This window comes from Tachyglossus aculeatus, chromosome X1, assembly GCF_015852505.1.
Source record: "Tachyglossus aculeatus isolate mTacAcu1 chromosome X1, mTacAcu1.pri, whole genome shotgun sequence".
NCBI lineage: Eukaryota > Metazoa > Chordata > Mammalia > Monotremata > Tachyglossidae > Tachyglossus > Tachyglossus aculeatus.
In genome coordinates this window covers 54930503-56083935 of record NC_052101.1, presented here as the reverse complement: position 1 = coordinate 56083935, position 1153433 = coordinate 54930503, and the positions used below count along the sequence as shown (strand labels likewise).

The 1153433-nt window shown below is 44.9% G+C and overlaps 6 protein-coding genes, 11 non-coding genes and 1 pseudogene across 23 annotated transcripts; 11 read left to right on the top strand and 7 right to left on the bottom strand.

The window, feature by feature from the left end:
• Positions 1–50903: 50903 nt before the first annotated feature.
• Positions 50904–51040, top strand: LOC119920503. Its single transcript, XR_005448245.1, has one exon. It is a non-coding gene; the product is annotated as a small nucleolar RNA SNORA7 (small nucleolar RNA).
• A 39797-nt stretch (positions 51041–90837) lies between these two features.
• On the top strand, positions 90838–90980 carry LOC119920441. Its single transcript, XR_005448187.1, has one exon. It is a non-coding gene; the product is annotated as a small nucleolar RNA SNORA7 (small nucleolar RNA).
• A 29235-nt stretch (positions 90981–120215) lies between these two features.
• On the bottom strand, positions 120216–120353 carry LOC119920216. Its single transcript, XR_005447974.1, has one exon. It is a non-coding gene; the product is annotated as a small nucleolar RNA SNORA7 (small nucleolar RNA).
• Positions 120354–131982: 11629 nt separating this feature from the next.
• Positions 131983–328353, top strand: SLC6A6 (solute carrier family 6 member 6). Of its 7 annotated transcripts, none has more exons than XM_038772382.1 (16): positions 224295–224328; positions 232329–232365; positions 235164–235229; positions 277491–277730; positions 281531–281665; positions 286152–286386; positions 295745–295877; positions 305927–306061; positions 307946–308049; positions 308164–308288; positions 311985–312097; positions 317849–317986; positions 319730–319832; positions 321818–321918; positions 322839–323009; positions 327101–328353. In XM_038772382.1, the coding sequence occupies exons 3-16, from the start codon at positions 235175–235177 to the stop codon at positions 327239–327241; spliced, it is 1929 nt and encodes a 642-aa protein (XP_038628310.1). In that variant the 5' UTR covers positions 224295–224328; positions 232329–232365; positions 235164–235174; the 3' UTR covers positions 327242–328353. The 7 variants fall into 7 exon arrangements, with proteins under 7 accessions (XP_038628315.1, XP_038628313.1, XP_038628312.1 ...); XM_038772383.1 differs by lacking the exon at positions 235164–235229 and adding an exon at positions 247082–247147 and having other exon boundaries at positions 224305–224328; XM_038772387.1 differs by lacking the exons at positions 224295–224328; positions 235164–235229 and adding an exon at positions 131983–132010.
• A 24128-nt stretch (positions 328354–352481) lies between these two features.
• GRIP2 (glutamate receptor interacting protein 2) lies at positions 352482–953928 on the bottom strand. Its single transcript, XM_038772646.1, has 24 exons — positions 953870–953928; positions 464839–464919; positions 456000–456135; positions 453897–454042; positions 446249–446335; positions 445908–445983; positions 444348–444493; positions 434932–435079; positions 434271–434440; positions 422740–422865; positions 422120–422272; positions 419692–419878; positions 412615–412760; positions 409105–409185; positions 397449–397515; positions 396909–397054; positions 396503–396647; positions 381981–382120; positions 381024–381203; positions 376405–376558; positions 372970–373090; positions 356139–356378; positions 353895–354041; positions 352482–353532 (listed from the first exon to the last, which is right to left on the bottom strand). The coding sequence occupies exons 1-24, from the start codon at positions 953922–953924 to the stop codon at positions 353341–353343; spliced, it is 3270 nt and encodes a 1089-aa protein (XP_038628574.1). The 5' UTR covers positions 953925–953928; the 3' UTR covers positions 352482–353340.
• On the top strand, positions 467657–467794 carry LOC119920078. Its single transcript, XR_005447845.1, has one exon. It is a non-coding gene; the product is annotated as a small nucleolar RNA SNORA7 (small nucleolar RNA).
• LOC119920609 lies at positions 565138–565275 on the top strand. The gene has a single exon (XR_005448339.1). It is a non-coding gene; the product is annotated as a small nucleolar RNA SNORA7 (small nucleolar RNA).
• On the top strand, positions 654121–659469 carry LOC119950341. Its single transcript, XM_038772649.1, has 3 exons — positions 654121–654232; positions 657168–657301; positions 657585–659469. Exon 3 carries the CDS (start codon positions 657672–657674, stop codon positions 659307–659309), a length of 1638 nt encoding a protein of 545 aa, XP_038628577.1. The 5' UTR covers positions 654121–654232; positions 657168–657301; positions 657585–657671; the 3' UTR covers positions 659310–659469.
• Positions 665093–676864, top strand: LOC119950340. The gene is made up of 3 exons (XM_038772647.1): positions 665093–665178; positions 673234–673355; positions 673665–676864. The coding sequence occupies exon 3, from the start codon at positions 673750–673752 to the stop codon at positions 675571–675573; it is 1824 nt and encodes a 607-aa protein (XP_038628575.1). The 5' UTR covers positions 665093–665178; positions 673234–673355; positions 673665–673749; the 3' UTR covers positions 675574–676864.
• On the top strand, positions 709137–709273 carry LOC119919993. Its single transcript, XR_005447765.1, has one exon. It is a non-coding gene; the product is annotated as a small nucleolar RNA SNORA7 (small nucleolar RNA).
• On the bottom strand, positions 935953–936098 carry LOC119920277 (annotated as a pseudogene).
• On the top strand, positions 941362–941499 carry LOC119920471. Its single transcript, XR_005448214.1, has one exon. It is a non-coding gene; the product is annotated as a small nucleolar RNA SNORA7 (small nucleolar RNA).
• A 52592-nt stretch (positions 953929–1006520) lies between the features above and the next one.
• On the top strand, positions 1006521–1027868 carry CCDC174 (coiled-coil domain containing 174). The gene is made up of 11 exons (XM_038740319.1): positions 1006521–1006643; positions 1013219–1013323; positions 1014042–1014142; positions 1015206–1015264; positions 1017844–1018027; positions 1022309–1022404; positions 1022661–1022794; positions 1023227–1023321; positions 1024050–1024182; positions 1024918–1025067; positions 1027268–1027868. The coding sequence occupies exons 1-11, from the start codon at positions 1006602–1006604 to the stop codon at positions 1027552–1027554; spliced, it is 1386 nt and encodes a 461-aa protein (XP_038596247.1). The 5' UTR covers positions 1006521–1006601; the 3' UTR covers positions 1027555–1027868.
• Positions 1027869–1030192: 2324 nt separating this feature from the next.
• On the bottom strand, positions 1030193–1030327 carry LOC119920458. The gene has a single exon (XR_005448203.1). It is a non-coding gene; the product is annotated as a small nucleolar RNA SNORA7 (small nucleolar RNA).
• Positions 1030328–1033531: 3204 nt separating this feature from the next.
• Positions 1033532–1142108, top strand: CX1H3orf20 (chromosome X1 C3orf20 homolog). Its single transcript, XM_038740191.1, has 19 exons — positions 1033532–1033599; positions 1035606–1035734; positions 1037068–1037103; positions 1040090–1040543; positions 1042904–1043008; positions 1044513–1044632; positions 1045320–1045473; positions 1046914–1047102; positions 1058876–1059028; positions 1060099–1060182; positions 1061904–1062024; positions 1062373–1062504; positions 1076974–1077097; positions 1078511–1078718; positions 1079698–1080007; positions 1085851–1085958; positions 1107159–1107301; positions 1140883–1141053; positions 1141824–1142108. The coding sequence occupies exons 2-19, from the start codon at positions 1035669–1035671 to the stop codon at positions 1141978–1141980; spliced, it is 2835 nt and encodes a 944-aa protein (XP_038596119.1). The 5' UTR covers positions 1033532–1033599; positions 1035606–1035668; the 3' UTR covers positions 1141981–1142108.
• On the bottom strand, positions 1039880–1040018 carry LOC119920110. Its single transcript, XR_005447875.1, has one exon. It is a non-coding gene; the product is annotated as a small nucleolar RNA SNORA7 (small nucleolar RNA).
• LOC119920592 lies at positions 1132071–1132208 on the bottom strand. Its single transcript, XR_005448324.1, has one exon. It is a non-coding gene; the product is annotated as a small nucleolar RNA SNORA7 (small nucleolar RNA).
• Positions 1142109–1146549: 4441 nt separating the features above from the next.
• LOC119920313 lies at positions 1146550–1146739 on the bottom strand. The gene has a single exon (XR_005448069.1). It is a non-coding gene; the product is annotated as a U2 spliceosomal RNA (small nuclear RNA).
• Positions 1146740–1153433: the final 6694 nt, after the last annotated feature.

Sequence of the window (1153433 nt, the reverse complement as noted above, 5' to 3'; positions counted from 1 at the left end):
TAAATTCAATATAAACCTTGGACCTTCGCTTGCAGAGCCCACCACCCTGAAACCCCATACTTCCTATCTATTCTGATCTTCTGCTTTACCACAGCTCACACTTAGCTCTGGGAAACTTTGTCTTCTTGCTGTCCTCAGCATGTGGACTTCTGAGCCTTTGCCCAAATCTTTCCCAATTCAAGGAGCCACCTCTCACCTCCTTCCACCAAATCGCCTTTCTCCCTTTCTTTAAAACCCAGTTTGAGGCCTGCTTACTCCAGAAAACCTTTCCTGATTAACCTCCCCCATTCTCCGTTCCTTAAACAAAATCCTTGAACCAAACCCCTCTCAACCCACGCTTGCAATTTGTGTAGTGTGCAATGCTTTTATTTTTCTAAAAAAAATATATAAAAGAAATCTTGGACAGTTAACTTCCAGATCTGTGCCTGATTGAGGGATTATGGCAGGGGTGGGGATGAAGGGGAGTGGTGGACAGAGGGTGGGAAAGTAAGAGTCCTCAGAGACCAGTACCAGTGAAATCTATACAGCTGTTGGATAGTGGTGGAAGCAAGGGGACTCTTGAAAACTTTTTCCCTCCTCTGAGCTTGTCCCCTACCCAGTTATTTGCTTTCTTCCTGGAACTTCTCCCATTAATGGAGGTACTGGAACCTCTTCTGTCTAGTGGTTAAAGTGATCTTAGCCAATAAACACATCACCTACATGATAATAACTTTTAACCTTAACCATCTTGGAATACCAAAGGACAAGACCTCCGGACAAACTGGAGTGGCATCCCCAGGATGCAGTCTGCCTAGGTAATAATAACTGCGGGATTTGTTAAGCACTTGCAATGCCAAACACAGTACTAAGCACAGGGGTAGAGACAGGTAAACAGATCAAACACAGTCCCTGTCCCACATGAGGCAGTCTAAGTAGGAAGAAAAATGTGTATTGAATCCCTATTTTACAGATGAGGAAACTGAGGCACAGAGAAAGGAAGTGCCTTGCCCAAGTGACAGAGCCAAGATTTGAGCCCAATTCCTCTGACTCCCAGGCCTGTTTCCTTTCCACTAGATCACGAGGAGCTCCAGGTGGGCACCGACCTCCCTAGTTATTCCTTCCTATTTCTGAGGTCCTGGCCAGCACAAATGAACCAGGTCCGGACTTCTACAAATGCCATCTAGCTAGGGCTTAGAATATGCCCGGAGCACATGTTTCAGGTTCTTCTGCTCTGCCAGCTCTGCTCTGCTGTTGAGGGGTGGCACTATGACACCACAAAGGGAAGGAACTCCACCTCAGAGACTTGCCCCAAGACACAGACAGAATTGTTCTGCTGCTGCCCATACACAGGTCTTCCCTTTTGCATAGTTCTATGGATCTTTCAATTTGGCATGTAGCCTGGAGCACAGAATATTCCAGTAGAACCAATGATCTCTTTACTTGTTGCTCTCTCAGCTTGTTCAATATAAAATATTAAAGGTGACCTTCATAGCATTTTTTATTGAAATTATGAACCCTGACTCAGTGTAGCCAAAACATAAGAAAATGTACAAAGCACAAAATGAAAGTTCTTGATTATTATCTTGGAAATAATAATCATTATTATTAATAATAATCATGATGAATATCATAAAAGTCATGGAACTAGGTTGAAAATCCAGCTTTGGGCTACACAATTTTGGCCCCTCTCCCTTACACTTCCAGTTTTCTTTGGCAAGAGTGTTATATTTAATTTTTTGCCTGGTGTTCTATTTTATCTGTCTATCTATTCACAGTGGGAGTGGAAATCACTTTACCTAGGAACCTTGATCGTATCACTGTTCAGTGATTTGCTGACTTCAGGAGCCAGGAGGTTCTGAACTGTGATGCCATGCATAGTCCTAATTCACTACCACTGCCACTCTCTGTTTTTTCAATCCTTAAATTTCCAAGACTTTATAAATACCTCAATACTTTGGGATAATGGCCAAGCTAGAAGTCCAAATCATCTAATGTTCAGTGGTGGTGACAGTCCAGGAGATCTCCTGGTCCCTCAAGGAATTCCTCACTCTCAATCCTCTCTGGTCTTCCCAGCATCTCTTCTTCCATATAAATGCCCCACCCTAACTAATCCCTTTAATAATAATAATAATATATGATATTTTTAAGCACTTACTATTGACACTTTAGTAAGCACTGGAGTTGATACAGGATAGTGAGGCCAAACTCCGTGTCTGTCCCACATGGAACTCACAGTCTACAGAGGAGGAAACAGGCACAGGGGTTTTTAAGGTATTTATTTATTTTAATTTGTTAAGTGCTTACTATGTTCCAGGCACTAGAGAAGAGACAGGTTGGACACAGTCCATGTTGCACATGGAGCTCACAGTCAATCCCCATTTTTCAGATGAGGTAACTGAGGCAGAGAGGTTAAGCAAGTGGTCCAAGGTCATGCAGCAGACAAGTGTTGGAGTCAGGATTCAAATCTAGGTCCTCTGATTCCCAGGCCTGTGCTCTATGCACTAGGCTGTGCTGCTCCTCTTGGTGGTTTCCACTGAGGTCACCTTGGCACAGTTTGACCATTCCTGAAGCCTCTGGGAATGGCATGTGGAAGCAGCCAGGAGAACTGAGGCAGTGGTGAAAGAGGAGGAGAAGCAGATGGAGGACGAAAGGACTGTCAGCCTCTCCCAACTCATTCACTTACCTGCTTCTTAGTCACTGCCATCACCACAGCTGTCATGGCCTCTCCTGCCTTCCTGGACTCAAAGTATTCTCACAAGCCATTTTATCTTCCTGTTCCAATGTGGATGCCAGTATACCACCAATAATACAACTTCCCACCCTCTCACCCCGCTCTCACCAAAAAAGAAACATGTCCATTTAAATGGGGCTCCTGACCTGAGTTCACGAGTGAGCACAAACTGGCTGTCACCATTTACCATTCAACACACTGCACTAGCTCCCAGGGACCAGAAAGTGAAACGAACTAGATAGGGTGGTTTCTGTTAGTATAAGGAAAGAGAGGTGGATGGTGCAAATCATATGATTTCCCATAATTAACCTGTTTCATTTCTTCCAAGGAGGTAAGGCGGGGGATGGGGAGGGGGAGGAGGGGGAGAAGAAGGAGCGGGCTCAGTTTGGGAAGGCCTCCTAGAGGAGGTGAGCTCTCAGTAGGGCTTTGAAGGGAGGAAGAGAGCTAGCTTGGCAGATGTGTGGAGGGAGGGCATTCCAGGCCAGGGGGAGGACGTGGGCTGGGGGTCGATGGTGGGACAGGCGAGAAGGAGGAACAGCAAGGAGGTTAGCGGCAGAGGAGTGGAGGGTGTGGGCTGGGCTGTAGAAGGAGAGAAGGGAGGTGAGGTAGGAGGGGGCAAGGTGATGGAGAGCCCTGAAGCTGAGAGTGGGGAGTTTTGCTTGATGTGTAGCTTGATTGGTAGCCACTGGAGATTTTTGAGGAGGGGAGTAACATGCCCAGAGCGTTTCTGCACAAAGATGATCAGGGCAGCGGCATGAAGTATAGATTGAAGTGGGGAGAGACAGGAGGATGGGAGATCAGAGAGGAGGCTGATGCAGCAATCCAGTCGGGATAGGATCAGAGATTGAACGAGCAGGGTAGCGGTTTGGATGGAGAGGAAAGGGCGGATCTTGGTGATGTTGTGGAGGTGAGACCGGCAGCTTTTGGTGACGGAATGGATGTGAGGGGTGAACGAGAGAGCAGAGTCGAGGATGACGCCAAGTTTGCGGGCTTGTGAGACCGGAAGGATGGTAGTGCCGTCAAAAGTGATGGGAAAGTCAGGGACAGGTCAGGGTTTTGGAGGGAAGATAAGGAGTTCAGCCTTGGACATGTTGAGTTTTAGATGATGGGCAGACATCCAGATAGAAATGTCCTGAAGGCAGGAGGAGATACGAGCCTGGAGAGAGAGAGAGAGAGAGAGCAGGGGCAGAGATGTAGATTTGGGTATCATCAGCGTAGAGATGATAGTTGAAGCCATGGGAGCGAATGACTTCACCAAGGGAGTGAGTGTAGATTGAGAACAGAAGGGGACCAAGAACTGATCCTTGAGGAACCCCTACAGTAAGGGGATGGGAGGGGGAGGAGGAGCCCACAAAAGAGACTGAGAATGAATGGCTGGAGAGATAAGAGGAGAACCAGGAGAGAACGGAGTCTGTGAAGCCAAGGTTGGATAGCATGTTGAGGAGAAGGGGGTGGTCCACAGTGTCGAAGGCAGCTGAGAGGTCGAGAAGGATTAGGATAGAGTAGGAGCCATTGGATCTGGCAAGCAGGAGGTCATTGATGACCTTTGAGAGGGCAGTTTCTGTGGAATGTAGGGGACAGAAGCCAGATTGGAGGGGGTCGAGGAGAGAGTTGGCATTGAGGAATTCAAGGCAGCATGTGTAGACAACTCGTTCAAGGAGTTTGGAAAGGAATGGTAGGAGGGAGATAGGGTGATAACTAGAAGGTGAGGTGGGGTCAGGAGAGGCTTTTTTTAGGATGGGAGAGACGTGGGCACGTTTGAAGACAGAGGGGAAAGAACCAGTGGAGAGTGAGCAGTTGAAGATGGAAGTTAAGGAGGGGAGAAGGGACGGAGCGAGAGATTTCATAAGATGAGAGGGAATGGGGTCAGAAGCACAGGTGTCCGGAGTAGCACTTGAGAGGAGGGAGGTGATCTCTTCTGAGGATACTGCTGGGAAGGATGGGAGAGTAGTGGAGAGGGTTGAGAGCCGGGGGTTGGAGTGGGGTGGGGTGGGAAGGGTGGGGAGTGACTTTGGGGAGCTCAGACCTGATGGATTTAATTTTATTACCGAAGTAGGAGGCCAGATCGTTGGGGGTGAGGGAAGGAGGAGGGGGAGGAACAGGGGGCCTGAGAAGGGAGTTAAGTGTATGGAAGAGCTGGTGGGGATGATGGGCATGGGTGTCAATAAGGGAGGAGAAATAGTTTTGTCTGGCAGCGGAGAGGGCAGAGCTAAGGCAGGAAAGGATAAACTTGAAGTGAACGAGATTGGCATGGTGTTTATACTTTTGCAGCAGTGTTCAGCAGCTCGAGCATAAGAGCAAAGGAGGTGGACAGTGGCAGTGATCCAGGGCTGTGGGTTAGTGGTACGAGAGTGGCAAAGGGAAAGGGGAACAAGGGAGTCAAGCTGAGTAGAGAGGGTAGAGTTGAAAGCAGTAATCTGATCATCAAGATTGGGTAGAGAGGAAAGGGAGGCGAGGTGGGGTGTGAGGTGCTCAGAAAGATGGATGGGGTCGAGAGAGCGGAGGTCTCTGTGAGGAAGTAATATAGATTTACAGAGGAGAGGAGTGTGAGTGAGGAGGCAGGTGATAAGGTTATGATCAGAGAGAGGGATTTCAGAGGTGGTGAGGGTGGAGATAGTGCAGCGGTAGGAGATGATGAGGTCGAGGGTGTGACCAAGTTGGTGAGTGGGTGAGGTGGGTTGGAGCAAAAGGTTGGCAGTGTCAAGGGGAGATAGAAGGTGGGTGGCGGAGGAGTCACCAGGGATATCCATGTGGATGTTGAAGTCTCCGAGGATCAGAGTGGGCATGGAAAAGGAGAGAAGGAAGGTGAGGAAGGGGTCCAAATCGTTAAAGAAGTTGGAGGTGGGGCCGAGGGGGCGGTAGATGGTGGCTACAAGAATCTGAGGGGGTGGTAGAGGCGAATAATGTGGGCTTCAAAGGTAGGGAAGGAAAGAGAAGGAGGAGGAGGGATAGTGTGAAAGTGACACTGGGGAGTGAGAAAGACTTTTCCGGTGAGTCTGGGGGAGTGGGAGAAGAAGAGGCCTCCACTGGAGAGAGCTGCAGAAGAGACCATGTCATCTGGAGACAGCCATGTTTCAGTTAGGGCAAGGAGGAGTAGAGACCTGGAAAGGAATAGGTCCAGGATGAAAGGGAGCTTACTTATAATGGAGCGGGTGTTCCAGAGGCCACACTTGGCAGCAGCTCTGGAAGGAGAGGAGGGAGGGGGAAGGGTGCGAGGGGTGGGGAGGGTTTGGATTGGGATGAGTTGGCGGGGGCCTAGGCGGGGAGAGTGGGAAGAGGGGTGGCGATGGGAAAGGAGAACTGGGATGGAGTGGGGGCGGGGAGGAGGGGAGGGAGGGGACTGGGAGGGAGGAGTTGAGGGTTGCCGCTGGTACAGAGGGATCCTGGGTAGGGGATGAGGGGGAGCGGTGGTGGTGCAGGAAAAGGAGGGAAAAAGCTGGGTGGGAGAGGGGAAGGGGAAGGTGAGGAATGGGAATGGCAGTTGGGAGCAAGGGAATTGATAGTTCATGGTGAGGTCAGCAGGGTAAATGACAGCACAGCAGGAGGTTAACAATTGAAATGCAGAAGCAATAACACAGTAGCAATGATATAAGTAGGCGGTGGCATCACAGAAGGTAGTTAACAATTAACATGCTATGGCAATAATAAAATAGGCAGATGATGATTTCACAGAGAGCAGATAACAACTACTATGTGATGGCAAAAAATAAGCAGATGACATCGCAGACAGCGGTTAACAATTAACATACGATGGCAGTAAAATAAGCAGGTGATGACATCATTGAGAGACGTTAGCAATTAACATTCGATGGGAATAATTAAATAAGAAGATGATGACATCGCAGAGAGCAGTTAACAATTAACATGCAGAAGCGACCATGAATTGTCCATAGGTCAGTCAAATCAGGTCAAAGAGGTTAATGGCAAGCAGAATCCCGGGGCTCTTGGCAAACTTGTCTCGGAGGTGGAGGAGGATGGGGTCCTATGGATGGCAGCTCTGGAGTAGGGTGGAACTGTTAAGGAGGGTCAGGGAGCGGAGATGCCTGGGGAGAGGAGTGAACAGCCAAATAGCATGGGAGGGCTGAGTGGGTGCGAATGAGGTTGTCGCACTGTTCTAAGTGCTGGGGTAGATGCAAGGTAATCAGGTTGTCCCACGTGGGGCTAACGGTCTTAATCCCCATTTTGCAGATGGGGTAACTGAGGCACAGAGAATTTAAGTGACTTGCCCAAAGTCACACAGCTGACAAGTGGCAGAGCTGGGATTAGAATCCATGACCTCTGACTCCCAAAACTGTGCTCTTTCCACTAAGCTGTGCTGCTTTTCATTTCCCCCACTCCTTCTCCTTTCTGTGCCACTTGTGCACTTATATCTCTACCCTTTAAGCACTTGATATTCTCCTCACACTGAGCCCCAAAGAACTTATGTATATATCTGTAATGTCTTTATAGTAATATACGTCTCCCCCTCTAGACTACAAACTCCTTGTGGGCATGTACAGGGCCTGACAACTCTGTTGTATTTACTCTCCCAAGACTTTAGTACAGTGCTCTGCAATACCATTGATTTATTAAGTGATCGATTAATCGTGACTTGTACCTCCTATACGTTGCTGAATTTTGACTTCTTCATCTTGCCCTATAACTATATTCCCTTCTTTACAACTATAAGCACAATTAGTACAAATGCCCAGGAGCTTTTGATTCCCAGTAACACTGTACTACATTTCCTATTGATGTCATGGGCTATTTCCAAGCTGTGAAAGGCGATCCATCTCTGTAGGAAAATTGTTTTTTTTAAAGATAATGATAACAACAATAATAACCAAAATAATTATAATAATAGTGGTATTTGTACTACATGCAAGTGGCTTGGGTAGAGACAATTAAATCAGATCAGATATAACAATAATAATAAGAACTGTGAAATTTGTTAATTGCTTACTCCGTGCCAGGCACTGTACTAAGCACTGGGGTGGATACAAGCAAATCAGGTTGTACACAGTCCCTGTCCCACATATGGTTTTCAGTCTCAATCCCATTTTACAGATGAGGTAACTGAGGCACAGAGAAGTGAACTGATTTGCCCAAGGCCACACAGCAGACAAGTGGCAGAGCCAGGGTTAGAACCCATGACCTTCTGACTCCCAGACCCATGGTCTATTCACTACAGCTTGCTGCTACCTGCCCAACATGGAACTCACAGTCTGAGGGGGAAGGAGAACAAGTATTTAATCCTCATTTTACAGTGAAGAACAGAAGCAAGGTGCAGAAAACTCAAGTGACTTGCTCAAGGTCACACAGCAAACAAGTGAATGAATGAATGAATGGCAGAACCAGGATTAGAACCCAGGTCTCCTGACTCCCAATCATGTGCACTTGCCACTAGGCCACACTACTTTAAGACTCAAATAAAGAAGAATGCAACCATCTCTTGGTCTCAGGCTAGGCTATAAATAAGATTGGTTAACAATATATATATTTTTAAATAAACCCCAGAAGAGCTCTTTGGTGTAACTGGTTTCTGGTTAGATTTTTTCTCTGGTGCATGTCTCCATCCAGTCAATCTTTCAGGAACATCTGACTGAAAAGAATCTGTCAACAGAGACGCATAATGGCACCAGATTAATCGTGGAAATTCAAGAGAAACTGAAGCAAGCAAGACATCTTAGACGTTTATAGTCTCAAGCCCTCTGATTCATTCATTCATTCAATCATATTCATTGAGCACTTACTGTGTGCAGAGCACTGTACTAAGTGCTTGGGAAGTACAAGTTGGCAACATATAGAGATGGTCCCTATCCAACAGCAGGCTTACAGTCTAGAAGACTGATGGCATTTATAGAGAGCAGGTGAGGTATGAAGTGTAATTATGCCTAAACACTGTGGGTCTTGGAGGCCAAATTTCAACTGTAAAATAGTGGTCAACTTCTTGCCTCTTATGGCAGTCAGGGGTTCCTTTCCCAGCCATTTCTTTCCCAGTGGGGAGAGTTGGTCTAGTGGAAAGAGCGTGGCTGGGAACAGGCAGAAGTCCTGGCTTCCAGTCCCAGTTCCGACACCACCCTGCTGTGTGATGTTGGGCAAATCACTTAGCTTCTCTGGGCCTCAGTTTCCTTATCGGTAAAATGAACTATGATTCCTCTGAGATCGGGAGGTAGGTGGGACAGAGACCATGACCAATTTAATGATCTTGAATCTACCCTAGCATTTAGTACAGTGAGTTAGCACTTAGGAAATGCTTAATAAATGCCATAATTACTATTACCCACTTCAAAATGTTAGTAATAACATTTGGCATTTGTTAAGTGCTTACTATATGCAAAGCACTGTTCTAAGTGCTGGGGTAGTACAAGGTAACCAGGGTGTCCCACATAGGGCTCACAAACTTCATCCCCATTTTACAGATGAGATAACTGAGGCCCCGAGAAGTAAAGTGACTTGCCCAAAGTCACACAGCTGACAAGTGGCAGAAGTGGCATTAGAACCTACGACCTCTGACTCCCAAGCCCGGGATCTTTCCACTAAGCCACGCTGCTTATTTAGGGCTTACTATGTGCAAACCACTGTATGAACCCATGGGAAAGAAATACATCAACGAGGTACAAGATGTGGTCCCTGGCCCCAGTTGGGGAAGTGGGAGCTGGAATTAGAGAAAAAAAAAGCTGTAGAACTTCATTATTTAGATTCTCTGTGACCCCAGGGTCTACCTGGGAGTCTTTATAGTCAATAAAGTACTGGAAAATTTAAGTTATGTCTTCCTCTCAATGAGGTCAATTCTGAATTACCTGGTAACCTTATTACATCAATCCTTACTTTTTTTCCACTAATGGAGGGAGGTAGTGAGAGTGGATAATAAAAAAAAACTATTAACTAATCCACACAGTAGATAATCCACTTCATCATTCACACATTAATTTCCCCTTATGTTCCTCCTCAGGACCCAGTGAAGCCTTTGGAGGGAAGAGAAGAAAAAAAAACCACAGGGAGGGAAATAGAGAAACTTTGTATGAGAAGTAGTCAGTAGAAAAGCAGTGGTATCTTCAGATTTGTTCATAATGTCCCTATACCTTTTCTAAAAATAAATGTTATTAACCAGAGGAGGCCATGACAGTGCTGATGGACCCTTCCTAAGGGGAAGGGGGAGGTTGATGTATATTGATGTAGTAGTGACTACATTTTTTATTGCTTAGTCCACTTTCTCTTCTTGTTCCCTCCCTCTTCCTCATCATATATATGCAGATAAGTATATATATATTAATATATTTATATATAGAGAGAGAGAAGAGAGAGAGAGGAGAGAGAGAGAGAGGCTAAGCTATCTCTATCTGAGTCCCCACGGAGAACTTTGGCTCCAGAACAGTTTCTAGATAAAAATTGGCTGGGAAGGCTGGGGTCATGGAATGAAAGACCTTGAGCCAGAGTAAGAACAGGTCAAGGGAGGGTGCTAAAGAAGGGGAAGAGCTATGAGAAAGAGAAGCAGGGTATCAAGGCAGTAGGGGCATGACCTTGTAGTCTGGAACCATCAGGACAACTGAGAGTGAGAAGAAAGGCAGAGCTTCCCCACCAGTAGAGAGTGCAGCTGGAGAAGGAATTGAAGCAGGGGTGAAGGCAGAGAGAGAGCTAGCTATGACAGGGACAAAGAGAGTGAGAGGGAGCAGGAGTTGGGATGGGGATAAGGACCACACCAGAAATACCCTACCACAGATTGGGTTTTTCTTCTAGTTCAATACATATCGAGAGCTTTCTGCTTCTTCTTTTAGTCCAGTTGAAGTCAGTGTTTGTTGATTTTTGCTTAATTTATTCTAAGTGAATGGGGTCCTTTGGGGTATGCAAAAAGTTTGAGACCCCCCCCCCCAACATCTTGCCTCAAAGTTCATAGCCCAATTCCTGATTTTTTTTAAAAAAAAAAGACAAAAATTCGGAATTTATAAAAACGTGAGGTCTTAAGGAGCTGCAAAGCCAGAGGGGAAGGCGGCAGTGCACAACTTATCATGCACAATGTGGATAGTCCACAAGCAATTAATTGGACAGAAAAAGAGAGTGGGTAGTGAGGATTGACACGTACAATGACTCTGAACACTTTTGACATGGTCAATATTCAATAAAAATATGTATTTCAAAGGAAGGTACTCAGCTGGCAAAGTCTGAATGGCAAAAGAGTTCATTGAAAATAATAATAATAATGATGGTATTTGTTAAGCGCTTACTATGTGCCAGGCACTGTACCAAGCGCTGGGGTGTATACCAGCAAATTGGGTCAATCACAGTCCCTGTCCTGTGGGGCTCACAATTATATCTTGAGCATTTGTGGCCCAGCCCAGATGAAGTGTCACTCCTCTCCTCCCTTCCCTTCCACCCCAAAGTGCCCTTTTTGGAGCAGTGGCATCATCATCATCATCATCATCATCATCATCACTGATATTTTTTGAGTGCTTACTATGTGCAGAGAGCACTGTATTAAGTGCTTGGGACAGTACAATATGACAAGAGATGGCAGATACTTTCAGGCATGCTCAGTACCACTGTGGAACATGAGGGAGAAGCTGGAATCTTGATGTTTCCTTCCATGTGGGCTTTGCCCCTACCTAATTACTTTAAGAGCACCACTGTCCAGAGGAATAAGCGGAATTATACATATTGGGGTTAGGAAGAAAGAGCCCTGATGGTGGGAGAACTTTCAACCGTGGTCTTCAGAGTAACGGTCTCCCACCCATCTGAAGAACTCTCCCCATCCCTAACTGCAGGAGTTTCAGTAGAGTTGCAACAGAGATATGGCATTCAAATGTCACTCTTGTCAAGCCCTCAGGGCATAGAAGAGATCATCCCCTCCCTCCCTGCTGTGGAGAGGAGGGAGCATATACAAGATTGTAAGCCTCCTTGAGGGCAGGGATCACGCCTACCAATTCCATTGTGTTGGACTCTCCCAAACACTTAGTACAGTGCTCTGCACATAGTAAGCCCTCAATATGTACCATTGATACATTGACTGATTGATCGAAATAGAGGCATGGGGCATCCAAGGAGTGAGGGGCAGAAGTGCTCTCCTCCAACATCAAAGGCCATCCCCAACCATTACCACCAACTCGGAAGCAGGGTCAGTCAGGAAGGGATGGTGTTTGAGGAAGGTGGAGGAGAGGGGAGGTGGAGGGTAGTGCCACTTGTGGCTCATTTCCACCCTTTCCAGTGCTGCATGCACTTCTCCCCAGCTATGACATAGGGACTCCCACTTGTAGCCCTTGGGAGAGATTCCCTTTAAATCCCTTTTGCCACCCTTGCCTTAATCATTGGCATGCCTCTAATTCTTCTGATGAGTTTCAGGTTAAGTACCACTGTACAGCTTGTTCAAGCCACCCAAATTATTTCAAAGGTGATTAATTTCAGGATGGGAGGCACAGCACAGTCGTGTTGATACCTGTTGGATTTAAAGTTATTAAACCAACCTAAAGCTTTAAATAATTTGAAAGGATGGGGAAACGCTATGCAATTTCTACAGATTGGATCATACTTGGTGCAGTAGGAGTTAAAAGGAGAGAGAGATTCCAGTAGGGCAGGTGAGAGTAGTTATGGTCCTTTTCCGATAAGAACAGGCCTCTACAAATTTGTGTTGAGTCAAGTCCTGCCTGCTATGTAGGTATTTCATTTTCACATTCTGGAAGAATTGTTTATACTGAAATGGTCTTGGAAGGAGAAGTTCGGGGATATGGCACATAAAGCAATGCAAAAAAATGGGGTGTTTCTGCTATTCATAGAAGCAGAAGTAAGAATTCTTACCCTTTTATCTCCCTTATTCCTTGCTTCCCCCCTTCCTCCCCACCAAACACACACACGCTTCCCTCCACAAACAACACCCCTTCTCTGCTTTATCCCACAGGGCCAAACGCCACTGGGTTATTTAGCATACACCAGGTTGCTTGAGCCAGAGAAGTTCATTCCTAGATCCAGCTCCTCAAAAGTTCTCTAGCTTGATCCTTCTACCAAGAAACATTGTAAGAAGTCCAGTAAGGGCTGAGTTATATATGTAGCTCAGTGGATACAGAGACCAAGTCTCCGCTAGCCTATGACCTGAATAATCTGGGCCCTGAGATACAATTTTTCTGAAAATTTCAGGAGAATTGAGATCCAAGTATATTTTGGGACCTCACTTTTGTCAGTCAGTCTGTCAGACAATCATATTTATTGATTGCTTACTGAGTGCAGAAAACTATACTAAGCACTTGGGAGAGTACAATATAACATTATAACAGGCACATTTCCTGTGCACAATGAGCTTACAGTCTAGAGTGGGAGACAGACATTAATATAAGTAAATAAAATTACAGATATGTACATAAGTGCTATGGGGCTGGGAGGAGGGAGTGAATAAAGGGAGCAAGGCAAGGCAAGGCAGAAGGGAGTGGAAGAAGAGGAAAGGAGGGCTGAGTCAGAGAAGGCCTCTTGGAGGAGATATGCCCTCAATAAGGCTTTGAAGGTGGGAAGAGATATTGGCTGTCATCAATGAAGAAGGATAGCATTCCAGGCCAAAGGCAGGACATGGGTGAGAGATCGGTGGTGAGGTAGATGAGATTGAGGTACAGAGAGAAGGTTGGCATTAGAGGAGCGAAGTAAGTGGGCTGGGTTGTAATAGGAGAGTAGTGAGGTGAGGTAAGAAGGGGCAAGGTGATTGAGTGCTTTAAAGCACTTTAAAGTTTCAAGGGGAACTTTTCAGGATGGCAGGCAGTGTCCTCTAATGGACAGAGCATGGGTCTGAGAGTTCGGAAAGCTGGGTTCCAATCCCAGCTCTGCCACCGACCTGATGTGTGACCTGGGATCGGTTACTTAATTTTTCTTGGTCTCAGTTTCCTCATCTAGGAAATGGTGATAAAATACCTGTTCTTCCTACCTCTTAGACTGGGAGTCCCATGATCTTGCATCTACCCCAGCACTTGGCACATAGTAAGTGTTTAATATTTATAATGATTATTATTCTTATGAACTGCTAGTATAAGTCCTGCCAGAGACTATAGTTCCTGTTTCAACTTGCCCATTGTTACCCACACTGGAAAGCTATGCAGACATGCACTTGCCCAGTACTGACCACATTTCTTAGCTTGAAACAGACAAGTATCAGAGTTTGTTCTAATGCAGAGTTCCCAGGATATTCTGTTTTCTGCTCAATTGTTGATTTGCTGTGTGACTTTGGCTAAGTCACTAAACCTGTCTGTGCCTCCATGTTCCTGGTTATAAAACTGAGAGAAGAAGGTGGAAAAGCAGCATGGCCTAATAGATAGAGCATGGGCCTGGGAGTCAGAAGCACCTGGATACTAATTGGTCTCCACCACTTAGCTGCTGGGTGACCTTGGGCAAGTCACTTAACTTCTTTGTGCCTCAGTTTCCTCATCTGTAAAATGGGGATTGAGACTGGGAGCTCCATGTGGGACATGGACTGTGTCTGACCTGATTAGCTAGTATCTACCCCAGTGCTTAGTACAGTGCCTGGTACCTAGGAAGAGCTTAATAAATACAATAAAAAATCCCTTCCCCTTTCACTGAGATGTCTAGAGGATCAGTGGTAGATTCTAAGAGGAAAGTTCTACAGAACCACAACTTGTCTTTACTGCTATCCCAACTGCCATTCAACTTAAAAAAAGACGTGATGCTGCACTGCAGAAGGAAAGAAAACAGGGTGATGGATTGTGTTTTTATGGCTCTGGAACCTAATTGACATCAAATACAGTGATTCCTCTCATCCGAAAGGCCTGCCCCTTGCACATTCAATTTGAAAGGAAAGTTAGAGAGGCGCTGGAATGGTTCATTGGTCTATGGAGCAGCATATTGGAGCTCTTGGAAGGTGAAAATAGATCCTCATTGAGTACCTTGCTGCAACCTCAGCATAGAGAAGACAGAGGTGACATGAACTAACAGACTCCCTCTCCAAAGAGGGCCTGGCTTCAGATCAAAATGGATGATGGATAAAGCATGAGCCTGGGAGTTAGGCTCCCAGGTAAGGAGACCCGCCTAACCTCCTTCCCCTCCCACAGCACCTGTATATATGTATATATGTTTGTACATATTTATTACTCTATTTTACTTCTACATATTTATTCTAATTATTTTATTTTGTTAATATGTTTTGTTTTGTTGTCTGTATCCCCCTTCTAGACTGTGAGCCTGCTGTTGGGTAGGGACCGTCTCTATATGTTGCCAACTTGTACTTCCCAAGCACTTAGTACAGTGCTGTGCACACAGTAAGTGCTCAATAAATGCGATTGAATGAATGAATGAATGCTTGGCACATAGTAAGCGCTTAACAAATACCATTATTATTATTATTATCATCATTATTAGTATTATTATGATTAATCAGGGATGGCCTCTTGGAGGAGATGTGATTTTAATAAAGTTTTGAAGGTGGGGAAAGTGGTGGTATGTCAGATATGGATTGTAGGGGGATAGTTTCGAGGTTAGAGAGAGGATGTGGGAAAGGCATCAGTGATGAGGTAGATAAGATAGAGGCATAATGAGTAAGTGGATGCTAGAAGAGCAAGTTAAGTCTTCAATTATGGCTCTATAATACGTATTCTTTTATTCCAGGGCTGGCAGTGTTACCATAAGTGCCTTCTCCACAGGAGCGAAGGTGGGGTGGGGGTGAGAGGGATGGAATCACATCCCAGTTTTCTAGTTTTTCAGGACTGAAAAGATCCCATATAGTGCCTCTCTGGCCTATTAGCTCTTTGAAACCTGCCTTTCCTAAATCCCATCCCCTCCCTAAAATTTCTGACCCCTCCTTTTCTCCCCTGTGGCCCAATGAAAAGCTGGCACCTCTGGAAGTAACTGAAAATAAGGAAATGAACAGGCCCCTTCTTGATTTGAGTTTTACTTACAGGTAGGAATCAGGTGAGGATCTAAAAGTAGATGCGATTTTGGTGGAAGTCACCACTAGATTACCGTATTTCAGCTCCTAAGGAAATGGAGGGGAGAAGGGTGCAAAATAAAGAAAAGAACTTTCCAAAAGGAAATCTTCACAGACTTGGGATATTACTGAGAGGTAGAGGAGTTGAAGAAGGCTGGTTGTTCTTCAAACTCAATTTTGTAAACTCAGAAACAAATTATTGCAATGAATATGAAGTCAAAAATGATAACAAGATCCCAAATTGGTTAAATCCAGAACCATTTGGAGAGCTGAAGGGCAATGGAAGTCATAAAATGTGGAAATCAGGCTAAAACACTGACAAGGAATGTTTAAAAATAGCACGATTGTTTGGGACCAAGATGAGAAAAGCTAAACAATAGAAGTGTGCAGTTTGCCCAAGACCTAAAAAGTAAAAAAAACAAAAACAAAACAAAACACTATATTAAGTACATAAGTGAACTTACAATGGCCAGTAAAAATATTGTTCCTGAAAAGACAGACAGGGAAAGCTTCTAATGTCTTCAGTGCTTTTCCCATCACTGGTTTACAAAAACAATGGATTACAATCAGGCATTCAGAGTATGCGCCACTGTGAAGTAAGGTGAAAAGCCAGACTTGTCTTATGCTGTCGAGTTGTCTCTGACCCATAGTATAGCAACTCTATAGACACATCTCTACCAGAATGCCCCACCTCCATCTGTAATCATTTTGGTAGTGTATCCATAGAGTTTTCTTAGTGAAAATATGGAAGTGGTTTACCATCACCTTCTTGCATGCTGTAAACTTGAGTCTCCATCCTTGACTCTCTCCAATGCCACTGCTGCCCAGCACAGGGGAGTTTTGACTTGTAGCAGATTGCCTTTCACTCGCTAGCCACCGCCCAAGCTAGGAATGGAATGGGTAGGCCTCTGCTTGACTCTCTTTCCCATAGTCGTTGCTGGTAGAGTACTGAAAACTCTACAGGTGAGAGCCAGGCTAGAATTGTAGAAATAAGTGGTTCAAGCGTACCAAGAAAAATTGGTTGGATTTAAATTCAAATGCATTTAAACCGGTTTACATGTATCCTTGGGCACACAGCAAAAGGACAGATATTGTCTCCTAACCATTAGCCATTATTTCAGAGAATTCATTCATGATAGGGCACAAGAATTTGCTGCAAATTGAAAAAGGGCAAATGCTGAGCCTGTTTTCCAAAAAGACACAAAGGTTGATCTAAAAATTGAAGGCCAGGTAGTTTGACATTTATACTTGAACAAATTATCAAAAGAGCAATTTGAAACCACCTTAGAAGTGCACAGAACTCTAAGGAACATTCTATTTTTCAGGAAGAGTAAATTATATTCCCTTACTACTCCACACTTCTATGGTAATGTCATCCCATTCCCTAATCATATCTCTTCTGTAAACTGTATGTTGGTTAATTTATTCCATGTATTTGTTCATACGTTGTTGATAATACTAATACTAATGATTATTATTATTATGGTATTTGTTAAGAATTTACTATGTGCCTGGCACTGTATTAAGCACTGGGGTGGATACAAAGCAAATCAGGTTGGACACAGTCCCTGTGTGTAGGGCTCACAGTTTCAATCCCCATTTTACAGATGAAGTAACTGAGGCACAGAGAAGTGAAGTGACTTGCCCAAGGTCACACAGCATTCACGTGGAACAGGTGGGATTAGAACCCTTGAGCTTCTGATTCCCAGGCCCGTGCTCTATCCACTATGCCATGCTCATATTTGTTGTTACTGTTGAATTTGTGTCTTCCTCTTGTTTCCATTGGATGTATACTATCTAAATCTGACTGTTTTCCCCCACTCCCCCTCCCACTCAATGACTCAAACAATCAATGGCATTTATTGAGGGCTTTTTGTGTGTATAGCACTGTGCTAAGCACTAGGGAAAGTACAATATAATAGCGTTGATGAGGATGATCCCTACCCTCAAAGACAGACATTAAAATAAATTATAGATAGGAGAAGGAGCAAAGTGAAGGGTATGTAAATAAGTTCTGTGGGTTTGTGTATGGGTTGAGTAACAAGGCGCATAGGTAACGCAGAAGGGAGGGCAAAGAGGGTGGGGAAATGAGTGGTTAATCAAGGAAAACTTCTCAGAGGAGTTGTGATTTTAATATGGCTTTGAAGATAGGGAGAGTGGTGGTCTGTCAGATATGAAGGGGGAAGGGAGGTCCAGGCCAGAAGGAGGAAGTGGGCAAGGGGTTGGTGGTGAGATAATTGAGATTGAGGCCCAGAAAGTAGGTTAAGGTTACAGGAGTGAAGTGTAAGGGCTGGATTGTAATTGAAGATGAGCTAGGATAAGTAGCGGTGTAGCCCAACGGAAAGAGCATGAACGTGGGAGTCAGAGGACCTGGGTTCTAATCCCAGCTCTGTCACTTGTCTGCTGTGTGACCTTGGGCAAGTGACAACTTCTCTGTGGCTCAGTTACTTCATCTGTAAAATGGAGATTAAGACTGAGCCCCAGGTGGGACACCGACTCTGTCCAACCTGATTAGCTTGTATCTAACCCAGTGCTACTACAGTGCCAGGCACATAAGTAAGCACTTAACAAATACCATTTTCAAAAAAGTAGAAGGCAGAAAGTTGATCAAATGCCTTAAATCTCCAGGTAAAGTAATCCTACTAGATAGTAAATGCCTCAAGGACAAAGATGGTATCTTCTCCATTTATTGTAGGCTCCAAAGGGCCTAGTGCAGGGATCTGAACACAGTCGGTCTTCAATAAAAACTGATAAACTGATAAAAATAAATGTGGTATTTGTTGAGTGCTTCGTCTGTTCCAAGCACTCACCAATCTATGCTAGTCTCTGGGAGAGTATATTCTAGACTGTAAGCTCATCTCTAGTCTGTAAACTCGTTGTGGGTGGGGAATGTGCCTGTTTACTGTTGTATTGTACCTACCTCACCTCTCTTTTCTTCTACAGCCCAGCCCACACCCTCCGCTCCTCTGCCGTTAACCTCCTCACTGTACCTCGTTCTCGCCTGTCCTGCCATCGACTCCCGGCCCATGTCCTTCCCCTGGCCTGGAATGCCCTCCCTCCACACATCTGCCAAGCTAGCTCTCTTCCTCCCTTCAAAGCTTTACTGAGAGCTCATCTCCTCCAGGAGGACTTCCCAGACTGAGCCCCCTTTTTCCTCTCCTCCTCCCCATCTCCCCCGCCCTACCTTCTTCCCCTTGCCACAGCAGTTGTATATATAAGCGCTCAATAAATACGATTGAATGAATGAATATATGTATGTACAGATTTATTACTCTATTTATTTTACATGTACATATTTGCTATTCTATTTATTTTGCTAATGATGTGCATATAGCTTTAATTCAATTTGTTCTGACGACTTGACACCTGTCTACATGTTTTGTTTTGTTGTCTGTCTCCCCCTACTAGACTGTGAGCCCGTTGTTGGGTAGGGACCGTCTCTATATGTTGCCAGCTTGTACTTCCCAAGCACTTAGTACAGTGCTCTGCACACAGTAAGCGCTCAATAAATACATTTGAATGAATGAATGAATGAAGGAACCCATGACCATGATGATTATGATAATGACTTTGAGGATGATAACCACCAACTCAATTTTCTTCTTTGGTAACCTGATATGCCATGGAAACAAAGGTTTTTGATTCCATCATGTCTAACATCCTTATTGGTGAGCTAGGAAAATATGGACAAACAGATCACAGTGCTTTTAGGTGTTTGCAACAGCTGAAGGTGTCAGTCAGTGAGGGGAGCATGGGCCTGGGAATCATAGGTTATGGGTTCTAGTCCTGGCTTTGCCACTTGTCTACTGTGTGACCTTGGGCAAGCCACTTCACTTCTCTGTGCCTGTTACCTCATCTGTAAAAATGGGGATTGAGACTGTGAGCCCCACGTGGGGCAACTTGGTTACCTTGTATCTACCCCAGCACTTAGTACGGTGCTTGGCACATTGTAAGTGCTTAACAAATACCAAAATTATTATTATTATTATTATTATTATTATTATTATTAAGAAGAAATGGGGAAAGTGCTTTGATAAAGTATGAAGGGATGGGGTCTGTGATACAGGTGGAGGGTGGGATTTTGAGGGGAGGTGGCAGAGCTCCTCATGATAATGCTGGAAAGGATGGGAGAGTTGCAAAAGGGGCAGGAGGAGGGAGGGACTGGAGAGGAGCTGGGGAGATATTAGGGAGATCACACCTGATGGTTTCAATTTTCTCAATAAAGTACATGGCCAAGTCATTAGGAGCAAGAGATGGGGATGGCAGGGGGGCAGAGGGTTTGAGGAGGGAGTTAAATGTCTGAAAAAATTGGTGAGGGCAATGAGAATGGCATACTACTACACTCATCCAAGCACTTTTCCCTTCCTTCCTTGATTACTTTTTCAGCCTCCTTGCTGATCTCCCTGCCTCCTATCTCTCCCCACTTCAATCCATACTTCACTATGCTGCATGGATCATTTTTTTAAAAAAACACTCTGTCCACAACTCCCCACTCCTCAAGGACCTCCAGTGGTTACCCATCCTCCTTCTAACCAAGCAGAATCTCCTTACCGTTTACTTGAATTCACTTAATCGGCTCTCCCCGTCCTGCCTTACCTCCCTGATCTCCTACCTCAACCCAATCTACACACGGCTCCTTTAACAACGACTTTCTCATTGTATTTCAGTCTCGTCTTTCTTGCTGCCATCCCCTCGCCCGTGTCCTGCCTATGACCTGGAAGTTCCTCCCTCTTCATACCTGGTAGACCATCATTCTCCCCACATTCAAAGCCTAATTAGAATCACCTCTACTCCAAAGCGGCCATGTTCAACTTAGCCCTCATTTTCCCTGCTCTCTCTCCCTTCTGTGTCACCTCTGCTCTTGGATCTGTACCTTTTAAGCACTTGATAGTCACCCCACCCTCAGCCCCACAGTACTTATGTATATAGCCATAATTTATGCATTTATTCATACTAATTTCTGTCTCTTCCCTAGACCGTAAGCTTCTTGGGGGCAGGGAACATATCTACCAAGTCTTTTGTATTGTACTTTCCCAAGCACTTACTACAGTTCTCTGCACACTGTAAGTGAAAAAGTAAATATCACTGATTGTTTGATAGATAGATTGATTCATCGATTCCACAGTTCCTGTTCTGCCTGCTCCTCACAGTGGATCAGGTTGCAAGAATGCCAGTACTTAATGCCACTCTGGCAGGCTGTCTGTGGGCTCTATCTTTTCTCTTCAATACCCTACATGGCCACAGAGCTCGGTGCCAAGTCTTTGCCTCTGTTTTGGCCTGGCCTGTGTCCCTAGTATGGGATTTCCCTAGCGATCACACTCACAAGGCTTCCTCCTTAATGCACCTGGCACCTACCCACTGTCCATCCCACTCAGGAAGCCAAAGAGAGTTCCTCTGTGTATATGTTTGTGTCTTGGCTCTGGGTGTGATGGACTTTCCGTGCATGAGTTTGGGTCACAGCTCCTGGCAAGCCCACAGGGCAAACAGCTTCCTTGCTAGTTAGTTGAATTTGTTGGTTATGAAAACATATAATCAGCTGTTTCTCCTGAAAGCCTTCCCAATACTCATCTTATTTGCAGAGTGATGGAGAAGATGGTATAGAGTGCCATGACTGGCACCTCCCAGATGGTGCTATGGCCAACCAGCTGAATGCCCAGTAAGCTGAGCAACGATAGGGTGCCCCACCTTCGGGACCATGAATTGGGGACCTCAGCCCACACCCCTGATCATTAAGGATATCTTTGGGAGGGTAATCAATGGACTCTCCACAGGAGAGTCCCTGTGGAGCTCTGCATAGGCTGAAATATGGAACCCAGCCTGATGCGGCCCAGCTCAAGCTCAAGAAGGAGGGGAACTTGGTCTCAAGAGGGTGTTGAGAGGAACCCACTCTCACAGCTCCAAATAACCACACTATTGTGGTCTGGTCCCGTGTGCTGGGTCACTCCATGCAGCAGAGACCCCAGGGCTTTGGCTTCCCTGGGTTTTGATGGAGAGGGTGCATAGCTTCTATTCTGCATTTTGGCCTGGGAAACAGGAACACTTGGTTCTAATCTTGGCTGTAGCATTGATCTACAATGGGCCTTGAACGGCTCACTTCACTCTCTGTGTCTCTGTGAAATGGGACTAATACTATTGACCTATTTACTGGGGAAAGTGCGAAGATCAAAGTCCTAGTAGACTAAGTCATTGAAGGTATTGGAGAGTCGCAAAACATTCATCATTATTTTTATAATCTGGATAGCAGTCAACCTTTACCTTCCTGACAAATCTACAAGGTGGCCAAGCAAGCCCTGATTACAACTCAGGATATCTAACTGTGAAATGAACATATGGTCAAATTGGATATACAGGTGCTAGGAGCTGTACAAAGTACATGCACTCCATTCTTCTGCAACATGGAAGATGTGTTCTTGATGAAACCCACATTAAGGAAAACTTGGGCTAAGATACTCTGCACGACTTGACCGTTGCCATGAAGATACACACAATCGTTTCTTCTACTTGGCATTTATATTCGTTCCAAGCAGGTGTGTGTTATCAAAAGAAATGTACCCTTATTCCCTAAAAGCATTTTATCCAAAACATGTGGGTGTTTAGCTTTTATGGTACTTTCCATGCTAAGGATTCCATATGTGTAATGGCAAATGGGCATGGGATTTACAAGGCGCTCATTGAAAGCGAGGGCATACACTGGGTGAGCTGAGGGCCATTTCAAACCCTTGGTGCAAGGAGTCTGTCTTCATTTTATCTTACATATTGCTGAGGCCATGCAAGGAATGTTGTAAGGAAGAGGCCATGCAAGGAAGAGAATGAACTGGATTTTCCCACTGCAGGAGGAAAGCTGAAAAACAGAACACTCACAAAATCAGCAGGGAGGTAACTAGATTGTTAGAAGTGGTTAGTCATGGAGGCTGACAGCTCTCTAGGGGTAAAGGAGACTGTAATCCCCAAGTGGCTAGCTCTATGGGAGTGGAATGGTTTCTTTTGCCCCTTGGCCTTTGGAGTAGAGCAGACTGCTGCCCTTTGGAGGTGGATGGGGGTAGGAAAGGGAATCAACATGGGCCCCTAATGAGCTACAGCTCCCAGCTCACCCCTGGCCAACCAGGCAGCCTAGTGGGTGGTCCGGGCAGTGGGAGAAGGACATCTGGAACAAACACTCTGACCCAGGGAATGGCCACTCTGGCACAGTTACTGGTGCTCAAGGCACTGCTGGCTCCAGCTCAGCCAAGAACAGGTTGCTTGCCAAGCCCCAACTGCTTTTCCTGTTTGCCCTCAGCCAAGCATATGTCTGTGTTTCTCCTTCTCTGGCCCTGTGTGTGTCTGTGTTTTCCCTTCCCCAACTCCAGATATCTGCACCACTCATTTTTTTCCAGTCATGTCCTCTTGGCAATTTCCCCCCACAGGGGACTGGCCTCATGTCCTCTTGGCAATTTCCCCCCACAGGGGACTGGCCTCAAATTCTCCCATGATGCACCCCTTATAGGCAGTGCAAGAGTTATGGAGGGAGGTTCTGAAGAGGATTCACCCCAGCTGTCTGGGATAAGAGGTCTTAATGATGGATCTTCTTCTACCTCATTGACCACTTCTCTCAATCTCTTTTGCTCCTTTTTCTTCTGCTTCTCACTTGCTAACTGTAGGCATCCCTCAAGGGAAGCAGTGTGGCTGAGTGGAAAGAGCTCTGGCCTGGGAGTCAGAGGATCTAGGTTCTAACTTTGGTTCTGTCACTTTCATTCATTCATTCATTCAATCGTATTCATTGAGCACTTACTGTGTGCAGAACACTGTACTAAGCGCTTGGGAGGTACAAGTTGGCAACATATAGAGACTGTCCCTATCCAACAGTGGGCTCACAGTCTAGAAGGGGGAGACAGAGAACAAAACAAAACATATTAACAAAATAAAATAATTAGAATAAATATGTACAAATAAATAAATAAATAAATAGAGTAATAAATAAATAGAACAATTGTCACTTGCCTGCTGGGTGAACTTGGGCAAGTCAAATAACTTCTCTGGGCTTCAGTTTCCTCATCTGTAAAATGGGATATAATACTCTTTCTCCCCCCCGCCCTCCAGTTAGACTGTGAGCCCCATGTAGGACAGGAATTGTGTCTGACCTGATTAACTTGTTATCTTGTTTGTATCTACTCCGGCTCTTAGTACAGCTTGGCACATAGTAATGCTTAACAATAACATTATTACTATTGTCTTCTGAGTGATCTTGGGCAAGTCACTTCACTTCTTTGTGCCTTAGTTACCTCAACTGTAAAATGGAGATTGAGACTGGGAGCCCCATGTCCAGCTCGATTTGTTTGTATCTATCCCAGTGCTTAGTACAGTGCCTGGCACAAAGTAAGCGCTTAAAAAATACCATTATTATTATTAGTAGTAGTAGTACCCTTTTCCAAGGCTTCAGCTACCACCTCTGTGCATATGACTCATATCTATCATGCAAGCCTCATTCTCTCAGCTGTTATACATTCTCACACTTCCCCTTGCCTCCAGAGCACCTCCACATGGGTGACTTGCCAGCACCTCAAGGCCAATATATTTAAAATGAACTCCTTCTCTTTCCCAGACAGACCCACTCCTGATTTTCCCATCATAGTCAACACCACCACACTTTTCCCTGTCCTAAAAGTCCATAACAGAGGTGTTATCCTTGAAAGCTCACTCCCTTTCAACTCTCACATTCAGTCTGTCATGAAATCCTGCATTTTCTATTTGCAACATTTCTTTGGCGCCATCACTACCTTATCTCCCAAGCCATCACCACCCTGGTCCAGTTGCTCATCATTCATCCATTCATTCGTACTTATTGAGCACTTTGTGCAGAGTACTATACTGAGCAGATGGGAGAGTACAATGCAACAATAAACAGACACATTCCCTGACCACAATGAGGAGGGGGACACAGACATTCATATGAACAAATAAATTACAGATATTTACAGAAGTACTGCGGGTTTGGGAGGTGGGAGGAACAAAAGGCACAAATCAGGGAGATGCAGAAGGGAGTGGAAGAAGAGGAAAGGGGGTGCTTAGTAAGGGAAGGCCTCCTAGAGGAGTTGTGCCTTCAATAAGGCTTTGAAGGAGAGGAGAGTAATTATCGGATTTGAGGAGGAAGGCATTCCAGGCCAGAGGCAGGAAACGGGTGATGGGTTGGAGGTGAGATAGGCAAGATCGAGGCACGGTAAGGAGGTTAGCATTACAGGAGTTAAGTGTGTGGTCTGGGTTGTAGAAGGAGAGTAGGGAAGTGAGGTAGGAGGGGGCAAGGTGGTAGAGTGTTTTAAAGCCGATAGTGAGGAGGTTTTCTTTGATGCGGAGGTGGATGGGTAACCACTGGAGTTTATTGAGGAGGTGGGTGACATGTGCTGAATGTTTTTGTAGAAAAATGATCTGGGCAGCTGATTGAAGTGTGGACTGGAGTGGGGAGACAGGAGGGACAGGAGGCCGGGAGGTCATCAAGGAGGCTGATGCAGAAATCCAGGTGGGATAGGATGAGTGATTGTATTAACAAGACAGCAGTTTGGATGGAGAGGAAAGAGTGGATTTTAAGGATGTTGTGAAGGTGGGTCTGATAATTTACTGCATCAAGCTTCTCTCCTTTGTCTCCAGTATGCCCCATCTACTGTCTATACTTCAATCTGTTGCCAGGATCATTTAAGAAAATTGTTCAATGCAGGACCCTTTTATCCACCAAAACCTCCAGTGGTTACCCATTGCTTCCCACATCGAGCAGAAACTTCTTATCATTGACTTCAAGGCATCCACCTTGTTTATCAGCTCTCTTCTCCCGTTATAATCCAGCTCACAATCTTCATTCCTCTCAAACTAGTCTACTCACCATGCCTTGTTCTCAACTCTTGTGCTTCCCCCAGATCCCCCAGACCACAGCTCACATGCTCTTCAAAGCCCTACTGAAATCTCCTGCTCCAGAAGGAATTCCCTGATGAAGCCCTACTTTCCCAGGTCATACCATTCCAATGGTTGCCCTCAGCACTTGGATTTATTCACCTATTCTTAGTACTTCTGCATTTTATCATTTACACCTATTTATTTATCTAGTTATCCTTCCATACTCTTGTTATCAGTTGCTGTAACAACCAACGGTATTCATTAAGCACTGACTGTTTGCAGAGGACTATAGTAAGCCCTTGGGAGAATACAATAGATTAAATAGACACAGTCCCTGAGTGTACAATCTAATAAGAGAGTCAGGTGTTAAAATAAATTAAAAGTAGGGGAAGCAACCAAGTACAAACAAAAATAGCAATCATAATGGTATTTGTTAAGAGCTTGCTAGGTGCCAAACATATATATATATATGTCTATGTATATATATATATATATACACACATAAGTGCTGTGGGGGTAGGGTGAAGTGAGGTGAGGAGGAATCAAATTTATGGGTGATGCAGTAGGGAGGGAAAATAACATGTAGAAATATGCAGTTAGAGGATGAATTAACCAATCAATCGGTGGTATCTATTCAGTGCTAATAGTATGCAGAACATTGTCCTAAACACTTGGGAGAGTACAACAGAGTTGGTAGAACAATTGCTAACCTCCAGGAGCAAGCCTTCCAGGAGGAGATGTAATTTTAGAGAGTTTAGAAGTTATGGAGAGTAGAGGTCTGCTGGATGCAGTGGGGACTGAATTCCAGTCGGGAGGAAGGGCATGAAACAAGAGCGAGGGACAGTAGGTAGATTTTCTCAAAATCTGCCCCTTCCACCTGTGCATCCAATCCCATCCCTTTGCACCTTGTCAAAACACTCCGTTCTTCCCTCCCTAACTGCCATCTTCAACTGTTTCCTCTCTGATGGCTTCTTCCGCCCCTCTTCCAAACATGCCCATGCCTCTCCTATCCTAAAAAACCCCTCCCTTAACCCCATGGCTCCTTCCAGCTATCACCCCATCTCACTCCTACCATTCCTCTCCAACTCCTTGAGTGAGTTGTCTACACCCTCTGACTCAAGTTCCTCTCCTCCAACTCTCTCCTTGACTCCCTCCAATCTGGCTTCAGTCCCCTTCATTCCAAAGAAACTGCCCTCTCAAAGGTCACCAGTAATCTCCTTCTTACCAAATCCAACAGCCTCTACTCCATCCTAATGCTCCTTGACCTCTCAGCTGCCTTCAACACTGTCAACCACTCTCTTCTCCTGGAAGCATTATCCAACTTCAGTTTCACTGAAACTGTCCTCTCCTGGTTCTCCTCCTATTTCTCTGGCCACTCATTCTCTGGGGCATTCCATAGGTAATTCTCACAATTTGGAATGCTTTCCCCAGTCCCAAAACTATGTCCTTGCAAAGCCACATCCCAAATCAACCTCTTTCTTTCTTTCTTTCTTCCTATCCCTCTGGCTGCTCATTCTCAGTCTCTTTCATGGGTTTCTCCTCTACCTCCCCCCACAAAACTGTGGGGATCCCTCAAGGTTCAGTTCTGAGTCCCCTATCTACATCCACTCCCTTGGAGAACTCATTGCTCCCATGGCTTCTACTACCACCTCTATGTGGATGATTCCCAAATCTACTTCTCCAGCCCTGATCTCTCTCCCTCTCTGCATTCTTGCATTTCCTCCTACATTCAAGACAACTCTATTTGGATGTCCTTACATCACCTCAAACTGAATATGCCCAAAACAGAACTCCGTCTCTTCCCACCCAAACCCTGTCTTCCCTATCACTGTAGATAGCACCACCATCCTTCCTGACTCACAAGCCTGTAACCTTGGCATTATCCTTGACTCCTCTCTCTCATTCAACCCACAAGTTCAATCCATTACTCAATCCTGTCAGTTTAACCTTCACATCATTGCTAAAACCCGCCCCTGCCTCTCCATCCAAACTGCTACCTTGTTAATCCAATCATTTAGCCTCTCCTTCCTTGATTACTGTATCAGCCTCCTTGCTGACTTCCCACTCCAGCCCATACTTCATTCTGCTTCCGGGATCATTTTTCTACAAAATTATTATTATTATTATTATTATTAATAATAATAGAATTTGTTAATATGTTTGGTTTTGTTCTCTGTCTCCCCCTTCTAGACTGTGAGCCCACTGTTGGGTAGGGACTGTCTCTACATGTTGCCAACTTGTACTTCCCAAGCGCTTAGTACAGTGCTCTGCACACAGTAAGCACTTAATAAATACAATTGATTGATTGATTGATTGATTGATTAAGCACTTACTATGTGCCAAGCTCTGTTCTAAGCACTGTGGGGGATACAAGGTAATCAGGTTGTCCCACATGGGGCTTACAGTCTTAATCTCCATTTTCCAGATGAGTTAACTGAAGCACAGAGAAGTGAAGTGACTTGCCCAAAGTCACACAGCTGACAAGTGGCAGAGCCGGGATTAGAACTCATGACCTCTGACTCCCAAGCCCATGCCCTTTCCAATGAGCCACATTGCTTCTCAACATTCAACATTCAAGCCGTGTATCCCCACTCCCCCAGAATCTCCAGTGGTTGCCCATCCACTTCTGCATTAAATAGAAACTCCTTACCAATGACTTTAAAGCACTCAATCACCTTGTCCCCTCCTACCTCACCTCACCTCCTACTACAATCCAGCCCGCACACTTTGCTCCTCTAGTGCTAACCTTCTCACTGTACCTCGACCTCATCTATCATGCCACCAACCTCTTGCCCACATCCTGCTTCTGGCCTGAAATGCCCTTCCTCTTCATATACGACAGACAATTACTCTCTCCCCTTTGAAACCTTACTGAAGTCACATCTCCAGAAGGCCTTCCCTGACTAAGCCCTCCTTTTTTCTTCTCCCACTCTCTTCTATGTCACCTTGACTTGCTCCCTTTATTCATCCCCCCTGGCCCAATGCCCCACAGCACTCATGTACATATCTGTAATTATATTTGTTTATATTAATGTCTGTCTCCCCTTCTAGACTGTAAGCTCATTGTGGGCAGGGAATAAGCCTGTTATAGTGTTATATTGTACTCTCCCAAGTGCTTAATACAATGCTCTATGTTTCATAAGTACTCAACAAAGAAGATTGACTGACTGATTAGAAGGGTGAAGTGTGCAAGTTGTAATGGGAGAAGAGTGTAGAGCTGACACTGCTGAAATATTGTTTCTTTCTCCTTTCCACCTACTTACGAATGACTTGTGTCTGTCAGCCTCTTCCATTAGGTTGTAAGTTCCTTGAGGAGAGAATCTGGGTCTCTTACTCAGTTGTAAGCAGCATGGCTTAGTGGAAAGAGCATGGGCCTGGGAGTCAGAAGGACCTTGATTCTAATCCCAGCTTTCCTACTTGTTTGCTGTGTGACCTTGGGTCAGTCACTTAACTTCTCTGTGCCTCAGTTACCTCATCTGTAAAATGGGAATTAAGACTGTGAACCCCAAGTGGGGCATGGACTGTGTCCAACCTGATTAGCTTGTATCTACCCCAGGGCTTAATATAGTGTCTAGCACATAGTAAAAGCATTTAACAGATACAATTTAAAAATGTATACTTTCCCAAGCACTTAGTACAGTGGTCTGCACATGGTAGGCACTCAAAAAATGCTACTGATTTTAATTGTTATTAAATAAATTGGTATTAATTCATAAAATAAATGAGTGGATCACTATACAAACATTAGGATACCACCTTCTAATGTATTCAAAGGAAAACATTCCCAAGGACCACAAGCTGTGGCTATAGCTAGTAAATTCAGTCAAAAAAATATATATTAGGTAGTAAGGTCTGAACACTCAGAGGATTTCAAATCCCCTATACACCTTGGAAGGCACAGAGCTGTTAATCCACTTGACCCCAGAGAATTGAGTTGGAAATAAGAGATTCAGATAGGATAGAAGAATCTCAGGGTTGCATATTCCTGGTTTGGCTAATGAGGACAGAGAGAGGAGCATTGTGAGCAAGCTGAAATATTTAGCTTAACAGTGGAAGAGGCTATGAATACACCTATTATTTCAGGGAGTTTGTGGGGGCTTGAATATTCAGGAGAAATTCAGGTGAAGAAATCAACATCCCATCAGAGGACTAAAGAGGTTGGTTGTCTCCAGGCAAGTGATATAGAAGAAGCATAAAAATTGGTTTTAACCAGATTGTTCATCCCTTCAAGTTCAAGGTGTTTCACCAAGAGCAGTATCTATCTTACTAGCATTTGTGTCCTCCCCTCTTTGCTTATTGCCCACCCTCTTCTAAACCATTCATTCCTTCCCACTAACTGAATCCCACCCTTACTCATTCCTCCTCATCCAATTTCCCCAAGACTCCTCATTTCACCCATTTCACTCACTCCTCTATTTTCCCCCATTGTACAGTGCTCTGCACACAGTAAGTGCTCATACATATCATTGATTGATTGACTGATTCCCCTGTCCAGTTCTACTCACCCCTTCCCTCTTACTTGTTACCTACTAACACCTGTAATGTAATGATTTCAAAATTAGTGGCACCTCCAGACCTAACTGCTGGTTCCGTGACACTAAAACTCTCAGGCCATCTCTGTAGTGGTAGCCAAAGCTGGATGAGCCTGGGCATTTTGGGTTTTAAGGGATGGCTGAATTTGTAAAGTCTTCAACAGATTCAGAAAGATGAGAGTGGAAATGACAAGAATCTTCTAAAGCAACAGGAAAGAGGACAGAGGAACATTGGCTTAGGCAGCAGAAGCAGTAGGGAAGAGGAAGACACCAAAGGAGGAGGCATCACCAATGTTTAGTTCAGGGATAGTCTCCAAAATAAGGACATTTGGTTTGGATCTGGTGAGGAACCTCCCCCTGCTCACATCTGGAGCTACTGACTCACCCCTGGCACCCCACCAGCCTGTCTGACTAGGCCAGAAACAATATGGACACCCACTTCGACCCTGAGCTATCCACCAGACTGCCCAGCCAGGCTGGGTGTGTGACTAAGGTGGGATGAGGGCAGAGCCTAAAGTGGTTGTGTTTAGAAGGGAATGGGGAATGCAAGGGAGAAGTGAGAGAAGGACATGGGGAGAAGTAAAAGGGCAACAGGAAGAGAAAGGAGAGAGTAAAGGGGGGAAGAAGGCTACAGTTTCTTCCTTCACCATCTCCTGTTGCCACTGCCAAGCATTTGTAGCTATGAACCCCCAGTCCAGGTGGGCTGTCTGAGCCTGGACTGTGGCAGTTCAGGCAGCAGCAGAGGATTGGGGCCTCACCTTTGAGAACCTGCAAATCAGCCCCACAGGGTATGCAGGGTCCCTGAAGCGGTGCCCGAGCCTGGACACCCAACTCAGTCCTGGAGCATCTGTCGAGCTGTCTGGGAAGCTGGGGGAGAGGGAGGCTTCCATCTCATTCCAGAAAATTTTCTGGACTCTGCAGCCAGGTCAGGGGCCAGAGAAGACAGCAGTCCAACCCCATAACCAAACAGAGGTGAAAGCTGGATATTGAAGTTAGGCCAGGGAGCTGCAACCCGACTTCTTGGCTCCAATTCTGCTCCCTTCCAATTCCAAGAAGCAAGTTTACGATAATGCCCCACAGTGCCCCATAGGGACCCCACAGTGATAGCTTCTAGGGGGTAATGGAACACCCCTCCCCGCCCCATGGTGGTCTTCATTTGGAGAGAGGTCCTGAACTATTCATAAATTTATATATTGCTGGAAAGACAGTTAGCATCAGTATCAACAAGACCCCATCCATCTTTCCGAGCGCCTCACACCCCACCTCGCCTCTCTTTCCTCTCTACCCTATCTTGATGATCAGATTACTGCTCTCAACTCTACCCTCTCTACTCAGCTCGACTCCCTCGCTCCCCTTTCCCTTTGCCGCTCTCGTACCACTAACCCACAGCCCTGGATCACTGCCACTGTCCGCCTCCTTCACGCTTATGCTCGAGCTGCTGAATGCTGCTGGCGAAAGTCTAAACACCATGCCAACCTCGTTCACTTCAAGTTTATTCTTTCCTGCCTTAAGTCTGCCCTCTCCGCTGCCAGACAAAACTATTTCTCCTCCCTTATTGACACCCATGCCTATCATCCGCGCCAGCTCTTCCGTACATTTAACTCCCTTCTCAGGCCCCCTGTTCCACCCCCTCCTCCTTCCCTCACCCTCAACGATCTGGCCTCCTACTTCATTAATAAAATTAAATCCATCAGGTCTGAGCTCCCCAAAGTCACTCCCCCTCCTTCTCCAACCCCCCAGCTCTCAACCCTCTCCACTACTCTCCCATCCTTCCCAGCAGTTTCCTCAGATGAGATCACCTCCCTCCTCTCAAGTGCTACTCCGGACACCTGTGCTTCTGACCCCATTCCCTCTCATCTTATGAAATCTCTCTCTCCGTCCCTTCTCCCCTCCTTAACTTCCATCTTCAACCGCTCACTCTCCACTGGTTCCTTCCCCTCTGCCTTCAAACATGCCCACATCTCTCCCATCCTAAAAAACCCTCTCTTGACCCCTCCTGACCTTCTAGTTATCACCCTATCTCCCTCCTACCATTCCTTTCCAAACTCCTTGAATGAGTCATCTACAAACGCTACCTCGAATTCCTCAACACCAACTCTCTCCTTGACACCCTCCAATCTGGCTTCCATCCCCTACATTCCATGGAAACCACCCTCTCAAAGGTCACCAATGACCTCCTGCTTGCCAAATCCAACGGCTCCTACTCTATCCTAATCCTCCTCTACCTCTTGGCTGCCTTCGACACTGTGGACCACCCTCTTCTCCTCAACATGCTATCCAACCTTGGCTTCACAGACTCTGTCCTCTCCTGGTTCTCCTCTTATCTCTTCGGCCATTCATTCTCAGTCTCTTTTGCGGGCTCCTCCTCCCTCTCCCATCCCCTTACTATAGGGGTTCCTCAAGGGTCAGTTTTTGGTTCTGTTCTCTATCTACACTCACTCTCTTGGTGAACTCATTCTCTCCCATGGCTTCAACTATCATCTCTATGCTGATGAAACCCAAATCTACATCTCTGCCCCTGCTCTCTCTCCCTCCCTTCAGGCTTGTGTTTCCTCCTGTCTTCAAGACATCTCCATCGAGATCATCATCATCATCAATCGTATTTATTGAGCGCTTACTATGTGCAGAGCACTGTACTAAACGCTTGGGAAGTACAAATTGGCAACATATAGAGACAGTCCCTACCCAACAGTGGGCTCACAGTCTAAAAGAGGGAGACAGAGAACAAAATCAAACATACTAACAAAATAAAATAAATAGAATAGATATGTACAAATAAAATAAATAAATAAATAGAGTAATAAATATGTACAAACATATATACATATATACAGGTGCTGTGGGGAAGGGAAGGAGGTAAGATCGGGGGGATGGAGAGAGGGACGAGGGGCAGAGGAAGGAAGGGGCTCAGTCTGGGAAGGCCTCCTGGAGGAGGTGAGCTCTCAGCAGGGCCTTGAAGGGAGGAAGAGAGCTAGCTTGGCGGATGGGCAGAGGGAGGGCATTCCAGGCCTGGGGGATGACGTGGGCCGGGGGTCGATGGCGGGACAGGCGAGAGCGAGGTACGGTGAGGAGATCAGCGGTGGAGGAGCGGAGGGTGCGGACTGGGCTGTAGAAGGAGAGAAGGGAGGTGAGGTAGGAGGGGGCGAGGTGATGGACAGCCTTGAAGCCCAGGGTGAGGAGTTTCTGCCTGATGCGCAGATTGATTGGTAGCCACTGGAGATTTTTGAGGAGGGGAGTAATATGCCCAGAGCGTTTCTGGACAAAGACAATCCGGGCAGCAGCATGAAGTATGGATCGAAGTGGAGAGAGACGCGAGGATGGGAGATCAGAGAGAAGGCTGATGCAGTAGTCCAGACGGGATAGGATGAGATGTCTGCCCACCATCTAAAACTCAATATGTCCAAGACTGAACTCCTCATCTTCCCTCCCAAACCCTGCCCTGTCCCTGATTTTCCCATCCCTGTTGATGGCACTACCATCCTTCCTGTCTCACAGCCCTCAACCTTGGTGTCATCCTCGACTCAGCTCTCTCGTTCACCCCTCACATCCAATCCGTCACCAAAATCTGCCGCTCTCACCTTCGCAACATCGCCAAGATCCGCCCTTTCCTCTCCATCCAAACTGCTACCCTGCTGGTTCAATCTCTCATCCTATGCCAACTGGATGACTGCATCAGCCTCCTCTCTGATCTCCCATCCTCCTGTCTCTCCCCACTTCAATCTATACTTCACACTGCTGCCTGGATCATCTTTGTGCAGAAATGCTCTGGGCATGTTACTCCCCTCCTCAAAAATCTCCAGCGGCTACCAATCAACCTACGTATCAGGCAAAAACTCCTCACTCTTGGCTTCAAGGTTCTCCATCCCCTCGCCCGCTCCTACCTCACCTCCCTTCTTTCCTTCTACAGCCCAGCCCACACCCTCCGCTCCTCTGCCACTAACCTCCTCACTGTGCCTCATTCTTTCCTGTCCTGCCATTGACCCCCAGCCCATGTCCTCCCCCTGGCCTGGAATGCCCTCCCCCCACACATCCGCCAAGCTTGCTCTCTTCCTCCCTTCAAAGTCCTACTGAGAGCTCACCTCCACCAGGAGGCCTTCCCAGACTGAGCCCCCTCCTTCCTCTCCCCCTCCTCCCCCTCCCCACCTCCTGCCTTACCTCCTTCCCCTCCCCACAGCACCTGTATATATGTTTGTACATATTTATTTCTCTGTATTTTACTTGTACATATTTACTATTCTATTTATTTTACTTTGTTAATATGTTTTGTTTTGTTTTTTGTCTCCCCCTTCTAGACTGTGAGCCCGCTGTTGGGTAGGGACCGTCTCTATATGTTGCCAACTTGTAATTCCCAAGCGCTTAGTACAGTGCTCTGCACACAGTAAGCGCCCTATAAATGTGATTGAATGAATGAATGGATGAATTCATTGAATTCATCCATTCATTCATTCAATCGTATTTATTGAGCGCTTACTGTGTGCAGAGCACTGTACTAAGTGCTTGGGAAGGACAATTCAGCAACAAAGCGAGACCCTCCCTGCCCACAACGGGCTCACAGTCTAGAAGGGGGGAGACAGGCAGCAAAACATGTAACAGGCATCATTCATTCATTTAATCATATTTATTGAGCGCTTACTGTGTGCAGAACACTGTACTAAGCGCTCGGGAAGGACAATTCAGCAACAAAGAGAGACCCTCCCTGCCCACAGCGGGCTCACAGTCTAGAACAGGGGAGACAGACAACAAAACAGGCATTAGAGAATCAGCATGGCTCAGTGGAAAGAGCCCGGGCTTTGGAGTCAGAGGTCATGGGTTCCAATCCCGAATTGAGCTCCTGCTTTGCACTTAGAAAATACAGTGGAAGTAAAAGATGTGGTTCCTGTCCTGAAGAAGTGTATCACCTAATAGGGGAGAGAAAAATCATAAACGGACAAAATATCAAATAGATGAGACACTGACGAGTCTTGAGCACAAGTGCCAGAGGATGTCACACTAGTAGTAGTGAGAGTAGTAGTAGTACTAACATTTATTTAGACATTCCCTGACCACAGGGAGCTTACACTGTACTGGAGGAGACAGACTTAATAATATTTACAAATGGAGTAGTCAAGATAAATCATTGAATGTACACTTGAATGAAGGAATATACAGAGGTGCAGAGGATGGGTAAGTTAGTAAGTGCTAGAAATGATTGGGGGTTATATGATTTAGAGAGCTGAGAATTGACTAGGGGAAGGCTTGCTGGAGGAAGTGGAAATTTTGGAGGGCTTTGAATGAGGAGAGAGTTTTGGTCCATTGAATTTTTGGAGGGATAGAGTTCCAAGTTGTGGGAACAATGTGAGCAAGGAGGCAGAGGTCTGAGAGTTGAGAGCAAGGTACAGTTAGAAGGAGTTTCTGGAAGGAACAGAGAGAGTGAGCTGGGGAATAATGGGTAAAGAGAGCATTCATGTAAGGTGGGGGAAGTTGGTGAAGAGTCTTGAAGCTAAGTTTTTGTTTTCTTCAGATGCCAGTGGAGGGTACTATTGAATGAATGAATCTATTTAGTAGCATGTAATGTAGACTGGTGGGCAGAGAGGCTGAAGGCCAGGAGACCGGCAAGGAGGCTAATGCAATTGTCTGGCCAGAGCTTATTCCATGGTGGTAGCTGTCTGGTTGGAGAAGAAGGGATAAATCTGGGGAATGTTGTATAGGAAGAAGAGGCAGGATTTGGTGGTAGGTTGAATGTGAGAGTTGAAAGACATTAAGGAGTTGAGTATGACACAGAGGTTTGGAGCTTTGGGGATGGGGAGGATGGAGGGGTTACCGACTGAGATGGGAAAGATAGGGTGAGAGGTTGAGAAGTTCTGTTTTAGGCAAATTGAGTTTGAGAAGCCAGCAGGTCATCCAAGTGGAACTGTCCAAGAGGCAAGAGGAAATGAGAGATTGCAAGTCAAAGGAGAGATCAGGACTAGAGAGTTAGATTTGGGAGTCATCCTCATACAAATGGTAGCGGAGGAGCTCCCAGAGTGAGAAATGTAGGAGACCCAGAACAAATCCTTGAGGGAAACCCACAGTAAGAGAATTGAGAGGCAGAGGACGCTCCAGCCAATGAAACTGAGTGTGGGGGTAGAGTGAATAGGACCCAGAACAGACCCTTTTGGGAAGGTGGGGAGGATAACAAGAGGACAGCATGATCCTGCAATACTTCCCCAACTGTCTTATCCTCACCTCCCCTGGGCCTGGACCAGCAACTTTAAAACCATTGCCAAAGTTTCATGTACTTTTTGGTTTCTTTAAGTTGGTAAATTCCTTTGCAAAGTGATTGGTTGGGAGACAGTTTGGGAAACAATCATTTTGCACCCCTTTTGAGTGTCTCACCTTAGACCCTGGTCTTTCCTCTCACAGCCATTATTTTTTTTATGATATTTGTTAAGTGCTTACTATGTGCCAGGCATTGTTCTAAGCACTGGGGTACATATTAGGTAATCAGGTTGGACACAGTCCACGTTCCACGTGGGCCTCACATTCATAATTCCCATTTTACAGATGATGTAACTGAGGCACAGAGAAGTTAGGTGACTTGCTCAAGTCACACAGCTGATAAGTGGCAAAGCTGGGACTAGAACCCAGGTCCTTCTGAGTCTCAGGCCCTTCCTCTATCCACTAGGTCATGATGCTTCTCATTTAATCCACTTAATCCTGTTGGCGCCTCTTCTCAACTCAAAGCTCTTAGAACTCCACCCAAACTGTTATCCCTAACCCCAGCCAGCCCTACCTAAGTATATCGTCCCTTTCAGCCATGGCTCTTACCTTTGGTGATGACCTGAACTGTCTTTTCCTTTATGCCCACCTTGGACACATAGGCCATGATTCCAAATCTCCCTTCTCCCCCCAACCCCTATAGGTGTTTATATTCACCTGACATAGGAGTGGACGCTTTGATTCGGTTCACAAAAGTGAAAATCATAGCAGAGTCAGTGACCCAGGGCCCAACCTGGGTCCCACCCAAATCCAATTACCTAGAGATCTAACAAGGGAGCTTTTTATCTTTCATCTAATAGACTCAAACCAAGAATTCCAGTGGGCTCAGTCATTCCTGTGGATATTCATTCATTCAGTCATATTTATTGAGCGCTTACTGTGTGCAGAGCACTATACTAAGTGCTTGGAAAGCACAGTTCAGCAACAGAGACAATCCATGCCCAACAATGGGCTCACAGTCTAGAAACATCAGAGGCATTACTTAAAACAGATTCACACACTGCCTAGGAGAATCTGGATGATATCACCTTCCCGCTAAGTTCCAATGATATACCGGAGTTAATACTGCAGTCCCCTTCTCTAAAGCATTTCATAGACATTTTCCAAGTCAACTTTATAACATTCCTGCAATGGAGGAAGGTGGGTAGGCATTATGGTTATATCAAGCACTTAGTACAGTGCTCTGCACATAGTAAGCACTCAATAAATACTATTGATAATGATGATGATGATGATAATGATGATGATGGTGATGACATTACAGATGGAGGAACAAAGGCCCAAGATGGTTAATGACTTACTTAAGGTCATACAGCAAATCCATGGAGTTGGGGGCACAAATACAGATCTTGGGGCACTGAATCTGGATTTACAGTTTCAAAAGAGGCACCAAGGCCTGGATAGCCCAGCTCAGGACCGACCTCACTTACATTTACTTTTGTGTGAGTCTGATGATTGTTAATAAGCAATGCAGCAGCAAATCCATGGAGGAGGGGCACAAATACAGATCTTGGGGCACTGAGTCTGGATTTACAGTTTCAAAAGAGGCACCAAGGCCTGGATGGCCCAGCTCAGGACCGACCTCACTTATATTTACTTCTGTGAGAGTTTGATGACTGTTAACAAGCAATACAGGTTGGATGCTGTGCAAAGGAGAAAAGTTTCATGGAAATTCAGCCTGCTTCACCTGTAGTTTCAATGCCAGGTTACTTCTACACAAAATGAACCTTAGAACTGTCAACAGAAGTGCAAACGTGAACCTTTTCTTGGTTGGTCCTTTTAATTCTCACCTGACCTCTCAGATCTCCTTCTTTTCTGCTATTCTGATCTCAGACCTACTGGTCTTCGCTTCTTCTCAGACTTGGGTAGTGTCATAGACTTTTCTCACTTCACGACCCATTTCTTTACACTCAGCTAACCAACGCCCCTGGCCCCAGAATTATTCTTGTTGAGCACTTACTGAGTGCCAAACACTGTGCAAAGCTCTAGGATAGGTACAATATAATCAGGTCAGACACAGTCCTTGCCTCACATGGGGCTCACAATCTAAGGGAGAGGGAGATCAGGTATTTCACCCCCATTTTACAGATGAGGAAACTAAGGCACAGAGGAGTTAAGTGACCTGTCCAAGGTCACACACCAAACAAGTGGCAGAGCTGCAATTGGAACTGAGGTCCACTAACATCCAGGGCGAAGCTCTTTCCAGTAGATCACATTGCTTCAATCAATCAGTTAATTAATCAATCAATCATATTTATTGAGTGCAGGGCACTGTACTAAGCACTTGGTGGGGCAGAGCAGGAGGAGTGGAGAAAAGTATGTGCCTAATCCTTCAAAGCCTTTTCCTTTAAGTACCACCAATCAAGCCTTCCAGAGAAGCAGCTGAAAGGACAGAAGGGAAGTCTCTCTGACCACCCTCAAACTTGGCTGCCCTCTTAGGGACTGGGGAGTTCTCAAAGCCAATGAGTACCAGAATGATGTGACAAGTCAGTCTCTAGGGGAATCACCCCAGAGGCCCAGGTTACCAGGTAAACTCTGAGACATTCCAGCACCTCATGGAGGTACCAAAGTGTGACACAACCATTCCAAAGATCTCAGAATAATTTTCAGAGGGACCAGAAAATCATTCTTAAGGCACAGAAAAATTCCATTTTTAGCAGAGATTGTGACCAAAGTTGATGATATTTTAGAGCGAAAACTTAGGCATCATTGAAATTAGTCGTATTTTGTAGGGTTTGGGCACTCCAGCTCTCAGTTTTCCCACTTAGAGAGCATAGTCCCTGCCTCTCAAGGATGGGCTAGGTTGAGCAAGAAAATGTCGGGAAAATGCTTCTGACAGCTTCCCGGTATTGCCAATTGGATGTGAATATACTTCCTTAACACATTCTGCTTTGATGAAGTCCAAGCTTTGCTTGAGAAGTTCCTTTCTCTTTTTCTTCCACACCAGTGTCTGCTCTCCTGGGAAAGCTTGGATTTTGAGTTTGTGTCCACAAAAATTAATCAGAACAGGAGGTGGGTGTTAGGAGGTCCCATTACACTACAGGTCAACAAATGTCAAGATCAAATGTACAACCTGTATCAGATGAATTAAAGCAAGAAGAGAACTTCCGATTACCTTCCTGAAACTCAAAATCAACCTGTGCACACTTTTTCTTGTCAAAAAATCTCATGCCTCTTCCTCTCACCTCAAGGAGCATGCCTCTCTTCTCCACCTGTCTTATCCAAGGAGGGCACAGTCTAATTTTAGCTTCTCCTCTCTTCAGATGTTGAAGATGTGACTGTCTCCGAGGTCAATCTGGGTCACCCCAGGTAAACTCCCAGGGGCCATCTCTGGATATGACCTGATATCAACTGTCATGTATCTTAACTCCTGGAATCCTAGCTGAGGGTGTGGTCATCTTGATGGGGGTGGGCAACAGCACCAATAGCTAATGAAAAGGTAGCCTGCTCATAAGATACAGGTGAGGGGTGAGCAGAATGCTCTAGGAAATGGGAGACAAGGGGGAAACATTCTCTAATCTGCTTTACCTCTGAGGATCACTATCAGGGCAGTTACAGTCTGATTAGATCTCTGGGTGGACAGTCACTGACTTAACAAGAGACAAGTTGATATGTCAGAGCTTGACTACTCAATGTTTAATTCTAGGTCCTTAGTTATGTGGCCACCCAGGAGTTGCTGGGGGATTTTGAATTTAGTGAAGAGCTATCTTCCATGCCTCAGAATAGAAACCATCTCACACGGAAACCTATCACTTGCTGTGAACATGAAGTAAAGGGAAAGGACAGGGTCAGTCTGTATTAAAAGGGGAGGAAAATCCATACTGGCCACTTTCTCAAACTTTATAAACTTAGTTTGTGTAGTTTACGGGTCAGCAAATTGTGAGGCCTCCCATGTGAGGCCAGGTTGGTTGGTTGGTTTTCCTAAGAGCATACTTACTGTCTACATTTTGTGAGGAAGATGATTAGTGATGTGTATACAACTATAATTCTATTTATTCTGATGGTATTGACACCTGTCTACTTGTTTTGTTTTGTTGTCTATCTCCCCATTATAGACTGTGAACCCGTTGTTGGGTAAGGACCGTCTCTATATGTTGCCAATTTGTACTTCCCAAGTGCTTAGTACAGTGCTTTGCACACAGTAAGCGCTCAATAAAGAAGGTTGAATGAATGAATGAATACTGTGTCCACCTCATCTGATTTTAAAGATATTTAAATGCTCTGGAGATGTTTCAATTTCACTTCTCTACTGTTACTCTTCATCAACGAGCAAAATGTTAGAATCAGTGCCAAGGAACTATTTTGTTATTCAGCAGACAAGTGGCAGAGCCAAGATTGAACTCTTCATAATCAGCTCTATTGATTGCTGTATTTAAGTTCACCAGATATCACAGATGGCCTCTCTATGACCCAAATGTTCTAGGACTACTGGGCTACAGGTGATCTTTGAGGATTTGGGGAAAATGAATTAGTTCATTGCCAGGGATTTAGAAAAATACATGTAGGTTATGTTGTAGGAAAAGAACAACATAGAGGTCTTGGAATGAGGTGTCAGGAGATCTCTTCTAAATTCCACCTGGGATTTAGTGTGTGACCTTGAAAAAAATGAATAACATGCTCTTTAAGCAACTTTTTTCTTTACCAGAAAAAAATGCTCATATTTCTATCTGACCCCCACTCAACACTCAAGAATGAATAGGAAAAAAGATGATCACCAACCTCAACAAAAATGTAGAGTATCCAATGTTCTGAGCATCCAAAAATTGCAGTAGGTATTTAAATGCAGTACAATTTTCACTATTTTGGTTAAGGTTTCTGACTATCCTAAAACAGCTTAATACTGAGCTATGGACAAATAGATATCAGTAAACAAATACATTAATGGATAAGTACTTGAACAGTTATGTTGATGAAGAACTAGAGTGGGACCTGTCCACTGTAGAATGCATTAAAATCACAAATCAGCAACAGTAGCAGCATTTACAGATGGGTTGTGTTTGCAATGTTTTCTTCTTCTTTCTTCTTCTTTCTTCTTCAACAGAAAACTTGAAAAAACTGGACTCTTTATTACTCCTCCAGAAGAAGTGATCCATGACCAACGACCGCTGATACACTGCCATTACTGCCATTTTGTGAGAATTGAGGGCCTCATTAAAACTTTTATTCTGTCCTCCTCTTAGGCACCTCCTCTTATTGTCTCCTTTAGGTGTATGTCACAGCGTGTCTTTTACTTCCAGATGGGTGTACTTTTACTTTTACTTTACTTTTACTTCCATACTGGGTGTAATTAGAGGTTCTGACTCTTTCTCTTTGTCCCCCTCCAAGACCCCAACCTTTTAATTCATTTATTTTTCTTTCTGAGCCCCGCTCCTCCTGGCTCACTCTCCCATAGGCTCTTTTTCATTTCATACCTAAGGATCACCTATGACCCTCTCACTACTGCCCCCCCCCACCTGAAATCAATCAATCAATTGATCAATGGTATTTATTGAACACCTTGATGTTTACTGAACATTGAGTGCAAATCACTGTACTAAATACAATGCAAAGCAGTGAAACTGACACAACTTTTTTTCACCACAACAACCATGCCATATGATGCCCTTACAGCCTATTCCTCCCAGGGCATCCAAAATCGTGGGGATGACATCGGGAGTGTGAGAAGGAGGAAGAGGAGGAGGAGGAAGAGAAGGAAAAGGAGAAGGAGGAGGAGGTCTGAGAGACCACAGGGTTCCACACTGGAGCCTTTAAAAGAAGAGGAAACATGGGATTGGAGAGATGGGTGGCCATTTCTCAGTTCTAGGACCAGTTTTGTTTAACACCTTCGCAAATTATCTGGAAGAAGGATTGTGCAGTGAAATCTCCAACTTAGCATTTGATACCATGTCCCTTTGAGTGATGTAGTGCCATGAAGAAGGGGGCAAATTCTAGGAAGACTTAATAAAGCTGATTGAGTGGGGCAAAAAATAATAGATGAGCATTAGTGCAAAGGTAATGCACCTGGGGAAAAATAATCCAAACTACCAGAGCATGATGGATGGGAACAGAACTATCAATTACAACTCAAGAAAGTGATTGTTCTTTTAATTGGCAGTCCAGTGTGCAGCTGTGGTAGCAAAAATTGCCATCTGAATACTGGGCATCATCAGGAATAATAATAATTATGGTATTTGTTAAACGTTTACTATGTCCCAGCCACTATACTAAGTGCTGGGGTGGATACAAGCAAATCTGGTTGGACTCAGTCCCTGTACCACATGGGATTGAGGCCCAGGGAAGTGAAGGGACTTGCCCAAGGTCACACAGCAGACAAGTGGCAGAGCTAGGATTAGAACCCATGACCTACTGACTCCCAGGCCTGTGCTCTAGCCACTATGCCAGAGAAATAAATCAAAAGGTAGGGCTTTGCCATGATGTAAAACTGTGAAGTACTGGAATACTGTGTGCGGTTCTGGGCATTGCATTTTAGGAAGGACATATAGCCCTAGAGTAGATACAGAGAGACGGTTATCCAGTATGACTAGGAGAAGGGAGGAGCTTCCTCATGTGGATAGACTCTTCAGTCTCGAAAGATGCAGGCCAATGCAGGGGACATGCTTACGGTGTACCAAATTATGAAGACTGTGGGCAGGGCTAAAAGCGAATTGCCATTCAACAAATCCTACACCACCAGGATAAGACACTCCCACTGAAGACTGAAAATAGTAGATTCCAAAGAAATTAAAGGAAACAGTTCTTTACCTGTGGTAACAAGAGGTTGCACAGACCAAGAATCTCAACAAGTTCAATTCACAGAAGAGTGGTTCATAATAAGTACCGAGGTTCTTTCAGATATCTTGTTGGCACTGCCAGAGAAACAATACTGGACTGGAAGGGCCTCTGACCTGGCCTGGTAATGGTGTTGCTTAGGGTCCTCTTTGTTTATATTCTTCTCAGGCTGATCAGCCACCAGACAGGGCCACCTTTGAACAAACTGCCACATCTTTCCCAACATCAAGTGTTGTGACAGACCAGAGTTGCCAAATTAGAGTTTGCCAGGGTCCACTTTCCCTCCCTGAGCATGGTGATCTTTGTAAAAATTTGAATTTTTCTTTCAAGTATGTTTAATGTTAAATGACCTAGAACAATTTCTTCAGCCAATCAATCACTTCACTCTGGCTTGGGCATTGTGATCCCCAGTGTCACAGCCCGGTAACATACAAAAGTCCTGCCTCCAAACCCATCCCCAGCTACCATTTCCCCTTTTATCAGAACAATGCTCTGCACCCAGTAAGCACTCAATAAATGCCACTGACTGATGGATTAATAAAAAAAGAGGCTAAGCCAGCTAGCTGAACTTATCAAACTCTTTAAATTTCTTTAAAACTACTATGTAGAATATTCAAATATATACCAGTATTCAAATATCCCAAACACAACAGGGAAGGGATGGTTAACTCCCTTTCTGAAATGGAGATAGTCTAATTTATCTTCAATCCAGCAGCCTCAAAACTTTCTCTAGCTCTATACAGGGTGAACCAGCTAAGTAAATTTGCCATTCTGTGTTATGGCCTTAATCACAAGCTCCTTCTTCTCTCTAAGCAAGGAACAGCTAGCCCTCTGTCTTCCCTGGACCAAGGCTTTGGAGTTGATGGGGTCTTCCATCAGGAAAAACTGATGAACCTTGGTGCTGAGACTCTGCAAGTGTAATTACTGTGATTATAGTGCTAGTGGTTTGTGAGACAACATTCACACTCTCTTGTCTCTGCCAGGCTTGTTCCCACTGGGGCACCGACTGCAAAGAGTGAGTAGGCGGGAAGGGGTGCAGCACATTGCAAAGTGCCTGAGTGCTCTTTGCCCACGTTAGCTAGCCTGAGCCAGTTTTCCTGACTTTCAGAGCAGTGCTCTATCCACAGGACTAACCTTAGGACTTACATGGCATTCATATTGATTAACAGAATATCCCTATTCTACTTTGCAGTGCTTCATCTTAGGCAGGATCTTGGCTTGGTTTGGGTTCCTTGCAAGAAGTTTCATGCAAAATTTGGCTAAGCCTGGTGCTTATGCCAATACCTGGGTTCTGTTGTGGCTTGTAAAGAAGAGTTTTATTGTTCTTGACTGGTTTATTACTATAGTCTCCAAAACTAATCACTAACCTGACAAAAATGTTGGGCTGCTTTTCACTTTTGTCATTTGTATATGATCCTCACGCTCTCCTAGCCGGATCATGCTCAACTGAAAGCCTTGTCAGGTCGAGGGACCTGTCTTGTTTGTGGTTTAATGGATGATCAAGAAAGTGGAATGTTTCTGACATTGTAAAGTATTGATGCTCCAATGCACCTGAAACTTTGCTAATCTTATGAACAGATGGAATTCTTAGAACAATAATCTAAAAATAATACATGGCACTAGGTTTTATTTCTGAGGAACTTCAGAGGATCTTACTTACTATAAGGTTACTATACTATATAAGGTACTATACTATACTATAACCTTACTATAAGGTTCTCTGGGTCTATCTACTCTTTTCCATTTCTACAGAATATCTCTATTGTCTCCGTCCACATTCTCACCCCAGCCCCTGGCCGTTTTGCCCCAATCTACAGCTGAGGTGAGTTCAACACTTCACGGGTGAGAGGACGGGAGGTCAGTGGAAGCTGCATGGCTTAGTGGATAGAGCATGGGCCTGGGAGTTAGAAGGACTTGCGTTCTAATCCCCGCTCCATGACTTCTCTGCTCTGTGACCTTAGCCAAGTCACTTCACTTCTCTGTGCCTCAGTTACCTCATCTGTAAAATGAGATAAAGGCTGTGAGTTCCATTAGCTTGTATCTACCCTGGTACTTAGTACAGTGCCTGGCACATAGTAAGCACTTAACAAATACCACAGTTATCGTTGTTGTTAACAAATGCCACAGTTATTATTAGTTACTGTTGGAGCCAAGGCTTTCTCCATACTTTTGGGCAAGATATGAAGAGCACAACTACTTTTTTGTTGAGGAATGTAAACCCTGCCCAACCTCCTCTATGTCCCTTCACCCTCACACTGCCCCTCCCCATTTCCTTGCCCATAGTTTTCCTGCCTCCCTCCCCACACCTTTATTCTTTGACTTGTACTTATTTGTTTAACAGCTGCTAGCTACCATTGCTGCTGCTGCTACTACTGCTACTGATAGCCTCTCCCACAACATGCAGTTCCCCATTCCAGGGCTACAAAGCCTGAGGTCTGGGGACAGACTGGTGGAGGCAGGTAGTGGGGATTGGGGGATAGAGGTAGGCAGCAGCAATGGTGGGTGAGAATGAGGAGCTCTGCATGGGAGATGTTGGGTGGTGACAACTCCTGCCCAATCGTCTCGCCCCTCTGCTGATGCCTAGGACCTCCTCCACACCTGACCACCTCCTTCCCTACTGCCTGCCCTCTCTCCAACCCACTCCAGTTGTCTTGCTGGCCTATTGGCTGGGGGAGGATAGCAGGGGAAGTGTGGTTGTTGTTGAAGGTGATGATGATGATGACAATGATGAGATGGCTCTCAAGCAGGAGCTGCCTTTATTTCCAAATCAAAAGAAGTTAAAAAAAAAACACAACTGCCTCCTACCTTAAGGTAGTCAACACTTCATGAGATGGTATTTACCACACAAACACCCCTATTTTCATTCCCACATATGCGTACAAATTTGTATATGCCTTTCTGTCCATGTGTGCTTATGTGGGTGCTTCTATTTCACTGGATCTTTCTTTCCCTCTCTCTTCTCTGCTTCCCCTTCATTTATCAGCCTCTCTTTTCTATCTGTTTTTCCTGATTTTTTAGATCCTGTCTCTTGGATGCACCATGATATCCCTTTTTATGCTCTGGAAAATATGGGCCTCTTAGCCTGGAGAAGCATAAACACCCAGCACATAGACCTGCATAAAAAAGTGCATACAGACAGGTATGATGGAGAGGCAGTGAACAGACAGTAATAGTCACAGAGACATAGCTACGAATAAAATATCAATCACAGGAGATCAAGAAGTTGTAGCAATAGTCATGGCAATTACTATTTTCTTCATCCTCCTCTTCCTTCTCCTCCTTCCACTTCCCTTCCTTATCCTTCTGATTCTTTTCCCCATTCACTGGAGCTAACAGGGCGGTGAGCTTGGTGATGGCAGATTAGAGGCTTGATTTGGCTTGGCTTGCTTAGGTGGGCAGCACAGGAAGTTTGTTTGGTGAAACAGGGCCATTGATCATCAATTTTAAAATTTAAACAGACTCAGAGGGGTACGCCAAGACAGACAAAGACAGAAGCAAAGGTAGAGTACCAGGGAACTGGAGAAATGCTCATTAGGTGAGAGCTGTGTGCTCTGCTGGTTAAGAGAGCAGGTGAGTGGGAGAAGGTGGGTTGGAGAAAGTATGAATGTGTGGGTGGCCACTGATGTCTTTCCCAAATACTAGATAAAAGGATGTACGTAATGTCAAATTACTTTATGCTGGGCAGGCAGTTTAACGTGTCTTCAGTGCCATTTCCCAGAAATCTGCAAATTCCATGGGATCCCAAAGCATTTCTCTAGGGGGCTCCCTGAACTCAGCTGCACTTCTCCAGAGCCTTTGCATTCCCATCACAGGTCAGGGTGATGTCTGATGCAGCATGTGAGTTGCAGAGCCATGGTGGAAGAAGGTTCTGTGCTGAATTTTTTTCTATATAAAGCTATTAAAGTGTCCAATGCCATATTACTACTGGTCAGGGAACAGCCCAGCTGGACACCAGACCATTCAGTATAAAATGGGTCAACAGGCCACCTGAGTGAATAACAGGTGAACAGATGACAGGAAATTACTGGGGCAGGAATTAATTTCCCTGCTTTACTGATGAATCTTCTTAGGCACAGAGAGGTGAAGTCGTTTGTTCAATGTGATTCAGAAAGCCCTTTGCAAAACCATAGAATCCAACTGCAAACCTGGACTCTCCACTCTGCTAACTTGTACTTCCCAAGCGCTTAGTACAGTGCTTTGCACACAGTAAGCGCTCAATAAATATGATTGATTGAATGAATGAATGCTAAGCCTCACCATCATCCTGGATATTAATAAACATCTACAGTACGGTTGGCACAATGAAGACAGACAGGTGCTAAGTCTCAGCCAAAACTAGCCCAAAGGGCTTTCCAATTGCATAAAGTTAATCTACAATTAACCACAAAACATTTTCAGCAAGGCTGAGAATTTAATTCAAGAGAAATGTAATGGATAGAAAAGCACTGGAGTGTCAGAAGTACCTTGAAGAATTAGGAAAGTTCCAATCAGTAAATCAATCCATGGCATTTACTGAGTGCTTACTACTACTACTACTACTACTACTACCAATAATAATAACTGTGGTATTTGTTAAGCGTTTACTATGTGCCAAACACTGCACTAAGTGCTGGGGTAGATACAAGATGATCCGGTCCCACATGGAGCTCACAGTCTAAGTAGGAGGGAGAACAGATACTGAATCCCCATTTTGCAGTTGAGCTAACTGAGGCCTAGAGAAGTTAAGTGACTTGCCCAAGGTCACAATTAGGCTCATGGTGGATTCAGGACTCTGACTCCCAGGCCCATGCTCTTTCCACTAAGCAGAGCACTGTACTAAGCACTTGAGAGAGTACAACAGAGTTGGTAGACAAGTTCCCTGCCTGCAAGGAGCTTACAATCCAGAGGGGAAGGCAGACATTAGAATAAAGAGAGCAGAGAAGGAGCAGGATCAAACGAGGAGGTGACTTGTAAATAGTTTAAATAGTATGAACAGTTATTTGTTGCTACTTAAATCTTGCAGTAACCCAACACAGCACCAGGAGTGAACTGGAGACAGACTATGGATGGGTGAGATACCTATTAGCCACAGAATAGCTGAAAAGCATCTAGGAATTTAAAATTGGCAGTGAATACTGCATATGACTGGAAATGTTGTATAAAACAGTTTGATTTATTCTTCAGAGCAAGTGGACTAAATCTTACAGAGGAGTCTCAGAAGGTTGCAGTATTCTAAATACAAAGGGGAAGAGGCTGTTAGCTTTGAACTATCAGAGCCTGAAAAGGAAAACCATGACCATATATTTCAGGACTACTACCTATTAACAGGATATGAAATGTTTGAAAGATTCCAGTTTTGGGGGAGACATCAGGCGGAGTTTGAAATATTTGCAATCTATTTAGCAGTGCTTAAACATTAGTTAAAGCTGTACCTTAGGAATTCCAGTAGATCCCTTCTAATGATGATGAGGCGAAGGACTGAAGATACTAGAAAAACACCACTGAAAGTAAATGAACTGAGTTGAAACTAAACTGTAGAAATATGTCAGGCAGCTGAAGCTAATCTATTATGCATTCACTTGATGGGAAACAACAATAGATGAAGTCATATGACAGAGTATCACCAGAATTCGATTGAGATGTCTCAAAGGAGAAACTGTGACATTTCATTGAGAATGGAAGTTCATTCATTCATTCATTCAATGGTATTTATTGAACACTTAATGTGTGCAGAGCACTGTACTAAGCTCTTAGGAACTACAAATCATCAACATAGAGAAATGGTCCCTACCCAACAACGGACTCACAGTCTAGAAGGAAGTGCCATTGAATCCCACGAACATATGGAAGGAGTCATGAGCCACAAAGATGTCCCTCATTTAGAAAAATATATTAATGCTGCAATGGATAAAATCACTTTACCTTAGTTTGCAATAACAAAATGGCAATAAGAATTATAAAGAAGTAACATGCTTAATTAAATAATAACAATAATAATAATAATGGTATTTGTTAAGCTCTTATTATGTGCCAAGCACTGTTCCAAGTGCTGGGGTAGATGCAAGGTAATCAGCTTGTCCCACATGGGGCTCACAGTCTTAATCCACATTTTACAGATGAGGTAACTGAGGCCCAGAGAAGTTAAGTGGCTTGCCCAAGGTCACACAGCAGGCAAGTGGCAGAGCTGGGATTAGAACCCCTGTCCTCTGACTCCCAAGTGCATGCTCTTTCCACTAAATCATGCTGCTTCTTTAAAATTGCAACTGCCCACTTATGCAATTTACAAATTAAAAAAAAATAGGAAGACTCCATGATGAAAGGGCATACAAGAAAAAAAGACTGCAAACCATTTGTCTGCTGTGTGACCTTGGACAAGTCTCTTTACTTCTCTGGGCCTCAGTTACCTCATCAGTAAAGTGGGGATTAAGAGTGTGAGCCCCCTGTGGGACAAGGACTGTCTAATCCCATTTGCTTGTATCCACCCCAGTGTTTAGTACTGTGTCTGGCACATAGTAAGCATTTAACAAATGCCATTTTTATTGTTATTATTATTATTATTATCATCATCATCATCATTGATCAGTATCGGAATCTGATGGCAGGGAGCAACAGGGATTTTTAACTAGTGTAGCCAGGTCTCTATGGGCAAGGCAAAGAGGTAAATTGAAACAATTCTGCCAGTCATTCAGGCAGAAAACCTACTTTTACCTGAAAGTGCTAGGTAAGTCTAGTAAAGCAGAAAACATTGAATTTTGCTGAAATTATCCAGCTAATTGTCTCGGTGAAGAGATGGCTATGGAGAAATAGTCTCCCAGGTCTGGGAATCGAGTTCTTTGTTGCTACTGAAATTCTTGATTTCTAGCAGCTATTAAATAAGACTAACTGAAGTCTAAGGATTCTAGTCCCATCTCTGTCCTTTACCTGATTCAGTCTTCCACCCTTCTATAACTTAGGCAGCAGAGCGGGACTCTTTAAGAGTCAACACTCTTAAACTTTTAACACTCAAAAATCATTCATTTAAAAGGATTTCCATATTTGCAGATTGGGTTGGAAAAGCAGCTGAGATGGGTTCTGTCCTTCTCTGAAGGTACATTTCCCTAGTTTCCCTTAGATCCTTCTGACTGACTCCTAGGGTTATCAATCAGTGGTGTTTATTGAGCACTTACTGTGTGCAGAGCACTGTACTAAGGGCTTGATGCTAAGGACGTGCCCAGTGTGACTGTGTTTTGGTGCTGAAGAAGGGGCTTTAAAATGTGTGCAAAGATTTATTCAAATCCCTCAATTACCCCATTGAAAGCATTTTAAAATGGGCCAGACCACTTTGGTAGCCAAAGTTCCTAGGACTGGGAACTAGGGTAGAAGTGTTCTGCAACAGAGTCAGGACTAGCTAGGCAGAGCTATGGTTTTTCCTCACGACCAGCTTGACTTCATTAAGCCCCTGTGATCCTCTAGCAAATTTCAACTGATCCATCTTCAAATTCAAGTATTAATGCTACACTGAACACACATACACCTCACCTCCTCTGAAACATAATAAATGCCTCACATAAATGTTCATCAAAATGAAAGAATTGAGCTGTTTTCAGAGAACAAGGAACTCGGGATGAGATGGCTGGGAGTTGAAATCTCAGCAAATGGATTTGGGATTATTTAATCTGAAGAACTAGGGAATTGGGTGAACTAGAGAAGCAGTGTGCCTAGTGGAAAGAACACAGACCTAGGATCAGAGGACCTGGGTTTGAATTCTGGCTCCCCTACTTGTCTGCTGTGTGACCTTGAGCAAGTCAATTCACTTTTCTGGGCCTCAGTGTCCTCAATTGTAACATGAGGATTGAATGCCTGAATACATCCCTCCCTTTTAGACCATGAGCCCCATGTGGGACAGTGACTGTGTCTGACCTGCTTATCTTATAATTCCCCTAAGGTACTGTGCCCTCTCTCAGGGTCACACCTGGAGAGTTTCCAGTACTCTATCAGTCTCGACACGGGAGGGAGAGTCAAGCAGAGGCATACCCATTCCATTCCTAGCTTGGACAGTGGCTAGCGAGTGGAGGGCAATCTGCTACAAGTCAGAACTCACTTGTGCTGGGCAGCAGCAGCATTGGAGAGTCGAGGGCGGAGAGTCAATTTTACTGTGCGGAACGAGGCAACGGTAAACCACTTCTGTATTTTTACCAAGAAACTCTGTGGATACACTACCAGAACAATTGCTAACCAAGCAAAAACTCCTCACTCTCGGCTTCAAGGCTCTCCATCACCTCACCCCCTCCTACCTCACCTCCCTTCTCTCCTTCTACAGCCCAGCCTGCACCCTCTGTTCCTCTGCCGCTCACCTCCTCACTGTACCTCATTCTCGCCTGTCCCGCTGTCGACCCCCGGCCCACAGCCTTCCCCTGGCCTGGAATGCCCTCCCTCCACACATCCGCCAAGCTAGCTCTCTTCCTCCCTTCAAAACCCTACCGATAGCTCACTTCCTCCAGGAGGCCTTCCCAGACTGAGCCCCCTTTTTCCTCTTCTCCTCCCCATTGCCCCTGTCCTACCTCAATCCCCTCCCCACAGCACCTGTGTATATATTTGTACAGATTTATTGCTCTATTTATTTTACTTGTACATATTTGCTATTTATTTTGTTAATGATGTGTATATAGCTTTAATTCTATTTGTTCTGACTATTTTGACACCTGTCTACATGTTTTGTTTTGTTGTCTGTCTCCCCCCTTCTAGACTGTGAGCCTGTTGTTGGGTAAAGACTGTCTCTATATGTTGCCGACTTGTACTTCCCTAGCGCTTAATACAGTGCTCTGCACACCATAAACACTCAATAAAGACGATTGAATGAATGAATGAATGAATTGCAGATGAAGGTGGGGCGTTCTGTGTCCACGGTGTCACTATGGGTTGCAGATGACTCAGCAGCATAAGGCAAGACAAGGTACTGTGCTTGGCACATAGTAAGCACTTAACAATTACTACAAATATCATTATGAAGAAAGCCTGGGTAAAAGAACTGAGAATACGATCATCAAGTTTGTGGATGACCCTACATCCTGTGCAGTTGCTCACATTTTGAACAACTGAAATTAAATTCAAATGGGCCTTGAAAAAACAGAAAACTGGTCTTTCAACAATGGAATGAAATTAAATAGGGAAAAATTCAAAGTACTGTAGTGCCTTTAAGGGCACACAAGAAACAACACAAATACAATTTAGGAAAAGACCATAGGTATAACAGGAAAACACTGAGGGGACATAGTGGACCACAAACTCAATATGAGTTAGCAATGTAATGGCATTATTTCAAAAGTCAACTGGACTAGGATGAATTAGCAGGAGGATGGAATGCAAGGGCTAGGAAATAGACCTTCACTTGATATTATATAATGGCCAGATTCTTACAAGCATATTGTATCCTGTTTTGGTAGGGATTTTACAAAGAATAAAACTGGAAATAGTCCAGAGAAAAGCAACAGAAATGATTAAAGGGATGGAAAATAGGCCCTGAAATGAAAAGGGCTTTATCCTGTAGAAGAGACCTGACAATAAACCACTTTCAAGTGTTTAAAGAGTTTTTATAAGGAAGACACTGGTGTTCTTTATGTCAGTAGAAGATCAAACAAGAGGAAATGAGTTTAAATTGAAGGAGAAGAGAGAAGAAAGTTCAGTTGGACATAAGGAGGAACCTCTCTGTCATGGTGGGGAATGGTAAAATACTAAAACAGGTAGTCAAGTTATGGAGTCACCAGGAAAGAATAGACATCCATCAGGTCATTCACCTACCTGAAGATCAGCTGACCTAAATCAATGATTCTTTGATGCTAACATTTATGGAATCCGGACACATGAAAGGGCTATTGAATGTAGGATGGTGATGAGCTGTTTTCCATGTCTAATGAGAAAAGGCCATGGCAAAGAGGACCAAATTTCAGCAGAGTGGATTTAGGGTAGATATTAGAGAAGGGTAGACCTTAGGTAGAGAATCAGCATGGCCTAGTGGATAGAGTACAGGCCTGGGACACCAAAGGACCTAGATTCTAATACCAACTCTGCCATTTGTCTGTTGTGTGACCTTGGGCAATCACTTAACTTCTGTGCCTCAGTTCTCTCATCTCTAAAAATGGGGATGAAGACTGAGCCCGATGTGGGACATGGACTGTGTCCAGCCCAATTAGCTTGTATCTACCCCAGTGCTAAGAACAGTGCTTGGCACAGAATAAGCACTCAACAAATACCATAAAAAAACCATTAGAAAACATTTCCTGACTAGGAGAATTGCAAGACACTTGACATGTTTAGCAAGGTGGGTTGTGGAATCCCCTTTCCTGGAGTTTTTGTTATAACTAGGATAGACAATTAGCCCAGTGGAATGATTTAGGTGCTGCTTTTCCTGGAGACAGGAGAATGGACCGGTTAAGATGGTTTCTGTATTTCCTTCCAGGCCTAAAATATCATCCCCTTGAAGATGAGCTGCAGGTGAATTATAGCTAAGTCAGCTTGTCTCCTCTTTCCTTAAAACCTCCCAATGGTTTCCCATTTCCCTCTGCATCAAACAAAGATTCTTTATCAGTGGCTTCCAGGCTCTCCTCCAGCTCTCTGTCCACCTTACTCATAAGCTTTATTCCCCTGGATTCCCCTGCTCACATTCTTCACTCCTCCAACCCCCCTCCTCCTTGTACCCTGTTCTCATCTTGGCCTTCGCCGACCACTTGCTCACCTTGTATCCCAAAGACTGAAACTACCTTCCCCGCCAGGTCTCTCAGATCTCAGTCTTCAAAGCCCACCTAAAATCCCACCTCCTCTACTAAGCCTCCTCAAATGAATTCATCATTACCCTGTTTCTTATTAATTGTCAAGCCACCTGTTGCATTCATGCATTTCAATCAATCAATCAATTGTATTTATTGAGCGCTTACTGTGTGCAGAGCACTGTACTAAGCTCTTGGGAAGTACAAGTTGGCAACATATAGAGACAGTGGGCTCACAGTCTAAAAGGGGAGACAGAGAACAAAACCAAAAATACTAACAAAATAAAATAAATAGAATAGATATGTACAAGTAAAATAAATAAATAAATAAATAGAGTAATAAATATGTACAAACATATATACATACATACAGGTGCTGTGGGGAAGGGAAGGAGGTAAGATGGGAGATGGAGAGGGGGACGAGGGGGAGAGGAAGGAAGGGGCTCAGTCTGGGAAGGCCTCCTGGAGGAGGTGAGCTCTCAGTAGGGCCTTGAAGGGAGGAAGAGAGCTAGCTTGGCAGATGGGCAGAGGGAGGGCATTTCAGGCCCGGGGGATGACGTGGGCCGGGGGTCAATATTCAGTCCAACAATACTCTGCCTGCCATCATGCCAACGATGAAGCTCAATGATACTTTTCACAGTCAGCTCTCTCCCCTTTTTTCTTGAAGATGGTGATAACACTGGCAAATTAAAAATCCTCTGACATTTCCTCAATGTTCCATATGTTGAAGAAGAGCCCATGCAGGTGACTAAACTGCTTTTAGTTTTGCTGGTATAACATCAGATCTGGGAATTTTACCATTCCTCATGCAAACTATTCTATACTGAGCATTATATTCAATGATGGAATCAATCAATCAATGGTATTTAGTGAATGCTTACTGTGGGAAGAGCACTATACTAAGCACTTGGAAGAGTAGAATACACAGAGTAGGTAGACAAGATCTCTGCCCACAGGAGATTACAGACTAGCGGGGGAGGAAGGAGGGAAAGGCATTAAAATAAATGGACATAAGTGCTGTGGAGCTGGAAGAGCGGTGAGTATCAAGTGCATAGGCAATGAAAAAGAGAGGGCCAAGACAGGGAAGTAAGGACTTAGTCGTGGAAGGCCTCTTGGAGATTTAATTCTAGTAGGATTTTGAAGATGGAGAGAGAGAGTTGGTCTGTCAGATATGAAGGGGGAGGGAGACCCAAGCCAGAGGGAGAATGTGAGCAAGGGAGCGGTGACCAGAAAGACAGAATGGAGGTACAAAAAGTAGGTTGGTGTTAGAGGAGCCAAGTGTGAGGGCTGAGTTGTAATGGGGGATTAATGAGATAAAGTGGGACTAGGAGAGCCCATTGAGTGCTTGACAGCATTGTTTCCTTAACTTGGTGATATCAAAGCTGTGTTCTTAATGTTTCCATCAGCCATACTGTAAAGCTCTAAGTGAACATTTTGGACTATGATCATTGTACAATATAGAGAAATCCAAGCCCAGGGAAGCCAGACATCTCAGTAGTAACCACCCAGACTTCCAATAAGCAAGATCTCACAGGATGTCATATTTGCTTCCTTTCAATGGGTAGTCAGTGGAGAAGGTGCTGGGAACTGTAGCCTCAGCTGCCTAGAGGGAAAAATACATTTTTTAAAACCACAAAATCCCTCATCTCCATGATATACTGTCAAAAAGCCAGAATACTCAATGTCTGAAAAGGAAATATTTGGCTAGCAGATCCTTTCCTCAGAATGGCCTTCTAGCAAAAAAGGCTTGATTGAGCCAATTCTTCTCAAAGTCCCCTATTTCAGATCACCTACCAAAATTCAACTCAGTTGTTTTTCTCCTTGGGAACTATGCATAAACAGGACAGTCCAAGCTCCATATCTGAGAAAAGACACTGGTCTGCACATCTGTCTCAGCTCCCTGGCCCATACTGGCTTTCTGCAGCTGTGCCCTTGTTCCATAGCACTGGGTACGGGGCTACTGCTGGACCCCTCCCTTCATTCCTACCCCTACAAGAGCCAACTGAGGATACCAAACACAGGGCAGGGAGCAGTTAATCTGCTGTCAGCCCCTCCCTTTGGCTTCCACACCTCTGTGTGTGTGTGTGTGTGTGTGTGTGTGTGTGTGTGTGTGTGTGTGTGTGTGTACGCAAACATGTGTTTTCTGTTTTCTCTCTCTCTCCACCCTTCCTTCCAGGACCAAGTACAGAGTCGAGGGATGTATGTCAGTACACGCATGCCCTGTTTCCCTTCGCCTGCAGCCCCTCAAGGGTTGGCCCTCCCTGTCCCAAGATGACCCTTGGGTACCAGCCATCTCAAGGTCAAATGCTATCTTGTGGCCACCTGAGCCAGCAGGCGGAACTCAGAAGTGCGGGTGGGATACCGCCCCCACAGCCAAAACTGCTAGATTGACAGCCCAAGCTGGGAATACAGAAGGTGTCCCTCGCCCCCATGCCAATCAAATTAGGTATGGAGGAGGGAGAGGGCAGAAATTGGATAAACTAAGGCCGGAAGCTGGAATGGCTTAGGAGCACAGGTGATAAATACCTGCGGCCTCTGGCCCTCTATGCACAGGATCAAGACTTGCAGCAGATGGCTGCAGGGCACCTCTGTCCAGAGCGTGAGAAGCCCGCTCTGCCTGCAATCAATCAATCGTATTTATTGAACACTTACTGTGTGCAGAGCACTGTACTAAGCGCTTGGGAAGTACAAGTTGGCAACATATAGAGACAGTCCCTACCCAACAGTCAGCTCACAGTCTAAAAAGGGGGAGACAGAGAACAAAACCAAACATACTAACAAAATAAAATAAATAGAATAGATATGTACAAGCAAAATAAATAAATAAATAAATAGAGTAATAAATATGTACAAACATATATACATATATACAGGTGCTGTGGGGAAGGGAAGGAGGTAAGATGGGGGGATGGAGATGGGGACGAGGGGGAGAGGAAGGAAGGGGCTCAGTCTGGGAAGGCCTCCTGGAGGAGGTGAGCCCTCAGTAGGGCCTTGAAGGGAGGAAGATAGCTAGCTTGGCGGATGGGCAGAGGGAGGGCATTCCAGGCCTGGGGGATGATGTGGGCCGGGGGTCGATGGCGGGACAGGCGAGAACGAGGCACGGTGAGGAGATTAGCGGCAGAGGAGCGGAGGGTGCGGGGTGGGCTGTACCAAGTGAGGAGCGCTGGGATGGGGAAGTGTCCCGTCCCACTGGGCGCTCATGGGGCTGGAAGCCAGGCGCTTCGCCATGGGTATGTAACAAATGAATGGATTCCTCCCAAATGGAAAATCCTCGTGGGTGGGAGCAAGGGGCTTCCCCCATGAGTGTGTAACTCAAGTGGATTCCTCCTGAGTGGGAAGTGCACATGAGTGTAAACAATCTGTAAGGTAATTCCACCTGGGTGGACCTGGGGGTTCTGCCACACTCTAGTAATGTATATGTGTGGCATAGAGAAGCAGCATGGCTCAATGGAAAGAGCACGGGCTTCAGAGTCAGAGGTCATGGGTTCGAATCCCAGCTCCGCCACATGTCTGCTGTGTCATCTTGGGCAAGTCACTTAACTTCTCTGAGCCTCAGTTACCTCATCTGTAAAATGGGGATGATGACTGTGAGCCCCACGTGGGACAACCTGATCACCTTGTATCCCCCCTAGCACTTAGAACAGTGCTTTGCACATAGTAAGTGCTTAACAAATGCCCTTATCATTATTATTATTATTCCTTTCATTAGGGAAGCTCTAATATTACTAATTGATTGCATTTTTCCCAAAAGGGAAGTTCAATCCATTGTGCCTAAACAATTACATAATTCAGTTCGCCTCACGGAATAAATTTTATATAAAACTCAGGCTTTCCGTTCCCGACCTCTGTCCCTCACCACACTGATTACTGAATGAGCCCGTCCCTGGACGATGGGTGACACTCCCCCAGCACCCACCACTTAGCACCACAATCTACACCCACTCTCTTGGAGAACTCACTTGCTCACATGACTTTAACTATCACCTCTATGTGGATGACACCCAAATCTACATCTCCAGACCTGATCTCTTTCCCTCTCTGCAGTCTCGCATTTCCTCCTGCCTTCGAGACAGCTCTTCTTGGATGTCCTCCTGTCACCTCAAACCTAATATGTCTAAAACAGAAGTCCTTGTATTCCCACCCAAACCCTGTCCTCCCCTTGACTATCCCATTCCTGTAGATGGCACCTCCATCCTCCCCATCCTTCCTGTCTCACAAGCTCATAACCTTGGCATTTTCCTTGACTCCTCTTTCTCATTCAGCCCACATATTCAATCAATCACTAAATACTGTCGGTTCCACCTTTACAGCATCACTAAAATCCATCCTTTCCTCTTCATCCAAACTGCTACCATGTTTATACAATCACTTATCCCATCCCTCATTGATTACTGTATCAGCCTCCTTGCTAATCTCCCAGCCTCCTGACTCTCCCTACTCCAGTCCATAGTTCACTCTGCTGCCCAGATCATTTTTCTACAAAAACGTTCAGACCATGTTCCCTCACTCCTCAAGAAACTCCAGTAGTTGCCCATCCACCTCTGCATCAAACAGAAGCTCCTCACCATTGGCTTTAAAGCACTCAATCACCTTGCCCACTCCTACATCACCTCACTGCCCTCCTACTACAACCCAGCTCTCTCACTTCTCTCCTCTAATGTTAATCTTCTCACTGTGCCTTGATCTCATCTATCTCACCACCGACCTCTCCCCCACATCCTATCTCTGGCCTGGAACGCCCTCCCTCATCATATCCAACAGACAATGACTCTCCCCACCTTCAAAGCCTTACTGAAGGCACATGTCCTCCAAGAAGCCTTCCCTGACTTAGCCCTCCTTTCCTCTTCTCACACTCCCTTCTGTGACACCCTGACTTGCTCCTCTTACTCATCACTCCTCCCAGCCCCGAAGCACTTATGTGCATATCTGTACTGTATTTGAGGGGGATTAAGGGGGGCTTGGAGCAGGGTAGAACCATTCAACGAATGGCAGGCAGTCCCTACCCACATGCACCTCCATAGAACAAAGCAAGGGAGTTGTGGAGAGCAGGCAGGGTCAAAAGAAGCAAGGCTCATGTCCCCTGCATTTAGGAAGCTAACAAGATAATGGGGAAATCAGCCAAACTACATTTACAAATGGTGGGAGGAGAAGGAATTACCAGAAGTCAGCATTTAGTACAGCTACAGCAGTCTGAAATAGCTGGATAATTGAATATATAAATTGGAAATGAATTTAGCTACTTCATTGCAGAGCAGAGGAATAAAATATCCAAGCTCTAAGGTGTCTGTTGATGAGGGTGCTGTGGAAAATTGAAGAGGGCTTCCTAGAGGAGGTAGGTATGTAGGGAGGCTTAGAAGATGTGGAGTGATGAAGTCTGGTGGATTTGGAGCACACAGACTCAAACCTTATCAGAATAGGCCCTACCACTTCCCCCACCCCACCAAGGCTTGCCTTTGCCAGGGTTGCACCCATCAGACTGAGGCTGGAGGGGTCAAGCTGGGAGGACCAGCAAGGGTCCAGCTGTTCACTGCCCACAATGAACTTATAGACTGGAGGGGAAGACAGACATTAATATAAATAAATTACGAATATGTACATGAGTGCTGTGGGGCTGAGGGAGGGGTGAATTAAGGGTGCACATCCAAGTGCCAGGGTGATGAAGAACAGAGTGGGAGAGGAGGAAATGAGGGCTTCATTAGGTAGATGTGCCTTCAATAAGGCTTTGAAGGTGGGGAGAGAGATCGTCTGTTGGATATGAAGAGGGAGGACATTCCAGGCCAAAGGCAGGACGTGGGTGAGGGGTTGGCAGTGAGATAGAAAAGACTGAGGTACAGTGAGTAAGTTGGCATTAGAGGAGTGAAGTGTGTGGTCTGGGTTGTAGTGTGAAATCAGGGGCAAAGTGATCAAGTGCTTTAAAACTAATGGTAAAGAGGTTTTGTTTGGTGTGCAGGTAGATGGGCAACCAATGGAATTTCTTGCAGAGGTGGGAAACGTGGACTGAATGGTTTTGTAGAAGAATGATCCAGGCAGCAGAGTGAAATGTAGACTGGAGTGGGAAGAGAGAGGAGACATGGAGGTCAGCAAGGAGGATAATACAGTAATCAAGGTGGGATAGGATATATGCTTGGATTAATGTGGTAACAGTTTGGATAGAGAGGAAAGGGTGGATTTTAGTGATGTGAAAATTAACCAACAGGATTTGGTGACATTGAATATGTGGACTGATTGAGAGAGAAGAGTTGAGGATAATGCCAAGATTTTGGGCTTGTGAGACAGGAAGGATGGCAGTGCTGTCTATAGTGATGGGAAAGTCATATAGAGGGCAGGGTTTGGGTTGGAATATGAGGAGTTCTGTTTAGGATATTTTAAGTTTGACGTGTCAGTGTGGGACATTCAAATAGAGATATCCTGGGCAGGAGGTAAAGACGGAAGAGAAGAAAGATCAGGGCTGGAGATGAGGATTTAGGAATCATCCACACTGGAGGCCACTGAAGGCCACTGGATTTTGCATGAAGGAGATCATTGGTGAACTTTGAGAAGGCAGTTTTGGTAGGGTGAAGGGAGCGGAAACCAGATTGGAGAGGGTTAAGGAGAGAAATGGAAGAGAGGAAGTGGAGGCAGTGGGTGTAGGCAACTCAAGTAGTTTGGAGAAGAATGGTAGGAAGGAGATGGGGCAATTACTGGAGGGAGCCGAAGGATCAAGGGAGGGTTTTTTTAAAGATGGGGGAGACAAGAGCATGAGCATTTTCCAATCTTACTTCTTTGACTGGGAGCCCCATGTGGAACAGGCTGTGTCCCATCTCTCTATGTTGTATCTACCCCAGTGCTTAGTTCAGTGTTTGGCGCATAGTAAGCACTTAACAATTAGGCCTACTGTGGCCTAAAGGGTAGAACAAGGGCTGGGAATCAGTATTGGTTCTAATCCTGGTTCCACCGCTTTTCTGCTGGGTGACTATGTCCTACCTGATTGTCCTGTATCTTCCCCTGCATTAATAAAGTGCTTAGCCTATGGTAAGTGCTTAACAAGTACCATAAATAATTAACTCATTAACTGGTCCCGAAGATTTCTACTCAAGCTCAGGCACAAAAAATGCAGAACAAGCTGTTGAGACAAAATCAGTCAATCAATTGATGATATATAGATGACCTACTGAGTGCAAAACAGTGTAATAAGCACTTCGGAGTGAAGAACAAAAGCAAGGCACAAGTTTCCTGACCTCAAGGAGCTCATCTCTAATGGATGACAGAAAGTATTTACCAATAGTGAGAACAAGTGGAAGGACAAAGATATAGCAGTATTTTTACTAACATTTCAGGATGAAAGTGCTGAATACATAATTGGAGAGTCATATGTACCTAAGTGCTGAGGACAGGGTTAAAATATTTATGTGCTGAGGGTGGTTATTAGGTCAAGACAACCACAGTGTTGTAAATTAATTGAGGAAGATCTTCTGAAAATGGTGGGGTTTTAGGAGTGCTTTGAAGATGGGAAGAGCCAACTGAGTTACTGACTTCCTTTTCAACACTTTGGCACCAATACCAACTTTGTGGTTAAGAAACTAGAACTCACTGGCATGGAAAAGGTTGAAGAGGATGGGACCTCACAGATGCTCAAATCCCTTACCCTTTTTTGGTGAGGTTGGCAAGAAAATGTGTATGGACTGGTTTGAGGATTTAGGGAGACACAGCTATCTTGAGCAGGAGGATGCATGGAGAGAACTGTCTATTCAAGGATAGACTGACAAGGCTAGGACTCTTAAGTCTAGCAAGAAAAAAAACTAAGCACAGAGAGGGATCAGAGTGTATTTACAAAATCAGGAAGGTCTGGACAAGATGAATATGGAATTGTTGTTTACCACTTTCACAGCTCCAGAATAAGGGGGCTCCAGTTGAAGTTCCAGGGCAGTAGGTGTAAGACAAGCAAAAAATACACTTTTTCACAAACAGTGCATGGTAAACTCATGAAATTCTTAAGCTCAGGAAATTTTTCAGGTTGAAAATATCAGTAAGGTAGGTTTGGATGCATTTATAGATATGAGGTCCATAATGGGCTACTGGAGTTAGGAATTGAGAAGGAAAATGTGTGGGGTTTAGATGGTATATTCTCAGCCATTAGAATGGAATTCAAGGAGACCAGCCAGTTATTTATTTTAATATGGTATTTATTAAGAGTTTATTATGTTCCAAGTAACTGTGCTAAGCTGTAGCATAGATACAAACATAACAAATCAGACACAATTACTGTCCCATATGCGGGGGTCACAATCTAGGTGGGAGTAATAGAGAAAAATAATGGTAACAGTGGATTGCAAAGAATGAAAAGCAATAGAGTAAACAAACTAAGATAACAATGGAAAGAGAAGTAAATGAACAATTTCTGGAGGTTGGGGTTCTCAAAATCTTCATTGCTCCAGGCAAACAGTCCTTAGCTACAAACCAAGGCAGCTTCCTCAGGATTCTGAAGATAGGCTTCTGGATGGTGATGTCCTGTTGCAATGGGGGAGACTAGTTGGCCATGATGGTGGCAGACCCCAGAGTCCTGGTTTCAGTCTGGGCTCTGAGCCACATGTGCCTCAGTCCCTGTTCCTCCAAGCAACATAGTAACACTGTTAGAGACAGAACACTGGTTTGGGTGGACCATTGGTCTGACCCAATAATGGCATTGCCTGTGTTCTCATGTTCTTATGGCTGCCACTGTTCTCATGCCAACATTGAAGATGCACCTATAGTATGGGCTGGGGGTCATTTTGGGGTGTTCCAAACAGTTCCCGGAACATATTAAGCACATAAAGATAATGTGATTATTATTATTATTATTATTATTATTAATAGTAGTAATCAATCCCTCAATCGACTGTTTATTTAGTGCCAACCATGTGTAGAGCACTGTACAAAGTGCTTTGGAGAGTACAACAGAACTAGTAGACATGATCCCTGCCCTTGAGGAGCTTACACTTTTAAGCTCTGGAGATAGGGAGTCCTGGAATACCAGATCTCAGATTTCTGAATGTTCAAAAACAATGTTTCTAAATGCACTGGCAAAATTAAGTCTGGCATATTTCTCTCTAGGGTAAAACAAGTGAAAATGGAAGGGAGGTCAGAGTTTTGAGGCTCACAAATAACAGAGTTTCCCTGGAAGAGAGGCTAACATGGGTTGTTTGACTTGGGAAACCCCAGAGCTTTAGATATTGCACTTCATTTCCTTCAGCCCCAGGGAAAATCACTGAAGCTGGTAACAAGGCAGATTTTGATATTTATCATAACCCTTCTAGTTGAACGATTATAAAGAAAGATTACGATCAGCTGGTCATCATGCCCACTGGCTTGGGGAAGATAAGTTATGACAATGATCCAACATTATAGAAGAGAGATTTAGAGCAAGTAGTCATTTATCAGATGGATAGAGTGTCTTTTCTCTGAAGAGCTCAAGGATAGGGTAAATGAAGAACTTTGTGGCTTGTAGAGGGCCATTGGACACCATAATAGTTTCTGAGGAAAATTATTGAATAGAGGCAACTATATGTCTGGGATATTTTAATTGTAGTCCTTTCTGGAGGGTGGGGGCATTGGCTAGCTTAACCTCTGTGCTCCATTGAAGGCTTTATGGTCCAGTAGACATACCAGTCTTGTGAATGTGCTTTTGTCTGTACTGAGAAAAAGCTGCTTCTGAAACTACTGAAACCACTTTGGTCAGTTTTGCTTCTAGTTTTATTTTACTGTGAACTAGTCTTTAGCTGGACTACCTGATTGTGAATAATAATTACAGTATTTGCTAATCACTTACTATGTGCTAAGCACTGTTACATCCTGGGGTTAGATGCAAGATAATCAGGTTGGACACATAAGGTTGTCCATGTGGGGCTCACAATCTAAATAGGAGGGAGAACAGGATTGAATTCCCATTTTACAGATGAGGATACAGAGGTCCAGAGAATCAATCAATCAATCAATCGTATTTATTGAGCGCTTACTATGTGCAGAGCACTGTACTAAGCGCTTGGGAAGTACAAATTGGCATCACATAGAGACAGTCCCTACCCAACAGTGGGCTCACAGTCTAAAAGGGGGAGACAGAGAACAGAACCAAACATACCAACAAAATAAAATAAGTAGGATAGAAATGTACAAGTAAAATAAATAAATGAATAAATAGAGTAATAAATATGTACAACCATATATACATATATACAGGTGCTGTGGGGAAGGGAAGGAGGTAAGACGGGGGGATGGAGAGGGGGACGAGGGGGAGAGGAAAGAAGGGGCTCAGTCTGGGAAGGCCTCCTGGAGGAGGTGAGCTCTCAGTAGGGCCTTGAAGGGAGGAAGAGAGCTAGCTTGGCGGATGGGCAGAGAAGTGACTTGTCCAAAGTGAAAGAGTAGGCAAGTGAGAGAGTCAGGATTAGAACCCAGGTCCTCTGACTCTCAGGTCCATGCCTTTTCCACTACGTCACAATGTTTCTAAATCTGTAAACTCTATCTTCTTTGCAGAGCCATTTTCAGAGCTGATTTCCCAGGTAGCAAATAATTGACAGTAAAGAAACCTAAAAATGCATTTCCTTTCTAGATCAGTCACTTTTCCCAGCCTTTTCTTCCTGTTTCTTCCAAAGGACACCTGAATTATCAGGGCCCCATTTCCCCTGAATTTAGAAAGATAGGTTATATCATTGAGCTTCTGTTGCAGAAGACTTAGCTTAGATGGAGAGAAGAAATACAAAGTGCAAGCTGCAAAACAATCAAATGAGTTACCAAGAAAACCTGATCTCCTTTTCACTTGATAGCATTAAGAATTATAATAATAAGAATAATAATAATGATGGCATTTATTAAGTGCTTACTATGTGCAAAACACTGTTCTTAGCACTGGGGAGGTTACAAAATGATCAGGTTGTCCCATGGGGGGCTCACAGTCTTAATCCCCATTTTACAGATGAGGTAACTGAGGCAGAGAGAAGTTAAGTGACTTGCCCAAAGTCACACAGCTGACAGTTGGCAGAGCTGGGGTTTGAACCCATGACCTCTGACTCCACTGAGCCATGCTGTTGGAATCACCCTTTCTAGAGGAATGTGGAGAGAAAGATGACTCTGAAATTCCTTCCACCTGTATAATTCTTCAGTTAGTTATATAAGTTACAGCAGTAGGCCTGACAAATAACATATATGCATTGGTCAGAAGTTAGTAAATGATTTCCCTTGAAGGAACTGAAATTCACCATCCCCATCCCCTGGTGACACTGAGCTGTAACGGATGGAATTTCATCCATAGTCACTCAGAATGACTGTTCAGTAGTATCTAAGTACAAAGCAGAGATTGGAGACAATTCCTTGCCATATTAAAGATCCCAAAAAGGAAGATGGCAAAATTCTAAATCCGCACCATTCTCTTTGTATGGCTTTCCAATTTGGCAATTCCTCAGCACAGTTGCTCCTGAGCTTTCTTCTCAGAGGCTTCAGTATGACTTTTGAGAACCAATGTGAGAAACTAAAGTGTTTCAATAGGAACTTCTTTCTCTGACTGCTGCTGGCTAACCAGGGGGATAAAAAACTGAATACCCCACTTTCAGACTGACCCTGGTATACAGACAAGGCTCCCACACTCAAGAGACTTCCATTCCAAGGAACCAATTAATCAGTCAATCAATTGTATTTATTAAGCGCTAATTGCATTCAGAGCCCTGAAATAAGCTCTTGGGAGAGTACAATGTAATAGAGTTGGTAGACATTTTTCCTGCCCACAAAGGAGCTTGCAGTCTAGAAGGGGAGACAGACATTAATATAAATAATTATGGATATGTACATAAGTGTTGTGGGGCTGAAGGAGGGGTGAATAAAGGCTGCAAATCATACTGCAAGGGCAGTGCAGAAGGGAGTGGGAGAACAGGAAAGAAAGTTTAATTGGGGAAGGCCCCTTGGAGGAGATGTATTTTTAATAAGGCTTTGAAGTTAGGGTGAGTGATTGTCTGCTGGATATAAAGAGGGAGGGTGTTCCAGGCCAGAGGCAGAATATGGGTGAGTGGTCGGCAGCGAGATAAGCAAGAACAAGTTACAGTGAGTAGGTTGGCACTAGAGGAACGAAGTGTGTGGGCTGGAAATCAGTGAGTAAAATAGAAGGGGACAAAGGGGTTGAGTGCTTTAAAGTCAACGTAAGGTGTTTCTAGATGATGGAGGCAGGGGTGGATGGGCAACTACTGGAGGTTCTTGAAGAGTAGGGAAACATGGACTGGATGGCTTTGTAGAAAAATGATCCAGGCAGCAGAGTAAAGTATGGACTGAAATGGGGAGATACGTGAGGCAGGGAAGTCAGCAAGAGGTTGATACAGCAACCAAGGCAGGAAAGGATAAGTGCTTCATCAACGGGGTAGCAGTTTGAATGAAAAGGAAAAGGGCAGATTTTAGTAAAGTCCTAAAGGTTCAACTGACAGGATTTGGTGTCAGATGGAGTATGTGGGTTGAATGAGAGAGATGAGTGTGGAGAAGCAGCATGGCTCAGAGGAAAGAGCACGGGCTTGGGAGTGAGAGGTCATGGGTTCTAATCCCAACTCCGCCACTTGTCTGCTGTGTGACTCTGGGCAAGTCACTCAACTTCTCTGTGCCTCAGTTCCCTCATCTGGAAAATGGAGATTAAGACTGTGAGCCCCCTGTGGGACAACCTGATTAGCTTGTATCCTCCCAGCACTTAGAACAGTGCTTGGCACATAGTAAGTGCTTAACAAATACCATCATTATTATTATTATGAGTTGAAGATATCACCAAGGTTATGCGCTTATGAAACAGGGAGGATGGTGGTGCTGTCTACAATGATGAGAAAGGGGGAGGGCAGGGTTTGTATGGGAATATGAGGATTTCTGTTTTGGACATGTTAAGTTGGAGGTGTCAGTGGGATATACAAGTAGAAATATCTTGAAATCAGCAGGAAAATATTGCTGAGAAGAAGAAAGATCAGGGCTGGAGATGTCGATTTGGGAATCATCTGCATAGAGATGGTAATTGAAGCCATGAGAGTGAATGACTTCTCCAAGGGAATGGGTGTAGATGGAGAATAGAAGGGGACTTAGAACTGAGCTTTGAGGTACTTCCACTGTTAGGGGGTGGGAGGCAGAGGAGGAGTCTGCAAAAGAGACTGATAATGAGAGGCTAGAGAGATAGGAGGAGAACCAGGAGAGGACAGTGTCAGTAAACCCAAGGTTGAATAATGTTTCTAGGAGAAGGGGGTGGTGGACAGTGGCAAAGGCAGCTGAGAGGTCGAGGAGGATTAGGATGGCATAGGGGCCATTGGATTTTGTAAGAAGGAGATCATTGGTGACTTTTGAGAGGTGAGTTTCTGTGGAGTGAAGGGGGTGGAAGCCAGATTGTAAGGGGTCAAAGAATAATAATAATGATGGCATTTATTAAGTGCTTACTATGTGCAAAGCACTGTTCTAAGTGCTGGGGAGGTTACAAGGTGATCAGGTTGTCCCCCAGGGGGCTCACAGTCTTAATCCCCATTTTACAGATGAGGTAACTGAGGCCCAGAGAAGTGAAGTGACTTGCCCAAAGTCACACAGCTGACAAGGGGTGGAGCTGGGATTTGAACCCATGACCTCTGACTCCAAAGGCCATGCTCTTTCCACTGAGCCAAGCTGCTTCTCAGCATGAATGAATCAGAGGAGCGGAAGTGGAGACAGCAGGAATAGACAACTCATTCAAGAACTTTGGAGAGGAGTAGTAGGAGGGAGATGGGTCAATAATTGGAGGGAGTTGTGGGGTCAAGGGAGGGAAAGCAGTGAGGAAGGAGCCATTGGCATGTAAACAGTTGAAGATGGTGGTAAAAGAGGGAATAAGGCGGGGGCAAGTGTTTTGATACAGTGTGAAGGAATGGGGTCAGAGGGGGTGGACTTTGAGAGGAGGTAGGAGATCTCTTGAGATACTGCTAGGAAAGATGGGAGAGTCAAAGAAGGGGCAGGAGGAGGGAGGGCCTGGAGAGGAGCAGGGGAGATTTTAGGGAGATCATGCCTGATGGTTTCAATTTTCTCAATAAGGTATGTGGCCAGGTTATCAGGAGCAAAAGACAGGAAAGTTTGGGGATAGGGGGTTTGGGAAGGGAGTGAAATGTGTGAAACCACTAGCTAGGGCAATAGGCATGAAAGTCAATAATGTTGGGCGGTGGAATGTTGGGAGTGAAGAGGAATATGACCATATATGTAGAGTACTTTCCAGTCCATATAAGAAAACACAGTAAGCTGCTTCTGAGAGCTACATAACTCAAGTCTCTTAAGAGTCATTTAGTACCCTAGAGCAATAACTTAATGGTCCCCTAGCACTTTAAAAGCAAAAAATGTCTATTTCACAGATTGGAGAATCTGGGGATTCTGGCTCCATATAGATTTCCTGTAGCTCTACAACACTGACTTTCAGGGAAAATCTTTTTCAACTTGGGAGTGTGCAACATTTTGGTTAAGTACTATCAAGCTTTTTCAATTCATTGTAAATGTGTAATGTTTTTGATCTGCAGCTTAAATAGCCCTCACCACACCCACTTCCCTTTAACCAGATGACTCCTGTCTCCAAAACTATTAAAGTAATAACCAGTGGAATGAATCCAGTAAACAAATTTAGTCATCTGGGAAGCAAGCCTTATTTTCTACATCTCTGAATGAATCTGTTTGTAGCTTTGGATAGAAATCAGACAGAATCTTGAAAAGAAAACTTTCTGATGACTTAATTAAAAGCAAAAGGAAATGCCTTTAGCTTATGCCAAGCTAGAAGGTAGACCAAAAAGTATAATTTAATTAATTTGTTAGCTTCCCTACAAGCTGGGGCTAGAAGCCCTTCCAAGCCTAAAGCCAGATTACAGAGAGCTGGGAAGTTGCCATAATTACTTGGCCAAAATAAGAATCTGAGCATAGGAAACACAACTTGCATAATTTTTCCAGTTTGCTCCTTATTTGGTCCTGAATACCATATTTTCTGGAAAAAAACAAAGTGGAGCAAATTTAATATTTAGGCTGAGTCCACAGGGGCAATGATATTTAGATGCAAGTTTATTTGAGTCACATGAGATCTCCTATCTGCTTCCAAAATTGACCCTCCCCATCTGCTCCTCTGACCCAGTCCCTTCTCAACTTCTATAAACTGTTGTGCCCACTATTCCTTCCTCCCTGACCGCCATTCTCAACTGCTCGACTTCTCTGATGGCTCCTTCCCCTCTGTCTTCAAATACACCAATGCCTCCCCTATTCTTGAGGTACTGCTACCTCACTGCCCTATCCAACTATCATCCTCCTCCCATTCTTGTCCAACCCCTCCTTCAGGTTACTTCCACCTGCTGCTTACACTTCCTCTCCCCCAACTCCCTCCACTCCCATCCAAGAGGTGTACTATGAAGAACACTGAGATGACAGTTCACTCCAAGTCAGGCACCTTTAATCCCACTTCCTCCCATGAGGTCTCAGAAACATGGCCATGGGTCCACATACTGAGCTGAGCTGCATACATGGGAAAAGTCTTAACACACTAGTCCATTGGCATAAACCCACCCTGATCTGACACAGTGAGCTCCCCTTGGTCCTCCCAAAGATGCTCCCATGGGAGCGAACCCTCATTAGTACCCAGGCTGTCAGTCAGGTTCTGTGGCATCTTGTTGGAGGTTGAGCAAGAGGTTGACATCCCTCGGTCTCCAATGGTCCCCATTCATTGCTCTTAGTTCCTCCTAAAATGGTCCATTGATCTCCACCTCGTGGCTCGATCCACCATCTTGGAGCCATGTGGCCTATGGGAGTGACCCCCAAAATATCAAGGCACTGGGGAAACATGGTGCACTTGGGTCAATCCCAAATTGTGATAGCCCGGGGGTTGGAGATGTCCTGTAGCAGCAGCAGCAGCTCCATAATGCCTCTGTGGGCTGAGCTCTGGGGTAGGAACTGGGGGATGCATCATGGCCCCTCAGCATTGGGGTGTTTGTGGGAAGGGGGGTGGCAGTCCTGGGCCACTGGAACTAGTCTGACAGTGGAGCCAGGCCCCAGGACTGTGGGGGGAGGTTGCTGCATGTGGCCTAGGAGGCACCTGAACACTATGGAAGTGCTCCAAAGTGGCAGTGACTCAGGCCCTTGGTGTGTGCCACTGGTGAGAGGGGACAGATGGAGGGGAGGGGTGGCATCAGCAGATCGGATCAGCCTCTTTGAGCTCTTGGTCAGCAGGGATGACAAAGTGGCTTGGACCCTGAGCCTGAGGAGGGCAAGGGGAACACCCTCCTTAATACTCTATAGTCTAATTTCTGGCTCCTTCATTCTGCTAAGAATGTTCTTTCCTAAGTCACCAAAATCTCCTCGCAGAATCTAATGGACTCCATTCTAATACTCCCCAATCTCTCACTGCCTTTAAAACTGCAGACCACTCCCTTTTCTTGGAAACACTATCGAACCTTGGTTTTTTTGACAGTCCTCTCCTGGTTCTCCTCTTACCTTTCCAGCTGCTCCTTCTCACTCTCTTTCTCCAGCTCTTCCTTTGACTCCCACTACCTAACTGTGGCTATCCTTCAAGTCAATCTACACTCACAATCTTGGGGAGTTCATAAGCTTTCATGGTTTTAAATATCACTTCAAATGCAGCTGACTCCCTGTGATGTACCACACTGTCATGCTCAAACTCAAACTCACTACCCTTTACCTCTCTCGTTCTCTGTAAGGTTGGATCTCCTCCCACTTCCAGGACATTTCTATGTAGTTGCCCTGTTTTCACCTCCAACTGAATGTGTCCAAAACGCCTCATCTTCAGTCTTAAATCCTCCACCTAACTTGCCCATTCACAGTTCACATCACCACCATCCTCCCCATTTCTCTAGCCCATAACCTTGAAATTGCCCTTGACTCCTCCTTCTCTTTCGACCCCCATATTCAGTCTGTTGCCAAATTCTCCACAGCATTTCCAGAATCTGCCCTTTTCTCTCCATCCTAATAGTTGTCATGCTGGTCTAGATGGCCTGACAACTGCGTCAGCCTCCTTGCTGATCTCTCAGCCTCCAGCCTCTCCCCTCTCCAGTCCCTACATTGCCGCCCAGATCATTTTTCTGAAACGTGGTTCTGTACCTCTCTACTCCTCCGAAACTTCATTGCCCATTACTGTCCACATCAAGCAAAAACCCCGACCATAGTTTTCAAAGCACTTAATCACCTCTCTCTCTCCTATTTTTTCACTTTCTTCTACTACACCCAATACTGTACTCTTAGTTCCTCTCAAGCTGACATACTCATTGTACCTCATTTTCATCTCTTCCATTGCTTACCACTTGCTCACACACCTCCACACCCTTTCTGGAACTCCCTCCCCTTTCGTATTTACCAGACCACAGATGTCCTCATTTTCAAAGCCTTCTGAGATCACTTCTGATTAATTTAAAATCTTCCCACTTTGTATCCCCCATCTGTCCTTTCAGCCCTTCCTTGCCACCTAAGTACTTGGGTACTCACACATGCACTCCCAACTCCAACCCCTTGACAGAAGGTATGTACATATCCTTATGCTCCACTGTTTCTTCCTACCTGTAATTTATTTTAGGGTTTAAACTCCTCACCCTCGGCTTCAAGGCTCTCCATCACCTCGCCCCCTCCTACCTCACCTCCCTTCTCTCCTTCTACAGCCTACCCCGCACCCTCCACTCCTCTGCCGCTAATCTCCTCACCGTGCCTCGTTCTCACCTGTTCCGCCATCGACCCCCGGCCCACGTCATCCCCCGGGCCTGGAATGCCCTCCCTCTGCCCATCCACCAAACTAGCTCTCTTCCTCCCTTCAAGGCCCTACTGAGAGCTCACCTCCTCCAGGAGGCCTTCCTACACTGAGCCCCTTCCTTCCTCTCCCCCTCGCCCCCCTCTCCATCCCCCCCATCTTACCTCCTTCCCTTCCCCACAGCACCTGCATATATGTATATATGTTTGTACATATTTATTACTCTATTTATTTATTTATTTATTTTACTTGTACATATCTATTCTATTTATTTTATTTTGTTAGTATGTTTGGTTTTGTTGTCTGTCTCCCCCTTTTAGACTGTGAGCCCACTGTTGGGTAGGGACTATCTCTATATGTTGCCAACTTGTACTTCCCAAGCACTTAGTACAGTGCTCTGCACACAGTAAGTGCTCAATAAATACGATTGATTGATTGATTGATTGATTGATTCCCTACTCTAGTGTAAGATGCTTGAGGGCAAGGATCATGTTTACTAATTCTATTCTCTCAAGCACTTAGTACAGTACTCAGCACACAGTAAGTGTCCCCAGAGCACTATTGATTTGTTGATAGATTTGTTTATCCTTCCTTCATTGAAAAATATGCTGGCTCGGGATTTGGCCCAATTGTCAGACCGTATTTCTTTACTAATTTTGAAAAGTAGTTTCTAATCATTGCCATGTCTTCTTGCCCTCCTAGAACACAATAGCAGTATTTGTGCTTAGTACAAGCGCTTAGTACAGTGCTCTGCACACAGTAAGTGCTCAATAAATATGGTTGAATGAATGAATATTTACTTGTTCGTATATAACTAATTCAAGGACTTTTGATGATGTTTAGTCTACTGAATTGGAAGTGCTTCCAAGAAGACCAGAATCTGGAAGGAAGGAAGGAGGGGAGGGAGAAAGGGAGGAGGGAAGGAAGGAAGGAGGGAAGAAAGGAAGGAAGTGGGAGGAAGGAAGGAAGAATAAACATGTATAGATGAGTACTAAGATGATTAATTCTACTTGCAAGTGGGGAGGAATTCCCCACACAGCAGAGTTTTGGTGCAATGAACCAATTCAAAGTCAGTAATAAAAATAATAGCATTTATTAAGCACTTACTATGTGCAAAGCACTGTTCTAAGCACTGGGGAGGTTACAAGGTAATCAGGTTGTCCCACGGGGGGCTCACAGTCTTAATCCCCATTTTACAGATGAGGGAATTGAGGCCCAGAGAAGTGAAGTGACTTGCCCAAGGTCAAACAGCTGACAAGTGGTGGAGTTGGGATTTGAACCCATGACCTCTGACTCCAAAGCCCGGGCTCTTTCCACTGAGCCACACCGCTTCCCAAACACTCAGTACAGTGCTATGCACACAAAAAGTACTCAATAAATAGCACTGATTGATTGATTGATTAGTATGTATTGCTTTCTAATGTTAAATATAGCTTTTATGTTAACATAGATGAACTCAGAGATATAAAATAGGTCTAGGCCTCACAGTTATTGAGAAAATAGATTTCTCTGTTTGTTCTGGAACATGATGCTGCATTGACAAGACTCTTTCTGTAAGCTTCCTAAAGGATCTATAGGTCTTATTGTTTCATTTTTCTTCTTTGTCAGGTAGACTATTATTTTACCAATGATTTTCCCAGGAAGCAGATTTGATCTATCAATAAAAGTAGGATTTTTCTGGGACAGCTGGTTCTTGATCTTCATATCTACCAGTCACTCAATCAATGGTATTTAATGAACATCTACTATGCACAGAGCACTGTACTAAGTGTATAGGAGAATACAATAGAGGAAAAAAGACACAATTGCTAAACATGAGATTACAATCTAATGGATTGACAGTATATAATACCTGGTTGACTCTGCAAAATGATTCACAGAGATTAAGCATATAGCCAACTTCTTGGTGACCATCTCAAATATTTTTTTTTTTTAATGTCCACTGCCTGTTCATTTGGAAAAGTTTCCCAAGCGATTTGGGGGTTAATCTGAAAACCAACTTCCAGGTTCCTTGTGTGACCTTAAGGATGGTTGTATGAAGTAAACTGAGTAAGAACATCAGAACCTGAGCAATGCCATAACTGAGTCAGTCCAATGATCAATCCAGCCTGATATTCTGCCTCTCACAGTGGCAACAAGATGCTTAGAGGACCTGTAGAATGGTACCCTCAGCGTGGCTTGGGGAAGCAGCCATGGCTTAGTAGAAAGATTCCCTGCTTAGAACAAGCTCACAGTAAAGAGGGGGAGACAGATATTAAAATAAATAAATTAATTAAGGATATGTACATAAGTTCTGTGGGGCTGAGGGAGGGGTGAATAAAGGGAACAAATCAGGGTGACACAGAAGGGAGTGGGAAAAGAGGAAATGAGGACCTAGGAAAGGTCTTTTGGAGGTTATGTCCATTCAATAGGTTTTCAAGGTGGAAAAAGTAATTGTCTGTCATATATGAAGAGGGAGGGAATTCCAGGCCAGAAGCAGGACAGAGGCGAGAGGTCAGTGTCAAGATAGTTGAGATTGAGGTACAGTGAGTAGGTTGGCATTAGAGGAGTGAAGGGTGAGGTCTGGGTTGTAATTAGAAGAGCAACGAGGTGAGGTATGAGGTGGCACGGTGATTGAGTACTTTAAAGCCTATGGTAAGGAGTTTCTGTTGAATGCAGAGGTGAATGGGTAACTCCCCTCTCAGGGTTGCAACTGGAGAGTTTCCAGTACTCTACCAGTCTCGACTAAGGGAGGGAGTGTCAACCAGAGGCATATCCATTGCATTCATAGCTTGGACAGTGGCTAGCAAGTAGAAGGCAGCCTGTTACAGCAGTAGCATGGGAAAGAGTCGAGGGCGGAGACTCAAGTTCACCGTGTGGAAGGAGGCAGTGGTAAACCAGTTCCATATTTCTACCAAGAAAACTCTGTGGATGCACTATCAGAATGATTGTAGGTGGAGGTGGGGCGTTCTGGGAGAGATATGTCCATGGGTTGGAGACGACTTGACAGCATAAGACAAGACAAGAATCGGCAACCACTATAGGTTCTTGAGGAGTGGAAAAATGTGGACTGAACATCTTTGTAGAAAAATGATCCAAGCAGCAAAGTGAAGTATGGACTGGAGTTGAGAGAGACAGAAGGGAGGGAGGTCAACATGGAAACTGATACAGCAATCAAGGTGGAATAGGATAAATGCTTAGATTTAAGTAGTAGCAGTCTGGATGGAGAGGAAAGGGTGAATTTTAGTGAAATTGTGATGGTTGAACCAAGAGGATTTAGTGATAGATTATTTGGGGTGAGTGAGAGAGAGGAGTCGGGGATAATGCCAAAATTATGGGCTTGTGAAATAGGAAGGATGGAAAATCAGGGGGAGGACAGGTTTGGGTGGGAATATGAGGAGTTCTGTTTTGGACATGTTAAATTTGAGGTGTCAGTGAGACATACAAGTAGAGATGTCCTTAAGGCAGCTGGAAAAGACTGCAGAGAAGGAAAAAGATCAGGTCTGGAGATGTAGATTTGGGAATTATCCACATAGAGGTGGTTAGTTGAAGCCATGGGAGCGAATTAGTCTTCCAAAGGAGTGGGTGTAGATGGAGAATAGAAGAGGATGCAGAATTGAACCTTGAGGGACTTCCACAGTTAGAGGATGGGAAGCAGAGGAGGAGCCCACAAAAGAGATCTGCCAGAATGAGTGGCCAGAGAGATACGAGAACTAGGAGATGACAGTGTCAGTGAAGCTGAGGTTGGATAATGTTTCCAGGAGAAGTGGGTGGTTAACAGTGTCGATGGTGACTATCTGTCTTTCTTCTTCCCTAAGTTCTTAGTATGGCACCTGGCTCTCAGTAGATACTCAATAAATGCCACTGATGATAATGATCTGGCATGCAGCAAAGTTTATACCCACTGTAGCAAACTTTCCCTTAAACCCACAATTTGATTTTCTCTCTATATCCACTTTTAAGTTGTTCCGTTAAAAGCATGCCTTATCAATGCACTCCACTATTCCATAGTGCAGGTGGGAAAACTATTTCAAAGAGACTAATTCTTTGAATGCCTGTCAAGCAATCAATCAACGATATTTACTGAGCACTTACCATGTGCAGAGCACTGTCCTTAAAAACTAAATTCTATAATGAAAATCAGTTATCCAGCTGGACATTTAGGGTGAAAATGAATTACAAAGACATTTTCTGCATTATTAACAGCCATGCTCTTTCAAAAACGGTAGTTTGAACCAGTGAATTCTTCACTGAGCTTTTTCAGATCTCACACTCTTATAGCAAACCTAGCTCTACTCTGATACAAGTCATCATCATCAATCGTATTTATTGAGCGCTTACTATGTCTGGCTCAGTCTGGGAAGGCCTCCTGGAGGAGGTGAGCTCTCAGTAGGGCCTTGAAAGGAGGAAGAGAGCTAGCTTGGTGGATGGGCAGAGGAAGGGCATTCCAGGCCCGGGGGATGACGTGGGCCGGGGGTCGATGGCGGGACAGGCGAGAACGAGGTACAGTGAGGAGATTAGCGGCAGAGGAGCGGAGGGTGGGGGTGGGCTGTAGAAGGAGAGAAGGGAGGTGAGGTAGGAGGGGGCGAGGTGATGGAGAGCCTTGAAGCTCAGGGTGAGGAGTTTCTGCCTGATGCGCAGATTGATTGGTAGCCACGATATTTTTGAGGAGGGGAGTAGTATGCCCAGAGCGTTTCTGGACAAAGATAATCCGGGCAGCAGCATGAAGTATGGATTGAAGTGGGGAGAGACACGAGGATGGGAGATCAGAGAGAAGGCTGATGCAGTAGTCCAGACAGGATAGGATGAGAGCTTGAATGAGCAGGGTAGCGGTATGGATGGAGAGGAAAGGACGGATCTTGGCAATGTTGCGGAGCTGAAACCGGCAGGTTTTGGTGACGGCTTGGATGTGAGGGGTGAATGAGAGAGCGGAGTCAAGGATGACACCAAGGTTGCGGGCTTGTGAGATGGGAAGGATGGTAGTGCCGTCAACAGAGATGGGAAAGTCAGGGAGAGGGCAGGGTTTGGGAGGGAAGACAAGGAGTTCAGTCTTGGACATGTTGAGTTTTAGGTGGCGGGCAGACATCCAGATGGAGATGTCCTGAAGGCAGGAGGAGATGCGAGCCTGGAGAGAGCGGGAGAGAGCAGGGGCAGAGATGTAGATCTGGGTGTCGTCAGCGTAGAGATGATAGTTGAAGCCGTGGGAGCGAATGAGGTCACCAAGGGAGTGCGTGTAGGTCGAGAACAGAAAGGGACCAAGCACTGAACCTTGGGGTAAGAGGATGGGAGGGGGAGGAGGAGCCTGCAAAAGAGACTGAAAATGAACGACCGGAGAGATAAGAGGAGAACCAGGAGAGGACGGAGTCTGTGAAGCCAAGGTCAGATAGCGTGTTGAGGAGAAGGGGGTGGTCCACAGTATACAAGTATACATTGCAGCAGGAGAGCATTGCCTCTTCCTCCCTTCAAGGCCCTACTGGGAGCTCACCTCCTCCAGGAGGCCTTCCCACACTGAGCCCCTTCCTTCCTCTCCCCCTCGTCCCCCTCTCCATCCCCCGCATCTTGCCTCCTTCCCTTCCCCACAGCACCTGTGTATATGCTTATACATATTTATTACTCTATTTATTTTACATGTACATATCTATTCTATTTATTTTATTTTGTTCGCATGTTTGGTTTTGTTCTCTTTCTCCCCCTTCTAGACTGTGAGCCCACTGTTGGGTAGGGACTGTCTCTATATGTTGCCAGCTTGTACTTCCCAAGCGCTTAGTACAGTGCTCTGCACACAGTAAGTGCTCAATAAATACGATTGATGATGATGATGCAGCAGAAAAGGGTGGCATTAGTTCTAAAGGAAGTGTCTCTTGCTCAGACCAAACTGCATCAATAGACATGATTATTATGTGTCATCGTTATAGATAACTAGCTAGTTAGCTGGAAGATAGAAATCCATTACATGAATTGGATTCATTCTAAACTCATGAAGTACATTAGTCTTGGACAAATCAATGGCATATTTTATTTCTATAGCAGCTAATGGGAAACAATGGATGGGATTTAAATCATTAAAAGCAAATGAAGTCAGACATCTACAAATGGGGAAGAAATAGGTAGCTATAAGGCTTTTATGATGCCTTCAAGACAATTTGCAAAGCTCATCTGTAGCTCCTTCACTTTGTAAGTCTCTGAGGTTTTCCTAAACTTTCATTCATTCATTCATTCAATTGTATTTATTGAGCAATTACTGTGTGCAGAGCATTGTACTAAGCACTTGGGAAGTACAAGTTGGCAACATAAGGAGACGGTCCCTACCCAACAGTGGGCTCACAGTCTAGAAGGGGGAGACAGACAACAAAACAAGACATATTAACAAAATAAAATAAATAGAATAAATATGTACAAATAAAATAAAAAGTAGAGTAATAAATATGTACAAACATATATACATATATACAGGTGCTGTGGGGAGGGGAAGGACATAAGGTGGGGGGATGGGGAGGGGGAGAAGAGGGAGAGGAAGGAGGGGGCTCAGTCTGGGAAGGCCTCCTGGAAGAGGTGAGCTCTCAGTAGGACTTTGAAGGGAGGAAGAGAGCTAGCTTGGTGGATGTGCAGAGGGAGGGCATTCCAGGCCAGGGGGATGATGTGGGCCAGGGGTCGATGGCAGGACAGGTGAGAACAAAGCACAGTGAGGAGGTTAGCAGCAGAGGAGCAGAGGGTGTGGGCTGGGTCGTAGAAGGAGAGAAGGGAGGTGAGCTAGGAGAGGGCGAGGGGATGGAGAGCCTTGAAGCCGAGGGTGAGGAGTTTCTGCCTGATGCGCAGATTGATTGGTAGCCACTGGAGATTTTTGAGGAGGGGAATAACATGCCCAGAGCGTTTCTGCACAAAAACGATCCAGGCAGCGGCATGAAGTATGGATTGAAGTGGGGCGAGACAGAAGGATGGGAGATCAGAGAGGAGGCTGATGCAGTAGTCCAGTCGGAATAGGATGAGAGATTGAAAGAGCAGGGTAGCAGTTTGGATGGAGAGGAAAGGGCGGATCTTGGCAATGTTGCGGAGGTGAGACCCGCAGGCTTTGGTGACAGATTGGATGTGAGGGGTGAATGAGAGAGCAGAGTCGAGGATGACACCAAGGTTGTGGGCTTGTGAGATGGGAAGGATGGTAGTGCCGTCAACAGTGATGGGAAAGTCAGGGAGAGGGCGCGGTTTGGGAGGGAAGATAAGGAGTTCAGTCTTGGACATGTTGAGTTTTAGATGGCAGGCAGACATCCAGATGGAGATGTCCTGAAGGCAGGAGGAGATGCGAGCTGGAGAGAGGGAGAGAGAGCAGGGGCAGAGATGTAGATTTGGGTTTCATCAGCATAGAGATGATAGTTGAAGCCGTGAGAGCGAATGAGTTCACCAAGGGAGTGAGTGTAGATAGAGAACAGAAGGGGACCAAGAACTGACCCTTGAGGAACCCCTACAGTAAGGGGATGGGAGGGGGAGGAGGAGCCCGGAAAAAGACATTGAGAATAAATGGCTGGAGAGATAAGAGGAGAACCAGGAGAGGACAGAGTCTGTGAAGCCAAGGTTGGATAGTGTGCTGAGGTGAAGGGGGTGGTCCACAGTGTCGAAGGCAGCTGAGAGGTCGAGGAGGATTAGGATAGAGTATGAGCCGTTGGATTTGGCAAGCCGGAGGTCATTGATGACCTTTGAGAGAGCAGTTTCCGTGGAATGTAGGGGATGGAAGCCAGATTGGAGGGGGTCGAGGAGAGAGTTGGCGTTGAGGAATTTGTGGCAGCGCATGTAGATGACTCGTTTAAGGAGTTTGGAAAGGAATGGTAGGAGGGAGATAGGGCGATAAGTAGAAGGTGAGGTGGGGACAAGAGAGGGTTTTTTTAGGTTGGGAGAGACGTGGGCATGTTTGAAGGCAGAGGGAAAGGAACCAGTGGAGAGTGAGCAGTTGAAGATGGAAGTTAAGGAGGGGAGAAGGGATGGAGTGAGAGATTTCATAAAATGAGAGGGAATGGGGTCAGAAGCACAGGTGGCTGGAGTAGCACTTGAGAGGAGGGAGGAGATCAGCGTGGCTCGCAGAGAAGCAGCGTGGCTCAGTGGAAAGATCACGGGCTTTGGAGTCAGAGGTCATGGGTTTGAATCCCAGCTCCGCCACATGTCTGCTGTGTAACCTTGGGCAAGTCACTTAACTTCTCTGAGCCTCAGTTCCCTCATCTGTAAAATGGGGATTAAGACTGTGAGCCCCGCATGGGACAACCTGATCACTTTGTATCCCCCCCAGCGCTTAGAACAGTGCTTTGCACATAGTAAGCTCTTAATAAATGCCATTAAAAAATAAATAAATTTTTTAAAAAAAGATCTCCTTTGAGGATACTGCTGGGAAGGATGGGAGAGTAGTGGAGAGTGTTGAGAGCCGGGAGGTTGGAGAAGGGGGAGGAGTGACTTTGGGGAGCTCAGACCTGATGGATTTAATTTTATTAACGAAGTAGGAGTCCAGATCGTTGGGGTGAGGTGGGGGAGAGGAGGGGAAGGAACCAGGGGCCTGAGAAGGGAGTTAAATGTACCGAAGAGCTGGCGGGGATGATGGGAATGGGTGTCAATAAGGGAGGAGAAATAGTTTTGTCTGGCAGAGGAGAGTGCAGTGTTAAGGCAGGAAAGGATAAACTTGAAGTGAACGAGGTTGGTATGGTGTTTAGACTTTCGCCAGCAGCATTCAGTAGCTTGAACATAAGAGTGAAGGAGCCGGACAGTGGCAGTGATCCAGGGCTGTGGGTTAGTGGTACGAGAGCGGCAAAGGGAAAGGGGAGAAGGGAGTCGATGGTGGAGTTGAGAGCAGTAATCTGATCATCAAGATTGGGTAGAGAGGAAAGGGAGGCGAGGTGGGGTGTGAGGCACTCAGAAAGATGGTTGGGGTCGAGAGAGCGGAGGTCTCTGTGAGGAAGTAATATAGATTTACAGGGGAAAGGAGTATGAGTGAGGAGGCAGGTGAGAAGGTTATGATCAGAGAGAGGGATTTCAGAGTTGGTGAGGGTGGAGACAATGCAGCGGTAGGAGATGATGAGGTCGAGGGTGTGACCAAGTTGGTGAGTGGGCGAGGTGGGGTGAAGCAGGAGGTTGGCAGCATCAAGGAGAGATAGAAGGCAGGTGGCAGAGGAGTCACCTGGGATATCCATGTGGATGTTGAAGTCTCCGAGGATCAGAGTGGGCATGGAAAAGGAGAGAAGGAAGGTGAGGAAGGGGTCAAAATTATTAAAGAGGTTGGAGGTGGGGCCGGGCGGGGGGGGGGGGGGCGGTAGATGATGGCTACAAGAATCTGGAGTGGGTGGAAGAGGCAAATAATGTGGGCTTCAAAGGAAGGGAAGGAAAGGGAAGGGGGAGGAGGGATAGTGTGAAAGCGACACTGGGGAGCGAGAAGGAAACCAACACCTCCTCCTTTTCCGGTGAGTCTGGAGGAGTGGGAGAAGAAGAGGCCTCTACTGGAGAGAGCAGCAGAAGAGACCGTGTTGTCCAGAGACAGCCATGTTTCAGTTAGGGCGAGGAGGAGTAGAGTCCTGGAAAAGAATAGGTCCAGGATGAAAGGGAGCTTACTTATAACAAAGCGGGGGTTCCAGAGGCCACACTTGGCAGCAGCTGTGGAAGGAGGGGAGGGAGGGGGAAGGGTGCGAGGGGTGGGGAGGGTTTGGATTGAGATGAGTTGGCTGGGGCCTAGACGGGGAGAGTGGGAAGAGGGGTGGCAATGGGAAAGGAGAAAGGAAAGGTTTAAACTTTAAACCTACAGATCATGCAAGATCATCTCCTCCCAGCATGACCTTTGATAATAATAATAATATAATAATTATGGTGTTTGTTAAATGCTTATTATGTACCAGGCACTGTACTAAACGTTGGGGTGCATACAAGCAAATCAGGTTGGATACAGTCCCTGTCCCACGTAGGGCTCACAGTCTCAATCCCCATTTTACAAATGAGGTAACTGAGGCACAGAGAAGAGAAGTGACTGGACCAAGGCCACACAGCAAACAAGTAGCAGAGTCAGGCTTAGAACCCATGACACTCTGACTCCCATACCCATGCTCTTTGCACTTCGTCAAGCTGCTTTGATCTCTGAGCTTTTCTCAGACCTAACTCCCTTTGGTAGAGGTGGTAGACCAAAGAAATCAAGTACTCAGAGATCACAAACTTAGATTTGGGAATAACTGTCTCTCTTGATCTGGAAATAATCCCTAATTTAAGTTAGCCAGGTAGTATTACCATAGTTTTCTTAGCAACTCCTCTAGGAGTGCACAATCCACAGATCCTTGCCTGGTAGCTCACCCTGATGAACCTTCCTGGCAAATATCAGTCTCACATGTCCATTCCCTCCAGACACCCAAGGTACTCGCTGTGTGTAATTCTCTGGAGATTCTTTCCTCCTTTTCAACAGAGCTGATGACCTCATCTCTAGATAATGTCACTAGGTGAATAATTGATACCTTATGCAAAACAGCTTTCCCTTAAGTAGGGGTCCTGAGGAGTGAGCAACTTCTAGGCCTTTCCTGCTTATCTATGTCCAGAGCTAGCCTAGCTCAGATCATCATAATTTCAAACCATAATAATATGGCTACTGCTTCAGCCTCGGTCATAGTCATTCTGTCCATGAAATCTCACAGGCAGAGGACTGACACATCACTAAAAAATACCAGCCTCCTTGGCTTCAGGAAATTATCTCACAGAGCTAGAGTGTCTATCTGGAGATGGGACTTGGCCAGGTGGACCCACAAAAGGACAGTATCCTTGTGAGCAGGAAATGTGTCTGTTTATTATTATATTGTACTCTTCCAAGCACTTAGTACAGTGCTCTGCACACAGTAAGTGCTCAATAAATACGATTGAATAAATGAATGAACAGCGAAGCTCAGAAACCAGGTTTTGTCAGACCTGGCGTGAACCCTGGAGAAATAGGGTTCAGATCGTACTGGAACATTTGTGTCTCGGGATGGGATAAGCTACCAACATTGTTCATTTTCTGTGTGTGAGTGAATGACTGGAAAAAATAATCAAGTCTGCTAATTGTTGGTTTCCCAATTGAGTGCTGAAATGACTGAAACAAAATACTTGAAGCGTAGTTATCAATGATTCGATGTCAACCTAAAAGCAATAACAAGTACAGGAATAGGGGAAGGGGGAAAAAAACAGAAAAGAAATATGGCGGAAGGACCCTTCATCACCACCATGATATTACTGTCTCCTTGCCACATGAGTAATTTGATCTTGTTAAAAGAATCAATCAATCATATTTATTGAGCACTTACTCTGTGCAGAGCACTGTAGTAAGCATTTGAGAGAGTACAGTACAACAGAATTAGCAGACACATTCCCTGTCCCTAACTGTCATTCATTCATTCATTCAATCATGTTTATTAAGCGCTTCCTGTGTACAGAGCACTGTACTAAGTGATTGGGAAACTACAACAAAAACAGCGACAATCCCTGACCCTAATGAGCCCACAGTCTAGAGTGGGGGAGACAAACACCAGTACAAATAAACAGACATCAAAACAAGTAAATACAGTTACGTGTACATATATATATATATATATATACATATATGTGTGTGTGTGTGTGTGTGTGTGTGTGTGTGTGTGTGTGTGTGTGTGTGTTGTGGGGCTGGGAGAGTGGGGAAGAGCAAAGGGAGCAAGTCAGGGTGATGCAGAAGGGAGTGAGAGATGAGGAAAAGTGGGGCTTAGTCTAGGAAGGCCTCTTGGAGGAGATGTGCCTTCAGTAAGGTTTTTAAGGTGGGTACAGTAATTGTTTGGCAGATTTGAGGGGGCAGGACATGAACTAGGGGTTAGTGGCGAGACAGGCGAGATGGAGGCACAGTGAAAAGTTTAGCACCAGAGAAGCGACGTACGTGGGCTGGGTAGAGAAGAAGGAGAGAAATGAGGTGAGGTAAGAGGGGGTAAGGTGATGGAGTGCTTTAAAGCCAATGGTGAGGAGTTTCTGTTTGATACGGAGGTGGATAGGTGGAAATTTTTGAGGAGGGGGGTGACATGTCCTGAAGGTTTCTGTAGAAAGATGATCCGGGCAGCAGAATGAAGTATGGACTGGAATGGAGAGAGGCAGGAGGAGGCTGATGCAGTAATCTAGGTGGAATAGGATGAGTGATTGTATAAATGTGGTAGCAGTTTGAATGGAGATGAAAGGGCAGATGTTAGTGATGTTGTGAAGGTGGGACCATGGGATTTGGTGACAGACTGAATATGTGGGTTGAATGAGAGAGAAGAGTCAAGGATAATGCCAAGGTTATGGACTTGTCAGATGGGAGCTTACGGTTTAGAGGGGAGTCCAGAGAGGCATCCTACATTGCTTCATGTCAGACCAGAAAGAAGACCTTTTTTTTTTTCTGCTAAGTCTCTGCTCTCTTTTTCTCTCTCATTCTCTTTCAAGTCAATTCTCTACCCATCATTTTCATCCTCTTAATTTTTTGCTTTTGGAAAGGATGAAGGTTTGGAAGTAAAAATATACTCAGTGAATTTTAAAATTAATTTTCATGTTAGTGGAGAGAACACAGGTTTGGGAGTCAGAGGACCTAGAATCTTATACTGGTTCTCCCAGTTACCTGCTCTGTGACCTTGGGCAAGTCACTTATCTTCTCTGGTCCTCAGTTTAGTCATCTACACAATGGGGATTAAGTACCTTTTTTCCCCTCCTAGACTGTGAGCTCCATGTGGGACAGGGACAGTGCCTGATCTGATTAACATGTATCTATCCCAGAGTTTAGAACAGTGCTTGATGCATAGTAAGCACTTAAAAAATACCATAAGAATTATCAAATACAGACACCCACCAAGTTTGATATCTTACTCCTCACATACATATGAGAAGCTCCAAAGTTCTGAATGAACACTGCAGATAAGTAAACACCTTTCCACTTCCTTCCCACCTGGGCTTAGACTAAGCAATCAACAGTGACTGGTTCTTGGAGAAAGTTTGTGTCAGATTTTCAAGGTGTAAAAGAGACAAAAGCTGTTGTTGAACTGGGGAATCCACTCAACTTAATAATGAATGATGCCATTGTCAATGAGTTAATTACATCTTATTCAAAATAATTTTTGTCCAACAAGGCCCTCACTGAACTTTGACAATCCAATGTATCAGTGCAAAATGTTGAAACAAATGAAGAAGTTATAGTTTCTCTAACACAAGCTAAATCTTGGGATTAAAACATCTTGCAACGATTTTCAAGGAAGTGGATAAATTTATAAATAGGCTTGAAGGAGATCCTAGTTAAAAAAGAAGATTAGTTAAAAAAGTTTGTAGAGTTAGCCAGTCTCAAGAAGCTTTAAGAAGAAAAGAAGGCTGTTTTTCCACATAAATTGAACAGATTCTTCTGTAAAGTTGAAAACGTATTACTACAGAAAGAAGAATAAGTTCCTACCTCTAAGGTCTTCTAGAAAAACTCTTATTCAAAAAAGCAGCATGATAGAGCATGGGTTTCAGAGTCAGAAGGTCACGGGCTCTACTCTCTGCTCTGCCACTGGTCTGCTGCATAACCTTGGGCAAGTCACTTGAGAAGCAGCGTGGCTTAGTGGAAAGAGTATGGGCTTGGGAGTCAGAGGCCATGGGTTCTAATCCTGGATCTACCACTTGTCTGCTGTGTGACCTTGAGCAAGTCACTTAACTTCTCTGTGCCTCATTTACCTTATCGGGAAAATGGGCATTAAGACTGTGAGCCCCAAGTGGGACAACCTGATTACCTTGTATCTACCCCAGCGTTTAGAACAGTGCTTGGCACATAGTAAGCACTTAACAAATACCATCATCATCATTATTATTATTCTCTGTGCCTCAGTTACCTCATCTGTAAAATGGGGATTGAGATTGTGAGCCCTACGTGGGACAGGGACTGTATTCAACCTGATTAGCTTGTATCCACCCCAGCACTTAGTACAGTAGTAATAATAATAATAATTTTGGTATTTGTTAAGCACTTACTATGTGCAAAACACTGTTCTAAGCGCTGGGGAGGATACAAGGTGATCAGGTTGTCCCATGTGGGACTCACAATCTTAAACCCCGTTTTACAGATGAGGTAACTGAGGCACAGAAAAGTTAAGTGACTTGCCTAAGAGTCACACAGCTGACAAGCGGCAGAGCCAGGATTTGAACCCATGACCTCTGACTCCCAAGCCCGTGCTCTTTCCACTGAGCCACGCTGCTTCTCTGGAACACAGTAAGTTCTTAAAAACTATCATTATTATTCACATTCTAGCTCCCCATTTTATTTAGTATTCTCCTGTTATGTTTTGAATTCATTTGGTAAAAATTAAATGAGGGTTTAGTGACATTTAGCAGTAAAGTATTTTGCAATTTCATAGTACTTTTCCAAGAAATTCTAGAACAGATCCAAATTTATAACAGTTACTTCTAGGGGAAACCACACTCAAAGATTCCGTCATTCATGATAAAATCACATTTTCAAGGAAGATAACCCTATTGTATTCTGGGGTAGGCCCATACAGCTTTTGCCTAGACCTGACTGCAACCCTTGCTTACAATAAGAGCTGGAAGCAGTCTTTGGTTAGCAACTGGGGTGGCCCTAGGGTCCATCAGAAGAAAAATGTGGTAGAAGTAGAAATGATGGCCAACTAGAACCTGGAAAAGGCTGCTTAATGCTCCCCAAGTGGGCATCTGTGGTCTGAATTTAAAGGGCCTTATTGCACATCATTCATATCTTTGAAATTCAAAGTCTGTTTGGCACCTAATCAAGTTTTCAGTTGGCTGATGATGCAGCTGCAACTTATCTCTTGGCCTTTTATTCAGTCTCAACTACCCATGCAACTGGCTCAAAAATGTTCTCCTAGAATTGCTCTTTTTTATGGTATTTGTTAAGTTCTCATTATGTGTCAACCACTGTTGACTGGGGTAGTTACAAGTTAAGTAGGTCTGACACAGTCCTGTCTCATATGGGGCTCACAGTCTAAGTAGGAGGGAGAACAGGTGTCCCCATTTTTCAGTTGAGGAAACTGAAGCCCAGAGAAGTTAAGAGATTTTCTCCAGGTCAAACAGCAAGCAATTAGCAGAGACAGAATTAGAACCCAGTTCCTTCTGACTCCCAGGCTCATACTCTCTCCATTAGGCTATACTGCTTCTCTACTTTCAGGTTTGTTATAGACCATTAGTTTATGGGTAACCACTCTGGGGCCACCCAAGAAGCTCAGAGTTGGAAGGGACCCCCAAAAATCAGCATATATGTAGGTTTGGAGCTCCTAGAGCTGAGTAGGTTAGCAGGAATAAAGGAAAAACATTTACCATTTTAGGGAGTTGGAAACAATGTGGCCTATTAGAAAAAGAATGGATCAGGGAGTCAGAGGTCCTGAGTTTTAATCATGGCCCCGCCATTTCAATCAATCAATCGTATTTATTGAGCGCTTACTGTGTGCAGAGCACTGTAGTAAGCACTTGGAAAGTACAAGTTGTCAACATATAGAGACGGTCCCTACCCAACAGTGGGCTCACAGTCTAGAAGGGGGAGACAGACAACAAAACAAGACATATTAACAAAATAAAATAAATAGAATAGATATGTACAAGAAAAATAAATAGAGTAATAAATACGTACAAACATATATACATATATACAGGTGCTGTGGGAGGGGAAGGAGGTAAGGCAGGGGGGTGGAGAGGGGGAGGAGGGGGAGAGGAAGGAGGGGGCTCAGTCTGGGAAGGCCTCCTGGAGGAGGTGAGCGCTCAGTAGGGCCTTGAAGGGAGGAAGAGAGCTAGCTTGGCGGATGTGGGGAGGGAGGGCATTCCAGGCCAGGGGGATGACGTGGGCTGGGGGTCGATGGCAGGACAGGCAAGAATGAGGCACAGTGAGGAGATTAGTGGCAGAGGAGCGGAGGGTGTGGGCTGGGCTCTAGAAGGAGAGAAGGGAGGTGAGGTAGGAGGGGTCGAAGTGATGGACAGCCTTGAAGCTAAGGGTGAGGAGTTTCTGCCTGATGTGCAGGTTGATGGTAGCCACTGGAGATTTTTAAGGAGGGGAGTAACATGCCCAGAGCGTTTCTGGACAAAGACAATCCAGGCAGCGGCGTGAAGTATGGATTGAAGTGGGGAGAGACAAGAGGATGGGAGATCGGAGAGGAGGCTGATAGGGATAGGATAGGGCGGGATAGGATGAGAGCTTGATCGAGCAGGGTAGCGGTTTGGATGGAGAGGAAAGGGCGGATCTTGGCAATGTTGTTGAGCTGAGACCGGCAGGTTTTGGTGACGGCTTGGATGTGAAGGGTGAATGAGAGCGTGGAGTCGAGGATGACACCAAGGTTGCGGGCTTGTTTGACAGGAAGGATGGTAGTGCTGTCAACAGTGATGGGAAAGTCAGGGAGAGGGCAGAGTTTGGGAGGGAAGACGAGGAGTTCAGTCTTGGACATGTTGAGTTTTAGGTGGAAGAATGAACATAAATTGCTAAAAGTACAATAGGTAAAAATATCAGAGCATAGAAGAAGTTGATAAAAATAAAAGTATACAGTTAAATAAATGTCTAGATTTTTTTTAAAAAAACTAAGTGGCAGGTATACACGGGAGGCTGATGGGGCAGCAGTACCTGAGGGGTTTGGGGTGAATCAGGGAATGGTTCTTGGAGGGATTTTTAGTAGGGCTTTGGAAGTGGGGAGAGACATGGTGTGGGGTACTGGGGCTGGTAGGGAATTCCATGCAGGGAAAAGATTAGCCAATCTTTCTATCCAACCATATTTTTTGAGCACTTACTGTGTGCAGAGCACTGGACTAAGCGCTTGGGAGAGTACAATACAACAATAAACAGACACATTCCCTGACCACAATGAGCTTACAGTCTGGGGGGAGAGAGGGGCGGGGGAGACAGACATTAATATAAATAAATTACAGATATGTACATAAGTGCTGTGCGGCTGGGAGGAGGGAAGAATAAAATGAGCAAGTCAGAATGATACAGAAGGGCATGGGAGAAGAGGAAAGGGGGGATGAGTCAGGGAAGGCTTCTTGGAGAAGATGTGGCTTCAGTAAGGCTTTGAATGGGGGAGAGTAATTTTCTGTTGAATTTGAGGAGGGAGGGAATTCCAGACCAGAGGCAGAACATAAGTGAGGGGTCGGGGGTGAGATAGGTGAGATCAAAGCACAGTGAGAAGGATAGCAGTACAGAAACAAAGTGTGCGGGCTGGGTTGCAGTAGAAGAGTAGTGAGATGAAGTAGGAGGGGGCAAGGTGATTGTGTGCTTTAATAATTATGGTACATGTTAAGCGCTCACTCTATGCAAAGCACTGTTCTAAGCACTGGGGTAGGACACAGTCACTGTCCCACACAGGTTTCACACTCTTAATCCCCATTTTACAGATGAGGTAACCAAGGCCCAGGAAAGTGATGACTTTCCTAAGGTAACACAGCAGACATGTGGCAGAGTTGGGTTTAGAACCCATGACCTTCATTCATTCATTCATTCATTCAATCAATCGTATTTATTGAGCACTTACTGTGTGCAGAGCACTGTACTAAGCACTTGGGAAGTATAATTTGGCAACATATAGAGATGGTCCCTACCCAACAATGGGCTCACAGTCAAGAGAGGGGAGACAGACAACAAAACAAAACATGTGGACAGGTGTCAAGTCATCAAAATAAATAGAAGTAAAGCTAGAAGCACATCATTAACAAAATAAATAGAATAGTAAATATGTACTAGTAAAATAAATAGAGTAATAAATCTGCACAAACATATATACAGGTGCTGTGGGGAGGGGAAGGAGGTAGGGCGGGGGGAGGGGGAGGGGGAGAGGAAAGAGGGGGCTCAGTCTGACTCCTAGGCCTGTGCTCTATCCACTGAGCCATGCCTCCTTTCCTAAAAGCCAATGGTGAGAAGGTTTTGTTTGATGCGGAGGTGGATGGACAACCACTGGAGTTTTTTGAGGAGTGGTGTGACAAGTCCTGAACATTTTTGTAGAAAACTGATCTGGGCAGCAGAGTGAAGTATGGACTGGAGTGGGGAGAGACAGGAGGCTAAGAGGTCAGCAAGAAGGCTGATGCAGTAATCCAGGAGGGATAGGATGTGTGACTGTATAAACATGGTATCAGTTTGGATGGAGAGGAAAGGGTAGATTTTAGTGATGTTGTGAAGTTGGGACCAACCGGATTTTGTGATGGATTGAATATGTTGAATGAGAGAGAGGACTCAAGGATAACGCCAAAGTTATGGGCTTGTGAGACAGGAAGGATGGTGGTGCCATCTACAGTGGTGGGAAAGTGAGAGGGAGGACAGTGTTTGGGTGCAAAGAAAAGGAGTTCTGTTTTGGACACGTTAAGCTTGAGGTGATGGGAGGACATCCAAGAAGAGATGTCTTGAAGGCAGGAGAAAATGTGAGACTGCAGAGAGGAAGAGAGATCAGGGCTGGAGTTGTAGATTTGTATATCATACACAAAGAGGTAGTAGTTGAAGCCATGGGAGCTGATGAGTTCTCCAAGGGAATGGGTGTAGATGGAGAATAGAAGGGGACCCAGAACTGAACCTTGAGGAATCCCCACAGTTAGGGGGTGGGAGCCAGAGGAAGAGCCTGCAAAGGAGACTGAGAATGAAAGATAAGGGGAGAACCAGGAGAGGACAGAGTCAGTGAAGCCAAGGTTGGATAATGTTTCCAGGAGAAGGGGGTGGTCGACAGTGTTGAAGGCAGGTGAAAGGTCAAGGAGGATTAGGATGTAGTAGAGGCCAATGGATTTGGAAAGAAGGAGATCATTGGTGACCTGTGAGAGAGTGGTTTCTGCCTTTAGGAAGCTGAAATTATGTCCCACTAATCAGATGGAGTGTGTCATGAGGGATAAACATGAGGAGGGACCAATGGATACAATTTCATTATATTTCAAAATGCATGTGACAAGGTTGCATACCAAGGCTTTGTAAAAAATTGAATAGTCACAGGACTAAATGGAGTGGACTGTCATAGATTTTTAAAAGTTGCTAAAATATTGGAAACAGAGAGAAATGGACATTTGGGGAGATGGAAGTATGTAAATAATGGGCTTCCCCAGATATATATTTTTTTTAAACTTGGGTTTGGGAGTCAGGAAATCTGGGTTGCAATCCTGGCTCTACCACTTGCCTGTTGTGCAACCTCTGGCAAATCACTTAACTTCTGTGTACTTCAGTTTCCTTATCTGTAAAAAATGGAATTAGGATACCTGTTCTTCCTCCACCTTGAGCACTGAGCCTTATGTATCTAGCCCAGTTCTTGGTGCAAAAATAACAAAAAAAAAAACCCCAACTGAGCAAGTGAGCTATAAAATGGCAGATGTGTGCTTCAATTCCTATTGCGGGTAAGCAAGTGCAAGGTACCTAGAAAAAAATAATCTCAATTACAACTCCTTGCTGATGGACTCAGAGCTAACATTCTAGACTCTAGAAAGAGATCTCAGAGCTGTCATTGATTGTTCTTTTAAATCATTAGTCCTTAAAAGCCTAACCCCTCTCAGGTTTGCATCTGGAGAGTGTCCAGATTTACACTCTACCAGTCTCGAATACGGGAGGGAGAGTCAAGCAGAGGCATACCCATTCCATTCCTAGCTTGGGCAGTGGCTAGTGAATTGAAGGCCATCTGCTACAAGTCAAAACTCACCTGTACTGGGCAGCAGTGGCATGGGAGAGAGTTGAGGGCAGAGACTCAGATTACTGCACTGAAAGAGGTAATGATTAACCACTTCTGTATTTTTACCAAGAAAACTCTATGGATAGACTACCAGAATGATTGCAGATGGAGGTGGTGCGTTCTGGGATAAATAGGGCCATGGAGTCGTTGTGGGTTGGAAACCACTCTACAGCATAAGGCAAGACAAAAAGCCTAAAAACAGCCTAAAAGCCCAGCTGAAGGGTGGGGATCATCAGAGCAGGGAAAGAAATAAACAGTTGTGATATAAAACATTAGGTACCTGCACCTGAAATATTGTGGGCAGTTCTGGTTGTCATGTTTTAAAAAGTCTACAAAAGAGCTGGAGAAAATAGAGTCTGCAACCAAGACAATTGGGGTGGGGCAGAATAGAGAAACTTCCTTATGAGGATAAAATGGAAATGATTAGAATTCTTCAGTTTGGAACAGACAAGTTGAGATGGTGTGAATAGGGCATACTTGGAATTGTGGCCCATGATATACCACAACAGCAGGAGGAGGGGACACCCTTCAAAGCTTAAGGATAGTAGATTCCAAACATACAAAAAGAAACCCTTCTTCACACAGGAGGGGATAAGACTATGAAATTTGCTACCACAGGAAGCTGTGCAGCCCAAAAGTATTTCTAGCATCAAGAAGGGTTTGGATAAATTCATGGGTAAGTGGTCATAATGGGTTCCTAGAAGGAAAGTTAAGAATGTGAAGTGAAATTGTTAAGGATGTTAAATGGTACCTCCCTGACTCCCAAGGAGGGCAACCATCACAGAGGCACCTCCTACAGGGCCGGGCTGGAGGGGCCGCGCCTGCCTCGATGGGGTTGGGGGAGGGTGTCCCACCCAATGTCCGGAAGTATGGGCGGGAAGCTGACAGGTTACTGGAAAGATTTCCCAGGTAGACTGTAAGCTCTTTGTGGGCCGGGAATTCACTCATTCATTCATTCAATCGTATTTATTGAGCTCTTACTGTGTGCAGAGCACTGTACTAAGCGCTTGGGAAGTACAACTTGGCAACATATAGAGACGGTCCCTACCCAATAGTGGGCTCACAGTCTAGAAGGGGGAGACAGACAACAAAACAAAACATATTAACAAAATAAAATAGAATATGTACAAATAAAATAAATACATACAAACATATATACATATATACAGATGGTGTGGGGACGGGAAGGAGGTAAGGTGGGGGGATTCATTCATTCAATCGTATTTATTGAGCGCTTACTGTGTGCAGAGCACTGCACTAAGCGCTTGGGAAGTCCCAGTTGGCAACATCTAGAGATGGTCCCTACCCAACAGGGCTCACTGTCTAGAAGGGGGAGACAGAGAACAAAACAAATTAACAAAAGAAAATAAATAGAATAAATATGTATAAATAAAATAAATAGAGTAATAAATCCGTACAAGCATATACACAGGTGCTGTGGGGAGGGGAGGGAGCTAAGGCTGGGGGGGGGATGGGGAAGGGGGACCGGAAGTCGTGTCCGGCGAGCGACGGGAGCGTTGTCCAATCGGGGCGCGTGGAGGGCGGGACCGGAAGTCGCCTCCGGGGAAAGACGCCCAATCGGGGCGCGCGGGGGGCGGGACTGGAAGTCGTCTCCCGCGAGCGACAGGAGGGTCGTCCAATGTCTGTTGCATTGTAATAATAATAATAATAATAGCATTTATTAAGCGCTTACTATGTGCAAAGCACTGTTCTATGTGCTGGGGAGGTTACAAGGTGATCAGGTTGTCCCATGGGGGGCTCACAGTCTTAATCCCCATTTTACAGATGAGGGAACTGAGGCCCAGAGAAGTTAAGTAACTTGCCCAAAGTCACACAGCTGGCAATTGGCGGAGTCGGGATTTGAACCCATGACCTCTGACTCCGAAGCCCGTGCTCTTTCCACTGCGCCACGCTGCTTCAGTACTCTCCCAAGTGCTCAGTGCAGTGCTCTGCAGACAGTAAGTGCTCAATAAATACAGTTGAATGAATGAAGGAAACCTGGGAAGCATCCCCAGGTAAAGAGACTGTACACTTTTTGTGAGCAGGGAATGTGTCTGTTGTATTGTGCTCTCCCAAGTGCTTGGTGCAGTGTTCTGCATACAGTAAGCATTCATAAGCAGCAGCATAGCATAGTAGATAGAGGACGGGCCTGGGAGTCAGAAGGTCATGGGTTCTAATCCCAGCTCCACCAATAGTCTGCTGTGGTCAAATCACTTCATGTCTCAGTGGGCCTCAGTTACATCTCTTCTGTAAAATGGGTATTGAGACTGTGAGTCCCATGTGTCCAACCTGATTTGCTTGTATCCAACCCAGTGATAGTACATGCCTGGCATAAAGTAAGCGCTCAACAAATACCATAATTATTATTATTATCCTACTCGACATAGAATCCTGGACTGAATAGACTATTGATGTGACCCAGTAATAGTTTTGTTTATGTTCTTATGACCTATGGATAGTGGGTAAGTAGTAAGTGGCTGGAGCTTAATCTTTGGTTCTTCATCAGTGATATTCATTGAGTACTCTTTTTATGGTATTTGATAAGCGGTTACTATGTGCCAGGCACTGGGATAGATAAAGGCTAATCAGGGTGGATGCAGTCTCTTCCCCAAACATGGGACTCCCATTCTTAATCCTCATTTTACAGATGAGGTAACTGAGGCACAGAGAAGTTAAGTGACTTGCTTAAGCTCACACAGCAGACAAGTGGTGGAGCTGGGATTATACCCCAGGTTTTTCTGCCTTCCAGGCCCATGCTCTATCCACTAGGCCATGCAGAGCACAGAGCACTGTAATAAGCACTTGGGAGAGTACAATACAACATAGTTGATACACACATTCCCTGTCCAAAGCGAGCTTACAGCCTAGAGGGGGAGACAGATATTAATAAAAATGAGTGATTGTATTTATAATTATAGGTATTAATTCTTCTTGAAATTCTTCTTACTAATGGTCCTTAAAGGTATCTCTGAAAGTTGGGGAAGTAGGCTCATTCCTTAGTGGGGTTCGGGTCACTAAGTGTTGGTAGTCACAAAATCTTTGCAGGGAGAGGGCTCCATGTTATTGAGAATTTCCAAGGTTCTATTTTATCATCCCTAGTCCCTGCAAATGTCAACTGTTCGGGTTTTGAGGACGGACTAAGAATTCGCAGTCCCTTATAAATAAAACCAGATGACTGAAACACCAATAGCTCTTTGGAGCTTGTGCAAGCAATCAAAAGGACCGGGAATACAGGGAAGCACAAAAGAGCCTGGGAGGAAAACAACAGTCTGTCAGTGAATTGTATTTATTGATCACTAACTGTGTGCAGAGCACTGTACTACGCCCTGAAGAGAGTACAATATAACAATAAACAGTCACATTCCCTGCCCACAAACAGCTCAGTCTAGAAGCGAGATAACAAAATCACTCCGTATACAGTCTGGGTTAGGAAATGCTCTTTGACTGCATTCACTCCCTGTCTAGTTCACCTGGAAGAGGAAGTAGAAAACCAAATATAAAATGTGAGTCTAGCCATAGGAGTTGGTGGCAAAGGGTCTTCAAGTTTCATGCCCAATTGAGGGACAATAAAACTGTAGTAGTGTCCAGCCTCATAAGACCTGGGTTCATCACAAAAGACACATCCGACTCCTTGAGCAGTTTCACTACTATCATCCATTAAGATTAATGCATTTATAAGATTCAATGTATTTATTGAGTGTTTACTGTGTACAAAGCACTGTACTAGTGCTTGGAAACATGCGCTATAACAATAAACAGACACATTCCCTGCCCACAACAAACTCACAGTCTAAAGGGGGAGAAAGACACCAATATAAATAAATACATTACAGATATGTCCATAAGTGCTGTGGGGCTGGGAAAGGGGATGAAAAAGGGAACAAGTCAGGGTGACGCAGAAGGGAATGGGATAAGAGGGAAGTGGGGCTTACTCAGGTAAGGTCTCTTGGAGGAGATGTTCTTTCAATAAGGCTTTGAAGCAGGGGAGAGTAATTGTCAGTCGGATTTGAAGAGGGAGGGCATTCCAAGCCAAAGAGAGGATGTGGGCTAGGGGTCAGCAGTGAGATAGACGAGATTGAAGTACAGTGAGAAGGTTAACATTAGAGTGCAGGCTGGATTGTAGTAGGAGAGTTAGCGAGATAGGAGGGGGCAAGGTAATTGAGTGCTTTAAAGTCAATCATGAGGAGTTTTTGTTTGATGCAGAGGTGGATGGGAAACCACTGGAGATTCTTGAGCAGTGGGGAAACAAGGCCTAAACATTTTTGTAGAAAACTGATCCAGGCAGCAGAGTAAAGTATGGACTGGAGTGGGGAGAGACAGGAGGCTGGGAGGTCAGCCAGGAGACTTGATAACAGGAATAAAGGCAGGGTAGGATGAGTGATTGTATTAATGTGATAGCAGTTTGGATGGAGAGAAAGGATGGATTTTAGCGATGTTGTGAAGGTGGGACCGACAGGATTTGGTGATGGATTGAATATGTGGGTGGAATGAGAGAGAGGAATGCCATGAGATAATGCCAAGATTACGGGCTGTGAAGGATGGTGGTGTCATCTGTAGTGATGGGAAAGTCATAGGGAGAACAGGGTTTGGGTGGGAAGAGAAGTTCTATTTTGGATGTGTTAAGATTGAGGTAATGGGAAGACATCCAAGTAGAGATGTCTTGAAGGCTGGAGAAAATGAGAGACTGCAGAGAGGAAGAGAGATGAGGGCTGGGATGTAGATTCGGGTGTCATCTGCATAGAGGTTGTAATCGAAGCCATGGGAGTTAATGAATTCTCCAAGGGAGTGGGTGTAGATGGAGAATAGAAGGGGACCCAGAATTGAATCTTGAGGGCTCCCCAAAATGAGGGAGGCAGAGGAGGAGCCCGAAAAGGAGACTAAGAATGAGTGGCCGGAGAGATAAGAGGACAGAGTCAGTGAAGCCAAGATTGGATAATGTTTCCAGGAGAAGGGGGTAGTTGACAGTGTTGAAGGTAGGTGAGTGGTTGAGAAGGATTGGATTTGGCTAGAAGGAGATCATTGGTGACCTTCGACAGGGTGTTTTCTATAGAGAGAAGGGGATGGAAACTAGATTGGAGGAAGTCAAGGAGAGAACTGGAGGAGAGGAATTTGAGACAGCGGGTGTAGATGACTTGTTCAAGGAGTTTGTAGAGGAATGATAGGAGGGAGTTGGGTTGGTAACTGGAGGGAGCAGTGGGATCAAGGGAGGGTTTTTTAGGATAGTTGAGACATGGTCGTGTTTGAAAGCAGTGGGGAAGAAGCCACTGGAGAGCGAACAATTGAAGATTGCTGTTAGGGCAGGGAAAGGGGAGGAGACAAGTTATTAACAATTAAGTCCTGGAACACAGCCAGTTTACCAGCATTGAGAGCTGCCTTCCAGTGAAGCATTTCCCTGGATGGGACAGTCACTCAATCACATTTATTCATTCAATACTATTTATTGAGCACTTACTGTGGGCGGAGCACTGTACAACAGTAAACAGTGACATTCCCTGCCCACAACGAACTCACGGTCTAGAGGTAGGGGAGACGGACTTCAATACAAGTAAATAATAATTACATATAAGTACATAAGTGCTTTGGGGCTGGGAGGGGGGAAGAGCAAAGGGGACAAGTCAGGGTGATGAATTAGGGAGTGGGAGATGAGGAAAAGCGGGGCTTAGTCTGGGAAGGCCTCTTGGAGGAGATGTGCCTTCAATAAGTCTTTGAAGGAGGGGAGAGTAATTCTCTGCTGGATTTTAGGAGGGAAGGGGTTCCAGGCCAGAGGCAGGACGTGAGTGAGGGGTTGGTGGCGAGACAGGCAAGATCAAGGCACAGTGAGAAGGTTAGTTAGCACTAGAGGAGCAAAGTGTGTGGGCTAGATTGTAGAAGGAGAGAAGTGAGGTGAGGTGAGAGGAGTTTTTGTTTGATAAGGAGGTAGATGGCCAACCACTGGAGATTTTTGAGGAGTGGGGTGATGTGTCCAGAATGCTTCTGTAGAAAAATGATCTGGGCAGTAGACTGAAGTATGGACTGGAGTGGGGAAAGACAGGAGGCAGGGGAGGTCAGCAAGGAGGTTGATGCAGTAATCCAGGCAGGATAAGATGAGTGATTGTACCATCATCATCATCATCATCAATCGTATTTATTGAGCGCTTACTATGTGCAGAGCACTGTACTAAGCGCTTGGGAAGTACAAATTGGCAACATATAGAGACAGTCCCTACCCAACAGTGGGCTCATAGTCTAAAAGGGGGAGACAGAGAACAAAACCAAACATACTAACAAATTAAAATAAATAGAATAGATATGTACAAGTAAAATAAATAAATAAATAATTAGAGTAATAAATATGTACAAACATATATACATATATACAGGTGCTGTGGGGAAGGGAAGGAGGTAAGATGGGGGGGATGGAGAGGGGGACGAGGGGGAGAGGAAGGAAGGGGCTCAGTCTGGGAAGGCCTCCTGGAGGAGGTGAGCTCTCAGCAGGGCCTTGAAGGGAATGTGGTAACAATGTGGTAACAGTATGGATGGAGAGGAAAGGGTGGAGTTTAGCGATGTTGTGAAGGTGGGACCAACAGGATTTGGTGGTGAATTGAATATGTGGGTTTAATGAGAGAGAGGAGCCGAGGGTAACACCAAGGTTACGGGCTTGTGAGACAGGAAGGGTAGTGGTGCCATCTACAATAATGGAAAAGTCACGGGGAGGTGGGAAGATAAGGAGCTCTCTTTCGGACATGTGAAGCTTGAGGTGAAGGGAGGGCATCCAAGTAGAGATTTTCTGAAGGCAGAAGGAGATGTGAGACTGGAGAGAGGGAGAGAGATCAGGGCTGGAGATGTAGAATTGGGTATCATCTGCATAGAAATGGTAGTTGAAGCCATGGGAGCAAATGAGCGCTCCAAAGGAGTGGATTTAGATGGAGATTAGAAGGGGACCAAGAACTAAACCTTGAGGGACCCCCACAGTTAGGGGGTGGTAGGTAGAGGAGGAGCCCGCAAAGCAGACTGAGAATGAACAGCCAGGCACATGAGAGGATGGATAGGATGTTAGCAGGTACCCAAATATCTGCTTTACAGTGGGCAGAAAAGGGGACAGTAGTTAATCTCCTTGATCAAATACTTCTTGAAGATGGAGTCACCAAGTGACAGATTCAAAATCAGAGACAGCCCATCTGTAAGGCAAAGACATCTGAGCAGCAAGGAGTTAGTTTTATGTGTTCAAAGTGTAAAAGAAACTACCGGTTACTCATCGGTCATTTCAGCTACACCCTCGGGCATGGGCAGTATCTCACCTTCAGTAGTGTCAACTTCAAAAATAAGGAACAGCTTTGTATATAGAAAAAGTTCTACAGTTTTTGTGACACATGGAAGTTAGTTAATCTTAGTAGGTGGATTAGGTGAAGATGAAGTCTCTCGCTTGGTCCCTCCTCCCCTTAACCTCCATCTTCAACCACTCACTCTCCACTGGTTCCCTCCCCTCTGCCTTCAAACATGCCCACGTCTCTCCCATCCTAAAAAATCCCTCTCTGGACCCCACCGCACCTTCGAGTTATCGCCCTATCTCCCTCCTACCATTCCTTTCCAAACTCCTTGAACGAGTCATCTACACACGCTGCCTCGAATTCCTCAATGCCAACTCTCTCCTTGAGGCCCTCCAATCTGGCTTCCGTCCCTTACATTCCACGGAAACTGCCCTCTCAAAGGTCACCAATGACCTCCTGCTTGCCAAATTCAACAGCTTCTACTCTATCCTAATCCTCCTCGACCTCTCGGCTGCCTTCGACACTGTGGACCACCCCCTTCTCCTCAACACGCTATCCAACCTTGGCTTCACAGACTCCGTCCTCTTCTGGTTCTCCTCTTATCTCTCCGGCCGTTCATTCTCAGTCTCTTTTGCGGGCTTCTCCTCCCCCTCCCATCCCCTTACTGTAGGGGTTCCTCAAGGGTCAGTTTTTGGTCTCCTTCTGTTCTCTATCTACACTCATTCCCTTGGTGAACTCATTCGCTCCCACGGCTTCAACTATCATCTCTATGCTGATGATACCCAAATCTACATCTCTGCCCCTGCTCTCCCTTCCTCCCTTCAGGTTCGTGTCTCCTCCTGCCTTCGAGACATCGCTATCTGGATGTCTGCCCGCCATCTAAAAGTCACTATGTCCAAGACTGAACTCCCTATCTTCCCTCCCAAACCCTGCCCTCTCCCTGAATTTCCCATCACTGTTGACGGCACTACCATCCTTCCCATCTCACAAGCCTGCAACCTTGGTGTCATCCTCGACTCTGCTCTCTCATTCACCCCTCACATCCAATCCATCACCAAAACCTGCTGCTCTCACCTCTGCAACATTGCCAAGATCTGCCCTTTCATCTCCATCCAAACTGCTACCCTGCTGGTTCAATCTCTCATCCTATCCCGACTGCATTACTGCATCAGCCTCCTCTCTGATCTCCCATCCTCCTGTCTCTCCTCACTTCAATCTATACTTCACGCTGCTGCCCGGATCATCTTTGTGCAGAAGTGCTCTGGGCATGTTACTCCCCTCCTCAAAAATCTCCAGTGGCTACCAATCAACCTACACATCAGGCAAAAACTCCTCACTCTCAGCTTCAAGGCTCTCCATCACCTCACCCACTCCTACCTCACCTCCTTTCTTTCCTTCTACAGCCCAGCCCACACCCTCTGCTCCTCTGCTGCTAGCCTCCTCACTGCCTCGTTCTCGCCTGTCCCGCCATCGACCCCTGGCCCACGTCCTCCCCCTGGCCTGGAATGCCCTCCCCCCACACATCCGCCAAGCTAGCTCTCTTCCTCCCTTCAAAGCCCTACTGAGAGCTCACCTCCTCCAGGAGGCCTTCCCAGACTGAACCCCCTCCTTCCTCTCCCTCTCCTCCCCCTCCCCATCCCCCCCACCTTACCTCCTTCCCCTTCCCACAGCACCTGTATATATGTTTGTACATATTTATAACTATTTATTTTACTTGTACATATTTACTATTCTGTTTATTTTATTTTGTTAATATGATTTGTTTTGTTGTCTGTCTCCCCCTTCTAGACTGTGAGCCTGCTGTTGGGTAGGGGCCGTCTCTATATGTTGCCAACTTGTACTTCCCAAGTGCTTAGTACAGTGCTCTGCACACAGTAAGCGCTCAATAAATATGATTGAGTGAATGAATGCTTAGGGAGAGGAATCTAATATAGTGAAGCAGTGTGGCTTAGTGGAAAGAGCACGGGCTTGGAAGGCAGAGGTCTTGGATTCTAATCCCGGCTCCGCCACTTATCAGCTGTATGACTTTGGGCAAGTCACTTAACTTCTCTGCACCTCAGTTACCTCATCTGTAAAATGGGGATTAAGACTGTGACCCCCACGTGGGACAACCTGATTACCTTGTATCTACTCCAGCGCTTAGAGCAGTGCTTGGCACATACTAAGTGCTTAACAAATAGCATCATCATTATTGTTATAAAGGCATTAAAGAAAACTGGAGAGATGCCAAGGTACTATAAAAGCCCATCCTATAAGTAATTGTGAGGATGCCTTACCCAACCCTAGGAGACTGTATAATCCTAGGAAATGGTAACAATACAGCTAATGTGATTATTGGTGTGATCTGGGAAAGACCTGATGTGGCTAGAACAAAACAAGAGATGATCCCCAGATTATGTGAAGTACACAGATTCCATTATAAGTTTCTTCATCTCATCAATCAATCAATGGCATTTATTGAGTGCTTACTGCATGCAGAGCACTGTACTATGCACTTGGGAGAGGATGATATAACAAAGTTAGTAGATACATTCCCTGCCCACAACAAGATGTCAGTCTAGGGGTGGGGGAAGTCCTCAAGTAATGCTGCTTTCAAAGGAATCAGGGAGAGAACTGAGAGCTGCCTACCAATGAATTCTCCCTCTAGCCGGGCACATACAATTTGGGAGTTTTTGATGGCTTCTTCTTCCCCTTGATCACTCAGAAAGCCTGTTAGGATGAGAAAAGCTGCTTTCTGCTAGCCCACATTTAGCCAGATGACCCCTGCTCTCTCCACTGATCCCCCACTTTCCCCTCTTCTAGCCACTGTTTCTCCAATCCCTCTCCAAACCTCTCTCTGAGGTGGTTCAGTTTCCACTTTGAAAATAGGAAAGTGCATGATTAAGCTGGGTTTTATATGTCTTTAAGGATAAGGCACAGATCCCAAGCACTTGGCACATAGTAAGCACTTAACAAATACCATAATTATTATTATGAAATAAAATGTAATGCTTTTGTACATGGGAAGGGGGGACGCAGACCCACAACTTTTGTTTCAATAGTCACCAAGTTTTCATTGAGTGCTTTAAAGGTGCAGAGCATTCTCCTAGATTCAGTGTGGTGCTTTGAGGAAGGAGGAGGAAAGACTTTACCACAGTATACATGGAAAACCTAGAGCTTGAGTAAGTTACTCCCAGGAATTGGGAATCCACTGTACTTCATAGAGTAAGACTCAATGAGGAAATTCCCATTTATAACATCCCGTTTCCTGCATTAGAGTATCCTGTCCGAGTCCATCATCTTCCATTTCCTTATTAAGACGTTCTCACTGCTAAGCATAGCATAGCCAGTGCCTGGAAAAACGTCTTCAGAGGATTTTACTCTATTTCTAAAGTCATTATCTAAGAGTTGCTCAAATCCCTGTCTGGACCTTATCTCAGCATCCCTAAGAAAGCAGCAACTCTACTTTAAAGAGGTGGAAAGGGTGCACTGGGAGATGCAGTGACTTGCCCAATGTCATATAGCAAGACAGGAGTGGACTGGAGGGTGCAACCATTTTCCCAGCTCCAAATTCACTGCTCTCCCCACAAGAGGCAATCATTGTGAAGTGGGTGTTGTTACATTCAAACATTAGAATCAAGTTGTGGTCAGACATTTTTCAATGAATTCCTTAATCAGGAAAGAGTGTTTGTTTTCGGTAAAATATTTTCGAAACCGCAGACTAGACTAGAGTGGATTGCAGCAAATTCCTGGCTCTCAGTTTCTCCCCGGCATCTGTAAATGCTTGCCGTGCTCCAAACTCTGTAGAAACAATTCTCAAAAATAAGACTCCCCTGTCTCCCTTGTCCTTCTGGTTATGACCCTGGTTTGCTGTAGCTATCCTTCTTACTGATATGAGCCTGCCCACTCCCATGGTTGGCAAGATGAACATTTTCAAATCTCAAATGTCTTTTATCTGCAAATTCAAAGATGAAACGCTATCAGAGCTTCTGGCACACTTCCTGAATCCTGAATTGTCCCTCGTCAGCCCAATTCCAAAAGGCTTTTTTTTCCCTCCAGTTTCTTTCTTCTCTTCTCATAGTAGGGTTCATCTGGACATTGACAAGGTGGTCCAGAGAAGCTGGGAGTGTTTTCTTCTCTGAATTCCAGCTTTTTGTCCCTAGGTGTATGTTCTAGAAGGTAAAAGTTGACTTCCTCACCCTCTTCCCCAGACTACCCTGGCTTCACAGAATCTCTTGCTGCCTCCATGCCCTTCTGTTTGCACTTTTCTTCTCCCTATGTTAGCCTTTTTGCCCCTCCCTTTGCCTGACTCCTTTCTGTTTCATCTCCCCTCCCTTACTTGCTGCCTAAAGACTCCTCTTTTCCACAAGGTCTTCCCTGATGGAATGAAAAAGAATTGGTGATTTTTCTACCCCACCTTATTTCTAAGAACAATGAACACTAATGCCACTAATGCCAAGAGCAGAGCTTATTTATTTATTCTTTTTTTGTGTGACTTCTCACCTATCTGTTTGACAGACAGTTCTGTTTGAGTGGTCCTCCACGTTTTTATCATCTGTGATGCTCTCAGTTTTAGAGTGCAAGTTGCTTGAAGGAAAGATTGAAGCTGCTAGAAGCTGCTACTAGATTAAGATGAGGATGGTGCTGAAAGAGGAGGAGGAAGAGGAGATAAAAAGATTGAGGGAGAGGAAGAGAAAGAAGAGGAGGGAGGAGAGAAATAAGAGGAGGGCAAGCAAGAAAAGACATCTTGGGTGTCCTTGCGGATGGTTGGTGGTACCTGGCTTTTGCTCTTGACTCCTGGGATAATAAAAAAATATCTGGAAGAGTCAACTACTCCTTTCTATGCAAAACTTGGCCGCCTGGCAGTTCTTTAACTTGTGGAATATACCACAGGTATATGATGGGATTGATATGACAGGTATTACTGACACTTATTGGATTTCACTTGAACTCCTTTCAACAGTAGCTGCTATAGAATGCCCCTCCAAGCATTTCCCTAACTGCTGTTTACATAACCGGCATTGTCCACTAGAACCTGGCAGTTAGGCCCACAGTCAGATTACATGGCAGATAGATGTACAGAGTCTGTAATTCAGATATTTAGTAACTTGCAACAATGAAAAGAGAACAATGATGGAGATATTCTAGTTCCATAAAGCTCTTGGAAGGCAACTACTGGCAGAAATTTCTGGAACTGGCTCCTTCTATCATTCCCAAGGCAAGGCCCAATCCTGCTTCCTTAACAGGAGGATTTCGTTTCATGTCTATGAACATGGGAAACCATAAAATTCTAAAACAACAACCCCATCAGTCAAAGTAGGCATCTTTCCAGATGTAGCCTGAGGATTTGGTGAGGAAAAGGCAGACTGATGCTCCCTGAAGTGGCAGTTTTCTTAAGATAGGGACAAAAATTGAAGTGGTATAAATGTCCCATGACATCACTACTTATTCTGATGAGGGAGAAGGGAGAAATTGGTTGTTCTGGATCTTCAGTGGTATAGTCTACTCTTAGCTACTTCTCCTTCATGTTTGGGAAATGAACCAAGGATTTGCCCAATTTCACCTAGCAAGTCCCGTGGCAGTGACTAGATTCAGGTGTCACTAAAGGAAAGGTTAAGGAACTGGAGAACTGAGTTCAGACTACATTAATTAAACATCCTTATGTGCCTAATGTTGAGCTGGACACATTTTGTGCTGTCCAGGTGCTCAGATAGACAAACTTCAAAACAATCAATAATATTTGCTGAGTACTGTGTTTAAAGCATTGTACTAAGTGCTTGGGAGAGAATTATATAACAGAGTTGGTAGACATGTTCCCTGCCCATATGGAGCTTCCTTTCTTTCCTTCTTCCTACCAGTCAAGCATTGGTTGACTTGCCGACACCTCAAACCTAACATGTCCAAAACAGAATTCCTCATCTTCCCATCCAAACACTGTCCTCCCCTTGACTTTCCCATCACTGTAGACAGCACCATCCATTCATTCGGTCAGTCATATTTATTGAGCTCTTACAGTGAGCAAAGCACTGTAATAATAATAATAACAGTAACTGTGGTATTTAAGTGCTTACTATGTGCCAGGCACTGTACTAAGCGCTGGGGTGGATTCAAGCAAATCCAGTTGGACACAGTCCCTGTCCCCATGGGGCACACAGTCTCAATCCCCATTTTACAGATGAGGGAACTGAGGTGCAGAGAAGTGAAGTCATCATCAATCGTATTTATTGAGCGCTTACTGTGAAGTGACTTGCCCAAGGTCACACAGCAGACATGTAGCAGAGCCAGGATTAGAACCCATGACCTTCTGATTCCCAGGCCCATGCTCTATCCATTAAGCCATGCTGCTTCTCTAAGTACCATCATCTTCCCTATCTCACAAGCTCATAACTTTGGCATTGTCCTCCACTTATTTCTCTCAGTCAACCCACATATTCAATCTATCACCAAATCCTGTTGGTTCTACCTTCATAACATTGCTAAAATCCACTCTTTCCTCTCCATCCAAACTGCTATTATGCTATATTCCTTCTAAGCATGCATCCTATTCCTTCTTGACTACTGTACCGACTTTCTCGCTGACCTCCCTGCTTCCTGTGCTCCTCCTTCCAGTCCTCACTTCACTCTGTTGCCCAGATCATTCTTCTATAAAACCGTTCAGTCCGTGTTTCCTCACTCCTCAAGAAAGTGGTTTCCCATCCACCCCCGCATCAAACTGGAACTCCATACTATTGGCTTTAAAGCACTCAGTCCCCTTGCCCCCTCCTATCTTATCTCACTGATTTTCTACCACAACCCAGCACATTCACTTTGCTTTTCCAAGGCCAACCTACTCACTGTACCTTGATCTCATCTACCTCACCACCAAGCTCTTGTCCACAACCTGCTTCTTGGCTGGAACTTCCCCTCTCTTCATAACCAACTGACCATCATTCTATCCCCCTTCAAAGCCTTATTACAATCATATCTTCTCCAAGAGGCCTTCCCTGACTAAGCCCTCAATTCCCCTACTCCCTCTCCCTTCTGCATTCCCTTTGCACTTGGATTGCACCCTTTATTCAATCCACCTTCATTCCCACAGCATTTATGTCCATGTCTATAATTGATTTGAATGTCTGTCTTCCCATCTAGACTGTAAGTTCCTTGTGGGCAAGGAACATGTTACCAACTCTGTTCTTTTGTACTCCCCCAAGTGCTTAGTACAGTGCTCTATGCACAGGAAGTGCTCAATAAATGTGATTGATTGATTTTTTTAATTGAATCAATAGACAGTACTGAGGGCCTACTGTGTGCATAGAACTGTACTAATTGCTTGGGAAAATACAATAAAGTTAGTAGACATAATCCTTGCCCTCATACTTGCAATCTAGTAGGTGAAGCCAACACCAAAATTAAAGGTGAAAAGAGTTTGGTTATTACTGAGTCAGAACTTGGGGGATACTCTCTAGGACTGAGTCCTGGATCCATTGCAAGCCCATTCTGGGATTTTTCCTACCTCATCCTACAGCCACAGTTGCCTGACCATAAGCTATAATCAAGCAGCCCAGGCCCTCCACTCTGGAACCCCACTAACTGCTCCCTACCCACAGGAAAGGAATGCTCCAGACTCATGATAGACGCTGGAGCAGAAATGGGGATTGAAGACATCAATCCCACTAACTCTCACATGCCAAGTGAGGACTCTACCTTCTGAGCTTTATCATCCTTCTCCTCTTCCATCCTTCCTCTTTTCCCTTTTCCTCTTTTTCTTTCTTCTTCATTTCTTTCTTTCTTAGGGACAACTTAATAACAGTTTCTTATTGCTGAAGAAGATGGTGATAAACTGTTCTCCATTCTATAGAAAAAAAGGAAATGGGCTCAAATTGCATCTTGAAAGGTCTAGGCTAGATGAAACAAATAACTTTCCATTAATCAATCGATCAATCAATCATCTTTATTGAACATTTACTATATGCCGAGTACTTGGAAGAGCACAATATAACCATAAAACAGAGTGGTGGACATGTTCCCTGCTCACAATGAGCTTACAGTCTAGAGGGTGAATACTTGTAAAACCCTGAAATGGGTTCCTGAGTAAGCGATAGAATCTACCTCCCTGGAGCTGGTTAGGTAAATGACCCACATCAATTTGGGATGGCTTAGGGGTAGTTCTACTTAAAGACGGGGGGATGGACAAAGCTCATTGTCCAGAATGGAACAGAATTGCTCATTTGCCTCTCTATCAAAAAATCCCCAGTATATCTGATGAATGTATTAAAACGGTCAGAGCTTTACAGAGCATTCTTTTCTTAAACCCAGATTTATGGCTGTTTACATTTCATCTCACACTAGCTGTATGCAATGTAATATGTCACCAGGGAAATCTCTTGAGTTTTCCAAACTCGTGGATAGAAAACTGAGTCCAGAGCTGGCTTGAGATTTGCTCCTGAAGAGGATCCAAGTATTCTGGGGCACTGTGGAGCCATCCTGTTCTGCTGGCCTGGAAAGAGATGCTGCAGTCAGGGTCAGCAGGCCCCAACCCAGATTGGCAGGAGAGAACAAAGAGGGCAGCAAGCTGAATGCCAAACCCACTCATTTGCAAATGCTGGGACTCCATGGGCTAAGCTGGGGCCAAGCTGGGATGATTCTTGTGGCTCGGGATGGGCAGTGGAACCTGAGAGCAGACAGCACTCTGGATTTTGAAAAACACACTTTGACATTTAAGTAAAAAAACACATGAAGCCCAGAAGTTGGTCTCTGGGCAAAATTGTTTTCCCCTTAGGTCGAGTTCATTGTTATCCTGAAAAACTTAGTGCCAGCTTTGCTGAGAAATTGAAAAAAAATCCATCAGTTTCCAGCAGTGGTTATCCCTCCTGCCCTTTCCATTCCCCAGCCTTGTCCATACTTACCTATGTCAGGATTCATTTCGGCCCAGCCCAATTTATTTCAGGTCCTGGGTGGAGCGATCTGTACTTATATGCGTGGCTGCTCCAGGGCCTTGGTTACTACTCCATCGTCTTGCTACATTGTCAGAGGAACCAGCTCCTGTCAGGTCACAACTCTAATCCTCCAAGATCTGTGGGGTCTCCTCCCAGAACCAACAACTATGGTCCTTATCCAGTACCACCTCCTCACTGTCTCCAACCCAGTATTTCTGGATTGCTTTTCAGATCTGGCCCAACATTTTGAACTTCCTGGTCCAAATACAGTTTGGCAACAATTATTTGTTTATTTATTTGTTGGTTGGATTGTCTGTTTGTCAGCTTAGCCAAAGTTCCTGTGGTTTCTCTGGCCCCAAAGAGACTGAGATCCTCAGGCCCTAGAGCCTTTTTCCAGCACCAGAACCATTATAATAATAATAATAATATTGGTATTTGTAAAGGGATTACTGTGTGCCAGGCCATGTCTACCAACTCTGGTATATTGTACTTTCCCAAGCGCTTAATACAGTGCTCTGCACAGAGAAAATGCTCAATAAATACAATTGATTGATTGAAGTATGATTGATTGATAGCTGAAGATGTTACTCAGGATGCCCTGGGAGCTGCTTTGGAGTCACAGGGCAAGTGAGGATTGAAGGTTAGAGTGGCAGGATGTCAGAAGTCTAATTCAAAACAGGATGAAAACAATTTCTAGATGGTCCCCTGTTCCATTACTTGGTTTCTGAACAAAGCAACGGTATTCCCACAACGTAGGTAGGAATATGGAGATGGGATTCACTAACCCCTCAGGAGTGGCCCTCCAGCCTTGCCTGATGTTAGCACCCTGGCCTCACTCTGTAAATTCTAAGGTAACATTACTGGTACACAGGGGAGTTATTGCCTTTTCACTCCACTGGTTGAATTTCCCAAGGACAGTGGAGAACATCTTTCAGCCCTGCATGTGATTCAGGTTTTATCCAGAACAGCAGTCAGCACCGTGTGTAAAGAATCCATTTTCTGGGCAGATGCAGCCAGAGACCCTTCATAATATTTTGGGGGACAAGGCCACATGTGGTTGAATCTTTGGAAAATGTCAGTCATGACATGGCTGTGGGTCTATTTGTAGTTAAACCGAATTCACTGTATCTGTAGACCCAATGGCGAATGTGGATGGGCCCCGTTGTACTTTTGAGATGGGGTACTCAAGAATGAGTGATAACTGGTACTTTCAGGGTTCCAGTCCCTGTTTCCAACCCAGAGGGTACCAGTAATGCATCTTTCTGGCAAGATCAAAGAGACCATGACAATGGAGAGCACTGGAAGGAAATCATCCTTGAAATAAATGGAAAGCACATTAGTTGGCCCAAAAAGAGGTTTGAAGAGCACCTTGCAAGGGATGCCAACCCCAATAACAAATGAGTCTTCAAATATATCCAAAGCAGGAAACTGACTAGGACTCAGTAGGGCCTCTTGATGATCATCTGGTAAAAGGTGCACCTAGGGATGAAAAGTACGTAGCCGAGAGGCTAAATTAATTCTTTAGCGAGGTTTTTATATCCTAATTTTTCCATATCCTAGTTTTTTTTGTAGCAGATGGTTCAGAAAAACTATCAGATTATGTGACCATACAGGGTGTTTTAGACCAAATCAATAAACTAGGTTCAAGTAAATTACTAAAAACAACAATCATTCACATTTATTGAGCAGAGCACACAGTACAACACAGTACTTTAATGTGTGGGGAACATGGGATTAAGCATTTAGGAGAGTACAAAAGATATAGAAGACATAATTTCTGCCCTCCAGAACCTTAAAAATTAGCAGGTCTAATTTTATCCACTGTTATCCACTTGGGAGTTCTGAATGAATACAGGGAGAATTTTACAGAATTCTAGGCAGGGATGTGTAACCAATTTTCACAAACAGTCACTGTTCTTGAGGACTGGTGGATTACTTATATTGTTCATGTAACCAACCTCCTACAACTGCCTGAGATGGAATCCCGGGCTCAGTGGACCTTAGGTCTGACCCAGTACTTTATTTCTTCTACTCATTTTTCTTAAGGTGGCTCCCTCTGCTTTCTTCCCATACTCTTAGGTATAGAAAGTGTCATGCAGCTGTGCTTCAGTGCCTTATCAGCCAGGAGAGGGAGTTCAAGACCTGCTATGCTCACTTAAGGGGTACTCAGTTTTGTCTCCTTGAGAATCAAAGGAGCGCCTCCCTGCCTTCTGTATCTCCCCTCTCCAGTCCGTACTTCACTCTGCTGCCTGATTCATTTTTCTAAACAAATGTTCAGTCCATGTTTCCCTACTCCTCAAGAATCCCCAGTGGTTGCCTATCCACCACTGCATCAAACAGAAACTCCTCTCCATTGGCTTTAAAGCATTCAGTCACCTAGCCCCCTCCTACCTCACCTTACTGACCGTGTACTACAGCCCAGCCCACACACTTTGCTCTTCCAAGGCCAATCTACTCACTGTACCTCAATCCTATCTCAATGTCGACCCCACGCTCACCTTCTGCCTCTGGCCTCCCCCTATATATTCAACAGACCATCACTCTACCCACCTTCAAAGCCTCATTAAAAGCACATCTCCTCCAAGAGGTCTTCCCTAAGCCCTCATTTCCCCTACTTCCTCTCCCTTCTGTCACCTTTACACTTGGATTGGTAGGTAGCCATTACTGACCCCACCCTCAGCCCTACAACAGTTACAGGCATATTTGTAATTTATTTAAATATCCATCTGCCCCTCTAGAATGTAAGTTTCTTATGACCAGGGAACGTGTCCATCAACTCTCCCAAATGCTGAGTACAGCTCTCTGCACACAGCAAGTGCCCAATAAATATGACTGATTGATAGTAGAAGTAGTAGCAGTAGTAGTAATAGTAGTAGTACTAATAGTAGTAATGGTGGCATTAGTAATAGAAACAGTAGTAGTAGTGCTGGCAACAATTGTAGTAATAATGACATTTACTGAGCATCCACTGAGTCCAATGGACTGTACTGAGCACTTGGGAAAGGAAAACAGAATCACAAGACACGTTCCCTGCCTAAAAGTATCTTACACCTTAACAGAAGAGCCAGACATAAAAACATAGTGAAATAAGAAAAAATAATTGAATATACAAGTCAATATACCCAGAAGTGCTGAGGATGGGTATAAATAAATACATAGGTGCTGTGGGTGGCTGTTAGGTTAAAGTGACTTACAGTGTTGGGAATTAATTAGGGAAGACTTGTTAGAGGAGGTGGGATTTGGGGAAGGCTTTGAAAATTAGGGATGGATGAGAACAGAAATCTGGGAAATTTGAGGGGGGAAAGAATTCAAAGATGGGAAACAATGTGAGCAAAGGGTTGGAGGAGACAGGATCAAGAATGAGGGACAGTTAGAAGGTGAGCTTGAGAAGAATAAAGAATGCAACCTGGATTATATAAGGGGAATAGAGCTGTTAGGTGTAGAGAGCTGTGGAAAATTTCAAAGCCAATGGTCAGGAATCTTTGTTTGTTATGTAGGGAGATGAGCTGCTATTGGAGGTTTGCCAGGAGTGGAGAAACGTGTGCTGAGCAAAGTTTCAGGAAGATGATCTGGGAAGCAGCAAGGTCTAGTGGAGAAAGCACATGCCTGGGAGTCAGAGGACCTGCATTCTAGCCTGGCTCCACCTCTTGCCTAATGTGTGACCTTGGACAAGTTATTTGACTTCTCTCTGACTGTTTCCTCATCTGTAAAATGGTACTTCAATACCTATTCTATAATCATCATCATGATGAGCTCCATGTGGAACAGGGATTGGGTCCGATTTGATTATCTTGTAACTAGCTCAGTGTTTAGTCAGTGCTTAGAACAGTGCTTTGTACATAGCGAGTGCTTAATAAATGCCATTATTATTATTACCACAGTTATTATTTAGTATGGAAGGAATGACCCTCTCAGGGTCACATGTGGAGAGCTTCCAGTACTCTACCAGTCTCAACTATGGGAAGGAGAGTCAAGCAGAGGCATATGCATTCCATTCCTAGCTTGGGCAGTGACTAGCGAGTGGAAGGCAATTTGCTACAAGTCAAAACTCCCCTGTGCTGGGCAGTAGCGGCATGGGAGAGAGTCGAGGGCGGAGACTCAAATTTACCGTGTGAAGGAGGCAATGGTTAACCACTTTTGTATTTTTACTAAGAGAACTCTATGGATACACTACCAGAACGATTGCAGATGGAGGTGGGTCATTCTGGGAGAGATGTGTGCATGACGTCGCTATGGGTCGGAGAAGAGTCGACAGCATAAGACGAGACAATGGATGGAATGAGGAAGATGCTGGAGGTAGGGAGACAAGCGAGGAGGCTGATACAGGAGCTGGCCAGCCTAAAGGAGAATCACAGTATGAGTCTGCTAGCAATTTCTGCTTCATTTCTTCCCTCTCCAAGGCCATTACCCATTTTGGGACTACAGGGCCTGGGGTTCAAGAGTTAGAATCATGAGTAGGAGAACTATTCCTATGGATAGGCTGGTAGGAGGAATGTCAGTATCAGTATCCACACTATTTACTCAAGTCCTATGGTGTACAGAAAATTGTAATAGGTGGTTAGGGAACATAAAGAAATAAAAGACACTATCTCTGCCCTTAAGGATCTTACAATTTTGTGGAGGAGACGATAGTCACTTAATCATATTTATTGATCACTTACTGTGTGCAGAGCACTGTACAAGTGCTTGGGAGAGTACAATATAGAAATAAAACAGACACATCGGTTGCCCACAGTGAGCTTACAGTCTAGAGGGGGAGACAGACATCAATCCAAATAAATAAATTACAGATATGTGCATAAGTACTGTGGGGCTGGGAGGGCAGATGAATAAAGGAAGCAGGAAGGAGTGGAAAGTGAGAAATAGGAGATTAGCAAAAGAGGTGAATATAGTGTGGGCTGAACTGTAGTGGAAGGATTGTTCACCTAAGTAAGAAGAATTCAGTATATGAAGTGATTTGAAATAGATGACCAAGAAATTTTGTTTCAGGCAATCAATCAATCATATTTATTGAATACTTGCTGTATGGAATACAGTTAAGTGCTTGGGAGAATACAAAATAACAGAGTTGGTAGACATGTTCCCTGCCCAGTCTACAGGGGCAGACAGGCATTAAAATAGATTGCAAATAGGGGAAATACAGTAGTTTCATTTGAGAAGCGGTGAGAGTAATAAGAGGTTTTTGAGGAGGGGAAGTGATTTTTCTCCTGTGTGAACCAAGGAATTGCAGAATCCTGGAGCTGGAAGAGATCTTGAGACTGTATACTCCTTGTGGACAGGAACCGTGTCTACCAACACTATTGTATTGTACTCTCCCAAGTGCTTAGTGCAGTGCTCTTCACACAGTACATTCTCAATAAATATCATTGATTAATTGAGAGGTCACCTGACTCCAGGCAGGTCAATGACTAAATCATTAGACAAATGGTGTCTATTTTTTTCCTTAAAGAGACCCCCACAACCTCCTTCACTATCATATTCTAGTGTTTTCTCATCTGAAAGAGCCTCCTCAGTAATTTGGAGGTGCTGGTGGGAATTCAGCAAAGAATGTGGTGTGGAATTATCTTCACATGTGTGTCTCCCCCTCCACTCCTCCCGCAAAAAATGTTCACATGGCATAGTGGAAAGAGTATAAGCCTGGACGTTAGGGGCCTTGGGTTCTAATTACAGCTCCGACAGTTTTTTTGGTTTTTTTAATGGGATTTGTTAAGCACCTTCTATGTGCCAGGCACCGTACTAAGCACTGGGGTAGGTACAAGCTAATCAGGTTGGACACAGTCTTTGTCCCACACAGGGCTCACAATCTCAATCCCCATTTTACAGATGAGGTAACTGAGGCACGGAGAAGTTAAGTGACTTGCCCTAGGTCACACAGCAAATAAGTGTCAGAGCTGAGATTAGTACCTAGGTCACTCTGATTCCCAGGCCCATGCTCTATCCACTAGACCATGCTGCTTCACTTTCCTGTCGTGTGACCCTGGGCCTCATCTTCCTCATCTGAAAAATAAGGATTCAATACCTGTTCTCCCTCCTACTTAGTCTGTCAGCCTCATGTGGGAAACAGTACTGTGCCTGACCTGATTGTCTTGTATCTAACCCAGTGCTTATTAGAGTGCTTGGTACAGATTAAGGGTTTAACGAAGGCCACAATCATTATTATTGTTATTATTGTTCTTGGGGGCTCCAGTGAATGTTCAAAGGATCTCCTATGGGAGTGGATAAGGCCTTTCCTTGCAAAGAAGGTGGTGACACCAGGGTTATAATTAAAACTCCAACATGCTTCTTTTTGTTCTTTCTACATTCACTGTGTTGCTTGGAGACTGAAACTTCCATCTTATTAGTAATGAATACAGTTTAACTGAACATGGAGTCATCTGTTTGCTGTGCTATTCACTTTTGCTTTCTTTATTCTAGATAAAGGCACCCTTTTAACAATTCCCCTATCCTCCACATTCCTGATACCCTCTCTCTGTTGCTGCAATGACCACAGAGCCACCCAGAATCCTCCCCTCTCTCACCACCCTCCAGTGCTCTTATGCTGATTCAGAGGTGAGGCTGGGATAACAGGGGCATAGTCATTGCACCCATAGAAATGACAGTGGAAGAGTGGAAGGACAGAGTGGTTGGGACAGGAAAAAGAAGGAAAAGGTATAAGTACAAACCATCACTGACCCAAATCTGTGGCTACAGACCAGACACAGCAAGAGGTATAAAAGCCTGGCAAAGAAACTGGTCTCCCTCTCTGTCATCTTACACCTAGGTCTAGAAGCATTGAGTGTCTACTGTGTGTAAACCACTGTACAAAGCTCTGGGAAAGTAATACAAGGATGAGATAGAGATCCCGACTCCCAAGGAGTACCGGATCTAAGAGTAAGACTGGGCCAGGGATTAGGGTCTTAGCTCCTTACAACTCGATCCAGCAATCACAGAAGTGACAGTTGCAGCCATGGTGGGGGCCTTCCCAATGTTCTAAAAGTTGAGAAGGACTCAGGCTGCTGCTGTCTGACTCCCTTTCTGGTTGGAGCAGAGATGTTTGGGCCACCAAATTTGAAATCCTCACACTGAGAAGAGCAAGCCTCTCCATGAACTTCTCTTCCTAAGGTGGATGACAGCAGCAGAAGTTGTTTTATAGCAATACTGCACAACACTGTATCATTGGTAGCAGATCCCATAGGCCTGTGAGTCTCTCTCCTCACCTAGATCTTTTGATGTTGAAACTATCAACATTGAAAGCTCAAATATCCTACAAGGAAAAATTGACCTTTTTTTCTTGCAGAAAGAACCCTTTAAATAGTTTAAACTGAAGAAGGAACAACCACAATGTTTTTCCATGAGAATCATGTGTTCTTTTTTGTTTTTTTTTCCAACATGTTATCATGTGTTTTAGCTTCCTGCTTGCCAAAGCCATCTAAGGGAGAAATCAGACCACCAACAAAACCAATGCACCCTGTTAAGAGGAACTTTCCAGTCTTATCATGCAGCAATGCTGGCTTAAGGTTCTTTGAACTATAGGCACATGATTGCTTCCCATGTCAGCAGGGAACAGCCCCACCCAGAAACCAGATAGATGCTTCACTTTTACTAGGGCCTACTCCTGGGAAGAAAAGCCATAGGATATAGGGTTGTAAACAGGTGGTATCTCCCAAGATCTTAGATTCAGTTTTTTTTTTAAAGATCCATGTTTTGATCCTTTTTTAAAGATCCATGTTTTGAGCTGGGTGGGAACAGGGAAAAGAGGAAGAAGGGCCAGGCGCCTGGGGAGAAGTTGGTCTACAGGCTTGGGGAGTGTGGTGTGTTTGTCTACAATAAATCTTTGATAGACCTGATTGTGCCATGAGAGGGAAAATAAAGTGGCTGATTCATGGAGGTGCACTGGGCCTCTTAAGCCTCAGGTGTTGGGGACAATCAGCCCCTCCCAAATGAGACAGTCTGGCCCTTTGGAAACTGGGGTAATAGTTTTGTGCATGTAAGTGGAAGTCTCGGACCTCTTTGACCTGCATCTGATCCCCTATACTACCCTTGGGGTCAAATCTTTTGCAGATTGTCAGGGAGCGTATTCTGGGAGCTCAGGGCTGGATTAGCTCTGGAATTCTTACCAGGAAGTCCTGGGAAGGAGCCTGAAGGCGGATGGTGGTTTCAAGCATGAAAGTTCTGTTGCTTTTGCCACCCCACTCTAACTAGCTCTGAGACAAGATTCTCACAGTCTGGAGGCAGAATGGCCCTGTGGCTCAGAGCCAGTTAGAGCAGTGCTGGTGGAAGGAAAGAAACTTCCCTGAGTCTAGGGACTCAGCTCACACTGGCCTACTTGAGGGCCAGTCTACTGAGAGTTTCCTCATATATTGCCTGGACAGTCCAGCCCTGCAAGAAATCTGAGAGTCCAGAGCTTTCTAGTAACAGCAACACATGACTTCAGTTCTCCTATGCCACTGGATTCCTATGCTACATTGTCTGAGAGCCCATGCTGTTCCCACTAACACCTCATCCTAGGGCTCTGCTCCCAACCTGCCTTTCCTGGCAAGGCAGGGCATGAGTGAAGTGGCAGCATTGTCTCCAGAAATGTTAGAATGTTAGGAAATCATTGACAGTGGTTTTGTATCTTTATTTACTTGCATCTCTATGTATTCGATTCTGATGTCAACCGCCTGGTCTCCTTTTTAGACTTGAAAGCCACTGAGGGCCAGGAACTGTGTCTTATTCATCTTTTATTGTATTCTTCCCCAGTGCTTAGTACAGTGCTTTCCATATAGTAAACCCTCAGTAAATACCACTTAATGAATGAACCACAACAGCAACCTGTGGATCATTGATAGCAAAGGAAAAAGCTTTGGATTCCCTCTCTCTTCTTCCTATGTGTGCAGAGGGGTATTTTCCATCCCTTCCTTCCCACATAGCTGAAGAATAATTACTGTGAGGCTCTGCCCAGGAGACCAGAACATGGACTTCAGCTCCTAACCATGAAGAATGTACCAGCCATAATCCCATCACACTGAATAGAATGTAGCCGTAGCTTTACATGACAGTATAATGACAGATTAATCTTGCAGAACTCTATCAGCCCATAAAATAGTTCTACTAGTCTACCCTTTCCCTAGGAGGTACCAAAAACCAAATGAAATCGGCATTCATTCCTAGCCACTTGGCACAAAATGTTTCTTTCCCGTGGCAAGTGAGAGAATGGTTATTTACATGCTGACAGGATTCCTGTGAAGTTCTCATCCACTCCTCACTACTCACTCTACTAGTACTCACTAGTACTACTCTACTAGTACTACTACTAGTACTAGTACTACTCTACTAGTACTACTAGTACTACTCTACTAGTACTCACTAGTACTAGTACTCACTCTACTAGAGTAGAGTACTAGAGTACTCTACTCTACTAGAGTACTAGAGTACAAAGCTAAGTATGATTTGGCTATGGGAATAACCAGTTAAAATTGTTGTTCACCTTCCTGGGATTATCTTGAAGTAATTAATCTCTTGTTTCATGCCGTCGAGTCATCTCCGACCCATAGTGACATCATGGACACATCTCTCCCAGAATGTCCCACCTCCATCTGCAATCATTCTGGTAGTGTATACATACAGTTCTCTTGGTAAAAATACAAAAGTGGTTTACCATTGCCTCCTTCGCACAGTAAATTTGAGCCTCCGCCCTTGACTCTCTCCCATGCTGCTGCTGCCCAGCACAGGTGAGTTTTGACTTGTAGCAGATTGCCTTCCACTCGCTAGCCACTGCCCAAGCTAGGAATGGATTGAGTATGCCTCTGCTTGACTCTTCCTCCCATAGTCGAGACTGGTAGAGCACTGGAAACCCTCAGGTGTGATCCTGAGAAGGGAAATTAAACTCTAAGGGAGCCCAAATCTTCCAATGCCCAAGGTTACTCCTTGTTAGTGCAATAAATAGACTTTGGGAGGACTATTAATGGCTTAAGTCCTTCATGCTGGTGCAAGAACTTGACATATCCCAACTTGACTACAGCTTCAGACTCCTCACTGACCTCCCTACTTTCTGCCACTCCCCTCTCCAGCTCATGCTTCACTCTGCTTTCTGGGTCTTTTTTCCAAACTATCATTTTGCAAACATCTTCCCACTCCTCAAAAACCTCTAGTGGTTGCCCATCTGACTCCACATCAAACAGATATTATTGACAATTGACTTCAAGGCACTTGATTAGCTCTCTCTCCCTATTTATGTCTGTTCCTCTCCTACTACACCCCAGTTTATGCACTCTGCACCTCTCAAGCCAAGTTACTCACTGTGCCTTTTTCTCATCTCTCTTGCTACCAGCTTCTTGCTCATGCCTTCCCTTCTCCCTCCCCCTTCATATCTGACAAACTAAAGCTCTGCCCTTCTAAAACTCACATTTCCTCCAGGTGGCCTTCCAGGATTAATCGTTCAGCTCCCCACCCTATCCCACCCCCTCATTGTCATTTCAGCACTTTCACAACACTTAAGCACTTGGGAACTCACTCCTCTCTCCCCTTCCTCCTGGTAGCATTTATATTTACTTTAAACTTTATTGCTTTTACCTATTTGTAATTTATTTTAGTGTCTTACTCCCCAAACTACAGTTTAAACTCCTTGAGGGCAGGGGTTTTGTCAACTAACTCCATACTAACTCTATTGTATTCTCCCAAGCCCAAGCTCATTACTGTTTCCTACAGGATAAATGCTCAATAAATACTTTCAATTAATTGATTATGCATATGCTCACACTATAGTAATACACTAATTGGTTCTCTAATAATAATAATAATAATAATGATGGCATTTATTAAGCGCTTACTATGTGCAAAGCACTGTTCTAAGCGCTGGGGAGGTTACAAGGTGATCAGGTTGTCCAATGAGGGGCTCACAATCTTAATCCCCATTTTACAGATGAGGTAAAGTTAATACTCCTCCCCAACTGCCTTACTTAGTACCCGTGAGTAACTTTAAGACCCTGGAAGAATTGGGGTCAGTGTTGGTAAGACTGAACAAAATTAGATTCACAACCTATCCCAGAGAACCAAACCTAATGCCATTCATTTGACCCAACCTCAATCCTGTTTGGTTTGGTGATTGACATTCTGCTGAAAAGGTCGCTGAACTCCCATTGAGTTTGTTTTTGTTTCTGCTTTTTTTTTTTCCTGAGGAGTTCAGAATGCTACAAATGCTTCATTATCTGATGATTCCTGACAAATGCCTCTGATGATCAGTAAAACTGTTACGCTGCTTATAGTACAAATTGTTCATGTCTTTCCCATGTTGCACAAATTTGCAACACACACACACAAATGTGCTAGTAAATGTGTTATGAGTACATACATGTATAATGATGACTTTATTTACATGCTTATTTTTGCTGGACACAGTGGTGAGTCTGATTGAGCATGGCTTAATGGAAAGAGCCTGGGCTTTGGAGTCAGAGGTCATGGGTTCTAATCCCCGCTCTGCCACTTATCGGCTGTGTGACTTTGGGCAAGTCACTTCACTTCTCTGTGCCTCAGTTACCTCATCTGTAAAATGGGGATTAAGACTGTGAGCCCCACGTGGGACAATCTGATCACCTTGTATCTCCCCAGTGCTTAGAACAGTGCTTTGCACTTAGTAAGCGCTTAACAAATACCATCATCATTATTATTATTATTAAATCTGATCCCCCCAGGTTGTATTTATTGACCCCAACCTAAGGGAACATTGTATTTTACCAACAAGATAAGTTCATTGCTCCAATTACACAGCTCATTCTTTACCGAGTGTTTGTACCACTCGATACATACCCCAAGCCAAAGGCAAACAGCTGTTCAGAAAAGAGGCACGTCAACTACATTCCCCTCAGACTGTCTATTCATCTTTGTCAGCATTAGATGTATTTACTAAGCACCCATTCTGTAGAGCTTTGCATTAGTGGCTGGGAAAATTACACTTAAGAAGGGCAGGAGGGCAGAAGGGCAGGGCAAGAGAGTTATTCATGCTACATGGGGTTTGTGGAAGGGGATAATAGGTCTGAGTTTTCCCAATTATGTCATGGAGTAAAAGAGGTGACTTCTGCTCCCATTTGGTTCTTGAGGGGGTGGGGACTTGTGTTTCTGAAGGGGCAACAGTGGGTAAAATGGGGGAGGTTCAGGCCTATTATCCTCCTCTGCAAATCCAATGCTCCACATTTAAGTCTCTCACCCTGACCTCCTTTTAGAAATCTCTATGCAACTGAACTATGTACTCTGATGTTCTCCAGAAAGGATTCCAAATGAAGACATTTCCAAATCACTACTGACTCAGCAAATTGTGAGACAGGGGGCATTTTGCCCTTTTTGCCACCTGGCAAGATGGCACTCAGTTGACTGAAGAAACAAGTTTATTTGGTAATATACCCAATGAAGCCCTGATATATCACATTTGAGCACTGGAGACATGAAAGCACTGAATGGAAAGTGAACTGCATTGTTCAGAATTCAGTGTGGCTTATAGGGAAACACTGTAGGGGGAAGAGTATATACTAACATGGATTTGCTAATGGCTCAAGTATCCACTTAAGATGAATTATTAGAGAATCATCTCTGAGAAATGATTTCTCTGTCCCTAGGATAAGCTCAAACTCCAGGAGTTTATACCACATTTCAAGGACTGTATTACCTTAAAAAAGTACTCCAAGAATTTTTTAAAAAAGCAAAATACAGCTGGGCTTTTGTCAAACTGTAATGCCAGTGAGGCACCAAACTCCACACCAATTTGAAGGCTGCTGTAGTGTCCAATCTCCTGTAAGACTGTGTGACCTCGATCTTCTACAGAAAACACATCCAGCTTCTAGAGCTGTTCGACCAGTGCTACCTATGTCCCATCTTGTCTGGTCTTGTACTGTTGAGTCATTTCTGAATCATAGTGACTCCATGGACACATCTCTCCCAGAATGCCCTGCCTTCATCCGCAATCATTCTGGTGGTATATCCATAGAGTTTTCTTGGTAAAAACATGGAAGTGGTTTACCATTGCCTTCTTCTGCGCAGTAAACTTGTGTCTCTGCCCTCCTTTTTCTCCCATGCCGCTGCTGCCCTGCACCAGTGAGTTTTGACTTGTAGCAGATTGCCTTCCACTCACTAGCCACTGCCCAAGCTAGGAATGGAATGGGTATGCCTTTGCTTGACTCTCCCTCCTGTAGCTAAGACTGGAAGAGTACTGGAAACTCTCCAGGTGCGATCCTGAGAGGGGGAACTATGCCCCATACTCATCATCAAATGACAGACACAAGATTACCAATTATGAGGTCTTGAAATGCAGGAACACAGTTCCACCAGCCAGGATGTAGAAGGAGAATGGAGGCCCAAGGGGTATATGTCTATATCGGCTAGCTAGAGATATATAAAGAAAGCTAGATCCAGGACTTTGGATGATGCTCTTTTTTACTATCACTATTTTATGATATTTCTTAAGTGCTTATTAGGTGCCAGGCACTCTACTAATTGGTGAAGGGGTTACAAGCTAATCAGATTGGACACAGTCCCTGTCCCACCATGGGGCTCACAAGTCTTATCCTCATTTTACAAATGAGGTAACGGAGGCCTAGAGAAGTGAAGTGACTTACCCAAGGTCTCACAGCAGTCAAGGATTAGAGTCCAGGTCCTCTGAGTCTGCTCTAAGTCTGTTGAGATGGAAGAATTTCCCAGAAGGGCGATAGCATTTTCTAACATCTGCACCCAAGTCTCTTGTTGCATCTACCCGTCTGGATTACTGCATCAGCATCCTCTCTGATCTCCCATCCTCCTGTCTCTCCCCACTTCATACTTCATGCTGCTGCCTGGATCGTCTTTGTCCAGAAACACTCTGGGCATGTTACTCCCCTCCTCAAAAATCTCCAGTGGCTACCAATCAACCTATGCATCAGGCAAAAACTCCTCACCCTTGGCTTCAAGGCTCTCCATCACCTCGCCCCCACTTACCTCACCTCCCTTCTCTCCTTCTACAGCCCAGTCCGCACCCTCCACTCCTCTGCCGCTAATCTCCTCACCATGCCTTGTTCTTGCCTGTCCCACCGTCGACCCCTGGCCCACGTCATCCCCCTGGCCTGGAATGCCCTCCCTCCTCACATCCACCAAGCTAGCTCTCTTCCTCCCTTCAAATCCCTACTGAGAGCTCACCTCCTCCAGGATGCCTTCCCAGACTGAGCCCCCTCCTTCCTCTCCCTCTCCTCCCCCTCCCCATCCCCCCCGCCTTACCTCCTTCCCCTCCCCACAGCACCTGTATATATGTATATATGTTTGTATGCATTTATTACTCTATTTATTTTATTTGTACATATTTATTCTATTTATTTTATTTTGTTAATATGTTTGGTTTTGTTCCCTGTCTCCCCCTTCTAGACTGTGAGCCCACTGTTGGGTAGGGACCATCTCTATATGTTGCCAACTTGTACTTCCCAAGCACTTAGTACAGTGCTCTACACACAGTAAGCGCTCAATAAATACGATTGAATGAATGAATGAATGAATCTTCCAACATGGTTACACAGAAAAAAATTGAACAGGATGGGGCCCATACGCTACCCTACTTTACTCCTTTGGCAATGGGGAATGGCTCAGACAAGACACTCCGGGCTTTGACCTGGCCGGCCATGCCTCAAGATCTTGAACTTTTCAGGGCAGCCAAATTCACTTTGTCATTTCCAGATCACAGATCTGTGGATGGCGTCAAATGCCTTGGTGAGTTCTATACAAACTGTGTAGAGGTCCTGTGCTCTTCCTGTATCTGACGTCCAGCAAAGATCATACCTGCTGTGCTATGCTGTGATCTGAAGCCACATTGTGACTCTGGGAGTATTCAGTCAATGATATTCTTTAGCAGCCAATCCAGGCAGACTCTGGCTAGGATCTTGCTGGCAATGGTGAGCAATGAGATACCTTTATAATTGCCACAATCTTCTTTCACCTTTTTCTTGAAGATGATGATGATGGTAGCATCTTTGAAACTCTGCAGCATCTCCCCAATGCATGTGTGGGAATTTTGCCATCAATAATGTCACCTCCAAAAACTAAGGCAATGTTGCCTAGTGGGAAGAGCATGGGACTGGGAATCAGGAGACTCAGCTTTGGATCCCAACTCTATGACTGGCCTGCTATATGTCCTTAAGCAATTCGCTTCAGCTCTGAGCCTTCATTTACTCATCTGTAAAATGCGGATCACAGATCAGCTCTCCCCACCTCTTAGTGAATCCTCTGTGCTTCCTCTGATTATTTTGAATCTAGCATAGTGCTTTGATACATAAGAATTGCTTAATAAGTATCATAATTATTAGGATAAATATGTAGGTATATAGATAATGCAAGGCAACCAGGGCAGCCTTGAGGGGTATGGGGCATGCAGGGAAGAGGGTACTTTTCAGACTGGGAGGGAGACACCCCCAAGGTGAAGTTGTGAGTCCCAGTGGCCATCAGTTTCCTCATTTCCCTGTGGCAAGCATGCCAGTACCTACTTAAGATGGAAGAAATATAAGAGGCTATTTGAAATAGCACCCTTCTCATTGGGATAAATGTGCCTCTATAATGGTGTGGTGGGGAGGGAAGGAGATGGAGAGGAGAAGATTAGGGTTTGGGGACCAGAGAAAGGAAGTAGTAGTAGTAACAATATTTATTAGGCACTGGGAGAAAATACCCAGGAGGGAATTAGACATGGTCCCTCTCCCTCGGGAAGCTCACATACTAAGAGTTTAACTAGTCCAACTTGGGCAAGTTTTGGACTTTTTTCTTTCTTTTTTATTGTATTTGTTAAGCTCTTACTACATGCTGGAGTAGCTATAAGGTCATCAGGTTGGACCCAGTCCACGTCCCACGTGGGGCTCACAGTCTTAATCCCCATTTTGCAGATGAGGGAACTGAGGCCCAGAGAAGTGAAGTGACTTACCCAGGGTCACCCGGCAGACAAGTGGTGGAGCCAGGATTGGAACCCAGATCCTTCTGGCTCCAGAGCCCGTGCTCTATCCTCTAGGCCTCACTGCTTCCCTGGACTGTGTATATGTTGCCAACTTGTACTTCCCAAGCACTTAGTACAGTGCTCTGCACACAGTAAGTGCTCAATAAATACGATTGAATGAATGAATGGCTGCTTTTGAATACTTCCAGCTGACCTTAAGTCCGGAAATAATAGAGTTGCAGGGATGTCTTTGAACTGACCTTTCCTGAGCCGGCCGGGTGGGACATTCCGATTGCTCAGAAAGACCCCAAAGAACTGCTTTTAGGTCTCTCTAAAAGACCTAAAGGTTGTATTTATTGAGCACTTACTATCTACACATTTTGTTTTGTTGTCTGTCTCCCCACTCTAGACTGTGAGCCCACTGTTGGGTAGGGACCATCTCTATATGTTGCCGACTTGGACTTCCCGAGCGCTTAGTACAGTGCTCTGCACACAGTAAGCGCTCAATAAATACGATTGAATGAATGAATGTGAAGAGCCATGGGAGAGCACAATATAACAGAATTGGCAGACACTTTCCCTGCCCATGACGAGCTTACAGTTGAAAGGGGGAGGCAGACATTAAGATGAATAAAAAGTAATTTATAATATATACTTTAAAGATATGCACCAAAGTGCCATGGGGTTGGAGGTGGGGCAAATATCAAATGTCCAAAGGTCACATCCAAGTGCATAATAATAATAATTATAATAATATAATAATGGTATTTGTTAAATGCTTACTATGTTCCAGGCACTGTTCCAAGCCCAGGGGAAGATACAAACTAATCAGGTTGGACTCGTTTCCTGTCCCACAAGGGCCTCACAGTCCTAATTTTACTTGTACATATTTATTCCATTTATTTTATTTTGTTAATATGTTTTGTTTTGTTGTCTGTCTCCCCCTTCTAGACTATGAGCCCACTGTTGGGTAGGGACCGTCTCTATATGTTGCCAACTTGTACTTCCCAAGTGCTTAGTACAGTGCTGTGCACACAGTAAGCGCTCAATAAATACGATTGAATGAATGAATGAATCCTCCCGCCTTACCTCCTTCCCTTCCCCACAGCACCTGTATATACGTATATATGTTTGTACATATTTATTACTCTATTTATTTTACTTGTACATATTTATTCTATTTGTTTTATTTCGTTAATATGTTTTGTTTTGTTGTCTGTTTCCCCCTTCTAGACTGTGAGCCCGCTGTTAGGTAGGGACCGTCTCTATATGTTGCCAACTTGTACTTCCCAAGTGCTTAGTACAGTGCTGTGCACACAGTAAGCGCTCAATAAATACGATTGAATGAATGAATGAATCCTCCCGCCTTACCTCCTTCCCTTCCCCACAGCACCTGTATATACGTATATATGTTTGTACATATTTATTACTCTATTTATTTTACTTGTACATATTTATTCTATTTGTTTTATTTCGTTAATATGTTTTGTTTTGTTGTCTGTTTCCCCCTTCTAGACTGTAAGCCCGCTGTTAGGTAGGGACCGTCTCTATATGTTGCCGACTTATACTTCCCAAGCGCTTAGTCCAGTGCTCTGCACACAGTAAGTGCTTAATAAATACGATTGAATGAATGAATGAATCCCCCCGCCTTACCTCCTTCCCCTCCCCAAAGCACCTGTATATATGTATATATGTTCGTACATATTTATTACTTTATTTATTTTACTTGTACATATTTATTTTATTTATTTTATTTTGTTAATATGTTTTGTTTTGTTGTCTGTCTCCCCCTTCTAGACTGTGAGCCCGCTGTTGGGTAGGGACCGTCTCTAGATGTTGCCAACTTGTACTTCCCAAGTGCTTAGTACAGTGCTCTGCACACAGTAAGCACTCAATAAATACGATTGAATGAATGAATGAATGAAGTGGAGTGAACAGATTGGAGACAGACGCACCAGGAGTGATGAAACATTAAAACACAACACAAACACAAAATAGGCTCAAAGTCTTGGTGAGGATGGAGGCAACCGAGAGTGCACAGGAGCAGGTTTTATCTCTGGCCCAGGCCTCATGGAGTGTGCCAGGAGTGGGGGCTCTCAGTGGCAGGAGGGAAGGTGGTGGTTACTGATGGCGGCGGTTGTTCCGGATGGCCACCAAGTTGCCGGGCGACTAAAGAATTAGTCAGACGGCATGTGACTGCCGAAAGTTTTAATAAAGTTTTTATTGGTAAGGCCGAAGACCGAATGGGGGTAACGCACCCGGCAGGCTCATTTCCTTAAGGGAAAAGACCCCGAGTGCCCGATACAATGAGCTTATATACTGCTATTGCTGATCACAGTGATTGGTAGATTTGAAAACAGTGGGGACTGGATTGGTGCAGATTTGGTACAGATTTGGTGCAGAGCTGGGCAGAGTCTATCACCTTATTTGGTTTGGTTCCTGGACTCAGCCAGTGGGCTGCAGGGTCTAAGGCCCATAGCAGATATGGCAACAGAACCACATACATTCAAACAATATCTGCAACCTTTCCATGGTGCATGAGGGGTCCCCATCAGTTACCACAGTGCTTTTCTCAGCAGGAATGAAGGGGTCCGAGGGCCCCCTGGAGCAACTTTTATCCCCAGCCAATGCACACAGAGCATGCTGGGAGCAGGGGTCCTCAGTGGTGGGAGGGAAGGTGATGATTACCATGATGCTTTTCTCAGCGGCAATGGGAGTAATAATAATAATAATAATGGTACTTGTTAAGCACTTACTATGTGCCAAGCACTGTTCGAAGAGCTGGGGTAGATACAAGTTAATCAGGTTGGACACAGTCCCAGTCCCACACAGGGCCCACAATCTTAATCCCCATTTTACAGATGAGGTAACTGAGGCCCAGAGAAGTGAAATGACTTGCCCAAGGTCACATAGCCAACATGGCGGAGCCGGGATTAGAACCCAAGACATACTGACTTCCAGACCCATGCTTGGGAGTACAGGTTAATTAATCAAACAATGCTATTCATTCATTCATTCATTCATTCATTCATTGAGCACTTACTGTGTGCAAAGCACTGTACCAATTGATTGGAAAGTGCAATTCGACAGCAAAGACAATCCCTAACCAACAACCGGCTCAGAATCTAGAAAGCAGTTACTGTGGGAAGAGCACTGAACTGGATTGTAAACTACCTGAGGGCAGGGATTGTGTCTTCCAACTCCATTGTACTGTAATCTCCCAAATGCCTAGTATAGTTCTCTGCACACAGGAAGTCCTCAATCAATTCCATTGGTCGACTGATTGATTGATCATACTAAGCATTTAGGAGAGTATAATAAAGCCAGTAGATATGATCCCTCTCCTCGAGGAATTTACAATTCATTGTTTCAAATGTCCCCCCCACAGAGCAGCTATCCACCAGGCAGATTCCTGGGCCAGCCAGGGAGGCATGCAGGGCATAACAATCATCCAGCTAATTTCAACAATCCAGAAAGATTACAACCAAAAGAACCGTTTGTTGATCTCTCCTTGGTTTGACTGAAAATGTTTGGCCATGAAGAGATAAATGAGCACGAGATTTTCTTTTTGAAGTGAGTGTTTGTTTTGCCCCAGGCAATATTGGTCACTAACTGGATCATGCAAAAGGAATTTGCCTAAATGCTTGGGGAGATTGTCATTGTCCCTCAGTTATCTTCCCTCTCTGAGCATCTCTGACCCCCAGTAGCCTCGTTGAGGAGCAGTGGAATCCTCATGGAATAGCCCCTGCAATTCCAGACCCCTCACCAGTCTGCTATACTTTCAGGGGAGTGAGAACTAGCTAACTATGCAGTGTTAATTGCCTGAAACTACTAGTAGGACCGAACTTCTAGTGGTTGCCCACCCACCTCCGTGTTAAACAGAAACTCCTTACCCTCGGCTTCAAAGAATAATAATAATAATAATGGCATTTATTATGTGCTTACTATGTGCAAAGCACTGTTCTAAGCACTGGGGAGGTTACAAAATGATCCGGTTGTCCCATGGGGGGCTCACAGTCTTAATCCCCATTTTACAGATGAGGAAACTGAGGCCCAGAGAAGTTAAGTGACTTGCCCAAAGTCACACAGCTGACAAATGGCGGAGCCAGGATTTGAACCCAGGACCTCTGACTCCAAAGCCCATGCTCTTTCCACTGAGCCATGCTGCTTCTCATGAAAGAACTCAATCAGCTAGCTCCCTCCTACCTTACCTCACTGATTTCCTATTACCACCTAGCCCACAAGGTTCACTCCTCCAATGCTCACTTACTTCAATCTCATCTAGCCCACTGCTGACACTTTGGCCTGGATTTCCCTCACCCCTTCATATCTGACAGACAACCATTCCCCCCACCTTCAAAGCCTGGTTCTCCTCTTATCTCTCTGGCCACTCATTCTCAGTCTCCTTCCCCAGCTCCTCCTCTGCCTCCCACCCCCTAATTGTGGGGCGTCCCGCAAGGTTCAGTTCTGGGTCCCCTTCTATTCTCCATCTACACCCACTCCCTTGGAGAACTTATTCACTCCCACGGCTTCAAGTACCACCTCTTTGTGGATGATGCCCAAATCTATATCTCCAGCCCTCATCTCTCTCCCTTTCTCCAGGCTCAAGCATTTCCTCCTGCCTTTGAGACATCTCTATTTGGATGTCTTCCGGTCCCCTCAAACTTCACATGTTCGAAACAGAACTCCTTATCTTCCTACCCCAAACCTGTTCTCCCCCTGACTTTCCCATCACTGTAGATAGCATCACCATTCTTCCTGTCTCACAAGCCTGTAACCTTGGTGTTGTCCTTGATGATGATGATGATGATGATGATGATGGTATTTATTAAGCACTTACTATGTGCAAAGCACTGTTCTAAGTGCTGGGGTAGATACAAGGTAATCAGCTTGTTCCAAGTGGGGCTCACAGTCTTAATCCCCGTTTTCCAGATGAGGGAACTGAGGCACCAAGAAGTTAAGTGACTTGCCCAAGGTCACACAGCAGACAAGTGGCAGAGCCAGGATTAGAACCTACAACCTCTGACTCCCAAACCCGTGCTCTTTCCACTAAGCCACGCTGATTCCTCTATGTCATTCAACCCAAATATTCAATCCGTCACCAAATCCTGTAGATCCACAGGCTAAAATCCACGCTTTCCTCTCCATCCAAACTGCTGCCATGTTAATATAATCACTCATCCTGTCCTGCCTGAATTACTGCATTAGCCTCCTTGCTGACGTCCCAACTTCCTGTCCCTCCCCACTGCAGTCCACACTTCACTCTGCTGCCCAGATCATTTTTCTACAAAAACGTTCAGGACATGTCACCTCTGTCCTCAACATACTCCAGTGATTTCCCATCCACCTCCGTTTCAGAGAAAAACACCTCACCCTTGGCTTTAAAGCACTCCATCACCTTGCCCCCTCCTACCTCATCTCACATCTCTCCTTCTACAATTCAGCCCGCACACTTCACTCTTCTAGTGCTAACCTTCTCACTGTGCCTCGATCTTGCCTGTCTCACCGCCCACCTTTTGCCCAAGTCCTGCATCCGGCCTGGAACTCCCTCCCTCCTCAAATCTGACAGAGAATTACTCTCCCCTCCTTCAAAGCCTTACTGAAGGTGCATTTCCTCCAAGAGGCCTTCCCAGACTAAGCCCCACTTTTCCTCATCTCCCACTCCCTTCTTCGTTGCCCTGACTTGCTTCCTTTGCTCTTCCCCATCCCAGCCCCACAGCATTTATGTACATATCTGTAACTTTATTTGTTTTGAGGTCTGTCTCCCCCCCCCCCTAGATTGTAAGCTCATTGTGGGCAGGGAATGTCACTGTTTATTGTTGTAGTTTATGAGAAGCAGTGGAAAAGAGCCCGGGATTTGGAGTCAGAGGTCATGGGTTCAAATCCTGGCTCTGCCACTTGTCAGCTATGTGACTTTGGACAAGTCACTTCACTTCTCTGGGCCTGTTACCTCATTTGTAAAATGGGGATTAAGATTGTGAGCCCTCTGTGGAACAACCTGATCACCTTGTAACCTCCCCAGTGCTTAGAACAGTGCTTTGCACATAGTAAGCACTTAATAAATGCCATTATTATTATTATTTCCCACACGCTTAGTACAGTGCTGTGCCCACAGTAAGGGCTCAATTAATAGGAATGAATTACTGAATGAATGAGTTACAACCACATCTCCTCCAGGAAGCTTTCCCTGACTAAGCCCTTATTTCCTCTATGGCCCCTCCCTTCTGTGTCACCTATACTCTTGGCTTTATACCTTTTATGCACTTGATATTCACCAACCCTGAGCCCCACAACACTTATGTACATACCCATAACTTGTATTAATGTCTGTCCCCTCCTCTAGACTCTAAGTTCCTTGTGAGCAGTGAGTGTGTCTACCAGTTTTGTTGTATTGCACTCTCCCAAGAGCTTAATTCAGTGCTCTGTGCACAGTAAGCCCTCAGTAAATACCATTGGTTGATTCAGCTCAGATCTTCTATATTTTGAAAGTTGGGTGAATTCAGGTCTTCAAGTTTGCAAGGGGAAATTATGCTGCAAAGGGAGGTAATATGGTCTAGAAGCCAAGAGAACCAGGTTTTAGGTTCAGTATTAATGGGTGACTATTCATTCATTCATTCAATCGTATTTATTGAGCGCTTACTGTGTGCAGAGCACTGTACTAAGCGCTTGGGAAGTACAAGTTGGCCAATCACTTCACCTCTCTGACTGCAGTTTCCCTCTCCACAAATGCCAAATCACCAGTATGTTCTTTGCCATTCCCCCACCCCCTCCACAGCCTCATGTACCTGAATTGACATGCCCTTTAAAATCTGGAAGAATCTAGCATTGGCATTTACTAAGGGTTTGCCAGATGCTAACTTGCCACTGGCTTAAGTGCTAGGGAGAGTACAGGATAATCATATCAGCCAGATCCCAGTCCCCCAGGGGGCTCCCATATGAATGGAGGAAAGCAAAGGTATAGGGTGACTAGAATGAACTGCTAACATCAATAAAGCATAAATTCCACAGATCTAGATAACAGCCTCAGGGGGGAGAGGAATCATGTATTCAGGAGCTGGCCAGGAACAGAGTGCTGCCACTGACAGGTGGGAGGGATGTAAAAAGAGGAAAAGAGTCCATGCTCTAGGCCACTTCTATGTTTAAAAATGCAATTTGTTATGACACTGTGGAATGGTATATGTTAGTCTGACCATGCCTTGCCGTCTTTGTTCACCTTGTCTGGGCTAGCTACAATTAGGTCGTAAGCTTCTACCAGTTGCTAATGAGGCTGATGATGAGCTTGGTGGTGGGAGTGCAGTTTCTATGTCCTGAAGCAGTCAACCTCTGCCTCCCCAAATTCCAGGTCTGTGGTTCTGGTGAGATGTAATGGCCAAGAGGGTCGGGTCAGAAGCAGAAACAATGGAGAAGAAGAGCGTGAAAGAGAAAAAGAGCACAGTCACTCATTCAGTCAATTGTATTTATTGAGCACCTACTAAGCACTAGGGAGAGTACAATACAACAATAAACAGACACATTCCCTGCCCACCACGAGCTTACAGTCTGTGTGTGTTGGGGCAGGGGGAGACAGACTTTACATATAAATAAATTTCAGATCTATACATAAGTGTGCCTCAGTTCCCTCATCTGTAAAATGGGGATTAAGACTGTGAGCCCCAGGTGGGACAACCCGATCACCTTGTATCCCCCCAGCACTTAGAACAGTGTTTTGCACATAGTAAGCACTTAACAAAATACCATTATTATTGTTATTATTATAAGTGCTGTGGGGGTGGGAGGGGGGATGAATAAAGGGAGTGGGAGAAGAGGAAAGGAGGGTTTAGTCAGGGATGGTCTCTTGGAGATGTGCCTTCAATAAGACTTCAATAAGGGGAGAGTAATTGTCTGTCAGATAGACAGATGGTAGATCAAGAAGCACTCTTTATATTTATTGTCTTCTTTGGCAACTTCACTGGGCTCATCTGGGGCAGGAGGACCTCCCTCAGACTGCATGGAAAGAGAAGGAGGAAGTGTAGAATGGCTGACTAGGCAAGCCTGCAGGCTTGAAGTCAGCCCTTTGGTGGGATGGGGATGGGAGAAGAGTGTGGGCTGAGGCTGTAGGAAAGCCAAAAGCAGCAAAGAGAGTTGCCCTCAGCCAGAGCTGTTAAACCAAAGCCAAGCAAAGGAATTTACCCCAGAAATCTGGGAAGTGTCGACAACAGATTTGGATCACTCAAACCCCAGGCATCCATTTTGGGGTCCAAGTCACCAAATGTTGTTCAACTCGACTTCATTTTGGTTATGTTAGCTTGGCTCCTGAACTTCACAAAGGGAAAGGAAAAAAAAAGAATGCCTTTCAGCTAATGTCACCTGTGCTAAAAAAAAAAATCCCCTTTCTGGGTTTATCTGGGCACTCAGCACCTGATCCTAAAGGTTAAAGGGTTTTCATTAGAAATAGGCAGTCATATTTCACTCCCCTTCTCTGGATTTTGACAGTTGCAGAACTGTAGAGTTATTTGAATACTCAAAAAAACACACACATTTAGATCTGATTTCTCCTTTTTTGGAGCTGACTGCCTTGCTCATCAAGAGCTGTGGAAGAAAACAGAGTCTTGAGACAGGAAAAGTCAGCTAGAATGGAACATTAGCCCTCTTCCAACCTCCACATTTCCCTTACATATTAACCTCAGATTTCATGCTGTGTGCTCGAAGGTCAAAATCCCACTGAAAAGTGTTGGCAGTTAGGATCTTGTCAAATATTTTTTTTCAACACGCACCAACACCCTAATTCTTCAGTGTGCTCCCTGGTCAGGGACAGCCAGGAGACGGTGAGAGTCGAGGTGGGGTTCGGTAAGGATTCCCCAGAGAACGATATGAATTCTATGTTGGGTCATACCTTGGGCCTGGGTGCTAGGGGGAGCTGACTCCCCCTAGTTCATCTGCCAGGTTCTGAGGAATAGAAGGAACCTCTCTCTCTGCTGGCCACGGTGAGTCATCAATGCTTTTGACACAACCAGAAAGCAAGGCTTCTGGTAACCACTCTCTAATTTCAGCTCTTCAGAAGCTTTCATCAGCTGCCGGAGGTAGCAGCAGGCTGAGTCAGAATTAGTGTAAAATAATGTAATATTAGCGGTCCCAAAAAAGCAAGGAAATTGTGGGTTTACAGTAGTTCTTTCATCTTTAAATCACCATTTGTGAAATTTTCATCCTCGAGATCCCCAGCTAAAAGTAGATTGTTTAGCAGGGGGCAAACTGATTGAGAGCAATGCAGCCAGAGTTCCCAGAGTAAACTATCTCCATTCTCATCCAAGTCCCCCAGGCAGCAAGGAATCCTCCCCACCAACATGCTAAATTCCAGTTTCCTCTTCATTGTTCACATGCCCTAGGTGAAGCAGGCCATGAATAATCTTTGTTTTCAATATTGTTTTCTCTCTATTTGAAAAACATTGATTTCCTAATCCCCTCCACACACACACACACACACACACACACACACACACAAACACACACACACACACACACACACACATTCCAAACAGATGAGAACTAGCAAGGTTAAAACAAACAAGCCCCACATCTGACTCTCCCTTCCTACCACACCCCTTGCCTCTCCACTGAAAGGTCCGGACCCTTTTTGCAGGTGGGACTTTCCTCTCTTTCCAAAACAAGTCCTTTGTTTCTTTTTAGAAAAAACATGTATCATCAATGTCACTGCCTGACACTCACAAGCTCCTTCCATAGTAAGCAAACAGTGGATTCTTCAGTGGGACTGCATGAAGTGAAGAAGGAACATGGCTTAGCGGAAAGAGCCCAGGCTTGGGGGTCAGAGGATGTAAATTCTAATCCCAGTTTTGCCACTTGTTTGCTGTGTGATCTTGGCCAAGTCACTTAACTTCTCTGTGCCTCAGTTCCCTCATCTGTAAAATGGGAATTAAGACTGTGAGCCCCACGTGGGACAACCTCATTACTTTGTATCTACCCCAGTTCTTAGAACAGTGCTTGGCACACAGTACGCACTTAACAAATACCATAATTATTATTATTATGAAGTAAGTTCCTTTCCAAACATGAGAGATGGAGGAAAAGCAGAGAAGCAGCATGGCTCAGTGGAAAGACCGTGGGCTTGGGAGTCAGAGGTCATGGGTTCAAATCCCAGCTCAGCCACTTGTCAGCTGTATGATCTTGGGCAAGTCACTTAACTTCTCTGGGCCTCAGTTATCTCATCTGTAAAATGGGGATTAAGACTATGAGCCCCACATGGGACAACCTGATCACCTTGTATCCCCCCAGCACTTAGAACAGTGCTTTGCACATAGTAAGCACTTAACAAATACCACCATTATTATTATTATTATTATTATTATTATTATTATTATTATTAAAAGGAAAAGGATTCTCTCACTGGGTAGTTTGCAAATGACAAAGCCCTTCGGAAGCACGCGTTTCTCAATAAGAAAGCAATATATTTCTCCTTGGAAATTGGACTGTATTATTGCTAAATCACTTTTTTAGACTGCCAGCCCTGGAGTTCCCAGGCCTACAATAATCCCGTGTATTTCCCCAAACTATTTTCAAGGGACCCAGATCGACCTCTATCCACCAAGGTGAGAAATTCACATTTGGCCACGTGAATGAAAATGAGAACAGAATGAATTTTAGTAGCACAAAGTGAGAACTAGAAAAAAAATACAAGATAGAATCTGTCGTGTTTGCACAGTCTTTAGGAAAATAACAATCACAAATGTGACAAATGGAAAGTCTGTGATAGATTTGGGGGCAAAATGCAGCCACAAATTTGAAATTGGTATATTCTTGAATCAGTCACCCCCAGTATATAATTTGAAATGAACGGATGGAATCATCCCCTCAGTGAAATTCCTAGCAGCTATGGTCAGGGTACCTCTTGGAGTTTTTACAGAACACTAGGCTATCAGGAATTGCAGTCACCTAATACTGCAGCTATAACTGTTTCTCCATCTGTCTGGAAAATGATCACAACCTAATGAAATAGCTGCAGTCTGATGACAGAGTTTTCAGATAATAAATTAGGACTTAAATCTTACCAGTAAAAACTTTGCTTCTGAAGCAGAGACAATGACCTTTTCCTCTCAAAAGAGGTAGAAGGTAAAGAGGAAGAACCTAAACAATGATTTCAGTCATCCGTTTTAAGGAAGTTCTCAAGTGTTTCACATCTTCTTCCTGGTCCTCCATCCTGATTCTTTTGGGCTGACTGACTGACTGACTAGTTCCGTAAGCTCCCCTAATAACCTTCGATTCCCTATTTGCTCTCTCCACCAACTTACTCTCTGATCTCCAAACCCTTCTTGAGTCTTTCCCAGATAGATGCCATTAAATGTTTCTGAATAATAATACTGACAATTGTGGTACTTGTTAGGCACTTACTATGTACCAAGCATTGTACTACTAATTGCTGGGGTAGATAACAGAGCCTTCAGACACAGTCCCATGTGGGACTCACAGTATAAAAAAGGGGAGAACAGGTATTTCATCACGGTTTTACAGATAAGGAAACTGAGGTAAAGAGAAGGGAAGTGACTTGCCCCAGGTTCCACAGTAGGCAAGTGGCAGAGTCAGGATTAGAACTCAGGTCTCCTGATCTCCGGTTCTGTGCTCTTTCCACTGGTCTAGGCTGCTTCTTTCACTCATTCACTCAATCGTATTTATTGAGTGCTTACTGTGTGCAGAGCACTGTACTGAGCACTTGGGAAGTACAATTCAGCAACATATAGAGACAGCCCCTACCCAACAGCAGGCTCACAGTCTAGAAGGGGGAGACAGACAACAAAAGAAAACATGTAGACAGGTGTCAAAAATGTCAGAACAAATAGAATTAAAGCTATGTGCACATCATTAACAATCAATCAATCAATCAATCAATCATATTTATTGAGCACTTACTGTGTGCAGAGCACTGTACTAAGCGCTTGGGAAGTACAAGTTGGCAACATGTAGAGACAGTCCCTACCCAACAGTGGGCTCACAGTCTAGAAGGGGGAGACAGAGAACAAAACCAAACATATTAACAAAATAAAATAAATAGAATAGATATGTACAAGTAAAATAAATAAATAAATAAATAGAGTAATAAATATGTACAAGCATATATACATATATACAGGTGCTGTGGGGAAGGGAAGGAGGTAAGACGGGGGGATGGAGGGGGGGCAAGGGGGAGAGGAAGGGAAGTCAGTCTGGGAAGGCCTCCTGGAGGAGGTGAGCTCTCAGTAGGGCCTTGAAGGGAGGAAGAGAGCTAGCTTGGCGGATTTTGGGAGGGAGGGCATTCCAGGCCAGCGGGATGACGTGGGCCGGGGGTCGACGGCGGGACAGGCGAGAACGAAGCACGGTGAGGAGATTAGTGGCAGAGGAGCGGAGGGTGCAGGCTGGGCTGTAGACGGAGAGAAGGGAGGTGAATAAATAGAATTGTAAATATGTACAAGTAAAGTAAATAGAGTAATAAATCTGTACAAATATATATACAAGTGCTGTGGGGAGGGGAAGAAAGTAGGGTGGGGGGGTGGGGAGGAGGAGAGGGAAAAGGGGGCTCAGTCTGGGAAGGCCTCTTGGAGGAGGTGAGCTCTCAGTAGGGCTTTGAAGGGAGGAAGAGAGCTAGTTTGGCGGATGTGTGGAGGGAGGGCATTCCAGGCCAGGGGGAGGACGTGGGCCGGGGGTCGACAGCGGGACAGGCGAGAACAAGGTACAGTGAGGAGGTTAGCGACAGAGGAGCGGAGGGTGTGGGCTGGGCTGTAGAAGGAGAGAAGGGAGGTAAGGTAGGAGGGGATATGGATATGGATATACTGCTTCTACTTATAGGCTTAAGGTATAGTCAACAAAAAGAGAGTGAAAAGAGTGGTGGTCTTGGGTTTGTGGAGGGCAGAAAAGAGCAGGGAAACAAAAATACAAGGCAAGAGAGAGAAGAGAGGAACAGAAAGATCAAAGAAGCAATCCAATAGCTCCAAATCTTTAGAGATTAAACCACTAACAGCTGTTTTTTTGCCTCAAAGAGCTAGTCTAATGTTTTCTTTTCATCTGAAAGCTGTTATAGGCAAGGCTAGATTATTCGTGTTAATTGAGGAAATCTACAAACCTTTTTCAGCCTTAGCAGTTGTGATCAGGTAGATAATTGGACAGCTTTGAATTTCCTATTTTATCTCATCCCCTGCCCATCCTCTGGACAGTGCAATTTCCATAAAGGTAGGTGGCAAGCTTACCATGGAGGAGGAAAAGCATCCATTGATTGTTGAACATGCTAGACTTCACCTAAATTGAGAGAGAGAGCACTAAAACTACATAAGCAGATGTAGAGAGATGGAGCCTCTTGATTGGAAAGTCATTGAGATTGAGATGACATTGTTTCCCTTAAAGCTCAGGACTTTTGATAGCATTCTATAGTCATAGAACAGTCCAAATATCCATACCTATCTGAAAATGACTGCATCATTTACAGTTATGGGCAGAGTGGAGAACAGGGGTCTACAGCTTCTGGCTCAAGGCTTTTTTGGTGGCTCTTTATCGAATCCAATATGATTCTTGAGCAAGGGACTAGGTGGGGGTGGTGAGGCATTTATAACCCTCCACCCGGAGCCTCAGGCAATAGTGGGTATCATTATTATTATTATTGTTACTATGGCATTGTTAAGCACTTACTAAGTGTCAAGCACTGTTCTAAGCACAAGGATAGATATAAGTTAATTGGGTTAACAATAATAATAACAATAATGGTATTTGTTAAGCACTTACTATATGCCAAGCACTGTTCTAAGCACTGAGGTAGATACAGGATAATTAGATTGTCCCACATGGGGTTCACACTTTTAATCCCCATTTTACAGGTGAGGTAACTGAGCACAGAGAAGTTAAGTGACTTGCCCAAGGTCACACAGCAAACAAGTGGTGGTGGCAGGATTAGAACTCATGTCCTCTGACTCCCAAGCCCATGCTCTTTCCACTAAGCCACACTGCACTGTTCTGCTGCTTACTGTGTGCAGAATATTGTACTAAGCACTTGGAAGAGTACAATACAAGAAAGTTGGTAGTTGTGTTCCCTGCCCATAAGGAGCTCAGCCTAGAGGGTGGAGACAGACATTAACTGTCCCACATGGGGATCATACTCTTAGTCCCCATTTTACAGATGAGGTAACTGAGGCCCAGAGAAGCAAAGTGACTTGCCCAAGGTCACACAGCAGACAAGTGGCAGAGTTGGGATTAGAATTCAGGTCCTTCTGGCTCCCAGGCCTGTGCTGTATCCATTGTGCTTACAGGATCTAGTAAAGGTAGAACCAACAGGATTTGGTGGCAGACTGAACATATGAGTTGAATGGGAGAAATGACCAGAGGATAATGCCAAGGTTATGGGCTTCCAAGACAACAGACAAGGGTGTTGTCTACAGCTATGGAAAAGTCTCCAGGTAGGAGATGGTTTGGATAGCAAGATGTGGAGTTCTGGTTTGGACATGTTTAAGTTTGAGGTGTTGGCAGGACATCCAAGTATAGATGTCCCGAAGGCAGGAGGAAATGCAAGACTGCAGAGAAGGAGAAAGGTTGGATCTGGAAGGGGGGGTTGGGGAATCAGTGGTGTAGAGATGGTAGTGGAAGCCAAGGAAGAAATGACTTCTTCAAGGGAGTGAGTGTAGATGGAAGGTAGAAGGGAGCTGAGAATTGAGTCTTGAGGGACTCCCACAGATAGAGCGTGGGAGGCAGAGGAAGAACCAGTGAAGGGCACTGAGAAGGAGTGACCAGAGAGATAGGAGGAGAACCAGAAGAAGATGGTGTCAGTGAAGCCAAGGTTAGGTAATGTTTCTAGAAGAAGGGAGCGGTCCACAGTGATGATGGCAGCTGAAACGTCGAGGAGAATTAAGATGGAATAGAGATCATTGCATTTGGCAAGAAGGAGGTCAGTGAAAACCTTAGAGAGGGCAGTTTCTATGTAGTGAAGGGGATGGAAGCCAGATTGGCCTCAAGTAGAGGCCATTGGATTTGTCAAAAAGGAGATCAGAGATCATTGGTGACCTTTCAGAGGGCAGTTTTGGTGGAGTGGAGGGGGGCAGAAGCCAGATTGCAGAGGATCAAGGAGAGAATTGGAGGAGAGGAAATGGAGGCAGTGAATGTACACACCTCGCTTGAGGAATTTGGGAAAGAATGGGAAGAGGGAGAAGGGGTGATAGGTAGAGGGTCCCCTGGGGTAAAGGGAGGGGTTTTTTTAGGATAGAGAACACATGGAAATGTTTGGAAGCAGTGGGGAAGGAGCCATTGGAAAGTCGACAGTTGAAGATGATGACAGGGAGGGAAGAAAGGAGGGGGCAAGTGCTTTTATAAGGTGCAAAGGGATGGGGTCAGAGGTGCAGATGGTAGGGGTAGATTTTGAGAGGAAGAGGGAGATCTCTTGAGACATCACTGGGAAGGATGGGAGAGTCAATGAGGAGAGGAGCTGGGGAAATTTTAAGGAGATCACGCCTGATGGTTTCAATTTTTTCAGTTAAATAGGTGGCACAGTCACTGGGGCAAGGGATGGAGGAGGCAGGGGGACTGGGACTTTGAAGACAGGTAGTTAAATGTCTGAAATAGTTGGAGGGGGCAATGGTCATGGGAGTCATTTAAGATGGAGAAGCACTTTTGCTGGGCAGAGGAGAGGGCAGAGTTAAGGCAGTTGAGAACAGTGCTTTGCACATAGTAAGCGCTTAATAAATGCCATCATTATTATTATTATTATAAGTCAGTCTGGCCTAGCCACCAGTGAGTGGGTATTACACAAGAGTGGCAGGGGTGAGGCATTTAAAACTGATGCTGTCATGCTGGGTGGGGGACAAGCCATTTGAAACCATTTGGCTCTCAATGAAATAAACTACTTTATTGTATACTTAAATGGTATGTTTGGCTCTTTGACAAATCAATCAATTAATCAATGGCATTTATTGAGTACTTAGTATGTGCAGAATGCTGTACTAAGCGTTTGGGAGAGTTACAGTACAACAGAGTTGGTAGACATGTTCCCTGCCCACAAGGAGCTTACAATCTAGAGGGGGAGGCAGACATTAATATAGGCTGTAAGGTTGTTTTGTGCAGGGAATGTGTCTGTTATATTGTTGTGTTCTACTCTCCCAGGTGCTTAGTACAGTGTACTGCACATAGTAAGTGTTCCATAAAATATGATTGATTGATAAATAAATTATGGATGGGTACATAAATGTTGTGGGGCTAAGGGTGGGGTGAATATCAAGTGCCCAAAGATTACATACAGATCCAGGAACTTTGGGGGAGCCCTGGGTAATATTTAATGCACTGCAGTTGTGTATGTGCCCAGTATGCAGCAATGCACTAAGTTGTCCTCTAGTGACTTGAAAGAGTTATTAATAATAATAATGATGGTATTTGTTAAACGCTAAATATGTGCCAAGCACTTTTCTAAGTGCTGGGGTAGATACAAGGTGATCAGGTTGTCCCACGTGGGGCTCAAAGTCTTAATCCCCATTTTACAGATGGGTAACTGAGGCCCAGAGAAGTTGTGACTTGCCCAAAGTCACACAGCTGACAAGTGGTGGAGCCGGGATTAGAACCCTTGACCTCTGACTCCCAAGCCTGGGCTCTTTCCACTGAGCCATGCTGCTTCTCCCTTACTCTTCCCAAACTATCAAGGAGTAATTCGTAGCCTCCTTGCTGACCTCCCAGCCTCCTGTTTCTCCTCACTCCAGTCCATACTTCATTCTGCTGCCCTGATCAGTTTTCTACAAAAATATTCAGGACATGTTTCCTCACTCCTCAAGAAACTCCAAAGGTTGCCCATCAACCTCTGCCTCAAACAAAAACTCCTCACCATTGACTTTAAAGCACTCAATCACCTTACCCACTCCTACCTCTCCTCGCTACTCTCCTACTACAACACAGCCCACACACTTAGCTCCTCTAATGCTCACCTTCTCACTGAACCTAGATCTCATCTATTTCACTGCCGACCCTTCGCCCACATCCTCCCTCTGGCCTGGAATGCCCTCCTTCCTCGAATCCGACAGATTCTCCCCCTTTCCAAAGCCTTATTGAAGGCACATCTCCTCCAAGAGATCTTCCCTGACAAAGCCCCCGTTCCTCTTCTCTCACTTCTTACTGCGTCACCCTGACTTGCTCTCTTTAATCATTCCCCTTTCCAGCCTCACAGCACTTATGTACAGATCTGTAATTTATTTATTAATATTAATGTCTGTCTCCCCCTCCAGACTATAAGCTCATTGTAGGCAGGGAATATGTCAGTTCATTGTTATATTGTACTCTTCCAAGTGGTTAGTACAGTGCTCCACATACAGTAAGCACTCAATAAATACGATTGAATGAATGAATGAATGAATTTATGTAATGTATACAATATAGGTAATGTAAGGGAGCGATTTAAAGTCTTGGGACTACTGAGCTCATTGTGTCAGAAAAAACACAATGTTATCATTGAAAGAAATCTGGTCCCCTATAGTTCTTCAGAAAAGATGGTGGGTTTTCAATGAGCAAACAGAAACTGTAGTTTACCAATGAATAAGAACTATCACAGGTATTAAATACCAGTTCACGATTTCCAACTAATGTGTAACAGGCCACTTTGAATGTTGCCATGGAAACTCAGTTAGGAAGTAATGTCTTTACTAAAATCTCATTTTTTTCTTTGAAATTTCTCCAGTGCAGACAGTTTTAACTCTAAGTGCTGACACAATATGGTTGTTCTATTTGAAAAGTGAGAGAGAAGGGCCTTTGGACTTGATGGTTTCTTTCTGCTGCTACTCCATTCCCTTTTTAGCTTTAAAGCTGTGAAATACCATGAGAGCCATTCCCCACCCAAATATCCATCTTTCCATATTTCTTTCTTTAAAAGCTGGAAGACCCTTCATTCTCAATTTTGCTTGTGTTCTCCACTGAAGATAAACATGATGCATTGTGTCAAAACAAATGACAATTACCTTAAAATGGGCAGATACCTCATAATCAATAGGGATCTACATTTCCACTTCTGTAAAGTGGCTCTAATGCTGACCTACCTCACAACATAGCAGATAATAATATATGAATGGCATTTTCATCAACTTGCCAGTTCTTTCACTGTATTTTGAGGACCCTGGGTTTGGACGGCTCTTGTGAACGGGCCCTTACCTGTGGTCAGTGGACTGCAGGGGTCTGCTCTGCCCTGGTTGGTCCCTGAACCCAAATAATTGTACTTTCCAAGTACAGTGCTCTGCATTAATTAAGCACTCAATAAATACGACTGAATGAATGAATTCCAAGAACACTGGTTAGTTTGGGGAAACCTCTGGGGAGCCACAGAGTTGCTATGTGGGCATTGGGAACTCATTCATCCTAGCCCCCTCTTGGGGGCAACCCCAGGCTGGAGAATGTGCAGTCAATACTGATGACTGTTGAAATAATGGAACTATCTTTGCCTCTTCTGTGCCAGTGTCACACTTTTCCCTTGGCCAGCTCGTTGTGGGCAGGGAATGTATCTGTATATTGTTATATTGCACTCTCCCAAGCGCTTAGTACAGTGCTCTGCACTGTAAGTGTTCCATAAATATGATTGACTGACTGACTGACTGACTGACTCGTGCTTCAGCCCTCTCTTCTCCAAAGAGATTCAAAATCACCTTCCCCAGAAGACGTTCTCTGATGAGGTCCCCCACCATGAACCCATCAGCTCATGATGATTTGCTATTTATTCTCTGAACATTAGGACCAGTAGAATCTAAGCAATGCCATTTTTCCTGGAAGCTTCCATTGTCCAAACTTTTTGGGTCTCTCTCAGAGGTGACAAGAACCTCTGAGGAAAGGGCCTGAAACTGTTCCACTCCCCTGGAGGTTTCTTTGGTGTTCTAGCACTGTTCTGAACCCAGCTTTTTCCCCTGCCCCCAAATTGCTGTTCCCGCTGCCTCCCCCTCCCCAACAGACCCTCTTTCACCCCCACAATGATTTTCTTGTCTCCTTCTGAACTCCCAAAATAGTCCTTGAAACCCCTGAAGCAAGTCCAGGGTTTGAGGTGGAAGCTGGGAGAGGCTTGGTAACTGGAACCTAGGAGATTCAGTATGAATGTTCCTCCCCAAGAACAGGGCTCTTGTTTTGCAGATTATCCGGTCATTACTGGATGGGTGGCAACTATGTATTGAAATCTTGCAATACTTTGCTAACATTCTCTCCCTTTTCCTAGACAAGATACTCAAACTCCTTTAATCTTTCTTTGAAAATATCTTTCAGCCTTTTCTCTGAGGGGAGGATAGGGTGAAGAGTACATGCATTTCAGTGTAATGAATGAGAAATAAATAGCTCTTTGCTGATTCACAAGAACAAACTGATGTCAACAGCCACCCATTTGGCATTCGAACAAAGCCCTAGAACCAAAAACCAAGCTCAGGATTATCCTCTTCCAACTTTCCAAGACAGTCAGGATGTCTTGGGGTCTCCTCCCAGTCCTGCTCCAGGCTACTCTGTAGAAGTATGTCTCCTCCTTTACCTTTTTCAGGATCTCAATTTGACCTTGAGAATTTGACCTTGGCCAGGATCTCAATTTGGCCTTGGCCAGGTCATTCATAGTTGTATTTATAGTCATGGTGCGTGGTGATCCATTCTTGGACTCAAGACAACAATATTTTGGATCACTTAACCAGCAGGGCTCTCCAGTGGAGGGAGGAGACCCAAACTCTGACTAGGGCAAAAACAGCTTTTACCTTCACCAGTCCTACCTCCAAATCTGCCTGGAAAAATCTATGGTCACCATGTCAATCTGTTTGGGCTTGGCCATTCACCTCAACCCCTTTGCCGGTTCCCTCACCTCACTGCCTCTCTGGAAGCCACAGAGCAGTCCCCAAAGCCCAGCCAGGACAGCAGAGGGCCAGTAGTGGTGGAAGGGTAGGGAGGGGTCATCAGGAGTAGAATGAAGGAAAACAGAGTTGTTAGAAATTTCTGGGCCTTGGCTGTCAGTCATATTTGTTCCTGGACCAATCTGATGACATACACAGGGAAGTTGTACATGAGCCATGTACTGGAAATGTGAGTGAAAAAGTATGCTCTTTTTAAGATTGTGTCCGATCTGATTATCTTGCGTGTACTCTAATGTTTAGCACAGTACTTTGGCACATAGTGTGCGCCTAATAAATGCCATCTTTTTTTTAAGGGCTGGGTGAAAACACAAAACCTTCAAGAAGTTGGTGGAATCTGCCCATATTCTCTCATCCTATCCCAACTGGATTACTGCATCAGCCTCCTCTCTGATCTCCCATCCTCCTGTCTCTCCCCGCTTCAGTCTATACTTCACTCGGCTGCCCGGATTATCTTTGTACAGAAACGCTCTGGGCATGTCACTCCTTTCCTCAAAAATCTCCAGTGGATGCCTGTCAACCTATGCATCAAGCAAAAGTTCCTCACTCTCGGCTTCAAGGCTCTCCATCACCTTGCCCCCTCCACCTCACCTTCCTCCCTCCTACCTTACCTACCTTCCCTCCTTCTACAGCTCAGCCCGCACCCTCCGCTCCTCTGCCACTAACCTCCTCACTGTGCCTCCTTCTCTCCTGTCCTGCTGTCGACCCCCGACCCACGTCCTCCCCCTGGCCTGGAATGCCCTCCCTCCACACATCTGCCATACTAGCTCTCTTCCTCCCTTCAAAGCCCTACTGAGAGCTCACCTCCTCCAGGAGGCCTTCCCAGACTGAGCCCCCTTTTTCTTCTCCTCCTCCCCATCACCCCCTCCCACCCTACCTCCTTCCCATCCCCACAGCACTTGTATATATTTGTATGTATTTATTACTCTATTTTACTTGTACATATTTACTACTCTATTAATTTTATTAATGATGTGCTTATAGTTATAATTCTACTGAATAGACATGTAGACACCTGTCTACATGTTTTGTTTTGTGGTCTGTCTGCCCCTTTTAGACTGTGAGCCCGTTGTTGGGTAGGGACCGTGTTTATATGTTGCTGACTTGTACTTCCCAAGTGCTTAGTACAGTGCTCAGCACACAGTAAGTGCTCAATAAATACGATTGAATGAATGAATGAATGAATGAATTTTTTTTTCAAATTGACATGGAATCCATCTCTTATACAGACAATATGCATATCTCTCCCCTCAGCCAGTACAAAGAAGGAAAACAGTGTGGGAAGCAGCATGGCCTAGTGGATAAAGCACCGGCCTGGGATCTGGGTTCTTAACCTGGCTCTGCCACTTGTCCGCTGTGCCACCTTGGCCAAGTCTTTTAACTTCTCTGTGCCCTAGTTTCCTCATCTGTAAAATGGGGATTAATACTGTGAGCCCCATGTGGGATATGGACGGTAGAAATACCATTTTAAAAAAACACAAACACATGAGATTTGATCTCTTAGGACATGGTCTCAGTAATCTAATCAATACAAGGACCATTTTAAACACAAGAGTGTATCACCAAGAGAAGTTGTAGAACCACCTTCCCTGGAGATCTTTAAGAACAGGGATGACATTCTTTTAACTGGAAGCTGAAATAATGAAGAGCTTCATCCTGCCTGGAGCCAGGGGAATGATTGTGATGACCTCTGGAATTACCATTCAGCCAGCCCTAAAATTTTAGGCAATAGAAAATAAAATAGGACCTTAAGCTAAATCACAATCATTTCAGAAGATTTAGTGATTTTCCATGGTTTTTCCAATTTCCCAGAGCTATGGGCATAAACCATTCAATTGTAGCTTAATAACTTAAAAAAAAATAAGTTTCTGGTCTTCACACAAAATACTTTATGCCCCAGCTGATTTTCCCTCTGGATGTTCTGCCATGAGTATTATGCTATTTGCATTTCCAATTTGAACAGCTTGTCAAAAAGAAAATCTTCTGAAAAGGCTCTGGACTGAGTGTTATTAATCGTGTTTATAAGATTATTGGGATTTTTGTGGTATATCTCAGGAATGGAATCACCCACAGTGTTTCAAGGGACTGTTCTGCCATTATCGATGTGGCTCTTCATTCTTTTCAAATAAAATGTGTGGGATTTTTTTTTTTTAGTTTTGCCACAGCAATGCAGAATCCACCCTGTTAGAAAAAAAAAAGGAAAGACAAATAATGATCCATTTCTTATTTATAGGAGAAAAGGGAACAATTCCCCAATTTTTCCAATCTGTTTTTCATTGGCACATTTGCTAGGATCCTTTGACCAATTCTTCTTCAAAGAAGGCTATTCATCGTGGCCCCATTTCCAGGGTAGAATACCAGATTTCCAAGCAGGGATTGAATCGTTTCAAAAAGGGAATGGATGAGTCTGCTCCACTAAGGTGCCCTGGGATTCCTTCACCCAGCTAGCTCCCCCTCTCCCCACCACCCAACCCAGCCAGTCTTCTAGGTGGGAGAAAACATTTCTAAGAGCAGGAACCAGGGAGTGGGAGGGGTGGGGTGGCTTATGTTGTGAAAGATTCCTGCTCACTGGAACATATTGCCACCCAGTCAGACTCTACCATGACAACTCTTTCATCTGACAGGCTAGAACCCAGAAGTGGGTAGGAGCTGTGCTGCTTTTTGGCATGGCAGAAGGCCATCTTCCTCACCAATGGGTCCAGGGCCTGGGGCTCTCAAGGGGACCTGGGGCCAACTCCTCCAAGGTGTGATGCTCTCCAGGCAGGAGACAGAGGCTCTTCTGAGAAGACAGTCTTTTTGGCACAGCTGGGAGTACACAAGGCTGTGGAGTTACAGCCCCACCCTCACCCCCACAACACACACACACACACACACACACACACACACACACACACACACACTGACAAATAGATTTCTTTAAATGGATTAGAGCAGAGATTCTAGGAAACCCACCTGGAGTTGAGACTCCACTTACCTCTTTCATGTCTTATAGAAATGATCTGACTAGCTTTCTGATCAACAATGTTGTCTGTGTTCTCTGATGGCTCTTCTGAACCTCTTCTAAGATCTTGCAGGCAGAAGCATTATGCTAAATGTGTTCCTTAAACATAAAGAACAGGCTGCAATTTTACACTTATTTGTTTTCTTTGTCTCATTGACTCATAGTTTACTCCTCCCACCCCAAGTAGATATTAACTCTTAGGAGACTAGCAAAATATTCGACTGGCATTATGACCAGCCTGTTTTTCCCCCAAGCAGGGAAGCAGTCAACAAACACCCTTCCCTGCAGTCATGGCACTGAACTAGATGCTGAGGGAAGTTAGAAAGAATGTGAAGGCATATAAGCAAAACTACAGCTGTTAAAATGAGGCACCTCAGGACAGTATTTGGAAAGATACAGGATGTTGTTCATCAAAGGCCAATAGTACAAGGGCTGGAGGAAAAACAGCTTGGAGTGGTGTATGCATGTGAACAGAGTGAACCAAGAAAGGAAAGCTAGATAAATACAAGCCAGCCCTGAGGGTAAAAGACTTGGGAAAAGAGGTGAGTGACAGTATAAAAGATCAGCTGGAGAGACTAGGAAGGAAAAAAAGGAGAGTGGAGTGAAGTGATGGGAATTATGACTACAGAATGGAGGAAGAGGAGGAGCTGGATTGAGAGGCTGGACAGTAGTGATGGGGAGCTTAAGAAGAAGTTCTTAAATTGGAAGATAATAAGCCCTGACTTCGCCACATCAGGTCATCCAAAAACATTATCAACAACACTATTGTGCCCAGGACTATAGTGAACTCCAGGTACCTGGGGAACGTGCCGAAGAAGCGCTTAGTTCAGGGCAAGTGCTTAGTTCAGGGCAAATGCATAGTACAGTGCTCTGCACTCAGTAAGAGCTCAGTAAATACAATTGAATGAATGAAGTATAACATGTAATTCTTGCCCTCGAGAATTTTATTATAATAATAATAATAATAATGATAGCATTTATTAAGTGCTTACTATGTGCAAAGCACTGTTCTAAGTGCTAGGGAGGTTATAACGTGATCAGGTTGTCCCACGTGGGGCTCACAGTCTAATGAAGACAAACAAAAATGGGTTGATGAATATACAATAGTGAAAATAACGTGAGAGTAGAATACATAGAAATAATAAACCCAAGTGGATAAATAAATAGTTAATAGAGAAAAACAGATTTTTTAAACTAGTAGATTAAACATTTACTATGTGCCAGGCACTGTACTAAGAGCTGGGGTAGATTCAAGATAATTGGGTTGAACACAGTCCCTGTCCCACAGAGCGCTCACAGCCTTATTCCCCATTTGACAGATGAGGTAACTGAGGCACAGAAAAGTGACTTGCCTAAGGTCACACAGCTGACAAGTGGAACCAGGGTTAGAATTCAGGTCTTCTGACTCCCAGTCCATGCTCTTTCCACTAGCCATGCTGCTTCTCAAAGGCAAGACCAGAAAGGTGGGGGAATTAATCAAGGAATGCCTCATAGAGGAGGTGGCTTTTAGAATTGGTCGATCAATGGAAAAATAATAATAATAATAATGATGATAATAATAATAACTATGGTATTTGTTAAGCACTTATTATGTGCCAGGCACTGTTCAACTTATTGGGCACGCACTTGTGTCATGTACAGCACTGTACTTGGAGAGTAATAATAATAATAATAATAATAATGGTATTTGTTAAGCGCTTACTATGTGCCAAGCACTGTTCTAAGCCCTGGGACAATCTGATAATACAAGATTATCAGATTGTCCCACTTGGGGTTAACCATCTTAATCCCCATTTCACAGATGAGGTAATTGAGGCACAGAGAAGCTAAGTGACTTGTCCAAAGTCACAGAGCTGACAAGAGGCGGAACCGGAATTAGAACCCACAGCCTCTACTCCCAAGCCTGTGCTCTTTCCACTAAGCCACGCTGCTCTCACTTGGGAGAGAACTTGGGAGAGTACAATACTACAGAGTTGGTAAATATATTCCCTACCCACCTACCCTTACAGTCTCGAGGGGGAGGCAGACATTAAAATAAATCCTACATAAATGCTGTGGGACTGAAGGTGAGGTGAATATCAAGGGCTTAAAGGGTACAGATCCAAGTGCATGGGTGATGCAATAAATCAGTCAATCAATCGTATTTATCAAGCAAGAGGGTGTGGGGGTAATGAGGGCTTAATTTGGGGAAGGCTTCTTGGAGGAGATACAGTTTTACAGAGCATGAGAAATATGAGTGATGTTGAAGGTGAGAGATCTCAGCTTATGAGGAAGATCTGGGTGTCACCCATCCTTAGCTGTTGAATGAAATCGTGCAAGTGGAAGAATAAAAGGAAAAGATCAGAGGGAACAGAATTGAGTTCCAAGGAGTCCCTCACTTTGGGGGGCGGGGGGCGGAAACACAAGGCTGGGGAGGAGGGGGCAGCAAAAGAGAAGCTCAAAGAGTCAGAGAGGTAGGAGGAGAACTAGGTTTCTCAGGCTGGAAAGTGTCACCCCGGGTAAGGTGGGGAAGTCATTTGTCCAAGGCAGCTAGTGGTAGAAGTGGGGACAGAATCCAGGCCTTCTAACTTCCATACTGACTTTTGAACAATGCCCATGATAGATAAGCTCCACCCGATCTTGAATTTGTTTTTGAAAGTTCCAGTCAGATTCTCATCTAAGGCTACTCTTGGGAGTTTTCTATGTACATACTGTTCCCACCCCAAGTATGACTTCAGAAGGTTATCTGAAGAAATGAATCAGCATAAAATTCATAGAATCTACAAAAAAAGGAAGGACCTGGAATTTTCTACAAAGATGGTTGTGATTGAAGGATGTTTACCAATCTGTGCACATTTTTACATTCTTCATTTGAAAGCTGGAGCCGTGTAATTGTGGAATGTTGCAGAAAGGAATTGTAGTTTGGGGATAAGGACGACTGTAAGCCTTAGTTTCTCATTGATTGGTACTGGGACTTCTAAGGCAGTCACTTGGGGTTCTGTTTTCTTTTCCCTATTTTATAAAAATGCAACCTTGGGCAGATAACCTCTCAATTCCTGGAGCTTCTCTGTGTGGTGCAATCTTCCTATTCTGAAGAAGGGAACATTCTGTGTTAGAGACATAGCCCATGGCAATTTCTACACTGATTCAAGGGTTGTGAATGGTCCCCCTTGGCACAAAGGAGCCTTGAACTTAGTGGAATGACACAGTGCCTGCTTAGCAAACTTTTGCTTCTGTTTTCATATGTTGAAACCAGGATCACTAGCTTTTGCCCACTGATTGGACTTTGTTTTTCTATTAGAACGCAGCAAAAAGATTGCATTGCAGTCCTATTCCCTGCTGGGGAGGACTTTAGAACAGCACTTCGTCCCTGGAAATAATTGTAGAAACAGTTAACTGTCTTAATGGCAAGCAACTGAGACAAAAGCTGCCATCTACAAAAGATTGCCAGCAAAACAAATATTTGATTTTGAAATTTACATTTGGACCATTAAGATTCTACCAAATAAAACATTTGCCTTTCTCCACATTCATTTCATCGGAAAAGTGCATGCCAGCAGAGGATTTGTAAAAATCCAGTATCTGGGGCCAAGTATTTGAGAAAGAGGTCTAGGCTATGTCTCCATCCTGTGCAGATTGTTTGATTTATGAAAGTGACTCAGGTTTACGACTAAGCCTGGTCTGATGGCCCCCTTTTAAGCAGTGTAGTAGGCCTTCAACATAGGACTAGAAAAAAATACTGTCTCAGAGATTTTGCACAGGGGCGGGCAAAAGAGTACTTTAAGCTATGTACTTATCAGCCACAGTAAAGTTTTTACAAACTGCTGTTGATTGCTGTCTCTTCTGTGGGGTACTCAGTTCAGAGGTGGGGACTGATTCACCACATGTGTCCCATATTGTGGTTAGTTCTTGACAACATCAGCCTTCATCCCAGAATTTAACTAGCACCTACTGTGTCCAGAGCACGGTACTAAGCACTTGAAGAGTACAATCAAAGTCCCTCCCTGCAAGGGGCTTTCAATCTATTAGGGGAGACAAACAAGCAAACATTCATTACATTGTCTGTCTCCCCCTAGAGATTGAAAGCTCTATGTGGGCAGGGAACACATCTACCAATTCTTTGTATTGCACTCTCCCAAATGCTTAGTATAGTGTTTGGCACACTGTAAGTACTCAATAGATACCATCGATTGATTGATTAATCAAAGATAAATGAGTAAGGACAGATTTATTGGCAAACAGATGTGTATTCTGTAGTGCTGCAACTTCCTCCTCCTTTTTTCTCAGCTCTGTTCCACAGTTGAAACATACCTGGCAGCAATGCCAAAGGCCAGAGTGATGATTTCAAGATTCAGGTTATACAACAGCCTTTCCAATCACTTGACTAAGACTCCCAGGCTCATTCTCTGTTTCTTTGCTTCTCCTCTGCCTCCCAGCCCTACATCTCTAGCCCAAATCTATTCTCCCTTTCTGCAGTCTCGCATTTATTCTTGCCTTCAAGACATTTCTACTTGGGTGTCCTGCCATCAACTCAAACTTAACATGTCCAAAACAAAGCTCCTTATCTTCCCACCCAAACCCTGTCCTTCCCCTAACTTTCCCATCACTATAGTTGACACCACCAACTTTCCTGTCTCACAAACCTGTAACCTTGGTGTTATCCTCAAATTCTCTCTCTCATGCAATCCACATAACCCATCACTAAATCCTCTCGGTTCGACCTCCCCAACATTGCTAAAATCCACCCTTTCCTCTCCATCCAAACTGCTACCACGGTACTCCAAGCACTTATCCTAACCCTCTTGATTACTGTATCGGTTTCCTTGCTGACCTCCCAGCTTCCTGTCTCACCCCACTCCAGTCCAAACTTCACTCTGCTGCCCACATCAGTTTTCTACAAAAACATTCAGGCCATGTTTCCCCACTCCTCAAGAAATTCCAGTGGTTGCCTATCCACTTGTGCATCAAACAGAAATTTCTTACCATTGGCTTCAAAGCACTCCATCACCTTGCCCCCTTCCACCTCATCTCGCTACTCTCGTACCTTCTCACTGTACTTTGATCTTGTCTATCTTGCCGCCGCCTCACGGCATGTCCTACCTCTCAGTCACGTCCTGCCTCTGGCCTGGAATGCCCTCCCTCTTTATATCTGACAGACAATTACTTTACCCATCTTCAAAGCCTTATTGAGGGCACATCTCCTCCAAGAGGCCTTCCCTAACTAAGCCCTCCTTTCTTCTTCTCCCAGTCCCTTCTGTGTCACCTTGACTTGCTTCCTTTATTCATCCCCCCTCCCAGCCCCACGACACTTATGTACTTGTCTGTCATTTATTTATTTATATAAATGTCTACCTCCCTCTCTAGACTATAAGCTTGCTGGGGGAAGGGGATGTGTCTATTATATTGCTATATTGTAGTCTTCCAAGTGCTTAGTATAGTGCTCTGCATACAGTAAGTGCTCAACAAATACAACTGACAACTGACTGGCTGACCTGTCATGTACCACATTATTTCTGAATAGGAAGGGCAAGAGTTTGCATGTCCCATTATCTGCAGAAGTGTCTTGGGTGGGCATCAAGAGAGCAACAACCTTAGTTGGCTTCAAGTCCTTGTCCTCTGGTTGAGGGAAAGCAACAAGTCTTCATTCATCTTGATTGCCAGTGCTTAGTACAGTGCCTGGAACATAGTAAGTGCTCAGCAAATACCATAATAATAATAATTGCTCTTTTCAGGATCCATGTACCTTCAATATTCAACACACAGTGTAATAAAAAAAATCATCCGCAGTAGCCTGACTGTGGTAGCAATTGTTAAGGAATCTTAGCTCTACAAACAAACCTCTTCTCCTTAAATATGAAAATATGGTTCCAGACACCACAGAATGAAGGATACATGAGAAAAAACATATTTCTCATCAAAGAACTTATTACTGGGTGGTTGCTTTGTTGCCTAGCCTCAAATTCCCAATTGCCCTCCAAGTTTTCCATCCACATTTCCTGAAATGAGGTGATGTTCCAGGCCCAAACGGCAGACTATTTTTTCTGGACAAGTTACACAACATACCACTACCTTTATGTCTATAGGACCACTGGGATTTAAACTTGTTCAGCAGATGGTCCATGAACCACAACTGTAATGTTCTCATTGACCCCCAGGACAAGGCCTGAATGAATTTCAAAAGAGACAAAGAGAGAGAGAAAGAGAGAAAGGGGAAGAGAGAGGGAGAGAGAGGAAGAGAGAGAGAGAGCCCAAGTGCTGCAAAGTGATATTGTTTCAACCTTCCATTACATGGAGACTCAAGAGCAAAGAATTAAGTTGGGGTCACTCTGAAAAAGTCAAAATCAATAATGAGAAAACTGCATGTTATTGGGAAAAATATTTCTGAGGGTTTTTTCTGGCATTCTGGTTGGCAGAGCTGTATCCTTTTATAGGGGACAGCAAGTCACCACAATTTTCGGCCCATTTTATAATGGGGTTTGACTTCAATTCATTGGTCTGTAAAAGCAAAGCAAAATGGGAGGGGGGAGTGTTGGATAGACTAGCAAGAGTATAATTTGGCAGAACTATTCATGAAAGAGCCTGAGACTAGGAGTCAAATTGCCTTCTAGCACTGCCATCCCTTCTGGTGAGCAAACGAATGCACTACAAGGCTGGAACATCACTAGACTTAATGCTCGCTCTGCAAGCATTGATCCAACCCTTGTAACTCAGCAGTTGGTTTCCCCCAAAGGAAGCTACAATTAAGGGCAAGAGTGACACTATGACAAACCATCCCAGCATTCTGAGGGGCTCCTGGCTTTGAGGATATTACAAAATCAACTAAATCCTTCAGTGGAAAAGAAAGGTGGTTCTCCTTTCCAATAGGGAAAGGGGTCCCTGAACATCATATCATCTGTGAGTTCTATTCAGGACCTAGAATCTTGAATATGCCTGGTCAATCCTCAGTGAGCATGTCTGTGATGGGTAGATTTTATGGCTGACAGAAAAAGTTTAACAAAATATGGGAAGGAGTGAGGCCTAGCGAAAAGAGCAAGGGCCTGGGAGTCAGAGGACCTGGGTCCTAATCCCACTCAGCCACTTATCTGCTGTGAGACCTTGGGCAAATCACTTAACTTTTCTGTGCCTCAGTTTCCTCATCTGTAAATTGGGGATGAAATCCTCCTCCCTCTGGCTTAGACTGGGAGCCCTATGTGGGACAGGGACTGTGTCCAACCTGATTATCTTGTATCTACCCCAGCACTTAGCACAGTGTCTGGCACATAGTAAGTGCTTAAGAAGTACCATGAAAAAGAGAGGAAAAAACCTTGCATACATCTTGGTGGTATTAATATTACCTAGGTTGCTAGTTGCCCCAGTCCTGGTGTCCCTACATTGGTCCCCTCATCCCATCATTGGCCTGCCTGGACTCTGAGGACTCCCCTGAAATTTTCCAGGATGATAGCAGTGTGTCAGGCTAGAGGAGAGCCCAAAATACTAATTGCAAAGTGATTGCTTAAGCTGATATTATGTGTGTGGATAACATTTATGATCCATGCAGCTGCTGCATCCTCATCATCACAATCATCAGGCTCATCACTGTGAATATTTATCGACTGCCTACTCAGTTCAGAGAACCATAGTATGCATTTGGGACCATATAGTAAATGTAGAATATATCTTCTCTGCCCTCAAGGAGGTTACAATCTAATGAGGGAGACATGGAACTCTGTGCAGCTGAATTTCCAAGCCCTTCAAAACAGGACAGGATTGAAAATGTGTTCTATGTTTGCTCATTTTGGGTAGTAAACAGAATCTAGATCCCTATCAATTTGAGAGCCAGGCTTACATTATAGCAACACTTCAACTCTAAAGTGGAATTTTCATCTAGATCTTTTGAGGTTATTGAATTTGGATTTGGACCCAGCAGATGGCATTTGGTCACTGAAAAAATTTAATGACTTCCTCACATAGCCCCTCAAATTTTTTTAAATATTTTGGATTGACATCAAGCTGAACAATCTGGATGCCAATGACATACTCAGGAGGATACTTATGGATGCAACTAAATAATATAAATAGTTGCCAAAATATCCAGATAACTATAGTAGTATAAAAACAACTTGAGTGATTCAGAACTCCCAGTCAAGTCAAGAACCAGCTGGTTCAATAATCAGTAAAGTAATTGCAAAATGGAATGAGCACCTTGTAACCAGGGTAAACGCTGACAGGCAATCATTCCAGTGGGCCAAAGCTAGGGATGCATGACATTCCACTGACACAACTCAGAAGATGGGTAGATAGATCCAGAAATCACAGTATAAAGCAGATTGTCCAAGATCAAAACATTATTGCAGAAAAGATTCGTATCAGGGAGTCCTTATTTGTCCTTGCAGCATCTTTTCATATTTGTAAATGGAGTTACGGCCATTTTTATTGGTTCAAACTAGCGGCCGATTACTTCTTCCCATCAGAAAAGTACTGGAGTTTCTATAAGAAACCCTCCCCACCCCAAAAGAGGAAAAAGAACCCACCTGTCACCCCACTATAATTATCAATTGAAGAAAGAGATGACATATCAAGAGGTCCGCAACAGTGCAGTTTACTGGTTGCCTTTACACTGGTGCAAAGACCAGTGGATTCCAGCCTGTAGAACCAAGACCATTGTCCCCTAGATCCCTTTTATACCCTCCAACACTCCTTGCCCCTCCCTGGTTCTGCCCTGAAGGAGGGCATTATTACCTCTGACATCAGTCTGGTTGGTCTAGGGTGTTCCTGAGATGTGTCTGCATGTCCCTGGTTGGGTGTCTGTGCAAAAGGGTCATGGTCAGTTCTTCTAATATGATCTTCTTGGGTTGATTGTGCGGAGGGAGTTTTCCTGCCCCTTCAATACTGCCAGTATCAATAGTTTTCCTGGTGGTGATGGGGTTATCTATTCTTTGTTGCAGCCCTATTGTCCCCTTTCCATTGCACTGGTAACTGTCCTGAGCCCATCATCCTATTTAACAATTAATACTTGGACAATACAGTCAGGTGTGTTGTTCACTAGAGTGGGGCTTAGGAGATCATGGTTCTAGGCCCAGTCTGACTTACTGTGGGCCAGCCATGGGACTCCTGGACCTTGGTTTCCTCCCCTGAAAAATGGGTTGATGCCCCTCCCAAACTCACAAGATGTTGAAAAAAGTCGCCATTTCACCAACTTTAATTTAAACCCATGATGAGAAAATGAGAAATACATTTGGATTTCCTTGGAAGAAACAAGGGATATAAACCCCAGGGGCTAGTGATATAAACTCCTGATGCTGACTGTGGCAACGAGAGGGTGGAGGACCCATGAGACTTAGTTGGGCTTCTTTTGTCCTGCCTATCAACTCAACTAACCACTAGATGATTGGAGCAAAGAGTGCAAGCGGTTTGGCCATACTGGCCCACATGGCCAACACTGAGTGGAGGCTCATTTTCATTCATGAGAAGAGAAGCAGCGTGGCTCAGTGGTAAGAGCCTGGGCTTTGGAGTCAGAGGTCATAGGTTCAAATCCCACCTCCGCCATTTGTCAGCTGTGTGACTTTGGGCAGGTCACTTTACTTCTCTGGGCCCCAGTGACCTCATCTGTAAAATGGGGTTGAAGACTGTGAGCCCTGGTTCTCCTCTTATCTCTCCAGTCGTTCATTCTGTCTCTTTTGCAGGCTCCTCCTCCCGCTCCCATCCCCTTACTGTGGGGGTTCCTCAAGGTTCAGTTCTTGGTTCCCTTCTGTTCTCGATCTACACTCACTCCCTTGGTGACCTCATTCATTCCCACGGCTTCAACTATCATCTCTACGCTGATGACACCCAAATCTACATCTCTGCCCCTGCTCTCTCCCCCTCCCTCCAGGCTCGCATCTCTTCCTGCCTTCAGGACATCTCCATCTGGATGTCTGCCCGCCACCTAAAACTCAACATATCCAAGACTGAACTCCTTGTCTTCCCTCCCAAACCCTGCCCTCTCCCTGACTTTCCCATCACTGCTGACGGCACTACCATCCTTCCTGTCTCACAGGCCCGCAAACTTGGTGTCATCCTCGACTCCACTCTCTCATTCACCCCTCACATCCAAGCCGTCACCAAAACCTGCTGGTCTCAGCTCCGCAACATTGCCAAGATCCACCCTTTCCTCTCCATCCAAACTGCTACCCTGCTCGTTCAAGCTCTCATCCTATCCCATCTGGACTACTGTATCAGCCTCCTCTCCGATCTCCCATCCTCGTGTCTCTCCCCACTTCAATCCATACTTCATGCTGCTGCCTGGATTGTCTTTGTCCAGAAACGCTCGGGGCATGTTACTCCCCTCCTCAAAAATCTCCAGTGGTTACCAATCAATCTGCGCATCAGGCAGAAACTCCTCACCCTGGGCTTCAAGGCTGTCCATCACCTTGCCCCCTCCTACCTCACCTCCCTTCTCTCCTTCTAAAGCCCAGCCCGCACCCTCCACTCCTCTGCCGCTAATCTCCTCACCGTGGCTCGTTCTCGCCTGTCCCGCCATCGACCCCCGGCCCACATCATCCCCCTGGCCTGGAATGCCCTCCCTCCCCACATCCACCAAGCTAGCTCTCTTCCTCCCTTCAAGGCCCTACTGAGAGCTCACCTCCTCCAGGAGGCCTTCCCAGACTGAGCCCCCACCTTCCTCTCCCCCTCGTCCCCCTCTCCATCCCCCCCATCTTGCCTCCTTCCCTTCTCCACAGCACCTGCATATATCAGTATATGATTGTACATATTTATTACTCTATTTATTTATTTTACTTGTACATATCTATTGTATTTATTTTATTTTGTTAATATGTTTTGTTTTGTTCTCTGTCTCCCCCTTCTAGACTGTGAGCCCACGGTTGGGTAGGGACTGCCTCTATATGTTGCCAACTTGTACTTCCCAAGCACTTAGTACAGTGCTCTGCACACAGTAAGTGCTCAATAAATATGATTGATTGATTGATTGACAACCTGATCACTTTGTAACCTCCTCAGTGCTTAGAACAGTGCTTTGCACATAGTAAGCGCTTAACAAATGCCATCATTATTATTATTCATGGAAAATTTACAGCAAATGTGAGGATGAGGGGGCGGCAGGGGAGAGAGAATGAAAATATTCCCCAGTGGGGCATTACTGGTTTTGTGGCAATCCCTGCTCACTACTACTAGAAGGCTGTGGCTAATTATTTACAATGGGTATCAGCTACCTTGTTTTTCAGAAGAAGAACCATATAAAATGAGAACTTTAAGTAGTTGGTATGCAAGGAGCCATACGATTTATGGCTGCCCCCAAGACACGTTATGACATTATGTCATGTGCATGGTTCAATGTAATGATGATGTCATTGCCACTTGTGATTGCTTCATAGCAACAGCTGTTGGCTGCCAGTGAGGATGGAAAAGGGGAAGGGTAGGGAGTGAGGAACTGGGAAGAGAGAGTCAGTCAAGGGAGGGAGCCGCTGCAGCTCCACTGCAGCTACAAAGTCCTTTCACAGCTAGCTACCTCAGGGGGTGGAAGGGAGGGAGGGAGAGAGGGAGAGAACTGTGACTGTCAGCCTGCCTAGCCAGGAAGTGGGTTTGCTCTCAAAAGGCTGGTAAAGTGCCACTGCCACCACTAATGCCATTGTCAGCCCTCCGAGAATGTGGAGAGAGGGGGACTCAGAGCCCTCAGCCAGCCCTCCCAACCACAGTTGCTCCCCAAGATCAGGCCATGCCAGGAGCCACACCTGTTTCCACAAAAAGCTGAATCTGATCCCAACCCCTGACTTAGAGTGATTCTCTCATTCTTAACCATTTATGTCTGCTAGGGGAGGCAGCATGGCCTAGTGGAAACAGCATGTGAATGGGAGACAGGAGACCTGAGTTCTAGTCCCAAATCTGCCACTGGCCTGCTGTGTGACCTTGGGCAAGTCATGTAACCTCTCTGCCCCTCAGTTTCCCCATCGGTACAATGGGGGTAAAATACCTAATGAACCCTGTGTAAGACAAAGAGGGTGTCAAATCCAATAACCTCATATCTACCATCCCACTCACCAGGATTATAGGACATTTCATTCCACAACGTCAGCCAAATGTGGCCTGTGGAACCCCTGCTCCACCACGGGGAAGCTTCCCTTCATCCTTGACCTGTTCCTGACTCAATCTTTCCTCCTCCTAACCATCACTGAAACCTGGCTCTCCCCTGATGACAAGGTCTCCCCTGCCTCTCTCTCCGGAGGGGGATTCATCTTTTCCCACTCCCCCAGACTCACTGGGAAAGGAGGGGGTGTTTCCTTCCTTCTCATGCCTCAATGCCACTGTCACACCATTCCACCTCCCCCTCTTTCCCTTCTGTTGAAGCCCATATCATCTGCCTCTACCACCCGCTCCAGATTCTAGTAACTGTCATCTACTGCCCCCTAGGTCCCACCTCCAACTTCCTTAACCATTTTGATCTCTTTCTTGCATTTCTTCTCTCTTTCTCCATGTCCACATTGATCCTTGGGTACTTAATATCCACGTAGATGTTCCTGATGACCCTTCTGCTGTGCGCCTTCTATCACTTCTCAACTCTGCTGACCTCCTGCTCCACCCCACCTCACCCACTCACCAACTTGGATACACACTTGATCTCATCATCTCTAACCACTGCACAATCTTCAACCCTCACCAACTCTGAATTCCCTCTGACCATAACCTCCTCACTTGCCTCCTCTCCCAAACACCTTCTCCCCATAAATCTGCACTATTCCCCAACAGAGACCTCCGATCTTTTGACCCCATCCAATTTTCTTAACTCATCATGCCCTACTTCACCTCCATAACCAAACTACTCTTCCTTGATGACCAAATAGATGCTTTCAACATCACCATTTCTACTGAACTCAACTCACTTACTCCCCTATCCCTTTGTCAATCTTGTACCATTAACCCACAGCCCTGATCACCTGTACAGTCCGTCTCCTTTATTCTTGTGCTCAAGCCACAGAGTGCTGCTGGCGGAAATCTAAATATCAAGCTGACTTCATCCACTTCAAGTTTATCCTTGTGTGTTTTAACTCTGCCCTCTCCTCTGCCAGGAAAAATGATTTCTCCACCCTTATTGACACCCACCCCTCTCAGAGTCACACCTAGAAAGTTTCCATTATTTCCAGTCTTGACTACAGGAGGGAGAGTCAAGCAGAGGCATACCCTTTGCATTCCTAACTTGGGCAATGGCAAGCGAGTGGGAGGCAATCTGCTATGAGTCAAAACTCACCTGTGCTGGGCAGCAGTGACATGGGAAGAGAGCCGAGGGCAGAGACTCAAGTTTACTGCTCAGAAGGAGGAAATGGTAAACCACTTTCATATTTTTACCAAGAAAACTCAATGGATACACTACCAGAATGATTGCAGATAGCAGTGGGATGTTCTGGGAGAGATACGTCCATGGCGTCTCTATGGGTTGGAGATGCCTCGACGGCATAAGACAAAACAATTAACACCCATGCCTATCACCCTTGCCGATTGTTCCAGACATTTAACTCCCTTCTCAGGTCCCCTGCCTCCCCGACCGCCCGATGAACTGGCCACCTACTTTATTAAGAAAATTGACACTACCAGATGTGAGCTCCCTAAAATTGCCCCTGCCCCTCCTCAGTCCCTCCTCCTTCTGGTCCCCTTTTCAATTCTCCCATCCTAACCAGCAGTTTCTCTAGAGGACATCTCCTGCCTCCTCTCAAAATCCACCCCCTGCAACTGCGCATCTGACCCCATTCCTTCACACCTTATCAAAACTCTTGTCCCCTCCTTTCTTTCCTCCCTAACAGTCACCTGAAACTGTTCGCTCCCCAATGGCTTATTTCTTACTGCTTTCAAACATGCCCATGTCTCCCCATCCTAAAAAAACCCTCCCTTGACCTCACGGCTTCCTCCAGTTATCTCCTCATCCCCCTCCCATTCCTCTCCAAACTCCTTGAGCAAGTTGTCTACACCTGCTGTCTCAAATTCCTCTCCTCCAGTTCTCTCCTTGACCCCTTACAATCTGGCTTCCAGCCCCTTCACTCCACAGAAACCACCCTCTCAATGGTCACCAGGGATCTCCTTCTTGCCAAATCCAACGGCCTATACTCCATCCTAATCCTCCTCAACCTCTCAGCTGCCTTCAACATCATCATCATCATCAATCGTATTTATTGAGTGCTTACTATGTGCAGAGCACTGTACTAAGCGCTTGGGAAGTACAAATTGGCAACATATAGAGACAGTCCCTACCCAACAGTGGGCTCACGGTCTAAAACGGGGAGACAGAGAACAAAACCAAACATACTAACAAAATAAAATAAATAGAATAGATATGTACAAATCAAATAAATAAATAGAGTAAAAAATATGTACAAACATATATACATATATACAGGTGCTGTGGGGAAGGGAAGGAGGTAAGATGGGGGGGATGGAGAGGGGGACGAGGGGGAGAGGAAGGAAGGGGCTCAGTCTGGGAAGGCCTCCTGGAGGAGGTGAGCTCTCAGCAGGGCCTTGAAGGGAGGAAGAGAGCGAGCTTGGCGGATGGGCAGAGGGAGGGCATTCCAGGCCCAGGGGATGACGTGGGCCGGGGGTCGATGGCGGGACAGGCGAGAGCGAGGTACGGTGAGGAGATCAGCGGTGGAGGAGCGGAGGGTGCGGATTGGGCTGTAGAAGGAGAGAAGGGAGGTGAGGTAGGAGGGGGCGAGGTGATGGAGAGCCTTGAAGCCCAGTGTGAGGAGTTTCTGCCTGATGAGGAGTTTCTGCCTGATATGTGTGTCAACACTGTCAACCACTCCCTTCTCCTGGAAACATTATCTAACCATGGCTTCACTGACTCTGTTCTTTCCTGGTCATCCGCCTATCTCTCTGGCCATTCATTCTCAGTCTCCTTCACGGGCGCCTCCTCTGCCTCCCACCCCCTAACTGTGGGTGACCCTCAAGGTTCAGTTCTGGTTCCCCTTCTATTCTCCATCAACACCCGCTCCTACTCTTACTCCCACTCCTACTACAACCCAGCCCACACACTTCATCCCTCTAATGCTAACCTTCTCCCTGTACCTCGATCTTGTCTATCTCCCCACCGACCTGTTGCCCACATCCTGCCTCTGGCCTGGATTGCCTTCCCTTCTCATATCATGCCTGGGATGAAGCCCAGGCAAAGTAGCCCCATATAATTCTATTCATCTGCACTGATGCTATGGATGCCTGTCCACTTACTTTGTTTTGTATTCTGTCTCCCCGCTTCTAGACTGTGAGCCCAATGGGTACTTTCCAAGTGCTTAGTACAGTGCTCTGCACACAGGAAGTGCTTGATTAATACAATTGAATGAATGAATGACTATCAGACAGATAATTGCTCTCCCCCACTTCTAAGTCTTATTTTAGGCATATCTCCTCTAAGAGGACTTCCCTGACAGTGCTTTGCACACATTAAGTGTTCAATAAATAGGACTGAATGAATGAATCTACCTCAGCACTTAACATCTAGTAAGTGTTTAATGAACAGCATCATTACTATTCATCATTAATGCTATCCTCTATTAGATCGAAATCTCCTCAAGGATCATAGCTTTACTTCCATTAAGTAGTAGGCCAAGCACCTAGTATGATGCTCTGTAAAAATGGGATGAAGCCCAGGCAAAGTTAGCCCTGTCCACACTCTTCATGATTTTGTAGCTTGCAATCGTGATCTGTTCAGCCTATGTATTTCCAGACAGAAAGGTCCTAGTTTTTCAAATCATCAATCAATCATAATTATTGAGCACTTATCGTGTGCAGAGCACTGGACTATAGACTTGAGAAAGTACAAAACAGAATTGGTAGATGTGATCCCTGCCCACAGGGAGCTTACACTCTACAGGGGGAGACATATTAAAATAGATTGGCAATAAGGGAAATAGTAGAGTCTAAGAATATTTACATAAATATTGTGGGATTGAGGTAAGCGTTTTCAGGTTGCCCTCGTGGAATCTTTTCCACTTCCCAGATCAACTGAGAACCTTCTCTGAACCTTCTCTAGGTTTTCTTATGCCCCTCCTAAAATGCAACATTCAGAACTGCATACAGTATTCCAGGTAGGCACATAGCATGTCTTACATAATGGCAAAACACTCCCTTCTGTTTTCTTTACCATCTCCTTTCTGATTAGCCAGTTGTTACCCTTTGTTGCTGCACATTAGACCAATGATGTGAGAGGATTGCCAACGATAACCTCACAATCTCTTTCCTGAGTCAAAACTGATAGCTCTGAGCCCACCATCATATAGCTTTAATTGGGATTATTTTTCCCTAGATGCTTTGCTTGGCATTCATTCATTCATTCATTCAATCGTATTTATTGAGCGCTTACTGTGTGCAGAGCACTGTACTAAGTGCTTGGGAAGCACAAGTTGGCAACATATAGAGACAGTCCCTACCCAACAGCGGGTCCACAGTCTAGAAGGGGGAGACAGACAACGAAACAAAACATATTAACAAAATAAAATAAATAGAATAAATATGTACAAGTAAAATAAATAGAGTAATAAATATGTACAAACATATATATATATATATATATACATACAGGTGCTGTGGGGGAGGGAAGGAGGGAAGGCGGGGGGGATGGGGAAGGGGAGGAGGGGGAGAATTATAGAGAGAGTTATAGCTACCCCAGCACTTAGAACAGTGCTTGGCACATAGTAAGCATTTAATACCATAATTATTATTATTATCATTATTATTAAGAGTTGTGGAATGTCATTTTTTAAAATAATCAAAATAAGCCTCATTGGCTACACACAGCCACACACCCAATCTACTATATCGCACATCTGACACCTACCCTCTTTGCTGAAATCTAACTGATGCACAGAATAATACACACAACCGTGGAAACTTCCTGGGAATAACCTTTGTCCTTTAACTCAAAATGAGGTTACACTAGCAGCACGGCGTAGTAGATAGAGCACAGCCTTGGGAGTCAGAAGGTCATGGGTTCTAATCCTGGCTCCGCCTCTTGGCTACTGTGTGGTCTTGGGCAAGTCACTTCACTTCTCTGTGCCTCAGTTACCTCATCTGTAAAATGGGGATTAAGACTGTAAGCCCCATGTGGGACAGGGATTGTGTCCAACTGATTTGCTTGTAACCATCCCAGCACTTAGTACAGTGTCTGGCACACAGTAAGCACTTAACAAATACCCCAATTATTACTAGAGCTTTACATGGACCAAACTTAGCCCCAAACCCAATCTAACACACAAGCCAGATGAGGCGAAAAAATGGGAATGGTGGGGCTGGCTCATCTAGGGCAAACTCTACACCCCAACTTAATCAATCGTATTTATTGAGCACTTACAGAGTACAGAGCACTGTACTAAGCACTTGGGAGGATACAATATAACAGTTGTTAGACACATTCCCTGCCCACAACAAGCTCACAGGCTAGAGGATGAGACAGACATTAATCTAAGTAAATAAATTACAGATATGTACATAAGTGCTGTGGGGTTGAGGGAGAGGTGAATAAAGGAGGCAAATCAGGGTGATACAGAAGAGAGTGGGAGAAGAGGAAATGAGGGCTTAGTCAGGGAAGGCCTCTTGGAGGAGATGTGCTTTAAATAAGGCTTTGACGTGGAAGTTCACTGACTCAACTTTATGATGATTTCCTTCCTGAAAAGCAGTGTGGCTTAGTTGTAACAGCACAGGCCTGAGTGTCAGGGAACCTGGGTTCTCATCCTAACTCTACCCCTTGCTTGCTGTATGACTTTGGGCAAGTCATTTAATGTCCCTATGCCTCGGTTTCCTCATCTGAAGTATGGGAATGAAATACCTGCTTTCCCTTTAATCTGTAAACCCCATGTGGGACAAGGACTGTGTCTGATTTGATTATGTTTTATCTATTCCAGTACTTAGTGCAATGCTTGGCACATAGTAAGTGCTTAACAAATGCCGTGATTACTATTATATTTCCACTGTTCTCCCCATGTGCACAGAATTTCACTACCCAGATGAGCTTAGTTCCATTTGCAAACTTTGAGATTTTATTGTACAATACCTTTTCCTGTTCATTTATGAAGATTAAGTTAAAGAAAAGCCATCCTAACAGTGACTCCAGGGGGGCACTTCCATTTACACCTCTCTATTCTTAAAAGTGGTTGTTTATCCCTGCCCTTTGTTTCTTATCTTTTAGTCAGTTTTCTCTCTATGACAAACATTAACTCCAAATCTGTGATTACTTAGTTCTTTTCAAAAGCCCTTAGTGTGAGACCTTATCAAAGGCCTTTTGAAATCTATTTTGTCCACTGGTTTCTTTCTGTCCATATGCTTTTATCCCCTTCAGAGAATTCCAGCAGATTAGTGAGGCATGCTTTTTCCGTAGAGAAACTCTACTATCTTTATCCTCACAGGTGATTATTTTTAAGTGATCACAGATTCAAAACTTGGTTATAAATTCTATCAACTTATCAATTCTTTCGACTTATCAAATTCTTATCAACTTATCTTTCGACCCCCGGCCCACGTCATCCCCCGGGCCTGGAATGCCCTCCCTCTGCCCCTCCGCCAAGCTAGCTCTCTTCCTCCCTTCAAGGCCCTGCTGAGAGCTCACCTCCTCCAGGAGGCCTTCCCAGACTGCGCCCCTTCCTTCCTCTCCCCCTCGTCCCCCTCTCCATCCCCCCATCTTACCTCCTTCCCTTCCCCATAGCACCTGTATATATGTATATATGGTTGTACATAATTATTACTCTATTTATTTATTTATTTATTTATTTTACTTGTACATTTCTATCCTATTTTATTTTGTTGGTATGTTTGGTTCTGTTCTCTGTCTCCCCCTTTTAGACTGTGAGCCCACTGTTGGGTAGGGACTGTCTCTATGTGTTGCCAATTTGTACTTCCCAAGCGCTTAGTACAGTGCTCTGCACATAGTAAGCACTCAATAAATACGATTGATTGATTGATTGATTGATTGATCAATCAGTCAGTTGTATTTACTGGGTGCTTACTGTGTGCACAGCACTGTACTAAGCCCTTGGAAGAGTACACTATAACAGAGTTGGTAGACACACTCCCAGCCCACAAGGAGTTTACAGCCCAGAGGGGGAGACAGACATTTAAGTCAATTAGGGATATTTACATAAGTGCTGTGGGGTTGATGGTGGGGTGAGTAAAGGGTACAATTCCAAGTGCAAGGTCAATGTAGAAGGGAGAAGGAGTAGTGGAAACGAGGGCTTAGTTGGAGAAGGCCTTAAGGAGGAGAAGATGTGATTTTAAATAAGGCTTTGAAGGTGGGGTGAGTGATCGTCTGTTGGATATGAAGGGAGAGCAAGTCACAGGACATGGGCAAGGTGTCTTTGGTGAGACAGACGAGATGGAGGTACAGTGAGTAGGTTGGTGGTAGAGGAGTGAAGTGTGTGGGCTTGGTTGTAGTTGGAAATCAGCAAGGTAAGATTTAAGATCTGTAAACCCCATGTGGGACAAGGACTGTGTCTGATTTGATTATGTTTTATCTATTCCAGTACTTAGTGCAGTGCTTGGCACATAGTAAGTGCTTAACAAATGCAGTGATTACTATTATATTTCCACTGTTCTCCCCATGTGCACAAAATTTCAGCAAGGTGATTGGCTGTTTTAAAGCCAATGGTAAGGAGTTTCTGCTTGATGGATGGGCAAATTTACCAGAAGTGAGGGAATGAAATATGCCAGTCTATAATTTCCAGGATTACCTCCAGAACCCTTTACCTAGATGGAAGATATATTGCCATTCCACTAAGTGTTCTGGTACATTGGCTATTTGGCTTCCACAATTTTGCATTCAAATTCCTTCAGAACTCTTAGATGGATTTCAACTGGTCACAATGATTTGTTAGCATTTAGTTTCATCAGTTAGACCTGAAACATTCTGGATCGTCACAAAATTTAGCCCAGTGCCTCTGATATGTCCCTTAAAAAAACCCAAAAAACAAAAAACAATGATTTGGGTGTAGGAATCTACCATCTTCAGTAAAGAGAAGCAGAGTAGCCTAATGGGTAGATTAAGGCCCTGGGTTCTAATGCCGGCTCTGTCACTTCTCAACTGTGTGATCTTGGGTAAGTCGCTTAACTTCTCTATGCCTCAGTTACCTCGTATGTAGAATGGGGATTAAGACTGTGAGACCTATGTGGGACCAGGACTGATCCCTCTCTCAAAGAGTTTACAATTGAGTAGGGGAGATAGATAAAATTCCAGATAAAAAGGAGAAGGAAAAGGGGATAGGTCCATGAATTAGTACTTGAATTATAAGCTATGTATAAAAGTGCTATGAGGATTTGTGAGTACCTGAGTGCTCACTTCAATCAATCAATCAATCATATTTATTGAGTGCTTACTGTGTGCAGAGCACTGTACTAAGCGCTTGGGAAGTACAAGTTGGCAACATATAGAGACAGTCCCTACCCAACAGTGGGCTCACAGTCTAGAAGGGGAAGACAGAGAACAAAACCAAACATATTAACAAAATAAAATAAATACAATAGGTAAATACAAGTAAAATAAATAAATGAATACAGTAATAAATATGTACAAACATATATACATATATACAGGTGCTGTGGGGAAGGGAAGAAGGTAAGACGGGGGGATGGAGAGGGGGACGAGGGGGAGAGGAAGGAAGGAGCTCAGTCTGGGAAGGCCTCCTGGAGGAGGTGAGCTCTCAGTAGGGCCTTGAAGGGAGGGAGAGAGCTACCTTGGCAGATGGGCAGTGGGAGGGCATTCCAGGCCAGGGGGATGACGTGGGCCGGAGGTCGACAGCGGGACAGGCGAGAACGAGGCACGGTGAGGAGATTAGTGGCAGAGGAGCGGAGGGTGCAGGCTGGGCTGTAGAAGGAGAGAAGGGAGGTGAGGTAGGAGGGGGCAAGGTGATGGAGAGCCTTGAAGCTGAGGGTGAGGAGTTTCTGCCTGATGCGCAGATTTATTGGTAGCCACTAGAGATTTTTGAGGAGGGGAGTAACATGCCCAGAGCGGTTCTGGACAAAGACAATCTGGGCAGCAGCATGAAGTATGGATTGAAGTGGGGAGAGACACGAGGATGGGAGATCAGAGAGAAGGCTGATGCAGTAGTCCAGACGGGATAGGATGAGAGTTTGAACGAGCAGGGTAGCAGTTTGGATGGAGAGGAAAGGGCGGATCTTGGCAATGTTGCGGAGCTGAGACCGTCAGGTTTTGGTGACGGCTTGGATGTGAGGGGTGAATGAGAGAGCGGAGTCGAGGATGACACCAAGGTTGCGGGCTTGTGAGACGGGAAGGATGGTAGTGCCGTCAACAGTGATGGGAATGTCAGGGAAAGGGCAGGGTTTGGGAGGGAAGACAAGGACATGTTGAGTTTTAGGTGGTGGGCAGACATCCAGATGGAGATGTCCTGAAGGCAGGAGGAGATGCGAGCCTAGAGGGAGGGAGAGAGAACAGAGGCAGAGTTGCTGCAGAAGTGCTATAGAGGCAGATAAGTGGGATATAAACAAGGAAGATTGATAAGAAATTAATTAGGGAAGTAAACACTATGACTAGTATTACCGCTTGCACCTGGCTTGCCATTCTCCATGGTCTTTCTGTTCTCACTGCAATCAATCAATCAAATCAATCAATCAATCGTATTTATTGAGCACTTACTGTGTGCAGAGCACTGTACTAAGCGCTTGGGAAGCACAAGTTGGCAACACATAGAGACGGTCCCTACTCAACAGTGGGCTCATGTACTCTTACAATGCAAACCACTGTACTAACACTTGGGAGAGTACAATAAATAGAATTAGCAGACACGAACCCTGTCCTCAAGGAGCTTATGATCTAATGGGATTGAGTGAAATTCAACTGGGTGAGTTTTCCATTTGAAGGATGACTGTTTCATCTGTTGACCAGTTGCCAGGAGTTGCCAGAGGGCACAGGGGCTTTCATGGTGGGGGGGGGGGGGGTCCCAGTAGTCTGAGCCAAGGAGAGAGAAAATGGCAGGAGTGGAAGAAAGACTGGAGACAGAGAGAAAGAGCAGAGACAGGGACTGGGACAAGAAAAAGGCAGATGGGGAAGACAGAGCTAACTGGATTATTTCTTAGTACAGTGTTCTGCACATGGTAAGTGCTCAATAAATACCATTGACTGATAAATATAGCCATAGATGGGAGAGGTCAACAAGAGAGAACGAGGTAGATAAAGCATGCAAACACATTCCCAGCACAAATCTGCCTTCCTCCCTCCCACTCCATCCCGAAAACACAACTCTTCACTCAAGAGCCAAGCAGAGTCCATACACTCTGACCATGTGGCTCTGCAGAATTTCTGTTCGGTCATCTGTTCTTTTTATTCTGTGGGGCATATTTTGTCTATGAGCAGCGTGGCTTAGTGGAAAGAGAATGAGCAAGGGAGTCAGAGGTCGTGGGTTCTAATCCCGGCCCCACCACTTGTCTGCTGTGTGACTTTGGGCAAGTCACTTAACATCTCTGTGCCTCAGCTACCTCATCTGTAAAATGGGGATTAAGACTGTGAGCCCCACACGGGACAATCTGATTACCTCGTATCTACCCCAGTGCTTAGAACAGTCCTTGGCACATAGTAAGTGCTTAACAAGTACCATTATTATTATTATCATCATCATCATAAGGTGGATTTTAAACAGTCTCCAGGCTTCTGCATGGCGTAGGGGATAGAGCATGGGCCTGGAAGTCAGAAGGTCATGGGTTCTAATCCTGGCTCTGACACTTGTCTGCTTTGTGACCTTGGGCAAGTCACTTAGCTTCTCTGTGCCTCAGTTACCTCATCTATAAAATGGGGATTGAGACTGTGAGCCCCATGTGGGACAGGGACTGTGTCCAACCCAATTTGCTGATATCCACTCCAGTGCTTAGTATGGCGCCTGGCACATAGTAAGCACTTAACAAATACCATAATAATAATAATAATTATTATTATTACTTAACATTTTCTAAACCTATACTTGACAACCTGAGTCCATGCATGATCTATCATCAATGACAAACTCAGAGCTCATGAATCTGGATGCTGGCTCTGCCACTGACTTCCTTTGTGGTTAGAGAAGCAGCGTGGTTCAGTGGAAAGAGCCCGGGCTTGGGAGACAGAGGTAATGGGTTTGAATCCCGGCTCTGCCACTTGTCAGCTGTGTGACCTTGGGCAAGCCACTTAACTTCTCTGGGCCTCAGTTCCCTCATCTGTAAACTGGGGATTAAGACCCCAAGTGAGCCCCAAGTGGGACAACCTGATCACCTTGTATCCCCCAGCGCTTAGAATAGTGCTTTGTACATAGTAAGCGCTTAACAAATACCATTATTCAGTGCTTAGAACAGTGCTTTGCACATAGTAAGTGCTTAATAAATGCCATCATTATTATTATTTTATTTAGCCTCAGTTCTCTCTGGTGTTAAGGGTCTAGACAGGTGGGCTGTTTCAGACACTTAGTGAAGAGAACAGTTCGGGGCATCAGAAGCCCTGGGATTCTAGCCCTGGATCTGCAAGCAGGGGAATACCTGCTGGGGTTAGGCCATCAGAGGCCAAGGCTTCTGGGTGAAGAATTACCTAGGGCATTTGACAAGGTGAATGGAGCAGCAGGAATTCTGAAAAATAGATGGCTAATGAGGGAGGCAAAGACCACAGTGGCTACTAGTGGCAACTTTCCACTAAGCAGCATGGCCTAGTGGGAAGAGCATAGGTCTGACTATCAGAAGACCTGGGTTCTAATACCGGCTCTGTCACTTATCAATCAATTCATTGTATTTATTGACTGCTCACGCTGTGCAGAACACTGTATGAAATGCTTGGGAGAGTACAAAGCAATAGAGTAGATAGACATGATTCTTTCCCCCAAGGAGCTTACACACAGGCATGCTGTGTTGCTTTGGCAAGTCATTTAACTTTTCTGTGCCTCAGTTTCCTCATCTGCAAAATGGTGATTCAATATCTGTTCTCCATCCTACTTGGGCTGTGAGCCCCATGAGGATTGGGGAGAGTGTCTGACTTTATCCTGTGCTTGGTGCATAGTGAGCACTTAACAAAGGCCAGTATTATTATTATTATTATTGTTATTGTTACTATCTCCTGGCCAGGTACAGAAACTTTGGCAAAGCAGTGGCACTGTGTCACTGTCACTTTGGCACAAGTGGGTCCTGCACATAAAAGAGCCTCTGTATGCACTTTGTATTCTGCATCCCTTTCCGCCTATTCACTTGTCTCACTCGTGCCCCAGCTGGACCACGACTGGAAGGGATGAGGGAGTGTGAGTGGCCCCCACCATCTCTATATCCAATTCCTACATGCAAGTTCTTGATCCCGGAGTCTCAGGATTGAGGCTCCATCATCAGTGGCATAATTCCCAATTCTCTATTTGGTACCCGGAGATACATTTTCAGCAGAAAGTATATGATAGAATCAGCCTATCTACCACAAAGTACCCAGCACAAAATTCATCCCACCAATCTTCCAAGATGACTAAAGGAGAAATGCATGTATTATCAGCTGCATGGAGATTTACACTCCTCAGCCCCACACTTGAACAATATGCAAATATTCCTTACCCACAGAGCACACAAACATGCTACTGCCACTTTTGGGCAGGAATCGCAAGATTGCAAGTTCTAGGCAAGTCACTACAAGTGAGAGCAAAGTAGGACATACCAAAGTGCTAAAAGACCCACTCGGAACAAAAAATGGCATATTTTTCCCCTCATATGAGATGTACGTTCTCAAGAACGGCACACATTTTGCCCAGAGGGCTGTGGGGATAGTCAGCCCAAGGTAGTTGTTAACTTATTCCCCTAAGGAAAGCTGGTTCTAAAAAGTGAACCTCAAAAAGAAAGACAATGCCTCACAATTGGACAATCTGTACACAGTCAGATGCTCTCTCAGTGTCTCCCTGGTTTGTCTTTTATTTATGAGCAACCTGTGTTTTCTTTCACCAAGTAACAAAGACTTCTGTCTCCACATAAAGGCCATACAGGAAACTTTTCTACTTCAGAGTGAGAAAAGCACAACATGCCCTGTCCCCAATCTTGGGAATGCACCATTTTGGATCCAGCTCTGGGCCTCTGGGAGCCCCTGAGTTCTTCACCTCTCAAAGAAAGCAGGACCTGTGGATCACAACATTTCATAGATTTGGAAACTGGGTTCTAATGGGGAGAAGGCAATTGGGCAAAGTGACTCTAAGGCTGGCCGGTCATTCTGATCATGTATCCTAACTTCTTTTCCTCTCAGCACTCATTTTTCTAGCATTCCGGTGGAGGAAAGGCAGAAAATATGTTCCTCCACAACTGGCCTGAAGGAGGAGGCAGTAGGATATGGTGAAACATCAGATGAAGGAAAATTGAGATAATTATGGACTCCCTTCTTTCCTTTGAACAGAGAAGGATTGATCTGTAACCCTCACTACTCTCCCACCCCCACCCCCCACCTCAGGTTCACTGAAGCGGCCAAACTTAAGCAAAGACCTGAAAAATCCCCCTGGTTCCTTCCGCTTGTCCCTAAATGCAGGCTGGCTGTTGGAAGCATGTTTATATACTTCTGCCCCATGGCTTGATCTCCCCTTCACAGGACAAAGGAGGGAACTCATTATTGTTGCAGACTCAACCTCAACTATACCCTGAGATTGGGATAGCCGTCTAACACCTTTATGGTCAACTGTGAACAGGGATACATCTTCAGGATGGCCAACAGAAATCTGGTAAGAACCATCAGTGACTTGGATGGAAGAAGTGCTAGGCTGCTAAAAACAGCTGGTAATCAACTGCAGCTTAAAGAACCTACAGTGGTGCCAGGCTGCCAGGAGTCTCGGTGGATGCCAAAGCAACGGGCAATCAGTGTCAAATGACCATATTTTCTGTATCTCAAAGGTTAAGAGGGGGAGGAGTTGCCAGAGGGCACAGGGGCTTCCATGGAGCCTTCCTGGGGGTGGGTCTCAGTAGTCTGAGCCAAGGAGAGAGAAAATGGCAGGAGAGGAAGAAAGACTTGAGATGGAGAGAAAGAGCAGACAGAGATTGGGGCAAGAAAAAGGCAGACAAGGGAGACAGAGCAAACTGGATTATTTCTTAGTACAGTGTTCTGCACACGGTAAGTGCTCAATAAATACCACTGATTGATAAATATAGCCAGAGACGAGAGAGGGCAAAAGAGAGAGGGCAAGAGAGAAAGCGGGAGACAAAACATGCAAACACATTCCCAGCACAAGTCTGCCTTCCTCCCTCCCACTCCATCCTGAAAACACAACTCTTCACTTGGGAGCCAATAATAATAATAATATCCTTGTATAATACTACTAATTATAATAATAATTATGGGATACAATAATACTAATAATGATAGCATTTATTAAGTGCTTACTGTGTGCAAAGCACTGTTCTAAGCACTGGGGAGGTTACATGGGGATCAGGTTGTCCCACATGGGGCTCACAGTCAGCTGTGTGACTTTGGGCAAGTCACTTAACTTCTCTATGCCTCAGTTACCTCATCTGTAAGATGGGGATGAAGACTGTGAGCCCCAAGTGGTACAACCTGATCACCTTGTATCCTCCCCAGTGCTTAGAACAGCACTTTGCACATAGTAAGAGCTTAACAAATTCCAACATTATTATTATTATTATTAAGTGAAGTGTCTTGCCCAAGGTCATGCAGAGGACAAAGGGCAGAAACGGGATCGGAACCCATGTCCTCTGACTCTCAGGCTGGAGCTCTTTCCACTAGGCCATGCTGATGAGCTCCCTCTGCTTTGAACAAAAAGAGACTAAGAGGGTATTTAAGTGCTTGGGTACAGGCACATCACAAACCAGTGGTATTGCAAGCCTTGTGTCAGTTCTAGATGACTCTAGAAGTGCTCCCTACTTCCATCTTGACGTAGGGTAGAGCTGAAATCCTTTCTTACCCATTAGGGAGCCTTTTCTCTGAACCATGTGAATCGAGTTGGAAATTTCAGTCTGGCTCTTGGTGGATTGATGCCCACATCATTAAAAAGAAAACACAGTTGAGAATGGGGTGGGGAAATTAATGATCAAATTTGCTCAACAATGTGGGTATTGTTTCTCCTTTGGCCAGGGCATTTCCTGAAATGAGGGTAACGTCTAGGTCACCTGAGCTTGGCAGTGCTGTTCTCTGTGGCATGATCTTTACCATCTTTGCCTTTAGCTTTGTCTCGGAGGTGCAAAATTATCTCCAGGAGCAAGTAATTTCTTCTTGCTTTCAACTGCAAGGGGAAAGCCTGATAAAGCAAAATATCTTCCCATCTTGTGTTTGGAGGAAATATAAAATATCTTTCGGAGCAGCAGCGGGTATTTGTGGCAAGGGTTGGTGGGTGGGGAGGGTCAAGTGGGTGAGACAAAGCCCAGGATTAGAATTAGGTGTTTGTTTTCTGGACATTATCCCAAAGTTGAATGCCAAATACCAATACTAGGAGTTCTGAATCTGAATACTGGCTGCTCATTCATCACAAGGAAGTTCTACTCAAAGCTTTGTGGAGGGTTTGTGCAGAAAGGTTAAGGTTTTGATGAGCCATAGGCAGTATTGCTGCCTCTGGAAGTCAGTGTATAAGAGTTGGCGAGCGCTGGGGGAGAAGCCGAAGTGGGGGGAGTGCGGGGGAGGGGGGTCCTCTGGATGTGCCTATTCTGGGTCCCAAAACTGAGCACCTTGTCTACCCTGGATCTGTTTTTGGGTCAGCTCTCAAGAAGAATTTAAGAGTGAGACATTTTTCAAAAGTTTGTCCACGGGAAACTCTTCTTTGTGATAGTTCCCTCTCTTCCCCACTACACTATGCCTCTGGTTTCTGTGGAAATCATTCATGAAAATTAGTTTAGGCAATCTCACTGAGGTTCAGACCACTGCTTCTGTTCAGGCCTCGAAAATGATTATGAAGCATTAACATTAGGCCCTGCATTCTGGCAGCACTCTTCCACATACACAGATTACCAAAAATCAAAGTTGGAAAAATAAGCGTCTTGATTTTACTGTTTACCTCCCAGGCAAATGCTTGTCATCCTTCACAGGACATTCTCTGGAGTCCAAGTGTTGGCATAATTGGCAAACAATAATAGTTGTGGTATTTGTTCAGCACTTACCATGTGCCAAGCCCTCTATTGAGCATGGATTAGATAGCAATAATAATAATTTTGGTTTTTGTTAAGCACTTACTATGTGCCAGGCACTGTTCTAAGTGCTGGGGTAGATTCAAGATAATCGGGTTGGACACAGTCCCTGTCCCACACAGGGCTCTGAGTCTTAATCCCTATTTTACAGATGAGGGACTGAAGCACAGAGAAGTAAAGTGACTTGCCCACGGTCACACAGCAGGCAAGTGATAGAGCTGGTATTAAAATCCTTGTCACCTAGCTCCCAAGCCTCTGTTCTCTCCACTAGGCCACACTGTTTCTCATGCTCTGAGTAAGCATTCACCACAGTAATCGTGCCTGATCGGGAGAAAGCCATACTGGACTCAGATTTAAAAAAATATGGTCAAGATATAATAATAATAATATTAATGGCATTTATTAAGTGCTTACTATGTGCAAAGCACTGTTCTAAGTGCTGGGGAGGTTACAAGGTGATCAGGTTGTCCCATGGGGGGCTCACAGTCTTAATCTCCATTTTACAGATGAGGTAACTGAGGCACAGAGAAGTTAAGTGACTTGCCCAAAGTCACACAGCTGACAAATGGTGGAGCCTGGATTTGAACCCCTGACCTCTGACTCCAAAGCCCGTTCTCTTTCCAGAGAAGCAGCGTGGCTCAGTGGAAAGAGAATGGGCTTTGAAGTCAGAGGTCATGGGTTCAAATCTCGGCTCCGCCACTTGTCAGCTGTGTGACTTTGGGCAAGTCACTTCACTTCTCTGGGCCTCAGTTCCCTCATCTGTAAAATGGGGATTAAGATTGTGAGCCCCCCGTGGGACAACCTGATCACCTTGTAACCTCCCCAGTGCCTAGAACAGTGCTTTGCACATAGTAAGCACTTAATAAATGTCATCATCATCATTATTATTATTATTTCCACTGAGCCACACTGCTTCTCCGAAAGGTACTTTTCTCCCCTTTGGGGAATCAAACCCCGGTCTCCTGCGTGACAGGTGGGGATTCTCACCACTTTACTAAAGAGGAACACAAGGAGTGCACTGGACTGACAGGGTGAATGTTTTCAGAACCAGTCCTAACACTGGAGCTGATTCTGCTATCAGCCCATCTGCCCGTCTGACCGGGACAATTTCAGGCTTTTACTGACCCACCCCCACAACTTCCTCCATCTGGATCAAGAGCTTCCATTCAAATGGGTGGGGGGAGGGGGAAGGTCTCCACCCTCCACAGATGTTGACTCTAAACAAGATCAGCATCTCTAATAAGAGACCAACTCCAATCAACTGTCACCAATGAGTCTCTACCCCCAGGGACATCTTCTAGCCATTCAGCATCCCAAACAGGAAAGGAATCCCTTGGGGTCACTCCAAACCTCTATCAAGTCTGAGGTTCCATAGGCATTAGGTTGGGGTTCCTTGGGCAGCAACATTGTCATTAACCCTCTCCCCCATCCACCCAACCAGTGATCCTTTATTCTATGGTTATAAAGAAAGGGTGTGACTTAGTGGAAAAAGCTCAGGCCTGGCAGTCAGAGGACCTGGGGTCTAATCTCGACTGCCATTTGCTTGCTCTTCGACCTTGGACACATCACTCAACTTCTCTGTGCCTCAGTTTTTCCGACTGTAAAAATGGAGATTCAATACCTGTTCTCCCTCCTCCGTAGACTATCCGGGTCAGGGGTAGATACAATTTAATCAAGTCGGACACAGTCCCTGACCTGGGTAGTCTAAGTAGGAGGGAGAACAGGTATTGAATCCCACTTGATTAAAATGTATCTACCCCACTGCTTAGAACGGTGCTTGACATGCAGTAAGTACTTAACAAATATCATAATTATTCATTAGTATTATTGCTGAAGGAGAGAGAGGCTGGGGGCAACTAAATTCTCTTTTGGGACTCTAATGGGGTGAGGTGGCATACTTAGAAAAGACCATTGAATATGTAAATATCTCCTAAAACCCATTTTTTTTTTTCAGGAGAAAAGTACATATACTTGGGTATCCTCATATATTTCTAAGGAAATTGAGCTCAATTCCCCCTCTGGTTACAGGAAGGAAGACAGCTTAAAGCAATTTTAAGCTGACTTAAGATAGGGGAGGCAGAGGGACCTGAGAGGGAGAAGGGTTCATGCCCCATTCCCTCTGCCCCTGCTTCTGTGGAGTCAGGCATTGATAGGTATGCCCTGTTCCTACGTGCCGATGACATTCGGCAGCATTTGGAAGAGGACTGGACAGTCCTCTATGACTCTAGAGTTGAAACCCTATCTCTTTCTCCCCCTGCAAAAAAAAAGAAATATTAGCAATGGGAATAGTTTCAGTTATTGACTAGAATAACTGAGGAATTGTAAATTTAATTATTGATTTTGATTAGTCTGTTTCTAAATTCTTTCATATCTGTTTTTCCCATTAGTGATGGTTTTGACACCTGTCTACATGTTTTGTTTTGTTGTCTGTCTCCCCCTTCTAGACTGTGAGCCCGTTGTTGAGTAGGGACCATCTCTGTATGTTGCCGATTTGTACTTCCCAAGCGCGTAGTACAGTGCTCTGCACACAGTAAGCGCTCAATAAATATGGTTGAATGAAGCTCCTTGTGGGTCGGGAATGTGTTATTCACTTGTTTTTCACTTCCCAAGTGCCTTGTACCCAATGAGTACTCAGTGAAGACAACTACTACTATTACTACTAGTAATTACCTCCCAAAAGACTCCAAAGCAGAACAGAGTCTCAGCATTGCTACCATCACATTTTCTTGTCTGTTGCTGAATGCTGACTCTGGGGTTATCACAATTTGTTGTATTCTGTTGGGTCAAAGCAGGTAAAGTGTAGGGCCAACCATTCTGGCAAACACTAGGATACACGTAATAGGTGACAAAAACAAAAACAAAGACCTAATAGGTAATTGAATTTATTTAGAATTCTTTCACCTGCTTGTGGAAAGAAGCACAAAGGCCAATGATGTACTGAATTAGAAATTGAGTGGCTGGTAATTTCTTTTCTTGTACATATTCATTGAATCATCAAGCTATTTGTATGTCATTCAACTGAAATCATCATCATTTTTCTGGGCCAGTTTCCAACAGTCAAGCAGTTCACTAAGTCTAAGCCTGTCACGACCATTAACACCCCCACATAAGTGGATAACCATTCAGTCACATCCTGCACCCTCTTTATTTTTATTCCCACGACATAAAGTCAAAGTTGATGCCATCTGATACTTTTTTTTTCTCAACTCAAACAGAGCTAGCTCAATCCAATCTGCTTTTCTTTAGCTTTCCTCTCAGAGCTGTTGATATTCACCCAACTGCAAGGAGTCTTGGGGTCTTGTTCGTTCCTTCCAGCCTCTTGTTCTCTCCACTCTTCCCATGCCTCTGTGCCCTCACCAGGGAGAGTCTCACCTGCTCCTCCACACCTCTGAACCCCTCATTATTATTATTCTTATTATTGTTATTATTATTATTTGCTTCTCTCAACACTGCCACCACTGTTCTCAGTCAGGTGAAGTCTGGACAGGGTATCTGCTTTAAGAGGAGCTGTTATGCCATTTCTCTGTACTTTCCACAAACAAAAAGCATTGTTTTATCAAGAAGCCCCAAATAGACAATTCCAAAGACAGAAATGAGGTTAGATTCTGTTCTTTAGATAACTAAATATTCAAATACAACTCCAGTGGTTGCCCATCCACCTCTGTATCAAACAAAAACTCCTCTTCATTGTCTTTAAAGTACTCCATCACCTTGTCTCCTCCTACCTCACCTCGCTTCTTTCATTCTGCAACCCACCTCACACACTTCGCTCCTCTAGTGCTAACCTTCTCACTGTGCCTCGATTTCGCCTGTCTCGCCACTGACCCCTAGCCCACATCCTACCTCTGGCCTGGAACACCCTCCCTCCTCTAATCTGACAGACAACTACTCTTCCCCCGCTTCAAAGCCTTACTGAAGGCACATCTCCTCCAAGAGGCCTTCCCAGACCAAACCCTGCTTTTACTCATCTCCCACTCCCTTCTGGGTCCCTCTGACTTGCTCCCATTGCTCTTGCCCTCCCTCCACCCCCACCCCAAAGCTCACATGTACATATCTGTAATTTTATTTATTTGTATTGGCATCTGTCTCTCCCACTCTAGGCTATGAGCTCACTGTGGACAGGGAATGTCACTGTTTATCATTGTATTGTACTTTCCCAGGTGCTTAATACAGTAAGTGCTCAATAAATATGATTGAATGAATAAATGAATGAGAGGCATATATATCAACAAGGCAGGCATGCACACATACGTAGACACACTTGTATATAGCAATTGATGTGCTGCCCATCCAGTTTTATTTCAGATTTTGCATTTTGATTTAATCTTTCTTATCTACACAGGGCCAGAATTAGTTGATAGCTCTCTAGTCCCCAGATCCACAATCATTAAAAGAATAGCAATATTATCAGGGAGGAAGGGAACTAGATAGGCATCAAGTCTGTATACTTTTTTAAAAAGTATTCATTAAGTGCTTACTATGAGCCAGGTACTCTTCTAAGCACTGGGGTAGATACAAAGGAATCTGGTTGGACAGAGTTTGCATCCTACATGGAGCTCACAGTCTTAATTCTTAATTACAGATGAGGTAACTGAGGCACAGAGTAGTTAAGGGACTTGCCCAAGGTCACAAGCAGAGAAGTGGCAGAGCCAGAATTAGAACCCAGATCCTTCTGATTCCCAGGCACATGTTCTATCCACTAGGCCATGCTGCTTCATCATCATCATCATCAATCGTATTTATTGAGCGCTTACTATGTGCAGAGCACTGTACTAAGCGCTTGGGAAGTACAAATTGGCAACATATAGAGACAGTCCCTACCCAACAGTGGGCTCACAGTCTAAAAGGGGGAAACAGAGACCAAACATACTAACAAAATAAAAGTGAAGCACTTTCTCCAAGAAAGGAGATACCATATCCTCTCCTAGAAATCCAATCCAGAACATAACACTGGTAGCCAGAAATTACTTTTAGATCCATATTGCCTCTCTCTTACTGCAATTTGAGACATTACCATTCAAGACACGTAGAAGGTGGATGGGTCCCTCCACTCCCTATACCAAGTCTGTTCATTATTTTGAAGGCAGTCATTGTTTTTGGGTCAAGAAGCTCAGAGAGGAATCTATAAAACCAGATAGTTGAAAAAAGTGAATAAATTCTCCAAAAGGAGCCAGGATCTAGCAAAGCCATCAATCTCTGTTCTTGGTTTCCTAATCATCATAGTGTTCAGGGGGGAGGAAACACACAAGTCACATCAACTCTGACAACTGTTGGCAGAGTATCATTTTTACATAAGGAGGTATTTGGAAATCTAGCTCTAAAATTCCTGCTGTTTCAGCTGCTCTCTACAGCTGCTTGTTCAGCTACTGTTTCTATTGCCACTGAATGGGGAGGGGCTGCAGCCTGTACACCCTCTTCTGTTGTTCTAATGACATCTCGATCCAATTCTGTGATAGGATAATTGAACTCCATGTTTTGAGTTCAGTGAAGAGCATCTGAATCACTGGGTTTCCACCAGATATTTTGGAAAAGTGGAAAATGATCAGTGACAAATGAAAATGCAGGGTCACTGCCTCTTACCACCCCAGTATGACCCCATATCAATTCAGCTGCACATCTGGTTTGGGATGAGGATGCCAACCATGGTCTTTCTGCAACACACAAAGTAGACCGGAAACTCTATTAAGGACAGTTTCCCCAGAACACGCTCTGCTAAAAGAAGTTGGTTTCCACTGAGCCAGGATTCCACATCCCAATCAATCAATCAATCATATTTATTGAGCGCTTACTGTGTGCAGAGCACTGTACTAAACGCTTGGGAAGTACAAGTTGGCAACACATAGAGATGGTCCCTACCCAACAGTGGGCTCACAGTCTAGAAGGGGGAGACAGAGAACAAAACAAAACATATTAACAAAATAAAATAAATAGAATAGATATGTACAAGTAAAATAAATAAATAAATAGAGTAATAAATACGTACAAACATATATACATATATATAGGTGCTGTGGGGAAGGGAAGGAGGTAAGGCGGGGGAGATGGAGAGGGGGAGGAGGGGGAGAGAAAGGAGGGGGCTCAGTTTGGGAAGGCCTCCTGGAGGAGGTGAGCTCTCAGTAGGGCCTTGAAGGGAGGAAGAGAGCTAGCTTGGCGGATGTGGGGAGGGAGGGTATTCCAGGCCAGGGGGATGACGTGGGCCAGGGGTCGAAGGCGGGACAGGCGAGAACAAGGCACAGTGAGGAGATTAGCGGCAGAGGAGCAGAGGGTGCAGGCTGGGCTGTAGAAGGAGAGAAGGAAGGTGAGGTAGGAGGGGGCGAGGTGATGGAGAGCCTTGAAGCCGAGGGTGAGGAGTTTCTGCCTGATGCGTAGGTTGATTGGTAGCCACTAGAGATTTTTGAGAAGGGGAGTAACAAGCCCAGAGCGTTTCTGGACAAAGACAATCCGGGCAGCGGCATGAAGTATGGATTGAAGTGGGGAGAGACAAGAGGATGGGAGATTGGAGAGGAGGCTGATACAGTAGTCCAGACAGGATAGGATGAGAGCTTGAACGAGCAGGGTAGCGGTTTGGATGGAGAGGAAAGGGCGGAACTTGGCGATGTTGTGGAGCTGAGACTGGCAGATTTTGGTGATGGCTTGGATGTGAGGGGTGAACGAGAGAGCAGAGTCGAGATGACACCAAGGTTGCAGGCTTGTGAGATGGGAAGGATGGTAGTGCCATCAACAGTGATGGGGAAATCAGGGACAGGGCAGGGTTTTGGAGGGAAGATAAGGAGTTCAGCCTTGGACATGTTGAGCTTTAGATGATGGGCAGACATCCAGATGGAGATGTCCTGAAGGCAGGAGGAGATACGAGCCTGGAGAGAGAGAGAGAGAGAGAGAGAGCAGGGGCAGAGATGTAGATTTGGGTATCATCAGCGTAGAGGTCATAGTTGAAGCCATGGGTGCAAATGAGTTCACCAAGGGAGTGAGTGTAGATAGAGAACAGAAGTGGACCAAGAACTGACCCTTGAGGAACCCTACAGTAAGGGGATGGGAGGGGGAGGAGGAGCCCACAAAAGAGACTGAGAATCATCATCATCATCATCAATCATCAATCGTATTTATTGAGCGCTTACTGTGTGCAGAGCACTGTACTAAGCACTTGGGAAGTACCAGTTGGCAACATATAGAGGCAGTCCCTACCCAACAGTGGGCTCACAGTCTAAAAGGGGGAGACAGAGAACAAAACCAAACATACTAACAAAATAAAATAATTAGAATAGATATGTACAAGTAAAATAAATAAATAAATAAATAGAGTAATAAATATGTACAAACATACATACATATATACAGGTGGTGTGGGGAAGGGAAGGAGGTAAGATGGGGGGATGGAGAGGGGGGCGAGGGGGAGAGGAAGGAAGGGGCTCAGTCTGGGAAGGCCTCCTGGAGGAGGTGAGCTCTCAGTAGGGCCTTGAAGGGAGGAAGAGAGCTAGCCTGGTGGTTGGGCAGAGGGAGGGCATTCCAGGCCCGGGGGATGACGTGGGCCGGGGGTCGATGGCGGGACAGGCGAGAACGAGGTACGGTGAGGAGATTAGCAGCAGAGGAGCGGAGGGTGCGGGGTGGGCTGTAGAAGGAGAGAAGGGAGGTGAGGTGGGGGGGGGCGAGGTGATGGAGAGCCTTGAAGCCCAGGGTGAGGAGTTTCTGCCTGATGCGCAGATTGATTGGTAGCCACTGGAGATTTTTGAGGAGGGGAGTAATATGCCCAGAGTGTATCTGGACAAAGATAATCCGGGCAGCAGCATGAAGTATGGATTGAAGTGGGGAGAGACACGAGGATGGGAGATCAGAGAGAAGGCTGATGCAGTAGTCCAGACGGGATAGGATGAGAGCTTGAATGAGCAGGGTAGCGGTATGGATGGAGAGGAAAGGGCGGATCTTGGCAATGTTGCGGAGCTGAAACCGGCAGGTTTTGGTGACGGCTTGAATGTGAGGGGTGAATGAGAGAGCGGAATCGAAGATGACAACAAGGTTGCGGGCTTGTGAGACGGGAAGGATGGTAGTGCCATCAACAGAGATGGGAAAGTCAAGGAGAGGGCAGGGTTTGGGAGGGAAGACAAGGAGTTCAGTCTTGGACATGTTGAGTTTTAGGTGGCGGGCAGACATCCAGATGGAGATGTCCTGAAGGCAGGAGGAGATGTGAGCCTGGAGAGAGGGGGAGAGAGCAGGGGCAGAGATGTAGATCTGGGTGTCATCAGCATAGAGATGATAGTTGAAGCCGTGGGAGCGAATGAGGTCACCAAGGGAGTGTGCGTAGATCGAGAACAGAAGGGGACCAAGCACTGAACCTTGGGGAACCCCCACAGTAAGAGGATGGGAGGGGGAGGAGGAGCCTGCAAAAGAGACTGAGAATGAACAACTGGAGAGATAAGAGGAGAACCAGGAGAGGACGGAGTCTGTGAAGCCAAGGTCAGATAGCGTTTTGAGGAAAAGGGGGTGGTCCACAGTGTCGAAGGCAGCTGAGAGGTCGAGGGGGATTAGGACAGAGTATGAGCCGCTGGATTTGGCAAGCAGGAGGTCATTGGTGACCTTTGAGAGGGCAGTTTCTGTGGAATGTAGGGGACAGAAGCCAGACTGGAGGGGATTGAGGAGAGAGTTGTTGTTGAGGAATTCTAGGCAGTGCGTGTAGACAACTCGTTCAAGGAACGAGAATGAATGGCCAGAGAGATAAGAGGAGAACCAGAAGAGGACGGAGTCTGTGAAGCCAAGGTTGGAAAGCGTGTTGAGGAGAAGGGGGTGGTCCACAGTGTCGAAGGCAGCTGAGAGGTTGAGGAGGATTAGGAGTGGAGAGTTGAGGAAATTATTCAGGTAATTCATAATTCATTACCTTCCCTCCCCAAAGCATTGATTATCCCCTTCACTTTGGCTGTGAAGACATCTGCATGTAATGTTTGATAGTAAGTGCTCAATAAATATGATTGATTGAGAGTAGAACTTGTGCATTTAATCCCACAAAACAATAGATGCATTTGTGAGTCTGTATAACCCAAAGCAGTCCATAGCACATGGCATTCTACCCTATGGAGCCGTCTCTATATGTTGCCGATTTGTACTTCCCAAGTGCTTAGTACAGTGCTCTGCACACAGTAAGCGCTCAATAAATACGATTGAATGAATGAATGAATCAGGCAGCCTAATGATCGTTTTCCACTCTCGGAGTCTTTCGGCTGTAGTTGTATGAATGACATATGTACAGGATGTGTGAGGTTTGTGTCATGTCATCCTGGAATATAAACTCTTAGAGAACAGAGATTGTGTCACCCGCTTGTTCTGAACATAGTCTAGCACTTTGAGGGTGCCTGACTCATGCCAAAGGTGAAATGATTGAATGAATTTCTGAGTCACAGATGGGTAAGGGAGCTTTGATAGCCTACAGATAAGGCACTTTTCAGTACTTCTCCCAGGAACAGTTTGTTACTGCAGGAGATGGGCCCAGAATGAGTGGGAAGCTGGTAGGTAGAACTGGAAATACAATTTTTTCTCCTTCCTCAATATTATCATTCTCATCACCAGGAGGCTGCCCACTTACCTACTCATTACCTTGTGTGCTCTACTGAGGCCAAAAATACTCTTTGGAATCAATGAGCAAGATGAAGCAATCAGAGAAAATTAAGTTGCAAGGAACCGAAAGAGCAGTTGAAAGGAGAATGTGTCAAATAGCTTTATAACTCATTTACTGGCCACAGTACTACAAGAATGAAAGGGGGTGACAGACACAGTACAGGCAATCTGGATGGGCCAGATTCGTGACCGTCTATCAGGGCAAGAGGTGGGCAAAACATCTCACAGAATGGCTACCCAGAGATTCTTAACAGCTACTCAGGATCCCAGTGGCACACTGGGCACAGATCTGATGATGAAAACCTTTGACCAAAGGTGAAAACAATGTGCGTGCATCAGAATGGAATGGTGTAATGCCAGCATGCGTTTCTGCACAGACAGCCAAGGTCATATTGGACAAAGGTAACAAAGGTCAATGGATCTTTCAGGCCAAAAAAGCTCTGGTGGCCTGAAATACTCAGAAGAGGTCAATGTTTCATTCCATTTTACATCAGTGATTCAAATACAGTAATTTGCTCGTGTAGCCCTAACTTGCCCAAAGTCACCTGAGAAGAGCTGTTCTTTGTTTCCTTTTTTTCCCCCTATTCAAGATTATAGGCAAAAAAATACTGCACACTCACAAATTAGGTAGCACAAAGACTGGAAAGAAGAAGGTTCTTAATGGGCCGTCTTTGAGATAACATGACATTTGGGGTTGGTGACCTAAGGGAGCAAGGACATTGAGAAATTTATTTATGCCCTGTTGGGCAGCTCTACCAGAAAATTAACATATGATTCCCCCCCAACCCACTCCCACCCCAATATACAGGTGGAGACGGTATACCATACTGCACTAAGTGCTTGGGAGAGTACAATATAACATAGTTAGCAGACACATTCCCTGCCCACAAGGAGAAAGATGTAAATATAAATAAATAAATTGCATTACAGATATGTACATAAGTGCTGTGGGGCTGAGGGTGGGGTGAACAAAGCATGCAAATACAAGTGTGACGCAGGAGGGAGTGGGAAAGAGAGAAGAGGAAATGAGAAATTAGGGAAAGGTCTCTTAGAGGAGATGTGTGTTTAATAAGGCTTGGAAGATTTAATAAGGCTTGGAAGGTGGGGTGAGTGACTGCCTGTCAGATTTAAAGAGGAAAGGAGTTCCAGGCCAGAGGCAGGACGCAAGTGAGAGGTCAGTGGTGAGATTGATGAGATGGAGGTGCAGTGAGTAGGTTGGCATTAGAGGAGTGAATGCCAACTTAGAGTGCTTACTTTGCCCACAATAGGCACTCAATAAATTACACTGTTTGATTGATTCCACTGCTTCCACTGACTCTCCTCTCCAGACAATCCTTCTCCTCCTTCTCCTCTCCTTCTTTCTCCTCCTCTTCCTGCTGCTGTTTTTCCTTCTCCTCCTCCTCTTCTGCTGCCAGAGCCACAGGTGGTACTGACATAGCTACAGCTGCTCGAGAATGCTTCCTGATGATTTCTGGTGCAGCCCTCCAAGACGTTGCACCAGAAAGTGCCAAGAAACAGTTAGAAGCCAGAGAAGCCATAGCAGTGGAGAAGAGAAGGATTAGGGGCCACGTCCCTACTATGTCTTTCCTCCTGCTGCCGTTGCTTCGCCCTCCATCACTGCCATCATGGCTCCTCCCCAGCACTTTGACTGAAAGTGGGGCTTTTAGAAGTCCTGCTAGCTCATTTTGGGGGTACAGGGCAGGCCCTTAAGATTCACCCATCCAGCCAGACCTAGGACAGTTGGTAACCTCAATTCTCAAGCACTGGAGAAGAGTGTTATCATCTCCATCTGTCCTTTGGGGCTTTCAAGCTTGCTCACAAGCCACCCATGTTAGCAAAAATGAAAATTCAAAAGCAGGACAAAGCAGATGCAAACTAAACTGCTACTTGTCCTAGTGTCCCTCAGTCAGATTTTGATGTGTAATTCCAGTTATTAATGCCATGTGTAATGTATGGTGAGGTGAAAAATGGTAATTAGAACACACACTTTTATAGCCATGGAACTAACAGGCCCTCCTTGATTTAGTTCAGTTTATAAGGAGATGCCCTTGTGGGAGGACAGATGATAAGCTAGGAATCTCAGATTCTGACTTCATCTTCCACTGATTGCAGAAATAATTTATCTTCCACCATTCTTCTCGTCAACCAGAAAATGGAAGGAGGGGTTGTTTATCCCAGCAGGAATGCATTTAAAGCATAAATAGTTTCAATGTTTTTCTTCATTGCTGAAACAACAGAGATTGTAAAATAAAATGAAACAAAAATCCTTGAAATGCATGATTATACAAATAAATAGCTCAAATCCAGAATTACGCTATTAATAGCCACTTGAATTTGTCTTAGCTAGCAACCTAAAATTACTGCTCTTTGAGTTTCAATTTTTGTCAACCAAAAAAAAGGTGAGCTTTATCAGTACATTTCTGGCAGGAGTTGGTATTGGCATCATTGGGGAAATTGTTTTTAAGCTTTGTTGAGTTGTTATCTACAGCGACTAGGAGTGGAAGCATCCATTTGAGTCAGCCCCCACAGGTGTGAGGCAGAAAGGGATCTAAGTAAGAAAGAGAGAACAGACGAGGATTACGGGATGCTATTCTCTGTGAATGACTGCATGAGAAAATAGTTTGTTAGTGAAATCAAAAAAAAAGAGGAGTAAACATTTTCTTAGGCCTCTGGCTACTGATCTAGCTTGTCCTTGATCATGATGTAACTGCATGTTTGTGACATGAGCTATAGTTCTCTATTTTGCCAATGATTACACACACTTAAATCAAGGAATGTGTCACGCATAAACATGGCTGTGAGTTCTTATCCCAGACGTGTTCCCACTCACTATGTGAACTAGGTAAATTGTTCAACCTCTCTTGGGCCTCAGTTTCCTTGTTTGCGTAGTGGGAATAACAGTTCTAACTCACCTCAGAGAACTGTTAGAACTTGTATAAACAATTTCACAGAAAGTGCCAAATGAATAAAACAGTTGCAGTGATTTACTTTTTTCGTATAATAAAAGGGTAGTTGCCAGCAAAATAAAGACAGTAGTCAGGTCTGGACAGCTCTCAGAATTCACTTTTTCCTGAAATACCTGGATTGGATATCCTTGGCTATTCTACACCATGTTAATGACGAGAAGCAGCGTGGCTCAGTGGAAAGAGCACGGGCTTTGGAGTCAGAGGTCATGGGTTCAAATCCTGGCTCTGCAACTTGTCAACTGTGTGACTTTGGGCAAGTCACTTAACTTCTCTGGGCCTCAGTTACCTCATCTGTAAAATGGGGATTAAGACTGTGAGCCCCACGTGAGACAACCTCATCACCTTGTAACCTCCCCAGCGCTTAGAACAGTGCTTTACACATAGTAAGTGTTTAATAAATGCCATCATTATTATTATTATTATTTCTCAAACGCTGAAAATGTGCCAAGAACTTTGCTAAGTGCAGGGTTAGATGTGTATATAGCTATAATTCTATTTATTCTGATGGTACTGTCACCGGTTTACTTGTTTGTTTTGTTGTCTTTCTCCCCCTTCTAGACTGTGAGCCCACTGTTGGGTAGGGACCATCTCTATATTTTTCCGATTTGTACTTCCCAAGCACTTAGTACAGTGCTCTGCACACAGTAAGTGCTCAATAAATATGATCGAATGAATTAATGAATACAAGATGATCAGCTTGGACACAATCCCTGCCCCACATGGGGTTCACAGGCTAAGAGGGGGGGAAAGCAGAGCTATTATCCCCATTTTACAGGGGAGAAAACTGAGACACCCAATCAGGCCCTCTAAGATGCTGCTGTTACTTGGAGTAGTCCTTCCATACCAGAGGGCTTCCTAAAAGCTCAGTCAGTCTGTCAGTCAGTCAATCATATTCATTGAGTGATTACTGTGTGCAGAGCACTATACTAAGTACTAGGGAGAATTCAGAAGAACAATAAACAGGCACATTCCCTGCCCACAGCGAGCTTACTGTCTAGAAGGGGAGACAGAAATATTGCACATAAATAAATTACAGATATGTATATAGTGCTACGGGGCTGGAAGGGGGGATGAATAAAGGGAGCAAGTCAGGGTGATGCAGAAGGGAGTGGGAGAAGAGGAAAGGAGGGCTGAATCAGGGAAAGCCTCTTGGTGGAGATGTGCCTTCAGTAAGGCTTTGAAGGCAGGGAGAATAAGTGTCTGTCAGATATGAGGAGGGTGGGCATTCCAGGCCAGAGGCAGGACATGGGCGAGAGGTTGACGGCGAGATAGATGAGATCGAGGTATGGTGAGTAGGTTGGCATTAGAGGAGCAAAGTGTGCAGTTGTAGTAGGAGAGTAGAGAGGTGAGGTAGGAGGAGGCAATGTGATTGAGTACTTTAAAGCCAATGGTGAGGAGTTTCTGTTTGATGAAGAGGTGGATGGGCAACCACTGGAGTTTCTTGAGGAGTGGGGAAACATGACCTGAATGTATTTGTAGAAAGGGACTTTTGGATAGAAAGGCATATCTGATGATGTTTTTTCCACCCCTGCAATTCCATTTTACCATTCCTGTCAAAGCGTTTGGTGGATTACCAGAAAAGGTAGTGGATGTCCCAGCAGGCTGTATATCTAACCCAACACTGCAAGTAACTAGTGTAACTATAGCTGTAGAGATTAAACTGTTTGCAAATAACAATAATAATAATAATGGCACTTGTGAAGCACCTACTATGTGCCAAGCACTGTTCTAAGTTCTGGAGTATATACAAGTAATTGAAAGGTTGTACACAGTCCCTGTCCCACTGGGGTTCACACTCTTAATCCCCATTTTACAGTTGAGGTAAGTGAGGCCCAGAGAAGTTAAATGACTTGCCTAAGGTCACCCAGAACCCAGGGCCTTCTGACTCCCAGGCCCATTCTCTATGCTGTCCCCCTGTTCATTGCTAATTTAAATGCACCCAGAAGGGCAAATTCTAAAGGGAGGGTGTGATTTGCAGTACCAAAGCCAACCATTGTCTAGCATAAAGCTTCCCTACCAAGGCTGGTCTCTAGGTCTTCCTTCTTTGGGTGCATTGCCTTTTGGACCTAAATTATCAAAGTGCCATTGGATGGTTGCGTATTATTTATTTTGCTTTCAGATACTTTCCCATTTAAGCTAAATGCTTTGCTGCATTAAGCATGTTCTCTTGTGTAAAAGTGGAGCTCACTTGTTATTACAGCAACTTGAGAGCAAGATGTAATTGAGATTTATCTCCTTGTCCAATCAGTCAGTTCCCAATTCGGGAGAAAAAGAACCTGGAATTTGGATCATGTTTCCTGCCCCTTTTGCCTCAAAGCCCTCCAGGAAAATTTCTCCCTTATATGAATCTGTGAGAAGACTTCTGCTCTGATACAAAGCAACCTTTTAGAATGTGGGCCAGATGATTGATTTTCACACAGGCCACCTCCTTGGTTCAGTATGAGAAACAGGACTATCGGGTCAAAAGTCAAAATCATCCTATAGTTGTATTGTGTCACACAGAAGCCCACGGAACTAGGTGGATCACAGAAACAGGCAGGCCAAAGGAGTAGAGGGCAAAGATTAAAGGTAGGGTATTCTCCCTGATAAGAACTGAAATGAACATAGCATTCTGATGCCAGAAGGACACGTAACGTGGGAGAATGAAGACAACTATTGACTTTGCAAGAGTGAATTTCTGATAGCAAGGTGAATAATTGTGTTATTTGTTAAGAGCTTACTATGTGCCAAGCACTGTACTAAACCCTGGGGCAGATACAAGATAATCAGGTGCCACGTTCTATGTAGGAAGGAGAAAAGGTATTGAATCCCCATTTCTCAGATGAAGGAACTGAGGCACAGAGAAGTTAAGTGATTTGCCCAAAGTCACACAATAGGTAAGTGGTAGAGCTAGGATTAGAACCCAGATCCTCTGATTCACAAACCCATGTTCTTTTCACTAGGCCATGCTGCTTCCCGAGGTTTTCAACAGCATCCACTTGAGTCTCAGGAGTGCTACCAGTATTCAGTATTATTCTAATGAAAGTGGGTTTTGCAAACAGTATATATCATTGTCAATTAAGCATGGAAGCGGGGTGGGGGGCATTGTGAGGAAACAGTAATTTGTTACAATCAATCAATCATATTTATTAAGGGCTTACTGTGTGCAGAGCACTATATTGAGCACTTGGGAGAGCACAGAGCTGGTAGACATGATCCCTGCCCACAAGGAGCTCACAATCTAGAGGGGCATTACAGTAGCCCATCAAGTAGCTAATAGTTTAAGCAGTGACATACCCAGCCTCTCTCCTCCTTAGACTGTGAGCCCCATGTGGGGCCTGATTTGTTGTTTTTATGATATTTGTTAAGTGCTTACCATGTGCCAAGCGCTGTACTTCACAGCCCCCAAACACTATTCGATGACAATTTCCATGCTGGGGTAGAGACAAGCTGATCAGATTGGACACACAGTCTTTAATCCCCATTTTACAGATGAGGTAACTGAAGCACAGAGAAGTTAAGTACTTGCCCAAGGCCACACAGCAGACAAGTGGCAGAGCTGGGATTAGAACCCAGGTCCTTCTGACTCCTAGGCCTGTGCTCTTTCCACTCGGCCAAGCTGCTTCTGATTATTTTTGTATCTACCCCAGTGCTAAGTACAATGCTTGGCACGTAGTAAGTGCTTAACAAATAACATTATTATTATTATTCTTATTAAATCATCGACATGTCAATCACCCAACTCTATCTCCTGCCCAAGTGCCCTAGTTGACTCAGCTCAGGATAGAGTTTAGGGGGAGTACATGAGCTTAGGATGTTGTCATGTGACTTCACACACGTTCCAGACAGCACTGCTGCTGGCTCTGTGCCCTGCCACTTCTGGAGACTGTTTCAGCCAGCACCCGAGCCCTGTCCTAGGGCTGTGGGAGGTAGATAGCTGGGTTTAAAAGTCCAGCCCAGATTGGAATGGTCTGCAGAGTGACAGCAGCATGACGTTTGGAGTGTCTCAAGTCTGGTGCCGGGGAAGACCCTGTTCTGCCACTCACTCCACAGACTGCTCTGGCCTGTGCTGGGTTTTCCACTGCTGCAGCCCCCAGCCTGGACTGGAGTGGACTTTGGAGATGGAGACAGTTTAGAGGGGGTGGCAGCTCTTGTAGAGGGCTAAAGGACTCATCATGGTGTTATTGCAGTCCCCTCAGCCAGCCCCCAGCTTAGTACAGTGCTCTGTACACCATAAGTGCTCAATAAATATAATTGAATGAATGAATTGAATGAATAATTACGACTGAATGAATGAATGAATGAATGAATGAATGAATGAATGGGCAGAGAGACCAGAACAGTTATCTGGCTCATTCTGTCCTTCCTGAAGCTTTGCCTAAGCCCTAGTTTAGGAGCCAGGGCCCAATTTGGCCTAGTGGGAAGAACATGGCTCTGGAAGTCAGAGGACCTGGGTTCAAATCCTGACTCTGCCACTTGTCTGTTATGTGACCGTGGGCAAGTCACTTAACTTCTCTGTGCCTCAGTTACCTCATCTATAAGATGAGGATTAAGACTGTGAGGTCCATGTGGGATGTGGACTCTGTCCAACCCAACTATCTTATATCTGCCTCAGTGCTTAGTACTGTGGCTGGCACATAGTAAGCATTTAACAAATACAGTTAAGAAAAAAAACCCAGACCGTAGCACCAAATCCATCCAAACTGTAGCTCTAATGTGCATGTCAATGCATGGGGAAATTGTCATTGAATAGTTTTTTGGGGCTGTAAAGTTCTGCTTTAGGCATGCAGACATGATTGAGAACTGCTTAATAGGGATCTTTTTGCCTTGCCAACAGCCTTCTGGGATTCTGAGCACTTAGTACAGTGCTCTGCACACAACAAGCACTCAATAGGTACCATTGATTGATACCATTAAAGAGGGTGGTAGCATGCAAGAAAATGGGAAAATCCAGGAATCCAACCTATTATTCAAGCAGACATACTGATTTCAGGAATTCTGAGGCAGGTTTCAAGTTGGGACTTGTGATATACGAGTCTCCAAATGGTGCAATACCCATTCGTGTTGTGTTTTTGAGGCTGCCTCTTGATACCTTGATCTTTGTGAAACCTCACCTCAAGGAAATCAAATGGAGATACACACATAGTTGTCCTTCATATTCCGAGCAGGTGACACTGACATTGAAACTTATATCTGGGTGGCTGAAACGTCAGTCCCAACCGAATTATGCAACAACAAAAGTTGACCATTGTGCTGTCATGTTTGTGTTGTTTTCACTTTTGAGCCTTTGTTTCTCAGTTCTTACAAAGCCTCTGCTCCTTTCTTGATTGTGGTATATCATGCCGGTCTATCTGCAGCTTCTGACTCCCAGTTTTCAGCTGGGATGGAACATCATCTGAGGTTTGCTTGTACATGCCATAAAACATGTCCTTAAATAAATTACTTATTTATTCATATTAGTGTTTGTCTCCCCCTCTAGACTGTAAACTCATTATGGGAAGGAAACAAGTCTACTAATTCTGTTGTACTGTAATGTCCCAAGGACTTAGTTCAGTACTTTGCACATAGTAAATGCTTAATAAATACCTTTTCTTGATTGATAAAACATTTCCTCTTCCTTCCGTGCATTCCATTTCCCAATTTCAGCTCAGGGTAAGACAACTGTTTGGGTCTCCTGCTGTTACTATGAGAAGCAGCATGGTGTAGTGGATAGGGCACGGGCCTGGGAGTCAGAATCCTGGCTTGGCCACTTGTCTGCTGTGTGACCTTGGGCAAGTCACTTCACTTCTCTAGGCCTCAGTTACCTCATCTGTAAAATGAGGATTGAGACTGTGCGCCCCACATGGGACAGGGACCGTGTCCAACCTGATTTGTTTGTATCAACCCCAGCGCTTAGTACAGTGCCTGGCACATAGTTAAGTGCTTAACAAATACCATTATTATTATTAGTATTAGTATTACTCATCCTCCTCACATATCCCTCCCAGCGCAGTTGTGTTAAGGTGAGTAAAGCTTCAAGGCTAAGAAGTGCATAGTGGGCCTGGTCCTGTTCAATTTATTCTACACAGCCAAACTCAAAAATTCTGCCTAGGCAACAGAATTCTGTGACAGGTCTTAACCCTGAATTGCCAATATCAATTTTTGTTTGTGCATATGGCTTCTGTGATCCGGTTGATACATCACCTCAGTTTACATCAGATTTATCCTCAACCTGTACCACGTGGCAGATTCAGTGAAGCAGTTTACAATAATTTTCAAGTCTTCAGGGGTGTGTGCTTCTAGGCCACAGTCTCCTGCATACAGCAATTAATAACTGTGATATTGATTAATGGTTTACTGTGAGCTAAGCACCGTACTAAGCGCCGGGGTAGATACGAGATAATCAGGTTGGGCACATTATCTCTCCCACATGTGATTCCCTTGGACTTTGGATGCGACTAGAAATCTCTAGAGTTGAGTTTCCCAAAGGGGTGGAAGCATAGTCCAACACCTGCCCCTAGTTGCATTTTCCATCCTGGCCAAATAGACTAAATTGAACAGAACGGGGCCAGCTACACATTCCTGCTTTGCTCCATTAGCAGTGGGCAATGGATCTGACCGGGGAAATCTCAGCTCCCACCTGGCCAGCCATGCTATCATCCCAGAGCCTCAGGGAAGTAGCATGGTCTAGTGGACAGAGCCTGGGTTCTAATCCTGGCTCCACCAGTTGTCTGCTGTGTGACCGGGGAAAGTGACTTTACTTCTCTGGGCCTCAGTTACCTCATCTGTAAAACGGGGTTATGAGAGTGTGAGCGATGGGGATATGAGAGTGTGAGCCTTATGTGGGACAAGGGACTGTGTCCAACCCAACTTTCTTGTATCCACCCCAGCACTTAGTACAATGCCTGGCACATAGTATGAACTTAACAAATACCACAATTATTATTATCATTGATGAAATTTTACACAGCAGCCAGATTTGATAAGTAAATTTCGGGCCCTGTGAAAACCAGTTAAGGGTCTTTGTGCTATTCCCTGCACTTTTCCTGGATCTGACAGGCTACAAAGATCAGACTGTGGTATGCTGTGATGTGAAGCCACACTGTGCTTCTGGGAGCATTTTGTCAACATCACTTCCCAGTAGTCGAACCAGGCAGACTCTGGCTAGGATCTTTCCGGAAATGGAGAGTAATGAGATGCCTCATTAATTGCCACAGTATGATCTTTTACGCTTTTTCATGAAGATGGTGATGATGGTGGCATATTTGAGAACCTGTGGTATCTTCTCAGTGGCCCATATGTTGAAGAAGAGCTTGTGTGAATGCTTAAGCAGGGTGTTGCCTCAGTGTTTGTAGATCTTTGCAGGTCTACCATCGGGTCCAGGCAGTTTGCCATTGTTCATGTCTCTGACTGCCGCAGAGACTTCTCCAGTAGTTTTTTTACATTGTGTAGGCCCTCACCTTCAATATTAGAAGGCTTGATAAAGAGCCCTCCTTGTCTGTGATGAGACTGGAGCCATGATGGCATATGCAGGGTTATAGAATGTCCTTAGCATTACGTAGAAGTCTCTGGTTTCATAGCTGTCTGTGAAGTCCTTGGATCTCTTCTGCTTTAGCATTTCACCCCCTATGCACTCATTCATTCATTCATTCAAACGTATTTATTGGCCTATTGCCCATGTTCTTTAATTTAATATCACTGAACCATTTGCATCTAACCAATCTCTTGGCCATGCCCAATATCCCAACAGCAGCCTGAAATATAACACTGTGGAGAAATGCCTGTTCATTTTGTATGTGAGGCATTGTGGCATGAGTGTCTTATTTCGACAAGGCTGTTTTGATATTTCTGCAAAGCTTCTTGTGGAGGTTGTCTCTCCCCAGGAGCTTAACATTCAGCTATTTGAATGGTTTTAAAGTTGCTTTTTGAAGTAATGGTTCATAGGACTATGTGAATTGAATAGAGGAGATGATGGATCTTCATGAGAAGCAGCATGGCTTAGTGGAAAGAGCATGGGCTTGGGAGTCAGAGGTCGTGGGTTCTAATCCTGGCTCTGCCATTTGTCAGCTGTGTGACCTTGGACAAGTCACTTAACTTCTCTATGCCTCAGTTAACTCATCTGTAAAATGAGGATTAAGTCTGTGAGCCCCATGTGGGACAACCTGATTACCTTGTAACTACCCCAGTGCTAAGAACAGTGCTTGGCACATGGTAAGTGCTTACCAAGCATTATCATCATCAGCATGCATAGACAGTATGACATCTTTGAGGTTCCTCTGCTACACTGTGCTGTAGTCAATAAGATGCCACCGTTTCCATCACGGATGCATCTAGGATGTTTTTGTTTGGTCCATGAAAGGTGGTATTTGTGATCACAAGATAGTATTTGGCACATTCATTCAGTAAAAGTAGGCCATTGCTCTTGAGTTTGCCAATTCCATTTGACCTAATGACTTTTCTCCATCTGTGAAAAAGTGGACTTTTCTCCACTTCTAACATTGGCATTGAAATTGCCCAGTACAATCAATTGATCCCACATTGGTATTCCTGCATTCAGGATGTCTAAATCTTTGTAGGAACATCTTTTTTCTTCATTGCAGTCTGTCATATTATTATTATTATTATTATTATTAAGTGTCATTGAGTCATTTCCAATTCATAGCGATTCCAAGGATATTCTTTCTCCAGAATGTCCTGTCCTCTGCCATAATCTACAACCTTTCTAATGGTTCTTCAGTTATCGTTGTTATGGTCTCTATCCATCTAGCTGCTGGTCTGTCTCTTCCACGTTTTCCCTGGACTTTTTCTAGCATTAGTGTCTTCTCCAGAGAATTAGTCCTCCTGATTATGTGTCCAAAATATGTTAATCTAAGTCAAATCATTTGGCCTTCCAAAGACGACTTTGGTTTAATTTGCTCTAAAATCCATTTGTTTGTCTTTTGGGCAGTCCATGGTATTCGCAAAAGCCTTCTCCAACACTGCATTTCAAAAGAACCGATGTTCTTTCTATCCATTTTTTTCACTGTCCAGCTTTCAGATCCATACATTGTCACTGGAAATACATAGAGTTGACAATTTATATTTTTGTGGCAATAGTTACATCAGCACTTTTCATGACTTTTTCCTGGCTCTTCATAGCAAGTCTTCCTACATTTTTTTTTCTTCATTGCAGTTTGTCACTGTGGGGACTTAATCACTTAAGATGGTGGTAAGTACTTTTGTTTCAGGGGCAGGCAAATGGAAAGGGTCTCACTGATTAGCTATAACCCAATCAATGTCTTGTAGGAAGTGGATCCTTGACTAAGTGGTGGTGGAATCAATGAAAAAGATCAACTGTGTTAATGAAGGAAGAGAATGTATAGCAGTGCAATTCTAAATAAACTGAGAACTTATGTAATAAAAGGGCTATGTGGAAAGGCCAAGCTGTTGGGGTCATTCCCACCAAGAGCCCGCTTGTTGGAATTATACCTTCTAGGAATATTCATCCACTGGTATTTCTCAGAGTTTTTCAGTCTAGGACATTCAACTTCTCCATTCACAAGATAAGTGGCCAGTGAGAAAGGGGGCAAAAGATGAGAAGTCCAGCAGTAATAACTGTACAGGGGGAGGCAATCAGTCAGTGGTATTTATTGAGCACTTAATGTGTGCAGAGAACTCTACTAAGTGTAGGAGCTTGAAGCCTAGTCGGGGAGAAAGACATTAAAGTAAATTACAGGTAGAGGGAGCAACCTAGTAGAATAAGGAGATGAACTTAAGTGTTGTGGGGTGGGAGAGGTGAATACCTAAGTGCACAGGGGGTTTGGACTCAAGTGCATAGGTGATGGAGGTTGGGGTTCGAGGAGTGAAGTGTGAGGGCTGGGTTGTAGAGGGAGAAGAGTAAGGAAAGGCAGGGACAGAGTTTATTGAGTGCCTTAAAGCCAATGGTGAAGAATTTTTGGCTGATACAGAGATGAATGGGCAACCATTGGAGGTTTTTGAGGAGTGGGGAGAAAGTGATGTCAAAAGTGATGGGAAAGTCAGTGGAAGGAGAGAGTTTGGGTGGGAATCAAACAATCAATTAATCATATTTATTGGAACTTACAGTGAGCAGAACACAGTACAAAGTGCTTAGGAGAGTACAATACAGAAGATTTGGTAGAACCATTCCCTGCCCACAACGGGCTTACAGTCTAGAGCAGGAGACAGCCATCAATATAAATCTCCAGTGGTTGCCTATCAACTTTTGTATGAAGCAAAAATTCCTTACTATTGCCTTCAAAGCTCTCCATCACCTTGCCCCCTCCTACCTCACCTCCCTTCTCTCCTTCTACTGCCCAGCCCCCACATTCCACTCCTCTGCTGCTAACCTCCTCACTGTGCCTCATTCTCTCCTGTCCCGCTGTCGACTCCTGGTCCACATCCTACCTCTGGTTTGGAATGCCCTCCTTCTTCACTTCTGCCAAACTAGCTCACTCTCCACCTTCAAAGCCCTACTGAAAGCTCACCTACTCCAGGAGGCCTTCCCAGACTGAGCCCCCCTTTTCTTCTGCTCCTCCTCCCCTCTCCATTGCCCCTACTCCCTCCCTTCCCACCCCACAGCACTTGTGTATATATGTACATACTTATTATTCCATTTATTTTATTAATGATGGTGCATTCTAGACTGTGAGCCCTCTGTTGGATAAGGACCGTCTCTATATGTTGCCAACTTGTACTTCCAAAGTGCTTAGTACAGTGCTCTGCACACAGTAAACACTCAATAAATACGATTGAATGAATGAATGAATGAATATATCTATAATTCTATTTATATTGATGCTACTGATGCTGTCTACTTGTTTTGTTTTGTTGTCTTTCTACCTCCTTCTAGACTGTGAGCCCATTGTTGGGTAGGGATTGTCTCTATCTTTTGCTGAATTGTACCTTTCAAGTGCTTAGTACAGTGCTCTGCACACAGTACTAAGTACTCAGTGAATATGATTGAATGAATGAATAAATAAATTATGGATATGTACATAAGTGCTGTGGGGCTGAGGGTACGTTGAATAAAAGGTGCAAATTCAAGTGCAAGGACAATGCAGAAAGGAGGTGGAGAAAAGGAAATGAGGGCTTAGTCGGGGAAGGCCTCTTGGAGGAGATGTGCCTTTAATAAAGCTATGAAGCAGCATGCTTAATCGAAACCACAAGCGCTTGGGAGTCAGAGGACATGGGTTCTAATCCCGGCTCTGCCACTTGCCTGCTGTGTGCTCTTGGGCAGGCCACTTAACTTCTCTGTGCCTCAGTTACCTCATCTGTAAGATGGAGATTAAGACTGTGAGCCCCATGCAACCTGATTACTTTGTAATTACCCCAGTGCTTAGAACGGTGTTTGGCACATAGTAAGTACTTAACAAATACCATAATTATTAGTATTATTATTTAGGTGGGGAGAATGTTCTGTGGAATACAAAGAGGGAGGGAGGGAGGTCCAAGCCAGAGGCAGGATGTGAGCAAGAAGTCAGTGGCGAAATAGATAACATATAGGTACAGTGAGTAGGTTAGTATTAGAGGAGCAAAGTGCCCAGAATGGGTTATAGTAAGAAATCGGTGAGGTAAGAAAGGAGAGGGGGAGGTGATTGCGTGCTTTAAAGCCAACTGTGAGGAGTTTTTGCTCAACGTGGAGGTGGATGGGTAACCACTGTAGATTCAGTGAGGAATGGGGAAGCATGAAATGAATTGCTTTGCACAAAAAATGATCTGGGGAGCAGAGTAAAGTATTGACTGCAGAGGGGAGAAATAGGAGGCAGGAGGTCAGCAAGGAAGTTGATGCAGTAATCATGGCAGGATAGGATAAGTTCTTCATTCATTCATTCAATCATATTTATTGAGTGCTTACTGTGTGCAGAGCACTGTACTAAGCGCTTGGGAAGTACAAGTCGGCAACATATAGAGATGGTCCCTACCCAACAACGGGCTCACAGTCTAGAAGGGGGAGACAGACAACAAAACAAAACATGTAAACAGGTGTCAAAACCATCAGAATAAATAGAATTAAAGCTATATGCACATCATTAACAAAATAAATAGAGCAGTAAATACGTACAAGTAAAATAAATAGAGTAATAAACCTGTACAAATATATACAACTGCTGTGGGAAGGGGAAGGAGGTAGGGCAGTGGGGGGTGGGATGGGGAGGAGGAGAGAAAAAAGGGGGCTCAGTCTGGGAAGGCCTCCTGGAGGAGGGTGAGCTCTCAGTAGAGCTTTGAAGAGAGGAAGAGCGCTACCTTGGCGGATGTGTGGAGGGAGGGCATTCCAGGCCAGGGGAAGGATATGGGCCGGGGGTCGACGGCGGGACAGGTGAGAACGAGGCACTGGATCGATAAGGTAGTAGTTTGAATGGGAGGGAAGGGCAGTGTTTAGCAATGTCATCAAAGTAGAACTGAAAGGATTTGGTGATAGATTGAATATGTGTGTTGAATGAAAGTGATAGGTTGGGGGTAAAGCCAAGGTTTTTTTATGGTATTTGTTAAGTGCTTTCTATGTATCAAGCACTGTTCTAAGTACTGGGGTAGATACAAGTTAATCAAATCTAGCAGGGGAAAAAATTGCAGTCAGATGTAGAACACATGTGTCTATCACTTGGGCTTATGCCTCATTCATGAGCACTCTAAGACTGCGAATATGCTCAACAGACAAAAATGATGACCCCCAAGAACTGTGGTTTGTCGCTTATGAAAGGAGTTGGAGTTCCTAAACAATTTGCTTAAATCCATTCATCCAGCTTGGTCCAGTTGAAACAGTAGCTCCAGCTGAATAGCTGATTTGTGCTGGCTGGGCTGCCGGACCTTCCCCTTATTTTAGGGATTTTTCCAGGAAGTGGGAAATCCTACCCAGCCATTGTCTGTTTATTTAACTGACTTGCGAAGGTAATTGAAAAATGAATGAATTGGAGCAGTTTTCCCTGTTTAAATAGGAGCAACTTGTCTAAGTGTTCTGCACTGCCCTATAATTTCTAATGGTTAGATGTCAAAATTCTGGGATGATCAGCTGCCTGTGGGCAATTATCACCTAATCATAATTTGCCATAATGATCATTTCCATCTCTTTTAATGTGCTTTCTCTTCAATGAACAGCAAACACAGCAACAACAATAATAATGATGGTGATGATGATGGCATTCATCCCCACTGACTGCCAGAGACCCATTCAAATCTTCGACTGAATAGGCTCCCTGCCCTGTCTGTTCCCTTCTCTTTTTCCAGGAAAAATGCATAACCTTGCAGAGGCCGCTTAGGTCCCACAATGCCAAAATTACTCTCCTATTCCAGGCTGCCCTCTGTCATGCCACGTGATCATTTCTGTAAGCAAGACGGGGAAGGCTGAAGTGCATCTGCTGTGATAATATTTTCATGGTGCCAATGTTATGACCTTTATTCATGAAAAACAAAACTAAAGGTGGAGCTCTGTTCAGAAGTGAACAACAACAACGGCAAAGCAATTCTGGTCTGCTCCGGTGGTATTTCCCATCAGGTAATGATCAGGTCTGTAGTTGGGGTAAACAGTAGAGAAAAGAGCTACTCTCTTCCACTGGGCCAGAAAGATGGCATATAAAATCCTCCAATTGTTTCAGATTTCAATAAACTCTCATATCTGGATTCTGGTTACACCGAAATGACTATTCAAACTTTCCTGGGAGGCCTGAGATTTTCTGAGAGACCTGGGCTGGGTATTTGGAAACTAGGGAAGCAGCGTGACCTAGTGGAAGGAGCACGGGGCTGGAAGTCAGAGGACCTGCATTCTAATCCTGACAGCCATTTGTCTGCTGGGTGACCTTGGGCAAAGCACTTAACTTCTCTGTGCCTCAGTCACCTCATCTGTAAAATTAGAATTAAACGCCCCTCCCTCCTACCTAGGCTGTGAGCTCATGTGGGACTGTGGCCAACCTCATTATCTTATATCTACCCCAGTGCCTAGTGACAGTGCTCAGTAAGTGCTTAACAAGTACCATAAAAATGAAGAAATAAAGCTAAAACTTTCTTAGTAAAATGTGCGGAGGCACGCACATTTGTCTGGGTTATGGGAACATAAGGCAGGGTGGAGTGTTGTACTTGACTGCAGAGCTCAGGGCTGACATAAATTGACCTGACAGTTTCCCCGTCGGAACAAAGACAATAAAATCAGCCTGGTTCTCTTCCTGTGTGTTGGGAGAATGGGTGGCTTTACAATGGGGGAAGTATCCCTTCTCTCCCTCCCCCCAGTTTATTGAACTGCAAAGCGCCTGTGCTGAACCCTCTAGGGATTCTTAGCTGCACTGCCTGGAAAGAAGGCCTGTGACCTGGAGCCAAATGAAGGCCAGGTAGACTGAAGCTAGCCTGCCATCCATCAGCATCTGTTGTTCGATGGATCTGTGGCATGAGAAAGCAGCTGCACAGCCTGGTTAGAAATTGCTTGGGGTTACTGGGAGTAGTCCAAGGTGTAAGGAAGATTATAAGGACAGTGTGGAGATGGAGGGAGAAGGGGAGGGAGAAGGAGATGAGGCATGCCTTCTCTCCTCTTGATCAGGGGATGCTTAGCTGACCCAACCCTGAACTCCAAAAGGGGGAGACAGGAGGTCAATAGTGTCCACTACCCTGACTCCCAAGTGGAGCGGATTAGTCAAGGTTAGTAAAATACCCTTGAGACGCAGTGCCCTTTATAGTGAGGAAGCTTAAAACATGCGTCTGAGATTCAAGGACTTTATGTTCTAGCCTTAATCAATCAATCAATCAATCGTATTTATTGAGCGCTTACTGTGTGCAGAGCACTGTACTAAGCACTTGGGAAGTACAAGTTGGCAACATATAGAGATGGTCCCTACCCAAAAATGGGCTCACAGTCTAGAAGGGAGAGACAGAGAACAAAACAAAACATATTAACAAAATAAAATGAATAGAATAGATATGTACAAGTAAAATAAATAGAGTAATAAATACGTACAAATATATATATAAATATATACAGGTGCTGTGGGGAAGGGAAGGAGGTAAGTTGAGGGGGTGGAGGGGGCTCAGTCTGGTAAGGCCTCCTGGAGGAGGTGAGCTCTCAGTAGGGCCTTAATCGCTACCATCCAATCAGGAAAGGCACTTCTTTCAATGCAAAAGGACCTTTACAAGAATTAATGTCTTATTAAACAAGCCCTGAGATGAAAGGCACTATAAAAAGTGCAAAGTATTACTTTTTATTATTTATTTATAGAGTGCCGTTATAAGTGAGCCGGGAACTAAACCAAACAGGTGCATGGAAAATTTCCTGTTCTCGATTACTCACACCCAAGTCATGCTCAGTCACCAAAGGCAGGATTTCATTCCATATTATTATCACGGAAACATAAGGCATCATCTAGTCTTTGCCTCTACCCCAGGCAAGTCTCTTGCAGTACTCCACCCATACTCCTTCCCCATCAACTCACCCTCCCCTTGACACTACTTCATCATGTCCCCTGGATCCCCCACTCCACTGGGGGTGAACTCCTCCTCAATCTGCCCATTTCACCTCTCTTCTCATGACACTGCATCCCCTGCCTCTCCCACCAAAGAAGGTCTTTCACTCCCTCCTATGTGAAAAGATGGAGGAGTTGGCCTATTCTCTAGACTTTAAGCTCATTGTGGGCAGGGAAATGTGGCTGTTCTATTGTTATACTGTACTCTCCCAAGTGCTTACTACGGTGCTCTGCACACAGTAAGCACTCAAAAAATGTGACTGACTGACTGTTCCTTGCCACCTCCCCCCACCATGCCATTTCCATATCCTCTCGGTTCGGTCAGTATTTTTCTGAGCCTACTGTAATGTGCAGAGCACTGTCCTAAGCATTTAGGAGAGTACAATAAAGTTAGAAAACACTCTTTCTACCCTCAAGGAGCTTAAAATCTAGCAGGGGAGACAGACACAAAATAATTTACAGAGAAAAAAGAAAAAAGTGCACAAAATCTGCCTCTTCCACCTACTACAGATCCTACAGTACTCTACCATCAGATCCTTTAGTTACTCTACCACTTTCGAGAACCTAGATCTGGATTTCTGGGTGGGTTTATGCCTTTCTCATTTTCTTTCTTTCTACCACATCACCCGCATGGATCCTTGAGGACTTCAACATCCCAATGATGAACCTACCAACCCCCTGTATACTTGCTTCCACACACTATTTTGACTGTTGACTTCCAACTCCACCTCTCATCGGCCACACACCGACATGGACACACTTTAAACCTCATCATTACCAGACACTGTTTTCCCTCATACCACACATTCCATTGCCTTCTCTTCCAACTCTGAACTACCACTTACTGGGCACAATCTCCTAACCTGCCTCTTCACTCATCTCCCTCCACCCCCGGTCCAAAGCTGTCTTCAAACCTCTCCACCTGTGTCCCAAATTAGTCTGTTTCTCCTGGATTCCCTCACAACCCTTCCCTCCCTAAAAGTAAGGATCCACACCTTCTACTTTGCCCTCTTGATTTCCTTATCCCCTTGAGCCTTTATTTATTTATTTATTTTATGGCATTTGTTAAGCGCTTACTATGTGCCAGGCACTGGGGTAGATACAAGCTAATTGGATTGGACACAGTCCATGTCCCACATGGGGCTCACAGTCTTAATCCCCATTTTAAAGATGAGGTAACTGAGGCACAGAGAAGTCAAGTGACATGCCTAAGGTCACACAGCAGGTAAGTGGCGGGCCTGGGAATTGAAACCAGGTCTTCTGGATCTCAGGCCCATGCTTTATCCACTGGGCTATGCTGCTTCTCTGACCCGCTCATTTGCTAAGCCCCAGACTGCATCACACCTAGTCTTTCTCCACTTTTTCACTTTTGTGGCTGAACAATATTGGCAGAAACACAAAAATCATGCCAATCTGCATCTTCGCAAATTAACTCTCCCTCATTCTATAACGGCCCTTTCATCAGCACAAAAGCACTGTGATTCCCCCCTGTAATGGCCCCTTCATCTATAGCAAGGGGTGGAAGTAAGGCCGAATGGTCTGAAACAGGGCACGGGTAAAATAATGAGTGCTGGATTACCCATTCCAGCTTGAATGGTTTCAGAGCAGGCACTTTTGGTTGGGGGTGAGGGAACTCGTAGCAAGCCAGCATGGCACCAGGCAGGAATGGGGATGGGGGAAAGTTACAATGCAATCAGATCAGATACAGGCCCTCTCCCCATGGGGCTCACAAACTAAGGTGGCCTGGGGCTCAGAAGGATCTGAGTTCTAATGCTGGCTCTGCTGTTTGATCTTGGGCAAAACACTTAACTTCTCTGTGTGTCAGTTATCTCATCTGTACAATGGGGATTAAGACTGTGAGCCCCATGTGAGATATATGGATTGTGACCAGTCTGATCAGCTTGTATCACTTATCTGATCACTTAGTACAGTGTCTGGCACATAGTAAGTGCCTAACAAATACAAAAAAAAAGGAGGGTGGGGGAAATGAGGTATTTTATTTGCATTTTACAAATGAGGAAACTGAGGCACAAAGAAGGCAATTGGTGGAGTCAGGATTAGAACCCAGGCCTCCTGACTCCCAGTTCTGTGTTCTATCATTGGGCTACACTGATTATTGTGTACTCAGCAATTTATGTCCCTTAGATTTGAGATTGGGGCTAGCATCTTTTACTTCTCTTGTATGTCCTCGTGTTTCTAGTACTCTGCTCACAGCAGCACACAGTAGATGATCCAAATTGCTGTTGACCAGGCTTTGATGATGATCTAAACTGGTCTAGATGAGTGAGAAGCTCTCCAATTTGCAAAGACCCCCAAAGAAGATTCCCTAATCTTACTTGTTCACAGTTTCTAATGTGAAACTAATTCCCCTCACTGGAAATTTATCCTTGCACATAGCCATGTTCCCTCATGCTGAAGTTTGAACTCATTTCCTTGGTGGGGATAAGTAACTTCTGGTCACCATTCTCTGATTATTAAGCTTTCATATACTTGAGAGACATTAATAATGAAAAATTATGATGTTTAGTAAGGTCTTACTTCAGGTCAAAGCACTGTGCTAGATGATAGGGTAGATACATAAATATTACTGATTGATTGAAGTCTGCTGAAAGGTCATCATTATTAGCAGCATTTATTGAACCTACTCCATGTACAGAACATCATTCTAGGCACTTGGGAACATATTCATTCAATCATATTTCATTAATTCAGTCTATCGTATTTATTGAGTGCTTACTGTTTGCAGAGCACTGTACTAAGCACTGTACTAAGCAATACAACAATGAACAGACACAGTCCCTGCCCACATCGAGCTTAGAGTCTAGAGAGGGGAGACAGATAATATGAATAAATACATGACAGATATTTACATTAGTGCTGTGAGGCTGGGATGGGAGGAGAACAAAGGGAGCAGGTCAGGGTAACGCAGAAGGGAATGGGAGAAGTGGAAAGGGGGGCTTGGCCAGAGAAGGCCTCTTAGAGGAGTTGTGCCTGCAATAAAGCTTTGAAGGGGTGGGGGGTGAGTAATTGGCTTTCGGATTTGAGGAGGGAGGGTGTTCCAGGCCAGAGGGAGGATGTGGGCAAAGGATCAGCAGTGAGATAGATTAGATCAAGGCACAGTGAGGTTAGCATTGAAGGAGTGAAGTGTGAGGGCTGGGTAGGAGAGTAGCGAGGTGAGGTAGGAGGGGGCAAGGTGACTGAGTGATTTAAAGCCAATGGTGAGGAGTTTTTGTTTGATATGGAGGTGGATGGGCAACCATTGGAGTTTCTTGAGGAGTGGGGAGACATGTCCTGGACATTTTTGTAGAAAACTGATCCAGATAGCAGAGTGAAGTATGGACTGGAGTGAAGAGAGACAGGAGGCTTGGAGGTCAGCAAGGCAGCTGATGCAGTAATCCAGGTGGGGTACGATGATTGATTGTATTAACATGGTAGCAGTTTGGATGGAGAGGAAAGAGTGGATTTTAGTGATGTAGTGAAGGTGGGACCGACAGGATTTGGTGATGGATTGAATATGTGGATGGACTGAGAGAATGAGAGAGAGGAGTCAAGGATAATGTCAAGGTTATGAGCTTGTGAGACAGGAAGGATGGTGGTGCTGTCTACAGTGATGGTAAAGTCAAGGGGAGGATAGGGTTTGGGTGGGAAGATAAGGAGTTCTGGTGGGAAGGCAAGGAGTTCTGTTTTGGACATGTTAAGCTTGAGGTGATGGAAGGACATCCAAGTAGAGATGTCTTGAAGGCAGGAGGAGATGCAAGACTGGAGAGAGGGAGAGAGATCAGGGCTGGAGATGTAGATTTGAGTATCATCCACAAAGAGGTGGTAGTTGAAGCCTTGTGAGCAAATGAGTTTTACAAGGGAGTGGGTGTAGATAGAGAATAGAAAGGGGCCTGGAAATGAACCTTGAGGGACCCAAAGGTTAGGGGGCGGGATGCAGAGGAGGAGTCCACAAAGGAGACTGAGAATGAATGGCCAGAGAGATGAGGAGAACCAGAAGAGGACAGTGTCAGTGAAGCCAAGGTTGGGTAATGTTTCCAGGAGAAGGGGGTAGTCCACAGTGTTGAAGGCAGATGAGAGGTCAAGGAGGATTAGGAGGGAGTAAGATGGATGGATCGGGCCATTGGATTTGGCAAAGAGGAGATCATTGGTGACTTCTGAGAGGGCGGTTTCTGTGAGGTGAAGGGTATGGAGGCCAGAATGGAGGGGGTCAAGGAAAGAATTGGAGGAGGGGAATTTGAGACAAGAGTTTGGAGAGGAATGGTAGGAGGGCAATGGGCTGATATCTGGAGGGAGCCGTGGGGTCAAGGAAGGGTTTTTTTTTAGGAGAGGGGAGACATGGGCATGTTTGAAAGTAGGGAAAGGAGCCATATGGCCCCTTGCCTTCAAGGAACTTACAATATAATGATAAGTCCAATTTATTGTGGGCCCAGGGGAAAGAAACTGAACAAATGTTGAAGAAAATGTAGACTTCCACCAAAAAGAAATTCTGTCATAGAGAGTGATATGAGAAAATGATCACTTCAGAGTGAAGCACATGGATAAAAAGACTCATGGAGCCATTCACTTCCTTCTGGAAAGACCAGCATCTACAGCACCCCCAGATTGTTGTCTATCCTATTTCTCAACCTAGACACAATATAGACACACTCAGAATGCGGTCGGTTAGAATAAATCAGTGGTATTTTCCCAGGGTCCCAAATCACTAGTCTTGTTTCAAAACAAGCTGTTTCAGCACAAGATTCCTCACCCAACTGAGGCGATACTTTGGCCCTCAGCATTCATGAATTTGCATTCACAATAGACACTAGCCAAAGAGTTTATTTGGTACAGGGTCATTGGCAATAGTAGTCCAGGAACAAATATTTCCATTGTTTTAATAATAATAATAATGGCATTTATTAAGTGCTTACTATGTGCAAAGCACTGTTCTAAATGCTGGGGAGGCTATAGAGTGATCAGGTTGTCCCACGGAGGGCTCACAGTCAATCCCCATTTTACAGATGAGGTACCTGAGGCACAGAGAAGTTAAGTGGACTTGCCCAAAGTCACACAGCTGACAATTGGCAGAGCCGGGATTTGAACCCTTGACCACTGACTCCAAAGCCCATGCTCTTTCCATTGAGCCACACTGCTTCTCTTTTGACTGCATTGTAATGCTAGGTGAAGTGTCGATTTGGACAAGAAAAGCAAATTCACATTTCTCTACCGGGATGATGGAAAAATTTAACTGTTGCCTGTATCCTCTTTGGGAAAACAATTTATCAATAATAAAAATAATGTATATTTACAACAGGGGCTGTAGAAGTGTTTGAGCTGGGTTGTAGTAGGAAATCAGCGAGGTAAAATAGGAGGGGGCAAGGTGATTGAGTGTTTAAAAGCTGATGGTAAGGAGTTTCTGTTTGATGCGGAGGTGGATGGACAACCACTGTTGGTTCTTAAGGAGTGGGGTGATGTTTTTGATGATCTGGGCAGCAGAGTGAAGTAAAGACTGGAGTGGGGAGAGACAGGAGGTGGGGGGTGGTCAGTGAGGAGACTGATGCAATTGCCAAGGCAGAACAAGATAAGTGCTTGGATAAGCGTAGTAGCAGTTTGGATGGAGAGGAAAGGGTGGATTTTAGTGCTTTTGTGAAGGTAGTACTCACAGGATTTGGTGACAGACTGAATATATGGATTGAATGAGGCAGACTAGTAATTGGTCCTGCAATTGGCCCAGATACAACTGAGTTAATTACTAGGAGTTTAGATGAGCTGGACCCTCCCAGGATGACTGGCAGGGCACAGACATGACCATGACCACCCCACAAATCCAGATACCCACAAATCCCATGTGAGCCCTGAACAGATTGTCACAAGAGATAAGAAGACCCACAAACTAAGATAACCAGGAGACAGGATGGAGGAGGTTCCTGACACAGTCTGTTCAGTCATAGATAGGAACATGGCACTGGGATCTGAGAAGCAATATCACCATCATCATCATTATCATCAATAACACTTATTGAGTGCCCACTGTATGCGGAGCACTGTACTAAGCACTTGGGAGAATATCAAAGAGTTATAAGACGGGATCTTTGCACCTGAGGCGCTTCCTCTCTAGAGGGGGAGACAGACACTTTAATAGATTACAAATAGGAGAGTGATAGCTATAAAAGCATTATGGGGGCTTAGATAATGTAAGTGCTTAGATAGCATGAAAGGGCTGACGTAGCAGTTGGATACAAGGTGGACATATTAGAGAATACTCAGGGAAGGCCTCTTAGGGCAGATATAATAATAATAATAATAAAAATAATGATGATAATAATAATAATAATATTGATATTTGTTAAGTGCTTACTATGTGTCAAGCATTCATTCATTTATTCATTCAATCGCATTTATTGAGCACTTACTGTGTGTAGAGTACTGTACTAAGCACTTGGGAAGTAGAAGTCGGCAACATATAGAGATGGTCCCTACCCAACAACAGGCTCACAGTCTAGAAGGGGGAGACAGACGACAAAAAAAAGCATGTAGAATGAAACAAAACATGTAGACAGGTGTCAAAATCGTCAGAACAAATAGAATTAAAGCTATAAGCACATCATTAACAAAACAAATAGAATAGTCAATGTGTACAAGTAAAATAAATAGAGTAATAAATCTGTACAAATATATATACAAGTGCTGTGGGGAGGGGAAAGAGGTAGGGCGGGGGGATGGGGAGGAGGAGAGAAAAAAGGGGGCTCAGTCTGGGAAGGCCTCCTGGAGGAGATGAGCTCTCAGTAGGGCTTTGAAGGGAGGAAGAGAGCTAGTTTGGTGGATGAGTGGAAGGAGGGCATTCCAGGCCAGGGGAAGGACATGGGCCGGGAGTCGACAGAGGGACAGGCGAGAATGAGGAACATTGAGGAGGTTAGCGGCAGAGGAGAGGAGGGCTGGGCTGTAGAAGGAGAGAAGGGAGGTGAGGTAGGAGGGGGCGAGGTGATGGAGAGCCTTGAAGCTGAGAGTGAGGAGTCTTTGCTTGATTAGTAGGTTGACAGGCAGCCACTGGAGATTTTTGAGGAGGGGAGTAACATGCCCAGAGCGTTTCTGCACAAAGATGAGCCGGGAAGCAGAGTGAAGTATAGACTGCAGTGGGGAGAGACAGGAGGATGGGAGATCAGAGAGGTGGCTGATGCAGTAATCCAATCAGGATAGGATGAGAGATTAAACCAACAAGGTAGTGGTTTGGATAGAGAAGAAAGGGCAGATCTTGGCGATGTTGCGGAGGTGAGACCGGCAGGTTTTGGTGATGGATTGGATGTATGGGGTGAACAAGAGAGCGGAGTTGAGGATGACACCAGGGTTGTGGGCTTGTGAGATGGGAAGGATAGTAGTGCCGTCTGCAGTGACAGGAAAGTCATGGAGAGGGCAGTGTTTGGGAGGGAAGATAAGGAGTTCAGTCTTGGACATATTGAGTTTTAGATGGTGGGCAGACATCCAGATGGAGATGTCCTGAAGGCAGGAGGAGATATGAGCTTGAAGGGAGGGAGAGAGAGCAGGGGCAGAGATGTAGATTTGGGTGTCATCAGCGTAGAGATGATAGTTGAAGCTGTGGGAGCGAATGAGTTCACCAAGGAAGTGAGTGTAGATAGAGAACAGAAGGGGACCAAGAACTGACCCTTGAGGAACCCCTACAGTAAGGGGATGGGAGGGGGAGGAGGAGCCCACAAAGGAGACTGAGAATGAACAGCCAGAGAGATAAGAGGAGAACCAGGAGAGGATGGAGTCTGTAAAGCCAAGGTTGGATAGGGTGTTGAGGAGAAGGGAGTGGTCCACAGTGTCGAAGGCAGCTGAGAGGTCGAGGAGGATTAGGATAGAGTAGGAGCCATTGGATTTGGCAAGAAGGAAGTCATTGGTGACCTTTGAGAGGGCAGTTTCGGTGTAGTGTAGGGGACGGAAGCCAGATTGGAGGGGGTCAAGGAGAGAGTTGGCGTTGAGCACTGTTCTAAGTGTCGGGGTAGATACAAGGTAATCAGATTATCCCAGGAGGGGCTCACAGTCTTCATCACTATTTTACAGATGAGGTAACTGAGGCCCAGGGAAGTTGAGTGACTTGCCTAAAGTCACACAGCTGATAAGCAGCAGAGCTGGGATTCGAACCCATGACCTCTGACTCCCAAGCCCGTGCTCTTGCCACTAAGCCATGCTGCTTCCCATATGATATGATTTTAGAAGGTCTTCTAAGATAGTGAGTACAGTGGATACAAAGGAGGAGAGAATCTGGGCTGGGTGTAAGAGATCAGCAGTGGGAGAGACTAGACTGAGGCATAGTGAATAGCTTAGCTTGAAAGAAATGAAGTGTGTAAACTGTAGTACAGTGGGAGACGAGAGTTGTTACGAAGGAGGGAGAGTGCTAATTTGGAGTGCAGGGCATAGGACTTGTCTACCTCAAAGCTGTACAAGTTGTGAAAAGTAATTATTCATGCAAATGGTATAGGCAGTTAAAATTGGTTTTGTCTAGTGAGATGTTTGTTTCATCAGTAATTGGTTTCAAACTGATATGTTCTACTCCCTAGATGGGAACTTGCCCCACTAAAGATTCAATTGGCTGCCATTGGACCTCACAACAGCACTCAGCTGCTTTCTTTTTAGCTCTCTGGAGTCCCGGGATCAGAATCTCGAGGTGGAAGAAAGGTTTTAGGCCAAACGATCCAGTCTAGTTGGCTAGCCCTTCCTTCTTATTGGCCTGCTATATGGCTTTAGGCTTCATCTGTAGTCTCTGCTTATAAAATGTTTACTTAGACACCCCCTGGAGTGCAGCAGGAAAGGGTTCAGCTGTTTAATGAGACAATACATCTAAAGTGTTTTGAGCTCTTAGATAAAGGTGCTAAGTAAATATGTTGTCTTTAACATTAAGTTCCCCCTTGAAGTACAAAGTTACTGGTTCCCAAAAACAAATGGAAGTAATTCCAGCACATAGGCTGTTATTTATTACTGAATTTGTGGTTGATTCTTTACTCCTAAATATGGCATTGACTACTCTTGTGATTTAGTCCCTTGGGGAAAGCCCATGACATCCGTGGATTTTGAAATTGCTAATGAAGATTTAAAAAGCAAAATAAACAAAACCCAAATGCAGTGGCAAGGAGGATTAAAAACAATTCAAATTTCTCTAATTTATTAAAGTCTTCTTGCTCATTTTGTCAGAGAGAAATGGGAAGACTTCATTACATATCAGTTTTTAATTGTTTTATAGAGCCATTCCCTTTCTTCTCCTTGTCTCCTGCAGTTTGCTCTCAACATTTCAAACATTAATACTGGCACTGAACTTTCAACATAACGAATGTTCAAAGCTGGGATATGACAGGATTTGGTTTGGTTCAGCTAAAAATAGGGACTGAAAAGGAAGGAGAGAATGAAATTAAAGCACCTGAGTTGTCTTGGAATGAAATTACCAGTGCACCCACTAGGGAGGTGTGATAATCACCCCAGAGCAGAAAAACAACCCAAGCACCCTGAAAGTTCCTGATAGCCATGGTGAAAAACTGGCTTTTTCCATTTGCCAGGATTTCTTTAGCCACTAATCTACTGGTTTTTTCACCTAGGTGGTACCTTCTCCTTCTGTTAATGAGTTAGGGTAGTTAACCAATATCCTCAACTAAGTTTTAATTTCCTCCCAGCCTAATTGTTTTAAAATCTTGACTCTTTATGGTGTGGCCCACCCAGGCCCAGCTTTTCAGAGGACTGTTCTGTAGATAACCCACAACTTGGTTCCCTACTTGTCTGTAGGGAAGAGCCCTACCGTGGGGGTCCTTCTTAATATTAGATGGCCTGGGACTTGATCCCGCAGATTTGGCAAACTTCTTTATTTCCTTCCTACTCCCTTTCACCCGTTAATCTTCAAGGCCCTTTTTCTCCCCTATTCTGCAGTGCAGCTCTTTTGTACAAAAGACATGGAACTGCATAGGAACTGCAGATATTTTTACTCAAATCAGCACATTCCCCTGGAAAAATGACAAATACTTTAATGAGCACCCTAGGCTCTCTTACTTGAAAATATATGATCTATAGTTAGTGGTAGCATTTATTTTAAGTACTTACTACAGGTCAAGCACTGGGGTAGATAAAGGATGATCAACTCAGGCACAGTCCTTATCCAACATGGAGTTCAGGGCCTAAGAGGAAAGAAGAGTAGGTCTCATTTCCATTTTACAGATGACAAACCTGAGGCGTAGAGCAGCCAAGTGATTTATCTAAGACTACACAGCAGGCCAGTAGCAGAACTGGGATTAAAACTTGATCTCCTGACTCCCAATTCCATGCTCTTTCCACTAGGTCTTTTGGGTTAATGCGTAGCATTGCCCTTCAGATGATACTGCTGACTGGGAGACTGAATGCATGGGGGTGAGAGTATTCCTGAGAATCCCGTGTACACTATGTACATTTTTTTGGTGGTATTTGTTAAGCATTTACTATGTGCCAGGCACAGAACTGGGGTGGATTCAAGCAAACTGGATTGGAAACATGAAAATAGAGTATCTTTTCTGGCCTTTGAGCATTCACGGTGAGCATGACTCAGATGCCAGTGGTTAAAAGAGGAAAGATATGGTTGACCACCAGCACCCACCACCACCAGGTGGTGCTAGAGCTTTTTTGCTTTGTTTTGTTCTCAGTAGTGGTGTTGGTTTGCACTGAGCCATCCGCACTCCCTCACCCGATCCCCTTGTACCTAGTGACAGACCACTGCAAGATGGCTGTAAGGAGAAAAGTTGCAGTCTGTAGTCACAGAACAGAATATCTCCAAGACTTCAACAGCAGCAGACAGCACTCTGTCCTCACCCATTTCGTGGAGGGAATCTGTTCTACTTTCTTGAAAAAATCAAACAAACAAAACAGGGAAAAAGATATAAACAAAACAAACAACAACAACTACTGCAACAAAACAATGTGCAATTGTCTTCTGCATAGCTAAGACTCCATGGAGCACGGAGACGGCAGGAGCATCAGGGCAGGGCATATGCAGACCGGGGAAGTTGTTTCAGGGGTTCAGTGTCACTAGACAACCATTTCTACTTCTGGGCTGTTATGGAGATCAGAGAAACAAGCACAGAGTCAGTGTCAAGGCATCACAATCGGATTCAGGCCACCTATGCAGTTCATAGAAAAATTCATCTTCAACAGAATTACCCTGTCCCTTAGCAGAAGTACACCCCACCCTCCTAGACTAGTGAATGTCTAGTCTATTTTTGAAAAACTTTGGGGAAGGAAATTGCACAACCTCCCTCCATGTCCAACAACTCGTGCAGTCAGAAAGTTCTTCCTTATGTCTAACCTGCATGTCATGGCCAATTTCCTCGGGTTCTTTACACAGGAAAATTGGAGGTGTGTTTGTCATAATAATAATAAAAATACTAATGATAGTAACAACTGAGGTGTGTGTTATACTCTTACTATGGGCCAAGTACTAAGGGGTAGACACAAGATAATCAAGATTCACAATGGATCTTCATCAATCAATGGTCTTTTCTGAGTGCAAAGCATTGAACTAAGTACTTGGTAAGGTATAACAGAAGCAAAAGGCATAGTCCCTGCCAAAAAGGACCTTACAGTCTGATGAGGGAAGACAAATATAAGGAAATGATTTGCAAGTGCTGGGAGCAGGAGGAAGAACAAGGGCAGGAAAGTGAATATGTCAGAATGAAATATCAGAATAAATAAAAAAAAATGTACAATTGAAAACACATATAATAGTGTGAGGATAGGAATAAATAGATGTGTTAAGGATGACTGGTGAGTTTTGATAAAACTTTGGATGCCTTATCAAAACCCAGTTAATCAGGGAAGGCTTCCTGGAGGAGGTGATACTTAAGGGAGGTTTAGAAGATGGAGAAATCTATGGTCCAGTGGGTTTAGTGGGGGGGGAGGGGGGAGTGAGCTTGGGAGGAGTGAAGAAAGAAAGTGAGCTAAGAAATAGTGGGTAAAAAGAGCCAGTTTATAATAATAATAATAATGATGGCATTTGTTAAGCACTTACTATGTGCAAAGCACTGTTCTAAGCGCTGGGGAGGATACAAGATGATCAGTTGTCCCATGTGGGGCTCACAGACTTAATCCCCATTTTACAGATAGATGGAGAGAGTTGAGTCAATATGGAAGATGAAGAGAGTTGGTGGGTGTTTGTTGTGGAAGAAGATAGGCAGCTGTTGAAGGTTTTGGGGGGACAGAGAGATGTGTGCTGAACAACATTTAAATAAGATGCTCCAGGCATCAGTGCAGACTATGGACTGAGAGGGGGAAAGCTGGAGGCAGAAAGTCTTGAGGACAAGACTGTCACAGTAGTCTAACCATGTCATGATAAGAGACTGAAGCAGAGTTGTGGCTGTTCAGATGAGAAGAAAGAGTGGATCTGGGAGATGTTGTGTTAGAAGAACTGGCAGGAGTTGATAGTAGATTGAATGTGAGAGTTTAAGGACAGTGAGGAGTCGAGGAGGACAGCTAGGTTGTGGACTTTTGGGAAAGGGAGAAGGGAGTGGTTCCCAGTGTCTAAGGTAACTGAAGATTGAGGAGAATTAGGTTAGAGTAGAGTCCCTTAGATCTGGTAAGTGGGAGGTCATTGGTGAACTTGGAAAGAGCAGTCTCAGCAGTCTTGGAAAGAGGATTGATGATCCTTATCCTCCCACCCAAACCCTGTCCTCCCCCTGAATTTTCCAACATTGTAGACAACACCATCATCTTTCCTATGTCACAAGCCTGTAACCTTGGCCTTATCCTTGAACGAGTCATCTACACGCACTGCCTCGAATTCCTCAACACCAACTCTCTCCTCGACCCCCTCCAGTCTGGCTTCCGTCCCCTACATTCCATGGAAACTGCCCTCTCAAAGGTCACCAATGACCTCCTGCTTGCCAAATCCAATGGCTCATACTTTATCCTAATCTTCCTCGACCTCTCAGCTGCCTTCGACACTGTGGACCACTCCCTTCTCAGCATGCTATCCAACCTTGGCTTCACAGACTCCGTCCTCTCCTGGTTCTCCTCTTATCTCTCCAGTCGTTCATTCTCAGTCTCTTTTGCAGGCTCCTCCTCCCCCTCCCATCCCCTTACTGTGGGGGTTCCCCAAGGTTCAGTTCTACACTCACTCCTTTGGTGACCTCATTCGCTCCCACGGCTTCAACTATCATCTTTACGCTGATGACACCCAGATCTACATCTCTGCCCCTGCTCTCTCCCCCTCCCTCCAGGCTCGCATCTCCTCCTGCCCGCCACCTAAAACGCAACATGTCCAAGACTGAACTCCTTGTCTTCCCTCCCAAACCCTGCCCTCTCCCTGACTTTCCCATCACTGTTGACGGCACTACTATCCTTCCCGTCTCACAAGCCCGCAACCTTGGTGTCATTCTCGACTCCGCTCTCTCGTTCACCCCTCACATCCAAGCCATCACCAAAACCTGCAGGTCTCAGCTCCACAACATCACCAAGATCCGCCCTTTCCTCTCCATCCAAACCGCTACCCTGCTCGTTCAAGCTCTCATCCTATCCCGTCTGGACTACTGTATCAGCCTCCTCTCCGATCTCCCATCCTCTTGTCTCTCACCACTTCAATCCATACTTCACGCTGCTGCCCAGATTGTCTTTGTCCAAAAACATTCTGGGCATGTTACTCCCGTCCTCAAGAATCTCCAGTGGCTACCAATCAACCTACATATCAGACAGAAATTCCTCACCCTCGGCTTCAAGGCTCTCCATCACCTCGCCCCCTCCTACCTCACCTCCCTTCTCTCCTTCTACAGCCCAGTCCGTACCCTCCACTCCTCTGCCGCTAATCTCCTCACCGTGCCTCGTTCTCGCCTGTCCCACCATCGACCCCCGGCCCACGTCATCCCCCGGGCCTGGAATGCCCTCCCTCCCCACATCCACCAAGCTAGCTCTCTTCCTCCCTTCAAGGCCCTACTGAGAGCTCACCTCCTCCAGGAGGCCTTCCCAGACTGAGCCTCCTCCCTCTCCCCATCCTCTTCTTCTCCATCCCCCCCCACCTTACCTCCTTCCCTTCCCCACAGCACCTGTATATATGTATATATGTTTCTATGTATTTATTACTCTATTTATTTATTTATTTTGCTTCTACATATCTATTCTATTTATTTTATTTTGTTAATATGTTTTGTTTTGTTCTCTGTCTCCCCCTTCTAGACTGTGAGCCCACTGTTGGGTAGGGACCGTCTCTATATGTTGCCAACTTATACTTCCCAAGCGCTTAGTACAGTGCTCTGCACACAGGAAGCGCTTGATAATTATGATTGATTGATTGATTGATTATATTTGATTTATCTCTCTTGTTCAATCCACATATTCAATCTATCAGTTCAAATCCTCTCAGTTCAACCTTCACAACATCACTTAAGTCCAGACTTTCCTCTCCATCCAAACTGTACCACATTCATCCAAGCATTTATCCAATCTCTCCTTGATTAGTGTATAAGTTATCCTTGCTGATCTCCCTGACTCTGTCTCTCCCTGCTCCAGTCCATACTTTATTCTGCTGCCTGGATGATTTTTCTGCAAAAAAGTTCAGTCCATGTTTCCCCAATCCTCAAGAACCTCCAGTGGTTGCCCATCTACCCCAATATCAGAGACTCCTTACCATTGGTTGTAAAACACCCAATCACCTTGCCCCCTCCTACCTCATCTCACTGTTCTCCTACTCCAACCCAGCCCGCACACTTCACTCCTCTAATGCCAATCTACTTACTGTACCTCAATCTCATCTATCTACCGCTGACCTCTCACCCACATCTTGCTTCTGGCCTCGAATGCCCTCTCTCTTCCTAACCAACAGACAATCACTCCCCACCATCAAAGCCTTATCGAAGGCACATCTCCTCCAAAAGGCCTTCCCTAATTAAGCCCTCACTTCCTTTTCTCTCACTCCCTTCTGCTTCTCCCTGATTACCACCCCCCACAAGCCCCACAGCACTATGTATAATAATATAATAATAATAATAATAATAATAATAATAATAATAATGGCATTTGTTAAGCACTTACTATGTGCAAAGCACTGTTCTAAGCGCTGGGGGGATACAAGGTAATCAGGTTGTCCCACGTGGGGCTCACAGTCTTAATCCCCATTTTACAGATGAGGTAACTGAGGCACAGAGAAGTTAAGTGACTTGCCCAAAGTCACACAGCTGACAAGCGGCAGAGCTGGGATTAGAACCCATGACCTCTGACTCCCAAGCCTGTGCTCTTTCCACTGAGCCACACTGCTTCTCTATGTATTCATAAATTATTTATTTATTTATAAACTGTAAGCTCACTGTGGGCAGAGAATGTGTCAACTCTGTTATACTGTACACTCCAAAGCACTTAGTACAGTGTTCTGCACATGGTAAGTTCTCAGTAAATACAATTAACTGATTGATGGTCATCAGATTGCTCCTGGAGGAGCAGTTGAGCTAATTCAGATCACCAGCTCTTGTAATAAAGTCTCTACTTCTTAAGATAATAAATAATAACAATCGTAGCATTTGTTAAATACTTACTATGTGCCAAGCACTGAACTAAACACTGGGGTAGATACAAGATAATCAGGTCCTAGTCTAAGTAAGAGAGAGGAACAGGTATTGAATCCCCATTTGGCAGTTGAGGGAACTGAGACCCAGAATGAAGCGACTTGCCCAGGGTCACACAGCAGGTAAGTGACAGAGTTGGATTTGGAATCCAGGCCCTCTGACTCCTAAGCCTGTGCTCTTTTCACTAGGCCATGGTGCTTCCAAGCTGCCACACTGATTCCAGAGGTAATCTAGGAGCCAGAGTTTTCAACTAATACAACTGTTCTTAACTGTTCAGAAAATACCACTCTGGCTGTATGTAGCCAGGGAAGTGTACTGGGGTAATTTCCCGAAGTCAACCTTTCCCTCCTTGTTAAACCAGCCCAGAGAAAACTGAAGCAACAGGGAACCAAAACACTGTTATGTTGGGGGAGCTATCTTCATAGCTGAACCAATTCTGCCCAGATCCATTAGCAGAAATGCCCTTGCAGGGAGCTTCATATAGGTCAGCAGCTTAAAACCCTGGATTATCGAAAAATAGAAAGAGTTTTCAAGGGTGGGAGGTAGAAGAGGAAGCGGGGTTGGGCAGAGTAACAGTGTCAGGAGAGGCAGACAGGCTCAAAGACCTGGATACTGGGTCAAAATGACTTTATAGCCCCCTGTCTTGACCTGCTCCCTTGTCCCTCTTTCTACCCTCACTCTTTGCTGGTTCAATCCCTGTGCTGGGTGGAATCTCACACCTACTCTCTCTCACCCTCCCTTCCCTTCCACAGGGATAGGCATGCTCTATAGTTGAAACGGTTTCACTTTTCAGATAACAAGCAGTGGCATAAAGCTGTTTGCGTTGTTTTAAGGCACCCCTATGTCACCCACACCCTGTCTTCCTTTTCAAGCCTTTTTGGCTATGACTAAACAGACTGGCTCCCATGCAAACTTCACCAAAGCATCTTGCTAGGCCAAAGCAATTTCACTGTTAAGGCAGCTCTATCCATAATGATACTAATAATGGTAGTATTTATTAAGCACTTACTACGTACCAAGTACTCATTACATACAGGTTAATCAGATCAGACACAATCCCTGCCCCTCATGAGGCCCGCAGTCAGTTTGAGCATAACTGGTAGGCTGCTCCTCATACATGCAGAGCATCGGTGAAATGGAGACATAACTTCAAGTCACTGTGGTGCAAAAGAGCTCATCTCCAAGCAGCACACCCTTTAAGGGCCCAATCAGGGCAGAGGACAGTTGAATCAAGCCATAATTGGGAACAAAATAGAGTGTGTCTTTGCATTCTTTGTTTATTGTCTGTGTGTCCTAAATATTTTGAATTGTTTTGTTTGGGAAGAAAAAAATAACACAGTTGTAAAAAAGTAAAGCAAAATCAGGGCATGGGCTAGGAATAAAATGGGAAAGGGATAAACCGGATGTTTTTAAGCCTGGAGAAAATACCCTTCACAATTTCCTCCCTATAATGTAAAGCAAGGTATAGTTTTTTTTTTTTTTAAAGAACTCTTTTGATATGGAGCTAAGTGCCATCAAAGTTCCATTTTAATTGGTCAGCCCCTATCTGGAGGAACCCTCTGAAGTATGGAAGAAACTCTTCTGCAACCCATGGATGAGCAATTGCTTACCCCATGGGGTAAGGCAAAACAGGCTTCTGTGGGGGTGGATGATGCCCCAGTTCCAGGGGAGTGAGGAACAGGGTAAGAGAGCAACTGATGCCTGGAGGGCCCTTGCAGGTTTCCATGAGTTCTCTCCCAGGGTTTTCCTCTATGTGAACTCCCTTCATGGGCAGGAAGTGACTGCCTCTCTTGCAGACAGCTGCTGTTGATTCTCTGGCTTCAGTAGCCTGCATCGGGGAGCAGGGTCTGGATGGGAGCCTCTCAGTGTCTAAAGAGGGAGAGGTAGGGTAATCTCCTGATCTTATCGAGGAGACTTGAGCTAATTTCTGAAAGGCCATTTCTTCCAAATATAAAATGACACTACCAGAATAGTGGACTCTGGCAAGAGGACAGGACGATGTGTAAGTGAATATTTCCCTTTGCCAAAACTTCCCTTTACATCAGGGGTTAAGCATGGAGAGATTCGTACAGATAAAGATTTGCAGGCCTATCTGCAATGATAGCAAAAGTGCCAGACCTGTGGCCTGGTAGACACAGAACCCTCCAAAGAACCCTGAGTATGGCTGAGACATTTCTTCTAGATCCTTGATCCTTTCCCATACAGTTCCTTCTCCATCCCATTTTCCCAACACAATTTTTTCTGATGGTGTATTGGTGCATTGGTGTTGAGTCCAGTGATCACTTCCTCAAGTAGGGAGGAAAGAGGAGGTATCGTGGGCAGGGAATGTGTCTGTTCTAATCTTGGCTCTGTAGCATGTCTGCTGGGTGACTTTGGGGAAGTCACTTTACTTCTCTGCCTCAGTTACCTCATCTGTAAAATGGGGATTGAGATTGTGAGCCCCACATGGGATAGGGACTGCTTGTATCTACCCCAGCGCTTAGTACAGTGTTTGGCACATAGTAAGCACCTAATAAATGCCACAATTATTATTATCACTATATTATTATATTGTACTCTCCCATGCCTTTAGTGTAGTGCTCTGAACACAGTAAGTGCTCAAGAAATACTACTGACTGATTGACTGATCTCCTCTACATATACCTATAATAATTGTGGAATTTGTTAAGCGCTTACTATGTGCGAAGCACTGTATGAGGCGTTAGGGTAGATACAAGATAATCAGGTGGATATGGACAGTATTCCCTACTTTAGGGGGTTGCCCAGCCCCAGAGGGACAGGAACAGGATGAGCCAAAAGCATTCCTGGGTGGAATTACCAGAAGTCCATTAGACTGTAGAATCTTTGGGGAAAAAGGACCATGCTTTTGACTCTAAATGTATGTTCCCAGGTGCCTAGTGCAGTGCACGTAAAATAGTAGGTGAGGTGCTCAAAAAACGTTGAACACTGACTAACAATGCATGGCAGCAATTCTTTGGTCTAGCTTCTACATTAGTACCATCATTCTCCCTCTCCCAACAGGCACACTGTTAATCCATAGGCTGGCAGAATCCTTAGGTCTAATCAACCCATCAGTCAATCAACAATATTTATTCATTCATTCATTCATTCATTCAATCGTATTTATTGAGCGCTTACTGTGTGCAGAGCACTGTACTAAGCGCTTGGGAAGTACAAGTCGGCAACATATATAGAGCACTTTATTGAGTGCTTACCGCATGCAGAGCACTATACCTGCCACTTGGTAGAGCGATAGTTGATGCGATACCTGCCCTCGAGGACTTTATAATCTACCAGGGGAGACAAACACCAAAATAAATTGCAGGTAGGAGAAAGCAATAGAATCAAATGAGATGGACATAAATGCCAGGATAAGCTACAGGGAGTCAGTACCAAGTACTTAGGTAACATGGAAGAGCCAAATTGGTAGTTGGGGTAGGAGATAGATATAGGGTGGGGGAATGAGAGTTTAATCAGAGAAGGCCTTATTTCAGAAGGGCCATGGAGATGGGGAGAGTAGAGGTCTCCTGGAAGTGAAGTGGGAGGGAGTTCCAGGCAGGAGGTCAGTGGTGAGGACAAGAGGGAGGTACAGTGAGTAGGTTGGCTTGGGGGGAGCAAGGTGGCCTTTGAGACGAGCAAAGTAGTGTGGCCTAATGGAAAGGGCATGGGCCTGGGAGCCAGAGGAAATGGATTCTAATCCCAGCTCTGCCAATTGCTTGCTGTATTACCTTGGGCATGTCATTTAGCTTCTCTGTGCCTCAGTTACCTCAACAGTACAACAGGGATTAAATGCCTGTTCTTCTTCCAGTTTAGACTATGAGCCCCATGTGGGGCAGGGACTGTGTCTGACTGTGTCCGACCTAATTAACTTGTACCTACCCCAGGGCTTGGACACCGCTTAACAAATACACAAAAAAAGTGTACAACTTGGGGTGTGATGGGAGAGGAGTAAGGATAAGAAGTGGGGAGAGATCTGACTGAGTGACTTGAAGCCGATGATCCTCCTTCCTGTGGTGAGGACTGGCAAATACTCTCACATAATTTTCATAATTTTCATTGTAGAAGGTATATTTGGGTAGGGGTTGTGAAGATCATGGAAAGGCCAGACTTCTCCGTATTTCTAGATGAGTGCTCAACTGGTTGATTGCTGCAATAGAAAGGAGAGTGTCTGGACTGCATATCAGATACATATGCATACCTTTCAGTTTAGTAAGCTCGTTGTGGGCAGGTAATATGTCAGCCAACTCTGTTATAGTGTACTCTCCCAAGCGCTTAGTACAGTGCTCTGCATGCAGTAAGTGCTCAATAAATACCATTGATTAATTGATTATAGAGGCTGATCTCACCTTATCTCCTGGTTGTTAGCCCTACATCCTTCTTTGGAGGGGGCAAAGAGAAAGGAAAGGGCGCAAAATCCTCTTGGACATCAAGATATCCTGGTGGTATTTCCAGGACTTTTTATGTATTTTATTAATCTTACCATCTGTTGTTTCAAATATTTTAATAGATGGCTGCAGCCTTTTACAAAGAGTGCAGTTTTGAAAAATCTAAAAGAAAATAAAAAATTGAAATATTCCTCCATTTATATACACTTATTTTATACTAATTATTTTCCCTTATCAGAATATGAAGCCACTGATGGTGTTATTTCTTGCACTGGGATTCTCACTGTATCTTGATTTATCTATGATTATGAGAAATTAGACTGTGCTTACCAGTCTGACCCAGTATCCTATTGCATGCAAAGCAAAAGTGTCTGGTGGGGTTTAGTTCATGGTTACTGCCTGACAGAGGAAGTGTGGCCAGGTGGTCTCATTCCCTTTTTTCTCAGTGACTGCACCTACTTCAACCTTGCACACAGACTGGGGAACCCTCTTTTAAATTTATCACTTGAACTGCATGGATTTGGATCTTGTTTTTCTGTAGCACCCTTATTCTGTTACTATACTGCTGACCTGCTCAGAGATAAGACTATCCAGAAGAGAGAGGGAGGGTTGAGAATGAGGTGTTGTGACTCCCCATTGGTCCACGAGAGGAGAGAATAAGGGATGGAGATTCATTCCCAAGCTCCACAGCCTTGATGCTGCAGTCCACTGTGAGCAGGATAGTGTCAATAATTGTCAATGGGATGGAATCCCAGTGAACTAAAGACCAGGCTCCATGGCCTGGGAGTCAGAGGGCCTGGGTTCTTTTCCAGGCTCTACCACTTGCCTGCTGAGTGACTTTGGACATGTCCCTTGACTTCTCTGTGCCTCAGTTTCCTCATCTGTAAAAATGGTGATTAAAGACCTCTTCTCTCTTTCCCTTAGACTGAGCTCCATGTAGAACAGGGACCATGTCTGACCTGATTATCTGTTTTTTACCCCGGCGCTTAGCACAGTGCTTGACACAGAGTAAGACTTTAACAAGCACCACAAATATTATTATTATTAATAGTAGTAACAGTAGTAGTACTAACAAGCAAAAATAATGGGTCAGGGTGCTTCCCAGCCTGGAAAGTCAATGGGTGCTGAGTTCAGGCATTAAAACCTGAGGATCAAGAAGGCCACCGGTTTCCAACATGGGAAGACAGTGGGTTTTGTCAGAGGATGGATGATCCCATGTTGCTGCTCAGAAAAAAATCATTTGGAATAGGGGGCCTAGCCCCCGAGTTCTCACCCATCAGGGAATATATTGATTTTAACAAGGTAAATGCCACTTCTCCAGTGGCAGCCTGTGATGGGGTTGACAACCTAGCTTGGAGATGGGAGAGCAAAAATATGCTATCGGCTGCCTTTGCTCCAGATAGTTCTTCTTCTCTCTCGAGGGCATCGCTTACTTCCCACTTGGTCCCTTCTTAAAGTCTCCCTCAGTGTTGAAAAGGTGGCAGCTTGATAATGCATATATTCCTGCTGGCCCTGAGTCCTCAGATGAAAGGGGAGGGAAAGAGGTGTGGATACCCTGTCCTTTTCCAGACTGCCCACTCTCCTGATCCGAGTGAAGCAAAACTCAGAGGGAGCTAGGCCCTTGTTTAAATAGGAGATTAGAGCCTTAGAAACCAATTTTATGTGTGAGTATACAAGGAAAAACGCCAAGAAATGGTCGATTCTGCCCCCAGATGGCAAAGGGGTTTAACGGCTCGGCTCTTAGCTATTTTATCATTATTATGGTTGATGTCTTGAAATTGCTAATCCTCAAGCCCTGCCTCAGCTCTGCGAAAGAAGGCAATCTTCCTCTGGCCCCCTCCCCTGTTGGAGAGGGGAGGGGGCGAGGAGGGCAGAGTCCCCGCTTTGGCTCTCCCCGGCCGGAGAAGCCGAAGGAGTTGCCCGTCTGTTGCCCCAGGGGAAGGCTCCCGATCTGGCACTCGGGGCTCCGGGCTGCTACTCTGTCCCAGCCCGGGGCGAAAGAGAGCAGCAGCCGCTGCGGTTTAGGCAGCTGTTTCCAAGCCCTTCACCTCCCACCCCTCTGCTTTTTGGCCCGCGGGCCCTCCCCGGAGCTGTGCAAGCCACCCCTCAGCCCAGCTCCCTCTGCTGCGCGTGTGCGCGCGAACGTGTGTGTGTGTGTGTGTGTGCGTGTGTGTGTGCGTGTGTGTGCGTGCGTGTGTGTGTGTGTGTGTGTGTGTGTGTGTGCGTGCGTGTGTTGTCTGGGAGGGGAGCCCACGCCTGGCTCCTCCTTCCCCAGCAGATTCCCCGCCCCTTCCCCAAAGAAGAGGCCGAGCTGGTATTTTTCCACCCAGCAGGATGGGTGATGCTAAACGCTCCCTCATTAGACAACAGACACGAGAGGTCAGGAAGAAACCGCTTATAAATTACCGTTTCCTCCCTTGCAACCCTGCTAGTTGGGCTGCGGCAGAGAGCGGGACACACACTAGGGACTTACAGCGCTGAAGCCGGCTCCTTGACAAAGCGGCAGTAGCGGCAGCAAGCGGCGGCAGCAGCGGCAGCAGCGGCAGGTACCAGCTCTTCTATTGTCATGGCTAGAGGACTAAAGAAACAGGGAGAAAGAAGGAAAGGAAAGGCAGAGAGGGAAAAAAAAACACAACCCCAACGAGAAAGAAAGAAGTGAGAGAGTAGAGAGAATGAAAGAGAAAGATCGCTGGCACCCTGCTCGGCGTGGTGGTTTTTATTTATCTATCCCATCTAGACAATAGATGCCTTCGCCTCTGCGGGCACATGCCTCCATCAAGGCTGTTTAGAAAATGCATTATAGCTGAGGATTTTCCTCCATCCATCCTCCCACTTGGTTTGATCTCCCCCACCCCGTCCCCGATATTAGGTCATTCTGCAATTTCTGTCTTTTCCTTCGCTCTACCTCACCACTTCACCTATTGCAATTATTAGTAGAGAGCCATGGTGGTGCGGGTGACGGACTGGCAGTATTCATCTTCTCTTTTCTCCACCTACCCACCGTCCCTTCCCCTGTATCCCCTAGCCTCCCCCCTTTCCGCAGTCCCCTTTCACCCTGCCTTAACTTTTCTCCGCCTCCCAGACAACCGTTTGTAGAGAAAAATATAACCACCTCTGGCCGGGCTCCAGTTGTTGAGTGGTTTGGGGTTGGGGTTGAAGGAGCGGTGGCGGGGGGTGAGTAGGAGGGGAAAGGGAAGCCTGGCTTCTCTAGCAAAATGCTATTTTTATTTTATTTCATTCCCCCCTCCCCTTTTTTTTCACTGCAGTGGGGAGGGTTGAGGGGGACCGCTCTCCAGTTCGCACCAGTTAAAGAACCAGTACAACTCGTACTGCTGCTTCTTTGGAGGAGCTAGGTGCTCATTAGGGGGTCCTCGCATGATTTTTTCCTCTGTTCAGCTCCAACAGGGAGGAGTGAAGGTGGAGGTTGGGGCATCTTTAAGAAGCCCGTGAATTCGGAACCATGGGAGCACAATGAGTCAAAACACACACACACACACACACACACACACACGCACACACACACACACACAAACCCCACCCCACCCCACCCCACCCCCACCTCGGGAAAGGACATGTTCAAAGTCCCATATCGGTGTGTTAGGAAGGAAGTTTTTTTTATGCATGCGGCAGATAAATTGGCCTGATAAGAGGTCCATTTCACTTTATATTCACCTTTAATCATTTCCTCATTGGAGGAAAGCAGAGAAAGGCTCTAGCTCCTTCAGGACTTTTTTCTTTCTTTCAAGGTGAAGTGATGGAGTCCATGTGTGTGCCTCAAAGGAGTCTTTTTAAATGACATGCGGGAGGTGGGTGAAAATAAAAGTCAAACTGCAGCTCTTATCGGTATGTGAAATAGAACTAGAAGAAAATACATCCGGATATGAGAGCGATTTCAGTGTTTTAGTCAGTTTGTGCCAGAAGAGAGGGTGAGGGTTTGCTTCAATTTCCCAGTTGTTTTTTTTCAACTGTCCTGAGTAAGACATTGATGACCTGTATCCAGGAGGACAAGGAGGTAGATTGTGCTATTTTGGTAACCACAGCTCTGTCTCCTCGTGCCTTATGAGCAAAATGTGCAGGGGATCAAGAAATTGTTGGTCTGAATCCACTCGCCTTGTGAGTTAGATCTCTCTCGAGATTTTAAGAAGACCCTTTTATACTAGTTTAGGTTTCTGGGGGCATAAAGTAAATTAAATCAGCCAAATTTGGTGGCATGAGAATGGCAATGCCTCCAATCAGAGGTTTACAGGCCGGGTGACTGGATTTTTATTTCTAGATTTGGAATTCACAAAAACTGACCAACTTTTTGGCAGTGTTCATGTTCAAATAAATGTCATGGAAAGATTGTCCTGAAGGATGTTGACTTGAAGGTGATCTTTTATAGAAACTCAGGGGAGTTGGAGTTTATTTTTATGAGAGGAACTGGTTACCTCCTAGCAGTATTCTGCTCCCTTTTTTTTTATCTTCAAGGGAAGGATACGGGAGAATGGTGTGTGTGAAGCAGAATAATTTGACCAAGTATCTTGAGGGAATGGAGGCAAAGGTGGTCTGGTGCTGAAAAGGTAGAAGGAGGGTGTAGTGGCTTTTGTTATGTGTCTGCTGTTTGAGCACTGCCAATGAGAGTGAACCTCCTGTTCCCCTCAGTTTTCTGAAAAGGGAAGAAAAGGCAGTGATTCTAAGGAATCACCAGCATCAAGGGTCTCTGCATGCAAAAGCCCCATTGACATGTGGGATGCAGGAGAGGTACAAGAGGTTAGAGTTAATGGGCAGGTATTGAAGTGCCTTGGAGAAGTTGGGTTAGTTCGGTAGCCAAGAACATTTTTCATAATGGTGGACTTTGTATTTCATTTTAGAAAGACAAAGGACGAAGTACTTAGTCCAAAATGAGGTCTCCCTTGGGTGGAAATGAGAATAGGAGGCACGCAAGTGAAGAAATACCAAGTGATTCAGAATCATTGCACCTCAATGACACCTGAAAGGTCAACCAACAGGAGTTTGAGGGCTTAATGGGATTATTTTATTAGAATGACAGAAGTGCTTGGTAAGGTCGAGGTTTTTAGGGGATCTTCCCTAGACTTGATAATAATAATAATAATAATAATAATAATAACGGCATTTATTAAGCGCTTACTATGTGCAAAGCACTGTTCTAAGCACTGGGGAGGTTACAAGGTGATCAGGTTGTCCCATGGGGGGCTCACAGTCTTAATCCCCATTTTACAGATGAGGTAACTGAGGCCCAGAGAAGTTAAGTGAAGTGCCCAAAGTCACACAGCTGACAATTGGCAGAGGCAGGGTTTGAACCCATGACCTCTGACTCCAAAGCCCGTGCTCTTTCCACTGGGCCATGCTGCTTCTCTACTTAGGTTGGGCTTGTGTACCAGCCATTGTGGGCTCAAATCATCATGCTTTGGTGACTGGATCAATTGGGATGGGCTCAAAATCCATCAAGAGCAAGGGACCACAAGTAATTGGAAACACAAGGGCCCGCTTGTTTCCCAAACAATTTGCACTCCCCTTTCTTGATTGGTGGCATGAACTAGTTGGACTTGAGGAAAAGGAAAGCTCTCTTGAAAAATGGGTCCCACACATTCACCTCTGAGGTACCGACTGACTTCATGTTTGGTCCCAGTATTAGACTTTTCAGAGTGTTGTATGATTACTCCTAGGATTCAAGAACTGGTAAATCTCCAGGTTTTCTCAGAATGCTGTTCAATGGCATAAAAGCTCATGGTGTCAAAACGGTACTGCCAATATTCACATTCAACTTTTTTTCCCTGAAGCATCTGTTTACCATTTCCAGGTTTGGGGAGAGTTCCAAGTGCAGTTTCCCAGGGTAATGAGTAAAACTCTAAGACTGAGTGTGAACACTTAGTAGTTTGTGTGCGTTGTACCATGCCTAGTACAGCGTGGTTACCAAGTGGATACATATCAAATAATAGCAATTATAGTGGGCTACGGTATCTCCTTTGAAGAATAACAAAATTGCCTTGACCACTGGGTCTAGTATTGGCAGGCACCATTTAACAGTTGCCCAGGAAGACTCCCTTGACTGTAAATAGGTGGTGGGTGATGAAAAATCTTATAGGGAGTCATGTCCATTCTAGCAGAAAACTTATGGCTTCATTTTGGAAACTTGATTGATAGTCAATGTATGCTGTCTCCTCGGTGCTGCTGGTGCAGACTGTAGCAAACAAGCACCCCTCATTTATAGCCCCATTTTGCAGCTGGGGAAGATGACAGAACAGGGCAGACTGAGTGACTAGTCCTAAGGTTACATTGAGTCAGTGGAGGAACTGAGAAAAGAATAATTGTGGTATTTGCTAAGCACTTAAGAACCTGGAACTTTGGACTTTACAGCCTCATGCTCTATATCATGCTCTATGCAGAAACAGAATTCCCCAGAGAAATGAGTGGGTCAGGTTCCCTTGCCTCTTTCAGCAGCCTCGACTCAGTGCCTTTGATATACCATGTAACACAAAGCCTGCAAACAATTTAAAGTCTATTACATTCACATCATTTTTTAATGTCATAATACGTTCCCTTAGAGCATTAAATCTTGATCGCCGATCTTCATAGCCTTCATTTGTCATTGATTCTTTCTCCACTTACTCGGTAGCAACAGTACAAATGTCACAGTGGAAACATTTCCAAAAGAAAATACTGATTTATTAGCCTATTGGATTCATCAGTCACCAGTTTAAGGAACTAGCCACTCAAGCATAAAATGACAAGGGATCCAGGACACTAAAGTATTTTCATCTAAGATGCTGCTCTCAGTGACTCCTCACACTCGTATTTGCTTTTCAATGATCTATCCCAGTAATAGCCTTTGAAAAGAAGGCATTTCTAGTTGCTGGAACACATCCTATGTATGGTCTCGGTAAAATCATCATTCCGACGTTCAAGAGAAAGAATTCCTTTTGGGGGGCAATGAGATGTTTTCCTTTGAGAACGGAGAAACTCTTGTTTTGGATCCTAGCTATACCAAGATACCAGGATCCCCCTTTCCCCCTCTTGCCCTTCGAGGCACATTTAACTTCAGGCATTGTGGCCCAGTGGAAAGAGCATGGGTCTGGGAGTCAGAAGACCTGGCTCCTATCCTAGTCTGAGCTCTGCCACTGCCAGGGACCTTGGTCAAGTCACCATCTCTCTGTGCCTCAGTTCCCTTATCTGTAAAATAGGGATAAAATGCCTGCTCTCCCTCCCTCTTAGACCATCAGCCCCATGTTGGACAGGGACTGTGACTGATCTGATTATCTTGTGTCTACCCCAGCGCTTAGTACATAGCAAGCCCTTAATAAATGCAAGAAATATTGTTAATATAGCATGTAATCATCTCTCCACCCCCATCAAAAGGGTCTATATCTATTTTTAAAAGTATTGAATCCAAGACCTAATGAGAACCCTAGATGGTTTAAAACACTGGTTATAAATAGTTTAACTTACCAGTCGTTGAAAAAAAAATAATCGGGCAAAGACGTAACTGTATAATTGTTACGAGGGGTTCCATGGAAAGCCAGGGTTCTGTAAGGGATTAGTCAGAGAACCAAGCCTGCTTGTGTCATTTAATTTGACCAATTGTTGTCTTCTTTTAGCCAATTTAATCCGGCACATCTGGAGGGATGAATCTCGATCCTGCCTCTGTTACCACTCTTTGCTAGAATCCAGTTCTGAGCCCAAATCAATCATGTCAAGGAGTATTATTTCCACTCCACCCAACTTGACCAATGTGTCCCAATCTTGACCCAGAGCACCTCCTCTCATTCTACCTTTCCTAAATCAAAATTTCATGCAAATGTACTAGTGAGCATAAATGGCAGTTTTATGTTGCAGACAAAGGCCATATAATGATTAGATCATTTTTTGCTTTAATGCTATACAAATTTTTAATACCAACCTCCCTGAGGAATAAAAAATACAAGCAGTAAGTACCCTATTAAATCAACTAAGAATAGATCTCCCAAAAGTAGAAGATTAAATTGTATCATAGGTGATTCATCAATTTAAAATTCAAAATTCTTTGCTTTAAAAATGTCAGGTTTTAACATTACCAAAGTTACAAAAATAGATTACAATTTAAGATCAAAGCATTTTATACTGACATCTTTTCAATGCTGGCCTATGCTAATATTATAGGGACAGAACAAGGTTATGCTTTTGAAAGTAAATCCAATGCTTTGAAAACATTTTCAGTATATCAGATTTACTACATGTCATCCTGTGTGTGCTGCGGTATTTTCTAAATAATGCATCTCATATTGGGATTAAGGATTTTAATGATTTTTGAACCATTAAAGGTAGTATCTTTTAAAGCTAGAATCTATGTAGGCGTATGATCTGAACTTTGAAGCTGTGAACTTCAGGATTTGTTTTGTTCTAGGCAAAGAAAAGAGAAATGCTTGTCTTACTGAATGCATAAGATACATGGGGAAAATTGTTTTGTAAATTGCAATAAAACAGTGATGCCAAAAATGTACATTCAAGTGTAACTTTTAAAAAAACTGCATTTGTAATTGACATAAAATATGAGGGTGACACTTTTTAGGTTACCTCTTGACTACACCAGTACTTAGCTCATAATAAATGGTATGTTGCACTTTAGCAAATTCATCTTTTGTTGCATAATTGTTAACCACCAAATGTCTCAGTAATTGCTTGGTAAGTATCATTTCATTACAGAGCAAATGCAGTTGAGTATTCTTTTTGTTTTGTTTTGAAACCACAGATTGAATGGTAATTATTTTGAATCTAAAGGTAAACCACATTACCTATTTCAATAGTTCATTACTATGGAATTATACGAGATTCTTTATTCATTGCTCTTTCTGAGTTATGGTGCAAATGAAAAAGTAAGTGCATACATTTTACGATCTGTAGCTTAATGGTTCTCTCTTATTTAATTTGGCAGTCAGAACACTGTGCTGGAAAAGATGCCTATTGGAAAACACATCTTTCCATTGAGAAATTTACACAGCACATCTGAGAGTCTTAGTGACACAGTTAGCTTTTGAAGTAAGCCAGATCAGATGTAAATCAGAGAAAGGTACATGCAAAACTTTAATGTGCTGCAAGTTGGAGAGTCTCTGGCAAAAGTCTCTCTTGAGAAGTATATTCACTTCTTCTGGCTGTTCTGTTTTGCTTCTTGTTCATGGGAGAGCCCCTGTTCATATTAGCAGCTTCCAGAAAATCTGCTAGAAATAATGTTGGGGTATTAAGGCCGGATATAGCCTTGTTCCTCCAAGTCCCTCAATAATTTACCAACTGAAGAAGCGTAGCCATAAAGGTAATGGTGTATTTTATCTGAGACCTAATTTTAGCAGGATTTTGAAGACTAACATACCCTTGGAAATTACATTGGGCTTTAATTGTATCAGGAACCTAGATCTGAGAAAATCCCTCTCAAAATCCTGTCAAAGAAGACAGGTCATCACAGACAGCTTGTCTCCTGCAAGTGTCGTTTCTTCCATAGAGAAACAGGGAGAGAAATTTGGAAAGTGGAACTGTTCTGAAAAATGTGCATTATGCAGACTCTATCAGGACCCTTAAAATGTCATTCCATCTGGCAGCGTGGGGATTCTGGGATTCTAGAAGACCCAGAAATCAAAGACTCTGGACTGTAAGCTCATTGTGGACAGGGAATGGGTCTGTTATATTTTTCTATTATACTCTCCTAAGCGCCTAATACAGTGCTCTGCACACAGTAAGCGCTCAATAAATACAGTTGACTGGAATCAAAGCTAACTTGATACATTGGGCTCTAGGAAAGATGATGAATGTCTGTATCAGTGTTGGCATTGGCATTGGCAACAGAAATATAATGAGAATGGTAGTTGGGATCCAATGGTAAGATTGATCAAAGGGGATGGTTCTAGTAAAGGTTTGTTCTCTCTAACAAGCAGACAGGTTTACCTGGTTGCTTTTGGTTGTCCTGCCTTAGCTATTAGAGGGGTTTGGGTTTTTTTGTTTTGTTTTGTTTTTGAACTCGAGGCTGCTCACTCCACGGTCAGGTTGTGACTCAAGCACTGGGAGAGGGAAAGGATTCAAGATCGAGTAAATTACCCAGAATGGAGAGTAATTGCAAACCTTCCAACATGTGAGTCACTTGTCTTCAGATGGCCAGGGCCAGGGCTCCTGTGGTAAGCACACCACCATGGGTTTTATTGGGTGAGAGGGATGCTGGAGGCTGCCAATTCAGAAATTTGAAAGTACTTAAAGTGTCATTTTCTTTTTCTGATTGCAAATAAGGCTGCCTCGGTGTTTTATTTTGGTCCCAGTAAGACTGTATTTTGCAGCAATTTACTTGTTCTCAAAATGTTTGGCAGAATTTCTGGGACAGTTTGCAACCAGTAAGCACGGGGATGACTGATGGGGGAATTAAAGCTCAGTTTCTGTGGTGCAGTAATCCTCAGTGTCCTAATAGTTTTTAGTTCACATATGTTGTTTTGTAGTGGGGTCACATGTATGATGATGTCAAGTCACATGCATAGAATTATCCTGACGGAATCTGTTTTTTCTTCTCTTTTTTATTTCCTCTATTTTGCAACAGGAAGGAAACAATTGATTCTGAAGAGACCCTTCTGAATGTAAGTGTCATTTTACCTTAAATTCCACACATTCTTTTTACAAAATGTCGGAAGGAGTATTATAGCTACTTATGTTAAGGTTCTGGGCACCTGCCACCTATTCACAGAAATGAACTACACAAACAAATTGCAGTTGTGTAAGACCCAGTTTTCGGCTGTCACCATCTCTACGTAGCTCAGACAGAAGGGATGGATTGTTAATAACCTAGTGAGTTGGGCAGTGTAGATCATTCAGGCCTAAAAGCCTACTGTTTTCTTAATTATTTAGGCGACACTGGCTGTTTAGCACTGGCCTCAGCACCCTTGAGAGATTTTTTTTTTAAAGATAGCTTCAAATGCAAATGTAAGTAGCAAATACATATGTCAGTCCTTTTATGGAAACACTCCAGTGCCCATGAAAGTAGCCTCCAATAGCACCCAGTTCTGATGCAGATGTTTTAAGGAAGCAGCTTTGTCTTTAGAGTAGACGTTTCATAGTTTGGGAGAGGCTGTTGGCACAGAATTGTTTCTTTTTAGGTAAAGAAAATACAACCACTTCTTATAGTTCAAAATGTATGCTGCCTATCATTTCAATGGCAGGTCTCCGATTTAGTCATTGTGCTAACAATGAAGTTCTGCTCCAGTATCTCTTCACAATAAGTAAGTGTTTTAGAGGCTTTATTCACTATTCCCCTAGTGTAACATTAGCTATAAAAATGAAATGTCTGCATTGTTTGTGGTTCAGAACTGATTTTGCATAACTTCCAAGCTTGCATTATTTCACTGAGTTTGTCAAGGCCACCAGCATTCATGTTAGACCAAATTCTCATAAATCAGTGTTTTTCAGAAAATAACTTACATCTCTAAATTATAGTGCTATATTAAATTGGCATAGCTACTACTGGTTAATATGTAGCAAAATGCTGTGTGGCAAATGCTTTGCTATTGTTGAGCTGGAATGTTGGTTCTGCTTTTTAGATAAAAACAATTTGCGCAACCCAACCTCCTAGACCAGTAGTTTTATAGAAGAAAAACAAACTGGAAGTAGTGCTACTGTTCCTGTTTTTCATATAGTTTGTTTGTATCCTAAGTCAGAATAATAATAACCGTGGTATTTGTTAAGCGCTTACTGTGTGCCAGACCCTATACTAAGTGCTGGGGTAGATACAATTTAATCAGGTTGGACAGAGTCCCCGTCCCACATGGGGTTCACAGTATCAATCCCCATTTTACAAATGAGGTAACTGAGGCACAGGGAAGTGAAGTAACTTGCCCAAGGTCCCATAGCAGAGACTCAGGCAGAACTCCTAGCTAGGACTAATAAGCTTTCTTTCTCGGGCTCCCTTAGAGATCAGTTACCCATAAAAGTTCCGTAGTAGAGATTTTTTCCTTAGTGTTGTTATACCAGTCATGGTCTTTAGCTCTCACTCAATTCACTGTTCAGGGGGACGACAATGCACATGGGGCTATTTCTGGTGGCAATGCCCTCAAACCTTTCTTTTGTGCTGTTGAATCTTGAGTACAGTATTCTTTTGACCGTACTTAGGCGTTCCCAGAGGAAATGTCATCAGACCGAGTAGTAGCAGTATTAACCCAGAGTCACAGATCCTTGCAAAAGAGAAGAATAATTTTTGAGAGACAGTTGTCAAAAAGTAAAGAAAAACCAAATCCATTCCTATGTGGGAGCCAGCTCTGCCTTTCCTCATACTCAGTAAACACTATCAACTAGTGATCAGTCAATGATTGTTGAGCCTGGATATTGACAGTAAGATCAACGCCAGGGGTCTGTTGAGTAATGGGACACTTTATGGGAAAATTTGAACCAGTGACCACAAGACACCCTTAATGGTGATTGAAAGAAGTTACAGTTGCAGTCCAATATTGTTATCAGTTTTCCTTTGGGGTCCTTTAGGATTTTAGATTAAACTCCTTGGAGAAAAAGCAGGAAAAGAGTTTATTCTTTCAGATCTGAGGAGAAGGTAAATCATCAAAGTGTAAGAAATGGAACAGGGTTGCAGTGTGCGAGGTTAGACTATGAGACCCACTGGAATATCAAAAACAAATAAAAACTTGTTCCTTGGGTTAAGGAAACATCCAGATACTCTAGACCTTCTATCCTAAAGTAGCAACGAATGCCAAATGGAGAGGTTGTACTACCCTAGAACAAGCATATGATCAACAGCAATAGGATTGCAGCAGCCCAAGTCAAGCCTAATCCCCTTGGCTTTTCTTTACTTCTCTTTTGAGGGAAGTGACACAACTTATGAGTTACTCATCATCTGGTAAGAATCTCACTGCCTCTTCTGTTAGACATGCATGAGAAACTCTAGGGGATAAGAGTTTCAGAAACTGCCAAGTCCCAAGAGTGTGAACTTTTGGGATAGCTGTGTGAGGTCTAGGAAATGGGTGAATTCCAACTGATCATATGTCTCAGAAGTAGATTTTAATCTGTTAACAGTTAACTCTCAGAATGAGACTTCCCCAGTATCACGAACTGCCCCCCAAGTTAATACATTTCCTCGGAAAATGAATTGGTTGAAGAAATTTGGCACAAAGATGTCAAACTCACAGTGGTGTCCCTGTGATGTGAAAATCCATGGAGAAATAATGATGCCTTTGGTAATATTGCTACAGTTATATCTTCAAACAGGGATGCCCACATTGTCTTTGAAGAAGACAACCTTTTGTGGGAAGATGCCGTAAAAGGCAATTGCTTAGGTGATTATGTTCAAGCATTTAGTATTGAAGTAATTGGAGGGACCATCTTAACCATTATCACTTTGAGACAAATACTACCACCATTCATTACTTTCCATCAGTGCCACACCCTATGGAGGAACCATCTCTGCCCATCCCCAATGAGGAGGGGTCAGAAGTCTCGACTGGTGAGTGGGGTTGGATTGGGGGCATGAAGATACATACTTTGATGAATCTCATTTGTGTACCCATTTTTCATGGGAAAGGCTAGAATTCTTTGAACATTTAGTTGTTTTACAATTCAGTGCAATCTAGTCCTGCTGCTGGTCCAGGGGAAAGAACATGGCTCTGGGAAAAAGGAGACCTGGGTTCTAGTCCTGGCTCTGTAAGTTGGGGCTCTGCCATCAGTGGTGAAAGTTTCTAACCACAGGCCTACCTAAGGTGTTCCAGAATGTGGATGGGGCCAACAGGAATCCTGAGAAACAGCTGGCTAGCGTGGGCATCAAAGACTACAGCGACTCTCAAGGCAACAACCTGCTGGGTCGTGATGCTACGGCACAGCATTGGCACTATGCCGCAGTCGCTTCAGCTGTAAACGGGTCCTACATGAAAGAAAAAGAGCCTTCACGTGCACTTTGCAATGTGCCTGCCCCAGTGGGAACTCATCTGGCAAGGAAGACAGAGTGTGAGTGGCACTGAGCCAACCACTATCACTATAATCAATTCCTCCTCTGTGCAGGTTCTCTGTCCTGAAGTCTCCAGAGCGAGGCTCATCCGTCGTTTTCGATGGGAGCCTCCATCGTCATCATCGTCAACGTCATCATCATTATCACTGTTCATACATTGGTTACTTGGGAACCTTCTGTCCTCACAGTTATTACGGCAGGAATGACATAGGAGGAAGCTTCCTGGAGAAATTGCTTATCCCAGTATGCCTTCACCTTATCCCAAGAGTGGCCATCCCTTGGGGAGAAGACACAGCCTCCTTTCTGTACCTTTTCTGATTCTGGCATATCTGCAAAACCATGCTGATGGATTCTGGGTTCCCAGGTGGCCTTTGTGAGGGTGTCTAGATAGTACAAACTAGACCATCGAGCCTCTTCATGTAGAAAATAACCATCAGATAATTAAACCAATTCTTAACCATTCCTAAGGTGAGCCACTTTGGAAACCATCACCTAGAAATGAAATGTCTGGAATACCCGTCGCTGGCCTCTCAATTTTCCAATGCATACTAAGTAAGCTAGCTCTATGAAGTTCAAAGTGGGAGATAATAAGGACTGAAAGGATTACTTGGGGTGCCCTCATTGACCCTTCTCCATTTTTTGAGGTCCAAGTATTGATCATTTTTCTATGAATTCCTTTTATCTCTGCTAAGATGTCAAGAGTAGTAGTTCCTTTGTGACTGTTCCTTAAGTTCTCCTTCTCTGCTCGACTGCAGAGTTTTTAAGAGCTTTTTCTTCATGTATATACATATATATCTCAATCCATAGATACATGCATAGATGTATGTGTACATCTATACATAGACCATACACACAAACGTTTATAGCTTCAAATAATGGCTTCTCATCCTTCTGCTTTTAATTCTTTCCCTTCATCTATGTGGATACTATGAAGGTATTTTTATATGAACCTGGCCCCTATGGCTCTTCTTTCCTCCACTAGATTAATTTAACTCCTTAACCCTCCCCTCCTCCACTGCCTTCTCCCAGCTTTCTATTTGCGTTCTTTCTCTTGTTCGTATTCTTTCTCTACTTTTCCTATGTCCTTCCTTCATGGAGGCAGTAGGTACAATTGCACTGGGGCTATTCAGTAGCTATTACCTCCTGGTTTATCTAAAGGGTATCTTTATCCATTCCTAGAAGAATAGGCTAGACTTCTTTATAGCAGTATCACTTTGTGAGCTTCTGTCTCGTTTGCTCACTCCTGGATCTGTCTTGGATCCACTGTTCTCCAGCTAGTTGTCCCCAGAGTTGGTCTTTGCACTGTTTGCCTCCTTTTGTCAAATATATCATTTATTAATCTCCCCTTGTTGCCTCCAAGTCCATATTTTGTGCCAAGGTGATAGAAAGCACACAGATGGGCTTGCTGTTACATGCCTCTATTATCCCTCTCTATCTGTCGTTTTCCAGAATTCAAATTGTACCTTAATGCATCCAAGTATGCAGCTCTATTTTAGATTGTTAATTCCCAAATAATAAGTATTCCCAGATTGCCTGACTTTCCCCATCCATTACCTGCCTAACTGACTTCCGTTTGGTCTGGGCTAATCAGTATAATAATGAAACAATTGTTCCCATTTGGAAAACTACATTAAAATGGAATGATAAAAATAATAGAAAACCTTTATGACAGTTTTTCTTTTAGGTTCTTTTTTATTAAAACCCAAATAATTAGCATACAGTGGTCATTATTAATAGCTATTGTTGATAGTAATCAGCACTATTTTTATTAATTGTAATGTATGATCTATTATTGCCTTTGCTAGGAGGGTGTGGCTGTCAGAGGAGGAAACTCCTTTTTGAGAGAGTGCTGAACCAGTTCTGTGTCTGTCAGGGATTGCTAACTGGGGCCTGGCCATCAGGAGGGTTGGAAACCTGTTGATTCTCTGATCTCATCCTCATGTCATCAAGTGAATGACTGGGAGACCTGTAGAGTAAATGGGCATTTTTGTGCCTAGGGCAAATTCTCTACCTGGAGCTTTGGGCACTGCCCATTCCAGCATGCTCAACCAGGTGGTGCGGCACGGATGGACTGATGCTGTCACACCATCTACTGTGCACCTACTCTTCTCCCCTTCCCCTTCCCCAGGCATGTAGCCATTTCAGATGGGCTGCAAAGACTGCAAGAAAACTGGAGGTTTTTATTTCTATTTTTTTTTAAGCACACAAACACAGTGCATCTGGGGAGGGAGTACGGTGTGTTTGGGAATATGCCCAGCTGAGCAGATTGCAGTTACTTTTTGTGACGAATCACCAACATACTTAATGGGAAACCGGAGCTCCGCACCCCTTTCTGACCTGCACCTGGAGCGGGTATTCTAATTGCCCACCCATGCTGGGGACCCCCATTGCTGGAAGAAGGGATGTTAGCTGTATGGTCACCCTCGGCCTTCATCCTAGAGTTCTTAGTGCTATGTGGTGACAGTTGCAGCCCTTGTCACTGTGGTGAAGGACGAGGATCTGTGGAACTCCCCAGTGCAGTTCTAGCTACTCTGATAACCCTTGGGCACCTGCCCTCACGTTCAGGGAGCCCCAGCAGGCTCCTCAGATATATGGAGGCCCAGCGAGGCCTAATCCTCTCATCGGAGGGCTTATGAGGGCTCTTAAACCCTTGTTTTTTCACCCACCAGAAGCAAGAGGCAGAAAATCTTCCCTCTACCCTCTCACTCTCCACAATCCATGATGGGAGTGAAGGCTAAGGTGCCTCAAAGCATCTTGGAATAAAGGTGAAAGGTTTTTCTTTTGTGAGCTCAAATTGGGACAGGGTGCAGGGACTCCCTGGAGCGGGGCTAAAAGCAGAAAGGAAAGAAAAATACAGAGAGAAATCACTGAAAGAAGAAGAAACAAAAAGACGAAAGGAAAAAGAAAAAGGAGGAAAGAGAGAGGGAAATGGAGAGGAAAAGGGAAAGGGAGAAGAGGACAAATGAAGTGGATGCGGAAAGGGGACAAAAAATGGGGGCATACATCCAGACACGTGCAGATAGGCAGAAACACAGATATTTACACAAACCCACAGGCAAACATAGAAGGTGAACTACGCATTTCTACTTTCTGGGCCCTGCCAGTGGGATTTTGTGTCAATGGGCTGGCCACTGATACTCCTTGCGAGTCCTGGACGAGGAATCCCATGTGGTGTCACACTTGTTACCATGTACATGCGACGTAACACAGTGGCGTCACAGGCACCATTTTCTGGAAAACTACGGATTTTTCGCAAGCCGAGAGTGCTTCTCCAAAGGGCCCCCTGAACCCCCTACTTGGTCCATAGCCTTTACATTCCCCGCCCAGCCCAGTGTGAAGTCAGTGCCTGAGCCACAGGATCTGGCAACAGGAGTCGTGGCAGAGGGGTTCTTGGTGCCAAAAATGAAAAGTGGGAAAGGAAAGCATCCAGTTCCATATCGGTACCAGGCAAGGGAAAGGCCGGCTGAGAACCAGGACAATCTGGAATCCATCTGGATGAATGGACAGCCTACCTGCCAGGGGGATGACCACTGTCACTACCCAGAGCAGAGTGGCATGGCTCTCCCTGTTGGACTTGGGGCAGCAATGGCGGGGAGCCTTGTGGTAAGGCCTGGGCAGCATTGGTGATGGGGATTCCAGCTGCCCCAACCCAGACCCTGAAGGTGCAGGCCCCCTAACGTGCTCCAGGCAACAGTGGCAATGATCTCCAGAGGCCATGGGCAACTTTGGCCACCTAGTTGCTGGCTGCGCCAGAATTAGCCCTTTCAGGCCAGTGATGAGAATTTCTGGTGCAGCTGATTGAAGCCTGCTCCAGAAAATTCTATCAGCAGGCTGGAAAGACCAGTTCACCTGCAGCAACACTATTTCCCCTCACCAGGCTCTTAGAACAGTGCTTTGCACATAGTGAACGCTTAATAAATGCCATCATTATTATTATGGGCAGCAGTGGCCGTAGGGAGGCCCTGTAGGGGTCAGACAGTAGAGACTCCCACTGCCACTACCTGAGAGTGGGGACTCTTCCACTTCCTCATTTTCAACCACAGCAACCACAGCTCCTGCCTACCTCCATTGCTACTATAGGTGAGGGTTTCTGTCTGGATCCTCTGGCCTTTTGAACAGCTGGCAAGAACCTAAAAACTAAGACTATCCCAACCCAAAATAGGACCTTTGGTCACCTTATGCTGGAGCTTCAAGGGGCTCCCCTTTTTCCTAAATGAGATTTGGGGCCCACATGGAGAGGGGCCTCCAAGCCCTGTGGGGCTCCCAGTTGGGTGTGTATTGACTTGAGGTTAAAGTGCTTGCACCCCAGCTGATGTATTTGTGCCAATTGGTGCCAAGGGCTGAGATCACTCAACTAGAGGTGGCACCAGGATGACCTTTGGCCTTTTCTGGATTCCCCCCTCCCCCACCCAAGTTGCCACAGTGGCCTCCAGAAGATCCTTGGTAGCAAGGGTGGCCATCATGGAGGCTATGACGGAAGTGCTGCGAGTCCCAGGGTGGACTTCTGGGACACTCCCCCTTCACAGGCAGCTTCTGCCTCCAAGTGTCAGTGGCCCATGGTTTTCATTGCAGGGGGCAGCACTCATTTCCAATTGCCAGAAATATTGTCTTAGGTTGAGGAGAGCCCAGGGACTTCAGTTTACTCCACGGGGGACATCAGCTTACTCCACAGTGGTGTTAGAACTGAAGCGCTTAGTACAGTGCTCTGCACACAGTAAGTGCTCAATAAATACGATTGAATGCATGAATGAATGGTGGTCTTCTGATGACTTCTCTTCCCTTATCATGGGGACAGCCAGATGCTAAGCAAATGATCCCTGCACTTACAACTACATAAAAGTCAGGGGAAGCTCAAACTATATTGTGCATGAAACCTTTTTTATTTCTTCTGCTAGTTACTAAGCAGCAGGCTTCTGACCTCCTGAGGTCAGTCACACCATCAGGACTCTCCAGTATGACCCAGGCTGAATTACTTGACCCTTCCCCTCCCTGTCTAGAAGGGAAGGCAGAGAGGCATAACAATGATAGTTTAAGAATAACTTGTAAATGGCTTTGAGGTCCATAGATAAAAGGTGCTTTATAAGGACAAAGTGTTGCTATTGCAAGGCTGTTAGCAATTCAGACACGTGGCTGCATTTAGGGAAAGACTTTATAAAAACTGCCCTCTTTAGGTTCAAGTGCCTGAAAGGGGATGAACAGCCACTACAGATTTCTAAAGAAATACGTGTCTGTGTCTGAGAAATGGTTTCAGCTGCTCAGGCATGTTAAACACAGAGTGAATGCTACCCATCTCTCAGAACTTTGGGTTGCAGTGAAAAGTTGGTGCCTGATGCTATCAAGCTTCAGGTGACTTGCTCCCAATGCTGTAATGATGAGCATTAGCTTAGTCATTTCTTTGTGAAGCTTCCTGTAATCTGAGCAAAAATTAAATCGGATCAGCAAATCGCTCATCTAGTCACTGATCTGGGACAGGCTGAAATCTTTTTGCAGAGTTTTGGAAAGGGACCTAGGTCCTAATACCTCACGATCCTGGTATATGTGCAATCCCAGTTTACTTGTCAGGTGTTATTTTCTCTTTTGCTTATTTTGAACATTGGGAAAAATGCAGAAATGAAAACTGCAACTCTACAAAATTTTCCAAACCTCCACATTATTCTGTGTCTGGAAACCCACACAAAACTGCTTATTGTAAAGGGGAAGTTTACCAAAATCCCTTAAGGGCCAGAAAATAAATGCCCTCCAAACCAAAACAGAATCATACCATTTAAATTATGCTTATATGCCCACCCATGGCTCTCAGGTCATCCCCGTTGGAGTGTAAGCTCCTTGTGGGCCAGGAATTTGTCACTTCTTTGTTTCGTATTCTGTTTCCCAAATGGACACTCAATAAATAGTAATACTACTATGTGGAGAGGTTTGGATTTCATATTTCCGGAGGCCATCTAAAATTCTGGATGTCAGTATGAAACCTCTCTGACAGCCTCTTTTGTTCCCAAAGGAGTAATGTGATTTTTCAGTTTGCCTCAACTATCTCCTTGTGAAGACATATGATCTTAAGAATAATCCAATTATTTCCTGGGCTGCAAAGAAACCTGTTATTTCAGAGAAAAGTCACAGGAGAGAGAGGTAGACAGAGACAGAGACAGACCCAGGGAGGACCATTTTCACTGCACCACTCAATGGAAAGGGCTAGAAAGGGAATCTGTGATATAGATATCTTTTTCAAAAATAACTTTCATGGCAGTATAGTCTCACAGAACGTTTGACTGAGTCAGGGCACTGGGGCTCTCACCCTGCTTCACTTCAGACACCTGTGTGACAGTGAGGCCCTGCTCTATGCCTCAGCTTTTCCTTCTGTAAAAATCAGGATTATAATCCCAATTGTCCCTCCCAGAGGTGGGAATGGGAGAGAGAGTGTGGGAGGCAGAGGATGTCTCTCTCTTCCCCTCTTTTCTCTACACTCTAAAGCATGGCAGCCTTCTGCCCAATCAATCAATGGTATTCATTGAGCACCTACTGTGTGCAGAGTGCACTGTTCTAAGCGCTTAGCACAGTACAGTAGAGTTGGTAGATCAGATCCCTGGCCCTCTAAACACCACCCCAGGGGGATAGCCCTAGAAGGGGTTGTGGCTGGCAAGGGATCTCTCTGGTTTTCTTCAGGCTGTGCTAGCCGCTCTCTCTGTTCCCTCAAGCAGCTAAACTGCACCACCAGGAGTATGGTTTGGGTGACCTCCAGCTGATGGTCCCATTGCCTTGAAGAATCAAAGAAAGGGACAGAGGCAGGAGACTCTTTACCCCTCTAGGTCTCCACGGGGTGTGTTGTTTCTCCAAAGGGAGAATCAGGCTACCTAAAACCTGCTCCTATCAAATTCACAGGGCTGTCATTAGAATAAATGTGAAATTGCTCTGAGCTCATCAAAGTTGAAAGGCCATATGTAACTGTAGGGAATTTTTCTTCTCTCTATTGCTTTGTGGGTATCTAGCTATTTAATGCAACTACTGCAAAGCAACATCATGAAATACAACTACCTCTACAAATTACAGCCTAATGTTTGTACCAGCAGACTGTGACCCTAAGGAGGCAACTTTTGAAGGTCTAATACTGACTGTTAGTCTTGCAAATTAGCTGACCTGGCTTTGGGTAAATCACTTCAATTTGGTATCTCAGTTTCCCACTCAGCCAAACAGCATTAACCTTGAGACAACTGTTTGAGGCAAGCAATCCAATTCCTAAAGCCTGCTTTCCTCTGGAACTGACCTCTGGCACTTATGCCTTAGCAGCTGCCCAGAATTAACTTGCCAGGACTTGGGTCAATTTTATGAATTGACACTCCAGACAGATACACCCAACAAATCCGCTAAACCCACCTCATGATTTTTCAGAAACTATCTTTTAAGGTCTGTGAAACTCTGGAAAAAAAACAGAATAATGTTATTATGGTGGTTTTGCAATCCCGCAATAACACTAAATCCCCATAGACTCACTAGTAAAAACCAGCAAGCTACTGTATGTCCCTGGGCTTCTCAGCCCCAAATAAGGCCCACAGAAAGAACTATATCTAAGATCTCTGAGTTGACAGAAGAAAGGTTATTGGTAAATAATTTGTTCATTCCTTGAGTGCAGTGAGGACGGCAGTGGTGCCAAGCTGAGACATACTTCTGATTAAGAAATCTCTTGGAATCAGCCTGGACTTTGGTGTGCTTTGGTGTGCTTCACTACCTTTATGAATGCATTCCAAGGATAGAGAGGTCAACTGAGAATACACAAAAATGTCAATAAATCAAGATTATAGTTTTGGAAATAAGGGGCTGGGGATTAAGAGGAATGAAAAGAGGAATGGTGGTAGAAGAAGGGTCAAGTTCTTAGCTTGTTAACGGGACAGAGGTTAAGCCAGGGTTGGTGCTCCTGTGGGGCTCAGTCCTGGCATCTCATTTAGAGAGGGTGGAGGGGTGAGGTGGGATGGAGAAAGGGATGCCTTCATCCTATAGAGGAGGGATTCAGATTGGAGTAGAACAAAGGGAAGCCAATGGTGTTTTGGATGGAAATTATCATCAGGGTGGTTAACTGGTACTTCCCTTCATATTATTTCAGCAGTACAGTGTTGAGGAACATCACTGAGACAAAATAATTGTCTCCCATGGGGTGGAGGAACCACTGGGCTTCTCAGAGAGATGTTTTTTTCAACCTAAGACATTCCTACTTACCTAAAAAAAAAAGAAGCATGCTGTTGAGACATAAGGCAAGAACACTTAGGAAAATTCCATTCAGAGGAAATTCAAACTGAGACTCCTTTATGCACATAAATTGTAGTGAAATCGCTGGAAAGAGTTTGGCAACAGCAGCACTGGTCCATCCCACTTGTTAATAAGGGCAGTGTTTAAACCCAAATCATTTCACAGTTTTGGCCATGACACGTCTTTGGAACTTCCCTCTCCTCTTTTTGGCTCCAGTGATGCCCCAAGAGCCAAAAGGTTACTCAATCCTGTATGTGTGAATGCAGGCTTCTAGCTTTAGCTTCCCTCTTCTTCTCCCCCTTCACCCCCCTTTTTCTTTCCTGAGTCAAGCTGTGTGTATGAGAAGTCACACCTCCCCGCACAATGCCGAATAAGGAAGGGTGCAACTGATTGGCCCCTCTTGCCCTGCTGTAGAGAACAGTAACGTCCACAAGGGGGAAGTGCTCGCAGAAGCTTGCACTGTGACACCTTTAAGCCAGTTAACAACTTCAAGTTCAGTCTGTCGGCTTGAAGGACCACATGCCCAGTTTCCTTACTGCTGAACCGTTGGCATTTACCTCACGTTCGGTCCATGATGGTCTTGAGGAAACCCAGAGAGAGTCTTCTACCTCATTCCTTGGGATGGCCCCATAGAAAGTGGAGTGTTAAAAGAAGTGTGGGGCTATCTCTAAGACAGACTGAACATAGGCAATTCCCACATTTTACTTTCATTAAGGAAAAGGGCTCTGGCAAATTTGTTTTGACTTTTTTTTGAGGGCAAGAGGACTCCCATGCCTCTTTCTTTCGGCAGGGTCTCTGATTCTCACTCTCCTTCCTATAAGGGCCTGTGTTCTTCCATTTTGAAGTAGGTTCTGTTCACTTCCCTGGCCCAAATGCTCTCATCCTTCTCCCTAAAGTAGGATTATATCTTTTATTTTCCCGGGGTGGTAAGGTGGTATGGTGTATGTGTTGGGATGGGCGGGTGGGGGAGGATTCAATTCACCCTGTTTACAGTGGCTATCTAGGAAACAAGGTGGGGAAGGGATATTTCAAATAAAAGTAAACTGAGTTATAACTATGGGACTAGCAAGTAATAAAACACAAATAAACAGAACAGGGTGTTGCTCTATTGAGGTCATAAGACATATTGTAAAATGCAACAAAGTTCATTTTTTCATATCAGTTGCCTCATAGATTGTGTCTGAACTTTTATAGGATAAAAGGTCAGATCCTCTTCCTCTCTCACTTTATGGAACTTCATTCTACACACTTGAAAAATGTGCATAACACACTTGATAAGTTACAGTTATTCATTTTCTAGAAATGGTTTCAGCATTTTTCTTAGTCATATGTGGTATTTCCCATAGCAATACAAGATGGCAGAGATCTAGCTCATTATGGAGTCTGTGTGAGAGACCCCTAGCTTAACAACTAGGCTGTCGAACTCGGGCTCACTAACTGTTTAGAATCGACAATAATGACAAAAAATATCATCACACATTTGCTCCCTAGTTTTGGGTGAGCTTTACATTTTTGGAGGGTTTTTTTTGTTCTTTGTTTTTTAAATCCTGCACCAATGAAAGACTATTTAAAAGCATTTCTTTCCTTGCCTTGTTAAGGCAGGTGCTGTAGGAATGGGTCCTCTCCTAATGTCTCTGACTTTGGGACCAGGTACCCCCAAAAGATAAAACACATATGATGGTGGGGGTCATTTTTTTCCTCACCAGCTTCCATAGTGACCAGCCACAAAGCTGGTCAAATTTCATCCCAGGTCGTAAATTGTTCCTGCATTGTCATAACTGATTTAATTCATCCTGTTTCCATCCCACTTTAACCCATTTTATCAATCATTTATGGGGTGGTGACAAATTTTCCCTCAGTGGAAATAAAGAGCCCATGGAGAAAATTCAGAATTTTGTGGTTGTTTATTGTATTTATATTTTTAAATAGTGTCCTCCTCCATCCTGTGCCAGCTGGAACTGATCTCAGCAAGTGCCTGGAGGTCAGGAGTGTGGGAGTTGAAGAATTGCAAATCATCTGTTAGTCTTTGCTTCACCCAGCCACCGCTTCCCTCTCCTCCATTACATGGGAAGGAGCCACAGTTACAGTGGCCTTAGCTGCATATCCCTATACATTCTGGGGTTTCTAGAGCCTGGAGGGAAAGGCAACTTGAATTACTGAACTCAGATTCAGGGGAGAGATGCGGGGAAATCCTGGAACGATAGTGAAGCTGCAGGAGTCCATTCTGCAGTTGTAGCAGTCCTGAATTCCCCAAGCATCTATCCCTTCAGCCCAAAGTCCAGTAGTGTCCATGAGAATTTAAGGATTTTTCCATTGTTGTAAGAGCCTGCCACCCAGCGCTTAGAACAGTGCCTTACACATAGTAAGCGCTTAATTAATGCCATCATTATTATTATTGTTATTATTCCCTCCACTCCCTGCTTCCTCAAGGGGCAGAGAATCCCTCAATCCTGCCCTTGGGGAACCCACTGGGTCTCAAGGCTGGGGACCAGGAGCAGAGGCTCCTTGAGCTATAATAGCAAACTCCAAAGCTAAAATGTCTTCCTCTTCCCTCCTATAGCCCTCCACCCTAAATCAGAGTTTAGAGAGCACAGTGACATCATTTCCTCCCTAAGGCAGCTGGGGAAAACAAGTAGATCCCCACCTGAAACTCACTATTTTTAAACCATGGCCATAGTAGCCACAGCCCTTTATCTTATAGTAGGAGTAAGTGATAGTATTTATTAAGTGCTTACTGTGTGCAGCGCACTATAATGAATGCTGGGTAAGAATACGCAGGTAGGAAGGTACACGAAGAACACGATCCCTGTCCTTCAAGGGGTGTACGATCTAAGACTCTAAGAGCGAGAGATGGGAATGGAGACAGACACAACAGGAGTGATGAAACAATAAAATGCTAAAACAAGTATAAAACACATGAGCAAATAGACAAAATAAAAACAAAAATCGACAGGGTGCTGTGACTGCAAGAGAAGCAAGGAGTGCTCCCTCGCATTTCTATCCGCACCCAAATCAGCTGCCAGGTCCTATGAGATTTAAGATGGTCATAGATAAATATTTACCTCTGGAGGCTTTTGGCACGCGTTACTGACTTTAAAGCAGAATTTTTCTTCTCCTAGACTGGGTGCCTTTCAAGCTCAGTTTTGCAGTCAAAGACGGGACTAACATGACCTCACTCTACCCAGGTTTGTAAGAGGAGCAGTTTTTCTAGATTGTTGTTTAGCTGGGGGTTCCACTTTCTATGGTGTTATTTATGCAGAATAATTAGAAACGGTTGTTAAGTACCTGCACTGTGCTGGGCACAGGGGGCCGGCCTGGGCCATCCCGACCCAGAGATGCTCCACCCAACTTATGGGACTGGAAGGGCCATGAGGGAGCCTGGAATGAGTGGAGGAATGAGGAAGCAGCATGGCCTAGTGGAAAGACCTTGGGCCTGGGGAGTTAGAGAACCTGGGTTCTAATCCTGGCTCTGCCACTTGTCTGCTGTTTGACCTTGAGCAAGGCACTTAACTTCTCTGTGCCTCAGTTTCCTCACCTATTAAATGGAGATGAAGACTGTGAGCCCCATGTGGGACAGGGGCTGTTTCCAACTTAATTATCTTATATCCACCCCAGTGCTTAGTACAGTGCCCGGCACATAGTGAGTGCTTTGCAAAGACCATACTTATTATTTTTATTATGTACACTTCTGGCCTGGCTGTGGGTATGAGCTCAAAAGCAGTAAGTACCCCTGCTCCGTAGACATACACACGTGCTCACACTTACATGAGTACATATACACATATGTATCCAATTGGCACAAATCCACAAACATAGGATGGTCGGGGGAAGACCTCTCAAACTGGAAGTGTCGCCAGGGAAGCCCACCATCAGCTGTGGGCATCCTATCAAGATCGGGCAGAGTTGCCCCCCACCAGATTTGGTAAGGGGCATTACAAGGGTCTTTCTGGACTTTGCAAAGCCCCATCCTGCATCACCTGGGCACATGCCTGGGTGCAAGTGCTTAGTAAATGCTTAACAAACACCATAAAATAGTGGGTCTTCTCTGTTACTAGCCAGCATTCATTCAATCGTATTTATTGAGCACTTACTGTGTGCAGAGCACTGTACTAAGCACTTAGCACTAAGCAAAATGCAGACCAAAGGTGGCACTCTAAGAGGTAAGAGCAGCTGAAAGCCACCTCTAAACCCTAAGCTCCTTCTGGGCAGGGAACGTGTCTACCAATTCTGCTGCATTGTACTCTCCCAACACTCTTAATACAGTGATCCACACACAGTAAGTGCTCAATAAATACCATTGATTGTTTTGGAGCGGCCTGCAGATTCAGGTCAGACCTGGTGTTTGGTACTATTCAAAATGTGTAAGAGACAAGGACCCAGGCAGAGCTGGCTCTAAGGTGGGGTGGAGCTTGGGTTGGAGACCAGGATAGGATATGTGTATATGCACAGGAGGAGGAGGAGGAGGGGTACTCACAGCTAGGTGGAAACTGCGGTGGGGAAACTTATGACTGCAGTGGCAACCAGGAGTGCCACGGTTTGCCTAGGGCCAGCTCCGACTGTTACCAGTTTCACACAATGACAGGCTGGTCAGAGCTAACTCTGCCCAAAACATGGGGCTTTACTTTCCACTGGATTTGGGGGGATTTCCTTGCTTGCCCACCTCTCTTGTATTAACCTTAGACACAGAACAAATTAAAACCTAGGCTCCTTAATGGCCAATCTAACCTCCTCGTCTTTAGATCGCTCCATGTTCTGCTTCATCAGCTGAATTCTCTCTATCCTTGTGGACATGGAAGACTACTTACCCTCTCTTACACTCCTTATGAACCTTCCCCTGATCCCTAGAGCCTCCCCCCTCCCATAATTATGCCCCTCTCAAGGCACTGGGAAAGGGGCTGTGCCTCAGTGCAGTATGCCCAGCCCTACTGAGTTCAAGAGTGGGGCTAGGAAACATGCAGTTGCCTAACTTTCTCGATTCAAGCTCACTTTCACTTTGGCCCAGGGATTCTAAGAAGGCACAACTTTCTTACCGAGAAGCAGCGTGTCTTGGTGGAAAGAGCACGGGCTTGGGAGTCAGAGGTTGTGGGTTTCAATCCCGGCTCTGCCACTTATCAGCTGTGTGACTTTGGGCAAGTCACATAACTTCTCTGTGCATAACCTGTGCATAACATAACCTCATCTGTAAAATGGGGATTAAGACTGTGAGCCCCATGTGGGACAACCTGATTATGTTGTATCTACCCCAACACTTAGAACAGTGCTTGGTACATAGTAAGCACTTAACACATACCATTATCATTATTATTATTATTATTATTATTATTATGTCAATTTTCAAAGGTCAGTGAGCCTCCCGGGGGACAGGGGGAAGGACCAGGACCTTGTCTAATTGCCACCTGAGTATTCTCTCCCAGCACTTACAATAGTGTATGGTGCACATAGTAGGTGCTTAAAAAATACCATAATTATTATCTGCACACTAACACTCGATGAATACTAATACTACCAGACAACAGACTAGAAACTTAGAGGCTGTGGATGAAAGCGAGCTTGCCTTGAGAAAGGTAAGTCATTTAACTTAATGGTGTCTCTGTTTCCTTATCTGTAAAATGGAGCTAGCAAGACATTCTACCTCACCTGGGTATTGTGAGGAATGACATACAAATCATTGTTCAGGAGGAGGAATTGACTTTTAACATTAACTTTTGAAATGAAATACATCATCCCGAGGTACTGCAGGAAATGGTGGATTTGCATATACCCAAATAGGATCAATAAAAAGCTCTTATCCAATTTTTGTAGCTGATTTTCATGAGGGGAAAGAACAGCAGCGAATGTTTATTTTCTGCTGCATTTCATTTTCCAATCACCTTTGTTAGGCTTGGGGTTGCATTTATGAAAGGGGATACTGATAGAAAAGATATGTGAGTTGCCCAAATTGACCCAGGACTTTTCTGCTTGAAAAATATCACAATTGTTTTCCCCCCACCTACCCTTTTTACTTAGCCAGGTATTTTAGGATCATCTAGGATAGATCCTGGCCTGTTCGCAGAGAGGGAAAAAGGTGTACACACACAAAAATGTGACTTTCTGTGGATCACTGAGTGAAACAATGATGATCAGGACTTGACTCCATGAGCTTGCTAGAATCACTAGCTTGTCCTTGGTTTTCTGACTTGTTACCTCCCTAGCACCCTGACTAAGGTGTTGGTTAGGCTAGGAAGTTGTAAAGTGTCAGTCAATCCAGCTAGACACCAAATCAGTGGTGCAGGAGAGAGGCACTGAGACTATTGAGGAGCCTTAGTCTAGGAACTTTTTTCTTATTTAATTTGTATTGGAAGCAGAAAAATCCTAGAGAATATTCCAATTGCTCCTCTCAAGGAACTTCCATTCTAAAACAGGACAAGGTAGGGACTGGGCAGAGAATTATAGACCCACACAGAAAGGAGAGTACGTAATGAGGAATGAAAGGAGGAAGAACTGGAGAGGGAGAGTAATGGGTCTTTAGCCTTCTTTCTGATTGAAAGAAATGAGAATTGAAAGAATTGAAAGAAAGCAGCCATCAACCCTCACCCTCTTGCTTCAATGTATGCAGCTGCATTTACTTAACTCTGCTGCAGTTCTTCTATGGCAGCTCCTGATCTGAGTCAAGTCCTCTGAGTCAGCCTGGCCTACCCCTGCAGGTTGCCTTAGGGGCATAGCAAACGTTGGCACCTCTTACCCACACCACCCAAAGGGATTAGTCTAGTACTATTCCATGCTGTGCCTGCTATGTTACTCTGCATGCTCCCAAACTGCCAAAGAAACCTTCTCACTTGTACTCAATTGACTTGTGAACAAATCATGTGATTGGTATGGTTGTGTCCTCCCCCCCTCCCCCTCCCCTCCCCTCCTCTCTCTTTCTCTTTCTCCCTCTCCCTCTCCCTCTCCCTTTCCCTTTCCCTTTCCCTTTCCCTTTCCCTTTCCCTTTCTCCCTCCCTCCCTCCCTCCCTCCCTCCCTCCCTCCCTCCCGACTCCCTCCATGTCTCAATCTCTTTTTCTCTCTCCCTTTCTCAGCCCCCAACCCCCTTCTCTGATTTTGCAATCCAAAATAAAACAAACGGTGAAAACAGAGAGCCAAGGGTTTCAGACTGCTACTTTATCAGTTTCTGCTTTTCATATGTTTCAGACACTTCCTGGTCTTTCTTCAGTTTGCATATCAGTAACCACTCTAGGTTTTCATTTCCTGCAGATATTTAAGGCTTCTCTCTAGTTCTTCAGCTTTACACGCTTTTAAAAATAAAGTCAACCAGTAGCCTCTTGTTTACGAGAAAAGCTTTTCTTTGCTAGAAAATGAATATGCTATAGTACTCAGAGCAGTGATTCTTATCTCACTCCCCTACCTTAGGGATTCTTACTACAGTAGTGCCACTGTTTAACAACTGGCTTCTAATGCATCATCTTTTCTCTGAGCCTCCATGTAAAACATCTCTTGCAAATTTAAACTCAAGTAAATTCTGATCCAGTGATTATTGTGGGTTTCTTGGACTAATTTTGCAGTAGAAAGTTTTCTCTGCTAGTAAGGCAATTATTCAGGTAATTCAAGCTTAAAACCTTTTGCCTAAAATAGCCACATAATTGAGGCAGAAGTATTTGCTGCAATTAATATTGAGGATTTAAAGGCTTTTGATTTACCTCTTCATCTTCTGTCTTGCAGACAGCCATTACTTATAACACATGAACCAAAATGCAATTTATTCATTCATTCATTCATTCGCATTTAGTGAGCACTTACTGTGTGCAGAGCACTGTACTAAGCACTTGGGAAGTACAAGTTGGCAACATATACAGACGGTCCCTACCCAACAGCAGGCTCACAGTCTAGAAGGGGGAGACAGGCAACAAAACAAAACATATTAACAAAATAAAATAAATAGAATAGTAAATATGTACAAGTAAAATAAATAGAGTAATAAATCTGTACAAACATATATACAGGTGCTGTGGGGAGGGGAAGGAGGTAGGACGGGGATGGGGAGGGGGAGAGGAATGGGGGGGGCTCAGTCTGGGAAGGCCTCCTGGAGGAGGTGAGCTCTCAGTAGGGCTTTGAAGAGAGGAAGAGAGCTAGCTTGGTGGATGTGTGAAGGGAGGGCATTCCATGCCAGGGGGAGGATGAGGGCCAGGGGTCGACGGCGGGACAGGTGAGAACGAGGCACCGTGAGGAGGTTAGCAGCAGAGGAGTGGAGGGGGCGGGCTGGGCTGTAGAAGGAAAGAAGGGAGGTGAGGTAGGAGGGGGCGAGGTGATGGAGAGCCTTGAAGCCGAGAGTGAGGAATTTTTGCCTGATGTGTAGGTTGATTGGCAGCCACTGGAGATTTTTGAGGCGGGGAGTAACATGCCCAGAGCATTTCTGCACAAAGATGATCCGGGCAGCAGCGTGAAGTACAGATTGAAGTGGGGAGAGACAGGAGGATGGGAGATCAGTGAGGAGGCTGATGCAGTAATCCAGTCGGGATAGGATGAGAGATTGAATCAGTAGGGTAGCGGTTTGGATGGAGAGGAAAGGGTGGATCTTGGCGATGTTGTGGAGGTGAGAGCGGCAGGTTTTGGTGATGGATTGGATGTGAGGGGTGAACGAGAGAGCAGAGTCGAGGATGACACCAAGGTTGCGGGCTTGTGAGATGGGAAAGATGGTAATGCCGTCAACAGTGATGGGAAAGTCAGGGAGAGGGCAGGGTTTGGGAGGGAAGATAAGGATTTATTAATGTTATCCTGTTGTACTATTATGGGAGAGACAGTAAACACTCCAAAGCAAAGTTATTGATTTGAGGGTTCCAGTTCAGTTTTGTTTGTAAATCTGTTACCTTGAGTTTCATTTCATACCCAAGAGAAGAGCCTTATGTGTAAGACTCTATTGAAAGTTTATCTTCGTGTTTGAAGGAACAAATTAATATTTATCAGCAACCTGTAAAATATTTCCCCTTGAGTTGCCTTACTGAAAGATGGAACAAATCTTTGAGAAGCAGCATGGCCTAGAGGAAAGAACACAGGCTTGGAAGTTAGAGGACCTGGGTTCTAATCCCAGCTCTGCCACTTTTCTGCCGTGTGACCATAGACAAGTCACTGAACTTCTCTGTGCCCAGTTACCGCATCTGTAAAATGGGGATTACAACCTCCTCTCTTCCTTCCTCCAATTTAGACTTTGAGCCCTATGTGGGACAGTGACTGTATCCAGCCTGATTTTCTTGTATCTACCGGAGTGCTTAGAACAGTACTTGACACCTAGTAAGTGCTTAAGAAATACCATTAGAAAAAAAGAATGGTAGGGTTAAATTAAATTTGTTGAGAAAAGAAAAGCCCTCAAGGCTGGGTGAGAGTGGGATTAGGGAGGAAGTAGCTTTTGGCCTGAGCCTTTTACCACCATTCTCCCTGTCTCACAAGGCGAAACCTTGGCACTATCCTCAACTCATCACTTTCATTCAACCTTCATATTCACCCTGTCACCAAATCCTGTCCATTCTACCTTCTCAGCATCGCTAGATCTGCCCCCTGCTCTCCATCCAAACTGCTCCCAGGCTGATCCAAGCACTAAGCATATTGCCTGCAACAGCCTCCTTGCCAACCTCCCTACCTCAGCCCATACTTTGCTGCACAGACCATTTTTCTAAAAAGTCACTCAGTTCATGACTCCCCACTCTTCAAGAACCTCCAGTGATTGCCCATCCACCTCCACATCAAACAGAAACTCCTTACCGTTGACTTTAAAGCACTCAATTGGCTCTCCCCCTCCTACCTTACCTACTACTACCATACACTCTGTTTCTCTAACACCAACCTTCTCACTGTACCTCGATCTCATCTTGTTTGCTGCCGACCCCTTGCCCACATCCTCCCTTGGGCCTAGAACTCCCTCTCACTTCATCTTTGACAGAGCACCACTCTCCCCACCTTCCAAACCTACTAAAAGCACATTTCCTCCAAGAGGCCCTCCCTGATTTAGCCCCCTCTTCTGCACTGCCTATGCACCTGAGTCTGTTCCCCTTAAGCACTTTGATATTCATCCCTTCCCCAGCCCCACAGCACTTGTGTACATATCCATCTGTAGTTTATTTTAATGTCTGCCTCTCCATCTAGTCTGTAAGCTTCTTGTGCCCGGGGATCATCTACACCTACCCTTTAGTATTGTGCTGTTTTGAAGCACTTAGTACAATGCTCTGCACACAGTAGGTTCTCAACACACACCATTGATTGATTGATTGATTGCTTAGTGTAAATAAGTGGCCAGTCTCAATTTGGGGCTTGCTACCCAGTTGAATTTAAAGCATAACCCCAAAAGGAGAGGGCTCCATCTCATCGTTGCATGATTACCTTCCCACTATTTTCCCCAACATTGCCACTTCAGCATCACCCAAGCACTTGGGTATTAAGCTTCCCACCCTGCCAACCAGTAGCACATGTGTGTACATGTGTACATATGTAAATATCCTTATACTCTATTGCCTTCCCCTAGCTATAATTTATTTTAGTGTCTGCCTCCTCCATTTAAAAATCCTTGAAGAAAAGGAGCATGTCTACTCTGTTGTACTCTCCACAGTAAGCACTCAATAAATACTATTGATTGATTGATGGACGATCTGCAGCTATTTATACAGCTCAGCCCAAGTCCGAAGAAGTTTCCACAAAACAGACATATCCAATAAACTAAACACATAGCCAAGAACACCATCAGTGAATAATGTACGTACCATCATAAGGATTCACAGTCTTTATAACCTTTCTTCCTTTTGGAGGGTTGGGTGATATTTTTCTTGAGAAAAGATCTCTGTTGCCTCTATGAGGTAAGAAATTTCAGCAGACATCTTCAGAGGTGAAAGAGATTCAGATTTATTACATTAGTATTATGAATTCATTGTTTTCAGCAGTATAGGAACAAAAAAAATCCCCATAGCTAGATCCATTTTATAGCACAGTGGGATATTTGAGGGTGGGAAGAAATAAGTAAAGTGTTGAGATTACAAGTGTACAGGTATAAAATAAGAATGGAGAAAGTAGGCCAAAGCTGTTCTCACTAATACATACCTGGTTTGTAACTAGGACTCTTCCTATTTTAAGTTTAAGGTCATTTGAAGGTATTTTAAAAACACAGTGTTCATGGACTTTTACTCTACTCTGTTTTTTCCTTCTGAATCCCCTTAAATAGTAATTCCCTCAAATGGGCTCAATCCAAGGTATTGTCTTCCCTCTGCTCCTAAGAACCCCAGCCTCTTCCAGGATGCACGACTCTTTTCTTTAGAGGAAGGCTGCAGGGCTGTTTGCAGTGAAGTGGTTGGGGGGATTATAAAAAGCAGAACTAGGGCCAGATCAGTCCACTGTGTCCATCCTGATGATCTTGTATCTGCCTCAGTGCTTAGTACAGTGCCTGGCTCATAGTAAGCACTTAACAAAATACTACATGGGCAAGGCAATGCAAAACAAGGAGGGAATTTCAAAAAATATCTTGTTAGAAGGAACTGATTGGAAAGGTCAGGAAAGAGGAGGAATAGTGGGGTTTTTTTTGCCAAGCTTGGGGACAACTGTGTCTGGGTTTACCCAGCACCAGCAAGGTAGAGAAGTCCAGATCTGTGGGTGAACAAACCACAACCATTCCCCCCACCCCCAAATTATTTTATCTGGCCTCCTGAGGAAATCTCCAAGGGTTATTCTGAGTCATTATGTTACGGTACCATAATGACCTGAAATTTAGTAAATTACTGCTTTCAGGGCATTAGCGGTTACTTTAGTTAATTCAGCTATTCCCAGGAGGAGGCTACTGCACTGGGAGAATCTGGCTCATTATTTATCTTTGTGGCCCTTGATGATCAGCTAAACTTTGAAGTGGTCTTCTCACCAAAGACACTGCCCATTTATGTTTCAGAAAGCCCATTCAGATATTGCAGAGGGGTTGGGGAAGAGGGGAGTGAGACATGGGGAGAAAAAATACTTTTCCTGTTTCAACCACTGTCTCCACCACTTCACCAAAGAAGTGTAGCTCTACCCACTTTACTTGGCTTTTTTAATGGTACTTGTTAAGTGCTTACTATGTTCCAGGTACTGTACTGGGGTAGATACAAGACAATTTGGTTAGACGCAGTCCCTGTCCCACATGGGGGTCACAGTTTAAATAGGAGGGAGTAGAATTTACTCCCCATTTTACCGATGAGGAAACCGATGCACAGAGAAGTTAAGTGACTCGTCCAAGGTCACACAGCAGACAAGTGGTGGAGTTGGGATTAGAGCCCAGGTCTTCTGACTCTCGGGCTCTAGCTCTTTTCACTAGGCCGTGTTACTTGTGTAAACTTTCTGGAAAGGCAATGTCCATTTTACCTCAACCTTCTGGAAATTCTGTGGCGATCTAGAGCTAATGCTAGATTGCTGTAAAGAAGGGCTCAGGTTACACCGAATTCTCTGATTACACTCAGTTATCAATCAATCAATTAATCATATTTATTGAGCATGTACTAAGTGTTTGGGAAAGTACAGTGTAACAGCATTGGTAGACATGTTCCCTGCCCACAACAAGCTTGCAATCTAGAGGGGGAGACAGGCATTAATAAAAGTAAATATAGTTTTTCTGTAGTTCATGGCTTCTGTTCCTAACAAACTCCACTTGGAAGAAAACTCAAATTACAGTATGTGCGCCTTGACTGGTATCACACACATATGCATAACTGTTTCTTCTGAAATCGTATGATGCTCTACCCAGTTTGTGGTACATAATTGGAATAATATTCTCTAATTTCCTAACAGTGTTCTCTCCGAAGCAGGTAGCAAAAAGACCTATTATGGTGACTATTGCATTAGCCTCCTTGTCTGTCTCCCAGCCTCTGGCCTCTCTGCCCTCCAAACTATATTGTATAGTGCTGCACTTATCATCAGTTATCTTCTCAAAACCCTCCACTAACTCCTGTGTCTCTCCAATCATGAAGCTGATTGTGAGGAGATTTCATTTGCTGTGGAGTCTCTTCACAATAGGCTTCATACAAGGCTCTCCAAAATGTAGCACCAACTTCCCTATCTATTCTCTACATCCAGTATTGCCTGCTCTGTCTTCATTCTTCTGGAGTCAACATTCTAGTTGTATCTCACTCTTGACTCTCTGGCCTCCATCCCCTCATTCACATTGTTCCCCAGCTTGGAACTTCCTCCCTCCCCACATTAGGTAGATCAGAGCTCTTTCAGCATTCATAGCTCTCCTAAAATCCCACCACCTCCAATTAATAATAGTTATGGGACTTGTTAAGCACTTACTATGTGCCAGGCACTGTAAGCCATATCATCCCTTCAGCTAACTCTAACCTCTGTGAACTTATTTAAGCCCTCATGTGTATATATCTGCTTTATTGATTTTTTTCTTGACCTCTCTAGTTATAAAACTTTTTATTTATTCATTCATTCATTCATTCAATCGTATTTATTGAGTATGCCTGTCCTCCTATTTAGACAGTAAGTTCCTACTGGGCAGGGAATGTGTCACTTGATTATTCTGTACTGCCCGAACATCTGAGAAGCAGCGTGGCTCAGTGGAAAGAGCAAGGGCTTTGGAGTCAGAGGTCATGGGTTCAAATCCCAACTCCGCCACATGTCTGCTGTGTGACCTTGGGCAAGTCACTTAATTTCTCTGAGCCTCAGTTACCTCATCTGTAAAATGGGGATTAAGACTGTGAACCCCACATGGGACAACCTGATCACTTTGTATCCCCCCCCAGCACTTAGAACAGTGCTTTGCACATAGTAAGCGCTTAACAAATGCCAATATCATCATCATCATCTAGTCCAGTACTCCAGACCAATAGTCAATAAATGTTACTCCTACTAGTAATTGAGTGGCTAATATTCCATTACTTTTACCAAATCAGTTTTGAATTGCCATAACGTGTGTTTTTACTACGTGTTTTGGCTAGAATGCTTTTAGAGAATTAGGGAATATTTCGATGGACAGTTCGAGCCTGCTTGGATTCAGGAGACCAGGGCGTCAGAAGAGACAGTTTGTATGCAAATATGCATTTTCCCACACCAGACATGGCAAATAATTCAACAGAAGTTTCCCTTACCATGAGGTTTTACAAGAATTCAACCCCTGCATTATAGGTGAACTGGTTGTATTACTGCTTAAAAAAAGGAAAACTAGACTTCTTGCTCACCAACATGAATGGACAAAGTACATCTTGTGATGAGTGGGTGTGATTTATATCCTATTGTGTAGCTCATTCCCTCATCTGTGAAATTTGGGGTCTAGCAAGAATGATTGAGGGTGAACTGTGTGTGTTCATAAGTAAGTGGGCTTGCCAGTGTGTGTGTGTCTGTGTGTGTGTGTGTGTCTGTGTGTCTGTGTGTGTTTGTTGAGAGGGAATGAAAATAGCTTCTCATCTGGCTACGGACATAAATTCTGGTGCTTAAGGTCATGCCCAAGCTTTTTCTCAGCATATGGAACATTGCGAAGATACCACAGAATCTCAAATATGGAGCCATCGTCACCATCTTCAAGAAGAAAGTTGAAAGATCAGACAGTGACAACCACCAAGGCAACCCAGTACTCTCCATTGCTGAGAAGATCGTAGAAAAAATCCTGGACTCACTACTAAAGAGGATCATTTATTGCATACTCCCAGACCCGCACTGTGACTTCAGAGCACAAAGTGGTACAACGGACATGATCTTTAACATCACTTCAGTCAGTCAATTGATGGTATTTATTGAGCACTTTGTGCAGAGAACTGAACTAAGTGCTTGGGAGCATACAGTAGTGTCAGTACACCTGATCCCTGCCCTCAAGGAGCTGACAGTCTAGCGAGATACAGTAGAAGTGTGGGGAGACACTAGAGTTTTCATAGACCTTCATAAACATTATTACCACCATTTGATCTGGGTTCAAGCAATATTTAGTAAACATGGCTGCTTAGAGAAGCTCATCAAGGTAATGAGGTTGCTCCATGAAGACAAAAGCTGGTAAAGCCATGTCTAATCCATCCCCCATTACCAATGGGGTAGAGCAGTGTAATACAGTAAGCCCAGTCCTATTCAATTCATTCTCTGTAGCTATGCTGAAGGATGCAACAAGGGACCTGGGCACTAGTATTAGAAAATGCTTCATTCAATTCATTCATTCATTCATTCAGTCGTATTTATTGAGTGCTTACTGTGTGCAGAGCACTGTACTAAGCGCTTGGGAAGTACAAGTTACAAGTACTAATGCTTCCAATCCTTTGGGAAACTCTTCCAACCATACTCTCTAAGCATTATCCAAAGTCCTAGAGATAGTCATTCAGGAGTTGCTATATGTAGGTGATTACCCCCTAGGAGCACAGAGGGAAGAAGTGGAACTCATTAGTCAGTGGTATATATTGAGCATCCATTGTGTGCAGAACAGTACACTAAACACTTGGAAGAGTACAATAGGATTAGTAGGCATGATCCTGCCCTCAAGAAGCTTACAATCTAGCAGGGAACACAGACACTAAAGTAAATTACAAGTTGGAGGAAGTAATAAAGATACATTACATAGGTGCTACATGGGGGAGTGGGGAGTGAGAACTCAAGTGGTTGGGGAAGTAACATTTGGAGGGGATAAAGGTGGGGTGATGAGAAAGAAATTGTGGAAGGCCTCCTGGAGGAGATGTGATTTCAGAAGGGTTTTGATTTTGAACTGCTTTGCAGAGTCAGCCTGGCCTTGTGGATAAGTCTGAAGAAAATGAAGGTAATGTATCAGCTGGCATCAGGAAAACTATACACACCTAAAAATCTTCATTGGCAATGTGGAACTGAATGCCATCATGAAATTTGGTTTCTTAGGTAGCTTTCTGTCCAGTGATGCCTCAAGTGAAAATAGAATCAAGGCAGCCAGCCTATCTTTTGGGCGACTCTCAGACAGAATGTGGCAGCAATGTAGCATCAGGCTTCAGAGAAAGCTGAAGGTCTTTGGATCTATAGGGCCGTCCAACCTTGTTTATGGTTATGAGACCTGGATGCACCCCAAATGCTGTATTTGGTTTCTTGAGCAGTCCCATCAGCATCACTTAAAAGCTCTACTGGCAAGATGGGATGAAGCACAGCAAAATCTTAGAATGAAAGTCAGCCTACTACTGCTGAATGTAACACAGCTTCTCTGTTTAGGACATATGAGGAGAATGGTAGATAGCTGGACACCAAAACAGGTGCTGTAAGGTGGCTTGAAATTGGGAAACCAAAAGACAGAGGGACAGAGGGAACATTTTAAAGCTCATCATCAGATAATGTGTATCACAGCTGAAAATTTGGAGCCAACTGCAGGAGATAGATGAGCTTAGCTCACCGGTATCAAGAAAGGAATGGCTCTTTGCAACCCGACCCTTCAAGAGGATTGTGAGGCCAAGAGGCAAAAAGGGAACCAGTTCTAGGGGTGGCACCCAGCAACATGTTGGCACAACAAGGGACACTATTCATGTGTGCATGGTGTGGTCTGGAATTGTCAGTCCTCATTGGTCCTTTCAGCCACACTTGCACCCAGAGGTGAACTTCACTACCAGTGGCATAGGGAATCTGAAGGACAACTGTATCTACTCTACTAGTTTGTGTTCAATAGAGTTGAGGCACTCATTGCCTTAGTTTTTACCAGTGAGGAAGCTAAGGCCCTGTTTACTGACACAGCAAGCTAGCTGAAATGTGGCCTTAGCACAAATCTTTTGAATCTCAGTCTAAATTTCAGGTTCATGTTATAGTCACGGTGTCAAACCTGCATGCAACATACTGAGTTTCTTTTTGACAGCCATCAAAGTGGCAAGCTGGGGTAAGTTGTCTGGGCTTTTGGCTCAAGTGCAGGGTGCAGGTACCTAGAAAGAAGCGTACTGGCTTCTCATGGGTCTTTTCCCTGACACCCCTGCCCTGGACCTAGGATGGAGCTGGCACATCCACTAGGAGTCAGGAGGGAGGCAGATAGGTCACATTCTCCTGGGCACTTACTTTGGTTGGTGCAGCAGTCTTACTCTAGGGTGGACAATTAGAACAGCTCATGTACCTTTTGGCTTCTGGTAAGCCAGGAGAAGTTTCATCACTGGTCATCAGCATCAAAGGGACTATTCATTGAGATTGTAGTGCTGACCATTTTATTGCTTGATATCTATTCATGAACATTCCATTACTGGGCATTTTTTGTCTGCTTTCCCCCTAAAGCTTTGCCATGAGGAAACCAGGATTTCATTTAATTCCATCTGAAGCAGCCCAATGCCGATTTATGGTATTTGAAGAATGTGGACACCCACAAAATAAAGAATAGACAATTGTGAGTGGAGAAAACAGTGCTTTCTTCCCCCTCCCCACAACAACAACAAAAAAGAATGCACACATGCGTTCTTTTTGGATCTTGCTTCAGACTGAAAATGAGCTAGGCTTTTCATATAGATTTTTGCACCCCACTCAAATGTTAGAAGCTACAGACTCCTATCATAGAATCTTAGGGCACACTCCACTGTCCCTGGGCATCTAAATTTCAAATGATAGAGAGGCCTAATTCTTTACATTAACATTACAACAAATTCTGAATGCGACTTTGGCATGCAAGAGGATTTTTGACAACTCACCCTCCACCAAGTAAGCATCTCCAATAGGAACCTTTGAAGCACCCTACATACAGTCAAAAGATATCTATACGTAATCTAGGTCTGGGTGCTATCCCTGAATTCTGTTACTTAGGCAGCATACCATCCAATGATGCATAGATAGTAAAAAGGTAGAAAATCAAATCAATTAGGCCAGTGAAGTGTTTTGGAGATTGAGAAGATCAAATGTGGCATTAACATGACATTAAGGTTCAGCCCAGACTGAAGAACTCTGGAGAAATTAGTGATGGTTGGAGGATTTGAATTTGCCACCAACACTACATCCAACTTTGAAATCAGTTTCATCAAGGCCACCCAAGTATCATACTTAACATCAAATAGCAAGCTAGGATCATAAACAATGAGGTTCAGGAATGTAGTCGATCCATCATCGTCAAAGCAAAGTTATACTTTTCCTGAGTGGGACATGTGAGGAGAAGGAATGATAGGTACCTGATCAGCTGTGCTGTGGTAAACTGACATGAAAAAACTAAATAGGAACAACAGCAGAAAGCAGATAAGCTTGGCATACAGTCATCGGACATGGGTTGGCACTTCTAAGAGCAGAAGCTTCAAGAAGATTATGACACGAAGAGAAAAATGAAGACAAGTGCCAATGCACTGTAGGAAGCAAATTCAACAGTTTAGAAGGGCAATCTTTGTATGCACATGATACGGAAGGGATTGCTAGTGAGAGAAAAAAAACAACTCTGAAAATGACATGGAAATATTTTTTAGAGGGATCTTTCCAGAGATGTTCCTGGAAGGTGCGGATGCATGGTATGAATTAAGGATGTAAGGAGAAGAATGATGGATAGGGGAAAGGTGATTAGGACAAGATTTAAAAAAGGCTAAAAAGAGCTAAAGGAGAAACTGGAAGACATATGCTTTAAAAAGAGTGTTTTATGCCATTACTAGTATTATTATTACTAGTAACAATAATAATAATAATGCTGGTATTTGTTAGTGCTTACTCTGTGCCAGGCACTGTACTAAGGCACTGGGGTGGATACAAGCCAATCTTGTTGGACACAGTCCCTGTCCCACATGCGACTCACAGTCTTAATCCTCATTTTTGGATGAGGAAACTGAGGCACAGAGAAGTGAACTGACTTGCCCAAGGCCAAACAGCAAATGAGTGGCAGAGTCAGGATTAGAACCCATGACCTTCTGACTCCCAGGCCCATGCTCTATCCATTACGCCATTCTGCTTCCCACTACTCCATGCTGCCTTCTGCCTTTACAAGTGCAATTTGCAATTTATGAGATGGTTAGGACAGCTAACAAATGTCACCGGCAATTAAAGTATTTGGGCATGAATTTTTGTTGGCACAATTCCAGTGCAGGCAATATTATTTTGCCCCAGTTGGAAATCTTTTATCAAACATCAAATACACTCATTTCAGGGAGGTGACTGGGGATTTGGGGGAAAATAATGCAAGCAAAGTGCACATATTTTGCTTTCCCAGTTAGATGGAATTTGGGTAGGGATTAAGCCACAATTACCATTGTAAAATGGGCAAAACCACTGCTTTTGCCTGGAATTATTCAGATAAATGAGGGGAGACAATTTTTTTCCTGAATTTTTCATCCTAACTACAATTCCTAAATGTAACAAATAATTTCCACATTACTTTGTGGCATAGAAGGAAATGATTTGTTGTTGTTGTTTTTTTTAAAAATTGTTTTTTAAATGTAAGAAAGACAAAAAACTAGCCAAAAAGTCAGAATCAATTTTATAATCCAGTTCATTTCTTCTGGACTGGAATGAACAGAGATGAAGCTGTAAGAATCAGGAATTAGATCTTTTAGAGCTGCAAAGTGATTTGGGGTTTTGTGCCAAGGAAAATATTTAAGACTGAAGTGGGAAAACAGCTGGGAAACAATGATCACCCTACTGTTTGTTCCAAATTTTCACAAAGGCTAATGCACAAGGGGGCGCATTTGACTATACTAAAGGAAGCATGAGCTTCTTTCAGGACTTCAGAATATGTTTCTAAATGTCTACCATTGCAGAGTAATTTATCCCACTTAATATCTCAAGAGCATCCTAGTTAAGGATGTCATGGATAATAGAGGTAAAGAAGGTGAGGTGGACTCCATGGCTTTAAGATCCTTCACCTAATTGTTTGCCTGCCCCCACCCCACTCCCCTTAACATGTTACCCTTGTCTCCTGCTATGGCATGACGAGTAGGTCCTAAGTCTGCCAAACCCAGCTCCTACCAAGGTGTTTACCCTTTCCTCTCCATCCAAACTGCTACCATGTTAGTACAATCTCTCATCCTATCCTGCCTAGATTACTGCATCAGCCTCCTTTCTGACCTCCCATCCTCCTGCCTTCACTCCGCTGCCCGGATTATCTTTCGACCAGAAACGTTCAAGGAATGTCAACCCTCTCCTCAAAAAATCTCCAGTGATTGCCTATCCACCTCCATATCAAACAAAAACTCCTCACCATTGGCTTTAAGGCACTCGTCACCTTGCCCCCTCCTACCTCACCTCACTTTTCTCCTTCTATAATCCACCCCACAACTTCGCTCCTCTGGTGCTAACCTTCTCACTGTGCCTCTATCTCGCCTGTCTCACTGCTGACCCCTGGCCCACATCCTACCTCTGGCCTGGAGCACCCTCCGTCCTCAAATCCACCAGACAATTACTCTCACCCCTTCAAAGCCTTACTGAAGGCACATCACCTCCAAGAGGCCTTCCCAGACTAAGCCCCACTTTTCCTCATCTCCCACTCCCTTCTTTACCACCCTGACTTGCTCCCTTTGCTCTTCTCCCCTCCCCTCCCCACAGCACTTATGTATATATATATGTAATTTTATTTATTTATATTGATCTCTGTTTACTTGTCTTGATATCTGTCTCCCCCCACCTAGACTGTGAGCTCATTGTGGGCAGGGATTGTCTCTATTACTGTAGTGTACTTTCCCAAGTGCTTAATACAGTGCTTTGCACACAGTAAGCGCTCAATAAACACAACTGAATGAATGGAAGAATACCCTTCCCTGCAAATGAAATTCCAGCCACCATGTCAATGCAACTCACATTTTATTCATTCAATTGCATTTATTGACTGCTTACTGCATGCAGAGCACTGTACTAAGTGTTTGGGAGAGTACAATATAACAGTAAACAGACACATCTGCTGCCCACAAGGGGCATACAGTCTAGAGACGAGCTCACATATCCTTTCCTTGGAATGTTCTCCTCACTCTTTGCCATACCATGCCTCTCCTCTCCTTCAAATCCCACTAGAACCTCACCTCCTTCATGAACCTTGACCAGACCTACATATCACGTGACTTCATTTACTCCAATCAGTCCAGAAACCCTCAACAATATATCTCTATAGAATATATATTTCTATTGTTTGTCTTCTCATGTCAAGTTTACACATGTTTATGTATTTGTAACTTTTCTGATCTTCTATTATATTGAAAACTCTCTGAGGGCAAGGACTGTGTCTTTCATTTTCTCTGTAGTCCACACGGTGTTAGTACAGTGCTCTGTGCTTAATAAGCATTCAATTTATACTGTTGGGTGACTAATAAATAGACTGGACTCCAGTGAAAAATATGTCATGGTCCACTCTCCCCAGGACAGTCTCTTCCAAGTACTTGACAGTGAAGTACCATGAAAATTTTAACAACCAATAGAACCAAAAGGGGAAATAGGAGGCGGATGAAGGGATATGGTTATGACTTCTTGTTCCTTTCAAGAAAAGAAGGCTGCAGTTGGCTTTTGGGGAATCTATTTCCTAACATGGTAGGAAACGAGTTAGTTAATGTGCTGATTGAGAGCAATTGGCACCCACTCACTGTCATTTCTTTGGATAAAGTAGTCAGTCAGCTTTCAACAAAAAATAGTTTCCACTTTCTCTTTATAACCTTTTCTTTAAAAAGAGTAGTACAGTCTAATGGAAAGAGTACTGAATTAGGAGTCCTCCCCAACTCTGCAACTGACTCATCTGTGACTTTTAGCAAGCGACTAGATTTTTTGCTTCAGTTCTGCATCAGGAGACATGGGAGAATGATATTGCCCACCTCTTCCTAACCGAAAGGGCTGTTGTGAGAATCAACGGGCCTTTCGTTTTTGAGAAAAAACACTATAAAAATATACAACACAGGTATTATTATTATAAATGTATGCCCTTCCTTATTCTATCAACCCATGCAGGAGGTGTGCATCATAGTTAGGGTACAAATGTGTTCTCTTTAAGGGGAAAATCAGCTTCCCCATTGTTTACAGACCTTAGGGGTTTTACAGATGGGTCCAAAAACCTGTCAATCCCCAACCGCTTCTTCCAGCTTGCAAACATTTCCCGGCTCTCTCCACACATAGTTATAATAAGAAGGAGCAACAAGCTCTGGAAGAAGTACAGTCTTCCTCCCAGGGACAGATTAAATTTCAGGCCTCAAATGCTAAATTTGTGGGAGTTGGTAGGGTGGCAATTGTTTGGGAAAAAAATAATAAGTAGGAAAAAACTAAGCACATTGACATTAATGATGCATGGTGTCTTTACATCATTTTAATTGCAATTTGCATCCTGCAAAACATATGTGCCTCTGGCAACCCAGTAAATATGCATCAGCATTCTTCATATTACTGCGATGGCTCAGAACCAATCAGTCCAGTGGTATTTATTTAACTCTTACTTTAAACAGAGCACTGTACTAAACTCTTGGGAGAGCAGGCAGAAGTGTGCTCTCGCCTCAGGGATGTTGTCATCTTGTGAGAGAAAGAGAGAACACTTTTGTTCTTTTAAGTGGGGGGGGGGGAGTTGCTTTTTTAAAAAAAATATTGTGTGAAAGGAGAAAATGGGTTAAGCAGAGCTCAATATAAAAAGACTAGCTATGGTGAAGAGTAAAAGGCAGTAGATAAGTTGTAACAAAATTATTGGCATCTATTTACTAAAATGGAAGTTTCAGTTCCTTTGCTGGAGGGAGGTGAGGTGTTGTTCTTGATAAATTTCAAAATAAGTTCATAATATAATAAACAAATGTTATATAAATATGGGTAAAATCTTGTTTTATTACAAACAGCCATTTTATAATCATTTTTAAAATTATCATGAATAAACTATGGGCCCACAATAAATATTGTGCCTCCAAGTCTCAAAATATTCCATCTGCTCTTGACTCCTTCTCTTCCTCTCCTCACCCTTTGACTGTGAGACTGCCTTAAGATTCTGTTCTGGTTCTCTGCTTAATTCTTTCTTTTTCAGGAGCATCCATTCAGTGCTCCCAACTGCCATTCCCATTCCTCACCTTCCCCTTCCCCTCTCCCACCCAGCTTTTTCCCTCCCTCTCCCCCACCAAGACCACTCCCCCTCACCCCCTACCAAGGATCCCTCTGTACCAGCGCCAGTCCTCCACTCCTCCCTCCCAGCCCCCTCCCTCCCCTTCTCCCCGCCCCCACCCCATCCCAGTTCTCCTTTCCTATCGCCACCCCTCTTCCCACTCTCCCCGCCTAGGCCCCCGCCAACTCATCCCAATCCAAACCCTCCCCCCCCCCCCCCCCCCCGCCCCCGACAGCTACTGCCAAGTGTGGCCTCTGGAACCCCCGCTCCATTTTAAGTAAGATCCCTTTGATCCTGGACCTATTCCTTTCCAGCTCTCTACTCCTCCTCGCCCTAACTGAAACATGGTTGTCTCCAGATGACACGGTCTCTTCTGCTGCTCTCTCCAGTGGAGGCCTCTTCTTCTCTCACTCCCCCAGACTCACCGGAAAAGGAGGAGATGTTGGTTTCCTTCTCGCCCCCCAGTGTCGCTTTCGCACTATCCCTCCTCCCCCTTCCCTTTCCTTCCCTTCCTTTGAAGCCCACATTATTCGCCTCTACCACCCCCTCCAGATTCTTGTAGCTGTCATCTACCCCCCCCCCCGCCCCACCTCCAACTTCTTTAACCATTTTGACCCCTTCCTCACCTTCCTTCTCTCCTTTTCCATGCCCACTCTGATCCTCGGCGACTTCAACATCCACATGGATATCCCTGATGACTCCTCTGCCGCCCGCCTTCTATCTCTCCTTGACACTGCCAACCTCTTGCTCCACCCCACCTCACCCACTCACCAACTTGGTCACACCCTCGACCTCATCATCTCCTACCGCTGCACTGTGTCCACCCTCACCAACTCTGAAATCCCTCTCTCTGGTCATAATCTTCTCACCTGCCTCCTCACTCACACTCCTTTCCCCTGTAAATCCATATTACTCCCTCACAGGGATCTCCACTCTCTTGACCCCATCCATCTTTCTGAGCACCTCACACCCCAACTCGCCTCCCTCTCCTCTCTACCCAGTCTTGATGATCAGATTACTGCTCTCAACTCTACCCTTTCTACTCAGCTAGACTCACTCGCTCCCCTTTCCCTTTGCCGCTCTCGTACCACTAACCCTCAGCCTTGGATCACTGCCACTGTCCGCCTCCTTCGCTCTTATGCTCGAGCTGCCGAACGCTGCTGGCGAAAGTCTAAACACCATGCCAACCTCGTTCACCTCAAGTTTATCCTTTCCTGTCTTAACTCAGCCCTCTCCCCTGCCAGACAAAACTATTTCTCCTCCCTTATTGACACCCATGCCCATCATCCCCGTCAGCTCTTCCGTACATTCAACTCCCTTCTCAGGCCCCCGGTTCCTCCCCCTCCTCCTTCCCTCACCCCCAACTATCTGGCCTCCTACTTCATTAACAAAATTAAATCCATCAGGTCTGACCTCCCCAAAGTCACTCCTCCCCCTTTTCCAACCCCCTGGCTCTCAACACTCTCTGCTACTCTCCCATCCTTCCCAGCAGTATCCTCAGAGGAGCTCTCCTCCTTCCTCTCAAGTGCTACTCCGGCCACCTGTGCTTCTGACCCCATTCCCTCTCATCTCATGAAATCTCTAGCTCCATCCCTTCTCCCCTCCTTAACTTCCATCTTCAACCGCTCACTCTTCACTGGTTCCTTCCCCTCTGCCTTCAAACATGCCCATGTCTCTTCCATCCTAAAAAAACCATCTCTTGACCCCACCTCACCTTCTAGTTATCGCCCCATATCCCTCCTACCATTCCTTTCCAAACTCCTTGAACGAGTTGTCTACACGCACTGCCTCGAATTCCTCAACACCAACTCTCTCCTCGACCCCCTCCAGTCTGGCTTCCGTCCCCTACATTCCACAGAAACTGCCCTCTCAAAGGTCACCAGTGACCTCCTGCTTGCCAAATCCAACGGCTCCTACTCTATCCTAATCCTCCTCGACCTCTCAGCTGCCTTCGACACTGTGGACCACCCCCTTCTCCTCAACACGCTATCCAATCTTGGCTTCACAGACTCCGTCCTCTCCTGGTTCTCCTCTTATCTCTCTGGTCGCTCATTCTCAGTCTCTTTTGCAGGCTCCTCCTCCCGCTCCCAGCCCCTTACTGTGGGGGTTCCCCAAGGTTCAGTTCTTGGTCCCCTTCTGTTCTCGATCTACACTCACTCCCTTGGTGACCTCATTCGCTCCCATGGCTTCAACTATCATCTCTACGCTGATGACACCCAGATCTACATCTCTGCCCCTGCTCTCTCCCCCCTCCCTCCAGGCTCGCATCTCCTCCTGCCTTCAGGACATCTCCATCTGGATGTCTGCCCGCCACCTAAAACTCAACATGTCCAAGACTGAACTCCTTGTCTTCCCTCCCAAACCCTGCCCTCTCTCTGACTTTCCCATCACTGTTGACGGCACTACCATCCTTCCCGTCTCACAAGCCCGCAACCTTGATGTCATCCTCGACTCTGCTCTCTCATTCACCCCTCACATCCAAGCCATCACCAAAACCTGCCGGTCTCAGCTCCGCAACATTGCCAAGATCCGCCCTTTCCTCTCCATCCAAACCGCTACCCTGCTCGTTCAAGCTCTCATCCTATCCCGTCTGGACTACTGCATCAGCCTTCTCTCTGATCTCCCATCCTCGTGTCTCTCCCCACTTCAATCCATACTTAATAATAATAATAATGGTATTTGTTAAGCGCTTACTATGTGCAAAGCACTGTTCTAAACGCTGGGGGGATACAAGGTGATCAGGTTCTCCCATGTGGGGCTCACAATCTTAATCCCCATTTTACAGATGAGGTAACTGAGGCACAGAGAAGTTAAGTGACTTGCCCAAAGTCACACAGCTGACAATTGGTGGAGCCAGGATTTGAACCCATGACCTTTGACTCCAAAGCCCGTGCTCTTTCCGCTGAGCCATGCTGGTTCTCAATACTTCATGCTGCTGCCTGGATTGTCTTTGTTCAGAAATGCTCTGGGCATGTTACTCCCCTCCTCAAAAATCTCCAGTGGCTACCAATCAATTTGCGCATCAGGCAGAAACTCCTCACCCTCGGCTTCAAGGCTGTCCATCACCTTGCCCCCTCCTACCTCACCTCCCTTCTCTCCTTCTACAGCCCACCCCGCACCCTCCGCTCCTCTGCTGCTAATCTCCTCATTGTACCTCGTTCTCACCTGTCCCGCCATCGACCCCTGGCCCACATCATCCCCCTGGCCTGGAATGCCCTCCCTCTGTCCATCCGCCAAGCTAGCTCTCTTCCTCCCTTCAAGGCCCTACTGAGAGCTCACCTCCTCCAGGAGGCCTTCCCAGACTGAGCCCCTTCCTTCCTCTCCCCCTCGTCCCGCTCTCCATCCCCCCGTCTTACCTCCTTCCCTTCCCCACAGCACCTGCATATATGTATATATGTTTGTACATATTTATTACTCTATTTATTTATTTATTTTACTTGTACATATCTATTCTATTTATTTTATTTTGTTAGTATGTTTGGTTTTGTTCTCTGTCTCCCCCTTCTAGACTGTGAGCCCACTGTTGGGTAGGGACTGTCTCTATATGTTACCAACTTGGACTTCCCAAGCGCTTAGTACAGTGCTCTGCACACAGTAAGTGCTCAATAAATACGATTGATTCATTGATTGATCATATTTATTGAGCGCTTACTGTGTGCAGAGCACTCTACTAAGCGCTTGGGAAGTACAAGTTGGCAACATATAGGGATGGTCCCTACCCAACAGTGGGCTCACAGTCTAGAAGAGTGGGCTCACAGTCTAGCATCATAAGCTAAATGCGGTCCATTCTCCTATAAGTTGTACCTGAAGAACTATGTTCGTGGAGAAACACGTTTTCAGGAAAACTCATGTTATTGCATTGTGCCTTGACTGATATCATGGGCCTGCTAAGAGTCATTCTGACACCACGTCATGTTCTAGCCAAACAGTTGCATGCTGTGCCGGAAGAATGTTCTTAATTCCTAAACAGAATTATATCCCAAACACGTAATGAAAGCAGACTTGGTGGCAGAACTTTTGTCTAAAACCAAAGTCCTCACTTTCCGTCCTCAAGCCTCCCCTTTTCCTCACTTCCTAGTTACAGCTGAAAGCACCACAGTCAGCCCTGTTTCTCATGCTTGAAGTTTTGGAGTCAGTTTTGTCTCGTCTCTTTCATTAACCCCCTCCATATTCAATGTCACCAAATCCTGCCATTTTTCTTCTGTAATATTTCACTAACCTTCCCATTGCTCTTTCCTCTTATTGTCACCACCATTATACAAGCATTCATCACCTTCTGTCTCAGCTACTGCAATAATTTCCTTGCTGAACTCCTTACTTCCAGCCTCTCTCTCCTCTCCAGTCTATTCTGAAGGCTTCAGGAGCAACTAATTTACCACCCCCATCCCTGCTAATATCTTGACTATTGGATTCAAGACTTTCCAACATCTTCCACATGCCCCCATCCCACCCCAACGCATGCCTTCCTCAGCTCTACACCTCAGCTTGTATCCTTTACTGTGCCTCAACTAACATCCTCCCAGGCCCTACATTCCACTATCCCACCTCTGACCCATCATTTGTATCACCCCTCACTCCCAACCTGGAAAACACTATGCTCTCCCAAGCCAAATCCCTCCCTTCCTTCAAAACCCTACTCAAAATCCACCTCCTTCCCTAGCTAACTCCTGCAGCCCTGGTCATACCAATTCACCACAAACTCCCCTTGACTTACTATGTAGACTGTATCTGTAAGTAAATTTGCATATCTGAATCCATATTACTCAATGGGAAGAACTCTGTCATATACTGATAATTCCCCTCAACACCTAGATTGGGGCTTTGCACAAGGCAGTCCTAAAATAAATACTTCTATGACTATGATTATGACTATTTCAATGACCACTACATTAATCTGCATTAAAATTCTTACCTGCTCCTAGCCTAGTGTCTTTTAGATCTGGTATAATTTCTTTTGAACTTGTGGGCCTGGGGGACCTTGCCAATTTGAACCTGATTCTTTTCTCTCACATTGGGCCAGGATAAAACTTGCATAAATTGGGGCTGGCATGGCCAAGCTGGGTTTCCATAAGATGCAAGACACACTCTTTCCTTTTCCCCTCACCGTTCTGAACTCAAGCAGAGCAGAGACAGCTGCCACCAGCTGTAGGAGAAAATGCTCCTGCTGCTGTTGCATATTTTCTCCCATAGACACCCAAGTCACTCAACCTCTCTGACCTCAGTTTGTTCATTTGTACACTAGAATGCAAGCTCCTTGAGGGCGCTCTGTTGTATTTTGCTCTCCCAAGTGCTTAGCACAGTGCTCTCACACAGTAAGTGCTCAATAAGTGGTTGATTGATTACTCATGCCATTCCAGTCAGAAAAGGGAGAGTCAACCTGCTTATCTTTTGTCTGAGGACCCTCTGTCTTGGATGACAACAGGGGACCATGAATTGCCAGGTGCATCTGACAGATGGGGAAACCAAGGCTATAGATGTGGCTTGCCTGAGGTAACACACCAAGCCAGGTTTGGAATCAGGCCTTCTGAATCTCAATTTCTGAACCAGTTGTTCCCAGTTTTTGTTTTTACTGTGTGCTGGGTGACCTTGGGTAAGTCACAGGCTCCCAGAGACTCTGTGTTTCATTTGTTAAAAAGGCTCAAGCAAGCTCAAACATTGTTAGGTGGCAGGGGAGGGAGAATGAGGGAAGGAAAAGGGGGAGGGAGGGCAGTGTGGGGGCCAGAGGTAAAGAAGCAGATTAAGCAATGAATGATTTCAAGTTCAGTGCCCCAGAAGCAGAGAGACATTCCAGGAGTTTCCCAGGCAGACATAAGTGTATCCCAGAGCAAGGGATGAAGGCAGGTGGGGGAGGTGAGAGTGGCGCTGTCCCCAAGGAGCATGCAGCATGTGGAGAGTGTGCTAAGAGCAAAGAGAACACCCAAAAGAAATCATATTCCTGCCCCCGCTCTTTTTCCTTCCATTGGGGCTCTCTTTCCTCCACTGCTTTAAGGTTGGTTGCTCAATGTAAGTGTCAGGATTAGCAATTCCCAATTGTTTAGCTATCTGTAGTTGAGCAGACCAAGGCAAGGTTTCCTGGAGTGACTGGGTAGCTCCTTGAGAAGCCAGACCTTTGTCTCCTAGGAGGCAGACGTGTGACTCCGTGTCGGATCACTTCACTTTGGAATCTATGGGCTTTTATTTTGTTCATATTCCTTGGGGGAATGAGAGGGAGTTAGACTTTGGATTCTGCCCTCACTAATTGATACTATAAAAATAACCTATCATTCTTTTGGTCTGATCTGGGCGGTGGCGAAGCATTGTTCTAACATCTCCATCAGACCATTTGATTGTTATCTCTCAAGTGCCATTGTGGTCTCACTCAGTGGAGTATAATTGAAGGATGTGGAACTCTAACCCCTTAATAATAAAGATGTTTTTCATGGAATGACCTCTGGTTTCTTCTCTTTCCCCACCCAATTACCCCAAATGGAGACACCCCAAGACTCCCCTTGCAGAATGTGTTGTCCATTTATGTTAGGACCAAAAGCTTCATGGTGGCCAGACTCGGAGACTTTGTGCCTTAATAAATAATAATAATGATGGTACTTGTTAAGTGCTTACTTTGTGCCAAGCACTTTTCTAAGCACTGGGGTAGATAGAAGGAAATCAGGTTTTCCCACCTGGGCTCACAGTCTTAATCTCCATTTTACAGATGAGGTCACTGAGGCACAGAAAAGTTAAGTGACTTGCCCAAAGTCACAGAGTTAACAAGTGGCAGAGCCAGGATTAGAACCCACAACCTCTGACTCCTAAGCCCATGCTCTTTCCACTAAGCCACCCTGCCTTCTCCCAGTTTCTGAAGGCAGTCAGATTCACGTCTCCCTGGTAGGTTAAGAGTAAGGGCAGGGACTGTCTCTGCTTTTCCTTGGCATGCCTGCTGACCAGGAACTGCAGTGATTTCCTCCTTGTTTCATCAGAGCATTCGATTGCCCTGTCAGAGGGGCAAAGTGGAGTCAGATTCACCCCTCCCCTATAGGTTAAGAGTAAGGGCAGGGACTGTCTCTGCTTTTTCTTGGCATGCCCTACCGACCAGCAACTGCAGTGATCACCCCCTCATTTCATCAGAGCATTTGGATGCCCTGTCAGAGAGACAAAGGGGAATCAAAGTTTCCAGAAGATGGCGAATCAAAGTTTCCAGAAGATTATCTGTATGAAATAAGAGTTTGGAAATCAAGACCAAAGGGTGTACTAAGCTGTGAAGGACAATGGAATATCCTGAACCTTCTGCCTCCTGAATATCATTTCTGCATTTTCTTTTACCCCTCATATAAGCAGGTTTTAACATGGTCATCAAACCAAGGCTGTGTCCAGGCTCAAGAAAGAATAAAATGGTTACATGATTGACACTGGTGCGTCTTGACAGCAATATGGAAATCAGCAAAGTGCATATGGTGGAAGCTCTTTCTGTTCTGTCATATTAAATGGATGCCTTCAGCCAAACTTGATCATGTACTCACACTGACATGCCCAACAGTCTCTCTGCCCAGATGCCTGCTCCTGTGTATTTCTTGGGATTGGTCAGTAGCTAAACTGACTGACTGACTGACAGAAAGTCTGGCAGTACAGCTGAAGAGAGTCTATAGGTGTCAGGGTCAAGTTGTAGCCTGGAAATGGCAGCCTGTGCAATGTAATTTTCTCCTTGTGGGCAAAGACTGCTGGTGGCTGGCTCAGTTTTGAACTCTCTCCTTCAGAGTAGCTTATTGGAGAAATCCACATCTACAGAAGCAAGGAATTGATTTCCTTAAAAATGCCAGGGGGAGTGAAGTAGGCAGGTGTGGGGGTGTGGGGAGTCGAGCAAGTGTGGGAGCGGGGAGGAGGCGAGGAAAGTAGAGAGGTAGACAGCCCTGGGGAAAATATCACCCACCAGAACCTGCCTATCCCTGGATCCCTTTTCTTACTTCAGGTTTAGATTAGTGAAACAGATGCTCTGCCCACCTGTCACTTCACTCCCTTCCCCTGCCACAAGCCACCCTGCCTTAAATTAATGGTTTTAATTTCCTGCTGTTCACCCATGTCAATTGAAGGCCCACCAATCTGGATGCTCCTGAGCTTGGAGGTGGGCCAGTTCATGCATGATGATTTCAAGCACTCTGAATAGCTGAGGATAAAATTGAGAGGTCCAAAAGTTTTTGTGGGGGTGCCAGGCCATAGGAGACAGTGGGTGACAGTAAAATGGCAGCCTGAAAACTGGAGCAAGTCCTCATGCCTCAAAATGGATTTCAGAGGAGGAGGGGAGGTGACCACTCCCTGTCTACAATGGGAGCGTGGCACTCTTCCAGACCCCTTGCCTAGGAGGAGTCAGACAGGTAGAGAGGGAGCAGAGGCTGGAGTAGCAATTAAAGACTAAGACTATTTTTTATTTTAGAATTCCAATGCTAACATGGCTGAAAAGGCACCATTTTCACTTGGGTTTATGAGAGGTCCCCTTTTATTTGGTGAAGGCGTCTGAGTCCAGTTCTCCCTTGGGACTGCTCTGCTCTCTCCTGAAAATGGAGGACAGATGGGCCTCCCTACATGCCTGCTTCCTCACTCACCTCCCTGCCTGACCCAAGGGGAGCTGATCCCACTACAACGCTCAGGCCATGTAGCATGCAATTGATAGGGTGGGGGAAGAACAGCGCTCACTTGGAGGTGCATAGAGTTATTTTTCTAGTGGTGCCATGCCACCCCTGGCTTATCCTGGGGAATAACCCCTTTCATTTCATCTTCCAGGGGATACCGACATGCAGCACCACCACAGCATATTGTACTCTCCCAAGTGTGTAGTACAGTGCTTGGCACACAGTAAGCGCTTAATAAACACTAACGATTGATTGATCGATTGCATATCCACTCAGTCTCTAAATTGTTAACAGAATTCTGTGTTCTCTTATTTTTACGGTTTGGCTTGTTCCCTAGTTTTATTTATACCTCGTACTAGGTGAGGTCAGTAGCTTGTTTTCTGTTATTTTCATTAATAAATTAAGATACTTTTGTTTATTAACAGGAATAAACTCAGTGCAAAAGCCCTTTCAGTTGAGAATTACTCAGGTAGAAGACTTTGAAAACGTAGTTCAGTGGAGAGAAGCACAAACTAAGTAACAGAACGAGGGAGCAGTTTGAAGGGTGGAGTAGAGGTCGGTGGATGTCACCCTTCAGTGTGAGAAAAACAGTGCCAAGAGACAATGAGAGCTTGCCCAATCTCCCCCTCTTCAAGCTTAGTTAATAATAATAATGGTAATAATAACTTTGGTATTTGTTAAGAGCTTGCAATGTGCCAGTCACTGTAATAAGTGCTGGAGTAGATACAAGATACTAAGGTCTGGAACAGATACAATAATAATCATAATAATAATGATGGTATTTGTTAAGCACCTACTATGTGCCAAGCACTGTTCTAAGCACTGGGGGAGATACGAGGTTATCATGTTGTCCCAGGTGGGGATCACAGTCTTAATCCCCGTTTTACAGGTGAGGTAACTGAGGCGCAGGGAAGTTAAGTGGCTTGCCCAAAGTCACAGGAGACTATAAGAATGCAATCACACAGGACTCACAGTCTAAATCCCCATTTTACAGATAAGGAAATGTAGTCACAGAGAAGTTAAGTGACTTGCCCAAGTCACACAGCAGAAAAGTGGCAGAACCAGCATCAGAACCCATGTCCTCCGACTCCCAGGCCCATGCCCTTTCCACTGGGCCACACTGCTTCCCCTACTCTGCCAAGGAATATATGTTTCCTGGGGCCAGGTAGGAGAGTCAGTTGGCACAAGAACTTTCCTACACCCCTGGCCACCTAGCACAGTTCTTTGCAGCCCAGCTTGTTTCCTCTGTGAGGGAGAGAATTGGCCTCAGCCTTCATTGTACGGGGCAGAGGCTAGAGTCTGCCATCAATTTTCCCATTGATATCTTAGTCAAAGCAGGAATCTTTTTTTTCTTTTTATTCAATCATATTTTTCTTTTCATTTTTTCTTCTCCTAAAATAATCCAAAACCTTGGGAAATCTCTCATTTTTAAAAAAAGTGCTAGGAAATGTTTAGATAAAAAATGCTCAAGAATGGGTATGGAGTTGCATCTGAATGAAATACAGTGACTTGGCATTTTCAGCATAGTAGTTTTTTACCTCTGGGCCCTCAGAGGTAAATCAATCAATCAATTTTACTTATTGAGCGCTTACTTTGTGCAGAGCACTGTACTAAGTGCTTGGGAGAGTACAATATAAGATTTGATAGACACATTCCCTGCCCACAACAAGCTTACAGTCTAAAGGGTCTCGATAATTATGGTAGTTACATGGGCTATGAGGCACCCTAGGGAAATTCACATCCAACCTGTGACCAATATCTTTTAGACTGTGAGCCCACTGTTGGGTAGGGACTGTCTCTATATGTTACCAATTTGTACTTCCCAAGCGCTTAGTACAGTGTTCTGCACATAGTAATCACTCAATAAATACGATTGATGATGATCTAGCCTTCCCAAATGACTGTATAATGGCCTGGGGAAAGCTATCCCCTGGAATATGATTTGGTATTTTTCTTTGATAATTCTGATTGCTCCAATTAATATTTAAGAGAAATGCTGGCTAAACCCATGTTATTCTTTTCTTTTGTCTTTGCAGAAATCACGCTCATGGCAACCAAGGAGAAACTACAGTGCTTGAAAGATTTCCATAAGGACATATTGAAGCCTTCCCCTGGCAAGAGTCCAGGGACTCGTCCTGAGGATGAAGCAGAGGGCAAACCACCCCAGAGGGAGAAGTGGGCGAGTAAAATTGACTTTCTGCTCTCCGTGGCTGGTGGATTTATTGGCTTAGGAAATGTCTGGCGTTTTCCGTATCTCTGCTATAAAAATGGCGGAGGTGAGTATCTGCACCAGTTGATACCTTCACAGGCACACAGACATCCTGCTCTTTGAAAAAATCAACAGAAATTAGTCTTAATGTTTCTGGTAACTTGTAAATCCATTAAATTGTAAAATACTGAAAAATGACCCCATTTTACAGAAAATTGAGGCACAGCCTGGCACAGGGTGACATCAAAAACCAAGGAAGAGGCTGCCAGGTTAGAGCTCTCTGGTCAAGAATACAGGTCAGAAATTTCAGTGGGCAGCTAGTCGTCATGATGGCTGTGCCAAGATGCTTCCTTCACTTCCCCACTCCTCTCGAAGTTGAGGTTTCTCCCTCCACCAGCTAAAGCCCTCCAACCTTCCATCAGAAAGCCCGTGTTATATTGTTATATTGTACTCTCCCAAGTGCTTAGTACAGTGCTCTGCACACAGTCAGGGCTCAATAAAGACGATTGACTGACTGGTTGGTGGGGGGTTAGTATGGGGAGGAGGAGAATGGGGTGGATTGGAATAGCTTCAAAAAAATTGATAGTCATATTTTACATTTAACAAACTCTTTTTTAAACTTGGGGATATTTAAATAATATGCAATACCTACACTAAAGGCTGATTATTTCACAATAGGCTTTTGTAAGTTTTTTATTGTAACCGAAAAAGCACCAATTTACCGAAAAAAATAATCAATCTTTATTTTACAAACAATTCACAAACATGAGTCAAACATTTATACTTCATTTCTTCCTCACTCCTCTCCACCCTAACTCTAAACCTAACCCCTCCCTTCCCAACCTTAATAGGATACTTGAAAAGAATTCACATGCTTTAGGGACAATTGGAACTTTCAAACCTGGTCTCCACTGGGGTAAACATTCTTTTTATTTGAGTGCTATAGCTGTTACTAAGCATGATATTTATCCCTTCAGGCATTCAGCCGATGGCTTTTGTCACTCCTAGGGATTGCTGATGGGGGAGGATCAGGGGGAGGGAGTGCATATGGCAACCCAGTGCCTATCTCTGGCCCAGAGTACTGGAGTCCCTGCCACTCATCCCACGTTAGAGAACTGCAGTTTGGCTTCAACTTCCTTCTTATGTGACGCGGAAGATGGGAGCCGAAGCCTCTGGTCAAGAGGGGAGTGTAAGCAATGAGCCTAAGTGATGCAGGAGCAGTGGTAGTATCAGAAGTCAAGGAGTAGGCTGTAATGAAAGAGTCCTCAAACGTGATTCATTCCCAATAGACAGTTTGACATTTTCTTTTGTCGTCATTAAAGAGGTGGCCAGAAATGAATAGTTCCATCACAGACTATGGAACCACCATTGCTTGAAGAAGATCTAACTAGGGGTGGAGCAAAAGGATCCATAAGGCAATTCCAAGCTCTACTCTCCCAGAAATCTTCAGCCAAAGTGTGACTATTAGTGGAGTGATTCAACTGTGCAATTCCGCTCTCCAGGGGGACAGAGTTCTAGCTGAAGGAGAGACCCACAGAGGAAAGTGAAGAAAAGGCTCTTCTTCCCTCTGTTCCCTGTGGGAAGAAAGGGGAACTCAAACCCAATATTTCCAGTTAACATGCCTTTTGGGAGGGTGAAAGTGAAGAAAGTAAGGCTATCTAGCTAGAATGTTTAAATGTGGCCAGAACAATGCTGGTTTTCATTTTTCAGAGTTAAGAAAATGCGCTTTTGCTTGGATTTGCTTCCAATGAAATTGTTAACTGTTGATAATGAGCTATGAGTGAATCAATCAAAGTATTTATTGAGTTCCTACTGTGTGAAGAATGCTATACTAAGTGCTTGAGACTGTACAACAGAATTAGTAGGCATGATCCCTGCCCTCAAAGAGCTTACAACCTACTTGGGGAAACATACACTAAAATGAATTACAGTCAAGATGAAGAAACAGAGCCTAAAGATATGTGCTTCTGCAGGGAGGGAGGGGGGTTACCTAAGTGCTTAGGTGACTAGCAGTAGAAGGGGAAATGGCATAGGGAGGTGAGAGATTAATCAAGGAAGGCCTCCTGGAGAAAATGTGATTTCAGAAGGACTTGAGCTTCAGGAGCTGCAGTCCGATGGTTGAAAGGGCAAAGGAGCTCCAGGCAGGTGGGAGGGGATGAGCAATACGTCATCAGAGGAAGAGACAAAACTGGAAGTACTGTATGTAGGTTGGCCTGAGAGAAATGAAATGTGGGAGAAGATAGTGCATAAATAGGAAGGAAAGAGCTGATTGTGTGATGTAAGAGCTCAATAAATGCCCTTGTTAGATTGATTGGGGAGTTGTTGCTTGATGCCCAGAGAAATGGGTAACCACTGGATGATTTTGAGTCATGGGAAGACACGAAGAGAATGATCCAGACAGCAATGAAAAATGGACTGGAGAGGGTCTGTGAGAAGCACCATGGCCTCATGGATAGGGCGTGGTCCTGGAAGTCAGAAGGGCCTCGGTTCTAGCCCTGGATCTGCCGCTTGCCTGCTGCATGACCTTGGGCAAGTCACTTAACTTCTCTGTGCCTCAGTTATCTCATCTGTAAAATGGGGATTAAGACTGGGAGCCCCATGTAGAACATGGACTGCGTCCAACCTGATTACCTTGTATCTACCCCAGCGCTTAGAGAAGTGCCTGGCACATAGTAAATGCTTAACAAATACCATAAAAAAAGGAGACTGGAAGCAGAGAAGTCAGTGAGGAGGCAAATGCCATAGTCAAGCTGGAATATGACAAGTGCCTCGACCCTTGTGGTGGTCGCTTGGGAAGCGGCATGGCGTAGTGGATAGAGCACAGGCCTGGGAGTCAGAAGGTTATTGGTTCTAATCCTGGCTCCTCCACTTCTCTGCTGAGTGGCCTTGGGCAAGACACTTCACTTCCCTGTGCCTCGGTTACCTCATCTGTAAAATGGGGATTAAGACTGTGAGCCCCATGTGGGACATGGATTGTGTCCCACCTAATTAGCTGATATCCAGCCCAGATCTTAGTACAGTGCCTGGCACATAGCACATAACAAATACCATAATTAAAATTATTGTGAAGAAGAAAGGCAGACTTTTAAAAAATGGTAGAGGAAGAACTGACAGGATTTGGCAAAAGACTGAATGTGGGGGTTGCAAGAGAAGGAGGAGTCAAGGACAATGTCAGTTTTATGGGGAGGATGTTGGTGTTGTCAACTGTGATGGGAGAGGTACTTGGGGAGCAGATTTGGGAGGGAAGATAAGGAGTTCGATTTTTAAGATATTGAGCCTGAGATACCAGTGGGATATCCCTATAGAAATGTCCTGGAGGCAGCAGGGAATGAAAGGAAAGGTAGATTTTGGAGTATTCTGTGTAGAGGTGATAGTTGAAACCATGGAATTAGATGAGCTCTCTAAAAGAGCAAGCATAAATTGAGAAGAGAAGCAGGACTCAGGACAGAGATACATAGAGTTGAGGATGGGAGGCAGAGGAGGTGCCAGTGAAAGAGACTGAGAAGAATTCGCTGGAGAGGTAAGAGGAGAACCTGTAAAGGGCTATGACAGACAAAGCAAGGTTAGGTAGTATTTCCAGGAGAAGGGAGTTGTCTGTAGCATCAAAAACAGCCGAGAGATTGAAGGGGGATTAGAATGGAATAGAGTTCATTAGATTTGGCAAGAAGGAGGTCATTGGTGATCTTGGAGAGAGTGATCTCAGTGGCGTGGAGGGTTTGGAAACTGGATCAAAAAGGGTCAAGGAGGGTGTTGAAGGAGAGGACATTCTCATTATGTACTTTTTGTGTCAAAGATTCTAGTATATTTGCTCTACTTCTACTTTATCCCTGAATTTTATTTTTGCCTTTTTTTGTATTCTCTCTACAGGTGCATTTCTTATACCTTACTTCATTTTCCTGTTTGGGGGAGGTCTCCCTGTGTTTTTCCTGGAGGTGGTGCTAGGCCAGTACACCTCTGAAGGAGGAATTACTTGCTGGGAAAGGATCTGTCCTATATTCACTGGTTAGTATCTACCACATTTTTGACCCATTCAGGTGTATCCTACAATAGATTCGGGCCATCGATTGTTATGGTGGCCAGTAGAAAATGAAGATTTCACTCACTTAGGAAGTTACTCAAGAGCCACTGAGTGAAGGTTTGCCCTTGGGTTAAATTAATGCGATGAAGCAGCCTCTTTGCACATGTAAGAATGTCCCTGGGCGTGGGGGGGGTGGGGGCAGGGGGTACAGATATAGAGGGATTGAATGCATGCCAAATGCTAAGGAAGAATATGGAAACCTCAAGGTAAAAATCTGCTCCTCAGTTGGAGAGCAGTATGATGGAGAAAGATAATAAACAGGCAAATCTGTCAGGAAATTGTAAGCTCATTGTGGACAGGGAACGTGTCCACCAACTCTGTTGAATGGTACTCTTCCAAACTCTTACTACAGTGTTCTGCACACTGTAAATGCTCAGTAAATACCATTGATTGAAAGAAAGCCCATAGGAGAATATGAAAATTCCAGATTAGATGCATCCATTAATTGAAATCTACTTAGGTTACAATAATTTGAAGAACAAACTTATTGAAAATCCTACCTTAAGTGGATACTCTTTATTAACAGTAGCATAGGCTGTTAGAGTCTATTTTTGCTATGTTGAGGAAGTGGTGCCTGGTATTGGGATAGGATTAGAATGCAGTCCATCTGAAAGGGAACTGTTAAAAATGACATGTTAAAAAATGTTAAAAAAGTTACATTCCTGATTAATGCAATCAGCTGATATGCAGTGCTGTAATTGAGGAAGTTATTCAAGTGATTGTGGAGTGACCCAACCCCATTCCAGTTTACAGAAGTGCATGAAGCAGAGATGGAAAGATTAGTGATAATGCCAGAGTATCCTGGACTGGTCTTCTATTCTTATAATTCCCTAGGTCAGCCTGGGGTGTTGACTACTTTAGGTTTGAGTATTTATTTCATTGGGTTGAATATTCATGTTTAAGGTGAATTGGAACTAGAAAATGCATTTCATGGAAATGTCAAAACAAGATGATTCCTTTTGGTGCTGTTCAACCTGCCAGTTGATGTGGTTATTGATTGTACTGATAATAATAATTATGGTATTTGTTAAGCACTTTCTATTTGCCAAGCACCGTTCTAAGTGCTGGGGTAGATACAAGGTAATCAGGTTCTCCCACGTGGGGCTCACAGTCTTAATCCCTATTTTACAGATAACTGAGGCACAGAGAAGTTAAATGGCTTGCCCAAGGTCACACAGCAGTCAAGTGGCAGAGCCAGGATTAGAAACCATGTCTTCTGACTCCCAAGCCCATGCTGTTTCCATTGAGCCATGCTGCTTCTCAATAATAATAATAATACTTCTTAATAATAATAAATATGGTACTTGTTAAGTGCTCACTATGTGCTCACTCTTCTAATTGCTATTCTAGGAAGTTAGGGCTTGAAAGAGGATTCTCAATTTTTCGGTTGCTCTCTGTCAATAGAGTAATGGACTCCCCAAATTGTTATCTAAAATTTATGTTGTCTTTGGTATTATTTAAAGGAATTAGTGATCCTTAATTAATCATCTCCAAATCCTATAAGTCTTACTGTTCTCATTTATGAATAAAGAAACTGAAATTCAAGGCATTAAAATGTATTTAAACTTGAGCACTTTATTCTTGGGAGGTAATGGGGGAATAATCAGAGAAGTTTAGCTTGTATCTACCCCAGTGCCCAGAACAGTGCCTGGCACATAGTAAGCGCTTAACAAAAACCATAAAAAAAGTCCTCAGTCCATGAGGCATGTTGGGCAACAATAAAGAAGTAGTGCACTCTATTTGGGAACTAAACTAGCAATTAGTGGGGGAAAACTGGTAAAATGTCAGAATAGTATTTGCTTCCATTTGGGAAATGAAACAAATAGCTTAGAACAATGGAAAACTATTTATTATTGATTTATTTGTCCACCTTTATGCTTTATTTAACCCCACTTCTCCTATAACATGAGGGTTTCATTCCTGCAAAACCCCACATTTAAAAACAACAACAACAACAACAACAAAAAACTCCTGTACTACTCACTGGGCACACAGACGCCATTTCTTTTGGCAGCATGGAATGCTGTGTCCAAACAGTCTCATGTCTTCAGACAAGCATTCTCTAATTCCTTAACAACATTCCAGCCAAAATGCGTAGAGAAATGTGCATTATGGCAAGATCAAGTATTTATTCTGATATTCTTTTAGTTCTGGTATAGGCATCAATTTATAAGCTTATCTTCCTCGAGGATGGGGAGCATGTTTTATTATTTCTGTATGTTCTCCAAGTATTCAGGACAATGCTCTGCATCCAGTAGGCACTCAGTAAATGCTATGATACTGACACTGAACTCATATTGAAAAAGCTAAGATTTTGTTCAGCTGGGTGGTTATTAGCAGAATCTTGTTAATAATAATGACGGCATTTATTAAATGCTTACTATGTGCCAAGGACTAGGGTAGATACAAGATAATCAGATCAGATGGAGTCACTGTCCCACATAAGGCTAACCATCTAAGAGGGAAGGAGAACAGGTATCTTACCCCCATTTTACAGATGAGGAAACTAAGGCACAGAGAAGTTAAGTGATTTGCCCAAGGTCACATAGCAGACAGTGTCAGAACCAGTACAAGAACCCAGATCTTCTGACTCCCATTTCCATGCTCTTTCCACTGGCTTGGTAACTGGCTTTCAGTAGAATGGAGTACTCATCTTACAGAATACATAAGAATACTTGGCTCTTTGCTCCCTAGCTGTATAATCATGAAGCCAGGTTCAACCACCTGATCATGCAATGAAAAGAGCTCACTGGCAGGGGAGGGGGGTGCGGAAAATGGTGAGATAGGGGCAGCAGCAACAGCAACAAACCAGGGTTGTGAGTGTCAGAAAGTGCCCTGGATCCAATTTTCTCCATCGAATTAGTTTCAAATTTCCAGTTACTAATGTTGAACTGACAATTACAAATTTTAAGCAAGTGTGTCTGTTTAATTTTAAAACAGTCACCAGAATCCAGTTCAGCTTCCAAACACTTAGCAGTATGATCTGGCGTGTATCAGCTGGACTGTTTTAGAGAGAGACACTGAAGAGTTGGGCAATCAATTAGAATGAACTATTCACTTAATGCCACTTAGAGAATTTCATCTTTTGGAAATTTGAAGGGGCTTGAGTTATTTCTGTAACCTAAAATTTTCCATCCTTAAAGCCCTTTTAAGAAAAGAAGAAAAAAATAAGAAACTTAAATTGTTCTGAAATATTTTGGGGGAAATGTATGGCTTTTATGTGATTCTTTGAACAATACCATTACAATCACTCGATAGTGTTTTCCAAGCTGGGGCCAGGGCCATTGGTATCCCTCACCTTCTTTGCTTCTCTTTTCCTCTGTGTGCACTTCCTCCCCTTCAAAGTTGTTTCTAGGAGAGAGAGAAGTGAGCAAATGGGAAAGGAAAAATTGAGATGGCAATTGTGAGGATAACAATAATAGCATTTTTACTAGAAATTTACCTGAAAATCATTGCTCAAGATTTTATCCTATTGGGTAAGGCAAAGAGACCCTAATTCACCTGGGCCTATTCTGGGTAATCCAGGAAATAGGGACCTGGTCATTATGTGTGACATTGAATCCCAGATGTTAAATCACTTGTTCTTACAAAGAAAGGTTCTCCAGAAGCTCATGGCCCTGTTGATGAATGGCTAAGGGTCCTGAGTGTGTGTCATGGGCTAATTTGGGACCATACTATCCAGGACCAAGAAGTATGTCCTTTCTCAGACTGTCTTCACCTCACCTTCCTAATTCAGATACGTTTTCATGAGCTTTTTCGGTGCTGTTAAAATGCTTTTCCCAGTTTATAACAAAATCATTACATGGTCCACATTGGTGTTAGTGTCAAACAATTGTCACTGTGGGTCTAATAGAAGCCCAAGTGAAGGGAAAGCTCAATTTTAATCATCAGCCAGAATTCTGTGTCTTTTGGGGAGGATCTTATCGACTCCATTCCAGTATGCAGAATTCTCAAGTAAGGTGCTTGGGCTGCTTCCATTTCTAATTTTAAATACAGAGTTTTGTTGTATTGAATTTAGCTCTTTGGAGAGCTGCATTCCAATGCCATCCCATCAGTGTTTGCTGTAATTTTTAGTTATCTCTCATTACCCTATACTTAAGAACAAACAGGAGAGATTTTTCGTATTGTCAAGTATTGATAGAGAAGTTAAACATTGACCTGAGTAATAACCATATAAGAGCATGCCTCCTCCACTCTAGAGATAGCCTTTCAAAACTCCAGGGTTTCACTGTAGAGTTGAGGTATGGCTTTTTGAAACCCTGTATATGACTATTAATCCACTGGCAACAGACTTCAATGGAGGGATAAAGCTTAAATTCAGGTTTAATTTTCCAAAATGTTTGGCTAAAGCCATTCATGCCCAGGACAAGGTAACTAGATACATTTGATTTTGTTGTTTTTCTCTCTTAGGAATCGGTTATGCTTCCATTGTGATCGTGTCCCTCCTGAATGTATACTACATTGTCATTCTGGCTTGGGGGCTGTATTACCTGTTCCAGTCATTTCAGAGTGAACTGCCCTGGGCCCACTGCCACCAGAGCTGGAACACACTCAACTGTGTGGAAGACACTTTCAGGAAGAATAAAACACTCTGGGTGTCGCTGAATGCCAGTAACTTCTCGTCTCCTGTCACCGAGTTTTGGGAGTAAGAATTTTTCATTTCTATTTGAGCAATAAGGCAGAGAAACCCATCTCTGACCCCTCTCCGGGCATTTTTGGCTCCTGGCTCAAAGAGGAGGGTGGATGGGGGAAACAATGTGTGTTTTTCACCTGATAAACTTGCACTTCATATACATTCCTTTGCGTATATAGTTCGCCTGGAGCCAGGCCCCAGAGCAGGCTTGCCAATTTAAGCCTTAGTGTTTCCGCCTTGATAACTGCTGACAACTGGCCTGCTCTGGATCAACTTAATTTTGTAGATGGGTGTGAAGAGGGTGTCTAGAGTTCTCTCTGCTCCTCTCCTGGGGGTTCTAGCCTCTCTCAGACACCCCCTGTTAGAATAAGGCGGAGTTTGTAACCTTTCAGAAATTTGGACCAATAGTCTATCTGTTACACTGTTTAATTTCTCTCTTCCATTTTCTTTTTTAATGAGGTGCAAATTTGGTACCTTCCTGTCTCAAAAAGAGGAAGCCTTTATGTGGGCCAATGAAACCAGCAGCTCCCTTTCCCATTCTACCCATTATGGCTTTAGACTTAAGAAGGAAATCACTTAAGTGTCCAAGTTTGGAATGTTTTACTGGTTCACTTTTATGTCCACGTTGGGAATACCTTGTGAGTTTACTTAAATATCCCCTCACTTTGTAGATCCCCAGAAATGTTTGCTCCTGATGGCATGACTTTACAAAGCAGTGTGGGGTAGTTAGAAGTTTCTAAACCAACCCAAATGGGTCTAAACCCACCACACAGAGAAGCCATCAAATAGATGCAGTTGTCACCTGGCTTGGAGAGACTGCCTGCTCTCTGATGCGTTGTCTGCAGGGTCAGGGCTGTGAAGGATACTGAATGGTTTTATAGATACCATTTACAGGGGTTCCTCATCCCAAGCTAAATTGCAGCCACTTCCAGGGGCACAGTCTGTCACTTCTCAAGCTCAGCCAGCTCAGGAACAACACACGTGGATTGAGTTTAAACAGGGAGCTCCATCCAAGCCAGGTAATAATAATAATGATAGCATTTATTAAGTGCTTACTGTGTGCAAAGCACTGTTCTAAGCACTGGGGAGGTTACACGGTGATCAGGTTGTCCCAAGGGGGGCTCACAATCTTAATCCCCATTTTACAGATGAGGGAACTGAGGCCCAGAGAAGTTAAGTGACTTGCCCAAAGTCCCACAGCTGACAAGTGGCAGAGCTGGGATTTGAACCCATGACCTCTGACTCCAAAGCCCGGGTTCTTTCCACTGAGCCACGCTGCTTCTCTAACATGCCGCATTCCCAGGGTGTAGAGGGGAAGTGAAGCTCCTCCTCAGTCTCCTGAATAATTGAGAATTTGTCTCACTGGGTCATTATTCAGCATGGTTTAGAGGAATGAGCAAGGGCTTGGAGTCAGAGGACGTGGTTCTAATCCCGGCTCTGCCACTTGTCTGCTGTGTAACCTTGGGCAAGTCACTTAACTTCTCCGTGCCTCAGTTACCTCATCTGTCAAATGGGGATTAAGACTTTGAGCCCCACATGGGACAACCTGACTACATTGTATCTACCCTGGCGCTTAGAACAATGCTTGGCACGTAGTAAGCACTTAACAAATACCATAATTGTTAGTATAAATGTCTCCATAATTTTTCTTGGCATTTCATTGTCAATATTATGCTTTATGAAAAATAGCAAGAGAGAAAAGATCAAAAAGTTCTCAAACATGCCGGGGGTCCATTTTTAAACTACAGTGGACTCAGTAGAACTGTGTGCAAAGCCAGTTTCTGCTTTTTAATGCAGAGAAAAAGCGGATATTTAAAAGCATTGATCTCACCATTGGGCTGGGTTTCCCTATCCTAAAATGAGTTGCACTTTGCATTAGCTTTTTACAAGTGCCTGGAGAATGGAGATTTATAATAGAAATGCTGACAATGAATTCTTCTCATTTGAATGGGGTTGTGTTGCCTCACCCCTTTCCTTTCTTATAAACACATTTTCCAAGTATTTGGCAAATGGTTTGCTAACCTGTGATGGGAGCCACACCCAGCAGTCATTATGATACATTTCCAGGGTTTATTTTCAGTGCTGAAAGTAGAAACAAATTTCTAACTAGAATGTCAGCCACCCTTGCCACCTCTGCTACACCAGTGGCAAGCAGGCTCTGGCGAGGCTCTGGGGAATGGTGGCCAGCCAGCCACTGAAGCAGATTCCAGGCCCACAGCCCAAGGCCTCAAGGCAGAGTAAATGGGAAAGATGGGGCTGCAGTTGATGGAGACCAAAGAGATACAGACAGCAGAGGCTGGGGTTGGAGTCAACCTGGACAGAGTGCGTCCCCAGCCACCACCCAGGAACATCTGTTTCGGGACTTTATCATGTACCGAAACTTAGTTTTGCCAGGTTTCAGGCTCACTTCCGGTACATTTCCTTCAACTTCCATTCAGTTCCCAAAATAAACTTCCCATACCCTCTCCATTTGTAGTCTGAGGATCCACAGCACAAAACTAAAGTCAACCTGTGATTCTTTAGAGACCGACGATGTAGTTTGGTGAGCAGTTGAACCCTTTTCTTCTTTTTCTACTGCTTTCTGCCTTTCTGCCATTTCACGCCAACATCTTCACCTAGGCATGGGCAGGGCAAGTAAAGAAGGGGGAAACTCAAATCCACTCCAATGTGTGTTGCAAATCTAACTGAAAAGTTGGTGAAACACTTCGACTCCTGTAATCTAGGGTAGGTTATGGAAAATCACTGATCATCATCATCATCAATCGTATTTATTGAGCGCTTACTATGTGCAGAGCACTGTACTAAGCGCTTGGGAAGTACAAATTGGCAACATATGAATGCTTCTCCAGTAATGGTCAAGTTCCTCTCTGCATTCACCTGGTAATCACCTAACCTTTCAACTCGACACATCCTTTATGATACAGATTATGTGTGTATGTACAATTCTGTCATTAAATGGTGCAATCAGAATTCAAATCTTCCTTTACCAGATAGACACTTAGAGGACGATAAGGGGAGCAGTTCTTTTTATACTGAAGGTTCCTCGCTTTTGATTTTAAATTTCAATTTTTTCCCTAATCACCTTCCTTTAAGGTTACTTAATACTCTGAGGGCTATGAAACAAACATGACACTACTCTGTAATATTGTACTCTCCCAAGCACTTAGTACAGTGCTCTACTCACAGTAAGCACTCAATTATTATTATTAGTAGTAGTAATAGAAGTATTAATAATAATAATTGTGGTACTTGCTAACCACTTACTATGTGTCAGGCACTGTCCTAAGCATTGGGGTAGATACAAGATAATTAGGTTGGACACAGTCCCTGTCCCACATGGGGCTCATGGGTCTTAATCCCCATTTTGTAGATGAGGAAACTGAGATCCAGAGAAGTTAAGTGACTTCCCCAAGTTCACACAGCAGACTGATGATAACACCAACCTATTCCTTCAAAACCTGTTTTTCCTTTAGTTATTGATTAGTTATTAACACAGTTAGGAGAATTTCCCCACCCCAGTGCTGAAAGGAGTCATTCGCCAAATAACATGGACTCTCCCAGGCTACGTAAAATGCTCAGACCTGGAAATTTTTAAGTTTTCATTTCTGAGCATGTGAAGTTTTTATTCCCCTGCCATGTGAGAGGTGAGTTCATTGTTCTTCAGGATTCTTGAGCAGGCCAAAGACTACAAGTTGCAAGCTATAACCATCTTTATCTGTTAACCTGAACTGGTTCAAGCTCTAAGATATAGCAAGGGTGTTCTGCAGACAGTGTTTTTGGATGTACTTCTGACTCTGTCGTTCACTTTATTGGCATTACAGTTTGATTCATGAGCCCAAGGGGTTTAGTAGCAAGCAAGAGGGGAATCAGACAATTTGGCTTGTTTACCATCTTATATTTTAAAAAAATTAAAAGTTTATGAATGCCACAATGAAAAAGGATGCAGTTTTATGGGGGAAATCTTCTTAAATAACAGATCTGAATGGAAGTTTTGAGCTTAATGTTTTTAAGGCTGGGCAATCATCACACCTTGTTTGTCCTTATCCAAGAGAGCCTGTCACATGATCATTGAAACATTAGCCTCTGACAAGCAAAACAAAATCCAACAAAGTTTTATCTGCCCTTGAAGGCAAATATAAGTTTTAAGAAGATCTTTCAGACTGTTTCCGCCTTGTACACAGGGCTGCGCTGCTGTTCCTTATCAACAGAGTTGCCAAGATAGAACTTTGTCTCTGTCACCAAGGAGGGTCCTGTTTCTGGCAACATGATTATTTGAAGTGGGTCTCTGTTTTGGCATTGCACAAGTCCTTTTCATATTGTTTGTGTTCACATTCTGGAGCCAGTTACACCTCCCGTTGTTACAGGATTCATGTTGCTGCTCTCTACCACAGCTGTGGATGAGGGCAGAAGCAATACCTGCCCAACCTTGAATCCAGCTTGCTTCTTGCTTGGGTTTTCTTCCAGAGAATGTGAAAATTGAGTCAACACGAATCAAGCCAAACCACAATGGTCTATGTTGTTAGTTCTTTCCATATTACATCATTACATTACAGTACATGATAATACATTATCATGCATGCTACATGATCACTGACCAGTTGCCATCGTAGCATTTTTTTGATATGCTTTTCCAAATAGATAGCAAGACTAAGTTCCTTTTGGGGTAAGATCCAGTACATTTTGTCAGCCCTAAAAATAATTGCTAGCAAGGCAAAATGTGTTGGGTGAAAAAAACTTCATCATATTCCTAACCTCAGATTAGTTGGACATGTTAATTGTCATCCTCACCGTTGACTGGTGTTTATTACGTGACCACACTCTCATGGTGCTGGGTAGCTGTTAAATTGACAAGATGCCTGCCCTCTAAAAGCATGTAATCTGACATTGAATATGGTGGTGCCAGTATGCCTACTAAGTCCTCAGCTACAGTACTAAATTACCTACCATCTAGAGTGAGTGGACGTATTTGCCTAGATCCAAAGATGCGTGTAGCCCAGAAAGTTACAAATTCACAGTGGCTTCTGAATTAAGCTCCTATCTAAAACAGAGGTCTTACTGTGTTGTTAGAAGTCTCACCCTTAAGTGAGTGAGACTCAGGAAACCAAATCTTGGCCTACTCCGACATGGTGTTTGGCTGGAAGTTCATTATTACTTCTCATTCTTCAAGAAGAGCATTTCTCCAGTAGCAGAAACTATGGCCTTGTCTGCCTCAATCAATGCTTGTAGGATGCCTGTTTTGCCCCGCATAAAGCTCAGCAGAATCGGCCTCGAAGTTAATATAGAGCTAGTGATCCTTCCACCCCAAAGTTTCTAAAAACTAAAAACCTCAAGGGAGAGAGATACTTGCATAATTAGGCTAGTCCCGTTAGAATCAAATAAGTGAGTCACACTTGCAAACAGCTCTTGTGAGACAAATTCTCCTATTGAACTTCTTTGAGTGAGGCAGCACCAGTTGTGAGGAATTTTGAAAATACATTGTGTAGACATGGCTTATTGCCTTGGTTGGGTTGTGTGTTTTCCTGTTGTTATCTCTATTGTTATCCAGGGGGGCATCTTCTCCAAGAAATGTCAGCTTTGCAGTAAAAACAAAGATACTTGGCACCCACTTGTATCATATTTACATTCTTTTGAATGCTCACTGAACTGCAGCTGAGCATTTCAGCCAGAAGAGTATTTAGAAGACAAGAAGGAATTGCTATTCACTGGACCAGAAAATAACTCACTTCTCAGCACCTTATCTCTGGTGGCAATGAATTTTGTTGGAGAAGGCCACTATTCCAGCGGTCTCTCTTGCAATCTCAAGTGTCTGATTTCTGATTGCGACATCAAACGCAGGTTTAATTTTCCCAACAGTGAATATATCTTGGGTTCCATTCTAGATCCCCTTTGGTATTGGCCATTCAAACAGGTATACAGTGAGGCAGCATTGCAGAGATTAAACTTCTGTTTCAGAGGAAAGAACATTAGTAGTATTAGTAGTTATAGAACATTTATTAGTGCTTACTGTGTGGCGAGCACTGTATTAAATGCTGGGACAGAATACACAGGTGGGAATTAAGACACAGCCTCTGTCCCTTGGGGAACGCAAAATCTAAGAGTACAAATGGGGAGAAAAAATCGGAGACAGATGCATCAGGAGTGATGAAACAAATCACAACACAAATAAATACACAAAATAGGCTCAAAGTCTTGGCAGGTGTTGCTTTTAAATCATTTCAATCTCCACTTTGGTTTCCAAGGAAGCCTCAGAACTTGAAACCGACATTTGTTTCCCATTATATAAAAAAAATATCCTCCATTCATTACTTCAGAAAGCACTTAGGTCTTCATTGAAGGAATAGCCAACAAGACTAAATGTTGCATTGATTTTGTTTTAAAGCCTTTGCCCAATTCAATACAGTTGGCAAAGGATTAGCAGAGAAGCCCAGAACACAAAAAGAAGAGAAACAAAGTTACTAGCCTCTTCCAAGTATCATTGTTTTAGATGGTATTTTGTTAAACACTTAAGCAGCATGAGAAGCAGCATGGCCTAGGGGATGGAGCACAGGCTTGGAAGTCAAAAGGATCTGGGTTCTAATCCTAGCTCTTACACATGTCTGCTGTGTGACCTTGGGCAAGTCACTTAACTTCTCTGTGCCTCAATTGCCTCATCTGTCATATGGGGAGTAAGACCGTGAGCTCCACGAGGAACAGGGACTATGTCCGACACAATTTGCTTGTTTCCGCCCTGTTTAATAAAGTTCCTGGCACATAATGAGTGCTTACCAAATTATTAAGCATCCAGAATTAAAGCTAGCACTTTTAATGAAAACATCAACTGCTTATGATGGAATTCTTGTTGAGCTGAAAATCAAATTTTGGTAAAATGTGCTTTTTTAACCTTGACCCACCTAGAATAGAGTCAACTGATTTCTAGGAATGAGTTTATAAAACAAAAAAACTGGGTTCACAGGGAAAAAATAATTTAAACCTTTGTAACCTTGTGTCAAAGCTCGGTAAACATGCTATCTGCTTAGGCTAAAGACAGAAAACTCTACCTGCACTTAGATGTAGATGTTCTGTGCCATCTCAGCTTCCCTTTGCAATTGAACATCTCACAGGAGGGGCATAGACTCTGTGAAATCCCAAGTTCCCAAACCAGCAGCATGTCCTTGTGGTCCAAAATAAATTATTTAGGTCTTGATTTGCCAACTTTGCATAGCAATCCGTTGATCCATGCTTCCTGCACAACTAAGAAAATGGCTAATGTGCTTGACCATGTACTTGATATGGCCCAAAGTAGAGAAACGACCTTTTATTTTTGTTTTTGTTTTTTACTTGGGAGACAACCTATTGATTGATTGACCGATTGCTGACCATAGTCTACCCCTTTTACACCTATCTAGCTTAACCGCCTGCTCTGAATCTCAACTCCAATTTCTAGTTCATCTCATCCCCTCAATTCAGTCAGCTTTATTTTCCTATCCTGCTCTGTTTATCCTGCTATGTCTCTGCAGCTCTATCTTGGAGACCTCCCTGCTACTTGAAAGAGTGGGGACCCTCCAGGTCGACTGTTTAATCCCCGGAGTACCCACAGCACTTCTGGGTGCTTGACTCCATGGAAGCCCTGGGGAATGTCCAGCTGACTTGGGCTATCCAGCACAATCTCCTGTCTGGGTAGGTAGGGGTGGCAGGAGAGTGCCCCAAAGTAAACCGGAAATGGTGCCAACAGATCTCTGAAGGTCCTACTCCTTCTCCTATTCATTCATTCATTCAATCGTATTTATTGAGCGCTTACTGTGTGCAGAGCACTGTACTAAGTGCTTGGGAAGTACAAGTTGGCAACATATAGAGACAGTCCCTACCCAACAACAGGCTCACGGTCTAGAAGGACTCCTAGTTCCTCTTCCTGTTCTCTTGCCCTCCACGGAGACGACATGGGCAGGGAAGAGTGTTGGAGAGTGCCTGTCTGGGATGGCAGTTCAGGTCCTCAGAGCTTCCATTAGAGAAGCAGAGTGGCTCAGCGGAAAGAGCACGGGCTTGGGAGTCAGAGCTCTTGGGTTTAAATCCCGGATCTGCTGCTTGTCAGCTGCGTGACTTTGGGCAAGTCACTTAATTTCTCTGTGCCTCAGTTACTTCATCTGTAAAATGGGGATTAAGATTGTGAGCCCCACATGGGACAACCTGATCACCTTGTATCCTCCCCAGCACTTAGAACAGTGCTTTGCACATAGTAAGGGCTTAACAAATACCAAAATTATTATTATTATTATTATTATTTATTCCATTGTCCCAATTCCAGTTGACTTCTGAATTGGCAGTATTGCAAAGAACTACAATCCAAGGTCCCTGAAAGCAATTGGCAAGCTATCCGAGGACCAGCACCACCATCTGGGCATTCCCCAGCTTTCTCCCCAGGACTTCCCCCAGTGTCCCCACCATCTAAGGAAGTGGCATAAACTGGGAGAGAATGTTAGCGGGTGGTGTCTGGAGTGTTACCATAGCTTCTCAGTTTGAACATGGGAAGAATATGCTATGGGGTCAAGAGCTCTGTCTCCTAAAAACCCATGGAATAACCAGACTACACACACACGCACACACACAACTGTTCTCAGAGTGTGGTTACTGTGGCTCCCAACAACCTTTCCTTCCATCAGGAGGCAGAGCACAGAGGAATTCCTTTTCCAGTCATATACACATATACATGTGTATTTTATATCTCCATGGACACAGATGAAAAAAGGAAGTTAAGCAAGCATTTAGCCCTAAAAGGCTGACTTTATTTTGAATTTCCCAAACTGAGTCATGGAGCAAAGGTGATCAAACCTCAGTGGGTCAGAATTACAAGGTCCTAATTGTGTCAACTTTGACTCACCTCGCTTTTAATCAGCTGCCTAGGCAAGTGGGAAGATTAACGGGATGAGAGTAAATCTTAGCAGATCTGAGTCTTGTGCTATGAAGCAAATCCTTCTGGGCCTCAGGATTTGTGATTCCCCATCATGCCAATTATGCCACTAACTCAGGAAGAACAATGGTGAGAATTTACCTTTGAGAACCTTGGCTAGAAAAGCAGTGAGAACGTTGTCATTGGAACCTGGCTCCTTCCTAAGCCTAGCGCAGTTGCTGCAAACAACCCTGACCCATACATTTTATTTATAGAACGATTAGTCCCTGAAAAGGACCTTTTCCTGGACTCTGACCCAAAGCCACACGAAAGAGTACCAGAGAATGCTGCCAGACCCTAGAAGCAAGTTGGTGTGCCTGGCAGATACTGGTCCTCAATTTATATGTTGGAAAATTTGTTTCAGAGAATGCTTGGTGCATTGGCTGGAGATATTCATTTATTTTTTTTTTCTCCCTGGCTCTGCTTGTTTCTGTTTTATTCATTAAGGCGCAACGTGTTGAGCTTGTCCTCAGGAATCGAAGATCTTGGCATTCTCAAATGGGACCTGGCTCTCTGTCTTCTTCTTGTCTGGGTGATTTGTTTCTTCTGCATTTGGAAAGGAGTCAAGTCTACTGGGAAAGTAAGTTTCTTATGCCACCCTCCCCCCTCCTTTATGAAATCATTATGTGAAGTAGGCAATTGGTCAAAACCATTATAGGCTGGCCTCCTTAATGGAGGGAATCACATCCTTTCACAGTAATCATTCTCATGATGGATGAGCATCTTGGATTTATTTACCCAAGAGAATTAGAGAAGCAACATCAATCCTTAATCACTGAAAGCTAACTAGATGCCAATTGAACAAAACCAAGAACCCTGCTAAGAATATGCAGGAAACATGACTCCCCAAATCTCTTGTTCCATCAAAGCCACACGCCAGCACAAAGAGGTGGTATTAAAGTGCTACCCTTCCTATTCTCTCAGTTAACCAATGGTACTTATTTAGTACCTACTGTGTATAGAGCACTGTACAAAGCGCTTTTGAGAGTTCATCAAGAACCAATCCCATAGTCTCTGCTCTCAGGAGCCTTATCCCTTTGAAATTCCTACCTCCAAACACGGGGCTTTATTTACTGTGGTGTTTGATGAATATGCCTGTTCCTGAGGTTAATATCCCTCTACTGAAATAAAGATTGGCCCAAGTGCCCAGGTCCTAAAATAAATCAGGTGAGGCTTAATGGAAACCAGGCTGCTGGCCCTACAGAAATCACATCCTCTGCCCCTTTTCTTTTTTGTTCCATTTTCTTTGGAACCTAGGCACGGGAACACAGTGAGTCTAAATGCTATAGGCAGTTATTTGTTGTTCTTGGTTTAGGAAGATGAGGAACTGTAAACTGTGTCAAGAAGGCCAGTAAGCTGTGGCTTTGTCAGTAACAGGCACATTGCACTGAGTGGAAACCTGAGTCCTGTTCTTGATTCTGTTGTTGACTTTCTGTGTGCCCTTGGCAAGCCATTTTCACGCTCTCTATCTCAATTTCCCTATCTGAAAAATTGGGACTAATAATAGATGCTCCTTCTGTGTCACACAGAGATGTTGAATGCAATTCTGAGAGCTGAGAGTTAATGACACAGTTCTACTTGGGATGCATTTTGCGTCTCTAGGAAGAAAGGTACTTATATAAATCTCGGGGATTTTAATATTATGGGCACCCCCATGATACAGCTGTCATGGGTTCCTCAGAAACGTGGGTGACTCATGGATGGCTGTATCATGAGGTATGTTTTTCCCAGAGAAGGATCGTGCCATAAAGAAAGAAGCATGGACCCAGGAGTCAGAGGAACTGGCTTCTCATCCCAGCTCTGCCACTTGCCTGCTTTGGTATCTTGAGCAAATCACTTATAACGTCTCCGTGCCCCAGTTTTTGTGGCATTTCTTAAGGGCTTACTGTGTGTCAGGCACTGTTCTAAGTCAGTCCCTGACCCACATGGGGCGCACAATCTTAATTCCCCATTTTACAGCTGTGGTAACTGAGGCAAAAGCACACAGCACACAGCAGACAAGTGGCGGAGCCAGGATTAGAACCTAGGTTCTTCTGACTCCCATGCCCGTGTTCTATCCACTAGGCCAAGCTGCTTCAGTTTTCTCATCTGCAAAATGGGGATTCAACACCTGGTCTCCCTCCTACTAAGATGTGAGCCCAGTATGGGAAAGGGTCTGTGCCTGACCTAATTATCTTTTTATCTATCCCAGTGCTTTGTACAGTGCTTAACAAGTGCCATCATAGACTTGCATGTTATTTATCCATTCATTCAGTCAGTTGTATTTATTGAGCACTTACTGTGTGCAGAGCACTGTACTAAGCTCTTGTTTTGAACTGGGATCAGTTCAAAAACCTCTGGAAAAAAATCCTAAATTCCTGTACATGTAATGTTAAACATCACTGAACTATTATTTATTCTCTTTTAGAGTCATTCAAAGCATAACATCACAACATTAACCAAATAAGGAGTTATGATTATGAATCTTTGTAGGAGGCTGCAAAAGTAGAAATTTACTCTGTTTACTGTGATAGTGGTTTTTCAACTTTAGTGAAAAATGTGGGTTGAAAAATAGCCAACTATTGATATTTAATCAATCAGTAGTATTTATTGAAGGCTTATTGTGTGCAGAGCACTGTACTAACTGCTTAGGAAAGTACAAGTTGGTAGATGCAATCCCTGTCCTAAAGGAGTTTACAATCTGGTGGAGGAATTTACAATCTAATGGAGTCTTCTCTCCCACAGCCATCTTTTTTTCTTCATAAAGCATCTTGAACCTGGCTAAGTCCTTTTAAACATCTCTGTACACCTTTAAACTAGTCTGTGTTGAGGGTTTTAGTCTTCAGTGATTTTTAAAAGTTTAACTGCTTTCATGAAAATTGATACAAAACTTTTAATCCAAAAATTTGACCAGGTGGTGGAGTTAAGATTCTAGCTTTAGTGGCCAGCCCTGACAATCTCTTCCTCTGCTGCTGGGGACTGGAGCTTTCCCAGAAGCATCGAATAAGGGTGAGGTGGAAGGGACAGATATTTTAGGTGGACACAGACAAACCTTTTCTACCTTGCCACAATTCTGTGCTACTTTGGAATGAAGTGGAGAAGCTGGTGTCTGGTTTGGGTTCCAGCAGGGGTGAGGGAACGGCTGAATGAGGGGAAAGCAGCACAGAATCAAGGTGGGAGAAATGGAGTTGCCTATAAATGGAGAGCCTAAAAGATCTACCCATTCTATCCTGCCCCATCTGTGCTGCCTCCCTCCTGAGACCCCAGTGGAAGTGGAGATGCTGGACTTCAAGTCTCCGTTGGGACAGGGGAGGGGAAAGAATTCCCTGCAGTGTTTGAAGGTAGTGTTAGGTGGAGCTTTTGGAATCCTGGTCTATGTCAGCAATTAGAGTATGACGCATCTCCATATTTTATATGTTTTGGTCGTCCGGAACTGGGGGGATGCCTGTATATCATTACTTAGATCGCTTTGCTTCTTTGAGTCTCTGAAAACTAGGACAAGTTTCCTACCAGGGAAAAAAAAAAAGCTCTAACTTCTAATACAATGGAAGACTCCAATATTTCTCTCCATTAATACACTCACCCCTGGTTTCTCTCCTTGAATTTTCACCCACTCCAAAAAGGGCCAGGGGTTTCTTTGCCAGAATAAGACTTTCAACCTCAAACATTCAGACTTCCTATTAAATTGAAATTCTGTAATTTGGGGCCTGATATCAGTCATCATCCACAGAATCCCCTGAAAATCAGGTTTAAAAATGTTTCGTGCCTCAAACGACATGAGTCTCTAAGTGGCTTATAGTTCGGGTTTTCTTGTCTTTCATGTCGGTTTTTTAGGGCATACCACATCTCATACCTAAGGAGTCAGCATTTTCAATATATGTGAAGGGAATTAAGGTTCAGAATGATAATTATATGCATTCATATAAATAAATGCACATTCAGTCAGTTGCTGAGATGCTGCTCTTTAAATGGTTTTTCTCTCAGAATTAAGGTGTGGTCCCTGTGCATAGAGCAGAACAATAGCTGAGCTTCTGCTCACATAGAGTGAATGAAGCCAATCTAAATACAACCGTAGCTGCAAACTTCCCTGCATGAGCAGGAATCACAAATCATCACCTCCTCAGCAGTCGCTCAGCCACCTGGATACCCTAGTAAGGCTACTTTCCTATAAGCATCACCTCACAAACTGCCTCAGCTCCCTGCAGACTCATGAATAGCTGAAAGAATGTGTCCTGATCCATTTTGGAATCAGACAGCCCTTCTGCAACTCAAGACTCTGATCCTTGGCAAAACTGCAGGCTCTGGGTTCAAAGAAAAAGGCTGAGTGAGGGCCCATCAAGCATTTTGTACAGCAGAGTGGCTCTTGCAAAATAAGTTTTTGAAGAGCTGAGTGAGTGTAAATGAATCAAAGTCACGGGGCTTACCTTTCTTTTCCATAAACATAGGGTTTCAGATGATAGGCAGGCAGGCTTAGAGGAATTTGCAGCGTGGTCTAGAGAAGCTGCGTGGGCTAGTGGGTAGAGCATGGGGCTGGGAGTCAGAAAGACCTAGTTCTCATCCCAGCTCTATCACTTGTCTGCTGTGTGACCTTGGGCAAGTCACTTCACTGCTCTGTTCCTCAGTTACCTCATGTGTAAAATGGGGATTAAGGCTGTGAGCCCTATGTGGGACATGGATTGTGTCCAACTCGACTAGCTGGTACCCACCTCAGCACTTAGTGCAGTACCTGGCACAGAGTAAATGCTTAACAAATACTATATAAAAATTAAAAATGGCCTAAGACCAATGCCAACTCACATCACACGCAGTTGTGCAGATGCAGTTTTTCAGTAAGTGATTTAGCTAGAACACAATAGCTGGATTAAGAAAAGTTTTTCCAACATGAACGTCTCTGAAAACAGCACGATAAAGTGTCAGAAGAAACGTCATGTGTACGTGCATGATGTTAGATTCCAGATGTGTACTACAATATGAGTTTTCCTTAACCCGGAGTCCTGCAAGAATAAAGCTCCTGCATTATAGCTGAATGCATACTGCTGGGGTCATCACCCATTTCTAGTGATTCCCTAGTAAATTGCTCACTTGCTTTTCTTCGTACATTTATATACTCCTTTCCAGAATCAATCCAGGAACATTTCCCTCTCCTTATGCATCCATCTACTGTAAAAACAAACAAAAAAATCAATCTGACCTTTTCGTTTGTGGAGGAAACAAGGGACCGCAGCCCATATCCTCAGGTAGAGAAGGTACTCAGGTTCAGTTATGGGGGTTAGCAAAATGTAGGGGTGAGCTGGAAAGATGAGGTGAGGTGTAGTGCAAGGTGCAGGGTGGCGAAAACAGGCAAGGCAGGTAATATGTATGCTTAAATAATAATAATTATGGTATTTGTTAAGCACTTACTATGTGCCAAGTACTGTACTAAGCACTGGTGTGGATACAAGCAAATTGGGTTGGACACAGTCCGTGTTCCACATGGGGCTCCCAGTCTCAATTCCCAATTTACAGATGAGGTAACTGAGGCCCAGAGAAGTTAAGTGACTTTCCCAAGGTCACACAGCAGATGAGTGATGGAGCCAGGACAAGAACCCAGGACTTATCCACTATGCCATGCTGCTTCAAAGACTATTTGTGTGTTTAGTATCCTGTGCTCAAACAGTTCTTAATAAATACTGATTGGTGAGAATAATGCATGCATTTGATTCTCAGATTCACTCTGGGAACATTTATCCCCTAATAGGGAAGTTCCCCTTCACTCTGGTTTTTGCCCAGCAAAGAAGATAATTCACTGGCCAGTCGCAGGAGCTGGGCCCTTAGCACTCTTTCAAATAACAGAGCAAATGCCATGTGAGCGCCACCACAATCCCTGTGTTATATCAGTACATGCCCTCTTTCTGGGGTTGAGCTCCCAGCACTGGATACCCTGTAGTGTGTCTCCATTTCTGACTGGAGTCAAGGGAGTTACTCTCCCTCTGCTCTTTGTATAAAGACACATGAGCCCCATTTATGATTGAGAGGGAGTCACACTAAATGATAATAAAGCAGTCTTTGTTGCTCTTAGTAGATCTGCAGACTAGTTTCAGTGAATCCTGCTTCACCAAGAGATCTCTAAAATACATGTTCTCTCTGGAATCGATGGCCATACATTGACGCTTTTCCATCCTTCTGGATATAAATTGCTCTCCAACCCCCTAAATTCACAGTGGAAGATGGAATCGATTCTCTCATGTTAAACAGGAATTTTAACCTTGTTGAACAGCAGGATGATGTTCAGTTTCTACTTCCTTTTTTGATTCTAAGGGACACAATAATGCAGTTGCCAACATAATAAGTAGAGAACACTCACTCTCTGGTCCCTCCACAATTTCCACCTGAGCTAGATTAATGCCTGAATCCAGGAGAGAATCAAAACCCTCCACAGCTGTCAACAATGAAACTCTTGTATACAAGTCTTTAGTAAGAGACAAAGAGACACATTAGTCTCCACTGGCCACCAACTGTCTATAGACCTTTTCTTATTTATCTTATCAACACTCTTCTGCAGTAAATTGGGAACATGTAGTAATACCCCATCTTATGGGATAGGGAAATTGAGATGGAATTCCCTCAATAGGAGTTGGAATTCCTCTCAGTAAATCACTAGCAGAAATAAGGACAGGGTGTTTCTTGACATCTCACTCCCCCCACACATCTGATGTTTGTAGTCAGATGTGGTAATGGTAATTACTGTTTTTTAAATTACAGTATGTGTAACAGCTTACTGTGTGTCAAGCACTGTCTAAGCACTGGGACAGATACAAATTAACTAGATCAGACATGGTCCCTGTCCCACATAATAATGATAATAATAATAATAATGTTGGTATTTGTTAAGTGCTTACTATGTGCCAAGCACTGTTCTAAGTGCTGGGGAGGTTACAAGGTGATCAGATTGTCCCACGGGGGGGCTCACACAATTTTAATTCCCATTTTACAGATGAGGTAACTGAGGCACAGAGAAGTTAAGTGACTTGCCCTAAGTCACACAGCTGACAGTTGGTGGATCAGGGATTTGAACCCATGACCTGTGACTCCAAGCCCTGTGCTCTTTCCACTGAGCTACACTGCTTCTCTCAGGCTCACAGTCTTAAGTTGGAGGGAGGGAGATCTGGTATTGAATCCCCATTTTACAGATGAGGAAGCTGAAACAAAGAGAAGTCAAATGACTTGCCCAAGGTCATACAGCAGGCAAGTAGTGGAGCCAGGAGTAGAACCGAGGTCCTCTGACTCCCAGGCCTGTGCTCTTTCCACTAGACCACACTGCTCCACCACACCTCCAAAATTCCCATTAAGATCACTTCTTTTATTTTATCTATTTTTTAAATGGTATTTTTTAAGCACTTACTCTGTACCTGGTACTGTACTAAGCACCGGGGTAGGTACAAGATAATCAGGTTGGACACAGTCCCTCTACTCACACAGGACTCACAGTCTTAATCCCTATTTTACAGATGAGGTAAGTGAGACATAGAAATTTTAAGTGACGCCCAAGATCACACAGCAGACAAGTGACAGAGCTGGGAATAGAAGCCAGGTCCCCTGACTCCCAGGCTCCAGTAGAGTAGACTACTTTTCATTGAATGTTCAGTCAAAGTCTATGCCCAATTCATACAGATGAACTTGTGGCCACAGAATCAGATCATCTAAAATCTCCACTGCAATCATTTGGTATCATTAATAACATTTACTATAGGCCTTCAGTCAAATGTTTTACTTTCCAATAAACTGGCCATAGAGCTAAAACCCAGATTGCGAAGTCTCGTTACAGTGATGCTGGTATCTCTTAATTCTGGGGGCATTTGCCAGTGTTTGTCCCTAAAGGGGAACCCTCACACCTCTCAGCATAAGCAGAGTCTTCCTCAGTTTAGCATGAAAGAGAGGGAGGAGGGAGGGGGGAGAGAGGGAGAGAAGGAGAGAGAAAGCTGATCTATGTTTGCAGCCTTGAGAGGTGTAAATCGTAGTTTTCTAAGTACATTTTTTTATTACAGTGACTGTTAATTTACATGGAAATCAAGACAGGATCAAATGCTTTTCCAGGTGCACATATCTGTCAGTATTACAGTATTCAGACCCCTACTAAGAAATGATATTCTAGTGAAATCCTGCAAATAACCCAAAGAGGAAAACGAAGTCCTTACTTTAAAGGTTATTGAGATGCTTGGCAAAAATTGTTCTTAGATTCCCAGAAGGTGTTTCTAATAAAGAATTTGTTGGGTTGCATTATAAATGATACAGAATCATCTTTTCCTTATTAATCAACTAGGACAGGGAAACCTTGATTGGTGTCTGAATTTTCAGGGAACATTTAAACCTGTGAGATGGAGAAAGCTTCCAAAAATCATTGCCCCCACTCTTTCCTCTTCTCCAGCAAATAAATAAATGAACCAATAAATGCATATATAAATAAATAAGTGCATTCCAACCTCATCTAAGAAGAACATGGGGAAAACCATCCTTCTAGTTTCCAAGTTAATTGTGTTTCATCTTTGTGATAAAATCTGGAGTTGGACTTGAAATGCTTGCGAGCAATTGATTAAGCGACAGGAAATACAGCCTTCCACTTGAAAGGACTTGGTATATTGCATATTGGAGTTGTCACGGCACTTCTGGCATCAGTTCGTCCTTGTTTAACTCTCCTAGGACATTTTCAAAAGGCAAGAGAATGGATCTCAGGAGCTTTCCCTTAGATCAGCAAATTTTGCCAAACAAAAATGTATTTTAAATGGGGCAGCAAGATATAATTGAAAAGTGGAGTGTGCCTGACTCCAGCTGAAACACACACACATACACACACACCCTCCACCCCAAAGGAAGAAAAAAAAAAGAACCTTTGGCTAAAAAAAAAGCGGAGATGGCCTGGCACAATAGTGTGAGCCTTTTCAGCCCTTGCAGGCTTTGAAGTGACTGCCCACAGGGTTTGAGGAGTTCATTCTTTTTTTGTTTGCTATTGTTTAGGGGCGTCTCTGTGTCTCCAGGGTTCAGTGGGATATGGCCCTAGGCTGGAGATGTATACTGATGTAAATGGAGAAGCCTGTCTTCAGGAAGGGAGGGAAAGGTTTTATTTTTTTCCAGCATTTATTATTTAGCTCCCCTCCCATCCAATCCTGCTACAACTCTCCCTACCCCCTCACCCTCCCAAACGAGTGTGTTATATATGCACAATGAGGAAGGAGAGGGGATTCAGCCTGAGCTGAATCTACAGCTTGAGTAGTGATAAAGGCCGTGTATAAGGGATTTCCCTCCACACAACCAACCACGTTTTTTGGTGGCAGACCTTGGCATTCTAGTTCTCTGCTCCCTCCTTCCCCATCTCACCCCATTCTGACATGCTAAATGATGCTGGTTTGCTTGCTTTATGGACATGTCCTTTCCCATACTGGAGAAGATACATTCTAAAAGAGTTCAAATTTGTGAGAGTCCCCTACATATTTCAAAGTGATGTCACTGCTTCTAGTTAACAGTCAGTCCATAGGCTAGGTCTGAGGTCTATCAAGTCTTCTGCCAATTTAGTGTTAACCCCCACAACTTTAGCTATGGCTCACATTTGGCCCTCTCAATTGAGCTGCAATACCACCTGAAGTGATTGATTGGGACACAAGAGGAATCTCCTGGTCCCATTTTACTGTATATAGCCTTGAATATGACCCTGTTGATCATCCAAACCACCACCAGATGAATGTAATGCTGGTACCTGCACACCACTTGTGTCCTGAGAATGAAGCATCCATCTTCAAAGCCCTACCTAAGTCATATTGTCTCCAGGAAGTCATCTCTAGTCCATCTCTCATCTCCCCACCCTATTTCCTTCTCTACTGTGTCATCTAGGCACTTATATCCATACCCATAAGCACTTAGATACTCACCCCACCTCTTCTCCCCACAACACTTATGTATATCTCTTTATACTCCGCTTCTCCTACCTTCAATTTGTTTTATTGTCCCCGAACCCTCCAAAATTAGACTGTCAGCTCTTTGACAGCAGGGATGATGTCTACTTATTCGATTGTACTCTCCCAAGCATTTAGTACAGTGCTCTATACAGAGTAAATACTCAATAAATACCTCTGATTGATTGATTAGTTGATTGGCCCAGGGCAGTGCAGCATGCAAGAAGGATTTTTCCAGTATGTGAATAGGAATTTTAGTTCTGATAAATGTTCAGAGTCTGCAGTGATTCCCCAGATCCTGAAGGATGGGAAAGGCTCATATTCTTAGAACCTTCTGAGGGATGGGCATGATGTTATCTTCACGAAGTCATTATTAGCATTTTATTGGGGAGCTCAACATGTGGCCAAAAGGATAGCCTTATACCACCTTAGACTAAAACAGACGCTCCATTGAGTCTAAAGACTCCTGGTCACTTGCTGTCCTTGCTTTGTTCAAGGACATGTATTTGCACAGATTGATGTGTATGGACCTAGAATCCATGGCAGATGGTAAACTATATAAAGTGGATCTCTGTATGTGTGTGTGTGTGTGTGTACACATGTTTGTATGTGTGTGTGAAAATGGTATATTAACAGAGAAAAAATATGAAAAATCAGTACATTTGTTTCAAGAAAAAAACTTAGCTCATAACAGGTTGATTGCTGTTTTCCTGCTTTCTATTTTAAGGTTGTGTACTTCACAGCAACATTCCCATTCATCATGCTCCTTGTGCTCTTAATCCGTGGAGTCACCCTGCCTGGAGCTGCAGAGGGCATCAAGTTTTATCTGTATCCTGATATCTCACGGCTGAAAGATCCACAGGTAAAGTGGCAGAAAGTCTCCTGATCATAAATGTTGGGGCAGTGATGGAGGGAGGAGGGGAAGGAGAAGCCCAGCTGACTTTCATATATTTTCCATTACTGTTAGGTGTATTGAATAGTAATACTGGGGTGAATTTTTCCACTGTGTCTTGTTGAAAAGGTCATTGTTAAAAATGTTAATGTATCTTTCCATGTGTGTATATCTTTTTGTGTCAAAGGATTCTGAGGCTGTAGGCTCTGTCCAATTATAGACTCTCAGCTTTCTTGTTGATACTGTATTAGGCTCTGGACAAGGTAAGGGAGATAACATTTTTTTTATGAGGTTAGTCTTTTCCTCTTCCCTCCTCCTCCATCCCAACTAGAACTGAAAAGAGGAGCAAAGAGTGATTGAAAACCAAGCCTATAATAGGGAGTTTCAAGGAGGAAAGTTGTGGGTTTTGTCCATTTCCTACTGCTGGGTTAAACAAGGCTTCCAGAAGAGATGCTTAAGTAAGGGAAAATCCAAAAAGGAATCGTAAAGCAAAATGAAAAGGATTTAGGCTTCCTCCCTTAAAATCAAAACAGGATTGTAAGCAGTTCCCCAGAGAGCCCAGGGGAGAGATCCAGGAAGGGAACCCCTTTGGGTTATCGCTTTGTTTTTTAATGGACTGTCTTTGGGAAAATCCTGTTCCTTCTCTCCTAGGACAACACTTGTCTGCTTTCTCTTGTATGAACTGCTTGCCAGTGGATGCTCAGGCTATAGTAGTTCCACTAATTTCATGCAGCTTTGTTTTATTATTATTATTTTTCCTGGGAAGCCAAAAAGCCTCAGCAAAACTCTCCCAGTCACAAACACAACCACCTCACACTTTTGCAGTGGGAGTTCTTTTTAATTCAAAGATCATCCAGATGATCTTTGATCAGATGATCAGGGGGTTCAGATCCCCTGATTTCAACTCTGATCTGTGAGATGTTCAGTCATGACACTGAAACCAAAATGTCATAGGAAGGAATCAAAGAGGTAGATTCTCCAAAAGCCCTCCCCGCATTGTGGCAACTTCTCCTTTCCTCCAGTTTGGTCTTTGACCTCCGAACAGGTGGCTCTCTCCTTTGCAGATTATATTCTATTAATGCTAGAAGTGGCGATTTGGCAAATCAGGAGTATGGACAGTATGGTAAGCTCTGCGAGGGCAGAGTTCATGTCTACTAATTCATTGCACCCTTCTAAGTGCTTAGTGCAGGGCTCTGAACACAGTAGGCACTCCATCACTTCCATAGATGGAAAAGTCAAAAATGCTCTCCACAGTACATTCTTCTCTGCATGTAGGAGGAGGCCATGGGAAGGGCAGGAGAGAAGTGCAACATTTTCCTGAGTAGGTTCCGTTCACTGTCTTCTGCTTATGGTGGGAAATACTCACTTCCAGAGCTCATCTGAGCAGGTTCTCTGGGGAGGGAAAGTGCTAGGAAAGGGACTTGCCCCCAGCAGAGATGGTCTCAGCAAATATCGGGGAGAGCACGAAAAAGGCACCATTTTCAGACATGTCAATTTGGGTTTGGGTTGTTATTTTGTTTGGGATCCTGGAAAGCTCTGAAGACTCAGCCTTTGCAATTATTGACTGGGTTTTTGGAAGGACCAAAGACCATTTTGAAATCAATCAATCAATCATATTTATTGAGCACTTACTAAGCGCTTGGGAAGTACAAGTTGGCAACATATAGAGACAGTCCCTACCCAACAGTGGGCTCACAGTCTAGAAATTGAAATTATATTATCTCTCTCACCCAGTGGGTCTAACTGAACTGAAAGATTGAGTACATGGTTGGAATTTGCAGGTGGATTTGAGCTTAAATTCCACCAGGAGCTCACCTATAACATTTGTGTCTTTTGCTTCCTCCCTCTCTCTAGGTCTGGATAGACGCAGGGACACAAATCTTCTTTTCATATGCAATCTGCTTAGGAGCGATGACTTCACTTGGGAGCTACAACAAATACAAATACAACTGCTACAGGCAAGTTTCCATCCAAGGGGGTGTAGTGTCTTAGCTAAATGATGTAAAATAAGTAGGGTCCGTGGGTTCAGTCTTTTTTTAATTAACTTGCTCCATGACATATGTGTGACTTAGGGACTGTTTGCTGCTGGGATGCCTGAACAGTGGTACCAGTTTTGTGTCTGGCTTCGCAATTTTTTCCGTCCTGGGCTTCATGGCACAAGAGCAAGGGGTGGACATTGCTGATGTGGCAGAGTCAGGTACGGTGGTATTGGTGGCAGTGGTGGTGGGCACTGCCACCTAGTGTGCAAGCAAAGTTCTGCAGGCAATTAGCCAGAAAGTGGTTGGGGGGAAATAAGGTTTTCAAAATGCACCCCCTAAAGTTCCCGGAAGCATAAGATTGTTACTGCTAAATCGTGAATGGCTATATTGCTTTTTGGTTTATTCTAAGACAGTAACAAATGGATGGATAATGCATTGCTCAATTTCCTTGGTTAGCACTTGTTTTGCTCCTGAGTTTGTTTTTTCTTTTTTCTTTTTTTTCTTTTCTGAAGTCAGTGGTGGGATTTCAGGGACAGGATTGGATCAGAAAGAGGCCACCCAGATGGCTGCCAGTCATTAAAGCGAACTTATTTTGGAACTCAAAAAACCCCCCAAAACTCCCCACATTTTGTACTTGGATTTCAACCTTCTCAGCCTCGGTTTCTGTATTTTGCACTTTGCTCTTGGCGTAGTAACTGCGATAGGATCACAGGGAGAAATTCATTTGTGTGGTGACTGTATGTTTTAGAGCAGTTCCAAGGAGAGGTGGATAATATTGGTGATGAGTCCATTTTGAAGCTGGTCCTAAGAAAACATTGTCTTCTCCACAAGTCAAGTTTCCACTAAGTTTTCTTCATTGCCAGGGTCCCAAGCAAAAAAGGTTTGGGCTCCCTGAAAGGCTAGTCTGAGGCAGGTTTTCAGGGAACAGGAAAGGTTCTAACCCTGTGGCATTCCATATGCTGCCTTGGGGTGGATAGATACATGACATCAGGTTTTATGGCACAGGTGTCTTTTGTTGCCTCTTTGCCAACTCATGTGGCCAGGTGGACACATAGCAAAACTATTTCATCCCCTGATGACTGCACAGCTCTGAGGCTCAAATCTGTCCTTGAGCCTGAGGCACATGACCCTCATCTCCCATCCCTAAGTCAGCTTTAAACGTGAACCTCTGACTTTCCTGAGCTGTGTCTATGTGTACCACTCGGTACTTGGTGGGGCAAAGCTGGCTGGTTTTTATGCCAATTGTTTTTCTTCCTCATTTTAAATCTTAAGCTAAAACCCCTACCTTACGCAGAACATATTTTCAAGCTCATTTGGACTCCCCCTTTCTTGCACCCCAATAAAGCAGGGCAGGAACAAAGACAGTACAGTGATGCCAGAATAATCTTTGCTTGGTTTGTCTATGGGTTTGGCTGTCAGCAAGATTTACAGCTTGTACAGTTTGTACCATTGACCGAGTAATATGAAGGTGGCGATTCTTGAAAACAAAGTTCACCAACTAATTCAGATTAATCAGGTCTGACTGTACCATCTCCTAGATTGTGGAGCTGATTTGCTGTGTGTGTATATATACATATATCTTCTGTGTGTGTATATATAGATATGTTTGATATAGTGTCAACCTAAGTTTTTCTGCCCTTCATTAGCCGAGATGTCAAGCTATGACTTTATCATTTATTCCCCTCAGTGATCCACGAATGGCCGACAAATGGAGTATGATTATTTCTCTAATAAGCTTTTAACAAGCACCATATTGAGCATAGTGGATTTGAACAAGATAATTATTTAGCGGAATGGAGTTCATATTTAATGTAGCGTGCACTGATTTTTGCTAATCACATTAGTCTTCCAAAGGTGCCAGAAGTGTGTTATGTTCTTTCAGATGGACTTCTCTCTTTATAGTTCAACATTTGTTTTTAGAGAAAACACTTAGATTGCAGGAGGTTTATCATTAGTTACTGCAAAACTGAAATACAGAAACAACTGAATTAATCATTTACCCAGGTCCTGAATGGGTTTCAGAAGGCCTACATGTTTTACATCTGTCTCATAATTTGCTTTAATTGATTACATGTGCGATTCAATGAACTCGCAGTACAAGTCAGAAGTTACTGATTAGTTAGGCTAGAGTCAGTGTCCAGAAACCCCATGGACTAGAAGACCCCTAGAAATGGTCAATTAGGCTAGTTTGCCTGAAAAAGTGACCATTTCCCTGTTCTTGTAGTCATAATTCTGTTGCCCCCCAGGTTTCTGCTTGTCCTTATTCAGGCCAAATTCTAATGGAGAAGATAAAAAAAAATTTGGCTTTACTTGCCTCTGGAAATGGAACATGTGGCATTTGCCACCCTTATTTTGTCAGTCTTTTCTTTATCTTCTTGATTTTTTGGTTAGATTTTATTCCATTTCTCCAGTTGTTTTCCTTCTTTCAGACTTTTCAGCATTATATTTTGGGCTGCCTATGTCAGGATGATCTTGAGCATCAACTTTTCAATTAACCAGTCAATCAATGGTATTTACTGAGAACTTACTTTGTGCAGAGCACTGTACTAAGCACTTGAGTGCATGATCCTGGCTCTCAAGGAGCTAACAGTCTAACTTTTCTGCCTTGATGTCTCTTTAAAGTGACTTTGCTCATAAATTTACATTTTTCTCCTTTTTTTCTCCTCCACCTTTATCCTTTGTCTAATTTCTTCCTTTCTTCTTCTTCACCCTTTTTTCACCTTGAAAAGGGAAACTGGGACACAGAAAGTTCTTCTACATCCCTCTTCCACACCTCCTATTTCAGAATTGCAATGCTTGCATGCATACTGAATAGACCCGCATATGTTCTCATGTTGTGGTAAACTCTCCAAAACACAAAATGCTTGAGGAATGAGTGGGAACTAAATTAATTGTATCATTCCAGTAATGAAGGAAAATAAACAATCACCAAAATAATAGCTTTTAAAAATAACAGGTTTGGTGTCCCTCTCAGATTGCCTATAATCAGCCTTCAAACATTATTCCTATTGCTAAGTAAGAAATCTATTTTTTCCTTGAATTACCTGTGTAATTATTTCCACTCTCCTCCTCAGTTGGATTGTTATGGAGAGACTATGCTTTCTTCCCCCACCATTTCTCTCTCTCTCTCTCTCTCTCTCTCTCTCTCTCTCTCTCTCTCTCTCTCTCTCTCTCTCTCTCTCTCTCTCTCCTCTCTCCTCTCTCCCTCTCTCCTCCTGAGATTGAGATCTCAATTCTCTACTCTACAGTTCTCCTTGCTTATTAACAATGGTCAGCCAAACTGGAGTTTGAGCTGAGCCTGTATTGTACAGAGCCCAGATGCCAGGGCAGGGCTATCCCCTCTAAAACACCCTTGAAAGAGTGGAAGGTGTGAGAGCCTCTCTTGTATTCTGGGAAATTTTAGCCCTTTACTCAGGGGAGGTAAAAGCCAATGAATGCCAAAGCTGGGTGGAGCATTGCCCCAGTTATCATCCCTCCCCACCCTCCATCTGGAAGATAGGTGCATAGTTGTCTTTAAATGAACTCGTGGCTAAATGGGCCTCATAAGCCAAGACCAACCTCTGCAGAAGTTACATTACCCTATTATTCCAGGGCAGTGGTTTCTATTCCAGTTCATATCAACTAATGATAAAGTACAGACCTAGGATTTGCATGTTTGAGACAGATGTTAAAACTGGCAGGGAGTCGGTCAGGATTCCAAATTTGCTTGAGCTGATCCGTTGAAAGTAAGCCTGGTCTTTTTTAAGGGAAAGAGTTCAGACCAGTTCCTTTTCTCTGGTTCCTTTTGAGCTTGGGTATATCTGCAAACCCAAGCATACCCACATTTAAATGTAACTTAAGTTTACCAAATGCATTGTTATTGACTATCTTTCTCCCCTCTCCCCCCTTCCCATTTTCTCTTTCCATCCCTCTAGGTCCTGGCTTGGCCTTCATTGCCTACCCAAAAGCAGTGTCCATGATGCCACTGCCCACGTTTTGGGCCATTCTTTTTTTTATTATGCTTCTGTTGCTTGGACTGGATAGCCAGGTTAGTGATCCAGTTTGGGGGCGGGAAAGGGGGTATCATTGCAATTTCTTCCAGGTGAAATGAGTTATTAAAAATATAAGTGTACTGTTAGATTTACATTATGTTTGTGGGTTTATCCAAGGAGCTCAGAGTACGTGACATGCAAAGTCTAATCCTTCCTCACCATCTCCCAGTGCACAAGCATAATGGCCTCCTTGTTCAAGCAGGAAAACTAAGGGGCAGAGGGATGAGGTTTCTCAGAGGGTCATTGGAGGAGCCATGAGTAGAACCCAGGCCTTAGTCTGTGAGCTCCATGTGGGATCAGGATTGTGTCCAACCTGATTATCTTAGTACAGTGCTTGGCACATTATAAGTGCTTAACAAATCCCACAATTACCACAATGATTAGAACTCCTGGGTTTGAAGTAGCTAGGCCTTAAATAATCTCATAAAGTGCTTTAGAGGCACAAACATCCTTTCGTCAAGGGAGATTTTGACATCAGATGTTTACAGAGGTCAAGCGATGACCTAATTTACCTCTAGTTTCCAGCTCCAGCCTCCCACTCTCCCACCTCTGGGTACTTGGACACCTGCAAGACTTCATTTAGGAGAAACCTAATCCCTACAAAGCAAGACTGAGACATAGTGTGGCATCAGATCATACATTGGAAGAAAAGCAAGAACTGGGTTGCGTTGCCAGATGCAAATAGAATACAGTCCCAATGCCATTTACTTGCAATGGATTAATTATAATAATGATAATAATGGCATTTATTAAGTGCTTACTATGTGCAAAGCACCGTTCTAAGCGCTGGTGAGGTTACAAGGTGATCAGGTTGTCCCCCGTGGGGCTCACAGTCAATCCCCATTTTACAGATGAGGTAACTGAGGCACAGAGAAGTTAAGTGACTTGCCCAAGGACACATAGCTGACAATTAGTGGAGCCAGGATTCGAACCCAGGACCTCTGACTCCAAAGCCCGGGCTCATTCCACTGAGCCACGCTGCTTCTCTGTTTCTCTTCTCTAATTACAAGCAAAGAAAGAACCAAACACATACACCTAAGAATTTTTGTATTGCCATTCTTGCTTTTAGAGTAAAGGAGTATGAACAAGCCACCGGAATCTATTAATCAATCAGACAAATCTTTTAGCTAATCATATTCAGTGATTTTAAACCATCTTTTGGCAAATCATATAGCTTCCAATCTTTTCCTCAAATACTTTAAGGGAATAGTCAAAAACAAGTGCTTGACAAATGACTAATAAGCAGAAATCAACTTAATATCGTATACTGCCTAGGAGTCTAGATGGAAGCCTCTTTTCATACCACACAACAGCGATGAATATTAAAACTGCTTCCAAGTCAAATCCTTTGAGAGATGTGGAATAGTGCAGAGAAGCCAAACACTGCAATTTGAGGGTAAATCTATAAGTACGTTTTTCACAGTGGTTTGCCACTTGATCTCTGACATTTATGGAGTCTTTTTCCATTTGTTCTGAATTGCTTCCTACGTACTTAACCTTGTACAGCTTGCAAGTGACTTTCAAATCACTTCCTAGTTGAAATTTTAAATATCCAGCACCAAGGCTCTACAATCAATTGTTTATGCAAATGAAAAACCCTGTAGGAATCTTAAATTGCTCCTGGAGGGTGGAGGATTATGATGGGGGTAGGAATAGAGGTGATTACAAGTAACTGGAGTCATTTTTTTTGCGGGGGGGAGTTTTGTCAAGCAGGATTTGGGAGCACTGAAGCAGAACAAAATCCATCACACCTACCTGAAGGTTAAAATATGTTGAGGGAGAAGATGTATCACAGGAGTTACCTAAGACACCAAATATATTAAGTAAATTATTAGTGCAGAACAAGACACATCATGCTACCTGTCTCATGGGGATAACAAAAGTAGCATCAGAGAAACTATCGAATATTCTTGTGCCCAGACAACATGTAGAGAATTTGCAATCCTTCAACCGGTGCTGTCTAACCAACTCGTAATAAAGTAGCATGGGGTTAAGCCTTTTCCAAAACAGAGGTGATTTCCTAGTAGTGATTAGTCTTCCCTTATTATTGGCCTTTCATTTTGAAGATAACTGTCATAATAACCAAAAAATACTCATTCTGACATGTTTTTCTCTCCCTAGAACCTCCAGTTCTCAATCTCAATTTGTTTTCCTTTTAACAAGCTCTGCTGGCTTCAGCCAGTACAAAGCAGTTTCATACTGTAGAAAATTTCAGTATCATTGCTGTCCTCTTGTTAAGGGATTTGCATGCTGATGCAGTTAGAATTAACATCCCAGGTATCATTTCATAAGAAAGGTATCCATTCTGACAAATCTGAGTAATCTTCATTATATAACTTGAAGGATCAGAAAACAGTGAGATCTCCTAAATAATAATAGTAATAGAATTTGTTAGCACTTACTATGTGTCGAGCACTGTTCTAAGTTCTGGGGTTGGTACAAGTTAATCAGGTCAGTAACAGTCCCCTGGCCCACGAGGCGCTCACAATCTAAGGGAGAACAGGTATGGAATCTCCATTTTACAGATGATGAAACTGAAGCAAAGAGAAGTTAAATGATTTATCCAAGATCACACAGCAGGCAAGTGGCAGAGTTGGGATTAGAACCCAGCTCCTCCGACTCCCAGGGTTTTCATACATTCTACTCTGTAGAGGGATAAGAAGCCTGCTGGACTGCATTAGAAGTGTGGTTCCCCAGGTTAAGACTCCTTGGCATTTTGTTTACTCCCCTTCTGCCACTCAGGCAAGTCATTTAAACCTCAAACCCAGTCCCCTTCTCCCAAATTGGAATAACATTCTTCCAAAAGATTATTTGAAGTACTGGATTGAAAATTGCCAACTCCAGCTTTACTGTTACTTTACACACTATTTATTGTCAAGCTTCAATACATGAAAAAAGAGAGGTGCCATAGCTATGCTTTCCTTTGAAGTAGCTTTGAAATCATCATTTTCCTGTGTTTCTCCCAAGTGTTCTCATTTACCTGAAGCTTTCTGGACATGAAAGGCACCCAATAATTTTTTCCCTCTTGTATTTATTTATTTGATCCCTAATGTTTTACTGTACACTGTCAAAGGATGGTCCATCATCCTTCTCTTTATGCACTGCCAGCATAGCTAGGTCACAAAACCAAGTGCCAAATTAAATGATGTTGACTTTCATTCATTCAATCATATTTATTGAGTGCTTACTGTGTGCAGAGCACTGTAGTAAGCGCTTGGGAGGTACAAGTTGGCAACATACAGAGATGGTCCCTACCCAACAGTGGGCTCACAGTCTAGAAGGGGGAGACAGAGTACAAAACAAAAGATATAAACAAAATAAGTAGAATAAATATGTACAAGTAAAATAAATAAATAGAGTAATAAATACATACAAACATATTTGCACATATGCAGGTGCTGTGGGGAAGGGAAGGAGGTAAGGCGGGGGGGACGAAGAGGGGGAGGAGGGGGAGAGGAAGGAGGGAGCTCAGTCTGGGAAGGCCTCCTGGAGGAGGTGAGCTCTCAGTAGGGCCTTGAAGGGAGGAAGAGAGCTAGCTTGGCGGATGTGGGGAGGGAGGGCATTCCAGGCCAGAGGGATGATGTGGGCTGGGGGTCGACGGCAGGACAGGCGAGAACGAGGCATGGTGAGGAGATTAGCGGCAGAGGAGCGGAGGGTGCGGGCTGGGCTGTAGAAGGAGAGAAGGGAGGTGAGGTAGGAGGGGGCGAGGTGATGGAGAGCCTTGAAGCTGAGAGTGAGGAGTTTTTGCCTGATGCGTAGGTTGATTGGTAGCCACTGGAGATTTTTGAGGAGGGGAGTAACATGCCCCGAGCGTTTCTGGACAAAGACAATCCGGGCAGCGGCATGAAGTATGGATTGAAGTGGGGAGAGACAGGAGGATGGGAGATCGGAGAGGAGGCTGATATAGTAATCCAGACGGGATAAGATGAGAGCTTGAACGAGCAGGGTAGCAGTTTGGATGGAGAGGAAAGGGCGGATCTTGGTGGTGTTGCGGAGGTGAGACCGGCAGGTTTTGGTGACGGCTTGGATGTGAGGGGTGAACGAGAGAGCAGAGTCGAGGATGACACCAAGGTTGCGGGCTTGTGAGACGGGAAGGATGGTAGTGCCGTCAACAGTGGTGGGAAGGTCAGGGAGAGGGCAGGGTTTGGGAGGGAAGACAAGCAGTCTTGGACATGTTGAGTTTTAGGTGGCGGGCAGACATCCAGATGGAGATGTCCTGAAGGCAGGAGGAGATGCGAGCCTGGAGGGAGGGAGAGAGAGCAGGGGCAGAGGTGTAGATTTGGGTGTCATCAGCGTAGAGATGATAGTTAAAGCCGTGGGAGCGAATGAGGTCACCAAGGGAGTGAGTGTAAATCGAGAGCAGAAGGGGACCAAGAACTGAACCTTGAGGAACCCCTACAGGAAGGGGATGAGAGGGGGAGGAGGAGCCTGCAAAAGAGACTGAGAATGAACGACCGGAGAGATAAGAGGAGAACCAGGAGAGGACGGAGTCTGTGAAGCCAAGGTTGGATAGCGTGTTGAGGAGAAGGGGGTGGTCCACAGTGTCAAAGGCAGCTGAGAGGTCGAGGAGGATTAGCATAGAGTATGAGCCATTGGATTTGGCAAGCAGGAGGTGACCTTTGAGAGGACAGTTTCCGTGGAATGTAGGGGATGGAAGCCAGATTGGAGGGGGTCGAGGAGAAAGTTGGTGTTGAGGAATTTGAGGCAGCGCATGTAGACGACTTGTTCAAGGAGTTTGGAAAGCAATGGTAGGAGGGAGATGGGGTGATAACTAGAAGATGAGGTGGGGTCAAGAGAGGGTTTTTTTAGGATGGGAGAGACATGGGCATGTTTGAAGGCAGAGGGGAAGGAACCAGTGGAGAGTGAGTGGTTGAAGATGGAAGTTAAGGAGGGGAGAAGGGATGGAGTGAGAGATTTCATGAGGTGAGAGGGAATGGGGTCAGAAGCACAAGTGGCCAGAGTAGCACTTGAGAGGAGGGAGGAGATCTCCTCTGAGGATACTGCTGGGAATGAGGGAAGAGTGACTTTGGGGAGGTCAGACCTGATGGATTTAATTTGATTAATGAAGTAGGAGGCCAGATCGTTGAGGGTGAGGGAAGGAGGAGGTGGAGGAACCGGGGGCCTGAGAAGGGAGTTGAATGTACGGAAGAGCTGACGGGGATAATGGGCATGGGTGTCAGTAAGGGAGGAGAAATAGTTTTGTCTGGCTTTTGAGCTGTGACTGACTTTTAATAGGAACTGGCTTGTGATTAGTTGATCAGACAGGTAAATGGCCTCACATGTGGCATTAGTAGTCTATTCTACTCTTCTACGGCATGGCATAGTGGAGAGAGCCCAGGCCTCGGAGTCAGAAGGTCATGGGTTCTAATCCCAGCTCCACCACTTGTCTGCTGTGTGATCTTGGGCAAGTCATTTCATTTCCCTGGGCCTCAGTTACCTCATCTGTAAAATGGGGATTGAGATTGTGACCCCCATGAGAGACAGAAACCGTGTCCAACCCGATTTGCTTGTATTCATTCAATCGTATTTATTGAGCGCTTACTAAGTGCAGAGCACTGTACTAAGTGCCTAGGAAGTACAAATCGGCAACATGTAGTGATGGTCCCTACCCAGCAACAGTGCTAGTGCAGTGCCTGGCACATAGTAAGCGCTTAACGAATACCATCATTATTATTATTCCTTCTTAAGGAAATTGGGACATAATAGAATGAAATGTGAATAGTGTTTTTCTGTTGTTTTTTCTTTAGTTTGTTGAAGTTGAAGGACAGATCACATCCTTGGTTGATCTGCACCCATCCTTCCTAAGGAAGGGTTACCGCCGGGAAATCTTCATCGCTATAGTGTGTTTCCTTAGCTATCTTCTGGGGCTTACTATGGTGACCGAAGTAAGTAGCTGTGGTCGTGGTCATGGATGGTGTTATTTTCATTATATCTGTATTTTCCTGAATTTCTACAGTTTAAAAGCTGTTTCATATCCTGGAATGGGGGAGGGGCGATCTAGAGAAACTCGTAGCCCTAGGATGACATGACTCTGGCCGACAGGCTTTACAGTAGCTCCCTTGACTAACTGTGCTTGTTGTCCTGTCCTAACACATGAAGAATTATTTCTAGTAAAAAATGTGTCCCACAAGCAGGGCTGGTTCAACTGAAGCAGGGGTCCCTTCCTGTGAGGCCCATCTCATAAAATGTGCCCCTCCAGCCAGAATGCTGGTGGGGACTGAGGGAAGTCTCAGATTTCTGTGTGTTTCCAGTCAGAAACTGCACAGATCACAAGGGTGCCTCACTTGGAGTCAAGGACGGAGTGGGGCAAACTCAATTTCTCCGCAGCCAAGACCAGCTGGAAGAGACTTCAGGAGGGGTCAGGCAGTTGCAGCTGTCTCTAAACAATAAGGTGTTGCTTTCCAGACCCCTCACTCTCCTCCCATCCTCATCCACCCCAGAGCACAGTTACTAGCAGAGAGGTATCTCTGAGCTGTAATGACTTCAGCCCCACCCCTTCTGGCATTGCCCATGCTTGGTGGCCATTTAGGGAAGGTCTGTCTTAGGTGCTTTCTTCTGACGATCACCGGGCCCAGGGAGAGCAGCCCCATGAGCTAATCTGACCTTGCCCACCACAAGTGGGTGCATGTCAGTGTGGGCAAGGGAATTCCGGAGCTCCTCTTTACAGGTTGATTCAATGCCTGTTGTGAAGGTGAGCTACAATAATAACTTCAAACCAAGCAGAAATTGTCCATACTGGATGAAGATAGATTATGTTACTCTGAACATGCCCCACTCTACATTTAAGGAATAAGAATCACATTTGGACGTTTCTTAAAATAGTGGGAAATATGTCTCTTCCTAAAACTGTGTGCCCCAACAGCCCTTCCCTATAAAATGAATGATAAAAGGACCCAACTGAGTGAGACAATTTTTTTTTCTTTCCTGACAGAGAACATGTTTCATCCTGTGAAGTGTCAGTGTGGCCAATAAAAGCTAAATAGTTGTCCAAGACAAGAATGAAAGTATTATTCATGCTGAGAAATCCTTCTTGCCTAGATTGATTGAGTGGTTCCCCTGCCTCCTAAACCCAGCCTTCTCCTGAGCCCCTTAAAGCAATTTTGTTTAGCAGCTCCCCGCTGCCACGACCCACCCAAACAAGCAGTAGTCTGGAATGGGTTCTCCTCCAAAAAATGTTTGCAAAATCTATCAATCAATCATATTTATTGAGCACTTAGTGTGGAGCACTGTACTAAGTGCTTGGGAAAGTACACTGAAACAAAATTGGTAGACGTACTCTGCGCACATTGAGTTTAGAGTGTAGAGAGACTGTATGTTTCAAAAGCACAAAACTGACCTAATAGTCAACTGGGCAATTTAATTTTGCTACAGGTCATTGTCTCTGTGCTGAACAAATTCACATTCTGAGGAAGAAAATCTTCCAGTTGCGAATAACAAATAGCTGAGAATGTTTTTTCAAATACAAAAGACAACTACATATATAAATTGGAAATATTTTGCATAACATATGGTTCTACCCTCCCAAGGTGCTGACATGCTCCTTGTCCATTAGATTTTCTCTTGTGTTTATGTAAACACACTTTGACCCATGACCAACTCACTGTCTCTGTAACTTTTTCTTTCCACAGGGTGGCATGTATGTGTTTCAACTCTTTGACTACTATGCAGCTAGTGGTGTATGCCTTTTGTGGGTTGCATTCTTTGAATGTATTGCTGTTGCCTGGGTTTATGGTAAGTACGAACTTTGCCATATCCTATCCAAATATTACTCCACTTTTTCCTACTTGGGCCACACTTTATTTCATGATATGATGAGACCCTTTGCAAGCATTAGCATTATAGCCAGGATTAGTTTTCTTTAAAATTATTTTCACAGAGCTTCACTGCATTAAAATCAGAGTTTTCAGAAATTATTGCTGGAACTAATTTGCAGTCTGTCATTTTTTCTCTTGGTAGGCATTCTTTCTGGGGTGCAATAACATGCACCCTGGAGTCACAGAAGACACATGTCTTCACTCAACGTGTCCCCACCCGTATTCTCTGATTCTTTAAAAAAAAAAAAAAAATCCCAGTACCACCACAAGGGTCCCTGAAACTGGAGACTAGTCTGGGCCAGACTGAAACAAATACTCGGTAGGGCTGACCTGAATCTCAGGGTCTCAAGGCGTAGGGACTCTGGGCCCCACTTGCAAACTGGAAAACCTGCATTGTTGGCAATGCACAAAGGTACATTTGAGTAGCTACTAAACTGGAGGCAAGGTACTCCGCACCCCACCCCAGCCCTAAAATGGCACTGGCAACTAACAGGGGTGAGTGAATGCAGGACCTGAGCAGAAATGTTAGTAAGCTTCCCTGTCCAGGCAGCAGGGAGGAATTGATTCATCCTTTCCCTCTCTTCATCCCGCTCCCACCATGTAAATTCATGGAATTTTTGCATCATCATCATCGTCATTGTCATGGAGTGTCCACTCTGTGCAGAGCTGTTTACTAGGAGTTTGGGAGACATATTAAAGAAGTATAAGACACCATTCCTGTCTTTGAGCAGCTTACAAATCAAATGGGGAAAATCAAGGAGACCAAAATTTGTGCAAAACACAATAGTCCAAAGAGGGTAAGATTAGATATGAGTAGTAAACACAGGTGAATGAACAATCAATGGCATATAAATATTCGGATGAGGTTGTAGGAGTGATTAGGAGGCTGAGGGGACGGCATGACCAAGAAGGCGAGGGAGATGCCTCAGAGTCATGGTGGCTTTTTAGAAGGGGGAGAGAATAAAGAGGGAGAGAATAGGGAGAAATGATTTCCAAAGTCTGAAAATACAAATAAAGAGGGCTTTGCATCCACTGGAATGCATGAATGATTTCCACTAATGACAGAATATGATCTCAGAGTCTCCACTCCACAGCTAAGGGAAACTACAAATTAAAGAGCCATGGCCAATAACCTGGACTTGTTCCATCTTATCCAAGGCAGTTGTTCTGCTCATTGCCCCTTCTTTCTGCTCTTCCTTTACCACTGAACTTGAACGTGGCCTTTGTAGAAAGGATAAGAATTCTCTTGGCAGTTTGAGATACCTCATCCCATGCCCTTCCCCCATTGTATTCTCCTCTCCATCCAGGTCCCTCAGATTGTGAGTCCCATGTGGCACGGGGACAGCGTCTGACCTGATTAGTTTGTGCCTACCCCAGCATTTAGTACAGTGCTTGGCACATAGTAAATGCTTAACAAATGCCATCATCATCAGGTCTAGACCTGCCTCGCTGTGGGCAGAGAACATTTCTACCAACCCTTCCAAGTGCTTAGTACAGTGCTCTGCACACAGTAAGTGCTCAATAAATACTAGCCCTATCACTGGTGGTAGCTTTTGTTTTGGCATAACTGAAAGGAGGCAAAACAATCCATGCCTATTCAGTAACCCTATTCATTTTTGAGGGGTTTAGCATTAGAAACAGGAGTTCCTAACCCTTGTTCAGAGGTGGCCTTCTCTTGATACTCCTTCTTATTAGGATATTCCTGCTACTGGGCCTCAGGTTTCAGGATCTGGGAGTTTTGTTGCGGAGGCTGCTTCTTGCCTCAGGGTCAGATGACAATGACATTTCTCGGAATTTGAGGCATGATATGGACTTATTCTTTCATAGCAGACATTTCCCTGGGCTAAAGTATACCCTGATGTGCTTTGTTGCGATACATGGCTGCTACTTCATATTTTCCAGGCGCTGATAATTTTTATGATGCCATTGAGGATATGATTGGATACAGACCTGGTCCCTGGATGAAATGGAGCTGGACCGTAATCACACCAGTTCTTTGCGTAGTGAGTTTAATTTTTTCTAATACCTAAGCCGTTCTTCCACTTCTGCTTCAGATATTCATGTCTGGGTGCCAATTGCCCCATCATCTCATCATCAGCATTTGTCCTAAGGGGTTGGTTTATGAAACATGGAAGTAGAAGGGCTACAGCTAAAGGTTGTAAGGTCTCCAGGGTTTAATCTCCCCCTTCCACCCCAAAATGAAACCCCACAGGAAGTGATGTTTACACAAGGCAGTTGTGTAAATGATTGTGATTGGAAGACTGACCAATTTGCTGGACCAAGCTGAAGAAGCTGCTTATCAACATCAGGAAGAGATTGGTTTTAGCGAACATGTTTTTCTCTTGTTTGCATGAAGTGACTTTCCTATCCCGAAAACAAAGAACCCTGGAAAGAGGAGAAATTCCTTTCTGGACCTTCCAAGAAAGATGAAATTATGGAATCAGCTGAGCAGATCAGCTCGGTGTCGTGTTTACGAGCACTGCTGTTAGGTCTTGAAGGGACAGTTAAGACAGATAAGATGCCCACCCCCCTGCCCCCACAAGAGGTCCTGGCCCAAAGGAAACCCCATTACCCTTTTTCAACCAGTGCTGGTTTCACGGCAATGATCAAAACAAGGATTTGATTCTGAAAGAAGCCAACCTCTTATTTGAGACCATCAGCTGCATTGTGAGGAGAACAAATAATATGCTTATTTGGAAAACACAGCCAGGGAGCGAGGCTGTGGGTTTAGCAGCAGCCTATACTCTGGTTGGTCTCTGGCAGAACTAAGCAGCTGCTCTTTCTTTTAAAGATAAGTAGTAGAGCCCGCAGGATAAGCAGACTTACCTGCTGTGGAGAACCCTATTTCAACTCATCGGGGAAAGCAACGAAGTCCAGTGATTCTGGCACGGCTTCTTTAACATTCATACTTTGTCGTCCTCAGGGGTGCTTTATCTTTTCTTTGGTCAAATATACGCCGCTGACCTACAACAAGGTCTATACCTACCCTGAATGGGCAATTGGCCTGGGATGGGTCCTTGCTCTCTCCTCCATGATCTGCATCCCCATGGTGATGGTCGTCCGCATTGTACGGTCAGACGGATCCTTCATTGAGGTAAGATCCACGGGGATTATCCCAACAGGAAGGAGACTTGTGTTGTATTTACAGAACACTTTTCCTCAGAAAGCACAAAGCACCTGATAGATGTGATTCATCTATCTATCCCTTCTTTCCCAGGAAGAAGGTAAGGAGGCACAGGTGTCAGCTCCATGGGGCAATGGGGATCCATTGCCCCATGGGGCCCCCAGATCTTGGTGCAAAACCATTGTTTTTGCTGTGCCCCTTCCTACCATGCCCTTCCAGCCTTTTGGGCTGGATACCCACCCGGATTGCTTATCCTAGGTCTCCAATGAGACCCAGAAACTTCTGAGCAGGGCTGAAGATACCCCCAAATTGGATCTTTCTGCCCCGATTGCAAAACTCCCAAGTTTCATCTTACTTGCTTCCCCTCTTTTTTGCCTTGCCCTTAAAATGAAACGTTGGCACCCATGAAAGGCAACAGGCTGTGATCTTGGTGTTCTTGCTCATGGAGCTGAAACCTGGAGAGTTTGAGGGGTGGGAAAGAGGGTTAAGGGACATTGGGCAGGACCTAAGTCTTTGAACTTCAAGGCCAGCCCTGAGTCTTTGGAAGGTTGGCTGTAAAAAAGTCTCCCAGGAACAGCAGTCCCAACCTGGATGTTGGGCCTTCATGCCATCAGAGGAGGAATAATGACAGCATTTAAACAGGGCTTTGTGTGGCCAATTACAGAAGCCAGTTCTTCTGTAAGGAACATCAGGGCTAACATTGCTGGTTTTCTGATGGAGCCTGGACTTGAAATCTAAGTTCCTGATTCCTGGCCAGACTTTGGCTCTCCTGGGCCACTTTATGCTGTTGGGTGTGACCTGCCGCTGTCTTCATCTTGGGGATAGAAGACATACTCTGCAGATTACCAGAGTGTGAGGCTCTGTCTTGAGCTAGTTGAAGGACTACTCCTGGAACACCACTTGCTAAGACCTTCTGTGCTCATGGGCCAGCCCTCCCAATTAGAGAGTAGACCAGTCACGGTCTTCTCTCATTTTACAGATATTAGAAGTATGGCCTTCTGGGAAATGAGCCAGGTCCTTGCCTGGGGGCAAAGTTGAGATTTCACAGTTTGAGTAAATGAAGCACAGGAGGCTATCAAATTTGCCAAAAGCAAACAAAGATAAAATATCATGGGTGAACTATGGCACATCCTGCTCCAGGTTCCCGACTTCCACCTGCCAGCCATGAACTAGAATCTCCCTATATTTATATGTTCAATTCTAATGATGAATAAGACCTTTCCTCCAGGAGAACTGTCTTCTTGATTACTGCTCAATATAGTAAAAATGGAGACAGGCCAATTTGGCCCGGAAATGAATTGTCCCTACAGCCTCAGCCCTCCCAGGCTGGCATATTCCCAGGAGGCCTGAATCAGGATCTAGGGGATAACTGAAGACCCATGAGGGAAAAGCTCAGTTAGATGTTAAATGGGAAGCCTAATAATCATCCACCAACAGTTGTCACACCTGCAGTGACTTTTCTTTCTTCTTCTCTTCCTCTCCAAATTCCTGCTGGTGCTCCCTGGAGAAAAGGATGCGGCCTCTCTCTCACTGCCAGCATTCAGTTCAGCATTTCTTGCTGTCTTCTTTTTGACGTTTTTTTTTTTCCTGAGAGGTTTCAACAATAGTCCTGTCTCCAGTCATGGAGAAAGTGGGACATTTCTGGAGAAAATATAACAAGTAATTTCCCAGAACCTCATTAAACACTTTGGTTTGGTCAACTTCCAAGCTTTTATAGTTTTTTTTTTTCAGTCCTGGCCAAGGCATTTCCTTCAGTGATCATTTTCCTGCCTATACGAAGTCTCTATCTAATTAGAGGCTTGAAAGTCACTGGAGTGGCAGTTTACAGCCATCTCATTGGGTTGTGGAGAGGAAGGGGTGAAGGAGCATTAGATAGTGTGCTACATTCTAGTTCCATCGTGGTCTGCCGAGTCCTGGAGAAAAGTTGGTCATTTGTCAGCCAATCACTCTTGTCTAAAGGCAGAATTGTTTTCAGAGGAGGGAGGAAGGAGGAGGAGGGGAGGAAAGTGGGGAGTGAAACAAGATGGGGGATTTGAGTAGTAGCTCAGTGGGGCCATGCAAGGCTAGCATTACATTTAGCCTGACCTATTTGTGGATTTCCTGAGCTTCCTCACAGAATTATAAATTGCTTTGTTCTAACAGAGAACTTTTAACTGAGGAGCCCATTGCACCGATAACTGGGGAGCCCATTATGCTGTAACATAACCCCCAGAAACCCTTGTGATACCGAGGGGAAATGCATGTTTAACCCTGTTTTTCAGCTGGAGATAGTGAGGCAGAGGTCCCACAAGCAACTGAAGTCAGAAATAAAACTAGAAGCATGGTATTTGTTAAGCACTTCCCATGTGCCAGGCACTGTATTAAGGCTGGGGCAGATATAAGCTAATCAGGTTGGACACAGTCCATGTCCCGCATGGGGCTCACAGTCTTAATCCCCATTTTACAGATGAGGTAACTGAGGCACAGAGAAGTTAAGTGACTTGCCTGAGGTCATACTGCAGACAAGTGGCAGAGCCAGGATTAGAACCCAGGTCCTTTTGACTCCCAGTCTGGTGCTCTACCCACTTAGCCATTCTTTTTCTCAGTAAAGTTAGAAGGAATCCACTGGACCTGTATCTTACCACTTTGCTGCATCCTTTCTTGCAGCTAGAACCTCCCATTATTATTTAAGCAACCCCAGATGTTTACTTTAGCTTCTAAGAAATCATTATTGCGAGTTATTGTGGTTGCTTTGCTCATCAGTCACTCTTTCTTCCTCACATCCAGTAGTCCATACACCATAGACCTCTCCAGCTACTCTGATGTGTTTCTGGATCCATCTCTGACTCCATCTCCTCCTCTGTTTGTGTGCCTGCCACTATGTCTGTCCCTGTGTCTGCCTGGGTATCTCTTCCTCACTTTCATTTAGATGAGAATCCAGAAACCTGACACCTTCACTTAAGTTCTCAGAGAGCATTTGGGTAGCTTGGGCTTCCCCTGGTGCTGTCTGTAGCCCTCCTTTGACTTTGGCAGGGACTTCTGGACCCTGTCAATCCTTTGCCAGTTTCTTATAGAAAGTTTTGGGGGCTTTTTGTATTTTTTTAAAGGACCATTCAGGACATGCAGGGCAAAGCCATTGTTAAGCAAATTGAACAAGACTGTATAGTAATAGCTTCTTCACCTAACTCCTCATCTGTTTTAATAGCAGTAGGATGCTAACTGATGAAATCATGGTTAGGCAGAGGCTCCTCTCCCTCTGCTGTTTTTCATTCTTCTATCAGTTAATCAATCAGTGGTTTTTATTGAGTGCTTATTGTATGCAGCGCATCGCAGTAAGTGCTTGGGAGAGTGTAATAGAATTAGTCCAAGTGGTCTCTGCCCTCAAGGAACCTACAACCTTGCTAGAGACAGACTGTATAATAAGTTACAGGTAGGCGGAAATCCTAGAGTAAGTCACCCTTGGAAGCCAATCAGGGTGCTCCTATGTCCTCCAGAAGCCTCCCCTCCCCCCCCGACCCCCGATATTCTGAGATGAGGGCAACCCCAGGCTGAGCTGAGGTGCAGAGCCCAGGCCAGGCAATTTCTGGAACTTCTGAAGTTGTAAAGGAAGAATCACAGCCTTTCTGCCTTGCTGGGCCCAGATGTGATTTCTAGGTGTTTCCACCCTAGTGATCTAAGTTTCTTTTTGGCAAATGAACCAGAGAATGGAGATAGGGCTTTTTGCATAGGTGCAGTAGATTATTTGCAAGGACACCAGTGTCTTCCCTGGAGGCTTCACAAATAAATCATCATGCCTTTATAATTAGAAAGCAACATCATTCGCCTGCCGAGTTTTGGCAAAGAAGGGAAACCACTAGGCCAATGTTGAAATGGTCTGAATGGGAGCATGATAACTCCTGCTTTGGGAAACCCTGTTTGCTGATTCCTTCCTGGTCCTGTGGTTGTTGTGACTACCGTTGACAGCTCTAGATTCTGCTTTGCTTTGAGGATGAAGTTAATTTAAAGCCTCCTTGACTTTTCAAGTAGTCCTGCAGGACCGCTCGGCCTTTTTTCTAACATGCTCTTATTGGCTCTTATTACAGAGGATAAAATCAGTGGCAGCCCCCAAGGAACTCAATCGATGGTCCAAGGAGACTGAAGGAGCCACCCCATTCTGCTCTAATGGAACGCCTAACGGCGGACTTATAAAACCAACACATATCATCGTGGAGACAATGATGTGAGCTCTCTCTGTGAGAGGAGAAATCTGCTTTAACTGCCGTTTACTAACCATAGATTCTCATAGGACCAGGTTTACAGAGCTTTATATTTTGCACTAGGATTTTTTTTTAATTTCTCACAGAGAAAGTTATTTTTCGTGTGTGTATGTGTGTGTGTATGTGTGTATGTGTTTTGTGTATTTTTTTATATATATTTTGTAAGGTAACCACAGGCAGAAGTCTCTAGAGAGGCAGGGCTTTCATATTAAATTAGATGTATTACAGGACTTTATTATTTTTTATACTAGTTACTATTATACACCTTACCACTTGAATTGATTTTCTTGCCAGCAATATATTCAGTTTCAAAAGCAATTTTTCGGTGCTGGTGTGGTTGGGAACAGGGTCAACTGAGAACTTGAGGGCAAGTTCTGCCGGGAGTGTGAAAATCAACACTGCTCTGAGAGACTTCATTTCAAAGGTGTAGTACCTTCCATTCTTGACTTGAGGGAAACAAAATGACAGACTTGTCATTGTCCAGGCCCAGGTCCAAAAGAATTGAAGAAGCATCTGGGGAGAAGTGGAGCAAGCAGTTTGGGGGAGAATTTTCACTCTCTGGATTTTATCAGTGGTTGCTGACAAGTTGACCTTAGTTGACCTTATGAACCATTTCTCCTTTGGCTCTGTGGGCTTTGGAGGGAAAGGTAGAAATATCATCTATCTTGATAGCAGCAGAAATAGGATGCTCTGAAGACCGTTTCTTAGCCATTACTTTAGCATTAGAACTCCCTGCCTGAGCTGTTGAATGTACCCTTTGTTTGGGCTAATTTTTCATGAATTAATTAAGGAATGAAGGAGAAAAGATCAATCATATCATGAAATAGGAAAAAATATGAAAAGCAGCTTGTCTCTTTGAAGTCAAGAAACTGAATTGAACTTAGTGGAGAGATTTTTTCCTTTCAGAAGAAAACATTTCAGACATCTCTCCAGAGTTCTGAAGCCTTACCAGAATAAAAGCATGCCTTCCCTTGAGCCAAGAGGAGACCTGAAGAAAATGAGTTGGGTGTGAAAGTTGAATAGGGACGGTTTCTCCTTCCTCCCAGAGCAGAAGAACTGGGGTCAGGATGGCAGCCACCCTGCACAATCCAAGGCAGGCTAGGGAATAATCAGGATGGATAGGCTCATTTACTGATGAGCAGGGCTACCAAAGGGTTTCTTGGTGGCTACTGTTGGACTGAGCTGTAAATAAAATGGGGCTTGACTCAGCTACAGGGTCCAGGTTTGCTTCCATATTATCGGCTTTGACAATGAAGCTTTAGCCAAACAAAGAGTTTTGCATTCTGAACGGAAATCTATCTGGTTCTTGACATTCCTAAAAAAAAAAAACCAAAACAAAAACAAATATCTTCACTCATCATCACAGAGCAGAATTGCCAACAAATGTTTCTTGAGCACACACAAGGTAAAGAGCACAGAGTTAGGGGCTAGCCTTCTGAAGCAGAAACATACCAGCCAGTAAGTCCTGCTGAAGCAAGAGTGAGGAAAGGGGAATCAGAGTTGCAAATGGACCAAAAAAAAATGCATCATAAATGGTTTGGACCCACCCTTTATTTCCCAGCAGGGCTGTTTAGCTCTAGCATCAGATTAAGCCCACAAAATGGGGCTTTCTCAATTCTTCCTCCCTTACCTCACCCTTGCCTCCATTTTTTTTATTAAAAGAAGGGGAAATGGCTCCTCTCACCATTCGTGTTCATAAATATCCCATCTCTGAGCTGAGGGAAGGCAACTGAATGCCCTCAAGTGGTTGAAGTAGTCAATTACATCCCAGACGTAACGATACAAACTGTGGCAAAGAAAATGGGAATTTTGCCTTCACATAACAGGCGTTAAAGCAACTCCTTTCTGGTTGCCACTCTCCTTGACCATTCTACTGGATCTTCTATAGAAACAAAAAATCTCTTCAGAACTTAGGCTTGATGGTATGATTGACAGTCCCACTTCTCAGTCACCTATTGTCATAGATTTAACCTATAGTACTAAGACTCTAATATAAAATGCTGGACGTGCTGGGTGTGTTCATGCTAAGCATACACTACGTAGCAAGAGACACTGGAAAGATAAATAGAGGTTTATGGATTGAGAATTTGAAAGGCACCTTTATGCCCAAGATGATGCTTTAGCAATGCTTGCTGGTGGTCATGGAGTTCAGATGGGAAACTCAAGGGGATGGTACTACACCTTTAAAGTCACCACTAATGAGAACCCAGCCCCATTCTAACTTGAACTGTGCCATTCAAATCAGTCGCTTCCATGTTCAAAGTAAAAAAAAAAATATTTTTAAACAGTGTGACACACATATGCAATGACCTCACTGGAGGTTTTTCTGGCAAAAGGTACCCTAGTCCTGAGATGGAATTCAACCTGACTAGCAAGAGGGGCCAGATTCTCAAAGTGCTGTTCCTGCAAAGCAATCTCAAAAGTACCCTGCCCATTCTCCCAGGGGTTCTAAATGGTTGACCAAGCCCCTGCTTATGTGGTGGAGGTGGGGGAAGATTTTTCTGATGTTTTTGTCTTTCTAAATTTTAACCATTGGAAAGTCATGTATCCCAACAATTTATGCTGCCAAATGTAATTCAGATTCCAAACTGTAAACACTTCTACCATTTTTATATTTTTCTATGTATTTATGAGTGCAAAAGTGTCTAATTTTTCTAATTTACTTTGTAGAAATGTGATCTGTTGGATATGTCTTATGTAACTTAGTGAACTAATCATAAATCATGATTAGGGATGGCTGAAACCATAAGAGGGAGGACCAAGCTCAATACCTGACCCTGATCTGCACCTTTTGTGGTTGGGATTGCCGGTAATGTTACCCGCCTTCAGTTTTCAGAAGTTCATGCAGACCAAGAAAGGAGAAATAGCGGGTGAGAGATGACAGGGTTGGGCATCCACTACCAATTTGAACTCTCTGACAAGACCCCAAGAACAATCTCTTTGCTCAAGACTATCAGACCCATTCCCAGGCCAAAGAGATACTATCTGTCACTCCCAAGAGTGGACTTAAACCCTGCTAAATCCTCAAAACCCTTGTGTTTCACCCATCACCAATCATGATCACTGTTGTAATAATCGGATGACTATCCTGTATTTATAGAACACAGTTCCATGAATATAATGTGTATGATTATTGACTTTTTATATTTAAATCAAAAATTTTATTAGTATTTGATGAGTCTGGTCCCTCTGTTTTTAAAGAGCTGAGAATTGTCCTCTCTAAAGGTTGAGGAGCTAGACCTAGATTTGAAAAGCAGTTTTAATGGAGCAAGAGCTAATGGCAAGCTTTGTGGTGGCCCTAAAGGGCAATCTATGGACAACCCAACTGGAGCAGAAAACCGGACTTTGAAGGGAAGGCAGGAAATGGGAGTCGGGATTGGGAGGGTGGTGGGGAGGGGGGAGAATCTATGGGTCTAAACCAAACTGGTGCATATGATAAAATGGAAGCTCCAGCCTTCTTAATGTCTTAACAACCTGGGGTAAACAAACAATTTCTATCAGTGTGTGATTGTGTAATTTGTGGTTGATCAGAAACCTGGACTTTGTTCTCTTCGGATGAATGTGCGTCTTCTATTTCAGTTGTATTTTGCAAATCTGAGCTTTATTCTTCTCTGCCACCAATAGTAGTTAGAAAAGTACATTGGTCAGATCACCATCATATAGAAAGATACATTTGGACAGTTTTTCTACCATAAGAATTCGATCTGAATCATGATCCTCTCCCCTACTGTCTTATTTGGTCTTATTTGACTCCAGGTCTTTGACCTAGCTGTAAATAGGGGGTAACGGGCTGCATGTTGAGTAGAGTTAACCTATGTCAAGTAAAATGATTGCATTTAGTTGATCTTGGAAGAAATGGAGAAAGACACGTTCCCATGAAGTATCGAATACCCCACTTTGCCCAGATAGTAATTGACAACAAACCCTTGATTGAAGTGAAAACCTGGTGTACATATGCCTGCAAGTGAGCAGAAAAGGACATTTTAGCAGTCAGACAGCACAGTGTTTAAAATGATTCGTTGGAGAAAGCTGGATCGGAGAAGTTTGAGAGCCCTCGCGTTAAGAAGACATTAAGCAGACCTGCACATCCATGAAGGTCCCAGATGTTTGGGCCCTATTCTCAGTTAGCCATTGGGAAGACAGGAGCTGACCATTGGAAGCTAGAGCCCTGAATTCTGCAAGGCAGGGTAGTATAACCGCCAGAGAAGAAGAGCTCGGGGGTTATGCTTCCTTCAACTCTTCCACAAAAATCGATCTTAATATGAGCTACTTATTGTGCTACAGACACCTCTTCATTGTGCAGATTCACCTAGAGAACAAGTTTAATTTCAATAGAAAGCATTAGCAACCTTGCCATATTTCACAAGACCCAATCCTGCCTCTCCAATCTCCAGCACATTTTTTTTTTTGCCCATTCCAGGGACTTCCTAGTCTCTGCTCTCTCTTCCACCTCAAAGGGGCCCAAACATCAGCTTCTTTCCCTTACAAAGATGGCTGTTTGCCACCCCCCTCCACCCCCCCCCCCCCCCCCCCCCCCCCCCCCCCCCCCACTGTCTAGGGGCCTGAAATCCTAACAGAAAAGTGTTTTTACTAGCTTTTACTGTCCTGGTCACAAGACTCTAGTTTTCACTTCTGAGCTACTTGGAACAGTATATGAAGTGGCTCAGGAGGAGGTGGAACTCCCCTGCTTCTGACATTCCACCTCCTACTTCCAAAAGCATTCATCATTCAAACATCCCCAAAGCACCTATGGAAGATAATTTGCTCTTGGAAGAATCAGAAAAGACAAACATGAGCTGAAAAGGCAGTGCTTATTAGGATAAACCCAAACATCTTTGGGTTTGGTTTAAACTTTAGAGTTGAGGAAGCAAAGCACACTCCATGGGCGGGATTGGGGGAACACACATCCTGATCCCGCAAAGCTTTTCATTCCCCAAGGATCAGGTGTGGGATGGGGTCCCCAGACTGGGGCTAGGGAAACCAGAACTAGAAGCTTAACTGACATGAGAGCTGTATTTTTAAGCATGTAACCTGGTGTTTAGAATCTGCAATTTCTGTTTCTGTAATGCTGATGTAAATAATTTCACGCCTGAAAAAGAATAGCCACCGCTTGGGAAGAGTGTTGGGGCCAAACAGAGGTATCGAAGCAAAGACTGATGGGGAAAGAGAGAAACACAGATCCAAGATGCCCTAAAATGCTGGGGAAGTTCTCTCTTAGCACAGGAGGCCTTGGTACTGCTCCTGAAGCTCAAACTTGCAATAGAAAGCTAATTTTCATTGTTATATTGTGAATGTTGCCACAGGTGGTTCCAGAGCTTCACAGTGTCAGCTGTAACATCTTGTTTAGCTATTTGGCTTAAAAAAATGTGAGCTTTTATTTTTAAATTTTAATCCATTGCAACTGTGACTATGTAATTAGCACATAGAAAAGTGGGGATGTTCATATTTCCTCCTTTCAGAAATTGTCTAGGTAATTGGAACTTTTTAAAAACTTTAGAAATATTTTTAAGACATTTTACATGTGTGTGTTTTTTTTAAATGGAATATTGTTCAGAGAAGGAGCATTTGTATTTGAACAAGATTCAGATTCTTGGAGTGTAATTCAGACTTACAGTAAACAAGCTTTGTGTATAGATGTTTTATGATATGATCTTATGTTTGTACTTTGCAGTTTCTTTTCTGTTTTGCTTTTTAGATAATATGTATATCGATATTTTTAAGTCATCTTTGCTTTTTTTAGAGGAGTTTGTAATCATCTTATAACAGATGAAAATAAAACTTTTCTTTATAAATCCAATGCATCTTAAAATTATTGCAGATTTTAACTGAAGGCATTTCACATATCCCTCCACACATTTACTGCACATCTAGGAATACAGACATGTTCCCCTCTTGTATCATTTCTCATTTTAATTCGTATTTTTTGTCAGCTATTTGCCAAGAGCCCTGTAGTAGGGGCTGGGAGGGTTGGGTGTGGGGTGCCGGGGGGAGGAAGAGTCTGGTGTGGGAAGAACAGGAACCAGCTTTGTCTTGCCAGGAGCTTACACTTTGGTGAAAATTGTATCAGGAAGGCACAGAAACAGAAACTAAAATAATGCCGATGCAAAATAAGATTGACCCAACAGGCATATGCATGAACGATACTGGAGACATCTTTCCCATGTGAGCGGAATGTTTGCAGAAGAGAAAATAAAAGCTGTCACAATCACATCCTTGTAGCCTCAAACTTTCCTAGAGATATTTACCCTTGGGTGTCTCCAAGCCTTGCAATTGTACAAGTTGTACTCACAGGCCAATCCCTAGGTTGATCCATTGTCCACTTGACTAGGTGAGAGTGTGGTTTCTGCATATAAATCACCATCCAAAAACCTCCATATCTGTGGAAAAATTCAGTGGGATGTAAATCCCTTGCATTATGGAAAAATGTCCACTAGAGTTGTGATCAACCAATCAATCATATTTATTGAGTGCTTGCTGTGTGCAGAATTACAATACTAAGCACTTGAGAGAGTACAATATAACAGAGTTGGTAGACATGTTTCCCGTCCACAACAAGCGTACAGTCTAGAGTGGGGAGAAAGACATTAATATAAAAGAAAAAGTACGGATATGTACATACATGCTGTGAGGCTGGGGGTGGGGTGATGCAGAAGGGAGTGGGAGAAGAGGAAATGAGGGCTTAGTTGGGGAACATCCCTTGGAGGAGATGTGCTTTTAATAAGGCTATGAAGGTGGGAGAGTGATCGTCTGTTCAATATGAAGGGGGAGGGCGTACCAGACCAGAGGCAGGATGTGGATGAGGGGTCAGCAGCGAGATAGATGAGATCAAGGTACAGTAAATAGGTTGGCATTAGAGGAGCGAAGTGTGCGGGCTGGGTTGTAGTAAGGAATCAGGGAGATAAGATAGGAGGGGGCAACATGATTGAGTGCTTTAAAGATGATGGTGAGGAATTTCTGTTTGATATAGATTTGGATGGAATACCACCAGAGGTTTTTGAGGAGTGAGGAAACATGGACTGAATAGTTTTCTAGAAAAATGATCCAGCCTGCAGGATGTAGGCTGATACAGTAGTCAAGGCGGGATAGGATTAGTGCTTAGATTAGCATGGTAGCAGTTTGGATGGGGAGGAAAGGGTGGATTTTAGAGATATTGTGAAGGTTGAACTGACAGGATTTGGTGCTAGATGGAATATGTGGGTTGAATGAGCGAGATGAGTTGAGGACAATGCCAAGGCTATGGGCTTGTGAGACAGGGATGATGGTGGTACTGTCTACAGTGATGGAAAAGTTAGGGGGAGGGCAGGGATTGGGTGGGCAGATGAGATCTGTTTTGGACATGCTAAGTTTGAGATGTGGGCATGGCATCAAAGTAGAAATGTCCTGAAGGCAGGAAGAAATTTGAGACCTCAGAGAAGGAGAGAGATTAGGACTGGAGATGTAGATTTAGGAATGAGCAAATGAGTTCTCCACAGGAGTGGACGTAAATGGAGACTCAAAGGGGACCTAGAATTGAGCCTTGAGGGACTACCACAGTTAGAGGTTGGGAGGCAGTCTGCAAAGAAAACTGAGAATGAACAGCCAGAAAGAAAGAAGGAGAACTAGGAGAGGACAGTGTCAGTGAAGCCAAGATTGGATAATGTTCCCTGGAGAAGGAGGTGGTCAACAGTGTTGGAGGAAGCTGAGAGGTCGAGGAGGATGAGGATGGAGTAGAAGCAGATGGATTTGGCAAGAAGGGGATCGTTGGTGACCTTTGTGAGGGAAATTTCAGTGGAATGAAGAGGGTGGAAGCCAGATCGGAGTGGGTCAAGGAGAGAACTGGAGGAGAGGAAGTGGAGACAGTGGGTGTAGACAGCTCGCCCAAGTTTGGAGAGGAACGGTAAGAAGGAGACAGAGCGATAACTGGAGAGAGCTGAGGGGTCAAGAGAGGTATTTTCTTTAGCATAGGGGAGATGTGAGCATGTTTGAAAGGAATGGAGAAAAAGCCATTAATGAGTGAACAGTTGAAGGTGGTGGTAAGGGAGATTCATTTATTCATTCATTCAATTGTATTTATTGAGTGCTTACTGTGTGCAGAGCACTGTACTAAGCGCTTGGGAAGTACAAGTTGGCAACATATAAGATGAGAAGGGAGGGGACAAGTGTTTTGATAGGGTGCAAAGGGATGGGGTCAGAGACACAGTTGCAGGAGTGGTGATTTGGAGAGGAGGTGGGAGATCTCCTTATGAGCTACTGCTGGGAAAAATGGGAGAATTGAAGAAAGGGCAGGAGGTGGGAGGGTCTGGAGAGGAGAAGGGGAGATTTTAGGGAGATCACACCAGATGGTTTCAATTTTATCAATAAAATATGTGGCCAGGTCAATAAGGTCAAGAGATGGTGGAGGCAGGAGGACAGAGGGTTTGAGGAGAGAGTCAAATGTCTGAAACAACTGTCAGGGCAGTGGACATGGGAGTCAATTAGGAATGAGAAATAGTGTTACATGAAGTATATATACTTAAGTGCTGATGGTCGCTGGCGTAATTAATGCTCTGTGGAAATAATCTAGGAAGGGTGTGACAAAGGGAAGATATGGGGCAGGAGCTTCAGCCCAATCAATCAACCAAAGATATTTATCGAGCACCTAAGGAGTGCTAGCTAGGCTTACAAACTAAAATTATTTGGAAATAGTGAAAGCTGGAGGAGGAGCAAGTATAAAGCAGGAAGAGACAGATGATTATGTAAATAAATACATATTAACATGAGTGCTGAAGATGGGGTTAAAGTACCCAAGTGCTAAGGGTGGGTACTGGGCAGACATGACTGGGTTGTTGTGGATTATTTGGGGTAGGTTTCCTAAAAGGGCTAGGTTTTTAATATGGGGAGCATTGTGATCTGGTGGACTTAGTGGGAGAGGATGGGGGACCAGCATGAGTAAAGGGTTGGGAGGCGGAAGAAGCAAGAGTGAGGTTAATTTGGGAGATGCACAAAATGGGGAATAATAATAACAATAATAATAATCATCATCATTATCATCATCAATTATATTTATTGAGCACTTACTGTGTGCAGAGCACTGTACTAAGCGCTTGGGAAGTACAAGTTGGCAACATATAGAGACAGTCCCTACCCAACAGTGGGCTCACAGTCTAAAAGGGGGAGACAGAGAACAAAACCATACTAACAAAATAAAATAAATAGAATAGATATGTACAAGTAAAATAAATAAATAAATAAATAGAGTAATAAATATGTACAAACATATATACATATATACAGGTGCTGTGGGGAAGGGATGGAGGAGATGGAGAGGGGGACGAGGGGGAGAGGAAGGAAGGGGCTCAGTCTGGGAAGGCCTCCTGGAGTAGGTGAGCTCTCAGTAGGGCCTTGAAGGGAGACTACCATTATTAATTATTATTATTATTATTTTATTTTATTATTATTATTAATAATGGTATTTGTTAAGCACTTACTATGTGCCAAGCACTGTTCTAAGCACTGGGGTAGATACAAGGTAATCAGGTTGTCCCATGTGGGGCTCACAGTCATAATCCCCATTTTATAGATGAGGTAACTGAGGCACAGAGAAGTTAAGTAACTTTCCCAAAGTCACACGGCTGACAAGTGGCGGAGCAGGGATTAGAACCCACGATGGATAGATTAGAATGGACTGATAGAGCTTTCTGTCAAGAACAACTGATAATCAGTGGTTTTTCTGGAGCACTTACTGCATGCAGACCGCTTGGGAAAGTATAACACAATAGAATTGGACCAAGACCCCACCAGGGGAATTGATTACAGGCACATCCCATGATACAGCCATAATAATGTCCCTCAAAAATGTGGATGTATCATGAATGGCCATACAGTGGAATATGTTGTCAGCAGATTGTTAACTCATTATGGGCAAGGAATGTGTCTGCTAATTCCGTTGTACTGTACTCTCCCAAGAGCTTAGTACAGTGCTCTGCACATAGTAAGTGCTCAATAAATACCATTGATTAACTTCTTGACTGATTTTCCTACATACATATTATTATCATGGTGTTTGTTAAGATATGTTTGTTCTGTTAGTGTTATGGTATCAGCTAAGCACTTACTATGTGTCAAACAGTGCTCTAAATGCTGGGGTAGATGCAAGTCAATTAGGTTGGACACAATCCCTGTCCCACATGGGGCTCAAAATCTAAGTAGGAAGGAGAACTGAGGCACAGAAAAATGAAGTGACTTGCTAAAGGCTACACAGCAAGCAAATGGCAGAGAGGGGATTAGAACCCGGGTCCTCTGACTACCAGGCCCGTGCTCTTTCCATTAGACCATGCTGCTTCTCATGTCCAGCACTGTTCTAGATCCTGGGGGATATACATGTTAGTTATATTGGACACAGTTCCTGTCCCACATGGGGCCCACAGTCTCAGTTCACGATATAAAATGGGATCTTTAAAAGAACCTATGGAAAAATAATATGTAATTCCTTAACACCCAAGATTCTGTAATGTTGAACATCACCAAACCATTATTTATTTTCTGTTGAAATCATTCAGAGAGTACCAACACAACAGTAACTAGATAAGGAGTTGTAATATGTAACATAAAACTCTGTTACATTGTACTCTCCCAAGAGCGTAGTAAAGTGCTTGATTGATTAATTGATTGCTTATGATTATGAGTCTTTGAAGGAAACTGCAAAAGTAGAAGCCTACTCTTCTACGGTAGTGGCTTTTCAACTTTAGCCAAAAATCCCCAAGAGCAAGGGACCATGTCTAATTCCCACCTGCATATTCTTTCCCTGCTCTTAGTACAGTGCTCTGGACACAATAATTTCCTTTTTTTATGATTGTTACGTGCCAGGCACTGAACTAAATACTAGGGTAGATACAAGATAATCTGGTTGGACACGGTCCATGTCCCACATGGGGCTCACAGTCTTATTCCCCATTTTACAGATGAGGTAACAGGAACAGAGACGTGAAGTGATTTGCCCAAGGTCATACAGCAGACACTTGGAGGAGCCAGAATTAGAACCTGTGTCCTCTGACACCCAGGCCTGTGCTCTTTTCTGACTCATCTCTCTCATTCAACCCACATATTCAGTCTGTCACCAAATCCTATCAGTTCTACCTTCAGAACATTGCTAAAACCTGCCCTTTCCTTTCCATCCACGTTACTGCTACCCCATTAATCCAAGCTCTTGTTCTATGTAGCCTTGATTACTGCATCAGCCTCCTTGTTGACCTCCTTGCCCTCTGGCTTTCCCCACTTCTTCCATAGTTCACTCTGCTGCCCAAATTGTCTTTCCACAAATCCATTCAGTCCATCTTTCCCCATTCCTTAGGAATGTCCAGTTGTTGCCCATCCACTTCTGCATCAGACAGAAACGCCTTACCATAGGTTTTAAAGGATCCAATCCCCTTGGCCCCCCTCCTACCTCACCTTGCTGCTCTCCTACTATAACCTGACCCTCACATTTCACTCCTCGAATGCCAGCCTACTCACTGTACCTCAGTCTCATCTATATCGCCGCCAACCTCTCTCTCATGTCCTGGCTCTGGCCAGGAACTCCCTCTTTCTACATATTTGACAGACGTTCACTCTCCCTACCTTCAAAACCTTATTAAAAACACATTTCCTCCAAGAGGCCTTCCCTGACTAAGCCCTCATTTCCTCTTCTCCCACACCCTTCTTTGTTACCCTTGCAATCAGATTGGCACCCTTTATTTACTCTTCCCTCAGTCCCATTGCACTTATAAACATATCCTTAATTTAATTAATTTATTTATATCAATGTCCCTTTTGCAGGCTCCTCCTCTGCTTCCTATCCCCTAACTGTGGGTGTCTCTCAAGGTTCAGTTCTGGGTCCCCTTCTTTTCTCCACCTACACCTACTCCCTTGGAAAACTCATTCACTCACACGGCTTCAACTGTCACCTCTATGTTGACAACAGCCAAATCTACATCTCCAGCCCTGATCTCTCTCCCTCGCTGCAGTCTTGCATTTGCTTCTGCCTTCAAGACATCTCTAATTGAATGTCCTGCCATCACCTCAAACTTAATATGGATTAAACTGAACGTCTCATCTTTCCACCCAAACCCTGTCCTCCCACTCACATTCTCATCACTGTTGACAGCACCACTATCCTTCCTGTCTCACAAGCCTGTAACCTTGCTTGGGATATATTATATTCAAGCCATCACTGAATCCTGTCTGTTTTACCTTCAAATCTGCCCCTTTGTCTCTGTCCAAACTGCTACCATGTTAATGCACGCACTTATCCTATCCCACCTTGATTATTCTATCAGCCTCCTTGTGGACCTCCCTGCCTCCTGTCTCTCCCCACTCTAGTCCATACTCCATTCTGCTGCCCGAATCATTTTCCTTCAAAAATGTTCAGACCATGTTTTCCCACTCCTCAAGAAACTCCAGAGGTTGCCCATCCACCTCTGCATCAAACAGAAACTCTTTAATATCGACTTTAAAGCACTCGATCACCTTGCCCCTTCCTACCTCGCTACTTTGCTACTACAACCCAGCCTGCACACTTCGCTCTTCTAATGCTAACCTTCTCACTGTACCTCGATATCATCTATCTCGCCACTGACCTCTTGTCCACATCTTCTCTCTGGCCTGCAATGCCCTCCCTCCTCATATCAGACAGGTAATTGCTCTCCCCCACTTCACAGTCTTATTGAAGGCACATCTCCTCCAAGAAGCCTTCACTGACTAAGCCCTCCTCTCCTCTTCTTCCACTCCATTCTGCGCTGGTCTCAGTTGCTCCTTCACTCATCGTCTCTCCCATCCCCACAGCACATATGTATATATCTGTAATTTATTCATTAATGTATCTATCTATATGTTTATTTATTTACATCAATGTCTGTCTCCCTGAACCCGAGACTGTGAGCTCGTTGTGGGCAGGAACATGTCTGTTTGTTGTTATATTGCACTCTCCCAAGAGCTTAGGGCAATGGTTTGCACACAGTAAGTGCTCAATGAATAAGAATGCTTAATTGATTGAAATATAGACTGTCCATGTATGTATCCCACAAATAATATTAATTAATAATTATGGTATTTGTTAAGAGCTCATTATGTGCCAAGCACTGTTCTAAGCACTATGGCATGTACAAGACAATCGGGTTGGATCCAGTTCTTGTCCTATATGGGGCTCACAGTCTAGGTAGGAGGGAGTAGGACTTAATACCCATTTTACAGATGAGGAAACTGAGGCACAGAAAGGTTATGACTTGCCCAAGGTCACACAGCAGACAAGTGGTGGAGCTGGAATTAGAATCCAAATCCCAGGTCTATGCTGCTTCAGCTGTGCAATGGCACACATTGTGTGAATGTATTCACATCCTAATCTGAGAACCAAAGGCAAAATTCAAAAGCACACATCTTAAGAGTAGGGAGTTTCTTCTGGGAGGCCAGATCAGATAACTTGAGTTATAGCAGAAATTATTGTGAGGAACAAAGGAGACCATTAATTGCATGCAGCTCCAGACTAAAGGCACAGAGAAAGTTCCAAAAATAAGTTTCTGAGCTGTGTATGTAGAGAATACCATTAGTTAATGAAAGCTTTAACTGACAAGAGAGATCAAAGGAACAAGCCATTTTTGGATTGAAGAATTATACACTCCATATAATTGGATACAAACATCTAACAAAGGAAGGAATCTTTTGTCTACGTTCATCTATGAGAAATTAATTATTATTTTGAGTCAATGAATTCTTTATTACTGTCCAAAGGCATTTAGTTAATGATCGTCATAAAATTGTAGCAAATTTTTCTTTGATCTTAAATAATCTTGGAAGGGAGAACAGAAAACAAGTATGGATAGAATTTGTCTTAAGAAGGCTCTCTGTCTCTCACCCTGCCTTCTGGCCAATGAGAGGGACTAGATCAGAGGTCTACAACATTGTCAGTCAATCAATCAATGGTAGTTATTGAGCACTTTGTGCAGTGCACTGTACTAAACACTTGTAAGAGTATAATAAAACAAAGTTGGAATACACATTCCCTGCCCACCAGGTGTTTACATGTGCAGAAGAGCTAAATACAATGAAACCTTTGTTGGCATATAAAGAAACGTGTTCCTGGGGGAGGTTCAGGGCCAGAGTGCCAAAGCATTGTCCCAACTCATTCACCCCCTCTGCTTTCTCCAGCTCCTCCTCTTCTTGTGCAGCTACTGCTGCTGCTGTTGAGAACCTGGTTCATGTGAGGGATGAATCTTTTCTTCCAGGGCGTTTGAGGGGTGTGGCACCTGGCACTGAGACTCTTCTTGCCCCCTTCCCAGCATGCAATTCACCCCAGTCATGCTGGTGAGGGTGACGCCTGGTGTGGGGGTTATTCTTCTTGCCAAATCCAATGGCTTCTACTCTATCCTAATCTTCCTCTACCTCTCAGCTGCCTTCGACACTGTGGACCACCCCCTTCTCCTAAACACACTATCCAACCTTGGCTTCACAGACTCTGTCCTCTCCTGGTTCTCCTCATCTCTCTGGCCATTCATTCTCAGTTTCCTTTGCGGGCTCCTCCTCCCCCTCCCATCCCCTTACTGTAGGGATTCCTCAAGGGTCAGTTCTTGGTCCCCTTCTGTTCTCCATCTAGATTCACTCCCTTGGTGAACTCATTTGCTCCCATGGCTTCAACGATCATCTCTTCACTGATGACACCCAAATCTCCATCTCCACCCCTGTTCTCTCGCCCTCCCTCCAGGCTCGTATCACCTCTTGCCTTCAGGACATCTCCACCTGGATGTCTACCAGATAAGGATCTTCCCTCCCAAACCCTGTCCTCTCCCTGACTTTCCCATAACTGTAGACGGCACGACCATCCTTCCCGTCTCACAAGCCCGCAACCTTGGTGTCTTCCTTGACTCTGCTCTCTCATTCACCCCACACAACCAATCCATCACCAAAACCTGCTGGTCTCACCTCCACAACATCGCCAAGATCCGCCCTTTCCTCTCCATTCAAACTGCTACCTTGCTGGTTCAATCTCTTGTCCTATCCCGACTGGGTGATTGCATCAGCCTCCTCTCCGATCTCCCATCCTCCTGTCTCTCCCCACTTCTGTCTATTCTTCACTCTGCTGCCCGGATTATCTTTGTACAGAAACGCTCTGGGCATGTCACTCCCCTCCTCAAAAATTTGCAGTGGTTGCCTATGAACCTTCGAATCAAGCAAAAACTCCTCACTATCGGCTTCAAAGCTTTCCATCATGTCGCACCTTCCTATCTCACCTCCCTTCTCTCCTTCTACAGCCCAGCCCACACACTCCGCTCCTCAGCCGCTAACCTCCTAACCGTGCCTCGTTCTCGCCTGTCCCACCATTGACCCTGGCCCACATCCTACCTCTGGCCTGGATTGCCCTCCCTCCACCAAACTAGCTCTCTTCCTCCCTTCAAAGCCCTACTGAGAGCTCACCTCCTCCAGGACGCCTTCCCAGACTGAGCCCCCTTTTTTCTCTCCTCCTCCTCCTCCTCTCCTCATTGCCCCCCTCCTTCCCTCTACCCTACCCCCTTCCCTTCCCCACAGCACTTGTGTATATTTGTACATATTTATTACTCTATTTTATTAATGATATGCATATAGCTATAATTCTATTTATTCTGATGGTATTGACACCTGTCCACTTGTTTTGTTTTGTTGTCTGTCTCCCCCTTCTAGACTGTGAGCCCGTTGTTGGGTAGGGACCGTCTCTATATGTTGCCAATTTGTACTTCCCAAATGCTTAGTACAGTGCTCTGCACATAGTAATTGCTCAATAAATACAATTGAATGAATGAATGAATTCTTGCCCCTTGCCCCTGCATTTTCAAGTTTGACATGAGAGCTAACTGTTGCTGCCTCCCGGATGTGTGATGGCCCAGTGCCTGTGGGGAGTGTTGGGGGGAGGATTGAGCATTTCCCTTTCTGTCCGGCTTGGTGTTCAGTACTGCTGCTGCTGCTTGCATGGACTCAGGTAGGGGGAGAGCAAGAGCAGCTCCAATTCTAACTGCTGTCCGCTGACGACTGAGGCCACGGAATGGAGCTGCCATCTTTAGTCCCTCTCTGCCCTTTTCCTGATCAAAAGGGTGGGCGGACATGCTACGTCCTGCCCAGAAAGCTGTGTGGGAGAAGGTAAAGGCATCAGCTTCACAGATACCAAGTCGGCCCACAGAATGGATGTCTATGCTCGAGAATCACATCTGGAATCATGAAAAGTCAGGTCTAGCTCATTAGCCCTAGGCTCCCAACTCCCACACTAGAACTACACAGAAAAGGTCCTCTAGACTGTGGACTCATTGTGGGCAGCAAATGTGTCTGTTAATTGTTATATTGTACTCTCCCAAGTGCTTAGTAGTGCTTTGCATACAGTAAGTGCTCAATAAACATGATTGAATGAATGAAAGAATGTGAGAGGCACTAGGCTGTCACTTGAATCTAGCACTAAACAGGGGAATCAAATAACTCCTATTTACATCAGGATTCAAAAACCAGAACTTGCTTCCCTTGTCCAAAACTGCTCTCTCCCTAAAAGCACAAATCCTCCTCTCCGAACAAACAGCTGCTACCTGGGTTCAAACATTCCTAGTATCATTGACTTCAAGGCTCTCCGCCAGCTCTCTCCTTTATACCTATCAGCTTGTTTCATACAGGTGAGCAGGATTTGGCCTTCCATATCTATTCTTGCCTCTTGGGGTGTGAAGTTGGGACAGTAGGGTGGTCCTGCATAGAGAGTAGAGGAAGTTATCTTCTATTCCATACTGGGTTGGAGAGAACTGTTGGCCTGTGTGGTCAGCCCTTCCACTCCCTGCCAGTGCCTTCTGTCAAAGTGATTAATTTCTTCTCAGCAGTTGCAACTCTTCCAGCACACTCTCCATCATGGATCTTCCCACCCCACTTCCCAGAGTGACTTTCTGTTTCCTGAATTTATCCCTCCACCCCTGACAGCCTGGTTGCCTTTGTGCTCCCTCCTCCGCACATCTTTTTTTTTTTCCTTTTGATCTGAAAATAAAACAAAACAAAAGATTTTCACTCTTCATGCTCACTCCTTCCCCTTCACCATCCACAATGGGCCAGACCAGCTCCCATAAAGTGAAATCATAAACTATTTTGTAGGTAAAACAGCCATCATCAGGTGGTAACTTCCCAAAATCTCTCCATTGCCCCCTCCTACCTCACCTCCCTTCTCTCCTTCTACAGCCCAGCCCGCACCCTCCACTCCTCCACCGCTAATCTCCTCACCGTACCTCGTTCTCACCTGTCCCGCCATCGACCCCCGGCCCACGTCATCCCCCGGGCCTGGAATGCCCTCCCTCTGCCCATCCGCCAAGCTAGCTCTCTTCTTACCTTCAAGGCCCTATTGAGAGCTCACCTACTCCAGGAGGCCTTCCCAGACTGAGCCCCTTCCTTCCTCTCCCCCTCGTCCCCCCTCCATCCCCCCCTTCTTACCTCCTTCCCTTCCCCACAGGACCTGTATATATGTATATATGTTTGTACATATTTATTACTCTATTTATTTATTTATTTATTTTACTTGTACATATCTATTCTATTTATTTTATTTTTTGTTAGTGTGTTTGGTTTTGTTCTCTGTCTTCCCCTTTTAGACTGTGAGCCCACTGTTGGGTAGGGACTGTCTCTATATGTTGCCAATTTGTACTTCCCAAGCGCTTAGTACAGTGCTCTGCACATAGTAAGTGCTCAATAAATACGATTGATGATGATGATGATTCACCATCTCCTCCTCCTCCTTTTTTTTCCTCCTTTCCAGTTGTCTCTCATGTAGATGTCTCCCTTCCCTCACCCTTCTACTTGCGCCTCTGAACTCAACCCCTCTCAACGCCTAATAACACTAGCTTATACTTTCCTCCCTTCCCTTACCTCTATCTTCAATCTCTCACTCTAAAATGGCATCTTCTTCTCTAACTTGAAGCATGTTCAAAACTCCCCCTATACCAAAATAAATAAATAAATAAATAAATAAATAAATAAATAAATAAATAAATAAATAAAAGAGACCATCTCTGGATCTCATAGCCCCATCCAGCTATCAACACAATGATCCATCTCCCTGCTCCCATTTCTGTCCAAACTCCTTGAATAGTTTGTACATGCCAATGGCCTTCACTTCCTCTCCATTAACTCTCTTTTGGATCTACTAAAATCTGGTTTTTCAACTTCTTCACTCCACTGAGACTGCATTCTCCAAAGTCACAAATTAACCCTTCACAGTCAAATCCAAAGGGTTCTTCTTTTTATTCATTCATTCATTTATTCATTCAATCGTATTTATTGAGCACTTAACTGTGTGCAAAGCACTACAATAAGAGCTTGGGAGAGTACAATATAACAATAAACAGACATGTTTCCTGTCCACAGTGACCTCACAGTCTAGAGGGGGAGACAGACATTAATATGCATAAGTAAATAAATTAAAGATATAGACACAAGTACGGGGGGCCTGGAGGGAGGATGAATAAAGGGAGCAAGTCAGGAAAATGCAGAAGGGAGTGGGAGAAAAGGAGATGGGGGCTTAGTCAGGGAAGGGTTTTTGGAGGAGATGTGCCTTCAATAAGGCTTTGAATGAGGGAAGAACAATTGTCTGTCTGATATGAGGAGGAAGGGCATTCTAAGCCAGAGACAAGATGTGGTCAAGAGGACGGCGGTGAGATAGATGAGAACAAGGTACAGTGAGAAAGTTAGCATTTTTATTTTCTTACCTTACAACCATTCCCTTGGGGGAGTTCATCCACTCCCATGACTTTAATTATCCCCCCTGCAGAGACGATTCCCCAATCTACCTCTCCAACACCAATTTTTCATCAAATATACTGTCCTGCATTTCCTTCTGCCTCCAAGGCATATTGCAAGGATGTCCTGTCAACACCTCCAATTCAATATGTCTCATCTTTACTCCTAATTCTAGTCCTTCTCCTGATTTCCTTGTGTCCATTGATAACACCATCATCCTCTCTGTACCAGAAGTTCACAACCTTGGGATCATCTTTCAGCTCTCACATCTAGTGAGCTACTTAATCTTACCCATTCTCCCTCCATAACATTTTTCTCATCTGCTGCTTCCTCTCCAACATATAACCACTACCCGGATTCACACATTCATAATATCATGGACTTCAAGGCTCTCCTCCAGCTCTCTCCTTCTTACATATCAGCTCTTTTCATCCACTACTCTCCAGCTTACAAGCTTTGCTCTGTCCATGCCTACTTTTTAACAGTACCTCTCTCTTGACTCTTCTGCCTCTGACCCCTGGCTCACATGGTTCCTTCAGTTTGGAACTCCCTCTTTCCTCCTCCCCCAAATCCATTAGGCCACCCTCTTCCCATCTTTAAAGCCCTTTTAAAATCCCAATTCTTCCGAGAAGTCTTTTCCATTTTAATTCACAATACTTAAGTTGCATCAGCCCAACGACCCTTAGCACTTGCTTGCCTTGCCAAATTCTGCCAGTTTTTCCTTCACAACATCTTCCACATCTGCCTCTTTCTCTCCATCTGAACTGCTACCATCTCAGTACAATCTCCCATCTTACCACTACTAGACAATTGCGTCAACCTCCTTGCTGGTCTCCTAGCCTCCAGCCTCTACCACCTCCAATCTGGACTCCCCACTGCTGCACAGATCATCTTCCCGAAGTATCACTCAATCCACATCTCTCCTCTCCTCAAAACTCTCCACTGGCTTCCCGTGCTTCTTTGCCTCAAACACAAACTCCTCACAATTAGCTTCAAGGCTCTCCACCATCTGCCCCCACTATTTCTGTTTGCTTTACCAGATATTTCCTAATTTGTTGTCTTTGTTCCTCCATAGCCAATTTTCTAGATTTACCTCACTCTAGACTCTCATGTCTTCATCCCCTTGTTCACACTGTTTCCCAGACTTGGAACTCCCTCCCTCCCCACACCTGACAGAAGACATGTCTTCCCACATTCAGATCCCTCTTAAAAATCTCACCTTATTCCCCAGTTAATTTCTCAGAACCATGAGCCATATCATCCCTTCAGTCATCTCTAACATTCATTACCTTATTTACACCCTCCTTAGCACTCATGTATATATGTATACTTAATCAATCAGTGATATTTTTTGAGTGCTCACTTTATGCTGAGCACTGTACTAAGCTCTCAGGGGAACACAATACAATACAGATGATAGAAATGATTCCTGTCCTCAAGGAGCTTACAATTTAGTTGGGGGAGACAGATGTTAAAATAAATTACAGATTAGGGAAAGTACATTCCATTATGCTAGAGTAATAGGGATATGGACAAAAGTGCTATGGAGCTGGGGTTGGGATGAGTATCAAAGTGCTTAAGGGGTACAGACCTGAGTGCATAGGCAATGCAAAAGGGAGAGCAAAGAGGGTGGGGAATCAATCAATCATTTGTACTTATTGAGCACTCACTGTGTGCAGAGCACTGTACTAAGTGGTTGGGAGAGTACAATATAAAATAATTGATAGACATGTTCCCTGACCACAGCTAACTTACCCTCTTGAGGGAAATGAGGACTTAGGGAAGGCTTCCTGGAAGATGCGATTTCAGTAGGGCTTTGGAAATGGGGAGAGTGGTGGTCTGTTGGCTATGAAGCGGGAGGAAATTCCAGGCAGGTCGGAGGATGTGGGCAAGGGGCTGATGGTTAGGAAGGCAAGATTAAGATGCAGTAAGTAGGCTAGTGTTAGAAGAGCATTATATACTCTGACCACTTAAATTGTAAATATTTTTATGTGTGTCTCCCTCATTAGCTCCTTGGAGTCAGGGAAATTGTCACTTTGTTATTCTGTACTTTCCAAGCTCTCTCATAAAGTGGGTGTTCCACAACCTACTACCACTCCTACTTTTTCCTGTCCTCAACTCCTGGGTACCTATGTACACTTTTCAATCTCTTTTCATATTTACAAATTTATCTGTGTATTCAGTCATTCAATTGTTTATTGTTGTGTTTTCCCAAGCACTCAATACAGTGCTCAATAACACAGTAAACTCTCAATAAATGAATTAATTTAATAATAATTGTGCTATTTGTTAAGCACTTACTGTGTGCTAGGCACTGTACAGTACACTGTACTGTGTGCCAGCCAGGCACTGGGGTGGACACAAGTAAATTGGGTTTGACACAGTCCCTGTCCCCTATAGGGCTCACAGTCTTAATCCCTATTTTACAGATGCAGAAACTGAGGCACGGAGAAGTGAAGTGACTTGTCTAAGGTCACACAGCAGATAAGTGGCAGAGCTGGGATTAGAACCTACAACCTTCTGATTCATAGGCCCGTACTCTATCCACTACACCATTTGTTCAGCTATTTCAGCCAGATATGTTTGTATCGCCTCCTGGTTCATCCTACTTCTTCCTCTGGTTTTCACCACTCTTTCCAAATAGCTCTTCAGGGGACATGATTTCCATGTCTTCAGTTGAGTTTTTAATAGGTGAAATGTAAATGGCTACACTCAATTTTGGTTTTCCTTCTCAGGAGGTTTGGACATCATAGAAGAATTCTATAGGGCATAAAATAAAAGAGTTTGGGCAATTATCCAGTTGCTTTGATCTATGTGGGCAACAACACTGGATAATTCAGGCCTGCTGTACAGATATTTTGGTACTGAGTTATCCAGCATTGCTGTCTGTGTGGATTAAATGGAACAGATGGCTGTCAAATCACTACTCTACTTTGACTACACAGATTCAGCCAAAATATCTACTAATCTACCATGTGTTGTAGGTGCATCAGTGTTATTTTAATGAAGGGAGGGAGCTAGTATGTACATGAGGCTATCAATTTCTCCTTCCCTCCTACCCGGAGAGGCCCTTTGCCATGCCTCTGCTCATCAGTCATTTTCAATGGTAGTTACTGAGCATTTATTGCATGCAAAGCGCTGCACTAAGTGCTTGAGAAAGTGCAACAGAGTATTATAGATATGTTCCCTGCCCATAATGAGCTTATAGTCTAAAGGAGACAGACATTAATAAAAAGAAATAATTTACAATATGTAATTTATAGCTAAGAACATAAGTGCTATGGGGTTGAGGGTGGGGTGAATATCAAATGCCCAGAGGTCACAGATTTAAGTGCACGAATGATGCAGAAGTGAAACTGAGCCAGGGAAATAGGGCTTAAATGAGGAAGGCTTCCAGGCCTTAATAATGCTTTGAAGGTTTGGAGAGTGTTGGTCCAGGCGTATATGCAGGGAGAGAGAGCTTCAGGGTATGGGAAAGTTGTGGGGAAGGGGTTAGCGGTGAGATAGACTAGATTGGGGCACAGTGAGTAAGCTGTGCTAGAGGAGCAAAGTGTGCAGGCTGGGCTGTAATAATAATTAATAATAATAATGATGATGATGGCATTTATTAAGTGCTTACTATGTGCAAAGCACTGTTCTAAGCTCTGGGGAGGTTACAACGTGATCAGGTTGTCCCACATGGGGCTCACAGTCTTACCCCCCATTTTACAGATGAGGTAACTGAGGACCTGAGAAGTTAAGTGACTTGCCCAAATTCACACAGCTGACAAGTAGCGGAGCCGGGATTTGAACCCATGAGCTCTGACTCCAAAACCCGTGCTCTTTCCAGTGAGCCATGCTGTAGTGGGAAGCATGGAGAGGAAGCATGGTTCACAAGCATGACCTGGTAAAGAACTGTTCTGGTCAATGCTGTATTGTTACTGACATTCGCCTTTCCACTTGGAGGGGGAGAAGTAGAAGCAGAAGGACTGTTAGCAACGAGCCAGTTAATTTGAATTCTGTGTACAGCTCAATGAGCTAGTACAGGCCGAAAATCCACTTTGGGGGATGAATTTCTCAGATTGGCTGCCTAAATATTCCCGGAGGATACCATCAGTGGAAATGGGCTTCAATTAAGGCAGAGAGATTTCAAACAGTGGAAGAAGCCAACAAGGGAGGTTTGGGGAGGTCTCCATCTCTGCAGATTTTTGTGTGAGGCAAGAGCTGGCAGTGCCATCCCCACAAGTGTCCCATGATGCACCTTCCTAAGATGGCAACCACATATGTGCAGGATTGACCTCAGGATGTTGCCTATCCCAGCATGACTAATCAAGTGACTAATCACACTCCCATCATGTCAGGCTATGTGCATGTGCTCCCTGGATTACGATTCCTCACTGCTCTCCTCTTCATCCTCTTAGGAGTTGGTATTGGACAGACTGGGCCTGATGTCCGAGTGTGAGCTGGATTTGGAGCCATTGCTGGGGTGGGTGGCCCACGACTAGGGTTGGGGCAAGCAGAAGACCTCTGCTGCATGCCACCCAGAGGCAACTCCTTATCTCGCTTACCATCTGAAGCCAGCCCTGCAATCATGGTCTATTGGAGTCAGGTACTGGGCCAGATGATTTCTAGGGGTCCTTTCATCTCTGAAATTGCCACATCTCGACTTCACTCTGTGTGTGAAGACCTGGCCTTTGTGGTTTCCAAGGGACCACCAACTCTATTGTCAAGGTAATTGACTCACTGGAATGAGAGGCAGCTAAATCACAGCTCTATTTTGACTGTTTTATTTTTTAAAAAAGGAAAAAAACACACCAAAAAAACTAAAACCAAAAACCCAACGTCGCTGCAATCCATTTCAATACAGAGATTTACAAACAGATCCAAAATAGGACTAAAATAGTCTTTGAAACACTGTCTCCTTAAATATTGTGCTTTCATAGATACATAGAAAATTTAGCATAGAAAAATACTTTAGAAGGAATACACTCTAATCTTATATGAATAAAAATACACATCTACGTAATGCATTTCATTGGAATTTTCTTTAAAATGCATAGGACGGGATTACAAGGACCATTGTTTTAAAGCCTTTATTAAAAGTCTTTATTTAAAAATCCAATTCGAAGCCACAGTGAACTTCTACTGTTTAGAATATTGCATATTAAAAAAAAACACTTCAGCTGTATTGTCAATGTTCTTCAGTATCAGGTATGGCACATCTTCAAGGTATGGCAGCAATGGTGTGGTATATTGCAGACTTCAGAGAAGAATGGCTACTGCTACAGTTAGCTGGATGGGTGTGTGGGGGTTTCCAAAGCAATATGGGGGGGTAGTTCCCCCCCGCCACCCCAACCTCAGCTCTACTCTGAGTCTGAGTCCATGCTGGCCAATTATCTGGAGAATTTAAGCCTCAAAAGTACACTTGGGCCTTCCGGCCCCGAACCCCTATCATCTTGAGCTATCTGGATAATTTGGGGTTAGAGTGTATTTGGAGGCCTGAACTTCCCAGGTCATTTGTGTTTGTAGACACAGTCTCAGTCTCAGGGATGGGCAGGTGATACAGATGCTATTCTGCCAGAATAAGGACAGGGGAAAGAGGCTGAGGAAACATAAAACACTCGAAGCCAGCCAACAAGACACAGAGGCCTCCTGCAATATACCGTAATGACTGAACAAAAACAACAAGAAAAATCTCTCAATTGAGAGTATATAATACCAATCTTGTCCTTTAAAATGAGGCCCAAATGAAATCAAAACAAATGGAGTTGACCAAAATAAAATGCTAACAAAGTTGTACTCAGGGGGCTAAGCGTGACATTATAATTTGGCCAAAGTAGAGATAGTGGAACATTTGGTGATTGTGTGTCCAGAGAGATGGAGGGAGACATCATGGTTTCACTTGCAATAACTACTTGGCGGCAGGCAGATCACAAAAACCAGTGCGTATACAGGTACGGCTCACACTCAGATCTTCGACAACAGGAGCACTGCGGTAGGGAGAAAGACATTCAGGGCCAGTGGGGAGGGGCCAAAAGGCATTTTGCTTACAATCACTGAGAGGCCAACAACTGGTAAACAAAGGCAGCAAAGAGCAGTCTAAGGGCTAATATAGAAACTCAGCATCAGTGTTTAACACAGAGTGCACGTGCACTGGGGGGCCTGCTCAAGGTCCACTGAAGAGGGAGATAACTTTCATCATATGAGCATTTGACAAGGGTGCTGAGGTTTGCATTATAGAGAGCATCAAAAGGAGTCAGGCCAATGAAAGAAGTTTGAGGGTATCTTTATAGGAGTGGTCAAAGTGGCAGATGGTGGCAGAAATAGCTACTGACCTTTGGCAGCATCATCTGCGACCCTCAGGACACTTCTACTACTACTACTACAACTACTGAATCTGAAGAGCTAGTCATTTACCCTGGTCCTCTTTTTAAGTTGGTGCTACTTCAAAAAGAAATGAGAGGGAGCTAAAGAGAAAGAGTGAAAGCAAAAGGAAGAGGAGAAAGAGAAAGCAAGAAAGAGAGGGATGCAAAAACAGAGACTCAGAAAGAGACAGAAAAAAAGGAGACAGGGAAAGGTTGAGAAAGGGGAAGAAATGAAAGAATTCAGAGTACAGCCTAAAACCAATTTGGTAGGAAAAAGTCATTCCTTCTGTACTCCCTTTCATCATTCCATGTTGTCAGAAGGGAAAAATGGGTCATTGGCTGACAGGGGGAAAGTCTCTGAATTGGAGACAGAAGGTAATCCATTAGAATGGGATATTTCAAAGAGGGAAAGGTTGAAAATCATGAGCCATGCTAACTTGAGGAGTACAGTTTAAATGGGGACTCGACCCCAGAATTGGATGAATCTGATTAAGAGATTGGTCAGTTGGGAAAAAGGAAGTGCAACCGAATGGAGCAGCAGGGTTGAAAGGTCCAAAAAAGTGTAGGGAGCACTCTTCCCACATACTAGAAAAAGCTTCTTTTCCACGGCATACCACAACCAAACTAATTAGCACCATGTGTGTGAAAGGGCAATGGGAGCTGAGAGGACAGTCACAAATGACCACTGAAAACCCCTTAAACTATACAGAGGCAGGCCAGACTGAGAGACGGATGGAGCACACCCTGCCAAACAAGCCATCATCTTGGACACGTCTCAGCAGCTCAAAACCCATGCTCTTGTCTACATTCATACATATCTAAGCTGCTTATGGCAATCCTGGGCTACCCCAAGACAGATCTCATGGCCTGCCACTCACAGCAGACATGTCCCATGACTTCAGATGTTACGCAGCCCAAACACCAGTGCAGATAGGAAAAATCATATTCGACAACACCAGGGTCTCTGCCACAGAAGGGGCTGAAGAGCTCTTCCACGCATAGCTCTAATCTTCAGAGCATCTGTGTGCCATTCTTGCTTTCAAAACCCAAGGAGAGATGGTCAGACCCCTGTCTGTTCTCCACTCGCTGAGCAGCAAGTGCCAGAGGGTTTCGACTGATGACCAGATCCAATTTGTCTCCAGCCTCAGTAATCAGCGGCACAGTCAGGCAGCAGTCAAAATCTCGAGTTCGGATGTGATTTACCTAATGTGCGTAAGAGAACACGGAGTGGGGAAAAGCAGTTCATTGACCATCAAGAACCAGGAGAATTAAGCTAGTCTTGGAGTAGAGTGGAATTTTGATGAAGAGAAATCATTGGGTGGCATATTGAAATACTTATCAAGTGAAGTGAATTTTTAAAGTATTTTCATAATATTAGGGGCTGAGGTTTGTATGTGTTCTAGAATTTGTGTTATTTCATTGAACTGATTAAGTCCAGAGGTTGTTTTCATTCTAGGACACAAGTTTAGAAATCACACGTTTGTTTCTCTTTAGAGTCACTTGATCCAGATCATCTTGGCTATCACAAAGCAGCCCCCATAGCTTTGCACTGGAATGCACTTTACCTGAAGGACACGGTCAAAGGGTTTGAGGCCACTTTGATCAGCTGGACCATCTGGACGAATCATGTTGACATAGACACCCTTCTCTAGCAGGCCATCGGAGACACTGAATCCAAAGTCTTGACTCACTGGGTCCTTGTGAAGTGTCATCTACAAAAAGGTGCAAGGTGGCAAGATGAATGACAAAAGAAATATGGGAGAAACTCATCAGTAATACAAGGGATGGTATGGAACAGCCAGGTGTGTTTACTCGGATCGCAATTGGCATCAACAGAAATGGAAAGCATAGAAGTCATTAGGACAAGCTTTTGAAATGCACCATTTGTTTCTACCTGTGATCACATGAGTTCTGCCCCAAATTTCCCTGAAAGGCCCTTAAAAGGAGTTTTGGTATAAGGGGCTAAGTATGACCTAGGAAGAAATGAATGCCCTGAAATTGTTTCCAGGACTTTCAAAAAATGACCTCTTCAATATTTCGTGTCCTTATGCAATTTGGGTTACAAACAAGATGAACATAACCAGGATAGCTAGGATATTACTTGTCAGTCTCCTATAACCAGCATGTCCATTCTCTTTCCCCATAACAGTATTGTTTTGTGGGTGTGTAGTGCAAAGGCAACCTACAGTCTTCTTTTCTCACACCTGGCTGAGGTGAACACAAATAACTACAATCAAACCCGAAGGAAGAAGTTAAGTGATTTCCTCTTTCTCTGCCTCCTTGCTGGATTTAGAGGGTTACAAACATTGATATTTATCAATCCCTTAAGGAGTAATTAAACACGAGGAGTAGTTCATCTCGAGATATGAAGGTTGAGGAAATAAATGTTTTCATATTCGGCTCTCCACCAGATTTCCAGAAAGAAAGATAAAAAAAAGTACAAGCAACGAGAATGTACTAGAATATCAGTCACAAACAGCACCTTGGGGAGGATCCAAGTACCTTCCTGGGGAGGGCAGTGATCACTTTGCTACTCTCTAAGGTTGGCAGACCTGCTGTCACAGTCCAAGCCACCACCACCAGCTTGTTTGCTGGCTCTACAGAGTCCTAAACAATGAAGTGGTTTTTGGGTAAACAAGGACCACTATTTGATGCCCACTTTGGGCTGTCTGGGACAAGCAGAGCTCCTCCAAGGGGGTAGGGGTAGATCTGGGCCCCCCAGTATCCCAACGAGCTCCAAGGAGGATCCTAGGAATCCTGGTTCCAACCAAACTCCATCTAAGAATCCTTATTTCTCAACTGGTTCAACTTCCAAAACAGCATTGCCTAGGTCCACGTCTTCTCCCAGTGGCACCTAGTTTAAAGAGGAGGGACATGTGACTGACTGTTCACACTTAATACAAGGAATTAATTAATTCCTTGTATCATGCCTCTTTTGTCTTGCAATGACATCTACTGTCATTTCAAATATGGCTCGACAGTCTTCATGTCGGTGTTGATAAGTAAGATGCTGCCATACAACTTATCACATAGATCTTCTTCTGGAGGTGTTTACTTAAGGAACAAATTCTTCAGTACATACAGAGTGGATATCCCGCATTCTCCACAACTTTGGTGAATCAATACAAATTGAGGCTGAAGGACACTGAGGGAGGAAAATGACATAAAGTAGCAGCCCTGAGGTAGCTTCTGAATCTCTCACCCACATGTTTTTATCCAACCAGGTGCCTTCTTCTCCAGAGGAGTGATGAGGAGTTTGCATATCTCGGATAAGATTGACAAAGACCAACCAACCCCTGTGTTATTCTTAGGTGCCTCCTGCAACCTGTAGCAGTCCTCTGGTGTAAATTAGAATTGCCGGAAATGTCTGCCCACCCCCTTTTTCCAGTAAAAAGGAGTGAGTGGTAGGCCAATCTGCTTGGCCTTGAACTACACTGTTCTTTTTCACATTCCTTTTCTTCCAGTTGCACCTCATGTGGTTCAAATGGAAGAGAAGTTGGAAAGGCATCATCCTTCTGCTTGCTTTATCTGGCCTAGTTCCATTGAAGCATTGAGATACAACAGTGAAAGACAAGTCCACAAAACCAATTAGGAGGATGGAGATGTGGGAGTGGGACAAGGCAAGGACAACTCTCTTCCCTCTCGGTGAAAAACATGATGGGCATGAGTGATACGGGTTAAGAAGAATAGGTTTATTCTGATCAGTCAAACCATATTTTCCACACTCTCCATGATGACATGCAGAATGGTCAGATGCTCTCTGTTACCCAAATCCTCCTCAGGACACTGCACTACTTCCAGACACCGACCTTGTGTAATTCAAGGGGGGTCGGAGACATGATTTCCTGCATCTCTTCCTTGATCATCTTCATATCCAAGCTCCTCTCACTTTTCTTGGGGGGCGAAGCGTGGTCATCGCTCTGCCCTTTGGCCCGGTGGTGGGAAATCCCTTTCCTCAGGGAACTCAGCCCTGGCTGTCCCACCGAATCCATGATTAATGGGCTCCCTTCAAGGCCCAAGCTGTGCACACTCCCTGTCATGACGGATGCCTGTGGAGAAGGTGGCAAGTTAACCAAACCGAGACGGAGAAGAGCCACACCAGACTGAGCTGAACAAAGGAAAGGTGGAACAGCAGAGCAGGTGGGAAGGACTGGATGGGAAGAGACAAGACTGTTTTGGAAGGGACTAGAAGACTCAGGAAGCAGGGCAATGGAGAGGGTAATGATAAGTACTGAGGAAATCATTCATGTGCATTTAGACGGGCAACTGACCCTAAGAATTCTGGTTGACTGTGCGTTATGGAATGAATACTATAGTACAAAACTATCCTCAAAATGGCAGCCAGAGCACTACACCAGGTTTTCACGAGGGGGTTTTCTCAGCAGAGAAAAGCTACGATCCCTAATTGACAAATAAGCTCAGGCTAATAATGTTGGTTTGGCTGAAGTCTTTTGCAAAAAACAATTGTCCTCCACCTATCCCAATGTCTAATATAATCATTATTAGCAAATCATTATCATGCATCTTGATTTCTCAAGTGAATCTGATCTGAACACATCATAACAATAGGAGCATTATAATGATCTGTTATTGAGATAAATCACCCTGCTGTGTGACAGGAATCCAAAAGTACCACCTGCTAAATTGAGGTCAGCATAGAGTGAATTCCCCAGGTTTAAATAAAATATGTGGAACCATTCCAGTCTTCAGGATAGCACAGATGTACATTGCTGTGCTTCCATCTTCACATTTGTTCCAGCTCTTCTACCAGATCCATGAACTAACTTATGTCATCCCTGCCTACGTTCTTAGAATGCCTGTGCATTCACCATCATACCCATCACCCCATCCTAAATTGCTACCAATACTTACCTGTTTTACTAAACACAAGTTTGCTTAAGCCACAAAGTTATAGTTGTATATAGACAGGGATTCCCTTGCTATAATGCTCTTCATCTAGTGCTCTCTCATGAGAGCAATACTGAATTTTAATATCGGTATTTCTTATTGCACCTTCTCACTTCATGTTAACTTTCTGGTCTTGCAGCTCATGCAAAGTTTGCCTTGCCTCAAACATATGCCTCCTTTCACATTCTAACAATAATAATAGTGATGATGGGATTTGAGCACTTGGTTTGAGAAGCAGTGTAGCTTAGTGCAAAGAGCACAGCCTTGGGAGTCAGAGGTTGTGGGTTCTAATCCTGGCTCTGCCTCTTATCAGCTGTGTGACTTTGGGCAAGTCACTTAACTTCTCTGTGCCTCAGTCACCTCATCTGTTAACATGGGGATTAGGAGAGTGAGCCCCATGTGGGATAATTTGATTACCTTGTATCTACCTCAGCATTTAGAACAGTGCTTGGCACATAGTAAGCACTTAACAAATACCATCAATATCATTATTATTATTACTATTATTAATATTATTATTCAGGAAAGAGGGTGGGAAGGAGGTAGGCATTTCTAATTGCTGTGATATATCCAGCAGAAACACTCTTTAATGAGTAAGAGCCAAGTCATTCAAGGAGTCAAGAGCAGTTTTTTAAGAGGTGTGGACTCTATTACAGTCCAATTTTATGCATGACTTTTGGGTTTGCAGACTATAGGGATTTGGGTTTGAGGTATTACTTTTCTCATTCGCCAGCTCCAGGATGGAGACTTCAATTAAGGACTTTCACATCCATGTGGATGTCACCAACAACTCTTCCACTCTCCACCTCCTCCGGTTATTGCCCTATCTCCTTCCTACCATTCCTCTCCAAACTTCATAATAGAGTTGCTTACACCCACTTTCTCCACTTCTTCTCCTCCAGTTCTCTTCCTGATCCCCTCCAATCTGGTTTCTTCTCCCTTCACTTCACAGAAACAAGCCTCTTTAAGGTAACCAATGACCTTCTTCTTGCCAAATTTGATGGCCTCTACTCTATCCTAATTCTCCTAGACCACTCAGCTGTCTTCAATACTGTCGACCATCCCCTTCACCTGGAAACTTTATCCAACCTTGGCTTCATTGACACTATCCTATCCTAGTACTCCTCCTATCTCTCTGATCGCTCCTTCTCTGACTCTTTTGCAGGCTCCTCCTCTGCCCTCCCACACTCTGAAAGTGGGGGTTCCTCAAGGCTCAGTTCTGGGTTCTCTTCTATTCTCCATCTATTCTCACTCTTTTGACAAACTCATTCGCTCCCATGAACATATCTTCAAATTATATATTCTAAATTTTGTATTTTTATAAATTGTCTCCCCCTCTAGAATGTAAATTTTCTATGAGCAAGGAAAGTGTCTCCAAACTCTGTTGTATTGTACTCTTGCAAGTGCTTAGAACAGTGCTCTGCACATAGGGCTGAATAAATATCACTGATTGATTGATGGCTTCAACAACCATATCTATGTGGATGATTCCCAATTCTACATCTCCAGCCCTGACCTCTCTCCTTCTCTGCAGTCTCACATTTCCTCCTGCCTTCAGGACATCTCTATCTGGATGTCCCACTGACACCTCAAGCTAAACATGTCCAAAACAGATCTCCTCATCTTCCCACCCAATGTTACCCTCACCCTGACTTTCCCATCGCTGTAGACAACACCACCATGCTCCTTGTCTCACACACAATACCTCTTTATCTCACAATACCCCCGGCATTATCCCAAACTCGTCTCTCTCATTCAACCGACATATTCAATCTGTTACCAAATCCTGCCAGTCCAACCTTCATGACATTGCTAAAATCCTTCCTTTCCTCTCCATCCAAACAGTTACCATCTACCTCCTTGCTGACCTCCCTGTCTCCTGTCTCTCTCCACTTCAGCCTGCTGCCCGGATCATTTTTCTAAAAAAAGTTCAGTCCATGTTTCCCCACTCCTCAAGAACCTCCAGTGATTGTCTATCCACCTCCACATCAAACAGAAACTCTTCATCATCAACTTTAAAGCATGCAATCAGCTCTGTCCCTCCTACCTTACCTCCCCGACTTCCTACTACAGCCCATCCCACACACTTCATTCCTGTAGCACCAGCTTGCTCACTGGGCCCCGATCTCATCTATCTTGCTGCTGACCCCTTTCCCACGTCATCCCACTGGTCTGGAACTCCCTCTCCCTCCATATATGCCAGACTACCACTCTTCCCACCTTCAGAGGCTTATTCAAGTCATATCCCCTACAAGAGGCCTTCCTTAATTAAGCTTTTCTTCCCCAACTCCCTCTCCCTTCTGCGCCATCTATGCACTATGCACTTGACCTATGGGCATTTGAAATTTGTCCCGCCGTCAACCCCACAGCACTTATGTACACATATATATGAATTACGTATTATAAATTATTTATTTATATTGATGTCTCTCTCCCCTTCTAGACTGTAACCTCATTGTGGGCAGGAAACATGTCTACCAACTCTGTTGTATTCCCCCAAGCACTTAGTACAGTGCTCTGCACATAATAAGTGCTAAATAAATACTATTGATGATGATATGAAAAAGAGGAAATTCCTGACCAACTTACACAAAAATGACTCTAAAACATAAGGTCATGTACCCCCTATATGCCTTGCTTCCTTAGTTGGCAGGAAGGATCTTTTTTTCAGGAAACCTTTTTCTATACTGGCAGATCAGCATTGTTGACACAACTAAGCCACTCGCATCTATAGCTTCTCCAAGTATAAGAATGGAAGCCAGGGCATGAACCTTTGGTCCCAGATTGCTGATGATAATCACTTCTCCATATTTGCTTAAAGTTTTTCCTTCCTTAATCTGAAAAAGGCAGAGAATTTACTATTTCTGAGGTCTTGGTTATTGTAAACGTTTAAATGTTGTTGAACTTGCCATTTGCCTGCTGTGAGACCTAGGGCAAGTCACATAACTTCACTGTGCCTCAGTTTCCTCAACCATAAAATGGGGCTTCAATACCTGTTCTCCTTCCTACTTAGACTGTGAGTCCCACATGGGACATAATTATCTTGTATCTACCCCAGTGCTTAGAACAGTGCTTTATGCATAGTAAGTGTTTAACAAATACCATTTTAAAAAGGTACTTACTATGTTCCAAACACTGTACTAAGCACTTGGGAAGATAGAAGAGAATCAGGTCAGACATATGTGGCTCACAGTCCAAGTAGAATCAATCAATCAATCATATTTACTGAGCACTTAGTGCAGAGCACTGTATTAAGTGCTTAGGAGAGAACAATATAACAGAGTTGGTAGTTCCCTACCCATAATGAGCTCACAGTCTAGATGGGGAGACAGACATTAATATAAATATATAAAATTACAGATATGTAAATAAGTGCTGTGGAACTGAGAGGTGGGGTGAATAAAGAGAGCAAATCGCAAATCAGGGCGACACAAAAGGTAATGGGAAAAGAGGAAATGAGGGCTTGGTCAGGGAAGGCCTGTTGGAGGAGATGGGCCTTCAATAAGGCTTTGAAGGTGGGGAGGGTAATTTTCTGTCAGATATGAAGAGGGAGGGCGTTCCAGGCAAGAGGCAAGATGTGGGCGAGAGGTCAGTGGCGAGATAGATGAGATCGAGGTACAGTGAGTAGGTTGCCATTAGAGGAGTGAAGTGAACAGTACATATTACTGGCATGTCAAAGCTTCCAAGTTCCCAGGTTCTCTTAGAGCAGAAATTTTCAACATATGTGCATCATGGTGCAGCAATGGGATTGAGCTTTCCAGCAGGTTCCTACATTTTCATGGCCCTGCCATCTTAGAGTTCACAGTGAAGGAGCAACTGTGTTCTTCAATATGATAGAGGGCCAATTTTTCTGTGATGATATCTAAGATGGAGACACCCTGATTAGTGTGCTCCCAAACAATTAAAGTTGGGAGAGCTAGACTTATAGCTCACTGTTGACGGCACTACCATCCTTCCCATCTCACAAGCCCGCAACCTTGGTGTCATCCTCGACTCCGCTCTCTCATTCACCCCTCACATCCAAGCCTTCACCAAAACCTGCCGGTCTCAGCTCCGCAACATTGCCAAGATCCGCCCTTTCCTCTCCATCCATACCGCTACCCTGCTCATTCAAGCTCTCATCCTATCCCGTCTGGACTACTGCATCAGCCTTCTCTCTGATCTCCCATCCTCGTGTCTCTCTCCACTTCAATCCATACTTCATGCTGCTGCCCGGATTATCTTTGTCCAGAAACGCTCTGGGCATATTACTCCCCTCCTCAAAAATCTCCAGTGGCTACCAATCAATCTGCGCATCAGGCAGAAACTCCTCACCCTGGGCTTCAAGGCTCTCCATCACCTCGCCCCCTCATACCTCACCTCCCTTCTCTCCTTCTACAGCCCAGCCCGCACCCTCCGCTCCTCCGCCACTAATCTCCTCACCGTACCTCGTTCTCACCTGTCCCGCCATCGACCCCCGGCCCACGTCATCCCCCGGGCCTGGAATGCCATCCCTCTGCCCATCCGCCAAGCTAGCTCTCTTCCTCCCTTCAAGGCCCTGCTGAGAGCTCACCTCCTCCAGGAGGCCTTCCCAGACTGAGCCCCTTCCTTCCTCTCCCCCTTGTCCCCCTCTCCATCCCCCCCATCTTACCTCCTTCCCTTCCCCACAGAACCTGTATATATGTATATATGTTTGTACATATTTATTATTCTATTTATTTATTTATTTATTTATTTATTTATTTATTTATTTATTTTACTTGTACATATCTATTCTATTTATTTTATTTTGTTAGTATGTTTGGTTTTGTTCTCTGTCTCCCCCTTCTAGACTGTGAGCCCACTGTTGGGTAGGGACCGTCTCTATGTGTTGCCAACATGTACTTCGCAAGCGCTTAGTACAGTGCTCTGCACACAGTAAGCGCTCAATAAATATGATTGATTGATTAATTATAGGACATTTTGCAACTTGAGGAATCCTTTGTCTGGAAGGTTACTAGGAGCTTGCAACAATCAATCAATCGATGGTATTTATTGAATGCTTACTGTCAGTCAGTCAGTCAGTCATATTTATTGAGTGCTTACTGTGTGCAGAGCACACTACTAAGCACTTGGAAGAATATAATACAACAATATAACAGACACATTCCCTGCCCACAACGAGCTTACAATATAGAGGAGGCGAGAGACATTAATCTAAATAAATAAAATTACAGTTTTATACTATACATATTTATACATAAATACTGTGGGGCTGGGAGGGAGGATGAATAAAGGGAATAAGTCAAGGTGGTGCAGAAGGGAAGAATTCACTATTTCTTCCACTGACATTTCTCTTATGTTTAGTTGCAATGGGGGCTGTGACCTTGAGGAAATTCTGAGCATCTTGCACATTATTGAACACTTAATATGTGTAAAACACTCTACTAAGCACTTGGGAGAGTATACTATTACAGAGTTGGTAGACATGATCTCTGCCCCCAGGAGCTTACAGTCTAGACATTTAAGCCCAAAGGGCTGAGGGTGGAGTGTATGTCAAGTATTTCAAGTGTACAGATCTAAGTGAATAGAGGATGTAGAAGGGAGAAGGAGTAGGGGATTAGAGGACTTGTGTAAGGCCTCTTGGAGGAGCTGTGATTGCAATAAGTCTTTGAAGGTGGGGAGTGTGATGATCTGTCAGACATGAAGGGGGAGGGAGTTCCAGGCCAGAGGCTGGCAATGGTGAGAGGGCAGCTAGATAGCCGAGATCAAGGTATAGTGAGTAGGTTGGCATTAGCAGAGCAATGGGTGTGGGTTGAGTTTATAGTAAGAAATCAACATGGCAAGGTAGAAGGGGGCAAAGTTATTGAGTGCTTTAAAGCCAGTGCTAAGGAGTTTCTGTTTGACATGAAATGCATGGGCAAGCTCTGGAGGTTCTTGAGAAGTGGGGAAATGTGGAATGATTGAACTTTTTTTTTTAGAAAAATGATCCAGGCAGCAGAGTGAAGTGGGGAGAGACCGGGGGCAGGGAAGTCAGCAAGGAGGCTGATGCAATAATCAAGGTAGGCTATGATAAGTGTTTGGATCAGCAGAGTAGCAGTTTGGATGGAGAGAAAAGGACAGATTTTGGCAATGTTATGTACCTAGAACTGACAGGATTTGGTGACAGATTGAATATGAGGGTTGAATGAGAGAGATGAGTTGAGGATAAGCCAAGGTTACGAGTTGTGAGACAGTGGTGTCTTGAAGGCAGGAAGAAATATGAGACTACAGAGAAGGAGAGAGATCAGGGGTAGTTTGGGGATTCATCTTCACAGCAATGGCAGTTGAAGCCATGGGAGCGAATGAATTCTCCAAGGGAGTTGATGTAAATGGAGAATAGAAAGGGACTCAGAACTGAGCCTTGAGGGACTCCCACAGTTTGGGGGTGGAAGCCATAGGAGGAGCCCATGAAAGAGACTGAAACTGAGAGGGCTGAGAGATAAGAGGAGACCAAAGAGAGGACAGTGTCAGTGAAGCCAAGGTTAGATAATGTTTCCAGGAAGAGGGCGTGGTCCACAGTATCTAAGGTAGCTGAAAAGTTGGGGAGGATTAGGATGGAGTAAAGGCCGCTTAATTTGGCCAAAAAGAGGTCATCGGTGACCTTTGAGAGGGTAGTTTTGGTGAAGTGAAGGTGACAGAAGTCAGATTGGAGGGAGTAGAGAACTGAAGGAGAGGACGTGAAGGCTTCTTTCCCCCTCCAGACTGTAAGCTCCTCGTGGGCAGGGAAAATATATACCAACTCTGTTATGCTGTACTCTCCCAAGTGCTTCATACAGTGCTCTACCCAAAGTAAGTGTTCAATAAATATGATTGATTGATTGATTGATTAAGTGAGTATAGGCTAATTGCTCAAGAAGTCTCAAGAGGAATGGTGAGAGGGTGATGGGGCAATAACTGGAGGGAGTCGTTGGGTTAAGGGAGAGTTTTTTTTAGGATGGGGAGACAAGAGCATGTTTGAAAGCAATGGGGAAGAAATCACTGGAAAGTGAACAGTTGAAGATAGTAGTCAAGGAGGAGAAAAAAGGAGGGGGCAAGTATTTTTATAAGTCATAAAGGGGTGGAGTCACAGATGTAAGGACAGGCAAACCATTGTGTCCTCAGAGTCTGGTGAAATAACAATAATAATACTAATAGTATTGTTATGTACTTACTTTGTTCCAAGCACTGGGGTAGAAATAAGATATTCAGACCAGACAGTCTCTGTCCCACAGGGACTATGATTAAGCGGTAGCAAGAGTGAGTATCTAATCCTTATTTTCAAGTTGAGGAAACTGACACAGAGAAGTTAAGTGACTTAATCAAGTTACACATCAAGACATTGACAAAACTGGAATTAGAAACCAATTTACCTGACTCCTAGTCCCATGCTATTTCCACTAGGCCACATTTCTCTTTTCAGCACAACAGATGCAGGAAAAGTGATGATAACAACATCAAGACATACATACTGGTGTTCATGAAGTTATCTGCACAATGGGGACAGCATAGCCCAGTGGAGAGAGCACGGGCCTGGGAATCAGAGGGCCCGGGCTCCATCACGTGTTTGCTGTGTGACCTCAGGAAAGTCACTTAACTTCTTTCTCTGTGCCTTAGCTACCTCATCTGTAAAATGGGGATTCATTATCCTTCCTACTTAGATTATGAGCCCTGGGTGGGTCAGGGACTGTTTCTGACCTGATCATCTTGCTTCTTCCACAGTGCTTAGAATGGTGTTTGACACATTTGCTCAACAAATACCACACTACCACAGTTATTACAAAAGCATTTGCCATCATCAATAGACCAGGGTTCTGGTAGTCACTAAGCATTTTGCCATTCTGAGAAATTCACCTGAATCTCAGTCCATGAAAATCCTCCATGGTAGTCGTATAGTTGAAGGGGCCCTGTTTGTTACTTTTTCCATCACCATCAGAGTTAAGCAGGGCTGGATCATAGGACCAGTTCTGTTCAACCTAGTTAATGCTGTTTTGCTTGAGGATGCAGCGAGAGCCTGGAAGCTGGAGTCAGAGTACACTTCTGATCCACCAAGAAACTATTCCAGTTCAACAGACTATAAGCATCATCAAAAGTCCCTGAGACAGAGGTTCAGATGATTGGGCTCTAGAAGCACATACACAAGAAGACTTACAAATGCTTATGAATTTCTTTGCAGATTCAGGACAATGCTATGGTCTGACAACAAGAGAAAAAAGACCCATGTTACATACCAGCCTACATCTGAGAAACCCTTCACACAATGATTTAAATAGGCAAAACAGAATCTTGTTTTGTTACAGAATCTTTCTACTTAGAAAGTTCATTGTTCAGTGATGCAAGGAGAGACAAACAGATAGAAAACAAAATGGGCCAGCAAGGTTTTCGGCAGACCGCAAAAGAGAGTATGGCAACAAAGAAGCATCATACTCCATACCAAGTTGAAAGTCTAACCTCGTATGTGGCTGTGAGACTTGGACTTCTAACAGAGAACATATTCATCTCCTAAAGCAGTTTCACCAGCACCATCAGCAAATCATACTATTAAATGGTAGGACAAGATTATCAACAATGAGGCCCTGGAATGCATTCAACTCATCAGTATTGAAGCAACTCCCACAACAACACAGTTCCATTGGGTAGGGCATGTGAGAAGAATCAGTGACAGCAGGATAACTACGCAGCTACTGTGGGCAGGGAATGTGTCTATTATATTTTTGTTTGTACTCTCCCAAGCACTTAGTACAGTGTCCTGCACACAGTAAGAGCTCCATAAAATGAATGATAGATTGACAGATTGATTATAGGGTGAAATGAAAGGGGGCACCCGCAAACCAGGAGGGCAGAATAAACCATTTGAAGCCCTAATGAAGCACAGTCTCAAACAATGGAATATAACAGTGGATTATTGGGAAGCCACTCCGGCAGACAGATCAGGCCGATGGGCAGCAATTGGGACAGGAGTCTCTCTCCTTAAGCAAGACCTTCATGAAGATTTGGAGACCAAGAGGCAGGCTTGAAAAAAAACCCACAGACCCTGTATGCGGCAAATCCATTAGTGTATCCAGGATAGATCCGTTACAGATGAGGAAATTGAGGCCTAGAGAGGTTAAGTGACTTGTTCAGTGTCACCCAGCAGAACTAAAACTAGAATATGGGTCTCCTGACACCCAGGCTCACAATCTTTATGCTGGGACAGGGTTTCAACTCAAATCAGTTTAAATCCATTTCAATCAGGAGCTCTTACCTTCCAAAATCCACTAATGGCACAATTTAAGGGAATGGCAGAAGCTCTTGAATTTTAGCATTTGTGGCTACAGAAAACACATTTCAGTCATGCCTATCCCCAGGCATCAAATCCCATTATGCAACCTAATCTTCATGGAAAGAGTTAGAAAGGTAATTTGTTGGCAGTAATAGAAATAAATTAGAGCAGAGACTAAAAGTCCAACACATTCAGTTAGTCCATGATTTGTCTTTCAGTATGCATTTTGTATAGAAAGTGATTGTGAGTAGGACTCATATCTACCAATTCTGTTGTATTCTCCCAAGCACTTAGTATAGTGTTCTGCACATAGGGAACACTCAATAGATACCATGGGTTGATTGATTGTTTGATAGGGAAAGTTCTTCAGATAACATACACTATCTGTATAGAATGCAATGTGAGGTCAGAAGAAAAGTCTGTGCATGTGTATATGTGGCATCAGTCAAGGCACGTGTACTATAATGTAAGATTTCCTTAAAGCGGAGTTCAACAAAAACCAGCGGCTGAATTAGGTTGGATTCATAACTCAATGTAATTCCATTTTAGCAGTGCAAATGTTAAGAAAAACTTTAAAAAAGTGTAACATTTTCTTTTAGGGATTTGGGGTTTAACATTAATTTTTTTAATGATTTGAAATCAGATTAAATTGTACAAATCTTTTAGACTTAAATTTTCTACTCTGAAAGCTTTGCTGGTTCATGGGAATGCATAGAGTATTCATCTGCTAATTGCTTATCTAATTCCAAGGGATGTGCTCCGCACATAGTAAGTGCTTAACACATCTGATGGAATGAATGAATGAAGTGAGGGAGTAAGGGAAATGAGAGCTTAGTTGGGTCAGGCCTCTCGGAGGAGATGTGATTTTAATAAGGCTTTGAAGGTGGCAAAAGTGGTGGTCTGTTGTACGTAAAGAGGGAGAGAGTTCCAGGCCAGAGGTGGGATGTAGGCAACGGGTTGACAGTGAGATAGATGAGATTGAGGCACAATGAGAAAGTTGGAGTTAGAGGAGATAAGAGTATGGACTGGGTTGTAGGAGGGAGCAAGATGATTGAGTGCTTTAAAGCAGTTGCTAAGGAGTTTCTGGTGGACTGGCAACCACTGGAGGTTCTTTAGGAGTTAGTAGATGTGGTCTGAACTTTTATTTAGAAAAATGATCTGGGAAGCAGAGTGAAATAGGGTCTAGAGTGGGGAGACAGGAGAAAGGGAGGTCAGCAGTAGTAGTAGTCAAGGCAGGATATGATAAATGCTTGAATCAGCATAGTGGCAGTTAGGTTGGAGAGGAAAGGGCAGATTTTAATAATGTTGCGAAGATAGAACTGACAGGATTTGGTGACAGACTGAATATGGGGGTAGAAATAGAGGGAGAGGAGTTAAGGATAATGCCTAGGCCATGAGCTTGTGAGTTAAGAGGGATAGTAGTATCCATCTACAGTGATTGGAAAAACAGGGGGAGGATAGGATTTGGGTGGGTAGATGAAGAGCTCTGTTTTGGACATATGCAATTTGAGGTGTTGGCAGGACATCTAAATGGAGATGTCCTGAAGGCAGGAGGAAATGTGAAGTTGCAGAGAAAGAGAGAGATCAGGGGTTGAGATGTAAATTTGGAAATCATCCACATAGAGATGGTAGATCCACACAGAGCTGTGGAAGCGAATGAGTTCTCCAAGGGAATGGGTGAAGATGGAGAATAGAAGGGGACCAAGATCTGAGCCTTGAGGGAATGCCACAGTTAGAAGAGCCTGCAAAAGACATTGAGAATGAGAGGTCAGAGAGATAAGAGGAAACCCAGGAGAGGACCATATAAGTGAAGCCAGGTTAGATCATTTTTCCAGGAGAATGGGGTGGCCAAATGTCAAAGGAGAGGTTGAGGAGGCTTAATTAGGATGGAGTAGAAGTCATTGGATTTGGCAAGAAGAAGGTCATTGGTGACCAGTGAGAGGGCAGTTTCTGTGGAGTAAAGGGGGCAGAAGCCAAATTGGATGGGGTAAAGGAGTGACTTGGAGGAGAAGAAGTAGAAGCAATGGATGTAGACAACTCCCTCGAGGAGTTTGGAGAGAAATGGTAGGAGGGAGATGGGGTGATAACTGGAGGGAGCAGTGGGATCGAGGGAGGATAGGATAAATTCTTAGTCAATAAATACTACTGATGTTAGGGGATACATGTACGTGTTTGAAAGCAGTGGGGAAGAAAACGTTGGAAAGTGAATGATTGAAAATAGTGACCAGGGAGGGAAGAAGGGAAAGGGCAAGTGTTTTTATAAGGTGTTAAGGGTGGGGGTCGGAGGTGCAGGTGGAGGGGACGAATTTTAGGACAAAGTGGGAGGGAAAGTGGGAAAAATGGGAGAGTTGAAGAAGGGGCAGAAAGAGGGAGGAACTGGAGAGGAGCAGGGGAGATCACTCTTGATGGTTTCAATTCTATCAATAAAGTGTGTGGCCAGGTCATTAGGGGCAAAAGTGGGGGTGGAGGACTGGGGACAGAGGTTTGAGGAGGGAGTTAAGCATTTGAAACAGCTGATGCGGGCAGTGGGTATGGGAGTCAATGAGGGTGGAGAGGTATTGTTGCCAGGCAGAGGAGAGGGCAGAATTAAAGCTATGAGGGTGGGGAGAAGAGTCAGGGTAAGTGATTTTAGGTGGTGAAAGGGCTAGAACTTAATAGAAAAAAAGTATCAGAATAGATTCTCAGTCTGCACACTGAAAAAGCAGAAAAGAGTGGTTGTCTATGATACAAAGGTTTTTTCTCTCAGCAAATAAATAAAAGCATTGGATGAGCTTTCTTTGTCATTCATTTTTAGTTATCCTCATTAAATAATGCTCTAGAATGGTTTTCTCAAAGAGGATGATGTATTGAGTGGTTTTGGAAGTGGTTTTCCTGCAGAAGGTTGAATGACCCCAAAGAGGGCAGGGGCAAAGAAGGCCAAGTGATATATTGCACTTTATAAAACATAAACAATATTTTTCAGGATAAAATTAACACTGAGGGACAGAGACAGGACAAATGGTGGAAGGAGGTGCAGAGGAATGGGAATTTGATAATGGGGAAGTGACTGGCTGTTAACCTCCTGCCTGATCTCACTCCCCCGCCCACCTAGGAGACTGGTGCAGATGTGGAGAAACTTCAGCCTGAAGGATTCTGAAAACTTTCTCTCTCTCTCTCTTTCTCTCCCCCCCCCCCCCCCCCCCCCCCCAACACACACAATTTAACGTGAACTCTTGACTAACCAGTTCAACCTCTGGTTCCATTGAACAAGCAAACTGAAAAGCATTGATAACCCCAAAATAAGTCCTATGGGGCATACGTTAGCTTTTGGATTTATGTGTCACCATATCCATCTACCAGGTGGTGAATCAGTCAAGAAACTGCCAAATGTCACTGCACAGATCTTCAAAACCTTTGCTCCTGATTGGCTGTTCATCCATCCCCCAAGACTCACTCCACAGTGAGAAAACACAGTAGCTGTGCAGCCAGTTGGGAGGAGGGATTCCCACCTTCCCACTGTGAGTCGAGGGTAGAGTGGGGAAAAATGGGGCAGTGATGTATCCAAGCTAAAAAACCTCCAACCTTTCCTGCAAGCACTGCAGCTTTGAGCAGGTCTGGATGTCCCTGGCCCAGAGGTATTCCAAGGCTTGATTTATTCCAAGCCATACTCATTGAGAAGCAGTATGGTGTAATGGATAGAGCATGGGCCTGGGAGTCAGAAGGTACTGGTTCTAATCCTGGCTCTGCCACGTGTCTGCTGTGTCACCTTGGGCAAGTCACTTCATTTCTCTGGGCCTCAGTTACCTCATCTGTAAAATGGGGATTAAGACTGTGAGCGCCACGTGGGACAACCTGATTACCTTGTATCTACTCCAGGGTTTAGAACAGTGCTTGGCACATAGAAAGTGCTTAACAAATACTATTATTATTATTATTATTATTATTATTATTATTATTATTACAGGCCCTGTTCAATTTCATGACTACTGCAACAAAGACCAAAATCTTCTCTTTTTGGCCGACGATGACACCACTGCCCTCCCCTCAAACCCCCATAGCAGTGGATAGTGCATAGATAACTGACAACAAGGATGAACCACAGCCAGATAATCAAGTTTACTCTGTGTATGGATACATTCGTAAACATATTCATAAACACCAACACTCCCCACAGCACGTGTTCACATAAAGGTCGTTGCTTGCTATGGTGATGCATTAGTCCCATTTAGTATCTGCTTCTGTGTTCCTGACTGCCTCTTGGTGTTGTGATCTTCATTAAGCCTCAACTCAAGGAGAACAGTCCTCTGTTCTAAACTGCAGTTGCTTTGGCGGTTATTCCCAGGTGTGCCTGGACCAAACAATTCCAAGTCAAATGATTTCTGAGGCCTTCAAGGAGACTGAACTGGAAGGCCCAGACTACTTTGCTAGTTAACTCATTCAATTCTTTTATGCATTTTTACCTAGGGAGACAGTAATCTCCTAGTAACAATAGTATGTATTACTTTCACACTTCCTCTTTAAAGAGCATTGTACTAAGTGCTGGAAGAGAATTGGGCTTGATCAAGGGACATGGTGCTGCAAGGACCTGCATGGTGCTGCAATGCTGCTCCGCAACATTGCCAAGATCTGCCCTTTCCTCTCCATCCAAACTGCTACCCTGCTCGTTCAAGCTCTCATCCTATCCCGTCTGGACTACTGCATCAGCCTTCTCTCTGATCGCCCATCCTCATGTCTCTCCCCACTTCAATCCATACTTCATGCTGCTGCCCGGATTGTCTTTGTCTAGAAACGCTCTGGGCATGTACTCCAGTGGCTACCAATCAATCTGCGCATCAGGTAGACACTCCTCACCCTCAGCTTCAAGGCTCTCCATCACCTCGCCCCCTCCTACCTCACCTCCCTTCTCTCCTTCTACAGCTCAGCCCACACCCTCAGCTCCTCTGCCACTAATCTCCTCACCGTGCCTCGTTCTTGCCTGTCCCGCCGTCGATCCCCGGCCCACATCATCCCCCTGGCTTGGAATGCCCTCCCTCTGCCCATCCGCCAAGCTAGCTCTCTTCCTCCCTTCAAGGCCCTACTGAGAGCTCACCTCCTCTAGGAGGCCTTCCCAGACTGAGCCCCTTCCTTCCTCTCCCCCTTGTCCCCTTCTCCATCCCCCCGTCTTACCTCCTTCCCTTCCCCACAGCACCTGTATATATGTATATATGTTTGTACATATTTATTACTCTATTTATTTATTTTACTTGTACATATCTATTTTATTTATTTTATTTTGTTAATATGTTTGGTTTTGGTCTCTGTCTCCCCCTTCTAGACTGTGAGCCCACTGTTGGGTAGGGACTGTCTCTATATGTTGCCAACTTGTACTTCCCAAGTGCTTAGTACAGTGCTCTGCACACAGTAAGCGCTCAATCAATACGATTGATTGATTGATTGACCTAGGATTTCTCATGATTCTGAAGCTAAAACTTCCCAACTAACCAAGTAATGGACTCAGGTACCACAAATGTCATAAGAAACTTCCATGTTTTTTCTTTTTTCCTTCCCATTTCAGAACTAGTTTAGTTGATGGATTATATCAAGTCCTTTAGTGGAAAAATCCACTGCCATGCAAACACATGAGGCCCTATTTGTTATTCCCATGGGTCATAGCCAGCTATATCCATCCTTAGCTGTGCATCTATAACAGCTTGTAGGTCTCAAATCATCATATCCACAAGAAATGCAAATTGGAAAGGGATGTCTACCTTTTCTAAAATGAATTCTTGGGGCCAGTTCTATACTGGGCAAATATTCATTTAATGGTATTCATTCAGTGATTCATTCAATTGTATTTATTGAGCTCTTGCTGTGTAAGTGCTGTACTAAGAACATGGGAAAGTACAATTTAACAACAGACACATTCCTGCCCACAATGAGCTCAAGTCCCTTGTTTTTGCCATCAAAGTAGGAAAATGCCCCAGTGTATTATAAGAGTCACTGCTCCTTGACCAGGCAATGGAATTTCTGGAGGTCACCAGAATGCAGTTTGATCAAGCATTGCTAGCTCAGAGGGTCCTGTGGCCAGGCCCCCTTTAAAAAGTGGGGGGAAATGATGCATCAGGGGGATAATATTGGTAATTAATCTGATATACAGACCCACCATATACACACACCCTATTTGCCACCCTAGGTAAAAGAACAGCTCATTTTGTAAGGTGCTGTTTAGAAAGTCTCTGGAGAGTGATATAAAATTTACTTCCAAGTCAGATTTGTTGTTCCTTCTTTAAAATTCAAGCATTTTGTGAAATTTGAAAACACACACACACACACACACACACACACACACACACACACACACACACACACACACACACACACACACACACACACACACACACACACACACACACACACACACCCCCTTCCCCCCTGCCCCCCTCCTTCCTTGGGTGCAAGGCTTTTGAAATTTAGTCTTCTTGATGATGAGAACCAAACAGGCAATATATACAATTCTAAATTGGAAAGGGATTTACCTCAATCTCCCTCAAAAGCTCAGACTGGCCACATGTTTCCAAGTCCTCCAAAGCTTCTCCAAAAACACGCCAAAAATTGTCCTCGTGAGTGGTCTCCAGGCCATTTTGGTGGCTGGGAAATCTGTTGTAACGTAGGAATCAAAGATTGTCAGCACTCTTCTGGGGCAGGTGGAAGCCAAAAAGGCTACATCAAGGGGCTCACCAGTTAAGCAGAGACTTGAAGAGTCTTCATATACAAAAGCAAACAACATGAGCTTTTCATCAGGCAAGAAAGTCCCAAATATAAAACCTCCATGCACTTACTAACAGGGCAGCCAGCCCTGCAGAGGAAGGATTAAGTTGGCGTAGCAATTTCAAGGTCGAAACAATAAAGAAAAATATGCCTGAAGGAATACTGTAGGTTTAGGAAGACGGTTTGGTGAAATAAAGAAGTGAAAGGAAAAGGATGCATTATGGGTAAACCAGGAGCCTCAAAGACAAAGGCGGATGAGACAGTGCTCAGATCTGAGACACAGAACACCTGAGAAGAGAGAGAAAAACACAGAGGATAACAGACATGGTGAGAAAAATGATAAATACATTAGGTCTCTGGGGAATCAGTAATGTAAAGGATGTAATATAAAATGGTGGCTTTTACCTAGACATAAAAGCATATTCAAGCTCTCATCCTATCCCCTCTGGACTACTGCATCAGCCTTCTCTCTGATCTCCCATCCTCGTGTCTCTCTCCACTTCAATCCATACTTCATGCTGCTGCCCGGATTATCTTTGTCCAGAAACGCTCTGGGCATATTACTCCCCTCCTCAAAAATCTCCAGTGGCTACCAATCAATCTGCGCATCAGGCAGAAACTCCTCACCCTGGGCTTCAAGGCTCTCCATCACCTCGCCCCCTCCTACCTCACCTCCCTTCTCTCCTTCTACAGCCCAGCCCGCACCCTCCGCTCCTCCGCCGCTAATCTCCTCACCGTACCTCGTTCTCGCCTGTCCCGCCATCGACCCCCGGCCCACATCATCCCCCGGGCCTGGAATGCCCTCCCTCTGCCCATCCGCCAAGCTAGCTCTCTTCCTCCCTTCAAGGCTCTGCTGAGAGCTCACCTCCTCCAGGAGGCCTTCCCAGACTGAGCCCCTTCCTTCCTCTCCCCCTCGTCCCCCTCTCCATCCCCCCCCATCTTACCTCCTTCCCTTCCCCACAGCACCTGTATATATGTATATATGTTTGTACATATTTATTACTCTATTTATTTATTTATTTATTTATTTTACTTGTACATATCTATTCTATTTATTTTATTTTGTTAGTATCTTTGGTTTTGTTCTCTGTCTCCCCCTTTTAGACTGTGAGCCCACTGTTGGGTAGGGACTGTCTCTATATGTTGCCAATTTGTACTTCCCAAGCGCTTAGTACAGTGCTCTGCACATAGTAAGTGCTCAATAAATACGATTGATGATGATATTCCAATATTGCTTAAGCAGTTGGCTATGCAAATGTGCCTAGATATCACATTTCCTATTTCCAATGAGCGCTAGTTAGAAAGTGAAAGGACAATGTTCCCTTAATGTTCTCTTGCTAGAGTTTAGGCTCCAAGTCTGAGAGAAAGCTCATCTTTGACATCTCCTAAATCTGCTGCAGGCACTAGGTTCACTGAAGGCAAAAACCAGTCTCAGCACTCTAATATCTTTGACATCTAAGCCTCTGAAGTGGCTTAGGAACTTTGTGACTTGAAAAGCGTCTTTGCCAACCCAACAGCTCCTTCCATTGATTGAAGTGCCCACTGTTTAGTATGGGACCCAACCAAGAAAGCAATCTCCATGAGAAACAGAACTAAAAATTAGTTCTTACTGTCTGTGTCACATAGACGTTTGGCCTGGTGTCTTTGGAATATCAGGGATTTCCTCTTTCACTCCCAGCTAGTGCGCCCCAGACCAAATTTCACTCCACCAAAAAACCCACAAGGACTCAGTTCTCCAGACTATCCCCTTATATTCTTTTTCTTTCTCTTCCCCCCTCACTTGTATCTTTGAAAATCATTGACAGACATTTTATTTCTTCGAGTTACAGGACAGAAGAGATTTTGTACACTGACCCAAAGGGAATTGATTGGGTAATTCGTTTGGGGGCCAACACACCAATTTTAAATGTTAGTTTCCCAGTCTTCTGGCTGAAACACCTGGAGAAACCCAAATCTGCCCCAGAATGAGACCATGTCTGATTGACATTTTCCTATTCAAAGTTTCAGTCAGCAGAGGTTAGGAATCTGTTCCAGTTATCTGTTGCCATCCTGTCAGCAATGCCTTGTGCGTGACCCATTATGCTCTCACTAGGTTCAGTAGTAGCTCGTGAAGGGGGTGGTATCACTGCATAGACTCAGAGGCTTTCTCTCTAGACAATTAAACTCGCTTTTTTCAATGCCAGGAAATGTCCAAAGGGTGTTCCTTTAGACAGACAAGGATAAAATAAAAAACAAAACAAAACTCTTGGGACTGTAAAAGCATTGGGAGGGGGAGGAAGGGAAGGGGAACTAAAGGGTGGGGTTGGGCATAGAACTCAACCTAGCTCAGGGCTTTTGCAATCAATCAATTGTATTTATCAATACAATGCATGGAGAGTGTATGCATGTACAGTGCATTGAGTGCACTGTACTAAGCACTTGGGAGAGTGCAATGCAACAGAGTTGGTAGACACGTTCCCTGCCTACAATGGACCCACAGTCTGGGGGAGGGGAGAGTCCCAGTGTATAGAGGGGATAGTGCACTCTTGCACTTTTGCACTTTGGGGGAGTAGTCCTGGGCCAAGGGACATCTCAGAGGACAGAGCCACAATGAGCAGGGTGGATCCCATCTCCTTTTCCTTTGCTCATACTTCCCTGGCTATTTTTGGACACTAACTCCCCACTCAGCAGAACTTCGCAGCTGCATACATGACTCCAGCTCTCTGGCCAACAGCAGTGAGGAAACAACAGAGGGGAATTTATCTTACTTTTCCCCAGTTCTATTTCCAGCCAAGCCCCATGACCGGAGCCCAGACAAGTACCCCTGCTTGATTAGCAGCCGTTCTCTGAGTAAGATTGTTTTTTCTTGACTCAGTGCTGTACTTTGGAAACCCTGCTTTGCAGCCAGGCTGACTCTCTTGGTTCCTCCCAGGAGAGATGAGCCTTTCTTTTTGCATCTTTGTGGATGATGCTTCATCAAGGGAAAGGTGGGTGGCACCATACCCAGAGATTGGCCAGCATCTTGGATGTAACAACCACTGAAACAACCCACACAGGCTGACCTCTTCTACCCATTCCCTATGCTAGGGAATATCCACTAAATTTGATCTGGGAAAAGAACTGAACGTGAAAGGTCCCCCCAGTCACAGAGCTCTCACTCTTGCCAACCAAAGAAAACAGAAGTCCATTTTCTCTTGGGCTCTCTTCCCCCAGCTACTACAGACCTAGTGGGTTTGTCCCATTCATCTTCACTGAAGCCCCCATCTGGATAGGGAAAAGTTTTTCTCGGCTCCCCTGCGGGAGGACTGCTCTTCGGCCTACTGGGCCTCCATTCATTGGGGTGTAAGGTGATGCCAACTGCCTGAGGTACATAAGAACCTGCAGAGGAAGCAGAGGAGAGACAGAGAGCTTGTAAAACCAGCACGATGGCATGATACACACCTAGAGTGAGTTGCATATGGATTTCTTCCTCCTGTTTGAATGGTTTAGGAACATTTGTGCTTCTGGGAGTCAAAGGCCCTCTTAGGCATCCATGCAGCCGGGCTCAAACACTGTCCCAGCCATCACAGATGTTTACACATCTACAACCATTCCATGGACTTTTCTCCTCTTACCAGTCAAATATCCCTAGTGATGTGTCTAATCGAATGAGCATCAGTGCTCTGAAGTGGCATTAATCCTGTGGAGGTATGGCTACTTGTCTTCTACCTTATTTCTTTCAGGCCAGTCCAGTTTCTTTCCCACCTCAGGAATAGGGGCATGAGCTTATTTGCATGGCCTTTCCTTCTTTCTCCTACTGTTTCCCTCTCCAGAGGTGTTGATAGGTGTTGTGCCTCCTGCAGGTCTTCAGGGAGATTACAGGAGGGCACTACTTTACCACTTTCATTACAGGGAAGCTTTTCTTTCCTGTTTGACTGCCCAGGGAGGCTGCCAAAAGGTAATGGAAAACCCAAGGAACTAAGATTCTAGGCCTGGGAAAATGGAAGGCACACTGATGCCACTTCTGCATTATAGCGTAGGATCTGATGAAGCTGGGTAGTCCTTTTGAGCAAACCAACCCAGATTGATATCTCCATTAATTGCAAGCTTTCCCCAGCACAAATGGTTACCTTTAAGGCAACCGCCTCTTTAAAAGCCATCATCATCACACAACCCTTATTAAGAGTCTGCAGTGCCTGGAGTGCTCCTCTAGGAAAAGTTTTTCTTTTCTTCCACTTTGAGCCAGTGGTTCATCTTGTTTCTCAAAGGCTGCTGTTCCTGCAGGACTAGGTCGATGGGTTGGAGGACTCTGCTGCCTAGATCATTTTTCTACAAAACCATTCAGTCCATAGTTCCCCACTTCTCAAGAGCCTCCAGTGATTGCCCATCCGCCTCCACATCAACCAGAAACTCCTTACCATAGAAGTTAAAGCACTCAATAACCTCCCCCCACCCACCTTTCCTCCCTGATTTCCTGCTACAACCCAGCTCACACACTTCACTCCTCTAATGCCAACCTACTCACTGTACCTCGATCTCGTCTAGCTTACCACTGACCCTTCACCCACATCCTGCATCTTCCCTGGAACTCCCTCCCACTTCATGTTGAACAGATTCATTCATTCATTCAATCAATCATATTTATTGAGCACTTACTGTGTGCACAGCACTGTACTAAGCGCTTGGGAAGTACAAGTTGGCAACATATAGAGATGATCCCTACCCAACAGTGGGCTCACAGTCTAGAAAGGGGAGACAGACAACAAAACAAAACATGTGGACAGGTGTCAAGTCATCAGGACAAACAGAATTAAAGCTAAATGCACATCATTAACAAAATAAATAGAAGCGTAAATATGTACAAGTAAAATAGAGTAATAAATGGTAACACTCCCACCTTCAAAGACTTATTAAAATTACATCTCCTCCAAATGGCCTTCCCTGACTAAGCCCTCATATCCTCTTCTCCCAGTCCCTTCTGCGTTGCCCTCACCCCTCATACTTGCACCCTTTACTCATTGCTCCCTCAGCCACACAGCACTTACGTATATATCTGTAATTTATTTATTTATATTAATGTCTGTCTCCCCCTCTACACCGTAAGCTTCTTGTGAGCAAAGAACATGTCTACCAACTCTGATATATATTGTACTCTCCCAAACACTTAGTACTCTGTGCACCATAAGCACTCAATAAATAAAATTGATTGATTGATATTTCATTATTGATGAATTAAAAAACAATCACATTCACAGCAGCTCTTTACCAGATCCAGAAGCTCAAGGAGACAGTAGTGGAAAAGCAGTAAGCTTGTAGCTTCCAGCAGCAGCTTTTACAGAGTGGCTGTTGGAGAGTCGATCCATTTAATGCCATTCTACCGGAAGTTTTCACCAGATGACAGCCTGGGATGGGAAGCTGGAGACAAACTCCAACATGGAGGACATTCACTCTGCACCCGAGCTTTACCTCTGCTTCTCACACAGACGTTTTGTGGCTACAGTGACAACTGAGTCAAATTCATTACTCCCCCTACTGCTCCATAAGGGCCCAGTGTAGTCTCCTCAGCCCTCCCCTTTGTACAGATGAGGAAAGTGAAGTTGTCCACTGAGGTGAGAATAACTGAAGCAGAAGTGTGAGAACCCTCCGGTCCCCAGACTGCCACTTAAGTGGGCCTGTGAGTCTAATGAATTGAGACTCAGTTCTCTCCTGACAATGACCAGCACTGCAAAAACCCATCACCACTGGTTGTTTCTGTCTTAAGGTCAGAGACCTCCACCTCACCAAAAGGAGATGGGATAGGCCTGGCAAGGTTTCCCTTCCTTCATTCACTTCACTACATCTGCCAGGAGGTGCCTCCTATAACCAGAGCTGAGGTACAAACAGATTCTGCAAAGAATAATGAAAGAGTCTGTCCAGGCCCCAGATAAAGTCTACACAAAGCAGAGAACCTCCATTCCTAAAAGTAAGTGAGGAGGCAGGCAGGGGAATTCATGGCCAGCAATTTTCCCCAAAAGATAAAAGCATAGAAAAAGTACAAATTTCAGAGAGATACTCTTCAGTCACACTCCTGCTTGAGCCTTGGGGGTTGTGAAAGCAGCAGAGAAGCAGTGTGGTCTGGTGGAAAGAGCATGGGCCTGGGAGTCAGAAGGACCTGGGTTCTAATCCCAGCTCTGCCAACTGCTTGCCATGTAACCTTGGGCAAGACACTTCATTTCTCTGTGCCTCACTTGCCTCACCTGCAAAATGGGGATACCTGTTCTCCCTCCTACTTAGACTGTGAGCCCCTTGCAGGACAGGGACCGTGTCCAACCTAATTAATTTGTACCTACCTCCGTGCTTAGAACAGTGTTTGACAAGTAGTAAGTGCTTAACAGATGCAACAAAAAAACCCCAAACAACTGGGTGGCCTAGTGGGTAAAGCACAGACCTGGGGGACAGAGGACCTGGGTGCTAATCCTGGCTCTCCCATTTGCCTGTTGTGTGACCTCGGGCAAGTCACTCTACTTCTCTGGGATTCCATTTCCTCATCTGTAAAATGAGGATTCAATACCTGGTCTCCCTCCTACTTAGACTGTGAGCCCCAGGTGGGACTTGATTAATTTTTTGTCTGCCCCAGTGATTAGAACTGCGCTAGAAACGTAGTAAGTGCTTAACAAATAGCATTAAATAAATAAAACAAAAAGGGGTGATCTCATGGGATCTGCAGCACAAGATGGAGATTTTACTTTCCAGAACAGACATGGGTCATTAATTGCTATCTGCAGAGGAAACGACATTCCCCACCCTCCCCTGTGTTTCCACTCACTTATGTTTTGGAGAAACTAGATTAGCCTTTCCAAGAAAGAAACAAAGTCACCCACTACCATGCCTGTCCTGGCAAGGCAAAAGGAAGAGGTAGAGATATTTGACCCCCTTCTGAAAGGCTAAGCTAACAGTGGAGCAGTGGAAATGCCTGTAGACAATGCCATTCTTTGAAACTGTCAAGGTCACTTTGTTTCTCTCCAGCTTAGGGAAGAAACAAAGGTTTCAAAGGTGAAGAGTCCAGAACTGTTTGGTTTCTAAAGCCAGGCCTGCAGGAAACATTGCAATTTGGGCTGACAAATAAAAAGCAGACATTCTGAACATGCTACGTGGGGTTTAAGTATAAACTGGCTAGGGGATAATGAATATTTCACATCGATGTTTAAACCATTTGAAGGATGGCTCAAGGAAGGGGTGGCAATAGAGTGGGACAGCAAAGGACATTTTTTACGATTTCTGGCCAGAGCTCTGGAAAGCAGCTTTCTCAGACTCCACAGAGAACTGTTCTTGCAACTTCTGGCCTCCAGAGCTATGGGCTCTGATCAGAGCTTTTTCTTCGTAGGCTGCCTGTCTACCCGGCGGTCAAACTCTACAGGAAGTCTTTGGCTTATGTGCCTATTCAAACAGGTCCCCCAGGTAGAGACTGCTAGCAGTTGGGATGAAGGTGCCGCAGCAGAGCTGGCAGAGGGGGACGGCTTTAACTAGGGACTCAAAGGAAATCCAAACAAGAGAGAAGAAAGAGATGCAACCAACCAGGTCTCTATGAATCAGTATATACAGAACATTGTCCTGGATTTCTCCCGAAAGCTAGCTGGAAATCTCAAAGATCTCCAGCTAATCCCTTTTTCCACAACTGGCATGTTGACATTTCAGCCTCTGACATCAACCAGAATCAGCTCATGTGAGATGCTCCCTTAGCTGACCCTCCTCCCGGCCAATACTAAGTAAATGGAGACACTAGAAAAAAGGGAGATGATGGTTCAGTTCAGGTTTCTGGTGGCAGTTGGCGTCAATACTCACTCAGCACATCCACAGTCAGACAGCACAACTCCACTGGGTTTACCTTGGCTCCCATAGATCCCATCAATGCCTGACCCATCCCAAGACTCCATAGCACTGTCTACGCTGGGCAGTGTGGTGGAATAGGTCTCGGAGAGTTTACTCGTTTTCTGAGAGTCAATCAGTTCTTCTTCTGGATCACTCACTTCACTCAGACTTCCTGACTTTTTGGGATAGGTTCCCCCTACAATCAAAACACAGAGTTTGTTTTCCCTGAATTTGCTTGAGGGTGCTTATGCAGAAAAAGAGGGTCTCCAGATAAAGGAAACCAGCTACTGAAAATCCCATATGCTCTGCTCATCATGGGAGAGGTAAATATGTGTGCAGCTGAATAACACACAATAGCTCTGTTGAAATAGGCTCCTGGGTGTTTTCTCATGCAAACCCTTCCTGTCTAAGTGGAATGAAAATTAAACAAATAGGACTTCATCTCCTTTTTGCCCATGCCACCCGAGAGTGGCGGAAGAACTATAAAACATTTTAGCCATTTACAGGTTTTCAGTTCTTAAAATATTAATAATAAATTGAATTTACATAGTGCCTTCTTCCAGGGACCCAGAGCAATTTGTGTATAGGTATCATTCATTCTTACCACATTGCTGTAAGATGGAAATGGGATATGAATTATCATCTCCATTTTACAGATGAGACTGCTGAAGCACAGAGAGAGGGTAGGAGATGTTTCCAAGACCATATAGCATGCAAGTGGAAGACCCAGAATCAGTACCCAGATCTCCCGCCTACATTTCCATTTTCTCCCTTGCTATAAAGTCTACTTCCTAGAGTCTCTATGTGATTTCCTATATTTGACATATGCTCTTAGTAGGACCTCATCTCCCCCAAAAGGTCCAGGTCCAAGTCAGAAGGAAACAGTCATGTCCTCCCTGATGATTGAACCACTACACCACTGTTCAAATTTGCCTGAGTTGCTCCTCCTCAGATGGAAAACCACAATACTCACTTTCCATTTGTTTCTTGATCTTCAGAGTAACAGTTTCCCCAGCCATCTGGAGAAGGTGGATGGCTTCACTTAGGGGTTTGCCCTTAAGACTCACATTGTTGATGGCTAATATGCGGTCACCCACATGGATGGCTCCAGTCCTGGAGAAATAGCACAAAAACAACAAATTGGATGCCGGCAGAACTATTTTTTCTTTGGAGTCAAAGGGATTATGTGCCATCTCTCACAGTTCACGGTGGCTAGGTTTATGGTTGGATTGGTCCAAATAGCAAGGAGGCATCTCCTGGTAAGCCTCTTTTTTGGGTGGGGAGAGGGAGGAAGGGAGGAGGTTAAGGGTAGGAGAGGGGAGTGAGAGTTGTATTAATCTGGAAGTCATTTCTTTGGGGCCCAGGATTCCCATCTGAAAACTTGAAATACTCTGGTCTTATCTCTGTGAGCCCGTTGTTGGGTAGGGATTGTCTCTTTTTGTTGCCAAATTGTACTTTCCAAGTGCTTAGTACAGTGTTCTGCACACAGAAAGTGCTCAATAAATATGATGAATGAATGAATAAATCTCTTCTAGGGACTCCTTCTCTAGTTTCATCTTAATTCCAATTTGGACACATAACAAAAGATTTGGGTGAGATTCAAACTACACTCAGGTTAACAAAGAAACTGATGTTGAATAATTAATGAATATAAACAAAAGGAGTTTGAATCAAAGACTCCTAGGGAGAAAGGAACTTTCCAAAGCCAGCAATTCCATGTCCTAGTCTACAGGCAGAGCACCTCAATAATCCTGACGAATAGATAAATTCTCATTTTTTACCTTCTCCAGGGAAGAACATGTTACCATTTCTGTCAGGAATTTGCTGTGTTATTAAACAACCCTAACTAAATTCCTCCTGCTGCACCTTTCATTCATTCATTCATTCAATCATATTTATTGAGCGCTTACTGTGTGCAGAGCACTGTACTAAGCACTTGGGAAGTACAAGTTGGCAATATATAGAGAAGGTCCCTACCCAACAACGGGCTCACAGTCTAGAAGGGAGAGACAGACAACAAAACAAAACATGTGGTCGGTTGTCAAGTCATCAGAATAAATAGTACTAAAGCTAGATGGACATCATTAACAAAATAAATAGAATAGTAAATATGTACAAGTAAAATAGAGTAATAAATCTGTACAAACATATATATACAGGTGCTGTGTGGGGAAGGAGGTAGGGCGGGGGGGGATGGGGAAGGGGAGAGGAAAAAGGGGGCTCAGTCTGGGAAGGCCTCCTGAAGGAGGTGAGCTCTCAGTAGGGCTTTGAAGGGAGGAAGAGAGCTAGCTTGGCGGATGTGTGGAGGGAGGGCATTCCAGGCCAGGGGGAGGACGTGGGCCAGGGGTCGATGACGGGACAGGCGAGAACAAGGCACAGTGAGGAGGTTAGCGGCAGAGGAGCGGAGAGTGTGGGGTGGGCTGTAGAAGGAGAGAAGGGAGGTGAGGTAGGAGGAGGGCGAGGTGATGGAGGGCCTTGAAGCCAAGAGTGAGGAGTTTCTGCTTGATGCGTAGGTTGACTGGTAGCCACTGGAGATTTTTGAGGAAGGTCCAGAAGGAAGGTTAATTGAGAAAGGGGATGGGTTATAGCCAAGACTGGATTAATACTGGGGTTTAAAGGGCTTAAACCCAGGGCCTCTGGTTTACCGGGCCTTGACCGGGCCCTTGGTCAATCCCCCGCAAATCTTGGCCCCTCTTGACCTGGCCAACATAGCTGGGGCATTATGAAGGTGGTGTCCTTCTCAAAACACCTGCCGGCAAGGAAGCCTGGGCCCGTGTATTCTGGCTTTTCAAGAGGGCAGTGCACTTTAAATTGCAGGGAATGGAGCAGCATGAGGGAGGTGGCAGCTTGTCCCCAGGAGTTTTTTTCAAAATCTGCCTCAGCCTCAGCTAGTGCATTAACATAAATAGGTGCTGAACAGCCTTTGTAATCAGCTCCCAGACACTAGCTCTTCATTTTATCTTCAATCCCTGGTTGGGAGAGGTGATTTAGCTGATAGTGAACATAAAAGGCAAAAGTGTGTTTGATGTTTAAGGGGGAAGGTTTAACAATTGTTTCTGTGGGAGCTCTTTGTGGGCAGGGAATGTGTCCATTTATTGTTGTACTGTACTCACCCAAGGGCTTAGTACACAGTAGCTCTACAAGCTACTGTAGAGCGCTCAGTAAATACGATTGATTGAATGAATGAATGAACATGGGGCCCCATTGCCAGGTGATTCTATGGCGGGGGTGGGGGTGGGGGTGGGGGTGGGGGCTCAGGAAGGAGTTGGAAGGGGGACCTTGGAGCCAGAGTGGCTGGAGGAGCTGTAATGACATCATCGAGGATCATGTGAAGAAGTACCCCACTAGACGATCCAGTCCAGGGCTCCGACTCTTCTTAATGCGGTCCTGGCTTCAGCCAATCACTTCTTATAGGTTCTCTGATTATATGCTAAAGTCATGAAGTGGATCAAATGGGTTGGCATGTAAATGAACATCCTTTCTGGGTGGCTAGCCTCAGACTAAGACTGACTTGTAAGTTTTCAGTGTGTGGGCTCAGGCCAGATGGCTATCCATTGTGAAGTAAAAATGCCTACTGGATGCAATTATCTCTGGGTAATCTAGCCAATTCCACTTTATTTCTCTATGATCTCCTAAGTAGTCCGCAAGAACTAAGTATCCTTGTTTTATGGTTACCAAATTCACAGACCAGCCAAGAGCTTCAGTACCTTGGGAAGTTGGGGAGGGGAATCAAAGCGAGGTCAGACCCAAAATCCAGTAGACGGGACATAAATTAACTCCAATTACATATAGAGATCGTCAAGAGGCAAAAATCAAAACACTCCTCCTGCTGTTCAATATCTTGAATCCCTGGACAAAGGCTCAAATTGTTCTGCAACTCGTTCAGATACTATAAACATTGTTTTTCTTCAAGCTGGATCTCATCTGCTTTAGGTCATGGTGGGTAATTTCAAAGTTCCCTTCTGACCCTAGCTTACTTAGACTCCTGACTTCTTTGCTTGGCCCAACATCAAACAGCACATCAGGCACCCTCCATCACATGGCTTAATTACTACCCAGTGTAAACAAAATTAGAACTCCTAACGGATTTTATCAGTTTGAAAGCCTTCATCGGGCCGCCAAATGATCTCACAGCAAATTAAGACAGCATTTTATGGGGGAAAAGCTGTTCTGAAAAGTATTTTTTCCAAGCCCATATGTCTATTGCAATTAATCTCTAAGCACTGCCACTAGGTGGCACCACCGGACCACTCGAAGTAATGGGAAAAAAATGTTTCTTTAAATTCCAGGGGGCCGTTTCCTTGTGAGAATGATTTATGTCGGATATTCAGAAGCAAATATATTTCTGAACTCCTGCCAGCACCCAGAATAAAGAAATTCTAGAATTTGAGAACTTTCAAGCTAATTTACTTCTGTTCTTGGAAGATACTTGACTAACAGCCGTAATTTCCCCAGTTTGAGCAATAAAAAACAGCCAGTCCTTTCAGCCCTCTCCTCCTTCTCTTCTTCCTCCTCCTCCTTTTCTTCTTCCCTTTGGTAGCTGTTGCCATCATCATCACCACTGAAGATGAGATGTTCCCCACGCAATACCCTAGCCAAAAGTGAGGGCCTTTTGGGACACAATTTGGGGAATCTAGGTGATGGGACCTGATCCCACCTAGAACTGACACCCTAGCCAAAGGTAGGGGCCTTCTGGGACACAATTTGGGGAATCTGGGTGATGGAACCTGATCCCACCTAAAACTGTAGCCTCTGGGATGGGCTCAACAGCGAGATCTTTTACTCTTGGTTTGGTTTCCACTGCTAATGTTAGTTAGGTGCTTAATCTTTTTTCCAGGTAGATATAGGGAAAAAATATTTTAAAACCCATCCAACTCATGCAGATATTCACACTGAATCTATCAATCTCATCAAAACCTCCATTTACCAGCTTTCCCTTTACTTGCCAGCATACATGGTAAATTGCTTTTTTAACCAGTCAGCACCCCTTCATCCTTCTGTGCCAGTCAAGCTAGGCTATCCCACACATAGAGATAGAGGAGAAGCCCACCCAGAGGTTTCTGAATCAGGAAGTCACTCACATTGAATTCTTCCTTCCCAAAGTGAAATCATCTGTCTCAGGTGTCCGTAACTTTTCTTGTGGCACCATTTGGAATACAGCCAAGTACGGGGAAGGATTAGGGAAAGAAGGAGGAGGAGGTAGCTATTTGGGGGAAAAGAATCCCTGGCCATCTTAGTTTGAGGTGTGATCAAGCAATCCTGAGGATTGGCAGCAGAGCTCAGCCATTGGCCAGAAGTCTTGAGGGAGGGACCTTGAGAGACCAAGTCTGGAAACTGGAGTTCCATGAGAAGGGCTAAGATGAGTGGGGAAAACAGAGTAGCAGAACCACCAGAACCATTACAGGGAAGTGCCAGGGTCCTGTGGGAGGGAGAAGTTACCCCTTCTGCAAAGTTACCAACATTAGGGAGAGACTTTTTGAATGTGGATTTTACTTTAAAATTCCATTTTTCAAATATACTGCTGTTTTTGCTAACTTCTATGCTACATATTAATGGCCACCTAAGTCCCGAATTAATATTTTGTGGAAACCTGGTTGCTACACCCCCATACAGGGTAAATTAAACAGTCCGAACCATGGCGAGCACATGAGTTTACTTATTAAATGCTCACTTTGTGCCATGCGTTGTCCTAAGCACTGGGGTAGATACAAGATAATCAGGTTGGACAGTCCCTCCCACATGGGGCTCAAGTATAAGGAGGAGAGAGTAAGATTTAATCCCCATTTTACAGATAAGAAAACTGAGGCATGAAGAAGTTAAGTGACCTGTCCAAGGTCATACAGCAAACAATTGGCAGAGCTGGGATTAGAACTCAAGACTTCTGAATTCCAGGCTGTGCTCTTTCCACTAGTCCACATTGCTTCTCATGATTTTCCTAAATAGAGATGCAATCAGAAAGAGCTTGGGATACATCTCTATTCCAGGCCACCCGGTGGTAGTTGTTAGCAGTGCTACCCAATCAATCAATCGATCAATCAATCAATCATAGTCATTGAGCACTTACTATGCAGAGCACTATACTAAGAATTTGGGAGAGTAAAATATAGCAGAGTTGGTAGACACATTCCCAGCCCACAAAGAGCTTACAGGCTAGAGGGGGAGACAGACATTAATAAATAAACGAATAGATTATGGATATGTACATAAAAGTACATAAGTACATACATTAGTGCTGTAGGCCTGAGAGAGGGGTGAATAAAGGCTGCAAATACAAATACAAAGGTGAAACGGAATGGAGTGGGAGAAGAGGAAATGAGGGCTTAATCGGATAAGCAGCATGGCATAGTGGATAGAGCATGGTCCTGGGAGTCAGAAGGTCATGAGTGCTAATTCCAGCCCCGCCACTCATCAGTTGTGTGACCTCAGGCTAGTCACTTCACTTCTCTGGGCCTCAGTTACTTCATCTGTAAAATGGGGATTGATACTGTAAGCCCCACGTGGGACAGGGACTTTCATGCTTGTATCCACCCCAGCACTTAGTACAGTGCCTTCTACAGTGCCTTAGTACAGTGCTTAACAAATACCAGAATTATTATAAGCCCCCCTCCTGGAGCAGAGGTTTTGAAGGTGGGGAGAATGATTGTCTCTTGGACATGAAGAGGGAGGATGCTCCAGGCCATAGGCAGGACCTGGGCGAGAGGTTGGCGGTGAGATTGACAGGATCGAGATACAGTGAGTAGGTTGGCATTAGAGGAGTGAGTGCTGGGTTGCAGCACTCTGTGGCTCTAGCACAAGAGTGAAGGAGGCGGACTGTGTGGGTGATCAAGGGCTGTGGGTTAGTGGTACGAGATCGATGAAGGGATAAGGGGAGTGAGTGAGTTGAGTTTGGTAGAGAGGGCAGTGTTGAAAGCGTCTATTTGGTCATCAAAGGAGGGTAGTTTGGGTATGGAGGCTAAATGGGGCATGACGAGTTGACAAAATTGGATGGGGTCAAAGGTTGCAGTTTCTGTGGAGTGAAGGGGGACAGAAGCCAGATTGGAGGGGTTCAAAGAGAGATTTGTAGGAGAGGAACTGGAGACAGTGGGCATAGACAACTCATTTGAGGAGTTTAGAGAGGAATGGTGGGCGGGAGATGGGGTGATAACTGGATGGAGGGTTTTTTCAGGATAGGGGTGAGATGAGCATGTGTGAAAGCAGTGGGGAAAAAGCCAGTGGAGAGTGAATGGTTGAATATGGCAGTCAGGGAGGGAAAAAGGGAGGGGGCAAGTGCTTTGATAAGGTGAGAAGGGACGAGGTAGGAGGTGCAGGTGTAAGGGGTGGATTGTGGATCGTGAGAGGAGGCAGGAGATCTCCACTTGAGATACTTCCGAGAAAGATGGGAGAATAGGAGAAGGGGCAGGAGGAGGGAGGGACTGGAGAGGAGCATGGGAGATTTTAGGGAGATCTCACCTGATGGTTTCAATTTTCACAATAAAGTACGTGGCCAGGTCATTAAGGGCAAGGGATGGAGAAGGCAGGGGGACAAGGAGTTTAAGTAGGAAGCTACCCATCAATCATAGATGTGGCTCAGGTAAGTCAGGACCGCCCTGAACTCCATGATCACAGTAAATGGACAGAAAAGCCTCTGCAGAAAATCAGATTGCCCTGCATTGGGGTGCCAATCAATCTATCAATGGCATTTATGGAGTGCTTACTGTATGCCTACAATAAAGTAGGTATTCATGATCCCTGCCCTCAAAGAGCAGACCTCTCCAGCTTAAATCAGCTGGTATTGAAGGAGCAATACCTCAGCAGAAGGTGCCACCTTTTCATTTCGAGGGCAGGGCTGAACTGGGGGAAGAGTGTTGGAGAGCATCAAGAGGAATGGGGGAAGAAAATAGGGGGAGAGGGAGCAAAAGGGAAAAAAGAAGAGTGAAAGGGAAGAAGGTCTGCGGGAGGAGGATGAGGAGAGAAAGGAAACAGTGAGGCCTAGTGGAAAGAGTGTGGGCCTGGAAGTCAGAGGACCTGGGTAAATCACTGAGCAGATCCCTGCTCTGGCACTTGTCTGCTATGTGACCTTGGGTAAATCATTTAACTTTTCTGTGCCTCAATTTCTTCCTCTGCAAAAAGAGGGTTAAGGCTGTGAGCCTTACGTGGGACAGGGACTGTGTCCAACCTGACTCTCTTGTATCTAGTCTGTGAGCTCGCTGTGGGCAGGGAACGTGATTGTCAACTATTCATTCATTCATTCATTCAATCGCATTTATTGAGTGCTTACTGTGTGCAGAGCACTGTACTAAGCGCTTGGGAAGTACAAGTTGTCAACATATAGAGACGGTCCCTAGTACTTACCCAACAACGGGCTCACAGTCTAGAAGGGGGAGACAGACAACAAAACAAAACATGTGGTCAGGTGTCAAGTCATCAGAATAAATAGAAGTAAAGCTAGACACACATCACTGACAAAATAAATAGAATAGTAAATATGTACAAGTAAAATAAATAGAGTAATAAATCTGTACAAACATATATACAGGTGCTGTGGGGAGGGGAAGGAGGTAGGGCAGGGGGGATGGGGAGGGGGAGAGGAAAAAGGGGGCTCACTCTGGAAAGGCCTCCTGAAGGAGGTGAGCTCTCAGTAGGGCTTTGAAGGGAGGAAGAGAGCTAGCTTGGCTGATGTGGGCATTCCAGGCCAGGGGGAGGACGTGGGCTGCGGGTCGACAGCAGGACAGGTGAGAACGAGGCACAACTATGTTGTATTGTACTCTCCCAAGTGCTTAGTACAGAGGTCTGCACATTGTAAGCACTCAGTAAATACCCCAGTACTTACTACAATTCCTGGCACAAAGTAAGCACTCATTATAAATACCATATAAAAAAAAGAAAGGGGAACAATGAGAAATGGAGGAGAAGACAATGAAAGAGAGAGGAAGGTAAAATTTATCATGCAGCCTGTCATCCAGTCATCATTGCTGCTTCTGTCACCACTGCGATTTTGTAAACTTCCAGGGCTGGGCTCCAGTGGCTCCAGTAATCAGAAGTCCTGTTTTTGGCATCCCAGATGATCCTCCAAGGAATAAGGTGGGGTCGGGATCTTGGAGCGGCCATGTCAGCATTAACCACACAGGGAGACAGTCTACCACTTCCCGGCCTGAAGTTCCCAACCACTGCAGCTAATGCACAAGCATCAGTGGAGCTGGTGACCCTGGGTCATGAAGTAGTACAGAGACTTCAGTACCATCAAATTCATGTGGCTAAGGCAGACCAAGAGTCCTATTCCCGATTTTGTGCCCAAAGGATACCCTAGACTAAGTAGACCAGGGATGAGGCAAGTTAACAGCTCATTCAAGGAGCTCCCCAGGAGGGATAGGGCAGGGGGGAGGAGAGAAGAGGAGGAGTGCTTAGTTTGGCCCCAGAGCCTGGTTGAGGGTGAGAGAAATTGTGGTGGTGGTGGCAACCACTTCCTGCCGGTAGGAAGCAAAAGGTGAAGCTTTTGGGGGAGAGAAATGGCGTCACCCTCTTGGTGCTAATACTATGAGATAAATCGTGCCCCCTCCACCTTGACCCAGTGGAGTTGGCACGTATGCCCTGAACTCCCTCTTGATCCCTAAAGTAAGGAGAATTGTGGATGTGAGGGATTGGTGTCAGCAGGAGGAAAAGCATCATAAATAAAATAGTACCCTCTTCCCATGCCCAGAGTTTGGAGCGAGGTAATATACCTGTAATCTACCATAATTCACTGAGGTGATAGCATCCATATACCTGTTTGAGTCCAAGAGTCAAATTTTTAAGTGATTCCATTTTCTATTATTAAGCTGCTCTATTCCAAAGCCTTTTATTCCACTCTGTGGTAGCTGCTGATCAGAATTCAGTTTCTCACTGTGCTGGCCTTCCCCCATGCAACTGATTTTCTAAAGAACTATCAGCAGCCAATAACTCCTGGAAAAAGGAAATCAAACCCAACTCCTGAAAGGGGCAGAGAGAAAAAGCTCACTGCATCTGGACCCCACACTCCAAGTTCCTATGACTTTAGAGCTACTGTAGCCAGGAGCTCTTTCCAAGAGAAAAGTCAGAGAAGTGGCAGAAAGAGAAGCAGCGTGGCCTAGTGGATAGAGCACGGGCCTGCAAACAGAAGGACCTTGGTTTTAATCCTGGCTCTGCCACTTGTCTGCTGTGTGACCTTGAGCAAGTTGCTTAACTTCTCTGTGTCTCAGTTACCTCATATGTAAAATGGGGATTAAGACCATGAGCCCCTTGTGGGACATGGACTGTGTCCAACCTGATTAGCTTGTATCTACCCCAGCATTTAGAACAGTGCCTGGCACACAGTAAGTGCTTAACAAATACCACTGAAAAAAGAGAGAGAAGTCATCTCTTGCCATTGGCTCTTGCAATTGCCCTCAGTCCTAGAACAAATAATTAGCTGTACTAGCCTGGAAAGAAAGGATAACATTCATCAGAAACAGACAAAGCTATGGCCTCACTGACTATCTAAGGCTTAGCCTGCAACTCCCTCATTAGATGGAGGGGTGAGGCTCTGGTGTTCGCTGTTTCTGAACAGTGAACCCCACCCTCAGCCCCACAGCACTCATGTACATAACCATATTTTATGTGATTATTTATTTATATTAGCATCTGATACTAAATACCCTTGATTGAGAGATTGATTGATTGAATGCACATTCAAGGCATCACCAAGTCTACACTGGGAGAAAGGATTGCATGGGAAAGGGGAACTGCACGTTTAAAAACCCTGATTGTCAAAAACATCACAAACATTCTGATTGACTCTGTCAACCGCAAAATCACTACTGGAAAGTAGTGTTCCTTAGTGGAAAGAGCATGGGCCTGGGAGTCAGAGGATGTGGGTTCTAATCCTGGCTCTGTCACTTGTCTGCTGTGTGAGCTTGGACATGTCACTTCCTTTCTCTGTGCCTCAGTTTATTCATTTGCAAAATGGGGATTAAATACCTGTTTTCTCTCCTACTTAGACTGTGAACCCAATGAGGGACAGGGATTATGTCCGAATTGATTGTATTGTATGTACCCCTGTGCTAGGTACATAGTAAGTGCTTACCAAATACCACTACCATTACTATTATTGTTCTTATAATAATAATGGCATTTATTAAGTGCTTACTATGTGCAAAGCACTGTTCTAAGTGCTGGGGAGGTTACAAGGAGATCAGGTTGTCCCATGGGGGGGCTCACAGTCTTAATCCCCATTTTACAGATGAGGGAACTGGGGCACAGAGAAGTTAAGTGACTTGCCCAAAGTCACACAGCTGACAATTGGTGGAGCTGGGATTCGAACCCATGACCCCTGACTCCAAAGCCCGTGCTCTTTCCACTGAGCAACGCTGCTTCTCTATTCTTATTCTCTTCTTCTCGTCTTATGATTATATTTTTATAATAGGTGTAATAGCTCATTTCTGAGAAAGAAGCATTCATATAGCACTACTACATTTGTAAATTGGTGCAAACATTAACTGATTTCTTCATCTCTAGAGATACTCGCAGAAACCAAAACCAAAGGGGAAGCCATCTCAATTTAGAATTACTATCAAAATCAATTATATTTGGGTGGTATCAGTCATGGGTTCAGCCTATGGCTAAGTATGCACAAGGGAAACCTAATGCTAGTTTGAAAAAATGACACAATTCAGATTTCTTAGCGGCAACAAATCCTTCCTTGTATGTCAGCAAATGAGAGGGTATTTTGCTACTAGAACCTCTGTCATAAATTCAGCACAGAAGGACTGAAAATCACTAGGTTGAGAATATTTTTCCAAAAGATTACATTCTCATGTGTGTCTCCAGAGTTTTTCAGTGTCAGCGGTTATTACTGAGCCCTTACTGTGTTTGGAGCACTGTAGAAAACATACAAAAGAAATGAGATGTAATTTCTGCACTCAAGGAGTTTACTATCTAATATGGCAGAGTTGATAGATAAAAATTATACCATTATTAAGTGTGAGAAAATAGATATAAAAAACGAGATGAAATTAAATTATCCCTGCAAATTTTAACCCATCTCAAAAGTGATCAATTGATGCTTTAAAATCTTTCTCATACTAAAAAGGAAAAAAAATCAATCAATCAATGGTATTTATTGAGCTCTCATTCTGTGCAGAGCACTAAATTAAGTGCTTGAAAGAGTGCAATAGAGAAGCAGTGTGGCTCAATGGAAAGAGCATAGGCTTGGGAGTCAGAGGTCATGGGTTCAAATCTCAGTTCCAGTTGTCAGCTGTGTGACTTTGGGCAAGTCACTTAAGTTCTCTGTGCCTTGGTTGCCTCATCTGTAAAATGGGGATTAAGACTGTGCACCCCACATGGGACAACCTGATCACCTTGTATCCTCCCCAGTGCTTAGAACAGTGCTTTGCACATAATAAGGGCTTAACAAATGCCATTATTATTATTATTATTACAATACAACAGAATTGGTAGACACATTCCTTGCCCACAGTGAGCTTACAGACTATTATTAGAGTCTAGAGTCTACAGTCTATTATTCCCCCCAAAAAAAGGAAAGAAAAAAATTCTAAGGCTTTGACTTTAGCCATTACAGTTTAAGAAAGGCTAACAGCTAGAAGGAAGGATGAATGGGCCAGAAATCAATACATCACTAAACGGTATGTGATGACCACTGTTCCAAATGCTTGGGAGAGTACAACACCTTCTAGACTGTGAGCCCGTTGAGGGCAGGGACTGTCTCTATTTGTTGCTGAATTGTACTTCCCAAGCGCTTAGTACAGTGCTCTGCACACAGTAAGCACTCAATAAATACGACTGAATGAATGACTACAGCAGACACACTGGTAGACACGTTTTCTGCCCACCCCAACAGAACTCTTACAAAGCTCCCTGTACATCCTACCAATGCACAGCAGAGAGTGCTAAAGTTCCATTGCAAGAGAATCAAGAGAAAAGTCTGTGGAGCTCCAAACTCTATTATAGTCCATGGGTGGACTCAACTCCATCTCTCTCTCAGCAATATAGAAATCACCTCATACCCTGACCTACAAGGGTATCCATTACACATCAGTGGAAATAATACCAACTCCTTCCATACCCCCCCCAAGCCATCCTGGAGTAGAAACAAAAGTTGCAACCAGAAAAGGAAGAGGTGTGATTTTCAATTTAGGATTTGCTATTGCTAATGTGCTGCATTTATGGATCATCTGCCTCCCAAACACTGTGGCAAAATCTCATCAATTTGAAATTCTGAAGAGAAAAAAAATCAACTAAAAAAATGCATGATTTTGTGTGATACCAAAATTCCTGAGTGCAACCCTGGTTATTTTCCAAGAGTGGGAGGGGAAGCTGTAGGGGGAATTGGGTGGAGAAATGAAAAAGTTACCTTGTTTTCAATTTATCCTCTCCCTCTTCTGTTCTTAAGCAAGCAGGGTTTTTCAAAATGGATAATTCACTTGGAAGAAAATAAACATTCCCAAGAGTCCATGGCTCAAGGGATCATGCATTTACTGCCTTTTACAAAATAGTTGGTCCTCGGAAATTGCCGTATTGCAACAACTAAAAATTGCTGTATTGCAACATCATCTTGGGAACATTTATTACCTAGCAGGAGGAGACACTCTGAATTCTCTAATAGTCAGTTGCCCCATAATGTGTTTTCATTATGCACTTGGGATAGAAAAGTTTGGGAACTAGGGAATGTTCTTCCTAAAATGCACATCTATTTGGATAGAACACGAAACAGATGTCAAGAGAAACAGTTATGCTCATGTATGGAGTGTCTATCTTAGTGTGTGTTCTAAAGCAAGACTCTTAACATGAGCTTCTTTAAGAATGGAATTCTGCATTATCAGAGAATTGACTGCACCAAATAGTGAAGGTTTTGTTACATTCATCCCAACAATATCGCCATAAGGGTGTGAAGCAGGGATAAAAAGACAAGCTTCCTGACATAGATGCTCCAGTTTCCAATGTCAGTCAGTCATTCAGCCAGTCAATAGTGTTAATTTAGCATACACTCGGTACAAAACCTGTATTAGGCACTGGGGGATGTTCCAAAGTTAGGACAAGCTACAGCTCAGAGCCCCCTTATGACTAGGCCTCTGGGATCAGGACACAGAGTGAGGGGGAAAAGTACTCTCACAACCCTTAGGATTCTGGAAAGGCTGAGATGGTTTGTAGCTAAAGCCTGGGGCGATAGAGTCTCTGAGGACTCCCACCTCCAAAAATTGCTCATCAATCAGTGGTATTTCTTGAGCACTTACTGTGTGCAGAGCACTGTACTAAGCACTTGGGAGAGTATAATACAACAGAGCTGGTAGACATGATCCCTGCCCACAAGGTGCTTACGGTACAGAGGGGGAGACAGACATTAAATTCAATCATTAAATTACAGATATGTACATCAGTGGTGTGGGGCTGAGGATGGGGTGAATATCAAGTGCTTCATTTGTCTTTACATTTTTGTCTTAGTTTGTTTACTCTGTTGCTTTTTGTAGTTCTTTGGAAAACTTCCTATACCCCACCTAGATTGTGACCCTTGGGGTGAGCCAGGGGTTATGCCTGATCTTTTCTTTTGCATCTACCTCAGTGCTTATTGCAGTGCTTTTCACTTAGTACTTAATAAATACCACAACTCACTAATGTACTCTTCAAGGCCTTCATGCTAGAAAGAACAAAGTCAATGCCAAACAGGCACTTACACATAAAACATAAATGATAGAAGTATGAAATCATAGAAAGAACATAATACAGACTGTCAAACTATCTAAACATTTCTAGAGATATATGTAAGTGCTGCGGGGTTATCAGTGAAACTGAGTTACTAGTTAGGTAGGGTTAATCTGAGAAAACCTCATGGAGCTTTTTTGGGAGGGGGTGCTAAGGGAGGTAAACAGTTCGATAAAAGATTTCTTTAAGGATGTCGGCTTCGAGGTGCTCTACTTTCCTGCAGGTGAAACAAGAGCTGGGTTTTTTTTGGTTTGTTTGTTTTTTAAATTGGTCCCTGGAACTACAAACTCTCATAAGGGTAAGCCAGAATTAGCCTCAAGAAGGAATAAAAATATCAAACTGTGGTATTTTTTGAGCACTTACTGTGTGCAGAGCACTTTAATAAGTGCTTCAAAGAATACAACAGAATTAGTAGACACATTCCCTGACCACAGGGTGCTTACAGTCTAGAAGGGGAGACAGACATTAATATAAATAAAGTACAGATGTGAACGTAAGTGTTGTGGGGTTGCCTGGCCATAGGGTATAAACAAGAACCCTCAATAATAACCCCAGGAGTTAAGAGGAAAACATGATTCGTACTACATATTACTCGAAGCTCCAGGAAGCAGTTAATGAACTCGAGTCATATAGAATCCAGTGCTAGAGCTCATAACAGAACTCATCTCTGAAATCTCACTCCAGCATACTGCCCATCAGACCTCATCCTTCTTTTCTCCAACCAGAGATTTGGAGAACCACAGCCATAATGAACCTGGAATCTTGCTGTACCCATAGCTCTTTGTAGCTGTGAATTCCAGACCTCACCTTTCTGCCAGTCCTCGCTTGGTCAATCCCGAAATGACAATGGGATCAAAAGGCTCTTCCGTTCCTGAGATGGTGATCCCCAATGGGCCCCCATACCGCTTCAGCTCCACAGTGTAGATGATGGCGCCTGTTGTTTCCTGCTCATCTGAAATAGTCAAAGGGGCATCTGAGAATTCAAGAAGTAGAAAATCAGGAGCAACACCCAAATTTGAGAAGTAAAACCTCCAAGGCACAATGGAACAATTCTAAAGAACATACATGCTTTACTACACTGGGTTTAGTGGGAGAAAACACCACTTGTTAATACTCAAAGGACTAGTCAGATCTGCTCTGTCTATGGGAGCCACCTATGGGAATTGTTTATGATTTGTGTGGCCAGGGACCATGCAGTAGCAGGGCTTTATACCAGAGTTATCTTCATCCTTCCTAATTTTCAGCTTCACCAGATCTTCACATTGCCTTAAAATCTGGACCGCATCCTCCATGGAACAGTTGTCAAGTCGGATGTTATCAATGGCTAACAGCTTATCCCCAGGCTCCAGGGTGCCAGTTCTGGGTATGGGGAGAAAATAAAGAAAATAGGAATGAGCCATTAGGACCCACATTTAGGCCTTTTTCAAAGGCTGCAAACAATAAATATGACAGCACTGTAAGGAACAGCCTTTGTGTCTGCACTTTGTAGTCAGAATCAGGACCTGAACCACTGGTCTCTTCAGCCACATATACATCCACATATGAAGAACAACTATATTTGTCCTCCATCCATATGTACGTACACACACACACACACACACACACACACGTAGTTGTCGTCCATTAACTTACATATATAATACATACGTACACACACACACACACACACACGCGCACACAGACTTCCCTTAAAAGCCAGATGAATCTGCTAAAAAGCAGTGCCAAGACTGGAACAGTTTTCCACTTAACTCACCTATGGGCCACACTTCCCTTCTTGATGTCAGAGATGATTAAGGGATCACCAGGCTTCCTGCTTGCAGCTGGAGGAAGAGAACAACAGAAAAGAAGGCACTTCTCAATTCAGTCTGCTGCACCCATATGTTGGAAGAAGACGTTGAAGAAATAAAAAGTACACAGTATAGCCTCAAATGTGAACTCAAAGATCCCAACGTACTTTGGCATTTTCATCCTGTAGAGTTAGCTTTCATTGTCTTTGTTTATCGTGCAAGGTTTTTACACTTTTATTTCAAGTGTCTAGGAGTCAAAACTAGTATTAGAGTCTTCCAGATGCTACACACCAGCTGTGTATATAATCTGCCCTCCAAATTCAAAGATAGCATATGTAAATAGCCCACATATATCCATAAGGTTGGAGTGTGAGGATGGGGAGGGCTATGGGAAAAATAGGCCTTTTTTGACAGAAATGTTTCCCCTGATCACCCGCTGAGGGCCACCAGATGAGCCTTCCTTTCCTTCCTTTCCTCTCATCAAAAATCTCCAGTGGCTACCAATCAATCTGCGCATCAGGCAGAAACTCCTCACCCTGGGCTTCAAGGCTGTCCATCAGCTCGCCCCCTCCTACCTCACCTCCCTTCTCTCCTTCTACAGCCCACCCCGCACCCTCCGCTCCTCTGCCGCTAATCTCCTCACTGTGCCTCGTTCTCGCCTGTCCCGCCATCGACCCCCGGCCCACGTCATCCCCCGGGCCTGGAATGCCCTCCCTCTGCCCATCCGCCAAGCTAGCTCTCTTCCTCCCTTCAAGGCCCTACTGAGAGCTCACCTCCTCCAGGAGGCCTTCCCAGACTGAGCACCTTCCTTCCTCTCCCCCTCGTCCCCCTCTCCATCCCCCCCATCTTACCTCCTTCCCTTCCCCACAGCACCTGTATATATGTATATATGTTTGTACATATTTATTACTCTATTTATTTATTTATTTTACTTGTACATATCTATTCTATTTATTTTATTTTGTTAGTATGTTTGGTTTTGTTCTCTGTCTCCCCCTTTTAGACTGTGAGCCCACTGTTGGGTAGGGACTGTCTCTATATGTTGCCAACTTGTACTTCCCAAGTGCTTAGTACAGTGCTCTGCACACAGTAAGTGCTCAATAAATACGATTGATTGATTGATTGATCGGAGAGGTCAGTCCAGTCATATTCAGGAATGTCTGCAATATAGAGATTACTATTTGACAGTAAATGTGCATTTTACTGTATTTCTACACCCACCACAGATATATGTAAGTATATATTTATTTGTATATTCAATTATTTATTCCACTTTTGCATCCTGATATACTTGGGCTACTTCCTGATGTGCATTTGTTCAACCCACTGTTCCCACTATTTGTAAACAATTTTTGTTTGTCTCCCTCATTAAATTGTAAGCTCCTTGACAGCAGGGAACATGTGTTTTGTTTTTACTGTAATCTTCCAAGCTCTCGGTACAGTGCTTTGCACTCAGTAAGTGCTCAAGAATATCAATGATTGATTGATTGGACACCCTTGCTTCCTTTTCCAAGAAATCTTCTCCAAGAAAGGAAAGGCTAAATGAGGTGGGGAAAAGAATGCTGTCCCCTCCCTAGATCAGTTACCCCAATGTACATGCTGCTGTGTGAAATTTTGCCAGGCACAGAGAGTAACTTAATGACATCATAGTCATGTCTGTCCAAGTCTGTCCTGAATGGCTGGGGAGATCCCTAGCTCCAGGGCGATTATAGTTAACACAGATGCCACTTCTGACATGGACGGAGGGAGGCTGGAGGATTTCAAATTTTCAAAGCAGCCACCCCTTCTGAAAATACATCTGGAGGGAGCTAGCTCACATTATCTGAAGCCCACCCAATCAGTTTCCCACATGCTTTAAATGCACAGAAAAACATAAACTAATACAAAGTAATTTCTCCATTTTGTTCTTGCCTTACCAGTCAATCGATAGTATTTATGGAGTGTTTACTGTGCACAAAGCACTGTACTAAGCACTTGGGAGAGTACAGTAGAGTTTGCAGACATGATCCTGGCCTTATGGAGATTTCAATCTGGAGGAGTAAGCTCCTTGAGAACCAGAGCTGTGCCTTCTGAAAATGGAAACAGTAAAGTACTAATGGTGCCCTGCTGATCTTAGCCCACCTTGCCACCCCGGGGATTACATCTCCAAGAGGCTCCAGAATGAGGACATGTGAAACCGGATCACTTAAATCAGTGTGGCTCAGTGGAAAGAGCATGGGCTTGGGAGCCAGAGGTCATGGGTTCGAATCCAGGCTCCACCACTTGTCAGCTGTGTGACTTTGGGCAAGTCACTTAACTTCTCTGGGCCTCAATTCCCTCATTTGTAAAATAGGGATGAAGACTGTGAGCCCCATGTGGGACAACCTGATCACTTTGTATTCTCCCCCAGCACTTAGAACAGTGCCTGGCACATAGTAAGCACTCAACAAATGCCATTATTATTATATTATTATTAAATGAGGGCAGGCTGGGGCCAAACGAGGGTGGGAAGGTAAAGGAAAAGGGGGTGTTGACCAGATGTGGGTTGGAGAGGGAACTGAAGAAAAGAGAAAGGGAAAGAGGATGAAGGTTTAGAGGGGTAAATGAGAGAAAAGGATAAGAGGGGCAAAAATGGGGGGGGTGGGGCAATCTAGGCTGTAAACTCGCTGTGGGCAGGGATTGTGTCCATTTTTTGCTATACTGTACTCTCCCAAAGTGCTTAGTACAGTGTTTTGCATACAGTAAGCACTCAATAAATATGATTGAATGAATGAATCAATAAATTAATGGCATTTACTGAGCACTTACTTTGTGCAGAGTACTGTACTAAATGCTTGGGAGAGTCCAATACAGTAGGTAGCTTACAACCTAGTTGGAGGACAGGGGAAAGGTGTAAAGGAGGGAGACTGGATGCTTATTGTAGGCAGGGAATGTATCTGTTTAATGTATCTGTTTATTGTTATGTTGTACTCTCCCAAGCACTTAGTATAGTGCTTTGCATACAGTAAGTACTCAATAAATACAACTTGGAGCCTGGCTGTTGAGAGACCTGGTCTCCCAGTGCAAAAGTGGAAGTTCAGGATGGTTGTGGTAGTCTGGGATGACTGAAGCAAAATAGGTCAATCCCTCAAATGGGCATTCCTTAAACAATGGACTAATTTTCCTTTAGGGAAATCATCCACTTACAGGTGACATGTATTAGTAATTCTTTTAGAGGCAAATGATGGGGTCCTGGACAGACTGGTCTCTTAAGAACTATCCCATGTTAATGAGAAATGAACAGTCTATTATTTTGATGGTGGGTGGGGAGTTACCTTCTAGGGGATTCCCCCATAAGGAGTCCCCTTATAGGGCCTTGTCTGCCACTTCCCTCTGTGCCTGTAAAATAACTATTTAACTAGGACACAACTCTTGGGTTTTGGCTATCATCTTTTCCTCACTATTATAGTATCTATTTAGAATCAATCAGGGAACTTTTTTGCACAGCTTGTTAATTACATGCTGAGAGAGTAGTGATTTAAAATCAGTTTGCAACTTTCCGGCATGACAACCATTTGGTAATCGATTGTTAGGCAACCCATAATTATTCTATTACCTTTAAAGCAAATATTCTGGAATGAATGAGCACAGCTCATGATAATGAAAGAGCAGCTGGGTTTGCCCTGAAGGCTCAGGTTCTTGGAGAAACAACAGTCTGGAATGAGGCCACAGTCCATGTTCTTTCTAATAATATGAAGGAGTGGTCCCAAGGCTATGAAAGGGTCACATACTGGGCTCAGCTCCCTCTTTTGAGCCCTGGAAAACTCAGGCTTCAGGCCTGTTTTTGTGTAGGAGCAGGGCAGAGGAAAGTGAAGGGCCAAGCAGGCAAGTCTAAGTCTATCCTTGGCTAAAAAAAAACAAAACAAAACTGCAAGGAGAAGCCCATAGGAAGGCACGTAAGATTAGCATGATCATCAGCAGTCATTTATTTAATTCTCAGGGAGCTTGCACTAAAGGTAGAAGAGGCTGTCTCTGCCCTTGAGGAGCTCAGTATCTAATAAAGGGAATCAACGAATGCAGGAAACAAGAACGATTACAATTTTGACCCCATTCGACTTGAAAATATCAACATAGAAAGGAAAAATATGGAACAGGGAGAGAAATAGGCACTTAGAGGGTCCCAATGGCTACACTCTTTTCCTCATATAGCCTGGTTCTGAGAAGGGATTTCAACATTGTCTCTGGCTCAAACCATTCTGCAAAGGCCTCGCTAATGGGTGGGGGCCTCCTTAGGAGGTGGGCCTCTTCTCTTTCTCCCAGTTTGTGGCATGGGGTTCCATAGGGTGGAGGGAGAGAGCATGTGAGAGGAGCTGGTGGGAACCAAAGCACAACGACCATGGTTATGCACCAGCAGTTTCCTCTCAGGCCAACTCCAGCAACTTACAAACTACAACCCAGGAACCATATAGCATAATAGTATGAGAGGGAGGTTCTCCTCGATGGCCTTTCCATGGGGTCTTGTCCTGGAATTCATTCATTCACCCAGTCAGTTGTATTTATTGAGTGTTTACTGTGTGCAGAGCATTGTACTAAGTGCTTGAGAGAGTACAACAAATAGCTGACACATTCTCTGTCCGCAACAAGCTAGAGAGGGGGAGACAGACATCAATAAAAATAAATATATTATTATATATAATATATATACTCTCCCAAGCACTTAGTATAGTGCTCTGCACACAGTAAGTGCTCCATAAATACAACTGAGTGATTGACTGAATTTCATATCTATAGACAGTGACACCCATAGTATCCTACTCCATCCTAATCCTCCTCCACCTTTCAGCTGCCTTCCACACTGTCGACCACACAGTGGGGCAGGGAGGGGAGATGAACAAGAGGATGCAGAGGAAGTGGAGAAGAAGAAAGGGGGGCTTAGTCAGGGAAGACCTCTGGGAAGAAATGTGCCTTCAATAAGGTTTTGAAGGGGGGAGAGTAATTGTCGGTCAGATTTGATGAAGGAGGACGTTCCAGGCCAGAGGTAGGACATGGGCGAGGGGTTGTCGGTGAGACAGATGAGATTGAGACACAGTGAGAAGGTTTGTATTAGAGGAGTGGAGTGTACGGGCAGGATTGTAGTAGAAGAATAGCGAGGTGAGGTAGGAGGGGGCAAGGTAATGGAGTGATTTAAAGCCAATGGTGAGGAGTTTTTGTTTGATGTGGAGGTGGATGGGAAATGACTGAAAGTTTTTGAGTTAGGAAACATGTCCTAAATGTTTTTGTAGAAAAATGATCCAGGCAGTAGAGTGAAGTATGAACTGAAGTGGGGAGAGACTGGAGGCTGGAAGGTCAGCAAGGAGGCTGATACAGCAATCCAGGTAGGGTAGGACAAGAGATTGCATTAACGTGGTAGCAGTTTGGATGGAAAGGAAAGGGTGGATTTTAGTGATGTTATGAAGGTGGAACAGACAGGATGAGTGATGGACTCTCACTCTCTGCTACTCTCCCATCCTTCCCAGCAGTATCCTCAAAGGAGCTCTCCTCCCTCCTCTCAAGTGCTACTCCGGCCACCTGTGCTTCAGACCCCATTCCCTCTCATCTCATGAAATCTCTCGCTCCATCCCTTCTCCCCTCCTTAACTTCCATCTTCAACCACTCACTCTCCACTGGTTCCTTCCCCTCTGCCTTCAAACATGCCCATGTCTCTCCCATCCTAAAAAAACCCTCTCTTGACCCCACCTCACCTTCTAGTTATCGCCCCATATCCCTCCTACCATTCGTTTCCAAACTCCTTGAACGAGTTGTCTACACGCGCTGCCTCGAATTCCTCAACACCAATTCTCTCCTCGACCCCCTCCAGTCTGGCTTCCGTCCCCTACATTCCACAGAAACTGCCCTCTCAAAGGTCACCAATGACCTCCTGCTTGCCAAATCCAACGGCTCCTACTCTATCCTAATCCTCCTCGACCTCTCAGCTGCCTTCAACACGGTGGACCACCCCCTTCTCCTCAACACACTATCCGACCTTGGCTTCACAGACTCCGTCCTCTCCTGGTTCTCCTCTTACCTCTCCAGTCGTTCATTCTCAGTCTCTTTTGCAGGCTCCTCCTCCCCCTCCCATCCCCTTACTTTGGGGGTTCCCCAAGTTTCAGTGCTTGGTCCCCTTCTGTTCTCGATCTACACTCACTCCCTTGGTGACCACATTCGCTCCCACGGCTTCAACTATCATCTCTATGTTGATGACACCCAGATCTACATCTCCGCCCCTGCTCTCTCCCCCTCTCTCCAGGCTCGCATCTCCTCCTGCCTTCAGGACATCTCCATCTGGATGTCTGCCCGCCACCTAAAACTCAACATGTCCAAGACTGAACTCCTTGTCTTCCCTCCCAAACCCTGCCCTCTCCCTGACTTTCCCATCTCTGTTGACGGCACTACCATCCTTCCCGTCTCACAAGCCCGCAAACTTGGTGTCATCCTCGACTCCGCTCTCTCATTCACCCTTCACATCCAAGCCGTCACCAAAACCTGCCAGTCTCAGCTCCGCAACATTGCCAAGATCCGCCCTTTCCTCTCCTTCCAAACCGCTACCCTGCTCATTCAAGCTCTCATCCTATCCTGTCTGGACTACTGCATCAGCCTTCTCTCTGATCTCCCATCCTCGTGTCTCTCCCCACTTCAATCCATACTTCATGCTGCTGCCCGGATTGTCTTTGTCCAGAAACGCTCTGGGCATGTTACTCCCCTCCTCAAAAATCTCCAGTGGCTACCAATCAGCCTACGAATCAGGCAGAAACTCCTCACCCTCGGCTTCAAGGCTCTCCATCACCTTGCCCCCTCCTACCTCACCTCCCTTCTCTCCTTCTACAGCCCACCCCGCACCCTCCGCTCCTCTGCCGCTAATCTCCGCACCGTGCCTCTTTCTCTCCTGTCCTGCCATCGACCCCCGGCCCACGTCATCCCCCGGGCCTGGAATGCCCTCCCTCTGCCCATCCGCCATCCCTCTTCCTCCCTTCAAGGCCCTACTGAGAGCTCACCTCCTCCAGGAGGCCTTTCCAGACTGAGCCCCTTCCTTCCTCTCCCCCTCATCTCCCTCTCCATCTCCCCCTTCTTTCCTCCTTCCCTTTCCCACAGCACCTGTATATATGTATATATGTTTGTACATATTTATTACTTTATTTATTTATTTATTTATCTTACTTGTACATATCTATTCTATTTATTTTATTTTGTTAGTATGTTTGGTTTTGTTCTCTGTCTCCCCCTTCTAGACTGTGAGCCCGCTATTGGGTAGGGACTGTCTCTATGTGTTGCTGACTTGTACTTCCCAAGCGCTTAGTACAGTGCTCTGCACACAGTAAGCACTCAATAAATACAATTGATTGATTGATTGATTGGATTGAATATGTGGGTTGAATGAGAGAGAGGAGTCAAGAATAAGCCAAGGTTATGGGCCTCTGAGACAGGAAGGATGGTGCTGCTGTCTACAGTGATGGGAAAGTAAAGGGCAGGGCAGAGTTTGGGTGGGAAGATAAGGAGTTCTATTTTTGACATATTAAGATTGAGGTAATGGCAGGACATCCAAGTAGAGATGTCTTGAAGGCAAAAGAAAATGTGAAACTGCAAAGAGGAAGAGAGATCAGGGTTGAAGATGTAGATTTGGAAATCATCTGCATAGAGGCAGTAGTAGAAGCCATGTGAGTGAATGAGTTCTCCATGGTGTAGATAGAGAATAGAAGGGAACCCCAAACTGAACCTTGAGAGGCTACCACAGTTAGGGGGAGGGAGGCAGAGGAGGAGCCCATGAAAGAGAATGAGAATGAGCTGCCAGAGAGATGGGAGGAGAACCAGCAGAGGACAATGTCAGTGAAGCCAAGTTTGGATAATGTTTTCAGTAGAAGGGTGTGGTCGACAGTGTGGAAGGCAGCTGAAAGGTGGAGGAAGATTAGGATGGAGTAGGATACTATGGGTGTCACTGTCTATAGATATGAAATTCAGTCAATCACTCAGTTGTATTTATGGAGCACTTACTGTGTGCAGAGCACTATACTAAGTGCTTGGGAGAGTACAGTGTATCAGTATAACAGAGTTGGTAGACACGTACCCTGCCCACAACAATTCAATAACGTAATTCTTGGAGACTATAGGAAAACAAGACAGAATTACTGTTCTGCATGCCCTACTGAAAGCATCAAGAAAAAACTCTGAGAATGATCAATGCCAGTATTTACTTTTTATAAATTGCTTTTCAAGCACTCACCCTTGTCCTACTGGGATTTGGGGGATCTTTGTTTTTGCAATATGATGGATGAAGAGACTCAAAAGAGATGTCCATTAGTGGTGTTTTAATAGAATGTGAAACAACTCGTAATGGGAAATTATTGTCCTCAGAGGAATATGAGCATAAAAGGCATACGCACCAATGGTTCCACTGATTAGAAATGCTTTTCTTTATTGACTGAGAAGAGGAGTATTTTGCTCAAATGTAATTAAATAAATGGTAATAATACTGTAAAAACCCATCCGTAAATAAACCACCTCTTAAGGGAGAACAGGAGCAACATGAAATGAAGTGAAGTGAAACTGGTCCACTCCAAGCAGATCAAAAACACACCTTCGTGCTCTCCTGGAGTGGGGGTGGGGGTGGGGGGGAGGGAGGTCCCATCTCTTTCCATTCCTGCCTGGCCTCTGCTGCCGCCCAATGTTAGCGACAAGTGGGAGAAAGGAGGTATGAACAGCAAAAATCAATCCCGACCTCCAGGGCTAGCATTTACTGTGATTCTGCTGCCACAGATTTCCCACTTGTAAAATTATGGTCAACAATGCATGCCTCTTACCTGGTAAAGAGGAATTGATCAGAAGGAATTAGGCAATATCACATAAGCTACTTCTAGGTATTCATCCAAGTGAATGAGTTCATAACTTTACTGTACAAGAAGTATCCAGGCAGCAGATATTGTGTCTGTCTGACTTGTTTTGTCGTATTTATTCCCAAGCTACCCAAATATATGTGCTTACTAATACTTTTCATGGTGAGGATATTTTAGTTCCCCTTTTTATTCTTTGCTCCCAACCCCTGAACACACCTATCACAAGTAGCCCTTGGCTAAGTCATTTCACACAGTCTTGGCAGGAAGAGAAAAATCTCCTTCTGATGAACCACCACATTCCCCAGGCTTTAAGAGAATGTATTAACTTTCTCACAGGTGGGTACTGAATCTGGGTTAAAACAAGAATAATAATTTAATATATTTTCTGATCTCTGGAGTAGAGGCAGTATCAAAGTTGGGGAGAAGATGGGTGCAGTGCTCTGCACACAGTATGCACTCAAAAACACCATTGGTTCATTGATACAGAGTGGTTAAAATTGGATATGAAAGGGAAGGGAGTTCCAGGCAGTGGGGAAAGGTCAGCGGTGGGGAAGGTGAGAATGAGGCAGGATTGAGTAGGTGGGTTAGCTTGAGGGAAGTGAAGAGTGTGAGCTGAAGTGTAGTGGTAAATTGGGCTAGGATTCAGGTTTGTCCTGTATGAAATCAAACCTACAATGGACAACGCTACTGAATGAGCCAGTTCCTGATGAGAACTGTACTAAGCACTCAGCAGAATTCAATACAATAGAGGAGCATGTGGCCCAGTGGCAGGAGAGTTTGTATATGCTGATGAAGCTTAGAGCTATGCCGTACAGGGCGACCCATAATGGAAAGTTCTAAGCCGAAACATCAAAGTCAATTTGCTTGTGCTGGGCAGCAGCGGCATCAACATGTTCAAGACTGAGCTCCTTATCTTCCCTCCCAAAACCTGTCCTCTCCCTGACTTTCCCATCACTGTGGACGGCACTACCATCCTTCCTGTCTCACAAGTCTGCAACCTTGGTGTCATCCTTGACTCCGCTCTCTCATTCACCCCACATATCCAATCCATGACCAAAACCTGCCAGTCTCACCTTCATAACATCTCCAAGATCCGCCATTTCCTCTCCATCCAAACTGCTACCTTGTTAATACAAACACTCATCATACCCTGACTGGATTACTGCATCAGCATCCTTTCTGATCTCCCAACCTCCTGCCTCTCTCCACTTCTGTCTATGCTTCACTCTGCTGCCCAGATTATTTTTCTACAGAAATGCTCTGGGCATGGCACCCCCCATCCTCAAAAATCTCCAGTGGTTGCCTATCAACCTTCGAATCAAGCAAAAACTCCTCACTATTGGCTTCAAAGCTCTCCATCATCTTGCCCTTTCTTACCTTGTCTACCTTTTCTCCTTCTACAGCCCAACCCGCACACTCCCCTCCTCTGCCACTAACCTCCTCACTGTGCCTTGTTCTCACCTATCCTGCTGTCGACCCCTGGCCCATGTCCTACCTCTGGCCTGGAATGCCCTCCCTCCTCATATGCACCAAACTAGCTCACTTCCCCCTTTCAAAGCCCTACTGAAAGCTCACCTCCTCCAGGAGGCCTTCCCAGACTGAGCCTCCCTTTTTCCTCTGGTCCTCCTCCCCTCCCCATCGCCCCTACTTCTTCCCTCTGCTCTACCCCCCTCCCCACCCCACAGCACTTGTGTACATAGGTACATATTTATTGTTCTATTTATTTTATTAATGATGTGAATAGATCTAAAATTCTATTTATTTATTTTGATGTTACTGACGCCTGTCCACTTGCTTTGCTTTGTTTTGTTGTCTGTCTCCCCCCTTCTAGAATGTGAACCCATTGGGTAGGGATTGTCTCTGCTGCCGAATTGTGCTTTCCAAGCACTTAGTACAGTGCTCTGCACACAGTAAGCACTCAATAAATACGATTGAATGAATGAATGAAAGTGATTACAATGTTGATCAAAGACAATAGCAGAGACTCAGGTTTTTACTGCACAGAAGAAGGCAATGGTAAACCACTTCTGTACCTTTACCGAGAAAACTCTATAGATACACATACCAGAATGACCTTATGACAGAAGATGGGACATTCTGAAGTGGGTGTGTCATTGGAGTCACTATGGGTCAGAAACAAATCGACGGCATTTGAAGAAGAAGTGACCCAGTGGAGAGAACACAGGCCAGGAAGTCAGAGGACCTGGGTTCTAATCCCAACTCTGCCACTTGCTTGCTGCATGACCTTGGGTAAGTCATTTACTTTCTCTGTGCCTCAGATGTGCCTCATCTGTAAAATGGGGATTCAATACCTGTTCTCCCACTTAGACTGTGAGTCCCAAGTTAGACAGGGACTGTGTCCTTCCTTATTATCTTGTTCTTACCCCATTTATAGTAGTGCTTAACCAATACCACTATTATTACTATTAGACATGACTACGGACAATCAATCAAGATGTTTTGTTTAAAAAACTTCCCTCAGTACCTCAGAACACTACAGCTGGAAACATATTTGGCAAGATGGAAACTGATAAGACACTAACACTCTTGCTGGTTCATTTCCTCCCCCAAATATTTGCTGGTTGTGTGCAGACCTGTCCTGAGACTCAGAAGGAATACATGACCAAAACCCCAAATCACCTATCAAGTAACAAAATGGAGCAGATCCAGAGACTCTCATTCCTGAGTTTAGTTTATGCTCTTCCTGGCTCCGCAATTAAGAGCTGAGGGGTCAGTGTCCCAACTATTGTTGCAGCTTGCTAAAGCCCATTTCTTTGGAAGCCAATCAAGAGATACTCACAGCTTATAGTTATTCCTAGTTCCACTCCTCTCTTCTTGGGTAGCTTCACGTGGAAGGTCCCACTGCTTGGTATAACAGATTCTAGGAAACCAAAGCACAGACACACACAGAGAAGGAGGGGTGGAGATCTGGGATTCAGCTACTTTCTTGAGCCAAAGGGGAATCTGAAATGGAACTACCATTAGGGCACCTGGGTTCTCGCCCCTAGGCTCTCAGCCACTGGGGGCATCACTGGCAGGAGGGGTGCAGGTACTGTGCCAGTCTTTGGTCCCACTTCATCACCATAGCAGCAGCAGTGGCAGGAATTAATGCCACTGCAGGAGAAAATTATAACAACCCATCTCCAACTCTGACATCAGATATCTTAGGCCAACAGAGAAATGAATGAAGGTCAGGCATTGTCAAGGCACACCAAAGCTGTGAATGGTGTCCAGGTACCCTTCCCTGTTCCTGGGCACTCTACAACACCATACCCTGTTAATCTATCACCTCATCCCCAGCAATACCAGGGGGTCAGGGAGGCAAAAGGAATCAGGTGTTGGGAGGGGCGGAGGGGAGATCTGGACCCAATTCCCCCACCCAACTACTGAGGCAAGATATAGGGTCAGGATGGTCAGGGAATGTCAGGATCTGGGGGCAAGGAATGGGACCCATGCCTGGATGTTGCCCAACTAAATTCTCCACTACTGGGAGGAGAGGGAGGAAATGGAGTCTAGAAGAAGAGGGGATCGAGAGACCCCAAGTTTTAGCTCTCCCAACTTCATTCCCTCCCCTGGATCCTGGTGTTCTCACAACATCCCTGTTCCCATTCCTTTTTCCGGTGCCTGAAGGAGGCAACAGGTCTGTTTTTTCCCCTGGTACTGTTAGATTCCATTCCTCCTCTCGCCCCCTGGATTGTTGGGTGTGGAGAAAGGGAATGGGGTCCTGGCAGCAGGCTGGGAAGTGGGAAAGAAGTCTGAGTGCCTTTCCCAGAGACCCATAGTTGATGTACCTCATTCCCACTGCCCCTGAGCTCCCTGCCCCCTTTCCTGCTTCTTGCCCTGGAGTTGGGATTGCCAGAGAGAAGGCGGGAAGCGGGCTGAGGATGGTAGGGAGTTGGAACCCGAAGCGACCCCAGGGTTGGGAACTACCTAGGTCCATGGCTTCCAGTCCTCCTTCCTCACACTCCATTTCTCTTCTTCCCCTGAGCAGGAAATGGAGAGCAGGAATAGGGAGCCAGGAACGAGGGTTATGGCTCAGATGCTTGGCTACTGGCTACCCCCTCACCCAGATCTTCAAAGCCTCTTTCAGTTGACCACAGAGCAACTAGAATGAGTGAGGCAAATGGCTGCTTGGCATCCCCACTGGTCCCTCAGTGAATTTTGCCCACTGCCACACACTAATCTAGGAAGCCATCCCCATTCACCTTGCCCTCTGCCAGCAATTCTGGGGTTGGTGGGATGCAAAGGGAGACACAAAATAGAAAGGGAAGAATCCTAGTTATCTTGTGCCCTAGGGCACCCAGACTGCTAGTTCCCCTATTTCAAGGACTGCAAATCTGTGTCTACACAAGGAAGAGTTCTGTCCTTGTGGAAAATGTTGGAGGTTGAGAGGGAGGGGAGGGAGGGGATGAGGCATGGGGCGTGGCGGTCCTAGGCTGCCATGCTTTTCTTTTGCAGATTTCGGTGCCATTTCCCCTATGTGGCAGATTCAGACACTTTTGGCAATTTGAAAACTACCATGAAAAGTAAGCAAGTGCTTGTGCCAGTGCAGCTGTCCCTTAAGAGGAAATAAAGCCATTTTCATTTCCAAAGCCCAAACTTTCCCTGCTGTGCACAGCACTATTTTCAGCATCCTCTGAAAGAGCACTGACCTCAGCCAATGAGCTTTCAGAAGTAATGGAGGCTGTAAAATTAAAAACGAATACAGGTCAGAACCAGAGTTAGAAGGATTTGTGAGCTGTACGAATTGAGAATTTACTTTAAAGTTCTGGCCGCTCTTTCCCTACAGTGATGCTATCAGCAGCGGGGCTTCTAGATGAGTGAATCACTACAGCCACATTGCCATACCTTCTTCCTGCCCTGCCAACAGAGCCAGCCACGTCTGGTTTGAGGGCTAGGCAACTTAGTTCATTGAAACACAACTCTCTTCTATAGGGGAAGTTCCGCCTCTTCCTTTACACCCCGTACCCGAAGCCTCAGTTTCAGAGGATGGTCCTCTTTTTCCCCTACATATTGGAGGAGGATAGATAATATAGCTTTCATTATACCTTTACACATCATTCTTTGTGCAAGGATTTCAAAGCGTTTTGCAAAATGCCTAAAATGGTTGAACAGCTCTCTCTTGCCCTGATCCACACAGAGGCTAGATCAAATCCACATTGATCTGGCAATGCCTTCTTGTGAAATTCTAATACATTTCACCCTATTAGCCTCTTGCCTGTTTTGTCTACTCTACTCTTGCCTCACCACCACTCCAGAATGCATCCTTAATCTGAAATTATCCCATTTTCTTTCAGAAACAATGAAAGATGAAGGATCTCAGTAAGTTGAAAGAACTGGTGTAAGATGGTGAAAATCCAGGTTTTTTGTTTGTTTGTTTGGTTGTTTGGTTGGTTTTTGTTCTTTGTTTTCAGTGCCACTAAGACCTTAGGTAGGCAAGGATGGTGGTAGAAAATGAGTCAATGTCACTACATGTAACGGACGTAAAAATCCATCTGACGGGTTGGAGTTCAGCCTAGGGCCATCCATGCTGTGATTTAAGTATAAAGGAAATTGAACAGAGGGTGTTTGAAAATGACCACTATTCATGGCCCTCAAAGGGATATGTGTCTCGACTTCACATGTAAACAATTGTCTTGGACTCTAGCTAAATTCAAAGGAGGAGATTTGCAACAAATAAGGTCTTGAGAACAACTTCCAAGCCTCATCGAAAATAGCCACGGGTGGTGGTGGAAATTCCTATGCGTCTCTTAAATAAAAGCCTGCAATCTGAATACTGCTGGTTTACTGGCTTGTCCCTTTCCTACCACCTTCTCCAGTATATCCACATCCTAGAAATCCCCACTGTCATCACCTTTTCTCATTTCCTCCTCATTATTTCCTCCTCATTACCTCCTTGGTGGGCTCGCCTCCTCTAGGTCTTCACTGGCCACTTGTTTAAGCGACAGTTTGACTACATGCAGCCCCCGGGGTGTTTGGAAGTTCAGCAGCAACCTCTGCACACCACACCTTCAGACCTGCCCCGGACCCTATGGCTGAATCTTCTAGGACTTAAATATAGCCCACCTGCCACCTTGCCTTCCAAGACTAATTTTAGACCCAAGAGATTCAGAAGTAGGACTGGGCTGCCCAATATTTTAATTGGATGGTCAAACCTTGGCTAATATAATAGCAAATCATGCCTCTACCTGGAGGCCACTTTTGCCTTGAACAGTATTGTGCTGGCTGGGAAGTTGACCAATAGAAATGAAGATCAGCCCTCTTCTTATGTTGGAGGTGAAAGAAAAAGAGAGGAGCACAGAATCTTTACCTGCCACGTCAAATTCTACCTCCAGTACGATTTTGTTAGAGAGAGCTGCATCGCGCAGCAACTGGTTGGCTTCCTCCAGGGTTCCATCTTCAGTGGCGATGCTGTTGATGGAAAGCACTCGGTCTCCGACCTGCAGCAGTCCACATCTGAAATTCCCATCGGAAGGAAAAAAGATGGGGCGGAGGGAAAGCAAAGGAGGCCATGAACTTCTCCGCCCAACAGTTAAGTCACAGTATTCTGAAAATGCCCAGTAGATAAATGGGCAGATTACAGATAAGTGATTTACAGCCCTGAGACATTGAGGCTGGCTGGGTCAGAGAAGACAGAGAGGAAACATTACATGGATGGGTCCTCTGGATAGATTATTAGTTGAGTCAATTCCTGTCATCAAGAAAGAGATTTCCTCAAAGACAGATACTGAAATCTCTCTAGAAAACATCTGAACAGCTCTGGAGGATTGGAGAAATTGAGAATTTTCCTTCTCCAGTCTGATTGGCTTGGTTCCATTTTGTTTCCCAAGCCAGAGCCTAGGCTTGCCAGAACAGAACTCTGACGGATGGCTATTAAACGGACAAGTCTCTGATTAATGCATTGCTAATATCAAAGCTCCAATTGAATGAAAAGGCTTTTACAAATTGGATAACAGTTTATCCATAGGTATTCCATTTCTTGAAGCCAACTGAGCATTGCTACTTTCATTGCCCTGCCAGTCTCATATTGCCTATTGGAAAATGCCTTCCAAGTGGGCCTGCAGCCAGCAGTTTTCCAAAAGAAATCTGTTTGCAATATAACGCCAGGAAAACAAAACCACCAAATACATCTATTGCAAAATTGTGGCCACATAAAAGTCAATAGCTGCGTCTGCAGGAGTAAACCTAAAAGTGGGATGTAAAAATATTGCAACATCCACCTATGTCTTAACATAAGTAACAATATACCCATGAGCCAGCAAACATTAAGGGGACTTGACACCACATTAACAACTCAGCAAACAAAGACTGAAAAGTATTAGGCTGAGGTAGTGCAGACAGGGTATTCATTCTATGAGATTGCATCTTGATTGGCTGGGTTAGTCCTCCTGTTTGACAACCTCTGATCAGGAGTGTAGATATACACTACCCTTCCTATCCTGTCACTTACTAGCCTGTCCAGACTCAGGAGGCAACCGTGAAGAAGCCCAGGGTGGCAACAGGGTAGTGGTTAAGTCTGATGCTTTACAATGGAAGAAGAATTCATCTCTTCATTCACATCTGTGTGTTTGTCCCATGTCTCTCTTTTTCTGTAAAGCATCAGATGGGTCACCCCTCTCTTTACCTTACTCCCCTTGTTTTCTGTCACTGACATCCTACCTCCCCCTTTTCCCGATTCACACTTTTTTTCACAGTAATTTAAGCAGGAAGCAGGGGATGTTTCTGCTTCAGTGAAACTAGGAGAGACCCTCATTAAAACAGAAAGAAACAGAGGCAGAACACAGAGGGGAAGTGAGATAGAGACGGAGACACCCAGGGCAAAGGCTAAAAGAGAAGGTTTTTTTTCTCCAATACTTTCTGCTCTCCTCTCCCACTGTTTGTGCAGAACAAGGAAGGGAAGGGAAGCCAGGCAGGGAGAGGGAGAGAAGAGGCCTCTGCTGCTTGTGTTGGGTGTGATGGTTTAGATCCCTTTGTACTGTACTTTCTCAAGTGTTTAGAACAGTGCTCTGCAACCAGAAGGCACTCGATATATACCATTGATGGACTGATGGATTGATTTTTAAATGAGTCTTCAACTGAGTGCCCCAACTGACCTTAAAGTACACCTTTGTCTTGGCTTTAGAGTGGTTACAGCTCCATCCAACTTGTAATAAGCACAGTGCAGAACGAATGGCCCTCAGAAGACCTGATGTAAAGGTGGGACAATCCACATTTTCTCTTAGCTCTCTTCCCTTCTCTCCAGCCAATTCATACCAATTAACATGTGAATTATGGCATAAATCAATCTATCCTAACCATTTCCAATTCACTCTTCACCTTGAGATTTCTAAATTAGATTCTAACCTGGAAAGTAGTCCTCAGGCCAGATCACTGATTGACTGCTCAGCTGCCTCTAAACCTACCCTTTGTGAGCCCCATCGAGGAGTACGTTCCTTTTCTTCCCCTCAACTAAAGAAGTGCACAGGGTCATGCCAAGCACCTAGACATCTAAGACAGAAAAAGACCTAACCTTATCTCAAGCCACTTAGTTACCCCTTGTCTAGTTTCAGTTCAGACCTGCTCTCTTTTTAGACCAACTGGACAAGACATCAGAAGACGGAGTTTCAAAATATTGCAGGTGCTCCAGCTTCCACCACTAGTAATTGTGGTACTCGTTGAGTGCTGACTACGTGCCAAGCACCTCGGTGTATATGAGATAATCAAGCTGGGAGATTCCAGTCCAAGGAGGAGGGAGAACAGGTATTGCATCCACCTTTTACAGATGAGGAAGTTGAGGCATACAGAAGTGAGTGACAGCTGACAAGAGGCAGAGCTGGGATGAGAACCCAGGCCTTCTGACTCCTAGACTCATGCCCTTTCCACTAGGCCATGTTGCTTCTCAACAGTCTCACGTCATGCAGAGGTCTTTCCCACCATTCAATAAGATTGTTTATTGTTGTGGCTCTGATGCTGAACTGATGAAATCATTTTTCCATGAGGAGATGGGTCTACTTTCTAATCAATGGTATTTAATGAATGCTTATCTTTGTAATGACCTTTGTTAAGTGCTTACTATGTGCCAGACACTGTACTAAGCGCTGGGGTAGACACAGATTGGACACAGTCCCTGTCCCACAGAGGGTTCACAGTCTTAATCCTCATATTATAGATGTAGTAACTGAGGCACAGAGAAGCCAAGTGACTTGTCCAAAGTCACACAGCAGACAAGTGGTGGGGCCAGAACTAGAACCCAAGTCCTCTGAGTCCCAAGTCCATGCACTTTCCACTAGGCCACGCTGTTTCCACACTGTATGTGGAGTACTGTATTAAGCACTTGGGAGAATACACTCCAACAGGGATGGTAAACACATTCCCTGCCCACAACGAGCTTACAGTCTAGAAGACTTTATTTATAAGTTAGATAAGTACCAGGAAGATCAGGAAGCTGTTAATAAACCCAGGAGTCACTCCAAACATCATTCTAGGATCTAATGAAAGGATGTCCTGGCCATAATCTTACTGATGGACCCACTGAGCCGCACCACCTCAGCCTAACAAGACATGAATTTGGCCCTTCAGAATAAATCTTTCAACTCAGTCTTTTTGAGCCTTTACCCTCCTTTTCCCTTAGGAGAGTGATATAGGTCGTGAGGCATGACATAATCTCCTTTGAGTAACCTTAACCTGCTCTCATTAGCCAGAAGGTTGCTGGGGTGGAGAGAGGGAAGTGGGCCAGGGAAAAAACTGTGCTGAAGCTTTCCAAAACTGTTCAACCAATCCCTGGAAGAGGGCAGTGCTTGATGTGAAAAGCATCGGTCACCAAGGTCATTTGAATCCAACACTCAGTGAATAGCAAATTAATCTTCACAAAAAGAATGGACTCAGGCTATTCCCCCAAATTATTTGAGGCATCAGTAAATTAGCTCTCTAAACACTTCCTGGTGCCAGGTGCTGGTCTAAAATAGAAGGTCCCTGAAGGAAATGGGAATACACAATCCACACCTCTTAGCATGAACTCTCACTGATCCCTTGCTAGTGGTGTTGAAGCTTTGTCCGTTCCATAAAGATGATGAGTGAACAAAGAGCAGTTTCTGTCTCCTCTGGCAGCTAGTCAACAATGGTGAAATGAGTTTTCAGGGCAGAGCAGTATGATGGAGAAGAGAACCAATTCCCAATTCATAGTCTAGTCGATCTTCTTGCCCTCTTATAATAATAATGATGATGGCATTTATTAAGCGCTTGCTATGTGCAAAGCACTGTTCTAAGCACTGGAGAGGTTACAAGGTGATCAGGCTGTCCCACGGGGGGACTCACAGTCTTAATCCCCATTTTACAGATGAGGTAACTGAGGCCCAGAGAAGTTAAGTGACTTGCCCAAAGTCACACAGCTGACAATGGGTGGAGCCGGAATTTGAACCCCTGACCTCTGACTCCAAAACCCGGGCTCTTCCCACTGAGCCACGCTGCTTCTTTCTCCATCCCAAAGCCACCCTTCCTCCCCATTTTGTTTTTTTTTAAATAAAGCAAAAGGAAAATGGAGCAGGAGAGACCCCTATTTATAAGACAGCTAACATGTAGCAATATTGGCATGCAAGAACATTTACCAAAAGAACAGGCTGTATCAGCCTTGTAGGTAAGATTTCAATAACTCTAAACCTGCAAAAATTGATACTGGTCCATCAGATGTTGACTGGCTTTCTCCAATTCTTTCCAGGATGGTAGAGATGATGGACTGGATGGAAGGGAGCAGCAGTCACCGGAAAATCACAGTGCTAATGCAGTGGGTCATATTTTGAGCTGTCATCCAAATGATTCATTTAGGCTTCTGCTGATAGGTGGTGCTGATTTGAATGGCTGGGATAGATACAGTATGTTAGGGATGGCCTGAGTGCCATGCTGCCCATAAAGCTGAGGGGATAGACTTAGAAGAACCTTACCAGTTCTAGGAGTCAAGCTCAATGTTCTGTGATTTACAGTTCCTTTCAGGTGGGTCCACAAAGATTTTCTATTGGACTGCCCCAGTGGGGGATTCAGAATTCAGTTTGAGGACTTCCTGGCAACTTAGGGGCCAGGGACATGAGTCGTAGCATATTGTGGCCATTGGTCCAGGTTAGAAACAGTCAACTCTTTTTAATCAGAATGACTGTCCAAGACTTTATGGAGAAAAACACACACACACACACACACACACACACACACACACACACACACACACACACACACAGAGTCTTTCTCACTGGCTAACCTGCTTAGCAATTCTCTGTCTTTGCTCCTGTGTGGGTAAGTGAGGCTGGAAAAGTTGGGGAAGGGAGCACGTCTGGAATTAAGGTCAAGTTAAAGCCTCTTTCTCAAAGGGGACTCAGCAGCCTTCAAACACACCTAATTTCATTGAAAAAGAACAGCCCCATTACATTTCTGGATCTGGATTTTAATTCAACAATAGGGCCTGGCAGCATAGCCTCTGTCCCAACAAGTTCCTGCTTGGAGGATTGTTGCTGAGAGAGGCCCAGGAAAATGGCCACCACTTGCAGAGGATAGGCCTCAAAACCACAGACCAATCTACTGTCATTGTGGGCAAAAGAGGCTAATGTAAAGAATGGATGCTTGACACAGAGATACAGAAGTGACGTATGACCTGTCACTTACATGGCTTCTCAGCCAAACACCTATAATGCCTGTCTTTCTACAGCTTACAAAGTAATGATGAAGAGCTAGAGCTTAAAGCTTGTATATCCCCCAGGCAGAAACCCAAGCATTGCCACCAACCAGGAAATTCATCCATCCTCAGGAGAGTTGATCCAGTAGCACTGATCCAGGCTGAGACAGGATCTACAGCAGTTACATGGCATGATTCCTGAGCTCCTTTCCAGACAGAATAATGCAGAGCAAAGGCTCCAGTCCTCTTTCCATGCAAGCAAAAGGGGATATGTTACAATGGAGATGTGGGAGTGGGAGGTTGGTTTCTGAAGCTGGGGCACTACTCAGCGAGAACCGGTTACATCTTGGCTGTCAGGGAAGGGATCTTTCCCAATATAAGGCCTCCCCTCTCCCTACTGTGGATTGTAGTCATCAGCAAAAGTCCTTGGCGAGCACCCACTTATTTCTTCTATGGCAACAGAGCTTCATTTTCCTCACCATTCAGCCACAAACTCTGGCTACCTGAGTCTAGATTTCCAGAGATGACATGAGAGCATATTACTGAAGAATAAAGATTTCAACTGACCTGATTAGAATAATGCATCCCAGAAAACATATATTTCCCTAGTGACTAATAGGCAATGGCACAATAGCATGAAAATGAAGGGCTGTTGAGTTCATAACCCAGCTGTTTCTTAGAGCTGGGCAATGTCCCTAAACAAGGATGTGCAATCTGTTGTTATAGAGCTCATGCAAGACTGGAAAAGGTTGGGGTCTTCTCTGGTTAGAATTCAGTCTATATTACAATGTGGGTAAATGCTAATGATTGGAAGTCTCCAAAACACTCATTTTGGAGTCTAGCTCCAAGCAGAACAAAAGCCTATGTGCATTATCTAGACACCAGGGAGGATCAATGTCCAGTTCAGATTAAGCCATTGAATTGCCTCTTTCTTTCACCTTCTACCCACATTAGCAAGATCTTCCTTCCAGGACAAATAAGGCTATTCACTGATTCAAGCTACAGTGAAAAGTAGGGCACCCTGCTCACAGTGACTGGTTGTGGTGTTGCTGCTAGTGGAACCAGGAATTCATGGGACCATCGGATTTCACAGAATGTGCTATAAGACCTCGATCCTCATTTTGGTTCCCATGGACTACTTGCCACCTGTCCTGACATTTATATTGCATCAGCCGGCATATACTAATGAACATCTGGTATTTGGGATACAGATGAACCTAAGCTGGTTTCTTTTTAGCTCATATTCAGAGCCTTTCCTAAAGGGTTTGGGGACCTGGACAAATAGAATGGTCTGGGCCCCCCACAATCTTGCAAATACAGGTGGGGTAGACCCAGGAGGACTGCTGAGAGGAGGTGGGAGGAGGAAAGGGTAAGTGGGGAAGGCAGACCCAGGGCCTTTCCCAAAGTGAGGGGACCCAGGCAAGTGAGAGAGGAGAGGTTGAGTTTAGGAATGATGTGGAGGAGAGAGAGAGGGAGAAGGGAAGAGAAGTTGTGTGGATCCCACTTTCACATGGGGAAAGTAGGAGGTCACAGGGTTGGGGAAGGTTGGCCAAAGCCAGAAGCCTCCAAAGCGTGGGGTTGGGGGGACCCAGGACAGTTGCCCCGATTTGCCATACCCCCAGAACTGCCCTGTTTATGGCTACCTCTAGAATATTAACTTCAGGAAGACAAAGGCCCACTGGGGTGCTAGCCATTTCTTGAAAAAGAACACTCTGTGACCTCAGCATCAGGGGCTCAAAAACAAGGTCTAACCTCTCAGCCGGGCTGTCAGGTTCAATAAATCGGATAAGAGGTGGGGAAGACAGTGTTTCGGTAGCAAAGATCCCGCCCTGCAGTTGGAGTCCAAAACCATTCAGTGGATCGCCCCTCAGGATCACTTCTGTTGTTTCGGTATGGACAATTTGACCACCAGGACCCACAGTGCTGGAGGCTAAAGACACTAGAGAGACAAAAAGAGGAGTCAAATTAGTGACAGGGAGACTAATTAGAGAGACCCTGCATTGTTGCTACTAGTCAATTTCCTTCCTATCCAGCATCTTGCCCTCTATCAATCAATCAATTCTATTTATAAAATGCTTACTGTGTACAAAGCAGTATACTAAGTGCTTTGGAGAGTACAACACAACAGTATAACAGTCACATTCTCTGCACACAACGAGCTTACAGTCTGGGGGGAGATACATTAATATAAATAAATAAATTATGGATATGTACGTAAGTGCTGTGGGGCCGGGAGTGGGGGTGAATAAAGGCAGCAAGTCAGGGCAATGCAGAAGGGAGTGAGAGAAAAGGGAAAGCCTCTTGGAGGAGATGTGCCTTCGATAAGGCTTTGAAGGTGGGGAGAGTAACTGTCTGTCGGATATGAAGAGGAAGGGTGTTCGTGGCCAGAAGCAGGACATGGGCGAGAGGTCGGTGGCGAGACAGACTGTAAACTCATTGTGGGGCAGGGATGTGTATATTGTTGTGCGGTACTCTCCCAAACACTTAGTACAGTGCCCTGCACACGGTAAGTGCTCAACAAATACAATTAATTTATTGATTGATTGAGATAGATGAGATTAAGGTACAGTGAGTAGTTTGGTATCAGAAGAGCGAAATTTGTGGGCTACCTTGTAGTAGGAGAGCAGTTAGATGGGGTAATAATAATAATAATAATAATAATGATATTTGCTAAACACTTACTATGTGTCAAGCACTGTTCTAAGCACTGGGGTAGATATAAGGTTAGCAGGTTGTCCCACGTTGGGCTGACAGTCTTAATCCCCATTTTACAGATGAGGTAACTGAGGCACAGAGAAGTTAAGTGACTTGCCCAGGGTCACACAGCTGACAAGTGGCAAAGCTGGGATTAGAACCCACCACCTCTGACTCCCAAGCCCATGATCTTTCCACTGAGCCAAGCTGCTTCTATGTGGTAGGTAGGAGGGGGCAAGGTAATTGGGTGCAATTCACGCAAAACATTTTTGTTGCCAAATAGGCTGTGTCTGAACTGCCTCCCTGAACGATCTCACCCAACTTTCCTATTTTCCTATTGTTCTTGAAATGAGTGATCTCTTATAAATGTGTGGCCAGATGAACCCAAGCCAAGTTTCCCCAACAGCTGCCTCACATCCTAGGCTTGCTGAGGCAACCATGCAGATGTGAATGCAGGTCCCTAACTCTTGCTTCATGGCAAGATGGGGTTCATGGAGGGTAGATGGGAGACTCAGGAGCAACTGGGTTCTCCTCACCCGTGGACACGGATACCTGGGGGCTCCAGTGGTGGGGTGGTGAGGAAACATCCCCTAGTGCAGACATCTGGGAGTGCGGAGAATGTTAGAAAGCTCCATAGATGGGGGTAAGTCATGAAGATAAACAATGGGGACAGGTAAAAGAAACTCTGGGAGCCCAACAAGAAGAAGCATTAACAGGAACAGGCGATGAGAGTGCCTTGCTTGGAACTCTGAGGTTTTGAAGCAGGACCCATTATCTCTTCTCACCTGTTTTGGCTGGGGCTGCCACTGCTGCTCTGGGGCCCACTGGAGGAATGATTCAGCTTCTGCAAGTATTTATCAATCAGTGGTATTTATTGAGCACTTACTGTGTGAGTGCTTACAGCCTAGCTGCCCTCCCTTCCCACACTTTGAAAGGGTGGGTGGGGAAGGTGGTTGAGTGTGAAGGGAAGGAATGTGGTGGACGGAGGGGGGCAGTGCTCTTGGGAGAACTCATGGTAACCAGAATTTAGTAGTTACTAGGATTGGCTACAGTCAGCAGATGGTCCCAACCAGACGGCTGACCTCTCCTGTGCAGTTTTTATCCCAGGGACAATTTCAAACCTCAGTGTATATTACTAAAATAATGCATGTGGGTCCACCAAGGGTCAGTTTGATGGCAAGTTCAACTTCTCCAAAGATGGACAGAGCTCTGGGAAAAAATGGAACACCTTGGGAAGCCAAGGAAAAAAAAAAACCCCACCAATGTGACTGTGGTGTGGTGAGTAAAATTGTTCCCATGATACTTTGTTTTTCATTGTACCCCATCAAGTTCTAGACCATAAATATCTAAGTCCATGTTTCTTACCTGTGTGTCCAGAAAGCTAGAGATAAGAGTGAACCTAGAGAAAATGGCTAAAAGACAAGTTGAATGCACTGATGAGACCACAGGGGAAAAAAATGACGGCCTGATGCCATAATCTCCTTACGTGAGCTTTTGTATTCCTTTCTTCTCTGTCTTCTCCTCATCATGGTTGCCCGGGGGCTCATGGGATGGGCACTCCGAGGTAGCGTATTTGAGTTCTGACAGGGGAAACCCTGTGTGTTCATCATCGGAGAGGAGAAAGTGGCTGAAATGAGAGCTGGGTAAGCAAAATTAAACACCATTAAAACACGTTCGGCATCCCATAAAGCAACATAAACAGCAGGTCATGTTTCTACATATGTCGAGTGCATATCAAGTGTTGATCCACTTAAAAACCTGATTTATGTAAATTCTTTACAGCATATTACCAAATCTCTCCCTATCTAATTATGAATCCCATAGAATTAAAATCCCTTTTAAATCAATGCTGCCTAAACTACTGTATCCAAGCTGAACATTCCGGCTTGTTATTGTAAGGTGTGTATAACTCTCTTTCCCTTTCACTTCTAAAAGTAGGGTTTTCGTTTTCTTTAGTAGGATTACATGCATTTTTCTAATGGATATAATCACATTTAAAATTTGAGGTCACAGCTGAGTAGAGGGAGACTAAACTGTGTTGCCATGGCAAGCAGTCAGATCAGGTAGGGTTAACTGAGGTGGCCAAAGGGCCAAGTGGATAGTTACATTTGCTGTAATCCTGACTGGAGATTTGGTTCCAGGAGGGGGTCTTGCAGTGGCCTGGATGGTGAGTGTGGCAGTAGCTGATGCAAGGGTCCCAACAGTGATGGTGGTCGCTCTTTTGCACCTTAACTGTGTCCAACCCACAAGCAAAACATGGCAGCAGAGAGAGAGGCAGGAGCAGGAAACAAGGAAGAGAGAAAGACGGCACAGTCGTTAGCCCTTCCTGGCCAATAAAGGCAATTTCAGTGGTTGAGGGATTAAAGGGAAGAAGGGGACGTGATGGAATGGGTTTTCTGAGTTGAGCCACCCTCTCTGGAGGTCTGGGTTCAGGATATGAGACAGATCCAGGTTTTGCCTAGAAATCCTCCACAGTAGTACTAGGGTGACCCATCATCCAGCTGGTCTGCCTTCTGTCCAGCACTAAGAAGGCACTGGGCTCTCGCTGTCCTGGATTTTTAAACACTTGGCCTCCCTCTGCCTCAGCCCCTGTCACCTGTCCCCACATCCCACAGTTTAGAGACAGAACCCATGTTTACAGAGACTGGATGGGGAGGGAAGGGGATACAACAGGTCTGGAGCAATGGAGAGGGTCAGGGTTCTATCTGAAGATGCAGTCAGATTCTGGGAACTTCTGCAAAGATCCTTGTCATGTATGCCCTTATGAAACTTCTCTGTGCCTCTGTTCCCTCACCTGTAAAATGGGGGTTAAGACTGTGAGCCCCTTGTGAGACAACCTGATCACCTTGTAACCTCCCCAGTCCTTAGAACAGTGCATTGCACATAGTAAGTGCTTAATAAATGCCATTATTATTATTATTATTATTAAACCCTCACTCTCATAATGAAAGTTACATGGCATCTATTGCTTCAGCCACAGTGAACCGGAGAGCGGTTTTCTTCTTTTCAACTTCTAAACACAAAAACTTTACCAATGTTTCCAGAACTGAACAGAAGTACAAACACTAATCATTCCTTCAAGGTCAATAAATACTCATAGGTTTTTATTTTTGCTATTTTTAATAGTTATCACTATGTATTGAATGATAGAGAGTTTGCAAGGGGCGAGGGAAGTGGTAAGCAAAGGGGTGTCTGGAATTCTGTGGTGTCATCAGTGGTCACCCTGCACATGACTTTATTATTCAATCTTCACTCTTTCAGAATTTTCCCATTTACTTAAGAAAATAAGAATACAATCAATGCCATCGATGGGCTAGATCAATAATCCAGCAAGCCCAATATCCTGTCTTCAGCAGAAGTAATCAATCAATAGTATTTGTTGAGCACCTATTGGATACAGAGCACTGTACTGTCCTGGTCCATACCCTCAAAGAACTTACAATCTAGAGGGGAGACAGACACTAAAATCATTTACAGATAGGTGGCAAAAGATATATATATATATATATATATATATATATATATATATATAAAACATAGTGCTTACATAATAGAATATGTAAGAATATGTACATAAGTGCCACAGGCGTTTGAGAGTTCCCAAGTGCTCAGATGTTGAATTGGCAGAAGAGTTGAAGTGGCAGTTGAGGGGTGGGGTTATAACCTGAGGAGAGGAGAAATGAACTGAGGAAGGTATCCTGGAGGAGATGTGATGTCAGGGAGGTTTGGAAGCTGGGAGAGCTGTGGTCTGAGAGATATGAAAAGAGAAGGAATTCTGGGGAAGGGAAAGGTGTAGGTCAGATGTCGGTGGTGGGGGAGAGAAGAACAAGGCACACTGAGGATGGTTGCTTGAGAGGGGCAAAGGGTGTGAGCTGAATAGTAGTGGGAGAAAAGAGTAGATAAGTAATAATAATAATAATGGCATTTATTAAGTGCTTACTATATGCAAAGCACTGTTCTAAGCACTGGGGGGATATAAGGTGATCAGGTTGTCCCACGTGGGGCTCACAGTCTTAATCCCCATTTTACAGATGAGGTAACTGAGGCCCAGAGAAGTTAAGTGACTTGCCCAAAGCCACACAGCTGACAAGTGGCAGAGCTGGGATTTGAACCCATGACCTCTGACTCCAAAGCTCGTACTCTTTCCACTGAGCCACACTGCTTCTCTTGAATGAGAAGAGTAGGGGGACTAGAATAGAGCCTTAGTGGGTGGGAGGCAGAGGATAACCAGGTGAGAACTGAGTCAGTAATACTAAGGTCCAGTAGTATTTCCAGGAGAAGAGCATGTTCCATAGATTGGGAAACAGTCAAGAATCTGAGGAGAATCAGGATAAAGTCCAGTAAATTTGGCAAGGAGAAAGACACTGGTGACCTTGGAGACAGTACGAAGAGGGCAGAAGCCAGATTGGAGAAAGTCAGGAAGAGGGCTGGAGGAGAGGCAGAGGAAGAAGTTGGTGCATATGACTTTGTTTGATGACTTTCAAAAGGAATGGGAACAGGGAAACAAGGTGATAGAGGGATGGCGCACTAAGTAGATGGAGAGGTGGGATCCAGAGAAGGTGCTTTCTTAGCAAAAGGGAAATATGGGCATGTTTGAAGGCAGCAGGGAAGGAACCACCAGAAAGTTAGTTATTGAAAATACAGCTGGGGGGAAGAAGACTGGGGCCAAGTAATTTCAGAAGACAAAATGGGATGGGATCGAAGGAGGGTGGGTGGATTTGGATTTCAAAGGCAGGTGGAGAAGTCTCTTGAGAGATAACTGAAAATGATGAGAGAGTGGAAGTGGGGGTTGAAGGAGATTGGGGAAGTGATGGGGAGACTCTAAGGAACAAAGGATACTTGGAGGAATAATGCAGTGGTTGGCTTCCTAAGTAGCCACCCTCATAGTTATGGGTATACCATACGACATTCCCAATTTTCTCCCTAACTACCTTGAAAAATCAAAGCTATCAGCATAAAGGGACAGGTGCATCTGCCTGGGATGGTTATGAATTCTCATGGTAAATCTCAATCACGAAAACCACTAGAAAGAATATGAAAGCAAAATAAATCCCACACCTCCATCTACTTCTCCCTCTGTGAGTCTCTAAACTCAAGAGTCTTGAGGTAAGATCAGCACAGGTGAGGAGCAGTGGCATCTAGTAAATTTGCTCTCAGAGTGAGCTCAACCCCCCCCCCTCCCCCCCCCCCCCATGCCATCAGCCACCTCTCATATTGCCCTTCTGGTCTCTTCCATTGCTCTATTCATTTCTCACTATGGTCAAAGCCAGTGCCAATGGTAATGGAAGAATTCTCCACCTGTGCTTTGACTCATTCAAACACAATTGCACAGAGAACCTGAACCAGTTTTCTGAGGACTGGATTAGTTTCTCCATTCACAGTCACATATTCCTCTAGACTGTAAACTCCCCTCTTGATTGTAGGCTACTTGTGGGCAGGGAACGTGTCTACCACCTCTGTTGTATTGCACTCTCTCAAGTGCTTAGTACAGTGCCCTGCACACAGTTAGCTCTCAAGAAATATGATTGATTGACTGATCGATTGATAGGTGTGGAAAGCCCAAAGGTAGAAGTCCCGATAAGACGGAGAGGAGAGCAACCCAGAACCAGCAGGTGACATTCACCATCATTCTCTGGGCTAGACTTATTTCCTGCTCTCCATCCCCTCTGGATCCTTTTGAGTTTCTGACTGAAAGCGGATTTGCAAGTCCTTCCTTTCAAAGCAAACATGAACTGCAATCCATTAAAGATAGCTCATGTGGTCATAAGTTAAACTGACATTCTTTTAACCTTACTCAGACAGATAATCACCCTTTACAGTTGAAATCATTCAGTTTCTTGAGACTTTCTCCACAGAGTGCAATATCTGGCAGTCAGAGCCATACCAGATCTTATCCAGAACAGATCTTTGACATAGATACCTGCTCTACTAATTACTTCACCTTCAGTTTTGATCTATTGTTGTCTTCACTGCTCATTTAAACATCAGCAATAAATTACATTTATATGGCAGGTATCATCTCTTGGGAGTCCTTGGGAAAACCTGCAGCTATTAAGACATGTTTCCTTGAAAAACAGGTCACAATTTCCCTTGTTTCCTCAACACTATTTCTCACTGAGATCCTTGCTTTCATCTTTCTCTGTAATTTATTTTGTGATTTATGGGATGTTCCTATCATGCTTTCATTTTAGTTTTATCTTCATATGAAGTTGGTATTTAAGGATCACCAAAAAGACCCCAATGATTATATGAAGTTCAATCTATAGTCCTGGAGGATAAAAGTCTTTCAAAAGAAGTACGGAAGTGGAAAATTTGGGCTGAAAATGTACTCCAAGGAAGCGTGGGGGTTGAACTTTGGCCTGGGTGCCCTCCCCCTTCCCCTATTTTGGGCCAGAATAGGGGATTAATAGTTTTTATTGAGCATTTATTCTGTGCCCAGCACTGTACTAGGCACTTGGGAGACTACAATAGAGTTATTAGACATGATTCCTACCCTCAAGGAGCTTACAATCTACTGTGGGAGACAGACATTAAAATAAATTACAGATAGGGGAAGAAGCAGAGTTTAAAGTTGTATACATAAATGCTAGGAGGAGTTTAGGACCTAAGCGCCTAGGAGGTGAGGACTCAAGGACATAGATGACATAGTCAAAAGGGGAAATAAGGCAGAAAGATGAGAGATTAGTTAGGGAAACCTTCCTGGAGGAAATGTGATTTTAATGAAGCTTCGAAGAATGGGAAAGTGGCATATATTGATGGGGAGGGTGTTCCAGGTTACAGGAAGGACATGGGCAAGGAGTTGGTGGAAAGATAGATGAGAGAGAGGTAAAGTGAGTAGCTTGGTATTAGAGGGGTGAAATGTGTGAGTTAGGGTATGGTGGGAGAGGAGTGAGGATAATTAGGAGGAAGAGAGCCAACTGTGTGCCTTACTGATGGTGAGGAGTTTTGGCTTGAGACAGAGAGGGATGGGCAGTCATTGGAGTTTTTTGAGGAGTGTGGAGATGTGCATAGAATGATGCTTTAAACAGCTTTCATCATCTCCTCTGGCTATCTGTGGGACACAACACCTAAGCAAATCTATTAAATAGAACAGGTGGGTAGATTGCAAGCTAAATTTATTTATTGACACATCACTGAAAGACAAACACATAAAACACCAAAGAGATTTTTAGGTGATTTGCTCAGTTGCTCTTGTTAACTTTCTTCCCTCTGCCTCTAAAAATTAAATAACCTTTTAATGAACACCCAAGAGTTGTTCTTGGAAAGTGAGTAATGCCTCCTGAATCACATTTGGAAGGAATCCATTTCCCTCTCAGTGGAGAAATGCAGCTCTTGAATTGAAATGCTCAAATAGAAGTGAGGAGTTGGAATATTTATCCATCATTTTGGGGGTTTTTGTGTTTCTTTTTTGGTTTGCGGACTGCAACATCAGACTTTCCTGCTCTCAAAACTCCAGTTGTCTTCCTGTCTACCTGCCCCATCACGTAGTCAGTTGATTTCCCAAACCTCAGGACTTGAAATTAGTCTGAGTTCGATAGGGAAATCCCATCTCTGGATTCATCCCTGAAAGATCAGCCAGCACTTGTTACATTTCTTATTTCCAAATGGTGAATTCATAAGCAAGGGGGATGAAAAGTCCCCACTTGGAAACAGGGGTAAATCAAAGGTAAAGGAGCTGAATGTCCACTGGAGACATCAAAATGATAACCATATTAGTTGGTTAACTGATATGCAATAAGCAGAGATATGCTGCAGCTCAATAGATTTTTTTTAAAACGGAGTAGAATTTTTCCAGATGTGATAATATTTGAGAGCCTCCCTGGGCAGCAACTAGTATTTCTCTCAACTCATAATTAATCGATCAATCAATCAATCATATTTATTGAGCACTTACTGTGTACAGAGCACTGTACCAAGCACTTGGGAGAATACAATATAACAGAGTTGGTAGACATGTTCCCTGCCCACAGGGAGCTTTCAGTCTAGAGGGGGAGACAGGCATTAATACAAATAAATTGTGGATGTGTACATAAGTGCTGTGGGGAGGGAGGGGTGAATAAATGGTTGCAAATCAAAGTGCAAGGGCAATGCAGAAGGGAGTGGGAGAGGAGGAAATAAGAGCCTACTCAGGGAAGGCCTCTTAGAGGAGACATGCCTTCAAAAAGACTTTGAAGGTGGGGAGAGTGATTGTCGGATATGAAGAGGGAGGGTGTTCCAAGCCAGAGGCAGGATATGGGCAAGAGGTTGGCGTTGAGATAGATAAGATCAAGATGAGTAGGTTGGCATTAGAGAAGCAGCGTGGCTCAGTGGAAGGAGCACTGGCTTGGGAGTCAGAGGTCGTGGGTTCTAATCCCAACTCCACCACTTGTCGGCTGTGTGACTTTGGGCAAGTCACTTAACTTCTCTGTGCCTCAGTTACATCATCTGTAAAATGGGGATTAAGATTGTGAGCCCCACGTGGGACAACCTGATCACCTTGTATCGCCCCAGCGCTTAGAACAGTGCTGTGCACATAGTAAGTGCTCAACAAATACCATCTTTATCATTAGAGGAGTGAAATGTGTAGGCTGGGTTGTATTGAGGTATCGGGGAGGTAAGGTATGAGGGGGCAAGGCGATTGAATGCTTTAAAGCCCATGATAAGGAATTTCTGTTTGATGTGGAGGTGATTGGGCAATCACTGGAGGTTCTGAGGAGTGAGGAAACTCGGACTGAACGTTTTTGCAGAAAAATGATCCGGACAGCAGAGTGAAATAGGAACTGGAGTGGAGAGAGACAGCTCTCTTATATTGTACTTTCCCAAGTGCTTAGGACAGTGTACTGCCAATAGTAAGCACTTAATTGGTACCATTCGTTGATTGATCAGGCATAAATGCTCCCAGGAGAGGAGAAGGGACAGGAGGCAGGGAGGTGAATACAGTAAGCAAAGCGAGATAGGATAAGTGCCTGTATTAACATGGTATCAGTTTGGATGGAGAAGAAAGGGTGGATTTTCGCAATGTTGTGAAGGTTGAACCAACAGTTGAGTATGTGGATTGAATGACAGAGATGAGTCCTCACTCCTCACTCCTTACCCTCAGCTTCAAGGCTCTCCATCACCTCGCCCCCTCCTACCTCACCTCCCTTCTCTCCTTCTATAGCCCAGCCCGCACCCTCCGCTCCTCTGCTGCTAATCTCCTCACCGTGCCTCGTTCTCGCCTGTCCTGCTGTCGACCCCCGGCCCACGTCATCCCCCCGGCCTGGAATGCCCTCCCTCCCCACATCTGCCAAGTTAGCTCTCTTCCTCTCTTCAAGGCCCTACTGAGAGCTCACCTCCTCCAGGAGGCCTTCCCAGACTGAGCCCCTTTCTTCCTCTCCCCCTCCTCCCCCCTCAATCCCCCCCGCCTTACCTCCTTCCCTTCCCCACAGCTCCTGTATATATGGATATATGTTTGTACATATTTATTACTCTATTTATTTATTTATTTTACTTGTACATACCTATTCTATTCATTTTATTTTGTTAATATGTTTTGTTTTGTTCTCCGTCTCCCCCTTCTAGACTGTGAGCCCACTGTTGGGTACGGACCGTCTCTATGTGTTGCCAACTTGTACTTCCCAAGCGCTTAATACAGTGCTCTGCACACAGTAAGCGCTCAATAAATATGATTGATTGACTGATTGATTGATGAGTCAAGGGTAACGCCAAGGTTACGGGCTTCTGAGACAGAAAGGGTGGTGGGGCTCTCTACAGTGATGGGGAAGTCAAGGAGAGGACAGGGTAGAGTGGTGGACCAAGTTTTCCCACATGGATTAGTTTCCCTATCTCTCCAGGGTCTGCAGAGTCCTGTAATTTAAACTCATTTTGTATTCTCAGGTCTTCTGGGGGTAGATTTTCCCAGATCTGTGTAACTCACATATATCTAAGAGGCTTACTGCTTCCCTTTACATTGAGAACACAGATTATCCTGGATACTAACATTTTCAGGTTCAAGTGGAGAGCAGAAAATACTGAACTCAAATGATCCTTCTCAACAAAAGTATTTTTGCCTCCAGTTCACTGTAGTTGAATTAGTGTTTATTGAAACTAGCTCTTGGAATTGCTTTGGCCCCAATCCTTTGGAGAAGAAACTAGAGGAATAGAAAATTAATCAATTGACTGTTCAGTGGTATTCGTGTCAGGGTATCCAAATGTCCATAAATTAAAGGACAGTCCCTAAAAATCACTTCAATTTGGTTGGGTCCATGAAACTCATAAAATTATTTCAATGTTTGTAAATCTGTGTGGCTGCCAGCGTGTAGAGGTAGGAGGAATTCCATTTGCTCTGTACCATGGTCTGGTGACTATGTCCCTTGCCCTTCCCAGTGCAGAGTCCTGCTCTCTGAGGTGTGGAAAATGGTTGCCAGGGCAACTCCACTTCCCAGAATGGTGAAAGACATTCATTCATTCATTCATTCATTCAATCGTATTTATTGAGTGCTTACTGTGTGCAGAGCACTGTACTAAGCGCTTGGGAAGTACAGGTTGGTAACATATAGAGACAGTCCCTACCCAATAGCGGGCTCACAGTCTAGAAGGCAGCATGCATGCCACCCAGCCTTCTCTTTTCTGACAAGTCAGTGGCAGTTCCAGCCCTGGAGTCCTTAGTGCTTGTGAATTGTTCTCTTGCAAACTCTCCTTCAGTATTCTTTGGTGCAATCTCTCTATTGGTGTCACTAATTAAATCCTGATTGTTTGTGTTGCCTGTTTAGAGATGCGGTTCAGTCATGGCCACTGGGGCCCATACTGCCTTTATTAAAGAGATCCTGAGTGGAGTTCCTAAATCCATACCTTCTCTTGATACCTTTATATACAGGATGCCTGATTATGATCCTGGTTTATGGGTTTATAACAATGTGATCCCAGACTCCATCCGATAAGCCTTACTTCCTTGGATTCTCACAAGGTTATAGCTGCTCCCGGGCCCAAAGCAGTAGTGCTCAGCATCAAACCCCATTTTGGGCTTATTCTGGGGTCCTCTTCCTCTTTTCTGGAAGCCACAGGATAGAGCTGGGGTCCTTCGGGAGTGTGTGGGGTGTGTGGGATGGGCCCCCTTTAGCAGTCTAGTTCGGTCTTCTGCCTTTGAAAGGTTTGATTTTATTCAGTCTGGGTTTCTTTGTCATTCAGATTTATGATTTTATGCCTCATACTTGTCTGTCACATTTTAAACACCCAAATTTCACAATTTGGTTAAAATTAAAAAATAGGAAAATCCAGAATAAAAAAGAAAGGCTGATTCTTTAACCCTGAAACTTCCTTTGAGCACTGCTGCTCCCATCCCACATCACTTCCTAGGGACAAACAGGCACAGTCTTATTCCTCGTGATCATTTTAAGCCAGAATTTGAATCCTACATCTGAACCCTTCCATCTAACATACCTGGATTTACCTGAAATCATTCCCCACACTTCAAATATCTATCTTTCACCTTCAGCTTGCCTTACTCTTCAACCAATCAATCAATCATATTAATCATATTTATTGAGCACTGTACTAAGCACTTGGGTGAGTACAATATAACAGTTGGTAGACACATTCCCTGCCCACAAGGAACTTACAGTCCAGAGGCATCTTCTCTAACTCTCCTAAGAGCTGGTGCTTCTGCGAGAGTAATTGTGTACACTCAAATCACAATTACTTCTAGACTGTAAACTCTTTGTGGGCAGGGAACATGTCTATCAACTCTCTTGTACTCTCCCAAGCATTTAGTACAGTGGTCTGTATACAGTAAGCGCTCAATAAATACCATTGATAAGCTCCCTCTAGAATGTAAGCTCTTTGTGGCCAGGGAAAATCTCTACCACCTCAGTTGCATTGTACTCTCCCAAGCGCTTAGTCCAGTGCTCTGCCCACATTAAGCACTCAATAAATACCACTGGATTCATCTCTTCCTCTTCCAGCAACCCCCAGAGAAGGACAGCTTGTGTCAGCCAATCAATTAAATCGAATCCAGCTCTGAGACAAAACCCTTCCTGTGGTGGCTCTTACATGGCTCCAAGCCAGACATAGATGCAGTTAGCTATCCCCAAGCCCAACAGAACACTGAAAACAGTGGCTTATGAGAGTTACATATGTGGCTCAGAAACAGGAAGGGGCCATGGGTCAAAATGACTCTACCTCTGCACTTTAACCTTCTTCCTGCCCCTACCCACTCCTCACTAGAGATGTGTAGCCTGCAACAGCCTCACCAATTTAGTAAGTGGTCATCAGGCCAAAATGGTGGCCCATCCTTGTTCTGGAGACATGAAAGTGAGGAGGAGGCTCTCCTTAATCCAGAATCGATAATTATTAATAATAATGGTATTTGTTAAGTGCATACTGTGTGCCAGGACTGTACTAAGCACTGGGGTGGATACAAGCAAATCGTGATGGACACAGTCCCTGTCCCAAATGGGGCTCACAGTCTCAATCCCCATTTTACAGATGAGGTAACTGAGGCCCAGAGAAGTGAAGTGACTTGCCCAAAGTCACATAGCAGACAAGTGTGGGAGCCAGTACTTGTTACAGTTCACCTTGTAAGCTAGTCAAAAATTTAGCTGGTGGCTACCTTTTCATACAACTTTTTCTTCGAGTCCTAAGCATATGTAAAAAACATTCCATCTTTTAAATATTGACAACCAAACCACTACTGAATGCATATCTCTTTCAATTCAATAAATACGATTGAATATCTCCTGAAGAAAAAATTTGGAACAGACACCAGTGCAGGAGTGAGCCCAGCTCATCTTAACAGTTACTGTAAAGAATTAACTTCCCATTTCTCTTGGGCCTCAGGGTCATCATTAATTAGTCTCTTCCATAGATAGCTTTGATTCCACACATTTTAGCTAGGTAACTTATTATTAAAAGATCAAGAAACCTAGAAATTGTTTGGGTGATTTCTGGTATGCAACCCGGAAAAGACGATCAAAACTCCTTTTGAAGAAATATTAACCTCGTCCTCTTAGGGAGAGAAAATACACAGCCTGGATTTGAACCTTGCAGCTTGGTTTTTAAAAGGAAACAAAACATGGGACAGTGTTAAGAGCTGGGGCAGAACAGTAGCAGCAAATAGTCAGAGGAGCCCTGCATAAGCAAGGCCACAGCAAGGCAGGGCAAGGTTCAGATCAGACTAGAAACCAGTCCTTGAGCCCTCATTTTGAAGCGGGTCATGCCACTGCACCAGTCTGAAAGAGTGAAGTAGACATGGAAATCCCTGAGCATGCCCATGCATAACATAACAGTCAAGCATGGTCCTAACCACATGTCGACTTGGGTTGGGCCTGCAAACTGGCTAAGATGACCTTTTGGGGGTCATCTTTTGGGGGTTTGAGCCTAGGATTTTTGTCCATGCCGAGATCAAGCAGCAAAGAATTTGGGCAGTAGAGATGGGGCTAGGGGGCTGACATATGCAGTTGGGTCCACATAACCCGAACAACTTCCTCTTGATGTAAGCCTGGTCTCTTTTCCACCCCAATTTGTAATAAATTAATTGTGTGAACATGAGGATGCCAGGACAGATGTCTCAATAAAATAGCTCTTGGCTCCTCAAGGTAGAGTGGGGCCAAAGCAGTCATCACAGCAACCTGAGGGCCTCTGGGCAGTTGGAGGTCTACTAGCTCCAGGTGTCAGGTACCCACCTGTATCTGAAGGCTTCAGAGGGAGCCTGCTCTGATGAGCAGGAAGGATCTCCAGCTTGACATTCTCTGTAGTGCTGGCTAGAAGCTGAGTTGCCTCTAGCAAGGAGCAGTGCTCAGTACTGGTGCCATCAATAGCTAGGATGTGGTCTCCAATATGCAAAGCCCCACATCTGCCAGGGGAAAGAAATAGTTAGATGTACAAATGGCCACAGACAGCAGCTAAATCCCACTTGGGACAAAGTTTTCTACCTGTTCCTAGGTGGGGTTGGAAGAGAGTAGGAAGCCACTCATGGAAATATCTGTGGCAGAGCAGCTTTAGGGCAGGGAAAATGGGGTAGCTACCCTGGTCCCTGCTCAAGTGGGTAGACCAGACCATCTTCCTCCATCAGCACTCTTGCTCTCCCTTCCCCACAGCAGTGCAAGCACTAAATTATTTTCCACTTTCTGTGGCAACCCCATGCATTCCTCCATCCTCTTTACTAGCCATTGCCATGCACCCGCTTTCCTCTTCCTTCCATACTATCATTTATAGCCCCAGAGATCAGGAGGGATCCTGTGTTGGACTTTTGTCACGGGGCCTATGGCAGGGAGGGCCAGTCGTGAGCAGTGATGTAAATCAAACATGCAGTGGTGGTGCATGCTGGGAAGACATCAAATATACCTGTCAACCACGCTGGCTGGCTTGATCTTGTCGATGACTATTACTTGTTTATTCCGATGGATGCCAGTAGTTAGTGAGATTCCCAGAGTGGACCCTGGAGTCTTGGCTATTTCCACTAATAAAGGACCTGAAGCATTGGCTATGGTATCTAGGGTGAGGAGGGTGGGATGGGGTGTGGGGTGAGGAGAACAAGAGCAAAATAATATCATTCAAGCTGACCTACTTTCCTTCTTCTAGCAGGCTGGCTTACTGCTGTTTTGAGGTGTGTGTAGGAGGTGAGTGCAAGAAAGGTTGGAGGAATTTTTCCATCCTGCCCACACTTTCATGGAGATAGAAGACTTGAGGGTGCTGACACATCTCCCTCACTATGGTTCCTGTTTCCTTGATGGTTGACATTAGAGACTCTTGGCAAGTACTGGTCACCACTACGGTGCAAACTGTTGGATTTTCAGCTGCAGTGGGAAGGCAATCATGAGGAGTCTCCAACTGCAGTGCTAAAGCACTTAACCCTCTCATCCCCTGCTCATGACCAGTTCTGGACCTAATGGTGGTCTATTCTAATTTTGCTACCTAATTTTCTAATTTCTAATTTTGAGGGTGACCTAGGAGAAAGAGTTTAATTTAGTTTTCATTCAATTATGGTATTTATTATACACTTACTATATGCCAAAGGCACTGTCCCAACAATGGGGTAGAAGTGAGATTATTAGATTGGACAGTCTTTGTCCCATATGAGGCTCAAAAATCTAGGAGGTAAAGTATCTTATCCTAACTTTTTTGCAGATGAGGAAACTGAGGCACACAAAAGTTAGGTAACACGGCAGGCCTATAGAGAAGTAGGATTAGAACTGGGGTCCAGAGATTACAGGTGTGGAATACAATCCAGGCCATTTCAAGTCACTGAACTCTGCCACCTCTGAATTGCTTGGGAAGCAATCTCATGGATATGAGAACAAAGGAATATGACTCCTGCTGATGTTTTATTACAGAAGGACAACTTCTCCCAATTAGGGTCAGATACTTCTAGGTTAGCAAAATTAGTTGAGGGATTAGCCCAACATCATGAAATCGAAACTCATTTTTAAAAATGATTAGAGGAACCAAAGGGCAAATTGAGCTTTCATGCTACTGAATCAATTTCTATTTAGTGCTTTGGCACAAAAGGGAGTTGACACTAGGGAATATCTGTTCTTCTTGAATGCAGGGGAGAGTGGCAGGCAAGAGGAACTTCCCTCTAGTTGCAAGGAAAACAGCTATTCTTCTTCCCAGTTCTGTTTTCAAAGCAAGGAAAAGATTGGGAAAATCTCCACTTTCTTTACTTTCTCAAATTCTGAGTGCACTCCAGTTTTTAAGCTTCAAAGTACAGAGCTGTAATAATAATATCAACAATAATGATAATGTAAAGCACAGACTATGTGCCAAGCATTGGGGTAGATATAATACAATCAGCTTTGATACAGTTTCCATCCTTCTCAAGGCTCACACGCTAAGGAGGGGCAAGCGCTCAATAAACACTATTGGTAGATTGATTGATTGATTGAGGGAGAATGGATTTAATCCCCATTTTACAGATGAAGAAACTGAAGAAAAGGGAAGATGAATGATTTGCCAAAGGTCACACAGCCCCCAAGTGGCAGAGCTAAGAGCCCAGGTCTCCTGGCTTTCAGGCCGGTGCTCTGTCCACTAGACTACCCTACTTCTCATATTCATATTGGAAGAAGTTGCTATTGATAGTGAGTATGGCTGAAAATACCTGAACCAACAGTGCACACCGTAACATGTGACTGACATGTTAGCTTTCTAGTGGTTCTGGCACTGTAAAGTGGAAAACCTCCAGGCAGGGTATTTTTTGCATGAGGCAGGGTCTTTTTTGCATGAGACAGGAAGTTTGTAGGGCACCTGTCGCAGCTCTTTCACCATTCAGGGTGAGGAGTGTATGAATATGTGAATTAAAATGAATAGAAATAGGGATGCTTAAATACCCTGGGGATCAATACATGCTGCTGCCTCTTCAGTGATCAAATAACCAATTTACCTAGGACTTTGTTTAAGATAGGATAAGTGTTATCCCACTTTTAGCAGCACAGTGGTTTGAGTTGTGTTTCCAGTAGTAGTGATGAGTTGTGTCAAGTTATCTAGAGTTTCGCCTCGACTTCCATTGACCTACATCACACACTGTGAGACAGCTGTTTAGGGTTAGTAAGGTTTAGTTTCTTTGTGTTTCCAGGCCAACAGCTGTCACTGCTGTGTTCTAATATGCTTCATCAATGAATTGGTAGCATCACTAGTATTTATTGAACATCTACTTTATGCAAAAGCACTGAACAGTAAGGAATAGCATGTAGAGATGGACAGGATGCAGGGAAATCATCGGGGAGGCTGATGAGGTAGTCAAGGCAGGATATGATCAAGCAAAAACCTCACTATTGGCTTCAGAGCTCTCCATCACCTTGCCCCCTCCTACCTCACCTCCCTTCTCTCCTTCTACAGCCCAGCCCGCACACTCTGCTCCTCTGCCGCTAACCTCCTCACTGTGCCTCATTTTCGCCTGTCCCGACGTCGACCCCTGGACCACGTCCTACCTCTGGCCTGGAATGCCCGCCCTCCTCACATCTGCCAAACTAACACACTACTCCCCTTCAAAGCCCTACTGAATGCTCACCTCCTCCAGGAGGCCTTCTCAGACTGAGCCCCCCTTTTCCTCTGCTCCTCCTCCCCTCCCCAATGCCCTGTTTCCTTCCCTCTGCTCTATCCTCCTCCCCTGCCCCACAGCACTTGTGTATATATGTACATATTTATTATTCTATTAATTTTATTAATGATGTGTATATATCTATAATTCCATTTATTTATATTGATGCTATCAATGCCTGTCTACTTGTTTTGTTTTGTTGTCTGTCTCCCCCTTCTAGACTGTTAGCCCATTGTTGGGTAGGGATTTTTTTTATTTGTTGCCCAATTATACTTTCCAAGCACTTAGTGTATTGAATAAGTGATCAGTAAATATTATTGAATTAATGACTGAATGAATATGATAAGTGCTTGGATCAGCATTGAAGGTATTTGGATGAAGAAGAAAGGGAGGATTTTATAATGTTGTGAAGGATTTGGTGACTGGATTTGGAGGCAGATTTAGTATGTGGCTTGAATGAGAGAGATGAGTTGTGGTTACAGGCTTGTGAGAAAGGGAAGATAGTGGTGTTTGTCTATACTGCTGGGAAAGACAGAAAACTTATCTACCAACTCTGTTGTTTTGTACTCCCCCAAGCTCTGCACACAGTAAGCTCTCAAAAAATACTACTGATTGATCAAGTGAACTAAGTGCCAGGGAATGTACAATAAATAGAGGTAAAAGACACATTCCCTGACCAGGAGCTTAGATGCTGTTGTTGAGCATTCATTCATTCATTCAATCATATTTATTGAGCGCTTATTGTGTGCAGAGCACTGTACTAAGCGCTTGGGAAGTACAAGTTGGCAACATATAGAGATGGTCCCTACACAACAACGGGCTCACAGTCTAGAAGGGGGAGACAGACAACAAAACAAAACATGTGAACAGGTGTCAAGTCATAGCATCCATGAAAGCCACCAAAATCTTTGCTACTTACTTCCTGGAGAGGAGATAGTCATCTGTACTATTTAGGCCAGTAAGTCATTCAACAAAAGAAAACTGGGTGTTCCAGACTCTGGAAAGAAGTCATCAGAATACTAAGTCTATTTTGAAAGGGTGGAGAAGTCAGGTTTCTTTTGCGCTGTAGAGAAGCATGAACAACTTGCTCTTTTCCCAGTTTTCCAGGGGAATAGGACAGGGTCATTCTCTCTCTTTCTCCAAGTGATACCTCACCTGTGAGTACATATCAGGTTTATTAATACTTTGGGGCAGGTTCCAATTTTTCCAGTAGATAATAGTTAAAAGAGAAGACTTGAAAAGTAGGCAGTAAAGTCTATGAAGCCACTACATCTGGTAGAGGTTGTGAAATCAAGCCGCCATCCAGGGAGTGGTGAGTTAACTGGCCTCACTGTCTGCTTAGGTTTTGTCACTGTCATTATGGCAACCAAAACGTGGGGTTCCCTGGAGCCTTCTCAGCATGCTTCTACAATTTCCTGGGCCAGATGCTCTGCCAAGGATCAGTCTCTGCAGAGTGAGTGGCCAGCTCCCTCCCTCATCTCAGGGCAGGACAGTGGGTAGATTCTCCAGCACAGTCCTTTTGCAGGGCTTACATTTTGGACAAGGTGTCAGAACTACTAGTAGCTGAAGAAAGCCAGCACAATCCCCCAGGTATTTCCAACATTCTGATGGATTCTCATATCTATTCATCTTTGCTACTCAGCTTGGTTTTCGACATTTCTGACACAGCACTGATCCTTAAATCTATATAGCTTAGCTGCTTGGGCTGAGGTAGAGACTGGTTTATCTGCCACAGCTGTATTGAAGTTCAATGGAATGCTGAATCTAAGGTGTCTAAGAATTGTGGAAAATAGAACGTTTTTCTTCTAGGATCTTTAATAGATGGGTACATCTCCAAGACTTTAAAATCATTCATCTAAAGAGGGCAGTTTTTGCACTGTGTTATTTCTAGATATAAGAAAAAAATCCACTCAAGAATTTGTGGATAAAGGTGCTTTCATAATCAACAAGCTGTGTACAACTTTGTACAAATTTCACTTGAGAAAATGGTTGTCTATCACTGAACTTCTACTTCGCATTTCCTTGAATAGCTTACTAACAGTCATTGGATGGCAGCCATCTTGAATTCCCTGACTGGCTAGGTAAATCTGAAAAAAGTGAGTATCATTACTCTTGTTCCTTAATTGCCCCCAACCACAAACACCAAGATTTCTAGAGCAAGCCACTCCAATTTGTAACCCTTCAGAGATCACCTTATGTGGTCAATATTAAAAGACATGGCACTCCCTCAACCAGGGGACCATGTATTCTGTGCTACAATTAGACTGAGTTTCTGTTCTCCCTGGTTAATCAGCTGGCATTAAACCCCGATAAAATGAATTTAGCAACTATTAGTTGTCCTTTACACATCAAGTTAGAAACATAAAACACCTTGGAGTGGTTTACTTTTTTGAAAAAGGAAAGGATACAGATGTCCTTATTCCTCTCAGTTAATCAGATGGTCTCCCATGGCTTCAACTACCATCTCTATGAGGAAGGAATCCCAAATCTACATTTCCATCCCTGTCTCTCTCCTCTGCAGTCTCACATTTCCTCCTGCCTTCAGGACATCTCTACTTGGATGTCCCGCCAACACCTCAAACTTAACATGTCCAAAATAGAACTCCTCTTCTTCCCATCCAAACACTGTCTTCCTCCTGACCTTCCTGTCACTGAAGACAGCACCACCATCACCACTATTACCACCCAATCCTGATGGCTCAACTTTCACAACAATACTAAAATCCACCCTTTCCTCTCCATCCAAACCGCTATCATGATACTCCAAGCACTTATCCTATCCAGCCTCTTTGCTGACCTCCCTGCCTCCTGTCTCTCCCCACTCCAGTCCATACTTTATTCTGCTGCTCAGATCATTTTTGTAGAAAAACATTCAGTCCATATTTCCCTACTCCTCAAGAACCTCCAGTGGTTGCCCATCCACCCCCACATCAAACAGAGACTCTTGACCACCGGCTTTAAAGCACTCAATCACCTTGCCCCCCCACTACTTTACCTTGCTGCTACTACAACCCTGCCGGCACACTTTGCTCCTCAAATGCTAACCTACTCACTGTACCAATTCTCGCCCACATCCTGCCTCTGGCCTGGAATGCCCTCCCCCTTCATATTGACAGACAGTAACTCTTCCCGCCTTCAAAGCACATCTCCTCCAGGCCTTCCCAGACTACGTCCTCATTTCCTCTTCTTCAACTCTCTTCTCTGTCACTCTTGCACTTGGGTTTTTATTTTTTATTCACCCCTCAGCCCCATAGCACTTATATACCTATCCATAATTCATTTATTTATTAATGTGTGTCTCCCTCTCTAGACTGTAACCTCATTGTGGGCAGAGACTATGTCTACCAATTCTCTTATACTGTACTCTCCCAAGCAGACATGGCCTAGTGGAAAGATCGCAGGCCTTGAAGGCAGAGGACCGGGGTTCTAATCCCAAACTCTGCCACTTGAAAGCTGTGTGACCTTGGACAAGTCATTTCACTTCTCTGTGCCTCAGTTCCCTCATCTGCAAAATGGGGATTCAATCCTTCTAGACTAAGCCCACCTTTTCCTCAGCTCCCCCTTCCCCCATTGCCCCAACTTGCTCCCTTTGCTCTGCCCCTCACCCTCCCACTGCACTTGTGTATATATGCACATATCTATAACTACATTTATTTATATCAATGCCTGTTTACTTGTTTTGATGTGTATATATCTATAATTCTATTTATTTATATTGATGCTATTGATTCCTGTCTACTTGTTTTGATGTTGGTCTCCCCCCTTCTAGACTGTGAGCCCATTGTGGGCAGGGATTGTCTCTGTTGCTGAATTGTACTTTCCAAGCACTTAGTACAGTGCTCTTGATGTGCACGTAGCTTCAATTTTATTTGTTCTGACGATTTTGACACCTGTCTACGTGTTTTGTTTTGTTGTCTGTCTCACCCTTCTAGACTGTGAGCCCATTGTTGGGTAGGGACCATCTCTATATGTTGCCAACTTGTATTCCCCAAGCGCTTAGTACAGTGCTCTGCACACTGTAAGCGCTCAATAAATACTATTGAATGAATGAATGCTCTGCACACAGTAAGCTCTCATTAAATACGATTGAATGAATGAATGAACTTAGTACAGTGCTCTGCACACAGTAAGTGCACAATAAATATGATTGATTGATTTGATTGATTAATTGGTACTCCTACTCTACCTGCCATATCCTTGGAGCAGCTTTGGGAGTTCCCAGGGGTGCCAATTTGGAAGGCAAACCAAGGGCACCTCCTTGAAGCCCTCGGTCTCCTTGGAGGCTTACTAGAATAGACAGACTCAACAGAAATCCTACCAGGCCAGGGGATCAGTTCCTGCTGCACCTAACCCTCCCTCCCCACCACCCAGGGGCTCTCCCCAAAGGTGCCCTGAAGGAAGTTTGGAACTCATGCCAAGAAACTATGAAACTAAGATAGGAAGACAGGGGATGAAGGAAAAGAGGAAATGGAGAGAAGGTAAGGAAGAAGGAAAAAGGGAAGAGAAAGAGAGAGGGGGAGGAGACTGGGTACTCACCCTCACCCTAGTGATCTCAGTGGTTTCCCTGCCTCCTACGAAGGGCCATATTTAATAATAATAATAATAATAATAATAATGCTGGTATTTGTTAAGCATTTACTATATGTGAAGCACTGTTCTAAGCACTGGATATTTCAATCAATCAATCACATTTATTGGGCACTTGATGTGTGCAGAGTACTGCACTAAGATGTGTGCACAGCACTGTACTAAATAAACTCTTGGGAGGGTACAATGTAACGGTATTGCAAAATTGGTAGACATGTTCCCTGCCCACAGCAAGCTTACAGTCTAGACGGGGAGACAGGCATTAATATAAGTAGATGAATTACAGATCAGTACATAAGTGCTGTGGGAGTTTCCAGTGCATCTAGTGCATTTCAGCTACACCAGAAATTTCCATCATCACAGCCTTGGGAGGAGTTATTCCAGACATGACAGCAATGGTGGAGGTGGCAGCAGTGATTGCTGCTGCTGCCACTATCACTACAGTCGAGAGAACCCCCCTGCTACCCTGGCTAACATCAGATCCAAATATCATCCATCTTAGATTTTTTCAACTCCAAATCCTTGATTACCTTACCCATTTTAGAATTTCTGGTCACATTCCTTGTAACCTAGCAAAATACCCCGGAAACTATCCAAATAAGCACCCCAGTGACTATGATATGGCTGGATTCAGGTGTAGATACCTTGCAGTGGCTGTAGGACTCCCAGCCAAGCCTTGCGACCATTTTCCAAGGAAGCCTCTAGAGCCCTGTGACCAGGTATGAATGATAGTGATTCTGTAACCTGGCGCTGGGTGGTAGAGGTTTTTGTTTTTTTTTCTGCACACAGTACCTCTCCTTTCCCAGCCCAGTCCCTCAGGAAGACACTGAACCTGAGCAGAAATCTTGCAGACTCTCTCACAGGATTTCTGATCTTGAAGCCTTTTGGGACTGGGGAGAAAAGGGTAAGACAAATCGGCTTCAAATAACACGGAAAAAAAGGCCAAAGTTTGGCAAGCAGAGTACCGTGCCTACCAAAATCCAGTCCCACTTGGTATTGCTTATTTGTTATTAACCCTTTGCACCTCTTCCCGGCTCCCACAGATGCTAGCAGCATTTTTGGTCTAGCTTTTCCCAGGAGAGTTGATACAGCTATTCTTCCAAACAAAGACTTTCTCCAGCAAGAGGAGCTTTTAGCACTGGCAGCATCAGAGTGTTTATCACTGCAGCCAAAATGAGAACATTCTTACTCAGTGGTTCTATATTTAAGAAGCAAAAACGAAAAACATAGCATTGAATTTCTAATAGGGTATTTTTTTCTTGAGTTTAATGTATTTTTAATTTTATTTCTTGTTAAAAATAACAGAGAGAATCCTCTTAGCTCTGGGTATCCATTAACTACATTGAGATGCAAGTCCCTGAGGTAAAACGTTCAAGATGGAAGCAAACTGACCTAACTTGGCCCCAAGGTTTTCAGTGGTTGAGACCCCAACTGGCTGAATTTTTGAAAATTTAGAATATATTTGAAGAGATCTATTTTTCATTTTTCATCACACTAAGGATAATTCCTCCTGAAATGGTAATTTCGGAAACACTTTTGGGTAAAAGGAGACAAGGTGAAAAGCAGGTATGTTAACACAGTTCATTAACCAGAAAAATAGTACACAAAGCAACAGGTCCTACTCTAAGCACACAACTGCCTTTATTAGTGGTGCATGTGTTTACAATTTTCTCCATAGCTCTCTTTATTGCCTTATGTACCATTTACAGAGGCCTGACCAATATGCAAGAGTTTGTTGAAGGAGTCCAAAGGGCTTCACAGGACTGCAAATTCCTCTGAGCTCTCCCAGTTCAACTCACACCAGCAAAACCAACTTTGGCTTAAGACTCTGGGTCAAGGATTTGGAATTTTAAAGTAACTGTGTGCAAAGCACTGTACTTAGCACTTGACGTAAGGTGGGAGATTTCTATCAGGCTGTTCTAGTCTCCAAAGACATTTTTCCTGGGTTCTTGAGGCAAATTTATGCTTGTGCCTTTCCCCTCTACCTCTGTATCTCATCTTCATGCATGTATGAGGCAGAGGATATACTGCCTCATACTGTCTGTCTGGCTGTGGTTGGTGAAAGGACTCCTGGGAGTGGAGTTCTAAAGGCCTGTTGCACTTTGTTAATGGCCTTCTCCAAGAGAGCCATCCTTACCCATTATGGAGACGTCGTACTCAATCTGAAAGAGTGCTTCTTGGTTGCATTGCCGCAGGATGTTCAGGGCATCAGAATGCGTCACATTGTGCAAAGGAATTCCATCAACACTCAGCAGCCTGTCTCCAATTTTCAGGGACCCCTCCCTAGGGGGAACCAGAGACACATTTCAATGTCATCTAGTCACTAGCCTGGTTTGCAGGCTGCATGGCTGGCCTGTTGTCACCCGGAAGCAGAGACCTCAGGATAAATATGTTGTCCAGTGAAAAATGATCAAATCAACAACTATATAAGGAAAGTCTCATTCAGACTGCATTCAGCTCCTATTAGGAGAAGGAGCTATTAATATATCTAAGCCATTCTAGGCAAACCTAATATAGAATTCAGCAAAGTGGAGCACAGGGAGATTTTTAATCTAGTCTGGAATTCCAGGGTCTAAATGTATAATGGCATTAAAAAGACAATCACTGTATAAATCTAAGTAGGGCAATTAAGTTGTTCCCTTTTGCTCATCTTCAGCTGAATTATGCCTTAGCTGAAAAAAGGCCAGGTCATATGGGAATGTAGGAGGCATTCTAGGAAGAACAGAACACCAAAAACAATGGTCCAAGCAAGCATCCTGAGGATGGTTTAGGAAGGCTGCCTCCATGCTTTGATTTAACAAAGCACGGTTATTCTCTCAAAGGTCACGAGGTGGATTTCATTATTCAGGTTAGCTGTGAATGGGGAGTGGATTCTTTCTGAAGAACTGAAAATCTATTGCACCCTAGAAAATTCACTCCCCAAATCCCCTTTCAGAACATACACTTCTAATCCTTCACTGCCATCTAGGTTTAGAAGGAAGGAAGTACTCATTTTGGAAGAGCAGTTAGCCATTTTGCCATTCCTAGAACTTGAATGTGAAAAGCACATTTTACCCAGTCAGAGCTTCTACTGGAGAGCTTTAGTGGTTGGCTGCCCATCATGTTCAACCAAGGATATGAATGATCCTGAAATGACACCTAGGCTCCCAGGTAATTGAAGGAATCTCCTCTTATCCAAACAATTCAAGCAGCCTTCGTAAAGTCATCTTTCTAGGCAGGGCAGCCATTACCCCATTCTCAGAGGAGGTAGCATCTAAGGGTAAGGTAGCCATGATCCAAGGGGTAGGGCAAACTCTGGAGATACCCCCATAGTCACAGGTATACCACTAAACACACACACACACACACACACACACACACACACACACACACACACCCCACACACATACACCCCACACACACCCCCGGTCCCGGACATCAGGGCTCTATATTAAAGCCAGAACTATGGATCAAATGATGGAAGCAAAGCAAATAGCTAGGAGGTTGGTCTGTTTTTGCCCCATAAAATCTTCCCGCTATGAGGGCCTACAATGGTGTGTCCGGTCTGGGCCAGCTTTCAGGCCGACTTGCTCCTTAAATCCTCATGGGTATTTGATTGCCAGGACTTTCCTTAAGGACCTTCTCAGGAAATTCACATTGGCTGAACTTGACTGTGACTGGATTTGTTTAGTCAAGTAGGTAAAAACAGGAAGATTACCTGTCTGCTGGGCCACCTGGTCGCACATAGGTGAGGACTAACGGTCTGGATTTGGGCCAGTGGTCGTGTGCTCCTCCTGTAACAACACCCATTAAAATCTATGAGTTTTTCTTTCTTATTCTTCTTCTTCCTCTTCTTCTCCCTCTTTATTCTCCTCTACCACTACTGTGTCTCCCCACACCCTCCTAATCCCATTGCCACCCTCAAACAAATGGAAAACTCAGTCAGAAGCACATTTAAATAAATAGTTTATCTCTACAAAAAATTTCCCCTAACTCCTTCTCCAAACAAGTAGGAATTTACTCCAGTAGTGACAAAGAAGATCATTAACCGGCACTGACCTCTAAGGACAAAGCCAAAGCTATTGCCTTCCTTGAACAGGGAAACATCTATTGTTTTGGGAATAATTCCTGAACTGCTTTCTGGTGCTGTGGAAGAAACATAGAAAGTTCTTGTCATTCCTTTGGGCTTGAAAAGAAACACTTCAGAGGTGCATGAATAAAGCCATCACATCATCACATCAACTTAGATGAATCATTTGCCTATAACAGCAGAACTTAGAATTTCAAAGTAATTTGTCTTTGCAGCTACTTTTCTCCAACATCCCTGTCCCCTCTTTTCCCCAATACTCATACCCTAACAATAAGTATCTTCTTTATCAAAGAGTTCAGTTACACTCAGTTCTGCCGTCATCTGTGTTTTAACTGCGTTTTGATTAGAATGTTGTTAGAACATTAGGGAAGTTCATTTATCTTGTAGCAGGAACCTGATTGTATGCAGCTGTTTTGCCCCTATATAAAACTTGAATCTGGCATGCAATCCTAGGTGTTGCATGTTAGAACTGCAGGAAGTACAAGAAGGGAAAAGGGATGGAGCAGCTTCTGTTTGAAGAGAGACTGAAAAACTTAGGCCTATTTACAATGGAACTATGCTTCATTTTGGTGAATTCGTCCATATGTATCCATTAGGGGTTGCATCTTCCTAGAAAAGACTATCTGCAAAGTTCTCTAGTCCAGTGAATATTTGTAGTGATAGGCTATGCACTTGTGCCAGGAGTTCTTTCAGAACTCTTTTGAGGATGCCAACTGGTCCTGGTGATTGCTTTACATTGGGTTGATCAGTTTGGTCTAAAATGTCCTGTGGGTTCACCACAATCTGACCCAGATCTTCTGACCTACATGCTTAAAAAACCCACTAAAGAATTCACTGGCTACCTTCTTTTCATCTCTGAATGTACTTTTACCCAGGACCTCAAGGGGACCTGCTGAATCCCTCGCCAGCTTTCTGTTGGCGATATTTTGAAAGAATCATCCATTATATTGGCTTCAGCATATCTAGCAAAGGGCTCTTAAAATTTGTTTTTGCCTGCTTCATTTTTTGTTTACCCCTCACCTGCCACTTCTTAAGGACTTTTCTGTTCTCACTGGGCTGAGCCTTCAATTTTGGAAACGATGAGCTTTTTTCTTCATTATCAATAGCATTTACTGATTGTCTACTGTGCACACCATGCTAAGAATTGCAGAGTAAAACAGATAAAAAGCACATAATAATAATAATAACAATGGCATTTATTAAGCACTTATAATGTCCATCTTTCTGAGCACCTCACACCCCATCCCGCCTCCCTTTCTTCTCTACCCAATCTTGATGATCAGATTACTGCTCTCAACTCTACCCTCTCTACTCAGCTCGACTCCCTCACTCCCCTTTCTCTTCTCCGCTCTCGTACCACTAACCCACAGCCCTGGATCACTGCCACTGTCCGCCTCCTTTGCTCTTATGCTTGAACTGCTGAACGCTGCTGGCAATAGTCTAAACACCATGCCAACCTCGTTCACTTCAAGTTTATCCTTTCCTGCCTTCACTCTGCCCTCTCCTCTGCCAGACAAAACTATTTCTCCTCCCTTATTGACACCCATGCCCATCATCCTCATCAGCTCTTCCGTACATTTAACTCCCTTCTCAGGCCCCTGGTTCCTCCCCCTCCTCCTTCCCTCACCCCCAACGATCTGGCCTCCTACTTCATTAATAAAATTAAATCCATCAGGTCTGACCTCCCCAAAGTCACTCCCCCGACTTCTCCAACTCTCCGCTATTCTCCCATCCTTCCCGGCAGTATCTTCAGATAAGATCTCCTCCCTCCTCTCAAGTGCTACTCCGGCCACCTGTGCTTCTGACCCCATTCCCTCTCATCTTATGAAATCTCTCGCTCCGTCCCTCCTCCCCTCCTTAACTTCCATCTTCAACCGCTCACTCTCCACTGGTTCCTTCCCCTCTGCCTTCAAACATGCCCATGTCTCTCCCATCCCAAAAAAAACCCTCTCTTGACCCCACCACACCTTCTAGTTATCGCCCTATCTCCCTCCTACCATTCCTTTCCAAACTCCTTGAACGAGTCGTCTACACACGCTGCTTCGAATTCCTCAACGCCAACTCTCTCCTCGACCCTTCCAATCTGGCTTCTGTCCCCTACATTCCACGGAAATTGCCCTATCAAAGGTCACCAATGACCTCCTGCTTGCCAAATCCAACAGCTCATACTCTATCCTAATCCTCCTCGACCTCTCAGCTGCCTTTGACACTGGGGACCACCCCCTTCTCCTCAACACGCTATCCAACCTTGGCTTCACAGACTCTGTCCTCTCCTGGTTCTCCTCTTATCTCTCCGGCCGTTCGTTCTCAGTCTCTTTTGTGGCCTCTTCCTCCCCCTCCCATCCCCTTACTGTAGGGGTTCCTCAAGTGTCAGTTCTTGGTCCCCTTCTGTTGTCTATCTACACTCACTCCCTTGGCAAACTCATTCGCTCCCACGGCTTCAACTATCACCTCTATGCTGATGACACCCAAATCTATATCTCTGCCCTTGCTCTCTCTCCCTCCCTTCAGGCTCGCATCTCCTCCTGCCTTCAGGACATCTCCATCTGGATGTCTGCCCGCCACCTAAAACTCAACATGTCCAAGACTGAACTCCTTATCTTCCCTTCCAAACCCTGCCCTCTCCCTGACTTTCCCATCACTGTTGACGGCACTACCATCCTTCCTGTCTCACAAGCCCGCAACATTGGTGTCATCCTCGACTCCACTATCTCATTCACCCCTCACATCCAAGCCGTCACCAAAACCTGCCGTTCTCACCTCCACAACATCGCCAAGATCCGCCCTTTCCTCTCCATCCAAACTGCCACCCTGCTCATTCAATCTCTCATCCTATCCCGACTGGATTACTGCATCAGCCTCCTCTCTGATCTCCCATCCTCCTGTCTCTCCCCACTTCAATCTATACTTCACGCTGCTGCCCGGATCATCTTTGTGCAGAAACTCTCTGGGCATGTTACTCCCCTCCTCAAAAATCTCCAGTGGCTACCAATCAACCTACGCATCAGGCAAAAACTCCTCACTCTTGGCTTCAAGGCTCTCCATCGCCTTGCCCCCTCCTACCTCACCTCTCTTCTTTCCTTCTACAGCCCAGCCCGCACTCTCCGCTCCTCTGCTGCTATCCTCCTCACTCTGCCTCATTCTCGCCTGTCCCGCCGTTGACCCCTGGCCCACTTCCTCCTCCTGGCCTGGAATGCCCTCTCCGCACATCCGCCAAGCTAGCTCTCTTCCTCCCTTCAAAGCCCTACTGAGAGCTCACCTCCTCCAGGAGGCCTTCCCAGACTGAGCCCTCTCCTTCCTATCCCCCTCCTCCCCCTCCCCATCCCCCCCGCCTTACTCCTTCCCCTCCCCACAGCACCTGTATATATGTTTGTACATATTTATTACTCTATTTTACTTGTACATATTTACTATGCTATTCATTTTATTTTGTTAATATGTTTTGTTTTGTTGTCTGTCTCTCCCTTCTAGACTGTGAGCCCGCTGTTGGGTAGGGACTGTCTCTATATGTTGCCAACTTGTACTTCCCAAGCACTTAGTACAGTGCTCTACACACAGTAAGCACTCAACAAATATGATTGAATGAATGAATGCAAAGCACTGTTCTAAGCACATAGTCTCTGCCCTCAAGGAACGTATAGTACAAAAGTACTTATAAGTAATGGGACCAGTGTGAACAAACAGATGCAACTGGTAGTAGAGAATGGAAAGTGAATAAAGAACCCAGTACATGAACTGCTATAAACCTAAATTCTAGGGATGGTTATTTTACAGAAGCATTAAACATTTAGTGGGTTTGAAGGAAGATGGAGCTGCAGACACGGGGAAGCATATGAGTAATGAGCTGGAGGAACAGGATTTTAGAGCAAGACTTGGTAAGAAGGTAACAATAGGAATAGCGAGGAGTGCTGGCTGGGGAGTAGAGGGTAAAGACGGCAGATATATAGAAAGGAGATTGCTGGTAGAGTGCTTCAAAGCCGAAAGCTAATACAAGTAGTAGAGTGCCAGGTAGACTGAAGAGGGGACAAATTAGAGACAGGAAAACAAGTGAGGAGGTTGAAGCAGAAGCTGATGAGAGTTTGAATCAGGGTGTTGGCTATCTGGAAGAAGAAGAAAGGGCAGATCAGTGCAACACTGTTATGCAGAGTTTCAGCTTGATAACCTGTTTCTTCTGAGTTTCCGTTTCTAAAATGCTATATTGCTGTGTTGGTTAAGGGGAGGTGGGTTCTCCCCTCCCACACAACAAGAATATTAAATTTAACTAGGGGCTGTGGTCACTGTTGCAGTATGGCTTTCTTCCATATTTCTCCTGGATCAGTTCCTGTGCACTACTGCTCACTTCTCTACATTGTTGATTCTGCTACTAGCTGTTCCAGAAACAACAGTCAGTTTTCTACCCTCCACTTCTCTTCCTTAGGGTTGATTATACAGCCAATCTATATGAGGGTCATTAAAGTGTCCGACTGTTATTATTTGCCCTAGCTTTACAACCCAATCCAGATAACATTTTCTGAACACATTCCTAACCAGTGTCAGGTAGTCTATAGAACACTCCTACTGTGATCTTGTTATTTAAGGTTGGAATTTTTATCCACTCCTCTTTCCAAGTGATATTTTTATGTTGTCACTGTTTATATTGCCCCTTACATATGGAGTCACACACCCTCACCAGCCCTCACCCGTGTACCCATCCCAGTCTTTCTGATGGAGTTCATTGCTAGGAAGCACTATGTCCCACTGATTTTCTCCGCCAAGTCTCATAGATGCCAATTATTTCCAAGTCCTCATTAGCCATCAGTCATTCCAATACAGTTCTCTAGACTGCATGCTCCTTGTGGGCAGGAAATGTCTGCCAACTCTGCTATATTATACTCTCCCAAGCACTTAGTACAGTGTTCTGCACATAATAGGCACCCAGTAAATATTACTGATTGCCTGACTGATCCATCCACATGGTTTTTAGGCTTCTAGCTTCAGTGTAGCAGCATTTCTATATTTTGGCTTTTACTTAATTGCTCTTTAGACTCTGGACTCTCCTGCACTCTTTTGACCCTCCATCCCAGAAGGGTCAGTATGGGTCTTGTGTTTTTCCACATTAGCCTTCTTTCCCTGAGTCCTCCATTTAAAATATGTCCTATCACCATTTTAAAATTTTAGCACCAGCAGCCTGGAGGTATTTGGGTTCAGATTTTGCCTGTCCATCTTGTATGAATTCCATCTTTACCACCAAAGGTTCTTTAGTTTTTGTTTTTTTTTAGTGTCAGGCATTGTACTAAGGGCTGGGATAGATGCAAGACAATTAGGTTGGACACAGTCCATGTCCCACATGGGGCTCACAGTCTTAATCCCCATTTTACAAATGAGGGAACTGAGGCACAGAAAAGTGAAGTGACTTGCCCAAGGTCACACAGCAGACAAGTGGTGGAGCTGGGATTAGAATCCAGGTCCTTCTGCCTTTCAAGCCTGTGCTTCTCCAGAGTTTCCCGGGTCCTCATATGCCCAGCTCTTCCATAAAATGTGCTTTCATTAGACCTATATTCTTATGACAATGTGTAACTATCTGGATAAAATGTGATGAGATGTCAGATGAAATGGTTTTACACATGTGCCCGTGTTGATCAAGGTGTACGTGCTGTAACGTGAGTTTTCCTTAACATAGGGTTGTCGGGAACTTAACCTCACTGTTATAGAAGAGATGAGTGTATCTCTAAACCCCTCCTCTCTGGAATGGAGTGGAAATGCACCAAACACCGTTTGTCATACAATTAAAATTTTGCACGTACCTATATATAAAGCACACTCAGAGTTAACATATGAAAATTTAGTGTGCTTGTGTGTGTGTAGGCAGGGAAAAGAAAGGGTGATGAGCCAGTCAGGAGGTTGCTCCTAAAGGATCCTTCTCTCATCAGGCTGCCATGTCCTCTAGAGCAGCCTATTGAATTGCTGTCCAGGTCCAAGGGGCAGTGTGTCCTAGTAGAAAGAGCAAGGGCCTGGAAGCCAGGAGACTTGAGTTTTAGTCCCAGCTCTTTCATTTGCCTGGCATTTGACCATGGACAAGTCACTTAATCTCTCTGGGCCTTGGTTCATTCATCTATAAAATGGGGATGTGATACTTGCTCTTCCTACGTCTGAGTAGTAATAATGATGCTTATCAAGCATCCTCTGAAGGTGATGTATTGTACTTTGCATACAGTTTATGAACCCCAGATGGACCAGTTATGTGTCTGATTTAACTATCTTGTATCTACCCTGATGTTTAGGCCAGAACCTGGTCCATTGTAAGCCCTTAACTAATATCATAACTATAAGGCTGCAGCATTATGGGTACTAGTGAGTGGGGTCTTCCCCATTACATTGGATGGAAAACAGACAGCCAATCAAACAATAGTATTGATTGAGCGCCAGCTGTGTGCAGAGTTGCTGTGTGCAGTACTGTGTGCAGTACTCAGTGCTCAGGGGAAAACAATACATGAGATGATCCCCACACTGAAGGAGCTTAGCCCCTTTTTCCTCTCCTCCTCCCCATGCCCCCTGCCCTACCTCCTTCCCCTCCCCACAGCACCTGTATATATGTCTGTACAGATTTATTACTCTATTTTACTTGTACATGTTTACTATTCTATTTATTTTGTTAATGATGTGCACTTAGCTTTAATTCTATTTATTCTGATGACTTGACACCTGTCCACATGTTTTGTTTTGTTGTCTGTCTCCCCCTTCTAGACTGTGAGCCCGTTGTTGGGTAGGGACCGACTCTATATGTTGCCAACTTGTACTTCCCAAACGCTTAGTACAGTGCTCTGTACACAGTAAGTGCTCAATAAATACAATTGAATGAATGAATGAATTGAGAAAGACAAAAAATAATTAGAGATAGGACAAAAAAATTGGAAAAAGAGGTGTGCAAAGCCATTCATTCATTTGATCATATTTATTGAGCACTTGTGTGCAAAGCACTGTTCTAAGCACTTGGGAGAGTACAGTATAACAATAAACAGGCACATTTCCTGCCCACAATGAATTCACAGTCAAGAGAAAGTTCTTTGGGAGTATGCAAGTCCATTTGCATGGAAGTGCTATGGGCGGTTGTGAGTACATAGGTTTAGAGGTGGTACAAAAGTGCTGAGTTGGTCGTTGGGAGGGTGTGACTTGGGGTGAAGAAAAATTAATCAGGGGAGGACTCCTGGAGGAGGTGGGGTTTCAAAAGGGCTTTGAAGCTGTGGTCTGGTAAATTTGCAAGGGAGGGAGTTCCAGGCAGGAGGAAGGGCCTTGAGCAAGGGGGTCAGGGAAAAGAGAGTAGAAAACGAGGCACACTGAGAAGGTGTGTTCAAGATGAATAAAGAGTGCAAGATGTGGTGTAGGGGGAGAAAAGAGTGGAAAAGTAAGAGGGAGAGAGCTGATGGAGTACCTTAAAGCCTCTGGTAGGGACGAATGGTTTTGAAGAAGTAATGGAAAAACTGTCACAGATGACTGAAATGAGGGCGCAGTACTGCCCCAGAAAGAAGTCTCAGTTGCTGAAGGCCAAAAAAAACAAAAAAAACTCCCCAGTAACTGCAACTGTCCCTCAAGTCCCTAGATGAGGGCATTCAAGAACAGGTCTATTCCAAAGATACCCACCAGATGGCGGCAGTTCATACTCCACCTCCAGCACCACTCTCTCCCCAACGTTCTTCAGCAGGCTGATGATCTCATCATGGCGCAATTTTGTCAGGTTAATCCCATTCACGGACTTGATGTAATCACCCACGTTTAGTTGGTCACTTCTGCATAGCAATTGCAAAAAGAACTCAGGAAAGATACAATATCAATGAGTACCGATGGTTTAATCACTTAATTCATATGAAATTGGGGGGGGGGGGGGGGATAAATAGAGGATGGAGAAAATTGTCAAGTGGGCGGAGTAGTAACTTCTCTAGAAATCATCAAAGCCTCAGCCTACCCAGTTTTGAAGACTCCCCCCAATTTTCAACACAAAAAAATATTTGCACAGATACTTCCATTGTTTCCCAGTATCATGCAGCATAGCCTAGAGGAAAGAGCAGAGGCCTGGGAGTCAGAGGACCTGGGTTCTAATCACAGCTCCACCTCTTGTTTGCTGTGTGACCTTAGGCAGGTTACTTAACTTATCTGTGCCTCAGTTTCCTCATCTGCAAAATAGAGGTTCAATACCTGTTGTCCTTTCTACTTAGACTATGAGCCCTTTGTGGATGGGGACTGTGTTCAACCTGATTATCTTGTATCTACTCCAGTGCTGAGTACAGTGCTTGGCACACAGTAAGCACTTAACAAATACCACCATTATTATGCCCGCCACTTTTGGTACCACTCCCTTGATCAGTAGGCTAAGACAACCAGAGCATCTTTCTTCAATTAACATGCTCAGGAATTCTCCCACAAGCACTTTTTCGGATGAAAACAAATCCAAAGCAGAATGGCCTAGTGGAAAGAGCATGGGCCTGGGAGTCAGAGGACATGGATTCTAGTGCCAGCTCTGTCAATAGCCTGCTGTGTGACCTTGGGCAAGTCAGTTAACTTCTACTATGTGCCTCAGTTTCCTCAACTGTAAAATAGGGATTAAATACCTGTTCTCCCTCCTACCTAGACTATGAGCCCCAGGTAGGACAGGGACTGTGTCTAACTTGATCATCTTGTGTCTACCCCAGTGCTTAGAACAGTGCTTGACACATAGTAAGCGCTTAACAAATACCATAACGACAACAACAATAACAACGAATGATATAGAAAGTGGAGGCAGGATTTATGAAATTTCTATTACACTGTCTGTCTCATTTCTTTAAGACCCTGGGCTTGTAGGGAATGTGCTGATTTTTCTTGATTGGGTAAGATTCCTCTCAGCTGGGGTGGTTTAGGCACAATAATCAAGGAGGTAAGCTAGGTGGTTGATTTTGATCTTTTCTTTCTAGTATCACCAGCCACCAGCTCATGGTTGGTTAGCCTTTTTTAGTAGTCTCGAACTGAGATCAAATTCAAGAAAATGAAGGAAGGGAGGGAAAGGGACATGGCTTGAAGAGCAGAAACGTGTCTTCTTTCTGACTGAGAGGCTGCCACTCTCTCACAACTCCTTATCTGTTTCTCTAAGATCCCACTCAAAGGAGTACTGGTTAGCCTTGTCAACAATGGCCCCAGCCCCTTCTAGCAATTCCCTCTGTCCCTTCCCCAGGTTTCTCTCCATCCTCATACTTGCTCATTCATTCAGTCATATTGAGTGAGCGCTTACTGTGTGCAGAGCACTGTACTAAGTGCTGGGGAAAGTACAATATAGCAATAAAGAGTGACAATCCCTGCCCATAACGAGCTCACAATCTAGGGTGGGGGGAGGACTCCAGAATTTTTGTGGCCTCCAGAATTCTGCTCCAAGGTTCGTGGGCTAAATCCCAGTATACCCCAGCACAAAGAAAGGCCTGCTCACCTATAAACTAAGAATGGTAATTTCTGCTTCCCAAGGTTAGAATGAGAATGAAAGAGAACAGTGCTTTGTGCTTTTTGCAAAAATTCCAGTAATTCTCAGATCTCTGCTACTTCTTCAAAATTGGTCAGATGTAAATAAAGAAAATCCACTCAGCACTTGACATAATTTTCTTTTTTAACCGTTCTGCTTTGAAACTACAATTTTATTATGTTTTACATTTTTCTACTCTTTCCACCTCCTCCACCTAACCTCACCCTCCCCTCCAATCCCTTTTGAACCAAATTTCTCACCTTGCAGCCAGCCCTCCAGGCCTCAGATTAGAAACTCTTGGTTTTCCATCTTTATCAGTCCCACCAGATATTGTTAATCCCAAGGTGCTTCCCTCTTTCTTTAGCAGCTCCACGATGGTGACACCTCGGAATTCTTCTGCAAAGAAAAAGTTATTTTGATCTGTGAATGGAACATTTCACTTGAACCAAGAATAGAAATCACGGGAGTTGGAAGAATTTGACCCTGCAGCTAGAGAGGCAAAACGCAATGCCCTGATAAGGACAACTCCCTGGGGGAAAATGCCTTACTAAGCCTGTTTTCAAGGGAACAGAATGGAGAGGCAGAGGGAGAGCAGATAAACAGCGTGGCCTAGTGGAACAAGCACAGGCCTGGGAGTCAGAGGAAAGGGGTTCTTAACCCAGTTCTGCCATTTGCCTGTTGTGTGATCTTGGGCAAGTCACTTAACATCTCTGTGCTTCAGTTTCTTCAGCTGCTAAATGGGAATTATTAAATATCTGTTTTCCCCTGAGCGACAGGGACTGTGTCTGACCTGATTATCTTGTATCTACCCAAGATTGGCACATAGAAAGTGCTTAATAAATGCCATAGTTATCATTAGTTAGTTTAGACAGCTAAGCTAGTTATGTCACCTCTGTGCACTTGGAGCATCTCACTTGGGACCTTAGCTATCTCAAGTCGAAGTGCATTAATCTTGGTACTGGCTAGGCTTACATATAGTAGGAAATCAGCAAAGTAAGGGGGAAAGGTGTTTGAGTGTTTTAAAGTCAATGGTAATGAGTTTCTGTTTGATAGGTAACCACTGGACGTTCTTGAGGAATGGGAAGATTTGGACTGAATGTTTTAGTTTTAGAAAAATGATCTGGGCAACAGAGTGAAATATGGACTGGAGCATGGAGAGACAGAAAGCAGGGAGATTGGTGAGGAGGCCTACCCCCTCTATGCAGATGATACCCAAATCTACATCTCCAGCCCTTATGTCTCTCCCACTCTGCAGTCTCACATCTTGCCTTCAAGGCATCTCTACTTGGATATCCTCCTATCATCTCAAGATTAGCATGTCCAAAACAGAAGTCCTTATCTTTTCACCCAAACTCTGTTTCCCCCTTACTTTCCCACCACTGTAGATGGCACCACCATCCTTCTTGTCTCACAAGCCCATAACCTGTGGCGCTATCCTTGATTCTTCTCTCTCATTCAATCCACATATTCAATTCATCACTAAATCATGTTGATCCCACTTTGAAATCACTAAAATCTACCCTTTCTTCTCCACCCAAACTGCTATTATGTTAATACAATCGCTCATCCTATCCCGCCTAGATTACTGTATCAGTCTCCTTGCTGATATCCCAGTCTTCTGCCTCTCCCTACTCCAGTCTATATTTCACTCTGCTGCCCAGATCATTTTTCACTCTGCTGCCTGGATCATTTTTCTAAAAAAATGTTCAGGACGTGTAATCCCGCTCTTCACAAAACTCCAGTGGTTGCCCATCCACCTCCACATCAAACAAAAACTCCTCACCATTGGCTTTAAAGCACTCCATCACCTTGCCGTCTCCTACCTCGCTTCACTTTTCTCCTATTACAACCCATCCCGCACAATTGGCTCCTCTAATGCTAACCTTCTCAATGTGCCTCAATCTCGCCTATCCTGCCACTGTCCCCTCTCCCACGTCTGGAATGCCCTCCCTCCTCAAATCCTACAGACAATCCCTCCCCCCCACCTCCATTGAAAGCCTTAATGAAGGCACATCTCCTCCTGACTAAGCCCCTCCTTTCCTCTTCTCCCACTCCCTTCTGCATCACCCTGACTTGCTCCCTTTGTTCATCTCCCCTCCCAGACCCACAGTTATGTACATATCTGCAATTTATTCATTTATATTAATGTCTTTCTCCCCCCCTCTAGAGTGTAAGCTTGTTGTGGGCAGGGAATATGTCTGTTAATTGTTGTTTTGTACTCTCCCAAGCACTTAGTACAGTGCTGCATACAGTAAATGCTCAATAAATACAATTGAATGAATGAATGAATGAGGCAGATGCAGTAGTCAAGGTGGGATAGGATAAGTGGATCAGCTTAGTAGCAGTTTGGATGGAAAGGAAAGGGTGGATTTTAGTGATGTTGTGAAGGTAGAATAACAGAATTTGGTAACCAAATGAATTTGTAGTTGAATAAGAGAGACTAATCGAAGATCATGACAAAGTTATGGGCTTGTGAGACAGAAAGGATGGTCGTGTTGTGTACACTAATGGAAAAATCAGGGGGAGTGCAGGATTTGGGTGGGACGATAAGGAGTTCTGTTTTGGACATGTTAAGTTTGAGGTGTAGGTGGGACATCCAAGTAGAGATTTTCTTGGGCTTCAGCCTTTCCAACCCCAACAGTAAGAGGTTAGAAATCAAATGCTTATAAAACCTGAAGAAGATAGAAAAGGCTTCAAAAATGGTCCAGATAATCAAGAACTTGCAACCTGGATGGACAGCATTGGGGCAGGTCAAAATGAAGTAGGTTGGGGGGCTGAGTACATACAACCTGCTAATCACCTACTTGTACTTATGTCTGCCATGAGTCAAAACTGTGAGTCTAATTTTCTATGTGCAGTAAATTCACTTACAAAGAAAACGAGCCTACACCTTATGCTAAGAACAAAATCACTCCATGTGAGAGACAAGAAAAAAGAAGATGACATTGATTTTGGACATCAGTAATGCATTTCAAATAGCACGTCATGCTGAGTCTCAGCAAGGCTGCTATAGACCAAATCTCGCTTCTCTATCAGGCAAACAGTCAATGGTTTATAAATCTGGATGGACTGATACATCATGCTCTCAAATACTTTTTTAACAAGGTACTTTCTAAACTTTATGTATGCTTTGCATTCTAGTCCAGGACTGCAGGAAACCTGTCAATTATTTACTCCAGTATAGCTCTTCCATCTATTTGCCTACTCTGCTTTCCAAGAAAGTTATTCAGTGCCATTTGACAACTTAACTAATCAAATAGAACATCTGCCCAATTTGAATACCCTAATGTTTCTGATTCACACACACACACTCACACACACACACACACACACACACTCCTTTAAAAGACTCTCCAGACTAACTCTTCATAGTACCTGTTCCACTCGGAGTCTCCCTGTGTGCAGAATGTGAGTAGGAAAGTGTGCTGACTTGGAAAATTCAATTTGAACTTGGCTAATTTTAACTGTTTTCTTCTCCCTTTCTCTCCCTGTCCCACTTACTAGTGCATCACCACTTCTCGGTAAGTATGTAAAGGATGATCTCGGTCTTTAAGCCCAGTAGTTCTGGTCAATCGCCAAGTATAGTAACTTTGCATGAAATTCACAAATCCAGAACTGATAAACTGTGCCAGAGACTTGATGCCATTCCCTGCTATTCTAAATGATATGCCATCTTGCAAATTCTTGCCATCAAAGGGCCTACTGAACAGCACAGATGGTGTCACAAGGGGAGATGATTAGTATCTCAGTGGTGTATTATTTCAGTCCTTGATAAGCATTTAAAATAAAGACCCCCGTAGCAAGTCCTTTAATCTTTGGGAATCAAGGAGAAACCCACTGCTGGCAATGTTTGGTAAAAATGAATTTTGGGTTGTCTCTAAAGCACCAGAACTAAGCAGAGATTTACTCAGGAGAAATGACCCATCACCTTTTTGAAAAGTTTTTTTTTTATTCATTTAGATGATGATTATAACAGTATGCTCTTTATCAGTCTTAGAGGGAAGCTGACCAAATTTCCGGTCTCCCAAGGATGAAGGGGAGGATTCCAGGAGTTGAGACTGAATTGAGGGTGCCATAAAGGGGGTGGGGGGCACAGAGAGACATAGAGGGATAGGGAGAGGGAGAGAAGAAAAAGAGAGGTGGAAAAGCATGAGAGAAAAAGACAGGGAGAAAAGTGGAGCTGGAGGAAAGGAGGAGGAAGGGAAGGGAAAGAGGAAAAGATAGGGGATTAATTTAATAAATTGCCATCTAGCACCATTCCTCCCTCTTCCTCCTCTTCTGTTCCACCACAATTGGCATTACTTCCCGGCTGGGTTGCAACAGAAGAAACTGCATCCATTCATTCATTCAATCATATTTACTGAGCGCTTACTCTGTGCAGAGCACTGTACTACCCATTTGGAAAGTACAATTCAGCAACAGATAGAGACAATCCCTACCCAGCAACGAGCTCACAGTCTAGAAGGGGGGAGACAGACAATAAAACAAGTAGAAAGGCATCAATAGCATCAAAATAAATAAATTGAATTATAGATATATACACATCATCAATAAAATTAATAGAATAATAAATATGTATATATACACAAGTGTTGTGGGGTGGGGGAGGAGGGTAGAGCAGAGGGAGGGAGTAGGAGCAATGTGGAGGGGAGGAGGAGCAGAGGAAAAGAGGAGTTCAGTCTGGAAAGGCCTCCTGGAAGAGGTGAGCTTTCAGTAGGGCTTTGAAGGGGGTAAGTAAGCTAGTTTGGCAAATGTGAGGAGGGAGGGCATTCCAAGCCAGAGGTAGGACGTGGGCCAGGGGTCAATGGTGGGACAGGCGAGAATGAGGCACAGTGAGGAGGTTAGCGGCAGAGGAGTGGAGTGTGTGGGCTGGGCTGTAGAAGGAGAGAAGGGAGGTGAGGTAGGAGGGGGCAAGGTGATGGAGAGCTTTGAAGCCAATAGTGAGGAGTTTTTGCTTCATATGAAGGTTGATAGGCAACCACTGGAGATTTTTGAGGAGGGGAGTGACATGCCCAGAGCGCTTCTGTAGAAAGATAATTCGGGCAGCAGAGTGAAGTATAGCCTGAAGCGGGGAGAGACAGGAGGTTGGGAGATCAGAAAGGATGCTGATACAGAAATCAAGTCAGGATATGATGAGTGATTGTACTAAAAAGGTAGCAGTTTGGATGAACCCCAGTGCTATAAACATCTGAAATGAGTGGCAGTGGTGGCTGCTGCAATCACAGCCTTGCAGCTCTCGACCTTTTGGACCATTTTGGGAGTAGTCAGAGTGCACACAACCCATTCTCCATCTTACTATGATGAGAAGCAGCATGGCATAGTAGATAGAGCACAGGCCTGGGAAACAGAAGGTCATGGGTTCTAATCCTGACTCCGTCACTTGTCTGCTGTGTGACCTTAGGCAAGTCACTTCACTTCTCTGGGCCTCAGTTACCTCATCTGTAAAGTGGGGATTGAAAGTGTGAGCCCCATCTGGGACAGGGACTGTGTCCAACCCAATTTGCTTGTATCCACCAAAGTGCTTGGTACATAGTAAGCACTAAACAAATACCATAATTAATATTATTATTATTATAGTATCACACATATGTAAGATCGGATTAAGGCTGTGGCAAATCTATGGACATGGAAGCAAGGGTGCTTTCCCAAGTCAATTAATGAATCGAACAATCGTTGGTATTTAATGAGCACTTACTTTATGCACAGAACTGTATTGAGCACTTGGAAAAGTATGATGCAGCTGGTAGACATACTTCCAGACCTCCAGGAGCTTACAGTCTAAAAGAGCTTGCAGTGAGACAGACTGTAAGTCAAAGTTTCTCCCTTCCACTTCCATGGAACACAGGCATGCCCCTGCCTCTGTGCATGTGCTCCTCACCTTAACTCATCCAGGGCCATTTTTAGCAACAGCAGTAGTGGCCTCAACAGAGGAAAGAGGCAGGGGAAGAAGAGAAGCAGTGTGGCTTAGTGGCAAGAGCATAGGCTTGGGAGTCAGAGGACGTGGGTCCTCGTCCTGCCCCTGCCACTTGTCTGCTATGTGACCTTGGGCAAGCCACTTAAATTCTCTGTGCCTCAGTTACCTCATCTGTAAAATGGGGATTAAGACTGTAAGCCCCAAGTGGGACAACCTGATTACCTTGTATCTACCCCAGTGTGTAGAACAGTGCTTGGCACAATGTAAGCACTTAACAAATACCATTATTATTATTACCATTATTATTGTCATAGTGGTATTTGTTAAGTGCTTACCATGTGCCAACCACTGCACTAAGCATTGGGGTAGGTACAAGATAACCCAATCAGACACAGTCCCTGTCCCACATGGGGCTCACACTCTAAAGAGGAGGGAGACAGGTACTGAATCCCCACTTTACAGGTGAGGAAACTGAAGCTCAGAGAAGTTAAGTGAGTTGCTCAAAGTCACACAGCAGGCAAGAGGCAGAGCTGGGAGTAGAACTCAGGTCTTCTGACTCCCACATCTGTGCTGTTTCCACTGGGCCATGCTGCTTTTCTTTTGGACCTCTTTTGGCCTTGGGAGCCCTGCTTAGGGGAGCTGGACCAGGACATTTGCCCAGTGATTAGAACAGCTTTGTACATAGGAATGTATTGTTTTGATATCTGTCTCCCCCCTTCTAAACTGTAAGCCGGTTGTGGGCAGGGATTCTCTTTATTGCTGAATTGTACTTTCCAAGCACTTAGTACAGTGCTCTGCACACAGTAAGCACTCAATAAATATGACTGAATGAATGGATTAATAGAACATGTCACTAAAAGTCAGATAACAGTACCTGAGCAAATAAAAATGACCATTCCTATGGTCCCGTCTATTTGACCTCATTGAGAAAAGGAATGTCTTTTGTCCTTTCATGCCAAGAATACCTGTCCATACAAGGGGGTACTGTGCCCTGTACATTGAAAGTACTTAATAAATGTTATTAATATTCATTACTTCTCCCATCAAGTCTGATCCAAGGTCACTTTATGACTTTTTGGTTGAATGACTGGCTGAAATCAGGTGAACCAAGCAGGATCAGACCAATGTTCAGGCTCTCAGCATTTTGTGGAAGTCGAAGAATTATAACTGTTGAAAAGAACCACTCGATCAACTGGTGGAATTTATTGAGCATCTTCTGAGTGTAGAGCACTGTATTAAGTGCTTGGGCACATACAACATACAGTCCCTGCCTTCAAGGAGCTTTCAATCAACTGATCAATCAATAGTGCTTATTGACTACTTGCTGTGTGCAAAGCACTGTACTAAGTGCTTGGTAGAACAATGCATTAGAGTTGGTAGACATGTTCTGGTCTAGACGGGGAGACCAACATTAAAATAAATTAAGGATATGCACAAAAGTGCTGTGGGGCTGAGGGTGGGATGAATCTCAAATGGTTAAAGGATACTGATCCAAGGGCAAAGGCAACACAGAAGGGAAAGTGAGTAGGGTAAATTAGGGCTTAGTCAGGGAAGGCCTCTTGGAGGAGATGTGATTTTAATAAGCCTTTAAAGGTGGCAACAGTGGTAGTCTGTCAGATTTGAATGGGGAAGGAGTTTCAGGCCAGATGGAGGAGTATGCATTGGTAGGCAGCAAGGTAGATGAGATCGAGGTACAGTGATTAGGTTGGCAATAGGGGAGCGAAGCAAGCATGCTGGCTTGTAGTAGGAAATCAGTGAGGGAAGATAGGAGGGGGTGAACTCATTGAGTGCTTTAAAGTCGATGGTAAGGAGCTTCTGTTAGACGTGGAAGCGGATAGGCAACCAGTAGAGGTTCTTGAGGAGTGGGGAGATGTGGACTGAATTCTTTTTTAGAAAAATGATCCAGGCAGCAGAGTGAAGTAAGAACTGGAGCAGGAAGAAACAGGAGGCAGGGAGGTTAGCAAGGAAGCTTCTGCTAAACTAGCGTTAAAAAGAAGAATACAAGAACTTCTGTAAAAACAGCCAAAAGAAAAGTTCCTGCTGGCAACTTGGGTCTGGGCAGCCCATTATGAGGCATGCTGGGCAGTGGAGAAACACAGCTTCAGCATGTATGGGTATGGCCCATTCAGGTTTTTCATTTGGTTTTTCATCTGGTAATTGAAGCTGATGCAGTAGCTGATGCAGGATAGGATAAGTGCTAGGAACAAGATAGTAGCAGTTTGGATAGAGAGGAAAGGACATGTTTTGCAGTACTGTAAAGGTAGAACTGAAAGAATATGGTGACAGAATGAATATGTAGGTTGAATGAGAGAGACATCTTCAAGACGTCTCTACTTGGATGTCCTCCCATCACCTCAAGCTTAACATGCCTAAAACAGAACTCCTTATTTTCCCACCCAAACCCTGTCCTCCCAGTGACTCTCCCATCACTGTAGACAGCACCACCATTCTTCCTGTTTCACAAACCCTTAATCTTGGTGTCATCCTTGACTCCACTCTATCATTCAACCCACTAAGTCCTCCTTTCATCTTCTCCCACTTACGTCTGCATCACCCAGACTTGCTCACTTTATTTATCTCCCCTCTCAGACCCACAGCACTTGTACATATCTGTAATTTATTTATTTATATTAATGTCTGTCCCCCTCTAAACTGTATGCTCATTGTGGGCAGGGAATGTGTCTTTATTGTTTATACTGCACTCTCCCAAGTGCTTAGCACAATGCTCTGCGTACAATAAGTGTTCAATAAATGAGAATGAATGAGTGAAATGAGTCTAGGATAATGCCAAGATTATGGGCTTGTTAGACAGGGAAGGTAGTGGTGTTATCTACAGTGCTGTCTACAGTGATGGGGAATTCTCGGGGAAGCCTGTGCTTGGGTGGGACGATGAAGGGTTTGGTTTTGGACATATTTAATTTGAGGTGTCAGCAGGATATCCAAGTAGGGACGCCCTGAAGGCAGGAGGAAATTTGAGAGAATCTCAAACAATCTACAGGGGGAAACAGACAGACACAGAGTGTGTTTAGAAGGAAGTAGTTCAACTGTATCAGGATGAAGTAGCAGAATGGTGAATTGAAAATCCAACTGAAAATCCAAATAAAAATGAGGATGAGAAAAATATAAAAAATAGATAGGTGCCAAGGGAAGTGAAAGAGGAGAATGAGAATGATAGGAATATTTACCTGGGATACTTTGTCTTCGGCAAACCAGAGCCATATCGAGCCCACCAGAGTCTTTGCTTCCCTTTGAATAAGGGCCATCATCTGTAGGGATAAAGTGGAAAAGAGATGTTAAAAGCCAATTTAATTATTCTCCATGGCTCCTCCTCATATTGGGGTCTGCCTTGACCTATCTCTCTACTTTAGCACTGAATAGATTTTTTTTCCAAAATTTCAAGTTAGATTGTCACCATTTGAGGGACAGAGATGGGACATTTAACAGATTTAGTTTTCCACAAAATAATCTTCCATAATAGAGCAAATTCTCATGTCCCTATAATAAGGTGGAACCTCTGAGTGAAAGTTGTGATATCAACTTCACGAATTTTAACCCCATGGTGCTTGCAAAGAAACTCACAGACTCTGGAAATATATTGGGATATAACAGGGCACTAAATCATAATACTTGAATTAAAGTGCCTATTTTTGTAGATCTTTTTATTTCAAAGTCACATTTTCTTGCCACATCTTCAGCTACAACCCGAAATAGACAGCAGGGTTCCTCCCTACACAACAAAAGTTAACTCAAAAATGAAAACTTAAATAAAAAACTTAAAAATGACTAGAAAAAAGGGTATCTATGAAAAGAGACCTGCCTCCCCCTGGTTTAAACCCAACCAGAGCAGAATTTTTTTTTTTCCATGTTATTTTCTTAGAGGAGAAGAATAGGTTCATCAGACCCTTTCATCTTCATGGTCTTCTACTCACCAGCAGAGAAAAATAACCCACTAATTTATTTTCTTTCAGTATCCAGGCAACTGGGGATTTCAAGAGCACTGCATTTTTTAACTATACTTGTTAAGCACATAATATGTTCCAGGCACTGTACTAAGTGCTGATGTAGATGGAAGATAATCAGGTTAGACCCAGTCCCAGTACTATATGTGGCTCACAGTCAAAGCCGGAGAGATGAGAATTTAATTACCATTTTACAGATGAGGAAACTGAGGCACAGGGAGGTTAAGTGACTTGCTCAAGGTCCCATAGCAGGCCAGTGGCAGAGCCAGGTTTGGAACTCAGGACCTCTGACTTCCAGGCCTGTGTTCTTCACATTAGGTCTCACTGCTTCCTTTTCTAAAGGAGAGAGTGCTTCCGCAAAATATAAAACATTGGGAAGGCTGCAACTGGGGCTTTTGGAGCCTGATTCGTGAAGAGCCTAAAACCCTGCTCCTGTAGCCACAGTACTTTATTGCTCTGATTATATTTATTACCTTTCTCTTTTTGTTGTTTCTGTCATTATATCATTTTATCTTTACTCATGGGTCTATCGCCAGTCCCCTCTCCTCATTTTATTGTTAGATTGTGAGCCCTTTTGGGGCCAGAGTCATGTCCAATTCTCACTATGTATTCTTTCCGATCAGTTAGTACTGTGCTTTGCTTAATAAATATTGTGACAACAATTATAAGTTATTTTAACACCACCACCTCATCACTAACATTGGCAGTTAAGAGCCACCAGGTATAGTTCTTAATACAATGTCCATATATGACAGACCAGCATTCCCCCCACATTCAAAGCTTAATTAAAAGTTACACCTGCTCTAGAAGACCTTCCCTGATTGAGCCCCCTTTTCCCCTACACCCTCTACCTACTGCATCGCCTATGCAGTTGGATCTGTACACTCTCAAGTACTTTTTTATGGTATTTGTTGACTGCTTACTACATGCCAGGCACCGTACTAAGAGCTGGGGTAGATATAAGGTTGGACACAGTCCATATCCTATCTGGGGCTCACATACTTAGTCCCCATGTTATAAATGAGATAAGGCAGAGAAAAGTGAAGTGACTTGCCCAAGGTTACACAGCAGACAAGTGGCAGAGCCAGGATTAGAACCCAGGTCCTTCTGATTCTCAGGCCCACGCTCTATCCACTAATTGCACTGATGCGCTTACTCTTGATCCAATTATATCCTGGAAATTCATTTCCACCTCTTCAGTACCCAGTAAACTCTCCCAGAGTAGGGGCATGTCTTTTATATTCCCAAGGGCCTGGTATACCATGCTGCACATAGTAGGTAGGCAATAATAATAACAATAATAATAATGATGGTATTTGTTAAGTGCTTATTCTGAGCCAAGCACTGTTCTAAGCACTGGGGTAGAAACAAGATACTCAGGTTGTTCCACATGGCACTCACAGTCTTAATCCCCATTTTACAGATGAGGTTACTGAGGCCCAGAGAAGTTAAGTGATTTGCCCAAAGTCACACAGCTGATAAGTGGCAGAGCCGGGATTAAAACCCATGACTTCTGACTCCCAAGCCCATGGTCTTTCCACTAAGCCACGCTGCTTCTGCATTTCAAGTTTCAAGTTTCATGTATTCTGATAGGTCTATTGCTGTGAACCAGCCACTCTGATTTTCACCCTACCCTCAGCCCCATAGCACTTGTGTACATATCTGTAATTTGTTTTAATGTCTGTCTACCTCTGTAAACTGTAAGTTCCTTGTGAGCGGGGGACATGTCTATACATTTTGTTGTATTGTACTCTCCCAGGCACTTAGTACAGTGCTCTGCACAGAGTAAGTCCTCAATAAATACCATTAATTAACGGTTCCCTATAATCTGATCCCCAAACCCCTGGCCCCTGTTGGTCCCACTTTTCACACCACCCAGTTTACAGCCAGAGGGGCCATGACAAGGCAGTTGAGGCATTGCTATGCATTTACCGTCCATTCCCACAAGCTCAGTAGACCCACCAAGCCCCACCAAGCATGCCTATAAGTGAGTTAATTGAGGGATGGTCTCTGAAATACTTTTACACCCTAATAGCATTTACTACCCCTCTCAGGGTTGCACCTGGAGAGTTTCCAGTACTCTAACAGTTTCGACTATGGGAGGGAGAGTCAAGCAGAGTCATATTCATTCCATTTCTAGCTTGGGCAGTGGCTAGCAAGTGGAAAGTAATCTGTTATCAATCAAAACTCACCTGTGCTGGGCAGCAATGTTGTGGGAGAGAGCTGAGAGCAGTGACTCAAGTTTACTGTGCGGAAGGAGGCAGTGGTAAACCACTTCTGGATTTTTACCAAGAAAACTCTATGGATACACTACCAGAATGATTGCAAACAGAAGTGGGGCATTATGGAAGAGATATGTCCATGGCATCGCTATGGGTCGGAGAAGACTCGACAACATAAGACAAGCATTTGCTAAGAAAGCCCATGCCTTTGATTGTAGGTGAGGAGTAGAAAAGCAGTGTGGTCTAGTAGATAGATTATGGGTTTGGGAATCAGAAGGACCTGGGTTCTAATCCCACCTCTGCCACTTGTCTGCTGTGTGACCTTGGGCAAATCACTTTACTTTCCTGTGCCTCAGTTACCTCATCTGTAAAATGGGGGTTAAAACTGTGAGCCCCATGTGGGACATGGACTGTGTCCAGCTTGATTAGCTTGTTGTTACCTAGAGCTTAGTGCAGTGCCTGGCACTTAGTAAGCACTTAACAAATACCATAAGAAAAGGAGTACATTCCCCTATTCCCACATTCCCACCCTGCCTGCCTGAAACCTGCAGCCTAATCAATCATATTTATTGAGCACTAACTGTGTGTTGCACACTGTACTAAGTGCTAGGGAGAATACAATAAAACAGAGTTGGTAGACATGTTCCCTGCCCACAACAAGCTTAGAGTCTAGAGGGAGATATAGACAGTAAAATGAACAATTAATTTATTAATTAAGGATAGGTAATAAATGCTGTGGGATGAAGGGAGGGGTGAATAAAAAGTGCAAATCCAAGTGCAAAGGTGACACAGAAGGGACGGGTAGAAGAGGAAACGAGAGCTTAGTTAGGGAATGCCTCTTGCAGGAGATGTGCTTTCAATAAGGTTTTGAAAGTGAGGAGAGTGATAGTATGTTGGACTATCCAGAGGTAGGACGTAGGCAAGAAGTTGGTGGTGAGATAGATGAGATTGAGGTACAGTGAGTGGGCTGGCATTAGAGGAGTGAAGTGTGTAGGCTGGTTGTAGTAGGAAATCAGGGAGGTAAGGTAGGAGTGGGCAAGGTGACAGAGTTCTTTAAAGTCGATGGTAAGGAGCTTCTGCTTGATGTGGAGGTGGATGGGCAACCACTGGAGGTTTTAGATGGGTGGGGAAACATGGACTGAGCAGTTCCTTAGAAAAATGATCCAGGCAGCAGAGTAAAGTATGGACTGGAGTGGGGAGAGACAGGAGGCAGAGAGGTCAGCAAGGAGGTGGATGCAGTGGTCAAGGTGTGATAGGATAAGTGATTGGATTAATGTGGTAGCAGTTTGGATAGAGTGGAAAGGGCAGGATTTAGCTGTGCTGTGAAGTTAGAACTGACAGGATTTGGTGACAGATTGAATATGTGGGTTGAATGAGAGAAGGAATTCTCCAAGTGAGTGGGTGTAGATGGAGAATAGAAGGGGACCCAGAACTGAGTCTTGAGGGATGCCCATGTTCTGGGGTGGGAATCAGAGGGGGAGCCCACAAAAGAGACTGAGAATGAGTGGTCGGAGACACAGGAGGAGAACCAGGAGAGGACCGTGTCAGTGAAGCTAAGGTTGGATAATGTTTTCAGGAGAATGGGGTGGTCTACAGTGTTGAAGGCAGCTGAGAGGTCGAGAAGGATTAGGATGGTGTAGAAGTTGTTGAAAGGGGAGTTTCTGTGGGGTGAAGGGGGCTGATGCAAGATTTGAGGGGGTCAAAGAGAGAATTGGAGGAGTGGAAGTGGAGAGAGTGGGGGTAGACAATTCACTCAGAGATCAGTAGGAATCGGTAGGAATGGTAGGAGAGAGATGGGGAGATAACTGGAGAGAGCTGAGGGGTGAAGGAATGGGGTGACATGAGCATATTTGAGTGTAGTAAGGAAGAAACCATTGGAAAGCAAACAGTTAAGATGGAGGTCAGGGAGGGAAAAAACGAAGGGGCAATTGCTTTGATAAGATGCGAAGGGATGAGGTTGGAGGCATAGGTGAGGGGGTGGATTTTTAGAAGAGAAGGGAGATCTGCTCTTGAGATCCTGGTGGGAAAGATGGTCGAGTTGAAGAAGGGCCAGGAGGAGGAAGGGGCTGGAGAGGAGCAGCTATAACAGCCAACAGGCTAGTCAATGGGATAGCCATAACTGCCAATCTGTTATGGCTCTCCAAAGCTAGAAGATTGTCAAATTCAAGTCTGGTAAGCTTCACTTTCTGGTTCATCCTCACTGTTATATTAGAAAACATATTTCAACATATTGTTTCACCTATATTCCCGATGTCCCTCGCTCGCCAATACCTTTATGACTCTTTCACTGCTGTAGACCTATCAGAATGAATGGTCATTCTCTCTTTCACTCTATTAATCAATCAATCAATCAATCATATTTATTGAGTGCTTACAGTGTGCAGAGCACTGTACTAAGCACTTGGGAAGTACAAGTTGGCAACATATAGAGACAGTCCCTGCCCAACAGTGGGCTCACAGTCTAGAAGGGGGAGACAGAGAACAAAACCAAACATATTAACAAAATAAAATAAATAGAATAGATATGTACAAGTAAAATAGAGTAATAAATATGTACAAACATATATGCATCTATACAGGTGCTGTGGGGAAGGGAAGTAGGTAAGGCGGGGGGATAGAGAGGGGGACGAGGGGGAGAGAAAGGAGGGGGCTCAGTCTGGGAAGGCCTCCTGGAGGAGGTGAGCTCTCAGTAGGGCCTTGAAGGGAGGAAGAGAGCTAGCTTGGCGGATGTGGCGAGGGAGGGTATTCCAGGCCAGGGGGATGATGTGGGCCGGGGGTCGACGGCGGGACACGCGCGAACGAGGCACGGTGAGGAGATTAGCGGCAGAGGAATGGAGGGTGCAGGCTGGGCTGTAGAAGGAGAGAAGGGAGGTGAGGTAGGAGGGGGCAAGGTGATGGAGAGCCTTGAAGCCGAGGGTGAGGAGTTTCTGCCTGATACGTAGATTGATTGGTAGCCACTAGAGATTTTTGAGGAGGGGATGCCCAGAGCGTTTCTGGACAAAGACAATCCGGGCAGCGGTATGAAGTATGGATTGAAGTGGGGAGAGACAAGAGGGTGGGAGATCGGAGAGGAGGCTGATACAGTAGTCCAGACAAGATAGGATGAGAGCTTGAGCGAGCAGGGTAGCGGTTTGGATGGAGAGGAAAGGGCGGATCTTGGCAATATTGCAGAGGTGAGACCGGCAGGATTTGGTGATGGCTTGGATGTGAGGGGTGAATGAGAGAGCAGAGTTGAGGATGACACCAAGGTTGTGGGCTTGTGAGATGGGAAGGATGGTAGTGGCATCAACGGTGATGGGAAAGTCAGGGAGAGGGCAGGGTTTGGGAGGGAAGACAGGAGTTCAGTCTTGGACATGTTGAGTTTTAGGTGGTGGGCAGACATCCAGATGGAGATGTCCTGAAGGCAGGAGGAAATGCGAGCCTGGAGGGAGGGGGAGAGAACAGGGGCAGAGATGTAGATTTGGGTGTCATCAGAGTAGAGATGATAGTTGAAGCCGTAGGAGCGAATGAGGTCACCAAGGGCATGAGTGTAGATCGAAAACAGAAGGGGACCAAGAACCAAACCTTGAGGAATCCCCAAAGTAAGGAGATGGGAGGGGGAGGAGGAGCCTGCAAAAGAGACTGAGAATGAATGACCGGAGAGATAAGAGGAGAACCAGGAGAGGACGGAGTCTGTGAAGCCAAGGTTGGATAGCGTTTTGAGGAGAAGGGGGTGGTCCACCGTATCGAAGGCAGCTGAGAGGTCGAGGAGGATTAGGACAGAGTATGAGCCGTTGGATTTGGCAAGCAGGAGGTCATTGGTTACCTTTGATAGGGCAGTTTCCGTGGAATGTAAGGGACAGAAGCCAGACTGGAGGGGGTTGAGGAGAGAGTTGGTGTTGAGGAATTCGAGGCAGCACGTGTAGACAACTCGTTCAAGGAGTTTGGAAAGCAATGGTAGGAGGGAGATGGGCAATAACTAGAAGATGAGGTGGGGTCAAGAGAGGGTTTTTTTAGGATGGGAGAGACATGGACATGTTTGAAGGCAGAGGGGAAGGAACCAGTGGAGAGTGAGCGGTTGAAGATGGAAGTTAAGGAGCGGAGAAGGGACGGAGCGAGAGATTTCATGAGATGAGAAGGAATGGGGTCAGAAGCACAGGTGGCTGGAGTAGCACTTGAGAGGAGGGAGGAGAGCTTCTCTGAGGATACTGCTGGGAAGGATGGGAGAGTAGCAGAGAGTGTTGAGAGCCAGGGGGTGGGAGAAGGGTGGGGAGTGACTTTGGGGAGGTCAGACCTGATGGATTTAATTTTATTAATGAAGTAGGAGGCCAGATTGTTGGGGGTGAGGGAAGGAGGAGGGGGAGGAACCGGGGACCTGAGAAGGGAGTTGAATGTACGGAAGAGCTGACGGAGATGATGGGCATGGGTGTCAATAAGGGAGGAGAAATAGTTTTGTCTGGCAGAGGAGAAGGCTGAGTTAAGACAAGAAAGGATAAACTTGAAGTGAACGAGGTTGGCATGGTGTTTAGACTTTCGCCAGCAGCGTTCGGCAGCTTGAGCATAAGAGCGAAGGAGGCAGACAGTGGCAGTGATCCAGGGCTCCATGTTAGTGGTACGAGAGCGGCAAAGGGAAAGGGGAGCGAGTGAGTCTAGCTGAGTAGAAAGGGTAGAGTTCAGAGCAGCAATCTGATCATCAAGATTGGGTAGAGAGGAGAGGGAGGTGAGGTGGGGTGTGGGGCACTCAGAAAGATGGATGGGGTCAAGAGAGTGGAGATCTCTGTGAGGGAGTAATATGGATTTACAAGGGAAAGGAGTGTGAGTGAGGAGGCAGGTGAGAAGATTATGATCAGAGAGAGGGATTTCAGAGTTGGTGAGGGTGGACACAGTGCAGCGGTAGGAGATGATGAGGTCGAGGGTATGACCAAGTTGGTGAGTGGGCGAGGTGGGGTGGAGCAAGAGCTTGGCAGCATCAAGGAGAGATAGAAGGCGGGCAGCAGAGGAGTCACCAGGGATATCCATGTGGATGTTGAAGTCTCCGAGGATCAGAGTGGGCATGGAAAAGGAGAGAAGGAAGGTGAGGAAGGGGTCAAAATTGTTAAAGAATTTGGAGGTGGGGCTGAGGGGGCGGTAGATGACAGCTACAAGAATCTGGAGAGGGAGGTAGAGGCGAATAATGTGGGCTTCAAAGGAAGGGAAGGAAAGGGAAGGGGGAGGAGAGATAGTGCGAAAGCGACATTGGGGGGCGAGAAGGAAACCGACACCTCCTCCCTTTTCGGTGAGTCTGGGGGAGTGGGAGAAGAAGAGGCCTCAACTGGAGAGAGCAGCAGAAGAGACCGTGTCGTCCGGAGACAGCCATGTTTCAGTTAGGGCAAGGAGGAGTAGAGAGCTGGAAAGGAATAGGTCCAGGATGAAAGGGATCTTACTTATAACGGAGCGGGGGTTCCAGAGGCCACACTTGGCAGTAGCTGTCGAGGGAGTGGAGGGAGGGGGAAGGGTGCGAGGGGAGGGGAGGGTTTGGATTGGGATGAGTTGGTGGGGGCCTAGGCGGGGAGAGTGGGAAGAGGGGTGGCGATGGGAAAGGAGAACTGGGATGTGGTGGGGGCGGAGAGGAGGGGAGGGAGGGGGCTCGGAGGAGGGGAGGGAGGAGGCTGGGAGGGAGGAGTGGAGCATTGGCGCTGGTACAGAGGGATCCTTGGTAGGGGGTGAGGGGGAGTGGTCTTGGTGGGGGAGAGGGAGGGAAAAAGCTGGGTGGGAGAGGGGAAGGGGAAGGGGAAGGTGAGGAATGGGAATGGCAGTTGGGAGCAAGGGAATTGAAAGTTCATGGTGAGGTCAGCAGGGCGAGTGACAGTACAGCGGGAGGTTAACAATGGAGATGCAGAAGCGATAAAACAGTAGCAATGATATAAATAGGCGATGGCATCACAGGGAGTAGTTAACGATTAACATGCTATGGCAATAATAAAATTGGCAGATAATGATGTCACTGAGAGCAGACACAAACTATTATGTGCTGGAGTATGGTGGACCTGTTAAGGGGGGTCAGGGAGCAGAGATACCTGGGGAGAGGAGTGAACAGCCAAATAGCATGGGAGGGCTGAGTAAACATCATTAAATTCAGGATGTTACACTATCATCATCATGAACTGTATTCGTTGCCTGCCTACTGTTTGCAGCACGGTGTATCAGGTCCTTGGGAATATAAAAGATGTGCCCTTACTTTGGAAGAGCTTACTGTCTACTGGAGAAGTGGATGAATTGCAAAGATACAAAATTGGACCAATAATAATAATAATAATGACAGTATTTGTTAAGTGCTTACTGTGTGCCAGGCACTGTTCTAAGTGCTACGGTAGATACAAGGTAATCAGATTGTCCCACGTGGGGCTCACAGGCTTCACCCCCATTTTACAGATGAGGGAACTGAGGCACAGAGAAGCTAAGTGGCTTGCCCAAGGTCACACAGCTGACAAGAGGCAGAGTTGGGATTAGAACCGACATCCTCTGACTCCAAAGCCCGTGCTCTTTCCACTGAGCCATGCTGCTTACTCTTTCCAAGAATAAGAGCGCCAATACAACTGATAAAAATGAAAGTAAGCAAAAATTAAAAAAAAACATCATCAAGGAGATGAGGCTTAATTGAGAAATCCCTCCTGAAGGAAGTTAGGGAAACTCTGAAGATGGGCGGAACTTATTTTGGTATTTTTTAATGGGGGCAATGTTCCGAGCAGACTAAAGTACATGAGCTGTGGGTTGGAGATTGGAGTATGGAGAGAAGAACTCTGAGAAGATTAGCTTGGGAGAACTGAAGAGTGCAGACTGGGGTGTAGAGGGAGAAGAGTGGATGAGTAAGGAGGCAGTGAGCAGAGAAACATCACTAAGAGTGGGAGAGCCAGACATATATCACCAGGTAACGGAAGAAAATTGCCATGGCAACAAATCGTGAAAATGCAAAAGAGCCAGCTGAAATTGCAGATTCACAGCTCAAACTCAGATATTAAACATTTATTGAAAACTAAAACTCATTGTGAGCTGAATCAGAGATCATTTTCCTGGAAGATAAATTCTGCAGTTAAAGAGGAGGTGTAAAATTTCACAAGATCCCCCACTTACATGATATTCAGGAGCTTCACATAAGGCATTACTATTTTCAAGTTAATGGAGGACAAAATGATCTCTGTGGTCCAGAGGCCTGGACTTGAGGGGAAACCACGTGCAGGCGGGTGCGGGCGCTCTGCTAGGCGATTAGAGGTCGAGGTCCAGTGATGCCCCAAGCTGGGGGCACCTCCTTTCGGTTCCAAGTTAGGGATGCTGCTGCCCCTCGGGCCGGGAGTGGAGGTCTGCCTCGGGGGAGCAGGGAAGGAGGACGTGGGTTTGGGAGGAAGGTTCTCACTGCCTTGTAGAGGGGTGAACCTGAGGAAAGGCCCTGTGCTCTCCATCCTGGTGTCCCTTGGCATAGCCTATAGAGCTTGTTGTGGGCAGGAACTGTGTCTGTTTATTGTTGTATTTCACTCTGAACCGCTTAGTGCAGTGCTCTCCACACAGTAAGTGCTCAATAAATACAGTCGAATGAGAGAGCGGCAGAATCGGCTGCTGGATCATCATCATCAATCGTATTTATTGAGCGCTTACTATGTGCAGAGCACTGTACTAAGCGCTTGGGAAGTACAAATTGGCAACATATAGAGACAGTCCCTACCCAACAGTGGGCTCACAGTCTAAAAGACTGTGCTGGATCAGGCCCGGGCGTGGGGGTGGCTGACAATGGTGACTTAGTAATGAATGGGGCTCATTCATTCATTCAGTCGTATTTATCCAGCACTTACTGTGTGCAGAGCACTGTACTAAAAGCTTGGGAAAGTGTAAACGGTAGGCGGGCCCCAGGCAGACGGATAAACAGAGGCAGAAGCGGCCCTTCGAGGGGACCCCCAGCCTCCAACCAGTGTCTGTGGTAGGAGCCGGTCAGGGCTGCCCGAAGCAGAGAAAACTCAGGATATTCTTTCTGGGGAGGTCGAGGCAGGCAATTGGGCCGAGCCTCTCGTCCTCAGGCATGAAGTGGCTCTGTGTAAACTGTCTTGTTAGACTTAGTTTTTTTTTTTTAATTATTCCTCAGGGGAGTACACACTGTGCTTTTGTCATCCTTGTAGGTAGGTGCTAGCCCATCGACCCTACACATCTCATCCTAGATGCCTGTATAATATTGGGCCCCATGCTGCCACAACATCCTCTATAAGAGAAGAGACGAACTGCCTGACTTACGTTCCAAATCCAATTGATCTTCTGTCATTTCCTGCCCTCACCTGAATTCCTGAATCTCTGGGGTATGGTCCCAGCTTTGTTAACCACCATCTCCTCAAATACTATGATTTATTTTCACCTGCTGCACTTTGTTTTCGGGTTGGAGAGGGACAGACCCATGACCATAGAGCTGACTTTTTCCTTTCAGCATGAAGCTCTGTCTTGTCTCTTACCACACTGAGCACACAGTTGGTGATCAGTACATGTTTATTTGAATGAAGCTATAGCTCAAAGACATTTACTGGAATGACCAGAAGACAGAAAAGAGGATCCACAAGAGAAGGAAATCTATCTCAGAGGAATCGTGTGCTGATGGGAAGTGAAAGCTGGTTCTGGGACACAAATATGTCCTAGGGAGGGGACATAATAATAATAATAATGGCATTTATTAAGCGCTTACTATGTGCAAGGCACTGTTCTAAGCGCTGAATATGGACTGGGGTGCTTCAGAGTGAAAGAAATATTCTTGAGATGTGTAACAGGTAGGTATTATTATTATATCCAGTGCTTAGAACAGTGCTCAGTGCTTAGAACAGTGCTTGGCACATAGTAAGTGCTTAACAAATACCAATAATATGATTATTGTTATTATTATTATTATTATCTAATGCTGTGAAGTTGTTTCCAATTCATGGCAACTATGAATATAATAATAATAATAATAATGGCATTTATTAAGCGCTTATTATGTGCAGAGCACTGTTCTAAGTGCTGGGGAGGTTACAAGGCAATCAGGTTGTCCCAGAGGGGGCTCACAGTCTTAATCCCCATGAGGTAACTGAGGCACAGAGAAGTTAAGTGACTTGCCCAAAGTCACACATCTGACATTTGGCAGAGCAGGGATTTGAACCCATGACCTCTGACTCCAAAGCCCGTGCTCTTTCTACTGAGCCACGCTGCTTCTGAATATATTTTCTCCAGAATGGCCAAAATCCATAGCCTTGTTATTGGTTCTTCTGTTATCGTTGTTAAGGTTTCTACTCATCAAGCTGCTGGTCTGCCTCTTCCATATTTTCCCTGGCCTTTTCCTAGTATTAATGTCTTCTCCAGAGAATTAATCCTCCTGTTGATGTGTCCAAAATATGCTAATCTAAGTCGAGTCATTTGGCCTTCCAAAGACCACCTTGGCTTAATTTGCTCCAAAACCCATTTGCTTGTGTTTAGGGCAGTTCACGATATTCACAAAAGCCTTCTCCAACACCACATTTCAAAAGTCGATGGTCTCTCTATCCTGTTTTTTCACTGTCCGGCTTTCAGATCCATACATTGTTGACAATTTGTATTTTTGTGGCAACTGTTTCTTCTCAGAAACAGCGCTCAATAAATACGATTGATTGATTGATTCTCAGTACAAGGATTACAGAGGTGGAATCCCTGAAAGAAGGCTGGGTAAGGGTAGGAGGGGTGTCCCCGAAACTTGTTTCAAAATAGGCATCCTGGAGGCAACAGCCATGGCAGGGGGTTATTTCTGAGTGCCTGAACCAGAAAACTGTTTGTGAATGGGCAGGGTGCCAAAGAGAAGAGTAATTGATCCTGTAGTAACAGGTGTACTAAGGGTGGAGAAGAGGAAGAGGAGTGTTTGAATCACTCACTCAGCAGTATTTACTGAGTGCACAGAGCACCGTACTACAAGCCTGGAACAGTACAGCAGAGTAAATTGACAAAACTCCAGCAAAGGAGCAGTGGAGACAGATATTAAAATGCATTTCAGGTAAGGGAAGCATAATTGTGGTATTTGTTAAGTGCTTACTATGTGCTAAGTACTCTTCTAAGCCCTAGGGCAAGTACAAGATAATTAGGTCTCACTCGGAGCTCACAGTCTAAGTAGGAGGGAGAACCAGTGTTAAATCCCCATTTTGCAGATGAGGGAACTGAGGCACAGAGAAGTGAAGTGACTTGATCAAGCTCACAGAGCAGGCAACTAGAGGATCAGTATTAGAACCCAGGTCGTCTGACTCCCAGACCCTTGCTCTTTCATTGATTGATTGATTTCATTCATTCATTCATTCATTCATTCAATCGTATTTATTGAGCGCTTACTGTGTGCAGAGCACTGTACTAAGCGCTTGGGAAGTACAAGTTAGCAACATATAGAGACGGTCCCTACCAAACAGTGGGCTCACAGTCTAGAAGGGGGAGACAGAGAACAAAACAAAACATATTAACAGGATAAAATAATTAGAATAAACATGTACAATCAATCAATCAATCGTATTTATTGAGCACTTACTGTGTGCAGAGCACTGTACTAAGCGCTTGGGAAGTACAAGTTGGCAACATATAGAGACAGTCCCTACCCAACAGTGGGCTCACAGTCTAAAAGGGGGAGACAGAGTACAAAACAAAACATATTAACAGAATAAAATAATTAGAATAAACATGTACAAATGAAATAAATAAATAAATAGAGTAATAAATACATACAAACATATATACATATATACAGGTGCTGTGGGGAGGGGAAGGAGGCAAGGCGGGGGGATGGGGAGGGGGAGGAGGGGGAGAGGAAGGAGGGGGCTCAGTCTGGGAAGGCCTCCTGGAGGAGGTGAGCTCTCAGTAGGGCCTTGAAGGGAGGAAGAGAGCTAGCTTGGTGGATGTGGGGAGGGAGGGCATTCCAGGCCAGGGGGATGACGTGGGCCGGGGGTCGACAGCGGGACAGGCGAGAACGAGGCACAGTGAGGAGATTAGCGGCAGAGGAGCGGAGGGTGTGGGCTGGGCTGTAGAAGGAGAGAAGGGAGGTGAGGTAGGAGGGGGAGAGGTGATGGAGAGCCTTGAAGCCGAGGGTGAGGAGTTTCTGCCTGATTCGTAGGCTGATTGGTAGCCACTGGAGATTTTTGAGGAGGGGAGTAACATGCCCAGAGAGTTTCTGGACAAAGAAAATCCGGGCAGCGGTATGAAGTATGGATTGAAGTGGGGAGAGACAAGAGGATGGGAGGTTAGAGAGGAGGCTGATACAGTAATCCAGACGGGATAGGATGAGAGCTTGAACGAGCAGGGTAGCGGTTTGGATGGAGAGGAAAGGGCGGATCTTGGCAATGTTGCGGAGCTGAGACCGGCAGGTTTTGGTGACGGCTTGGATATGAGGGGTGAACGAGAGAGCGGAGTTGAGGATGACACCAAGGTTGCGGGCCTGTGAGACGGGAAGGATGGTAGTGCTGTCAACAGTGATGGGAAAGTCAGGGAGAGGGCAGGGTTTGGGAGGGAAGACAAGGAGTTCAGTCTTGGAAATGTTGAGTTTTAGGTGGCGGGCAGACATCCAGATGGAGATGTCCTGACGGCAGGAGGAAACGCGAGCCTGGAGGGAGGGGGAGAGAGCAGGGGCAGAGATGTAGATTTGGGTGTCATCAGCGTAGAGATGATAGTTGAAGCCATGGGAGCAAATGAGGTCACCGAGGGAGTGAGTGTAGATCGAGAACAGAAGGGGACCAAGAACTGAACCTTGAGGAACCCCAACAGTAAGGGGATGGGAGGGGGAGGAGGAGCCTGCAAAAGAGACTGAGAATGAACGACCGGAGAGATAAGAGGAGAACCAGGAGAGGACGGAGTCTGTGAAGCCAAGGTTGGATAGCGTGTTGAGGGGAAGGGGGTGGTCCACAGTGTCGAAGGCAGCTGAGAGGTCGAGGAGGATTAGGATAGAGTATGAGCCGTTGGATTTGGCAAGCAGGAGGTCATTGGTGACCTTTGAGAGGGCAGTTTCCATGGAATGTAGGGGACGGAAGCCAGATTGGAGGGGTCGAGGAGAGAGTTGGCGTTGAGGAATTCGAGGCAGCGCATGTAGACGACTCGTTCAAGGAACTTGGAAAGGAATGGTAGGAGGGATATGGGGCGACAACTAGAAGGTGAGGTGGGGTCAAGAGAGGGTTTTTTTAGGATGGGAGAGACATGGGCATGTTTGAAGCCAGAGGGGAAGGAACCAGTGGAGAGTTAGCGGTTGAGGATGGAAGTTAAAGAGGGGAGAAGGGACGGAGCGAGAGATTTCATAAGATGAGAGGGAATGGGGTCAGAAGCACAGGTGGCCGGAGTAGCACTTGAGAGGAGGGAGGAGATCTTCTCTGAGGATACTGCTAGGAAGGATGGGAGAGTAGCGGAGAGCGTTGAGAGCCAGGGGGTTGGAGAAGGTGGGGGAGTGACTTTGGGGAGCTCAGACCAGATGTATTCAATTTTATTAATGAAGTAGGAGGCCAGATTGTTGGGGGTGAGGGAAGGAGGAGGGGGAGGAACCGGGGGCCTGAGAAGGGAGTTGAATGTACGGAAGAGCTGATGGGGATGATAGGTATGGGTGTCAATAAGGGAGGAGAAATAGTTTTGTCTGGCGGAGGAGAGGGCTGAGTTAAGGCAGGAAAGGATAAACTTGAAGTGAACGAGGTTGGCATGGTGTTTAGACTTTCGCCAGCAGCGTTCAGCAGCTCGAGCATAAGAGCGAAGGAGGCGGACAGTGGCAGTGATCCAGGGCTGTGGGTTAGTGGTACGAGAGTGGCGAAAGGAAAGGGGAGCAAGCGAGTCAAGAAAGTAGAAAGCAGTAATCTGAGCAGCGTGGCTCAATGTAAAGAGCACAGGCTTTGGAGTCAGAGGTCATGGGTTCAAATCCCGGCTCTGCCAATTGTCAGCTGTGTGACTTTGGGCAAGTTACTTAACTTCTCTGCGCCTCAGTTAACCTCATCTGTAAAATGGGGATTAAGACTGTGAGCCCCCCGTGGGACAACCTGATCACTTTGTAACCTCCCCAGAACTTAGAACAGTGCTTTGCACATAGTAAGCACTTAATAAATGCTATCATCATCATCATCATCAAAATTGGGTAGAGAGGAAAGGAAGGCAATGTGGGGTGTGAGGCGCTCAGAAACATGGATGGGGTCAAGAGAGTGGAGATCTCTGTGAGGGAGTAATATGGATTTACAGGGGAAAGGAGTGTGGGTGAGGAGGCAGTTGAGAAGATTATGGTTAGAGAGAGGGATTTCAGAGTTGGTGAGGGTGGAGACAGTGCAACGGTAGGAGATGATAAGGTCGAGGGTGTGACCAAGTTGATGAGTGGGCAAGGTGAGGTGGAGCAAGAAGTTGGCAGCGTCAAGGAGAGATAGAAGGCAGGCAGCAGAGGAGTCACCAGGGATAAACATGTGGATGTTGAAGTCTCCGAGGATCAGAGTGGGCATGGAAAAGGAGAGAAGGAAGGTGAGGAAGGGGTCAAAATCTTTAAAGAAGTTGGAGGTGGGGCCGGGTGGGGGGGGGGGCGGTAGATGATGGCTACAAGAATCTGGAGGGGGTGGTAGAGGCGAATAATGTGGGCTTCAAAGGAAGGGAAGGCTGTGTCTCTAGGTCATGCTGCTTGGATATGTACCTAAGTGCTTTGTGGGTGGGGTGAGTACTTAACCCTTAGCAAGTATGGACTCAAGAACATAAGTGCTGCATGAAAAAGGGAAAATAGGATGGGGAGATCAGCAATTGGTCAGGGAAGGCTTTCTGGAGAAGCAGCATGGCCTAGAACATAGAGCACGGGCCTGGGAGTCAGAAGGACCTGGATTGTAATCCCAGCTCCACCACTTGTCTGCTATGTGACCGTGGGCAAGTCACTTCATTTCTCTGTGCCTCAGTTATCTCATCTGTAAAATGGGGATTAAGACTGTGAGCCCCATGTGGGACAGGGACTGTGTCCATCCTGATCTACCCCAGCACTTATTACAATGCCTGGCAGATAGCATGCACTTAACAAATGCTGTAAAAAAAATGCAACATTAGTAGGGTTTGTTGTGTCCAAATTGGTCAAGTATCCAAACTAATGCATCAATCCTTCCCTTGTCTCTCCTCTGCCTAACAAAGGAGAGATGTCAGGAGGTTGAGGAAGCAGGGGCAACATGCCTTGTGGATTTTGGGGGCATTGGGAAGGCTGTGATGGGGGTTGGAGGCAGCTGTGCCTGAAACTCTCTGAGGCGTGAGGAGCCTGAAGTTCTTTTAGCCAGAATTCCCTATTCCTCTTGTTGTATTTACCATTGCCTTTGTCACTTGTATTGTTTTTATTGTTTCATTGTTCCTTTACCTGTCTGTCACAGTCCCCTCTCTCCAATCTTATTAGATGTTGAGCTCCATTGGGGGCCAGGGACTGTGATTAATTTTTATCCAATGTTTAATATGGTGCTCTGCTTACAGTAGGCACTGAATAAAAACTCCTGCTGCTAGATGATACTGCTGTGCTCTCTCTCCTCAACAATACGAAATCCTGCTTGTTTATGGAGGAAGGGTATGGCAGTAGGGTCAAGGGAACAAAAATATTTGAAAGTCATTTGTTTAACTTAAGAATGGTGACCACTGAATTAAAGATACATCCAAACAACAGAATGCTAGGGCTCAAAGAAGCCTCAGTAGGTCATTCGGTCCAGGCTCCTTCTTCAATGCAGGTGACTATCTAAACTATTCATCCCTAAAGGATGTTTAATATGGAATGTTACTGAGCATCAGCTCCCTTCCATGATCCCATCAACTGTGCCATCCTGGAGCCAAGTCCAAAGTAATAGTAGCAGTAATAGTAGTGGTAGTAGTATATTAAGCACTTACTGTGTGCAGAGCACTGAACTAAGCACTGGGAGAGAATAAACAGGTGGGAATTAAATATAGTCCTTGTCCCTCTGGGGGTTCACACAACCCTAAAATATGATCGGGGGTAAGCCCAAGTCCATTCCAAGGCCTATAGCTGAGACCCCTCAGGAGAGCTGCATAATAATAATAATAATAATAATAATAGTAATAATAATAATAATAATAGCATTTATTAAGTGCTTACTACGTGCAAAGCACTGTTCTAAGCGCTGGGGAGGTTACATGGTGATCAGGTTGTCCCACAGTGGGCTCACAGTCTTAATCCCCATTTTACAGATGAAGTAACAGAGGCCCAGAGAAGTTAAGTGACTTGCCCACAGTCACAAAGCTGGCAATTGGCAGAGCCGGGATTTGAACCCATGCTCTCTGAATCCAAAGCCCAGGCTCTTTCAATCAATCAATCAATCAATCAATCGTATTTATTGAGTGCTTACTGTGTGCAGAGCACTGTACTAAGCGCTTGGGAAGTACAAGTTGGCAACATATAGAGACAGTCCCTACCCAACAGTGGGCTCACAGTCTAGAAGGGGGAGACAGAGAACAAAACCAAACATATTAACAAAATAAAATAAATAGAATAGATATGTACAAGTAAAATAAATAAATGAATAGAGTAATAAATATGTACAAACATATATACATATATACAGGTGCTGTGGGGAAGGGAAGGAGGTAAGACGTGGGGATGGAGAGGGGGACGAGGGGGAGAGGAAGGAGGGGGCTCAGTCTGGGAAGGCCTCCTGGAGGAGGTGAGCTCTCAGTAGGGCCTTGAAGGGAGGAAGAGAGCTAGCTTGGTGGATGTTGGGAGGGATGGCATTCCAGGCCAGGGGGATGATGTGGGCCGGGGGACGACGGCGAGACAGGCGAGAACAAGGCACGGTGAGGAGATTAGCGGCAGAGGAGCGGAGGGTGCGGGCTGGGCTGTAGAAGGAGAGAAGGGAGGTGAGGTAGGAGGGGGCGAGGTGATGGAGAGCCTTGAAGCCGAGGGTGAGGAGTTTCTGCCTGATGCGCAGATTGATTGGTAGCCACTGGAGATTTTTGAGGAGGGGAGTAACATGCCCAGAGAGTTTCTGGACAAAGACAATGCGGGCAGCAGCGTGAAGTATGGATTGAAGTGGGGAGAGACACGAGGATGGGAGATCAGAGAGGAGGCTGATGCAGTAGTCCAGACAGGATAGGATGAGAGCTTGAACGAGTAGGGTAGCGGTTTGGATGGAGAGGAAAGGGCGGATCTTGGCAATGTTGCGGAGCTGAAACCGAGCCATGCTTTCCACTGAGCCACGCATGGTTGGAGAGGACAAGTGAAGAAGGCTAGGAAGGTGGCCGAGGGGAGGGGACTCGGGAAGATGTCATCCCAAACCAACACAGGGTCAAGCCTTTATAGAATGCAATTTTGACTTTATGGGATTTCCTTAGGCTTAGGGGATTGGGGAGGAGGTGAGGGGAGTACTGATGAAATCACCAAGACTTTCCACCACTAAAATCCAGGCAGAGTCAATGGTCAATAAACCTCCCTGTCAAATGATGGAATGGAGAACAGGTTAGAGTCAGATTCCGGAGCTCAAACATACCAGTTTGCATGAAGGTTCTTTTCACAAGATCCTACAGCATCCGATTTAACTGTTACAAGGCTGGACATCAAATTTAACAATAATAATAAAAAAAACCCACCAGCCCTCACCTCCCCAAAAACCTCACTGAATCTGATACTGCATCTCTTGCTGCTACTGTGGAATTCTTCCTTACACTCTATTCTTTGTTCTTTGCCTAGTCAAAACTAACAAACAGTGATAGGCTTCTGCTATTTCTTTTGGGTGATTATATGAGTCCATAAAAATTATCAGCAAACATTTCCTGCCATCAGCCCAAATGTTCCTTTGTTCAATTCCCTTCCATTTCTTTAGTCACATCTTTCTCCAAGAGCCTAAATCATTCTTCTCTCCAATTTTTCCAGAAGTTTAGTTTATCATAGTCTCCATTTTAACAGTTGTGTGGTCAAGGTGACCAAACAGGGATTTAATTTTGCCTCCCCTGTCAACTTTATTTGTCCTCTGATCTTTTAAATTATTTTACTTGTACATATTTATTCTATTTATTTTATTCTTTTAATATGTTTTGTTTTGTTCTCTGTCTCCCCCTTCTAGATTGTGAGTCCACCGCTGGGTAGGGACCGTCTCTATATGTTGCCAACTTGTACTTCCCAAGCGCTTAGTACAGTGCTCTGCACACAGTAAGCGCTCAATAAATACGATTGAATGAATGTTCTCTGTGCCTCAGTTACCTCATCTGTAAAATGGGGGATTAAGACTGTGAGCCCCCCGTGGGACAACTTGATCATCTTCATCATCATCATCAATCATATTTATTGAGCGCTTACTATGTGCAGAGCACTGTACTAAGCACTTGGAAAGTACAAACTGGCAACATATCTTGTAACTTCCCCAGTGCTTAGAACAGTGCTTTGCACATAGTAAGCGCTTAATAAATGCCATTATTATTATTATTATTATTCCCTGATCTCATCCCCACAGTACTTATGCATGTATCTGTAATTTACGTGTAGTATCTGTCTCCCCACCCTCTAGACTGTAAGCTTATTGTGTGCAGGGAATGTGCTTGTTTATTGTTGCATTGTAGTCTCCCAAGCGATTAGTACAGTGCTCTGCACACAGTAAGTGCTCAATAAATATGATTGAATGAATGACTAAATATATTTTGTATTTTCATGGATTGTCCAGTAGCTGGTTATTTCATTCTTTCTTACAAACATGCACACATGCATGCACACACACTCACACACATGAATGTTGTGTCTTTTTTCATTTGTAATGCCTTTCCTTTGTTTCTTTTCTTTTCACTTCAACTTTGTCTTAGCAATTCTCAAGTATTTCAACAAGACCTGATGTTTTACTCCCTGGAACTGGATCAATAAAATATATAGCTCCCTCAACTGAATACTATACTTTTAAAAAAAGCCCTCATTTTGAAACACATTACTGCAAATGGCATCTGAAATGGTGATTTTATAGTGTTTTATCAAATTGCTTGCCTATCAGCCACAAGCAAAACTACTTGCCGGCTTGTACGATAACAAGGTTATACCCCTTTGCGCTTCAAATGACTGGCTTCTGGATTTAATTTGTGTCTCTAAATTTTGTTCCTTAGCCTTAATAGAAATAAAACAATAAAAGCAATGTGAGTTAGTGACTGCTACCTGAGAAGACAATGTGCATTGGCCAAACAGCTGACCTGGTAGGGCGTATTAGCTATAAGTACTCTGTCAAGGAGAGTGAGGTAGCAAAAATCCTCCAGAGTGAAATTATTACCTCAAAGCTACCAAATTCCCCAGGTGCAAGTGAATTCTCCAGTTTGGTATTTATTAACAAACAAAAAGAAAATGGTTGAATTATCAAGGGAATTGCTATTTTGAAAGTATTCTGGGCAGGGAATCTGGCATAATTCACCTTAGGGATTCTGAAGGCCATTTGAAAGGTTATAGCATAAAAATATTCCAAAGAGGAAAGGACAAAATGTATCATTTTACCACTGGGCCTGGATTTTTTTTCCATTATATGTTCCCTGATTTCAACTGGGTTTTTTTTGTTTGTTTGTTTGGTTTTTAATAAGTGCTCTTTTCCTTCCTGGTAATGATTAAGGGAATACTGAAAAGAGGTAATGGGTAGAAATGGGGGCTACTTTCAAGATCCCTATATGCAAAACAGTGAGGGTAGTAGGCAAATCAGTAAAGATGAAAAGGAGTTGGTGCATTCACACACTATCTAGGGCTTCTTCATCATTTGGGCAAGAGAGGCATCTGCTTAGGACCTACCACCTACTATGGCATCAGGGGGACTCACCCTGATCAACCCATCAACTTTCCTCTTCTGCTCCTCCTCCTTTTTTATGGTATTTATTAAGCACTATCCATCACCAAAACCTGCCGGTCTCACCTCCGCAACATCACCAAGATCTGCCCTTTCCTCTCCATCCAAACCGCTACCTTGCTGGTTCAATCTCTCATCCTATCCCAACTGGATTACTGCATCAGCCTCCTGTCTGATCTCCCATCCTCCTGTCTCTCCCCACTTCAGTCTTACTTCATGCTGCTGCCCAGATCATCTTTGTGCAGAAACGCTCTGGGCATGTTACTCCCCTCTTCAAAAATCTACAGTGGCTACCAGTCAACCTACACATCAAGCAAAAACTCCTCACTCTAGGCTTCAAGGCTCTCCACCCCCTCGCCCCCTCCTACCTCACCTCCCTTCTCTCCTTCTACAGCCCAGCCCGCACCCTCCACTCCCCTGCCGCTAACCTCCTCACTGTGCCTCGTTCTCACCTGTCCCGGCATTGACCCCCGGCCCACGTCCTTCCCCTAGCCTGGAATGCCCTCCCTCCGCACATCTGCCAAGCTAGCTCTTTTCCTCCCTTCAAAGCCCTACTGAGAGCTCACCTCCTCCAGGAGGCCTTCCCAGACTGAGCCCCGTTTTTCCTCTCCTCCTCCCCATCCCCCCTGCCCTACCTCCTTCCCCTCCCCAAAGCACCTGTATATATGTTTGTACAGATTTTTTACTCGATTTATTCTACTTGTACATATTTACTATTCTATTCATTTTGTCAATGATGTGCATCTAGCTTTACTTCTATTTATTCTGATGACTTGACACCTGACCACATGTTTTGTTTTGTTGTCTGTCTCCCCCTTCTAGACTGTGAGCCCGTTGTTGGGTAGGGACCGTCTCTATATGTTGCCAACTTGTACTTCCCAAGCGCTTAGTACAGTGCTCTGCACACAGTAAGCACTCAATAAATACGACTGACTGAATGAATGAATGAATGAATGAGCTTACTATGTGTTGAGTACTGTTCTAAACACTGGGGTAGATACAAGTTAATTAGGTTGGATACAGTCCCTGTCCCATATGGGTCTCACAGTCTAAAGAAGAGGGATAACAGGCATTTAATACCCATTTTACAGTTGAGAAAACTGAGACACTGAGAAGTTAAGTGACTTGCCCAAGGTCACCCAGCAAGTAATTGGCAGAGCCGGGATGAGACCCAAGTCCTTTGACTCCAAAGACCATGCTTTTTCCACTAGGCCATGCTATTCTTTACTTCCTTACTTTGATTTTCACTGCCATTGCTGTGGCATTAGAGTGAGAGGTTCCCTGTTGTAGATAAGGTCTAAGCCCTGGGGATCATGAGAGGGGGTGAACTTTGCTTTAGGGAGCCTTGGGTCTAGAATAAGTTTTTATTTTTGTTTTACATCTTATTGGTTAAGCTCTTACTACATACCAGGCACTGGACTAAGTGCTGTGATAGATACAAGCTAATCAGGTTGGACACAGTCTATGTCAATCAATCAATCAATCAATCATATTTATTGAGCGCTTACTATGTGCAGAGCACTGTACTAAGCGCTTGGGAAGTACAAATTGGCATCACATAGAGACAGTCCCTACCCAACAGTGGGCTCACAGTCTAAAAAATGTCTTGCTTGGGGCTCACAATTTTTAATCCCCATTTTGCAGATGAGGTAACTGAGACAAGGAAAAGTTAAGTGACTTGCCCAAGGTCACTCAGCAGAAAAGTGGCAGAGCTGGGGTTAGAACCCAGATCCTCTGACTCCCAGACCCATATTCTTTCCACTAGGCCACATTGCTTCTGGACCATAAGCATCTAAGTACAATCTTCATTTGGAATCAAATAGATAGCTGAAGACCAATTAGACTCCCAGAAACCCAAAAGGTGTATTTTTTGTGTGAACCTATGGGTGCATCTGTGTTTCTGACCAGAGATGATGCTTTTGATAATGAGATTTTATTCATGCGAGTGGGTGATCCCAGGACCTAGACTGTAGACTATCCCCTAGACCATATGCTCCTCTTCTAGACTAAGCTCCTTGTGGGTAGGGATCTTGTCTGCCAACTCTATCATATTGTACTCTCCCAATAATTTAGTACATGCACTGTATGCAGAAAAGCACTGATTGGTTAACCCCCAGTGTTCTTCCATACTATATACATGTAATGATTAGAACTTACAACCCTGTAAGTTTTGCTATCTGCAGTAGCTGGAATCACCTTGGAGAACTATTGGGTTAATAGGACAATTGTAAAAATAGAGAAATAAACTGAAAAGCAAAAATAGAAGCATATAATCAATTATAATACCAACTGTTCTGGTATTATAATACCAACATAAAAGTTGGATGATGCTCAATAAACACATGAGGCAAAATAAAATAGCTAATGGAAATGAGATAATTTAGGGAAATAGTTGGAAGACCAGGAGAAGATAAAAATAAAAGATAAAATAATGGGAAATTAAAAATAGCCAAGTGGAAAAATGAATATATATCACATATAAATGGATGATAGATATCAGAGAGAAGCAGCATGGCCTAGTGGATAAAGAACAAACCTGGAAGTCAAAAGGACCTGGGTTCTAAAACCGGCTCCTCCACTCGTCTGCTGTGTGACCTTGGGCAAGTCACTTAATTTCTCTGTGCCTCAGTTTCCTCATCTGTAAAATGGGGATTAAGACTATGAGCCCCCTAATAATAATGATGGCATTTGTTAAACTCTTACTATGTGCCAAGCACTGTTCTAAGCGCTGGGGGGGATACAAGGTAATCAGGTTGTCCCACGTGGGGCTCACAGTTTTAATTCTCATTGTACAGATGAGGTAACTGAAGCACAGAGAAGTTAAGTGACTTGCCCAAAGTCACACAGCTGACAAGTGGTGGAGCCTTAGAACCCATGACCTCTGACTCCCAAGCCCGGACTCTTTTCACTCAGCCACGCTGTGCCCCATGTGGGACATGGACTGTGTCTAACCTGATTACAATGCCACAGTAAGCACTTAATAAATGCCATTAAAAGAAACAATGGGAGAGAGCATTGGCCATCACGTTCAAAGATGCTCCTTATGGTGAGTTTTTCATCGATGTGCTCATGGAGGGTCCGGGAGAACGTCTGACCATCAGCTCTGATGGTGCTGTTCCGAACAGTTTCCTCTATGGCCCAATTGATAAATCAGCCTGGTATTTTATGGGTGTATTAACAATCTTTTCCACATAGTGTATACATAGAGAAGGTTCCTTGCAGCTGTTTTGCATTTGTTACCCACAGAAGCTGGTTTCTCCCTCAGTCTTGTGATAATGCCCAAACCTCTATTCTAAGACAGCCAACCCTTTCTATTTATATATATACCCTTCATTTTCAAAGATGATGCTACTGATGGTATGGCTGAAAAGACCAATGTAGCACTGATATTCCCTTCTGCACTGTTTGCACTTAAGGAGCCCAGTGTAGGGCCATAAAAGCAGCAGACAGACCAGAAGAGTGAGGGACCCCCAAGCTGCTGTGATTGCTTCTTCCACACCTAATGCTTCTGCAACCTGATCCAGAGTGGGGTTCTAAGTGAAGGGCAGCCATGTCTTGCCAAAAGCCTCTGGCCCTGGGAATTGAAAAGTGGTGGAAGTTCCTTGAGGGCAGGAATCCCGTCTACCAATTCAACTGTATTGCACTCTCCCAAGCGCTGAGTGCAGTGCTCTTTACAGTTAGCACTCAATAAATGTCACTGATGCGAGTGGCAGCAAGTCTGGCTCCAGCACACAATGGCACTAATCAATCAGTCAGTGGTATTTATTGAGCGCTTACTGTGCAAAGAGCATTGAACTGAGTTGTAGCAGGGAGGGGCCTTGTCTTTCCACTCCTACTGGGGTTGATTTGGGAGGTTATCAAGGTGAGTGATTTATGTATTTGGGTGTGTGTCCAGGGCCAGCTTCACACATTTGGCCTTCCTACGAGGGGAAAAAAATGCTGTCTCCTCCTTAAGGTAATGACCCTTTCACACACAATGTTTTATTGGGCAGGCAGTGTAACTTAAAGACATCCTTTGAATCCCACATCATCTGCCTCTACCACTGACTCCAGATTCTAGTAACTGTCATCTTCCACCTCCCAGGTCCCAACTCCAACATCTTTAACCCTTTTGATCCCTTTTTCACATTCCTTCTCTCTTTCTTTGATCGTTGTGGACATCAAATAACATCAAATAACCACATAGATGTTCCTGATGACCCTTCTGATGCCCGCCTTCTGTCACTCCTCAACTGCAGTGACCCCTGCTCCACCCCCCTTCACCCACCCACTCACTAACTTGGACAGAAACTCGATCTCATCATCTCTAACCACTGAACAGTCTATACCCTCACCATCTCTGAAATCCCTCTAACTGACCACAACCTTCTCACTTGTCTCTTCTCCCACGTACCTCCTCCCCTTAAATACATACTATTCCCCCCCAGAGACCTCCAACCTTTTGACCCCATTCAATTTTCTCAACTCATCAGGCCCCACTTAGCCTCCACACCCAAACTACCTTTCCTTGATGACTGAAGTGACTCTCTCAACACCATGCTCTCTACTGAACTCAACTCACTTACTCCTCTATTGTTGATCTCATACTACTAGCCCACAGCCCTGGACCACCTGCACATTCTGCCTCCTTCGCTCCAGTGCACAAGTCACAGAGTGCTGCTGGTGGAAATCTTAATATCAGGCCGACCTTGTTCACTTCAAGTTTTCCTTGCATGCTTTAACTCTGCCTTCTCCTCTGTCCGGCAAAACTATTTCTCCACCCTTTTTGAAATCAATGCCCATCACCCTCACCAGTTTTTCCAGATATTTAATTCCCTCCTCAGGCCCCTGGTGCCCTTCCTCTCCTGTTGCTTGACCCCAATGACCTGGCCACCTACTTCTTGCCAAATCCAATGGCCTTTACTCCATCCTAATCTTCCTCGACCTCTCAGCTGCCTTCGACATTGTTGACCACGCCCTTCTCCTGGAAACATTATCCAAACTTGGCTTCACTGATCCTGTCCTCTCCTGGCTCTCCTCACCTCTCTGGCCATTCATTCTCAGCCTCCTTTGCATCTCCTCTACTGCCTCCCTCCCCCTAACTGTGAAAGTACCTCAAGGTTCAGTTCTAGGTCCCTTTCTATTCTCTATTTACACCCACTCCCTTGGAGAATTCATTTGCTCCCATGGCTTCAACTACTACCTCTATGCGAATGATACCCAAATCTACATCTCTAGGCTTGATCTCTGCATTCTGCAGTCTTGCATTTCCTCTTGCTTTCACGACACCTCTACGTAGATATCCTCCCATCATCTCAAGCTTAATATGTCCAAAACAGAACTCCTTATCTTCCTACCCAAATCCTGTCCTCCTCCTTTCTCATCACTGTAGATGCACCACCAACCTTCCTGACTCACAACCCCATAACCTTGGTGTTATCCTTGACTATTCTCTCTCATTCAACCCACATATTCAATCCATCACCAAATTCTGTCAGTCCCTCATTCACAACATCACTAAAATCTGCCCTTTCCTCTCCATTCAAACTGCTACCACGTTAATACAATCATTCATCCTAACTCTGCTTGATTACTGTGCCAGCCTCCTTGCTGACCTCCCAGCCTCCTACCTCTCCTCACTCCAGTCCATACTTCACTCTGCTGCCCAGATCATTTTTCTTCTTCTCCCCACTCCACAAAAAACTCCCGTGGTTGCCCATCTACCTCCACATCAAACAAAAACTCGTCATTGGCTTTAAAGCTCTCAATCACCTCACCCCCTCCTACCTCACCTCGCTACCCCCCTACTATAACACCACCTGCGCACTTCACTTCTCTAATGCTAACCTTCTCACTGTGCCTCAATCTCATCTATCTCGCCACCAACCCCTCGCCCACATCCTGCCTCTGGCCTGGAACACCCTCCTTCTTCAAATCCAACAGACAATTGCTCTCCCCCAGTTCAAAGCATTATTGAAGTCACATCTCCTCCAAGAGGCCTTCCCTAAGTCCCCCTTTCCTCTTCTTCTACTCCCATCTACATCATCTTGATTTTCTCCCTTAGTTCTTCCCCCTTCACAGCCCCACAACACTTATGTACATATTTGTAATTTATTTATTTATATTAATGTTTGTCTCCCCTGCTCTAGACTGTAAGCGCATTGTGAGAAGGGAATGTGTCCATTTATTGTTGTAGTGTATTTGCCCAAGGGCTTAGCACAGTGCTCTGCACACAGTACATGGTCAATATATATGATTGAACAAATGAATGAATGAACGAATGAATTACCCCATTTGTAAATATTCTTATAGCTGTCTTCCCCATTTGAGTGATAGCTCCTTGAGGGCAGAGAATGGGCTTGGGGCTTTGTATAATGTGTATCACTCAATGGGTGTTCAATAACTACTACTGTTACTACACAATTTAGATACCTTACCTGGGCCACAGAGGCTAGTGGCAATGAAATTTCCAATGTATGGGCCAGTGGAAGCTAGAGTGTGTGCCTCTTAGCAATCAGTGATATTTATTGAGAGCTTATTTTGTGCAGAATACTGTACTAAATCCTTGGGAGAGTACAATATAACAGAGTTGGTAGGCATGTTCCCTGCCCACAAGGAGCTTACAATCTAGGGAGTTTAGAGTCTCTAATTTACAAGTCTCTATTCAATTCAATTCAATCATATTTATTGAGCACTTACTGTGTGCAGAGCACTGTACTAAGTACTTGGAAAGTACAAATCGGCAAAATATAGAGACGGTCCCTACCCAACAACAGGGGAATCCCTACCTGAGATTTCATGAATTCCAAGGATGCTGTCTCACTTAATCCCTACTGGAGATCTTGGAATCATTCAAGGTCCTTGGGGTTCCTGGTGCTGGGAAAGATTCTCTTACCACCTCTGCAGGGCAGAAGGGGCCAAATGCAATTCCCCCAAGGTCTTCTGGGTCCAACCCTAATGCTCAGAGTCATTGATCTCAGTTGTCTAAATTGCCTCTAATGTTATCGGGTTGCTGAGCAGCCTAATACTAGTTTCTGGGTGACCCTCTGGATTTGCCAAGTCAAAGCTATGAAGCAAAACTGGTTTATATTTAGATTATTATTTAAAGCACAGAATCATCTGGGAACAACAACCAAATGAGTCAGCTGCAAAATATTCCAAGGAAAGTTATATGTAATGTTATTTTTTTAATTAAGGGGAAAGGTGTTTGTGTCCGCACAACACAAATCTGCACTCATCAAAATGGATACTAATAGGAAATCAAACTCATTAAGGACAATGTAATCACAGCTGCCTGAGATACTATGTGTTCCTGGTCGTGGTTTTTATCAACAATACCCCATCTGTCAACAGCAGATGTAATGAAAATCAAAGATCAGACATGAGTCATCTGTTCAACACTCTTGTTGTAGGTATGCTTATGGTGTGGAGGTTTCATAAAATAGGTGGTGAAGAAACTGAAACAAATCAAAATTTAGAGTTCGAGCCCCTAGTTCTCAAACTTTTTCATCCTATGACTCCATTGAAGGATTGCAAGTAACTCAAGTTCATTATGGCTTGTCTACAAATCAATCCATCAGTCAAATTTATTGAGAACTTACTGTGTGCAGAGCATCATACTAAGCACTTGGGAGAGTATAGCACAACAGTATAACAGGCACATTCCCTGCCCAAAGTCTAGAAGGGGAGATGGACATTAATATAAATATTAATATATTTATAATGCATTATAATATTACTATATTCATATTAATATAAATAAATTACAGATATGTACTTAAGGGCTGCGGGCCTGAGAAGGCGGATGAATAAAGGGAGCAAGTCAGGGAGCAGAATGGAGTGGAAGAAAAGGAACTGAATGAGATTTTTAAAGAATCTTTTGTCAAATGATGGCTGGGCCTCAGTTCAGTCACGAAGACTTTAGACCCGAGAATCTGCACCGAGACATTGATTATAATGATGGCAGTTTATTTCATGCCACTCACACTCTCTCATCTCTACCTGTCATGCACCCACTGGGGGCACAGGGTCCAACAGGTGAGTAGACGGGCTGGGTGAGTACAGCGAGTAGATTAGAGTGAGTTCCCAGGTGAAGTTGAGGATAACACCTTGTTCACATAGCCTGCCACTTGCTGATGCCACTATCAATCAGTCAATCAGTGAATGGAATGTATTGTGCACAAAACACTGTACTAAGCAGTTGGGAGAGTACAATAAAGTAGACACGATCCCTCAATGGAATGTATTGAGTATTTACTGTGCACAAAACACTGTACTAAGCAGTTGGGAGAGTACAATAGAGTAAGTAGACACGAGCCCTGCTCTTAAGGAGTTTGCTTTTCAGAGCTCAAGATCTCCAGATTCCACGATGCCCATGGGACACAGTCATGACCCTGTTCAACAGTTAGAGTAGTTTTGCTAGAAGTTACGTCCTGGGGATGAAGTCAAATGCCACAAAAATAAACTTTTCATTAGGTGAATCCTGATTTCAAGAAAGTATTTGCTCAACAAACGATTTAAAAAATGACCCATGAGGATTTCTGGCCAATAGAAAAGCTAGCATGGGGAGGTGAAATTGATGACCCGGAAGAGGAGTCTACCATTTTTGCAGTCAAGATGGCCCCAAAACTAGAATTATTTCTATCCCCTTGGTGGACATAGTTCACAATAAACATTTGCAACTAAAGCAAATGTAAAAATGACAAGGCACGGCTCCACAAAAGTACAACTTATTTGTTTTCACACATCCAGCATGGAAGTATCCAGGGAGCGATCAATAATTGTTAACTGATGAGGATGGTGCTGGTGACCAGGACAACTCTACGGATCACATTGAAACCAGCCTGTATTTCTTTGTGAGAGGGTGGAATATAAGAAAGAGAAGAGAAATAATGTGCATGGCTCCAAATGTGTGAAATAGGGCAAAAATAAAAGTAAGACTCCAGACTACAAGGCCACACAGATCAGCTCTCTTTCCCAGTAAGACCATTTAGGCAGATGAACGCATACTACCCAACATAAAGGACTCCCTTAATAATTGGCATTTTACGGTAAGGGTTATGCTCATTTCCTTTCCAGCTCCGGGCTCTTGGACAACACAATAAAAATGTCCGAAATGCCATCTCCCGCACCCTACCCAATTTATTTTTGCCCTTCAAAATGAAAATTTCTGGTTACTCAACAGTGTAGTGGCATCAGATTTTTCCTGTAATTGTTGTGACCAGCTTTCATGACAGAATGAAACTTAGAATTATCTGTCTAGGAGACCTGATGGATAGGCCAAGGTTGCAGGTGTCTCAGCTCACCCTGCCTCACAGTCAAGGACCCTTTACTTAGCTGGGTCACTCCCCAGAGCTTCTCCTCCCACTGCACCTCACTGTGGGAGGTCATACAGCCCTTGGTTGAGCTCAAGATTGGGGAAGGTGCAGAGAAAGAAAAGGGCAGTGGGAGCCAGAACAGAAGGTGAGGCAGGGAGTGAAAGACATTTAAACAGATGCAGCAATAGAAGTATCACCAGAAAAAGGGCATGCAAGCACAATATTAACTTTAAATTATTATCATTTCATAATTGAACCTACACAAACTATGTTAAAGTGTGTTTAAATGGTATGATTTACTTTTTCAGAGTCAACTGCTCAAAGGTTCATTTTGTATGGCTCTTCTGCCCAAAAAGGATGTCAAGCCCTCCCTTAGAAAGTTGATACGGATGTTCATTTTTTGCTGTGATCTCGTTGATTGTTCATTTTTGAGAGGACTTAAACTTTGGCATGAATTTTTGCAAGTTTTCTATTTGTTTCTTCCCTTCCTTCCCTTCCCCTCTCCTCCTTTTCTCCCTCCCTTCCCCTCCCATCCCCTCTCTAGAATGTCAGCTCCTTGAAGACAAGGAGCAGATCTTAATTACTTCCTTGTGAATCCTCACAGTGCCCAATTCAGTCCTTTACCCAAAGTGGGCCCTCAATATACACTTGCAACTCGCTCTTGGTTGGCTGTTGGGTTCAACTCCTATTTTGGCAAAGAACCAAACATTGTTCAAAGTTGTTTGTATTAAATAAAATTGAACACATTTTCCTCAAGCATGATTATGATCATCCACAAAGGCACAAACAGATAAATATTACTTACTATTATTGAACCTGAAAAGATCAAGAAAGGGTCAACTAGTTTCCAGGTAGTCCTTGTCTAGGTATTTAAAACATGGCTTTAGCTCAGACTTCTAAAAGTATTGTCTCAAGTGAGAGGAGGTCTTACACAGTATTTACGGTATACTTTTTCCAGTCCCAAACACACCCCATTAAGTATAATGCTTCAGATTATGGTTCCCAAATATGCACTTAATTTAAATTCAACAAGATGGTTATGTGTTAATAAAATGAAAAACAGTGAGTTCCATCAACTGTGCAGTAGTTAATGTCTTTAGTACAGAATATAGGCAATCCTAGAATTAACAGCTGTTTTACCAAATGCAAATTAGGTTAAATCCTGGAAACTTATCATCTGCTTTATCAAATCTACAGCTGATGCTCTGTTTTCAGACAATTTTCAAGGATGAGTGCCACTTTGCAACCTAGAAGGGAAAAAAGCTGAACACTAAATCTTTGCGAAGTTCCTTTAAAAATAAAGCTTGTGGCTCCAAAGCAATGGACTTCTCACCCCTGAAATTGCCATGCCTCCACTGTTGTACCCTTTTCCGCTTGACCCACTTGAAACAGCTGAGTCCTACAGGATCATTCCAAAATAAGAATGCTCCTTGCAAATGGATGCTCCAGTTGTTTAGTTAGGGAATGACCAAATAATCCAGATCCTTTTGAAATCAACTGGATTAAACCAGGTGATGTAGCTGTAGGGTCTAGGAAACCAAATGATCATCCCATAAACTAACATTTGTAAAACAAACCTGTGATTGCTTACACCTTCTTGCCCAGGATCCAGGAGATTTGGGACCCAGGATGACTGGTTTGGTGTAAGAGTGTACTGGATATGGGATTGGGAAGAAATGTTAAAGGTGGGAGTTCAACCCTTAAATTTCTCCCTGCTAATCGATGTTATTCCATGGAGAGAATCACAAGGAATTGCCACTGCCACTGCTCTCTTCTTTTCCCATCCCTCTCAGCAGGATGCTGAACAACTCTGGCTGAGAGACCCTGCCCCTTTTGGCAAATAGGAATCTGGAGAGCTGCTGTCTCATGGAGCAGGGAGGAGAGAAGGAAGCAAAGGTGAACTAGAATCAGCAGGACCTAGTGGAAAGATCATGAGTCTGGGCATCAGAGGACCTGGCTTCTAATCCCAGCTCTGCTGTTTGGCTGCTGTTGTGACCTTGGACAAATCACTTACTTCCTATGTGCCACATTTTCCCTCATATGTACAATAGGGATTAAATGCCTGTTCTCCCTCCTACTTAGTCTGAGTCCCATGTGGGACATGGACTGCGTCTAACCTGATTATTTTGTATCTACCCTAGCACTTAGTAAGGTGCTTGGCACACTGTGCATTTAAGAAGTACCACAATTTTCATTACCATTATCATTAGTGACTCGGGCATGCTACTTTTCTCTCCCCACCCTGCACAGCAGCTGCTCTTCGGAGTCCCTTGAGGCCTGAGGCCTAGGCCAGTTAAGCTGATTAGCCCTTCTCATGGGTATCGACTCCCCAGGGGATATAGGGACAAAGATCCCCCGGCCTTGCTCATCACAAGTCTCTGGCAAGATCTGAAAGTTTCCGATCAAGGCAAAAAAGAATTAAAATGGTGGCTTTCTGGCTTATTTGTTTTTGAATAATAATAATTTTGTATTTGTTAAGTGTTTACTATGTGCCAAGCACTGGGGTATATACAAGATAATTGGGTTGGATGCAGTCCCAGTCCCACAGAGGACTCACAGTCTAAGGAGAGGCAGAATGACCTAGTGGAAAGAGCACCTAGGACTTGGGTTCTAATCCTTGCTCAGCCAGTGGCCTGCTGTGTGACCTTAGGCAAGTCACTTAACCTCTACACATCTGCCAAGCTAGCTCTCTTCCTCCCTTCAAAGCCCTACTGAGAGCTCACCTCCTCCAGGAGGCCTTCCCAGACTGAGCCCCCTCCTTCCTCTCCCCCTCCTCCCCCTCCCCATCCCCCTGCCTTACCTCCTTCCTCTCCCCACAGCACCTGTATATATGTATAGATGTTTGTATGCATTTATTACTCTATTTATTTTATTTGTACATATTTATTCTATTTATTTTATTTTGTTAATATGTTTTGTTGTCTGTCTCCCCCTTCTAGACTGTGAGCCCGCTGTTCGGTAGGGACCGTCTCTATATGTTGCCAACTTGTACTTCCCAAGCGCTTAGTACAGTGCTCTGCACACAGTAAGCACTAAATAAATATGATTGAATGAATGAAATTCTCTGTGACTCGGTTACCTCATCTGTTCAATGGAGATTAAATCCCACACCCTCTTTCTTAGATTGTGAGTTCCATGTGGGACAGGGGCTGTGTCCAACCTGATTAACTTGGGTTTACTCCAGTGCTTAGAACAGTGCTTGGCACATAGTAGGTATTCAACAAGTGTCATGCTGATTGATACTAATATTATTATTATTACATTCTCATTTTACAGATAAGGGAACTGAGTCCCAGAGAAGTTAAGTGATTTCCCAAGGTCACATAGCAGACAACTGGTGTCAGGATTAGAACTCAGAGCTTGCAGTTTTAATAAGAAGCAGCAGGAGGGAACAGAAGCAGCAGAACAGAATCCTCTCTCTGAATGCTTTTCTCATTTAGTTGGGAAGGTACAGAGGGTTCTAATGGCTATCTTTTAGTTAATTCAATCATCTTTAAGGAGCGCTTACTGTGTGCAAAGCACTGTACTAAGCACTTGGGAGAATGCAATATAACAATAAATAGACACATTCCCTGTCCACAATGAGCTCACAAGTCTAGGGCTTAGTATAGTGCTCTGCACACAGTAAGTGCTCAATAAATAATAATAATGATAGTATTTGTTAAGTGCTTACTATGTGCCAGGCACCATTCTTAGTGCTGCGGTGGATACAAGCAAATCAGGTTGGATACAGTCCCTTGTCCCACGTGGGGCTTACAGTCTTAATCCCCATTTTACAAATGAGGGAACTGAGGCACAGAGAAGTGAAGTTCATTCATTCAACCATATTTATTGAGTGCTTACTGTGTGCAGAGCACTGTACTAAGTGCTTGGAAAGTACAATTCGGCAACAGATACCCCAAAACAGGCTCACAGTCTAGAAGGGGGGAGATGGATAACAAAACAAAACAAGTACACAGGCATCAATAGCATTGACATAAATAAATAGAATTATAGATATGTACACATCATTAATAAAATAAATAAAATAATAAATATGTACGTATGTATACAAGTGTTGTGGGACTGGGGAAAGGGGTAGAGAAGAGGGCGGGAGTAGGGGCGACGGGGAGGGGAGGAGGTGTAGAAGAAAAGGGGGCTCAGTCTGGGAAAGCCTCCTGGAGGAGGTGAGCTTTCAGTAGGGCTTTGAAAGGGGGGAGTGAGCTAGTTTGGCAGATTTGAGGAGGGGGAGATAGCAAAACAAAACAAGTAGACAGGCATCAATAGCATTAAAATAAATAAATAGAATTATAGATACGTACACATCATTAATGAAATAAATAAAATAATAAATATGTAAATATATATACAAGTGCTGTGGGGCAGGGGAGGGGGGTAGAGAAGAGAGCCGGAGTAGGGGCGATGGGGAGGGGAGGAGGAGCAGAGAAAAAGGGGGCTCAGTCTGGGAAGGCCTCCTAGAGGAGGTGAGCTTTCAGTAAGGCTTTGGAAGGGGGGAAGTGAGCTAGTTTAGCGGATGTGAGGAGGGAGGGCATTCCAGGCCAGAGGTAGGACGTGGGCCAGGAGTCAAGGGCGGGACAGGCGAGAATGAGGCACAGTGAGGAAGTTAGTGGCAGAGGAGCGAAGGGTGCAGGCTCCGCTATAGAAGGAGAGAAGGGAGATGAGGTAGGAGGGGACAAGGTGATGGAGAGCTTTGAAGCTAACAGTGAGGAGTTTTTGCTTGATACGAAGGTTGACAGGCAACCACTGGAGATTTTTGAGGAGGGGGGTGACATGCGCAGAGCATTTCTGTAGAAAGATAATCCGGGCAGCAGAGTGAAGTATAGACAGAAGTGGGGAGAGTCAGGAGTTTGGGAGTGTGACCTGCCAAAGGTCACCCAGCAGACAAATGGAGCCAGGATTAGAACCCATGACCTGACTTGCAGGCCTGGGCTATATCCACTATGCCATGCATGATTGATTTTGGTTCACCATCCTGCCTCCATGAGGTACTCCAGGTACTAGGAAGTAGAGACATTGGATCAAATTTGGTCTAAGAAGATTTTAACAGTTGGATTTGAACATAGTGCTTTAAACTAGGAACTAGAAAACCTACTGGGAGAGGATGGTGATCCCTGCCACCTTTTCCATGTCATTTGATAAACGCACAAAATGAGACTCCTAGCAATGGCTAGGTGGGTTTCCTTAGAACTGGATGTAGCTCAGTAACATCCCAAGGAATTTCAAAAGGGAAAAGACCCAACCCTTTCAAGGATACCAGGTGTTCAGCACAATTTTCGACCCGATTTTAATTTTCACTCCCCATTTTTTTTCAATTTCTGCATTTGCCAGAGGCACTGGCATCGACAACAGCTAGGAAATGAATGTTCCTCTGAAGCAAATTTTTATAGGATGAATTGACTGATGGAAAAAGCTCATAATTGCCCACTGCTGAAAAACATGCAGATAAAAATATCTCCCAGTTTTTTATCCACATTTCCAGCTGAAAATCGCTAGGAAAGATGTTTTTTGAAAAACCTTCATCTCTCAGCATGTAATTACCAGGTCTCTGAGCAAAAATACAGTGTGGAGAGAGAAAAAAATGTATAAAAACTGAGAGATGGGGGATGGTGAGATAAGGCAAGGGAGGGTGGAACTGAGGTGGAGGAAAAGGAAATAGTTTTTACACTTCCAGTTAAGAGATTTTACTTGTCTCTAAATAAAATTACCTGAAAGTGCACTCATCTCTAGATCAGAAGAAAACCCTAAGGTGAGCAGTCCCTTCTAAGGTTAAGAACAATCTCATTTTCTTAAAAGTAATCAGAAAGTAATAGAGAAGGAGGAGGAGGAGGAACAGAATACCAGAGCACACACAGTAGATTGTGAACCCTCTAAAGGACAGGAACCATGTCTAATCCTCTCTTGTGTATTCTCTCTCAGTGCTTAGTACAGTGTCTGCACACAGTAAGAACGGAAGTAATATTACTACTATTCAATCAATCAATCATATTTTATTGAGTCCTAACTGTGTGCAGAGCACTGTACTAAGTGCTTGGGAGAATACGTATAACAATATAACAGGTATATTCCTACTACTACTAATCACAGTCCATGGGAGAATGATTTTCCCTGGATTTTCAAACTTCCCAGGCCAACTTCAGTCTGCAGTAGGAGTAGCAGAACCAACTCCCATATATATGTTGCCAACCAATGACATGAAACTCGTTCTTCAACCCATATAAGGAAATAGCAAGATAAAATGGGAAAGGAGTCCTGTATGTCCCTCTGCCACTAAGTGAAGGAAAGAAAAAATCACAAATCACACAGCTGTATTTTAACCAGCGAACAGTTTGACCAATGATGCCAGCCTTAATTTCAGGTTGATTTTTGATATCTGTTGACCTTTGGATGCCCTTAGAGAATGCAATGCTTCACAGATAGGACCCATTAGGTTGTTCAATTAAACGCTTCTTCCTGGACTTGAACCTGCAGGCTGTCACCCTGTGGAATTTTCTTGGAATAGCCAGATTTCCAACACATTTCAGGGGAGACTTTTCCACCCAGGAAAATTCAGTCTCTCCCCCAAATCAGGGCTTCATTTTGGGGAGATCCCTGATCTAGAGTTTTTAATTGTGTTTTCCCCCCAGTGATTTGCTGTTTTCTTTGGTGGACTAGATCCCCAAAGCTGAGTGTGGTATTTCAGTGTGCCAGTCCCACTCATCAATGTTAGGAGTTGACAAGCACCACTCTTGTTCTGGGACATAATAATTATGGTATTTGTTAAGCGCTTACTATGTGCCAGGTACTGTTCTCAGTGCTGGGGTAGATACAAGATATTCAGGTTGGACACAGTCCTCTCCTACATAGGGCTCACAATCTTAAATCTCCATTTTACAGATGAGGGAATTTAGGCACAGAGAAATGAAGTGACCTGCCCAAGGTCATGCTGCAGACAAGTGGTAGAGCCAGGATTAGAACCCCATGCCACCCATGCCCATCATCCCCGTCAGCTGTTCCGTACATTTAACTCCCTTCTCAGGCCCCCTGTTCCTCCCCCTCCTCCATCCCTCACCCCCAACGATCTGGCCTCCTACTTCATTAGTAAAATTAACTCCATCAGGTCTGAGTTCCCCAAAGTCACCCCTCCCCCTTCTCCATCCCCCCCCCCCCGCCCCACTCTCAACCCTCTCCACTACTCTCCCATCCTTCCCAGCAGTATGTTCAGATGAGATCACCTACACTCACTCCCTTGGTGAACTCATTCAATACCACGGCTTCAACGATCATCTCTAAGCTGATGATACCCAAATCTACATCTCCACCCCTGCTCTCTCTCTCTTCCTCCCTCCAGGCTCGTATCTCCTCCTGCCTTCAGGACGTCTCCATCTGGATGTCTGCCCACCATCTAAAACTCAATACGTCCAAGACTAAACTCCCTATCTTCCTTCCCAAACCCTGTCCTCTCCCTGACTTTCCCGGACTTTCACCCCACACATCCAATCCGTCACCAAAACCTGCGGGTCTCACCTCCACAACATCTCCAAGATCCGCCCTTTCCTCTCCATCCAAACCTCTACCTTGCTGGTTCAATCTCTCATCTTATCCCGATTGGATTACTGCATCGGCCTCCTCTCTGATCTCCCATCCTCCTGTCTCTCCCCGCTTTAGTCTATACTTCACTCTGCTGCCCAGATTATCTCTGTACAGAAACGCTCTGGACATGTCACTCCCCTCCTCCAAAATCTCCAGTGGTTGCCTGTCAACCTACGAATCAAGCAAAAACTCCTCACTCTCGGCTTCAAGGCCGCCCCCCCCCCCCCCCCCACTCGGCTTCACCACCTCGCCCCCTCCTACTTCATCTCCCTTCTCTAGCCCAGCCCACACCCTCTGCTCCTCTGCCACTATCCTCCTCACTGGGCCTCATTCTCATCTGTCCCACCATCTACCCCTGGCCCACGTCCTTCCCCTGGCCTGGAATGCCCTCCCTCCACATAGCTCTCTTCCTCTCTTCAAAGCCCTACTGCGAGCTCACCTCCTTCAGGAGGCCTTCCCAGACTGAGCCCCCTTTTTCCTGTCCTCCTCCCCATCCCCCCCTCCACCCTACCTCCTTCCCCTCCCTACAGCACTTGCATATATTTGTATAGATTTATTACTCTATTTTACTTGTACATATTTATTACTCTAATTTGTTAATGATGTGAATATAGCTATAATTCTATTTATTCTGATGATTTTGACACCTGTCTACATGTTTTGCTTTGTTGTCTGTCTCCCCCTTCTAGACTGTGAGCCCGTTGTTAGGTAGGGACTGTCTCTATATGTTGCCGACTTGTACTTCCCAAACGCTTAGTACAGTGCTCTGCACACAGTAAGCACTCAATACATACGATTGAATGAATGAATGAATTAGAACCCATGACCTTCTGACTTCCAGGCCTATGCTATACCACTAGGCCATGCTGCTCCTCTGGACATGAGTTTTATTCCCAGAGCCAGAACAGCGCGGACCTATTTTTTCTGCTCTCCTTCCATGCTGAAAACTTGCTATCTTCTCTTTCCCTTAGACCACTCCAGGCATAACTGATTTCTAGGATTTTCCTGCCTAGTTGTCGATCAGCTAGGTTTGGCATTCCCCCAACCCGCTCCAAGACAACCCACATTTCTCCTAACTGAATCACTGGTTTTCTTTTAATTTAACTTGGATGTGTAGCCTCATTAACAACACAAAGGTAATTCAGAGTAATCTAACACCAGAGGAAAATACTTCCAACTTCAGAATAATCCATCAGCCTACTAATGTTCTAATAGCTCCATCTTCAAAATTAGTAACACTGGTAGAAAAGTTAGACTTGACATTTTTTATTAAATTAGATTTAACACCTCCATCTCCCCACCTGGATGTCTTCACTTTTACATGGGTGTCAGCAAGATACCTAAACATCTGCTGTATAAGACAGCTAAAATGGGGTAACCCCAAGCAGAGTAGCCAAAAGAAAGCCTTTAAAGGCAAATTCAAGCATAACCTACAACAGTATGGCATGGATGTAGAAAGCTGGGAGGAATGAGTGGTAGACAAACAGTCTGGTACTCAGCAAACAGTAATGGAGTGATTCTGCTTTACCAAGGCTTTTACAACAAACTGATTCGAAGAGGCAGGGTTAAAAAGCACAATAGGCACTGCAAATGGCAGTCACAGCTGCAAACCAAAAACCTACTCCTAAATTCAACATCTCACAGCCGTCTAGAAGGTCCTTGCCTGACTAATTTCCTAAGTAGGAGCATCAGGTATTTTGTAAAGGAAATTTCCAGCATTACCTAACTTAGTAGTAATTACCTTTCTACTATCAGGTACATAAATTCTCATTCATTAGGCATTTCCTGTCTCAATCCAATCAATTAAGCACAGCAAAAAGCTCCCAACTAAAGGACTATTCCAAAGCCTTCTGCCTCTGTGCAATTACAATTAAACTCAAGATGCAATTAAAAGCAAAATTAAAAAGCACTTTCATTGCAACTTCAGTGGATTCAAGGAAATTGACAGCCACGGGAAAAAGGTCTAAATGTCAAAAGGAATGTGGGTGCTATTTATTACAGAGCAGTTGCCCTGCCCTGATGAAAGAAAGGGTTTTCTAGTGATGCCATTTGGAGGTATAAATGGTTTCCACAGGGCCATAGCTCAGGGGAAGAATTTGTTGGGCGAAATGACACTGTCCATTGAATAATGATTGACTCTAAGTGTTCAGTCCCCAAGAGTCAATTTGTGACACTATTTCCATTAAATCCCAAGTCTTACTTTAGCAGGGCTTGGAGATGCAGTATTGAAGAGCCTCCATTTTCCAGGCCCTGTAACCAATACCTGAGTTGATTATTATGGTATTTGTTCAGTACCATGTGCTGAGCACTGTTCTAAGCACTGGGATGGATACAAGTTAATCTGTTTGGACACAGTCTCTGTCCCAGATGACTCACAGTCTAAGTGGGAGGGAGAACAGGTAACAAACCCCCATTTTACAGTTGAATTTGCCTAGTGGATAGAGCACAGGTCTGGGAGTCAGAAGGACCTGTGTTCTAATCCTGGCCCTGCCACTTGTCTGCTGTGTGACCTTGGGCAAGTCACTTCACTTCTCTGTGCCTCAGTCACCTCATCTGTAAAATGGGAATTAAAACTGTGAGCCCCATGTGGGGCAGGGACTATGTCCAACCTCATTAGCTTGTATCTCCCCCAGTGTTTAGTACAGTGCCTGGCACATAGTAAGCACTTAACCAAGACCATAAAAAGCTGGGGAAACTGAGGCACAGAGAAGTTAAATGACTTGACTAAGGTCACACAGCAGACAAGTGGCAGAGTAGAGCCCAGGTCCTCTGACTCCGAGGCCCATGCTCTTTCCACTAGGCCATGCTGCTTCACCAGTTACACATGGGTATTTTTCAGTCCTTGGGAATTCAATTTCAGACAGCAAAGATGGGACAGAAGTCTCCAAATGCAAAAGTCTGGGAAAGAAAATCTAGATCAAACACTGAAAGCCTCATGTGACAAATTAAAGAGTACATAGGTCCTTTCTGAGCCTTTTCCCTTCTTTCCTTTCTACTCTCCTCTATATACAGATGATACCTCACACAGGAATCAATCAATCAATTAATCATTTGTACTTATTGAATGCTTATTCTGGGCAGAGCTTGGGAGAGTGCAATGCAATAGAGTATCATTGCCCACAAGGAGCTTACAGACTACAGGGGGAGATGGACATTAAAATAAATTATAAATGGATATCATCATCATCATCATCATCAATCGTATTTATTGAGCGCTTACTATGTGCAAAGCACTGTACTAAGCGCTTGGGAAGTACAAATTGGCAACATATAGAGCCAGTCCCTACCCAACAGTGGGCTCACAGTCTAAAAGGGGGAGACAGAGAAGAAAGCCAAACATACTAACAAAATAAAATAAATAGAATAGATATGTACAAGTAAAGTAAATAAATAAATAGAGTAATAAATATGTACAAACATATATACATATATACAGTGGGGAAGGGAAGGAGGTAAGATGTGGGGGATGGAGAGGGGGACGAGGGGGAGAGGAAGGAAGGGGCTCAGTCTGGGAAGGCCTCCTAGGTAAGTTCTGGGGACATGAGGGAGGGGTGAATTTCAAAGTGCTTAAAGGGTCTAGATCCAAGTACATAGTAGACACAGAAGGGAGGGCTTAGTCAGGGAAGGCCTCTTGGAGGAGATGTCATTTTAATAAGGCTTTGAAGATCGGGAGAAAGGTGGTCTGGCAGATATGAAGCAAGAGGGAGTTCTAAGCCAGAGGGAGGATGGGATATGGAGTAGATGATGAGATAGATCAGAATGAGGTACAGTGAGAAGGGTAGTGCTAGAAGAGCAAAGGGTGCAGGTTGGGTTGTAGTAGATCAGTGAGGTAAGGTAGGAGGGGGAGAGTTGATTGAGTACTTTAAAACTAATGGTAAGGAGTTTCTATGTGAACCAGAGGTGGAGGGACAAGCACTGGATATTCTTGGGAGTGGAGAGATGAGGACTGAGTTGTGGGCTTTTTTTAGGAATACAATCTATGCAGCAGCGTGAATGGACTGGAGAGGGGAGAGATAGGAGGCAGGGAGGTCAGTAAGGAGGCAGTAGTCGAGGTAGGATATGATAAGTGCCTGGATCAGTGTGGTAGTGGTTTGGCTGGGGAAGAAGGGGTGGACTCTAGGGATGATAGGAAGGTAGAACCTACAGGAAATGCTGACAGCCTGAATATGGAAACCCTGTCCCTTGTTCCATTTCAACCTCAAGAAAATTTAGTCACTTTAAAGATAATAAAATCAAATGATGAAAAAAAAAAGAATGAGCCATAGTAGTAAGGTGAGTTTGGGAAGATTGGAGAGTATGAGCTGGGGTGTAGTGGACAAAAAATTGGATAGGTGAGGGGTAGCATCTTCAGTCAGTTAATACTATTTATTGGGCACCTACTCATGCAAAGTGTCATATTAAGTGCTTGGAAGAGTACAATAGAGTTAGTAGACATGATACCTGCCCTTGAAGAGCTTAGAATCTCTTGGCAGGGCAATAGACATTACAATTTATGGATAAGAATAAGAAGGAAAAGGGGATATGTGAGTTATAGGGCATGTAATTGGGTATGTAAAATATGCTTGTGGGCAGGGAACATGTCTTCCAATTCTTTTATATTGTACTTTCCTAAGTGCTTAGTACAGTGTTTTGCACACAGTAAGTGCCCAATAAATACCACCGGTTGATTGATTGATATGTACAGACATGCTATGGGTGGTTGTGAGTACACAACCTGTACATAACCTGTGAGTACAGTGCTTGTAAGAGTTTCTGGTTCAAATATCTTGTATCTACCCCAGTATTTAGTGTTCCACAAATAGTAAGAGCCTAAAAAAAGTCCCAATTTGTAGACGAATGAAGTTTGAATTTGCATAGTCATATATTTGACAATTGATGTCGGGGCAGGAAGCATACGGGCTGTAGTCCTGGCTCTGCCACTGACCCGTGTCTTAGGGCAAGTCCCCTTAGTTGGAATGTCTGTTCCCTTATTTATAAAATTAGTAATCAATACTTACCCATTTGTTCCAATAATCCTTTAATAACAAACTGTGCCATGAAATAATTGTGAAAGAACTTAGGGTTCTTTCAAAGAAAGGAGGGCCAACTTCAGATATGTGGCCAACCAGGACGGAGGAAAACTTCAACACCTCCTCCCATTCCATTCTACGTCACGACATTTGCCCATGTGTCCATGCAGTATTCTGTCTGACACCACCTCACTGCACTGCACCTGTATGACGTGCTCCACCAGGCTGAAGCCCATTCAAACCCCTGAACCTAGATCATTTTTTCCAGGGGGACCCTTGACCCACCCGGATTATTCCAGAGCCATAACATTCCCATACCACGTCCCTTTTAACACAGATGTCACTTCCAACTGGAGCTGAGCACTTTTACATTTGTAATCACTCCTGAACCACTGCCCCCTCTGATATTGCACCTTAAAGAAACTGTTCACCTCACATATTATCTGAAATGGGATGTGACTGCTGACGTATGTACGTTTGTATGCTTATGTATGTATGTGTGTGTGTATGGCAGGGTGAGGGGGTGCCAGCTGGTACACCTACCTCTGGGCAGGCAAATCAGTCAGTCAGTAGAATTTACTGACTATAAATTACTTATTTATATTAATGTTTGTCTCCCTCTCTAGACTGTAAACTTACTGTGGGCAAGGAATGTGTCTGCTAATTCTTGTACTGTACTCTCCCAATCACTTAGTACAGCGCTCAATGAATACTATTGACTGATTGATTCTGGAGCACTGTTCTAAGCTCTTGAGAGATTACAATAAAACAGAGTTGCTAGACATGTTCCCTGTCCACAGGGAGCTTGCAGTGTAGAGGGGGAGACATACATTAAAATGAATTATGGAGCTGTACATAAGTGCTGTGGGGCTGAGGATGGGGTGAGTATCAAGGGCTTAAAGGGTACAAATCCAAATGCAAGGGTGACACAGAAGGGAGATGGGGTAGGGGAAATGAAGACTTAGTTGGGGATGGACAGTTGAAATAGATTTGCTTTTAATAAGGCTTTAACAAGTCCTCAAGATTGTAAACTCCTGTGAGCAGGGAATACCAACTTTATTATGCCATACTTTGCCAAGCATTTAGATCAGTGTTCTGTACAAAGTGCTTAATAAATATGATTGATTGATTGATTGATTTGAAGGTGGGGAGAGTGGTGGTCTGTCAGATATGAAGGGGAAGGGAGTTCCAGGCCAGAGGTAGGATGTGGTCAGAGGCCAGAGGTTTAGTGAATAGGTTGGCATGAGAGGATTTAAGTGAGCAGACTGAGTTGTAGTAGGAAATCAGTGAGGTAAGATAGGCGGGCGGGGGGTGGGAGGGAGGTGATTGATTGCTTTGAAGTCAGTGGTAAGGCATTCCTTTTTAACGTGGAGGTGGATGGGCAACCACTGGAAGTTCTTGGGGAACGGGGAGATGTGGACTGAGTGATTTTTATTAATAATAATAATAATAATAATAATGGCATTTTTTAAGCACTTACTACATGCCAAGCACTGTTCTAAGCACTGGGGGGATACAAGGTAATCAGGTTGTCCCACAAGGGGCTCAAAGTCTTCATCCCCATTTTACAGATGAGGTAACTGAGGCACAGAGAAGTTAAGTGACTTGCCCAAAGTCACACAGCTGACAAATGGCGGAGCCGGGCTTAGAACCCATGACCTCTGACTCCAAAACCCATGCTCTTTCTACTGAGTCACACTGCTTCTCTAAATGATCCATGCAGCAGGGTGAAGAGACTGAAAGTAGGGAGGTCAGTGAGGAGGCAGAAGGAATAATCAAAGTGGGATATGATGAGTGCTTGGATCAGCATAGTACCATTTTGGATGGAGAGGAGAGGGTGGATTTTAGTGATGCTATGAAGACTGAACTGACAGAATTTGGTAACAGATTGAATATGTGGGTTGAATGAGAGAGATGAGTTGAGGATAATGCCAAGGTAATGGGCTTGTGAGACGGTAGGATGGTGGTGCTATCTACAGTGATGGGAAAGTCAGGGGGAGGGCAGGGTTTGAGTGGGAAGATGAGGAGCTTAGTTTTGGACATGTTAAGTTTGAGGTGTCAGTGGGACATCCAAGTCAAGATGTCCTGAAGTCAGGAAGAAATCTGAGATTGCAGAAAAGGAGATGTGGATTTATGAATCATCCACATAGAGATGGTAGTTGAAGTCGTGGGAGTGAATGAGTTCCCCAAGGGAGTGATTGTAGATAGAAATAGAAGGGATCTCAGAAATAAGCCTTGAGGGACTCCCACAGTTAGAAGGTGGGAGGCAGAGAAGGAACCTTTGAAAGAGACTGAGAATGAGCAGCCAGAGAGAGAGGAGGAGAACCAGGAGAGGACAGTGTCAGTGAGCCAATGTTAGATAATGTTTATAGGAGAAGGGGGTGGTCCACAGTGTTGAACATAGCTGAGAGGTTGAGGAGGATTAGAAGTCCTCTTCTTTTCACTGCCACATAATAATAATAATGATAATTTTGATATTTACGTGCTTGCTATGTGCCAGGCACTGTACTAAGTGCTGGGATGGATACAGACAAGTCAGGTTGGACATAGTCCCTGTCCCATGTGGGACTCACTGTCTCTATCCCCATTTTACAGACAAGGTAACTGAGGCATAGAGCAGTGGAGTGACTTGCCCAAGGTCACAGAGCAGACAAGTGGCAGATCCGGGATAAGAACCCATGTCCTTCTGACTCCCAGTCCAGTGCTCTATCCATTACACCATGCCCTATCACTTAGGTGTTGGGTTTGCAATTAGACAATCCTATTCTCTGAACTTTCAAATCTATTCAGAGATCAAAGTCTGCAACTGAGGACTCTAGACCTTCTTCTCAAGTATTTTACTACCATCATTAGTAGATAGGGTTTAACAACTTAAAATAGCAATAAAGAAAAAGCAAAATTCTATTAGAATCTAGATATCTAGATACCATCATATCGGCTCCAAAGTCTCATAAACTGGCAGATTGTAATGTGCGGGTGAGCATTAATACTAAAACAAGGAAAGAAGTCACTGGACCTCAAGAGTTCAGGAAGCTTAATAGCACTGGTATTTGAAAATCGGCCCATAATTACCAATTCTATCATTGACTTTCCAAATGAGAGAAAGGCATAATGGATATACCCAAAGCCCAAACAATAGCATCTCATACATAATACCATTTCCTGTCCATTATAGTCATGCAAGGGGTTGCGTACTGGACAGATTGTTAGTTCATATGCTCCAAACTCAAACTATCCATTCAGGCAAAGCATCAAAGAGTAGCATCCAAAAAAATCAAAGAAAAATTAAATCCTGGAATAAAAAGAAGTACAAGTGGTCTGTGAGAACATCTCAGTCATACTGGACAAGGAACTCCAGCCTCAAGTATTGGTGAGAAGAGAAAATGAATGTTTTTCCAAGACACTATCAGGTAGCCATCAAGAATGTGGCTATGGCAATAAGATACCATCAAGACTGGTTTGATGAAAACAACTCAGAGTTTGTTTTTTAATAAAGGCTTTCAGAAAAGCAAGAAATGAATCAAAAACATGTTGGAGCAACTCAAGATCATGACACAATGGTAGCCTATGGATGGGGTATGCAGAGCAAACTAGGAAACAGGCACAACCAGTGGTAGCATTCCATGGCTAAAGTGATTCAGGGATAGTCTGGATTAAGGACTTTTACTCATCACACAAAAACTCAATGGCCACAAATATATTTAAGATGGTACTGTTGTAAAGTACACACAGAACTACTTTTATCAAAGATAAAGAGGGAATCTTAGAAGAATGGCAAGAACACAATAGTGAACTCCTGAGCATGCCTTCCACCATCAAGGAGAAAGCAATTGGAATAATAGAAAACTGTCTAAAAGCTGAAGGTGCAGCTTAGCTCCAGTTTTGGGGGAAGTCACTGCAACAGTCAGAGCCCTGAAAAATGGTAAAGCATCCAGAGCTAATGGCATTCCTGTAGAAATCCACAAGCAAGAAGGGAACCTAATCCTAGGACATTTGCCCACGCTCTCTCAATCTATGGGATACTAGAGAAATGTCACAAAACATCAAAGATGCTACCATAATTGCCCTCTTCAAGAAGAAACATGGGAGAGATGGTTGTGGAAATGACCATCATTCATTCATTCATTCATTCTTTCAATAGTATTTATCAAACACTTACTGTGTGCAAAGGACTGTATTAAGCACTTGGGAGAATACAATATAACAATAAACAGACACATTCCCTGCCCACAACGAGCTTACTGTCTAGAGACCAGAGTATCTACTGCTTTTTATCTGCTGCCCAGATTCTCTCCATAATCCTTCTGGACAGATTTCTGAAGAACATAGTAAATGCTTAACAATATCACAGCTATTAATATTACAACCCATCATTTAGTATGATACACAGAGTGGCTTGGTAAAGGTCTGTGGGATGTTGAGGGGAGATCCTTTCCTTCCTCATGAAAAACAGTGGAAAGGCAAAAAGAAGAAATGGAAAAGCAAATATCAGCAACAACAAGATCAGAAACAATACAGTTGCCCTTTGCACACCTAGATAGATGAGAGTTAGCAGAAAACTAATAATAATGATAATAATAGTATTTGTTAAGCACTTACTCTGTGCCGGGCACTGTACTAAGCACTGAGGTGGATACATACAAATTGAGTTGAACACAGTCCCTATCCTACGTGGGGCTCACAGTTTCAATCCACATTTTACAGATGAGGTAACTGAAACACAGAGAAGTGGAATGACTTGCCCATGGTCACACAGCAAACAAGTGGCAGAGCTGGGAATAGAACCCATGACCTTCTGACTAGCAGAGCAGGGCACATGCAAGCAAGTGGTTGTTTCAGAGGGCAGTGCAGCATCACAACAGGGGAAGCAGCATGGCCTAGTGGACAGAGCACAGGTCGGGGAGTCAGAAGGACCTGGGTTCTAGTCCCGACTCCACCACTTGTCTGGGCAAATCACTTAAATTCTCTGTGTCTCAATTACCTCAGCTGTAAAATGGGGATTAAGATGGTAAGCCCTATGCGGGACAGGGACTATGTCCAACCCAATTATCTTCTATCTACTCCAGCACTTAGTGCCTGGTACATACTAAGTGCTTAACAAATCCAACCATTATTATTATTATTATTACAAAAGACAATCACATCTACCTCTGGGCAGATTCAGAAGGCCCGATCTCAGCAATTTTCTGGCTGCAAAATCATACCCTAATACACACCCCAAGAAATAAAAAAACTACTGTAAAACTATAATCTCTAGTCCCTGTGCCATACCTTTGTTCTGACTCAATACCTCCTCCCACATAACCACCAGTACCTTTTGTGCCTAAGAAGCCCCAAAGAATTACAAAGTAGCAGCACCTACCTCTCTTTAAATTTCAATTTTTTTTATAATGTCAACCTTTTATCATCTCAAAGATTGCACACAGTAGATCAAATAATTTATGGGTAAAGTCTGGGTAACCAATAATAAAAATAATAATGATGGCATTTATTAAGCACTTACTATGTGCAAAGCACTGTTCAAAGTGCTGGGGAGGTAACAAATCACTCTCGTCCCAATCCTTTTTTGGATGACCAGGACACTCTTTAGCCTCTGGCATTCCCCATCAGAGGGGTGCATGGAGTAAAAGAGACACAATCGGTATTCCCTGTCACCCGCCTGATGGACAGCAGTGTTCCATGAGTGGCTAAATGGCTAGCAGATCGATAGGGTACTAACATCAGAGGAGGCAAATTATTTTCGGTCGACCATCATCACCCGGAGGTCTGTGGCCTTTCGGTTTCCAACGTGAAAAATCTACACCTCAGAGGTGGGGCCGGGGGAGAAGAATCTATTCTTTTACTGACTGGGTAAATATTTTATATCTATAAAATACACATACACACAGATACGGGGATGAGTAAATGTTACCATTTCACTTACTGCCTCACCCAGTGATTGGCTGAAAAACCCACCCAAGTGATGGCAATTGGCTACCCAGAGGAACTGCAGCTACAACCTCCTGAACCGTCACCTGGAGTCACTGTTGTCCCACAGGGGGCTCACAGTCTTAATCCCCTTTTTACAGGTGAGGTAACTGAGGCACAGAGAAGTTAAGTGACTTGCCCAAAGTCACACAGCTGACAATTGGCAGAGCCAGGATTTGAATCCCTGACCTCTGACTCCAAAGCCCAGGCTCTTTCCACTGAGCCACACTGCTTCCCATGTACTACCAATGTACTACCACTGTAGGAAGAAAGTCATTTTTTCATGATGCTTGGTTCTTGTGACTCCGAAACTTCCAGTTTAACTGTTTTGTGCAACCTCCACATTCTCTTGCATCGTTGATTACTTGTCTTATTACATATGCAAAGCTGTAAATCTTTTCTGCCATGTTATGATCCAGAAACAGAACCCACAAGGAGATGGCAGAGGGAACATAAAACTCACAACTGCACTTACTCAAATCCAGCACTGATTTAGAAATGTTTGAAAGTTAGGAGGTGATTCAGCAGCTTAGGAGAGAGCAGGTGTTGTGTTTTAAGAAACAAGTCAACATATATCATTCTTTTTTTTGTATCCTTTTCTCAACAGTCCTGGCTCCCATGGTGGATCTGTCAACATAGAATTACAATGCCAGTGTAAAATTGCCTCAAATTCTACTTGTTTCTTACATTTCCAACTCTGTCTTGATTCTTACGTTAGGAGTAACAGTTCCATGTTCTGAATTGCACTAGCCCCCAACAGACTAAAATCTCCAGTTTTGGTAGGAAGAAAGACCTCCTCAGGAAAAAAAAAGGTATAGCATTACAGTGTGCTTAACCGATGTAGAGGATGAACAAGGAGACCTTTCCCCATAAGTAGCATTCTGAAAGTCTGTGTTACCATTGGAAAGAATGAGTTTATGTGCTGAACACAAACTGATTTTGTCTGGGAAAAAGAGAAGTTTGATATAAAAATTTGGGAAGGGAATTAGTTATAAACAACTTGGAACTTCTTGGAAGTCTGAGGACAAGACTCATCAGCACATATGTTTTAAGGCATTTCTTGGGCCACGCAAGTGGCCATTTTCAAAAGATTGTCAATTCAGTTCTTCAAAAATGCCAATCACTTTTGAGAGGGGATAGGAGATATCTTTCGATGGAGCAGTGGCTTTTGCTAGCTCTCTGGGTGCTTCTCCTCAGAGTTTCTTTTTTTTTTCCACTGGTATTTGTTAAGTGTTTACTATGTGCCAGTCACTGTACTAAGCACCAGGGCAGATACAAGATAATCAGGTTGCACGCAGTATCTGTCTCATATGGGGCTCACAGTCCTTATCCACATTTTACAGATGAGGAACTGAGGCCCAGAGAGGTGAAGAGACTTGTCTGAGGTAACACAGCCAAGTGGCAAAGTCAAGATTAGAACCCAGGTCTCCTAACTCCCAGCACTATGCTCTTTCCACTAGGCCATGCTGCTTCTCAAATGAAACCCTGCTGGCTCAAATAAAACCCTGGCCTAGATCCTGATTTCACTGAAAAGAGTCAATAGTCCTGTTAACAACTGGAAATCCTTTTGTTTGGGGTAACGAAGAGAAAGCCAACCACTGTCATCAGCATCAGAATTTATTGATATATGAAGAGTAATATACTAGGTATTTGGGAGAGTTCAATAAAAATAGAATACATGGTCTCTGCCCTCTAGTAGTTCACAGTGTTGGGGCTATTCTCCTGGTACTTTGAACATCAACTGCCTCTATATCTAGCTGCAGGCAGGGTTTTTGCCTCTTGTCTTGTTTATATACCCAAGTCCTTAAGTTCAGGCTAAGAAAGACACTACTGCCTTCAACTCTCCTTTTCCCCATCTCTTTATGGCATGAAAGGACTTGGGTTCCAATAGCTTTTTCTCTCTTTGGCTTCTTTGTGGGTGATTTCCAAGGCAAATAGAGTCAGCCTTTGTGGAGCAGGATTCTAGGTGAGGCGAGGCAAGGGACTCATCCATTCCAAGCTGCCAATAGCCTTGAGAATGGGTCAGGGAGAGATAGGATGTTCTCTCTTATCAGGGTCTCCCTCGGTCAGGGGTTGGGGCACCAAAAGTGGAAGAGATTCTCATGCTGTTGCCACTCCTGCATCCCCCACCCCCTCAACCTCCAAGCAATAGCAACTCGAGAGGATCAATAGAAAAGCTTGTTAGTCGCAGTGGGCAAAAGCCTTTAACAGTCACTATAGGTGATAACAAAGGGAGGAGAAGATCCTGGAAGCTCTCTTGAACATTTTGCAATCTAATGAGAAAAAGAAGATGAACACAAATACACAAGTAAAAGTTCAATTATCAGAGGCATATACCTATATGAAAAAGTACCCAAGACAAAGATATATCATCAGCCATTTTACAGGGTCACACCTAAGCATTATGAAGTTTTCAGTGAGTTTTGAAAGAAGAATCGTTGGATAAGAGGCAAGGGGAGGGGGCATAAGCAATGTCCCATAGCTGAGGGAGTTATGATCCCTACTCCGCCAAGTGTCAGCTGTGTGACTTTGGGCAAGTCACTTAACTTCTCTGTACCTCAGTTACCTCATCTGTAAAACGGGGACTAAGACTGTGAGCCCCACGTGGGAAAACCTGATCACCTTATATCCTCCCCAGCACTTAGAATGGTGCTTTGCACATAGTAAGCCCTTAACAAATGCTATTATTATTATTATTATTATTATTATTATTATTATTATTATTATTATTAGGGGCTAATAAGCTATAGTGCACAAAATGAGGAAAATCATTATGGGTGGGGATAAAAGTCTATGCATAGGATTTTTGATTGGAGAAGAATAGGAAATGGGAGTCACTGTAGAATTTGGGGAATGTCAGGGAAAAAGCTGCAGGGAAGATGATTCTTGTTGTTGGATGAAGGGTGGATGCGAGTCTGGAATCAGGGAAATGAGCTAGGAAGCTGTTTCAGTAGTCCTGGAATGAAGTGGCATGGGGTACTGCACTGGAAAGGAAGGGATGGAACCAGGAAATATTACTGACAGGTTGAATGTAGATGATGAATGAGAGCAGGGAATCAGAGACTACTCTGAGCTTTTGGGTACGGGGAATTTGTGGATAGTGAGGCCAGTGATTGTCAGGAAGATGTTGGGAAGAGATCAATAAGCTCTTTATGGACAGGGAACATGTCTACCAACTCTGTAAACATGCAACCGCTTAGCAGAGGGCTATGCACAGAGTAAGAACTCAATCAATCCCATCGATTGACTGGTTGAAGGTGAGGGTTTGAGGAGGTTGAAGATGAGCTTAGCTTCAGAAATGTTAAGTTTTAGGTGGCAGCAGGACATTCAAGGACTTGTCTTAGAGACTGAAAGACACAGGAAGCAGGGTAGCCTAGTGGAAAGAGCACAGGTCTGGGAGTCAGAGGAGGTGGGTTCTAATCCCAGCTCTACCACATGTCTGCTGTGGGACCTTGGACAAATCATGTACCTTCTCTGCACCTCAGTTACCTCATCTGTAAAGGGGGGATTAAGACTGTGCGCACCATGTGGGACAGGGACCATAGCCAATCTGATTACCTTGTATTTACCCCAGTGCAAGGAACATAGTAAGTGCTTAACAAATACCACAATCATTATTACCATTATTTTATATGTGGCCCTCTGGGCTAAGTATTCATTCATTCAATCGTATTTATCGAGTGCTTACTGTTTGTGCGTACTGTGTGCTTACTGTGTGCACTGTGTACTGTGTGTGAGAGCTTATGTGACCCCCTGGATCAAATCCAAGTCACTTAGACCACAAGCTCAGTGCTAGATGCTCTTCCCCCATCTCTTGACCAACAGTGTCTCCTCTCTCCTTCAAAACTCTGCTAAAAGTGAGCATTGTAAGGGAACAGTACTCCCGTTCACTGGCCAGGAATGCCAATCCATAAGTCAGCCACCTGAGTCCCTATAAAATGGCCTAAATTATTTCGGAGGGGCCCCACTGGATTGTCTTTTGAATAGACTTCTCCGGCTCCCCGGGCTCATCAAACTGGGGGTCAATTTTCCAGTGTGTTTCCCAATAGGGAAAGCAGCCCTTCAAATATACTTCCCTTTCACCCTTTTGGAGTGTCTCTGAAACATCCTATTTTCTCCATAGGAGGCCAATTGTTCTAAAGGTTCAGGCAGAATGCAGACATCTGGTATATAGGGATCCTGCTTCCAGGGCCCCAGTTCTCCCCGAAAGCAAAATTCACCAGCTTCAATGTGATCTATTAGCCCTTCCTAGAAAGCAGCACCATGAGGGATACATTTCTGGGAGAGCACAAATTTTCTAGAATGATTGCTGTGCCATACTCCATTCATATTCAAATGCTCAAGGTTGGAGGTATATTGTGTGATATGAAAAACAAGAGGAAAAAGCAGGAGCACAGCAAAGCAAACATCAGACCTGTTGGAGAAGCAGCATGGCCTATTAAAAAAAGCCCAGGCCTGGGAATTATAGGTCCCGGGTTCTAATCCCAGCCCTGCCATTTGTCTGCTCTGTGACCCTGGGCAAGTCATTTTGCTTTTCAGTGCCTCAGTTCCCTCATCTGAAAAATGGGGATTCATTACCTCTTTTCCTCATACTTAGATTGTGAGCCCCTTGTGGGACCTGATTATCCGGTACCTACCCCAGTGCTGAGTATATTGCTTGACACATAGTAAGCGCTTAACAAATGCAACAATTATTATTATTACTACAAAGAAATCCTTAACTACCACATTGCCAACTTTCCACCCAAGGAAGGAAAAGATACCACTCTTCTCCAAAATGGCCTTCTAAGCTTTTCTGATTTCTGTTCACGTGAAAACAGCGGTTTTTGTTCCCTCCTACCCTTCCCCCTCAATCTCATTTTACAGTCCTTCCTCCCATCCCCAGGCTGGGATTGCCACCTTTGCTAATTCCATTTTGAAAAAGTCCCAAATGCCCCTAAAGCCACTGCAGCAAGCAGAGTTTCATTTAGACCTATGAGGCACAAACAGGAGCTAGAGAGCCTTAAAAAATAGAGTAAACTCCACTGTTTCTTCCCACAGTCTGTGATGGCCTCTTCCCTTCCAAAAGGCATGCCCTAGGCACCTGAAAATCAAGGTACAGGAAAACAGACACAAGAAGCTTTTATGAGCAAATAACAATACAGAGAGAGTTAAGAGGGGATTTTCAGTTGGGGGATTTTCTAGGAAATAAAGACCCCATCACACAGCATCATAGCAGTCATTTGCAAAATGCTACAAACTCCACGATATTTTAGTGGATCTCTAGAAAGCAGCTACCCCAGACAGAGAGGGCTTTTCAGTGATTAGACAGCTCCAGTAACCTTCTTCCCGCTCCTCCCCACTCCCAGGGAAAGATCCAATTTTACATCTTAAAGCCAAAGACAAGACTCCAAATCAAACAATAAGGAGTCAGAAGGGAAAGAGTCTTTTGTTACACTTGTCACCAAACAAAAAAAAATCTCAATGGAGAAGTCAAACAAGAATAAACCAAAGGTGGAAAAAAATGGGAAAACATTTAAGATCACTCACCCAAATCTGGCTGCAAATCCTTTTTCAGTCCACAGAGCATGTCTGCTATTGTCTACCAAGCTATTCAGCTATTTGCAATCCCAGTTCGATTACTCTCCGTTTGTCTTTCCTTATCCCTCCCTCTCTCTCTTTTTCTCTCCCTCTTTCTGGAAACACTGAAATCACTTTAAAGCAATCGCACTTTCAGCAAACCTTATTGACTTGGCTGGGAGAGAGGGCTTCACTGCCCCCAGGCACTCTCTTCTTCTAAATGTGGGCAGTGTGCACCAGCACTGAGAGACATGGTGTCCTGGTTCACCATGGGCTAAAAAGAGAAAAAACAGCCTTAACTTCCATCAGAAGAGATCCTTAGCTATTTAACTCATAGGTAAGACAAATATTCCCCAGATCTGTGAGAGTAGAGGGCTGGTGGTCTGCGGGCTCCCAAAGTTAGGAAAGGAATGATTAGAAAGAACAGCTGTCAGGATGGCAACTGGATCCTGCTGCATACTTGCCGTCCCAACCAGCGAGTCAAACGTTTCTACAAGCAGTAACATCCCAGAGTGCCCCCTTCTGTGGAATGAGTTTACAGGGTTGAATTCCTCCTCCACCCCCACCTAAAGGAGACAGGGGAGGGGAATGTCTTTCTGGGTGTCCTTCCTCGCCCCTGTCCCCCCTTATAAAGTACTCTTGCAACTGGATACTGTCCCGGCAGGGATTCAACACAGATTGATGGAAAGCACCAAGCCGAGTAGCATTTGGAGGGCTGGCAGTGGGGGAAACTGCAGCCGTTTTGCTTGGTTTGCTCCACACACACGCTTTCTCCACTTTGGCAATAGTTTGCAGAGCTTCTAGTACCTTTCAAGACAATGGCAAGCTGCTGTCAAGGAAGTCTGCTCCCTCTCCCCCCGCCCCCCCCTCACAAAATGAAACTGTAAACTCGTCTAATGGCCAATTCTTTCCTTACCATTTAGATAAACCTCTTCCAGAATAATGATAATAGTAATAATTGTGGTATTTTGTTCAGTGCTTAGTATGTACCAGTCCAATTGGACACAGTCCCTGCTGCACACAGGGCTCACATCTTAAGAGGGAGGGAGAACAGGTATTTTATACCCACTTTACAGATCAAGAAACTGAGGTACAGAGACATTAAGTGACCTACCCAAGGCACACAAGCTGCAGGTGGTGAGGCTGGGATTAGAACCCACTTTTCCTGACGCAGTTCTGTACACTTTCCACTAGGCCATGCTGCTTAGCTTGTGCCTATCTTCAGAACCAAGTTGAAAACCAAGTTCTCAGGTGGATCAGGTGGTAGGACTATCCCCCTTCTAGACTGTGAGCCCATTGTTGGGTAGGGACCGTCTCTATGTGTTGCTGACTTGTACTTCCCAAGTGCTTAGTACAGTGCTCTGCACACAGTAAGTGCTCAATAATTATGATTGAATGAATGAATAGGACTAGAGGAAAATAAGGGAAGTATTATTTCCTTTGTAGATTTTTTTTATAGTATTTGTGAAATACAGACCCCAGTTTTGGTGCCAACTTTTGTTTTGAGCACAGCAATTAACTTGGGTTGGGACTTTAGGGGGACATGGCATCTAGGAGGCAGGCATCTAGATAGTTTCTGGGAGGGCAGAAGCCTTGATCCCAGCCCTCAGTTAACAATAATAATAATAATAATAATGGTATTTATTAAGCACATACTTTGTGCAAAGCACTGTTCTAAGCACTGGAAAGGTTACAAGGTGATCAGGTTGTCCCACAGGGGGCTCACAGTCTTAATCCCCATTTTACAGATGAGGTAACTGAGGCATAGAGAAGTTAAGTGACTTGCCCAAAGTCACACAGCTGACAAGTGGTGGAGCCGGGATTTGAACAGATGACCTTTGACTCCAGAGCCCGTGCTCTTTTCCATTAAGCCACACTGCTTCTCAGTTAAGATACCAGACACTTGAAAACTCAAAGTGGGACAGAAAGCAGGACCCAAGGGGTGGGAAAGAGGTAGAGAGGCAGAAATGTATATCCAAAAAAAGAGAAGAAATCAAAAAGAAAGAGAAAAAGGGAGAGAAAGAAAAAGAGGGGAGGAAGAAGGTGAACAACAAGATAGAAAGAAGTAGAGTGGGCAAGAAAAGTAGCCTTAAGAACTGGATCCATAGGGTCTCAAATTCAGGAAGACACTTCACCCTGATTTTCCTTCCTCATCCCCAACTCCTCCTGGGCATTTATCTCCCTCTTTAATAATAATAATAAAGGTGATAATGATGGTATTTATTAAACATTTACTGTGTGTCAAGCACTATTCTAAGTGCTAGGGTAGATACAAGCTAATCTGGTTGGACACAGTCCCTGTCACATATGGGTCTCACAGTTTTAATCTCCATTTTACAGATGAGGTAACTGAGGCACAGACAAGTTAAGCGACTTGCCCAAGGTCACACAGCACCTATGTGGATCAGATTAGAAACCACGTCCTTCTGACTCTCAGGCCCATGCTCTATCCTGTTGGCCATGTTATGCGACCCCCTCCCATAAGCTGATATTTATACACACATTTCAGCTATCTTTTCCCTTTAGGTTCATCGATGCATAACTATGTTCTGAAGAACCTAAACCGGGAAGCGGAATGAAACTTTTCCACCATTCATATCCAACAGACCACCACTCTCCGCTACTGAAACCACATCTCTTCCAGGACACCTTTCCTAACTAAACTCTCATCTCCCCACCCTATTCTCCCTTTGGCACCACCAATGAGCTTGATTCCACACCCCTGAGCGCTTTGATACTCACACCTCCCACCCCCACAGCACTTAAGTACATATCCTTATATTATTTTGCTGACCTTCTCCATAATTTATTTTGATGTCTGCTTCCTTGAGGGCAGGGATCATGCACTCTATTGTACTCCCCCAAGTGCTTAGTACAGTGCTTTGCATAGATTTGTCTTGTCTTATGCCGTCAAGTCTTTTCTGACCCATAGCGACAACATGGACACATCTCTCCCAGAATGCCCTGCTCTCCATCTGCAATCATTCTGGTAGTGTATCCATAGAGTTTTCTTGGTAAAAATACAGAAGTGGTTTACCATTGCCACTTTTCATGCAATTATGCAACCTTGGCTTCACAGACTCCATCCTCTCCTGGTTCTCCTCATCTCTCTGGCCGTTCGTTCTCAGTTTTCTTCGTGAGCTCCTCTTCCCCCTCCCATCCCCTTACTGTAGGGGTTCCTCAAGGAGTTTTTGGTCCCCTTCTGTTCTCCATATATACTCAATCCCTTGGTGAACTCATTCGCTCCCACAGCTTCAACTATCATCTCTACGCAGACGGCATACAAATCTACATCTCCTCCCTGTTCTCTCTCCCTCCCTCCAGGCTCGTATCTCCTTCTGCCTTCAGGACATCTCCATCTGGACATCTGCCCGCCACCTAAAGCTCAATATGTCGAAGACTGAACTCCTTATCTTCCCTCCCAAACCCTGTCCTTTCCCTGACTTTCCCGTCGCTGTGGACAGCACTACCCTCCTTCCCATCTCACAAGCCCTCAACTTTGGTGTCATACTTGACCCCTCTCTTTCATTCACCCCTCACATCCAATCCATTACCAAAACCTGCGAGTCTCGCCTTCGCAACATCACCAAGATCTGCCCTTTCCTCTCCATCCAAACCACTACCTTGTTGGTTCAATCTCTCATCCTATCCCGACTGGATTACTGCATCGGCCTCCTTTCTGATCTCCCAACCTCCTGTCTCCCCCCACTTCAGTCTATTCTTCACTCTGCTGCCCGGATTATCTTTGTACCGAAATGCTCTGGGAATGTCACTCCCCTCCTCAAAAATCTCCAGTGGTGGCTAGCAACCTTCGCATGAAGTAACAACTCCTCACTATCGGCTTCAAAGCTCCCCATCAATTTGTCCCCTCCTACCTCACCTCCCTTCTCTCCTTCTACAGCCCAGCCCGCACACTCTGCTCCTCTGCCACTAACCTCCTCACTGTGCCTTGTTCTCACCTGTCCCACCATTGGCCCCTGGCCCACGTCCTACCCCTGGCCTGGAATGTCCTCCCCCCACACATCTGCCAAACTAGCTCTCTTCCTCCCTTCAAAGCCCTACTGAGAGCTCACCTCCTCCAGGAGGCCTTCCCAGACTAAGCCCCCACTTTTCCTCTGCTCCTCCTCCGCTCCCCTCCGCCCCCACTCCCTCCCTCTGTCCTACCCCCTTCCCCTCCCACAGCACTTGTGTATATTTGTACATATTTATTACTCTATTTTACTAATGATGTGTATATCACTGTAATTCTATTTATTCTGATGGTATTGACACCTGTCTACTTGTTTTGTTTTGTTGTCTGTCTCCCCCTTCTAGACTGTGAGCCTGTTGTTGGGTAGGGACCATCTCTATACGTTGCCGATTTGTACTTCCCAAGTGCTTAGTACAATGTTCTGCACACAGTAAGCACTCAATAAATACGATTGAATGAATGAATGAATGAATGAATAAACACGAATCTCCAAGAGGCCTTCCCCGACTAAGCCCTTATTTCCTCTTATCCCACTCCCTTCTGCATCACCCTTGAACTTGGATTTGCTCCCTTAGTGACCCCTCCCTCAGCCCCACAGCACTTCTGTACATATCTAAAATTTCTTTATTTAAATTAATGTTTGGCTCCCCCTCTATACAGTAAGCTCACTAGGGTCAGGGAACCTGTATACCAATTCTGTTATATTGTACTCTCTCAAAGTGCTTAGTACAGTGCTCTGCTCACAGTAAGTGCTCAGTAAATATGATCACATCACATTAATCACATTTGAACTCTGGGTAAGTAGTCCAGCAGTCTTGAAATCACTTGTAAACAAATTCTCTGAAAGTCTATTTTCAGATTAAACAGAGGTCCCTTTCTCCAAAACACACAGATTCCAAGATCACTTTGGCATACAGCCTTTCAGAGTCAAGAAGCAGAAGTATGCTTCTTCATTAACGAAAATTTTGCTCTTTGCTTCAAAACAGGCTGTAGATGGAATAAAAGCATTTAAAAGCATAAAAGCATCTCATGAAAGCATTTAAAACAACTAACTAAAAAATAAGAGGAAAGTTGTGAAAACAAAGAGAATAAAAATAGCAGTTTCACCTTTCCATCTCATAGCCAGTGTAAAATAAAAAGTCAGCCAATCAGACAGCCCTCATTTATTAAAATCACTCTTCCACACACAGTGCACAGCACTCTCCTAAGCACTCTGGGGTGTTAAAAATGAAGTACAAAATTCAGTCCATGAACTCAAGCCACTTATAAACCTCAGTCCAACAGTAAACATGTCAGTACAACAAGGAACAAGACCATGCATGGTGAGATCACAACTAGCAGTACCATATGGACCCTTTCAGCCACCATCCCACCCATAGGTAATTTTTTTATGGTATTTGTTAAGCACTTACTATGTGCTAAGCACTGTTCTAAGCACTGGGGTAGATACAGGGTAATCAGGTTGTCCCATGTGGGGCTCACACCTCTAATCCCCATTTTACAGATGAGGTAACTGAGGCACCGATAAGTTACATGACTTGCCCAAGGCCACACAGCAGACAAGTGGCAGAGGCATGATTAGAACCCATGCCCCCCTGACCCCCAAGTCCGTGCTCTTTCCACTAAGCCATGTAGCTTCTCTTACACCATCCATGGAATCTTCTTTGAATATGAAGAACAATAACTACTATAACTACCGGGGAAAGCAGAAGAAATATAAATTCACCACGATTAATAAGGAAGATAAAACACAAGTGCCTAAGCAGAAGATGCATATAAACGTAATTAAAGAGATTATGATGACTAAGGTATTTATTAAGAGCTTACTATGTGCCAGGCACTGTTCTAAGTGCTGGGGTAGATACAAGATAATTAAGTTGGACACAGTCCCTGTCCCACATAGGGCTCATAATCTTAATCCTCATTTCACAGAAGCGGGAACTGAGCCACAGAGAAGTTAAGTGACTTGCCCAAGGTCACACAGCAGACAAGTGGTGGGGCCCAGATTAGTGAAAGTGCTAAGGAATTCCTGGAGGGATTGGATTGCTTGGAATCAGCGAGGTTAATGTGGGATGGCTTCAGTGAAGTGGTGGAGTTTTTGTAGCATTTTGGAGGGATGAGATATGATTTGGCAAACAGGTACTGTGGGCAGATATTACCTAGATTGTGAGCCCTGCGTGGGACAGGGACGATGTCCAAGATGAGTTCAGTTTGGAAAGCGGGGGAGAGATTATTATCCACTGGTGATGACTTTGACAGGGAAAGCAGAAGTTTTAACATAAAGTGAACATCAAGTGGGAGTCGGTGTAAGTTTCTGTAGAAGAAACATATTCAGAGCAAAGCTCATGGAGAACCTGAGGGGGAAATGGGTGGAGACATAGATTTCAAAAAAGAAACTGTACAGTAAATAAGGCACGGGGTATTAGGGTCTGGAAAGGGTCTGTAGATAAAGAACTGGAGAAGAAAAAGGGGTGCATTTCTGGGAGCTATTCAGGAGGAAGATTCAGCAGGACATCAACAGTGAGGGACTCCAGTCCAGGTCAGAGTGGTCAACCACAATGTAAAAAGCATTATCAGTCTCCCAGAAGGAGGCCCAATCCAGCCTGGGATAGAGTCCAGAGCCAGGGGCAGTGCACCATGACTCTTGCCTTAAGGAGATCCTGCACTGTTGCTCCCTCTGATGGACTGCTGATATCCAATCTGGGCTTTCCTCCTTATCTTCCCAGTTCCTCTGACCTTAGGGGAGTGCTGCCTCATGGAAGAAATCCAGACAGGGGATGGAGCAGTCTGTAGGGGTGATCAAAACAGTGAGGACCTGGAGGCCAGACACATGCTTCTCTAGAAAATGCACACCATCATGATGTCACACTACAACCAACCTGAGTCCTGCACTACACTTCCATTCATTCATTCATTCATTCATTCAATCAGTTGTATTTATTGAGCGCTTACTGTGTGCAGAGCACCGTACTAAGCACTTGGGAAGTACAAATTGTCAACATACAGAGACGGTCCCTACCCAACAACGGGCTCACAGTCTAGTAGGGGGAGACAGACAACAGAACAAAACAAGTAGACAGGCATCAGTCAATACCACCAAAATAAATAGAATTATAGCTCCATAGCTCCATAGATCCATCAGCTCAGCTCCTAGCAAAAGCACTTAGCTCAGCCATTGCTCAGTCACTGTGACCAAAATAGTTGTTCTTCAAAGACCCCAAGCTCTGAACCACCAGACTAGAATAATACACTGTTTTTAGTATAGCAGTTTCAAATTTCCAATGAGCTTCCACTTCAATTATTTCATTTCATCCTCACAACATCCCTTTGAGGTAGGGTGAGGCAGATATCATTCATTCAATCGTATCTAAGCAGCGTGGCTTAGTGGAAAGAGTACAGGCTTGGGAGTCAGAGGTCATGGGTTCTAAACCCTGGCTGCCACTTGTCAACTGCGTGACTTTGGGCAAGCCACTTAACTTCTCTGTGCCTCAGTTACCTCATCTGTAAAACGGGGATTAAGACTGTGAGCCCCATGTGCTACCCTGAAATGCCAAAGGACTTATCTAGTCTGAACAAAAAGTCTCATGAAGCATAGATGAGACTCTTTGATTAGTTCAGACTCCTAATGGAGTCAGACTGTAAGTTCCTTGTGGGCAGGGATCATGTCCACCAACTCTTTGGAACTGTACTCTCCCAAGTGTTCTGCACACAGTAAGCACTCAAGACTGTTATTGATTGATTAATTGATTGTTGGACCAACTTTTCCTGAAATGTTCAGTTTGCATTGCTTGTGCAACTTGCCTGTCTGAGGTACTGATGGGGCCCCATTCACCATGGAAAAGTTGTAGATATTGTTTGAATGTACACGGTCCTGTTGCCATATTTGGTATGGGCCTTAGATCCTGCAGCCCACTGGCTGGGTCCGGGAACCAAACAAAATAAGGAGATAGACTCTGCCCAGCTCTGCACCAAATTTGCACCAATCCAGTATCCGCTGTTTACAAATCCTTACCAATCACTGTGATCAGCAACAGCAGTATATAAGCTCACTGCATCGGGCACTCGGGTGCCTTTTCCCTTAAGGAAAAGAGTCTGCCGGTTGTGTTCCCCACTATTCGGTCTTTGGCCTTACCAATAAAACTTTATTAAACCTTTCAATAGTCACATGCTGTTTGACTAATTCTTTAGTCGCCCAGCGACCTTGGTGGTGATCCAGAACTGCCGCCACCATCAGTCCCATCATTCATTCATTCATTCATTCATTCATTCAATCGTATTTATTGATCTCTCTGATCTCCCATCCTCCTGTCTCTCCCCACTTCAGGCTATACTTCACGCTGCTGCTCGGATCATCTTGGTGCAGAAATGCTCTGGGCATGTTACTCCCCTCCTCAAAAATCTCCAGTGGCTACCAGTCAACCTATGCATCAAGCAAAAAACTCCTCACTCTTGGCTTCAATAATAATAATAATAATAATAATAATGGTATTTATTAAGCGCTTATTATGTGCAAAGCACTGTTCTAAGCGCTGGGGAGGTTACAAGGTGATCAGGTTGTCCCACAGGGGGCTTACAGTCTTAATCCCCATTTTACAGATGAGGGAACTGAGGCCCAGAGAAGTTAAATGACTTGTCCAAAGCCACACAGCTGACAATTGGCAGAGCTGGGATTTGAACCCATGACCTCTGACTCCAAAGCCCGTGCTCTTTTCCACTGAGCTTCACACTGCTTAAAGGCCCTCCATCACCTCGCCCCCTCCTATCTCACCTCCCTTCTCTCCTTCTACAGTCCAGCCCGCACCCTCCGCTCCTCTGCCGCTAACCTCCTCACTATGCCTCGTTTTCACCTGTCCCCCTGTCGACCCCCGGCCCACGTCCTCCCGCTGGCCTGGAATGCCCTCCCTCTGCACATCCGCCAACCTAGCTCTCTTCCTCCCTTCAAAGCCCTACTGAGAGCTCACCTCCTCCAGGAGGCCTTCCCAGACTGAGCCCCCTTTTTCCTATCCTCCTCCCCATCCACCCACCCTACCTCCTTCCCCTCCCCACAGTACCTGTATATATGTTTGTATAGATTTATTACTCTATTTATTTTACTCGTACGTATTTATTTTGTTAATGATGTGCATCTAGCTTTACTTCTATTTATTCTGATGACTTGACACCTTTCCACATGTTTTGTTTTGTTGTCTGTCTCCCCCTTCTAGACTGTGAGACCGTTGTTGGGTAGAGACCGTCTCTATATGCTGCCAACTTGTACTTCCCAAGCGCTTAGTACAGTGCTCTGCACACAGTAAGCGCTCAATAAATACGATTGAGTGAATGAATGAATTTATTGAGCGCTTACTGTGTGTACAGCACTGTACTAAATGCTTGGAAAGTACAATTCAGCAACAAATAGAGACAATCCCCACCACAATGGGCTCACAGTCCCCATGACTCACTTATTATTATTGATAATAATAATTATGATATTTGCTAAGCACTTACTATGTGCCGACCACTGTTCTAAGCACTGAGGTAGATAAAAGATAATCAGGTTGTCCCACATGGGGTTCACAGTCTTAATCCCCATTTTACAGATGAGATAACTGAGGCACAGAGAAGTTATATTTAAGCAGGGAGTGACTGGGGGGTTCAGTGATGAAAATGATTAAACAAGGAATGAGAAAAAGAGAAGGAAAACAGAAGGCTAAAGGGCAATTTGATAACAGATTAAATTTCAAGAATATGGAGAGTTCTTATACAGAGAAAGGTAAATATCCCTAGTCACTGAAGTTGGGATAACAGGAAATGAGCTTAAATATAAACCGATCAGGCCAACAGGGAACATCAGAACTAGATGCTGATCCAAGTTACCAGGGAAGGTCGGGGCATCTCTTCTCTGAAGGTCATTAGGAATAGAATAGACCATTAGCTATCTGGTTTCCCTAATTTTATACCAAGCCTGCTAGTTTGAAAATAGGATGTTATAAAGATTTTTCCCAAAGGACACCAAAGCCAGACCTCAGAAATTCCCAGCTACTTCAGGAAAATCAATCAATCAATCAATCGTATTTATTGAGTGCTTACTGTGTGCAGAGCACTGTACTAAGCACTTGGGAAGTACAATTTGGCAACATATAGAGACAGTCCCTACCCAACAGTGGGCTCACAGTCTAGAAGGGGGAGACAGAGAACAAAACCAAACATATTAACAAAATAAAATAAATAGAATAGATATGTACAAGTAAAATAAATAGAGTAATAAATATGTACGAACATATATACATATATACAGGTGCTGTGGGGAAGGGAAGGAGGTAAGACGGGGGGATGGAGAGGGGGACGAGGGGAAGAGGAAGAGGGGGCTCAGTCTGGGAAGGCCTCGTGGAGGAGGTGAGCTCTCAGTAGGGCCTTGAAGGGAGGAAGAGAGCTAGCTTGGCGGATGGGCAGAGGGAGGGCATTCCAGCCCAGGGAGATGACGTGGGCCGGGGTTCGACGGCGGGACAGGAGATTAGCGGCAGAGGAGCGGAAGGTGCGGGCTGGGCTGTAAAAGGAGAGAAGGGAAATGAGGTAGGAGGGGGCGAGGTGATGGAGAGCCTTGAAGCCCAGGGTGAGGAGTTTCTGCCTGATGCGCAGATTGATTGGTAGCCACTGGAGATTTTTGAGGAGGGGAGTAACATGCCCAGAGCGTTTCTGGACAAAGACAATCCGGGCAGCAGCATGAAGTATGGATTGAAGTGGGGAGAGACACGAGGATGGGAGATCAGAGAGAAGGCTGATGCAGTAGTCCAGACGGGATAGGCTGAGAGCTTGAATGAGCAGGGTAGCGGTTTGGATGGAGAGGAAAGGGCAGATCTTGGCAATGTTGTGGAGCTGAGACCGGCAGGTTTTGGTGACGGCTTGGATGTGAGGGGTGCATGAGAGAGCGGAGTCGAGGATGACACCAAGATTGCGGGCTTTTGAGACGGGAAGAATGGTAGTGCCGTCAACAGTGATGGGAAAGTCAGGGAGAGGGCAGGGTTTGGGAGGGAAGACAAGGAGTTCAGTCTTGGACATGTTGAGTTTTAGGTGGCGGGCAGACATCCAGATGGAGATGTCCTGAAGGCAGGAGGAAATGCGAGCCTGGAGGGAGGGGGAGAGAGCAGGGGCAGAGATGTAGATCTGGGTGTCATCGGCGTAGAGATGATAGTTGAAGCCGTGGGAGCGAATGAGGTCACCAAGGGAGTGTGTGTAGATCGAGAACAGAAGGGGACCAAGAACTGAACCTTGGGGAACCCCCACAGTAAGGGGATGGGAGGGGGAGGAGGAGCCTGCAAAAGAGACAGAGAATGAACAACTGGAGAGATGAGGAGAACCAGGAGAGGACAGAGTCTGTGAAGCCAAGGTCGGATAGCGTGTTGAGGAGAAGGGGGTGGTCCACAGTGTGGAAGGCGGCTGAGAGGTCGAGGAGGATTAGGATAGAGTATGAGCCGTTGGACTTGGCAAGCAGGAGGTCATTGGTGACCTTTGAGAGGGCAGTTTCTGTGGAATGTAGGGGACAGAAGCCAGACTGGAGGGGGTCGAGGAGAGAGTTGGTGTTGAGGAATTCGAGGCAGCGCGTGTAGACAACTCGTTCAAAGAGTTTGGAAAGGAATGGTAGGAGGGAGATGGGGCGATAACTAGAAGGTGAGGTGGGGTCAAGAGAGGGTTTTTTAGGATGGGAGAGACATGGGCATGTTTGAAGGCAGAGGGGAAAGAACCAGTGGAGAGTGAGCGGTGTTTAGTACAGTGCTCTGCACACAGTAAGCACTCAGTAAATACCATCGATTGATTAATTGATTGACTGATTCTGTGATCTTTGAAAAGAACATGATGCCTTTGAATATGGAAACATACCCCTTTCTGCCGGGGAGGGCAAAGAGGGCTCCAATAAAGCCAGGGAAGTGATCTTGTATCTACCCCAGTATAGTGCTTGGCTAAGAATAGTGCTTGGAAAATAGTAACTGCTTAAAAAGATAAATGTCGAGTCGAGGATGACACCAAGGTTGCGGGCTTGTGAGAGGGGAAGGAAAGTAGTGCCGTCAACAGTGATGGGAAAGTCAGGGAGAGGGCAGGGTTTGGGAGGGAAGACAAGGAGTTCAGTCTTGGACATGTTGAGTTTTAGGTGGCGGGCAGACATCAAGATGGAGATGTCCTGAAGGCAGGAGGAGATGCGAGCCTGGAGGGAGGGGGAGAGAGCAGGGGCAGAGATGTAGATTTGGGTGTGATCAGCGTAGAGATGATAGTTGAAGCCGTGGGAGTGAATGATGTCACCAAGGGAGTGAGTGTAGTGAGGAAAAGCACTTAGACTGAAAACTAATGTTCTAGGTAAAAACTCTGGTTTTAAATAATATGGACATCCTTTTACCTTGGAGAGAGTCATCCTAAAAGTAAATCATTCTTTGAGTTGGAAAATTAAACACATGTATTGAAACATAGATCAAGCACACAACTACAGAAGATTGCACATATAGTTACTTCAAAGAAAAAGAAGCTCAGAACTTGATTACTGTTGACTTGTGGTGTTGCCCTTATCATATAAAGCTTTCTCACTTCTTACCCATGGGAACATGAAAGTGGTCTCTTAATTAGCATTTAAAGCTTTTCCATGCAGCCTGGAAATTTTGTTCATAAAGGAAGATTAAGATCAGACTAAATTGCAAGCTCTGTTTGGAACAGACTGGTCTTTGTTCTCTAGATAATTCAGTGTATTTACCTTTATATGCTTTCAAAGAGAAGGAAAGAAGCAAATGCAAGTTATTTCTTTTTAAATTGCCAGCTCATGAACAATCATAGAAAGGCTGGTATGGGCTGGGATACTGTGAAGTGGAACCAAGGAGGAGAAAAACCCTCCCTTCTGGGAGTCTGAATGATAAGGGACTAGGTGGTAGGGGGAGGGGACTGTAACATACTAGCCAGGAGGGCTAGGAGCCTTGTGGACTTGTGGTTGAGAGAGGTGCCAGTGGCTAAGGGGAAGCAATACGCTACTGAAATTTCCCACAGCCCCTGGCTGTTTGTCAAACTGGAAGACATCTAGGCTAGAAATGGCTGCGGGGAGGAGGGGACCAAGCTTTCAAACACTGGACAAGGCTCACTTATACAGTTTGTGAAGTTTGGTCTCAAATTTACAAAACAACAAAAACAAACAGCTTCATTGAATAATTGAGAGATTGCACCAAATGGGATTTCAGAAAGACACAGGCTGAGAGAGGGCAATTGGGTTTTCCATCCCTTCATGCCGTTGACATTGCACTGAGGTCTGAGGTTAGACAAGCAGCTTAGCACAGTGGATAGAGCCTAGGCCTGGGAATCAAGAGATCATGGGTTCTAATTCCTCTCTGCCACTTGTCTGCTGTGTGACCTTCAGCAAGTCACTTCACTTCTCTGGGCCTTAGTTACCTTATCTGTAAAATGGGGATTGAGACTGTGAGCCCCACATGGGACACAGACTGTGTCCAATACGATTTGCTTGTATACATCCCAGTGCTTGGTACAGTGCCCGGTACATAAGGAGCACTTAACAAATACCACAATTATTAAATACCACAATTATTCCCAATGACTGCTTTATAGCCAAATTCTATGGCCACCACTCTGTCCTAATCCTCCTTGATCTCTCAGCTGCCATTGGCACTATAGACCACTTCCTTCTCCCTGAAACACTATTAGGCCTTGGATGTGCTGACATGGTACTCACCTGGATCTCCTCCTACCTCTCCGAATGCTGTTTCACAATTTACTGGCTCTCTTCCACCTTGCAGCTCCTAATTTCACAAAACCCTGTTCTGGGTTCCCCAGCACCTTATCGGCTCACCTTGAAGGAATTGGTCTGACAGATGGGTCATAGCTCAAAATGACACTAATCCTTCGAGGAACCCTCTCACCTAACCTTAAATCCCACACCTCATTTTGCCCACAGAACACCTCCATTTGGCGGTCCCACTGGCCCCTAAAACTTAACGTGCCTAACACTGAACCACTCATTTTCCCTCTTAAATCTACTTCTCCTAAATTTCCCATATTTTAAAAATAAATTACCAAATAAATTACCAAATAAATTACCAATAAGTGCTGTAGGGTTGAGGGTGGGGTGAATATCAAGTGCTTAAGGGGTAAAGATCTGAGGGCATAGACTACCTTCGAATTGTACACTGCTCTCCACTCTCCTGCCTCCATCCTCTCGCTCACCTGATCCCCCAACCTGGAACTCTTTCACTCTACTAATCCAGCTCTCTCTAGACTGTGAGCCCTATATGAGACAGTGATCATGTCTGACCTAATTAACATGTATATACCCCAGTACTTAGAACAGTGCTTGACACATAGTAAGTGCTTAACAAGTACTATTATCATTGTTATTATTTACTATTTTCAAAGCCCTCCTAAAATCCAACCTCCTCTGACAAGTTTACCAACTCTGTTGTATTTTACTCTCCCAAGAATTTAGTACAGCGGTCGTGGGTTGTAATCCTGGCTCCACTATTTGTCAGCTGCATGGCTTTGGGGAAGTCATTTAACTTCTCTGTGCCTCAATTACCTCATCTGTAAAATGGAGATTAAGACTGTGAGCCCCACATGAGACAACCTGATTATCTTGTATCTATCCCAGTGATTAGAACAGTGCTTGGCACATAGCGCTTAACAAATAGCATAATCATTATTATTATTACAGCACTTTGCACACATTAAGTGCTCATAAATACTGTTTTGAGTGTCAACAGCCTGAGTCACATCAACCGAAAATCCATCTCTAGCACTTAAATATTTATGCCTAACTGCCCTCCCCCTGCAGTGACACCTGTGCACATTAGCATAATCAATTGTACAGTCAGCTATCTATTCTGATTATTTAATTTTTAAATATTTCTATGTCCATTTTACCCATTAAAGTTTATTCTCCTTGGGGGCAGGGAATGTGTCTCATGTACCTGTTGAACTTTGTCAAGCAGGGCATTGCCCACAGTGGACACTCAATTAATACCACTAATACTACTACTAGGAAGTATGTTTGAAGCCTACAAAACTCACGAAAGAGGTGGGCAAGGTCAATAGAATTGCTGTTTGCCAAATCCCGCAGCACCATGGATGATATCCTCCAAGTGGTGACTCTCTATGCTTCAGCAGTCAACTGATGGCAGAATGGTCACTGCTCTCCTCTATGCTGAATGGTCGCTGTCTGCTTCGGCATAGCTGCTCCTTTCTGTGCAGCCACCGAAGATCCATGGGTATAGCATGCAGAGGAGAAGCAGTGGCACAGATACCAGAAGTTGTATTGGCAGACGGGCAACTCAGTATGAAGGAGTAAAGTAGAAGCAACTCAGCAGGGAAAAACAGCATCAAAAAAGGGAAGCCATGGTGCCATGCATAAGAACATAAGCCATGCAATTACTAGATCAATCAATCACTCAATTGTATTTATTGTTTCTTTTTTATGGTATTTGTTAAGTGCTTACTATGTACCAGGCAAGGTAATCAGATTTGACCCAGTCCCTATTCCCCATGGTGTGAACAGTCTTAATCCCCATTTTACAGATGAGATAATTGAGGCACAGAGAAGTGAAGTGACTTGCCCAAAGTCACACAGCAGACAAGTGGCAGAGCTGGGATTAGAACCCAGATACTTTTGACTCCCAAGCCCACGCTCTATCCACTAGGCGATGCTGCTAAACCACACCATTTACTGTGTGCGGAACACTGTACTAAGTGCTTGGAAGAGTACAATATAATAGAGTTGATAGACATGGTTCCCTGCTCTCAAGGAGTTTACAATCTAGGGGGGAGACATTGGACATTGGTCCATCCAGCCCAGTATGCTGCCTATGACTGTGGCAACATGATACCCAGAGAAATAGCAAGATGGCTGTCCTTCAATCAATCACTGGTATTTATTGAGCATTTACTTTAGGCAGAGCACTGTACTAAGCACTCGGGAGAGTACAACAGAGTTGGTAGACATTATTCCTGCCCCCAGCTGTAACAGCTAAGATCTCTAATTGCTCCTCTCTATATCCCTAGCTTTTCCTCTAGTAACCAATTACAGATTGCTTCTCCATGAATTGATCTGAGCCCCTCTTGAACTTACTGCTATTTTCTGTCTGCACAATTTCCTAAGCTCCCTGTGGGCAGGGACCATGTCTACCAACGCTGTTGTACTGCACTCTCTTAAGCACTTAGCACAGTGCTCTGCACACAGTAAGCACTCAATAAATACCATTGATAATGATGATGATAATGAATTACAGGGACTTTGAACATGCTATGTGGAAAAATGTTCCCTTCTATATGTTTTGAATTTACCATCCTCAGGCTTTGATTACTGCCACTCTACCCTCTGTGTCCCAGTGTCCATACCCAAGGAAAGACAGTGTTTCTCAAAGAAAGCAGTGGCCAATAGTGTCACATTATAAGTACTTTTGATTACCATTTTTCCTCTAGACTGTACATTTGTTGTGGGCAGGGAATGTGTCTACCCAAGCTGTTGCATTGTACTTTCCTAAGCACTTAGTACCGTGCTCTGCACATAGTAAGCATTCAATAAATGCCATCGATGATGATAAAGTAGAGCCTATTAAATCTGGAGATCACAGTAGGGGTTCATAGGGGATTGAAAAGTTGGTTAAGAGAAAATGAAGGTAGCACTCATTCAATCATATTTATTTAGCGCTTACTGTGTGCAGAGCACTGAATGTGTATACCACTTCATTATATACAATTCAAGGAGTTTGGATGGGATTGGGATCTGGGAAATGGGAAGACAGTTGGTGCTTACAGTGAAGTCATGTGATGGGATGGCTTTTTTAATAGTGGGGAGCCTTGGGTGTTTTTGAAGGCAGAGAAGAAGGAGCCAAGTGGGGCTGATTCCATATTCCAAAGCAGAAGAATGAATATGATCACAGTTAATTTAAAAACTTTGTCCACAATTTCAGAGCACACCTTTGTTGAAATGCATTGAATATCATATCCAACCAATTTTGATGTTGTTTCTAAAGAATTATTCATTTATCAAATTGTAATGATTGAAGCCCCTCTCAGGATCACTCCTAGAGTGTTTCCAGTACTCTACTAGTCTCAACTATGGGAGAGAGATTCAAACAGAGGCATACCCACTCCATTCCTAGCTTGGGCAGTGGCTAGCGAATGGAAGGCCATCTGTTACAAGTCAAAACTCACCTGTGCTGGGCAGCAGTGGCATGGGAGAGAGTCAAGGGTGGAGACTCATGTTTACTGCGTGGAAGAAGGCAATGGTAAACCATTTCTGTATTTTTACCAAAAAAACGCTATGGATACACTACCAGAACATTTGCAGATGGAGGTGGGGCATCCTGAGAGAGATATATCCATGGTGTCGCTATGGGTCAGCGATGACTCGACATCATAAGATAAGACAACGATTGATGAGAGCTCTGAAAAAATAGTCATGCAGTAAGAAAAACTAAAGAGAAGAAAGGAACAAAAAGAAAAGAAAAGAAAAATGTAATTAACAATTTAAGCAAGTATACTTCTATCCTTTGAACAGAAGTACACATGGTATGGGAATTAGTGTTAGTTCACGATGGAAGGGGATGATGAAGTGCACCCAGTTTGGAAGAATAGAGTGTAATTAAGAATGAAAATAGTGTAAGTGATAAAGTGCTCAGGATGCTCAAAAGCTTAGGGAAGAACCCTGTCACTGATCCTTCATTTATTTCGCTTAGAGGGTTCTTTTACCCAGAACATGCAATAATAATACCATATTTATTCACATAATTTTGCCACTTTTGTATCATTTTGTAACTACAAATAGGAGAGGGGTTATTACAAGGGGAATTAAGTCTCATAATAAGGGGAGTGCCTCTAGCACCCACTACATCTACTACTTACCATCCTCCTGGTCCCTTCTTTGCATTTTTGACTGATTTTGATGCCTTTCTCTCCTTCCTACTTTTATTTCCTACTCCTATTCTGATCCTTGGGGACTTCAACCTCCATATTGATGAGCCTTCTGACCCTCTGGCCAGCCGTTTCCCTTCATTTCTGAACTCTACTGATTTCTTACTAAACACCACTGCTGCCAAGCATCAGCATCGACAAATGCTGGATTTCATCATCTCTAGACATTGCTCCATCTCCAACCTCGCCAGTTATCACTTTCCAGTACACCACATTTTCTCTCCTCCAAATTTAGTACTCACCCCTCACCACGATTTCTGGACTCTGGATCCCCTCCACTTGGCTCAGGTGATCACACCCCTCCTGGGCCTTCTACCAACTCTTCCATTCCTCGATGCCCTCACCTCTACCCTTTCCTTCCAACTCAACTCCCTCCATGCTCTGTCACTTCACTGTTCTCACATCATCAACCCCAATGTTAGTCTGCTTCCTCCACTCTTGCACTCATGCAGCTGGAAGAAATCCAGACACTGGGCCAACATCTGTCAAATTATCTTCTGTAATAATCAGGTTTTCACTTCTGCTTGACAAATTCTTCTATTCCTCCCTTGACTCTTGCACCAAAACCTCTACCAGCTCTTTGAGTCGTGAACTCTCTCTTGAAGCCCCTTGGACTCCCACCACCTTTCCACCCTGTCCTTGATGACCTCACCGACTGCTTTGCTGGTGAAACAGACAATCTTAGGTGGGAAGTGACCCAGAGCCTTTCATCGCTTCTTCACCACTCTACTCCTCCTCCTCTTTTTCTTTCTTCCCTGCTGACTCTTACCAGGAGATCTCCCATCTGCTCTCTAAATTCACCCCTTCTACTCATGTCACTGACTCCATTCCCCTCTTGCCTTCTAAAATGAGGGAAATTCGTCCCTCATTTACCACTATCTTCAACCTCTCACTCCTTGCTGTCATCAAACATGCTCAAATCTCCTTTAAAGGATAAGGAGCCTTCTTTAGGTAGCTATTATCCTATATTCCTGTCCAAACTCCTTAGATGGATTGTGTACACAATCCATAAACAGCACTCTACTTGACCCACTGCAGTCAAGAAGGTTTTTGATCCCTTCGCTCCACTAAGCCATCACTCTCTGAGGCCACCAAAAAAAAAACCCCCGAATAAATAAAGTAATGGTATTTGTTAAGAGCCTACTATGTGTCAGGCACTGTACTAAGTGCTGGGATCAATACAAACAAATCGGGTTGAATACAGTTATTATTATTATTAATAATAATAATAATAATAATGACATTTGTTAAGCGCTTACTATGTGCAGAGCACTGTTCTAAGTGCTGGGGGGGGAGGGATACAAGGTGATCAGGTTGTCCCACATGGGGCTCACAGTCTTAATCCCCATTTTACAGATGAGGTCACTGAGGCTCAGAGAAGTGAAGTGACTTGCCCAAGGTCACACAGCAGACATGTCGCAGAGTCGGGATTCAAACCCATGACCTCTGACTCCAAAGCCCGTGCTCTTTCCACCAAGCCACGCTGATCTCTTCACCCACAATTCCCACACACTCGGTCTTTGCTCCTCCCAAGCCAGTCTTCTGGCTGTCCCCCGCTCTCAACTCTCTTGTCCCCTTACTCTCCCTCATAATAATAATAATTATGGTATATTTTAAGCACTTACTATGTGCCAGGCACTGTACTAAGTGCTGGGGTAGATACGAGATAATCAGGTTGGACACAGTCCCGTTCCCACGTGGGGCTCACAGTCTTTAATAATAATAATAATAATAATGATGGCATTTGTTAAGCGCTTACTATGTGCAAAGCACTGTTCTAAGCACTGGGGGGATACAAGGTGATCAGGTTGTCCCATATGGGGCTCATAGTTTTAACCCCCATTTTACAGATGCCGTAACTGAGGCTCAGAGAAGTTAAGTGACTTGCCCAAGGTCACACAGCAGACATGTCGTGGAGCTGGGATTCGAACCTATGACCTCTGACTCCAAAGCCCGGGCTCTTTAATTCCCATTTTACAGAAGAGGAAACTAAGACAGTTCCTGTCTCACATGGAGCTCACAGTCTTAATCCCCTTTTGACAGATGAGGTAACTGAGGCACAGAGAAGCGACTTGCCCAAGGGCACAGAGCAGGCAAGTGGTGAAGCTGAGATTAGAACCCAGGCCCTTCTGACTCCCAGGCCCGTGCTCTATCCATTAGGCCGTGCTGCACTGGTGAGTAGCCAAATCCAAGAAAAACTGATAAACAAATCACCTTCTTCCAGTGTCACTCAGCACTCCTCAAAAACCTCCATTGGCTTCCTATTTCCCTCCATATCAAGCAAAGACTGTTCAGGATTGACTATTGATTGATTGACTATGACTGATTATTCAGAGAAGCAGCATGGCTCAGTGGAAAGAGCACAGGCTTAGGAGTCAGAGGTCATGGGTTCTAATCCCAGCTCCGCCACTTGTCTGCTGTGTGACTCTGGGCAATCAATCAATCAATCAATCGTATTTATTGAGCGCTTACTGTGTGCAGAGCACTGTACTAAGCGCTTGGGAAGTAGAAGTCGGCAACACATAGAGACAGTCCCTACCCAACAGTGGGCTCACAGTCTAGAAGGGGGAGACAGAGAACAAAACCAAACATACTAACAAAATAAAATAAATAGAATAGATATGTACAAGTAAGATAAATAAATAAATAAATAGAGTAATAAATATATACAAACATATATACATATATACAGGTGCTGTGGGGAAGGGAAGGAGGTAAGATGGGGGGATGGAGAGGGGGACGAGGGGGAGAGCTTACCATGTGCTGAGCACTGTACTAAGCACTTGGGAAGTACAAGCTGGCAACATATAAAGAACGAAAGACATACCTGACAATGGGCTCAAAGTCTAGAATATATGTGTGTGTGTGTGTGTGTGTATATAATTTACATCATATTAATATAATATATTATATAATTATTATATTAATATATCTGTTTCTTTAGTATATTTATATCTTTCCTTCTTTCATTCATTCATTCAATCATATTTATTGAGCACTTACTGTGTGCAGAGCACTGTACTAAGCACCTGGGATGTACAAATTGGCAACATATTTCTTTCCTTCTTATTTAATTCTCTTCCTTCCTTCCTTCCTGACATGACTAGCCCTATAATAATAATAATAATAATAATGGCATTTATTGAGCACTTACCATGTGCAAAGCACTGTTCTAAGCGCTGGGGAGGTTACAAGGTGATCAGTTTGTCCCACGGAGGGCTTACAGTCTTCATCCCCATTTCATCCCCATCCCCATCCTGCTAGTATTTACAAGTTAGGTGACTTGCCCAAAGCCACACGGCTGACAATTGGTGGAGTTGGAATTTGAACCCATGACCTCTGACTCCAAAGCCCGGGCTCTTTCCACTGAGCCATGCTGCTTCTCTTATTATCATGAAGCAGCCTCAGAATCTCAATCAATTTCACAGGGCAGACATCTATCCCAGTGCTTAGAACGGTACTTGACACATAGCAGGCGCTTAACAAATAAAATAATAATAACAGAAATAATAATACAGTAATAATAAAAATAAAAGGACAGCCAGATATAATGTGTAATGCTGAGTGACACTAACGATGTCAAATGTGTTTCTGAACCTGTCAAAACCATATAGAGGTCTGGTTGCATCTCCTTGCGCTTTGTAGCTTGGGCTACAAAGTACATGTCTGTTGTAACACACGAGGTCTGAAACCACTCTGCAATTCTAAAAGCATCTCCTCAGCTCCAAAGCCTTCCTGAAAACCCACTCATCTATGAGGTACTCCTTGATTAATTTCTACCTCTTTGTTGGCATATAAAAAAATCGAATAACCACATTTTCTCATGTCCATGCTTACATTTATATGTTTCTATGTTTATGTGTACATTGATTTATGCTAATTTCCAATTACACATTTATAAATACTTTCGCTATCAACAGTGGAATGTTTGTTTTTTCCTTTTCTCAGTATTTACAGATAATTTGTGTCTGCCTCTTCCCTCCGTAAGATTGCACGTCACTTAACTTCTCTGTGCCTCAGTTACTCATCTGTAAAATGGGGATTAAGACTGTTAGCCCCATGTGGAACAACCTGATTAAGACTGTTAGCCCCATGTGGAACAACCTGATTACCTTGTATCCCCCAAGTGCTTAGAACAGTGTTTGTCCCATAGTAAGTGTTTAACAAATGCCATTATTATTATTATGATTGGCTCCAAGCCTCTCCACTAATATGCCCCAATCCTACATACCTGATCTCTTCACCCACAATTCCCACACACTCGGTCTTTGCTCCTCCCAAGCCAGTCTTCTGGCTGTCCCCCGCTCTCAACTCTCTTGCCCCTTACCCTACCTCATAATAACAATAATTATGGCACATTTTAAGCACTTACAATGTGCCGGGCACTGTACTAAGTGCTGGGGTAGATACGAGATAATCAGGTTGTACACAGTCCCTTTCCCACGTGGGGCTCACAGTCTTTAATCCCCATTTTACAGAAGAGGAAACTAAGGCACAGAGAAATTAAGTGACTTGACCAAGGTCACACAACGGACAAATGGCAGCACCAGGATTAGAACCCAGGTCCTCTGACTCTCAGGCCTACACTCTCTCCATTAGGTTGTGGTGCTTCGCATGCTGTTCTCCCAACTTGGAAGTCCCTCCCCACATCAGACAAACTGCTAGCTTTCCCCAGAAACTTTTACACTTCCCAAAAATGTGCTGCTAAATCAAACAGATAAATAACTCAGGGCACTACACTCAAATAGGTGTTGTGTGTGTAGTGGCTTTTCAGCAAGTAGCATTGTTAACAATGCATTAGTAAAAGATGAAGGGACACATTCACATACATTTGCATAGTTTCAGCCATGATGCTTTGCTTTCCTATTCTTTTTCAAAACACTCCTGACCTGCAAATGAATGAAGATGAATTTTATTTGCTGGGGTTTTCAGTGGGATCATTCAGACTCAATGAAGCTGCTATGCATTCTGGTGCCATTTGACAGATGCTTTTCTCCAAAAATATTAAATAAGCTACTGCATATATAAAGTATTTGATGGATATTTTTTAACCCAGTTTTCCACCCATGACCCTGAAATGAAGAGAATATGTGGCATTCCTGTGATGAAGTTGAAAATTCATGCATAGACAGGGGTAATTCAAATTCAGTATTGGCAAATCAACACAATGGGAAGAAAACTGAGAAACAGCATTTGATTCAATCTTAAATATAAAAGGCACAGGCCTAGCTAGAGCTTGAATGGAAGGCCTCTAATGATTAGGAGCAGGTATTGACAAAAGACAAGTGTATTTGGAAAACAATTTTCCTTCAGCAATATTGTTTGGCCACATTCCTCCATTGGGAAAGCTCCACCTGGCGTCCCCACTGAATAATAGCAGTGGCTATAGCAGGAGAGGGTGAGGTCATCAGGTACCCATAAGAGCTCCCTGGTCTATCAGAATTGCTGCAAGTAAAACTGCAAATAGAAGTCTGAAAGGAAAGGAGACAGGGGGGTTGAATAGGTGAGGGCCTTGAGGATGGCCTGATCAAGCGACTTTGCATGTCTATGCTCTAAGTACCACTGAAGGAACTTCTGATATCAATGCAAATGTATAGAGTCCTGTAGTAGGGTGTGAAGTCACATAACAGAGAGCACAGTTTGAGGCAATCATTTTGAATTTAGGCTTAGGAAGAAGTTGTGAAACTGTGAAAGGATTGATGAGACTGGTTAAAGGGGGAGGTTGCTAGCTGGTGCATTATTTCTACCAGAAAAGCTTTAATTGACAATGACTTCTCTTTCAGGAGGTTCAAGAAAAGTTTATGAGCTAATTTCTGGCTCATTGACTTTTCTTTTGGGGTTAATTCAGCTTTCTGTGAATGGGTGGAGAACAGGTGTGCAGTTTTGAAGCTGGAACTGCAGAATGTTTTTCCTGCCACAGGGCGGCTGCTGCAGTCCCAGCATGGTGATTCTGGGAAGTGGTGGCTAGAGAGTTCCGGGCCATGACTGGAGGTGGACAGCAGGAACAGTGGTGCATAGGTACCAGAGCTCAGCTCCATGTACATGGCCCTACACAGTCGCCGTCACCTCTGCTCTTGGCTTTTTCACTAGCTACCCTGAAATTGACGATAGCTGCCACGTATGCTCAGTATCAGAGGGAGTAGGTGGGGAGGAGTTGGATGGCAGGGACTGCAGATCAGCTCCACTGTGGTTCCATGCTCCTCTGACATTGCACACGCATGGTGGACATCTTGGGAAGGTTGGGTTCTGGTGCCATTTTTGTAACATTCAAAGTGGTGTCTATGTTGGTAGGATCAGGAGGCAGATGACTGCTGTCTGAAGTGGTGGCAGGTAGGGTTGCATATCTCTAGGTGGTGGCCAGTGTCCACTTTATCCCAGGGCCTGGGGCTGCAGCCCCTAAAACCTCTGAGTCAATCCATCTCTGTCTATGTCCCACCATTTCTTAGCCATTTTTGAGTATGATACTCAGAGTAATTTGGTAAGAGTCAGTGTGGTGGGGAGAGCTCTTTTACACTTTCTTGAAAAAACCAGGGGGGAAACTAGGAAAACAAGAAATGAAAAACCCAACAAAGAACAACAACAACCACAGCAGCAACAACTACACAACATATTAGAGAAGCAGCGTGGCTCAGTGGAAAGAGCCCAGGCTTTGGAGTCAGAGGTCATGGGTTCAAATGCCACTTGTCAGCTGTGTGACTTTGGGCAAGTCACCTAACTTCTCTATGCCTCCATTATCTCATCTGTAAAATGGGTATTAAGATTGTGAGCCCCACATAGGACAACCTGATCACTTGGTATCCTCCCCAGCACTTAAAACAGTGCTTTGCACATAGTAAGCGCTTAACAAATACCAAAATTATTATTATTATTATTATTATATTTACTGTATTTACTCACATAATTGTCCCTTTTTGGCATATTTTTGTGATTTATAAATAAGGAAAGGGCTTATTACCCAAGGAATTAAGTCTAGCATTAAGAGGCAGAGGAGAAAAAAGGGAAAAAAGTACAAAAAAGGGAGAAGGAAGTGAAAAGAAAACACGTGACTGTGTCTCTAACTTCTACTGCACTCTCTCAAGTGTTTAATACAATACATAGTACAACACTCAACGAATTATGGTAACCACTCTCTCCTCTCTCCTTTTCCTACCCTGAAGTTTGCTCACCTCCATGAGCCTGTATCTAGACCTGCTCTCAATACCCTGGAATTTGCATGCATCTGCATGCCTGTGTCCATGGCATTCTAATCCTATTCCTTCTCCTACCCTAGTGAATGTCCACATTTCAAAGAATCTCCTTTGGGCTGTGCCTTTATCCGCAGGCATTCTGACCCCTAATCTTCTTCCAACCATGGCACAGGCCACGATCACTGCTTACAAAACCATATTTTATTTCCTCCTCAAAAATCAGGAAGGGGATGATTATGTGGTGGAGACAATCAATGTGAGTGAATTCAGTAATTGTTCCTCACACAACTAAACACATCAGAGCTCAAAAGCAGCAGGAACATCAGAGCAGGGCATTTGTTTCCGTGGGCAGCACCAGACAGTCACTTCTAACCCTGGGCAGATTTTGAAGGACTAGATCCAGTAATTTCCGACATCCCTCCTGTCTGAAACAAGAGGCACCCAGGACCCACCTCCACGAGCCCAAGCCAGGCTTCACCCAGCCATACAGCCTTGTCCAGTGCTGTGATAGTAATTCCACATCTAGTCAGTGATTGGGCTATGAGTGGTGCCGTCCTTTCTGGATGAAAACTGTTCCCGTTATCATTCAGCTCCTTGATCAGAAGCAATATGATGTGGAAGCGGCACATGTAGCTAGTGAAGGAGTGAGGTACAAAACTCAGAAAGCCAAAATATAATAAAAAGCCCACACCCTGCACCCCACAACCAGGAAGTCAGGATCAGAAGAACCACGCTTCCCCAGAAACCCTCTTTTCTAGATTAGGCCAGAGGTGGAACACATAAAGGAGAAATGGTTTTACCCCGCTTGCTGCATTCTTGTCACCTGGTCCTGGGGATGAACTGGGGTGACACAGGGAGAAGGCAAATGGTCGAGAAGGAGAAGGTTCACAGGGAAGAAGGTTCAAGGCAGCAACCCCTCCATCATCATCACCTGCCTTTCCCCAACTCTGCCCAGTCCAGCCCCCCAGCTTTGTGATCCCAGAGGACAGGGGCGGCTGTGTTAGAAGGAGCAGTGGCAACAGCTGTCCAGAGGTACAAGTCAAAAGTACCGAAACATAACAGAGGGGAAGGGGGCCCAGGGGAAGAGGGGACAAGAAAGCAATGGGAGATGGGGAGGGTAATTTGCAGCATTGACTGGTAGCCATTTCGAAAATTAGCGCCATTTTCTACTGCTATGCCAGGAACAAGGCCGAAATTCATGCAGATAAAAACCATAATTAATATTTTTTCCTTATCATTTCATATTGACATTGCTTTGTTATCATGAAGCTAAGTACATTTTGTTTCTCATCATTTTAAAAATATGTATTTATCTTACAGAACCTTTAGAGAAGCAGTGTGGCTCAGTGGAAAGAGCACGGGCTTTGGAGTCAGAGGTCATGGGTTCAAATCCCAGCTCCGCCAACTGTCAGCTGTGTGACTTTGGGCAAGTCACTTAATTTCTTTGTACCTCAGTTACCTCATCTGTAAAATGGGGATTAAAACTGTGAGCCCCCGTGGGACAACCTGATCACCTTGTAACCTCCCCAGCGCTTAGAACAGTGCTTTGCACATAGTAAGCGCTTAACAAATACCCCCATTATTATTATTATTTAGCGGCAAGGGGACAGCCTAGAGGATGTGAGAGGATGAGAAGGAAGCAGAACGATTTCTGCCTCTTCTAGTCTCCTCTTTCCTGAAATGCTGACAGAATCAATCTTCTGACAAGCCTGGATGAGAACCCTGGGAGATGCACAGCAATGAGCCTGCTTTGGGAGGGGCAGGAGGCGAGATGAGGAAACGGGGCTTTCCTTTTGGGGATCCTCGGTTCCCCGTTCATTTCTTCCCCTCCATTACCTGGGTGGAGAGGCATGGGTGGAACGCAGCATCTGGGGCACAGCTTAGGGCCAGGTCAGTCCGAGACCCAGAATCAGAATGGTCTGATGTGGCCTGGGTGGGCTGAAGCCCAGGCAGGCCACAGGTGAAGGGGGGTCAGGGACAACAGGTGGAGGTCAAGGCCGGCAGAAGATGCAAAGGAATTAAGGCAGGTAGTAGATGAAACAGGCAGAAGTCAAGACCAGCCATGGACAAGAAGGAGTCAGTAGGGATAGGCTCATGAGAGAGACTCAGTTGAATGGGCCAGAGGTGGGACCTGAGTAATAGCAAGAGTATTCATTAAGCACTTATTGTGTCCAGAGCACTGTACTCAGCGCTGGGAGAGAATACTTAGGTGGGAATTAGATATGGTCCAGGTCCTCCAGGGGGTTCACAGTCTAAGAGAACTCTTTGTCCAGTTTCAATGCAGATGCCTTGCAGGTGGGGGCCTGATAGGGCTGCATGATAGCCCTTGGAGTGGAGACTCACACTGGAACCATGCCAATGTTGGGGCCTCTGGCAAAGAAGCACGTCAGCCCCTCCAAGACTGCTCACTCCTGGCTGAGGAGTAGCCTGTCTGATACATCTCACCAGTCTGACAACCCCAGGAGAGAGTACCTAGCAATTAGAGTCATACCTTAGTTCTTGGTTGAGCTTTCTCATGCTTCTGTCTTGTCTCGCATGACCAGGGAAGGTTCTGACACTTTGAATTGACTTAACAATAAGCATCTAATCACCCAGAGCCTTGGCAGAAATGTACACTCTCTTCAGTGTTCTGTTCAGGCTCTAGGCTCTAAGACCACCTGCTTGTCAACATGCACAGTTTTTCTCTGCTATTCAGTGTCAAGAGGCTGTTGCCCCCTGGAAAGCAGAACTCTTCCTGACTTTCATAGATCATGTGTCTGAGTCTGTTTCCAGCAGCCAGTCCTTATGAAGTAAAATAATCAGTGAAGTTGTTCAAAGTCCTGAGCTCTGCCTCTAATGAGTTCCCTACAGTAATGCACAAAGAAAATAAATGTAATCCCTTCAGGTGACTCTGGGCTCTGTCCCCAAGCTGGCACATTTGGGGAAATGTTCCAATCTAAATGATTTTCCCTAAGGCAGAATAGGTTTGAAATTCTGATTACTCAAGTTGGTTTGTGTGATCAGAGGAGGGGAGCGGTAAAAGAGAAAGGGAGGGAATTTTGAGTAGACGGCAAAGTAATAGCCCTGCATTTATGACAGTTTAATAATAGAGCTGTCACAATACAAGACTTTGCTAATTGCACAGGAGTTTTCTACCAGATTCCTGAATCCTTATGTGGCTAATTTTACTAAGATGGAAAAAAAGAAAGTGTTACATGGTGCATGGGGGAAGGGGGGAGAAGGAATGAAGGAGGAGAAGGGGAGCTCTCAGTCAAACCAACCTAATATTCCACACTATACTGAAGGATTCCCTGTGACAATAAGGCCAACCCTCCCCTGCCAAAAAGCCAGCAGGCCAGCCCCTATGATCCCCATTCTTGTCCTACAGGTCTCTCATAGCACAGTGGTTTGGAAATCACACAGACTGGCTAGAACCTCTTCCCTATTTTACTCTTAGAAAAGTTAACATTAATGCAGATTAATGGCCTGCCACAGAAACCAAGCTTGAAGCTGACTGGGCTAGTCCAACAGTTAGGATTGATAAGCACGGAATTCTGATGCAGGGCTGAACTGGTCGCAGACACTCTAGAGTGATGTCCAAAGTGGACTGCCTGGGGGGTGGCCCAAAACTGAACTGGCTTCAGGGAACCAAGGGGTTCTACTACTACTTTTCTAACCCTTCATCTCCTGGTTTAGAGATTAAACTACCCCCTCATAGACCCTCCTCTTCACCTTCTCCAGAGCATCAGCTTTTGAGAAATTAGAAAAGGCAGAAGAGGTGATGAGACGGTACAGACATCAGAGCTCTGAGGCCAACTATTGGAAGCCTCAAGCCTAATAATAATAATAATAATAATTAATAATAATGATAATAAATGTGGTATTTGTTAAGTGCTTACTATGTGCCAGGCACTATACAAAGCACTGGGGTAGATACAAGCTAATCAGGTTGGACATAGCTCAGGTTGGACATAGTCACTGTCCCACATAATAATAGTAAGAGTAATAATGATAATAATGGTATTTGTTAAGCGCTTACTATGTGCCAAGCACTGTTCTAAGCACTGGGGTAGATACAAGGTAATTAGGTTGTCCACGTGGGGCTCACAGTCTTAACCTCCATTTTACAGATAAGTGAGGCACAGAGAAGTTCATTCATTCATTCAATTGTATTTATTGAGCACTTACTGTGTGCAGAGCACTGTACTAAGCACTTGGGAAGTACAAGTTGCCAACATATAGAGATGGTCCCTACCCAACAATGGGCTCATAGTCTAGAAGGGGGAGACAAACAACAAAACAAAACATGTAGACGGGTGTCAAAATCGTCAGAACAAATAGAATTAAAGCTATATGCACATCATTAACAAAATAAATAGAATAGTAAATATGTACAAGTAAAATCGATGGAGTAGTAAATCTGTACACACATATATACAGGTGCTCTGGGGAGGGGAAGGAGGTAAGGCAGGGGGGTGGGGAGGGGGAGAGGAAAGAGTGGGTTCAGTCTGGGAAGGCCTCCTGGAGGAGGTGAGCTCTCAGTAGCTTGGCGGATGTGTGGAGGGAGGGCATTCCAGGCTAGGGGAAGGACATGGGCCGGGGGGTTCGACGGCGGGACAGGCAAGAACAAGGTACAGTGAGGAGGTTAGCAGCAGAGGAGCGGAGGGTGCGGGCTGGGCTGTAGAAGGAGAGAAGGGAGGTGAAGTAGGAGGGGGCGAGGGGATGGAGAGCCTTGAAGCCAAGAGTGAGGAGTTTTTGCTTGATTCGTAGGGTGACGGGCAGCCACTGGAGATTTTTGAGGAGGGGAGCAACATGCCCAGAGCGTTTCTGCACAAAGATGATCTGGGCAGCAGAATGAAGTATAGACTGAAGTGGGGAGAGACAGGAGGATGGGAGATCAGAGAGGAGGCTGATGCAGTCATCCAGTCGGGATAGGATGAGAGACTGAATGAGCAAGGTAGCAGTTTGGATGGAGAGGAAAGGGTGGATCTTGGCGATGTTGCGGAGGTGAGACCGGCAAGTTTTGGTGATGGATTGGATGTGTGGGGTGAACGAGAGAGCGGAGTCCAGGATGACACCAAGGTTGCGGGCTTGTGAGACGGGAAGGATGGTAGTGCCGTCTACAGTGATGGGAAAGTCAGGGAGAGGGCAGGGTTTGGGAGGGAAGATAAGGAGTTCAGTCTTGGACATATTGAGTTTTAGATGGTGGGCAGACATCCAGATGGAGATGTCCTGAAGGCAGGAGGAGATATGAGCCTGGAGGGAGGGAGAGAGAGCAGGGGCAGAGATGTAGATTTGGGTGTCACTCCCTCGGCCTCACACCACTTATGTATATATCTGTAATTTATTTATTAAATTAATGTCTGTATCCTCCTCCAAACTGTAAGCTCATTGTGGGCAGGGAACAAAACTCTGTTATATTGTACTCTCCCAAGCATTTACTACAGTGTACAGCACAGAGAAAGCCCTCAGTAAATACAATTGAGTGATAGTATTTCTATGAATCCTAGGTTGCGCAGCTCAAAAGGATGTTTATTAGGTGATTATTCTGTGCTAGGTACTGAAAGTTCAGTTTACAATAAAATAAATTTTTTACACAAAATTCCTCAATGGGCTGTTCCTCTGCTCACTTACTTCCTCACTGCACTGTGTATCCCAGCAGGAAAATAATAATTAATAATAATAATTATGGTATTTGTTAAGCGCTTACTATCTGCCAAGACTGTTCTAAGTGCTAGGGTACATACATGGCAATCAGGTTGCCCCACATGGGGCTCACAGTCTTAATCCCCAGTTTACAGATGAGGTAACTGAGGCACAGAGAACTTAAGCAGCTTGCCCAAGGTCACACAACAGGCAAGTGGCAGAGCCAGGATGGCTAGCAGGAATGAAATACTGCAGAGGGCACTGCACAAACTGCTATCACTATAATCAGTTAGATTACCTTTATAATAGTCATAACCTTTTAGACTGTGAGCCCACTGTTGGGTAGGGACTGTCTCTATATGTTGCCAATTTGTACTTCCCAAGTGCTTAGTACAGTGCTCTGCACACAGTAAGCGCTCAATAAATATGATTGATGATGATGATGATCAGTTCCTTCATACAGGTTCTTGAAGTAGCATGGCATACTGGGTAGAGCACAGACCTGGGAGTCAGAAGGTCATGGGTCTAATCCCAGCTCTATCCCTCATCTGCAGAGTGACCTTGGGCAAGTCACTTCACTTCTCTCTGCCTCAGTTACCTCATCTGTAAAATGGGGATTGAGACTGTGATCCCAATGCAGGACAGGGACTGTGCCAACTCGATTTGCTTGTATCCACCCCAGTGCTTAGTACAGTGCCTGGCACATAGTAAGTACTTAACAAATACCATCATTATTATTATTATTATTATTATTATTGTTATTATTATTGATCCTGAAGCTAGGACCAAGGCTCATGATGATGATAACAATCAATCAATCGTATTTATTGAGCACTTACTGTGTGCAGAGCACTGTACTAAGCGCTTGGGAAGTACAAGGCGGCAACACATAGAGACAGTCCCTACCCAACAGCGGGCTCACAGATAACAGCATTTGTTGAGCACTTACCATGTGCCAGGCACTGTTCTAATGCAGGGGTAGATACAAGATAATCAGGTTAGACACGGTCCCTGTCCCACATGGGGCTCCCGGTTTAAACAGGCTCACCCATCGTTTTCAGCAGAAAAATTCATTCCCATCATCACAATATGGTACAGGAATTACTGTTCTCTTTCCTGGATTGGATTTCTTGAGATTTGCATCTCCAAAGAGGCCAACCAAATGACACAAGGAGCGTTTGTTCTTCCCAAATGAATCACCCTCTGGCTGAAGGACATTTTAGAGGTCTTCTAGACCAAGACTTCATAACACAGAGAACACTTGACTTCCATGCATTGCTACTGAAGTACACTAATCTTGCACATTAGGTTCAAGAAAGCTATCACCTCACATAATTCCAGGAACAGATTTCGACCAGCTCTTTTCAGTCATTCAATCAATGGAATTTATAGACTGCCTACTGTGTGCAGAGCACTGTGGCAAGCATTTGAAGGCATGTTCCCTGCCACCAAGAAGTTTACAGTTTAGAGGAGACAGACATTAAAATGAATTACGGATAGGTACATAAGCGCTATGGGTTGGAGACAACTCGACAGCATAAAACGAGACAAGACATAAGTGCTGTCTAGCTGAGGGTTTGGTGAAATATCCAAATGCTTAAAGGGCACATATCCAAGTGCAAGGGTGTTACATAAGGGAGAGAAAGTAGGGGAAATGAGAGCTCAGTTGGGGAAATCCTCTTGGAGATGTGATTTTAATAAGGCTTTGAAGGTGGATAGAGTGGTCATCTGTCATATATGGAGAGGGAGGGAGTTCCAGGCAAGAAGGGAGACATGGGTTAGGGTCGGTGTCGAGATAAGATAGAAATAAAGTAAGTTGGCATTAGAGGTGCAAAGTGTGTGATCTGGGTTACAGTAGGAAATTGGCGAGGAAAGGTAGGTTGGGGAGAGCTGATTGAGTGCTTTAAGGCTGATGATAAGGACTTCTGTTTTATGCAGAAGTAGATGGGCAGCCACTGGAAACTCTTGAGGAGTGGGGAGATGTGGATTGAACCATTTTTTTTTTAAATGATCTGGAAGGCAGAGTGAAGTAAGGACTGGAGTAGGGAGAGACAGAAGGCAAGGAGGTCAGGAAGGAGGCTGATGCAGTAGTTGAGGTGGGGTAGGATAAGTGGTTGGATCAGTATAGTAGCAGCTTGAATGGAGAGGAAAGGGCAGACTTTAGCCACGTTGTGAAGGTAGAATAGACAGGATTTGTTTTTTCCAAACTTCTGTCTGCCTGTGAGACCTGGACCACATACAGATGCCACTTTCAGCTCCGTGAGCAGTTCCCCCCAGCCTCACTTACGGGCCACACTGGCGTGGCCTATTAGGTAGAGCACTGGCTTGGCAGGCAGAAGGATGGGGATTCTATCTCAGCCCAACCACTTGTCTGCTTGGGCAAGTCACAATTTCTCTGTGCCTCAGTTACCTCATCTGTAAAATGAGGATTAAGACTGTGAGCCCCATGTGGGACAGGGACTGTGTCCAACCTGATTAACTTGTATATACCCAGTGCTTAGTGCAGTGCCTGGTACATAATAAGTGTTTAACAAATATCATAAAAATAGATAAGATCACAAACAATGAAGAGATTGTATTCTCCTTGAGGGCAGGGATCGTGTCTACTAACTATGGAACTGTACTCTCCCAAGCTTCCAGGGCAGCATTCTGCACATATTTAGCATGCAATGATTGCCACTGATTGATTGGTTGATTGCAATAAAGTCAAACTCTGAATATCAATGCTATACTCATCTTAACACAGCTACACTTAGTGGGACATGTGAGAGGAATGAGTGATGGCAGAATACCCAAAGAGAAGCCGAGTGGAGAGCTGAAAGTGGGAAAGTGAAAGAAACAAGGGCAGAGGGAAGCATTTTAAGGACATGGTCAAACAAAGCCTCAGACCCTGCTGTACTCCAGCTGCATATTGGGAGTCAGTCATTGAGACTAGACCAATATGGAGCACTGCCATCAAAGAGGGAGTATCTCTCTTTTATCCAAAGCTTCACAAAGAAAGAGAGAGACAAGGAGGAGGACAAAGGAAAAACAGCATTAGGCTCTGCAAACCTAAAGGACAACAACACAATTGCATGCTCAATTTGGCTGGGACCATGGATCCCACATTGGCCTTTCCCACCACTCACACACTCAATAGGGAACTTCACCATCAGTGGTGTCTTCTTTGAACACAAAGGACAACCGTATGTAATAATAATGATTTATGCTATAATATATATATATGTATATATATAACTATTCTTATAGCATATCAACAGCCACTTTAAAGCTTTCTCTTCCTCTCTTTCAAAGACAATGCTGTCAACATCACATCATCGCATCATTTTATTACCAGAGATTTTCTCCTTGACAACATAAGTGGCATAAGCCTTCCAGGCCACAGTGCTTCTATGGGGTTGAATTCACTCTTCACTTCTTAATTAGGCAATGGCTGCTTTTCAGGACAGGACTCCCAGGCAAGCACTCCACAGTCAACCTATCACAGCAGCCTCTGCTTGCTGACCAAAGCCCAAAGAGTAAACTCAGAGAGAACAGAAACACGGCTCCTCCTGTCTCCAAAGCACTGATCTGACCCTTACATTCTAAAGGATAATGGGAGGACCAATACCCTCTGTCCTCTTGTGATGCAGCTAGTTTAAAAAAAACAGAGAACAAGTGAAGCTGTCACAGATATGAAAAAGGGGGAAATGAGTCAAACTCCATTCAAGACCTTGTCCTTGGTGACCTATTGAAATGCTCTTAAACCACAAGTTTGCAGAACAAGGGGTGACCTTTTCCCTTATACCCGCATTAAGATAAGCAAACACTTTTCTACCTGAGCCTTCTGAACAGACTAGAAAATATTCAGTTTAATCTCTTTATGCTGGTGAGTCCAGGACCAGGTTGTTGGATACAGGGGAGTGGGGCCACTGAGATGGAGGGGTGCATCGGCAGATCAATCAATCAATCGTATTTATTGAGCGCTTCCTGTGTGCACAGCACTGTACTAAGCGCTTGGGAAGTACAGGTTGGCAACATATAGAGATGGTCCCTACCCAACAGTGGGCTCACAGTCTAGAAGGGGGAGACAGAGAACAAAACAAAACATATTAACAAAATAAAATAAATAGAATAGATATGTACAAGTAAAATAAACAAATAAATAGAGTAATAAATACGTACAAACATATATACATATATACAGGTGCTGTGGGGAAGGGAAGGAGGTAAGGCAGGGGGATGGAGAGGGGGATGAGGGGGAGAGGAAGGAGGGGGCTCAGTCTGGGAAGGCCTCCTGGAGGAGGTGAGCTCTCAGTAGGGCCTTGAAGGGAGAAAGAGAGCTAGCTTGGCAGATGTGCGGATAGAGGGCATTCCAGGCCAGGGGGATGACGTGGGCCGGGGGTCAATGGCGGTACAGGCGAGAACGAGGCACGGTGAGGAGATTAGTGGCAGAGGAGCGGAGGGTGCGGGCTGAGCTGTAGAAGGAGAGAAGGGAGGTGAGGTAGGAGGGGGCGAGGTGATGGAGAGCCTTGAAGCCCAGGGTGAGGAGTTTCTGCCTGATGCAAAGGCTGATTGGTAGCCACTGGAGATTTTTGAGGAGGGGAGTAACATGCCCATAGCTATTCTGGACAAAGACAATCCGGGCAGCGGCGTGAAGTATGGATTGAAGTGGGGAGAGACAAGAGGATGGGAGATCGGAGAGGAGGCTGATACAGTAGTCCAGACGGGATAGGATAAGAGCTTGAACGAGCAGGGTAGTGGTTTGAATGGAGAGGAAAGGGTGAATCTTGGCAATGTTGTGGAGCTGAGACCGGCAGGTTTTGGTGACAGCTTGGATGTGAGGGGTGAACGAGAGAGCGGAGTCGAGGATAATAATAATAATAACGTTGGTATTTGTTAAGCGCTTACTATGTGCAAAGCACTGTTCTAAGCACTGGGGTGAACACAAGGAGATGAGGTTCTCCCATGTGGGGCTCACAGTCTTAATTCCCATTTTACAGATGAAGGAACTTGAGAAGTGACTTGCCCGAGGTCACACAGCAAATGTGGGGGAGGCGGGATGACACCAAGGTCACGGGCCTGTGAGACGGGACGGATGGTAGTGCCATCAACAGTGATGGGAAAGTCAGGGAGAGGGCAGGGTTTGGGAGGGAAGACAAGGAGTTCAGTCTTGGACATGTTGAGTTTTAGGTGGCAGGCAGACATCCAGATGGAGATGTCCTGAACGCAGGAGGAGATGTGAGCCTGGAGGGAGGGGGAGAGAGCAGGGGCAGAGATGTAGATTTGGGTGTCATCAGCGTAGAGATGATAGTTGAAGCCGTGGGAGCGAATGAGGTCACCAAGGGAGTGAGTGTTATTGAGTGCTTACTGTATGCAGAGCATTGTACTAAGTGCTTGGAAGAGTATCATGCAACAAATTTGGTAGACATGCTCCCTGCCCACAAGGAGCTTACAGTCTAGAAGAGGAGACAGACTTTAAAATAAATTAAAGTTATGAACAAAGATACTGTGGGACTGAGGATGGGGTAAAATTCGAGTGTTTAAAAGGTACAGATCCAAGTGCATAGGTGATGCAGAAGGAAGAGGGAATAGGAGTGATGAGGGCTTAGCCAGGGAAGGCCTCTTGGAGGAGATGTGTTTTCTATAAGGCTTTGAAGGTGGGGAAAGTGATAGTCTGGTGCATATGGAGGGGTGGGGGGGAGTACCAGGTCAGAGTCAGAACATGGACGACGGATCAGTGGCATGATAGTTGAGGTAGAGGAACAGCGAATAAGTTGGTGTTAGAGGTGCAATGTGTGCAGCCTGGGTTGTAGTAAGAAATTGGAGAGGTAACGTAGGTGGGGGATTGCTGATTGGGTGTTCTTAAATCCAATGGTTATTCTGTTTGATGTAGAATTGGATGAGCAACGCTTGGAGATTCTTGCGGGGTGGGGATATATGGACTGTACCTCCTTTTAGAAAAATGATCTGGGCAGCAGAGTGAAGTACAGTTTGAAGTGGGGAGAGACAGTAATAGAGTATAAATATTCATCCATTACTGCTACCAGAGGTTGCAAATACTAAAATACTTAGGAGGTGCAGAAGTGCTGAAGTGGTAGTAGGGAAGACATAAGGTAAGAAAATTAAAAATTAATCAGAGAAGGCCTCCTGGAGGAGCTGTGATTTTAATCAATCAATCAATTATACCTATTGAGCACTTACCATGTGCACAGCATTGTACTAAGCACTTGAGAGAGTACAATGTAACAGTAGACACATTCTCTACAAACAAGGCGCTTACAGTCTACAGGGATTTTAGATTCTAGATTTTAGAAGGGTTTACATTTGGGAAGTATGTTGGTATGTTGAATGTGAATAAGGACAGAGTTCCAGGAAGAGCAGGAAGAGGGAAGGGCACAAGAAAGAGATTGGCAGCAGGAGAAACAAATATAAGGCTCAGTGAGTAGGTAAACTTGAGAGCAACAAAGAATGAGACCTGTGGTGCAGCAAAACTCCCTCCCCCTTTATATCCAACAGATCACCACTCTTCCCACCTTATTGAAATCACATCTCCTCCAAAAGGCCTTCTCCGACTAAGCCCTCATTTCCCCTGCTCCCTCTCTCTCTTGTGTCACACTTACACTTAAAACAAACAAATAAATTATGGTGTTTGTTAAATGCTTACTCCATGCCAAGCACTGTACTAAGGCTGGGGTGGATACAAGCAAATCAGGTTGGACACAGTCCCTGTCCCACATGGGGCTCACAATCTTTATCCCCATTTTACAGATGAGGTAACTGAGGCATAGAGAAGTGAAGTGACTTGCCTAAGGCCACACAGCAGACAAATGGCAGAGCCAGGATTATAACCCATGACCGTTTGACTCCCAGGCCAGTGCTCTATCCACTATAAAATAAAAAATAATAGCATTTGTTAAGCACTTACTATGTGCCAAGCACTGTTCTAAGTGCTGGGGGGGGGGGAATACATGGGGCTCACCGTCTTCATCCCCATTTTACAGATGAGGTAACTGAGGCATAGAGAAGTTAAGTGACTTGCCCAAAGTCACTCAGCTGATAAGTGGCGGAGCCGAGATAAGAACCCATGACCACTGACTCCCAAGCCCATGCTCTTTCCACTGAGCCACGCTGCTTCTCACTCTGCCACGCTGCTTCCCATTGTACTTGGATTTTACCCTTTATCCACCCCATCCTAAGCCCCACAGCACTTATGTACATATCCATAATTTATTTTAATGTCTGCCTCCCCCTCTAGGCTGTACGTTTCTTGTGAGTAGGGAATGTATCTACCAACTCCTTTGCACTGTACTTTTCCAAGCGCTTAGTACAGTGCTCTGCACAAGGTAAGTGCTCAATAAATACCAGGATTCATTGATTGACTGGGAAAAGTGAGTGGGTAAATAGGAGGGAAAATGCTGAGTGCCTTAAAACCTATGGCCAGGAGTTTCTGCTTGATGTGGAAAGGAATGGGCAGCTATTAGAGGATTCTGAGGAGTGGGGTGATGTGTGCAGGACAGCATTTTATTCATTCATTCAATTGGATTTTAGAAAAATGATCCAGGCAGGAGAGTGGAAATATAGTCCAGAGGGCAGGGAAGTCATCAAGGAAGTTGATGCAGTACTCAAGCCAGGTTATAACAATAATGATGGCATTTGTTAAGCACTTACTATGTGCCAAGCACTGTTCTAAGAGGTGGGGGGATACAAGGTGATCAGGTTGTCCCACGTGGGGCTTATGGTCTTCATCCCCATTTTACAGATGAGGGAACTGAGGCACAGAGAAATGAAGTGACTTGCCCAAGGTCACACAGCTGATAAGTGTCGGAGCCAGGATTAGAACCCATGACCTCTGACTCCCAAGCCCGGGCTCTTTCCACTGAGCCACGCTGCTTCTCTATGCTGTCTAGGTTATGACAAGTGCCTCGACCAGCATGATGGAAAGGAAGGGGTGGATTTTCAAAATATAGTATAGGAGGAACCAGCACTGCCCTCTGGTTTAGTAGTCACGGAAGTGGACAGGCAGAGTGGGGTAGATTATCTAGGGCAGGGCAGCTGTGTGGGTTTTAATTAATCAATCATAGGTATTGAATGCTTACTCTCAGCAGAGCACTGTACTAAATGCTTGGGAGAGTACAATATAACAGAATTATTCTCCTTGGGACTCATAAGGGGATGCCAGAATAATTTTCCTGGATTAGTGCATGGGAGAAAAGACATTTGTGGAAGAAACAAGATGCTTTATTAACAACAGGCTCTCCATCTGACCTTGCTTTGGTGATGTGTTCAAAGGAAACTGTTACACCTACAAGTGTGACTTAGTTAAAATGGGTCTGATCTCCATGCCCCAGCACAAGGTCTGCAGTACCAATTTTCCTGGGCATCTCTGACAATGTTCCTTTCCATTCCATCATTCCCTGGTAATCCCTGATTCTATTTTATTCCTGGTTGCCTAAATCTTCCCTCAAGAAAACAGAAAATCAAAGGTTGAAGGAATAATAAATCTCATTAAGATGCACAGAGTAAGTCCATAGCCAAAGAGCACCAGCAGATAGCATATTTTAAGTGGAACCCACCAAACCCTTTGAAGAGAATCTCTTAGCTTTGTGCTAGGATGTAGAAATGGTCTCAATACAGATAATACATCAAAACCAATCTCCTCTGAAAGAGAAATATCAGTAGAACTCAACCGTTTGAAGAAAATTTTAAAAAGAATGAAAAATATGTCTTTTGAATAGATTTTGCCTTGTCAAGCAAAACGTCAGCGAAATAAGTCAAAGCTAAAATTTCTTCCTGCCCAGAAGTAAACCCAGAACAGTCTTTGGGAGAAAAGGGGAAATCTATGTCCCACTTATTAAATCGTTTTAAAATGTATGTGGCTCTTAGGCAGGTCCAAACTTTATCCAGAGCACTTTGAAAGTTTAAATAATCACTAAATCTTTCTTCCTCACTTTTCTGAGAAAACCACTAGGGAGCAGTATGATCTTTCATTTGACAGTGGGCTGGCTCATAGACAGATCGCTATCAGTCCTACACAAAGATGTAGCCCCCGTGCATTTGTTTTATTGTCAAATAAAAGCACGAGGAGACATCAGGCCTCCTGCAATCACCTTTTAAACCACCGACAAAGAATCTACATACTCTTATAAATGGCTTCCAATACGTGCTTGGCACATAGTAAGCGCTTAACAAATAACATCATCATTATTATTATAAGTCCTAAAAACCAGTTCAGGACCTGAGTTTGGGGAACAAAATAAGAATGGACAAGATCTCATGGTAAAAGAGGCTACTGTGGGAAGCACAGTGAGTTTGAGCTTTGTGGTGGGATGCTGCCCAATTCAGTAACCAAACGTTCTTGATGAAGTGCAAGGATCTGTTTGGAAATCAATTCTCACCATTGGACAAAATTGTTATGCAGTCCCAAGAAGATAGGGCTTTAAATGTCATCTGGTGTATGACTATCATTTGGCTGAATCGATATTACTCTGCTCCTGTTGAGCAGTAAATAGGCTGAAAATGCAGCCTCTGTTTGTTTAGAAATCTCCACTACCCCAGCTGCTGGTCCAGTGGAAAGAACACGCCCTTAGTAATCAGGAAACCTGGGTCCTAAGCTAGACTTTTCAAGGAGGGAAATGCCTCCTGGGGCTAGGATTTCAGTGCTGAAGGTTTCCAAATGAAGAATCATTTAGCAGTCTACAAGGTGGACAGGCTCAGCATGAGACCTGAAAAATAGCACTGCTAACCTGGGTGGTGAAGACCTCAGCATCCCAAGGCAATTGCCTGCTTGATTATGAGGCTAAGACACACAGCATTCGCACTATCCCGTGGTCATTTCAGCTGTAAATGGGTTCTGCATTAAAAAAACCCCCAACTTTCTGTACCCTTCACAATGTGCTGTTCCCGTGCTCACCTACTTGCTTGGGGCATTCTGTGCCCCAGCAGGAATCCATAGGACAGCCACAAGAGAGTATGAGTGGCGCTGTGTAAACCACTTCTAGTAGTAGCAATAGCATGTATTATGTGCTTACTATGTGCAGAGCACTGTACTAAGAACTGGGAGAGAACACACAGGTGGGGATTAGACACAGTCCCTGTCCCTTGGAGGGCTCACAGTCTAAGAAAAAATGGGGAGAAGAGATTGGAGAGACACATATCAGGAATGATGGAACATTAAAATACAATGCAAAAAAATACACAAAATAAGTTCAAAGTCTTGGTGGGGATGGAGGAGTCTGAGAGTGAACAGGAACACCTTTTATCCCTGATCCAGTGCATGGAGTATACTGGTAGGGGGACTTTTGAGAGAGGGAGGGAAGGCGACTGTTACCACGGTGCTTTACTGGGTGGAGATGGAGGGGTCCAAGAGTAGGCGGGAACAGCTTTTATCTCTGGCCAGGCATTGTAATCCAGTCCTTTGTGCAGTCTCAAGACCAAGGCTGTATCAATCATTCTCCACAGGAGACTCAGTTCATCAGCTATTTTCACCATTGTGGTTTGCTAGCATTTTGCAAAATGGCTATGGGGTCAGAACTTTTCAATGAGGTTGTACCTGAGCTGTACCCTGTGAGGAATGAGCTAAAAATTGTTCAGGAAAAGCCAGTTGGCCAAAAACAAGGAAAATTCTACCAAGGAAAATTCTGCACACTGGACAACTGCCATTATGTGAATGTAAAAGGAATTCCCTTTCTGGTAGGGAAGGCTAAGAGGATGGGGGTAGCTCAGCTGTAGTATCTGAGCCACCTGGGATCTTTTGGCTCTCACAAATAACAGTCCTGAAGGACTGGATCACCTTGATCAGCCTGGATTATTATTATTATTATTATTATTATTATTATTATTATTATTATTATTATTATTACATTTATCTTTTTAAGCAGTTACTATTTTCCAAGCACTATTCTTAGCCAAGCACTATACTGGGGTAGATACAAGATCACTTCCCTGGCTTTATTGGAGCCCTCTTTGCCCTCCCCGGCAGAAAGGGGTATGTTTCCATATTCAAAGGCATCATGTTCTTTTCAAAGATCACAGAATCAGTCAATCAATTAATCAATCGATGGTATTTACTGAGTGCTTACTGTGTGCAGAGCACTGTACTAAACACCGCTCACTCTCCACTGGTTCCTTCCCCTCTGCCTTCAAACATGCCCATGTCTCTCCCATCCTAAAAAACCCTCTCTTGACCCCACCTCACCTTCTAGTTATCGCCCCATCTCCCTCCTACCATTCCTTTCCAAACTCTTTGAACGAGTTGTCTACACGCGCTGCCTCGAATTCCTCAACACCAACTCTCTCCTCGACCCCCTCCAGTCTGGCTTCTGTCCCCTACATTCCACAGAAACTGCCCTCTCAAAGGTCACCAATGACCTCCTGCTTGCCAAATCCAACGGCTCCTACTCTATCCTAATCCTCCTCGACCTCTCAGCTGCCTTCGACACTGTGGACCACCCCCTTCTCCTCAACACGCTATCCGACCTTGGCTTCACAGACTCTGTCCTCTCCTGGTTCTCCTCATCTCTCCGGTCATTCATTCTCAGTCTCTTTTGCAGGCTCCTCCTCCCGCTCCCATCCCCTTACTGTGGGGGTTCCCCAAGGTTCAGTTCTTGGTCCCCTTCTGTTCTCGATCTACACTCACTCCCTTGGTGACCTCATTCGCTCCCACGGCTTCAACTATCATCTCTATGCTGATGACACCCAGATCTACATCTCTGCCCCTGCTCTCTCCCCCTCCCTCCAGGCTCGCATTTCCTCCTGCCTTCAGGACATCTCCATCTGGATGTCTGCCCGCCACCTAAAACTCAACATGTCCAAGACTGAACTCCTTGTCTTCCCTCCCAAACCCTGCCCTCTCCCTGACTTTCCCATCACTGTTGACGGCACTACCATTCTTCCCGTCTCAAAAGCCCGCAATCTTGGTGTCATCCTCGACTCCGCTCTCTCATGCACCCCTCACATCCAAGCCGTCACCAAAACCTGCCGGTCTCAGCTCCACAACATTGCCAAGATCTGCCCTTTCCTCTCCATCCAAACCGCTACCCTGCTCATTCAAGCTCTCAGCCTATCCCGTCTGGACTACTGCATCAGCCTTCTCTCTGATCTCCCATCCTCGTGTCTCTCCCCACTTCAATCCATACTTCATGCTGCTGCCCGGATTGTCTTTGTCCAGAAACGCTCTGGGCATGTTACTCCCCTCCTCAAAAATCTCCAGTGGCTACCAATCAATCTGCGCATCAGGCAGAAACTCCTCACCCTGGGCTTCAAGGCTCTCCATCACCTCGCCCCCTCCTGCCTCACCTCCCTTCTCTCCTTCTACAGCCCAGCCCGCACCCTCCGCTCCTCTGCCGCTAATCTCCTCACCATGCCTCGTTATCACGTGTCCCGCCGTCGAACCCCGGCCCACGTCATCCCCCTGGCCTGGAATGCCCTCCCTACACACATCCGCCAAGCTTGCTCTCTTCCTCCCTCCAAGGCCCTACTGAGAGCTCACCTCCTCCAGGAGGCCTTCCCAGACTGAGCCCCCTCCTTCCTCTCCCCCTCACCCCCGCATCCCCCATCTTACCTCCTTCCCTTCCCCATAGAACCTGTATATATGTTTATATGTTTGTACATATTTATTACTCTATTTATGGATTTATTTATTTTACTTGTACATATCTATTCTATTTATTTTATTTTGTTAATATGTTTGGTTTTGTTCTCTGTCTCCCCCTTCTAGACTGTGAGCCCACTGTTGGATAGGGACTGTCTCTATATGTTGCCAACTTGTACTTCCCAAGTGCTTAGTACAATGCTCTGCACACAGTAAGTGCTCAATAAATACGATTGATTCATTCATTCATTCATTCATTGGCACCTTTAAAATTGATGGCCTGCTATTGAGCCAGGATTGGATAATGGGTAGAAGATAGAATCCACTGCAGTCCAATACCTGCTGACACCCAGTTACATTTCATCATCTCTCCTCTTTACCAGGCAGTTCCTTCAGCGGAGTGCAACCCAACTTCCTACCCTAGATCCCTGAGAAGCAGCATGGTCTAATGGAAAGAGCACGGGCCTGGGAGTCAGAGGACCTGGGTTCCAATCCAGGCATTGCCACTTGCCTGCTGTGTGCCCTTAGGAAAGTCACTTAACTTCTCTGTGCCTCAGTTTCTTCATCTGTAAAATGGAGATTCAATACCTGTTCTCCCTCCCCCTTAGACTGTGAACCCTGTGTGGGTCAGGGACTGTGCCCAACCAGATTATCTTGTATCTACTCCAGTGTTTAGTACAGTGTTTGGTCATAGTAAGCACTTAAAAGATGCCACAGTTATTACCATTATGTCCTCAAGCCACACCTCTCTGAAAAAGAAAAGAGCAGCCTGGATGCATACTCCCTTCACATCAGCTCAAACAGCGTATTGATAGTCAGACAATCGGAGCCCTAAAAAGTTCCCAATTGACAAATAACACAAGAATCTTAAAGGAGGTAAGTTGAACTTGCGTAGTAAAGCAGGTTCTATAGATGCCTGCAACATCACCAGCTGTTCTGAAGCCCCCCAGGATCCCTCGTAAAAGAAACCCAATCAATTAAGCTTCCAAGCAGGCAGAGCAGAGATATTACCTTTTAGAGCCCTCCACCGGAGGATAGTCTGTAAGAAGTGCATGCGCCTTCTCGATGGCAGAATGTTTGCCTGGTAGGCAGATCTTCTTATTGCCCAACTGCAGCCACTCTGCAGTTCAGGGTGAACCTTCCGTCTCCTCAGGGCTCTGTCTTCATGAATCTAGTCTGCCTGGTCGGGGACTAACTCTGTATCCACTCAAGAAGAGGCTGGAGTTTTTCCTCTGTTCCTCTCTGCTCTCAAAATAGACAATTAGCATGAATAATTATAGCTCTGATGACAACATCCAGCCACCTTTGAGGAAGGAAAGCATTATAATTAACTCTTTCCTGGGGAAGGGCTTGGATGAGGTTGAAATAGCACAGTCTTTATTTAGTTGCACACAGGGGACGCCTCTCAGCTGCTAAAGAGCTTTCAGGGAAGCTGCTGGGTGTGAAAAGGTTGGACAGCACTCACTTGGCAACCCTTCCATTACCACAGACTTTGTGTACCAATTACCAAATTGCACACAAAGTTGCACAGCAGAACTTGGACCCCAGCATCAAGTTTTCCCTCTATTTGCAGCATATCTACCATGATTTGGAGGGAAGTTTTTCAGAAGTGTAAATCAAGGGGCCATCAATTTCCTTGACACAGTCTCCCAAGAGAGACAATCAATTTGATGTTCTACCTCCCAAAGAGGGTCCAAATCCTAGCCTCAACAACAAGTGCTAATGTTTCCAATGGGTGGAGTGGGAATATGAGTGTGTGCGCGTGTGCGCGCGTGTGTGTGCGTGTGTGTGTGTGTGTGTGTGTGCATGTGTATTGAAAATTGGCAGCAACAAATCCTGGTAGACAAGTGAAACAGATGAGGTAATGAATCCTGTCCCCTTTCGGGGTTGCACCTGGACAGTTTCCAGTACTCTACCAGTCTCAGCTACAGGAGGGAGAGTCAAGCAGAGGCATACCCATTCCATTCCTAGCTTGGGCAGTGGCTAGTGAGTGGAAGGCAATCTTCTAAATGTCAAAACATACTTTTGGGAGAGAGTCAAGGGCAGAGACTCAGGTTCACTGCGTGGAAGGAAGCAGTGATAAACCACTTCTGTATTTTTACCAAGAAAACTCTATGGATACACTACCAAAACGATTGCAGATGGAGAGCGGGGCATTCTGGGAGGGATGTGTTGGTGGTGTCGCTCTGGGTCGGAAATGACTCGATGGAGTAAGACAGGACAAGACTGAACCCTGGCTTTTGGAATTAACTTCCCTCTTGGGAATCAACTGTTTCCCTGCAGGGAAAACTAAGGTCAACTTGCCCTGCAAGACTGAGTTGATAATAAAGGAAGGGCCTTTGAAATGTTTGGTTAAACAACAAGATTGAGGAGGAATAATCATAGCTGAATTATTTTCTGCTCTTTCCAGAGTATCTTTCAACACACAGTAGTTAAGCAGGGTCTCTTCCAGTTGAGACTGTGCCCGACCAGATTGTCTTGTATCTACCCTAGTGCTAAGTACAGTAATTGGTAATTAGTAAGTACTTAGCAAGTACCACTTTTTAAATTATTTTTAATTATTATAATTGAACTGAATGGAAACCTCTGCTGCTGTAAACAGGAAGAATCAACACAGCTAGAATAATCCTTAATACAGTATGAACCTCAGTGTTAGTGTAAGTATAAAACCCTCAGAGACAGGGATGCCAGGGGAAATTTAAGCAATTTCTCAGGGACCTCTAGGTTAAACTGCATTTGATTGGTTTAATGATTGTCATTTATTGAGCACTTACTGTGTGCACTGTACTAAGCACTCAGGAGAGTACAATACAACATAGTTGGCATACGTGATCTATGCCCCAAGGAGTTTGCAATCTAGCAGAAGAGATAGACATGAAAATAAATTAAAGGAAGCAGCAGAGTATAAAGCTGTTTTTTTAAATGGCATTTGTTAAGCGCTTAATATATGCCAGGCACTGTTCTAAGCACTGGAGGAGATACAAAGTAATCAGGTTAGACACAGCCCATGTCCCACAGAGGGCTCACCATCATAATCCTCATTTTACAGATGAGGTAACTGAGGCACAGAGAAGTTAAGTGACTTGCCCAAGCTCACACAGCAGATCCGTGGCAGAGCCAGGATTAGAACCCAAGTCCTTCTGACTCTCAGGCCCCTGCTTTAACCAGAAGGCCATGCCACTTCTCTAAGCAGCTATTTACCTAAGTGCTGTGAGGCTGGGGGTGGGGTGAGTATCAAAGTGCTTAAAGGGTACGGATTGCATAGGAGACCCAAAAGGGAGAGCGATGTTCAGTGGTGTATGTACACACAAAAATTTTTTCTGAATCTTACAGTAGGGTTACTGGAATCTTTGTAATTTAGGATTCTGTAATATTTTTGCGGTATCAATTTGAAGAGCAATTACTAAACAATGGTGTACTATTATTGCTAATTTCTACATGCAAAGCTTGTAGGCTTTATTAGTCAAGTAGAGCTTAGCATTTGAGCAAGAGATTTTGCTGGTGATTGTCTCATAATGTCTGGCAACCAAGGAATCCATGTGCTTAAAAGCCCCATAGGCACTCATTAAGAAAAGGAGGTATAAGGCAATAGGAGGTCAACATCAGCTTCAAAAATAGAAATATAATTGGGTCTCACCCAATAATGAACTAACTTTTCTCAAAGTCCCTAAGCACTATCCATGGATTCATGTAAATTGTGCCAACTTCAACTTTTTTTTTTACATAGTTACTTGGTGTAATTGGTTAGTGACTGATCAATTAACTGGATTTGCTCTCAAACCAGGGAGCTTTTCTTAGTGATATTTAGAGAGAATGGAAAATTCAGTCCCAAGCCCCCATTTCTCCCCAGTCACTGGGGTTTTATTTTCTGAATAATCTAGATCTTGTTAACTTCTTAATTATCTCACCTGTCAATCAATCAGTGGCATTTATTGAGTGAGCACTTACTGTGTGTAGAGATCCTTGCTTGCCCTGTAGGAGCTTACAATCTAGTCAGGGAGGCAGACATTAAAATTAATTACAGATCATCGTCATCAATGGTAATTACTGAACTTGCTGTGTGCAGAGCACTGTACTAAGCCCTTGGGTGAATATAATACAACAGAGTTGGCAGACAAATTCCCTGCCCACAACGAGGTTACAGTCCAGAGAGGGAGACAGACATTGATATAAATAACTTACAATACATGATTTAAAGATATGTACTTAAGTGCTGTGGGGTTGAGGGCGAAGCAAATTTCAAATATCCATAAATCACCGTTTCAGGCAGGAGGGATGTCTGGAGGATTAACAGCCAGAGAGATAAGACCAGGATTCAGTGAGAAGGTTGGCTTTAGAGGACAGGAGTGTGTGAGTTGGGTTACAGAAGTTGAGGAGTGAGGCTAATAAGCAGGTAGAGAGCGATTGAGTGCCTTAAAGCCAAAGGTGCCTAATGGTGAACCTCAATGCTCCTAATATACTATTAGGTTGACTGACAGATATTATTTTTGTAAAGGGGAATATTAAGCTCTTGAGAAAGCCAAAAACAGTGCTAAGTGCTTAGAACAGGGCTCTGTATATAGTAAGTGCTCAATAAATATGATTGATTCTAGGGTCATCATATTTTATTTCAGGCTAAAAGCAGCCTAGAGAGCAGCTTGCTTCTTAATGCTCTCCCAGGGGAGCCTTTACACTTGTGAGAAAGCAAAGTGAAAATGTAAAATGCTCATCCCTGCCACCTGCGCAGCTGAACATCAGAACCCTTGGCCAGGACCTAGATGACCTCACAGACCATATACACAAGTCAATGCCCTGGAACTAGACAATGCATCTGCACTGCTGAAAACCCCGAATCTATCCCATACACCTGTTCTTTGGCTTAAACCTGTTCAATATCAGAGCATTCCAGCCAATAAAGCCCAATCTTCACTTGAGAAAACCAGACAGGAATAGAATGAGTAAAAGTTCAGTTTTTGGTTTTAGGGGATTATCCAATAGCATAATTTCCTTATCTGTCAGTGTCTTTCCCCTCTCAGGGTCTCACCTGGAGTGTTTCCAGTACTCTGCCCATCTCAACTATGGGAGGGAGAGTCAAGCAGAGGCATATCCATTCCATTTCTAGCTTGGGCAGTGGCTAGCTAGTGGAAGGCAATCTGCTACAAGTCAAAACTCACCTGTGCTGGCCAGCAGTGGCATGGGAGAGAGTCGAGGGCGGAGACTCAGGTTTACTGAGTGGAAGGAGGCAGTGGTAAACCACTTCCATATTTTTACTCAAGAAAACATTATGGATACACTACCATAATGGCCCCACCTCCATCTGCAATTGTTCTGGTAGTGTATCCATAATGTTTTCTTGAGTAAAAATATGGAAGTGGGGCGTCCTGGGAGAGATGGGTCCATGGCATCATTATGGGTCGGAGATGACTCGATAGCATAAGACAAGTCAGTGTCTTCCTTCATTTTTTTGGATATGCCACTCACTTCTGCTCCCTTCGATATATCAGCACAAGCCAAAGCCACAGATTTTAAAAAAAATCTCCAAGGCCCATGTTCTTAAAGAATAACCATATCCAGCTTGCTCTTCACTCAAACCAAAAAGGGACTGTTGTTATTTTTTATGATGACCTTATTGACCATGTGGTCCCAACCATGCAGGTGAATGTGGCTGAACAGGACTAACAGACTGTTTCGAAGTTAGCAATGATCCTTTTTCATGCTAGTAGGTTTATCCCGTATTGGACCTGTCTCTGTTTTCAACTCTGCTTCTCTATATCCCTCTTTTCACAAAGCCTTTGCTCTAGGAGAGCACTCTCTGCCTTTTTTTACCTGTCAGAAATGTTGACGCATTTCTTGCTTTGGTGCAAGTGTTTTGTTCTTTTGAAACTCGGAGTCATTTTCATCCAACTAGGCTTAATGATGTCTCTTCGCCAAACCCATCCTCTTGATGGCTGCTCGATAGACAGTGTTTCAGAAAAGTGACCATACAGAAGCAGTGTATCCTAGTGGATAGAGCACGGGCCTAGCAGTCAGAAGGACCTGGATTCTAATCCCAGCTCTGCCACTTCTCTGCTGGGTAAGTCATTTCACTTCTCTGTGCCTCAGTTACCTCATATGTAAAATAGGGTTTAAGATTATGAGCCCCATGTGTTACAGGGACTGTGCCCAACCCGATTAGTTTATATCTACCCCAGTGCTCAGTACAGTGCCTGGCACTTAGTACAGTGCCCTGACTTTCCTGTCACTGTACACGGCACTACCATCCTTCCCGTCTCACAAGCCTGCAAGGTTGGTGTCATCCTCGACTCCGCTCTCTCATCCAATCCATCACCAAAACCTGCCGGTCTCACCTCCACAACATCACCAAGATCCACCCTTTCCTCTCCATCCAAACCTCTATCTTGCTGGTTCAATCTCTCATCCTATCCTGACTGGATTACTGCATCGGCCTCCTCTCTGATCTCCCACCCTCCTGTCTCTCCCTGCTTCAGTCTACACTCTGCTGGCCAGATTATCTTTGTACAGAAATGCTCTGGGAATGTCATTCCCCTCCTCAAAAATCTCCAGAGGTTGCCTGTCAGCCTACTAATCAAAAACTCTTCACTCTCGGCTTCAAGACACTCCATCACCTCGCCCCCTCCTACCTCGCCTCCCTTCCCTCTGCTCCTCTGCCGCTAACCTCCTCACTGTGCCTCGTTCTCGCCTGTCCCGCCATCGACCCCCCGCCCATGTCCTTCCACTAGCCTGGAATGCCCTCCCTCCACACATCCACCAAGCTAGCTCTCTTCCTGCCTTCAAAGCCCTACTGAGAGCTCACCTCCTCCAGGAGGCCTTCCCAAACTGAGCCCCCTTTTTCCTCTCCTCCTCCCCATCCCCCCCGCCCTACCTCCTTCCCTTCCCCACAGCACTTGCATATATTTGTACAGATTTATTACTCTATTTATTTCACTTGTACATATTTACTATTCCATTTATTTTGTTAATGATGTGCATAACAAATACCATTATTATTATATAGCTATAATTCTATTTGTTCTGACAATTTTGACACCTGTCTACATGTTTTGTTTTGTTGTCTGCTAGACTGTGAGCCCATTGTTGGGTAGGGACCATCTCTATATGATGCCAACTTGTACTTCCCAAGTGCTTAGTACAGTGCTCGGCAAACAGTAAGTACTCAATAAATACGATTGAATGAATGAATGAATGGCACATAATAAGCACTTAACAAATACCACAAAAAATATGCTGTTCATTTTGGTCCTTGTTGCTGGACTTTTTTATTCCATTAGGGCGGCTTTGACTATGTTACTACAGTGCCTTCCACAATTCTTTGTTATCCAGGGATTTGATATTTAGCCTTCTTAGTGGTTTGAATGTTGCTTTTTGACTCACTAGTTGTACTGAAAGTGAGAGTTTGTAACCTATGAGCTAGACTATAAATTCTTGAAGGCAGGTATTGTGTTTACCAACTCTACTGCACTGTACCCTCCTTAGTGTCTAGTACATTGCTTTGCACATGTAAGCTCATTTGGGGAAGGGATGTGTTTGTTACATACATCATATTCACGCAAGAGCTTAGTACAGTACTCTGCACACAGTAGACGTTCAATAAATACGATTGAATGAATGAATAAGTATTCAATAAATACCATTGATTGACTGACTGATGAGCTCATGCTGATGCCCAATCCAGCAAGCAACCCCTCATTTGCATTGCATGAGAGCTGATGTCTTCTTTTGGCGTTTTGTCATCCCTATAATCATTCATGACTCTGCCCAAATCTTTCTTGATATTTTCTACCTGCCCAACTTCCTGTGGTGATGAATTCCATGTGCTTATGACCCCTCTAGGCAGAAGCATCTCTTTTTATTTGTATTGAAACTACCACATTCATGCTCCCATGGGTGACTCCTAGTTTTGATGCTGTTAGAATTTGGTGAACAACAATTATGCATTCACTCTGAAACATATCCTTCATTACACTGAAGACCTTAGTCATGAAGTGATTTCCCTGTGCAGGTCCAATCTGTCCCAGATTCTTTATCTGGAAAGTGCCAGGAGCAATATCAACCTAATCAATCAGTCAATCAATCGATCAATCAATCAATAATATGTATCAAGTGCCTACTGTGTGCACAGCACTGTTCTAAGCCCTCGGGAGAATACAATTAGAGTTGGTAAACATGGTCCCTGACCTCAAAGAGCTTAAATTCTATCAGGGAGACAGACAATGAAATTATTAACATATAAGTGGAAAGAGAAAAAGGGATCAATCAATAGATTGCATTTACTGAATGCTCATTATTTGCAGAGCACTGCATTAAGAGCTTGGAGAGTACAATATAACAGAGTTGGTAGGCACATTTGCTGCCCGCATGGAGCTTATGGTCTAATAATAATAATGATAATGGTATTTGTTAAGCACTTACTATGTGCCAAGCACTGTTCTAAGTGCTGGGGTAGGTACAAGGTAATCAGGTTGGATACAGTCCCCTGTCCAACTTGAGACTCACACTCTTAACCCCCATTTTACAGATGAGGTAACTGAGGCCCAGAGAAGTGAAGTGACTTGCCCAAGGTCACACAGCAGACAAGTGGCGGAGCAGGGATTAGAACCCACGACCTGGGGGAGACAGGCATTAAAATAAATTACAGATATGTACATAAGTACATCCATCTTTCTGAGCACCTCACACCCCACCTCGCCTCCCTCTCCTCTCTACCCAATCTTGATGATCAGATTACTGCTCTCAACTCCACCCTTTCTACTCAGCTAGACTCACTCGTTCCCCTTTCCCTTCGCCGCTCTCGTACCACTAACCCACAGCCCTGGATCACTGCCACTGTCCACCTCCTTCGCTCCTATTTTCGAGCTGCCGAATGCTGCTGGTGAAAGTCTAAACACCATGCCAACCTCGTTCACTTCAGCTTTATCCTTTCCTGCCTTAACTCAGCCCTCTCCTCTTCCAGACAAAACTATTTCTCCTCCCTTATTGACACCCATGCCCATCATCCCCGTCAGCTCTTCCGTACATTCAACTCCCTTCTCAGGCCCCCGATTCCTCCCCCTCCTCCTTCCCTCACCCCCAACGATCTGGCCTCCTACTTCATTAACAAAATTAAATCCATCAGGTCTGAACTCCCCAAAGTCACTCCTCCCCCTTCTCCAACCCCCTGGCTCTCAACACTCTCTGCTACTCTCTCATCCTTCCCAGCAGTGTCCTCAGAGGAGCTCTCCTCCCTCCTCTCAAGTGCTACTCCGGCCACCTGTGCTTCTGATCCCATTCCCCCTCATCTCATGAAATCTCTCACTCTGTCCCTTCTCCCCTCCTTAACTTCCATCTTCAACCGCTCACTCTCCACTGGTTCCTTCCCCTCTGCCTTCAAACATGCCCAGGTCTCTCCCATCTTAAAAACCCTCTCTTGACCCCACCTCACCTTCTAGTTATCGCCCCATATCCCTCCTACCATTCCTTTCCAAACTCCTTGAACGAGTTGTCTACACGTGCTGCCTCGAATTCCTCCACAACAACTCTCTCCTTGACCCCCTCCAGTCTGGCTTCCGTCCCCTACATTCCACGGAAACTGCCCTCTCAAAGGTCACCAATGACCTCCTCCTTGCCAAATACAATGGCTCATAGTCTATCCTGATCCTCCTCGACCTCTCAGCTGCCTTCGACACTGTGGACCACCCCCTTCTCCTCAACACGCTATCCGACCTTGGCTTCACAGACTCCGTCCTCTCCTGGTTCTCCTCTTTTTATCTCTCTGGTCGTTCATTCTCAGTCTCTTTTGCAGGCTCCTCCTCCCGCTCCCATCCCCTTACTGTGGGAGTTCCCCAAGGTTCAGTTCTAGGTCCCCTTCTGTTCTCGATCTACACTCACTCCCTTGGTGACCTCATTCACTCCCACGGCTTCAACTATCATCTCTACGCTGATGACATGCAGATCTACATCTCTGCCCCTACTCTCTCCCCCTTCCTCCAGGCTCGCATTCCCTCCTGCCTTCAGGACATCTCCATTTGGATGTCTGCCCGCCACCTAAAACTCAACATGTCCAAGACTGAGCTCCTTGTCTTCCCTCCCACGCCCTGCCCTCTCCCTGAATTTCCCATCACTGTTGACGGCACTACCATCCTTCCCCTCTCACAAGCCGCAACCTTGGTGTCATCCTCAACTCCGCTCTCTCATTCACCCCTCACATCCAAGCCGTCACCAAAACCTGCCGGTCTCAGCTCCGCAACATTGCCAAGATCCGCCCTTTCCTCTCCATCCTTCTTGACCTCTCAGCTGCCTTCGACACTGTGGACCACCCCCTTCTCCTCAAAACACTATGCAACCTTGGCTTCACAGACTCCATCCTCTCCTGGTTCTCCTCTTATCTCTCCAGTCGTTCATTCTCAGTCTCTTTTGCAGGCTCCTCCTCCCCCTCCCATCCCCTTAATGTGGGGGTTCCCCAAGGTTCAGTTCTTGGTCCTCTTCTGTTCTAGATCTACACTCACTCCCTTGGTGGCCTCATTCGCTCCCACGGCTTCAACTATCATCTCTATGCTGATGACACCCAGATCTACATCTCTGCCCCTGCTCTCTCCCCCTCCCTCCAGGCTCGCATCTCCTCCTGCCTTCAGGACATCTCCATCTGGATGTCTGCCCGCCACCTAAAACTCAACATGTCCTTGTCTTCCATCCCAAACCCTGCCCTCTCCCTGACATTCCCATCACTGTTGACGGCACTACCATCCTTCCCGTCTCACAGGCCCGCAACCTTGGTGTCATCCTCGACTCCGCTCTCTCATTCACCCCTCACATCCAAGCCTCACCAAAACCTGACGGTCTCAGCTCCGCAACATAGCCAAGATCCGCCCTTTCCTCTCCATCCAAACCGCTACCCTGCTCGTTCAAGCTCTCATCCTATCCCGTCTGGACTACTGCATCAACCTTCTCTCTGATCTCCCATCCTCGTGTCTCTCCCCACTTCAATCCATACTTCATGCTGCTGCCCGGATTGTCTTTGTCCAGAAATGCTCTGGGCATGTTACTCCCCTCCTCAAAAATCTCCAGTGGCTATCAATCAATCTGCGCATCAGGCAGAAACTCCTCACCCTCGGCTTCAAGGTTCTCCATCATCTGGCCCCCTCCTACCTCACCTCCCTTCTCTCCTTCTACAGCCCAGCCCGCACCCTCCGCTCCTCTGCCGCTAATCTCCTCACCATGCCTCATTCTCACCTGTCCTGCCGTCGACCCCCGGCCCACGTCATCCCCCTGGCCTGGAATGCCCTCCCTCTGCCCATCTGCCAAGCTAGATCTCTTCCTCCCTTCAAGGCCCTACTGAGAGCTCACCTCCTCCAGGAGGCCTTCCCAGACTGAGCTCCCTCCTACCTCTCCCCCTCGCCCCCCTCTCCATCCCCCCGTCTTATCTCCTTCCCTTCCCCACAGCACCTGTATATATGTATATATATTTGTACATATTTATTACTCTATTTATTTATTTATTTTACTTGTACATAGCTATTCTATTTATTTTATTTTGTTAATATGTTTGGTTTTGTTCTCTGTCTCCCCCTTCTAGACTGTGAGCCCACTGTTGGGTAGGGACTGTCTCTATATGTTGCCAACTTGTACTTCCCAAGAGCTTCGTACAGTGCTCTGCACACAGTAAGCGCTCAATAAATACAAATGATTGATTGATTGATTGATAAGTGCTATGGCTCTGAGGGTGGGGTGAATAAAGGGTACAAATCCAAGTACCAGGGTGATGCAGAAGGGAGAGGGAGTAGGGGAATTGAGGGCTTAGTTGGGGAAGGCCTCTTGGAGGAAATGTGATCTTAATTTAGCTTTGTAGGTGGGGAGAGTGATTACAAGGAGGGAGGGAGTTCCAGGTCAGAGATAGGATTCATTCATTTATTCAGTTGTATTTATTGAGCACTTACTGTGTGCTTGGGAGAGTACAAAATAATAATAAAAAGAGACACATTACCTGTTCCCAACAAGCTTACAGTCTAGAAGGTGCTTACAGTCTAGAGAGGGCGAGGGGTCAGTAGTGAAATAGAAAAGATCGAGGTACAGTGAAGAGTATAGTTTGTGGTCTGGGTTATAGCAGGAAATCAGGAAGGTAAGGTAGGAGGGGGCAAGATGATTGAGTGCTTTAAAGTGGATGGTAAGGAGTTTCTATTTGATGCAGAGGTGAATGGCAACCACTGGAGGTTTTTAAGGAGTCGGGAAACATTGAATGTTTTTTTTTTTTTTAGAAAAATGATGAAGGCAGCAAAGTGAGGTATAGATTGGACTGGGGAGTGACAGGAGGTGGGGACAGCAGCAAAGAAGCTAATGCAGGAGTCAAGACAGGATCAGGTAAGTGCTTGGATCAACATGGTAACAGTTTGGATGGAGAGGAATGAGTAGATTTTAGCAATGCTGTGAAGGTTGAACCATAAAGATTTGGCGACATTGAATATGTGAGTAAAATGAGAGTGATGAGTCAAGGATAATGCCAAGTTTAATGGGCTTGTGAGACAGGTATGATGGTGGTTCTCTCTACATTGATGGGAAAGTCAGAGGGAGGACAAGGTTTGGGTAGGAAGCTGAGGAGTTGTTTTGAACATAAATTTGAGGTGTCGGTGAGTCATCCATGTAGGGATGTCCTGAAGGCAGGAGGAAATACCGCAGTCATTAAATGAGAAACTGCAGAGAAGGAGAGAGATCAGGGCTGGAGATATAGATCTGCGAATCATCTAGGTAGAGATGGAAGTTGAAGTCATGGGGGCGTTTGAGTTTTCCAAGGGAGTGGGTGGAGATGGAGAACATAAGGGGACTCAGAACTGAGCCTATGAGGTGGGTTAGTGCTTACATTATAGAGAGTGTAAGATATCAGTCAGTCAGTAAATCATATTTATTGAGTGCTTACTGTGTGCAGATCACTGTACTGTTTGGGAGAGTACAATATAACAATAAACAGACACATTCCCTGCCTACAAGGAGCTTACTGATATGTACCTAAGTGCCACAAGAGGTTTTGAGTTTACAAGTCCTCAGGTGGCACGAGGGGCTAAGGGGGAAAAAGAATAGGCATAAATGTTTTGATAAGGTAAGAAGGGATGTGGTCAGAGACACAGGTGGAGGGAGTGGAATTTGACAACTTTATTACAAGATGCTTGTAAGGAATATCAAGTAAAAAGGAAAATAAAGCATGTTGCTCAAATAAAAGATTAAGAGCATATAAATGTTGTTGATATATTTTTTCATGCACCTAACACAGTCCCCTCTCCCCTTTCCCTTTCTATCTCCTTTCTTCCTCCTTCCCTTCCTGTTCTCCTTCCATCCCTTTCTTTCTCCTCACCTTTCCCCCCTCTTTCTCCACTTTGTTCACTTTTCCTTGGTTATCTCTACTCCTTTCAATTTCCCTTTCTGTCCTTTCCATCAACCCCAAAGGAGTGGCTGCCGTGATAGGCAAGAAAATAGGGAAGGAATAGGATAAGGATCATGGGCATGAGGAAGAGTTCCACAGCAATAACTGTGCTCCCAGTTATACAAAGACCAAGTAAAACTTTTTCTTCACCTTGAAAATAAGTGAGTGCAGAGAAATGCCAGTACCCAGAAGGAGGAGGAATTAAAGAAATGGAGGGGAAGAAGAGATTCTTCCAAACTCTGCACCTCCTTGCCTTTTTCCTAATCCCTTCCCTTCTGGTGGAAAAAAACAAAGAAGGAATCCCTTTGAAACTTTCCAACAACCCCTTTCTCCCCCTTCCCATCTCTGAGAACAGAATTGGACTAAAGTTTAATGACCCTGTCCAGTCACACATGAAGGTGGCAATGTTACCACAGCATTCACTCTACATATAGTTTAAAATGGTGCATTATGCAATGACTGTAAACTCAAGGAAAGCAGCCTGGACATTTGGCACAAACAGTGTTATGTGCATTTATTTAGTCTGACTGACACCTTTGGCTGTTTAAGGAATCAACAGCCTTATGGTGCTGAGCACAGAAATGAAACTGAGAGAGTCTGGAGGAGCAAGGAACTGGAGTAGATCAAACATCCTATATCTTTGAGAGCTTCAACTGTGAACTGAGCTGTTTGGAATTTTAACACAATACACACGCCTCATGGGAACAACCTAGAGAACTGTGAATCTCAGCAGAATCAAAAGCTGATATGATAGCTCATTTCTAGGGGGAAGGACTAAATAATTAATCCAAAAAGCAACTGAGTGAACAAGCAGAGGCAGATCAAATTGCATGAAAGATGACCAAGCCCTCAACCCTTTTCACTGTGCTGATGAGGAGTCTCCCATCAATAACTCTGCTGGAGTCCAGGTTTCTTTAAATACCTCCCCCACTCCCTCAGGGATCAGGCTCTCCCATTCACTTCATCCAAGAGCCGGTCCTCAGGTTGTACCAGGAAAGATGGCGCTATTGACGGTGAGATCCAAAGCCAGTCAGTCAGTCAACTGTATTTATTGAGCACTTACTGTGTGCAGAGTACTGTCCTAAGCACTCAGAAGAGCACAATATAAAGATAAACAGACACATTCTCTGCCCACAACAAGCTTTTGCAATTATATGACCAACACTCCCTTCTGTTTTAGGACCTAAAAGGCTGGTCTGTCTGTTGTGGTGATTTCCCACAGTCCACCGTTATCAATCAATTGATGGTATTTATTGAGCACTAACTGTTTGCAAAGCACCGTACTAAGTGCTTGGGAGAGTAAATGCAAAGGAGTTGGTTACACATTCCCTGCCCACAGTGAGTTTACACTCTAGAGGGGGAGACAGACATTAGCCTTTCCCTCTGCCTCCTGTGCCCTTTGCCCACCCCAGCCCAAGATCCAGGACCCAGGGAAAGGATGGCTGGGGTGGGGGTAGGGTGCAAGACCGTCAGACCTACTCTAGACCAGACCCTTGTCCCTTCATTTCCTGTTAAGTTCCTTCCCTCATGGAGCCCTTCCCTGGACTCTCCATTCAACCCAATCCCAACCCATTCCCCTTCACCGTTTAGCTCCTCATTGTCTAATTTCACCTTGGCCAGGTCAGGCAACATGCCACTTAATCAATCAATGGCCAGCAGCCACTTTCACCCATTTGGCTGCATAGCCAACTGCATGGGCCTGGGAGTGAGAAGGACCTGGGTTCTAACCCCGGATCCACCACTTGCCTGCTGTGTGACCTTGGGCAAGTCATTTCACTTCTCTGTGCCTAAGTTACCTCATCTGTAAAATGGGGATTAAGACTGTGAGCCCCATGTGGGACAGGGACTATGTCCTACCCGATTTGCTTGTAACTATCCCAGCATTTAGTACAGTGCCTGGCACATAGTAAGCACTTAAAATATGATGATCATTGTTATTATTATTGTGGAGATCGCACCATCTGGCTCTAAGAGAAGCAGAAAGGCACAGTGGATAGAACATGGGCCTGGGAGTCAGAAGGTCATGGGTTCTAATCCCAGCTCCACCACTTGTCTGCTGTGTGACCTTGGGTAAGTCACTTAACATCTCTGTGCCTCAGTTACCTCATCTGTAAAATGGAGATTGAGAGTGTGAGCCCCATGTGGAACCGTGAGCCCGCTAGTGGGTAGGGACCGTCTCTATATGTTGCCAACTTGTACTTCCCATGCGCTTAGTACAGTGCTCTGCACACAGTAAGCGCTCAATAAATATGATTGAATGAATGAATGAACAGGGACTGTGCCCAACCTGATTTGCTTGTATTCATCCCAGTGCTTAGTACTGGCACATTAGTAAGCACTTAACAAATACTATAATTATTATTATTATTATTAAAGATGAGCAAACAGATGCACGTCAGAAATGAGAAAACTGGGAGCATAAATGTGGCCTAGTGGAAAGAGCCTGTGCCTGGGAGTCAGAGGACCTGGGTTCTTATCACGGATACATCAGTTTTCTGTTCTGTTATTCTGGGCAAGTCACTTAACTTCTCTGTGACTCAGATTCCTCATCTATAAAATCAGTCAATCAATGCTCCTCCTCCCCTTCCCATTGCCCTGACTCCCTCCTTCTGTTCTACCCCCGCCACCCTGCCCCACAGCACTTGTGTATATATGTACATATTTATTATTTTATTAATTTTATGAATGATGTGTATATATCCATAATTCTAAGTATTTATGTTGATTCATTCATTCATTCATTCAATCGTATTTATTGAGCGCTTACTGTGTGCAAGCACTGTACTAAGCGCTTGGGAAGTCCAAGTTGGCAACATATAGAGACAGTCCCCACCCAACAGTGGGCTCACAGTCCAAAAGAGGGAGACAGAGAACAAAACCAAACATACTAACAAAATAAAATAAATAGAATAGATATGTACAAGTAAAATAAATAAATAAATTGAGTAACAAATACGTTCAAATACATATATATATATATATATATATATATATATATATATATACAGGTGCTGTGGGGAGGGGAAGGAGGTGAGGCGGGGGGGGATGGGGGGCTCATTCTGCCTGTCTACTTCAATCAATCAATCAATCGTATTTATTGAGCGCTTACTGTGTGCAGAGCACTATACTAAGCGCTTGGGAAGTACAAGTTGACAACATTTAGAGACAGTCCCTACCCAACAGTGGGCTCACAGTCTAGAAGGGGGAGACAGAGAACAAAACCAAACATATTAACAAAATAAAATAGAATAGATATGTACAAGTAAAATAAATAAATAAATAAATAAATAAATAAATAAAGTAATAAATATGTGCAAACATATATGCATATATACAGGTGCTGTGGGGAAGGGAAGGAGGTAAGACGGGGGATGGAGAGGGGAACGAGGGGGAGAGGAAGGAGGGGGCTCAGTCTGGGAAGGCCTCCTGGAGGAGGTGAGCTCTCAGTAGGGCCTTGAAGGGAGGAAGAGAGCTAGCTTGGCGGATGGGCACAGGGAGGGCATTCCAGGCCAGGGGGATGACGTGGGCCGGGGGTCGACGGTGGGACAGGCGAGAACGAGGTACGGTGAGGAGATTAGCAGCAGAGGAGCGGAGGGTGTGGGCTGGGCCGTATAAGGAGAGAAGGGAGGTGAGGCAGGAGGGGGCGAGGTGATGGAGAGCCTTGAAGCCAAGGGTGAGCGCTTACTGTGTGCAGAGCACTGTACTAAGCGCTTGGGAAGTACAAGTTGGCAACATATAGAGACGGTCCCTACCCGACAGCGGGCTCACAGTCTAGCGTTCAACCCTTACTAAGTGCTAAGCCCTGTGCTAAACAACAATGGCATTTGTTAAGCGCTTACTAGGTTCTAAGCACTGTTCTAGGCGCTGGGGAGGATAGAGGGTGATCAGGTTGCCCCACGTGGGGCTCACAGTCCTCATCCCCATTTTACAGATGAGGGAACTGAGGCCCAGAGAAGTGATGGTATTTGTTAAGCACTTACTCGGTGCTAAGCACTGTTCTAGGCACTGGGGAGGATACAGGGTGATCAGGTTGTCCCACGTGGGGCTCACAGTCCTCATCCTCATTTTACAGATGAGGGTTGTATCAACCCCAGTGCTTAGAATGGTGTTTGACATGCTTAAAAAATAACACAACAAATACCATAATAACTAAATAAATTCCAGATTTATATATAAGTGCTGTGGGGCAAAGGGTGGGATGAATACCTAGTGCCCAAAGGATACAGATACAAGTACACAGATGATGCAGAAGGGAGAGGAAGTCGGGGAAAGAGGGTTTAATTGGGAAAGGCCTCTTGGAGGAAATGTGATCTTAATAAAGACTTTGAAGGTGGGGAGACCGGTGGTCTGGCCTAAATGGGAGGGGAGAGAGTTTCAGGCCTGAGGGAGGTGATGGGAGAGGGATCAGCAGGGAGATAGACAAGATCAAGACACAGATGGATGTGATTCAACATGTCTCTAAATCATCTATTCTTCGCTCCCAGGTTGGGAGTTTCAGTTTCCCATATAGTAGTTGCTTGGGTATATATGTCCCACCTAGTGAAGTTGTTTATTTATTGCATCACTTCAGTACTGGCAAGTTGTCTGAGTTCCAGTACTTCATTATGAGTAATCTAGCCCTGCCATTTGAAATTGAGTCTGGTTCATAATCATGCTGGTGAAACTGTTCATGGAGCTGAATGTGACTATCAGAAAATCATTCAATCAATCAATCATATTTATTGTGCGCAGAGCACTGTACTAAGGGCTTGGAAGAATACAACATAACAGTTATAGCAGAGAAATGCCTGCTAAATTCTAGGCACTGTACTAGATGCTTGAGAGCATATAGCTGGAGCAAGACATGTTCCTTGCCCTCAAGGGGTTTACAATTTAATGGAGGAAACAGGCAAAAGTTATTTTCAGATAGGAAGAAGAACAAGGATGAAACAGAAAAAAGTGCAGACACATCAGGACAAAACATTTGGCTAAATAACTGAATGTACAAATAAATAAAATAAAATATATGAATAAATACAAATATCCAAATGAACATGGGTGATGAGTTCAGGAATAATATACTCCAGTGTTAAGGATGGATGTGTTGATTCAATTCAATCATATTCAATACAATCATATTTGTATGATATATTTGTGTGATTGGTATTGGGAATTGGTCTGGGAAGCTTTCCTGGAGGAGATGAGATCTTAGAAGGACATCAAAAATGGGGAGAGCTGTGATCTGGCAGATTTGAAATGGGGAAGGAGTTCCAGGCCGGAAGAATAGCATCAGTGGGGAGACAGAAGCAGGAGAGTCAATAGTGAGGTACAGTTATTTTTGCTTTAAAATGCTGAAAGGTGCTAACCTATAAAAAAATGGATGTGAGAATGAAGACCTGGGAGGCTCCCTTCTGGGCCGATGTATGACACCTTGGGGCCTTTGTTAATTTTGATTCCCGGTAGCTGCACTGACTGGATTTGGGGAAAACCACGTACCTGGTTACCGGTTCTCTAGCTGAAGCTAACACCCCCAGGGAGCATTTTTTGCAATCATCAGATTAGATTCCTCCCCTTTTCCCTAGGAGACCAGGAAACTGAGTGAAAAGGGAGACAGCATTTCCAGGTCTTGGTAATGGCAAGGAAGATGAGTGAGCAAGCTAGAAATAGGTCATTGATGCAGGGTAGCTTGCCCTTGAAGAAGCAGATGTTAGCATTTATAGGCAGCATGATCTAGTGGAAAGAGCAGTGGCCTGGGAGTCAGAGGACCTGGGTTCTAATCCCACCTCTGCCACTTGCCTGCTGTAGATGACGTTGGGCAAATCATTTCACATCTTTGTGCCTCGGTTTGCTCATCCCTCCTACTTAGACTGTGAGCCCCATGTGGGCCAGGGACTGTGTCCCACCTGATTAACTTGTATCTCCCCCACCACTTATTACAGTGCTTGACACATAGTAAGCACTTAAAAAGATAATAACAATAATAATAATAATGATTTAGGTCTCACAGTCAAACAGAAGGTTGGACAATACAACAACCCTAAAGACTTTCAGTTGGCATGGAGTTTGATGCCCTAGTGTCACCACATTCTGTCTGTTGTGCTGATCCTTTTTGATTCTGTTTTATCTTTGTCTAGGTGGAATCCTTCTTTCTCCACTATTATTCAACAATCACATCGAATCCACTGCCAAATCCTGCCAGTTTTTCCTGCATAATATCTTCTGGATCTGCTCCTTCCTTTCCCCTGAAATTGCTACTATTCTTGTCAAAGCTCTGGTCTTGCCACGACTAGACAATTACATCAGCCTCCCTATCTGTCTTCCAGCCTCCAGCCTGTCCTGCTTCCAATCTATATTCTATAATGCTACATGGATCATCTTCCTGAAGCATCTCTAAGCCCACATCTTTCCCCTCCTCAAAACCCTTCAATAGCTTCCTAGTCTCTGAATAAAATCAAAACTCCTCAGAATCAGTTTCAAGCCTCTCCTTCATCTATCCCTTCCTTGTGTATCTGCTCTCTTCACTCAATATTCCCCAACTCGTCCTCTTTGTCCCTCTTTAGGGAATCTTCTAACTGTACCTAGCTCTCCCTCACACTATTCCCCCGGTTTAGAATTCCCTCCCTCCCATGTGACATGTGACAGACCACAGCTCTCCCCACATTAAAAGCCCTCCTAAAACTAAACTAAACACTTGGGAGAGTGCAATGCAACAGCATTGGTAGACACATTTCCTGCCCACAAGTAGCTTAACTTCTCTGTGCCTCGGTTTCTTCATCTGTAAAATAGGAATTCAATAGCTCTTCTCTCTCCTACTTAAACTATGAGCTCTGTGGGTGACAAGGAGTCTGTTAATCTGATGGTCTTGTATCTACCCCAGAACTTAGGGTAGTGGTTGGCACATAGTAAGCACTTAACAAATACCACATACCTTATTATCGATAGGTCAGGTTTGAAGCATGTGAGTTGACTGTCAGTCTGGCACTAGGCCCCTCACGGGAAAGCATGGCCTAGGGGAAAAAGCCCAGGCCCAGGAGTCAGGGGACCTGGGTTTTAATTACAGCTCCCCCAGTTTTATTTTAATGGTATATGTTAAGCCTTTACTATGTGTCTGTAATTTATTTATTTATATTAATGTCTGTCTCCCCCCTTCTAGACTGTAGGCTCATTGTGGGCAGGGAATGTGTCTGTTATTGTTGTACTCTCCCAAGTGTTTAGTACAGAGCTCTGCACACAGTAAGTGCACAATAAATATGATTGAATGAATATGTCAGGCACTGTACTAAGCATTGTGATAGATACAAGATAATCAGGACAGACACAGTCCATGTTCCCCACAGGCTCACAATCTTAATCCCCATTGTACAGATGAGGTCACTGAGGCTCACAGAAGTTAAGTGACTTGGCCAAGGTCACACAGCAGACAAGTGGCTGAGCCAGAATTAGAACCCAGGTCCTCTTGTTTGCTTTGTAACCTTGGGAATGTAACTTAACTCCTCTGTGCCTCAGTTTCCTCATCAGTAAAATGGGGATTCAATATCTGTTCTCCCTCATACTTAGAATGTGAACCCTTGTTGGGGCAGGGATTGTGCCCAAACTGAATACCACATAGTAAGTACTTAGCAAATACCATTACTATTATTGTCATTATTATTTCATTGATTCAAACTTCACATTCCCATACGTATACCTAGTCCCACATCTCCAAAAGTTTTCAATTACATAAAAATTATAGGGACTACCAGGATTAAAAAGGTTAAGAGAATGTGAAAATTTAGTTTGTCTTTGAACATAAGAATTGAAGCCACCAAGCCAAAGCGTTGCAGCTAAATTGGACCCCAAAGTGTCAACAGGAACTAAAATCTTCATCAGAAATAACAGCCAGGCGAGTCTTCAGTAAGCACTTTCTAACACTTCTGAATTGCAGGTTGAGGCTTCAAACACTGAGCTTCTGAAAATGCCCCAATCCTTTTCTTCTGGTCTTGTTGTACTTAGATTAGATGGAATTTCAGAGATGAAAATCTTTGTATGTTCTTACCAACTTTAATCATAAAACCTCTGGCAAATCACCTAATGATAACAATTTTAAGCTTTCATATACATACTTTTAAATTACTCTCACAGTGTAAAATCGTTCATCCAGACAAAACCCCAAACACTACATGCCTTGAGAAGGAAAATATTCAAAAAAGAAATCTGAACTCTCCCAGGAATTCCAAATCATAGAAATCATGGAGGACCTGTTTCAACTACAAGAAGACTGAATTGCTTCCCATGTTTCTAGGCTCCTTTCTGTGACTGCCACTGTCCTCCAGTTTCTCTCCTGACTCCATGTGGCTCAGTGGAAAGAGCCCGGGCTTGGGAGTCAGAGGCCATGGGCTCTAATCCCGGCTCTGCCACTTGTCAGCTGTGTGACTTTGGGCAAGTCAATTAATTTCTCTGTGCCTCAGTTCCCTCATCTGTAAAATGGGGATTAAGACTTTGAGCCCCATGTGGGACAACCTGATCATCTTATATCCTCCCCAGCGGTCAGAACAGTGCTTTGCACATAGTAAGCACTTAACAAATGCCATCATTATCTCATTATCTTATCCATGAAAAAATGTTTCCCAGGATGTGCAGCCGATGGCCCTAATTTAGCAAGGTGGCTCTACTGGTAATCATATCTCCTATCTTTGACAGCAAATGGCTAAGCAGGGACAGGTTAAGATGTGGGATAGAAAGCAGCAGAGGCCTCATCTAGGATTTAAAATGCCAGCACAAAGTGAAGAAGGTACTTGGGGAGAATTTTACAGAAATTCATTTTTATCCTAAATCTTCCATGTGAAAATCTCTTTATTCCCTCAAATTTTAAACTGCATTTTTCTAGGATTTAAGTTATACACCATTGGCCCTGCAGCTTAACTGGCTTTTCTGACCCAAGATATGAAACTGGAAATGCCTTCGGTCACACCAGAAACTAGCCACAGCCTGGAATGGTCCATTTTAGTGCAGTTGGATGTCTAAATAGTTGTGAATAGCCCTCGGCCACTGCCTACCACCTTCCACTACTGCCCACTATTGCTCACCACTACCTGTTCATTCATTCAATCATCTTTATTGAGCACTTACTGTGTACAAAGCACTGTACTAAGTGCTTGGGAAAGTACAATACAGGAATAAAGAGTGACAATCCCTGCCCACAATGAGCTCTTGGTTTGGGTGGTGGCAACACTGGTGGCCAGCAATAGCAGTGGGAAACTGGCTTTCCTGCCAAGGTAAAATGGCTGACAATAGGTGGTGGCAGTGGCATCCTGGCTCTAGCTAGTTATGGTATCTTTTAACTCCTCATTATGTGCTAAGTGCTGGGATCAGATCTGGGAAAATTCCTGTCCCACACAGGTCATGATCTAAAAGAGAGGATGAGGTCATTTTGTAAATGAGGAAACTGAGATCCAGAGAGATTAAGTGACCAGTGGCAATACTGGGGCTTGAACACTGGGATTCTGACTTTCCTAGTCCCATGTCTTCCCATTAGCTCACCCTGCCTTCTAGACAAAATGTTGAATAGGGAGAGATGGGTGGTGGCAATAATGATACCAGTTCCAGTGGTAAAGGGAAGTTCCTCCATGCAATCCCTACATGACTTTTTCTCCTTTCCCCCTTTTCTCCACCTTCTCTCTCCCCTTTCTCTTTTCAATGCATTGGTCAATCGACTGGTATCGATTGAGTGATTATTGTTTGCAGAGCAGTGTACCAAGTGTTTGGGAGAGTACAACAGAGTTGGTAGACATGCTCCTTGCCCACAATGAGCTTAAAGTCTAGAGATGAGCTTACAGTCTATTCCTGCTTTCCTCTTTTTCCTTCCTCCCCCTTTTCCTTTTCTCCCATGCTCCCTTTCTCACCATCTCTTTGTCCCCCCACATATTTGCCCCATCCCTTTTCTCTGTCCCTTAGCTCAGCAATCAACTTAGCTCAGCATTACTTTGCTTCGTTTAGTAGGTGAAATGAGATGTCCTTTTCCCAATTAAGAAAACAAAGCCCAGCTTTGGTTTTTTAATCCTCTACACTTTGCTGTGAATTCCAGGTCTCCAAGGCAAAAACACTTGGCTCTTTCAGCCTTCATTTAAAGGAAACAGAAGCTTTATGAAGGCTTTTCTTTCATAAAATACTGATTTTTAATTTGCTATTGTTTGTGGTAACAAATTTATTCAGGTTAAATGTGACTCTGGAAAAATCACAAATCTTGTTTCATGGTTCTCAATTTGGTATAAAAATCAGGGGGCAATTCTAATCAGGGGGACATCTGGCCCCCATGACTGATACTATGTTTGGGAATTATGGACACCTTGATTTTATGAAACAAAAATATCATAAGAAAAGTGTTGTCTTAAAATAAAGACAGGAAGTTCTACAACGGGGGGCTGTGTTTTGGAAGAATTCTGTGTTATGGGACAATCATGTTATGGTAACCATTTATTCAAAGGAAATTAGCAGGTAAAGGGGTAGATGGTCCAAAATACCATCATGCTGGATATTTTTCTTTACGAAACACTGTATCATAGTTATGTCCACCATTAGCAGAATGCTTTACACCCTGACCATTCATTTTTACTTTACTGTATTGAATATTATAAAGTGGTTAAAACACACTGAAATACAAAGTCCTGAATGCTATAGTCTAAAAAGATTGAGGCACAACCTGGGAAGTGTAGCCACTTCCCACCTTGACTTTAATGCTGTCTAAATTTTGTATTAACATCTATCTCCCCCTCTAGACTGTAAGTTTATTGTGTGCAGGGAATGTGTCTGCTAACTCTGTTGTACTGTACTCTCCCAAGCACTTAGTACAGTTTTCTGTACACAAGTGCTCAATAAATACCACTGATTGATTGCTACCTTCATGTACCCAACCATGACTTCCTGCACTAAATCTGAATTTTCAATTTGTGGATTGTGTTATATGCCCAGAATAGACTCATGCTGTACAAAAAATTCCATAACTTGTTCAAAAAAGAAATCTGAACTACCCAAGCCCATTCTCTTTGCAGAGGGTCATCTTTCTGAGAAAATGGATGCCAGGGGTTTGCCCTGGAGCCCCTACCCCTACCACAGCTTAGTTTGATACTCGCACTAATATTTTCCTGCTTTTTTTAAAGCTTAGATTAAATCAATTCACTTCCCCTCCAGTAGAGTATCCTTGGGGATGAGCTGCCTGACTCTTTGAACTTCAAAGATCTTCTCTTTTATAAAGAAATTCCTCCATTCTTTGTACATTGGTACTGAACTAGAGTCACTTCAGGATATCAAGTAGCTATCGTGTATTGATTGCATCCTCCAAAAATATTTATTGATGATGTTGATAAACCCCAAGTGGAAGGAGCCAGTTTTCCATTTCCAGGCTCCAAACCAAGTGATAGGGGAAATGATCTTTAAGAGCTTGAGTTACCCAGTGCCAAAACTACTCCCAAGGGTTAAGTCAGGCACCTTGGAAAGCTGAATGGAGTCCTTCAGGTACCCAGGGGACATAAGGTACTGTTCTGGTGGCCTAAATAGTGCGTACCTTCATGGCCAATTACCTCAGCCTTCAAAGTTGCCTGATCACCCTAGGGAATAGTTTAGGCACTGAGAGATTTGAGTTCATTTAGAGCACTTCATTGCCTGGTGTAGCACCCTACTGTATAAAAACCATAGGAATTACTTAATAGTCCCTTCCCGAACCTTGCTGCTTTAATGACTTAAAATATGGCTTTTAGCTTGACAGTGTTACTTTTACATGACAAAAACAGGCAGGTTGGCTCCTCCACAGCATCTATCTGCCTCTCAATTAGAAGCTTTCTGCAAATTAAGTTTATCTCCTGTTGTTGGCCTGGTAAAGCTCCAAGTCCCTGTTATACACCAGGATGCTGCACTAGGAAATCAGACACTCGCTAAATGGAAAGGGAGGAAGAGGGAAGGAAAGCTGAGTTGGTATCTTCCAGGCTATCTCACATCAATAGTGTGAGTTGTCCTTATTCTCTAAAAGCCATTGTTCTTTACCACATCTCTAGTGAAATACAGGTGTGTTTCATTTATGTGAGAGCAGCTACATCTACAGCAAGTCTTTCTAGTGCTTCTAACTCTTTTAGAGCTCTGACAGTCAAACCTGATCCCTTCTAACACCAACTTTCAGTTTCTCTGCATCACCTGAAAATTCAAAAACCAATTTGAATCAAATGTCATGCATGAAAGAGCAAGACTGTCTCTACAGCAGAGGACACAAGCTTTACTTGTCTGGCCAAGTTCATTAACCGTGGATGTCATCAAGTACAAGGACACAAACATACACACGATGCAGATTTCACAATAAGGATTTCTTTCCAGCAGCACATTTCCTCCAAGATCTGTCTGAAGTGTTCCCTGCCAACCTCCTTATTCGGACCAAACAACTGGGGAAACACACCAGTGCATGAAAACTCCCATCATGGCACAATTGGTCATAAACTACTTCCACCAAGAAGACTCTATAACAACAAAAAAAGACCTACCCAGAAGTATTCTATTTTTGTGCCATTTTCAAATAGAAGGTAATGAAACATCAAATGTTACATCAGCTACCCAAGGAAACACATCCGTAGAGGGGGACCTCCATCATGACAACCATGTATTTTGCTCTCAGATGAAGGGAAAAAAACCCATCACATTAGAAATTTCCTCCTGTCCTTTAATTCAGTTTTTAATGCCCTGTTCAGAAACTAGCCAACCGCACCTAACTCACTGGTACCTTTGCTCTGTCGTCTCGCCACGCCTAACTGGCACTTCAGAGAAATGGCAAACACATTCCTTCCTCTGCTTCTGCCTCCTCTGGTGCTTGTGTTTCACTCACATGGCTCACTGCAGATTTTCCCCCAACCCTTCAGCCCAGCTCTGCAAGGGGCTGTTGTCTCAAAATTAATTTATGATCACTGTGAAATGGAGCTGCACTTCATGTGGCAGAGAGAGGAAGAGGTGGTGAGAGGGAGAGAGGGGGATACTGCCCTTCTCAGACTCCTCTAAGGTTTCTCTAAGGGTTTTTTTCCTATTATCCTGTCCAGAAGAACATTAAATCCCTAATCAATATCTATAAACCAATATTCTTTCCTTTCATCTTCAGAGCTGGGAATTTTCTAGAACATTAGCATACCAATTAGCAACACTGGTGTTATTTTCTCCCGTGTGAGCTTTTTAAATAGATATTTCCTGTGTGCTTACGAGAGCAAAAATGAAATGGAACATTTAATTTCCCATGACCATGAAACTGATAAGCAAAGAAACAAATATTTCAGCTCTAGAATATTGAAGATCCTTGGGACAACTGCCACATCTTGCATCCTGACAGCTAAGATTTTGTTCTCTGGTGGAATAAAAAAGAAGTGTTTAAGTGAGAAAGATCCAGTCTAAAGTTTCCTGATAATTCCATCACTTTTCCAGCACTTAGACCTGTCCTGCTCTCATGAGACTTGTTTTGTGACTTGGTTCTATTTCTTCACAATAAACAATAGGTACTTTTCTCACCCCATCTCCTTTGGTCTCCAAAATCTGACATAATCTGCTTGGGGGCAAAGCGGGATCTGTCCGATTGGCACAGATCACACGTGTTTTCTGTTAAAGATCCCAAAGACTGATGAGATGATGATGACTGTGGGATTTGTACAGTGGATGTGAGTGTTTCACTCATCGATGGTGTACAAACAGGGTGGGAGAAAAGCAGGTCTGCTGATGAAAGGACAGAGATACAGTGTTTTATGACCACAAATTGCACCCAAACCCTAGTCAATCACTTTGCAATGCAGTTATTGGCTACAGGGAGATTGGGAGAGGGGGTGTGGATGGTTCAGTGCAAAATAAAATAACTTAAGCACACTTTCTAATGAAAAGGTGTCCTCCAAAATTGCCTGTCTCACCCTAACTAAACTGGGCTCACCAGTAGAGCCACACTTCTGAGCTATAATCTTGGTATGTGAAAGCAAATTACAGAAAAATGAAGAATCCTAAAAAAGCCCCATCATATTATGGAATATCAGGATGCAGGATAACAGTGAAAACAGCCATTATCTTATGAGAAGAACAGCTCTAATGGGACACAAACTGGCCAAATGTGAAGTCACCATTTCAGCATTAAGCAAGACTAGTCTGACAGATGAAGCAACATAGTCTAATGGATAGAGCAAGGGCTTGGGATCAGGAAGACCTGGGTTCTAATCCTGGCTCCTCCACTTTCCTACTGTTTGACCTTGGCCAAATCACTTCACTTCTCTGGGTCTCCGTTACCTCATCTGTATAATTGGGATGAATACTGTGAGAGTTTTGTATGAGAACCGAGTGGCAGTGCCAGACTGAGTGGCTTTTTTTCTGTAAATTTCAGTGACCCTCAAGTGAGACCTCATGCAGTTATATAACTTGGGGTCCCCAGGAATCCCTTGGGGCAAACATTTCATTTATCGTTGTGGGCAGGGAATGTGTCTGTTATATTGTTGCTTTGTGCTCTCCCAAGCGCTTAGTCCAGTGCTCTGCACACAGCAAGCACTCAGTAAGTACCATCGACTAACTGACTCTCAGACCCCTTCGCTCTCCCTCGGCAGCCAGATCTCTGTAAATTCTCTGCCCAAACTCCCGGGCTGAATTCGGAGCCGTTAAAACACAGGAATTTTGGGGGGCTCTTGAGGAGACATAATTTCCTTTCTGGTGCTTCTGGGAACCCTTGGGACGAGACCTGGGGGGTCCTGCTTCTTGGCCTGGTGCTTGCTCTTCCCACTGAACTCCTCGCCTAGACAGGATCTGTGTTTGTCTCCCCCACTAGACTGTAAACTCACTGTGGGCCAGGAACGTGTCTTTTTTGTTGTTCTACTGGACTCTCCCAAGAGCTTAGTACAGTGCTCTGTACACAGTAAGTGCTCAATAAATACGATTGAATGAATGAATGTGAACCTCAAGTGGGACAGGGACTGTGTCCAACCTGATTATCTTGTATCTACCCCAGGGCTTAGAACAGTGCCTGGCACATAGTAAGCAGTTAACAAATACCACCATTATTATTATCGAGAAGCAGCATGGCCTAGTGGATAGAGCTCAGACCTGGCAGTCAAAACGACCTGGGCCCTAATCTCAGCTCCAACACCTGTCTGAGTGTGACCTTGGGAAAGTCACTTAACTTCTTAGTGCCTCAGTTATTTCATGTGTAAAATTGGGATTAAGACTGTGAGCCCTTTGTGGGACAGAGATTGTGTCTGACCTGATTAACTTGTATCTGTCCCCATGCTTAGTACAGTGCCTGGCACATAGTAAGCGTGAAACAAATGCCATTAAAAAATAAAATAAAATAAAAAGGACAGCTCACAGAAATAGGCAATGGATGCAACTTTTATTGGAGAGACCTTTCTTCTTCTGAAAGACAGTTATCACAGGTTGAATGTGTAATCAACCAGCACTAGTATCAGACCTTCTGAATCTACCCAGAGGTATAAGTGATGGATGGTGTTAGGCTGTGCCACAAACACCATCATAAGCACATATGTCCCCACAATGAAGAACTGTGATGAAGAAAAATGTTTCTACAAATATTTAGACAAACTCACTGCACAAGTCCCAGATTATTTTCTATGTGCAATGAAGAGTGAAATGTAGTGGCTAGGAGGTAGCCTGAGTTTTTCTTAGGGGAAGTTGAGTAAATAGTGGGCATAGCCTGAAAAAGGCCATTTTTATTTGAATCATTATAGACCTGATAAAATGTAGAATTTTATAGGGTGTCAAGTGAGCCTTTCAAATCCCCAGTCTTGCAACTGGAGAATTGGAGAATCTAGCTGCCCTTTTGTGTCTGTTGTCTTTCAACACAGTGTACAGTTCAATTCTATTTTTCTGACTTTTTTTCTGACTTTTTTTCCTAAAATAACCCTTTCTCCCCAAGCATGTTCTGTGGTCAGTATCAAGTTTTCTGTCCTCTCTTTTATCCTGTGTACATATCGAATCTGACCAGAATTTTGCATATACTAAGCAGTTCAATAAATATCATTGATTTATTGATTGGGATTAAGACTGTGAGCCCTTTGTAGGGCAGGGATTGTGTTTAACCTGATTAAGTTGTATCTACCGCTGTGCTTAGTACAGTGTCTGGCACACAGTAAGCACTTAACAAACACCAAATAAAGTAAAATAAAAAGGGCAGCTCACAGAAATAGGTTCTGGATACAACTCCTATTGGAGAGATCTTTCCTCTTCTGAAAGATAGTTATCACAGGTTGAATGTGTAATCAACCAGCACTAATATCTGTGATGCAGGATACTACTAAACTTTCTAGGTCTCACTTCTCTTCCCTGATACACTTTTTTTCCTTTCAAAGTGTCCATAGTGTCCTAAAAAGCCTTCATGGAGACTGTGGTTGAAGTTTCTTAAAAAAGGAGCATGCTGCTCCCAGTCTTTCAGAAACGGGGCTCTGGACGTGACCTCTTGTTCATGCCTCCCCTCCTGCATGGAACTCCCTTTCTAGAAAACACTACTCTCCCAACTACACAGCCATTCTGAAATCACATCACCGCTTAGAGACCTTCCCTAATTCATTTCTAATCTCCCCCTTAATATTCTCTAACTGCCATTACAGAAGTTTCATGCCACCTAAGCACTTAAATACATATTACCCCCCAGAACACTCATGTACATATATTTATTCTTTATTTCTTCCTCCTATTTGTAATTTATTTTAGTGTTTATCTCCCCTGCTAGATTACAATTTTCTCTGTTCAACTTTCCCAAGTGCTTACACACAGTGTAAGCATATAGTGAGCATAAATACTATTGATTGATTGATTAGTTGAGTTGTGCTTCTTCAGAAAATTCCATTCATCCAGAAAATAGTTTTAACCTTTTCTGGATTCATGTAATCTACCTATTCATCCATCTACACCTCTCTCTCTCTCTCTCTCTCTCTCTCTCTCTCTCTCTCTCTCTCTCTCTCTCTCTCTCTTTCTCTCTCTCTCTCTCGCCCGGGCTTTGGAGTCAGAGGTCATGGGTTCAAACCCTGGCTCCACCAATTGTCAGCTGTGTGAATTTGGGCAAGTCACTTAACTTCTCTGTGCCTCAGTTACCTCATCTGGAAAATGGGGATTAAGACTGTGAGACGCACGTGGGACACCTGATCACCTTGTAAGCTCCCCAGCGCTTAGAACAGTGCTTTGCATATAGTAAGCGCTTAATAAATGCCATCATTATTTATATATATATATATATATATATATATATATATATATATATATATATATATATATATATATATATATATATATATATATATATATAGCTTTAGACCGTGGGAATCCATGTGGACCTTACCAAAAAGAGTATATATGTGTACACACAAATGTGCGCGCACACACACACACACGCACATGTGTGTGTGTGTATATATACACACACACACACATATATATACATATATACATGTATATATATACATATATATATATACATGTATATATATACACATATATATATACACACACACACACGTGTGCGTGTGTGTGTGTGTGTGCGCACATTTGTGTGTACACATATATACTCTTTTTGGTAAGGTCCACATGTTGGATTCCCACGGTCTAAAGCCATTCTTTACTTCCAACCGTGATACTGTAGAATTACTACTAGGCCTTAGCTAAACCCTCCAAAACATGGATTCATTTGCATGTAAACACCCAATGCATATAACCATGCAGGCAAATTGCATGGCACAATGAATAATAAACTTGACAGAGAATAACAAATGTGTAGAAGAATCAGACAGACACATTAACAAGAGTCAGCCCTATGTTTTAATTATGACTCAGCACAGATTTGTTGATAAAATCCCACCCTCCTAGCTGAGATAAGCATCTAACTTTATGGGTATTAGGGATTTTCTAATCCCTGTTCTAATGAAGGTGCAGAGAGAAGGTGAAAATCTGGGGTGACTCAAAAGTGTCATTTTTTTTTTTCTGTGAAGCGGGATACCACTAGTCTTTCTAGAAGGTCTCACTTCTCTTCCCTGATACACATTTTTTCTTTAATTTGAGCCATGTGCTCATGCTGGCTAAAGATTTCCCACTATTGGATGTTTTCTATCTGCCTATTCCAGACATCTTTGGGTTTAGATTTCATAGTGCTGAGCTAAAGCTGCAATATCGATTCATAAAAGCTTATCTCTGAAACCAAAGGCATGTTTTCCCCCCAGAATGTCAGTCAGACTCAGGCTTAGGTCTGCCAGCTAAGCCAGCAACTATAAGGCCTGGAGCTCCCTCCAGATCAGGACTCCAGGGTCCATGGAGCATTGGATTGGTGTGCTTTTATCTTCCCTCCCCATCCACCATCATGGGGAAGAAGATTTGTTCCATGGGAGTAGGCTGGGCAGAAGCCTGACTTCCCAATTTCTAGAACATTGGGATGCTTATGGCAGTTTGGACCTAGGGTAGCCCTGGCTGAAGCAGTGAGGAACCTGAAGACTCTTCTCTCCTAGCAATATACGGCTACTCTTTTTGTTGGTGGTTTATTGCTTTTTGCTGAATTTACCCTATTAACTTCCTATCCTGTGTATCCGTTCCCCCTTCTTTTAACCCTAAGGGTTAAAGACCAAGTCAAAATCAATATCTTTGTATTTTTCCCCAGTGCTCTTCACATTGTATGTGCTTAAAAAATGCCCAATGTAAACTAACAAAGAGATCAATAAATTCATAAAATGAAAGACAACTGCACGGAGAAGCTACAAGGCTTACTGAATAGGGAACAAAGCTGGGTTTAATTCCCACCTCTATATTTTTTAAACATTAGGTTCCTCCTCTGGTCCTAAATTTCCTTATCCTTAAAATGGGCTTATTATCTAAACTATGCCGCTTACAGGGAAGGACAAAGGAACAAACTTGTATCTACCCCAGCATTTAGTACCATGCTCGGTACATAGTAAGCACTTAACAAATACAATTTAAAAACAAAAGAACTTTTGAAAGTACATTTAGTTCCTTCAAGAAACACATGATAGGATGACCCACTAAAATACTGCGGGGAAAAATCTCAGTGGTTTTGCAAAATCCCTTCTTGTGACTGACAGCCAAATAGTTCCCTTTACAAATGGAAAACTTTACTCTGTCGCAATGATCTCAATGCCTGAAAGCCAGTTGACAAATAGGTGTCTTTCACATTTTCTCACTGGAGACTGGGGGAAAGCACAATGGTGCAGATTGTACTTGGAACCAACTGCATTTACTACCGAACGTCTTCAGTGTTAACTTTGGAGTCTAGACCATGCTTTGGGAATATGAGGATGGAGGAGGAAGGGGAGAGTCTTCAATAATTGCATTTTTGAGGACTGGATCTGGGGGATCTGAATAGAAGATTGGTGGAACAGAGGCTTCCTCCTGCATGTATTGTGTTAAAAGAAATTAATCTGCCTTTTAGTTGAGAAAAAATAGATCTTGCATCTGAATAAAATGATTTGAATACTATCTGCCCCAAATAAAAAACATTTCTTTCAGCTGGGACTCGAGGAACATTTTACCATCAAAGCCGGATGGTACATTATCCAATTTTCCATCAAAGGCACTACTCAATCCACTGCTACTCTTCTCTCATACACAAACCAATGACAATTGGACACATTTTCAGCCCATACTGGCCATCGGGAGTCTGGAGTACACTGGGGGGATTTCTTGCTTTTTGTTGACCTAGATCAAATGAGTTATTGCTGGAGAGCAAGACCACAGTCTCAGCAGGACTCTTAAAACCCCAATGAGGTATGGCAGGAGAAGGCTCGGGAAGGAACCATGAACTACAAGTCCCATAGTGCAAAGGGGGCCATTTGGCCTACATTTCCCAGAAACCACTGGACTTCCTTGGAAGGGACTGACTCCTCTGCCAATAGGGGAAGGCCCCACCCACTTTGGGGCGGGTTTTATTCTTTCTGAAGAGAAGCTAGGAAAAGGCAGTTAGTTTGGTTTTGGCCTTGCTGTGGCATGTGCACTGCCTAACGGCTCCCTTGAGACCCAGCCAGAAGACATCTCCACATTGTTAAAGTAACTCTCTCAGCACTTAGGGTGAGTTTATTTGGGGCCTATAGCTTAGACTAAACCATGTTTTTGGCCATTTCCCCAAGAAGTCTTTGATTTGCAGCTTCATGACCAAGAAACCTGGTATCTCATTTCTACTACTACTACTAATAATAATAATGGCATTTGTTAAGCACTTACTATTTGCAGAACACTGTTCTAAGCGCTGGGGGGGATACAAGGTGATCAAGTTGTCCCACGTGGGGCTCACAGTCTTAATCCCCATTTTACAGATGAGGTAACTGAGGCTCAGAGAAGTTAAGTGACTTGCCCAAGGTCACACCAGATTATCAACATGGTCCTGCTTGTCTTGAACCTCGAGGTTTTAAATTTTACCACATAAACCTTGATTTTGATATTTTCAGGTTTGGTTCTTTCCAAGTTATGGCCCTGATTAAATCCTGACTTTGATCTAATCTTGTTTTGGAATCTGGCTTAGCCACCATGGTTGCTGGAGACTAAAAAACCGTTAACTGGCTCCTGGCAGGCACCTTAATTCCATATCTTCCTGGGTTAGTTGTAAATACCCAATAGCTTTTGTTGATTCTAGTTAAGTGGCCCCAATTTCGGTGTTCTGAGAAAAATCCTATGACTTGAATAGTTATCTGAGGTTAAGATGCCCCATTGGCCAGCCCTAGTTTCCGACCTACCCAGCATGTGAAGTAAGCCTGCTCACTAGAGTGTAATGTCATAGGAGGTTTGTGGGGTGGGGGTGAGGGTGGGGATTAAAAATTTGAAAGCATCTAGACTGAAGTGGAAGCAGGATTTGCGTTAACGGAGCCTGGAGGTGAGTACAAAAACTCTGGTGACAGGTAGGGGGTTGGGTCCGCCCTGAGAAACTTTCTAGATAAAGGGGTTCAAAGACATCCATATGACATCATTACATGTCCCTTATATGTACACAATATAATGTGATGACATTGTACAAAACCAGAGGGGACAGCAAATTTTTCCCCATCTCAGACAGCCAAAAATCCAAAGCCAGTCCCGTTCATGGTACATCCTGGCTTAGCTACTGTTATATCAGACCTAAGTAAGGTATATGTGGCTATGAAATGAAAGTTCTTATGGCAAACTGAAAGCTGGTTATGGGCAGGGAAAGTGCCTGCTAATTATGTTGTTTTGTACTCCCCTAAGTACTTAGTACAATGCTCAATAAATACCATCGATTAATTGATTGATTGATAAAACACCAAAGTGCCATAGAAAATCATGGTCTACTCATCCATAGTCCTTATGGGAATTAGTTGTAGGTTAAGCCACTGGGACAGCAGAAACTCTACTGTTCCTATGGATACTCTGGGCAGGGCAGTTGACTTCACTTGGTTCTCACTGGGCTTAGCTGACACTTTTGCTTCGGAAAAGGTTACTGCTTCAGGGCTGAGCTGGCATATTCCTTGACAGTGAAAATTGTATCTGAAGCCACAGGTTGGTTCCTGTCCTGTCACTTTCTTAACACAGTATCTAATCACAACCAGAAAGTAACAAGTCTCAGAAGAGAATTCTCTCTGTGAGTGGAAGCAGGTTAGAAGGAAACTAGCGCAGAGGACACTTTGGTATCCAACCATCCCAAACTAGCCCCTCCAAAAGTTGAAGTCAGTAGGCACCGGCTGAAAAAAAAAATACTCTCAGTAAACCCGACTCACAACTCAAGATAAGGTTAGCTCAAAGATTGCATTAGACCTAACCTGTCTTTCCCCCTCCCCTACTGGAGTCAAATATTATAATATGGAATTCACTCAGCACCCTGAAGCAGACAGCAGGGTAACCATCAATTTGAGGCTTCTCACCTCCAGAAGACCCCTTTATGTAGTGGGAAAAGACAAGATTTTTTTTTCTGAGATTGTGTCTTTGTATAACCCTTTTGATTGGCCTGATAATATGCTAATTGGCATTTTATGTTGGGGGTGGGGGGAGGAGGGGAGAATAGGGTATGTGTAAGTGAGAGAGGGTTACCCATCACTGGCTCCCTCATTTTAGTGCCAATTTACCAACATTCTGGGTAGTACTTGAGGGTTTCCCAAGACATAAAATCTGCCCCTTCCTCTCCACCCAAAATGCTACCACACTAATCCTATCCCACCTTGACTCCTGCAACAGCCTCTTCGCTGACCTCCCTGCCTCCTGTCTCTCCCCACTCCAGTCCTTACTTCACTTGGATGCCCAGATACTGTTTCTAAAAAACTTCTCAGTCCACAGAAGCAGCATGGCTCAGTGGAGAAGAGCACGGGCTTTGGAGTCAGAGGTCATGGGTTCAAACCCCGGCTCCGCCAATTGTCAGCTGTGTGACTTTGGGCAAGTCACTTCACTTCTCTATGCCTCAGTGACCTCATCTGTAAAATGGGGGATTGAGACTGTGAGCCCCACGTGGGACAACCTGATCACCTTGTAACCTCCCCAGCGCTTAGAACAGTGCTTTGCACATAGTAAGCGCTTAATAAATGCCATCATTATTATTATTATCTCTCCTCGCCTCAGAAAACCTACAATGGTTGCCCAACCATCTCTGCTTCAAGGAAAAACTGCTTAATATGGGCTTAGAGCCCTCAATCAGCTTCCTCCTTCCTTGTTTATCTCACTGATCTCCTACAACAACTCACCCTTCACATTTCACTCCTCTAACACCACCCTTCCTACTCGCCCTTGCCCATGTTCTCCTCCTGACTGGGAAACTACCTACCCCTTCATATCACCATCTTCAAAGCCCTCCTAAAATTACATCACCTTCAAGAAGCCTTCCCTGACTAAGCACTCCCTTCCGCATCACCTATGTACTTGGGTCTGTACCCCTTAAGCATTTTGATATTTGCCTCACAGCACTTTGCCTCACAGCACTTCTGTTTATTATTTAGTATTAAGTGTCGCTGAGTTGTTTCCGATTCATAGCAAATCCATGGATATACTTTCTCCAGAACGTCCTGTCCTCTGCCATTATCCACAACCTTTCTAATGTTTTTTCTGTTATCATTGTTTTGGTCTCTATCCATCTAGCCGAGGTCTGCCTCTTCAACGTTTTCCATGGACTTTTTCTAGCATTAGTGTCTTCTCCAGAGAATTAGTCCTCCTGATTACATGTCCAAAATATGCTAATCTAAGTCGAGTGACTTAGACCAATTTTAGACCAATTAGTTTAATTTGCTCTAAAATCCATTTGTTTGTTTTTTGGGCAATCCATGGAATTCACAAAAACCTTCTCCAACACCACATTTCAGAGGAATTGATGTTCTTTCTAACCTGTTTTTTCACTGTCCAGTTTTCGGATCCATACATTATCACTGGAAACACCATAGAGTTGACAATTTGTATTTTTGTGGCAATTGCTACATCAGCACATTTAATGACTTTTTCCAGGCTCTTCATAGCAAGTCTTCCTAACATTAATCTTCAGCATGTTTCTTGGCTATTAGTTCCTTTATTATTGATTATTGATCCCAGGAGAGAAAAATTGTCAACTATTTCAATCTTCTCTCCATCTACTACAAATTTGTTAAAACTTCCAGTTGTCATGATCTTTGTTGTCTTGACATTCAAATGTAGGTCCATCTTTTTGCTCTGTTCCTTAGCAATTAATAATAAGCCCTTCAAATCTTCTTCACTTTCTTTTAGTAGGGTTGTATCATCAGCATAACAAATGTTTTTTCATTCATTCAGTCATATTTATTGAGTGCTTACTGTGTGCAGAGCACTGTACTAAGTACTTGGAAAGTACAATTCAGCAGGAAAGACAATCCCTGCCCACACCGGGTTTACAGTCTAGAAGGGGGAAGACATTCATTCATTCATTCATATTGTATTTATTGAGCGCTTACTGTGTGCAGAGCACTGTACTAAGTGCTTGGGAAGTACAAATCGGCAACAAAGAGAGATGGTTCTTACCCAACAATGGGCTCACAGTCTACAAGGGGGAGACAGACTACAAAACAAAACAGATAGGTGTCAATAGCGTCAGTATAAATAGAATTATAGCTATGTACATATCATTAATAAAATAAATATAGTAAATATGTACAAATAAAATAGAGTAAATATGTTAAAATAAAATAGAGTAATAAATATGTACAAATATATACAAGTGCTATGGGTAGGGGAAGGGGGTAGGGCAGAGGTAAGGAGGGGGGACGATGGGGAGGGGAAGAGGAGGAGAGGAAAAAGGGGGGGGCTCGGTCTGGGAAGGCCTCCTGGAGGAGGTGAGCTCTCAGTAGGGCTTTGAAGGGAGGAAGAGAGCTAGTTTGGCGGATGTGTGGAGGGAGGGAATTCCAGGCCAGAGGAAGGACGTGGGTCAGGGGTCGATGACAGATCAGGTGAGAACAAGGCACAGTGAGGAGGTTAGCGGCAGAGGAGTGGAGTGTACGAGCTGGGCTGTAGAAGGAGAGAATGGAGGTGTGGTGGGGGAGGCGAGGTGATGCAGAGCCTTGAAGCCGAAAGTGAGGAGTTTTTGCTTGATTCGAAGGTTGACAGGCAACCACTGGAGATTTTTGAGGAGGAGAGTGACATGCCCAGAGCGTTTCTGTAAAAAGGCAATCCAGGCAGCAGAATGGAGTATAGACGGAAGTGGGGAGAGAAAGGGGGATGGGAGATCAGAAAGGAGGATGATGCAGTAATCCAGTCTGGATAGGATGAGAGATTGAACCAGCAAGGTAGCGGTTTGGATGGAGGGGAAAGGGCGGATCTTGGCGATGTTGTGGAGGTGAGACCAGCAGGTTTTGGTTATGTGGGGAGAACTGGATGTGTGGGGTGAATGAGAGAGTGGAGTCGAGGATGACATCAAGGTTGCAGGCTTGTGAGATGGGAAGGATGGTACTGCTGTCTACATTCATTCATTCAATCGTATTTATTGAGTGCTTACTGTGTGCAGAGCACTATACTAAGCACTTGGAAACTACAATTCGGCAACATATAGAGACAATCCCTACCCAACGACGGGCTCACAGTCTAGAAAGGGAAGACAGATAACAAAACAAAATAGTGATGGGAAAGTCAGAGAGAGGACAGGGTTTGGGAGGGAAGACATCAAAACAAGTAAACAAGCATCAATATAAATAAACAGAATTATAGGTATATACATATCAAAACAAGTAAACATACATCAATATAAATAAATAGAATCATAGATATGAACATAGATACACAAGTGCTGTGGGACGGTGAGAGGGGGTAGAGCAAAGTCAAGGCGATGCGGAGGGGAGGGGGAACTAAGGAAAAGGGGGGCTTAGTCTGGGAAGGCGTCTTGGAAGAGGTGAGCCTTCAGTAGGGCTCCTTCCCCTCCCCACAGCACTGTATATATGTTTGTACAGATGTATTACTCTATTTTACTTGTACATATTTACTATTCTATTTACTTTGTTAATGATGTGCATTTAGCTTTAATTCTGTTTATTCTGACAACTTGACATCTGTCCACATGTTTTGTTTTGTTGTCTGTCTCCCCCTTCTAGACTGTGAATCCATTGTTGGGTAGGGACCGTGTCTACATGTCACCAACTTGTACTTCCCAAGCACTTAGTACAGTGCTCTGCACATAGTAAGTGCTCAATAAATATGATTGAATGAATGAATGAATAAAGGGGGAAGTGTGATTGTTTGGTGGACTTGAGGAGGGAGGGAGTTCCAGGCCAGAGGTAGGACATGGAGAAGCAGCATGGCTCAGTGGAAGGAGCACAGGCATGGGAGTCAGAGGATGTGGGTTCTAATCCCGGCTCTGCCTCTTTCCTGCTGTGTGACCTTGGGCAAGCTGCTTAATTTCTCTGTGCCTCAGTTACCTCATCTGTAAAATGGGGATTAAGACTCTGAGCCCCACATGGGATAATCTGATTACCATGTATCTACCATAGCACTTAGAACAGTGCTCGGCACATAATAAGCGCTTAACAAATACCATAATTATTAGTTATTATTATTATTAGGACATTGGCTGGGGTTGATGGCGGGACAGGGGAGAATGAGGCACAGTGAGAAGGTTAGCACCAGCGGAGCGGAGTGTGTGGGCTGGGATGTAGAAGGCTAGAAAGGAGGTGAGGTAAGAAGGGGCAAGGGGATGGAGAGCTATGAAGCCCAGAGTGAGGAGTTTTTGTTTGTTATTCCTTCCTCCAGTCTTTACTCCCCATTTGTCTTCATCCATTCCGGGTTCTGTCATTAGGTATTCAGTGTAAAGGATGAACAGATAAGGTGATAAGATACATCCTTGTCTTATGCCCTTACTAATGGGAGACCAATCTGTTTCTCCATAGTCTGTTCGCATTTTAGCCTCCTGTTTCTTATACAGGTGCCGTATTAATGCAATTAAATGGTCTGGCATGCCCATTTTCCTTAATGTGCTCCAGAGTTTCTCCTGATCCATGCAGTCAACGGCCTTACTATAATCAATAAAGCACATGCTGACTTCCTTTTGATATTCTTTTGTCCTTTCAATTTTCCAGTGGACATCAGCAATAATATCTCGTGTCCCTCGTCCTTTCCAGAATCCTGCTTGAACATCAGGCAATTCACGTTCCACGTAGGTCTCCATTCGACACTATATAACTTTTAGAAGTACCTTGCTGGCTTGTGAGATCAAGGAAACTGTATGATAATTGTTGCATTTAGTTGTATAATAATAATAATAATTATGGCATTTATTAAGTGCTTATTATGTGCAAAGCACTGTTCTAAGTGCTGGGGAGGATACATGGTGATCAGGTTGTCCCATGGGGGGCTCACAGTCTCAATCCCCATTTTACAGATGAGGTAACTGAGGCACAGAGAAGTTAAGTGACTTGCCCAAAGTCACACAACTGACAATTGGCAGAGCTGGGACTTGAACCCATGACCTCTGACTCCAAAGCCCGTGCTCTTTCCACTGAGCAACGCTGCTTCTCCTTTCTTCAGTATTGGAACTTCTGTACATATCCGTAATTTTTTAAATGTTGATCTCCCATCTAGACTATAAGCACCTTGTGGGCAGGGATCATGCCTATCTACTGTATTGTATTATACTCTCCCAAGCTCTCAATAAATACCATTGATTAATTGATTGATGAAGGGAAGAAGACAGAACTGGGGGCCAGAAAATGTCATACAGGCAGATATGCTAGCATAAGGATATCTGAACTTTGTTGGGAAGCAGTACTAGTGATTTATTGCTACTTAATGGTTTATGGCCATTTTAAATCTAGACTGCAGGGCAAAATCCTTGCTAACCATTATCAATCACATTTCTTGAGCACCCACAATGTGCAGAACACTGCAATAGCTATAAAAAATTAAAGAATGATTCTTACCCTCAAGTGGCTTACATTTTGATGGTTAAACCTTTAAAATTAGGTTAGCATCTACTGTTTGTTCTGCCCTGTGCAGCTTCAGGTAAAAATATGAATTTCCAAAAAAATTTACTCCACCCATGTAGACCCAGCCATTTGGTGATATTTTACTTATATGGAAAAGAAAAGAGTAAAGAGTCAGGGGTAAGATCTTCGGTGCATGCCATTGCTGGGTAGAATGTCTTTGTTTCCCTCCCATTTTTCTCTCTAGTTTGATTGTTCGCAATGTTTTCAAAAAGAAAGATTAAGAACTGACTTGTGGGCGGCAGAGCTTTGGGTGTCAATATGCATACAAGGTAAAATACCTTTATTTTCCAAAGGATTCCAAAATTGCTATGAATAGACAATTATATTGCTTTCTTTCAAGGAGTCTTCTGATTGTGATATCATTCACTTCATTCCATTTCATTGCAATCATTATCTATGAAACATTTATTGCTGTTCATAGGCAAAAATGGTACTGAGGCCCTGGTTTTTATTAGAGATGCATCTGAAAAAAGGCAGTGTAAAGTGGCTCTTTGTGAAGCCATGAAAAGTGAACCCAGGAAGAAGGGAGTTGGGTTCTAGGCAAAATGAGAGCAAATAGCTTATTTAAATTGCAGAAATGAAAACGGGATTTTCAAAGGTCAGGTGAAAAGCTAATCCTCACCCCTCCCCTGCTGCACATACACCTACCCTTCTCCCACTCGAGGTATCACTGAGCACTTAAGCTTGTGAATTGAGGACATAACTACTTAACTATGTAACTACATAACTACATAAAAGGAATCCTGGTATCAATCCTTCAATCAATATAATTTATTGAGCCCTTACTGCATGCAGAGCACTAAACTAAGTGCCTTGAAGTGTTCAGTATTCATTCATTCATTCAATCGTATTTATTGAGCGCTTACTGTGTGCAGAGCACTGTACTAAGCGCTTCGGAAGTACAAGTTGGCAACATATAGAGACGGTCCCTACCCAACAGCGGGCACACAGTATAACAGAGTTGGTAGACACGTTCCCTGTCCAGAATGAGCTCACAGTCTAAATCAACATCTTACGTCTTACGTCTACACAGAAGGATGAGTGTTAAGTTCCAGATAAAACAAAATTACCCAAATTTGAGTTAGTGCTAAAAGAACCGTGTCTGTATGGGGAAATTGGTCACAGAGAGCAATGAATGTGAGTGATAACTTCTGTAGAATGAGGCATTGCAACCCTCCCCAAACCCCAACCTACCTCCCACTCTGCAATTGATGTCTATGATCCTGGAGGCCCACAGATCAAATGTGGAAGTGAAGAGTAGCAGAGAAGCAGCATGGCCTAGAGGATTAGAGTGTGGGCTTGGGAGTCAGAAGGACCTGGGTTCTAATCCTGGCTCAGCCACATGTCTGTTGTGTGACCTTGGGCTAACCACTTAACTTCTCCGTGCTTCAGTTACCTAATCTGTACCTGGCACATAATGAGTGCTTAACAAATACCATAAAAAAGAGTAAGGAATGGGTGAAGATGAAGGAAGGAAATGAGAGGCCAGAAAAGAGGTGACAGAAAAGAATGGCATAAGGCCATGAGGATCGGTGAGGCCAGAAGGATAGCCAAGAGATAAAGCAGGGAATCAGAGAGGAATGCAAGCTCTCTTGGCCGAAGACAAGACCTGGCTCCAGATTCCTGCTCTAACTCCTCTTCCTTCAGACTACTATTGAGAAGAAAAAGTGTAAGATAATGGCCACTCCCCAAACTAGCCACAAAACCTAAAGAAACCATTAAAGTGCAGTCAAGATATACTTGCAACTTCTTTACCCTTGCTGAGGAAATGGAGATCCGTTTGCCCTCATTGTCAGTTTTTAATGGCAGTTGCTAAGTGCTTACTATATGCCAAGCACTGTACTAAGCACAGGTGTAGATTGTGCAGTCAGGTTAGACACAGGCCCTGTTCCATATGGGGCCCACACTGTAATAGGGAAGCAGAAAGATCACAGGCCTGGGAGTTAGAGGACTTGGGTTCCAATTCTACCTCCGCCACCTGCCTGCTGTTTGACCTTAGGGAAGTCACTTAACTTCTCTGCTCCTGTTTCCTCATCTGTAAAATGAGGATTCAGTTACTGATTCTTCCTCCCCCTTAGCTTGCGAACCTCAAGTGGGGAAGTGCTTGACAAATAGTAAGCACTTAATAAATATCACCATTAATATTATTAATAGGCAGTGGGCTCTCGTGCATTGCAAGGCATCCTTTGCCCCAACAATCAGTCAGTCAATCCTATTTATTGAGCACTTGCAGTGTGAAGAGCACTGTACTAAGCACTCGGGAGAGTACAATATAAAAATAACCAGACACAATCCTGGCCCACGACGAGCTTTCAGTCTCCCCAGCAGTAGAAGAAAGGGCCGGGAGGAATCAATCTCAACAGAGTTTGTAGGCAGAAGGTCTGGGCTAAGAGAGGCTGCTGCTGTCATCTCTGGGAGTCTCTCTTCTATCCAGACTCACCCTGGAATACTGGAGATTGAGGGTGTAGTGTTGGGCATGTCTTTCCCTCTCTGCTTATGAGAAGATTAAGATCCCTCTGTGTTGCATTGAATTGCTATACTCCACTCTGGAAGTCAGAATGTATTCTAATGGTGTTAGTGGGCACAGGGTTTACCGAGAGCTTCCCGATGGTGAGTAAACACTACCTAGAGGATGTGCTTCTCTTTCTAAGGTTAATGTCATTGGGTCTTCTTTGCAATTGTCTGACCATTGCAGTTCTCCCTACTTTTATTGCTTTTCTTCCTCAGCAGTGGCATCTTGTTCTTAAAGGTCAGCCATCTTTGCAAAACTTACGACAAGATATCACACAATTAGCTCAGAAAAGAAAGTGTAAGCTGTCATGTTTAAACAGGGCTTTGTGTCTGTACTGCATGTGGAATAGCCAATATTAGGTGAGATATTAAATTTGGTAAACTGGCAAATGTTGCTGACTGATTCTTCACAATATAAGAGGCCACTGAGAAGAGGAGAAGCAGCATGGTGTAGTGGATAGAGCAGGGACCTGGAAGTCACCACTTGTCTGCTGCGTGACCTTTCCTTTACTTCTCTGTGCCTCAGTTACCTCATCTCTAAAATGGGAACTGAAACTGTGTGCCCCACGTGGAACAGGGACTGTGTCCAAACAGATTTACTTTCATCTACCCCAGTGCTTAGTACAGTGCCTGGCACATAGTAAGCAATAACAAATACCACAGTTATTATTATTATCATTATTGTTCTGAGAACAGATTCAGTTTTGCTGGTGGAGAAATAAATGCTCCATGTTTTACCTCTTTAGCAATTAAAATAGTATGTTTATTCAATCAGTGGTATTTATTGTGTAACCAGAACACTGTACTAAGTACTTGGGAGAGTGCAATAGACTTGGTATTCAGACTTTCATTGCTGGAAGGCAATTCTGAGTGCCCAGCAAACTGGGGTAGAGCTCTGCAGGGAATGCAAACTCAGGTGTTGGGGGAAGGAGGAATGTAGAAGGTAACTAGAAATTTTCTGAAAGCCACAGCTCCCCCTTCCCTCCCTTCTACCCTGGCTGATTGCCTGCCTTCTTCTGTCACAGATTTGTTCTCAGAATGTCAGCTCTCTTAGCCCTTGGTTTTTCCCTCCTAGTGGATAGGTTTTTTCTCCATGAAAATAAGGTCACAGAACTGCTTCTGACTCTACCTCTTCCCAGAGCTGAAGGGAGCTTATTGATTCAAGTAAGAGCTTTTTAAAAAACTTTGGCAATGACCTTTCACACTGTTTACTGTTCACTCTGTTAGTGAGGTTAAAGCTCATGAATACTTCCAGGATAAAATTCCTAGGCACATTATGCGTTTGACAATTCCTTCTTATTATAATGTATTTCCTAATGGTAATAATAATAATTAATAATTATGGTATTTGTTTGCTAAGCACTATTCTAAGTGCTGGGATAGATACAAGGTAATCAGGTTGTCCCACATGGGGTTCACAGTCTTAATCCCCATTTTACAGATGAGGTAACTGAGGCACAGAGAAATTAAGCAGCTTGCCCAAGGTTGCACAATGACAAGTGTGTGGCTCAGTGGAAAGAGCACGTGCTTGGGAGTCAGAGGTCATGGGTTCTAATCCCAGCTCCCCCACATGTCTGCTGTGTGACCTTGGGCAAGTCACTTAACTTCTCTGAGCTTCAGTTACCACATCTGTAAAATGGGGATTAAGACTGTGAGCCCCACGTGGAACAACCTGATCACCTTGTATCACCCCCAGCACTTAGTGCTTTGCACATAGTAAGCGCTTAACAAATACCATCATTATTATCATTATAAAGTGGCGGAGCTGGGATTAGAACCCAAGTCCTCTGACTCCCAAGCCCATGCTCTTTCCACTAAGCCACACTGCTTCTGTATTTGTTAAGCACTTACTATGTGTCAACATCTCCAAATGATTATAGGTGTACAATAAATCTCTATGGCAGCTCTGGAAGGTGGAAGATAGTTGTTATCATTATTGCCATCAGTAGTTATTAAAGCGTGCACTGTATTAAGTACTTGGGAACATTCACTAAAAGTAGAAGACATGTTCCCTATGCTTGAGGAGCTTACAGTCTAATGGAGACAGAGGCAAACACAGATCATATACCAGAGCTGAAAAGAAAAAAAAAAGGGAAAAAATTCTAACTAGAAAGCCAGCAGGTACAGTAGGGCTTTCCGAAGAGGGGTGGCAGCAGTGGCACAGACCCTGGAAAGGTTGGTGGGTAGATAGTGGCAGCCAGGGTGTGTTGTGCAGGTGTGGAGAAAGATGGGCCAAGAGGCTGTTCACCCTGTACCTAGAGTTTGAAGCGTGAGCTTTACGTAGTTTTCTTGGTGTCTTTCCAACTTGCTCTGATGATATGGAAACATGCAGCAGGTATGCCTACTTGGCCTAGGAAACAAAGACATTCTAATTGACTACATACGTCTAGGCAACACAAAGTAACTGGAGATTTGGAAATTTTCTGATTAATTTGCTTACCACAAGCAGATCACAAACACCCAATATTCCACTTTGAGACCTGTCTGATTTGGCTGCCTACAAAGCAGTCAGTCAATCAATGAATGGCATTTCTTAAGTGCTTCCTGTGTGCAGAGCACTGTACTAAGCACTTGGGAAAGTACAATAAAATAGAGTTGGTAGATGTGATCCCTGGCCATAAGGAGCTTACAGTTATACAGAGGAAGACAGACATTAAAATAAATTACAGATAGGCAAAATAATAGAGTATAATAAATATGATTGATTGATTGATTGATGTACATAAGTGTTGTGGGCCTGGGGTGAGAATCAAATTGCTTAAGGGTTACATGGAACAAGTGCATAGTTTATGCAGAGGGGAAGGTGAGTAGGGGAAATGAAGTCTTAGTCATGTGATTTTAGAAGGGTTTTGAAGGTGGGGAGACTGGTAGTCTGTCGGATGTGAAGAGGGAAGAGAGTTTCAGGCCTGATGGAGGATATGGGAAGTGGGCTGGCAGCGGGACAGATGAAATTGAAATACAGTTGGCATCAGTGGGGTAATAAGATAAGAGGGAGTGAGCTGATTAAGTGCCTTAAAGCCTACGGTAAGGAGTTTTTGTTTCATGTGGAGGTGGATGGGCAGCCACTGGAGGTTCTTGAGGGTGGGAGAGAAGCAGCGTGGCTTAGTGGATAGAGTACGATCCTTGGAATCAGAAGGACCTGGGTTCTAATCCCAGTTACCTCATCTGTAAAATGGGGATTAAGACTGTGACTATGTCCAACCTGATTTGCTTGTATCTACTGCAGTGCTTAGTATGGTGATTGGCAATCGTAAGCACTTAACAAATATCATAGAAAAGCCACTAAATGGACTAAATGGCTTGTCAGAAAAATTATCCAGGCCCCAGCGTGAAGTATGGATTGGAGAAAGGGATTGAAAGGAGGCAGAGGTCAGCAAGGAGACTGATGCAATAGTCAAGGCAGGACTAGAAGTGCCTGGATCAGCATGATAGCAGTTTGGATGGAGAGGATGGAGAGATGAGATGAGGATAATATATACCAAAGATAATTGTTGCTGCCTTTTTCTTTCCCTTTTATATCATCCTATCCAGTACTTCCGTTCCACCCTTCCTCATGTCCATCACTCCTCACCCAAAGTCATTTCTACAGTGGTCGCTTGCCTTTATACCATCCCCAAACCTGAATAGTTGCATCCTCAACAGTGACATACAACCCCATCAATCCTCAACACTTCCCAAACCAGCAACGTTCTCAGCAGCTAACAGGGTAAGCCTTCCACATGCTTCAAACTCCTTGCCTCTCAGTCTCTCTCTCTCTATAATGCTTGGCCTTTTACTGTGGGGGCTTATTAGTTCTGTTGTGGTTTTAGACCACAAACACCAGCTATTAATGAAACTCCACAGAGTAACCTGGCTTGATTCACAGGGGTCAAGCAGAGATATCAGAGGGCTCAGAAGCAGCCTGACTTTCTGTGCATTACTACTTCAGAGCCAAGAGGCTGTTCATTTTAATGCAGGTTCCTTGATACAGGCTTTTAGGGGCTGATACCATCTTGGATATTAGTTCACAGACATGAGAAACACCTGGCTTATCTTCCTGGAAGGGAAAATGATAGAATTGTATTCATTCCCAGATATAAAGGTTTAAACTTCTGCAGATATATGTAACACTCCTTGATTTGAGCCTAAAGCCAGCATTATTTGGGCAATTTATTTCTAGTCTTGTACACATCCAGAAAAAGAGATTAATCATTAACAATATTAAGACAGGAAAACCTGATAGAATTCAGTGAAATTTTCCTCTTCATAAAAACAGGCTGGTTTTCTCTTATTAAAACTGTGGTTTTTACAACTTTGCCTTGCCTTGCTAACAGAATGGCTGAGAACAGAACCAGTTAAGTACTTTTAAAACCAGTGACTTGACCAGCAATTTTTGTTATCACAAAAATGGCTACAGAGGGTATGGGAAAAATTCCAAGAGGGTTATGTGTGGCATGTGAATTGTCTGGCTTTCTGCATTGATATCCAATGCCCGCTATCCACTAAGATAGTAGACTTTTCAGAATTTTAATCTGGCATGTAAACCCTATGCAGTCAGCTGTCCTGACCAGACGGTTTCCTCAAGCAGTTCTAGTGATTTCTGTGATGTTCGTATGTATAATTTACTTTAAGGTCTGCCTCCCCTGCCAGATGTTAATGCTCCTTGAGGGCAGGGATCATATCTACTGATTCTGTTGTACACTTCCAAGTGCACAGTACAATGACCTGCACACAGATGGCACTCAATAAATAATAATAATGGTTTTTATTATGTACTATGTGCCAGGCACTGTATTAAGCACTTCCGCAAATGTAAGAAAATCAGGTTGGGCACAGTCCCCGTCCCACATGGCTCTCAGCCTAAGTCGGAGAAAGAACAGGTATTGAATCTCCATTTTAAAGATGGAGTAACTGAGGCACAGAGAAGTTAAGTGATTTGCCCAAGGGCACACATCAAACAATTGATGTGTTTTCACTTTCTCTGCTTTATAAAATGCCCTAGGTAAAATCAAGACTGGAATCCAAGTTTTCTGATTCTCAGGTCCACACTCACACAAACACACATCAAACAGGAGCTGGGATTACAACCTCAGTCCTCTAACTCCTAGGCCCAAGCTCTTTCCACTAGGTCATTCTGCTTCCCCATACCATCAATCAATCAATCAATCAATCATATTTATTGAGCACTTACTGTGTTAAGAGTACCGTACCAAGTGCTTGGGAGAGTACAATATAACAGAGTGGGCATACATGTTCCCTGCTCACAACGAGCTTAGAGTCTAGAGTGGGAGACAGATATTGAAATAAATCACTGATATGTACATAAGTGCTGTGGAGCTGAGGGAGGGATAAATAAAGGGAGCAAGTCCAAGTTCAAAGGTGATGCAGAAGGGAGTGAGGGAAGAGGAAATGAGGGCTAAGTCAGGGAAGGCATTTTGAAAGAGATGTGCTTTCAATAAAGCTATGAAGGTGGGAAGAGTGATTGTCTGTTGGATATGAAGAGTGAGGACATTCCAGGCCAGAGGCAGGAAGTGGATGAGAGGTTGGCAGCAAGGTAGACAAGACTGAGGTACAGTGAGTAGGTTGGCATTAGAGGAGCGAAGTGTGCAGGCTGGGTTCTAGCAGTAGAGCAGTGAGGTAAGGTAGGAGGGGGCAAGTGATTGAGTGCCTCAAAGCTAATGGTAAGAGGTCTCTGATGAGCATGGGTTTAGGAGTCAGAGGTTGTGGGTTTCTAATCCTCGCTCTGCCACTTGTCAAGCTGTGTGACTTTGGGCAAGTCACTTAACTTCTCTGTGCCTCAGTTACCTCATCTGTAAAATGGGTATTAAGACTGTGAGCCCCACGTGGGACAACCTGATTACCTTGCATTTCCCCCAGCACTTAGAACAGTGCTGGGGGAGATACACTTAGTAAGCGCTTAACAAATACCATCATTTCTAGACTGTGAGCCCGTTGTTGGGTAGGAGCCGTCTCTATATGTTGCCAATTTGTACTTCCCAAGTGGTTAGTACAGTGCTCTGCACACAGTAAGCACTCAATAAATACAATTGAATGAATGAATGAAGGTGGGTGGGAAACCACTGGAGTTTCTTGATGTATGGGGAAACATGGACTGAACGTTTTTGTAGAAAAATGATCCGGGCAGCAGAGTGAAGTATGGACTGGTGTGGGGAGACACAGGTGGCAGGGAGGTCAGCAAGGAGGCTGATACAGTAATCAAGGCAGGATAGAATAAATCCTTGGATTAGTGTGTTTGCAGTTTGGATGGAGAGGAAAGGGCGAATTTAGTGATGTTGTGAAGGTTGATATAGCTATAGATTGAATATGTGGGTTTAATGAGAGAGATGAGTGCAGGTCCTGAGTGATGGATTAATTGATTTAAATTAATGCTTAGGAGCTTTTATTTTACATGATATATAATGGACAGTCATTGGAGGTTTTTGAGAAAGGGAGTGATGTGTTCTGCATAATGCTTTAATAATATATGGGCAACTAAATATGGCATAGAGGCTTGAGGTTGGTGATAATAATAATAATTAATAATTATGGTACTTAAGTGCTTACTGCATACCATGCATTGTTCTAAGTATTGGGGTAGATACAAGTTAATCGGGTTGGACACAGTCCCTGTCCCACGTGGGGCTCACACTCTTAATCCCCATTTTACAGATGAGGTAACTGAGGCCCAGAGAAGTTAAGGGACTTGCCCAAGTTCACGCAGCAGACATATGACAGAGCTGGGATTAGAACTCAGGTCCTTCTGATTCCCAATCCACTAAGCCATGCTGCTTCTTGGCCAGTAAGAGGGTATTACGGTCATTCATCCATACAATGATGAGGACTTTTGTAACTGGTATTGAGCTTCCACCTTGTGCAGTGTAGTATTCTAGGCTCTTGGGAAGTACAGAATAAAGGATTGACCCATTTGCTGCCTAAAAGGAGCTTCACTCTAATGGGGGAGACAATGCCAATTCTGATCTTGGTCGCTCGGGTGGTTCTGCATGCAATAATTAAGCATTTTAAGAAATTGTGGTTTTAGTATATGTTAATCTTAATTTATCTTTGCTAAGGAGTGTGGACCTGAGAATCAGGAAACTTGTATTGCAGCCTCGATTTTACCTAGGGCATTTTATAAAATGGACAGTACCAGCAGAAAACATGAAGAATAACTGGCTACTGTAGATGATGAGGCAAGCTGCAGCATTGGCATTATGCTGTGATCACTTCAACCATAATTTCTTCCATGCAAAAAGCTTTGTGTGCACTTTGCAGTGTGCTGCACTCCTCCTCATCTACTCACCTATTGCACTCTGTGCCTCAGTGGGAGCATGACTGGCAGGGTGAAAAGACTGCTAGCCACTAGCGCTAGAGGCAATTCCTTTATGGAGGTCTTGAAGTCTCAGGACCAAAAGTCACATTGGGGAGGAGAGTTAGCAGCAGGGTAAGTAGCTACTGGCCAGGCACTGGTTTCCTGCTTGAGGTAAGGAGGGAGAATAAGGAGGGGGTGGGCAGGGGTTGCTTTCTCCTTTGCAGTTCCCAACCTCAAATGGGAGAATGTGAGCTCAACAATAACAATGCCTCTTGTTTCTCTAGGACCATCTGAGGATCTCAGAGGGCTTTAATATTTTCTTTTCTTGTTTTAAATTAAATCCAACCATACTGAAAAATTTGAACCTAACCCTGTAGTAGCAAAATTGGCCTTCCAAGAAATGGGGAGTCAGTCAGTCGATGCTACTAAATGAGCGTTTACTGTGAGCAGAGCATTGTCTTGTCTTATGCTGTTGAGTCGTTTCCAACCCATATCGACACCACGGACATATCTCTCCCAGAACGTCCCACTCTCCATCTGCAGTTGCTCTGGTAGTGTATCCATAGAGTTTTCTTGGTAAAAATACAGAAGTGGTTAACCATTGCCTCCTTCCGCGCAGTAAACTTGAGTCTCTGCCCTCGACTCTCTCCCATGCTGCTCAGCATGGGTGAGTTTTGACAAGTACAATACAATACAGTGGGTAGACATGTTTCCTCACCACAATGAGCATACAGTCTTAAAGGGGAGACAAAAATTAAAATAATAACAAATATGTATGTAAGTGCTGTGAGGCTGAGGGTGGGGTGAATATCAAGTGCTCAAAGGGCAAGTGCATCAACAAATCAATTGTATTTACTGAGCATTTACATTTACTGTACTAAACACTTGGGAGAGTACATTATAACAGATTTCGTAGATATGTTCGCTGCCCACTAGGAGCTTAGTCTAGAGGGTGAGACAGACATTAAAATTAATTATGGATATGTACATAAGTGCTGAGGGACTGAGGGTGGGGTGAATAAAAAATACAAATCCAAGTGCAAGGAAGTAGGGGAAATGAGGGCTTAGTCAGGAACGGCCTTTTGGAGAAGATGTGAGTTTAAAAAGGCTTTGAGGGTGGGGAGGGTGATCGTCTGTCAGATATAAAGAGGAAGGGAGTTCCAGGCTAGAGACAGGACACAGGTGAGGGGGCGACAAGATAGAGGAGATTGAGGTATAGTGAGTAGGTTGGCATTTGAAGAGCAAAATGAGCGTGCTGGGTAGTCAAAGAAAATCATAGAGATAATGTAGGAGGGGACAAGATGATTGAATACTATGAAGCCAACGGTAAGGAGTTTCTGTTCGATGCAGAGGTGGATAGAAAACTACTGGAGGTTCTTGAATGGGGAAACATGGACTGAATGTTTTAGAAAAATGATAGGGGCAGCTGGCATAACCACACAAACCCATTGCAGGAGATCAGAGATGGTGGTTATCTCACTCTTTGTGTTGGCTCAGAGGAAGATGTTTCTATATTTCTGTCCTACTTTGACCAGCCACACCCTTCAGAGCAGGTCATGTGGTGAGGAAGGGAGACAATGGAAGAAAAGCAAGGACTTCGATGTTTGATGAAGGGAAGCCAAGGACTTCTATAAACCATACATTTCCATCTACTCTACTGATCCACCTGACACACTTGGATCTTGGCTGAATCCTTCCAACCTGCCTTGATTTTTCCTCCCCTATCATGAGAAGCAGTGTGGCTCAGTGGAAGGAGCCCGGGCTTGGGAGTCAGAGGTCATGGGTTCTAATCCCGGCTCCGCCACTTGTCAGCTGTGTGGCTTTGGGCAAGTCACTTGCTTCTCTGTGCCTCAGTTACCTCATCTGTAAAATGGGGATTAAGACTGTGAGCCCCACATGGGACAACCTGATCACCTTGTGTCCCCCCAGCGCTTAGAACAGTGCTTTGCACATAGTAAGTGCTTAACAAATACCATCATTATTATTTAACCTGCAATCCCAACTCAGGTTCCTATAAATTTGGTCAATTTGACTACTGCCATTCTGAAAAGGGAAACAGACAGGGGTCTGAGCTGGGAACCAAGCAGATGCAATGAGTAGCAAAGGAAGGAGCCTCAAGGAAACATGAAAAATGAGATTACAGATTAGACTAATGCTGTTCCTGCATGTACCCATGAATTTTTTCCCTCTCTTAATGGTCCTTCCCCATAAGTATATCGAATAGCTGTCCTTAGACCTCCTTAGGGCCCCCTGCTCCTCTCTCTCCAGCATGCTTCAACTGAACAAGAAGTAGTGTGGTCTAAGCATAGGCCTGGTCATCAGAGAGTCTGGGCTCTAATCCAGCTCTGTCACTTGTCTGCTGTGTGACCTTGAGCAAGTCACTTCACTTTTCTGTGCCTCAGTCACCTCACCTGTAAAATAGGGATTAAGACTATGAGCTTAATGTGGGACAGGCACTGTGTCCAACCCAAGTATCTTATGATCTATCCCTGGGCTTAATACAGTGCCTGGCAAATAGTAAGTGCTTAACAAAGACCATTTACAAAATATCACATCAGGACATGCCTTTTTAGCTTGCTATGCACTCTTTCTTCCTCATTTGGACAATTTGATGGCATTTCTGCTTTCACACATTGCCCTTAAAAGAGTCTTCATAAACGCCAGAAATCTAGCTATGCAAATATAATGCTAATTTACTTAAACCTTTAAACCACTAATTACTATCTAGTAATAAAGGCAATATTGAAATGTTGGTTCCTCAGCAAAAGGATATGCAAAACATCCCCTCCATTTTACCAACAATTGGAAATACTCTTTTACTTGCACCTTTCTGGACTTTTCAAGGTAGGGGGTGAGAGAATATGCCATACAATAATTGTCTTTTCTAAAAATAGGAAGACAAGCAAGTACCTTTATTCCTTCTAGTCCAACCAATGTTTTTGCAAAAAAATGGTGCTCCTTTGCTCATAATCTAGGAAACTGAGAAATGCTGTGATGCATTTGCTAAAATATAATAATAATAATAATAATGGTATTTGTTAAGCGCTTACTTTGTGCCGAGCAGTGTTCTAAGCATTACCTGATACAAGGTAATCAGGTTGTCCCACGTGGGGTTTACAGTCATAATCCCCATTTTAGATGAGGTAATTGAGGCACAGAGAAGTTAAGTGACTTGCCCAAAGTCACACAGCTCACAAGTGGTGGAGTCAGGATTAGAACCCATGACCTCTGACTCCCAAGCCCATGCTCTTTCCATGCTGCTTCTCTGGAAAGCCAACAACACATTCCAACAAACCCTTCTTCCCTGTGGCACAGATAAGGTACACAAATCCTCTAATGTTCTTGAAATTAATTAAATCACCCATTTGTGATGGGGTTTTTTCATGCAAGACAGTTTTACTTCATACATTCAGTCTACCTTTCACACAGAACATGTGCCCTTGAACTGAACTGTCTTGCTTCTGTTTCCTTTTCTCCTTCCCTGGAAAAAATAATGAATATCACAATGCTGTTCTTCAGCCCAAAACTGTAGATAAAATCAATTAATCAGTGGTATTTATTGAGTGCTTACTGTGTGCAGAGTACTGTTCTAAGTGCCACCTCAGTTATAGTGTATTCTCCCAAGGACTTAGTATGATGTTCTGCAAACAGTAATGGCTCAATAAATGTGATTAATTTGATTAAGTTGGTAAACACAATCTCTGCCCACAAGGAGCTTACAGGCTAGAAGGCAGACATTAAAATAAATCACTAATGGCTGTGGGGCAAACATTGAAGTTCTTAAAAAACAGTCAAGGAAGAGTCCAGCAATTTGATAGAATATTATCGTCATTTAAAGGCTACAGTGGGAACAGTGTCTGCTGAGATTTCAAAGCAAATTGTGGTTAAACTTTTTACCATAGAGAATAATTGCAGGTATGTTATCCTACATTTACATGCACTGTAACCCGGCACAAGGTCCAGATCTGCCTTGAGGTCAAAGATTCAACAGTTTCTGTGCCATCCATGTAGTTGAGAAATATGTTCCGAGGTACTGTACAGTATTATACTGTGGGAAAAGGACTAGGGATGGTAGGATACTTGGTTGAACACATTTTTGTGTTTGAATTCACAAATGCAGTCCAGAAGCAGAAAACTCATTAGCTAATTTTCTTTATCTGGTGGGTTATCCGTTTGAAATATGTTTCAGATTTCAAAAACCAACATATATTATATTAGCATATTATAAGTAATCAACTGAAAGGATAAAGTATATTTTACTTTGTAAATATTTTGCTCAATTGCATTACATTAGGAAATCATTACATAGTAAACTATCTCCCATCATCACTTACCTTAGTAATTTAACACATTTCTCACCTAGAATGATATTTTGTATTGTAGTAACTCAATTCATAACAATGACAGCACAAGGATATGCAAAAATTCCTGCTCTCCTAAGTAGTAAATAAAAATGACCAATACATACAATACAGCTGTTCCGAATACTAAATTCCATCCTACTATTCCTATGTCATAGACAAGCAGCGTGGCTCGGTGGAAAGAGCACACACGGGCTTTGGAGTCAGAGGTCATGGTTTGGAATCCCGGCTCTGCCAGTTGTCAGCTGTGTGACTTTGGGCAAGTCACTTAACTTCTCTGTGCCTCAATTCCCTCATCCGTACAATGGGGATTAAGACTGTGAGCCCCCTGTGGGACAACCTGATCACCTTGTAACCTCCAAAGCAAAACAGTGCTTTGCACATAGTAAGTGCTTAATAAATGCCATTATATTATTATTCATAACCAGAATTATCACTGTCCATTGGAGACTACTAAAAATGATCCTTGCATATCATTAACATATTTATGGAAGAATTTCACCTGCTAATTTTAAAGGAGGTGCTTTGAGAATTCTGAGGAAGATATTACAATAAATATATTACTCCTCTCAGTTTATTCAAATGTTTGGTAGATGCATTCCCTGCCCACAAGGAACTTATAGTCTAGAGAGGAAAGCAGGCATTAAAATAAATTAAAGATAGGGGAAATGGCAAGTTATAAGGATATGCACATCAGTGCTGTGGAGCTGACAGTGGGGTGGATATCAAGTCCTTAAAGGGTATGGATCCAGGTGCATAGGTGACGCAGAGGGAAAGAGGGTAGAGGAAATGAGGGTTTAAGTCAGGGAAGGCCTATTGGAAGAGATGTGAATGTAGGACTGCATTGAAGGTGGGGAGAGTGGTAGTCTGTCAGATATGAAGCTGGGGAGAGATCCAGGCCAGGGTGAAGATGTGGGCAAGGGATCTGCAGAGAGATAGGAGAGAGCAAGGTGCAAAGAGTAGGTTGGTATTAGAGGAGCAGAGTGTGTGAGGTGGGTTGTAGTAGGAGTTCAGCGAGGTAAGATAGGAGGAGGAAGGCTGATGGACTGCCTTAAAGCTGATGTTAAGGCTTTGTGGAAATGGATGGGCAACCACTGGAGGTTCTTGATAGGAGCAAATTCATGAAGACTTCCATATTTTTACATATCTGTAATCTGTATTAATGTCTGTCTCCCCCTCTAGTCTGTAAGCTCATTGTGGGCAGGGAATGTGTCTGATTATTTTTATATTGTACTCTCCCAAGCGTTTAGTACAGTGCTTTGCACAAAGTAAGCGCTCAAGAAATATGATTGAATGGAGACATGGACTGAGAAGATTTTTAGAAAAATGACATATGGACTGGTAAGTGAAGAGACAGGAAGCAGGGAGATCAACAGGGAGGTTGATGCAGAGCTCAACCACATCAGTGCTTGCCGCCCTTAACAGAAGAAGTTTACAGATTGTTGGGTAAGGGAACCCTATTGTCAAAAGCATGGGTAGGCTGCAAATTGCATGGAGAAGCACACATTTCCCACTATTTTCAGGATGCCGTTGTACAAGTGGCCAGTAAAGTCGATTGTATGGCCCTGGGATGGTTTCTTAGACCATACCTTATTTCAGTCAATCAGTCAGGCAACCAGTCAGTGGTATCTATTGAATGCCTAACATATGCAAAGCAGTGTAGAGCCTTAACTCTCAACAGTGACACATGTGTAGAAAAGATTGTATGCTCGTCCTCTAGACTATAAGCTCATTGTGAAGGGAACGTGTCCGTTTATTGTTATATTGTACTCTCCCAAGAGCTAAGTACAGTGCTCTGCACACAGTAAGCGCTCAATAAATATGACTGACTGACTGAATGAATGAATGAATGAAATAACTTGAAGGGTTTGTTTTCGTTTTTGTTCTTTACTGAAGAAGCATTTTCTTCCCCCTGACATGCTTGCAGAGGTGTCATGAGTCTTCTTCAGATGACCGCTCTGAAGAGCTCCTCATCCACCACAGCAGTCCTCAATTCATCTTTTCCTCCTTTCTTCTTGGGGACATTTTAATGGACTTCAAGGCCCATATTCATCGTATCCTGTATTAATTGGACTCTGGAGTACCTGAAGATTAAAGAAAATAACCTTGTTCTTCTTTTTGGGATCATGGGACAGGGATCATGTCTATCAATTTGGTTGTATCGTCACTCTCCCATGGGCTTAGTACAGGGCTCTGCATATACAGTATGCTCAGTAAGTACCATCAATTGATTGATAGATTGGGAAGGGAAGTGACCCAATATTTCAAAAAGACAAGGGAAAGATAATCTTAAAATCAACATCTTCACCAGCATGCCACACACACACACACACACACACACACACACACAAATTGCTGTTTCCTAGCAAGTATTTTTTCCACTTGTCAACTATGATAACCACACAGCCCTTTACCTCCAGTATCTTTATCACAAACATTTTTGTAAACATGAATTTTATTTCTCTGACATAGTGAAATAGCTGGGGGAGAAACTGAGGTAAGGAATCAATGGAGCAATTAAGTGATAAAACCATGGCCTCAGTCTCGCTTGAATCATAATAACTGTGGTATTTGTTAAGCACTTACTGCATGCTAAGCACATAGTGTCTAATATTTTTATGGCATTTGTTAAGCATTTATTATGTTCTAGGAACTGTACTAAGCAGTGGGGTAGATACACGTTAATTAGGTTGGACACAGTCCATGTCCTACATGGGGCTTACCATCTTAATCCCCATTTTACAGATGAGGTAACTGAGGCACAGAGAAGTTAAGTGACTTACCCAAGGTCACATGGCAGACAAGTGGTGGAGCCGGGATTAAAACCCAGGCCCTTCTGACTCCTAGGCCCATGCTCTCTATCCACTGGGTGTCAGACAAGTCCCACCTGGGGCACATATCTCCTCCAAAAAGCTTTCCCCGACTAAGCCCTCATTTCCCCTACTTCCTCTCCCTTCAGCCTCACAGCATTTATGTACTTATCTATCATTGATGTTAATGTCTCTCCCTCTAGACTACAAGATCCTTGTGGGCAAGGAACATTTCTACCAACCCTGTTATATTGTAGTCTCCCAAGTTCTTAGTACAGTGTTCTGCACACAATAAATGTTCAAATAATATCACTGATTGATTGGTTGATTTACTTGGTGAGAAGGACTATTGTATCCCCATTTTACAGATGGGGAAGCTGAGGTATCTCAAGCTCCAACGTATCCAACGCTCTGTTCTGACAACAGGTTTTATGGGGTTCTCAGTGGAGGGGAACTGGGAGCTAGAGACCTTCTAGAGACCAAAACTTCTTGGGATCATGCAGCTTTCTGACTCCAATGCCCATTGTCCTCACCAGTTGTTGCATATATTTAACTCCTTCCTCAAACTCCCTGTCCCCCCACCTTCCCCATCTCTTCCCCTAATGACCTGGACACATACTTTATTGAGAAAATTGAAACCATCAAGTGCGATCTCCCTAAAGTCGCCTCTGTTCCTCTCCAGTCCCTCCCTCCTCCTGCCCTTTCTTCTTCTCTCCTATCTTTCCCAGCAGTATCTCAAGGGGAGATCTCCCCCTCCTCTTAAAATCCACCCCCTCCACCTGCATCTTTGGCCCCATCCCTTCACACCTTATCAAAGTGCTTGCCCCCTCCCTTCTTCTCTCCCTGAGTGCCATCTTGAACCATTCAGTCCAATTACTTTTTCCCCACTGCTTTCAAACTTGCTCAGGTCTCTTTTATCCTAAAAAAAGCCCTCTCAAGCCTTCAGCTCCCTCCAGTTATTGTCCCATCTCCCTCCTACCAGTCCCCTCCAGATTCCTTGAGCTATCTCCACTTCCTCTCTTCCAATTCTCTCCTTGGCCCCCTCCATTCTAGCTTCTGCCCCCTTTGCTCCACAGAAACTGCCCTCTCGAAGGTCATCAATGATCTCTTACTTCCCAAATCCAGTGGCCTCTTCTCCATTCTAATCCTCCTCAACCTCTTAGCTATCTGTGACATTGTTGACCATCTCCTTCTCCTGGGAACATTATGCAATCTTGGCTTCCCTCATACTGCCCTTTTCTGGTTCTCCTCCTGTCTCTCTGGAAGCTCATTCTCAGTCTCCTTTGCATGCTCCTCCTCTGCCTCCCATCCCCTAACTGTGGGAGTCCCCTCAAGGGTCAGTTCTGGATCCCCTTCTGTTCTCCATTTCCACCCACTTCCTTGAAGAAATCATTCACTCCCATGGCTTCCAACTACCACCTCTATGCAGATGATTCCCAAATCTGCATCTCCACCCCTGAACATCTCTACTTGTACGCTTTCCTGACACCTTAAATTTAACATATCCAAAATAGAACCTGCACACCCAAACCCTGTCCTCTCCCTGACTTTGCCTTCACTGTAGAACACACTACCCTCCTCCCTGCCTCACAAGCTCGTAATCTTGGTGATATCCTAGAATCATCTCTTGCAGCCAAAGTACATATTCGATCTGTCACCAAATCCTGTCGGTTCAACCTTCAGAGCATCGCTAAAATTCGTCCTGTCCTCTCCATCCAAACTATGATCACGTTAATCCAAGAATTTATCCTATCCCACCTTGACTACTGTAGCTGCCTCCTTTCTAATTCCCTGTCTCCTGTCTTTCCCAGCTCTAAAACATACTTCACTCCACTGCCCGGATCATTTTTTGACCAGTGGTTGCCCATCCACCTCCACATCAAACAGAAACTCCTTACCATCAGCTTTAAAGCACACAATCACCTTGCCTCCTCCTACCTTACCTCCTTGATTTACTACTACAACCCACCTTGAACACTTTGTTCCTCTAATGCCAACTTCCTCACTGTACCTCGATCTTGTGTATCTCTTTTTATAGTATTTTTAGCATGGCTCAGTGGATAGAGCATGGACCTGGGAGTACGAAGGACCTGGGTTCTACTCCTGGCTCCACCACATGTCTGCTTTGTGACCTTGGGCAAGTCACATAACTTCTCTGAGCCTCAGTTATCTCATCTGTAAAATGGGGATTAAGAGTGTGAGCCCCATGTGGGACAGGGACTGTGTCCAACCTGATTAACTTGTATCCACCTCAGTGTTTAAAACAAGTGCTTGGCAAGTGCTTAACAAGTACCATTATTTTTATTAAGCACTTACTATGTGCCAGGCACTGTACTAAGCACTTGGGTAGGTACAAGTTAATCAGGCTGGACAAATTCCCTGTCCCACACAGCGCTGACGATTTTAATCCCACCCGTATTTGGTGAGATGAGGTAACTGAGGCAACTCACCACGGACCTTTCACCCGTGTCCTGCCTCTGGCCTAGAACACCCTCCTTCTTCATACCTGACAGGCAATTACTCTCCCCACCAGTTATCACCCCATCTCCCTCACACCATTCCTCTCCAAACTCCTGGAGTGAGTTGTCTACACCTGCTGTCTCAAGTTCCTCTCCTCCACTTCACTCCTTGACTCCTTCCAGTCTAGCTTCCATCCCCTTCACTCCACAGAAACCGCCCTCTCAGAGGTTACAAATGATCTCCTTGACAAATCCAACTCCCTCTACTCCATCCTAATCCTCCTTGACCTCTCAGCTACCTTTGACATTGTCGACCACCCCTTCTCCTGGAAACATTATCCAACCTTGGGCTTCACTCACACTGTCCTTTCTTGGTTCTCCTCCTATTTCTCTGGTCGCTCATTCTCTGTCTGTTTCGTGGGCTTCTCCTCTGCCTCCCACCCCCTAACCGTGGTGTCCCTCAAGGCTCAGTTCTGGGTCCCCGTCTATTCTCCATCTCCACACACTCTCTTGAAGGTGTCTTTCACTCCCATGGTTTCAATGACCACCTCTATGAGGATGATACCCAAATCTACATTTCCAGCCCTTATCTCTCTTCCTCTCTGCAGTCTCACATTTCCTCTTGCCTTCAAGACATCTCTACTTGGATGTCCTCCCCATCACCTCAGACTTAGTATGTATGAAACAGAAGTTTTAATCTTCCCACCCAAACCCTGTCCTCCCCCTCACTGATGGTGCTGACAACACCATTCATTCTTCCTGTCTCAAAAGCCTGTAACCTTGGCATTATCCATGACTCCTCTCTCTCATTTAACCCACATATTCAATCCATCACTAAATCCTGTCAGTTCCACCTTCACAACATCACTAAAACCCTCCTTTTCCTCTCCATCCAAACTGCTACCAGGCTAATTTAAGCACTTATCCTATCTCACCAGTATCGGCCTCCTTACTGACCTCCCTGACTCGTGTCTCTCCCCACTCCAGTCCATATTTCACTGTACTGCCCAGATCATTTTCCTACAAAATCTATCGTCCATGTTTCTCCACTCCTCAAGAACCTCCAGGCTCTTCGTCATCAAACAAAAAATTCTCACTATTGGCTTTAAAGCACTCAATCACCTTGCCCCCTCCTACCTCACCTGACTACTCTCCTACTACAACCCAGCCCACACACTTCACTCTAATGCTAACTTTCTCACTGGCCCTAGATTGTGTCTATCTCACTGGTGACCTCTCACCCACATCCTGCCTCCTGGACTGGAACACCCTCCCTCCTCATATCTGAGGGACAATGACTTTCCCCCCTCTTCAAAGTCATATTAGTCATATCTCCTCCAAGATGTCTTCCCTAACTAAGCCTTCCTTTTGACTTCTCCCATTCACTTCTGTCACCATGACTTACTCCCTTTATATATTCCCCCTTCCTCCCCTCCCTGCCCCACAACACTTATGTACATATCTGTCATTTATTTATATATTCATATTAATGTATGTCTCCCCCGATAGACTGTAAGCTTGTTATGGGAAGGGAATATGTCAGTTTATTGTTGTATTGTACTCTCCCAAGCACTTAATACAGTGCTTTGCACACAGTAAGTGCTCAATAAATATGATTGAATGAATGAATGAACCTTGGCATTATCCTTGACTCCTCTCTCTGATTCAACTCACATGTATGATCTGTCACTAAATCCTATCAGTTCAACCTTCACAATATCACTAAAATCTTCCCTTTCCTTCCAACCTAACTGCTATCATGTTAAATCCAAGCACTTATCCTATCCCTTCTTGATTATTGTATCAGTCTCCTTGCTGACCTCCCTGCCTCCTCTCTCTCTCCACTCCAGTCCATACTTCACTCTGCTGACCAGATCATTTTTCTACAAAAACTTTCGGTCCATGTTTCTCCACTCCTCAAGAACCTCCAGTGGTTACCCATCCACCTCCGCATCAGACAGAAACTCCTCATCATCGGCTTTAAAGCACTCAATCACCTTGCCCCCTCCTACCTCACCTCAGTACTCTCCTACTATAACCCAGCTTCCACTCTTCTCTCCTCTACTGCCAACCTAGTCAGTGTAACCTGATCTTGTCTACCTCGCTGCTGATCTCTTGCCCATGTCCTGCCTCTGGCCTGGAACACCCCTGCTCTTCATATCCGACAATTACTCTCCCCACCTTCAAAGCCTTGTTGAAGGCACATCTTCTCCAAGAGGCCTTCCCTGACTCACCCCTCTTTTCCTTTTCTCTCACTCCCTTCGGCATCACCCTAATTTGCTCCATTTCACCCCACCTTCAGCTCCACATCACTTATGCACATACCCGTAATTAATTGGTTTACATTAATGTCTGTCTCTCCCTCTAGACTGTAAGCTCCTGGGCAGGGAATGTGGCCCGTTCATTGCTATAGTGTACTCTCTCAAGACCTTAGTGCACTTAGTACTCAACTGTCAGCTGGGTGACTTTGGGCAAGTCACTTCTCTTTTCCTCACCTGGAAAATGGGGATGAAGACTGTGAGCCCCCCCGTGGGACAAGCTGATCACCTTGTAACCTCCCCAGTGCTTTGAGGAGTGCTTAATAAATACCGTCATTATTATTATTATTGTTACAAGGTGATCAAGTCACTTCTCTGGGCCTCCGTTCCCTCATCTGGAAAATGGGGATTAAAACTGAGCCCCCCTGTGGGACAAGCTGATCACCTTGTAACCTCCCCAGTGCTTAGAGGAGTACTTAATAAATACCATCATTATTATTATTATTGTTACAAGGTGATCAGGTTGTCCCGCGGTTGGGGGGGGGTGGGGGCGGCTCACGGGACAAGCTGATCACCTGGTAACCTCCCCAGTGCTTAGAGCAGTGCTTTATTTATTTATTTATTTATTTTACTTGTACATATCTATTCTATTTATTTTATTTTGTTAATATGTTTGGTTTTGTTCTCTGTCTCCCCCTTCTAGACTGTGAGCCCACTGTTGGGTAGGGACTGTCTCTATATGTTGCCAACTTGTACTTCCCAAGCACTTAGTACAGTGCTCTGCACACAGTAAGTGCACAATAAATACGATTGATTGATTGATTGACAGTAATCTTGAAAAAGACTCTAAACTTGCTTGCCCCAGGGAATTCCAATATATAACTTAATGTTTTCCTCAGTGACAGTGAGCACATTGCTGTCGCTGAAATCTGCTGCCTAGGCAGACTACTCTCCAATGATGCCAGGATGGACAACAGCATAGAAAGAAACTGGAATGAAGAAGGCCAGTATGTCTAAACTTGCTTGCCCCAGGGAATTCCAATATATAACTTAATGTTTTCCTCAGTGACAGTGAGCACATTACTGTCGCTGAAATCTGCTGCCTAGGCAGACTACTCTCCAATGATGCCAGGATGGACAACAGCATAGAAAGAAACTGGAATGAAGAAGGCCAGTATGTTCTTTGGTAGACACAGTGAAGTGACAATGGGGGATTAAGATTCAAACCAAACTAAAGGCCTATAAAGCTGTAGAAATGGACAACTTTCCACATGACTGTAAGACCTGGAACTACCACAAAAGATGCCACCAAATACTCAACAAGTTTCAAGAGGGTCATCTGCAAGGTATACAATTTCAACTGGCCAAACAGGATTAACAACATGAAGTCCTAGAACATAGTTCAGCAATGCTGAGACAATGCTCATTCCAACTCAGTTTTGTTGGGCTGGATCTTTGAGAAGAATGGATGACAACAGGTTCACCATGCAGCAGCAGCTGTATTGTCACCTGAAGCCGGGTACTTTCAAGCAGGGGAGTGGTTAGGTCAAATGTTTTGCAGATATAATGCCAGTTTCAAACAATGCGTAGCAGGATGGCCTAGTGGAAAGAGCACATGCCTGACAGTCAGAGCACTGAAGGTAATTTACCTTCTCTGTGCCTCAGTTTCCTTATCTGTCAAATGAAGATTCAGTATTCTCTTTCTCTCTTATTTAGAATGTGAGCCCCATGTTGGACAGACACTGGGCCTGACCTGATTATCTTGAATTGATTACAATGCCTGGCACATAGTAAATGCTTAACCAATGCAAAGCATTAATATGATGATGATGATGCTAATCCACCTCAACCTCTCAGCTGCCTTCGACACTGTGGACCATCCCCTTCCCGGCTCCGCCACATGTCTGCTTTGTGACCTTGAGCAAGTCACTTAGCTTCTCTGAACCTCAGTTACCTCATCTGTAAAATGGGGATTAAGACTGGGAGCCCCACGTGGGACAACCTGATCACCTTATATCCCCCCAGCGCTAAGAACAGTGCTTTGCACATAGAAAGCGCTTAACAAATGCCATTATTATTATTATTATTATTCTCCTCAACATGCTATCTAACCTTGGCTTCACAGATTCCATCCTCTCCTGGTTCTCCTCTTATCTGTCTGGCCATTCATTCTCAGTCTCCTTCGGGGGATCCTCTTCCCCCTCCCATCCCCTTACTGTAGGGGTTCCTCAAGGGTCAGTTCTTGGTCCCCTTCTGTTCTCTATCTATACTCACTCCCATGGGGAACTCATTCACTTCCATGGCTTCAACTATTATCTCTATGCTGATGACACCCAAATCCACATCTCCACCCCTACTCTCTCTCCCTCCCTCCAGGCTCATATCTCCTCCTGCCTTCAGGACATCTCCATCTGGATGTCTGCCCACCATCTAAAACTCAACATGTCTAAGATTGAGTTCCTTATCTTCCCTCCCAAACTCTGTCCTCTCCCTGACTTTCCCGTCACTGTAGACGGCACTACCATCCTTCCCATCTCACAAGCCCGCAACCTTGGTGTTATCCTTGACTCTGCTCTCTCATTCACCCCACACCTCCAATCCGTCACCAAAACTTGCCGGTCTCACCTCCACAACATCGCCAAGATCCACCCTTTCCTCTTCATCCAAACCTCCACCTTGCTGGTTCAATCTCTCATTCTATCCCGACTGGATTACTGCATCAGCCTCCTTTCTCATCTCCCATCCTCCTGTCTCTCCCCACTTCAGTCTACTCTTCACTCTGCTGCCCGGATAATCTTTGTGCAGAAACGCTCTGGGCACATCACTCCCCTCCTCAAAAATCTCCAGTGGTTGCCTGTCAACCCACAAATCAAGGAAAAACTCCTCAGTCTCGGCTTCAAGGCTCTCCATCACCTCGCCCCCCTCCTACCTCATCTCCCTTCTCTCCTTCTACAGCCCAGCCCGCACCCTCTGCCGCCTACCTCCTCACTGTGCCTCGTTCTTGCCTGTCCTGCCGTCGACCCCTGGCCCACATCCTTCCCCTGGCTTGGGATGCCCTCCCTCCACACATCTGCCAAACTAGCTCTCTTCTTCCCTTCAAAGCCCTACTGAGAGCTCACCTCCTCCAGGAGGCCTTCCCAGACTGAGCCCCCTTTTTACTCTCCTCCTTGCCTCCCCATCGCCCCCCCACCCTACCCACTTCCCTTTCCCACAGAACATGTATGTATTTGTACATATTTATTACTTTATTTATTTTACTTGTACATATTTATTTTATTAATGATGTGCATATAGCTATAATTCTATTTATTCTAATGGTTTTGACACCTGTCTACTTTTTTGTTTTGTTGTCTGTCTCCCCCTTCTAGACTGTGAGCCCATTGTTGGGTAGGGACTGTCTCTATATGTTGCTGACTTGTACTTCCCAAGTGCTTAGTACAGTGCTCTGCACACAGTAAGTGCTAAATAAATATGATTGAATGAATGAATGAATTATGATGATGATGTAGAGAAATAGCCTGTCAACAGCAGACAGATCAGCCTGGCTTGCAGCAGTCAGGAGATAGGTTGCTTTCCTTGAGCAGAGACTTTGGGAAATTGGGAAACCAAGAGGCAAATTCAAACCAGTGACAGATGCATATCAGTGCAGCCAAAGGCAATCATTACATGCCCACAGTGTGGAATGGCGTGGTCTGCACCTAGGTATTCTCATCTATGTAGCACACAACAATGGGCCTTACTGTCCATCACTAGCACCATATTAAGAAATGAAAGACAGTGATCTGTCTCCAGCTGCACAATTTATGCAGTCCTGTGCAAATGATTTTGCAAATGATTTCACAATCATGCATGTGGAGTTTTTAGAGAAAATGTTTTCTATTTCCAGTGGGGCCCGCAATCTGCCTAACATCCTGCTAGTCTAATCAGGGATGAGAAAGGCTCTCTAGGGGGAAGAAGTCCTATAGAATTAACTCGCATAATAAACTCAAATCAGAAGGAAAATGTTTTACAACTGGGAAAAAAATTTAAACTCTCAAGAAGTAGAGTCTCTTTAATCAGTGAGAACATAAGTACAATTGAGTTATACCCAATGCTACCAGGCAGCAGAAATTACATCCATTAAGATGTCTAACTCAACATTTATAGCATTATAATTAAAAACAAATCCACTAGTAGATGGTATTAATGAACATACAAATTAAATTATTATGCACTTCATTTAAGGCATTAAATATATGGTTCTTATTTGTCATCATTGATTAAACTGTCAACATGCTACTGAAAGGTATAACATAGTCTCAGACAGCAAAACAGAAGACTTTTTCATTAGCAGAAAGCTTTGGCATTTGCCACTTTAATTCCTCAAGGTCAAAGAGGCACTACCAACCCAACCTATGGGACAGAAGGTGGCTCAAACAATTGCTTTCCACAGGCCCGTTCCCTTCGATTACCGCCAGACATAATCTGACATTGACTTTTGTCCAACGATTTCAAAACCTTGATCAAGCCTTGGAAGGCTTCTGGAACACAGGCTAATGTGATCAAACCCAAATTTCAAATACGAAAACTAAGGCAAAAAAGTACAAAAGTACCTAAATCATAACACATACTTTACCCAACAAGGACAAATCTACCTTCTAGCTGCCTCATCTTTTTAGGTAGGTTCCAAAAACAAGGCCAAGAATAACATAAGACTTTCCTCTTAACATGCGTGTCAGTCCTCACAGGCCTGGGAGTCAGAAGGACCTGGGTTCTGATCCCAGCTCTGGCTCTTGTCTGCTGTTTGACCTTTGGAAAGTCACTTCACTTCTCTGTGCCTCAGTTACCACATCTGTAAAATGGGGATTAAGACTGTGAGCCCCATGTAGGACAGGGACTGTGTCCAACCCGATATGTGTGTACCCCACATGGGTCAGGGATTGTGTCAGCACTTAGAACACATCTAACAAAAACTCTTTACCATTAGCTTTAAGGCACTCAATCCGTTCTCCCTTCCCTGATGATGATGGTATTTGTTAAGCACTCACTTTGTGTCAAGCACTGTTCTAAGAGCTGCAGTAGACACAAGCTAATCGGATTCGACCGATATGTTGTTATTATTATTACTGTCATTGTTATTATTATATTTGTTAAGACTTTCCTATGTGTCAAGCCCTGTTCTCAGCTTTGGGAGAGGGGAGAGACAGGAGGCTGGGAGGTCAATGGTTCTACTCTAGCCTAATCTTCCTTGACCTCTCAGCTGCCTTTGACAGTGTCGACCATCCCCTTCTCATGGAAACCTTACCCAAATTTGGCTTCAGTGACTCTGTCCTCTCCTGGTTCTCCTCTTTTCTCTCTGGTCATTCATTCTAAGTCTTCTTCGCAGGCTCTTCCTCTGCCTCCCACCCCCAAACCGGGAAGGTCCCTCAAGGTTCATTTCTGGGTCCCCTTCTGTTCTCCATCTACACCCACTCTCTTGGAGAACTCACTTATTCCCATGACTTCAACTACCACCTCTATGTGGATGACACCCAAATCTACATCTCCAACACTGATTTCTCTCCCATTCTTCAGTCTTGCATTTCCTCTTGCCTTCAAGACATCTCCACTTGGATGTCCTCCCGTCACCTCAAGCTTAACATGTCCAAAACAGAACTCCTTATCTTCCCTCCTAAACCCTGTCCTCCCCCTGACTTTCCCATCACTGGAGATGGCACCACCATCCTTCCTGTCTCACAAGCCCATAACTCTGGCATTTTCCTTGACTCCTCTCTCTCCTTCAACCTACATATTCAATCCATTACTAAATCCTGTTAGTCCCACCTTCGTAACATCGCTAAAATGCACCCTTTCCTCTCTGTCCAAACTGCTACCACCCTAATGCAATCACTCATCCTATCCCTCCTGGATTACTGCATGAACCTCCTTGCTGACCTCCCTGCCTCCTCCCCACTTCAGTCCATACTTCACTCTGCTGCCCAGATTCTTTTTCTACAAAAACGTTCATGGTCATTGTCATCCCACTTCTCAAAAAACTCCAGTGGTTGCCCATCCACCCCCACATCAAATAAAAACTTCTCACCATTGACATTAAAGCACTCCATCACCTTGCCCTCTCCTATCTCAACTCGCTACTCCCCTACTACAATCCAGTCTGCACACTTTGCTCCTCTAACGCTAACCTTCTCACAGTGCCTCGATTTCACCTCTCGCCGCCGATCCCTCACCCACATCATGCCTCTGGCCTGGAATGCCCTCGCTCCTCAAATCCAACAGACAATTACTCTCCCCACTTCAAAGCCTTATTAAATAAAGGCACATCTCCTCCAGGAGGCCTTCCCTAAGCCCCCACCCTCCAACCCTTTCCTCTTCTCCCACTCCCATCTGCATTGCCCTGACTTGCTCTCTCCATTTTCCCCCCCTCAGCCTCGCAGAATGTATGTAAATATCTGTAATTTATTTATATTAATACCTGTCTCCCTCACTCTAGACTGTAAGCTCATTGTGGGCAGGGAATGTGTCTGTTTCTTGTTGTATTGCACTCTCCCAGGTGCCTAGTTCAGTGCTGTGCACACAGTAAGTACTCAATAAATACGATTGAATGAATGAATAAGGAGACTTATTCAGTAGTCAAGGTGAGAAACAATAAATGATTGGATCAGTGTGGTAACAGTTTGGACGGAGAGGAATGGGAAGATTCTAGGGATGTTGTGGAGGTAGAATTAATGATTTGGTGAGAGACTGAATATTCAGGTTGAATGAGAGTGATGAGTCGAGGATGCCAAGGCTATGGGCTTGTGGGGCAGGGATAGGATGGTGGTGTTGTCTATAATGATGGGAAAGTCAGGTGGAGAAAAGGGACAGGTGGGAAGATGGGGCATTTTATTTATAAGTTCGAGGTGTCAGCGAGACATCCAAGTAGATTTGTCTTGAAGTCAGAAGGAAACGTGAGACTGTAGCTAGTACTTTAGGGCTAAATTATGCACAAACTGCATTTCCCATGTTTTCTACCTGTGGGTGCTGTTCCTGAAATTTTAATACCATGTGCATGACTGTAGATGAAAAGATAAGTTAAATCCTCTAATCCCAGTTCTGCCATTTGCCTGCTGTGTGAACCAGGACACGTTACTTCACTTCTCTGTGCCTCGGTTTCCTTAGTTGTAAAAAAATAGGGATTCAATACCTATTTTCCCTCTTACTTAATGATAATAATAATGATGGCATTTATTAAGTGCTTACTATGTGCAAAGCACTGTTCTAAGCGCTGGGGAGGTTGCAAAGCGATCAGGTTTTCCCACGGGGGGCTCACAGTCTTAATCCCCATTTTACAGATGAGGTAACTGAGGCACAGAAAAGGTAAGTGACTTGCCTAAGGTCACACAGCTGACAAATTATTTTCCTTGTACATATTTACTATTCTATTTATTTTGTTAATGACGTGCATCTAGCTTTACTTCTATTTATTCTGATGACTTGATACCTGTCCACATGTTTTGTTTTGCTGTCTTTCTCCCCCTTCTAGACTGTGAGCCTGTTGTTGGGTAGGGACCGTCTCTATATGTTGCCAACTTGTACTTCCTAAGCGCTTAGTACAGTGCTCTGCACACAGTAAGCACTCAATAACTACGATTGAATGAATGAATGAATGAATTGGCGGAGCCGGGATTTGAACCCATGACCTCTGACTCCAAAGTCCGTGCTCTTTCCACTGAGCCACGCTGCTTTCCTTAGACTTGAGCCCCATGTGGAACAGGAACTGTTTCTGATTTGATTAACTTGTACCTACCCCAGTGCTTAGAAGGGTACCAGGCACATAATAAGTGCTTAATAAATACCACAATTATTATTCATTATTAGAGGGGTTTTGCTGGTGGACAGTAAGCAGCAGTGCCCTAAGATCTTATCTTCTCCATGCCCATTAGCATTGGAGCCCTGAAGGCCACCAAGAGGTGGGATGGAAATAGGAGTGGGAGGGGTTTTACTAGTGGAGATCCTTGGAGAAACACAGGAGTGTGATAGTTCTTGGGTGTCAGGGAAGGGTTCGAGTTAGTGACTAGAATTTATGACTGTAATTTGTGAATGGAATTTGAAACTGAAGTTATGACTGGGATTCGTTCCCAAGTTGTGGCTGAAAAATTTGACAGGAAATTGTGGTTGGAATTTGTGACAGGAATTTGACTGGAATTTATGTTAAGAAGCTGTGACTTGCATTTACAGTTTTTAAGTGGACTGGAATCTGTGACTGACTGAAATTTGTGATATGAAATTGTGACTGGAATTTATGATAGAGATTTGTAACAAGAAGTTGTGACTGAATATTATTATTTGAAGCTATCACTAGACTATCAGACTGGGATCAATCAATTATTTATTGAGCGGGTATTGTGTGCAGAGCACTATACTAAGTGCTTGGAAGAATACAGTGCAACAGAGTTGGTAGACACATTCCTTGCCCACAAGAGGCTTACAGTTTAAAGGGGAAGCTGTAAAGTCTATTTTATGATGAAGTTATGACAGGAATGAATGATGAAGTGACTGGAACTCATGACTCAGGTGACAGGAAGCTGTAACTACAAACTACGTATGGAAACTATGGCTAAAATTTGTAAGTTGTGACTGAAATGTATGACAGACAAGTGTGACTGGAATCTGTAAGAGGAAGTTGTGGCTAGAATCTTTGACAGGCAGTTGGGATTTGAATTTTTTACAAGAACCCAGGATTAGCCTGGGCTGGAAGCTAGGGCTGGAAGATGGAGCTGAAATTTGGAAGTGAAATTTCTGACTGGAAGTTATGACTTGATTTGTGATGAATTAGATTATGAGTGAAATTTGTGACTGGAAGTTGTGACTAGAAATTCTGACTGAAATTTATAATGCGAAGCTGTAATTAGAAGTCAAAACAGGAAACTGTGTCTGGAAATTGTAAATTAAATTTATGACTTGAAGTTATAACAGGAATAAATGATGAAGTTGTGACTCGAGTTTGTGACAGATAGGTGACAGGAAGTTGTAACTGGTAGCTAGATTTGGAATATTTGACTGGAATTTGTGAGTAAGAAGTACATATACTGTGACTAGAATAAATCTGTGACTAGAATCTGACAGGAAGTTGTGGCTAGAATGACAGGAAGTTGGGATTTGCACTTTTGATAGGAAGCATTAACTTGCTGGAGCTAGAGTCTATAAGTGAAATTTTTGTATTGGATTTGTGACAGATTAAGTTATGACTGGAATTTGTGACTGAAATTTGTGACAGGAAGTTGTGAGTAGAAACTGACTGAAATGTATGACAGGAACCTGTAAATTTGATAAGGATTTGTAGGAAGAGTTGAGGGACCTTTGACTGGGTGGTGTTGGTTGATGAGAGGGGTTTTATGCTAACTATAGGGGGAATCTTTGGTGGGTTGGAGAGAAGGAATTAGAGGTAGGTGGGATCCCCTTGGAGTCTCTGTGAGTAGTCCTTTCTGTGAAATTCATAAGAAGCCATTGGAATTTGTAGGTGACATTGTTGACTAGAGTTTGTGACACAAAACTGTAACTGAAGTGACTGGAAGTTGTGACTGAAATTCATGACAAAGTTGTTACTGAGATTTTGACTGGAATTTGTTTCTAGAATTTTTTGCTTGGAATTTGTATGAGAAATTGATGAGTGGAAGTTGTGACTGAAAATTGTGAAACCTCTCCAGTCCATACTTCACTCTGCTTCCCAGATCATTTTTCTAAATTCAGTCTACATCTCCTCACTCCTCAAAACCCTCCTGCGGTTGCCCATCCACCTCTGCATCAAACAGAAACTCTTAACATACCTCATCTACTGCATCCCAATCCACACACTTGGTTCCACTAACACCAACCTACCCAATGTACCTCGATCTCATCTATCTCATCTCTGACCCTTTGCCCAAGTCCTCCCTTGGACTGGAACTTGTATCTGACAAACCACCAAACTCCCCACTTTCAAAATTTCCCCCCAAATTACATTTCCTCCAAGAGGCCTTCCAGGAATGTGCACATATTTCCTCTACCCACCCTCCCCTCTGCATCACCTATGCACATAGATCTGTACTCCTTAAACATTTGATGTTCATCCCACCCTCAGCTTCACAGTACTTACGTACCTAGCCTTACACTGTCATTTCCCCTGTCTGTAATTTATTTTAGCATCAGTCTCACTCTCTAGGCTGTGAACAGCTTGAGGGCAGGGATCCTATCTACCAACTTTATTGTATTGCAATTTCCCAAGTGCATACTAAGTGCTCTGCACACAGTAAGTGCTTAATAAATATAATTGATTGATTTAAATGGGAATTTATTTCTAGAATTTTTGAATTACAATTTTAAGAGGAAACAGTGAATGAAAGTAGTGATTGCTCTTTGTGATGGAGTTGTCACTGAAATTTTGACTGGAATTTATTTCTAGAATTTTTGACTGGAATTTGTAAGAGAAACTGTAGACTGGAAATTGTGACTGAAAACTGTGATTAACTTAAAAATAAAGTAAATAATTGTGGTATTCGTTAAGCGCTTACTCTGTGCCAGGCACTGTACTAAGCACTGGGGTGGATTCAAGCAAATCAGGTTGGACACAGTCCCTGTTCCACATGGGGCTCACAGTCTCAATCCCCATTTAGCAGATGAGAGAACTGAGGCACAGAGAAGTGAAGTGACTTGCCCAAAGTCACACAGCAGACAAATGGCGGAGCCAGGATTAGAAACCATGACTTTCTGACTCCCAGGCCCGTGCTCTATCCACTAGGCCATGCTGCTTCTCTAATTTTTTACTGAAATTGTATTGTACTTTATTTCTAGAATTTCTGACTTGAATGTGTAAGAGAAATTGCTGCCTGGAAATTGTGTTTATAATTTGTTAGCTAAGTGGTCTGCGACTCCAGCAGATTATCGGAGGCTCTAGCAACAGAATTTACTCTTCTGCTCAGGCATGGCACATTAGAGAAGGCCCAACAAGCTATGAAGGTGCCTGAATGGAGGAAAATCGTGTGGTAGAAATTTTGTGAAATTCGTGTCATCTAAGGGAGTGCTAGCTCTGGGGCTTCACCCAGTTTGATCAGGAGTTGTGTGAAGAGTTGAGTGGGTGGGGTCGGTTAACGGGTGGGGTATGATATTAACTGAAGGTGTATTGGAGAGAAGGAATTGGGCATAGGTTGGCCGCCTCATTCAAAAAGTTTAAACTTTCATTCATTCGTTCGTTCATTCAATCGTATTTATTGAGCGCTTACTGTGTGCAGAGCACTGTACTAAGCGCTTGGGAAGTACAAGTTGGCAAAATATAGAGACGGTCCTTACCGAACGGCGGGCTCACAGTCTAGAAGGCAGAGACAGACAACAAAACAAAACATATTAACAAAATAAAATAAATAGAATAAATATGTACAAGTAAAATAAAGAGTAATAAATACGTACAAACGTATATACATATATACATGTGCTGTGGGGAGGGGAAGGAGGTAAGGCTGGGGGGATGGGGAAGGGGAGGAGGGGGAGAGGAAGGAGGGGGCTCAGGCAGGGAAGGCCTCCTAGAGGAGGTGAGCTCTTAGTAGGGCTTTGAAGGGAGGAAGAGAGCTAGCTTGCGGATGTGCGGAGGGAGGGCATTCCAGGCCAGAGGGAGGACATGGGCCAGGAGTCGACGGCTGGACAGGCAAGAACGAGGCACAGTGAGGAGATTAGCGGCAGAGGAGCGGAGGGTGTGGGCTGGGCTGTAGAAGGAGAGAAGGGAGGTGAGGTGGAAGGGGGCGAGGTGATGGAGCGCCTTGAAGCCTAGGGTGAGGAGTTTTTGCCTGATGCGTAGGTTGAACCTGCTCCTGGAGTCTCTATGGGCAGTCCCTGAAGTGGAATTTATCAATCAATCAATCAATCAATCGTATTTATTGAGCACTTACTGTGTGCAGAGCACTGTACTAAGCGCTTGGGAAGTACAAGTTGGTAACATATAGAGACTGTCCCTACCCAACAGTGGGCTCACAGTCTAGAAGTGTAGCTCAGCATCTACACTCACTCACTTGGTGACCGCATTCACTCCCACGGCTTCAACTATCATCTCTACGCTGATGACACCCAGATCTACATCTCTGCCCCTGCTCTCTCCCCCTCTCTCCAGGCTCGCATCTCCTCCTGCCTTCAGGACATCTCCATCCGGATGTCTGCCCGCCACCTAAAACTCAACATGTCCAAGACTGAACTCCTTGTCTTCCCTCCCAAACCCTGCCCTCTCCCTGACTTTCCCATCTCTGTTGACAGCACTACCATCCTTCCCGTCTCACAAGCCCGCAACCTTGGTGTCATCCTCGAATCCGCTCTCTCATTCACCCCTCACATCCAAGCCGTCACCTCCGCAACATTGCCAAGATCCGCCCTTTCCTCTCCATCCAAACCGCTACCCTGCTCGTTCAAGCTCTAATCCTATCCCGTCTGGACTACTGTATCAGCCTTCTCTCTCATCTCCCATCCTCATGTCTCTCCCCACTTCAATGCATACTTCATGATGCTGCCCGGATTGTCTTTGTCCAGAAACGCTCTGGGCATGTTACTCCCCTCCTCAAAAATCTCCAGTGGCTACCAATCAATCTGCGTATCAGGCAGAAACTCCTCACCCTCGGCTTCAAGGCTCTCCATCACCTCGGCCCCTCCTACCTCACCTCCCTTCTCTCCTTCTACAGCCCACCCCGCACCCTCCACTCCTCTGCTGCTAATCTCCTCACTGTGCCTCGTTCTCGCCTGTCCCGCCATCGACTCCCGGCCCACGTCATCCCCCAGGCCTGGAATGCCCTCCCTCTGCCCATCTGCCGAGCTAGCTCTCTTCCCCCCTTCAAGGCCCTACTGAGAGCTCACCTCCTCCAGAAGGCCTTCCCAGACTGAGCCCCTTCCTTCCTCTCCCCTTCGTCCCCCTCTCCATCCCCCCATCTTACCTCCTTCCCTTCCCCACAGCACCTGTTTATATGTATACATGTTTGTACATATTTATTACTCTATTTATTTATTTATTTATTTATTTATTTTACTTGTACATATCTATTCTATTTATTTTATTTTGTTAGTATGTTTGGTTTTGTTCTCTGTCTCCCCCTTTTAGACTGTGAGCCCACTGCTGGGTAGGGACTGTCTCTATATGTTGCCAACTTGTACTTCCCAAGCACTTAGTACAGTGCTCTGCACACAGTAAGCGCTCAATAAATACAATTGATTGATTGATTGATTGATAGAAGGGGAAGACAGAGAACAAAATAAAACATATTAACAAAATAAAATAAATAGAATAGATATGTACAAGTAAAATAAATAAATAAATAAATAGAGTAATAAATACGTACAAACATACATATATACAGGTGCTGTGGGGAAGGGAAGGAGGTAAAGCGGTGGGGTGGAGAGGGGGAAGAGGGGGAGAGGAAGGAGGGGGCTCAGTCTGGGAAGGCCTCCTGGAGGAGGTGAGCTCTCAGTAGGGCCTTGAAGGGAGGAAGAGAGCTAGCTTGGCAGATGTGGGGAGGGAGGGCATTTCAGGCCAGTGGGATGACGGGGGCCGGGGGTCGACGGCGGGACAGGTGAGAACGAGGCACGGTGAGGAGATTAGTGGCAGAGGAGCAGAGGGTGCAGGCTGGGCTGTAGAAGGAGAGAAGGGAGGTGAGGTAGGAGGGGGCGAGGTGATGGAGAGCCTTGAAGCCGAGGGTGAGGAGTTTCTGCCTGATGCGTAGGTTGATTTGTAGCCACTGGAGATTTTTGAGGAGGGGAGTAACATGCCCAGGGCATTTCTGGACAAAGAAAATCTGGGCAGCGGCGTGAAGTATGGATTGAAGTGGGGAGAGACAAGAGGATGGGAGATCAGAGAGGAGGCTGATACAGTAGACCAGACAGGATAGGATGAGAGCTTGAACAAGCAGGGTAGTAGTTTGGATGTAGAGGAAAGGGCAGATCTTGGCAATGTTCGGGAGCTGAGACCGGCAGGTTTTGATGACGGCTTGGATGTGATGGGTGAACAAGAGAGCGGAGTTGAGGATGACACCAAGGTTGTGGGCCTGTGAGACGGGAAGGATGTTAGTGCTGTCATCAGTGATGGGAAAGTCAGGGAGAGGGCAGGGTTTGGGAGGGAAGACAAGGAGTTCAGTCTTGGACATGTTGAGTTTTAGGTGGTGGGCAGACATCCAGATGGAGATGTCCTGAAGGCAGGAGGAAATGCGAGCCTGGAGGGAGGTGGAGAGAGCAGGGGCAGAGATGTAGATTTGGTTGTCATCAGGTCATCAGCGTAGAGATGATAGTTGAAGCCGTGGGAGCGAATGAGGTCACCAAGGGAGTGAGTGTAGATCGAGAACAGAAGGGGACCAATAACTGAACCTTGAGGAACCCCCACAGTAAGGGGATGGGAGGGGGAGGAGGAGCCTGCAAAAGAGACTGAGAATGAACGACCGGAGAGATAAGAGGAGAACCAGGAGAGGACAGAGTCTGTCAAGCCAAGGTTGGATAGCGTGTTGAGGAGAAGGGGGTGGTCCACAGTGTCGAAGGCAACGAAGAGGTCGAGGAGGATTAGGATATAGTATGAACCATTGGATTTGGCAAGCAGGAGGTCATTGGTGACCTTTGAGAGGGCAGCTTCCATGGAATGTAGGGGATGGAAGCCAGACTGAAGGGGGTCGAGGACAGAGTTATTGAGGAATTCGAGGCAGCGTGTGTAGACAAGTCGTTCAAGGAGTTTGGAAAGGAATGGTAGGAGGGAGATGGGGCGATAACTAGAAGGTGAGGTGGGGTCAAGAGAGGGTTTTTTTAGGATGGGAGAGACATGGGCATGTTTGAAGGCAGAGGGGAAGGAACCAGTGGAGAGTGAGCGGTTGAAGATGGAAGTTAAGGAGGGGAGAAGGGACAGAGCGAAAGATTTCATGAGATGAGAGGGAATGGGGTCAGAAGCACAGGTGGCCGGAGTAGCACTTGAGAGGAGGGAGGAGAGCTCCTCTGAGGATACTGCTGGGAAGGATGGGAGAGTAGCAGAGAGTGTTGAGAGCCGGGGGGTTGGAGAAGGGGGGGGGGGAGTGACTTTGGGGAGGTCAGACCTGATGGATTTAATTTTATTAATGAAGTAGGAGGCCAGATGGCTGGGGGCGAGGGAAGGAGGAGGGGGAGGAACCGGGGGCCTGAGAAGGGAGTTGAATGTACGGAAGAGCTGACGGGGATGATGTGCATGGGTGTCAATAAGGGAGGAGAAATAGTTTTAAGGCAGGAAAGGATAAACTTGAAGTGAACGAGGTTGGCATGGTGTTTAGACTTTTGCCAGCAGCGTTCGGTAGCTCGAGCATAAGAGCGAAGGAGGAGGACAGTGGCAGTGATCCAGGGCTGTGGGTTAGTGGTGTGAGAGTGGCGAAGGGAAAGGGGAGTGAGTAAGTCTAGCTGAGGAAGCCATTAGAATTTGTATGTGATATCGTTGATTCGAATTTATGAATTCCGCAAGACTGTAAGTGAATTGTGTGATTAAACTCCATATTGCTTGTACTTAGACTGTGAGCCCCATGTGGGACAAAGATTGTGTAAAACTCTGTAATCTTGAATCTATCCCAGTGCTTAGCATCCTAAACCCATAACAAATACCATTATTATGATTATAATAGTGAACCCAATGTTCACAGTGCTCCTCTCCAACCCCAAACTTTTCTTTTTTTGTTTAAATTTCAGGACATAACAGCCCCTTAGAAACTGAGTCACAGAGTGCTACTGACAGAAATTTCTTCAGCCACTGGCCCCAGCCAAAAAGACTAAGAAAATAGAGCCTCAAATCCAGATACAAACCAAGGGACTGCTCACATTCAGGTAGTAGGTCTGGCTTTGACAAGGACAACTTAAAGTTAGGCAAAGTAGATATCCAGCGGGAACTATGGAGAGGATATGGGGAGATTGAGGATATGGTGGGGAAGAACAGGGAGGTGGCCTGTATGTGGGAGGGGGAAAGAGAATGGGGTAAAGTGATAAAAGTAAAGGTATTGAAATGTGTAGCTGTTCTTTCTACAACATTTGCGGGATGGGAATGGGTCAACAAAATCTACTTGTAGCTGTATCGGGATGCTTGAGCTACTTTTGTCTCCATAGTTTCAGGGTCCTGGCTGGCCCAGATCTGGTACTGCAAGCTTCAGAACTGAGGACCAAGACCGGATTTCATCAGCCAGCAATGGAATCTCAGGAGCGGGAGATTGAAATCGAGTACCGCGTGGGGCAAACTTCTGGCAGGTTTTCATTGCGGCCCTCAAGACCATATACTCCCCCAAAGGCTAAGACATGGGTGGTTTTTAAGATTTGGGTGAGGGGTTCCCCCAATCCAGAGGGTAACAGCAAGCAGGATAAGGCTAAAGCAATTACCATGCAGGCTTTGGCCGAGGGCCTACATGATTTGTGGCGTAAACTGGATGGCAAGGACTTTTTGGTAGAAACCCTAACGTCTCACAATTTGTCCGAAGAGGATATGAATTTGACAGGGGAGAGGGTTGGAACCAGCAAAGGGTGGGGATATATAGTAACTAAGGAGTGGATAGTGGACCCCAATGGTCCCAGGATTCGGGACCCATACCTACTGCAATCTGCCTTACAGTCTTTAGTAGAGAGCATTCAAGATTTGTGGAATAGACTGGATGAAAAGGAGAAATCTAAGGAGCCAAGACCTGGGGACATTGTAGTAGAAAATGGATCATTTTCCAATGTGGTCCCACGTGACCTAATGAAATGGAAAGGGAAGAGGATGGGAGCCATCAGAGTCAGGGAAGAAGGAGAAACTACAGAGTGGAGAGTGGGGAGCAATTCCAACAGGATTAGAGGCCTATGGATGGAACTAGCTCCCTTTCAAGCTTTAAAAGTGGACACTCAGGATTGGTGGCATAGAGTGGTTGAAAATGAGCAAAATCCTTGGAATTCTGTAGTAGAAATGAGATTATTTAACAATGTGGGTAGAGCTGACCCAGTGAAATGGACAGGAGAGAGGGTAAGAGCAAACAGAGGTGGGGGAGATAGAGTTACGAGGGAGCAGAAAGTGGACACCAGTGCTCACAGGATTTGTGACCCAGAGGTGCAACAACTTGCCATCGACACAGCAGAGAGACCAAGCCTAGGAAGTAGGCCAGCCTCAAATGATTCCCCTTTAAAGCCTTGCTCCCTGCTGAAAATTTCCAAATACATGGCTATTAAGTCGCAGGAGGGTGCGGCAGAGGGAATGTTGAATTTTGAGCCACTGAAGGGTATCACCGAGGGAATTGTCCCACCAGGGTGGGAAGACACCTCCGAAGCCTGGGCCCGTGATAACCTCGATGCTGGCCAGTTGCAGGTGACCCCCATCATTATAGAAGGGGTGTTTCCCCCTAAACTCAAACAGTACCCCCTTCCTTTGGGGAGTATTGAGGAAGTGGTTAAGATGATACATATCTTGGAGAATCGTGGCTACATAAAGCCAAATATTTCACCCTCCAATGCTCCAGTGTGGCCAGTAAAGAAGCCCAGTGGCACGTGGAGCTTCCATATTGATTATAGGGCTTTGAACAGAGTGACATCTCCATTGACTCCCATGGTAACCACCTATCAAGATTTAGTGGATAAGATCCCAGGGAATGCGACCTGGTTCTCAGTACTGAACATTAACAATTGGTTTTTGAGCATACCGCTCGACCCCATGAGCCAGCTTAAGACAGCTTTTACTTGGGGGAAGCAGCAATACTGCTGGACTAGGCTGCCTCAGGGATTTCTTAACAATGTGGCCATTTTTCATCAAGCCGTGCGGGACGTTTTAGCAGAGCTCTACCCCACGGTGGCCCAAGATAAGAATGAGCTCCTCTGCTGGGGGGTTTCTAAGGAGGAGACCCAAAAGGCAACCAGGCTCATTATCCAGAGATTGAAAGATGCGGGCCTCAAGCTTGATGGCCATAAAGTTCAGTTGGTTCAAAGAGAAGTGTCCTTTTTAGGAATCAAGGTTGGGCCTTGTGGATGGAGGCTGGGCCCTATCAGTGTTTAACAAATTGAAGCCTTGCAATCCACCTGGAATCGGTTCAACCCTTTAAAGGACTGGTAGCGGTTATAAGAGTTCTATCCCCATGCCGCTGCCTTACAAGCCTTTTATAGAAATTGGTTAAAACACAGAAGTTTCACAGGATGGATTGTTATAACAATAATAGTGTCATTAGTAAAGGGTTTACTAATAGGAGAAATGGAGTCTAGCAGAGAAGAGTCTGATGGAAGCCCTTTTAAAGGCCCCGGTGTAGTGGACCCCAAAAGTGAGTCTTCCAGGCATCCTTTATGGAGAGGAATGGGGCAGGGAGAGGCCTCCCATCCTTATTCCCCGATAGAATGGACAGTTTGAGAATGCCAAAGGGGATTATTGGGAATATACAGGGCCTTTCAGAAGCTTAAACACCTGACTGGAGAGTGTGATGTGACTGTGTAGACACCCCACGTCACCCTATAATCCACCTGGGCCAAGCTGCTCCAGGGAATCACTCTGGTCTGAAGAGGCATCCCCAAAGCTGATATGGTGGGCTTTGGTACTATCCAATCCCCAGATCTGGTACCATAAATTAAATGTGATGGATCGAGGGGCTCTGGGTATTCTCTTGAGATTTAGAATCCATTACTGTGGAGCAGGTTAATATGGGTCCGCCATTCTATATTCCGCCATTCCTGTGTGGTGAATGGACTTCAAGGATCAGGGAATGATCTATGCTTTGCCCAAGAATCACAATTAAGAACGGGGCTTTAAAAGGGGAAACCATCCTTTTCCCCCAGGAATACTAGACAACTATCGCCACGGTTGTTTTCATGGAGATACTACAATCCCAACATCCTGCCCCATCCATATAGCCCCTTTTGTTTGGGCAGACCTCTTTCTGGAATTTATCTTCCCTCTCGACTGCCTGACCTCTGCACTTGAGTCTGCACCTTTGTACCCCCGAAGTACTCACACTACCCCTGCAGCACTTTTATAAATGTCCTTATATTGGATTCCTTCACCTACTGTAATTTATTTTAATGTCCACCTCCCTGGCTAGAGTGTAAACCCCTTGAGAGCAGAGATTGTGCCTACTTATTCTGTTGTGCCACCCAACCTTTCTCAACCAATGCCAACTTGCTTGTTCTCAGGTTCTTTCAGTAATTGGATTGTTTGCTCATTTGCCTGTTTTGATATATAACAAATAGGAGGAGGCGAGTATTACTGTTGTACTAGTTTGGATATTGATGGAAACACAACAAGCCACTCCCAAGTCAAGCCATCCAGTTGTGCAAGTGAACAAGGTTGTAATTCATCCCTTCTGGCCATCGACTTTAACCAGGATCCTTCCTAATGGTTTTCCTCTGATAAATAATACCAGTTGGGGGACAATGAAGGAAGGAAAATACATGCTGAACAGGCATGATGCAGCACTTGGAGACCCTGGTTGAAGGGGAGTCGCAAGATTCAACAGTCCCTAAAGAACTTGTCACCGACTGTTTCCGGGAGTATCAGCCTTGGCTCCCAGCATGAGCCAGAACTGTAACAAAATATAACCTTGAATCCAACCACAGGACAAAGCACTGGTGTTAATGAGATAGTTGAACTAGACTTGGAAAAACGGAATACAAGTTAAGCACAAGTAGGTCTTCAAGACAGAGGGAAGTGAGAGGTGGGAGACTTCAAGAAATGGAGGGAGGAACTGGAGAAGTGGCCTTTGCGTCATCAGGGGAAGAGTGGGTAGGGGAATGAGAAGAATGTAAGCACATAAAATTAAAATTATTACTATTTATTGCTGTTGTTCTCTCTGCAACATTTCATAGTGTTGGAAGGGTAAATAAAGTTTGTTTCTGACTATACTTGGTTTCTCAGATTGCTTTTGTTCCCATAGTATACCATCCAGCTCATAGCTTTCGCGCCATTCCTTAATGAGGTCACCATAGCTGCTAGAGCCATGACAAGTAGCAAAATTCCTGGATCTCATGGTATATCACCCAGGATCTACAAGATCTCATGGTATATCACCCAGGATTTACAAGCAAAGAGGGCACATTTCACAGACATTTTCACCTCTGGAACCCTGAAGGAATACACCAGGATTTTGAAGATTCCTCCATTATCATTAAATTAGAGGGATGTGCTTCTTTCTTGGTTATTGCTGGTCAAGTTTTACTTGTGTTGGTAGCACCCCCTCACCTTCCATCCTCCAAAAACAATATTTGGGGTGGGCTATAGGAGGAGACAGGCCTGCCCCCATCCTGTATAGTTCTTCATTTGTACCCCAAGAGCTTTCCTTATCCTGAAGATAGAAGATCAACTTGATTTGTATGATGTCCATTCACTGTTTCTACTTCCCATTCATCACACGCCCTTTCCATACCCCAACAAATAACAAGGCCTATGAGGCCAAGCAGTAGATTTGAAACTGAAGCATTCTGATCCCCACTCTGCCACTGGCTTGCTGGGTGACGATGGGCGAAACAATTAGATACTTCCCACACCTCAGTTCCCTCACCTGCAAAATGGGGATAACCCCAGCCCCTTCCTCATAAGACTGCTTTTAGATTACGAAGCTCTTCCCATCCTCCCAGGCCTCAGTCCCTCCATACTTCCACTACTGGACATCAATCAATCAATCAATCATATTTATTGAGCACATACTGTGTGCAGAGCACTGTACTAAGCACTTGGGAAGTACAAGTTGGCAACACATATAGAGTCCCTACCCAACAGTGGGCTCACAGTCTAGAAGGGGGAGACAGAGAACAAAACCAAACATACTAACAAAATAAAATAAATAGAATAGATATGTACAAGTAAAATAAATAAATAAATAAACAGAGTAGTAAATATGTACAAGCATATATACAGGTGCTGTGGGGAAGGGAAGGAGGTAAGATGGGATGGAGAGGGGGACGAAGGGGAGAGGAAGGAAGGGGCTCAGTCTGGGAAGGCCTCCTGGGGGAGGTGAGCTCTCAGTAGGGCCTTGAAGGGAGGAAGAGAGCTAGCTTGGCAGATGGGCAGAGGGAGGGCATTCCAGGCCCGGGGGATGACGTGGGCCGGGGGTCGATGGCGGGACAGGCGAGAACAAGGCACGGTGAGGAGATTAGCGGCAGAGGAGCAGAGGGTGCGGGGTGGGCTGTAGAAGGAGAGAAGGGAGGTGAGGTAGGAGGGGGCGAGGTGATGGAGAGCCTTGAAGCTGAGGGTGAGGAGTTTCTGCCTGATGCGCAGATTGATTGGTAGCCACTTGAGATTTTTGAGGAGGGGAGTAACATGCCCAGAGCATTTCTGGACAAAGACAATTCGGGCAGCAGCATGAAGTATGGATTGAAGTGGGGAGAGACACGAGGATGGGAGATCAGAGAGAAGGCTGATGCAGTAGTCCAGACGGGATAGGACATATTATGTATCTCTTTCGATTACTGCTATTATCACAATCAATCAATCAATCAATCAATCGTATTTATTGAGCGCTTACTGTGTGCAGAGCACTGTACTAAGCGCTTGGGAAGTACAAGTTGGCAACATATAGAGACAGTCCCTACCCAACAGTGGGCTCACAGTCTAGAAGGGGGAGACAGAGAACAAAACCAAACATACTAACAAAATAAAATAAATAGAATAGATATGTACAAGCAAAATAAATAAATAGAGTAATAAATATGTACAAACATATATACATATATACAGGTGCTGTGGGGAAGGGAAGGAGGTAAGACGGGGGATGGAGAGGGGGATGAGGGGGAGAGGAAGGAGGGGGCTCAGTCTGGGAAGGCCTCCTGGAGGAGGTGAGCTCTCAGTAGGGCCTTGAAGGGAGGAAGAGAGCTAGCTTGGCGGACGGGCAGAGGGAGGGCATTCCAGACCCGGGGGATGACGTGGGCCGGGGGTCGATGGCGGGACAGGCGAGAACGAGGTACGGTGAGGAGATTAGCAGCAGAGGAGTGGAAAACCTAGAAGTCCAAGATGTACCAAGCAAGATGATGGCAATGAAAATTCTCAGGGACCAGGCACCAGTACCAGGATGGGACTTGGACCCTAGGGCAATCTGGATTTCTCTAATAAATCGTGAGGCCAAGAAGCATGTCTTCGTTTGCTGTCACAAGCCCTAGTAGTACCTTGTGTGGGATCCTGCATGCACTGAAGCTCAAACTAACTCCTGGGAGTCCTATAGAGTTGGTCTGCACCATTATATAAAAGGAGGGTGAGTCTGCCTTGACACCCATACCTTTGCCCCTGTCAGTATCCCTATCCTTAACACTACCTCACTTTCCCTGCTAGGAGAGGAAGAATTGGGTCAGCTTAATTTCAATCTTTACTGTTGAGCAATGGATAAAGTCTTCCTCTCAATTTTAATAGTGAATGTGGACTGTAAGCTCTTTGGAAGCAGGAAATGGATCTAGCTCATTGTGACCAGGGAATGTGTCTACCACCTCTCTTATATTGTACTCTCCCAAGCACTCAGTACTCTCCACACAGTAAGCACCCAATAAATGCAGTTAATTGTTATACTGTACTGTCCCAGTATCTTAGTACAATGTTCTGCACAAATTATGTTCAATAAATACCATTCTTTGAAATACCATTGATTGGTGGCCATTCAAGTTGGCTTCAAAATGAACACTGTCACATGGACTGGAACCTGGCATAAGGACCATAAATGAAAAATCCAAGAATATGGCAAAATATCCATTTGGAAGAAGAAATGTCTATAGAGATTTTGTAGCAGTCAGTTTTCTGAAGTAAAAAGTTGCATAGTACCTCTTCCACTAGGAATTAATTACTTAAGCACTTACTATGTACCAAGCACTGTTCTAAGCACTGGAGTAGATAGAAGTTAATCAGGTTGGACACAGTCCCTGTCCCACATTGGGCTCACACTCTTAATCCCCATTTTTTATAGATGAGGTAACTGAGGCACAGAGAAGTTTAGTGACTTGCTCACAGTCACACAGCAGACAAGTGGTGGAGTTGGGATTAGAACCCATGACCTTCTGACTCCCAGGCCTGTGCTCTATCAACTACATCATGCTGTTTCTCATACAACCCTCAAAATTAAGAGGTTTGTTTAATACTGGTGAGGAGAGGTAAATGGTTCCTGGCTTGAAAAAAAATGCCTAGATAATTAGAAAATGGCCCAAGAGTAAGAAAACCATAGGTGTTTAACAGGTAGGGGAAACTTGGAAAATAAGAATGATTAAATGGAACCTGAAGGAGTAAATTAACAGAAAATCCCATATAACTTTTCCATGAGGTAGGGTTGTAGAGAAAGACTGAAATGATTTGTGCAAAAGAGAAACAGGTGTTGTGCCACGGCAGTTTGTCTGCACAAGCCACTGGACCCCAATTGATGGGTTGAATTAAGAGCAGCCTGAGACTAGAAATGTAAAGACAAGTATTGAAGAAGTGAACTGATGAACTGGAGACCAGACCCACAAATTAAGAAAGGTAACAAAATAATTATTCTGACCAGGAAAACTGAAAAAAGTTGGGCAGGTGGAATGGCTACAGGAGGGCATATTAAACATCTATTAGCATGTGACAGTCACAAGCACTACCCTTATATAAATCCTAATCTCTGTAGAGCAGATGGGCTAGAGGAACAGAATGAAATTTATAAAAAGAAAATTTGACCTGCTTTGCAGGGCCAAAATCATTACAGCATAATAGTTTTAAAGGTTTCCAAAGAAATACAGCAGGGTAATTTTCCCCTCCCACCTTGGTCCTTGGATCCTAGCTCTCAGATTGGGAACAAAGGCGCAGATTAGCCTGGACTCTCTATTAACTCAATTTGATAGAGTAACCATCACGTCGTGTGCCAGTAGCTTTTGCTTAGTGACAGGAGGTGACTTGTCTCACTCTCCTTTCAGACCAGACTGGACATCATTCTAGAAATTTCTTTGTGAGGCTCCTGCCTTCAGGGGTTTCTGGGAACATCCAAGAAAAGAGAGTAAGCCTTTCCCAGATCTATTACTGGAGCATGTGCCATTAAATGCAGCATATTTATTCAGAAGAAAGGATTCAGAGCCAAGTGATTTCAAGACATGGGGCAGTTGTTTAAGGGCAAGTCTCCAAGAATAACATAGGCTTAATTGCTTCAAAAGAACATATTTCCCTACAGAGCTTTGAGAGTCATTGCTGCAAGGATAGGCACACTTAAATGCTCAGTAACCATCGATGGTTATGCAAAGGAAAAATGGCAATGGTGAGACAATGAATAGCCATTAGAGATTCAGATGAGGTTATAGGATAAAAGTGTCCACTACGCCCTTGACTGTCAGTTGCACCCTCTCTCAGTGGAGCCTAGAGGATACAGCATGTGTGACCTGGGGCAAGTCACTTGTGTTCTCTGAGCCTCAGTATTCCCATCTGGAAGATGCCTTTTTTCCATCTCCTTAGACTGTGAGCTAACGTAACAATTGCCACAGAAATACAAATTGTCAACTCTGTGGTGTTTCCAGTGACAGTGTATGGATCTGAAAGCTGGACAGTGAAAAAACAGGATAGAATGAGCATCGATTCTTTTGAAATGTGGTGTCAGAGAAGGCTTTTGAGAATACCGTGGACTGCCCGAAAAACAAACAAATGGATTTTGTATCACATTAAACTTAAGTGGCCTTTGGAAGGCCAAATGACTCGACTTAGAGTAGTATATTTTGGACACATAATCAGGAAGACTAATTCTCTGGAGAAGATACTAATGCTAGGAAAAGTCCAGGGAAAACGTGGAAGAGGCAGGCCATCAGCTAGATGAATAGAGACCATAACAACGATAATGGAAGAACCATTAGAAAGGTGGCGGATTATGGCAGAGGACAGGATGTTCTGGAGAAAGTATATTCATGGAGTCACTATGACTCGGAAACGACTCGGCAGCACTTAATAATAAAACTGTGAGCCCCATGTGGGTCAGGATTGTGTCCAACCTGATTATTTTTTATTTACCCCTGCACTTAGGACAGTGCTTGGCATAAAATAAGAATTTAACATATATTATAATTATCATTACAATGGCTGTTAAGAGAATGAGGAGTGGGTGGTGGAGACGGATGATATGGGATTCAATAGAAGGGAAACAAAGGGATGGGGGAGGTGGAATGGTGTGAAAGTGGCATTGGGGTGCAAGAAGGTAGCCAACACCTCCTCCTTTCCCAGTGAGTCTGGGGGAGTGGGAGAAGATGAATCCCCCTCTGGAGAGAGCAGCCGGGGAGACTGTGTTGTCTGGGAAGAGTCAAGTTTCAGTGATGGCGAGGAAGGGTAGTAATTGTGTCAGGAACGGGTCAAGGATGAAGGGAAGCTTCCCCATGATGGAGCGGGAGTTCCTCAGCTTGCACATGGTTGAGGCTGGACGGTGGAGTTCTGGGGGAGGGAATAGCACGAGGGGTGGGGAGGGTTTGGATGGGAGTGAGTGGATGGGGGCCTGGACTGGGGGAGGGGGACGAGGGGTGGTGTTGGTGCTTACTATAGGCCAAGCGTGTTGTAAGCACTGATATATGTACTATATGGACAATAAATACATGTTGACGGACTGATATTTTTACTCACTGCCTGGAAATCCATGAAACAAGCAATGCTACAAACTGAGTTTCCTCTTAACAGGAAACATCCTGGCTGCTAGCATCAAGGACTTTCTTGTAACACTTGAACTCTGGGATTGAAAAGTCCCTCGTCCTTCACTTAGCACAAGCTGTGGGGGAGAGTGGGAGCAGGAAGGCTGCATTCAAGGGAAGTACGGTGGAGTGGCAGCACAACCTGGAAAAATTCCCAGTTTGCCTTGAGGGAAATGTATCAGCTTGTGGACGCACAGACCCTACCCAATCAGGTATTGCAGTTCTGTGAAACTGCTGATAACTAGTCATTGGTCATCACGCCCAGGAGCAAGAGACATTCTCATGAAATATCCAGACCCAAGAAATGTGGATATGGTGGAGGGATTCCAAGGATGGATTTAAAGGCCTGGTTGCATGACCCAGTACAAGGTTAGAGCCCTTCACTGGCCCTCCCTCTGGGTCCTAAGAACCCATCTATAGAGTGAAGTAATAACGCTTGCTACCAAATTCTCTCACCTCTCAAAGGAATGTCTCAAAGATCAGTCAATGGTATTTATTAAGTGCTTACTGTGTGCAAAGCACTGTACTAACATTTGGAAGCTCCTGCCCATAAGGAGCTTACAGTCTACAGGAAAATGTAATGCAGAGTCAGTAGCAAAGGGGAGAGCTGATTGAGCCAATGGTAAGTAGTTTCTGTTTGAAACAAACTGCTGCCATGTTAATCGAAGCATTTATCCTATCTCACCTGGATTACCGTATCAGCCTCCTCGCTGACCTTCCTGACTCCTGTCTCTCCCCACTCCAATCCATACTTCATTCTGCTACTTGGATCATTTTTCTACAGAAACGTTCTGGCCATGTTTCCCCTCTCCTCAAGAACCTCCAGTGGTTGCTTGTCCACTTCCACTTCAAAAAAAAATTCCTCACCATTGGCTTTCACCTCACTACTCTCCCACGAAAATCCAGCCTGCACACTTGAATTCTCTGAGGCTAACCTTCTCACTGTGCCCTGATCTCATCTGTCTCACTGCCAACCTCTCTCCCACATCCTGCCTCTGGCCTGGAATGCCCTCCCTCCTCATATCCGACACACAATTACTCTCCCCACCTTCAAAGCTTTGTTGAAGGCACAACTCCTCCAGGAGGCCTTCCCTGACTAAGCCTTCCTTTCCTCTTCTCTCACTCCCTTCTGCATCACCCTGAATTGCTCCCCTTCATTCATTCCCCCCTCCCAGCCCTACAAGACTTATGTACATATCTTTCTTTATTTATATTAATGTCTGTCTCTCCCTGTAGATGGTCAGCTCATTGTGGCTGGATATATGTCTGTTATATTGCACTCCCTCAAGTGCTTAGTACAGTGCTCTGAACACATAAGTTGCTTAGTAAACACGATTGACTGTGACTGACTGACACTTTGCTCCTCTAAGGCCAATTTTCTCCTCACCCCTCAATCTCATCTCTTCCGTGGCTGGCCCCTTGCTCATGTCCTCTCTTTGGCCAGGAATTCCTTCCGCCTTCATATCTCCTTCATATCTTTCTAAAGCCTGACTAAAATCACATCTCCTCCAGATCTACCCTGACTAAACTCTCATTTCCCCTGCCATCCCTGCCCACTGTATGACCCATCTCCTCCCTCTCTACTGGCTCACCCTGTCTCCCCTTCCCCATTCATCAGGATATACAGGAACTCATTGACAAATGATCCGGTTTCTATGACAAAGTCCCAAGGACAGGGATCCTTGGAATCTTCTCTTTGACCCAATCTATGCCACAAATCGTGAATACTCTTGACTAGAGTCTGTAAGGCGGACCACCGTATATGTGGGTCCCGGATCCCACCCTGAGTTTCATAGCATTTATGTCCATATCCTGATTCTCTGCCATTTTCCAATCTAATTTACTTAAATGTCCATCTCCTGGTCTAGACTGCAAGCTCCTTGAGGCCAGCAATCATGTCGACCAACTCCATTGAATAATATTTCCCCTGGTGTTAGTTCAGTGTTGTGTACGCAGTAATGAATACGATAGAATGAATGATTTTTATCTAGAATTTGTTTCTGGAATACTAGACTGGAATTTTTAAAAGACATTGATGACTGCAAGATGTGACTGAAATCTGGAACAAAGGGACTGGAATTCATTACAAGAATTTTGGAATGGGACTTTCAAGAGAAAAGGGTGACTGGAAGTGGTGACAAATTTGGACATTGAAGTTGCCATTAAGATTCTGACTTCAATTCATTTATGTTGTAGTATACTATCCCAAACTCTTAGCACACAGCAAGAGCTCAGTAAATCAAAATTTTGTAAGCAATAACTACATGTCAAGCGCCGTTCTAAGTGCTGAAGTAGATACGAGCTGATCTGGTTGGTCACCACCCCTGTTCCTCATTAGGAGTCACAATCAAACTGGGAGAGAGAACAGGTAGTGAATCCCCACTTTACAGATGAGGAAACTGAGGCCCAGGGAAGTTGACTAACTTGCCCCAGGACACCCAGCAGGCAAATGGCAGAGCTAGCAGCAGACCCTAGGTCTTGGGACTTCCAGGCTCGGGATCCTGCCCTTAGGCCGCGGTGCTTCTCCCCAGTGATTGATTGTCTGCAGGTTGGGCAGGTAAATTGCACATAGGAAGTCTTCCCATTGCTTGTCAGCGGCCCCGGCAGGTTATGGAAGGTTCCAGAAATAGGATTTACTCTGCTGTGAAGGCAGCTTTGTGGAAGGCCCAGCAACAAGCTGAGAAGGGGCCTGGTTGGAGGAAAGTCATATGACCGGAACTCAATGAATTCGTGCCACCTCAGGGACTGTGAGCTCTGGTTTGGTCAGGATTCGTGGGTGGAGTTGAGAGGGATTCGTTGGATTGAGGGGATCGGTGAATGGGTGGGATTTGGCTCTTAACTACGGGGCGGGTCTCGGCTGTAGTTAAGAGGAGGTGCTGGACGGTAGCTGCGCTGCGCTGCTTCCTTCACAGAGCTTCAACCTGCTCCGGTGTCTTTGTGGGGAGTCCCTTCAGGAATCTCAGGAGAGGAGGAAGCCTTTAGAATCGGTGACACTTACAGAACCGTAAGTGAATTGTGCAATTTAGACACAGAACCGTAAGTGAATTGTGCTATCTAGATTTATGATAGGAAGCCATGACTGGAATTCGTAGGCCTGGAAGTTGTGACTGAAATCTATGATGAAGTTTGAAATTAATTTCTATGAAATTAATTTCTAGAATTTTTGACAGGAATGTGTAAGAGAAAACGATGACAACTGAAGGTTGTGAATTAAATTTTGGACAAAGGTGTAACATTTTTAGAGGAAATTCTATCTAAGATTTTCGACTGTGATTTCTAAGACAAACTGATACTGGACATTCGTGACCTGAAGTTGCTGTGGTGACTTTTTCTGGAATTCGTAAGAGAAAGTGATGACTGAAAGTGGTCACTGAAATATAGCCCAAAGTGGTTAGTGAGCTATTGCCTGGAATTGATTTCTCTAATTTTTGAAGTAGAATTTTGGAGGAATTGATGACTGGATTTTCTAACTGAGATTTGAGACAACGTTTTTATTGAGATTGTGCCTGGAATCGATTTCATTCATTCATTGTCATATTTATTGAGCGCTTACTGTGTGCAGAACACTGTATTAAGCGCTTGGGAAGTACAAGTTGGCAACATATAGAGACGGTCCCTACCCAACAACGGGCTCACAGTCTAGAAGGGGGAGACAGACAACAAAACAAAACATGTCGACAGGTGTCAAGTCATCAGAATAAATAGAAGTAAAGCTAGATGCCCGTCATTAACAAAATAAATAGAATAGTAAATATGTACAAGTAAAATAAATAGAGTAATAAATCTGTACAAACATATATACAAGTGCTCTGGAGAGGGGAAGGAGGTAGGGCGGGGGGATGGGGAGGAGGAGAGGAAAAAGGGGGCTCAGTCTGGGAAGGCCTCCTGGAGGAGGTGAGCTCTCACTAGGCTTTGAAGGAAGAGAGCTAGCTTGGCGGATGTGTGGAGAGAGGGCATTCCAGGCCGGGGTGGGGGGACGTGGGCCGGGAGTCGACGTCCAGAATTTTGGACTAGAAGTTGTGACTGAATGATATGCCTGAATTTGTGACTTGATATTGTTCCCAAGACTTTAACCGGACCAGATTTTTAGCAGTTTTTGACCGGAATTCTTAAGAGAAAATGATAAAGATGATGATGAGAGTGGTTAAGTACATACTTAGTGTCCCGATTTATTTATCAAGTTCTGGGATATATGCAAGATGTTAATAATTGTGGTGTTTGTTCAGGGCCTCCTTGGTGCCAAGCACTGTACTGAGCTGTAGATACAAGATAGTCAGGTCCCACATGGGGGACTGACAGTCCCAGTTGGAGGGAGAACAGGTATTGAATCACCGTTTTGTGGTTGAAGGGGAAGCGCTTGCCCTCCTCTCACCTCCTTCAGTTCCTGGGGACACTAGAGAAAGGGGTAGATTTCTCCCAAGAGAAGTTCCCCCTCCTCCTCCTCCTCCCCATCCCCCTTGCCTTACCTCCTTCCCCTCCCCACAGCACCTGTATATATATATATATATATATATATATATATATATATATATATATATATATATATGTACGTATTTATTACTCTATTCATTTATTTTATTTGTACATATTTATTCTATTTATTTTATTTTGTTAATATGTTTTGTTTTGTTGTCTGTCTCCCCCTTCTAGACTGTGAGCCCGCTGTTGGGTAGGGACCATCTCTATATGTTGACAACTTGTACTTCCCAAGTGCTTGGTACAGTGCTCTGCACACAGTAAGCACTCAATAAATACGATTGAATGAAATACCATTGAATGAAAGGTCTCCTGTCTGCTCTGGAAAGCTAACTCCTCTCCCTGTGCCTCTAACCCCACTCACATACATATCCATTATTTATTTTAATCTCTGTCTCCCTCTCTAGAGGGCAAACTCCCTGTGGGTAAGGGTCATGCCTAGTACTCTCCCATGTGCTGTGTATAGTGCTCTGCACAGAGCAAGCAATCAGTAGATAACATTGATCGACTGGCTGACTCCTTCTAATGGGCCTGGGAATCAGGAGACCTGAGCTCCAATCCTGGCTCTGCCCCTTATCTGGTCTGTGACTTTGAGCAGGTCACTTAACCCTTCCAGGACCTTCCTCTACCACTCAGCCCCTCTCCCCACCCCCACAACACACCATCTTCAATGATCTCCAGCTGCCTCCTGGATGCTTTAGACCTCCCCCATTATATGGTAAAGTCACTGGCCATCCAGATCTTTCAATAAATCTGCTGGTAAGATCATTTACTGGGCTCAGGCCATGCTCCTCTGCCGCTAACCTCCTCACTGTGCCTCGTTCTCACCTGTCCCGCCGTCGAACACCGGCCCACGTCCTTCCCCTGGCCTGGAATGCCCTCCCTCCACACATCCGCCAAGCTAGCTCTCATCCTCCCTTCAAAGCCCTACTGAGAATTCACCTCCTCCAGGAGGCCTTCCCAGACTGAACCCCCTTTTTCCTCTCCTCCCCATCCCCCCCGCCCTACCTCCTTCCCCTCCCCACAGCACTTGTATATATTTGTACAGAGTTACTACTCTATTTATTTTACTTGTACATATTTACTATTCTATTTATTTTGTTAATGATATGCATATAGCTGTAATTCTATTTATTATGATTTTGACACCTGTCTACATATTTTATTATGGTGTCTGTCTCTCCCTTCTAGACCGTGAGCCTGTTGTGGGGTAGGAACCGTCTTTATATGTTGCCACGTGTACTTCCCAAGTGCTTAGTACAGTGCTCTGCACACAGTAAGCGCTCAATAAATATGATTGAATGAATGAATGAATGAATAATGCTGGGGAAAGCACGGTGGGGGTAGGAGTTCTCGTGCTTGACACTATGATTATTATTATCATTATAATTGTAAATTAACACCATAAGTTACCAATACTCCTGCCCAACACAAAACATTTTATGTCATTGTTTCATTTCTAGGACATAACGGTCCCTAAGGAACTGAGCCGAAGTGTGCGACTAGGAGGAATGTCTTCTACCACTGGCCCAAGCGAGAAGGACTAAGAAAACAGAGCGTCTGATCCAAATCCAACCAAGGGACTGTTCACGTTCAGGTAGGAGGATTGGCTTCGACCACGAAAATGATGAATTGAGGAAAAGCTGATTTTCAGCGGGGAATGGGGAGTTGTTGGGGGAGCTCATGGTGGGGAGAAACAGGGGAGGTGACTTGTGTATCGCTAGGGAGGAGTGGGAGGAGGAAAGACAATAGGGTAAGTTTATAAAAGAAAAGATATTAAAGTGTGTACTTGCTCTTTCTGCCGCACCAGCTGTCTGGGCATGGATCAACACAGTCTACTTATAGCTGTATCGGGATGCATGATTCACTTTTGTCTCCAGAGTTTCAGGGTACCAGCTGGACCAGTAACAGATCTGGCCCTGTGAGCTTTGGAACTGAGAACCGAGACCAGATTTCATCAGCCAGCAATGGAATTTCAGGAGTCGGAATTTGAAATTGAGTACCTCGTGGGGCAAACTGCTGGCACCACCTCAGAGGAGCCATCAGGATCTTATGCTCCCCTGGAGGATCAGGCATGGTTGGTGCTCAGGATTTGGGTGGAGGGTGCACGTGACCTAGAGGGGAACAGCAAGCCGGATGAGGCTAAAGGAATCGCCATACAGGCTTTGGCAGAGGGCCTACATGATTTGTGGCGTAGACTGGAAGGCAATGACTTTTGGATAGAAACCATTTCATCTTATAATTTAGCTGAAGTGGATAGGAACTGGATGAAGGAGAGGGTGAGACTCAGCAGAGGATGGGGCTACATAGTAAATAAGAGATGGAAAATGGACCCCAATGGCCCCAAGATCCGGGACCCACATGTATTGCGGTCTGCCTTACAGACACTAGTTGAGAGCATTCACGATCTGTGGTATCAACTGGGTCAGAGAGAAGATTCCAAGGATCCCCGTCCTTGGGACTTTATCGTAGAAACTGGATCATTTGTTGATGAGTTCCCAGATATCCTGATGAATGGGGAAGGGGAGATGGAGGAAGACAGTGAAGACAGTGGAGAGGAAGGAGATGAAGAATGGTGGGAACAGGGAGCGGACACCGATGTTCACGACATTTGTGGTCCAGGGGTGGAAGATTCTGACATTGACACAGATGAGGAATCAATCCCAGAAGATGGGGCAGTCATGCATTATTCCCACTTCAAGGCATTCGCCCTCTGGAAGAATCCCAAGTATATGACCGTTAAGTCACTTAAGGGCATGGCAGGGGCAATGTGGGATTTTGAGCCACTGAATGGTATCCTGCGGGAAATTGTCCCACCTGTGTGGGAAGATACCTCTGAAACCTGGGCCCGTGATAGCCTGGAGGCTGGCCAGAAGCAGGTGACCCCCTTCCGTTCCTTCCCTAAGCATAAACTGTACCCCCTTCTGGTGGAGAGTAGTGAGGAAGAGGTTATGACCATACACATCCTGGAGGATCGAGGTGATTTCAGGCCAGGGATGTCGCCCTCTGATGCTCCACTGTGGCCAGTGAAGAAGTCATGTGGCCCATGGAGCTCGAGGATCGACTCCTGGGCCTTGAGTGAGGTGACAGCTCGATTGATTCCAATGGTAACCACCTATCAAGGGTCGGTGGATGAGGTCCCAGGGAATGTGCCCTGGTTCCCGGGACCGAGCACTGACAATTGGTTTTTGAGCAGACCGTTCAACCCCTTCAGCCAACCTAAGATAACTTTTTCGTGGGGGAAGCAGCAATACGGCTGGACTAGGCTGCCTTGGGGATTTCTTCATAACATAGCCATTTTTAATTCAGCAGTGCAGGGTGTTTTCAAAGACCTCTACCCCAGGGTGGCCCCAGATGAGAAAGAGCTCCTCTGTTGGGGGGTTTCTGAGGAGAAGACACAGAGGGTGACCAGTATTATCATCCAGAGATTGACCTGTGTGGGCCTCAAGCTTGATGCACGCAAGGCTCTGTTGGTCCAGAGAGAAGGGTCCTTTTTAGGCCTCAAGGTTGGGGCTCGTAAGTGGAAGCTGGGCCCTATCAGTCTGATCATAATGGATCCAAACCTTGCCTCCTGCAACCTACCTGCAATCGGTCCAACCGTGTAGGAGGCTGGTGGAGGTTTTGCTAAAGGTTCTGCTCCGTTGCCACTGCTCTACAAGCCCTCTAGAGACATTAGTAATCTCACAAGTGGAAGCAATAATGATGATGCTGGTATTGGTAAAGGACTCATTCATTCATTCATTCAATTGCATTTATTGAGCGCTTACTGTGTGCAGAGCACTGTACTAAGTGCTTGGGAAGTACAAGTTGGCAACATATAGAGTCGGTCCCTACCCAACAGTGGGCTCACAGTCTAGAAGGGGGAGACAGAGGACAAAACAAAACATATCAACAAAATAAAATAAATAGAATAAATATGTACAAATAAAATAAATAGAGTAATAAATACGTACAAACATATATACATATATACAGGTGCTGTGGGGAGGGGAAAGAGGTAAGGGGGGGGATGGGGATGGGGAAGAGGCGGAGAGGAAGGAGGGGGCTCAGTCTGGGAAGGCCTCCTGGGAAGGATTGACTATTAGGTGTCCAAAACTGTTTTAAGAGCTGGATTTGAGCAAAGAAAAGTCTGAAGGAAGCCATTTTTCCTAGCCCCAGGATAAGGGACCCGAAGAGTGAATCTCCCAGGCTTTCCTTATGGAGAGGGTCGCCATTCACAAGTTAGAAGAGTTAGTTGGGAGGCCGGTGCCTCCCATCCTTATTCCCCAGTGGAACAGACATTTGGAGAGTGCCAAAGGGGATTGTTGGGAATATACTGGGCCCTTCAGAAGTTTCCACACCTGACTGGAGAGTGTGCTGGGATGTCACAGACACTCCAGATCACCCCATAATCCACCTGGGTTGAGCTGCTTTGGGGAATCACTCTGATCTGGAGAGGCATGCCCAACACTGAGATGGTGGGCTTTGGCACTCTCCAATCCCCAGATCTGGGACCACAAATTAAAGGTGATGGATCAGGGGGCTCTGGGAATTCACTTGAGCGCTAGACTCCATTTCTGTGGAGCAGGTTAGTAGAACGGTCCTCCATTCTTCACCGACAAGCTTTCCTGTGCTCCATGCACCATTCCAGTCTGGTCAGCAGATTTCAAGTGACAGGGAATGATGGGTGGTTTACCCAAGTATCAGAAGTCAAAAAGGGAGTCTAAAAGGGGAAACCATCCTTTGCCCCAAGAACACTAGATGGATATGGCCACTAGCATTTCCAAGGAAATGCCACAAAGCAAACAGCCTAAGTCATCCAAATAATCCCTTTAGTTGGCTCTCCAGGCTCCCCCTGGGGCAGACCGCTTTCTGGAACAATCTCTCCCTACTCATCTTCCCCCACTGCTGCCTCACCTCTCCCACTGAGCCCATAATCTCCAAAGCACTCAGTGACTCATCCCCACCCACCACAGCATTCATGAAAATGTTCTTATCCTGGGTTCCTAAACCTACTTGTAATTCATTTCACTCTCCATCTCCCTGGCAAAAGAATGTGCTCCTCCAGGGAAAAGATCGTGCGTATTTTTTCTCTTGCACCACCCAACCTTTCCCAATGAAGATGCCCACTTCCTTGTTTTCAGGGTTCTTTGGTGATTCAGTTGTTTGCCCATTTGCTTTTTTCGATGAATAATGAATTGGGGGAGACAAGTGTCATTGTTGTAGCAGGCTGGGTTTGGATGGAAAATCCCAAGTCAATCCACCCTAATTGTGGGAACCGGTCCTAGCCAACATGGGTTAAGGGTATTTTCCAAGCTGTTAGGGCATAGATGCTCGCTGAAATTGAGGGAGGAACCGGGGAGGTGGCCTGTGTGTCACTATGGGAGGAGTGGGTAGGAGAATGGGAAGAGTGTAAGCACATAATATTAAAAGTATCGTTGTTTTTGCTATTGCTCTCTGTGTAACCTATCGTAGTTTTGGAAGGGTAAATAAAGGTTTTTTTTTTACCATACTTGTTGCTTGAGCTGCTTTTGTCCCCGTAGTTTACCTGCCAGATCATATAGACATGGTTTTAGCTCCAACACTTAATGAGGTCACCACAGCTTCGAGAGCCATGAAGAATGGCAAAATTCCAGGACCTAGTGGCATATCAGTCAGGAACTACAAGCAAGAGGGCATAGTTCACAAACATTTCTGCCTCTGAAACCCTGAAGAAATACCCCAGGATTTTGAATTTGGCACCATTATCATTAAGTAAGAGGGACATGTTGGTCGATTCTTGGTTTGGTATCATCCCCCAACTTGGGCCCTCCAAAAACAATATTTGGGGCAGACTTTACCAGCAGTAGTTAGCCCTGGACTATAGAGGCAGGCCTGCTTTGTAAGCCAATTATTGACTGTTTCCACTCCATTCTGCTTCTGTCCCTTAAAGTTTCTTGTTTCTGCCCCAAGAGCTGTCCTTATCCTGTAGACAGAAGATAAACTTGCTTTGTTCCATGGCTACAAGAGGGCAAATTAAACATCATTTAACGTGTGAAAGTAACAAATGCTACATCAAATAAATTATAATCTCTGAAGAGCAGATAGGCTTGAGGACCAGAATGAAATTTACAAAAAGAAAACTTTTTCTGAACAGCAGGAGACAGAATCATTACAACATAATGGTTTTAAACGTCTCTGAAGGAATGCATGTTGTTGGCAGGGCATGTGTCTACCAACTGCTATTTGTACTCTCCCAATTGCTTAGTACAGTGCTCTGTCCACAGTAAGTCCTCAATAAATACAATTGATTGACTGATTGAAATGCAGCTGCAAAACCGTCTCCCACCATCTAGATCCTCGGATCTCAGCTCTCAGAGCCTTGTCACTGTATAGACTCTTTCTGATAGAGTGACAGTCGCCTCTTTGGCACATAGCAAACACTTAGAAAATACCATGATTATTACCAAAGTTAGGCTGAGATACCATTATTACTAAAAGCTTAAGTCCAGAAGTTACAGTAACATAAACAAAGAAATCATATCTTTATATTAATGTCTGTTTCCCCCTCTAGACTGTAAACTCCTTGTGGGCAGGACAAGGACAAGTCTCTAGAAATAACATAGGTTAAACTTCTTCAAACTCTATATTAGACAGCACCTTCCCCAACAGAGCTTTGAAAGTCATTGCAAGAGGGGCAAGGATGCTGCCAGGATATTGTGGAAACCAACTCTTAGCCAGCCCTGCTCCATTTTGTTTTCAGACTTCATTTTGTATTTAATCTACCTTGTTTTTTCCTAAATCATGCTTCAGCCCCTCCCCTACCCCCATCAGTTAAGAAAACTTCAGCCACACTTGGATTGGATCCATTGGATTATCCAATTAAAGGCACTTGATTGGATCTTGTTGATGGTGAGCGGGAACACCAAGTCCACCACAGACTATAACTAACTACCTCTTCCACCTTTGGTGGGGAGGTTGAGCTTGCTTTCAGGGCAACAGACTTTGTCCTCACCCATGAAGATCTGTATTACCATTGCAATAATAAACCCCCTGTGCTGTGACTGCGACTTGATTCCTTTTTGTGAACCCGACTTTTGGGGGGCTCATCCAGGATCCACATGAGCTCATGGGAGAGACCAACCAGGGACTTGCAGGGACCTGCTGGCCAATCCACGGCACACACCTAGGTAAAGGAGCCTTTCGAAATCTCTCAGCAGAAAAACTCCCCGGTCCATTAAACCTCTGGCTGTGAATCCCCCTGGCCACCATGGATCCCATTCAGTCCAGCACAACGGGTAAAAAGGGGACAGACCCCATATGAACCAAAAAGGGGAATAGATCCCATAAGAACCGATAAGAGGACAGACCCCATAAGAACCGAATAAGGTGCCACATCAAATAAAGTATCTGGGGAAGGGAGAGCTGTGGGTATAACCACAGGCACTGGGAACTTAAGTTGCTGGCAGAGCGTATGAGTGGAAGTGGAGGAATTTGCTGGGCCACTTGCCCTGACTCCATTTAAGTATGTGTATCAAAAAGGATAGAGAAATAATTTTGCTGGGCAGAGGAAAGGGCAGAGTTAAAGCACGCATGGATAAACTTGTGAAGTCCATTCATTCATAGAGAAGCAGCGTGGCTTAGTGGAAAGAGCACGGGCTTGGGAGTCAGAGGGCATGGTTCTAATACCAGCTCCGCCACTTGTCTGCTGTGTGACCTTGGGCAAGCCACTTATCTTCCTTGTGCCACAGTTACCTCATCTGTAAAATGGGGATTAAGACTGTGAGCCCCAAGTGGGACTACTTGATTACCTTGTAACCTCCCCAGAGCTAAGAACAATGCTTTGCATGTAGTAAGCACTTAATAAATGCCATCATCATTATTATTATTACCTTGTATCTACCCCAGTGCTAGAACAGTGCTCAGCACTTAGTAAGCACTTACTTAACAAATACCATAATTATTAGCATTATTATTCATTCATTCAATTGTGTTTATTGAGTGCTTACTGTGTGCAGAGCGCTATACTAAGCACTTGGGAGAGTATAAAACAACAATAAATAGACACAGTCCCTGCCCACAACGTGTATGACATCAGCCTGTTATCTAGATTTCTGCCAGCAGCTCTCAGAGGCTCTGCACAAGAGTGAAGCAGGGGGACTGTGGAGGTGATCCAGGGCAGTGAGTTAGTGGTATGAGACCGACGAAGAGATAGAGGAGTGAGTGAGTTGAGTTCAGTAGGGAGGGTGGTGTTGAGAGCATCAATTTGGTCATCAAGGGAAGGTAGTTTGGGATTAATTTTTATCTAGAATTTGTTTCTAGGTTTCTTGACTGGAATTTGTAAAAGAAGTTTGTAAAAGACACAGGAAGTTGTGACTAAAATTTGGAACAAAGGGATTATTGAGATTACGATGGGATTTTAGTTTGAGAATTTTTGACTGGGAATTTTAGGGGAAATGGGTGACTGGAAGTGGTGACCATCTAGACTGTGAGCCCACTGTTGGGTAGGGACTGTCTCTATATGTTGCCAACTTGTACTTCCCAAGCGCTTAGTACAGTGCTCTGCACACAGTAAGCGCTCAATAAATACAATTGATTGATTGATTGGTGACTGATTTGGATCTTGAATTTGTTATTGAGATTTTGACTCAAATTTATTTCCAAACATGTTTGACTCATATTTGCAAGAGACACCATGGGCAGAGAAAATGTCTGTGAACTCTGTTAACACACAGTAAGTGCTCATTAAGTGGTATCTGGTAAGCGATTGTCATACGTCAAGCACTGCTGTAAACGCTGGGATGGATAATAAGTGAATCAATTTGGACACCATCCCAGTTCCTCATCAGGGATCACAATCTAACTCAAAGAGGGAACTGGTAGTGAATCCCCATTTTACAGATGAGGAAACTGAGGCACAGAGAAGTTACGTGACTTGTCCAAGGTCACCTAACAGGCAAGTGGCAGAACCGGGAGCAGACAACGGGTCTAGTGATGTCCAGGCCTGGGCTCCTGCCACTAGGCTGTGGTGCTTCTCCCCAGTCTGCAGGTTGGGCGGGTAATTTGCACATAGGAAGTCTTCCCCCTACTGGTCAGTGTGAGGTCTGCGAACCCCCGTCACGTTATGGAAGGTTCCAGAAACAGGATTTTCTCTGCTGCAAAGGCAGCTTTGGGGAAGGCCCAGCAACAAGCTGAGAAGGGGCCTGGTTGGAGGAAAGTCGTGTGGCAGGAACCCTATGAATTCGTGCCACCCCGGGGACTGAGAGCTCTGGGTTGGTCAGGATTCGTAGGAGGAGTTGATTGGTTGCAATGCGGGGGGTGGGGTGGGGTGTCAGTTAATGGGTGGGGTTTGGCGGTTAACTACAGGGTGGGTCTTTGCTGTAGTTGAGATGGAGGAGTTTGGATGTTAGAGGGGCTGCGTCCATCACAGAGCTTCAACCTGCCTCAGTCTCTTTGAGGAATTTCTTCGGGGAACTCGTGAGACGAGGAAGCCTTTGGCATTGGTGACACAGAACTGTAAGTGAAGTGTGAGATTTAGATTTAGTACAGGAAGCTATGACTGAACTTGGTAAGACAAATTGCTGACTGGATTTTGTGACTGAAAATTTTGACACCTCGCAAAGCCCATACTTCCCTCTGCTGCCTTGGTAATTTTTTCTAAAAAAAATTAAATTAATATCTCCCCACTCCTCAATAACCTCTAGTGGTTGCCGGTCCACCTCTGCATCAAACAGAAACTCCTTCTTACTCTTGGCATTAAAGCACTCAATCACCTTGCCCTCTCCTACCTTACCTCCCTCATTTCCCACTACAACCCAGCCTGCACACTTTGCTCCTCTCAATCAATCATGATATTTGGTTGAAATTTGATTGACATTTAAAGAGATTACCAGATAGGGGAAACAGAATGAAATAATGTTCACATAAATAGTGTTATTTGGGGTGCAGAGTTGACAAATACTGGGCTTAATCTTGTAGACGAGTTGTCTACACGCGCTGTCTCGAATTCCTCAACACCAACTCTCTCCTCGACCCCCTCCAGTCTGGCTTCCGTCCCCTACATTCCACGGAAACTACCCTCTCAAAGGTCACCAATAACCTCCTGCTAGCCAAATCCAACGGCTTATACTCCGTCCTAATCCTCCTCGACCTCTCAGCTGCCTTCAACACTGTGGACCACCCCCTTCTCCTCAACACGCTATCTGACCTTGGCTTCACAGACTCCGTCCTCTCCTGGTTCTCCTCTTATCTCTCTGGTCGTTCATTCTCAGTCTCTTTTGCAGGCTTCTCCTCCCCCTCCCATCCCCTTACTGTGGGGATTCCCCAAGGTTCAGTGCTTGGTCCCCTTCTGTTCTCGATCTACACGCACTCCCTTGGTGACCTCATTCGCTCCCACGGCTTCAACTATCACCTCTATGCTGATGACACCCAGATCTACATCTCTGCCCCTGCTCTCCCCCCATCTCTCCAGGCTCGCATCTCCTCCTGTCTTCAGGACATCTCCATCTGGATGTCTGCCCGCCACCTAAAGCTCAACATGTCCAAGACTGAACTCCTTGTCTTCCCTCCCAAACCCTGCCCTCTCCCTGACTTTCCCATCTCTGTTGACGGCACTACCATCCTTCCCGTCTCACAAGCCCGCAACCTTGGTGTCATCCTCGACTCCGCTCTCTCATTCACCCCTCACATCCAAGCCGTCACCAAAACCTGCCGGTCTCAGCTCTGCAATATTGCCAAGATCCGCCCTTTCCTCTCCATCCAAACCGCTACCCTGCTCGTTCAAGCTCTCATCCTATCCCATCTGGACTACTGCATCAGCCTTCTCTCTGATATTCCATCCTCGTGTCTCTCCCCACTTCAATCCATACTTCATGCTGCTGCCCGGATGGTCTTTGTCCAGAAATGCTCTGGGCATGTTACTCCCCTCCTCAAAAATCTCCAGTGGCTACCAATCAATCTGCGCATCAGGCAGAAACTCCTCACCCTGGGCTTCAAGGCTCTCCATCACCTCACCCCCTCCTACTTCACCTCCCTTCTCTCCTTCTACAGCCCACCCCGCACCCTCCGCTCCTCTGCCGCTAATCTCCTCATCGTACCTCGTTCTCGCCTGTCCCGCCATCGACCCCCGGTCCACGTCATCCCCCGGGCCTGGAATGCCCTCCCTCTGCCCATCTGCCAAGCTAGCTCTCTTCCTCCCTTCAAGGCCCTACTGAGAGCTCACCTCCTCCAGGAGGCCTTCCCAGACTGAGCCCCTTCCTTCCTCTCCCCCTCGTCCCCCTCTCTATCCCCCCATCTTACCTCCTTCTCTTCCCCACAGCACCTGTATATATGTATATATGTTTGTACATATTTATTACTCTATTTTACCTGTACATATCTAGTCTATTTATTTTATTTTGTTAGTATGTTTGGTTTTGTTCTCTGTCTCCCCCTTTTAGACTGTGAGCCCACTGTTGGGTAGGGACTGTCTCTATATGTTGCCAACTTGTACTTCCCAAGCGCTTAGTACAGTGCTCTGCACACAGTAAGTGCTCAATAAATATGATTGATTGACTGACTGGTAGACCTTTGCATCTCTACATCAACTGCTTTTCTGTCATCCCCTTGCCCACATCCTCTCCCTAGCTTGGAACTCCTCCCCTGTCCTTTATATCTGAAAGTCCACCATTCTTCCCTCCTTCACAAACCTCCTAACCTACTCAAACTTCAAAAACCTCACAAACCTCACAATCCTACTCCATCGACAGTAGGCCTTGCTTGTCTATTGCCGCCTTTCCCATATCAATCCTCCTCTCTGTCACTTGTTTCATGCCCAATTCTACAGCACTTCTATACACAGTCTTACAGTTTGCCATTTTCCTTATCTTTTCTTACTGTGTGGGTCTCTCCCTTGAGATTGTGAACTCCTTGATAGTGTCTACCAACTCTTTTGTATTGTGATAATAATAATTATGGTATTGACTGTGAGCCCACTGTTGGATAGGGACCATCCCTATATGTTGCCGATTTGTACTTCCCAAGTGTTTAGTACAGTGCTCTGCACAAAGTAAGCGCTCAATGAATACGATTGAATGAATGAATTTGTTAAGTGCTTACAATGTGCCAAGCACTCTTCTAAGCACTGAGGTAGATACAAGGTAATCAGTTTGTTCCACAGTCTTAATCTCCATTTCACAGTTAAAGTAGCTGAGGCACAGGGAAGTGAAGTATTGTACTTTCCCAAGTGCTTAGTACAGTGCTCCACACAGAGTAAACGTTCAAAAAATAGCATTGATTAATTGATTGATTGATTTTAACCGGAATTTATTTCTAGATTTGAGAGAGGAATTTATGTGGGAAATTGCTGCCTGGAAGTTGTTACTGAAATCTATGATGAAGTCGTTACTGAGACTTTGACTAGGATTCATTTCTAGAATTTTTGAGTGGAATTTTTAAGATGAATTGATGATTGGTAGTTGTGACTAAAACTTGGGACCAAGTTGTGTGAGATTTTTGCAAAAAATATTTCTATAATTTGTAACTGGGTTTTCTAAGAGACAGTAATGACTGGAAGTCATGACTGAAATTTGTTACTTGAAATTTAAATGGAATAAAGTTCTAGAAACTTTACTGAAACTTGCAAGAGAAATTGATGACTGGAAGGTATGACTGAAAACTTTTAATGAAGTTACTTATGAGATTTTGACTGGAATTTATTTCCAGAGTCTTTGCCTAGATTTTATAAGAGAAAGTGATGACTGGATTTTCTGAGATGTGTGACAAAAATTTTACTGAGACTTTGACTGGAATTTATTTTCAGAATTTTTGACTGGAACTTTGATGACAGCATTACAGAGATTTTTATTGGAATTTATTTCTAGTAATTTGAACTCAAATTTGTAAGATAAATTGGATGCCTGGACTTTGTGACAAACTTGGGATGAAGTTGTTACTGAGATTTTTGACTGAAATTTATTTCTTGACTTTTTGACTGAACTTTCTAAGAGAACTGCTAACTGGAAGTTGTTGCTTAAGCCCATGATGCAGTTGTTACCTACACTTTAACAAGATTGATGCTGGAATTTATGACTGAAAGCCGGGACCAAGTTGTAATCAACATTTTGATTAGGAAATATTTCTATAATTTTTGACTGGAATTTCTAAGAGAAAGTGATTAATGGAAGTTGCGACTGAAATTTGTAACTTTAAAGTTAACTGAGACTTTAACCGGAATTTATTTCTACAAATTTTTTGCCTGGAATTTATAAGATAAATGGATAATTGAAAGTTGTTGCTTAAATCCAGGATGAAGTCATTACTGATAGTTCGACTGGAATTAATTTCTAGAATATTTGACAGAAATATCTATGAGGAATTGATGAGTGGAAGTTGTGACTGAAACTTGGGACTAAATTGTAATTGAGATTTTGACTGGAAATTATTTGTATAATTTTTGACTGGATTTTCTAAGAGAAAGTGATAACTGGAAGTAGTGACTGAAATTTGAAACTTGAAGTTGTTCCTGAGACCATAAACTGGAATTAATTTCTAGAATTTTTTGACTAGAATTTGTGAGAGAAACTGACTGGAACTTGTGACCGAAAATTGTGATACCACTCTAGTTCATACTAGAGTCTGCTGCCCAGATAATTTTTCTACAAAAATATTCAGTCCATGTTTCCTGACTCCTCAAGAAACTCCAGTGGTTGACCATCCATCGCCACATCAAACAGAAACTCCTCATCATCAGCTTTAAAGCACTCAACCACCTTACCCACTCAATCAATCAATCGTATTTATTGAGCGCTTACTGTGTGCAGAGCACTGTACTAAGCACTTGGGAAGTACAAGTTGGCAACTTATAGAGACAGTCCCTACCCAACAGTGGGCTCACAGTCTAAAAGGGGGAGACAGAGAACAAAACCAAACATACTAACAAAATAAAATAAATAGAATAGATATGTACAAGTAAAATAAATGAATAAATAAATAGAGTAATAAATATGTACAAACATACATATATACAGGTGCTGTGGGGAAGGGAAGGAGGTAAGATGGGGGGATGGAGAGGGGGACGAGAGGGAGAGGAAGGAAGGGGCTCAGTCTGGGAAGGCCTCCTGGAGGAGGTGAGCTCTCAGTAGGGCCTTGAAGGGAGGAAGAGAGCTAGCTTGGCGGATGGGCAGAGGGAAGGCATTCCAGGCCCGGGGGATGACGTGGGCCGGGGGTCGATGGTGGGACAGGCAAGAATGAGGCACGGTGAGGAGATTAGCGGCAGAGGAGCGGAGGGTGCGGGCTGGGCTGTAGAAGAAGAGAAGGGAGGTGAGGTAGGAGGGGGCGAAGTGATGGAGAGCCTTGAAGCCGAGGGTGAGGAGTTTCTGCCTGATTCGCAGATCCTCCCTTACCTCCCTGATTTCCTCCTACAACCCAGCCCGCACACTTCACTCGTCTAGTGCCAACCCACCCACTTTACTACGATATTGCCTCTCATGCCAAACTCTCACCCACATCCTGCCTCTGGCCTGGAACAACCTCCCTCTTCACATCCGTACAACAGACAATCACTCTCCCCATGTACAAAGCCTTATTAAATGCATGTCTCCTCCAAGAAACCTTCCTTGATGAAATCCCTTCCCATATCTGCCCTCCTATGTGCGTTGTCTGTGCTCTCAGATATGAACCACTCATGCAGTTGATATTCATCCCACCCCCAGCCCCACAACACTTCCTATGCATAGCTTTACACTCCACCATTTCCCCTATTGTAATCTTTTTTAATGCCTGTCTATCTCCCCCTCAAGGCTGTGAACTTCTTAAGGGCAGGGGTCATGTTTGTTTTACTGTATTCTTCAAAGTGTTTGCTACAGTTCCCTTTACTCAGAAAATGCTCAATAAATATGATTGATTGAGTGACTGATTTTAACTGGAATATATTCCTATAATTTTTAATTTATGTAAGAGAAATTGCTGCCTTCCCCCTTCCGGTCAGCATGAAATTAGCAGATTATGGAATTGCTGACTAGACCTTGTTGAGTGAAAACTTTATCACCTCTCCAATCCATACTTCTCTCTGCTGCCCATATGTTTATCTTAAAAAAAATACGTTCATATCTTTCCACTCCTCAAGAACCTCCAAGCATTACCCATCCACTTCCATATGAAACAGAAACTCCTTTGCTGCCAGCCCTTTGCTCACATCCTTCTTCTGGCCTGGGCTTTCAGGCCATCTGATGATGGCATCTGACATCTGACAATCCTCCACAATCTTTCTCAAATCACATCTCCATGAAGGGCTCTTCCTTGCCCGGACCTTCCTTTCCCTTATCTAACCTACCCTCTGCGACGCCTATGCCCTTGAATCTTTACCCTTTAAGCCCTTGATATTCACCCCTTCCTCAGCCCCACAGCACTTATGAACATAGCCTTACACTGTCATTTCCCCGTTCTGTCCTCCATTTTGACGTCTGTCTCCCCCTCGAGGCTGAATTCTTTCAGGACAGGGACTGTGTCTTTCAGCCCTATTGTACTCACCAAAATGATTTAGTGCAGTGGTCTGGGCACAGTAAATGTTCAATAAATACCACCCATTGATCGATTAACAATTTTACATGGCACTTACTTCAAGAATATTGGGTTGAAATTTGCAAGGGAAAGCAATGACTGGAAGTTGTGATTTAAAGTTTATGCTAAGAGAGACGTCCATTTGTCTAGAATTTTTAACTGGAAGATCTAAAATAAATTGACAACTAGAGGTTGTACTGAAATTCATGAAGAAATTGTTAGTAAGATTTTAACTGTAATTAATATCTAGCTTGCTTATTGGCATTTATAAGGGGAACTGGTGACTGGAAGTTATGAATTAAAATTGTGATGCCTCAGTTCCTTATCAGGTAATGTAATCGAACTGGGAGAGAGAACAGGTAGTGAATCCCTATTTTACAGATGAAGAAACTGAGGCAGAGAGGAGTTACATGACTTGCCCAAGTTTACCCAGCAGGCCAGTGGCAGAGCAGGGAGCAGACCTCAGGGCCTGGGACTTCCGGGCCCTACTGACTGTCGGTAGGTTGGGTGGGTAATTTGCACATAGGAAGTCTTCCCCCTGCTGGTCAGTATGAGGTCTGCGGCCCCGGCAGGTTACGGAAGGTTCCAGAAACAGGGTTTACTCTGCTGCAAAGGTAGCTTTGGGGAAGGCCCAGGAACAAGCTGAGAAGGGGCCTGGTTGGAGGAAAGTCGTGTGGCGGGAACCCTATGAATTAGTGCCACCTCGGGGACTGTGAGCTCTAGGTTGGTCGGGATTCGTGGGCGGAGTTGAGAGGGATTGGTTGGATTGTGGGGGGGGCGGTGAGTGAGGGGGTTTGGCTCAACTAAAGGGCGGATCTCTGCTGTAGTCGAGAGGAGAAGCTGCCTTCTTCGAAGAGCAAGGGGCATCAAACTGTCTGGGAGTCTCTATAGGGAGTAATCTTGGGGAATTCATGAGAGGAAGACCCTATAATCATATTTACAAGAGAATTTCTTGACTAAATCCTGTTTTGCCACATATAGCCTCCCCTCTGAGTCACCTATGCACTTAGGTCTGTACCCTTTATGAGTGTTTGATATTCATTCCAACTCCAGTCCCGCAGCACTGAGGCACATATCCTTACACTATACCATTTCCTTTATCTGTAATTTATTTTAAAGGTCTGTCTCACCCTCGAGACTGTGAACTTCTTGAGGGTATAACTTTATTGTACAAAATGCTCGTTCAGTGCTCTGCACATAATAAATGCTCGATATATATGATCGATTGATTTTAACTGGAATTTATTCTTAAAGTTTTTGACCCTAATATGTAAGAGAAATTGATGCCTGGAAGTTGCAACTGTAATTTTCATTTAGAAAGCCTTCCCTCTGCTAGTCAATGTAATGTCTGCGATCAAGGCCTCAGAGGCTCCAGCAACAGGATTTACTCAGCTGCAAAAGCACATAAGAGAAGGCCCAGCAATAATCTGTGAAGGGGCCTGATTGGAGGAAAGTAGTGTGGAAGGAACTTGGTGAAATTTGTGTCATTGTCGGGAACTGCTAGCTCTGGTTTGATCTTTATTAGTGTGAGGACTTGAGAGATGTTTGATTGGGTGGGGTCTGGTGCTAACAAAAGGGAGATCTCTGATGGATTGGAGAGGAGAAGTTGGACATAGGTGGGACGTTTAGTTTAAAAAGATTAAGCCTCCGTATAGAGTCTCTATGGGTTTTCCCTTTGGTGGAATTTATGAGAGGAAGCCATTAGAATTTGTAAGTGACATTGAGGTCTGGAATTTGTGACACAAAACTGTAAATGAATTGTGTGATTTGACTCTATATCCTATACTTAGACTGTGAGCCCCATGTAGGGCAGGGATTGTGTAAAACCTGGTAATCTTGAATTTATCACAGTATTTAGCAAAGTATGCCCTTAAATACCACTATTATTATCATCAATCAATGGAATTTAAACAATGGTATTTATTGAGCACTTACTCTATGCAGAGCACTGTATTCTTATTATTGTTGTTATTATCATTAATAAAAACTCAATATTCCCAATCCAATTTTTTTCTTTTATTGTTTTGGTTTCAGGAGATAGCAACAGAACTGATCAAGAACCGAGTCAAAGAGTGCTGCCAGAAATAAAGTCTTCAGCCACTGGCCCAAGCAAGAGGGACTAAGAAAAGATAGCCTCAAATCCAAATACAGCCAAGGTACTGTTCACATTCAGGTAGTAGGTCTGGCTTTGACCAGAAAAACTAAAAATGAAGTTAAAGTCGATATTCAGAGGGGAATGGGGAGTGGTTAGGGGGAGCGTGAGGGCATGACGGGGAGGAAAAGGAGAGTTGACCTGTGTATCACTAGGGAGGAGTGGGAGGGGGAAAGAGAATAGGGCAAGGTTATAAAATTAAAGGTATTAAAATGTATAGATGTTATTTCTGCAACACATATGGGATAGAAATGGTTCAAGAAAGTCTACTTGTAGCTGTATCAGGATGCTTGAGCCGCTTTTGTCTCCATAGTTTCAGGGTACTGGCTGGACTCGTAACAGATCTGATACTGTAAGCTTCAGAACTGAGGACCAACACCAGATTTCATCAGACAGCAATGGAACCTCAGGAGCAGGAGTTCGAAATGGAGTACTGTGTGGGGCAAACTGTTGACAGCTGTTCAGTGATCAACTTAAGGCCGGATGATCCTCCGAAGGTTAAGACATGGGTAGTGGTTAAGGTGTGGGTGAAGGGTACCCGTGACCTAGAGGGTAACAGCAAGCAGGATAAGGCCAAAGCAGCTGCCCTACAGGCTTTGGCAGAGGGCCTGCATGATTTGTGGCGCACACTGGATGACAAGGACTTTGTGGTAGAAACCATTACATCATACATTTTGGCTGAAGAGGATATGGATTTCATAGGCAAGAGGTGGGGAGACAGTAGGGGGTGGGGATATAAAATAAGTAAGCAGTGGGTAGCAGACCCCAGTGGTCCCAGGATTCGTGACCCAAACGTATTACAATCTGCCTTACAGGGTTTGGTAGACAACATGCAAGATTTGTGGAATAGACTGGATGAAAAAGAGAAATTCAAGGAGCCAAGTCCTAGGGACATTATAGTTGAAAGCAGATCATTTTCCAATTTGGTCCCAGGTGACCTAATGAAATGGAAAGAGGAGAAGGTAGGAGCCAGCAGAGTGGGGGAAGAAGGAGAAACTAGAGAGTGGAGAGTGAGGAGCAATTCCCACAGGATTAGAGGCCTAAAAATGGCTCTAGTTCCCTTTCAGGCTTTAGAAGTGGACACTCAGGATTGGTGCCATATACTGGCTGAAAATGGGCAAAATCCTTGGAATTCTGTATTAGAAATGGGATTATTTCACAGTGTCAGTAGAGCTGACCCAATGAAACGGACAGGGGAGAGGGTAAGAGCCAACAGAGGTGGGGGAGATAGAGTTACGAGGGAGCAGACAGTGGACACCAATGCTCACAGTATTTGTAACCCAGAGATGCAACAACTTGCCATTGACACAGCGGAGAGACTAAGCCTAGGAAATAGGCCAGTTGTAAAAGATTCCCCTTTGAAGCCATGCTTCCCACCGAAAATTTCCAAATACATGGCTATTAAGTCGTTGGAGGGTGTGGCAGGGGGAATGTTGAAATTTGAGCCACTAATGGGTATCACCAAGGGAATTGTCCCATCAGGGTGGGAAGACACCTCCGAAGCCTGGGCCCGTGATAACCTGGATGTTGGCCAGATGCAGGTGACCCCCATCATTATAGAAGGGGCGTTTCCTCCTAAACTTAAACAGTTCCCCCTCCCTTTGGAGAGTATTGAGGAAATGACTAAGACGATATACATCTTGAAGAATCGAGGATACATAAAGCCAAATATTTCACCATCTAGTGCTCCACTGTGTCCAGTAAAGAAGCCTGATGGCACGTGGAGTCTCAATATTGATTATAGGGCCTTGAATAGAGTGACGGCTCGATTGAGTCTAGTAGAAACCACCTATCAAGATTTAGTGGATAAGATCCCAGGGAATGTGATCTGGTTCTCTGTACTGAGCATTAACAATTGGTTTTTGAGTATACCGCTCGACCCTGTGAGCCAGCCTAAAACAGCTTTTACTTGGGGGAAGCAGCAATACTGCTGGACTCGGCTGCCTCCAGGGTTTCTTAACAATGTGGCCATTTTTCATCAAGCAGTGCGGGATGTTCTCGCAGAGCTCTACCCCATGGTGGCCCAAGATAAGAATGAGCTCCTCTGCTGGGGGATTTCAGAGGAGGAGACCCGAAAGTTGACCAGGCTCATTATCCAGAGATTGAGAGATGTGGGCCTCAAGCTTGATGGACATAAAGTTCAGTTGGTTCAAAGAGAAGTGTCCTTTTTAGGAATCAGGGTTGGGCCTTGTAGATGGAGGCTGGGCCCTATCAATGTTTAAAAGATTGAAGCCTTGCATCCCGCAATCCACCTGGAATCAGTTCAACCCTTTAAGGGTTTGGTGGAGGTTTTGCTGAACATTCTGTCCTAATGCCGCTGCTCTACAAGCCCTTTATAGAAGTTGGTTAAAACACAGAGGTTTCATAGGTTGAAATAATAGCAATAATAATAATATTGCTGGTAAAGCATTTACTAGTAGGTAGCAAACACTGTGCTAGGAGCTGGAATCAAGAAAGAGAGTCTGCAGGAAATCTTTTTAAAGGCCCCAGTGTTGGTGATCCCAAGAGTGAATCTTCCAGTCATCCTTTATGGTGGAGATTGGGGCAGGGGAGTTCCTTCTTGGCAGTGGATATTCACAGGATAGACTAGTTGGGAGACCAATGCCTCCCATCATTATTCCCTGCTAGAACAGATATTTGGAGAATGCAAAAGGGGATTATTGGGAATATTTTGGGGTTTAAACAATTGACTGGAGAGTGTGATGTGACTGTACAGACACCCCACAATCCACCAGGTTTGAGCTGCCCTGGAGATTCACTCTGATCTGGAAAGACATACCTAATACTGTGATGGTGAGCTTTGGTTCTATCCAATCCCCAGGTTTGGTACCCTAAATTAATGCTAATGGATCAAGAGGCTCTGGGGATTCACTTGAGATTTAGACCCTGCTACCGTGGAGCAGGTTATTTTAAGTGTCCTCCATTCTATGCCAACCAGCTTCCCCATACACAATTCCTGTCCTGGTGATTGGACTTCCAGAGTCAGGGAACGATGCATGATTTGCCCAAGAACCACAAGTGAAAAAAGAACTATAAAAGGGAAAAACCATCCTTTTCCCATATGAAAACTAGATAGTTATTGCTACTATCATTTCCAAGGAAATACCAGAACACCAACAGCCTACCTCATCCAAATAATCCATTTTGTTGTCTCTCTGTGCCCCCGTTCAGGCAGACCTCTTTCTGGAATAATTCAGCTCCACTTATATTGCCTCTCTACTGCTTCACCTCTGCACTTGAATCCATACCCCTTAAGCGTTTTAGGTGTTCACCCTCCTCCCGTAGTACTTATGTATATGTTCTTATATTGGGTTCCTTCCCCTACTTGTAATGTATTTTACTGTCCATCTCCCTGGCTAGAGTGTAAGCTCCTTCAGGGAAAGGATCATGCCTACTTATTCTCTTGCACCACACAACCTTTCCCAACAATTATGCCAACTCGTTTCAGGTTTCTTCAGTGATTGGACTGTTTGCCCATTTGCCATCTCTAGACTATAAGCTCGTTATGGGCAGGGGAAGTGCTTAGTAAAGTGCTTTGTACATAATAAGCACTCAGTAAATGTGCTTATTGTCCAATCTAATTATTTGCCAGCACTTAGAACAGTATCTATCCCAGCTCTTAGAAGAGTGTTTGACCTATAGTAAATCCTTAAAAAATGCCACTAAGATATAAATACTATGATTGATTTATTGATAACAAATTTGGGGAGGCAAATGCCACTGTTGTACCAGACTGGATTTTGATAGAAACAAAATGGGTAAGGGGTATTTTCCAAGCTGTTGGGGCATAGATACTCGCTGAACCCCATCGGACATCTAGTCCAGTGGACGAAAGCCCTGGTGTGACAGATGGACCCTTGGAGAAGTTGCTAACATGCAGTACACGTTATTGTCTTTCTTTCTTACTATAATTCAGCCCTTGTGGCCATTAATTTTAACCAAGTTCCTTCCTAGTGGCTTTCATTTGATGAATAATACCCGTTGGTATCAGTTGGTGGACAGTGAAGGAAGGAAAATACACCCTTAACAGGTACATTGCAGCAGTTAGAATCCCTATGAAAGACATCGCCATCCTTACAAAGACATGGTTGAAAGGGGGGTTGCAGAGTCCAACAGTCCTTAAAGAACTTGGTCAACAACTGTTTCCGGGTGTACCTTCACCTTGGCCCCCAGCATGATCCAGGACTGTAACAAAATATAACCTTGAATCCAACCATAGGACAGGGGATTGTTAATGAAGTTGTAGCCTTGGCAGTAAGAAACACAAGTCAAACACAAGTTATTCAGGAGAGAGGGAGGTTGGACGAGAGAGACTTTAGGAAATGGAGGGAGCAACTGGGAAGGGGGCCTGTGTGTTACTAGGGGAGGTTTGGGTAGGGAATGGGAAGAGTGTAAGTGTATAATATTAAAAGTATTACTGTTCATAACTGCTGTTCTCTCTGAAACCCTTCATAATGTTGGAAGGGTAAATAAAGTTTATTTCTGATTATACTTGGTTACTTGGGCTGCTTTTGTCCCCATAGTTTATCTGCCAGCTCATAAACACATGGCTTTAGCTCCAACATTAATGAGGGCTCCGCAACTGCTAGAGCCATGACAAATGGCAAAATTCCTGGATCTCAAGGTATATCAGCCAGGATCAACAAACAAGGAGGGCACAGTTCACAGACATTTCTGCCTCTGAAACCCTGAAGAAATATCCCAGGATTTTGAAGATACCACCATTATTATTAAGAGGGTTGTGTTTCCATCTTGGTTATTGCTGGTCAATTCTTAATTATGTTGATTGCACCCGTCACTCTTCCATCCTCCCAAAACAATATTTGGGGCAGGCTTTACCAGCAATAGGTGGCCCTTAGCTATATACAGAGGCAGGCCTGCTTTGTGAGCCATTTATTGACTGTTTCCATTCCATTCTGCCCCCACTCCTTACAGTTCCTTCTTTCTACCCCAAGAGATGTCCTTGGCATAATTAGGGAATGAAACACGGGCCCACTCCTAGGCATCTGTGATTTCTTAGGTTCAACTTAGTTTCATTTATTCTTCGTTGTGAGGAGCATAGAAAGATGAGAGCAGTGATCTGTTCAATTTCTCCCAGGAGGAAAGAACATTTCAGAGTCAGGATATGAGGGGTGGTGAGGAAAGCCAGAACCAGAGAGATAATGAGCAGCCATGTTCAATCAACATTCAGTCTACCACCAAATCTTGCCAGTTCCTCCTACAACACATTCTCCATATCCGCCTCTTCCTCTCCAACCAAGCAGTCATCACCCTGGTTCAAGTTCACATCATATTGTATCTAAGCTATTGTATCAGCCTACATACCAGTCCCTCTCTGTCTCTAGCCTTTCCTCTATCCAATCTGTACTTCATGGATTGTCTTCTTGAAGTGTCATTCAGCACCATCTTTCCAGTTCTCAAAGAAATATGCTAGCTTCCCATCTTCCAGATCAAACACATCCTCCTCATGACTGACTTCAGAGCTTTCCACCAACACTCCCCACCTCACATAGCAGCTCTTTGCTATTCACCTGGGGCCTCCCAAAGTAACCTCCTACCACTTGTTCACGCTGTTTCCATGGTCTGGAACTCCCTCCCCAAATCCATCACACCATAGCCCGCCCCATTTTCAAAGCCCTCCTAAAATCCCATCTCCTCCATCAAATTTTCCATATACATTTCCCAGTTGTACAAATCCTCTAGTAATCTCTAACACTGGACTATTTCTTTACACTCACCCTCAGGTCTCATTTATAGATTCTTATTGAATTGTATTTACTCAATCACTTGGTTACTATATTTACAAGAAAGGAGGGCACATTTGTTGTATTGCACCCTCCCAAGTGCTTAGTGCAGTGCACTGCACCTGACCAGTGCTCAATAAATTCTGCTACTACCATATTGCTTCATATTGCAGAAAGCCTTCCCAGAAAGATAAAGTCCAAATGGCATTCCCCAGATTCTTTCCTGAGATTCTTCTGTGGGTATTTGGGCTTTCCCTAAAGGAGGATTCTAGGCCTTCAGAGAAACAATACCCTAGGTGTCCAGTCAGATAAAGTCACTTTAAACCAGACTTGTTCACTTCACTACTATCTCCCCCTCCAGCTTGTATAAACTCACTGTAGGAATGGAACTTGTCTATCAACTCTGTTGAACTGTACTCTCCCAAGTGCTTGGCACAGTGCCCTACACATAGTAATAACTCAATAAATATCCCTGATTGATTGATCTTCTGTCTTGGGATCCCTAACATGTTTCTCATTCAGCCTTTTAGTCTCTTCTCAGATCCTCATAGCCTACTCATTTGAAAGCCTAGAGACTTAATCCTGGTTCCAAAAATGGCACAAACATCTCTGCTGAATTCTGATGATCTTCAAGGGCAGGACAGAAGCAAGGTAGGGTAGCTGGAGAGGAAAGAGAAACAGCCACGTTGTCTGTCCCAAATCAACATCTCTGCCCCTGCTCTCTCTCCCTCCCTTCAGGCTCGTGTCTCCTCCTGCCTTCAAGACATCTCCATCTGGATGTCTGCCCGCCATCTAAAACTCAGTATGTCCAAGACTGAACTCCTTATCTTCCCTCCCAAACCCTGCCCTCTCCCTGACTTTCCCATCACTGTTGACGGCACTACCATCCTTCCCATCTCACAAGCCCGCAACTTTGGTGTCATCCTCGACTCAGCTCTCTCATTCACCCCTCACATCCAATCCGTCACCAAAACCTGCCGGTCTCACCTCTGCAACATCACCAAGATCCGCCCTTTCCTCTCCATCCAAACCGCTACCCGGCTGGTTCAATCTCTCATTCTATCCTGACTGGATTACTGCATCAGCCTCCTCTCTGATCTCCCATCCTCCTGTCTCTCCCCACTTCAATCTATACTTCACGCTGCTGCCTGGATCATCTTTGTGCAGAAACGTTCTGGGTATGTCACTCCCCTCCTCAAAAATCTCCAGTGCCTACCAATCAACCTACGCATCAGGCAAAAACTCCTCACTCTCGGCTTCAAGGCTCTCCATTACCTCGCCCCCTCCTACCTCACCTCCCTTCTTTCCTTCTACAGCCCAGCCCACACCCTCCGCTCCTCTGCCGCTAACCTCCTCACTGTGCCTCGTTCTTGCCTGTCCCACCATCGACCCCCAGCTCACGTCCTCCCCCTGGCCTGGAATGCCCTCCCTCCGCACATCCGCCAAGCTAGCTCTCTTCCTCCCTTCAAAGCCCTACTGAGAGCTCACCTCCTCCAGGAGGCCTTCCCAGACTGAGCCCCTTCCTTCCTCTCCCCGTCCTCCCCCTCCCCATGCCCCCCGCCCTACCTCCTTCCCCTCCCCACAGCACCTGTATATATGTTTGTACATATTTATTACTTTATTTTACTTGTACATATTTACTAGTCTATTTATTTTATTTTGTTAATATGATTTGTTTTGTTGTCTGTCTCCCCCTTCTAGACTGTAAGCCCGTTGTTGGGTAGGGACTGTCTCTATATGTTGCCAACTTGTACTTTCCAAGCACTTAGTGCAGTGCTCCGCACACAGTAAGCACTCAATAAATACGATTGAATGAATGAATGAATGTCTTTGCACTCCACAGCTAGTCCTTCTGTTCGCCTGCAGTCACCTAGGCCCATTCATCCTGCTGAGACCCTGGCCAGTTGGTACCTTTACCCTAGCAAACTTTGGTACCTCAGTGTCCCTCACTTGGGGCACTGGTGAACCCAATGCTCGAGAACTCTGTTGGCTCAGCATTTCCAAATGTCCTAAGATAACCAGGCACTCCCTTAACTTTGTGCTACTCTTATTTAACCAAGCGATGTCACCAGTGAGAATACATTGAATCACAAAGACCCCTATGCTCCAAATGTTTGCACGCTAGTCTGACTTATGGCTGAGGCACCATAAACTGAATGTGATAACAGTGATATAATAGAGTATTTTCAGATCGTGGGCCTTTACTATGACTCCCTCAAAGCACGAACCGCACACTCTGTAACTGCTAGCTGCGCAAGGTCTCTCTGAGTGACATAGGGACAGAATCCGCTTATGCACTCATCTCATCTGTATCATTCCCCATTTGAGTGACTAATAATAATGATAATAATAATGATGATGATAAGTGGTCTTTGTTAAGTGCTTACCTATGTGTCAAGCACTAGGGTAGATACAAGTGCTGGGGTAGATACAAGGTAAGCAGGTCCCACATGAGGCTCACAAGAGTATCCAGATGAGGGAACTGAGACACAGAGAAGTTAAATGACTTGCCCAAGGTCATATAGCAGATAAGTGGCAGAGCCAGGAGTAGCACCCAGGTCCTCTGATTCCCAGGACCATGCTCTTTCAACTAGGTTGCTGACAACTTGTCTTCCCACTTTTGACTCTCTTTACTCCTCTGCAAAGGGAGCACGACCTTTTGTGCCTCTTTTCCATGTGCAACTTAAAGTATTGATGAGACAACAGATTTAAAGGATTACAAGCAGTCTTGACAATCTAGACAATCCCCTTGTCTCTAGGCAGCTCCATGTTCTAAATCATCACAGACAGATAGCTGCCCACACTTTCCCTACATATCTGACAGCTTCCCTTGGCAATACATTGCAAGCATTCACACGCCAGGCAAGGCAAGACCATCTTCCTAATGTGATGAGTACAGAGTGATTTGGGCTTCTTGAAAGAAAGATTTCACTATCAGAATATTCACTTGTAGGGCTGGGGTCATTTTGGCCTGTGGCATTCTCCGCAACCCTTCTCCAGCTTTCCCCATATCAGAGAAGAGGCTGCCACAAGACTATCACTGAGGATCATTTTTTTCCTCTTCTTTTCAGATTCAGGTTCTCTTCAGACCAAATCAATCACACCCTGGATTTAGAAGCCTGACAATCGCAAGGCGGGATTACGACTTCTCCATGTTCTGTCAACCAGATGTGCCTATGGGTGGCACAATTTGAAATGAACAAACATCGCAGCAAAATTAAGGACAAATTTCACACTTAGTTATTGATCTAGGTAGCGAGTAATGGTATTCATTAAACCCTTACTCTATGCCAGACACCATGAAAAATGTCTTGACTGTGAAAGCTGTGATACTGAAATGGACTATAATGGGAAACCAGAAAGTCCTTCCTTGAAGGTGTTTCAGAACTGGATAGATATCCATCTGCCAGAACTAGATTAGGTTCAGTTCTACCTGGATGCGGGAGGATGATCTAGATGACCACTGGAGGCTTTTCCTTGTCCTAGAATTCTGTGACGATGAGATAAATTATCGTTGCTATTGCCTATAAGTTATGCCTGCTTAAGAAAAAGTCTGTATTTTTTCTTCAGTCCTGGCTCCCTTACTCATTGGCATAAATGTCTCCATGACAACTGGGTTGTCCAACGGGCCTCACTTATTTAATGGAGAGATGACAGTCTGAGCTATATAGGCCACATCAAATGAGTATTTATTCATTCTCATGCATATATGACTGCTCTTTGCCTAAGATATTTTTGCAGTAAGGATGTTAGAGACGGGTTAGGGGGAGATGGGAGATAATTATACCCCTGGGGTTGGGAATGCACAAGGTGCAGCCAAGTGCTGCTAATCTCCCCAGTGTGCCATTAGCTCAAAAAACAACATCCCCCAGATTTGGGTGACTGCCAACCAGAATGTTTCTTTCCATCTCCAAGCCCTCCATGAATTAGAACAATACTTTCCATGCCACGCTCAGTGAAATGGAAAGAAGGTACCAGGGTCTTCTTTCATTAGTTCAGGAACAGTGATCATTACGGTTTTGTGTCAGGTCTCCTGTGGTTGTTTCTAAAATGACTTTTTTTTGCTATCAGCTTCTAGCTTTAAGCATTTTCTATAAACTGATATACAGAAAGTAGAATTATAAGGAAGTGCAAAATCAGAAATTCTTCAAGACCTCTCTAGGGCCAGAGGAGAGAATTGTTGACCCTATTTTATATATGAGTGGTCAGAGCTGCAAGAAGGGTTGAGGCACAGAGAGGGCAACTGAAGAGCAGTAGATGATCTCTTCCCAAGCCCTCTGTTGACCTAATATGTGAGTTCAGGCAGGCCATCTTTCCATAGTAAATTTGGGTTTCCTTCTCTGAAAAGAAAGGCCATTGGATCAAACAGGGTAGATGGGAGGCAGAATCCCGTCACTCAAAGCTTGACTCTGCCCGTGATTTGCTGTGTGATCTCAGGCAGATTACCTCCCTTCTCTTTGCACTTGTTTGCTCTTGCCTAGGTCCTGGAAGTGGTGAGCACTGTCTTCTATGTGCTCACCACATAGAAGACATAGAAGGTCCCACATCATCATCATCATCAATCGTATTTATTGACTGCTTACTATGTGCAGAGCACTGTACTAAGCGCTTGGGAAGTACAAATTGGCAACATATAGAGACAGTCCCTACCCAACAGTGGGCTCACAATCTAAAAGGGGGAGACAGAGAACAAAACCAAACATACTAACAAAATAAAATAAATAGAATAGATATGTACAAGTAAAATAAATAAATAAATGAATAAATAGAGTAATGGGACCTGTGGAGAAAAATGAGCACTTCATATGACTGGAAACACAAAGTAACACGAATGGATAGACTGGAAGTCCCTACAAATGGATTCCTGGGGAATGGGATGGGGAGAGAGAGAATGGGAGTTTAGGAAAGACTTGGAAGAGGAAGGTGGAACTGAGGAAGGTAGGTGTGTTGGGGATTGAGCAAAAGGGAGAGAGAAGGGATTAATGACTTTCACATCGTCACCATTCCCGCTGGCTCCTGGAATTCTTCTCCTGCCCCTTCTTTTATACATCTCCTTCCATACTTTCCACGACCATCTCCTAAGGGAAGCAGCATGGCCTAGTGGAAAGAGCATGGGCCTGGGAGTCAGAGGACCTGGTTCCACTCCTTGCAGCTGTGTGACCTTGGGCTAATCACTTAACTTCTCTGTGCTTCAGTTTCCTCACCTGTAAAATGGGGATTAAATCCTACTTACACTGTAAGCCCCATGTGGGACAGGACTGTCCATTATGATGACCTTGTATCTACCCCGGGGCTTAATACAGTGAATGGCACATAGTGAGTGCTTAACAAGTACAATAATTATTATTATCCTTCAATCAATGGGCACTCCCTGAGTCAACAGCATTATGTGAGCCACAACAGAAGCAAAACACATATTACCTGCCTTCAAGGAATTGACATCTAAACTCCTTAAGCAGTTTAGAATTATTCCTGTCCTCTTGCATTCATACACTCCCATGTTGAGACATACAAATACGCACACCAAACTGGACAATCTTGGGAATTTCTAAACCCAAACTGCTGTAGATTCACCTGAGCCCATGCCAAGCCTAACCTTAGCCTGCAAATCCCAGGATATTTCTCAATGAATTGTATTTATTGAGCTCTTACTGTCTGCAGAGCACACAGTACTAAGCACTAGGGAGAATGCAAAATAACAGAGTTGGTAGGCATGTTCCCTGTCCACAACAAGCTTACAGTTTAGAGTCTGATATTCTAGTAATAGACACAGAGACATCTAGAGACTGTCTGTAGTCTGTCACCAATTACTGTTGGTTTTTCCTTCACAGCATTTCCAGGCTCTGCCTCACCATACAAACGGCCACCACACTGGCCCAGGCACTTGCCATATCCCTGGTGACTACTGCATCAAGCCTCCTCATAGACCTCCCTGCCTCCAGTCTCTCCCCTCTCTGATTCATACTTCACTCTGCTGCCCACAATCATTTTTCTTAAACATCATTCAGCACATCTTCCATTCTTGAAAAAAAAACAACCAATAACTGTTCATCCATCTCCACATCAAACAGAAATTACTAATCATTGGTTTTAGGGCACAAAATCAGCTTCTCTCCTTCCTCTACTTTCTTCATCCATTACGCTCTAATTTACAATCTTAATTTCAATAAAGCTAACCTACTCATCCCTGCCTTGTTCTTGTCTCGCCACCTCTGAACACTTGCTCAAGCCCTCCCTTCTGCCTGGAGTTCCCTCCAACTTCCCATCTGTTCTCCCCATCTTCAAAGCCCTCCTGAAATCACTTCTCTTTACATGAGGACTTCCAATATTAATTTCTACTCTCTCCAGGCTGTATCCCCCAAACTGCCATTTAAGTACATATGAACCAACTTAACGCTTAAGTACTCTTAATGTATTGCATTTATTGCACTTATGAATGCATCTTGCATATTCCATTTCCTAAATATTTTCTCATGCACATACTCTCCTTTTACTTCTTTCTATCAGTGTCTGTCTCCCATGCTGGAAAGTAAACTCTTTAAGGGCAGGGACCATGTCTACTAACTCCATTGTACTTGCCCAAGTGCTTAGTACAGTTCTCTGCACTCAGTAGGTGCTCAATAAATACTATTGATTGATTCTGATCTAGCCCTAGTCCTGGAATTTCTTCCTTTCATCTGGAGTGAAACTAAGTAGTGTAAAGGAACACCAAACAGGGTAGATTTAGATGGCTTTACTCACTTTTCAATAATAATAATGACAATAATAATGATAATGATAACATTTATTAAGTGTTCACTATGCACTAAGCACTAGTTGGTAGATACCGGTTTTAAGATCAGACACAGTCTCTGTCCCATCCAGGGCTTATGATCCATTTTATCCCTATTTTACAGTTGAGGAAACTGAGGCCCATAGAAGGTAAATGACTTGCCCAAGGTCACTCAGCAAGTAAATGGCAGAGTGGGAACTTGAACCCTGATCTCCTGATTCTCAGTCTTGTGTGTCCTAGGCCACGTTGTCCTTTTTCTCTTTAGAGGTTAGATAAATGATCACAGCCCAAATTAAGCACTGGAGTGGAATCCTGAGAGCAAGAGAGGGGACAAAAAACTATCCCAATCTCCCAGGGGCTTTCTAGATTAAGTCCAGCTCAGAAGTAGATAGGACCTTCCAGGAAGGCTTCAAACTGTACCCAGGGGAGATCCCAAGGGTCACTGGACTCTAGGGATATGAACGAATGTATGGAAAGGGCTGGCATGTGTAGAAGGTACTTCTTAAGAGCCAGGGAGCATCTTTTTCCCATTCTCAGTGGGGACCAACCACAATCTCTGTCTGCTACTAAACTCAGAGCTGGCAGCAAAGAAAAGGCAGAAAAACAGGGTGAGGACATTCCATTTATTTCATTGGTGAACACAGCTGAATTTGACGTCTCGTCTCCCAAAATGGGAGTGAGGTGCATTTTCAATCAATGGTATTTATTGAGCACTTACTGTGGGCAGAGCACTGAATTGAGCACTTGGGATTGTACAAAAGAGATAAAAGACACAGTGTCTGCTCTCAAGTACAATCTAAAGGGGGAGATGGGGTGCAAATTATTTAAAGAGCAGGAGTAGGAGGAAGAACACAGCAAGGGAATTGAAAAATGAATTGACAGGCAGAGTATTTACATTGATAGATACATCAGTGCTAAGAGTTGCTACCTGGGGCGCTTGAAATTAATTAGGGAGTGTGAAATTTGAAGAAGGCTTTAGAGGTATCTACCAAACTTGTTACATTTTTCTTTCCCAAACGCTTAGTACAATGCACTACACACAGTAAGCACTCAGTAAATATGATTGATTGATTGACTGAGGTGGGGAGTTGTGTAGTTTGGCAGATTTAAAGGGGGAAGGAATTCCAGGCAGATGAGAGGGCATGAGTAAGGGGTAAGAACGAGAAGAGTCAAGAGTGAGTTACAGTAAGAAGACTAGCTTTGGAGGAGAGAAGCTGGGAAGTAGCAAGAAAAGAGAGCATATATGTGCAAAGGGAGAGAGCCAGTGAAGAGACTAAAGCCAATGCCCTGGAGCTTGTGATGTGGAGAGAAATGGGTAGCCATTGAAGGTTTTAGAGGAGTGGAGTTACTGCGTGCCCAACAAAATTTTAGAAAAATGATTAGGTGAGCAGCATGTAATACTGAAGACTGTGATGAGCACCTCAAGAGAGAGCATATGTAGCGAGAAGAGTAGGGAACCCAAAACAGAGCCTTATAGGTCACCCACTATCAAGAGATGAAAAGCAGAAGAAGCATCACTGAATGAGACTGAAAAGGAACAGCCAGAAAAGAAGGAGAATCAGGTGAGTACTGTATCAGCGATGCCAAAGACAAGTGGCATTCTAGAAGAAGGGAGTGCTCTACCATGTGAAAGACATCTGAGATGTCCAAGAGGATAAAGACAGAGTAGGGCAAATTGGACTTGGCCAACAGTAAGTCAACTGAAATCTTGGTGCCCATGGTCTCGGCAGAGTTGAAGGGGCTGAAAACCAGATTCTGTTTGTCAAGAAGAAAATTGGTAGAGAAAAGTGAAAGTAAAAGGCACGTGTAACCTGTTCAAGAAGTTGAAAAGGAATGGGAGCAGGGAGATGATGAGATAGTTGGAGGGCGCAGTGCAATTCAGAGTAGGAAAGCCTTGAACAACCTGCTTGACAGAAAAAGGGAAGGCGATAAGGGTGGGTGAAAGGTTGAAGATGGTGATGAAAGGAAGGGCCTTTTGAGATGTGAGAAGGGATGGAATCTTAGGTACAAGTAGAGAGGGTAGCTTTTCAGAACAAAGAGGGGACTTCCTCTTGAAAGACAGTAGGATAATGTTAATAATAAGAAGAATAATTGTGGTATTTGTTAAGCGCTTACTATGTGTCAAGCACTGTACTAAGTGCAGGGGTAGATACAAACAAATAGGGTTGGACACAGTCCCTGTCCCACATAGGACTCACAGTTTTAGTCCCCATTTTACAGATGAGGTAACTAAGGCACAGAGAAATGAAATGACTTGCCCAAGGCCACACAGCAGACAAGTGGCAGAGCCGGAATTAGAACCCAAACCTTCTGACTCCCAGGCCCATGCTCTATCCACTATGCCATGCTGCTTCCAATATTGATTTGAGGACAGAAATATGTTGAGGAGGTAAGAGTTACACATGGTTCCCCTCCAGTGATTTTTATTTTATTTTATTATTATACTGATTTCTACTAGACCTGGGTTCTAATTCCAGCTCTGCCACTTGCCTGTTATTTGACCTTGGGCCTGTCACTTAACTTCTTTATGCCTCAGTCCCCTCATCTGCAAAATGGGAATTCAATACCTCTTCTCCTCATACTTAGATTGTGAGCTCCTTGTGGGACCTGAAGATTTTGTATCTACCCCAGAACTTAGTACAATGTTTGATACACAGTAAGCACTTAACAAAGACCATTATTATTATCATAATAATATTATTATTATCATTATTTTGCCAAGAGAGTAGTTGGTGAGCTCTTCAGTGGTTAAGGAGGGAGAAGGTGGGTTCATTGGATGCTTGTATTGTGACCAGTGTACAATGCTTAGCATATAGTGAGTGCTTAATAAATACCATAATAATGATGAAAATGCTAATATGAATAATAATGATAATGATTATTATGAATAATATGGGGGCTTCAGGAGGGGGTTAACAGGCCAGAATGGTCTGTAGTGGCTTCAGGCGTGGGAGTCAATGTGAGATGTTGCTGAGCTGAAGAGGACTGAGTTTTAGCAGGCCAGGGGGAGTTTCATGTGGCAGAGGTAGGCCTTACACTGCTGCTCTTGGGCTCATGGTATGCGTGAGTGGCTACAGTGCCTGGCACATAGTAAGTGCTTAACAAATACCAAAATAATAATAATAATTATTATTATTATTATTATAACTGCCTCTGCAGCTAGGGAGGAGCTGTTATGGATCCATGAGGCTACTCTTCTGCAGTTTGAACCACCCCCTTCCACAACCTGACAGCCAGGAGGATTTTGTATGTGGCCTTCCACATTCCTAAAAATGGCCCACTCGTGCTCTAAATCAATATAAGGCACATTTAGAAACAGTAGTCTGGGGAAAAGTTCATTAGCCAATTTTTTCAGGTATTTTTCATTAGCTATAGGGCTTTCTTTCCAAGATACGCTCCTTGTCACTTCAATACTTGCTGTCTGGGAAAAAGTTCATTAGCCAAATTTTTCAGATATTTTTCAAATAGACATAGACACCTTTCCAAGATGCCCTTCTTCCCACATCAGTATTTACCAATCAATAGATGAGTCGTATTTATTGAACCCTTATTGTGTGTGCAAACCACCGAACCAAATGCTTGGGAGAGAAATTAGCTGATGGAGACATAATCCATGCCCTTGGGGAGCTTAAATCTAGTGGGGGAGACAGATATTAAAATGAATTACAGGTAGAGGAAGCAACTGAGTTTAAAGATATGTGTGCCATAGGGGTGGGGTAACTAAGTGATAGCGGGCACAGACTCAAATGCATAGGTGATGAAGTAGACAGGGAGGGCAAGGTGGGGAGATGAGATGAATGCTTCCTGGAGAAGATATGAAGCCTGGAGGCTTTGAAGATGGGGAGAGTTGTGGTCTGTTGGGTTTGAAGGAGGAGGGAGTTCGAGGAAGGAGGGAAGATGTGAGCAGGGCTCAACAGTGAGAGATATGAAATATCCCAGTCAAGAGGGGAAGGTTTTACACAGAAAAATCAACAAAAGGCCACCACCAGCTTCTCCAGACCGCACTGAATTGTAAAGCTTCTAAACAAAGCACCAAACCAAACACAACAATGAAATATTGCTATTCAAAACTGGTAGGTAACAGGACAGGTTACCCTTGAGGAAAAGATTGGGGACAGTCAGGAGTTGAGGAAATCTTACATGGGAGCAATATCAGTTTATGGTCCTATTCATTTCTTCCCTGTTGGGTTGCTCAGATTAGTATGACCTCCAAATCAATTCTTACAAACCCTTTTCATGTGAAAAACAAAATACATGTTTCCTCAGCAATAAGGCACTCAATAAAAATCTGCCAAAGAAATCAATACAACCAAAGAAATGCTATTTAGATCTTAGAGTGATTTCTTGTAGTAGAATAAGAATAATAAAGCAACATTTCAACAATAAAAGCAATCAAAGCTTCCCAACCTTTCCCACATGTATGCCAATCTTTCCTCCTCTCAAAAGAAGGACGTGGTATGAAACTCGTTTCAACAAAGCCCAAACTGATCAGTCACCAAGTTGAAGAAGGGAGGTGGACTTAAAATAACAATTTAGAGAGGTTCTTGCCTTCTAGAACACTAGAACACTAACACTACTTTCATGAAATTGAGAGTGCTGAGAATTGAGAGACTCAGTTTGAGATCCAGCTCTGCCACTGTACTTCTGTGGGACCTCGGGCAAGCAACTTAAATGCTCTGGGCCTTGGTTTCCTCATTGTACTATGGCAATAAGATCCCTGCTCTTCCTCCCTCTTAGATTGTCAGCCCTGGTGTGGGACAGGGACTGTTTCCAATCTGGTGATCTCCATCTACCCCAGCATTCATCACAGTGCTTGGCACATAGTAAGCACTGAATAAATACCATAATCATGAACAGATGTTTACTCCCCAGGAGATAAGAGGTGGAGTCTCTTGCCAAGTGACACAGTAATGCAATGTTTTACTTTGTTATTGTGAGGCATATGCTTCTGCCTGAAGGACTCTGCTCAAAATAGCTGTGACGCATATGAATTGATCTACATGCAACAAAATAGAGGAATTCTGACACAGAAATGCAACCATAGAAACAACTCCGAGCTACCAGCATGTAGAACAATAAGTAAAAAAAATTACAAAAGTGTCATAGGAAGATTTGACAAGAATTGACACCCTCTCAAAGCTCATCACCACATCGGAATTGTACCATATGTCTCAAAGTGGAAAGACCTTTTTTGCTTAAACTGTCGAGTTTAGGTTTGTTGAAAATCAGGGCCTCATCATAAGCTTTTGTACCTGCCCATTCCCAGTCAGCAGCCATTAAAATAGGATAAGGGAGATAAGTGTGGTCTTAGAGTCACCCAGAATTCTGGGCTATCAGTTCTACGTGTCCAAAACTGTCATGGATCCTAAAGTGAGCAAGCATTCAGCATGTTTCAGCTTAGATGTGAAAGTCCAAGCACTAAAGTAGAAACAAAGCAACTGGGAGGTCATTGCCAAATAGCTTGAGAAATTTAGCTGAGAAAGTCCCAGTATCTGGACAGATATAATTTTTTCTAAAATAGCCTGGAATAGCCTATGAAACTTTAGGACTTTCCTGGGCTCACTGAGACAAAGGGTCAGTCTGTTTCTGTTGTACATTAGACTAGCAGTATGGCCTAGAGGCTAGAGCACAGGCTTGGGAGTCAGAAGGTCATGGGTTCTCATTCCAGCTCTGCCACTTGTCTGCTGTGTGACCTGAGGCTTCTCTGGGCCTTAGTTACCTTATCTGTATTGATGAATCTGAGCGGATTGAGGCTGTGAGCCCCTTTGGGACAGGGATTTTGTCCAACTCTTTTTGCTTGTATCCACCACAGTGCTTGGCACATAGTAAGCAGTTAACAAATACCACAATTATTATTATTATCATTATTGTTAGCAGTGTATAGAAAAGTTTGCCACATCTACTTCTCCAAACTGGAAGTTCCTTGTGGGAAGGGATTGTGTCCACCAACTCTAGTGTATTGTAGTTCTCTATGCAAATGATTCCCAAATCTCCCTCTCCAGCCCCCACCTCTCTTTCTCTGCAATCTCACACTTCCTCAATCAATCAATTGCATTTATTGAGCACTTACTGTATGCAGAGCACTGAATATAACAGACTTAATAGACACATTCCCTGCCCACAACGAGTTCACAATCTAGAGGGGGACACAGACATTAATATAAATAAATACATTATAGGTATGTACATAAGTGCTGTGGGAATGAGGGAGGGAGGGATCAAAGGAGCCAATCAGGGAGATGCAGAAGGGAATGGGAAAAGAGGAAATGAGGGTTTATTCAGGGAAGGCCTCTTGGAAGAGATGTGCCTGCAATAAGGCCCTGAAGGAAGGGAGAATAATTATCTGTCGGATTTGAAGAGGGAGGTCAGGGAGTGGTCGGTGGTGAGATAGATGATATCGAGGCACAGTGAGAAGGGTAGCATTAGAGGAGCAAAGTGTAAGGGCTGGGTTGTAGTTAGGAGAGTAGTGAGGTGAGGTAGGAGGGGGCAAAGTGATTGAGTGCTTTAAAGCCAAGGAGAAGGAGTTTCTGTTTGATGCAGAGGTGGATGGACAACCACTGGAGGTTCTGGGGGAGGGGAAAACATGGGCTGTATGTTTTTATAGAAAAATAATCTGGGAGCAGAGTGAAGTATGGACTGGAGTAGAGACAGGAGTCAGGAAGGTCAGCAAGGAGGCTGATATAGAATGGGATAAGTGTTTGGATTAATGTGATAGCAGTTTGGGTGGAGAGGAATGGGCAGATTTTGGCACTGTTGTGAAGGTTGAAACGACAGGATTTAGTGTTAGATTGAATATGTGGTTTGAATGAGAGAGATGAGTCGAGGATAATATCAAGGTTATGGGCTTGTGAGACAGGAAGGATGGTGATGAGAAAACTGGTATGGTTGGATTTGGGTGGGAAGATAAGGAGTTCTGTTTTGGACATGTTAAGTTTGAAGTGTCAGCGGGACATCAAAGTGGAGATGTCTTGAAGGCAGGAGGAAATGTGAGATTGCAGAGAGGGAGAGAGATCAGAGCTGGAGATATAGATTTGGGACTCATCCACACAGAGGTGGTAGTTGAAGCCATGGGAGCAAACGAGTTCTTCAGAGGAGTGTTTGGAGATGGAGAATAGAAGGGGACCCAGAACTGAACCTTAAGGGACTCCAACAGTTAGGGTGTGGGAAACAGAGAAGGAGCCAGTGACAGAGACATCAGTCTCTCATACTGAACAGCCAGAGAGATAGGAGGAGAACCAGGGGAGGACAAGATCAGTGAAGCTGCGGTTGGATAATGTTTCCAGGAGAAGGGGGTGGTCAACAGTTTCCAGGAGAAGGGGGTGGTCAGCAGTGTTGATGGCAGCTGAGAGGTCAAGGATAATTAGGGTGGAGTAGAGGCCATTAGATCTGGCAAGAACGAGATCATTTGGAATGTTTGAAAGGGTGGTTTCTGTGGAGTGAAGGGGAGAGAATCCAGATTGGAGGGGGTCAAGAAGAGAATTGGAGGAGAGGAACATGAGACAGTGGGTGCAGACAATTCACTCAAGGAGTTTGGAGAGGAGCGGTACAGTTGGGGTGATAACTGGAGGGAGCCATGTGGTCAGGGAAGAGTTTTTTTTAGGATAGGGGAGACAGGAGCTTGTTTGAAAGCAGTGGGGAAGAAGCCATTGGAGAGCAAACATTTGAAGATGGTGGTCAGGGAGGGAATAAGGGAAGGGGCAAGTACTTCGATAAGGTTCAAAGGGATGGGGTCAGATGCAGCAGGTGGAAAGGGTGGATTTTGAAAGAAGGTAGGAGATCTCTTGAGATTCTGCTGGGGAAGATGGGAGAATTGAAGAAGGGGTGGGAGGAGGGGAGGACTGGACAGGAGTAGGGGATCTTTTAGGGAGATCACACCTGATAGTTTCAATTTTCTCAATATAGTAAGTGGCCACGTCATTAGGGGCAAGAGATGGGGGGGGGGGGGGCAAGGAGTTTGAGGAGGGAGTTAAATGTCTGGAACAATGGGCTAGGGCAACAGGTATGGGGGCCAATAAGGCCCCTTCCTTCCTCTCCCCCTCATCCCCTTCATCCCCCCCATCTTACCTCCTTCCCTTCCCCACAGCACCTGTATATATGTATATATGTTTGTACATATTTATTACTCTATTTATTTATTTATTTTACCTGTACATATCTATTCTATTTATTTTATTTTGTTAGTATGTTTGGTTTTGTTCTCTGTCTCCCCCTTTTAGACTGTGAGCCCACTGTTGGGTAGGGACTGTCTCTGTATGTTGCTAACTTGTACTTCCCAAGCACTTAGTACAGTGCTCTGCACACAGTAAGCGCTCAATAAATACGATTGATGATGATGATGGAGAAATCATTTTGCTGGGAAGAGGATAGGGCAGAATTAAAGTAAGCAAGGATACACTTGAAGTGGACAAGGTAGGCCTGATACTTAGTATTGGCTCTGCAGCTTATGCACAGGAGCAAAGGAAGAGGATTTTGGAGGTAATCCCGGGCTGTGGGTTAGTGGTATGAGATCAATAAAGGCATAGGGGAGTGAGTGAGTTGAGTTCAGTGTAGAGGGTGTCAATTTGGTCATCAAGGGAAGGTAGTTTGGATATGGAGGCTAAATGGCACCTCTCAAGTCTAAATTACTGGAAATAATTGGATGGAGATCAAAAGATCCAAGGACTTTGTGGGGGAACAGCATAGATTGGCGGGGATGAGGTGGGTGGGAGAGAAGGCAGGTGAGGATGTTGTGGTCAGATAGAGGGATTTCAGAATTGATGAGGGTAGAGATTGTACAGTGACTAGAGATGGTGAGATTGACTAAAGGTCCTCCTGCTTTCAGGATAACTCTACTTGGGTGCCCCACACTGACACCGCAAACTAAAGATGTCCAAAACAGAGATTTTAATGTCTGTCTCCCTCTCTATACTGTAAGCTCCTAGTGGGCTGGGAATGTGTCTACCAACTCTGTTTTTGTGCTCTCCCAAGAGCTTCTTTGTTTGTTTTATGGTACTTGTTAAGTACTTGGAATGTATCAAACACTGTTCTAAGCACTGGGGTAGGTACAAGTTAATTAGGCTGGGTACAGTTCCTGTCCCTTAAGGGGTCTCACAGTCTTAAGTAGGAGGGAGATCAGGAAACTGAGGCACAGAGATGTTAAATGACTTTTCCAAAGTCACACAGCAAGCAATTGGCAGAGCAATTGGCATAGTGGGTATTAGAACCCAGGTCCTCTGACTCCCAATGCTTTTCCACTTTTTCCACTAGGTCACGCTGCTTAGTTCAGTGCTCTTCACAGAGTAAGCATTCAATTAAATACCACTGGTTGATTGATATCACTGGTTGATTGCTTTCATCACCTCTGAGCATTTCTCCATCACTCTCCTAGGTCCATCCTCATTACAACTAGAACAGTGCTTGGCACATAGTAAGTGCTTAACAGATACCATCATTATCATTATTATTATTATTACAACTCTGGAGATAGCAACAAGCAGGGATCTTCTCCCCATTTTATGGAGAAGAAAACTGAGACTCTTTCCAGGCCATACTTCACTCTGCTGCCCTGATCATTTTTCTATCCATATTTCTATACATTCCTCAAGAACCTCCAGTGGTTTCCCATCTATTTCCACAACCAACAGAAACTCCTTGCCACTGGCTTTAAGGCATTCAGTCTCTTCCTTTTATCGGATCTTGCTGATTTCCTACTACAACCCTGCACGTTCCCTTTGCTCCTCTAACACCAACCTTCTCATTGTACTTTCATCAATCAATCATTCATATTTATTGAGCACTTACTGTCTGCGGAGCCCTGTACTAATCATTTGGGAGAATATTTCATCTATCTCACCACTGATCCCTTGCCCACATCCTGCCCCTGGCCTGGAACTCCCTCCCCCTTTGTATCCAACAGACCACCTCTTTCCCCACCTTCAAAACCATCCTAAAAATATCATCTCTTCCAAGAGGCCTTCCCTGGATAAACCCTCATTTCCCATAATCGCCCTTGCTTCTGTGTCACCTACGAACTTGGATCAGTAACCCTTAAATCCTTTGTTTCTCACCCAACCCCAACAGCACTTATGTACATATCCACCTGAAATGTATTTTATTCTCTCTCTCCCTCTCTAGACTGTAACTTCCTGGTGAGCAGGGATCATGTCTACCAACTCTGTTGTATTATACTCTCCCAAGTGTTTAGTACAGTGCTCTGCACACAGTAAGCTCTGAGTAAATACCACTGATTGATTGATTACTCTCCCAAGCACTTAATCACCACTCTGCACACATAAGTGCTTACTAAATACCTGTGCTCAATTTTCTGGGTGACACCAGACAAATTTCTTAATCTCTCTGAGCCTCACTTTTGTCTTGAACTCAAATATATTTTCCTTCTACTGTCACATTCCTTAACCTCCTAAGGAATTAAGATTTATAAAGCATTGATAATGCCCAAAGGCCTGTACCCAGCTTACAGAAGGTTCACTGCCTGCTCTTCAGGAGCTTTCATGCTAATCAATCAATCAATCAATCAAATCAATGGTATTTACTCAGAGCTTACTGTGTGCAGAGCCCTTAACAAAAGAGTAGTTAGACAAGATCCCCACCAATGAGTAATTTAGAGAACAGAGGGGCAGGAGACATTAAAGTCTATTACAGATGGGTAAGTACCTGCATGATAAGGAAAGTTATGAGGAAAAAGGTGTTGCAGTCATGTTCAGAAATTGAATCCAGGTAATTTAGGACCAAAAGTGGATTTCTGTTGTTTTGAGTGATTACAATTGGTTTTCTAAACAACTTTAACAGACAACTCTCCACTTCACTTTGGTTTCATTTCCATGAAAGCCTGGTACTACTTCAAACAGCACTGTTGGATAAAAAGGTTCTATTTTTCCAAAATCCCATTCAAGGGCTGAGTGAAGCCCAAGGTTTAACACCTGCTCTTGGTGTTGATGCATCTACCTATTGGGAGGGGTGCACTGCTAATCCTGATTCTGAGCCTGCCCAAGAAACCCACTGTTACCAAGCCACCCTGGTGGACAGTGTAGTTCAGGATCCTTCAACTCACAGCTTGCGGACAATTTGAGGGACCTCAGAGAAACCACCAGAATTCCAGCAGTTTGGTTGGTGGGGGGGGGTAGGGGCGATGGGGAGAGGGGAGATGGTGCAGCAAGTGCTTACTACAGTGCTCTGCACACAGTAAGCGCTCAATAAATATGATTGAATGAATGAATGAATGAATTGTGCAAACTCTCTTGCCAATTATGGAGCTACACACACCACAGACAGGCTGACTTGTCTCCATGCACTCCCAACCTGAATTGCAACAAAAAATACCATTCCCCATTTCTTTGCATTGAGAATGAGATCGGGATCATATAAGCCAAGAAGCAGTAAGTAGTATCCTCCTACAGTTTGCCAGTCACATAAAACCTCTGTGCTAGGTAGACCTAGTCAATGTCCATCAAGTGTTTTGAGCAAGAGAGGTACTCTAGAATCCTCTTCATGTCAACAAATGGATGTCTTTTTTTTTTACTACTACTAGTACTACTACTATTACTAATAATAATAATGATAAAAATAAGGGTGGTAATTGTTAATCATTTACTATGTGCCAAGCACCATGCTATGCACTGGGGTAGACGCATTGCAATCAGATCAGACATTGTCACTGTCCCACTTGGGGCTCACAGTTAGTCTACGTAGGAGAGAGAACAGGTACTGAATCACCATTTTACAGATGAAGAAACTGAAGCCCAAACAAGTTAAGTGATTTGCCCAAGGTCACACAGTAGTCAAGGGGCAGAACTGGAATTAAAACCCAAGTCCTCTTACTCCCAGACCCATGCTCTTTCCACTAGGCCAAGCTGCTTCCCACTGAGGCCAGGGAACAATTTAACAGCTGTTAGTAAATTAAAGAAAGAGAAATCCAGGAAATGATTACCTCCTAACAAGAGCCATAAACTTTTACCCCCACTTTATGTCAAGAATTCTTGTTTTCAGATTATCCTCTCTTTAAAGACTCAAGGGAGAGGGTAATTGACAACTAATTCCAGGGTTGTTCTACTCCTCCCCCTGCTCACTACCAAAACTTCCTGTTTCCATTAGTGCAGATAATTGAGTGTGTTCTGTTTAGTGAAGTGCTCTTCTTTCTCAGATGTAGCTACCAAACCATGAGATAACTTTTCATTTCAGCCTGAAATTCAAAGAAGTGTTCTTAATTGACTAGCAAAAGAAGTTCATCAGCAGTAGATAGGTTCACTAGCATGAACATAATCAGTATGAGAAGCAGCATGGCCTAGTGGAAAGAGCACGGGCCTGGGAGTCAGAAGACCTGTGTTCTAATTCCAGCTCTGCCAAGTGTTTGCTGTGTGACCTTGGGCAAGTCACTGGACTTCTCTGTGCCTTAGTTTCCTCAACGCTCCTCTAATGCTAACCTTCTCACTGCGCCTCGATCTCGTCTATCTCGTGGCCAACCCCTAGTCCACGTTCTGGAATGCCCTACCACCTCAAATCCAACAGACAATTACTCTCCCCTGCTTCAAAGGCTTATTGAAGGCACATTTCATCCAAGAGTCCGTCCCTAAGCCCTCGTTTCATCTTCTCCCACTCCCTTCTGCGTCACCCTGACTTGCTCCCTTTATTCATCTCCCCTACAAGCCTGACAGCCACTTATAAAGCCACTTATGTTCATTATTAAGAAGTGTTTTAGTAAGAAGTGCTTAATAAAGTGCTATGCAATCAGTAAGCACCCAATAAATAATACATAAATACATAAGCTGGTTGTGGACAAGGAATGTGCTTGTTTATTGTTATACTGTCCTCTCCCAAGTGCTTAGTACAGTGCTTTGCACAGAGTAAGTGCTCAATAAATATGATTGAATGGCTGTTCACCCTCCTCCTTAGACGGTGAGTCCCATGTGGGACAGGGACTGTGTCCAACCTGATTAACTTGCCTCTTGCGAGAAGAGGCTCAGTGGAAAGAGCCCGGGCTTGGGAGTCAGAAGTCATGGGTTCAAACCCCGGCTCCGCCACTTGCCAGCTGTGTGACTCTGGGCAAATCACTTCACTTCTCTGTGCCTCAGTTCCCTCATCTGTAAAATGGGGGTTAAGACTGTGAGCCCCACGTGGGACAACTTGATCACATTGTATCCTCCCCAGCACTTAGAACAGTGCATTGCACATAGTCAGCGCTTAACAAATACCATCATTATTATTATTATTATTATCTACCACAGTGCTTAAAATAGTGTTTGGCACATGCTAAGTGCTTAACAAACACCATTAAAAAATAGTCCTCTTCTCCCCTACATCTGTAGAGACTGTAGGAGAGAGCATATGGATACAATGGCATTTTTATGGTCCCATTGTGTATTGGGGGTGCAGACAAGAGGATCATCGATATTCAGTAGGGCTATACTAAAAGTGTACCCAGGCCAGGCAGCCTTCAAGAACTTGGGAGGAACTGCTCTAGAGCTGCTCCAGTGATTCTTCCATCCAATGGCTATGCTTTAGGTGACTCCTTGGCAGGGGAAAGTTCACCCTGAGAATTTATTACTTCCTGGCAGTCACTTCAGTTTAGAGCATTCATCCTGCTGGATGGGCTTTTGTCTTTTTTATGGCATTTGTCTGCCACTTTATGCCAGACATTGTATTAATCACTGGGCTTGATACAAGCTAAGATTAATCACTGTCCATGTCCCACATGGGGCTCACAGTCTTAATCCCCATTTTACAGATGAGGGAACTGAATCACAGAGAAGTTAAGTGACTTGCCCAAGGTCACACAGAAACCAGTGGCAGAGCCAGAATTAGAACCCAGGTCTTTCTGACTCTGAGGCTCATGCTCCATCCACTAGGCCATGCTGCTTCTCATTTGGCTTTGGCCAAAGTCACAGTTTTTATTTTTAACGGTATTTGTCAAGTGCTTACTATGTGTCAAACACTGGTCTAAGCATTGGAGTAAATACAAGTTAATCAAGTTGCACAGAATCCCTGTCCCACATAAGGGATCACAGAGGGAAGACAGGTATTGAAGGGAATCCCATTTTTCAGTTGAGAAAATGGAGGCACAGGGAAGTTAAGGGACTTGCCTAAGGACGCACAGCAGGCAGGTGGTAGAGTAAGGATTAGAACCCAGGTCCCCTGATTCCCAGGCCCAGGCTCTTTCCACTAGACCACACTGCTCCTCACAGTCAGGACTGTGACTGTACTGTGACTGTGACTGTTCAACTTGTACTTCCCAAGCGCTTAGTACAGTGCTCTGCACACAGTAAGCGCTCAATAAATACGATTGATGATGACTACCAGGGAACCGTTTCCTTCTTGGATATATAGAGAATCAAAGGAATCATGTGTGAATCTAAAATGATCTTGAAATATCAATTCAATTAATCAGTTGCATTTATTGGGTGCTTACTGATCGCAAGGCACTTTATTAAGCACTTCTTCCATCCATCTGATAACCTATTGCTTCTCCCAGCAATTTGAAAGGAAGATCTTTATAGATTGCACCCTCTGAATCAGTTGTCTTTTCATTCAAAGGCCATTTTGTTGGTTAACTTTCAAAAAGGGAAGATGCCTGAGAGTACTGGTAGAAAAACACGAAAATAGTACATCTTGGATTTGCAAATAGGGAAAAGGGTCAGTGAGGCAGTATTGTTCAGGGGCAAAAAGGAATAAAATGGCTGTTGCCTTTGAGCTCAAAGGCCAACTCTAGGTTTGGAAGAGGTGAAGTGATCAGAGATAAGGACATTGAACTGGGAGCCACGATGCCAACATCCTACTATTATTAATAATAATAATAACAATAATAATGGCATTTATTAAGTGCTTACTATGTGCAAAGCACTGTTCTAAGCGCTGGAGAGATTACAAGGTGATCAAGTTGTCCCACGGGGGGCTCACAGTCTTAATCCCCATTTTACAGATGAGCTAACTGAGGCACAGAGAAGTTAAGTGACTTGCCCAAAGTCACACAGCTGACAATTGGCAGAGCTGGGATTTGAACCCATGAACCCATGACCTCTGACTCCAAAGCTCAAGCTCTTCCCACTGAGCCATGCTGCTTCTCTATTCACTTCTATCTCTCTGGCCACTCATTCTCTGTTGCTTTCATGGGCTCCTCCTCTGAATCCCACACCCTAACTGCAGGAGTCACACAAGGCAAAGTTCTTGTTCCCCTTCTATTCTCCATCTTCACCCACTCCCTTGAAAGACTCATTTGCTCCTATGACTTCAACTACTATCTCTATGCAGACAATTCCCACATCTATATCACCAGCCCTGATCACTCTCCTTCATTACAACCTAGTATTACCTTCTGCCTTCAGGACAGCTCTACTTGGATTTCCCACTGACACCTGAATCCTAACATGTCCAAAATAGAACTTCTCATATTCCCAACCCAAACCCTATCCTCCCCTTGATTTTCCCATCACAATAATAATAATAACAATAATAATAATAATAATAATAATAATAATAATAATAATTGTGGTATTTGTTAAGCACTTACTATGTGCTGGGCACTGTACTAAGCACTGGGGGCGATATAAGTAAATCAGGTTGGACACAATCCCCCATGAGTCCTGCATGGGGCTCAAAGTTTTAATCCCCATTTTACGGATGAGGTAACTGAGGCACAGAGAAATGAAGTGACTTCCCCAAGGCCAAACAGTAGACAAGCAGCAGATCCAGCATTAGAACCCATAATCTTCTGACTCCCAGGCCCACGCTCTATCCACTACACCATGCTGCTTCCCATGCTGCCTCCTTGTTGACCACCCTGCCTCCTGGCTCTCTCCACTCCAGTCCATACTTCACTCTGCTGCCCAGATCATTTGTCTACAAAAACATTCAGTCCATGTTTCCCCACTCCTCAAGAAACTCCAGTGGTTGCTCATCCACCATTGGGTCAAACAGAAACTCCTTTCCATTGACTTTAAAGCACTCAATCACCTTGCCCCCTCCTACCTTACCTCTCTGATTTCCTACTATAACCCAACCCACACACTTCATTCCTCTAATGCCAACCTACTCACTGTACCTCTATCTTGTTTATTTCAATGCCAACTCCTCGCCCACGTCCTACCTCTGGCTTGGAACTCCCTCCCTCTTGATGTCCGGCAGACAATCACTCTCCCTAACTTCAAAGCCTTATTAAAAACACATCCTCCTCCAAGAGGCCTTCTCCAAGTAAGGCCTCGTTTCCTTTTCTCTCACTCCTTGCTGTGTAGCCCTTGCACTTGGATTTGTACCCTTTATTCACCCCACCCTCAGCCCCAGAGCACTTATGTACCTATCTGTAATATATTTATTTATATTAACATCTATCTTCCCTTCTAGACTGTAAGCTTCTTGTGGGCAGGAAATGTTTCTACCAACTCTGTTATACATATGCCCCCAAGGACTTAGTACAGTACTCTGCCCACAGAAAGTGCTCAATAAATATGATTGATTGTTTGATGGATTGATTGTCAGCATGACATATAATAGAGTTGAAAAGCATCATGGTGTAATAGAGTATGAGCCTGGGACTTAGAACACTTGGTTTCTAGTCCTGGCTCCGAAATTAGTCTCCGGTGTGACCTTGGGCAAATCACAACTTCTCAATGCCTCAGTTTCCTTATTGGTAAAATGGGGTTTTAAATACCTGATCTCCCTCCCTCTGAGGCTCTGAGCCCCATGTGGATCATGACCCTAGGCAAATCACTTCACTTCTCTGGGCCTGTTTCCTCATCTGTAAAATGTCAGCCTCCCTCCCTCCTAGACTACACTCTCGTTGTGGGCAGGGAATGTATCTGTTTATTGTTATATTGTCCTCTCCCAAGTGCTTAGTACAGTACTCTGCACACAATAAGTGCTCAATAAATAAGTGCTCACCTGTCTACATGTTTTGTTTTGTTGTATGTCTCCCCCTTCTAGACTGTGAGCCCGTTATTGGGTAGGGACCATCTCTATAGGTTGTTGACTTGTACTTCCCAAGCACTTAGTACAGTGCTCTGCACACAGTAAGCGCTCAACGAATACGATTGAATGAATGAATGAATCTGATTGCATTGTCTCTACCTCAGTGCTTAGCACAGTGTTTTACACAAAGTAAGCACTTAAATACCACAATTATTATTATCATTATTACTTAGGGTGGCAATGGCTTATCTTACATCATTTTCATTTCCTGGGATTTCAGCAGCATACCCAATAGTCTTTTGGCAAAAAAAAAAAAAAAAACAATAGTTTTTTTGCCAAGGTTTGAGTGCATGAGATTCTATGTCTGCAGAAAAAAAGAAAAACAATCACAAAAACCTGAATGTCCATATGTGGCTCTATGCCTTCCATGATGTTTTTTTATGGTTTCTGGGATTCTAACTGAACGGTGGACCTACAAAATCCTCCCACTGCTGGGTGAAGGTGTGTGTGCGGGGGGGGGGGGGGGGGGGGGGTTTCCCCAATTAGAGGGCCATGGACACAGACCCTACTTCAATATTTTCTGGGAAAACTCCCTGTTTCTTCCTGGACCCGTCACTGAACTGTCAGGTCTTTCAGTGAAATCTAGAAAATGACCACACTTTGTGAGCCTGAAGGAGCAATGTGTCAAAAGAAACAGAGCTCTATTTGCCACTGCGATGTGTGTTCAGCAGCCTAGATGTAATGAAGTGGATTCTCTCTGTGACAGGGAAGAGAAGGAGAGTGGAAGAAGGAGAAATACCGATGGTTTCAAATGCCATCACTGAAACCCCAAAATACTTCCTTCCACTAAGTCACGTTGCTTCTCTGATTAACAGGTGAGTTAAGGTGCCTCCTTCAGCTCAGTTGCATCCAACTTCCCAGCCCTGTAGTTGATGCTTCAGCTCCTTTCTCTTCTAGTTCCCAGGCAGTGTCATAAATTCATCAGTCTTCATTTCACTGAGAGTACAGGTGTGAGGTTGTTCTGAGGTTGGGGAAAGGACGAGGGTCTGAGGCATTTCTTGATGGGGGAGAGAAGTGGCAGAAAATAATTAGAGAGACAATATCTACAAGAAGGCATAGGGATATAGAAAAAGATGGAACCATAGATATTCAGTGGTGGAAACTGGAGGAATGTGGCAATTCTCAGGGATGTGGAAATTACTATTTAGGTGCATCTCTAGGAGCTGGAAGTAACATTTTATCAGATAAAAGGGAGGAGGTTGGGCCTGAAAATAGGTTCTGACTGCCTTATGTGGGTCTGGCCTATTAAAATCACCCAGGCCACAAGCTCATCTCAAGTGTCACTTCTAGAATGCTCTTCTGGACCCAGTTCAGGTTGGTTTCTAGATCTTTTGTGACTGAGGTTGTAGATTACTCCAGTTACTCTAGAAAAATAAAAGTAACTTGACTTCCTTAACCTAGGAGACAATCACTGCACCCTAGAAAGAGAACAAGAGAGCAAGGAGTTCATCAGCTCCTTGGAAGCTTCAGCTCACCCCTTTGGGGTTACCTCCTGACTACATTCGGTAGAATGTTTACTTTCCCAGAAGCCTAAACAAGGTGTCATTGAGATTTAGAAAAAGGCCCAGAAGATAACAGCAGACAGCTTCCCTCCCATTCAATTCTTAGTGCATGCCAGGGAAGATAATTGGAGAGGCAGTGATCCAGACTGCAGCACAGGGGCACTGTTGTTTTGATAAAGTGAAGCCTGGTGAGGTTTCCCCAGAGGGATTTTCATTTCAGATGCAGGAATCTCTCTGGGTAGGCTGCTCCTGGCCCATTCTCGGAGAAGAAAGAGTAAGCAAAATACAGATTTTGGTTCATTTTCAAGAAATAAGTTAAATATTAGAAAAAAATGTATGTGGAAGAAAATGACAAACTCATCTAAAAGGCAAGTGGAAAAAGTAGAGGTGATGCAGATAAGTGTAGAATCACTTGGTTAATCAATCAATCAATCATATTTATTGAACATCCTCTGTGTGCAGAGCACTGTAGTACACTAGGGAAAAAACAATAGAGCTAGAAGACACGATCCCTGCTTCCCAGGAGCTTGCAATCTAGCAAGGGAGACCAACATAAATTGCACATAATAGGGAAGATATCGACATATGTGCTATGGAAGGTGATGAGTACGCCAGTGCTGAAGTGGCACAGAAATGTGGAAATGGCAATTGGGGATATAAAGTGGGGAGATGAGAAGTCAATCAGGGAATCCTCCTCGAGGAGGAGGAATTTCAGAAGACTTGGAACTTGAGGAGAGCAGCATTCTGCAAGGCGTGAAGGGGAAGGGAGTTCTAGGCAGTGGGGAGAGTGTGGCAAGAGGTCAGTGGCAGGAAAGATGAAAACGGATCAAAGCGAGTAGGTCAGCCTGAAAGGAATGAAGAGTGTGAGCTGGTGTGTAGTGGGTGAAGCGAGTGGGTAAGTAGGAGGGAAGGAGCTAATCGAGTGTCTTAAAGCCATTGGTCAGGAGTTTCTGTTTGATGCAGAGGGAAATGGGCAACCATAGGAGGTTTTTAAGCAGAGAGGAGACAGACACGTGCAGAACATTTGAGAAAAATGATCTCGGGCAACAGAATGAAGTATGGACCAGGTAAAGGAGAGTCTGGAAGTTAGCAGGGAAGCTAATGAAGTAGTCAAGCTGGAGTATGACAAACACGTGTATCTACTTTGTGGCTCCTTAGATGGAGAGGAAGAGGTGGATTCTGTAAATGTTGTGGATAAATGACAGGGGTTATTGACAAACTAAATACAGGAATTGAAAGAGAGAAGAGTCAAGGGTAATGTTAATATTTTAGGTTTGAGAGAAGGGGAGGTTTGTGTTGTCAACTGCAATGGAAAGTTAGGTGGAAGAGGAGATTTGGGAGGGAAGTTAAGTTCAATTTTGTATATTTTGAACTGGAGATTAGCGGTGGGACATTCTGGTAGAGATGTTGAGAAGGCAGGAGGAAATGTGAGATTGCAGAGAAGAAAAGAGTTCAGAGATAGGTGAAGTAGATTTGGAAGTCAACCTCATAGAAGTGGTAGTTGAAGCCAGGGGATTAGATGAGATACCTGAGAGAATGAGTGTAAATTGAGAAGAGAAGAAGACCCAGCACAAAGTTTGGGGGACATCCACAGTTAGGGAGTTGGAGCCAGAGGAAGAACCGGTGAAAGACAGAAAAATCAGAAAGGAGTAAAACCAGGAAAAGCCTGTGCCAGAAAGACCAAGTTCAAATAGTGTTTCCAGGAGAATTGAGTGGTGTCAAAAGCAACTGAGAGGTCAAGGAGGATTAGGATAGAGTAGGGCCTGTTAGATTTGGAAAGAAGGAGGTCATTGGTGACCTGGGAGAGGGTGGTCTCAACAGAGTAATGGAGGCAGAAGCCAGACTGGAGGAGGTCAAGAAGGAAATTGGAGAAGTCAAGAAAACAACCTGTTTAAGGAGTTGTCCTGCTGGAGGAGGTATTTTCCAGAGAAGTAGAGATTCTAGAGGTTCACAGAGTCCATCCAGAACAGACCACATACCTGAGGATTCACTGGGATCCTGGTCCCTCCTAAAGTGTAAGGGACAATCAAAAGTTCAAAATGCTGCCTGTGGACTCCATTAATTTCTCAACATCCCACACTTTGGTGTAGTGGAAAGAGCACAGGCCTGGGAGTCAGAAGGTCATGGGTTCTAATCCCAGTTCTGCCACTTGTCTGCTGTGTGACCTTGGGCAAGTCACTTCACTTCTTTATGCCTCAGTTACCTCATCTGTAAATGGGGATTGAAACTAAGTCCCACGTGGGACTGTGTCCAACCTGATTTGCTTATATCTACCCCGGTGCTCAGTACGGTGCCTGGAAAATAGTAAGTACTTAACAAATACCATTATTATTATCATTATTATTATTGTTATTGTTATCTAAACCTTGGCCAATTGCCCCTCTGTCAACCCTTGCTCAATCCAAAACTCTGATGTAGGAGAATTCCAGACTTCTTGTAAACACAGTGCACTGATTCATCTCTTTGTCCGAACTTGCACATGCAAATCTTTTCTTGGACTCTGGTCAAAATTCTCAATATGGGTCTGTGGCAGAGGTACAATTTGCACAAGAGGCATTTGATTGGCTTAGGAATTTGTCGGGTATCCTATTGGTTCTACCAATCCCAAGGTGAAGGGGTTGAGCCATGACCCAACATGGCACCATGATACAATGATATAATCTGACGCCGGCCTGGGGCCTGTCCTACCACGCATGGCTCCGATGAGCAGGGGATGGTCGCAGCGCTGTCCAGTCTGGAGCTCATCCCTGCCTCAGACCGCTATTGGTCCCGGGGGATTTTTTTTTTGGTATTTGTTGGGGGGGTTAAAATAAAAAGAAAAGACTTCTTGCAGATGCTTTCCTGCTTTCCCTGCTCTCGGCTGATGGAGGTACGGACCTCGGGCTGCACAAACCCTCCCACGGAGCTGGGACAGAGCCACTTCGGTTTGCACTGCTTTCCTGCTTTGGGGAAAAGGCAAAGGGCTTCCCAGCTCTGGATATTCCTAACCACTCTCCATACTGTTTCTCTACCCTCTTCTATCTCCTCCCCACCCCTCTGTCAAAGTGTTCTGCCAAAACTAAGTGGCAAAGGGGAGAAGTGCCAGTCTGAGGCTTTTCAGCACCTTCAGACTTCTCCACAATTGCTAGTAATCCATGAATCAAACAAAGATTATGACCAATGTCAATCAATCTCATTTATTGAGAACTTACTGTGTGCAGAGCACTGTACTAAGAGCTTGGGAGAGTACATTATAACAGAGTTGTTAGACACATTCCCTGCCTACCACGAGATAGGGAGTTATGGGTGTGTTTATGACACATTATACCCCATCCAACTAATGAAAACACCATTTTGAATCTAATTTGAATCTAATTAATTATGTACATGTTACTCTCTAGGAGCAGAAAAATGGCAATTCTTCATCTGAATGCTACTCTACAACAGAGAACTTATGGAACATCCAGTAGATGTTCATCAGACTTGGTATTTTTTGTGAGTTTAGACTGGTGGAAAAAGGAAGTAGAGTATCACTTCCCTTGGTTGGCCCAGTTCTTTCAGCACCCTATTTATTCATTCAATTGTATTTATTAAGCGCTTATTGTGCTTACAGTGCAAAGCACTGTACTAAGCGCTTGGGAAGTACAAATCTGCAACATATAGAGCCGGTCCCTACCTAACAATGGGCTCACAGTCTAGAAGGACAAATTTCTGACAATCTACTAAAGGATATTACTAGGACAAAGCTGTGGAAAGCAGCTAAAATTTTCCCGTTGAAATTAAGGGAATTGCTGCCAGTGGCCATCTTGCCAAGATAGAAGTTTATTCTGTTTTGGTCCAGTTTATCCAGAAACTATGTGCTGCATCATGGGCACTGCTCATAATTAATATTTAGACACTAATTTATGGTAAAAGCATAAAGTAAAACAGAGCCTAGAGTGAGCAATTAGAAAATTTCATGCAGTTCCATTCAGTGAACCACAATGTCAAAACATGTATGTATTAGAAGTGACATCTGATATTCAGACGGAGTATGATGAAAGATTACTCCAAAATTCATAGACCAAGTGAACTATTGGTAACTTTAGACTCCAGACTAACCCTTGTGCTGTTGTATAATTTCACTATTTTACAGAATTTTGAAAATCTCTTAGCCTCCAGTCTTTTCTTACTCATTTTCATGCTAGTTCCAGAGGTAAAATAACACTCATCCCCTGGCTATCTGCATGCCTAGTCCAAATTTTAAGGCTGATTCTTTTAGACCATCCCAATGTGCTCAACTCCCCTTCTCCTGAGGCTGGCAACTGCCTCCACAACACAATTCAGTGCATGCTACCTATATCCTCAAGTCACTGAATGAAAAATAGGAGGTAGAGATTTACTTAAGGAGGACAGAGGAAAGAAAGCTATTTCCACGGGACTCTTCTAAATTGGAGGAGACTACTCCTTGATCTGTGGGGCTAACTGCCTTTGTAACTGCAATTTGGCCAATAAATCCAGCTCTAGTAAGATCATCTCAAAAGCTGGAATTGTTTCCTCCTTCTGAGACTGATCCATTGAATGATTTTAAATAAGCCACTTCCTTTTTCTGTACCTCCTCGGTATGAAGCAAATCACGTCACCAGCAAGAGTCTCACTCAAAGGACAATTTTGAAGATTTGCTAGACAATATTAGTGCTATACTTGGAAAAAAGTGTTCTCTGCATACCTAGCATTACTCTAATGGTAAAGTACTGTGAGATAAATCTAAGGCATCATTATTCTGCCAGTATTATTAATCACATCTGGAGGCATACAATAACTATTCCATAAATCTAAAGTAGGTGAAAGATATCTTCCTCTCAGGGTCGCACTGGAGAGTTTCAGGTACTCTACCAGTCTCGACTGCAGGAGGGAGAGTCAAGCAGAGGCATACCCATTCCATTCCCAGCTTGGGCAGTGGCTAACTAGTGGAAGGCAATCTGCTACAAGTCAAAACTCACCTGTGCTGGGCAGCAGCAGCATGGGAAAGAGTCAAGGGTGAAGACTCAAGTTTACTTCGTGGAAGGAGGCAATGGTAAACCACTTCTGTATCTTTACCAAGAAAACTATGAATACACTACCAGAAGGATTGCAGATGGAGGTGGGGCATTCTGGGAGAGCTATGTCCATGGTGTCGCTGTAGGTCAGAGATGACTCGACAGCATAAGGCAAGACAAGAAGGATACCCAGAAGGAGTTAAGACTCTCCAGATTGGAAAGATACAGATGACTGAAGAATACAAAATCACAAAGAGAGTGAACAGAGTGCAAAAGGAAATTGTTCAACAATTTCCACAGCACCAGGATTAGGGGAAAACTGTTTTCACACAGTGGATATAACCATATGGAACTTAATTACCTAAGGAAGTTGTACAAATTCAAAATATCAGCAGATTCAAGGGGCTTGGGTAAATTAATGGATGAACAGAAAAATTAGTACCAAACCACTACCATAAAATTCCTCCCAGATCTTCTTTGTAAGACACTCTTCTTTGTAAAACATTCTAATCCCCTACTTCCTCAGCTGCTGGAACCTGCTGTGGAGAAGTGAGGTGGCCCAGATAGGGCCAGGGATCAGACTTGTAACAGCAGGAAATTCATACAAATGGAGCTCATCAAGCTGACCTCTCCCAAAGGAAGAAGGTGAGCTATGGTGGCCAGAACTCTGGAGCCAAGGGAGAGTGCTAGGCTTGCCTAACAAAGGTTTGACTGGAATGAAGAAGGTCTGGCTCAGTGGTGATTTCAGCCTCATATTACCAAACTTTACCAAACTTTGACAGGGAATCTCAATCTCTCTCCGTCTCTCTCTCTTGCATGTACACACACACACACACACACACACACATATATCCTATATATATTTATGTATCCCAGATATATAACCCAGGCTACATTACCCAACACAGAAGCCCAGAGGGCTCTAATTTTCCAGCCAAACCCTGTAAATAAATCCCTTCCCGCCCCTTCCCCACTGGGCTGAAATTCAACAATCAGCAATGAATGGATTTTGGCAGAAGATCTGCCCACAGTTTCTGCCAGATTTTCAAGGTGTGAAATAGACCCCTATGTAGACCTGAGGAAACAATTTCCTTTAGAAATAGATGATGAAGATGGTAATAATAATAATAATAATAATAATGGCATTTGTTAAGCACTTACTATGTACCAAGCACTGTTCTGAGCTCTGGGGTAGATACAAGGTAATCAGGTTGTCCCACATGAAGCTCACAGTCTTAATCCTCATTTTACAGTTGAGGTACAAATGAGATGAGCCACAGAGAAATTAAGTGACTTGCCCAAAGTCACACAGCTGATAAGTGGCAGAGCCGGGATTAGAACCCACGGCCTCTGACTCCCAAGCCCTTGCTCTTTCCACTAAGCCATGTGAGTTGATTGCATCTCTTTCAAAAGAATGATTGTCCAACATGGATCTCTTCAAAGTTTTATAGATCAATGCATCATTGCAAGATGTCAAAACAGACGGAGAACTGGTTTCTCCAGCACCAGACAAAATTTAAGATTTTAAGTCTTACATACATTTTCAAGAAAGTAGATTAATTTCTAAATATGGTTTACTAAGAGGACTCTAATGAAGAAAGGAGTTTAGAGGGGCACAGAGGTCTTCAAGGAAGACCTCTTGAGAAGCAACGTGGCTTAGTGGAAAGAGCTCGGGCTTGGGAGTCAGAGGTCATGGGTTTGAATCCCAGCTCTGCCACTTCTCTGCTGTGTAACTTTGTGCAAGTCACTTCACTTCTCTGGGCCTCAGTTCCTTCATCTGGGAAGTGGGGATTAAGACTGCGAGCCCCACATGGGACAACCTGTTAACCTTGCATCTACCCCAGTGCTTAGAACAGTGCTCGGCACATAGTGCTTAACAAATACCATCATTATTATTAATATTCAAGGTACTTTAGGAAGTTAAGAATATGCCTGCTATTTTAACCTAATTCAGACAAATTATTTACAAAATTAAAAACTACTACCAAAATAAGTAGAACAACATTTACAAGCGTATTTCAACTCCTCAGTGATGTAATCTTGTGATATTTTGTTCTGAGTTTACAAATAAAAATTAGACAGCAGGAAGTGTTGCATATTGTCATAGATCTTTACATAAAATGTAGAAGATTTTCATTTTACTTTTCCAGAGGCTATGGAAGCAATCCTAATTTATAAAATCTCCAGTGGCTACCAATCAATCTGCGCATCAGGCAGAAACTCCTCACCCTGGGCTTCAAGGCTCTCCATCAGCTCGCCCCCTCCTACCTCACCTCCCTTCTCTCCTTCTACAGCCCACCCCGCACCCTCCGCTCCTCTGCCGCTAATCTCCTCACAGTACCTCATTCTCGCCTGTCCCGCCATCGACCCCCGGCCCACGTCATCCCCCGGGCCTGGAATGCCCTCCCTCTGCCCCTCTGCCAAGCTAGCTCTCTTCCTCCCTTCAAGGCCCTACTGAGAGCTCACCTCCTCCAGGAGGCCTTCCCAGACTGAGCCCCTTCCTTCCTCTCCCTCTCGTCCCCCTCTCTATCCCCCCCATCTTACCTCCTTCCCTTCCCCACAGCACCTGTATATATGTATATATGTTTGTACATATTTATTACTCTATTTATTTATTTTACTTGTACATATCTATTCTATTTATTTTATTTTGTTAGTATGTTTGGTTTTGTTCTCTGTCTCCCCCTTTTAGACTGTGAGCCCACTGCTGGGTAGGGACTGTCCCTATATGTTACCAACTTGTACTTCCCAAGCGCTTAGTACAGTGCTCTGCACACAGTAAGCGCTCAATAAATACGATTGATGATGATGATAAACCATTACTCCCTGGAACAGCTAATCCCATGATGTAAACATTCACAATGCTATTACATTTTCAGGAGACAACCAGGTTGAGTCGCCTCCCTCACCTTCCTATCCTCTCTACCCACTCTTGATGACCAGATTACTGCCCTGAAATCTCCACCCTCCCTACTCAACTCGCTTGCTCCCCCTTCCCTTCGCCACTCTTGCACCACTAACCCACAGCCTTGGATCACTGCCACTGTCCACCTCCTTCGCTCTTATGCTCGAGCTGCTGAACGCTGCTGGCGAAAGTCTAAACACCAAGCCAAACTTGTTCATTTTAAGTTTATCCTTTCCTGCCTTAACTCTGCCCTCTCCTCTGCCAAGCAAAACTATTTTTCCTCCCTTATTGACACCCATGCCCATCATCCTCGTCAGTTGTTCCATATATTTAATTCTCAGACCTCCTATTCCTCCCCCTCCTCCATCCCTCACCCCCAACGATCTGGCCTCCTACTTCATTAGTAAAATTAACTCCATCAGGTCTGCACTCCCCAGAGTCACCCCTCCCCACTCTCAACCCTCTCAGCTACTCTCCCATCCTTCCCAGCAATATCTTCAGATGAGATCTCCTCCCTCCTCTCAAGTGCTACTCCATCCACCTGTGCTTCAGACTCCATTCCCTCTCATCTTATGAAAACTCTCACCCCTTCCCTCCTCCCCTCCTTAACTTCCATCTTCAACCGCTCAGTCTCCACTTGTTCCTTCCCCTCTGCCTTCAAACATGCCCACGTCTCCCCCATCCTAAAAAAACCCTCTCTTGACCCCACCTCCCCTTCTAGTTATTACCCTATCTCCTTCCTACCCTTCCTTTCCAAACTCCTAGAACAAGTCATCTACACTCACTGCCTCGAATTCCTCAATGCCAACTCTCTCCTTGACCCCATCCAATCTAGCTTCCATCCCCTACACTCCACCAGAAACTGCCCTCTCAAAGGTCACCAATGACCTCCTTCTTGCCAAATCCAATGGCTCCTACTCTATCCTAATCCTCCTCGACCTCTCAGCTGCCTTCGACCCTGTGGATCACCCCCGTCTCCTCAACACGGTATCCAACCTTGGCTTCACAGACTCCGTCCTCTCCTGGTTCTCCTCTTATCTCTCTGGCCGTTCATTCTCAGTCTCCTTTGCAGGCTCCTCATCCCCCTCCCATCCCCTTACTGTAGGGGTTCCTCAAGGGTCAGTTCTTCGTCCCCTTTTGTTCTCTATCTACACTCACTCCCTTGGTGAACCCATTCATTCCCCTGGCTTCAACTATCATCTCTACACTGATGACACCCAAATCTACATCTCTGCCCCTGCTCTCTCTCCCTTCCTTCAGGCTCATGTCTCCTCCTGACCTTCAGGACATCTCCATCTGGATTTCTGCCCACCATCTAAAACTCTATATGTCGAAGACTGAACTCCTTATCTTCCCTCCCAAACCCTGTCCTCTCCCTGACTTTCCCGTCACTGTAGACGGCACTACCATCCTTCCCATCTCACAAGCCCGCAACTTTGGTGTCATCCTCGACTCCGCTCTCTCATTCACTACACACATCCAATCCGTCATCAAAACCTGCCAGTCTCACCTCCACAACATCGCCAAGATCCGCCCTTTCCTCTCCATCCAAACCGTTACCTTGCTGGTTCAATCTCTCATCCTATCCCGACTGGATTACTACATCAGCCTCCTCTCTGATCTCCCATCCTCTTGTCTCTCCTCGTTTCAGTCTATACTTCATTCTGCTGCCCAGATTATCTTTGTGTAGAAACGCTCTGGGCATGTCACTCCCCTCCTCAAAAATCTCCAGTGGTTGCCTGTCAATCTACAAAACAAGCAAAAACTCCTCACTCTCGGCTTCGAGGCTATCACCTCGCCCCCTCCTACCTCACCTCCCTTCTTTCCTTCTACAGCCCAGCCTGCACCCTCCGCTCCTCTGCCACTAACCTCACTGTGCCTCGTTCTCGCCTGTCCCACCATCGACCCCCCGGCCCACGTCCTTCCCTTGGCCTCGGTAGCCCTCCCTCCACACATTGGCCAAACTAGCTCTCTTCCTCCCTTCAAAGCCCTACTGAGAGCTCACCTCCTCCAGGAGGTCTACCCAGATTGAGCCCCCTCTTTCCTCTCCTCCTCCCCATCACCCCCAACCCTGCCTTCTACCCCTCCCCACAGCACTTGTATACATTTGTACAGATTTATTACTCTATTTTACTTGTAAATATTTACTATTCTATGTATTTTGTTAATGATGTGCATATAGCTATAATTCTATTTATTCTGATTATTTTGACACCTTTCTACATGTTTTGTTTTGTCGTCTGTCTCTCCCTTCTAGACTGTGAGACCATTGTTGGGTAGGGACCATCTCTATATGTTGCCGACTTGTACTTCCCAAGCACTTAGTCCAGTGCTCTGCACACAGTAAGCACTCAATAAATACAATTGAATGAATGACTACCCTTGTACATATAGCCTAGGGAAATAATCAATCAATCAGTAGTATTTATTGAGCCCTGTACTTAGCACTTGGGAGAGTACAGTATAAGAGAATTGGTAGACAGGTTCTCTGCCCACAAGGTGCTTGCAGTCTAGCGCTTACAGTCTCAGCGTGGCTTAATGGAAAGAGCACACGCTTGGGCGTCAGAGGACATGGGTTCTAATCCCAGCTCTGCCACTTGTCTGCTGTGTGAACATGAGCAAGCCACTTAAATTCTTGTTGCCTCAGTTACCTCAGCTGTAAAATGGGGATTAGGACTGTGAGCCTCACATGGGACAATCTGATTACCTTGTAACTACCTCAGCACTTAGAACAGTGTTTGGCACATAGTAAGTGCTTAACAAATACTATTATTATTATTATTATTATTATTATTATCATTAAATAACTGAACCAACCTAGCCACTTTGTGCAATCCTAGTCCCTTTATCTGTTTCCTAATTTCTGTAGTGGGAAGCATCAGGGGGAGGTGCTATATATTGTTTGAAAGGCAAAGGATATTGTTTGCTGTTCAAGATGCACTTTTAGAAAAACAAAAGGCAATTAAGCATCTTCCATCATATATGACATTTGGCATCTCCTGTTTTCTGAAAGTACTGGGATACCTGGAGCTAGGAGCAGTGACCGTAAGCTGAGGAGCAAATAAAATGGCAAATTCACATTTGAGTGGGAGTCATCTGCTGGATGAAAGTGTAGAATGAAAGGCATATTTGTTTCCTTAAATGGGGCTTTGCCTTTTTTCCACATCACCATTAACTTTCTTGTGAATTGCTCTGAAAGTAGGGAAATTCCTGCTTGGGCTGGGGCTGGAGCTTAGGAAGCAGCATGGCCTAGTGGAAAGAGTACAGGCCTAAGAGTCAGAGGACCTGGGTTCTAATTCTGGCTCCACCTTTTTTCTGCTGAGGAAACTTGGAAAAGTCACAACTTTTCTCTGCCTCAGTTTCCTCATCTGTAAAATGGGAACTAAATACCTGTTGTCCCTCCTACTTAGACTGTGAACCCCATGTGGAAGAGGGACTATGTCTGACCTAATTATCTTGTATCTACTCCAGTGCCTGGCAGATAGTATGGGTTTAATAAGTATTGTTATTATTATCATTATTATTAGCAGTAGTAGTAATATTATTGGGCTATGCCTCAGCGGGGAAGTTTCTGACTGAAGAAACACCTAAGATATTCTGCGAGGTGGGCAGGCCCAGCAAGAATCCTGAAAAATAGCGGTTTAATGTGATTGGTGAAGACCGCAGTAGCAAGCAATGCAATCATCTATTGGGTCATAGCAATTTGGTCTAGCAACACCACTGTGCTCTAGTTCCTTCAGCTTTATGTGGGTGTTGATTCTAAAAACTTTTGCCATGCATTCCACCTCTACCCACCTACTTTTCCATTATAACTGCAGGGATGGAAGTGCCTGGGTTCTTGGTCCTGAAGTCACAGGATTGAGGATTGTCCATCATCCTCCACAGGAGATTCCATCATTATCAACTGCACAGCATCCAGCAGATTGCTGTTTTCTGATGGGTGTGATTATGACAATGAGACCAATGCAAGCCAGATAATCCTTTTTTCATTGTGTGTACAGAAAGATTGTCCCTTAATGCACTGCTGTTTGTTACACACCATGCATGATAGTATTATTATTTATCTTTCTTGTCATGTCACAATCTTCTTGGAGCTTCTGCTCTAATTGTACACCAGGCTGATCTATCTTTTGCTGCTGCCTCCCAACTGTCTGTTGCTATTCTACATCATTGGCATCATAAGCATTTATGAAAGACAATAAGGAGAAGACAGTGAACATTTATTTCAAACAAGCAAGTGATGATATTTATTGAGCACTTACTACCTGCAAAGCACCATACTAAATCCTCAGAAGAGAAAAGTATAACAGAGTTGGTAGCCTCATTCCCTGCCCACTAGGAGCTTAAAGTCTAGAAGGGGAGAGAAACATTAAAATAAATTACAGATATATGTACATTAGTGATGTAGGGCTGAGGGTGGGGTGACTATTAAGTCCATAAAGGGTTTAGGCCCAAGTGCCTAGGGAACGCCAAGGGAGAGGTAGTAGGGGAACTGAGAGCTTACTCAGAGAAGGCCTCTTGGAGGAGAAGTTGTTTTAATAAAGCTTTGAAGGTGGAGAGAGTAGTGGTCTCTCATGAATGAAGGGGGAGGGAGTTCCAGGTCAGAGGAAAGACAAGAGCAAGAGGATGGCAGCGAGAGAGATGAGATCATGATACAGTGAATAGGTTGGTGTTAAAGGAGTAAATTATATGGACTGGGGTGTGGTAGGAGATCAGCAAGGTAAGGTAGATGGGGATGAGCTAATTATGTTCTTTATAGCCAATGGGAAGGATTTTTTGTATGATGTGGCGGTGGATGGGGAACTACCGGAGGTTCTTGAGCAGGGAGATGTGGACTTTTTAATGGTATTGTTAAGCGCTTACTATGTGTCAAACACTGTTCTAAGCTTTGGGATAAGTACAAGTTGATTAGGTTGGACATAGACCCTGTTCCTTATAGGGATCACAGTCTGAATTATTTTTTTAGAAAAATGATCTGGGCAGCAGAATGAAGTAAGGGACTGGAGTGGGGAAGAATAGGAGGCAGGAAGGTCAGTAAGGAGGCTGATGCAATAGTCAAGGCAGGATAAGATAAGTGCTTGGATCAACATGGTAGCTGTTTGGATGGAGAGGAAACGGCAGATTTTAATGATGTTGCCAAGGTAGAACTCAGATGATTTGGTGACAGATTGAATATGTGGGTCGAATGAGAAAATGAGTCAAGGAAAATGCCAAGGTTACAGGCTGGTGAAACAGGCAGGATAGTGGTGTTTTCTAAAGTGATGGGAGAGACACAGAGAGGACAGGGTTTGGATGGAAAGATGACGAGTTCTGTTTTGGAAATATTAAGTTTGTGGTGTCGGTGGGAAATCCAGTAGAGATGTCCTGAAGGCACAAGGAAATGTGAGTCTGCAGAGAAGGAGAGAGGTCAGGGCTGGAGAGGGAGATTTGGGAATCATCTGTGTAGAGATGGTAGGGGAAGCAGTGGGATCAAATGAGTTCTCCAAGAAAGTGGGTGTAGATGAAAAATAGAAGGGGACCCAGAACTGAACCTTAAAGGACTCTCACAGAGAGTGGAAGGCAGAGAAGGAACCTGTGAAAGAGACTGGGAAGAAGTGGCCTGAGAGATAGGAGGAGATTCAGGAGAGGACAGTGTCAGTGAAGCGAAGGTTAGATAGTGTTTCAAGATGAAGGGAGTGGTCCAACTGTCAAAAGCAGCTGAGAGGTCGAGAAAGATTAGAATGGAGTTGAGCCTGTTTGATCTGACAAGAAGTAGGGTTGAAGGCATGCATGGATTTGTGAATCAAAAAAAAAAGATAGGGTATGGAGATAAAATGGGAGAATATGGTTTTAGAAAGTTTTAGAACCCATGCATTCATGGGTTCTAATCCCAGCCCCGCCACTTGTCTGCTGTGTGACCTTGGACTAGTCACTTAACTTCTCTGGGACTCAGTGACCTCATCTGTAATATGGGGATTGAGATTGTGAGCTCTATGTGGGACAGGGACTGTGTCCAACCCGATTTGCTTGTATCTACCCCAGGGCTTAGTATAGTGCCTGATGCATAGTAAGTGCTTAACAAATACCACGATTATTACTACTGTTATTATTCATCCAGGATTTGGCCAACTCTTAGTTCTTCAAAATACTAAGGCAGAGCTACATTCATTCTCAGCTGCCTAAAAGATAGGATCAAAGGGTAAAACAGCCACCTGCTATCAGATCAGTGTTTAACCATTGCCTCAGTTACTTTCTATTTTAAATTTCATTTGAGCCTAAACTGGGTCTTCCAGTTTATCTCCCAGCAAGATATAGGATGGCTGGAGGTAATGAATGCCAGGAGGTGATAGCAAAACAACAAGGCACTGCAGTCTACCTCACTCCTGGAGTTGTTGGGTCAGGCTGAGATCTCAGATCTGTCGCATGGAACCCTAAGAACCTGCAGTCTCGGAACGATCCACAGTGCATTCATTCAATCGTATTTATTGAGTGCTTACTGTATGCAGAACACTATATTAAGCGCTTGGGAAGTACAAATCAACAAAATGCAACAACGGGATCTAGCACGTGTCCCAACTTGCTTCTTTGCCAGTTTCACCAGCACCAACTACAAGCCATAGTAAACATCAAGTAGCAGGGCAGAATCACCATAAACAAGTCCCTAGAAAACATTCAGTCTATCAGTATTGAGGTGAGGCTTGTCTACAACACAATTCCACTACACAGGGCATATGCAGAAAATGGATGGCAACAGTAAACTCAAGCAGTTACTGTGAGCCTAGAGGAAGTGGAATAACCAAAGCAGAGTGGACAGGAGAATCATTTTCAATACAAACTAAACCACAGTCTCAAGCAAGGGGGTACAGAGTTAGAATGCCGGGAGGAAACATCAGTTGGCAGGTTAGGCTGGCATATAGTAGTCACAAATGGGATAAGTCCTAAGCAAAAATCTTAACAAACTGTTTAAAGCTTTTCTTCATGCCCTGTAGGGATATGGGATTGACATTATGGAATGAGAAATACCATTTTTTAAATATTTGTTAAGCGCTTACTAGGTGTCGATCACTGTTCTAAGCCCTGGGGTAGGCACAAGGAAATTTTTTTATGGTATTTGCTAAACTGTACTAAGCGCTGGGGTAGATATAAGCTAATTGGGTTGGACACAGTCCCTGTCCCAAATAGGACTTGCAGACTTAATTCCCATTTTACAGCTGAGGTAACTGAGGCACAGAGAAGTGAAGTGATTTGCCCGAGGTCACACAACAGACGTGGCAGAGCAGGGATTAGAACTCAGGTCTTTCTGACTCCCAGGCCCCTGCTCTATCCACTAGGCCATGCTGCTTCTCAGGTCAGACAGAGCCCCTGTCCTACATGGGGCTCAAACTCTAAGGAGGAGGGAGAACAGGTATTTAATCCCCATTTTTCAGTTGAGGAAACTGAGGCACAGAGAAGTTAAGTGACTTGCCAAGGTAACAAACAAGCAATTGGCAGAGCTGGGATTAGAACCCAGGTTGTCTGACTCCTAGGCCTGTGCTCTTTCCCCCAGGTCATGCTGCTTACTTGAATGTGAAGGAGGGGAATGGGAGGTTGGGAATGAGCAATTAAAACATTTTTTTCCCCATTTTATTGACATGCACTCTCACTTTCGGAAAGCAGTAATGGAAGGGGACTGTGGAAGTAGTTTCAAGATACACCTCCCATAGTTGGAGAAATAGTGGGAGGGCTCTTTTGAAAAGGAGAGTGGAGATGGAGAGAGGCTAGGGAGTTTTTGCAGAGAAGCTGCCTAAAGAAAAAATAATTGGCAAATAATGAGGCTCTTCTTGAGGTAAAAGAAAGATTTTTACAGTAATATTTTTAAAAGGTACAGCAATATCAGGTCCCATTGGAAGGATATATTGTAGAGGAAACCAAAGAAACTTTAAAAAGGTAAACAAGCTGACCCTGGGTGGGAAATAGAAAGTTACTGTGGTATGTAGAGACTCTATGGGTACTTCATGTGCTCCCCAAGGCCACTCACCTGCATCTGTACCATACCTGCAGAAGAACATTTACTTACCCAATCTGACCTGCAAACTTGCAGTTGTTACCCCTGGACTCCCATGGGTCTGGCTAGGTAAAGCTGCAAGTCTTTACTGATTAACTACATCTACCCCCAGTGTTTAGAACAGTGCTTGGCACATAGTAAGCACTTAACAAGTACCATAATTAGTATCATAATTACGGCAGAGTGGTTGCCAATGTAAAGGTGAAGGCATACTTCAGCTGCCTCCCTGAGCGCCCAATCAATGTATCCCTGGGGAAGAGTGATGTTGGCCAGAGCTGAAGCAGGAGGGCGAGAGTAGAGGTGGGGCAGCTTCAGGATGGGTCATGACACAGTCTGAGCCATTACATACCCCAGGCTGTGGCTGCTCTTTCACTCATTCAACTCGGTGCCAGTCTCACCTGCTCCTGGGATGAACCCACCACTGGACACTAACTGTTTGACCTGATCCCAATTTTGCAATGTGTACCTGCAGCTTGGGTCAGGCAAAGTGCGGATCTCTGGTGGCAATATATGATCAGCTAAGGTTGGGGCAATATTGATAAATCTTGCTCAAGAAATGATTGTGAGGTGTCAGAAACACAGGAAAATCTAATAGTAGAATATCAAATGGCCATATGCTTTGGGCAATATGGGCCCAAGAGTCGGGCAAACATATAAAGATGATATGATGCTTTTTAAACCGAGTATCATGAACTTCAGTCATTCATTCATTCATTCATTCAATAGTATTTATTGAGCACTTACTGTGTGCAGAGCACTGTACTAAGCACTTGGGAAGTACAAGTTGGCAACATATAGAGACGGTCCCTACCCAACAGTGCGTTCACAGTCTAGAAGGGGGAGACAGACAACAAAACAAAACATATTAACAAAATAAAATAAATAGAATAAATATGTACAAGTAAAATAGAGTAATAAATACGTACAAACATATATACATATATGCAGTTGCTGTGGGGAGGGAAAGGAGGTAAGGTGGAGGGGGAGGGGGAGGAGGGGGAGAGGAAGGAGGGACTCAGTCTGGGAAGGCCTCCTGGAGGAGGTGAGCTCTCAGTAGGGCTTTGAAGGGAGGAAGAGAGCTAGCTTGGCGGATGTGTGGAGGGAGGGCATTCCAGGCCAGGGGGAGGCCGGGGGTCGACGGCGGGACAGGCGAGAACGAGGCATAGTGAGGAGGTTAGCGGCAGAGGAGCGGAGGGTGCGGGCTGAGCTGTAGAAGGAAAGAAGGGAGTTCAGGTAGGAGGGGGTGAGGTGATGGAGAGCCTCGAAGCCGAGAGTGAGGAGTTTTTGCCTGATGCATAGGTTGATTGGTAGCCACTGGAGATTTTTGAGGAGGGGAGCAACATGCCCAGAGAGTTTCTGCACAAAGACGATCCGGGCAGCAGTGTGAAGTATGGATTGAAGTGGGGAGAGACAGGAGGATGGGAGATAGAGGAGGCTAATGTGGTAATCCAGTCGGGAGAGGATGAGAGATTGAACGAGCAGGGTAGCGGTTTGGATGGAGAGGAAAGGGCGGATCTTGCCAATGTTGCGGAGGTGAGACTGGCAGGTTTTGGTGATGGATGGGATGTGTGGAGTGAATGAGAGAGCGGAGTCGAGGATGACACCAAGTTTGCGGGCTTGTGAGATGGGAAGGATGGTAGTGTCGTCAACAGTGATGGGAAAGTCAGGGAGAGGGCAGGGTTTGGGAGGGAAGATAAGGAGTTCAGTCTTGGACATATTGAGTTTTAGATGGCAGGCAGACATCCAGAGGGAGATGTCTTGAAGGCAGGAGGAGATACGAGCCTGGAGGGAGGGAGAGAGAGCAGGGGCAGAGATGTAGATTTGGGTGTCATCAGCGTAGAGATGATAGTTGAAGCCGTGGGAGCGAATGAGTTCACCAAGGGAGTGAGTGTAGATAGAGAACAGAAGGTGACCAAGAACTGACCCTTGAGGAACTCCTACAGTAAGGGGATGGGAGGGGGAGGAGGAGCCTGCAAAGAGGCTGAGAATGAACGGCCAGAGAGATAAGAGGAGAACCAGGAGAGGACAGAGTCTGTGAAGCCAAGGTTGGACAGCGTGTTGAGGAGAAGGGGGTGATCCACAGTATCAAAGGCAGCTGAGAGGTCGAGGAGGATTAGGATAGAGTAGGACCCGTTGGATTTGGCAAGCAGGAGGTCATTGGCGACCTTTGAGAGGGCAGTTTCTGTGGAATGTAGGGGGCGGAAGGAGATTGGAGGTGGTTGAGGAGAGAGTTGGCATTGAGGAATTCGAGGCAGCACGTGTAGACGACTCATTCAAGGAGTTTGGAAAGGAATGGTAGGAGGGAGATAGGGCGATAACTAGAAGGTGAGGTTTGGTAGAGAGAGGGTTTTTTTAGGATGGGAGAGACATGGGCATGTTTGAAGGCAGAGGGGAAGGAACCAGTAGAGAGTGAGCGGTTGACGATGGAAGTTAAGGAGGGGAGGAGGGACGGAGTGAGAGATTTCATATGGTGAGGGGGAATGGGGTCAGAAGCACAGGTGGCCGGAATAGCACTTGAGAGGAGGGAGGAGATCTCATCTAAGGATACTGCTGGGAAGAATGGGAGAGTAGCATAGAGGGTTGAGGGCCGGGGGGTTGGAGAAGTGAGGGGAGTGACTTTGGGGAGCTCAGACCTGATGGATTTAATTTTATTAATGAAGTAGGAGGCCAGATCGTTGGGGGTGAGGGAAGGAGGAGGGGGAGGAACAGGGGGCCTGAAAAGGGAGTTAAATGTACGGAAGAGCTGACGGGGATGATGGGCATGGGTGTCAATAAGGGAGGAGAAATAGCTTTGTCTGGCAGAGGAGAGGGCAGAGTTAATGCAGGAAAGGATAAACCTGAAGTGAAAGAGGTTGGCATGGTGTTTAGACTTTTGCCAGCAGCGTTCAGCAGCTCGAGCATAAGAGCGAAGGAGGCGGACAGTGGCAGTGATCCAGGGCTGTGGGTTAGCGGTACGAGAGACGTGCTGTTGCTATTACCGGTGTAGGGGAAAGCAGGAATGAGAAATGTGTTCAGAGGAAAATCAGAACCTGGGTTTGGAGTTATGAAAAGAGCATGAGGGAACAGCAGTGGAATTAGAAATAAGCTCAACTGGTATGTTTGCCTTTTAAGATTTTTTAAATTTTGTTTTTATGAAACTATTTTTATTAGATGATTTTTGTAAAAACATCACGCAAAGGAGGCAAAGTGATCTGATGTCACAAATTTGGGCAAGATGTTGGGTGGGGTTACAGGGAACAGGGGTGAGAAAGGTATCAGGTAGTGTTTTAGGATGAGAGGTCTGGGAGCACAGTGGGAGGGAAGAACAGGGACATGGATGAGGGAGGAGCCGGAGAAGGCATAAGGCAGTGGACCATCCAATACAGTGATTCAGCTGTCAACTGTTGCAGTCTCCCCAACTTTCTAAAATGTATAAAATCAGGATTTTTTAAATCTCCTCTGTTCTATTAAAGAAGGAAGGGAAAGACTGGCTCACCAAAGCACCACGTCTGATTAATTTAATTTTGTGGTGCAATAAGAGAGAGAAAAACCTTGAATAGACAGAAAGTAGCCAAGGGGTCATAAAACTCCAGGGTGCTACTGGTCAATTATAATAGCACATGTGCACACACACAAACACATGCACACATACACAATCAACTGTGCTTCCTGTCCACTGTATGCCACTCATTTTTTGAACACCTAACTCTTCCATCCCAGACTTGAGGCACATTCTATGCCCTCAAAGCTCATTCTGAGTAGGTCCCTTTCTAAAGCTGGAAGAAGGATCATATTTTGGGAAAATTTCTTAGAGAACCCACTCCCCCTGCAAAGAGAGGTGATTTCAAGACTTTTTTTGAATGGCATTTGTTAAGGGCTCACTACATGCCAAGCACTGTACTAAAAATTGGGGTAGATACAAGATAATCAGGTTGGACACAGTCCCAGTCCTGCATGGGGCTCACAGTCTTAATCCTCATTTTACAGATAAGGTAACTGAGGCATGGAGAAGTTAAGTGACTTGCCCAGGGTCACACAACAAACAAGTGGCAGAGTCAGAATTGGAACCCAGTTCCTCTGACTCTCAGGCTCTTTCCACCAAGCCATGCTGCTTCTTAAGCTAGGTGACCCACAAAAAAGACACTCCCAAAGTCATCTGTAATTCACTGAATCAGATATGCCCCAAATGAAACATCACAGCAACCCCTGATCCAGTAAAAACTCATTTTCAAGACTGAGAATTCTACTAAACCAGAGGAGGGCATTTAGCCAATAAAGCCACCTTTAGTTCTGCCGCCCAACCTTCATTCCTATCAATATAAATTGTGATTACAAAGGCTGTCAAACAACAGTATTAATGTCTGATGCCATCTGGTAAATGTATCCACTGGATTTGTTAAGGTGACTGGGGGACTGCACAAAACAGTTGCCACTGTGATTTCTAAATGCAACAGACCAGAACAAGAATCTTCCAGCTGGCCTGAAGGAAATTGATGAATAATGTATGTGACATCTCTGCCACACTCCACTCTCCTTTGTGACATTTCCTTCTACCTAAAGGCCATTTTGCTATTAAGGCCCCAGTTTGCCAGCATACTGCCACGTTGCTTTTGCAGTCACTTTGAATCAGGGAAAGCCCTAAGCTTGAACTTTAAACAGGGGGAGAGTACGCTGAGACAGCACTGAAGCTCCGGGGAAGATCCCTTGACTGATATTTACTCTGCTCTGCACAAGTGACCCTCCTCCATTTCAGTCTACCCACACTGTCCACCTCCCTGTAGCCCTAGGGGTGTCGAATGTAAAAAACTTTCTGGGCTTTCTCCCATGGTCCTTTAGGTTGAGTTACAGGAAGGTGGAGTTGGTGAACTGACAAACCAGTCTTACCAGTTGCCTTTCTGGGGTCTTAGGGCTGGTACCATTCCATAGATTCAAGAGCAACGGACTAGCTTAGGGAAATCCCCTGTAGATCCAAGGGTAGTGAATCCTGAAGGTCTCTGGGGGATTAAGAAGGTCCCATCTCCCTAGGGAACCTCAGGTATGGGCTGATTCAAACTGGTCCGGACCCCTGGCTAGGCAAAGAGAGAAACAATGGAAGCAAACAACATTCAGTCACCTATTTCTATCTTCCAACTGAGCAAAAAAACTATTCAGCATCATGGATCCTACTGGGTAGAAGTTGGAATGTCTTTCTCACAATCTAGCTAGCATTCCTAGCCATCCAACTGCCCTATCAGAGTGAGTTGGGTTCAAGTTTATATGTGACAGTTCCTTTCCTCCAGAGAGCACAAAGGCACAAGAGTGTTAACTTTATCACTGAAGGTTTTCAGGGCAGGAGATACCACTCCCTCCCTCCTTAGCCAGTTCTAGCCCATACACACTTCCATGTACTTAACCTAAATCCTTCCCACTTCAATTTCAACCCATTTTTCTTGTTCTAGAGAAGGGACGTGACCACCCCAGTGCCCTCTCGGCAAATCAGGGACCAAAAAATTAATCAAGTGGAGGGTCTCCACCACCTCCCCACCCCTCCCCACACAGCAAGGGACTTGAGATTGTCCCTGAGGGAAAAGGACTGCAACCAGTCCGGCCCCACCCCTCCCAACAAAGGCCTAAAATCAAGCCAGAGAAAAGGGCCATGCCCACTCATCTCCTACTTGGCAAACCAGAGGTCAAAAAACTGAATCAAGGGAAAGGTCTTCATACCCCGCCCCTCCACTCTCGATGGAGACCTGGGATCTATAATAATGGTATCTGTTAAGCACTTACAATGTACCATGCACTGTACTAAGCACTGGGGTGGATACAAGCAAATCGTTTGGACACAGTCTCTGCCCCACATAGGGCTCACAGTATTCATCCCCATTTCACAGATGAGGTAACTGAAGCACAGAGAAGTTTAGTGACTTGCCCAAGGTCACACAGCAGACAGGTGGCAGAGCTGGGATTAGAACCCATGACATTTTGACTCCCAGGCCCATTCTCTATCCACTATGCCATGCTTCTCCTCTCATCTCTCTGGCCGTTCATTCTCAGTCTCCTCTGTGGGCTCCTCCTCTGCCTCCCACCCTCCAACTGTGGGGGTCCCTCAAGGTTCAGCTCTGGGTCCCCTTCTATTCTCCATCTACACCCACTCCCTTGGAGAACTCATTCACTCCCATGGCTTCAGCTACCACCTCTATACGGATGTTGCCCAAATCTCCACCTTCAGCCTTGATCTCTCTCCCTCTCTGCAGTCTCTCATTTCCTCGTGCTTTCAAGACATCTCTCCTTGGATGTCCTATCGTCACCTCTAACTTAACATGTCTAAACAGAACTCCTTATCTTCTCGCTGAAACCCTAACCTTCCCCTGACTTACCCATCACTGTAGACAGCACTACCAACCTTCCTGCTCACAGGCCTGTAAATTTGGGTGTTATCCTTGATTCCTCTCTCTCATTCAACTCACATATTCAGTCCATCACTAAATCCTGTCAGTTCGACCTTCACAACATCGCTGAAATCCGCCCTTTCCTCTCCAACCACATTGCTACTACGTTAATAATAAATAATTATGGTATCTGTTAGGCACTTACTATATGCCAAGCACTGTTCTAAGCACCTGGGGTAGATTCAAGGTAATCAGGTTGTCCCATGTAGGTCTCACAGTCTTAATTCCCATTTTACAGGTGAGATAACTGAGGCCCAGAGAAGTTAAGTGGCTTGTCCAAGGTCATACATCAGACAAGTGGTGGAGCCGGGATTAGAATCCACGTCCTCTGACTCCCAAGTCCGTGCTCCTGCCACTAAGCCCAGCTTTTATCCTATCCTGCCTTGATTACTGTACCAGGCTCCTTGCTGACCTCCCTGCTTCCTGTCTCTCCCCATTCCAGTCTATACTTCACTCTGCTGCCTGGATTATTTTTCTACAAAACATTCAGGCCACTTTTCCCCACTCCTCAAGACTCTTCAGTGGTTGTCCATACACCTCTGCATCATCATCATCATCATCAATCGTATTTATTGAGCGCTTACTGTGTGCAGAGCACTGTACTAAGCGCTTGGGAAGTACAAGTTGGTAACATCAAACAGAAACACCTTACTATCAGTTTCAAAGCACTCAATCATCTTACCCCCTCCTACCTCTCCTTGCTACTCTCCTACTACAACCCAGCCCGCACACTTTGCTCCTCTAATGCCAACCTCCTCACTGTACTTCAATCTCATCTATCTCGCCACCAACCTCTCACCCACATCCTGCCTCTGACCTGGAACGCCCTCCCCACCCCCCATATCCGACAGACATATCTCCCCTCCTTTTAAAGATGCATTGCTTCCAAGAAGACTTCCCTGACTAAGCCCTACATTTCTCTTCTCCCACTCCCTCCTGCGTCGCCTTGACTTGCTCCCTTTATTCATCCCCCTTCCCAGCCCCACAGCACTCATGTCCATAACTGTAATTTATTTATGTCTGTCTCTCCTTCTAAACTGTGATCTCATTGTGGGCAGGAAATGTGTCTGTTCTATTGTTCTATTGTACTCTCCCAAGGGCTTAGTACCGTGCTCTGCGTTCATTCAATCATATTTATTGAGCACTTATTGTGTGCAGAGCATTGTACTAAGGGCTGGGGAGAGTACAATATAACAATAAACAGACACATTCCCTGCCCACACCAAGCTTACAATTTAGAGCACTCTGTATACATTAAGTCCTCAATAAATACGATTGACTGATTAACTGAAGATCACGCTAGAGTGAAGGGCCACCGACTCAGTGCACACTGAGCAAGCCACGGGCCAAAAAACTGAGGCTAAAGGAGGCTTTCCTCGCCCCACCCCCAAGCCCCACCCTTCACCATGGGGGACCTGGGGTCCCCATGGAGGGAAGGGACACTGCCCTTCCCCTCACCCTGGAGGCCTGGGATCACACTAGAAGAAAGGGTCACCCTCCGCACATGGGTGCCTGAGGACTGAGCGAAGGGGAGGTCACCACCCCCACCGGCAGCCCAGGGCTGCCCAAAGAAGAGACCCTGGGCCCCCAATCAATGTCCCTACAATGTCCCAAGGATGATCCTTGGGGACTTCAATATTCATGTTCCCAATGATCCTTCCAATGTCCACCTCCTCTCACTCCTTAACTCCACTGACCTCTGTAGGGGCCGGCTGTGGAAGAGTTAAGGCCATGTAGCTTAGAATGTATGTGGGGCCTTCACCAAATCCCTTCAGCGACTGGTCATAGAAGGTTCCAGTTTCTGTAATTTACAGAGAACAACGGTTTTAAGTGCACCAGACTCCCTTTCCCTATACTAATATCCGGCATCCCCCCTTATCGATAGTTGTGTACGTGCCCTATCAGCTAGTATGCCGATCCCTATCTTCGCATTGCAACTACACCCCTGTCATTCTGCGGCGGACCGTACTATCATATCGATTTCTATTTAACTGGAACCCTATACTTGGTCCGTTGAGATGCCGCTATGACTGATACAGACATCGGTCTGTTGTGCTCCCTGTGATCCTCCCATGCCTTTGTGTCAGTGTCTCCCTGCACTGATTGGGGTGTGAGTATGCTTCCCAATAAAATATACTTATTAAACAGAACCTTTGTGCCTTGCATCATTGGTGCCTTTATGAACCGCATCATATGCTTCAAGGCTCTCCATCACCTTGCCCCCTCCTACCTCACCTCCCTTGTCTCCTTCTCCAGCCCAGCCCGCACCCTCCACTCCTCTGCCGCTAACTTCCTCACTGTACCTTGTTCTCGCCTGTCCCGCTGTCGACCCCCGGCCCACGTCCTTCCCCTGGCCTGGAATGCCCTCCCACCACACATCTGCCAAGCTAGCTTTCTTCCTCCCTTCAAAGCCCTACTGAGAGCTCATCTCCTCCAGGAGGCCTTCCCAGCCTGAGGCCCCTTTTTCCTCTCCTCCTCCCCATCCCCCCCCGCCCTACCTCCTTCCCCTCCTCACAGCACTTTTATATATTCTAGACTGTAAGCCCATTGTTGGGTAGGGACCGTCTCTATATGTTGTCAACTTGTACTTCCCAAGCGCTTAGTACAGTGCTCTGCACACAGTAAGCACTCAATAAATACGGTTGAATGAATTTGTACAGATTTATTACTCTATTTTACTTGTACATATTTACTATTCTATTTATTTTGTTAATGATGTACATATAGCTTTAATTCTATTCTGATGATTTTGACACCTGTCTACATGTTTTGTTTTATTGTCTGTCTCCCCCTTCTAGACTGGGAGCCCACTGTTGGGTAGAGACCGTCTCTATATGTTGCCAAGTGCTTAGTACAGTGCTCTGCACACAGTAAGTGCTCAATAAATACGATTGAATGAATGAATGAATGAATGAATGAATGTGTGCTTATGTTTGGTATTGGTGCAAACCGTAACTTGTGCACTTACACCTCCTGCTCCACCCCACCTCACACACTCACAATTTAGGCACACAGTTGATTTCGTAATCTCCGGTAACTGTTCAATCTCTACCTTCACCACTTCCGAAATTCCCCTCTCTGACCACAACCTCCTCACCTGCTCTCTTTCCCATACACCCATTCTCTGCAAATCTGCCTTTTCCCCCTGATGGAGACCTCCATTCTTTTGACCCCCTCCTGTATTCTACAGCCATCCCACTCCACTTGGTCTCCATACCCAGACTACCTTCTCCTGACGCACAAATGAAGACACTCAGAACCACCCACTCCTCTGAACTGAACTCCCTAGCTCCCTTGTCCATCTGCTGGTCTCATACCATAAACCCACAACCCGAGATCACCTCCACATTCCTATTTCTCCGCTCCTGTGTCTGAGCTTCAGAGCGCTTGTTGGAGGAAATCCAGACATCTCTCTGACCTTGTTCAGCTTAAATTCATTCTTATCAGCTTCATTCAATTCAGCCCTCTCCACTGCCCAACAACAATATTTCTCCTTCCTAATTCAGTCCCATACCCACTGCCCCCAACAGCTGTTCCAGACATTTAACACCCTTCTCAAACCTCCTGCCCCCCCACATCTCTTTCCCCTAAATGACCAGGCTACCTACTTCATCAATAAAATTGAAACCAATAGCTGGGATCTCCCTAAAATCTCCCCTTCTCCTCTCCAATCCTCCCCCCCACCACCCTCTTCAACTCCTCCCTATCTTCCCTACAGTAAGTCAAAATGAAATCTCTCACCTCCCCTCTAAATCTACCCCCTCCACCTGTGCTTCTAACCCCACCCCTTCATACCTTTTTTTAAACACTCACCTCTTCCCTTCTTCCCTCCTTGACTGTCATCTTCAACTGTTCACTTTCTAATGGTTTCTTCCCCACTGCTTTCAAACATGCTTGTGTATCCCCTATCCTAATAAAAACCCCTCCTTTGACCCCATGGCTCCCTCCAGTTATCACCCCATCTCTCACCTACCATTTCTCTCCAAACTTCTTGAGGGAGTGGGAGATACCCACTGTCTCCACTTTCTATCCTCTAGTTCTCAACTAGATCCCCCGCCAATCAGGCTTCTGCCCCCTTCACTCCACAGAGACAGCCCTAAGGTAACTAATGACCTACTTCTTGTCAAATCTGACAGCCTCTACTCCATCCTAATCCGCCTAGACCTCTCAGCAGCCTTTGACACTGTAAACCAGCCCCTTCTCCTTGAATCTTTATCTAACCTTGGATTAATCCAAGGACACTGTTCTCTCTTGGTTCTCCTATCTCTCTCTGACTGCTCCTTCCCAGTCTCTTTTGCAGGCTCCTGCTCTGCCTCCCACCCTCTGACAGTAGGGATCTCTCAAGGCTCAGTTCTAGGCCCCCTTCCCTTCTCCCTCTACACCCACTTCCTCAGAGGACCCATTCTCTCCCATGGCTTCAATTACCATCTCTATGAAGATGATTCCCAAATCTACATCTCCACCCTGACCTCTCTGCTTTCTTGTAATCTCGGGTTTCCTCCTGCCTTCAAGACATGATGACACCTCAAATTAAACATGTCTAAAACTGAACTCATCTTCCCACCCAAATCCTGTCTTCCCCCATCTTTCCCATCATTGTAGACAACAGCATTATCCTCCCTACCTCACAAGTCTTGGTGTTATCCTTGACTCATCTCTCTTATTTGACATATTTTAAATTATTTATTTGTTCATATTAATATCTGTTGACCCCTTTAAACCATAAGCTCGTTATGGGAAGGGAATGAGTCTGCTAATTCTGTTGTACTCTTCCAAGTGCTCTGCACATTGTAAGTGCTCAATAAATGATTGACTGATTGATTCTATAGTCTGAGGAAATGGAGAACAGAGAGTCCTCATGTTTCATATAATGACCATTCCTTTAGTTGAAGAGCTTTCAGTCACCCTTCATCCATAAATCCACTCTTACGGGGCTTGTAAGAAGCAGAGGAAATTCTGCCTTGAGATATTCTTTGTCCATGTTCCTACCCAAAAAGGGAGATTGTATAAGTGTCTTTTGGGCTATAACATATTTCACTTTACCCTCAAACTCTCATCACTTCCTTGTCTTATGCTTCAGAATTTTGAGACCCCTTCTGCTCCTATCCACTCAGATGGCCTGACCCTCTGCCCAGTTACCAGTAGCTACATTGCTCTAATTTGCATGGTTGTCCAGGTGTACTTACAAGCAGTTGTTACTTGGATAGCCATATGCCTCTCCCTTCACTAGCTATATTGCTGCAATTCTATCAATAGCTAGGCCTTCTAGCTTGCATGCCACACTTAAATCATGGTTATCATTCATAGGTTTATGTCATATTTGTGAGAATCAGTGTGGCCTAATGAAAAACATATGGCCCTTGGAATCAGAGGACCTGGGTTCTAATTCTGGCTCCACCATGTACCTGCTGTGTGGCCTTGAATAAGTCACTTAACTTCTCTATGCCTCAGTTCTCTCATCCACAAAATGGGGATTCAATACTTGTTCTCCCTCCTACTTTAGACTCTGAGCCCCATGTGGGACCTGATTGTCCTGTATCTACTCCAGAGCTTAGTACAATGCTTGGCACATAGTAAGTGCTGAACAAACACAATTATTATTATTATTATCATTATTATTGTTATTATTATTATTAACAATGTTACATTTCATGCTTGGGTACAGAGAGGGGACTGGAGTTCCTGGGGTTGGGGGTGGGTGAGAGACGAAGAAGATAGAGCTTGGGAGTATCAGGTAGGCTTCAACAATCTAATAGTCAAAAAAGCCCTCTTTGAATCTCTTTGGTTTCCTTTGGAAATGCAGTCAATCAATGAATCAATCAGTGGTATTTACTGAGTGCTTACTATGTGCTGAAGACTATACTAAGTGCTTGGAAGAGTACAATACAATAGAGGAGCAGTGTGGCTTAGTGCAGAAAGCACAGGCCTGGGAGTCAGAAGACCTGGGTTTTAATCTCAGGTCTGCCAGTTGCCTGCTGTGTGACCTCGGGCAAGTCACTTAGCTTCTCTGTGCCTCAGTTTCCTCATCTGTAAAATGGGGATTCAATAGCTGCTCTCCATCCCACTTAGATTGTGAGCTCCATGTAGGACAGGGACTGTGTCCAACTGAATTAACTTGTATTTATCCCAGGGCTTAGAACAGTGCTTGACACAGAGAAAGTGCATAGTAATAAGAATAATACTGGTAGACACAACCCCTACCCACAACAAGCTTATAGTCTAGAGGGTTTCAGTCCTACTTTGAGGTTCTCAGATCTCAGAGGAAACCTGGGAAACAAGAAATGGAGACCAGCCCAGGATATTGAAGGGCTGATTACAATGGCTTTACCCATGTAGCTGGTAACCCGGGGGGGCAATCTTCCTCTTCACTCCCATGGAGTTGGTTGGCAGTTATATTTTAAGCTGTTTATTATCTTTCTGTTATCTTTGTATATCTCTGAGGAATATAGCTATACTGTCAGTAATATTAAATGACATACCACTGATTCATAGAATGGATTAGCTATGAATGCAATGCAAGTAGCAGTAATAATAATAATAATAATATTTGTTAAGCGCTTCCTATGTGCCAATCCCGTACTAAGCGCTGAGGTAGATACAAGATAATCAGGTCAGGCATAGTCCCTGTATCATTTGGGGCTCACAGTCTAAGGAGAAAGGAGAACAGGTATCGAATTCCCATTTTGCAGATGAGGGAACTGAGACCCTGAGAAATTAAGTGATTTGTCCAAGATCATGCAGCAGATAAGTGGCAGAACCAGGATTAGAACCCAGGTCCTCTGACTACGAGGCCCGTGCTCTTTCCATAGGTTTTGCAGCTTCTCAATAGGTGTAAAGTGGCTATTACATGGACAGCCCTACCGTCCTCCTGCTCTGAAATGTGCCTTGTCCATATAGAGAAATTGAACAGCTAACCCTTTTACAGAACATCTTGTTGATGGTTCAGGAAAATTATCCAATGTTCATCCCGTAACAGACACACTCCCCCATAATTTCCTGCTACCTATAGCATTTGGCCCTTTTTCTTCTCACTTTTTCTTTCCTAAAGAACCTCATTCCCACATTTCCAATCTTCGTCAATGGCACTGCATATGCTCCTCAGACTCTGCTCCACTTCTAGGTACTATTCTAAAGTGAGCTCAACAAATGTCCCTTCTGTTTGGCCTAGGGAAAAAAGCATGGGTCTGAGAATCAAAGGACCTGGGTTCTAATCCCAGCTCCACCACTTGTCTGCCATGATACCTTGGACAAGTCACTTGACTTCTCTGCGCCTCAATTCCCTCATCTGCAAAATGGAGATTCAATAACTGTTCTCCCTCCTACTTGGACTGTGAGCTCCATGTGGGACCTGATTATCTTGTGTTTACTCCAATGCTTAATTTTTTTGTTCTGTTTTTTACGGTATTCGTTAAGTGCTTACTATATACTAAACACTATATCGAGTGCTGAGGTGAATACAAGATAATCGATTGGACACAGTCCCTGTCCTTCATAGGGCTCACTGTCTTAATCCCCATTTTACAGATGATCTAATTGGGGCACAGAGAAGTTAGGTGACAAAGTCACACAGCAGACAAGTGGCATATCTGGGCCTCTGACTCCCAGGCCCGGGCTCCATTAGGCCACATTGCTTCTCTTAGTATAATGTTTATTACAGTGCTTGGCACATAGTAAGTGTTTAACAAATACAACAATTATTATTATTATTATTGTTCTAAATTATGTGCGTGTGTGGATAACCAGATATCTTCTAGTGACCTCACACTAGAAATCCTAAGGAAATATGGCCCAGCTTCATGTTAGTCCTCTCCCACCACCACCCCCCCACCACAAGGCTACCAGAGCAGAATTCAGCTAAGCGGTCAAAAGTATAGTTCAAGGGAAATATTGGGCTTGACTCCCCTAATCATGATAAGATTTGTTTTGCTTCCTAGAGACCTAAGATTTAATGCAATCTTGCAAATAGTCCTTGACCATCATCTACTGCAAAAATGTATTCCTCTCTTCATTAGTCCATTGACCCCCACACACTTTTCTTACTCTTTTCTTCTTTCCCTTCTGAGATATGCCCATCTCCTTCTACTGTTCTCTGCTCCACTAGGCAAAGTGAAAACAAGAATCCACCCAAAGAAAATGGACTCATTTCTCCCCACAAACACACCTTCCTAGTGAAACAAACAGAAAGGAAACAGAAAGGAGATCAATCAATTGTATTTATTGAGCTCTTACAGAGTGCAGAGCACCGTACTAAGCACTTGGGAGAGTACAATATAACAACCTGGAATGTCCTCCCTCCTCAAATCCGACAAGCACATCTCCTCCAAGAGGGCTTCTGACTAAGCCCTTCTTTCCTCCTCTCCCTCTCCCTTCTGTGTCGCCTTTACTTGCTCCCTTCATTCATCCTCCATTCCAGTCCCACCAGCCCTTATGTACATATCTGTAATTTATTTATATTGATGTCTGTCTCCCCCTCTAGACTGTAAACTCGTTGTGGGCAGGAAATGTGTCTGTTTATTGTTAAAATGTACTCTCCCAAGTGCTTAGTACAGTGGTCTGCACACAGTAAACACTCAAATACAACTGAATTAACTGAATGAATTAATGAAATAATTAGTTGATAAATTCCTTGCCCCTAATCAGCTTACAATCTACAGGGGGAGATAGACATTAACATAAATAAATTACAGATATAATGATGGTATTTGGTAAGCGCTTACTATGTGCCAGACACTGTGCTAAACACTAGGGTGGATACAAGCTAATCAAGTTGGACACAGTCCCTGTCCCAGGTGTAGTTCACAGTCTCAATCCCCATTTAACAGTGAGGTAACTGAGGCACAGAGAAGTGAAGTGACTTGTCCAGGGTCACACAACAGACAGGTTGCAGAGCTGGGATTAAAACGCATGACTCCCTGGACCTTGCTCTATCCACTACACCATGCTGCTTCTCATAAGTGCTGTGGGACTGAGGAAGAGGTGAATAAAGGGATCAAATCCAAGTACAAGGGTGACACAGAAGGGAGTGGGAGATGAGAAAATGAGGGCTTAGTCAGGGAAGGCCTCTTGGAGGAGGCTAAGGATATTACACTTCTTTTATGTTCAGTCTGATTTTCATCAGGCCTGCCCCGTTCATTATAGACCCTGGACACATAGATCAGGGCTTCTTTTCTTGGTGGTTTTAATGATGTAGAAAAACAACCAAACCTCTAGACAGTGGTATAAGCTTAAAATCAGGACCCCCAAAGAAATGCCAGCACTAGCATTTTTTCCCAAAAATGTCCCAGAAGCTCTATGAGGAGAAAAAGTGCATGGAGTCAGAGGCACATAGACATGGAAGAGGGAATGAACATTGAGTTCTCCTTCTTAGTAAAGAAATAATAATAATAATAATTTTGTTATTCATTAAGCACTCACTATATGCCAAGCACTGTTCTAAGCACTAGGGGAGATACAAGGTAATCAGGTTGTCCCACGCGGGGCTCACAGTCCCCATCCCCATTTTACAGATGAGGTAACTGAGGCACAGAGAAGTTAAGTGACCTGCCCAAAGTCAGACAGCAGACAAGTGGCTTAGGCAGGATTAGAACCCATGGCCTCTGACTCCTAAACCCATGCTCTTTCCACTAAGCCATGCTGCTTCTACAAAGTGGAGGAAGAAATACACTCAGTAGATGTACAGGAAATACCATTACTACTCATTCTATTGGACGCCCCCGATCCCACATGGTGGTACTAAATGGACAATATGGTGATACTCCTGCCTCCTACTTAGCGAAGGGTACATTTTTTTAATGGTATTTGTTAAGTGCTTACTATGTGCCAGGCAAGGAGGATGTGGGTTCTAATCCCGGCTCAACCACTTGTCCGCTGTTTGACCTTGGGCAAGCTGCTTAACTTCTCTGTGCCTCAGTTGTTTTACTTATCACCATTAACCAACTGGGTCACAGCAGTGCCAGTGCCGGGATGGGTCCGGGGGGCCTACAGGGGAGAAGGAAGGACTCACAGAAATGGCAATTTAGATCTTCTCTCCTATTTGCCTACCTTTCTTCTGCTCCAGTCTCATTCCAGACCACCAAAGCTCCCAGGTAAGTAGCAGCAGTGATCAGGAGAGAACTGACAGCAGTATTATCTAGTCCTCCCACTGGCTCTCACCCAGCACCCCCAACTCACAAGAGAACTATCTCCCCATGGTAGTAGTAGTAGTCATAGTGGTAGTAGTAGTAGCAATTTTTTAGTAGCAGTTAGTTGGTCTGGTACACTGTACTTGGCACTTGAGAAGCATAGAATGAAGAAGTGACATGTTCTATGCCCAAAAAGAGTTTACAATCTAATGGAGGAGCTTACATTCTAGCCACTGGGGATGGGGTATCATTGCTAGATTATGGAAAGTTTGACACATGCAATTGCCTTGACACAGCTCTGGATCTGCCATTAAATGTGGTTCCAGACAAAAGCGTGATGTATTGGTTAAGTGGACTGACAGAAGGAATGCCTACTGGAGCTGCTTCAGTTACATATACGTCACTTGGCATTGATGAATGAAACTCAGGGACTGTGTTTTCTTCCTATCCATCAACCTAAGTGACAAGGAGACTGCCTTCATCAGATTCCCTAAGGTCTTATACTCTTCTAGTGTCTGACCAGGAAACTGAGGCAATTCCCTGAGATTTCATCACTTATCCAAGATGGTGGAGCCAATGGCCAAGCTGGCATTAGAACTCTGAACTCCCAGTTTCTTAATCTTTTTGTCTGTCTGTCACTTTTCACAGGGTGCCAGTGAATGATCTAAGAAATACCTAGCCAGCCAACCTCGCACTCTGCCTCACCTGTTCCTTTCCATGACCTGTGGTTGATGAAGGTTGGCCAAAAGGAATGAAACAATTGTAACCTGAAATTTATCTACAGTCATAACATTTATTGAATAAATAGATAATTTAGCAATGAATGAGTGATGATACTTACTCTCTCAGGTGGCCACAAAGTCACCGTAATTCTTCAGTTTTCCTCACTCCAACATTCTCCCAAGGAAAGGCTATTGCTACAAAAACATATCCACTATGAGATTCTACAAAGTGTGGCAGTCTGCAGAGGGTACTGAAGTAAATTTGTGCTAAGGTGCGATTTTTTGTAGGCAGAAGACAGTGGTGGCTCTGGGAATTGTAAAAGCCATTAGACACTGTGGGGATTTTACCAGAGAGATAAGAGGTATAGTTGGTCACACAACCCTAGTGGTTAAGATTCTAGTTATCATATGTGGTAACGAAGCACTGAAAGATTAATGATGATTCAGGTACAGTTATACACATTCAGGGATGTATTACATACAAATTCACACACCCAGACCCACATAACACATTTCTTTGATGGTTCAGTTCCAGGAGCCTGGACAGGGAAATTCCTTAACTACAAAGCTGCATGGCTCCTTGGTTAGTAGATTGGGTAGAGGCAAGACTAATGTGTCTGCACCTAAAATCTTGACTACAGCAAGGAAAGGGATTTTTCCTGGCTGTTTAAGGGTTTTTCTTTCCAGTACAAAGCTCAATACCGTTATACCACTAGTCCTGCCTCCAGGCCCACCCCAGGAACGGATAGCCACATTATTAACCTGATTTACAGAGAGCATCTCAAACTTCGCAGTTTTATTCATGTTCAAGGAATCAATAAATCAATCAATCAGTGGTATTTATTGAACACCTACTGTACACAGAGCACTGGACTAAGCACTTGAGATAGTGCAATATGACAGGGTTGGTAGACATGTTCCCTGCCCACAGTGAGCTTACAGTCTAGAGGTAATGACAGACATTAATATAAATAAAATAAATTACAGGTATGTTCATAAATGCTGTGGGGCTGAGGGTGGGGTGAATACCAAGTGTCCTCAGGTCACAGATCCAAGTGCAAAGGTGTCACAGAAAGGAGACAAAGATGGGGAAAAGAGGGCTTAATTAGGGAAGGCCTCCTGGTGTGACCTTCGGGAAGGAGGGGAGAAAGGGATGGGGAAGAACTGACTTCCCTCCATCATTCCCCTCTTCAGAACCCTGTGCATCTCACTGTCTGTTCTGCCCACTTCAAGTTGTGGGAGAAGGACAAGAGGAAGAATTGGCCTCCAGAATTCTTTTCCTTCTAAAGGCCACATTAAATTAACAATCCTGGATGCAAACCACATGTTGTTTTGGTGTGTTTAAATCATTGCTACTTCACAGGTCTGTGGCCTAGATAAGTGTATTTATGGATGTAGATCATGATATGCTTATGCTCACATTTGGCTCTGCCTTCTGGTGTTGTTAGAATAGAATCGATAAAATATTGGTTTGATTGTTACAGGGCACTTTGGGATGTGATCCATGGGCATATATTTAAAGTTAATACATAGTTTATTTATTTATTTATACCAATATCTGTTTTCCCCTCTAGACTGTAAGCTCACTATGGGTAGGGAATGTGTCTTCCAACTCTTTTGACTCTCCCCAGCATTTAGTACAGTTCTCAGCACACAGTAAATACTCAATAAATACCATTGAGTGATTGATTGAATAAATACGTTCTGCCACTGGAGAGCTCGATCAGAGACTACAGTGCTGATCCATTCTGCAACAGCTTTAAGGCCCTGAGCACCATTCTCCTGACTATATTACTTAAAAGAGGCCTCTGCAGGAAGAGCATTGCTCTGAAGACTTGAGTTTTAATTCTAGCTCTCTTTCTGGTTTGCTCTGTGTCCTTGAGTAAATCACTTACTCTCTTTGTGCTTCATTTCCTGTCTATAAAATGTGATAATAATACTAGTGCTCTGGCCTCTTCACAGTGATGTTACTAAATGCTGTGAGATCCTTGGCCACTGGCATGGGGCTAAATTCAGCATGTTATTAATTTGAATGCATCTTCACTAGCGTCCTTGCCTGTGATTCTATCACAGTTATTTGGGGTTATTCCTCTCCACACGTTTTTATTCTACCATATGACTCCTCTTTGCCTTTTCCCTTCCCTTTTTTTTAACCCATCCTGGTGGCCAAGGTGCCTACCCCAGTGATTTTCTAGGCACAGAATAGCTGGTGCTCCTCGCCCGAGCCTATGGTTCGGCAACTGGTGGGCACAGCAGGAGTTGAGCCAGGAAGCTGAGTTGCCTTATGCTGGAGAGGGCAGTGAGTCAGTTCCCCAGCTCCACTATCGGTTTGCTCCGGGAAGTGCCCGCCTCTGCTGCCCATCCCCTTGGACCTGGCACCTACCCCATTCTTCCAGGGCCTAGTGGGCAGCTAGTTCAGGCTGATCAGAAGCAGAGTGTGTGGTTCAGGTGTCCTAGCAGAGGGCCCCAAAGAGTGCTCCCTGCTTTGATACAGTGTTTTGGCATCATATGGTGTATGCCATATAGCACCAGATCATGTGGTGTGGGGAGTGGCCCTGTGGGCAATTTGCCTCAGACCGCAAGCCACCCTGAGGACCACCTGCATCATGGAGAACTAAAACAGTTATAGGTCAGAGTAAATGAACAGTAAAGAGAGATGCAACTGCTCTCTAAAGCAAACAAGCAAGCAAATCGATATTCTCATCCTCCCTTAATACAGCAAGCACTAGAGTTGTTTATCTTAGGGACTTGAGCCAAGTGCCATGGTTCCAATATAAAGAGACCTAAATAGCAAAGTCCAAGACCACCATTCTCACCTTCATCAGTGAATTACACATTCTTAGCAATACGCACATAGATAATGGGATGCTATTAAGCAGATGGGCAACGAAATGGCATCAAGGAAATAATTGGCAACTTCAGCTGAGGAGCTCTTTTTCTTCATCATGAGGTATAAAGGTTTCTGAGGGCAAGGGGATTATTTCTCAATTCTCGAACCTGTAATCTTAATGAGATCATCCCATAAAATGGCACTTTCTGGGAGTGAGATGGAACCTGCATCCTTAATGACTACACTGTTTAGAGAGCAGAGGTTTGAGCAGATGTGTGGTCTCTTCTATTCTCTTGGACACAAATGACCCTGCTAAAGTGGCATAATAATGGAAACTGGCCATCAATCAGCACACTGATAAATCTTAGGACTGTGCCAGCTTCTCAGCAAGACTCAACAAGGCCCTCAACTTTCAGAGCAGAAAAAGAGAGGGGAGAGGAAAACCACTGAACTAGTTCTAACACTCAGTCGTAGCAGGAATTTTCCTTTCACAAAAGCAGCATCGATTGTCGGCCTGAAAGGCCTGATGCAGGGTGATTGGTGTCTGCCAGTGCAGTTGAGTAGCAATTCTACACAAAAGGCTGAGAGTTCAAATCATGACTCAGCCACTCAATTGTTCAGGGATCAAATCACTTGAAACCTCTTTATAACTCAGTTGAAAATCTGGGACAATAACCATCGCTCTCCAACAACAGAGTTGGTGTGAAGGATGGAGGACATGGATTAAAAATTTCAAACGAAGTCATGACAATCAACACTTCTGCCCCTGCCCAGCTGTAAAAATGATCAATTATCTCCATACCAGACCCAAAGGAGCTGTATTCTTCAGAGCCAGAGCCTATGCTCAAAAACCTATCAAAAGTAGTGTTAATTACCAGACTAGTCTAGACTAGTCTTAGTTTCAAGCCAAAGGGCACTATCCTAGCCCTTTCCTCACCCCACTCAGCCAGCTTCCACAAGTACCACTTTTCAAGCTGGGCTGGGAGCAGCTTTAGGAGTGCTTCGTCCCTCCAGTCAGGTGGAAAGATGTTTCATATAGTTTGGGACAAATGGTCCCTTTTTCAAGTAGACCATTCAGTTGTTGCCCACATGAATTGCTTAACCTGCCCAGTGCACTTCCACAGTGAAATGCAGCAGAGGGTAAAAGGCTAAAAGGCTGGGGGGAGGGGGGAGCACAGGGGGCTGACTACCCCCATTATTCAACTTCGAGTGGTGGGGTTACACCAAAGACAGAGGTAGGAGGCATTCAGAGGCTCTACGCACACCAGTGGCCAGGAAGCCTTCCAGCAACTCCAAAAACAGAGGCCCAAGCTAAACAGCCATTTCCCCACCCTACTAATGCAATGGGTCGCTTGGGGGAATCACTCACTCTGCCAGGATCCAGGGTGCTGGCATGTCAGGACTGCCCAGTGTGAGTGTGGGTGGGTATGAAATCCTCATTCATTTTCATAGCTGATGGTTCACATATTTCCATTCTAAATTTTACCTGTTTGGGCAACAAAAACATTGGATCTCAAACTGGGCTGGTTTGTTTGGTTGGCTTGATGCAATCAATTAATCAATTGTATTTGTTGAGTGACTACTGAGTGGTGAGCATGATACAGAGCACTTGGCAGAGTTCAATACGACAGAGTTGATAGACATGTTCCCTGCCCACAAGAAGCCTACATAATAATAATAATGGCATTTGTTAAGCGCTTACTATCTGCCAAGCACTGCTCTAACCACTGGGGGAGATACAAGTTTATCAGGTTGTCCCAAGTGAGGCTCACAATCTTACATCAGCACTAGGTTGCTTTCACTCATCACTTTATTGACATTTTCATTCTTGTCCCTCATATTTTAGTGTGAAAACATTCTACTGATTGCTTTCCATCTCTACAGGCAGAAACATGAAGCATAAAGGGGAGGGAAGGATTGTGATTGTCAGGTAAGCAGGTCTTATCAAAACCCAAATTCGCTAAGATCCCCCAGCATATAAATAACTCAGATTTCATTCTGATTAACCAGAGAGAGCAACTGAAATGAGCACAGAAGCAGAATCTACTTCCCCACAATGCAAAACAAACCCTCCCACTTTCCAGTCTCACGACTCCATCTCTTCTTGGTCTATTCTGAAAGGGCTTCTGTCTTTCAGGCTGGGGAATTTGTATTTCAGATCAAACGTTTTAGGTCCACACCAGCCTTTCGTACTACATTGGTAATAATAATAATAATAATGGTATTTGTTAAGTGCTTACTATGTGCAAAGCACTGTTCTAAGCGCTGGGGAGGTTACAAGGTGATCAGGTTGTCCCACGGGGGGCTCACAGTTTTAATCCCCATTTTACAGATGAGGGAACTGAGGCCCAGAGAAGTTAAGTGACTTGCCCAAAGTCACACAGCTGACAGTTGGCGAAGCTGGGATTTGAACCCATGATCTCTGACTCCAAAGCCCGTGCTCTTTCCACTGAGCCATGCTGGTAGGCAGAATAAATTTCCCAAGATCACACAGAAAGTCAACAGCACAGCCAGATCTAGAATTCAAGGAGATTTGGATGGAGAAAATTTTATTTACCTTTTAATGCACACCGTCAGCACATTTTGATTAAATGTGGCCCCACTTTGCTATCTATCACCAGAATAGATATTTGCTGACTAGGTTTGTAGTCAGTGCTGCACCTAGGCATTTTGGAACTTATGGCAGTCCACAATTTTGCCTATCCCAGACGCCAGCCCATCATTTCCAGGGAAGGGATAAAGAACACAATGACACCTCTGGAGACCCTGTGTGTGCCCTTCAACCATTAAGAATTCAACCATCTCTAAACACTGGTCTCATTGCTCTCAAGGCCCCAAGGAAAATTCAACCATCTCCCCAGGGTTCTCCCAGTCTCTGGCCTTTTCATTCTCAATGGCCCAAGGACAATTCAACCATCTCCTCTATCACCAAATTAAGATGCTGTTGTTGTCTTTTAGCTCACTGACCCCACCATGACCCTTCAATCTCCCCAATTCTGTCAGCCCATCCCAGTCCTCTTCTCCCACCACACCTCCCCCGCCCCCTCCGCCACCCAACTCCCTCTACATCCTTTGTGCCAACCCCACCCATTCTCCCCACGCCAACCCTGTAATCCTATCCCAGAGTCACCCCTTGCCCCGCTCCCCCCACGACGGCCCCCGTCAACTCACTCCCATCCAGAGCATCCCCCACTACCCCACTTCAGCTTCAGCCTAGTGTTGCCTGTGGAACCCCCATTCCATCATGGGAAAGCTTCCCTTCATCCTTGATTCATTCATTCATTCAATCATATTTATTGAGCGCTTACTGTGTGCAGAGCACTGTACTAAGCACCTGGGAAGTACAAGTCAGCAAAATATAGAGACGGTCCCTACCCAACAATGGGCTCATCTGTTCCTGACTCAATCATTCCTCCTCCTCGCCATCACTGAAAACTGGATCTCCCCAGACAACATGGTCTCCCCTGCTGCTCTCTCCAGAAGGGGCCTCATCTTCTCCCACTTCCCAGACTGGGAAATGAGGTGGTGTTGGCTTCCTTCTTGCACTCCAATGCCACTTTTGCACCACTCTACCTCCCTCATCCCTCTCTTTCCCTTCCTTTGAAGCCCATATGATCTGCCTCTACCACCCACTCTGGATTCTATTAATTGTCATCTACCACCCACCAGGTACCACCTCCAACTTTAAGCTTTTTGATCCCTTTATCACATTCCTTCTTTCTCCAAGCCTACATTGATCCTTAGGGACTTCAATATCCACATAGATGTTCCTGATGACCCATCCACTGCCTGCCTTCTATCACTCCTCAACTCCACTGACCTGCTCCACCCCACCTCAGCCATTCACCAACTTGGACACACACTCGATCTCATCATCTCTCGCCACTGCATAATCTCTACCCTCACCAACTCTGAAATCCCTGTATCTGACCACAACTTCCTTACTTGACTCCTCTCCCAAACACTTCCTCCCCCTAAATCTGTACTATACCCCCACAGAGACCTCCGATCTTTTGACCCCATCCAATTTTCTCAACTCATCATGCCTCAGTTAGCCTCCATACTCAAACTACCTTTCCTTGATGACCAAAGTGACAGTCTCAACACCACCCTCTCTACTGAACTCAATTCACTTGCTCCCTTATCCTTCTGTCGATCTCACACCACTAACCCACAGCCCTGGATCATCTGCACAGTACACCTCCTTCGCTCTTGTGCATGGGCCACAGAGCACTGCTGGGGGAAATCTAAATACCAAGCTGATTTCACCCTCTTCAAGTATATCCTTGCATGTTTTATCTCTACCCACTCCTCTGCCAGGCAAAATTATCTCCCCACCCTTATTGGCACCCATTCCCATCTCCCTTGCCAGTTGTTCCAGACATTTAACTCTCTCCTCAGGCCTCCTGTCCTCCCACCTCCCCCATCTCTTGCCCTCAATGACCTGACCACCTACTTTATTAAGAAAATAGACACAATCAGGCATGAGCTCCCTAAAATCTCCCCTGCTCCTCCTCAGTCCTTCTCCCGTCCTGTCCCTTCTTTGACTCTCCCTTCTTTCCCAGCAGTATCTCTAGAGGAGATCTCCTTCCTCCTCTCAAAATCCACCCCCTCCACCTGCGCATCTGACCCCATTCCTTCGCACCTTATCAAAACACTTGCCCCCTCCCTTCTTCCCTCCCTAACAGCCATCTTCAACTGTTTGCTTCTTCCCCACTACTTTCAGACATCTATGTCTCCCTTATCTGAAAAAAACCCCTCCCTTGACCCCACAGCTCCCTCCAGTTATCACCCCATCTCCCTCCTACCATTCCTCTCCAAACTCCTTGAACGAGTTGTCTAATGATAATAATGATGGCACTTGTTAAGTGCTTACTATGTGCAAAGCACTGTTCTAAGCACTAGGGGGGAATACAAGGTGATCAGGTTGTCCCATTTGAGGCTCACAGTCTTAATCCCCATTTGACAGATGACAGAACTGAGGCCCAGAAAGTGAAGTGACTTGCCCAAAGTCACACAGCTAAGTGGCAGAGCTGGGATTAGAACCCTCAACCTCTGACTTCCAAGCCCATGCTCTTTCCACTGAGCCACACTGCTTCTCTACACCCACTGCCTCAAATTCCTCTCCTCCAATTCTCTCCTTGGCCCCCTCCAATCTGGCTTCTGTCCCCTTTACTCCACAGAAACCAACTTCTCAAAGGTCACCAATGATCTCCCTCTTGCCAAATCCAATGGCTTCTACTCCAACCTAATCCTCCTCAACCTCTCAGCTGCCTTTGACACTGTCAAACACCACCTTCTCCTGGAAACATTATCCACCCTTAGCTTCACTGGCACTGTCCTTTACTGGTTCTCCTCATCTCTCTGGTCATTCATTCTCAGTCTCTTTCACAGGCTCCTCCTCTGCCTCCAACCCCTTAAATGCAGCGGTCCCTCAAGGTTCAGTTGTGTCCCCTTTTATTCTCCATTTACACCCACTCTCTTGGAGAACTCATTCACTTCCAATGGCTTCAACTACCACCTCTATGCAGATGATACCAAATCTACATCTCCAGCCCTGATCTTTCTCCCTCTCTGTAGGCTCACATTTCGTCCTGCCTTCAGGACATCTCTACCTAGATGTCCTCCCATCACCTCAAACTTAACCTGTCCAAAACAGAACTCTTGACTGATTTCCAGATTCCCCAGGCTTGAGGATGAGTCCAATACTCCCCAGTCCTTAGGTAGGACCTTTCCACTTCCTGGACCATTTCTCTCAGAAATTCCCACAGTCCTCTGCTGCTTTCTCAGGCTCCTGCATTCTTGGCAGGAATGCCCTCTGCAGAAGCCTTCAAGCAATAATGTGAGCCTGCAATGGCAGGACTAACACAAAGTAATCTCTCAGGTGACTAGAAGCAAACTAAGAGGGGTGCAGAGGGATTTTCTCCCAATCCTCATCCTCACTCATATTGCTTTGTTTTATTTCCCACTAAATACAGATCCTTAGACTGCCTTTCACCACAGCACTCTCTCAAAAGGCATGAACACAATGCTCCCAACAGATCTCTGATACGCAAATGTTTTAGAAAGACATGGCATGGGGAAAGAATACATTTCCTTCTGTCAGACTAAAAAAAAAGGCTGCTTTTTCTCGTGAGAGATAGCCATTCTCCTAACTCAGCCCAGCAAGGAAGGATTAGGCAAACCTATCGGGAAATCACAGGCAACTGCAGAGATGCAGTCACTGCCAATGTTTCCTTTAGAAGGGAAAAAAAATCTCAAGCATACCAATCTTGCAATCCAAGGGAGTGGGAAAAATCATTTAGATGAATGTATCAGGCCCAGATATCTATAAACATCCTAGCCTACCCATGAGCCTCTCTGAAAGTGGAAAAGTGTTTAAGATCCAATAGTTCCTCTGCTTGGCTTGGTTTTGTTTTTCTTGAAGCTCCTGTATTCTGCAAGTCATGCTAACTTTGCCTCAGTCGATTCTGAAGCAGCAGTAACTAGCTCAGTTTCTCTCTCAGGTTCCTGAAATTTTCCAATGCATGTCTCAGATCTGGGGGGGAAATCTCAGCTCACAGGAGGCATCGCCAGTGGCCTACCTTGGGGGTCCTTAGTGACCATCTCTCTCCTCCACTACCAGTGGGCACCTCAAATCCCAAACACTAAACTCAGAGAGAGGACATCATCGGTGAATGTACCTCATTTTCAAAGATGACGCTACTGAAGGGGAGGTCCCAATCATGCATGCGAGTGTTGCTGAGAAGATCGATGTGTGACAGATATTCTCTTCCTCATTGTGTGTTTGTAAAGACAGTTTCTTGCTGCACTGATGGGCCCATCCCTTTTTCTTTGAGCCTGCCCTTTGGTATCCCAATGGTTGCCAAACCTTTGCTTAAGGAGAGCAATTCTTCTCGCAATTGCTGCCCCAGCCAGGTTGGTTTGTTGGCTTTGGTAGTCTGCTAAAAGTCTACTTTCATTTCTTATATACTGAGACTGTGCTTCACCAAGTTTTTAAATTATTTATTAAGCCCTCCTGCTTTGTTAGTTTTCCTTCTCTGGCTCTTCTTCCACCTCTCATCCCCTAACTGTGGCTGTCCTGGAAGACTGTTCTGAGTCTCCTTTCCATTCATTCATTCAAATTTATTGAGTGCTTACTGTGTGCAGAGCACTGTCCCAAGCGTTTGGGAAAGTACAATACAACAATAAATAGTGGCATTCCCTGCCCACAGCATACACTCACAGGCTACTATTGAGACTGGGAGCCCCATGTGGGACAGGGACTGTGTCCAAACTGATTAACCTGTAGCTACCCCAGCACTTAGAACAAAGCTTGGCACATAGTAAGCACTTAAATAACGTAATTATTATTATTATTGTTTTATTACACTCACTCTCTTGGAGAGCTGAACTACTCTCATAGTTTGAGCTACTACCTCTATGCATATGACTCTCAAATACATTTCTGTAGTCAGGTACCCTCTCCTGCTATTCAATTTCATATCCCACCTCCTTATACTATGAGCCCCATGTGGAACAGGGACTGTGTGTCTACCCCAGTGCTTAGTACAGTGCTTGACACACAGTAAGTGCTTAACAAATACCTTAGTAATCATAATTATCATTATCATCCTCCTCCTTCAGCTCTTTTGGAATCAAGTACTCTCATTCTTGCCAAATCCAGCAGCCTTTACTTCATCCTAATCCTCCTCAACCTTTCAGCTGCCTTTGACATTGTCAACCACCACTTTCCTGAAAACATTATCCAACCTTGGCTTCAATGACACTGTCCTCTCCCGATTCTCCTCTTATCTCTCTGGCCATTCTTTCTCAATCTCCTTCCTAGGCTCCTCCTCTGCCTCTCACCCCCTAACTTTGGGCGTTCCTCAAGGTTCAGTTCTGGGTCCCCTTCTATTCTCCATCTATACCCACTCCCTTGGAGAACTCATTCACTCCCATGGCTACAACTACCCCCTTTATGTGGATGATACCCAAATCTACATCTCCAGCCCTGATCTCTCTTTCTCTTTGTGGACTCGCATTTCCTGCAAGACATCTCTACTTGGATGTCCTCCCGTCACTTCAAGCTTAACATGTCTAAAACAGAACTCATTTTCCCACCCAAACCCTGTCCTCCACATGACTTTCCCATCACTGTAGATGGCACCACCACCCTTCTTGTCTCAGGCCCATAACCTTGGCATTATCTTTGACTCTGCTGTTTTATGCAACCCACATATTCAATCCATCACTAAATCCTGTCAGGCCCACCTTCACAACATTGCCAAAATCCGCCCCTTCCTCTCCATCCAAACTGCTACCATGTTAATACAATCACTCATCCTATCCCTCCTGGACTACTGCGTCAGCCACCTTGCTGACCTCCCAGTCTCCTGTCTCTCCTCACTCCAGTCCCTACTTCACTCTGCTGCCCGGATCATTTTTCTACAGAAACGTTAAGGACATTTCCCCGCTCCTCAAAAAACTCCAGTGGATGCCCATCCACCTCTGCAAACAAAAACTCCTCACCATTAGTTTTAAAGCACTCAATCACCTTGGCCCCTCCCAATTCACTTCACCACTCTCCTACTACAGTCCAGGCTGCACACTTCACTCCTCTAATGCCAACCTTCTCACTGTGCCTTGATCTCACCTATCTTGCTGCCGACCCCTTGCCCACATCCTGTTTCTGGCCTGGAATGCCCTCCTGGCTCAAATCTGACAATTACTCTACCCCTCTTCAAAGCTTTACTGAAGGCACAGCTTCTCCAAAAGGCCTTCCCCGACTAAGCCCCACTTTCCTCTTTTCTCACTCCCTTCTGCATCACCCTGACTTGCTCCATTTTTTCATCTCCCCTCTCAGCCCCACAGCACTTATGTACATATCTGTAATTTATTTATTTATATTAATGTCTGTCTCCCACCCCCAGACTGTAAACTCATTGTGGGTAAGGAATGTGTCTGTTTATTGTTGTATTCTATCTCCTAAGGATTTAGTACAGTACTCTGCACACAGTAAGTGCTCAATAAATACGATGAATGAATCCTGTTTATATCAGATCTCCTCTCATGTCTCCACAACAAAGTTGATTGGCTGTGAGCATTTCCTTACTGCTAGTAAGCTGGCTGCATTTTAGGACTTTGTTATGGGTAATCTTGTCCTGCCATTTGATGTGGCGTCTGGTTTGTAGATGACACTGTTGCAGCTGCTTGAGAAATTGGATACGTCTTCTGTGGTATGGCCTGGTCTCACAGCTGTATTGAAGATTGGACACTACGACAGCCTTAAAGAACTTCAATTTGGGATGGTGCTTGATGTCCTATCAATCAATCAATCGATAAATCAATTAATTATTGGCTGAGCACCTACTGTATGCAGAGCATAATAGGATTTGTAAACCAAATCCCAGTCCTCAAAGAGTTTACAATCTAGTCGGGGAGAGAAATTACAAGTAAAAGGAAATGATAGAGTATAAAGATACATACATAAGTGCAATGGGGATGTGTGAGCTCCCAAATGTTTAGGTGATGAGAGGTGAATCCTAGGGGAGATCCAATTTCACACTGCTGCTCTGTTTATCAATTCATTAAAAGCCACACTGACCTTTACTATTCTCTCTTCTATCTCTTTACCTATGCAGGCATCATTGCATAGTGCACTGCCTAGGTCAACACCAGCTTCAGGTTTTCAGCCACTCAGAGGCAGAGCAACAACAGCCACCCCCACATTCCACATGGCAACTTCATGTCACACTGCATGCATGCAACTCCTTATAACGTCATACACAACATTTTGCAGAAAATTTATCCACTGCTGTCCCTATCATCCCCACAGCTGCCCCTTACTCAGCTTTCCACCTGAAGCTGGTCCTGGCCTAGGGAGAGGAATTCAGTGACAGCATTAAGTTCTGTGTTGTTGATGAAGATCTTTGTTTATTTGCAGGACTTCCCGAGTGTAGGCTGGCACATAACTTCATTTTTCATCAGAGCACTTGTCAATCCATAGCAATGTGCCAAATTTGCAAAGGGATTCATAATCATGTGCGTTTCTTCCTGTGTATATGCCTCAAGAGTACCATCATCAGCAAATGACAGTTACAAGTCTGAAAGGCTTGATAATGCTGATAGCCCGTTGAGCTGAAAGAGTTTCCTGGTGGATAGGAAGTGTATTCTTCCTCCTGATTTCTCATTGCATCCGCAAGCATGGGGGCAGAGAATAGGTGGAACCGAACTGAGCCCAGCCTTGCTTCACTCCCACAGTGGTTGGGGAAGAGGCAGAAAGGGCCCCTTTAAGTAATAGTAGTAGCAATAGTATTGATTAAATGCTTACTATATGCAAAGCACCATACTAAGCACTGGAAAGAAACCCATGATTGAGGTGTAGACATGGTCCCTGGCCTTGAAAGGGCTCACAATCTAAGAATGAGGAGGTGGGGGTTAGTGACAGACATGAAAGGAAAGGTGAACAAAAGTATAAAAGATAATCATGGAATGATTTAAGTAAATTTCTCAGCAGAGTGTGCAGCACATTCCATCCCACCTCCTCATTCCCAGGTGGCATTTTTCTATCATTACAGCACAACAATAAGAATGTGGTATTTGTTAAGCGCTTACTATGTGTCAAGCAATGTATTAGGTGTTGGGGTGGATTCAAGATAACCAAGTCCCACATGGGGCTCACAGTCTAAGTGGGAAGGAGCACAGGTATTGAATACCCATTTTGTAGATGAGGGAACTGAGGTACAGAGAAGGTAAGTGACTTGCCCAAGATCACAGAGCAGGTAAGTGTCAGAGCCGGAATTCAAACCCAGGTTTTCGGACTCCCAGGCCCATGCTCTTTCCACTAGGTAATGCTAATTACAGAATTTAGGTCACCATTATGCTCTGCAAAATTGATGTGGCAACAGACATCTATTTCCCCCATAGTCACCCAAGCAGCACTCAAATGCACCACAAAAGATAAGGAAACTTGGTCTTCCGACTATGTTTATCATGGACTCCTCTCTAGCTATGGGTGGTCTTATTAATAATAATAATAATAATAATGGCAATTATTAAGTGCTTACTATGTGCAAAGCACTGTTCTAAGTGCTGGGGAGGTTACAAGGTGATCAGGTTGTCCCACGGGGGGCTCACAGTTTTAATCCCCATTTTCACAGATGAGGTAACTGAGGCACAGAGAAGTTAAGTGACTTGTGCAGTCACACAGCTGACAAGTGGCAGAGCTGGGATTTGAACCCATGACCCCGACTCCAAAGTCCGGGCTCTTTCCACTGAGCCATGCTGCTTCTCAAGGCCCAAGACCTTCTCAAGGTCTTAAGGCCCAATGACCCTGAGAGCTCTTAGTTGTGGGGCAAAGAGGTTAGGTGTTCCATCCTAATGGCCAAGGTTCACTCTCGGGTTTGGTTAAAGTGAAGCTAGTTGCCTTTTAGCTGAACAGAGGCTCCACACAAAGTCTAACATAAGTGAGATAAATGTATGTGTATAGATAGGTAGATAGATAAAAACTTTCTTTCATATTTGAAGATGATACTATCAGTGGTAAACTTTACCCACGGGTGTGAGTATGGCTGAAAATACTGACTGTGTGGGGCTGGCAGTCCCGTACACAGTAATAATAATAATTATAATTATGGTATTTATTAAGCATTTACTATGTGCCAGGCACTGTTCTAAGCACTAAATAATAATTAGGGTACTTAAGTGCTTACTATGTGCCAAGCACTGTTCTACATGCTAGGGTAGTACAAGTTGGACACAGTCCCTGTACACATTGGGCTCACACTCTTAATCCCCATTTTTTTACAGATGAGGTAACTGAGGCCCAGAGAGGTTAAGTGATTTGCCCAAGGTCACACAGCACACTTGTAACAGAGCTGGGATTAGAATCCATGACCATCTGACTCCAAGGCCTGTGATCTATCCACTACACCATCCCTGCTGTGCTGATTAAGTTTTCTGTTTGCAGCACCTGGTACGTTTTGTTTTCCCCTGTGACTCTCATGAGCATCTCAAAGTTTCTCTTAGAAAAGGCCCCTCCCTTCTATATCGCAGAATACAGGCTGGTTGCTTTGCCACGGTTGCCTCCCAACCATTAGTATGATGCCACATCACTTTACTACATCCTTAAACCATTTCACCTGTTCCCCATTTTAGCTTGTCATACAGCAACTTTTTGGGTTTTTTACTGTCATCTAACTTACTCACTTGTTCCACCAAAAAAGCTGTACTGAGGTGAGAGCATAGCTTCCATGCTAATGGATTGACTTGGTTTCAGATCTCACAACCAATACTTGTAATTGTGCTGTCGAGTCATCTCCTACCCAGAGCGACTCCTTGGACATATCTCTCCCAGAATGCCCCACCTCTATCTGCAATCGCTCTGGTAGTGTATCCATAGAGTTTTCTTGGTAAAAATACAAAAGTAGTTTACTATGGCCTTCTTCCACGCGGTAAACCTGAGTCTCAGACCTCTACTCTCTCCCATGCCTCTGCTACCCAGTACAGGTGAGTTTTGACTTGTAGCATATTTGCCTTCCACTCATCAGCCATTGCTCAAGCCAGGAATGGAATGGGTATGCCTCTGCTTGACTCTCCCTCCCTTAGCCAGGACTGGTAGAGTACTGGAAACTCTATAGGTGCAATCCTGAAAGGGGTGTGTGGGACATGGACTGCGTCTAATTTGATTAGCCTGTATCCACCCCAGTGCATAGCACAGTGCCTGGCATGTAATAAGCGCTTAACAAATATCATTTAAAAAACAAGCTGAATTCATGCTCTCTGCCCACAAGGGACTTCTTTAAGGGAACAAGAGGGTCTTTTTGACATAATAATAATAATAATAATGGTATTTGTTAAGCGCTTACTATGTGCAAAGCACTGTTCTAAGTGCTGACATGGAAACAGAACCTTTTAGGGAGACCAAGAAATCAAGTGAGGTGCTTAAGCACTTAGTACAGTGCTGTGCACACAGTAAGCACTCAATAAATATGATTTAATGAATGAATAATAAGAAGAATAATCATGATTACATTCATTAAGTGTTTACCATGCATGCTCTCAAACGCTTGGGTACAGTGCTCTGTACACAGACAACCAATACTATTATACTACAACTCGGCAAATCTTCACTTTGGACTGAAGCCTTATGTGCTGACTTCACACTCTTGCATATCATTGCCTCATTGACCAACATAGTGCCTAGATAACAGAATTTGATTCCTTGTTGCTAATCAAAAATTTTTGGTTATTTGTAGTTTCTATGGTGCAGGCTGCATTATGTTGTTTGTTTTTTTCCCCAAAACTCTGCAAGCAATTTATAATCACCTGCATGTCTTCTTGCATGTGGGCCTCTAGGTGAGGTCATCCACATACAACATCTCCTAGATATTGAATGATTGTCTCTAGGACTTTTGATGATGCATATAACCTGCTGAGGTGGAAGAGGTTCCCAGAAAAACACAACCTTTAGTGTAGCTGCATTGACCAGCACTATTATCCAACCCTGTTTTGCCCCATTGGTAGTAATAATAATAAAAATTATAATCATAACAATAATATTTATTAAGCACTTACTCTGTGCCAAGCACTGTACTAATACTTGGGAGAACAGGCATTGAATCCCCATTTTACAGATGAGGGAACTGGGGCAGAGAGAAGTTGAGACTTGTCCAAGGACACACAGCAGACAAGGAGCAGAGATGGGTTTAGAACCTAGACCCTCTGACTCCTAGGCCTATGCTCTTTCTAGTAGGCCACACTGCTTCTTAATGGTAATGGGGAATGGGTCAAATAGGGCACCTCTAGTTCTGACACAACTCGCCTTGTTATCATGGAGCTGTCTCAGGATCTCGAGGAACAAAGATTCCCACAAGCAATCAGCAATAAAACCAAGGTCTCCTGATACTGTCCCCTAGACTGCAGTGCTTCTCAACATAAAACTGTAGTGACCACGGTTGGCTGATACTATCCCCTAAACTGCAGTGGTTCTCAACATAAAACTGTAGTGACCACAGTTGGATTAGAAAAGCAAGAATCCAAGTGGATCTGCACCAACAGTACTCCTTTCATAACTGAATATGACTCCTCAAGGCCATTTGCTTATCAAATGACAGAGAGCAGGTGTTGCTTCAGATGTTACTATTTAATCCCTGCCATATTCATGACTTTCAACATTATTGTTTTCTCAGCGGTTTGTGATTAGAATATTGTTCAAACACTACTTAATGAAGGGTGGGGGCGACAGGGAGGGAGACTATGGTGTCAGAGTGTCAGGGAAGGGAAAATACAATGGAGCGGAAGAATTTATTTTTGCAGTATTTTGTGAACAGAACCTCATTAAGGTTTAACTCCAATCCATTCAAACAATCATAAAAGATACTCGACAAGAAATACTGAAGAAAGCGAACTGGATATCATCCAAAGAAATAGCACAGGCATTTTGGCTGGAATAAGGCTTATTTCCTGGACTCTAAATGAAATAGTTTTTGAAGAGAAAACTATTTATTTTTGATTGAAACATGAGTTTACAGGGACAGGTAAGGAGAGGAGATTCAGATCTCCCACCTACCCATCCTTATTTCTTCTGAAACATTTCAGGACCTGCAGAGAACCAGAGGCTAAAACTCATTTTCATTTGACTATGACCATTCTCTTCCAACCAGCAGGAATTTTTAGTCTGCATTACATGGAGGTTTCCTGAAATGTCACCAAGAAAATCCCCAGAAAAATGATCACCTGAAGCCAGCCTTACATTGCTTCCAAGCCCTTTGTTTCTCAAAGTCCTGGATGGAGCTGAATTTTTGTGAGGGATCAACCCTGGCACAACCTGAACTTAGTCCTAGAAGTAGAGGAGCATCTACTCCCCAAAACTCCCCTTCCTTCACCACCTCTTCTCCTTCTAATCCTTCCCTCCCTTTCCTCTCTCTCCAACTTTATACTTCCCTTCCCACAACTCTACACACAAGAGCTCTAGCCAGGAGCAATGGGGTGGAAACTGGGAGAGATCAGTATTCAGCACCACCGAATCTCTTCCCAAGCAAATTAAGCACTGATCCTAACAATAATAATAATAATATTTGTTAAGTACTTACTATGTGTCAAGTACTATTCTAAGCATTGGGGTAAATACAAGGTTGGACACAGTCCCAATCCTATATGGGACTCACAGTCTTAATCTCCATTTTACAAATGAAGGAATTGTGGCACAGAGAATTTGTGGCACAGAGATCACACAGCAGGCAAGTGGCAGAGCTGGAATTAGAACCTAGGTCTTTCTGACTCCTGCTGACTCCCAGGCCCATGCTCTAACCACTAGGCCACACTGCTTCTCAAGACCTCTCCAGACTGTGCATCACCTCTCCCCTGACAATAATACACAGCCACATGCACCAAGAAAGTACTAACAGGGGATGGAGAAGATATTTTTCCTCTTCTACCTCACTCCGGTTCTGATTTCTCACAGCAGTTATTAAGACCCCACTGTGTCTAGAACATGGTTTTGGTTGCTTGGGAACATACCTTATAAGTCAAAGGCCCACGGTCCCTGCTGTCAAGGAGCAGACAAAACCATACAAATGCTCTGTACACAATTAGTGCTCAAAAAATACCATTGATTGATTGATGTGTGAGACAAGCAGCATAGGCTTATGTGCTCATTCTTATCCATACTTCTTTGTCTCTCCCTACCTTAATCCCCTCAAACATGATGGAAAATGGAAGAAAGGCCCACGTGGTCTCTCCCTTAGACTTGAGCAACTCAACTAAGGGTTCAGGCACTTTGGGGTGGTGGGGGATGTGGGGATCTCTACACTTAAGTATATTTTAGGCGTGGCCAAGCTGCAGCTTGTCTTCATTTGCTCTTCTTCTCACAGTTAAAAGTTAGGTATTAAAATTATTTCACCACATCAGTAGTAGAAGCCCTTTCTGTGGTGTCCCTTCCCACAGGAGCAGTACACGGTCCCAGCCCCAGTTCCTGCCACAGCTGTCTCTTGTTCACACCAGGCTTTTTGCTCTGCCCTCCCCCAAAATGCTAAATTCCAGTTATGGGATTTTTTTTTTGATCTGTGTCTTGTGGCCATATTATGTTTTCCGTGTTTGGCACTTCAGTTCAGAAGGCTTGGCAACCCCTAGTATATATGTATCATCATTTTTACAGTCATTTATTTACTCTAATTTCTAAGCTTGTAAATACTTGTAGATCTATATACCTCCTTAGAGTGTTGTAGGCAGGGAACATGACTTGTGTTTCTGTTGTGTTTTCCCAAGAATTTAGCACAGTGCATTGCACCTAGTGGATTCAATAAACATTATCACTACTATTACTACTACTACTGTTACTACTATCTAATTCTAATCCTCCAAACCAAGCTTTCAGCTGTACCTCACTCTCCATTCTCCTGCCTCCATCTGCTAATGCATGCTTAGGTGTCTATCGGGTAGTTAAATATCTCCAGAGAAAAAGATCCAACAGACTCTCTCAGTAGTTTGTTCCAGCTCTAGGAAGTCTTTTGCTCAAAACAGAGTTTTTTAGTTGTTACCTGAAACTCTTCTGCTGCAATGTGTCCATTTCCTAATTTTCTGACCAGAGAGGAGCTGGACATCATCCTTCTTATAGAAACCTCTAGATAATGGAAAATTGGTCAGGAGATCTTGCAGCTGGCTCTCACAGTGTTCTGGCCCCTTCTGCTGCTGGTTTTGGCAGAGGCTAAAAGAGGGATTTCATTACATCCTTCCCTTGCTACCACTGTGCTTATTGTCAAGAAAGACTAATCAGGTTTCCCTGTTGTTAAAGGAGAAGGTTAGCCCTCCTGAGATATATCATGCTTACCAAAAGGAAGATAATCTCCTGGTTATGCCAGTAACAAGTGATAGCTATTGTAGTGGTAACAGGGGGAAGCCCCTTCAATTATGCTGTCCTAGGCTGTGAAGGAAAATAAGGAGAAATCCCTCCATTTTGATATTACATGGCATGGTTAGTCTATCGTGGCTCAGTGGAAAGAACACGGGCTTTGGAGTCAGAGGTCATAGGTTCAAATTCCACCTCCACCAATTGTCAACTGTGTGACTTTGGGCAAATCACTTATCTGCACCTCAGTTACCTCATCTGTAAAATGGGGATTAAGACTGTGAGCCCCCCGTGGGACAACCTGATCAACTTGTAACCTCCCCAGCACTTAGAACAGTGCTTTGCACATAGTAAGTGCTTAATAAAATGCCATCATCATCATTATTATTATTATTATTATCACTATGAGAAGCAGCATGGCCTAGTGGAAAGAGCACAGTTCTGGGAGTTTGAGGATTTGGGTTCTAATACTGTGCCTGGCACATAGTAAGTGCTTAGCAAATACCATAATTATTATTATTATCATCCTGGCTCTGCCACTTTATTACTGTGTGATTTTAGACAAGCCACTTAACTTCTCTGGGCCTCAGTTTTCTCATCCATAAATTGGGATCAGTTCTCCCTCCTACTTAGACTGTGAGCCCCACGTGGGACAGAGACTATGTCTAACCTGAGCGCTTAATACAGTACTTGCCACATAGTGAGCACTTAACAAATACTGTTATTATTACTATCATCAGTATCGACAGCATTTATTTAACTCCTACTGTGTAGAGAGTACCATGCAAGGTGCTTGGGGGCATTTGCACTGTAGAAGGAAAAGACTCAGTCCCTGCTCTCAAGGAGTTTACAGTCTGATGGCTTATAAAGTTAATGTGCACATTTCGTTGTGGATTGACATAAAGCTCTGAGAGGAAAAGACTCAAATTCCCTTTCATTTTGAATCTGCCCAGGGGAGCCAGCAGTGGACAAGTGAGAGTTAAATATGAGTGATGTGAGGGCACAACGTGGTGCTTCCTTTGAGGGCTCCTAGCTATGGATGCTTTCTCCATTTGAGGAATTTGGGATCTCAGGGTCAATTCCCAAATCTTTTCTCTGACTTACTGAAGGTGTTATCAAATTCACGCAAATAAAAATAACCAGGAGTCCATTTTTCAAATAAGGGGTGTCACACCCTCTCCCATTGTTTGGCAGACTCAGCCCACAGCAGTAAAGCTTTAGGTTATAACTAGTAATGAAATGTTTAAAATCTAGTTTAGTGGTTACAGATTGAAGAGATAAAATTTTGGCATTAATGGCACCCTCATCTATATTCAAAGAGCCTTGGGAGTTCTTTCATGACCTTTTTTTCCTGTAGTTGAGAAAACTCATGCCTTTCCGGCACCCATTAGCTGTTGCACCTTCATTAGTTAATTGTTCACAGACTCCTGCTGGCCAAGCTCAGGAATGTGTGTATCCTTTTGGGCACAGTTCCCAGCTTCACCTTTAAAATTACCCTGGAAGATTGAAAAGTGGAATAGGGGCTTGACTTGGCAATTTGCGGAGCCAAATGGAAGCTTTTATTATTAAGTTAAACTGAAAACCAAGAATTCAACAGAGATCCCTCAAGCAACATTAATCACCCTCAGGCACTTACTGGAAGGGTCATATCATTGAACAAGGCCATTTGGTTCTGGGTTGCATTCTAGCCTGCCCTGATATTCCAGGGACTGAAATGTAATTCTAGGTCATTTTAAAGGTCATAGAGAATTATGTAGTATCCCACGACCAAACTACTGTTGAAAACAGATCCTTGGATATGGACAGGGTGGACGAGGACCCAAAGTCCAAATCAATCCTTTGTTACAGTCAAACACAGAAGCAGTGTATTTTTTCTAATATTATAAATGATTTCTATTGTGTGTGCCTTGTTTATGATGAACAACAATTACCAGCAATCAACAATGTCAAATCTAAATCTATGTCTAATCCAATCTATCTAATCTAATGTCAAATAAAATGAATGAGAATATCAGGGTGTTCAACACCCAGGTGGAATCTTCAGGGTGCAAAGTACTTATAACTGGCTTTAGACTCACCATCTGAACTAAAGTATCTGACAATCTACAGACTGGCAACATGTGCCCAAACCCAAAGTGTCAGTTCTTTCTAAACTATCACCCTTTCCAACAGAGGAATAAGGAAATCACCATTTTTTGGACATTTCCTAACACCAAAATGAAGCCATCTGAAACTGTGCCTTACAGTACTTTGCAATTAGTAGGCTCTCAGAAAATACCAGAGATTGATTGACTGATTGATTGAGTGATAACTAGTACCTGAATTTGGGAAACCGAGGCACCTGAAAAGTTAATAACTTTGCTTGTTATTGCTGTGTCCAAAATCAGAGTGTGCTGAAGTATACAAACCTGTAATCCTTCCATCCCTGACACAACACCTCCTAACAATTGGATTTACCTCATAGTTGTTCCCAGAACCAGTTTATTCTCTAGGCCTTTGTGTTACAGGGTTGATCCCCAGTAACACTGCTGCTAAACCCCACAGGGATTGACACAAGGTAATGTATGCAAGGTTCAGCATGTGGGGATGTGTTAATTGTCCAAGAGAGAAATAGCAAAGCTTCTATTTAAAGAATGTGATTTCTGGAGTCTTTATGGATGTGAGTGAGTATGTGCTGGTATAAATCCAAGGACTGGGGTGTAACTATTGTTGGGGAAAAAGCATACATTTGTGTACTTATAATAATAATAACAATAATTATGGTTATGGTATTTGTTAGAGAAGCAGTGTGGCTCAGTGGAAAGAGCATGGGCTTGGGAGTCAGAGGTCATGGGTTCTAATCCTGGCTCCATCACTTGTCTGCTATATGACTCTGGGTAAGTCACTTAACTTCTCTGGGCCTCAGTTCCATCATTTGTAAAATGGGGATTAAGACTGTGAGCCCCACGTGGGACAACCTGATCACCTTGTAACCTCCCCAGTCCTTAGAACAGTGCTGTGCACATAGTAAGCGCTTAACAAATGCCATCAGTATTATTATTAAGCATTTACTATGTGCCAGGCACTGTACTGAGCACTTACTATGGGTTGGACACAGTCCCTGTCCCATGGGGGACTCATAGTCTCAATCCGTATTTTACAGATGAGGCAACTGAGGCACAGAGAAGTAAAGTGACTTGCCCAAGGTCACACTGCAGACAGGTGGCAGAGTCAGGATTAGAACCCACAACCTTATGTTTCCCAGGCCCATGCTCTATCTGCTTCTCCGTAATGGGTAGGTCAGGATGAGAGGGAGCACTGGGGTGGATACAAGAAAATTGGGTTGGACAGAGTCCATGTCCCACATGGGGGTCACAGTCTTAATCCCCATTTTACAGATGAGGGAACTGGGGCACCGAGAAGTTAAGTGACTTGCTCAAGGTCTCACAGCAGGCAAGTGGCAGAGCCAAAATTAGAACCCAGGTCCTTCTGACTCCCAGGCCCATGCTCTATTCACTAGGCCATGCTGATTGAATATTGTCATCTTTCTCAGTGAGAAGATGAGGTTTTCTCATCCACTTAGCTTGGTGAGACTTATTTTAATGTTCAAAGGGAGAAAAGATCTTGTTTTATTAAAAATGAATCTTGAGTTCAGACCTTTCCAGTAAATATAAATCACCCGGAAATCATAACAGCTCTCTGACACCCATCGATTGGCTGCTCCTGAGAGATGTCTTACCTGTGTCACTGGTCCCCGATAAATACTGGGCCCTTGGAAGGTTTTCCTCTCTATTTTAATGGGTGTTTTATCATTTCCATTTTATGACTGCAACAGACCAATATAAGATGTACATTACAGAGAATCAATTACATTTCTTCAGCAGTTAAAATGTTGCACAGTTTTGTTTTTCTGACACTCGTCAGAGAAAAGACGAAAATTCAACCCAGCAACCATATTATACCCAGAATTTTCCAGCTTTGTAGATTCTCTCACTCCTCAGTGCTCCATAGCAGTCTCATATCATGACATGCTCCTTCTTCAAGGTGCTACTCTAAGTTATTATATTATTATTATTATTGATTAATCCCTTAGAGAAATCCCTTCATTTTCTGACATAAATGGGCCACCCTGCTAATGCAAAGAGGTACAATGGAATATTAGAGAGGAGACCTGGGACAACAAGCTCCACCACTAAGGAATTGTGAGAAAATGAGAGAATTTCTCGGGGTCACAGTTTCTAAATCTGCACAATGGAGATAATTCACAGTGCCTCTTAGAAAGGCTTAAAAAGAGGTTTTTGAGATCACCAGGTGAAACACTTGCCCTTTTCCCTTGCCTATCCTTAGGTTACTTGCCAGGCTAATCTCCATACTTGGAGTGTTTTCCTTCCTCATCAACCAAGCCTAAAGTGATCAGGGGGTCACAATTAGGTAGGAGCATCCTAGTCTGGGGATCCCCATTTCATCACCATCATCTGAAAGAAAAGTGTCCTGCTTTTGGCTGTAACTGTAGGAGCAGCAGCAGTCATGGCAATGATGGGGAACCCAGCAAAGGTGCAGGTGGGAAGAATTAAGGCCAAGAGCAGAGTTTGTCACCTATTAAGCTTGCTCCGCCTCTACCACTATGGTCCCTGCTACTGCTTTTGGGGGCTCCCTGGAGTTTCTGTTGTTACTGGACACCATAAACGGCACATAATGCCAGTGCAATCACAAACCTCAGGAAGTGACCTGAGGCAGCAGTGAAACAGCATCAATCACCTCATCTGTAAAATCAGTATGAGATTCCAGAAATAAGTGCCAGGTGAACTGCCTACGTTGTGGTAATGTCTGCCAGTGCCAGGCTTATGGAGACATTCGAGAAAGAACAAAACAGACTTATTTCCGGCCAGGAAATATCATTTCTAAGGGGTCAACATACCCAACAATGCAGCTCTGTGTTGTGACCTGCAAGAAGCATAGGGAATGGGGTGTTAATTCAAGTTTGGTGGGAGAGTTGGAGGAACATACAAAATCAAGGGTCTGAGAAGAGGGCAGAAAGAGAGGGCAGGAAGCAAGGGGTCTTATAGACTAGGGGCCAAGAGGATGTGAACAGAATGACCAAGCATCATTCTAAGCATTATCTTCCCCAGGTGGTCCCTTGTTGATCTACGGGGCTCACCCCAAGCTCCTAAGACCCAAGCTCCTCTTGTTCACTGCCTCCCACTGGCTCTGAACACCAAGTTGACAATAATTCAGTAGTCACCTCATTACCGAGAATTCATAAGCCTTCAAGAAGATTAAGGATCCCAAGGAGTTGACAGCAGAAAGGCTCGATCCTAATCCTGACAGTATTTCAAGAGACCTGGATTTAAAGCAGAGGCCTGCTCTAGACAGAACTTCCTGAAAGTTGTGAGTCAATTCAGAAAAGCCCCTGAGTGAGTGATGGGTGTGGGATTGGGACCAATGAACATGTAGAACTCAGAGATGGACTTTAGTCAAGGGGCCACTGACTATTTTCAAGCAGCTACTCAGGTTGACTAAGCTTTTGCAGGATTTAGAAGCAGCGGTGATAGCATTTATTGAATCTCTATTTCAGACTGTGAGTCCCATGTGGGACAGAGATGGTGTCCAATCTCCAGTACAGTGCTTGGCCCCTAGTAAGCACTTAATCAGTCAATCATATTTATTGCATGCTTACCGTGTGCAGAGCACTGTGCTAAGCACTTGGGAGAATACAATAAAACAGAGTTTGTAGACAACTTCCCTGCCCACAACGAGCTTACAGTCTAGAAGGGGATAATACTGTCATTATTATCTACTTAGTGAATACAGAGTAGCAAAGTGACACATCCCCTGCCCACAAGGAGCTTACATTCTAACTGGGGAGACAAACATCAAAGTATTTACAAACTCAAATGGTTAAGAAATTAAGCAGACATATACCCATGAGTGTCTAGGAGGGAGGAATTAAGTTGATAAGGGTTAGAGTTGGCTGAAGGGATGATAAGATTCAGGGTTCAGAGCTGTTGATCTGGGGATGGATTTCTGGAGGAGGTGGGATTTTATAAGAGCTTTAAATATGGGGGGAGCCGGTAGGTCTAATGTCTGAAGAGAGAGAGTTCCAAGCTAGGGAAACAGCATGCATGAGGGGATGGAGGCAGGAGAATCGAGAGTGAGGTACAGCTGGAAGGTTGGTTTGGAGGATAAGATAGTGAATTAGCTAGCAGTGACAGCAATAGTAGTAATAATAGTAGTGGTAACGTTTACTGAACACACTAGGTGCAATGCACTGTGCTGAATTCTTGGGAAAACACAACAGAAACACAAGTTATGTTCCCTGCCAACAACACTCTAAGAAGGTATATAGATCTACAAATATTTACAAGTTGAGAAATTAGAGTAAATAACTGACTGTAAAAATGATGATACATGCCAGGGGTTGCCAAGCCTTCTGAACTGAAGAGCCACACACAGAAAATGTAATATGGCCAAAGGACACAGATCAAAAAAATTCCCATAACTGGAATTTGGCTTTTTTGGGGAGAGCAGAGCAAAAGGCCTGGTGGTGAACAAGAGACAGCTGGGACAAGAACTGGGGTTGGGACCTGGCACTGCCCCTTTGGGAAGGGACACCACAGAAAGGGCTTCCACCACCGGTGTGGTGAAAAAAATTTAATACCTAATTTTTTACTGTGAGAGGAAGAGCAAATGAAGACAAGCTGCAGATTGGCCACTCCTAAAATATACTCAAGTGTAGAGAACCTCACTTACCCCACCACCCCAAAGTGCCTGAACCCTTGGTTGAGTTGCTCAAGTCTAAGGGAGAGACCGCATGGGCCTATCTTCCATTTTCCATCATGTTTGAGGGGATTAAAGTAGGGAAGAGACAACGAAGTATGGATAAGAATGAGCACATAAGCCTATGCTGCTTGTCTCACACATCAATCAATCAGTGGTATTTTTTGAGCACTGTACTAAGCATTTGCATGGGGTTGTCTGCTCCTTGACAGCAGGGACCGTGGGCCTTTGACTTATAAAGTATGTTCCCAAGCACCCAAAGCCATGTTCTAGACACAATAGGGTCTCAATAACTGCTGTTGATGATGATAACCTTCAATGGCAATTGCACATAGCTCTATATAATTGCCCTTTATAAATAAAAATTACATTACTGCTAGTGATCACTATCCACATGTGGGCATAGCTAAGAAGACCGATTCTCAGCCAAGTATTCATTCCACACTACTCCTTTGTTTGCTGTATTTGGAACCAATTTCAATTCCTCCAATTAGACTCTTGTCCTCACTGAATCCTCTGCTGAAAAAGAGCCATCCAGTTTCTGATTGCATACATCAGGTGAGTCGGCCCAGGATGCACTCTTCCAGACATTCAGTGCATGGCTTAGTAGAGAAGCAGCATGACTTAGTGGAAAGAGCACGGGCTTTGGAGTCAGAGGATGTGGATTCTAATTCTGGCTCTGCCACTTGTCTGCTGTGTGATCTTGGGCAAGCCACTTAACTTTTCTGGGCCTCAGTTACCTCATCTGTAAAGTGAGGATTAAGACTGTGAGCCCCATGTGGGACAACCTGATTACCCTGTACCTACCCAAGTGCTTAGAACAGTGTTTGGAACATAGTAAGCACTTAACAAATACCATCATCATCATCATCATTATTAGTATTATTATATCTCATTGTTTGAGAACGTACATCACTTTATCTTTAAATTTGTTTCTTTTACCCACCCAGCTTGGCATTGATCCACTTCAGCTCACCATACAGCAGGTGTCTGGGTATCCTACTGTTCCTCTTTCTCACCCCTTCTCTCTGTTTATCCTATTCCCTGCTTTCTCCCTTTGCTACCTCTTCCCCCTCTCTGTTCCTCTTTGCTCTTTCTTCCCCCTCTTTCTTTCCTTCCCTCCCTCCCCCCTACTCTTTTTCTCCTTTTCTTTTACCCTTCTCTCCATCACAGGAATAATCAATCAATTAATGACATTTATTGAGTGCTTACTGGGTGTAGAGCACTGCACTAAGTGCTTGGGAGAGTGCTTAATCAGAATATGACAGAGCTGGTAGAAAAAAAAATCCCTGTCCACAAGGACCTCACAGTCTAGAGGGGAAATGGCAGAGTGCAAGATATGGACATAAGTGCTATGGGGATGGGGTATCAAGTGCTTAAGGAATACACATCTAAGTGCATAAGCGACAGAGGAGAGGGCAGATAGGATGAATGAGGGCTTAGTAGGGGAAGGCCTCTGGTTGGACATGTGATGCTAATAAGGCTTTGAAGGTGGGGAGAGCAGTAGTCTGTTGGATATGAAGGGGGAGAGAGTTCTAGGCCAGAGGCAGGACATGGGCAAGGAGTCAGTGGTGCAGCAGAAGAGGTCGAGGAACAGAGAGTAAGCTGACAATAGAGGAGTGAAGTTTATGGGTTGGGTTGTAACCATGAGGTAAGAAAGTAGGTGGGGGGGAAGCTGATCCATTTAAGTTAGAATCCATTTCACAGCTAAAGCTTTGGAAGTCTCAACTTTAAAATCGGTGATGACTTCACTAAGTTCGTCTTGAACAACTCACCCCTCTAGATATCAACTTAATTCTTTTCCTTGGCTGCAGGGAAGTCTTCCTCACCAAAAACTTCACTTCAGGTCTTTCTCACCACAACCTTTAGAGAGGCTTGGGAGAGTGCTTAATCAGAAGAACTGAGAGAAGAAGGGAGGAAGTGCAGGAGGGAGGGAGCAAGGGAGCAGATTTTCAGGAGAGGATTGTGAAATGTCCAGTGCTTGGTAAGTGAGGGAATAAGAGTTTCAATTCTAGGTGCCTTCCATGAAAGATAGGATGCAACAGCTGAAACCACTGCCTAAAAACACTTTGAAAAGCTGAAGGCAGGGAGTGAGTGGGCGCCCCTAATACCTACTATTATTGCTCTGAATTTCAGAGCAATTGCAGATAACTCCCTAAAATCCAACACTTCAGAATGGCAATATAAATTTCCAGAGCAAATTCTCTCTGAGCAGTGAGTCACTGGTGGAGTTCAATAGCCAGAGTGAAGGGAACAGGCATCTTGGACAGAGACCCAGAGTTCGTTAGGGCAGGGAATGTGGAGAAAGCAGCGTGGCTTAGTGGAAAGAGCACGGGCTTGGGAGTCAGAGGTCATGGGTTCTAATCCCAGTTCCACCACTTGTCAGCTGTGTGACTTTGAGCAAGTCACTTCACTTCTCTGTGCCTGAGTTACCTCATCTGTAAAATGGGAATTAATAATAATGGCATTTATTAAGCGCTTACTATGCGTAAAGCACTGTTCATTCTTTCAATCTTTATTGAGCGCTTACTGTGTGCAGAGCACTGTATAAGCACTTGGGAAGTACAAGTTGGCAACACTGTTCTAAGCACTGGGGAGGTTACAAGGTGATCAGGTTGCCCCACGGGGGGTGGCTCACGGTCTTAATCCCCATTTTACAGATGAGGTAACTGAGGCACAGAGAAGTTAAATGACTTGCCCAAAGTCACACAGCTGATAGTTGGCAGAGCTGGGATTTGACTGTGAGCCCCACATGGGACAACTTGATAACCCTGTATCTACCCCAGTGCTTAGAACAGTGCTTGGCACATAGTAAGCACTTAACAATTGCCATCATTATTATTACCAACTCCACTGTATTGTACTCTCCCAAGTACGTAGTAAGCACTCACTGCACACAGTAAACGCTCAATAAATACTCTGATAGACTGATGTGGTAAGGCAGGCAGAAGTCTGTGTGGGATGCAAGTGAAGCAGATGGAAGTTAGAGCAGGTGAAAGATGAAACAAGATAGTCATAGACAGCCATCAGAGTAAGCGACAGGCAGACCAATAGGCAAAAGACAAAACAAATAGGAATCAGCAGAAGGGCTAGACACAAAAGATAACCTTAATTGATAGACTCTGAGAGCTCTTTGTAAAGTTGCCTTTCACACCCAAAAAAAGACAGCACTGACAGTAGTATCCACTTGTGGGTTACTGAAAGGAGCAGTGCTAAACAACTGGCTCAATCATGCTCTTTACACCCAAGGACTATTGCTTTATAGGACTCGAATGCGTCCTGCCCACAGGTAGGGGCTTGCCAGGTGCTGGATCTTGCCCCCTGGTGTGGGTACTAGGTCCAGAATCCTTATCCAAGCTCTCTCTCAGCCTGGGCTGGTGTGGGGAGCTAGGGTTTTGTGTGTGGGTACATGTGTCTTGTCTTGTCTCTGTGGAATTGTATGTTCTTCTTGTGGCAGTGACCATCCATCTATCCTATTCATGCTCCCCAAATAAATACCTCATATCTTAAATAATTTCCATTCTAGGGGAGAAGGAAAGGAGGGGAGAGGGAAAATGTGATCCCTTTGTTTCTTCTATTTTCTTAGTACTCAGACCTTGGAGAGGGGAAGGAAGGTGTTTTCTGTTTCATTTGTTGGTCCTGTGCTGAAACCTTTCTTCCTGACAGGAAGGAACTATCCAGAGCCAACCAGCTTCAAAGATCCTGGAACTGGGGGTGACAGTGGATTACTAAACCACTAGGAGAGGGTGGGAGTAGTACCAGAATGTATTGAGGGTGCCATGCACTGTACTAAGCATTTGGGGAAGTACAGCAGAAGCACAGGGCCTGTGCCCTGTCTATAAGGAGCTTTACACTGAAAGGCATGTGAAATGGTACTTAGCTTCTTGGACTTTGAAGAGATGAGGTGCCACTTTTCCTTAAATATCGATTTTATGGCACTGTACTGGATGCTAAAGACCAGGGTTAGTGTTAGGGTTAGAACATCAAAACAATGCCCAGATCACATATCTTCATTGGGTGGGACCTGGGAAGAGATGGGATAACAGTAAGGAGTTGAAAAGGTCGTCTGAAGAAAGAGACACAGTAAAGCAAAACCTGGCATAACTGTGAACAATTAGGAAACAGCTACAGAAGACAGGTCAGCCTGACATACAGCAGTCAGAAATGCGGTGACTGTCCTAGAACAGAAGCTTTGCAAAGACTGTGAAACCAAGAGGAAGCAGCACCAGGAATTGTGAATAAAGTGCAGCAAGGGCACTCTTTATGCATATATAAGCCAGAAAGGTGTGTCAGTCATGCATTGGTTTTATCAGTCACTCCCAGGCAAAGATAAAAATCTCAAAAATCAGTAGCATCATTTTCAAACTCAAAGGACACAATGCACTCACAAATACACATGTATAGGATCACACCACTAAGGAAGAAATTTACCTATGGTGGATAAACACACCCAAGCTGCTTCTACACTGGCAAAACAAAGCCTAGTATTTAAAAAAAAAAACAAAAACAGGGAATGCAGTGTTTTCTGCAGGACCAAAAATGTACACATCTAAGACTATGTTCTGGCATTTCTGTGCAAGGGCATTTTTCCACTGAAGGCTGAAAAAGTGTACCAGTTATCTCCAGTACTTAGTACAATGCTTCACCCAAAACTTGTTCTGTGCCTGTTTCACATAATAAATGCTGTTGATACTGATGCTGATACACAATGTTAAGTGCTCAATAAATGACAGTGATTATTTGGAAAGTTTCCCCAAAGTTTTCCTAAGCATTAACAAGGCACTGCCTCAGTATTACATCACTGATGCTGATGCCAGTGGGAAATCAAATACATGAGGCCTGGATGGTCAGAGTCTGAATTTCTGCAATTGGAACTTCCTTATTGCCAGATCCTGGAGCAGAAGATTATAGAGCAATTATCCACTAAGTGGAAGCAGCTGCCCCAGTCCTCAATGCTGCATGCAAACTTTCACAGCTCAAGGTGAGGTTTCACCACCTCACAGAAGCTGATTGCCTCCTTTGGGCATGTCAACCAAGGTCACAGGTCCCCACAGTTCCTAACCTCTGATGCCTGCCAGGGTGAGATCTGGACCCCTACGAAGATTAGCCCGAAAAGGGACGCTGTTGTTCAGAGCCTGAGAAAGCCCGTGCATAGGTCAAAGCATACAGTAGCATGGCAGAGGACGGGCCTCATGAGTAATGAGTCAAATGGGCACTAGCTGTTAACAGGAAATGAGAATGGCATTTTAGCCTCCACTCTCTGCATCAGTTAATCTCCACTACTGTATGGGACCTATAGCTAAGGACTGCAAACTGCAGCATTCACCTGAGAGTCCACTGCCAGCATCCTGTTAATTATGTTAATCCTTGTTTTTCTCTCTCCAGGTTATCTGCAAACCCAATTCTACCCTACTTTGCTCATACCTGATGTAGTCACTGATGGGGGCTCCTCACACACCATGGAAAGGTTACAGATATTGTTTGAATGTACGCGGTTCTGTTGCCATATCTGGTATGGGCCTTAGACCCTGCAGCCCACTGGGCAGCCAGTGGGCTGCATCCAGGAACCAAACAAGAAGGTAGACTCCGCCCAGCTCTGTACCAAATCTGCACCAATCCAGTCCCCACTGTTTTCAAATCTACCAATCACTGTGATCAGCAACAGCGGTATATAAGTCTGCTGTATCAGGCACTCGGGGCCTTTTCCCTTAAGGAGATGAGCCCGCCGGCTGCATTACCCCCTATTCAGTCTTCGGCCTTACCAATAAAACTTTATTAAAACTTTCAGCAGTCACATGCTGTCTGACTAATTCTTTAGTTGCCCGGCGACTTGGTGGCCATCCAGAACAACCGCTGCCATCAGTCACCATTGCATTGGGCTTCTGACCTGAATCCAGGCAAACCTTTTAATGACATTGATTTAAAAACTAGGTTAATAGCTACAAAAACATTTTCACTGCAGTACCTGAAAGTATTCTGTAAATTTATCTCATGACTAGCATTGCTGTTGGTTTTTAATATGGTAAGTATTTATATCCTAGACATTAAACACAACATATAGATAACACAGTACCTGCCTTCAAAAGGTTGATAATCTAAAGTGGCATTGTATACATGTGAAGTTTATCTTTCTTTTTTTGTGGTATTTGTTAAGTGCTTACTATTTGCCAGGCACTGTACTAAGCGCTGGGGTAGATACAAGCTAACCAGGTCAGACACAGTTCATGTTCTACACGGGGCTCACAGTCTTAATCCCCATTTTACAGATGAGGGGACTAGGGCACAGAGAACTTAAGTGACTTGCCCAAGGTCACAGGCCAGACAAACAATCCAGTTCCTGATTGCATACAGCAGGTGAATCAGCCCAGGATACAGTTTTCCAGACATACAGTGTGTGGCTTAGTAGAGAAGCAGCATAGCTTAGTGGAAAGAGGATGGACTTGGGAGTCAGAGAACATGGGTTCTAATCCTGGCTCAGCCACCTGACCTTGGGCAAACCACTTAACTTCTCTGTGCCTCAGTTACCTCATCTGTAAAATGGGGGATTAAGACTGTGAGCCCCACATGGGACAACTTGATTACCTTGTATCTACCCCAACACTTAGAACAGTACTTGGCACATAGTAAGTGCTTAACAAATACCATCATTATTATTATTATTAACTGGTGGAACTGGGATTAGAACCCAGGTCCTCTGGCTCCCAGGCTCATGCTCTTTCCACTAGACCATGCTGTTTCCCACTAGTGAAACAGCACAGTCAGCTGTTTCAAAGCCAGGGCTCCTCTGTTCAATCCTTTCCCCATCACCAACAGGGTAAAGCAGGAATGTGTATTAGAATCGATCTCATTCGATTTAGTCTAAGCCATTGTGCTGCATGATGCAACAAGAGACATGGATGCAGCTGTTAGAATACATTTATTCAATCATTGAATTGTATTTATTGAGCGCTTACTGTGTGCAAAGCACTGTACTAAGTGCTTGGGAAGTACAAATCGGCAATGTACAAACACGGTTCCTACCCAACAATGAGCTCACAGTCTAGAAGGGGGAGACAGACAACAAAACAAGTAGACAAGTGTCAATACCATCAGAATAAATAAAATTATAGCTATATATGCATCATTAATAAAATAGAGTAATAAATATGTACAAATATACACCAGTGCTATGGGGAGGGGAAGAGGGTAGGGCAGAGGGAGGGAGGGGGGCAATAGGGAGGGAAGGAGGAGAGGAAATGGGAGGGAGCTCAGTCTGGGAAGGCCTCCTGGAGGAGGTGAGCTCTCAGTAGGGCTTTGAAGGGAGGAAGAGAGCTAGTTTGGTGGATGTGTGGAGGGAGGGCATTCCAGGCCAGAGGTACAACGTGGGTTGGGGGTCGACGGTGGGACAGGCGAGAACGAGGCACAGTGAAGAGGTTAGAGGCAGAGGAGTGGAGTGTGTGGGCTGGGCTGGAGGAGGAGAGAAGGGAGGTGAGGTAGGAGGGGGCGAGGTGATGGAGAGCCTTGAATCTGAGAGTGAGGAGTTTTTGCTTGATTCAAAGGTGGATAGGCAACCACTGGAGATTTCTGCACGTCCAGGAAACTCTTCTGACTCAACAGATGCTGGGCATCATCCTAAATCCTAGAGACGGTCATTCCAAAATCGTTGTATGCACCCACCCAAGAAGATGTGCAAATGATTGTAAACCGCTTCACTGAATCAGCTAGGCGTTACGAACAGATGGGAAGGCTAAAGGAAACAAACGAGTCATATCATCTGACACCAGGGAAGCCATATGCACAAATCAAAATTATTAGCTATATGTGAAAGTTGTTAATTTTCTTTCTTTTTCTTCTTTCCTCTATTTTTAATGGAATTTGTTAAGCACTTGCTTTGGGCCAGGCTCAGTTCTAAGCACTAGAGAAGATACAAAGTAATCAGGTTAGGCACAGTGCAAGCCCCACAAGGGGCTCATAGTCTAAATCCTTATTTTCCAGATGAGGGAACTGAGGCACAGACAAGTTAAGTGACTTGCCCAAGGTCACACAGCAGGCAAGTGGCAGAACCAGAATTATTCATTCCATCATTCATTCAATTGTATTTACTGAGCACTTGCTGAAGTGCAGAGCACTGTAAAAATTACTTGGGATAGTACAACACAATAAACAGACACATTCGCTGCCCACAATGAGCTTACAGTCTGGGGAGGGGGGGGGGGGAAACAAACATTAATATAAATAAATTTAAGTTATGTGCATAAGTGCTGTGAGGCTGAGAATGCGGGGGTAAATAAAGGGAGCAAGTCAGGGCAAATCAGAAGGGAGTGGGAAAAGAGGGAAGGGGGGCTTAGTCAGGAAAGGCCTCTCAGAGGAGATATGCTTTCAAAAAGGCTTTGAAGGCGGTAGAGTAATTGTCAGATTTGAGGAGGGAGGGCGTTCCAGGCCAGAGGCATTCATTCATTCATTCAATCGTATTTATTGAGCACTTACTGTGTGCATAGCACTGTACTAAGCGCTTGGGAAGTACAAGTCGGCAACATACAGAGACGGCCCCTACCCAACAACTGGCTCACAGTCTAGAATGGGGAGACAGACAACAAAACAAAACACATAGACAGGTGTCAAAACTGTCAGAATAGAGTATTAAATTTGTACAAGTAAAATAGAGTAATAAATATGTACATATATATACACAAGTGCTGTGGGGAAGGGAGGGAGGCAGGGCTGGCGGGCGATAAGAGGCAGGATGTGGGCGGGGGAAGATAGATGAGACTGAGGCACAGTGAGAAGGTTAGCATTAGAGGAGTGAAATGTGCAGCCTGGGTTGTAGCGAGGTAAGGTAGGAGGGGGCAAGGTGATTGAGTGCTTTAAAGCCAATGGTGAAGAGTTTTTGTTTGATGTGGAGCTGGATGGGCAACCACTGGAGTTTTCTGAGGAGTGGGGAAACATGTCCTGAAAGTTTTTGTAGAAAAATGATCCGGACAGCACAGTGAAGTATGGACTGGAGTGGCCATAGACAGGAGGCTGGGCGGTCAGCAAGGAGGCTGATGCAGTAATCCAGGAAGGATAGGATGAGTGATTGTATTAATGTGGTAGCAGTTTGGATGGAGAGGAAAGTGCAGATTTTGCCAATGTTGTGAAGGTGGGATGGATAGGATTTAGTGAAGAATTGAAGATGTGGGTTGAATGAGAGAGAGGAGTCAAGGATAAACCCAAGGATTAGAACCCAGGCCCTTCCAACTCCCATGCGTAATCCACTAGGCCAAGCTGCTTCCCTGCATTGCCTTGATATGGACATCTTAGGGAGAAGTAGTTGGGGAGGGGGGTGGGTTCTTCAAGCGATTCTTCTAATTTTGGTAAACTTCCTAGTGATGGTTCCCTGGTGTATTATCACAGAGGAGAAACTGATGCCAAGACCAGTTACACAGCTGGCTCCCTGACAGTTAGCACAAGACTCTAGGTCCCCTGCCCCTCTTTCTGATGCCCTAAGTATTAGACTGCTCTGTCTCTTTGGAATGCAATCCTGGCCTAGTTTTTTTGAAAGTCATTCTCAGCATGAAAATCACTTTCTATGATCACTGCCTGCTCTGTGAATTCCCTCATTTATCAAGATGCCATACTCTCAGTGTTAATCCATGGTGCATTTTGTGTTCAATTTTTCCTTTAAGTGAAGTTGCTTGGTGTTCTTTGCTTGTCTGAACAAATAGAGCTGCAGTGTGCTTGACATTTCATTTGGCATTTCCCTGCCATGCCCCTCCTCTCTACCACCCCCAGTGCCCATTCCCTTTTCTCTAACCCCCTTCATCCTCTGCTCTTCCCCATAACAATGTCAAAGGGCAGTAATGCAAATGAGCAGTTCACAGGATGCAGGCTGAGTGAGAAATTATCCTTTCAGCTGCTGAATTGGTTGCTACTGGGTAATGAATGCTGATTAACCCAAGGTAATGAAATAGCCATGGGAGTAAACCGAAAACTTGACATCTTTCAGTTCCTGGACACAAATGATCATGCCTTGCTCCATGGAAAAACCTTCCAAGCTCTTGAGTAGTTTTTGAAAGCACTGAAGTCAGATCAGGGGTAAAGTCCAAGGTAGATCTGTCCATCCCAAAGAATCTCAGAGTGTATCCTAGTAGATGAACAGACAACTGGGAAGGGCAGCAGAGCTCAATAACTTGAATAATGATCTCACCCAGTCACCTTGCACGGCTCCTGCTACCTGAACACACCCCATGGACCCATTGGCCCAACAGCTTGGGGGCAGGGATGGAGGGATGGAAGAGGGCAGTCCTACACCCTTGCAATTCTAGGTGCTTGAACTCCACATTGACTGAAAGGCTAGAACAACCCCTACTGAAACTCTGATGCACCTAAACTCAGTCACTCTCCATTTACTCAAGGATCGGGCAAAAATTATGAGAGTCTCCACAGCACTTATGTCCATCTTATACTCTAATATTTATTGTAATTTATTGTAACATCTGTCTCCCCCTGTAACCTGTAACTGTGGAAACATGTCCTGAACGTTTTTGTAGAAAAATGATCCAGACAGCAGAGTGAAGTATGGACTGGAGTGGGGAGAGACAAGAAGCTGGGTGGTCAGCGAGGAGGCTGATGCAGTAGTCCAGGCAGGATAAGATGAATGACTGTATTGATGTGGTAGCAGTTTAGATGGAGAGGAAAGTGCAGATTTTGCCAGCATTGTGAAGGTTGGACAGATAGGATTTAGTGAAGAATTGAATTCATGAAATAATTAAAGAGATATACATATGAGTACTAAGATGGCTTGTGGGGTGACATAACCAGTAATGATAATAATATTTCCCATGTTTCAAGCCCTGGAGTAGATACATGACAATCAGAAGAGGTAGGAGAAGCAGCATGGCTTAGTGAAAAGAGCACAGGCTTGGGAGTCAGAGGATGTGGGTTCTAATCCCGACTCCGCCACTTGTCTGCTGTATGACCTAGGCAAGTCACTTCTCTGTGCCTCAATTACCTCATCTGTAAAATGGGGATTAAGACTGTGACCCTCACGTGGGACAACCTGATGACCCTGTATCTACCCCAGCACATAGAACAATGCTTGGCACATAGTAAGCGCTTAACAAATACCATAATTATTATATATTATTATTATTATTATGCAGGCTTCATCCCAGATAGGAAATCAAGCATGTTCTCTCTGCCTCCTGCATTAGCACCGACCACAAAGACTTGGAACTGAATCAGCAATCCAGCTAAGTTGAAAAACAGAAGGGAAATTGAGCTTCTTCCCCTGCAACTGGGTGAGTTCTTCAGTGGTCAGGGAAAGCTGCTGCAATTAAAGGCCAAGTAAGCTGGTCTATGGGCCAGGGGTAGTAATCTCTACAGAGCAGACAGGAATTTTAACGATGCCAGGACCTAAGATGGAGTTTCAAGGGACTGGGGCATCAAGAGGGTGGGTATTGAGGAAGCAGGGCAGTAAGAATAGGGGCAGGGTTGCCAACACTGCTGTGCCTGCTGCAGCTGCCACAGACAGCACTAGAAAATTTGGCACACTAAAGCCCACCACTGCAGGATTTACAAATATTAAGATACATTTATGGGGTTTTTGGACATGAGCAGTTTTGGCTCATTTTTACGGACTGTCCATGAATTCACAACCCTTTGGGGTACACCTGTGGAGGAAGGCACAACTGTGGTGGTGGGTCCATTTGCAACTATTTGCCCATGGTTGGCAACTCCGGAGAGAGGGAGACACCTGGGGAGTGGAGCATGAAAACTGGTAGACAATTTAACTCTGCTTTGGACCAAGCTGTTGCTCCTTGGCAGGACTCCTTGGTGAATTCCCATGGGTGTTAAAATTGTCCTTATCCCTGCTTCTTTCTTCTCCCACAATCTCCCAGCCAAGTTCACTTCCTCCTGACCCAGTCCCATCATATATATGACAGAGAGCATAATAAGACGTTATTCAATTTTGGAAATGCCATTTTAGAACTATACACAGACATAAGTGCTTTGGGGATATGAAACAGTACAGCATGCCCAACTGATTACTTCAATGGCTACATAATGGCAAATAGACACTTTGGTCAGAAACCTTCCCTCAATTATCGTCATCATAAGTACTTATGATAAGTTCTCAGTGCTTAGAACAGTGCTTGGCGCATAGTAGCGCTTAACAAATACCATTATTATTATTATTATTGAGCTTACTATTTGCATAACTCTGTATTAAGCATCTGGGAGCCTACAATACCTTTCTCTTGAGGAACTGAAAATCTAATGGGGAGAAAACATCATTCCAAAACATAAGCTTTGATGATGATAATAATAATAATAATAATAATAATAATAATAATGACATTTATTAAGTGCTTACTATGTGCAAAGCACTGTTCTAAGCACTGGGGAGGTTACAAGGTGATCAGGTTGTCCCACAGGGGGCTCACAGTCTTAATCCCCATTTTACAGATTAGGGAACTGAGGCAAAGAGAAGTTAAGTGACTTGCCCAAAGTCACACAGCTGACAATTGGCAGAGCCGGGATTTGAACCCATGACCTCTGACTCCACAGCCTCATGATTTCACAGAGAAGAAACCCTCACTCATTTCAATCAATTACATTTATTGAGTGCCTACTATGTGCAGAGCATTGTACTAAGCGCTTGGGTGAATACACTAGAACAGAGTGGTAGACACATTTCCTGGAACTCACGATCTAGAGGGAGAGTCAGATATTAAAATAAATTAGAGTTATATACATAAGTGCTATGGAGCTGAGGGTGGGGTGAATTCAAACCTGCAAATTAAAATAAGAAACAGAGAAGCAGCATGGCTCAGAGAAGCAGCATGGCTCAGTGGAAAGAGCATGGGCTTGGGAGTCAGAGGTTATGGGTTCTAATCCCTGCTCTGCTGCTTGTCAGCTGTGTAATTTTGGGCAAGTCACTTAACTTCTCTGTGCCTCAGTTACCTCATCTGTAAAATGGGGATTAAGACTGTGAGCCCTATGTGGGACAACCTGATCACCTTGTATCCCCCCAGCGCTTAGAACAGTGCTTTGCACATAGTAAGCACTTAACAAATACCATTATTATTATCATTATTATTCAGACATTTCCACTATAACTATTATGACAATATTACAAATTACAACTCATATACATTGTCTGGATGATTCTTTTTGTAACCATGATGTAAGCCCATTCACCAGCCTTTCCTTGTTCAATACCCTATCAGCTGAATATCCTATACTATATTTCATGGAAATATTATTTGATCCATGCTTTGATCAGACTGGATCATTTTTTCCCTAATATCTGACTTTACATGTACAATAACAGACTATGTGACAACACTTCATATTACAGAGTAAATATCAGGTTGGCCCATTTCTTGAGGAGGATCAAGCTGGATTGAAAATGTATCATTTTCCACAACAGCATCTCTAATGGACTTAGTTCTTCATTAAGCTTCTGATTGAGTCAATAGCCTGGTTCACTGTTGTTTTAGGGATGAGTGCACTTTCCTTGACTGCTTTATTTGCTTATGCTATCACAGATGCATGGAGCCCATTCTCACCCACTCTGAAGGGAATAGACTGTACACAAGAGGTCAATGCATTGTCACCCACACAGCACAAGCATGGAACTGCTACACAGCAGAACATAAACATCAATTCAGGCAGCCTGCTGACAGAAGGCTGTGAGCCCCATGTGGGATAGGGTCTGTGTCCTACCTGATTATCTTGTGTTTACTCCGGTACTCAGAAAAGTGCTACGCACATAGTCAGCACCTAGTCAGCATCGTATTAACAAATACGATGATTGATGATGATGATGAAGGGAACATGTTTAGTACAAAATCAGAAACATGCCCTTAAGATGATCCCTGAGTCCAGGCAAATGGGACAGTTGTCTGCAAAACAACTACCTGTACTGTTATCCTCCACTGACAGTGAAGCCAAGAAGAGGGCACAGAGAGAAGAGGAGACAGGAATGCAGCATTTTGCAGATTTGGGGTACTGCTGAAGTTGCTTCCCCACAGTTCTCATCAGGGAACCAACCACCCCTGGGAAAATCCATAGGCAAAATTCCTGGGAAGCAACTGGAGCTTTCAAAAATATCTGCAGAAAGCTACATTCCTCTGTCCCCTCTTCTCCTCATGCAAGTTTGCCACCTCCTGGGGTGACAGAGTATAGGCCGCTGCTCCCTGAGCAACTAGTAGTAATGACCCTGCAGAGGGTTTTCCTATAAATCCCATGGAAGTTAGGGATTGAAAGTGGAGACTGCTAGTTTTCATAATTCTCTATCCACACTTCCACGGCACTGATAAAACTCCAGTGCAAGAATATTCTCTGTGTCTATAGGATTTTCCTGGGCCTCTGAAGGTTGGTAGCTTCTCCATGACCAAGCCCCAAATCGTCATCTTTTAATCATTCACCTAGCCTTCAGAAAGCCAAGCACTTTCCACCAAGACCTCATTCAAGTACCCTAGGCCTTTCTGAGGTACAGAGGAAGCCCAGATTCTTCTCCCCATTGTACAGTTGTGGAGATGAGGCCCAGAGGAAGGCAGTGGCTTAAGGTCACACATGATGAGTCACAGAACAGGAGCAGCTCTCCTCTCTTTAAGTCCAGATACGATGTCCTAGACCAGGCATCACCAACTAATATGTGGGGAGGTCTGGGAAGTCAGTGCATCCAGACCTCCGGAGACACACCCTTGGGGAAGCTGCCATAGCCAATTCCAACTTCACAGTGCTATAAAAGCCATGCTGGAGGCCTATTCTTTGATAATTATCCCATTTATTAAGCCCTTTACTATGTGCTAAGTGTTGGGGAGAGATACAACATGATCAGTTGAGATAGCCTCAGCCCCAGTGAGACTCATAATCTAAGAGCTAGGGAGAGCAGGTATTTTATGCTCATTCTATAAGGGAACTGAGGCATTGAGAAGGTGAGTGGCTTGCCTGGGGTCATGTAGTAGGCCAGTGGCAGAGTTGGGATTAGAGCCCAAGCCTTCCAAATCTCAGACTCAAGAGTCTGAGATTTTAGGCCAGGCATTTATCCTAGGCTCTCTATGATGTAACTGTCTGTCATCTGAGGGGCAGTAGAGAGAGACAAGGGAAAGTTAAGGGGAGGGAGCCCGAGATAATGATGATTTTGGGTCTCTGGAATAGTTGCTCTGACCTGGAAGTACTGCTACCCCCTCTAAAAGGACATCAATGTAGCCAGGCATACACAGAGCCTGGCATGTCAGACAAAATATTATGTGAGGGCGTGTACCTTCTGTAGGCTAGCCTGTCTTGAGGCTCTTCTAAATATTCGCTTCAACAAAAACGACAGCAGGATCAAAGTTTCATGTGGTGAGACACAGTAATGGGCTTGGTACACAGAATCTACAATTTGCAGCTGCAAGGGCTTGTGGGCTATGACCTGCTTAAAACGAGAGGTGCAAAATGGGGGCACTCACCTCCCCTGGCCCTTTATGTCACCTTTCCAGCAAGACTTTATTGTTTTCGCCCTTGCACTAGGATTTGCACCCTTCATTCACCCCTCCCTCAACCCCATAGCACTTATGTACATGTCCATGATTTAATGTACTCATTTATATTAATGTGTTTCTTCTCTAGAATAATTATATTTTACTCTTCCAAGTGTTTAATACAGTGCTCTGCACAAAGCAAATATTCAATACATATGATTAATTTGTTTCACCAGCCCCAAGGCCGCGAAAAATGATGTCATTCGCACCATCTTGTGGAAGTTGATCCAAGACTTCCCAAATCTAAAGCGCTTCTCCAGAACTCCCAAACCCCCAGATTTATAATAATAACCACTGTGGTATTTGTTAAACACTTACTATGTGCCAAGAACTGTAGTAAGCACTGGGGTAGATACAAGACAATCAGGCTGGATGCAATTACACTCTTAATCCCTATTTTGCAGATGAGGTAACAAGCACAGAGAAGTTCAGTGACTTGCCAAGGGTCACACAGCAGACAAGTGGCAGATTGGGGATTAGAATCCCAGTCCTCTGACTCCCAGGCTCCTGCTCTATCCATTAGGCAACACTGCTTCTCTGAATGACTGAGCACTCCAGCACAGTCTCACAATCTCTGGCCCTCTGCCATATTCCCCTGACCCTGGCTAAATTGGTATAGTACAAAACCTGCCCATGCACCACGGTTTAGTAGGGTTTGATTGTGGAGCTGCTCCTTCTCGACTTCCCCCTGATGCCCCCCCCCCCCCGCCCCCCATGCACCATGGAAAGGTTGCAGATATTGTTTGAATGTACGCGGTTCTGTTGCCATATCTGGTACGGGCCTTAGACCCTGCAGCCCACTGGCTGGGTCCAGGAGCCAAACCAAATAAAGAGGTAGACTCCATCCAGCTCTGTACCAAATCTGCACCAATCCAGTCCCCACTGTTTTCAAATCTACCAATCACTGTGATCAGCAACAGCGGTATATAAGCCCGCTGTATCAGGCACTCGGGGCCTTTTCTCTTAAGGAAATGAGCCCGCCGGCTGCGTTACCCCCTATTTGTTCTTCGGCCTTTCCAATAAAACTTTCTTAAAACTTTCGGCAGTCACATGCTGTCTGACTAATTCTTTAGTCGTCCGGCGACTTGGTGGCCATCCAGAACAACCACCGCCATCATTTTGGTGGCCTGTACGGGGAGATCCAGTAGATGTGACTGCCGCCGTCCTGGCTGACCACAGCACAGCCTGAAGCCGTTGGAGTGGTGAGTTCTTTTTTTTTTAATTGTTCTTGTCTGTTCTTTTGGAGGCACCCTCTAGTTCCCGGGTACACTAGTGGGGAAGGAAGGACCGACCGGGTCGGTCCGGGAAAAGGACCTCTCGTCAATCAATCAATCAATCAATCAATCGTATTTATTGAGCGCTTACTATGTGCAGAGCACTGTACTAAGCGCTTGGGAAGTACAAATTGGCATCACATAGAGACAGTCCCTACCCAACAGTGGGCTCACAGTCTAAAAGGGGGAGACAGAGAACTGAACCAAACATACCAACAAAATAAAATAAGTAGGATAGAAATGTACAAGTAAAATAAATAAATGAATAAATAAATAGAGTAATAAATATGTACAACCATATATACATATATACAGGTGCTGTGGGGAAGGGAAGGAGGTAAGACGGGGGGATGGAAAGGGGGACGAGGGGGAGAGGAAAGAAGGGGCTCAGTCTGGGAAGGCCTCCTGGAGGAGGTGAGCTCTCAGCAGGGCCTTGAAGGGAGGAAGAGAGCTAGCTTGGCGGATGGGCAGAGGGAGGGCATTCCAGGCCCGGGGGATGACGTGGGCCGGGGGTCGATGGCGGGACAGGCGAGAGCGAGGTACAGTGAGGAGATTAGTGGTGGAGGAGCGGAGGGTGCGGGCTGGGCAGTAGAAGGAGAGAAGGGAGGTGAGGTAGGAGGGGGCGAGGTGATGGAGAGCCTTGAAGCCCAGGGTGAGGAGTTTCTGCTTGATGCGCAGATTGATCGGTAGCCATTGGAGGTTTTTGAGGAGGGGAGTAATATGTCCAGAGCGTTTCTGGACAAAGATAATCCGGGCAGCAGCATGAAGTATGGATTGAAGTGGAGAGAGACACGAGGATGGGAGATCAGAGAGAAGGCTAGTGCAGTAGTCCAGACGGGATAGGATGAGAGCTTGAATTAGCAGGGTAGCGGTTTGGATGGAGAGGAAAGGGCGGATCTTGGCAATGTTGCGGAGCTGAGACCGGCAGGTTTTGGTGACGGCTTGGATGTGAGGGGTGAATGAGAGAGCGGGGTCGAGGATGACACCAAGGTTGCGGGCTTGTGAGACGGGAAGGATGGTAGTGCCGTCAACAGAGATGGGAAAGTCAGGGAGAGGACAAGGTTTGGGAGGGAAGACAAGGAGCTCAGTCTTCGACATGTTGAGCTTTAGGTGGCGGGCGGACATCCAGATGGAGATGTCCTGAAGGCAGGAGGAGATGTGAGCCTGGAGGGAGGGGGAGAGAGCAGGGGCAGAGATGTAGATCTGGGTGTCATCAGCGTAGAGATGATAGTTGAAGCCGTGGGAGCGAATGAGGTCACCAAGGGAGTGAGTGTAGATTGAGAACAGAAGGGGACGAGAGATAAGAGGAGAACCAGGAGAGGACGGAGTCTGTGAAGCCAAGGTCAGATAACGTGTTGAGGAGAAGGGGGTGGTCCACAGTGTCAAAGGCAGCTGAGAGGTCGAGGAGGATTAGGACAGAGTATGAGCCGTTGGATTTGGCAAGCAGGAGGTCATTGGTGACCTTTGAGAGGGCAGTTTCCGTGGAATGAAGGGGACGGAAGCCAGACTGGAGGGGGTCGAGGAGAGAGTTGTTGTTGAGGAATTCTAGGCAGCGCGTGTAGACAACTCGTTCAAGGAGTTTGGAAAGGAATGGTAGGAGGGATATGGGACGATAACTAGAAGGTGAGGTGGGGTCAAGAGAGGGTTTTTTTAGGATGGGAGAGACATGGGCATGTTTGAAGGCAGAGGGGAAGGAACCAGTGGAGAGTGAGCGGTTGAAGATGGAAGTTAAGGAGGGGAGAAGGGATGGAGCGAGAGATTTCATAAGATGAGAGGGAATGGGGTCAGAAGCACAGGTGGCCGGAGTAGCACTTGAGAGGAGGGAGGAGAGTTCCTCTGAGGATACCGCTGGGAAGGATGGGAGAGTAGCAGAGAGTGTTGAGAGCCGGGAGGTTGGAGAAAGGGGGGAAGAGACTTTGGGGAGGTCGGACCTGATGGATTTAATTTTGTTAATGAAGTAGGAGGCCAGATCGTTGGGGGTGAGGGAAGGAGGAGGGGGAGGAACCGGGGGCCTGAGAAGGGAGTTGAATGTACGGAAGAGCTGGCGGGGGGTGATGGGCATGGGTGTCAATAAGGGAGGAGAAATAGTTTTGTCTGGCAGAAGAGAGGGCTGAGTTAAGGCAGGAAAGGATAAACTTGAAGTGAACGAGGTTGGCATGGTGTTTAGACTTTCGCCAGCAGCGTTCAGTAGCTCGAGCATAAGAGCGAAGGAGGCGGACAGTGGCAGTGATCCAGGGCTGTGGGTTAGTGGTGCGAGAGCGGCGAAGGGAAAGGGGAGCGAGTGAGTCTAGCTGAGTAGAAAGGGTAGAGTTGAGAGCAGTAATCTGATCATCAAGACTGGGTAGAGAGGAGAGGGCGGCGAGGTGGGGTGTGAGGCGCTCCGAAAGATGGGTGGGGTCCAGAGAGCGGAGATCTCTGTGAGGGAGTAATACGGATTTACAGGGGAAAGGAGTGTGAGTGAGGAGGCAGGTGAGAAGATTATGATCAGAGAGAGGGATCACAGAGTTGGTGAGGGTGGACACAGTGCAGCGGTAGGAGATGATGAGGTCGAGGGTATGACCAAGTTGGTGAGTGGGTGAGGTGGGGTGGAGGAAGAGGTTGGCAGCGTCAAGGAGTCAGGAGGCGGTCCGGGAAAAGGACCTCTCGTCAGGAGGCAGTCCGGGAAAAGGACCTCTCGTCAGGAGGCAGTCCGGGAAAAGGACCTCTCGTCAGGAGGCAGTCCGGGAAAAGGACCTCTCGTCAGGAGGCAGTCCGGGAAAAGGACCTCTCGTCAGAAGGCGGTCCGGGAAAAGGACCTCTCGTCAGGAGGCGGTCCAGGGAAGGGACCTCTCATCAGGGGACGCCTTGAGTTGGAGGGACCACAGCTTGGGCAAGTGAGACGCCACACGGCGCTTGGGCATAACCCGAGACAGGCACAGAACCGGAATTGTTCTTGTCTGCTCTTGCGGAGGCACCCTCTTGTTCCCGGGTACACTAAGGGGGAAGGAAGGCCGACCAAGTCGGTCTGGGAAAGGACCTCTTGTCAGGAGACGGTTCGGGCATTTCAGCACCAGTGGGACACCACTCGGTGCATGGGCATAACCCGAGATAGACACAGAACCGGGATTGTTCTTGTCTGCTCTCGCGGAGGCACCCTCTAGTTCCTGGGTACACTAGGGGGGAAGGAAGGCTGACCAGGTCGGTCTGGGAAAAGGACCTCTCGTCAGGAGATGGTCCGGGTATTCCAGCGCCAGTGGGACGCCATGCGGCACCCGGACATAGCCCGAGACAGACACAGAACCGGAATTGTTCTTGTCTGCTCTCACGGAGGCACCCTCTAGTCCCCAGGCTCACTAGGGGGGAAGAAAGGTCGACCAGGTCAGTCTTAACCCGAAACAGACACAGAACCTCAAAAAAGGAACGTTTTCCACCCATTATGGGAAGTTTTTATTCTTTTCAATCACCTAAAAAGAGGAACGTTTTAATAAGGACAAATTTGGTTTGGCCGATTTAAAATGCCAGTAAATGATTTGTTGTGGTTTTTTTTGTGCACCACAAAATGGCCCCAGTATAAATTAGAGGATCAGGACGTCTGGCCTGAATATGGGTCACTAAATTATAATACCATTCACCAGCTGGACTTCTTATATTGCAGGCAGTTAGAGAAATGGTCAGAAATCCCATATGTCCAAGTGTTTATGGCTTTGTCCCAGAGCTCTGAGGGAAAGAACTGCAGCATCTGTTTTTCCTGGGCCCCTCCAGGGAGTCCAGACCTAAGGTCCGATTCCTCAGATATACTGGATGATCCTCTCCTCTGCAGGGGGCCCCGGGAGGATGGCTTTCCCCCTCCCTCTGGCTGGGAATCTCAGGTACCTTCGGCACCCCCTCAGCCCCCTGAGGGGATGGTAAACACCACCACTACAGGGCCCAACCCTTTGTTATGTCCCCCTCCATACCAGTCCACCTCCTCGTGGGCCCTATGCCCTTCCAGAGACAGAGGAAAGGATACTCCCCTTGAGGGAGGTCACAGGGGAAAGGGGACAGATAGTGCGGGTACAGGCACCCTTCTCTTTGAGCGAATTGGAAATGGCAAAATGGAAAGTGGGACAATATTCTGCAGACCCCACGCGCTTTTGGGAAGAATTCCGGAGTTTGACCCTGCAGTACGATCTGTCATGGGAAGATCTTAACCTGTTGCTTTATAGCTGTCCCTCGCTCCAAACCAGGGGAGAGTACTGATAGACAGCTCCAGGATCATATGATTACATGCCTACTGGCGGGCATGGAGAAAGGAATTAGGAAGCAAGTTAACTATGATCAGGTCTGAGCTGTGACCCAGGACTCTACCGAGAATCGTGCCATGTTTTGACTCAGGCTGGCAGAGGCTAATCGAAAGTACACCCAGCTTGATCCCGACTCAGTAGAGGGAAGTGTCATTCTAAATCTGTATTTTATTAATTGGCTGAAGATTTTCACCGAAAATTACAGAAGGAGCAGTTAGGGCCACAAACCCCCACAAATCAGTTGATAGAGGCTGCCTTTAGAGTTTTAACAACCGTGACCAGGCAGCCCGGGATGAGAGGGACCGCAGGGCCAAAGTGAAGGGCAGAGAGCAGGCCCAGTTACTTGTGGCGGCCCTGATGAAGGGTCGGTCTCACCCTGGAAGGTCGCCCAATGCGGCAACGGTGCTTGCCCTTGGCCCAGGATCCAGGAAGCCCTCTTTTGTGTGCCACCAGTCTGGCCATTGGGCTCAGGAGTGCCCCCAGGCACGGAGGCCTGGTCGCGGCCGCCAGCCACCTGGACCGTGCCCCCTCTGCTGGGGACACGGGCACTGGAAGCGGAACTGCCCACTACTGGAGGCAAGTGCCGACCCTGAGGCTGGCCAGTTCCCAGCTGTTGGCATGTCGGAGAGCCGGGACTGACGGGGCCCAGGGAACGGCAGGGCCCCCGCAGGAACCATCTCCATGGCTGAACCCGGGTGAGCTTGGAAGTGTCTGGTAAGATTATAAATTTTCTTATCGATAGGGGGGCCACCTACTCTGTCCTTCCCAGTTTCCGCGGTCCTACCCATCCATCTGGAGTAAGGGTGGTGGGGATCGACAGCATCTCAAAATCTTGTCTCCAAACTGCCCCCCTACCATGTTTATATCAGCAGGAACTGTTTGGCCTGACCTAGCCAAACCTTTTGCCTTACATGTAGACGAGCAGCGACACCACTGTGCTGCGGTTCTAGGTCAATCCTTGGGGTCAGACTTTTGGGCGGTAGCGTATTTTTCCAAGCGGTTGGTTTCCAAGCGGTCGCCTCTGGTTGGTCAGCATGTCTCCATGTGGTAGCAACCACTGCTGTAGCGGTACAGGAGAGTAGAAACCTGACTTTGGTCTAAACACTGACTGTCTATACTCCACATCGAATCCTAGCAGTGCTAGGAAATAGGGGCGAGCTTTGGCTCACGGGATGCCGCTTGCTGCAATACCTGCCTGCCGCTGCCATCCCTTACCGTACAGGAGAGCAGAAACCTGACTTTGGTCTAAACCCTTACTGTCTATACTCCACATCGAGTCCTAGCAGTGCTAGGAAATAGGGGCGAGCTTTGGCTCACGGCCTGCCGCTTGCAGGCCCTCCTTCTTGACACCCCTGAGGCTATGGGTCTAGTTACATGGACCAGGGAGTCCAATATGCAGGGTTCGCCGTAGTGAGCCTCCACGAGGTCATCGAGGCATGGCCCCTCCCTCCAGGGACCTCTGCGCAGAAAGCAGAACTAGTAGCCCTATCTCAAGCTATGGAATTGGGAAAGGGGATGCGTCTTAACATATTTACTGACTCCAAATATGGCTTCCATGTCTTACATGTTCATGGGACTATTTGGAAAGAGTGAGGTCTCCTTACTGCCCGAGGCACCCCTATCAAACATTCAGAGGAAATCCTCCAGCTACTCGCAGCAGTTTGGGAACCCCGGGAAGTGGCTGTAATTCACTGTCAGGGACACCAAAAGGGTAATACAGAAATAATCAAGGGAAATCGTTTTGTGGATTCAGCTGCTCGACAGGCAGCCCGCACCAAAACCGAGGACACCTCTTGTCCCAGATTTTTCTGATTCTCCCCAGGAGGACACTCCCTCACAATACAACTGTGACCGAATCAGCAACCTCCGCCTCTGGCTCCGCAGGGAAGAGCACCAACCCATGGGACAGAAGTCAACTGAGGAACCTGAGGGGGACGCTGCCCCCGTCTTACAGGCTGTACAAGAAATCACCCCGACCGTGACACCACCGCCATCTCGCCGTCGGGCTCACGGCCGGTTTGCAGTACACCCATACGACCCCGAACACATCTAGTTATGAGTTCATCGCCCACTGTCAGCATGAAGCTGCTCCAGAAGATAGACCATCGACCCTCAGCAACCCCTTAGGAATAAGGGTCGTATGTCTTTGAGGGGGGAATGATGCCCCCCCCCCATGCACCATGGAAAGGTTGCAGATATCGTTTGAATGTACGCGGTTCTGTTGCCATATCTGGTATGGGCCTTGGACCCTGCAGCCCACTGGCTGGGTCCAGGAACCAAACCAAATAAAGAGGTAGACTCCGCCCAGCTCTGTACCAAATCTGCACCAATCCAATCCCCACTGTTTTCAAATCTACCAATCACTGTGATCAGCAAAAGCAGTATATAAGCCCATTGTATTGGGCACTCGGGGCCTTTTCCCTTAAGGAAATGGGCCCGCCGGGTGCATTACCCCCTATTCGGTCTTCGGCCTTACCAATAAAACTATATTAAAACTTTCAGCAGTCACATGCTGTCTGACTAATTAGTTAGTCGCCCGGCGACTTGGTGGCCATCCGGAACAACCGCCGCCATCACCCCCATCACTCAATCCCTCTAGAGAAAAGCTTTCATCAACTGTTGCCATTTTCCAACACTCTGGTAGCATCGATCTATCCTCTTGGGTAGACATCAAAAGAAACTTATCACACTGAGAAGCAACATTGCTAGTGGAAAGAGAACGGGCCTGGGAGTCAGGGGACCTGGGCTTTAACCCCGGTTCTGTCAATAATAATAATGATGGCATTTATTAAGTGCTTAGTATGTGCAAAGCACTGTTCTAAACACTGGGGAGGTTACAAGGTGATCAGGTTGTCCCACGGGGGGCTCACACTTTTCATCCCCATTTTCCAGATGAGGTCACTGAGGCCCAGAGAATAATAGCATTTATTAAGCACTTACTATGTGCAAAGCACTGTTCTAAGCGCTGGGGAGGTTACAAGTTGATCAGGTTGCCCCACAGGGGGCTCACAGTCTCAATCCCCATTTTCCAGATGAGGTCACTGGGGCCCAGAGAAGTGAAGCGCCTTGCCCAAAGTCACCCAGCTGACAATTTGATTTGAACCCATGACCTCCCAAGCCCGGGCTCTTTCCACTGAGCCACACTGCTGCCACGCGGCGGGGCCGGGATTAGAACGCACGCCCCCTGACTCCTAAACCCGGGCTGCTGGCACCGAGCCGCAACCACCACCCCCCCCCCCCACCGCCGCGTCTCACCTGCGCCCCGGGGGCTCCCGCCGCCGCCGGGGCTGCTCTCCGGCTGCCTCTCCCGGTACAGAGCCCACAGCCCCACGTTGGGCAGGAAGACGAGGGCCGCCACCGCCTGCAGCAGCCGCTTCTCCTTCCACCTCATCCGGGCCGGCCCCCCGCTCCTCTCTCCTCCGCCCCACCCGCGCTGACCCCCCGGCTCCCCACTTCGCCCGCTCGGCCACCGGGGGCGGGAACGGCGAGGGCGCATGGGAGAGTACAATACAACAATAAGCAGACACATTACCTGCCGAGCTCACAATCTAGAGGTCAGGGAAGACAGACATCAAGTAAATCAATTACAGATATGTACATAAGTGCTGGGGGGGGGGGAGGGGGGAGAGAACAAAGGGGCATTCCAAGGCCGATTGTGCTGGAGGCTAAAAGGATATGCCTCCGAGGGGTCAGCCTCCAAAACTGAGGCACAAACACAGGATAATTCATTGCCAGTGGTAACAGGGAGTGGGGGAAATCCCCAACTGCAATTGTGTGACCAAAACCTGCAAGTTGTTGTTATGGTAAGCAGCGTGGCTCAGTGGAAAGAGCTCGGGCTTGGGAGTCAGAGGTCATGGGTTCTAATCCCGGCTCCGCAACTTGTCAGCTGTGTGACTTTGGGCAAGTCACTTAACTTCTCTGTGCCTCGGTTACCTCATCTGTGAAATGGGGATTAAGACTGTGAGTCCCACGTGGGACAACCTGATCAACTTGTATCCTCCCCAGCGCTTAGAACAGTGCTTTGCACGTAGTTAGTGCTTAACAAATGCCATCATCATTATTATTATTATTATTATAAGTTTCAGGATCTTAGCTCCAGAGAGGTTCAGAAAGAACTTAGGTTCTCTGAACTTTCAGGACCTGCCCTCCTTGATCAGCTCTGTATCTTACCTTATCCTGTCCCATCTCCAGAAGCAGTGTGTCCCAGCAGAAAAATCACCAGCCCAGAAATCAGGAGAGCTGGGTTCTAGTCCTGATTCCTCCACTTACCTCGAGCAATTCATTTAACTTCACTGTGCCTGTTTCCTCATCTGTAAACTGGAGATTAAATACCTGTTCTCCCTCCCTTTTTAGGCCATCAGCCCCACATGGAGCAGGGACTATGTCCAATCAATCAATCAATCTATCAATCGTATTTATTGAGCTCTTACTATGTGCAGAGCACTGTGTTAAGTGCCTGGGAGCGCACAATACGAACAAAATTAGCAAACATGTTCCCTTCCCGTAACGAATTTACAGTCTAGAGTTTGTAGAAAACCAGTGTGGCCAAGTGGAAAGAACATGCATCTGGGAGTCAGAGGACCTGGGTTCTAATCCCAGCTCTGCTATTTACCTGCTGTGTGACCTTGGGCAAATCGCTTAACTTCTCTGTGCCTTAATCTCCTCTTCTGCAAGTTGGGGATTCAATACCTGTTCTCCCTCCTACTCAGACTCTGAGCCTCGTGTGGGATGTGATTATCTTGTATCTACCCCTGAACTTATTGCAGTGTTTGACACATACTGCATGCTTAACAGATATCATCATTATTTTTTTTATCTGTCCCAATGCTTAGTACAGTGCTTGACATATGGTAAATGCTTACCAAATACTATTATCATTATTGTTATTACTATTCTTAGTAGTAGTAGTAGTAGTACCCAAAGCTGCACCAAACCCAAATATATATATATATATATATATATATATATATATATATATATATATATATATATTCAAGTTTGACACCATTACATTGGTGCTTTTAGGCCTTTAAAGCCTGACCTGATAATCTCTTTACAGCTTTATGTACAGCAATCAGTGTAATGAAAGAGTGCCAGTGTCATGTTATCTTGGCAATTCACATTTCCCTTTACTGCCCTGTGTACTGCATTCAGATGAGAGGTGGCTCCAATGCTGCCAGGGGAGTTTTTATTAATCAAGTAAACTCTGTGCATTAGGAACTCCTGGTTTATGTATCCAGTGGAAGAGTGGGGGTGGAGGGATGAGTAAATGGAGGATTAGTAGGAATATTCAAATAGCACTTCTGGTTTGCCAAGGATTTAGCAAGCATTCCCTGTCAGCACCTCCCCAGGTCTCAGTGAATCAGATAGGCATTATCTCTAGTTTACAGATGGGGAAGCTGAGGTCTGCAGCGGAAGAGCTTGGAATAAAAAGTCACGAATCACATTGGAGGAGGAAGAATCAGGACTAGAACCCAGAGATGCCTTGCTCCTAGGCCTAGGCTCCAGCATGCTATATGAGGACAAAAGGAGGGAAACATCTGAAGAGGAAAAATGCAGCAGGAAATGGGGGGTTGGTAAATAAAATGCCAAGGAGAAAGCACAAAAACATATGCATGCATCCATTCTCAGACCAATATATACATACATACATGTTCATACCCACAGAGAGCCCTCGGGAGTATATTTTAAGAGGAAGAAAGTGCCTAACATCAGTCTCCAGTGATCTCAGTGACTCACAAGTCACTAAGGGTGGGAATAAAATTCAATGCTCCCCAGCTCCCCAGGGATCTGTCTTCTTTCATCTCTCACTCCTGCTTCCTCCAGCTCAAGTTGGGAATGCCATAGAGACAAGGGGAAGGGAAAGGGAAAAGCAGCCAGGATGACATTTCATGAGGTAATTCCAAAAGTGTCAGTGATGAGACATATTTTGGCCTGGTAAGGGATTCATTTAAACAAAATTCACATGGACCTGTGTGGGGAGTCCCACTGCTTCTAAGAAACATCACAAAGTTTCGCTTCTTATGTTTCCTAGCCCCGCTATTCTCCCCCAAGTCCCCAAAACACCGGTCTCTGATTACGGGAGAGACACTGAAGTTAGGGGTGCTGTCATCCTCGCTGCCTCGGGTAATCACAATGTGGGGAAGCCATCCAGAACTCACCAGTCGCCAATCCTCTGGTCAGAATCATACCCAATCCTCCTTTCTTGGCTGGGCTCCTCTTGATCCTTCCAGCTCCTGCCTGTAGTCATGGCATTTGTCAAACCCACCTTTGACATCCTGACACCTCTGACCTCTGACATCCTGACACCTCTGACCTCTGACATCCTGGCTCCACCACTTGCCTGCTGTATGACCTTGGGCAAGTCACTTCATTTCTCTGTGCCTCAGTTACCTCATCTGTAAAATCAGGATTGAGACTATGAACCCCACATGGGACAGGGACTGTGTCCAACCTTATTTGTATATATCTACCCCAGTGCTTAGTACAGTGCCTGGCACATAGTAAGCTCTTAACAAATACTATAATTATTATTATGAATTCTCATCCTCAATGCTATGTACCAGGGCTGGCAGGATTTGGAATTTCCTATATATTTTACAGTCCATTAAAGTAAACTCATCCCCAACACCTGCACTGCCCCGTGGCAAAGGGTGGACTGGGGCAAGAGAGGAAAAAAGGGCAGAGAGCATTTCTCGTTCACCTGTTGCCTCCTGATCCAAACAGCAGTCCCAGGGATGAAGATGTGCCTTGAATTTGAGGCATGGCTAGCCATCCTGGGCACATCCTGAGAAGCAACATGGCTCAGTGGAAAGAGCACGGGCTTTGGAGTCAGAGGTCAAGGGTTCAAATTCCAGCTATGCTAATTGTTAGCTGTGTGACTTTGGGCAAGTCACTTCACTTCTCTGTGCCTCAGTTACCTCATCTGTAAAATGGGGATTAAGGCTGTGAGCCCCCCGTGGGACAACCTGATCACTTTGTAACCTCCCCAGCGCTTAGAACAATGTAAGCACATAGTAAGCCCTTAATAAATGGCATCATTATTATTATTATTCTCGGTCTCATCTTTTTCCTAAGCAACAGGCTCAGGCAGGAGAAACAAATTGCAGCAATCCTATCTCTGGCAGGTGCACTGCCCCACAGGGTCCACTAGGACCCTGGCTACCTAAGGTCACTCAGAAGGTCCCTAGAAGAGCTAAGGCACATGGATGAGAGCCTAGGATGAGAGCTTGAACGAGCAGGGTAGCGGTTTGGATGGAGAGGAAAGGGCGGAACTTGGCAATGCTGCGGAGCTGAGACCGGTAGGAGGGGGTGAGGTGATGGAGAGCCTTGAAGCCGAGGGTGAGGAGTTTCTGCCCGATGAATAACTTGAATAACTGTTGAATAACTGTTTCACTTCTGTTTAACTGCAAAGTGCAATTAAAAACCTGACTTATGTTCCTCCCCAGAATCCCCTGCATTCATTACTTCTCACTGGTGGCTGAATCCAAATCCAAATCTCTGGCTAGAAAGGCATTGTTTCATGACTTCATGTAGACCTTGCAAATTTCAACTGCCCAAGTAATAATAATAATAATAATGTTGGTATTTGTTAAGTGCTTACTATGTGCCAAGCACTGTTCTAAGCACTGGAGGGGAGGGGGTACAAGGTAATCAAGGTTGTCACATGTGGGGCTTACAGTCTTAATCCCCATTTTACAGATAATAATAATAATAATGGCATTTATAAAGCGCTTACTATGTGCAAAGCACTGTTCTAAGCACTGGGGAGGTTACAAGGTGATCAGGTTGTCCCACAGGGGGCTCACAGTCTTAATCCCCATTTTACAGATGAGGTAACTGAGGCACAGAGAAGTTAAGTGACTTGCCCAAAGTCACACAGCTGACAATTGGCAGAGCTGGGATTTGAACCCCTGACCTCTGACTCCAAAGCTCGGGCTCTTTCCACTGAGCCACGCTGCTAGATGAGGGAACTGAGGCACAGAGAAGTTAAGTGCCTTCCCCAAAGTCACACAGCTGAGAAGTGGCAGAGCAAGGATTAGAACCCATGACCTCTGACTCCTAAACCTGTGCTTTTTCCACTGAGCCATGCTGCTTCTTCCTAAAAGTCCCCTGATCTATCTACCACGAAGTTCTGGGTACTTCAGGGCAATCTCTTTCATTCATTGATTCATTCATTGATTCATTCATTCATTCATTCATTCATTCATTCATATTTATTGAGTGCTAACTGTATGTAGAGCACTGTACTAAGCCTTGGGAAGTACAAATCGGCAACATATAGAGATGGTCCCTACCCAACAATGGGCTCACAGTCTAGAAGGGGGAAACAGATAACAAAATAAAACAAGTAGACAGGTGTCAACACTATTAGAATAAATAGAATTATAGCATATACACATCATTAATAAAATATACTATGTACAAACAAAATAGAGTAATAAATATGTAGAAATATATACAAGTGCTGTGGGGAGGGGAAGGGATGGCGGGGAGGGGAACGGGGGGGGGGGACGATGGGGAGGGGAGAAGGAGAAGGGGAGAGAAAAGGGGGGGCTCAGTCTGGGAAGGCCTCCTGGAGGAGGTAATCTCTAAGTAGGGCTTTGAAAGGAGGAAGAGAGCTAATTTGGTGGATGTATGGAGAGAGGGCATTTCAGGCCAGAGGAAGGACATGGGCTAGGAGTCGACAGTGGGACAGGCAAGAAGAAGGCACAGTGAGGAGTTTAGCAGCAGAGGAGCAGAGTGCGTGGGCTGGGCTGTAGAATGAGAGAAGGGAGGTGAGGTAGGAGGGGACGAAGTGATGGAGAGCCTTGAAGCCAAGCGTGAGGAGTTTTTGCTTGATTCAAAGGTTGACAGGCAACCACTAGAGATTTTTGAGGAGGGGAGTGGCATGCCTAGAGCGTTTCTGTAGAAAGATAATCCAGGCAGCAGAGTGAAGTATAGACTGAAGCGGGGAGAGACGGGAGGATGGGAGATGAGAAAGGAGGCTGATGCAGTAATCCAGTCGGGATAGGATGAGAGATTGAACCAGCAGGGTAGCAGTTTGGATGAAGAGGAAAGGGCGGATCTTGGCGATTTTGTGGAGGTGAGACAGGCAGGTTTTGATGATGGATTGGATGTGTGGGGTGAATGAGAGAGCAAAGTCAAGGATGACACCAAGATTGCGGGCTTGTGAGATGGGAAGGATGGTAGTGACGTCTACAGTGACGGGAAAGTCAGGGAGAGGACAGGATTTGGGAGGGAAGATAAGGAGCTCAGATACAAGGTAATGAGGTTGTCCCATGTGGGGCTCACAGTCTTAATCCCCATTTTACAGATGAGGTAACTGAGGCACAGAAAAACCAAGTGACTTGCCCAAAGTCACACAGCCGACAAGTGGCGGAGCTGGAATTAGAACCCATGACCTCTGACTCCCAAGCCCGTGTTTTAAGTCATGTGCCTTCAGGGATCAGTCTGGGTAGATGAAAGAGGGTACAACAGATCTGCACTCCCTCCCCCTACCTGTAGAACAACATAGTCAGTTGCAACGAGGATGGGCCTGGGAATCCGAGATCCTGGGTTCAAATCCCTGTTCCACCACCTACCCACTGCATGACCTTGGGGAAGCCACTCAACCTGTCTGTGCTTCAGTTTCCCCATCTGCAAACTAAGGATTCAAAACCTGTTCTCCCTCCTACTTAAATTGTGGGTCCCAAGTGGGACAGCAACTGTCTGATTTGATTATATTCTAGCTATCCTAGCACTTAGTACAGAGCTTGACACATAGCAAATTCTTAACAAATATCACAACTATTATTATTGTTGCGGAATGACCCTATCAACCACTGTCTCAAACCAACTATGCTCAGAAGCTTCTTAGAGCCAGTAGCAAAGGCTCTAGGGAATTCATCTGAAAGTAAAGGGAAGCAAATGTGCCGATATGAAAATCAGTCACAAACATTTTGGTTTCCAGCAAGAGAAGAAAGATGAGGTGAAATTCTCCCCATCCCCGGATTGGTGGAGGGGGCTACCCACCTGGACTCTCCCAGACAAAGTAGCAATCAAGGCCTTCCCAGACTGAGCCCCCTCCGTCCTCTCCCTCTCCCCATCCCCCCGGCCCTACCTCCTTCCCCTCCCCACAGCACCTGTATATATGTTTGTACAGATTTATTACTCTATTTATTTTACTTGTACATATTTACTATTCTATTCATTTTATTTTGTTAATATATTTTGTTTTGTTGTCTGTCTCCCCCTTCTAGACTGTGAGCCCATTGTTGGGTAGGGACCGTCTCTATATGTTGCCAACTTGTACTTCCCAAGAGCTAAGTACAGTGCTCTGCACACAGTAAGCACTCAATAAATACGATTGAATGAATGAATGAATCAAGATTTCTCAATTGGTTATCACAAAAGGCCATGCTGCCACAATCCCTCAAATTCCCTTCCCTCCTGGGTCAAGTGGTAGTGGTCACTTCTCCTGGACACTAGGAAACAGAGTGGTTAGAAAGACAGTAGTAGCCAGAGAAAAGTCACTTTGCTTTTACTCATCCTCCCACTCCCCTGTGTCTTACCCATTTAGTCATAAGATGAGGTATGTGTGAGCCACAAAGGGTGGCAGCTCAGTCTTTCATGTATTAGAGATTAAGTCCATGTGATTGGCTTTCCTGACACCTGGGAAGGCCTGGCCTCACCTGCTGTGAACTACCGCCCTCTAGAAAGGCCAGGGCCCCAGACTCTTCTGCAGAGGCAGTCCACAGATTCCCTTGGTGATGCTAGATTTCCTATCAAAAACCCTGTCTCTATGCCTCTTAAATCAGAAGCAGGCTGGTAGCTACTTAAGGAAATGTGCCCTGAGCAATAAATATTTCCATTAATCTTCAGCTGTCTGAGCAAATTATTAATGGTGAAAAGCCAAACATTTCAGAGAAAAGAAAATCCACAACAAAATCACAGAAGAATAGTTCTTGTGGAACCATCTGAGGGTTTCATTAGGAGCCACAAATGTATTCCCTCAAACCGCTCAAGACAAGTTCTGGGCTTGGGCTTTTGATGGGGAATAAATGTAAGTACTGCAAGAGACACAGGCCTGTTGTGACGGTCACAAGCTTTCCCACAGATTTTGTTTTCCCTATCATTTTTATCCTTAAGAATCATTCACCATCAATTCAGCAACTTTGTCTGCTTCGTCTGGGTTTGCTAATCTGTCATCCCATAGGCTGAAATGTCTTCCCTTTCTCAACAACCATCCTCACTCTGGTAAATTTCCACACTGTACAACAGCTCTCTGCTCCTCTGTACTCTTTCCCCCACTCTCCATTGCCTCACACAAACATTTCCACTGTCCTCTTTCTCAGTCCCTTTTGCCTCTTCAGCATCTGCATCCTGCTTTTCTCTCTGTCTCTTCTTAAAATGCAGGTCTTGCTGGCCTTGGTATGTTATTAGTAGTAGCATCTTCTCAGTCTAAGGGAGTCAATGGCTCTCTTCTCAGAGGAACACCAACTCTTTCAAGTGGTGAATTTCCCTCAACCAGAACACAAAATGGTGATCTAGGGGACCAAAGGAGTTAGTGCATCTCAGTCAGTTCAAAGAGGGGTCCATGGATTGCACAATGCAGCCCTATTCATTCATTCAATCATATTTATTGAGCGCTTACTGTGTGCAGAGCACCGTACTAAGCGCTTGGGAAGTACAAGTTGGCAACATACAGAGTCGGTCCTTACCCAACAGTGGGCTCACAGTCTAGAAGGGGGAGACAGACAACAAAACAAAACATATTAACAAAATAAAATAAACAGAATAAATATGTACAAATAAAATAGAGTAATAAATACATACAAACTTATATACATATATACAGGTGCTGTGGGGAGGGGAAGGAGGTAAGGCGGGGGGATGGGGAGGGGGAGGAGAGAGAGAGGAAGGAGGGGGCTCAGTCTGGGAAGGCCTCCTGGAGGAGGTGAGCTCTCAGTAGGGCCTTGAAGGGAGGAAGAGAGCTAGCTTGGCGGATGGGCAGAGGGAGGGCATTCCAGGCCAGGAGGATGACGTGGGCCGGGGGACGATGGCGGGACAGGCGAGAACGAGGCACGGTGAGGAGATTAGCGACAGAGGAGCGGAGGGTGCAGGCTGGGCTGTAGAAGGAGAGAAGGGAGGTGAGGTAGGAGGGGGCGAGGTGATGGAGAGCCTTGAAGATGAGGGTGAGGAGTTTCTGCCTGATACATAGATCATAATACCATACATAATACCATAACAAAATACCATAATTGTGGTTATTACTATTATCGTTGGCATATTCGGTATGAGCTCAGCACAGAGCTTCAATCAATCTACCAATCAATAATATTTATTGAGCACTTACTGTGTGCAGAGCTTCCCAAACTGATGCACCCTGGGAATCTCCCCTGACGACTTTAGGAATCCTGGGCAGCACTATATTGGCTTTTTGCTGGAGAAACTGGAGCAGTCAAGATGCCCCAAACCAAAAAAGGCTGGGATAAGAATACTCTAGTAAAATCAAATATTAAAGTTCCTCTAGTTTCAGTGTCCTCCTACAGGCAGAGAAGAACAAATTTTTCAAGAGCCTCCACATCCCTAGAACTCCAGTTCCTGCTAAATGCCCTTTGTTAGGAGAAACAGAAAAAAAAATCTACTTCCTTTGCCACCACATTCCTTTTTACTGCAATAAGTGCTTTGCTGTCTTATCCACATAACAATGAAGGGTGGAAACTCACAGAGTACCCCTTTTGTCCTAGTTTAGCCCCACATCCCAGAATTCCAACATACATGACAAAGAGTTCTTTATGCTGAGGGAGACTGGGGCCCAGAAAGAGTTCATAGTCCTTGCTGTCAGTGAGGAGAGGAGGCTGCACCAACCAAATTCTCAATTTGAGGCAATACCTTGGACTGAAAAGGTCCCAGGGTCCCTAATCAGAGATGAGGTGCCTTTTTTAAAATGGTATTTGTTAAGTGCTTACTATGTGCCAGGCACTGTACTAAAAGTTGGGATAGATACAAACTAATCAGGTTGGACACAGTCCATGTCCCATATTGAGTTTATAGTCTTAATCCCCATTTTACAGATGAGGTAACTGAAGCACAGAGAAGTGAAATGATTTGCCCAAGGTCACCCAGCAGGCAAAAGGCAGAGCTGGGACTAGTCCTTTTGACTTCCAGATCTGTGCTCTATCCACTAGGCCATGCTGCTTGTGAGATGTCACAAGAGGGTAGAGCTGAAGGCAATTCAAAAGCAGTCAGCCACCACCCTTTCCCATCTCTATGGCTCTCAGAAAGGCACAGGACAACCTACAGGCCACAGGTCCAATGCCTGAAAACTCTCTGGGGAATTCCAACCCTGGCTTGGTATTCTTCACATTCTGATAACTATCTCTCTGGTAAGGTTCCCATCTAGTTGGGTAATAGAGAACTTTCCTGTCAACCTGTCTTATATTTCTGTATGACACCTACCTTGTATTACCAGGATTTAGGTACTTTCTTTAGGCCTCTACTAACTGTGCCCATAGTACAATGCCTGGCACATAGTAAGCACTTAACAAATAATAATAATAATATGATGATGATGACATTTGTTATGATGATGATGGCATTTGTTAAGCGCTTACTATGTGCCAAGCACTGTTCTAAGCACTGGGGTAGATACAAGGTAATCATGTTGTCCTACGTGGGGCTCATAGTCCTAATCCCCATTTTACAGATGAGGTAACTGAGGCCCAGAGAAATGAAGTGACTTGCCCAAAGTCAAATAGCTGATAAATGGCAAGCTGGGATTAGAACCCATAACCTCTGACTCCCAAGCCCATGCTCTTTCCACTAATCCATGCATGCTGGCCCGAATAAGCACAGCCTGGGAGTCGGGCTGTACTCTCTAAGTCCCATTCCCCAGAATGCAGCCGAGGGACTCCATCCAGCTGGCCCATCCCAGGAAGCAGCAAGTCCCTTGTCCCTCCTTCCCCTAGGTGCTAACCCCACCCCACCCCTTTTTATGGTATTTGGTATGCACATACTATGTCCCAGGCACTGTACTAAGATAATCAGGTTGGACACAGACCATGTCCCATAGGGGCTCACAGTCTTAATCACCATTTTACAGATGTGGTAACAGGCACAGAGAAGTGAAGTGACTCATGGTCACACAGAAGACAAGTGGCCAAGCTGAGATTAGAACCCAGGTCCTTCTCACTTCCAGACCCAAGCTCTATCCACTGGGCACACTACTCATCATGACCCCTTCTTCCTTTCATCCCCACTCTGCATAGCACTTGGGCCCCTCCTCCCTATGGGACACACAGGGATTTCACACAACCATTCCACACACACACACACACACACACACACACACACACATAATATATGGATACACACATAAATATACATATTTTTTAAAAAAAAAAAAACCAACTCTTTGCTCAGAAGTATGGGAATGGGAGGGCTCAAAATCTGGCCTTCCCATACCAAACTCTCTCCCATCCCAACTAGCTCATAGTTTGGTAACATTAGGAATGGACTCATTCAAAAAATTTAATGCTATTGGTCCAGATGGCCCTCATTATCCGGGTAAGTTGTTCATCACAAACATTCTTGGCCAGATTTCTCAACTGACAGGTGCCAATTCCCAGCATGGAGAGAACATACTTTACAAGCCCCTGAGGAAATAGCAGTGTTCCACTGACCAAGCTGAATTCTGCTCTCAGTGGAGCCCTGAAATGCTGACCTCTGGGTCACATCTTGAGTGGTCAGTTCTAGAAAGTTTTTTTCTCCTCTGCCTCAAAAAGAAACTTGTTTTAATATATCCTGGGAACCTCAGTTTCAGGGCAGGGAGTCATCAAACTCTTGAGTCACATCTTTAAATGGCCTTTGCACATTGTAGGTTTAGAGTGTGGCACAACACCTGGTATTGAAATTAAGGAAAACAAACAGTGAAATGTTAAAGTACGTGGAGAGAGAAGCTGCCAGTAGAGTCACAGAAATAAGACTCAAAGGTATAAAACACCTAGCCGAGGGAGGCAAACACAGATCCTGCTTACTTTGAATGAAATTGTTTCTTTTGTTACTCTTTCTTGGTGACTTTCTCTCATCCACATCCTTGTTATTGGAGGATTCTGAGGTTCTATCCTGGATGACCTCTCAGGGCTTTGACCTCCACTCCTTACTGACCTCAGCTTCTTTGTCATGTGGGAGAGAGAAGAGTTCATGGTGAAGCAAAAGTGTGGGTCACCAACATTTTGATTTATCTATAAAAGAAACGACTGAACACTAGAGGTGAATAATAATAATAATGGCATTCATTCAGTGCTTACTATGTGCAAAGCACTGTTCTAAGTGCTGGAGAGGTTATAAGGTGATCAGGTTGTCCCATGGGGGGCTCACAATCTTCATCCCCATTTTACAGATGAGGTAACTGAGGCACAGAGAAGTTAAGTGACTTGCCCAAAGTCACACAGCTAAGTGGCGGAGCCAGGATTTAAACCCATGACCTCTGACTCCAAAGCCCGTGCTCTTTCCCACTGAGTCACGCTGCTTCTCTAACAGACCATAGCAAACAAATAAAGCACTTGGGCGCCTCCTTCCTATGGGACACATAGGGATTTCACACAACCATTCTCAGACCTTGGTGTCACAGCTCTCCTCCTTCAATGCAGAAAACTAGGGCTAGGCAGGACCCAAGGTATCTCTTTGATTCTCAGGGGGTACTTGATAGATGGGCTAGAAAGGAGAAATCTCTCCAGTTGAAAGCAAGCAGAAGAGGTTTGAATATGAAATTATACCCTGTCTTCTTTTAAGGTAGTCCATGTTAAAAAAAAACCCACTAAGGATGTTTCATAGAATATTAGTCTATGAGATCAGGATATCTTAAAAACTGTACTTAGACAATTTCTAGGCCCCCAGTGGTGTGTGGTAAGCATGGATATTTCTCATGTTTTGTCTTATTTCTAAAGCTTCCTTAGTTTTCCATTAATCATCTTTCCAGTCGCCGGCAGTCCAATTGACTTCCAACTACTTACGTACCCAACTAATTTGTCACTTAAGTGACATCACTCTGGCGAGTAGCAAGGACTCTACCTATCATTATGGCAGAGGCGAATGCCAGTACTCAACAATGGCATGAAAAGAGGAAGATGGCACAATAGTGTCTGCTGCTGAGGAAGGCAGACAGGGATATTCTGCTTCATGGGTACAGACTCTCTCTTGAACTCTCTCATATCTGTAATGTATTTATTAGATCCATAATTTATCATATCTGTAGTTTATTTATTTATATTAATTTCTGTCTCCTGCTCTAGACTGTAAGTTCTTGTGGGCAGGGAACTTGTCTACCAACTCTGTTGTACTTTCCCAAGCATTTAGTACAGTGCTCTGCACACAGTAAGGCCTTAATAAATACCACTGATTGCTTGATTGAATGACTGAACCCCAGCCAGCTATCTCACAATGCATGGCCCAGTGTATAGAGCCTTATGTGGGAGTCCAGAGTCTCGGGTTCTAATCCCAGCTCAGCCACTGGTCGGTTGTGTGACTTTTGAGCAAGTTACTTATTTGCTCAGAAAAATAGAAGCAGTGTGGCTTAGTGGAAAGAGCACAGGCTTTGGAGTCAGAGGTCATGGGTTCAAATTCCGGCTCTGCCAATTGTCAGCTGTGTGACTTTGGGCAAGTCACTTAACTTCTCTGTTTCTCAGTTACCTCATCTGTAAAATGGGGATTAAGACTGTGAGCCCCCTGTGGGACAACCTGATTGCCTTGTAACCTCCCCAGTGCTTAGAACAGTGCTCTGCACATAGTAAGTGCTTAATAAATGCCATCATTATTATTATTATTGCTCTATGCCTCAGTTTCCTCATCTGTAAAATGGTGATGGGATGCCAGCTTTTTCTACCTTTATAATTGTGTGGAACAGTCTCTGTGTCTGATCTGAATATCTTTTATCTTCCCCAGTACTTATCAGATATTAAGTGCTTAAGAAATATGTTTAAAATATAGGTGGCTGCTCAATATAGGGTGACTGAATGTGGATGGGTCAATGCAACCTTTCACCACACTGCTGCTACTCTAAAAGCTCACATAACTGGATTCCAGAAAAAAACAGTGATCCCAAGCTTTCCAGAACATCAGCAGAATTGGGTTTTTACAGACTTAGTTCTGTATTTTGATAAAACACTTAAAAAAGCAGCATCTTCTTCCTACCTCCACAGCGCAGATGGCTAGAGTTCCTCATGTGGAAGAAGGGCTAAGTTCAAGGCTCAGGGCTCATGTTGGCCTCTGTCTTTTGCCAGTCCAGTTTGGCCCCGCTGATGGCTCATCACTTCTAGGCTGTGAGCTAGTAGCATTTTATTGCAAGGAGTTCAGGAAGAAATTAGGTTAAAGTCTGAATAATTAGCTCATTAACCCCCTTGTTGGACTCCAAAGAAGTTCAAAGCAATTTATGTGGCTGCTTCTGCTATCATTTATTCATGTGCTATGCTGTACATAATATTTTATTGATATGACATGCATATTTATTAGAGAAGGAGGTAAATAAATTAGTTACCATCTGCATTTACCCAAACTCCCCCCACCTCCCCTCCTGCCTCAGTCTCAGGAGAGGCCTGCTAACATTTCAGGCCAGGCAGAGCAGCTCATCAAGGCAGAGGTAGCCAGTTGGCAGACCTCAAGACCTGCTGAAGAGCACCCTGGAAATGCTGTTATTAGCCAGGTAAAATGTTGCTAGGAGGGGAGTCAATTGCCCTTGGTGACAGTTCAGTTTAGGACCTGATATGCAGGACCCTATGTTGGGAAGTGGCTGATTTTCAGCCCCATAGCTTTTTCATTCATTCATTCATTCATTCAATTGTATTTATTGAGCGCTTACTGTGTGCAGAGCACTGTACTAATCACTTGAGAAGTACAAGTTGGCAACATATAGAGATGGTCCCTACCCAACAGCGGGCTCACAGTCTAGAAGAGGGAGGCAGACAACAAAACAAAACTTATTAACAAAATAAAACAAATAGAATATTATTCTATTATTAGACTATGTACAAGTAAAAAACAGAATATGTACAAGTAAAATAAATAGAGTGATAAATATGTACAAACATATATACATATATACAGGTGCTGTGGGGAGGGGAAAGAGGTAAGGCGGGGGGATGGGGAGGGGGAGGAGGGGGAGAGGAAGGAGGGGGCTCAGTCTGGGAAGGCCTCCTGGAGGAGGTGAGCTCTCAGTAGGGCTTTGAACGGAGGAAGAGAGCTAGCTTGGCAGATGTGTGGAGGGAGAGCATTCCAGGCGACGGGGAGGACGTGGGCCACTGGTCGAGGGCAGGACAGGCAATACCGAGGCACAGTGAGGAGATTAGCTGCAGAGGAGCAGAGGGTGCAGGCTGGGCTGTAGAAGGAGATAAGGGAGGTGAGGTAGGAGGGGGCGAGGTGATGGAGAGCCTTGAAGCCAAGGGTGAGGAGTTTTTACCTGATGCGTAGGTTGATTGGTAGCCACTGGAGATTTTTGAGGAGAGGAGTAACATGCCCAGAGCGTTTCTGCACAAAGATGATCCGGGCAGCGGCGTGAAGTATGGATTGAAGTGGGGAGAGACAGGAGAATGGGAAATCAGAGAGGAGGCTGATGCAGTAATCCAGTCAGGATAAGATGAGAGATTGAACCAGCAGGGTAGCAGTTTGGATGGAGAGGAAAGGGCGGATCTTGGCGATGTTGCAAAGGTGAGACCAGCAGGTTTTGGTGACGGATTGGATGTGAGGGGTGAACGAGAGAGCGGAGTCGAGGATGACACCAAGTTTGCGGCCTTGTGAGACAGGAAGGATGGTAGTGCCGTCAAGAGTGATGGGAAAGTCAGGGAGAGGGCAGGGTTTGGGAGGGAAGATAAGGAGTTTTTGTCTTATCGATCAGGGTTTCTTGAGCACCATGAGGTGTGTTGCACTGTACAAGTTCAAGAACATACACAGTAAAGACCTGCTTGCCCACCATTTACCCAACTCAACCTGTGGGTACCTGCAGCAAAGTGGTGGGTCACACTGGGCTATTAGTGCCAGGATACAGGTGTGGGCCAAAGGTGGGTAAATTCTGCCACAGAACCTGGTAGTTGCCACAGCTGGCGCGGTCACTAGACTACCCAGGGTGAGAATGGTCAGGATTAAACCATGGCCCATTTGGGGCTTGTCCTGCTCCTCTCCCTAGTTTTTGCCCTCTTCTCGCAACCTTCTCCGCCCAACCAGCCATCTGGGGCCCAGCCAACACCCTTCTTCCCTCAGGGGACAGTACTAAGGCAGGGAGGCCAGCAACCACCTATATACTGGCTAAAGGAATGGGTGGGTAGTAACCAGATGGCCATCTTACTTGCCTTGAGGTACATAGGACCTGCACATTTACCCAACTCAACCTAACAGTACACACAATCGAGGTCTGGGTCAGATGGGAAAGCAGCGTGACCAGGTGGATAGAGCATGAACCTGAGAGTCAAGAGGACCTGGTTTCTAATCCTGGTCCCACCAGATGTTTGTTGTGTGACCTTGGGTAAGTCACTTCACTATACCTCAGTTCCCTCATCTGTAAAATAGGGATGGCGACTGCATTCCATGTGGGACAGGGACTGTGTCCAACCTGATTAGTTTGTATCTACCCTAGTGCTTAGTACAGTAAGTGCCTGGCACATAGTAAGCACTTAAAAATACCATGAAAAAAGGATGAAATAAGTAGACATTATTTGTGGGTATAGATGGATAGTCTGCAGGTGCTCATTGGATATGTGTTACAAACAATAAACCTGGGCAGGTCTCTAATATGCAGGCTCCCTCCTAGATCAACGTACAACTCAGCATTAATATAGTCAGTCATTCAGTCATTCAATCATATTTATTGAGTGCTTACTGTGTGCAGAGTGCTTGGGAAGTACAAGTCGGCAACATATAGAGATGGTCCCTACCCAACAAATGGTCCCTACCCAACAACGGGCTCACAGTCTAGAAGGGGGAGACAGACAACAAAACAAAACATGTAGACAGGTGTCAAAATCATCAGAACAAATAGAATTAAAGCTATATGCACATCATTAATGAAATAAATAGAATAGTAAATATGTACAAGTAAAATAGAGTAATGAATCTGTACAAACATATACAAGTGCTGTGGGGAGGGGAAGGAGGTAGGGTGAGAGAGATGGGGAGGAGGAGAGGAAAAAGGGGGCTCAGTCTGGGAAGGCCTCCTGTAGGAGGTGAGCTCTCAGTAGGGCTTTGAAGGAAGGAAGAGAGCTAGCTTGGCGGATGTGTGGAAGTAGGGCATTCCAGGCCAGGGGAAGGACGTGGGCCGGGGGTCGACGGCAGGACAGGTGAGAATGAGATGCAGTGAGGAGGTTAGCAGCAGAGGAGCAAAGGGTGCAGGCTGGGCTGTATATATCCTCTTCCTCTTCTTTCTCCTCCTACTACTTGTAACCATCTTTGAGATTTAACAGGGTCAGGATGAATGATTACAAATTCCATCAGGGGAGCACAGGGGCAGAAAGGTGGGGTAGGAAATTTGGGGAACTGAGTTTTCAGGCAACCATATTAGGTCTCCAATAAATGCAATGAAAGGTGTGTTCCTTCCTACCTAGACTGTGAGCCCCATGTGGGACAACAACTGTGTCCAACCTGATAACCTCATTCTGGGTCCCCTTCTATTCTCCATCTAAACCCACTCCCTTTGAGAGCCAATTCACTCCCATGGCTTCAAGTACCATCTTTATGCAGAAGATTCCCAAATCTACATATCTAGCCCTGCTCTTTCTCCTTTTCTGCAGTCTTGCATTTCCTCCTGCCTTCAGGACATCTCTATGTGGATGTCTTGCTGACATCTCAAACTAAACATGACCAAAACAGAACTCCTCCTCTTCCCATGTAAACCCTGTCCTCCCCCTTTCTTTCCCATCACTGTAGACAGCTCCACTATCCTCCCTGTCTCCCAAGCCCATAATCTTGGCATTATCCTCAACTCTTCTCTTTCATTCAACCTCCATATTCAATGTCACCAAACCCTGTCAGTTCAGCCTTCAGAACATCACTAAAATCCACCCTTTCCTCTCCATCAAAACTGTTATCATGTTGATCCAATCACTTATCCTATGCTGTCTTGACTAATCAATCAATCAATCAATCATATTTATTGAGCGCTTACTATGTGCAGAGCACTGTACTAAGCGCTTGGGAAGTACAAATTGGCAACACATAGAGACAGTCCCTACCCAACAGTGGGCTCACAGTCTAAAAGGGACTACTGCATCAGCCTCCTTGCTGAACTCCTGCCTCCTGTCTTTCCCCAATCTAGTCCATACTTAACACTGCTGCCCAGATAATTATTCTAAAAAACATACAGTCCATGTTTCCCCACTCCTCAAAAACCTCCAGTGGTTGCCCATCCACCTCTGCATCAAAGAGAAACTCCTTACCATTGGCTTTAAAACATTCAACCACCTTGTCCCCTCCTATCTTACCTCACTGCTTTCCACCTAGAACCCAGCCCGCACACATCGCTCCTGTAACACCAACCTACTCACTGTACCTCGATCTCGTCTATCTTGCTGCTGAACCCTTGCCTTTGTCCTGCCTCTGTCCTGGAACTCCCTCCCCCTTCATAGCCAATAGACGGTCACTCTCCCCAAGTTCAAAGCCTTATTAAAATCACATCTCCTCCAAGAAGCCTTCCCTAACTAATCCCTCATCTCCTCTACTCCCTCTTCTGCATCATTCTTGAGCTTGGATTTACACCCTTTACTCAGTCCACCCTCAGCCCCAAAGCATGTACATTCATATTCATAATTCATTTTAATGTCTGTCTCTCCATCTTTACTGTAAACTCCTCATGAGTAGGGAATTATCTACCAAGTCTGTTGTATTATTGTTATTATGGGATTTGTTAAGTGCTTATTATGTGTCAAGCACTGTTCTAAGCACTGGGGTAGATGCACTAGTATTAGTAGACTTGATTCCTGTCCTCAAGGAGCTTACAGTATACTGTATGCAGAGTACTGTATTGAGCACTTGGGAGAATATAATAGGGTTAGTAGACATATTTCTGTGTTCAAGGTGCTCACATTCGAGAGGCAGAATCAGACAATGCAATAAATTACAGATAGGGAGAGTGGCAGAGTGTTAGGAAATGTGCATAAGTGCCTTGGGTTTCCGGAGGGGGGGGGGGGGGATTAGTAACAAAGCACTTAAAGGGTCCAGATTCAAAGGCATAGGTGATGCCAAAGGGAGAGGGAGTGAAGGCTTAGTCAGGGAAGGCCCCTTTGAGGAGATGTGATTTTAAGAGGGTACTGAAAGCAGGGAGGGCAGTGGCTGAGCACGTGTGTAGCTGACAAGGTCAGTGTGGGACCCACAGTACAAACCACATTGGGCACACAAAAAAGCCATCCCTCATTATGTTATCATGTTTGACGTTAGCAGTGTTTGGTGCTGTTTGCTCTTTTGCCTCCTCATCTTTCTTTCCAGGTGAAGCGTTTGTTGGAAGACAGCTAGTCCCTTCTTTCTGGCAGTGCTCCATGCTGGTCTCCAGACTATCAGCGTTCAGCCGTGTCTGTGCTCAGTTTCACCACATCTTTAAAAATGCTCCCTCTGCCCACCTGGCTTCTGGTTTCCCGATCTGCACAACAGCTGTTTGGGCCCTCTGTGATCACTCGTTCTCTTCACTTGTCTGTCAGTGGTATTTGAGCACTTGCTGTGTGCAGAGCACTGTACTAAGAGCTTGGGAGAGTACAATTCAACAATAAACAGACATGTTCCCTGTCTACAATGAGCTTACAGTCTAGAGGGAGGAGACAGACATGAATATAAAGAAATTAATTACAGCTTTGTGCACAAGTGCTGTGGGGATTGGGGCGGGGGGGATGAATGCAGGGAGCAAGTCAGGGTGACGCAGAAGGATTGGGAGAAGAGGAAAGGGGGGACTTAGGGAAGGCCTCTCAGAGGAGATATGCCTTCAATAAGGCTTTGAAAGGGGGAGAGTCATTGTCAGATTTGAGGAGGGAGGGTGTTCTAGGCCAGAGGCAGGACGTGGGCAAGGGATCGGCGGCAAGATAGATGAGATCAAGACACAGTGAGAAGGTTAGCATTAAAGGAAAGATGTGCGCAGGCTGGGTTGTAGTAGGAGAGTAGTGAGGTGAGGTAGGAGGGGGCAAGAAAATTGTTTTAAAGACAATAGTGAGGAGTTATTGTATGATGCAGAGGTGGATGGGCAACCACAGGAGTTTTTTGACGAGTGGGGAGACATGTCCTGAACGTTTTTGTAGAAAAATGATCCGGACAGCAGAGTGAAGTATGGACTGGAGTGGGGAGAGAAGGGAGGCTGGGAGGTCAGCAAGGAGGCTGATGCAGTAACCTAGGCAGGATAGGATGAGTGAGTGTATTAATGTGGTAGCCCAAGACTGAACTCCTTAGTCTTCCCTCCCAAACCCTGCCCTCTCCCTGACTTTCTCATCACTGTTGACGGCACTACCATCCTTCTCGTCTCACAAGCCCGCAAACTTGGTGTCATCCTCGACTCCGCTCTCTCATTCACCCCTCACATCCAAGCCGTCACCAAAACCTGCTGGTCTCAGCTCTGCAATATTGCCAAGATCCGCCCTTTCCTCTCCATCCAAACCGCTACCCTGCTCGTTTAAGCTCTCATCCTATCCCGTCTGGACTACTGCATCAGCCTTCTCTCTGATCTCCCATCTTCGTGTCTCTCCCCACTTCAATCCATACTTCATGCTGCTGCCCCGATTGTCTTTGTCCAGAAACGCTCTGGGCATGTTACTCCCCTCCTCAAAAATTTCCAGTGGCTACCAATCAATCTGCGCATCAGGACTCCTCACCCTCGGCTTCAAGGCTCTCCATCACCTCGCCCCCTCCTACCTCACCTCCTTTCTCTCCTTCTACAGCCCAGCCTGCACCCTCCGCTCCTCTGTCGCTAATCTCCTCACCGTGCCTCATTCTCGCCTGTCCCGCCGTCGACTCCCGGCCCACGTCATCCCCCTGGCCTGGAATGCCCTCCCTCTGCCCATCTGCCAAGCTAGCTCTCTTCCTCCCTTCAAGGCCTACTGAGAGCTCACCTCCTCCAGGAGGCCTTCCCAGACTGAGCCCTCTCCTTCCTCTCCCCCTCGTCCCCCTCTCCATCCCCCCGTCTTACCTCCTTCCCTTCCCCACAGCACCTGTATATATGTATATATGTTTGTACATATTTATTACTCTATTTATTTTACTTGTACATATCTATTCTATTTATTTTATTTTGTTAATATGTTTGGTTTTGTTCTCTGTCTCCCCCTTCTAGACTGTGAGCCCACTGTTGGGTAGGGACCGTCTCTATATGTTGCCAACTTGTACTTCCCAAGCGCTTAGTACAGTGCTCTGCACACAGTAAGCGCTCAATAAATATGATTGATTGATTGATTGATTGGATGGTTGGAGAGGAAAGGGCGGAATTTATTGTTGTGAAGGAGGGACAGACAGGATTTAGTGATGGATTGAATATGTGACCTGGCCTGGAATGCCCTCCCTCCTCAAATCTGACAGGCAATTACTCTCCCCCACTTCAAAGCCATATCGAAGGCACATCTTCTCCAAGAGACCTTCCCTAAGTGCCCCCTTTCCTCTTCTCCCACTCCCTTCTGCGTTGCCCTGACTTGCTCCCTTCATTCATCCCCCACTTCCAGCCCCACAGCACTTATGTACATATGTTTAATTCATTTATTTACATTAATATCTGTCTACCCTCTAGACTGTAAGCTCGTTGTGGGCAGGGAATGTGTCTGTTTATTGTTCTATTGTATTCTCCCAAGCGCTTAGTACTGTGCTGTGCATACAGTAAGCATTCAATAAATATGATTGAATGAGTTAATTAATGAATGGCATGGACATAAGTGCTGTGGGGCGGAGTGAGCATTTCACCCATTATAGCTGTTAGCAGAACTTCAGTGCTTGAAGTCTGATAACGTTTCAGAACTTTCTTGTTCATGATCCTGTCTTGCTGTTGGATATTTGAATATAACAGCAGGAAAAGCCCCAGAAAGCTGTCCCAGAGGTGGCCTGGTGGAAAGAGTGCAGAATTGGGCTCTAGTTCTGGCTCGGCCCCTGGCCCACTGTATGACTTGGGGACACTCACTGGACCTCTTTGGGCCTTGGCTTCCTCATCTGATAGGGATAAAACTCCCAGCCTCTCCCCTCCCTGCTGGGAATGTTTTAAGAAACAAACTGCGATTCCTGATGTGACTATTTCCTAGGGTCAGTCCTGCCTCAAACCAAAGCTTGTTTCCTGGAATTCAAGTGTGGGTGGGGATTACAGACCTCCCCCTGCAGCTCTGAAAGCCCCCTGTGCCCTCCCGCCCCACCCCCATCCCCGGGACTGGTGCTGTTAGACCCACATAACCGCCCTGGATCCAGGGCCAATTGTCACGCTCAGTGCTGGATGGGGGTGGTGAGCGGGCTGCAGTCACCATGGTGAAGGAGTGTGAGTCCCAGCCAACTGGGTGCCCAATCGGGTGTTAGGGAGGGAGTTGGGGTCTGAGGAAACGTACATGGCTCAGCCGACTGGGAGGTGAGGACTCGGAATCATCCCTGCAGCCAGCTTGCTGTGTATCCTGGGTTGAGGCCATGAACCTCTCTGTGCTTCCATGTCTTTGTCTTATTCTTCTTGCTGACATGTGTTCATGCCTTTCTGTGCTGGGGAATGTGTCTGAGAGAGGAGAGCACACCCAGACAGTTCTAGCCCTTGAAAGGACCCTGTTTCAAGCCTTCAACTCACCAATCACTAGTATCGCTGGAGGGATCAATGTGTGCCAAGGGAGGGAGGGACTGATAGACTTCTCTCCTAAATATTGTGAATTCCAACTCCAACACAGTGCTGGAAGCAGAGTCGCCTCGTTGAAAGACCATGGGCCTGGGAGTCAGCAGACCTGAGTTCTGGGTTCTAATCTTGCTTTACCCCCCTTTTTTTTAAAAAAAGTGATACTTGTTACATGTCTACTATGTGTCAAGCACTGCATCAAGTGCTCTCCTGAGTGCTTAGTAATAATGATAATGGCATTTTTAAGCACTTACTATGTGCAAAGCACTGTTCTAAGTGCTGGGGAGGTTACAAGGTGATCAGGTTGTCCCACGGGGGGCTCACAGTCTTAATCCCTGTTTTACAGATAAGGTAACTGAGGCACAGAAAAGTCAAGTGACTTGCCCAAAGTCACACAGCTGACAATTGGTGGAGCCGGGATTTGAACCCATGACCTCTGACTCCAAAGCCCGTGCTCTTTCCACTGAGCCATGCTGCTTTAGTACAGTGCTCTGCACACAGTAAGCACTCAATAGATACTATTGACTGATTGATTAAATGTGGATTTCCATGGAGAGGGAAAGGGATCTATGAGTGCCTCTGTGAGGAAATGACCACTTTCGGATTACATTTGCCCTGAATGCCCTTAGCAACTGGGTATAAGTAACCAAGGAATGACAGCCAGGCATATTCAGTAAACCTAGATTTGCACAACTGAAGGCAATTCCCAAGCCCTTTCTCCCTCCAGTTTAGAAACACACAATCCATCAATTCTTAATTATTCAGATTGAGGAGAAAAGCATGATATACTAAAAACATGTGGTAGATTATCTCATCTGAGCTATCCTTCTATCACCCTGAATAGCTGAGGATCTATTTGGGATCCACAATTTCTGTGACATATTAAGATCTTCTGATGTCATATCCCATTATTTTCTCCACTCTTCTTTTGTTTTTTTAAATGGTATTAATTAAACTCTTACTATGTGTCAAGAAATGTTCAACTGCTGGGATAGGTACAAGTTAATCAGGTTAGACACAGTCCCTCTTCACACGGGGCTCACAGTTTAAGTAGGAGACTAAGTGCTTACTTAGCGCAGTGTTCTACACACAGTAAGTGCTCAATATATGCCACTGATGATTGATTGAGGGAGAACAGGTATTGAATCCCCAATTTACAGTTGAGGAAACTGAGGCACAGAGAAGTGAAGTGACTTGCCCAAGTCACACAGTATACAAGTGGCAGAACCGGGGTTAGAACCCCAGTCCTCTGATTTCCAGTTCCAGGCTTTTTCCACTAGATCACATTGCTTCTACAAAATGAAAACAGTGTTTAGATTTAGGAAATGATTTGGCGAGTTAGGCAGGAGATAGACTAGGACCTCTGAGATACTACCTTTGGCATAAAAATCCAATAATTATTTTCCACCTTTGGAAACAGAAGAAACATCACTTTATAATTCCATTAAACAGAAAGCTCAATAACATTTTCTACTTAATTTTTGTAAAGCCCAGGAAGTCTTTCTCTTTCATTGCCCTGGAATTCATTTTTGCAATAAGTCTCCTAAATTTCTGGTTCAATATTTTAGCCACTGTAATAAAAAGGAAAAAAATGCAACCAAGAAAATAAAAAAGCCCAGCCAAGAGCTCCTGGTTTGCTCTTAAAATCTCTTTTCAACTCTCCTCCCTCACCCTTCTCTCTGGTTCTAAGCCAGTCCACACCGAGACAGTATCCACCAATGTCCACAAAACTTTGTCCCGTGTGGCCCAAATGCCATGTACATGACATGTAGCTGTAGTGATATGGAGTCCCTTGATGAGGGATCCAGCTGAAGCCTGTGGTAGATAGAGTACAAGTTGAAACCATGTTCAAAAAGGCTGGGAGGGATTCACACAAGCCATCCAATCGGTCAGCATCTTGACTCTCCATGGGTAAATGGTCTCTAAATCTCCTCAAACTATTGAATGCCTAACTGTCCTTGAAAGAGCTCCAGAAGAGATTAGGTAACCAGCGTGGCTCAGTTGTAAGAGCTTTGGAGTCAGAGGTCATGGGTTCAAATCCTGGCTCTGCCAATTGTCCGCTGTGTGACTTTGGGCAAGTCACTTCACTTCTCTGTGCCTCAGTTATCTCATCTGTAAAATGGGGATTAAGACTGTGAGCCCCCTGTGGGACAACCTGATCACCTTGTAACCTCCCCAGTGCTTAGAACAGTGCTTTGCACATAGTAAGTGCTTAATAAATGCCATTATTATTATTAACTTCTCCTATACCCTTCCCAATGACTAAAAATCCAGAGAGCCCATATGCTTTTCTACGTGTCTGATTAGTTCAATGCAAGATAGTGGATCTGCAGAATATTGGTCACTGACAGAGAGGAAAGTTGGTAGGTGGATCCCAACTTTATGAGATCTGTATAGGTCGGAGAGAGAGAGAGACAGGCAGCCAAGTTCTGGGGGAGAGAGGAGACCAGAAGAAGGACAGCAGTTCTACAGGATAAAGCTACTATGGCCTCATGAAAGATTGTAGGTCCCCAGGCAACACCCCAGGGCTCTCCTCACTTTTCAAAGTTTTGTCTCAAGTAGAAGGCAGGAAGTCTTTGAGGTGAGGGGGCATGAGGAGCCTGGTTCTTCTGCAAATGCCATTGAGTCATTTCTGACCCATAGCAACTCCATGGACACACCCTCTTCAGAGCGTCCCATCTTCTGTCATAAAGTCACTCTGGTATGTGCATCCATAGAGTTTCTTTGGTAAAGATCTGGAAGTGGTTTACTATTGCCTTCTTCCACTGCTGTTGTCTTTGATCAACATTTTGATCACCTAATCATTCACCTTCGACTCTTTCCCCTGCTGCTGCTGCCCAGCACAGGTGAATTGGCTTTGTCTGACTCTTCGGCTCAGGCCTTTCCATTATGGGTAGCTTTATATGGCATAGCTTTAAGCTTCATCAGCATCCGCAAATTCTCCTGCCACGATAAGCCTGATAGTTTGGGGCTTTCTCCCCAGCTGGTTTGTTATGTGTGGTTGGGGGGAGGGGTCTCTGGAAGCATTCATGTGTCAGGCATCTAACAGCTGTGGATTCAATGCAACTGCCTCTTTTTACGCAAAGGATAAAGCAGCCCTACTGCCCAGATATATCATTACCATTATTATTATTATATTTACTAAGCACTTACTGTGTGTCAAGCACCGTTCTAAGCACTGGGATAGATACACGTTAATCAAGTCGGACACAGTCCCTGTCCCACATGGGGATCACAGTCTAAGTAGGAGGGAGAATAGGCACTGAATCCCCTTTTTTCAGATGAGGAAACTGAGGCACAGAGAAGTTAAGTGACATGCTCAAGGTCTCACTGAAGGCAACTGGCAGAGCTGAGTTAGAACACTCAGGTCCTCTGTCTTCCAGGCCCATGCTTTTTCCACTAGGCTATGCTGCTTTTAGGCCATAGAGCACCAAAGTCCAGATTTGGAATCTCCACCATCTGAGTGCACTCTTAAGGCAACCCCAGTGTTGTTTAGTAACTCTCAGCAGGATCCCTAGACCCACCTTTAGGCTCTATAAGAGATGGAAATCTTAAGAAATTGTAATTCAACAAATAGCCCCAAACCAGATGCCCTGAATCCCATATCAGGCTGGGCTAACAGTCCTATCTAACAGTCTACTCAGACTTTGAGACCCATGTGGGACAGGGACTGTGTTTGACCTGATTGTCTTGTATCTATCCAAAGTGCTTAGTTCAATTCTTGGCATATTAGTAAGTGCATAACAGATACTGCAATTATAGCTATCATTATGATTACTATGTGACTTTGACCAAATCATTGAGTCATATGATGCCTTCATTTCTCCCTCTCCCAAATGTTGATAACACTCCTCAGCACTTACCAGTCCCTCATAGAGGACTTAAGATTTGAGAACAAGTCTGTAGTGTGCTCGGAGATTCTGAGCTTCAGGTCAAAGCAGCAGACAGCAGCATTGTTCCCTACTGAGAAGGCCTTTTACTTGTAAACAGTCCACTGACTTTTTCCCTTTTATCACCCTAGTCAAACAGGATGTACCCCAGAGTGTTTTATGTAGCAGTAGTCTACTTCAACCTGTTCTATAATTATTTGCAAGAATATGAAACAATCAATCATATTGATTGAGCAATTACTGTGTACAGAGAGCACTATACTAAGCCCATGAGAGACTGCAACATAATAGATTTGGTAGACGTGTTCCCTGCCCACAAGGAGCTTACAGTCTAGAGGGGGAGACAGACATTAATATAAATAAATAAATTATAGATATGTACATAAGTGTGGTGGGGCTGAAAGTGGAGTAAATGAAGGGTACAAAGCCAAGGGCAAGGGTGACACAGAAGGAAGAGGGAGTAGGGGAAATGAGGGATTAGTCAGGGAAGGCTTCTTGGCGGAGGTGTTATTTTAATAAGGTTTTGAAGGTGGAGAGAGTGATGGTCTGTTAGATATGAAGGGGAAAGGCAGGCCAGAGGCAGGACGTGGGCGAGATGTCAACGGTGAGCTAGACCAGATGGAGGTACACTGAATAGGTTGGTATTATAGGAGCTAAGTGTGTGGGCTGGGTTGTAGTAGAAGAGTAGTGAGGTGAGGTAGGAGGGGTCAAGTGATTGACTGCTTTAGAGCCAATGGTAAGGAGTCTCTGTTTGATGCGGAGGTGGATGAGCAGCCACTGGAGATTCTTGAGGAGTGGGGAAACATGGATTGGATTTGTGTAGAGAAATGATCTGGGTAGCAGTGTGAAGTACAGACTGGAATAGGGAGAAACAAGAGGCAGAGGGATCAGCAAGGAGGCTGATACAGTAATCATGGTGGGATAGGTTAAGTGCTTGGATCAATGTGATAATAATTATGGTATTTTGTAAGTGCTTACTGTGTGCCAAGCATTGTAATAAGCACTGAGGTAGATACAAGATAATCAGGTCGGACACAATTACTGTCCCAGATGGTGCTCACCTACTAAGTAGGAGTCAGAACAGGTACTAAATCCCCACTTTATAGATGAGGAAACTGTGGCCCAGAGAAGTTAAGTGATTTGTCCAAGGTCACACAGCAGGCAAGTGGCAGAGCTGGGATTAGAACCCAAGTCCTCTGCCTCCCAGGTCTGTGCTCTTTCCACTAGGCCACAATGCTTCTGTTACTCAATTTCTTCAAGCTCATCATCATGCCTCTTTTTTCATTATTTCACAATTAGATGGATATTCTGGAAGATAAGTGAGTGACTGGAGAGCTGAATAAACATCTTCAATATTAGGGTAATCCAGGAACAGAATAAGGCCAGGAAGACATCCTTTATCTTTAACAACTGAATTGCTGCTATTTGGGTCTGATGCCAAATCCCTTAATTGATTTACTAGAGACAAGGCATTCATACTTGTGAATTAGAGTCATATGTATTGTTACTACTCAGTAATATGAGCACACCTGAGCGTGTTTGTTTCTCCCACTCTCCCCTCAGCCTCTGTGTTGTCGCAACCTTATTGGCAACAGTTTGGATGGAGAGGAAACAGTGGATTGTAGTGATGTTGTGAAGGTAGAGCTGTCAGGATTTGGTGACAGATTGAATATGTGGGTTGAATGAGAGGAGTCTAGGATAATGCCAAGGTTATGGGCTTGTGAGATAGGGAGAACAGTGGTGTTGTCTATAGTGATGGGAAAGTCAGGAAAGGATGGGGTTTGGGAGAGAAGATGAAGAATTCTGTTTTGGACATGTTAGGTTTGAGGTTTCAATGGGACATCCAAGTAGAGATGTCCTGAAGGCAGGAGGAAATGTGAGACTGCAAAGGAGAAAGATAGGACTGGAGAGGTAGATTTGGGAATCATCCACTCAGAGATGGAAGTTGAACCCATGGTATGAATGAGCTCTCTGAGGGAGTGGGTGTAGATGGAGAATAGAAGGGGACCTAGTACTGAGTCTTGAGGGATTCACACAGTTAAGGGGCAGGAAGCAGAGGAGTAGCCTGTGAAAGACACTGGGAATGAGTGGCCAGAGATATGAGGAGAACAAGGAGAGGATAGTGACAGTGAAGCCAAGGTTGAGAAGGGGGTGGTCAACAGTGTCAAAGATAACTGAGAGGTTGAGGAGGATTAGGATGGAGTAGAGGTCGTTGGATAGGTGATCTTTGGGGGGTGGTTTTTATTTCTAGACTGTGAGCCCCTTGTTGGGTAGGGATTGTCTCTGTTGCCTAATTGTACTTTCGAATTAGTATCTAGTACAGTGCTCTGCACACAGAAAGCGCTCAATAAATACGATTGAATGAATGAATGAATGTAGAGTGAAGGCGGTGGAAGCCAGATTGGATGGAGTCACGGAGAGCTATTGGAGGAGAGAAAGTAGAGGCAGTGGGTGTAGATAAGTCACTCAAGGGGTTTGGAGAGAAATAGTAGGAAGGATATGGAGCAATTATTGGAGGGGGTGAAGGGAGGTTTTCTTTAAGGATAAGGAATACATGAGCATGTTTGAAAGCAGTGGGGAAGAAGTCACTGGAGAGTGAACAATTGAAGGTGGTGGTCAGGGAGGGAAGAGAAGCAGCGTGGCCTAGTGGATAGAGCACGGGCCCGGGAGTCAGAAGGACCTGGATTCCAATCCTGGCTCTACCACTTGTCTGCTGTGTGATGTTGGGCAAGTCACTTCACTTCTTAGTGCCTCAGTTACCTCATCTGTAAAATGGGGATTGAGACTGTGAGCCCCAAGTGGGACAGGGACTGCCTCCAACCTGATTAATTTGTATCTACCACAGTTTAGTAAGTGCTTAACATATGCCATTTTTTAAAAAAGTAAGTGGCACATAGTAAGTGCTTAACATATACCATTTAAAAAAAAAGTAAGTGACACATAGTAAGTGCTTAACATATGCCACTAAAAAAAAAATAAGGGAGGGGGCAAGTGTTTTGATAAGGAGCAAAGAGAGAGGTTGGAGGCACAGGTGGAGATGGTAGATTTTGAGAGGAGGTGGGAGATCTCCTACTGAGATACTGCTGGGAAAGATGGGAGAGTCAAAGAGGAGCAAGAGGAGGGAGGAACTAGAAAGGAGCAGGGGACATTTTGGGGAGACCATGCCTGATGGTGGCAATTTGATCAATGAAGTACGTGGCCAGGTCATTAGGGAAACTAATGGAAGCAGAAACTCCTCACCCTCAGCTTCAAGGCTCTCCATCAACCCACCCCCTCCTACCTCACCTCCCTTCTCTCCTTCTACAGCCCAGCCCACACCCTCCGCTCCTCTGCCACTAATCTCCTCACCCTGCCTCGTTCTTGCCTGTCCCGCCATCGACCCCCGGCCCACGTCATCCCCCTGGCCTGGAATGCCCTTCCTCCACACATCCACCTAGCTATCTCTCTTCCTCCCTTCAAGGCCCTACTGAGAGCTCACCTCCTCCAGGAGGCCTACCCAGACTGAGCCACCTCCTTCCTCTCCCCTCCTCCCCCTCCCCACTCCCCCGCCTTACCTCCTTCCCTTCCCCACAGCATCTGTATATATGTTTGTACGTATTTATTACTCTATTTATTCATTTATTTTACTTGTACATATCTATTCTATTTATTTTATTTTGTTAATATGTTTTGTTTTGTTCTCTGTCTCCCCCTTCTAGACTGTGAGCCCACTGTTGGGTAGGGACCGTCTCTATATGTTGCCAACTTGTACTTCCCAAGCGCTAAGTACAGTGCTCTGCACACAGTAAGCACTTAATAAATATGATTGATTAATTGATTGATTGATTAGGGGAAAGAGATGGTGGGGATGAGAGAACAGAGGGTTTGAGGAGGGAGTTAAATGTCTGGAACAACTGGCAAAGGCAATGGGCATGGAAGTCAATAAGGATGGAGAAATAATGTTGTCAGATGGTGGAGAGGGCAGTTAAAACAGGAGAGGATGAAGCTGAGATGGAAAAGCAGCATGGCATAATGGAAAGAGCATGGGTCTAGGAGTCAGAAGACCTGTGTTATAATCCCGGTTTTGCCAAATACTTGCCGTGAGACCTTAGATAAGTCACTTAATTTCTCTGTTCCTCAGTTCTCCTGTTCTTCCTTCTACTTAGCCCTATATGGGACAGGACTGTGTCCAACTTAATTAACTCCTATCTACCTGAGCGCTTAGAACAGTGTTTGACATAAAGTGCTCAGCACCTACCATAAAAAAAATTGTATAACGATATCTGGATTTTCATCAGCAGTGCTCTGTGACTCATGCACAGGAGCCAAGGAAGCAGACTGTGGAGGTGATCCAGGGCTGTCGGTTAGTGATATTCATTAATTCATTCAATCGTGTTTATTGAGCACTTACTGTGTGCAGAGCACTGTACTAAGCGCTAGGAAAGCACAATTCGGCAACAAGTAGAGACAATCCTTACCCAACAACAGGCTCACAGTCTAGAAGATGAGGTCAGCAAAAGGATAGGGAAGCAAGTGAATTGAGTTCAGTAGAGAGGGTGGTGTTAAGGGCATCAATTTGTGCATCAGGGGAAGGTAGTTTGTGTATGGAGACTAAATGGGGCATGATAATGAGGAAAATGCTGCAGGTCAAAAAATCGGAGGTCTCTGTGGAGGAACAGGACAGATTTGTGGGGAGGGAGTATTTGGGAGAGAAGGTAGGTGAGGAAGTTGTGGTCAGATAGAAGGATTTCAGAGTTGGTGAGATTGTAGAGATTGTACAGTGACTAGAGATAATGAGATAGAGTGTGTGTACAAGTTGGTGAGTGGGTGAAGTGGGGTGGAGCGGGAGGTCAGTGGAGATGAGGAGTGGTAGGAAGCTGGAAGTGGAAGGGTTGTCGGGAACATCCACATGGATATTGAAGTCCCCAAGTAACCAAACAAAACCCTTCAGAAAAATTAAGCCCCAGAGGGAGAGCTGTAAATATTACAAAAATTTTTTAAAAAATAAAAAGACATATCACAGGAAAGCAGTTAATTAAAAAAAGTTGTAAACAAGCTTTGCTCCCACCTCTTATTTGTCTACATTAAAAAAATGCAAATTGCAGCTTATGAAAAACTGCAAAACACCAAAGAGCCCCCCAAATTGAGCCTGCTTGTAGCAGCAGCAGCAAAAACATCAACATTATGTGCATTTATTTTGAGCCTATCTGAGTGTGGGGCACTCTACTAGGTGTTGCAAGCACATACTACAAATAAAAGTCATGGTATCAGCCCCTGGAGTTGTTAATAACCTTGTTTCCTCTGCATCATCTTCAAGGAATGTAAATCAATTGCCCTGCTACATCAGGCACAATTAGCTGGAAAGCAGCAGGTTTACCCTGGAAAACTGCTACAGGAAATATTAGAAACCTTACAGGAAACCTCATCAAGTCAGCAGAAGGCAAAATACACTAAATCAGCACCGGCCACCATGACAGAATTAATCCATCAGTCAACCGTAATTATTTAGTGCTTACTGTGTGCCGGGCACTGTACTAAGTGCTTGAGAGAGTACAACACAATAATATAACAGATACATTCCCTGCCTGAAACAGGAATTAGGAGGAAAGCAGTGGAATGGGAGTAGAAGCAGAAGAATACCTGAAGTTAGTGGTAATCCTGGCCAGAAAAGAGATAGGCCCAGCAAACAGGATTTGACATGCCAATCTGTGGTAACATGTGCCAGAGGTTGGAGATTAACTGGACAGGCAGTGATTTTGCAAATCTTCTATCAAGAGGACATTGTGCCTACAATAAGTATCTTTTCTATTTTAAATGGCACAGGTCAACATACCTAATGCAATAAATATTGCAAAGCCAAAGTCCTTGAGCCCCCAGTGATGGAAAAAAATCTGAGTCTCTATTTAAATAATTTGATTTAAATGGCACAATTCCAGATTTAGGTCATAAAAATTTAGGTTTGCCTAATTAATGGAGGCCCCTCTCAGGATCGCACCTGGAGAGTTTCCAATACTCTATCAATCGATCAATCATACTTATTGAGCACTTACTGTGTGCAGAGCACTGTACTAAGCACTTGGGAAGTACCAGTCTCGGCTACAGGAGGGAGAGTCAAGCAGAGGCAGACCCATTCCATTCCTGGTTTGGCCAGTGGCTAGCGAGTGGAAGGCAATCTGCTACAAGTCAAAATCACCTGTGTTGGGCAGCAGCGGCATGGGAGAGAGTCGAGGGCGGAGACTCAAATTGACTTCACGGAAGAAGGCAAAGGTAAGCCACTTCCGTATTTTTAGCAAGAAAACGCTGTGGATACAGTACCAGAACAATTGCAGATGGAAAGTGGGACTTTCTGGGAGAAATGTGTCCATGGAGTTGCTGTAGGTTGGAGACAACTCTACAGCATAAGACAAAACAATCAATGGAGTGTACGAAAATATAATATTAATTGGAAATGTTTCATGTGGAATTCTTTTAATTTGATTTGTAATGGCTAATTTGGAAACAACAACAAAAAATCTCAACCTGACAATGAGATAACTATGACAGAAAGGAGAAATCATCAGTCTGGGTTCAAAATGCCTTAATGAAATAAACAATCACAAACATGCTATCATCCTGAGTCCAAATTGGCTCCTTTGACACAGGGGGCGGAGGGGCAAATACTTCTAATGAAAGTTCGGGGGGAGTGGGGAAGAATCTTGCCAACCTCTACCCCTGCCCCAAAATAGATGTGGCCCAACCAGGTGGCAATACTGCATTATGCATTCTCCCCTGCTCCACTGTCTTGAAAGAAGACTACTGTTGCCTCAGGCAGTTTACTTCTGTTATTAGAGACCCCACAGCCAGGGAAGCTGTGCTTTGTTCAAAGACGGCACAGCCTTCCTTTCCTACTAGTGGCACAGCTGTTAAGCTTGGCCAGCATCTGCCATCTCATCTCAATCTCTTTCATAGGCTCCTGCTCTGCCGCCCACCTCCTAACTGTGGGGGTCCTTCAAGGTCCAGTTCTAGGTCCCCTTCTATTCTCCATCTATACCCACTTCCTTGGAGAATTCATTCACTCTCATGGCTTCAACTACCACCTCTATGCAGATTATTCCCAAATCTACATCCTCAGCCCTGATCTCCCTCTCTGCAGTCTCACATTTTCTTCTGCCTTCAGGACATTGCTACTGGGATGTCAAGCCGTCACCTCAAACTCAACAGGACTCCTTATCTTCCCACCCAAACCCTGTCCTCCCCCTGACTTTCCCATCATCTAGACAGCACCACCATCCTTCCTGTCTCACAAGCCTGTAACTTTGGCTTAATCCTTGACTCATCTCTCTCATTCAACCCACATATTTAATCTATCACTAAATCCTGTCGGTTCAACCTTCACAACATCGCTAGAATCCACCCTTTCCTCTCCAAACTACTACGATGTTAATCCAAGCATTTATTCTATCCCCCCTTCATTACAATATCAGCCTCCTTCCTGACTTTTCTGTCTCCTGTCTCTCCCCACTCCAATCCATACTTCACTCTGCTGCCCAGATCATTTTTCTACAAACACGTTCAGTCCATGTTTCCCCACTCAAAAACCTCCAGTGGATATCCATACACCTCCACATCAAACAGAAACTCCTTACCATCGACTTCAAAGCAGTCATCTTGTTCCCTCCTACCACACCACGCTGCTCTCTTAGTACAACTCAGCCAACACATTTCGCTCCTCTAATGCCAACCTACTCACTGTACCTCAATCTCATCTATTTTGCCATTGACCTCTTGCCCGCATCCTGGCTCTGTCCCAGAACGCCCTCCCTCTTCATATCTGACAGAAAATTATGCCCCCCACTTTCAAAGCCTTATGGAAGGCATATCTCTTCCTAGAGGCCTTCCCTAAGTCGCCATTTCCTTTTCTCCCACTCCCTTCTACATCACCCAGATTTGTTCCCTTTATTCACCCCACCCCCCTCAGCCCCACAGTACTTATGTACAGTTCCATAATTTATTTATTCATATTAATGTCTGTTTCCCCCTTTAGACTGTGAGCTCACTGTGGGTTGGGAATGTGTCTATTATATTGTTATATTGTACTCTCCCCAGTGCTTAGTACAGTGCTCTGCACACAGTAAGTGCTCAATAAATATGATTGATTGATTGATTGATCTGCTTTGCTAGGGGAAGAATGCTGAGAGTGGAAGAACTAGAAAGCTCCCACTCAGCTCCATCTTGTCCCTGAACAGAGCAATTTCTTCAGGCTGGCAGTGACCCTTAGCACCTAGCGTGTAATCCAGGGCAGCAATCCTGGGGAAAGGGCAGCAATTGATTTTCATAGGGGAAAGGGATCTCTACTTGGAGGTTTAGAGAGAGGAATTACTATAAATCCATGGGACTACTTCTTCTTAATAATAAGAATAATGATAATAATAACATTTGTTAAGCACTTACTATGTGCCGAGCACTGCTAAGCACTAGAGTAGATTCAATATGAAAAGATATGAAAAGATCAATATGAACAGATCAGATCCCTGCCCTGTCCCACATGGGGCTCACAACCCATTTTATTCCCACTTTTACAGATGAAACTGAGGCATGGAGAAATGAAGTGGCTTGCCCAAGGTCACACAGTAGACAAGTGACAGAGCTGGGATTAGAGTTCAGGTCACCTGACTCCCAATCTCATGCTCTTTCCATTAGGCCACATGGCTTCCTGCTGTTTCTTATTAAACAGCTAATGGATTGAAAGATGGAGGAGCTCATTTTCCCAGTTCAGCATCAGCCCAGCATTAGGAAAAGTCACTTTCCAAATCTCCTCATGCCTGCAGATACTGACTGCTCTTTGACCTGACTTCTACAGCCTGGACCCAGCTGATCCACACAGGAAAATATAAAGAACTTTCCCCCTATCTGTAATTTATTTGATTGTCTCTCTCTCCCACTAGATTGTAAATTCCTTTAAGTCAGGGAACATATCTACCAACTCTACTGTACTCTTCCTAGTGCTTTGTACTGTACCCATCAATCAGTCAATCAATAGTATTTATTGAGCACTTACGGTGTGCAGAGCACAGTACTAAGTACTTGGGTGAGTACCTCAAGGATGTTGTGAGGATAAAATGAGTTAAGTGAAAATACTTTGGAAAAACAAAAGTGCTCTAGAAACTCAAGCTATACTAATGGTTGTGTCTATTGTCTTCTCCACAAGATTGTAAACTCCTCCGGGGCAGGGAGTATGTCTTTTTACTTCTTTAGTAAAGTTTCCAAAACACCTGTGTTCTCCACACAGCAGAATCTTAGTCTTGTCCACTAATAGCACAATCCATTCATTCAATCATATTTATTGAGCACTTACTGTGTGCAGAGCACTCTACTAAGCGCTTGGGAAGCACAAGTTAGCAACATATAGAGACGGTCCCTACCCAAGCACCAAGATCTTCTGGACTGACTACTGAAAAATGCTGTTAATCAGGTACTCCTACAATTGCAAAGTTTCTTCGAATGGGGATGTGACAGCATTCTGCCCACAGTAAGTTTCACAAATCATCCCATAGAAGCTGCATGGCTCAGTGGAAAGATCCCAAGCTTTGGAGTCAGAGGTCATGAGTTCAAATCCTGTCTCCGCCAACTGTCAGCTGTGTGACTTTGGGCAAGTCACTTAACTTCTCTGTGCCTCAGTTGCCTCATCTGTAAAATGGGGATTAAAACTGTGAGCCCCCCCTCCAACCCCGGGACAGCCTGATCACCTTGTAACCTCCCCAGCACTTAGAACAGTTTTTTGCACATAGTAAGTGCTTAACAAATACCATCATCATTATTATTATCCCATCCTGGCATCCTTGGATTATGACCAAGTTAAATCCCACCCACTCCCCCACTTCATTCCTGGCTGCCCGCCTCTCAACCCCAGGCAACTTTACCATCCCATATTGGTAGTCCACCCCTCATCTCCACCATCTCACATCAGTACACCAGCCCTCACCTCCACCGTCCCCATAACCTTCTTTCCATGAACACCCCCACCCTCACCTCCACCCAGTATGACTTTCTAATTTTATTTTTTCTCTTTATTTACAACCATTACAACTTCCACTTCCAGGACTGGCGAAGCTGCCGAGATTCGACCTGACTGAACTGGACCAAAATGGAGAGGAGACCCTGGGATGCCTCCTGGCTTCCTACCTCAGTTCAGCCCATACCTGCAGTTCTGGCTGTCCCAGAAGCGGGAGCTGCAAACTGGGGGAAGGGCCAACCACAACTGTGAAATACAGTATGGAAAAATGCTGGGCTAGGAGGGAGAGAGAAACCACGGGGATGGGGAGGTGAATTCATAAACATTGGGAGGGAGCCACATGGAAATGGGGAAAATGTTTTGAAGAATAGTGAAGGCAAAAGCATTAGGTTGGATGCCAGCCTGGGTTTTGTCTACCCAATTCTTGAAAAACTGTTAGGGGAACCACCTGCCTGTCTCCCTTTCAACCATCAGACTTAATGTGAGCATGGCGGGGAGGGGAGGGCCGGGGTGGGGGGGGTGGGCACATAATCGTTGAAAGAAATCAAACCTTAAGTGTCTAATGAATCATTAGGCATTAATGATCTATGCAAGAATCTCATAAGGGCTTTATTTTTCTCTGCAGCATGAATCATTTTTCCTCCCATAGACAAATCCAGAGAGTTGCCTACGTGGGAAGACTGTGAGAATGGGGAGCTGGGAGGTTACTTGAGGGACCTACCCTACCCCTTAGGGCATCTGAAATCCCATTCAGGTCTTCTCAGGGTCCGGAATGGCTGTTCCTGTTGTGAAAGTTATTCTGCGGCAGCAGTGGCACCTCCAAGCCAGGGAAGGGCTGCAGTGCCCACCCCCACCCCCCAGTGGCCTGGGTGCAGACCCCCACTTGGAGACCCATGGGGAGCAACATCGTCGGGGTGGGTGACTGGAGGCAACGCCACTAGGAGTATTGGTGGTTCAGTGATAGAATTCTCACCGGCCACACGGGAGGCCCAGGATTGGTTTCCAGCCAATGCGAAGATGAATTTGTAGAAGTAGCATGGCCTATTGGACAAAGCACGGTCCTGGGAGTCTGAAGGACCTGGGTTCTAATCCAGCAAACACCACATGTTTGCTGTGTGACCTTGGGCAAATCACTTCATGTCTCTGTGCCTCAGTCACCACATCTGAAAAATGGGGATTAAAAGTATGAGCCCCATGTGGCACAAGGACTGAGTCCAACCTGATTAATTTGCATCTACCCCAGCACGTTGTAAGCATTTAACAAGTAACATAATCACTTTTATCATCATTAGGAGTGCAGGGCCACACCTCACAGCACCTCCTTGGAACGTATCAGTCCAACCAGCAGAGCCCAGTCCACCAGCTGGGTCCCATGGCCGCGGCCTTGCCCTCCACCTATTACCCCACCCTGTCCTGAGCTCAGTGTCCAGAGCAAAAGATGTGATTGTCCTTCCTCCCCTCAACCCCCACACCCGTGTGGCTATCTGGGCACTCAGGACAGGGGTCAGTGTGATGGCGGAAGGAGGGGTAAGACATTCCAGGGAGGATGAAGGAGACCTAACTTCTGAGCGGGATGGGCCGACCCAGCCCTACAATCCTTGGGCAACCCAAACTGGGGGCCCACGCTCCAACCAGATTGTGGGGAGAATCACTCCAAGCGCTTAATGGTTAGTGGTTGGAGGCTGCAAGGGGAACCGGGGGTGCCCAGCCTCAGGCCTTGCCCATGACGACATCACATTATGCCGCTTGTCTGGAGTAGTGAGAGTTACATCACAGGCATTGCTGCTAGAAATCTGGTTTTCATTTCAGCACTGAAACTAGTCCCAGGTTGAGGAGCAGACGAGCAACAGGAGAAAATTAAAACCTCACCGGTAACAACCAGAAAGCCATTTTGTCAATAGCATGAGCTTTTCCTCTGTAGCTGTCTCTTGAGTTTTTGCTATCCCCAGCCCCCAGCTGTGCTCTAGGCAAGGCTGGCTATAAGAAGCTTGTCACCATTTTCCTTCCTTTCATTTCATGGATAGTGGTATCCTCCTGTTCACCATCACACAACTTGATCTCTTCACAATTAGCACGCTTCCCCCCTTCAAAGCCCTACTGAAAGCTCACCTCCTCCAGGAGGCCTTGCCAGACTGGGCCCCCCTTTTCCTCTGCTCCTCCTCCCCTCATTGCCCCTACTTCCTCCCTCTGCTCTACCCCCATCCCATCCCTGCCCCACAGCACTTGTGTATATATGTACATATTTATTATTCTATTTATTAACGATGTGTATATATATCTATAATTCTATTTATTTATATTGATGCTATTTATGCCTGTCTGCTTTGTTTTGTTTTGTTGTCTGTCTCCCTCCTTCTAGACTGTGAGCCCATTGTTGGGTACGGATTGTCTCTGTTGCCGAATTGTACTTTCCATGCGCTTAGTACAGTGCTCTGCACACAGTAAGCACTCAATAAATATAATTGAATGAATGAAAGAACAAATGCTATCCAGAGTAATTAGAGGTTACTACATCACAAATTTCCCTGACAAACTCCTGGTAACAGAGAAGCAAGTTGTGAAATATGGGTATTTTGTGGGCTTATCATTTATAATAAATCATGCCAACGTGGAGAGAATCCCAAGGAGAAGTCAGCAGCACATCAAGATTCTTTTGACTGCACTTTCTATTATCCAAGATGAGGGCCTACAAAGCCAGTATGGTCAGAGCAATGAAAAGTGAAAAAGGACCTGGACTAATGACACACCTGCAGAGATCAACAAGCTTGGAAGTAACTTACTATTTATACATTCACCTAAGCATTTTTTCAACATCTGGACCATTATTGTGCCACAGGATCTCACAGATGCTACCTCATCGCCACCACCTTTGAGAAGGTGAAAACTCAGGCTGAGGTAACTAGTGTGAAAGCTCACTCCTTTCCACTGCTGGCAAGATTCTAGTCAAGAGTCCTTCTGCACTAGTTTTCATTATTAATAGTATTTATTAAGTGCTTGCTCTGAGGAACGGGCTTGAGTAGATACAAAATTATCAGAGTGGTCACATCCCTGAGAAGCAGCCTGGTTTAGTGGAAAGAGTCTGGGCTTGGGAGTCAGAGGCCATGGGTTCTAATCCCAGCCCTGCCACTTGTCAGCTGTGTGACTTTGGGAAAGTCTCTTAATTTCTCTGTGCCTCAGTTACCTCATCTGTAAAATGGGGATTAAGACTATGAGTCCCATATGGGACAACCTGATTACCCCAGTGCTTAGAACAGTGCTTGGCACATAGTAAGCACTTAACAAGTACTACCATTATTATCCCTGTCTCACATGGGGCTTTCAATCTATTTTATCCCCATTTTACAGGCAAGGAAACTGAGACCCTGAGAGATTAAGTGAATCACCTCAGGTCATGCAGTAGGCCAGTAACTGGGATGGCATTAGAACCCAGATTTCCTGACTCCCAGCCCCACACTCTCTCCGTTAATCCACACAGCCTCCAATTTTTGAAGAACATGATTTGATGGCAGGCTTTCAGCAATGCAGTGTCTTCAGACCACAGTTTGACAGAACAGACATGACCTCCACTGTACATCAGATTTAAGGGCAGTGCAGACCATCATCAAGATCACGGTACAGTTTTCATGGGCTTGACAAAGGCATTTGTATCTGGACTCTGGAAATTGTTTAGTAAATTTGACTCTCCAGAGAATTCCATTAAGATTCTGAAACTGCTCCACAAAGGCATGGGTGGTGGTGTCAGAGTTGGGGGTGCCTGACTAATCTATTCCCAATAATAATAATAATTGTTATATTTAAGCACTTACTTCGTGCCGAGCACTGTACGAAGCATTGAAATGGATACAAGATAATATGGTCGGATACAGTCCCTATCCCACATGGGGCTCACAATCTGATGGGGAGAGAAAACAGGAATTGAATTCTCATTTTACATATGAGGAAACTAAGTCACAGGAAGTTAAGGGACTTGCCCAAAGTCATACAGCAGGCAGGTGGCGGAGCCAGGATTAGAACCCAGGTACTCTGAGTCTCAGGCCTATGCTCTTTCCTCTAGGCCACCCGGCTTTTCATCTTCAACATGATAAAGCAGGGATGAATAATAGGCCCAGCACTGGAATTTGCCACAAGGGGCTTGTTTGGAGGCATTCAAATATATTTTTGCTGCTCCAGGAAATTCTTCCAACTCAGTAGGCTATTAGCAACACCCCAAATCTTAGAGACAGTCATTAGGAAGTTCCTATATGCAGATGAATGTGTCCTACAGGCTCACACCCAAGAAGACAAGAGGACCTGTGTTCTAGACTGTAAATGCCTTGTGGGTGGGAAATATGACTACCAACTCTGATTTTTGTATCATACTCTCCCAGCCACTTAGTACAGTGCTCTGCACAGAGTAAATGCTCATACATACCATTGATTGATAAAATACTATTGATTCTAATCCCAGTTCCGCCACTTGCCTACTTGTGTGAGTTTGGGCAATCCAATTAACTTCTCTGTGCCTACATGTCCTCATATGTAAAATGTAGCAGTCTGACCGCTCCCTCTGGCCCTCCCCGGACCCATGCATGCAAATTAGTAACACAGAGCTAAAAGCAGTCACATAATTTTGTTACTTAGGCAACACACTGGCCAACGATGCAGTGCTAGACAAGAATCAAAAAGGTCAGCATACTCTTTGGGAGATGGTCAAACAGAGTGTGGCAGCAGCATGGCAGGAGGTGATTAAACTGTCCAACCTTCAGTATGGTTATGAGAACTGGGATTCCCACAAATGCCACATCCATTTCGTTGAGTAGTTCGATGAGGGTCTCGGGGACGAGACAGGATCACAAACAACAAAATCTGGAATCGAGTCAGTCTCCTAGCTTTGAAAGCTCTGCTCTTATCTCAGCACAGCTTTGCTGAGTCGGACGTGTGAGGAAAATGGATGACAGTAGGATACAAACAGTTGCTGAGTGGTGAGCTGAAACCGAACAACTGAAAGCAAGGGAGAAACCGTTTAAGGATACTATACAGTGAAGCCTAAGACAATTTGGCATAACAGCCGAATCCTGGGAAACAATTACGGCAGACAGACCTGCAGGGTACACTACAATGGAAAAGGAGCTGCTCTTTTAAAGCATAAGCTCCAAGAGGATGATGAGGCATAAAACAGACAAAAGCAAAATCAGCTTCAGAAATTGTGAATGAACTTGGCAGCCCAACAAAGAAGTTAATATGTGCAGGGTGAAGCCAGGATTGTGATCCACCTTGGCCTTTTCAGTCACTACCATCACTGGTGTCATCTTTTCAGTTGTGAGCTTCACATGAGAGAAAGTCTATGTCTAATTAGGTTACCTTGGATCTACTCCAACACGTAGTACCGTGCTAGGCACAGAGTACGTGCTTAACACCAACAATGATTAATATTCAAATGCGAAGGAAAACTAAATCTAAATCTCTGTCAAAGTATATATGTGTGTATGCATATATATGCAAATATTTCACAGCTTTAATTACGTTTTTAAAACTCAATTTTAAAAAGTCAGAGCTCACAGGGGGCTCATAATCTAATCAATTGCACATGGCAGAGTGGAGCTTTTGGTTCTGTTGTGTTCAAAACAAGAGAATGGGGGGATTTGCTCCTCATCTCAGCTCCTATTTTTGGCGTCTTATCTGTAACCCCAGGCTGGTAGGTGAGCAGGATTTAGGGTTTAAAGTGCAGTAACTCAACTCAGCCAACCCCAAATCTATACACCCTGCAGGATTCCTTCTGCTTTCCCGGGTTGCTTCTGTTATTGCTGCTCTTGCTGCCATGCTCTCTGTACTCAACCTGAACACTGCTGCTGTCTCAGTAACCATTGTGCAGCCACAGTGAAGTTTTGGGACTTAGGTATGGATATGAGTTCCAATCACAGTTCAGCAACCCACACTTCATTTCACTTCCCCAACCCTTACCTCCTCCGAGAAATCTTCCCAACTTCCTTTAGTTTCGGTTACCTCTCTTCAGGGGTGACCAGATATTTGCAGGCTCAAAGTGGGACAGGGGTTAGGCACAGAAAGTAGGACTGAAAAAACAGGAGACAGGAAGCTAGGCAGGGGCATACAAAAGTAGGCAAAAAGAGAGAGAAAGAGGGTTTTAAAAAGGGAAGGAAGGGAGAGGAAGGAAAAAAAAAAAACCTAGAGAGAAAGAGAAGGAGAACAGGGAAAGGAGGGGACAGAGAAAGGGAGACAGAAATGGGGATACAGAAGGGGCAAGGGGAAAAAAAGGGGGATGTGGACAGAGGCAAGGAGAGGTGATTCACAGACACACACAGAGATATATAGACATACCTACAGAAATAAAATACTGTCTCAGTCCTACCATGGACTTCAGGATGTACTGCAGTCATCACTTCTTGAACCCTGTTAATGAGGCTCCCCAATGCCACTGGCTGACCCCTCTCCTTCACTGGTAGACACGAGAGATACTACAGGAAGCAGTGAACTTAGTGCCCTCTCCTTGACCTGCTCAGATGGAATGAGTACAAATAGTTGCTTTTCCTATCCTCCTACTAACCCATTCATTCCTCCTGCTCTTCTTTGGAGCAGCATCGCCATTACCATCCACCACCTTTAGTGCGTGGCTACTCTTTGTAGAGCACTATACTTGGCTTTTGGGAGCATACAATAAAAATAAAAACACAGTTCTTTCCTTCATGGGTATTATGATCTACAGTCTTAGTTGTCTTGGCCACCAGTGTGCTGTTGTGAGAAACACAGCTTTCTCCAATGTATCACTTAGGACAGCACTTAACCTCTGGTTAGGTGGAAACCAGGATGTGGAGGTAGGGGTGGGTGGGGTAAAGCTGAGGTTGCCATATAGCATGCTACGTTTTTGAGAAGCAGTGTGGCTTAGCGGAAAGAGCCTGGGCTTGGGAGTCAGAGGTCATGGGTTCAAATCCAAGCTCTGCCACTTGTCAGCTGTGAGACTTTGGGCAAGTCACTTAACTTCTCTGTGCCTCAGTTACCTCATCTGTAAAATGGGGATTAAGACTGTGAGCCCCATGTGGGACAACCTGATTATCTTGTATCTACCACAGGGCTTAGAACAGTGCTTGGTACATAGTAAGCTCTTAACAAATACCATCATCATCATCATGTAGGAAAAAATCCCTAAGACCTGGTTGTTGAGGGATCCCTGCTAGGTGAATGGTTGCCCAGAAGACTGGATTTGGACCTCTGCTCCTGTCCCTACTACTGTCCCTCAGTGAAGTGTCTCTCTTTCTTTTTCTCTCTCTCTCTCCCTCCCTCTCTTGGTATTTAAGTGCTTACTATGTGCTAAGCACTGCAGTAAACTGCTGGGATAGACACACGATAATCAGGTTGTACACAGTCCATGTCCCACGTGGGGCTCACAGTCTTAATCCCCATTTTACAGATGACTAACTGGGGCCCAGAGAAGTTAAGTGACTTCCTCAGACAGCAGACAAGTGGCAGAAGTGGGATTAGAACCCAGATTCTCTGATTCTCAGGCCTGTGCTCTTTCCACTATACCATGATGCTCTCTCTCTCTCTCTCTCTCTCTCTCTCCCTCCCTCCCTCCCTCTCTCCTTCCACTTTCTTATGCTCCTACTTTCATCTCCAACTTCAGGCACAAGATTGGAAATTGAAATGAGGAAGGCCAGAGAGGGGCAAGATTGTTCCTGTGGCCTGAAACAGAGTCTCAGTAACTACAGTCAGCCCTGAATTCATATTCTTATTTCAAGATTCTCTCTAGCCAATCCAGGAAGGGGTATTTTACAAAAGAGGTGGAGGTCTCTTCTGTCACTCATATCTCCCAATGCAATTGTTCTCTCCAGTTTACAAAAAAAAGAGAGAAAATGAGAAGGAGGTGACTGGGGCTCTCTTAGTTTGCGAGGCTGTTTGTTTTAACTAGGCCACACATAGATTTCTTTAAATCCCAGCCACTCTGGGATTTGCAGTCTATCTGGCTGGGGCATCCACATCAAATGAAGTTTATTAGCAGCTTGACAGCATGCTCATCTGCCAGATGGTACATTTTAACCAAGGTGCTCCATGTTTAATGGAATTCCAGTTAATGACAAAATCTTTGCCACCTGTTTTATTATTCCCAGATGGCTTTTTCCTCCTTTTTTAAATGTCAGTGTGTGGCAAAGAGACAGAGTACAGAATTTTCTCTTAAGAGGCCCCTCTCTCCTAGCCTTTCCCTTCTACTAAGGAAAGGGGTTGGGCTGTGTGTGCCCTGAGAAGAGAGAAGCTGATTGGAGCTAGCAGCTGGATGGTGGGTAAGGGGGTTAACCAAGACCTGGACTGAAATCCTCCCATGTTTCTTCAGCCTTGGCGATTAGAAAATGTGGACTGTGATTTTTAATCCCTTGGTAACATGGGAGGCTTTGGATGGGGAGGTACTTTTCCAAATGCATTAAATGGGCAGAGTGAACAAATTTTGCTCTTCATTCTGGGAACCTTTGGAAATTCTTCCAGATTATTTCCGGAGGGAGCTGTTTTCTGCCCAGCTCATTTGCATTACTGTGTAGTTGGATGGCTTCAGCTTATCCCGCCACAATCAATCATCACACCAGGGGACTGAGCAGAGTGGATGCTCTACAGTGGGCTTCCCTGACAGCAAGCATCCTTTCCCCTCCAGTTTGTTCTGCATTAGAAACCCAGCTACAGTGTTTCTGTTACACAACAAACACTGAAGGGGGAAAAAAAAATCAAGTGAGGAGTAAGGGGGAAAAGGGAACCAATTTCTTAGTCCACAGGCTAGCCTGCAAGAAAAAACCCGGCTTTACGAGGCTATTGGTAAAAAGGAGGCTGTTCCTCTCCATCTCAAGGCATTACTTTTAAGAATTCTCAGTACATTCCTCTCCAGTTAGCATGCTCACCGTGCCTCATTCTCGCCTGTCCTGCCGTCGACCTCCGGCCCACGTAATCCTCCTGGCCTGGAATGCCCTCCCTCCGCACATCCGCCAAGCTAGTTCTTTTCCTCCCTTCAAAGCCCTACTGAGAGCTCACCTCCTCCAGGAGGCCTTCCCAGACTGAGCCCCCTCCTTCCTCTCCCCCTCCTCCCCCTCCCCATCCCCCCCCGCCTTTCCTCCTTCCCCTCCCCACAGCACATGTATATATGTTTGTATGTATTTATTACTCTATTTTATTTGTACATTTTTATTCTATTTATTTTATTTTGTTAATATGTTTTGTTCTGTTCTCTGTCTCCCCCTTCTAGACTGTGAGTCCACTGTTGGGTAGGGACCATCTCTATATGTTGCCAACTTGTACTTCCCAAGTGCTTAGTAAAGTGCTCTGCACACAGTAAGCACTCAATAAATACAATTGAATGAATGAATGGATGCTCTTCTCCCCTCCAAGCCCCAGAGCACTAATGTACATATCTGTAATTTTATTTATTTGTATTTGTCTGTCTGCCCCCAGCCCCAGGCTGTAAACTCATTGTGGGCAGGGAATGTTCCTGTTTATTGTTGTGCTGTGTTTTCCCAAGCACTTTGTTCAGTGCTCTGCGCTCAGTGAGCACCAATAAATATGACTGAATGAATCTTGCTAATCACCATGGAAGTCCTGCCCAATGGAAGGGGCCAGATATTGTCTTTGCTTTTTAGATTGGGAAGGCTAAAGTATGAGTGAGTGAGTAATGGAGCCACACCTGGAAGTCAGGTTCCCCTGATCGCATCTAGTTTCCTATCCTTCCTCTTGTTTTTCCAAATGGAATTTGGGTCAAATTAGGTAAGCACCTTCAGAATAGAGGTGGGATGAGTTACCCATAACAAGGCAGGGATACAGGTGGTGGGTGTTTTTCCAGCCTTTAGTATGCTGAAATTGAACTTCACTCGGCTGCAATGGGAGTCAATCTTTCAAATTAGACATTCCGGATGAGACAAGAATCCCAAAGCCAGTCTGGAAGGCTCCTGGACCAAGGAGCTTTAATCCTGCTCAGCTGCCTTGGCCAACATTGGTCAATCAGCTTTTACAACTGGGTTTGTAAAAGACCCTAGGAAAAATAAGTCAGTTGCTCTAGGGGAAATAAAGCAAGGCTAGAAATCTGTAGACTTGATTCCAGGTCTGCCTCTGACACTCATCTGCAGTGTGACCTTAGCTGTCCCTCAATTTTCTTATCTATAAAATGGGGATAAAGTTAATTATCCTCCTAGGGATGTGGTGAGGTCTAAATTGCTGTAAAAGGATTTTGGAAAAGAAGAATGCCATATCAATTCATGACATCATTATTAAAAGGATTTCAAGACTCCTAGAAATTGAGGCACTATCCACAGAACAGCATCAGTCTAGTGGGTAGGGCATTAAATTCTAGATTGGTGGTCAGAAAATCTCATTCTATGTGATGACTGGAGAAATGCACAGCACCTCAGGGAAGTTTTTTTTAATGGTATTTAAGCGCTTACTATGTGCAAAGCACTGTTCTAAGTGCTAGGGAGGATACAAGATGATCAGGTTGTCCCACTTGGGGCTCACAGTTTCAATCCCCATTTTACAGATGAGGGAACTGAGGAACAGAGAAGTTAAGTGACTTGCCCAAAGTCACACAGGTGACAAGCGGTGGAGCCAGGATTTGAGACCATGACCCCTGACTTCAAAGCCCATGCTCTTTCCACTAAGCCATGCTGCTTGGAGAAGTGAGAAAGGACTTAGTGTTTTTAGGAGGCATGATGTTCACTAAATCCAAGGCACTGCTGCCATAAGCCTGGCCCAGAAATCAGACTTTGGTCAGACCATGACCTAAACTCTCAGGAAATGTGTCCTGCACTGTGCAACAACTGGTGCTTCTCCCACCTACAAGGGGTTGCACATCCTGGTGAGTGAAACAACCCTGAAGGATGATACCTGGGATCTTTCAAAATGGCAGGTGAATGTTATTCCCCTTTCCTAACACTAAATCATAGCCCCAGTGATCTTTCCAAGTTAGAAAGGGGTGGGCACTACCTTCTCTGTAATGAGACTTTGATGGAACAGATCACCAGCTTGCTTAATGAGCCAGTTGTGCCTGTTAAGAGAAGCCTTAGCCAAGTTTAGCTGGCATAGTGGAAAAACAAAACCAAAAAGGAGGGTGTCACATGATGGGCCCCCTGGGTCCCAATTCTTTCTGACATTCTCCAAATGAGTTACGTGACCTCCATAAATCAGAGGGAAGAGATATACTCTTACGGTAGTGAGAGGAAGCAATGATTTCTGTGCAATATGAAGGGACAGCATAAACACTAATGTGTCCTTGGGATAAGTCCAAATGGAGAAAAACCAAGGATTGGAACAAGATTGCTGAGCTAGAGGAAGAGCAAATTTGAGTGGAAAGGCTACATCCTTTCTATGGCTAGCATTCTGAGACTTTGGAATGAACAACCACTTGTCCCAGTTTAAGGCCAAAAAGTCCTGGGGGAGCCTAATTGAAGAGACCAAATGTTCCAGATAGAAGACCATGACTCCTAATAATTATAATTGAGGTATCTGTTAAATGCTCACTATATGCCCAGCACTGTACTAAATTCTGGGGCAGATACAAGTTAATCAGGTTGGACAGTTCCTGTCCAACATGGGGCTCACAGTCTAAGTAGAAGGGAAGACAGGCATTGAATCCCCATTTTACAGATGAGGAAACTGAGGCACAGAGACTCCTGGCCCAAACTCCATAGTCTCAGGTCCTACCTCATGTCGAAGCAGCGTGGCTCAGTGGGCTGGGAAGCCAGAGGTCGTGGGTTCTAATTCTGTCTCTGCCACTTGTCAGCTGTGTGAACTCCGGCAAGTCACTTAACTTCTCTGGGCCTAAGTTCCCTCATCTGGAAAATGGGGATGAAGACTGTGAGCCCCATGTGGGATAATCTGATTACCTTGTATCTACCCCAGTGCTTAGAACAGTGCTTAGCACATAGTAAGTGCTTAAATACCAGCATTATTATTGTTATTATTAACCCCAATCCCATACCTCAGGATCCTCCCTGCCCAATGTAGAAGGCCAGACTAAAGCCCCAGAGCCATGTGGTTTGGTGCTTGGTTCTAGACACCCCACATGGTTTCTAGACACTGTCAGGTATTTACACTATCATGTCTTGACCCTATCAGGTATGTGCTTCCTAAAATCGCCCCTGCCCCCCTGCAGCCCCTCCCCACTCCGGCTCCCTCTTCAACTCTCCCATCCTTCCTAGCAGTGTCTCTAGAAGAGATCTCCTGCCTCCTCTCAAAATCCACCCCCTCCACCTACGCATCCAACCCCATTCCTTTGCACCTTATCAAAACTCTTGCTCCCTCCCTTCTTCTCTAACAGCCATCTTCAACTGTTCCCTCTCCAATGGCTTCTTCCCCACTGCTTTCAAACATGCTCATTTCTCCCCCATCCTAAAAAACCCTCCTTTGACCCCATGGCTCTCTCCACTTATTGCCCCATTTCCCTCCTACCATTCCTCACCAAACTCCTTGAGCGAGTTGTCTACACCCACTGTCTCAAATCCCTCTCCTCCAATTCTCTCCTTGACCCTCTCCAATCTGGCTTCCGTCTCCTTGACTCCACAGAAACCACCCTCTCAAAGATCATCAGTGATCCTCCTTCTTACCATGTCCAATGGCCTCTACTCCATCCTAATCCTCCTCCACCCCCTTCTCCTGGAAACATTATCCAATCTTGGCTTCAGTGACACTGTCCTCTCCTGGATCTCCTCTTATCTCTCTGTCCATTCATTCTCAGTCTCCTTCGCAGAATCCTCCTCTGCCTCCCACTCCCTAACTGTGGGAGTCCCTCAAGATTCAGTTCTGGGTCTCCTTTATTCTCCATTACACCCACTCCCTTGGAGAACTCATTTGCTCCCATGGCTTCAATTATCATCTCTATGCGGATGATACCCAAATCTACATCTCCAGCCCTGATCTCTCTCTCTCTCTGCAGTTTCACATTTCCTCTTGCCTTCAAGACATCTCTACTAGTCTGTCCTCCCAACACCTCAAGCTTAACATGTCCTAAACAGAACTCCTTATCTTTCCACCCAAGCCCTGTCCTCCCCCTGACTTTTCCATCACTGTAGATGGCACCATCATCCTTCCTGTCTCTTCTAGACTGTGAGCCCGCTGTTGGGTAGGGACCGTCTCTATATGTTGCCAACTTGTACTTCCCAAGCGCTTAGTACAGTGCTCTTCACACAGTAAGTGCTCAATAAATACGATTGAATGAATGAACAAGCCTGTAGCCTTGGTGTTATCCTTGACTCCTCTCTTTCATTCAGCTCACATATTCAATCCATCACTAAATCCTGTAGGTCCCACCTTCACACCATTGCTAAAATATGCCCTTTCATTCATTCAGTTATATCTACTGAGCACTTACTGTGTTCAGAGCACTGTACTAAGCAATTGGAAAGTACAATTCAACAACAAATAGAGCAATCTCTGACCACAACGGGCTCACAGTCTAGAAGGGGGGAGACAGGCATCAAAACAAGTAAACAGGCATCAATATAAATAGAATTGTAGATATTTACACATTTATTGAATTATAAATATGTACATATATACACAAGTGCTGTGGGGCAGGGAGGGGGGTAGAGCTAAGGGAGCAAGTTGGGATGATGCGGAGGGGCAGAGGAAAAGGGAGGCTTAGTCTGGAAAGGCCTTATAGAAGAGGTGAGCCTTCAGTAGGGCTTTGGGGGGAGTGTAATTGGTGGATTTGAGGAGGGAGGGCATTCCAGGTCAGAGGTAGGATGTGAGCCAGGGGTTGTCGGCGGGAAAGGTGAGAACGAGGCACAGTGAGAAGGCTTCCTCTCCATCCAAACTGCTACCACATTAATACAATTACTCATCCTAACCCACCTGTATTACTGCATCAGTCTTCTTGCTGACCTCCCAGCCTCCTGCCTCTCCCCACTCAAGTCCTTACTTTACATTGCTGCCCAGATCATTTTCCTATAAAAACGTTCAGGACATGTTTCCCCCCTCCTCAGAAAACTCCAGTGGTTGCCCATCCACCTCCACAGCAAACAAAAACTCTTCATCACTGGCTTTAAAGCACTCCCTCATACCTCACCTTACTACTCTGTTACTACAACCCAGCCCTCACTTTTCACTCCTCTAATACTAACCTTCCCACTGTACCTCGATCTCATCCATCTGGCTACTGACCCCTCACCCACGTCCTGCCTTTGGCCTGGAACGCCCTCCCTCCTCAAATCCGACAGACAATTACTCTCCCATTCTTCAAAGCCTTATTGAAGGCACATCTCTGCAAAAGGCCTTCCCTGACTAACCCCGCCCCCGATTTTAATCTTCTCCCACTCCCTTCTGCATCACCTTGACTTGCTCATTTTGTTATTCCCCCCTCCCAGCGTCACAACACTTATGTACATATCTGTAATTTATTTATTTATATTTATGTCTGTCTCCCCTACCCCCAGACTGTAAACTCACTGCAGGCAGGGAATGTGTCTGTTCACTGTTGTAATGTATTTTCCCGAGGGTTTAGTATAGTGCTCAATAAATACAATTGAATGAATGAATAGTAAGTGCTTAAAAAATAACATAATTATAATTATTATTTAAGCTTTCGGGTAGATGTAAGATAATCAGGTCATACACAGTCTTTGTCCCACAGGGGGTACAATAACCAAAACAAATAGCAAATATACATTTCTCTCTACTTCATTCTACTACTGGGCAGGGACAGACCAATTCACTAAGATTGGTTGGATGAAAATGATTCAGTTTAGAAAACTACTTTGCCACAAAACATATACTGAACCAATCACCCCTTGTGTGCCTCATGAGCCAGATAAAAGAGAGGTTTACATAAACCTATTACATTGTGACATGTAAATCGAGGTCAGGAATATGAGCAACAAGGACTTCTATACCTCACTGAAGTTCCTAAAAGGTCCTGTACAGATTACTAGAGCATAGTAAAATGGGTGAAGATGGCTCCAGCCTCCTTATGGACAAAGAGGAAAGCAACCCATCAATATTTCCCTAAACATATCCTCTACTATCCAAGATGAGGCCTGGCAAACCATGGAAAACATACCAACATGCCAAGGCCTGGCACTTGTTCCAACTATAGAGGACATCAGCATGGCAATCAAAGTCATGAAAAATGGCCAAACACCCGGAGCTGATTGATGGCCTATCTGCTGAAATCTATAAGTGTGGAGGGGACACCTTGCTTAAATGCTTACAAAAGGGGTAATAGTACAGTGTCCTGCACACAGTAAGTGCTCAATAAATATGATTGAATGAATGGTAACAGCTTTTGAGCATTCACCTGATGTGGAGCACTGTTCAAGGTACTTGGGAAATACAGAGTAAACCAAGTGACACATTTTCTACTCACAAGGAGCCTACACTCTAAAGGGAGAGACAAGCATGAAAATATTTACAAAGTCATTGATGGATCACTAGTCTCCATTGCTGGCAAGATCCTAGTTAGAGTCCCTTGGAACAGCTAACTGGAGAATATCATCAACCAACCCTCCCAAGCGCTTAGTAAAGTGTTCTGCACACAGCATGCACTCACTACCAAAGGTGGAGTGATTGATTAGTGGAGGGATAGTAAGAAACTCTTCACAATCATTCCTTTGTCCAACCCCTCTGATCTCACTGCAGGTCCTGTCCAAATACCAGTACTGCCTAAACACTACCCTTGACACACATCCTGCCCCAGGTTTCCTGTATCACCCCAACCCAGCTCACCCTACCCTCATTTACTAGTGCATAACATGCAATACAAAGAAAGCATTTAGCCCACTTGGACTTCAGGAGGCAATACTTGCTTGGTGCTAAACCAACAAGACTGCTACTCCCTCATTCTGTTCATACAGTGCCTAATTAGCACCTTGTTTGACTTCTCCACCTGCACAAACCTCCCAGCTCCCCTGAGAGGAATTCAGTTTACAACTCTTTTCTACAACAACAGCTGCCAAACAGGGTTGTAACACTGTCTGCAGGCTCTCCTCACCTTGCACTCATCCTGTTACAACCATGTCCCACAGGGCTGCATGGTGGAAAAAGTTGAGAAAATTGTCTTCCGTCCAGTGAAAGTCCACACTGCCCTCTGGAAAGCATTAGCACTGAGACATCCGTACTTCCATTTAGCCCTTTCCCCTTGGCCTAGAAAAGGGATTCCCCTGTTCTGTGGAAGATGGAAAATAAAAGCCCCAAGTCTCCTCCTTTTATCTGTGGAGGATGCATTACCCCAGCACCAAGGTGAAAAAGATGGCCTCTCTCAAAAGATAGGGGTAATAGTTGAGAGCTTGCCTCATGCCATTCAGCTTGTTTCACTTACAATCCACACAGAATAACTGAAGATGGAAAGACAGGAGGAGGAGATGAGAGAAAGACAGATCTTCAGTTGGGCATACAAAATTGGAGTGGTAGAAAACCTTGTTCTAAAGAAAGCACTGAGGAGCTGGCTTGTTAGAGGTATTTAGCCATATGCTTTCCATATGCTTGTTTTCATCTTCTAGCTCCATGCTTATTAAAAAATCCAAGGCTTCAGAAGGCAATATCTGTGGTGAATCTGCTACTACAACAGCTGTGGCAAATTGTGAGAAAGCAGGGAAGAAATGCCATCATCTGGAACCAATTGAAACTCATCCCTATGGGTTCAGGCCAACCCCACCAATGTCTTCTCAACTGACTGGCCATTGCAGATTGGCCATTCCAAAGCAGCTAGATGTAACAACTGCTCATATAAATATTTCTTTCTCCTCAGTCCTAGGAGAGTATGAGCTAGTCCAGAGCTAACTTTATTAAAAGTTGTTGCATAACTCCTTCAAATATTTGCTTGGGCACTAACCTCAGAACAAATCTCAACCATCTAGCTCTGGTTCTGTCAACATTCTGTTCATAGCCCCAACTGAGCAAAATTGTCAACGTTGGCTAGGAAAGCATCTCGTTGGGAATTTTGGTTTATATTCTCTAAGTCTAAAACCATTCATATGTTTTAATGTGGCACAGTTCTTTGTATTTATTTAGTGCCTATCTCCGTGTAATTCAGAGAACAACACAGCATGGCCTAGTGGAAAGAGCACATGCCTGGGAGTCAGAGGACTTTGGTTCCAATCCTACTGTGTTAAATGCCTGCTCTGTGACTGTGGGCAAATAACTTCTCTTTGTCTCAGTTTCCTCAGCTGTAAAATGGGAATTTAACACCTGTTCTCCCTCCTATTTAGACTCTGAGCCCCCTGTGGGGCAGCAATTGTGTCCAAACTTGCAACTACCCTGCACTTAGAACAGTGCTTGACACATAGTAAGTGCTTAACAAATACAATCATCATCATAATAATAACACGAACACTTTAATTCATCCTCAAAGTCTCCCTTTGGCATAGATAGTGGGAATTGATTATTACCCATTACAGAGAGGGGACTAAGGCATTGAAAGGGCACACAGTTTTCCTAAAGGCAATGTTAGACTTTGCTTCCCTGACTCCCAGGTAAAATACTATTTAATACCAACATGTTCCCTAATATTTTCTAATTTTTACTTTCCCATTCATCAAGGGTTAGCTCACACACTTTTCCAGAGTAATCAGGGCCAGATGCTATCCCAACTTTGTCCCCATCCCTTTGTGCCTTCTCACCTCAAATCACCATCCCTGGAAGCCTGCCCCACCCCCTTGCTCTCCACTATCCCAGGACCTATACATTAAATTTAGCAGCATTGGAATCAGGGGAACATTCCTAGCCTGTTAGGTAGAGGATTTCCAAACCTGGATATAACTAATCTATGCAATGAAAACCATTTGGTCTCATCTGATTAATTTGTATCTATCCTAGCCCTTAGTTAGGGCTTAATAACAAAGTGCTTAATAAATACTATGAATACATTAAAAAAAAGTGAATATAGCAAAGAAAAGTTTCCTTGTGAATACTGTGCTGTTTCAGAGGCACAACAAACACATACTGAGAAAATACAGAATGTATGAATGAATGTATATATGAATCAGCCTTCTCTCTGATCTCCCATCCTCATGTCTTTCTCCCTTCAATCCATACTTCATGCTGCTGCCCAGATTATCTTTGTCCAGAAACGCTCTGGGCATATTACTCCCCTCCTCAAAAATCTCCAGTGGCTACCAATCAATCTGCGCATCAGGCAGAAACTCCTCACCCTGGGCTTCAAGGCTCTCCATCACCTCGCCCCCTCCTACCTCACCTCCCTTCTCTCCTTCTACAGCCCACCCCGCACCCTCCGCTCCTCCGCCACTAATCTCCTCACCGTACCTCGTTCTCGCCTGTCCCGCCATCGACCCCCGGCCCACGTCATCCCCCGGGCCTGGAATGCCCTCCCTCTGCCCATCCACCAAGCTAGCTCTCTTTCTCCCTTCAAGGCCCTATTGAGAGCTCACCTCCTCCAGGAGGCCTTCCCAGACTGAGCCCCTTCCTTCCTCTCCCCCTCGTCCCCCTCTCCATCCCCCCCTTCTCACCTCCTTCCCTTCCCCACAGCACCTGTATATACGTATATATGTTTGTACATATTTATTACTCTATTTATTTATTTATTTATTTATTTTATTTGTACATATCTATTCTATTTATTTTATTTTGTTAGTATGTTTGGTTTTGTTCTCTGTCTCCCCCTTTTAGACTGTGAGCCCACTGTTGGGTAGGGACTGTCTCTATATGTTGCCAATTTGTACTTCCCAAGCGCTTAGTACAGTGCTCTGCACATAGTAAGCGCTCAATAAATACGATTGATGACGATGATGATGAATAAAATAATTCCAAAAGCCCAGATACCCTATTTGAAGCCTCAAAATGAGGGTGAACAATTTATCCTGTTCACATTTTTCATCACTGAAAAGAGAGTTCATCTTATTTGCATTTGAAATGTGGCCTAGAGGATAGAGCACAGGCCTGGGAGTCAGAAAGACCTGGGTTCTAATCCCAGGTCTGCCACTTGTCTGCTGTGTGATCTTGGACAAGTAACTTAACTTCTCTGTGCCTCAGTTACCTCATCTGTAAGACCGTGAGCCCCACATGGGACAGGCACTGAGTCCAACCCTATTGACTTGTATCTACCCCAGCATTTAGTACAGTGCCTGGCATGTAGTGAGCGCTTAACAAATACCACAATTATTATTATTATTATTATTATTATTATTAGTAGTAGTAGTAGTAGTAGTAGTAGTAGTAGTAGTAGTAGTAGTAGTAGTAGTAGTGTAATATCCCTTGGGCCAATAGAGCCAAACCAGATTATTGATGAGATATTTTAGAGTCTTGGGGAGGAGAGGCAATAGTATTATTGGTGAATCCAGGGCCTTGGATCTAAGTGTGGACTCCAAGCAGGACGCCGAGTGTAACTGGAACCATGTAGTAACTCTTAAACACTAAAGTGTGTAACTCTAAATCACTAAATATTAATTATTATTATTATTATCATTTATTGTATTGTACCATTCATATTGTCAGTGTCTGATTTAGACTGGTACATAGTAAGCACTCAACAAATACCATTATTATTATTATTATTACTATTGTAGTTAGCCAATGGGCAGACAATGTTCCAGTTTACTTACCTGAACAATATCTAGAACAATACATGTGCATTTAGGTGATTAGTAACGAGATGATGATATAGTTGAAAATTATTGATTTATTGGGTTAAATTAAGCTGTTTGAGAATCTTGCCATCACTCACTCACTTGTTCCCTCCAGCGAAGGGGTGGTGTGACTGACTTCCAAGAGCTCATTGTTTGTGACCCTGCCTTACCACTTGGTGTTAAATATTGCTTGTAGGTGACTTTGACATGACTGCACATGAAATCAAATGTGGTGTTTGAGGTGGGTTCAAGTCTCAGAGCCATAATGAAGACTGGACACTCCACTTTAATGATCTTCCATTTGGCTGGAATCTCAGGGCAATATTGGCACCTACTCTGTCAGTCTCCCATAGGGCAAACCAGCCTTGTTTTCTGTTTTCTATGTTTTCTACCTCCTTGCATATCCTTGTATGATTGGGCAGTATGTTGTCTAAGTAGCAGAATTCTGTTACAGGTTACAACTCCAGTTGATAATAGAAAGCTTTGGCATTATATAGTCTTTTAGACTGTGAGCCCACTGTTGGGTAGGGACTGTCTCTATATGTTGCCAACTTGTACTTCCCAAGCACTTAGTACAGTGCTCTGCACACAGTAAGCGCTCAATAAATACGATTGATGATGATGATGATGGTTTGCTAGGTGTGAGCTGGTACAAAACCTCAGGCTTCTTCACACTATCAGTCCATGAGATTTTGTTAATTCTGAGAAGAAGTGGATGCATAGAATGATTAAAAAACCCATAGAAAATCAATCAATCAATCAATCAATGACATTTATTGAGCTCTTACTGTGTGCAGAGCACTGTAGTAAGTGCTTAGGAGAGTACAAGCAGTGTGGCTTAGTGGAAAGAGCATGGGCTTGGGAATCAGAGGTCATGGATTCTAATCCTGCTCCACCACTTGTCAGCTGTGTGACTTTGGGCAAGTCACTTCTCTGTGCCTCAGTTACCTCATCTGTAAAATGGGGATTAAGATGATGAGCCCCATGTGGGACAACCTGATTACCTTGTATCTCCTCCAGTGCTGAGAACAGTAAGCGCTTAACAAATACCATCATTATTATTATTATTACAATACAACAGAGTTGGCAAATAATGGTCCCTGCTTATAAGGAGTTTACAGTTTAGAGGGGGAGACAGACATTAAAATAAATTATGGATATGTTCATAAGTGCTGTAGGGCTGAGGGTGGGGTGAATATCAAGTGCTTAAAGGTTACAGATCCAAGCACATAGGCAGAAGGAAGAGGGAGTAGGGGAAATGAACGCTTAGTTGGGGAAGGCTTTGAAGGTGGGCAGAGTGATTGTCTGGCAGATATAAAAGGGTAGGGAGTTCCAGGCCAAAGGGAAGATTGGGCAAGGGTTCAGCAGCAAGATAGATGAGATTGCAGTACATGAGTAGGTTGGTTTTATAGGAGCGAAGGTGAGGGCTGGGTTGTAGTAGGAAATCAGTAAAGTAAGACAGGAAGGGGTGAGCTGATTGAGTGTTTTAAAGCATTTAAAGTGTTTTTAAGGAGATTCTGTTTAATGAGGAGGTGGGTGGGCAGCCACTGGAAGTTCTTGAGGAGCGGGGAGATGTGGACTGAACAGTTTTTTTAGAAAAACAATCCAGGCAGCAGAATGAAGTATGGACTGGATTGGGGAGAGACAAGAAGCAGGGAGGATGACACAGTAATCAAGGGAGGATAAGGTAAGCGTTTGCATCAGCATAGTAGCTGTTTGGATGGAGAGGGAAGGATGGATTTTATCAATATTATGTAGGTAGAAATGAAGTGCTTAAATTATGTAGAGCATCAAATCAATGGTTTTAAGGTGATGGAGAGTGTGCAATAAGGTGTATAGTTCACAGAAAGGGGGAGGAGTATCTCTGCCAAGTTCTAAAATCCCATCCCTCTGGAAATGGGGTAGGAGAGGGGATGAAAGAGGAAGAATAGTAACTTCTGGGTGGTGACAGAGGTCTATCCTCTTTGGAGATGAGTGACCCTGGGCAAGGGAAATAGCTTTTGTTGTCTCCCTTCTGCTATTCTCAGCAAGGACTCAATGAAAAACATTCACGTCTTTCAGACCTTGAGAGGAAAGCTGCTGCCTAAAACAAAATAGGAACGAAGTGTCAGACAATCCTGGAAATAGGGCTTATGCATATTAAATCACAACTCTGATAACACAGCACAATGTAAGAGCGAATGGGGGAGAATAAGGTGTTCAAGCAGTTTTGAAACTTATGGCACTAATAAAAATTGGGAACTTGTCAAAGCCAGTGGCTGAGGTCAGATTCTAGTTTATACTAAGAGCAATTCTGAGTAATCTTGTTTTTCTTCCATAGAATGCATGGAGGGTGGCACTGAAGGGAAATATTGGAGAATTTAATATAAAGTTTATCTGGCTCAGCAGTTGTCATTCACGCTGATTCAAGGGTAACACAATACAAAGAAGGCTAATCTCACTGAGAAAAACCTTTATTTCCTCTTGGAAGCTGGAACTGCAGGTGCTGAAAGACGCACTCAGAGAAGGACAGGAAAAAGTGACTTTCTATTTCCAAACTAAGGGAAAGGTCATCCCATTTGCCCTCTTTATATTGCAAAATCCTCAGGCTGCTGCATATGCTACAAAAAAGGAGGAGTAGGTGAGATTTTTTTTTCTGGAGAAAAGAAGGTGTGTGTGTGTGTGTGTGTGTGCGTGTGTGTGTAGTACGACAACATTTCAGTAGCCTGTGGACCACTAGTGAGCTGTGAGGGACCGCTAACTGTCCCAAGGCCACTTAGCCTCCAGTTTAGTATGATCCAATCCCAGTCCATCCCCAAAGAATGTCTTGAACTGGACAAGAGAGTCCAATAATTCAGGGTTCCATCCTATCATTCAAAGAAAAGTCTGTCTGGACTCACCCTTGGATAGGGTGGTGGGATGTCCTGCCAACACCTCAATAGATCCAAAACCTATTGGTATTGGCTCCTCGTCTTCCCACTCAAATCCCCTCTTCCACCTAACTTTATCATTACCTGGGCATTATCCTTGGCTTCTCCCTCACTTCCAAACCCCATATTCAATCTATCACCAAATCCTGTAACATTTTTCCTCCACAATATCTCCAGGGAACAGACAGATCTGGAAATATTGTGGAGGAAAAATGTTACAGGATTTGGTGATATTTCCAGGATCTGCCTGTTCTCTTCCTTAGAAATGGTCACTTTGCTGGTCACATCCCATCTTGACCACTGCATCACTCTCTTCCCTGTCTGCAGTCTCTCCTCTCTACAGTTCATCCTGCTCAGATGGTTTTCCTAAAACATTGTTCTATGCACATCTCCTCACTCCTCAAAAACCTCCAGTGGATAGGGGATTTCTCTCCCTAGCAAGCAGAAACTCATGGCCATTGGCTTTAAGTCACTCAATCAGCTTTTTTCCCCACTGTACCCCAAATCACACACTTTGTTCCTCTCAAGCTAACCTATACACTGTGTTTTATTTTCATCTCTACTCCCACTGACCTCTTGCTCACACCCTTCCCTTTGTCTGGAACCCTCTCCCCACTTCAAATCCAACAGACCACAGTTCTCCCCGTCTTCAAAGCCTTTCTGAAACCACATATTTTCCACGAGGCATTCCCCAATTAATTTCCAATCTCCCCAAGTTATACACCCTCAACTGCCACTTCAGCACTTCTGTGATATCTAAGCACTGGTGTACTGATAACCTCCCAAAACACTCATTCCATACATACCCTATTGCTAGGCTATTGCTACCCTAGGAACTATTAGTATTTCCCCTTTTCTTATTCTTCCTCTGCATAAATGATTTTAGTCCATTTTCCCTGCTAGACTATAAACTCCTTGAGGACAGGAATCAGGTCTAATGACTCTAGCGTACTCTCTCAAGTACTTAGTACAGTTCTCTATACACAGTAGTAGCTTAGTAAAAATTATTGATTGATAGAATGACTGTTGGAACTCACAGGCCCACAGCCACAAGGATAATAGTGATGGAAAGGCACTAGAGTTGAAGAAGAGATGGTTACCCAGCCTCTTCCTCCTCCCTTCCTCTTCCTCAATAGCTGCTGCTCCTGCTGTGACTGTAGACTGCAAGCTTCTTGTGAGCAGAGATCATGTCTACTAACTCTGTTGTATCGCACTCTCCCAAGTGTTTAGTACAGTGCTCTGCATACAGTAAGCACTAAATAAATACCATTGATTGATAGATTGCCCTCTCCATTGCAGCTGTTTTGGTTCTGCCTGGTTTCTTCCATGATGAGAGTATCTGGTGCAGAACTATATATGTCTGGCCCTGACAGAAATTCCCATTTACACCCCTGGGGTAAGCCATAAGAGTTGCTGTGAGAGGTGGAGCAACTGCCAGAGCTACTGACACGTTTTTGCTTGGATGGCAGTGACAGTACTGGCTCAGACTCAACTGGTCCACCCTGGGCCGGGTCCCTCGGGCCATTTCCACCACTGTCATTCCTGCTTGAGCATAAATAGACTGAAGAAGAGACACAAGGAACAAAAACAGAGCCAAATGTCCCTCCACTTCTGCCCCTTCTGCAGGTTTCATGAATACAAGCTGTTCCTTGCTCACATGGGCCATCACCACCTGGAATGGGGGGGATGTCTAGGGAAGGTCTGGTAAAGGCCGTGGATGCTCCATATGAAGATTCTCCTCTATGGATGGATAGCTCCTTTATAGTCCACCAAGAGACTGAGGTTCCTTTTTTGTTTAAAAAAATGGTATTTGTTAAGTGCTTATTATGTGCCAGGCATTGTACTAAGCTCCAGGGTAGATATAAGGTAACAAGGTTGAACACAATCCATGTCCCAAATGGGGCTCACAGTCTTCATCCATATTTTACAGGTGAGCATGTGTGGCCCTCTCAACCAGAGCCACCCACAGCTGGCATGTGGCCATGGGTAGATGTTCCCTATGGCCTCGAGAAAGGGCAATTTGTTCCTATTCTCCTACAATACTACTTCATGCTCCCTGGGTTTCCAGCTTTCAAAATGATAATAATAATAATAACAATAATAATAAAAGTTGTATTTGTTAAGCACTTACTATGTGGCAGGCACTGTACTAAGCACTGGGGTGAATACAAGCAAATCTGTTCTTTCCTGTTGCACCTAGCATGATGAGCTGGGAGGTGGCCATGATCAGGAACAGAGGAAGAGGTGTGTGTCTTCATGTCTGTCTGAATACCAGACTCTGGGCTGGTCTAGATTATCTGCTTTTTAAAATTATCTGTGCCATTACTCCTCATTATTGGCACAGGTAAGTGAGTATCATGGGTCTCCAAATTCTGGATTTGGGTCCAGATTCTTTGGTAAACTAAGGGAAAGATCTAGTACCCCTTCCTCTACTGCCCAAACCCTCTAGACCTAAAAGGTTGTGTAGTTTTCCCTCCATTTCTGGAAACAACTGGTCCATTTGGGGTTGAAAACTGACTTGTAGCATTTTCAGTTGCAATCTCTGTGGGACAGCCTACCCCATCACATACCAAAAGGGGAGTTTCTGGAAGCCCTCTAGAGCAGGTAAATCACTAGTTCCTCCAAGACCCCTTCCAGGGAGAAACCTACATACATAATATTTCAGTCTCTCAACTGATGACATCAGCTAGAGCACAGCAAATGTCAGGAGAGGAATCTGTCAGAGATATGGGAGCTAGAAACATGATCAAAATCTTAGAGATAGGAAGAAAGGAGCCTTTTCACCAGGAGGCTGAGAGCCAGTAGGTTGAACTGCTAGGGATGTCCAGACAGGAAGTAGAGCTCAATCCCTGCTTTGGAGACAGAAAGAAGTTATCATTTTGGCATGATCTAAGGGGGACCTGTATATGAATGACTATAGGGGAATCTGCTAAGGGAAGTAAAGCAGTATCTGTGGGGTGTTGGAAACCCCAGGACAAAGTTAGGACATGTGCAAGAGTAGGAAAGCTTGTATCTATTTCAGGATCTGATTTAAGATTCTGTTGAACCTATTTCATTTTGCTATTTGAAACCTCTAAACCAAAGGCATTCCCTTCCAACCTCAGTGCCAGCCCTGCAGGGTGCACAGCTAGTGAGCTGAACCCATGCTTTTCAAAAGGATGACTGGATCTAAAACACCCAGGATTGTGGCAGCAATCTCCCAGAGTTTTCTGGGGTGCACGAGCTTGAAGCCTCAAGAGTCTCCCTACAGCAGCTATACAAAATTGCTTGAATTTAGGACCCCTGTAATAAATTTGTGAGCCCACATTCAAAAAGTAACTGGTCCATCACACTCTGCACATTCACTTTCGGGTTGAGGTGGTGTCATCACCAGAATATTAAGATACAGTGGGCATGTATCTGTACCTGTGTTTTACTAAGCCTCTGGGATTCAGTACACACTCGACATCCACATACTGTCCAAAAAGGGACTGTCAGGCTTGTAGTGGTTGTTCCCAGGTGATATCCCTTGGCAGTTCGCAGTTGCTTTTCTTTAGAGATTCTCTTTGAAAAGAGGTCAATGGCTTGTGTCTTTTATTACATAAAACATTCTGGGTTTCCTCCATGTAAACCCAAGCTCCTCAATGCAGCTCGGCCCTAGCAACAGCCACCCCCACTTAAAGCAGCCTAAGTTGATACTGGATCATGCCATTCAACCTCAATTTCATCCTTCCAGGAGATGGTCAGAGGTAAGGCTATTGACAAGTAAAAAGAAAAAGGACAGTCTACTTAAAGATCCCGGGCACTGCATGAATGTGGTTATTCATCTTCCCATGCTAAACCTGCCATCAAGTGTGCTCTCTGAGCAGAACTGCCTGTGGAAACAAATTAGGAAAATAGCACCCAGGTGAGTTAATCAAGCAGTCCATTAAGGATTGAGTCCTAAGGGGAGGGAGGGTGCTGGGAATCTCATTTTGCATCTTCTTTGAGTCTTTGCAAAATGGGCTCCATATAGGAAAACCTACCATCTCACCTTTCTGACCACCTCTCCAACTCTGGCCTACCCCCTACTCTGGATAATTCTGAAAAGTAGGAGGCAGTCTGAAAAATTACCCCACATCCCCCAGGCTTCTGCCTAGGAAAAAAAATATCAGAGTTCACTTCTTCCAGTTCAATGCTGTGGTCTCATTCAGATCGTGCAGATTGGCTTGGATGGAGAGGATGGCAATTACCTGAAAGAGGTCATTTATCTTTTGGCCCACAAAATTGCAGGTTGTTATGACACTCTATTTCTTCTACTGAGGCACTCTCCCCTGCCTATTTTGCATATTTGGGGGAGGGGAGCCTGGAGAGGGGGAGACTGGGAAAAGACTCACAGAGACATCTGTTAAACCCAGATGGCTCACTTGGGAAATTATGGGCTCCAGCTACATGTTTGTAAAGAGAGAGGAGACGTGTGGTTGGGCTGATTATTTATGTACAGTGTGTAATGGGCTTTCGGAGTGTGACTTGCCAGGGATTCAAACAGAATTAAAGCTCACACTGAGGAGTGGGAGAAACACCCCCCCCACCACCACATACCCTCCTTCCCTCCCAGGAAGAGGAAATAGATCCAGTTTCTAATGGCCCCATTTCTAGAGAACCCTCTTCTCTTTGAACATTTATTAAGAACCAACAGGTGGTGAACTATTTGCCAACTGGAGTAAATGAGATATTGCTCTCTACCCTCCAGAAACTAATTTTGAAACAGGAGGCCCACCCAAACAGGCTTCTGGTGGGAGTCAACATTTAGGAGAACTTTAAATTAGAGGTCTCTTCCCATGAAGGCTCTTTTCAGTCTAAGTTATTTTCTTTAGAAACAGAGAAGTTGAATATAAGGTCCCAGTGGTGTACTAATCCCAGTAGAAGGCGTCTGCAACTGAGAATAGTGGAAGTCGCAGTAGACACTGACCACACACTATCCTTGGGCTCAGGATCTTGTTGACATGCAGTGGCTAGTCATTTGGGTACCTGATAAGGAAGTGCTGAGATCCACTGCCTGGGAACAATACAGTAACGACTAACTGTGGGATCAGCTGTGAATACAATGTCATTTTTTTTCCTGGAACCATAAGACCTAACTCAGTTCTGAAAAATGCAATTTCCATGGGATTACGTTTCCTCATTTTGCAATTTCCTCACCCTCTCTTTTCTATTTTAGCCTCCGCTCCAGACGTTAACCTCAATATTTCCAGTGAAGCAGTGAAAACAATTTTATTGTTGGCAATAGTACAGTGTTCTCTGTAGAAAATTCTAAGAATCTAAGATTCCATTCTGAGCCATGGTACCTACACCCAGCAAAACACTCTGAGCTGAGATAATGGCACCTAGGGTGGTATATTGAAGCCAACTCATTAGCAAAAGGAAAGGAATGGGGAAAAGGAAGATTAGAAGCCATTCCAGGAATGGTACAGAAGGGAAGGTTTTGACCTCAGAGAACCTGAGGGAGGATAAGATCGAGAGACTTCAGGATCAAGCTTTCTTTAACATTTTCCCAGCAGTTTTGGTTACTGGTTCACATCCTTCTCAGCCTACCTCCCCCCCCCCCCGCCCCCGATACAGTTGAGTTGAGAACAAAAACCACAACAGCTCTACATATGAGAGCCCTTCTTTCTTCTACAAACACTTTTCTATTGACAACGATGCTGATGGTGATGATAATGAAATGAAAACAACAGACCAGCTTCAGTCCTGTTACTTCAGGTGTGTTCTGCGGTGCAGGTGGAGACCAAGACATGAGGCTCATGGTCAGCCTCAGGCTATTCATACGAAAGTCAGCACTGGTTTATCTGCAGAAGTTGCAACTTGCCTTCTCTGTGCCTCTGTTTCTTCATCTGCAAAATGGGGATTCAATACCTGCTCTTGGACTGTGTGCCTGATGAGGGACAGGGATTGTGTCTGACCTGATCATCCTGTATCTATCTACTCCACCACTTCAGACACATTGTAAGTGCCAAATACCACAGTTATTATTATTACCTGGGCCTGTCAAGCTCACGTGTTCACATTCTACTTCCCAGTGTACACTTCAGACCTGTAGATGCCAGGGAGGGCCCCCTTTTACTGCTAACTCCATTAGCAGAGCTGGACTTATCCTAGGTGAACCTGCCAATGGCACATTCCTCCTTAAGTTTACAGTTCAAGATAAGCCTTACTGACATGGACAAACAGACAAAAGGACTGACAGATACTCAGCTTGAAAAAAATATATCAACAATATAAGTGAATGTGTAATACGTACAGTGATGTCCAAGACCTGATTTTAAGTGCATTTAGTGGCAAAGAATGAGAAGGAGCATTGAACAAGATACAATCAGGAAAGGGTCTGAGAAAGAGGTGAGATGTCAGGGGTCATGATAGCTGATTTCAGCCAGGATGCCTATGCTGACAGTTCCCTTGTCCACACCATTGAAACCAAAATGCTGGTTGTCTCAATGGCATTTATTTATTTCTTCATTTATTTACTCATTCATTAGTTATTTATATTTATGGTATTTGTGTGTCAAGCACTGTTTTAAGCACTGGGATAGATACAAGTTAATCAGGTCAGACACAGTCCCTGTCCCACATGGGGCTCACAATCTAAGTAATGGTACTTGTGGTGTTTGTTAAGTACTTACTGTGCATCAAGCACTGTTCTAAGCGCTAGGGTAGACACAGGATAATCAGGTCAGACAGAGTTCCTGTTCCACATGGGGTTCACAATCTAGGAGGGAGAGAGAGCAGGTATTGAATCTCCATTTTACAGCTGAGGAACTGAGGCACAGAGAAGTAAAGTGACCTGCCGGTGGTCACCCAGCAGGCAAGTGGCAGAGCTGGAATTAGAATCCGGATCCTCTGACTCCCAGGCCCATTCTCGTTCCACTAGACCAGGCTGCTTCCCAGCGTTTTGCATATTGACTATTTACTGTGTGCAGAGCACTTTATGAAGCTGTTGGAGGAGTACAATGCAATAGAGTTTCTTGATGTAATCCTTGCCCTCAAGGAGTTTACAGTCTCGCATTCACTTCCTTTTAGATTTCTCAGAGCTCCAGTTTACCCAGTTTTGCACATGGAGCAAACCCAATCCTTCTAAACTGGTCTCTCCCAATGGGGGACATCATAGAACTGCTGTCTTTATGTTGCTTGGTTGCATGTTGATAGACTACTCGGTCTGCCTTGTTGTTTTTGATGTTTTAATTAATGAAACAGTTTATTGTGCTTGAGACCCGGGACTTTTCAAAGGACAGACCATGCTTTCTCAGAGCTAGGAAATGAATCCAAGAACTAAAATGCAGATTATAATCTAAGAAAGCGGGGGAGGGTGGTAAACCTGGAGCCAGATCAGTCCATAAAGTGGCCCTTGTGGCTACATAGGGTCATGACCTCTCCAAGGTGGGGAGCAACATGGGGATAATACTGCCAGAGCACTGGCATTGGGGGGTGAGGAAGTGGCTAGGGCAAGAAATAACACTGTGAGTGTTGTATGTCACTGCAGCCTTATGGGTAGCTCTGCATCCTTCCTACCTACACTCCAGGCCTCACCTAGAAATGGCTGTAGGATCCCTGGAGCAACCAGGGGCAAAGGTGAGATATGGTTAAGGCAGAAGAGGGTGACTCATGAGTCCTCAATCTAGCCCAAGGTAAGCTTCAAGGTGGGCTCCTTTTCAGAGAAAACTTGGAGTGGCCTAGTGGAAAGAACACAGGCCTTTGAGTCAGGAGACCCATGATCTAATCCTCGTTCCGCCACTTGACTGCTGTGTGACCCTGACAAGTCACTTACCTGACAAGTCACTGGGCCTCAGTTTCCTCATCTGTAAAATGGGTATTCAATGCCTGTTCTCCCTTCCTCTTAGTCTGTGAGCTCTATGAGGGACAGGGACTGTGTCTGATCAATCAATCAATCACATTTATTGAGTGCTTACCGGGTGCAGAACACAGTACACTAAGTGCTTGGGAGTGTACAATATAACAGAGTTGGTAGACATATTCCCTGCCCATAATGAGAATCTGATCTGATTATCTTGTACCAACCCCAGCTCTTAGCACAGTGCTTGGCCCATAGAAAAACGCTTAACAAATGCCACTATTTTTAATAATTTGGACCAGTCACTGTTTGTCCTGGTCTCTGTTTCTGCATCTACAAGCAATGACAAGAACTCTAGCCCCCTCCCATTTAAGAGGAGGGCTAAGATGAATGAGGCTGAATATGAAACATGATTGAAGATCTTCAGCAGAACAGAGCTAAGTAAGCGCTAATCGACTCATTCATGGAGTCAAATGCTTCGCTTGGTTAATCAATTTATCAATCAAACATATTTATGGAACACTCACTGTATTCAGGGCACTGAATTAAGTGCGTGGGAGAGTACAGCACAGCAGTGCAGTACAGCACAGCAATATAACAGCTTCCCACAACAAGCTTACAGTCTTGCTTAAAGTCAATCAATCAATCAATCAGCAGTATTTACTGAGCACCTACTATGTGCAGAGGCTGTACTGTGTGGGAGAGTACAATATTTCATCAAGCAAGTGATTTCTGCTGGACAAGGCTTTTCAGCCTTTTGCATTCTTTGTCCTACTTATAAATTTGTTTCATCTTTATAGCTTCTCCTTAGAGACAAAGGCTTTTGAATCCCCCACAGCTCACATACACAAAATGGATGAATTTCTGTTTACTTGGCTGGTTTTCTCTCTCTCCCACAGTCAAAATATACCCAACTTTTCTGCCAGTCGACATGGTTTATTAGTTAGCACCAGACGGCTATAGAACTTGTTTCTCCTGGTTCCAAAATTTATCCTGGCTCAACTGGTACTCTCCCACGCACTTAGTACAGTGTTCCGCACACAGTAACCTTTCAAAAAATACCATCAGTTGATGGATTGGTGGACCACGGTATCTGAGCTCAACAGCTCTGAGTACAATGGATCTATCCTAAGCAGTCTACTCTATGCAGTCTTACAGTAAAAAGAGAGAGTCCTGATATAGTCTACAACATTCATTTTTTGCCCTGAAGACGTGGGTTACTCATAATTCCCAAGGCAGCTGCAATGCCCAAATTGCACTGGTTGGCACAGTCTGATTTTCTTTTACACTAGTACCTCATTAATGCTAATTCATAGATCCTGACACTTTGGATTAACAAGGCTCATAGTAACCCAACTAGGGGTGGGAGATGTGAAGCAGAGAAGCAGCGTGGCTCAGTGGAAAGAGTGGCTTTGGAGTCAGAGGTCATGTGTTCAAATCCCAGCTCCGCCAATTGTCAGCTGTGTGACTTTGGGCAAGTCACTTCACTTCTCTGTGCCTCAGTTCCCTCATCTGTAAAATGGGGATTAAGATTGTGAGCCCCACGTGGGACAACCTGATCACCTTGTATCCCCCCAGTGCTTAGAACAGTGCTTTGCACATAGTAAGTGCTCAACAAATACCATCATTATTATTATTATTATTAGATGTAGATCCAAAACAAAGAGAGGGACATTTGTTAGGAAGCCATGACTTGGCCATACCCACCGAAAGAGTATTAGGTGACGCAAAATAATAATGATGGTATCTGTTAAGCACTTACTATGTGCTAAGCATTGTTCTAAGTGTTGGGGTAGATACAAGCAAACTGGGATGGACACAGTCCCTGTCTCACGTGGGGCTCACAGTGTTAATCCCCATTTTACAGATGAGGGAACTGAGGCACAGAGAAGTTAAGTGACTTGCTCAGGGTCACACAGCTGAAACGTGATGAAGCCAGGATTAGAAACCATGACCTTCCGACTCCCGTGCTCTATCCACTAGGCCATGCTGCTTCTGACAACCAGTGGTCACTCCCAATCTAAAAGTTGGGTTATGCAGATTTTTAAAAATGAATTGAGTAGCTCAAAAATCATTTAGAACAATGGACAAAAGAATTCGAAGTGTTTAAATATGACAGAATTGTAGAAAAAGCACATTCTTATTGACGTCAATGCTGTAGTTAACCTCAAACCTGGGAATGTACTCAAAAGCAGCTTAGGTCATCGGTGTCAGCACACGCGCTTACATCTGATATGGTTTAGTCCAGTCTTGTGGCTGCTCTGTCCACAAAGCAGTCCCTAGTCCCTTGTGAAGTCAAATATGAATATTTTGTAATATATTTACATTAAATATACTAGCCTTTATCACTGCCTGAAATTCAAAATCTCTGCCCTTAAGCGAACTGTAGACTATTTCTCTCATTTCCCAGTCACCTCAAAAAGCAGACCTCTCCTGCATGAAGGTTGCTACTGCGGTGCTTTCCCTTACAAATCAAGGGCTCAGGTTGTACTTCCCCGGGCTCCCCAAGCTAGTAATGAGGCTCAATCAAACCATCCCTACTATGAGAACCATCTGCCGACAGGGAGACACAGACTTTCCAACCACTGTTGTTGCTCCCTACTGCTGCTACTGCTGCTACCGCCACTAGCTCTCCTATTGCCATCACTGTCAGCTCTCCAGATTGAGATCCCTTGCTCTTTCTATGCCTTCCTTCCAGCCCAGATACCCGTGGGATGCCAAAGAGTACTACCACCCAGTGCTACATTTTAGCTCGGTCAGCCCTGGACATGAGAAGTAAAAAATTAATATTTACCTATGAGGAACGTTGGCTGAGCCTGGTGGTGAAAAGGATCATTCCCCTATTGAAGGCAGAAGAGAGGTAAGAGGGAACGGAGAAGAAATAGCGTGGCTAAGTGGAAAGAGCGCGGGCTTTGGAGTCAGAGGTCATGGGTTCAAATTCCGCTCTGCCACTTGTCAGCTGTGTGACTTTGGGCAAGTCTTCTCTGGGCCTCAGTTCCCTCATCTGTAAAATGGGGATTAAGACTGTGAGCCCCCCGTGAGACAATCTGATCACCTTGTAACCTCCCCAGCGCTTAGAACAGTGCTTTGCACATAGTAAATGCTTAATAAATGCCATTATTATTATTATTATTATGTAGGAAAACTTACCTTTGTAGCACCAGCTGCCTAGGAATCATATCTCAATCAATGAATGGTTTTACTGAGCACTCACTGAGCAGAGCACTGAACAGAGCACTGTACTAAGTACTAGGGAGAATACAGTAGAGGAAGTAGACACATCCCTGCAATCTAGGAGCTTAACCTCTCCCAGAGGTCAAAGGCTTACAGTTTCGAGAATCTTCTGAATTTTCTGGGAATGAGATCCAATCAACAAGTGACAGTATAAGCCTCTCTCTCTCTCTCTCTCTCTCTCTCTCTCTCTCTCTCTCTCCCCCTATTTATCTGTGTATATACATGTTTAGGTAGGTAGATGTTTTCAATCAATCAGTGGTATTTATTTAGCACTTACTGTGTGCAGAGCACTGTACTAAGTGGTTTGGGAGGGTATAGTACAACAGAGGTGGTAGACATATTTCCTACCCACAGTGAGCTTACAGTCTAGAGGGGGAGAAGGACATTAATAAAAATGAATAAATTACATATATGTGCATAATCAATCAATCAATCATATTTATTGAGTGCCTACTGTGTGCAGAGCACTGTACTAAGCGCTTGGGAAGTACAAGTTGGTATCACATAGAGATGGTCCCTACCCAACAGTGGGCTCACAGTCTAGAAGGGGGAGACAGAGAACAAAACAAAACATATTACCAAAATAAAATAAATAGAATAGATATGTACAAGTAAAATAAATAGAGTAATAAATATGTACAAGCATATATACATATATACAGGTGCTGTGGGGAAGGGCAGGAGGTAAGGCGGGGGGGATGGAGAGGTGGAGGAGGGGGAGAGGAAGGAGGAGGCTCAGTCTGGGAAGGCCTCCTGGAGGAGGTGAGCTCTCAGTAGGGCCTTGAAGGGAGGAATAGAGCTAGCTTGGTGGATGTGGGGAGGGAGGGCATTCCAGGCCAGGGGGATGACGTGGTCTGGGGGTCGATGGCGGGACAGGTGACAATGAGGCACGATGAGGAGATTAGTGGCAGAGGAGCGGAGGGTGCATGCTGGGCTGTAGAAAGAGAGAAGGGAGGTGAGGTAGGAGGGGGAGAGGTGATGGAGAGCCTTGAAGTCGAGGGTGAGGAGTTTCTGCCTGATGCGTAGGTTGATTGGTAGCCACTGGAGATTTTTGAGGAGGGGAGTAACATGTCCAGAGCATTTCTGGACAAAGACAATCCGGGCAGCACTGTGAAGTATGGATTGAAGTGGGGAGAGACATGAGGATGGGAGATTGGAGAGGAGGCTGATAGAGTAGCCCAGACGGGATAGAATGAGAGCTTGAACAAGCAGGGTAGCGGTTTGGATGGAGAGGAAAGGGCGGATCTTGGCAATATTGCGGAGCTGAGACCGGCAGGTTTTGGTAACGGCTTGGATGTGAGGGGTGAAAGAGAGAGCAGAGTCGAGGATGACACCAAGGTTGTGGGCTTGTGAAACTTATGCATCATGCATAAGTGCTGTGATGCTGAGGGCAGGGTGCAAAAAGGGTGTAAATCCAATTATAAGGGTGACACATTAATGTCTGTCTCCCCCCCATCCCCACCCGAGACTGTAAGCTCGTTGTGGGCAGGGAATGTGTCTGTTTATTGTTGTACTGTACTCTCCCAAGTGCTTAGTATAGTGCTCTGTGCACAGTAAGTGCTCAATAAATATGATTGAATGAATGAATGAATGGAAGGCCTCTTGGAGGAGATGTGATTTTAATAAGGCTTTGAAGGTGGGGAGAGTGATCGTCTATCAGATATGAAGGAGGAAAGGAGCTCCAGGACAGAGACAGGATGCGGACAAGGGGTCGGCAGTGCAATAGGTGAAATTGAGATACATTGAGTAGGTTGGCATTAGAGGAGCGAAGTGTGCGGGTTGGGTTGTAGTAGGAAAACAGCGAGGCAAGGTGACTGAGGCTTTAAGGGTAAGGAGTTTCTGTTTGATGCAAAGGTGGATGGGCAACCACTAGAAGTTCTTGAGTGGCAAAAGATGGACTGAATGTTGTTGTAGAAATATGATCCTAGCAACAGAGGACAGGATTGAGGAGAGAGAGGAAGCAGTGAGGTCAGCAATGAGGCTGATGCAGTGAACAAGGCAGGATAGAATTAGTGCTTGGATCAGCATAGTAGCAATTTGGATGCAGAAGAAAGGGTGGATTTTAATAATGGTGTGAAGGTTGAACTGACAGGTTTTGGTGACAGACTGAATATATGTCGAGGATAACGCCTGTTGAGACAGGAATGACAATGGTGCTGTCTACAGTGACGGGAAAGTCAGGCAGGGTTTGAGCGGGAAGAGATGCTTTCTGCATGATAAGCTTGAGATGTCATCAGGACATCCAAGTAGAGATGTCCTGAAGTCAGGAGGAAATGTGAGACTGCAGAGAAGGAGAGAGATCAGGGCTGGAGATATAGATCTGGAAATCATCTGCATAGAGATGGTAGTTGAAGCTATGGGTGTGAATGAGTTCTCCAAGGGAGTGGGTGTAGATGGACAAGAAATGGAGAAACAGAACTAAACCTCGATGGACTCCCACTGTTAGGGCATGGGAGGCAGAGGAGGAGCCTGTAAAAGAGATTGAGAATGAATGGTCAACAATATAGGAGAAGATCAGGAGGGGACAGTGTCAGTGAAGCGAAGATTGGATGTTTCCAGGAGAAGGGGATTGACAGTGTCAAAGGCAGCTGAGAGGTCGAGGAGGATAAGGATGGAGTAGAGGCCATTGGATTTGGCAAGAAGGAGGTCATTGGTGACCTTTGAGAGGGCAGTTTTGGTGGAGTGAAGGGGATGAAGCCAGGTGGGAGGGGGTAAAGGAGAGAATTGTAGGAGAAGAAGTGGAGGCAGTGGGTAAAGTTTGAAGAGGAATGGTAGGAGGGAGATGGGGTGATAACTGGAGGGAGCCATGGGGTCAAGGGAGGGATTTTTTAGGATAGGGGATAAATGAGCATGTTTAAAAGCAGTAGAGAAGAAGCCACTGGAGAGTGAACAATCGAAGATGGTGGTTATGGAGGGAAGCAGGGAGGGAGCAAATGTTTTGATAAGGTGCAATGGGATGGGGTCAGAGGCACAGAGGGAGTGGATTTTGAGGGGAGGTGGACGATCTCTTGAGATACTCCTGGGAAAGATGGGATAGTCAAAGGAGAGGAGCACAAGAGATTTTAGGGAGCTCACACCTGATGATGAAGGGTGAAGAAGGAAGGGAAAAGAAAGTGTTCTTTAGTCAAGATGTACCTAGCAAGGTATAACCAACATCATCCACTGAATAGAGGTCTACTCCCTGATACCCCTCCTCTAGAACCTCACAATTTGTGTCCAAGTCAAAAGCACTTTGAAAAAGTAATCCATTGGCACTTACACGCTCTTTACTTTGCAACTAGATAAAGAAGCAGCTCCAGTCACCATCCCCTGCTGGGTGATTCACTGACCTCCATTTGATGAGCTACAGGATTCCTATCTAAGATGAACAGAAGCCATGAACTCTGGACTATCAATCAGCATGACAAGGCCCAACCAGCTTTGGGTAGACTGCTGAGAGCCAGTAAATTTTGGTGCTGTTTCACTGCCTCTCATCAGCATCAACTGCCACCGTCCTTGTGATGAGTCACCCTTGCCATTTCTTCTCAATGATTACCGTTGAAATAACTTCTCCGAGTCCCTGGCCAAGTCTCCCCTTCTCCCTAGGGATTCTTTCCCTTTACAGGTGATACTGTGTGGGCCCTGCCTGATTTAGCTATCCTGTCCACAGGGTGTGGAAGAAACATCTAGGATTCTGGGAGGAAGAGCAAGATTGGAGTGCAGCAACTTTAGCTGCTCCCTAGGGAGCGAAATGTCAAAAATTCTCCTCCTACCTCAAAGAGGGATGGAGGGTTCTTAAGCTAATGGGCTTTGAAGGGGTGACAGTAGCTACCTGGCCATTGACGACTCTAGAAGGGAATCACTAATGAAGAGTCAGCAAAGAAAATCATTAAACAGAGCAGAGTTTCCCGTTGGGAACACCAGATGAGACTTCAGGCATGAGAACCTGAATGGAGGTATTGATTACACGGTGTGAGCAGTTAGCACAGTGTCACTTACACTCTCTCATGCTGACCAATCAATCATTTCCCACTGGGACATGGAGAACAAAGGGAGAAGCAGCATGGCCTGGGAGAAGCAGCATGCCCCATTGGAAAGAGTACGGGCCTGGGAGTCAGAGGACTTGGGTTCTAATCCTGGCTCTGCCAATTGCTTGCTGGGTGACCTTTGGCAAGTCGCTTAATTTCTCTGTGCCTCAGTTCCCCTGCTCTCCCTCCTATTTAGACTATGAGCCCCATGTGGGAGAGGGACTGTATCCAACCTAAACGCAGCACTTAGAACAGTGTTTGACACATACTTAGCACTTAACAAATACCATTAAAAGAAAGGTGAATGGGGGTGCAGCACACCGTGAAGTGCATGCACTTTTTAAATTTTAATGTGCAGAACCCCCTGTTAATAGTCAAAGCACCTATCACTAGGGGGAGGTCATGGGTTCTAATCCTAGCTCCACCACTTGTCTGCTGTGTGACCTTGGGGAAATCACTTCACTTCTCTGTGCCTCAATTCCCTCAACTGTAAAATGGGGACCGAGAATGTGAGCCCCATAAGGGGCAGGGGCTGTGTCCAACCCGATTTGCTTGTATCCACCCTAGCACTTAGTACAGTGCCTGGCACATAGCAAGCGCTTAACCAATACCACAATTATTATCACTTAGTGGCAACAATGCAATAGCACCATAACCAGCCAGGTAGTCGCCTTAGTAGTCACTGTGGTCTTCACTGGTCACACTAGCCAGTTCTTTTTCAGTATTTCCTCTGGGTCTGACCACCTCATGAAGTGTCCTAGGTGGTTCTTCAGTCAGAAACCGACACCACTAATGGTGGAGCCCCAGCAGGCAGAACCAAGACTAGAACCCAGCTCACCTGATTCCCTGAGTAGTGCTCTTTCAGTGCTTATAATGAACAATAACTCCATAAAATGCTTACTTAGGAGAACAAAGTTCTTCCCTTGTATTATCTTGTTTCCATGTCAGTTCTTACTTCACTCCACTGCCCAAATCATTTTTCTAAAAAACAGTTCATTCCTACATCTCTCTGCTCCTCAAGACTCTCCATTGGTTGCCCATCCACCTCCGCATCAAAGAGAAACTCCTTAGCATCAGCTTTAATGCACTCAATTATCTCTGATTTCCCACTAAAACCCAATCTGCATACTTAACTTCTCTAATGCCAACCTACTCACTGTACCTCGAGCTCATCTAGCTCACCACCGACCCCTCAGCCACGTCCTCCCCCTGGCCTGGAACTCCCTCACCCTTCATATTCCACAGACCACCACTTCCCCATCTTCAAAGCCTTATTAAAATCTCATCTCCTCCAAGACGCCTTCCTCAACTAAGCCCTCATTTCCCCTACTCCCCATTCCTTCTGTGTTGCCTGCTCACTTGGACCTGTACCCCTTAAGGGCTTGATATTCACCCCACCCTCAGCCCCACAGCATTTACGAACATATCCATAATTCATTTAGACCATTGCCCATGATTCTACCACTGAGACACTGGAAGAGAATGCCAATCTCTAATGAATTTTACATCTTTTTAAATTTCCTTAGAAAGGACTACACTTTGGAGATTCCTTATGGGACAGGGCTGAGGTCTTACTGAATTTCTCTACCCAGTCTGCTAATCTTCTGAGAACCACAGTTATTACTCTAATAAAACCCCCACAGTTATAAAACACAGTGGGCACAGATGTGCAGTTGTGTATGAATTCCTCATTTTGTGACACTAAATACTGCCATTTAAGATCACTCACTAGAAGAAGCATGATGTAGTGGATCAAGCATAGGCCTGAGAATCAGAAGGTTGTGGGTTCTAATCCCAGCTCTGCCATTTGTCTGCTGTGTGACCTTGGGCAAGCAACTTCACTTCTCTGGGCCTCAGTTACCTCATCAGTAAAATGAGAATTGAAACTGTGAGCCCCACACGGGACAGGGACTGTGTCCAATCTAATTTGTTTGTATCCACCCCAATGCTTATTAATACCATTATTATTATTATTATCATTACTTTTAAACTCAATTCCCTTTCTTGACTGCTCATACCTGGCCCACTGAACAAAGGAACAAGTTAACATCCTGAGTCAGTTCTTTGGAGACAGGGGATCAGAGTTGTGACCCAAGGGTCTCTTCCACCATCTCTTAGCTCCATCCAAGAGTAGCTACTGGGCATGGAAGAGTATGGAAGGAAAGCTGGCAGCATGTGCTTCATTTCTGACACATCCACTGTTCTTGTGCTGGCCCTTCTCAATGATCAACACCAGATGGAAGTGTCACATTCACTAATTCTGTATTTCAGGTACAGATGATTGTTGGGGAAGAGAGAGTGTATCCATGGCATAATGGGCTGACTTTCACAGCCTAGTGAAAGATTCCCTTGTTTGTTCTGGCTTCAGCCAGTGGGGAGCCCGTTGACCCTCTTTAAAGGAAACCGTAACTGTTGGAGCAGATCAAAATGCTGAATAGGCAAATTGTACCCATGGGCCCTTGAGCAAGAGGCAGGTTTTAATTAAATGCAATAAATATGCAGAGGACATAGAGGAAGCTGCCTTTCTACTGCTTGAACACACACACACACACACACACACACACGCACAGACTCTCTCACACTGCCTTGAAGCAAAAGTAATCATCTAAAAAGACAAACCAACCATGCCCCCTACTCTCATCTCTTCTCCCACCCTGGATCTGAGAGCCTCTCACCTGCTCTGTGGAAAAGGAATGACAAAATAATTTGAGTGGGTGTAGAGTATTAATCAATCACTCATTCAGTGGGATTTATTGAGTATTTTTTGTGTGCAAAACACTGTACTAAGCACTTGGTAGAGTACAATATGGTAGAGTTAGAGTAGACATGATCCCTGCCCATGAGGAACTTATAGTCTAGAGAATTCACTAGTGTCCACCCCTGGCTCCAAGGAAAAGGAAAACAAAAATACTAAAAATTGAATTACTTAATAACCGGGCAAACTGAGGAAAATTGTCCTCAGGAGATTCCCCCCCCCCCTGCAGCTTCAGAGCTTCCCCACAGCCATTCCTCCTCCTCACTCCCGTTCTTGCAATGTAACCTCTGAACCTATGCATGCCCAGGCACTGCCGAAAAGGCCAAGGCATCCAACGAACTATGGAAGTTGGAAAGGTAATGAATCAATCAATGGTATTTATTGAGTGTTTACTGTGTGCAGAGCACTGTACTCAGCCCTCAGGCGAGTGTGATATAACAGAGCTGATAGAGCTTAGAGTTTAGAGTTTAGAATGAACCTCGGCCTGCCCTTTTACTCCTCTTCTCCCCCACCCTCAAGGTTCCACCATCCAGGGATAATTAGAGCTGTAAAGCTGTAAAGCGACCCAATATAAAGCATAATCTAGTAATGTTTATATCTGGGCATTCCTTGATGTGAAACAGCTCTCTAATCCAGAGTTTTTCTGATATGTACATAGGATCATTTGCTGTTGTCTGAATGATTTTTATAGGCCAATAATTCTTTCAATTCTCCCCTAGGAAAGTGCTAACCACATTCTCCCTGTGCCCTTTGCCCTCTTTCCCCCCAGGTCAGCTGCTAAGTTGTGCTCTGGCTTTCCTCTCAGAGAATTGAAAAACCCTAGGGGCTTGTGATGAGTGTGGCAGATGAAAACATCTTGGTGGAAGCCCGGATCAGTCGATCAATCAGTGGTGTTTACTAAGTGCTTACTATACTAAGAACTCGGGAGAGTACAATATAACAGAGTTCATTCATTCATTCATTCAATTGTATTTATTGAGCGCTTACTGTGTGCAGAGCACTGTATTAATCAATCAATCAATCAATCAATCGTATTTATTGAGCGCTTACTATGTGCAGAGCACTGTACTAAGCGCTTGGGAAGTACAAATTGGCATCACATAGAGACAGTCCCTACCCGATAGTGGGCTCGCAGTCTAAAAGGGGGAGACAGAGAACAGAACCAAACATACCAACAAAATAAAATAAGTAGGATAGAAATGTACAAGTAAAATAAATAAATAAATAAATAAACAGAGTAATAAATATGTACAACCATATATACATATATACAGGTGCTGTGGGGAGGGGAAGGCGGTAATGCGGGGGGATGGAGAGGGGGACGAGGGGGAGAGGAAAGAAGGGGCTCAATCTGGGAAGGCCTCCTGGAGGAGGTGAGCTCTCAGCAGGGCCTTGAAGGGAGGAAGAGAGCTAGCTTGGCGGATGGGCAGAGGGAGGGCATTCCAGGCCCGGGGGATGACGTGGGCCGGGGGTCGATGGCGGGACAGGCGAGAGCGAGGTACAGTGAGGAGATTAGTGGTGGAGGAGCGGAGGGTGCGGGCTGGGCAGTAGAAGGAGAGAAGGGAGGTGAGGTAGGAGGGGGCGAGGTGATGGAGAGCCTTGAAGCCCAGGGTGAGGAGTTTCTGCCTGATGCGCAGATTGATCGGTAGCCATTGGAGGTTTTTGAGGAGGGGAGTGATATGTCCAGAGCGCTTCTGGACAAAGATAATCCGGGCAGCAGCATGAAGTATGGATTGAAGTGGAGAGAGACACGAGGATGGGAGATCAGAGAGAAGGCTAGTGCAGTAGTCCAGACGGGATAGGATGAGAGCTTGAATTAGCAGGGTAGCGGTTTGGATGGAGAGGAAAGGGCGGATCTTGGCAATGTTGCGGAGCTGAGACCGGCAGGTTTTGGTGACGGCTTGGATGTGAGGGGTGAATGAGAGAGCGGAGTCGAGGATGACACCAAGGTTGCGGGCTTGTGAGACGGGAAGGATGGTAGTGCCGTCAACAGAGATGGGAAAGTCAGGGAGAGGACAAGGTTTGGGAGGGAAGACAAGGAGCTCAGTCTTCGACATGTTGAGCTTTAGGTGGCGGGCGGACATCCAGATGGAGATGTCCTGAAGGCAGGAGGAGATGCGAGCCTGGAGGGAGGGGGAGAGAGCAGGGGCAGAGATGTAGATCTGGGTGTCATCAGCGTAGAGGTGATAGTTGAAGCCGTGGGAGCGAATGAGGTCACCAAGGGAGTGAGTGTAGATTGAGAACAGAAGGGGACCAAGCACTGAACCTTGGGGAACTCCCACAGTAAGAGGATGGGAGGGGGAGGAGGAGCCTGCAAAAGAGACTGAGAAAGAACGACCGGAGAGATAAGAGGAGAACCAGGAGAGGACGGAGTCTGTGAAGCCAAGGTCAGATAACGTGTTGAGGAGAAGGGGGTGGTCCACAGTGTCAAAGGCAGCTGAGAGGTCGAGGAGGATTAGGACAGAGTATGAGCCGTTGGATTTGGCAAGCAGGAGGTCATTGGTGACCTTTGAGAGCGCAGTTTCCGTGGAATGAAGGGGACGGAAGCCAGACTGGAGGGGGTCGAGGAGAGAGTTGTTGTTGAGGAATTCTAGGCAGCGCGTGTAGACAACTCGTTCAAGGAGTTTGGAAAGGAATGGTAGGAGGGATATGGGACGATAACTAGAAGGTGAGGTGGGGTCAAGAGAGGGTTTTTTTAGGATGGGAGAGACATGGGCATGTTTGAAGGCAGAGGGGAAGGAACCAGTGGAGAGTGAGCGGTTGAAGATGGAAGTTAAGGAGGGGAGAAGGGATGGAGTGAGAGATTTCATAAGATGAGAGGGAATGGGGTCAGAAGCACAGGTGGCCGGAGTAGCACTTGAGAGGAGGGAGGAGAGTTCCTCTGAGGATACCACTGGGAAGGATGGGAGAGTAGCAGAGAATGTTGAGAGCCGGGGGGTTGGAGAAAGGGGGGAAGAGACTTTGGGGAGGTCGGACCTGATGGATTTAATTTTGTTAATGAAGTAGGAGGCCAGATCGTTGGGGGTGAGGGAAGGAGGAGGGGGAGGAACCGGGGGCCTGAGAAGGGAGTTGAATGTACGGAAGAGCTGGCGGGGGTGATGGGCATGGGTGTCAATAAGGGAGGAGAAATAGTTTTGTCTGGCAGAAGAGAGGGCTGAGTTAAGGCAGGAAAGGATAAACTTGAAGTGAACGAGGTTGGCATGGTGTTTAGACTTTCGCCAGCAGCGTTCGGCAGCTCGAGCATAAGAGCGAAGGAGGCGGACAGTGGCAGTGATCCAGGGCTGTGGGTTAGTGGTGCGAGAGCGGCGAAGGGAAAGGGGAGCGAGCGAGTCTAGCTGAGTAGAAAGGGTAGAGTTGAGAGCAGTAATCTGATCATCAAGACTGGGTAGAGAGGAGAGGGCGGCGAGGTGGGGTGTGAGGCGTTCCGAAAGATGGGTGGGGTCCAGAGAGCGGAGATCTCTGTGAGGGAGTAATACGGATTTACAGGGGAAAGGAGTGTGAGTGAGGAGGCAGGTGAGAAGATTATGATCAGAGAGAGGGATCACAGAGTTGGTGAGGGTGGACACAGTGCAGCGGTAGGAGATGATGAGGTCGAGGGTATGACCAAGTTGGTGAGTGGGTGAGGTGGGGTGGAGGAAGAGGTTGGCAGCGTCAAGGAGAGATAGAAGGCGGGCGGCAGAGGAGTCGTTAGGGATATCCATGTGGATATTGAAGTCTCCAAGGATCAGAGTGGGCATGGAGAAGGAGAGAAGGAATGTGAGGAAGGGGTCAAAGTCGTTAAAGAAGTTGGAAGTGGGGCCCGGAGGGCGGTAGATGACGGCTACAAGAATCTGGAGGGGGTGGTAGAGGCGAATAATGTGGGCTTCAAAGGAGGGGAAGGAAAGGGAAGGGGGAGGAGGGATAGTGCGAAAGCGACATTGGGGGGCGAGAAGGAAACCGACACCTCCTCCTTTTCCAGTGAGTCTGGGGGAGTGGGAGAAGAAGAGGCCTGCACTGCAGAGAGCAGCAGAAGAGACCGTGTCGTCCGACGACAGCCATGTTTCAGTTAGGGCGAGGAGGAGTAGAGAACTGGAAAGGAAAAGGTCCAGGATGAAAGGAATCTTACTTAAAACGGAGCGGGGGTTCCAGAGGCCACACTTGGCATCAGCTGTCGAGGGTGGGGAGGGAGGGGGAAGGGTGCGAGGGGTGGGGAGGGTTTGGATTGGGATGAGTTGGCGGGGGCCTGGGCGGGGAGAGTGGGAAGGGGGGGTGGCGATGGGAAAGGAGAACTGGGATGGGGTGGGGGCGGGGAGAAGGGGAGGAGGGGGGTCGGGAGGGAGAAGCAGAGGACCTGCGCTGGTACAGAGGAATCCTTGGTAGGGGTTGAGGGGGAGCGGTCTTGGTGGGTGAGAGGGAGGGAAACAGCTGGGTGGGAGAGGGGAAGGGGAAGGTGAGGAATGGGAATGGCAGTTGGGAGCAAGGGAACTGAAAGTTCATGGTGAGGTCAGCAGGGCGAGTGACAGTACAGTGGGGGGTTAACAATTGAGATGCAGAAGCAATAAAACAGTAGCAATGATAAAAGTAGGCGATGGCGTCACAGGGTGTAGTTGAGCAATCAATATGCTATGGCAATAATAGAATTGGCAAACAATGATGCCACAGAGAGCAGATACAAACTATTAAGAGCTGGAGTAGGGTGGGCCAGTTAAGGGGGGTCAGGGAGCAGAGATACCTGGGGAGGGGAGCGAACAGTCAACTAGCATGGGAGGGCTGAGGAGGTGTGAATGAGGTTGTCGTTAATGTAACATGTAACATGGTGCTAACAAGGGCTTTTTACCTGGGGGCGGGTGGGGGTAGAGTCAGTCAGGACCGGACCGGGAAGGGGGGGGGGATGAGGGGCACTTTACGGAAGGCCTCCTAAGTGGGGGGGGGTGGAAGCAGGCGGGGCGTCCGTGGGGGCGCTGAGATGGCGGGAGGGTGGGCGGCCAGGCCTCTCGGGAACGGAGTCACGGGCGTCAATGGCGGCGCTCTGAGGAGAGGAGCCTTCCGGGAGCGGCAAGTCCTCGCGGGGTGATGGCGGGCGGGCGGGCCTCTCGGGAACGGAGTCCCGGGCGTCTATGGCGGCGCTCTGAGGAGAGGATCCTTCCGGGAGCAGCAAGGCTTCGCGGTGTGATGGCGGGCGGGCGGGCCTCTCGGGAACGGAGTGCCGGGCGTCTCGCGGTGTGATGGCGGGCGGGCGGGCCTCTCGGGAACGGAGTCCCGGGCGTTTATGAAGCGCTTGGGAAGTACAAGTTGGCAACATATAAAGACGGTCCCTACCCAACAGCAGGCTCACAGCCTAGAAGAGTTGGCAGACACGATCCCTGCCCACTGGGAACTTGCAGTCTAGAGGATGACTAACTGTTGGGGAGATTCCCTGAAGGAATGGAGACCAAAGAGGAGGAGCTTTTGGTACTGCATCTAGGGTACAGCCAGGACCCAGACTAGGGGTTGGATGCAGAGAGAAAGGTGGGTCTCAAGTAATTTTATGAAGAAAGCAAGGGTGGGATTTGGTGACTGACTCCATGTGCTGGGGTAAGATGGAGGGATCAACCACAATGATTGGGAAAGGGAAGACAAGGAACCCTACATCCCAGCTAAAATTTGAGCAATAACAGGGCACATTCTTGTAGAAATTTATGGCTGGAGGTTTCCTCCAAGAAACCACCAAGGGCAGATCACTGCCTCCAAGCAGCACTGTTTGATGCCACCTGATCTAAGAAAGTATTTAATCTGTTATTTAAAATATTTAAGGAAAGAGATTTTGAATGTTCATTTGGGTATCTAACAGCCCACTCAGTAAGAATGTTCACCCACATGCCCAATCTAAATCTCTCCTCCTGCAATTTAAATAAGTCCCTCTCTTCTGGGTGGCTAGTTGGCTGATTGCCAAAGAAGAAGCAAAGGACTCCCACTCCAATTCAGCCATGTGCCACCATTTGATCACAATTTTGCATTTCCTGTGCCCTTAAACCTCTGGAAAGACATCCCAGAAGTTGGGAATAAACTGCTACCACATTAATATAAGCATTAATTAATCTTACCCTATTGCGCCTTGATTACTGTATCAGCCTCCTTGCTGATCTCCCTGTCTCCTGTCTCTCCCCACCCCAGTCCATACTTCACTCTGCTGCACAGATCATTTTTCTACAAAAACGTTCAGATCATGTTTCTCCACTCTTCAAGAACCTCCAGTGGATGCCCATCCAACTCCACATCAAACAGAAACTCCTTACCATTGGCTTTACAGCACTCAATAACCTTACCCTCTCCTACCTCACCTCCCTACTACCCTACTACAACCCAGCCTGCAGAGTTTGCTCCTCTGGTGCCAATCAGCTCTCTGTACCTCCATCTCATCTATCTTTGATGCTGACCTCTCACCCAAGTCCTGCCTCTGGCCTGGAATACCCTCCTTCTTCATAGCCGATAGCAATTACTCTCCCCAGCTTCAAAGCCTTTTTGGAGGCATATTTCCTCCAAGAGGCCTTCCCTGACTAAGCCCTCATTTCCTTTTCTCCCACTGCCTTCTGCATCACCCTGATTTTCTCCCTTTATTCACCTGTTCCTCAGCCTCATAGCACTTATGTACATATCCCTAATTTTCTTGTATGTATATTAATGTCTGTCTCCCCCTCTGGACTGTAAGCTCATTGTGGGCAGGGAACATGTATACCAACTCTGTTATATTGTTATATTGCACTCTCCCAAGCAGTTAGCATAGTGCTCTGCACACAGTAAATAAATATGATTGATTGATTGAATGATTGATTGAAACATGACCATGAGCATAACCAATGATCCAGATTAAGGGTAGAGTTATATAACCACCAACTCTATTGTACTGTACTCTCCCAATCAGTACAGTATTCTGTACACATTAAGCACTCCAGCAATATCATTGATTGATTAATGGATTCAATGGAGAGTCAAGCCTCCGTTCTGGTGTTTGAATACAAAAAAATGACAGCTCCCCCCCTGTCGCCCACCATTAAAATTGACTCAGCAATGTAACCATGGGATTAATTGGGTTGAGTGGGTTATTTCCCTAAGCAAGAGGCTATAGCTGCTTCTAAAGCCACTGTGACAAATGCCCAGCAACTTCTAACTCTATTCCTGTTTCCCTAGTACCTCTAATTAACACTGCATCACTTGGACTATGGAAGCGAACAAATCATGGCATCATTAACAGTCTTTCAATTTATCATGCTGGAGCACGTTCACAGACCTCTTTGACTTCTAGGAAATCTTTCTTCAATGCTGATGGATTGCACCAGCCTCTGGATTCCTCCCCCAGCCCCCTCAGACTCCAGAGCCAAAACCAGTACAGTCTGTCAGGGGCTCTCTCCCTCTTTCTGACTATCTTGGACTTACTCCAGTGTGTAGTACAATGCTTGGCATAACGTAAGCACTTACCTAATGCCACCACTATTAGCATTATTCTCCAGCTGGCTGAACTAGGTCCTTAGTAGGGCTAACGTTCGAAGAGATAAAACTGGTACCCAGGCCGCAATCACACTGGGAACCAGCAGCCAGAACACAGTAACTGGAGGAAGAGAGGAGAACAGCAGAAGAAAACCCTCCCCAGGATGAGGTGGTGGAACTGCTCCTCTATTCCCTTCTCTCCTCCTATTCCCTTACTCCAGGGAACTTAGACCCCCCCAACTTTGGAGCTAAGGGAGGAAAAGGAGGGAAGGTTTCCTAATGCCTTGCCCTATATTGGCTATTTTAGATTAACTCAAAATAAGCTCCAGTGAATTAACAAGCTGTCACAGAAACCGCTAGAACTACAGATACCACTCTAGAAACTTTGAGAGGCAATTGTAAAGCTGGCCTTTGAGAGACAAAAGCAAATTGAGCTGCCATTCTGCTGAGGCCTCCAATGGAGTCCTGTGTCCTTTTTATGTTCTTGTTTCCATTTCTTTTCTTTTAATCACTAGTGAAATTTAACAGAAAGCAAGATTGTCCTTCACCTATTTCCTCAACCACCTGCATCAGGCAATGGGCTGATGACGGAGCCTTCCATCAGGAGCGGCAGAGGATCCTGAGTAGAGGAATTGATGATAGTGCTAATGGCATGTGTTCTACCTCTCTTTTGACCCTGGTGAACAGGAGAGGGAACATAAAAAGGCAACTGAGTCCAGAGGGGGAATCTATTCCCCTTCCAAATCCTGACTAAAAGCCCCACTACTATTGTGGTTCAAGGTGACTTGTCTAAATATACTATGGGTGCAGAATGATGGAGTATTCAGCCTCCTTCATTTGAATGCACTTCCCTGGCAAAGATCATCATTCTGCATTTGGAGGAGGGGAGGGGAATTCCAGTTCTCATCTCATTTTTATTCCTCATTTGATATACTGCCCATGTTGTAATATCAGACATCCAGGCCACAACTGAGACGAGACGCTCATTCTCAGATCACTTGCTTCCCATCGTCTTAGCTTCCTCCTTCCTCTGTCACCTCTGTCCCATAAACATTGGCCACAACTTTAGGGGTTGTAAGTCTTCCCCACAGTGCACACATACACACATCCTTCCCTCATAGTCTCAGTGGGACTCCATAATCACCTATGCATTTCAGAAGAAAGCAAAGGAGGGTGAAAACTGGAGATTTCCATCAGGATTTTGCTTAGGGGAAAATGAAGACAGCTCATACTGGATTTAGAGGAGCAGCATGGACTAGTGGAAAGAGCATGGGCCTGGGAGTCAGAGGACCTGGGTTCTAATCCCACCTCTGCTACTTGTCTGCTGTGTGTCTCCCTCCTACTTAGACTGTGAGCCCCACGTGGGACAGGAACTGTCTCCAACCCGATTAACTTGTATCTACTCTAGTGCTTAGAACAGAGCTTGGCAAATAGCAAGCATTTAACAAGTACCATAACTGATTAATGAATTAGAAATGGAATATTCCTATTTCCATTCGTGAAAGAGGAAACAATTCTTTCTGGAGAAGGAGAATGAGTCTGACCAAGTGTGCAACTAACTGAATTTCATAGTCTGCCAAGCATCAAAATATGAAACTGTCTACCATGTGGGCTTCCTATGGTTGAGAAAGGTACAGCACAAAACCCTTAGGTTTAATGGAATCAAATTGCTGTAAATGTCTCAATGCTCAATTGCTCTTGCACGCTTGCTTGCTTCCAAATATTCTTTTTCTTTGTCTTCTTTTCTCTCTGTGGCCAGTCCATACCATCAAATTATCCAGATAATTTAGACCAAAGAGATCAATTAAAGCTTTGATGATTAGGATCTCTAACAAAAAGGTTTATTGGCTAAAATCATACAGATAATTGCCTCAATAAAAACCTTTCCTTTACGTGGCTATTCCAGCCTAAATCTCTCTCTCCCTCATCTTTCTCTCTTTCCTTTCCTCTCCACCTCACTCTCTGCCTCCCAGCACAATTTGATTACCTTCTGCCTGGCTGAGACACACTCTTTTGCTGCTGTCCTGATTTTGAAAGCAAAGTGAGACCATGCTCAACAATGGAGAGATGTTTGCCATCTTTATAAACAGAATATCTCAGGGCAGCTAAGGACAATCTTCACCCTTGCACTGGGATTTGCTCCCTTTTTTCACCCCTCTCGCAGCCCCACGGCACTTAGGTCCATATCCATAATTTATTTCTTTCTATTAATGTTTGTCTCCCCCTCTAGATTCTAAGCTCACTGTGGCCAGGGAACATGTGTACCAACTCTCTTATATTGTACTCCTGCAAGCACCTAGTACAGTGCTCTGCACATGGTAAGCATTCAATAATTACGACTGATTGATCGAGTTTGGTTTTCTTGGCTCCAGCTTCCCAGAGACTTGCCTCCAGTCAGTTCATCTGAGGACCCTGTTTCCTCCACCTCTGAAGTGAGAGTGATAATCCTTGCCCATAGCCTACACCCCAGGGATGTGCAGAGGATACACTTGAAAGCCCACTATCAGTAATTTAAATGATGATTTGTCTGGTTGGATGTTTATTTAACTTTTTGTTGGTGGTAATTTTGCAGTTCTCCAGATGGCACCTTGGATCTTGAAGAAAATGTTCCCCTCACCCCCCATGCTTTGTAGACAGGGCTACAGGCAGATGGGGAAATCTGGCTCATGCATCAGGATTTCTTTATTCAAAAACCAAAACCAAACTGGAAATAAAGCTGGGACAAGAAAGTAACTGAACCCAGCAGAGGTCTCCCCACTTCAGCTTTGATAGGCCAGAACCTTTTTTACCCCTGGTCTGATGTCAGTGCCTGACAGGCAGCACAAAGCAACACTGAGGATGGGTGAACAGCCCCAATCCAAGCCAAGGGTTCGCCACAGTGCAGGCTGGTGATGCCGGGTATCAATCTGTAGGGTCAGGAGACCTTGTCCAGCAGAGAGGAACTGGGCCCAGGGAGAAAAGTGGAGGGAAAGAGCTGATGTTCTGAAGAGACAAACATAGAAACTGACACTTGTTAGAGGATGGAGAAAAGAGGGAGGAGAAAGGCTACTTGGGGGAATCAGGGGAGTTGGATGGAGCAGGAGGCAGAGAGGATGGCAGGAGAGAGGGCGAGAGAAGGAAAGAAGGTTGGGGAAACTAGAAAACAGTGAACTGTCGAATGAACAGAAAGGGTCCCCATAGCAACATTGGAACAGTGGAACTTTAGTTGTAAGACTGGGGATACACAACCCTGCCAATGAATTATTTTACCTTTCACCTTTTGCTAGCTCTCCCTTCCCTGGGTTTGACTGCCCAGTAATGTTTGCATAAAAATGGGATGTTTGTACACTCACTCCCACAGCTCACTGCTTCACCTAAAGCCATTATGTCCTACCTGTTGTGGCCCTGGCAGGGGTCACCATGCCATGTAGGGCAATAACTTCAGGTAAAGAACAAACAACAGGAACCAGAGAACTGCACAGCAGCAGCCAGCCTGCTCTCCAGCAAGCAATTTAACACTCATGATTAGATCGGTCTTTGCTGACAAACTCAAGGAGATGGATTCACTTGGCAGAGAAATTTCCAATCAGTGGTCCCTTTTATTATTAATAGTAATAACAATAAAAATGATAATACCACCTTGGTTTTTGTATGGTGCTTGCATTCTCACATTACTTATCTGTCAGTCAACTGAATTTATTGAGTGCTTATTGTGTACAGAGCACTGTACTAAAAGCTTGGGGGAGTACAATATAAAAATATCACAGGCACATCCCCTGCCCACAACAAGCTTACAGTCTAAAGGAGGAGACAGATATTGATGTCATTTAAAAATTATCTCATTTTTGCCATCATAACAACCCTGAGAGGTTGTTGTGAGATAGGTAGGTATTATTATCCCCATTTTACAGATGAGGAAACTGAGGCTAAGTGATTTGCCCACAGTCATATAGCAGACTGGTGGTAGAGCTTGGGCTCAAACCTAGGTTCTCCAGCTTCCAGACCGGCACTCTTCCACTCTACCACATGACTTTCTAAACTGTAACTATTTTGGCACACTAGCTCAGACAAACACACAACTGCAAACACGGACAGCATGTCAATGTACCTACAGTACCAAACTGGGGCCTCCTTGAATCTTTCTGCATAGTACTTGATAACTAGCTAGAGTGATTATCTTGGGAAGCAGTGTGGCCTAGTGGAAAGAGCAAGGGCTTGGTAGTGAGAGGAACAGGGTTCTAATTCTGGCTCCGTCACTTTTGTTATGGTATTTGTTAAGTGTTTACTATGTGCCAGACACTGAATTTAAGCACTGGAGTAGGCAAAATAATCGGGTTGGACACAGTCCCTGTCCCACATAGGGCTAACAGTATTAATCCCTGTTTTACAGATGAGGTATCTGAGTCACAGGTAAGTTAAGTGACCTGCCCGAGGTCACACAGCAGACAAGTGGCAGAGCCATGATTAGAACCCAGGTCCTTATGATTCCTAGGTCCATGGTCTTTCCATTAGGCCACGTTGCTTTATTTGTGTGCTTTGTGACCTTGGGCCAGTACTTAACTTCTCTGTGCCCCAATTCCTCATCTGTTTCCAATCTGATTAACTTGTATCCACCCAAGCACATGGCATATAGTAGGCACTTAACAAAATCACAATTACCTATTATCTCTAGAGGGGAGGATGAGAAGCCTCTGTATAGTCTAGCAGCACTCTCACTTATGGTAAACTTACTTTTGGGCTTCCTGTTTTGTCATTCTTCCAGCCGTCCTGCTGAACCCTGGCACCTGCCTCTCAGCAGTCAGGAAAGCTTCCTGAGGCTTAGTAAACCTGATTCTAATTCCTGCTTGTACTGAGCACCACTGGGCAGCTCATTTTGCTCAGCTGGGTACCTCCGACCTGGGTTCAAAACTCCCTTGCCCATTTTCTCTTTTTCTGTTTTACCTCAGGCCTCCTTGCCACAGTCCCCCTGTAATCCTTCTCTTCTTTTCCTCTTTTCCCAGGTCCCCTCTCCCCAACTTCTCTCCCTCATTCTGTTCCACACCAGACTTCTTAATTTCCTCCTCCCTGCCACCCTATCCCAGTCAAAGAGAGAAACACATACAGTCTGTCCTTCCTCACACAAACACCCAACATTCCCATCTTGTTTCTCTGTAGATGGTCCTGACTTCGTCACTTCATGTTAAGCTTTTAAAAACCACAAGCACCACTCTCTATTTCCACTCCTGAATTCTCAATTCTACTGTTCAATTCAGCTGTGTATTCACAACTCCTAGGAGAGAGAATGGAGCTGGGCTGGGGGAAACTTTGCCATCACTCTCATTTAGGTTGGGTAGCTATCTGGAGGCTCCTAAATAACAATAGGAATATTCCTGCTGGCTGTCTTCCTCCTGAACTAACACCCCCAACTCCAAGACTCAGAACCCTCTCTCCCTCCACTCTCTGCTTCTCGCTCTTCAGTGCTGTAGCTCCTTTCTTACCCCACATACCCTGTGCATCTGATTACTGCCAGGCTTTGACTCTTTCTTGCTGCAATGACTTGGCTTCTTGGTGTGAATCCTTAATAATGATAATGTTTGTTCAGTGTTTACTGTATGCCAAGCACTAGTCTAAGTTCTGGGGTTGATACAAGATAATAAGGTCCCTCAGGGGGCTCCCAGTGTAAGTAGGAGGGAGAACAGGTATTGAATTCCCATTTTGCAGATGAGGGACCTGAGGCACAGAGAAGTTAAATGACTTGCCAAAGGTCACACGGCAGGTGGATGGCAGAGCTGGGATTAGAACCCGGCTCCTTTGACTCCCAGGTCTGTGCTCTGTCCTCTAGGCCTCACTGCATCTTTTTCTACTATAAATCAAAGCAATTAGGATAGTCCTATGAGAGTCCATTAAAACATGAGTTTTGGGGGTCTCAATGATTTTTAATAATGCAGAAAAACTACCCAGATATGCCATCAGAAAAAACACCAAATGTCTTAATCATCATGTGACCTGCCAACAACAGCTTTCCAACTAAACTCCCTGAGCTAAGACAAAGTTTAGTAAGATTTCAGTTACAGTAAAGAGAGGAGAGGCTATATGTGACATTTCAGGAACCACACTAAATGAAGCTGCAGTCTCCCTGAACTCACTTGTTAACATCATGACTTCAACACTTAATTCATTACATTGCCATTGAAGGGAAGAGGGGAAGATTAGCATGAGTCATAACAATGAACAAATACCATAAAAAAACCAAATCAGTTAGAAATGAGATGGAACTTTGAATGATTTACTAGATTGCCCAACCATGTGTCAGAAATTTATGCTAATTATGTGGGAGTTGGCAGGGTAGGGGGTGGGGGCAGGAGGGAGAGCATCCAGTTGAACTTACCCTTAACACAGGCAGAAGATACTTATGGTACAGTTAAAGGGTCTGGGTGAAACCAGTTTCAGAAAATGATATGAATACCCTCCCTGGTAGTTTGGTGAGGTTAATGCAGTTTTGCCTAGAAGAGGGAAGGGTAGGGAGACAACTGAAGACCCTGATGAAGGTAATAAGGTTGAATAAGTGAATAAGGTTGAAGTGAATAAGGGAATAAGGCTGGACCAGTATCCTACCTTTTCTTCCTTTACCCTGGGAATTAATGGGGATGCCTCAAGGGGTAGAGAGTTTGGGTAAAACTCGATGAAGAATGAGGGATGGGAATTATTTTTTCTCACCAGGGACCTGTCAGCAGGAGACAGACTGAACAGGCAGGAGACGGGGGAGCCTGTCTCCCTCTCTCTCTCTCTCTCTTTCTCTCTCTCTCTCTCTCTCACATACAAACAGGAGTGGATCAATCAATGATATTTATTGAGCACTTACTATGTGTAGAACACCGTGCTAAGCATTTGGGAGAGTACAATACAATAAAGTAGACAAAATTATTGCTCTCAAGGATCTTACAGTCTAGTGGGAGAGACAGACATTAAAATAAATTACAGGTAAAAGAGGCAACCTATAAGGAGCTATAAAAGGATAAGGCTATATTCAGAAATGCTGTGAGTTGGTGGTGGGGAGGGCTGACATAGAGAGAAGCAAGGGAAAGAGAAGAGGGGAAGGATGATGGAAAGGACAAGAAAACAAAAAGGAGAAGACTAAGAAAAAAAGAAGAGGAAAAAGAGAGGGGCATGTGCTGGTCCTCAAGGGACTCAGAAGGGTGTGGAGGTGGGAGGTAAGGGGGAGAGGATAAAGGAGACTACAAAAGTGATGACCTTGCACCTCTCCACTTTCTCCTGTCACCCAAGATGTCATTTCTCCTCTTCTTATACAAAGGTCAATCTGCCTTTTCTAAGAACACCCATATGTCCACAGTATTCACACACCTATTTTCCATTGGAACAACCTACAATGTTGGAACAACCTTCTTTTGAGCTTCCTTGGGGAATGTTTTTAATCTTTCCCCTCCAGGGCTCCTAAACTCCAGCTCTGACATTATGCCCAAGGACTGCAGCTAAGTCAAATCTGCCTGTTTCTCTTTACTTTTCAGTGCTCTCCTTATGTTGTCTATGTACTTTTCTGTACTCTGTTCAGTGGCAATTTTTGGTTCTCCGAAGACTCTGACCCTCTGCTCTGTTGCTTCCCATTCTCTGGCAGGTGCAGCCCAGCTTCCCCACCCCAGCTAGAGCTATGGAGACAGAGGCAGCAACAGAGGCAGGTTTGTGGGGAGCGGGGAGGATCATGGCTCCCCCTATCCAGCTTCCTTTGGGGTGTTGGCAGCTCCCAATTCAATACAATACAAGTGACTGGGATTGGGATTGGGAGGAGTGATTGTGGGGGAAAGCAGGATACAGTTGGATGTATTTGCAGGCTGCTTTTAGCAGAGACAGGGACTGCAGTAGCAACTTGAGTGGCTGGGGACTATACAGTTGGCTGATTAATCAATCATATTTATCAATCAATCAATCAATCGTATTTATTGAGCACTTACTATGTGCAGAGCACTGTACTAAGCACTTGGGAAGTACAAATTGGCAACACATAGAGACAGTCCCTACCCAACAGTGGGCTCACAGTCTAAAAGGGGGAGACAGAGAACAGAACCAAACATACCAACAAAATAAAATAAATAGGATAGAAATGTACAAGTAAAATAAATAAATAAATAAATAGAGTAATAAATATGTACAACCATATATACATATATACAGGTGCTGTGGGGAAGGGAAGGAGGTAAGATGGGGGGATGGAGAGGGGGACGAGGGGGAGAGGAAGGAAGGGGCTCAGTCTGGGAAGGCCTCCTGGAGGAGGTGAGCTCTCAGCAGGGCCTTGAAGGGAGGAAGAGAGCTAGCTTGGCGGAGGGGCAGAGGGAGGGCATTCCAGGCCCGGGGGATGACGTGGGCCGGGGGTCGACGGCGGGACAGGCGAGAACGAGGTACAATGAGGAGATTAGCGGTGGAGGAGCGGAGGTTGTGGGCTGGGCAGTAGAAGGAGAGAAGGGAGGTGAGGTAGGAGGGGGCGAGGTGATGGAGAGCCTTGAAGCCCAGGGTGAGGAGTTTCTGCCTGATGCGCAGATTGATTGGTAGCCACTGGAGATTTTTGAGGAGGGGAGTAATATGCCCAGAGCATTTCTGGACAAAGATAATCCGGGCAGCAGCATGAAGTATGGATTGAAGTGGAGAGAGACACGAGGATGGGAGATCAGAGAGAAGGCTGGTGCAGTAGTCCAGACGGGATAGGATGAGAGCTTGAATGAGCAGGGTAGCAGTTTGGATGGAGAGGAAAGGGCGGATCTTGGCAATGTTGCGGAGCTGAGACCGGCAGGTTTTGGTGACGGCTTGGATGTGAGGGGTGAATGAGAGAGCGGAGTTGAGGATGACACCAAGGTTGCGGGCTTGTGAGACGGGAAGGATGGTAGTGCCGTCAACAGAGATGGGAAAGTCAGGGAGAGGACAAGGTTTGGGAGGGAAGACAAGGAGCTCAGTCTTCGACATGTTGAGCTTTAGGTGGCGGGCGGACATCCAGATGGAGATGTCCTGAAGGCAGGAGGAGATGCGAGCCTGGAGGGAGGGGGAGAGAGCAGGGGCAGAGATGTAGATCTGGGTGTCATCAGCGTAGAGATGATAGTTGAAGCCGTGGGAGCGAATGAGGTCACCAAGGGAGTGAGTGTAGATTGAGAACAGAAGGGGACCAAGCACTGAACCTTGGGGAACCCCCACAGTAAGAGGATGGGAGGGGGAGGAGGAGCCTGCAAAAGAGACTGAGAAAGAACGACCGGAGAGATAAGAGGAGAACCAGGAGAGGACGGAGTCTGTGAAGCCAAGGTCAGATAGCGTGTTGAGGAGAAGGGGGTGGTCCACAGTGTCAAAGGCAGCTGAGAGGTCGAGGAGGATTAGGACAGAATATGAGCCGTTGGATTTGGCAAGCAGGAGGTCATTGGTGACCTTTGAGAGGGCAGTTTCCGTGGAATGAAGGGGACGGAAGCCAGACTGGAGGGGGTCGAGGAGAGAGTTGTTGTTGAGGAATTCTAGGCAGCGCGTGTAGACAACTCGTTCAAGGAGTTTGGAAAGGAATGGTAGGAGGGATATGGGACGATAACTAGAAGGTGAGGTGGGGTCAAGAGAGGGTTTTTTTAGGATGGGAGAGACATGGGCATGTTTGAAGGCAGAGGGGAAGGAACCAGTGGAGAGTGAGCAGTTGAAGATGGAAGTTAAGGAGGGGAGAAGGGATGGAGTGAGAGATTTCATAAGATGAGAGGGAATGGGGTCAGAAGCACAGGTGGCCGGAGTAGCACTTGAGAGGAGGGAGGAGAGTTCCTCTGAGGATACCGCTGGGAAGGATGGGAGAGTAGCAGAGAGTGTTGAGAGCCGGGGGGATGGAGAAAGGGGGGAAGAGACTTTGGGGAGGTCGGACCTGATGGATTTAATTTTGTTAATGAAGTAGGAGGCCAGATCGTTGGGGGTGAGGGAAGGAGGAGGGGGAGGAACCGGGGGCCTGAGAAGGGAGTTGAATGTACGGAAGAGCTGGCGGGGGTGATGGGCATGGGTGTCATTTATCGAGTACTTACCATGTGCAGAGTACTGTACTAAACGCTTGGGAGGATATAACACAATCATATAACAGACACATTCCCTGCCCACCATGAGTTTACAGTCTGGAGGATTGTAAACTGTGAGCTGTGAGCTAGTCTGCGAGCTCGTTGTCGGCAGGAAATGTCACTGTTTATTGTTGTATTGTACTTTCCCAAGTGCTTAGTACAGTGCTCTGCATGCAGTAAATGCTTAATAAATATGATTGAATGAATAAGTTCCTTGTTGGCAGGGAATGTGTCCATTTAGGGGAATTGCTCCCTTGCCTGAGACCTAAGGCCCCACTCACTAGAGCTCCTGTGCTAAGCTGGCCCTGGCTGCTGAGAAGAGAGTGTCCATGGGTGTGAGTGATTCTTGCACGCAGTGTGACCATGAAAATACTGCAGTGCACCTTTTCTGGCACCTAGCCAATAGGTGGGCATCACTCAGACACTAATACTTAAGAGGAGAAAGGTATATCTGACCATCAGCAGGTCAGGTGCTTGAGTTGCTTGGACAGCAGTGGTGATAGTTTGCACTGAACCATTCACATTCTCACCTAATACACCTGTGCCCACTGGTACTCACTGCATGATGGCTGTTAGGGAGAATGGATGCAGTTCTCCACTTATAGCTAAATAATCCAGTATGCACATCTATCTGTCCATATCATGCAGTCCTCAAAACCTCAAAGTCCTCCAGGGGTTCTAACCTGCCCTCAGACATAGAGGCTTCAAACTCCCAAACAGGTTGGCTGATAATTACTCAATCTTCCACTGGTTGCTCTTTCCTTTATATTCCACCAAACCTTGCCGATTTCCACATAAAATCTTCAGGATGGTCATTTACACAATCCAGCTGCCTTAACCATAGCAGCCTGTTCCCTTCCTTCTAGGCTGTAAGGAATCAATTCAAAATTCACCTCTTCCACAAAAGGAAGGGGGCAGAGATTAGAAGACTGCTTGAGAATACTTAGGGGCCTATCCTTTACTATTTTCTGTCAAGCAGTTGGGTGGAGATTGCTGTCACCTAAATGAGTTTGCTTACCTGTAAACCCATCCTGTTGGGAAAATTTTATAGCCAGCCTTCTCTATATAACTGCTTTCCATTCAACTCCAGCTTGTGTTGGAGTATTATTTTCTCTGATCTCCAAACAGCTTTATTCATAATTTCACAATATTGGCCCTCCAGCATTTTTCTGTGGTTGACCCTTTGTATTTCGATTTTCCTAACACAAAATATGGTAGCTTTGGGTCATGATTTTCAGAATTTTAGTCCACACAGCTGCCAATGGAATGATCCAGGCAATGTTCTTTGTTGGTGTGATTAAACGTGTAGCTGTTTTGTGAGCATCAAATAATGTCCCTCAAAATAACTCGCTGTGCTGAATGCATGTGCTATTTAAATTGGGAGTGTTTAGGACTGAAATTTCTAGCACAAAAGACACACACAGCCTACTGATAATGAACCTCTGCTTGCAGAGAAAATCTTATGGTGGTGTGTGTTGTTTCTTTTCCCAGGGCAACAGTTCTAGCAGAAGCAATGTTTCTGCTGATTTTGCATGAGTTGTTGAGTATGAAAGCATAATACAGATAAGCCAATTATCAACCTAAAATTTATATCTTTTTATGGTAGAGCTTTTCATGGGATAATTTCAGAGACTACAGGATGGCAATTTCACTCTTCTTGGTAAATACCTGGTAAATGAATTCTGATATTTTTCTTAAGTTTATAGGAATTAGCCTTGGGCGTGGGGGACATGGAGAGATGTACAGGAGCCTGAGGAGAGCCACTGGGGGAAGGGCAGCTTCCCTTCCCCGCCCTTCAAAATCCTCCAACAGGATATGTACACTTGCTAGTTTCACTCTTCCTTGACCAATCCTCTTCTTGACCTATTACAATCTGATTTGGGGGCCCTTCACTCTATCGAGACTGCCTTCTCCAATAACATTAATAACCACCTTACAGCCGAGCCCAAAGGGCTCAAGTCCTCATAGCTCTTTGACTGCTCCACCATCTCTAAAACTGTGGAATAATTCTCCTAGAAACAGAATCAGGTCTTGAGGGTGAAGATCATGTATAATAATTCTAGGGTATCCTAAAGTATCTAGAGGATTCTAGAGTATCTTCCCAAGTACAATGCTCTTCACATAATAGGCACTCAATAAATGCTAATAACTGATAATATTCACGTGGTTCTCCTCCTATTTCACTGAATGTTCTTTGACAGTTTCTTCTCATTCTACACTCATTATTTGAGGGAACTCATCCACTCACAGTGCTTCAACTACCACCTCTTTGTGTAAGATTCCCAAATCTATTTCTCTAGCCCCAACCTCTCTTCTAATCTACAATACTGCATTGCTTTGGGGTCATCCTCAACTTCTCGCTGTCTTTCAGCTTTTACAATCAATCTACTGCTAAATCCTGCCAATTTTTCATCCATATCATTTCTTGGCTCCACCTTACCAGCTACCACCCTGGTCCAAGATCTTTTCTTATCATGGTTCAACTACTGTATTAGTCTCCTCACTGGTTTATCTGCCTCTACCTACTTCCCACTTCAGTCTATACTACATGCTGCTGCCCAGATCATCTCCTTGAAGCATCCCTCAGTACATGTCTCCATGCCTAAAAAGCCTCCAATGGTTACCCCTCTCCCTCTACATCAGTAGAAACTTCTGACCATTGACCTCAAGGCTAGCTACCAGCTCTCTCTCTCTTATATATTGGCCCCCTTCACCTGCTACTCACCAGCTCACACTCTGCCCCTTCCAACCTTTACCTGTACCTCACTCTAGATTTATCCACCAATGACCCTTAGCTTATGTTCTTCCCCTAACCTGGAACTCCCTTCCTCCCCCAGTCTACTGACTGTCCCAGAAACTTTTGGTGATGCTCATGGGCTACTTATGGGTTTCTTGGTCAGTTGTAAGGCATAAGGTAAGGTGTAAGGTAAGATTGTAAGGTCTCACATCCCTCTTCGCAAGCAGGGTGGAATAGCTAGGTTGAACAGGGCTGATACTACCACCCATCCCTGCAACACTCTGCTGGTGATGAGGAGGGGTCAGAGAGGGCACCTAAAACTCTGACTCAACTTCACTGTAGTTTTAAGAAAGCCCAAAATTATTGGCGAGATCTCTTTTAGTAGGAGTAACTGTACTTACTGGGCTCCCTCTGAGCGCAATGCACCGTACTGAGCATTCAGAAAGTACAAAACAGAAAGGTGACACATTTCCTGCCCACACAGAGATTAAACTTAGATGGGGAAGAAAGATATACAAATTCTTACAAATAGAGTAATCAAAGTAAGTAATGGAATAGAATAATATGTATACAAAAATGTGCAGCATGGGTATAAATGAATTTTAAGTGCTGGAGGTTGCAAGTGGGTTTGAACAACTAGAGGTGATGGGAACCAAATCAGTGAAGGCTTGTTGGAAGAAGTGAGATTCTAGGAGGGTATTTAATATCAGGAATACTGTGTTCAGTTAGATTGAGGAGGAAGGGAATCAGGGGACTCAGGGGAACAGAGTGGGTGAGGAGATCAAGGTGGGAGAGGTGAAAATGAGGTACAATTAGAAGGTTAGTTTGAGAGAAACAAAGGGAGCAGGGCTGGGGGGGGGGGGGTTAACAGATAAAAAGAGTGGATAAATAAGATGGGGTGAGTTGTTTGAAAGTCTTGAATCTGAGGGTGAGAGGTTTTTGCTTGATGTGGAGGGCCAGAGGAAACTAGTTGAGGATTCTTAGAAGAGGAAAGATGTTCACTGAATGATGCTTCAAGGAGATGATTCACACAGTAGTGTGGAGTATGAATTAGAGAGAGGAGAGGCTGAAAGCAGAAGGACCCCACAAGATGAGGAAGTAGTGCAGTAGTCTAACTGTGCTATGACTAGAATTTGGACAAGGGTGGTATCTGGATTGAGAGGAAGGGGCAGATCCAGGAGATATTGTGTAAAGAGAATCAGCAGGATAGGGCAGTGGTAGTTGCACAGTAGCACAAGCACAAACGTTATATCTTCCTCGGATCACTGCTGCAGCACAATACCCATTCATACAGAAGAGGCAATGGAAAAATCTCCAGATTCTCTATCGGATATCAACAGCTACAATACTACAGCTCCTTTTATCTTGATTTTCCAAAATATAATTAATCAATCCATCAGAGTCAGAGCCCCAAACCTTCCGCCCGTTACTCTAGAAAACGGTGGCTAACAGCGCCCTCTAGAGTTCAACTGTACCTTAGGGAATTGACCAAGTTGCTGCAGAGGCCAGGAAATCGTGTCTTTTAACACTTAGTATCGTGTTCAGCACAAGGATTGATTGATTAATTGAAGCTCTCCAATAACTAGGTTTGAATTTCAAAATTAGAAGGAGAAAACCACACACCCTCTCTCCCTCTCCCCTTCCACCACATCTGCTGCCATCTGGGGTAGACAGAATGTGCAGTTTGCTGTTCCTTTGGCCCTGATTTGTTTGAGATTCATTCATTTATTCAATCGTATTTATTGAGTGCTTACTGTGTGCAGAGCACTGTACTAAGCGCTTGGGAAGTACAAGTCGGCAACATATAGAGATGATCCCTACCCAACAACGGGCTCACAGTCTAGAAGGGGGAGACAGACAACAAAACAAAACAAAACATGTAGACAGGTGTCAAAACTGTCAGAATTAATACAATGATAGCTATATGCACGTCATTAACAAAATAAATAGAGTAGTAAATGTGTACAAGTAAAACAAATGGAGTAATAAGTCTGTACAAATATATACAAGTGCTGTGGGGAGGGGAAGGAGGTAGGGCAGAGGCGGGTGGGATGGGAAGGAGGACTCAGTCTGGGAAGGCCTCCTGGAGGAGGTGAGCTCTCAGTAGGGCTTTGAAGGGAGGAAGAGAGCTAGCTTGGTGGATGTATGGAGGGAGAGCATTCCAGGCCAGGGTAAGGACGTGGGCCAGGGGTCGACAGCGGGACACATGAGAACGAGGCACAGTGAGGAGGTTAGCTGCAGAGGAGTGGAGGATGTGGGGTGGGCTGGGCTGTAGAAGGAGACAAGGGAGGTGAGGTAGGAGGGGGCGAGGTGATGGAGAGCCTTGAAGCCAAGAGTGAGGAGTTTTTGCTTGATTCGTAGGTTGACAGGCAACCACTGGAGATTTTTGAGGATGGGAGTGACATGCCCAGAGCGTTTCTGTACAAAGATAATCTGAGCAGCAGAGTACAGTATAGACTGAAGTGGGGAGAGACAGGGGGATGGGAGATCTGAGAGGAGGCTGATGCAGTAATCCGATTGGGATAGGATGTGAGATTGAACCAGCAAGGTAGTGGTTTGGATGGAGAGGAAAGGGCAGATCTTGGCGATGTTGTGGAGGTGAGACCGGCGGGTTTTGGTGATGGATTGGATGTGTGGGGTGAATAAGAGAGCGGAGTCAAGGATTCATTCATTCATTCAATCGTATTTATTAAGCACTTACTGTGTGCAGAGCACTGTACTAAGCGCTTGGGAAGTACAAGCTGGCAAAATATAGAGACAGTCCCTACCCAACAACAGGCTCACAGTCTAGAAGGGGGAGACAGACAACAAAACAAAACATGTGGACAAGTGTCAAGTCATCAGAATAAATAGAAATAAAGTTAGATGCACAACATTAACAAAATAAATAGAATAGTAAATATGTACAAGTAAAATAAATAGAGTAATAAATATGTACAAACATATATACAGGTGCTGTGGGGAGGGGAAGGAGGTAGGGTGGGGGGGGATGGGGAGAAGGAGAGGAAAAAGGGGGCTCAGTCTGGGAAGGCCTCCTGGAGGAGGTGAGCTCTCAGTAGGGCTTTGAAGGGAGGAAGAGAGCTAGCTTGGCTGATGTGCGGAGGGAGGGCATTCCAGGCCAGGGGGAGGATGTGGGCCGGGGGTCGATGGCGGGACAGGTGAGAATGAGGTACAGTGAGGGGGTTAGTGGCAGAGGAGCGGAGGGTTCAGGCTGGACTGTAGAAGGAGAGAAGGGAGGTGAGGTAGGAGTGGGCGAGGTGATGGAGAGCCTTGAATCCAAGAGTGAGAAGTTTTTGCTTGATGCGTAGGTTGACTGACAGCCACTGGAGATTTTTGAGGAGGGGAGTAACATGCCCAGAGCATTTTTGCACAGAGATGATCCGAGCAGCAGCGTGAAGTATAGACTGAAGTGGGGAGAGGCAGGAGGATGGGAGATCAGAGAGGAAGCTGATGCAGGATTTCATTCATTCATTCATTCATTCATTCAATCATATTTATTGAGCACTTACTTTGTGCAGAGCACTGTACTAAGCTCTTGGGAAGTGCAAGTTAGCAACATATAGAGACGGTCCCTACCCAACAACGGGCTCACAGTCTAGAGTGGAGAGACAGACAACAAAACAAAACAATTAACAAAATAAATAGAATAGTAAATATGTACAAGTAAAATAAATAGAGTAATAAATCTGTACAAACATATATACAGGTGCTGTGGGGAGGGGAAGGAGGTAGGGCAGGGGGATGGGGAGGGAGGAGAGGAATGGGGAGGCTCAGTCTGGGAAGGCCTCCTGGAGGAGGTGAGCTCCCAGTAGGGCTTTGAAGGGAGGAAGAGAGATAGCTTGGCGGATGTGTGGAGGGAGGGCATTCCAGGCCAGGGGGAGGTCGTGGGCTGGGGGTCGACGGCGGGACAGGTGAGAACAAGACGCAGTGAGGAGGTTAGCGGCAGAAGAGCGGAGGGTGCAGGCTGGTCTGTAGAAGGAAAGAAGGGAGGTGAGGTAGGAGGGGGCGAGGTGATGAAAAGCCTTGAAGCCGAGAGTGAGGAGTTTTTGCCTAATGCGTAGGTTGACTGGTAGCCACTGGAGATTTTTGAGGAGGGGAGTAACATGCCCAGAGCGTTTCTGCATAGAGATGATCCGGGAAGCAGCATGAAGTATAGACTGAAGTGGAGAGAGACAGGAGGATGGGAGATCAGAGAGGAGGCTGATGCAGTAATCTAGTCGGGATAGGATGAGAGATTGAACCAGCAGTGTAGCGGTTTGGATGGAGAGGAAAGGGCAGAGATTGGCGCTGTTGTGGAGGTGAGACTGGCAGGTTTTGGTGATAGATTGGATGTGAGGAGTGAACGAGAGAGCAGAGTCGAGGATGACACCAAGGTTGCGGGCTTGTGAGATGGGAAGGACGGTCATACTATCTACAGTGACGGGAAATTCAGGGAGAGGACAGGGTTTGGGAGGGAAGATAAGGAGCTCAGTCTTGGACATGTTGAGTTTTAGATGGTGGATAGACATCCAGATGGAGATGTCCTGAAGGCAGGAGGAGATACTAGCCTGGAGGGAGGGAGAGAGAGCAGGGGCAGAGATGTAGATTTGGGTGTCATCAGTGTACAGATGATCGTTGAAGCCATGGGAGCAAATGAGTTCACCAAGGGAGTGAGTGTAGATGGAGAACAGAAGGGGACCAAGAACTGACCCTTGGGGAACCCTTACAGTAAGGGGATCGGTGGGGGAGGAGAAGTCCACAAAGGAGACTGAGAATGAATGGCCGGAGAGATAAGAGAAGAACAAGGAGAAGACGAAGTCTGTGAAGCCAAGGTTGGATAGCGTATTGAGGAGAAGGGGGTGGTCCACAGTGTCGAAGGCAGCTGAGAGGTCGAGGAGGATTAGGATAGAGTAGGAGCTATTGGATTTGGCAATCAGGAGGTCATTGGTGACCTTTGAGAGGGCAGTTTCCGTGGAATGTAGGGGATGGAAGCCAGATTGGAGGGGGTCGAGGAGAGAGTTGGCATTGAGGCAGCACGTGTAGATGACTCATTTAAGGAGTTTGAAAAGGAATGGTAGGAGGGAGATAGGGTGATAACTAGAAAGGGAGGTGGGGTCAAGAGAAGGTTTTTTTAGGATGGGGGAGATGTGGGCATGTTTGAAGGCAGAGGGGAAGGAACCAGTGGAGAGTGAGCAGTTGAAGATGGAAGTTAAGGTGGGGAGGAGGGGAAGGGGTGAGAGTTTTCATAAGATGAGAGGGAATGGGGTCCGAAGCACAGGTGGATGGAGTAGCACTTGAGAGGAGGATGGAGATCTCATCTGAAGATACTGCTGCGAAGGATGGGAGAGTAGCAGAGAGGGTTGAGAGCGGGGGGGATGGAGAAGGGGGAGGGGTGACTGGGGAGCTCAGACCTGATGGGGTTAATTTTACTAATGAAGTAGGAGGCCAGATCGTTGGGGGTGAGGAATGGAGTAGGGGGAGGAACAGGGGGCCTGAAGAGGGAGTTAAATGTACAGAACAGCTGACGGGGATGATGGGCATGGGTGTCAATAAGGGAAGAAAAGTAGTTTTGCCTGGCAGAGGAGAGGGCAGAGCTAAGGCAGGAAAGGATAAATTGAGATCCTTTGTGAAGTCCTGTCTGCTAAGCCTGCCCAGGGCAAGAATACCAGTACAGTGCTCTGCACACAGTAGGCACTCAATGCACACTACTGAATGAATGAATGAATGAAGATTTTTTCCAGTGGAGCATCAGCTCTGAACAGAATCTACATAGGAGCAAAACTCTGAGAGCAGCAAACAAGCAGTTAGGCCCATGCAGACGAAAGTCCCACTTCAGATCCCATCCTGGACATCACTGCTTCTCCGATTGTCAGAATGCGTCCATGTATGGCTGACTTTCTCATCCTGCCTTTGGATCTCATGTCTGTGCCTATTTCCTCAGCCTTTGTAGGGAATCAGTGTGGCCTAGTGGAAATAGCACAGGCCTGAAAATCCTGGTTCCTCCATTTACCTGCTGTGTGACCTTGGTCAAGTAACTTAACTTCTTTGGGCCTTAGTGCTCTCATCTGCAAAATGGAATTTCAATACCTGTTCTCCTTCCTACTTAGACTGTGAGCCCTGTGTGTGACCTGATTGTCTTGTATCTACCCCAGTGCTTAGTCCAGTGCTTGGCATATAGTAAGCATGTAACAAACACCACAATTTTATTATTCTTATTATTGTTTGGGCCAAGGAGCTTTATTTGCCATAGCACCTTTCCTTTTACTCTCTGGAATAAAGGAGCACAGCTTTTGTTCGATTGAAAACAAGGCTGCAAATGTTTTAGCCATTAAGATACAAGGAGACCCTGCATTTCTTTTCAAACAGATGCTAGTTTTGCTCTGAGCAGACGTGACCTCAGGTGTCAAACAACCAGGATAGGGGCTTAGGGACAGAGGTGGAGGAGAGATGACAAAGGAGCCAATGTTTGGAGGGAACTGCCCTTTAATACCGATGAACCAAATCCTTTCCTCAGTGTGTTCTCCAAATGAAGTAAATGATTTCCCAATTGCTCATCATTGATTTTTCTGTTGAAGTACAGGATACAATTTCCATAGACTCAAGGCTGCATTGACCCTTTCCCCAACTTCCTTTCTCATCCCCATCCAACCACAACAAATCCCTACCAGTGCGAACTGATTTTTAATCTTGGAGGGTCAAATCTGGGCCCAAATCATTCCCTCTTTCTAGGATAATCCTCTACAAATCATCCAATATATGAATGTTTACTAAGAATTGTGGGCCATGAGGCCGTTGCTGACCCTTTCCTGAACTATCCAGGTTCTTTACACCCAGTAATGATGGGCCCCACTTTAAAGAAGAGCAAATAGGTACCCAGAAACGTTACCTACAAGATCAAGGAAGATTGAAAACCGAGATCCCACTCCTACTTTTTAAATGTTTTTGGATTCCCCTGTTAAGCTAAATGGTATATAGTGAGGTGAAGAAGACAGTGTCAAATATTCTGATATCTTCACAAGGAAGGCTGGACACAAAGGAAACATACATATTCACCATTAGATTAGAGAGTAGTTAGGGTTGCAAACTGCTTTGTGAAATCAGCCAGGCATTTGAGGCTCAAAATAACTCTAGAGAAATATGAAGTAATACATCAGCTTGTACCAGAGAAGCTAGATGCAAAACCAAAAAATTGTATTGCTGATAGAGCTAAACACTGTCATAGAATTCTGTTAACCTTGGCAGCAGAGTGACCAACGACTCAAAGATTGACAAGGAAGTAGAAAACCAAATCAAGAGGCTCATCATTTGGGAAACTGTCAAAGAGAGTGTAGCAGGAATTATTTGCTCCAGACCAAACAATTCTTTGAAAGATTGGAACATTTTGTGCTACAGCACGTTTTGCAGGTGAAATTCTTTGAGATGATCCAATCAGTGAGCAGTTTATAGCGGCTCCTGATTGGCTGCCTTCATAGTTTAAATTACGAGGTCACCAGATCTTCAGACAGCCAGGAGGTGGCTGCAGGGAAGAGGGCAGTGGGACTTTCTGTGTAGCTTGGGAGGAAGGGACCCAAGCTGACCGCGAGCAGGCAGATCGAGGGATGTGGACTGTCCATCAGGGATATGCATGTGACTTTTCCCACACCATCCCAGGTCCTCATTACAGAGAGGCCACTCGGGCAGGGGGAGAGGGGACTGAGAGACATTTCACCACTTTGTCAGCCCAGGCTCTGGAGAGGCAGCCAAAGTGAGGAAGCCCTTCTTCTCCCTCCCCTCAAAGCAAAAAAAACCAGCACAAACCAAAGCTACTCTATCCTGGCTCCTCGGGAGGGTCCATGCCACCAGAGGCCCATCTCCCCACTCGTCAGACCCCCAGGCTTCAGAGCAACAGCTGAAGCAAGGAAAGCAGGAAAGACACTTTGGCCCTAGCCCTGGGGTGAATGGAGGAGATGAAAAGAGAAGACATGTGTTTGTTTTTCATTTTTAAAAATGACAAAAAAAATCCCCTGGGGTCGATGGCAGCCCCAGGGGCAATCTGAAGCAGGGGAACCATTAGGGCCACACCTGTGCCTCCATTGCTCCATTGCAGGTGCACAGATACACATGGGGGTCCTGCATAAGGCCAGCAACAGATTGCATCATATGACTGGCAGGGGGAGGTGGTGCTGTGTTAGGTCATAATTTAACTCCTTCTATTAGGGATTGGTAGAACTGATAGGATGCCCAGACAAATTCAGCATCCAACCAAACACCTCTTATGCAAATTGTACCCTTGTCACAGACCTGCCACATCTGACTCCTTGAGCAGTTGCCATTTAATGTCACCAATGGACTCTACTCAACATAAGATGGCAAGGCAAGATCATAAATAATGACTCTTCTTTAACAAAATCAATCTCCTAGCATTGTATCTAGGCTCACTTTAGCAAAGTTGTGCTGGATGGGACACATGAGGAGAATGGGTGACATCAGGATACCCCAAAAGCTACTATACGGTGAACTGAAATAGAGCAGTGGAAAGCGAGGAGGGCAGAGGAAGCATTATAAGAACAGGGTCAAACAAATTTTCAGATAATGCTGCATCCCAGCTGAAATCTGGGAGTCAATTGCCTTGGACAGATGAACATGGCCCACTGCAATCAAAAAAAAGAGTAGCTCTTTTTGAACAGAGACTTCATAAGGAACATGAGCCAAAGAGGTAAAAAGCAAAAGCAGCTCCAAGCACTACATAACAAACATGATACCACAGAAAGAGATAGCCTTTGTGCATAAGATACCTCACCTCATCCACTCACCACCTTGGACATGTTCTTGATCATATCATCAGCTGATCTCATCAGCTGCTTTTAGAGAAGCAGCATGGCTTAGTGGAAAGAGCACGGGCTTGGGAATCAGAGGTGATGGGTTCTAATCCCAGCTCCACCACTTATTGGCTGTGTGACTTTGGGCAAGTCACTTAACTTCTCTGTGCCTCAGTTACCTCATCTGAAGACTGTGAGCCCCATGTGGGACAACCTGATTATCCTGTATCTATCCCAGTGCTTAGAACAGTGCCTGGCACATGGTAAGCGCTTAACAAATACCATTATTATTATTATTATCTTTAGTCACTGTACCATCTCTACCCTTACCATCATCTCTACCCTCACCAACTCCAAAATCCCTCCATCAGACCACAACCTCCTCATCTGCCTTCTCTCTCACACAGTCCCTCTCTGCAAATCTCAATAAATCAATAAACCATGGAATTTATTGAGCACTTACTGAGTGCCAAGCAGGGTACTAAGTGCTTGGAGAGTACAATAAAACAGAATTGGTAGACACAATCCCTGCCCACAATGAATTTACTGTCTAGAGGCAGAGACAGACAGGAAAATAAATTCTGGATATGTAAATAAGTGCTGTGGGGCTGAGGGTGGGGTGAATAAAGGGTACAAATCCAAGTAAAAGGGTGATGCATAAGGGAGAGGGAGTAGGGAAAATAAGGGCTTAGTTGGGCAAGGCCTCTTGGAGGAGGTGTGATTTTAATAAGTCTTTGAAGCTAGGGAGAGTGGTGATCTGTCAGAGAGGAAGTGGGAGGGAGCTCCGGGATGGGAGGATGTGGGTGAGGTACTGGCAGTGAGATAGATGAAGTGGAGGTACAGTGAGTAAGTTGGCATTAGAGGAGTGAAGTGTGAAGAATGGGTTGTAGTAGGAGAGTAGCGAGGTGAGATAGGAGGGAGCAAGGTGATTGAGTGCTTTAAAGCCTGTAGTAAGGAGCTTCTGTCTGATGTGGAGGTGGATCAATCAATCCATCATATTTATTGAGTGCTTATTGTGTATACTAAGCACTTGGGAGAGTATGACACAAAACTGTAACAGACACATTCCCTGCCTGAGACAAGCTTACAGTTTAGAGGGGTTGGATGGACAACCATGGTGGTGGATGGACAGCCATTGGAGGTTCTTGAGGAATGGGGAAACATGGACTGAACGGTGTGTAGAAAAATGAGCCAGGCAGCAGAGTGAAGTATGGAAGGGAGTGGGGAGAAACAGGAGTCAAGAGAGGTCAGAGAGGTCAGTGAGGAGGCTGATGTAGTAATCAAGGTGGGAAAAGATAAGTGCTTGGATCAACATAGTAGCAGCTTGCATAGAGAGGAAAGGGCAGATTATAGCAATGTTGTGAAGTTGAGCCAACAAGATTTGGTGACAGATTGAATATAAAGTTTGAATGAAAGATGGTAATGCCAAGGTTATGAGCTTGTGCGACAGGGAGAATAGTCTACAATGATGGGAAAGACAGGGAGAGGACAGAGTTTGGGGTGGGAAAACGAGGAGTTATGTTTTGGATATGTTAAATTTGAGGTGTCAGTGGGACATTCGAGTACACATGTCCTGAAGGCAGGAGGAAATGTGAGAGACAGATTTGGGAATCAACCACATAGAGATGGTAGATGAAGCCATGGGAACAATGAGTTCTCCAAGGGAGTGGTTATAATGGAGAATAATAGAAGGGGACTCAGAATTTCGCCTTGAAGCACTCCCACAGGTAGAGGGTGTGGAGGTCAGAAGAGGAGCCTGCGAAAGAGGCTGAGAAGGAGCAGTCAGAGAGAGAGAGGAGGAAAACCAGGAAAGTACAGGGTCAGTGAAGCCAAGGTTTGCAGGAGATGGGGGTGCTCCATGATACTGAAGGTAGCTGAAAGGTGGAGGAGGATGAGGAAGGAATAGAAGCTTTTGGATTTGGCAAGAAGGAGATTATTGATGACCTTTGAGATGGCAGTTTCGATGGAGTGAAGAGGGCACAAGTCAGATTGGAGGGGGTCTGGAGAGAATTGGAGGAGAGGAAGTGGAAACAGTGGGTGTAGCACAGCTCACTCAAGTGAGAGAGGGGCAGTGGGAGGCGAATGGGGTGATAGCTGAAAGGAGCCATGTGGTCAAGCATGGGTTTTTTTTAGGATGGGAATACATGAGTATGCTTGAAAGCAATGGGGAAGAAGCCATTGGCAAGTGAATAGATGAAGATGGTGATCAGGGAGTGAAAAAGGGATGGGGCAAGTGTTTTATTAATAAGGTGAGAAGGGATGGGTCAGAGACACAGGTGGAGAGGGTAGATTTTGAGAGAAGGCAGGAGATCTCTTAAGATACTTCAGGGAAAGATGGTAGAGTCGAAGAAGGGGCAGGAGGAGGGAGGGACTGGAGAAGAGCAGGGAAGATTTTAGGGAGATCATGCCTAGTAGTTTCAATTTTATCAATAAAGTATGTTGGCAGGTCATTAGGGGCAAGAGATGGGGAGAGCAGGGAGACAGGGGGTTAAGAGGGAGTTAAATGTCTGAAACAACTGGCAAGGGTAATAGGAATGTGAGTCAATAAGAATGTAGAAATAATGTTGCCAGGCAGAGGAGAAGGCAAACGAGGATAAAGTTGAGATGGGCAAAGTTGGCCTGATATCTACCAGCTGCCCTCCACAGCTTGAGTACAGGAATGGAGGAAGCAGACTGTGGAGGTGATCCAGGGTGGCAGATTAGCGGTAAAAGATCAGCAAAGGGATAGGGGAGTGAGTTGAGTTCAGTGGAGAGGGTGGTTTTGAGGGCACCAATCTGTGAGTCAAGGAAAGTTAGTTTGAGTATGTAGACTAAATGGGGCATGATGACTTGAGAAAATTGGTGTGGGTCAAAAGATCAGAGGTCTCCATGGGGGAGCAGGACAGATTTCCATTTCTCCTTTCGCCTTCATACCCAACACTCGATCACTCTCCCTACCTTCAAAGCCTTATAAAAATCACATCTCCTCCAAGAAACCTGCCTCTCTCAAGTAGTCTTCAGGAAAATCATTTTGCTAGAGCAGCAATCCCCACTTGAATTGGATTCCTGCCTGTCTTTTCCTCTTTCGCTTACGCAAATTCATAAAGGGAATCGTATATACTATCAGTTTCTTATTCTTCCTTCCTGTAAGTATGATCTTTAATAAATGCAGTACACAGTAATCTCTATTATACAGGTATGAGTCATCCATATCATCCACTCAGGCTCCTCCTCCCCCTCCCATCCCCTTACTGTGGGGGTTCCCCAAGGTTCAGTGCTTGGTCCCCTTCTGTTCTCGATCTACACTCACTCCCTTGGTGACCTCATTCGCTCCCACGGCTTCAACTATCATCTCTACGCTGATGACACCCAGATCTACATCTCTGCCCCTGCTCTCTCCCCCTCCCTCCAGGCTCGCATCTCCTCCTGCCTTCAGGACATCTCCATCTGGATGTTTGCCCGCCACCTAAAACTCAACATGTCCAAGACTGAACTCCTTGTCTTCACTCCCAAACCCTGCCCTCTCCCTGACTTTCCCATCACTGTTGATGGCACTACTTTCCTTCCCCTCTCACAAGCCCGCAACCTTGGTGTCATCCTCGACTCCACTCTCTCATTCACCCCTCACATTCAAGCAATCACCAAAACCTGCCGGTCTCAGCTCCACAACATTGCCAAGATCCGCCCTTTCCTCTCCATCCAAACCACTACTCTGCTCGTTCAAGCTCTTATCCTATCCCGTCTGGACTACTGCATCAGCCTTCTCTCTGATCTCCCATCCTCGTGTCTCTCCCCACTTCAATCCATACTTCATGCTGCTGCCTGGATTGTCTTTGTCCAGAAACGCTCTGGGCACGTTACTCCCCTCCTCAAAAATTTCCAGTGGCTACCAATCAATCTGCGCATCAGGCAGAAACTCCTCACCCTCGGCTTCAAGGCTCTCCATCACCTCGCCCCCTCCTACCTCACCTCCCTTCTCTCCTTCTACAGCCCAGCCCACACCCTCCACTCCTCTGCCGCTAATCTCCTCACCGTCCCTTGTTCTCACCTGTCCCACTGTCGACCCCCGGCCCACGTCATCCCCCTGGCCTGGAATGCCCTCCCTCCCAACATCCGCCAAGCTAGCTCTCTTCCTCCTTTCAATCAATCAATCAAACAATTGTATTTATTGAAGGCCCTACTGAGAGCTCACCTCCTCCAGGAGACCTTCCCAGACTGAGCCCCCTCCTTCCTCTCCTTCTCGTCCCCCTCTCCATTCCCTCGTCTTACCTCCTTCCCTTCCCCACAGCACCTGTATATATGTATATATGTTTGTACGCATTTATTACTCTATTTATTTATTTTACTTGTACATATGTATTCTATTTATTTTATTTTGTTAATATGTTTGGTTTTGTTCTCTGTCTCCCTCTTCTAGACTGTTAGCCCACTGTTGTGTAGGGACTGTCTCTATATGTTGCCAACTTGTACTTCCCAAGTGCTTAGTACAGTGCTCTGAACACAGTAAGCACTCAATAAATATGATTGATTGATTGATTGATCCATATTGCAGATTGTCCGTGTCATTACTACTGTGAGTGGCAGGGAGTGGTGGTTCTCCTGAGCCAAGAGGTGTCCAGCATTTGTGACAAGTTATGACTTTGATCAGGACTTGTGCAGTAAGCAGAGCTTGGAACATTCAGCCCTGTTCAGTGCCAGGGTGAGAGCTGCCTGACAAAAACTCAGAACCTCACCACTCCAACCCAACAGTTGAGGTAGCACACTTGGTCAAAAATCCACCAACTTAAGGTCATGATTTTCCAGACTTTCAGGTTTTCTGGCACAATGGAAGTTGATCTAGAAAAATTGAATGTTGCTTATTCTCCTTCCACATCTCCATTTCGGGGCGGGGGGGGGGGGGGGGGGGGACAGAGCAATGGTGTGCTTGCCTAGCTCACAGAGTTAAGGTCACAAATCATTAACAGAAATGACTCACTGGTCTGACCTCAAAAAGTAGACTACACATGTTTGCCAAACAAGGGTCAATACACAGAGAAATCTGACAGCTTCCACAGAGCACCACCAAAGTGAAATTTCCAAAGATAAAGACAAGGATAGAGGTAGGGACAGTAGGGTAGAGATAGGAATAGTGATAAAGCTCTTAATCTAGCAATACGACTGTTGCTTTCGAGATTTGACAGTTCCATGCCGGTCTCTATTGATCCTTGAAAACTGGATTTTAGAAATCAGCTCTAAAAGGCATAATATCTTTCAAAGGGTTAATGGATCCTAAAAGCCTTTGACAATTCTGAAATGTGTATAATTAAGATGAAGGCCCAAACTAATATGACATCACATTGGGCCTGGATAAAGCTGGGTGGAGAGTGTGCATTCAGTGGGCAATGTGGAAGGAGAATGTTGCCCTTTTCCTACCATTTAAACCCCATTTCAGAATCTGTTCACCCCTATTCCCCTGCAGCTCTTGTGGACTGCAAGAGCAGGCACTCATATGGAACCTAAGAACAGAGTACAGCCCATGTTTGGGAAGATGCAGTCAGAGAGAATAAGTCTTCAAATGCAAATCAGAGTCATTCTAGGAAGCTTCCAGCACTTGAGTTTGCAGAATAAACAGAATGTTCACTCCACTCAGGTTGTGTGCTTTCAGGCAGAAATACACACTGACAACACACAACTAGATGATCCTGTGACCACCCAGAGCACCACGGACAGCTCTGCAAGCTCTTGGCTTCACAGTAGTTGCAACAAATATCACCCTGACACAGAATTATCTGAGTACCAGTTCCATCCATGTTATTGAAAAAGGCTGTAAAGGCCCCCAGAGCTAATCTCCATTAACCAGTCAAGAAACCCTTTCTAGACTGTGAGCCCACTGTTGGGTAAGGACTGTCTCTATATGTTGCCAACTTGTACTTCCCAAGCTCTTAGTACAGTGCTCTGCACACAGTAAGCGCTCAATAAATACGATTGATTGATTGATTGATTGATTGATTGAAACACACCCCCTGAAACTGCAGCAGATCCATCTCAATAAAAGGAGCTGTAAGTGTGTTGCCAGGCAGCTATGAATAGCCAACTGCTTTGTTAGTGAGACAAGCCCTGAAAGCTCATGTTTACCCAAGTTCAAGGCTGGGTGGGATACAGAAGAAATGAGGCTTGCTGAGATCTGGGTTCCGAACCAAATTCTGCCATTTTCTGTACATGTGGCCTCTGGAGGTGCAATGTCACCAATCCATGCCTTGGTTTTCCTGTCTGTAAAATGGATCCAGGCACATCAGCCCCATCTTTGCCCACAGGTAATGATTTTTCTGTACTGCCACTGATGATTTCTGTATTAAAATGCATATGACACATGAGCTCCAGGCAAAGGAAGAAAGGAAAGAGTTGTTGCTTTCCAACAGAGTTGAAATTCCTACCTGTCTCACTGCCTCCCTGCCATCTCATGAAGCTATAATACATATAATATAGAAATCCATTCAGGGTCATCATCACATGTTCAGGCTGCAGAAACCAATGAATGAGAACAAAGCAGATCAATTTTTAAAGTAAAGAACACTTTCTTCTTCCAGACAGCCTCCTGGCTGTTGCCAAGGGTCTGAAGGATTCATTGGGGATTACATTTGTCAGTCCTTTTCCCACTAATTAAACAGATGCCTGCAGTCCGTTAGGATGAATGGCAGGCAGGGATGGGAAGGACACAATATGCTAGCCTCTCTGGGCTGAGCATTTAGGTGGTGAGATTGGTCATTTTCATCACTAACTGTCTAATATTCTAACTAAATCAAGGACCTGGAGGATTCCACTGTCCTTAGACAGATTGAGCCCTCAGCTATGGCAATGACTTTGATCCCCTGCACAGTGTCATGGTGCCTTGGCTTCTTCCCATTCCCCAGCCCATCTCTTCTGAAAAAAATTCTAGATGATGAAACAAACCCAGCTGAATGAAGAGACTAGGAGGTGTATGATAAGGACTCCTTCCTACTAAATAGGTGGTTTTGGCTAAATAGGTGGTTTCCTCCTCTGCCGCCTCCTGTGTAGGCTTGTTGTCCTCAGAGAAACTATAAAACAGGGTGACTGCAAAGATATTTTTGATTCAAAAGCTAGGTGGTTCAAAACTCTGAAGCTGAAGCAGATGGTTTTAGACTACTCCTTCTGTTCATTCTTCTCCTTTGTACCACTTTGCTTTACTGGGGGGCAGGAGTAGAAGGATTTCCCTCAGAAGGAGTAAGCTGCAAATAAGATCTAGATATTAACTCAATTGGTGTGTTTCCTTTATTCCTCTTACTTCAGTGCTTAGCCTTTCAGATGGACTTAGACTGGAACAGCCTATTAAATGACTAACCTATTTCTAAGGTTCCTAGTTTAAAGCGGCAAATTTGGCTCTCTCTTCCAATTCCTCATCCCCCCTCTCCATGGCACCTGAGTATGGATTACCCCTGCAGTTGTTCTCAGTAGATTGACATGTATTCCCAACCAATTTAGCAGTATATTCATTTTCTTAAATCACCTGCTCTGTCCCTGAAGCCCTGAGGGTGACTGTAGGTTAGAATGAATCCTTACTAATGTTTTCTCCCAATTTCTGGCCACATAGCTCTCTCTCCCTGTCCTAAGATACCTCTGAACTTTTGTTAGGTTTCTACAGAGAGAAAAAAATAACAAAAACATTGTAAGTCACTTAGCTCACATGGCCTTGTGAAAAGGGGGCGTCCCTCATTCCCTGCTGTGATTCCAGAAGTCCTGGGTTTTAGGAAGTCAGTGACTAGCAAAAGGAGATTGATTCTATTGCCACCTACTCTCTTCCTTGTCTCCTCCCTTCTCCTGCCCCATATTTCTTTGCTAGTAGCTCCAAGTCAGGTCGTGAAATCAAAAAAATAAAAAATATTACTGTTGTGCTTCAATCTAATCTGAATGCAAGAAGCAAAGTTTCCAACACTGGGGAGAGAAGCTGCCAATCCAACCGGGGAAGCAGACTGAGAATTAGACTCTTAAATAACTCAGTTCTCTGGTTCTGGTCTTCAGAGGTCTAGGTCTCAGCTTGTGCAGGAGTAATGTGACTTGGCCCTTCTGGAGGACTGTTCCAGGCATATGTGGTTAAACCCTTTCTATGAGCCATTTTTCAAGAGAAAAAGACAAAAACCTAATCTTCAAACAGGCCATATATATGTGCAAATGAGTCAGAGCAATTTTTACTGCATTGTAGCTTACTTAAAGATTAGTGCACACACCTTGCTGGAGAAAATAATAGAAATTCAGGCTATAATCTCTTTGAAACAAGGTGACTCACACACTACAATGTCTCCTACCCTTGAAGATGTGGTATTTCTGAGGTTCTATTTGGCAACAGGGAAAATGAGTTCTTTTATCTTTTCAGGTCAGTCTTTTCCTGTTGGATGGAGGCCCGTGGTTGCTTTTTTTTTTTTTCAAAAAAAGGAAGTCAAAAAAGTCCATGAGGGGATAATTGTATTTCCTCAGACTCCATATGAACTGCTTATTAGACAGTCAAAATGGTCAAGATAATGAAAGTAGAGAAGGAAGAGAAAAGAGGAAAGGAAGAATGGGAGAGAAAGGAAGAATGAAGAAATGGAAAAGAAATTCTGTCTCCCAGAAGGAAAGGAAGGAGTCATGGGGCCATCTCATCCTGCCTCGTGTTCTCCACACTTTCTTGAGCTTGCTTATTCCCTCTGGAGGTTTAAGTTTCAACCTGAGATTTCCCTATTGACCTAGCCAGATTCTGTTGGGCATCGCTGCCTGAGGGGAAGTGAGAAATGAGGAGAGCCTCAGCAGGAGTGAGACACTGGTTGTTCACCCTGTGAACCAGGAGGAACCTGCCCAGAGGGCTCCTTATGCCAGTGGAGGTCTTGCCTAGATTTTTATGAGAATCTCTTTTTCTATAATTATAATAATTATAGTATTTGTTTAGTGCTTACTATGCACCAAGCACTGTACTACTACTACTACTACTACTACTACTACTACTACTACTACTACTACTACTACTACTACTAAGAATAATAATAACAATTATGGTATTTGTTAAGCACTTACTATGTGCCAGGCACTGTACTAAGCATTGGGGTGGATAAAGCAAATCAGATTGGACACACTCTCTGTCTCACATAGGGCTCACAGTTTCAATCCCCACTTTACAGATGAGGTAACTGAGGCACAGAGAATTGGGATGACTTGCTCAAGGTCACACAGCAGACAAGTGGTGGAGCCGGGATTAGACTCTATCAACTATCCCATGCTCTATCCACTATGCCTGAAATAGAGATAAAGTGATCAGGTCCCACATGGGGCTTGCAGTCTAAGTAGGAGGCAGAACAGATATTGAATCCCCATTTCACAGATGATGGGATTGAGGCATAGAGAAGTAAAGTGACTTAATCAAGATCACAGAGCAGATAAGTGGCAGAGCCAGGATTAGAATCCAGGTCCTCTGACTCCCAGACCTGTGCTCTTTCTTCTAGGCCACGCTGCTTCTCATTCAGTCAGATCCTGTCCAAAGGGTGCGACTTGTATGTCTCAACTATGTATGACTTGATGCTTACCATGCGCTGATCAAATAAATAGAAAATATAGAAAAGGCCCAGGTGCTAGCATCACATATCTCAATCAACCAATCAGTTGATCAATGGTATTTAGTGTTTGCTGTGCACAGAGCACTCTACGAAGCGCTTGGGAGAGTACAATACAAAAAAGTAGCTATGGATGATCCCTGTCCTCAAGGAACTTACAGGCTAGAGGGGGAGACAGGTATTAAAATAAATTAGAGATTGATATGTACATAAGTGCTATGGGGCTAAGGGAGGGGTAACTATCAAAGTTGGAAAATCCAGGGTGTCAACCTGGGTAGCAACTGGGTAGCAACTGGGGCAGGAGCCCATCTCTCTGTTCTTGGTCATAATGGGGCCAATAGACCATGTAGCTGAAGAAAGGGTAGATGGTCAGCATTTGAGCAAAGAGGAATGGAAGGTTGCATGTCCCTAGCCTCTGGAGAGAGAAGCTAAAAGGTTGCCTGGAGAGAAACCAGAAGGATTTTCCTGAGGAAGTTCAAGACCATTAAAAGGCATCTTTTAAGAGCCTGAGCCTGGCTCTGACTCGGACCTGGTATTTCCCCTTCCAAAAATTGAGAACTCACTTCTGCGCCAATATCTCCCCAGGTTAGAGACCAACTAATCAATCAGTCATCATCACCATCATCATCCTCCTCATCAGTGATATTTATTGAGTGCTTACTATGTGCAGAACACTGTAGTAAGGCCCTAGGAGAGTACCACAAAGTTGGCAGATGCATTCCCTGCCCACAATGAGCTTACAGTCAAAAGGGATTATGTGATCCCTCAGTGGTATTTATTTGAGTGCTTACTCTGTGCAGAGTACACTAAACTAAACCCTTGGGACAGTGACTCTTTCAAAGAAACCAAACCAGAAGATGACAAGAGTCACATCACAATGCAATACACCAAGTAAACTGCATCATGGAAAACTTTCGTCCCTCCTGAATGGTTCCTTCCAAACGTCCATACCAGATGCCAAAAATAAATGTACCAAAGAGAGTCCTGTTCTGGGATATTGGAACAGGAATTTACCATCTCCAGGTTTATTCCTGGGGAACTGGCCAACACATAATACACAACCTCTTCCCAGTACCTTCATGGCAGGGCTTCACGAAAACTTTGAGTGATATCAATCGTAAAATCTCCCACACATAAATTATTGGTCCATAATGCAGGTTTAAGTCACTGATTCACTTGGAATAGAAGTGAGGCAGAAAATTAAGGGAACTACAATCTCCAGAAGAAAACCCTCTTGGCAGATTTCATTTTATGTTCACAGGATGAATGACCGGTTTAGACAGCTGGGAGAAGTGTTTACTCATTTAGTTGAAAAGTGGGTGCCGTGGAGAATTTCAGTTGAGAAGTTTATCCATTATTGTTTGAATGGTTTGAATTGGCAAGTGGGAAGCTGATTGTAAATAACCAAATTCCTGGGCCACCTTGATTGTCATGTGACAACTTTAGTCTATTAGTGCCTTACCACTTGGCCTTTCATGTACATACAGACTAGCAGTTAGTCTACTTGTATGCCCCATGAAAGTTCTTGAATTGCTTTCACTGTGGCTGAAGTTACTTAACTATAATTAGATGAAATTTTAGACTGTGAGCCCTTTTAGACTGTGAGCCCACTGTTGGGTAGGGACTGTCTCTATATGTTGCCAATTTGTACTTCCCAAGCGCTTAGTACAGTGCTCTGCACATAGTAAGCGCTCAATAAATACAATTGATGATGAAAGAAGTAAAATGCCACACTGGTGGGTGGGTTTTATTTTCAATATGGGACAAGGAATCTGTGTCACCTTTCCAGCTCTTCTGATATACGGATTTTTGAAGTTCTGGCAAAGAGATGCCCTCACAGTTCACATAAAACTGAGTGAATGTCAGCTTCCCATAATGGAATAAAGCTAAAGATATGGGTTGCAAAGGCAAACAGAACTGAAAATGAGATACGTTAGAGCTAAGGAGACACGTTGCTACAAACATAACCCAGATATTTCATATCTAGATTGTTCACTTGAAAACAAATTTAGAAAGATCCAAATGTTTGCACAATCAGATCTGAAAACATCTGGACCCTTTGACTAATGTAGCTGAAATTTGCATTGGATTTCATCATGGTATTGCAGAGGAAGTGTTATCCAATGGCTTCAGATGCCCATCAGTTAGATTAGAGTAGACAGTAACATTTGGCTCCAATTCACATGGGGCTCACAGTCTAAGGAGAGCGGGGATCTCCTACCCATTTTACAGATGAGGAAACAGGCCCTGAGAATTTAAGTGGCTTGCACAAGGTCACCCAGCAGGCAAGTGGTCAAAGTGGGATTAGACTGGAACTCACATCTCTGGATTCCCAGGCCCCTGCTTTTTCCACTAGACCTTGTACAGCTTCTATTTCTCCCATGCCATTTCTACCCCTCTCTACAAAATCCACTAGGGCCCCTAGGAAGCTTATGGGAGCAACAGGAAGGACAGTGCAGAGCACTGTAATACTAAGCACTTAGTTTAGAAGAGTACAATATAACAGACTTGGTAGTCTTATTCCTTGCCCACATGGACCTTGCAGTCCAGAGGTGGAGATGGACATTGAAATAAATTACAGATATGTACATAACTGCTCTGGGGCTGAGGGTGGGGTGGATATCCAGGTCTTAAAGTGTACAGGCGATGCAGAGGGAGAGGGGGGAGGAGAAATGAGGGCTTAGTCAGGAAAGGCCTCTTGAAGGAGATGTGATTTTAATAGGGCTTTGAAGGTGGGAAGAGTGGCGATCGTCCAGATATGAAGGGGGCAGGGAGTTTCAGGCCAGAGGGATCATATGTGAAGGGGTTGGCAGTAAGATAGATGAGATCGAGGTACAGTGAGTAGGTTAGCATTGGAGGAGCAAAGTGTGTGGGCTGGATCGTAGTATGAAATCAGTGAGGTAAAATAGGAGGGAGAGAGCTGGTGGAGTGCTTTAAAGTCATTTTCAATAGGAAGTGATTTTAGGTATGATTCCAGAGTGGATCTGCCTGCTATTGAGCATCTTGCTCACACTTACATTGCTACTGTGTAGATGCCTGCATTACTAATCCCATCTCTGAGCCTGCTCGAAGGAGTCTGATGACAGCATATCAACCTGATTTGAGAGAACATCTTGAGTTTTGCCACCTCCTACCCTAGGCCCTTTGGTCAGCCTGGGAGCCTCAGGATCTCCACCCTTAGCACTTAGGCATGTATACTCACCCCTAGAACTAATATACACAGCAATGAATGGACCTTACTCTGTAATCTCTTATTTATTCACTTATTTGTCTTTCCATTCTCTAGCTACTACCAGATGTATCTCTTTTCTTCTACCTGCTCTCACTATTTGTAAATAATTCTGTTTCTCCCCCATTCGATTTCAAGCTCCTTGAGGTGAAGGACAATGTCATTTCACATTGATTGTACTCTCCCAAGTGCCTAGTACTTCAGAGAAGCTGCGTGGCTCAGTGAAAAGAGCATGGGCTTTGGAGTCAGAGGTCATGGGTTCAAATCCTAGCTCTGACAACTGTCAGCTGTGTGACTTTGGGCAAGTCACTTAACTTCTCTGTGTCTCAGTTACCTCATCTGTAAAATGGGGATTAAAACTGTGAGCCCCCGTGGGATGACCTGATCACCTTGTAACCTCCCCAGTGCTTAGAAGAGTGCTTTGCACATAGTAAGCACTTAACAAATACCATCACTAGTACAGTGCGCTACATAGAGTAGCACTCAACATATATTCTAGAAGATGATGAGAAAGAGGAAGAGAGTCACCAGGATCCAGGAATGCCATGGGAGAGGTGGGTGCGGAGAGGGTGGGATGACTACCCCTCCTCCTTACTGGGACAGCACGTGTCATGTTCAGTGTTCCACAAGAAAGCTATGCCTTGTGTTCCTGAGTTCCTCTCTGGACTTGTCAAAACTAATCATAGTGGGGTGTGACAAAATACACCCCAAAACTCCTTTTCATTATGATGAAAATGAGGCTGCCTGGCCAAGACCATTAAGCTGTCATTAGCATCTGTTACATCTTCTTTCCCTGCAAACCTCCAGGCAGTTGCTTCTTGTAGACATAAAAACAGACCATTGAGTGTTGCATCCCCAACGAATAAGGCCCAGAGCACCTCCATACCAAATCTTTCATGAGGACTGTACAGTGCTCTGCACACAGTAAGTGCTCAATAAATGCGATTGAATGAATGAATGAATCAGCAGTGTGACCTAGTGGAAAGAACATGGGCCTGGGAGTCAGAAGACCTGGGTTCTAAACCGGGCTCCATCACCTATTGCTGGGTGACCTTGGGTGAGTCACTTTACTTCTCTGTGCCTCACTTCCCTCATCTGCAAAGTGGGGATCTCTGTTCTCCCTCCTACTTAGACTGTGAGCCTCACGTGGGACCTGTTTATCTTGTATCTTCCCCAGTGCTTAGAACAGTGCTTGGCACATAGTAAGCATTTAACAAATACCAATCAATCAATCGTACTTATTGAGCACTTACTGTGTGCAGAGCACTGTACTAAGCACTTGAGAAAGTACAACACAACAATATAAGATACATTTCCTGCCCACAACGAGCTTACAGTCTAGAGGGGAAGACAGCCATTAATATAAATAAATAAATTATGGATATGTACATAAATGCTGTGGGGCTGGGGGCGGGGAATAAAGGGAGCAAGTCAGGGCAATGCAGAGGGAGTGGGAGAAAAGGAAATGAGGGCTTAGTCAGGGAAGGTCTTTTGGAGGAGGTGTGCTTTCAATAAGGCTTTGAAGGTGGGGAGAGTAATTGTCTGTAGGATACGATGAAGGAGGGTGTTTCAGGCCAAAGGCAGGACATGAGGGAGAGATCAGTGGCAAGATAGATGAGATCGAGGTAGAGAGAGTAATTTGGCACCAGAGGAGCAAAGTGTGTGGGCGGGTTGTAGTAGGACAGCTAGCTAAGAGGGTGCAAGGTGATTGACTGCTTTAAAGCCAATGGTAAGGAGTTTCTGTTTGGTGTGGAGGTGGATGGGCAACCGTTGGAGGTTTTGGAGGAGTGGGGGAACATGGACTAAATATCTGTGAAGTATGGACTGGACTGGGAAAAGACAGGAGGCAGGGAGGTCAGCAAGGGGACTGATGCAGTAATCAAGGCAGGATAGGATATAATGATGGCATTTGTTAAGCGCTTACTATGTGCAAAGCACTGTTCTAAGCACTGGGGGAATACAAGGTGATCAGGCTTTCCCACGTGGGGCTCACAGTCTTAATTCCCAGTTTACAGATGAGGTAACTGAGGATCAGAGAAGTTAAGTGACTTGCCCAAGGTCACACAGTAGACATGTGGCAGAGCTGGGATTAGAACCCATGACCTCTGACTCCCAAGCCCGTGCTCTTTCCACTGAGCCACGCTGCTTCTCACAAGTGCTTGGATTATGGGCATAAGGATAAATGCTTGGATTAATGTGGTAGCAGTTTGGATGGAGAGGAAAGGGCAGATTTTAGCGATGTGGTGAACCATAATTATTATCATTATTATTATGACACTGATACTGATGTGATCCCTGCAATACATATCTGATTGCAGGTTATCTTGTTCCACTTTGATTGGCAGAGTCAATACCGCTTTACTAGCAATCTCCTGCTGCTACTTTACGGTGGCCATCTTCTAAAACAATTCAGCTTTGTAAAACCTCATTAACAGGTGGACTGACAATAATGAAATTATTAAAGGCAGAAATCCATTGAGGTTTGATCTAGAAATAACAAGCCAGCAGGAAACCTGTCCAAATATATTTCTTTGTTTCCAGTGAGTGAAAAGATTAAAATATTGGCACTGGGATATCACAATGAAGCATTTCAATCAATCACTTCAGGATTTGATTTTTATTTGCTAAAATGTTTTTAGGTGAATCTGGAATTTGCTTGGAATTTTATATTTATCCAATGCAGGTACAACAGGCACGCCTGAAGAGCTTCTAGGAAAAGGGGTTCCTCCATCTCCCACTGAATGGCAGACTTCTCTGTGGTAGACACAGAAACAGCTTAGCAGTCACATAGGAGGAAGAACTGAAACCCAGGGAGCAGGAAATCTCTGGGTATGAAAAATTGCATTCCCCGAACTGGAATTTCATGGCCACCACCACGGGGCCTTCACTGAGTGGGGAAAACACACAGCATCTTGCCATGAGGAGCATAATCAATCAATCAATCAATCAATCGTATTTATTGAGTGCTTACTGTGTGCAGAGCACTGTACTAAGAGCTTGGGAAGTACAAGTTGGCAACATATAGAGACAGTCTCTACCCAAGAGTGGGCTCACAGTCTAGAAGGGGGAGACAGAGAACAAAACCAAACATATTAACAAAATAAAATAAATAGAATAGATATGTACAAGTAAAATAAATAAATAGAGTAATAAATATGTACAAACATATATACATATATACAGGTGCTGTGGGGAAGGGAAGGAGGTAAGATGGGGAGGATGGAGGGGGGAGGAGGAGGAGAGAAAGGAGAGGGCTCAGTCTGGAAGGCCTCCTGGAGGAGGTGAGCTCTCAGTAGGGCCTTGAAGGGAGGAAGAGAGCTAGCTTGGCGGATGTGGGGAGGGAGGGCATTCCAGGCCAGGGGGATGACGTGGGCTGGGGGTCGACGGCGGGATAGGTGAGAACGAGGCATGGTGAGGAGATTAGTGGCAGAGGAGTGGAGGGTGCGAGCTGGGCTGTAGAAGGAGAGAAGGGAGGTGAGGTAGGAGGGGGCGAGGTGATGGAGAGCCTTGAAGCCGAGGGTGAGGAGTTTCTGCCTGATGCGCAGATTGGTAGCCACTAGAGATTTTTGAGGATGCTCTTGGCATCTTCCACATGACAGCATCCAGGCCTCAGCAACTGGGTCCTATTTGCCCTGTTGCTTAGCAGCCTCTCTACTCATTGGGAATTGACCTCATTTCCATTTTTATTAATAAACTCTGATATTAACCTTTCTCTAGGCTTTCAATTTACTCCTCAAACACAGCCCCCTAGCCCCCTTCGGGTCAGCATTCCAGCATTGTGAGCCTCTCCCAGCTTCTTTTTAGAATGGAAACTCTTTTAAAGGAAGATGTCCAGCTGGTAGCCAGAAATAGATGACCAAGTGGCATTTGGCTGCTATTTCCCTCCCAGTGGTTTGGGGAGGTGGAGGAGGGAGAGAGAAGAAGAGAGGAGAATCTGGTATGATCTCAACCTCTCCCAAGTATGAAATACACTGGTCTGTGGGTCACAGACTCTGTGGGTCCAAATCAGTTCAGGTTGTTCCAAACTTGAGAACTCCTGGGAAAACCAAGGCAGACCCAGGCACCCTCGAAAGAGTCCAGGTCATGGTTCTTGGACTCAGAGTGGCAGCTGTGGCTGCAGAAACATGACTCATACCCCTAAAGGAGGGCCTGAGTGGCTCAGTTCCTCCAGGGTGCTGCGGAGGTTCTATCAGGCCTGCTTCAGACCAGAGCCAAATGAAATTGGGGGGAGGAACACATCTCTCCATGAGCGAGGCTGCCTGCCCTACCCAAAAACCTATGGAGGCTTCAGGGTCAGGAATAATGCTCCTTTTTTCCCCAGCCCCTGAGCCAATGGAGTAGTATCGGGAGCCTGTCAACCCCACAGTCTGCTGAGACTACTTATCTGATGGTCCAGTGCTGAGGTCGGTGGAGCAGTTTGGGAACCGCTGCGCCTCTTCTATCACAGTGGGGCCAGCAGTGAAGCCACCGTGCCATTCCAAAGGCTGGGACCCCATCCTTTTCCACTGTTGCCCAAATTATAATAATAATGGCATTTATTAAGCACTTACTATGTGCAAAGCACTGTTCTAAGCGCTGGGGGGGGGATACAAGACGATCAGGTTATCCCACGTGCGGCTCACAGTCTTCATCACCATTTTACAGATGAGGTAACTGAGGCACAGAGAAATTAAGTGACAGCAGCCCTGCCTCAGCCAGCCCTTCCTGAGCAGGGAGCGGTAACCACTACCACTAGGCTAGTGATGGCGTGATAGTGACATGGCAGCAAGAGGGTGAGTACCCTCTCTTCTTCCCTTTTTTCCAGTCTCCTTCCCTTCTCTCTCCTTTCCCATTTCACCACTCTTCCCAGAGCCAGATTAATACAGGGGTTAAAGGAGCTAAGACCCAGGGCTCTGGACTGGAGGGGGCAGGGGTGGCCTCGAAGGCCCCATAGGTGTGACCTACAGCCACAACACCTGTTATCACCACAGCAGCCCTTACCAAAAGCCACCCTCAAGTGTGCCCAGATGGAGCCCCACTTTCCCCTGCAATCATTTTCCCACCCCTCCCAGCAGCTCTCTGGCCTGTTGCTGGGAACGATCCTGGCATGTGATTGGCAGACAAAGTGGCCAGTTCTCATGTGGGAGGATAAGGGGAGGTGAGGGTGGTCGGAAGAGAAGGTGCCGGCATCTTTAGGGAAGGGAACAACAGAGCCCCTGGAGTGGCTGCTCCCATCAAACCCGAAGGACCGAGGCACCCGGGGGTGTCCCTTGGGACCTGCCTTTGGCACTCAGCTTGGCTTGCCCTCACAGGTGTCACTTGCCTAGCAGTGGCATCTGCCTCTGCATTCTTTCTCTCTCTCCCTGCAGCCAGCCGCGGTTTCCCCCGCAACCAGGGAGTGCCTCTGAATTCCAGACTCAGAGAAAAAGTGAACAGAATCCCTCCTATCTAGCTGAGCCTTAAAGGGCCAAGTTCTGGCTTAGTAGTACATCATAATGAATCCAAAAACATGGAATGAACTAGTGAGCCAGTGGAGTAGATGCCCACTCCATATCTCGTGACATAACTTTAAAGACAGGGGCAGAGTATTTCTCTGCTCTGGGATATTCACCAAGGGCCCCAGGGCTCAGACCGGCTCAGGCCTCCTTTAGCCCTTCAGGGTGATGTTCAGGGTCACCGATCCCCAGCAGTCAAGGGAACCAGTGGCCAGCTGGAGCAGAAAGGCATCTTTGCCTCTTCTCTACTCCCAGATGCCCTACCAGAGCTGCTCCTGAGAGAAAATGTGAGCTATTTTGTACCCCAAATTGTGGATTCCTTAACTACTTGCCACTTTCCCAGGGTTTGATGCTAAAAAATCAAGATCTACCTGGAATACCTGTGTCATCTAAGCCTTAGGATGTGGCGGCTTGGACTTATGGGAAGAAAAATGGGCCAAGAGACAGGGGTCCTGAGTTGTAGTCTCTGCCTACTCCTGACCTGCTGCTTACCCTGCGGGGAAAATCACTTCACCTTTCTGGGCCTTGATTTCTACATACGTCCAGTAGGGATAATAATACCTGCCCCTCGCTACCTCTCAGGGTGTTGTGACCACAAATGAGATGATTCACATGAAAGTGATCTGGAAACGTAAAAGCACTATATATAACTTCAAGGCAGCTGTCACAATTGTCAAACATAGTGTCAAACAGATCTGGATTAAAATTGATTCCATTTATAAAGGCTTCAACTCCTAAGGTATCCACCCATAGCTCCAATCTCCCCAAGGTAAGAAGGACAAAAGCCATGTTCTTCCTTATAGAATATGCAGACATTCTATACTCTCCTCTGCAGACCTTGAAGTTAAAACCTCACCATTAGTGTTTGCAAGACACCCTAATAGGCTGCCCAAAGAAACCTGTTCAAATTTCACAGTTGTTCTCTCTAATGAGAATAGGTCACTTCTGATTTGTTGCAACTGCCCCAGAGGGACATTAATATTTTGCTTCTGTGTGAAAAATCCTGCAAGTACTCTGTAAGTTAGCCACCTGGTAGTACCAAGCAGGCTTCCTGTACTGAATGTCAAAGCAAATATGGGTATCAACAGAGGAAAGTTCCCTCCTGACCTCTGAAGAGGACCCCAGGGATGCTCCTGGAAGTTCCACTGTAAAGTTGGAGGAACTGTAATAATAATAATAATAATAATAGCATTTATTAAGCACTTACTATGTGCAAAGCACTGTTCTAAGTGCTGGGGAGGTTACAAGGTGATCAGATTGTCCCACGAGGGGTCCACAGTTTTAATCCCCATTTTACAGATGAGGTAACTGAGGCACAGAGAAGTTAAGTGATTTGCCCAAAGTCACACAGCTGACAAATGGTGGACCCAGGATTTGAACCCATGACCTCTGACTCCAAAGCCCGTGCTCTTTCCACTGAGCCACGCTGCTTCTCTATACTGTACTACTGACAGATGTTGGATCTTTCAGAGGCAGGTGCCATCAGGAAGCCAGGGGAGGAGTTTGGTTGAAGGCAGGTAGAGAATATGATAATAGACCATGTAGGATCAGGTAGGGACTACAAGAGGCCCAGAAAATCCAGATGGGCTCAAACTAAAGGATCTTTAAATGCTGCCTTTGCTACAGTACCCACCATCCACCCATCCATTCAAACATCTATCTATCCATCCATCCATCCATCCAACCATCCATTCATTTATCATTCATCACCATATATTGTGTGCCCTCAGTGCATTAAAGCCCTGTACTGAGCATGATAGAGAATTACAAAGGTGAAGACACATTGTCATCCTTTCTACTCTGGGACCTTAAAATCTAATAGGGGAAACCAGATTAATTTCCAAATACATCATTAAGATAAAAATGGCAATCAGTGTGAAAAATATGAGATATATTTGGTCTATGCACCAGAGGAAAAACTGGTATTACTCTGGGGTGAGTTCAGGGAGGGCTCGTGGAGAAGGTGGGTCTTTTGTAGAGTTTTGAAGGAGGGGTCAGAGGTCAAAGAATATTCCAGGTAGGGAAGATAAGATGAACATGGCTTGAGAAGGGGAGGGTTAAGCGAATCAGATGGTATGACTGGAGCAGATATTTTGAAGAAGCTGAGGCAACTAAGTAAGGATAGGGTACCAGATCAGGATGGGTCACGGGGGAGGGAACACTACTTAATGGAGAATTTTGAAATCTGCAGCTGGGCATTTTGATTTGAAAGGCTTGGCAAATGAGAACCCTTGTACATTTCTGTAAAAGGGAGCAACATATAAGGCTTTGAGGTTGGAAAAGGAAACCCTAAAAATTTACAATTTATAAATGGAATTAATCTGAGCTCTCAGGTTGAATTGCCAGAAATTTCATATAGACAGGATTGCCCCATATTTCTTTGCCCTATCCCACTCTTCTAGAAAGGTCTTTCCCGTATCTGGGGGACCAAGCCCCACCTCTGCACCTGAGTGGAGAGCAGGTGAAGCTTGAGGTTGTCCACGGTATCTTGTAATCTTAAACCCTGAAATTTTGCAACCCAAACTTGAGTCATATGGAACCTTTGTTTTGAATGGGCCCAAGACCTCAAGACCCTTGTGAGACTGAGCCAGTAGATACTCTAAAGCTCCTGACTAGTCAAGAAAGGGAGGCTATTACAGTCAGTGCCCAGATGTAAGGGCAGAGGTCATTTTTCATGATTCCTGTAGTATTGGAGGTTCCACTCATGAAATGCTGTTCCCCCAGCCATTTCAGCCAGGTAGGGGAACTAGCATAAACCTTTGGTGGCTTGGCAGGAAACTCATAAGCCTCGGTTTGCATAGATGAAAACGCAAATTTGACCCAAAACAAATTATGTCTTTGTACCTATTCTTGCTCGTTGAAAAATTTCATATGGGATAATTAGGCCTGCACACTTCATTTGGGAGGAGAAAGCTGCCATTTTCAAAAGCTTTGTTACAAGTCAGCAGTGTCAACTGAATATTTTGGGGGGGCCCCACCCTGTTGGAGGCAGATTAGCCATTCACTTAGTTTGGGGTGATCATTTTAACGTATTTCTCGAATCCAGAAAACTAGTTGGTTGGTTAAAGAAGCAGCCTGCTCAAGTGGATAGAGCACTGGCTTAAGAGTCAGAAAGACATGGGTTCTAATCCCGCCCCTACCACTTTTCTGCTATGTGATCTTGGACAAGTTATTTAACTTCTCTGTGCCTCAGTTAACCTCATCTGTAAAATGGGAATTAAGACGGAGCTCCATGTAGGTCATGGACTGTGTCCAACCTAATTAGCTTGTATCTACCCCAGAGTTTAGTACAGTGCCTGGCACATTGTAAGTACTTAACAAATACCATTAAATAAAATAAATGAAATAAATAAAGTTTTTCTCCATTTACTTTTCATAACAAATTATCCTGTAAAAGGTCTGAGACCCAATTAGAATCTAACATCCTGAAGAGGAGGACAGGGGAATGAAGAGAGCCACTTGAGCCCTTGTCACCAGGGCCAGCAGGGACAGGAATTTTGAGGACTTACATGCCCCCCACTCCCTTCCCTGCTGTATTCCATTGACCAATTGGGCAAGGGAAAGGAGAAGGGAGAGTGGGTTCACCTAGACACTCTGAGAAATCTTGCTGAGCAGCACTTATTTGATTGTTGAAGGTATCTTTAATGCTTAGTTGTTCTTTAGTTTACAACCCTTCCTCCCAAGCCTTCTTGTGGGCATGGCTGTCCTTAATTCATTTTTTTTTTTTTTGGTATTTTCCCAAGCACCTAGTACAGCATTAGGCAAATTGAGATATTTTTTGATGAGGAGAGAGAGAGAACAGAACGTCTAGAAAATAATTAAAAATTAATTAAAATGATTTTGTAATCAGACAATCGAGGGTGGCAGCAGTGAGGGGAGGATTGCGGAGCCAGGATAGCAGAGTTGTGGTGGGAGTGGCAGAAGCCGTTTCAGAGACAGTGGGAGAGGCAGTCAGAGAGACCTGACTACTTTACAGTAGCAGAGATACATCATTAAAACAAAAATGGCAATCAAGGTGAAAAATATGAGATACCAAAGTCTATGCGCCAGAGGAAAAACTGGTATCACTCTGGGGTGAGTCCAGAGAGGTCTCATGGAGAAGGTGGGAGGAGCCTAGGAGGACAGGCATTGGATGCTTGGAAAAGTGAAGCGGGGAGGGGATTGAGAGTGAAAGAGACAGAGGGAAACCCAGTCATGCTGCCACACCTTCTTAAAAATCCCTGCACCTGGCTCTCTCACTTGCCTTTCTAATGTTGGAAGCTGATCGACCAGAAGCTCCTGCATCCAGTTCTCCTAATACAACGGGGCTTGCAATCTTGCAAAACTCAGCATTATGGAAAACCCACAATATAGCACTCAGTCCGATCCTGTGTACATGCACACAGATCATTTCTTCAGACACAGCAGTGCGCTGTATTGAAACATGCTCGTATTGATGGGGGAATGTTCTTTAATTCTGTAAGAACAATCTAGTCAAAACGTACAGTGAAAATGCACATTATGGCTGAATTAAGTGTGCAGTTTAAAGCAAGAACAACCTGTGCCTGTGGGGAGCTCCTTAGAGCAGGGAGATGCTGAATAACTTCCTCCCTCTCATTCAGGAGAGCATCTGAGCCTAGAAGATGAGGAAAAGGGAGAGAAAAAATGAGAAAAGAAGCTGTGTTTGGCACTGAGAGACTGGAGCAACCTTAGCAAAAAATGATCATATTGTCTGGAGCACAAAGAGGGAGAGCAGTGATCCTTCTAGGGAGCAATGCGTGTGATCCCAAAATGGAAGGGGTAAAAAGGACAGGAAAAGGAGACAAAACAGAGACAGTGAGAGACAGCAGACAAGGCAGAAATATAGACACACAGAAGCAAGTATAAAGATAGAGCCACAGAGACAGAGACATGGAAGGAAGGGCACAAGGATGACAAATACACAAACATAAGGTTAGGAGTTACCCCCCCACCCACCACATAAGACACATCCTGATGATCTCCCACAGCATGCCATGGAATGTAAGCAGACAGAGAAGCAGCCAAACTGTCCCTCCCCACCACTGCTGATGCTGGCAGATCTACTCCAGAACTGAAGCTGTCATCTCTCAGCTGCCACAAACAGGTCCCCGGCAAGACCACGTGGCATAAAGTGGCAGGAAATATCCATGAGGTAGACTGTGGAAGCAGAAGACATACTGCTTCCCATCATCGCCATCTCAGCTGCTGTTGCCATCCCAACTGAAAGTGGAACATTAGGGGGAATCCCCATGGCCATTTTTGGGGTGGCAGATCAGGGGTCTGAAATCCATGTAAAGCGGTAGGGATGATTAGCCTCACCACCTCTACACCCAAAGACCCCAGCCCTTCCTTGTGGGTGGTAAAGGATCCAGACAAGTCCCTGAGAAGGGAGATGTGAAGGCCTGCAGTTAGCATCAGGAGCAGTGAGAGACCTTTCAGTTTTTGTGATAAGAACAAGGAGGCAGGCTGGGCTTGCAAATTCTCCAAATCAGTCAATCATATTTATTGAGCACTTATTGTGTGCATAACACTGCACTAAGCGCTTGGGTGAGAACAATATAACAGAGTTGTTAGACTCATTCCCTGCCCACAAGGAGCTTACAGTCTAAAGGGGGAAAGGGACATTTAAATAAATTACGGCTATGTGGCTGAGGAGCTAAGGGTGGGGTAAATAAAGGTTAGAGATCCAAGTGCAAGGGCAACACAGAAAGGAGACAGAGAGAGAAGGGGAAATGAAGGCTTAGTCTAGGAAGTCCTCTTGGAGGAGATGTGATTTTAATAAGGATGTGAAAGTGGGGAGAGTGATGGCCTGTCATATATGAAGGGGAAGAATTTTCAGACCAGAGACAGGACATGGGCAAGGGTTCAGTCGTGAGATAGATGGGATCGAGGTACAGTGAGTAGATTGGCATTAGAGAAGTGAGGTGAGCATGCCGGGTTACAGTAGGAACTTAGAGAGGTAAGATGGGGCGGTCAAGGTGATTTAAGGCTTTAAAGCCAATGGTAAGTAGTTCCTGTTTTTTTATGGTATTTGTTAAGAGCTTACTATGTGTCAAGCATTGTTCTAAGTGCTGACTCAGGACCTTCAGATTATGAAACTGTGTGATGCAGGGGTAGATGGGCAACCACTGAAGGTTCTTGAAGAATGGGGAAACATGGACTGAATGGTTTTGGAGAAAAATGACCCCGGTAGCAGAGTGAAGTATGGACTAGAGTGGGGAGACAAAAGGAGATGGGTAAGTTTGCAAGAGAAACGATGCAGTAGGAGCTCTACTGGTAGAGAAAGCCAGGTGTTGCACTGTTCCTTCTAGGACTGACACCAACTAATAACAATAATAATAATAATGGTATTTCTTAAATGCTTGTTATGTGTCAGACACTGTGCTAAACGCTGGGGTGGATACAAGCAAATTAAGTTGGACACAGTCCCTGTCCCATTTGGGCCTCACAGTCTCAATCCCCATTTTACAGATGAGGTAACTGAGACACAGAGAAATAAAGTGGCTTGGTCACACAGCAGGCAAATGGTGGAGCGGGATTAGAAGCAGCATGGCTCAGTGGAAAGAGCCCGGGCTTTGGAGTCAGAGGTCGTGGGTTTGAATCCCAGCTCTGCCACATGTCTGCTGTGTGACCTTGGGCAAGTCACTTAACTTCTCAGAGCCTCAGTTACCTCATCTGTAAAATGGGGGTGATGACTGTGAGCCCCGCGTGGGACAACCTGATCACCTTGTATCCCCCCAGTGCTTAGAACAGTGCTTTGCACATAGTAAGCGCTTAACAAATGTCTTCTAGACTATGAGCCCGCTTTTGGGTAGGGACCGTCTCTATATGTTGCCACCTTGTACTTCCCAAACGCTTAGTACAGTGCTCTGCACACAGTAAGTGCTCAATAAATACGATTGAATGAATGATTAGAACCCAGATCCTGACTCCCAGGCCCATGCTGTATCCACTAAGTCACGGTGTTTTCTTTCCAAGCACAGGGTGAGGCACTTTGATCTAGGAGCCAGACCAGAATATCCAATAGTTAGTACAGAGAGCCAACCACTGTAATTTTCTGGTCCTGAATGAAGGGGAAGTAACCAAGACAAATATCTCCCAACATCTCAGAGATAATGCCTTTTTATGAGGAGAATCTGGAAAAGGGAGCTAGTAAAGAAGGAGGTGGAGTTAAATCAATCAGTGGTATTTGTGGAGCGCTTACTGTGTGCAGAGTACATTTTTTCCATCCATAAAAGACCTGGATGAAACCTGCACAAATAGGTTGGCAATGAGAGGTAGAGCCTTTCACCTCCATCATTATTATCACTGTGCATTTCCCTGGCCCATTATTTTTGTAAATCACTTTTTAATGCTTCACCACAACCTTGTGATGGAGGTTAATACTGTTCATCCCCTTTTGCTGATAACAAAACTTTCACTAATGTACTTTAAACAATAAAGCTAATAATAGTAATTGTGGAATTTTTTAAGTGCTTACTATGTGCCAAGCACTTTTCTAAATGCTAGGGTAGATACAAGATAATCAGATCCCACATGGGGCTCACAGTCTAAGTAGGAGGGAGAATGGGTATTTAATACCCATTTTGCAAATGAGGGAACTGAGGCACAGAGAAGTGGCATGACTTGTCCAAGGTCTCACTGCAGTAAGTAGCAGAGCTGAAATGAGAATCCAGGTCCTCTGACTCCCGGGCCCCTGCTCTTTCCACCAAGCCACACTGCTTCTAGGTAAGACTAGAAATCAAAGTTTCTGCCTGTTCCTTAGACATGCCAACCACCTATAGGCCGGAATGCATGTTCTGGGATCCACTGAAACCTCCCTAAATTTCAGGGGATTGGCCAGAAATTTAGCAGGCAATGCACTAAACGGTCTCTTGTGGAGCTGAAGTGTCAATACGTCTCCACAAATGCCTAATTTGCTCCTCCTGTCCAAATAACATTGTATGGAAAAATTACAAGTTGATTCACACTAAAGTAATCCTAGTAAAGAAGTACCCAATATGACTTAGTCTCATAATCCAAGCACACTCCTACCATGGGACAGCACACACAGCACTGGCGAATACACAAGCAACCAGGAAAAGACACACAAGAACCCCACAGGTGAAATGCAATTGCCTCCAACCCATGACTCAATGAGTCTAAAAACCACCAAAGTAGCTTTGCCTCCCTCTCTTCTCCCACTTGGCATGTTCTCTTTGTGCCGTATTAAAAGCACATCTCCTCCAAGAGGCCTTCCCTGACTAAGCCCTTAATTTATCTTCTCTCACTCTCTTCTGTAGCCTTTGCACTTGGATTTGCACACCTTTATTCACCCCTCCCTCAGCCCACAGCACTTATGTACCTATCCTTAATTCATTTATTTATATTAGCATCTGGATCCCCCTCTAGACTGTAAACTCGTTGTGGTCCTGGAACGTATCTATTATCAATTCTGTTGTATTGTACTCCCTCACATGCTTAGTAGAATGCTCTGCACACAGTAAAAGCTCAATAAATATATTGATTGTCCCTTTCCCAAAGGACAGCCATTTCAGCAGGAAACAGTGTGTCACCCTAAATATTTATTTCCAGTCTAAGAACGACGGCATTACTGGGTCAGACTATTAGTCCATCCAATCGAATATTCTGCCCTCAATAGTGACAACAACATTGTTTAGAGGAATAATGTCATGATTGCCTTCCTTGGATGTTATCTTTTATTCCTAGCCTTTCTCTCTACATCCCTAATTTTGCCTCTAGCCATTGTGGACTTCTCATCCCTGAATTTATCTAAACCCCTCTTGAACCTACTGAATTTTCTGGCCTGCACAACTTCCTTTGATCACAGATATCATATGCTTAGGTGAAGAAGTGTTTCCTCTGGTTTAGCTTGAAGATACCACCTACAAGCTTCAATGGATGCCCCCGTATTCTGTTGTTATGGGATTTCATAAACAGAAATTCTGGGGTTGCCCTGTCTGCACCTTTCATTATCACTCCCTTGGTGAACTCATTCAGTTCCACAGCTTCAACTATCATCCCTTTGCAGATGACACCCAAATCTACATCTCCTCCCCTGTTCTGTCTCCCTCCCTCCAGGCTCATATCTCCTCCTGCTTTCAGGACATCTCCAACTGTATGTCCGCCCGCCACCTAAAACTCAACATGTCTAAGCGCCTTATCTTCACTCCCAAACCTTGTTCTCTCCCTGACTTTCCCTTCACCATATGGCACTACCATCCTTCTCATCTCACAAGCCCGCAACCTTGGTGTCATCCTTGACTCCGCTCTCTCATTCACCCCACACATCCAATCCGTCACCAAAACCTGCCTATCTCATCTTCGCAACATCAGCAAGATCTGCCCTTTCCTCCGCATCCAAACTGCTACCTTGTTGGTACAATCTCTCATCATACCTCAACTGGATTACTGCATCAGCATCCTTTCTGATCTCCCAACCTCCTGTCTATGCCCACTTCAGTCTATACTTTACTTTTCTGCCCAGATTATCTTTCTACAGAAACACTCTGGGCATGTCACCGCCCATCCTCCAAAATCTCCAGTGGTTGCCTATCAACCTCCGTATTGAACAAAAACCCCTCACTCTCGGCTTCAAAGCTCTCCATTACCTCGCCCCCTCCTACCTCACCTCCTTTCTCTCCTTCTACAGCCCAGCCTGCACATTCTGCTCCCCTGCCTCTAACCTCCTCACTGTGCCTCATTCTTGTCTGTCCCACCGTTGACCCCTGGCCCACGTCTTACCACTGGCCAGGAATTCCCTCCCTCCTCACATCCACTGAACTAGCTCTATTCCTCACCTCCCCCAGGAGGCCTTTCCAGACTGAGCCCCCTTTTCCTCTGCTCCTCCTCCCCTCCACATTGCCCCTACTCTCTTCCTCTGCTCTACTCCCTTCCCTTCCCCACAGCTCTTGTGTACATATTTATTTTATTAATGATGTGTATATATCTATGATTCTATTTATCTATTTTGATGCTATTGATGAATGTCTACTTGTTTTGTTTTGTTGTCTGTCTCCCCCTTTTACACTGTGAGCCTGTTGTTGGGTAGGGATTGTCTCTATCTGTTGCCAAATTGTATTTTTCAAGCGCTTAGTACAGTGCTCTGCCCACAGTAAGTGCTAAATAAATACAATTGAATAAATGAATGAACTCCCGAACATCACCCATCCACCAAGCCCGGGTGCTATTAGGTATTTGTATTTAAGTACACTGCTTCATTTATTCCTCCTCTGTCACCACAGACAGGCTGCAGCCACTCCAAAAAGGATGCTTTTGCACACATCATTTTGAGGTGTGAGGTCAGATGTGGTAGCAAAGCATGGCATGGCTCAATCCCCTGCTGCTTACAGCAATTTTCCATCTAAAGCTGCAATGACAAGATTGCTACTGCTCACCGCATCTCAGCAATTGGCCTGCTGTGAGTCAACTCATCACAGAACAGACAGGGAAAGGCTGCCTGGCCCTCATGACTGCTGTGAAGGAAGAGCCAGAGCTGGAGGGCAAAGCGAAGGAGTAACAGCATGGGAACATGCCAGACCTTGGAGCAGACCTGGTTACCATTACTGAGCAGGTGAACCCACCCACGAGCTACCGGGAACCTTCAGTGGGGGAGAGTTAGTGTTGAAGACCTGTACTATACATTTCAAATTTCTAATTATCTGAGGAGATTGAGACCACAGGAAGTGCTGATGGACCATCTGAGCAGTGACCAGGTGAGGCACCTTTATACATACATGCCAAGGCTCACTCCAGCCCTGACCTTTAAGGGCCTAGTTCTTCTATCAAAATATCAGTCCCATCAGTAATGCCAGCTCCGTGATGCCAAAAGGATATTGAATTTTACATTCTGAGTTGGATGCCTAAATTCTGGTGATACAACTCTCCCCAGGCCTAAGGAAAGTGGGAGAAGTCAGGCAATGGCCACCAAGAGCAATGAACTGAAACCCACAAACCTAATGGTTTCTCAAGATTCCAGGAAGATGTTGTCAATGCACACCCTGTAGGAACAACCCAGAAAGCTGAGGGAGGCATGAACTCAGGATTAAGCCTATTTGTGTCCTAAAATACTACGCTTATCCCTGAATAAGGGGGCTATGGAAATTTGCCTTTCAGTCATGGAAAATAACTAGTACACTGATTGTTGGACAATTCATGACTCATTGATAATGTTTATTCATTATTACTCATTGTCGAATGACTCCTCTGATTTTCATCAAGGAGACCTTCCTGACACCTTCAGGTTTTCTATAATACATGTTTCTATTTACACGTTTTGGATAAAATTTGTGGGGGAAGTTAGGGGATATTCTTACCACAATGCACATCTGATTGGATGGAATTTGATCAATCAATCAGTCCTATTTATTGAGCACTTATTTTGGGCAGAGCACTGTACTGAGCACTTAGAACAGTGCAATATAACAGAATTGGTAGACACATCCACTGCCCATGCGAGTATTATAACACCAGTTTTTATGAATGTGCGGTTTTTCAGGAACACAACCTCTACATTGTCATTTTTAGTCTGGCCAGTTATTAGCTGAATTTCTTGTATTTGGTGGTAGGAATGTGGAAGGTATTGTTTGATCACTGTGCATTATTATTATCATCATTATTGTACATAAGTGCTTATTATGTGTTGCTCTTCTAAGCACTGGGGTAGATACAGTTAATCAGATCGGACACAATCCCTATCCCACATAGGGCTTACAGTCAAAGTAGGAGGGAGAATGGGTATTGGATCCCCATTTTACATTTGAGGAAACTGAGGCATAGAGAAGTTAAATGATTTGCCCAAGGTGATACAGCAGGAAAGTGGCAGAACCGTGGTTAGAACCCAGGTCCTCTGACTACCAGACCCAGGCTTTTTCCACTAGGCCACGCTACATGTGTAGGATGCATTCTATCAACTCTTGGAGAACACTTATATTTTATATTGCTTTGCACGGTGTTTTAAACTTCATTCCGTTGGTGCCTGAGTGCTTCTCTAAGGTCATGATGAATTTGATGCAAGATGCCAGCACCTCCTCGGCCTAACATGATGTAACCAGCAAACTAAAATCATCCAGGTCATTGATAATATTAAACTATATTGGACCATGGAATGGCCCTTACAGAACACTGCTTGTTATGTCCCTTAAAGTTGACATCAATCCACTGATAATCACTTTCTGGAAGGACCTACCAGGCAGTTGTGTTCACACCCTATAGCTATGTAATTTAGATGATATTTTCTCACATTATTGAAGAATGTGTGATGTGGAACAAACCCAGAAGTCTCTCTCAAGTTGAGAGGTTACATCTACTGCTTCCATTTCAGTAGCCAGAGCTGTCTGTCATGAAAGATTAGACCAGTCCACCAGGATGTGTTCTCTCACCTAACCATTTTAGTTGCTAACTTCCAAGAGTGCAATTCCTCTAATAAAGATCTTCAACAGCAATAATAATAATAATAATGAACATTATTAGTAAATCAAAACTATTTTGTTAGAAAGAATGAGGGAGAATATGCCAAAAGGGAGATCAATCAATCAAACAATCAATCGTATTTATTGAGCGCTTACTGTATGCAGAGCACTGTACTAAGCGCTTGGGAAGTACAAGTTGGCAACATATAGAGACAGTCCCTACCCAACAGTGGGCTCATAGTCTAGAAGGGGGAGACAGAGAACAAAACCAAACATATTAACAAAATAGAATAAATAGAATAGATATGTACAAGTAAAATAAATAAATAGAGTAATAAATATGTACAAACATATATACATATATACAGGTGCTGTGGGGAAGGGAAGGAGGTAAGACGGAGGGGATGGAGAGGGGGACGAGGGGGAGAGGAAGGAAGGGGCCCAGTCTGGGAAGGCCTCCTGGAGGAGCTGAGCTCTCAGTAGGGCCTTGAAGGGGGGAAGAGAGCTAGCTTGGCGGATGGGCAGAGGGAGGGCATTCCAGGCCAGGGGGATGACATGGGCCGGGGGTCGAAGGCGGGACAGGCGAGAACGAGGCACGGTGAGGAGATTAGCAGCAGAGGAGCAGAGGGTGTGGGCTGGGATGTAGAAGGAGAGAAGGGAGGTGAGGTACGAGGGGGCGAGGTGATGGAGAGCCTTGAAGCCAAGGGTGAGGAGTTTCTGCCTGATGCGCAGATTGATTGGTAGCCACTGGAGATTTTTGAGGAGGGGAGTAACATGCCCAGAGCATTTCTGGACAAAGACAATCCTGGCAGCAGCATGAAGTATGGATTGAAGTGGGGAGAGACACGAGGATGGGAGATCAGAGAGAAGGCTGAAGCAGTAGTCCAGAAGGCCTAGGGTGAGAGCTTGAACGAGCAGGGTAGTGGTTTAGATGGAGAGGAAAGGGCGGATCTTGGCAATGTTGCGGAGCTGAGACCGGCAGGTTTTGGTGACGGCTTGGATGTGAGGGGTGAATGAGAGAGCGGAGTCGAGGATGACACCAAGTTTGCAGGCTTGTGAGACGGGAAGGATGGTAGTGCCGTCAACAGTGATGGGAAAGTCAGGGAGAGGGCAGGGTTTGGGAGTGAAGACAAGGAGTTCAGTCTTGGACATATTGAGTTTTAGGTGGCGGGCAGACATCCAGATGGAGATGTCCTGAAGGCAGGAGGAGATGCGAGCCTGGAGGGAGGGGGAAAGAGCAGGGGCAGAGATGTAGATCTGCATGTCATCAGCGTAGAGATGATAGTTGAAGCCGTGGGGAGTGAATGAGGTCACCAAGTGAGTGTAGATCGAGAACAGAAGGGGACCAAGAACTGAACCTTGGGGAACCCCCACAGTAAGGGGATGGGAGGGGGAGGAGGAGCCTGCAAAAGAGACTGAGAATGAACGACCGGAGAGATAAGAGGAGAACCAGGAGAGGACGGAGTCTGTGAAGCCAAGGTTGGATAGCGTGTTGAGGACAAGGGGGTGGTCCACAGTGTCGAAGGCAGCTGAGAGGTCGAGGAGGATTAGGATAGAGTATGAGCCGTTGGATTTGGCAAGCAGGAGGTCATTGGTGACCTTTGAGAGGGCAGATTCCGTGGAATGTAGGGGACGGAAGCCAGACTGGAGGGGGTCGAGGAGAGAGTTGGTGTTGAGGAATTTGAGACAGCGCGTGTAGACAACTCATTCAAGGAGTTTGGAAAGGAATGGTAGGAGGGATATGGGGCGATAACTAGAAGGTGAGGTGGGGTCAAGAGAGGGTTTTTTTAGGATGGGAGAGACATGGGCATGTTTGAAGGCAGAGGGGAAGGAACCAGTGAAGAGTGAGCGGTTGAAGATGGAAATTAAGGAGGGGAGAAGGGATGGAGCGAGAGATTTCATGAGATAGAGGGAATGGGGTCAGAAGCACAGGTGGCCGGAGTAGCACTTGAGAGGAGGGAGGAGAGCTCCTCTGAGGGTACTGCTGGGAAGGATGGGAGAGTAGCAGAGAGTGTTGAGAGCCAGGGGGTTGGAGAAGCAGGGGGAGTGACTCTGGGGAGGTCGGACCTGATGGATTTAATTTTGTTAATGAAGTAGGAGGCCAGATCGTTGTGGGTGAGGGAAGGAGGAGGGGGAGGAACCGGAGGCCTGAGAAGGAAGTTGAATGTCCGGAAAAGCTGACGGGGATGATGGGCATGGGTGTCAATAAGGGAGGAGAAATAGTTTTGTCTGGCAGAAGAGAGGGCTGAGTTAAGGCAGGAAAGGATAAGCTTGAAGTGAACGAGGTTGGCATGGTGTCTAGACTTTTGCCAGCAGCGTTCGGCAGCTCGAGCATAAGAGCGAAGGAGGCGGACAGTGGCAGTGATCCAGGGCTGTGGGTTAGTGGTACGAGAGTGGCGAAGGGAAAGGGGAGCGAGGGAGTCTAGCTAAGTAGAAAGGGTAGAGTTGAGAGCAGTAATCTGATCATCAAGACTGGGTAGAGAGGAGAGGGAGGCGAGGTGGGGGTTTTGTTGCTCAGAAAGATGCACGGGGTCAAGAGAGTGGAGATCTCTGTGAGGGAGATCCTAGAGGTCCCCAAATTGCAGTCAGGACATGGTATTGAAGCCAACTCCAGTTTTGACCCATTAACTCCCTTAACACTCTGGTTCCCTCTTTCCCTTCAGCAGAGTGAATCCTCTTCCAACTTGTGTCCTTGTCATCCTGCCAAACTCTTTCATATAACCTAGAACTGTCCTGCCAAACTCTTTCATCCTCCTGGCCTGGAATGCCCTCCCTTCCCACATCCGCCAAGCTAGCTCTCTTCCTCCTTTCAAGGCCCTACTGAGAGCTCACCTCCTCCAGGAGGCCTTCCCAGACTGAGCCCCCTCCTTCCTCTCCCCCTCGTCCCCCTCTCTATCCCCACTGCCTTACCTCCTTCCCTTCCCCACAGCACCTGTATATATGTATATATGTTTGTACATATTTATTACTCTATTTATTTATCTTACTTGTACATATCTATTCTATTTATTTTATTTTGTTAATATGTTTGGTTTTGTTCTCTGTGTCCCCCTTCTAGACTGTGAGCCCCCTGTTGGGTAGGGACCATCTCTATATGTTGCCAACTTGTACTTCCCAAGCGCTTAGTACAGTGCTCTGCACACAGTAAGCACTCAATAAATACAATTGATTGATTGATTGATTTCATACAACCTAGACCTGGGCAGAAGAGTCGGTGGCTTAATCACCAGAAATTCCAATGAAGTCAACACAAGAACAGAAAAACTCCAACAGAAAAGCAGTATGGCCTAGTGGAAAGAACCAGAGTCTGGGAGTCAGAGGACCTGGGTTCTAACCATTCATTCTTTCATTCAATTGTATTTATTGAGCACTTACTGTGTGCAGAGCACTGTACTAAGCAGTTGGGAGAGTACAATTCAACTATAAACAAATTCCCCACCCACAACGAGCTTACAGTCTAGAAGTGGGGAGACAGCATCAATACAAATAAATAAAATTACAGATATGTACCTAAGTGCTGTGGGGCTGGGAATAGGGAAGAGCAAAGGGAACAAGTCAGGGTGATGCAGAAGGGAGTGGGAGTTGAGGAAAAGTGGGTCTCAGTCTGGTAAGGCCTCTTGGAGGAGATGTGCCTTCAATAAGGCTTTCAAGCTGGGGAGAGTAATTGTCTGTCAGATTTGAGGAGGGAGGGTGCTTCAGGCCAGAGGCAGGACATGGGCTAGCAGTCGGCAGCGAGACAGGCGAGATCGAGGCACAGTGAGAAGGGTAGAGCTAGAGGAGTGAAGTGTGTGGGCTGGGTTGTAGAAGGAGAGAAGAGAGGAGAGGTAGGAGGGGGCAACGTGGTGGAATGCTTTAAAGGCAATGGTGAGGAATTTTTGTTTGAGGAGTTTTTTGAGGAGCGGGGTGACATGTTCTGAACATTTTCATAGAAAAATGATTTGGGCAGCAGAGTGAAGTATGGACTAGAGTGGGGTGAGACAGGAGGCTGGGAGGTCAGCAAGAGGCTGATGCCATAATCCAGGTGGAACAGGATGAGTGATTGTATTAACGTGGTGGCAGTTTGGATGAAGAGGAAAGGGTGGATTTTAGCAATGTTGTGAAGGTAGGATCAACAGGATTTAGTGATGGATTGAATATGTGGGTGGAAAGACAGAGAGGAGTCGAGGGTAACACCAAGCTTACGGGCTTGTGAGACAGGAAGGATGGTGGTGCCATCTACCGTGATGGGGAAAGTCAGGGGAGGACAGGGTTTGGGTGGGAAGATAGGAGCTCTGTTTTGGATCCTGGATCCACCATTTACCTGCCGTGTGACCTTGGGTAAATCACTTTATTTCTCTGTGGCTCATATCCCTTATCTGCAAAATTGGAGATTCAATACCTGTTCTCTCTCCTACTTAGACTGGAACCCCCAAGGGGGACCTGATTATCTCATATCTACCCCACCACTTTTATAGTGCTTGACACATACTAAGTGTTTAACAATGCCACAATTATTATTATTAGAAAAGTATGAGGTGAACTCAGGGAAGGAAATAAACCTGGAATTAGTAGACCTCGAATGCCAGATGACTTTCAGGTACAAGAACAGACTAGCAGAAATACTTGGTCTGCCCCAAGATGTCCCTGTCCTCCATCCATGCTCCTGCCTCTCTTCCTGTCACAGCTCTGGCTCCCACAGAATTCTTCATGCCTGCTCCTGCTTCTCCCACAGCTGGATCTCCTGCTTCTCCCACAGCTGGATTCTCTCCTCAGAGGCAGCTGGCTCTGCCATTCTTCTTTCCCCTCACTGACGCAATGACTACGGGTTCTCAGGCTTCAGTCTTTCAGCATCCCAACTTCTTCCACCAGCTTTCCTCTGCTCTGGCTCCTCCTTCTGTCCCTCCCATGGAGCTAATTGCTACCTGGGAACTGTTTCAGCACCAATCATAGAATTCAGGATTCTAGAATTCAGGCCCTATCAGAGATGCCTACTTTATGTAGAGAGAAGGCATCAGTGCCAGGAACACGGATGAAAGGGAAGAAAATTAGAAAACCTTAGTTCCAAATTAGCATATGGTAGCTGTCTCCCTGGCTCCCCAGGCCAGAGACACAGAGGCCTGGTTTCTCCCAAAACCCCTTCAATGGTAGGCTTTTTTTAAGAATGCCTGACTATCAAGCAGATGTTGAGGCAAACAGAGCAAATCCTCTCCTTATCTTCTTCTGGAAAAAAAAAATACAGGTGAGAAGGAAGACCTGTGTTGCCAGGGTTGAAGAGGCAACCCGTCTGGCCCTCTAACTGGGAGCCAGAAGTCCTGGATTCATCTCTCAGCTCTGCCAGAGCCTCTTTGGGTGACCATGGCCACCAGTCCAGGTTTGTCTGGAGATGGAGAAACATCATATTTATCTGCAAGGCTGGCTTAATCGCGGGTGCAGAAGAGAATAATCTCCTAATTAGGGGATTCTCACTTAAAGATTCAGAGTTTTGGCAAAAAAAAATATAACTGCAATCATCTGAGTCAATGCCTAGAGGAAGAAGATGCAGCAGGGAGCAAAGTGTTAAAAAAAAAGGGTGGCAATATTCCACGAATGCTTTAGAAAATTAAACTCCTTAACCATAATAATGTCTGGTGTCTAATCCTCTAAATGACTCGCCTCTCCAAGTAGACAGCCATGTTGCCACATTATTTTCACTTAATCAGAGTCATCCTTTCCCAAGATGTTTCTGACAGGAAATCACTCCGTGCAGAATCCCTAATCCCCTCGGTGTTGGCATATCAGTCTTGGCATATTTATTCCACACAGGTGTTGCCCATCTAATCAATATGCTGTATTACACCTAAGGTTAAATCCTGTAAACTAACAACTTAAACCAAAGCTGGTTGCAAATGCTCATTTATAGGGGTCGAAAAACTAAGACTATTTTTCTCTGATCTTCATTCACTTTCCCGTGACTGTTATTGATTTCTGTAGTTCAGACTTAAGGCAATTCGTTCTTTCATCTACTCTATTCCAGTGGCTCCACTGGTGACTCAGCCAGATTAATCTAGTCCAGACACGGATGCTCAGATTTTCTTCTTCATTCTTGTTCAAGCACCTTTAATCAATCCAGAATTTTAAAGGTTCTGCATGTGAAATTGAATGTCCTACCACTTTGGCAGCTCTGATTAACCCCAACCTGTGTTGCCAGGGTTGAAGAGGCAACCCGTCTGGCCCTCTGACTGGGAACCAGAAGTCCTGGATTTCTCAGCTCTGCCAGAGCCTCTTTGGATGACCATGGCCACCAGTCCAGGTTTGTCTGGAGATGGAGAAACAGTCCTGATTAGACTCCACAATACAAAAGGAAATCTGCAGTCACAAGTGTGAACTGTAAATAAAATCCAGCAGTCAGAGCAACTTGAGGCAGTGGCTCATAAAAAAGAGTTAGTGGTAATCTCCTTAATTAACAGTTTTTACCAAGCACTTACTGTGTGCAGAGCACTGTACTAAACATTAGAGAGAGTACAGTATAACAGAGTTGGTAGACACATTCCATGTCCACAAAGAACTTAAAGTGTAGAGGGGGAGATGCCCATTAAAATAACTTATGGATATGTACATATGTAGGTGGTATGCTTACATCTCCTCATGTAGGCACCCATAGCTAAGGGAATCGCTAACGAAAGGGCTTGTTTGAGGTGTCCCAGGGACAGTCATTAACCTTCTAGAATGAGAAGCACTAACTATAATCTGATCTCTAGATTCCATAGTGATTGACTGGTTAAAGAGACAGAAAATTAAATTCAAATGACAAATAGGGCTTTTACAGTGGGAAATTGGCCTTTGCCAGCATTTAGCAAGGAGGCAGCATGATCTAGAGTGGAAAGAGCATGAATATGGGAGTCAGAGGACCTAGGTTCTAGTTCCAACTCTGCCACTGTCTGACTCCCTGCTATACGACTCCAAGTCATTTAGTCAGTCTATAGTCTATACTTCAGTCTATACTTCAGTCTTTACTCCCCGCTTCAGTCTATATGTCACTCTGCTGCCCAAATTATCTTTGTACAGAAACGCTCTGGGCATGTCACTCCCCTCCTCAAAAATCTCCAGTGGTTGCCTGTCAACCTACGAATCAAACAAAAACTCTTCACTCTCAGCTTCAAGGCTCTCCATCACCTTCCCCCCCCACCCACCCACCTCACCTCTCTTCTCTTCTTCTCCAGTCCAGCCCACACCCTCCATTCCTCTGCCACTAACCTCCTCACTGTGCCTCGTTCTCACCTGCCCCACCATCGACCCCCGGCCCACGTCCTTTCCGTGGCCTGGAATGCCCTCCCTCCACACATCCACCAAGCTATCTCTCTTCCTCCCTTCAAAGCCCTACTCAGAGCTCACCTCCTCCAGGAGGCCTTCCCAGACTGAGCCCCCTTTTTCCTCTCCTCCTCCCTATACCCCCCTGCCCTACCTCCTTCCCCTCCTGACGGCACTTCTATATATTTGTACAGATTTATTACTCTATTTTACTCGTACATCTTTACTATTCTATTTATTTTGTTAATGATGTGCATATAGCCTTAATTCTATTTGTTCTGACAATTTTGACACCTGTCTACATGTTTTGTTTTGCTGTCTGTCTCCCCCTTCTAGACTGTGAGCCTATTGTTGGGTAGGGACTGTCTCTATATGTTGCTGACTTGTACTTCCCAAGCGCTTAGTACAGTGCTCGGCACACAGTAAGCGCTCAATAAATACGATTGAATGAATGAATGAATGAATGAACTCGCCCATCTTTCCCCTGACTTACTCTATGGTCCTGACTTTCTTTCAGTACAGAATCGGAAGAATAATACTACTCATATTGTACTCTCCTAAGCACTTAGTACTGTGTTTTGCTTATTGTAAGTGCTCAATAAATACAACTGATTGAGTGCTCAGACACCTCATGGAACATTCGTGGGTGAGTTAATGGACCGGCCCGGGCCATCTGGCTTACTCTGGGAAGAGGATTAAAATGTTTAGGCTAATTTAAGGCCACCACAAACAAATCATTGGCTTTCAATTTGAAAATCAGAAGGTGAATTGCCAGTTGTATTCCAGTTAGGGCAGGCTCTTAGCCAGAGGGGTACTAAACTGGGAAGCTGGTAAGTATGGAGAACTGTCGTCCAGAAAGGAAACTTCACAATGAGCAGACTACATATGGCTCAACTAGCCAGCTCAGAAATCAGTCTCACAGTAAAGATTCAATCCTTGTAAACAGGCCATCTGATTTCCTTGAAACATAAAGAATTTAAGGAGGCTGTCCAAACTAAACTAAACTATTCAGCTAACCATGCTAGTTTGAAGCTACTAGAAGAAGAAAATCTGGATTCTTCTCCAATGGAACTCCAGGGGATCATCTAGAAACTACTGTGTAGACTCTTGAAAGGCCTATAATCACTATAATGAATTACTCTGCTGCAGTTTTCATTCCTGAAGTCTCCATCAACAGGTCATAAATCTGCTCCCAGAATCACAGTGGACCTGGAGATCTTCCAATAAAAGTCCTTGTTAAGTAGATGGAGCCCTATTTTTGTTATTGTAATAGTCTTGTAACCCAAGCTAGACTGAGGCATATTTCCTAGATGTGGACTAATCAAACATGCCACATGTAGTAATCGCCCCTGATATTACACAGGCATTTTGAAAATAGGCACCACGTTATTCATCTCCTTGAAGAGAATCGCTTCAGCTGAACTGAAGTGTCACTAAGATGACTAATGGCATCATATTAATGCAGAAGGTGGTGAAATCAGTAGTCCATATAAACATAGGCAGAAAAGCATCTCAAAGGACACACCAAGGTTAATGTGACTCTGCTAAAATATAAGCTTCATAAGGTCCCCATCGTGATGGCAATAAAGAAGTTTGATGGAAAATGGACATCCTTAAAAGGAATCTAATTCACCACTGGGAGAAAAATCTATACAACTGAATTTATTTTGCATCACCAAAAAAAAAAAAATCCACTCCCCAAACCAGCCTTAATATTATCTTTGCTCTCTGGGATCCAAGAAAAGACCAATCTAAATAGCAGAGTCTGTGACATCTTCCATTTAATGCATGGACTTAATCACATTCTGATCCATCAATTCCCTTCAACTCATATTGGTCCCCATCTGCTAAAATCCAGTGCTCTCAAAAAAGAATAACTCCAAAGCCTAATGCTTCTCCAGAAAATGGGCTTTTGCTTCCTAAATTCCCTAACGGAAGGCTATGTTTTCAAAGCTGTCACTGGAATTGCTGATTTTAGCTTTGGCCAAGGGCTTGGCTAAGAATCCAGTGCAGGTAATTACAAACTGCCAAGAACATCTAATGTTAATGAGAGGACAAGTCAGATGAATGGAAATCTTAATGAAGCCACAATTTGTGAACATTTTGCAGTTCAATTTTTAGCGCCTTCCTTGAGTGGAAAGCAGAATAGGAAAGAAAACAGAGGTCGTTGCTGTGCAAAGCAAAGACATGGGAAAGTGATCTCACTTGAACTTTAAACCAGAAGGTTTCTTCACTTTCTGTTGGCAGGACAGTTCATTTGAAGCTCAAAACCAACTAAACAAAATGCAAACCCTCCAATAACGTCTGCATTTCTACAACAGAAATCTCATTTGCTTCCAGCATGCAAGAGTTTTAGTGAGGGAAATTTCTGCACTTGGCCAGGTTTTTTCTCATTAAACACAGAACCCGTAGTTGATCTAACTCTGAGGTTACCAAAAGTTTGATGTGGTTCTCCATTTGAACTTCATGGAGAATAAAGGTTCCTAATTCCCAGAATTGCTTCTCCCCTATTGATTCCCTACTGGAGACCTTTCCTAGATAAATAGAAAATAATTCCTTTTCTCTTTTCCTTCATATCAATTTCTGGTATGATTTCTTTCATCCTGCCTTAAGCCTCTCCTTAATCCTCTCTGTCCAATTCCAGATCATCCCTTCTCTCAATCAATTAATTAATCAATTAATCCAGAAATCAATCATTGATATTCATTTGAGTGCTTACTGTGTGCAACACTTGGGACAATACAGTTAGAGTTAGGAGACAGGATCCTTGCCCTTAAGGATCCTCAAAGGATCATCCTCTCTAGGATGTAAACCCCTTTTTTATGGTATTGCTTAAGCCCTTAATATGTGCTAGGCGCTATACTAAATGCGGGGGTAGATACAAGCTAATCAGGTTGAACACAGTCCTTGTCCCACATGGGGCTCACAGTCTTAATCCCCATTTTACAGATCAGGTAACTGAGGCATGGAGAAGTTAAGTGACTTGCCCAAGGTCACACTGCAGACAAATGGCAGAGCTGGGATTAGAACCCAGGTCCTTCTGAATGCCAGGTCCGGGCTTTACCCATTAGGCAACACTGCTTCTCAACTCCTTGTGGGCAGGGATCATGTCTACCACTCTTGTATTGTACTCTCCTGAGCACTTTGTGCGGTGTTCTGCACATAGGAAACACTCAATAAGTGCCACTGATAGATGGAGAATTCTTGTCCTCAGTACTCCTCTTGGTGAATCCCAGTGTGCCTTTTGTCAGTATCAAGAAACAGTGTTGCCTAGTGGATAGAGCCTGGGCATGGGAGTCAGAAGGACCTGGGTTCTAATCTCAGCTCCACCACTTGCCTGCTGTGTGATTTAGGGCAAGTCACTTAAGTTCTCTGGGCCTCAGTTCCCTCATCTGTAAAATATGGAGGAAGATTGTGCACCATGTGGGACATGGACTGCATCCAACCTGACTAGCTTGTATCTACCCCAGAGTTTAGTACTATGTCTGGTACATAGTAAGCACTTAACAGATACTATTTAAAAAATCTATTACAGCTACTGAATTAACTCTGGCCCCAGATAAATAATTACATACAACAGTCCTCAGATCATCGGTAACTTCAAGGTTCTGATTCTCTATGATAATGTCAAGGAATTTTGTATTTCTTCATGAATGTATCTACTAGGGGAGTTAGATCCTAAAATGAATTTCAGGTAGGGGAAAGCAACAGGCTTAAAATAATTGTATCTAAGTACTTCATTCATTCATTCATTCATTCAATCGTATTTATTGAGTGCTTACTGTGTGCAGAGCACTGTACTAAGTGCTTGGGAAGTACAAGTTGGCAACACATAGAAACAGTCCCTACCCAACTACAGGCTCACAGTCTAGAAGGGGGAGACAGACAACAAAACAAAATATATTAACAAAATAAAATAAATAGAATAGTAAATATGTACAAGTAAAATAGAGTAATAAATCTGTACAAACATATACACAGGTGCTGTGGGGAGGGGAAGGAGGTAGGTTGGGCAGATGGGGAGGGGGAGAGGAAGGAAGGGGCTCAGTCTGGGAAGGCCTCCTGGAGGAGGTGAGCTCTCAGTAGGGCTTTGAAGGGAGGAAGAGAGCTAGCTTGGCGGATGTGCAGAGGGAGGGCATTCCAGGCCATGGGGAGGACGTGGGCCGGGGGTCGACGGCGGGACAGGTGAGAATGAGGCACAGTGAGGAGGTTAGCAGCAGAGGAGTGGAGGCTACCACAAATTATGCAGTGGAGTTTCCCACATTTGGGGAGTCATCAGCAGCCGCAGTGCAGTGGCTGAGCCTCACCCTGGGAAAGCCACCTACATGATCATGGTGTCTCCCCTGCCAGGTCTCTACTATTCCTGTATTTTGTCATGCTTTCCTTTCTTTTTAAATTCACCTCTTCTCTCCCATACCCCCACACCAGGCCTCTCCCTTTGTTTTTCAATGTTTGGTTGCCCTGAAATATTGATCAAGATCCTAAGAGGCTTTCTTTGGGAGGGCCAGTGGGCATGTGTCAGAATCTTTCCCAAGTCACCAATGGAGCAAAGCAAGGCTACATACCAGATCAAATCTGGACACTGGTGTCAGAATATGGTTCAAGTCTTCTAAGATGCTCTTCCAACTCAAAAGGCTGAGAGCCTCATCAAACATTTTAAAATCACACTTATAGAAGTTCCCAGATGTTGATGACTGGAAGCACTCATACCATAAGATAAGCAGATGATCTTGAACTGATTCTGAAAAATCACAGAAGCATGTAGACTGAGAATTGATGGAATTTCCCATCAGGAACAATAGATGAGCTTCAATCCTGAGGCTTCTGGACCAAGAATCCATGCCGATGAATAGGAACAATAATAATAATAAAAATTTATATTTGTTAAGCACTTACAATGTGCCAAGCATTGTGCTAAGTGCTGGGGTAGGTACAGGGTAATCGAATCAGACACAGTCCCTGTCCACATGGGGCTCAGAGTCTAAGAGGGATGAAGAACAGATACTTAATCCCTATTTGGCAGATGAGGAAACAGGCACAGAGAAGTTAAGTGACTTGCTCAAGGTCACACAGCTAGCAAAGGGTGGAGCCAAGATTAGAAGGAACTGAATATAATGCTAGTGGTGTGTGCATTCCCCCTCACACTCTCTCCTCCCCTAGAGTCATGCCCTACACTAGCCAGCTGCAGGCAGGACTGAAACAAGAAGCCAGTTTTCCCACCAGACCAACTGCAAGGTTCACAGATTGACAATTTGAATGAACCCCCTCTATGCAAGGATCTCCCTTGGTGGCACAGCTGAAGGCTGTCTTTGAAGGCAGCACACTATTTAATGATGCAAAGAGAGACAAGGAACTAGAAAAACAAATCAAGATGACTAATTTGTTCTTTGGGATACTGACAGAGTGTGATGCCCATATGACATCAAGATTCAAAGCAAACTAAAGGATAGAGCACTCATAGTGTCTAGTCTTATTTATGGCTGTGAGACTTCTACAGCAGTTCCATCAAATAACAACACAAGTTCATAAACAATGAGGTCCTGTAATGCCATCATATCACCGGGACTGAAACAATGTTTACCACATCAAACCTTGATTGGGAGAAACATGTGAGGAGAGTGGATAGTGTGCTTCTCTAATGCAGATTGACTCCCAGATCTCTCTCTCTTTAGCTCCCAATTCTCATCTGACCTGCAATCCCCCATATCCTCTTGCCTCAGGACAACTCCATTCTACTGGCACCTCAAACTAAACATGCCTTAAACAGAACTCATCATCTTTCCCCCTAAACCTACTCCTCCCTATAACTTTCCCATCTCAGTCAATTCCTCCACCATCTGCCTTGTCCCAGAAGCCCACAACCTTAGTCCCAGAAGCCCACAACCTCGGTGCCATCCTGGACTCTTCCCTATTGTGCAAATCTCACATTCAGTCTACTGCCAAATACAGGACCTGCACATCCTCTCTTGGATATGCTCCTTCCTCTCTACCCCAACTGCTATCACCCTGGTAGAAGCTCTGGTCTTGCCATAACTAGACAACTGCACTAGCCTCCTCACTGGTCTCCCAGCCTCCGGCATTATTCTGTACTTCCCAAGTGCCTAGTAGAGTGTACCAGACTGGGTGCTCAATAAATATGACAACTACAACTACTACTATTATTATTACTTCTGGTGTATTTCCCAACTTCTTCGGCAGCACGTCACACTCAATGGGCATTCAGATACCAGTACTACTACTACTACTACAATGAAACAAAACATCGATAATGTTATGATGCAGTAGACAGCTTGATAACAGCAGTTGAAGGTAGAACAGCATGGTGGGCAGCAATCAGAAATGGGAATAAATAATAATAATAATAATGGTATTTGTTAAGCAACTTACTATGTGCCAAGCACTGTTCTAAGCGCTGGGATAGATACAAGGTGATCAGGTTGTCCCACGTGGGACTCACAGTCTTAATCCCCATTTTACAGATGAGGTAACTAAGGCCCAGGGAAGTTAGGTGACTTGCCCAAAGTCACACAGCTGACAGTGGCAGAGCCGGGATTAGAACTCAGAACCTCTGACTCCCAAGCCCGGGCTCTTTCCATTGAGTCATGCTGCTTCTCGAAATCTAGGAAGTCTAGGAGCAGAGGCTTTGGGAAAATTATGAAATCGAGAGGGAGAAATGAATTCAGTGCCAGGCACTGTGATGCTAAGGTCACAAGAGCAGACTTGGGGCTGAGTGCTGTGTGGGTGTTAGAGGAGGGGATTTGATAAAGAGTGGGAGGGAAAGGGGAGGAAAAGAGGGGACTAGAGAGGGGAAGTGAAGGAGGAGGGAAAAAGGGAGAGGAAACAAGGTAGCAGAAGAGTAGGAAGAGGACATTTACTCTGAACTGCCACCCCATATCCATCTCTGTCACTACCAGCTAAGTGACTGCAGGTCCATGCCAGCCAAGGAGAAATTAACTGAGTCTGAGCCACTATCCTCTGGTGGCAGCAGCACAGGCTACAGCCAACAGTTAGTTCCAGACTGGAGAGTGAATGGCTACTATAATAATAATAATAATAATAACAATAATAATGGCATTTATTAAGTGTTTACTATGTGCAAAGCAGTGTTCTAAGCACTGGGGAGGTTACAAGGTGATCAGGTTGTCCCACAGGGGGCTCACAGTCTTCATCCCCATTTTACAGATGAGGGAACTGAGGCTCAGAGAAGTTAAGTGACTTGCCCAAAGTCACACAGCTGACAATTGGCGGAGCCAAGATTTGAACCCATGACCTCTGACTCCAAGGCCCGTGCTCTTTCCACTGAGCCACGCTGCTGTTATAAGGCCCAAAAGGAACTTCAGAGCGCCTCCAGCTTGCCTCTTCCCCGGAGCATTTCCCAGACTGTCAGAAAAGTGGGGGGATGTGGGTGTATGTCTTGTCCTCACTGGGCTCTGGACCCAGAGTGGGGGGATGTGGGTGTATGGCTTGTCCTCACTGGGCTCTGGACCCAGAGCCCAGAGATTTTATGGCCCAAACCAGAAGCCCAGTGAAGACAACAGGACCTCCCTGCAGATGCTGGGGCTGGGCTGGGGCTATGTCATGCTAGAAAGTGGCAAAAATGTCTCCACTTCCAGCCCCTTTGCAGTTCTAAGAAGCTTAGCAAGATAGTTCTGGCTGCCTGGCCTGCACGTAAAGCAGTGGCAGCAAAACTAATGGCTTCTCCCCCCTTAGTGCCCGTTGGGGTCAGTGTTTCTCTACCCTCATGGAGCTGACCCTCCTGCTAGGTACAGTGTGCAATAAATGCACCAGCTTATCAGCAAGGGACAATCTTTACATAGCCACAATGAGGAAGGGATTGTCAGTCACACTTTCATCTTATCATTCACATTTACACACACTGCTAAAAATGGCACCACCAGTCGTATAATTTTCAAATCCAAAGGATAGCTCTATGTGCTCATACACAGAAACACACACACACTCTCTCTCTCTATGTATATATAAATAATATATTTATATAATATATTTTATTACTTGTTCTATTTTAAATAATATTTTTATATAAATGAATAAATGTTAATGAATATCATGGTATAGTTCTTACCCAGAAGGGAATGATGGAGCAAAAATAAGTACCAAAGTTTCACCTCTGGAGCAGACTGTGAGATTTCATACCTGTTAAATATATTAAATATTGAGATTTTTAATCTTCTACTGTATGAACAAATAGACTGCAAATCAAACAGTTCAGCAAGGGACAGTCTTTATATGCACAAGAGACTCAATGGATTGTCATTCTACTTTTGAACCTATTAGCCACACTTATTAAAAAAAATCACCATCAGTAGTGTCACCTTTGAACTTGGACAATTTTCATATATAGATAGATACAAATACACATAACAATGTCATTTGTCTATACAGCTTTTGGAGCAGTCACCACTTTTGCTTTGTGTCAAACCTTTGAGCAAGTGGTCTCTTCCCAATTCTGAGATTTTTCTTCTTTGGAAATCTAAAAAGACATAGGTGCTAAAAGGCACCTGCAATTTAACCATCTTTTTGTTAATGACTGCAGACCTTCCTTTTTGTGTTCTTTTTCTTTGCGTTTTTTCGTTAATGACTACAGACCTTCTTTTCTGTGTTCTTTTTCTTTGCGTTACATATAACCCTGTAGATCACAAGTTCCTTCTCCAAGGATAATAATTGTAGTATTTGTTAAGCACTTATTATGTGCCCAGAACTGAACTAAGCGCTGGGGTAGATAAAAGATAATCAGGTCCCACACAGGGCTCACAGTCTAAATAGGAGGGAGAACTGGTATTGACTCCCCATTTTTCAGATGAGGGAAGAGAGACAACAGAAACCAGCAGCTAATAAATTCTTCATCTTTGGGTGGGTAGTGCCACCTTATTGGAAGTTCAAATGTCTGGAATGGGTGGGTGCTGTTGTGTAGAGTTGATGAGTAGCAATGCTATAGCAATTGACTGAGAACACTTAATCTGCCACCACCAACCCCACCATGAGAAACACTGGGATATTCCTGCCCATCAATGGGCTCGATGCCAGGGTTGAGCACCTGGAAACCATACCGCACACCTCAGTGGGAACTTCAAGGACCAAGCCCAGGGATCTTAGACAGGCCCAGGGGTGCAGGCTTTAGTTGGGTCAGACCTTGGTCTTCACTCCAGTTTGCAGTCTCCCTTGGGAGTCCATTCCAGGTCCAGGCTAGCTCTGGAGTTTCAATCGATCAATTAGTTAATCAATCAATCAATCAATCAATCAATAATATTTATTGAGCACCTTAGTACAGAGATCCCTACTAAGTGCAATAAAATATGGCTCCTGCCCTCAAGGAGTTCATAATCTAATAGGCCAACAAATTCTTCACAAATAGTGGGAGCAGGAGAAGAAAAATACCAGTGATTACAAGATCACAGAAAGATGACTGAACAAGTGAATACACAAGCAGTGTATTTAGATTGATATATGTGTTTATATAGAATTGCATGTGTGTATATATATATATATGTATGTTTATATACATAATGCTAAGGGTAACTATTGGCTTAACACAAACTGAGATGATGGGAATTAATCAGGGAAAGCTTCAAACAATCAATTAATAGTATCTATTGAGTGCCTAACCTCTCAGGGTCACACCTGGAGAGTTCCCAGTACTCTACCAGTCTCAACTACAAGAGGGAAAGTCAAGCAGAGGCATATCCATTCCATTCATAGCTTGGGCAGTGGCTAGCGAGCGGAAGGCAATCTGCTACAAGTCAAAACTCTCCTGGGCTGGGCAGCAGCAACTTGGGAGAGAGTAGAGGGCAGAAACTCAAGTTTACTGCACACAAGGTGGCAATGGCAATTGAGGGCAGAAACTCAAGTTTACGGCGTGGAAGAAAGCAATGGTAAACTACCTCCATATTTTTACCAAGAAAACTCTATGGATACACTACCAGAATGATTGCAGGTGAAGGTGGGGCATTTTGGAGAGAGATGTGCCATGGCATCGTTATGGGTCATAGATGACTTGAAAGCATAAGACAATACAAAATTGAGTGCCTACCCTGTGCAGAGCGCTGTACGAAGTGCTTGAGAGAGTATAATGTAGTTAGTGAATCTGATCCCTGCCCTTAAGAAACGTACATTCTAACGGGGAGGAGACACATTGAAATAATTTACAGATAGGAGGAAGAGGAAGTGAATGTGTATGTGAGCTAGTGCTTTAGTAAGGTATAAGTGGAAATATACGGAAGTGTTCTGGGTGACTGTAGAGATGAGTACACCAGCTTCAAAGCTTCTTGGTGGAGGTGTACTTTCAGGAAGACTTTGAAGATAAGGAAAGCTGTGGTCTGGCAGGTTTGCAGGAGGAGGGAGTTTCAGGCAGAGAGAAGGGTTGGAGCAGGTGGTCGGAGGTTAGAAAGTGAGGAGCAAGGATCAGTAAGAAGGTGAGCTTGAGAGGAGGGAAAAACATGAGCTGGGAAGTAGAAAGTGAAGATGAGCACCAAAAAGCAAGGAGAAAGCTGGTGGGGAACCTTAAATTCAATGGCCAAGTGTTTTTTCCTGATGTGCAGGGAAATGGATGCCATTATAGGTTTGGGGGAGTAGAGAGACAAGGGCCAAATGATGTCTTCGATGATCTAGGCAGCAGAGTATAGTATAAATTGAAGAAGGAAGAGATGGGAAGCAGGGAGATCAGTGAGAGAGCTGATGCAGTAGTGTAGCCGGGAGATGAGGAGAGTTTGAACCAGGGTGGTGGAGGAAGTGCTTTGAATACCACTTCACATGACAGGCTTTGGCTCAATTGGCTCACTTCCAGTAGCAGAATTCTTCCAACACTACTTAAGATACCAAGTGTTTCCCTGATCCTTAAGCGCTTAGTACAGTGCTCTGCACACAGTAAACACTCAATACATACAATTGAATAGAGGTTAAGAGGAAGAGTACAGTATCTGAAATTGAAGTTCCCTTTCCAACTTTGAAGAGCAGTAGACTACTACTTCCTACTAGTTCGCCATAACATTTTGCCTGCCACCTGAACATTTTAAGTTAATTTGGTTGAATTCCTCAATTTTGTGTTGTGCCACTTACTGGACTTCTGTGATCACCTCAAACACCCCAATTATATCCATATACCCAGTCACCACTACCAGAAATTCCCACTTACACATGCCCTTCTTCACCTCCATCCCCATTAGCATCATTTTGATTCAAACTAAAGAAGTGAAGATTAATTATTTCCAAACAGCTGAAACAGAACAGGACTATCTAGCATTGCAAATGCTTGTGATGATGATGCTCAAAGTCTCCATCACCACCTGCTAAACTAAGTCCTTTGTTTTTTGTTTCATTTATTTGTTTTGGAAATAATTTTAATATAAAAGGGAAACATTCAGGGGAATTTTTAAGCAGATTCAACCCTGGATTGGCTTATAATATCTAAGAGAAATATTCAATGTCACAAATTGCTTTAATGACATGGATAAGAAAAAACATTTGTCCTAAATCTTCCTGGATTCTTCCTACTCCCCTACTATGAACAGTTATGAGTCTCTTTTTCCTGCATACACAAAAAGATGTCATCTTTGAAATCTATGAGGGACCACTTGATTCTAAGACCTGCTGATAGTACTTATTCATTGGCAACAAAGGAGCATTAACAAATATGAAATCATTACTGTGCAAATGCTTATTTATAGAATTTCTTTTGAATATATTCACAAATATCTCTGATTTAGGTATTACTGGACTTGAGATTAAGATAGAAAAGGTTCAAAAGTCCAGGACCTGAAAGAAATTAGTCTAGACTTAAAAGAAATCAGGCTACAAGGAAATACTATGCACTGGCCTCATGTGGTATTTCTTCCTTCTACTTGTGGCAGAGGACTAAACTTTGGAGTCAGAAACAGTTCCTAGAATCTTCACCTAATCCCTGCCAGGCAGTGTCAATCATATTTGCTGAGCGCTTACTCTGTGCAGAGCACTGTACTAAGCACTGGGAGAGTGCACTACAGCAATAAACAGACCCAATCTCTGCCAACAACAAGCTCCTTGCCTCTGTTTGAGAATAGAGCAACAGATCCTCAGTTGCTCCATTGGGTGGTGAGGGAATGAAGCCACATAATGGGCCAGACCCTTGCTCTGGCTGCTCTTTCAGGGATCAACTCAGGATCTGCCATTACCAGAGGTGAGCCGGCAACTGCAAATGTCAAGCACTATGCATGAGCAGATGGATTTTAACACTTGATAGTTTGGGGAGGGTCAGGGAATACATTAACAGTAGGAAAACATTTAGCAAGCCATTGGTTTTTTGAACCTATATGTAAGCTTGCTTTCTTGGTAAATTTAAAGGTCAAATGTGGAAATGTCAAGAGGTACCAAATGTAAATATCCCAAGCCCTTTTCCCTAAACCCATCAGGAGCAGGGTACTGCAGATTTTAGATCGTGTCCAAATTAAGTTCCAACTAAAATTTGTATATTTATATCATTTCCACTGGAAGTAACTTCAGAACTTAAAAGCTGTTATTTTAATTTGTTGATATACAATTAAAATTAAAATCAGCACTTACCCACACATTACAATTTTTAAACCTTTCTTAATGCCAAGTAAAATGTTTTCAAAACTCTAATTCCCTATCTTTCCTTGACACCTATTTTGGGCTACTAACAGATGTTTCACTGTATAAAATACCCTAAATCTAGGTGTTGCTTTCCTCAAAAACAATGCATAAAGAGATAGGCATTTCTCAGTTTCTGGCACTTCACAAGCACACATCTAATGTTGGTAACCTCTGCCCACAGTTCTGACAATCTGATGAGCAGTCTGAGGAGCATAGCCAATCGAATTCCATCCTACAGCTGTCTCCTTGGTAACCAAACCAGGGCCACATCAGTTGGCTGTGCACGGTGGTGGGAAAAATACATATACACAGACTATTTCCCCTGCAGCATTTTGGTTCTTGAAGAACTGCTCCGGATGGCAGAAAACAGTTCTTAGAACATCATCCTTGGTTTATTCCAGAAACCTCAGCCTATTCTCATATAATTTACTGTCTGCTGACTCTTCGGCTTGCAGCTTAACCCCATGATGGCATGTTAGGTGGTCAGAAGGGTGCTCAGTTGGACTTGAGAAGAAAGTGTTCCTAAACTCTGTAGAACAGGTGCCGTCCATCACGAGGCATCAGGCATCATTAGGGGTCAGGTTAAATTCTGTATGTCTACCAACTCTGTTGTATTCTCCCAAATGCTTAGTACAGTGCTCTGCACACAGTAGGCGCTCAATAAATAATGACTGATTGGTAGATTGATTTTAGCCTCAGCCAGGGTGCAGTCCAGAATGGTATGGACCCAGGGGGGGTCCACTTGAACCTCGGGCACACCTTGGGAGGTATGGCCTAATCTCAGGTCATCTCCAATCATCTGCATTGTACAAATGATTCCCAAGAGCTTAGTACAGTGCTCTGCACACAGTAAGCACTCAATAAATACGATTGAATGAATAATTAAGAAAAGGCAGCCAAGCTGCAGAGGAGACTTTCAGTGGGGAGTCCCCAATTCAAATGCTAGCTACCTAGCCCTATGGGCCAACTTGACGCATAACAATGAAAAATCCCTTCATCCATTTTCCACGCTTTCTTTCCCAAGTGAGAATACCTGCAGTCCAGAACACATCACAAGAGCTAGAATTGAAAATATCTTATGACGTTACCTGATATTACCATGACTTCCTCACTCATCCCTCTAAATTTTAAACAGGCCAGAAGCAGCATGACCTAGTGGATAGTCCACGGGCCTGGGAGTCAGAAAGAACTGGGTTCTAATCCTGGCTCCGCCACTTGTCTTCTGTGTGACCTTGGACAGGTCACTTTACTTCTCTATGTGCTCTGCACATAGTAAGCGCTCAATAACTACCATTGAGTGATTAATTGATTGATCGATATGGGATAGGTTATCTCCCCATGTATCTGTCACCAGTCCCCTCTCCCCCAAGCAATGTGGCTTAGTGGAAAGAGCATGGGCTTGGGAGTCAGAGGTCGTGGATTCTAATCCCAGCACCGCCACTTGTCAGCTATGTGGCTTTGGGCAAGTCACTTAACTTCTCTGTGCTTCAGTTACCTCATCTGTAAAATAGGGATTAAGGCTGTGAGCCCTATGTGGGACAGGGACTGTGTCCAACCTGATTAGCTTGTATCTTAGCTTCTACCTACCCCAGCACTTACAAAAGTGCTTAACACATAGTAAGCATGACAAATACCATCACTATTATTATTATTATTCTCTGTGCCTTACCTGGAAAATGGGGATTAAAACTGTGAGCCCCACATGGGACAGGGACTGTGTCCAACTCAATTTGCTTATATCCACCCCAAGACTTAATACAGTGCCTGGACCATAGTAAGCAGTTAAAAAATACCATTATTATATTAATTGGCAACTCTGACATACAAACCCATAGAAGCTTCCAGGATGGTCTCTAGTCCACATTTCATTCCTTTAAAGCCAACCTACTCACTATATGTTGGTCTCAGCTATCTCACCACTAACCCCTTGCCCAAGTCCTCCCTCTGGCATGGAACTGTCTCCCTCTTTAATATCCAACCAATCTCCACCCTCACCACCTCCAAAGTCCTCCTAAAATCACACCTTTTCCAAGGGGCCTTTCCAGACTAAACCCTCATTTTCCCTACGCCCTCTCACTTTTGCATTGCCTAAGCACTTGGAGCTATACCCTTTAAGCCCTTGATATTCATCCCACCCTCAGCTCCACAGGACTTATGTACACATCTGGAAATTATTTTAATGCCTATCTTCCCCTCTAGACTGTAAGCACCTTGTGGGCAGGGAGCCATGTCTACCAACTCTGTTGTATTGTACTCTCCCAATCAATCAATATTATTTATTGAGGCTTAGTGCACAGAGTTGGTAGACACATTCCCTGCCCGCATTCCCTCCCAAGCACTTAGTACAGTGCTTTGCACATAGTAAGCGCTCAATAACTACCATTGAGTGATTAATTGATCGATATGGGATAGGTTATCTCCCCATGTATCTGTCACCAGTCCCCTCTCCCCCAAGCAGTGTGGCTTAGTGGAAAGAGCATGGGCTTGGGAGTCAGAGGTCATGGATTCTAATCCCAGCACCGCCACTTGTCAGCTGTGTGGCTTTGGGCAAGTCACTTAACTTCTCTGTGCTTCAGTTACCTCATCTGTAAAAAGGGGATTAAGACTGTGAGCCCCATGTGAGACAACCTGATAACTTTGTATCTATCCTAGTGCTTAGAACAGTGCTTGGCACATAGTAAGTGCTTAACAAATACTATTATTATTATTTTTATTTTCATTTTCATTCATTGTGAGCCCCCTGAGGGACAAGGACTGTGTCTAATTCCCACCTGTGTATTTTCCCAGTACATTGTTCTGTACTTTGTGTGGAGCACTTTACTACTTACTACTAATACTACTTAATACTACTACTACTAATATTGTACTATATAATACATACAATATATACTTATATATCCTTAATTATATAAGTATGATAATAATATGATAATTGTAATAATAATAATATGAATAATACTCCATTACTACTTAATACATAATAGTAAATACTACTGCCACTGCTGGTTTAATGCCAGAATCTGAGAACCCTCAGGCACATGGAGGCCCCAGTGACCTCAGCAGAAGTCTGACACAGAAAAGGACTACAAAGATAAACCCATTCCTCACATTTCCAATATGCTTTGTTGCGGTTGCTACTGCTACTGAGATTCAACAAGAAATGACTCAATGGTGATGTGATGACACATCATCTTTCCATGCAGCCCAGAGCGATAAGCGGTATACTGTATGGAAAGCACAGTGTGACAGAACCCAAAGAAATTTAATCAACCTCCCTACCAAATATAAATTCACTTTTCATTTCATGTGGGAAATACGCATCCATATGAATGAAACTGAAATTTGACTTAATAATAATAATAATAATAATGGCATTTATTAAGCACTTACTATGTGCAAAGCACTGTTCAGGTAACCTGGTGATCAGGTTGTCCCACAGGGGGCAATCTCCATTTTACAGATGAGGTAACTGAGGCACAGAGAAGTTAATTGACTTGCTCAAAGTCACACAGCTGACAATTGGCAGAGCCAGGATTTGAACACATGACCTCTGACTCCAAAGCCCATGCTCTTTCCACTGAGCCATGCTGCCTCTTGACTTAATGAAGGACCCGCTACTAATGCAGCCTAGTGACTTTAGAAATGTAAACTGCTCAATTAAGAATCCCTTCATTTCTGAAGGGCTCAGAATTAATTTTTTTTATCAGTTACAAAGAATTAGAATTTGGCCTGAAGAACTTTTTTTGTGCACAGCAAATCTGTACATACCTGGAATCTGCAGAACGCTATTGGCGGAAATCCAGAAACCTCTCTGACCTTGTCCACCTTACATTCATTCTTATCTGCTTCGATTCAGCCCTCTCAACTGCCCGACAACTATACTTCTCCTTCATAATTCACTCCCATACCCACTGCCCCCACCCCCAGATGACCCAGACATTCAACTCCCTCCTCAAACTTCCGGTCCCCCCGCCCGCACTATCTCTTTCCCCTAATGACTTGGCCACAGACTTCGTCAACAAAATTGAAACCATCAGTGATCTCCCTAAAATCTCTCCTGCTCCTCTCAAATCACTCTCTCCTCCTCTGCCCTCTTTGACTCTCCCTATTTTCCCGGCAGTAACTCAAGATGAAATCTCTCACCTCCTCTCTAAATCTACCCCCTCCACCAGTGCTCTGACTCCATCCCTTCATACCCTTTTAAAACACTCGCCCCCTCCTTTCTTCCCTCCTTGACTGCCATCTTCAACTGTTCACTTTCAAACAGCTTCTACCCCACTGCTTTCAAACACGCTTATGTATCCCCTAACCTAAAAAAACCCCGCCCTTTACCCCATAGCTCCTTCCAGTTATTGACCCATCTCCCTCCTACCACTTCTCTCCAAACTTCTTGAAAAAGTTGTTTACCCTGTGCTGTCTCTGCTTCCTCTCCTACAGCATTCTCTTAGCTCCCCTCCAATCTGGTTTCCACCCACTTTGCTCTGCTTTGAACGTGCGACCTTCTTCTAGCCAAATCTGACAGTTCTGCTCTATTCTAATCCTTCTAGACCTCTTAGCTGCCTTCCATACTGTAGATCAGCTCCTTGTCCTTCAAACTTTATCCATCCTTGACTTCACTGACATTGTCTCTCACTGTTTCCTTCCTATAGCTTTAACCACTCCTCAGTTACTTTTGCTGGCTTCTTCTCTCCCTCCCACACTCTGACAGTAGGGGTCCCTCAAGGCTCAGTTCTAGGTCTCCTACTAGTCTCCATCTACATCCACTCCCTTGGAGAACTTATTTGCTCGCATGGCTTCAACTAACATCTCTTTGCAGGGATGCCCAAATTCACATCTCCAGCCCTGACCTCTCTCTTTCCCTGCAATCTCCTTTCCTCCTGCCTTCAGGACATCTCTACTTGGATGTCCCACCAACACCTCAAACTAGACATGCCCCACACCGAACTCCTTATCTTTCCTCCCAAACCCTGTCCTCCCCATGTCTCCCATGTCTTTCCCAATGCTACTATCCTCCCTATCTCACAAGCCCATAACCTAGGCGTTGTCCTAGACTCATCTCTGTCATTCCACCCACATATACATCTGTCACCAAATTCTGTAGGTTCTACTCACAATATTGCTTTCCTCTCCTCTCCATCCAAACTGCTGTCACTTCAGTCCAAGCACTTATTTTAGCCTGCCTTGATTACTGCTTCTGCCTCATTGCTGACCTCCCACCCTCCTTTTTCTCTCCACTCCAGTCCATACTTCACTCTGATGCACAGATCATTTTTCAACAAAAATGCTCATCCCATGTCTCCACACTCCTCAAGAACCTCCAATGGCTGCCCATCCACCTCCACATCAAACAGAACCTCCTTACTAGTGGCTTTAAAGCACACAATCCGCTCACCTCATCCTACCTCACCTCACTGATCTCCTACAACAGCCCAGCCCTCTAGCACCATCTTATTCACTGTGCCCCTATCTCACCTATCTTGTCCCAGCCTCCCCCTCCCCCCAGCCTGGAACTCCCACCACCTCCATATACCCCATCTTCAAAGAATTATTTAGGTCACATCTCCTCTAAGAGGCCTTCCCTGATTAAGCCCTCTTTTCCTCAGTTCACACTCCTTTCTGTGTCATCTATGCACTTGGGTCTGTGACCTTTGGCCAATTGATATTCACCCCTCCCCCAACCCCATGGCACTTATATATGTATCTTTAAATTTTATATTATAAGTGACATTTATTTATATCAATGTTTGCCTCCCCCTCTAGACTGTAAGCTTGTTATGGGCAAAGGACGTGTCTGCTAATTCTGTTGTATTGTAATAATAATAATAATCATGGCATTTGTTAAGCATTTACTATGTGCAAAGCACTGCTCTAAGCGCTGGGGGGGGGTTAAAAGGTTATCAGGTTGTCCCACGTGGGGCTCACAGTCTTAATCCCCATTTTACAGATGAGGTAACTGAGGCTCAGAGAAGTTAAGTGACTTGCCCAAGGTCACACAGCAGATATGTGGTGGAACGGGGATTAGAACCCATGATCCCTGACTCCCAAGCCCAGGCTCTTTCCACTGAGCCACGCTGCTTCTCACCCAAGCGCTTAGTACAGTATAGTAAGCCCTCAATTAATACTACTGATTGATTAATTGAATCCAAATTGCATTTAACAGTGTGTTGATGAATTAGAGCATTGATCTAGGTTTTGGTTATTAAAGAGGAAAAAAAAGGATTTCAAAATGAAACACCCCAACACACAAAGTGTATTTAAGGTTTATTTTATGATACCTAAGCAGTTGGGCATTCATCCACCACACCACCCCTCTTCCCTGCCACCTTCTTCCGTAGCCTTTATGCACCATTGCTTCCTTTTACTTGTCATTTATTTTAGTGTCTTCCTTCTCCACTAGATTATAAATTTCTTAAGGGCAGGGTCCATTCCTACTAACTGTATTTTGTACGTTCCCAGGTGCTTAGTTCAGGGCTCCAAACAGAGTAAGTGCTCGATAAGTATGATTGATCGATTAACTGATTAAACTCCCCACGAACTCTCAAACAAGAATTGACTTGGAAAATAAATTTTTTACAGTGCTTGTTAAGCACTTATAGTGTGCCAGACACTGTACTGAGCACTAGGGTAGATACAAGTTAATCAGGTTGGACATGGTTCCTGTTCCACACAGGATCATGTGGATGTGTCCAGCTCCAGTTAAATTTAGTGCTGTTTAGGGAGATCAAAACACATCTCAACTAATATGTTTAAAGGAAAACGCAGAGCCTGTAAGAGTTCCTTATGTTTAAAGAATGCCTTTCTTCCACAGACCTCAGAGTATTTTCAGTGATAGTAGCTCATTTGTCCTCAGTATATTCCTGTGAAAGACTGGCCTGAAAACTCGCAGGTGGGGAAACCATGGCACGGAGAAGTGATTTACCTTGGGTCAAACAGAGAGCCAAAAGCTGAGCCTGGCGGGAACCCAGTTCTCCCAACTCAGATTCTGATGTACTTTTCACTTGACTGTGCTTTCTCCCTACAGATTTGCTGCTCATCTGCCATCTTCTTTTCCTTAGCGTTGGTTTGGCGCCTTTCATCTCAATCACTCAATTTTATTTATTGAGTGCTTACCATGCGCAGAGCAGTCAGTCAGTCAGTCTGGCATATTTATTGAGCTCTAGCACTGTATTAAACACTTGGGAGAATACAATATAGCAGAGTTGGTGACACGTTCCCTGCCCACAAGGAGCTTAGAATCTAGAGCATTTTTAATGAAAAATCTGTCAAGGAACCAAATACCCCCAAGACAGTGCTTCACACCCACCTAGAGGCCAGGGATGGGTTGTGGGTCCAGACCAGAGAGACCCTGGGGTGATGCCCAGCCCCCGGGGAATTCTGGGGAGGTCCAACCAATGGTGTAAGACTTGCTCCAGGACAGTTCCAGGTTCTTCACATGTAGTAACAAAGCTCCGAGAGTGGTCCTTAGCCCCGGGTTTAGCTCCAGAACTAATTTTCCTGTGCTGGAGTTGGGTCTGACCTCTGAAGCCCTTCCTCAAAGCCTTCCCTCTGATGCTGCAGCCCAGGGCCCCAGGCCAGAACGGAACCAGCTTCCCTCCAGAGGAACTGAGAGGAATCAATCAATCAATCAATCAGTCATATTTATTGAGCGCTTACTGTGTGCAGAGCACTGTATTAAGCACTTGGGAAGTACAGGTTGGCAACATATAGAGACAGTCCCTACCCAAGTGTCACAAAGTCTGCCTGTGGCAATCATTCACCTTGTGGCATGCATCACGGGGCCAGACATTCTCTTTAATTATATTTGGTCAATTGAGCATCGGCCTGGCAAATTGCAATTATTGACCAAGATACTATTCATTACAAGGGTACCTATGTGGCTGAGGCGAGCATTATCTCCCCACCTCTGGCTGCTTCCAGTTTTCCTCAGCCATTTGAAGGAGGAATGGAGGCAGACACTATCCCCATGCCTCTCTGACACACACCGTCCTTGCCTGCCTCCAGATGTCCACCATCCCTTACAGCTGCCTGCCAACCCCCCACTTCCAGTTCTGGGTGGTGAGGAAGTATTTTTAGGGGGTCTGCATGCTTAATCTGATGAGCGGCCGTAACGTCCAAAGAGGTGATGCCTAAAATGTACAAGTCACCTGTGGCTGCTCTCTAGGAGCTGACAGTCTAAGGTCACTGCAGCATTGTGAGGGTACTGAATGTCCTGTTTTGCTTGTCAAAGCATAAACCCTGGAGCTCATCCTGTTAGTTAAGTGCCCGTACCTGCTGGGTTCCTGGAGTAAAACAAACTCCGACCTGTGTTAGAGCCTGGTTGCTGAAGGATAAAGAATGTACCCAGTAAGCAAACAGCGAGCGCTGCACACAGTAAGCGTTCAATAAATACCATCAATCGATTGAATGTGATTCTGAAGGTTGCAGGTTCTTCCCAGCTGCACTGGCCTTCCTCTCTCACCCGTTAAAAAGTGGCAATAGAACAGGACATCAGGAGGATTGAGAAGTAGGTGAATTCCCTGGGTTTCAGTGCCCACCATTCCTTTATAAGCATATGCCCAAGCGAAGTCCTTATTGCATCTCTTCTCTAGATGGTGACATTGGCCAAAGCAGGTTGTGAAAGTTTACCAGATTCCCCAGAGCTCTCTTCACGTATTGTACCTAGCCACCCACTGTACCACAGCCCTGGTCACCAACCCTGAATTCAGTGACTCGCCCTGGGGACGTTTCTGGTCTCCACTACCCTGGTTGGAAATGATCTCTCAAAACCTCGAAGAGAGATCCCCAGTTTAAGAACCCAGCTCAGTGGCGCAGTTCTGCCTTCGGACAGGATTCAGACTTCCCTGCATTGGACCCGAGCCATGGTTATCCCGCATTGGACCCGGGCTAAAGGGCTGAGGAACTTCGCGTCCAGCTCCCTGGGATCGTTAAAGGCAATTCCCGGGATGGGAACGGGGCTGAGGCTCAGGCTGCGGAGCAAGGTCGCCGCGCGTGTTGCCCGGAAAGTTGAACCGAGATGACCGATCCGCCCAGCGGCCACACAGTCCTGGGGGCTACCGGGCAAAGAGCTCCCATACTGGGCCCCCTCCCCGACCCCCCGTCCCAGCTGGTCGGTGCAGTCCCCTGCTGGAGTGGGACAAAGTTAGACCTGCGGTTCGCCCCGCACCAACCTAAACGTCCCCGACCGCATTCCTCTCTCCCCCCACCCCCTTCCTCCAGATTGATCGCCTCTCCCCAGGGGAAAGTTTTGGGGGCTCCATCCCCCTCCCCGCTCCCCGGCCTCGGATAGCTGCTGTTGTTTTTTTTTGGGGGGGGGGGGCTTGTTTTTGGGTTTTTCTTTTTTCCTGTCACAGGTCCTCCTGTCAGGTGAAGGAGCGGAGAGCGAATCGGTCCGTGCTCGGCTTCCCACCGAAAAGAGGAAAGGCGACTGCTTCCCTGCTGGCCGGTCCTCTCTCCCTGGGGTTGTCGCCGGGGGCCTCAGCCGCGTTGGCGACCGTCGCTCCGGGTCCCGTGGCCCCAGGAGGCTTACCTTCATCCTGCATCCGCTGCAGGCAGAGCGCGAGATTCCTCCTCCAGCCCGGCATTCCGGCGCGGGAGCAGCGCCCGGCTTCCGCAGCGCTGAGGATGCGGCGCGGGCAGCCGGCGACCTACCAGGCTGGACGTGGATGGGCGGCGGTCTCCATGGGGGCGAGCGCCGGGGGGCGATGGGAGGCTGAGGGACCGGAGAATTGGGTGATGCGAGCGGGAGAGGAAGGGGCGCCCTCTTGGAGCTCTTCCCGGGGTCGCCGTGCCTCACTGGCCGGTGGGGATGCACGGGAGCTGCGGCTCCAGTGTGGGGTGGGGACCGTACTAAGTGGCGGGAGAGCCGAGGGGCGCCACAGCTCGGAAAGCCCAAATCTTCGCTCCCCCCTCCTGCTCCGGAAGGGAGCCGTGAGGATAGCGATCCAACCCTGGAGCTTGGCTGCGCTCTGCGGGGGCTAACGGGCCCGAATAGGCTGCTACCGAAGATCTGCAAATAAAGCCCGAGTGGGGTGATCACTCGGGTAGTACAGTCCTGTTCCAGGTTGGAAACTCTTCTTGCGTCTCTCTCTCTCTCTCTCTCTCTCTCTCTCTCTCTCTCTCTCTCTCTCTCTCTCTCTCTCTCTCTCTCTCGGAGTAGGGGGATGCAGCATTGGCTGGGATAGACGGGTGCTCCTGGCCAGTAGCAAAACAGAAACGACTCTTCGAGCCCATGTGGCTACCCTGGGGCATGGTAGGGTGGCACCGGCTGCGGGGTGACCGAGAAAACAACAGCAACCCTGCAACTCCGTCCTCGGCTTCTAGGACCAGATCGCTGCCTGCACAGTGAAATGAAGAACTGAAGCCATGATCCAGGGCATTCAGGGGACAAAGAAAAAACTTTGCTTTTGCTCCAGTTTCCCAGCTGGGAAGACCCCATCTCTGCCCTCTGGGAGTTTATTATTATTATTATTATTAAGTGCCATAGAGTTGCTTCCTATTCATAGCAACTCCATGGATATACTTTCTCCAGAATGTCCTGTCCTCTGCCATAATTCTCAACCTTTCTAATGGTTCTTCCTTTATCGTTGTTATGGTCTCTATCCATCTAGCTGTCAGTCTGCCTCTTCCACGTTTTCCCTGGACTTTTCCTAGAATTAGTGTCTTCTCCAGAGAATTAGTCCTACTGATTATGTGTCCAAAATAGGCTAATCTAAGTCATGTCATTTGGCCTTCCAAAGACCACTTTGGTTTAATTGTGGCCCAGCAATTCCCTTATCTGCAAAAAAGAGGCATAATACTATTGCACAGTGAAGATGACTGTATTTACAGCCCCTTTTCCTCATGCACTCTCACAGAAATGAATTTGCACCCTTCAAAATTCAGGAGAAGCAAGCTTGGAAAACAAATTTGAGATCCTGTCAAATTATGATCATTATCATTTATTAATGACCCTTCAAGTGCCCTGATGTGCTACATCATGGACTGCTAATATTAAATTATTAATCATTTAAGTAAATAGGACACATGCTGCTACCAGGATAATAAGGCAATGCTCTCAATGAGGAAGTAGCCTGAAAAACTGTGACGGTGTCATGTGTGTCTGGCAAGAAAGTTGGTTTCCAAAGGGAGAAGGACCAGGAATTACCATCTATCTCAGCACTAGATGGTCTCTCTGGATTTTGAAATCACCAGACTTCTTAAGATACCCTGCACTTGTAAATCGGTAGCTTGGTAGGTCGGTGTGGGCAACATTGGATCAGCAGTAGTAGAAGGGAAGAAGGAATCCAGGTGAGACTTCACTTCCTCTCCCTTCCATCACTTAAAATTTTGCTTAAAACATAAAGGTTCCTTCTGAAATTGGAACTAGAGTCAGAAATGTGATTATAAAATTGATTCCCTTCCCTCATTTAAGGAGAGGATAAGGAAGGGAGGGGGCTTGCCTGAGTAACAGTGGTGGAATACTGGGAATAGTGTCTCCTTTCTTTCATTTGTTCATTCATTCAATCGTATTTATTGAGTGCTTACTGTGTGCAAAGAACTGTACTAAGTGTTTGGGGGAGTACAATATAACAACAGACACATTCCTGCCCACAATGAGCTCACAGTCTAGAGAGGGAGACAGACATTAATATACATAAATAAATGAATGAATAAATAAATAAATAACAGATATATACATGCGGGCTGTGGGGATGGGAGGGAGGATGAATGAAGGAGCAAGTAAGAGTGGCACAGAAGAAAGTGGGAGAAGAGGAGGGGAGGGTTTATCAGGGAAGGCTTCTTGGAGGAGGTGTGCCATCAACAAGGTTTTGAAGTTGGGAAGAGTAATTATCTGTCAGATATCTCCACTCTTTCTCCTCCTCTACCTTCCACCAAAAAAACCCCAGGAAGGAGATAGTTTTCATCTTCATCCAACAATAATAATCATGATGGCATTTGCTAAGAGCTTTCTAAGTACCAAGTACTGGGCTAAACACTGTGATAGATACAGTACAATAAGATCAGCTACAGTCCCTGTCGCACAAAGGACTCACAATCTAAGGGGAAGAGAGGATAGAAATTTATCTTGTTTCCATAGAATATAAGCTCTTTAAGGACCACAATTTTATCTTCTGGATGTTCTGAGAAGCATCTTGCTACACAAAGATGGCTCATGAAAAACATCACTCGATCTGTGCTTCTAGATGGATTTAGAGGGTCTTCTGGGTGATTTCCTTCCGAGAGTATTCTAATAAGCCTCTTATAAGCCTGAATTTTGTCTCCACATCTCTCTGAAATCTGAAAATACAAATGTGCCTTTGCTGTTGCCTACAAATTGTTCCTGAATGTAGCTGGTGATCTAACCAGGGATAAATCAATGGTATTTCAATCAATGGTATTTACAGAGCATTGTACTAAGGGCTTGGGAGAGCACAAAACAACAGAGTTGGTAGACACATTCCCTGCGCACAAGGAGCTTACAGACATTAATATACATAAATTACAGATATGTACCTTAGAGCTGTGGGGCTGAGAGTGGGGTGAATATCAAACACTTAAAGGATACTTGAACCAAGTGCACAAAGGATGCAGAAAGGAGAGGAAGTTGGGGAAAAGGGGGCTTAATTGGAGAAGGCCTCTTGGAGGAGATGTGATTTTAAAAAGGCTTTGCAGGAAGGAAGAGTGATTGTCAGTCATCTATGGAGGGGGAGGGAGTTCCAGGTCAGGGATGGCTGAGGAGCACTGGAATTTGGTCCGGCTGTCCTGAAGCCTCACTGACATCTACAGAATTCAGAACATGAAAAACTTTTACAGTCAGTTGTCTGTTCAAAGACCTCCAAGAGACAGGCATCTCGAGTCAATACTTTTCTTTTCAAAGGAAAGCTTGGACCATTAAGAAGCTAAGTGGATTAGATTATGGAACTATAGGAGCTCTACCCTGGCAGTTTTATTGGGTGGCCATGGACAAGTCCTACAACCTCTGTATGCATCCAGCTTTCTACATCCAAAGCGAAGGTATTACATTCTTGGAGGAAGTTGGGTATATGGATGGAGAAGGAGGGATAAGGCATTCCAGACAATATGAAGGTCAAAAGGTCACCAGTGCTCTAGAAAGATACAAAAAATAATCCAAAGCCAGTTTCCCAAGATCTCCACCACATATTTTCCTGTTTTCAGTTTCCTTCCCTTTGGTCTCAGGAATATGAGCTAACCTAGATATGAGGTAGGTGAGGAGAGCTGGGCAGAGAAAGGAAAAAATTACAGTAAATTTTTGCTTGTTTGTAGATCTAGTCTTTTCCCTGTAATGCTTGGTTCTTTCTTTCCCCCTACAGTTTAATTTTCCCCTTTTCTCTTTAATCAGGAGTACAGTTCCCATACCTCAGCCACGTGTTTAGGTACTAATCCAGGACAATAAGATAAGATGATTATGGTATTTGTTAAGCACTTACTGTGTGCTAAGCACTGTTCTAAGCACTGGGGTAGATTCAGGATAATCAGGTTGCCCCACGTGGGGCTCACACTTTTTAATCCCCATTTTACAGATGAGGTAACTGAGGCACAGAAAAGTTAAGTGACTTGCCCAAGGTCACATGGCAGACAAGTGACAGAGGTGGGATAGATATTAGGCAATGAGAATAAGGCAGCAGGTTGAGGAGGATTAGGATAGAGTCCTAAAACATCACCAGGCAATGGAGGTCGGAAATATGACAGCACAGCAAAAGACGGTATTTAAATGCACTAGAAGGAATTATCAATAATGCCACGCTTATCAGCCATACTTTCTCACACTGGTAAAATCTTACCAATAGTAGCATAATCATAATAGTGTTACTTGTTAAGCATATAATACGTGCCAAGCCCGTAGTAAGCGTTGGAGTAGATGCAGTGCAATCAGACCAGGCACATGAACTGTGAGCCCCATGGGTGATCGGGGCTGTCTCTGACTTGATTAACTTGTACAGTGCTTGATGCATAGTAAGTGCTTAACAAGTACCAAAGTTATTGTTATTGTTGCATGTTGATCTCCTCCCTCTTCATATCTGACAGACAATTACTCTCTTCAACGTCAAAGCCTTATTGAAGGCACAGCTCCTCCAAGAGACCAGCCCTGACTAAGCCCTCCTTTCCTCTTCTCCCACTCCCTTCTGCATCAACCTGATTGGTTCCCTTTGCTCTTCCCCCCTCTCCCAGCCCCAGAGCACTTATGTACTTATCTGTAATTTTAATTACTTATTAATGTCTGCCTCCCCCGTAGACTGCAAGCTCATTGTGAGCAGGGAATGTATTTGTTACATTGTACTCTCCCAAGTGCTTAGTACAATGCTCTGCACACAGTAAGCACTTAATAAATCACCTTGCCTCCTCTCTGGGCCTCAGTTACCTCATCTTTAAAATGGGGATTTAGACTGTGAGCCCCACGTGAGACAACCTGACTACCTTGTATCTACCCCAGCACTTAGAACAGTGCCTGGCATAAAGTAAATGCTTAACAAATACCATTATTATTATTATTATTATATACAATTGCCTGACTGACAGGGGAAAATCCTCTTCAAAGCCCAAAGGACTTTTTTATGGTATTTGTTAAGTGCTTACTATGTGCCAGGCACTGTTCTAAGTGCTGGGGTAGATACAAGGAAGTCAGGTTGCCCCACATGGGGCTCACAGTCTTAATCCCCATTTTACAGATGAGATAACTGAAGCACAGAGAAGTTAAGTGACTTGTCCAAGGTCACACATCAGACACATGGCAGAGCCAGGATTAGAACTCAGGTCCTTTTGATTCCCAGTCTCTTTGCTCTTACCACCAGGCCATGCTGCTTCTCAGCATGGGCTAAACATTTAAATGATGACATGCTTTTATGCTCAGGTCTAAAAGAAATCATTTATAAGCCTAAAATAAATGTATCACAGCATTTCCCAGATCTGCCTCTTCTTCTGTACCCAAACAGGTGCCACCTGGAACAAATTCTTATCAGATCACAGTTGGAACTACTGTATCAGCCTCCTGACTGGTCTCCCTGCCTCCAGCCTCTCCTCCCTTCATTTAGTCTGTACTGACATGCAATAGTGCTTGGCACATAGTAAGCAAATACTGTGATCATTATGACCCAGCTCTTATTCATGAAGAATCACTCAGCATTTCTCACCATTCCTCACAATCCTTCAGTGACTTCCCATTTTACTCCGCACTGAGCAAAAAACTCCTCACCTTTGGCTTTAATCAGTACTTTTCTCCATAACAGTTCCCTTCATCCGCTACTTCCTAGCTGTCTCTCTTTGCTCCTCCCAAGCCAGTCTTCTCACAGTTCCTCTTGTCCAACTCCCCGACCTCTGATTCCTTCTTCATGCTGTTCCCTTGTCCTGGAACTCCCTCCCCCAACAAATCCACAAGACCACAGCTCTCCCCATCTTCTTTTATTTTTTATGGCATTTGTTAAGCACTTGCTATGTGCCAAGCATTGTTGTAAGTGCTAGGGTATGTACAAGTTAATCAGGTCAGATACAGTCCCTCTCCCACATGAGGCTCACACTCTAAGTAGGAGGGAGAAAAGGTATTGAATCCACATTTTGCAGTTGAGTCAGTCAATCATATTTATTGAGTGCTTACTGTGTGGAGGGCACTGTACTAAGTGCTTGGGAGAGTACAGTACAACAATATAACAGACGCATTCCCGGGGTGGGGTGGGGGTGGTGGGGTGAATAAAGGGAGCAAGTCATGGTGATGCAGAAGGGAGTGGGGAAAGAGGAAAAAAGGACTTTGTCAGGGGAGGCCTCTTGGAGGAGATGTGCCTTCAATAAGGCTTTGCAGGTGGATATGAAAAGGGGGGCATTCCAGGCCAGGGGCAGGGCATGGGTGAGAGGTTGGCAGTGAGATAGACAATATCGAGGTACAGTGAGTAGGTTGGTATTAGAGGAACAAAGGAGATAAAGGAGATCAGCGAGGTGAGGTAGGAGGGGGCAAGGTGATTGAGTGCTTTAAAGCTGATGGTAAATTGTTTTTGTTTGCTTTAGAGGTGGATGGGCAACCCCTGGAGGTTCCTGAGGAGGGGGGAAACACGTACTGAACATTTTTCTGGAAAAATGATCCGGTCAGCAGAGTGAAGTACAGACTAGAGTGGGGAGCGACGGGAGGCAGGGAGGTCAGAAAGGAGGCTGATACAGTAATCCAGGCAGGTTAGGCTAAATGTGTGGATTAACTGGCAGCTGTTCTGATGGAGAGGAAAGGGCAGAGTTTAGCGATGCTGCGAAGGTTGAACCGACAGGATTTAGTGATAGGTGATAATGGCTACCATGCCAGGAGTTCGCCGAGTATCCTATCATCATTGTTAGAGGCAGAAAATTGAGCTGGATGGATCAGTGATCCGACAACTTTAAAGCCATTGCTTATGTTCTCATCCTAAATTGAGCATTGGGCCTTAGAACAGTGCTCCAGCACTTTGAACAGTGCTTTGCACATAGTAAGTGCTTAATAAATGCCATCATTATTATTATTATTGTTATTGGGCACCTTACAACCATAACTAAACCCTAACTCTTCAGCTCTTTTTGCACAGGGGATGCAGTTTTCAAGGCAATGATTTTAGTAAGAACAAGTTGAAGCTTTGGGATCCTTGCTTGTGTATCAAAGCATTTAAATCATGCAAAGGGCTGGCTCCAGCATCTTATGGAATAAATAACCTTCCCAGCAGCCAAGATATTCAATAGCTGAACAAAGGGAAATCACGAAGAACTTGACTACTGAAGCACCAGGATGTAAGCCTGTGTCAAGTTGAGATTTGGGTCTGAGTTGCCAAGAAGATGGCAAAAGGCAGAAACATCTTAGATTTTATTCATTCAACTGGAAGTCCAGACAGAGAAATTCAACATTTCACAGGCCCTGGGAATCCAGGGCCTTTATTTCATTGATCCGCATGGAATTGGCACCAAAGCAGATGTTCCTTTTATGCCTCACCTTACTCTCCAGCAGCCTGTCTAATCCCCGGGCCTGTCCCCCATCCATCTTTAATATTCTCTTCCCATGAAAGCCAGTAATACTCCTCAGCTTAAAAAGGCTCCTGACCAATTCACTAGAGCAAGAAAAATGGAATCAATGACTAGAAAGTAGAAGGCAAAAGAAAACACTATTAAAATGGGAAGTAAAGGGCAGCTTAGTATGAGGATCTTGGATGACTGCTTTACTTCGTCTTGTTGAATTAAACAACAGTGTACAGTACTTTTATTCCTAGCTCAAACTTGGAAGTTCTCTCCACTTCTTTCCCATTCTGAATGCTGCCCACATATAATCACAGAGTGGGCCAACCACAGGAATCTAGAATCTCAGATCTCATGGAGTTGGTCAGGAATGTAACTTGCTCTCCTGGTGAAACAGAAGGGATTGGCAGCCGAGAGCCCTAACTTCTACAGTTGCCATGAAAGGCCTTGTTTGGCCATTTTGGATCACACTCCTGGTGTCTTTCCTCCTCACCCAACTTAAGAAAAAAAAGACACCAAAAAAACCCACCACTCTGTTGCTCTCTTCCTGGATGGCAATGGCTTCGGGGCTGGGGTAAGAAGTATTTAATTGGAAAGAGCTTTCTTGCAACACTTTTCAAGTACACCTCCCCTCATGTATGTTTGTCTCTCCCCACCAGACACCACTCTAAGTCTAGAGGTGGCAACATGGGGTGGATGGGTGACAGTGATGAGCATATGCACTGCCCTCCCCACTACCACTAACCACCTCACCCATATAACTCTCCCATCCCCAGGCACAGGAGGAAAAACCTTGTGACTGTCCCCCCTAGGATATGGTCACTCTTGCCCTGCTGGCTATTCACCGGGCATGGCTATAATCCCTTTGAAGACTCAATAAATACTTGTTGACCAACCTTCTGAATGACAATAGGGCCATCCTTTAACCACTCTGAATCTCCATTAGGCACTGGTAAATTGGGCATAATACCTGAATGCCAAATGTTCTCAGAACCAGTGAATTCGTGTAAGAGCTTTTTGAGATATTTACAGTGAGGTCAGTGGCAAGTATCAAGCATTAGAAATGATAGCTGTGTTAAACACAAATGCCTCAAGCCTGGAAAGAGTCAGACTGAGACATGCCATTTTTCTACGGCGAATTGTTTACAACAACCTCAGCTCAAAGTCCTGACACAACTGCTGGCTATTGATTTCTGGTCTGCTGAAATCAGATGTTAGGAATTCAATATGTTCAAATGACTGACCATTTTATTATGTGTGGTCTCCTGTTCGAAGTAACAAAAATACCAATTATAACTATGACATGAAGATGACTTACCATTTTTCTAGTCGTTCTGCTCTATGGAATGGCACCAAGAGGGTAGAGGTACCTCAAGTGAAAGTGGCTTAAGAGCATCAGGACCATAAGATGACAAATTCATCCTCACCTGAATTAACTTTGCCCTCTCCTCTGCCCGACAACATTATTTCTCCATCCTTATTGACTCCCATGCCCATTGCCCTCTCCAGCTATGTCAGACGTTTAATTCCCTCTTCAAACACCCTCTCCTCCCCGCCTTCCCCCCATCTGGTGTAGTGGATCGAGCATGGGCCTGGGAGTCAGAAGGTCATGGGTTCCAATCCCACTTCTGTCACTTGTCTGCTGTGTGACCTTGGGCAAGTCACTTTACTTCTCTGTGCCTCAGTTACCTCATCTGTAAAATGGGGATTGAGACTGTTAGCCCTACGTGGGACAGGGACTGGGTCCAATCTGACTTGCTTGTATCTACCCCAGAGGGTAGTGCAGTGCCTGGCATATAGTAAGCGCTTAACAAATATCCTTTCATTATTATTATTATTATTATTAATAAAGTTGAAACCATTAGGAGTGATCTCCCTACAATCTCCCTTGCTCCTCTCCAGTCCCTTCCATTTCCTGCCCCTTCTTTAACTCTACCATCCTTCCCAAGAATATCTCAAAAGAAGATCTCCCACCTCCTCTCAAAATCCACCCCCTGCATTCCTTCCCACCTTATCAAACACTTGCCCTCTCCCTTCTTCCTGCCCTGACCACCATCTTCAACTGTTCATTCCTCAATGGCTTCTTCCTACTGATTCCAAACATGCCCATGTATCCCTTATGCTAAAAAAACCCCAACTTTCTTTGACCCCACAGCTCCCTCCAGTTATCATCCCATCTCCCTCTAACCAATCATTCATTCATTCATTCATTCGTTCAATCATATTTATTGAGCGCTTACTGTGTGCAGAACACTGTACTAAGCGCTTGGGAAGTACAAGTTGGCAACACATAGAGATGGTCACTACCCAACAGTGGGCTCACAGTCTAGAAGGGGGAGACAGACAACAGGACAAAACATATTAACAAAATAAAATAAATAGAATAAATAAGTACAAATAAAATAAATAAATAGAGTAATAAATATGTACAAACATATATACATATATACAGGCGGTGTGGGGAGGGGAAGGAGGTAAGGCGGGGGTGATGAGGAGAGGGAGGAGGGGGAGAGGAAGGAGGGGGCTCAGTCTGGGAAGGCCTCCTGGAGGAGGTGAGCTCTCAGTAGGGCTTTGAAGGGAGGAAGAGAGCTAGCTTGGCGGATGTGCGGAGGGAGGGCATTCCAGGCCAGGGGGATGACGTGAGCCGGGGGTCGACGGCGGGACAGGCGAGAACGAGGCACAGTGAGGAGATTAGCGGCAGAGGAGCGGAGGGTGCAGGCTGGGCTGTAGAAGGAGAGAAGGGAGGTGAGGTAGGAGGGGGCGAGGTGATGGAGAGCCTTGAAACCGAGGGTGAGGAGTTTTTGCCTGATGCGTAGGTTGATTGGTAATCACCGGAGATTTTTGAGGAGGGGAGTAACATGCCCAGAGCGTTTCTGGACAAAGACGATCCGGGCAGCGGCGTGAAGTATGGATTGAAGTGGGGAGAGATAGGAGGATGGGAGATCGGAGAGGAGGCTGATGCAGTACCTCTCCAAACTCCTTGAGCAAGTTGTCTACATCTGCTGCCTCCACTTCCGATCCTCCAATTCTCTTTTTGACCCCCTCCCATCTGGCTTTTGCTCCCTTAACTCGGAGAAAACTGTCCTTTCAAAGCACACCAATGATCTCTTTCTTGGCAAATCCAATGGCTGCCGCTCCATACTAATCCTCCTTTACCTCTCAGCTGCCATTGACATTGTGGACCACCTCCTTCTCCTGGAAACATTATCTAACTTTGGCTTCACTGAAACCAGCCTCTCCTGGTTCTCCTCCTATCTCTCTGGCCACTCATTCTCTTTTGCAGGCTCCTCTTCTGTCTCCCACCCCTTAACTGAGAGAGTCCCTCGAGGCTCAGTTCTGGTTCCCCTTGTATTCTCCTTCTACACCCATTCCCTTGGAGAACTCATTTGCTCCCAGGACTCCAACTACTATCACTATGTGGATGACTCCCAAATGTACATCTCCAGCCCTGATCTTTCTCCTTCTCTGCGGTCTTTTCCTCCTGCCTGCAGAACATCTCTATTTGGATGTCCCACCGACACCTCAAACTTAACACGTCCAAAACACAACTCCTTAACTTCCCACCCAAATCCTATCCTCCCCATGACTTTCCTTTCACTGTAGACAGCACCACCATCCTCCCTGACTCACAAGCCCATAGCCTTGGCATTATCTCATCTCTCTCATTCAACCCACACATTCAATCTGTCACCAAATCCTGTCCGTTCAACCTTCACAGCATCGCTAAAATCCTCTCCATCCTCTCCACCCAAACTGCTACTAGGTTAATACCATCACTCATCCTATCCCACCTGGATTACTGCAGCAGCCTCCTTGCTGGCCTCCAAGCCTTCTGTCTCTCCCCACTCCAGTACATACTTCATTCTACTGCCAGGATCATTTTTCTAAGAACACGTTCAGTCCATGCTTCCCCACTCCTCAAGTGGTTGCCCACCACCTCTGCATCGAACAGAAACTTTTTACCATTTGGCTTTAAAGCATTCAATGATGTTGTCCCCTCCTATCTTACCTCACTGATTTCCAACTATAATCCAGCACACTAGCTTCACTCCTCTAATGCCAACCTACGTGAGTAGGTACCTGTCTCTCCTATCGCCCGTCGACCCTTGCCCACACCCTGCCTCTGGCCTGGAACTCCCTCCCCCTTCATATCCGACAGACCAGCACTCTCCCCACCTTCAGAGCCTTATTAAAATGTCATTTCCCCCAGAGGCCTTCCCTGACTAGGTCCCCATTTTCCTTACCCCCTCTCTCTTCTGTATCATCCTTGCCCTTGGAGTTGTACCCTTGTAATATACAAGGTCTAGACCTGTAAGAAAATTTGGACCTGTAGGATAGGCCCTACTGAGAGTTCACCTCCTCCAGGAGGCCTTCCCAGACTGAGCCCCTTCCTTCCTCTCCCCTTCACCCCCCTCTCCATCCCCCCCATCTTACCTCCTTCCCTTCCCCACAGCACCTGTATATATGTATATATGTTTGTACATATTTATTGCTCTATTTATTTATTTATTTATCTTACTTGTACATATCTATTTTATTTATTTTATTTTGTTAGTATGTTTGGTTTTGTTCTCTGTCTCCCCCTTCTAGACTGTGAGCCCACTGTTGGGTAGGGACTGTTTCTATGTGTTGCTGACTTGTACTTCCCAAGCGCTTAGTACAGTGCTCTGCACACAGTAAGCACTCAATAAATACAATTGATTGATTGATTGATTGATTTTGTCCCTTTCCAATCATTTCCTCCCCTATCTTTCTTCCAGGTCCTCAAACCTAAACCACTGGAGTCAAGCAGATCTACTGTAGCCTGCTACTAAGTCACCTATGTGAAGTTCCAGGGGCTCATAAATCCGAGGTCATTAAGAAAATGGTCTGAGCCAAAAAGAAATTGGGCTGAAGGCAAATATGAACGTTAATACAAATTGAAGCATGATACACAGCATTAAACTTCTTTCAGCTACTGAATCTCCTTCCATCATTGCTATGATACTGGTAATTACAGAAAGAGGATCAAGAAAATATTATGATTAATGCATATTGCCGTGGGTTTTTTCTCTTCAGCAAAATCTTGAAACTGTACTCAAGTTCCCTCAGTCTTCCAATACATTCAAGTAGTTGTGGCTTTCTGTATCTAGTTATTCAGAAACTGAGGCAAATTATCCTGAGGTGGTGCTTATAACTCTTTGATGTACCCAAAACAAAGACAACTCTAGCACTTCTGTATTCATTTATACCCATCCTCAGCGCTTATGTGGATACATTTATTCTATTTATATTCAATTCTTTATTTTTATTATTCTGCTTTTTAAATAATTTTATGTCTATCTTCCCCATTAGAATGCAAGCTCCTAGAGGACAGGGAATGTGCCACTTTCTTCTCTTGTTTTTCCCAAGTGCTTAGTTCAGTACATTGCACCCAGTGGGTACCCAAAATATATTACCACTAAATACTACTACTACTACATTAGAGTGTAAGCTCCTTGTGGGAAAGAAATGTGTTACTTCATTATTCTGTACTTGCCAAGTACCTAGTATAGTTCACCACACCAAGTGGGTGCTAAATAAATACTGCTACTGCTGCAACAACAACAACAACAAAAATTACTACTATTACTACCATTGCTTGTTGTCTTATGCTGTCGAGTCATGCCCGACCCATAGCGACGCCATGGACACATCTCTCCCAGCCCCCTCCCACCTCCATCTGCAATCGCTCTGGTAGTGTATCCATAGTTTTCTTGGTAAAAATACGGAAGTGGCTTACCATTGCCTCCTTCTGCGCAGTAAACCTGAGTCTCCCTACTCTCTCCCATGCTGCTGCTGCCCAGAATGAGTGAGTATTGATTTGTATCAGATTGTCTGCCACTCGCCATCCACTACCCGAGCTAGGAATGGACTGGCCTCTGCTTGACTCTCTCTTCCATAGTGGAGACTGGTAGAGTACTGGAAACTCTCCAGATGCGAACCTGAGAGGCCACTACTACTGCTACTGCTACATAATTAGTTCTTAGGAGGCTGTATGCCTCTGGCATCTGCTCTTCTCTTACTCCTAACCTAGGCTGGTATTGAACCACTAAACTGTAAGCAAAATTCCCTACAGGAAGTAGTAAAATGATCTGCCATCCCCAGCATCATCTAGAAGCCCTCCAACACCTGTGCTTTCCCCTCTCCTTTTAGTTACAGCTTTATTTCTACAGTGCAGGCAACTGGATTTTTACTTGATGTCTTCAAGTAGTAAGGGGCGTGTGGTAGAAGGAGAACTAAGAGGAGTTGGAGTGACAAAAATCTCCTTACTAGTATAAATTGCTCATTCTTCTCTCTCCCATCCAAGCTGCAGCCCTGCTAGGTACGCAGGCTAGGGCTAAGACATTTTTAATGACAGTCTTTCACTGCCCCCTATTGGACCAAGCTAATGCTAGTAGCTAAGGAAGGCATAGAGTCCATGTCATTGTAACTAAGGGATGTTTGAAAGTCCGAAATTTTCTTCAGACCCACAACCTTGATTAAAAAATGTCTCCCTTTTCCTCTGCTTCTGCGGAGCTTAAATTTTTCCTTAAATCTGTAGAATAGCTACTTAATAATGTTAAGTAATACTGATAATGGTAATAGTAACCAAAGACAAATAGAACAAAACAAAAAAAAAACAGTGCCAGAGATTTGAACAAAAGCATCAGGTTGTTTTATGATGCTACCTCTTAGAATCATAGAATTCTAAAACTGGAAAATCCGTGGAGAGATTGTCTAAGTTCAATTCCCTTCCTTCAAATAGTTTAATGCCTTAAGCATCGAGAACAGAAGGTTGTCTTTTTTCTTTTAATGTCCAGGCCTAGGGATTCTATTACTTGTCTCCATGGCTTAACCAGTGTGTTTAACCTACCCCAACAGACAGGAAATTCTTCTCTTTTACAAATCAAACTCTCCTGGTGCAATTGAAACACATTTCTTTATGTTTTGTGCTATTTCCTCTTGTTTGGTCTTTCAGAGAATGTTTCTGTGAACATAAACAACAGCAAAGTTAACATGGCTGGTGAACTTTCCAGAAGAGGTGGTAAGTGGCCGTGGATCACAACAGAAGAGGATAGGTGTGTCTGAAGGCCACCAGAAGAGGAAGGTTCAGAATGTTGAGGGAACTTCAGGTAGTTGTTTAGGTGATATGAGAAAGCATTTTTATCCCTGCTTTGTTTCTATCCACCCAGCTCCAGAGCTTCTGGCTGTTTAAAGGTCTCGATTGCTTACTTGGCTTTCAGCATTCAATCCCAGAAATTTGGGAGTTAAGGGGGCGGGGAGGGGATGGAGAAAAGAAAAAGCGTGCTTTGGGGGCGTGCTTGGGAATCCTGAAAGCACTGTTCACAGCACTGCAGTTGTCATAGGTACCATTTGAGTAGAGCTGTAATGAGGAATATTTCTACATTTTTTTGAAGGAAGAACTACCAGCCACTCCAAGCAGAAGAATATTTGACTAATTGGACTTAACTGGGGACTGTAGATCACCATCATCACCACCATTACTTGATGATAACTAAAGTTCTTCTGAAAATTGAGCATGTGACACTCTCTTAGGTCTTATGATAAAATTACAGAGATTAGTCAACATTGAATACCCATTTTACAGGTAGGAAACTGAGACCCAGAGAAGTTAAGTGACTTGCCCAAGGTCACACACAGCAGGCGGGTGGCCAAGACAGGATGAAAATGTGAAACAAAAAGACACATAAACATAAAGTTATACCCTTTGTATTTATATAGCAATTTCCCTTGAAAATACCTCTTCAAAGCATTTCTATGCCTATTATTTAAAAAAAAGAAAAGAAAAGAAATACTAGATGACGTCTGCCTGGTGCTTCACCTTTCTTCAGTATTCTTCCAGGGTTCAGTCATATTTCCCAGATGCACAGAGGCAGAGAGAAGCCCCTCAATATGCCATTTTCTGAGAGGCTGGCATGTGGGAAACATAGGCCAGAGTCACCATAGCAACATATTTTCTGGTTCTGCCCCTCCCCACTCTTGGTCACACCCACTTGGGGAGAGGCAAAGCACTGGGTGGTTCAGGCAAATGATCATATGTGGTTGTTTGTCCCTTGTTCAGGGGTCAAAGTGATTCTCCTTCAATGCCAGATGATGCAGGGCTGTTCCTGAATTCTCCCATCTCGCTCCTATGAAAGGAAAAATCTAGCCATTTATCTCAGATAGCCTCACAATATTTCTATGGGATAAGTAAGAACAGAAATATCATCCCCATTTTATAGGTGGAGATATGGAGGCACAGAGAGATTAAGGAAGCTGCTTCAGATCTCAAAGGTCTTCACACCTCCTGCCTACCAACCCAATAATAATTAATGTGGTATTTGTTAAGCACTTACTTTGTGAAAAGCACTGTGGAAGAAACAAGTTAATCAGGTCAGAGACTGTTCCTGTCCCATATGGGGCTTAGACTAAGAAGGCGGGAGAGCAGGTATTAAATACCCATTTTATGGATAAGGGAGTGAAGTGACTTGCCCAAGGTCACTCACCAGACAAGTGACAGAGCCAGGACTAGAACCCAGGAGCTTCTGACTCCCAAACCTGGGCTGTTTCCACTAGGCCTCGCTGCTTCTCAAACAGATATTCACCAGCCTACATCAATCACCTCTCCAAGTTAAGGTCTCTTCATCTTTCTTAGAGATGACTATGAAACTGTGAGTCCTTTTTGGGCAGGGAACTTGTCTACCGAGTCTGCTGTACTGTACTCTCCAATATACCTAATAGAGTGCCCTGCACACAGTAAGGGCTCAATAAATACCACATTGATTGATCGATTGATTAATCAAGCAAAATATCAAAAGTTTTGTTATTCTGCCTTCTGCAGCCTCCATAAGTCTGGATTTGCCATCTTTGCCATCCCTTGCCAGGCCAAAGATTCACTGATGGCTATGGAAATTTAGACATAATTCTATAGGAATCATTCCTGGATCCCTGCAATATGAAACCTGCCACTAAGAGGGTTGGCCTTGACTACTTTTCTATGAGCCTTCTGTATCTTTAACAGTCCAGTCAGAATTATACAGTAGCCCAATCAGTAGCTCATCACTGTAATCCTCACCAGCTGTTTTGTGTAAAATATGAGAAACCATCAAGTATGAACGTTTTAAAAGTTCTTCATTGTCTTTTCATCATTCTACTCCTCCTCCTCCTCTTCCTCCTCCTTCCCAACAATTTCTCAAAAGGTCTTCTACCTTCTCTTTAAATCTGTGCCTCTGACCCAGTCCCCTCGCACTTCTCAAAATGAGTCAGTGGTATTTACTGAGTGCTTACTACGTGCAGACTACGGCACTAAGCACTTGGGAAAGCACAGTACAACAGAATTAGCAGACACATTCCCTGCCCATAATGAGCTTGCAGTCTAGAGGGGGAGACAGACATCAATATAAATAAATCATTCATATTGTAGCACTTATTCTCACTCTCTCCCCTCCATAGCACTACCTTTGACCTCTCCCTCTCTGCCTTCAAACACTCCCAAGTCTCTCCTATACTAACGAAGCCTCCTCTGGATCCCTCAACTCCCTCTGGCTATCACCCTATCTACCAATTCCCATTCCTGTCCAAACTCCTCAAACGGATTGTGTACACCCACGGCCTTTACTTTCTCTTCACCTCTCCTCTCTTATTGACCCACAACTGTATTTTCAACTTCTTCACTCCAGAGGCCCGCCATAGACGCCCGGGACTCCGTTCCCGAGAGGCCCGCCCGCCATCACACTGCTGCTCCCGGAAGGCTCCTCTCCTCCGAGCGTTGCCATAGACGCCCCCTGCTTCCACTCCCACCCACTTAAGCGACCTTCCTTATAGTGCCCCCCAACCCCCCTTCCCGGTCCGGTCCTGACTGACCCCCCCCCACCCTGCCACCCCGGGAAAAAGTCCCTTGTTATCACCAAGTTACATTAACGACAACCTCATTCGCACCTACTCAGCCTTCCTGTCCCGCCATCGACCCCTGGCCCACGTCCTCCCTGGGGCCTGGAATGCCCTCCCTCTGCCCATCTGCCGAGCTAGCTCTCTTCCTCCCTTCAAGGCCCTACTGAGAGCTCATCTCCTCCAGGAGGCCTTCCCAGACTGAGCCCCTTCCTTCCTCTCCCCCTCGTTCCCAGACTGAGCCCCTTCCTTCCTCTCCCCCTCGTTCCCAAACTGAGCCCCTTCCTTCCTCTCCCCCTCATCCCCCCTCCATCCCCCGCATCTTACCTCCTTCCCTTCCCCACAGCACCTGTATATATGTATATATGTTTGTACATATTTATTACTCTATTTATTTATTTATTTTACTTGTACCTATCTATTCTATTTATTTTATTTTGTTAGTATGTTTGGTTTTGTTCTCTGTCTCCCCCTTCTAGACTGTGAGCCCACTGTTGGGTAGGGACCGTCTCTATATGTTGCCAGCTTGTACTTCCCAAGCGCTTAGTACAGTGCTCTGCACACAGTAAGCGCTCAATAAAAATGATTGATTGATTGATTGACATCACACTTCTCAAGGTCACCAATGACCTTCTCATAGCCAAATCCAGTGGGTTCCACTCTATCTTAATCCCCTTTGACCTCTCAGCTGCTTTTGACATGGCATACAATTCCTTCCTCCTTGAAACACTTTCAGACTTTGATTTGCACTATATGGTACTCCAACAATAATAATAATAATGATATTTGTTGTTAATCATTTACTATAATAATAATAACAATAATAATAATAATAATAATAATAATGGTATTTGTTAAGCGCTTACTATGTGCCAAGCACTGTATTAAGCACTGGGGTGGATCATCATCATCATCAATTGTATTTATTGAGCGCTTACTGTGTGTAGAGCACTGTACTAAGCGCTTGGGAAGTACAAGTTGGCAACATATAGAGACAGTCCCTACCCAACAGAGGGCTCACAGTCTAAAAGAGAGGGTTTACAGTCTAAAAGCAAATTGGGTTGAACTCAATCCCTGTCCCACATGGGGCTCACAGTCTTGATCCCCATTCTACAGATGAGGTAATAGAGGCACAGAGAAGTTAAGTGATTTGTCCAAGGTCACACAGCAGAAAAGTGGCAGACCTGGGATTAAAACCTAGGTCCTCTGACTCCCAGGCCCATGCTCCTTCCATTAAGCCACACTGGCTCTTCTTCTATAAGGTGTCGTGCATCCACCTCTTTTTCCCCACCCAATCAATCACCACCCTGGTTCAAGCCCTTATTACCTCCTGGCTGTATTTAATATACCAGGAATAATTTTGTTACCAATCTCCCTCCCCCAAGCTTCTCTCCTCTTCAGTCTGACCTACATAAACCTACATGTATTCATTCATTCATTCAATCATATTTATTGAGCGCTTACTGTGTGCAGAGCACTGTACTAAGCGCTTGGGAAGTACAAGTTGGCAACATATAGAGACGGTTCCTACCCAACAGTGGGCTCACAGTCTAGAAGGGGGAGACAGAGAACAAAATAAAACATATTAACAAAATAAAATAAATAGAATAGATATGTACAAGTAAAATAAATAGAGTAATAAATACGTACAAATATATATACATATATACAGGTGCTGTGGGGAAGGGAAGGAGGTAAGGCGGGGCGGATGGAGAGGGGGAGGAGGGGGAGAGGAAGGAGGGGGCTCAGTCTGGGAAGGCCTCCTGGAGGAGGTGAGCTTTCAGTAGGGCCTTGAAGGGAGGAAGAGAGCTAGCTTGGCGGATGTGGGGAGGGCTCACAGTCTAGAAGTATGGTATCATCTTCTTACGTTATTGGGAACGCATCACTTGCTTCCTCAAAAACCTCCAAAGGCTTCCTATGTCTTCTTAAGTCAAACAAAAACTTCTACCCAAAGCTTCAAGGTCCTCTCCCTGAGTCGTCTCTGACCCATAGCGATGCCATGGACGCATCTCTCTCAGAATGCCCCACCTCCATCTGCAATCATTCTGGTAGTGTTTCCATAGAGTTTTCTTGGTAAAAATACGGAACTGGTTTACCATTGTCGCTTTCCGCACAGTAAACCTGAGTCTCTGCCCTCGACTCTCTCCCATGTCGCTGCTGCCCAGCACAGGTGAATTTGCAGCAGATTGCCTTCCACTCGCTAGCCACTGCCCACGCTAAGGAATGGAATGGATATGCCTCTGCTTGACTCTCCCTCCTGTAGTTGAGACTGGTAGAGTACTGGCAACTCTCCACGTGTGACCCTGAGAGGAAGCTTATTTCATTACTTATATTTTTTTATTTGTAACTATGCTCTTATTCCTTTACCTATTGTCTATTTGACTATTTATGTCCATCACCTCACCCATTAACTAATCCAGCTCCTCAAAAACAAGGACTGTGTTTTTCTTCTGTAATGTGCACCCAAGATCCAGGAAGAGCTAGAATCATGGCCATCTTGCTGGAGGGAGCCAACTGTGCTGCTATAAAACCCACTGAGTTAAAAAATAATTTGGTGCAACACTAGAGTGAAAATGGAAGAATTGACAGGAAATTCTGGGAAAATGGCTGGCCATGTGTCCCTGACTCCAGAGAAACACAGCTTGTTTACTGAGTGAGATTAATACACTCTGGCCACAGGCTCTTAGGAAAGTTACACTTGAAATGAAAGATACTACGTACTTCTCTATCTCCTGCACAATTATTATTCCCAAGCTTTGTAAGCAAACACTCCAAACTCTAATTCACTGAGTGCATGGAGAATGTGGAGGGGGAGGATGGGTCTGTTTTAGTGAAAGTCCCAAGTGGGTCTTAGCAAACAGTAGATTCTACTTAACACCCACTCCTACACACAAATTTCTCTACTCAAACTTCCCATCTTTAGCAGCTGTTCTTTTTGGAGGTTTATGGCAGCTAAAGGTCAGATATGAAGCTGCATTTTAAACATTAGAATCAATTTCTTTTCAGCAAAAACAAAGCAGAAGTCTCAGAAGAGAAATTGTATTTTTCTTTATTCCATCCCAGGAAAAAAAATCCTTCTCTCTCCTTCCCCCACTCTAAACCCTTAGGTTCTCAGGTCCACCTCCACCCTGCATTTTCTCCACATTCTGAAAGAGATTCTTTCTCTAGCCCAGTATCCTGGGGTAGGTGAGTAAAGATCTGCAAGGTGAGAGTCTTTGAAGAGACTCACTTATGTGCCATCCATTTGGAACCAGATTTCCAAGGCTCTTTTCTAAAGCAGGATATGAGTGCATGAGCTTTGTCAGGGTTTCAAGAGCCTGAAAACCTGCTCTTTGCTTCTTCCTGAGATTGACTGGAAGACTTGATGAGGAAGTACTTGACCCAGATGAGACATCAGAGGTTGAGAATGACATTATGAAGAAAGGAAACAGTAACAGGGGAAAGTGAATATGGGGTGGATAGGCTTAAGGAGCAATTTTACTGTCATCCCTCAAGGAGTTAATTCAAAAAAGCTGCCCAAGATTTCCAATGCTTTTTTCTTTCTCCTAACCTGCTCCAATGCTGATTGTGTGAATATTTTGTCACATTTTTTTAATGCCCTTGTTCACTATATTTTGAGGGGCATTTCAAAAATTCTTAGCTATGAGGGTACAAATCCACATATCCTCAAATTCACAACTAAAGGCATTTAAATGCTTTATGTAGAGTGATTCACTGTCTCACTATACCCCTGTGAACCAGGTAAACATTATCAATCAATCAGTGGTATTTATTCAATCAATTAATGGCATTTACTGAGCACTTAGTGCAGATTACTAAACTAAATGCTTGGGAGAGCATAAAGTATAATGCAACAGAGCTGGTAGACATGTTCCCTGTCCACAGTGAGCTCACAATCCAATCACTGTAAAATAAATTTCAGTGAAGGGTAGTAACAGAGCATAAGGGATTGTACTTCAGTGCTGTGGGGCTGGGGGCTAAGGTGAATATCAAGTGTTTAAGGGGTATAGACCCAAAAGTGTAAACACTGTTAATGACCATTTCACAGGCAGGGTGATGGAGGAGATAAGGCTTTCTAAATTTTTACATTTTCCCCATTAGTCTTCTACCTCTCCCATGAACCTAGTACAGCGCTCTGCACACAATAGGTATTTATGATGAAGATAGTGAGCAGTCAAGCTAAGAAAGAGTGCTCTGCACACAATAGGCATTTATGATGAAGATAGTGAGTAGTCAAGCTAAGAAAGATAGAAGTAAACCCAGCCCTTGAAAGAAAGCATGACTCAGAAGGTGTAGCAGCGTGCTAAGAATCTGGAAGGTGCTAATCCTGCCTCTGCCATTGAGTTGCTGTGCAAGTCACTTAACCTTTCAGTTCTTCATTTATAAAAATAGAAGTGATATTTGGATTTTCTGCTAGAATAGGGAGGGCACATGGCCTGTTGAAAGAGCATGGGACTAGGAGACAGGAGATCTGGGTTCTAATCCTAGCTCTGCCACTGATCTGCTGTGTGACCTTGGTCGAGCACTTCACCTCTTGTGCCGCCTTCTCCTTATCTGTAAAATGGAGATAAAAATGCCTGTTCTCCCTAACTCTTAGATTATGACCCCCCCAACCCCAGCCGGGAGCACAGGGAGTGCGTTTGAGTTTCTAGCTACCCCAGCATTTAGCACATAGTCAGTACTGAATAAATGCCATTTTTTAAAATGGATGGACTGGTCTTGCTTGATCTTCAACACCTCCCAACTCACTCTTGCTTTTTCTCTGGGATCCAACCTCCCCTGCCCCACAATGATTAGTTGCCCATAATGTTCATTGTTCTGCAGCTCAGTGGTCCTTAACAAGCTAAATTACTACTTTTAATTTCTATTTTTATACCCATCAAGCAATCAATAGTATTTATTAAGCACTTACTGTGTGCAGAGCACTGAACTAAGCACCTGGGAGACTACAATATAACAGAGTTGGTAGACACATTCCCTGCCCACAAGGACTAAATCTCCTGGGGTGTAATCTACTCCTTGGGAATAAGGCAGTTGTAGAAACCACATCGATCCTCTTTTACCTTCTGACATTGGGAGCCAAAAGAAATCTGCATTAGGAAGCAATAACAAACTATATTGTTGAACATGTTCCTCTTCATATGTGCCTGACTACAGTTCCCTCTGCCCCTTCTAATTTTCAGATTGTGAGTCCCCTAGAAGCAGCATGACCTAGTAGTCAGAGCATGGGCCTGGGAGTCAGAAGGACCTGGGTTCTAATCCCAGCTCTACCACTTGTCTGCTGTGTGACCTTGGGCAAGTCATTTCCCTTCTCTGAGCCTCAATTCCCTCATCTGTAAAATGGGAATTAAAAGGGACAGGGACTATGTCCCACCTGACTTGTATCCACCCCAGCGCTTAACACAGTGCCTGGCACATAGTAAGCGCTTAACAAATGCCACCACAGGAGCCATATCAAAATCCCACCTCTGCATTTTTTCCCAACACCCAGAACAGTGCACACAGTAAGTACTTTGTAAATACTCTTGCTACTGCAAGAAGACATCATTACAGTTCTATGCAAATATCAGGATTAATAGGGATATTCATATGCCTCCTTACGTCAATTTAAAACAAAAATATCTTGGAATGGTCACAAGGTGCCAAACTTACTCTTGGGAGTATCTGACATCCTGTGAAACTCTGGGTCATAGGGCTGTAGTGTTTACGCCAATTTTCTAGCCACTAGACAGAAAGAGAGAGAGGGGATCTCAAATTACAAATGGAGTTTAGAAACCAAATTGTGGAGGGTTTTGTTGAGGGGCATATTGTCTCCTAACCACCTGCACATAACTAGAGTGGTGCAGGTCATAGGAGACACTGTACATGGTAACCTCCTTTTGGTCCCCTTACATCTGACAGAATGGACAAACAATCCACTTAGCTATGCTGTGCTGATCAGGAAGGCATTAATAATAATAATAATAATAATAATAATAATAATAATAACAATTGTGGTATTTGTTTAAAACTTACTACATGCCAATCGCTATACTAAGTGCCAGGGTAGAGACAAGATAATCAAGTTGGATGGCATTCCTGTACCACATTGGTTCACAGTTTAAGGGGAAGGAAGAACAGATATTTAATCCCCACCTTACAGATGAGGAAATTGAGGCATCAAGAAGTTAAGTGACTTGCCCAAGGACACAGAGCAGACAAGTGGCAGAGCAAGCATTAGAACCGTGGTCTCCCAGGCCCCTGCTCTTTTCACTAGGCCATGGCACTGAAGTAGAAGAAATGGAAGCAAGCCATCCAGAAGAATGGGCAGAGTCAACCAATTGATGTCACTCCCAGGTCCCCAACTGTCCTGAAGGATCTAAGTTGACAGAACTAAAACTTGACTGGGCAAGTAGTTGTGCTTCAGTGGAGAGTCCAGTTGACCTAGCCAGGGAACAACAAAAGGGCATCTGCAGGGAAAGCCTGGAGATCAGCTGTGACAAGGTGACTCCAGGAGGGGTTATCCAAACTTTTGGTACAATTGTGGGAAGGCAGGGACCCATTGCTTCAAGGTGCCTCAAAAGCAATACTTCACCACTGATGAGGAAAACACAGGCCTGACAGGGAAAATAGGCAAATGGAGTGAGGAATAGGATTAGGAATGGCTCTGACTTGTGGGACTTGTAGGCTTTGACTGAAGCAGTGTGGCCTAGTGGATAGAGCATAGGCTTGGGAGTCAGAAGAACATGAGTCCTAATCCTGGCTCCAGCACTTGTCTGTTGTGTCACCTTGGGCAAGTCACTTCACTTCTCTGTGCCTCAGTTACCTCATCTGTAAAATGGGGATTAAGACTGTGAGCCCCATGTTAGACACGGACTGTGTCCAACCAGATTATCTTTTATCCACCCCAGCACTTAATACAGTACCTGGCACATAGTAAGCCCTTAACAAATACCATTAAAAAAAAAGAGGACCTGGGTTCTAATCCCAGCTCTGCCATTTACCTGCTGTGTGACCTTGAGCAAGTCACTTAACTTCTCTGGGCCTCAGTTCCCTTATCTGCAATATAGAGATTCAATACTTGTTCTCCCTTGGCCCTCAGCGCTTAGAACAGTGCTTGGCACATAGTAAATTTTAACAAATACTTTTATTATTATTATTATCATTATACTTAAACTGTGAGCCCCTTGTGGGGGCCTGTTGATTTTGTATCTATACCAGCACTTAGTGCCTGGCATATAGTAAGTGCTTAACAAATATTATTATTATTGTTGTTACTATTACTATTATCATTACCTACCCTAGCACTTAGAACAGTGCTCAGCACGTAGTAAACACTTAAAAAAACCCATCATTATTATTATTATAATTGGCCCTCTAACCCACTTACCATCAGTATTGATAGGACCCCAAATATAGGTCACTATGAGGATTGAAAGGACACTATGCAATCAATCGATCAGCACTGAAGTGGCTCTCATGTAACCATCATTTTAAATTCCTTTCATAAGTGGAGATGCATGCATTTGCCAGTGCGATCTCCACTTGGCCTTGAACTCTGGAGCCTGGGCAAGACTAAGCAGGATTGTATCATTGTCTGCCATTATCACACAGAAGAAAAGCACAAAAATAAAAACTCTGGAATCCAGGCCACCTTTTCCAGCTCCTAAGTGAATTCAATATAAGAGTAGTGAAGGTCCCAGATTCCAAGGAATTCCACAGAACCTGTTTTCAATTTTTCCTCCTTAAATTTCACTAACACATTTTTAGACATGCTATCTCAAAGTTTCCGTTATAAACTGGTTTTCCATCAGGTCTTTCAACTTTCATCCTTTTGAGGAAATAATCTATTAGAGCTGAAAATGTCCATGTTTGTTCTTACTCCCAAGGTGAATTTAAGGGAAAACTTGATTAAATGGCCTCTGATAAAGGCCTTTAATTAACTACATTATCTTCAAAAGCCCCCTTTTATCAAAGAACTCCCCGTGTGGAGTAAGATGAGTACTTTGGTTAGTATATTAATTTCTTCACCTGCCTCTCAGAAAGTACTTGTTCAAGAAAGCCTCTGCTGCCCCTGGCAAAAATTTAGTTCCACAGGGCATTGTCCAGGATCCAGACCTAGTTTCAGCACGAATATTTAACATTCATTCATTCATTCAATCGTATTTACTGAGCACCTGCTATGAGCACAATACTGTACTAAGTGCTTGGGAGAGTACAATGCAACATGGGTGCATGGGTCTTATTGACTCCCATGCCCATCATCCCCATCAGCTCTTCTGTACATTTAACTCCCTTCTCAGGCCCCCTGTTTCTCCCCCTCCTCCTTCCCTCACCCCCAACGATCTGGCCTCCTACTTCATTAATAAAATTAAATCCATCAGGTCTGAGCTCCCCAAAGTCACTCCTCCCCCTTCTCCAACCCCCCGGCTCTCAACTCTCTCCGCTACTCTCCCATCCTTCCCAGCAGTATCCTCAGATGAGATCTCCACCCTCCTCTCAAGTGCCACTCCTGCCACCTGTGCTTCTGACCCCATTCTCTCTCATTTTATGAAATCTCTTGCTCCGTCCCTCCTCCCCTCCTTAACTTCCACCTTCAACTGCTCACTCTCCACTGGTTCCTTCCCCTCTGCCTTCAAACATGCCCACGTCTCCCCCATCCTAAAAAAACCCTCTCATGACCCCACCTCCCCTTCTAGTTATCGCCCTATCTCCCTCCTACCATTCCTTTCCAAACTCCTTGAATGCATAGTCTACACACGCTGCCTCGAATTCCTCAATGCCAACTTTCTCCTCGACCCCCTCCAATCTGGTTTCCATCCCCTACATTCCACAGAAACTGCCCTCGAAAAGGTCACCAATGACCTCCTGCTTGCCAAATCCAACGGCTCCTACTCTATCCAAATCCTCCTCGACCTCTCGGCTGCCTTCAACACTGTGGACCACCCCCTTCTCCTCAACACGCTATCCGACCTTGGCTTCACAGACTCCGTCCTCTCCTGGTTCTCCTCTTATCTCTCCAGTCATTCATTCTCAGTCTCTTTTGCAGGCTCCTCCTCCCCTTCCCATCCCCTTACTGTGGGGGTTCCCCAAGGTTCAGTTCTTGGTCCCCTCCTGTTCTCGATTTACACTCACTCCCTTGGTGACCTCATTCGCTCCCACGGCTTCAGCTATCATCTCTACGCTGATGACACCCAGATCTACATCTCTGCCCCTGCTCTCTCCCCCTCTCTCCAGGCTCACATCTCCTCCTGCCTTCAGGACATCTCCATCTGGATGTCTGCCCGCCACCTAAAACTCAACATGTCCAAGACTGAACTCCTTGTCTTCCCTCCCAAACCCTGCCCTCTCCCTGACTTTCCCATCTCTGTTGACGGCACTACCATCCTTCCCATCTCACAAGCCCGCAACCTTGGTGTCATCCTCGACTCCGCTCTCTCATTCACCCCTCACATCCAAGCCGTCACCAAAACCTGCCGGTCTCAGCTCCGCAATATTGCCAAGATCCACCCTTTCCTCTCCATCCAAACCGCTACCCTGCTCGTTCAAGCTCTCATCCTAGGCCGTCTGGACTACTGTATCAGCCTTCTCTCTGATCTCCCATCCTCATGTCTCTCCCCACTTCAATCCATACTTCATGCTGCTGCCCGGATTGTCTTTGTCCAGAAACGCTCTGGGTATGTTACTCCCCTCCTCAAAAATCTCCAGTGGCTACCAATCAATCTGCGCATCAGGCAGAAACTCCTCACCCTCGGCTTCAAGGCTCTCCATCACCTCGCCCCCTCCTACCTCACCTCCCTTCTCTCCTTCTACAGCCCACCCCACACCCTCCGCTCCTCTGCCGCTAATCTCCTCACCGTCCCTTGTTCTCACCTGTCCCACCGTCGACCCCCGGCCCACGTCATCCCCCTGGCCTGGAATGCCCTCCCTCTGCCCATCCGTCAAGCTAGCTCTCTTCCTCCCTTCAAGACCCTACTGAGAGCTCACCTCCTCTAGGAGGCCTTCCCAGACTGAGCCCCTTCCTTCCTCTCCCCCTCGCCCCCCTCTCCATCCCCCCATCTTACCTCCTTCCCTTCCCCACAGCACCTGTATATGTGTATATATGTTTGTACATATTTATTACTCTATTTATTTTACTTGTACATATCTATTCTATTTATTTTATTTTGTTAGTATGTTTGGTTTTTTTCTCTGTCTCCCCCTTTTAGACTGTGAGCCCACTGTTGGGTAGGGACTGTCTCTATATGTTGCCAACTTGTACTTCCCAAGCACTTAGTATAGTGCTCTGCACACAGTAAGTGCTCAATAAATATGACTGATTGATTGATTGATTGATTAATACTATTGTATTTTGTTAAGTGTTTATTATCTGCTAAGCCCTGCTCTAAGCAATGGGGCAGATACGAGATGATCAGATCAGACTAGTCCACGTTCCACATAGGGCTCATTGCCTAACTAGGAGGGAGTACAGACACTGAATCCCTATTTTACAGATGAGGAAACTGAAACCCAGAGAATTTAAGTGACCTTGCCCAAGGCCATATAACAGACAAGTGACAGAACAGAGATTAGGGTTAGTGTTAGGCCTAGGGCCTGACTTCCAGGGCTGGCATTTTCTACTAGGCCACACTGCTTCTTTTGCAACTTAAAAAATGGGAGAGACAATAAATACAAATGAAACAATACATCACAACAAAGAGTAATAAAATAGTTATAAATAATAGCTGCAAGTGAAAATAGTTAATAGCAAATATATAAGCAGATAAATGCATGAGTGTTGAGGTGGCTAATGGGAATAAATCCTCTCTATTCTGTTTTCTCCTGTCAGATTTCTCTGGTACCACCCTGGTCTCAGAACAGGTGTTATAATATTAGTGTCATGGTCAGTCCAGTGACATTTTTGATTGTCCATTGGTTATGGGGGAACATGAGAAAAGAATGTTCCATTTTCTACTTTGGAAGAAAAATTGCCTATTTGGAGACAAATTGCCTAATGTTCATATTCTATGTGGTAGCACTACTAAGGGATCTGAAAATGAAAACAAAGTCTTTTAGTATGATTTTCTTTGTTCATTATCTTCAATAGAAGGGAACTAATAAACAAGCTTCTGTGCTGATGCAGTTATTAGGGCGTAAACATGATTAGACCTCTTTTATGCTAAAATGAACAACATACTACTGAGAACTGTTGAATCAATTATCCTCAAGGAGTCTTAGATTAGAAGCCAGTTTATTTGCCCTTCTTAAACTCCAGATGAGAAATGCTTCTTTAAACAAGAAAGCCCCACTGAATCTGAAAAATAATACTGCCGTTGAGATTCTCTCCCCCTCCACCACCCCTTCTTCTTCTATGTTTAGCTTGTGCATTCTATTTTACTTAGCAGGAATTGGCAGGGCAGTTCTTAATTTGGGCTGTTGTTTCCTTAGTCACCCTTAAAATGGTGCTTTAATTATTTTCATTCCAAATATAGGACAACACATGCAAATGATTCTTAGTTCTTCGACTAGCAGCTTGTATCTATCCCAGTGGGCAGTGCATACTAAGCCCTTAATAAAGACCATCATTGTTATTATTATTAGACAGGATGTGTGAGAATGTCACATTGCTGTTTACAAAGTGATTTTTCTATGTTCAGTCTCAACTGTATTGTACATATCCATAATTTATCTATTTATATTAATGTCTTTCTCCTCCCTCTAGACATTAGTGTCATTGTGGGCAGGGAACATGTCTACCAACTCTGTTATATTGTACTCTGCCAAGAGCTTAGTACAGTGCACTGCACACATTAAGCACTCAATAAATATGATTGCTTACATTGTACTCTCCCAAGTGCTTAATACAGTGCACTGCACACCTTAAGCACTCAATAAATATGATTGCTTGTTTGATTGATGGATTAACTCACGTTACAAGGTCATGCATCATGTATCTAGAGTAGTGGGTGGGAAGATGAATAGTACAGTGCTCTGCATACAGTAAGCGCTCAATAAATTGATTAAATGAATGAAGATGAATACTGGAATATGAAGACACATATTCAGCACCTACTTAGATATGTACAATGTCGATGTTGAGACCAATTTCCGCCCCCCACCACCCCCAACATGGAGAGTGCTTCCTGTAATAATAATAATTATTATTATAGTATTTATTAAGTGCTTACTATGTGACAGGCACTGTTCTAAGCGCTGGGGTCCCATCCTCGTGTCTCTCTCCACTCCAATCCATACTTCATGCTGCTGCCCGGATTATCTTTGTCCAGAAACGCTCTGGGCATATTACTCCCCTCCTCAAAAATCTCCAGTGGCTACCAATCAATCTGCGCATCAGGCAGAAACTCCTCACCCTCGGCTTCAAGGCTCTCCATCACCTCGCCCCCTCCTACCTCACCTCCCTTCTCTCCTTCTACTGCCCAGCCTGCAACCTCCGCTCCTCCACCGCTAATCTCCTCACTGTACCTCGTTCTCGCCTGTCCCGCCGTCGACCCCTGGCCCACGTCATCCCCCGGGCCTGGAATGCCCTCCCTCTGCCCCTCCGCCAAGCTAGCTCTCTTCCTCCCTTCAAGGCCCTGCTGAGAGCTCACCTCCTCCAGGAGGCCTTCCCAGACTGAGCCCCTTCCTTCCTCTCCCCCTCGTCCCCCTCTCCATCCCCCATCTTACCTCCTTCCCTTCCCCACAGCACCTGTATATATGTATATATGGTTGTACTTATTTATTACTCTATTTATTTATTTATTTATTTATTTTACTTGTACATTTCTATCCTATTTATTTTATTTTGTTGGTATGTTTGGTTCTGTTCTCTGTCTCCCCCTTTTAGACTGTGAGCCCACTGTTGGGTAGGGACTGTCTCTATGTGTTGCCAATTTGTACTTCCCAAGCGCTTAGTACAGTGCTCTGCACATAGTAAGCGCTCAATAAATACGATTGATTGATTGATTGATTGGGGTAGATACAAGATAATCAGGTTGGACACAGTCCCTGTCCCACACAGGGCTCACAGTCTTAATCACCATTTTACAGATGAGGGAACTGAGGCACAGAGAAGTGAAGTGACTTGTCCAAGGTCACACAGCAGACAAATGACAGAATCAGGATTAGAACCTATGACCTCCTGACTCCCAGGCCTGTGCTCTATCCACTAGGCCATGCTGCTTCCCCACATCATGTTCAAAGGGGTGCATTTCTTTTTTTTTTTGGTCGGGGGGGTGGTCATTCCAGTTCCCCTCCCTCCTTGGATGGGTTGCTTTTTGGTGTTTGGAAACTGTGTTCATGGTGGGTAGCACTGTTGCTGGCTGCTGCATAGAGCTGGTTCCTGGGGACAGCTGGCTCATTCTTCCTGCCACCCAGACAGAAGCGAAGGGAACAATGCAGAATATGGATGGAGGATTTCATGGATGGAATGTGCATTGCCAGTCCCAGAAGCACACTGTGTACTTTATCCTACCACAAAGCCTAGTAAACCAGGAGATTTAGGGGTTCACTGTGGCTGGAATTTTTCTTGGCAACTGAAAACTGACCCCTGCATGTTCTAATACCAGAAGACTGAGGATCCTTTAAACTATTCTAAGGGGTGAAGATGCTGAAATTAACGATGGGCTGCCTTTGAGGAAGCACATGTGTTTATGGACGATGGGGGGCACGTGTCCATGGGACTATCCTCTTGGGTGTGTGCTAAGCCAAATCGCCTTCTAGACTGTGAGCCCGTTGTTGGGTAGGGACCATCTCTATATATTGCCAACTTGTACTTCCCAAGCGCTTAGTACAGTGCTCTGCACACAGTAAGCACTCAATAAATATGATTGAATGAATGAATGAGGTCCTTGAGCACCAAGGGCTGTGAGAAGCAGCATGGCTCAGTGGAAAGAGCACGGGCTTGGGAGTCAGAGGTCATGGGTTCTAATCCTGACTCTGCCGCTTGTCAGCTGCGTGACTTTGGGCAAGTCACTTAACTTCTCTGTGCCAGATACCTCATCTGTAAAATGGGGATTAAGACTGTGAGCTCCATGTGGGACAACCTGATCACCTCGTATCCCCCCAGCGCTTAGAACAGTGCTTTGTACATAGTAAGCACTTAACAAATGCCATCATTATCATTATTATCATTATTATTGTGTTATGAATATTGTTTCAATGCTGGTGAGCTGTCTGCATTCCAAGGTCTCACTGTTGGTAATCCTGTTCTGCCGTTTGATGTTGAAAATGATTCATAAGTGATGCTGGTGAAATTACTCATTGAGTGTAAACAGTGCAGCAGGGTGAGTCAATCTTGAATCAGTCTTTTCAGCTTCATTCATCCTCAGGATTAAGATCAAAAATGAAGAACAGCTCTACATGTGTACTATCTGTATGTGCATGTCTTCCCCTATTTAGGTCGTAACCTGTGGGGGAAGCAGTGTGGATGACTGGAAAGAGCATGGGCCTGGGTGTCAGAGTACCTTGGTTCTGATCCCGGCTCTGCCAATTGCTTGCTGTGTGACTTAAGTCACTTAACTTCTCTGTGCCTCAATTTCCTTATCTGCAAATTGGGGATACCTGTTCTCCCGGTTTCGTAGACTGTGAGTCCTTGATCATCTCATATCGAGCCCAGAGCTCAGTACAGTGTTTGGCGCATAGCACTTAACAAATATCTCAATTACTATTATTATTATGAATACAATTCATAATAATAATAACCTCCTTGAGAGCAGGGACCATGAATTCTGCTTTTATTGTTTTCTCCCAAGTACAGTGCTTTGCATGATGAAGGTAATTGCATAGTCCTGACCATACCTTGCACACACAAAGACTACACTATTTTTTGCAGTGCCTGACCTTCTTTCCAAGTTTCACTCCGTGTCTCACAGAACTTTTCCAGATTCTGCTCAAAAAGAACCTCTTCTTTCTTGATTGCAGTTTGCCATACTCTTTTCCCAGTTTTCAGCTGAGATTTAATACTGTCTGAGGTTTAGTTTTGAACTACATCCTTATGCTATTTCCTCTGTCCCCCTTATTTTCTGCTGTCCAGTTTTAGCTCACCTTATAGCAGCTGTTTGGGTACTCTGCTATCATCCATTCTCCTCAGATGACCCACCCCTGTGAAGCTGTGTTGAGGTGGGAATAGTTTCAATACTAGGAAACTGACTTCATCCCAGGGCTTCACTGTTTGTCATCTTGTCTTGCCGTATGGTATTGAGCATTGAGGAGCAGCGAGCCTATTGGAAAGAGCCTGGACCTGGGAGTCAGAGGGCCTGGGTTCTATTCCCGGATCTGTCAGCTGCCTGCTGTGTGACCTTTGGCAAGTCACTTCACGTCTCTGTGCCTCAGTCTCCTCAAAATGTGGATTCAGTATTTGTTCTCCCTTCTACTTACACTGTGAGCTCCATGTGGGACAGGGGCTGTGTCTGATCTGATTATCTTGTATCTAGCCCAGTGCTTAGAACAGGGCTTGATATAGAGTAAGTGCTTACCAAACAACATAGAAATAGTAATAATAGAGCATAACCACTAAGTGATGCCAGTGGACTTGTTCATGAATGTGGTGCCTACGGGGCATCCGGGTCTCACAAGCATAGAGAAGGTTGTACACTTTGTAGACCTTCCATTTGTTCTGAAGCCCAAATACCACACTCCTGCCTCATTTATTTGTATGGTATTCGTTAAGTGCTTACTACGTGCCAGGCACTGTACAAGCACTGGGGTAGATACAAGCTAATCAGGTTGGACAGAGTCCCTGTCCCACATGGGGCTCACAGTCTTAATCCCCATTTGACAGATGAGGTAACAGGCACTCTATGAGGTAACAGGCAGTCAATTTATGTGACTCACCCAAGATCACCCAGCAGACAACTGAGCCGGATTTATATAATGCCTGTTTCACTTGTTCTGATGTGTGTCTATATATTGCTTATTCTATTTATTTATATCGATGCTCTTGATGCCTGTTTACTTGTTTTTGATGTCTATCTCCCCACTTCTAGTCTGGGAGCCCATTGTGGGCAGGGATTGTCTCTTTTTGTTGCTGAATTGTGCTTTCCAAGCACTTGGTGCTGTGCTCTGCACACAGTAAGCGCTCAATAAATACAATTGAATGAATGAACGAATGAATTAGAACCCAAGTCCTCTGACCCCCAGGCCCATGACCTAGCCACTAAGCCACACTGCTTCTCATTTGGTTTGATAATCTTTCAAAGAATGTGCTGGCCTTCTTGACTCTGTTTTCTACTTCCCTCTTTATTGTCGCAACATTGGCCAATCTGTTGCACAGGTAACCATCCAGTGAAAGTGCTTAGCTCCATGTGGATAAGGTAGATCTTTGGTTACGTGCTAGTGCAGCCTGATACGTTGCTTCCGTTCATGTTAATCAGACTGTTGGTCTGTAGCAACTGGTAGATTTGGCAGAGATCTACAATTGTTTGCATGTCTTCTTGGGTGTGGGCCTCTAGCAGTAGTCACCTGTGTAGAGCAATTCTTGAAGACCAAGTGCATTTTAATGCCCGTGCCCAGGTCAATTCATTCATTCATTCACTCAATCGTACTCACTGAGTGCTTACTGTATGCAGAACACTGCACTAAGCACTTGGGAGAGTACAATATAGCAATAAACAGTCACATCCCTGCCCACAATGGGCTTACAGTCTAGAATGGGGGAGGCAGAGAGCAATACAAATAAATAAAATAACAGATATGTACGTAAGTGCTGTGGGGCTGGAAGAGGAGAAGAGCAAAGGGAACAACTCAGGGCAAAGCAGAAAGGAGTGGGAGATGAGAAAAAGTGGGGCTTAGTCTGCAAAGGCCTCTTGGATGAGATGTGCCTTCAATAAGGCTTTGAAGGTGGGGAGAGTAATATTCTGACTGATTTGAAGAGGGAGGGCATTCCAGGCCAGAGGCAGGATGTGGGCATGATCATGTAGGATCAATTAAACAGGACTGGATCTACTATGCCAGTGATGAATACATAAGACAGGTTATCCTCAGCTCTGATATAACCATTCAGGCCATTGTAAAGCAGCCATCTCAGCACCTATAGGAACTTTCCAGGGCAGCCAAATTTACTGAGCTATTTCCAGAGTCAGGATGTGGTTTAAATGGTTTAATAAAATCTATGCAAACTGTACAGAGACCTTGGTGCTTCTCTCTGCACTTCTCTTTTACTGAATGTACTACAAAAATAAAAACCGCTGTGCTGTGGTTAGGAGCAACATTGTTGATTCTGGGAGCATATGGTCGATGATTTTCTCCAAGAGGCAATCCTAAAGGACTCTGGCTAAGATCTTGTCTGCAGCGGAGTAGTGAGATGCTTGGAGAGTTGCCACAGACCTTTCTTTTTGAAGATGGTGAGAATGGTGGCCTCTTTGAGTTCCTGTGGATTCTCCTTAGAGTTCTGAGTGTTGAGGAAAAGCATGCATAAATTTTCAGCAGTGCATCCCCTTTATGTTTGTTCTACTGGAGCATGGCAAAAGGATGGAGCAGAGATTCTCTGGGCTAAGACTGTGGGCCACACTTTCCTCTCCTGCTCTTTTTCCCCCCTCACCTTTTGACACAGCTGAAGAATGAGGTCCTGGATGGAAATTAAAAATTTTAATTTAAATTGAAAAATTTTAAATGACAGCACAATTTAGAGATATCTGTAGTAAAGATGAAGTACTATTATACTACTATGAGCAGCCATGTTTTCGAACATTTGCTGCAGCATACTGTATTTTTTAAATAAGAGCACAGCTTGGTGGCAGTAGTCAGAAAGGAAAATAATTTTAATTTTATTTATGCAAGTCTCCTCCCCTACTTTCAGCAATGTAAGGGCACTTGGGGAATTTCAAAAACAATTAAAATGCAATATAATAATAAAGCATATCATAGGCACTAGTGAAGGGAAGAAAAACAATTCACTGAATCATCCAGTCCACCCTACTTGACAGCCAGTACAGTAGAAGAAACTCAAGTCCCCGAGCTTCTCATGGTTAAGACGGTGTGAATCAATCAATACGTCAATCAATGGTATTTATCGAGTGCTTACTATGTGCAGAGTACAATGCAACAGAATTAGCAGACAAGTTCCCTGCCTCCCTGCCCATAATGAGCTTACAGTCTAGAGACCAGTTTACAGCCTAGAGAAATACACCAAAAAACATGGTGCATTATAGGAAATACTCTAGCAAACAGTACATTTAGTACTTCTGTGCATTATAATCTGCTGTACTTAGAGAGAATATTTGTAGCTTGATAAAATCTGTCTCATGACAATATTTTTATTCTTCATCTATAGAGCAAATCTGAAAATATTTTTTGGTGCTTACCATGCTACACAAAATCTCCCTGGGTAATAATTTTCCTGACTCAGTGGGTACTAATAATTGAGCCTTTTGCTGCTGGAAAGTTGATTGCTACTGATGCCATGAACAATGTTTGTCCTCAATTCTTCCTAAACTTTTCATTTAAGGCTTTCACTTCTCAGGGAATTCAGCTGGAATTTAAAACGTAGGTGCATGGCGGATGTTCTGGCTAATGTTCCAGACAAACAAGTTTCCAATTTTGCACCTACACTGTCTGTTCCGATTACAAGACACTTGAATGGTGCAAACATTACCGAAGGTACTGGGGTGTCTGATTCGTGAGCAGGCTCTGTAGCTGAAGTGGCTACAAGACATAATAATAATAATAATAATAACAATAGCATTTATTAAGCGCTTACTATGTGCAAGGCACTGTTCTAAGTGCTGGGGAGGTTACAAGGTGATCAGGTTGTCCCACGGGGGCACACAGTCTTAATCCCCATTTTTCAGATGAAGGAACTGAGGAAACAAACAGGTTAAGTGACTTGCCCAAAGTCACACAGCTGACAATTGGCAGAGCCAGGATTTGAACCCATGACCTCTGACTCCAAAGCCTGTGCTCTTTCCACTGAGCCACACTGCTTACATGACTGTAAGCATACTCCAGCTCCAGACAAACTGCATTTGATGGTACTCACAAGCTTCTGCAATTTAGTTACTGCACTCCTGCCCTTCAGAGTGTATTTTCTATGTCATTCAGTCATGATATGTGAAAATAGGAGTAGTAATAATAACTAGGGTACTTGTTAAGAATTTACTGTGTGTCAAAGCACAAACACTGTTCTAAGCACTTAGAAGCAGTGTGGCTTAGTGGAAAGAACATTCATTCATTCAATTGTATTTACTGAGCACTTCTTGTGTGTAGAGCACTGTACTAAACGCTGGGGAAGTACAAGTCGGCAACATATAGAGACGGACCCTACCCAACAATGGGCTCACAGTCTAGAAGGGGGAGACAGACAACAAAACAAAACAAAACATGTAGACAGGTGTCAAAATTGTCAGAACAAATAGAATTAAAGCTATATGCACATCATTAACGAAACAAATAGTAAATATGTACCAGTAAAATAGAGTAATAAATCTGTACAAATATATGTACAGGTGCTGAGGGGAGGGGAAGGAGGTAGGGCATGGGGGATGGGGAGGAGGAGAACACGGGCTTGGGAGTCAGAGGTCGTGGGTTCTAATCCCGGCTCTGCCACTTGTCAGCTGTGTGACTTTGGGCAAGTCACTTAATTTCTCCGGGCCTCAGTTATCTGTCACCAAGCCGTCACCAAAACCTGCCGGTCTCAGCTCCGCAACATTGCCAAGATCCGCCCTTTCCTCTCCATCCAAACCGCTACCCTGCTCATTCAAGCTCTCATCCTATCCCGTCTGGACTACTGCACCAGCCTTCTCTCTGATCTCCCATCCTCGTGTCTCTCTCCACTTCAATCCATACTTCATGCTGCTGCCCGGATTATCTTTGTCCAGAAACGCTCTGGGCATATTACTCCCCTCCTCAAAAACCTCCAATGGCTACCGATCAATCTGCGCATCAGGCAGAAACTCCTCACCCTCGGCTTCAAGGCTCTCCATCACCTCGCCCCCTCCTACCTTACCTCCCTTCTCTCCTTCTACTGCCCAGCCCGCACCCTCCACTCCTCCACCGCTAATCTCCTCACTGTACCTCGCTCTCGCCCGTCCCGCCAATGACCCCCGGCCCACGTCATCCCCCGGGCCTGGAATGCCCTCCCTCTGCCCATCCGCCAAGCTAGCTCTCTTCCTCCCTTCAAGGCCCTGCTGAGAGCTCACCTCCTCCAGGAGGCCTTCCCAGACTGAGCCCCTTCTTTCCTCTCCCCCTCGTCCCCCTCTCCATCCCCCCGTCTTACCTCCTTCCCTTCCCCACAGCACCTGTATATATGTATATATGGTTGTACATATTTATTACTCTATTTATTTATTTATTTATTTATTTATTTTACTTGTACATTTCTATCCTATTTATTTTATTTTGTTGGTATGTTTGGTTCTGTTCTCTGTCTCCCCCTTTTAGACTGTGAGCCCACTGTTGGGTAGGGACTGTCTCTATGTGTTGCCAATTTGTACTTCCCAAGCGCTTAGTACAGTGCTCTGCACATAGTAAGCGCTCAATAAATACGATTGATTGATTGATTGATTATCTCATCTGTACAATGGAGACTAAGACTGTGAGCCCCATGTGAGACAATCTGATAACCTTGTATCTAACCCAGCACTTAGAACAGTGCTCAGCACATAGTAAGCGCTTAACAAATACCATAAATAAAAGCACTGGGGTAGATGCAGGATAATCAGGTCAGACATCACCCCTTGCCCCTCATGGGACTCACAATCTAAGGAGGAAGGACAGGAGGTGTCAAATCCCCATTTTACAGATGAGAAAACCGAAGCGCAGAGGAGTGACTTGCCCAAGGTCACACAGCAAGGATTAGAACTCAGGTCCTCTGACTCCTAGGCCTGTGCTCTTTTCACTAGACCATGCTACTCCTCTTTACTAGTAATAGTTTTTTTAATGGTATTTGTTACGCACTTACTATGTGTCAGGTACTGAAGTAAGTGCTGGGGTAGATACAAACTAATCTGGTTGGACACAGTCCACATCCTACATGGGGCTCATGGTCCTAATCCCCATTTTACAGATGAGCTACCTGAGGCTCAGAGAAGTTAAGGGATTTGCCCAAGGTCACCCAGCAGACAAGTGGCAGAGCTGAGATTAGAACCCATGTCCTTCTGACTCCCAGGCCTGTGCTATATCCACTAGGCCATGCTGCTTCTCAAAATTCATTATTGTTGTTGGTGGTAGTGCTGATGGTTGTATTAAAAGCCTACTGTGAGCAGAGCACTGTAGTAAGCTCTGGGAAAAAAATACACAAGTGAGAATTAGATTGTGGTCCTCCAGGGAGTCACAATCTAAGAATTCTGTTGTACTCTCCCAAGCACTTAGAACAGTGCTCTGCACTTAGTAAGCACTCAATAAATATCATTGATTGATTGCTACTAAGGTGTGGAGGGATTTGGCAACAGAAACGATAGGGAAGATGAAATAATACAAATACGCAAACAGCATAGAAGACAAAGCCCAGAGTCCAACAGATCTGGTGGAAAAGGAAACCAGTAGGGGTTTTGGGATGCTGTCATCCAGGTCATCTAGAGTCCGGCTATGCCCACAGCTTTCTGATTTTTGAAAATCAGTATGGTTTAAAACACTCACAGCTCTGCAAGCAAGAAGCATAATAATAATAATAATAATGGTATCTGTTAAGCGCTTACTATGTGCAAAGCACTGTTCTAAGTGCTGGGGAGGTTACAAGGTAATCAGGTTAACCCACGGGGGGCTCACAGTTTTAATCCCCATTTTACAGATGAGGTAACTGAGGCACAGAGAAGTTAAGTGACTTGCCCAAAGTCACACAGCTTACAGTTGGTGGACCCGGGATTTGAACCCATGACCTCTGCTCTTTCCACTGAGCCACGCCGCTTCTCCTAAACTGAAAATGTAATCTTTAATGTCTTCAGTGAGTGTCCTGAGTGGTGTGGTGGGAAGAGAGGTACCTCCAAACTTTCCGGAACACTGAACCTTTGCTCTGATCCAATAATGGCATTGCTTTACGTTCCACTCATTTTTAGGTAAAGCCTTGGACAGTCCCTCTTCTGGGGGCTCAATTTAAGGGAAGATAATATTCTTCTTGTGGATTTGAGGTGATGGTTGCTTTTAATATTATTACTTATATGCATTCTCATGACTGACACTTGTTTGGCAGAGATGATAAGTAGATCTCCAAAGCAAGGAGGGTTCACTGAGAGACGGGCACAAGGGAATCAAAACAGAAAAAAATGTTAGAGATGAAGGAGAAAAGTCTATTAAAAAAGAAAAGGAGACTCAGGGTGGTAGAGTGATGGAGACCTTCAGAGGCAAGCATTATTGTGAGAATCCTAAATATCATAGTAAGAAGAAGGATACTGTGACTAGAGTGATAGTCTAGGTCACATTTCAAAAAGGCTTTCCCCAATTAAGCCCTCTTTAATAATAATAATAATAATAATGATGATGGTATTTGTTAAGCACTTACTATGTGCCAAGCACTTTTACCCCATAATAATACTAATTATGGTATTTGTTCAGTGCTTACTATGTGCCAACTACTGTACTAAGCGCTGGAGTGGGTACTCTATCCTAATCCTCCTCGACCTCTCAGCTGCCTTCGACACTGTGCACCATCCCCTTCTACTCAATATGCTATCCAAACTTGGCTTCACAGACTCCATCCTTTCCTGGTTCTCCTCTTATCTCTCTGGCCGTTCATTTTCAGTCTCCTTTGGGGGCTCCTCCTCCCCCTCCCATCCCCTTACTGTAGGGGTTCCTCAAGGGTCAGTTCTTGGTCCCCTTCTGTTCTCCATCTATACTCACTCCCATGGTGAATTCATTTGCTCCAATGGCTTCAACTATCATCTCTACACTGATGACACCCAAATCTATATCTCTACCCCTGTTCCCTCTCCCTCCCTCCAGGCTTGTATCTCCTCCTGCCTTCAGGACATCTCCATCTGGATGTCTGCCCGCCATCTAAAACTCAACATGTCCATGACTGAGCTCCTTATCTTCCCTCCCAAACCCTGCCCTCTCCCTGACTTTCCCGTCACTGTGGACAGCCCTACCATCCTTCCCGTCTCACAAATCTGCAACATTGGTGTCATCCTTGACTCCACCCTCTCTTTCTCCCCACACATCCAATCCGTCATCAAAACCTGCCAGTCTCACCTCCACAACATCGCCAAGCTCTGCCCTTTCCTCTCCATCCAAACCACTACCTTGCTGGTTCAGTCTCTCATCCTATCCCTACTGGATTACTGCATTAGCCTTCTTTTTGATCTCCCATCCTCCTGCCTCTCCCCACTTCAGGCTATACTTCACTGTGCTGCCCGGATTATCTTTGTACAGAAATGCCCTGGGAATGTCACTCCCCTCCTCAAAAATCTCCAGTGGTTGCCTATCAACCTTCGAATCATGCAAAAACTCCTTACTCTCGGCTTCAAAGCTCTCCATCGCCTCGCCCCCTCCTGCCTCACCTCCCTTCTCTCCCTCTACAGCCCAGCCCACACACTCTGCTCCTCTCCCGATAACATCTGCACTATGCCTCATTCTCACCTGTTGACCCCTGGCCCACGTCCTACCTCTGGCCTGGAATGCCCTCCCTCCACACATCTGCCTTTTTTGCTCTCTTCCTCCCTTCAAAGCCCTACTGAGAGCTCACCTCATCCAGGAAGCCTTCCCAGACTGAGCTCCCCCTTTTCCTCTCCTCCTCCCTCTGCCCTACCCCCTTCCCCTCCCCACAGCACTTGTGTATATTTGTACATATTTATTACTCTATTTTATTAATGATGTGTATATAGCTATAATTCTATTTATTCTGATGGTACTGACACCTACTTGTTTTGTTTTGTTGTCTTTCTCCCCCTTCTAGACTGTGAGCCCACTGTTGGGTAGGGACCGTCTCTATATGTTGCCGATTTGTTCTTCCCAAGCGCTTGGTACAGTGCTATGCACACAGTAAGCACTCAATAAATCCTCCTGTCTGTCCCCCCGTCCTCCTGTCTCTCCCCACTTCAGTCTATACTTCATGCTGCTGTCCAGATCATCTTTGTACAGAAACACTCTGGGCATGTTACTCCCCTCCTCAAAAATCTCCAGTGGCTGCCAGTCAACCTATGCATCAGGCAAAAACTCCTCACTCTCAGCTTCAAGGCTCTCCATCACCTCACCCCCTCCTACTTTACCTCCCTACTCTCCTTCTACAGCCCAGCCCACACCCTCCGCTCCTCTGACACTAACCTCCTCACTGTACCTCATACTCGCCTGTCCCGCTGTTGACTCCTGGCCCACGTGCTCCCCTTGGTCTGGAATGCCCTCCCTCCACACATCCGCCAAGATAGCTCTCTTCCTCCCTTCAAAGCCCTACTGAGAGCTCACCTCCTCCAGGAGGCCTTCCCCAGACTGAGCCCCCTTTTTCCTCTCCTCCTCCCCACCCCCTCCGCCCTACCTCCTTCCCCTCCCCATAGCACCTGTATATATGTTTGTACAGATTTATTACTCTATTTATTTTACTTGTACATATTTACTATGCTATTTATTTTGTTAATAAGGAGCATCTAGCTTTATTTCTATTTATTGTGATGACTTGATGCCTGTCCACATGTTTGTTTTGTTGTCTGTCTCCCCCTTCTAGACTGTGAGCCTGTTGTTGGGTAGGGACCGTCTCTATATGTTGCCAACTTGTATTTCCCAAGCGCTTAGTACAGTGCTCTGCACACAGTAAGTGCTCAATAAATACGATTGAATGAATGAATTAATTAATATGATTGAATGAATGAGCATAAGCAAATGGGGTTGGACACAGTCCCTGTCTCACGTGGGGCTCATAGTCTCAATCCCCATTTTACAGATGAGGTAACTGAGGCCCAGAGAAGTGAAGTGACTTGCCCCAGGTCACCCAGCAGACAAGTGGTGGGGCCGGGATTAGAACCTGTGACCTTCTGACTCCCAGGCCCGTGCTCTATCCACTATGCTGCTTCACCCCAGCTAGCTCTCCCTTCTGCGTCATCTTTGCATTTGGGTCTGTGACCTTTGGAAAGTTGATATTTGCCCCACCTTCGACCCCACAGCACTTGTGCACGTATCTTTAAATTATATATCATAAACTACTTGTTTATTCATATTCATTCATGTCTGTCTCCCCCCAGACTGTAAACAATCAATCGTATTTATTGAGCACTTATTGTGTGCAGAGCACTGTACTAAGCGCTTGGGAAGTACAAGTTGGCAACATATAGAGACAGTCCCTACCCAACAGTGGGCTCACAGTCTAGAAGGGGGAGACAGAGAACAAAAGTTCATTATAGGCAGGGAACATGTCTGCTATTTCATTGTACTGTATGCTCCCAAGTGCTTAGTACAATGCTCTGCACATAGGAAGTGCTCAATAAATACCATAGATTAATTGATTGATGGTAAAAATAACAACATAGGACATCTTTTGGTGGTTTCCCAGTTAGACAATTGCTGGGAACAGTCCTTCTAAATCAGTCCAGAGGTAAATGGGCCTGTCTGGAGACACTGCAAAACTCTCTGAAACAACCACCTTTGCCTGCATATACCTTACTCTTATGGTCCTGCTATTTTCCAGCTCTGGTCTTATGGTTTGGAAGACAAGGGTATTTTTGTTGCTGTTATTTATTTTATTTTTCAATTCTTGTTTTTACTTTTCCCTTTTTAGCAAAGTAGTGGGAAAGAGTTCCCTAGATCTTATTAAGCCACTTAGGACAGTGCTCTGCACACAGTAAGCACTCAGTGAATACTATTGATTGATTGATTATCAGACTCACAGATGGTTTATGAATTGGATGAGGGCATGCCATTGCTGCTGTTGAGGTCTCAAGACATATTCCGTTCTGGGTTCCCAGACTGCCACTGTTCTCCCTGTCAATCAATCTACGTACTGAGCACTTACTGTATGCAGAGCATTGTACTACGGAGTACAAATGCAATAGTTGGTAGACATGATCCCTGCCTATAAGGAGCTTACAGACTAGAGGAGGAGACAGACATTAACATAAATTACAGCTAGGGAACAACTGACACTGTATGTTGCTGGGCAGAGGGAGACTGGGTGAGCACAAGCCATCAACCATTACTTCAATCGATGGTATTTATTGAGAGCTTACGGAGTGCAGAGCAATGTACTAAGCACCTGGGAGAGTAAAATACAACAAAGTTGGTTGACACGTTCCCTGAGCAGGTAACAGACAACTCAAGTACATGTCCTGCTGCCTTTAGTTTGTACTGTGCTTTCCCAAGCGCTTAGTACAGCGCTCTGCACTCAGTAAACTCTCAATAAATACCACTGAATGAACTGAATGAAGTGCTTTGCACACAGTAAGTGCTCAATAAATACAATTGAATGAATGACTGCATGAATGCTATACCTTCATGGGCTCAAATGGTCATGGGTTCAAATCCTGGCTCTGCCACTTGTCAGCTGTGTGACTTTGGGCAAGTCACTTAACTTCTCTGGGCCTCAGTTCCCTCATCTGTAAAATGGGGATGAAGACTGTGAGCCCCCTGGGGGACAACCTGATCACCTTGTAACCTCCCGAGTGCTTAGAACAGTGCTTTGCACATAGTAAGCGCTTAATAAATGCCATTATTATTATTATTATTATTATTATTATTATAATACCTTTCCCCTCAACCACTTGTGCTTAAACAAAAGCTCACCCCAAAAGGCCAGGAAAGGTGCTGTACTATAGTTTCATGGGTTCAGTGAACATGGGCATGAGACTGTCAGTGTGACACTTGTATCCATGGACACAACTGTCAGCAGCACCATCTTTGAACAGGAGGTATCTCTTACATTGTAAGCATGAAAAATTCAGAAGAGCAGAAGCAGCGTGGCCTCATGGAAGGAGTGCAGGCTGAGGAGTCATAGGACCTGGGTTCTAAAACCAGCTCTGTCACATGCCTGTTGTGTGATCTGGGGCAAGTCACTTCACTGCTCTGTGCCTCAGTCACCTCAGTAAAATGGAGATTAAGACTGTAAACCTCACGTGGAACATGGACACTGTGCAACCTGATTCGTTCAGAGGTTGACAGTAAGCAGTTAACAAAGGCTGCCTTCTATCACTCCTTAACTCCGCTGACCTCCTGCTCCACCCCACCCTGCCCACTCACCAACTTGGACACACACTCTATCCCATCCTCTCTAGGCACTGCTCAATCTCTACCCTCACTAACTCTGAATTCCCTCTACCTGAACACAACCTCCTCACTTGCCTTCTCTCCCATACATTTCCTCCCTGTAAATTCATTCATTCATTCATTCAATCATATTTATCGAGTGCTTACTGTGTGCAGAATGCTGTACTAAGCGCTTGGAATGTACAATTAGGCAACAGATAAGGTCAATCCCTACCCAACAACGGGCTCACAGTCTAGAAGGGGGAAGACAGACAACAAAATAAAACAAGTAGACAGGCATCAATAACATCAAAATAAATATATAGAATTATAGACATATACACATCATTAATAAAATAAATAGAATAATAAATATGTACAAATATACCCAAGTGCTGTGGGGCGAAGGGGGTAAATCTGTACTGCTCCCCCACAGAGACCTCCAATTTTTAGACCCCATCCAATTTTCTCAATTCATCGTGCCCCACTCAACCTTCATACCTAAACTACCTTCCCTTGATGGCCAAATTGATGCTCTCAACACCACCCTCTCTACTGAACTCAGTTCCTTCACTCCCCTATCCCTTCATCGATCTCATATCACTAACCCACAGCCCTGGATCACCTGCACAATCCACCCCTTTGCTTTTGTGCATGAGCCGCAGAGCACTCTGGGCGGAAAGCTAACTACCAGGTTCACTTCGTCCACTTCAAATTTATCCTTACGTGCTTTAACTCTGCCTTCCCCTCTGCCCGGCAAAATGATTTCTCCACCCTTATTGACACCCATGCTCATCATCCTCGCTAGTTGTTCAAGACATTTAGCTCCCTCCTCAGCCCTGTCCCCCCAACTCCTCCATCCCTTGCCCCCAATGATCTGGCCACCTACTTTATTAAGAAAATTGACATTATAAGGCGTGTGCTCCCTAAAACCTCCCCTGCCCCTCTTCAGTACCCCCCTGCTCCTGCCCTCTTCAACTATTCACGACAACCTCATTCACACCTAGTCAGTTCACTCCTCTCCCCGGGCATCTCTGCTCCCTGACCCCCCTTAACAGTTCTACCCTACTCTAGAGCTGCCATCCATAGGACCCCATCCTCCTCCACCTCCAAGACAAGTTTGCCAAGAGCCCCGGGATTCTGCTTGCCATTAACCTCTTTGACTGACCTATGGACAATTCATGGTCACTTCTGCATGTTAATTGTTAACTGCTCTCTGCAATGTCATCATCTGCTTATTTTTTGCCATCACATAGTAGTTGTTATCTGCTCTCTGTGACATCATCATCTGCCTATTTTATTATTGCCATAGCACGTTAATTAACTACCCTCTGTGATGCCATCACCTTATATCATTGCTACTGTGTTATTGCTTCTGCATTTCAATTGTTAACCTCCCGCTGTGCTGTCATTTACCCTGCTGACTTCACCATGAACTATCAATTCCCTTGCTCCCAACTGCCATTCCCATTCCTCACCTTCCCCTTCCCCTCTCCCACCCAGCTTTTTCCCTCCCTTCCCCCCCCACCACCACTTCCCCTCGCCCCCTACTCAGGATCCCTCTGTACCAGCGCCAACCCTCAACTCCTCCCTCCCAGCCTCCTCCCTCCCAGCCCCCTCACACCCCTCCTCCCTGCCCCCACCCCATCCCAGTTCTCCTTTCCCATCACCACCCCTCTTCCCACTCTCCCCACCTAAGCCCCTGCCAACTCTTCCCAATCCAAACCCTCCCCACCTCTTGCACCTTCCCCCTCCCTCCCCTCCCTCCACAGCTGCTGCCAAGTGTGGCCTCTGGAACCCCCGCTCCGTTATAGGTAAGGCTCCCTTTCATCCTGGACCTATTCCTTTCCAGGTCTCTACTCTTCCTCGCCCTAACTTTCACATGGCTGTCTCCAGATGACACAGTCTCTTCTCCTGCTCTCTCCAGTGGAGGCCTCTTCTTCTCCCACTCCCCCAGACTCACCGGAAAAGGAAGAGGTGTCAGGTTCCTTCTCGCCCCCAAATGTCGCTTTCGCACTATCCCTCCTCCCCCTTTTCTTCTCTTCCTTTGAAGCCCACATTATTTGCCTCTACCACCCCCTCCGGATTCTTGTAGCCCTTATCTACCGCCCCCGCCCCCGGCCCCACCTCCAACTTCTTTAACGATTTTGACCTTCTAGACTGTGAGCCCACTGTTGGGTAGGGACTGTCTCTATATGTTGCCAACTTGTACTTCCCAAGCGCTTAGTACAGTGCTCTGCACAGAGTAAGCGCTCAATAAATACAATTAAATGAATGAATGAATGACCCCTTCCTCACCTTCCCTCTCTCCTTTTCCATGCCCACTCTGATCCTCGGAGACTTCAACAAACACATGGATATCCCTGGTGACTCCTCTGCCGCCCGCCTTCTATCTCTTCTTGACGCTGCCAACCTCTTGCTCCACCCCACCTCGCCCACTCACCAACTTGGTCACACCCTCGACCTTATCATCTCCTACCGCTGCACTATCTCCACGCTTACCAACTCTGAAATCCCTCTCTCTGATCATAACCTTCTCACCTGCCTCCTCACTCACATTCCTCTCCCCTGTAAATCTATAATACTACCTCACAGAGACCTCCGCTGGCTTGACCCCATCCATCTTTCTGAGCGCCTCACACCCCACCACGCCTCCCTATCCTCTCCACCCAGTCTTGATGATCAGATTACTGCTCTCAACTCTACCCTCTCTACTCAGCTCGACTCCCTCGCTCCCCTTTCCCTTCGCCACTCTCGGACCACTAGCCACAGCCCTGGATCACTGCCACTGTCCGCCTCCTTCACTCTTATGCTCGAGCTGCTGAACGCTGCTGGCGAAAGTCTAAACACCATGCCAACCTCGTTCACTTCAAGTTTATCCTTTCCTGCCTTAACTCAGCCCTCTCCTCTGCCAGACAAAACTACTTCTCCTCCTTTATTGACACCCATGCCCATCATCCCTGTCAGCTCTTCCATACATTTAACTCCCTTCTCAGGCCCCCTGTTCCTCCCTCTCCTCCTTCCCTCACCCCCAACGATCTGGCCTCCTACTTCATTAATAAAATTAAATCCATCCGGTCTGAGCTCCCCAAAGTCACTCCCCCGCTTCTCCAACCCCCCAGTTCTCAACCCTCTCCGCTACTCTCCCATCCTTCCCAGCAGCATCCTCAGATGAGATCTCCTCCCTCCTCTCAAGTGCTACTCCGGCCACCTGTGCTTCTGACCCCGTTCCCTCTCATCTTATGAAATCTCTCGCTCCGCCCCTCCTCCCCTCCTTAACTTCCATCTTCAACCACTCACTCTCCACTGGTTCCTTCCCCTCTGCCTTCAAACATGCCCATGTTTCTCCCATCCTAAAAAAAACCCTCTCTTGACCCCACCTCCCCTTCTAGTTATTGCCCTATCTCCCTCCTACCATTCCTTTCCAAACTCCTTAAATGAGTCATCTACACGCGCTGCCTCGAATTCCTCAACGCCAACTCTCTCCTCGCCCCCCTCCAATCTGGCTTCCATCCCCTACATTCCATGGAAACTGCCCTCTCAAAGGTCACCAATGACCTCCTGCTTGCCAAATCCAACGGCTCCTACTCTATCCTAATCCTCCTCAACCTCTCGGCTGCCTTCGACACTGAGGACCACCCCCTTCTCCTCAACACGCTATCCAACCTTGGCTTCACAGACTCTGTCCTCTCCTCTTATATCTCCGGCCGTACATTCTCAGTCTCTTTTGCGGGCTCCTCCTCCCCCTCCCATCCCCTTACTGTAGGGGTTCCTCAAGGGTCAGTTCTTGGTCCCCTTCTGTTCTTTATCTACACTCACTCCCTTGGTGAACTCATTTGCTCCCACAGCTTCAACTATCATCTCTACGCTGATGACACCCAAATCTACATCTCTGCCCCTGCTCTCTCTCCCTCCCTCCAGGCTCATATCTCCTCCTGCCTTCAGGACATCTCCATCTGGATGTCTGCCCGCCATCTAAAACTCAATATGTCCAAGACTGAACTCCTTATCTTCCCTCCCAAACCCTGCCCTCTCCCTGACTTTCCCATCATTGTTGATGGCACTACCATCCTTCCCATCTCACAAGCCCGCAATCTTGGTGTCATCCACGACTCTGCTCTCTCGTTCACCTCTCACATCCAATCTGTCACCAAAACCTGCCGGTCTCACCTCCACAACATCGCCAAGATCTGCCCTTTCCTCTCCATCCAAATCGCTATCCTGCTCGTTCAATCTCTCATCCTATCCCGACTGGATTACTGCATCAGCCTCCTCTCTGATCTCCCATCCTCCTGTCTCTCCACATTTCAGTCTATACTTCACGCTGCTGCCCAGGTCGTCTTTGTGCAGAAACGCTCTGGGCATGTTACTCCCCTCCTCAAAAATCTCCAGTGACTACCAATCAACCTACGCATCAGGCAACAACTCCTCACTCTCGGCTTCAAGGATCTCCATCACCTCGCCCCCTCTTCCTCACCTCCCTTCTTTCCTTCTACAGCCCAGCCCACACCCTCCACTCCTCTGCCACTAACCTCCTCACTGTGCCTTGTTCTCGCCTGTCCCGCCATCGACCCCCGGCCCACGTCCTCCCCCTGGCCTGGAATGCCCTCCCTCCGCACATCCGCCAAGCTAGCTCTCTTCCTCCCTTCAAAGCCCTACTGAGAGCTCACCTCCTCCAGGAGGCCTTCCCAGACTGAGCCCTCTCCTTCCTCTCCCCCTCCTCCCGCTCCCCATCCCTCCCACCTTACCTCCTTCCCCTCCCCACAGCACCTGTATATATATATATATATATATGTTTGTACATATTTATTACTCTATTTTACTTGTACATATTCTATTTATTTTATTTTGTTAATACATTTTGTTTTGTTGTCTGTCTCTCTCTTCTAGACTGTGAGCCCACTGTTGGGTAGGGACCGTCTCTGTATGTTGCCAACTTGTACTTCCCAAGTGCTTAGTACAGTGCTCTGCACCCAGTAAGCGCTCAATAAATACGATTGAATGAATGAACTCGCCCATCTTTCCCAGCACTATCTCTAGAGGAGATCTCCTGCCTCCTCTCAAAATCCACCCACTGCACCTGTGCTTCTGACCCCATTCCTTCACACTATATCAAATCCCATGCCCCCTGCCCTCTTCCCTCCTTAACAGCCATCTTCAACTGCTCGCTCTCCAATGGCTTCTTCCCCACTGCTTTCAAATATGCCCATGACTCCTCTATCCTAAAAAACCCCTCCCTTGACGCTAAAGCTGCCTCCAGTTTTTGCCCTGTCTCCCCCCTCCCATTCCTCTCCAAACTCTTTGAGCGAATTGTCTACACCCACTGTCTCAAATTCCTCTCCTCCAATTCTCTCCCTGACCCCCTCCAATCTGCCTTCCATCCCCTTCACTCCACAATAACCTCCCTCTCAAAGGTCACCAGTGATCTCCTTCTTGCCAAATTCAATGGCCTCTATTCCATCCTAATCCTCCTTGACCTCTCAGCTGCCTTCGACACTGTCGACCATCCCCTGCTCTTGAAAACAGAACCATTATCCAAACTTGGCTTCACTGAAACTGTCCTCTCCTGGTTCTCCTCTTATCTCTATGGCTGATCATTCTCAGTCTTCTTCTCGGGCTCCTCTTCTGCCTCTCACCAACTGTGGGGGTCCCCTTCTATTCATCTACACCCACTTCCTTGGAGAACTCATTTGCTCCCATGGCTTCAACTACCACCTCTGTGCAGATGCCACCCAAATTTACATCTTCTGATCTCTCTCCCTTTTCTACCTGCCTTCAAAATATTTCTACCTGAATGTCCTCCCATCCCCTCAAGCTTAATATGTCCAAAACAGAACTCCTCCTCTTGCCACCCAAACCCTATCCTCCCTGTGACTTTCCCATCACTGTAGACAGCACCAGCATCCTTCCTCTCTCACAAGCCTGTAACCTTGGCATTATTCTTGACTCCTCTCTCTCTCTCATTCAACCCACATATTCAATCCACCACTAAATCCTGTCGGTCCCACCTTCACTACATCGCTAAAACCTGCCCTTTCCTTTCCATCCAAACTGCTACCATGTTAATTCCATTACTCATCCTAACCTCCCTGCCTCCTGTCTTTCCCCACTCCAGTCCATACTTCACCCTGCTGCTTGGATCATGACGTTCAGGACATATTTCCTCACTCCTCAAAAACCTCCAGTGGTTTCCCATTCACCTCTACATCAAACAGTAACACCTCACCATTGGCTTTAAAGCACTCCATCACCTTGTCCCCTCCTACCTCACCTCGCTTCTCTCCTTCTACAACCCAGCCCACATACTTTGTTCTTCTAGTGCTAACTAACCTTCTCACTGTGCCTCACTCTCTCCTGTCTTGCCACCAACCCCTAGCCCACGACCTGCCTCTGGCCTGGAACGCTCTCCCCCTCAAATCCGATATACAATCACTCTCCCCACTTCAAAGCCTTATTAAGGGCACATTAATCCATTCATTCATTCAATCGTATTTATTGAGCACTTACTGTGTGCAGAGCACTGTACTAAGCACTTGGGAAGCACAAGTTGGCAACATGTAGAGACGGCCCCTACCCAATAATGGGCTCACAGTCTAGAAGGGCTCACATCTCATTCATTCAATCATGTTTATTGAGCGCTTACTGTTTGCAGAGCACTGTACTAAATCTCCTCCAAGACGCCTTCCCTAAGCCCCCTGTGTGGGATAGCGGCTCCCTCTACCCACCAAATCAGAGTCCAGGTCAGGATCAGAAAGAGTCTTTATTCTTTCTCATGAGAAAGGGCACTACCCCCGTCGCTCAAACAGCATCAGCCGGGGAGTGCGCTTGTTGATTGTACGAAGCCGATTTTTATAGCCCTAACGCATCCTCTTCCTCCCACCGACTATCCCCTTTCTCCATTGTCTGGATACTTAGGGCGTACAATTTAATCGCGGCAGCTAGCACCCAACACGCGCTCACGTACAAGGCTGACAGTGGCCTTGTGGTTTAACCTGCATCCTGTTTTTTTTTGGTTAGCTGCGTCCTGGTTTTTTGTAAACAGGTCCTGCAATGTGGCTGTTTTATTTTCCCTTTATCTCCTTCCGGTTTGTCGTATCTGGTGTAACCCGGCCTGGCCCGGGGAGATAGCTTCTGCCTTCCCTCCTGGGTTCTTATGAGGAAACTTCACTGGGTTCCATCCCTCACACCCCCCCATTTCCTCTTCTCCCACTTTCTCTGCGTCACCCTGACTTGCTCCCTTTGCTCATTCCCCTCTCCCAACCCCACAGCACTTATGTACATTATCTGTAACTTTATTTATATTGTCTTCCTCCCCCTGGCCCCCAGTATGTAAGCTCACTGTGGGCAGGGGACCTGTCTTTATTGATGTATTGTACTTTCCCAAGTGCTTAGTACAGTGTTCTGCACACAGTAAGCACTTAATAAATATGATTGAATGAATGCCATGAGCAAATAGGGATCATCTCTTGGTATGAGTGTTTTTCCTTTTCTTACCCTCTTTCAGAAGCAAGATGATGGTGGTGTTTACAGAGGTGAGGGATGTGGGCCTCATCTCCAAGGAATCTTGAAATAGTAATAGGTAAATTCTGAAGGAAGACAGCCTGTAATTTTGAAATGCTAGCTACAAGCTACAGTAAGGGAGATGTCACGGAGTTTGGCACAGGAATGAATAAAATGTTCTGTCTAGTAATTTGCTCACTTGCAATAAAGGGAGCAAACTGGAGAATAAAGCATGACAAGAAAAGTAATCTAAATTGGGGAAAATGGCTGAAGGTCTTGCAGAAAGAAGTATCAACATCAATCGGGAAGGAGATGAGGTTTTAGTAACGTTTTGAAGAGGGAGGATGTGGTTTGGCAATAGTAGGGAAGGAAAGGTGATCTGCACTCCATTGCCCCCAGAGCATGTCACCTGGGGGGCAGCACGGTTTCAAATGCTCTAACTAAACTGAAGCGTTGCTTGAAACATTTTTAAAACAGAAAGCTCACCGATCTTTAAACTACAAACACGGGTATTCTTCTTATTTGGCGAATCTAAGGATGTTACCTAGCAATCGGCGCCGACAAAAAAAGGTCCCGGGAATTCACAATGTGAAACGAAGACCTTAGCTGTCACTAAACCTGGAAACCGGATAGAAACAATAAGGAAGGAGACGACCAGAGCGCTTCGGACAAACAATGCGCAGAACGGGAGTGGCGACCTTCCGACCTCCTTAAGATGGTGGCGAAAGACGTCCACCGTCGCGACTCCGCTTTACGGCCCTGGCGGAAATGGCTTTACGGCATCCCGGAACAGTAAAGCGGCGGTGACGACGTTCTTGTCCGGTCGGCCGTTCGTCCGGGCTTTCGAACTCCCCTCAGGATAGCCCGTCATGGATCGCAGGAAAAAACCTTTGGACGTGCCAGCCACCTCGGTGAGTGAGTCCCTTTTTTACGGGATCGGGCGACCCGTTTAGCTCGAGACCCCCGTCCCCTTCGGCGAGGCCTAGAAGACAAAAGGAGCTCCCTCCCGGCCCGGTACTTTCATCCTCCAGGCCGCCTCGGCCTCGCGCCCTTCCCCCATTTTCCCTTCCAGTCGTCTCCCCCCAAATCGCCAACCTCGACGGGCCGAGGAGTGAAACTGTATAGAGTAATCGGTGACCAGAGACATCGTGTCCTATGGGGGAAATGAGGCCCGTCCCCCCTCCACCCCGAGTAATAATAATTATTGTATTTAAGAACTTATTATGTGCCGGGCAGTGTTCTAAACGCTGTTCTAAGGCTAATTGGGTTGGACGTAGCCCCTGTCTCACATAGGGCTCACAGTCTTAATCCCCGTTTTACAGATGAGGAAACTGAAGCACAGAGAAGTGACTTGCCTATGGTCACACAGCAGACAAGTGGAGGAAGCGGGATTAGAACCCATGACCTTCTGATTCTCTGGCCGAGGTCTAACACAACGCCATCGCCCTGGGCTCCAGGGAAGCCTGTTTTTTTTCGCATTCGCTTCCCGCTTCTCCTTGCACAACACCCGAATCACCGTCCTTTGTTCTCTGACCCCCCCGAAAAAAAATTTACGTACTGAGCTGCCCTTGCTGTGGTCCGTATGAGCACTTTTTTGCGGTTGATCGTAGTCTCAGTCTTTCTTTGCGTTCCTGCACATAATTTCCATTTTTTTTTGTAAACTTATTTAAGCGAGCTGTGGGCCGGCATCGTGGTTTCGACCCCCAGGTGTACCCTCCCAAGACCTATAATAATAATAATTATGGTATTTGTTAAGCGCTTACTATGTGCCAAGCACTGTTCTAGGCGCTGGCATAGATACAAGATTATCAGGTTGTCCCACGTGGGGCTCACATTCCTAACCTGCTTAGAGAAGCAGCGTGGCTTAGTGGCAAGAGCACGGACTTGGGAGTCAGAGGTCGTAGGTTCTAATCCCGGCTCTGCCACCGATCAACTGTGTGACTGGGCAAGTCACTTGCCTTCTGTGTGCCTCAGTTACCTCATCTGTGAAATGGGGATGAAGACTCTGAGACCCAAGTGGGACAACCTGATTACCTTGTAACTACCCCAGCATTTAGAACAGTGCTTGGCACATAGTAAGCGCTTAACAAATGTCATTATTATTATTAACCCTCATTTTACAGATGAGGTAGCTGAGGCACAGAGAAGTTAAGTGGCTTGCCAAAGGTCATACAGCAGACAACTGGTGGAGCCAGGATTAGAACCCACATCCTCTGATTCCCAAGCCCGTACTCTTTCCACTAAGCCACGATGCTTCCCTAAGTACAGTGGCATGCATGGGAGGACACTCACTAGAAACTGGAAACTGGTGATGTGTAGATTGGGCTAAGCTTTGTGTTTCTGAGCAGCCCCTTCTCATTTTTGGCTCCCTGTTGTTTTTCAACTCTCAATTCAGTCTGCTGCCAAATCTTTAGCTCTCAGATCTACCCCTTGTTTTCCACCCAAACAACTACCATACTGGGACAAGTGTGGTTATAGCATGGCTATATTGTTATTATGATTATATATCATGGCTCCACTCCAGCTCTCCCACTCAACTCGGATGCACACTTATTCTCACTGTCTCTAGGCACTCTGCAATCTCTTACCCTCACCAACTCTGAAATGTCTCTACCCAACCACAACGTCTTCACCTGCCTCCTCTCCCACACACCTCCACAAATCTGTCCGGTTCCCCCCACAGAGACCTTTGATCTTTTGAGCCCATCCAGTCTTCTCAACTCATCAGGCCCCATTTAGCCTCCATACCTAAACTACCTTCCTTTGAAAAATTTAAACTGTCAGACTCCATCTCCCTAAAATCTCCCCCGTTCTCTCCAGTCCCTCCCTCAACTCTTCCATCCTCCCCGGCAGTATCTCAAGAGGAGACCTCCTGCCTTCTCTCAAAAACCGTTCCCTCCACTTGTGCATCTGACCCCATCCCTTCACACCTTATTGAAACACATGCCCCCTCCCTTCTTCCCACCCTGGCTGCCATCTTCAACTGTTCGCTTTCCAGTGGCTTCTTCTCCATTGTTTTCAAACATGCTCATTCATTCATTCAATCATATTTATTGAGCGCTTACTATGTGCAGAGCACTGTACTAAGTGCTTGGGAAGTACAAGTTGGCAACATATGGAGACAGTCCCTGCCCAACAATGGGCTCACAGTCTAGAAGGGGAAGACAAACAACAAAACAAAACATGTGGATAGGTGTCAAGTCATCAGAACAAATAGAATTAAAGCTAAATGCACATCATTAAGAAAATAGAATAGCAAATATGTACAAGTAAGAAATAGAGTAATAAAACTGTACAAACATATATACAGGTGCTGTGGGGAGGGGGCGGGTGGATGGGGAGGAGGAGAGGAAAAAGAGGGCTCAGTCAGGGAAGGCCGCTTGGAGGAGGTGAGCTCTCAGTAGGGCTTTAAAGGGAGGAAGAGAGCTAGCTTGGCGGATGTGTGGAGGGAGGGCATTCCAGGCCAGGGGGAGGACGTGGGCCGGGGGTTGACGGCGGGACAGGCGAGAACGAGGTACAGTGAGGAGGTTAGCGATAGAGGAGCAGAGGGTGCGGGCTGGGCTGTAGAAAGAAGGGAGGTGACGTAGGAGGGGGCGAGGTGATGGAGAGCCTTGAAGCCGAAAGTGAGGAGTTTTTGCTTGATGCGTAGGTTGACAGGCAGCCACTAGAGACATTTTTGAGGAGGGGAGTAACATGCCCAGAGCGTTTCTGCACAAAGATGATCCGGGCAGCAGCATGAAGTATCGATTGAAGTGGGGAGAGACAGGAGGATGGGAGATCAGAGAGGAGGCTGCTGCAGTAATCCAGTCAGGATAAGATGAGAGACTGAACCAGCAAGGTAGCGGTTTGGATGGAGAGGAAAGGGCGGAGCTTGGCGCTGTTGTGGAGGTGAGACCATCAGGTTTTGGTGACGGATTGGATGTGAGGGGTGAATGAGAGAGCAGAGTTGAGAATGACACCAAGGTTACAGGCTTGTGAGATGGGAAGGGTGGTAGTGCTGTCTACAGTGATGGGAAAGTCAGGGAGAGGGCAGGGTTTGGGAGGGAAGATACGGAGCTCAGTCATGGACATGTTGAGTTTTAGATGGCGGGCAGGCATCCAGATGGAGATGTCCTGAAGGCAGGAGGAGATACCAGCCTGGAGGGAGGGAGAGGGAACAGGGGCAGAGATGTAGATTTGGGTATCATCAGTGCAGAGATGATAGTTGAAGCCATTGGAGCAAATGAGTTCACCAAGGGAGTGAGTATAGATGGAGAACAGAAGGGGACCAAGAACTGACCCTTGAGGAACCCCTACAGTAAGGGTATGGGAGGGGGAGGGGGAGGAGGAGCCCGCAAAGGAGACTGATAATGAATGGCCGGAGAGATAAGAGGAGAACCAGGAGAGGACAGAGTCTGTGAAGCCAAGGTTGGATAGCGTGTTGAGGAGAAGGGGGTGGTCCACAGTGACGAAGGCAGCTGAGAGGTCAAGCAGGATTAGGATAGAGTATGAGCCGTTGGATTTGGCAAGTAGGAGGTCATTGGTGACCTTTGAGAGGGCAGTTTCTGTGGAATGTAGGGGACAGAAGCCAGACTGGAGGGGGTCGAGGAGAGAGTTGTTGTTGAGGAATTCTAGGCAGCGAGTGTAGACAACTCGTTCAAGGAGTTTGGAAAGGAATGGTAGGAGGGATATGGGGCGATAACTAGAAGGTGAGGTGGGGTGAAGAGAGGGTTTTTTTAGGATGGGAGAGGCATGGGCATGTTTGAAGGCAGAGGGGAAGGAACCAGTGAAGAGTGAGCGGTTGAAGTTGGAAGTTAAGGAGGGGAGAAGGGATGGAGCGAGAGTTTTCATGAGATGAGAGGGAATGGGGTCAGCAGCACAGGTGGCTGGAGTAGCACTTGAGAGCAGGGAGGAGAGCTCCTCTGAGGATACTGCTGGGAAGGATGGGAGAGTAGCAGAAAGTGTTGAGAGCCGGGGGGTTGGAGAAGCAGGGGAAGTGACTTTGGGGAGGTCGGACCTGATGGATTTAATTTTGTTAATGAAGTAGGAGGCCAGATCGTTGGGGGTGAGGGAAGGAGGAGGGGGAGGAACCGGGGGCCTGAGAAGGGAGTTGAATGTACGGAAGAGCTGGCGGGGGTGATGGGCATGGGTGTCAATAAGGGAGGAGAAATAGTTTTGTCTGGCAGAAGAGAGGGCTGAGTTAAGGCAGGAAAGGATAAACTTGAAGTGAACGAGGTTGGCATGGTGTTTAGACTTTCACCAGCAGTGTTCGGCAGCTCGAGCATAAGAGCGAAGGAGGCGGACAGTGGCAGTGATCCAGGGCTGTGGGTTAGTGGTACGAGAGCGGCGAAGGGAAAGGGGAGCAAGTGAGTCTAGCTGAATAGAAAGGGTAGAGTTGAGAGCAGTAATCTGATCATCAAGACTGGGTAGAGAGGAGAGGGCGGCGAGGTGGGGTGTGAGGCGCTCCGAAAGATGGGTGGGGTCCAGAGAGCGGAGATCTCTGTGAGGGAGTAATACGGATTTACAGGGGAAAGGAGTGTGAGTGAGGAGGCAGGTGAGAAGATTATGATCAGAGAGGGATTTCAGAGTTGGTGAGGGTGGATACAGTGCAGCGATAGGAGATGATGAGGTCGAGGTTATGACCAAGTTGGTGAGTGGGTGAGGTGGGGTGGAGGAAGAGGTTGGCAGCGTCAAGGAGAGATAGAAGGCGGGCGGCAGAGTCGCCAGGGATATCCATGTGGATATTGAAGTCTCCGAGGATCAGAGTGGGCATGGAGAAGGAGAGAAGGAAAGTGAGGAAGGGGTCAAAGTCGTTAAAGAAGTTGGAAGTGGGGCCGGGTGGGCGGTAGATGACGGCTACAAGAATCTGGAGGGGGTGGTAGAGGCGAATAATGTGGGCTTCAAAGGAAGGGAAGGAAAGGGAAGGGGAAGGAGGGATAGTGCGAAAGCACTTTTAGACTGTGAGCCCACTCACAGGGACTGTTGGGTAGGGACTGTCTCTGTATGTTGCCAACTTGTACTTCCCAAGCGCTTAGTACAGTGCTCTGCACACAGTAAGTGCTCAATAAATACGATTGATGATGATGATGACAGGGACTGTGTCCAACCCAGTTTTTTTTTGTATCCACCCCAGTGCTTAGTTCAGTGACTGGCACACAGTAAGCATTTAACAAATACCAGATTGTTATTATTATCATTGTTTGCACCCTTTATTCACCCTTCCCTCAGCCCCATAGCACTCATGTACATATCTGCAACTGAAATATTTGGTTGTATCACTGTCTCCAAATCAATCAATCGTATTTATTGAGCACTTACTGTGTGCAGAAGAAGCGGACTGCAGAGGTGATCCAGGGCTGTGAGTTAGTGGTATGAGATGGAAGGGATAGGAGAGTGACTGCTTTGAGTTCAGTAGAGAGGGTGGTGTTGAGGGCATCAAATTCATCATCAAGGGAGGGTAGTTTGGATATGCAGGCTAAACGGGGCATGATGAGTTGAGAAAATTGGATGGGGTTAAGAGATTGGAGGTCTCTGTGGGGTTACAAGACAGATTTGCGGGGAGGAGGTGTGTGGGAGAGAAGGCAGGTGAAAAGGTTGTGATTGGATAGAGGGATTTCAGAGTTGGTGAAGGTAGAGATTGTACAGCGTCTAGAGATGATGAGATCAAATGTGTGTCCGAGTTGGTGAGTGGGAAACTTACTCTAGACGGTAAGTTTACTGTGAGCAGGGAACATGTCTACTGACTGTTTATAGTGTAGTCTCCCAAGTGCTTATTAAAGTGCTGTACACACTGCAAGCGCTGAAATAAATGATTATTTGTGACTTGCCCAAAGTCACACAGCAAGCAGCTGGCAAATTGGAAATTAGAACCCAGGTCCTTCCGAATCTCAGGCCTGTGCTCTCTCCACTAGGCCATGCTGCTTCTCTGTGCCATTGGGGAATGAGCAATTGAAGATGGCAGTCATGGAGGGAAGAAGAGAGGGAGCAAGTATTTTAAATAAGATGCGAAGGGATAATGTTGGAGGTGCAGGTGGAGGGAGTTGATTTGAAGGAGACAGGAGAGCTCCTCTTGAGAAACTGTTGCTAAGGAAGAGAACGCCAAAGAAGGAACAGGAGGTGGGTGTAACTGGAAGGGAGCAGGGGAGATTTTGGGGAGTTCACACCTGATGGCTTCAATTTTACTGATGAAATAGCTGGAATGGTCATTTGGAGCAAGGGGGGGAAGAGGAGGACGCTTAAGGAGGATAGAGTGGGCTTTCAATTGAGGATGGTTATTAAAAGGGGTTGAGGAAGGTGTGAGATTTGAGCAATTGGAAGGAGGCAAGATGTGGGTTTTTTGTTGTGCTTATTTTCTTCTGTACTGGTTTCCAAATTTAAAGTATTTAGAACTGTTCTAGGTTCTCTAGTCAGGTATTTTTGTGGAGCTTTGGAATATTACCTTTTTTTAATCACAGTGTCAGCTTAAAAATTCATAAACTAGAACTGATTTTCTGTATATTTTATCTAGTTAGTAGACCTGAAGGCTGAACTTTACCGAAAGCAGGAACAATTCAAAAAAGAAATGCTTCTGAAAAATGCTGGAGTTCCAAGAGAGAAGAAAACAACTAACAAGGTATAAACTTTAAAATCTCTTTTTATTTGAACCCAGGGGATTTACTATTAGTATTTTCAAAGTTATAAATGCTGCCTATTGCATGAACATTCCAGAAACTAAAAACTCTATCCTAGTTTTGCTCAGTCACCTATTCATTTTGAGGCTTTGAAAAATCGGACATTTTTAATGAAGCTACATGTAGCAGAAATCACTGCTGTTTGATTAGTACCATGATGCAGTTACACAGCGCATTAGTCAAAACCTACTATTCTTATTCAGTAGAATTAGTAAAAAAACACTAAATGTATTTATCAGGTGGGGTTGCAGGCTTTGGAGAGGAACAATTAAATGACGTAAACACAGTATAGAGCTGTGTGACTTTTATTGCGTTAATAGTGTTTAACATCTGTGTTAGCATCATACAGTAATATTAATGGCATTTGTTAAGCGCTTACTGTGTGCAAAGTACTGTTCTAAGCACTGGAAAACTATCATCATTTTCAAGATATACACATTTTATAAGACCAGAGAATTGACTGAAGCCGTAACTAGGAAGTAGATAAATGTCATAAGTGGCAATATATGCCTCAAATTCTTGTACTGTTCTAGAGGTTTGTGCATTACAGTGGGGTTCTGCATTCTGTATCCTGGCACTGACTTGAAATTAGCGATATTTGCTAAAAATCAGATAGAGGTTTTTGTCATTTGGAGTTCTCTATTATATATTATTTTTCAGAAACCAAGTATCTGGAATAAACAAAATGCAGGAGTTTCAGACCGTGCTGAAAAAGATGCTGAACAGAAGATTGAGGAGCAAAAAACATTGGACAACGCAAGGTGTGATGAGACAAGCCTGGTTTAGAGTTTTAAGGGTGGAAATGAGGAGTAGTATGGTTGAGTGGACTTCCTACGGAACTGTAAATTAGAAATTCCAGTTCTGGGCTTGGTTTGATGTCTTTTTTGTGTGTGTGTTTGCCCAGGATCACCATAATCATTTTTATTATTACTCTGTAATCCTAAACACTAGGTTAATATTTTCCTAGTTTATTAGATGAGGAAATTGAAGCCCTTGGAGATTAAGTGGCTTATGAAAGGTCACACCCTGGGTAAATGGCAAATCCAGGATCATTGTCATCACAGGTATTAAGTGTCCTCTGGTGTGGAGGACTGAGGTGGGTATAAAATTAGAACTCACCTCTGACTCCATGGTCTCTCATCTTCTTGGGCAGATGACATAAAACTTTTCAATGTCTTCATTTTTTCTGGAAAATCCAAACTTCAGGAATGTCCTGATGAGAAGTTATTTGCTAATTTATGAGAGCTTTATACATTTATGAGGTTTCTACACCTGACGAATTCCAGTGTTCCTTTTAGGGTTTTTCAAATGTGTTTAGTGGTTTTTTTTTTTTTTTTTGGTTTTGTTTTTCCAAAGCAATGGAGGAGATAATCTGTCGAGTTCCCTTTGGCCCCCGAGTCTGTTGTTTTTGTCCATTGCAGCTGGTTATTTTAGTATTAGACAGGTTTTCCAGCTGTCATCTAGTCCATACCCCTGCCTTCAGGCCAAACTGCATTTTAAGTAATCTGGCTGTTGGGATTCTATCACCTGCTTTTTAAGGAGATTTTCCAAGAAAGATATTCCAGAGTTACACAGCTCTTGCAATCAGACAAGTGGTCATTGTTATACTGACACTATATAAGGAATACAAAATGTTTTCTGTTTTATGCGCAAACCATCCCCCCTTCTTTTGCATGTTATTTTTGTTTTTTGAGATGATTGCAGATTTTCACTTTTTTTAATCTGAGGAAATGATATTTTTGGCACTTAATACAAACTGCAGTTAGGGATCCTGGCAAAGGAATTCATTTGAATAAACTGTTTTTAATGCTGTGTTTCTTTTAGGGAAAAGTTAGAAGAGAAAGCCAAACTATACGAAAATATGACAAAAGGAGACTTTCCAGGTGAACATTTGGTACCATTGTTTTTGTATTTCAGGATTTCGTACATTGCATAGAGCACTGCAGACAGACATTAAGTGCCTTCTACTTCAGAAATTAAGTATACTTTTAGTCACGTTCACTCCATCTACATTGTGTATATACAGAGAGAATCCCACCCTATGTGAGAAACCAGTCATCTGAACTATTTATAAATTGACAACCCCAGTGCTATGAAAAGTATCTAATCAATCCGTTGTTGGCAGGGAATGTGTCTGTTGTACTGTATTCCCCCAAGCACTTAGTACAGTGCTCTGCGCACAGTAAGCACTCAAATACGATTGAATGAAAGTGGTGAGAGAAATAAGCAGAAGGTCACTAATGTTGACAGTTGCCTGTTGGATGGCGAGTTGTACAACTTTTTGTAGGAAGTCAACCTTTGAACAGTTGGTGTGCAAAAAAAAATCGTACAATTTATGGACCGATGACACTGCGCAGTGTGATGTTCTTGCACTGTGCAGCTGCTTCATAACAACAGCTGTTGTTGCTAGAGAGGTTCGGAAAGGGTAGGGGAGAGCAAGGAAGGGAAAGGGTGGTGTGATTGGTCATGAATGGAGAGTAACCTCCCGCCGCCTCTCTTTTCTCTCTCCCCCCCCTCCCCCTGTGCCTAGCCAAAGCCCTGCTTTTGAGCCAGATTTAGCTCCAAGGAGGGCCAGGTGTGTCTTGACTGCCATAAATTGCCAACCTCTGCTCCAGCAAAAATGTGGGACCTAGTTGGTGATCCTCCACCATGTTGCCCAGTCATTGAATTGTCTTAAGGAAAAGGGATATTCTGTTTCTTTAGCCAAACTCAGGAAGAGCAAAGTGGCTTTGTTTCTATTTTTGTCATTTTTATTTGTCTCTGGGAATATGCCATTGCATTTCTCTGGGCATAAATTCAAAAAATTTAGGAATCTTTAGAAATGCAAAGTGTTTCCCAAAATAAAGGCCACAGCTTACTCTCAGGAGAGAGCAGGTGGCACATGTATTTTCCATTTATACTTAGAGAAGCAGCATGGCCTAGTGGATAGAGCATGCACCTGGGAGTTAGAAGGAACTGGATTCTAATCCCGGCTCCACCACTTTTTTGCTGTGTGACTTTGGGCAAGTCACTTCACTTCTCTGGGCCTCAGTTACTTCTTCTGTAAAATGGGGAGTAAGATGGTAAGTCCAATGTGGGGCAGGGACTGTGTCCAACCTGATTAGCTTGTATCCATCCATCCATCCATCAGTGGTATTTGAGTGCTTACTTGGTGCAGAGCACTGTACTAAGTGCTTGGGAGAGCACAGTGCAACAGAGTTGGTTGACATGATACTTGCCCACAGAGATCTACCCCAGTGCATACTACAGTGCCTGGCACATGGTAAGCACTTTAAAAAAATTATATTTCTTCTCTTTCTAATCATAGAAATTTAACCTCAATAACTTTTAATCCTAAGAATTTTTTTTTCTTTTCCTACCAGCTATTCCTAGTGTACAGCACCTACAGTAGTGGAACAGACTAGATTGAAATCATTTCTTCATTCTCGTACCAAAGGGAGAGAGGAAGAGGCAGTGTCTTCCTTTTAAATCTATAGAGCTCCATGATCTGTTCTCTTAGTGAAAAAAATTCAAATGGCTTTTCATCTCTGCAACTCTAGTACAAGCTTCCTTGGAATCACAACCCAGTATTCAGAAAATCAGTGAATGATACTTAGATTCTCATTGACAACATGGCAAAATCTTCAGAGTGAGTCTTCAGCATCGTAAGCTTAAGGTCTTTCATTCTTGCACTCTCTCTTCTGATCTGCTGAAGCAGAAAGAGGCCCACCAGAGCTATTGTTACAGAGTGGAAAAAATCAAAAGAAGCCTACTGGAAGGGCATGGAATACACCCCCTACTTCTGTTGCACTTTCCCAAGTGCTTAGTACAGTGCTCTGCACACAGTAAGCACTTAATCAATGCTGGTGATGGACTCTCTGGAGAGAAGGTATTTAAGTGGCTGCTCTGGGAACTTCTCTCATGCATTGAAGTTTATCCACCTTGTGATGAAGGAAAGAGAATTTTTTCCCCCTAGAAAGGGACAAAAAGAAGACTAGAAGAGCCAATGAACTAATTGTATTAGGGTTAAATTGTTTTCCATAAGAATACATCTCCAGTTACATAATATAAATTCACAGAAAATTATGACTCAATTATATGGCATTTTGTCTTTACAGGCAACTTTTCAGAAAATATTAGTTTATACTGAGAGAAGATTCCGTAATTCGTAATGTATTTATCTGGAATTTCACTAACCCTTAGTACAGTGCTCTGCACATAGTAAGCGCTCAATAAATACGATTGATGATTAATATATAACATTCAAATAATTAGACTTTTCTATAGTGATTATGGCAGGAGAAAATATTGGAATCTCAATGTTATGTAAGGTGAGATCAGGGATTTTTTTTAGTTTTTGTAACTCCTCATCTCATAGTCAGTGTATGTCTTAAAGTGCTGTGGAGGTAGGCTATTTTTTATTGATTTCTTTATGTGGTGATATTTGATGTCAAGTATATAAAAATGGATTCTTCTACTTTAGATGAAGAAACTGAGAATCTGTATCTCGTGGATTTCACTCAGAAGATCATAAATGAACGCAAACAGAAGTGGACTTCGTGTGAGAGTTTCACACCTACGAGAAACGAACGAGAAAGGATGGAAAATGAAGAGGAGAGTGTTTCTGATCTAGACATTCCTCTTCCACGGGCCCCTGGGGAAGAATGGTTTGTAATTTTTTATTTTATTGTGAAGTAGTATGGCTTAATGGAAGAAGCACAGGCCCGAGAGTCAGGGGACCTGGTCTCTAATTCCAGTTCTGCCGCTTGCCTGCTGTGTGACCTTGGAAAAGTCATTTCACTTCCCTGTGCCTCAGTGCCCTCAACTATAAAATGGGGATCTAGTACCTGTTCTGCCTTTCTTAAACTGTGAACTCCATGTGGAACAGGGACTGTGTCCAATCTGATGAATTTGTATTTAACCCAGCACTTAGAACAGTGCTTGACACATAGTAAACGTTTAATAAATACCATAAAAACAGACATAATTGTAATTTAACATTTTGTAGGAGCTAATACACATCAAAATGTGCCAAAAAATAAGGTCATCTGGACAGAATCTAATCTGACCCTTTTTTCTTATTATTTGTTAAAATAGGTGCCTGTACCACCACCTACTTTTTTTGCCCATCTGTGTTCATATTCAGGTGCTATTGACCTTTATGGAGAGCTAAAACAGATGGATTGCAATATGCAATCCATATTCTTTGGCTTAGTAAATAGTCTGATAATGTAGATTGTTCTTTTCCTAAAGTAAAAGAAAGATTAAACAAATTGAAAGGGATAAGAAGATCATCCTGTCTCTTTAAAAAAGCAAAAAGCCTTCCATAGTTTGGGGGTCCTGTTGAAGACATTGCCAGCCACATGGGGCGGTGGGGGGGGGGGGGGGGAGAGAGAGTGTGTGTTTGTGTGTGTGTGTGTGTGTGTAGGTGTCTTCTGAGTTTGAAGATGGTACTACTCTTGGTTGCATCCATGTATATAAATGTCATTGAGCGACAATCTCTTCTACAGTTTGACCATGAAAAAGTAGTACGGCATCTTTTCTGGTTCTTTGCTTTCAGAATAAACCCAACATCCTAAGCTAGGGCTGTTTGGACACCAAAGTTACTGTCAATTGGCACAGCTGGCTCCCTCAACTAAAGACCAGAATAAGATTGCCTGTGTTTCATAGGACTTTGATATAGGACTGGGGAAAAGGGAAGGGGAAATATCTCTGCCAGGTTGTGTTCTTGTTTTTTACAGTAATGACTAGGATTTGCATTGAGCCATCCACACTCTCTCACAGTTCCCCTGTGGCCAGCAGCACACATAGCTAGATGGCCAGCTTGATTAGAGAGTTCAGTCTTTGGTCAAAGAATCTTTGGAAGAACTTGGGCTTCAAGCACTGCTCTACCATTGCCCATTTTACATAAGCCATTGTTAAACATGCCACTTTGACATCAATAAGGGTGGGGAGGGGTTTTTTTCAATATTCTTGCAAATACCAATGAAAAAATGATATAAAAACAAGGAACACCGCCCCCCCCCCCCACACACACACACACGTGCACAAATAGGTAAACCACAATGGAGGAAAGGAAAATAACCCACGCGTGGAAGCATTTGAAACTCCAACCTTTTAGTGTTTGCTGATGAGGACTATGTATCGCAAAGGAATTCTAATAAGAGAATATAATAGTTGTCACTTAACTGATGCAGTTCAGGCAGCTTTAATAATCTACAAGGTGTACTTTTCCTCTCCTGGGTGGAAATTCCATTTAATCAATGTGTGTGTATGTATATGTGTGTGCATATATATATTACCTCCTTTGAAAGGGTTAGTGAAAGAATTTACTTGATGGTAATGATAACCACATCACCACAAACTGCTTTCAAGTTATCTGGAGTTAAAGAGTGGCACACAAGATTATTGGAAGTGCCACATGCCACTATATGGAGAAAGAAGATACTTATCCAGCACTTCTGACATTTTTCTTTTTAAAATAAACTCCAGCATTTTAAGTGTAAAAACTCTTCTGTAGTTAAATTCCAGGTGACAAATAATCATTCAAGAAATAAAATCCATTTGGTTAGAACTTCTCTCTTTTCTCTCTCTTTGTCTCCTCTGTCTCTCTTTCTCTCTCTCTCTCTCTCTTTCCATCTCTCTCTCTCTTTCTCTCTCTTCTCTCCCTCCTCCCCCCACCCCCAGGTGCTTGGGAAGTACAGAATAATGAAATGAATGTTTGCTGGCCATGAAGAGTTTACATTGTAGTGGTGGAAACAAACCCAAGAATACATATAATTATTTAGGTGTTAAGTACTTACTATGTATCAAGCACCGTGGTAGATATCAGATTAGACATAGGGGACCTCACCCAGAGCTCACAATCTATTTTATCCTCATTTTACAGATGAGGAAACTGAGGCCCCAACAGGTTAAATGACGTGCCCAAAGTCGCACAACTGGGCCTGGAAACATGTGTCCTTTTTACTGCTTCATGTTCAAGAGATCATCATCTGTATCTACACTTTTAAGCCTTATTTTCTAGGACTTTGTGTGCATTTGTATTTCTGTAATTTTGCTTCTCTTCATTTTCCCCTATGTTAATTGCTGTAAAGGTACAAAACATTCTACTGTTGGATGGGACTTTAATATAGGAATTTGTACCAGAAAATGTCAGTCGTGGTAGTATCTTAAAATCACCTACCTCCTAACTGTAATTCCCACTGACCAATAGTTACTTTAACATAGTTTTTCCAAAACATGACTTTCTTCACACATCCTACCCCCACACTGTTAAAGGAGTGTACTTGGCTGTATATGAGTTGAAAGGGAAAAATCACATAATATTGGCAGACTGAAAGCTTTAGGGAAGACTAGTATTTCATATGTAGCAGTAATGGGGAAAAACTTTTTAGGATTGGGTTGTCTGCTCCATTGAAGTTGAGGTAGGATCCCACCCAAATCGGATCCCATCCAAACTGGGTAGGTTAAAGCAGAAGAACCAGAGCAATTTAGTGTGATGCATTGTGAAAAGTTGAAGAATGTTTTGCATCAGATTCATAGGTAATATCACAACAAACCTATGAAAAGAAGGAACAGGATATTTTGTCCTAGAAGAAGAAGGTAAAAAAAAACAAAAAGTACTTCTATATCAACTGCAGAAAATTAGATCGATAGAGCACTTTTAAGTAAAAGAGAAATTACCCTGTATTGCTAGTATACAACTCAGATAAAATACTAACCGTTTTCTGTTTCAGCAAAAGGATTGTGTAACAGAATAGAACAGGAAGGTAGCCATCTCCCCCTCTAGGCTGTGAGCTCATTGTGGGCAGGGAATGTGTCTGTTGTACTCTCCTAAGTGCTTAGTACAGTATTTTGCACACAGTAAGTGCTCAATAAATACAATTGAATGAATGAATACTCAAAGGAAAAGGGAGGTAGGGGGCCAAGGGGGATACTTAAAGATTTTTTAAGAAGCTTGAAAAAAGAGGGGAATAATAAAACTAATAGCAGGAATGGGCCATTAGCATTGTGAGGCAAGCTGCCACAAAGCAATGGAAGAGAATACCAAATATAATTCTCTCTTTTTTGGGTTGAGTCTGGTTCAGGTTAGGACTACTGAGTTCATGGAGTAATTTTACAAAGGAACTCTGGACGTAATCACTGACTGAAACACCTAAAACGAGACCCAACCAAACTTGGACGTTTTCGTTATCCCACTGTGGCTTGTAAAGGGGTGGTCAAAGAGCCTTTTGGGTTGCTTCCCTTGGGTGCAGCCACACTTGTTTTGCTGTTGAGAAAACACCGATTGGTGGATTAATAGAAAAGCTCCATAGGCCCAAGTTGTAAGAGGAGGGCATTGCGGAGATGACTATTTCATTGGCTTTTCCCCAGAACCCAGGAAGCCAAGTTTACAAAGTCCATTGAACAGTGTCGGTAGTCCATTGTGCAGACCACGTTTCCCTGCTTCCTTCATACCTTCTTCCCTTCCTTTCTCCCGAGTTTAACTCTCATGGGCTTTGATCCTGTTTATGTAGTTAGGCTGTAGCCACGATCCTAACTGAAAACAAGTGTCTGAGTTACTACTTAGAGTATGGAGAGAGTTGTGATTTTTTTATATAAAGTAGCTAAAAAGAAGACTTTATAAGTTCCTTGGGGAGATATGCCTAGTAGATAGACTTAAAGTTTGTAAACTTGTTCTTAACAGATGCAGTCATGATGGGGAGAGTGTTCTTTTGGCTAACTATACAAAGTAGAATGCAAGAATAATAAATACAGTTATTGTTATGGAGTGCTTACAATGTGCTAAGCGCTGGGGTAGATGCAATCAGTCCCTTGCCCAGATGAGCTCACTGTCTAAGGGAAAATGTCCACTTCATTCTCACTTGGCCCAGTTTTCCTGTTTGAGAAACCTCTTGAGTGTGAGCATACAAATCTTTGCTGATGTAGATTTTGTTTCATTTCAGGGTTGATTATGTGGATTGCCTTGGTCGATCCAGACGCTGTATGAAAAAGGATCTACCAAATCTCCTGAAAATGGATGAAAATCTTCAGGTGAATCGGTAAGAAATGGTGAAAAAATATACCAATACGACCGTTCCTACTGTTATTAAATGTAACTCATTAAACGTCTTCAAAAGTACATGCTTCCGATTTTCTGATTTTTTTTTCCTCCAGGGGAGATTTGAAATCATACCCCTATCTTTTTTTCTGTATGGAATTGGTCATACCCCACCTTTCCATTCATATCTCTATCCTAGGTGCCTAACAAGGCACTTATTGAGATTTATACCAATTTTTTTGTTGTTGTTCAACTAGGCTTGGTGCTAAACAAACCCTCTTATCCGAAGACATGAAGAGAGAACTTCAGCGGCAGCAGTGGGAAGAGGAAGAAAAGGAGGCGCTGAGCAGACCCATGGGACCCGTACATTATGAGGACCTTCGGGAAAACGGTACCTTTGGGGTTGACGAGGATACCCTTATTATATTTATGATCTTTGCATAAAGACAAAGGGATAATTAAGTGCTGGTAGCAGCAGCTGTAATACAGAAATGCTGGGGTCTAGCATGACAGTCCATATTTCTACTTCATAATTGTTTTTTAAAATCACATATTAAACACTGGGGGGGAAGAATCTTCCCATGAATGAGGTCAGTTAGCCCTTAAATTTAAGAAGAGTTGGAGAGCCCCAAGGCTACTTAGTAAACATTTCCTGTGAGTTGGGAAACAAGAGGGTACAGTTAGTTGTGAGATTTTTGCCTGGGTTCTTTCTTCAACATCCCAATTAGTTCTCTCTCCCTTTCATGCCCTAGTAATAATTGGGCCTGGCTGTAATTTGTGAATCAGGGAACTCTAACATTCTGGATACACTTGATTATTTCAGAGGCTCGGCAACTTGGTGTTGGGTATTTTGTCTTTGCCCGAGATAAAAACCTGAGAAACAAGCAAATGGAGACTCTGGAAATGCTGCGAGAGCAGGTATGAAGTTCACAGTAGGTATCCAAAGCCTGAAGGTGAGGTGGACTATCTCCTTGTCATTCTAAAACATTAGCTGTCTGGGAGCAGAGCAAAAACCGAACCGATTCTTTCTAAAAATGTAAGGAATGAAAAGGGCAACTCTGAGAGTGCCTGTATTGGTTCAGAATTTGAGGCACACAATTTAGAGTCAAGTGCTGCTCTGTTTTAGGCCTACTATTTCCTTGTAAATGCCTGATTGTTAAAAAAAACTACTTTGAAGCAGTCTCTTTTGTGGTCATATCTTGTAAGTGATATCTCAGTCTTCCTTCTGGGATGAGTTTAGATATGAGGACCACAGTGATTGAGGAATAATCTTTCCTTCTCACTGGGAGGGCCAATTAATCGACCTCTCCCTGAATCTCCAGCCTGTAATAGAGAGGCTCACCTATGAGTTGGAAATATCAAAATAGGAGCACATTTAAGTGCTTAGTACAGTGCTCTGCACACATTAAACGCTCAATAAATACGATTGAATGAATGAACTTGTATTTTGGGCTACAGAGAGCATGAAAAATCAGTTCTTGGATAGCTCGCTTTATTTTTCAAGGTGCTCGATTTGCACTTATTTTGAAGTGTCACTCAGGGACGGACACATCATTTCAAAGGCAGGCAGTAGTAGGGAAATAGTACTTGTCCTTATTTTCAAGGTAAAATTTCAGTCTCTGATATTTTTATACTTGCTATCTTAGACTACAGACCAGAGAACAAAACGGGAAAATATAAAGGAAAAGCGAAAGGCTGTGTTGGATGCTAGGCTTATGAAACTCCGACAGAGGAAGCTGAAGAAATTGAACAAAGATGGAACAGTAGAAGAAATTGAAAGTGTGTCTCTTTTTTTTTTTTTGTGGGGGGGGGGGATGAGCATTCCACCCCAGCACTTTGTACAGTAATTGGTGCATAATACGTGCTTAATGAAAACTGTATTATTACAGTGTCTTTTTGATTTGAGTCTCGAAGCACACAGAGCAACTTGGAGCATGTTGTCTTGAGCAAATACGGTGAATGAAACACTGTCAAAAATGGATCTTTAAGGTGATCATTAGAGAAATGACACAAATTAGACCTCAGTGTGAGAGGGATGTAGTTAAACAGTTCAGTGAAAACACTTTAAATTTGCATTTACAGTTTATAGACTTGTTTCATTTCAGTCTGCACAATAGCTTTATGTGGATGCCAGTATTAACTAAGACATTGTAGTACAAATTTGACAACTGCTAAATTTTAAGAATTTGAAAAAGTGTTTTCACTTTACAAAAATGACAGGCCCTCCATTTCGCCGTTAAATTCTGCAAGCTGACTGCCCTAAGATCCACAAGCCAGTCCCCCCACATAGCTTTGGAAATGAAAAGTGAGGGGGCAACAAATGCCTGGCCCAAATGGGTAGTGTGTTGGGGATTGGGGAGAAAAATTGGGAAGGAGGGCTGGTTTGTGCCTTCTTTAAATTTCAGTTTTTGGTTGATCAATCAGATGTTCTTCTTTCAGACATGTGTTTAACCTACAAATAAACTTTGGAACCATTTATCACAACAGTGTTTTGTTTCCTCTCGAAATAACCAGGGGAGGAAGAGCTTATCGGGCTCTCAGAGCCAAAACCTGCTCCAACGATATCTGCTCCATCCCAAAGTAAAAAGGTGGAAGTCTTAATTGAGGAGAGAAAAGATACAAAGCCTGGTGTACCTTACGTCCGAGAGTGGGACAGAGGCAAAGGTAAGTGAATTCGGTGTCATCAGACCATATCATTTGAAAGCTTTGTGTCCTTTTGTGTGTAAATTCTAGGTGTACTACTCTGGCACCAAGTTTGATTGTGGGAGGGTGCAACAAGAAACCTGGACGTGGGTGTGAGAATATGCTTTTGCACTCCAAGCACTTCATGATTTATATTTGTGGGTCTCTTAAGATTCCCTGTGACCCTTGAACATGATGCAGTTCAGTGTCTAGAAACTGACTTAAGAGTGCGGGGGGCAGGGAGGGGGTAAATTTTCCCTTTTGCAGGGGGGTGGGGGCACGGTGGGAAGCCTACCAAATTTATCAATTTTCAAGAGCCCTTTGTGGAAATGACTTGAAAACCAGTGTATCAGACCTCTTGGGGTAACCTAAGTTACAAAGCTTTAACAAAGGCTCTGATATTAGTGCCATGACCATCTGAATTCATCAGACCATTTAGGAAAGCCTTTTTAAAATCATATGCAACATAAGGTCTCAGCCATCGTGGTAAAACTTTGGATGGCTTTACATTGGATGCTTGCGAGTATTTACATAACTGCGTACTCATCCAAACCCTAGCTAAATCTCAGTATTTCCCTTTCCTAGATTAAAATATCAAAAGGAGCATTTCAGCTTCTCCCTAAGTGTGTAGCCACTGGATCGAATGAAATAGAGCCTGGCCTGGAATAAGAAATGCCAGTACAGTCAGGGAAGAGGGAATCACAACGGCAATGCAGCTGTAGACAATCTTGACAGTTCCAACCCAGCCACGCTGAGGCCTATTCTCCCCAGCAAGGAGATGTGAGAAGGGAGGTATTAATTTAGCCTGCAGTGAGCTCCAGTCTGTAATCCCTCTTTTTGTCAACCAGCTCTCTGCTGGGAGTGATTAATAAGACTAGTAATAATTGAGTTATTTGGTAAGAGCTTGCCATGTGCCAGGCACTATACTAAGCACTGAGGTGGACGCAAGCAAATTGGGTTGGACACAGTCCCTGTCCCATATGGGGCTCACAGTTTTAATCCCCATTTTCCAGATGAGAGAACTGAGGCCCAGTGAAGTGACTTGCCAAAGGTCACACAACAGACAGGTGACAGAGCTGGGATTAGAACCCAGGCCCTTCTGACTCTGTCCCGTGCTCTATCCACTAGGTCAAACTGCTTCTGATTCTGGGTAGTATTTTAGTGGCCCCTTGCCATAACCAGCGTGAGGACTTGAAACTAAACTGTCCAGGGCTCAGTGTGACACTGTAATTTAGAGGAGCAGTCACCAGGAGGGACAGCCTCTTTCTAAGTCACCTTTGGCAGGTTTCAAGTGACAGAAAGGGGAGCTAGGGCTTCAGGATTTGCACAAATCTCTTCTTGATCTCTGCCATCTCTGTGGTCTACGTCAGGCAAGCTCCAGTAAATTGGGTTGGGCAGGATTGGATAGCCTGTTGGTATTACTTGGGCCACAGAGAACCCTGACCCCCAGTGAGTGTGGCAGTTATGGTGCCACTGTAAAATTCCTCACATGCAATACTTCTGGCCTGTGGCAATTCATGTGCAGCCACTGGGACAACTGTGAAGTATCATACAAGTCCTGCCTTATCTGGATTTAGAGCAAGCCCCAATGGCTGCAAATCAGCCAGAATAAGGATATACTTAGTCCAGGCCCTGTAATAGCTCATAGTGAGCTCACCACTGCAGCCCTCTTTTGAGATTCCCAAGACTTCTGAATATGAATTCTACACAGGAAGAAGTCTTTTAGTTCAATTTTAGCAGTACAAATAGTGAAGTAGATTTTGTCTTTTTCCTTTCATAGCCTTCAGAATCCTTCTTTACTAGGATATTGGAATTGACATTGGGGGTCAAGTGTGATGAAAAGACAAAATAAACTTTCTAGTTAAGATTTTGGGGATCTTTTGGGTATGGGGGGTGGAAAATCAATCAGTGGTATTTTACTGAGTGCTCACTATGTTGCAGAGCACTGTACTAAGTGCTTGGGAGAGTACAATACAACAATTAGCAGACACATTTCTTGCCCATAACAAACTTACAGTTTAGAGGGGGAGACACACATGAATATGAATAAATAATTTGTAATCTGCAATTTAAAGATTTTGCACAAATGCTGTGGGGTTGGAGGGTGGGGTGAATATCAAATGTCCAAAGGTCACAGATCCAAAAAAGCCTTACAAAATCTTTCTTTCTTGTTTCTCAATAGAGTTTTCATTTGGACAGTGGTCGAAGAGGCAATCAGTTCTCAGGGCTGAAAGAGATCCTGAATTTGGCCCACCTTCTGATTACTTTGTGGGTCAGATGAGAATTGGGAACCCAAGTAGCCAAGCTTGGAACCGAGCTGGATCATCACATAATGGTTTGGGGCAAGGCCTTAACCAGGACCAAGAGTTCCTTTCCTCCCAGCCCTCCACCAACAGTCCCCCACAAGCCCCAGAACCAGTGTATGAAAGCCTAGATGCCCTCTTATCATATTACAAACAAGTAACATGAGCTGAGAAACGACTCATCACTCCCAAATTTGTATTGTGCGGAGAATTTCCAAAAAATAGTTTCACTTTAGTAATGGAAGTTGAATTCCATCCTACATTTTTCTCTCGACAATGCTTGAGGGAAGAGTTTGAATATGATTACCTGCCTGAACAGCAATCCAAATTGATTATAGATGGGCCATCAACGTCCCTAATTGTCCACTGAGTAACCTATTCTAAATCTCACACCTATGAATGTATCCAAAGCGCTCTTGGAACCCCAGTTAATTTTAGCGTGCACAACGTGATGTAATAAAGAGTGCCAGATGCTTACTACCTGCTGTGTGGAGAGATGTTTTATTTTTTTGTTTGTTTGTTTGGAACCTACCACCTTTAAGCTTCCTTAGATGTCCCCTCATCCTGGTGTGGGTTTTGGCAAGTGATCATTGTATGCACCTGAAATGATTTTGTAGACTGGAATCACACCCCTCTCATCCTGCATCTTTCCAGAGTAGTCCTAACTTTTTCAGGATTGATAAACTTCAAAGGAAGCCTCTCCACTGTGTCCCGCCCCTTTTCCTCCCCTCCCCCCATCAATCAGTATTTATTGGGTACCTTCCATTTTCAGAGTACTGTACTAAGCACTTGGTAGAGGACAATAAAGACATTCCCTGCCCTTAAGGAGCTTAGAGACTAACATGGGAGACAGATAATAAATGTAGAAGAAAAAGAAAAGAAAAATGGGTATGTAGATGTGAGTCCTGCCCTTTTAATTATTTTGAGTTTCATGTCAAAGTACAAGATTTTATATGTGTTTCCTCAGGTTCCAAGCCATTTGACTTTGCTTATGTCAGGGAAGATATTTGCTTCTGTTGCAGTAATAATAATAATAATAATAATGATGCCATTTATTAAGCGCTTACTATGTGCAAAGCACTGTTCTAAGCGCTGGGGAGGTTACAAGGTGATCAGGTTGTCCCACGGGGGGCTCACACTCTTAATCCCCATTTTACAGATGAGGTAACTGAGGCACAGAGTAGTTCAGTGACTTGTCCAAAGTCACACAGCTGACAATTGGTGGAACTGGGATTTGAACCCATGACCTCTGACTCCAAAACCCATGCTCTTTCCACTGATCCACACTGTTTCTATGGTAAATACAGGTCAGTATCCAGAAAAACACTGAGTCTGGTGGTATAGTTTCAAACCAGAGAAGATCAGTAAATCCGGATTACCTTAGGGAACCCTTTAAAGTGCAGAAAATTAGAATTCCAAGTTTTGACAGGGCCATTCACCATTGTGCCTTCGCCTTAAACCTTGGGTTTTTCCCTCTCCCTGCTTCACCTTCACTCACAAACCTTGTCACTGTGGGGACCGAAGCGATAAAGTGGGAAGCAGGCATTTGTTACACCCGGGGCACTAGCCCCAAACACATTGATGGGCAAAGATTAAGACTGTTATCCTATGATAAATAATTGACGTTCCTCTCAAGACTCCTTAGGGGATGAGGCAGAGTAGGGGCACAGAGGCAAGGAATCTCCTGTTCAACTGAGAATTGGGAAGGATAGGGAGAGGGAAGAAGGCGGGAGGGGATACATGTTTCAGTTCAGGAAGGCGGTACAGCCACGTAGCTGCTGTGTGAACTTGGGCAGGTCACTTTACAGAGAGGACACTGAGGCGCAGAGAAGTCAAGTGGGAATTTAATACCTGTTCTTCCTCTTAGGGGAGCCCCATGTTGGGTGGGGACTGTCCAGCCTGATTATCTTGTATCTACCCTGGTCCTTGGCACATACAACAAATATCATTATTATAATTATTACTACATCAGGAAAAAACAGGGAAGGTGTAAGTAAAAGGGGAGAGAGGAGGAAAGGGCAGGGATTGTGTCTACCAACTTTATTAGTATTGTGCAGCCCAAGCGTGTGCTTCAGTGCTCTGCACACAGTAAGTACTCAGTAAGATTGCTCCTTCTCTATTTACCTTACTACACTTAGCACCACAGTCCTTGGGTGTTAGCCTGCAGCCTTAGGAGGCCAAAAAAGCCGGTGTTCCCAGGTCAGAACCCTGGCCACAACTGCTAAAGTTTCTGGGTGAGATCACTTATGAAAGTGTGTGTGAATAAGGTACTTAATGGGTGTTGTCCTGTTGTTGGTCAGTGGAAAGAGCATGGCCCTGGGACTTGATCAATCAGTGGTATTTATTGAGCACTTTCTATGTGCAGGGCACTGTAGTAAGTGCTTGGGAGAGTACAACAAAATTAGCAGATGCATTCCCTGCCCATAACGAGCTTACAGTCTAGAAGGGAGACACATTAATCAAGTTAATTGGGTCCTAGTTCCAGCTCTGCAAGGAGAGGAATGCCAATTGGAGCTATGCCATCAGTGGCTATGGTTTCTAACTGAAGAACCACCTGGGTTGCTTGGCTAGGTGGAGAGACCCAATAGGTCTTGTCATATGCCGTCGAGTCGTTTCCGATCCAAAGCGACACCACGGACGTGTCTCTCCCAGAGCGCCCCACTCTCCATCTGCAATTGTTCCGGTAGCTTAGAACATAGAGTATTCTTGGACAAAATACGGAAGCGTGCCTCCTGCGCAGTAAACATGAGTCTCTGACCTCAACTCTATCCCTTGCCACTGCTCCCCAGCACGGGTGAGTTTTGACTTGTGGCAGATTGCCTTCCACTCGCTAGCCACTGGCCAAGCTAGGAATGGAATGGGTAGGCCTCTGCTTGAGTCTCCCTCCAGTCAAGACTGGTAGAGTACTGGAAACTCTCCAAGTGTGACCTTGAGAGGTGACCCAGTAGGTAGGAGTCCCAAAAAGTAGCTGGCTGACAGAGTGGTCAAAACTAGAGCAACTCTCAATGCAATTCCACTGTAGGCTGTGAGCCCAGTGCGGGGCAGGGACTATGTTCAACCTGATTAACTTGACCCTACCCTAGCACTTAGAACAGTGTTTGACACATAGTAAGCTCTTAAATACCATAAAAACCCCAACTGCCTGCTGTACTGTAATGCTTTGCACAGCATCAGCTATTAAAATCCAAATCTACATGATGATGGTTTCAGCTGTATTATTTTCAATGTAGGAAAGAGATGTTGGAGTCAGTCAGTAGTATTTAGCACTTAAGAAGCAGCATGGCCTACTGGAAAAAGCATGGGCCTGGGAATAATAATAATAATGATGGTATTCGTTAAGCACTTACTATGTGCCAAGCACTGTTCTATGCGCTGGAATCAGAGGTCCAGGGTTCTAATTCCAGCTCCATCACTTGTCTCCAGTGTGACCCTGGGCAAGTCACTTCACTGGCCCTCATTTACCTCATCTGTAAAATGGGGATTAAAATTGTGAGTCCTATGTTGGCATAGGGACTGTGTTCAACTCTATCTCATATCTATCCCAGCACTTAGAGTGCCTAGCATGTATAGTAAGTGCTTCACGAATACTTCAATTATTATAATTGTGCACAGAGCACTGTACTAAGCACTTGGGAAAGTACAATACAATAGTTATTGTTTACTGTTCCTTAAAGTAATTGGTCCAATGTGCGACAATAGCTAAATAGCCCAAGTAAATGCCGGGCATCATCAGGAAGAGGATTGAAAATGGTGAGAGAAAGTAGAGAGCGAATACTCGAGAGTAGAAATCATTTATACCAACTCTGTTGTACTCTTCCAAGCACTGAGTATTTCTACATGTAGTAATTGCTCAATAAATACCAATGATTGAAAACAAAACAAAAGGTTCTACTTTGGTCCCATCCTGCAGTCACTTTGGACATAAATGGCTTTTGTAAGTTAAAAACAACAAAAAAATCTGGTAGGCCCATCTCAGTGTGTTTCAGCTCTACTTGCTTACTTGCTCATTCCCCTCTCTGGAAAGTGACAGACAGGGATGAGAGAGTTCAAGTGGCACTGTACTTTAATCAATTCCTTGGAGCGGGTTTTGGTCCCCAAATCTTCATATTTGGGTTTAGGCTTATCAGTCATTTACAAAGGGAGATTGTTAGTGCTTTGCTCATGTGTAAATTTTGTCTTAATATCAATGTCCAGCAGATGGCATTAGAGTTTTTACATTGTCCATCCAAGCACTTGAAGCTCTTATGATTACGTACTTTTGTTGTCAGATTATGCATACATTTGCATTTATGTAACATTTTTTCCTTTCAAGTGTATTTTATATATATGCATGCTTATACAGTTGTCCACTGTACTTGAAGGAGACACTGTTGATTGTAAAATTTACCTATGGGTGTACGTGTACCTCGATCTCATCTATCTCACCATCGCCCCCTTGTCCACATTCTCTCTCTGACCTGGATCTCCCTCCTGCTCCGTATCTGACAAGCCATCTCTCTCCCTACCTTCAAAACCCTCCTAAAATCACATCTCCAAGAGCCTTCCATGACAAAATCCTTATTTCCCCTACCTACCCTTTCCTCTACGTTACCTGTGTACTTGGCTGTTTACACTCTAAGCATTTTGATAGCCCAGCCCACAGTACTTAAGTATATGTCCTTATACTCTACTGTTTCTTGCAGCTGTCTCCCCCTGTAGATTTAAATTCCTCATGGGCAGGGATTTTCTTTTCTAATGTACTTTCCCAAGCGCTTGGTACAGTGCTCTGCATACAGTAAGTGCTTAGCAAACACCATTGATTGATTTGTCTCACGATCCTTATGTAGCTTCAGCTTGAAAACAGTTACTCCTCTCCTTGCAATGCATCATGCAGGTCTATTCGGTGCCAAGTGATTACTAGTTTTCAGCTGGGTCACACCATTATTTAAGGCTTGAAATCAAGCTGCCTCTGTTAGTAGCAAAAGGGCTTGTCCTCTTATGAATCCAGTGGAAAGTGCACTGCTCTGGGAATTAGGAGAGCTGGGTTTGAGTCTCCAGTTCTGCTTATTGGGGCTATACCATCAGTGGCGAAGGTCTTTGACTGAAGAATCAGCTAGGCAAGTCCAGCAGGTATCCTGAAAAATAGCAGTCAATGTGAGTGGCAAAACCCACAATGGCTTCCAAGGCAGCCACCTTTCAGGTCATGGCACCACAGTGCAACGTGTTTTTTTTTATGGTATTTAAGAGCTTGCTACATGCTAGACACTGTACTATGCTCTGGAGTAGATAAGATCATCAAGTTGGACACAGTTCATGTCCCACATGGGGCTCACAGTCTTAATCCCCATTTTACAGATGAGGTAACTGAGGCAAGGGGAAGTGAAGTGACTTGCCCAAGAGGCAATTCTTGGCAACTGTTGACAAGAGGCAGACCCTGGAATTAGAACCTAGGTCCTTCCAGATCCCAGGCCATGCTGCTTCTCATTGGCACTATGCATCCAGGCCCTAAAAACAGCCTTGGTGAGCGCTTCACAGTGAGCTGCACTGACTGGCAGGGATGACAGTGCAAATGACACTCTATCATTAGCATTGGAATCAGTTTCTCCACTCAGGTTCTTGATCCCAAATTCTCAGGACAGGTTCATCCATTAGTCTCAATTGGAGAGCCATCATCAACAGGAGAACTTACTTTTTCCTGAAAGGATTAAACACTCTGAATCTCCCTAAATGTCTGTTACTCATGGGAGATGTAAGAACAGTAGTAACAATGGCCTCTCTGGCCTAGTGAGTGAATCTTTGCAGTGAAGAGGTTCTAGTAAAAAACAATGGCCGTGCATTATTTGTCTTAGTTTTGCGGTGAATCCCCTTCACCAGATTTGGATTGGATAAATCCATGACTTTATAATTTAAAAGACGCTGAGAGGAATAATACATTTCTTGTTATATCTTCCACAAAATTTTCAAGGCACTAAGTTTAAAATTAGCAAGTGAAATTTGTCCATAAATATGCTAATGCTAAGCATGGGTATTTTCTACTAGTCTCTTTCCATTGGCCAATGACAGTCTAATCCAATTATGACGTGTGGTAAAATGGAATTTAGAATTCAGAATGGTAGTGTGTACTGGTCATTTTCAATTACTCCAGCATAGAGCAGGTTTTACCTAAACTTGTGCTTTCATTGTCTTGGTAAAATATAAAACAGCATTCTAGATGAGAAGTGTGATGACAAAGGTAAGTGATGATGGGTGATCATTTACTATCTAAGAATTTCCTAGTGCAATGCAAATTGGAATGAAATATTTACAAAGTGGAATTCACATAGGCTTTCAAGTGACTATTCGACACCTAATGTTTGTTGGTTTTTGAAATCTGAAATACGTTTCAAATGGATAACCCATCAGATCAGGGAAATTAGCTAATGGACCTTCTACTTCTGAAACCAGATTGCATTTGTGAATCCAAACATAAAAATGTATTCAGCCATGTATCCTACTGGCCCCGAGTCCTTTTCCCGCAGTAGAGTACTGTAGAGTAACTCGGAATATATTTCTGATCTACATGGACGGCACAGAAAAAGAGCTGAATCTTTGACCTCAAGGCAGATTTGGGCCATGTGCTGGGTTACAGTGTATGTAACTGTAGCATCGCTGCAGTTATTCTCTACAGTAAAATGGTTTAACCAAAGTTTGCTTTAAATCTCAGCAGACTCCTTCCCCGCTGTAGCCTTTAAATGACTATCATATTCTGTCAAAATGCTGAACTCTTCCTTGACTGGTTTTTAAAGCACTTCAATGTTTGCCCAACAGCCCTTAGTACTTAGCCATCTGTGATTTATTTTAATTTCTGTCTTCCCCTCTAGTCTGTAAGTTGGTTTCTTTGTTCATTCAATGGCATTTATTGAGTGCTTAATGTGTGCAGAGCACTGTACTAAGTTCCTTGTGAGCAGAGATTGTGTTCACCAACTGTTGTATTGTTCTCTCCCAAATGCTTAGTACAGTGCTCTGCACACATTAAGCACTCAATAAATGCCATTGATTGATTTAAAAAAATTTTCCTGTTTAGACCAGTTTCCCTTTGGAGTATATCCCATGGTGTTTCATCTCTGGTCACTGACTTAAGCTTTAAAGTCTTCTGGCTTTCCTGAATTGATCAGTGACTGCAATTGAACCTGTACTTTATGGGAGGTGCCTGGTTGTGTTTCTAGTTAAGGAAGGAAGGAAGTTGTGTTTATGCTGTAACTTCACAAACTGGAATAAAGTCCTGATCTTCAGTGAGAGGGGACTGTACTGCACTCTAAGGTAGTCTTATAAATCACAAACACCATTAAGCACAAAAATTATATTCAGCTCTGTAATTTGCATTGTCCCACCCACCTCAACAAATGCCTCCCTCTCCTTTTTCCTGGTCATATCCTCCTCAAACTCCTCTTCCCTGCTTATAATAATTATCGTATTTGTTAAGTGCTGTCTGTGTGCCAAGCACCGTGCTAAACTCTAGGATAGATAAATACAATCAGATCCTTCTAGACTGTGAGCCCATTGTTGGGTAGGGACCGTCTCTATATGTTGCTGATTTGTACTTCCCTAGCGCTTCGTACAGTGCTTTGCACACAGTAAGCTCTCAATAAATATGATTGAATGAATGAATGCATGAATCATAGCCCCATGAGGCTTGCGTCTAAAGGGGAGGGAGAGCAGGTATTGTATCCCCATTTTATGGAGGAGGAAACAGGCTCAGAGAAGTTGCCTAATAATAATAATAATAATAATGATGGCATTTGTTAAGCGCTTACTATGTGCAAAGCACTGTTCTAAGCACTGGGGGGATACAAGGTGATCAGGTTGTCCCGCGTGGGGCTTATAGTCATCATCCCCATTTTACAGATAAGGTAACTGAAGCTCCAAGAAGTTAAGTGACTTGCCCAAGGTCACACAGCAGACATATGGTGGAGCCAGGATTCGAACCCATGACCTCTGACTCCAAAGCCCGTGCTCTTTCCACTGAGCCACGCTGCAGACAAATGACAAAATCCTGATTAGTTAGAACCCCGATTTGGCCAGACCTGAGTCTGGAGTCTCAGTAGGGTCTCTTTTTCTGCTTTCGTTACTGACCGACTATCTGAGGTTGGGGCCGGGGAAGGAGCTACCCAAAATCCCTGGTTTGGGGGACCCTGACCTTTTGTATTCTATTTAGATGATCATTTTGTTGAATTTAAAAAAAAATGTATTTCCATTCAGTTACAACACACACTCGCGGTTTTAGAAGTTCCACCCTAAAGAAGACAGGCTAAAACTCAGAAAATGTTGAGCGAGGAAGCATCCATAGATCTAGAAGAGAAAGAAGATCCAGAGCCCGAAAGCTACGAGGTAATCCTAGGATGCTTAACCTAATTCCAATTTTGAACCTATAGTTTCCCTAGAGGGTTTCCACCCCCTATCTCCAAAGTAACTTTTAGGATTTGCAGCCACAGTAACAAACACGCTTGACTGTCTTTTGTTGATTTCTTTTCAAGAAGCCCCTGACAGGAAGCCCCTAAAGGAAGTGCTAAGTCTGGCCCTATTAATGACAGTTGACCAGCAGGGGCAGGTGAATGTCATGTGGCAACAGGCCCCTCCTATTGGAACATTAACATCCCAAAGACACTGGTGGAGGGGAGAGATGGGGCAGATTCTGCTTTCTGTGACCTCCATCCTCTTTTTACATCTGTCTCCCACTATCCCGTTCAGCCTACCCCACCCCATGGCCCACCACTGCTGCCTCGACTAGTGAAGTGACCTGACCTCCCAACCTCTGAGTTTCAGCGTTTAAAAGGATGCATTTTGATGAATGCTTAGCAGTGTCACAGGGAGACAAACCGAACATCACTGCCCTACTGTTTAGCATCTCTACAGTCCTACGGAAGATCTGGTTCTGCCTGAACCCCCTTGGTTTGTGATGGGACTAATCTGACCCAGGATTCTCTTGGAACTGACCGAAGGACCTTGGGGTGACCAGCTGGGTCCTACCCCCCTCCCCCGCCACCCCAATCCCCACCCTGGAGGCTAGGTCTGCCATTTTGCAGACCCAGAGAAGCATTTCGGGGAGAAGGGAGGTGGGTCCTGAATTGAACTGGGTCCCTGAGTCTGTGAAACAGAGGCCTGAAAACTCAGGAAACAGCAGCCAAAAATCAATCTAACTGGTGGGGTCCCATCCAGTACTGACCACCATCCCACACCCAAGGTTTGATGGGAGCCTGAACTGGCCTTCGGCAAGTGGATAACCAACCCACAACAGAATGACCCTCAGGGTGGGGGGGGTCTTCATTTCTTGGTCAATCATCTCTATACCTTCCTACCCTGCTTGCCCCTACAGTGCAGTCACCTATGTAAATAGTGACACTTCACATACCTGACTAGTATAGCATTTGGGGAGTACCTTTTTAGAGACTTTCCTTTGAACCCTGAACTGAGTAAATGATCCACCAAATGGATATGTCTATTTCTATCAGACCAGATTCAATTTCTGTTTCTTTTGACCTTTAGTACTTACGTACTTGCCAATTTGGTCTGAAAAATGTTAAAAAAACCCAAAAAACCTTTCATCCTCTAGCTAGTAACAAGACTGATTTCACTCCTTTCTACTAGGTTCACTCCAACTACACACAGTTCCACTTGATGCTGATTAGTGTTTTTCTTTTTCTCTTTTTGGGCATCTACTGAGTCATGCGAAGAGGAGCAAGTCCTGTATGCAGCCAAGGTCAGATTCCTCAAGCTATCTGCACAGGTCCAGGAAATCTGAAACCTCCCTCCCTTCCTCCAAGCAACTTATCCTTTTTAAAATGAGAGATTCCTACGCGACATGAAGCAGCACGGCCTAGTGGAAAGAGTACGGGTCTGGAAGTCAGAGGTCCTGGCTTCTAATCCCCGCTCTGCCAATTGCTTGCTGTGTGAACTTGGGCAAGTCACTTAACTTCTAGGCCTCAGTTTCCTCAACTGTAAAATGGGGATTAAATACCCGTTCCCCCTCTGATTTAGACTGTGAACCCCATGCAGGAAAGGAACCTGAGAGCTTAGGTCTTAGGTTTGACACATAGTAAGCACTTAGCAAATACCAATTTTTTTAAAAACCCAAATCCTTAAGGCAGTAAGGAATGGTAGTGATGAGGATACTCATGCTTCAGAACGGGCTTCCAGAGCGAGGTGTCCTCTGTTTGGGAGGTTGCTTCAGATAAAACTGGAGAGCAGTAGAGAACTGGGCAAGAACCATGAGAGCAACAAAAGAGAATTTAAGTCTAGAAAATGGAATCTATGAGAAAAGGCTGAAGGAATAGGGATTATTTAACCCAGGGAAGAAGAAATTTAAGGGGAGATTTCACCCTCAGATTTTGAAAAGGGTTAAGGTTTGTCACTAAAAAGACACTTGCCACTTGGTATCCCATCTCTACTGTGGGTTGTGTAAAGTGAGAACTTAAATGGCAGCTGGAAAGCATAATAAAGAACTTTCTCATTTTTAATGGTGAGACAAGAACCCCATGAAGAATGCTCTCATTTGTGAGATCTTTAAGAATTTTATCCAGGTTAACATAGGGGCTGCCTTACTGAAGACAAGCAACCTATCTGGTTTTCCTTTCAGCCTTAAGCAATGTATCAGTACCTTCCAGATCCTTGCAACCGTGACACAAAGGATGTTTCTCCATGCTTGTCGGGAAACAGAGAACCAGTTCATTCATTCAGTCACTGAGTGGTTACTGTGTGCAAAACACTGTACTAAGTGCTTGGGAGAGTGCAACATAGCAATAAACAGACAAATTCCCTGCCCACAATGAGCTTATATAAGAAGGATGGGTGATAAGTGGTAGAATGCCAAAGGTGTCAGAAATCAAGGCAAAGATGTCTATGCATCCCTGAAGAGTATATATATGTAGACCCCCACACACTACCACGTTATCACTGAAAAGTAGAGATTGCTCCACCCTCATCACAAAGAAGGAATATTAGAGATGCCAGAACAATTCGATGATGTACTTCATACCCTTCCACTCATTGAGAATGATAGAGCAGCAAGACCTACTGAAAAGAACATGGCCTTGAAGTAGGGAGACTTGGGTTTTCACCCTACCGCACTCATGTACATAGCCATCTGTAATTTATTTTAAAGTTGGCCACCCCCTCTTCTAGACTGTAAACTCCTTGTGGGCGGGTACAGTGCTCTGCACACAGTAAACACTCCATAAATACCATTGCAGTAGACAGTCCCTCCAGAATGCTGAAGTCTTCAGTCCCTTCAAAACCCTACTGAGAGCTCATCTCCTCCAAAGGCCTTCCCAGACTGAGCCTCCTTTTTCCTCTCCTCCTCCCCATTGCCCCCCGCCGCCCTACCTCCTTCCCCTCCCCTCAGCACTTGTATATATTTGTACTTATTTATTACTGTATGTTACTTGTACATATTTACTACTCTATTAATGATGTGCATATAGCTATAATTCTATTTATTGACACCTGTCTACATAATACTAATAATAATGATGGCATTTGTTAAGCGCAAAGCACTGTTCTAAGCGCTGGGGGCGGGGAAATACAAGGTGATCAGGTTGTCCCTTGTGGGGCTCACAGTCTTCATCCCCATTTTACAAGTGGCGGAGTCAGGATTAGAACCCATGACCTCTGGCTCCCAAGCCCGGGCTCTTTCCACTGAGCCACGCTGCTTCTCAGCCAAGTTGAGAAGCAAGTTATTGAGTGCTTACTGTGTGCAGAGCACTGTACTAAGCACCTGGGAGAGCATAACACAAAAGACTTGGTAGACAAGATCCCTGCCCTCAGGAAGCTTGCAGTCAAGTGGGGGAGACAGACATTAAAATAAATTACAGCTAAGGGAAGACTACAACCTAGGCCTTCTAATTCAGAGAGCCATGTTCTTTCCGCTGTGTCAACTGCAAGGCTGTTAATAATAGTACGTCAAGAGGAGTCATCTGGAGGACTCATCCAGAAACCCTCCCTAAAAATGCAAACAAAAACCAACTTACAAATCATATCTATTTCTACCTACAGATTTTTTCTATGTACCTTTTATGTTTTAATGATCAATTTTATTGAAAACTAATACCTACATGTTTTGTTGCCTGTCTCCCCCTTCTAAACTGTGAGCCCTTTGTTGGGTAGGGACCGTCTCTATATGATGCCAACTTGTACTTCCCAAGTGCTTAGTACAGGGCTCTGCACACAGTAAGTGCTCAATAAATACGATTGAATGAATGCATGAATGAAGGTCCAATGACCTGCTTAGAGGTGGTATAAGAAAGTTCATTAAGTGTTGTCTTGGGCTGTTAAGCCATCTCTGACCCCTAACGATGCTAAGGACACATCTCTCCCAGAATGCTTCACCTCCATCTGCAATCATTCTGGTAGTGTATCCATAGAGTATTCTTGGTAAAAATATGGAAGTGGTTCACTATTGCCTCCTTCCATGCAATCGACTTGAGTGTCCGCCCTCGACTCTCTCCCATGACGCTGCTGCCCAGCACAGGGGAGCTTTGACTTGTAGCAGATTGCCCTCCACTCGCTAGCCACTGCCCAAGCTAGTAATGGAATGGATATGCCTCTGTTTGTCTCTCCCTCCCACAGTCGAGACTGGTAGAGTACTGGGAACTCTCCAGGTGTGACCCCCGAGAGGGGATCACTAAAAGTACCTTTGAAAAATTTAGCTCTTTGAACTTTCCCTTATTCTTGGCCCTCTCTTTTCCAAGGTGCGCCTATCAAAGCTGGAATCATCAAACTTGACTTGCAGTGTGAATAACCCCGAGTTGTATGAGCAATACAAAGCAATGGCGCCCAAACTGCTGGCAGAGCTCTCCTGCCTACTGGCAATGTGCCGAAGACTTGGCAAGCGTGTGCCGCAGGGCATCAAAAATGTCTTTGAGTTTACATGGGAGGAACTCAGTATGCTGCCTCCTAGAACCCCACCTTCTAACTCCTTCATTCCAGTCATCAGTCTGGGACCTGCCTTACAGTACTCACCCTCGCTTTCTTCGGTTGGCCTAACCAAAAAAGTGGAAACCGTGAGTTCAGCATCCAGTCCTACCAATTCTGCCCCCTACTCCGAAAATCAAGAGCTCCTCTTTAAATTCCAGCAGGGAGCTATCAATTTGCTGACTGAACTCCTCACGTTGAAACTGAAGGCCTTGGTTGAGCCTGCAGCCGGTAAGGATTGTCCGTGGGACCCAACCTGGGTGGTAATGCAATAGTCTTGAAGCAACCTCCTTTGATGGATTAATTTCCCTTTCATTTCCTCCTCTTACTCTGACCCTCTTTTTGCAATTTGCCCCTATTTCCACCCTTGTTCAGAGCAGCATTAGGAGATGAGTTGATGACTCCAGTCAGGTTGTGTAACAGGCAGGTCACCCTTTGAGTGTGGATGATCAGTTCTAATGCCAGAGATTTAGTGTCCACAGGTTCTTGCAGCGGTTCTAGGGACGTCTTGGGGTTCCATGTTAGTGCACCCTGAAATTGTCCCAGTAGTTTGCTTCCACCATCCTGTGATTCTGTAAGCTCACTGTGGACAGAGAATGGGTCTTCCAACTCTGTTATATTGTATTCTTCCAAGCACTTAGTACAGTGCTCTGCACACAGTAAGCACTCAATAGATATCATTGGTGGTGATGATGAGGCTCACAGCCTTTTAGGCACAATCTTCTTGAGAAGCAGCAAGACCTCATGGAAAGAGCACAAGCCTGGGAGTCAGAGGACCTGGGCTCTAATCCTGATTCAGCCACTTGTCTGCTGTATGACCATGGGGAAGTCACTTAACTGGGCCTCGGTCTGGGCCTCAGTCTTCTCATCTGTAAAATGGGGATTAAATCCTTCCTCAAAGACTGTGAATCTCATGCGGGACAGGGACCGTATCCATCCTGACTATCTTGAATTTATCCCAGTGCTTAGTACAGTGCTTGACACATAGTAAGCACTTAATGGGTACCATGATTATTATTAATTATTTTTATTCTAATACACAGGCTCCCCTCCCCTCTACTTTCTGGCTGCTGGTGCCAAACTTCACGGTATTTTTATTGCTTAATACTCCATTTTAGAAAGGCAGTTTGGGAGCAGAACTAATTTTTAAGTGATTGGATGGGTGGGGTAGAGAGTGAATCAGAAGGCCACTTTTGGTGGTGGTTGGTAAGGGTCAGGTGCAACCAGCTACCAAGCAAAGAGCTACAGTGTGCCTGTTCTGTGGGAGACACAGTTTTCTCCTTTCCCTGTTTTTCATTCATTCATTCAATCGTATTTATTGAGCACTTACTGTGTGCAGAGCACTGTACTAAGGGCTTGGGAAGTACAGGGCTGAGATGATCATTTCTATCTTACTATATCTGACACATACCTCCCCAAACTACCCATTCTCAGTTCCGTGATCAGTGTCATTGACACTCTAAACTAAGGGACCATTTTGTGTTGGGCAGAATCTAAAGTCAGGCAACATTATCGATGGCAAGGAAACACACAGATGGCGCTATGTCCCCGGTTGGCCACATGCCCAGAGACTAGGGCGGCCAACAGTGGTACTCCATAACACCAGATGACGAGATTCGAGTGACCTGGCACACGTTACGCCAGCACGCCGAGTGATGTCACCATGCCATGTGGCCGCCATCTCTGTGGAAGTCTGCCTGATTTGGCCGGAACTGACCCAAACCTAGACCACTTCTCCAGGGTATTCAATTTGTCTGGAGCCTTTGTGCCCTCCTCTTGGGTCCAGGTGAACTTGTATGCTTTGCCCAAACCCCAGAACTCTGCAGTGGGAACTGTGGCCGAGGAAGGGTGGGAGCTGAAAATGAAAAAGAATGGACATAAAACCTCCCCAGTCAAATCCATACTGGACAAGGGACAGACCTGTCTGTTTGAAACTGGATTAATGACCACCTGACCAGAGACCACCTGACCCCAAATGCCCAGGGAGATGCTGGAGTCAGGGTGAGCATTATAGCTTGAGTTATGGTTTAGAGCAGCTGAAGGAGTATTGTAGGCCCTAGTCTTTAAGCTCTAGTGGGCTCTGGGCTTTATCAACCCTCTCTGCTGAAAACCAGTCGTGGCAGGAGCTCGGCTTCTCTCCCCCTCCTTCTAGTCTCTCAAGCTGTGGTTGGGGGCTAACAGGAGTTCCCAGGGGCCCCTGGAGCTCAGGGAGAAGAGGAGACTCCATGTTACTCTGGGTTTGCCCTCTGTATCGCCAAGCCCTACCTACCCCAGTCCATTCTGCCATGGTGCTGTGGTTCGTGGACGAATGAGCTTTAAGAGTTATCTGGGTCGCATCAGCCAGTTGGATTCTGCCCGACCTTGGAAACTCTTTCTCCTCACATCCACACAGGGGAGGTCTGGGGGTGCAGAGCACCCTGCTGTCCTTTCTCTGAGCTGGTGGCCCTTCCCTCAAGACCTCATGGGGGAGGAAGTATCCTCTCAGAGTGGCTCCCCTTCCCCACCGAGCCTAGTCCCAGCCCAACCCCACTTCCAGCATCAGCATTTGGTCCGGAGAAAACATGTTTTGTTCTTGGATGTTTATTTATCAGGTCCTAGTGCCAAGGATATTACCAGACGATTTATTCAGGCGACTCAAATCCTGAATTTGAGGAAGAAGACAGAGGAACACAGGTTGTCTACAGTCAGAAAAAAAGGTGTGGCAAGAAATCACAATCATAGAACATGGGGAATTAAGAGCTGCAGCCTTTTTAGGGCTGAAATCCATTCTTCTTGGTCTCCCTCAAACTGAGGTTGGTGTATGTGTTCTGACACACGAACTGAAGTTTGGCTAATTCCACCTCTCCAGCCCTAAACCCTGCACACTTTCCCCCAGTGCCTTATGCTCTATTTGGGATAAGGGAAAAGGTTGAGCGATCCCCTTAGGGTATGGGGAGCTATGGTTGGCTGTGAAAGGGTGGAGGGTTCTGTCCCCCCACCCCTTTGAGGATGTGAGGTAGAAGAAGCGGACACAAGGATCAAGGGGGGGAGAGGAATGAATCCCTGGTAAAAGAGGGTTTGTTAACTCTATTTACTGCTGTTTAGTGTTCCCCATTAGATGGTAAGCTCCTTGAGGAAAGGGACTGCATCTTTTATTTCTTCTGGATGCTCCCAAATACCCAGTAAAGTGCACACAGAAAGCATTCAGAAAGTACCGTTGATGACGACGATGACTATGGCTATAGAGCCAGGAGAGTGTTCCTTCTCTCCTGCTCAAGAGCTGGTCACCAAGACTTACCTACCCCAGCTAATTCTGCGAAGACAGTGGGGCTCATTCAACGTGCAAACCTTAAGAGTTATCTGGGTTACTCGGGCCGGTTGAAAGCCCTAAGCCAAGGCTGCCATTAGTCAACAACAACCCCTTGCTGCCATATCATTTCCCACAGAGTTCATAGAGAGGGGAAGATAGCTTGGAGCAGAGTTGTATCAAGGGCCACTTCCTCCAGCCCCAGCTGAATCTGGGTGTCGGGTGAAGTTTACTTGGGTTTGCTGGCAATGTACCATAGAGGAAACAGGAGCCTGTCCTGGACATGCCGGACTGGCAGACACTGCTGTTAACCAGGTCATTTTCCCATGCAACTGACGGGAAGGTGAGAAGTAGCGAAGCCTAGTGAAAAGAGCATGGCCCTGGGACCCAGAAGACCTGGGTTCTCATCCCAGCTCTGCCACTTCTCTGCTGTGCGACCTTGGGCAATTCACTTGACTTCACTATGCCTCAGTTTTCTCATCTGTAAAATAGGGATTAAGTACCTGTTCTTCCACCTTGCGAGACTGTGAGCCCCGTATGGGACGGGACTGTGTCCTAACTTGTATCTACCCCAGAGCTTAGAACAATGTGTGGCACAGAGTAAGAAGTACCATAGTAAGAGTAACCATAACAAGAATTATGGCTTTGGGGGGCCCTGGGGAGTACCTTTGAGTTGAACCATTAATCTGAACTGACCCAGGAGTAGGAATACCAGGGTGTGGACAGTAGAAAATGATGACCAAGAGGGTGCATTGTCGTGACAAATCTGAGGCTTTAACTCCCCAGGAGGAGATTTGAGAGGTGGGAGGCAATTGAGAGCTATATGTTTCAGGAAAATTCTTTACCAATGGTGTTTGTGCTGTTTTTGTTCATGGGAACAACAAATCTGTCATTTAATTTCTCACTCGTTGCAGGGTCCCATTTTAGTATCCTCTCTTCACCTCATGGCCCATCTCACCTTATCTATCAGACCTCTTCAACCTGCTTGAGCGTTACCCTCTCCTCGAAGGGAAAGAAGAAGAAATCATCAGTTGGTAAACAAAATCCCCATTGAGAATTTAGTCTTACCCACTTTATAACTCCCTGAAACTATCACCCTATGTAGGACAGAAGATATGCTGATAAGATGGGTACTGTAATGATGTGAGATATTGATATTGATATTGATATATCAAGCGCTTAGTACAGTGCTCTGCACACAGTAAGCACTCAATAAATACGATTGATGATATTGCATCTCTTAGGGCCAGGATCTCAGAGCACAATTATTAACCTGACACCCAATTCATCGCCTCAGTGTTTCATGTGACTCCAGCAAGGAAGATCACTTTCCTGTGGCAGAGGAGGAAACCTAGACTCTGAAGGGCCAAGTGATTTGCCGCGCGACAGTAGGAGATGCCACTGTGGCCCAGTGGAAAGAGCATGGGCCTGGGAGTCAGAGGACCTGGGTTCTTCTATTCCAGGCTCCTTCACTTGCCTGCTGGGTGACCTCGGGGCAGGTCTTTTAACTTCTCTGTGCCTCAGTTTTCTCATCTGTAAAGTGGAGATTCAGTGCCTGTTCTCCCTCCTACTTGGACTGCGAGCTCCACATGGGACAGGGACTGTGCCCGACCTGATTATGTGCTATCCACCCCAATGCTCATTACAGGGCTTGGAACATAGTAAGTGCTCGATTCTGTTGCCTTGAAAATCTTTTTTCTTTCCTCCCTCCACATCCATAGGTGACTCTCACTGGGCATCCAACTTGGGAGAAATCTGGCATTTCTCTTCCATTTCGTTTAAGCCTCCAATTAACCTACCCAATACCGAAAACTTGCAATGTACCGATCCTTGCCCCGAGGCCCGGAAAATGCTGCAGGAGATGTGTCAGAAAATGTAAGCCATGATGGGAGCACCATTCCATGAAACTTCTGGAAGTGGAGGGCCTATGTGCAATCAGGGAGCATACACAGGGGAGGGAAGGCATTGCCTGTGGACCACCACTCCCCCTCCCCCCTTTCGCTCCAGGGGCTGCCTGGCTGGAATTTTTCCCCTTGGATCCCAACCTGAACTGCCAAGTAATGTCCTAATTGGACAAGGTGGGCAAGAGAAATCAATCCAGGAGACATCAAGATAGAAAGATAAATGGCCGATTGGTGACGCAGTGGGAGAGTGAGAGGAAAAGCCAGGGAGAGAGCAAGCCAAGATTAGAGGCAATTTATAGTTGTCTGGCTCTTTTCTAAGCACCACTCTGACCTTGTTCTGGGCTGCAGAGGTAGGGAGTAGAGCTTGGCATGGACTGGGCCTAGACTATGGATCCTGAGAGAGAAAAAAAAGTGAAAAGGGGAAGAGGGGAAAGTGGGAGGTGGGTATGGCGGGGAGGGGGGCGGAGAGGGAAAAGAACAGAGAGAAGAGTGTACTTACCCTGAGCAACCATCTTCAACTCCCACTGAAGCACTAGTGGCCTTGGCAGCCCAGCCCAGGCAGAGCCAGGGCTGCCACCACTGTCATATGGCTAGAGGCAGCAGTGGCCTCGGTTGCTTACGGCTGTTGAGGCCTGCCTTAGGGTTGCTGTTAAAAGGGTTTTCTTCCAACACACGTAGCCCCAGGATGGGTCCGGATAGCTTTAGCATTGGCACCATCCACTGCCGCTACCGCCGAAGAGGAGAATGGCTATCAATCAATTGTATTTACTGAGCACTTGCTGTTTACAGATCACTGTACTAAGTGCTTGGGAGACTACACTGCAATGGAGTTGCTAGATCTGTTCCTTGCCCACAGTGAGCTTACAGCCTAGGCTGGGCAGCTTCTTCCTCCTCTTCTTTCCTCACTACAGTTATCCACCTTCAGGGTTACCTTATCACCTTAGACTTTTCAAGTGGTAGGATAGTGGAAATTCATCAATCAATCGATCAATTATATGTATTGAGTGCTTACTGTGTGCAGAGCACTGTACTAAATGCTTGAGAGAGTACAATATAACAGAGTTGGTAGACTTGTTCCAATGCCACAACGATCCCATCTGAGATGTCATATCTGATCTGGCTAGTGGGGTGTAGGGGAATAGAAGTGAGGGCAGGAACAGAGGATGCCACTGAAGTGGTAGAAGTCACATTTATTTAGTGCTTATCATGTGCAAAACACTGAGAGAGAAATCCATGGATGAGGTATAGAGTCGGACCCTGGCCCCCAGAAGGTTCCCAATCCAAGAATGATGGAAGGGGTAAAGCAGGGGCTGATAGGAGCCCCAGGAGCTTGGGAGTGGGGCACAGCATCCCTCCCAAGGAGGGATAATTAAAAGGAGTGAATACAACACTGTCTTCTTGTTCCCTGTAGAGAGAAAGAGAAGGCTTCATTAAATCAGAAGAGCTTCCCCAAGCCTGTGATTCTGCAAAACTATTTTCAACACATGCCTCTGAGGAAACATTCAGTTCCCAAAGAGGAACATAATGTATCTGTGGACCTGAAGACATTAAGGAGCCTCAAGTTCTATTACAGCTTCTCTGATGGAACCACGTTTGTTTAGTATCCTTGTTCTGAGGTCACCTGGCCTGCTCTTCTTGGAAGAGCAAGGTTTTTGTTGTTGTTGGACCTTTCTGAGGTAATTCTGAATCAGGGGAATGGGAGAAGTGGGGACAAGGCCGGATTCGGGTATTTGTCTGTTCTGAGGCAGGGAAGAATTTTTCTCACATTCTGTATGATGTCATTTTTATTATTTTCTAATGGTACTTGTGAAGCACTTTACTATGTGCCATGCACTGTTCTAAGTGCTGGAGTTTATGCAAATCAGTCAGGTTAGACACATTCATTCATTTGTTCAATCATATTTATTGAGTGCTTACTGTGTGCAGAGCACTGTATAAGCGCCTGGAAAGTCCCTGTCCTGCATTGGATTCACAGTCTAATTAGGAGAGAGAACAAGTATTGAATCCCTATTTTTACAGTTGAGGAAGCTGAGGCACAGAGAACTTAAGTGACTTGCCCAAGGTCACTCAGCAGGCAAGTGGCAGAGCTATTATTATGCTATGCTATGAAGCCACATTGTGATTGTGGGAGCATTTGGTTGGTGTTGCTCTTCAGTAGCCATTCCAGGAACACCAGATCTTGCTGGCAATGGAGAGTATTGAGCTGCCTCGATAGTTGCCACAATCTGATCTTTCACTTTTCTTCTTCAAAGTGGTGATGATGATGGCATATTTGAGAACCTGTGGTATTTTCTTCATGGTCCTTATGTTGAGGAAGAGCATACGTAAATGCTTTAGCAGGGTATCCCCTCCACGTCTGTAGATCTCCACAGGTCTGCCATCAGGACCAGGTGGTTTGCCATTTTTCATGGCTCTGACTGCTGTGATGACTTCCTCAATATCTGGGCCAAGTGTCATGATTGAATGAATATTGGGAGGTTTTCCATTTGGAAGGGCCTCATGTTCAATAGAAGAAGGTATATTGAAGAAACTATTGAAAAGTTGTTGCTATCTCTTTGAAACTCTTTCCTTGTCTGTGATGAGGCTGGAGACATCTTCATTCTTCAGAGATGCTATGATGGCACAAACAAGACCATATAACATCTCTAATGATAGAGTTCTCAGTTTCATGGCGGTCTGCCTAGGCTTGGATCTCTTCTGCTTTAACATCTTGCCACCTGTGGCGTGTGTTCCATAACTTGGTTTGCGTGTTGTGACACAGGTTTCGTGAAGCCTCACTTTTGTCTGAGTCCATGGCTGCTCCAAGGTGTTGCTGCAGTGATTGATTTGCTGTGAGTAGGCCTTTGATCTCCAGGTCATTTACATGAAACCAATCTTGGTGGCTTCCCCTGGTCATGTCCAGTATCTTGGCAGCTGCCTGGAAGACAATATTCAATTGTATTTATCGAGCGCTTACTGTGTGCAGAGCACTGAATATCAAACAGTATCAAGGAAAAAACGGCCCAATTGTTGTTGGAGATTGTGGTTGGAATGTCTTGGGGTTTTTTTAATCGTTGTTGTTGTTGTTTTTACGGTATTTGTTAAGCACTTACTATATGCCAAGCCTTGTACTAAGCACTGGGGTAGATACAAGCTAATCAGATTGGACGCCATCCATGTCACACATGGGGCTCATGATATTAATCCCCCACTTTACAGATGAGGTAACTCAGGCACAGAGAAGTTAAGTGACTTGTCCGAAGTCACACAGCAGACAAGCGGTGGAGCCGGGATTAGAACCCAGGTCCTCTGACTCCCAGGCTTGTGCTTTATCCACTAGACCACACTGCTTCTCTTATTCTAGCAGTAATAACAATAATAATAATAATAATAATGGTATTTGTTAAGCGCTTACTATGTGCAAAGCACTGTTCTAAGCACTGGGGGGATACAAGGTGATCAGGTTGTCCCACGTGGGGCTCACAGTCTTAATCCCATTTTACAGATGAGGGAACTGAGGCCCAGAGAAGTTGAGACTTGCCCAAAAGTCACACAACTGACAATTGGCGGAGCCGGGGTTTGAACCCCTGACCTCTGACTCCAAAGACCATGCTCTTTCCACTGAGCCACGCTGCTTCTCATGAAGCAGTACTGTTGTTCTGTTGCTGTAGAGGTCTTTGTTTCCCAGGAACTTCAAGTTTAGCTCTTAGGGGTTGGAAGGCCACTTTTTGGTACCATGGTTGTACAGGCCTTCCCCTCGATACAACCATGATGCATTCCTCAAAAATGTGGATGTATCATGAATGTCTGAATCATTTCATATGCTTACCCACCGATTTACAGATTATGAATAGGTGTGTAGTCCAAAACCTCTAGAAAAATAAAACGAAATCCCTCCATGAGCTATATGCCATTACATTAAACATCTTTGTTAAAGGTAATTCAAAGCATAGCAGCACATTAACTAAATGAGTTTGTAGTATGAAGATGAATCTTTGCAGGAGGCTGCAAAATTACAGGTTTGTCTGCTGGACTGCAGCAGTAACTTTTCAATGTTAGTGGAGAATTTTTCACACTTGTGTTGAATCACAACCCTCTTCTTGTCTCCATGAAGTACCTTATTGCCGGCCAATGTCTTCTGAACACCTCTTCACACCTTTCAACTCCTCTATCAGGATCTTTTTCCATCATTTGTATAAAGTCACTTGCTACCTTTAAAATTGACGCAAGACTCCTTAATCCCCAAATCTTAGCTGGTTTGGCACCTTGCAGGGATACACTAGACTGTTGAGATGTCAACTGATAAGAGCGGTTTCTCGGGGTTGTATGTAGTGTGGGGTGAGTTTACAGGGTATCAATCAGTGGTGCATCCAGCACTCTGCTCCCTGCTTGGCTCCGGCGATCCATACATCCTTGAAGTCCCTCTGCCATGCTGTGATATAGTCAGTGAAATGCTACTGTTCAGTTGGAGGATGCATCCAGTATGTTTTTCTTTTGTTTGGGAGGCGGAAGATAGGGTTGCCCAGCACAAGATCGAATTTGGTCCATTCACTCAGCCAAAGTGGACCAGTGCTTTTGAGTTTGCCAAAGACTTTTCCCCATGTGTAGGCATCACTACCGATTCTAGCATTCAAATCACCCTTTATAATTAGTTTGTCCAATGTTAGCACTCCTGTGATGAGCTTGTCTAAATCTTTCTATAAACATTCTTTTTCTTCGAGGTTTTCATTAAATATAATGGAAACCAAATTCTCTGACTTATCCAAACCTGCTGATTATCCAACAAGAGCAAATCAAGAGTTTAGATAACTGAGCAAAAATGGGTATGCAGTTGCCAGAGAGAGTCAAACGTTGTTCTTAATTGGTTATCTGAGCTTTCCACTATCTGCATGCATCTCCGTTCGAATAGCAAATACATGTTCCGATCGGCTCGGAAGTAAAAACTTTCATGCCAAAATTAATATACTTCAGGAGCATCCACTGAACAGGAAATGAGAAATCCACAGGGTTACTTCCGAATCTTCATATTCAGATCCATCCATAGGCAGTTCTTTGTAGCTCAAGTGTCTCTTGAGATTTCAGAAACTCCAGATTATTGATCGATTCTTTGGTATTTCTGGCACTTCGATCATTTCAAAGAAATTAAAAGTATTGAAGCAGTGTGGCCTAGTCGAAGGAGCATGGACCTGGGAGTCAAAGGACCTGGGTTCTAATCCTGATATGGCACTAGTTTGCTGTGTGATGGTGGGCAAGTCATTTAACTTTTCTGGGCTTCAATTTGCTCATCTGCGAAATGAGGATTCAGTATCTGCTCACCCTACCTTTAGACTGTGAGCCCTATGTGGGGCATGGATGGTGTCCAAACTGATTATTTTGTATCTATCCCAGCACATAGTTCAGTGTTGGGCACATAGTAAGCCCTTGACAGATACCACAATTTTTTTTCCCCAGAGCAGGAACACGTGCACCCTTCAAAATTCGTTATTTGTTAAGCACTTACTATGTGCCGTGCACTGTACTAAACACTAGAATTGGTAGTGATGCCTACACATGGAGGAAAGTAGATTCAAGCAAATCAGGTAGGACAGTCCGTGTCCCACAAGGGGCTCACGGTCTTAATCCCTATTTTACAGATGAGGTGACTGAGGCCCAGAGAAGTGAAGTGACTTATCCAAGGTCACACAGCAAACAAGTGGCAGAGTTGAGATTAGAACCCAGGTCCTCTGACTCTCAGGTCTGTGCTCTATCCACTAGGCCATGCTGTTTCTCAATTCTTCTTTTTCTTCTTCTCTCTTCTCTCCTTCTTCTCTCTTCTTCTTCTCCTTTCTTTTTTTTCCCAGAGTAGTAACACGTGCACCTTTTAAAATTGATTGAGTGCCCGAAATCAACATTTAGAAAATGCAGATGGTGGTGATGATAATGATGATATTAAAAAAAACCCAGGAAATCAGACTAAGGAATAGCAAAGCCATCCAGGCTGTTGCTCAAAATAGAAATGTCAGGGATTTAGAAAGGCAGGGTGGCTTAGTGGAAAGAGCACAGGCCTGGGAGTCAGAAGACCCAGGTTCTAGTCACAGCTCTGTCACTTGCCTGCTGTGTGACCTAGGGCTAGTCACATTACCTCACTGTGCCTCAGTTTCCTCATCAATAAAATGGGGATAAAATGCCTGTTCTCTCACCCTCTTAGACTCTGAGCCTCTTGTGGGGCAGGGACTGTGTCCAATCTTATTATTGTGTATTCGTTTGTTCATTCATTCAAACATATTTACTGACCACTTACTGTGTGCAGATCACTGTACTAAGCGCTTGGGAGAGTACAATAAGCAGACACATTCCCTGCCCACAGCAAGATTACAGTCTAGAGGGGGAGACAGACATTAATATAAATAAATTACAGATAGGTACATAAGTGCTGTGGGGCTGCTGGGGGGATGAATAATGAATGACAAGACTACCATTATGAATCAGTGGTAATTATTGAATACTTACTATGTGCAGAGCACTGTATCATCAGACTGTATCATCACTGTATCATTAAGGACCTTAAAATCTAGTTGTGAATGCGGACACTAAAATAAACTACAGATAGGAGGAAGCAATAGAGTATAAAGAGCTGTACAGTTCTGTTGTGGCAGGTGTGGGGATGGGAGGAAGATGGAGGGAGAAAGGTGAGAGTACCATGACAGTAACCCCTAGAGGCAAAGGTTCCTTAAGGCAAATGCCACACTTAGGCCCAACATGGCCAGAGATGATTGCCCCTTCTATTCTTCAGGGGCTCCTGAGGAATACTACCTGTTCCAGTGTTAAGTCAGGAAGATTGTCTTTAGGTCATTTATTGTTTAATAACCCATTGTTAAATCCCTACCCTTTCACAGAAGGGTAGCAAGGATGTTTTTTCATCTCTTTGGACTTTGCAGGAGAACATGAGCTACAGCAATAGCCATTGGTCTTAAACATGAACATTAGGAGATGCCCTTGTTGTAAAGCATAGAAAGATCAGGACTCCCTAATGTGTTTTGTTTGGGATGTGTCTGCTATATTGTTGTTGTGTTCTCTCCCAAGCATTTAGTACAGTGCCTTGCACAAAGTAAGCACTCAATAAATGTGACTGATGAAGGGATGTGCCGCATTTTGCCAGACTATGCTGTAAGATTATCTATGCCTTGCTCCTCCCCAGGGTTGGCATTGTCCTATGCCATATCACTCCCTGCCACCTGATTTTCCTCTCCTCACACCAGGGAGTCAAGGGATCCCGTGACTTCCCTACTCTCGTGCTCGTATCATTGCAAATCATTGTATGCAGTTTGGGGGATTTTTTTGCAGTTACAATGAAACAAAACAACCAGTGTGGCTTCTTTTGGAGTTGGGGAATTGGAATTTTTAAATTATACTTTCTATTCCATTCCTTTGGGGAGCTCATGGATCAATCTCAGGAAGGGTGGAGTGAAAGAGCAAACCTGGGCTGTCTCAGGACCCTCTGCTCTCAAAAAGAGCTCTGCCAGCTTTTATTTGTGGCAGCTTCCAGAAGCTTGTGTTCAATTTGGCCTTTTGACTGAACTGGGAATTAAGAATTTAAGTTCCTAGTCAAATATGTCATATTATTTCTCTACCTTAAATGAATCCATTCATCATGCTTTATTCATCCTTCATTTTCCAACACAGGATATTAAACAAAGAAGCATCATTAGGGGACTTTTTTTGGCCTTATTCTTTTCCAGGTCTGTGTCTTATTTAATAAGATAAACTAGCTGGGAGAGAAAGACTCCTGGTCCATGAGACATCTTTGTTCACTTTTCTCTCTTGCAGAATAGCCACACTTTTATAGACAGGAGAGGGAGCTTCTGGAGAATCATTTCATATTGTAGTTTTCCTTTGTATTCAAAGATGATGCCATTGATGGTGAAGTTTATCTTTCTGGTGGTGGATGGAAAGGCCAATGCAGGACCCAAAGTCCCAGTGACACAGTGAACCCAAAAAATATTACCTGTTGTTATGATATTGTGTTGGTTTGCCACACCTGGTGCAGTTGCCTCATGATTCTCTCAAAGTTTCTGCTCAACAAAATCCCCTCCTTTCTGGATGTCAGCACGCTGTACTGGTTTATTTGCCATAATAATAATAATAATAAATAATTATGGTATTTGTTAAGCGCTTACTATGTGCCAAGCACTGTTCTAAGCACTGGAATAGATACAAGGTAATCATGTTGTCCCACGTGGGGCTCACAGTCTTAATCCCCATTTTACAGATGAGGTAACCAAGGCACAGAGAAGTTAAATGACTTGCCCAAAGTCACACAGCTGATAAGTGGTGGTGGGATTAGAACCCACAACCTCTGACTCCCAAGCCCAGGCTCTTTCCATAAAAGTTGCCCAGCTTTCATCCAACATGCCCAATTGTCTGAAGCTTTGCTTGCTTGATTGATTGATATACTGCATCTTTAAAGTATTTCCCCTTCCCCTCTTATTTCCAGTTGCCCCTTCTCAGCTCACCGTAGAGCAGCTGTTTAGGAATCCTTCTGCCCTCCACCACACACCTTCCACTCTGCTCAGCTGTGTTGAGATGAGAACATTAGGTTCCATAGAAGGAAAGGGAATTGTTGGATTTGCTTCAGGAGTCAGATGTAGGATCCATGGGAAGTCCAGGTCCCATAGGTACAGAGGAAGTTAGACAAAACTAGAATTCTGTAGACCTTCAGTTTGGATTGGCACTTGATAATAATAATAATAATAATAGTAATGGCATTTGTTAAGTGCTTACTATGTGCAAAGCACTGTTCTAAGTGCTTGGGAGGTGACAAGGTGATAAGGTTGTCCCCCGGGGGGCTCACAGTCTTAATCCCCATTTTGCAGATGAGGTAACTGAGGCCCAGAGAAGTTAAGTGACTTGCCCTGTCACACAGCTGACAAATGGCAGAGCTGGGATTTGAACCCATGACCTCTGATTCCAAAGCCCGCGCTCTTTCCACTGAGCCACACAGCTTCTCATGTCACTTGATGCCACGTGGCTCCCACACTCTATGTGCCCATCGTTGTAGCATCCGATGTGGCTGCACAGAGGAAATTGAACAGAACAGGGTCTATTACTTAGCCTGACTTTACTGGTGATGGAGAATGGATCAGACAGAGCACTCTCAACTCTGATACGATCAGCCATACCATCAAGGAGCAGTCTCAGAATCTTAATGAGCATCTCCTGGCAGCTTAATATGCTAATTGCCAAAGCCTGGCTCTACTGACAGTAGAAACTGTATGGAGGTTTCATGGCTTATCCCTGCACTTCTGTATCTGACGTGCTGTGAGGTCATGTCTGCTGTGCCATGTCGCAGTCTGAAGCCACATCACAATTCCAGGTGCATGCAAACAATGATATTCTTCACTAGTCAATCCAGAAGGACTCCAGCTAGGTTCTTCCCAGTCGGTAATCAACCAATCAATTGATGGTATTTATTGAGCACTTATTGTGTGCAGAGTTCTGTACTAAGCACTTGGGATAGTACAGTATAACAGAGTTGGTAGACACATTTCCTGCCCACAATGAGTTTTCAGTCTAGAGGGGGAGACAAACATTAATATAAATAAATTACAGATATGTACATAAGTTCTGTGGGGCTGAGGGATGGGCGAATAAAGGGTGAAAATCCAAGTGAAAAGGCAATGCAGAAGGGAGTAGGATAAGAAGAAAAGAGGGCTTAGTTGGGGAACGCCTCTTGGAGGAAATGTGCTTTTAATAAGGTTTTGAAGGTGGGGAAAGTGATCACCTGTTAGGTATGAAGAGGGAGGGCATTCCAGGCCAGAGGCAGGACATGGGCAAGGGGTTGATGGGGGAGATAGAGAAGCAGCGTGGCTCAGTGGAAAGAGCATGGACTTGGGAGTCAGAGGACATGGGTTCTAATCCTGACTCTGCCACGTGTCAGCTGTGTGACCTTGGGCAAGCCACTTACCTTCTCTGTGCCTCAGTTCCCTCATCTGTAAAATGAGGGTGAAGCCTGTGAGCCCCATGTGGGACAGTCTGATACCTTGTATCTACCCCAGCACTTAGAACAGTGCCTGGCACATAATAAGTACTTAACAAATAACATCATTATCGAGGTACAGTGAGTAGGTTGGCATTAGAGGAATGAAGTGTGTGGACTGGGTTGTAGTAGGAGAGCAGTGAGGTGAGGTAGAAGGGGGCAAGGTGATTGAATGCTCTAAGGACTATGGTAAAGAGTTTCTGTTTGATGTGGAGGTGGATGGACAAACATTGGAGGTTATTGAGGAATGGGGAAACATGGACTGAACATTTCTGTAGAAAAATGATCTGGGCAGCAGAGTGAAGTAATGACAGGAGGCTGGGAGGTCAACAAGGAGGCTGATGCAGTAGTTAAGGTGGGATAGGACAAGTGCTTGGATTAATGTGGGTGGAGAGGAAAGGGTGGATTTTAGCAATGTTGTGAAAGTTGAACTGACAGGATTTAGAGACAGATTGAATATGTGGGTTGAATGAGGGATGAGTCAAGGATAATGCTAAGGGTGTGGGGTTGTGAGCAAGGATGGTGGTGCAAACTTCAGTGACGGGAAAGTCGAGGGAGGACAGGGTTGGGTGTGAAGATAGGGAGTTCTGTTTTGGACATGTTAAGTTTGAGGTGTAAGCTTGACATCCTAATAGAGATGTCCTGAAGGCAGGAGGAAATGTGAGACTGCAGAGAAGAAGATAGACCAGGGATGGAGATTTACATTTGGAAATCATCTACATAGAGATGGTAGTTGAAGCCACTGAAGTGAACGAGTTCTCCAAGGGAATGAATGTAGATGGAGAATAGAAGGGGACACCTTGAGAGACTCCCACAGTTAAGGGGTGGGAGCCAGAGGAGGAGCCCATTAAAGAGACTGAGAATGAGTGTCCAGTGAGATAGGAGGAGAACCAGGAGAGGACAGTGTCGGTGAAGCCAAGGTTGGATAATGTTTCCAGGAGAAGGGGGTGGTTGACAGTGTTGGAGGCAGTTGATAGTTCAAGGTGGATTCGGTTGGAGTAGATGCCATTGGATTTGGCAAGAAGGAGATCATTGGTGATCTTTGAGAGGGCAGTTTTGGTGGAGTGAAGGGGACGGAAGCCAGATTGGAGGGCGTCAAGGAGAGGAAGTGGCAGCAGAGGGTGTAGACAACTTGCTCACGAAGTTTGGAGAGGAATGGTAGGAGGGAGATGGAGGGATAACTGGAAGGAGCTGTGGGGTCAAGGGAGGGTTTTTTTTACAATAAGGGAGACATGGGCACATTTGAAAGCAGTGGGGAAGAAGCCATCGGAGAGCAGTCAGTTGCCACAACAATTGCCACAGCCTGATCTTTCATCTTTCTTCTTGAAGATGATGATGATAGTGGCATCTTTGAGATCCTGTGACATCTCAGTTTTCCATATATGGGGGGAAAAGCATGTGCCCCCTCCGTGACTAGAGCTTCAAGGGGAGGGGCCACCCCAGAACTGCAATAAGCTTGCTAGTAAGATGCGGTAACAGAGAGGTAATTATGTTGATAAACAAAGCCTGCAGAGGTGGATGTACAAATGGCTTTGGGAAGGGTGAATAATGCCAGGCCATTTCAGTTTTTCTCTAGGAAAGTTTAATAAGCCAGGCTGAGAAGAACTAGACTTCATGTGGAAAAACTGGATGAGGGTCCAGAGAAGAATGAGCAAAGTGATTCACAGGATGGAAAATAGGTTTTATAAAGGGAAAGGGAAGGAATTAGGGTTGCTCGACTTGGAAAAGAAAAGGCAAAAGAATGACTATGAGAAGGATGCTGGTCATCTGTCTTCAAGCCCACAGAGGACCAAATGTGAGGAAATGAACCTAATTCTTATGCCTGATTGAAATCACTCCTGCTTTAACCATTAGGGTGATAAAACACCAGATGAGGCTGTGGAGTCTCTATCCCTGGAGAGCTTTCAGAAAAGAATACACACCATCTGTCCTGGATGGTTTAGTCATTCACCTGTCTGATGGGAAGAGCTGACCTAATTGACTTTTTGAGGTTCCTTCCAGTTCTGGGATTCTAGGGTTTTCAATTTTGAATATATTTTGACAACATGTTTTTTTGAAAACATTTTCACTGGCTCAACAGTAAATTGATTTTACATGTTTCCACCAGGAGGACTCTCCTCAAAGAGTGGAAACAGTTTTGAAAACACTTGGCTATCTTGATAGTCCCAATAGACATTTGTTGCAACCGACAGTTTCGGTAAGTAATGGACTGCAGAGAGAATTTTAGGTGAAAATAATTTAATTTGTGAGGAAACTATAAAGTAAACTTTTTAGAGCACAAAGTTGCGCTTGTTTGGGCATATTTAAAAATCCTGGCCTCTGTAGTCATAGCCTATTTCTGGTTTTCATAAATCCCACATCCCAGAAGCACTATGAGTGAAGTCCAAGTTTTTCTGAGGGATCTGAGATAGTTTTGGGGTGAGAGATTTATTGAAAGCTTGACTACAGTGGCAAACATTTTTAAATGTGCTCAGACAAGTTCAGTCCTGCTCCAAATACCTCAGACCCTAGAACTCAGACGACAGACAGTAGTTTGTTTCTCTGAGCTTTGCTGGTCCTGAAAATGCCAAAGATTATGCCCCAAGATCCTGCTGTCTGATTTTAAATACTCCTGGTGACCTCAGAGTAGGAAGGATTTGGACAAACACTGCTTCTGCCTGGTTAGCTTTGCAGAAATCTAAATGAAAAGGGGGATGTGAGCCTGTGTGGAGAGGAAAGTGTTGGAAGCAAAAGGTTTAATATTTAAATTATTTTCACTTCATCATCGCCATCATCATAATACTTTGTGCAATTGCATTATACTGGGTGCTGAGGGAAATTATGAAAGCTCTAAGCCAAGGAATGAGGCCGGCCTTCAAGATGTTTGCAGTCTAAATACCTAGGAAGCAGCGTGGTTTAGGGGAAAGAGCACGGGCTTGGGAGTCAGAGGTCATGGGTTCTAATCCTGGCTTCGCCACTTGTCAGCTGTGTGACTTTGGGCAAGTCACTTAACTTCTCTGCACCTCAGTTCCCTCATCTGTAAAATGGGGATGAAGACTGTGAGCCCTATATGGGACAACCTGATTACCTTGTATCTACCCCAGTGCTTAGAACAGTGCTTGGCACATAGTAAGCGCTTAAACAAATACCAATATTATTATTATTATTCCCCACCTACTTAGACTGTGAGCCCTAGGTGGGACAGAGACAGTGACTGTGTCTGATCTGCATACATTGAATCTCCCCTGGTGCTCAGTGGAATGCTTGGTACATAGTAAGCACTTTACAAATGCAATTATTGTTGTTATTATTGATATTATCATTATTAGAAACAAGGCTTATTATGGGACTTGTATGAAGATCACACATTTTATGTTCATCATCCTTGACTACCTATCAGTTATCCTTCAGGAAACGTGGCTGTGAGTCAAATTCCTACCTGCTGCTCAGGGAGATTGATCACCTTCATATATGAAGATGCTCCAAGCTTTGCTCTTTTAGCTGTCTTCACATCGGAAGGCCTGGCAAATGTCCAGTACAGTTTCACAGATCAGTGAGTGAGCTATTTGCAGTTCTGGAATTGAGGAAAACTCCAGATTGAATGTATCCTTAGCCTCTGAAGGATAGATAGCCTAGCTCTACTCAGAGCTTTGTAGGTTCCAGCAAGAACTGAGCACGGAAGTGTGAGGTGCTTGGTGGTACTGTATTGTGCTTGCTATCTTATCCCATCAGCAGTCTGCCTGGACCCAGAAGACTGCCTTGGGGCACCAAGGGGTGACAGAAGGTGGGGGAAGGCAGGGCTGGGAAAATGGAAAAGCCACATCTGCCTGGCATAATAATTATGGTAGTTGTTAAGCTCTTACTATGTGCCAAGCACTGTTCTAAGCGCTGGGGTGGATACTGGATAATCAGGCTGTCCCACATGAGGCTCACAGTCTTAATCCCCATTTTACAGATGAGGTAACTGAGGCACAGAGAAGTTAAGTGACTTACCCAAAGTCAAACAGCAGACAAGTGGCAGAGCTGGGATTAGAACCCAGGTCCTTCTGACTCCCAGGCCCAGGCTCTTTCCACCAAACCATGCTGCTTCTCATAGGTCCTACAGGTGGTCTTAAAGTCAGGATTTTTTCTTTTTATGGTATTTATTGAGCGCTTACTATGTGCCAGGCACTGTACTAAGTGCTGAGGTAGCTACAAGATAATAAGTTTGGAGACAGTCCATGTTCCACATGGGGCTGACAGTCTCAATCCTCATTCTACAGATGAGATAACTGAGGCCCAGAGAAGTGAAGCAAAAGCAACTTGCCCAAGGTCAAACAGCAAAGTGGTGGAGCAGGGATTAGAACCCATTGAGAAGCAGTGCATGGGCCTGGGAGTCAGAAGCTCCTGGGTTCTAATCCCGGCTCTGCCACTTTGCTGTGTGAACTTGGGCCAGTCACTTCACTTCTCTGTGCCTCAGTTACCTCATTTGTAAAATGGTGATAAATACTGTGAGTCCTATGTGGGACAGGCACTGTGTCCAGCCTGTCTACCTTGTATCTACCCCAGTGCTTAGAACAGTGCCTGGCACATAGTAAGCACTTAACACCACAGTTATTATTATTATTTCTTTCTGACTCCCAGGCCGATTTTCTATCCACGAGACAGTACTTCTTCTCAAGGTTCACAGCTTCTCATGGTCCATGGCTCCATCCCCACCAACAACAGGTTTGAGTTTGACATTAGCTTTGTCCTATGCAGATTTGGGTCAAAACCAGAATTTTCTAGGGTACAATTCTTGCTTCAGAAAGTGCTTCCAGTCTGGGCAGACATGACCCATGTCAAGAGAATCCAGGTTTATACATAAAAAATCAAGGTAAGCTCCAAATACCTTTAGGCCAGGTGATCATATGAGGCCTCCCCACTCCCTAATTCAGGCTACTCACGTTGGAACACTGCTACTGTTCAGAAGCTGCTGTGAAGGAAGGCATCAACAAAAAGGAAAAACTTACAAAAGTCACAACACCAAGCAAAAGATATTGAACAGGGAACTAGATTGGAGAGGCCTGTCTTAGCCAAACTGGGCCCGAGTGTAATGAAGCCCAACCCAAGGTCCTTCCACAGCAGAACCACCTGAAATCTGAATGGTGCCTCCTTCTAAATGTGTGCTTGAAGCAATGGAACTCTGAATCATTCTCACACTCTACGAATGTGGGGCCCCAAACTGCAACTGTGTGCTGAAAGAGCCCATTATTATTAATCATGTATTGAGCACTTACTGTATGCTTGGGAAAGTACAATATAACATCAAACCCATTCCCTGCCCACCCATGTAAAAGAAAGTGAGGCCTGGGCAAGTCTCCGGGCAAGAAAATGAAAAAGGAGGAGACCGATCATTTGATCAATCTTATTCATTGAGCACTTACTGTGTGCTTGGGAGAGCACAAGAGCATTCTCTTCCAACTTCCCATATAGGGGAAGATTGCTACTCTAGAGCTGAATATCTGATGTCAGGATCACTAGTAACTTTGTAGAGAAGTTAAACTTTGGGAATCTTTTTTTAAAAAAAAATAAACAGCATCATGCAACACATCTTCTGGCTCATGACTAGAGCCAGCCTTGGAAACTGGGATAACCAATGATGGTTGAGGTTATGAAAATGAGCCTTCAATCACATGGCTGCATAGTAAATTGATCAATCTGTGGTATTTATTGAGGCTTATTTTGTGTAGAGCCTTGTACTAAGCACTTGGGAGAGTACGATTGAGTTAAACATAATACCTGCCCTCAAGGAACTTAAATGGCGTAGTCATGAGACACTGGAAATTAGGCTCATTTCATTCTAGATGTTGGAAGCAGATTCAGGATCAAGGTTCCCAGTGACTTCAGTAAGTTAAAAAAAAAGTGAACCAATGGCAGCAGATTCTATCAATAAATGGGATTTATTGAGCATTTAATATGTGCAGAGCACTGTACTAAGCACTTGGGAGAATACAAAGAATACAACAGAATTAGCCAACTCATTCTGTAAGCTCAGTGTGGGCAGGGAACCGTGTCTACCAACTCTGTTGTACGCTCCCAAGCACATAGTACAGTGCTCCGCACACATTAAGTGCTCAATACATACTATTGGTTGATTGACAGAATAAATTAGCCAAGGGCAAATGCATGACAGGATACTTAGGAATGCCAAACACAATTCTCAAGCACAAGTTGAAGAATGACAGCAGAGTTGGTTCGAGGCTCTTGCTTTGGGATTAGGCCTCCTGGAAAGTGATTTTTCCAAACGCTCCAAGGGAGCCAAGTCAGGGAAAGAAAGAGATCACTGCTAAAGTCTGGAGAGATACTCCAGCTGAGGGGTGTCATACTTGAGTAAGACCTGGAGTCTGATCAAACTTCCTCCCTTAGCCCATGTAGTAAGAGCTTGTTAATTCCTGTTTTTCGCCCAGCTTTCCATTTGCGGTGATGATGGATTTCGAAGGAGGGACTGCAAGGGATAGTTATGGACAAGTGACCCACTCATGGAACTGGGCTTCCAAAATGCACACTTTGCAGACTTTGAAGTTTCAGGTATGAGGGCTAAGAGCCCCTGCTCTCTGGCCATAGTGCCAAGGTGTTTTTTGTCTGGTCCTGGGAGGTTTTCTCAGTCAATCAAGGGTATGGGATTGAGCATGGAAGCTTCCATTGCAGAGTTATCCCCCAGCTATCCTCGTCCCTATCCCAGATTATTTCACAACTTTCTGGGCCCCACAGCTCTAAATGGATCTGGGGCTTGGAGGCAGACAGGAGGGTAAGAATAACTCAAAGGGCACTGTGCACCTGAACGGAGCAATGGGAGATTCTCGCTGGGCAGTAAAACAGGAAGGAGGGTGGGGGGTGAAAAACCAGGGCCTTAATTCTGTGAATGTTATTCTGTAGCTGAATGAACAGCTGACGCTGAGAGTCCTCAATCAAAAAAGCATGACTCTGACCTTTAAGTGCCTGGGAGAATCTGTGACTCTGTCTTTGTCAGCAACAGATTGCCCTCACGGAGTCTCTCTGGAAAAGCAGGTAAGGCATTATCTTCTTAGTAGATTACTGAGAGGTCCTTCTGTTAGCTAATCGGCCAAAGTGCCTTATTCCCAGGGAAAGAAGACAAAACAGAAACAGATTACCATTCCATGAGTAAGCCCTAACCATCCCACTCATGCCATCTCACCCGATCCTTTACTGTTATAGGTATCTGTTTATTTTATCTATTCACTTCTGCCAATTTATGTGTATTGCTTTCATTTTTTTTAGTGATATTTGTTGAGCATTTACTTTGTGCCAGGCACTGTACTAAGCACTGGGGTAGATAAAGTTAATAAGGTTGGACAAAGTCCCTGTTGCACATAGGGCTCGCAGTCTTAATCCCCATTTTACAGATGAGGTAATTGAGGCACAAAGAAATAAAGTGACTTCCCCAAATCACACAGCAGACAAGTGGTGGAGCTGGGATTAGAACCTAGGTCCTTCTGACTCCCGGGCCCACGCTCTCTCACTAGGCCACACTGCTTCTCCATGCTGCTTTTCTTGTTCACTCTGTGGAACATTCTTCATTGTGTGTCTACAATCTTCTCATTAGATTATAAAGTCCTCGAGGGCAGAGGTCATGACTTTCACATCTTTTGAATGTTCCCGAAGGGTCCCTGTGCCCTGCACACAGTAGATTCTGTTCATTCTGATTCAGAGATATAATGCAAAGTAATCCTGTTGTCCTTTTTCCAATTAATTTTTTCAGTGATTTCCAGCTACATAGTTACTATCTTCAACTAGACAAAGTAAAAATTGAAATACAAAAAAGAAAAAAAACCTAAACTTGTCCTGGGATTTCAATTGGTCAACCAGAAAATTATATTTTTGTTGTTCCCATCATTGTCCTTCCTGGTAGATTTATTTTTATTACCATATTATATCACCTTTATTTTACTTCATTATTTTGATCATCAGGCTTGGGTACAGGTCATAAAATCAGAGGCCCAACAGCATTTTTCCATAGATTCTTTGGGTCCACAAATGTCCCCAAGCCTTTTGCAGTATCATAGATGACAAACCTTGGCAGCCGGGACCTGAAGAAGTACAATGCTAATGTGGTAGGTTGGGTTTGACCTTTTGGATCCTGGGCCTGTAGGCCTATGCTGCTGTGCTTGGGAGATTCTCAGGGCCCTCTATAATGCCTGGTACCAATGGAAGAGGGTCACTGCAGTGCTTAGCAGTGAACCCAGAAGCAGCGTGGCTCAGTGGAAAGAGCACAGGCTTTGGAGTCAGAGGTCATGGGTTCGAATCCCAACTCCACCACATGTCTGCTGTGTGACCTTGGGCAAGTCACTTAACTTCTCTGAGCCTCAGCTACCTCATCTGTAAAATGGGGATTAAGACTGTGAGCCCCATGTGGGACAACCTGATCACTTTGTATCCCCCCAAGCGCTTAGAACAGTGCTTTGCACATAGTAAGCGCTTAACAAATGCCAACATTATTATTATTATTATTATTATTCAACATCAAGCCCAATGCAGAAAGATGAACAGCACCTCAGCCCTCTATTCGGCTCTCAGAGATAAGTCAATCAATCAGTGGTATTTATGTGCAGGACATTGTACTAAATGCTTGGGAGAGTACAACATGATAACGTTGGGAGACACATTCCCTGCCCACCAGGACCTTACAGTCTACAGGGGGATACATTAAAATACATGACAGATTGGTACGTAAGTGCTGTGGGGCTGAGGGCAGGGTGAACATCAAGTGCTTAAAAGGGGTACAGATCCAAGCACATAGGTGATGCAGAAGGGAGAGGGAGTAAGGGAAATGAGGGCATAGTCGGGGAACGCCTCTTGGAGGTTGAGATTTTAATAAGACTGTGAAGATGGGAGGGAGTGGTGGTCTGTTGGGTGTGAAGGGAGGAGTTCTAGGCTAGAGGGAGGCCGTGGGTGAGGGATCAGTGACAAGATAGATGCCTTTTGAGGCACAGAGAGCAGGTTGGCATTAAAAGAGCCAAGTGTGCAGGCTTGGTTGGAGTAGGAAATCAGTGAGGTGAGGTAAGGTAGAAGTGGGTGAGCTGACTGAGTGCTTTAAAGCCAATGATGATGATAGTATCGGTATTTGTTAAGTGTTTACTGCGTGCTAAGGACTGTACTAAGTGCTGGGATAAGTACAAGATAATCAGACTGGACTCAGTTCCTGTCCCTTAAGAGGTTCACAGTCTTTGTAGGGGGAAGAACAGATATTGAGTCCCCACTTTACAGATGAGGAAACTGAAGCACAGAGAAGTTGTGACTTTCCCAAGGTCCCTCAGCAGGCAACTGGAAGAGCCAGCTTTAGAACCCAGGTCCTTTGTCCCCCAGGCCAGTGCCCTTTCCACTGTGCCATGCTGCTTTCCTGTCATAAGGAGTTTCTTTTTGATGCAGAGGTGGATGTGCAGTCACTGAAGGTTCTCGAGGAGTGGGAAGAGATGGATTGAATGTTTTTTGAGCACAATGATCCAGGCAGCAGAGTGAAGACTGAAGGCAGGGAAGTCCAAGAGGAGGCTGATGCAGCAGTCAAAGGGGGAAATGATGAACGCTTGGGTCATTGTGGTAGCAGTTTGGATGGAGAGGAAAGGGCAGGTTTTGGAGTTGTCGTGAAGGTAGATAAACTCAGTGCTGGCTTGACCCCTGGGCTGAGAGTCCAAACCAAGACAGGTCAGTAGACACAATTCTTTCCAGAGACACCCTGTTTTGGAGTGGCATCTATTGCTGCTTTTGGTGGACCGCCTAGCAGGCATGGCTCATTTTGGGGTTCAGCTGTGGGTTAAGATCAGGGTGGGCCTGGAGATCCTGGGCCAAATTTGATCATTAAGGAACCCAAATTCCCAAGTCAGCCGCAGGACCTCTTTGACCTTCTGTGGTCCTCCATGCTAGAGACAACCTGAGAACTTGTACCAGAACTGAGGGAAGACTCCAGACCTGCCTCAAAAGCACTCAGGATTCTGAGGCTGGGCCAGAACTGAACCACTTTTCAGGAATTAGGGTGCATTGTCAAGAAGGGAGGGAAACCGAGCAAAATGTGCCCAGTGGTTTGCTTTTTGTCATCTTGTGGATGCTAAAACTTATTAATAATGATAATGGTATCTTTAAGCACAGATTATTTGCCAAGCACTGTACTAAGTGCTGGGGTAACAATAATGACAATAATAATAATAATAATTGTGGTATTTGTTAAGCGTTTACTATGTGCCAGACACTGTACTAAGCACTGGAGTAGATACAAGGTAATTGGGTTGGACACAGTCCCTGTCTCACATAGGGCTCACAGTCTTAATCCCCATTTTACAGATGAGGTAACTAAGACATAGAGAAGTTAAGTGACTTGCCCAAGGTCACACAGCAGTCAAGTGGCAGAGCTGGGATTAGAACCCAGGTCCTTCTGACTTCCAGGCCTGTGCTCTATCCACTAGGCCACGCTGAATAAACAGATTGACCGTAGCCCCTATCCCACATGGAGCTCAGTCTAAAAGGAAAAGAGAACAGATATTTATCCTCGTTTTGAAGATGAGACAACTAAGGACCCAAGAAATTAAGTGAATTGGCCAAGGGCACACAGCAGGCAAGTGGTAGAGCCAGAATTAAACCCAAGTCCCCTGACTCCCTGGCCCCGGGTCTTTCTACTAGGCCTGTCTCACAAGCCCATAACCTTGGCATTATCCTTGACTCATCTCTCTCATTCAATCTGTCACTAAATCCTGTCGGTTCAACTTTCACAACATTGCTAAAATCTGTCCTTTCCTTTCCATTCAAACTACTACCACGTTAATCCAAGCACTTACCCTACTCCTTCTTGCTGACCTCCCTGCCTCCTGTCTCTCCCCACTCAAGCCCATACTTCACTCTACTGCCTGGATCATTTTTCTACAAAGGCATTCAGTTCATGTTTCCCCACTCCTCAAGAATCTCTAGTGGTTGCCTCTATCAAATAGAAACTCCTTACCATAGGCTTGAAAGCACTCGGTCACCTTGCCCCCTCCTACCTTACCTAGCTGCTCTCGTACTACAACCCAGCCCACACACTTCTCTCCTGTACTCACTGTACGTTGATCTCCTCTATGTTGCTGCCAACCTCTCACCCACGTCCTGCCTCTGTCCTGGAATGCCTTCCCTCTTCATATCTGACAATCACTCTCCCCACCTTCAAAGTCCTCCATCTCCTCTAAGAGGGCTTCCCTGACCAAGCCTTCATATTCTCTTCTCCCACTCCCTTCTATGTTGGCCTTGCACTTGGATTTGCTTTCTTTATTCACCCCATCCTCAGCCCCCAGCACTTAGGTACATATCTGTAATTTATTTATTTCTGTTAATATCTGACTCTCCTCCTGAGCAGCATGGCTTAGTGGAAAGAGCATGGGCTTTGGAGTCAGAGGTCATGGGTTCAAATCCCAACTCTGCCAATTGTTGACAGCTGTGTGACTTTGGGCAAGTCATTTAACTTCTCTGTGCCTCAGTTCCCTCATCTGTAAAATGGGGATTAAGACTGTGAGCCCCCCGTGGGACAACTTGATCACCTTGTAACCTCCCCAGCGCTTAGAACAGTGCCTTGCACATAGTAAGTGCTTAATAAATGCCATTATTATTATTATTATTATCATCATTAAGTTCGTTGTAGGCAGGGAACATCGACCAACTCTGTTATAATGTACCCTCCCAAGCACATAATACAGTGCTCTGCACACAGTAAGCACTCAGTAAATACAATTGATGGATGGACTGACTGCTTCTTCTTTCCTCAAGACCTGATCTGAGCCAGCCCAAGAGCATGGGCTGGAGAAAACCACACTGAATAGTGTCCAGGTCTGGGGCCACAGTCCATTCTGACACTTTTTGGGCCTGTTTTCAGGTGTCTCAGTTATCAGTGGTACCTGCCACTTAACATACTGAGCACCAAGGTGCCCCATCAGGGGAGATAAGGTCCATACCAACTCTACTACAGGTTTCAACTTGATTTAATTGAAAAATTGATCTGGTAAAGAAATCTAGATCAAGGTCCCTTGTGGTTTCCCATTCTTCAGACATACCCTTCTCAGTCAGCCATGCCCCTATAGGCATTTCCGCCTATCTGGTGTTCGCTTGTCAGCAAAAGAAAGGTTAAATGTAAGAAAAGCAGTGAAAAATCCGCCCCCCCTTCTTTAAAAATATATGGAACCGTGAACCTTGTTAAATTATCTCCCAAGATTCCCATTAACTTTTGAAGAGGAGCTCATAGAGAAAAAAGGAAAACTGCCTTAAAACAGCCTAGTCTTTTAAGATATGATTTCCTGGATCTTTGCTAAATATTTATATTGAAGATGCACTTTTGAAACAAGTGCACTTCTCAATTAAAATGCTTTATTAGTCTAGAGCCTGGCTGCGTAGGCTGGTTGAGTAGCAGATTTCTCCACATTTTGGTATGAATTGGCCCATCCTTTACAATTTAGAATTAGTCATTGTCCCATTGGCATTTTTTTCTCTGCTTTCAGTTTTTTAAAGACACACAACAGGTACCATATTATAAAATCAATCTGTTTCAACTGAGAAGACCCTTTGCATAATTTAATGCACATCAAAACTGCTTAGAAAGCATTTCAACTGAAGCATGTCTGCTAAATAAATATACAATATTCCCCCCCTCCCCTGTAAAGCCCTCTGCTTTCTGAGGGAGATAATTAAATTCCAGGCATTCCTCTATGTACGGAGAATATTTCCTTTCTGTTTGGCATGGACTTTTTTTTTTTGAAGGGAAACTTTGCTTTGATGTCTCCTTTACTTTCCTGTCGCCGTGGAACAGGATTGAGGATACACTCCTCCTTCAGAATAACTAGTTCAGCAATGGGGCTATTTGGTTGGTCTCCTTCATGGAAAATGTAATTCCTTATCCATAAAACATCAGGGGCAAAGAGAAAGTGGTGAGACAGTGAGAAAGTAGGCAAAAATCCTCAATTTTTTTCCTTCTGCCCTAGAACTTCCAGGAGATCTTGGGTTGAGGGCTTGATAGTGGAAAGAGCCCAGGCTTGGGAGTCAGAGGTCATGGGTTCTAATCCCAGCTCTGCCACTTGTCAGCTTTGTGACTTTGGGCAAGTCTCTTAACTTCTCTTTGCCTCAGTTACCTCAACTATAAAATGGGGATTAAGACTGTAAGCCCCACATGGGACAACCTGATCACCTTGTATCCCCCTAGCACTTAGAACAGTGCTTTGCACATAGTAACTGCTTAACAAATACCATTATTATTATTAGTATAGTGTGAGGGCTTAGTATATATTTGAACAACAGGTCCGGTCTGTAAAATTTTGGTTGCTGATAGACCACATTTGCTTGCAGAAGTTTGCAAGGGTTCAAATTATGAGCCCCATAGGTCATCATCCATAGTGTGCCCCTGAAACTTTCTGCAGCATCTGGGGGTCTCAGCACCCTTCTAAAATCACATCTCCTACAGGGAGCCTCCTCTGATTAATCTCTCATCAAACCATCCCATTTACTCCCTTTCTATCAATCACTAAACAATCAGTGAGTGTTTACTGAGTGCCTTGTTGTCAACTAGAAAGAGCATGGGCTGGAGATCAATCAAGCAATTGTATTTCTTGAGTGCTTACTGTGTTCAGAGCATTGTACTAAGTTCTTGGGAAAGTACACTCTAGCGGAGTTAGTAGACACGTTCCCTGTCCACATTGAGCTTAGAGCCCAGAGGGAGAGATGGACATTAATATAAATTAAATTACAGATACGTACATAAGTTCTTTGGGGCTGAAGGAGGGATTAATAAAGAGTGCAAATCCAAGTAGAAGGGCAATGCAGAAAAGTGGGAGAAAGGGAAATGTGGGCCTAGTAGAGGAAGGCTTCTTGGAGGAGATGTGCCTTCAATAAGGCTTTGAAGATGGGGAGAGTGATTGTCTGGAAAGATGGAAGGCAGAGGAGAAGCCTATGAAAGAGACTGGGAAGGAGTACCCAGAGAGATAAGAGGAGAACCAGGAGAGGACAGTTTTAGTGAAGCAAATGTTGGATAATGTTTCAAGGAGCTGGGTAGTCCACAGTACTGAAGGCAGCTGAGAGGTCTAGGATGATGTGATGAAGTAGCATGGCTTAGTGGAAAGAGCACGGGCTTGGGAGTCAGATGTCATGGGTTCTAATCCCGGCCCCAACACCTATCAGCAGTGTGACTTTGGGCAAGTCACTTAACTTCTCTGTGCCTCAGTTCCCTCATCTGTAAGATGGGGATGAAGACTGTGAGCCCTACGTGGGACAATCTCATCACCTTGTATCCTCCCCAGGGCTTAGAACAGTGCTTTGCACATAGTAAGTGCTTAACAAATGCCATCATTATTATTACTATTATTATTCTCTGTGCCTCAGTTCTCTCATCTATAAAATGGGGATTAAGACTGTGAGCCCCACGTGGGACAATCTGATTACCTCGTATCTACCCCAGCGCTTAGAACAGTGCTTGGCACATAGTAAGTGCTTAACAAATACCATTATTATTATTATTATTAGAGGCCATTGGATTTGTCAAGAAGATCATTGATGACCTTAGAAAGGGCAGTTTCTGTGGAGTGGAGGCCAGAATGCAGGGCATCCAGGAGAGAGCTGGAGGAGAGGAAGTAAAGGCAGTGGGTTTAAAAAACTCTTTTAAGGAATTTGGAAAGGAAAGGTAGGAGGGACATGGGCAATAACTGGAGGGAGCTTTGGGGTCAAGGGATTTTTTTAGGTTGGGGATGCATGAGCGTGTTTTACATCAGTGGGGAAGGAGAGTAAGTGGTTGAAGATGGCTACCTGGGAGGGAAGAAGGAAGGGAGCAAGTGCTTTAGTAAGTTAAGAAGGGATGGGGTAAGAGGTGCTGATGGAGGGCTAGATTTTGAAAGGAGGTGGGAGATCTCCTCTTGAGATACTGCTGGGAAGGATGAAAGAGGGGCAGGAGGAGGGTGGAACTGGATAGACGTAGGGCTTCATTACTTCCAAAACTTCCGCATCATGGAAATACCTGGGTACTCCCACCCCCCCTACCCAGACCTGTAGCACTTAAGTACTACATAAGAACTTCCCTCTAACTGTAATTTATTTTAGTGTCTGTTTCTCCCACTAGATCGTAAGCTCCTTTTGGCATGGATCTTGTCTGTTTACTCCATTGTACCTTCCCAAGTGCTTGGTACAGTGCTCTGCATAGTTAGTGCTCTATAAGTGCTACTGAATGATTGGTTGGTTGAATTTCACGGCAGTCAACTGGGGTTCTAATGCCCCAGGGAAAGAATCCCCCTCTCTAGTACCCTTACCCTCAGTAAGGTTAGGAGATGGGAATGGACTGCTCAGCCCCTGGATTTTCTGTCTATTCCCTAGGTGCTTGGGAACACTGGAGAGTATAGTGGGAGGCAAAATTGGGGTGCCCTATTCAATTTGACTTGGCACTAAGATTCTCCTTGACTGGATCTGAAAATGCCAGTCGGTGCTGATTCATTCAAGAGTCGGGGCCACAATTGTACAACTTTATCAGTTTGTCGCTCCCCCACAAACTGATTTACAGATATGATAATCATGCTGAGAGATTGTACACTATTGGCATGCCTCAGAGGCCTTCAGTAGAGCCAATTTGCCATGGAGCTGGGAAATGGATTGTTCCAGCCAGATGTCAAACAAGGACTCAGTCTTGGTCACCACACAGCTTCCAAATAAGTAGGTGTTTGTCAGCCTTGGTGTCTGGACAATAGTTCTTTTTAGATCATGGCCGTCTTCTCACCCTGTCTACTGAACAGACTGTTCTCTTGCCTCCCTCGGACATTACTAAAACTGATAAAGGGCAGCCGGGTTTCAGCTGGGAGGAGGATGAGGGGGGCTGTGAAATTCAACCAACCAATCATTCAGTAGCATTTATAGAGCACTAACTATTATGTGGACAATGTTGGCTCCTTATGATGAGCCCTGCCCTGAAGAACAGAGTCCCTGTTACTTCTGAGGACAGCCGACTCAGTTGTGCTCAGGGGAGCAATTAGGACGGTGATGACCAGGGTGCAAGTTGGAATTCCCCCCAAAAAGATGATGTGACCCTTTAGATTGGACACCTAATTTGGCTTTTGAACAATAAAGCCATCATTTAACAATCAATCAATAAATGGTATTTATTGAATGCTTACTGTGTGCAGAGCACCGTACTAAGTGCTTGGAAGAGTACAACACAACAGAGTTGGTAGACACTTTCGCTACCCACAAGGAGTGTGCATCTGAACTGCTAAAAGAAAGAGAGAGGGAAAACGAAATGAAAAACAAGGAAAACAGGGAGGAGAAATCAGTCAATCATATTTCATAGCTTTTCATAGATATTTCATAGAGAAGCAGAGTGGCTTAGTGGAAAGAACACGGGCTTGGGAGTCAGAGGTTGTGTCGTGGGTTCTAATCCTGGCTCTGCCACTTATCAGCTGTGTGACTTTGGGCAAGTCACTTAGCTTCTCTGTGCCTCAGTTACCTCATCTGTAAAATGGAGATTAAGACTCTGAGCCCCACCTGGGACAACCTGATTACCTTTTATCTACCCCAGCGCTTAGAACAGTGCTTGGCACATAGTAAGCGCTTAACAAATTCCATCATTATTATTACTATTTATTAAGTGCTCACTGTGTGCAGAGCACTGTGCTAAGTGCTTGGGAGAGTACAATATGAAAGTTGGTAGACATGTTCCCTGCCCACATTCATTCATTCATTGTCATATTTATTGAGCACTTACTGGGTGCTGAGCACTGTACTAAGCGCTTGGGAAGTACAAATCGGCAACATAAAGAGACAGTCCTTACCCAACAACGGGTATCACAGTCTAGAAGTGGGAGACAGACAACAAAACAAAACAAGTAGACAGGTGAGCTTACAGTCTAGAGGGGTAATAGAGAAGGAGAGGGGTGAGAATTCAATTTTTTATTCTGATGGATATTCTGAAGAGGAATAACAGAGAATGGTGATTAGCTGATTTCTTTTTGTGGCCTAATCCTAACAATGAACCCCAAAAGGCCAGCCTGAGAGCATGGGAAAATAAAGAAGAGAAATATGAATCATGATCATACATAGGACCGGCTACTAGTCCAGTGGAAAGAGGTCTGCTCTGGGAATCAAGAGTCCTGTTTCTGCCTGGTGAGGCTCTGCCTTTGGTGGTCAAGATTTTAGACCAAAGAACCACCTGGAATGTTCCACAAGGAGGGCAGGCCAAGCAGGAATCCTGAAAAATAGCCACCCAACTTGGGCAGTGAAGACTGCAGTGGCTACTGAGGTCACTGACTTCAGAGTCATGGTGCCACACCACATCGACACTATGCTGTGGTTACTTTGGTTTAGAATGGGTCCTACATGTAAAAAAATATTTTTGTGCACTTCACAATGTACCCCTGTCTGCCTACTCTGTGCTCTGACGGGACCATGACTGGCCAGGACAAGAGAGTGAGTTGTACCATGAAAACCACTAGCCCTAGAATCAATTTCTTCTCTCAGGTTCTCAGTCCTGAAGTCTCAGGATTGAAATTCATCCGTTATTCCCAGTGAGAGATTCCACCATCAGATCTGGCTGCCATGTATTTGAGTAGTACTAGTAGTTGAGAAGCAGCGTGACTCAGTGGAAAGAGTACAGGCTTGGGAGTCAGAGGTCATGGGTTCTAATTCTGACTGCCACTTGTCTGCTGTGTGACTTTGGGCAAGTCACTTAACTTCTCTGTGCCTTAGTTACCTCATCTGTAAAATGGGGATTAAGACTGTGAGCCCCACGTGGGACAACCTAATCACCTTGTATCCCCCCAGTGCTTAGAACAGTGCACAGTGCTTCGCACATAATAAGTGCTTAAAATACCATCATTATCATTATCATTATTATTACAGTAGTAATAGTAATGGTATTCATTGAATGCCTCCTGTGTACATTGCCCTATACTAAGTGCTTAAGAAGTTTAACAAAAGCACAGACTGTAATCTTGTGGGCAGGAAATATGTCTACCAGCTCTGTGTATTATACTCTCCCAAGTGCTTTATAAGTGCTCTGCACACAGTAAATGCTCAATAAATACAATTGATTAATTGTTTGAAGATTCATTCCCTGACCACAAGAAATATGCACTCTCAGTATTTGTTGAGTGCCTCTTCTATGCACTGCCCTGAACTAAGTGCTTGGAAAGCATAACAAAAGCACAAAATACATTCCTCTAATGAACAAGACTGACAGAAATAATCACAAGCAGAGGAATCAGAATAAATAAAATTGAATGATCAACAGAAGTACACATGTGCACCCTAATGTATATTTGTCTACCAACTGTGTTATACTCTCTCAAATGCTTAGTACAGTGCTCTGCACACAGTAATCATTCAATAAATATAATCGATTGATTGATAGTGCTAGCCTTTTCACTGTGCCTTGATCTTGCCTATCTCACCATCAACCCCTGGCCAATGTCCTGCCTCTGGTCTGGAATGCCCTCCCTCCTCAAATCCACCAATTACTCTCCCCGCACTTCAAAGCCTTATTGAAGGTACATCTCCTCCAAGTCCCCTTCCCAGACTATGCCCCACTTTTCCTCAGCTCCCACTCCCTTCTGTGTCACCCTAACTCCCTCCCTTTGCTCTCTCCCCTGCCCCGCCCCCAGCCCCACAACGCTTATGTACATATCTGTAATTTTATTTATTTGTATTGATGTCCGTCTCTCCTCCTCTAGACTGTGAACTCGTTGTGAGCAGGGAGTGTCACTGTTTATTGTTGTATTGCTCTTTCCCAAGTGCTTAGTGCAGTGCTTGGCACACATTAAGTGCTTAATAAATGCAATTGGATGAATGAATAAATGAATGAATGTCCCACAAAGGAGCTCACAGTTTTAATCCCCATTTAACAGATGAGGTAACTGATATCCAGAGAAGTAAAATGACTTGCTCAAGGAAGACAAATGGTGGAGCTGGGATCAGAACCCAGGTCCTTCTGGCTCCCAGGTCCGTGCTCTATCCACTAGGCCTTGCTGCTGCAGAACCACTTAGTCCAGTGCTCTGCACACAGTCATCACTCAATAGATACCATTGATTGATTGATTTAGCCTCTTCACTGGTCTTCATGCCTCTAGTCTTTCCCCACTTCAGTACATACCTCACTCTGCTGCCATGGTCATTTTTCTTCATTTTTCTTAAATGGCATTCTGTGCCTATCTCCCCAGTCCTCAAAAACTACCGATGGATATCCATTCCTCTCTGCATCAAGCAGGAATTCCTGACTTGATTTTTAAAGCACTCAATCAGCTCTCTCCCACTCCTTTCCACTCTTTTGCCCATTACACCCAGCTTGCCTGCTTTGGTCCTATCAAGATAATCTCCTCATTGTGCCTTGTTCACATCTCTCCACTATCGATGTCTTCTCATGCCCTTCTCCAGAACTTCAACTCCTTCCCCCTTCAAATCCACCATCTTCATAGCCCTTCTGAAATTACATCTCCTTATACTGTAAAGTACGGTCTGATTAATTTCTCTTCCTCCCAGTAGGTTATGTCCCTCCACCTACCACTGCTATACTTCTGCACCAACTACACACTTGAATACTCCTAACCACCTGCAGCACTTGTGTACATATTGACTTGGCCTACTATTTAAGCATTAACTCATCCATTTCTCCTCCCTCTGATCTGTAAATTATTTCAGTGCCTGTCTTCCCCTCCTCTAGATTATAAACTTCTTACAGGCAGGGATCATGAGTACTAACTCTATTGTACTCTCCCAAACACTTAAGGGTGCTGATAACTAGTCAGAGAAGACATATTGGAAGAGGTGGAATTTTAAGAAGGATTGAGAGGTTGGGAGGACTGAGGTCTGTAAGGTTTTTTGTCAGGTTTTTTCCAGGCCCAGCAGACAAGGCGAGCAAGGGGTCAGTAGCGGCTACAGCCAGGAGGTGGATTTGCGAGGAGCAGCGAGTTTGAGCACAGCAGCAGCAGGCAAGGCGAGCTGATTAGTGAATTGGGGAGAGCCTTGAAGTCACCTGCAAGGAGATAGGCAAAGGGGAAGAAGCCATTCAAGAGAAAGATAAGTTAAGGATAGCTATAAAGGAGGAGAAGAGGGTGGGAGCCCATGTTTTTAAAAGATGAGAGGGGATGGGGTCAGAGGTGCAGGGAATAAGGTCAGAGGGGATGAAGTGTTACAGAGCTGGCAGGAAGGAAGAGATAAACGAAGAGCAGCTAGGTGAGTGATGAGAAGGTGATGGAGGGACACTGGGAAATTCATGCCTGATGGCTTCTGTTTTACTGATGGAGTAGTAGTTGGGTATTAGCAGGTCCAGATGTGGTGCAGTACTTGAAACCACTAAATTGAATCCTTATCCAGGAGTGAGATGAGGGTAACTAGTCCCCAATGTAGCTGTCGCAGGACAGAAACGCTGTAAGAGGACCTGGAGTGAAAATTTCCCAATTCATAACCCAGATTGGGTTCTCAATCATAGAGTGACTTTTGAGAAGTCAAGCCACTGCTCCGTGGGCCTTTAAAGCAGAATTGAATTACCCCAATATCTTGGGAGAATGAGTCACTGAGACCCTGACCTGAGACATGGCTCTCCACTGGAAGTGTATTATTCATTCATTCATTCATTCACTGAATCATATTTATTGAGCGCTTACTGTGTGCAGAGCACTGTACTAAGTGCTTGGGAAGTACAAGTCAGCAACATATAGAGACGGTCCCTACCCAACAACAGGCTCACAGTCTAGAAGGGGGAGACAGGTAACAAAACAAAGCATGTAGACAGGTGTCAAAAATGTCAGAATAAATATAAATTATAGCTATGTGCACATGATTAATAAAATAAAGTAGTAAATATGTACAAGTAAAATAAAGTAATAAATATGTACAAATATATACAAGTGCTGTGGGGAGGGGAAGGGGGTAGGGCAGAGTTAGGGAGTGGGGGCGATGGGGAGGAGGAGGAGAGTAAAAGGGGGGTCTCAGTCTGGAAAGGCCTCCTGGAGGAGGTGAGCTCTCAGTAGGGCTTTGAAGGGAGGAAGAAAGCTAGTTTGGCAGATGTGTGGAGAGAGGGTATTCCAGGCCAAGGGAAGGATGTGGGCCAGGGGTCGACGGCGGGACAGGCAAGAACAAGGCACAGTGAGGAGGTTAGCGGTAGAGGTAGAAGGTAGAAGGGCAGAAGGGTTGAGGTAGAAGGGGACGAGGTGATGGAGAGCCTTGAAGCCGAGAGTGAGGAGTTTTTGCTTGATTCGTAGGTTGACAGGCAACCACTGGAGATTTTTGAGGTGGGGATTGCCATGCCCAGAGCATTTCTGTACAGAGATAATCCAGGCAGCAGAGTGAAGTATAGACTGAAATGGGGAGAGACAGGAGGATGGGAGATCAGAAAGGAGGCTGATGCAGTAATCCAGTTGGGATATTAACAGTGTGACTGTATTATTCTACTTTCAGCTACCGAGCAATCAATCTAGAAGTTCTAATAGGTGGTACATGGTGCTGTTTCCTCTCAACCCACAGCCCCTGAATTTTTCCTTTTCCTCTTTCCAGGTCCTTATAAGAAACAGAAGCTTTGAAATAAAAAATAATCTACTGAACCGAACACTGACAGCAGTTAAGAAGCAGTTTCAGAAGACATTGAAGCAATTTATAAATTGTATTTTGAAGGCTGCAGGTAAAATGTAGAGGGGCAAAAGCAGTGAATGGGGCTTTCCCTCAGCATGATGGTTAATCAGTCAATCAATATGATTGACTGAGCATTTATTCCATGAAGACCACTGCACTAGCCTCTTGGGACAGGTACAGTAGACATGGATCCTGCCCTTAGAGCTTTCAGTCTAGTGGGGGAGAAAGACACTAAAATAAATTACTGGAAGGGAGAAGCAGTAGAGTTTACGAGATGTACATAAGTGCTACAGGTTTGGGTAGGGTGTGAGGACTGAAGTGCTGAAGTGGCAGGGTTGGTGGGAAAGTGGGGTAAAGAGGTGAGGGATTATTATGGCATTTGTTAAGCACTTACTGTGTGTCAGGCACTGTTCTAAATGCTGGGGTAGATACAAGTTAATCAGGTCAGGCCCAGTCCCTTTCCATCTTGGGGCTCACATTCTCAGTAGGAAGGGGAACAGGTATTGAATCCCCATTTTACAGTTGAGGAAACTGAGGCACCAATAAATTAAATGACTTGTCCAAGGTCACACACAGCAAGCAGAGTCAGGATTAGAGCCCACATGCTTGGCCTAATGACAAGAGCATGGGCTTGGGAGTCAGAGGACATGTGTTCTAAGCCCGGCTCTGCCACTTATCAGCTGTGTGACTTTGGGCAAGTCACTTAACTTCTCTGTGCCTCAGTTCCCTCATCTGTAAAATGGGGATTATGACTGTGAGCCCGACATGGGGCAACCTTGATTACCTTGTATCCCCCCCAGCGCTTAGAACAGTGCTTGGCACACAGTAAGCGCTTAACAAATGCCAACATTATTATTATGGCAAGAGAGATGAGAGTGAGGCACAGTGCATAGAATGGCTTGAGAAAAGTGAAGCGTGCAAGCTGGGTTGTAGTGGGGGAGGATAAGGTGGGTGGGTTGGGGAGAGAGAGCAAAATAAGTGCCTTAATGTCAGTTGTCAGAGTTTTGATGCGGAGAGGAACGGGAAACCACTGAAAGATTTTTAGTAGTGGGTAGAGGTGTGTAAAACAGTGGTTTAGAAAAATGATGCAGGATGCAGAGTGAAGTATGGACAGGAGAGGAAGGGATTGTCCGTGAGGAGGCTGATGCAGTAGTTGAGGATATAACAAGTGCTTGGACCAATGCAGTGGCAGTTTGGATGGAGAGGAAGGGGTGTCTTCTAGAGATGTTATGAAGATTAAATAGACAGGATTTGGTGAAAGAGTGAAGGTAGGGGTTGAAAGAGAGGTGACAGGCTGGAGTAATGGGGACGTTGTGAACAGTGATGGGAAAAATTGGGGGAGGAGAGGATTTGGGAGGGAAGAGGAAGCATTCAGTTTGGGACATGTTGGGCTGGTGACAGAACCCTGGAGAGGAAGAGCAAGAGCATCTTCAAATGATTCAGGGCATCCTTTCATTATCAGGTCTCCTCACCATAAAATATCCAGTGAAGGATGAAATTGACCTAAGCAAGTTCAAGAAGAAAGAAGTGTCACATCTGGAATGGGCCCGTAGGAAACCCTACTTCCCAGGGTTTTTACCGTCAAGGCCCGAAATCCCTGTTGAGCCCTCAGCTCTCCAAAGCCCTGTCAGGAAGAAAAGCCTCTCACCCCAGCCCCAGCTCAGAGCCAGGTGGGAGTAATGACACATTCACGTTCAAATGGGCCCAAACTCGTTGAAATCCTGAATCTTACCTCTATAATGTGGAGGGCAAGGAGATCACCTTAATATCCCTCTCCCTTAATGTGAAACAGTAAAACTTCAGCTTTTGTTTTAGAAATGCTCAGCATCCAGGCACATCTGGGCATCATTTTGACGATCTGCTGTCATTAACCTTTAACACTCAGTTTCCTATTTTCCATCCACCTTTATCCTCAAATTATACCCACACTCTCCTTGATCAGCTCTGGGGAATATCACAAGTGCTTTCCACAGAATAGGTGGCTGAAATAACTGGAAGCTGCAATTATAATTAGGACTTCTCTACTGTCTCTTCATGGGCCATGCACTAAAATGTCAATGGGTCACCGAATAGGAAGGAGTAAGAAAATTATTCGTTTTTTAATAGTCCTGTTTGAAAGCATGTAAACATTTTAAGGATTCAGATTTTCATGATTTGTCAGCATATTTTCCAGTTCATGAGAGACCCATTAAGGGGGCTGGAAAACTATCTTGAAAAGAGCCTTTGTCTCATAGCTAAGTATAAGGTAGTAGCTTGGTTAATATAGTGGAAAGAAAGACTGTAGGACAAAAGCTGTTGATATGTCCAGAATCTTGGCAAACACATTCTTAGCATATCTGCAGGGTTTAAGATTCTACCTGTCCCTCTAAAGGCTGTGGATTATACTTCTTTTTTCTTGGGGTTTTTTTTTGGCTTGGCTTATCTTTTTTGCCATATATCTTTATTATCTCTCACAGTAGTTTTTAAATAGACACAGGGACTTCCATTTTCATTCATGCGTGCACTTTACAGTATTTGGTGAGCACCCATTATGTGCAGGGCAGATTACAAAGGAGAAAACAAGTCCTGTTCCCTGCTAATTTTTTTTTTAAATTCCTCTCAGTGGTTGTGGTCTTTTATGTGTACTGTTTCTTTACTTCTGTTTCACAGTTCAAATATCTTGCCCATCTTGGAAAAGGCCACCATCCCTACCCAGGCAGCGTCTTCAGACTGCCCTGTAGTGCTCCGGAAGATCATACGCAAAGAGGATATCAGTTCAGGCTGCAAGTGTTTAGTGAAAATGCCTATTATCACTGACTTGGAGTTTGAGAAGTTTATCTCAGCCCCCAGGGAGTCCAGCCAAATCTTGGTGATCTGTGTGCTGGCTTCCCAGAAACCTGCTTATTCATTAGCATTGGAGTTGATTTTCGAAGACCTGTATGTTTCAACACAGTTTGGGCGTTCCTCCCCCTGTATTCAGGTAAATCAGTGTTAAGAGTTGTCAGTAGTTAAGTCCAACAGTGGCGAACAATACCCGTTCTACTTTATCCCTCGGTGTATCACAACTCCAGAACTCTGCTCGTTGAATGGCAGTGGTGTATTTAAGAGGGAAGCTAGCAGTCCACTGCTTGGGGTAGGGGGTGGTCATTCTGACAAGTTGAAGAGAGGAAAGCTAGGGGCAGTGTGGGTAACGGGGTAGGGGAAGGTGGGGGGGGGTAATCTAAAGTGGGATAGGTGGGTTCGACAAGAGAGAGCAGGACTGGCCCCTATGAGGGAGGAAGAAGCTACTCTGAGAGAGACCCTGGGCCTTCCTGTCTCAGCCCCCAAAAGGGAGAAGAATTGGGAGCGAGGCTGAGACTGGCTTCTATGATGAAAATACACGTGAACAGGAGTAGTGCACCACATGCAAGCATGGAGCATTGCACTAAGTGCTGGGGAAAAATACAAACACATTGATTCAACCACATCTCTGGTCTTCAGGGACCTCACAATATAGGGGTGGTGGGCAGGGAGGACAGAAACACAGAAGCAATTCAACAAGAACAACACTAAGTGACAGTACAAGAGGGCTTCAGAACAGTGAGAGCAATAGAGGTCAAGGGCCAGTTATGGAACTTGCTAAGCACGTACTATGAGCTTCTTCTAAGTACTCTTCTAAGTACTGGGGTGGATACAAGATCAGGTTGGACCCAGTTCCTGTCCCACATGGGACTCAGTCTAAGTAGCAGGGAGGAGGATTTAATCCCCATTTTACAAATGAGGAAACTAAGGTACAAAGAAGTTAAATGACTTGCCCAAGCTCATACAGCATACCAGTGGTAGAACTGAGATTAGAACCCAGGTCCTCTGCCTCCCAGGCCCTTGCACTTTCCACTAGGCCATGCTGCTTATACATTGTCTGATCTTATTGAACCTCAGAGTATCTTTTAATAACAATTGTGGCATTAGTAATGTGCTCACTATATGCCAAGCACTGTGCTAAGTGCTGGGGCAGTTACAATGCGATTGCTGTGCCACATGGGGCTCACAACCTAAGGGAGAGGGAGCCCAGGTACTGAATCCCCATTTTCCAGAGGTGGAAACCGAGGCCCAGAGAAGTGACATGACTCACCCAAGGTCATAGAGCCGGCAAGTGGCAGAGGCAAGATTAGAACCCAGATCTCTCGACTCCTAGTCCTGTGTGCCAGACATTTGGCCACACTGCTTCTATTCCTTCTGACACATTTTCACAGTCTCATTCTCCCTCCACATGCAAAAAATCAGATTGCAGTAAGGATGCATAAAGATGCCTTTTAAAATGGATGGTCTCTATTTAGTTTCTCTTGTCCCTTTCCCTTTTTTCCTAAGCATTGGGCTCATGGTTGGGATCTAAATAAAATCGTGGGGCCAAGTGGTAGTAGGTTGGGGCTGAGGGAGGAAAGAAAGTAGTACTAAAGAAATCCAATGAGCTCAGAGCCCTTCACAAGTTTTTGAACTTACCTTCATCACTTTTCAGTGAAATCATGATGGAGGAATTGAAGGCTTAGATCATTTAGATGACTTGATGCCCAATTAGAGCTAGCAGTAGAATCCAAACCAGAGCCCTTACCACAGAGTAGCACAATGATGTTGACTTAAATAACAGTTCGGTGGAGATGGAATGTTTTAGCCCTCACCCCTTACCATTTCCATGCTCCAATCAATCAATCAATCGTATTTATTGAGTGCTTACTGTGTGCAGAGCACTGTACTAAGTGCTTGGGAAGTACAAGCTGGCAACATATAGAGACAGTCCCTACCCAACAGTGGGCTCACAGTCTAGAAGGGGGAGACAGAGAACAAAACCAAACATACTAACAAAATAAAATAGAATAGATAGGTACAAGTAAAATAAATAAATGAATAAATAGAATAATAAATATGTACAAACATATATACATATATACAGGTGCTGTGGGGAAGGGAAGGAGATAAGATGGGGGGATGGAGAGAGGGACGAGGGGGAGAGGAAGGAAGGGGCTCAGTCTGGGAAGGCCTCCTGGAGGAGATGAGCTCTCAGTAGGACCTTGAAGGGAGGAAGAGAGCTAGCTTGGCGGATGGGCAGAGGGAGGGCATTCCAGGCCCGGGGGAGGACGTGGGCCGGGAGTCGATGGCGGGACAGGCGAGAACGAGGCACGGTGAGGAGATCAATCAATCAATCATATTTATTGAGCACTTACTGTGTGCAGAGCACTGTACTAAGTGCTTGGGAAGTACAAGTTGGCAACACATAGAGACAGTCCCTACCCAACAGCGGGCTCACAGTCTAGATGTCACAGTCTAGATTAGCGTTAGAGGAGCGGAGGGTGCGGGCTGGGCTGTAGAAGGAGAGAAGGGAGGTGAGGTAGGAGGGGGCGAGGTGATGGAGAGCCTTGAAGCCGAGGGTGAGGAGTTTCAGCCTGATGTGCAGATTGATTGGTAGCTACTGGAGATTTTTGAGGAGGGGAGTAACATGCCCAGAGTGTTTCTGGACAAAGACAATCCGGGCAGCAGCATGAAGTATGGATTGAAGTGGGGAGAGACACAAGTATGGGAGATCAGAGAGAAGGCTGATGCAGTAGTCCAGATGGGATAGGCTGAGAGCTTGAACGAGGAGGGTAGCGGTTTGGATGGAGAGGAAAGGGCGGATCTTGGCAATGTTGTGGAGCTGAGACTGGCAGGTTTTGGTGACGGCTTGGATGTGAGGGGTGAATAAGAGAGCGGAGTCGAGGATGACACCAAGTTTGCGGGCTTGTGAGACGGGAAGGATGGTAGTGCCGTCAACAGAGATGGGAAAGTCAGGGAGAGGGCAGGGTTTGGGAGGGAAGACAAGGAGTTCAGTCTTGGACATGTTGAGTTTTAAGTGGTGGGCAGACATCCAGATGGAGATGTCCTGAAGGCAGGAGGAGATGCAAGCCTGGAGAGGGGGAGAGAGCAGGGGCAGAGATGTAGATCTGGGTGTCATCAGTGTAGAGATGATAGTTGAAGCTGTGGGAGCAAATGAGGTCACCAAGGGAGTGAGTGTAGATCGAGAACAGAAGGGAACCAAGCACTGAACCTTGGGGAACCCCCACAGTAAGGGGATGGGAGGGGGAGGAGGAGCCTGCGAAAGAGACTGAGAATGAACGACCGGAGAGATAAGAGGAGAACCAGGAAAGGACGGAGTCTGTGAAGCCAAGGTTGGATAGCGTGTTGAGGAGAAGGGGGTGGTCCACAGTGTCGAAGGCAGCTGAGAGGTCGAGGAAGATTAGGATAGAGTATGAGTCGTTGGATTTGGCAAGCAGGAGATTATTGGTGACCTTTGAGAGGGCAGTTTCCATAGAATGTAGGGGATGGAAGCCAGACTGGAGGGGGTCGAGGAGAGAGTTGGTGTTGAGGAATTCGAGGCAGCGCGTGTAGACAACTCGTTCAAGGAGTTTGGAAAGGAATGGTAGGAGGGAGATAGGGCGATAACTAGAAGGTGAGGTGGTGTCAAGAGAGGGTTTTTTTAGGATGGGAGAGACATGGGCATGTTTGAAGGCAGAGGGGAAGGAACCAGTGGAGAGTGAGCAGTTGAAAATGGAAGTTAAGGAGGGGAGAAGGGATGGAGCGAGAGATTTCATGAGATGAGATGGAATGGGGTCAGAAGCACAGGTGGCCAGTGTAGCACTTGAGAGGAGGGAGGAGAGCTCCTCTGAGGATACTGCTGGGAAGGATGGGAGAGTAGGAGAGAGTGTTGAGAGCCGGGGGGGTTGGAGAAGGCGGGGGAAGTGACTTTGGGGAGGTCGGACCTGATGGATTTAATTTTGTTAATGAAGTAGGAGGCCAGATCGTTGGGGGTGAGGGAAGGAGGAGGGGGAGGAACCGGGGACCTGAGAAGGGAGTTGAATGTACGGAAGAGCTGACGGGGATTATGGGCATGGGTGTCAATAAGGGAGGAGAAATAGTTTTGTCTGGCAGAGGAGAGGGCTAAGTTAAGTCAGGAAAGGATAAACTTGAAGTGAACGAGGTTGGCATGGTGTTTAGACTTTCGCCAGCAGTGTTCGGCAGCTCGAGCATAAGAGCGAAGGAGGCGGACGGTGGCAGTGATCCAGGGCTGTGGGTTAGTGGTACGAGAGCGGCGAAGGGAAAGGGGAGCGAGTGAGTCTAGCTGAGTAGAAAGGGTAGAGTTGAGAGCAGTAATTTGATCATCAAGACTGGGTAGAGAGGAGAGGGAGGCGAGGTGGGGTGTGAGGCACTCAGAAAGATGGATGGGGTCAAGAGAGCGGAGATCTCTGTGAGGGAGTAATATGGATTTACAGGGGAAAGGAGTGTGAGTGAGGAGGCAGGTGAGAAGATTATGATCAGAGAGAGGGATTTCAGAGTTGGTGAGGGTGGACACAGTGCAGCGATAGGAGATGATGAGGTCGAGGGTATGACCAAGTTGGTGAGTGGGTGAGGTGGGGTGGAGCAAGAGGTTGGCGGCATCGAGGAGAGATAGAAGGCGGGCGGCAGAGGAGTCATCAGGGATGTTGAAGTCTCCGAGGACCTGAAGACCTCTGCCAAAGAAACTGGAAGAAACTGCATTATCTTCAAATGATTCAAGCTAGATTCAGAAAGTTCCAGTGGATTGACTCGAGGGAAATACCTCTGGGGTCCAACAAGATTGGCCTCATTACTAGGTTTTTGTTTTTTATGTTGTTTTTCTTTTTATTTTAGGTGTGTCTGTCCATGTCCTAATGTTGTCTTAGTGCTTTGTTTCATCTCCCCTTATGCGTCTGTCACCAGTCTCCTCTCCTCACTTATCTTTTTAGATTGTGAGCCCACTAAGAGCTAGGGATTGTGTCTAATTCCCATCTGTTTATTCTTCTCCAGCACTTAGTACAGTGCTCTGCACATAGTAAGGACATGAGGAACAGTGTTGCCAGCATGGGCCTGGAAGTCAGAGGACCTGGGTTCTAATCCTGGCTTCATCACTTGCTGGCTGTGTGACCATAGGCAAGTCCCTTCACTTCTTTGTGCCCAAGTTTCCTCATTTCTAAAATGGGGATTCAATACCTGTTCTCCTTCCTTAGAAAGTGAACCCTGGTTGGGGCAGGGACTGTTGTCCAACCTGAATGCTTTTCATCTTCCACAGCGCTTAGTATGGTGCTTGGCACATAGGGCTTAACAAATAACACAATTACTGTTATTACTATCTACCCCAGCGCTTAGAACAGTGCTTGTCGCATAGTAAGTGCTTAACCAATAGCATAAGAAAATGAATAAATACTATTACTACTGCTACTATTAGGTTTAAACCACACTGAGCATTTTCTTTCAAATGGCTGTACATGATTTTATCCAACAGGTCTGCATTAGTACAGTCTGTGATGTATACTGGGCTCAGTGGTTATGGGTCTGACCCGTAGTGGTATCGCTTGGGTTTTGTGAACCCGGGGAGGAGCTGTGTAACTAGAATCTGTGAACCGCGTTGTGGCTCAAATGCAGTTCAGAAGGTGGCTAAAATGGGTTGCAAAGTTCCATCCACAACTATGATGTATTTTCCCCCACCCCTCCACTGCTCTGAGATTGAGGAAAATGTGTTTTCAGAGAGGGGAGCACATCTCAGACAGCAGGGACCCAGACCCCCACCACGGCCAACTTGGGCAACAGCAGTAAAAGATGACATCCAGGTAGATGGGGAGATCAGGACTGGGGGCAGGCTATGAACTCAGAAAGCCTAGGCCTGCCTCTAGATACTGATTATATAAAAAGTGATGGCACAGAACAGGAAACTTGCCCCAAGCACAAACACATCTGTTAACTTTGGGGGTCTCCTGTGAAATTTGCCTATCCCGTTGAAAAATATGTCTCTATCTCTCCTAGAGCAAACATGACCCTTACCGCCTGTTGAAATATGACTTGGACAACCAACTGGAAGATAAGCCACCACTGTTGTTACAGAAGCATGCAGTAGTCCCTGGGATGGTTTTGGTAAGTCAGACTGCGGGTGTCCTTTCAGAAGCCCCCTCGGTTTGTGCCTTGGGGCTTTCTGTGAAATACTTGGTATAACAGGCCCTGGCAAATCCAAATCATCACTAAGACAAAGTGCTACCTGCCACTCTCATTATTGGGATGTAAGTTAGGTTGTGCGCCTGCTGAGTACTAAAGGGAAAAGAGTCATTAGTTTATTAAAATAATTCATTCATTCAATCATATTTATTGAGTGCTTACTGTGTGCAGAGCACTGTACTAAGCGCTTGGGAAGTACAAGTTGGCAACATATAGAGACGGTCCCTACCCAACAGCGGTCTCACAGTCTAGAAGGGGGAGACAGACAACAAAACAAAACATATTAACAAAATAAAATAAATAGAATAACTATGTACAAGTTAAATAAATAGAGTAATAAATATGTACAAACATGTATACATATATATATACAGGTGCTGTGGGGAGGTGAAGGAAGTAAGGCGGGGGGGATGGGGGGATGGGGGGAGGGGGAGAGGAAGGAGGGGGCTCAGTGTGGGAAGGCCTCCTGGAGGAGATGAGCTCTCAGTAGGGCTTTGAAGGGAGGAAGAGAGCTAGCTTGGCGGATGTGCAGAGGGAGGGCATTCCAGGCCAGGGGGAGGTCGTGGGCCGGGGGTCGACGGCGGGACAGGTGAAAACAAGGCGCAGTGAGGAGGTTAGCGGCAGAGGATTGGAGGGTACGGGCTGGGCTGTAGAAGAAAAGAAGTGAGGTGAGGTAGGAGGGGGCGAGGTGATGGAGAGCCTTGAAGTCGAGAGTGAGGAGTTTTTGCCTGATGTTGACAGGCAGCCACTGGAGAAATTTTTGAGGAGGGGAGTAACATGCCCAGAGCGTTTCTGCACAAAGACGATCCGGGCAGCAGTGTGAAGTACAGATTGAAATGGGGAGAGATACAGATTGAAATGGGGAGAGACAGGAGGATGGGAGATCAGAGAGGAGGCTGATGCGGTAATCCAGTCGGGATAGAATGAGAGATTGAATGAGCAGGGTAGCGGTTTGGATGGAGAGGAAAGGGCGGATCTTGGTGATGTTGCGGAGGTGAGACCGGCAGGTTGTGGTGATGGCTTGGATGTGAGGGGTGAACGAGAGAGCGGAGTCGAGAATGACACCAAGTTTGCGGGCTTGTGAGATGGGAAGGACGGTAGTGCCGTCAACAGTGATGGGAAAGTCAGGGAGAGGGCAGGGTTTGGGGAGGGAAGACAAGGAGTTCAGTCTTGGACATACTGAGTTTTAGATGGCGGTCAGACATCCAGATGGAGATGTCCTGAAGGCAGGAGGAGATGCGAGCTTGGAGGGAGAGAGAGCAGGGGCAGAGATGTAGATTTGGGTGTCATCAGCATAGAGATGATAGTTGAAGCCGTGGGAGCGAATGAGTTCACCAAGGGAGTGAGTGTAAATAGAGAAGAGAAGGGGACCAAGAACTGATCCTTGAGGAACCCCTACAGTAAGGGGATGGGAGGGGAAGGAGGAGCCTGCAAAAGAGACTGAGAATGAATGGCCGGAGAGATAAGAAGAGAACCAGGGGAGGACAGAGTCTGTGAAGCCAAGGTTGGATAGCGTGTTGAGGAGAAGGGGGTGGTCCACAGTGTTGAAAGCAGCTGAGAGGTCGAGGAGGATTAGGATAGAGTATGAGTTGTTGGATTTGGCAAGCAGGAGGTCATTGGTGACCTTTGAGAGGGCAGTTTCCATAGAATGTAGGGGACGGAAGCCAGACTGGAGGGGGTCGAGGAGAGAGTTGGCGTTGAGGAATTCGAGGCAGTGCGTGTAGACGACTCGTTCAAGGAGTTTGGAAAGGAATGGTAGGAGGGAGATAGGGCGATAACTAGAAGGTGAGGTGGGGTCAAGAGAGGGATTTTTGTTATGATGGAAGAGACATGGGCATGTTTGAAGGCAGAGGGGAAGGAACCAGTGGAGAGTGAGCAGATGGAAGTTAAGGATGGGAGGAGGGACGGAGCGAGAGATTTCATACAGTGAGAGGGAATGGGGTCGGAAGCATAGGTGGCCGGAGTAGCACTTGAGAGGAGGGAGGAGATCTCATCAGAGGATACTGCTGGGAAGGATGGGAGAGTAGCAGAGAGGTTTGAGAGCCAGGGGGCTGGAGAAGGTGGGGGAGTGACTTTGGGGAGCTCAGACCTGATGGATTTAATTTTATTAATGAGGTAGGAGGCCAGATCATTGGGGGTGAGGGAAGGAGGAGGGGGAGGAACAGGGGGCCTGAGAAGGGAGTTAAATGTACGGAAGAGCTGATGGGGATGATGGGCATGCGTGTCAATAAGGGAGGAGAAGTATTTTTGTCTGGCAGAGGAGAGGGCAGAATTAAGGCAGGAAAGGATAAACTTGAAGTGAACGAGGTTGGCATGGTGTTTAGACTTTCGCCAGCAGTGAATTGTTCACTTTTGGCTTTGTGGTAATTGATCATATTTATTGAGTGCTTACTGTGTGCAGAGCACTATACTAAGCTCTTGGGAGAGTGCACTATAACACAGTTAGTAGACATGTTTCCTGTCCACAGGGAGCTTACAGATACGTACAGAAGTGCTGTGGGGCTTAGGGTGGGGTGACTATCAAGTGCTTAAGGGGTACAAATCCGAATGCAAGTGAGACGCAGAAAGGAAAGGAAGTAGGGGGAATGAGGGCTTAGTCGAGGAAAGCCTCCTGGAGAAGATGTGATTTTAATAAGGCTTTGAAGGTAGGGAGAATAGTGGTCTGCCAGATATAGAGGCAGAGGGTGTTCCAGGCCAGAGGGAAGATGTGGGCAAGATGTCAGCAATGAGATCGAGGTCAAGTGAGTAGAGGACTGAAGTGAGCATGCTTGGTTTTAGCAGGAAATCAGTGCGGTAAGGTACAGAGGGGTAATGTGATTGTGTGCTTTAAAGACAATGCTAAGAAGTTTTTGTCTGATGTGGAGGTAGATAGGCAACTTAGTACAAGCACTTAGTACAGTGTTCTGCACACAGTAAGCTCTCAATAAATGCGATTGAATGAACCACTGGTGGTTGTTGAGGACTGCGGAAACATGGACTGGACAGTTTTGTAGAAAAATGATCTGGGCAGCAGAGTGAAATATGGCACTCTGCCGGTCCTGGACGATGCGCGACTGAGACCTTGGCGGGCATGCCGCCTGGATTTATGATCCCGAAGGTTTGGCTTTCTCACCCTCCCCTCTGTCCATAGCTGAGGACCGTATCTAAATCAGGCAAAAACTCCTCACCCTCGGCTTCAAGGCTCTCCATCACCTCGTCCCCTACTACCTCAGTTCCCTTCTCTCCTTCTACAGCCCAGCCCACACCCTCCACTCCTCTGCCGCTAACCTCCTCACTGTGCCTTGTTCTCACCTGTCCTGCCGTCGACCCCCGGCACATGACCTCCCCCTGGCCTGGAATGCCCTCCCTCTGCACATCCGCCAAGCTAGCTCTCTTCCTCCCTTCAAAGCCCTACTGGGAGCTCATCTCCTCCAGGAGGCCTTCCCAGACTGAGCCCCCTCCTTCCTCTCCCCCTCGTCCCCCTCCCCATCCCCCCTGCCTTCCTCATTCCCCTCCCCAGTGCACCTGTATATATGTATATATGTTTGCACATACTTATTACTCTGTTTATTTTACTTGTACATATTTATTCTGTTTATTTCATTTTGTTAATATGTTCTGTTTTGTTGTCTGTCTCCCCCTTCTAGACTGTGAGCTTGCTGTTGCGTAGGGACCGTCTCTGTGTTGGCAACTTGTACTTCCCAAGCGCTTAGTACAGTGCTCTGCACACAGTAAGCACTCAATAAATACGATTGAATGAATGAATGAATGAATGATTGAAGTGGGGAGAGACAGGAGGCAAGGAGGTCATTCATTCATTCATTCAATCGTATTTATTGAGCACTTACTGTGTGCAGAGCACTGTACTAAGCACTTGGGAAGTACAAGTTGGCAACATACTTCAAGTTGGCAAGTTGGTCAGTGGTAGATGTTTCAGAGCTACACTGTACAAGGTTTTATGCTTCTGCAGAACCCCCCACTCAAAAAAAAACCCCAAAATAAAGCCGATCTATTCACCTTTCAGGATGATTCTGACCATATTTCCTAGTTATTTTCTGTCTGTCTCCACCACCAAAATATTACAGATCTAAAATCCTGTGAGATTTCACTGGATTTCAATCTTGATATAGTGGACGACAAGAAGCAGACATTTGTTGTCTTAATCAAATTTTTCAGACCAGCCTGATGCTCAGTGTCCAACACACGAAGTGTTTGATTAAGTTAGCTGCACAGACATTGGTGGAGTTATACTCTGTATCTTCACTGATAATCAAAGTTGCTGCTTTATTTGCAGAATTTACTGAATTCCAGTATTTACAAGTGAACCTGCCTCATTCTTTTGCTGCTTGCTGTAGCTTTCAAACTTCTGTGGCCCTCCAGAACATTCCTTAAGAATAATAGTAATAATAATAGTATTTGTTATACTAACCACTGGGGTAGATACAAGATAATCAGGTCAGACACAGTCTCTGTCCCACATAGCATTCACAGTATATATAAGGGAAGGGAAAACATGTATTTCATCCCCATATTATAGATGAGGAAATTGAGGTAGAGAGAAGTTAAGTGATTTGCCCAAGGTCACACAGCAGGCTATCTCTACAGAGCTAAATTGGAAAGAGGTCAAAGACATAACTTCAGAGTATCCTAAAGTAGCCCAAATCGATCCTCTGAGGGGTGACAGTCAATCAATCAATCAATTAATCATATTTATTGAGTACTTAGAGTGTGCAGAGCACTATACTAGGCACTTGGGAGAGTACAATGTAACAGAGTTGGTAAACATGTCAGTCCACTAATGAATTTTGGGGCTACTTAGTTATGGCAGTATCTTCAATTTGGTGTAGTACTTTAATGTTTCCAAAGCACTTTCCCATCAATTACCTCATAATAGCATCACAGAATCCCCCTGAGGTAGGGAGAAGCACACATTACTATTCCCAGTTTTCAGAGAAAGAAAAATCCCTGTAGAGAGGTTAAGTGACTTCATCATCATCATCATCTTGGGGATTGCAGCGTGGCTCAGTGGAAAGAGCCCAGGCTTGGGAGTCAGAGGTCATGGGTTCTAATCCCGGCTCCGCCACTTGTCAGTTGTATGACTTTGAGCAAGTCATTTCACTTCTCTGTGCCTCAGTTACCTCATCTGTAAAATGGGGATTAAGGCTGTGAGCCCCATGTGGGATAACCTGATTACCTTGTATCCCCCTGAGCACTTGGAACAGTGTTTGGCACATAGTAAGCACTTAGCAAATGCCATCATTATTATTATCATCATCATCATCATCAGTGGTATTTATTGAGCACTTACTGCGTGCAGAGCACTGTGCTAAGTGCTTGGGAGAGACAAAGCAACTGAATTGGTAGACATGTTTCCTGCTCACAACGAGTTATACCCCAGGTCACCCAGAGGTAGGGTTAGATTTTAGGACTCTGAATTCCAAACCTGTGTTTGTTCCATTAGGTCATGCTGGTTCATTTGCTACAAATCATTTGACCCTGCCTCATGCTGGTCCAGATGAAAAGTACTGTCCATGTAGTGTACATATCTCCCAAGGGTAGAGCAGGGATAATAGAGCTACAATACAATTCTTTATTGCAAATTCATCTTGGGAGTTTGACTGTCTCAGGCCAGATCATACCTTTGGCTTCACATTCAAGTTAAACTTGAAAAGCCAAGGGCAGGTTTAGCCTCCTTTTATTGTCTGGAGGACCGAGTTCCAAAGCCTTACCTATCTTAAATGGCAGAAGTGTAACAGGCTGGCTTCATTGGCCTGAGTAGCCATGGGATTGCTCCCTTCTCTAGGGAAGTCAAAATCTATTAAGGAACTTCTCCAGACCATTCAATATTATTGTTAACTTACAACCTTGGTGTCAGCTGGGAACCTGGAGATGGTGCATGATGGGCTGGGGGGATGGAACAGTGCCAAGGGTAGAATGCTGCCAACAGTTTCAACTGGACTGGGCTCTAGTGGGAATGAGTGGTTGGGCTTCAAGCCAAAAGGATTGTGGCTTTACAAGCCCTTTTAGAGAGCGAAAGGCGGGAGAAAGACTGTGCTGCTTTTTGGGAATTCAAAACATATACAGCCCAAGTGTACGGTAGCAGAAGAATGGTCCTCATGAGCAGAGGACTGCAGAGAGCAACCGAGGGTGGTCACTTAGGGAACGTTTTCCTCTGCAGAAGTCAGGTGGGGGCAAGCTAGTGCCCAAGTGTTAACAACTAACTAGCCTTCTGTGATACCTTTCACCTCCAGTCGTAAAGGAATGCACCTCTCAGAGGTGACTACAGTACTGCCAGTGGGAAGGGTGACTTAGTAGCCTGGGCTTCAAGACTTTTAAATGCCCAGAACTTGTGCATTCAGGTTCAAATCTACCAAGGCGGAGACTGCCCCCAGCAACCTTTATTTCCTAAAAGGAAGAAGACATTACAAAGCTTGGCCTGGTTGATTAAGGGTTTTATTTTTCATTCTGATTTTGCTTGGCCCTGATATCAAGTATAGCTGGCTGAAGCAGGATAGCCTCATTCCTAATCTTGGGACTTGGGGTTGGAGACTTGACTGTCCTCAATTATTCCAGGTTATCCTCACTCTCAGCCCTCCTTCTTCCTTCCCATTCCATCTAGTGTCCTTGAAAACTAGTTTCAGGTACACTTTAGTGAAGGCTAGTGGGAGTTAGGGCTCTGGCTAAGCCAAGGAATGGGAACCCTGTTGGGTTAGGAACTACCTGAGAAGCAGCATGGCCTAGTGGAAAGAACATAGTAAGCGCTTAACAAATACCATTAAAAAAAAAAAAGAATGAATGAATGAATAAAGTTGTGAGCCCCCCGTGGGACAACCTGATCACCTTGTAACCTCCCCAGTGCTTAGAACAGTGCTTTGCACATAGTAAGCGCTTAGCAAATACCATTACAAAAAAATGAGTCACTGAAATCAAAGGGGAGGTCAATTGAAAAGCAGTTTGAACTTCATGAAATAGATTTTTCAGAAGCAAATTCAGTTGTTCTCTCAATAAATTGTTCCAGGGTTAATTTATATAATACCAGTAGATAAAGCCAATAAACAGAAGAAATAAAAAGTTTTTTGTTTTGCAAATATTAACATTTTAACCCTCCATGATGTAATTTGCCAACTTGCACTCTTAAGCATTTTTCTTAGAATAAAAAAAATGCATTATCATCTAAAGTCTATTTCAGGTTAAGCTCCATTTTAAAATTAATTCACTCAAAATTGAATGTATTTTAGTTTAAGATCCTTTGTCCCAAGGGACACCTGTAATCAAAGCATCTCCAAGAAATGGAGAAATATCAAGTGTATAAACATTCCCACATTCTGAAGGTGCCAATTTCCAGTGGGGGAAGTCACTAAATTGTAGGTGTGGGTGAATCAACGTTGGCAAGAACTGAGAATGAAGGCTGGGACTTTATCCAGTGCTTAGAACAGTGTTTGGCACTTAGTAAATGCTTAACAGATACCATTATTATTATTATTACTTTACCCAGGGAACTTCACTGGCTTTGGGTGCAGGAGCCTTTGGATGCCGTTAGAAACTGAGCTTGGTCAGGCTCATCTGCAACCTGAGAGAGACCATTTTGGACAGCTTTTTGTTGCCGGGTTCAAGGGGGATGCTTCAAATTTCTTCCTTCCAAGAAACTTGAAGCAATTTAAAAAAAACCTGAGTCATCCACACAAATTTTTATTCCTAAATGTTTTCTGGGCTTAGCCATAATAATAATAATAATAATTATTATTATTATTAGTGGAAAGAGAACAGGACTGGGGATCAGGAGACCCATGTTCTGTTCCTGGCTCTACCACTTGCTTGCTGTGTAACCTTGGGCGAGTCACTTCACCTTTCTGGGCCTCAGTTTTCTCCTCTGTAAAATGGGGATTAAATACCTGTTCTCCCTCTTAAACTGTGAGCTCTGTGTGGTACAGGAACAGTGTCTGGTCTGATTGTCTTTTACCTAGCCCAATATTTGGCACATAGTAAATGCTTAATAATAATAATAATAACAATAATAATTATTATTGTTATTATTATTATTATCATGACCATTAGTATTATTACCAAGTGCCCCATGGTACCAATTCTTCTGGAGCTTCTGACAACTATCGCATCCCATCCCTCTTGAGCTATTAAGTTAACAGCAATCCAGCTCATGCCCAGGGTATATACGTGGTATGGCTTCTTAAAAAGCCCTGTGAGTGTGGAGGTGGCCGGGGTTGTGCCCCATAGAGAGGTTGATGTTTCAGCTAGTGGGGAAACTGGGAATTTTTTATTTTTACTTTCCACAGTAGGCCCTGGGGTCCACCTTTCTGAAGCAATGGCACCATCTGCTGCCTTGACTATGGAAGGAATAAACTTCTTCTTCACTCTGGTCCCAGTTTATCAATCCCATTTAACTTCCGGTGGTTCCCACTTCTTTCTAGGATAAACCTCCTATTGTTACTTAAAGATAGAATCAATCAATGGTGTTTACTGAGTGCTGTCTGTATGCAGAGCACTGTACTAAGCTTTTCGGAGTGCTTGGGAAGAGAGACTACAGTACAACAGAGTAGGTAGACACAATCCCTGTCCACAAGGAGCTTACAGTCTAGAGGGGGAGACAGACATTAAAATAAATTACAGATGGAGGAAATGAGAGAGAATAAGGTGATGTACATAAGTGCTGTGGGGCTGGGAGTGGGGTGAGTATTAAGTGCTTAATGGGGAGAAGACCCCAGGCCAAGGTCTGCAGCTAAAGCTTGGTTTTGTTTGTATAGCCGTTAGTGTATTGTTGGCACTCAGTTAATATCAATTAATGGGGAAAGATGACTATTATAAACATCGTTTTCCATTTCTTTACATATCAAACAGAAACTCCTGACCATTGGCTTTAGGTAACTCAATCAATTCTCTCCCTCTTACCTGCTTTCTCCTCCTACTACACCCCTTGCACTCTCCGTTTCTCCCAAGATCACCTTCTCACATTGCCTCACTTTCCTGTCTCCAATCCCTGGCCCAGACTCTTCCTCATCTCAGGAACTACTTCCACTTCAAATCTGCTACACTTCAATTCTTTCCACCTTTAAAGCCCTTCTGAAATCCCACCTCCTCTAGGAAGATTTTCCTGACTAGTTTCTCTTCTTTCCAGATGACATCCTCCCACCTATTTTCTCAGCAATCGATCAGTCAATCAGTGGTATTTATCAAGTGCTTACTGTGTGCAGAGCACTGTACCCAGATCTTGGGAGAGTACAGTACAATAGAGGTGGTAGACACGATCACTGACATTAAAATAAATTTCAGATGGCTATGTACATAAGTGCTGTGGGGCTGAGGGTGGGGTGAAAATGAAATGGCTTGAGGAGTACTGATCCACATGTACAGGGATCCCAGAAGGGAGGGAAAATAGGGGAAGTGAGGGCTTAGGAAAGGCCTCTTGTAAGAAATATAATTTTAGGATGGCTTTGAAGATTGAGAGAGTGGTGGTGTGTTGGATATGAATGGGGAGGGAGTTCCAGGCCAGGGGGAGGATGTGTACAGGGCATCAGCAGTGAGGTAGATGAGACTGAGGTACTGAGGTTGGAGTAAAGCTGTTTGGATTGTAGTAGGAGATAAGTGATGTAAGGTAGGAGGGGAAGAATTGATTAAACACTTTGGCACCCACAAGCTCTTCTTGTATTTTTATACAGGATGATAATACACTATTGAGGACTTCTTCCTCCTGTTTGTAATTTATTTAAGTGTCTTTCTCTCCAGCTAAACTGGAAGCTCCTTGTGAGAGGGATCATGTCTTCTATTATTATTACTATTATTAACATGGTACTTGTTAAATGCTTACTATGTGCCAGACACTGTATTAAGCACTGGAGTAGATATAAGGTAATTGGGTTAGACACAGTCCCTGTCCCACATGGGGCTCACAGTCTTAATCCCCATTTTACAGATAAGGTAACTGGGCACAGAGAAGTGAAGTGACTTGCCCAAGGTCACACAGCAGACAAGTGGCAGAGCGGGGATTAGAACTCAGGTCCTTCTGACGCCCGGGTCCATGCTCCATCCACTAGACCACACTGTAAACTCCTCCTCTAGACTGTAAGCTCTTTGTGGATGGGGAACTTGTCTATCAACTCTGTTGTATTGTACTCCTTGTGTGCCAAACACTATACTGAGCACTCGGAAGAGTACTGTACAAAGTGCTCAAGAAATACGATTGATTGATTCCACCTCTATTGCATACTTCCCAAGGGCTTAGTACAGTGCTGTGCGTAGAGTAAGTGCTCAGTGCTGTGCATAGAGTAAGTGATTAATAAGTACTCTTGATTGGTTGATTGTTGGATTGAGTGATTAGTTCCTAGAGCAGTGCTTGAAGTCGTATGCTCTGAGAGATGATCTCACTTTGCCTGGTCTCCTGGGGCATTGTTCAGCCCAAGATATCAATCAATCAATCAATCATATTTATTGAGCGCTTACTGTGTTCAGAGCACTGTACTAAGTGCTTGGGAAGTACAAGTTGGCAACATATAGAGATAGTCCCTACCCAACAGTGGGCTTACAGTCTAGAAGGGGGAGACAGAGAGCAAAACCAAACATACTAACACAATAAAATAAATAGAATAGATATGTACAAGTAAAATAAATAAATAGAGTAATAAATATGTACAAACATATGTACATATATACAGGTGCTGTGGGGAAGGGAAGGAGGTAAGATGGGGGGATGGAGAGGGGGGCGAGGGGGAGAGGAAGGAAGGGGCTCAGTCTGGGAAGGCCTCCTGGAGAAGGTGAGCTCTCAGCAGGGCCTTGAAGGGAGGAAGAGAGCTAGCTTGGCGGATGGGCAGAGGGAGGGCATTCCAGGCCCGGGGGAGGACGTGGGCCAGGGGTCGATGGTGGGACAGGCGAGAACGAGGCACGGTGAGGAGATTAGCGGCATAGGAGCAGAGGGTGTGGGCTGGGCTGTAGGAGAGAAGGGAGGTGAGGTAGGAGGAGGTGAGGTGATGGAGAGCCTTGAAGCCGAGGGTGAGGAGTTTCTGCCTGATGCACAGATTGATTGGTAGCCACTGGAGATTTTTGAGGAGGGGAGTAACATGCCCAGAGCGTTTCTGGACAAAGACAATCCGGGCAGCAGCATGAAGTATGAATTGAAGTGGAGAGAGACACAAGGATGGGAGATCAGAGAGAAGGCTGATGCAGTAGTCCAGACGGGATATGATGAGAGCTTGAACGAGCAGGGTAGCAGTTTGGATGGAGAGGACAGGGTGGATCTTGGCAATGTTGTGGAGCTGAGACTGGCAGGTTTTGGTGACGGCTTGGATGTGAGGGGTGAATGAGAGAGCGGAGTCGAGGATGACACCAAGGTTGCGGGCTTGTGAGATGGGAAGGATGGTAGTGCTGTCAACAGTGATGGGAAAGTCAGGGAGAGGGCAGGGTTTGAGAGGGAAGACAAGGAGTTCAGTCTTGGACATGTTGAGTTTCAGGTGGCGGGCAGACATCCAGATGGAGATGTCCTGAAGGCAGGAGGAGATGCGAGCCTGGAGGGAGGGGGAGAGAGCAGGGGCAGAGATGTAGATTTGGGTGTCATCACCGTAGAGATGATAGTTGAAGCCATGGGAGCGAATGAGGTCACCAAGGGAGAGAGTGTGGATCGAGAACAGAAGGGGACCAAGAACTGAACCTTGGGGAACCCCCACAGTAAGGGGATGGGAGGGGGAGGAGGAGCCTGTAAAAGAGACTGAGAATGAATGACCGGAGAGATAAGAAGAGAACCAGGAGAGGACGGAGTCTGTGAAGCCAAGGTTGGATAGCGTGTTGAGGAGAAGGGGGTATGGGTATAGGGGCCTCTCATCTCCAGCTTGCTCACTAAAGCTGAACACCCTTAACTCCCATTTCAGTCTAAACATCTGAACTGACTGACTGGCAAGACTTGAAGAGAGTCTCACAAATTGTTCTCCTCCCTCTTCCCAAATGCTTCTACCTCCATCTAAGAAATTTAGTCATGGGGGAATTGTTAAATAACCATGATTTAGATGAAAAAAAATTTGGGGAGATGATGGACTTCTTATGCAGTTTCAAGGATCCTCTCATTGGGGCCCCCCCTCTCAGTCTGAGAAGTTACAGGGCATCCCGTGTGAAGTAATAATAATAATGATGTTATTTGTTAAGCTCTTACTATGTGCCAAGCACTGTTTGAAGCTCTGGGGTACATACAAGATAATCAGGTTGTCCCACGTGGAGCTGACAGTCTTCATTTCCATTTTACAGAGGAGGTATCTGAGGCACAGAGAAGTGAAGTGACTTGCCCAAAGTCACACAGCTGACAAGTGGCAAAGCCGGGATTAGAACCCACGGCCTCTGACTCCCAAGCCCAGGCTCTTGCCTCTAAGCCACGCTGCTTCTCCGCGAAGTAGAGCAGGTCTTGAAGTCTTTGCAACAATTAATCTTATTTATTGAGCACTTACTGGGTGCAGAACACTGTACTAAGAGCTAGGGAGAGTAGAATGCAACAGAGGTGGTAGACATGTTCCCTGCCCACAAGGAACTTCCAGTCTAGGGGGGGAGATATTATAGATCTGTACATAGGTGCTGTGGGGGTGAGGGTGGGGTGAATAAAGAGTACAAATCCAAGTTCAAGGTGACTCAGACGGGAGTGGGAATAGGGGAAATGAGGGCTTAGACTCTTGGAGGAGACGTGATTTTAATAAGACGTTGAAAGTGGGGAGGGCAATGGTCTGTCGGATATGATGGGAGAGTGAGTTCCAAGCCAGAGGCAGGATGTGGGTGACGGGTCGGCAGTGAGATAGACAAGGTTGAGGTACGTGAGCGTGTAGGTTGGTGTTAGAGGTGGAAGTGAACATGTTAGACTGTAGTAGGACATCAGCAAGGTAAGATAGGTGGTTGCAAGGTGATTGAGTGCTTTAAAGTCGAGGCGTTTCTGTTTGATACAGAGGTGGATGGGCAACCACTGGCGGTTCTTGAGAAGTGGGGAAACGGATTGAACATGGATTGACAGGGGAGCTCAGGGACTGAAATGTCATTCTTGCTGGGCCTGTGCAGGTTGGGCAGGCTGCCTCATCTTAGTTTTCTTTTTTGTGGAGAGCCAAGGAGCGGATCTTTGAAGAGCAGCCCTAGGCCATACAACTATGAAGTCTCCCCCATCATTATTGTTCTCCTGCTGGTGAACTAGAAATCAATCAATCATATTGAGTGCTTCGCTATGCAGAGCATTGTACTAAGCGCTTGGGAAAATACAATATAACAGAGTTGGTAAACACAACCCCTGCCCACAAGGAGCTGAGAAGGCTTAGACAGACACTAAAATAAATTGTGGATATAGAAATATAGATTATACAAGTCAATCGATCCATGGTATTTATTGAGTGCTGACTATGTACAAAGCATTATACTCAGCACTTGGGAGAGTACAATACAACAGAAGTGTACTCCACTTTTGGAATCATTTTGGAAGGGTAAGTGTTTCTGGGAAATGAAGCTGAAACGTGACCAGGGTATTTCTCCTCTTTTGATCTCTGAGCCCTTTCTGGTTTCCAATGTTGGTGGAATTTGGGAACCGACTGTCAGAAGCAGCTGTTTTTCAGTGCTGGCTGCAGTGACTTGCAGCTGCACACCACTGAGAAAGGTCGAACACCAGAGGGAGCTGCTCCACTACCCATCTAAGTACAACACCAGCTAACCTTGGGAGGTGACTAAAAGCTTTAATTTCCGAGATAATTTGTCTAAATCTACTATCTGGTCAGGGATGTGGGACACGCCTCTATTAGTCATTCATGCTTGTCAAAATATCAAGCTTCAGGTGAGTAATCTCTCCAGAGACTTTGGACATTTGATAACTCTCTGACCCCACTTCTGTCTCCTCCCCACCCACTCACTTCAATTAATCCCAGTTTTACAGATGAGGGAACTGAGGCACAGAGAAGTCAAGTGACTTGCCTGAAGTCACACAGCTCCTACCCTGCCTTTCCTCTTTGCTCCTTAAGTTTCTGCCCTGTCTTTCCTATTTTCTCCCAAACTGACGCCCTGACCTCCTCTCCCCTGACCCCCTCATGATTTTTCTGCCTTCATCTTGTACTTATTTCTTCCCATCTCCATGCAGCCTTTCCACTCTTTCTTTTTTTAATGGTATTTGTCAAATACTTACAATGTGCCAGGCTAGGGTATGTGCTGTGCTATGTGCAGGTTGGACACAGTCCCTGTCCCACATGGGGCTCCCTGTCTTAATCCCGATTTTACAGGTGAGATAACTGAGATCAGGGAAGTTAAGTGACTTGCCCAGAGTCACACAGCAGACAAGCAGGGATTAGAATCCAGGTCCTTCTGACCCCCCAGGCACTTTCCACTAAGACATGGTCTATTCACATCTTTCTCCATTTGTCCAGTCACTCCCATTACTTCTCCCTGCTCACCACACTCTGCTTTCTCCTGCCTACCTACCCACTTCATTCATTTGTTCCTCATACTCCCCTTTACTCAGTCTCCCTTTTTGTTTATCCTTTACCCTGGCCACACCTATCTACTTATCCTTCTTCTGGAGTAACTGCTCAATTTCCACCCACTTGCTCTGATTTTTACTTCCATTTTCTTTCCCTTTTGCCCACTCCACTCCTTCATATGGACTTGCTAGCATTGTACCCATCCATCCCCACTGCTTCCCATTCTCTAAGTCTGACCATATATCTCAGTTTAGGTAGGAGAGTCCCAGATTTCTGTAGGCTGTCCCAGGTAGTTTTAGAAAAATGTATGATGCCCCCAAATTGGGATTGTCCTGCCTAAACTGGTCAATTTACTCTCTGCCAAGTCAGCTGCCCATGGTATTTTGTATTTTTGGTATTTTGTTAAGTGATTACTATATGTCAAGTTCTGTTCTCTAAATCCTGGGGTGGATACAAGTGAATCAGATCAGGCATAGTCCCTGTCCCACATGGGGCTCCCAATCTAAGTAGGAGGGAGAGCAGACATTTTCTTATACTCATGTTAAATGCTTCAATTACTATATCAGGGCTGTAGCATGCTCAGTATATGCTCATCTTAGATCCCAAAGCATTCTGGAAATTGTAATAAAGATGCCCTAGAATCCTGGGGGCTTTTACCCTCCATTCCTTTCCATTCCGTGCTCTTCCATTCACCAAGGAGTAAGGTAAGTTGGGGATGGGGTCCCAGTGACCTAGTTTTCAACAAAAATAATATAACCTACAAGACTCCTTTGTCCACACTGCCCTTCTCTTCACATTGTAATTTCTTCCAGGGATGAGGTTGAGGCATCATTTGCCTTTCAATGGCATGGATTTGTCCATCTGAACTCTTTCCCTTAACACCTCCTCCAAGAGACTGAATCATTTTTTCTCATTAGACCCCCCCCCCCCCACATTTCTTAGTTACATTTGTGAGAAAAGCAGTTTATGATCCTAACAATTCAAGAACTTTATCTCAGGACTAGGTACCACCTAAATGATGGTATTTGTTAAGTGCTTACTATGTGCCAGGCACTGTACTAAGAGCTGAAGTACTGTAAATGTTCTTCTGATGATCTAGGAATGAAACGTGTGATGTATGATGCTGCAGGGCCCACACATTGACAAAGCCAGGAAGACATTTAAGCACTGTCTTAAGCATAGCATTTGTAGACCTGGGTCGGAGATCCTTTGGAACAGTCCCAACCCCATTTGCAGTGCAAAATTATGGACAAAACCGGCTCCAAGCTTCAGCACCTATTGAGGGAGATGGTCAAAGACTCATTCATTCATTCATTCAATCGTACCTATTGAGCACTTACTGTGTGCAGAGCACTGTACTAAGCACTTGGGAAGTACAAATTGGCAACATATAGATACGGTCCCTACCCAACAACGGGCTCACAGTCTAGAAGGGGGAGACAGACAACAAAACAAAACAGGTAGACTGGTGTCAATTCCATCAGAATAAATAGAATTATAGCTATATACACATAATAATAATAGTAATAATGAATTTATTAAGCACTTACTATGTGCAAAGCACTGTTCTACGCATTGGGAGGTTACAAGGTGATCAGGTTGTCCCATGTGGGGCTCACAGTTTTAATCCCCACTTTACAGATGAGGGAACTGAGGCACAGAGAAGTCAAGTGACTTGCCTGAAGTCACACAGCTGACAATTGGCAGAGCTGGAATTTGAACCCATGACCGCTGACTCCAAAGCCCAGGCTCTTCCCACTGAGCCAAATATGTACAAATATACACAAGTGCTGTGGGAGGGGAAGGGGGTAGGGCAGAAGGAGGGAGGTGGGTGATGGGGAGGAGGAGGAGAAGAAAAGGGGGGCTCAGTCTGGGAAGGCCTCCTGGAGGAGGTTAGCAGTAGGAGGTTAGTCTAAGTAGGGCTTTGAAGGGAGGAAGAGAGCTAGTTTGGCGGATGTGTGGAGGGAGGACATTCCAGGCCAGGGGTCGATGGCGGGACAGGCGAGAATGAGACACAGTGAGGAGGTTAATGGCAGAGGAGCGGACTGTGCTCTGGTCTGTAGAAGGAGAGAAGGGAGGTGAGGTAGGAGGGGTGAGGTGATGGAGAGCTTTGAAGCCGATAGTGAGGAGTTTTTGCTTCATACAAAGGTTGATAGGCAACCACTGGAGATTTTTTGAGGAGGGGAGTGACATGCCCAGAGCATTTCTGTACAAAGATAATCCGGGCAGCAGAGTGAAGAATAGACTGAAGTGGGGAGAGACAGGAGGATGGGAGATCAGGAAGGACTCAAGAGGTAAGCTGAATAGAGGAGCTTTTTTTTAGCTATAGGAACCTACTCTGATACAACCTGGCCACTGGGTCACTTCCATTGGGATGCCAGTCTAAGCTCTCCACTCAGCTGAAATGGCAACATCATAAGATGCTACAAAGCCTCCCCAAATCAACCTGCCTCACTGGATTTGGTTTCTGGAGTGCCCCCCCCCCCCCCCCCACAAAACTAGGCCCCACCCAAAGTTCCATCATCAACATCTGCCTGAATAGAGTTTAGTGATGATAACATTAGAGAAGCAGCATTGCTCAGTGGAAAGAGCCCAGGCTTGGGAGTCAGAGGTCATGGGTTCAAATCCCAGCTCCGCCACTTGTCAGCTGTGTGACTTTGGGCCAGTCACTTCACTTCTCTGGGCCTCAGTTCTGTCATCTGTAAAATGGGGATGAAGACTGTGAGCCCCACGTGGGACCACCTAATGACCTGGTATCCCCCGCAGTGCTTAGAACAGTGCTCGGCACATAGTAAGCACTTAACAAATACCATCATTATTACCAGGGCTCTAATTTTGTCCAAATGCACCTGCCTGGTTTAGCCAATAAGCCTTCAAATGATCAGACTCAAAGAGAGCTACACTCAGGTAGGATCCTGGCACATAGTAAGCGCTTGGCACATAGTAAGCGCTTAATAAATGCCATCATTATTATTATTATTATTATCCTATTGAGGTCAGTGGGACAAAGTGTGGAAATTTCTGGATGTGACCACTCACCAGGAGCAGGGCTGCTGCAGGAGTTGTGATGACCTTTGACCCTTCATGCAGCTGAACCTCAAGCTTCAAGCCTGAGGTATCTTTTTACATAGAGCTATGTAGGATGAGATGGAGTCAGGTTAGAAATTATAGAGGTAGAGTTGTGAACCTCAACTCCTTGACATCAATTAATCAATTGTGTTTATTGAGCACTTACTGTGTGCAGAGCATTGTACTAAGCATCTGGAAGAGTACAGTGTAACACAGTTTGTAGACACATTTCATGCCCACAAGGAACTGAGATATACATTAATATGAATACGTAAATTATGGCCATGTACATAAGTGCTGTGAGGCTGAGGGTAGGGTGAATAAAAGGTACAAATCCAAGTGCAAGGGCAATGCAGAAGGGAATGGGAGAAGAGAAAATGAGGGCTTAGTCGGGGGAGGCCTCTTGGAGGAGATGTGCATTTAATAGGTTTTTTTAGTTGGGGGGAATGAACATCTGTTTGATATGAACAGTGATAATGTTCCAGGCCAGAGGCAGAATGTGGCTAAGGGGTCCGCAGTGAGATAGATGAGATCGAGGTACAGTGAGTAGGATGGCATTAGAGGAGCAAAGCGTGCAGGCTGGGTTGTAGTAGGAAAGCAGGTTGGAGTGTGCAAGGGAATTAAGTGCTTTAAAGCCAATGGTAAAGAGTTTCTGTTTGATGCGGAGGTGGATGGGCAACCACTGGAGGTACTTGAGGAGTGGGGAAACATGGACTGAACGTTTTTGTTGAAAAATGATCCAGGCAGAAGAATGAAGTATGAACTGGAGTGGGGGGGCGGGGGGAGGGGAGAGAGAGAGAGAGAGCGAGAGAGAGAGAGAGAGACGCAGCATGACATAGTGGGAGTCAAGTCATGGGTTCTAATCCCAGCTGTGCCACTTGTCTGGCGTGTCACTTTGGGCAAGTCACTTCACATCTCTGTGCCTCAGTTACCTCATCTGTAAAATGAGGATTGAGACCATGAGCCCCACATGGGACTGGGACTATGTACAACTCGATTTGTTTGTATCCACCCCAGCACTTAGTACAGTGTCTGACACATAGTAACCACTTAACAAATACCATCATTATTCTTATCATTATTACAGGAGGCAGGGAGGTCAGCACAGAGAGCGCTCACCTCCTCCAGGAGGCCTTCCCAGACTGAGCCCCCTTTCCCCTCTCCTTCTCCCCATCCCCCCTCCACCCTACCTCCTTCCCTTCCCCACAGCACTTGTATATATTTGTACAGATTTATTACTCTATTCATTTTACTTGTACATATTTACTGTTCTATTGAGAGACAGGGAGGATGATGGTGCTGTCTATAGTGATGGGAAGGTCACGGGGAGGACAGGGTTTGGGTGAGAAGATGAGAGTTCTGTTTTGGACATGTTAAATTTGAGGTGTCAGGGGGACATCAAAGTGAAGATGTCTTGAAGGCAGGAAGAAATGCGAGACTGCAGAGGAGAGAGGCCTGAGCTGGAAAGGGAGATTTAAGAATCATCCACATAGTGATGGTAGTTGAAACCATGGGAGCGATCAAGTTCTCCGAGAGAGTTGATGTAGATGGAGAATATAAAGGGACACAGAGCCCAGTGAGCAGAATCTCCTCATTTCAGTAGTTCACCTAAACCCTGGTAATCTCAGCATTTCTGTCCACTGAATATCTCTCTAAATTGTCTGGCTTTGTCACCTGGATTCTTATATGATGTGTTATGCATGTCTTTTGGTTATTTATGGTATGTAAATCTAGTCTGGCTAGTCCCCTGCATTCAATGCTAAGCTCCAAGAGGCAGCAACTATATCTTGTTCTTCCAAAATCTCTTCAGCATTCACAGTACAAGGCTCTGCCTTCCTTAGGAACTTGATAAATGTTGTTCAATTAAGCAACTCAATGGTGCTTTGTTGACTGTTTCCCCAAAGCAGAGGTGCATCTTCAATGAAACAAGCACCTGTCTGGACATAGGTTGGAAGGGGAGAGGAATGCCACGTCTCTTTTTTTCAAACCCTTTGGTCCCATGTTATCATTCTCTCTCTGGTCAGAGGGCCCAAGGTAGTTCCAGCCCTATCCTGGGATATCAAGAAGATCCAGGGATGTAGTTGCCTGTGTAAGCTGATCTGGGTCATGTCTGTGGCCATGGGGGATAAGCCAGGAGAGACCACTGCTTCTTAAAGCTCCTATCCCCTCAAATGCTCGAGCCTTCATATTGGGATTTCCCAATAAGGTGTTCAAAACCAAATTGTCTTGGCTCTACCTGCGTGTTCCTCTCTCTATCCCAGGACCTCACCCTACCTACACTCTGTACCCCTCACTCCATTTGGATGGAACAGCGTATTTAGACGGGGGGTGGTTGTTGGTAATGTTTCACCAAGTCTTTATTTTTTTCCAGCCTGGTTCCATTGGGGGCCTCCCAAAGACTAGCTGAAGCTGCCAAAGTTTCTCTCAGGCAGGAACTCAGGCTCAGGGTCTTTAAGGATGGGTGGATGCATAAAAGAGAAACAGCAGGGCCTAGTGGAAAGAGCACAGGTCTGGGAGTTAGAGGACCTGGGTTCTAATTCCAGCTCTGCCACTGGTCTGCTGTGTGACCTTGGGCAAGTCATTTAACTTCTCTGTGCCTCAGTTACCTCATCTGCAAAATGGGGATTAAGACTGTGAGCCCCATGTGAGACAGGGACTGTCCATCCCGATTAGCTTGTATCTACCCCAGCGCTTAGTACCGTGTTCGGCACATAGTAAGTACTTTACAAATACCTTACAAAAAAAGGATGTTCCTCTAATGTCACCCTTGCACTTGGATTTGCACTCTTTTCACCCTACCCTCAGGTCCACAACACTTCATTCATTCATTCAATCATATTTATTAAGCACTTACTGTGTGCAGAGCACTGTACTAAGTGCTCTGGAAAATACAGTAATAAACACTGACATTCTCTGCCCACAATGAGCTCACAGTCTACAGGAGGGGAGACAGACATCAGTACAAATAAATAAAATTGCAGATGTATACATAAGTGCTATGGGGCTGGGACAGGGGGAAGAGTAAAGGGAGCAAGTCAGGGCGACACAGAAGGGAGCAGGAGATGAGGAAAACTGGGGCTTAGTCTGGGAAGCCCTCTTGGAGGAGATGTGCCTTCAATAAGGCATGTACATATTCACATTTTATTCATTTATATTAATGTCTGTCACCCATTCTAGACTATAAGCTCACTGTGGGCAAGGAACATGTCTACCAACTCAGATTGTATCCTCCCAAGCACTTAGTATAGTAAGTGCTGAATAAATACAATTGTTTGAATAGGGATTGGGATTCAGTGCCTCTTGTTGTCAGGGGAGTCCAGGGAGCAGATTTGAGAATTGCTGGTCTACTTTCCTGGGTATCATAGTCATGAAGTGAGGGCTCTGAGGCATCTTCTTTGGCTTACATCCCCCATTCACTGGAATGAGCCAAGTTCCAGGTGGCACTGATCCTACTGCAAAGGAGTATCTACCAGTTATTAACTTGACCCACTGCAAAGTGAAAAGATCCAAAATCTGAGCAAAACAGGCAAGGGAAACAGCTTGGGCCAAACTTTGGTTTTCCCTCAACATTATTATTATCAATAATAATAATAGTAGTTACATAATGATATGCCTGCTGTTCCTTACCTCTTCTCTATCTGTCAACAGATCTTTGCTAATGGGAAGCTCCTCTTTGGAAGTAACATTTTGAACGGATATGGCTGGAGCAAGAAGCACCTGCTTAAACAGATTGCCCGGTCCCGCCAGGATTGCCAAATGGGTCGCTACCTTCCTGACGGATTCAATTTTAGGTAAGACAGAAAGTCCGGCAGGGTGGGCAATGCTGTGGATGTAATGGGGCGATAGAGGTAAAGATTTCTTTGCAGTGGAACCACACTGTCAGGGAGGCTGCTGTGCTAAAGAGAGGATGGGGAAGTGGCTTCAAACATACATTTGATAGAATACACTGAGCACGTACTACGTACAGAGCACTGCATTCAGTGCCTGAGAGAACATAAGAAGTAAAGACACATGCTTATGAAACATTCCTCTCTAGGTAAATCTGTCATTTGATTTAAAGACAACACTGCTAATTCCTCACTAGTTACATGATGTGAGCTAGTGGCTAAAGCAATTTGAAGGAGACAAGAAACCTGGATTCTCAGTCTGAGTGACCTTCTGTAGTTCAGTGATTTTCCATCTCTTGGTCTCATTTTCCTTTCCATTATTTATGGGGATAACCGTGATGAACTGAGAGTTGATTTGAAACTATGTTGAGAAATGACCCAGGGAAAGATTCAACAGGGAGTCTGGGAGAACAGTTTTCAGGGAAAAGGTAGAAAATGGAGAGTGCTTGAAAGGAGGGGCAGGAGAAGGGAGAGACTAGATCTCCAGAGGCTAGAGTCAGGCTTCTTAGGAATAGGGTCAGTGAGTCACCCAGGGAACTTAGCTGATAGACTAGCTCATAGACCGCCTAAAGGGATAATAAACTCGGAGAGTTGTCACCCAAATGCCTATATGAAAGAATCTTCCAATTCCCAGGAAGACTCAATGGGGACAGGCTGCTGTCTTTAAAAAGGGTAGAAACAGGCCATCTTTGAGAGGAAGGGGGCCACCATCTTCAGATCTCACAGGGTCATTCCCCAGAATGCAGATCCCTGAGGCTCCCTCTTTACCTCACCATCTGAGCCATCTGTTTACCCTGCTGGTAAACACTCTCTGGAGCAACTGGGGAAGGAGTCTCCAGGGGAGATTTCTCAGCTCTATAGTACCTGGATTCACAGGCTGGACGCAGACTGGACCAAAGATCAACGGAAGTTGACAAGAAGAGGAAGGAGGCGGTGCCCTTAATGAAGGAGGCTGGCTGGTGGCTTCTGCCAGCCACATCCACTGCTCCACTCCTGCACCCCTAGGAATCACAGTCAAGGACTTGCTTAGTGTCCTGACTTCATAGGAAGAAGAGATTACCCCCAATTTCCAGAAAGGAACAAAAATCTTGAAGACCAGAGGACTGAAGCCAGGAGCTCCCAGGAAGAAGAGAAGAGTACTTGATAAAATGGATGGGATGGAAGGACTAATTTGTCAGCTTGAGGCTGAGTCCGGAGACTGAGTTCCTTCCAGGTATCACCTGGAGAGTACAAAGAGGATTTTAAGTGCCCTAAGAGCAGGGAAAGAGGGGGAACTCAGGAGTTACTCTCATTTTTTTTTTAATTGCATTTGTAGAGTGCTTACTCTGTGTCAAGCAGTGTTCTAAGTGCTGAGGTAGATACAAGGGAATCAGCATTGCCACAGTCCCTGTGCCACATGGGGCTCACAGTCTAAGGAGGAGGGTGAACAGGCATTGAATCCCCATTTTACAGTTGAGGCAGAACTGAGGCACAGAGAAGTTAAGTGACTTATCCAAGGTCACACAGCAGGCAAGTGGCAGAGTGGGATCAGAACCCAGGTCCTCTGACTTCCAGGCCTAAATTTTATTCATCATCCTTGTTAACCCTCAAGGAGAAGGAGTTCTACTGAGACAAATAAATTTATGGCTGGTTAAGTGGTGTAGAAAAAAGCATGTTGGATTCCTCAATAATGGTGTTAGCTTCTACTGAGCTGGGACAGGATCCATCTGATGAAAAAAGGAAAGCCAATCTTTGGGAACATACTGCAACTCTATCGAGAAGCTCAATCAATCAATCACTCAATGATATTTATTGAGCGCTTACTGTGTGCAGAGCACTGTACTAAGCGCTTGGGAAGTACAAGCTGGCAACATATAGAGACAGTCCCTACCCAACAGTGGGCTCACAGTCTAGAAGGGGGAGACGGAGAACAAAACCAAACATACTAACACAATAAAATACATAGAATAGATATGTACAAGTAAAATAAATAGAGTAATAAATATGTACAAACATATGTACATATATACAGGTGCTGTGGGGAAGGGAAGGAGGTAAGATGGGGGGATGGAGAGGGGGACGAGGGGGAGAGGAAGGAAGGGGCTCAGTCTGGGAAGGCCTCCTGGAGGAGGTGAGCTCTCAGCAGGGCCTTGAAGGGAGGAAGAGAGCTAGCTTAGCGGATGGGCAGAGGGAGGGCATTCCAGGCCCGGGGGAGGACGTGGGCTGGGGGTCGATGGTGGGACAGGCGAGAACGAGGCACGGTGAGGAGATTAGTGGCAGAGGAGCGGAGGGTGTGGAGTGGGCTGTAGAAGGAGAGAAGGGAGGTGAGGTAGGAGGGGGCGAGGTGATGGAGAGCCTTGAAGCCCAGGGTGAGGAATTTCTGCCTGATGCGCAGATTGATTGGTAGCCACTGGAGATTTTTGAGGAGGGGAGTAACATGCCCAGAGCATTTCTGGACAAAGACAATCCGGGCAGCAGCATGAAGTATGGATTGAAGTGGGGAGAGACACGAGGATGGGAGATCAGAGAGAAGGCTGATGCGGTAGTCCAGATGGGATAGGATGAGAGCTCAGCTTCCTTCTGCCCCCAAGCCATGGTTTACCTCCAGGTACTTTATATCCAGACCTTACTTCTTGACCTGAACTCGGAGAGGCTAGACGTCAGGTTGGCAACCCCGTGACATCACTTTTTAGACAGAAAGTCCTTGCTAGTAGCTCTTAATGCCATTGCAGCCCATAGTCCTGCATGTCTGAACTCCTTGTCTTCCCTCCCAAACACTGCCCTCTCCCTGACTTTCCCATCTCTGTTGACAGCACTAGCATCCTTCCCGTCTCACAAACCTGCAACCTTGGTGTCATCCTCGACTCCGCTCTCTCATTCACCCCTCACATCCAAGCCGTCTCCAAAACCTGCCAGTCTCAGCTCTGCAACATTGCCAAGATCCGCCCTTTCCTCTCCATCCAAACCGCTACCCTGCTCGTTCAAGCTCTCATCCTATCCTGTCTGGACTATCAGCCTTCTCTCTGATCTCCCATCCTCGTGTCTCTCCCTACTTCAATCCATACTTCATGCTGCTGCCCGGATTGTCTTTGTCCAGAAACGCTCTGGGCATGTTACTCCCCTCCTCAAAAATCTCCAGTGGCTACCAATCAATCTGCGCATCAGGCAGAAACTCCTCACCCTCGCCTTCAAGGCTCTCCATCACCTCTCCCCCTCCTACCTCACCTCCCTTCTCTCCTTCTACAGCCCACCCTGCACCCTCCGCTCCTCTACCGCTAATCTCCTCACCGTGCCTCATTCTCGCCTGTCCCACCATCGACCCGCGGCCCACGTCCTCCCCCGGGCCTGGAATGCCCTCCCTCTGCCCATCCGCCAAGCCAGCTCTCTTTCTCCCTTCAAGGCCCTACTGAGAGCTCACCTCCTCCAGGAGGCCTTCCCAAACTGAGCCCCTTCCTTCCTCTCCCCCTCGTCCCCATCTCCATCCCCCCCATCTTACCTCCTTCCCTTCCCCACAGCACCTGTATATATGTATATATGTTTGTACATATTTATTACTCTATTTATTTATTTATTTATTTACTTATTTATTTATTTTACTTGTACCTATTCTATTTATTTTATTGTGTTAGTATGTTTGGTTTTGTTCTCTGTCTCCCCCTTCTAGACTGTGAGCCCACTGTTGGGTAGGGACTGTCTCTATATGTTGCCAGCTTGTACTTCCCAAGCGCTTAGTACAGTGCTCTGCACAAAGTAAGCACTTAGTAAATACAATTGATTGATTGATTGATTGATTGATTGATGCCATGCCTGTTTGTTGGTATGAAGGCCTTTCAGGCTTCAACAGTTTCAGTGATAATTAGGGCAACACCAGAAGGCCAAAGGCCAGGACTCAGTCTTTCAAACTCTACCACCTAAATACGCAGGTGGCCACATCCTGCAATCAGCTGTACTGGCAGCCCAACACCACCTGGAGTACTCCAGCAACTCTTCTTTGTCTTCATTTGTCATGCTATTATAACATTGCACTACAGTGTCCTGGCAACCCAGCAGTTAATATTGACAGGTTTTACAGATTCTCCCTTAAGCCTGTTGAGACAGAGAAACACCTCCAGCTCCCTATCTAGGGTAGATATGATCGGAGCTTATACTCCATCTTTGTAGGCACCTTTCCTGTTGGTGATTAATCCTTATTCATACCCATGGTATTTGTAGTAATCGTGCAAGAAGGGACTAGAGTCGCTGATTCATGGTGATGCATAATACCCAGAGCATTCAATCACTGGATAACCGCGGATTTCAAATTGTCCCCTGAATCTCACTGTGACTGGCAGTATGGTCAGGATAGGTAGGAATATGGGAATTCTTGGTCTTTGGAGTCTCACAACCAAAGCTGCTGGACATCTGGTAAATGAGGCCAACGGTCAGGGCTCCTCTTTGAAATGTAACAATAATAATAATAATAATACTTGTTAAACACTTACTATGTGCCAAGCACTGCTCTAACCACTAGGATAGATACAAGGTAATGAGGTTGTCCCACATGGGGCTCACACTCTTAATACCCATTTTCCAGATGAGGCAACTGAGGCACAGGGAAGTTAAGTGGCTTACCCAAGGTCACACAGCAGTCAAGTGGTGGTTTCCACTAAGCCACACTGCTATCTCAATGTGTAGGCATCACTTATGACACTGTCATAAGTGTCATGGTCCTCAACTTAAGGTGTTTCAGGGTATGATGAATGTCACTTATATTCACACCCTGCCTTTTGACACATTGCTTTCAATTTTACCACATTGCCTTCATTGAAGGCTTTGGTAGCTCATGCAGTGGAGTGTGGGAAGAGGGATGGGATGAGGCTACTTAAACATCAGGCAGAGTTACCAGGGAGGGTCCTTTTATTGCCCCTTTTATTTCAGATGAAGTAAAAGTTGGCTACCCTATCGTGGAACCTCTCTGACTCAATAGAAACACATGAATAGAACTATATTACTTATCTATAATCAGTTAAGTACACAGTTCTGGGTAATTTGGGTTAAAAAAATTGTGTATATGACCAGGGTTCAAGATCCAGTACCCAATTCATGACATTGGGAAGTAGCATGGCGAAGCGGATAGAGCATGGGCCTGGGAGTCAGAAGGTCATGGGTTCTAATTCTGACTCTGCCACTTGTCTGCTATGTGGCCTTGGGCAAGGCACTGCACTTCTCTGTGCCTCATCTGTAAAATGAGGATTAAGACTCTGAGCCCTATGCAGAACAGGGACTATGTCCAATGCGATTTGCTTTAATCCACCCCAGCGCTTAATACTGGGCCTGGCACATAGTAAGCACTTAACAGATACCATAATTATTATTGTTCCTATGAGAAAATTAGGTTCTGCTTAGAAGAAGCAGTGTGACTTAGTGGATAGAACACAGACCTGAGGGTCAGAAGTACCAGGGATCTAAACCCAGTTCCACCACATGTCTGCTGTGTGACCTTGGGCAAGTCACTTAACTTCTCTAGGCCTCAGTTACCTCATCTGTAAAATGGGGATTGAGTGTGAACCCCATATGGGACAGGAAATGTGTCCAACCTGATTAACTTGTTTTTACCCCAGCACTTAGAATGGTGCTTGGCACATAGTAAGTGCTTAACAAGTACCATTCTTATTTATTATTTTTATTATAAGGCTTCAACTTAAATTGGAGTTTTCAAGAACCCTTTGTATCCTAACTCTCTGTCTTGCATGGAGCGGTCTGTGCATATATGCATCTTCTAGATCTACCACCCACAACTAGTCCACTTTCTACGAGAAGGTGAAAGTCTTCCCGAAGGACACCAGTTTCAATTTCTCCTTGAGGATAAACAAGTTCAGGCTTCCTAGGTCCAGGATGGGTTGCATTCTTTCTGCCTTTTGGGGGGAATCCCACTCAGCAAGGAGCCTAGAGGAATGAAGACAGACAGCACAGAGCCAAGGACTCTGGGTTCCTTGTAGAGATTCCCAGTGTTCTTGCCCTCAAGCTCCAGGGAGCGTATGAGGGTAGGGAAGGGCCAATCAGAGTGAAAAGACATCCCCTCCCTGAGAAGTAGAGCACGGTCGAAACAGTGTGAGGCCAGGGAGACTTGGCTGCTCCCTCCGTAACTGGGTTCTAGTTCCAGCTCTGCCACTTGCCTGCTCTGTGACCTTGGGCAAGTCACTTAACTTCTCTGTGCCTCAGTGGAATTTAATCCCATCTGGAAAATGGGGATTAAATATATGTTCTCTCTCCCACTAAGACTGTGAGCCCCATATGGGACAGGGATTCTGTCCAACCTGATTATCTTGTATCTGACCCAGTGCTTAGTACAGTGCATGGTGCATAGTAAGTGGGTAATGAATAGCACAATTACTCCTGGAAATATGAAGTCCATGAGGCCTGTGTGTTATTGGTCTAGTGGAAAGAGGTCTGTTCTGGGAGTTGGGTTCTGCCTTTTGGGGCTCTTTGATCAACGGTTAAGGTGTCTGACCAAACCAGGGTGTTCTGCCAAATGGTCGGGCCCAGCAGGAATCTTGAAAAACAGCTAGCTTACAGGGGTGTCAGTGACCACAGTGGTAACCATGGTAACCAAGGCACCTACCTGCCAGGTGATGATGCTATGGCAAAGCATCAGCATTATACTAAGGTCACTTCAGACCCAAATAGGTTCTCCATGTAAAATAAAAAACAAACCCAAAAATCTTCATGGGCACTTTTCAATGTGCTGCCCCTTTACCCACCTACTTACTTGTAGCATTCTGTGCCCTAGCAGGAACATGAGTGACAGGGATAGAAAGTGCTAGTAGTGCTTCAGTTTCTAACCTCAAGCACATTAATATGGCACCGTTAAAAAGTACTGATGGAGCCACCCTCAACACTTACACAGATGGTAAGATGCCTTAATGCCTTGGGAAGCAGCATGGCTCAGTGGAAAGAGCACGGGCTTAGGAGTCAGAGGTCGTGGGTTCTAATCCCGGCTCTGCCACTTGTCTGCTGTGAGACTTTGGGCAAGTCACTTAAATTCTCTGGGCCTTTGTTACCTCATCTGTGAAATGGGGATTAAGACTGTGAGCCCCATGTGGGACAACCTGATTACCTTCTATCCCCCCCCCAGCTCTTAGAACAGTGCTTGGCACGTAGTAAGCGCTTAACAAATGCCATCATTATTATTAGTGAACTCCTGAGCATGCCTTCCAACCATGAGCAGGAGACACTTCAAAGTATGGAAAACTGGCCAAAACGTGAAGGTGGGGCTTCAACTCCAACTCTTCCTCAGTCAAAGCCATGAAAACCAAAAATGCACCCAGGTCTGAAGTTGATCCTTCAGAAATCAACATGCAAGGAGGAGACTTGATTCCCAGAAACCTGCCTGAGCTTTTCCTCAACATATGGATCGCTGAGAAAATGCCACAAGACTCCAAAGGTGTCATAATTACCATCTTCAGGAAGAAAGGATAGAGAGCTGCCTATGAAAACTATGGGGAAATCTCCCTATTTTTCATGACTGGTATCATTCTAGCCAGAATCCTTCTGGACAGACAACTGAGGATATACTCAACCATACACTATCTAAATCACAGTGTGACTTCAGACCAAAATGCAGCATTGCTGATGTGATCAATGCAGCACATCAGATACAGGAAACATATTGGGAGCAACACCAAGACTTGAATGTTGTTTCTATAGAACTTACAAAAACATTGACATCATCATCGAGAAGCAGCATGACCTGTGGAAAGAGCACAGGCCTGGGAGTCAGAGGACCTGGGTTCTAATCCCAACTCTGCCATTTGTCTCTATGAGACCTTGGGCAAGTCACTTCTTCTCTGTGCTTCAGTTACTCTCATTCATTTCATTCAATCGTATTTATTGAGCACTTACTGTGTGCAGAGCACCGCACTAAGCGGTTGGGAAAGTACAATACAGCAATACAGAGTGACAGTCCCCGCCCACAACAAGCTCACAGTCTAGAGGGAGGGAGACGGACATCAATACAAATAAACAGACATCAATATAAATAAATAAAATTACCGATACATACAACAGTGCTGTGGGGCAGGGAGAGGGAGAAAGAGCAAAGGGAGCAAGTCAGGGTGATGTAAAAGGGAGAGGGAGATGAGGAAAAATGGGGCTTAGTATGGGAAGGCCTTTTGGAGGAGATGTGCCTTCAGTAAGGCTGTGAAGATGGGGATAGTAATTGTCTGGAGGATTTGAGGAGGGAGGGCATCCCAGGCTTGGGCCAATGGGCAGGGCTTGGGCAGGTCGGTGGTTGAGACAGGGGAGATCAAGGCACAGTGAGAAGGTTAACACCAGAAGAGTGGAGTGTGTGGACTGGGTTGTAGAAGGAGAAAAGCGAGGTGAGGTAGGAGGGGGCGAGGTGACGGAGTGCTTTAATGCCAATGGATGAGGAGTTTTTGTTTGATTCGGAGGTGGATAGACAACCATTGGAGAATTTTGAGGAGGGGGGGTGACAGTTACCTTATCTATAAAATTAAGAATTAAGACTTTGAGCCCTGTGTGAGACAGGGACTGTGTCTAAATCCACTTAGAACAGTATTTGACACATAGTAAGCACTAAACAAATACCATCCAAAAAAAAAAATCAACAGATATGAGCTTTGAGAATTGCTGAAGTCAGTTTGTTGACCTGAGAAGTTCACCAAGATGATTAGACTTCTCCACAGTGGAATGGTCAGTTATTATTACTATTATTATTGTCATTATTATTATGGAATTTATTAAGTGCTTAATAGGTGTCAAGAGACTAGTCAGAGTTGAAGTCACCCTGTTTGACACTTTCCCCGTCACTGTCAGAGTGAAGTAGGGCTATGTGGTAGGTCCAATTCTATTCAACCTAATATATGTTGCCCTTCTTGAGGAGGTGACAAGGGAGCTGGAAGCTGAACCAGAATATATTTGCAATCTATCAGAAAGCTCTTCCAACTCAGTGGACAATTTAAATCATCAAAAATCTTTGAGAAAGTCATCCCTGACCTACTGAATGCTGGTGACAGACAACTGTGACTTCACTTGGTGTGCGGGGTCCTTGCTTTGTCTTTGAGCCTCGTATTTATGTGGAGGTTTTTGGTTCTTGGCTGTTTTCCCTTGTGCAAGGGAACATACAGGAAATGTGACTGTTAATTATTGTACTGTACTCTCCCAAGCGCTTAGTACAGTTCTTTTTGCACAGTAAGTTTCAATAGATACGATTGAATGAATACAGAGATGACAATAGAATATGAAGTTAGGGGTGGAAAACTTCCTAAGGTAGGGATTTGTAAACACAAAGAATAAGGTCAAGAGGCCTAATATTTCTGAGGACGTAATCAGTCTTTAAAGTAACCATAAAGGTACACATCCCGTTGTTTGGGTTTCTAAATCAGCGGGTTGGCCTGAATAAGCGTGGTGCCTGCGACGGTACACAGACGCCAGTTTGTGAAACCCTATGCCTAAATGGAAAGCGGATGAAAGCAGTTTCCTTCTGAAAAAGGAAAGAATAATAGAAGCACGTTTCAAGTTTTGCTGCATTTCCTTTTTTAAGAGGGAAAGGAGGATGAGAAGAGACAGATTTGTATAATGTCAATCAGGCAGCCTCCTGGGGCCAATCAGGAGGCACTTAGGAGAACACAATTATGTGGTCAAAAAAAAAAAAGAAAAAAACAACAAATCTGCTTGGACAGAACCAAATGGTTTTAGGCTGATTCTGAAATATTAGGACAACATATGCCATTTCCAAATCCCTTTTTGATTTGAGGAGAAAGTGAACAGGACCTATTTGCCCCATTATGAAACAGCATGGTTTGAGATTTTCTTCTGGGGGTGGGGAGGGTAGAGCAAGCATTGGTTTAGTTTTGCCCTATGCAGACATGACCACTGATAAGGAGCGGTGGTGATGTCAGAGTTCTGCAGGGAAGGAAGCAGCTGATGTCACTGCTGAGGGAGGTTAGGATTGAAGGATATGGCCCTCAGAGATAAGGGAAGAAGAAAACAAGTTTTCAAACAAGTTTCAAACCCTCCCCAGGGAACAGGGGTACTGTTTGAAATGGAGAGACAAGGAAAGGAAACTGGGTTCAAAGGAAAAATCAATTAAACTCTCTTGCCACTGGCGCTACACCAAAATCTCTCCAGTGGTCAGTCTGGGGCCTACATTTTCTTAAAGTGGTTCTCCAATCCTTGTGTTAAGTCTCTGGCTGCCACCAACATAGACCGGAGCCACCTCCAAACCCCTTCTGTAGTGGGGGAGGGGTAGTGTGGGTAGGAGGAAACTGGCATCAGTCAGTACAAGGTAATTGTGCACATGAGTAGGTAATTAAGTCAAAATTAAGAAATTTCCCAGTGTAACATATGAGAGCTCCATTGGTCCTCTAATGAGAAGCCAGGATTTGATTATTGAAGAAATTAAGAGATGAAAGAGAATCAAGAGACTGAGTCCTATCTCCACCCTGGGACAAAAGGAGCAGGAAGAACTCTCAGTGGGCAGCAGATTCTGATGAGCACACACCTGCTCCTTTCACCATTCTAGGCAGGAGAGGGTTTTTTGTCAGGACTAGTTGAGGACTGTAGAACAAACCTGTGAGGCTGAGCCTCTGACTGGGTTCTGATTTGTGGAAGGGTCTGGGGGGACCCTTTGATGCATGCTGCAGATGGCTCAGTAGGCCACCTGCTTAGTGAGGCAGACGAGGAACTTGGGGGTTCCCTTGTTCCCCAAGGACCTAGCCTGGACTTTCCCCTCCTCCTCTACACATGCTCTGGTGGGGGAAGGTACTGTAGGTCTCTGTTGCAGCCAGGAGGAGCAATTCTCCCCCATCATATCCGATAGACCACCACTCTCCCCACTTTGAAAGCCCTCCTAAAAATCATATCTCCTCCAAGAGGCCTTCCTTGACTAAGTCCTCATTTCCCATACCCATCCTACCCACTGACTGCCATGTACTCTGCTCTGTATCCCTTAGAAGCACTTGGTATTCACCCCACCCTCAGCCCTGCGGCACTTATGTACATATCCTTATACTCTGCCATTTCTCTTATATGTAATTTATTTTCATATTTTCATGCCACTCTCCCCATCTAGACTCTCAGCTCCTTGTGGACCAGGATCACATCTACCAGCTCTGTTGTATGTTCCCAAGCGCTTTCTTGGTCCAGTACTCTGCACACAGTAAACCCTTAATGAATACCATTGATTGATAGTTGGGAACTCATGAAGGGGCAAAACAGGAGGATTCACTGATGAGTCGCCCATTACCGAGGAGCACTGTATTTTGTCCAAATGACCCCAAGTCACTAGGAAGAAGGCAGGTGCGGAAGGGGCTGGATGTGGTCTATAAAGATCTGGGTCAGTCCCCTGATTTGTTGGATGCCTTTTGGCACTAGTGACCACCTCTGTGTGCCTCAATTAATATCTGCCTCTTCCTCTCTGCCCTTACAATTACCACCCTGTTACCTACTCTGGAGTCAGAGGTCATGGGTTTGAATTCCGGCTCCGCCAATTGTCAGCTGTGTGAGTTTGGGCAAGTCACTTAACTTCTCTGTGCCTCAGTTACCTCATCTGTAAAATGGGGATTAAGACTGTGAGCCCCACGTGGGACAATCTGACCACCTTGTAACCTCCCCAGCGCTTTGAACAGTGCTTTGCACACAGTACGTGCTTAATAAATGCCATTATTATTATTATTATTATCACTGTCATCATCCTCCACGGAGTACTCTAACAGCCTCTTCACTAGCCCCCGGACTCTAGCTTCCCCTTCTTCAGTCGATATAGCTGTGCATATTGTGTTTTTAAATGCAGATTGGAGCACACCATTCCCCTTCCCTATGGCTCCTTATTGCTTCCTTCAAAACCAGCCTTCTGACTATCAGCTTCAAGTCTCTCTACTAACTGGCTCCCTTTTATCTCCTGGGCATTCTTCTTCTGTTCCTCAAAGCAAACGTTTTAAATGAACGTTGCTCTTAACTCTCTTGCCTCTGTCTTCTTGCTCATGTTTTTTTCCCAGGGCTGGAACATTTTCCCCACTCAGCTTCACTAAACCACCTCCCTCCCCTCCTTCAATACCCACCAAAAGTCACATCCTCCAGGAGGAACTCCCTGATTACTCTCCCCTTATTTCCATTATATCCTCAAGGGCAGGGAGTGCATCTTTCACTTTTGTGTATGTTTCCCAAGCACTATGGTGCAGTGCTCTTCAAAAAGTCAACACTCAATAAATATTATTGATACTGATCATCAATCCCATTTTCCTTAAAATGGAAATAGCAGGTTGGACTTCCTGCCTTTCTCCCAGGGTTATGGTGAGGATTGATCACGACACAGATCATCCCTGGACCCGCAGACCTGAAGAGAATGGGAAATTTTCCTCATTGGAAATTTAATAGAGTAGGGTAGGTGATCATTAGTCCTTGATCTGGAGGATGTCTTTCTGTGGGGATTGGTTTAGTTTGTCTTTTTCTTCCTGAAGTGTAGTCAAATTGGATGGCCTGGAGCTATTGCCTAGCCATGTTGTTTTTGTGATCCTACATCCACAAAGTTCTTTGAGCGCCTCAGAAAAAGATGCAATAAAGATGACTGCCTCAGAATCTTTTTAAAGGCTCTCTGCTCAGTGGGGGAAATACAGTGCCAAAGGCATTCACAGACGTTACTCGCCTGCCATCAGAGTTCCTGTTGTTTCCAGCCCTTGCCTCAGCTCTGGCTCTGGTGGTGTATTCTCCAGTTCGAGGTTAGGAGCAACAAGGCATTTATTTCCTGCATGCAAGAGGGTTCTTCAGGCAAACCCATCTGGCACCTTTAATCCAATGGACACTTGAGAACTCAGTTATCCAGTTTATATTTCAGGTGGTGATGGATTAGGTATTGTCCATTTATTGTAAGTCAAGTCCCTGAATTTCTGTTGGTCTGCATAAATCGGCTGCAATAAATTATCAGAGAACCAGCCGCCCTCAGTCCTAAACTGCATTAATGCCCGTGTAGTCTGTCAATGTCTGGGCCCATTGCTGTGAATAATTGAGTGTGGTGACACAGACAGGAACTCAGCTAATAGTTAAAATGCTTTTGAATTAAGGCAAGTAATGGAAGCGGGAAAATGTCTCCTGGTTAATCATAGGTACAGTCTCACCACATGTCTCATTTTGCTTCAGAACTGGGGTGTTTGGGCCTGGCCTCAAAGGAAGGCTAGGCAAAAGAATCTGGCCAAAGCAGTTTTCTCCAAATCACACTTTCAATGTTACAGCAATGATGCTGGTGAGCAGGCTAGTGCCAGGGTCAATCCTGCAGCCTTCTGATGCTTTTGCCCCAACCAAGTTGCCGTCTTATTAGGGTAGGTAGGGGAACAAATGTCAGAAAGCCCCTCTGCCCCCTCTCTGCTCAGGGAAGGATTAGGGAAACAACCGAGCCTTTGATGAGACATGACACCTGCCACTCTATTTCTGGACAAACTGAAAATTGGTCCAGACTCCCAGTGGTCACTTGAAAATATTCCCAAGGTGATTTCACCCTGTGGTCTGTAGGTCTAATAATTAGTGTTGGGAAAAATGGGGTCTGGAAACCTGAGATCTAATCTCAGATTTGCCACTTTCTGGGTGAGACGCTCTTAGTTCCTCATCACTGAAAATCCCTAGAAATCAGGGATCATGTCTGGTTGATTAATTCCTTGAGTGAGTTGTCTACATCCACTGCCTCCATTTCCTCTCCTCCAATTCTCTCCTTGACCCCTTCCAATCTGGCTTCCGCCTCCTTCACTTCACAGAAACTGCCCTCTCAAAGATCACCAATAACCTTCTTCTTGCCAAATCTGACGGCCTCCACTCCATCCTAATCCCCCTTGACGCTGCCTTCAACTCTTTTGACCACCCCCTTCACCAGGAAAAATTATCTAACCTTGGCTTCAGTGACGCTAGTCTCTTCTGGTTCTCCTGTCTCTTTGACTGCTGATTTTCAGGCTCTTTCTTAGGCTCGTCCTCTGCCTCTCACCCCCGAACTGTGGGAGTCCTTTGAGGCTCTGTTCTGGGTCATTTATTCATTCAGCCATATATATTGAGTGCTCACTGCATGTACTATTCTCCATCTAAGCCCATTCCCTTGGAGAACACATATGCTCCTGTGGCCGCAACAACAGGCTCTATGAGGATGATTCCCAAATCACCCTTCTAGCCCTGATCATTCTCTTTCTCTGCAGTCTCGCATTTCTTCCTGCCTTCAGGACATCTCTACTTAACCCTCAAACACCTCAAACTTAACATGTTCAAAACAGAGCTCCTCATCTTCCCATCAAAACCCCGTCCTCCCTGTGACTTTCCCACCACTGAAGACAGCACCACCTTCCTCCCTATCTCACAAGCTCATAACCTTGGCTCTACCCATGACTCATCTCTCTTTCAACTCACATAGTCAATCTGTATCCAGATCCTGTCAGTTCAACCTTTACCACATCACTAAAATCTGCCCATTCCTCTCCATCCAAACTTTTACTATGCTGCTCCAAGCACTTATCTTCATCCCCACCTTGACCACCACATCAGCCACCTTGCTGACCTCCCTACCTCTTGTTTCTCCCCACTCCAGTCCATGCTTCACTACACTGCCCAGATGATTTTTCTACAAAACTGTTCAGTACATATTTCCCTACTCCTCAAGAACCTCCAGTGGTTGCCCAACCACCTCTGCATCAGACAGAATCTTCTTACCATTTGCTTTAAAACACTAAATCACCTTCCCTGCTCCTAACTTACCTCACTGATTTCCTACTACAGCGTGGCTCAATGGAAAGAGCCTGGGCTTTGAAGTCAGAGGTCATAGGCTCAAACCCCGGCTCCGCCAGTTGTCAGCTGGGTGACTTTGGGCAAGTCTCTTCACTTCTCTGTGCCCCAGTTCCCTCATCTGTCAAATGGGGATGAAGTCTGTGAGCCCCCCGTGGGAGAACCTGATCACCTTGTAACCTCTCCAGTGCTTAGAACAGTGTTTGCACATAGTAAGCACTTAATAAATGCCATTATTATTATTATTATTACTACAGCCCAGGAGACTCACATTGCTCCTCTAGTGCCAACCTACTCACTGTACCTCAGTCTCCTCTATCTCACCACCAATCCCCTCCCTCTGGCCTGGAACCTCCTCACCCTTCAAATCTGACAGACTATCACTCTCCCCACGTGCAAAGCCTTAATAAAATCACAACTCCTCCAAGAGGCCTGCTCCGGCTAAGCCCTCGTATCTCCTACTCCCTGTCCCTCCTGCATTTCCCCAGCACTTTAATTTGTACCCTTTTAGGCAGTTGACATTCACCCCACCCACAGCACTTAAAGTAAATATCTGTAATTTATTTTAATAGCCATCTCCCCCTCTAGTCTGAAAGTTCCTTGTGGGCCAGGAACATGTTTACCAAACCTGTCATATTGTACAGTGCTCTGCACAAAGTGCTCAATAAATGCAATTGATTGATTCAGCCCCCATTACAGCACCATGGACATGTGGGCTCTTAAATGCCTGTTGATGATGCTAACAGCTGTTACCTGGGAGACCAGTGCCCAGATTACAAGGTTGCAGATTCAAACTCATTTATTTAAAATCACATCTCCTCCAAGAAGCCTCCCACATTAAGGCCACACTGATCCTTTTGGGTAGGGAACATCACCACCAAATCTGCTGTATGGTACTCTCCCAAGCACTAAATACAGTGCTCTGCAAAAAGAACATGCTCAACAAATGTGATGGATTGATTATTATGGCTTCCTTAGGGGTCTTTTGCCTAGGCAGAACACTTCCAGGAAGAACCCTGCATAGTTCTAGAACCCCTGGTTCTAAAGCCTTGGTCCAGGTTACCTTCCAAGTTCACTTCCAGCTCAAAGTATCTGAAATTCTTTTTTACCTGAGACTGCTTACAGAGTTCCCTTTGTTCACGTAATCGACTATCACCTCAAGAGTTTTCCTGCCTTGTATGGCACTGGGCAGAGATTGAGCAATACCCGAAGTATTGAGCCTAGATGTGTAGCACTGGGCTAAGCAGCTTTCCATCTCTTCCTGGCCTCCCCTGCCAACTGGCCTGACTCTAGTAGGTGAAATGCCTCCTAAATAGATGTGAGGCAGTGCAGCAGTTGCACATGCTTCTCCCAAGTCTCCCCTTAATTTATCACTTTTCATTGTGTGATTAGGCACAATCTCAATCGCAACCAAAAATGTTGATTGCTTCCCACCAACCCTGATGCAAGCCTTCTGGCTGGCAAGCTATTGGTTCCCTACTGCATGAAAACACTACCCTGTTGATTTGCCTGGCCTGGGGAAATGCATCATGCGGGGCCTCCATCTCTCCCCATTGTGCTGTCACATGGCAACCCTCCTTTGACTATTTGCTATTTGAGCTCGGTGGAAAGCTGGGCATTCAGATGCCCCTCTGGCACCACAGGGCTGAGCCCAGCCGGTGTAGAGGGGTTGAGGAGTAACCAGCTGTCAGCTATTTCTGCTCTTATGGCTTAGTGAGCAACAGCATCTCTCTTCCTCTATGATCCTTCAGCTGCCCAGATGCATCCAGATGCTTCTCTTTCCTTCCCCTCCCTCATTCAGGCTCCCAAGTGGCCTGGCAGAAAGAGCACGGTCTGGGAGTCAGGAGACCTGGGTTCTAATCCTGATTCTGCCACTTGTCTGCTATGTGACTTTGGGCAAGTCACTTACCTTCTCTGGGCCTCAGTTTTCTCATCTGTAAAATGGGGATTCAATGCCTGTTCTCCTTCCCCTGTAGGCTGTGAACCCCATCTGGGACATGGGCTGTATCTGACCAGATGATTATCTAACATAATACCTCTTAAGAAATACCACAATTATCATTTGTTGATCCAGATCCTCTTGCTTTTCCATGGGTTCTGCTCTCCAAATCACAGCATTTCAGTGATTCTAAGATGCAGTTCATGGTCATCTGCATGTTGTCTTGGGTATGCGCTTGAAAGTGCAGTCGTCAGCATCGAAGTTCCAGGATGAGTTATTCAAGGACTTTTGATAATGTTCTCCACCTGTTGAGTTTCCCAGAGGATCAGAATTTTATTCTAATCTCAGTTTTCAGATTCCTTACTGTGTTCTCAAGCATTCATGGCATAGTAGATAGAGCCACGGGCCTGGGAGTCAGATCATGGATTCTAATCCTGACTCTACCACTTGTCTGCTGTGTGACCTTGGGCAAGTCACTTCATTTCTCTGTGCCTCAGTTACTTCATCTGTAAAATGGGGATTGAGACTGTGAGTCCCAAGTGGGACAGAGACTGCGTCCAGCCTGAATTGCTTCTATCCACCCCAGCGCTTAGTACGGTGCCTGGCACATAATAAGCACTTAACAAATACCATAATTATAATACATTGCACAGGACTGAGCCTACTTAATTCCACAGGGGATGGGGAAAGAATCCAACAAAGTTCTTCCAACTCTGACAAGGGTTGTTATGTCACTGTGGAGTAATCTTAAAAATCAATCAATCAATCCTATTTATTAAGCATTTTCTGTGTGCAGAGCACTGTGCTACGTGCTTGGGAGAGAACGGTATAACAGAATTAGTAGACATGTTTCTTGCTCAAAATGAACTTACATTCTAGAGGGGGAGACAGGCATGATATAAATAAATTACGGATATATACATAGGTGCCGTGGGGCTGAGGGATGTAAGTGAATAAAGGGTGCAAAAGGAGACAACAAAGGGAATAAGAGAAGAGTAATGAGGGTTTAGTCGGTAAAGGCCTCTTGGAAGAGATGTGCTTTTAATAAGACTAAAATAGACAAATAAATAAATCCTGATAAACTTTTCAGGAGCCAAACATTTTCAGTAGTTGCCATAGCCCCCATTCCCTGATGGTATCAAATGCTTCTTGAAGGTCTTGATGAACTCTGAATGAAGATCTTGATGTTGTTCCTTACAATTTGCCTGTATCTGATTGCTTCCTTACATTTTCGCTGTACCTATTTCCTACTTTTCCAGATGTCTCCTACCTTTCCCGCTAGAGTGTACACTCCTCATAGGGAGGGAATATGTCACTTCTTTATTCTGTACGTACCAAGCACCTAACAGAGAACACTGCGTCAAGTGGGTGCTCAGAAAATGCTACTATTACTATTCGCCAGCTCACACTCTTCACTTCTCCCACACTAAACGCTTAGCTCTACCTCACTCCCACCTCTCCCATCTCCAGTCCATTATGCAGGTACCTCCTTCAGTGTGGAAGTCACTTCCCCTCAAATCTGCCAAACCACATTCCTCTCCGAATTCAAAGCCTCCCTAAAATATACCCTGACCCCCACCCGCCTGATGAGGTCACTGAGCCATTCATATTCTCTTGCCTGTTCACCCTAGAGTATATATTACGAGATAGCTGGCTTGGGGTTAATTCTGCATGCCTTCCTCAGGAGCAGATACTGCTGGGGCCACACTTGCTTTTTACGTTGTCCATGAAAACTACTGAAGTCTTTGCCAATATGCATTTCACTATAATCACAGTAATTTCAGGGTCACCATGTCCCAAGAGAGCTTGGAAGTGATGGTGAGTTGAGGAAACTGGGAGACTTATTTTAAAATTAGAAAATCACCTTTCTAGCTCTGGGAACCAAGCCTGTACAGCACAACAGAAAACCACAGAGCAGCAGAGGGTCCTTTCTCCCGACCTCTTACCCCCCAGATTTGTGACTGACTTCTACTGCCGAGGTCATTTTCACCACGATGGAAATGGCCTAAGAATCAAGAGCTCCAAAGAATATGGTGGGCATCAGGGAAGCAATGGGGAAAGTTGCATCTCAGCCATTATTTTCCCTCTCCATTGCTGGTGCCTGTTTCCATGGCCTGAGCAGTGTCAGTCTGTTACTAGAGGAGATAGTAGCAGCTGGGTGAGTTTTGTCTGTATGTGCATATGTTTGTGTGTGTTTTTCTGTATTTGTATGGGTTCCTGTACACTTCCTCCACTGTCGGCTTCATGCTGCAGAGCACCTTTCGGGGAAATCTAGGCACCAGACTGGCTTTGGCTGCCTCAGATTCCTCATTCCTGGCACATAGTAAGTGCTTAACCACTACCATCATTATTATTATCACAGGAGATGAAAGGAGAGTGAGTGCTTTAAAGCCAACGGTAAGGAGTTTCTGTTGGATGTAGAGGTGGATGGGCAACCACTGGAGGTTTGTGAGGAGTGGGGAAATGTGTACTGAACCTTTTTTTAAAATGATCCATGCAGCAGTGTGAAGGATTTGGTGACAGCCCGAGGACGTGGGTTGAACGAGAAAGATGAATCAAGGAAAATGCCAGGGCTGCAGGCTTGTAAGACAGGGTGGATGGTGGTACTAATCCTCCTCGACCTCTCAGCTGCCTTCGACACTGTGGACCACCCCCTTCTCCTCAACACACTATCCAACCTTGGCTTCACAGACTTCGTCCTCTCCTGGTTCTTCTCTTATCTCTCTGGCCGTTCATTCTCAGTCTCTTTTGCAGGCTCCTCCTCCCCCTCCCATCCCCTTACTGTATGGGTTCCTCAAGGTTCAGTTCTTGGTCCCCTTCTGTTCTCGATCTACACTCACTCCCTTGGTGACCTCATTCACTCCCACGGCTTCAACTATCATCTCTACGTTGATGACACCCAAATCTACATCTCTGCCCCTGCTCTTTCTCCCTCCCTCCAGGCTCGCATCTCCTCCTGCCTTCAGGACATCTCCATCTGGATGTCTGCCCGCCACCTAAAACTCAACATGTCCAAGACTGAACTCCTTGTCTTCCCTCCCAAACCCTGCCCTCTCCCTGACTTTCCCATCACTATTGACGGCACTACCATCCTTCCCGTCTCGCAAGCCCGCAAACTTGGTGTCATCCTCGACTCCGCTCTCTCGTTCACCCCTCACATCCAAGCTGTCACCAAAACCTGCCGGTCTCAGCTCTGCAACACTGCCAAGATCCGCCCTTTCCTCTCCATCCAAACCGCTACCCTGCTCATTCAAGCTCTCATCCTATCCCGTCTGGATTACTGTATCAGCTTCCTCTCTGATCTCCGATCCTCCTGTCTCTCCCCACTTCAATCCATACTTCACACCGCTGCCCGGTTTGTCTTTGTCCAGAAATGCTCTGGGCATGTTACTCCCCTCCTCAAAAATCTCCAGTGGCTACCAATCAACCTATGCATCAGGCAAAAACTCCTCACCCGCAAGGCTCTCCATCACCTCACCCCCTCCTACCTCATCTCTTTTCTCTCCTTCTACAGCCCAGCCCGCACCCTCCGCTCCTCTGCCGCTAATCTCCTCACCGTGCCTGGTTCTCGCCTGTCCCACCGTCGACTCCTGGCCCACATCATCCCCCTGGCCTAGAATGCCCTCCCTCTGCACATCCACCAAGCTAGCTCTCTTCCTCCCTTCAAAGCCCTACTGAGAGCTCACCTCCTCCAGGAGGCCTTCCCAGACTGAGCCCCCTCCTTTCTCTCCCCCTCCTCCCCCTCTCCATCCCCCGCCTTACCTCCTTCCCCTCCCCACAGCACCTGTACATATGTATATATGTTTGTACGTTTTTATTACTCTATTTATTTATTTTATTTGCCATATTTATTCTATTCATTTTGTTAATATCTTTTGTTTTGTTCTCTGTCTCCCCCTTCTAGACTGTGAGCCCACTGTTGGGTAGGGACCTTCTCTATATGTTGCCAACTTGTACTTCCCAAGTGCTTAGTACAGTACACAGTAAGCACTCAATAAATACGATTGAATGAATGAATGAATGGTACTGTCTACAGTGATGGAAAAGTCACAGGGAGGACAGAGTTAGGGTGGGAAGATGAGGAGTTCTCTTTTGGATATGTTCAGTTTGAAGTGTCAGTGGGATATCCAAGTAGAGATGTCCTGAAGGCAGGAGGAAATATGAGACTACAGAGAAGGAGACAGATCACGCTGGAGAGGGGGATTTGGGAATCATCTGCATAGAGATGGTAGTTGAAGCATGGGAGTGAATGAATACTCTGAGGGAGTGGGTGTGGATGGAGAATAGAAGGTGACCCAGAACTCAACCTTGAGGGACTCCCACATTTAGGAGGTGGAAGGCAGAGGAGGAGCCTGGAAAAGAGACTGAGAATGAGCGGCCAAAGAGATAGGAGGGGAACCAGGAGTGGACGGTGTCAGTGAAACCAAGGTTAGATGTTTCCTGGAGAAGTGGGTGGCCCACAGTATCGAAGGTAGCTGAGAAGTCAAGAAGGATTAGGAAAGAGTAGAGGCTGTTGGATTTGGCAAGAAGGAGACTGTTGGTGACCCTTGAGGGGCTCTCCTCTTGCTGCTTCTACACCATCTAATCATTAGAGCACTCTGAACTTCCCAGAGTACTTTTATTCATACCCCATTACCTGAGCAGTCATTTGTATTCATGCCCGCTTTGCTTTTTTCCTCCTAATTGCATTTTATTTTTGTGTCCTTCTCCCCTGCTTCACTCCCCAAGGGCAGGGACTGTGTCTATTAATTTGATTATACTCTCCCTAGTGCTTAGTATATTGCTTTGTGCCCAGTAGGTGCTCAGTTAATACTATTCAGGTAAGCAGCTTGGTCTAGTGGATGGACCATGAGCCTGGGAGTCAGAGGACCATGGGCCTGGGAGTCAGAGGACCTGGGTTCTAATCCCAGCTCTGCCACTTCTTTGCTGTGTGACCTTAGACCCGCTGTTGGGTAGGGACTGTCTCTATGTGTTGCCGACTTGTACTTCCCAAGCGCTTAGTACAGTGCTCTGCACACAGTAAGCGCTCAATAAATACAATTGATTGATTGACTGATTCTCCGTGCCTTAGGCTCCTCATCTGTAAAATGGGGATTAAGCTGCCGTACTCCCTTCCACTTAGATTGTATGCCCCATATGGTGCAGAAACTATATCATACCTGATTATCTTGTATCTATCCCAGCACTCAGAAGCAGCATGGCTCAGTGGAAAGAGCACGGGCTTTGGAGTCAGAGGTCATGGGTTCAAATCCTGGCTCCACCACATGTCTGCTGTGTGACCTTGGACAAGTCGCTTTGCTTCTCTGAGCCTGTTACCTCATCTGTAAAATGAGGATTACAACTGTGAGCCCCACGTGGGACAACCTGATCACCTTGTATCCCCCCCAGCACTTAGAACAGTGCTTTGCACATAGTAAGTGCTTAACAAATGCCATCATTTGTATCATTATTATTATTATTACAGTGCTGGGCACGTACTACTTATGTAGTAAGTACTTAATAAACACCATAGTTATTATTATTATCATCATTATTATTATTTCAGGTGTCCTTGCCCTCCACCCCATCCCATTCTCTTGGTCTTTCCACTGTCCCCAACTATCTGCGTCTACGTCTTTCTCTCTTAGTCCTTATGTGGGTCTCTTTCTCTCGACATCTCTCTCTGTCTCTCTTTCCTCCCTATTCTTTTCCTACCTTTTTGGTCCTGCCCTCCCTCCCACTTTGAGCTTCCTGAAATCCAGTCACCTTATTTTTATCTGTATTCCCAATAGTGGACAAATAGGCAAGGGGCCTTTTCCGATGTAGACGTGGAGCAGCATATGCTGTTTACACATGATTTTTCTGCCTTTCTATGAAAAGTAATGTTTCATTAGCATTTTCATATAACACACTGGATGGCCTACAATTTTGTAAGAGGAATAGCACTTACAATTTAATTCATTCAGGAAATGTACCCAGGATGGGCTAATTAAGTAGTCCAGGAGAGAGGCTAGTGCGTGAAGTTTCCCTAATGCAGGAGAGCCTGACTGAAGGCGGACTTTTTAATGCACTCTCCTCGACACTCCATTACCCAAACCCATCAGCCTGCTTTACTGTAATGAGGTTCCGCCATTTCCTTCATCCCTAACAAGCTCTCTGGAGACGGGATTTCTTTTATACTGGATTGTTTGGTCCTGCAACAAGTGCTGCAAATAAAAAGAGCTCTAATCAAAAGTCAAAGGTTGCTGATGGCTTCTCTGTCCCATTCTCCTCTCAAGATGGAAAAATCTGTGTTGGCCCCTGGACATTTGTTCCTTAAAAATGCATTAGGGTTTCTTTTATGGCAAAACATGTTCAACCCTCTTCATGGAAAGGGTCCTCTGAGGAGAATGGCTACCCAGATGTGAGGAGAAGCAACAGAAGAAATGCTTGAAAACCGTGACCCAACAAAACCTCAGTAGCAGAAGATGTAGCCATGCAGCAAGTGGCAGTGGAATGGCTCTTTTAAAGCCAAGACTTTGGAAAGATAGTGATACCAGGACATATACTTAAAAGCCATACCAGGCCTGGCTAGGGGCAAGCACAGCACAGCACAATCAGCGTGGCTCAGGGGAAAGAGCCTGGCTTTGGGAGTCAGAGGTCATGGCTTCTAATCCTGACTCCGCCACGTGTCTGCTGTGTGACCTTGGGCAAGTCACTTAACTTCTCTGAGCCTCAGTTCCCTCATCTGTAAAATGAGGATTAAGACTATGAGCCCCACGTGGGACTACCTGATCACCTTGTACCCCCCAGCGCTTAGAACAGTGCTTTGCACATAGTAAGCACTTAACAAATGCCATTATTATTATTATTATTTATTATTATGCACAGTGTGAAATGGGTCCCCAGTGACACTTTGCCCTTTCAACCACAACTGTCTTTGTGGTCAAATGGGCACACATGGATAAAGTATCTCTATGAATCTGAAGAACACCTCTACAAACACACACACACACACACACACACACACACACACACACACACGTGTGCCACTACTTTAGCACTAAGGTAGTCCTGTAATCAAGCAGGGAACTTAGCCCTGTTTTCCTGCAGAGACCTAATAAAAAAGAATCAGGGACTGCGGCTGTGATTCCAAGCTCTATCTTCCTTACTAGTCCTATATGCATCATGCCATCCTCTTTCCTAGAGGTCTTTAAGAAGAGGAGAGATGGCTTAAAATCAAGCCCTGCCCTGGAGACAGGAGAACGGACTAGTTGACCTCTTGAGGTCCTTTCTCTCCCAGTGATTTGGTTTTTCCTTGAGGTTCTAAGGAACCTCAAATAAAAATAGTTGCAGAAAAGATATATGTTCTAGGATGTGGTGCCTTTGACAGATCCCCAGATTAACCCCAAATGGACTTTGCTGATGGTCATTTGCTGAGGACACTCGAAGCCACTAATCTTTTTTCCAGAAGGATTGAAGCTGCTATTCTGGCTGTTTGTTTAGACTTTTTCCAGCAGAGATCATGTTTGTTCTCTCTGAAAATGGCAAACTGTCCCCAGAGGTCAAACAGTAAATGCTTCCCCAATTTATTCTAGTTTAAGTTTTGTCACTGTCTCTGGTCAGAGTCATTTGCTTCACCACAGTCAGCCCTGAGGAGAGCAGCTCCTTCTCCTATCATCCACCAAAGCCAGTGAGACCATTGCAGCAGTATGATTTCCAAGTTAACCTGTGTAAGTGCTGGCTGCTGAGGCTAAACACAGGCAATGCTTTGACAATGTGGGGAGGGAAGTTAGATTGTTTTGCTCCCTTTGGGGTTATCTTGTCTTATGCCATCAAATCATTTCCGACCCATGGTGACACCATGGACACATCTCTCCCAGAATGCCCCGCTCTCCATCTGCAATCGTTCTGGTAGTGTATCCATAGAGTTTTCTATGTAAAAACCCGGAATTGGTTTACCACTGCTGCCTTCCTCACGGTAAACTCGAGTCTCCACCCTCGACTCTCTCCCAGGCTGCTGCTGCCCAGCGTGGATGACTTTTGAATTGTAGCAGATTGCCTTGCATTTGCTAGCCACTGCCCAAGCTAGGGATGGAATGGGTATGCCTCTGCTTGACTCTCCCTCCCATAGCCGAGACTGGTAGAGTACTGGAAACTCTCCAGGAGCGACCCTGAGACGCCTTTGGGGTTAGTGGACTTTGTTTTGTGAGTGCTTCATTTTCAGAGTGGTCATACCAGCAAGGCAGATGCATTGATCTGCTAGGAAGATCTTTTCCACTAGGGTTGCTGCTTCTGTGATACCTTATCCTAAAGATCAGAGGAAGAGCTATCAATCAATCAATCAATCGTATTTGCTGAGCGCTTACTGTGTGCAGAGCACTGTATTAAGCACTTGGGAAGTACAAGTTGGCAACATATAGAGACAGTCCCTACCCAACAGTGGACTCACAGTCTAGAAGGGGGAGAAAGAGAACAAAACCAAACATATTAACAAAATAAAATAAATAGAATAGATGTGCACAAGTAAAATAAATAAATAGAGTAATAAATATGTACAAACATATATACATATATACAGGTGCTGTGGGGAAGGGAAGGAGGTAAGACGGGGGGGATGGAGAGGGGGACGAGGGGGAGAGGAAGGAGGGGGCTCAGTCTGGGAAGGCCTCCTGGAGAAGGTGAGCTCTCAGTAGGGCCTTGAAGGGAGGAAGAGAGCTAGCTTGGCGGATGTGGGGAGGGAGGGCATTCCAGGCCAGGGGGATGACGTGGGCCAGGGGTCGACGGCGGGACAGGCGAGAATGGGCACAGTGAGGAGATTAGTGGCAGAGGAGCGGAGGGTGTGGGCTGGGCTGTAGAAGGAGAGAAGGGAGAAGAGGTAGGAGGGGGTGAGGTGATGGAGAGCCTTGAAGCCCAGGGTGAGGAGTTTCTGCCTGATGCGCAGATTGGTAGCCACTGGAGATTTTTGAGGAGGGGAGTAACATGCCCAGAGCGTTTCTGGACAAAGACAATCCGGGCAGCAGCATGAAGTATGGATTGAAGTGGGTAGAAACACGAGGATGGGAGATCAGAGAGAAGGCTGATGCAGTAGTCCAGACAGGATAGGATGAGAGCTTGAACGAGCAGGGTAGCGGTTTGGATGGAGAGGAAAGGGAGGATCTTGGAAATGTTGCGGAGCTGAGACCGGCAGGTTTTGGTGACGGCTTGGATGTGAGGGGTGAATGAGAGAGCGGAGTCGAGGATGACATCAAGGTTGCGGGCTTGTGAGACGGGAAGGATGGTAGTGCCGTCAACAGTGATGGGAAAGTCAGGGAGACGGCAGGGTTTGGGAGGGAAGACAAGGAGTTCAGTCTTGGACATGTTGAGTTTTAGGTGGCGGGCATACATCCAGATGGAGATGTCCTGAAGGCAGGAGGAGATGCGAGCCTGGAGAGAGGGGGAGAGAGCAGGGGCAGAGATGTAGATTTGGGTGTCATCAGCGTAGAGATGATAGTTGGAGCCATGGGAGCGAATGAGGTCACCAAGGGAGTGAGTGTAGATCGAGAACAGAAGGGGACCAAGAACTGAACCTTGGGGAACCCCCACAGTAAGGGGATGGGAGGGGGAGGAGGAGCCTGCTATCAGCATGGAACATCTTAGCCCCTTCCACCATAGATATCTAAATGGATCAGGTATTGCCTGGAGACCATCCTGGGTAGTTGAAAAGAATAAAATGGGTAATGGAATAATGTTGGTGTGCACCTGTTCAAGAAAGCCAAACCCAGATGGGCTTAGCTATCAGCTTTCCGTTATGTTATTCTCTCATCCGAGATCAGTGCTTTCATTCGTGACCCATCATCACCCCCAGAGAGCTGGCGGTTCTTTGGAGTCCTAACACATCAGGCATAGGCTGATGCCTAAAGCAGTACACTGTCCTGAATAGATCAATCATATGATCAGATGGGATAATAATAATTATTACAGGGGCGGATATAAGCAGATCAGGTCGGACACAGTCCCTGTCCCGAATAGCGCTCACAGTCTTAGACCCCCTTTTACAGATGAGGTAACTGAGGCACCGAGAAGTGAAGAGACCTGCCCAAGGCCACAGAGCAGGCAAGTGGCCGAGTCGGGATTAGAGCCCAGGTCCTTCTGACTCCCAGGCCCATGCTCTATCCAGTACCATGCAGAGCCAGACTAAGGGACTAAGATGTTCCATGCTGATAGCTCTTCCTCTGATCTTTAGAATAGGGTATCACAGAAGCAGCAACCCTAGTGGAAAAGATCCGCCTAGCAGATCAATGCATCTGCCTACCTAGTATGACCGTTCTGCAGAGCCAGACCTCCACCATTCAATCATATCCTCAGAGTGCCGCTCCCCCCCCAACTTAAGTAAAGTGCCCCCCATGCCCCCCTTCCCGGTCCGGACCTGACTGACTCTCCCCCCGCCCCGCCCCCGGGAAAAAGGCCCTTGCTATCACCAAGTTACATTAACGACACTCATTCGAACCTACTCAGCCCTCCTGTGCTAGTTGGCTGTTCACTCCTCTCCCCAGGTATCTCTGCTCCCTGACCCCCTTAACAGGTCCACCCTACTCCAGCACATAATAGTTTGTATCTGCTTTCTGTGACATCATTATCTGCCAATTTTATTATTGCCATAGCATGTTAATCGTTAACTACCCCCTGTGATGCCATCACCTCTTTATATCATTGCTACTGTTTTATCGCTTCTGCATCTCCATTGTTAACCTCCCACTGTACTGTCACTCGCCCTGCTGACCTCACCATGAACTTCCAATTCCCTTGCTCCCAACTGCCATTCCCATTCCTCACCTTCCCCTTCCCTTCTCCCACCAAGACCACTCCCCATCACCCCCTACCAAGGATCCCTCTGTACCAGCGCCAATCCTCCACTCCTCCCTCGCAGCCCCCTCCCTCCCCTCCTCCCCGCCCCCACCCCATCCCAGTTATCCTTTCCCATTGCCACCCCCTTCACACTCTCCCTGCGTAGGCCCCCGCCAACTCATCCCAATCCAAACCCTCCCCACCCCTCGCACCCTTCCCCCTCCCTCCCCTCCCTTGACAGCTACTGCCAAGTATGGCCTCTGGAACCCCCGCTCCGTTATAAGTAAGATCCCTTTCATCCTGGACCTATTCCTTTTCAGCTCTCTACTCCTCTTCGCCCTAACTGAAACATGGTTGTCTCCGGACGACACGGTCTCTTCTGCTGCTCTCTCCAGTGGAGGCCTCTTCTTCTCCCACTCCCCCAGACTCACCGGAAAAGGAAGAGGTGTCGGTTTTCTTCTCGCCCCCCAATGTTGCTTTCGCACTATCCCTCCTCCCCCTTCCCTTTCCTTCCCTTCCTTTGAAGCCCACATTATTCGCCTCTACCTCCCCCTCCAGATTCTTGTAGCCGTCATCTACTGCCCCCCCCCCCCGCCCCACCTCCAAGTTCTTTAACGATTTTGACCCCTTCCTCACCTTCCTACTCTCCTTTTCCATGCCCACTCTGATCCTCGGAGACTTCAACATCCACATGGATATCCCTGGTGACTACTCTGCCGCCTGCCTTCTATCTCTCCTTGACGCTGCCAACCTCTTGCTCCACCCCACCTCGCCCACTCACCAACTTAGTCATACCCTCGACCTCATCATCTCCTACCGCTGCACTGTGTCCACCCTCACCAACTCTGAAATCCCTCTTTGATCATAATCTTCTCACCTGCCTCCTCACTCACACTCCTTTCCCCTGTAAATCCATATTACTCCCTCACAGAGATCTCCACTCTCTTGACTCCATCCATCTTTCTGAGCGCCTCACACCCCACCTCGCCTCCCTCTCCTCTCTACCCAATCTTGATGATCAGATTACTGCTCTCAACTCTACCCTTTCTACTCAGCTAGACTCACTCGCTCCCCTTTCCCTTCGCCGCTCTCGTACCACTAACCCGCAGCCCTGGATCACTGCCACTTTCCACCTCCTTCGCTCTTATGCTCAAGCTGCCGAACGCTGCTGGCGAAAGTCTAAACACCATGCCAACCTCGTTCACTTCAAGTGTATCCTTTCCTGCCTTAACTCAGCCCTCTCCTCTGCCAGACAAAACTATTTCTCCTCCCTTATTGACACCCATGCCCATCATCCCCGTCAGCTCTTCCGTACATTCAACTCCCTTCTCAGGCCCCCGGTTCCTCCCCCTTCTCCTTCCCTCAGCCCCAACGATCTGGCCTCCTACTTCATTAATAAAATTAAATCCATCAGGTCTGACCTCCCCAAAGTCACTCCTCCCCCGGCTCTCAACACTCTCTGCTACTCTCCCATCCTTCCCAGCAGTATCCTCAGAGGAACTCTCCTCCCTCCTCTCAAGTGCTACTCCGGCCACCTGTGCTTCTGACCCCATTCCCTCTCATCTCATGAAATCTCTTGCTCCATCCCTTCTCCCCTCCTTAACTTCCATCTTCAACGGCTCACTCTCCACTAGTTCCTTCCTCTCTGCCTTCAAACATGCCCATGTCTCTCCCATCCTAAAAAAAACCCTCTCTGGACCCCACCTCACCTTCTAGTTATCGCCCCATCTCCCTCCTACCATTCCTTTCCAAACTCCTTGAACGAGTCATCTACACGCTGTGCCTCGAATTCCTCAACACCAACTCTCTCCTCGACCCCCTCCAGTCTGGCTTCTGTCCCCTACATTCCACGGAAACTGCCCTCTCAAAGGTCACCAATGACCTCCTGCTTGCCAAATCCAATGGCTCATACTCTAACCTAATCCTCCTCGACCTCTCAGCTGCCTTCGACACTGTGGACCACCCCCTTCTCCTCAACATGCTATCCAACCTTGGCTTCACAGACTCCGTCCTCTCCTGGTTCTCCTCTTATCTCTCCGGTCGTTCATTCTCAGTCTCTTTTGCAGGCTCCTCCTCCCCCTCCCATCCCCTTACTGTGGGGGTTCCTCAAGGCTCAGTTCTTGGTCCCCTTCTGTTCTCGATCTACACTCACTCCCTTGGTGACCTCATTCGCTCCCACGGCTTCAACTATCATCTCTATGCTGATGACACCCAAATCTACATCTCTGCCCCTGCTCTCCCCGCCTCCCTCCAGGCTCACATCTCCTCCTGCCTTCAGGACATCTCCATCTGGATGTCTGCCCGCCACCTAAAACTCAACATGTCCAAGACTGAACTCCTTGTCTTCCCTCCAAAACCCTGCCCACTCCCTGACTTTCCCATCACTATTGACGGCACTACCATCCTTCCCGTCTCACAGGCCCGTAACCTTGGTGTCATCCTTGACTCTGCTCTCTCGTTCACCCCTCACATCCAAGCTGTCACCAAAACCTGCTGGTCTCAGCTCCGCAACATTGCCAAGATCCACCCTTTCCTCTCCATCCAAACCACTACCCTGCTCGTTCAAGCTCTCATCCTATACCATCTGGACTACTGTATCAGCCTCCTCTCCGATCTCCCATCCTCGTGTCTCTCCACACTTCAATCCATACTTCATGCCACTGCCCAGATTGTCTTTGTCCAGAAATGCTCTGGGCATGTTACTCCCCTCCTCAAAAATCTCCAGTGGCTACCAGTCAATCTGCGCATCAGGCAGAAACTCCTCACCCTGGGCTTCAAGGCTCTCCATCACCTCGCCCCCTCCTACCTCACCTCCCTTCTCTCCTTCTACAGCCCAGCCTGCACCCTCCGCTCCTCTGCCACTAATCTCCTCACCGTGCCTCATTCTCGCCTGTCCCACCATCAACCCCCAGCCCACGTCCTCCCCCTGCCCTGGAATGCCCTCCCTCCCCACATCCGCCAAGCTAGCTCTCTTCCTCCCTTCAAGGCCCTACTGAGAGCTCACCTCCTCCAGGAGGCCTTCCCAGACTGAGTCCCTTCCTTCCTCTCCCCCTCCTCCCCTTCTCCATTCCCCCATCTTACCTCCTTCCCTTCCCCACAGCACCTGTATATATGTATATGTTTGTACATATTTATTACTCTATTTATTCATGTATTTATTTTACTTGTACATATCTATTCTATTTATTTTATTTTGTTAATATGTTTGGTTTTGTTCTCTGTCTCCCCCTTCTAAACTGTGAGCCCACTGTTGGGTAGGGACTGTCTCTCTATATGTTGCCAACTTGTACTTCCCAAGCGCTTAGTACAGTGCTCTGCACACAGTAAGCGCTAAATATATATGATTGATTGATTGAGCGCTTACTGTGTGCAGAGCACTATACTAAGCGCTTGGGAAGTACAAGTTGGCAACATATAGAGACGGTCCCTACCCAACAGTGGGCTTACTGTCTAGAAGACTGGAACACAGTCCACAACCCATACTATCTGCATGGAGCATGGAGAATTCTGAATTCAGTCCTACCCACACTTAATATTTTGGGCAAACCTTGGATTTCCAAATTCAGTCCAATCCATAGTTAATAGTTTGGGCAAAACTTGGCTTAGGTGAGTCTGTAGGAATCAGCCTCACAATCAAACTGCCAAGCCCGGGAATGGCAGGTAACAGATGCTATCCTTTGTAGATCAAGGACTCTGAGAACTGCAGTTGCTCTTTGAAAAATTAGTGTACCGAGAGGCCTTACAAGCTGTTTCCCTAAGTCTAACAATTTATAGCATCTGTCCAGCTTGGCCTAGTTTTCAACCCAGACCTTTTACATCATATGGTGAAAATTATCTTGTTGGATCATGGAAAATTGAGACCAAGTATTCAAGTCCAGCCATTATCTCTTAAATGTGAACTTGCTGATGAAGAGTGCCTGTCTTTCTGTTCTGTATTCAAGGCCAAGTACAGTGTGACCATTTACCAAATCCTTTGGGGTTACCATAGTTATGAAACTGATAATAAAGGTAAAATATAGGGCAAAAAAAATGTGATCTGGTATGGTCAATGAATGGTCAATTACTGTCAGTGGTCAATTATGGTCAATTATGATCAATGCTTATGGGCAGAGAGATGTCTGCCAATCGTACGACCATCAATTGGTGGTATTTATTGAATGCTTACCATTTGCAGAGAATGGTACTAAGCACTTGGGAGAGTACAGTGCAGCAGAGTTAGTAAACGTGCTCCCTACCCACGAGGAGCTTGCAGTCCAGAGGGGGAGACAGACGTTAAAATAAATTATGGCTACATGAGCTGTGGAGCTGAGGGTGGGGTGAATATCAAGTGCTGAAAGGGTACAGATCCAAGTATATGGGATGCACAGAAGGGAGAGGGAGTAGGGGAAATAAGGGCTTAGTTGATGGAAGGCGTCTTGGAGGAGATGTGATTTTAATAAGGCTTGAAGCTCATCTCTAGACTGTAAATTCTTTATGGGCAGAGAGATGTCTGCCAATTCTGTTGTATCCTACTCTTCCAAGTGCTTAGTATAGAGCTCTGCACATAATAAGGGCTCAATGGATACCACTGATTGATTTGAAGGTGGGAAGATACTTTGCACTAGAAATTTTGCTCATTTAAAAAAACGGTTAACCCACTCTGCATCCATGCTGCCCACAGCCAAAGAGGGGGTGAGTGCGTAGGTCGCAGAGGAGGGGGCAGGGTCAGAGGGCATTTGTACCCTATACTCAGGAGGGCATACTCTGAGCAACCCTATCCCCAGCATGATATGTTGCCCTACACACCCACAGGGCCAGTGGAAATTAAGGAACCCCTCTGACAGTTTCAAGGCTGAGCGGGGAAAGTGCCTCTTGGAGACCACCAGCTCACTATTCTCTTGGCTTGGTATAAACCATAGGGAGTAGGGTAGAAGAGGTTTGTTACCTTTTTTTTCCCCATGAGATGCACATTCCCCAGGACAAAGGCAGTATTAAGTGAGAAGCAGTATGGAAACATAGCCTAGTAAGGAAGCAGGGTGACCTAGTGGAAAGCGCACAGACCTGAGAGTCAGAGGACCTTTGCCACTGCCCCACTGTGTGACCCAGGACAAGTCACTTGACTTCTCTGTGCCTCATTTTCCTCATTTGTAAAATGGAGATGAAATACCTATTCTCCCTCCCTCTTAGACTTTGGGACAGGGACTGGGTCTGACCTAATTGTTTTGTATCTTCCCCAGCTTAGTAGGCATATGGTGCTTGGCACATAGTAAACTCTTAACAAATACCATTATTATCAAATCAATCAAATGTATTTATTGAGTGCTTACTGTGTGCAGAGCACTGTACTAAGCACTTGGGAGAGTACAACAGCGTTGGCATAGCAGCATGGCTCAGTGGAAAAGAGCACGGGCTTTGGAGTCAGAAGTCATGGGTTCAAATCCCAGCTCTGCCAATTATCAGGTGTGTGACTTTGGGCAAGTCACTTGACTTCTCTGTGCCTCAGTTCCCTCATCTGTAAAATGGGGATTAAGACTGTGAGCCCCCCGTGGGACAACCTGATCACCTTGTAACCTCCCCAGCGCTTAGAACAGTGCTTTGCACATAGTAAGCACTTAATAAATGCCATCATTATTATCATTATTAAGTGGAGTAACATTCTGAATTATAAAACGCCTCCTTTGTAAGAAATGTAGTAATCAAATATATTGTTCTCCTCAGTCTATATATTGAAAAGATGAGGTACAGAGAGGTGGTGACTCTAACATGAAGTCCCAAGCCAGTATCTAGTTCCCTAGACTCTCCTAGCTGCAAACTCCAGCATAACCTTAACCCGTACTCCAGGAACCAAGAATTTCCTCACTTTCCCTTTTTTCCCTCAGGCTGCCTCTGTTACCCAGATCCCTTAGCACATTTTGAAAGCTCTCTCCCCACCCACTCCCCACCCACTCCCCACCAGGATACCAGATCTATAAGGACTGGCACCTCTGTCTTAAGCTTTGCACAGTAGGAGGCAGGACACTCAAACTCAATGCATTCTCTGTTGCTTTTCTAGCACCCTTTCCCCATTTATGCAGCGCTATGATAAATGGAAAAGCCTCAGAGGAATCAAACCAATTTCAGATCAGCATTCTACAGTCGACCAGGAGAGGCCTTTAGCCATTGGGTGGAGCAAGTCTTCCTTGGGACCTATGGAACAGAGTTTAAGTCTAAGAAAAATGAGCATGTAAGTAACCTCCACTTCCCCACAAGCCTGGTTGTGAGAAATCAGGGCTTTAGAGGCAATCAACAACATTTAGTAAACACCTACTGTGTGCAAAGCCCTGGAACGCATACTTGGGGTAGTTTCAGAGGAAGCAGAAATATACTTCAGGCCATAAAGAAACCCCCAATCATATAAGAAGCATCATGACTTAATGGAAAGAGCATAGGCTTGGGAGTCAGAGGTCATGGGTTCTAATCCCAGTTCTGCCACATGCCTGCTGTGTGACCTTGGGCAAGTCACTTAACTTCTCTGAGCCTCAATTACCTCATCTGTAAAATGGGGATTAAGAACGTGAGCCCCCCATGGGACAACCTGATCACCTTGTATCCCCCACAGCGCTTAGAACAGTGCTTCACACATAGTATGCGCTTAACAAATGACATTATCATTATTATTATTATTACCTCATCTGTAAAATGGGGATTAAGACTGTGAGCCCCACGTGGGACAACCTGATAACCTGGTATCTATCCCAGCACTTAGAACAGTGCTTGGCACATAGTAAGCACTTAACAAATACCATTATTATTATTGTCCTAGGCATTGACTGCTCTTCCGTTAAGCCTAAAGTGGTCAATGAGGTTGGCCCTGGGCCCTGTTCATGGTTCTGGTCTATACTGGAGCTGTCCTTTTCTGGGAATCTGGTCTCCAGGGAAGTTGTATTGCTACATGTAGAGTAACTAGGTCTCTGCCAGTCACGACTACACACTTTCTGGATTTTTGACCCTTAGGCTGAAGGAGCTGGAAGCCCAACCCAAGTGCCTTCCAGAATCTCCTCAGGAGCTTCCAGCAGAGATCTCCTTCCAGTCTGTTCCCCAGAAGAAGAAACAAGCTCATAAAAAGTCAGGAAAACCTCGAAAGAAAAAAGTACGGACAAAGAAATCCTAAGACCACCACCAGTGGAAAGAGCTGTTTCATCAGCTCTCCCCTCCTTTATCATCAGTGTTGGTTGGATGAAATTCGAAATAGTGCAGTTGTAATTTTTGACAGCTGTTAGCAATAAACTCGCGCTCATAAAAACCATGAATGGCCTTGCTAGGTTGATCTCGATCTCTTTCACTAAGGTTCCACAAGGTTATTCTTCTGTAGGGTTGGTCCCAGGGTTCTCAGACCAGCAGCTGCCACCAAGAGAAAGAATTTCACTGAGGGAGCCAGAGTGTTTGACTGGGGAAATTACAGTCCCTGAGAATTCTAGGCTTCCTGCTGACCAGGCCCATTGATTGGCAGAAAGTCTCCTGGGTAATGAATTTTCAAGGTTGAAATATGCCTCTGAGGGCTTCATTTCATGTTCTCACAAAGCCCCAAGGTAAAAAGTGACACTGCAGTACAAAAGATCTCTTGGAAGAAGTGAAGGAACTAATTTGAATTCTGCTTATGGAGATGTCTCCCATCCAAGAGGAATGAACATAGGAAGCTCACTGGTTTTGTGGTGACCTGGAACAGTTCTCTGGGAGGAGAGGAGAATGGAGGAGGAGATGAGGGAAGAGATAGGAGGAGTGGGGAAGGGGAGGGAGAGAGGAGAGGAGACAAGAGGGGAAGAGAGGGGATGAGAGGAAAGTAGAAGAGCAGGGAGGGGAAAAGTGGGGGTGAGAGAAGAGGAGAGGGCAAAGGAAGGGAAGAGGACCACATCAGTCACAGAAAGCAGATTTGGAAAATTGAAACAATCCCCTTCATTCATGCAAATCCTTCCTCTCAAACCTCCAAAAACCCACAGAAATCAGGAGGCAAAATGATCCAAAACTAGAGTGAAACTGGCCAGGTTTCCCTCAGGTTTCAGTGGGAAATGATCAGGAAAATCTAACAAAACTAAAGAAGCATCAGAAACTGTAGGAAACAGAGATTCTCAAAATAGTTCCTCATATGAGTCTGATTCTTCCCTCTTGGAGGGTGGACCATTAGGAGTCATTTTATTCCCCAGCATATCTTGCTCGAAGGGGAGAGTCTAATCCAATAAATGCATTTGTATATCACCTTCATGCTAGGGACCTGGAAATAATTCTTTTCTTACTGAGAAGCAGAGAGAGGACAGGGATGATTGTTTCTATCATAAAGAAGCAGGGAGAGAAGAAAAATGACTTGCCCGAGGTCACACAGTGAGTCAGAGCAGGACCCACACTTGAATCTTTGCCTCTGTGCCTCCTAACTTTTATCAGGTGTTCTCTGCTCTACCCTGGGCTTACTAGCGGTCAGGGACAGTTTTGTTTTTTTTCTAAATTGCAGGATTTGCCTTGACAGTGACTTCATCATGTACTCATCTAGAGAATATCAAAGACAGGCAACAGTAAGCCCTGGCATGCAAACCAAAGGGTGGCACCCCAGGGCTTTTATCTCAGAGCCCCTACCTGTGGCACAGGTATCTTAATACCTGTCTGGTCTCTCATTTCCTGCTCCTCCAAAATTCCACATTGCTTCTAACTCTGCCTGCCCTGTTGCTTCTGGGCAGCCTGCCATTCCCCCGTGCCTGTTCATGTCTTTGTTCGGAAGACATGCCCATGGCAGGGTGACCCACAAGCAGTAGCTCCAGGGGTGTGAGGGTGATGCAAGCAATGACAGAAAGAGTGAAACCCAGGCACCAAAGGAGAAGGAGAAGACAGAAGTCACTCTTTTGGGCAGGTGGGGTGGGGGGGACGACGACATGTCTTCCCTCCTTACCTCTTCACCATTCCATAATCTTGACCTGTTCCCCTGCAGAGAACTTCCAATCTTTTGACCCCATCCAATTTTCTCAAAATCATGCCCCATTTAGTCTCCTTCCCCAAATTTCCTTCCCTTTACACCACAAATGACGCTCTCAACATCACCTTCTCTACTGAACTCAACTCACTTGCTCCACATCCCTTTGTCGATCTCATACCACTAACCCACAGTCCTGGATCGTACAGTCCACTTTCTTCACTCTGGTGCATGGGCCACAGAGTGCTGCTGGTGAATATCTAGATATCAGGCCAACCTTTTCCACCTCAAATTCAACCCTTGTATACTTTATGTCTGCCCGACAAAATTATTTCTCCATCAGTAGTGATTCCCATGCCTATTGCCCTCACCAGTTGTTCCAGACATTTAACTCCCTCCTCAAACCTCCTGTCCCCTACTCCGCCATTTCTTGCTCCTAGTGACCTGTCCACGTACTTTATTGAGAAATTGAAACCATCAAACATGATATCCCTAAAATCTCCCCTACTCCACTCTAGTCCCTCCCTCCTTCGGCTCCTTCTTCAACTCTTCCATCTTCCTAGAAGTATCTCAAGAAGAGGTCTCCTGCCTTCTCTCAAAATCCACCCCTCCACATGCGCCTCCGACCCCATCCCTTCAAATCTTATCAAACCATTTGCCCCTTCTCTTCTTCCCTTCCTGACCACCATCTTCAACTTTTTGCTCTCCAATACCTTTTTCCCCCAATGCTTTCAAACGTGTTCGTGTCTCCCTATCCTAAAAAAACCTTCCTATAACCCCACAGCTCCCTCCAATTATTTTCCCATCTCCCTCTTACCATTCTTCTCGAAACTCCTTGAGCGAGTTGTCTATACCCACTGCTTCCACTTCCTCTCCTCCAATTCTCTCCATGTCCCCCTCCAATCTGTCTTCTGCCTCCTTCACTCCACAGAAACTGCCCTCTCAAGGGTCACAAATAATCTCCTTCTAGCCAAATCCAATGGCCTCTACTCCACCGTAATCCTTCTCAACCTCTCGACTGTCTTTAAAACTGTGGACTATCCCCTACTCCTGGAAACATTATCCAACCTTGGCTTCTCTGACACTGTCCTTTCCTCGTTCTCCTCCTATCGCTCTCGCTGCCCATTCTCAGGCTCTTGTGCTGGCTCCTCCTCTGCCTCCCACCCCCTAACTGTGGGAGGTCCTCAAGGTTCAGTTCTGAGTCCCCTTCTATTCTCCTTCTATACCCTCTCCCTTGGAGAACTCATTCGCTTCAATGGCTTGAACTACCATGTCTTTGCAGGTGATTTCCAAATCCACATCCCCAGCCCTGATCTCTCTTCTCTGCAGTCTCATATTTCCTCCTTCCTCCAGGACATCTCTACTTGGGTGTCCCTCCAACATCTCAAGCTTAACACATCCAAAACAGAACTCCTTATCTTCCCACCCAACCCTGTCCTCCCCACTGACTTTCCCTTCACTGTAGAAGGCACCACCATCCTCCCTGTCTCACAGGCCTGAAACTTTGGCATTTTCCTCGACTCTTCTCTCTCATTCAACCTACATATTCAATCTGTCACTAAATCCTGTCGGTTCAACCTTCACAATATCACTAAAATCTGCCCTTTCCTCTCTACCCAAATGGCTACCACGTTAATCCATGCATTTATCCTATCCCACCTTGATTACTTTACCAGCTTCCTTGCTGATCACCCTGCTTCCTTTCTTTCCTGACTCCAGTCCTTACTTCACTCTGTTGCCTTGATCATTTTTCTACAGATATGTTCAGTCCATGTTTCTCCACTCCTCAAGAACCTCCTGTGATTGTCCATCCACCTCTGCATCCAACAGAAACTCCTTACTTTTGGCTTTAAAGCACTCAGTCACCCTGCCCTCTCGTACCTTACCTCTCTGCTTTCCTCCTACAACCCAGCCGGCACACTTCACTCTTCTAATGCCAACCTACTCACTGTACCTTGATCTCGTCTATCTTGCCACCAACCTCTCACCCACATCCTGCCTCTGGCCTGTAACACCCTCCCTCTTCATATCCAACAGACAATCACTCTCCCCACCTTCAAATCCTTATTGAAGCCACATGTCCTCCAAGCGGCCTTCCCCAGCTAGGCCTTCACTTCCTCTTCTCCCACTCCCTTCTGCATCACCCTTGCACTTGGATTTGGATCCTTTATTCACCCCATCCTCAGCTCCACAGTACTTACGTACATATCCATAATTAATTAATTTTGATATAATGTCTTTCTCCTCCTCTAGTTTGTAAGCTCATTATGGGTAGGGAATATATCTACCAATATTGTTATATTGTACTCTCCCAAGCGCTTAGTGCTCTGTTCTGCACACAGTAAGTGCTCAATAAATATGATTATTGATTGATTTGCCCTTTCCCCATAAAGCCACACAGCAGATCACCTCATTAACCATTTTCAGTTCACCTGATTTAAGGAAAAGAGATTTGGGAAGGGTAGGAAATGGCCAATGAGTTGCCAGAACAGAGAGGAGGGTGAGTCTTACAGATTTAGCCCCTCAACCATATCTTCCTAGAAATCGTTGGGATCGCATTTCAGGAATTTCATGGAATCCTGATTTTCATTCCACTGCTTTCCTGTCAAATTCCATTACTGTCAGTAAGGAAGTCAATCAATCAATCGTATTTATTGAGTGCTTACTGTGTGCAGAGCACTGTACTAAGCGCTTGGGAAGTACAAGTTGGCAACATATAGAGACGGTCCCTACCCAACAGTGGGCTCACAGTCTAGAAGAAAAAAAAATTCAATTCCCCCACAGGGGAAAGGCACCTAGCCTGGAAGTAATGCAATACCAGGCCAATGCATGGAGGGGAGGGAGCAAGCTCCCAACCCACCTCCTGTCTCCAGAAAGCTGCTTAACATAGCGTCTTCACATTGAAGATGTAACAGATATTAAACTGATAAGAACAGATACTACACTTGATCTTAGCCAAACGATCACGGTCTATCCATCAGACTCACAAATTACTTTCTCAGCCACAATTCCTACTTATGATCCTGCCGCTCTATGTATCCTGTGTGGATTGACAGTCCAGCCGGACACAAGAGCGAGATGTTTATATTAAACCATTGTCAGTAAGAGTCTGACCTTCATTTCCCCTTAGATATTTTTTTCACTATGTCTGGAACAGCCACCTGATGCAGGAATTGAACAAATCCATTCACAGCCTCAACCACAGACAGGGGTTGGGGGAGGTGGACCTCGCTTGGACCAGGCAGAAGAAATTACAATGAAAATAGATGCCTTCCTTTCCTCCTCTCCCCCACCCCCTGCCCAAATGCTCTCTTTGGAATGGTCCATAGGCACCCCCTCTAATGTTGGCTTCCCCAAGGCCAGGTCCCAAGTCCCTGAGATAAGATTTCTCTGTGATCTCCCTGGTTGATTCCAACTCTGGCACATTTTCTCCTCCACCTTTCAATAGGCAGCCATGTACTCAGCCTGATAGCTTCCAAGTAAAGTGGCCTCTGGAGAGCACGATAAAATAATATGGGCTGGAGAATTGCCATCATTAAAACCCCATTTTATTGGTTTTGTTGTCTTGTTTTTCTCTAACAGACTGATTCTCATGACCGAGTGATCTAAGAGAGAAGCCTTCTTTCTGCAGGAGGAGATATTTGTGTGAATTCTCAGCCTTCTCCACTTTTTCTCTGCCTCTGGTCCCCACAATTCCCCCAGAAAGTAACGTAAAGGTGTCCATGTGCAAAATGGAAACTGTCCTTGGGCATATAAATTACCGGAAGTTAACTGTAACCTCAACAGGAGAGATGAGTTGTCCCCACAGACTTAAGAGAACGTAAAAAGCATGGACTCTCAACTAATGAGTTCACCCTCCACATTTATTCTTCCTTAATAGAGAAGCAAGACCCCTATGCAATAGCATAATTAACGAGAATCAGACTCTCAGATTTGAGAAAGACCAGGGAAGTCCAAACCATTAACTCATTCACATTGGTTAAATTAGCTTTCCCTCCTAGATTTTACCTGCCGGATTTCCCAATCATCAGAGTGCTCTGGGGGTAAAACAACTTGGCTCTTCATTTTCTAAGATTGGGTTCCAGACAGTGAGTGGGTGGGCCTGAAGAGAACAATCTTTGACCAGGGTCATCCACACTGGGCATACAATGTAGCTTGTTCTTTAACTCAGAGGGTTGGCTGCTGTTTTCAGGGCCTGGCACCGTTGCCAGAAAACTGTCCACCATAACAAAAAGATGGAGTTTTGCTCCCTCTTTACTGGAGTCCTCCCTTTGTGGTTCTGACCTGATCTCACATGCTGGTCATGTGGCAACCCCACCCCAGTTTCTAGAGGAGCAGAAGTCATTTCCAGTGCGAGGAGTCGGTCAAAACTCCAAGGAAGGGGAGTCCCAGCCAAAATCTCAGGTCTGAGACCTGCATTGCTAATGAAGGCAGGAAACAAGAAATGACCACTGAGACGTTCACCTAAGCAATGAAAGAGGCTATGAAATACTCATGGCCACTTAGAAAGTTCCTGGAGGTAATCATGCAAAGGAAAATGCAGCTGATGTAGCCAGATATCAGTTAGAAGGTTAAGGGGCTTGATGGGCCTAGGCTAAGATTTAGTGTGTACAGTTAGGGTTTGGGGGAATTTTGGGTTCAGCACCTCCCAAGCCTGAGAACCTGGAAGCATTTACCTGCAGCGAATGTCCCGATGGCTGCAGAGAAAGACCAATCTGCTCAATGAACCTTGGGGGAATCGTCCAAAACATTTTGAGTCAATTACAAGGCTAAGCATAATAGGGGTTAATGTAACACAGGAGAACACATCTGGTTGACAGCTGTGAAAGAAGGGGATCCCTGGGTACATTTTTTCTGTCAGGAATTATATAAGTCCTCATATCAGGACATTAGGCCTGAATGCTTCTTGACATGCATAAAGCAATGACTTGAAAATGATGGACTAATACTGTTTATTCATGCATGTTACAGAATGCACAGAAGTAGTGGCTCAGGGATAATAACATTCAGGTGATGGATGCTTTAACCAAGTCACAGGACATTAATCCAATAGAAAAGGTTGGGTGAACAATGAAAGCCCATCTATGTATTTAGTACTGTGTAACTATCAAAAAACATCGAGTGGATTTGCAGTATGCAATAAGATGACCACAACAAGACATTTTTAACATCAGGAGAAAAAAAAACCCAACAAAAAAAACCCCACAACCTCATCCAGACTTACAGGCTAAAATAGTAAGACCAAGAAAAATGAGGGCCAGGGAACTGGAGAAGATTGATGAGTTGCTTCTTCCTGTGTATGGCCCTTCAGAAAAACCACAAATATATGGCATATATTTCTGATATGCCACACCTCCTGCCTGGAACTCCCTCCCACTTCAAATCTGACAGACCACCACTCTCCCTATCTTCAAAGCCCTACTAAAATCACATCTCCTCCAGGAAGCCTTCCTTGACTAACTGATCTATGTCCTACCGCTGGCCTGGAATGCCCTCCCTCCTCCAATCCACCAAACAATCACTCTTCCCCCCTTCAAAGCCCTACTGAAGGCACACCTCCTCTAAGAGGCCTTCCCAGACTAAGCCCCATTTCCTCAGCTCCCTGTCCCTTCTGCATTACCTCGACTCTCTCCCTTTGCTCCTCCCCCCCTTCCCCACCTCACAGCACTTACGTATATATGCATATATCTATAATTCTATTTATTTATATTGATGCCTGTTGACTTGTTTTGATATCTGTCTCCCCCCCTCTAGACTGTGAGCCCGCTGTGGGAAGCTTGTACTTTCCAAGTACTTAGTACAGTGCTCTGCACACAGTAAGCACTCAATAAATACAATTGAATGAATGGATGAATCTCCCCACCATTTTCCATCCTTCCTGTGACACTTATGCACTTGAGTCCTCACCCCCACCTAATCACTTAAGTGCTCACCCTCGCCAGCACTTATATGCATATCTTTATTATTATTGTACTCTCCCAAATGCTTAGCACAGTGCTCTGCACACAGTAAGCACTCAAATACAATTGATTGATTATTATTATTATTATTAATAATGATTGTATTAAGCGCTTATTATGTGCCAAGCACTTTTCTAAGCACTGGAGAAGATACAAGGTAATCAGGTTGTCCCACGTGGAGCTCACACTTTTAATCCCCATTTTACAGATGAGGTAACTGAGGCACAGAGGAGTTATGTGACTTGCCCAAAGTCACACAGCTGATAAGTATTGGAGTCAGGATTAGAACACATGACCTCTGACTCCCAAGCCTGTGCTCTTTCCACTAAGCCATGCTGCTTCAGAATAATAATAATGGCTTTTGTTAAGTGCTTACTGTGTGCCAAGTACTGTACTAAACCCTGGGATAGCTACAAGATAAGGACAGACACAGTCCCTGTCCCACATGGCACTCACAAGTCTAAGCAGGAGTGGGTACAGGCACTTTACTCTTGTAGTTCATATTAGTGCCTGTCTCCCACACTAGATCGTAGGTTCCTTGAGGGCAGGGATCAAGTCTCAAGAGCTTAGTACAGTGAGTGCTCTGCACATAGTAAGTACCCAATAAATACTACTGATTAATTGATACATGTGTAGAGGGTTCTCAGAGTAGCGCTGCTCCTCATGTCAAATCCTCCACCCCCATTTCCGACCCCATCTCTCATTGTCCTGGGCATGAGGACAAGGGCAGTTGGCTCAGAAGAGAGGAGAATACAATATCTCTTTGGGGATGGGAAGCGGTACAGTCCTGCCTTCAATCGGGAGGGGAGGTTTGTGTGAGAAGGGTACTTAGCTATGCTGGGCTACAGCTGTTCTCTATTCTCTCCATAAACATACTACCCCAGCTTCAAAGGGTTGCCCTTAGTGCCTTTTGCCAGCACCAAAGTCTCAAATAGAAAGCCATTGCTGTCAGAACACCCTAGAGCTACAAACCCACAATTCAAAATGAAAGACAGGCCCAAAGAGCCTGGATGATGGACCCCAAAGCAAAGAATTGATCTGAATCCTTGCCTCGAGTCTCTTTCTTCTCTGCCCGAAGTGATGTATAATTTATTTTTAAAGAAACCTTACACTGGAAGATTTCAAAGTGCTCTTTATTGCCATTGTCTGGGGGCCATGAAAGTCATCGCCATTTTGAAGAAGGGGAAACTGAGGCAAAGAGAAATGAAGTGCCATAACAGTCCTACAACACTATTCTGCAGTGCCAGGCAAATAACTCAGGTGTCCTAAATCCAAGTCTTCTTGTTCTGCCTCCCCACCTCATAGCAATAACTAGGCCTCACTCCACACTTATGGTTTTTGTAAAGCGCTTACTATGTGTCAAGCACTGTTCTAAGCACTGGGGTAGATGCAGGGTAATCACGTTGTCCAACATGGGGCTCACAGTCTTAATCCCCATTTTACACGAGGTAATTGAGGCACAGAGATGCTAATTTGCCCAAGGTCACACAAGCAGACAAGTGGCGGAGTTGGGATTAGAACCCATGTCCTCTGACTCCCAAGCCTTTGCTTTTTCCAGAAGTAGGTTGTGGGGAAAGAGCTGGGAGCTTTAGATTTATTATCATTCCAGGCCCCCACAGGCAATAGCGGAGAAAAATGCCTCAAGAATTGCTGCCGTGCCTGTGAGGGAGAAAGAGATGACGGATCCTACATTCTCCTGACCGAAACTTGCTTGGATTAGGCCAAACTGTCAATTTTGGGGGAGATAAAGCTAGTCAATAGAGCAGGGAGAATTCATCCTGGTGTTTTCATTAAGCCCAGCCCTAGAATTGATGGCCTGATAGCCTCAAGCCAAATGATCAGAAACTCTCAGCTCAGTATCCCCTGCCTCTATGTTGCTAGGGGCAGCTATCAAAACTTCAGAGACCCTCCACATTGACAGGCAGGATTTGGCATAGAAAAAACAGCTGCTGATAACCTCAGATGACTGGCTGCAATGTAGTTCACCCTCTTTCAGACATTCCATTTCAGTCAATATCAATGGCATTTATTAGGCATCCTCTCCTAAGAGCGCCAGAGAGGCCCGCCATAGATGCCCGAGACTCTGTTCCCGAGGGGCCAGCCCGCCATCACACCGCGTGGCCCCCGCTGCTCCCGGAAGGATCCTCTCCTCAGAGCGCCGCCATAGACGCCCGGGACTCCGTTCCCAGGAGGCCCGCCCGCCATCACACCGCGTGGCCTTGCTGCTCTTGGAAGGATCCTCTCCTCAGAGCGCGCCGCCATAGACGCCCGGTACTCCGTTCCCGAGAGGCCTGTCCGCCATCACACCACGCGGCCCTGCTGCTCTTGGAGTGATCCTCTCCTCAGATCGCCCCCATATACGCCAGGGACTCCGTTCCCGAGAGGCCCGCCCGCCCGCCCGCCATCACACCAGGTGGCCCCCGCTGCTCCCGGAAGGATCCTCTCCTCAGAGCGCCAGAAATGCCCCCCATAGACCCCCGGGACTCCGTTCCCGAGAGGCCCGCCCACCATCACACCGCGTGGCCCCCGCTGCTCCAGGAAGGCTCCTCTCATCATCAATCGTATTTATTGAGCGCTTACTATGTGCAGAGCACTGTACTAAGCGCTTGGGAAGTACAAATTGGCAACATATAGAGACAGTCCCTACCCAACAGTGGGCTCACATAGACGCCCCCTGCTTCCACCCCCACCCACTTAAGCGACCTTCCTTATAGTGCCCCCCAAACCCCCTTCCCGGTCCGGTCCTGACTGACTCCCTCCCCCCCCACCCACCCCGGGAAAAAGGCCCTTGTTATCACCAAGTCACATTAACGACAACCTCATTCGCACCTACTCAGCCTTCCTGTCTCGCCATAGACCCCCGGCCCATGTCTTCCCCTGGGCCTGGAATGCCCTCCCTCTGCCCATCTGCCAAGCTAGCTCTCTTCCTCCCTTCAAGGCCCTACTGAGAGCTCATCTCCTCCAGGAGGCCTTCCCAGACTGAGCCCCTTCCTTCCTCTCCCCTTCGTCCCCCTCTCCATCCCCCGCATCTTACCTCCTTCCCTTCCCCACAGCACCTGTATATATGTATATATGTTTGTACATATTTATTACTCTATTTATTTATTTATTTTACTTGTACCTATCTATTCTATTTATTTTATTTTGTTAGTATGTTTGGTTTTGTTCTCTGTCTCCCCCTTCTAGACTGTGAGCCCACTGTTGGGTAGGGACTGTCTCTATATGTTGCTAGCTTGTACTTCCCAAGCGCTTAGTACAGTGCTCTGCACACAGTAAGTGCTCAATAAATACGATTGATTGATTGATTGATTGAGCACTCCCGAGCACTGGGCTAAGCGCTTGGGAAAGTACAAAACATCAGAGTTGGTAGACGTGATCCCTGCCCACAAGGAAGCTACCATTTAGAGGGGGAAACTGATATTAAAATAAATTAAGGATAGGGGAAGTGGTAGAGTATAAGAATATTTACCTAAGCACTGTGGGGCCGGGGTGAGTATCAAAGTGCTTAAGGGTTGCCAAGTGCAGAGTTGACGCAGAGGGGAGAGCATAAAGGGGAAATGAAGGGCTTAGCCTGGGAAGGCTTCTTGGAAGAGACATGATTTTAGAGGGGTTTTGAAGGTGGGGAGAGTGGTAGTCTGGCATAAGTGGGAGTTCCAGGTCATAGGGAGGATATGAATGAGGAGTCAGTGGCAAGAGACAAGATTGAGG

Coding starts and splice junctions, on each gene's coding strand:
- SLC6A6 (XM_038772382.1), top strand. CDS start 235,175: ATGGAGGAACCATCTCTGCCCATCCCCAATGAGGAGGGGTCAGAAGTC. Junction 312,098..317,848: donor TGCTTGGACTGGATAGCCAG/GTTAGTGATCCA, acceptor TTTTTTCTTTAG/TTTGTTGAAGTTGAAGGACA. Junction 321,919..322,838: donor TCACACCAGTTCTTTGCGTA/GTGAGTTTAATT, acceptor TGTCGTCCTCAG/GGGTGCTTTATCTTTTCTTT.
- LOC119950341 (XM_038772649.1), top strand. CDS start 657,672: ATGGAATTTCAGGAGTCGGAATTTGAAATTGAGTACCTCGTGGGGCAA.
- LOC119950340 (XM_038772647.1), top strand. CDS start 673,750: ATGGAACCTCAGGAGCAGGAGTTCGAAATGGAGTACTGTGTGGGGCAA.
- GRIP2 (XM_038772646.1), bottom strand. CDS start 953,924: ATGCCGGGCTGGAGGAGGAATCTCGCGCTCTGCCTGCAGCGGATGCAG. Junction 464,920..953,869: donor GCAGCGGATGCAGGATGAAG/GTAAGCCTCCTG, acceptor TTATCCCTACAG/ATGATGGCCCTTATTCAAAG. Junction 445,984..446,248: donor CTTTGGCTTTGTCCTTAGAG/GTCAGTGCCGGT, acceptor GTGTTGTTACAG/GAGGAGCACACGACCACTGG.
- CCDC174 (XM_038740319.1), top strand. CDS start 1,006,602: ATGGATCGCAGGAAAAAACCTTTGGACGTGCCAGCCACCTCG. Junction 1,013,324..1,014,041: donor AGAAGAAAACAACTAACAAG/GTATAAACTTTA, acceptor ATTATTTTTCAG/AAACCAAGTATCTGGAATAA. Junction 1,025,068..1,027,267: donor AGAGTGGGACAGAGGCAAAG/GTAAGTGAATTC, acceptor GTTTCTCAATAG/AGTTTTCATTTGGACAGTGG.
- CX1H3orf20 (XM_038740191.1), top strand. CDS start 1,035,669: ATGTTGAGCGAGGAAGCATCCATAGATCTAGAAGAGAAAGAAGATCCA. Junction 1,045,474..1,046,913: donor CAGGAGATGTGTCAGAAAAT/GTAAGCCATGAT, acceptor TGTTCCCTGTAG/AGAGAAAGAGAAGGCTTCAT. Junction 1,080,008..1,085,850: donor GTTCCTCCCCCTGTATTCAG/GTAAATCAGTGT, acceptor TATCTCTCCTAG/AGCAAACATGACCCTTACCG.